We start from the raw sequence: 1,153,433 nt of genomic DNA, 5'->3' as shown, positions 1-1,153,433 counted from the left end.
TTTGTTTGATTTGATTTGGTGGGGTTGTTGGAAGAGGATTAGGTCAAAAAGACTAGGTCAGGGCAAATGAGGGTATGATTGCAGACATCTGATGGAGCAAGGTAGGTAGGCACTCAAACACTTTGAGGTTATGAAGTGAGATGGATAAGATCAGTGAGGTACTAGAAAGAGCAAGACAAGCATGTATTCTTTCTAAAATGAAGAAATTGGACAAATTATGAAGATTTCCTCAAAACAGAGCATATAAAATGTATTCTGCTCATCAACTTGAAAATCAACATATCATAGAAGTGAAGTGAAATATGGGAGTACAAAACATTCAAACATATGCAACATAAGAAGAAACTATGTCAAAATTCCATACCACAGGTATTCCACCAAAATAGCTGCAACTCATTCATTAATTTCTGCCAAATACTGATTACACTAGTGTCTCTAATCAATAGCCAAACATCCAACTGATTCCAACCCTTTCTCACTTCAAATGATGAAGTATTTATACAAATTCTAAACTAAAATATCTTGATAAAAATCTCAAGATCTTTTTACAAATATCCTAAATTGTTTTGCACAAATAGAAATGAAATGTAGGACATTAAAAACTAATGTATCTACTTGGCACTATCATTATGGATTTTTGTTGACAAGGAAGATAAATTCGAATTTGAATGCAACTCTTAGTTGATGAGGTGGCTAACTGTCTTTGAGCATTTTCCTCTCGTAATTCTGCAAAATAAGGTCCAGTCATCCCTTTGTATATCTCAATCTGAGATAGATATGTAAAACGTGAGAGCGGTTCTTGTAGATAAATATATTCTTGAGATAAACCTCTTTTAGTTTCCAAAAATTCAGCTCTAGTTGTTCCCAATATTCTCTTCCAAACGGTAGCTGAAACATGACTTTGCACAGTCCGAAAAATAGGCTGTAACAATGTACATGTATCTCTCATTTTAAAATAGTTGTGTAAAATATGAAGTAGGTTATTTTACTTTGGCATATTAGGAACATAAACCTCTTCCCATTTCTCAAGAATCATCTCTTATTTTCCAAAATATGTTCTTCAAAAGTATGACTAAACAGGAAAATTTGGGAAAATATGTCTGCAAAGCGTCATCTCTATATCCAAAACCATAATAGATGTTAGAAATATAAGAGAGGTTTTTGTACATGAGTATGTTGGTAAAAAAACCTCTTTCAATTTCTGAAAATTCATCCTCATTGGTTTGGAAACAATGTTTGAAGTCAATGTAGTGTATAGGAAAAAGCATAGTTTCAACTGATCATCAGACAAATGAATGACATGGATGCGGGAGATGATATGGTAGTTGTGGAATGGAGGGTAACATAACCAGGAGTGCATGGGAAAAGGTAAAGGGAGGTAGATGGAGTGTAGGTGAGTGAGGTTTTTAACTAGGGCTACCATTAGTGAGTAAATTTTTGAATGAGCACCTAGGTAGAATGACAAAAATTTATGAGTGAGACCCTAATATGAATATGAAAAGAGGAGTTTTGATCACTGATGGCAGCATGCAAATACTGACTCTAACACTACCCTCTATATCCAAGAATCATAACATGCTCTATGAGCATAGGTCGTAGTGCCTCCATACAAAACTAAATATTTGAGGTTTGGTACTTGTTCCTATGTTCTATCTAATGTAGACTCCATTATATATCTTCATTTTTTGTGTACCCATCCATTTTCTTTGTGGGCTTTGTGTGCCCATCATATTCCTTTCCATTGCTATTGGAATTTTGATGTAAGTTAAGCATGTGCTCAATTTGACTAATATACTCTCCTCTTGATTAGAAGCTCAAGCATTCTTGCTCAAGTTGAAGCAACACTCTTGTCCTCCTAGGGTCTCATCCACCCTTGGCTGGAGACAATTTCCTTGTCCATGAGAAAATAATCTTTAACCCTTTCAAGCTCTAGGAACCAAATCTTGCATTTGATTGGGGCCCTTCTGCTTTCTTTGTTTACAACCTGTTGTACCTCTGTAGACAATTCTAGGTTAAGGAATTGTGCCAGAGCATCTAAAATATTTTGTTTTAATTTGGATTTTTGGATGACCAATGCTTTAAACTGTTAAATAGGTGTAGACTCTTAATTATTTATGATATATATTAAAAGGGTTGATTCTTCACCTTTAACAGAATTTAGCTTTGAAAAGATATGTAAGGTTGAACATAAGAAAATATATGATTCATTAAATCTTCAAAGAGATTATTTAACTAGTCATATATAGATGATGCATATAAAATCATTTTATAGCGAAACAAAATATATTTAAAGCTTAAAGGGAAGTGACAATTAAAAGATGTAGAGGAATTAATTAAAACAAAAAGTTCCAAATAACTAATCTCTATAATTGATTATAACTTCATAGGGGTTTTCAGATAGATTGATATTCAATCTTATGTTACCTAGTTTTCCCATTTATTTTAAACATATCCAGAGATAAACAAAATGAAGACTTAAGTAACAATAAAATTACTAATAAGAACACAAGTTGTTTCAAGATGAATCCAGAATCCTTCTATTAATCTCATAAGAACTTCAAAGGATTACAGTTCTGCTTACTAGATCACAAGGGTTCAACCATTCATACTTCAAGATACAAAGTATTTATATAACTGTCTTCAAAATATCTTGATTTAAAAATCAAGATTTATTTACAAAATAACTTTTAAAACTAATTACAAAAATAGAACTAGATAATAGGAATCTTGAACTGCTTGGACATATTGCACAGAATTCGAGGCTTATGCTGACGATTGAGGCTATAAAGTTTTTATTATATTTCCGTTTCTAATTATCTGTCCTCTTGCTCTTACAAACCTTTATCTTGTTGGTGAAAGTTTGTTTCCTGCTTCTAGAAACCTGTTGTTTGTTCAGTCAATGAACTGACATATTTTTTCCCATATGTCTTCATCAGGAATGGAGTACTTTATCAATTTTCTGTAAGTCTCACCCACTTCAGTGTATTTCTGAAAGGTGGGTTTGACTATAAACAAGTGTTTGATCTCATGTTGGATTAATAAACAAACCTTCAATAAAAGTATTTCTTGTAATGGTTCCCTTAAACTTAGCAAATCCTGATTTATCTACAACGATATAATGCAATCTAGATTGGTATTCTTCAAGAGGAACCAATTTGTCTCCCATTCCTCTCAAACCTGGAAGTCCTTTCTGATGTAGCACATTAAACTTTTTATGAAACTTTTGGATGCTAGCTTCTAAATTATGACACTTGTTTTCTAATTGCAGGATTAAATTTCTCTTGGTAAGTATCCTTCTGACTTCTAGAATAGTTTTAGTCATGTCTGCAATATGATAATCTTCAAGCTCTTCCTTTGTTTTTGAATTTAAAATTCTGATCAATGTTGTTGCATCTCCTGGTTTATGACCCAAGTCCTTCTTCACTTCTATTATTACCTCCTTTGACTTCTGCAATAATTCTTCCTGCTAAAAAATTATTTTAGTTGAAGGCCATAAGTTAGTCATGGATTCATTGATATCCATCCAGATATTCTCTTTGGCTTGTTCAATAGTTTGAGCAATAACAGACTCATTTTCAAGGGTCTTTATTCTCTAAGTCAACCTATGGCTCTTTTGAAGCTCTGCCATGTAAGAATTGTCAATTTTGATTTTTTGTTCCTGAAGATTGTTAAGTTGAGCTTTTAACTTTTCAATCTCTTGACCCTTTAATGATAAATATCCCATAGCTTTAGCTAAATCAACTGTTGAATCTGTGGATTGTGTTTCTACTATAATGGTTGCTGCAATAGAAGTTCATGTTGTTGAAGTACCTGCAATGGAAGTTGTTTCTATGGGAATAGTTGTTGATACATTAGCTTGTTGTTCTTTTTCCTTTCATAAATTCTCCAACTCAGTCTCTGTAACAGCCCTAATGAAAATTCTATGTAAAAATATATATAAGGCCATGGTGATGGGACATGTATTCCAAGCTAAATGGTGGAGGAAACATCCTAATGGGTGTTGATTCGATTTATTATGGCTAAGGAAATTGGAAAAGGAAATAGCTAAGGTTTTGGAAAGGCAAGAGACATTAATTGGAATTTTATTTATGAAAATAATGGAAATTAGGAGAAAATGAAGGTGAAAGATCACAAGTTGCATGTGAGGAGGAAAAGAAAGGAAACTAACGGAAAATGAAGAAAATAGAGGCCTCATTGATAAAAAGGCTTCTGAGGATCAGTGGTGTTGGGTCCCTATAATACTAGTGATTACCCCATTACTATTGTAGTTGTACCCCTTATTAATATTGTTGTGCCCCTATTGTCCCCATTTTGTTATTACTATGCCCCATAGAATCCCTCTATTGTTTTTTGTGGCTTTATATTATTATTGTTAGGTCGGCTGGGTTATATTGTGACTCCTTAGACTCCTATATATAGAAAGGAGGTTTTGTCATTTGAATCATCCAAGAATTGTTCATTTATGTAATGTAAAGGAGGTTGCCCCCTCGAAGAGGCTGAATTTTAAGGCGTTGATCTATCTTTTCTATCTTTTTCTTGAGCTGGTTTCATAACATTTGGTATCAGAGCTTTGGATTCTAGGGTTTCGCTGCTCCAAACAGGTCATCGTGGCATTTTCGCTATAACTTTTTTCTGCGACGTTTCAGAAGCTAAAAAAAAAACCCATTTGAGAAGACATCGCGCTGAAGCTCGGGTCCGAATTTCAGAGTTTTTCGCGCTATATTTGCGGAGATATGATCTGAGGAAGTTGGTCTTTTTGCAGACTCCTGAATTACATTCCAAACAGGTGACCTGGGGAAATCATCATAACTTTCTCTCTAAGCATCGATTGAAATTTTGTAAGAAGGTACAGAAATAGGACGGACTATAGTTTCTTGTATATATTTTTCAGAGCCAAAGGTCAAAACAGGGACACGTGGCACGTCGTACAAGTTCGCTCTACTGAATTAGTCTATAATCAGGTCACTGTGGGAGATTTGGCATAACTCTTCATTGGAGAATCCAATTGGGGTCAGACTGGTGGCATTGGAAAGAGGACACAGAGGGCTACCACAGGTCGTAATTTTAGAATTGGATGATTCGAAATTACAGAGATACATCAGAGGCAATATCGAGCTCCTACAAAGTGAAAAAAGGTGTGTAGATTTTTTTTAAATTTTTGCTTAAGCTTGGTTTGAAAAATTATTTTGAAGGAATTCAAAGGGCATAGTAGAGCATTATTATCGGTAACTGATGCCCCGAGGAAAGAAAATGCAAACACCTAGTAAGCAATCTAAAAGCTCTAGCATGACTCATGAAGAAGAGGAAGAAATGCTACATGATATATCAAAATTACAAGACCAAGTGCAACAAATTTCACTCTCACAAAAGCTAACAGAAGCTAAGATAAATGGAGTGGAATCTAAGATAAAGGGCATGGAAGCCAAGATTGATGATTTGAAGATAGATTTGAAGGCAGATTTGACAAATTTTCTACAAGAAATACTTACTAATGGTGAAAGGGTAGTAAAGGAAACTCATGATGCAAACAAAAGAAATGTTAATCATGATTTCATAGACTCTAATGTTGGATCGAAGACGCACCATATTCCAAAAATCGATATGAGGAAGTTTGATGGCAAGGATCCCGCAACATGGATATTACAGATGGAGCAATTTTTCGATCTCAATAATGTGCAAAACACACAAAAGGTACGTATTGCAACTTTATATTTGGAACCAAATCAGTTTGTATGGTATCAATGGCTTTGCTCTCGTAAACAATTTATCACTTGGGCAATTTTTACGGAAGAATTGATAGCACATTATGAGGATACAAAAAGCAACACTTTTTTTAGCCAATTGATAAGTCTCAAACAAAAGGGTTCAATAATGGAGCACATTGAGGAGTTCCAAAAATTGAACATAAGGGTAAAAAATATTCCAGAGGAGCATAGGATTGATGTGTTCATAGGGTCTTTAAAGGATAATATCCAACATGATGTTCGCCTTTGGGAACCTGATTCATTAGAGAAGGCATTCAGGTTAGCAAGAAAAATGGAAAGCAAAATTATGGCAACCAGGAAGCATACCACTCACAACTATAAAGACGGAAGTGTTGTTGCCCTAGTCTTCCACAACCTATAAGGTTGACACCACAACAATTGGAAGAAAAAAGAGCAAAAGGGCTTTGTTACAGTTGTGATAGCAAATACACTAAAGGTCATAAGTGTGCTGAGAAGAAATTATTCTACATAGATTGTGAAGAGGAAGAAGAAAAGGAGCAAGAAAGGTCAAAAGAAGAGGATATACTCCAGGAACAAAGCCTAGATGAAGAACAAATGAATCCGACCATATCTTGTAATGCATTGGCGGGAATTACCACTCCTCAAACCATCAAGATAGAAGGACAAATCAAGAAGAAAAAGGTAATAGTGTTGATTGATTCAGGAAGTACCCACAATTTTATTCATTGTAAGGTAGCAAAAGAATTGAATTGCTTCCTATATCCAGCACCAGAGTGTCAAGTGATGGTTGCAAATGGAGGAACAATAAATTGCTCTGGAAAGTGCCATAATATCAAGCTATCCATGGGAGAATATGTATTGACTAGCCCAATGCTTTCCATTCCAATGGGAGGTGCTGATGTTGTACTAGGAGTCCAATGGCTACAATCCTTGGGTACAATAGCTTTTAATTTTCAAGAACTTTTCATGAAATTTTCTGTGGAAGGAAAGGAAGTTGAATTAAGGGGTATTGCAGGGAAACCAGGAAAGATAATCAGCTCTAACGGTATGACAAAGCTTCTAAAAAAGGAACAAAAGGTGTAATTGCACAATTATGTTCGCTAGATGTTTCCACATTGGAATCATCTATTTCTCCAGATCTCCAAAAAGTCTTGGACAATCATTCCAAGGTATTTGAGACTCCCAAAGGTCTCCCACCTATTCGTGATCATGATCATGCTATTCATCTGATTCCAGGAAGTGTTCCTCCAAACATCAGGCCGTACAGATATCCCTATGCCCAAAAGAGTGAAATTGAACGTATGGTTGCAGAAATGCTAGAGGCTGGTATAATTCAACCGAGTCAAAGTTCTTTCTCTGCTCCAGTAGTATTGGTGCACAAGAAGGATGGATCATGGCGCATGTGTCCGGATTATAGGGAGCTCAACAAGCTCACTATTAAAGATAAGTTTCCCATTCCTGTCATTGATGAATTACTGGATGAATTGCATGGATCAATTTACTTCACCAAGTTGGATCTTCGTTCAGGATATCATCAAATCAGAATGAAGATTGAAGACATTCCGAAAACAGCATTTAGAACTCATGAGGGTCATTATGAATTTTTGGTCATGCCTTTTGGCCTTACCAATGCACCTTCAACATTTCAAGGTTTGATGAATTCAATTTTCAAACCATTCCTTAGAAAATTTGTGTTAGTATTTTTTGATGATATACTAATCTACAGCAAGTCTTGGAAGGATCATGTTGAACATGTTGACAGGGTGCTACAACTATTGGAGGAGAAACAATTATATGCAAAAAGATCCAAATGTTTCTTTGGAGTACAAGAGGTGGAATATCTGGGTCATATTGTATCTCATGAAGGAGTTAAGGTAGACCCTAGCAAAATTAAAGCCATTAAGGAATGGAAAATCCCCACATCCATAAAGCATCTGCGAGGATTTCTTGGGTTGACAGGGTATTATCGCAAGTTTGTTAAGAATTATGGGAGAATAGCAGCACCTCTAACAACATTATTGAAGAAAGATGCATTTTCATGGACTCCAGAAGCAACAAAGGCCTTTGAACATCTTAAAGAGGCAATGTGCCAAGCACCGGTCTTAGCTACACCGGACTTCACAAAAACCTTTATTGTGGAATGTGATGCTTCAGGAAATGGAATTGGTGCTGTTTTAATGCAAGATGAAAGACCCATTGCTTTTGAAAGTCGTCCAATCAAGGGAAAGTTTTTACACAAAGCTATTTATGAGAAGGAAATGTTGGCAATACTCCATGCACTTAAGAAATGGCGACCCTACCTAATGGGAAGACACTTCAAGGTAAAAACGGATCATGATAGCCTTAAATACTTTTTAGAACAAAGATTATCCTCTGAAGAGCAACAAAAGTGGGTCACAAAGATGTTGGGTTATGACTTTGAAATCATCTACAAAAAAGGGAAGCAAAATGTGGTGGCAGATGCACTCTCAAGAAAGGATGAGGATGTGGAAGCATTGTTGTGCGCCATTTCTATTATCCAACCAGATTGGATAAACGAAGCAAGGGAGGAATGGAAGAATGACGAAGAAGTGTGGGCACTTATTCGAAAGTTACAACAAGATTCCAGTACGTCTGATACATTTAGCTGGAAAAATGATTCGTTATGGTACAAAGATCGCTTATACCTCTGTAAGAATTCCCAGCTAAAACAAAAGATTCTTATGGAATTGCACACTTCTCCCTTAGGAGGGCACTCAGGATTTTTAAAAACTTACCACAGGGTTAAGAAGGAATTTTTTTGGGATGGCCTTAAATCAGATATTCAAAAGTTTGTGGCAGAATGTTTGGTTTGCCAACAAAATAAAGTTGAAACAATTAAGACACCGGGTCTATTACAACCTTTATCCATTCCAAGCCAACGTTGGGAGGAGGTTTCAATGGATTTTATCACAGGTTTACCCAAGTCTGAGGGAAAGAGTGTCATCATGGTGGTAGTTGACAGACTTACCAAGTATGCACACTTTTGTGCATTATCACATCCATTTAAAGCCAGTACAGTTTCTACTGCATTTATGGAAACAATTCAAAAGCTACATGGAAACCCAAAGATTATTGTAAGTGACAGAGATCCCATTTTCACTGGAAATTTTTGGACAGAATTATTTTCTTGTCTTGGTACTCAGTTAGCTCATAGCTCATCTTATCATCCTCAATCTGATGGGAAACTGAGATAGTAAACAAATGTTTGGAAGGATATCTTCGTTGCTTTGTATCTGATAAACAGACACAATGGGTCAAATGGTTGCCTCTGGCTGAATGGTGGTATAACACTTCCTTCCATACAGCAACAAAAATGACCCCATTTATGGCACTTTATGGGTATCAACCACCATCCATCACATCATATTTAAGAGAAAATTCTAAGGTTCAAGCAGTGGAACATCACATCGAACATCAACAACAAGTCCTCCAACTCTTAAAGGATAACCTCGTGTTGGCACAAAATAGAATGAAACAACAGGCAGATCAACATCGCAGTGAAAGAAGTTTTGATGTAGGTGATTGGGTATTCCTACGGCTACAACCATATAAACAAATGTCCCTCAAGCAAGCTAAGAAGGATAATAAATTATCACCAAAGTATTATGGTCCGTACAAGGTGTTGCAAAAGATTGGTACTATGGCATACAAATTGGAGCTTCCTGCAGCTTCTCGATTGCACCCAGTTTTCCATGTTTCATGTTTAAAGAAGGTTATAGGCGACAAGCTCCCAGTTCAAACAATATTGCCAGAACTTGACGAGGAAGGAAAAATTATATTGGAACCGGAAGCAGTCACAGAAACAAGAACTCGACAGCTACGAAATCGATCAATTTCAGAGTATCTTATCAAGTGGAAGAACTTATCTGCTGAAGATTCCACATGGGAGGATGAGAATTTTATACAGAAGTATCCAGAACTACTCAAGCGTTGAGGACAACACTTTTTTGAAGGAGAGGGGCATGTTGGGTCCCTATAATACTAGTGATTACCCCATTACTATTGTAGTTGTACCCCTTATTAATATTGTTGTGCCCCTATTGTCCCCATTTTGTTATTACTGTGCCCCATAGAATCCCTCTATTGTTATTTTTGTGGCTTTATATTATTATTGTTAGGTCGGCTGGGTTATATTGTGACTCCTTAGACTCCTATATATAGAAAGGAGGTTTTTTCATTTGAATCATCCAAGAATTGTTCATTTATGTAATGTAAAGGAGGTTGCCCCCTCGAAGAGGCTGAATTTTAAGGCGTTGATCTATCTTTTCTATCTTTTTCTTGAGCTGGTTTCATAACAAGTGGGCAAGACTTGATCAGTTTAGTTTTAGAGCTCTCTCATTATTCTCTCTCTCTCTCATACTCTTGGATACTTAGAGTTTTCTTGGAGCACTCTTGGAGGGTGTGGCATACTTGGAGTTTTGGAGCAAGAAGGCAAAGGAAGAGCAGGAATGCGCAACAGGGCATCAATATCATTAGCTATAGTGGGTTTTTATTGCAGGTATCGAGTTGCATGTATGTTTCCTTCACTAGTTTTGACATGCATGGCACATGCAGGTGGTTTCTTAGTTGTCATATGTCATTGACATGGAGGATTGCCTGGATTAATAGTGGATTGCCTAGCCTTTCCATTTCTTGGATAGTCATGGTGATTGTGGGTTTACTTTCATTATTTTTTTTGTTAGTTCTCATGTTTCCTTAGCTTGGGTTGAGTTATTAGTTCCTGGAAGCCCTGGTTGGACAAACTCTCTAGAAGCCCTGTAACAACTTGGGTTGCGTTACTAGTCCTGAAAGCCTTGTTTGGACAAACGCATTGGAAGCCCTTGGTGGGTTGAGTTACTAGTTCTGGAAGCCCTAATTGGACAAACGCTCTAGAATCCTGATGACAGATGTGGGTTGAGTTACTAGCCCTAGATGCCTTGGTTGGAACAAACACTTTGGAAGCCCTAGAAGGCTTGGATGAAGACCAATCTAATGGTGGTTTTTTGATGTCCAAACATGAGTTCGAATCAGTGTTCGATGGGTTGAGGTGGATGACCTCTGGAAACCCTAGATGAGTTTTGATTGATGTGTTCTATGAGATCCCACATTCATGCTTGGAATATGGCCCAGGGGTTGAATGGCTGAAGAGAGATTTGGCTCAACCGTTCTATGAACAGGTGGAACATAGAAGTCCCATCCCGAGTTTGGATTTTGCATCATTAATGAAAGGTTATTTCTCCATGTATATCTATGAGAATTCTGATGGATTATATGGCTATGATTTCATTGGTATTTATGTCCCTATTATGTTGGCTATGTATGTATTTTATGGCAGTAGATATGTATGGCTCTCATCATGTTCTTACTTTTTATTGAATGATCAATGTATCTATGACCTAATGGATTAAATGGAAGCTAATGTGATAAGGAGAAAATGCTTTATAGAGAATCTTAGATAAGCGTGAGACCCCTATGCTCAGATATGTTATTTATGCCTGTAGGTTGCATATTCACTAAGTGTTTGAAAAAATGTCTGTCATGGCTAGTAGGGGTCCAGTCAGGGTCTTGAACAAGTATTTGCTCTAGTACTATATTTTCCATGTTATTTTACTGGTTTCAAGAGATTGTTCAATTATGGGTTGTGACCTAGGCTCTGGGCCTGAAAAAGTGGCTCAAATCCCATAATTGCTGACATAACACTGACAAATTGGGTCTCTGGTCATTGGCAGGCAAGCCTATGAGAGTGACTACAGGGTTACATTTGCATGCCTGCCTTTTCATGGGAGAGACTTTGAGTTTAATTCATCTAAATGTTAGGTTAACTCAGGGGTTGGGCACCTAGAGTGGTGGATTAGCTCTTGGGGGTCCTGAAGCACCCGAGGGAGGTCTATGTGTTGTGTTTCAGTCGATTCCATTTCCTTTAGGTTACCTATGAGGTTGAATCATATCATAGTAGCCTCTCATCGCATGTTTACCCTGGCTGGATGGTTGCTTGGGTAGATGTGGGAGCAGGGTGTTATAGTCTCCATCTTCTGTATTTGCAATTTTTTTTCAACTATAATATTGAACATGTTTTCTTTCTCATTTTCCAATTCACCAACTCCTTTGGTTTGTGGATCTTCTGTAGTAGGAAGTTTTAGTTGTTTCCTTAATGCTAAGATATCAACATTTTTTCTCTTGATCATTTATTGGGTTGCTTTCAAATCATTAGGATCATATCTTAATTTAATCACCAGATCTTCTAAAGATTTAATTTTAGTATCATTAGCTAAAGATGATATTTTTTCCAACTTTAACTATGACTGAATATTATTTAATGAAACTTACAGCTTGGATGCTACCATTGTTGAGTTAGTCAAAGTGGAGTAAATCATTTCTCCAACTTACTTGTGTAAGTCAATTTGGTCAATAGCATGAATTTGTTTAGTATCAAAAGAAAAAATAGATTTCTTATATTCTTTTGCAGTCCTAGGGAAGGGAACTTTAGGCTCTAGGAGAGTCATTTCAAATTGCCCTTTCTCAGTATCAAGTGCAGAAAGAAGTTTGTGCTGAGAAGTTGAAGTCTGCTTCCAAAATTTAGAATAGGTAGTGGCCTTTAGTGCTTCATTTTTCCTTTTGATCTCCCTATATCTGGCAAAAATATTTGGTTATGTTACACTCTAAGTTGGCTCTCATGTCTGAGTTGTTTCTAATGGATCTTGAGAATCCGAGGATACATGAGAGCTTGAGAAAATCTCCTCAATTCTTGGAAAAGTTGTAGCATGGGGACCTGTTAGAACCAATGTAGTTTGTTCTTGTGAACTTTCTTCCTGAAAATGTTCTTCAAGAGGATTACTTTTCTTTCTTTTCTTAAACATTATAAAATCTATCTCTTGAACTTATAAAACTGAAGGGGAAACACTTTCCCTTATTCTCTTAGCATGCTTCTCTTATGGAACTGGAGTTTGTGATGTTGTTGAAATGAAAACCTACTCTTCTTCTTCCTGCAATGTATTTTCCTACCATTCTTCTTGATTCATATATTGTTCTATTTATGGTCTGAGAGTATGTGCATAAGGCGTAGTTTTTTTTTCTACCCTTAACTTAGAAATAAACCCCAAGAGATCATAAGACCAGGTAAAGCTTAATTTAAACTTCATTTGTTTCAAGAGAAGGTCTACCTCCTTTTCTGCTAATTTGGTGTTGCAAATGAATGGCCCAATTTTTGCTTTTAACTTGAATTAAGATTTCTTTTTAGCTGACACAAAATGCATCTCATCCATGTTCATCATCTGCCTGATATATTCTAATGAAAAAATCCTGATTGGAACAAACTTTGGCAGTTTGTATGGAGGAAGCCCACATCCATATACATTGATTTCTATGTAGTTTTGGTATAGATACCAATCTCCAGTTTTGGTCTGCTCAATATGGTGAAGAATTCTTTTGATTTCAAGTGAAATCACTACTAAGAAAGCATGAAACCATACATAGAAACTAATTTGTATAATCATTAAAAGAAAATGCATTGGTGTTCTTCCTTACCAAGGAAGTCCAATGAATTACAGACTGAGGATTTCCCTGTTCATCAAACTTCTATAATGGAAAATGAAATTTATTTTCTTGATAAAATAGGAACAAGTATACAAGAACTGATTTGTATTTAAAGGCTCCTTCAGTAGAAAACTTCAAAAATTGATCATGGATAGATTTTTCCATAAATTGATTGTAATTGAAGATAAGTGATGGTTTATCACCTACTAAAAACACTGATAAAAATCCCAGAATAACTTCATCAACCCACTGATCAGTTGGATAACCTAATAAACAATAAACCTTTGAAACAAACTATCTATTCATCTTAGGAAACATTGAGGAAGGGTATGGAGGATTTGTTCTTGGTAATTTTGCATCTTCAGGTAAAAATATCTTAAAAATTTTGGCTCTTAGGGGAAAAGTAATTTTCTGATAGATTTCCATGAGAGAATCTATAGAAAAAGGATGCAGAGGGGTTGAAGGTTTAACTTGAAGCATTTAACATATTGACTTAGGGGATACTGTAAATATGATATCATTATTTTGGGCAATAATGGCTCTTTGACTCATAATATACCTAAAATGACACTAGGCTACAAATTTGGGAAAGGAATGAGTCTGAGGGAAAATGAATTGAGGTAGGAAGGATTCCCATATGCTCAATTCATCGTTGACATCTGAGAATTTCTATTTAGGCCAATTGTGAAGTTCATAGAGATCAAACTCACATTGGGTTTCAAAAATTTTATATTGTTGGTCAACTAAGGGAATTTTGTATAAGTCTATAACAGGGGGCAACAATGGGTTTTCTGCAACTACTTTGGATTTTCCTTTAGAAGAAGACATAATGAAGATAAAATTTGATAGAGGACTGTCATTTTACCAGGTGCTTGGCTGGTTGGTGTAGTGGAAAATGCTGTTTATCTGATGTTTCTTGTAACGGAGTTGTGCGGCTACAAATTGAAATGAACAAAATAAATGGATAAAACGCCTATGTTTATTTTTATTTTGTGAGGATTAGATCGTTTTAGGCCAAATTACATCCATGATAGATGTTGATAGGAGAAAGGTATTAAATTACAATGGTTATGGTGAAATAATGGTTAATCCGTTTGGAGCGAATGAAAGAGTGATAGATGGTGGAGGCGGAGTGGCGATTAATTATTTGGCAGGAGCGGAAATGAATGATCAGTGGTTTTCAGGGGGTGGATGGATTGTGGTTTTGGAGAGGGGGGGGGGGGGGTCTGAAGTGTATGTGGGGGTGACACAACAGTGGAGGCGGGTTTTACGATTCATCTTTTCGGACCCCCCCCCCCCCCCCCCCTATTAAACGTCAGAAGCATGCGGGTGGGGGCATATAAAATGTTCCCCCAACATTGATCTGGGCGGGGAACATCCCGATGGTCCATAATAGTGTGATACATATGATATTGGAAAAAAAATCAAATCACTTTTATGAAAGATTTAATTAGTCACTAATCAATGTTTAGACAAATCAACAACTAATTAACACATATGGTGACATTTAAATTAGTGCGCCTATAACATGGCATTTTTTTTTAATCCCTTTTTTTTAATTTTTCCTTTTCAACAAAAATAAAATGTACAAAATACAAAATAGGTTACAACATCAGCACCATCTAGGGACTGCTTCCTCCTGTGGGATGTAGAGAACATGTAGATCCATGTGCCTTCTCTTTGGGCTATGGAGTATTTGCTATGAAAATCACACTTAATAACAGAATTTAAAGAAAAATGGTAATGTACAATGAACTGACTGTAAGCAATTTCAATATTAAATGTAGTGTTTAAGATATTGTCTATTGACAGGCAAAGAAGAGTATCTTATTTCCCTTGACTTCTGCAATGTTGAATGGTCCTAACTAGAGATTATCAAATTTACCATGTTTTCCTCTTTCCTCTCTTCTAACATCCCATCTTAAAACTAAATCTCCTTTCCTGAAGTCTCTTTCCCTAGCCTTTATGTCAAATAAGCTCTTCATCTTGTTCTAATATTGACGATGATATAATTCAATGATTTGATTGATTCTTCTTGAGAAATCATTAGTTTCCTCATATGGTTCTTGTAAAAATTTCATAACAGGAAAATCTAGTTGTGTGGGAAAGATTTCCTCAGTTCCATAAACAAGTTGGAAAGGGGATTTACCAGTAGATCTCTTAGGTGATACTCTTTTAGCCCAAATTGTATACTTGAGATGACTATCCCAATTCATTTTATGATCAATTAGTACCTTCTTGATAACTTTGACTCGACTCTTATTTGATGATTCTGCAAATCCATTTCCTTGAGGGTAATATGGGGTAGAATGATGCAATAAAATCTGATACTTTTCGCAAAACTCTATCATTTTGATACTACTAAATGCTTGTGCATTATCAGTGACTATTTGTTGTGGACAACCAAATCTTGATAATATGTTTTCTTCAATGAATTTGATGACGACAGTGTTTGTTGCATTCTTGACAGGGATGGCTTCTACCCATTTTGTGAAGTAGTCTGTAGTAGTTAGGATCCATCTGTGTTGATTACTAGATGTTGGAATTATTTCTCCTATGAAGTATAATCCCCATTATAAAAAGGGTGCTTCAATTAGTACTGGAACAAGTGGAAGTGTTGCTAACCTTTGCTTCCCAGCAAATATCTAACATGGAATACAACTTCTAACCTTTGCTCCTACTTCTGAAAATAATTTCGTCCAATAAAATCTTGCTCTCATAATTTTATATGTTTTTTCTCTCCAAGCATAGTGTCCTCCACATATAACTTCATGAGATTGTTCTATGACACCTTTTGTCTCATTTTCAGTTAGATATAAAAGAAGGATATTCATGGATCTTTCCAATACAAATTGGCATTGATGATGCAATATTTCTTAGCCTTTAGTTTGAGAGTTATACATTGATTCTTTGTCAATCCAAGAGGATACTCAAAGTCATGAAAAAAATGTATAATATCAGCATACCATTCAGACTAGGAACTTTTCATGAATATGAAGTGGGATAGGAATTGAATCTACAGTAGAAGAAGGTTCTTGTGTGTTCTTCTCTGCTTAACTCTAATAAGGTTCTTGTGTGTTCTTCTCTGCTAAACTCTGAGAAAGTTCTTGTATATTCTTCTCTATTGAAACTTACATGATAGTGTTGATACCAAGAAATTTACAATTTGATTCAGCCAACAGTTTGACTAAACCTTGGCCTTTCACCAATTTGGTAGATTTGATATCTAAGTCAAATTCTAGTATTTTTCCAATCCATATTCATCTCCTACCATCTATATCAATTTGTGTTAAGACGGTCTTTACAACATTATTTGGGACATAGGTAGTAATGGAAGAATGAAGGACATAGGTTATGAAGGCTTTTAAGGCTTGTACAAGAGCATAGGCTTGCTTTTCAATGATATCATATTTCAACTCAGCATCTCTCATTACTTGTTGAAAAATGAAATAGGCTAGTCATCTTCATTATCATTCTTTTGAAATAAGACAATAACTAAGGTAGTATCAGAGGCAAAAGAGACAATGCTAAAAGGTTTGAATAGTCAGGACTAGCTAATATTGGGGCTTCATAAATGGCTTCCTTAATTTGTGTAAAAGCATACCTTGCCTGCACTGTCCATTTGACTTCATGATATTTCTTTAGCATATCAGTCATATCCTTGACTATCTCGGCATAAGTTGGTATGAATCTTCTCAAAAAAATGATTTTTCCTAGAAAAGTTTGAATTTCCTTTTTATTTCTGGGTAAGCTAATTACCTCAATGGCTGAGACTCTTTTTGGGTCAATCACTACTCCTTCCTTTGAAATGATGTGTCTAAGTAGTTTTCCTTCCTTTATAGCAAACAAAGACTTCTTGGGATTAAGGGAAATTCCATATTTCCTGCATCTGTCAAAAACCTTTCTCAAGTGTTTTAAATGTTTCTCATCAGAATTTGAAAATACAGTCAAATCATGAAGATAAATAACAACAAATTTTTTAACCTTACCAACAAATGCTAGGTCCATTGCTCTTTGAAAGGTATCTCTTGTATTGGTTAGGCCAAATGGAATTCTAGCGTACATAAATGTACCCCAAGGAGTTGTGAAAGTTTTTTTTTCTCCCTATCTTCTGGACTTACCAAGATCTGATTGTATCCAGAAAAGCCATCAAACATTGAAATTTTGTTTGAGCCTAAAACTTTTTGGAGTAATTGATCCATCTTGGGCAATGGATAATTATCCTTTAAATATAGTTTGTTTAGGTTTCTGAAGTCTACACACAACCTTATGTCACTGATCCAGGTGGCTTCAGAGATGCTAAGAGATTCAAGAGGACTCAGAATAGCCCAAAAATCAAAGTCCTCGGATTGATCCCAAACTAGGACTAGATTGAAGTGCTCGTCACCTTGATTCCAACGATGTGAACGACACTCCAATCCAAGTTCGTATGAGGGAGATATAGCTAGTCAAATTTGTGGTCAAAGTGGACAAGTGGGTGAGGTTTAAGGATCCTACAAATTGATCGAGTCCGGGGCATGGAACTTGGCTCCCAAAAATGGGAGAATTTGTCGAACGACTAATTTTTCTAATGACCCTTATTTTCGGCAAAGTTAAAAAAAAAAAACAATTTGTTATAAACCATCATAGATCCATATTAAATATGGATCTAACATGAGCCGAGAGGGATCTAATTTCTTCACGTGCAATTTTTTTTTTTATGTGCTGACATTTTTTCCTTGAGGAAAAATCATAATTTTCTATTAATTTGAGAAAATTACATGTTGTAGATGCCAACCAGGCATATGCATATAGTTAGGCTGAAGCCTTCAAAAAATATATATGTTTGCAAAGAGGTTACCCAAGAGGGTATGTTGTAGCTGATTGGATAAATATGTACATGGATATAAAAAGCATAAAAAATATTATGTTATATATCAACAAGAATGACTATATTTAGGGCCTATCAACCCCCTAAAAATTCTTATCTATGTATGGCTGATGGTAATATTGGTAATGTTCATCATCCCGTTATTCATGTATTATCCATAGACCCCTGGGTTGGACCGTGACCTCCTTGGATAGCTGGTTGGCAATCTAATTACGTTCCCTATAAATATGATGACAAGAAATATAATGTAAATGTGATTTGAACTATATGAATCCATGCAAAATGTTCCTGAGAGAGTGCACATGATATATTTTTGTGTTTTTGAACCAGTTTATAATGATTTTGGATTCCCCAAAAATTTGAAGGTGTCTGGAATCATGATTCAGAGAAAAATGAAGCAAATGTCTAAGAGTGATGAGTTCATCATAATTATTTTTTCCAGCCCCCAGGCCCATCTCGATATGGTATGAATGAGTGACAGATAGATGCAAAAGTACTCCCCCCCCCCCCACATCCTTGATCTTGAGCAGAGCCATCAAAGTATGCCCAGGGATGATTTCGATCTATATCTTCATGTGTAATAGCACAAACAGGAGGAGAGTGTTCCTCGTCGGGTATTTCATGGAAATAATTTATAATCAGGGCGATAGCACGAGGCCACTGGACAAATTTATCTCTAAAAATGATTCCATTCCTATTCAACCAGAGTGACAAATATATAAGAAGGGGGAGGTTGCGAGATTTCAGGTTTGAGGACTCAGTCCACCATAGATTCCAAGCATTCAATATATTGTCTCCATGTCATCTTTGTGTTATAGCCAGTGAGGTGAGAACCTGTTCCCATAAATTGACAGCAGTAGTGCAAATAAGAAAGAGACATTCATTTGATTCATCAGTTTGATGACAGAAAAAACACCATGAGGGTCCACAAAAAGACCTTTTCTTTAGATTTTCCCTAATAGGAGTTTTGTTCATAAGAACATTCCACATAAACAACCTGGTTCATGGAGGGGCTTTGAGCTTCCAAAGGGAGTTCCACCATCCAGCCAACATAAGAGGCTTGTGTGCAACATAAATAATAGGATAGCCTTCTTTTGAAGGGTATATTTCATGTGCTGTGGGTGCCCAAATGAGTTCATCTTCATCCTCTGATATACGAACATGTGATTCAGTTAAAGAAGAGATATAACCCACCCAATCCTGTGGCCATTGAACAAGGATTCCCAGAAGATTAGCTGATTTCCAATATTGTGCAAATATGGTGGAATTCTCTGAATCGGCAATATGGGCAATTGAGTTGATGCCTCGATCATTTAAGAAATAGATAAGATCAGGGGGCAGCCTATACATGTTGCCACATATTATCCAAGGGTCCATTCCAATGCGCACTGATATGCCAGATTTAATACGCCATACAAGGCCATCTCTAATAGTGGGAAGGGTGCAGAGAACAACTCTCCAAATCATCGAAATACTAGCTTTGTGCTAGGACGGGAGTTAGATCCAATCCATAATATGTAGAGGCCAAATGTATTTGTGATGGACCACATCAGTCCAGAGGCTACGTTTCATGAGAATATGCCAGCCCATCTTGGCAGCGAGAGCATGTGCAAAGGAGGGAAGGTCCTTCAATCCCCAGCCACCCCATTTCTTTGGAAGGGCAATATGACTCCAACCCACCCAAGAAAATGGCCTCCCCTCCTTGAACCCATTCCATAGGAATCTACAATAGATTTTTTGTATTCGAGATAGTATTCCTTTGGGAATCCATGCCAAGGACATCCAGTATACCAGGGTCGCCTCTAGGAACAATTTGATAAGGACTAAATTCCTTGCTTTGGATAAGAACCTGTGAGTCCAGTTATGTAGTATTTTTTCCACCTTGGCCACAAGCCAAATCCAGTCCAATATCTTGTAACTGTGTGGCTTGATGCAGAACCCAAGATATTTGAGCCCATCTTCCAAATTAAGTCTCTGATAAGGGAACTTCTGAATAACAGTCTGGATTTCCTGAGGGGAACATTCAGAGAAGGAGATGGTGGATTTTAGCCGATTGGCTTCCATGCCGGTTGCAATGTAGAAGATCTGCATCATTACAGAGAAGACAATAAAGTCCCTGATACCCCCACTGAGAAAGATGAGGACATCATAACAAAAAGTAGATGGGAGATGATACAATGGTCTGTAATTTTGATACCCTAAATTCAACCATCTCTTCTTTCCTGTAATATTAATTTGCTCAAACCTTCCATAACAAGGAGGAAGAGGAGTGGAGAGAGGGGACATCCTTGTTTGAGTCCTCGCTCTGCATGGAAGAAGTTGGAGGCCGAGCCATTTATGAGAATGCTGAAGGAAACAAAAGTAATACAACACATGATCCAATGAATGAAAGGAAGGGGGAAGCCCAAGTGAGTTAAAAGCATTATGATATATAACCAACTGACACGATCAAAAGCCTTAGAGAGATCAATCTTGAGAATAGATCCTTTTAAATGCCTAGTCTTAATGGAGTGAAGGACTTCCTATGCAGTGCCAATGGCCTCATGAATATGTCTATTATGCAGAAAGGCAAATTGTTCAGATGATATATGGGTAGATAGGATGGGCTTTAGCCGATTGGCGATGATTTTGGCAATAATATTATAGAGGCAATTGCGAAGGGAGATAGACCTGAAATCGTTGAAGGATAGTGGGGAGTCGACTTTGGGGATGAGGGCAATGAAGGTGGAATTGAAGGCCTCATACATTCAACCCGATGTTCTGCATTCCTCCACAACCTTAAGTAGGTCCTGGCCAATGATCTCGAAAAAAGCCAAATAGAATTCGACAGACCATCCATCCGAGCCAGGGATTTTATCCTTTTTAAACCATTTGAGGGTGCTTTCCAGTTCCTCCATTGTAACAGACTTGATGAGGTCAGCTTGAACATCCTAATCAAAAAATCAAGGAAATAGTCTAGCAACTCTAACGATTTCAGCTAGAGTGGCCCCAGGAGGAGCCTTGAAAAGTTGTTGGAAGTGGTTTGTACCAAGGTGTGCCAGTTGGTGAAAAGTGTGAGTAGGTTGGCCATCCTCATTAGGCATCTGCCAGATAGTATTAATTTCCCTTCTCCCATTCGCAAAATTGTGGAAGAATTTGGTGTTGTCATCCCCTGCTTGTAACCATATAGCCCTACTTCTAAGGTGCCAAGTCTCCTCTCGATCTTTAAGTATTTTGGATCGCTACATCTCCAGGTCTATGAGGGAGTTTTTAGCTTCTGCAGAGGAGAAACCCCTCCCATTCTCATCCATCAGATCTGCCAGCTTGTCTTCAATAAGCCTTAGAGTCTGCTCATCCCGATCTCTTTTATGTTTAGCCCATTGTATAGATAATCTCTTTAGGTCATTTAGATTGTGACAAAATCCTTCTGAGATAGACCTCCCCAGATCAGGAGGGTGAGCCCGCCAGTAGTCAGATACCAATTTGATGTAATCAGGGTCTGTCAACTAGCTAGAGTTAAATTTAAAGGGTTCTCTTGGTTTTTGAAAGGGTCTCGACAGCTCCAGATAAATAGGGGAGTGGTCAGAAATGCCTCCGGATCCCACCCACTGACGGAAATTTGTTAAGGCCCTTACTAAGTTCTCCTTTATTAAGAAGCAATCCAGTCTTCTGGCCAAAGATGCCTATCTAGTCCTTCTATTATGCCAAGTCGGCTGCAACTTATTCATAGGGATATCTACCAAATTACGTTGCTCAAAAAGATGCTCCATGGTGTCCGAGAGGGGGTCTAATTGGGCATTATGTCCCCAAGATTCTGCATGTCCAATTGAGAAATTGAGATCCCCTCCCAAAATAAGATTGTTGGTGTTTGTGAGGGATAGGTTGAGAAGGTGATCCCAAAAAGAATCCTTGTTATGATAGGGAGCATAAACATTGATAATTCTGAAGTCTAGGCCCAGCTCCGAGGAGTATATATCCATACCAATAAAGCCAGCCCCCCCCAAGGATGAAAGAAGCTTAATCGTGCGGGGGTTAATGCCAAGAGAAATTCCCCCAAATTGTCCACTGACATCCAGAGCGTGGAAGGTCCATCCTGATTTTAGGGTATTCATCACAAAGATGACCTACTCGACCATTCCTAGGGTTTCTTGAAGATATATTATATCGATCTGCTCAGAATCCAGAAGTCTTCTGAGGGCTAATTTTTTGGCAGGGCTAGCCAACCCTCTGCAGTTGAAAGAGAGCCACTTCATGGGGGTGGCCGAGGGAGGGTGTCTGATGCTTTAAGAACCCTATCTAGTGTAGATTGCTTGCCCTAAGCCACATCCACCCCTGCTTGGATAATGGATTTAGAAATGAAGGAATGTCGACCCCTAAGAGGCTTGGAGATCTTGGGGGGGAGATCAGGCCAATACCAGAGGGATCAAAGGGGTGTTTCCCCTGAGAACGAATATTATAGGGGTCACAGTGATAGGAGGAGCTTGAAGCATCAGAAGAGGGAGGAGAATTGGACAACCCCATAATAGAAGGCGAGGTGGTAGTATAGGTTGGGGGAGGGGGGTTCAGAGGGCAAGTAAGAGAAATGGTGGATATGCATGCAATGGATGCAAATGAAACATGCAATTGTGGTGCAGAAGTAGATAATGATAAAGAATATGCATAGAAAAGAGGTGGAAAAATACCCGTAGAAAGGGTGGCCACAACAACTGCCCGAGATCTTGTCGTCGAAGAAGTCGTTTGTGCAGAACTTTTCCCCAGTGGCTTCGGACGAGACGACTGAGGAGCATGCTCCTTTGTAGGGGCTTGTGTCACACGGATAGAACCATCTGTGTCTTTGATGGGGGAGGAGGTAGCAGTGACCAATGGGCATTCTTTGTAGAGATGACTGACCTTGTGACACCTCCTACATCTGAATGGCACCCCTTCATAATCCATAATCTGAATGTGAGTGAATCTTTTCCACTAAAGAGTGATTTGCTCCTCCAGTCCTTCTCTGGTGTCCAGGTACACCAGGATGCGAGCCAACAATTTGTTGCCAGAGGTAATGAAAGATTTATCATAATCCAGAAATGTGCCCAATGAATTCCCAATGCGAGTGAAAATGTCCTCAGACAAGAAATGCAATGGAAGTCCCGGGAGGTGTACCCAAAATGACCCAGCACCCAATTGTTCCGGCTCGGGGTCAAAGAGAGGGCTCCATCTCTTAAGCAGCATGGGTGCCAATTTTATGTGCCAGTACCGAGAGAGGACCCATGATGTATAATCCTCCCTTAGAAAGCTTAGAGAAAACCATCCACGAGCCAAAGTGGTAACAGACGGGAGTTCACTGAGGATGTTCCCCAAAATCTCAGTGACCAGAACCATGTTCGTTGTATCCACCACATTTCCCATTTGTGCTTCTTCACTTAAATAGAGGAATAGATCCCTATTTAAGGCTTTGACACACTTTGTTCTTCTATCCTTGCCGAACGAGGGGCCGTCGAATGATCCTATAGGGGGACCTAAGCATCCGAGGGAGCCTCTTGTAACCTAGGGTTTACAGTTGGGGTAATGAAATAGTTGGATGAAAGGGATGGCTACCCAGGTACACCAAGAGAGGTCAGAACTGAGGATGAAGTTGGGTTGAGAGGAAGGAGATTGATCCCAAAGACGATACCCCCATACGAGGGTTATGAAATATCGGACGGCAAGTGGGGTGGATCGGGGAGTAGAAGATCGAAAGTAGGGGATGGAGAAATGTAGGATGCAAGAAAATGTAAGGTGGCCAGATAGAATGAAGGACTATCGAGGCCCGATGAAGAGATAGTAAGAGATGAAAATGACAAGCAGGGCACAGAGGTACCAAGGTCTGAGTGAACAAGCGACAGTCCCAACCACAGCGAAAGTGGACGACCTGGGGACCCAGAAAACAACACATTTGGCTGAGAGATAGGGTAAGTCCAAATGGACTTGTATGGGAAAGGATCCTCTAAATAGGCGATAGCTTCCTCCTCCATTTTCGACAAAGACTGCAGCCTAAAACAGAACAGTAGTAACGGATGTAGGGAGTGTTGACCATAGTTGATGGAATATGCGGTAGACTATCACTGTGAGGTCGCCACGTAGGTTGAGGCATGACAGAGATAGATGTAGCTGCAGTAGATAGAAACCCTAAGCCTTAGCTAAAATCCATCTCTACAGCTAATCGAATCTCCATCCTATCACCCCCGAGGCCTCACATTCTCCGACATTATTTAAATGTTTTGTATAGTTATTTAATTTTTTTATTTTCAGAATTTTTAAAATTTTTGTTTTGGGGGGGATGAACAAAATTTCAAATTTGACGACAGACAAACAATATTACACATCATACTGGGTTGTATAATGAGCCTCTCGGCTAAAAAACAAAAAATATATATTAAAAGGGTGGTTGGTTACCAACCCTGCAACCCCCGTTGAGAATAATTATATATAAATGGAAATAAAACAAAAATCAGATGGGGTGATGGGCCACCACCCCAGCCACACCCCACGTCCACCAACATATTACAACATATTAATATATGGGAAGGTTCGTCGTATGACATATGCCACCGTTGTAAACAGGTCATTTTATGATAACTGCCAGTGGAACATAACCAATTCGCTAGTTGCAAACATGTGACTACCGACAAATATATAACCATGTTTGTTAAATGGCTAATAAAAAAAACGCACCTTTCTATGTAGGGGGTCGGTGGGGTGTCAGGCAGAAAGAGTCGATTGTGCGGACACAACCAACCTCCCTAGGAGCCTAAGACTCTCTAGTGACAAACAAGACAAACAAGAGCAATCCTTCTCTAAACATGCATTTACTATATAAGAAATCAAGTGTTTAGATCCTACCTATAATCCAACGCTGTTGTAGCAGTCCAGCTCCGCTGATCCGGATGAGCTCCTCCTTCACTTTGAAACCTGCATACACTAACAATCAAACGATTAAATAGCACTTGATAATCTCATAGAATAAAACATATTTAACACATAGACCAAGGAGTACATGAAACAACTCATAAATAACAAGTTATTGAGAAGAATGGACTCATTTGCATTAATAGGTAACAAAAGGAACAAATACAACCTGAGCCTTGGTGTTGTGCAAGTCCCTCCCAGGGTCCATCAAGAGTTCTCCTTTACTTTGACAAAGCTCACCCACTTCCAAATAGAACAAGCAAAGATGGCAATCTCTCCTCACAAGCTTCTAAATGGGAGTCCTAATTCCTGCAGCATTTACCCTTAGAAATGTATAGCTTCCAACCTCTCCTCCTTCTGGCCCAATGCCTGTATTTATAGTGCTCAAGAGGAAGTTAATCAGGTCCACCATCAATGGGATAATCCCCTCTTTGGATGGGATAGCTCCCTCATTGATGGGATAAGTTCCTCTTTGGTAGGAGTGCATGAACCATCTGGAGGCGCTCAATACACGTCGAACAACCTTCTAGAATGCTCTAGAAATGACCACAAGTGACTTTTTAGAGATGAAACTTGCGCATTTAAACCTTTACAGGGGGACGCACCTGCCCCTTTACATACAGAGCGTCCAAAGACGCAGCTTTTGTGAACATTGGGTGCGTCCCCGCAGGTAAGGTTGAGAGAACCTGCGTCCCCAGAGATAAATACATTTATAAAAGACTTTCTCTCTTTTTGGAGTTTGACATGGAGAGCAGAGGCATAAGACTTGCCTAAGAGGATAGCATGACTGTTGATTGAGCCATACTAACTGTAAATAGTCATGGTGACATTTTTTAGTGTAACAGATTGCCCCCTAAAGTGCGAAGCCTGTAATAGATTAGGGTTTTGTATTATCTAGGAAGGGTGAAGCGCTTTATCATTTCAAGGATTATCTCGTGGAGAGCCTGGTCAGAACCTGCAATTTTCAACACAAAATACATGTATAAGATTATATCATCACTGAGGTAGGCATTCCCATACTCAGATTAAAACTTTAACTAACAGACTAACTACTCTGATACAGGAATGATTTTGCAGTACATCATAATCATAGACTTTTGTAGACACAGTATGGGCGCAGCCATCTGTTTATGATTAGTCTACTTAGATAATGAATACAAAACTCCTCGCAGCCTGGATGGTGGAAACTAGATCCAGGGTCTTCATTTCTACTTCCCGAATTGGTACGATTCTAGCCATGTGAATAAATGAGTTGATGTCGAACATGGTAGAAACCACTTGATTACCAGTCGATGATGTAAACTGTTAACAAGCGTGAGAGAGACCACCAGTAATGTCAATGGTTCTCAAAGTACCCAGTACAATCCATGAGATGTGAATGAATGAGTTGATGTCGAACATTTCACGGAATCCTTTGATCGAAAGTCAATGATGTAAACTGACGTCAAAGGCGAGAAACCTGCCATTGATGCATGCAGACTTCAAGGTACTGACGATTTCTAAGTCATCTCTCTAGATAATGTGCTGATGTCGATAGAAAGCGACCCGTTGCAGGCAAGCCCGCAACACGAAATCATTGTTCAAGTTGAAGAAATGTTGCTGTAAGGACTGACTCAGGGATGGTCAAATGGATGACAAGTATTTTGCAGATGAAAGTTTTGCTTGCAGACCTCTTGAACACATAACGACACGACAGATGGCTTGGTGATGAATAACTCAAAGTTAATCCCCGGAACCCGGCTGAAGACTTTCAAAGTGGTTTGATCAACTGTGAGGTAAAGGATTTCCCAACCCAGGTGAATGAAAAGTGTCGTGTTCAAGAGTGGTAATAAAGTTTCTTCTGAGACAAAAGGTAACAAATAGGCTCATTCTTCTCTCTTTTCCCCCACCATTTCTGGCAAGTACCTCTTTATTTTTAACAAGCTTGAGGAGGATAACATATGCTTGATTATAAGCTCATCCTTCGGATGAGTCCAACCTAGTTTTGATTCGAACCCTAGGAAGGAGTGGTTCGTTCCTGTTTGTAATTGAACAGGTCCTTTACTGTGAAATGTTTAACGAGCCCAGTATAGGAGAAACTCGGCGTTTTTCAATTTTAGAGAGTCTGAAAAACTTAAGAAGACTCCAAGTTGAACTTTTTCGTAGATTTGTGTCCCTCAAGCCCAAAAAAGTATAAAATAATACCTGGGGGAACCGCTTGATCTTGCGACCAAGGAGTACTTTCATAATTAGTGCCACTGACCTGAAAAGTAAAAAGCGATCAAGGACACGTCGTTTTATTTCCGTATCGAGTTTGAAACGACAAAAACCCGGCAATCTTTTCCTGATTTTACGGTCAGAAAAGAGCTATAAGGGGACCGTCTTTTAATTCCGTTTTAACGAGTGTAAAAGAAACGCTCGGCAATCTTTTCATTTTTTAGGAGTCAGAAAAGGGCTTAAAAGATGACTCTGATATTTTGGTTTGTGAAAAATGACAATTTTCCCTCTAAATCCCTTTGTCCTGCACAAAAACGACACATTACTCATACCTGTTTAAGATAGGCAAAAATACATCGAAAAACATCCTTCCATGGTGAAAAATGAATAAATTCATCCAAAAAACCTATAAAAAGACTTTTTACCATGTCATTTTTACCATTTTACTGTTGAGGTTGAAAAAAGGGCTTTTGGCAAGAAACTTCCCGTGGTCGCTGCGGAAAATCCGACCGTCAGAATCGAACGCCGTCTCTTCCAGGTATTTTACAACATCCTACTCTTCAATTTCATCCGATTAAAATTGTATTTTAGGTTTTAGTTTTGATTTTTGGGGGGTTTTGGGTTTCAAAGCGCGCTCTGCGGTGGACGCAGGTGCCCTTCGGGTGACCTTCGGGGGACGCAGCCCACCTTCAGGCCAGCTGCGTCCCGACGCCCTGTGTTCTAAACGCGGGGTGCGTCCTCCGCAAAACGCGGAATTTGAAACCCCAAACTCCAAAATCAACCATTAAAAATTTCCAAATTAATTCTAATCTTGTTTCTTGGTGTGTAGGGCACTCACCATGTTGGATTGGAGAGAAAGAGAGCACGAGGACGTTGATTTAGCCGCAATTGAACATCAACCTTCCATTGATGCCCTAAAAGCATGCGGGTTATATAAATACTGGGCCATACCTGGCATGAGGGCTCAGGTAAGATTCTTAGAATGGCTGGTTGAGAGATGGAACGTTCAAGAGCAATGCTTTTACATCGGAGGGCACCAGCTCGAGATAGAGCCCTCTGATATATACTTTCTCACTGGCTTGCCAAATAGAGGTGAGCAACTCAATCTAGCCGGGACTAGGCCGGGTGGCCAATCCCTTGCTAGTCTCCGGGCAGATTGGTGCACACCCAATGCACACCATGCGAAAGGCATGGAAATCAAACACATCTCTCTGCGTGAACTCAAAGTTATAGCTTTCACGGTTACCAGAATTTGCGGCGCAGCCGCTTTACATATTGCTTCCGGGTCCCAAATGCGGATGGCGATTGACTGTTACCAAGGCACCATTTTCAACTGGTGTGATGCTGTGTCGGCTAATATGAAGAGCCAACTGACTAGGGCAAAGAACGGACGACTGAAGACCTTTGGATATGGGCCTCTAGTCGTGAGCTTTGCCTTAGAGAGAGTTCCGATGCTGATCCCTCAGCAACTCACTGTTGATATCTTGGGTCCTCGGGAGCCAAAGCTGATACGATGGGTTACGGTGATGGCCCGGCATCCTGACGAGGGCGCGGCGGTTGTTCGATTCTCTGATAGTTATTTTCACTGGTTAGAGGACCAGGTTTTTTCGATCCAGGACTTTCCGTATGCCGGAGTAGATTTTCGAGGTGATCCGGACATGGTTCTTCCACAGGGAGAACAATGGGATGACAGAGGTACTTTATTTTTCACAAGTTTTCAAATTATGTATTTTTTTGTTTTTTATATATATCGTCTCAAAACTGACAGTAAAATTTTTCAAAATGCAGATGTTGGTCCACAGCGCCCAGCCAACCTCCGGCCTTTTGAGAGGAGACATCCAGTTGCACCGGTACCGGCCCCACAGGACGCGGCTGCAGAGTCACTAGCTGAGTTGGAGCAGGATCTAGAGCGTCTGACGGCGGATATGCCTGAGACTACCATAGATGATATTCCTATCAGACTTCAGCGCTATGTAGTCGCAGTCCCTGGACCGTTTAGGAGATTTTTGTGTAAGGTAGCCCGTGCAGTGGTGTCGTATAGGGAGCACCACCAGTGATTGACTAGTCACTTTTGTAGACACATGTGACATTTTTGACTTTTTGTACTTATCATTTTGCCGATCATAAGGTGTTTTTCAACCTATGATCGAAGACGATGTATATTTTTTGACACACTCCTATCTATATATATATCACTATTACCGGCTTATCTTGTTTAACATATGTGATGAAATGTTTTTAAATTTACTTGCATGATTATCGTAAATGTCTGTCCAACATTCGAGAAGCAATTGCATCTGCTAATGTATTTAAAGACCTTGGAATATGCTGATATTCAATGTAATCAAATTCACGTTCCAAGAGACGCACTCTCAAAAACAACCTTAATAACACAGGATTTCTAATGGCATATACTCTATTAAGCTGTAATACAACAAGTTCAGAATCTAACCTCACTATCAAACGTCGAATTCCAAATGAAATAGATTCGGATAATAATTCAACCACTGCACTGTATTCTGCAATGTTGTTCGTTGTTTGACCGAGGCTTACCCCATGCATAGAAACTAACTCGTCAGAGGGCGAATAGATAACCCAAGCTGCGGAAGAGATATTCCGTGTACTACGACAAGCACCATCAGCAAATCCAATGTATGTTTGGAGAGGCGTCGACATCTGCAATATCAAGAGTAAAACCAAGATAAGCCAGAATAACGACGAAAAACACACTCTCTAAGCTAAGCACACTGACTAACTAACAAACATACTAGCTAGAAAGAAAACTAACCTAACTAAAAATTCTCCATACCCACCATTTAAGCATAATACCTCTTTAGGTAAAGTCCATTTCTGGGTTTACCCAAAGAGTCCCCATCAAAATCAACCAGCTCATAAGCCCCTTTTGCTAGCTTTCGCTTTACAATGTAGGGTCCATGCCACATAGGAACGAATTTTCCAGCACCTAGCTTATCGTTAGCTTGATCATATAATAGCACTAGGTCTCCCTCCGAAAAACTTCGAGGGGTCACATTTCTATCATACTGAGCTTTCATTCGCTTCGCGTGAGTCTCGATTGCCAATGTAGCGTCACGTCGAGTCTCATCTAATTTAGCTAAGTACAATAAACGTTTCTCCTCTTCGGAAGTAGCTGGAAGTAATTCGACAGCCATTTGAAGTGATGGGATTTCGCATTCAATGGGTAACACAGCTTCCAAGCCATAAACTAGCTGGAAAGGAGTGAACCCTGTTGAATTTTTCACTGAGGTTCGGTATGCCCATAGCGCTGAAAATAACATGTTGTGCCAATTCGACCGATGAATACCAATGGTTCGTCGGATCATGATAACCAGAACTTTGTTGATAGACTCAACCAAACCGTTGGCTTGCGGATAATAAGGAGTAGAGCTATCGTGGCGCAAACCAAGCTGGCTTGTAAGCTCAGTCATCATGATGTTTCGAAAATGGCTCCCATGGTCAGTAATGATTGCTTGTGGGACACCAAACCTAGTTATAATATGATTGAATACGAAAACTGCAGCTGTTTTGCCGCTTGCGTCGAATGTAGGCATCGCCTCGGCCCATTTAGTAAAATAATCAACCGCGAGGATGATATACGCATGCCCCCCGGCCGAGTGAGGGTTACAAGTAATAAAGTCGATACCCCATTTGGCGAATGGACCAACGGCAATTATAGGGTGGAGAGGAGCAGGTGGTGCGCGCATCTTGCGATCAAACACTTGACAGTTGTGGCACTTCCGGACTGCAATGATACAATCTTTAAACATAGACGGCCAGAAATAGCCAGCGCGCAACACCTTCTGAGCTGTGGCATACCCAGACATATGACCGCCACATGCTCCAGAGTGACAATCATTCAAAACCTCTCAGCCTCTTCGTGAGTTAAACAACGTCGAAAAACTAAGTCTGCCCCCCGCGATAAAGTGTATCTCCAATAATTTTGTATTGCTGGGATTGAAACCGAATTTTTCGACGTTCCGCTTTGGAAGCTTCAGGCCGAAAGGTTTGGGTTTGGAGATAGATGATTATATCCCCGTACCACGGATCTAAAGTACTGATAAGAAACAAAGATTCGTCCGCAATGGACTCCTCTGCCACAGTCTCTGTGTCAGCACATGGGAAATCACACATCAATTCCGCAAAAACTAAGGATTTCTTAGACTTGGACTTCTCGAACTCCAAGTCGAACTCTTGCAGGATAACGATCCATTTAGAGTACTTGCCCCCTAGCAGTTGTTTTGTCAAAATATAAATCATAGGGTTGCAATCCGAAATAACTGTAGTTTTACGGAGAAGAATGTAGTGACGAAAACGCTGGACAGCTTGAACGGCTGCCAGGGCCAATTTCTCCACATGCGAATATTTTAACTCAGTGGGATTTAAGGTCCTACTAAGATAATATATCACATGTTCCGCTCCGAATTCATCTTCTTGAACTAACACCATTCCAATGGTGGAATGCGAAGCTGCGAGGTATAAGAAGTAGTCCTGGTTGTAGTTGGGAGGATGCAACAACGGTGCATGGGTCAACGCGTGTTTAAGTGCATCAAAAGATTGTTGGGCAATCTCGTCCCAAAAGAATTGTGCGTTCTGTTTCAACAACCGTGTAAAACCTTTAGTGACCTCGGCGTAGTTTGGGATGAATCGGCGTAAAAAGTTCGCTTTCCCTTGCAAACTTTGGAGTTGGCGCAAACTCGAAGGAGGAGGCAATTTGATGATAGCTTCGACCTTCGAGGGATCGACGCGAATGCCGGCTTTTGAAACAACAAATCCCAGCAATCGACCTGTTTCTATACAGAAAACACACTTGTGGGGATTCAACCGAATTCGATAATGCCTACACCTCATAAAGATTGCTCGTAGGTGGACAAGGTGATCAGCTCGATGTAAAGAATGAGCAGGCAAATCATCGAGGTACGGTTGCACAATGTGCTTGATGTCATGAAATGCGTAAGACATCGCCCGTTGAAAAGTGGCCCCGGCATTCTTAAGCCCAAAAGGTAATTTGCAATAAGCAAATGTCCCCCATGGACAAATGAATGCCGTTTTTGGTTGGTCGGCAGGTAGAATATTGATTTGATTATAGCCCGAAAAACCATCCATAAAGGAAAACATTTCACTTCCGGCACAATCATCAATAATTTGATCGATATAAGGCGTAGGATAGTTGTCTTTTGGACAAGCTCGATTTATATCCCTATAGTCGATACAGATTCTTATTGTTCCTTGTTTCTTGTTGACCGGAACAATATTCGATACCCAATCCGTTAACGGGATCGGATAAATGAAACCTGCTTTCAACAGCTTTTCGACTTCTGCTTTAATCGCAGCCGCTTTTCGAGGGTGAATCTGACGCAACCGTTGCCGGACGGGTTTAGCATCCGGGTAGGTCTTTATTTCATGAACAACAATGGCAGGATCGATTCCCGGCATTTCCTCGTAAGACCAGGCAAACACATCGCGGAATTCTTGGAATAGGGCCTTGTAAGTTTGGATTTCATCTTCTGTACATGCGGCACCTATATGAATGTTTTCCTCAATTCCGGGCTTCACTGAAATATCAATGGGAATAGTACGAGAAATATTCCCTAAATTCAACTCTGAATCAGAATGTTTCGTTGGATCCTGAGCGTCTTTGACATATTCAGCGGTAAAGATAGATGAAAAATCATTTTCAAAAGCATCATCCTTAGGTAAAAACGAAGATCTGTGATGGAGATCTTCCCATGGTAGATCGTCTACACTTAGGATTTCGCGAAGTTGTTCGTCAGATGACACGACTTCGGGAAACGCTATCCGTTCTAAGGTTGAGGTGAAAAGTGATTCTTCACTGACCACATTCATTTGGTCGATTTCGGTTGAACGCGAGTCGGTAAAAGACATGACAGCTTCATAAGCAATTTCATATGGACTCAAAGGCATAGCATCACCGAATGAGTCTATCTCAGATTCAGATGGGACAATCCAAGGATCATCATAAATAATGTTTTCTGATGTAATCATATGAATTGTTGCAAATGAAGGATCTACGCTGAGTGGAGGGAGAGGAAAAGTTCCCAGTAAACCGGAATCCTTAACTAAACCTACGCCAACGTCCCTATAAGGGATTGTCGTCTTACCGACATGCTGGATACTCTCTGAAGAGGCTGGGTCGGATGAAAAGTATGTCAGCTGATCAATAGTCACGATCTTACCGTTATGTGGAAACTTAATTACTCTGAAGACCGATGAAACGACCGCTGTCATAGCATATGACCAACTTCGACCCAAAAGAAGGTTGTAGTCTAGAGGGGCATCAACCACTTCCACATCCAGACTAACGGTTTTACCTTCTACCCCTATAGGCAATTCCTGTAGAATACCAAACGGACGGAACCCACGGCCATCAAAGGCCTTAAGGATGGTGGGGGATTGGTTCAACGAAGGAGAACCAAGAGATCTCCAACATTGAATCGACATAATACACGTAGAAGCTCCCTCATCAATCACAGTCCGATGAATAGGCCTGTTTTTGACTATCACTGGAATTTGGAAAGCCATTTGATGGGGGAGACGTGGTGTACTATTTTCTAGATCGAAGATTATCAGGTTCGGGTCCTGAACATCAACAGCTCCGATAGCCGACAAAAGTAATTTTCGTTGTGCTGGGCATGATTGCAGCACTTCTAACGCCGACATTGCTGAGGGTGAAACAGCTAAGTCCTCAACAATGTTGTAATTCTGGGCTGCTCTCGCATGTGGATTGAAAGCAGACCTTCGAAGTACACCCTTGGCGGGCGGTTTAATTACTAAGTCCGGGTTAGGTTTTTCGATCTGTAGTGGATCGGAACCAGGAGCTGAGGTTGATGGGTTAGAGTGAGAAGATTCTGCTTCCTTACCATCAACAGGAGTCTTACTACCATAATCTTGCGATCGAGTCGCAATCCTCACATGAGACATCATCAAAATGGGTTCTTCACTGGCATTCGAGGAAGAACCTATCATCTTATTCTCCTGCTCCGGAAATGGATTTTTTAACACAGCAGGAGTGGGAGAACCTTTGACTATTTTCACAACCTCGGCCCGATGAGGGCAATCTCTCGTAAAATGATCCTCTTCACAAATAAGACAAGGATATCGAGGTTTGCGTTTTTCGTCATTGGTTTCCGACTTTTCCGTTTTCTCCTTCGGAGCCTTGTCTGCTTTAGCCTTCTTCTTTCCTTTCTTCTTTCCACCGTTTTTTGATTTGGCCGTAGATGACTCTACAGCGTGAATATCGGCGGTAAGTTCAGGAGAAGACTCTCCTATCGGGGAATCAGGCAAAGTGATAATAGGAGTAGTTGAAGCCTTGGAAGACTTCTTCTTGCTCTTTGTATTCACGATACCAATCATACCATCCGGAATCTTCTCGTGTAACGTACCCGACTGAGTATAAACTAAGTCAAGGTATTGCGCCTAAGCAATGACTTGCTCCTCAGTAACTACTCCGGCCTTAGCTACATCTTCAGTAATCTTCGGTAATAATGATTTAACAAACCATTCAGCTAAGATTTGGTCCGGGATAAAAACTTTCACTAGCCTTCTTCGACGTCTCCACTCATGAATGTGATCAGAAATATACGTGGACGTCGATTGTTTTAGTGAAGTTAATAACTCCGTGCCGTTATCGTATCTGACCGGCAACTGAAAGTGAGTTAAGAACGAGGTAGCTAACTGGCTAAAATTGTAAAAAGAGGCCCGTGGTAACTCAATGTACCACTTGGCCGCGAGACCAATGAGTGTACGCTGGAAAAGACGTAAGCGGATCGAATCATCCGAGATAGAATTTGAAGCACACCAGAGGTGGTAAGTCATCACGTGATTGGACGGATCCTCTCCAGACTTACCTTCGAACTTGGGTATATCACTGGGCAACTTATTTGGCATTGGCGGCCAGAACTGAAGATATTGAATTGGATCGTTCGTTAGGCGCGTCAAGTCTGGTAAATCCAAAGTTGCGATAAACGGTAACTGCCGGTTAGGATCTCTAAAACTCTGGGTCACAATACCAGCCCCAGGAGGAGGATATCCAGGATAACTAGGAACAGGAGTCGCATTTGGGATATTATATCCTCCTGGAAAACCAGGATTAACCGGACCGTACTGGGGTTGTTGAGGTTGTTGATAAGTGTACCCAGGATACGGTTGATACTGGTAAACCGGCTGTTGGACAGCTTGCCCATGTTGGTACTGTCCCTGGTACGGAGGTTGAACAAATTGAGGTTGAGTAGTGACAACCGTACTTATACCAGGCTGACCTACAGGCATCTGGACCGTGGTTTGAATCGTAGATCCAGACAACGGTAAAGATGTCTGAGGAGTGGTTACAGGGACAGTAGAAACTGGAGCCGTCGATACTCCAGAAGTAAGTATGGTAGATGTGGCGGTAGTTGCAGCAGCCGTTTGAGATGGAGTACTAGGTGCAATTGGCGGCTGAGTAACTACCGAAGTTACAGAAGTTTGAACATTTGACTGGACAGGTTGCGGTTGCTGGGGTGGACCAGAAACTACGGGTTGTCCAGCTTGAGGTACCGACTGTATACTTGGCTGCAACACCTGTTGACCCTGTGATGGATCCCACACTAACATTCCAGGGTATTGACCCGTAACAGGTTGAGGATACTGAGATCCATAACCGGATTGAGGATAGGATTGATAATTGTAAGGTGCAGTTCCCATACTTGGAACATATGACTGACCTTGAGGCGGTTGATAACCTTGACTCGAGTATTGACCTTGAGGTTGATAACCTTGAGGTAAATACTGATACTGGGGTTGACCTTGACCTTGAGGTTGGTACCCTTGAGGTTGATACCCTTGGGGTTGATACCCTTGAGGTTGCCATCCTTGAGGTTGCCATCCTTGAGGTTGATATTGATACTGAGGTTGACCCTGGGGTACATATTGAGGCTGGGGTTGACCTTGAGGCATGTATTGCACCATAGGTGCATACTGACCTTGAGGTTGCCCCCCAGACACGATTTGTGTACCTTGAGGTTGCCCCCCAGGCGTTAACTGAGGCTGCCCCCCAGGCGGTAATTGGCCACCTTGAGGTTGGGAAACGGGAACTGAACCTGACATCATGTAAATGTCTCCTACACCCAATGGTATATTACCACTGTTTCCAGCTAATAACCCATGATCAACGGGTTGAGGAGATGCCCCCGCAAAGGTACCAGAAAGTGATTGATACCCGGTGGGAACAGAAGGACCGCCGTGTAAGAAAGATTCAGGACTTTGAGTAAACACGGACGACTGACCAGACATATTTACAGGAGTATAAATACCTCCAGGTGGAAAAGGAGTACGAGGTGTAGAAAAACCTACCCCTGAGTTGTCTAAATAATTGGTTAACGAAAGGTACCAAGTAGTACTTCTAGGAGGACTGTAAAAGATGGATTCACGCTCCCTTAGATCAATAGTAAGTTGATCTTCAAGGTTAGAGACACCTATTTCTTCCTCTGGAGCAAGTTCTTCTATAGCAATCAAACCAGTAGGAAGATTTTCGGTGATAATTCTTTCTATTCTCGGTGAATCTGGAACACTAGAAGTCGGAGTAACAGGTTCAGATATTTCAGGTTCTTCGCCTGTATCACTAGTAGACGAAAAACTACCAACAAGCTCAGAAACTGTAACAGCTTCGGGATTATAACCTGTCTCTAAACTTTGGTAATCTGGATGGACTACCAAGGAAGATTCTCCTTCTTCAGGTGAACCTACTCTACTGCCACTAGGAGGAGTTACAAGGACCTTCAACCCTTCGTACTGACCCGGAATGTCTTCAGGAGATCCACCCCGCGATCTACGGAGTTTTCTTAACAAATCTGTTCCGGTAACAATCTCAGGAGACTTGCCCCGAAGTCTACGGGACTGTCTCGGTAATTCCGCCACAGCTAAAAACTTTTAACTACTACACACGAAAACAAAATAAAATTTCAAATCAAACCACCTAAAGTCTCTAAAGAACCAAACAAATTTGAATCACACGCCTAAAGAATCTAGGGCGTCAAACCAAGCACAAACAGTAGCCTTCCAGACCGAAAGCGCTAGTTGGTGATGAAACCCAACATCGCCGGATTCAGTACAGAAGTGGCGGGTGGAACAGTTACCCCGACAACCTGCTTAATGAATAGACTGGACCAAGTTCCTCCACTTTAACCGTCTCGAGTGAAGTGAACCCCCCAGAAAATCCAAGTGAGTCTAGCCGACGTCTGCTCCAGGTACAGTGGGATCTTCCCTCCACCGTCACCTCGGTAGAATCCTAAAGATAATGGTCACTAAGGTTACCAACCGCAACAAATGCACCTGGGGGAACAGTCTAAACTCCGACAGCACGCAAGGGCAGAGTATCAAGCTCAATCCCCTTGCCGGCTCCTTGACAATAATCCAAGGTTTACCGACAAGTGACCCCTGGCTCCTCGACAATGGTTAATCCGAGGTTTACCGTTTGTAATACGTGCGTGTCTGGCGTCGTTCCCAACGAGGGGGGATTGATCCCCTCACTGGTTCGGACACGAGCTCGTGCTTCTCCTTTAAGAGGAGCTTTCCCAGAGTACAAATGAGACAATTGGATTTATTCTATCACAAGATAAGCTACTTGTTTGGTTTTGTTGTCTTGGAGAGTTAATTACTCACCTACTCCAAGACACTAGCCTGATCTAAATTGGTGTTTCAGAGCCCTAGTAAATAAAAATTACTACGTCGATTTTACTTTAAGCGTTAATTTTATGGTTTTTCTTAAAGACAAAAGGTAGCGGAAGTGAAACCAATGGTGTGTAGACTCGACTCAAACCACTACAAAGATGCACCTAAGATGATTTACGCTACTTTTCCTTTTTCAATGAAATTCTTAACTAAGAGAGTTGAGAGAATGCAAATTTTAGAGAAAACAACTTTCTTAATAAAGACAATCAAAGAAACAATTCTCTTATCTTTTCAAGCATACAAACATGACCACTCTTTACGTGCACGAAAAACTCTTTTTCTTTCAAAACTTTTCAAAGCTACTTGAAACAAAACTTTTCAAAGGAGATGTTTTTGTATTTTCTCTTTTTAATAAAGCATATAAATCTATTGTAACGAAAATCAATCTTAAAAGCTATAAAAACTATGAAAACTTGACTCACAAGCAAATCAAAAAGGAAATTACTCTAAGCAAACCTAACAAGGCAAAAGCTCACAAAGATGATTCTAGGTTGTTTTACTTGACCAAAATCAAATCAAGGACCAGCTAATGCAGAATCAAAAGACTAGTCAAAACAAAACTCAAATCTTTTTGTTCTTTTTGTAAAATGGAATTCAAGACTTAATCAACAAGCACTTCGAAATTTGCCAAAGAGACAACTCAATGGTAAGTTGCTCACACAGGTAGACTTTATGACAGGCCTGACTTCTAAGAATGTTGACAAAACTAGAGAGATCTAAGGCTTGACAACTTCTACCGCCAAAGTCACTACAAGACCTACTCAAAAATCAAACCCTAGGGCTTAAACTTCTATGAAATCCACTAAAACACTCAATGCTATCGAAACAAGTTCAGGTGAAGATCTTTGACAGGAGACTAATGAATCTGGGCAGTAAAAACTAAGAAAAAGCAAAATCTAAGAGAAAAAATGCAAAAAATGGAATTTTCTCAAATTTTAGCAGGGGACGCAGGCAACCCGTTAGAACAGGTGCGGGCCCGCTCTGTGTACACAGTGACAGTGCATCCAGGGACGCACTGTGCAATGCTCAGAGGGTGCGTCCTACTGGAAAATTCAAGAAAAATTAAAAGGAATCTAACTCTAAGCTAACCAACCCAAAAACAAAGTCACAGAGCCAAAAACCAGAAAAATAAACCAATTTTCTCAGAGCAAAGTTCATACAAAGGAAAAGACTTTCACATTAATGGAGTCCCCAGTGGAGTCGCCAATTTGTCAGGCGGAAAGAGTCGATTGTGCGGACACAACCAACCTCCCTAGGAGCCTAAGACTCTCTAGTGACAAACAAGACAAACAAGAGCAATCCTTCTCTAAACATGCATTTACTATATAAGAAATCAAGTGTTTAGATCCTACCTATAATCCAACGCTGTTGTAGCAGTCCAGCTCCGCTGATCCGGATGAGCTCCTCCTTCACTTTGAAACCTGCATACACTAACAATCAAACGATTAAATAGCACTTGATAATCTCATAGAATAAAAAATATTTAACACATAGACCAAGGAGTACATGAAACAACTCATAAATAACAAGTTATTGAGAAGAATGGACTCATTTGCATTAATAGGTAACAAAAGGAACAAATACAACCTGAGCCTTGGTGTTGTGCAAGTCCCTCCCAGGGTCCATCAAGAGTTCTCCTTTACTTTGACAAAGCTCACCCACTTCCAAATAGAACAAGCAAAGATGGCAATCTCTCCTCACAAGCTTCTAAATGGGAGTCCTAATTCCTGCAGCATTTACCCTTAGAAATGTATAGCTTCCAACCTCTCCTCCTTCTGGCCCAATGCCTATATTTATAGTGCTCAAGAGGAAGTTAATCAGGTCCACCATCAATGGGATAATCCCCTCTTTGGATGGGATAGCTCCCTCATTGATGGGATAAGTTCCTCTTTGGTAGGAGTGCATGAACCATCTGGAGGCGCTCAATACACGTCGAACAACCTTCTAGAATGCTCTAGAAATGACCACAAGTGACTTTTTAAAGATGAAACTTGCGCATTTTAACCTTTACAGGGGGACACACCTGCCCCTTTACATACAGAGCGTCCAAAGACGCAGCTTTTGTGAACATTGGGTGCGTCCCCGCAGGTAAGGTTGAGAGAGCCTGCGTCCCCAGAGATAAATACATTTATAAAAGACTTTCTCTCTTTTTGGAGTTTGACATGGAGAGCAGAGGCATAAGACTTGCCTAAGAGGATAACATGACTGTTGATTGAGCCATACTAACTGTAAATAGTCATGGTGACATTTTTTAGTGTAACATGGGGTTAGAATCCCCGACCTCCCGCCTCTAATTTGAGCAGCATGTCATTGGACGAAACGACCCGCGTTGAGAACTCTGTTGCGGAAAACATATATATGCCTTGGTTAACCATTTGATGGGAGGGAGAACCAGCGGACCGAAGAGCGGACGACAGAACTCAGATGTTGTGGAACCACGAGTGGGACAAAAGCAGTGGAACCTTGATATAAGAGAATCAATAGATGTCAAAAAGATTCCTTGGGAATTAAATTTTCACAGTAATAGGATGTTATTAAGTTTATAGTCATTTTTCTTAGGATTTCATAGGGAGCGGGATGGTGAAGTTAGATTTGCCACCTGAGTAGCAAAATTGCAGGCGCCTTGCAACAGGGAATCTCTGAAGAATCTTGAGGAATCTTTAGATTCCCTTGGAGGTTGAATTTTTCTAGTGTCGAAATATATCTGACTTTATACTCATTCTTCTCAGAATTTCACAAGGATCGTGATGGTGAGATCAGATTTTTCATCAGAGTAGTAGATCTCCAGTCAGCCAGTGGAGAGGAATCTTTGGGGAATCTTCAAGATTTCGAAGGGCCCAAAATTTTTTGGTGTCAAAATTGGACAAGTTGACAGTGGATTTTACACCGCTTATTGCCAGGAATTCAGTGATGTAGTGATTTTCAGCAGCTGAGCTTTGCATGTTTCAGCCATCTTCGAAAGTGGAGGTATATGATGCAGTTATGTTATGCGTTCTTTTGTTTTACTAAGATGATGTCTTATTGTTCAGATCTCTCTGTAACACTATGTTGAGGGATATTGTTTGCCACATTATTGTGAGAATGTATTAGCTTTTCATGCTGAAGGAAGGCCCATTTTGAGTGAGAGTTCCTGTAGGGAGAATGTCTCGTGGAGAGACACGTCACTCTTTTTGAGGGTATTTGTCCTTGTTATGACAAAGAACATGCCATGTACATCATCATCATTTGTAGATATTATATGAAGCAACCTCCACTCTCTTGACACCAGGCCCAGAAATGTAACCCACACTGGGTCAACTCCATTATCAATGTGTTGTGTTCTTGATTTACTAATCGTAATTATGTTTCCTCTTGTTTAAGCATGCACATGTGATTGTTTTATGCTCTTTTAAATGCAATTATTATAGCATCACAAAAGTAAAAGATCTTTGATAATTCTGGTAGCTAAAGAGATCCAGATCAAGTTTGGTATCAGAGCAGTCTTCTCGTTGATGTGAATTGTGAGTGTGAATGATTGAATGTGCAACAAGAAAGAAAATGGATGATGACAGAGATATGTACAAGGACCTCCTTAGGATGTCAAAAATGGTAGACATAATGTATGCATCTTATGAGGAGAAAATGGCAAGAGAGGAACGGGAGAAAGAAAGAGCAGAGGATGATGCTCCATCTACCCCCTCAAGTGTACATTCTTCTTATTCATCATCTTCACACCATTCAGATGAGGAGATCAATCAAAGCCTTCAAGCAGAGAATGTTGAATTGAGGAGACTTCTACGAGAAGAGAAAGAGGAGAAGAAGACACTGTAGCTTCAACTACGAGCCATGGAAGAGGCCTTGGAAGAATTGAAACGCAACAAAGGCTTAGCAAAGCCTTCATCACCTATTTCAGAATTGACAGTTGAGGTAAACAATGTTGACCGTTATTCAGTTTCGTTTTCACATGACACTATTTATGTTGGAAACTTGGAGGTACCCATTTTAGGAACTAGCATGAGACTCCTTACCAAGATGGGGTATAAAGGAGGAGGACTTGGTGTTAATGGCCAAGGCATGACTCAACCATTGGAGGTTGTGCAAAGACCTCGATTTCCAGGTTTGGGGTACACCGAAGGAGAGAGTTCAAAGATGTCAGAAGCTCCCAAGACATTGTTTAAACTGTCAAGGAAAGATAATGATGGGAACACGTCACTATCCTCCCATGGAAGTGCACATTATAAACGAAGAGCTGAGGCAATCTCTCATCACCATAATTGCACCAGAAACAACCAAGAGAGGTATAACAAGTCTCAGTATTCTAAAGTTCATTTTAATTACAAGCATGTTGTTAAAGATGAACAAAAAACATGGCATAGGAAACTATGTAATTTTTGTGGTTTGCATAACCATGTGGTTGCTGAGTGCTGGAAGAGAATGGCAACAAGAAAGAGGATGAGGCATGAAATACCTTCTCCACATCAGGGAAGGAAGAAGGTTAAGTAAGTTTGGAGAAAGAAGACTTTTTGCAGTCATTGCAACAGAGGTGGTCATCAAAGAGCCACATGTTGGAGGATCCATCTAGAACAACGTAGCAAGGACAAAGCGCTCATGCAGAAACCAACCAATGAAGGTGTTCAACAAGAAAGTCCACCACATTCCTCATGGTTCACCTTGTTGAGTAAGAGATGTTTTTTATAGATATGGTAGCTTGTCATGGCCACATTTTATAAATCATGTGCTGCAATTTAAATTGTAAAAGTGATGATGTATTTTCCACCGCTTGTTAAAAGTAACAATGATGTTTTATCCATTGATTGATAACTGGGGTATTGATTTCTATTTTGATTTAAAGTTGACCACAGAGTGTGTGTTATAAACTCATGGAAAGTATGGGATGCTTGGGTCATTATTGGTCATGTATTTAAGCATTTAATTTGCAAAGGTTGTACTACAGGTTTGTAGAGGATGCAAGTGTCGCCTCATCACTTATGGCTCCGAAAAACAAAGGTGGAGGAGAAGGAAGGGTGACTTGTGAGGACACTTGTGGTGCAGGCAATGTACACAAAAGTTGCATATTATTTTCATGATTTTGGTGGACCAAAATATCCTTAGTGGGGAGGAATGATCTAGTTGGCTCCAAAGATGCTCAGAGATTCAAGAGGGCTCAGAATAGCCCAAAAATTAAATTCCTTGGAATGATCCCAAAACAAGACCAAATCTAAGTGCTTGTCGCCCTGATTCCAACGGTGTGAACGACACTTCAATCCTAGTTCGTATGAGGGAGATAGAGCTAGTCAAAGTTGTGGTCAAAGTGGACAAGTGGGCCAAGTTTAAGGATCCTACAAATTAACAGAGTCCGGGGCATGGAATTTGGCTCCCAAAAATGGGAAAATTTGTCGAACGACTAATTTTTCTAATGACCCTTATTTTTGGCAAAGTTAAAAAAAATCAATTTGTTATAAAAAAAATGAAAAATATATATTAAAAGGGTGGCGGGTTTCCAAACTCGCTACCACCATCGAGAATCATTATATATAAAAGGGAAACAAAAAAAGAAATCAAACAGGGTGGAAGACAACCACCCCCACCACACCCTACGACAACAAACATATTACAACATATTAATATATGGGAACAATCATCGTATGACATATGCCACCATTGTTAACGCACCATTTTATGGTAACTGCCGATGGAACATAACTAATCCACTGGTTGCAAACATGTGACCGCCGAAAGATACATAATCATGTTTTTTAAATGGTTAATAAAAAATTATGCACCTTTCTATGTAGTGGGTCGGTGGGGTTGGAACCCCCGCCCTCCTACCTCTAATCTGAGCACCTTGTTGTTGGACCAAACGGTCCGCATTGAGAACTCTGTCGCGAAAAACATATATATTCCTTGGTTAACCAGTCGACAGGAGGGAGAACCAGTGGACCGAAGAGCGGACGGTGGAACTCAGACGTTGTGGAACCATGAGTGGGACAGAAGTAGTGGAACCTTGATGTAGGAGAATCAATAGATGCCGAAAAGATTCCCTGGGAGGTAAATTTTCATAGCAACAGAATGTTATCAAGTTTATAGTCATTTTTCCCAGGATTTCACAGGGAGCCCGATGGTGAAGTCAGATTCGCCATATGAGCAACATGATTGTAGGTTCCCCGCAACAAGGAATCTATGAAGAATCTTGAGGAATCTTTAGATTCCCTTGGAGGCTGAATTTTTCCAGTGTCGGAATGTAGTCGATTTTATACTCATTCTTCTCGAAATTTTGCAAGGATTGTGATGGCAAGATCAGATTTGTCATCAGAGTAGCAGATCTCTATTTAGCCAGTGGAGAGGAATCTTTGGGGAATCTTCAAGATTCTCAAGGGCCCAAAATTTGTCAGTGTCATAATGGATAAGTTGACAGTCGATTTTACACCACTCATCGCCAGGAATTCAGTGGTGCAATCCATTTCAGCATTCGAGCTTTGCATGTTTTGACCATCTTCGAAAGTGGATGTATATGATGCAGTTATGTTATACATCCTTTTGTTTTGTTGAGATGGTGTCTTATTGTTGAGATCCTTGTGTAACACTATGTTGAGGGATATTGGTTGCCACATTATTGTGAGAATGTATTAGCTTGTCATGCTGAAGGAAGCCCCATTTTGAGTGAGAGTTCCTGTAGGGAGAATGTATTGTGGATAGACACAACACTCTTGTTGAGGGTATTTGTCATTTTTATGAAAAACAACATGCCATGTACATCACCATCATTTGCAGTAATTATATCCTCCACTCTCTTGACATTGGGCCTGGAGACGTAACCCACACTGGGTGAACTCTGTTATCAATGTGTTGCGTTCTTGATTTACTGATTGTCATTATGTTTCCTCTTGTTTAAGCATGCACATGTGATTGTTTTATGATCTTTTAAATGTAATTCTTATAACATCACAGAAGTAAGAGATCTTGGATAATTCCGGTAGCTGAAGAGATCTGGATCACTCACCATTTTTATTCTTGACTAGAACTAGATTTTCTATCCAATCAAAGTATCTTAGGGGAACAATACTTTTTCCATCTAATAATTCCTTAAGTTCTTTTTCAATAGTTGGAAGTAAAACTGGATTTATTCTTCTCAATTTTTGTTTGAAAGGTTTAGCTTATGGCTTGAGAGGAATTTTATGTTCAATAAGGGTTGCATCATAGGTTTTTAGTTCTTCATATGACCATGCAAAGAGATATTTATAATGTTTAAGAATATTAACATATTTGTCTTTTGTTTCATTAGGTAATGATGCTGAAATGTTCACATTTATGATTTCTTCTTTGGTTCCAATATTACAATCTTCCACATCCTCTTACTGTGAACTTGATAATGAAGTTTTTGAAACATCATTATTATCAAAGAGTTTTGCAAGAGGAATTAATCCTTTTGGAATATAATTATTAGGAAATTGAATGATAGTATGATCAGTTATTTAATGATTTAATTGTGAAGTTTCATTTTCATCATTTGGCTTACTTTCATTGATTTGTTCTTCTTCAATTTGTAGAGTTGAAAAATCATCAATTTCTTCTAAGAAAATATTTAATTGCTTATCATCTTCGAAAACTTGCCAATGTTTAAATTTTTCAGGGATTGAAGGCATGTACTTCACTTGAATTTGATATTGCAATTGCGTAGGATCAGGAATTTTGAAAGAGCTAGAAGATATTGCTAAAGGATCTACATACATATTTTCATCTCTAGGGATTGTTGTAATATTAGAAGCTTGAAAGTAGTTATCCACAAAATCCCATACTTTATTCCGATAGGATCTAAGCCTAGGATGTTTTTCTTGGCATAGATTTCTAATTTGTTTCACAATTATCTTAGAGTCATCGAATACACTTAAGTTTTGGATTTTTAAACTTTTAGCTAACTCTAATCCTAAAAGTAAGGCTTCATATTCTGCTGCATTGTTTGTAACATCAAAGTCTAACTTGAAAGAATGAGTTATAATTTCTTTTTCTAGAGAAATTAGTGCAATTCCAACTCCAACTCCATCTTTGGAAAAGGTTCCATCAAAGGAAAACTTCCAAACATCAGTATTTATACATTGGGGTTTATTCATATTTTGTTCAATGCTAAGTTGAGAATTATGGAGATTATTAGTTGTTAAAGTAAAACAACCAAAATCCTAACCAACTGCATAGATAGGATTGTTTATTGCTTGATCATCTTTGCAAACAGTATTTATAAATCTCACCTCTCTATATAATATCAAATGCTCTCCCCCATAAACAAGAATTCTAGCAAAAGGCATATCCATTTGGAGACTTCCCCCTAACTTGGCATAACAAGATCTGGATAATAACATCCCGAATTTTGGGGTAATATATTTAACAACAATATCTAAAACTACAGTCTTAATAGGGATCTAAAAAGTGTTACAACTAAATCTTTGATTAATCCAAGACAAGGTACCTTCTCTGAATCAAAGGTATATAGATCATGAAAGGGTCTTGCGATTTGTAATTAATGTTGGTCCATAATTACTTGAGGTATTAGATTATGAGAGGCTCCAGAATCTAACATACAATTATATAAAAGAAAATCATGAACCTTCAAAGTAACATAGAAAGGAGGGACATTTTCATTGATCATATCAGAACTAGGACCAAAAAACACTGAAGGTTTTTCATCCTGTAAACTAATCACATCTCCTTCAACATCAATACTTGAAAATTGAATCCATTTTGACACTTGATTCTTATAACCTGGAATTTTAGAGAGATCAGATAATGGAATCAAAACTTAACTCTCTCTAACTCTTTTTACACATTAAAAGTTGTGGGAACAAATTTTTCAAGTGTATTATGTTCATTTTGTTGATTTAATGGTTGAATCAATGTTGTTTGTGTTTTCACTGACTTGACCGGGGGTTCATTAATAGTGACGTTTTTAGTTGGTCTACCAGGTCCTAGTCTTGGTCTCAAATCATATCTTCTACTTAATTCAACAATAACAAATTCAGAGAAGGCCTGATATTTTGAAACTTGAGAAGCCTCTTGGTTTTGAACTGAAGGGTGATCATGAGAAATTGGAATAATAACATTTTGTGATGATGGATAATCAAAATAATTGGTATCATTTGTAACTAAAGGACCAGTTTCTTTAGGTTCCTGATGATCAATCATCAATGGGGGTTGAATTTTTTTATCAGTATTAGGTCTTTACAAGATTTGAGGCTCAAAAGGTCTCTTATATTGAACTTGAGGTCTATTTGATATTGGTTGAGCTACTCTAGGCTGTGCTTCGATTTTCAAAATTCTATTTGAAATATTTCTTAGTAGAGAAGTGGTTTCATCTACTCTTCTCTCTTATTTTTAGAAGAAGAAGTACCTTATTCCATAGCTTTCATCTTTGTCTCAACTTTTTCTGATTTTTCCTTAAGTTTAGGTGATGTTAATCTATTAGGTTTAACTTCAATGGCATTGGTCTACATGTCTACTAGGTTGATAGATGTCCTTTCTCTAAGAATAACAGCAAAATCATCATCAAAACCATTAGATAATCTAACTTTAGTTGTAGCCACTGGCGGTTTATAGTTTGGTGTCATTTTTTTATAAAATTTATTAAATCTTTTTATGAAATTAGCCACAGGTTCAACAAGATTTATTTTTAGATCATCAAATTCTATAAGATAGTAAACAAGATCCTTTTTAACTCCCCATTGGTTTTTAAAGATTGTGATTAGTTAATTCCATGTAGGAATAGAACGAGCTATGATCTAAATTTAAACAGGAACACAACAAATTATAGATATGACCGTAAATAAAGAGATGCATCGGAAATAACACTTCCTTTCATTAATATCAAATAATGAAATATGCTTACAAACAAAATGGAAATGAGACTAGCTCGGGCGATGGTAGCTTATCTCTTAGAAGAGATGTGGTAGCTACATGCCTCTAAAATGCTCAAGGGCCTTTTTATTATTGAACAATAAGAGAAAACTCTAAACAACCAAAACGCTAACTCGAGGAGATGTAACAACAAGCGTTTATGGGCCCTGTTGGGGTTAGTTGGGTAGCCAACTTCCCGGGGTCGTAACTTGGTCATATTATCTCCATTTTACATGCATGATACCTCATTGGAAATATCTCTCCGAGGAATACAACTAAAAACATGATTTCATTGAAATCATGTAGAGGAATATTGCCAAAAAAACATTGTTTAGGGCCTCAAAACAGCTTCGAAAGTTTAGGGCCCGAAAAATTGCCAAAAATAGTAAACTATGCTACAATTAAGGAAACTGGAAAATTGAAAGAAACAATGGTGGGGGTCCAAGTGGAATAGGAGGGTGGCCACCAATATCCACCTAGATCATTCTGCCCCCATTAGTAAGAAATGGTCCCCATTGCGTTGAGTTCCTCCATGAGATGAGGAAACTTATACTGAGCTTGGTCCCTAGTGAGCCATTTTCCGTGGTGCAGGAGTTGGCCGGATTTGACAACTCGATACAGTTGGGTCTTCTACTTGCGAGTGTTCTTGATCTTCATGCCCATGATCCAATCAGTTGTAGCTTGTTCCATGCTGTCTGGAATTAACTCTATTGGTGTGAGCTATTCTGCGATGTCAGATGTGTCCAGTAATGGTGGAAAGTATGGCCGACGACGATCCACATTGAACACTGGGTGTAGGAAAAGGAATGGGGGAATTATGAACTCAAAATAATTATCTCCCATAGCCTTTGTGATGGTGTATGGCCCATATCGAAGCTGGCGAATCTTGCGGTGGGGCCTAGCAAGGCGCTCCTTCTCCAAATGTAGCCAAACTTTGTCACCCACCTGGAACTTGTGTGGAACCTGATGCTGATCATGCTACTGCTTGTACTTAATATTTACTTTGTCCAATATGTCATGGAATTGTTGGCAAATGTATTGAATGTGCTCAATGGAGCTATTTTCCTTGTCGGATTCGGACTGGACATGAGTCGAATCTGCCTGAGTCGCTGCAAATGGTATGGCCACATCAATGGGACATAGTGGCTGGAATCCCAAGCCCACCTGGAAAGGGTTATGGCCAATCGAGATGTGGAGAGCTTGGTTGTAGTTGTGCTGGACATAGGGGAGGCTCTCATCCCATGTGCGTGGATGATTTGAGTTGTACATGCGCAGAATGTGTACGATCATCCTATTGATGACCTCTGTCTGGCCATCAGTTTGGGGATGGAAAGCTGTGGACTTAGTGAGCTTGGTGTCTAGCATTGACCAGAGACTGGACCAAAATGTACTGAGGAACCTATTGTCCCAATCTGAGATGATAGACTGTGGGATACCAAAGTGTACCCACACTCGTTCAAAGAAGAGTTTAGCAGTGGCTTCTGCTGTGATACTCTTCTTGCAGGCTACCATAATGGCCATCTTCAAGAATCTATCGACGGTTAAAAAATCATAGTCGTTGCCATGCTTAGTAGAAGGAAGGCCTGGCATGTAATCCATGGAGATGGATTCCCAAGTTTGACTAGGGGCAGGCAGCGCAGTATAGAGACCTTGATTCTTGATGGTAGGTTTGGCAAAGCCATAGGCAGTGTAGGACCTGATTTACTTCTCGACATCATGTCAAAGATTCAGCCAATAGAAATACTTATGTAGTACTACCACCATTTTCTCGACCCCTAAATGCCTAGCAGCCTAACTGTAGTGCGCTTCCCAAATCATCTTTGCACACTCGCTTGAAGAAACACAAAGGTGTCCTAGGTGGCATAAAAGAGCATCCTGGAGGTGAAAATTTGGAACTTGTTGACCCTACAAGAGTGTATGGTATGTGTGGCTGAATTTTGGGTCGCTTTTGTGGAGAAGTGGCCAATCAGAAGTCTCGTGCCCACACGATTTGAGCACGGTGGTTAACGCCATGACTGGTGGTCGGTTGAGCAGTCTGCAACATTATTTGTGCTGCCCTTCTTGTACTTGATATTTAAATGGAACTGTTGCATGTATGTGTACCACTTCTTATGGGAATCATTTTGCAACTTCCCTTGCATTTGTATGAACTACAGGGGTCAGTGATCTGTGTGGATGATTGTTTACTTCCCCAAAATGTATTGCATCTATTGTCGGTAAGCCTGCACAATGGAATACATCTCTTTGTCATAAGTGGGATACTTCCAGACTGTGTCTGAAAGTGCCTCACTGTGATATGCCACTGGATGCACTTGCTGAGTAAGGATTGCCCCAATATCATAGTCAGAGGCATCTGTCTCGATCTCAAATGGTTGTTGCAAGTCTGGTAATGTAAGAATTGGTGTAGAGTAGAGGCGATGTTTAAACTCTGCAAATGCCTTCTGTTGAGTTTCAGACCAAAAGAATTTTTATTTCTCTCCTCCTTTGGTGAGTTGACTCAAGGGCCAAGTGATATGAGAGAACCCCAACATGAACCTGCAGTAGAAATTGGCAAGACCTAGGAAGTTGCGGAGCTTTGTCAGAGTGGTTGGGGCTGGCCAATCTCGAATGAATTAGATCTTTGTTGGATCCACATGCACCCCCCGTTCATCAATAATGTATCCCAAATACTAAACCTTGTTCATGCCAAAAGTGAATTTCTCCAAATTGGCCCACAACTTGTGTTGCCGCAGTGTTTGGAAAAATTGTCGGATGTGGTGGAGGTGCTCTTCCCAACTCTGGCTGAAGGTCAGGATGTCATCCAAGTATACCACTACAAATGAGTTGGTGAATGGCCACAAGATGTAATCCAGCATCCTCACGAAGGTTGTAGTAGCATTCTTCAACCTGAAAGACATAACTAACCATTCGAAAAGGCCCTCCTTGGATTTGAAGGTAGTCTTACACACATCGGAGGGTTCGATTGGTACCTGGTGATATCTGAACTTCAAGTCAATATTGCTGAAAAATTTTCCCCCCTTGAGTTGGTCCAGAAGGTCATTAATCCGTGGGATTAGGTACCTATTCTAGACATTGATCTTGTTCAATGGATGATATTCAATATAGAGTCTCCAAGTCCCATCCTTCTTCTATACCAACATGATCGGGCTCCCACAGGGTGATGAACTCGGCCGAATGTGACCTTTCTGTAGCAGCTCCTGAATTTTCTTCTTAATTTCATCATTCTCTAGAACAGAGTGCTGATAGATTGGTCCATTGGGTAATGGTGCACCTGGGGTCAAATCGATGGAGTTCTTGACCTGATAGTGAAGAGGCATCCCTACGGGGGAGGTGAACATGTCCTCTTACTCCTCCATGACCTCGTCCATCTGTTGTTGTCATGTGGAGGGCCCTGTCTGGAGGTCATGGCCACTGTCTTCTTCTTTCCTTGAGAGCGTATCATCAAGAAAACAATTTTCCTGGTTTTTGAAATGAGCTTACTGCATTATTTTGCAATAACCAAAGAGATGGTCATAGGCGATGCTACCCCTGGTATCCTGTACGATTTATTTGTCAATGTAACAATAACAACATGAGGCCTTGACTCACACAAAATGTCTCTTCCACAAGTATGGTTGGCCTAATAATACATCACAAACATGAAGGGGAGAAATGTCACATAATACCTCATCCGTGAAGGGCTTGATGTTGTATGGAAGGTGACATTGTTGGCTCATGCACAGATCCATCCTTGGTGAAGCCACCAGATGGTGTACGATTGTGGGTGTGCTATGGTCACTAAGCCCAGTCGCTTCATGACCTTTGCTACAATGAGGTTCTTTTGGCTCCTATTGTTGACAATGAACTGTAGCAGGGAACCCTTTACCCACATATGGGAGTGGAAGAGATGCTCCTCCTGCTCTAGATCTTTGGGTTCCTCCTTCTGGATCTTTGTGGTGGCGACGGTGGCATTGGAATCTGCATCAATAATTTTCTTCCCTTTGTCATTCCCCTTGTTAGGTTATGACTCAGAGTCAGATCATGCATCTAATTCTGAAGCCTCCATCTTGGCCACCAATGACTGCTTGGCCTCACACTCACTTGTGTTGTTGGTGGAGCTCTTATGGAACTCACACCACTTTCCCGTGTCCTTCTTCGGCTTCGCATTATTGTACTTTTCTTGTGGCCTTGGGAAGTTGTCCTAGGCTGTCCTGCCTTGGTTTTCTCCTGTGTTCTGTGGTTTGGGAGCACCTTTCCCTTGCTTCATATTTGCATATCCAAAGTCTCGCTTATTCTATTTAAACTTCTGCTCGATCTTAACGGTTTATCAGTATGCCATGTTGAGCGAGGAGATGTCCAGGAACTCCATTTTGCCCTGGATGTATCTATGTTGGCAGTCACGTTACTTGAGTACCAAATGTTTCTCAGAATCCTTGATACCCAAATTCATGTGAAGGGTATGAAAAACATTGGTAAACTCTAGCACATCGTTTTCCCTTCCCTGCCGTAGCATGGTCCACTTTATGTATTTTTCCTCGTAGCTCTTGAAAGGGTAGTACTACTCCTTGATGGTGTCTTAGAATGAATTCCAAGTGGTAGAGACTAAAAATAGTGAGGTCATACTTTCATCCTTCTCCTCATAACAGGTTTCCCACCAGTCCTTGACATAGGGGGTGGCTTTGAGAAGAGAAAAAGTAATCTTTTCTCGGCTGGAAAAATCATGAACAAAAAAATATCCTTCTAGTAGATTTAACCATTTATCTATGACATCTACATTTGTTTGGCCCTCAAGTATCGGAATGTCAAATTTTACTTGTACCTTAAAAGGTTTGGAGCCTCCAGAGTGGATGTTGGATATGGATGCGCCACCGGTGGGCAATCGTTGAAGGATCTGGACAAAGTTATCCATCATTGTGTTCCTTTGTTTCTCTAGGGCCTCCTCGAGAAATATTTTGATAGGATCTCCTACTCCCTCATCTTTCTTTTCTTCTCCCATGGGAGGCCGTCAGGATTTATGAGGCTAGTCTTCCAAAGGTTCGACTAGTTCAGGCCATAACTACTTATATCCTGACCTCGTTGGGGACATGCAAAGAAAAATAGAGAAAGAGCAGACCATTCTGATACCACTGATCCAAATTCAAACAAGAATGCAAAAAATTACAGATATAACCATAAATTCATAGATTGAGGAGAAATAACACTTCCTTTCACTAATACCAAATAGTGAAATATGCTTACAAACAGAATGGAAATGAGACTAGCTTAGGCGATGGTAGCTTATCTCTGAGAAGATATGTGGTGGCTACATGCCTCTAAACTAATTTAAAATGAGGCTAAAGGGCCTTTTTATTATTGAAAAATAAGGGAAAACCATAAACAAACAAAACCCTAACCCGAGGAGATGTAACACCAAGAGTTTATGGGCCCCGTTGGGGTTAGTTGGGCAGCCAACTTCCCGAGGTCGTATCTTGGTCATATTATCTCCATTTGACGCACATGATACCTCGTTGGAAATATCTCTCTTAGGAATACAACTAAAAATGAAATTTAAATGAAATCACCTAGACAAAAATTTCCAAAGAAACATAGTTTAGGGCCTCAAAATGGCTCCGGAAGTTCAGGACATGAAAAACTGCCAAAAATAGTAAACTATGCTACAATTAAGGAAATTGAAAAACTGAAAGAAACAATGGTGGGGGTCCATGTTGAATAGGTAGGTGGCCACCAATATCCACCTGGATCATTCCCCCCCCCATTAGGAAGTAATGGTCCCAATTACATTGAGTTCCTCCATGAGATGACTAAACTTTTGTTGAACTTGGTCCCTAGTGAGCCATTTTCCTTGGTGCAGGAGTTGTCTGACTTTGACAACTAAATACAGTTGGATCTTCTGTTGGCGAGTTTTCTTGATCTACATGTCCATGATCCGATCAATTGCAGCTTGTTCCATGCAGTATGGATTTAACTCTGTTGGTGTGAGATGTTCTATAATGTTGGATGTGTCCCGTAATGGTGGAAAGTATGGTTGAAGGTGATCCACACTGAACACTAGGTGCAAGCCAAGGAATGGCAAAATTATAAACTCAAAAGAATTATCTCCAAAAACCTTGGTGTTGGTGTATGTCCCATATTGAAGTGAGCGAATCTTGCGATGGGGCCCAACGAGGCGCTCCTTCTACAAATGTAGCCAAATTTTTTCGCCCACCTGGAACTTGTGTGGCACCCGATGCTGATCATGCTGCTACTTGTACTTAGCATTAGCTTTGTCCAATATGTCATGGACCTATTGGAAGATGTGTTGAATTTTCTCATTGAAGCTATTTTCCTTGTCAGCTTCAGACTGGACATGAGTTGAATCTACCTGAGTCGTTGCAAATGGTATGGCCACATCAATGGGACATAGTGGTTGGAATCCTAAGCCCACCTAAAAAGGGTTATGGCCAGTCGAGCTGTGGAGAGCTCAATTGTAGCTATGCTAGACATAGGGGAGGCTCTCATCCTATGTGTGTGGATGCTTTGAGTTGTACATGCGCAGAATGTGTACGATCATCCTGTTGATGACCTCTGTCTGGCCATCAGTTTGGGGATGGAAAGTTGTGGACTTAATGAGATCAGTGTCCAACATTGACCAGAGACTGGACCAAAATGTATTGAGGAACCTACTGTCCTGATCTGAGATGATAGACTGTGGGATACCAAAGTTTACCCACACTCGTTCAAAGAAGAGTTTAGCAGTGGCTTCTGCTGTGATACTCTTCTTGCAAGTTGCCATAATGGCCATCTTCGAGAATCTATCAATGACCACAAAAACATAGTCATTTTCATGCTTAGTAGAATGAAGGTCTAACATGTAATCCATGGAGATGGATTCCCAAGGTCGACTAGGGGTAGGTAGCAAAGTATAGAGACCTTACTTCTTGATGGTCAGTTTGGAAATGCTACAGGCAGTGCAGGACTTGATGTACTTCCCGACATCCTGTCAAATATTTGGCTAATAGAAATACTTATGTAGTACTGCAATCATTTTCCTGACCCCGAAATGCCGAGCGGCTCGACTGTAGTGCACTTCCCAAATCATCTTTGGACACTCGCTTGAAGGAACACAAAGGTGTCCTAGGTGGCATAAAAGGGCATCTTGGAGGTGAAAATCTAGAACTTGCTAACACTTCAAGAGCATATGGTATGTGTGGCTGAATTCTAGGTCGCTTTTGTAGAGAAGTGGCCAATCATAAGTCTTGTGCCCACAAGAGTTAAGCATGGTGGTTAACGCCATGATCGGTGGTCGGTTGAGGTAGTATGCAACATTATTTGTGCTTCCCTTCTTACTTGATAATCAAATGGAACTGTTGCAGGTATGTGGACCACTTCTGATGGTGATCATTCTGCAACTTCCCTTGCGTCTCTATGAATTGCAGGGGTCAGTGGTCTATTTGGGTGACCGTTTCCTTCCCCAAAATGTAATGCTTCCATTATCGACAAGCCTACACAATGGAATACATCTCTTTGTCATAAGTGGGATACTTCTGGACTGTGTCTGAAAGTGTCTCACTATGATATGCCACTAGATGCCCTTATTGAGTAAGGACTACCCCAATAGCATAGTCAGAGGCATATGTATCGATCTCAAATGGTTGTTGCAAGTCTGGTATTGTAAGCTCTCGTGCAGAGCAGAGGCAATGTTTCAACTCTGCGAATGCCTTCTATTGAGATTCAGACCAAAATATTTTTTATTTTTCTCCTCCTTTGGTAACTTGACTCAAGGGCCAAGTGATATGAGAGAACTCCAACACGAACCTGCAGTAGAAATTAGCAAGACCCAGGAAGCTGCGGAGCTTTGTCAGAGTGGTTGGGGATGGCCAATACTAAACGAATTAGATCTTGGCTGGATCCACCTACACCCCTTGCTCATCAATAATGTATCCTAGATACTAAACCTCGGTCATGCCAAATGTGCATTTCTCCAAATTGGCACACAGCTTGTGTTGCCGCAGTGTTTGGAGAACTTGTCAGATGTGGTGGAGGTGCTCTTCCCAACTCTGGTTGAAGATCAGGATGTCATCCAAGTATACCACAACAAATGAGTTGGAGAATGGCTGCAAGATGTCATCCATCAGACTCATGAAGGTTGCAGGAGCATTCGTCAACCCGAAAGGCATAACCAACCATTTGAAAAGGCCCTCCTTGGCTTTGAAGGTAGTCTTCCACACATCAGAGGGTTTGATTGGTACCTGGTGATATTCGGACTTCAAGTCGATCTTGCTAAAATATTTTCCCCCTTGAGTTGGTCCAGAAGGTCATCAATCCATGGGATTGGGTACTTTTTCTAAACAATGATCTTGTTCAGTGCCTGATAGTCAATACAGAGTCTCCAAGTCCCATCCTTCTTCTGTACCAACACGATTGGGCTCCCATAGGGTGATGAACTAGGCTGAATGTGACCTTTTTGTAGCAGCTCCTGAATTTTCCTCTTGATTTCATTGTTCTCCAGAATGGAGTGTCGATAGATTAGTCCATTGGGTAACGACGGACCTAGGGTTAGATCAATGGAGTGCTTGACCTGAAAGTGCATAGGCACCCTTGTAGGGGAGGTGAAGATATCCCCGTACTCCTCCACTACCTTGTCCATCTGTTGTTGTTGTGCAGAGGGCCCTGTCTGGAGGCTATGGCCACCGTCTTCTTCTTTCCTTGAGAGCATATAATCAGGAAAAAAAAATTCCCGGTTTTTGAAATGAGCTTACTACATTGTTTTGCAGTAACCAAAGAGATGGTGGTAGGCAGTGCTACCTCCGGTATCCTGTACAACTTATTTCCCAATGTAACAATAACAACTCGAGGCTTTGACTCATATACAACATGTCGCTTCCACAAGTATGGTTGGCCTAATAATGCATCACAAACATCAAGGGGAGAAACATCACATAATATCTCATTCATGAAGGGCTTGATGTTGTATGGAAGGTGACATTGTTGGCTCATGCGTAGATCTCATCCTTGGTGAAGCCACCCAATGGTGTATGGTTGTGGGTGTGCTATGGTCGGTAAGCCCAGTTGCTTCATGACCTCTACTTCAATGAGCTTCTTTTGGCTCCCACTGTGATCCAGACTTAAACAAGAATGCAAAAAATTACATAGATAACCATAAACATAGATATGCAGTGGGAATAATACTTCACTTCATTAATGTAAAATACTGAAATATGCTTACAAATAGTAATGGAAATAAACTAGCTAGGGAGATGGTAGCTTATCTCTGAGAAGAGATGTGGTGGCTACATGCCTCTGAACTATCTTACAATGAGGCTCAAAGGCCTATTTATTGTTGAGAAACAATGGAAAACCCTTAACATTCCAAAACCTAACCCTAGAAGATGAAACACCAAACTGTGGGCCCCGTTTGGGTAAATTGGTACACCAACTTCCCGGGGTCGTAACTTTGGCATACGATCTCCATTTGATGCGCACAATAGCTCGTTAGAAATATCTATCTGAGCACTACCACTTTGGGAGGCAACATGGGTCCATGGACCCATGTTGCCCCAAATTTCCCAAAAAAACGTCGTTTAGGGCCTAAAAACGGCTCCAGAAGTTCAGGAATCGAAAAACTGCTAAAAATAGTAAGTTGTGCTACAATTAAGGAAACTGAAAATGCTGAGAGAAACAATGGTGGGGGTCCAAGTGGACTTGGCAGGTGGCCACCAAGATCCACCTGGATCATTCCTCCCCCCTTAGGAAGTGATGGTCCCCATTGCATTGAGTTCCTCCATGAGATGAGGAAACTTTTGTTGAACTTGGTCCCTGGTGAGCCACTTGCCCTGGTGAAGGAGTTGGCCTGCTTTGACAACTCGATACAGTTGGATATTCTATTGGCGAGTGTTCTTGATCTGCGTGTCCATGATCCGATCAGTTGTAGCTTGTTCCATGTAATCTGGATTTAATTATGTGGGTGTGAGTTGTTCTACAATGTCGGATGTGTCTAGCAATGGTGGAAAGTATGGATGAAGGCGGTCCACATTGAACACTGGGTGTAGGCCAAGGAATGGGGGAATGCTAAGCTCAAATGCATTGTCTCCCACAGCCTTAGTAATGGTGTAAGGACCATATCAGAGTGGTCTCAGTTTCCGATAGGCTCCAGTAAGGCGTTCCTTTTGCAAATGCAACCAGACTTTGTTGCCCACCTGAAACTTGTGTGGCACCCAATGTTGATCATGTCGCTGCTTGTACTTGGCATTTGATTTCTCCAGAATGTCATGGACCTGCTGGAAAATATGTTGGATGTGCTCAATGAAGCTGGTTGCCTTATCTGTTTCGAACTGGACATGAGCCGAATCTGTGTGAGTAGCTGCAAGTGGCATGGCCACATCAATGGGGCATAGTGGCTGGAATCCCAAGCCCACCTGCAAAGGGCTATGGCCAGTCGAGCTGTGAAGAGCTTGGTTGTAGTTGTGCTGAACATAGGGGAGGATCTTGTCCCATGTGCGTGGATGCTTTGAGTTGTACATGCGCAGAATGTGTACAATCATCCGATTGACAACCTCTGTCTGGCCATCAGTTTGAGGATGGAAGGCTGTGGACTTAGTGAGTTTGGTGTCCAGCATTGACCAGAGACTGGACCAAAATGTACTGAGGAACCGGCTGTCCCGATCTGAGATGATAGACTGTGGGATCCCAAAGTGCACCCACACTCATTCGAAGAAGAGTTTAGCAGTGGCTTCTGCTGTGATATTCTTCTTACAGGCCACCATAATGACCATCTTTGAGAACCTGTCGACGACCACAAAAACACAATAATTTCCATGCTTAGTGGAAGGAAGGCCTAACATGTAATCCATGGAGATGGATTCCCAAGGTCGACTAGGGGTAGGCAGCGGGTTATAGAGGCCTTGCTTCTTGATGGTTGGTTTGGCAATGGCACAGGTAGTACATGATCTGATGTAATTCCCAACATCCTATCGAAGATTTGGCCAATAGAAATACTTTTGCAGTACTACCACCGTTTTCTCGACCCTGAAATGCCCAGCAGCCTGACTATAGTGTGCTTCCCAAATCATCCTGGTACGCTCGCTTGAAGGAACACAAAGGTGACCTAGGCGGCATAACAGGGCATCCTGGAGGTGAAAATCTGGAACATTCCGACCCCCCAAGAGTGTTTGGTATGTGTGGCCAAATTCTGGGTTGCTTTTGTAGAGAAGTGGCCAATCAGAAGTCTCGTGCCCACAAGAGTTGAGCACGGTGGTTAACGCCATGATCGGTGGTCGACTGAGGCAATCTACAACATTATTGGTGCTGCCCTTCTTATACTTGATATTCAAATGGAACTGTTGCAGATATGTAGACCACTTCTGGTGGCGATCATTCTGCAATTTCCCTTGGGTCTATATGAACTGCAGGGGTCGGTGGTCTGTGTGGATGACCGTTTCCTTCCCCAAAATGTAATGCTTCCATTGTCAGCAGGCCTGCATAATGGAATACATCTCTTTATCATAAGTGGGATACTTCCAGACTGTGTCTGAAAGTGTTTCACTGTGATATGCCATTGGATGCCCATGTTGAGTAAGGACTGCCCCAATAGCATAGTCAGAGGCATCAGTATCGACCTCAAATGGTTGTTGTAAATTTAGTAAAGCGAGCACTGGTGCCGTGCAGAGGCGATCTTTCAACTCTATGAATGCCTTTTGTTGTGATTCAGACCAAAAGAATTTTGCTTTTGCTCCTCGCTTGGTTACTTGACTCAAGGGCCAAGTGATATGAGAAAACCCCAACACGAACCTGTGGTAGAAGTTGGCAAGACCTAGAAAGCTGCGGATCTCTGTCAGAGTGGTTAGAGATGGCCAATCCCGAATGACTTGGATCTTGGTCGAATCCACATGCACCCCCTGTTCATCAATAACGTATCCCAGATACTGAACCTGGGTCATGCCAAAAGTGCATTTCTCCAAATTGGCACATAGCTTGTGTTGCCGCAGTGTTTGAAGAACTTGTCGGATGTGGTGGAGGTGCTCTTCCCAACTCTGGCTGAAGATCAAAATGTCATCCAAGTATACCACTACAAATGAGTTGGTGAATGGCTGCAAGATGTCATCCATTAGCCTCATGAAGGTTGTAGGAGCATTCGTCAATTCGAAAGGCATAACCAACCATTCGAAGAGGTCCTCCTTGGCTTTGAAGGTAGTCTTCCACACATCAGAGGGTTCGATTGGTACCTGGTGATATCCTGACTTCAGATCGATCTTGCTGAAATATTTTTCCCCCTTTAGTTGGTCCAAGAGGTCATCAATCCACGGGATCGGGTACCTATTACGGATAGTGATCTTGTTCAGCGCCCGATAGTCAATACAGAGTCTCCAAGTCCCATCCTTCTTCTGTACCAACACGATCAGGCTCCCACAAGGCGATGAACTTGGACGGATGTGACCTTTCTGCAGCAGCTCCTGAATCTACCTCTTGATTTCATCATTCTCTAGAATGGAGCGCCAATAAATTGATCCATTGGGTAGCGGTGAACCTGGGGTCAGATCGATGGAGTGCTTGACCTGACAGTGCAGAGGAACCCCTGCGGGGGAGGTGAAGATGTCCTCGTACTCCTTCATGACCTTATCCATCTACAGTTGTCGTGTGGAGGGGTCCTATCTGGAGGCCGTGGCCACCATATTCTTCTTTCCTTGAGGGTGTATCATCAGGAAAACAAATTTCCCAGTCTTGGAAATGAGCTTACTGCATCATTTTTCAGTAATCAAAGAGATGGCGGTAGGCGGTGCTACCTCTGGTATCCTGTACAACTTATTCCCCATGTAATAATAACAGCACAGGGCCTTGATTCATACACAGCATGTCACTTCCACAAGTATGGCTTTCCTAATAATACATCACAAGCTTCAAGGGGAGCAATGTCACACAATACCTCATTCGTGAGGGGCTTGATGTTGTACGGAAGGCGACACTGCTGGCTCACGCGAAGATCCCGTCCTTGGTGAAGCCACCCGATGGTGTATGGTTGTGGATGTGTTGTTGTCAATAAGCCCAACCGCTTCACGACCTCTGCCGAAATGAGGTTCTTTTGGCTCCCACTATCGACAATGAACTGTAGCAGGGAGCCCTTTACCCACGTCTGGGAGTGGAAGAGACGCTCCTCCTCCTCTGGATCTTCGGGTTCATTTTTCTAGATCTTGGCAGTAGTAACAGTGGTGTTGGGATCCACGTCAATGATCTGCTTCCCTTTTTCATTCCCCTTGTTGGGTTCTGACTCAGAGTCGGAACATGCATCTGATTCTGGAACCTTTAGCTCAGCCACCAGTGATTGCTTGGCCCAACACTCATTGGTGTTGTGAGTGGAGCTCTTATGGAACTCACACCATTTTCCCGTGTACTTTTTCATCTTCGTGGCGCTGTTCTTTGTTGCAGCTTTTGCGGGTTGTCTTGGGCTGCCCCGCCTTGGCTTTGTACTTCGTTCTTTGTTTTAGGGGACCTTTACCTTGCTTTAGATTCGCAGATCCAAAGTCTCGCTTCTTTTGTTTAAACTTCTGCTCGACCTTGACGGCATATCGGTACACTGTGCTGAGCGAGGAGATGTTCAGGAATTGTATTTCTTCCTGGATGTACTTATGTAGGCAGCCGTGGTATTTGAGTATCAAATGCTACTCCGTATCCTTGATACCCAACTTTGTGCGAAGGGTATGGAAAAGATTGGTGAACTCCAGCATGTCTTGGTCCCTTCCCTGCTGCAGCGTGGTCCATTTTATGTATTCATCCTTGTAGCTTCCAACAGGGTAGTACTACTCCTTGATGGCATCCCAGAATGAATTCCAGGTGGGTGCGGTTGAAAATAGTGAGCCAGTATTTTCATTCTTCTGCTCACAGTAGGTTTCCCACCAGTCCTTGACATGGGGGGCTGCTTTGAGAAGAGCGAAAACAATCTTTTCCCGACTCGAAAATTCATGAACATAAAAATAACCTTCCAGCAGATTTAACCATTTATCTATAGCATCTGCGTCTATCTGACCCTCAAATATGGGGATTTCAAAATTAACTTGTACCTTAAAGGGCATGGCATTTCCAGAGTAGCTGCTGGAAGCCGATGCGTTGCTTCTGGGTAGCCACTGAAGGATTTGAGCAAAGCTGTTCATCATTGCCTTCCGTTGTCGCTTGAGGGCTTCTTCGAGCAAGATTTTGATAGGATCTCTTGCCCCCTCATATTTCTTCTCATCCGCCATAGGAGGCCGTCGGGATTTGCGAGGATGGTCTCACAAAGGTTCGACCAGTTCAAGCCCTAACTCCTTATATCCCGACCTCGTTGGGGACATGCAAAGAAAAACCGAGAAAAAGTAGACCGCTCTGATACCACTGATCCAGACTTAAACAGGATTGCAACAAATTATAGAGATAACCATAAACACAGATATGCAATGGGAATAATACTTCACTTCATTAATGTAAAATACTAAAATATGCTTACAAACAGTAATGGAAATAAACCAGCTAGGGCGATGGTAGCTTATCTCTGAGAAGAGATGTGGTGGCTACATGCCTCTGAATTGTCTTACAATGAGGCTCGAAGGCCTATTTATTGTTGAGAAACAATGGAAAACCCTTAACATTCCAAAACCCAACCCTAGAAGATGAAACGCCAAACTGTGGGCCCCGTTTGGGTAAATTGGTACACCAACTTCCCGGGGTCATAACTTTGGCATACGATCTCTGTTTGATGCATACAATAGCTCGTTAGAAAGATCTATCCGAGCACTACCACTTTGGGAGGCAACATCAATCCATGGACCCATGTTGCCCCAGATTTCCCAAAAGATGTCGTTTAGGGCCTCAAAATAGCTCCGAAAGTTCAGGACCCGAAAAACTGCTAAAAATAGTAAGTTATGCTACAATTAAGGAAATTGAAAATGCTGAGAGAAACAATGGTGGGGGTCCAGGTGGACTTGGTAGGTGGCCACCAATATCCACTTGGATCACACTGTCGACAATGAACTGTAGCGGGGAACCCTTTTCCCACATGTGGGAGTGGAAGAGATGCTCCTCCTCCTCTAGATCTTCGGGTTCCTCCTTCTGGATCTTTGTGATGGTGACAATGGAATTGGGCTCTATATCAATAACATACTTCCCTTTCTCATTCCCCTTGCTGGGTTCTGACTCAGAGTTGGAACATGCATCTGATTGAAGCCTTTAGTTCGGCCACCAGTGACTGCTTGGCTTGACACTCACTTGTGTTGTGGGTGGAGCTCTTATGGAACTCACACCACTTTCCCGTGTCCTTCTTCGGATTCGCTTTGTTGTCCTTTTCTCATTTCTTTGGTGGGTTTTGATAATGTTAATCCTCTCTATGAACAGAGACGATTCCTCTAGGCCAATGAGTGGGTCTAGCAACTGAAGTGACAATCAACTAGACATCTTCCTAGATTATAATTGAAAAGTAGAACAAGAGAGATGACCTACCTTGCTCTAATTCTTATCTGATTTCCTTGGTTGGTATCCTCGAACTGCTTTTTTCACGGACTTGTTCCTGCTTCTTTCAGCGATTATGTACCTACACAAGTGACCAAGGGACAAAAAAGCATGCCAAAACCAATAGCAAAACCAATAATAACCTATTTAGGCGATCAAGGAATGCCAAACCAATACATACATGAACATATATATTTTTGGATGATGAACCAATAGTTGTATTATTATTTAAAGAATAAAGGGGAAGCTTATAACCATAGCCTTGATGTTGAAAGGCTATCCTTGAGTGGTAATCCAATTCCAAGCCAAGAAACTATCCAACACTCCTTCTCCAAGTCTAATGACTAGCCTCTAGGCACAAGCTTAGTATAGGGGTGCAAGAACATAGATAAACCATTTGGGAATTGTAGAGGGGGAGTTAGGGCTCCTCCAAACATAGGATTAGGCCCACATCTCAAGGAGGTAGCTCATAGATATGAGACCAAGAGGTCCAATTAGGAGGATTCGACCTCATCTATGCGAAACGACCTCCAGCTTGCCGCTCTGGAAGCTTCTAGATCACGAAGCTTCTCATCCTCTTTGGGAAAACTTCCTTTTTGAGACCAAAGCGAGAATGAGAGAGAATGGATGGATTCCATCGTTGGCTTAACAAGGTGCAATAGGCGATCATCGTAGTTTTGAGCTTCATAAGGGTGATGACCCTCATTTTAGGGTTTCATGAGCCATTTCTTTAGGGAAAGCTCCAGATATTTTCCAAGAAAATTTAAAGAAGGGATCTGAGTTGTATACATGGATGAGTATACTGTATAATGATCATGTTTCAGGAACTTTAGGGTATGTCACAGGGAAGTGCAGGAGGTGTGACAAAATACTGTGTAACAGATGCCCCCTAAAGCATGAAGGCAGAACGAGGAGTGATGGTTGAGATGCTTTACGAGATTTTGGCAAGGACAAGGACATGCACTATTAGGAGACCTGCTGTTGGCTTGTATGGGTATACATATTTGAGATCAAGACATGAATCCACAGCATGGACGCAACCATCCAGATGATGAAGACTAGATAAAAGATCCATGGTATGGGCACAGCCATCCAGATAATAAGGATCATCATGAATATAAAGTATCATGGTATGGTCATAGCCATATGTATAGTAGAAACATGTGTACAATCATGAATAACATAAAACTCCATGTAGCCTAAGCTATAACAGACAAGACTCAGGGTCTTGCGCTCCATCCTGACCCGATCAATGTACAAATTCTAGCATGTGAATAAATGTGTTGAAGTCGAACATGCTAGAAAACCACCTGATTACCGGCCAATGATGTGGATCGTTAATAGGTACGAGAGAAACCACCAATAATGACAATGGTTCTCAAGGTACAATAGTACAATCCGTGAATGTGATAATGAAGCTGAGTTCGAACACTCATGGAATCACCTGATCGAAAGCCAATAATGAAGACTTGTCGTCGGATGTGAAGAACTGGCCATTAGGGCATGCTAGCTCTAAGGTACTGAAAGGGAGTTCCTAAGTCATCTTCCTAGATAGTGAGCTGAAGTCGACAAGAAGTGACCCATTAAAGGAGGGCAATGATGAATCCCCCATCATCGACATGAAACAAGGAATAATGTGGCATGATATTCAGGACTATAGCAATGACTCAAACAATGTATAGGTAAATAAATGTAGATTGGTCATCTCTTGAACATATTGGTGACACAAATCCAGAGTGTGGCAGCATCTGACTTAACATGGGACTAAAGGTCATGATGACAGTGTGGAATAGTCAAATGAGAGGCAAAATGGATCACCCAAACCTGGGAGGACAAGTGACTGAGTGAGGATATCCCAAACCTGACATGAGAGTAGAAGAGTGTCATGTTCAAGAGCGACATGTTGCCTATACAAAGGATGTCTCATATTCATTTTTCCCCACTATTTCTAGCGATTACCCAATTTGTTTTACCACAAGATTGAAGGGGATAGCATATGCTTGTTATGTAAGTTCATTCTTCGAATGAATCCATCCTAGTAAGTTTTATGAGCCCTAGGAAGGAGAAGCTTGGTCTCATTATAGTGACAAGTCTTTCTTCACAAAGTTTTAACGAGTTTGATGTAAGAATAACTCCACATCTTTTTCATGTTTAGAGAGTTTGAAAAATAAACGAAAAGGAAAACTCCATGATGTCCCTTTTCGTAATTTGTCCCTCGAACCCGAAAAGGTAGAAAACAATATCTAAGGGAACCTCTTGACCATGTCGACTAGGGTGTACCTTTTTCATAAATAGTCAATCTCATACCGAAAAAAGGGTAAACGTATACAGAGGTGATGTTGATTCATTTACTTTAATGAGTTTGAAATGACAAATACTCTGCAATATTTTCAACTTTCGAGAGTCAGAAAATAGCTAAAAGATGACTCCAGGGGGATTCCTTTTTTGTTTATTTAATGAGTCTGAAAAAGAGATAAAATAAAACTCCCATAATTGGTTAGTAATGATCACCGTTCACATTGAGGGCACCTGTAACTTCACAAGAAACACACCCATCACTGATATTGAGAGAAAAAGATGAAATATTATGAAAATATTCAACAAAATGACTTTCAAAGGTTATAAATAGGTAAAAGTAGTTTTCTTTGTTAACATTTTACCAAACTGAGCTCTGAAAGTGCTTTTGTGCCCTAATTCTCTTGATTTTCTAGTGGCTGCTGTGGGAGATCTAGGGTACCATTTCACGATCCGTCTGCGATAGGTAAGAGCCTCATCCCTGTTCTTGTATTTCATTATTTTTTATGCGATTTAAACAATGAATTTTATGCCAGAAAGGAGAATTTTGAAATTTTAGGTTATCAACGACCATCGTGGGTATGGTCATCAGACTCACGATGGTCGCATTCAAGCTCAAAGGCTCGCGTGATGCCATTGCATTGTTTTGAAAAACAGGCGCGATGGCACCGAGAGAATTTTTTTGAGATTATAAATTCTATTTAAAGCAAAAAATTGTTGATTTTTATCTAGGTAAAAAGAATTAATAAGTGTTTAAATGTTGTTTTGCAGGAGAATATGGTCTTAGAGTGGAAAGAAAGAGGCCATGATGCCGAGGATTTCCAAGCATCTCAGGATCCCGCATGTATAAATGCTCTGAGAGATTGTGGATTGCTAAAATTCTTCAGGACCACAGGTTTGAGGGCTTAGATGGAGTTTCTACCCTATGTGAACAACCTTTGGGATGTAGATCGAGAGATATTCATCATCAAAGGGCAATAATTGGAACTAGAGGAGATGAACATCTATTTCATCCAAGGAGAAGCAGTTCAACTCTTTGGATCTTGCCAAGGAGGTGAGAGTACTAGGAGTCTAGTCCAGAGATATTTTCCTAGTGCCGAGATAACCAATGGAGGTAAGGTGAATATTGAGACAATTACCAACAACCTTGTTCTGAGAACAATTTTTTTCACCATGGTGCATGTATCTGACACGCAAGCTTTGCATTAGGCTTCCAAGTCTCAGTTTCAGTACGCTATTGCATGTTTGACCCCCACCATCTTCAACTAGTGTGGAGGCCTTTTGGCGAATATGAAGCGCCTACTAATCAAGGGTAAGCATGAACAGCTAAAGAAATTATTCTTGGAGCGAGTGACCCTCTTATGGTATCAGTGGGCAGAAGTACCACATCCTACCCCCCGAGATCCGAGGCTTGTGAGATGGAGCCAGCTCATGCCTCGAGGAGGCACAAGTCAACATATGCATTATCCACCATAGTTCTTCGTTTGTCTTGAATTCCAACTGCTCGTCATAGATGACTATGTTTATGCCAGCACAGATTTCAGAGGGGATCCAGATCTACCTCTACCACCAAGCGAACAGTGGACCGACACAGGTAAAAACATGTTTTTTGAATTTTTTCAAGTTTTATGATTTTTTATAAAAGTGTGAACTAAGACTCAACTTATGATAAATGTGCATATGTGGGACCAGAGAGACCACTAGGCATGTCGCTAATAGCACGACGAGCTACCCATTCGATAGTGGGTGTGGACTATGAGGAAGGGGCTGACCCCTTAGCTGAGAAGGAGCGCAATCTAGAGGAAATCCCTTGAGGGGTTCTAGATTATGCCACTATTGACGATGTTCCGTTCTGTTGGCAGAGACATACTATGGGAGTCCTTGTGAGACTACGTTGGCTTCTAGGCCGAGTGATCAGAGCAGTCCCGTTCTATCATGAGCACCGTGCAGTTTGATAATTTATCTAGTCATTTACACATTTTGTAGGCTTTGAAAGCCAAGTGTCTCAAAACACTCTATTTTTTGACACTTTGATGTAAACACTCCGACAGACATGATATATATATATCTATATATATATATATATATATATATATATATATATATATATATATATATATATCTATATATATATAGATATAACATAACATGTGTTCATAACATGATTCAGTTTTACAAATGACGCAAATGTCTATCAAGAACAAAATTTGCTAATGCATCAGTTAATGTATTTAAATTACGTGGAATATCTTGATATGTAATGTAATCAAAATTTATTTCCAGTAATATAACATGTAGATACATATGCAATATTTGTGGATTTCTCACTGAATAGCTATTTTTTAATAGTAACACAACGAGTTGCGAATCCAACTTGACAACTAAATCCCTAGTGCTAAGAGCAATTGCTTCTGACAAGAGTTTAATAATTTCACTATACTCAACAATATTATTGGTTGTTCGACCAAGGCAGATACCTTGTAAGTTAATCATCACGCCATTAGGTTCATAGAGTACCCATGTTGCGGAAGATAGGTTCAGTGTGCTACGACAAGTACCATCAACAAAACTAATGTAATGGCCTGATGACATCTGCAAACATAGTGGAACATAGGGTAAGCAGAAAAAACATATGCCTACAAAGCAAACAAACACACCAAAAATAAAAAACGCACACTAATGAATTAAAACACTAATGTACAAAAGTTATTACACGAATTTCACGCATAATACTTTTTGAGAAAAGTTCAAATGCAATCCATTTGCAGACTCAGTTAATCAATCAACAAAGAAGAAAACCGGAGTTTCCCCATTGACATGATGTGTAAGCATCAACTTGGCCAAACAATAGAGTAAAAATCATAAAAGGCTCTGCCCCCATTCCCCCTGAGCAAGTGAGGGTTACGAGTCATAAGATGAAAACCCCATTATGATAATGGGCAAACGGTAGAGACTCGGTGAGAAAATATCATGAAAATAGGCATGAAAAATTTGATCTCATAACGAGGAAAAGGTGCCCCCAGTTGAAATATTTTGACAATTTTAGGGTAAACTGAAAAGTCAACAGGTAAGGTTGCAGTGATGTTCCTCATATTACCCTCCAACAAAACTTCATGAACCAAGACAGGTTTCTGAAGCGGAGGTGTAAAAAAATGAGAAATAGACACTTCAAGACTAGAAGGCATCTCATCGATATGAGGAAGAAAATAAGAATGATGATGTAGACTGTTCCATAGAATTTCATCCAGAGACATGACCTCCATGATACTCTCGTCAGTGGGGAATTTCTTATTCAAAGGATTCGGTGAATCCCAAGAACCAAGCCAAGGAGATGGCACGTAAGTGTCCAGGTTCATACTGAAGACAGTATGACTTTCTAAAGCGGCCATTGAAGCTAAGACAATTTCTTGATAATTGATCTACAATGGACTTAAAGGCATAGCATCACCAAATGAGTCAATTTTATCATTGGTAGGGATAATCCAAGGATCCGTACAACTTGAGATCATATTGATTGAATGAACATTTCGAGGCAATAGAGAAAAGGTACCCATTAAAGCAGAGTCTTTGAAGAGATCTGCTCCCACACTCTTGTAAGGAATCTCATTATTTCCCACGTATGGAACGTTACCATTGGATGAACTAGAAGAAAAGAAAGACAGTTGATCAACCGTGACAATTTTTCCTTCATGAGGAAAATTATGTACACAGAACAAAGAAGAAACCACAAAAGACATGGCATGAGTCAAACTTCACCCGAGAAGAAGGTTATAGTTGAGATTGGCATATACAACTTCTACTTCTAATTCAACAATCTTTCCTTCTAATGTAATCAGCAAGTTCGTGAGAATCCCATATGGTTGTGAACCTCTGCCATCAAAGGCTTCCAAGGTGTTCAAAGATTGGTTAAGAGGAGGAGAGCCAATGGATTTCCAACATGAAACTAACATGATACAGGTAGAGGCAACTTCATCAATAACCGTTTGATGGATTGTCTTTCCTTTGATAAGGACCTGGATCAGAAATGCAATCTAATGAGGAAGATGAGGTACATTATTCTCTAGATCGAAAGTAATCAGACTCAAATCAGAAGGATCGATAGCACCTATAGTAGACAATAGTGACTTCCACTGCATTGGACGGGATTGAAGAACCTCCAAGGCATACATCACTGAAGGTGCCTGAGCTAAATCCTCAATAATATTGCAATGTTGTGCATCTCTAGCATTCGGATTGAAAGATTACTTCTGAAGAACACCTTTGGGAGGTGGTCGGATGATGGTCTCACTTTTAGGGAGCTTGATATGGAGTGAACCAAAACTGGACGGAGTAGAAGTAGGAGTATCATTGGCTTCTTTCTCCATTGTCTTCTTAAACACAGCTTGATAGTCCTTAGTTCAGGTAGCGATCTAGATAGGTGATGAGCCTTGCATAATGAACACTTGGGAACCTGAGGAAGCAAAAGACTAAGTTTGGTCTACCAATTGGGTCTGTTGTGATGGAAAGGGTTCTTTTAAGACAGTTGGAGTCCCTTTTAGTAGGTGAATAACTTCAGATCATTAGGGACAATCCTTAGTGTAATGATCCTCCTCATAGATGAGGGAGGGATATTTCGACTTTCTTCGAGAAGCATCAACAGCAGAAGATTTAGAAGGGTCCTGTTTTGTGGCATCGGCTTTGGCCTTACATTTTCCCTTATTTTTACCTTTAGAGGTCTTGTTTGCTGCGGTAGACTGGACAACATGTACCTTAGAGGTTTTACTAGGACTGGATGAATTCTTGGAGATAATATTATTGGAAGTTGTGTTTGAGACAAATTTCTACTTCGAAGAAGCTTTCGTGGGAGTTTGAGACACAGAACCAATCACATCATCAACAAGTGGTGTATCTGGAGACTTCGATGTTGTCAGATCCGATGATGGTCTCGGAACATCAGGTAACATCTCATACAATGTGCCACATTGCGAATAGACTAGCTCTAAATATTGGGCACGAACGACAGCTTGCTCTTCAGTAACACATCCACCCATGGCTATGTCCTTAGAAATTTTATTGATGAATGATTTTGTGAACCATTTTTTCAACAACTCATCAGCAATCTCAAACTTGTTGAGGTGATGTTGACATTTCCATTCATAGATATGATAAAAAATGTGGGTCGCGGTGTCTTTCTTAAGTGATGTAAGAAAATGAGTGCCAGTTTCATAGTGAACTGGTAGTTGGAAATGAGTGAGGAAAGCCATAAAGAGAGAGTTGAAGTCACTGTAGGTACCTCGAGGAAATTCGATGTACCATTTAGTAGCAGCACCTATGAGAGTTCTTCGAAAGAGACGAAGACAGATAGAATCATCGACATATGAATTAGAGGAGCACCAGAGGTGATATGTCATCACGTGGGCTTGTGGATGCTCCTTTGCATTTCCCTCAAATTTGGGGAAATCACTTGGAATTTTGGTCGAAACTGGAGGCCAATAAGGAAAATGAAGAATGGGATCATTCATTAGCCTCGAAACATCGGGCAGCTCCAACGTAGCCAAGAAAGGAAATTGTGTGTTAAACAGTATATAGGGCCTTTGAGGAGACCCAAACTACAGAGTCCATCCTTGTTGGTAAGGATTTTTCCCCCACAGTGGAGGATTTTGTCCATATGGAATTTGGTTTTGTCCCCACTAAGGGTTACCTTACCCGTAAGGGTGATTTTGTCCTGGGTAGGTTTGACACTGCCTTGCCATAGGCTGCTGATGAGCATTGTATGAGGCATATGGGTTATAAGGCCGTTGAACTTGCTGACACTGGACATAAGGATATTGACCCTGTTGATGTAGGGGTTGACCTTGAACTTGCTGATATGCATATAAGGCTTATTGCTGCCAAGGTTGACCTTGTTGCTGCAAAGGCTGGCTTTGCTACTGTAAAGGTTGACCTTGCGAGGAAAAAGGTTGGGAGGACTGCTGCACAAACTGTGTCTACAGCTGCGAAGGTTGTTGCAACTGTTGCAAAGGTTTCCCTTACGGTTGTAGCAGTTGTCCTTGATATTGCAATGCTTGCCCTTGCTGTTGCAAAGATTTCCCTTACTGTTGCGAAGGTTGGCCTTGCTGCTGTAAACGTTTTCCTTGTTGCTGCAAGGGTAGCTGGATAGTTCCTGGGGTTATACCCTGAGGGTATTGATAGTTTCTGAATTGGATCTCACCATATCCACTAGGTATAACAGATTGACCAGGCTAAACATAAGGTCCAACTTGAGGAATGTAAGGTGGATTAGCCATGGCTTGCAAACCATATGGGACATAAGCTAGTTGGAATGGAACTTGAGCCATATATGGCTGCTGATATTGGACATTACCTGACCTAGATAGACCAACAGGGTTAGGAATAGTGCCATAAGAAGGTTGATTCATTCTAACCATGTGAGTTTGTAATCCACTCACACTGTTTTCACCTGACATGAGAGCAATATTTGGATCTTTCCCCAAGGAAGTGGCATAGTCTGTACACTCATTGGAAGGATAAAAGAACTTACGGAGACCTGACCTGAGATAGTTGGTTGAGCTAAGAGAGTCAGTCAAAATGACAAAATAGGTTGAGACAGAATGGTAGGGTGAATCGGAATTGAAGTGACTGCAGTTTGTACAATCGTTTGAGAGGTCATGTTCTGAACGAATGGACCTGATGTAGGCATAGCACGGGAAGACTAGATGGGGTTCAGATACAATGACGAGGCACTAGGAGTGACCGAAACCAACTGAGCTAAAGATGTATAACCATGCGGCAACATGGACTCATTAATATCAAGATAAGAGAGAGATGGAAGTCTTCCTGTATAAGGAAAGCCTTTTGGAGGGAACTCATATCACAGCTCATCATCTACTTGAGAAGTATGGGTAGTGTAGACTTCCAAATGACGTGGAGAGGAGACTGTGATCTCGCTTTCTGACTCCATAGGTGGAAACAACTGGCGGCAAGGAACCAGAGATGAATGAGGAGATAACTCCAAAGGAATACCAGGCTGATCATACAGATTGTATGGATGTTGAGGAGATATCACAACAGGATCGAACAATGGGTTCGGTGGATAAATAACCAGCTGTTACAGACTTTCAGGAGTCTACAGACTCTCAGGTGTCTGGATAGGATTATCAGAGGAATCCAGATCAGATTCTTGAGGTGACCAAGAATCTAATGGAGGCGGATGAGAAGACAAAGGTTGGATACTCAGAACAATTCCAAGTTCAACACCTTGATCTTCAAGCAAATCAGGAATTTCCAGATGAACTCCTTGGGAGGACCCTTCTGTATCAGACAATGAAGGGGAACTATGAGATGGACTCAATGGTTCAGCCATGGTGGCTTCCCCTCAACCACAGAAAAGGAGAGGAAAAAAAAATCGATTAGGGCTTTAACAATCTTGAATGTAACAAGGAATTACTCAATTTGGTCTAAGAAGCAATTGCTTGGGATTGACATGTTTATTGTGGGTAGTTAAATTTTAGAAATAAAAACATTGCCTTTTCAACTTTTAAGAGTTGAGAAAAGGGCGAAAAGGTGACTCTAGTCGCTTTCAATAGTTTTTTCAAGCTTGAAAGGACAAGTTTCTTAATGATATTTTCAAATTTAAAGAGTCAGAAAAGATCAAATGACTGCTCAGGTGAATCTAAGTAAAAGGAGTACCAAGTAACTGTGAACTACAATATACATCTTAGCCAATAAATTGGCCAAGGAATTGACGTATGTGTAGGAAATCTCCTTGAATGTTGTGTTTGGTGTATCAAGTTTACGGGGCGGCAAACTTGGCTTCCTACGGATAAATGATTGCAACCTAGAGGGGTCTCCCTTCATATATGCGACAGTACGGGGAGCACAAGTTTGTGCTAGCGTTGTCTAATGCCGAAGCGAACAATAATTGCTATGTTTTTAAGACACCGGAACACGTCTCTAACCTAGACCACTAAATATGATTGTTAATGTTTCAAATTCTCCTTAGGTTAACTGATAGATTTTAAAGTTGATCTTGTAATTATGTCTTAATTTCAAGGCCTTAACGATATTACCTCTTCCTAAAATGCAAAGTAGATGATGAAACAAAATCCTTAAATTTGATGGAAGTTATCTATGTAGGGAAGAAGATCACTCAAATCATGCATCAAACCAAATGCAAAAATGCGTCCATGAAAATCTTCAAATTTCATATGATAAGCAAATGCAATACCAAAACAAATCTTAAAGAAAAATTTCCTTAAGATCTAATGATGTATTTTCCTCTTTTGAAAATGAAACTAATGTAATCTAGTGCAAAGGAAAAGAGAATGAAAGCAAGCCAAGAAATATGAAAATCTCTTTCACATCAATGATTTGAATGCAACTCAAAATGCTTCGAAAATTATGAAAAGAATAACACTTTCACTTTCACTTTGAAACACAAAATCTTCAAAAAAACACTTCCTTTTGATTCCAATGAGACAATTGACTTGTAATCTATCATTTGTCAAATGAAGCTTAAGTAACTTTCACTATATCGACTAATGAAAACGGCTTAAGACACAAGAACCAAAAAGCGATTTGCAAAGTATTTCTGAACACACAAAGACTCTTTAACACGGGCAATCGATCTCTGATGGGAAGACCAACGAGTCGAAGAAGGTTGACCTAGAAGAGCTAGAACCCTAAAAAGCTAATAAAACTTCAAGGACACTCAATCCAAGTTAAAGGAGAATTGAAATCAAAAAATGAGAGAGTCAATGAAAAACACATGGGTAAATCACATGGAGAAGGCAACTAGAATTGAAAATAAGCGAGAAAACCCTAAATTTCTCTATTTTCTGCAATCATTGCACCTCTTAGGAGTAAAGTAGCAATCATTGTTACTGTAACTAAAACAGCCGCAATATCATCATGACTGTCGGGGTAAAATCCACGATGGTTGAGGAAAACAAAAAATAAATCCAAAATATTCAAAAACAACTCAAGTCAACAATCTTCAAGCTTCTACTAGAGAATGGCACTGACTACAAACAAGCAATGAAGTCCAAAAATCAATGGTTGATCAAACTCGTCAAAAGACAAGGTGAAGGAAGGGAAGGAAAGGGTTATAGGCTCCCCAGTGGAGTTGTCATTTTGTTGACAAAGTTAATCCTCTCTGTGGATAGAGACGATCCCTCTAGACCAATGAGTGGGTCTAGAAACTGAAGTGACAATCAACTAGACATCTTCCTAGATTATAATTGAAAAGTAGAATAAGAGAGATGGCCTGCCTTCCTCTGATGCTAATCCAATTTCCTTTGTTGATATCCTCAAACCGCTTGTGTCATGGACTTGTTCCTGCTTCTTTCAGCGTTTATGTACCTGCACAAGTGACCAAGAGACAACAAAGCATGCCAAAACTAGTAGAAAATCCAATAATAACCTATTTAGCTCATCAAGGAATGCCAAACCAATACATACATGAACATATATATTTTGGGAAGATGAACCAATAGTTGTATTATTATTTAAAGATTAAAGTGGAAGCTTACAAACATAGCCCTGATGTTGAAAGACTCTCCTTGAGTGGTAATCCAATTCCAAGCCAAGAAACTCTCCAACACTCCTTCTCCAAGTCTAATGAATAGCCTCTAAGCACAAGCTCAGAATAGGGGTGTAAATGGACATAGATCAACCATTTGGGAATGGTAGAGGGGGAATTTATAGGCTGGGAGAGGGAGTTAGGACTCCTCCAAAGATAGGATTAGACCCACATCTCAAGGAGGTAGCTCATAGGGATGAGACCAAGAGGTTAAATTAGGAGGATTCGACCTCATCTATGCAAAACCACCTCCAACTCACTGCTCTAGAAGCTTCTAGATCACGAAGCTTCTCATCCTCTTTGGGAAAACTTCCTTTTTGAGACCATCGCAAGTATGAGAGAGAACAGAGCGATGCCATCATTGGCTTAACAAGGTGCAACAGGCGATCATCGCGGTTTTGAGCTTCATAAGGGCAATGATCCTCATTTTAGGGTTTCATGAGCCATTTATTCAAGGAAATCTCCAGATATTTTCCAAGCAAAGTTAGAGGGATCTGAGCTATATACATGGATGAGTATACACTATAACAATCATGTTTCGGGAACTTCAGGGTATGTCATAGGGAAGTGTAGTAGGCGTGACAAAATATTGCGTAACAACAAGTTGTCTTGGGTCGTCCTACCTTGGATTTCTCATTTGTTCTGTAGTTTGGGAGCACCTTTCCCTTGCTTCAGATTTGGAGATCCAAAGTCTCGGTTCTTCTATTTATACTTCTGTTCGATGTTGACGGCGTATCAGTACATCGTGCCAAGCGAGGAGATGTATCGGAACTCCATCTTGTTCTGGATGTATCTATGTAGGTAGCCATGGTAGTTGAGTACCAAATGTTTCTCATAATCCTTGATACCTAACTTCGTGCGAAGGGTATGAAAAGCATTGGTAAACTCTAGCACATCTTGCTCCCTTCCCTAGCACAGCATGATCCACTTTATGTATTTGTCCTGATAGCTCCCGATAGGGTAGTATTGCTCCTTGATGGTGTCCCATAATGAATTCCATGTCGGAGCGACCAAAAATAGTGAGGTCGTACTTTCATCCTTCTACTCACAATAGGTTTCCCACTAGTCCTTGATGTAGGGGGTGGCTTTGAGAAGAGCAAAAGTAATCTTTTCTCGACTGGAAAAATCATGAATATAAAAATATCCTCTAGCATATTCAACCATTTATCTACGATGTCTACATATATTTGGCCCTAAAATATGGAAATGTCAAAGTTTAATTGTACCTTAAAAGGCGTGGAGCCTCCAGAGTGGTTGTTGGATGTGGATGCGCCACCGGTGGGCAACCATTGAAGGATTTGGGCAAATTTATCCATCATCATATTCCTTTGTTTCTAAAGGGCCTCCTCAAGCAATATTTTGATAGGATCTCCTACTCCCTCGTGTTTATATTCTTCTCCCATGGGAGTTCGTTGGGATTTATGAGGTTGGTCTTGCAAAGGTTCGACTAGTTCAAGTCCTATCTCCTTATATCCCGAACTCGTTGGGGACATGCAAAGAAAAATAAAGAAAGAGTAGACCACTCTGATACCACTGATCTGAATTTAAACAAGAATGCAAAAAATTATAGATATAACCATAAATACAGAGATGCAGTAGAAATAACACTTCCTTTCATTAATATCAAATAATGAAATATGCTTACAAATAGAATGGAAATGAGACTAGCTCAGGCGATGGTAGCTTATCTCTGAGAAGAGATGTGGTGGATACATGCCTTTGAACTAAGTTAAAATGAGGCTCAAGGGCCTTTTTATTATTGAACAATAAGAGAAAACCCTAAACAACCAAAACCCTAACCTGAGGAGATGTAACACCAAGAGTTTATGGGCCCTGTTGGGGTTAGTTGGGATGCCAACTTCCCGGGGTCGTAACTTGTTCATATTATCTTCGTTTGACGTGAATGATACCTCGTTGGAAATACATTTTCGAGGAATACAACTTAAAATTCAATTTCAATGAAATTTCTCAGAGGAATATTGCCAAAAAAATGTCGTTTAGGGCCTCAAAATGGCTCCAGAATTTCACGACCTAAGAAACTAAAAGAAATAGTAAGCTGTGCTACAATTAAGGAAACTGAAAAATTGAAAGAAACAATGGTGGGGGTCCAAGTGGAATAGGTAGGTGGCCACCAATATCCACCTGGATCAAGCTCGCAATTGTCTAAACCAGATCCTAACATTTCCTTCAAGACATTGAACAAATAGTCTCATGTACACATCTTCATGCTCTATGTTCATATTATCAGCAAAATCCAAAAAGGAATCCTAATGATCCTTAGCAGACAAACTAGTTTCCCCATTAAACCTAGGTAAGTGCTTTAGATATCCATATGGAAAATTATTAAGGTGACTAGGAAGGACTAAGGCTACATAACAAGCATGAATGATAGGTTGAAAACCATCAATCCGATTAGTTGAAGATAGTGAAGATGAAGATGAACTTTGAGGGGGTAAGGAGGGTGAATATGAATATGAAATTATGGGGGATGAAGGGGGTGAAGACTGAATTTTTTTATTAATGGTGATTGAATTACTAACTTCTGCACTTCTGGACCAAATTTTCCTTCACTTTCAAATAAAGGATTTGTATAAACAGAGAAGTTATCTTCAGGTTTAGCAGAAGTAGATGGATAGGTATGAATGACAGAAGAAATGAAATCACTAGGTTTTAATTCAAGTAATTCTAAACCTAATTCTACCTCTGATTTGGGAGATTCTTAAATAGTTTCAGGAATTTGATAAGATTCTAACTAATAAACAAGAAGAGTTGACTGCAAATCAACCCCTTTAGATAAAATTTCTAACACCTTTGGTGGTAGATCTGATAGTTCAGGAGGAATTGGGACAGGTCTAAAAGGATCAGTTTTTGAAACAATTTCAGGTGGAAGTGATACAGGAGTAGAAGTAGAAGCTTCCAATCTTCGTCTTAAAGAGGCAACTCTCACCAGCCTCTTTGGATCTGACAATGGAGAATAAATATGAGGATCTGAGAGAGATTTGGTGTGCCTGCGTGAAGCCAGTTTTGTTTTGTGGAATTGCCAGGTGAAATATTTTAACCTACTAACCTTTTATTCACCATTAAAAGGAAAGCCTAATCGTTGTCCTAGGGAAAGATAATTCAAAATTTTTCATTCCCTAGCAATGACACCAATCTGATGTTGTACCTTTGTAGACAATTATAGGTTAAGGAATTGTGCTAGAGAATCTATTTTTTTTTTTTTGGATTTTTGGATGACCAATGCTTTAAACTGTTAAACAAGTGTAGACTCTTAATTATTTATGATATATATTAAAAGGGTTGATTCTTCACCTTTAACATAATTTAGCTTTGAAATGATATGTAAGGTTGAACTTAAGAAAATATATGATTCATTAAATCTTCAAACAAAGTATTTAACTAGTCATATACAGATGATGCGTGTAAAATCCTTTTACAACCAAACAAAATATATTTAAAGCTTAAAGGGAAGTGACAATTAAAATATGTAGAGGAATTAATTAAAATAGAAAGTTCCAATTAACTAATCTTTGTAATTGATTATAACTTCATAGGGGTTTTTAGATAGATTGATATTCAATCTTATCTTACCTAGATTTCCCATTAATTTCAAACATATGCAGAGATAAACAAAATGAAGACATAAGTAACAATAGAAGTACTCACAAGAACACAAGTTGTTTCAATATGAATCCATAATCCTTCTATTAATCTCAGAAAAACTTTAGAGGATTACAATTCTGCTTACTAGTTTATCACAAGGGTTCAACCCTTCATACTTCGAGCTACAAAGTATTTATAGAATTGTCTTCAAAATATATTGATTTAAAAATCAAGATTTATTTACAAAATATATTTTAAAACTAATTACAAAAATAGAACTAGATAATAGGAATCTTGAACTACTTGGACATCTTGCACAAAATTCGAGGCTTATGCTAATGACTGAGGCTAAAAAGTTGTTATTCTGTTTCCTTTTCTAATTATCTATCCTTTTGCTCCTACAAACCTGCATCTTGTTGATGATTGTTTGTTTCCTACTATTGGAAACCTATTGTTTGTTCAGTCAATGAGCTGACATATTTTTTGCCATCTATCTTCATCAAGAATGTAGCACTTTGTAATTTTTTTGTAATCATCCACTTTAGTGTATTTCTGAAAGGTGGGTTTGATTATAAACAAGTGTTTGATCTCATGTTGGATTAATAAATCAAAACTCAAACCTTCAATAAAATACTTTCCTATAATGGTTCCCTTGATCTTAGCAAATATTGATTTATCTACAGCTATAGAATGCAATCTACGCTGGTATTCTTCAAGAGGAACCAATTTGTCTCCCATTCCTCTCAAACCTGGAAGTCCTTTCTGATGTAGCACATTAAATGTTTTATGAAATTTTTGGACGCTAGCTTCTAAATTATGACACTTGTTTTCTAATTGCAGCATTAAATTTCTCTTGGTAAGTATCCTTTTGACTTATGGAATAGTTTCAATCTTGTCTTCAATATCATAATCTTCAAGTTCTTCCTTTGTTTTTGAATTTAAAATTCTGATCAATGTTGTTGCATCTCCTGGTTTATGACCCAAGTCCTTCTTCACTTCTGCTATTACCTCCTTTGACTTCTCCAATAATTCTTCTTGCTCAAAAATGATTTCAATTGAAGGCCATAAGTTAGTTATGGATTCATTGATATCCATCTAGATATTCTCTTTGGCTTGTGCAATAGTTTGAGCAATAACAAACTCATTTTCAAGGGTCTCTATTCTCTGAGTCAACCTATGACTCTCTGAAGCTCTGCCAAGTAAGCATTGTCAGTTTTGATTTTATGTTCCTAAATATTATTGAGTTGATATTTTAATTTTCAATCTCTTGACCCTTTAATGATAAATCTCCCATAGCTTTAGCTAAATCAGTTGTTGAATATGTGGATTGTGTTTCTACTGTAATGGTTGCTGCAATAGAAGTTCTTGTTGTTGAAGTACCTACAATGAAAGTTGTTGCTATGGGAATAGTTGTTGATACATTAGCTTGCTATTATTTTTCCTTTAATAAATTCTCCAACTCAGTCTCCATCTTCTGTATCTGGAAATTTTGTTCAACTATAATCTTGAAAATGTTTTATTTCTCCTTTTCCAATTCACCAACTTCTTTGGTTTGTGGATCTTTTGTGGTAGGGATTTTTAGTTGTTTCCTTAATGCTAAGATGCCATCATTTTTTCTCTTGATAATTTCTTCGGCTTCTTTCACATCATTAGGATCATATCCTAACTTAGTCACTAGATCTTCTAAAGATTTAATTTTAGTATCCTTAGCTAGAGATGATATTTTTTCCAACTTTAACTGTGACTAAATATTATTTAATGAAATTTGCAGCTTGGATGTTGCCATTGTTGAGCTAGTCAAAGTAGATTAAATCATTTTTTGCATCTTTCCCTTCTAAGTCAATCTGATCAATAGCATGAATTTGTTTAGTATCAAAAGAAAAAATAGATTTCTTATAATCTTCTGCAGTCTTAGGGAAGGGAACTTTAGGCTCCAGGAGGGTCATCTGAAATTTCCCTTTCTTAGTATCAAGTGCAGAAAGAAGTTTGTGCTGAGAAGTTGAAGTTTGCTTCCAAAATTTAGAATAGGTAGTGGCCTTTAGTGCTTCATTTTTCCTTTTGATCTCCCTGTATCTGGAAAAAATATTTGGTTTTGTTGCACTTTGAGTTAGCTCTCCTATCTGAGTTGTTTCTAATGGATCTTGAGAAACTGAGGATACAGGAGAACTTGAGAAAATCTCCTCAATTCTTGGAAAAGTTGTAGCATGAGGACCTGTTAGAACCAATGTAGTTTGTTCCTGTGAACTTTCTTCTTGAAAATGTTCTTCAAGAGGATTAGTTTTCTTTCTTTTCTTAAACATTATAAAATTTGTCTCTTGAACTTCTGAAATTGAAGGGGAAACACTTTCCCTTATTCTCTTAGCTTGCTTCTCTTGTGGAACTAGAGTCTGTGATGTTGTTGAAATGAAAACTTGTTCTTCTGCTTCATGCAATGTATTTTCTTGTCATTCTTCTTCATTTGTATATTGTTCTATTTCTGGTCTAAGAGTGTGTGCATAAGGTGTAGTTTTATGTTCTACCTTTAACTTAGAAATAATCCCCAAGGGATCATAATACCAGGTAAATCTTAATTTAAACTTCATTTGTTTCAAGAGACGGTTTGCCTCCTTTGCTGCTGCTCTGGTAATGAATGGCCCAATTTGTGCTTTTAACTTGAATTGAGATTTATTTTTAGCTTACACAAAATGTATCTCATCCATGTTCATCATATGCCCAACATATTCTAATGCAAAAATCCTAATTGGCACAAACTTTGGTAGTTTGTATGGAGGAAGCTCACATCCATATACTCTAATTTTTGTGTAGTTTTGGTATAGATACCAATCTCCAGTTTTTGTCTACTCACTAAGGTGAAGAATTCTTTTGATTTCAGGTGAAATCCTAGGAACAACATCACTACTAAGCAAGCATGAAACCATATATAGAAATTGATTTGTATAATCACTGAAAGAAAATTCATTGGTGTTCTTCCTTACCAAGGAAGTCCAATGAATTACAAACTGAGGATTTCCCTATTCATTTAACTTTTGTAATGGAAACTAAAATTTATCTGCTTGATAAAATAGGAACAAGTATACAAGAACTAATTTGTATTTAAAGGCTCCTTTAGTAGAAAACTTCAAAAATTGATCATGGATAGCTTCTGCCAAAAATTGACTGTAATTGAAGATAAGTGATGGTTTATCACCTACTGAAAACACTGATAAAAATCCCAGAATAACTTCATCAACCCACTGATCAGTTGGATAAACTAATAAACAAAAAACCATTGAAACAATATGTCTATTCATCTCTGGAAACATTGAGGAAGGGTATGGAGGATTTGTTCTTCGTAATTCTGCATCTTCAGGTAAAAATATCTCCAAAAAATTGGCTCTTTGGGGAAAATTAATTTTCTGATAGATTTCCATGAGAGAATCTATAGAAAAAGGATGTAGAGGGGTTAAAGGTTTAACTTGAAGCATTTGGCATATTGACTCAGGGGATATTGTAAACAGGATATCATTGTTTTGGGCAATAATGGCTCTTTGACTCAGAATATACCTAAAATGACACCAGGCTACAAATTTGGGAAAGGAATGAGTCTGAGGGAAAATGAATTGAGGTAGGAAGGATTCCCATATGCTCCCATATGCTCAATTCATCACCAACATCTGAGAATTTATGTTTAGCCCAATTGTGAAGTTCATAGAGATCAAACTCACATTGGGTTTCATAAATTTTATATTGTTGGTCAACTAAGGGCAGTTTGTCCAAGTCTATAACAAGGGGCAACAATGGGTTTTCTGTAACTACTTTGAATTTTTCTTTAGAAGGAGACATACTGAAGATAAAATTTGATAGAGCACTGTCATTTTACCAGGTGCATTGCTGGTTGGTGTAGTGGAAAATTATCTTTCTCTAATGCTGCTTGTAACAAAGATGTGCAGATACAAGATGAAATGAACAAAGGAAATGGATAAAAAACCTGTGTTTATTTTTATTTTGTGAGGATTAAACCATCTTAGTCCAAAGTAAATCGGTGATAGATGTTGATAGGAGGGAGGTATTAAATTGCAACAGTTATGATGAAATAATGGTTAATCCGTTTGGAGCAAATGAAAGAGTGATAGATGGTAGAGGCAGAGTGGCGATTAATTATTTGGCGGGAGTAGAAATGGATGATTGGTGGTTTTCGAGGGGTGGATGGTTTGTGGTTTTGGAGAGGGGGGTTCCAAAGTGTATGTGAGGGTGACACATTAGTGGAGGCTGGTTTTACAATTTAGCTTTTCAGAAACCCCCCCCCCCCCCCCAACCCTTTTTAAAACGTTAGAAGCGCAGGGGGAGAGGGGGTCTGAAATGCTCCCCCAACTGTTGATCTGGGCAGGGAACATTCTTGATGGTTCATAATAGCGTGATACATATGATATCGGAAAAAAACATAAAATCTTGTTTATGAAATATTTAATTAGTTTCCAATCAATGTTTATACAAATTAACAATTAATTAACACATACGGTGACATTTAAATTCGCGCACCAATTCCATGGGATTTTATTTCTTTTTTTTGTTTTTTGTTTTTCTATTTTTTTATATCCCTTTTATTTTTTCTATATTTCTTTTCTTTATGTGTGTGTGTGTGTGTGTGTATCTATATATCTATCTATCTATCTATCTATCTATCTATCTATATATATATATATATATATATATATATATATATATATATATATATATATATATATATAGATATAGATAGATATATATTTTCCCTTTTCAAAAAAATTAAAATGTACAAAATACAAAATAGGTTACAACACAACCCACACAAGTTGGGGGTGCCATAGGTTTAAATTTCTTCTAGTAATCTTGCTTGTGATCATTTGGGATCCCTTGCAATTCAGGCAACCATGATGATCTTACTCTTTTGCCTTGATGCAATTCTAACTAAGAACAAATTTCGACCTGTGAAATGAAATATTGGTGTATAATATCTCTATGTGATTTCCCTATTTAGTAACTCTTAGTTGTACTTCAGTCAGACTAGTGGAGTGCAGTCATGCATGCATGAGTTTTACTTCTCTTCATTATGAGTGGAGTCATTCATGAGCCATGGAATAGCCAATTGATGATTGCATAATTTGAGATTCTTTTAGAATTGGAAAATTTAAGTATCTTTACAATGATGACATGTATACTTTGATATTATAATCAATTGATTTTTTTCTATACCACATAATATTATAATTCTCATATTCATATTAAATTTATTGGAAACATAATCTTCATGGATTATGTGAAATTGTATTATTCACATGAGAGGAAGGAAAAAACCTTAAGTGAACTTGAACAACTATCGAAATCCAAAAGACCTCTTGAAATATGAAACCAAGGTTCATAAAACATTATGTTTATGTGTATCATATAAATGATAATATAAAACATGGCTTGTCTAATTTACTCTCCATTTTTTTAGTGTGTTTTAACAGTGGTATCAAAACTTAGGTATTTCTAACTCTGGTTTTCTACTCTCTACATCCAGGAATCCTAACAAGTTGTATGAGCATAGGTCTTGGTTCCACTAAACAAAACTAACTCTCTAAGGTATGGTACCTTTCCCTATGTTCTATCTAACTTAGAATCTGTTAGATCTCTTCATTTTTACTGTGTACCCATCCATTTTCTTTGCTATCTTTGTGTGTCCATCATATTCCTTTTCATCATTATTGGAATTTTGGTGTAAGATAAGCCTGTACTCAATTTGATAATGCACTCTTCTCTTGATTAGAATCTCAATCATTCTTTCTCAAGTTGAAGAAACACTCTTGTCCTTCTAGGGTCTCATCCACTCTTAGTTGGAGAAAATTTCCTCATCCATGAGAAGATAGGATCTTATCCTTTCAATCTTTAGGAAATAAAGCTTGCTTTTGATTATGGCCCTTCTTCTTTCTTTGTTTACGGTCCATGCAAGTTGGGGGTGCAATAAGTTTAAATTTCTTCTTATCATCCTACTTGGGATCATTTGGGGAGCCATTGTGATTAAGGAAACCATTATGAGCTTTCCCGGGAGTGCCATAGGTTTAAATTTATTCTTGTCATCCTAATTGCTATCATTTGGGGAGCCTTTGCAATTAAGTAAACCATTATGAGCTTTCCTTGACGTGACTCAAACTAAAAAAAAAATTTGACCTGTGAAATGAAATATTTGTGTACAACATCTCTATGTTTTTTTCCCTATTTAGTCACACTAGTTATTTGTACTTCTGTCAGATTAGTGGTGTGGAGTCTTTCATGCATTTGTTTTACTTCTCTTCACTATAGGTGGAGCCATGCCTGAACCATGAAATAGTTAATTGATGATGGCATAAGTTGAAATTATTTTAGAATTGGAAAAAATTAAGTATTTTTATAGTGACAACATGTATACTTTGGTATTATAATGAGTTACTTATTTTTCTATACCACATAATATTAGAATTCTCATATTCATATTAAATTTGTTGGAAACACAATCTTCATGTATTATGTGAAATTGTATTTTTCACTTGAGAGGAAGGAAAATATGTTAAGTGAACTTGAACAACTATCGAATTCCAAGAGACCTTTTGAAATATGAAACCAAGGGTCATAGATGTAGAAATTAGGTTGTAGAGTTCGAAACTCCTCATGAAATTTACTAAATCACAAGACTCAAAGCTACTTTATTGCTTTGTGAAATATAATTCACAATATAGAACAAAAATCATAGACATGAAAAAGAAAACGTCACACATGCACATTGATTTATCTAGGGGAAAGAAACTTCTCAAAACCCCTTCCTATCTATATTGCATTAATCAAAGAATAGATATGAATATATATGTTTTCTCAAACTTGAGCACAACTTGTAGTTGTATAATTTATCTCTTTGCCTGACTAATTGAACTTGGCCAACGCTTATCCAAATTTCAAGTCCTCCAAACTCTTAGTTCCTTGCGTTGTTCCTTGAGGAATTAGCCCCTATATTTTAGGGAAATTCCTCAATTGGATTGTGCAATTCCTGTAGACCCATTCTCTGGCTGCATGCACCACCTGTACACATTGGAATAGCCTACAACTAATAGTACACTACCCTGGAATCTCTATCTCAATAGGCTAACTTGAATTCTCTACATGAAATAGTTATTTTGGGTTGACTGATCAGTTAAATGGATGATCACTAAGTGTGATTGAAGTTACACTGCACAACTTGTCCTTCCACTAGTTCCTCTAACAATTAGAACTAGTTTAACTGGAAATAACACAATTTAACTGAAATAGTTTGCTACAAATTAGAAATAAATCATATTGAACTGAACTCAAGCTTCCCCAACTAGAATTAACTGAGTTAACTGAGTGAAAAGTTCCATGTCACTTGAGTTAACTACCTTCAAGATTTTTGTTGAAATGGAAATTCAAATTTTCTCTAGTTTAACCAAGGCAAGGTCAAACTAAGATTTTCTTGATGCATTTTCAACACTTCCTCTGAACAAGAAATGGATTATCAACCACCCCAATCTTGCATTTTTTGAAATCAAACTTCCCTCTTGACAAAGCCTTTGTTAAAATGTCAAAATCTTGTTCCTCTATCAGAATGGACTGCAACAACATTATCCACCTCTGCACACAATCTCATAAATGGTGGTACTAAATATCTATATGCTTGGATCAATCGTGAAAAACCATATTTTTAGAGAGATTGATGCAATCTTATTATCACAGTATATCACAGTTGGATCCATCATCTGACTCAACAATCCAACAAGTATCTTTCTCATCCAAATCGCCTCACATATTGCTTTACTTGCAGCCATGTATTCTGCTTCCACTGAGATGAGTGCCACATATATTTTCTTCCTTTTGTACCAAGAAACCATTGTGGACCCAACACTAAAAATTCCACCTGATGTACTCTTTCGGTTTGATAGACTCCCCGCCCAATCTCCATTTGTGAAGCCATACAACTTCACTCCTATTCGTTTGTAAAAAACTCCAAACTGAGTAGTGCCTCTAAGGTATCGTAGAACATGCTTAACTTCCCTCCAAAACCATTGGGTTGGCCTAACCATAGCTTGGCTCAGCTGGTTGACTGCGTAGCACATATCTAGTTGTGTGTTCACAAGATACATTATTGAACCCACCAATTGTTGGTAAATAGTAGAATCCACTTCCTCACATGAAGTGGAATCCTCTTTTCTCCAATTTGTCACTAGGGGTGTCTCCATGGGTTTACAATTTTCCATGCAAAACCTATGAAGTATCTTGTTGGCATACTTTCCCTAAGAAACAAATAGCTCACCATTACCTTGCCATAATTCCAATCCGAGGAAGTAATGCATGAAACCCATGTCCTTCATTTCAAACTCTCTTGCAATGTCCTCCTTGCAAGATCTGATAAGCTACTCATCACTAGTTAAAATCAAATCATCAACATATAATACAATAATCAACAATTTACCTTCTATCAAAATATGAGAAATATTTTCATCTGCTTCACTTTCAGTGAAGCCCAAACTAGTAAGATAACTATCGATCCTGGTGTACCAAGCATGGGGTGCTTGCTTGAGACCATTCAATGCTCACTTTAGTCTACACACATGAGACTCTTGATCAAAAGTCTAGAAGCCTTTTGGTTGCTCGATATACACCTCCTCCTTAATAACACCATTGAGGATTGTCTTTTTCACATCCATCTAGTGGATCTTCCACCTTATTTGTGTAGCTAGAGCAAGGATTGATCTAATGGATGAGTACCTTGCTACAGGACCAAAGGTCTCCTCTTGGTCAATCCATTCAACCTAAGGGTACCCCTTGGCCACAAATATGGCCTTGTACTTTTCTATCGTTCCATCTACTGCATGCTTTACCTTGAAGATCCATCTTGAACCTGCAACTAATTTGTCTGCTGGTCTTGGGACCACTTCCCAAACACTGTTGTTTACAATGGATTCGTACTCCTCCACCATTGCATCAACCCATACATGTTTCTATACTACTTCCTCGAAAGATGATGCATTAGTCTCTACAAGCTTAGTCATTAGAGCTATGTAGACAATGTACTAATCTAGTGACCTTCTCTGTCTGCGCTAATTTGAAGGAGCACCCACATTCTCCCTCACATACTGCATAAGTCTCTCAGCTCCCCTGGTCCTTTTTCTACCTTCTCTGGATGGTTATGCTTGAGTGGTTGTTTCCACTCTCTTCTCCTCAATTTCTAGTTGCTCCACAACTTCCTGAGGTTCCTCCTTTGGAGCTAAAATCTCCTATTTTGGTGGGATCTGAATCTCCCTCTCAAGAGAGCACCACATGGCTTTGTCTTCATCAAATTTTACATCCCTTTGCACATTGGGTGGAAAGTACACACGGTAGTTGTGGGAAGTTTCTATGTAACCCAAAAATACCCCCAATTTTTTTGTCGGCTCTAGCTTCTTCATTACATATTTGGATACATGGCAGTAAACAAAGGCTCCAAAAATCCTAAAGTGTGACACATTCGACCTCCTCCCCGAGAAATCCTTCTCCAGTGTAATCATGCCCAAAATCCAATGGGGACTTCAATTCTGCAAATAGACTGTTGTGTTGCATGCCTTGACCCACAAGTGTATAGGTAGGCCTTGGTCATGCAACATCGTCGTCAGTGATCCAACAATGCTAGGGTAATTTCTCTCAACCACCCTATTCTGCTAAGTTTTGTGGAGTGTTGTCAACTCCTGTTGAATGCGCTCTTTTGCACAATTTTTTTTTTTAATTCATTTGACATGTACTCACGTCCATTATCTCTCATGAGAGCCTTCACGTTCTTTCCCGTTTCTTTCTCAACTAGTGCCTTGAATTCTACAAACTTGAAGAATTTCTCATCCTTCTCCTGCATGAAGAAGATCCAACACTTCCGTGAGAAGTCATCAATAAAAATGATAAAATATTTGTGCCTGGTAGTGGAGGATGTCGAGAAAGGTCCACAGTCATTAGAGTTGATCCTTTCTATGACTACATGTGCTTTGTTGTCCCGATCATGTAAAGTGGCTTTTGTGTACTTCCCCAACGTACATCCTTTGCATACATCTAGTTGCTCAAGTGCTCCTTTGGGAAGGCATGTGTTATCTGTTGCATGATCTTCAGGGTGCCATGATGCAAATAGCCAAGTCTTCTATGCCAAATTTCAACAACATCATGACTATGCACCTTCTCTGCCTTTGTGCTCCATGCATCATAATCCTCCACACCTAGCTTGTATAGGTTCTTCACACAAACCCCGATTTTCTTTACCTGTCCCATGGCTATGTGTCTTAGGAATTCCTTTCCTTTGTTTAAGATCATATCATACCAATGGTCTTCTAAAATTGCAATAGAGACAAGATTTTTCTTTAGACCCAGAACAAACATGACATCCTTGACCCTAAGGGGGTAGCTTGACTCTCTCTAAAAGGTGACTATACCAATCTAAGTCATGTTGTACCTTTCGTTGTCCCCCATCTGAATGTGCATCTGCAAGTATTTTTCTTCCAGGTCACTAGAAAAGTATTTATTCCCCGTCATGTGGAACGAGGCACCTGAGTCCAAGTGCAACATGCTCCCCATCACTGTGTTGGCCATGCATGCAATGAGGGTAAAGTCAAGCTTTAACTATGAATTCAAGGTTGCACCTTTTTTTCCTCCTAAGGTCTTCTTACTTGTCTTCTTATGTGGACACTTCATGACATAGTGCCTGAATTGATGACAATGGAAGCATTTGATTTTTGACAAATCTTTCTTCTTGTCCCCTTGACTGGATTCTGGTTTAGATTTAATTTTCTTCCCCTTTCCATTCTTTTCCTTTCTATCCAATGAAATTTTTTCTTCATCCTTGCCCTTGGATGAAGTCCCATATCTGTTACTATACCTTAAATCCTCCTATACCAAATTAGACCATAGGTTCTCCCAATTTGGTATTTTCTCCGTCCCATTCACTGAATGTTGATAGTTGTGCCATCTCTTGGCAAGGCCCAAAAGGGCTAGGCTTACCAAGTATTCTTCAGGGACATTAAAACCGACCCTTCCAAGTTCATCACGACATTGTGTAAACTTGCTCAGATACTGCAGAATTGTGGCATTCTTCTTCATCTTGATACTTTGTTGGCTTGTATGGGCCTGACCTAGGTTCAGAGGTGACATAGCCAAGCAAATCCCGGTACTACTGGCCCTTTCGGCAATAGTCCATGGAGCACAGATTGAGGTCTCACCCAAAGTAATATGGAAGGTGCTAGAACCAGGTTTCCACACCTTGGGGATGTCTGATGAGTTTCTGGCGGTCTGCGGTTTGACCCTACGCGCACGTCGCTATGCGCACCTATTGGTCCCTCGCAACCTGTGATGTTGCCTCTGCGCAGCCTTACTCAGGGCATGATCCATATTATACCCAAGTTCCTTGCTATTTAATCTGTTATTACCCAATTACTTAACTTATTTGTGTCAGAATAGTGATAACTAACAGTATATCCAACAAACATATAAGTGCGCGCGATGAATGAAATAGTGTAAATGTAAAGAAAGAAATACACAAGCAGATGCATCGAAATTCGAATCAACTTCTCTTTATTATTCTTCGTTCAAGATTACAAACTTGACACCGCCCTACGCACTCAGCTGCAGGGGTCCACGCACTCAGCTGCGAATTCTACCAAGCCTCTGTGCACTAAGCTGTAGAGCCTCTTCCTACTACTATGACCAAATACACTTAGACTCTTACTCTATGCTCTATCTTTGCTGCTTAGCTGCTTCGATTAATTTTACAACTTAGAGCCTCACTCTATTGATACAATCCCATGGTTCATAGACCATGGGTAGGCCGACATGGCATTACATTACTTTACAATACTTAGGGCGGAAAACCCTATGACTCAACCTATACTTCACACTCCGCGCTCGCAATTCACGGAGTCTTACAATACATTTGACCAAAACTTGGGCTTTGAGCCCCAAAACATGTTGTGGGGGGATTCCATGCCCAACATGCCCCCAACACAATCATCATGACTTGTCTCGAGTCACTCTGTTGGCACGGCGATCTTGGCGTGGAGTCCCTCCAACTGGTCCCGTACTGCTCGGAGGTCCGCGATGCACTGTTCTACGGTTTGTTGGACCTTCTGCATGCGCTCTTCTGATGCTTCTTTGTGAGGATCAAATCCTTGTCTTAGCGTGTAGAGCCCCTGCATCTGTGAGAGCTTTCCCTCAATATCTACCGTAATGGTGAAGGCCTCATCAATCCATGGCTAGACGCACACTTTGAGAAGTGCCTCTTTCTGTCTCACAGCATCCACTTGCTCTTTCAGTGCCCTTACTTGCTGCATCTTTGCCAGTCATTGAGTGAGGACGACTGTCTGCACAGTTCCCCTTACATTGTCATATTGCTCCTGAAACTCGCACGCCTTTGTTTCTAGGCACTGTATGTTGGGGTCCTCTTGTAAGGATGTGAGGACTCCAAAGGCTTGGTCCAACATACAGGTACAGTCCTTCACTGCTCGTCCAATTTCTTCCAATCTTGTTTGAATAGCTAACACACTGCTCTCTAACTTCTAGAGGAGTGGAAGGCTGCGCCTTCAGTTGTAGCTCAGAAATCTAGAGATTCATCTCCAGTTGCACACGCGTTGTTTCCTTGCACGCGTTTCGGACTCCACTTGCCAGACAATGGATCCGCATTTCTGTTGGTAGGTCTGCGGCGATGGACAACTCTGGGACTCGTTGGCACCCTTCATCAACTGTGTATACTATCTTTTGGTTTTGTGACACTAGTTCATCACACTGCAGGCTAAGTTGTTCGATGTTGATCTTTTGCTCACTCATCACCTGAATCACGTGGCCCTCCCTGGTGCGGATCTCTGCTGTTATTCCATCTTGCAGTTGGTACAGTGTGTCTCGCAGAAGGGCAGCCAAATTAAGGCCAAGTCCCTTGATCCTACAAATAACGGCTCTGTCGATCTCATTCTCTGCTGTTAGCGCCTCTGTCGATAGCACTATGGTGTTGGCCATCTTTGCGCGTAGCAGCTGCTTCGTTGCTGATGTGCCTATTGCATCATAGGTGGCTACGGTTCCTTCCAGTGGGGGCTGCACCTGTAGTTCCTGCAGCTGCGCCCTTAGGGCCCTCAACAGAATCTGCTTCTCTGACATGGCTTCTTGGAGTGCTTCCTTTATAACCTCGTGAACCGTGTCACCGATGTCATAGAGGTTGCCTTCTGTTAACGTGATCGGGTTGATGGCCAATTTGGAGGCCTTGATCTTTTTCCATGGACCTGATCTCTCTGTGACGTGCGACCTTCTCAGATGGGTGGAAGTTGTGCCCGAGTCCTTTCCTTCTTCTGCAAGGTATGTGTCCTCTACTTCTTGTCCTGTAGACAAGTCCTAGCCCTCCTCATCCTGCGTTGTTGTGGCCCCTGTTGTCTGTGCTACTGCTGCTACTTTAGCGGCCTTTGCTTGCTCTACGGCTACCTTTGCTACCTCACAGACTGCCCTTACCTCTACTGTTGCATTTTCATTGTGCCTCTTCTTAGCCAACTTCATGACGCGCAACTTGGCCTCATCCTTTCTTTTCTATGCTGCTGCCTTATCCATCTTCGCCAAATTCGGGGCACGCCACTCGGGAGGCCATGATTCTAGCACTATAAAAATTGCATCATCAGTGGTGATGAAGGGGAGCTTGGTCCACTGCTGCACCAGATCCTTTCATGCCTTGATGTAGATGTTGTGCATGTCTGCCTTGAAGTCTGCAAAGCTCCACAGACTGTTGTGCACTGTGGGGGACAGGCGCGGCCGCCTATTAATCCACATCCAAACGCTCACCTCCATGAGCACCCAGAAGATCTTTGTCTCGCAAATTTGCTTCGCGTCCTTGGTAGCCCAGAGTGACGCGTACTTTTCATCCTCTGGTAAATCCTGCTCAATGCTCGGGATCTGACTGTCCTCCAGCAGTTCTCTCGCTACCAGCAAAATGGACAAGAGCAACCACATGTAGTGGAAGGTCTTGCCCTACTCCTGGGCTTCCTTACAGTTGGTCAAGAATTCCTCGCAGAGGAACTCGGCCCAGTTGAATTGGACCCCCTTTGCACATTGTTCAACCAATGCAACTATTGGCGCTGGTACCTCATCGTTGCGACATTTTCTCATTACCTTCCTGGCCAGGAGTTGGGTGGCTATGCACACCCCTTTATCTTTGATGCTGCTAATTGTGTAACCCCTATTTTTCTTCTCGAGCTTATATTTTTTCTTCATGGCCTCCGCGAGAGCCAAATCTCTGCTTTTTCCTACTATTGCCGTGGGGTTGTTTCCCTTACAGGGAAGTCAAGAAATTCTATGGATGAGAACTGCCGTGATGGGAATAGGCTCCTCCAGCCATAAGTACCCATCATGCACCAGGCAAAGCAGCTGCCTGATGATGAAAATAGTGATGGGCACACGGTGAAAGTGTGGAATCCACAACAAATGAAGCAATCCGGCCTTCTCCACATTGCGCAACCATTTTCGCGGCTCCAATGTTGTGAATGGCCCCTCCATGCTCTGCTTCATGAGGCTCTCTGTCTTTAAGTGTGGGAACTTCTCGCAGTCCATGAGGTCCAATATTCAAACTTCATTGTGGGCATGCGGCCCAGGTTTGAGCCCTTAAACACAATTCCTTCAGGGAGGAGTGGGGTCTGGAGTGCGCTCTTGGTGGCATCCAGATCCTTTGGTATCTTGGTTTTCCCTTTTCGTGGAGGGACGTACTTGGGTAGTTTTGCTGCAGAGCACACCCGCTGGATGTCCTCTACTTCCTCTATCTCATCGACGAGAGCCTGTAGGTCCCCCTCCTCGTCATCTGTCTCAATGGTGATAGCCTTGATCTTTTCTTCCATTGAGAGCTTTCCGAACTGCGGATTCCTTGGGGACATGCGGACTAGTCCCACTGCCTGCTTATCTTTCTTGGGCCTCAGTGTCTGAGGCGATTTCGGGATTTCTGGCGTGACCCCAGTATCTTTAGGAACATCATGTACTGTGGGGTTCTGTGTGTCCTCATCGGTGGTTTCTTCTACAAAGACCAAACCTCTCCTGGTAGCCGCCATCTTGTTTGAACTGTTTGTGGTTGTTTGCGGACTTCGGGGCTCGAATATCGCTTGACGCACAACACTTTGTGCTCTAGTCAACCACTCAAATCTCAAGTGAACAAGTGTTGTCTTGTGGCTGGCCCCTGGAGTTTTATAGTGCCTTTTGAATTCAAATTCGATCATTCCCCAAAATTCTGGGTCATCAATGCTTTCTTGGTGGCAGATTGTCCCAAATCTTTCCCTTACTTTGCATATTAAATACCCGCTGCCCACTCCCTTTTTCCTTAAATCAGACATCTCGTCATGAACAATGACACCAACGGTTACTTCCTAGCCTACCCACGCGGCAGTGCAACCCCCTGTGCACGGGCACGAATCTTGTGACATGCTGATTTTGCACGCACCTGCCTGATCACACAGCTCCCAAATAGACTCTTTTATAGTCCCGTGCTCTCTTTCAACTGCTTGGAGCATTGAGACTATGCTTCCTACAGCTAGTCAGGTGGTCGCACCACCTGTGCAAGACTTCAACTCACCTTCCAGTATAGTCCGCGGAAACTCCTCAATTGCCTTCGCGACAGCTGGCACCACACATTCTACCGTATGTAGTGCACTCCCCTAGTTACTGCATTTGGTGAGGTGTGGTCGTAGCCATGGCAGTAGAGTCATAAGTTCTCAACTACAATCTTATAATCCAGTTGTATGATCATCTGCGCCTTGTTTTGTCATCCTTGGTTTATTGACGAGACATGCTTGCTTGATCTCGTTTTCGAGCCTCTTGATCTCGACGTCCATCAAAATTCTTTTCTTCCTTAGTTGTACCCGGTCTTTTTCGAGTTTGTGGAGTCGAAGGTTCCCTCGCCGAATGGCTTCCTGAATCTTTATGTGTTCGACCTCGCGTAGCTGTGTGATTTCTTCGTCCCGGTCTTTGCGCAATGTCACAACTATGGGAGCCCTTACGGGTGGACTCCTCTTTGCATTCTCTTCAGAAATTACAGTCTCTACTCTGTTCTACATCTCTAGAATCATTTCTGGGGTCAGGGTTTTGCACATGGTCCTATAGGCCCATCGAACTGCTGGTGTGCATAGGTCCCAATCAGTGCATCTCGCCTGGTGAATCCTATTCAGTACTTCACACACCCTATCGAATGCCTCTCTGTGGATAATTGGTAGTGTGCGTCACCTTTCCTGCTACTGCGGTTTGTTCCGATTCTCTATTCTGGGAGTGGTGTGAACTTGTAGGGTCTGTATAGCATATGTATATACCCATCGAGAAAGGTGGGCACGCAAGTTGTTCCGCCCCTGCTGACTGGCTTGCATTCTGAGCTAGGGTTTTCCAAAGCGTAGGCGCATCATCCTTCTGCATCCACCCCAGTCCTCAAAACTTCCTTGATGCATGCCCCACCATCGTGTGGGCGTGGTGCACAGTGCGCACTTCAGCGCATCGAACTACTGCTGTTCTAGTACTGTGCTTTCAAATTTGCTCAGGAATTCATCCACTGCTATCAACCAATCATATGTCAATAGATCCTTTTCTTCTATTGTCATGCAACACAGTGATCTAACCATCATGTTGCAATTAAGCATTGTTACTGTGTGCAGCTGATTCTGCCATCACTCTATCTCTTCGTTCGAATCTGAAGTGCAGGAGCTTTCGTGCTCCCACGAAATCCTTCCATCTGCAGTTGGATTCACCCAATCCTCTTCTCGCGCAGTTATCTTGTAAATACAATCGAGATCGTCCTCACTATCGTCGTCACACACCAGTTCAGTGTATCGCGCTCCTTCGGCTGGATCTAGTGGTACTACTATGTGTAGTGAATTTTTCTCAAAGCTCATTTTGCGCTTCTTTAGATTTATGACTTCGTTCATATTGGTGGCCCAGTCTATTCCTAGTAGCGTAGGATATGGATTACTGTCATCGACAATCTCTATCACTTCAAAATCCGCCTGCGCACTCTCGCACCTTCAATATCTACTGTTACCCCTTGCAATATTCCCATGGGCAAGATCTTCGGTTGGTTTTCCATTCGTAACTGAATAGGAGACCACTATAGCATGGGTCTACCCATGCATTCCCATGTTTGTTTTGGCGGTACATTCATGTCCGATCCGAGATCTAGGATTACCTGATCCATTTCGTATTCGTCGTTTTTCGTAGTCAACCTCATTTCCCTTCCTATGTGCAATGCATGCTTTCCAAGTTTCCGAACCATTCGCGGTTATCCTGATCCCGCGCACCTAGTGTTATAGACATTTTTGGGAACTGCAACCCCAAGCATAAAATTTCCATAAACCAAGGGCTCCTAAGTCCCTAAAAGTGTTGTTCCAACCCCTAAAGGAACAAGGTCAAACTATTACAGCTTCTCCCAAAAGTTCTCCATGAAAAACTACTCAAAACTGGTCAAAACAGGATCATTTCACCTACTCCATAGGAAAAGTGCGTTACATCTCACCTAAGTACACTCAGTGGGTGCATTTCACTTCAAAAATCCCTTCTATGGGGTGCGATGGGTGAGAAGAGACAAATGGCAGTGTCAATCCACGAGGTGGAGAAGCATGGAATCTTCCAGAAACTTCTCTTGTGACACTTGCCCTTCTGAATTCATCCAAGGATGAGTAAGAGATCATCAATCTCCAAGTGGAAGCAAGAACTATCAGAGGGAATACACTAATCAAATCACAAGCTGACTCATCTCCCTTACAGATATCTATATATGGATCCCTCATCCCAGAGATCCAGAGGCTGGAATTTTGCATCTTGTAAGGAATTGCTGTTGGTTTCTTGAGGCAACGTCATAGTGTTGGGTGATCTAAGCTTTGCATGAGGTGAAGAAGGGCTTACATGCTGAGAGGATGATGCTAAGTCAGAACAACTGGTTGTAACTCTCTTGGCTCTTTCTTGATTATCAATAAAGCTATTCAAGTTTTCCTCCATACTCTTGTGTAATCTATGTTTTGTGCATTTGTATGGTCAATTTACATCTGATCCTAGATTGTTTATGGTAATAGATCCATGTTCTCGTATAGTGTTATGCTGCTTTGATTCTACAGGTACTCTGTAAAGCTGGGTATACAAGGAACCAAGTAGCAAAGGACTATCAGAAGAGAGAGGAATTGAGCAAGGAATCAAGCGCAAGACAGAGGTTGGTCTCCTTTATTCTTCTCTCATCTATCTTTCATAAAGGAAAACGAAAGTAGTTTTACTTTGTTTGTTTCTAAGGTAGGTACCACACCTTAGTGGGATTAGCAGTTCTGCATAGACACTTTTCCCTGTAACAAAATGGCGACTCCATTGGGGAGCGACTAGGTTGTTTGTTTATCTTCATTTGTTTACTTTATAAACTTACAGACCGCGCCTGAAGTTGAGCCAGGTAGCTTTCGAACTGCATTTGCTATGCAAATGCAAAGTAGATAACTACCACTCCAGTCAATCTCCAGGTTTTGTTTATGAATTAAACAACTGATTTAAAAACTCTCTAATTGCCCTCGTGGTGGCTCTAGTAACCTCCTTGGATCTACCCTTGTTGTTGATTTACTGATTACCACTTGCTCGGCCAAAATCCCTGAACTGAACTGCAAACTGTGACCCGGAACCCAAGCAATGTCTCGTCTCTGGCCCAACGCACTCTCTGTTCTCTGAATCTGAAATTCAGCGCACTTCTTGAGTGTAGTAGGTGCGTTGCATTTCAAATTCACTGTGTTACAGGTGCGCTGATCAGACTAGGCATTGTTCCTAGATTTTGGTTTCTGTGTTCACTCTTTTCAGATCTATTCAAGAATTTTGCTGCCTGTAGTCAGTACACCTCTGTTTGAAACCCCTTTCCTTGCTGATATTCCGCCTCCATTGTGCAAAGAACTGTAAATGTTTTTGTGTATTTGTTGAGTCATTTTCAGTTCTCCTTTGCAAAAAAGTAACGTAATTGTACTATCGTTTCTTGATTTGAAAGTGTCACAAGTGTCGTTTTCCGTCATAGAAGAGAGTCTGATTGCTATTGATAGTCAATTACCCTGTTACTATTGTATTTGATCTGAATTAGTAGTTTTTTCTAGTGTCGAAAGCAAGTCTTCATTTCCAAATCGCAAAGTGTTGTCATTGTCTTCATTTTGATTTTGAAAAGAAACTTGTTAGTAATTGTCGCTTGAAAAGTAATTCAGATTTGCGCATTAGCTTTCTTTTTATCATTCACATATTAAGAAGGTTGAAAAAAAATACATGCATGTGCATTTTCATTTAGGCTGTTTGATTGTTTTGATTTAGGACAGTGCATATAGTGTGTGCTCTATGCTCTTTGTGAAAGAATACTGTCTCTCTTTCCTTAGTAGCTAGGATTTTCATTGCACAAAGAAGATAAAAAGACTGTTTATCATCTTAGATTGCATTTTAGGAATTGTACATCTACATCACGCGGTGAACCTGGAAGGCAAATTTCTTAAGCAAGATCAACTATAAAATAAATTTAATGAATCTAACAACGCTTTGGAACCTAACGCACAACATCTAGAAGTCTAGGCTAGAGACGTATTCCAGCGTCGTAAAGCCTGGTAACTGTTGTTCTCACTGTTGGTTGGGTGATTCCTCCACTTTGAGACGATAAGTGCCAGTACAGACCTGTGCTCCCATGTACCGTCGAGTATATTTTGGGAGACCACAATAGGCTTAATCCTTTATCCATAGGAAGCCGTGTCTGCCGCCCTATCGATCACAATGCACTGAACACAGCATTCGGGAAGATTGACTGCCATACCATAAAAAGTATTCTGCAGTTTTGTGATTGGTTTGGTAATCCCTCTGCCTAGATTTCCAGAGCAGTCCCTTTCGTTCCTTTTCAGACTCCTTAACGGAAAAGGTCCATCTGAGCACTTGTCACTTTAGGCTCATTAAAAATCGAAGGCGACTAGAGTCATCTTTTGTTTTTTCTCGACTCTTTAAAATTGAAAAAACAAGTTGTGTCAAAGCGTCTAAAATTCATCTAATTCGGAAACATACTTCCCCTTGATTTTTAGTTGATCGAGTAATCTGTAATCGTGGAAGAAAGTCAATTGAAACCCCGTTGTTTGCGGAGGCTTACGAGTCAACTGTCTTTGTCTCTGGAATCGAAACTATTACGGACAAAGCGAACTCGTTTAACTGGTTCCAAATCTCCTGGTAAAGTTAGAACAAGTGTTCCAACAACATCATAGACTCCGATTACTCCAAACATTTCTGGTATCCCTGCCTTTACAGATGAAGTTCAACAGCCACCGAAGGACAGTAGTACTGATCCTAGTATGAGGGTAAACACTTGTGTTACTGAACCAGTTTCATCTCCAACCGGTTCAGAGAGTGTTGTTCCCCAAACATCTGTCGCTGCAGATTCCATACCTTCTTCGGCACCAGAAATATTTTACGGAACTAATGGTCTACCTCTTTCACCTAGTCTGATTGCTATAGAAGAGATTGTGGAGGATCCTCCATCTAGTACTCCATTGCAATTTGGAGTTGGGATCACTCTGTATCCTTCTTCATCAGAAATTAGTCTACCACCAGCAGAAGCTCCTGTAGAATCGCTAGGTAATCTTTTGGATAGACTAGAAATGTCTGAAAAACTGTCAACATCTAGGACTGTGTCGTCCGACACAGCGATGGCAGAACTTCCTGCTATCACTCCAACATTCTTTGCCAGTATACCATCTGCCCCAACTAGCTCTCAATTGCTAGAAGGAGCCCACTCAAGGGCTATTTCGACAGTATGGTCCATTCCTGTTTGTTCATCCGGAATAGTATCCAGAAACTCTTATGTTGAGTCTCAACAAATTGATCCTTTGGGATGTCAATTTGGGCAGTCTGGTCCTCAAGGGCAAACCATTCCTTTAAGTACTGGATTACTGCCTTATGGGGGACAGCATACCCTTTCATTGTCTCCTTCGGGAGGACAGCCATACGAGAGTTCACAACAAAATTCAGGTTATGCTGGAATTACATCTAGCGGTTGGGTACCGATACTACCTCAACAACCAAGAGTTGTATATTCGATGCAACAATGTTTACCTATGTCAAATATACCAACTACGCCAGCTATTGTGACGGTGTCACAAGTACAAGCGCTGCCTATTGTATGCCAACCTCAGGTTTCTCAGGTTGTAATGCAACAGCCTCTTGACCCTGCGACTCAACCACAATCGCCGACTGGTGGAATGACACAGGTTCAAATGGGTACAATTACCCCTCATCTTGGTCAAACAGTTAGTATCGGGCAACAGCACATGGCTTCACAACCATGGCTGGTGCAATACCAACAACCGCAATTCCAACAAGTATACCAAGGATCTGAGCAACAAATCTTTGCAAATAGTGGACAGCCATATATTCAAAACGGTCAAAATCAACCATTCTACAATGGTTATGCCCACCAACCTTACCAAAGTTACCAGCATCAAATGCATTATGCTGGTATGCAAAGACCAACTGCTCAGGCGATTCCATCTTATCCTGGGTATGCTTCACCTAACCTGAATCAACAATTACCCTTTGTGGCAACTTTAGAGTTACCTGATTTAAATCGGTTAACAAACGATCCAATCGCTTACGCCCCTTGGTGGCCAGCGATTCTGCATAAACTTCCATCAAATATTCCTAAATTTAATGGAAATCTGGGTGAAGATCCGTCGAATCATGTGATGACCTTTCATCTGTGGTGTTCATCAAACACCCTAAACGATGATTCGATTAGACTTCGCCTTTTTCAGAGGATGTTAACTAGTCCGGTAGCAAAATGGTATATCAAATTGCCCAGAGCTTCGTTTGACAACTTCAGTACCCTAGCCACAACCTTTTTAACCCATTTTCAGTTACCGATAAGGTACGAAACGGGAACGGAACTTCTTACCAATTTCAAGCAAACAACGGCCACTCACATATCCGATCATATACATGAGTGGCGACGTCGTCGTAGAATGGTAAAAATGTATGTTCTTGATCAACTTTTAGCTGAATGGTTTATTAAGTCATTATTGCCTTCCATCACGGAAGATGTGGCAAAAGGGGGAGTCGTCACCGAAGAGCAGGTTATCGCTCGTGCACAATATTTAGACTTGATTTACACTCAGTCTGGCATGCTCTATGATAAAATACCTGACGCTCCTAGACCAGAATTCTCAGTCCCTCCTCCTCCTAAATCAAACAATGACTCTCATGCTGGCGATGGCATGATTGGCGCAACAAACACGAAATCGACAAAGGTTACATCTAAAAAGGCCCGTAAGATTTCCAGTCAAAATGCAAAAGAAGAACTTCTTGCCTCGGAAGTAAATGCTGTCTCGACAGATAAAGGCAAAGAAACCAAGCAACTAGGAGGCAAGAAGAAAACCAAAGGGAAGAAGAAGAAACAGGAAGAATCATCACCTGAAAAATCTTCTACAAACCCTTCTGGAAATAGGAAACCAAGTTGTCCATGCTTTATATGCGATGAGGATCATTGGACAGTAGATTGTCCACACATAGCTAAGCTTAAAAAATTCTTCAAGAATTCAAAAACCTCGGCAGTATTAACTGATCCGTTTCCAAATCCAGGAACAAATCTGGTTGACAGTGGAAATTCTTCCCCGTCTCAAGTGCTAATGTTGTCGGTTTCCAAACAACAAAATGATTCTTTGATATCGAAAGGGAACAAAGATTACGGGAATCCACAGATGTCGAACAACAAGGATAAAGATCAACCTAGTAGTTCGACAACAACTTCGAGAGAAGTTGCGCCACCCATCATTCCTGAGTTAACAATAAAACTGCCGAAGGGAGTAGTACACAAGTCGACATTTAATCCTCGTGCTAGAGCAACACAACATTATAATATAGTGGAAGATCTGGTCCAATCGCCATCCGCTATGTCGACACTTGAAGTACTGCAAAATTGCCCATCCCAAAAGCAGGCTTTATTATCAGCCTTCGGTGGGATAGACCCAAAGGATTCCAATCTTGTGTCCTTTAATCATAAAGGATATGATCCTCAGTTACCAGCTCAACTAGCTTTCCTCATTCAAGTGAAAGCCCTCAACAAAACTGTTCATCGAACAATTATTGATGAGGGGGCATCTACATGTATTATGTCAATGAGTTGCTAGAAAACTTTAGGATCTCCAACCTTGTCGCGATCTTCGATGACATTAAAAGCATTCGACGGATGAACATATACCCCATATGGTATTCTAAGTAACTTGCAAGTTGAACTAGGGGGGAAAACAGTAGAAATAGATGTTGAAGTAATCGACGGAAACCTCGATTACAACATCCTACTGGGAAGACCATGGATATATGCTATGGCAGCTGTTGTGTCAACCTATTTTAGGAAGATTTCATTTCCCTTTCAGGGAGGGATTACAATCGTCGATCAACAAACTTTCCTCCCCAATAGTTCTCAAGTTATGAGAAGCATTCCAATGATCCATGGAAGCCCTCATTCGCTTTAAAATATCGGAGTAGGCCTACTAAAAGACCCTATATTAATGGGAACTTTTTCCCTTCCACCTCCAATAAATCTGGCAGAAGTAGCATCGGTAGGAAACTGCAATATGATATCTTTGATTGAAAAGATCTTAGAAAACGATATAAACATGGATCATACACAGGTATTGCCTCCGAGCCCAATGGAAATATTGTAGCAATCAATGTTCCTAGCATGGGAGGCAAACCCAAAGAAACGCTCATCAAGCATTTGGACAGATAGGTCTAAGGAATATGGCACCCCTTCAGATCCTTGGTCGCGAGTGCATTACACCGATGAAGGAATTGTTCAATCAATGGTAATTGAAGGGGCACTTTGGGAAGATTACCACCATCGTTCCCTTCTTCCGGATTGTGAAGAAGATATCCCTAACGACCTTCATCATCCTTTAGTTTTTGATTTCCTATCAAATACTGTAAACACGGTGGATTCCGAGCGAAACTTGTCCAACATTGAAGAGACTATCGCCATAAATATCTCGACCAAAACAGATGTTGTAGAGAATATTTATGTTGGCAAATGTTGTTCTCCTTCAGAACTGGAAATATATAACGCTCTTTTTTGTGAATTCAGAGATGTCTTTGCTTGGTCATATAATGAAATGCCAGGCATTGACTCGAGTATTGTTGAACACGAAATCAAGATGTATCCAGATGTCAAACCAGTACGGCAACGGCTATGGCAGGTGCACCCCAAGAAAGCCGCTACCATCAAGGCAGAAGTTGAAAAACCTCTCCATGCTGGTTTCATTTACCCGGTTCCTCTAACCAATTGGGTATCGAACATTGTTCCAGTTATGAAAAAACAAGGAACGATTAGAGTGTGCGTCGATTATAGAGATGTAAATCAAGCTTGTCCAAAAGACAACTACCCTACACCCTTCATTGACCAGATAATTGATGAATGCGCCGGATGTGAAATGTTTTCATTTATGGATGGATTCTCCGGGTATAATCAAATAAATATCCGCCCATAGGACTGGTCAAAGACTGCATTTATTTTTCCATGGGGCACAAATGCATATCGAAAATTACCCGTTGGTTTAAAGAACGCAGGGGAAACATTTCAGAGGGCAATGAATTATGCCTTCCATGACATAAAAAACATCATTCAACCATATCTTGATGACCTTCCAGCTCATTCGCGAAAGCGGACTGATCATCCACAGCATTTAAGAGCGATATTTCTACGTTGCCGACACTACAAGATACGACTCAATCCACAGAAATGTGTGCTCTGTGTCAGTTCTAGTTGTTTACTTGGCTTTTTAGTCTCGAAAGACAGGATTCGTCTCGACCCATGTAAGGTTCAGGCAATCATAAATTTGCCTCCACCTTCGAATTTGCTTCAGATTCAGAAACTCCAAGGGAAAGCAAACTTTCTGAGGAGGTTCATTCCAAATTACGCCGAACTTGCTAAAGGTTATACTCGTCTATTGAAAATGGAAGTGCCCTTTGTCTGGGATCAGGTTGTGTAAGCTTCCTTTGATGCTTTAAAAGAATCCCTAATGAAAGCATCATTAATGTATGCTCCCGATTATCAAAAAGACTTTAACCTGTATCTGGCTGCAGCGGATACAACCATCGCAATGGTTTTAGTTCAAGAAGACAATGGAATTGAACATCCTATATATTATTTGAGTAAGAACTTAAATGATACAGAAAGAAAATATTCTTATGTTGAAAAGCTAGCGCTCGCAGCTGTTCAAGCGATACAGAGATTTCAACACTATGTCCTCTTTCGAAAAACTACCATTCTGTCAGATTGCAACCCCATGACTTATATATTGTCGCGACAATTGCTGGGGGGCAAATATTCAAAATGGATAGCGATTCTACAAGAGTTTGATCTGGAATTTGTAAAATCCAAGTCAAAGAAAGCCCTGGTTTTCGCAGAATTATTATGCGATCTCCCATCGTCGTCCAACGATGAAACATCCGAAGAAACGATCGTGGATGAAACTTTGTTTCTGATATCTTCAAGCAATCCGTGGTATGGGGATATAATCATTTATCTCCAAACCCAAAAATATAGGCCTAATACCTCCCGCTCCGAACAAAAACATATTCGATACCAATCAAAAGACTACATGATCGTCGGTGATACACTTTACTGTCGTGGTGTCGATATAGTTCTACGGAGGTGCCTCACCCATGAGGAGGCCAAAAAAGTCCTGAATGATTGCCATTCAGGCGCGTGTGGGGGGCATCAATCCGGTTACGCTACGGCGCAAATTTTTTTACGAGAAAGGTACTTCTGGCCAACAATGTTCAAAGATTGCATAACCACAGTTAGAAGTTGCCATGCCTATCAAATTTTTGATAGCAAAACCAGAAGGCCACCCGCACCTCTGCAGCCGATAGTTGTTGTTGGGCCATTCGCCAAATGGGGCTTTGATTTCATGACATGTAACCCCACCTCGACCGGGGGGCATGGGTATATCATAGTTGCAGTTGACTATTTTACCAAATGGGACGAGGCGATGCCTACATTAAATAACACTGGTGAAAAAACTGCCCTCTTCTTTTTCAATCATGTAGTTGCCAGATTCGATGTTCCGCAGGCTATAGTCATAGATCATGGATCACATTTTTGCAATCACATGATGGTCGAATTAGCTGCCAAATTAGGATTGTCGCATGACAGCTCTACTCCATATTACCCGCAAGCCAACGGACAAGTTGAAGCAATCAACAAGGTCTTGAAGCGCATGCTGCAAAGGATGATTGGAGTTCACAAAAGGAGTTGGCACCTGATCCTGTACTCAGCCTTGTGGGCATACCAAACATCGGTAAGAAATGCGACCGGGTTTACACCTTTCCAACTGGTGTATGGCTTAGAAGCGATCTTACCAGTTCAGTGTGAAATCTCGTCCCTCAAACTCGCAATCGACCTTCTCCCTAGAACTTCAGAAGAGGAGGCTCGTTTCTTGGAACTAATCCAATTGGATGAAACCCGTCGTGATGCCGCTTTGGCTAACGAAGCCCATAAGAAATGAGTCAAGGCACAGTTCGACAAGAATGTCAAACCCCGTGTCTTCTCAGAATGTGACTTGGTCTTGCTTTATGACCAAGAATCCGATAAATTGGGAGCAGGAAAATTCAAGTCTTTATGGATGGGCCCCTATATTGTTAAGCGAGTGTTAGCAAAAGGAGCCTACGAGTTAATGGATTATGACGGGATTCCACTGGCACAACCTCGTAATGGGTTGTACCTTAAGCGTTACTATGCGTAATTCAGTGTGGTAACCTATATGCTTTTGTTACAATTTTGTTTTCGCTAAAAGTATTTGTTTTGGTCAAGTAAATCCACTTTTTACATTTGTCGCAAATGTCAAACCTATTGGAATCTTTTGTTGGATATGCCGACGGAGCAAGTCGTAGTTCGCGGAACCTATCTTCTGCGGCCTGGGCCATTTTTGACCCAAGCGGCGAGTTAGTAAGTTTCAGAGGGGTATGTATTGGTCGATCAACGAATAACATTGCTGAATATAGCGCGTTGATAGAACTTCTCTCTGATGCCATCACACATGGCATACGCCGACTGGTCGTCAGGCTAGACTCACAGCTCATCATACTACAACTCACTGGTATCTACTCCGTCCGAAATCCAGCTATCTATCGCATGTTCCTAAGGGTCAAGATTTTGGAAAGGCAATTTGATTTTATTCAATATCAGCATATTTCCAGAGCCTTAAACACATTAACTGACTCATTGGCAAAGTATGTGTTAGATAGACATTTGCAACATTTATAAAAAGAAGCATCTCATCAATATTTGCATCAGGATCATGTAACTTAACCAAATAAAACTTCGAAGATCAAAAATATATATATAACTATTTATGGTTTACACATAATGTTCTGTAACCAAGACAAAATTGGTCAAATGACCCAAAACTCAAAATGCTAGGGGGCACCCTAGTCTAATGATGCTCGTGATAACAAGTCACCACCTATGCAATCATGCATAAAAGCCTAGTCCATCGTCTTGGCACACCAGTAGTATGTCGCTACAACCTCAAAGGCAGCTCGTGAGTCCTCACATCTGGAATATCAAGAGTGAGGCCCTTGACCTGATCCTGTAATGCTGAAAGAGTCTTGGCCACATTAAGGTCGCGAAGGATAGCCCTTCCAACAGCCTCTCCTGCAGGAATGGTAGCTGGCACTCTCAGGCATACTACTGGTCGGATGGGGCCAACATCTGCATGAGCACATGAGTTTTGATTAGTCTTGACAGAGTAAAGCACAAGGACATTATAAAAGAAAAACGATAAACAGGAATATGGTCAAAGAATTTACCAATGGCACCCCACTGTTCGCCAGCCGGTAGTACCAAATCTGGGTCACCCCGGAAGTCCATACCAGCATATGGATACTCGAAATAAACCATCTCCTGACGATCAAACCACCCGAAGAAGGTATCAGAAAAGGAAATCTGAGACTGACCAACATGCCTAGACATATGGTCGACCCATCTCTGCATATGTGGTTCAGTCGGTGGAGGTAAACCGAGTGCAATATACTGTGGCTGCATCAGTGGTATCTTTTCCAAGGCGAAGGCGGTCAAGATAGAACCATATCCAAATTTCTTCAGTCTCCCGCTCTTCACCTTGGTCAGCTTTTCTTTCATCACAAGGAGTACTGCGTCACACCAGTTGAACACCTTCAGTTCGAGACATTCCAAAGCGTACTGCATATAAGATCGGTTGGCCACATGAAGAGCCGCACCACCAGCCATCCTACCAAAAGTGAACAGAATGGTCCTCAAGGACCTGTCAGTGACATCACGAATGATGATCTTGCAGTCTTTACTCAGCTGAGATCCCTCTCTGCAATACCTGCGAACATAATCTCTCACAGATTCACCTCCACGGGCCGAACCTGATAAAGAGATGGGGGCACCCCGCCTCGATAAGCCGGTCAAAAAATAGATGTCCACTATAGTCAAGGGGATGGATTTGCCCCTAATCTGGAACACCTGGCTGGTAGGATCCCAAGCATCGAGCAAATACTGCAGCAAGTTGATTTGTTGTCTCATGCTAGAGATGCGGAAAAACTTCAACAGGCCACAGTTCTGCAGTGCGTTTACTGTAACCAGATCATGTAAAGCAAGCATGTCCTCTTCTTCATGCTCACGTTCTTGCCATGTAATAGTCATCTTGCTCCAAAAAATCTCTGAAAACAAACAAGAGAAGAGTTAGATCCTGATTTGGTGAGAAACAAGCAAAAATTTCCATTGAAAACTATGCATAAATTTCCTTCCTTGCGCTCATCGCACCTACAGTAGTGTTCTGGGTGCATTGCATGTCAATTGGCCAGTAGACAGGCTAACATCCAATGCACCTTTCGATACATAAAGGGTGCGATGGAGCCAGGGCGAGTTTTTCAAACCCCAGAGGCTCAGAAAAACCAAAAATCAGGCTCAGAATGCAAAATGGAAAGGATGAAATGAAAGAGCTCAGGTTTAGCTCCTACCTGGTCCAGACGGCGCCGAAAATCGTCCACAGAATCTCCCGGAATCAGCTGATGAAAATCAAGGGGGGAAAGCACCTCCAAAGCTCCAACAAGCCAAAGTTCAAATGAAATGGTAAAATGAGAGGTAAAAGCACTTTTAAATTACTTTTACGTAATTTGAGTAAAATATTAGTGTATTAACTCATTTTTCAAACATATATTGTTCATTTCTAACTAGTTTGATGAGGCAATTGAGCATGCAGTACAATCTTTGAAAGAACAAAGCTATTAATGGTAAAGTCAAAAAATGACCATCAATTCGAGCAGTTTTAACGCGGGCTTCATGCTCGTTAAAAAATAAACATAAGCAATGAGCAAATGTTTCCCCCAGCGTCTAAGCTCAATAAAAAATGAACCAATTCCCGGAAAATAATCATCGTGAATGTAGTACTTCAGCCTTTAAAGCCTTGGTCGTGTTCCCATCGTCACCTCCACTCTGTATTGGCTGATCATTCACCTCCATTTGATTGTTCACCCCTTTTGAGGAACAGTTGTGAAGAGTGATCCTATTAGCCATCCTTATAACACTGCCGTGATTGGAAAATTCCAAACCTTACTTGGAATCAACTGCTGCCCAATTTTATCACTCGTTCCTCAAAGACGAGTCTCCTTTAAGCTCTTTTCAACTGACTTGTAAAATATGAAAAGATTGCCGAGCCATTGGCCTCTCCAACTCGTTAAAGGGACCGGAAGTGCTATCCCTCCTTTAGATTTTAATCTTTTTGGACCTGAGGGATTATTACACAAAAAGATCGAGCGCTTGTTTTGTTCGGCTCGTTAAAAGTATCGAAAATTCATCCCTTCTGTATTGTTTTATACTTTTTCGGACTTAAGGGATTAGATGACGAAAAAGGAATTTTTGGAGTTTCCTTTACGTCCCTTTTCAGACTCTCTAAAATTGAAAAGGACCGAGTTATCTTTGTCGTTAAACTCGTTAAAACCTAATAGCGACAAACTTGTCCATAGCAGACAAGAACGAGTTTCACTATCGCTAGGCTCGTTAAAACATAGTGATGGGTTTGCCCAAAGGGAAAATTATAGAACAAGTATATGTTATCCTCCTCAAGCTTGAAAAAAATAAAGAGGTACTAGTCAGCAATGACTGGGGAAAAATTGGGAAGAAAACTTGAAGAAACTTTGTTGGTAGCAAGTCGCTCTTGAACATGACACTTTCACTCCGCATCCAAGTCGGGTTGGGTTGTTTCATTCACTGGTCACATCACCATGGTCACATCACACCATCCACATTTGGGGTTAATGATACCAATCCATCATGTCAGTGTCGCCAATATGTTCAAGAGAAGTCACTCAGAGAATTCACCTGTGTCTCACCTGCTGCAATACGTTTACACTCCATGCTTTCATGACTGCCACCCTGAACCTTATATCACCAGACTGTTTTCACCTCCATTAAAATCATTTGCTCCATTCCATGTCATTGACGTGGGATTCATTAAGGCCCTCCTTTGATGGATCACTTCTTGTCGACATCAACTCATTATCCAAGAAGCCGATCTAGGGACTTCAGTACTTTGAAGCTTGCATGCCTCAATGGCAAGTTTCTCACTTCCGGCGACAGGTTTACATCAATGGCCTTCGACCAAAATATTTTGCGTGGTGTTCGATGCCAAGTCTTTATTCACACCACGTGAATTGTACTGCAGTACCTTGAGGGTCATTATCATTATCGGTGATTCCTCTCACGCCTTTTAACAGCTTACATCATTGGCTGGTAATCAGGTGATGTATTTCCATGTTCAACTCTAGAACATCTCTCACATGGATCGACTTGTACTTTGAGTGAAGATTGAATGAGATTGAAGACCCCGGATCTAGTTTCATCCATCTGGGCTGCGATATATATTCAGGAAAATAAAGGCATCAAATGTACATCATTGCTGCACAGATAATCATCCAATCAAAGGGATGATGGCTCTACCAGAATCATCAGTCTACACTCAGACGATTGTCTGTCCTATGTAAATGAAAATGAATTTATAAAGCTGAGCATGGGAATGCCCGACTCAGATAGATCATGAAAAATATTATGAAGATAATGTATTGTATTGTATCTTATTACAGGTCTCCTCCCAGCTTAAAAGAACTTCGGATCCTCATGATAAAGCATTTCACCCGACATCAAAAAAGATTAACGACCTCATGCTTTAGGGGGCAACTGTTACAGACATTTTTGGGCACTGCAACCCCAAGCATAAAATGTCCATAAACGAAGGGCTCCTAAGTCCCTAAAAGTGTTGTTCCAACCCCTAAAGGAACAAGGTCAACTCATTACAGCTTCTCCCAGAAGTTCTCCATGAAAAACTACTCAGAACTAGTCAAAACAGGATCATTTCACCTGCTCCATAGGCAAAGTGCGTTGCATCTCACCTAAGTACACTCAGTGGGTGTGTTGCATTTCAAAAAGCCCTTCTATGGGGTGCGATGGGCGAGAAGAGACAAATGGCAGTGTCAATCCGCGAGGTGGAGAAGCATGGAATCTTCCAGAAACTTCTCTTGTGACACTTGCCCTTCTGAATTCAACCAAGGATGAGTAAGAGATCGTCAATCTCCAAGTGGAAGCAAGAACTATCAGAGGGAAAACACTAATCGAATCACAAGCTGACTCATCTCCCTTACAAATATCTATATATGGATCCCTCATCCCAGAGACCCAGAGGCTGGAATTTTGCATCTTGTAAGGAATTGCTGTTGGTTTCTTGAGGCAACGTCATAGTGTTGGGTGGTCTAAGATTTGCATGAGGTGAAGAAGGGCTTACTTGCTGAGAGGATGATGCTGGGTTAGAACAACTGGTTGTAACTCTCTTGGCTCTTTCTTGATTATCAATAAAGCTATTCAAGTTTTCCTCCATACTCTTGTGTAATCTATGTTTTGTGCATTTGTATGGTCAATTTACATCTGATCCTAGATTGTTTATGATAATAGATCCATGTTCTCATATAGTGTTATGCTGCTTTGATTCTACAGGTACTCTGTAAAGCTGGGTATACAAGGAAGCAAGTAGCAAAGGACTATCAGAAGAGAGAGGAATCGAGCAAGGAATCAAGCGCAAGAAAGAGCTTGGTCTCCTTTATTCTTCTCTCATCTATCTTTCATAAAGGAAAACGAAAGTAGTTTTACTTTGTTTGTTTCTAAGGTAGCTACCATACCTTACTGGGATTAGCAGTTCTGCATAGACACTTTTCCCTGTAACAAAATGGTGACTTCGCTGGGGAGCGACTAGGTTGTTTGTTTATCTACATTTGTTTACTTTAGAGCATTATATTTATGTGTATCATCGGTGAAAATGTGAAATTGGGAAACACTTTTTAGAGTTTCAACAGAAATTGCATTGTGAATTATAAGGTTCTCGGTCGAGAAAAAAGTCAACAAATTTTCTTGTGTGATAGTTCAATAAATTTCTCATATGCTAGTTTTAAAATGTTTCGTCCAATATTCTGATCTATTTAATCTCAAGTTAACAAAATCTTGGCCAAGAGTTTGACAAGTTTTATGCCAAGAAGTTTATAAGCCTAATTTTCTCGGGCACAAACTCTTAGTCGAAAGTTTAGATTCTATTTAGAACTCTCAACCAAGAGTTTAGATTACATTTATAACTCTCGGCCAAGAGTCTAGATTCTAATTAAAACTCTTGGCTGAAATTTTGTAGGGTATTAAAAAAAGAAACATCTCCATTACCATTTATCCCATGACAGTAGTTGATCCACATAAGTGACTTGTCGACAACCCTGTGAGTTTTCCCATGATAGTATGTGGCTTGTGAAAGTGACCAACCACCTTGCCATTTCCCCTGTGACAAAGTATTGTGCCCAAGTATGTGAACTTTTTGTCTAGGGTTAGGTACGTGAATTTTTTTCTAGGATTAAGGTAGTTTGCATTTGGAATTGAAATTGGGAATTACAATTTTTGAATTGACTAAATTAGGGTATTTGGTATTTGGTATTTCGAAATGAGTATTTATGTTGTTGTTTTTTCTCCAGTCTATTCTATTGTTATCTATCTCCTTTGTCTATTTGATATTTAGTTATTCAATAACATATTTGAGCACTAATTATCTTGCCAATTTAGAAATTTGAGACCCATGAGAAATGTACTTGGCCTTAAAATAAAAGGTTAATGTGCCAACAATCCTCAATCAAATATGAACCAAAATGGAAATAAGAAAGTCAAGGTCAAACTATTGGCTTTGTAAATAAATACTAGGGCATTGGCCACTCACTCAATAGAAACAATATACTCCACATATTTGACATTGGTTGACTGAATGAAAGCTTTGATTGTCTAAATTTAGGTCCTTCCCATACTTCTAATTCCAACACATACTTATATTCAATATAATAACAAAACCAACCTCACTATCATCTTAGAATCCATTTATTCCAAAAATATAACTACCTAAAGTACCTTGGAGATCAAGTGGAGGCTATTCTATTATCAAATGGATGCCTCAACAACTAAGAAACAAAATAGTTCCTTGTTAGCCTTATCTAGATATCTCTTTTCTCTTTTATTCATATTGTGGTATCCATATTAGAATTAGGATTTTTCACAACATTATTCACTTAGGCGAAAGATGAAACCACTACTTGCGTGGAAGACAAAATCATTTTCTTTGGTTTTTTAGATAACACTACAATTTAGGATCATAAATATGATCTCTTCTTGAAAATGGAAACAACTAGCATATTCAGACATGAAATCATGATTTAATGCACTAAATGCATGGATAATCCTCCCCTTAACACTTTTGCTAATGGAGATACATGGAATTTGTTTAGTGGTAGGGCATGAAGGAAAAATGTGTATATTTACATTTTATTAAATATAATTGACGTGTATATGATATATGTATGCCATATGCTATACTTGATAGTTATATGAACTATTTAAGGATTAGGAGGAACTTTTATGTCAAGATTCCAAGAAGTCATACTTTTAGCACAATTGATGGCTAGTTGATATAATGAGTTTTATACTTTGTACATTAGCATATATAACTGTTCCATTAAAAAGTTGAGACTTTGATGATAGTTGATTTCTTGAGTTTCTTGGTACAAATGTGCTAGTAAGAATTGTAGAAAAATATTGGTACAAGTTCTATAAATATTGTTTGAACTGGAAGCTTGGTAGTGTGGCACCTATAACCTTCTTTAAGTGTGAAACATGGAAAACTGGGTGCACTCGGGAAGCTATAGGAAGCTCCTATTTTTATGCCATAGTACCAATCTTTTGCAACACCTTGTATAAACCATAATACTTATTTATAATTTATTATCCTTCTTAGCTTGCTTGTAGGACATTTGTTTGTATGGTTGTAGCCGTAGAAATACCCAGTCACGTACATCAAAACTTCTTTCGCTGCGATCTTGATCTGCCTGTTGTTCCATTCTATTTTGTGCCAAAGTGAGGTTATCCTTTAAGAGTTGGAGAAATTGTTGTTGATGCTCGATGTGATATTCCATTGCTTGATCCTTAGAATTTTCCCTTAAATATGATGTGAGGATGGTGGATGATATCCATAAAGTGCCATAAATGGGGTCATTTTTGCTGCAGTATGGAAGGAAGTGCTATACCACCATTCAGCCAAAGGAAACCATTCAAACCATTGTGTTTGTTTATTAGATACAAAGCAACAAAGATATCCTTCCAAAAATTTGTTCACTATCTCAGTTTTCCCATCAGATTGAGGATGATACGATGATCTATGAGCTAACTAAGTACCCAAACAAGAAAATAATTCAATCCAAAAATTTCTAGTGAAAATGGGATCTTTGTCACTTACAATAAACTTTGGGTTTTCATGTATCTTTTGAATTGTTTCCATAAATGCAGTAGAAAATGTAATGGATTTAAAGGGATGAGATAATGCAAAAAAGTGTGCATACTTGGTAATTATATCAACTATCACCATGATGACACTCTTTCCTTCAGACTTGGGTAAACCTTTGATAAAATCCATTGAAACCTCCTCCCAATGTTGACTTGGAATGGATAAAGTTTGAAATAGACTTGGACTCTTAATTGTTTCAAATTTATTTTGTTGGCACACCAAACATTCTGCCACAAAATTTTGAATATCATATTTAAGGCCATCCCAAAAAAATTCCTTCGTAACCTTGTGGTAAGTTATTAAAAATCTTGAGTGCCCTCCTAAGGGAGAGGTGTGCAATTCCATAAGAATAATTTGTTTGAGTTGGGAATTCTTATAGAGGTATAAGTGATCTTTGTACCATAACGAATCCTTTTTCCAGCTAAATGTATCAGATGTATTGGGGTCTTGTTATAAATTTTGAATGAGTGCCCACACTTCTTCATCATTCTTTCTTTCATCCCTTGCTTCATTTATCCAATCTGGTTGGATAATATAATTGTCACAAAACAATTCTTCCACATCCTCATCCCTTCTTAAGAGTGCATCTGCCACAACATTTTGTTTCCCTTTTTTGTAGATGATTTCAAAGTCATAAACCAACATCTTTGTGACCCATTTTTGATGCTCTTCTGAAGGTAATATTTGTTCTAAAAAGTATTGAAGACTATCATTATCTATTTTTACCTTGAAGTGTCTTCCCATTAGGTAAGGTCATCATTTCTTAAGTGCATGTAGTATTCCCAACATTTCCTTCTCATAAATAGCTTTGTGTAACTACTTTCCTTTGATTAGACGACTTTCGAAATCAATGGGTCTTTCTTCTTGCATTAAAACAACACCAATTCCATTTCCTGAGGTATCACATTACACAATAAAGGTTTTTGTGAAGTCTAGCGTAGCTAAGACTGGTGCTTGGCACATTGACTCTTTAAGATGTTCAAAGGCTTTCATTTCTTCTGGAGTCCAAGAAAATGCATCTTTCTTCAATAATGTTGTTAGAGGTGTTGTTATTCTCCCATAATCCTTAACAAACTTGCGATAATAACCTCTCAACCCGAGAAATTCTCGCAGACACTTTATGGATGTGTGGATTTTCCATTCCTTAATGGATTTAATTTTTTTAGGGTCTACCTTAACACCTTCATGAGATACAATATGACCCAAATATTCCACCTCTTGTACTCCAAAGCAACATTTGGAGGTTTTTCCATATAATTGTTTCTCCTCCAATAGTTTGAGCACTCTATCAACATGTTGAACATGATCCTTCTAAGACTTGTTGTAGATTAGTAACATAAATTTTCAAAGGAAGGGTTTGAAAATGGAATTCATCAAACCTTGAAATGTAGAAGGTGCATTGGTAAGGCCAAAATGCATGACCAAAAATTCATAATGACCCTCAGGAGTTCTAAATGTTTTTTTTTGCATGTCTTCTGTCTTCATTCTGATTTGATGATATCTTGAACTAATATCCAACTTGGTAAAGGAAATTGCTTCATGCAATTCATCATATAATTCATCAATAACAGGAATGGAAAATTGTCACACTTAATTTTGTTACCATGACAAATAATCATCAAAATTGGATCTCTCACCATCCATCCAAGTGTCATGAAGCACTCCCTTGCAAGTCAACAACTTATATACCTTGAATAAAGTGGAATTTATGGATCTATTGGTACAAAACCCTACTTTTGAGCATATGCGCGGTTTTGTTGGAAAAAAACCGCACATGTGCAGTTCCTTCCATTGTAAAATTGCACAGATCTGCGCTCTGTTTTTGAACAATAACTGCATGGGTCAATCAATAAAAAGTAAAAATAAAAAGTGAGATATAGAAGCATTTTTGGGTGAACCATTCCCAACAGAAAGCCTCAAACTCATGTTTATTCGAGCCTAACCTCATTTTTTATGGAACTTGTTAGGTTCCTATACCAATAGGAGTTATAGTTTTGAATGACTAATGTTAAGCCTTGTAATATTGTACATACCTTTTCTTTCTGCAAATGTTTTCCATAATAAAAAAATAAAAAATGTAAAGAGGGTATGTCCTAAAAGAAAAATCAAAGGACAAAAAGAATAAGAGAAGGTCAAAAAAAATGAAAATATATGAACCCCAAAAACAAAAAGAGACCATGAAAGTGTACAAGTCTAAACGCCACTACTATTTACTTTTATGCGTAATAATCATTGTGTGCAACTTGTTATTCATGCCACAATCCATGGTAATCAAACTATTCAATGTTGGTTATTTCATGCTTTGGATTTTATGTTTATAGTTAGAGAATACAATTTGACCAAACAGTTTAATCTTGGTAGATCATAGATAGGTAGAGAAAATAAAAGGAGCTCATAAGCTTAATCTAAGCCCTTGGATGATATAAGGTTAGAAATAGATAGTTTGTTTTATAAAAGAAAAGATAAGATAAGGGCCTTCTAGCCTAAATGCATCCTAAGAAATGAAGAAAACATGTTAGGGTAAGAAATGGGTAAGTAGAAGAAAGGTTGCTGAACTACAAAGTTGATTGGATCAAAACACATGCATCATGCTTAGACACATGTTTCAATATGTATGATCAATTATGAAGGAAAAAGCAAAGGTTTACAAGTTGATATGATTAACTCCCCCTCATTCATTTTTTCCCCTATACTTACTAATTTCCTATCTACAAGCATATTCTAGTACTTTCAATCCTACAAGTCAAAGAGGCTCAAAGCATTTCTCTGACTTTTGGTGGGACCGGACCCTCGGCTTAATGACTTATGGACACTAAGTGCTAGAATCCCCTTCATAAAATCTTTTCCCCCCTCATTACCCCAATAAAACCCCTCTTCCTAAGGATAAACTTCATTTACCTAGGAAAAATGAAAACCCCCATGTTAAATCCTTTTTTGCTCAAAAAACCACAAAAAACCTTTTATCATAAGTATAAAGTGAAGTGCACAAGATGCATACATTTTACCTTTTTACTTAAGCATATACCCACTCTGCCACATTTCATATTAATTATTAACTTTATTATATAAATCCCCGATAAAACACTTTTCCCGTATATTAGTTAAATCCCTATGTAAATACCCCCAAACCTTAGTTTTAATGAAAACTATACGTTTACCCCTTATCCTGACAAAACAAGCAAATCCCCCATTAAACTTAAATAAACATAAAGCACTTGTGATTAAAGCATTAGGCCCCCCTAAGCCTCCATACATTTCCTCCGTGCTATTTCATCACCCGACCATCGTCTGATCATTTGCACCCAAATCCTAAGATGCACAGCCATATCGAGCTCACCGGACACCTGACCTTTACCCAAAGCTAAATTAAACCTTCATTAAGCCTCACCTGATCATTTTAAACCCATGATTAAACCTTAAATAATCCTATACCGCCGAAATTTAAAGCACTGGGTCCCCTCTAAACCCATGCTTTTATCACCGTCGTGTTTCCCTTACCCGATGGCCATCTGATCAACATCCCACTCATCCAATTCTCCACAGCCATATCAGCCGTGCCCGATGGCCAAATGTTACCCGCCTGATAAAGTGGTTTTCCCCGGCCTCCCAATGGCTATGTGTCAGGCACTGGATTATATTGGGTGAACCCTCCTAAAAACTGCCTTCGCCTCATAAGCAGTGTGATAACCTCTAATACCGCCTCCCCACCAACCCGATAAACCACCTATTATCCATAAATATGAATTTCCGGCCATATTTAAAAAGTTGCCCGTTAAGACTTAAAACCATAAAAACCCTTGTTTTCATGTCTTTTGCCCATTTCACTATAAAAACCCATTAAACCCTTCAGCGCCACCCTAAACCTCTGCAACGTAATTCGACCTCTGATTACGTTCAAAACACTACCACGACTCCTTTCCCAGACATCCCTGTGCATAAGAGCCTTCAGTTGCCTTTCCTGTCGACCGATGTTTTCTTAATAATTGTTGAATTTTGCAGGTAATCCGCAGAAGACTAGACCTTGGATAAACAATTCTGATACTAGTCACAGAACTTGTTTACTCCAAGACTCAATAGGAAACCTATTCAAAAACCTGTATTGAGAAGAAAAAGACAATTATACAAGGAACAGAGAAGAAGACAATTACACATAGAGCCGAGAAGAAAACATTCACACAGAGCATTAACTGTCAAAACAGAGGAACCAGACAGAATATGTAGTTAGAAGACAAATAGTTAAACATACAGAAACTTGACCAATATCCACTACCCGATGTTGATACACATAAAAACTAAATAATTTACTATTGAAACACACAGTAAACAGTTAAAATGTACAGTAAAAGGAAAAACACAGTAAAGGATAAAGACATGTCATCAAAGTGAAAGAGTATCAGCGTTAAAGAGTATCAGATGAAAGCCTGAAGTAAATGAAGCCTCCAGCGTGAAAGATCCAAATAGCAAAGAGCATAAAGGGCTAAAACCAAACCATAAAGGCCAGAAATACCACAATAAATGGGACAACATGAAAGAAATTCAATAGCTATCTCTATCTTCCTGCAAGAAGATATTTGTATTTCCTAGATTAAATCTCAAGTTAGTTTGAGATATTTTGTAATAAAACTTTAGTATAAATACTTCACAATTTGAAGTATGTAGGGTGCATTCTTAGACATTTCTATAGACTTCTTGATCAAAACACTGTAAAGCCATTGAAGCATTGACTGAGCCAGCAAGCTGGATTGATGAATAAATACTAGATATTTCAAAGGATTCATGTGTTGAGTGAAGTGTAGACAAGTATTTTCTCACGTTATTGGTATATTTCTTAAAGTTTTTCCATAATGTATATCTGAATTTGTATACTATAACTGGAGTATTATCTCAGAATTTGTTTAATTACACTATGTTTTAACAGTTAGGCAAATACATGTTTTCTACTGATATCTAAGTTAATGAATTCTTAATTGCTCCTTAGTTTAGGTTGTTTCTTTATAATCTTAACAAAGGATTCTTAATTGTCCTTTGTTTCCGATTACCCTTTGTTCCTCGTTTCAATCCCGGTCTGATAATTCTTAATTTCTCTCTCACCCTGGTTAAAACCTTTTCACCCCTCTGGCCCAAAGACCTGCACTCTACTCTGTTATCTTGCCCTTTGAACATTCCCTTTAGTGAGTTGATCTAGTCCTGCTGCCCTTCTTTTGACTCCATAGCCCGATGGTCTAGAGACATCATTCTATCCATCTGTTTCAAGCATCCCACCACCCTATCTTCAATAAAAATAAAAAATCCCCTAAACATTCAGAAATAGCCTAATATCCCAGCAAACAAATCTAAATCATATAGAGAGAGCCCTCTTTGAGCTTAGGTTGGCTAGAGCCTATGCCCAAAAGTTTGTTTGTGGTTAGCTCAGTCATTTTCTTTCTTCTAATAACTTCTAGAGAAAATTCTAAGTGATAACATAGTGGCGACTCCACTAGGGAACTAACAACTCCTCAGTCCTAATAAAGCTTTAAGAAATTCCTAATTCTATATTTTGAGCCTCTTAAAGTCATTTGTTAGAAGTTATTTTGAAAAAATCTCACAAAAACAATTAAAAATTTTGAAATTCTGGCTTCTAGAAAGACTCATTTTACTAGGGCTAATCCAAATCCCAACCTGATTTCAAAAAAATCTAAAAAAGAAGAAATTTCAGTTAGTCAAATACCATTAGTTAAAGCTAATTCATGTCCTGATGAGTGGTTATTTTTAGAAGAACTTCCCTTTGATGTGCTATTTTATCTTTCATTATTTAGAACAAAATCTGAAAGTGCAATCGACGAAACCGTTCTAGATCTTTATTTTATTGCAAACCTTGAAGTCCAACAGGCCAACAAATCAATTGATGAGTACATCCTAAAATCTCCACAATCATCCATTAATACTACCACTACCCCTAAGTTTTCTGAACAATTGTCCACTACTTTGAGTTCACCATTATTCCCTTCAACTCCAACAATAATACCTTCTGAAGTCCATTCTTCACCACCATTTATACCTTCATGCGCTCACCAACCTATCAATACTCATTCATCACCTACTCATCCTGGTTCTTCATCCACTACTGCATTATTTCCAAGTATCTCAACCCCGCATCTTAACCCCTCCCAACCTACAACAATGGCAAACATATATTCTCCTCTTGTTTTACGAGCCCAAATTCATGCTATGCCCGCAGATTATCATAGTAAGATTCCCATGTTGGATGCTACTGGTCAGTACACTTCCCCTCATCATGTAAACAAGATGTCTGACTTTTTTGAACTACATGAAATAGATGAAGCCAGCGTCCAGGTGAGACTCTTTGCCCAAACTTTTACTGGTGATATCAAGAAGTGGTTTAAAGCCTTTTCTGCCAACCACATAGTAGACCTAGCAAATTTCCAAAGGTTGTTTATTGATAGGTGGGAAAAGAAAAAGAATAACTTACAAATCCTTGCAGAATATGAGAATATTAGGAGAGGACCTAATGAAATTATTCAAGATTACTACGCTAGATTCAATAACATATATAATGCAATCCCAGTGAACCTTAGACCCCCACCTGACTTAGTGTTAATAAAGTTCCTTGATGGTTTTGACACATATATGACATACCAACTTAGGGAAAGAAACCCCCCAACATTAGAAGAAATGCAAAGTGTACCAGTTAATGTAGAAGCTAATTTGTTAGCTAAAAGGCAAGAGTTAGAAATGAAAGGAGAGGAACTGCAAAGAATGAAACTTCACCAACTGACATTAAAATAGATAACTTAGCCAAAAGCATGGAAAGACTAATGGATAGAATAGGAAACATGGAAAGGAAACCCCAATGGGATAACCAAAAAGCACCTACAATTAGAAACCCAAATTTCAGAAACAACCAAAACATTGGGAAAAATGGAATAGATCAGAACATAAGGCCTCCTTTTTAAGAAAATTGTACAGAGACATCCCATCCAGAAGATCCAGAGATAGATATTAACCTAATGGGAATAAATGATGAGGACACTGTTTTTCTAACCCAAGGTGAGCAGGAACTGTATATGCTGCAGTAATTACAGGTACAGTCTGGGGAATCATTTGATTATAAACAAGGATATGACTCTATCATGTTTGAAGTTCATAAACAGTATAATCTAAGAAGCAAAAAGAATGTTGATGTCCCTAACCAAACTAAGAAAACAACACAAAATCAACCCAAGAAAATAAAAGAAGCCCCTGTTTCAAATATCCTCCAAATTCTCCCTAGGTAGAACCCAAATCCTTCTAGCCCCACAATTGTGGATATAACCCTTGATCAACCTTCTGTTGATCAACCATCCACTTCAATTCAACCTAAGGAACCAGTGGACAAAGCTCAAAACATCAGATTTGAAAATATCCCCAATAAAGAAAAAGAAGATAATCCTACTCAAACCCCTGCTGCAGAAACTCAAAACCTTCAAACAGAAAAAGTCTCTTTGCCATTCAATTTAGGAACAAAGATAGACAAGCTAAAGATTTCAGTTCCTTTAACAGAACTAATCAAGAATGAACCTTATAAATCACAGATAAACTAGACCTTAAACATTGCTAAAAATGAGGATTTATTTAACTTTTTTGATGACCAACCAGAACTCATATTTGGTCTAGATGTTAATGGCAAACCATTAGAAGGAGGAGTTCCACATTTTTACATGAGCCTTAGTATCCATGACAAAATTCTACACAATGCAATGTTGGATTTTGGGGCCTCCCACAATCTAATGCCCAAATCAGTAATGGAGAAATTGAACCTAGACATTACAAAGCCTTATAAAGACTTATTCTCATTTGACTCTAGTCAAGTAAAGTGTCTAGGATCAATTAAAGACCTATGTGTTACTTTAGTCCAATATCCTGCCAAAAGCATCATTATGGACATTGTAGTTGTTGACATCCCACCAAAGTATGGCATGATATTATCCAGATCATGGGGATCCAAACTTCAGGGATCTTTACAACTAGATATGTCATATGCAACAATATCTATTTTTGGACAACCTAAGAAACTATACTGAGAAACCTTAATGAAATATATGGTAAGTAGCCAGGATCAGACTCAAAGCTTTCCCATCTACTCCATACACTCAGATATTGATTCTTTTATCTTATATAATGCTGATCAAACACAAGAAAAACTTTTAGACAGTACTGATACAGAACCAAAAGAAATTGCAGTTTCTACACAAAATGAAACTAACCAGAATATAGAGCTGTTCAATGAACAAGAAGGTCAAATTGTTGTAAATGATGAAAAGTTTATTGCACAAGATAGTGAAAATTATGATCATGAGATATTATGGCATTTAGAATTTGATGGATCATTCAATACATTAGGAGCAGGAGCAGGAGAAGGAGTGTGGATACATAATTTGGAAAATAATTACTCAGAAGGCCATGCATATAGATTGAATTTTAAATGTACTAATAATATAGCTGAGTATGAAGCATTAATATTAGGTCTTAAGTTAGTTATGAATCTAGGAGCTAAAAAAAATTATGTCATGGGAGACTCTGAACTAATTGTAAAACATATTGATTCTATATATATGACAAAGGACCCTAGATTAAGTTGTTATAGAGACACTATTGTAGAAATACTTAACACTTTCCTAGAAACAAAGCTTGCAATAATCCCTAGAAAACATAACATGCAAGCCCATAGTTTAGCAATGTTTTCCAGCACCTACAAATTACCCTTCCAACCTAACCATCAGTACACTGCTGAAGTTAGGCATAGACCTACAATTCCAGATAATTTGAAGAATTGGCAAATATTTTCTAATGATAAACAGATAAATAACTTTTTAATTTCAGAAGAAGAGTTTGTAAATAACAATATAGATATTGATACATCAATAGATCCTAACTTTAAGGATAAGATAGAAATAAATGAGAGAGAAGATGATGAAATAGATATATTTAACCCAACTAAATTTACCAAATTAGATGTAGATAACTTAGAAAAAATGGAGATTGATGAAATGATCAATGAAGAAACCGAAGTAATCAATCTCAAGGATAACTTCTTACTAAAGGGTTTAACCCCTCTGGAATATTTATTTGATTCAAATGATGTTCCTAGGAAACCTAAAATGGAACCATTAAGTTCTAATATAGAGGAATGTAATATAGGCACTAATGAAAATCATAAACTAATCAAACTTTCAAAATCATTATCTCCAACTGAAAAAGTGAAATACATTGAGTTGTTGAAAGAATTTCGGGATGCCTTTGCTTGGAGTTATGAGGACCTTAAATCCTATGACACCAACATCATCTAGCACACAATTCCTATTAAAGAAAACCAAAAGCCTTTCAAACAAAAACTTATAAGGATTAATCCTGCCTTATTACGTGCAATTGAAAAAGAAATTCAGAGGATGTGTGATGCCAAAATAATTGCACTGATCAGATTTTCTAATTGGGTCTCAAACTTGGTGCCAACTAGAAAGAAAATTGGTGAGATCAGACTCTGCGTGGATCTCAGAAACCTCAACAAAGTGTCACTAAAAGACAATTACCCTCTCCCCAAAATGGACCACATTTTACAGAGAGTAGTCGGATCAACTAGAATCTCATTGTTGGATGGGTTTTCTCGTTACAATCAAATCTTAGTTCATCCAGATGACCAAACCAAAACTTCCTTTAATACTCCTTGGGGCACATTTATGTATGTGAAAATGACTTTTGGGCTAATGAATGTAGGAGCCACTTTCCAAAGGGCTATGGATATAGCCTTTGCAAAAGAAATTCATGATTTCCTTGTGATATATTTAGATGATATTACTATATTTTCAAAGTCCGACAATCAACATTTGGATCATCTAAGGCAAGTTTTTATTAAATGCAGGAAGTTTGGAATCTCCTTGAACCCCAAAAATTCCTTGTTTGGGTTAGAAGAAGGAAAGTTGTTAGGTCACATAATTTCAAAAGATGGTATAAGAATAGACCTTGCAAGAATAGAAGCCATCTTGCAAATAAGACACCCTAGGAACATTAGAGAATTACAAGCTTTCTTAGGAGAAATGATTTTTCTTAGAAGATTTATATCTAATCTAGCAAAGTTAATTAGATCACTAAACAACATGTTGAAAAAGAACTCCACCATAAAATGGATTGTTGAGGCTAAAAAATCCTTTGAAGACAATAAAATAGCCTTAACTAAAACACCTGTATTAATCAGTCCTAAATTTGATAAAGATTTCATCTTGTTTTCCTTTGCTTCTGAGCATACAATAGTTGTTGTCCTAATACAGAAAAATGACCAGGGCTATGAACAACCCATTGCTTTCTTTAGAAAAGCCCTGAGAGATGCCCCTTTGAAATATGACATAATGGAAAAACGGGCCTTGGCTTTAGTTAAATCCATTAATGATTTTAGGGTATACATCTTATATTCTCATATAGTAGCCTACATTCCTAATTCAGTAGTGAAAGACATCCTAACTCAGGATGGTCCTGATGAAAAGAGAGGAAAGTGGATTGCTACTATTTTAGAGTATGATATAGAAATCAAACCTACTAAGTTAATCAAGGGCCAAGGTTTAGCCAAGATCATGGAAGAATCAAACTGTCATGCCTTGGATATAAACTTTATTGCAACAATAGATAATGAAGAGGAGATGGCAACTCCACTAATCAGCCAGGCCTTTCTTGAATCACCTTGGTATGCTAATATTATTTATGTTTTACTGAATTTACAAGCTCCTCCTAAATTATCTAGGACTAAAAGAAGGTTTTTGAAGATGAAATCCTTAAGATTTTGTATATTAGACAATGTTTTGTTTTGGAGAGATCATGAAGGTATTCTTCTCAATTGCTTATTAAAAGAAGAATCTGACAAAGTTTTGCAAGAGTTTCATGTAGGTGATTGTGGAGGACACCTTTACTGGAAGACCACTGCAGATAAAATCCTTAGAGTTGGTTTCTACTGGCCTACCTTGTTTTTTGATGTCAAAAAATATGTGACCTCTTGTCACAAATGCCAAATTTTCTAGGGAAAGAAAAAGCTCTTACCTTTACCCCTCAAGCCAATCTCTGCTGAAATACCTTTTCAACAATGGGTTTTAGACTTCATTGGTCAAATTCACCCACCCTCCTCTGCCCAGCACAAATGGATCCTCACAGCCACAGACTACTTCACAAAATGGATAGAGGCCATACCTTCAAGGCAAGCCACAGATACTGTTATCATAACCTTCCTTGAAACCAATATTCTATCAAGATTTGGATGTCCAACTAATCTCATTACTGATAATGCAAAAACCTTTAAATCCAAAAGAATGATAGATTTCTGCAATAAATACCATATCACCCTTGGCCATTCCATAGCATATTACCCGCAAGGTAATGGACTAGCAGAATCCTCAAACAAAAGCCTAAGAAACATCATCAAGAAGTTACTAAAGGACAATAAGAAAACTTGGAATAAAAAGCTAGTCAACGCCTTATGGGAAGACAGATTAACTACTAAGAAATCAATTGGTACTTCTCCCTATCAACTAGTTTATGGAATGGATGTTGTCTTTCCATCCTCTTTGGGAGTACCAGTAATGAAGATACTTCAAGAAATGTAGGTTGAACCAAATAGTATCTAAAGAAGAATCAACCAAACTATTCATCTACAACAAACCAGAGAATAGGTCTATGTTAGGTCTCAAGTTGTGCAGGAAAAGATTAAAAAAAAAATTGATAAGAGAACCAAGGCTGAAGATTTCTACATTGGTGACAAAGTGCTCAAGTGGGATTCAAGGAGGGAGGATACAGGCAAGCATGGGAAATTTGATTTCCTATGGAAAGGTCCCTATGTCATTTATGCTTATAAAGGAAATAATTATTTCTTCTTGAGAGAAATTGATGGTACAGATGCAGAAGGTGGGCCAGTGAATGGTTGAATGCTAAAAGATTACTTTGAACCTAGTTACTAATTTTCATTTCCCATTTGTACATATTCTATTTTCAAAAGTCTAGTTTGGATTGGATAGTGATATTTGAAGTTGAAGCCCAAAGAGAAGGCCCTAAGCTTTAAAAGATTCACTATCATAAGTATCAATAATGCAGATTCACAAAGGGACACTTTGCAAGGTAACATCAACAACAATTCAAAGGCTACTGATCTCTAGAGTTCTTGAAATTTCACAAGGAAATGTCATCCCCAAGTGGAGCCACTATTAGGTTCATATACCAATAGGAATCATAATTTTGAATGACTAAGGTTAAGCCTTGTAATATTGTACATACCTTTGCTTTCTGCAAATGTTTTCCATATTAAAAAATAAAAAAATGTAAAGAGGGTATGTCCTAAAAGAAAAATCAAAGGACAAAAATAATAAGAGAAGGTAAAAAAAATAAAATATATGAACCCCAAAAACAAAAAGAGACCATGAAAGTGTGCAAGTCTAAATGCCACTACTATTTACTTTTATGCATAATAATGATTGTGTGCAACTTGTTATTCATGCCACAATCCATGGTAATCAAACTGTTTAATCTTGGTTATTTCATGCTTTGAATTTTATGTTTATAGTTAGAGAATAAAATCTGACCAAACAGTTTAATCTTGGCAGATCATAGATAGGTAGAGAAAATAAAAGGAGCTCATAAGCTTAATCTGAGCCCTTGGATGATATAAGGTTAGAAATAGATAGTTTGTTCTATAAAATAAAATATAAGATAAGTTTTTTCTAGCCTAAATTCACCCTAAGAAATGAAGAAAACATGTTAGGGTAAGAAATGGGTAAGTAGAAGAAAGGTCGCTGAACTATAAAGTTGATTGGATCAAAACACATGCATCATGCTTAGACACATGTTTCAATATGTATGATCAATTATGAAGGCAAAAGAAAAGGTTTACAAGTTGATGTAATTAACTCCCCCTCATTCATTTTTTCCCTATATTTACTACTTTCCTATCTACAAGAATATTCTAGTACTTTTAATCCTACAAGTCAAAGAGGTTCAGAGCATTTCTCTGACTTTTGGTGGGACCGGACCCTCGGCTTAATGACTTATGGACACCAAGTGCTAGAATCCCCTTCATAAAATCCATTCCCCCCTCATTATCCCAGTAAAACCCCTTTTCCTAAGGATAAACATCATTTACCTAGGAAAAATGAAAACCCCCATGTTAAATCCCTTTTCACTCAAAAGCCCACAAGAAACCTTTTATCCTAAGTATAAAGTGAAGTGCACAAAATGCATACATTTTACCTTTTTACTTAAGGATATACCCACTCTGCCACATTTCATATTAATTATTAACTTTATTATATAAATCCCTGATAAAACCCTTTTCCCGTATATTAGTTAAATCCCTATGTAAATACCCCCAACCCTTAGTTTTAATGAAAACTATATGTTTACCCCTTATCCCGACAAAACAAGAAAATCCCCCATTAACCTTAAATAAACACAAATCACTTGTGATTAAAGCATCGGGCCCCCCTAAGCCTCCGTACATTTCCTCTGTGCTATTTCACCACTCGACCACCATCCGATCATTTGCACCCAAATCCTACGATGCGCAGCCATATCGGGCTCACCCGATGCCCAACCTTTACCCAAAGCTAAATTAAACCTTCATTAATCCTCGCCCGATCGTTTTAAACCCATGATTAAACCTTAAATAATCCTATACCACTGAAGTTTAAAGCGTTGGGCCCCCTCGAAACCCATGCTTTTATCACTCGCTTGTTTCCCTTACCCGATTGCCATTTGATCAACATCCCACTCATCCAACGCTCCATAGCCATATTGGCTATGTCCGATAGCCAAATGTTACCCGCCAAATAAAGTGGTTTTCCCCGTCCCCCTAATGGCTACGTGTCAGGCGCTAGAGTATATCGGGTGACCCCTCCTGAAAACCGCCTTCACCTCACAAGCGGTGCGACGACCTATAATACCGCCTCCCCACCAACCCGATAAACCACCTATTATCCATAAATATGAATTTCTGTGCCATATTTAAAATGTTTATCGTTAAGACTTAAAACCATAAAAACCCTCGTTTTCATGTCTTTTTCTCGTTTCACTATAAAAACCCATTAAACCCTTCAGCGCCACCCTGAACCTCTGTAATGTAATATGACCTCCGATTACGTTCAAAACAGTGCCATGACTCCTTTCCCAGAGATCCTTGTGCATAAGACCCTTCAGTTGCCTTTCCTGCCGACCAATGTTTTCTTAATAATTGTTGAATTTTGTAGGTAATCCGCAGAAGACTAGACCTTGGATAAACAGTTATGATACTAGTCGCAGAACTTGTTTACTCCAAGACTCGACAGGAAACCTATTCAAAAACCTGTATTGAGAAGAAAAAGACAATTATACAAGGAACAAAGAAGAAGACAATTACACACAGAGCCGAGAAGAAAACATTAACATAGAGCATTAACTGTCAAAATAGAGGAACCAGACTGAATATGCAGTTAGAAGACAAACAGTTAAACATATAGAAACTTGACCAATATCCACTACCCCATGCTGATACACATAAAAACTAAATAATTTTCTATTGAAACACACAGTAAACAGTTAAAATGTACTGTAAAAGGAAAAACATAGTAAAGGATAAAGACGGGTCATCAAAGTGAAAAAGTATCAGTGCTAAAGAGTATCAGATGAAAGCCTGAAGTAAATGAAGCCTCCAATGTGAAAGATCCAAAAAAAAAAGAGCATAAAGAGCTAAAACCAAACCATAAATGCCAGCAATACCACAATAAATGGGACAGCATGACAACAGTTCAATAGCTGTCTCTATTTTCCCGCAAGAAGATATTTGTATCTCCTAGATTAAATCTCAAGTTAGTTTGAGATATTTTGTAATAAAACTTTAGTATAAATACTTCACAATTCAAAGTATGTAGGGTGGATTCTTAGACATTTCTATAGACTTCTTGATCAAAATATTGTAAAGCCATTGGAGCATTGACTAAACTAGCAAGCTGGATTGATGAATAAAGACCAAATATTTCAAAGGATTCATGTGTTGAGCGAAGTGCAGACAAGTATTTTCTCACATTGTTGTTATCTTTCTTAAAGTTTTTCCATAATGTATATCTGAATCTAAATGCTATAACTGGAGTATTATCTTAGAATTTGTTTAATTACACTTTATTTTAACAGTTAGGCAAATACATGTTTTCTACTGATATCTAAGTTAAGGAATTCTTAATTTCTCCTTAGTTTAGGTTGTTTCTTTATAATCTATAGCAAAGGATTCTTAATTTCCCTTTGTTTCCGATTACCCTTTGTTTCTCGTTTCAATCCCAGTCTGAGAATTCTTAATTGCTCTCTCACCCTAGTTAAAACCTTTTCACCCCTCTAGCCCAAAGACTTGCACTCTACTCTGCTATCTTTCCCTTTAAACATTCCCTTTAGTGAGTTGATCTAGTCTTGCTGCCCTTCTTTTGACTCCATAGCCCAATGGTCTAGAGACATCATTCTATCCATCTATTTCAAGGATAGCACCACCCAATCTTCAATACAAATAAAAAACCCCCTGAACATTCAGAACTAGCCTAATATCCCAACAAACAAATCTAAATCATATAGAGAGAGCCCTCTCTGAGCTTAAGTTGGCTAGAGCCTATGCCCAAAAGTAGTCATTTTCTTTCTTCTAATAACTTCTAGAGAAAATTATAAGTGATAATAGAACTAATTCCCATTCTTCAAGGATCCCTCATCCCTCTTTTAGTGGATCTCATCCTTGGACTAGGGATCTCACACTACTTCCTTTTGGACTATTTAATCAAGCCATAGGTGGGGTAATTGGGGGAGGCTACTGAGATTAAGTTTATGCTGGAGTAATTAGGTTGGAGAGCTTATCATTCTTGGATAGATTGAGATAAATGGGAGTAGCTTCACAACAAAGAGGCACGGGTTTTGTAGCTCCTTTATGTTTCTGAAATTAATACAAACAAGCATTAGTTAATCAATTTCATGGATGGTTTATGTTATTTATATTTTTCCATTGGAATGATGTTTGTTAATAGTCTCCTTGATCACTAGTTTGAATTATTGAATCATTTATGTTGCATATGTCTTTGATCCTTTGTTGTTTCCTTGTGTGAAGGTCTAGATTCAAGCATGGAGGAGCTACACTGAAGCACAAAGAGGGATCTTCATCAAGAATGTCGTAGTAAGGTATGATTTTCCATTTCTCACCTTGTTATCTTATGATTCAAGGAAAGATATATTCAGTGAAGGAATTAGATTGATTGCCTTTTTGTTTCTAGTTTCCTTTTAAGATCTAGGGAGATTGCTATTCTCAACAAGTGGAATTTATCCGCCTAACAAATTTCTGACTCCGGTGGGGAACAACTTGTTCTCTTCCATCTCCTTGTCTTTTATTCTCGAACCTATTTTGATAGCTTTATCTAAGTCTTGACAAGTTAATGATCTTTCAGATTTTGTGATTTGTTTGGATACTTTTTTTTAATGTTTTCTTTAAGTTTCTCAACTTGTGTGGTTTCTGTTTAGAAACAGAGTGTAGATCTGCATAGATTACCTTTAGTAACAGTGCACATGCGCACTGTACTATACTATCTACTTGCGCATACTCTGAGAATTTTTGGAAAACATAGTTTTTTCCTCATTAAAATCTGATTTTGTTTGTTTTTTTAAGGTTTCATTTCATTTTTCTATGAAAACAATCAATATTCATGTGTTTGATTGGGTGTTGTGAAGGATTTTTCTTGATATTTATCCATTTTCAAGGATTGAAAGGTAGGGTTTCTTAAGAATTAGTGTTTTGACGAGATGTGCTTCTTGTGTTGCATCGAAAGCAAGGGTCAATTTTATTTCATTACTGAAGTTTAATCAGAATCACACTTTAAGAGTTGATTTCATAACATTCATTCAAGCATTTTCATTTTAAGGATTTCATTGGGTGTTTTGAATTTGAATTCCTTTGGTCATTGCTCAAAGATTTGTCTCAGTTTCTTAATAATTTTTGCATGTTTTTTCTTTCATTTTTGCAAAAACATTTGTGTCTGAGTGTTAATTTCCTTTTAGTGTTATTATTTTTATCTTTGGAATTTTCACCTGATTTCCTTTACTTACACTCGATTGGTTCTTTAGTTGTATTAGTGAAGGGTAATGGTCTTGTTGTTCTTTCGTCGATATGGAATCATCCTATGTTTGTTTTGAAGAATTATCTTGTATAGATTAAATTTGCATGGTTAGAATTCTCATTTCAAGAACGAAAATTGTGCATAGATTACATTTGCATAGTTTCAGGAAAATTGTGCATAGATTACATTGTGTGGTTTGAAACTTAGAGCTTTGAATTGCATTGGAAAATTATAAGTGGTACGTTTTGGAGTTAGTATTTTAAAGAAGAACCTCTTTACTTACTCTAGCTAGAATTCATCGAAATGAAGAGATAACAAATTTCATATTTGATGCATTAGAGTTTTGAGTCAAGTCATAATACCATCAGTTTCACATCCATTTACCCTTTGAGTAAATAACAACTTAATAACATTGCATTAATAAAATTCATCTAGAATTTTACAATTTTTAGGGCTCTTTCCACCTACAATAGCTTAATTATAGGGCTTTGGAATAGGGAAGGAAGTAAACTTTCCAAAGCAACAAGCAAACAATAGAATCTTGAGTTAGGGAGAGAAAATCCAATTATTTCTGTTTTTCTTTGGGAAGGTCTTCTTATACATGAGTTAAGCACGAGATCATGTCGGATCTAGTGAATTGATCATACCCACTTCATTGGCTATGATAGAGAGATTTTCACGTATTACAATGGTGTCAAAAGGTACTTGGGGTCACTTGAAAGTAAACCTCCAATTGATCATGTGGAGGAGCCTTCAAGGGGATTGAGCTTGCTACTTTGCCCTTGCATGTATGTCTGATATACGACTCTCCCCCCAGATGAAATTGTTTTAATTGGTAAACTTAGTGACCATAATCCTAGGTCTCTACCTAAGGTGACGACAGAGGGAAGGTCCTATTGTACCTAGAACATGCGTTGACTAGACTCACTTGGACTTTTTGGTGGGAAATATTTGCTCGAGATGGCATAAGCAAAGTTACGTGCACCAGACTGTTTCATTAAGCAGGTTGTCTGGGTAACTGATTCCAAATGCTCATATCTTTAGAACTTTTCACTTTGATCTCTGTGACATTGGATTTCATCACCAACTTGTAAGTATTGATCTCTGTGAAAGGTGAGTTTGTATGGTTTGAATCCCTAGATTTTTTAGCGTGTGTTACTTTGTTTGTTTTTACTTTTTACGAGACCTTACATGTGGATTGTGAATATTATTTAATTTTAATAATAAAAACTTATTTGGATTCAATCTAATGGCTATCTATCTAGAAGTTACCAACCAAGGAAACCCCATTCATTTTCCCAATCTTGGAAATGTCGGTACTCCTTATATGGCTACATTGTCACTTCCCAGATTAACGATAGGTTTATCTGTATGGTTGTTCTCAACTTATTTAATACCAAATACTCAAATTGTACCAGCTCAACCGAGTTTTTCACCTCAACCAAGTTCACCATCTCAACATCACCAACCTAATATTGACCCTTTACCTTCTTCACCCAACATGTCTTCCTCCCCTTCTTCTTCTTTGCTTGGTAAAATAGTTGATGCTAGTAACCAAGTGACTAAGAAGAAGAAGAAGCAAGATAAGAAAGTAGTCAACCAACCAACCATGGCCATAAGTATTGGTAATGTTGAGGGAACTTCTACAATGCATCGTAAGCCAAAATACCCTTGCAAGATTTGTAAGGGTGACCACTTCCTTATCAACTGTCCTGGTATTCCTTATGTTTTGGAAGTATGGTCAAATAATTCTTATCAACTTATTGTTAATCTATCAACCAATGATTCTCATATTCCAAGGAAAAATCTTAGGGTTGGGTTTCCTTGTAGGTTATGCAAAGGGACTTGTCATAGTCACCTTTGCCCTCACATGGATGAAGCCTCTAAATTTTTGGAAACACTTACTATTTCATAGCAACAACTTCCAACTAATTATTGTAAACTTTCTTCCCATCTACCATCAATTGATGAAGTGATTGATCTAAATCCAAGTACAGTCAATCCCACTCTTCCACTGGAGGGTGAAACATGTATCACTCAGGTTGATGGACTATTTGTTGATCAAGTGGTCGAATTGATTCCATCTTTGGTCGATCGCACTCTCCCTTTAGAGAGTGAACTTCATACCACTCAAATTCTTCATGTTACTTTAAATTCTTCTACACATGGGGGAATTCCATATGTTTCTTTTGAACCCCATCCAAGTATTGAGGCTAGTTATTTTGATTGGAGTATACTGACAGAACCTCATCTTCCTTATTCCACCCCTTTCCAAATCATTTTGAAGGCTTATGGTAAGAATGTACATCACATAAATGTAGATGAAGGTGCTTCTATCAATATTTTATTCTCAACTTATTGGCAATATTTGGGTTCCCCTCAGCTTGTGCCGGTTACATAGAATATGTTAGCTTTTAACAGAACCGTTAGTGAACCTTTAGGGATCCTTCCTAAGTTAAATATTACCTTGTAAGGTAACACTGTTTGTATTGATATTATGGTAGTCCAAGGTCCCTTAGATTTCATTTTTCTCCTTGGGCGAGACTATGTTTATGCCATGAAATTTTTCGCATCGACACTCTTTCATGTGATGTCCTTCCCTCACAATGGAAACATTGTGATGGTTGATCAACTTTCATACATTGATCTTGCTTCAACTACCAGTCATCCAACACCCATGAATGTTCCTTATATGGAAGCAGTACCTACCCTGCCACAGGCTAATTATGTGGAAACCTATCCCAGGTTTTCATTTACCAATGCAAGTGAGCCTCTCACTGCCTTCTTGACTTCTTTTGACTTACATATGATAGCTAACATGGTCAAAACTTCAATGGGGGCATTTGAATATGATTTTCTTCACTGTATTGATTCCCTTGACATGTGTTCCTTCGAGAGAACTGTTATTCCATCTGATGAAGACCTTTTGGAAGCCATGATCAAGGGGTGTCCCTTGTCATGCATTTATTCCATATGGAAGCCATGAACAAGGTTTTACTAGGATGGTTATTTTGCTATGTCAACCTCGTTAAAAAATGAAACAAGTGATTGAGCATATTTCTTTTACTGTGTCAACCTCGTTAAAAAATGAAACAGGTTCTTACGAACATAGTTATTTTTGTTTCAAGCTCGCATAAACATTGAACCAACCCTTTAGGATAGTTCTTTTACTGTGTCAACCTCGTTAAAAAATGAAACATGTCATTTGAGGATGGTTCTTTTACTGTGTCAACCTTGTTAAAAAATGAAACAACTCTTTCTGAGGATAGTTCTTTTACTGTGTCAATGCCGTTTAAAAATGAAACAACTCTTTATGAGGATAGTTCTTTAACTATGTTAGTCTCGTTAAAAAATTAAACAACTCTTTCTGAGGATAGTTCTTTTACTATGTCAACCTCTTTAACAAATTAAACAGCTCTTTCTGAGGATAGTTCTTTTCTTGTGTCAAGCTCGTTAAAAAATGAAACAAGGTTCCAATGAGGATATTTTGTTTCCTGTGTCAACCTCATTAAAAAATGAAACAACCTCTTTGGAGGATAGGTATTTTACTGTGCCAACCTTGTTAAAAAATGAAACAAATCCTTTCGAGGATAGTTCTTTTATTGTGTCAACCTCATTAAAAAATGAAACAAATCCTTCTGAGGATGGTTCTTTTCCTATGTCAACCTCGTTAAAAAATGAAATAGGTCCCATGAGGATGGTTCTTTTCCTATGTAAACCTCGTTAAGAAATGAAATAGGTCTCATGAGGATAGTTCTTTTCCTGTGTCGACCTCGTTAAAAAATGAAATAGGCATGTTGAGGATAGTTATTTTACTGTGTCAACCTCATTAAAAAATTGAAATAGGTCTTTTCAGCATAGTTCTTTTCCTGTGTCAAGCTCGTTAAAAAATGAAACAAATCCTCCCATATTATCGTTGAGTCTTTAATTAGATCTCATAAATATTAAGTTGAGTCTTTCTGATATCGTAAACAAGCCTTCGTTTCATCTGCCTATTAGTAACCGATAGTCTACTTAGGTAAATGAAATGAAGCTTGGGGGGCATGTGCCTATGTAATTGTGCTGGGGGCATGAAACCACTTTCAAGCACACTTTTTCTTTGTTTCAAGCTTGTGTAAAAATCAAACTTATCTCGAGTCCATTTCGGTTATTATTTTCAAGACTTGTTAAACTCATGAAAATCCCGAGCTTCTTTTGCTATCTTTTCATGCTCGTAAAACACATATGAAAATGTCGAGTTCTTTCTATCTTTTCATGCTCATTAATTAAATTGAATGTTAGTAAGATGAGTATATTTTTATCACTTTTTCAAACTCGTTAAAACTTAAGGAAAAGAGAAACCATGGAGTCTTCTTTTAAGCCCTTTTTAGACTCTTTCAAAATGAAAAAATCGTCGAGTACTTTCTTGTTCAAACTTGTAAAATTAAATGAACAACTGTCCACTGAGTATAAGTTTACCCCTTGTATAGACTGAGCTAGGACTGTTTAGGAAAAAGGTATACGTTGATCGAACATGGTCAATAGAGTTATCTCTTGTATTATTTTATCCTTTTTCGGACATATGGGAATAAACTTACAAAAAGGAACTTGATGGAGTCTACTTATGTTTTTCTTCTGACTCTCTAAAACTGAAAAACATTGAGCTTTAGTTTCTCCTGGCTCGTTAAAATTTTACAGTAAAAGAACTGAATGAGTTTCCTTTTTGTATATTTTTCAAACTCTTTAAAATAAAATGACATTGAGTTACTTCTTTACTAGACTTGTAAAAATAAACAATATAGGACTCGTTAAGCATAACGGGACCGAACCATTCCTTCTTAAGGTTCATTAAAAATACTAGGATGAAATCATCCGAAGGTTGAGCTTACAGGACAAGCATATGTTATCCTCCTCAAGCTTGTAAAAACTAAAGAGGTACTTGCCAGTAATGGAGGGGGGAATTTGAGAAGAAAAGTTTTTTTCTTGTATTTCAGGAAGTATGTCGCTCTTGAACATGACACTCTGTCACATATTTGTTTCGGTTGGGAAATCCATTTGTCTTACAGTTAATCAAACCTCATTGAAATTATTCATGGCTTTGGGTATTATCGTTAATTCAAACGTTGCCAAATCATTTTCTCATGTCGCCAATATGTTCAAGAGAAGTCTAAACCTCAGTTCAAATTACCTTGAAATTTGTAGCCTTCAATCGTGTTAGCCATCCCTGATTTATTCCTTGCAAGCTGTTCTTCAAAACTTGACATCAGATTCGTGTCGTAGGCCCTCCCATGACGAATCTCTTCCTATCGACTTCAGCTCATTATCTAGGAAGTTGATCTAGAAACCTTCAGTACCTTGAGACCTGCATGCCTTAATGGCAGGTTTCTCGCCTTCGACGATAGGTTCTCATTATTGGCCTTCGATTGAATGATTCTATGAGTGTTCAACATCAAATCATCTATTCACACTTCATAGATTGTACTGGGAGTACCTTGAGAGCCATTGTCATTATTGGTGGTTTCTCTCACACTTGTTAATGGTTCACATCATTGACCGGTAATCAAGTGGTTTCTACCATGTTTGACTTCAAGACATTTACTTGCATGGTTAGATTCATACTATGGATCAAGAGATGGAGATCAAGACCTTGGATCTAGTTTCATCCATCTAGGTTGCGAGGAGTTTTGTATTCATGATTATACATAAATTTTTATGTTTGATGGTTGCGTCCATCCTATATCTACTTTGACATTATGTATTTCCGTACTGTGCTTTAAGACTTTTATGTTTTGAGTATGGGAATGCCTACCTCAGTGATTATTATTATATTGCATTGTAATCCTTGATTGATTGTTACAAGTTTCCAACCATGATCTCTGATCCAATCCTTGATATGATAAAGTACTGCAATCCTCAAAATTTTCTGACTTCGCACTTTAGGGGAAATCTATTACACTTCATTTTCTCACCATGACAAATAATCATCAAAATTGGATCTCTCACCATCCATCCAATTTTCATGAAGCACTCCCTTGAAAATCAATAACTTATATACATTGAATAAAGTGGAATTTTTGTATCTCTTGGTACAAAACCCTACTTTTGAGCATCTGCGCAGTTTTGCTGAACAAAAACCGCACACATGCAGTTTCTTCCACTGTAAAACTACGTAGATCTGTGCTTTGTTTCTGAACAAAAACTATGTAGGTCAATCAATAAAAAGTAAAAATAAAAAGTGAGATCTAGAAGCATTTTTGGGCGAATCATTCCCAACAGAAAGCCTCGAACTCATGTTTATTCGAGCCTAACTTCATTTTTTATGGAACTAATTCCCATTCTTCAAGGAGCCCTCATCCCTCTTTTAGTGGATCTCATCCTTGGACTAAGGATCTCAAACTACTTCCTTTTGGACTATTTAATCAAGCCATAGGTGGGGGAATTGGGGGAGGCTATTGAGAGTAATTTTATGCTGGAGTAATTAGGTTGGAGAGCTTATCATTCTTGGAGAGTATTGAGATCAATGGGAGGATATTCACAACATCAAGGCACAAGTTTTGTAGCTCCTTATGTTTTTGAAAATAATACAGACAAAAATTTCTTCTCACTTCATTGTTTAATGGATTAATTAATCAATTTCATGGATGATTTATGTTATTTATATTTTTCCATTGGAATGATGTTATTTGTATTTTTCCATTGCCGAATGATGTTTGTTACTAGTCTCCTTGAGCACTAGTTTGAATTATTGAATCATTTATCTTGCATATGTCTTTGATCCTTTGTTGTTTCCTTGCATGTAGGTCTATATTCAAGCATGGAGGAGCTGCACTAAAGCACAAAGAGGGATCTTCATCAAGCATATTGTAGTAAGGTATGAATTTCCATTTCTCACCTTGTTAGCCTATGATTCAAGGAAAGATAGATTCAAGGAACGAATTAGCTTGATTGTTTGTTTGTTTCTAGTTTCCTTTTAGGATCTAGGGATATTGCTCTTGTCAGCAAGAGGAATTTATCCACCTAACAGAATTTTATCTTTAATAGTAAGCTTGTTGAGCTCCCTATAATCTGGACACATGTGCCATGAACCATCCTTCTTGTGCTCCAATATTACTAGAGAAGAGAAATAACTTTGACTAGGGTGAATTATACCAGCCTCTAGCATTTCTGCAACCATACATTCAATTTCACTCTTTTGGGCATAAGGATATATGTAAGGCCTGATGTTTAGAGGAACACTTCCTAGAATCAAATGAATAGCATGATCATGACCACGAATTGATGGGAGGCCTTTGGGAGTCTCAAATACCTTGGAATGATTACACCACATTGTTATCTCTTTAGAAGCTTTGTCATGTCGTTAGAGTTGATTATCTTTCTTGGTTTCCCTGCGATACCCCTTAGTTCAACTTCCTTTCCTTCTGAAAAAAAATATTCAAGAAAATTTCTTGAAAATTAAAAGCTATTATACCCAAATATTGTAGCCATTGGACTCCTAGTACAACATCAGTACCACCCATTGGAATGGAAATCATTGGACTATTCAACACATATTCTGCCATGGATAGCTTAATATTATGGCACTTTCGAGAGCAATTTATGGTTCTTCCATTTGCAACCATCACTTGACCCTCTAGTGTTGGATATATGAAGCAATTCAATTCCTTCGCTATCCTACAATGAATAAAATTATGGGTACTGCCTGAATCAATCAACACTATTACCTTTTTCTTCTTGATATGTCCTTCTATATTGATAATTTGAGGAGTGGTTATTCCGACCAATGCATTAAAAGATATGGTTGGATTCATTTCTTCTTTCTCTAAGCTTTGTTCCTGGTGTGTATCCTCTTCTTTTAATGTTTCTTGTTCCTTTTCTTCTTACTCTTCACAATCAATGTAAAATAATTTCTTCTCAACACACTTATGAACTTTAGTGTATTTTCTATCACAACTGTAACAAAGCCCTTTTTCTCTTTTTTCTTCCAATTGTTGTGGTGTCATCCTTGTAGATTGTGGAAGGCTAGGGGAAGCAACACTTCCATATTTGTAGTTGTGATTGGTAGGCTTCCTTGTTGCCATAATTTTCTTTCAATTTTTCTTGCCAACTTGAATGCCTTCTCCAATTAATAAGGTTCTCAAATAACGTCACGTTGGATGTTATCCTTTAATGTCTCTATGAAAACATCAATCCTGTGCTCCTTTGGAATATATTTTACCCTTATATTCAATTTTTGGAAGTCCTCAATGTGCTCCACCATTGAACCATTTTGTTTGAGATTTATCAATTGGCTAAAAAAGGTGTTGCTTTTTGTATCCTCATAATGTGCTATCATTTCTCCGTAAAAATTGCCCAAATGACAATTTTTTTATGAGAGAAAAGCCATTTATACCATACAAATTGATTGGGTTCCAAGTATAAAGTTGTGTGTACCTTTTTTTTTGTTTTGCACATTATGGATATCGAAATATTGCTCCATCTGTAGTATCCATGTTACGGGATCCTTGCTATCAAACTTATATCGATCTTCAGAACATGATGGGTCTTCAATCCAACGTTAGAGTCTATGAAATCATGATTAACATTTCTTTTTTTCTCATCATAAGTTTACTTTACTACCCTTTCGCCATTAGTAAGGATTTCTTGTAGCAACTTTGTCAAATCTATCTTCAAATCTTCCATGTTGCCTTTAAGTTTTGCCTCTATATCATCCATCTTAGCTTCCATGCCATCCATCTTAGCTTGCATTGATCCGGATTTAAATAGGAACGCAACAAATTACAGAGATAACCATATACACAAAGATGCAGCGGAAATAATAATTCATTTCATTAATGGAAAATACTGAAATATGCTTACAACCAGAAATGGAAATAAACCAGCTAGGGCGATGGTAGCTTATCTCTAAGAAGAGATGTGGTGGCTACATGCCTCTGAACTGTGTTACAATGAGGCTTGAAGGCCTATTTGTTGTTGAGAAACAATGGAAAACCCTTAACATTCCAAAACCTAACCCTAGGAGATGAAACGCCAAACTGTGGGCCCCGTTTGGGTAAATTGGTACATCAACTTCCCGGGGTCGTAACTTTGGCATACGATCTCTGTTTGACGTGTACAATAGCTCGTTAGAAAGATCTATCCGAGCACTACCACTTTGGGAAGGGAAACATCGGTCCATGGACCCATGTTGCCCCCAGATTTCCCAAAAAACGTCATTTAGAGCCTCAAAACGGCTCCAGAATTTCAGGACCCGAAAAACTGCTAAAAATAGTAAGTTGTGCTACAACTAAGGAAACTGAAAAATGCTGAGAGAAACAATGGTGGGGGTCCAGGTGGACTTGGCAGGTGGCCACCAATATCCACCTAGATCATTCCTCCCCCCTTAGGAAGCAATGGTCCCCATTGCGTTGAGTTCCTCCATGAGATGAGGAAACTTTTGCTGAATTTGTTCCCTGGTGAGCCACTTGCCCTGCTGAAGGAGTTGGCCTGCTTTGACAACTCGATACAGTTGGATATTCTGTTGGCAAGTGTTCTTGATCTGTGTGTCCATGATCCGATCAGTTGCAGCTTGTTCCATGCAATCTGGATTCAATTCTGTGGGTTTGAGCTGTTCTGCAATGTCGGATGTGTCTAGCAATGGTGGAAATTATGGCCGAAGGCGGTCCACATTGAACACTGGGTGCAGGCCAAGGAATGGGGGAATGCTGAGCTCAAATGCATTGTCTCTTATAGCCTTAGTAATGGTGTAAGGACCATATCAGAGTGGTCTCAATTTTCGATAGGCTCCAGTAAGGCGTTCCTTTTGCAAATGCAACCAGACTTTGTCGCCCACCTAAAACTTGTGTGGCACTCGATGTTGATCATGTCGTTGCTTGTACTTGGCATTTGATTTCTCAAGAATGTCATGGACCTGCTGGCAAATATGTTGGATGCGCTCAATGAAGCTGGTGGCCTTATCTGTTTCGGACTGGCCAGTGGAGTTGTGAAGAGCTCGGTTGTAGTTGTGCTGAACATAGGGGAGGCTATCGTCCCATGTGCGTGGATGCTTTGAGTTATACATGCGCAAAATGTGCACAATCATCCTATTGACAACCTCTGTCTGGCCATCAGTTTGAGGATGGAAGGCTGTGGACTTCATGAGTTTGGTGTCCAGCATTGACCAGAGACTGGACCAAAATGTGCTGAGAAACCGACTGTCCCGATCTGAGATGATAGACTGTGGGATCCCAAAGTGCACCCACACTCATTCAAAGAAGAGTTTAGCAGTGGCTTTTGCTGTGATATTCTTCTTGCAGGCTGCCATAATGGCCATCTTCAAGAACCTGTCGACGACCACAAAAACATAGTCATTTCCATGCTTAGTGGAAGGAAGGCCTGACATGTAATCCATGGAGATGGATTCCCAAGGTCGACTAGGGGTAGGCAACGGGGTATAGAGGCCGTGCTTCTTAATGGTCGGTTTGGAAATGGCACAGGCAGTACATGATCTGATGTACTTCCCAACATCCTATCGAAGATTCGGCCAATAGAAATAATTTTGCAGTACTGCCACTGTTTTCTCGACCCCGAAATGCTCAGCAGCCCGACTGTAGTGTGCTTCCCAAATCATCTTGGCACGCTCTGTTGAAGGAACACAAAGGTGACCCAGGTGGCATAACAGGGCATCCTGGAGGTGAAAATCTGGAACATGCCGACCCTCCAAGAGTGTCTGGTATGTGTGGCCGAATTTTGGGTCGCTTCTGTAGAGAAGTGGCCAATCAGAAGTCTCGTGCCCACAAGAGTTGAGCACGGTGGTTAACGCCATGATCGGTGGTCGACTGAGGCAATCTGCAACATTATTAGTGCTGCCCTTCTTATACTTGATATTCAAGTGGAACTGTTGCAGGTATGTAGACCACTTCTGATGGCGATCATTCTGCAATTTCCCTTGGGTCTATATGAACTGCAGGGGTCGGTGGTCTGTGTGGATGACCGTTTCCTTCCCCAAAATGTAATGCTTCCATTGTCAGCTGGCCTGTACAATGGAATACATCTCTTTATCATAAGTGGGGTACTTCCGGACTGTGTCTGAAAGTGTTTCACTGTGATATGCCACTGGATGTCCATGTTGAGTAAGGACTGCCCCAATAGCATAGTCAGAGGCATCTGTCTCGACCTCAAATGGTTGTTGTAAATCTGGTAACGCGAGCACTGGTGCCGTGCAGAGGTGATCCTTCAACTCCATGAATGCCTTCTGTTGAGATTCAGACCAAAAGAATTTTGCTTTCGCCCCTCCCTTGGTGACTTGACTCAAGGGCCAAGTAATATGAGAAAACCCCAACATGAACCTGCGGTAGAAGTTGGCAAGACCTAGAAAGCTGCGGAGCTCTGTTAGAGTGGTTGGAGATGGCCAATCCTGAATGACTTGAATCTTGGCTGGATCGACATGCACCCCCTATTCATCAATGATGTATCCCAGATACTGAACCTGGGTCATGCCAAAAGTGCATTTCTCCAAATTGGCACATAGCTTGGGTTGCCACAGTGTTTGGAGAACCTGTCGGATGTGGTGGAGGTGCTCTTCCCGACTCTAGCTGAAGATCAGAATGTCATCCAGTCCGAAACAGATAAGGCCACCAGCTTCATTGAGTGCATTCAACATATTCGCCAGCAGGTCCATGACATTCTTGAGAAATCAAATGCCAAGTACAAGTAGCGACATGATCAACATCGTGTGCCACACAAGTTTCAGATGGGCAACAAAGTCTGGTTGCATTTGCAAAAGGAACGCCTTACTGGAGCCTATCGGAAATTGAGATCACTCCGATATGGTCCTTACACCATTACTAAGGCTATGGGAGACAATGCATTTGAGCTCAGCATTCCCCCATTCCTTGGCCTACACCAAGTGTTTAATGTGGACCGCCTTCGGCCATACTTTCCACCATTGCTAGACATATCCGACATTGCAGAACAGCTCAAACCCACAGAATTGAATCCAGATTGCATGGAACAAGCTGCAATTGATCGGATCATGGACACACAGATCAAGAACACTCGGCAACAGAATATCCAACTGTATCGAGTTGTCAAAGCAGGCCAACTCCTTCAGCAGGGCAAGTGGCTCACCAGGGAACAAATTCAGCAAAAGTTTCCTCATCTCATGGAGGAACTCAACGCAATGGGGACCATTGCTTCCTAATGGGGGAGGAATGATCCAGGTGGATATTGGTGGCCACCTGCCAAGGCCACCTGGACCCCCACCATTGTTTCTCTCAGCATTTTCAGTTTCCTTATTTATAGCACAACTTACTATTTTTAGCAGTTTTTCGGGTCCTAAACTTCTGGAGCCGTTTTGAGGCTCTAAACGACGTTTTTTGGGAAATCTGGGGGCAACATGGGTCCATGGTGTTATAGACATTTTCGTACCTTACAACTCCAAGCATGAAATGTCCATAAACCAAGGGCTCCTAAGTCCCTAAAAGTGTTGTTCTAACCCCTAAAGGAACAAGGTCAACAAATTACTGCTTCTCCCAAAAGTTCTCCACCAGAAACTGCTCAGAATAAGTCAAAACAGGATCATTTCAGCTGCTCCACTGGCTAGGTGCATTGCATTGCACCTAAATACACTGGCTAGGTGCATTGCAACGCACCTAAATGCACTATGAGGGTGTGTTGGGCGAGAAATGACAAATGGCAGTGTCATTCCGTGAGGTGGAGAGACAATGGAAGCTTCCAGAATCTTCTCCTGTGACACTTGCCTCACTAAATTCGACCAAGGATGAGTAAGAGGCCTTCAGTCTCCAAGTGGAAGCAAGAACTGATAGAGAGAAGACACTAATCAAATCACAAGCTGACTCATCCTCCTTACACATATCTATATATGGATCCCTCATCCCAGAGATCCAGAGGCTGGAATTTTGCACATTGTAAGGAATTGTTGTTGGTTTTGAGACAAACATCAGAGTATTGGGTGATCTATGCTTTGTTGGAGGTGAAGAGGGGCTTCTTTGCTGGGAGGTTGATGCTAGGTCAGGAACCATCGGTTGTAACTCCTCCTGGATCTTTTCTTGTTTATCAATGAAAACTATTTGAGTTTTCCTCCATGCTTGTGTATCATTGATGCTTGTTACATTTGTATGGTTAACTTAAATCTGATCCTAAGTTGTTTATGAATATAGATCCATGTCTTTGTATAGTGTTCTTCTTCTGTGATCTTATAGGTACTTGGTGAAGCTAGGCAAGTAAGGGAGCAGGTAGCTGGAAGCTGTCAAAGAAGAGAGGGATTGGATCAAAGGATTAGTGCAAGACACAGGTTGGTTCTTTCTATTCCTCTCTATCAATATTTCATAAAGGAAATACAAAAGTAGTTTTTCTCTGTTTGTTTCTAAGGCAGCTGTCACACCTTAGTGAGATAGAGTAGTTCTAAATAGATACTTTTCCCGGTAACAAAATGGCGACTACGCTGGGGAGAATGTCTAATTAGTTTGTTTGTGTATCTCTTTGTTGTTTGTTTCATAAACTTATAAGTAGCATTCGAACTAAATTTGCCATAACAAATGCAAAGTAGACATCTGCTGCTTCAATCCATTCACTGGATCTGTTTATGATTTAAATATCTGATTCACAAACTATCTGATTGCCCTTGTGATAGCTCTTAGACCCTTCTTAGATCTACCCCTGATTGTGCATTACTGATTGCTTTTACTCGGCCAAAAACCAAAGACTGAACTGCAAACTGTGACCCAGAACCCGGACAGATTCTCGTTTCTGGCCCAGCGCAGGTACTGTTAAGAGATCCTGCATTTCAATGCACTTCCCGAAAGGGAAACCTACGCTGCAATGCAGTTTCTCTGTGTTACAGGTGCGCTGATCAGACTAGCCCTGTGCAGCTGAGGTTCTTTTGCTTCATTCTTTCCAGTTTTGTCTCTGAATTTTGCTGCCTGTGATCAGTATATGCCTGTTTAAAACCCCTCTTCCTTGCTGTTATTCCGCCTCCTTTGTACAAAAGAATTGTAGATGTTTTTGTGTGTTTTTTGAGTCGTTTACAGTTTTCCATTGCAAAAGTAGAATAGTCGTACTGTCGTCCTTTGATTTAGATCTGTCGCAAGTGTCGATTTCGATCATAGGAGAAAGTTTGATTGCTGTTGATGGTCGATTATACTTTTACTATTGCCTTTGGTCTGAATTTGTGATTTTCTAGTGTAAAAAACGAGTATTCATTTCAGAATCGTAAAGTGTCGTAATCGTCTTTATCTTTTGATTTCGAAAAGAAGCTTGTTTGTGTTTGTCGCTTGAAAGCAAATTCAGATTTGTACATCAACTTTCTTTTTAGCATCAATACTAAGAAAGTCGAAAACAAATACATGCATGTGCATTTGCATATAGACAGTCTGTTTGGCTTGATTTAGGAAAGTGCATTTACAGTGTGCTCTTTGCTCTTTGTGAAAAGATTGTGTCTTTCTTTTCCTCTAGTAGCTAAGATTTTCATTGCACAAAAGAGATAAAAGTTTGTTTATCATCTTTAGATTGCATTTTAGGAATTACATCTACATCTCATGGTGAACCCAAAAGGCAAACTTCATAAGCAAGATCAACTTAAAATAAATTCAATGAATCTAACAACGCTTTGGAACTTAAAGCACAAAATTTAGAGGTCTAGGCTAGAGACGTATTCCGGCGTCGTAAAGCCTGGTAACTGTTGTCCTCACCGATGGTTGGGTGATTCCTCCACTTTGAGACGATAATTGCCAGTACAGACTTGTGCTCCCACGTACCGTCGAGTATATTTTGGGAGACCCCTATAGGCTTAAATCCTTTATCCTTAGGAAGACGTGTCTGCCGCCCTATCGATCGCAATGCATTGAACATAGCATTCGGGAAGATTGACTGTCGTACTGTAAAAAATATTCTACAGTTTTGTGATTGGTTTGGTACTCCCTCTACCTAGATCTCCAGAGTAGTCCCTTTCGTTCCTTTTCAGACTCCTTAACGGAAAAGGTCCATCTGAGCACTTGTCACTTCATGCTCATTAAAATCGAAGGAGACTAGAGTCATCTTTTGTTTTTTCTCGACTCTTAAAAACTGAAAAAAAAGTTGTGTCAAAGCGTCTAAAAATTTATTTCAAATGGAATAATCATCACCTTTCCCTCGTTGATCTTCGAAGTTAGTCTCCCTTCATCGCAAGTTCTTGTAGAATCGCTAGGAAATCTTTTGGATAGACTAGATATGTCTGACCAACCGTCGACATCTAGGACTGTGTCATCCGACACAGCAGCAGCAGAACCTCCTGCTACTACTCCAACAATGTTCGTCGGTATACCATCTGTCCCGGCAAGTTATAAACAACAAGCTGGAGTCCAATCAGGGACTGTTTCAACGACATGGTCTGTTCCTATTTCTTCATCTGGATTATCATCTGGTATTTCTTATGTTGAAACTCAACAAATTGATCCAATGTGTCTTCAAAGGCCAATATACCCTTTAAGTACTGGATTTCCACCATATGGAGGGCAGTATGCCTTTTCATTGTTCCCTCCCAGAGAACAACCATATGGGAGTTTACAACAAAGTTCTGGTCAAACTGGAATTACATCCAGCGGTTGGGTACCAATACTGCCTCAGCAACCAAGGGTTGTATATTCAATGCAACCAGTCCACCCTGTGTCGAATATTCCCACTATACCTGCTATGTTGACTTCGTCGCAAGTACAAGCGCTACCTGTTGTATGTCAACCCCAAGTTTCTCAGGTTGCAATACAACAGCCTCTTGTCTCAACGACTCAATCACAACCTCAGGTTAGTGCCTCCTTATCTGGAGCGACTCAGGCTCAAATAAGTACTATGACTCCTCATCTTGGTCAATCATCCAGTATTGGACAACAGCAAATGGTCCAACAACTAGGACTGGTTCAATCTCAACAACCGCAATTCCAGCAATCATATCAAGGACCTGAGGAACAAGTCTTTGTAAGTAATGGGCAACCGCATTTCCAAAACGGTTATCAACAACCATATTATAATGGTTATGCCCATCAACCTTGTCAAAGTTTCCAGCATCAAATACATTATGCTGGTATGCAAAGACCCACTGCTCAGGCGATTCCATCTTATCCTGGGTATGCTTTGCCTAACCTGAATCAACAGTTGCCCTTTGTAGCAACTCTAGAATTACCATATCTAAACCGGCTGACAAATGATCCAATTGCTTATGCCCCTTGGTGGCCGGCGATTCCGCATAAACTTCCGTCAAATATTCCTAAATTTAATGGAAATCCAGGTGAAGATCCATCGAATCATGTGATGACCTTTCATCTGTGGTGTTCATCAAACACCCTAAACGATGATTCGATTAGGCTTCGCCTTTTTCAGAGGATGTTAACTGGTCCGGCAGCAAAATGGTATATTGAATTGCCCAGAGCTTCATTTGACAACTTCAGTACCCTAGCCATGACCTTTTTAACCTATTTTCAGTTACCGATAAGGTACGAAACAGGAACGGAACTTCTTACCAACTTCAAACAGACGACGGCCACTCACATATCTGATCATATACATGAGTGGCGACGTCGTCGTAGAATGGTGAAAACGAATGTTCCCGATCATCTTTTAGCTGAATGTTTTATTAAGTCATTACTGCCTTCCATCACGGAAGATGTGGCAAAAGGGGGAGTCGTCACAGAAGAGCAAGTTATCGCTCGTGCGTAATATTTGGACTTGATTTACACTCAGTCCGGCACACTCTACGATAAAATACCTGACGCCCCTAGACCGAAATTCTCAATTCCTCCTCCTCCTAAATCAAATAATGACTCTCATGCCGGCGATGGCGTGATTGGAGCGACAGACACGAAATCGATAAAGGCTACATCCAAAAAGGCCCGTAAGATTTCTAGTCAAAAAGAAAATGAGGAACTTCTTGCCTCGGAAGTAAATGTCGTGTCGACCGACAAGGGCAAACAACTGAAGAAACCAGGGGGCAAGAAGAAAAAGAAAGGGAGAAAAAAGAAGTAGGATGAGTCATCTCCTGAAAAACCTTCTACAAACCCTTCTGGGCAAAGGAAGACCCCTGCGGGGTGTCATATATGCGATGAGGATCATTGGACGAGAGATTGTCCACATAAAGCTGAAGTTAAGAAGCTCTTTAAGAGTTCAAAAACCTCAGCGGTATTGACTGATCCGTTTCCAAACCCGGGAACCAAACTGGTTGCTAATCAAAATGCTTCCCGATCCCAAGTGCTTATGTTGTCTATATCAAAGCAGCAAAATGATGCTACGACAAGGAATAAAGATTACGGGAATCCATAGCTGTCGAACAACAAGGATAAAGATCAACCTAGTAGTTTGACAACAACTTCGACCGAAGTTGTGCCACCCATCATTCCTGTACCGATGATAAAGTTGCCAAAGGGAGTAGTACACAAATCGACATTTAATCCTCGTGCAAAAATAGCACAGAATTATAATATAATAGAGGACCTGGCCCAATCGCCGTCTGCTATGTCGACACTTGAGGTATCGCAAAATTGCCTCTCCCAAGAGCAAGCTTTATTATCAGCAATAGGTGGGATTGACCCAATGGATTCCAATCTTGTGGCCTTTGATCATAAAGGATATGACCCTCAGTTACCAGCTCAACTAGCTTTCCTTATTCAAGTGAAAGCCCTCAACAAAACTATTCATCGAACAATTATTGATGAGGGGAAATCTACATGTATTATGTCGATGAGTTTCTAGAAAAATTTAGGCTCACCACCCTTGTCGCGATCGTCAACAATGTTAAAAGCATTTGATGGACAATCATACACTCCATACGGGATTTTAAGTAACTTGCAAGTTGAACTGGGGGTCAAAACAGTAGAAATTGATGTTGAAGTAATCAACGGAAACCTTGATTACAACATCCTACTGGGAAGGCCCTGGATATATGCCATGGCCGCAGTTGTGTCGACCTACTTTAGAAAGATTTCATTTCCCTTACAAGGAGGAATTACAATTGTCGACCAAAAAACATTTCTCCCCAATAGTTCGCAAGTTATGGGAAGCATTCCAATGATCCATGCAAGCAATCATTCGCTTCAAAATATTGGAGTAGGCCTCCTAAAAGACCCTGCCTTAATGGGTACTTTTGCCCTACCGCCTCCGAGTAATTTGGCGGAAATGGAATATGAAATCTTCTATATCTAATGGATTCGGAAGATTCCTAAACGTTTTGTCAGCATGGATCATCGCCATTTTAGAAATATTGTAGCAATCAATTTTCTTGGCTTGGGGGGCAAACTCAAATTAACGCTCATCGAGTGTTTGGATAGATAGTTCTAAGGAATATGGCACCTCTTCAGATCCTTGGTCGAGAGTGCATGACACCAATGAAGGAATTGTTCAATCAATGGTAAATGAAGGGGCACCATGGGAAGATTACCACCATCGCTCCCATCTTCTGGATTACCATGAAGACTATTCCAACAACCTTAATCATCCATCAGTTTTTGATTTTCTATCAAATATTGTAAATACGGTGGATTCAAGGATGGTTCTTATCTCGTGTCCACCTCGTTAAAAAATGAAACAAGGAGTCATGAGGATAATTCTTTTATTGTGTCAACCTCATTAAAAAATGAAACAAATCCCCTTTCCAAATCTCGAAGGTAAACCTTCATTCCAACCACCGAGTTGAATGCAATGAAGCTTGGGGGGCATGCACCTTGATTTGCGTTATTATGCTGGGGGCATGCAAACTTATCACGAGCAGTGTTACTGCAGGGTTCAAGCTCGTTAAAAAATAAACCCGCCACGAGCAGTGTTACTACAGGGTTCAAGCTTGTTAAAAAATAAACCCGCATCGAGCAGTTTTAGCACATAGTTCAAGCTCGTTAAAAAATAAACATAAGACATGAGCAAATGTTTCCACCCGCGTTTAAGCTCATTAAAAAATGAACTATTCCCCTGTAAATAACCACCGTGAATGTAGTACTTAAACCATTAAAGCCTTGGTCGTGTTTGCACCGTCACCTCCACTTTTTCATTGGCCGATCATTCACCTCCACTTGATTGTTTACCCATTTTGAGGAACAGCTGCAAAGAGTGATTTCACTAGCCATCCTTGTGACACTATCGTGATTGGAAAATTCCAAACCTTACCTGGAATCAGCTGCTACCCGTTTTATCACTCGTTCCTCAAAAGACGAGTCTTCTTTAATCTCTTTTCAACTGACTCGTAAAATATGAAAAGATTGCCGAGTCCTTGGCCTTCCAGCTCGTTAAAGGGACAGGAAGTGCTATCCCTCCTCTAGATTTTAATCTTTTTGGACCTGAGGGATTATTGCACAAAAAGATCGAGCGCTTGTTTTGTTCGGCTCGTTAAAACTATCAAAAATTCATCCCTTCTGTATTGTTTTATACTTTTTCGGACTTAAGGGATTAGATTACGAAAAAGGAATTTTGGAGTTACCTTTACGTACCTTTTCAGACTCTCTAAAATTGAAAAGGACCGAGTTATCTTTGTCGTTAAACTCGTTAAAAAGATTAATAGCGACAAACTTGTCTTTAGACGAGAATGAGTTTCACTATCGCTAGGCTCGTTAAAACATAGCGATGGGTTTTCCCGAAGGGCAAATTATAGAACAAGCATATGTTATCCTCCTCAAGCTTGACAAAAATAAAGAGGTACTGGTCAGCAATGACTGGGGAAAAATTGGGAAGAAAATTCAAAGAATCTTTATTGGTAGCAAGTCGCTCTTGAACATGACACTTCCACTCCGTGTCCGAGTCGGGTTGGGTTGTTTCATTCACCGGTCACATCGCCATGGTCACACCATACCATCCACATTTGGGGTTAATGCTACCAATCCATCATATCAGTGTCGCCGACATGTTCAAGAGAAGTCATCCAGAGAAGCCACCTGTGTCCCACCCACTACCATACATTATACTCCATTCTTTCATGACCGCCACCCTGAACCGTATATCATCAGATCGTTTTCACCTCCATCAAAATCATTTTCTCCGTTCTGTGTCATTGATGTGGGATTCATTAAGGCCCTCCTTTGACGGATCACTTCTTGTCGACATCAGCTCATTATCCAAGAAGTTGGTCTAGGAACACCCCAGTCATTACTTTGAAGCTTGCATGCCTCAATGGCAAGTTTCTCACTTCTGGCGACAGGTTTACATCAATGGCCTTCGACCGAAAGATTTTGTGTGGTGTTCGACGCCAAGTCCTTTATTCACACCATGTGAATTGTACTGTAGTACCTTGAGGGTCATTATCATTATCGGTGATTCCTCTCGCACTTGTTAATAGTTTACATCATTGACTGGTAATCAAGCGATGTCTTTCCATGTTCGACTTCAGAACATTTCTCACATGGATCGACTTGTACTTCGAGTGAAGATCGGACGAGATTGAAGACCTCGGATCTAGTTTCATCCATCCGGGCTGCGATATATATTCAGGGAAATAAAGACATTAAATGTACAGCATTGCAACACAGATAATCATCCTACCAAAAAGATGGTGACTCTATCAGAATCATCAGTCTACAATTAGACGATTGTCTGTCCTATGTACATGAAAATGAATTTATAAAGCTGAGCATGGGAATGCCCGCCTCAGCTAGATCATGAAAAACAGTATGAAGATAATGTATTGTATTGTATCTTATTATAGGTCTCCTCCCAGCATTGAAAGAACTTCGGATCCTCATAATAAAGCATTTCACCTGACACCAAAAGGTTAACGGCCTCATACTTTAGGGGGCAACTGTTATAGACATTTTTGTGCCTTACAACTCCAAGCATGAAATGTCCATAAACCAAGCGCTCCTAAGTCCCTAAAAGTGTTGTTCTAACCCCTAAAGGAACAAGGTCAACAAATTACAGCTTCTCCCAAAAGTTCTCCACCAGAAACTGCTCAGAATAAGTCAAAACAGGATCATTTCAGCTGCTCCACTGGCTAGGTGTGTTGCATTGCACCTAAATACACTGGCTAGGTGCATTGCAACGCACATAAATGCACTATGAGGGTGTGTTGGGCAAGAAATGACAAATGGCAGTGTCATTCCGCGAGGTGGAGAGACAATGGAAGCTTCCAGAATCTTCTCTTGTGACACTTGCCTCACTGAATTCGACCAAGGATGAGTAAGAGGCCTTCAGTCTCCAAGTGGAAGCAAGAACTGACAGAGAGAAGACACTAATCAAATCACAAGCTGACTCATCCTCCTTACACATATCTATATATGGATCCCTCATCCCAGAGATCCAGAGGCTAGAATTTTGCACATTGTAAGGAATTGCTGTTGGTTTTGAGACAAACATCAGAGTATTGGGTGATCTATGCTTTGTTGGAGGTGAAGAGGGGCTTCTTTGCTGGGAGGGTGATGCTGGGTCAGGAACCATCGGTTGTAACTCCTCCTGGATCTTCTCTTGTTTATCAATAAAAACTATTTGAGTTTTCCTCCATGCTTTTGTATCATTGATGCTTGTTACATTTGTATGGTTAACTTAAATCTGATTCTAAGTTGTTTATGAATATAGATCCATGTCTTTGTATAGTGTTCTTCTTCTATGATCTTACAAGTACTTGGTGAAGCTGGGCAAGTAAGGGAGCAGGTAGCTGGAAGCTGTCAAAGAAGAGATGGATTGGATCAAAGGATTAGCACAAGACACAGGTTGGTTCTTTCTATTCCTCTCTATCTATAGTTCATAAAGGAAATACAAAAGTAGTTTTTCTCTGTTTGTTTCTAAGGCAGCTGTCACACCTTAGTGGGATAGAGCAGTTCTAAATAGACACTTTTCCTGGTAACACATGGACCGATGTTGCCCTTCCCAAAGTGGTAGTGCTCGGATAGATCTTTCTAGCGAGCTATTGTACGCGCCAAACGGAGATCGTATGCCAAAGTTACGACCCTGGGAAGTTGATGTACCAATTTACCCAAACAGGGCCCACAGTTTGGCGTTTCATCTCCTAGGGTTAGGTTTTGGAATGTTAAGGGTTTTCCATTGTTTCTCAACAATAAATAGGCCTTCAAGCCTCATTGTAACACAGTTCAGAGGCATGTAGCCACCACATCTCTTCTCAGAGATAAGCTACCATCGCCCTAGCTGGTTTATTTCCATTTCTGGTTGTAAGCATATTTCAGTATTTTCCATTAATGAAATGAAGTATTATTTTCGCTGCATCTTTGTGTATATGGTTATCTCTGTAATTTGTTGCGTTCCTATTTAAATCCGGATCAGTGGGGTACCTAAGGGGGATAATATGGGGTACCGAGGGAGGTACCCAAGGTAATAATGTAATAATGGGATGGGCCATAGTAATAAATAAGGTGGTTAACCCATGTCATGTAAGGGACCACAAGTAGTTAATAATAATGTAATGGGCCCATGGTATTAGTTTGATGGTATGAGGGAACCATGGTAATGATCCATGGTATTGTATGTATGAGGCCTATATAGAGGCTAGAGACTCCACATGGGAGAGAGTGAAGGATTATTGTATGAACAGGCATATGGCTTGTGAAGTGTTCTCCTTCCTTAAGGAGTGAATATATGGTGTTGCCCTACCTTAAGGGTTTGATCAATAAAGTGAATCATTAAATGATTTCTATGGATAAGGATTTGAAGATTTCTATGGATAAGTACGTGTTGCATGGTGATTTTTATACTTCAGAGATGGATAATATGGATGTTGTTTTGGGATATCCTTGGATGGAATCTGCGGGTACTATCAATATTAATGTAAAGAAGAAATTCTTGAAGCTCTGGTATAAAAAGAAGAAAATTACATTACAGGATATTTCAATCAATCAACAGGTAGAGCACATGGAGGCTGAAGCAGAAGATGTTCCAGGGACTGACATATCAGATGATGAGCCTTTGATGATCAACAATCAAACACAAATAGAGGCTGAAAAAGAAAAGGTTCCAGGTGATGATACATCACAGGAGGGATCAGTGGTTAATGTCATATTAGAAAAGAAGCCACGACAACAGGCACCACAGCAGGGTGAATTAAAGAAAAAGACACCGTGGGTTAAAACTTCAACATATCATCACCCACATCACCCGCAAGAAAATAACCAACAAGATGGCAACCAACTAGCCACAAGGACAACAACCCCCGTATGATGTATAGCAAGGAGCCTAGATCCACCTACTACACATCAACACAGAAGAGCTGCCACGGTCAACTTCCATCTTAAGCGAGCGAGGCACCAGCGAGATCGAGGGTTCACCTTTCTCTTGGATGGCTAGATGCACGTGCATGGTACCAGTGGACTACTCTTTTGAGTAGATCTTATTATTTGTGTTCTTCCCATGTTTCGGGGACGAAACATGCTTAGGGGGGTGGAATGTTATATACCTAGGGGGGATAATATGGGGTACCGAGGGAGGTACCCAAGGTAATAATGTAATAATGGGATGGGCCATAGTAATAAATAAGGTGGTTAACCCATGTCATGTAAGAGACCACAAGTAGTTGATAATAATGTAATGGGCCCATGGTATTAGTTTGATGGTATGAGGGAACCATGGTAATGATCCATGGTATTGTATGTATGAGGTCTATATAGAGGCTAGAGACTCCACATGGGAGAGAGTGAAGGATTATTGTATGAACAGGCATATGGCTTGTGGAGTGTTCTCCTTCCTTAAGGAGTGAATATATGGTGTTGCCCTACCTTAAGGGTTTGATCAATAAAGTGAATCATTTCTATCTATATTCAGATCTTGTTATTTCTTGGGTTTATTTTCATTGTCTTATGATAGCACTGGGCAGTGGTATCAGAGCGGTCTGCTTTTTCTCTGTTTTTCTTTGCATGTCCCCAACAAAGTCGGGATATAAGGAGTTAGGGCTTGAACTGGTTGAACCTTTGCAAGACCAGCCTCGCAAATCCCGACGGCCTCCCATGGCGGATGAGAAGAAAGATGAGGGGGCAGGAGATCCCATCAAAATCTTGCTCGAAGAAGCACTCGAGCGACAACGGAACGCGATGATGGACAACTTTGCCCAGATCCTTCAGTGGCTACCCAGAAGCGACACATCGGCTTCCAGCAGCTACTCTGGAAATGCCACGCCCTTTAAGGTACAAGTTAATTTTGAAATCCCCATATTCGAGGGTCAGATAGACGCAGATGCCGTAGATAAATGGTTAAATCTGCTAGAGGGTTATTTTTCTGTTCATGAATTTTCGAGTCGGGAAAAGATTGTTTTCACTCTTCTCAAAGCAGCCCCCCACGTCAAGGACTGGTGGGAAACCTACTGTGAGCAGAAGGATGAAAGTACTGGCTCACTATTTTTAGCCGCACCCACCTGGAATTCATTCCGGGATGCCATCAAGGAGCAGTACTACCCCGTCGGAAGCTATGAGGATGAATACATAAAGTGGACCATGCTGCAGCAGGGAAGGGACCAAGACGTGCCGAAGTTCACCAATCTTTTCCATACCCTTCGCACAAAGTTGGGTATCAAGGATTCAGAGCAACATTTGATATTCAAATACTGTGGCTGCCTGCACAAGTACATCCAGGAAGAAATACAATTCCTGAACATCTCCTCGCTCGGTGCAGCATACCGATATGTCGTCAAGGTCGAGCAGAAGTTTAAACAAAACAAGCGAGACTTTGGATCTGCGAATCCAAAGCAAGGGAAAGGTGCCCCTAAACCACAGAACAAAGGACAAAGCCAAGGTGGGACAACCCAAGACAACTCGCCAAAGCTGCAAGCAAAGAACAACACCGCGAAGCTGAAAAGGGACACTGAAAAATGGTGTGAGTTCCATAAGAGCTCCACTCACAACACAAGTGAGTGTCGGGCCAAGCAGTCACTGGTGGCTGAGCTAAAGGTTTCAGAATCAGATGCATGTTCTGACTCTGAGTCAGAACCCGATAAGGGGAATGAAAAAGGGAAGCAGATCATTGATGCGGATCCCAACGCCACTGTTGCTATCGCCAAGATCCAGAAAAATGAACCCGAAGATCCAGAGGAGGAGGAGCGTCTCTTCCACTCCCAGATGTGGGTAAAAGGCTCCCCGATACAGTTCATTGTTGATAGCAGGAGTCAAAAGAACCTCATTTCGGCAAAGGTCGTGAAGCGGTTGGGCTTACCGACCATAGCACATCCACAACCCTACACCATTCGGTGGCTTCACCAAGGACAAGATCTTCGCGTGAGCCAGCAGTGTCACCTTCCATACAACATCAAGCCCTTCACAGATGAGGTATTGTGTGACATTTCTCCCCTTGAAGTTTGTGATGTATTATTAGGACAGCCATACTTGTGGAAGCGACATGCTGTGTATGAATCAAGGCCCCGTGCTGTTATTATTACATTGGGAAATAAGTTGTACAGGATACCAGAGGTAGCACCACCTACTGCCATCTCTTTGATTACTACAAAACAATGCAGTAAGATCATTTCCAAAACCAAGAAATTTGTTTTCCTGATGATACGCCCTCAAGGAAAGAAGAAGACGGTGGCCGTGGCCTCCAAACGGGGTCCCTCTGCACGACAACTACAGATGGACAAGGTTGTGGAGGAGTACGAGGACATCTTCACCTCCCCTGCAGGGGTTCCTCTCCACTGTTAGGTCAAGCACTCCATCGATCTGACCCCAGGTGCGCCGCTACCCAATGGACCAATTTATCGGCGCTCCGTTATGGAGAACAATGAAATCAAGAGGCAGATTCAGGAGCTCCTACAGAAAGGTCACATCCGTCCAAGTTCATCGCCTTGTGGGAGCCCGATCATGTTGGTACAGAAGAAGGATGGGACATGGAGACTCTGTATTGACTATCAGGTGCTGAACAAGATCACTGTCCATAATAGGTACCTGATCCCGCAGATTGATGACCTCCTGGACCAACTAAAGGGGGAGAAATATTTCAGCAAGATCGATCTGAAGTCAGGTTATCACCAGGTACCAATCGAACCCTCGATGTGTGGAAGACTGCCTTCAAATCCAAGGAGGGCCTTTTCGAATGGTTGGTGATGCCTTTCGGATTGACGAATGCTCCTGCAACCTTCATGAGGCTAATGGATGACATCTTGTGGCCATTCACCAATTCCTTTGTAGTAGTATACTTGGATGAAATTCTGATCTTCAGCTATAGTTGGGAAGAGCACCTCCACCACATCCGACAGGTTCTCCAAACACTGCGGCAACACAAGCTATGTGCCAATTTGGAGAAATGCACTTTTGGCATGACCCAGGTTCAGTATCTGGGATACATCATTGATGAACAGGGGGTGCATGTCGATCCAGCCAAGATCCAAGTCATTCGGGATTGGCCATCTCCAACCACTCTAACAGAGCTTCGCAGCTTTCTAGGTCTTGTCAACTTCTACCGCAGGTTCGTGTTGGGGTTTTCTCATATTACTTGGCCCTTGATTCAAGTCACCAAGGGTGGGGCGAAAGAAAAATTCTTTTGGTATGAATCTCAACAGAAGGCATTCATGGAGTTGAAGGATCGCCTCTGCACCGCACCAGTGCTCACGTTACCAGATTTACAACAACCATTTGAGGTCGAGACAGATGCCTATGACTATGCTATTGGGGCAGTCCTTACTCAACATGGACACCCAGTGGCATATCACAGTGAAACACTTTCAGACACAGTCCAGAAGTACCCCACTTATGATAAAGAGATGTATTCCATTGTACAGGCCTGCCGACAATGGACGCATTACATTTTGGGGAAGGAAACGGTCATCCACACAGACCACCGACCCCTGCAGTTCATACGGACCCAAGGGAAATTGCAGAATGATCGCCATTAGAAGTGGTCTACATACCTGCAACAGTTCCACTTGAATATCAAGTATAAGAAGGGCAGCACCAATAATGTTGCAGATTGCCTCAGTTGACCATCGATCAAGGCATTAACCACCGTGCTCAACTCTTGTGGGCATGAGACTTCTGATTGGCCACTTCTCTAAAGAAGCGACCCAGAATTCGGCCACACATACAAGATAGTCTTGGAGGGTCGGCATGTTCCAGATTTTCACCTCCAGGATGCCCTGTTATGCCACCTGGGTCACCTTTGTGTTCCTTCAAGCGAGCGTGCCAAGATGATTTGGGAAGCACACTACAGTCGGGCTGCTGGGCATTTCGGGGTCGAGAAAACAGTGGCAGTACTGCAAAATTATTTCTATTGGCCGAATCTTCGATAGGATGTTGGGAAGTACATCAGATCATGTACTACCTGTGCCATTGCCAAACCAACCATTAAGAAGCACGGCCTCTATACCCCATTGCCTACCCCTAGTCGACCTTGGGAATCCATCTCCATGGATTACATGTCAGGCCTTCCTTCCACTAAGCATGGAAATGACTGTGTTTTTGTGGTCATCGACAGGTTCTCGAAGATGTCCATTATGGCGACCTGCAAGAAGAATATCACAGTAGAACCCACTGCTAAACTCTTCTTTGAACGAGTGTGGGTGCACTTTGGGATCCCACAGTCTATCATCTCAGATCGGGACAGTTGGTTTCTCAGCACATTTTGGTCCAGTCTCTGGTCAATGCTGGACACCAAACTCACGAAGTCCACAGCCTTCCATCCTCAAACTGATGGCCAGACAGAGGTTGTCAATAGGATGATTGTGCACATTCTGCGCATGTATAACTCAAAGAATCCACGCACATGGGACGAGAGCCTCCCCTATGTTTAGCACAGCTACAACCGAGCTCTTCACAGCTCCACTGGCCATAGCCCTTTTCAGGTGGGTTTGGGATTCCAGCCATTGTGCCCCATTGATGTGGCCATGCCACTTGCAGCTACTCACATAAATTCAGCTCATGTCCAATCCGAAACAGATAAGGCCACTAGCTTCATTGAGCGCATCTAACATATTTGCCAGCAGGTCCATACATTCTTGAGAAATCAAATGCCAAGTACAAGCAACGACATGATCAACATCGGGTGCCACACAAGTTTCAGGTGGGCGACAAAGTTCGGTTGCATTTGCAAAAGGAACGCCTTACTGGAGCCTATCGGAAATTGAGACCACTCCGATATGGTCCTTACACAATTACTAAGGCTATGGGAGACAATGCATTTGAGCTCAGCATTCCCCCATTCCTTTGCCTGCACCCAGTGTTCAATGTGGACCGCCTTCGGCCATACTTTCCACCATTGCTAGACACATCCGACATTGCAGAACAGCTCAAACCCACAGAATTGAATCCAGATTGCATGGAACAAGCTGCAACTGATCGGATCATGGACACACAAATCAAGAACACTCACCAACAGAATATCCAACTGTATCGAGTTGTCAAAGCAGGCCAACTCCTTCAGTAGGGCAAGTGGCTCACCAGGGAACAAATTCAGCAAAAGTTTCCTCATCTCATGGAGGAACTCAACGCAATGGGGACCATTGCTTCCTAAGGGGGGAGGAATGATCCCGGTGGATATTGGTGGCCACCTACCAAGTCCTCCTGGACCCCGACCATTGTTTCTCTCAGCATTTTCAGTTTCCTTAGTTGTAGCACAACTTACTATTTTTAGCAGTTTTTCGGGTCCTGAACTTCTGGAGCCGTTTTGAGGCTCTAAACGACGTTTTTTGGGAAATTTGGGGGCAACATGGGTCCATGGGCTGATGTTTCCCTTCCCAAAGTGGTAGTTCTCGGATAGATCTTTCTAACGAGCTATTGCATGCGTCAAACGGAGATCGTATGCCAAAGTTACGACTTCGGGAAGTTGATGTACCAATTTACCCAAACGGGGCCCACAGTTTGGCGTTTCATCTCCTAGGGTTAGGTTTTGGAATGTTAAGGGTTTTCCATTGTTTCTCAACAATAAATAGGCCTTCAAGACTCATTGTAACACAGTTCAGAGGCATGTAGCCACCACATCTCTTTTCAGAGATAAGCTACCATCGCCCTAGCTGGTTTATTTCCATTTCTGGTTGTAAGCATATTTCAGTATTTTCCATTAATGAAATGAAGTATTATTTCCGCTGCATCTTTGTGTATATGGTTATCTCTGTAATTTTTTGTGTTTCTGTTTAAATCCGGATCAGTGGTGAGAGCGACAATATATTCTAGGTAGTTCTAAGGCATGTTAGAGGCTAGGGAAACATGCCAAGATGTGTGCTGATGCATGCTAGGGTGTGCCAACGCATGCTAGAGAGTGTTAGGGAGTGCCACAAAAACACAAGGGAGCACTAGTTTAACATGCATGTAAATGAATGAATAATAGTGTGTGATAGGGAGTGTCAATGAATTCTAGGTGTGTCAATGGGGGAGTGACAAGGTATGCTAGGTAGTGCAAAGGAATGCTAGAGTTTCTGGGCGAAATGCCAAGATGTTCTCGGTGCCAGGGTGTGCCAATGCATGCGAGGGAGTGTTCGGGAGTGCCATGGAAACACAAGAGAGAAATACTTAAAAAAGCATGGAAATGAAAGTCAAATAAGATTGTGCAATAGGGAGTGTCAGTGAGTTTCAAGTGTGTTAAGAAGGGAGTGAGATGGTTATATGTTAGGCAGTGCCAAGGCATGTCAGGGAGCAGTAGGGTGTGCTAGGTAGTGTCCTGATCTGGATTTAAACAGGAACGAAACAAATTACAGAGATAACCATATGCACAAAGATGCAGCGGAAATAATACTTCATTTCATTAATGGAAAATACTTAAATATGCTTACAACCATAAATGGAAATAAACTAGCTAGGGCGATGGTAGCTTATCTCTGAGAAGAGATGTGGTGGCTACATGCCTCTGAACTGTGTTACAATGAGGCTTGAAGGCCTATTTATTGTTGAGAAACAATGGAAAACCCTTAACATTCCAAAACCTAACCCTAGGAGATGAAACGCCAAACTGTGGGCCCCGTTTGGGTAAATTGGTACATCAATTTCCCGGGGTCGTGACTTTGGCATACGATCTCCGTTTCACGCATGCAATAGCTCATTAGAAAGATCTATCCGAGCACTACCACTTTGGGAAGGGCAACATCGGTCCATGGACCCATGTTGCCCCCAGGTTTCCCAAAAAACGTCGTTTAGAGCCTCAAAACGGCTCCAGAAGGTCAGGACGCGAAAAACTGCTAAAAATAGTAAGTTGTGCTACAACTAAGGAAATTGAAAATGCTGAGAGAAACAATGGTGGGGGTCCAGGTGGACTTGGCAGGTGGCCACCAATATCCACCTGGATCATTCCTCCCCCCTTAGGAAGGAATGGTCCCCATTGCGTTGAGTTCCTCCATGAGATGAGGAAGCTTTTGCTGAATTTGTTCCCTGGTGAGCCACTTGCCCTGCTGAAGGAGTTGGCCTGCTTTGACAACTCGATACAGTTGGATATTCTGTTGGCAAGTGTTCTTGATCTGTGTGTCCATGATCTGATCAGTTGTAGCTTGTTCCATGCAATCTGGATTCAATTCGATGGGTTTGAGCTGTTCTGCAATGTCGGATGTGTCTAGCAATGGTGGAAAGTATGGCCGAAGGCGGTCCACATTGAACACTGGGTGCAGGCCAAGGAATGGGGGAATGCTGAGCTGAAATGCATTGTCTCCCATAGCCTTAGTAATGGTGTAAGGACCATATCGGAGTGGTCTCAATTTCCGATAGGCTCCAGTAAGGCGTTCCTTTTGCAAATGCAACCAGACTTTGTCGCCCACCTGAGACTTGTGTGGCACCCGATGTTGATCATGTCGCTGCTTGTACTTGGCATTTGATTTCTCAAGAATGTCATGGACCTACTGGCGAATATGTTGGATGCGCTCAATGAAGCTGGTGGCCTTATCTGTTTCGGACTGGACATGAGCTAAATTTATGTGAGTAGCTACAAGTGGCATGGCCACATCAATGGGGCACAGTGGCTGGAATCCCAAACCCACCTGAAAAGGGCTATGGCCAGTGGAGCTGTGAAGAGCTCGGTTGTAGCTGTGCTGAACATAGGGGAGGCTCTCGTCCCATGTGTGTGGATGCTTTGAGTTATACATGCGCAGAATGTGCACAATCATCCTATTGACAACCTCTATCTGGCCATCAGTTTTGAGGATGGAAGGCTGTGGACTTCGTGAGTTTGGTGTCCAGCATTGACCAGAGACTGGACCAAAATGTGCTGAGAAACCGACTGTCCCGATCTGAGATGATAGACTGTGGGATCCCAAAGTGCACCCACACTCGTTCAAAGAAGAGTTTAGTAGTGGCTTCTGCTGTGATATTCTTCTTGCAGGCCGCCATAATGGCCATCTTCGAGAACCCGTCGACGACCACAAAAACACAGTCATTTCCATGCTTAGTGGAAGGAAGGCCTGACATGTAATCCATGGAGATGGATTCCCAAGGTCGACTAGGGGTAGGCAACGGGGTATAGAGGCCGTGCTTCTTAATGGTTGGTTTGGCAATGGCACAGGCAGTACATGATCTGATGTATTTCCCAACATCCTGTCGAAGATTCGGCCAATAGAAATAATTTTGCAGTACTGCCACTGTTTTCTTGACCCCAAAATGCTGAGCAACCCGACTGTAGTGTGCTTCCCAAATCATCTTGGCACGCTCGCTTGAAGGAACACAAAGGTGACCCAGGTGGCATAACAGGGCATCCTGGAGGTGAAAATCTGGAACATGCCGACCCTCCAAGAGTGTCTGGTATGTGTGGCCGAATTCTGGGTCGCTTCTGTAGAGAAGTGGCCAGTCAGAAGTCTCGTGCCCACAAGAGTTGAGCACGGTGGTTAACGCCATGATCGGTGGTCGACTGAGGCAATCTGCAACATTATTGGTGCTGCCCTTCTTATACTTGATATTCAATTGGAACTGTTGCAGGTATGTAGACCACTTCTGATGGCGATCATTCTGCAATTCCCCTTGGGTCTGTATGAACTGCAGGGGTCGGTGGTCTGTGTGGATGACCGTTTCCTTCCTGAAAATGTAATGCTTCCATTGTCGGCAGGCCTGTACAATGGAATACATCTCTTTATCATAAGTGGGGTACTTCCAGACTGTGTCTGAAAGTGTTTCACTGTGATATGCCACTGGATGTCCATGTTGAGTAAGGACTACCCCAATAGCATAGTCAGAGGCGTCTATCTCGACCTCAAATGGTTGTTGTAAATCTGGTAACGCGAGCACTGGTGCCATGTAGAGGCAATCCTTCAACTCCATGAATGCCTTATGTTGAGATTCAGACCAAAAGAATTTTGCTTTTGCCCCTCCCTTGGTGACTTGACTCAAGGGCCAAGTAATATGAGAAAACCCCAACACGAACCTGCGGTAGAAGGTGGCAAGACCTAGAAAGCTATGGAGCTCTGTTAGAGTGGTTGGAGATGGCCAATCCCGAATGACTTGGATCTTGGCTAGATCGAAATGCACCCCCTGTTCATCAATGATGTATCCCAGATACTGAACCTGGGTCATGCCAAAAGTGCATTTCTCCAAATTGGCACATAGCTTGTGTTGCCGCAGTGTTTGGAGAACCTGTCGGATGTGGTGGAGGTGTTGTTCCCAACTCTTGCTGAAGATCAGAATGTCATCAAAGTATACTACTACAAAGGAGTTGGTGAATGGCCGCAAGATGTCATCCATTAGCCTCATGAAGGTTGCAGGAGCATTCGTCAATCCGAAAGGCATCACCAACCATTCGAAAAGGCCCTCCTTGGATTTGAATGTAGTCTTCCACACATCAGAGGGTTCGATTGGTACCTGGTGATATCCTGACTTCAGATCGATCTTGCTGAAATATTTCTCCCCCTTTAGTTGGTCCAGGAGGTCATCAATCTACGGGATCGGGTACCTATTATGGACAATGATCTTGTTCAGTGCCCGATAGTCAATACAGAGTCTCCACGTCCCATCCTTCTTCTGTACCAACACGATCGGGCTCCCACAAGGCGATGAACTCGGACGGATGTGACCTTTCTGCAGGAGCTCCTGACTCTGCCTCTTGATTTCATTCTTCTCCATAACGGAGTGCCGATAAATTGGTCCATTGGGTAGCAGCGCACCTGGGGTCAGATCGATGGAGTGCTTGACCTGACAGTGCAGAGGAACCCCTGCAGGGGAGGTGAATATGTCCTGGTACTCCTCCACAACCTTGTCCATCTGTAGTTGTCGTGCAGAGGGACCCCGTCTGAAGGCCATGGCCACCATCTTCTTCTTTCCTTGAGGGCGTATCATCAGGAAAACAAATTTCTTGGTTTTGGAAATGATCTTACTGCATTGTTTTGCAGTAATCAAAGAGATGGCGGTAGGTGGTGCTACCTCTGGTGTCTTGTACAACTTATTTCCCAATGTAATAATAACAGCACATGGCCTTGATTCATACACATCATGTCGCTTCCACAAGTATGGTTGTCCTAATAATACATCACAAACTTCAAGGGGAGCAATGTCACACAATACCTCATCTGTGAAGGGCTTGATGTTGTATGGAAGGTGACACTGCTAGCTCACGCGAAGATCTCATCCTTGGTGAAGCCACCGAATGGTGTAGGGTTGTGGATATGCTGTGGTTGGTAAGCCCAACCGCTTCACGACCTCTGCCAAAGTGAGGTTCTTTTGACTCCCGCTATCAACAATGAATTGTATCGGGGAGCCTTTTACCCACATCTGGGAGTGGAAGAGACGCTCCTCCTCCTCTAGATCTTCGAGTTCATTTTTCTTGATCTTGGCGGTAGCAACAGTGGCGTTGGGATCCGCATCAATGATCTGCTTCCCTTTTTCATTCCCCTTATCGGGTTCTGACTCAGAGTCGGAACATGCATCTGATTCTGAAACCTTTAGCTCAGCCACCAGTGACTGCTTGGCCTGACACTCACTTGTGTTGTGAGTGGAGCTCTTATGGAACTCACACCATTTTCTAGTGTCCTTTTTCGACTTCGCGGCATTGTTCTTTGCTTGCAGCTTCGGCAAGTTGTCTTGGGCTGTCCCGCCTTGGCTTTGTCCTTTGTTCTGTGGTTTAGGGGCACCTTTCCCCTGCTTTGGATTCACAGATCCAAAGTCTCGCTTCTTTTGTTTAAACTTCTGCTCGACCTTGACGACATATCGGTATGCTGCACCGAGCGAGGAGATGTTTAGGAATTGTATTTCTTCCTGGATGTACTTGTGCAGGCAGCCACGGTTTTTGAGTATCAAATGTTTCTCTGAATCCTTGATACTGAACTTTGTGCGAAGGGTATGGAAAAGATTGGTGAACTCTGGCACGTCTCGGTCCCTTCCCTGCCACAGCGTGGTCCACTTTATGTATTCATCCTCATAGCTTCCGACAGGGTAGTACTGCTCCTTGATGGCATCCCGGAATGAATTCCAGGGGGGTGCGGCTAAAAATAGTGAGCCAGTACTTTCATCCTTCTGCTAGCAGTAGATTTCCCACTAGTCCTTGACGTGGGGGGCTGCTTTGAGAAGAGCGAAAACAATCTTTTCCTGACTCGAAAATTCATGAACAGAAAAATAACCCTCTAGCAGATTTAACCATTTATCTATGGCATCTGCGTCTATCTGACACTCGAATATGGGGATTTCAAAATTAACTTGTACCTTAAAGGGCGTGGCGTTTCCAGAGTAGCTGCTGGAAGCCGATGCGTCGCTTCTGGGTAGCCACTGAAGGATCTGGGCAAAGTTGTCCATCATCGCATTCCGTTGTTGCTCGAGGGCTTCTTCGAGCAAGATTTTGATGGGATCTCCTGCCCCCTTGTCTTTCTTCTCATCCGCCATGGGAGGCCGTCGGGATTTGCGAGGCTGGTCTTGCAAAGGTTCAACCAGTTCAAGCCTTAACTCCTTATATCCCGACCTTGTTGGGGACATGCAAAGAAAAACAGAGAAAAAGCAAACCGCTCTGATACCACTGATCTGGATTTAAACAGGAACGCAACAAATTATAGAGATAACCATATACACAAAGATGCAGCGGAAATAATACTTCATTTCATTAATGGAATATACTGAAATATGCTTACAACCAGAAATGGAAATAAACCAGCTAGGGCGATGGTAGCTTATCTCTGAGAAGAGATGTGGTGGCTGCATGCCTCTGAACTATGTTACAATGAGGCTTGAAGGCCTATTTATTGTTGAGAAACAATGGAAAACCCTTAACATTCCAAAACCTAACCCTAGGAGATGAAACGCCAAACTGTGGGCCCCGTTTGGGTAAATTGGTACATCAACTTCCCGGGGTCGTAACTTTGGCATACGATCTCCGTTTGATGTGTACAATAGCTCGTTAGAAAGATCTATCCGAGCACTACCACTTTGGGAAGGGCAACATCAGTCCATGGACCCATGTTGCCCCCATATTTCCCAAAAAAACGTCGTTTAGAGCCTCAAAACGGCTCCAGAAGTTCAGGACCCGAAAAACTGCTAAAAATAGTAAGTTGTGCTACAACTAAGGAAACTGAAAATGCTGAGAGAAACAATGGTGGGGGTCCAGGTGGACTTGGCAGGTGGCCACCAATATCCACCTGGATCATGCATGTCATTCATATTAGCTTCCATGCCATTCTTTAAACCATCCATATTAGCTTCCACGCCTTTCTTTAAACCATCCATCTTAGCTTATATTATTTTTTGTGAGAGTGAAATTTGTTGCACTTAGTCTCGTAATTTTGATATATCATGTTGTATTTCTTCCTGTTCTTCATGAGTCATGCTAGAGATTTCAGGTTGCTTACTAGGTGTTTCCATTTTCTTTCTTTGAGGCATCAATTAATGATAATTATTCTTCGCTATGTCCTTTGAATTCCTTCAAACTAATTTTTCAAACCAAACTTATGCAAAATTTTAAAAAGATTACACACCTTTTTTGGCTTTGTAGGAGATCGATATCAAATCAGTAGTATCTCTATAATTGTGGATATCCAAGGTCTGAAATTTCGTCCTATGGTAGCCCTCAGAGTCCTCATTCCAAACCCACAAGTCTGATCAAGATTTTATTCTCCAAGAAAGCGGTATTCCAAATCTCCCACGATGACCTGAATATAGACTGGTTCCATAGAGCGAACTTGTATGAAGTTTCATGTGTCACTATTTCGACCTTCAGACCTGAAACCAATATAAATAAAAATAAAGTCCATCCTCTTTTTTTTACCTTTTTATGAAATTTCAATCTGATGCTTAGAGCGAAAGTTATGACGATTTTCCCCAGGTCACCTATTTGAGATATAATTCGGGAGCCTACAAAAGCCCTAACTTTCTTGGATCATATATCTGAAACTATAGTGATAAAATATCTGAAATTCGTACCCGAGGTTCATCAAGATTTCGTCTCAAATGGGTTTTAATTTTCACTTATGAAACATCGTATAAAACAAGTTATAGCGAAAATTCCACGATGACCTATTTAAAGCAGTGAAACCCTAGAATCCAAACCTCTAATACCAATTGTTATGCAACCAGCTCACAAAATAGAAGAAAAGATAGAGCAATGACTTCAAAATCAGCCTCTTCGAGGGGGAAACCTCCTTTACATTAGACAAATGAAAAATTCTTGGATGATACAAATGACAAGACCTCATTTCTATATATAGGAGTCTAAGGGGTCACAATATAGTCAAAGCCGACATAACAGTAATAATAAGGGGATACACTAGTATTATAGGGGCCTAAAAATGCATGATGGGTTTTAGTGATGAGGTGAACTCTCGTGGAGGTTCCCCTTTTTCATGCTAAGTGCTAAGCATTTTGTCTAGATATATTTCAAATATTTAAGTACGTTGAAAACTCTTACACCACATTCAATGAGTTTCCCTACTTAAAATGTCTTACTTTGTATAACCTTGCAATGTTTTCCTTTTCTTGACATGCATTCCAATGACTCTATTTTATATGCAAACTAGAGCTCCAATATGAATACTCCTTGATCACAAGTGAACTCAAACCAATCTTATGTGTCATTCTATCATTTCTCTGTAAGGTGTTTTGGCATTAATAGGTAGTTGAGATTGTTGAATTCTTCATTTACCAAGGTTAGTGGTATCTCAAAAAAAATTATGTGAATAGTTATTTTCAATGGTGTTGGGTTGTGTTATATTCTTTCCATGATTAGCCCACATAGTTAACCGGGGGGTTAGAAGGGGGGTGGAGCCCCACCTTCGTTGCACCAATTGCCTAGCGAGGGATGTCACGGGGGGTTTGAGGGGTGCAAATAACCCCTCTATGGGGTTTGGGGAAGTGCCTTAGAAAATTTTGGTTTTGGGCCCTATGTTAGGTTGGGCGGACCTACCTATGGTTTTGTGCATGATTTTCGCACATGGTTTTGGACGCGATGGTTTTCAGTCCATGGTATTGGATGCTTCGGCATGTATAAATATGTATTGTAACATTGAAAGGAAAATAACGAAAAATCAAGCTGGTAGTCCCGGTTTTGGGATCCAGGGGAAAATCTCTGTGTATATGTGTTTTATGTGTTATGCTCTCCCATTGTTTATTTTCTGTGTTTTAGAATTTGTATGCAGGTAATTTCTGTATGGGGTTAAAACCTATAAATGGATGAACATTTTCATAATTGAATATGCAATCATTTAAATGTATAATCTTTCTTATTAGATTACAAATTTTTCATTAGGTAGTATGTAATGTTACATTTTTTCAATTGTTATGAATTGGTGATTCTTTCCAACGTAATCACTTAAATGCCATAGGTGAGAAAATTTGATGTGATAACACTTTCCTCCTAATGTTTGAGGTTAGGAGCATCTCTTATTTAAAAGAAATCAATGTTTCTTTCCCAATTTCCACGGGTTCTACCCCTTACTCTTTGAAAATATCAATTAGCTTTGTTGATCACATTCTTAGCCTTTATAGATAAACAACACGTAACCATGTCATCTCCAAAAAATATTTGATGTTCCAAGGAGGTATCTCTTTTTCTTAGGAATTTGTTGCTTGAATGCACTCACACATTTGTTATGAAAATTTAATTTCATTGAATGATTTTGTGGGTTCAAAGTTTCCTTCTTTCCATGGATTTAACCTAGCACAAATTACTAACTTGGGAGAATCTTGTTTGCAAAGGTTTTCGTGGACTGATATTCTACCCTCTTTGTTGCCAAAATGAAGAAATGACAAAATGACTTCTAATTCTTGCTCGCTTGATTCTCTTGACTTATATTGAAATATTACACACAATCCCATGTACCTAACTACATTCTAGATAAAATTAGAAAAAATATCTTCATCTTTTTATGGTCCAGAGATAAGTACAATAAAGGTGTGTCTTTGGTGAAGTGGAGCTCTATAGTGAAGCCAATGGAAGCTCTCCAAACTCTCCTCCACTACACTTCCTTCAATGATTATATACACTAGAAGATTGAATGATATGAGAATGTGAAGTTTCCCATACCTAGCATAGCGGCTTTTGATGCAATGACAAAAGGGTATTATCATGAAAGCTCATATTTCTAAACCAAAATATTCCTAGCTTATGCCATCACTTTGACTACAACTACTGAAAGTGATTTCTCATTCTTACAGGTTGACCTAAGTGTGCTCTTTTGGTATTTTATTTTAAGGTATTCTGAGAAGTTGAAAATAAGATTGAGTTTTTGTTACCTAATTTGGCCATAGGTCAACCACATAAGTCAAGTTGTAGTTGTGAATTTCTTTTGTTATTTTATCAGAAGTGTTTGCATATGGTGAAAGTGGAACTATTCAATGGATATGAATTCAAAACAATGGAATGATATAGGATCTAATGGTTGAAACATGAACATGTGAGTGTTTAGGGTTTTTGATGCAGGGTGATTTCCATGGTTCTATTTTACTATCATTACTATAATCTTTTTATTTTTTCTTGCAATTATTGTTAGTTTTTACTTTTTACTGGGATTTCTTGGTCATTGTTCGTCTCCAACACACACAATATATAAACTATGACACACTCAAAACATCCTACAAAAAAATAAGGGTAGTTTGGATGAGGGCACATGAGAGTAGTTTTGTAGACAATGGCATGGTACAGAGTGCATGAGAATATTTATGTAGAAAACAACCTAGTACAAGGAAAATAGAGTAGTTGTGTAGATAAAAATATGGTAAAGGGAACATGTATGGTATGCCTATGCTTAGAAATAATTCCATTTCTAGCATTTCTTATTTTTTGAATTTTCTTCTCTAGATTTAGCTTTTCCTGAATTAGAGTAGGTGCATGAGTTGGGAACTTCCAATATTAGAACTGGGTGCATATTCCAAGGAGGAGGAGGTGGTGAATGCCTTTATGCATTACTCCTCTCCTCATGGTCACTATTCTAGGAATTCACCCATGCAAGATTGAGTGTGTTATTCTAAGAAATCTTCCCCCACAGACTAGGCACGCTTCCAGGAAACTATGGTTAGGTTTTAGGCACCCTACCTAGTATGTATTCATGGATTGTAACGCTATCTATATTTATCTATACAAAATAAGTAGGGTCTTCCACTGATATAAGAGAGAGTTTTGGTTGGCACTAGTTGCATTGTAATTCATGCTTTTAGTTAATAAAATAGATATATGGAGATATTTGCATTTTAATTATTGTCTTTGGTTAATAATAAACCATTGAAATCCCTAAATTGGAAGAGATTGCATCCACATTAGGGAGTACCTATTATGTTATGATTTTATGAACAAGGGCACACGACACTTTTTATCGGCAAGACACAGTTTGGCAAATTGGGGTATGAAACCTTCCAGGAGCATTTTGAGGCATAAAACGATGTTTTTGGGGATTGAAACTGTGTTGCTTTAGCACTACACATTTTTTTCCTATTCTACACACAAATTCATTCCAACTATGCAATAATCACACCAATCAAAGTCTGTATACGAAAGTTATGCCACTCATAAGTTGACCTTCCTGTTTTCATCACCATAATTAGAGAGGTTGCCATGTCAACTCCCATTTTTCATGAAAAATGGGCTAGTCACGTGATTATGATGATGAATCTAGAAGAGTCAATATTATAATTATGGTTAAGAGTGGAGGTAGTCAAGCCTAACAAATAGTAGGTTATTGGGTTGTGTTATAACTAGGCAACTAGGATGAAAAGGGGTTCCATTATTTTGAGATCATTTGTTCCATATTTGAGAAAAAATAGTAGAGAGGGAAAGGAGATAGAGCACATAGAGAATATTTTTCCACTGTAGTAGCCACAGGCCAAATGCCATACTTATTTGTGCTCACAAACAATTTTTATTTAGAGAAAGAGAGTAGAGCAACCTCACCTTCCTGCTGCCTTTTTCTCCTGAAAGGGTTTCCCAGGTCATATCTTGTGTCAAATGTGTGTGTGAGATTTTATTTTGTTGTTCTCTATTTTATGCATAATTTTAATTCACATTCATACACTATTAACAATAATCTACATATCTATAAATGTAAAGAGATATAAAATTGTAATAGTATATGTTTTGGAACTTTTAAGTATAATTTTATCATATCCATTATGATAAATTGTATAGTGGAATATCCATGACAATTTATCGATCATATTGGTATTAGAGTAGGTTTCTTTGAGTACATTATGGATATTTGTAGGGGATCTAGATCGGCTGGGCTAAAAGTCGTAAAGCCCTAGTCATGGCCGTTGAATCTGTTAATAACCTATGTAATCCTATAGAGGAGATGTTTTTTTGGTAGAAACAACAAGTCACAGACATAAATAATAATGTAAATCTCCTTATAGTGGCCCTAAGCAATAATATTTGGATATTCAAAGAATATGGGGGTTCTGATGCAAAGGACAAATAAGAGGGGAGATCATGAGATCAAGAAAAAATGAAGAACCAACCGAAGAAAGAAATTGAAAAGGATCAACCCAATTCAAGTGTCATGAATCATTCATAATCCCTATTTAAATTGGAATTGAAGGTCGATATCAAGCCATACCATGACAAGATTGATGCTCTGAAGCTAAGTCATTGGTTGCAACAATTGTAAATGTATTTAAGTGTCCATCAAATTAAGGAAGAACAACATATTTCATTTATGTGGTTGAAATTAGAGGGCCATGCCTTGACTTGGTGGGAAAGCCACACTGATTCCTTGAGGTTGGAGGGGATAACCTACAATGACTAAGTGGTAGGACATCAAAACCCTCATAAAGCTAGAGTTTTACTTTATTGGATATGAAGAGAACTAGTGGATCTAGTGGCACTGCATCAAGAAAAAGTGGAGGAAAATCTTACAGGAGTATACTATAGAGTTCATAAAGATGGCCATAATGTTGGGTATATCCCTAAAGAACCTAGATGTACTCCTTAAGTATTTGAGGGTCTAAACTGCCATCTGTGGGAGTAATTGATGTTGTTCAAGCCCAGATTGGTGCACAAAGCTTGTGTACAAGCATAGTACCTGGAAAACATAAGCCTAAAGAAAGGGAAATCAAGTGGATAAAAGTAGAAGGAGAAACAAAACAATTTTAAGGAGGGGAAGAAGAAACAGAAAGGGGAAAAAGATAAAAATAAGACAACCATGACACATAAGTGTAAGGATACAAACAATCACTACAACCACTACAACATTGATGACCATCCAGAGCTTAACCCGAGGAACAAAAAGAAAGACAATAAGAAGAAGAATTCCATGGCCACTAATTTGAGCAACTAAGTTGAAAGCAACCCATACTTGGATGAGAAGATCACATGTACATCAGTGTATAAAGAGTGAATTTGAGTATCCTTCAGCAATAGGAAGATAAATAAATGACAAAACTCTTCCATATAAAGATATAGATCAAGAAGACCAAGATTGGTGCTCTGTTTGACTTAGGATCGCAACCGAATCTCATTGCAGTAGAGCTGGTCAATAATTTTGGGTTGGAAGTTTGTGATCATCCAAGGCCATATCCATTAGGATGGGTAAATAAGGATGCAGAGTTGAAGGTAACAAAACAATGCAAAATTAGATTTTTTTATTTGTGTTTATTTTATTGATGAAGTAGAGCTAGATGTGGTTTCCCTCGATGTATGTGGAGTCTTGTTTGGGAGTCCCTACATGTACATGAAAGAGTAATATTCATGTGGAGAGCCAACAAATATTAGCTCATCAAAGATGGAAAATCATTCACCATCAACACACACAAAGGAAAGTAAAAAATTTCGGTAGTAAGTGTCAACCAAGCCAAGAAATTGAACAGTTCCAACAAGAAGTATATTTTATTGTTTTTAAGAGAAAATAAGTCTGCGGAAGAGTTAGTAAGAGGCAAGGAATACCTAGAATGGTTTACTAAGAAAAATTTGCAAGAACAGGAAGAGTTTCTACAGGCATATAGGGATGTGTTTCGAGAGCTAGACTAAAAGGTTACCACCTAAGAGGGAACTGGAGCACAAGAACCAACTATTTCCAGACTGCCCATTGGCAAACATTGGGATGTTTAGGAAGTTTGTTATAGAAGCAAGTGAGGTGAAGAAATAGTTTCAATTGCTACTAGAACAAGGTGTCCTTTGACCGCGTACATCACCATGTGGGTCACCCATCATCATTGCGCCAAAGTAGGATGGGACTTGGTGGATGTGTATAGATTATAGGCCATTGAACATTTCCTTTATTTTGTGATTTACAATATATACATGGATTTTTCTAATCCCAAATATTAGGTGTCAACACAAATTAATGCATGTATTGCATGGATGCCCGACAAGGGGTATGGTTAAGATAGAGAATTGCTACTGCAAAAAATATTTAGTAAAATATTTATAATGTGTGTATGTATTGAGTTGACATGTTGAACAAAGATTAAATGAATGAATAATACACTCATGAGATTAAATATGTTTCATAATGAATTGAGAGACTACATGAAAATGTGGGATGTATGAAGCAAATGTATGGACTACAATTTTGTTCATGAGTCCATGAGTATTGACCCAATAGTTTCTAAGATTGAGACAAGTGATTCTATCATATAATGTTGAGTTTGTTGGTAAGGAACATGTAATTGAAGGATTGTTTTTTTCCTAGTCAATGTGAAAAGTGTATGAAATCTGTTGGCGCAAAATGGTGGACAGGTAGAGACCCTGGATTCAGGAGCAAGGACAAACAAAAAGGGTTTGTTGTAGTCTATCATAATGATGAAAAATTCACCTTACTCAAGAAGAATAAGGCATATCACCCGAGGCGTGTCGTAGCCTTACTTAGGTAAGGGATTGGAACCAAGCATCGGGAGGAATCGAACAGAGGCTACTAGTACTCTTAAACTTAGAAGCATTGCATCATACATATACCCATTACAGAGTATAATCGCTAAAGAATTCAAAGGAACATAAAATATGGACATGCATTCATAATAATGTTTTTAAAGGGTCACATAAAACCAACACAAGTAGGTCATCAAACATCCCTACAAATTTCTCTTTCATTAGTTTCAACCAACATTATATCATTACATTCAGGACCAAATTCCTTCCTAATAGAACATGAGTTAAGAACATATATTAATACATGGCCATGGGATCACAGAATCAAGCGAAGCTCAATAGGCTCTCTGACACCAATTCAATATACTATCCTCTCTCTTTCATTTTGGTTTTTCCTTCATATTGTATGCACTACACTCACATGGATTTTTGCCTTCTTCCTTGGATGCTTCACCCTCTACTTTTTGGCTACTTTTGTTTCTCGGCTACATTTGCTTCCTCTGTTGTCAACGAACATTTAAGCTTGATTGTTACTACATTTTCCCTGATTTCCCTTTCTGGTATTGTACAACTACCATACTTTGGAAGACTCCTTCTCCTTCCTCGACTGCCTTCACCGCGAGTTTATATCAATCAAATTTGTTCAAAATATGGTAAAAATATGTCAAAAAATTGTCCCCAAAATGAAGGACCCAACCAGCCTCGACCACTTTCATTTGACTTTTCCCCAATTCAATCATTTTTTGGTGTTTTAAATGCTTCTTGTTGTTGTAGGGATCCTACTGGTGTTGCTACTCCTTGCAATGTTCCTTCAAATTAAGGACCCAACCCTGGGACAGATTGGATGGCTGCAGTTTTAAACTGTGTGTACTTAGCAAGGGCCACCTATCATGGACCTGTGAGAGTGTTGGCTTGCTCAATGAACCATGTTGTAAGTTCAGTTCTAGGTTAAATAGGTTGTGCCATCAGGAGGTCATTCCATTGAGTTTCTACCTCTACGTTGATCTAATGTAACTTTTGGAAGTGGACCTGTGCTGGTGGCTTAAGGTCATAGAGCAGAGACTTTTTCTCGTGCGATTCACCCTCAATTTACTAGATTTGTTTTTCGAGGACTTCTGTCTATTCAAGAATCTCCTTTTTTCGGTTGAGGTATTGGGTTGCCATGGCTTAGTTGAAGAGTTGGTTAGCTTGTTGGTGTAGCAGGTAGACCAATTGATTTTTCTTTGCAAGGAATCCTGACCAATCTCGAACTTGGGCAAAGAGTTCTTTAGCTTCCCCCATAGCCTATATAATAGATGCTTTTAGACAAGTCACTTTAGTGATTTTCTGCTCGATCTCACTAGCATACTGGGTTGTTGGATCTGGTAGCACCATTTTGGTGGCAGCAATAGTTCTTTTAAGCTCTTTGTTTGTTGATACGAGGTTGGTGTAAGCAGTGCTAATATGATTGCAACACTCTGAAAGAGTGCAGGCCAAAAAGTCTTATGGTGCATATGTTACTATTTCTGTAGCACATGTTTCTCCTAAAGAATTTTATCTCTTTAAGCTACAATTGAAAGAAGTTGTTGATGTTGCTTCTCATGCTTGGCTACCAAATTGTTGTGCAACACCTTTTCTTGGCATGCAACCAGTTGAATAGAAGTAAACAATAGAGATGAAGAACATCTTTGGAGGTCATCAAGGGTCATAGTAGCAGGTGTAAGGTATCAACTTTGTAGTGGTTGGCCACTGGCAACTGATTTCTTAGACTGCCCCTAGGGTGAGGTCTCTGGCTGCAAGGGCTCGAGGATGTGAGTATCAATATGGTATGGACTGGAAAGTGGTGGTGACGGGGAGGCAGGATTAGGTGTTAGGGGCAAGGTGTGTATGTTTTTTGTGCCCGAGTTCTCAGAGTTGATTGGATGACTAGTTTTCGTTAGCAGGCCTAGTGCCAATAGTAAAGATAACATAGATGTATTAACGGACTTCGTGCTAGTTTCCATAATGGACTGGATTACGAAGTCTAATTCAATTTCAATCTTGGAACCAAGAATATTTTTGGATGGAGGAATGTCTGAGATCGTGGATGAAGGGGAGGTTGTTTGGGGAGATTGATTGTGCGACATTGGGGATACAGTGGACGTGGATGACAATTTTTCCTCAGTGATTGGTGTGTTGATATGGTATTGTGGTTCCAACGACTTGAGTAGAGGTAGCTTTAATCGATTTCTTGGGAATTGATGGTGGCCTAGTGTCAAGTGGGTGAGTATTCCAGATGGTGGGTTCAATATGAGAATGAGGGCCCACGGATGGAATTGAAGCAATGGTTGTCCTGCAGGTTAAAGAAACAATAGGACTAACATTGATAAATTCATAAAATGAACGGAAAGGACTTATTGACACCTTGAGATCTTCCAGAGTATTACGAAAGGACCTCATCATTGTCTCAAGCTTCTTTAGCACTGGATTGAGCATTTCCTATGCCATTCACTTCTGGGAGGTGGAGGGGGTTTGCAAGGAAATGGCTTAGGCAACATCCCTTCGAATGAATATGTCATCTTTCCATCCAAAATTTCTCCAAAAAATCTAAGCCAAGACATGACTTCAGTATGGAATGCCTCCTCTGAGAGAATGAAGGGTTGAGCGTGTTTCTGGGTTGACGCACTTAGGGGGAATCCAGGTGCTTCCATGGCTTACCCCAGACCAGATTTCTTGAAAATATTCATCTAGGAGGAATGGTGGGATCTTGGGCTTGGATTTGGTGACAACTAGCATATTTTCATACCATCCTATGAAAGAAGCCTCATTAATTTCCTTGTTGTTGGGGTCCCCTGAAGTCCGCCATGGTAAGTATCTAAGTGCAACGGGATGATCCTAAGCAGCTGATGTTATCTCTCTTCCTTCTGGTGGGCACTACTTCATCATAGCTAAGGAAACAATAAGATATCCATATATAAAATATGTCACCCTCTTGTATTCATATTTATAAGCTTCAAAGAGCTCATTCAATAGATAACTGCATTAATTTATCTGTGTGCCTTTCTCACAAACTTTTGCCACTGAAATGGTGTCCGAGATGCACTCGCCCTTTAGGTAATGGCACATTATTTTTCCAGCAATTGTATAGCAGGTGAACTTGATGGTAGGCTTGTTAATTAGGTCAATAATGGTTTCCTTACCACCACGTTGAGTATCATACTTGGTGTAGTAATTGTTGTCACCCGTCTTCTTTCCCTACTTGGAAGTATTATGGAATGCAGATGACACTGTGGCTCTTGCAGCATATAGTCTTGTTAGTCATTGAATGTTGCTAGCGTGTATGAGGTATTCCTTGTCAAGCCAAAGAGAACCCCCATGCATTCAGCTGATAAGGAATTTGTTACATTGCATTGCTTCTCCCGAAGTTCTGAACACTGGGAAACTTCCCAAATTTAGCAATGTCAACCTTTATAGGCCTTTGAAATCTTCTTTGATTCTAGATGACTGGATTCCATCTTACTTGGCTAAAGTTTTAGTAAAAATTCTGTGCTTGAGAGTAGGGAAATGGAAAGAGTTTGAGAGGTCATTATCCACATGTGCAACCTTCTCATATTTTCCGTAGAGAGGCTCAATTTCAGTGACTTTGGAGTCAAATTCAGGGGTGGGAATAGAGATTGTGGCGACCTTATTCATGGTTACAATTTGGAAACTATACAAAACAGATACAAGGGGTTTGAATTTTCACTAAGGACTGGGGAAATTCGACACACAATCCAAGCTAGGGAATTCGACCACCTAGGATTTTCTACTGAGGAACTTAACGTTCCCATGAAAACTAAATTAAAAGGCTCGACATGACATTTTTTATTAGACTGTTTAACTAATTAATATAAAAACTTTCTATCCTTGATTGAAATCATGGTATTAACAATGATTTATGACCTGGACCTGACCCGGATGATGTGAAAACTGAAAAGTAGAGTGATCATGATGGTTAATTATGGCAAGATGATGGAAAATTCCAAAAATATGATAACCATATCATGTCAAGGATATTATAGGAGAGATTTAGAACAAATTCGAAATAACGCAGGGAATTATTACTCATTATTATGAAGAAGATGATTTCCACGTGTGACTCCCTGAACACAAGCAGTTGCAAAGGGAGGCACTCAACTGACGCAACTTTATTGGTGACTGATGTGACTAAAATAGCTGACGGAAATTTATTCGTAACTGACACAACTGAAAAGAAATAAACAAATAAGTTAGCTGATAGAATTTACCTAAACCTAACTATGATCCCCTTTTGGAGATCAAATCAGTTTGGTGTAAAACCAGTTGTGCCATGGAAAGGATTCATGCATGCACCATTCACCTAGCTAGGCAATAGGACTCCATCTAGTTGTGCGAGTTTGAAAACTCCTGATTCTTTTAATTCCGCAACAATGAATGGTCTTAACCAATGCATTCTCAACTTTCCAATATGTTTTAAGAAATTATTGTTGCATAAGAACCATATCCCCGACTACAAAGGAATTTTTCTTTATGTGTTGGTAATACCATGCTTTCTACCTCTCCTTCTCGACAGTTTGGTGGAAATCCACTAGGAATCTGGCTTCGTCCAACTCCCAGAGCTTGTCCAACCATTTTGTAATTTACTCATCTTCTGACATGTGAATGGCCCATGCAATGAAAAGGTTTGGGTTGATGAACTTGGTGGGTACGATGACTTCTCGTCCATAAATAAATTTGAAGGACGTATACTTGTGCAAGAAATTGAAAGTTGTATGATAAGCCCATAATCTAGTCAGCACCTGTTCGTCCCAATCGTCTTGGTTAGTAGAGCATATATTGGTGAGGCCTCTCTCTAGGATTTTGTTAAAATATTCCACAGTGCTATTTTCCTGGGGGTGGTATGGATTACTCTTATGGTGTTGGATCATAAATTTCTACAACAACAAGGCGATTTTTTCATTAATGAAGTGGTTCCCCTAGTCACTTGTGAGGCTTCTGGGGCACCCAAAATGAGTGATAATATTTTCAAAGATGAACTTGGCAGTGGTGTCTGTAGTGCAATCTTTAACTGGTGCAAATTCAACCCATTTGGTTAGGTAATATGTGGTAGTGATAATGTACCTGGTGTTGTCCCTTAAGAAACCAATTTCTTTGTTGTTGATAAATTGTGCTTAAAACTTCAAATTTTATTATGCATGTCACTTATTTGTATAATGTATCTTCATTTGAAGAACCTGAATAACCTGACCTTTAACCCTTAATATTTAGCTGATATGAAAATCTCAAAATTCCATGTGATGTTGGATATAAATGCTGTGTGAAGAATGTGTTGAGAAATTAAAGATAATATGTTGTATTTGATAGGAACTATTATCTGTAACTTAGAAGAAATACAGAGGTAGGAGCTTTAAATATGGGGGCGCTCTTTTAAGGAATTTTAACTTTATTCACATTAGTAAACAAAGACCTGTAGCTTCATTACCGTATTTAAAAAAAGGAAGAACCATAATAACACATAACAGAGAAATAACAAAATCATGCCCAACACTGTGTGGAAAACTCCTAGTTCTTTCATTAATCATCAATTTATCAAGTATACAATAGCATAGTCTTCAGGTTCTTCAAAATTCAGACCCTTTTTCTATAATTTTGCCTTTTTTTATACATCATGGGATAGTTGGTAACTACCAAAACTGTCAAACTACTTAACTACCTTTTATGTGTCTAAAGTAAAAGTCATTACAGAATATTACATTAGAGGGTAAAATACACCTCATTTTTCTCAAGAAATAAGATAACATGAAGTAACAGAAATTAAAATATGATTGGTGATTGTTGCTTGCTGTTTGAATCTCTGGCTTGAGTAGATGGTCGTGTTGATGCATCTTTGGTCTACTCTATCATCCATTCTTTACATTTCCTCCATAATGGTACATTTGACTTTGGTGCTCCCTCTAACTTTTCAAGTGTTATTCTACAAGATGTAATCCTACTATAAGTAGGCTTATCTGTAAACAAAGTCTTCACCATCTAGAGAAGCTTAAAATCTTTGTTAAGGTAGTTCAAAATGGTGGCTCCTTTTAATACTGTTGTCTTTTCATGAGTGTTACCAACTTTTCCCTTTGCCTCAACTAGAAAAGTCTCATATGTATTCCATGGCAGCAAGTTTCCTTATAGATCCTAGCGAGAGGGAAGTCTAGCTCTGACTCTTTTATCAAATAGGATGTTAAACTTGGAAACTGCTTCCTTCATCTCATTTATCTTCTTCTCAGTAGTATTCCTATAAATATTTTTGACAATCATCTTATTGAAATCTATTGCACATAATGTTCTGTCTGGCATGTCATGCTCCTTCAATTCTGCAGTAGATTTAGAATTAATGAAATCTATCATCCTCTTTGCAAACTTTGATCTATCTAAATCTTTTTGTTTATTTTTCATGACCACCTCTTCCATGTCTCAGACTAGTGTTTTCTCTTCAGATATAATAACAAGAAATTCCCAAATGCCCTTGATAACCTCAATGACTTCATCCCATAGGATTTCCCTGGCTTGAATTAAGGACATATTGCCCTTCATTTTTTCCTTTAGCCTTTTGATTTCATCTTCAGCCCTTAGAAGATCTTCCTTGTACTTCTTTGCATTTTCTTTCTCCCTTCTTGCTTCTTCTTCACTCAAATTCAATAGCTTGCAAGCTGTTTCCAATTCTCTTTGGGCTTTCTTTACATCATGCTCAACCATTTTAAGCTTTGTTCCCAACTGTAAAACCTGTGCTGCTGGATCATCTATGTTGGCTGGCATTACTATTGTACAAACATGAGTGTCTACCTGTCGTTGCAGCTTGTCCAAAGATTCTTTAAGTAAAGAAACTTCTTCAATTTTTTGCAACACATCCTGTAGGAGCTTTTCCTTTTCATTTTCCACTTTAGCTATCCCTACAACAATGGGATGCTCACCTGTAGGTAGATTCAACTTCTTTTTCAAAACCCCAATCTCTGACTTAGCAGATTGCAATAATTTCTAAATAGCAGGTTGATCATCAGGATTGACACCTATTTTAATGATAATTTTCTTTAGCTCATCCACCTGAGCATTCAAAGCTCTGGAGTTGGCTTTCTCCAACTTTAATTGTTGAATTACCTTATTTAGCATTTTTTATGCCTTGATAGCTATTGCATTTGTCCTATGTAAATCATTTATGATCAATTGCCCAGTTTGCATGTGAAAATTGATCTTGTCAAGCATTGGAAGCTTGTGAGTGTCAATAGTTAAATTCACAATCTTGAAATTACTAGTGGACCCCACTGATATTTTAGTAGGATGGGAAAAAGAAATTATAAGTTGGCTCCTCTCCAAATCCATAGCAGATAGCAATCTAGTTTGTTCAGGAGCAACTTGAGACTTAGCTTGAGCCTCCATATTTAGCTTCACCTTCTTGTTTCTCTCAGCTATTTGAGCAAACATACTTTGAATTAAAGGAACCTAATCATGAATAGGTTCTCTAGAAGATGGGGAAGCTAGGGCTCCTTCTATTTCTCCTAATTGAATCACCAAACCAAGTTGTGCTGAAGACATTGCATCCATAAGCTTAGTCCTTTTTTCTACATCAGATTCTTCCTCATCTAAATCAATGACTTCTTCTCTAACCCTCTTGACACCTTTTTATGTGATACTAGGGGTTTCAATCTCTGTCCCCTGAGTGTTTTGCAAACCTCCATTTTCCAATTTCTTTGCTTTAGGTCTACTTTCATGTACAAAGGATGAATATCCATTCTCCAGCCTTCTCTTTGAAATAATTTGATGAGGGTCATAAGCCCACTCAACCACTTGTAAAAGACACATATCATTCAATAATTTCTCGACCTCTTGGGCAGCCTGTTTGGTGTTCACAATAAAGTGTCCCACTACTTTAGGCAACTTAAGGAAATATCCTTTCTTTATAGGAACAAAATGAACTCGATATACATTCAAGCTCTACATGATAAATTCAAGGGAAAAAAGACTCATTGGCACAAATTTTGGTAACCTGTAAGGCTTGACAGAGGCTCCATAAAGCCTAATCTCTGCATTCTCTTCAAAGATGAACCAATCTCCACATCTCACATCCTTACTCAACTGAAGAAATTCCTGAGCTTTAGGAAGAAAAGTTGGGGGCAAGGTTCCATTCAAGATTGTATAAGCCTTTGGAAGGAATAAAGAAGTGAACTCAAATAAACCACTAACTACCGGATCACCCCTTATCAGGTATGTCCAAAATACCACTGACTTCTTCTTTTTATTGATGTCAACAACATTTAGTCCCAAATCTGAAAAATGTTCAGCATTCTGGTACATAAATAAATAAGTAAAAATTGAAGGAAACTTGAAGGACCCAGTGAGAGGCAAAGTCATAAATTGGGTATTGATAGTATCTACCTAGAATGTTGGAATGTCTAGTACTATCTCTGGCTTCATCATTAAAGAGGAAAATCCCAACACTACTTTATCAACTTGCTTGGAGTCTTCTTTTCCTAGAATCTTAGAAATTACTTGCAAAACAGGTCTTATATCAACTGCAAATATTTCTAAAGAGAAGAGATTCCCATCTAGGGAGAATTGACAAGATTTAGGAGCCAGGAAAGAGGTAACATGAGAAATTGCCTGAGGAGACATGTTATCATAATATGAAACCAGAGACTCTTCAGTAAAGTTGGAGTAAGTTCTAGATACAGGGTAATTCAAATCTTGATGTATTGATTGTGAGGTTACTTGAAAACACCCTCCCCAGACTGATTCATTAAAAAACACTTCTTGGGGTAAATTTCTAGGGCTAGCCATTGAATAAATTCAGGGAATAAATGAGTCCTAGGGACAAAAGCAGCTAAAGCACCTGACCTAACCATTGCCATGAATATATGAGACTTTTTATGGTTCAGAATGACCTCTTGATACAGTGAAAGATGCTTAATTGTGCAGAGGGTATAACAAATATCACGTTTGACATCCATTAATTAGGTATGGATGACTGAGGAAGAACTTACTTGTTTGGCCATGGTGTCTGTAGATGATAGTTGCTGGTGACAGTTGCTGATGATAGTTGTCAGGACGGTTGCTGACTCAGACTGTTGAACTAGATGCGAGGTTGCTTAGTACTAAAAACAAAAGACTAATGCAATGGGGTTTTACTTTTCTTTTATATATATGATAATCAAAACGGAGGGAAATCCTGTAATTAATGTAACTAATTAATGGAGTGGCAGATGAGGTGACGAGGTATGGTGGGTGAGGTGGACGGTAATGAATGAGGGTGGCGGATGATGTGGAGGAGATGAGATGGAGTGAAATAATGGGGGTGGCCCATTGCGGGGGTAGGGAGTGTACGGGAGGTTCATTAGGCTTGAACCCCCATAGCAATCTCAGGCCATAGATCTTAGTCAAATACCTTGATGTCATGTTGTGGGGAAAAATGCCTATGCAGGACGATCCTATCCACCTAAGGTGTGACAGTGCCTTAGCAACAAACAGAGACAGCTATTCTAGTATTCTTCCTTTATGAATTGAGAATGAAGAGAGATAGATGGACTAACCGGTGTCTTCCGCTTGTCCCTCGATCCAGTTCTCTCTTCTCTTTAGGAGTTCCCAGCTACTTGCCTTCTCGCTCGCCGAGCTTCAACAGGTTCCTGCAAGATCACAAGAAGGGAACACTACACAAAGACATAGATTCATATTCATAACTAGTTCAGGATTAGAAGTAAACCAAATATACTAATGCAATCATACAACAAAGACACATCAGCATATAGGAGAAACCAAGATAGATTTATTGATGAAATAACAAGGTTTAGGAGGAGATACAACCAAGAGAGTTCCAATCCAGCATCTCCTTCCCAACAAATGAAATTCCTATCTTCACCTCCCTTCAAAGCATTAAGCACCCAATGATTCCAATCTCAAACCAACAGCAATTCTTTGCAATAACAAAATTCCAGCCCCCAGATCTCATGGAGAAGAGATCCATATATAGATGTTTGGAGTGAGGATGAGTCAGCTTGTGATCTGACTAGTGTCCTCTCTCTCTGTCAGTTCTTACTTCCACTTGGAGACTAAGAGCCTCTTACTCATCACTTAGTCGAACTCAGCAAGGCAAGTGTCATGGAGGAAGATTCTGGAAGCTTCCACAGTATTGACACCTCTCACAAGAGACCCTGACATTTGTCATTTCCCGCTCAGCGCACCCTGGTAGTGCTTCCACCTGCATTGCAATGCAACTAGCCAGTGTAGCCTCTGCATTTCAACGCAGGCAGCTAGTGGAGCTTCTGAATTGATCCTGAATTGACTTGTTTTTGAGCAGTTTCTGGTGGAGAACTTCTGTGAATTGCTGTGGTTTGTTAGCCTTGTTCCTCTAGGGGTAGGAACAACATGTTTAGGGACTTTGGATCCCTTGGATTATGGACATTTCATGCTTATAGCTGTAAGGCACAAAAATGTCTATAACAGTTGCCCCCTAAAGTATGAGGCCGTTTATCAGGTGAAATGCTTTATTTGGAGGATCCGAAGTTCTTTCAAGGTACTGCAGTACAATTCACGTGGTGTGAATAGAGGACTTGGCGTCGAACACCACGCAAAATCTTTCGGTCGAAGGTCATTGATGTATACCTGTCGCCGGAAGTGAGAAACTTGCCATTGAGGCATGCAAGCTTCAAAGTACTGAAGGGGGTGTTCCTAGATCAACTTCTTGGATAATGAGCTAATGTCGACAAGAAGCGATCCATCAAAGGAGGGCCTTAATGAATCCCACATCAATGACACTGAACGGAGCTAATGATTTTGATGGAGGTGAAAACGATCTGATGACATATGATTCAGGGTGGCGGTCATGAAAGAGTATAATGTATGGTAGTGGATGGGACACAGGTGACTTCTCTGAATGACTTCTCTTGAACATATGGTGACACTGATGCGATGGATTGGTAGCATTACCCCAAGTATGGATGGTATGGCGAGACCATGGTGATGTGACCGGTGACTGAAACAACCCAACCCGATTGTGGTACGGAGGAAAAGTGTCATGTTCAAGAGCGACTTGCTACCATCAAAGTTTTCTTGAGTTTCTCCCAATTTTTCCCCAGTCATTGCTGACCAGTACCTCTTTATTTTTGTCAAGCTTGAGGAGGATAACATATGCTTGTTCTATAACTTGCCCTTCGGGAAAGCCCATCGCTATGTTTTAATGAGCCTAGCGATAGGGAAACTCGTTCTCGTCTAAAGACAAGTTTGTCGCTATTTAATGCATTTAACGAGTCTAACGACAAGGATAACTCGGTCCTTTTCATTTTTTGAGAGTCTAAAAAGGTACATAAAGTTAACTCCAAAAGTCCTTTTTCGTCATCTAATCCCTTAAGTCCGAAAAAGTATAAAACAATACAGAAGGGATGAATTTTCGATAGTTTTAACGAGCCGAATAAAACAAGCGCTCGATCTTTTTGTGCAATAATCCCTCAGGTCCAAAAAGATTAAAATCTAGAGGAGGGATAGCTCTTCCGGTCACTTTAACGAGCTGGAAGGCCAAAACTCGGCAATCTTTTCATATTTTACGAGTCAGATGAAAAGAGCTTAAAGAAGACTCGTCTTTTGAGGAACGAGTGATAAAAAGGGGTAGCAGCTGATTCCAGGGAAGGATTGGAATTTCCTAATCACAGCAGTGTCACAAGGATGCCTAGTGAAATCACTCTTCGCAGCTGTTCCTCAAAATGGGTAAACAATCATATGGAGGTGAATGATCGGCCAATGGAAAAGTAAAGGTGGTGGGCAAACACGACCAAGGCTTTAATGGCTGATGTCGCTACATTCACGGTGGTTATTTACTGGAATAGTTCATTTTTTTAACGATCTTAAACACGGGTGGAAACATTTGCTCGGTCTTATCTTTATTTTTTAACGAGCATGAACTATGCGCTAAAACTGCTCGGATCTTGCGTTTATTTTTTAACGAGCATGAACTGTATGCTAAAACTACTCGATTAATCCAGTCATATGATGAGAATGTCTCATTGAAGATGCTATTTTTTATGGAGCTTAGATCTTACAAAGCTTTGCTCCGGATCCTTCCGTTATGCAAGTTCAGAAACGACTAATCCTACGAGTTTAAAGGGTTAGAGGTCCTAAAAATTTAAAAAATAAATAGCCGCCCCTCGCTTGCACTCCGAAAGGTTTGCATGCCCCCAGGCATAAAGTACGATTTCATGGTTACCCCTCAATTTGCAAGTAAAACATTTGTTCTACCAGGAAAGGCCTACCTCTTTCAGGCTACCCAAAGATTGTTTCATTAATCTTTCAAACAAAACACTTCTTCGGCGGTGTCTACCGAGATAGACAAAGGTGAATGACCTCAGTGCCAAACACGTAGCTTTGACAAGAGAATCTTATTCTAGAATAACCCCTCTTCCAACCACGGATGGGATACAGACTAGTCATATTCTCCCACGGAAACCTACCCTATACCCAAAGTTTTCCTACCGAAGCAGACCATGACGCATGCCACCTGGGTTCCAGTCATATCCTCCCTGATTACTCGCGCTCATCAGGAGGACGGACCGTGGGTTGAGACATTTCTTGAGTGAAGAGACCATTTAGGGATGGTATATGACTATTTGCAATGCGTGATACGGGGAATGAAAGTTGGTCCACGAGCTTGATCATTCTTCCTTCATGCGGAAAACACATTACTCTAAAGAGTGAGGAGACGATGGCTCCCATGCAATATATATAGTCTCATCCAAGGAATAGGTTGTAATCCAAGGGTCCTTGAACGACCATCACGTTCATTTGAACGGTCTTCCCTTTCAATGTGATTGGCACATTGGGAAGAATCCCTAAAGGTCGACTGGTTCCTTTATCGAAGCCTGTCAGATTTCTCATTTCAGGCAAAAGCGCTGGCGAACCAAGCGCTTTCCAAGCAATAGAGGAAAGGATACTCACAGATGCCCCCTCATCAATGATGGTGCCAACCATTACCATTCTGTATATTTGAACGATAATTCTGAATGGTATGCTTGCTGGCAACCGGGGTCTGCCTAGTTGGTTCCAGTCGAAGGATACAACTAGGTTGCTTGGTGGTGGGATCGAATAGACGACCGGGTATGACTCTGATGAAGTTCCTTCCTGCGATAAAGGAATGGGCAAATTGCCCCCTTGTCTGTCGGAGTCTGTGTTGATGAAGAGAATTTGGACGGTGTCGTCTTTATTCTCCTCTGCGATGGTATCATTCGAAGATAGAGCCTCTGAAGGCAAAACTGGGTCAACTGCCGCTTCAACCTTTTGACTTTCGTCAAGTATGGATTCAGACGGTTCATCCTCAATGATAGGTGCTTCGGCTGACCCCCTGAGTGGGCCAGCCAGGTTCTCAACTAGTGAAGGACTTGGCAGGAGTTTTTGATATCCAGGAGGAAGTTGCACTGGTAAAACCGGGCGATCTTCCAAAACTCTTTTAGCCTCATCTAAGAAGGGACAACGGTGGATGGCATGGTCGCCTTCACATAGTTTGCAGGGAAATCTAGCTTTCCCTCTCTGTCCTGTGGCTTCACTTTCACTAGTTGACAGTGTGCTGTCAACATGGCTATCAGAGGTTGACGCCACCGAATTGTGCAAGCGGGGAGACCAGTCCCTTAGTATCCGAGGGATGCAAGGACAATCTCTGTGAAAGTGGTCTCCCTTGCATATGACACATGGCGATTTAGGCCTGGTCAGTGCAGTGTGTGGATTTTCATTAGACGCCATTCGTTTGCCCCCAGTCGCTTTTGGCTCCTTCTTCTTCTTCTCTTTCTTCTTCTTTTCCTTCTTCTCCTTAGGAGCTTGGCTTTTGGCTTTGCCAGCTCCATCAAGCGAAGAGGAAGGAGGAGAGGAAGAATTAGAGGAAGTGGAAGGCTGGTGGGCAGCTTTAGACTGGTCTAACTGCTGATTCGATTGTTCAGGAGTAGTGGTGTTTTGAACAACATTAGTTGAGAAGAGCCAGACAGGCAAGCCGATTGTCAGTCCTGGAAGCGACAATGTGGCCATATGGGGCGCTCCAACATCTCCCCAAGAGGAGAAGGGACTAGGATTTCCACCAAGGGGAATTCCTTGGTTGGAGGGCTCCATTTTCTCAACTGAAAGATCAACGCGGGAATAAGGGTGATTTGTTATTCCGTTTAAAATAAATTTTAATGACGCTTTTAGACACAACTTGTTTTTTCAATTTTAAAGAGTCGAGAAAAAACAAAATATGACTCTAGTCACCTTCGATGTTTTAACGAGCCCGAAGTGACAAATGCTCGGATGGACTTTTTCCGTTATAGAGTCTGAAAAATGCCAAAAGGAACTGCTCTGGAGATCTAGGTAGAGGGTGTGCCAAACCAATCACAAAACTGCAGAATACGTTTTACGGTACGGCAGTCAATCTTCCCGAATGCTGTGTTCGGTGCATTGCGATCAATAGGGCGGTCGACACGGCTTCCTAAGGATAAAGGTTTTAAGCCTATAGGGGTCTCCCAATATATACGCGACGGTACGTGGGATCACAATCCGTACTGGCGCTATCGTCCCTCAGGAGGAATCACCCACCATCAGCGAGATCGACAGTCACCAGGCTTTACGACGCCGGAACACGTCTCTAGCCTAGACCTCTATGTTGTGCGTTACGTTACAAAGCGTTATTAAGTTCATTCAGTTTATTTTATGTTGATCTTTCTTAGAAGTTTGCCTTTTGAGGTTCACCACGAGATGTATAGACAACTTCCTAAATGCAATCTAAAAGATGATAAGTAAATTTTATCTCTTTTTCAACAATGAAAATCCTAGCTACAAAGGGAAAAGAAAGACACCAGCTTTTCTCAGAGAGCAATCAGCACACTCTAAATGCACTTTCCCTAAATCAATCATGCAAACTATCAAGATTCAAATGCACAATGCAAGTGTTTGTTTTCCGCTTTCTTAATATTGATGCCTAAAAGAAAGCTTTTTGCACAACTTTGAATTTGCTTTTAAATGACAAATACAAACAAGTTTACTTTTTCGAAATCAGAAAGGGTAGAAGAGATTACAACACTTAACGATTTTCGAAATGAATACTTGTTTTGACACTCAAAAGAGACAAACTCAAACCAAAAGCAAAAAATGAATGTATAACCAACTGTAAACAGCCAATGAACTCTCTCCTAAGATCACAATCAACAGATTTGAATCAAGGGCTACAGGAAGACTATTTCACTCTTGCAAAGGGAAACTGTAAATGATGCCACAAACACATAAAAACACTCATAGTCTTTTGTACAAAAGGAGGCGGAATTTAAGTAGAGAAAAGGGGCTATCAGACAGGTACCTATGTTGGTTACAGGCTGCAAAAATCAGAGATCAAAACAAGGCAAAACATAGCAGAGAACCCCAGCTGCACAAGGCCTAACTGGATCAGCGCACCTGTATAACAGGGAAACTGAATTTCAACGCAGGTAGCCTTCATGGGAACTGCGTTGAAATGCAGAGTCTCTTCACAGAGCCTGCGCTAAAGGAGAAATGAGAGTTCCTCACTGGGTTCTGGGTCATGGTTTGCTATTTAATCTACAGTTTCAGGCCAAATCAAAGCAGCAAGCAAGGTATAATCAAAGGGATGCTTTGAAGGAGGACTAAGATCTATCACAAAGGATCATAAAATCATTTGTGAGTCCATTGTTCAGATCATAGAAAAGTCCAGTGATTGGATCAAAGCAGCAGCTGTCTACTTTGCATCTGAGAATAGCAGATGTAGTTCGATTGTTGCTGTTGAGTCTATGAAACAAACAATGATAAAAACAAAAATAAAATGACTAAACAGATCTCCCCAGCGGAGTCGCCAATTTGTTGTGGGGAAAAATGCCTATGCAGGATGATCCTATCCACCTAAGGTGTGACAGTGCCTTAGCAACAAACAGAGACAACTATTCTAGTATTCTTCCTTTATGAATTGAGAATGAAGAGAGATAGATGGACTAACCGGTGTCTTCCGTTTGTCCCTCGATCCAGTTCTCTCTTCTCTTTGGGAGTTCCCAGCTACTTGCCTTCTCGCTCGCCCAGCTTCAACAGGTTCCTGCAAGATCACAAGAAGGGAACACTACACAAAGACATAGATTCATATTCATAACTAGTTCAGGATTAGAAGTAAACCAAATATACTAATGCAATCATACATCAAAGACACATCAGCATATAGGAGAAACCAAGATAGCTTTATTGATGAAATAACAAGGTTCAGGAGGAGATACAACCAAGAGAGTTCCAATCCAGCATCTCCTTCCTAGCAAATGAAATTCCTATCTTCACCTCCCTTCAAAGCATTAAGCACCCAATGATTCCAATCTCAAACCAACAACAATTCTTTGCAATAACAAAATTCCAGCCCCCAGATCTCATGGAGAAGAGATCCATATATAGATGTTTGGAGTGAGGATGAGTCAGCTTGTGATCTGACTAGTGTCCTCTCTCTCTGTCAGTTCTTACTTCCACTTGGAGACTAAGAGCCTCTTACTCATCACTTAGTCGAACTCAGCAAGGCAAGTGTCATGGAGGAAGATTCTGGAAGCTTCCACAGTCTTGACACCTCTCACAAGAGACCCTGACATTTGTCATTTCCCGCTCAGTGCACCCTGGTAGTGCTTCCACCTGCGTTGCAATGCAACTAGCCAGTGTAGCCTCTGCATTTCAACGCAGGCAGCTAGTGGAGCTTCTGAATTGACCCTGAATTGACTTTTTTTTAGCAGCTTCTGGTGGAGAACTTCTGTGAATTGCTCTGGTTTGTTAGCCTTGTTCCTCTAGGGGTAGGAACAACATGTTTAGGGACTTTGGATCCCTTGGATTATGGACATTTCATGCTTATAGCTGTAAGGCACAAAAATGTCTATAACAATGGTCAACTGCGGGGGTTGAGCTTGAGTTATAACTCATGCTTGTTGTTCCCTCGCAGAGCACTTTACCCCCCTCTTGAGCCCTCGCTTGCTTATATCTCATGATACCTCTTGAAATTTAATATTTGGGTCAGGACCCCACCTTATATCGGATTTGAATTCCATCAATAATATAAAATAAATCATTGTTTTGGGACTTTCAAACTCTCTTTTGACATTTAAACATAATATTTGATTTTTTATTTTATTTTTTGTGATAATATTGAAAATGAAATTCAAATGACGATGGATGCTACAACACCTGGCATGGGAGTGTTGCGTCGATGGATTAATGGGCCCCACAAAGTATACCACCCATTTCTCAAATGCCTGAATTTCATGTACCAGTTGTAAAGGAAGTTCATCCCAGTGCGATGGACTTCCCACTCGTTGGCAACCATCACATTTCTTAACTTATTTCTCTGCATCTCAGAAAAGAATGGGCCACCAAATCCCTTCTTGCAACACTTTTCTCGCAGTGGCCTTCCTGCCCATATGTCTACCCGAGACTCTTGAATGGCATTCCCATAGTACATCTTGTTTCTTATGATTAAGAACACATTGTCACAATATATGGTGAAGGTGCAACTTGTATAACTGTCCTATGACAAATTGGTAATATGCAACTCAAACTACCATGTGCCTTCACTGAGTTACCATGTACTTCTCTGGCCATTTTCCTATGGCTAGGAATAATGTAATGTCCTACAAATAGTCTGGTATGGCCTCAACTTGGAACAGGTCATCATCTGGGAGTTGATCATCTATTGACCCCCCGACTTCACTCAACTCTTGTCAGGAAATATGATCAAGATCCACATTCAACCTTCTCGACTTGATGATTACTTCAAATGTGAACCCATTGAACAACATAAGACATCTACAAATACTTCCTTCCTGCACAAGCTTATTCACTAGGTACTTCAGGGAAGAGCGATCAATAAAGAACATGAAAAACCCCCCAAAAGATAATACCAAAACTTATGTAGTGAGTACACCATCACAAGAACTTTGTGCTTAGTTGTTGTGTAGTTCCTTTCTGCCATGGATATTTTTCTTCTAGAAAAGTAGATAAGCTGATCGAGGTTACCATGTTTAGGTTGAGCCAAAACAACTCCCAAAGTGATTCCTGATGAATCAATATGGACATGAAATTGCTTGTTCCAATTAGAATAAAACAAGTTTGGTTCACTTGCCATAGTTTTCTTTAATACATTGAAGGAAACTTCACATTCATCTGACAATGTAAATTTCATATTTCCTCAAAAACTTCTCTAGTGGTGCGGTGATCGAGGCATAACTGCAAATGAACCTATGGTAATCCCCTGTGTGGCCAAAGGTGATTCTCAGCTGCTTAAAACTTGTTGGCGGAGACATATTCAAGATTACAACAACCTTAGCAAGATCGACATATACTCCCTCTTTACAAACTATATGCCTCGGAAGTGTTCCGAAGGGGACAAAGAAAGTGTATTTTTTCAAGTTTAACGAGATCTGCAGCTGTCTACAGTGGTCAAACATCACTCATAATAGGCTGGAGTGTATTTTTCACAAACTAAAGACTTTCCAATAATCCATGTAAACCTATAGAAATCTGTGAATATAGTCCCAAAAGGAAGAAATTACAATCCTCAAAAACATTATTGGTGCATTCTTGAGTCCAAAGGGCATGAGATGGTAAGCATAGGACCCCCATTTGGTCAAGAAACTATTTTTCTTCTTATCCTCCTCTGCGATACAAGCTTGGTGGTAACCAGAGAATCTGTTTGTGAAAAAGTAGGCTTCATTACCCACAACATTGTCTAGAACTTCATTGCTGAAGTGGGTAGGAAAAGGGTCATGAACACAGGCACTATTTAGACTCTCGTAATCCACACAGACCCGAATTTATTGGGAGCATTTTTTGTTTTGTATGCAAATTGGACTGACCCACTCAGGCTTGTTGGCTAGGAATATATACATGGCTACCATCAATTTTTCAATTTTCCTTTTCACTTTTCTTTGACCCTCAGGTTCAATCTATATGGTTGGTGTTTCAGTGGATTCACATATGTCTTAAGCATAATCTTCATTTCACCTACCTCCCCCTTAATCCCCTTGAGCTCTGAAACAGATGAAGGGAACAGGTCTTTGTATTCTCTTAGAAGATCGAATATTTCCTTGGTACTCTCCTCATCCCAATAATCCCCAATCGAAGCTAATTTTGGTTTCTCCTTAGTGTCAATATTTTGTTTCCGCAACTTCAAAGGTATTAACTACGGACTAGTGGTTATAGGCCCATCTTCAACACTTTGATTCCCTTCAGATTCCTTAAATTTCAAGTTCCTTAATTCCTCTAATCATCCCCATTAGGCTCTAGATTTATCTTTTCTCAAGCCACAACTTCATGGAATCCGGATCCGTACATGTGATCGAATGAATTCTAGTCCACGAACCTTTTGATGGTTTGCAGAGCAATAGTTGTCCTCTCTTCTTCATAAGTGAAGGAAAGATCACTAATAAATTGAGCTACCATACAATCCCATTCACTGACCTATCTTCTTATATACTCCTTCACGTACCACGCTTGGGAAAATGTCCCCAAAGTGTGTACAAAGCTATGCACCCATATATTTTTTGGAAGTCCTTCTCTGATCCACCTAGTTTTATAGTCTTTTAGGTGTTGCTGAGGGCCAGTATTTCCTCGATATTTAGTGAAATTGGGCCAACAATCCTCTGAATACTTGAATTTGGCCACCAACACAGTTTTAACCTCTTGCCATTCTGTAAGATGGTTGCGGTGGGAGCCCCACCATCTTGTTGGTGTTCCTTGGAGGGTGACGACCAATAAGGGTATCTTTTTCACTTCTGATATGGTTAAATCAACTTCACTAATAAAACTAGTAACAAAACCCATACCACTAAGAATGGGAAATTCTCGTACCTCAATAACAACCCCGTGGATATGGTGGACCATGGCACAATGCATTTTGTTGATATCATGTCTTCCCTATTGCAAATAATCCCATGTAGCATGGATCCAACTTCAAAGATATGAACACTTCTTTAGCTGATCAACCCCCTCTGTCGTAGGATTGATGTAGTCTTCCCTTTTTCCCGTCATCAGATATTATAACTGGTTCAGTAACTTAGGTTCTTCTCTATCATCCGTTGGCTCGGTGAAACTTAGACCTTGATAGGGGTCCAAGGGTTGGATTTCCCTAAATCCGTCCACTTCAAAGGTCATGGTATCTCTCTTTACATCAATTACTACATAGTTTTCAAAGGCCCAATCTATTCCTAGCAATACGAGATAGGGGTCTTTGTCTCCCATAATATATATTACCTCTAAGTTAGCATAAGTATTTACCCCTACTATGTCAACTTCTACATCTTCCATACATCCACTTGGGAGGATGAAATATTGATTCTCCATGCATACCTGAATTGGAGAGAATGCCAGCTTCGACCTTTCCAAGGATTCCCATGTTTTTCTTGGTGGAATATTCACACTTGAACCCAAGTCTAGCATTGTATCCTTGATCTAGAATTCTACAATCTGGGAATCAATATGAAATTCCCTCCCTATCCTTTTCTTGTTTCTATGCACCCATATGGAGTTTCTTTCGGGAAAATTGTTGGAGATGAGTCCTTGCACGACCGCCCCATATTATAGAAACAACCTGAACCATTATAGAAACAATTTATAGAAACAACCTGAACCATTATGCTATAGGTTGGGAATTAAGTTTCGATAGTTTATGGCTTTTGGCCTTTGAAGGTTCTAGTTTTTCTCCTTAGGGATCAATATTTGGAGTCAATTTGTTAAAAATCTCTATAGCCTCTTTGTAGTACTGCTTCTGTTGGCTGGAATCATACGAGTACTTTGGTGAGGTTGACTTAATAAAAATTGACTATTCAGTGGCTTCAAAGTCAGCTCCAGCCTTCTTCCATCCCTGGGTGACTATATTAATGTTTGAAAGGGGAGTTGTCATGGGTTCCCTTGGTTCAACATTAATTAAATTTTCTCCCTGTTGGTGGTTGCACTCTTCCCATCTAGCAATTAGCTCTGGACAATATTTTGTTGCATGCATGTTGACCCTGCCTTGAGAGCACTAGGATCTTTTGGGCAGCGAATAGTCTCTTGCAACATGCCCCTCTTGATAAAAATCGTAACAACATAATAGATCTTTGCCTCCTGTTCTTCCCCCCTTGTTCCTCCACCTCGTCATCCTCAAGGAGCTTCATTGATCCTATAAGCAGAATGATCCAAATGATCAGTCAGGGCATCTAATGCTCTACATTGATAAGTGTGGTGAGTAGGTGAACCATAGAACTCGTAGAAAAAATTATTTGGGACATCTGAATACTTCTGTAAAATTGGACAGAGGTGAGGGAGATGCCCATAGATCGTTTAAATTTAAGAATATTCATTTGGAGTTCCACCTTGTTGATTAGGAAAGACGTGAAACTATGTTTTTATTTCATATAAACCTTGCATACCGATATGTGCAACTCTAGCGGCGGGTAAAGTTTTGGAGGGCCCCACCAGTATATAGGGAGTCCTTGAGCCCCTCAGCCTTGGGAACTCCATGGCATGATGCCCCTCAATATGGAAGCTGGTACACCATACATGTGGTCATGAAGGTTGCACTAAATACATGTCCCTCAGCATCTCTGTCAGATCAATAATTTGATGTTATAGTCCTATGAGAGTGGGTTCGTGGGAAACTGTTCCTCCTCGATGTTCATGTGGGTATCCTTCCATGGCCTCAATTCAGGTTTCCTTTTCTAGGGAATCTTGTAGAGTATCAATCTTTTATTGAGTCAACAATGTGCGAGTAAGTGGAAATAACGCTTTGATGAAGTAATCGCATTGATGATTGGGGTCAATAGGATAGAATAGATTTCCAATAGCATCCTTAAATATTTGCATCATCTCCTAGGTAGTTTCTCCTTCCCACTTCTTAATTTCCCATAGTTTATATGACCCTTGTTGATTAGCCTGAGGGATTTTAAACTCTTGAATGAACTCCCATCAAACTTCATCTATTGTCAGATTCAGATGTAATGTGTACCACTTGATGAACCTTCTCAATGCTCTGCCTCAAAGAGTGGTATGAAATTCAATAATATTTGTGGCATCTGGAGTTTGGAGATATCTCCAGATGGCTTCACACATGTACCAATTTTGTTTGAAATCTTCATTCCCCTCCCAAGATAATTCAAGATATTGAGTAAAGCATCCCTCCATGTTACCAGCCATACACTGCTCATCTTGCGGAATGTGTATGAATTCTTAAGAAGCAAATTGTGAAGACCCTTGCGGACCCAAACTACAATTACTATTTCTACCACTAGAGGTATTGGCCTTGTAGGTACTATGCATTTTGTGGACCATTATAACTTTAACTAGCTTAGATAAAAACTGATGAGTGTTGTGATAAAGTACTAGGGGAAGCTGGGGGGAGGTACCACATAAACTTTTGGGAGATGAATCGCTACTCATGGGAGACACATCATTCTTGGAAAACAATCTTCTCATAGTGAGGTGCATGTCATCATTTGGGCCCTCCTCGAGGCCTATAGGGCCCAATTCATTTGTCGTTCCCATCTCTGCCAGCAGAGCGGAATCTCTACTGCTTCTCTCAACCTCTATCACTGTGGTTGTCTCGGCCCCTCCTATTGGACTAACTTTCACTGTAGTGTCATCCCCATTTCTCTACAGCTTCAACCAACTTTTTCTCCTCCTCTTACTTTCAGAATGCTTAACACTGCTTCTGCTTGGTGCAGCTCCCTTTGCCATCTATAGATCTCTTACAAATATTTCTCCCATCGTTCTTGAGTTATCTGTGCTCTCCTTTGTGCTCTTAGATCTATAGCCTTCTCAAAGTTATCTGCATCCATTTCTCTAATATTTTGATAGCTCTCGGCCAAGTAAAATTCCTCCCATTAGGCCCTTCCCCCAGTACCAGGGCTAATAAGCTGCCATGGGTGGACCCTAAAACATCATTTAGTTGTCTCCTACCATTAAAAATTTATTCCACAACGAGATTTCCTTCAGCATTCTACCTCGCAGTCCTAACTTGAATACGACATTGCCCTTAGAGAAGGACCAGTGGCCCTCTATTGTAACATGCCTTATTTTTTACAAGTTAGTTTTTATTTTATAAAAGGGGGTATGAAAAAAATAAAGAAAAATGGAAATATGAAAAAATAGAAAAAAACAAAAAGATGAAATAAAACCCGATCAAAAGAAAATCAAAATTTGTATAAGTTTGCATGTTTAAATTCCACTTCATATAAATAAATTTCATTTGTAATAAATAAAGGCTTGTGTGTAGGTTGTTTATATGCCACATCCTTTTCTTCTGATTTGGATCAAACTGTTTAATCTTGATCAAATCATTTAAATTTATTTTTTAGATTAGAGAGTAAGTTCAACCAAATTGTTTAATCTTGGTCGAACACTAGAAGATAGGATAGAATAGGATAAATTAATGGCCTAATATGCTCAACGTCTCGCCAAAATTGTATTAGATTAGGATTAATTACTGAATTAGGAAAATAATGGCTTCTAATCTAAATGTGTTGAAGTTAGATGTGTTTTTAGTCAAATTCATATAGGACAAAGGCGATTTGTCGTCAAGTGCTAAAGTGCAAGCAATAAGCAACGGTGATCCGCTTCCCCACCTAGATCAATGGCAGGGAAGCCAAGGGTCAAGTCATTAGAAGACTTAGTGATTAAAATTGGATATGAACCTACTGATGTTAAAGCTGCAGAAGATATTATCAAAAAGAAAAATGCAGATATCACAGCATTAAGGAAGCAGCTCAAATTGCCTTCTACAAAGGACCCTCAGACCAAGGAGATAGCAGAAATTGAATAGCACAAGGAAGAAATTCTCAAGATGATCATTGAGCAGAATGTACAGATAAAGACCATGGAGGAGAAAATTGAGAAATTGATTAAGGAAAAAGAGCAATATGCTCAACTAGCTATAGCTCCCATCACAACAATTCCTATTACAGTATCTGGAACAATAAGGGAATCAACATCAGCCGCAATAGAATCTACATCAACAACAGCAGATTTGAACAAACTCTTACAGGATCTAACTCACCAGAAAAAGGAAAATGAAAGGCTTCACAAGAAATATAAGAATCTGGAAGCTCAAAAGATAAAAAATGGTCCTCTGTATGTTGAAGAAATGCAAAAGACCCACAGGTTGACTAGAAGGATAGAAGAGTTGTAGAGTGAGTCATTAATGGCTCAAAAATTGGCCCAATTCAAGGAAAGCATTTGGCAGATATTAGTCAGGCCATAACTAAAGTATGGCCCTCCATTCAGATCATTTTTTAGCAGGAGGAACTTATAAATAGGTGTCAAATAGCTATTGATGAAGTTAAGCTACTTCTTAAAGAGAAACCGAGTGAGGCTACAGACATGACCAGAGTTCTTAATTCAAAAACCAGGGCCGAGTTGGAGAAAATTGAGATTCTGGACAAAACATAAACCATTTTGGAGATTAATAAGATTTTGCAGAAAAAGAACCTTATGAATCAGTTAGAGACTAAGTGCCAAACCTTGAAGACTTTTGTTCAAAGGTTTCATTTTAAGTTTAATTTACTCAATTAGAGAGGACTACTAGGATTAGTGGCCCCAAATGACAAGTTGATCAGTTTGGAGGAATACTGTCAAAATATTTATACTATAGAAACTGATAAAGCAAGTTTTGAAGGCATAAAGGGTCATATTACAGGAAAACAAATGTTAGAAGCTTTAGATTTTGACTTGACAATTAAGCATGAGATTAAACACATTTTTGTAAATAAGCCCACTTTTGAGAAGTACACCGAGGTTGATGAAGTTTATAGGAAATTGGTAAATCTTGCTATACCAAGTGAAGACAGATGGGATCACTTGTGTGAAGTTATCAAGTAACTTTCATCAACAACTGACAGATAGTTGGGCAACACTTTTTGGGGACCACATCATCAACAGATTCCTAAAGGATAGTGCCAACACTTAGCAATTTTGAAAATTCCTATAGTTTTGTACTATTTTTGTATTTTTGTTTTAAAATTTTCTAGAAGAACTTTGTATAAATAACTCCTCCTTTGAGTTATTAAGGGTTGAACCCTTGGATGAGATTTGAGAATAGAATTGTAACCGAGCTGGAGATTTGCTTCAAGTTAATGAAAGGATTCTGAATTTGCCTTCTATAGTTTGTCTCCTAGTAAGTTTTTCTTATGTGCTTATTTCATTATGTCTTTCTTCATGTATTTAAGTCTTTATGCAGAGATCTGGGTAAGATCATACTGAGTATCAGTCAGTCTTAAATCCCCTGTGAAGTTATAAACAATAATTAGGGACTAGTTTATAAGACTATATGTTATTATAAACTCCTCTATATCAATTAATTGTCACACCCATCTGCATTCGTTTAAATATATTTTGTTCTACAAGAAATGTTGTTTTCCTATATTCTTTTCTTATAACCAATCAAATATTCTATCTGAATATTTAGCAAGTTATATTTCATCAAGATTCTTCTATTCACCCATTTTAAATCAATTAACTATAGCTAGACAAATAGCATCCCTTTCATCCAACTTAGTAATTGTTAAGGCTTAAGCACCTGTTTTCAAATTATTCATAACATTGGTCATCCAAAAAATTTAAAAACAAACAAAACATTTTAGATGCTTTGGCATGACTAACTGACCTAGAGTCATCTCAGAGGACAACATCAGATTGGTGCCATTGCCGGGGAGTGAAAATTGAACTATTTTCCCTGGGAAAATGATTAAGACTTTTTCTTTAAGGTGAATAAAGAAATTGTAGGTTAAAATCATTCACTTGGCGACTCCACAAGACCAAGTTGGCTCCTTCAAAACATACTAGATCTCACTCTGACTCTCAAATTGTTTCTCCTTTATCTGATCTAGAGAGACTGGTGAGAGAGGCCTCGTTTAGAAGGAGACTTGAAGCTTATTCTTCTTCTTCTGTACCATTACAGCCTGAAGATATTTCATCTTCTAATCCCTTTAGATATGTTCCATCCCAATTAGATTTGGTTGATCTAACACCTAGGGTTTTAGAACTTTTATCTAAAGGAGTTGATCTGCAGTTAGCTCTCTTAGTCCAATCTTTGGAATCATACAAACTCCCTGAAATATTTTCAGATTCACCCAAGTCAGAGGAAGAACTAGATGTACATTTACTGGAGCTAAAACCAACTGATTTTATCTCCCCCACTCATTATACATTTCCATGTACTTCTTCCCAACCTAAAGAAACCTTCTATGTATATTCAAACCCTTTAATTGAAAATAAAGAACAAGTTGAAACATAGGTTCATAATTTAGTTATTAAAACACCTTTTAAAAATTTTAGGGATCCTCCACTTTCACATTCTCCTCCTCCCACTTTTACACCTCCATCTTCACCCATAGTTTCACCATCTTCCTCTTCATCCTCCACTACATCATCTCCTACCTCTTCTACTGAATCATATTCTTCTTCATCTTCAAATATGGCCTTTCAACCTATTATTCAAGCTAGGTATGCTTCCCTACATCTTCCCAACTAGCTCAATAATTTTCCTGATGGGTATTTGAAACACCTACCAAGGTTTAATGGGGAAACTGGTTTGTCTGCAAAAGATCATCTAGCTGCCTTTTTAGATTTTTCTGATAATATGAACATAGAGCATGAGGATGTATATATGCGATTATTTGTTCAGTCTTTAGAGGGAAACGTTAGGATTTGGTTTAGACAACTGAGAGTTGATTCAATTCATTCTTGGAATGAATTAACTACCATATTCAAGAATCAATGGGGTGTTAAAAAGGATCTAGTTTACTATCTTATAGAGTTTGAAGAGCTTAAAAGAAACCATGGTGAACCAGTAGTAGATTTCATTAAACGATTTAATAAACTTTACCATAACATGCCTCTTAATTGTAAACCCCAAGTTACAGCAGCAAAAGTTAGGTTTCTAAGGCCTTTGATGCTGAATTTGCATTCATTCTTAGGGAAAGGAAATCCCCTACCTTACAGGACATGCAAACTAACGCTATAGAAGTTGAGGCTAATAGATCAACATCATCCAAGCTCAAATCCAAGGTTGAAAAGACTGAAAGAAAAATGAAAGCTAAGGAAGAAGGATCTTCCTCAAAAACCAAAAACGATGATCAAAAGATAGATGAGATAACATCATTACTTAGAAACCTTTCTAATAGGATTTCTAAGATAGAAACTCAGCCTAGAACGATACAACAAACTGTTGCTAGACCACAAACTCAGTTTAGAAGAGTTCCTCAAACTCAAATTTTGCAGAGACCAGACACTGATCAACAGATCCAACCCCCATTGATGATCAACTAGATGACCTTGGACTTTAATTTTTTAAGATATAAATAACCTGAATCATCCATATATACATAATTCTATTGTTTCTCACTCTTTAAATCAGTCTTCTCAAGAACAAGACCATCAAATTTCTAAATATCAGGCCTTTTCTGAATTTTTAATTACATAATTGAATAGGAAATATGATATAAGACCTAGTTCAAGGCCTGGTAGACCTCCAAAAAGTCCCACTATAAATGAAACTCAGATCAAATCTGCTGAAACCTAGACAACAATCATTCAACCATTGAATCAAACAGCTGAAACAAGCCAAATTGATAAAACTGCTTTCACAACTTTTAATGTTGAAAGAGAACTGGGAAAAGTTAAAATACCAATTCCCCTAGTTGAACTGTCAAAGAACCCAGGGTATAAAAACCAAGTTTCTAAATGGATTTAGTCATCTAGTGTGGATGTTGAAGGGGATGAAATAAGCTTGCAGGATGAAAAACCCTCAGTAGTTTTTGGTCCTAGCTCTGACATGATAAATGAGAATGTACCACCTTTCTATGTGACTTTGAAAATTCATGATTTCCTTTTATATAATTGTATGTTAGATTTTGGGGCTTCCAATAATATAATGCCTAAAGTAATCATGGACCAGCTACAATTAGAAGTCACTAGAACTTACCATGATCTTTACACTTTTGACTCCAAGAAAGTACCTTGTCTTGGACTTATTAAAGATTTGGGGGTTACCTAATCCCATAACCCTTTCAAAATTGTGGTTTTAGACATTGTAGTCACTGACATCCCTCCCAAATTTGGCATGTTGTTATCAAGATCTTGTTGTGCTAAATTAGGAGGAAGCCTACAAATGGATATGTCTTATGCCACTATTCTGGTATATGGGGGTGAGCATCTTAGGTTATACAAAGAAGTTAGATTTATGAATATTGTTTGTAAATTTGATCAAGCTAGGAATCATCCTATTTAAGTTGTTGACCAAGACTTTGGGTGTTTTGAATTATCAGTTAATAATTCACAAAATACCCAACTTACTATTGAAAACATTGTTGACAAACCTAAAACCTTTGAAACAGATATTTGGAAATTGCACTTTCATGGTTCTTGCTCAAAGGAAGGAGTAGGAGCTGGAATTGTATTAATTTCACACGATAAACAAAAAAAAATCATATAAACTTGAGTTCGAGGTAACTAATAATGTAGTAGAGTATGAAGCTTTTATGCTAGGATTGGAGTTAGCAACAAGTCTTAAGGTGCAGAATTTAAGTGTATACAGTGATTCTAAACATATTTTCAAACGTATTAGGAATTAGTCTCAAACTAAGCACCCCAGACTAAGATCTTATAGGAATGATATTTGGGATTCAATTGAAAGTTTATTTTCACCATTCAATATCATTGCTATTCCTAGAGATCAAAACATGCATGCAGATTCCTTGGTTATTTCTACAAGTTCTTTTAAAGTCACTGATAAAATGCTTGTATAGTATCAAATTCAAGTCAAGTATAAACCATCTATTCTTGAAAATCTTAAGCACTGGAAAATATTTGATGATGACGAGAAACTAAAATCCTTTTTGCAAGTCATTGATGAATTCTCAAACCTGCAAGTTGAAGAAGAACAACTTGATAATATTGAAGTTGACAATGAAAATCAAGCACCACAGTTTGACTCTAAAATTATTGATCATAGCATTATCCAATTATCTAACAATTTTATTCCAAAAGGGTTAATCCCTCTTGAGAAGCTCTTTGATCATAATGACGTCCCCAAAAATCCACTATCAGATTCACATGAGGAAAATATTGAAATTTATAACATCGGAAGTTCTGAAGAGATCAGAAATGTTAAAATTGTTTCATCCATGTCAATGGAAGCCAAAGATAAATATTTATCCCTCCTTAAAGCCTATAAAGATGTTTTTGTTTGGTCTTATAATGAATTAGAAACATATGATACATCTCTTATTGAACATAAAATTCCATTAAAACCAGAGGCAAATCCTTTCAAACAAAATTTGAGGAGAATTAATCATGTCCTTCTTCCTGTTATTGAAAAAGAATTTAAGAAGATACTTGATGCTAAAATAAAACTTCCATTGAGATATTCTTATTGGGTAGAAAATCTAGTTCCAGTAAGAAAAAGAATGGTGAAATTAGATTATGTGTGGATTTCAGGAATTTGAATAAATCTTCCCTGAAAGATAATTATCCATTACCTAAGATGGATCGATTACTTCAGAAAGTTTAAGGAGCCCATAGAATTTCCATGTTAGATGGATTTTCTCGATATAATCAGATTATGGTTAGTCCAGAGGATAGAGAAAAAACTGCATTCGTAACTCCTTGGGGCACATTCATGTATGCTTAGATGCCTTTTGGGTTAACTAACATTGGAGCTACATTTCAACGTGCTATGGACCTAGCATTTGTAGGTAAGACCCACAAATTTGTTGTTATTTATTTAGATGATTTAACTATTTCTTCCAATTATGATTAAAAACATTTAAAGCATTTGCGAAAGGTTTTTGACAGGTGTAGAAAATTTGGGATTTCTCTTAATCCCAAGAAGTCTTTGTTTGCACTCCAAAGATAATTGTATTGTAAAACACTAAAGTTGAAGGCTATAAAGTATTGTATTGTAAATGAAAATCTGTATTGGAAGGATCCTCTTAACATAATTTTTACTTTTCTTAATAGAAAATGGGACAAAAGGGATCATTGATCAATTTCATGCAGGAATTTGTGGAGGCCACTATGCTTGGAGGGATACAGCTTACAAAATCTTAAGGGTAGGGTTTTATTGGCCTACGTTGTTTGCACAGGTGGGAGAAAAGATTAGGAGTTATACATGTTGGCATTATGATACAGGTGTTGTCCTTGATGGCAACTCACTCAGATGAAAGATCACAGTGTAGCATGTCAACAGCAAAGAATTACAGATCAAACTCCAAAGAATGAAGAAAGAAAGGTATACATAGGTTCACCTTGTCCAAGTTGCGTATACACAAAGGTTTACTGAACAAAAGGAGCGTATATCTTGGAAAACCAAAAGTTTTTGGTCCAAGGTATTTGATTGGTCCGAGCTATTTGGTCTAAGGTATTGGTTCTAAGTAGTTTTGGTCCATGGTATTGAGAAAGGCCTAAAACTATATAAGGAGGAGAAGATCATTAGGCCAAGGGTGTGCAAGTATTTTGAATATCTTATGAAGTGTTGGATCATATATGCAGGTTAATGAGCTTCTGATGGTTTTCTTGATCTGATCTAAGGAGGCACCTATATGGCTGATGAAGGCTGATGGACCGGGATCATAAAGGCTTATAAGTATTCTCATTATGTGCTTTGATCTTTAACAGTCTAGATCTGAATAATTGACGCGTTTTTTATTCTGTAAATGTGATGATCTGGTTATGACTGAAGTCTAGAATAGTTGAGATGTTTTAAGTTAGAATTTACAAATCTGTACGCAGGTTCGCTTTAGTAAAAGAGCGTATACATGCCGGTTCAGCATATCAAAGTAGCGTATACATCATAAATTGGAATTTGCAAATCTGTACGCTAGTTCCCTTTGGTAAAAGTGCATATACACGCTGGTTCGACACATGGAAGTAGCGTATACCTTATGAAGCATGATGTTTAAAGTTTCAGTTGTTTCTGTTTGTTGTTGCAGAGTTCTGGGTTCTTCTTTGTGTTCTGGTGACTGTATTTTGGTAATAGTGTTCTGAATGATCAGATTGATTGATTGTGATTTGCTTCAGTGATGATGGGTTATTGATTGATTCAGTTGTGGTTGATTTAGAAAATGATGATTGAGTTTCAGTGATTGGTTGATGCAAATGTATTTGATGGTTGTATTGTAGTTATGATGTTCTGAGTTTCAATGTTGTTGATGAGTCCAGTATGAAAATTGGATGAAACGTGGCCTTCAGATTGTGGTGCTGTGTTCCAGGAGTATCCAATGTAAAAATTCATGAAACGTGGTCCCTGGTGGAAGAGTGGAGTTTTCCGTAGGCTGGCACCTACGTACTAGTAAACATATTGGCTAGTACAAGAGCTAGGGGGTTGTAGCTCCCTTCCAGTAGTAGCTGGAGAACGAGAGAAGGTTGTAGCCTTCTACAGGTGGGTGCCTGCGTACTGGTATGAGTCTGCACCAATACAAGATTGTAAACAGATTTTCTTATTATTAAAAAAGATAGAGATGACAGCAGAAGGTGGTTTTTACCCACATTGGGTTTCCACCTTATATCTTGGTGTTCAATTGTGTTGCATATGTGTGATGCTTTATTCTTCTTTTACTACACTATCTAATAAATCTCTGATATACTGGTTTAAGCTCAATACATGATAAATTGTCTAAATCAAAAGTTCTCTGCATATACGTTGGTTGCTTTAAGTACAGTCGCATGTACATGCTAGTTCACTTCACTGAAGTAGCGTATATAAATCTATTTGGGAAATAAAATTATAGATCTAATAATACTGATTCACCCCCCTCTTAGTATTATTTCCAACAATGGGTATCAGAGTCGGTCCTTCAAGAGAAGCTTGATCACTTTAAGGGAGATCCATCATCATGAGTAATCAAGAAAGCGTGGGATCCATTAGACCGCCAATCTTTGATGGGAACAATTTTGTTTATTGGAAAATAAGAACCACAACCTATCTACAATCACTTGGAATGAATGTCTGGGAAATTGTGGAAGGAGGATATACATTTCCAACAACAATTCCTACAGATACGGCAGGTAAAAAGCAATATGAAACCAATGCTAGAGCTGTCAATACTTTATTGGGAAGTCTGTCACAATCAGAGTTTGTCAAAGTCATGCAGCTCAAATCAGCCAAAGAAATATGGGACAAAATCGTTCTAAGCTACGAAGGAGACTCTCAGGTAAAACGTGCTAAGCTTCAAACTCTCAGAATTCAGTATGAAACTCTTAAGATGCACAATGATGAAAGTATAGCTAGTTACTTCTTACGTATAGATGAGGTTGTTAATTATATGAAGAATCTAGGTGAAGAAATAAAGGAAGTTACCTTAGTTGAGAAAGTTTTGAGATCCTTGTCTGCTAAATTTGAATCAAAAGTGTTTTCCATAGAAGAAAAATAGGATCTGCAGACTATCACTATGACACAGCTTCATGAAATCTTAACTGCCTTTGAGATGAGAAAAGTAGGACCATCAGATATGACAGAAGCCACAATTAAAGCTTCAGTAAAAGGAAAGGAAGAACACAATGAATCGGGACATATTTCAGAAGAAGAAGATGAGGTAAACTTTGTCAAGAAGCTTCAACAGGGTTCCAGAAGATTTAGAGGTAAGCTACCCTTAAAATGCTTTGCCTGTGGCAGAGTCGGTCATTATGTTGCCAAATGCCCTCATAAAGATAAATATGAAAAAGGGAAGGAATAAGAAAAATGGAATAGAAAACAAGTTGTAAATAAAAGGATTTACTATACTCATGAAGATAGCGATGGTTTATCAAATAATGATGAAGATGAAAATAGTAATGATTATAGACTTCTAATGGTTTATGACGATGATAATTTTTGGGATGCTTTAGAAGAGGATGACCTTCATGAAGAAATCTATAAACTCAACATTTGTTTAGAAGAAAAGAATATGATTATAGATACCTTGACATACCAACTTGTTGAAAAATAAAAACAAAATGAAAAACTAGAATGTGAAACTGTGTGTCTAAGAAAGGATCTTGAGAAAATGAAATCTCTCAATATTAGACTTGCTAAAGGATCAGAAACTTTAAATGAAATTATCAAAGTGCAACATTCTCCTCTGATAAAGACAGGTCTTGGATATACTGAAGAAGCATCTCAATCTCAGAAGTTGTCAACCTCCACTAAAAGCTATCTTGATGCAACAAAGACCAGTGAACAGTATGAAATCGTCAACAAAGGCATAAAGCAGATCACCAGGTAAATCAGACTCAATTTACTCCAAGGATGAATAGAAGCCACAACCAACCTTAGGTAAATCATACTCAATTTTCTCCAAAGATGAATATCAATAGAAACTACAATCACTAGGTCAATGGATTTGATAGTGGTCGGAACTTCTTTAATGGGCAATGTTTTTTATGTCATAATTTTGGACACAAAGCTGCTCAATGTGTTGCTTACAAAACCATCATGACTAGAGAAGCACGAAATCAAAGGAATGTAACAGGGATCAAGAAAAGTTCCTATAATAACTTTTCTCTTCTTGAAAATGAAATAGAATGCTCAATCTGTAACAACTTTGGTCATGAAGAATCTAAATGCAGGAGAAAATTTTGGTAAACATCTCAAAAGGAGAAAACTCCATTAAATCCCAAGATATGGAGAAGGAAAAAATCTCAAGCAGAAAGATGTGGTATAGCCTTGTATGCAGAAGGACAAGAAAATCAATGGTACATCGATAGTGGATGCTCAAAACACATGACAGGTGACAAAGAAAAAATTCACTCATATAATGCCTTAGAAAAGGAAAAGAATGTCTCATTTGGAAACGACACTCTTGTTGTCATAAAATGTAAAGGCTCTGTTTTCTTGAAAGAAAAGGTTAAAGTTGGAAATGTTATGTATGTAGACGGTTTAAAGCATAACCTGTTGAGTGTCAGTCAAATGTGTGATCAAGGAAATGAAGTGGTGTTTCGATCAAATGGATGTGTTGTTCATGAGCTTGATATAGGAGAGACCGTGATCAAAGGTACAAGAACTCCAAACAACTTATACATACTCAAGGGAGGACAACAACAGTGCTATCTAAGAAAAAATAATGAAAACTGGCTATGTCATAGAAGATTGGGACATCTAAGCTTTTCTCAAATAAGAAAAGCATGCAGATTCAAGGCTGTTCGTGATCTTCCAGATATCAACATCCCTGAAAATACAATATGCAAACCATGTCAAATCGGTAAGCGAACCAGAGTTCACTTCATTGAAAAAGAAGGGTCAGCTAGTAAGTCTCTTGAACCTTTCCATACTAATTTATGTGGACCATCAAGGAAAAATTCACCTCATGGAGAAGAATACTTATTTTGTCCATTCATGATTTTTCTAGAATGTGTTGGATAGGTCTTCTAAAGCATAAAGATGATGCATTTGAAAAGTTCCAAGCCTTCAAAGTTTTGGTTGAAAATGAATCAGATCGAAAAATAAAATGCCTCAGATCTGATTGAGGAGGGGAATTTACCTCGAATGAATTCTTTGACTTTTGTGAACAACATGGAATAAAAAGGAAATTCTCCACCACAAGGACCCCTCAGCAAAATGGAGTGGTAGAAAGAATGAACAGAACTGTTCAACAAATGGCTCGAGCTATGCTAGATGAATCTGGAACTCCTGCAACCTTCTGCGGTGAAGCTGCATTCACCGTCGTAACTATTCTCAACCAAGAAAATGTTCTGGTAAATAGCACTCAAACTCCACATGAAATTTGGTATGGTAAGACTCCTACTGTAAAATACTTTAAATTTTTTGGAAGAAAATGTTATATCAAAAGGACTGATGAAAAACTTGGTAAGTTTGAGCGCAGGGTAGATGAAGGTATTCTTCTTGGTTACTCTTCCCGAAATAAAGGATATAAATGTTATAATAAAAGACTTGGGAAAATTGTTGAAAGTATTGATGTCGTAGTTGATGAAGCATGCAAAAATCCAAAACAAATTAAAATAGAAGATTATAACAATGAAGAAGATGGGGATTACTTTCCCACATCAAATCACAATGATAATGAGGAAGAAACCAATGAAGCACCAGAAGAAGAGAACAGTAGAAAAAAAGAATCCATCCAGGTATGTGCAGAAAAATCATCTAGAAACTCAAATTTTAGGGGAAAAGAGGCAAGTGTATAGACAAGAAGAACTATTACAGAAACCTCAAGCTATCTAGCATTAATATCCTCCACCGAACCTCAAAATGTAAATGAAGCATGCAAAGATGAATGTTGGGTCAAGGCCATGAATGAAGAACTTGAGAAAATTGAAAAGAATAATACGTGGGAATTAGTTCCTAGACGTCATGATAAAAATATTATAGGAACTAAATGGATATTCAAAAATAAGCTAAATGAAAATGGAGAAGTCATTAGAAACAAGGCCAGACTTGTTTGTAAAGGGTATGCTCAACAAGAAGGTATAGATTTTGAAGAAACTTTTGCAATTGTTGCTAGACTTGAAGCCATAAGGATGTTTCTTGCTCTTTTTAGCTTTTAGAAATTCAAAAGTATACCAAATGCATGTAAAATCTGCTTTCCTTAATGGAGATTTAGAAAAAGAAGTTTATATTGAACAACCAGAAGGATTCATTCTTGGAAATGATGCAAAACTTGTATACATACTCAAAAAGGCTCTCTATGGTCTGAAACAGGCTCCAAGGGCCTGGTATTACTGCCTTGACAAATATCTACACCAACAAGGTTTTACAAAAGGTTCAATAGATAACAATCTATATACAAAGATTGAAACTGATAAATTGGTACTTATTGTTGTTTATGTTGATGATATCATTTTTGGTAGCAATGAAGAATCCATGAGTCAAAATTTTGCTTCAGTAATGCAGCAAGAATTTGAAATGTCCTTTCTTGGTGAACTTACCTATTTTCTTGGTCTACAAGTTCAACAAAATAAAGATGGTATTTTTCTTTCACAAACCAAATATCTCAAACAGATCTTGAAAAGGTACGAAATGGAAGATTCTAAACTTGTATGTACCCCAATGGTAACAGGATGTAGTCTCAGCTCAAATGATGAATCAACAGCAGTACATCAACCAAATTATAGATCCATGATTGGTAGTCTACTTTATCTAATAGGTACCCGACCTAACATCATGCATGCAGTAGGAATAGTTGGAAGATTCCAAGCAAATCCAAAGGAATCACACCTTCAGGCAGTGAAACGAATTTTCAAATATCTTCAAGGAACTCAGGAATTTGGTTTATGGTATCCTAGAGATGCAGATCTTACTCTTCATGCATATATAGATGCATATTAGGTAGGAAGTGTTGATGATAGAAAAAGCACTAGTGGTGGTACATTTTATATGGGTTCCAAGTTAGTGTCTTGGTTTAGCAAGAAACAAAGTTCAATTGCTTTATCTACAGCTAAAGCAGAATATGTGGTTGCTTCATCTTCCTACACACAACTAGTTTGGATGATGCAAACATTGCAAGACATTCAGATCACATGTACTCCACCCATCTCCATTCTATGTGATAATACAAATGCCATCAATATTTCAAAGAATCCAATCATGCGCACCAAGACCAAGTACATACCCATCAAATACCATTTTCTACATGAACACGTGCTTGAACAAAAAGTCAAATTGGAGTATGTTCCCTCCAAAGAACAGGTTGCTCATATATTCACTAAACCACTACCCAGAGAAACATTTGAAAATCTTAGACAAAAGATCGGAGTAGTTGCTACATCATCCTACTGTTAAATCAGATAAAGGTTATTATATATGCGTGTTTCATGAAGTTGAGTCACGTACACACATGGGTTTCTGTGGGACAAGGAGCGTCTATGTTTTTCAGACAAGAAAAACAGTGGGGCGGGCTCTGATATGGGTGCTCTATCTGATGTTGATGATCACAGTCTATTGATATGCTCTGTTCATTAATTTTTATCTAACTGACAAAGATGCCTTTATCATTGACTTGTTAACAATGCACAGGTAGCACAGGTTCAGGGGGATCATTAGCCTTTACGTACATTCAGCATTGTTGGCATTATGGTTGCTGAGTCTAGCTATGGCTTCAGATATTTATACCTTTTGTTGCTTAAGCCATGTAAAAGTCTAGGATGTGATATGTCTTCTCATACATTTGAATGAGTCCTATTGGACAAATGATGTAATTTGTATCCCCACTTTGCATAAGATGGATGATGTAATATTTATTGTTTTTGTCATGTATAAACAATTGGTATATCCCCACTTGGTTGGGTGGATGAGTCAAGTTTGGTATATCCCCACTTGGTTGGGAGATGGATGTATGTATGAGTCATTTGTGATAGGAAGGTCATCCTCACATAGTTGAGTTATCGAGTCATGTTATTCTTTTATAAAATATCCTTTTGCAGACTCTTCTTGTGCTCAGGGGGAGCATGGATGGTTTTAGTGCATCTCAGCATGTACAAAAGGGGAGCTCAATTAGAGAATTCAGCATGTACTCAGGGGGAGCATGAACAGCATAATGTAGGTCAAAGGGAGAAAATATCTTGGTCCATCCTTTACCCTTGATGTCAAAGGGGGGGAGTGACTTGGTGTTGTTGTTGCCATCAAGTCCAAAGGGGGAGATTGTTGGCATTATGATACAGATGTTGTCCTTGATGGCAACTCACTCATATGAAAGATCACAGTGCAGCATGTCAACAACAAAGAATTATAGATCATACTCCAAAGAATGAAGAAAGAAAGGTATACGCAGGTTCACCTTGTCTAAGTTGCGTATACACGTAGGTTTACTGAACAAAAGGAGCGTATACGTACACATGCACTTTCATAGAAGGAAAAGCACGTATATCTTAGAAAACCAAAAGTTTTTGCTCCAAGGTATTTGATTGGTCCGAGGTATTTGGTCCAAGGTATTGGTTCTAAGTAGTTTTGGTCCATGGTATTGAGAAAGGCCTAAAACTATATAAGGAGGAGAAGATCATTAGGCCAAGGGCGTGTAAGTATTTTGAATATCTTATGAAGTGCTGGATCATATATGTAGGTTAATGAGCTTTTGATGGTTTTCTTGATTTGATCTAAGGAGGCACCTATATGGTTGATGAAGGCTGATGGGCTGGGATCATAAAGGCTTAAAAGTATTCTCATTATGTGGTTTGATCTTGAACAGTATAGATATGAATAACTGACGCATGTTTTATTCTGTAAATGTGATGATCTGGGTATGACTGAAGTCTAGAATAGTTGAGATGTTTTAAGTTAGCATTTACAGATCTGTACGCAGGTTCGCTTTAGTAAAAGAGCGTATACACACTAGTTTAGCATATCAAAGTAGCGTATACATCATAAATTGGAATTTGTAGATCTGTACACTGGTTCCCTTTGGTAAAAGTGCATATACATGCTGGTTTGACACATGGAAGTAGCGTATACCTTATGAAGCATGATGTTTAAAGTTTTAGTTGTTTCTGTTTGCTGTTACAGAGTTCTGGGTTCTGCTTTGTGTTCTGGTGACTGTATTCTGGTAACAGTGTTCTGAATGATCAGATTGATTGATTGTGATTTGCTTCAGTGATGATGGGTTATTGATTGATTCAGTTGTGGTTGATTTAGAAAATGATGATTGAGTTTCAGTGATTGGTTGATGCAGATGTATTTGATGGTTGTATTGCAGTTATGATGTTTTGAGTTTCAATGTTGTTGATGGGTCCAGTATGAAAATTGGATGAAACGTGGCCTTTAGATTGTGGTGTTGTGTTCCAGGAGTATCTAGTCTGAAAATTCATGAAACATGGTCCCTAGTGGAAGAGTGGAGTTTTCTGTAGGCTGGCACCTACGTACTAGTAAACATATTGGCTAGTACAAGAGCTAGGGGGTTATAACTCCATTCCAGTAGTATTTGGAGAACGAGAGAAGGTTGTAGCCTTCTGCAGGTGGGTGCCTGCGTACTAGTATGAGTCTGCACCAGTACAAGATTGTAAACAGATTTTCTTATTACTAAAAAGAAGACAGAGACGATAGCAGCAGGTGGTTTTTACCCACATTGGGTTTCCACCTTATATCTTGGTGTTCATGTGTGTTGCTTATGTGTGATGCTTTATTCTGCTTTTACTGCACTATCTAATAAATCTTTGATATACTGGTTTAAGCTCAATACATGATAAATTGTCTAAATCAAAAGTTCTCTGCATATATGCTAGTTGCTTTAAGTACAGTCGCATGTACACTCTAGTTCACTTCATTGAAGTAGCGTATATAAATCTGTTTGGGAAATAAAATTATATATCTGATAATACTGATTCACCCCCCTCTTAGTATGATTTCCAACAATACATAGTGTCAAATGTTTGCTAGAAAGCGGAGATTAGCAACGCTTCCATTGGTTCCATTCTTAGTCCAAGCACCATTCCTTCAATCGTGATTGGATTTCATTGGTGAAATTCACCCTCCATCAAGCAGTCATCACAGATGGATATTGACTGATACAGATTACTTTACCAAATGGGTAGAGGCCATTCCAGTCAGAAATGCAACTGATGTTGTTGTTATCAAATTTATTGAAGAATAAATATTGACTATATTTGGATGCCCCAAGCAAATAGTGACAGACAATGTAGCAGAATTCAACATTACTAAGATGATTGAGTTTTGCTAGAAATATCAGATCTTGTTGCATCATTTTACTCCATACTATCCACAGGGAAATGGACTAGAAGAGTCCTCGAATAAAAATTTGGTTAAAGTTATAAATAAAACATTGGAGGATCATAAAAGGAGTAGGGACAGTCATCTCATTTATCCACTTTGGACTAACAAGATTTCACCAAAAATATCAATGGGTAAATCCCCTTTTCAGCTCGTTTATGGTCAAGAAGCTATATTTCCCACACCTTTAGCTTTTCCTGTCATGAATTTTTTGTAAGAGTCAAATGAAGAGCCTGATGAATTCTCTGAAAGAATAAATCAGATCATAGAACTAAATGATGATAGAGATGAAGTTCATACAAGCTTAATAAATATTAGAGTAAAATGAAAAGCTTGTTTGATAGGAAAGATAGGGAAAGAGATTTCAGGGAAGGTGATTTGGTACTAAGATGGGATGCTTGAAGAGAAGACAAAGGGAAACATGGCAAGTTTGACAATCTCTGGTTGGGACCTTTTAGCATTGTTGAGGTTAAGGGTAATAACACTTTCATTCTGTAAAATTTGGAGGGAGAGTGTTCCTCATTGCATGTCAATAGGAAATACTTGAAGCACTACATTCAACATTGAGAGGTTCCTCAGAGAGTTTATTTTACATGCAGTGTGTATTTGTTTCAATAGAGACCCCATTAGCCCGAGGAGAAGGCACATGGATCTGCAAGTTCTCTACAACCTGCAAGAGGAAGCAGTCCCTAGTTGGAGTCGATGTTGTAACATGCTTTATTTTTGATAAGTTAGTTTTTATTTTATAAAAGAGGGTATGAAAAAAATAAAGAAAAAAATGGAAATATGAAAAAATAAAAAATAAAAAGCAAGAGATGAAATAAAACCCCATCAAAAGAAAATCAAAATTTGTATAAGTGTGCCTATTTAAATTCCACTTCATATAAATAAATTGAATTTGTAATAAATAAAGGTTTGTGTGCAGCTTGTTTATTTGCCACAACCTTTTCTTCTGATTTGGATCAAATTGTTTAATCTTGATCAAATCATTTAAATTTATGTTTTAGATTAGAGAATAAGCTCTACCAAACTATTTAATCTTGGTCGAACACTAGAAGATAAGATAGAATAGGATAAATTAATGGCCTAATATGCTCAAAGTCTGGCCAAAATTGTAATAGATTAGGATTAATTATTGAATTAGGAAAATAATGGCTGTTAATATGAATGCGACGAAGTTAGATTAAGTTCCAATTAGCATTTAATTACCTTTTTTAAATGGTGATTAATCTTATGTAAATAAAAATTATACGTGTTTTTAGTCAAAGTCATATACGACAAAAGCGGTTTGTCATCAAGTGCTAAAGGCCAAGAAATAAGCAACGGTGATATGCTTCCTCGCCTAGATCAACGGCGGGGAAACCAAGGGTCAAATCATTAGAAGACTTAGTGATTAAAATTAGATATGACCCTACTGATGTTAAAGCTGCACAAGATATTATCAAAAAGAAAAATGTAGATATCACAACATTAAGGAAGCAACTCAAATTTCCTTCTACAGAGGACCCTCAGACCAAGGAGATAGAAGAAAGTGAAAAGCACAAGCAAGAAATGGTCAAGCTTACCATTGAGCAGAATGTACAGATAAAGACCATGGAGGAGAAAATTGAGAAATTGCTTAAGGAAAAAGAGCAATCTGCTCAATTATCTATAGCTCCCATCACAACTATTCCTATTACAGTATCCAGAACAACAGGGGAATCAACATCAGTCACAATAGAATCTACATCAACAGCAGGAGATTTGAACAAACTCTTACAGGAGCTAACTCACTAGAAACAAGAAAATGGAAGGCTTCACAAGAAATTTAAGAATCTGGAAGCTCAGAAGATAAAAAAATGACACTTTGTATGTTGAAGAAATGTAAAAGACCCACAAGTTGACTAGAAGGACAGAAGAGTTGCAGAGTGAGCCATTAATGGCTCAAACCTTGGCCCAAGCCAAGGAAAGCATTTGGGCAGATATTAGTCAGGCCATAACTGAAGTATGGCCCTCCATTCAGATCATTTTTGAGCAGGAGGAACTTATAAACAGATGTCAGATAGTTATTGATGAATTTAAGTAAATTCTTAAAGAAAAACCGAGTGAAGCTACAGACATTATTAGAGTTCTTAATTCAAAAACCAGGGCCGAGTTGGAGCAGATTGAGATTCTGGATAGAACATAAACCATTTTGGAGATCAAGAAGGTTTTGCAGAAAAAGAAACTTATGACTCAGTTAGAGACTAAGTGCCAAACCTTGAAGACTTTTGTTCAAAGGTTTCATTTTAAGTTTAATTTACTCAATCAGAGAGGACTGCCAGGATTAGTGGCCCCAAATGATAAGTTGATCAGTTTGGAGGAATACTGCCAAAAGCTTTATATTATAGCAACTGATAAAGAAAGTTTTGCAGGCATAAAGGGTCATATTACAGGACAACAAATGTTAGAAGATTTATATCTTGACTTGATAATTAAGCATGAGATCAAACACATTTTTGTAAATAAGCCCACTTTTGAGAAGTACATCGAGGTTGATGAAGATTAAAAGAAATTGGTAAATCTTGCTATACCAAGTGAAGACAGATGGAATGACTTGTGTGAAGTTATCAAGTAACTTTCATCAACAACTGATAGATAGTTGGGTAGCACTTTTTGGGGACCACATCATCAACAGACTCCTAAAGGATAGTTCCAGCACTTAGGAGTTTTGAAAATTCCTATAGTTTTGTACTATTTTTGTATTTTTGTTTTAAAAATATCTAGAAGTAATTTTATATAAATAACTCTTCCTTCGATTTATTAAGGGTTGAACCCATGGATGAGCTTTGAGAATATAATTGTAATTGAGTTGGATATTTTCTTCACATTAATGAAAGATTCTGAAGTTTCCTTCTATAGTTTGTCTCCTAGTAAGTTTTTCTTATGTGCTTATTTCATTGTGTCTTTCTTCATGTATTTAAGTCTTTATGCAGAGATATGGGTAAGATCATACTGAGTATTAGTCAGTCTAAAATCCACTGTGAAGTTATAAACAATAATTAGGGACTAGTTTATAATACTATTTTTTATTATAAACTCCTCTATATCAATTAATTATCACACCCATTTGCATTCGTTTAAATATATTTTGTTCTATAGGAAACATTGTTTGCCTGTATTCTTTTCTTATAACCAATCAAATATTTTGTCTGAATGTTATGCAACCAGCTCACAAAAAGATAGAAAAGATAGATAAATGACTTCAAAGTGAGCCTCTTCGAAGGGGCAACCTCCTTTACATTACACAAATGAAAAATTCTTGGATGATATGAATGACAAGACCTCCTTTCTATATATCGAAGTCTAAGCAGTACCAATACAATCAGAGCCTACATAACAATAATATTGAAGGGGCACAATAATATAATAAGGGGTTTTCACTAATAACAATAAGGGTTTACACTAGTAGGATAGGGACCTAACATGCCCCTGTCCTTCAAAAAGTGTTTTCCTCAATGCTTGAGTAGTTGTGGATGATTCTGTATAAAATTATCATCCTCCCATGTGGAATTTTCAATGAGTAAGTTCTTGCACTTGATGAGATACTCTAAAATTGATCGATTTGGTGGTTGTCGAATTTTTTTTTTATGACTGCTTCGGGTTCCATTATGATTTTTCCCTCTTCGTCAAGTTCTGGCAATATTGGTTCAACTGGGATCTTCTGCAACTTTTGAATGAGTGCCCACACTTCTTTGTCACTATTTCATTCATCCTTTTCTTCATTTATCCAATCTAGTTGGATAATATAAATGGAACAAAACAATGCTTCCACATCCTCATCCTTCCTTGAGAGTGCATCTGCAACAACATTTTGCTTCCCTTTTTTGTAGATGATTTCAAAGTCATAACCCAATGTCTTTGTGACTCATTTTTGTTGTTCTTCTGAAGATAATCTTTGCTCTAAAAAGTATTTAATATTATCATGATCTGTTTTTACCTTGAAGTGTCTTCCCATTAGGTAAGGTCTGATGTTTGGAGGAACACTTCCTTGAATCAAATGAATAGCATGATCATGATCACAAATAGGTGGGAGGCCTTTGGGAGTCTCAAATACCTTGGAATGATTGTCCAATACTTTTTGGAGATCTGGAGAAATAGATGATTTCGATGTGGGAACCTCTAGTGAACATAATTGTGCAATTACGCCTTCTTGTTCTTTCTTTAGAAGCTTTTTCATTCCATTACAACTGATTATCTTTATCAGTTTCTGTACGATGCCCCTTAATTCAAATTACTTTCCTTTTGAAAAAAATTCATGAAAAGTTCTTGAAAATTAAAAGCTATTGTACCCAAGGATTGTAGCCATTGTACTCCTCGTACAATATCAGCACCACCCATTGGAATGGAAATCATTGGGCTATTCAATACATATTCTCCCATGGATAGCTTGATATTATGTCACTTTCCAGAGAAATGTATGGTTCCTCCACTTGCAACCATCACTTGACACTTTGGTGATGGATATAGGAAGCAATTCAATTCCTTGGCTATCATACAATGAATAAAATTATGGGTACTACCTGAATCAATCAACACTATTACCTTTTTCTTCTTGATATGTCCTTCTATCTCGATAGTTTGAGGAATCTTAATTACGACCAATGCATTACAAGATATGGTCGGATTCATTTCTTCTTTCTCTAGGGTTTGTTCCTGGTACATATCCTTTTCTTTTGACGTTTCTTGTTCCTTTTCTTCCTCCTCTTCACAATCTATGTAAAATAATTTCTTCTCAGCACACTTATGAAATTTAGTGTATTTTCTATCACAACTGTAACAAATCCATTTTTCTCTTTTTTCTTCTAGTTTTTGTGGTTTCAACCTTTTAGGTTGTCGAAGGCTAGGGTCAACAACACTTCCATCTTTATAGTTGTGAGTGGTAGGCTTCCTTGTTTCCATAATTTTTCTTTCCATTTTTCTTGCCAACCTAAATGCCTTATCTAATGAATCAGGTTCCCAAAGACGAACCTCATGTTGAATGTTATCCTTTAAAGTCCCTATGAAGACATCAATCCTCTGCTTCCCTGGAATATCATTTACCCTTATATTCAATTTTTTGAAGTCCTCAATGTGCTCTGCCATTGAACCCTTTTTTTGAGACTTATCAATTGGCTAAAGAAGGTGTTTCTCTTTGTATCCTCATAATGTGTTATCATTTCATCCGTAAAAATTGACCAAGTGACAAGTGTTTTACAAGAACAAAGCCCTTCATACCTTAAAAATTGATTTGGTTCTAAATATAAAGATGCAATATGTACCTTTTGTAATAGTTGCACATTATGTAAATAAAAATATATCTCCATCTGTAGTATCCATGTTATGGGATCCTTGCCATGAAACTTCCTCATATCAATATTTGAAATAAGGTGGTTCTTCAATCTAATTTTAGATTCTATGAAATCATGATTAACATTTATTTTTTTGTCATCATGAGTTTCCTCTACTACCTTTTCGTCATTAAAAGGTGTTTCTTGTAGCAGCTTTGTCCCACCTTCCTTCAAACCTTCCATGTCTTTCTTCAAATCTTCCATGTACTTCTTAAAATATGCTTCCATATCACATATAAAACTATTTATCTTAGCTTCGATCACATTCTTCAAATCATCCATCCAATTTTTCTTACTAGGTGTTTCTATTTTCTTGATTCGAGTCATTATTTTTCATGCTTTTAGGAGATCTATATTTAAATGACTGTAACTCTATAATTACAGATCTTCAAGTTCTGAAATTATGTCCTATGGTATCCCTCTGAGTCCTCTTTGTAAGCCCTCAAATCTGATCAAGATTGGATTCTCCAAGGAAGAGTTATGCCAAATCTCCCACGATGACCGTATTATAGACTGGTTTAGTAGAGCGAAGTTGTACGAAGTGCCACGTGTCCCTTTTTCAACCTTCAGACCTGGAACTGATACATAGAAAGCTACAGGTTGTCCTCGTTTTGTAGATTCTTTGCAAATTTCAATCTGATGCTCATAAAAAAGTTATGATAATTTTCCCCAGGTCACATGTTTGATATATAATTCAGGATCCTGCAAAAACCCTAACTTCCTTGGATCTATCTCCGGAAATATAGCGAGACAAGATCTACAATTTGGACCCAAGGTTTAGAAATATTTAGGCTCAAATTAGTTTTTTTTTTCATCTTCTGAAACTTCGTAGACAAAAAGTTATAGCAAAAATTCCACGATGACCTATTTGGAGCAACAAAACCCTAGAATCCAAAGCTCTAATACCAAATGTTATGTAACCAGCTCACAAAAAGATAGAAAAGATAGATAAACGACTTCAAAATCAACCTCTTCGAGGGGGAAACCTCCTTTACATTACACAAATGAACAATTCTTGGATGATACAAATGACACGACCCTTTTTATATATAGGAGTTTAAGCGGTCCCAATACAATCAGAGCCTACATAACAATAATATTGTAGGGGCACAACAATAACAATAATGGGCTTCTATGGGGTACAATAATAATAACATGGGGACTATATGGGCACAATAATATAATAAGGGGGCTGCACTAATAACAATAAGGGTTTACACTAGTAGGATAGGGACCTAACACTGAATATTTAGCAAGTTATATTTCATTAGCAATCTACTATTCACCCATTTTAAATAAATTAACTATAGCTAGACAAATATCAGCCCTTTCATCGAACTTAGTAATTGTTAAGGCTTAAGCACATGCTTTCAAATTATTCATAACATTGGTCATCCAAAAAAATTAAAAACAAGAAAAACATTTTAGATGCTCTGGCATGACTAACTGACCTAGTGTCATCTCAGAGCACAACACCCTCCACAACAAAATCAATAATATACCCCTCTAGAGAAAATTGCACCCAGAAGTTGACAGCTTTAATTAGGTCTGTATCGAACCGATGTAATTCAACAATATGGAGTTAGGTACAAGTACAAGGGGATTGACTTTGGCTACCAATATTTTCTTTGATTGGTAACCTTCGCAACTAATTGTAGAGATCCTATAGAAACTTGCACTAGAAAATCTCATATTGATCACTCGCAGGCTTTGCGTACAAAATTTATTCCTTCAATCACTTCACAGTTCGATCATGGAGTTGTGCTTGCTGGGAGTTAAACCATTCTACTATTTCATGCCACCAATCTTGCAAATCCTTCTTAAAGACTGTCGACACCATATTCTAGATCCCTTTGAAAGATTTCAGGTCCTAGCAACAAAAACATTTTTTGGAGAAAAATGGTGGATAGGTAGAGGCCCTGGGTTCAAGCACAAGGGCCAAAAAAAAGGGTCCATTGTAGTCTAGCGTAACACCGACATTTCCACCTTACTAAAGAAGAATAAGGTGTATCACCTGAGGCGTGTCACAAACTTACTTATGTAAGGGATTGGAGCTAGGAATTGCGAGGAATCATGCGGAGGCTACCAATGCTCTTAAACTTAGAAGCATTACATCAGGCATATACCCATTGTGGAAGATAATAACAAAATAATTCAAAGGATCATAGAATATGCACAGGCATTCATAATAAAAAATTTAAAGGGGTCACATAAAACCAACACAAGTAGGTCATCAAACATCCTGATGGGACTAGCTCGTTTATAAACCTTAATTAATCAAATAAATGTTGATTACAATGATTTAAGAATAATTGTATTATTGATCAGGGTTTAGCACAAATATTTTAGTTTGGGAATTGATTGCTGTATTAATGTCTTTGTACACCGAGAGGACAAATGTCCAGGCCTCGGGCTTCCGTCCCACGTTTGGCTAAACCCTAGGGTGTTGGGTTCTCCTGGTCATTTTCACTATGCGCTGTTGGTTGTGAGCTCTGCGTCTCTGTGAGGGTTTGTCACTGTTCTGCAACTATGTTTGCCTGCGCCGACTGTGGATTCTCCGTTGGTAAGTTATAGCTATGCATCAAAATTTTTTCTTGGTCTACGCCCTTGCTGGCTTGGCTCTGCTAGTCTTTGGTCGAATTGTGTGAGGTTCTCTTCTTCTTTGGACGGCTCGATATTCACTGCTTCTTTTTGGTTGCTCTTTGGTTCTTTAAGTTAGTTTACGGTTCCTATGCCACTTATATGGTTACATAATTTGTTGTTTGGGTCTGCATATGCTTGTGTTTAGGTCGCGGCCTCAACGGGACCCTTCCGTCCGACGACTGCTTTCTCTGGCAAGGTAAAATGTCTCTCTCTGCTGAAAGTTATATTCTCAGTTTTTCTTTGCACTAACAGTCTCAGCTCCTTGCGAGCAGGGTTCTTGTTTAATGATGGCTGCGATCAATTGTAATTCTCCTTGTCCAGCTTTGTTATCAAGAGGGTGAGCTCATCCGACATTCACGTTCCCTTTTTATCAGTCTTCACGTTTGTTGTCTAGTCTTCAAACCCACGATGCTAATACCTTGACGTGTTCTCCTTGCAGGTCACTAGTCTCTAGTTGGAGTATTCCCTCGACTCCTTCTTCGAATGGAACTGGTAGGATCTTTCCTTGTTGTCTCTGTTTGGTCGAAGGGTTTCTAGTTGTGTTTCTATTGTACTCGACCTGGTTTAGTTGCAATGCATTCAATTGTGAACAAATTTAGTTTTTTGGTTCGTTGACTGTGTAATGTGGATTTTGCCGTGGGCTGTAAAGAACTTTGTTTTAAGGGTTTGAAACCCTAACCCTCTTTCTATTACTCTATTTCTGAAGGAGGGTTTCCTCGCCTTCGAAACCACTGGCTTTAAACTTGTAATTACGTATTTGAAACCCCAATGTGGACTGTTGTGATATTTGTGAAAGATTAATGAAAAAAAATAAATTTTGTATTATCGTGCATAGGGTTACCTCTTGCTTGTATTCGATGCTGGAACTGTATTTGTGGATAATGATTTACTGTAGCATATCTTCACGCCTCTGTAGCCTCTTAGCGTGCACAGGGACTATGTGCTTGTCTTCATTTTGTATATCTGTGTCTCGGCTATAGTTATGCTTCTGCTTGACTTTGTATTCGGAAACTTGCTTCTGTTCAGGAAGGAATTTGACAGAGTGTTTGTCTGTTCTTATATTGCATGTAACAAGAATTAGATTATAGGAGATACAGTAGTCATTCAGATGGATGCAGGAAAATGAAATAATGAAAAGAAAATATCTTTGTTTCGTATTATTATTCTCTGTCCAGAAAAGAACGAACCCCATCCATGCTGTGTACAATTGTTTTATAATTCCTTGCAATACAGTTAAGCAAACTATTGGTAGTTGCTTGTTTAGTTATGCAGTTGTCAACTATCTCGCTATTTTGATTCTTTCGTTCTATAAAATACAATGATAATATTTTCTTTCCTGTTACTTTGTTGTTTTTCTTTTAAAGTAAATAACTAGAAAGTTAAACTAAACAAGAGACCAGACAACTAGGTGTCTACAACTACTTCTAATAGAGTGTACTATCCCTAACTACTCACTAACAGAAAAAAACAAAACATAAAACAGGCTCCTAATACTGCTCTTAATTAACAAACACAAATGAAATTCAAATTGTTGATGACCTCTCCTCCTTAGCTGAGACCAACACCCGGTCATGGCACCCTTAGCTGGATGCTCCTGCATCAAGGTCCCAGGGTAAGAAAAATTCATGACTCTGGTCCATGAGCTTCTCAATTGAATAACCCACCTGCTCTATTTGCCTGGAGTCAAGCCACGAACTGTCCTCAATAGGACAGTTCCTCCACTTGACCAAATATTGCAGATACTCTTTCCGCCGAGTTCGCTTGGCCACCTGAGTATCGAGGATCCTCTCGATCTTGGGGGGCTGAACGTAAGGCATTTGTCTCATCCAAGTCTCACTTCCATCTTGGGTGTCCCATGTAAGCCGTGTGGTATTGTCTTCCTCTGAACCAGCAGTGTATGGAAATAGGTCTGCTACATTAAAGATGGGTGAAATGCCTATTCCTGGTGGTAGCTGTATTTCGTAGGCATTCGCTAAAAATTTTCGGAGGACTTTGCAGGGACCTATCTTCTTGTACTTCAGCTTGTTGTATGTACCTCTATGGAAGCGTTCCTTGCGCAAATGCATGAGGACTTCATCCCCCACATTAAACTACACTTCTCTCTATTTCAAATCTGCTTGCTGCTTATATTTTTGACTATTGTCTTGCAATTTAATTTTCACCTGCTCATGCAAATATTTCATCGCGTTAGCGAAATCTTCTACATCAGCACTTCACCTTTCCTACTGTCCTAGATCTCACAACTCATGCACTTTGCGAGGATGCATGCCATATAAGATCTAAAAAGGACTGCAACCCATGTTGCGATTGGGCGAGTCGTTATAAGCGAACTCTGCCTGGGAAAGTACTCGATCCCACATCCACGAATTTTCACCAATCAAGCTTCATAGCAGGTTCCCCAGACTTCTGTTTACCACCTCTATTTGCCCGTCGGTCTGCGGGTGATAAGCAGAGCTGTAACTCAACTGCGTGTCCATCTTCTTCCACAGGGTGCACCAAAAGTTCCCTGTAAACTTCACGTCCCTGTTAGAAAGAATAGACTTAGGAAAACCATGTAGCCTGACAATCTCTGTAAAGAACAAGTGGGCCACTTGAGTGGCATTGCTAGTTTTTCTACAAGGGATGAGCGCCATCTTTGAAAACTGGTCCACTACTACCATCACTGAATCATAACCCCGTTGTGTCCTTGGTAGACCCAAGATGAAGTCCAAGCTGACTGAGTCCCACAGTCTACTTGGAATGGGCAATGGTGTGTAAAGTCCTGTGTTTTGACTGTGTCCTTTTGCCAACTGACACACTTTACATCTGGTCACAAATCTCTGCACATCCCTTCACATTTTTGGCCAAAATTAAAAATGGTTGAGCTACTCTAATGTCTTGTCTATGCCAAAATGTCTGGCTAGACCTCCACTATGCTTCTCCCGAATGATATTCTCTCTCATTGAGCAGTCAGGAATGCATAATTGTCCTCCTCTAAACAACAGCTTCTCCTGCAAGTTATAGTCCAACCATGGACTATTGTCTCTCACCAAAGGATTCTGGCATGCTTCGTAAGCCTCCTTAAAATCTGTGTTTGTCTGATACAAATCTTTCAAGTGCTCAAAGCCCAACACTTGTATAGTACTCTCCTACAAGAGTAAGGCTCTTCTATTTAATGCATCTACCACCTTGTTGGCCTACTCGCTGATGTGTTTCAACACAAAGGTGAAACTCTGCAAATATTCAACCCATTTATCATGTTTGTGATTTATCTTGTGTTGTTGCATCACATACTGCAGTGCAGAATTATCTGAGAACAAAACAAATTCATTCCCCAACAAATAGTGTCTCCAATGCTTCAGCGCTTGGACAATAGCATAGAATTCTTTTTTGTAGGATGAATACTTCTACCTTCTTTCATTCAACTTCTCGCTGAAAAATGCAACAGGTTTATCCTCTTGGCTAAGTACAACTCCAATAGCCATACCGCTTGCATCACAGCGAACCTGAAAAAGCTTTTTAAAATCTGGCAATCTTAGGATCGGTCTCTTTGTGATCTTCTTCTTCAGTAGCTGAAAACTCCTTTCTGCTGCCTCAGTCCATCGAAAAGGCTAACTTGTCTTCTTAATAGTGTCCAACATAGGTACACAGATTTCACTGAAATTTCTTATAAATTTTTAGTAAAAACTCGCCAGCCCATGGAAATTACGTACCTCAAATAAGCTTTTCAGGGATGGCCAGTTGACTATTGCTGCAATCTTCTCTGGGTCCATCTTCAACTCACTTTCTGCAATAAAAACACCCAGATAAACCAACTCTTTTTGTAGAAAAGTACACTTTTTCAGATTTATCAGTAGCTTATTCTGTTGCAATTTTTCCAGCAGTTTTCGAACATGTCGAAAGTGTTCCTATTTCGTCTTGCTGAAAATTAATATGTCGTCCAAGTAAACTATCACAAACTTCCTGATGTATTCTTTCAACATTTCATTCATTAACTGCATAAAGTTACTGGGTGCATTGATTAGTTTTAATGGCATTACCAGCCACTCATATAGTCCCTCGTTAGTCTTGAAGGCTGTCTTCCACTCATCCCCTTCTTGAATTCGAATCTGATGATACCCGCTCTTTAAATCAATCTTAGAAAAATATGCTGCCCCACTCAAGTAGTCCATGATGTCGTCCATCCATGGTAGTGGAAATCTATACCGGATGGTGATCTTGTTGATGGCCCTCGAATCTATGCACATTCACCATTCTCCTCCTTTCTTGGGAGCGAGAATTGTTGGAACTGCACAAGGGCTCAAACTCTCCCTTATCAGCCCTTTACCTAGCAATTCCTACCCCTATTTTCTAATGTCCTCATTGTCTTTAGGACTCATTCGATATGCTGCCTTACTCAGCAAACTTGCTCCAGGTATAAAGTCAATATGATGACTTATACTCCTTTTAGGGGGCAGTTTATTTGGCAAGTCATCCACCACTATATCGCTAAACTCTTGCAACATTTGTTGAATTTTGATGGGAAAATCTGACACCTCTGTGTGTAGCAGCACCGTCTTTTCTCTTCTTACAATAGCATAGCTCACCTTGCTGTCTTCAACTTGTTTCAAAAACTATTTTCTGCTATTTAACAACACTCTTGTCTCACTTATCCCCTCTGTCTCTTCCTCCACAGGCGTGTGCTTGATCCCATCTTTGACAAACTTGTAACAGTTTGTCTTCCCATCATGTACCACTTTCCTGTCATACTGCCATGGCCTGCCTAGCAGTATGTGACATACATCCATCAACATTATGTCACAAATGACTTTATCCTTATATCTGTCGATATGAAACTCCACTTTGCACTGCTCATCCACCAACAGCTGATGGCCTTTTTGCAGCCATGATACCTTATAAGGAGTGGGGTGTTTCAATCACTTCAACCCCAACTTTTCCACCATCTCCGTGGCTACTAGGTTATCTGTACTCCCACTATCAATAATCAGCTTACAGCACTTACCGTGTGATTTACAAACTTTCCGAAACAAAGCTTTCCGCTAACTTTGTTTAGCTGATTCTTTGGCTGGTTTCAGCAACACCTTGTTCAAAACTAAGGCTTCCCTTGTTTCCGGCACATTTTCTGTTTCTTGGGGAGGTGCCTCTGCTTCTTCTGGCTATGCAACATATGCACCCCTCTGTCCAGCTTGTTCTGCTTCAGGACACTCAAAAGATCTGTGCCCCCACTTGTGGCACCTATAACATTGATAACTAGCTCCTCTGCCTCAACCATTTCCCCTGCCTCGCTGATATGGCCTACCACCTCTCATGTTGTCACCTTTTTCTGCTGTTCCGAAAGCTTTAGAACTGCTGCCCTCTTCATTACTGCTAGCAATTCACCCTCTGCCATAAGACTGTCCTCTTCCTCTGCCGGTTCCCCATCCTCTCCTAGCATTTTGTTTCCTGGTGATCTTCTCCTCTACTTTCATAGCACTCTGATATGCTTCTTCGATGTTTTTCGGAGAAAGAATACTAATTTCATCTAATATTTCTAACCTCAAACCATTTACATACCTGGCAGTTTTCTCTGGGGTGTCCTCTGTATAACCGGCCCTTAAATTCACTCAGTAAAATTCTTCAGTGTACTCCCTTACTGTCATCCCTTTCTGCTTCAGATTTTTCACTTGCCTGTGTAGTGCAATCTGGTAATCCTTAGGCAGAAATCTGCCTTTCAACTTGGCCGCCATCCTTGACCATTTCTTGATCGGCAACATATTCAGCCTCCTTCTCTCTGTTTGGACACTGTCCCACCACAGGGCGTCATGTCCTTTTAACTTTGTCACAGCGAACTTGACCCTCTGGTCTTCACTGACCTCTTCACACTCAAAATACTTGTCCAGATCGCTTATCCAGTCCAATAGAACTTCTCTGGACAAGCTGCCATCATAATTTGGGAGTTTTGGTTTGGGCTTGCTGCTCGCCAACAGGACCGACCTCAACAATCTCATCTCTGGCCCTTCTTCATCTGATCCATCTGTTGTCACTACAGCTTCTTCTTCGCTATCATCTCCTACCTCTGGATCCTTTCTTCTCCCTGCTTCAACTGCCTCCAAACAGGCAGTAAGGATCCTGATCTCCTCCCGCAATCCTTCCTCTGCTATCCTCCGAGCACCTCTTCCATGACCTCGTCTTCCTACCTCCATTTCTCAAGCCAATTCTAAAACCTACTCTGATACCACTATGATGGGACCAACCTGTTTATAAACCTTAATTAATCAAATAAATGTTGATTACAATGATTTAAGAATAATTGTATTATTGATCAGGGTTTAGCGCGGATATTTTAGTTTGGCAATTGATTGTTGTATTAATGTCTTTGTACGCTGAGAGGACAAATGCCCAGGCCTCGGGCTTCCGTCCCGCGTTTGGCTAAACCCTAGGGTGTTGGGTTCTCCTACTCTTTTTCACTATGTGCTGTTGGTTGTGAGCTCTGTGTCTCTGTGAGGGTTTGTCACTGTTCTGCAACTATGTTTGTCTGTGCCAATTGTGGATTCTCCGTTGCTAAGTTATAGCTATGCATCAAATTTTTTTCTTAGTCTACACCCTTACTGGCTTGGCTCTGCTAGTTTTTGGTCGAATTGTGTGAGGTTCTCTTCTTCTTTGGACGGCTCGATATTCACTGCTTCTTTTTGGTTGCTCTTTGGTTCTTTAAGTTAGTTTACAGTTCCTCTGCTACTTGTATGGTTACATAATTTGTTGTTTGGGTCTGCATATGCTTGTGTTCAGGTCGCGGCCTCAACGGGACCCTTCTGTCCGACAACTGCTTTCTCTGGCAAGGTAAAATGTCTCTCTTTGCTGAAAGTTATATTCTCAGTTTTTCTTTGCACTAACAGTCTCGGCTCCTTGCGAGCAGGGTTCTTGTTTAATGATGGCCGCGGTCAATTGTAATTCTCCTTGTCCAGCTTTGCTGTCGAGAGGGTGAGCTCATCCAACATTCACGTTCCCTTTTTATCAGTCTTCACATTTGTTGTCTGGTCTTCAAACCCATGATGCTAACACCTTGTCGTGTTCTCCTTGCAGGTCACTAGTCTCTAGTTGGAGTATTCCCTCGACTCCTTCTTCGAATGGAACTAGTAGGATCTTTCCTTGTTGTCTCTATTTGGTCGAAGGGTTTCTGGTTGTGTTTCTATTGTACTCGACCTGGTTTGGTTGCAATGCGTTCGATTGTGAACAAATTTAGTTTTCTGGTTCGTTGACTGTGTAATGTGGATTCTGCCGTGGGCTGTAAAGAACTTTGTTTTAAGGGTTTGAAACCCTAACCCTCTTTTTATTACTCTATTTCTGAAGGAGGATTTCCTCACCTTCGAAACCACTGGCTTTAAACTTGTAATTACGTATTTGAAACCCCTATGTGGACTATTGTGATATTTGTGAAAGATTAATGAAAATAAATAAATTTTGTATTATCGTGGATAGGGTTACCTCTTGCTTGTATTCGATGTTGGAACTATATTTGTGGATAATGATTTACTGTAGCATATCTTTGCGCCTCTGTAGCCTCTTAGCGTGCACAGGGACTATGTGCTTGTCTTTATTTTGTATATCTGCATCTCAGCTATAGTTATGCTTCTGCTTGACTTTGTATTCAGAAACTTACTTCTGTTCAGGAAGGAATTTGATAAAGTGTTTGTCTGTTCTTATATTGCATGTAACAAGATTTAGATTATAGGAGATACAGTAGTCATTCAGATGGATGCAGGAAAATGAAATAATGAAAAGAAAATATCTCTGTTTTGTATTATTATTCTCTGTCCAGAAAAGAATGAACCCCGTCCATGCTGTGTACAATTGTTTTATAATTCCTTGCAATACAGTTAAGCAAACTGTTGGCAGTTTCTTGTTTAGTTATGCAGTTGTCAACTATCTCGCTATTTTGATTCTTTCGTTCTGTAAAATACAATGATAATATTTTCTTTCCTGTTACTTTGTTGTTTTTTTTTAAGTAAATAACTAGAAAGTTAAACTAAACAAGAGACCAGACAACCAGGTGTCTGCAACTGCTTCTAACTGACTGTACTGTCCCTAACTGTACTATCCCTAACTACTCACTAACAGACAAAAACAAAACATAAAACAAGCTCCTAATACTATTCTTAATTAACAAACACAAATGAAATTCAAATTGTTGATGACCTCTCCTCCTCAGTTGAGACCAACACCCGGTCATGGCGCCCTTAGCTGGATGCTCCTGCATCACATCCCTCCATCTTTCTCTTTCATTATTTTCAACCAACATTACATCATTAAATTCAGGCCCAGATGTCTTCCCAACATAAAAAGAGTTAAGAATATAGACTATTACGTGGCCATGATATCACAGAATTAGGCAAAGCTCAGTAAGCTTTGCGAAGACAATTCAAAATACTCTCTTATCTCTTTCTTTTTGGATTTTCCTTCAAGGTTTATGCACTGTGATTTCCTGGAATGCTTCCTTCTTCCTTATATTCTCTGCCATTTCCTCTTTTGTTGCTTATGTTGCTTAGCTGTGACTGCTTCCTTTGTTGTTAACAAATGTTTCATCTCGACTATGACTATATGTGCCCTGATTTCCCTGGCCAGTATTTCGCAACTACTAGACTTTAGTAGATTCCTTCTCCTTCCTTGGTACCCTTCTCCATAACTTTCCATCAGTCACATTTGGTCAAAATATGGTCAAAATGTGTCAAACCTTTGTCCCAAAAATGAAGGACCCAACAAAATCTAATTCATATGTGAAGCAAGTTTGGAAAAGAAAAGAAAAAGGAAAAATATTTGATTTAAATTATTATGATTAATCTCATGGAAATTGTATACTTGTGATATAGGTGAGATGATGATATATCTAAGAAGGATAGATGATGGTTTTGGATTTGAAAATCCTAGGGACAAGTCTATTATGGTGGCACTAGAACCCTATGACATACAATGATAACCATGAGTTATGTTATCAAAATGTGTTACTATTTGGAGAATGTTAGAGGGATGCCTTGGATGTAAGACTCCATAAGTATTGAGACTCATCCTGTGCAAGGAAGCGTTGCTAAGGAATGGATCTCCCGAGGGAGTGGGGAGGTAGAGAACGGGGTGCCTGAACTTGAAAGGTGTGTGACTGCAAGGAAGGGGAGACTTGAATGAATTGGTTTTCAATCATGTACATACTCATTGGGGTCATGAATGCATTGGGTGTGTCTAACAAAAAAGGTCTACAGATAACTAGCATTAGAGAAATTTTGAGGTCTGAAATGGGCCTGAAAACAAAAATGTACAACAAAAATCAACTTTATAAGAACCAAAAGGATTCAATGTGATGATGTCAACCATGGGTTATGATTCACCATTTTTAGTGTAAAAAAGTAAAAATATTAAAAAATATAAAAAATAAGAAAACTATCTTTTCAACTCATATTTTGAACTTATCTCCCCATGTTTTTATTCAAATTTTGAGTGGGAGCACTCTTTGGATTCATAATTTAATTCCTGATCCAAGGAGTACCCATGTTGCATACTTTCGATGGATCCTGATACATGAAAAATGAGAAATACATGAAAAAATGTGATTACAATCTTGCTTTTTTCATGTATTTCTCATTTTTGTGTATCAGGGTCCCTTGAAAGTATGCAACATGGGTACTCCTTGGATCAAGAATTAAATTATGCATCCAATGAGTGCTCCTGCTTGAAATTTGAGTAAAACCATGGGGAGTTAAGTTAAAAATCTAAGTTGAAAAAGTAGTTTTTTATTTTTTCCCTTTAAAATTTGATGATGTAATCTAATCTTATTTTATTATTTCCACTATTATTTTATAATATTCATTAGGAGGCCCATTTTAGACCTCAAAATTTCTCTATGACTATGAAAAATGAATGACTTTTCTTGAAGTGGCAACCATGAACATGGAAAATGTTGCTCATATGAAAGTGTCATATCCCTTCTTCTAGATAAAATGGTTGTAAAAGTGGTAGAACATTGAGGATGATTTTCCTTAAAGGGAGAGGGGATCATGACACCCCTTTCATTATCCCAATTTTTTTAATGTAATTAAGAACATATAATGATGATCTTATTAATAAAAATGCTAGAGTTGAAGAAAGGTGATAGCCAACATATTATGATGCCTTGGGGAGGGGGAAAACTTGACATAAGAGGAAAAATATACCATGTCCAAATATTTCCCTTTAATGTGATGGTTAGTCTTCCTAAGAATATTAAAGGTTTGGAAGATGAAGGGCCAAGGTGTGATTATAAAAATAAGAGGGAGGAGAAATCAATGGGTTCTCCTTCTTCATCAAAAGTCAACAAAGGTGAACCATAATTAGCGAATTCAACAAAAGTCACTATAGCTAGAAAAAGTCAACATTAGTCAACCAATTCCAACTAAAATTAACCATACTCAACTACATTCAACCATAATTAATGAAAGTCCATAAAGGTCAACTATGATTAGTAAAATCAACCACAATCAAACTCAATCACACTCAACCATGTTGACTAGAAATACCAAACTCAATTAATGTCAACCTTAGTCATCCAAATAAACTAATTAGAAGATATTATATTTCTTTAACACATATTTCAAAACTTGAATTTGTGGCAATTTTAAATATAAGTGAACATTTTCGTTATACACAATTTCATGCTTTTACTGTCATTGTATGAACTGTATATAATATTTAAGGAATGCCATAATCCAACATAATTGTTAAGGAGTGTCAAAATGAAAAATAGCTCTTGGTGAATATTGCAATGCAACATTACCATTGAGGAATGCAACAATTCAACATAATTCAATCAAGATAAATTTCATAATAAGACATAACCCTTCACAAACATCACAATCCAACATAACCCTTGAGGTTCATTGCAATGAAAAATAACCCTTTATGAACATTTTAATGCCATATATGCATTGAGGAAAGTATCAATTTGACATAGCTCAACCAAGATGGATGTCATAATGCAGCATAATCATTGAAGAACATCACAATCCAACTTAAACCTTGAGAAATGTTTTTTTTTAGGACAGGTAGGTGGGACCACCCACGTGGTATTTGAACGTATGACATATCACAAGGAATACCTTAATAGTGCACCCATTCATCATCAATCCAAAGCCCCATGGCCAAACCTTGAGCAATGTTACAATGCAATATAACCTTGATTAGCATTATGGTGTGATATAACCATTCAAGAATGTATCAATTCAACATGAATCAATCAATATGAGCATTGCAGCACAACATAAAATATTATCAATATCTTAGTGTCATAGTGTGACATAATATTGAAGTCAACATATTTATATCACAATGTGATATAATATTATGATTCCCCATAATGTCACAGTTTGACAATTTTTAAATCCACTTCTTATTGTTGCAATGTGACATAATTTCAATTTCACTTATTAATATTATAATCTAATATAAAATTCATGTCAACTTCTTAATGTCACAATGTGACATAATGTTAAAGTTAATCATAATATCACATGTGACATATTATTGTACTCAAGATATTCATGTTGCAATGTCATAGAAAATTGAAGACAAGTTATTCATATTGCAATATTATATAACATCGAAGTCAATCTCTTTATATCATCATGTAACATAATATTGAAGTTAAACATATTTTCTAATGTGAAAAGATATTGCGGTCAACCTCTTAAGTTTATTTTTCTTAAAATGTCACAAATGTAGTTATTGTTGCATGAAGTCAAGCATAGAAAACCAAAGACAATATAGTTCAGCCATAGTAAAACCATCATGCATAGTCAACCATCATCATCCAATGTCAATTAAAGTCAACCAAATACATAGTCAACCATTGTTAAGCAAAGATAACCAAACTCAACCATAGCTAACCAAAGTCAACCATGGTTGACCATACCAAATCCAGTTGTAGTCAACGAAAGAAAATCATGCTCAACCATAATTGAACATGGTCAATTGAAGTCATCCACAATCAAACATAGTAGACCATAGTCAAACATTTATCTACCAAGATTATTAACCATAGTAATCCAAATTCAAACATTATCAATGATAGTCAACCTTAATGAAGCATAGTCAAATTCAATATTTCCAAATATGTTTAACCATAATGAACCATATCCAATCATGAACAAATAGAGTTAATAATAATTACCCATAACTGACCATGTTCAAATAAAATTAACAATAATTAACTATAATCAACAATGATCAACATAAGGTAAAATCATAGTTTAATCATTAATAAATCACAACAATGATGATTATACTTTTTATTTTAAGTTTAAAGTATAAAGTTTCTAATTTTTTATTTTATTTGAATGAACTATTATTGATTTTTATATTTATTATTCGTAATGTTAGCATTCCTATATTTTAAAATCATCATTATTATTATCATTAGTATTCATATTTATAAATATAAACATATTTGTATTTACATTATTATTATTATTTATTTTTTGTTAAAAATGAATTGATCACTATCAAAACCATATTAAATATGATTGATAGCAGCTAAGTTGTTATTCCCTCAAAATTATAAGGAATCTTGCTGCTTTGAGATGACCTTGCCTTAGGGAAATGAAAACTGTGGAATATCCGAATTCAGATTCCAAAAAACCACACCACAGAAATCTACAATCCATAATTGTCTAATTGTTTGTCATTCTCGAACACTTGCCAGTACCTTATGCTATCCAAGATAGAAATTCTATGTTTTACCTCAATCTCATATTTCTTATTTGGGTGGAAATGAATTTTACATGTGCTTGCTGAGGTAGCCAATGCATTAGAAAACGCATTTTGACTCCTGGGAATCAAAGATAACTGATACTCTAGAAAACATTGCAAAAAATATAAGACAACATTTTTGTATGCCCTCAACCTAGGATGTTTAGCTAAATACTCACCTTTGATTTGATTTATGATGAGTTCTAAATCACCATGGATTGAAATTATTTTATCTCTTGACATTTTCAATAACTGCAACCCTAGAATAAGTGCCTCATACTCAACTACATGGTTGGTACATTAGAAATTAACCTTGTAGGAATATGTATTTGATATGCTTGATATTTTGTCTAAGATCTATACACTAGCCCTCATTCCTTCCTTACTAAGTGCCCCATCAAAATCCATATGCCAAAGGCCTTCATCTTTATCATCTTCTATTTCAGTGTTTAATTTCACATCCTTTGTTTTTCTTGATTGACTTTCCATATATGACACTTCTTCCTCTAAACATATGTCATTATATAGAATGAAAGAATCCATGTCTGAATGTATATAATAAAGTGGGTAATTATTGGGTTTGTCATGGTTTCTTACCATATGTTTCATCAGAATTTCCCTGTAAAACCTCCTACGTTGCTTGAAAAAAGGAATAGTTTTATATGTCATATCCATTTGCAAGGTGCCCTGCAACTTTGCTCCCCACGATCTTGACAAGAGAATTCCATATTAGGAGGTATATTAGCCACAACAATATCCATGACTACGCTTTTTGTTGGGATTTGGGCAATGTTTATAAATAAATCCTTGATCAAATCTAAGCATCTTACTCTTCTTGAATAAAAAAAGAAAAGGTATTTATATTGTCTGGTTATATCTAATCCAAGTTTCTCCATAATCTCTATGGGCGTGAGATTATGTGAATCAAAAAAATCCAGAATGGCATTATGAAAAATGAAATTATGAATGTTAAGACCAACATAAAAATGGTGGTACATTACCATCTTGTGATTTTCCCACAACTTTTGGTCCAAATAACAATTTAGGTTGGTCATCACTTAAGTTCACAGTATATGTTCCCTCCTCTATCTTTAGTGTTTTTATAACTTAACTTCTATACACATCCTTTTTCACCAATTTAACTTTTGATAACTCATTTTCAATGTTGAAAGAAGGTTGAGGCTTTTCTACCTCTTTTTGAGTCATATCTTGTCTTTGTGGAATTTCTTTTGGAGGATAAGTCTTTGTTTGACTTGTAGAAGGTGTATCAATTTCGATATTTTTAGGAGGATTGGCTGCAACTTTCTTATTTCTCATATTATATTGTCTGTGCACTTCCATAATAGCATTTTGATAACCCTTTTTGTAATCCATTGATTCAATAGGCGTGGAATATTTTTGTGCTAACATGAACAGATCTCATTCCTCTTTGGTCAAGAAAACATTATCTATTTGTCCTCCACCAAAAAGATTAATCTAATTCTCTTCTGGCGCATCTGCTATCTCATTTTCTTCCTTTGCATATTATTCCTGAAAAGGAGGTCTAATTTCTTGTTGATTTGTTGGGTTTCTTTGCACTCTTTGTTTAATTTGGGGTTGGTTCCTTATAAAATTTGGATTCCTAATCTAAGCACCCCTTGCAGTTCTCTTGGTGGGGTTATATCTGTCAAAGTAATTATTTCCATCATCCTTTCCATATTTTTTGATAAAGTGTCAAGTTTTGCATCTGATGAAGAAGAAGGTTCTTCTTTAATGGTCACTCTTCTTTAATATTTTAACTTTGCTCTCTTGGCCAACAAATTTTCCTCTACACTAACAACATTTATTTCCATTTATTCCATGGTATTTGGATTTATTTCTCTCAATTGATAACCATGTCAGCATCAAATCCATATGGAAATCGAATTAAAGCTAGTCCTGGTGGAGGTTTTATTGTTACTAGAATAGAATTATAAAAATTGTTAAATCTATTGCATTAATCCTGAACTAGTTCACTTGGAGCTCTCCTTAAACTTTCATATTCTGCAAGGATCTGAAGGGGATTCTTTTTCGCTTCCCATCTTGAAAGGAAGTTTTGGTGAAATTGTTGTAGATCTACAATACTGCCTACTGGCAACCCTCTGTACCATTTTCTAACTTCCCCTATCAAACTTTGTTCAAAGAGCTCATTTTCACATCATCATCAACTTCTTCTAAGTTTGTGAAATCATTCATTTTGTCTATGTGTTGTTGTGTTTTGATAGGCCAAGTGCCATCAAATTGGGGTATGCATTGTCCATAATTATGTGGCATGGAATTCAATGGGGCTTGTAAAGCCAAAGGGGAATAACGAGCTTCCATGATTGTGATATGAGAGGAAGATGAAACAATAGTTGTGCTTGATGTTAGGGGTGGTAAAGGAGGTGGAACTGTGACCCGCTGAGTTGCTATAAAATAGTCTGGATGAGAGGTGAAATGAGGATAATGGTAAAAAGGGAAATCATAGGGGAAGTCAATGGTGGGGTAGAAAAATAAATGGCAGTTTGTTGAATTATAAATGGTTTCTGAGCAACCTGATTCAATCGGGTTACCAGATCTTCAAGATTTTCAAATTGTTGTATACCTTTATCAAAATCGAAAGTGACAGACTTATGTGTTGAGATATGTGGTTTCAAAATGGATTCATCAAAGGTTGTCTCAGGGACACAGATTTCTAATTTGTTTCTGAAAAGACTATGCTCAAAGGGTGAATCAAACTCAATATCCTCAATTGTTATAAAACTTTTTGGGATTGAATTAGTTCTCAGTAAAGGATTATTTCTTTCTTGACTTTTTGTAAAGCTCTTTTTTCTAATTAACCTCTCGGGATTATTTACAACTTTGGGAGGATTAGGATTTGGATGTGATTAGGTGTAAATATTTCTAGGAGCCAGATCTTCAAAGAAATTATTTACAACTGGGTATATATACAACTTCTGGGTGAATAATTCAGCCCAAAGATTTCCTAACTCATTGTCACCCACAGGGGATAGGTTTAAGCTTTTGAAATCAAAGTTACTAGGGAAGAAGTCCCCAGTGGAGTCGCCATAATGTTAGCACTCTATATTTTTCCTAGGCTGAGGAGGAAAATTACAAAGGTAACCACAAACCACTTTCAAAGTTGGGATCTAGCCCTTCTAGCTTCAGAGAGGGCTCTCTCTATATGATTTTTAATTTTAATGTTTAGATTTTAGGCTAGGTATGAAAGGACAAGGTATATTTTTTAAATTTTGGTTGTAAAATGGAAGAGAAGTCCATTGGGAATGGAGTCATAAGGTCTTCAGTAATCAATTAAAATAAATAGAGGAGAAGAAAACAGGGTGAGGTAGGCAAACTCCTAGATCTCGTAGAGTTGTTGTGGTGTGAATGAGATGAATAAGAATTAAGTTCAATTAAATATATAGCATACACAGATGAATTCTATACTTAATATTAGAAAGGAAACATTGATATTGTTTAACAAGCCATAGCAGAGTACTGAAAGTAAATTCGGCCCTTAATCTTCTTGTAAACAATTTAAGAAGGAAAACATTCATGTGAAACTTGAAATGAAACAGATTTACAAAGAGGGAAACATCACCATTTGCTTGACACAAGAATCCTGAAACCAAACTGCCTCTGTATTACTGAATTGATTACTTCAAAAATATATTTGAATACTTACAACCACAGAAAAATCTTTTGTTCTTTCATAATCCAATCCTTACTAAGTGTTTTTACAAAATATTTATAGAATTTGTCTCTACTAATTTCAGACTTCAAACAAAATTTATTACAAAATAATATCTACTAAAAACATGTAGATATTTCCAAAATAGAACTAATTAATAGGGAATCTAGACTATTTCTAATTTTTTGTTCAAACTTTGAGATGAATTGTTTCTGATTGTCGACACTTTTTCGCTTCTTCTGTTTGTCTATTGCCAAAATTATAGGATTTTTGTTTATTTTTATTCAACTAGCTCTAGTAACTTATCCCATCTCTCTTCACTTCGAATGGAAATATTTACCATGCTCTTGAATCTCTCATCTACTTTTGTGTATGTCTGAAAAATGGCTTGTTCATAAATAGATGATGGATTTCATGTTGAATAAAGAGATCATGTTGTAGGCCTTCCATGAAAGCTTCTCCACTTATAGTTCCTTTGAATTTAGCAAATTTAGATGCATCTGCAGCAATATTACATAATTGATCTTGATATTTTTCTAATGGAATCAATTTTCTTTTAGAAGCTCTTAAGGCTGGGAGCTCCTTCTCCTGCAATACATTAAATTTTATGTTGAATCTTTTTACCTGTACTTTAATTATTTGCATCAATATTCTAATTGCACGATAAGGTTTTTCTTTGTCAACACTCTTTTGAATTCCATCAGTACATCTATTCTATCATGAATGTTGAGCTCTTCAAGCTCATCTTTAGTTTTGGAATTCAACATTTTTATAATCTTGTGTGCTTCTGTTGGTTTGTGCTCAATTTCAACTTTTGTCTGCTCAATTATTGCCTTAACATTCTGCACCATCTCTTCTTGTTCAAAAATGATCTGAATAGATGGCCACAATTCTGTAATATTTTCATTAATATTGTGCCAAATGTTGTGCTTGGCTTCTGCTAACATTTGAGTTGTAAGGGACTGATCTTCATATTTTTGAATTTGCTGAATTAATTTAAAATTATTTTGTACCTCTGCAAGGTATGCATTGTCTGCTTTGATCTTGCTTTCCTCCATCTTTGTGAGTGTTGTTGTTAACTTCTCCTTTTCCTTATTTGTTAATGATAATTCTCCTAAAGCTTGGGCTAGCTTCTCAGAAGAATCTGAAGTTGATGCTTGTGTTGTTTGTTGTGCTTCTTGTTGTGTTGATGTACCTATTGCTTCCAATTGTTCCTTCTCCTTCAACAGTGCTTCAATGTCTTGTTCCATCTTCTGTATTTGAACACTACATTCAACTATTATTTTGAACAATTATTCATTTTCCATTTCCACATTGGTTACTTCTTTGGCCTGAAGGTGCTCTGTTCTTGGAAGCTTAAGTTGTTTTCTAAGGGCTTGAATATCTAAATTTTTGTTATTAATTATTTCCTCGACTCCCTTGACATCACTAGGATCATATCCTAGTTTGATAATTAAATATTCTAAAGTTTTAATTCTAGTGTATTTGGCCAGAGAAAGCATTATTTCTATCTTCAACTGTCATTGCATATTATTTAGATATGTTTGCAGCTTGGAGGCAGCCATGGTTGAATTGGTCAGTGTTAATTAAATTGTCTCACTTGCTTGATTATGTAAATTGTTTTTTTTTTCCACGTGTGGCTCACAGATACCCGTGGTCACTGGGTCACTGCTACGTCCACAGAAATATCTGAGCTTGATAAAGGGTATCAATCCCCGCGGCCAATAGCTAGGCCTAGCCCCAAAGGCTTCGGGGAGAATTGACCCTGTGACCTCCTCAATGGCTAGGCACTTATTTGACCAGTTGAGCTAACCCTTGGGGCTTATGTAAATTTATTTGATTGATTGCATCAACCTTTTTGGTATAAACAACAAATATTGAAGCTTTGTAATCTTTTGCACTTTTGGGAGCTAGCAATGTAGGTTCTAAAAAGGCCATTTGGAATTGCCCCTTTTCTATGTCAAATGCAGATAATAACCTGTGTTGGGTGGTGGCAGTTTGCTTCCAAAACTGTGAATATGTTGAAGATTTCAAATCTTCATTCTTCAATTTGATTTCCCTGTATCTTGCAAAAATAATTTGTTATGCTAGAATCTAAGATGTAGAAGATATAGGAGACTCAATTATCTCCACTACATATGGAATAGAAGTGGTAGGAGTACCTATCAAGACCATTTTACTTTGCGCCTGTGAATCCTTTTCTTCTGGGGATTCTTCTTGAATATTTATTACTTAAGGATTAGTCTTAGTATTAGTCTTTGGATCCTTGTTTCTCCTCTTGAAGACATGAAATTCTGCAACCTGAGCTTCTGAATTTATAGGGGACATAATTTCCCTTAGCCTCTTAATTTCTTTGTCTTTTGGGATAGGAGTTTGCAGAGATGATTGAATGACTATTTTCTCTTCAACCTCCTGTAGTGTTTTTTCTATCCACTTCTCCTAATTAACATGTTGCTCTATCTCTGGCCTAGGTGTATGTGCATATGTAGTAGACTTTCGCTCAACTCTCAGCTTTGAAATTATCCCTAATGGATCATAAGACAAAGTGAAGCTTGTTTTAAATTTCATCTACTTTAATATTTCCTCCACTTCCTTTGGTGATGCTCTGGTATTTTAAAATATAAGGCCCAACATTTGCCTTCAATTTAAACTATGCCTTATTTTTATTTTATACAAAATGCAATTCATCCATATTTAACATATGTCTAGCATATTCCAAAGCAAAAAAATCTTGGTTTAAATTTCATCTGCTTTAATATTTCCTCCACTTCCTTTGTTGTTTCTCTAGTATTTACAATATAAGGCCCAACATTTGCCTTCAATTTAAATTTTTCCTTCTTTTTATTCGATACAAAATGCAATTAATCCATATTTAACATATGTCTAGCATATTCCAAAGCAAAAATCCTTATTGGCACAAAAAATGGTAATCTATAAGGAGGAAGCTCACGCCCATAGATTTGAATCTTTATATAGTTCTGGTAAAGATACCAGTCTCTAATGTTTGACTGCTCTGGAAGATTCAAAACTTTTGTGATCTCTGGTGAAATCCTTGGTATAGCATCATTGCTAAGTAGACACAAGGATGTATGTAAAAACATATCCACAAAATTGGTGAATGAATCATTTCTGAATTTATTTTGACTAAAGAAGTCCAATGAATGATCGATAATGGATTTCCCTGGTCATCCATCTTCTGTAATTGGAACTTGAACTTGTCTACCTAGTAAAATAGCATCAGATATACTAAAATTGATTGGTGTTTGAACACACCTTCAACTTTAAACTTGAGAAATTGCTCATGTATAACATCTAATAAGAATTGACTGTAATTGAAAAGAATTGAAGGCTTCTGACCAACTGAAAATATTGATAAAACCCTAACACTACCTCATCTACCCACTGGTCTGTATGATAACCTAATAAACAAGTAACCATAGAAATGACTTGTCTTGACATCTCTGGGAAGATAGAAGCAGAGTATGGGGGATTTGTTCTAGGCAATTCGGAATTCTCAGGTAGAAAACATTCAAAAATATGGGCTCACTTGGGGAAAGTAAGATTTTTATATATTTCCATGAGTGCATCAGTGGAAAATGGGTGCAGAGAGGCTTGAGGATTTATCTGAAGAACTTGACAAATGCTTTCTGGGGTAATTAAAACCTCATTATTCTGGGCAATTACTGCTTTCTAGCTAGGGAGGTACCTAAGATGACACCAAGTAGCAAATTCAGGGAAAATATGAGTATGAGGAAAGGTAAATTTAGGGAGAAGTGATTTCCAGATATTTAAATCATCACTCTTGTCTAAATATTTCTATTTTGCCTAATTATGGAGCTCATATAGATCAATCTCACATTGTGTTTATGCTATTTTGTATTGGGTATCAATCAAAGGAGACCTATCTAAATCAGGGACAGGGGGTACCATAGGATTCTCATCAAGAATATTTCCCTTTCCTTTGTGCGAAGACATCTTAACTTCAATGGGAAAATTGGGGAAATAGAGTTATCAGGTTGTAGTTAACTGAGATTTGCATAAGGATATCACTTTACATAGGGCATGAGTAGGCTTCAAAGATGCTTCAAGTTGAACCTGCATAAATCAAACAATTGTCAAAAGGGAAATTTGCAAGTTGAGGCAGGATTTTTATAACATAATTTGAGGGCGTTTAATAGGATTGTTACCATTTTTGGAGTGTGCTATTAATGGGAAATTCATATGTTGGCGGGAGAAATTTATTATCCAACATTTACATGACTGTTGGTGGGTGATTTGAATGGTAATGGTCATATAATGTGGAAGGTAGGTGACATGGATGGAGGGATGAATGACAAATGGCATAGGTTCATAGCACGGGAATGAACGGGTGGAAGGGAGCATCAGATGGTGGCTTTTCGCGAGGGGGGTAGGAGTGGTAAATGGTATCAGGAGGGGACCCCCCCAAAGACATTGCAGAGATGGCACATAACTTGGGTGGTTTATTTAGAAACTACATCCCCCCTTCCATTAAGTCTTGAAAGCTTGGGGGGGTTTGAACGTCGTCCCTCGTGAAAATGAGTGCAGAGAGGCTTGTTTGCCTAGTAAAATAGCATCAAATATACTAAAATTGATTGGTTTTTTAACACACATTTAGCTTTAAACTTGAGAAACTGCTCATGTATAACATCTGATAAGAATTGACTGTAATTGAAGAGAATTGAAGGCTTCTGACCAACTGAAAATACTGATAAAAACCCTAACGCAACCTCATCTACCCACTGGTTTGTATGATAACTTAATAAACAAGTAACCATAGAAATGACTTGTATTGACATCTCTGGGAAGATAGAAGTAGAGTATGGGGGATTTGTTCTAGGAAAGTCGGAATTTCAGATAGAAAACGTTCAAAAATATGGGCTGATTGGGGGAAAGTAAGATTTTTATATATTTCCATTAGTGCAACAGTGGAAAATGGGTGCAGAGAGGCCCGAGGACTTATTTGAAGAGCTTAACAAATTATTTATGGGGTAATTGAAAATAGGACTTAGTTATTCTAGGTAAATATTGCTTTCTGGCTAGGGAAGTACCTGAGATGACACCAGGTAGCGAATTTAGGGAAAATATGAGTCTGAGGAAAGATAAATTGAGGTAGAAGTGATTTCCATATATTTAAATCATCACTCTAGTCTAAATACTTTTATTCTTCCCAATTATGGAGCTCATATGGATCTAACTAACATTGTGTTTCTGTTATTTTGTATTGGGTATCAATCAAAGGAGACCTATCTAAATCAGGGACAGGGAGTATCATAGGATTCTCATTAGGTGATTCAAATATAAACAAGAATGCTAAAAATTACAGATATAACCATAAATAAAAAGATGCAGTAGAAAAAACACTATCTCTCATTAATATCAAATAATGAAATATTCTTACAAACAAAATGGAAATGAGACTAGCTCTGGTGATGGTAGCTTATCTCTGAGAAGAGATGTGGTGGCTACATGCCTCTGAACTAAGTTACAATGAGGCTCAAGGGAATTTTTATTATTGAACAATAAGAGAAAACCCTAAACAACCAAAACCCTAACTCGAGGAGATGTAACACCAAGAGTTTATGGGCCCCGTTGGGTTTAGTTGGGCAGCCAACTTCTTGTGGTCATAGCTTGGTCATATTATCTCTGTTTGATGCGCATGATACCTCGTTAGAATTATCTCTCCAAGGACTACAACAAAAAATTCATGATCTCAATGAGATCATTTGAAGCAAGATTTCCAAAAAAACGTCGTTTAGGACCTCAAAACGGCTCTGGAAGTTCAAGACCCGAAAACTGCCAAAAATGGTAAACTTTACTACAATTAAGGAAATTGAAAAACTGAAAGAAACAATGGTGGGGGTTCACGTGGAATAGGAGGGTGGCCACCAATATCCACCTGGATCATCAGGAATCTTTCCCTTTCCTTTGTGCAAAGACATCTTAATTTCAATGGGAAAATTGGGGAAACAGAGTTACCGGGTTGTAGTTAACTGAGATTTGCAGAAGGAGATCGCTTTGTAGAGGGCGTTGGTAGGCTTTAGAGATGCTTCTAGCTAAACATGCATAAATCAAACAATTTTCGAAAGGGAAATTTGTAGGTTGAGGCAGGATTTTTATAACAGAGTTTGAGGGCGTTTAACGGGATTGTTACCATTTTTGGAACACACTATTAATGGGAAATTCATACGTTGGTGAGAGAAATTTATTATCCAACATTTACATGATTGTTAGTGAGTGATTTGAATGGTAACGGTCATATAACATTGAGGGTAGTTTATGTGGACAGAGGGATGAATGACAACTAGTGTGGGCAGATAGCGTGGGAATGAATGGGCGGAAGGGAGCATCAGATGGTGGTTTTTCGGGGCGGAGGAGTGGTAAATTATATGTGTGTTGTTGTAGACTTCTTCTCTGGTCTACTATAATTACACCATTTCATTTATATTTCTTTACACATCATTTGATTCAACTTCTAATTCCTGCAATATTTCATCACTGGAATTCCTAGGGAGGTAGGGAAAACTGCATCAACTCCATAAACCAATTGGAAAGGTGACATTCCAATTGATTTCTTAGTGCTCACCCTATCATCCCATAGAGAATTTATTACTTTTTGTGCCTAGACTTATTTTTTCCTGTAAAAATTCTTTGCTATGTTGACCAAGCTCTTATTAGAAGATTCTTCTAACCCATTTCCTTGAGGATAATAGGAAGTAGAATGTCCTAAAACTATATGATATTTATTGTAGAAATATACCATCTTTTTAGATTTGAAAGCAGCAGCATTATCAGTGATGATTTGCGAGGACAACCAAACCTAGAAATAATATTACCTTACATGAATTGAATAATTACTGAGTCTGTAGCCTGCCTAGTTGGAACTGCTTCTATTCATTTGGTGAAGTAATTTTTATTTATCGAAGTCCATTTGTGTTGGATTGAAGAACTAGGATGAATTTCCCCAATAAAATATAAACCTCGCTACTGAAAGGTACTTCTATTGAAATAGGCTTCAAAGGAAAAGGTAAGAGTTTCTTTTTTCCTTCAAAAATATGACATTGATGACAAGTAGAAACCCTTTTGTGCACATCAACAAATAAAGTAGGCCAATAGAAACCAGCTCTCAAGATTTTATTTGTTGTAGTCTTCCATAAAATGTGTCCTCCACAGTCACCTTTATGAAACTATTCCATCATCTAATCTTCTTCATCCACTAACAAACAGTTCAATAAAATCCCCCCAGCATCCTTCCAATATAAATCTTGACCCAAAATGCAGAATTTAATAGATTTTAATTTCATAAATATTTCTTTAGTCTTTGTTAAACCTGGTGGAACTTGTAAATGTTGTAAAACATAAACAATGTTTGTGTACCAAGGGGAAGTAACAAAACTCTCTGCTACCTGTTGGACAAAGTCTTCTTCACCATCTAGAGCAGCAATAAAATTGATGTCCAATGCAAGCAAATTTGATTTAGCCATTAATTTAGCTAACCCTTGACCCTTCATAAGATTTGTTGGCTTAATATCATTATCATATTCTAAAATAAAAACTATCCACTTACCCCTTCTTCCATCTAGATCATTTTGAGTAAGGATTTCCTTTACTACTACATTGGGAATGAAACCACTTATGTGAGAATATAAGATATATGCTCTAAAATCTTTCAGAGCTTTTACCACATCAAAATATTGCTTTTCCATAATATTGTATTTTAAAGAAGCATCTCTTAACCCGCTTCCAAAAAATGCTATGGGCTGCTCATATCCTTCCTTTTCTTTCTTCATTAGTACTGCTGCAACAGTATGTTCTGAAGAAAATGAAAAAATAATGAAATCCTTAGTGAAATCGGGATTGGCTAAAACATGAGCATGAGTCAAACTTGAATTTACCTCATTGAATGATCTTTTTTATTCTACATTCCATTTTATTTCACTGTCGTTTCTCAACATGTTGGTGATATCTCTTAAGATCTTGGCTAAATTTTGGATAAACCTCTTCATAAAATTAATTCTACCAATGAAAGACTGCACTTCTTTTTTGTTTCTTGGAGGACCAATTTTCATGATATCCTCAATTCTACTTAAGTCAATTTGGATACCATCTTTGGAAATTATATGACCTAACAGTTTACCTTCTTCCGAACCAAACAAATATTTTTTAGGATTCAAGGAAACACCAAATTTCCTGCATTTCTCAAAGACTATTTTTAAACAAAACTAATGATCTTCATCAGTTGTAGGAAACACAACGATGTCATCTAGATATATCACAATAAATCTGTCTTTCTCATCTGCAAAAGAAATATTCATTTCTCTCTAAAAAGTTTCACCTACATTCATAAGCCCAAAAGGCATATTCACATACATGAAGGTTCCCCATGGTGTTGTGAAGGTTTTTTTGTCTTGATCATCTAGTTGCACTAAAAACTAGTTGTAACCTAAAAAACCATCAAGCAATGAAATTATGCTAGAACCAACTACCCTCTTTAGAATATGATCCATCTTCGGTAAACAATAATTATCTTTGAGAGAAAAATTATAAAGGTTTCGTAAATCCACACATAATTTTATTTCTCCAGTCTTTTTCCTCACTGGTACTAGATTTGATAACCATCTAGAAAATCTCAAAGGTACAATAATCTTGGCATCAAAAAGCATTGCCAACCAGCATTGCACAATTTTTCAAGTGAGCCGCAAAACCAACACTCTTAGAAAGTTGTGAAGAGGCTATTGTTGTTGAGAAACACCCAAGCATGATTAGAGTCATCAAGGATGATGAACCAGCAAAGGACTCCAAAGACGTGAGTAGGAAATCCCAAGCGATGGCGAGCAAGGGTAGATACAAGGAAGCAACTGACATTGAAACCCTTACTCGCCTCATCAAGAACTTGAAAACAGAAGTGTTAGAGATTAAACAACGGAAAACAGACACATCTGCAAGTAGCCATCCGCCCAGGTAGAGATAGGTGAGTAGCTCATCAGGCAGCAACTAGTTCACTGCAAAAACTACAGAAAAACCTGTGTTCCAGGTTGAACAGTGCGCAGATCCTAAGTTATGTTCTTTCCATGAATAACATCACCCCAAGAAATCTTATTCGAACTGGAAGAGAGTTGCAAGCTCTGTCTGAAGTCATACACTTGATGCAGAGAGAAATATGCAAGAGCAGTCGGAAGACATTGATGATGAAGCATCAAGTTCTGGGCATGTGTTGAACGAATATCAGTTCTCACAAGTAATGATGAAGATGAACAATGAGAAGCAGCCCAAAAAGAAAAATGATTGCTACAATATTAGGAGTAAAGGGGCTCCTCTTACACTTGGGGAAGCACAAGAAAAAATGAGATTGTTGATGAGGAAAGGTGATCCACCGGATGCCCCAAAGCAGAAAACATAAACCAAGTCTGGGAAGACAACAGCGGATAAGAATACATCCATGAGCAGCAAGCTGCAGAACACTCTGTCGGACGACACGAACTTTCGTTCTACCCCAGACACCTCGATGAGTCTACCACCTCTTGACTACAAAATTGTTGATGACATAAAGAGACATCAGGTGAACATTAGTTTGTTTGAGTTAGCTAAGATCAAGAGTCAGCAAGACATCTTATTACGTGGATTAGGACAGACAGCAGCAGACAATGCAACCTATACAAGCAAGGGAGCAATCACACCTAACGAATCACTTTCTAGTGTGCTAAACATGCTCCAGATGGAAGAAGCAAACTCAGGTTGCCCTCCATTCCTGCAATCCTTTGAAATAGTTAACTACAATGTTCACAACTACTTTGTTGATTCTGGTGCAGCTGCCAACGTCATTCCACTCTCCATTGCAAATCATATCAATGCACAATGGAGCGAAACATACGCGTGAATCATCCAACTTGATCAAACATCAGTACCAGCCATTGGTGAACTGCAAGACGTGATCATCTGATTATCTCATGACAGTCGAGTCCACCAATGCATCAACATAGTTGTTGTGGACATATCGGAAGCATACGGTCTACTACTGAGCAGACACTGGTCGAGCAAGCTGGATGGATATTTTGTTATATACTGGTCCCATATGTGGCTTCCATACAAGGGAAAATGCAACCAAATCTGGGTACTATCCGAGAGGTATATGAAGCACAATGTCACCCCTCTTAATGGTGAGAATGAATTGTTGGCCTTCGTAGAACTCATGTTTGGAAACTTCCTCCTAGAAACAATGTTGGGGTGTTATCCTGCATGGCCAGCTCCAACCCCACCAAACACGTAGTTGGGACTCATTCCTTGCCCAACTGATGGTAATGAAACATGTATATTGCATTGTACCAATAGTAGCAGTAGCAGTAGCAACAGTAGCAGCAGCAGTACTAGCATGCCAAACGGTTTGTGTACAGACAAGCCATGGGCCATGGATTTTGATGAATCAAAGACACATGATGGCTCAAGGACCGGGTGTATCTTAGTCACCCAAAATAATAGAAAATGCATGATTTCAAGCTTCTTGAAGTTCGAGTGCACAAACAATGTTGCTGAGTATGAAGCACTCGTGTTGAGCTTACAAAGTACCATGAGCCTCAATGCGGTCTCACTTAAAGTGATACTGCACCTTGTGAACAATGTTGATTCTTTCAAGGACATAACAATTGATGAAGGTAAGCATGAGTAGCCCCTAAAAACTGCAGCTGAGCACAAGAAAGGCAACCCCACGCCTAAGGGTGTGATTTCCCTCAATGAGCTCAATGATTTGCAAAACTTCTATCGAGGTCCAAGAAACAATAGAACCCATAGGTCCACCACTACGAATGAACAAAGCAACTTGGGAACCAATCACGATCTGAAGATAGCCAATTTGGGTACAAACGACAAACCACAACAACAGCAAGTCTTTGACCGCTTGATCAAACAATACCAGGATGTGTCTACATGGACATATGATGACCTGAGTACACACTATATGCGAGCAATCAAACACAGGATTCCAGGTAAAGGATGATTCAAGCCATTGCACCAAAGGCCATGTAAAACACATATGTCGTTTGAACTCCTTATACAAAAAAAATTGACTAATATTTTGGATGATTGGATTACTTGCAAAGTTCATCATCATACTTGGGTTTCGAATTAAAATCCCACACGTAAGAAATTCAGGGAAATCCACTTATGCATTGATTTTAGGAACTTGAATCGCTCCCGGAATTTAAAAAGAAAAAAAAAAACTACCCCATGCCATCATCTGAGCCTATGTTGCACGCAGTATCTAAAGCAGTGGTGTCATATTCACTTAAAGGTCTTTTGGAATACCACCAAGTTCCGGTAGTGGAGCCCAGTGGACTTACATTGTTCCATGAGAAACTTGGCACACACACATGTCGTATGCAATCACTTGACAGGAGTGTTGACAACCTTCCTGTCAATGACCAAGATCTGAAGTGTTACTTCTAGTAGGTCGGGCCACGCCCTATGCCATGTACATAGCCTGCTTGTTGCTTGTTGTTTTCATCTTGTTCTCTTTGCCTACTATCTTTGTTTTCACTTTTTTTGTTCTGCTTGCTATTTTTGGTTTAAATTCATTTTGTTTGCTTGATATACTACTATTTTTGTTTCTAGAAATAAGTGCTGCCAACTACTACGTTCTAGATTTTGAATAAAGTATGTGGCTAAAATATGAAGAGACTTGTTGTTGTGGGGAAAAATGCCTATGCAGGACGATCCTATCCACCTAAGGTGTGACAGTGCCTTAGCAACAAACAGAGACAACTATTGTAGTATTCTTTCCTTTATGAATTAAGAATGAAGAGAGAGATAGATGGACTAACCGGTGTCTTCCGTTTGTCCCTCGATCCAGCTTCTCTTCTCTTGGAGAGTTCCCAGCTACTTGCCTTCTCGCTCGCCCAGCTTCAAGAGGTTTCTGCAAGATCAAAAGAAGAGAACACTACACAAGACATGGATTCATATTCATAACTAGTTCAGGATTAGAAATAAACTAAACATACTAATGCAATCATACATCAAGAATACATCAGCATATAGGAGAAACCAAGATAGCTTTATTGATGAATAACAAGGTTCAGGAAGAGATACAACCCAAAGGGCTCCAATCCAGCATCTCCTTCCCAGCAAATGGAATTCCTATCTTCACCCCCTTCAAAGCAATAAGCACCCAATAATTCCAGTCTCAAACCAACAGCAATTCTTGGCAATAACAAAATTCCAGCCTCTAGATCTCATGGATGACAGATCCATGTATAGATGTTTGGAGAGAGGATGAGTCAGCTTGAGATGTGACTAGTGTCCTCTCCCTCTGTCAGTTCTTGAGTCCACTTGGAGGTTCTTGCTTCCACTTGGAGATTTGGAACCTCTTACTCATCACCAGTCGAATTCCCTGAGGAAAGTGTCATTTTGGAAGCTTCCTGGGTTTTGACACCTTGAGAAATGAGCCTGCCACTTCTCCATTCTCGTTCAGCGCAGGTAGCTAGTGTTCCAGTTGACATTCAACGCAGGTATCCAGTGTTGGCTTTGACATTCAGCGCAAACAGCTAGTGTAGCCACTGAAATGATCCTGAATTGACTTGTTTTTGAGCAGTTTTCAGGTGGAGAACTTCTGTGAATTGCTGTGGTTTGTTAGCCTTGTTCCTCTAGGGGTAGGAACAACATGTTTAGGGACTTTGGATCCCTTAGATTATGGAAATTTCATGCTCAATGCTGTAAGGCACAAAAATGTCTATAACAGTTGCCCCCTAAAGTATGAGGCTGTTTATCGGGTGAAATGCTTTATCAGGGGGATCCGAAGTTCATCCAATGCTGGGAGGAGACCTGTAATACAATACAATACAATACATTATTTTTCATACTGCTTTCATGATCTAGCTGAGGCGGGCATTCCCATGCTCAACTTTATAAATTCATTTTTCTGTACATAGAACAGACAATCGTCTGATGGTAGACTGATAATTTTGATGAAATTATCATCCTTTGAGTAGGATGATTATCTGCTGCAATGATGTACATGTCAATGTCTTTATCTTTCCTGAATATATATCGCAGCTCGGATGGATGAAACTAGATCCGGGGTCTTCAAACTCGTTCGATCTTCACTCTAAGTACAAGTCGATCCATGTGAGAATTGTTCTGAAGTCGAACATGGAAAGACATCGCTTGATTACCGGTCAATGATGTAAACCGTTAACAAGCGCGAGAGGAATCACCGATAATGATAATGACCCTCAAGGTACTGCAGTACAATTCACGTGGTGTGAATAAAGGACTTGGCGTCGAACACCACGCAAAATCTTTCGGTCGAAGGTCATTGATGTATACCTATCGCTGGAAGTGAGAAACTTGCCATTGAGGCATGCAAGCTTCAAAGTACTGAAAGGGTTGTTCCTAGATCAACTTCTTGGATAATGAGCTGATGTCGACAAGAAGTGATCCGTCAAAGGAGGGCCTTAATGAATCCCACATCAGTGACACGGAATGGAGCTAATGATTTTAATGGAGGTGAGAACGATCTGTGACATATGATTCAGGGTGGCGGTCATGAAAGGATGAAGGATAATGTATGACAGTGGATGGGACACGGTTGACTTTTCTGAATGAATTCTCTTGAACATGTGGCGACACTGATGCGATGGATTGGTAGCATTACCCCAAATATGGCTGGTATGGCGAGACCATGGATGTGACCGATGAATGAAACAACCCAACCCGATGTGGTACGGAGGAAAAGTGTCATGTTCAAGAGCGACTTGCTACCATCAAAGTTTTCTTTAGTTTCTCCCAAATTTTCCCCAATCATTGCTGACCAGTACCTCTTTATTTTTGTCAAGCTTGAGGAGGATAACATATGCTTGTTCTATAACCTGCCCTTCGGGCAAGCCCATCGCTATGTTTTAACGAGCCTAGCGATAGTGAAACTCGTTCTCGTCTAAAGACAAGTTTGTCGCTATTTAATGATTTTAACGAGTCTAACGACAAGGATAACTCGGTCCTTTTCATTTTTAGAGAGTCTGAAAAGGTACATAAAGTTAACTCCAAAAGTCCTTTTTCGTCATCTAATCCCTTAAGTCCGAAAAAGTATAAAACAATACAGAAGGGATGAGTTTTCGATAGTTTTAACGAGCCGAATAAAACAAGCACTCGATCTTTTTGTGCAATAATCCCTCGGGTCCAAAAAGATTAAAATCTAGAGGAGGGATAGCTCTTCCGGTTGCTTTAACGAGCTAGAAGGCCAAAACTCGGCAATCTTTTCATATTTTACGAGTCAGATGAAAAGAGCTTAAAGAAGACTCGTCTTTTGAGGAACGAGTGATAAACAGGGTTAGCAGCTGATTCCAGGTACAGGTTGGAATTTTCCAATCACGGCAGTGTCACAAGGATGGCTAGGTGAAATCACTCTTCGCAGCTGTTCCTCAAAATGGGTAAACAATCATATGGAGGTGAACGATTGGCCAATGAAAAGTGGAGGTGACGGTGCAAACACGACCAAGGCTTTAATGGCTGATGATATAACATTCACAGTGGTTATTTACCGGGATAGTTCATTTTTTAACGAGCTTAAACGCGGGTGGAAACATTTGCTCGGTCTTATGTTTATTTTTTAACGAGCATGAACTATGTGCTAAAACTGCTCGGATCTTGCGTTTATTTTTTAACGAGCATGAACTTTGTGCTAAAACTGCTCGATTATACCAGTCATATGATAAGAGTGTCTCATTGAAGATGCTATTTTTTAGGGAGCTTAGATCTTACATAAGCTTTGCTCCGCATCCTTTCTTTATGTAAGTTAGGAAACGGCTAATCCCAAAAATAGATAAATAACCGCTCTTTGCTTGCACTCCAAAAGGTGTGCATGCCCCCAGGTATAAAGTACGATTTCAAGGTTACCTCTACTTCTTTTCCTTCAAAACAATTGTTTTAAAGAGAGAGGCTTACCTCTTTCAGGCTACCCAAAGATTGTTCTGTTATTCTTTCAACAGAACACTTCTTCGGCGATATCTACCGAAATAGACAAAGGTGAGTGACGGGTCCCGCCCTCTCACATAACTTTGACAAAAGAATCTTATTCTAGAATAACCCTCTTCCTAGACGGACGGGGTACAGACTAGTCATATTCTCCCGCGGAAACCTACCCTATACCCAAAGTTTTCCTGCCGAAGCAGGCCAGGACGCATGCCCCCTGGGTTCCAGCCATATCCTCCCGGATTACTCGCGCTCATCAGGAGGACGGACCGTGGGTTGAGACACTTCTTGCGTGAATAGACCATTTAGGGATGGTATATGACTATTTGCGATGCGTGATCCGGGAAATGAAAGTTGGTCCACGAGCTTGACCACTCTTCCTTCATGTGGAAAACACATTACTCTAAAGAGTGAGGAGAATATAGCTCCCATGCAATATATATAGTCTCGTCCAAGGAGTAGGTTATAATCCAAGGGTCCTTGAACAACCATCACATTCATTTGAACGGTCTTCCCTTTCAATGTAATGGGCACATTGGGGAGGATCCCTAAAGGTCGACTGGTTCCTTTATCAAAGCCTGATAGATTTCTCATTTCAAGCAAAAGCGTTGGCAAACCAAGCGCTTTCCAAGCAATAGAGGAAAGGATACTCACAGATGCCCCCTCATCAATGATAGTGCCAGCCATTACCATTCTGTATATTTGAACGATAATTCTGAATGGTATGCTTGCTGGCAACCGGGGTCTGCCTAGTTGGTTCCAGTCAAAGGACACAACTAGGTTGCTTGGTGGTGGGACCGAATAAATGGCCGGATATTGCTCTGACGAACTTCCTTCCTGTGATAAAGGAATGGGGGCATTGCCCCCTTGTTCATCAGAGTCAGTGTTTATGAAGAGAATTTGAACGGTTTCATCTTTATTCTCCTCTGTGATGGTATCATTCGAAGATAGAGCCTCTGAAGGCAAAACTGGGTCAACTGCCGTATCAACCTTTTGACTTTCGTCAGGCATGGATCCAGACGGTTGGTCTTCAATGATAGGTGCTTCGGCTGACCACCTGGGCGGGCCAGCTGGGTTCTCAGCTAGTGAAGGACTTGGCAGGAGTTTTTGATATCCAGGAGGAAGTTGCGCTCGTAAAATCGGGCGATCTTCCAAAAATCTTTTCGCCTCGTCTAAGAAGGGACAACGGTGGATGACGTGATCGCCTTCACACAGTTTGTAGGGAAATATAGCTTTCCCTCTCTGTCCTGTGGCTTCACTTTCACTAGTTGATGGTGAGCAGTCAACATGGCTATCAGAGGTTGACGCTACCGAATTGTGCAAATGGGGAGACCAGTCCCTTAGTATCCGAGGGATGCAGGGACAATCTCTGTGGAAGTGGTCTCCCTTGCATATGACACATGGCGATTTAGGCCTTGTCAGTGCTGTGTGTGGATTCTTATCAGACGACACTTGTTTGCCCCCAGTTGCTTTTGGCTCCTTCTTCTTCTTCTCTTTCTTCTTCTTTTCCTTCTTCTCCTTAGGAACTTGGTTTTTTGTTTTACCAGTTCCGTCAAGCGAAGAGGAAGGAGGAGAGGAAGAGTTAGATGAAGTAGAAGGCTGGTTGGCAACTCTGGTCTAGTCTAACTGTTGACTCAACTGTTCAGGAATAGTGGTGTTCTGAACGACATTGGTTGAAAAGAGCCAGACCGGCAGGCCAATTGTCAGTCCTGGAAGCGACAATGTGGCCATGTGGGGCGCACCAACATCTCCCCAAGAGGAGAAGGGACTAGGATTTCCACCAAGGGGAATTCCTTGGTTGGTGTGCTCCATTTTTTCAACCTAAAGATCAATGCAGGAATAAAGGGTGATTGTTCCGTTTAAAATAAATTTTAACGACGCTTTAGACACAACTTGCTTTTTCACTTTTAAAGAGTCGAGAAAAAGCTAAAGATGACTCTAGTCTCCTTCGATGTTTTAACGAGCCCGAAGTGACAAATGCTCGGATGGACTTTTTCTGTTATAGAGTCTGAAAAAGGCCAAAAGAAACTGCTCTTGAGTTCTAGGCAGAGGGTGTGCCAAACTTTTCGCAAAATCGCAGAATACTTTTTAGGGTACGGGCGGTCGATCTTCCTGAATGCTGTGTTCAGTGCATTGCGATCAGTAGGGCGGCCGACACGACTTCCTAAGGATAAAGGTTTTATGCCTATAGGGGTCTCCCAATATATATGCGACGGTACGTGGGAGCACAATTCGTACTGGCGCTATCGTCCCTCAGGAGGAATCACCCACCATCCACGAGATCGACAGTCACTAGGCTTAACGACGCCGGAACACGTCTCTAGCCTAGACCTCTATGTTGTGCGTTATGTTACAAAGCGTTGTTAAGTTCATTCAGTTTATTTTAGGTTGATCTTTTTAAAGTTTGCCTTTCAAGGTTCACCACGAGATGTATGATACAAATTCCTAAATGCAGTCTAAAGATGATAAGCTAGATTTTTATCTTTTCAACTTTGAAAATCCTAACTACTAAGGGAAAAGAAAGACACCATCTTTTCTCAAAGAGCAATCAGCACACTCTAATGCACTTTTCCTAAATCAAGCATGCAAACTATCAAAATGGAAATGCACAATGCAGGTGTTTGTTTTCCGCTTTCTTAGTGTTGATGCCTACAAAAGAAATCTTTTTGCACAACTTTGAATTTGCTTTTAAAGGACAAATACAAACAAGTTTACTTTTTCGAAATCAGAAAGGGTAGAAGAGATTACAACACTTAACGATTTTCGAAATAAACTTTTGTTTCGACACTTTAAAAGAGACAAACTCAAACCAATAAGCAAAAGCAAATGTATAATCAACTGTAAACAGCCAATGAACTCTCTCCTAAGATCACAATCAACAGATCTGAATCAAGGGCTACAGGATGCTTACTTCACTCATGCAAAGGAAGACTGTAAATGACGCCATAAACACATAAAAACACTCACAGTCTTTTTGTACAAAAGGAGGTGGAATCTAAGCAGAGAAAAGGAGTTATCAGACTGGTACCTATGCTGGTTACAGGCTGCAAAAATCAGAGATCAAAACAAGGCAAAACAGAGCAGAGAACCCCAGTTGCACTAGGACAAACTGGTTCAGCGCAACCTCAACACAGGGGTTTTGACATTCAGCGCAGGTAGCCTTCACGGGACCTGCGTTGAAATGCAGAATCCCTTCACTGGGTCTGCGCTGAAGGAGAAACTCTCATTTCCCACAGGTTCTGGGTCATAGATTGCTATTTAATTCACTGTTTCAAGCCAAATAAAAGCAACAAGCAAGGTACAACTAAAGGGATGCTTTGAAAGGGTACTAAGATCTATCACAAAGGATCATCAAATCATTTGTGAATCTATAGTTCAGATCATAGACAAGTCCAATGATTGGATCAAAGCAGCAACTATCTACTTTGCATCCGGGAAAGCAGATGCAGTTCGATTGTTGCTGTCAAGTCTATGAAACAAACAATGATAGAAACACAAATAAAATGACTAAACAGATCTCCCCAGTGGAGTCGCCAATTTGTTGTGGGGAAAAATGCCTATGCAGGACGATCCTATCCACCTAAGGTGTGACAGTGCCTTAGCAACAAACAGAGACAGCTATTCTAGTATTCTTTCCTTTATGAATTAAGAATGAAGAGAGAGATAGATGGACTAACCGGTTTCTTCCGTTTGTCCCTCGATCCAGCTTCTCTTCTCTTGGAGAGTTCCCAGCTACTTGCCTTCTCGTTCACCCAGCTTCAAGAGGTTTCTGCAACACTACACAAGACATGGATTCATATTCATAACTAGTTCAGGATTAGAAATAAACTAAACATACTAATGCAATCATACATCAAGAATACATCAGCATATAGGAGAAACCAAGATAGCTTTATGGATGAATAACAAGGTTCAGGAAGAGATACAACCCAAAGGGCTCCAATCTAGCATCTCCTTCCCAGCAAATGGAATTCCTATCTTCACCCCCTTCAAAGCAATAAGCACCCAATAATTCCAGTCTCAAACCAACAACAATTCTTTGCAATAACAAAATTCCAGCCTCTAGATCTCATGGATGAGAGATCCATATATAGATGTTTGGAGAGAGGATGAGTCAGCTTGAGATGTGACTAGTGTCCTCTCCCTCTGTTAGTTCTTGAGTCCACTTGGAGGTTCTTGCTTCCACTTGGAGATTTGGAACCTCTTACTCATCACCAGTCGAATTCCCTGAGGCAAGTGTCATTTTGGAAGCTTCCTAGGTTTTGACACCTTGAGAAATGAGCCTGCCACTTGTCAATTCTCGTTCAGTGCAGGTAGCCAGTGTTCCAGTTGACATTCAATGCAGGTAGCCAGTGTTGGCTTTGACATTCAGCGCAAACAGCTAGTGTAGCCACTGAAATGATCCTGAATTGACTTGTTTTTGAGCAGTTTTCTGGTGGAGAACTTCTGTGAATTGTTGTGGTTTGTTAGCCTTGTTCCTCTAGGGGTAGGAAAAACATGTTTAGGGACTTTGGATCCCTTAGATTATGGACATTTCATGCTCAATGTTGTAAGGCACAAAAATGTCTATAACACTTGTGACACTGCAGTACTTGTCCAATCTTATATCTATCTTCTCCATGCTTGGTTACAAACTTCGGCCAATGAAGTCTTGACGGAAAATATGAGCCATCTGCAAGCGAAGTTTTGGTCCAAACATGAGCTTGTGTCCACACTGGGAAGCCTCATGCCTACACTTAGCCTTCTACTCTGTGTGTTCAAGCTCATCCAACTAGTAGAAATGGAGAAGTGGAAAATCTAAACAAGCATCGCTATGTCAGAGGTATTACATGCTTCTCTGAAGGAAAAACCTCTTTTGCTCATAATAAGTCAGGATCCCTCTTCCACCCCAAAATAAATAAGTACCTATGCACAGTCCTCTTGAAAAATACAAAGGCGAAAGAAGAGAAAGGCTTCCTGTGTAGAGAGGTGAAGCATGCAACTGCATCGGGGTACTGACCATGCTCATTGGCAGTGGAGCAATGTGTGCATTCCTACGTGACTCCATCGGTGTACTGTTCAGGCCTGCTCGCAACGGAGCAACACTAGAGATAAAAAATTATACTCTGAAAATATTCAACGTACGAGCTAAAATACCCTTCCTGGATTTGATACATTGCGATAAAGCTAAACTTTTGATTGTGTTTGAGTGAGTTGGAAAAAGGTGAACCATGAATGTCCATGGGGTAAATGGGGAAGCCAAAGTAACTCATATAGTGATTCAATACTCCCCGAAAGACCAAGGCCCTTTGCTCTCAATGAACCAAAACAAAAAAGTTGGAGTTCTACTAGTGTGTCACTAAGTGTTGTAGCAGCTACAACCACCCTCCAAAATTTTGGCCTGCACCCAATTTCAGAGCCTCCCTTGAGCATTTCACTTGATGACTGCACACACTCGGGTTCACTTTGTGAGCTTGCGTGAGTCTTTACATTCACCTTGCTTGTTCATTTCACCAAGTCTTGCATGTTGATGTCAATGTCATGCTTATGACCATGTTCTGGTCATGCTCAAGGTCTTCGCTTCGTGTGTACATGTTATGTTCACTATGAAAACATCTGTCACACTCACACATGGAGTCACATTCATTGTCATGCAAGCGTCATCACAGTCGATCAATGATCAATCACAAGTGTCACGCTTGTCGGATACACCATCAGTCAGTCATGTTGTACATGCGTGTCTGGTTGGTTTGAGTCGTCCCGTCGTCAAGTCATGTGGGTGTGTGTTTGTAGGATCACATTTTCATCTTTCACTTGTTCACACACTTAGTCATTTTGCTAAAGTTTTGACAACCAAACTCCCCTATGATAGCTGGACCATCACCTTGCCATCGACTTGATCGAATGTTGCCCAGAACAGTGTAAAAGCACCAAGCAAGTCTTTTCAAGCTACGCTGCCCGCAAGAAATTCAATCAACCTTCATGCTAGCCACCTAGAGAGTTGGACCCGACAGCCACCTTGGGACTAACTCCCCTCAAAAATTGCACATATGTTGTTGACCTTGCCTGCTTTTCTAACTGAGGAAATTGCGTAGATAGGCTGGAGAAACACCTAGTGCCCATCCCTGTCTCCCTCAGAAAATTGCACAGTTTTCCTAGCCAGTCCTCCTGATAGTTGACTGACCACTCATCCAAAAAATTGCGTAGTTTTCATGAGTAGGCCCTCTACTACCAAGAGTCTACTCAGCTCATAAATTGCATAGAGATGATCAACAGGTTAGCTTCCCAACATCAGTGAAATTTCTCTCGCCAATAGCAGACTGCTAGTTCCCTCTAGGAATTGTGCAGTTTCTACCGTCAATCTCTTGGCAGCTGACTAGCAGTTTCCCTCAGGAATTGCACAGTTTCTGCTACCAGTGACCCAACAACCAGCTGTTAGTTCCCTCCAGGAATTGTGCAGATTTGGTTGTCATGCTCCTGGCTAGTTCCTCCAAAAAACTGCGTAAATCTTGTTTGCCAATCCTCCCATCATCCTGACCTGTTCCTCCAAGAAATTGCACAAATTTTGTTGTCAAGCCACTACTTCCGGCTCATTCCAAAAAATGCGCAGATTTTCTCTGCCTTTCCTTCCCACAACCCAGACTGTCCCTCCCAGAATTTGCGCAGTTTTGCCTTCCAACTGAGTGAGACCTCACAGACAGTCATTGACGTCTCGAATTTCCCATCTTCATCACCCAGTGACCCTTGCACAATTTTCATCAGTAGTTCCCAGAGCCATCATCCCACCTCGGAAGCTTGTTTCATCTTCCAGTCACCTGCATCTGAAATAATCATGTGTCATGGTAGACTAGGAGGTTTTTGGATTTGATGTCATCTCGTCATGAGTGACTATAGGTATAGGTACATAAACAAACATGACACGACAACAAATGGGATGAACGAAGGGAGCACATGCAGAAGGACAGGTCCCTAACGGACGAACAAATGATGCATGTGAAGACATGTGCTCATGAATGGATGATCATGCAAAGATGTGTTCACGAGCAGACAAATGAGCAAACATGCAAGATGTGCTCATAGACAGACAAACGGACAAACATGCACCTTTTGTGAACAGATGACCCTGTCAAGCCTTCCAACATACAAGCAAGGAGAAACGTGCCAAAGCAACATCAAGCAAACCAATGACCATCGAAGACTCCACACACTTTTCCATGTGGAGGTGAAGCTGTGACACACCATGAAGACATCCATCACCCAACAGCACTATAGCTCGACATGTACTCTAGCAGCAGCACAAATGTACCATCACTATCATGTCAAGTCATTTCATGAGTCATGTCATCCACATCTCTATTGTGGGCCATGTTGTTAATCAGTATAATGTAACGTGGAAGTCCAAGAGACCCACTTGTTGTAGAAAGATTCATTTAAAGTCAAAAATTCATGGAATTCAAACAATCAAGAGGGTAGTCGAACATCCAGAAGGGTCAGTTTCACTCTTGGCTATAAATACCCCCTCATTTGTACATGCAAAGGACTTTTTCACCTCATCTCCTCCCACAAAGCCAAGAGAGTATGTAATATTTTCTTTGAGGAGTAAGTAGTGGCTCCAATGCCCCGCATACGGGGTTAGTGATGTATGGTGTAACGATGTGTTTTGGAACTTTCGCTTAATTCAGAAGCCTTCTAACAAGCTAGCACATTTTCACACATGTATTTTAATTGTTGTAAGACTAATCTTGAACACTTGTAATGCATGTTGCTTTAACCTATATTGAACACTTGAACTTATTTAACTTTTTGTAATACATAATTTGTTAATGAAAATGTTTTGTATATGATGTTAACATTGTCTTGCTAATGGTGGATATCTCCCCGGACATCAGACAAACCTTTCACATAAAACTTGTTGTAACAACAGTTTCACTCGTGTGGACTCATTCGTTGAGTGTTGTACATGTTATCTTCCCTTGTGTGTTGTGACTGCCACATCCATGTGGATTGCTCCTCCAGAAGCTATGCACATCATGTTGTGTTGTGTGTTCCTAACAGAGTTGGAGCTTCCTCCCAACTGACTTAGGACTCAATCTAACCCTCTCCCTCTACAGTGAAAGAACCATTGACACAAGGAACACTAGCAATCACCAGGCATGCAAACATCACTTATTAAAGACAAAGAAGACCACTCTCCTGTGATGACAAGAAAGATTTGAGGAAAATCCTTAAGACAATGGCAATTGGGCCATCATACCGGATGGGACTCCCACACCAAACTGTGTGAGGTCTAGTTGGGACTTCATTCCAGGGTTATCCCCTAAATGTTGGCGAGTCCAGCACCATCAACATTTCTAGTGCTAGAAGGAGGGCAGCCAGTTGTATATGGTTGAACATCCTCTCACACTCATTCATCAACCATCTATTCAAGGTAGTAACTCGCACTCCCTCTCACCTACATGTGACTCTACAGTTGGTTACTCCAAACCACCCAGGATTGAACATGAGATTTTGTATCAACACCTTCCCTTCATCTGTCCCATCACTCACTAGTTCGTGAAAGTAGTTAGACTGATCCTAGGCATATATCATCATCCATACGCATCAAGGAAGCCAAAATCCACTCCCACAGGAGTTGTTGTATCATCGGTGGAAGAAGAAGTCCTTGCCACACTTGAAGGTATGGTAGAAGCTATTGAATATAGAGAGGAACCTTCGGTCTTCTGGCAAGGCAAACAAGACACTCTTGTGATCTTGGGATCGAACTTCAGTATAGGAGGTAGATGGGAAGGCAGCAGAGGAGGTGGAGGCGGAGACGAACCAATGGACTTAGATCCAGAACCATCGGATTCTGAAAGAGAGGAGGAGGATGAAGAAGAAGAATAAATGGCTAACCCAAATCTTGAATGGATGACTCAAGGGCCATTGGCTCTCCCAATTATTCTACACAAGATGCCAAAGAGAGAGGAAAGAATGAACATCAAGTTCAACCCTGACAACACGATGAAGGCAGAAGACCACTTGGACAACTTCTACCTACAAATGTAGACCCATGAGGTATGGTATGAGAACATAGCATGTAGATTGTTCACATGTACCTTGGACAATCGCACAGCTGCATGGTATCATATCCTTCCACCAAAATATATATACAGAACTGGGGTACATTCAAATGCAGCTTCCTTGAAACGTTTGTTGATGACAAGACCCCAGTCATGCTACTTAAAGAATTGGGAAGCCTCAAGATGGAGGGAAAAGCAAAAGTAAAAGACTTCAATTAGAGGTTTACATGCATATTGAACAAGTTTTCAGTGGACACTAAACCTCATGACCCTATCACCGTTGATTACTACACGTTTGCACTATCAACCATCATTGTGCAGTTCGTTAAGTGAGATGTGAAACCAACACTCTTAGAAAGTTTTGAAGAGGCTATTACTGTTGAGAAAGACCTACGCACGATTAGAGTAATCAAGGATGATGAACCAGCAAAGGACTCTAAAGATGCAAGCAAGAAGTCTCAAGCGAAGGAAAGAAAGGGTAGAGACAAGGAAGCAACTAACATTGAAACCCTCACTTGCCACATCAAGAACTTGACAACAGAAGTGTCCAAGATTAAACAATAGAAAATAGACACATCTGCAAGCAGCCATCCACCTAGGTAGAGACAGGTGAGTAGCTCATTAGGTAGCAATTGGTTCACTCCAAAAACTGCATAGAAACCTGTGTTCCAGGTCAAACAGTGCGCAGATCTTAATTTTTGTTCTTTCCACGAAGAGAATCACCCCAAGAACTCTTGTTCAGACTAGAAGCGAGTCAAAAGCTCTGTCTAGAGTCATACATGCAGGAACAACCGAGAGACACTAATGATGACAAAGAGGTTGCACCTGATGAAGCATCAAGTTCTGGGCATGTGGATAATGCATGTCAGTGCTTGCAAGTAATGACGAAGACAAACACTGAGAAGCAGCCCCAAAAGAAAAATGATTGCTACAATCTTAGGAGTAAAGGGGCTCCCCTTACACTTGGGGAAGCACAATAAAAAATGAGACTGTTGATGAGGAAGGTTGATCCACTGGCTACACCAAAGCAGAAAACAAAAAACAAGTTCGGGAAGACACCAAAGGATAAGAATACATCCATGAGCAGCAAGCTGCAGAACACTCCATCGGACGACATGAACATCCGTTCTACCCTAGACACCTTAGTGATTCTACCATATTTAGACTACAAAATTGTAGATGACATGAAGAAAAATCAGGCAAACATCAGCTTGCTCTAGTTAGCTAAGATCCAGAGTCAGCGAGATATACTGATGCGCGCATTGGGACAGACAGCAACAGATAGTGCAACCTCTACCAACAAGGGAGCAATCACACCTCCCGGATCACTTTCTACTTTTCTCAACACGCTCTGGATTGAATAAGCAAACTCAGGTTGCCCTCCATTCCTAGTATCCTTTGAAATATTTAACTACAATGTTCACAACTTCTTGGTGGATTCTCACACGGCCACCAACATCATGCCACTCTCCATTGCAAAGCAGATCAATGCATAATGGAGCAAAACATCCGCACGAATCATCCAACTTGATCGAACATCGGTACCATTCATTTGTGAACTGCAAGATGTGATCATCTAACTATCGCATGATAGTCGAGTCCACCAATGTATCAATATAGTTGTTGTGGACATATCGGAAGCATATGGTCTACTACTCAGTAGAGACTGGTCCAGCATGTTGGACGGATCTTTTGCTACAAACTGGTCCCATATGTGGCTTTTGTAGAAGGGAAAATGAAATAAATCCAGGTACTATTCGAGAGGTATATGAAGCACAATTTCATCCCCCTTAATGGTGAGAATGAATCGTTGGCCTTCGTAGAACTCATGTTTGGCAACTACCTCCTAGAAAAAACGTTGGGGTGTTATCCTGCACGACCAGCTCCAACCCCACCAGACACATAGTTGGGACTCCTTCCTTTCCCAACTGATGGTAATGAAACAAGTAGCATGCCAAACAGTCTGTGTATAGACAAGCCATGGGCCATGTATTTTGATGAATCAAAGTCATGTGACGACTCAAGGACTGGGTGTATCTCAGTCACACAAGATAATAGAAAATGCATGATTTCAAGCTGCTTGAAGTTGGAGTGCACAAACAATGTTTAAAAGTATGAAGCACTCATATTGAGCGTACAAAGGACCATTAGCCTCAATGCGGTCACACTTAAAGTGATACTGCACCCCGCGAATAGTGTTGATGCTTTCAAGGACATAACAATTGATGAAGGTAAGCACGAGAAGCCTCTGAAAACTACAGCTGAGGGCAAGAAAGGCAACCCCACCCGAAAGGGTTTGATTTCCCTCAACGAGCTCAATGATTTGCAGAACTTTTGTCGAGGTCCAAGAAACAATAAAACCCATAGGTCCACCACTACGAACGAACAGAGCAACCTGGGAACCAATCACGATCCGAAGGTAGCCAATCTTGGTACAAACGACAAACTGCAACAACAAAAAGTCTTTGACCACTTGAGAAAATAGTACCAGGATGTGTCTACATGGACATATGATGACCTGAGTACACACTATATGTGAGCAATCCAACACAGGATTCCAGGTAAAGGAGGAGTCAAGCCATTGCAACAAAGGCTAGGTAAAACACATATGTCGTTTGAACTCCTTATACAGGAAAAATTGACTAATATTTTGGATGATTGGATTACTTGCAAAGTTCGTCATCATACTTGGGTTTCTAATTTAAATCCCGCACGTAAGAAATCTAGGGAAATCCACTTATGCATTGATTTCAGGAACTTGAATCGCTCCCGGAATAAATAAAAAAAACTACCCCATGCCATAATCTGAGCCTATGTTGCACGCAGTATCTGAAGAAGTGGTGTCATCTTCACTTAAAGGTCTTTTGGAATACCACCAAGTTCTAGTAGTGGAGCCTACTGGACTTACACTGGTCCATGAGAAACTTGGCACACACACATGCCGTATGCAATCACTTGACAGGAGGGTTGACAACCTTCCTGGAAACAACCAAGATCTCAAGCGTTACTTCTAGTAGGCTGGGCCACACCCTGTGCAATGTACATAGTCTGCTTATTGCTTGTTGTTTTCATCTTGTTTTCTTTGCTTAATATCTTTGTTTTCACTTTGTTTGTTCTACTTGCTATTTTTGGCTTACGTTCGTTTTGTTTGCTTGATATATTACTATTTTTGTTTCTGGAAATAATTGCTTCCAACTACTATTTTCTAGCTTTTGAATAGAGTATATGGCTGAAATATGAAGAGAATTGTGACACTACAGCACTTGGCCAATCTTGTGTCCATCTTCTCCATGCTTGGTTACAACCTTCGGCTGATGAAGTCTTGACAGAAAATATGAGCCATTTGCAAGGGAAGTTTTTGTCCAAGCACGAGCCTGTGTCCACACTAGGAAGCCTCATGCCTACACTCAGCCTCCCTTGAGCATTTCACTTGATGACTACACACACTCGAGTTCACTCCATGAGCTTGCATGAGTCTTCGCATTCGCCTTGCTTGTTCATTTCACCAAGTCTTACATGTTGATGTCAATGTCATGCTTGCGACCATGTTCTAGTCATGCTCAAGGTCTTCGCTTTGTGTGTACATGTTATGTTCACTATGAAAACATTTGTCGCACTCACACACGGAGTCACATTCATTTTCACGCAAGTGTCGTCATGGTCAAGTGTCGCGCTTGTCGCCTACACCATCGGTCAGTCATGTTGTACATGCGTGTCTGGTTGGTTTGAGTCATCTCATCGTCAAGTCATGTGGGTGTGTGTTGTAAGATCACATTTTCATCTTTCACTCATTCACAAACTTAGTCATTTTGTTGAAGTACTAACAACTAGACTCCCCTCTAATAGCCAGACCATCACCCTTCCATCTACTCAATCGACTGTCACCCAAAATAGTGCAGAAGCACCAAGCAAGTCTTTTCAAGTTGTGCTATCTGCAAGAAATTCAATCAACCCTAGCCACCTGGAGAGTTGGACCCAGTAGCCACCCCACAACTGACTTCCCTCAAAAATTTCATAGAGGCTATTGACCTTGCCCGCTTTGCTGACTGAGGAAATTGCGCAGATAGGCCGGACAGACACCCAATGCCCGTCCCTGTATCCCTCAGAAAATTGCATATTTTTCCCAGCCAATCCTCCCGACAGTCAACTAGCTACTCATCCAAAAAATTGTGCATTTTTCATGAGCAGGCCCTCTGCAGTCCAGCAATCTGCTCAGCTCATAAATTACGTAGATATGATCAGTAGGTCGGCTTCTTAGCATCAGTGCAATTTCTCTCGCCAGCAGTAGACTGCCAGTTCCCTCAATGAGTTGCACAATTTCTGCTGCCACGCTCCTTGCAGCTAACTGCTAGTTCCCCTAAGGAATTACACAGTTTCTACTGCCATTGACCCAAAAGCCAGTTGCCAGTTCCCTCCAAGAATTGCACAGATTTGGTTGTCAGGCTCTCGGCCAGTTCTTCCAAAAAACTATGCAAATCCTATCTGCCAATCCTCCCTGCATCCCATCCTGTTCGTCCAAGAAATTGTGAAGACTTTTATGTCAAGCCCCTACTGCCCACTCGTTCTGGAAAATGAGCAGATTTGTTTGCCTTGCCTTCCCACAGCCTAGACTATCCCTCCCAAAATTTGTGCGGTTTTTCCTTCCAGCCAAGCCAGACCTCATGGACAATCACTTTCATCTCTGATTTCCCATCTTCATCACCTAGTTACCCTTGCACAGTTTTCATCAGCAGTGTTCAGAGCCATCATCCCACCTCGCAAACTTGTTGCCTCTCCCAGTCACTTGCATCCGAAATAATCATGTGTCATGGTAGACTAGGAAGATTTTGGATTTGATGTCATCTCGTCATGAGTGACTGTAGGTATAGGTACACCAACAAACATGATGTGACGACGAATGGGATGAACAAAGGGAGCACATGCAGAAGGACAGGGCCCCCAACGAATGAAAAAATGATGCATGAAAAGAGATGTGCTCACGAACGGATGATCGTGCAAGGATGTGTTCGTGAACAGACGTATGAGAAAACATGCCAGATGTGCTCACGGATGGATGAACACACAAACATGCACCTTTCGTGTACAGATGAGCCTGTCAAGCCTTCCAACATACAAGCAAGGAGCAACGTGCCAAAGAAACATCAAGCAAACCAATGATCATCAAGGACTCTACACACTTTGCCATGCGAATGTGAAGCTATGACACACCATGAAGGCATCCATCACCCAGCAACACTACAGGCACTATCATGTCGAGTTGTGTCATGAGTCATGTCGTCCACATCTCTATTGTGGGCCATGTTGTCAATCAATGTAATCTAACGTGGAAGTCCAAGACCCACTTGTTGTAGAAAGAGTCATGTAAAGTCAAGAATTCATTGAAATCAAAGAGTCATGAGGGTAGTCAAACAACCACAAGGGTCAGTTTCACTGTTGGCTATAAATATCGCCTCATTTGTACATGCAAAGGAAATTTTTCACCTCATCTCCTCCCACATAGCCAAGAGAGTCTGTAATCTTTTCTTTGATGAGTAAGTAGTGGCTCTAATGCCCCACACATGGGGTTAGTGATGTATGGTGTAACGATGTGTGTTGGAACTTTTGCTTAATTCAGAAGCCTGCTAACAAGCCAACACGTTTTCACACATGTATTGTAACTGTTGTAAGACTAATCTTGAACACTTGTAATGCATGTTGATTTAACCTGGGTTGAACACTTGAACTTATTTCACTTGTTATAATACATAAGCTGTTAATGAATATGTTCTTAACGTTGTCTTTCCTATGGTGGCTACCTTCCCAAACATCAGACAAACCTTTCACATAAACTTGTTGTAACAATCGTTGCACTCGTGCGGAATCATCCGATGAGTGTTATACGTGTTATCTTCCCTTGTGAGTTGTGACTTCGGCATCTGCGTGGAATGCTCCTCCGGAAGTTTTGCACATCCTATTTTGTTATGTGTTCCTAGCAAAGTTGAAGCTTCCTCCCAATCGAAGTGGAACTCACTCTCACCCTCTCCCTCTACAGTGAAAGAACCATTGACACAAGTAACACTAGCAATCACCAGGCACGTGAACATCACTTCTCGAAGACAAAGCAGATCACTCTCCTATGCTGACAAGAAAGAGTTGAGGCAAATCCTTAAGACAATGGAAACTGGGCCATCATAACAGATGGGACTCCCACACCAAAAGATGTGAGGTATAGTTGGGACTTCATACTGGGGTGATCCCCTGAATGTTGGCGGGTCCAAAACTGTTAACAATTCAATAGCCCTTCGCCAAGGTAAACTTAAGCAAAAAAATGGTAGATAATGGCTGATCTCAGAGAGAAATGTCTTGGTTCTGGTGGCCGATTGTTGGGCATGGAATCCCCCCGCAGCATGTTCTCGGGCTCAAAGCCCAAGTTTTGATTAATATTATTGTAAAGATCTACGAATTACAGGTGTGAAGTGTATGCTAGAGTCATAGGGCTATCCACCCTAAGTTTGAATGTAATGTCGGCCTACCCATGGTTCGTAGACCATGGGATTGTATAAATAGAGCAAAGCTCTAAGTGTAATAGATAGTGAAGGAAGGAAGAGTGAAGTATGAGATAGAAGTACAGAGCAAGTGTCTAAGTGTGTCTTGGGTCGTAGTAGTAGGAAGAGGCTCTGCAACTGAGTGTGCAGAGGCCTAGAAGAGTCTGCAGCTGAGTGTGCGGACCCAATAGAGTCTGTAACCGAAGGAAGAGAATAATAAAGAGAGGTTTTATCTAAATTATGCATATCTATCTTGGGTTATTATCTGTTGGATATGAATTTCAATTATACTATTTATTTACTGCGCGCACTTGTATGAATTGTGAATATTGTTAAGTATAACTAAAAACATACAAATAAGCTAAGTTAGTCAACCAATATCAGGTTGCTAGTAAGGACTTTGGTAAGAAGATTATTTAGCCCCTGAGTAGGGCTGTGTGAAGACAGAATCTCAGTGTGCAAGGTAAGGGTAAGTGCGCATAGCGATGTGCATGCAGGTTCGAACTGCGGACCACTTGAAAACATCAGACATCTCCAGGGTGTGAACACCTAGTTCTAGCACCCTCCCATACTAATTCGGGTAAGACCTCAATCTGCGCTCCGCGGACTGTTGCCGAAAGGGCCGATAGTACTGAGATTTGTTTGGCTAAATCACCTTTGAACCTTGGCCAGGCCCCAACAATCCAACAAATGGTTCCGTTGTCGGGACCGGGATATGCATAAGGGATGTCTGATGTCATGTCACTGGAATCTGACGAAGAAAGAAATTGAAGAGTGGTTGGTTAGAAAAATTCACGAGTTTGCAGCTCAGGAAAACAAAAATATGCGAGTATCAAAGGAACAATGGTTAGAGTATTTATATAAGGAAATCCAAGAAATTTTCTTTGTATCTTTCCCCTCTGATTTGTATGAGTGGATCGAGAAGTTAGCAGACAGTCAGTGAAGGTGTAGGCTCAACAAACTGATTGTGTGGACTCCAAAAGTGGTGCGCAAACTAGAAGCATCAGAAGATAAGAACGTGCACGCTATGGACCATTGGTTTGATCGAATTATAGGAGGGTTTATCACCAAGTTCATGGTAGATACGACCGTCAGCTACAGCGAGGTGGAGTGACGCTTCCTCAAGGGACCGCGAGGTAAGTACATTAAATCGTTGAACACTTGGATTAAAATGCTATTGTGTGAAAAGCGGGTTATGCGAATAAATTGATGTTTGAGGCTATGTGAAGTGGAAGGATCTATGGAAACAAAGGTAGCACAGAGATAGAAAATAGCCCCTTGATTTTGCCTCGGCGGGAAAGTGAGGAAGAGCTCGCGAATGTTTCTCTGAGAAGCGCAATCAGTCTGATAAGGAAGTGAATTCCACACATACCACCTCCACCAACACCACCACCAGTCTCACCATCGTCACATCCATCTCCACCCACACCACCTTCGCCGCCACCACAGTTCAATATGGCGAGTGCGATAAAATTGTTGGTATTCAAAGGAGTAGGGAATGAAGATCCGGACCAATTTTGGATCATGGTAAAGGCCATATGGGAAGCACAAGGAGTTATGGATGACAATATAAAGAAAGCAACACTGGTAAGCACATTGTAGGTTCGCACACTAACATGGTACATTAAGCATTCTAATGACCATCCAAACATGAGGATCACAGATATCTAGGCCGCATTGAACAGGTAATTTAGTAGGCCAAAGTTGGAGACACAATCGATTATCGGGTTTAAGGAAATCGCGATGCTTCCAGGCAAAACCCTATGGGATGTGGATCAGAGACTGAAGAGTATGATTCACGAAGCCAACATGACCTTGACGGATGGACAACACCACGTATGGTTTGTAGCGTCACTAACGTCACATTTGAGGATGGTGTTGTCGCAACAGAAGTTATCCACCCAGGCCAAGGCTTTGGAGATTGCAATAAGACTATACAAGACCCTAATACAAGATCCTGGCCTGGGAGTTCAACAAATCCATGCACAACTACAAAATTTGTGTCTGGAAATGCAGAGTTTGAAATAGGACATGACAACTCACCCAGAAGCATGCGACGAAGTATGGTGCATAAAATGCAAAGGCCAGGGGCATGACAAGGACCATTTTGCAGTCTTCGCGAACTACTTGGCGGGAGGAGGGTCGATACCATTAAGACCAGAGGCATAAGCAAGACCAGGCAAGGCACCTACATTATGGTACATGATTTGTTAGATAGGAGGAAAACACACTATAGATAACTGTTACCTATTACAAAAGTATACGCAGATGTCCCAGCAATTGTGCTGTAATTTCTGCAGGTCAGTAGGCCATGATGATTGCACCTGCCAATGTTACGAGCTAATGATGGATCATACTCCTGCCTATAGAGTACAGAACAAAACACGAGCCCTCGATCCAAATGCAGGGATGGCGTGCACTAGATTTCAGGGGTGCGGACGAGGTCAAGGTGGAATGGGACCAAGAAGGGGTCACAGATAGATGATTTGTTACAATTGCAGAGGGCCAGGAAATTATGCCCGCGATTGTACAAATCTGATGAGAGCATCATGTTTATATTGTAATCAGTTTGATCATGATATGGAGGACTACCCTACACTAATAGCGAGGCTGCGCGATAAAGGGATACTCCAGCCTCCCCTGGCTCAGAAAGTGCAAATGATGAGGTATGAGCCGCGCAAAGAGGACCCAAATGTAAACATAGTGCTTCGAAGTGGTATCACGATAGGAGATGACAAAGGTAAGTAGCCAGAAGAAAGGGTGTGGGTTCTCAAGGCTCCTACAAAGGAACCTGAATTTGATTTGGAGCTCGTGAAGGAGACACTCATGGAAGCTAAGAAGAGCTTCACGAAGGCCTCCACTTTAGGTAGTAAGGATCAACTAGGACCAGAGATGGATCCTTTAATGCTCACTACCTTTCTGGAGACATGTATGAAGCCTTTGTGCGATAGCAAATTGGTGAAGGGACTACAAGAACTTATCACCAAGTGCGTTGGGTTGGGAGAACCACACGTAATCCGAAAGCTCGAAAAACACACATTGCGAACAGGAAGGGAAATGAGATTGACTCCCTAAATCGGGGAGTATGAGATGGATCAACTAATTCTGGATCTAGGATTGAACGCGAATGTACTACCAAAGCAGACATGGGAGTGTATGGGTAGGCCCGCATTGTAGTGGTCTCCTATTCAATTGTGAATGGCGAACTAGCAGAAGATCTTACCGATGGGAAGATTGCAGGGAATAATGATAGACATCGAAGGTACGAGTGCACTTGTAGATTTCGAGGTGATAGAGATTTTCGATGACAACAATCCCTATCTCGTACTACTAATAATATATTTGGCCACTGATATGAATGGAGTGATAAATATAAAGAAGCGCAAAATGATTTTTGAGAAAAAGTCACTATGCGCAGTGGTACCTTTAGACCCTATGGAAGGATCGCGCTACACAAAGCCAGTGTGCAATGACAAAAGCGACGATGCGCTCGACTGTATCTACAAGATAACTACTCAGAAATAGGATTGGGTGAATCCTACAGTGGATGGCAGGATTTCATGGGAGTGTGAAAGCTCCTACACTTCGGATTCAGATGAAGAAATAGAATGATGGCAGAACCGGTTACATGAGGTAACCACACTCAATTGAAACATGATGGTAAGATCACTGCATTGAGTGACAAAAGTGGCAAGGGATTTTCCCATGTATTATGGGCTAACAACAGTAGATGAATTCTTGGATGAATTCAAAAGCGAAGTGCCAGAACAGCAACAGTTCGATGCTCTGAAATTGGCACTACGCGCTATGCCCACAAGGTGGTGGGGTATGCACAAGGAGACTTTTAGGGACTGGCACGAATGCAGAAAGATGATGTGCTTACATTTTGGGAAGCCAGGCAGGATGGACGAAATAGCCTGTGTGCCTGCCTTTCCATATGGGTACAGGTGTATGGTACACAACTTGGTCAAACGCACACCACTCTCACGATAGGAAATAGGAACAACATGTAGAAGAAGGTAGGACAAGTGCACGAATGACGAGGTATGATACAACCTAGCGCACCAAAAATCATACATGAGGAAGAATTTGATAAGGTGTGCAAAGTGCTGAACAAGGTCCACCATGTGAGATGCACCAATTGGGACCTGCGCATACCAGCAGTTGTATGGGCTTATAGGACCATGTGCAAAACTTTGACTGCGCAATCGTTTTCGAAGCTGAAGTATGAAGCAAAGGATGTAGTCCCTATGGAGCATGTGAATCTGATTCTGTGTGTAATAGCTCCCGTAGATATGATGGTCCACGTAGACTGGAACGAATAAATCACACACCTACGTGAAATAGAACATATAAGACTTTAGGAAGAAATCCGACCTGGTACGGCTAAGGGAGAAAAGTGCTTTAATGGACGCAGAGGTTAAGAAGCTGGAAAACAAAATAAAGGAAGAATTTCTCATCGAAAAACTGAGGATGGAAAGGCAAGGTGCGTACGATCGTACTAATGAGTTGGAGGACTATCGTCATGGACTGGTTATTCTGTTTTCATGGCTAGGACCACATATCACCAAATAGGGTAGCACATTGCAAATAGGAGAGTGCGTGATGCCGATCATCCAAGTGGAAGATGGGAATTCTCTGCGAACTATGATAGAGGACGGGATGGGACCCCACAAAGGTGGTGCGACAACCTAAATAGCCATAGGGAGAACAGTCTTAGTGCTACAGGTAGCTGAAAGGGAGCATGGGACTATAAAATATTCTTCCTGGGAGCTGCACGATATTGGAGATGCGTGCGGAATCAGAACGTCACAAGGTTCGCGACTGTGCATGGGGGGCTGCGTTGCCACACGGGTCGGCTAGGAAGTGACCATTGGTGTCACTATTCACGACGGGATGTTTGATTTGAGGCCAAATGGAGCGGGTGGCAGGCATTTAAGACAAAGTTATGGGCAAGATTTTGGAAAATCTACCGCCAAGAAAGCTTTAATGGCCCGAAATTGGGGGGAATGGTCGAATTCAAATTCGAAAGGCACTATAAAACTCAAAAGGCTAGCCAACGAACAAAACTTTGGTCATTTGAAAATTGAGCGCTTGAGTAGATCACAGAGCATTGAGAGCCAAGCGATAATTGAGCCCCTAAGTTCATGAGAGACAGAATATAGCCTAGACAGGATGACGACCACTAAGGATGGGTTGGGAATTGAAGAAGTACCAGCTGGCGAGGATGTTCCAGAAGGCGCCGAGGTGGTGATAGAAATCCCCAAATCACTACGAACACTAAGGCCCAAGAAGGATAAATAGGCAATGGGACCAGTACGCATGTCCCTAAGGAATCCGGGGCACAAACTATCCATGGAAGAGAAGGGGAAGGTAGTCACAATAGAAACAGATGAGGAAGAAGAAGACTTGCAGGCCCTAATTTCTACAGCAGAGAAAGAAGAAGACATGGAGGAGGATATCCAACCATTATGCTCTGCAACAAAACTGCTAGTGTATGTCCCTCCAAGGAAAGGTAAAACCAGAGTGCCAAAGGACCTGGACAAAATGAAAAGCTCACTCCAGACCCCGCTCTTCCCCGATGGCATTGTATTTGAGGGCGCGCTCCTAGGTTGTGTGCCAACCATGAAATTCGAAGACTGGGACCTCGCTGACAGCAAAAAATTTCCGCACCCAGAGATCGGGAACTTAATGAAGTAGAACACAGGGGCGGTGATAACATTAGAGCCGCGGAAATGGCTGCGTGGTGTGGAAAAGGCCAGGTTTCTGCACTTATTATGGATATCACATTTCCACCATGCAGCCATAACCATTTTCGTCATTAGGCAACTGCTCTACCTAGTGCATGATGGGTATCTATGGCTAGAGGAGCCTATTCCCATCACCACAAACCTCATTCACCGGATTTCTTGGCTCACCTGTAAAGGAATGGACCCCGCGACTATAGCCAGAAAAGGTAGCGATTTGGCTCTTGCGGAAGCCATGAAGGCGAAATATAAGCTGGAGAAGAAGAAGAGGGGCTACATCATCTCCAGCATCAAGGACAAAGGCGTGTGCATAGCAACCTAACTCTTGGTCGGCAAAGTAATGAGGAGGTGTCGCGCCGATGAGGTACCGATGCCGATGGTCACACTGGCCGAGCAGTGCATGGAGGAGGTTCAGTTCAACTGGGTCGAATTCCTTTGCAAAGAATTTTTGACAAACTGTCACGAAGCCAAGGAGTAGGGTAAAACCTTCCACTACACATGATTGCTATTATCCATATTGTTGGTAGTAGGAGAACTGTCGGAGGACAGTCAGTTCCCCAGCATTGATAGAGAGTTACCAGAGGCCGTGAAGTACACTTCGCTCTGGGCCACCAAGGATGCGAAACAAATCTGCAACATCAAAATTTTCTGGGTGCTCATGGAGGTGAGTGTCCAAATGTGGATCAACAGGAGGCCGCCCCTATCACCTATAGTGCATAATAGTCTACAGAGTTTTGGATACCTCAAAGCTGATATGCACAACATCTATATTAGGGTGCGAAAGGATCCTGCAAAGTAGTGGACGAAGCTACTGTTTGTAGCCATTAACGACGTGATTTTGACTATTTTGGAGACATGTCCTCCTGAATGGCATGCTCCAGACCTAGCAGAACTAGAGAAGGTGGCATGCTAGAAGAAAAAAGTCGATGCTAAGCTGCGCGTCACTCAATTAGCAGAGAAAAGGTGGAATGAGAAAGCAACAGCTAAGGAAAGGGTAGTGCGCGAAGCAGCACAAAAATCCACAGAGCAGAAGAAGGCAGCAGAGGCAGCAACAACACAGGAAGACGAGGGATAAGAAATGTCCTCAGGGCAGGAGGCAGAGGACACAGAAACAATAGAAGGGAGCGCAGACCCAGGGGTCGCATTCACGCAGTTGAAGTGGCCACACATTGCAAAATGAGCAAGACCAAGGAAGAAGGTCAAGGCCTCGAAGTTGGCCATTGACCCAATCACCTTAATCGAAGGTGATCTCCATGACATCGGCAAGATAGTTCGTGATGTCATAAGTGAATCGCTTCAGGAGTTCATGCAGGAGCATCAGAGTATGTTGGGGGCCCTCGGGGTGCAATTGCAGGAGTTATAGGTGCGACCCCTCAGGAAGGCACCTTGTCAACGCACGTCGCAATTGAAACTTTAGCAGTAGAGCAGATGTTGCGTGCAAGGATGGCAAACATAATAGTGTTGTTGGAGGGAGCTCTAGCATCGTCAAATGCAATGGATCGATTGTCGATTAGCATGATGAAAGGCCTTGGCCTAATCTAGCTACCCTTCCCCAGGAAACACTATATCAGTTACAGGATGGGATAACGATAGAGCTGTGGGTCAGGGAGAGTTACGTGATCCAGGTTCTTAGTGAGTAGAAAATAAACATAGAACATCTCATCTTGTAGCATGACGAATTGGTGTCACAGAATAAACAGTTGGTTCAAACAATATATGACGCTTGTCGATGCATCTTGGAGTTGGCCATCGCAACAGATCTACTGGTAGAAGTGCAGATCCACAGTTTGGCAAGTGGAGTACACGACGCAAGAGAAGAGACGACAAAGATTCAGCCGGAGCTCAATCTTCAGATCATCGAGCTATGGTTGAAGGTGTAGCCTTCCACTCCCCCGGAAGTCCGAGAATAGCACGCTAGCGCTATTGCAGTAGGGATGGAAGAAATTGGAGGTGCAGTGCGTGATTGTACTGCCATGTTGGAATAGGCACTTGAGGTCCTCACGAATTTGTAGGAGGACCCCAACATCTAGCAGCTAGAGACAGAGGCATGTGAACTCCATCAGCGGTATGACAACATTAGAGGAACTACGCAAATAGTAGTCCTCACTCAGCGGCTTGCGAGGATGCAGCAAGCCAAGGCATTAAAGGAGTAGGTGGATGCGGCGTGCCATAAGGAAGCCATTCTCAAAGCACGTGTTCAGCCATGGATTGACGAGGCCTTGACAATCATGGAAAATATTGAAGGGAAGCTCACACACATTCAGGGGATGCACGTGCAGATGCAGGAAAGCATGCCAGCCATGGAGGTCTTGGAATAGCGGATGCAGCAGATTCAGCAAGCAGTAGCTCAATACACTGTAGACATCAGCACTGTACGAGAATAGTTGGAGGGACTTGGCGCCAAGATCGTTGCGCTGATAGAGTGACTTGATGGCAAGTCACGATGTTTTTGTTGGGGGCCTATTGGGCATGGAATCCCCCCGTAGCATGTTCTAGGGCTCAAAGCCCAAGTTTTGAGTAATATCATTGTAAAGCTCCATGAATTACAGGCACGAAGTGTATGTTAGAGTCATAGGGCTGTCCACCCTAAGTTTGAATGTAATGTCGGCCTAACCATAGTTCGCGGACCATGGGATTGTATAAATAGAGCGAAGCTCTAAGTGTAAAAGATAGTGAAGGAAGGAAGAGCAAAGTATGAGATAGAAGTACAAAGCAAGTGTCTAAGTGTGTCTTGGGTTGTAGTAGTAGGAAGAGGCTCTGCAGCTGAGTGTGCAAAGGCCTAGAAGAGTCCACAGCTGAGTGCACAAGGTAGAATAGAGTCTGTAACCAAAGGAAGAGAATAATAAAGAGAAGTTTTATCTGAATTACGTGTATCTGTCTTGGGTTATTATCTATTGGATATGAATTACAATTATACTGTTTATTTACTACGTGCACTTGTATGAATTGTGAATATTGTTAAGTATAACTGAAAACATACAAATAAGCTAAGTTAGTCAACTAATATCGGGTTGCTAGTAAGGACTTGGGTAAGAACACTGTTCGGCCCCCGAGTAGGGCTGCGCGAAGGTAGCATCTCAGGCTATGAGGTAAGGGTAAGTGCGCGTAGCGATGTGCATGTAGGGTCGAACCACATGCCACTTGAAAACATCAGACATCTCTAGGGTGCGGAAACCTGGTTCTAGCACCCTCCCATACTACTTTGGGTGAGACCTCTATCCGCGCTCCATGGACTGTTGCCGAAAGGGCCAGTAGTACCGGGATTTTTTTGGCTAAATCACGTCTGAACCTGGGTCAGGCCCCAACAAACCAACACTGATACACAACAATATGCAGCTTAACATTGTTGTTGTAGTGTAGGTGAACGAGAGGAAGGAAAGGAGGAAAATCGATGTAGAGGGCTGGACATAACATAGAATCCTAAGAAACAATCTCCAACAGAAATATGGAAGAGTGAGGAGGTGAAAATGTGGAAAACGTGGAGCGTGAGGTAAGGTCTTAAGCTCTATGCCTCATGAATACATTTGTCACCAACTAGAATAAGTAAATCTATGTTGACATACAGGTATTGTAGGCTATCAAATAACACAAGTAAATTTGTGTTTACACATGTACTTCTCACTACTTAGCAACATACATACAACCATGAGAGAGTGAAACGAACAACTTCATTACACAATTTTAGAAGAGGAAAGACATACATGAAGTGATATACAAAGGAGAATACATGTTGAAAATTGCTCTGATTGGAATCAACAAAACTGCTTCATTATTCTTTGAAGATGGAGTCCAAATCACCAGTCCATTACATTTAACAATTGTATCATCCCAAGAACCTCGTGAATAGGAAAATTGAACCAAAGTGGAACCACTTTCTCTGCAAACAGAGGGCCTCTATAATGCAGAATTTGGGAACCCTTGTTAAGTGTTTCTTCCCTCTTTTTATAAGGAGAGGGGGAGCTTTGAAAGCAGTTACAAAATATCTCAACCGAGCTCTAGATGTCTCAGTGTGTGAAGGTCTACTACCAAAATCATTATAAAGGATTTGATTTCTTTCTTTAAAATGCAGAAATTACGGAATAAAAGAAATAAGGAAGAAAGAATGATGATTGAGGAAAATATCTCCTTGCCATTCCTGTGATGGCCTTTGATTAGGGCACATCTCTTCCACAATGTTCCTCTTTAGTTTTTCGATCAGTTTTCCTGTCACTTTCCCCTTAACATCTTGAATTTCCCACTTTCTAGAGCTAGGAGTGATCAGTTGTGGTCGCCTTCGTAGTGTCATGGAATCACATATGTCGACTCATCCATCTCATAACTCTCTTTATTACACTATCGGAGCCTAATATGTCCTATATTATTTCAATAGTGTTATATTAGAGCTTTCACTCATCGATACTTTTATTCTTAAAGACATTACGAAAATAGAGTTTTGATGTCCTCGGCCCCTTTTCTTTACCCCCTTTTTATTTTCCTCTATGGGACTGGGTGCGGTGAATGGAGGCTTAGCCTTAAGGAACTAGGGCATTTTGTTCCTTCCTCGGGACCCTTTTTCCTTTGTTAAGAGCTTAGCGCCCTTGGTTCTTTGAGTTCTTCTCGACCGTGTGCCAACCTTAATATTGGAGCCCCCTTATCAGCACTTTTTCGATTTCCAATTGTTATAAAGTGTCAAAATACTCAACCTCCAACATTTTGACCTCTGATATGATGTCATCACTCCATTGGCACCTCCTGAGTGGTGACACGTGTCACCAATATTTTCCCCCTTCAGCTGCTCAAAATGCCAAAACTGCCTGTCAGGTGTCTTGTTGTATCACCACATCATGTTGACGCCAGGTGGCACTGTAGTTTTATCGAAACCAATCATATGCAGCCACGTGTATTTATTGGATCCAATCATATGCTTCCACGTGTAGCTTATCGTAACCAATCATATGTTGCCACGTGTCCTGCTAGAGGAGAGAGAAAAGGGCCCATCCACCTTTGGTTTTGCAATGAAATCCTTTGTTAATCCTTATTGGCACTCCCTGGCAGTTTTTTATGCAATCAAAACTTTTAATAAGTTCTGATCCACTGATTATTGATGTTCTGATCTCATCCGAGCTCTAACGTTTCTTGCTTCGATGTATTGGACCTCCGACATTGCGACCACTGATAATGAAACCTCTGACATCCTGACCTCCAACATTGCAATGTGTCAATAATGTGATCGTTGATATCTTTGACCTCCGATATGCGATTGTCGATATCTCTGGACCTCTGATATTGTGATCTCTAATATTCAAATATGCCTTCCTTAGGCTTCAATCCTTAAAACTTCAGAAGACCATATCTTTTGATCCAGAAGTCCATTTTTGGAATTCCACATATCATTGGAAAGCTTGTTCAGAGAAATTTCCAATGGAGAGGGTCCTATGTAGGCTTGAGTCCTTCTCCTACTTGGATAATGACTGCAAAATTCTATGTTCATTTACTCTTTGGGCAGTTGAAAACACATTTTTTAGTAAGTAACAACAATGGCTCCAATTGGGGAGAGTGCCTTACTGGCAAGGTACTGAGAACCTATAGACTAGTATCCTTCATAATTGGGAATAGAGTCAAAAAATACATTGAACCTATAAAACCATGAAATCTCCATGGAAATTTATTTTTTGGGAGTCATTTCCTCATAATGCTAAAATGCAGAACCATCACTTCTAGAAACCAGAGATTAAATTCTCCCCTGGTGAATTTATTTACGTAAAACTCCTACTTATGTACAAGGCTCAATTCATCCAAGTGAAGTTAACCTTCCAATGATACCTTCTCAACATAAGAGTATTGGACATTATGTCATCGTTCTCTAGAAATTCAACAATTAAAATAGGCATGTACCACATAAAATATTTGGACAAAAAAAATGATATGTGCCCACAACTTGATATTTGATTCTCAGCTCTTTTAATCTCCTCCATGAACCTTCTAATTGGGTTGTGTTCTTTAAAATTAGTGAATAAAATACACATGCACCCGATAAGAACTTTAGACCAAAAAATTGACACATACCATGGAATTGATGTAGCCAAAGAAATATGCCATGTAGTCAGCTACTGGATCATGGAACTGATGAGAAAAATTTAAAGTTGTCTCCCCTTCTTGAACAGTTTTTAGGGAGGAATATTTTTGCAACATGCAGCTAGAGACATTGCTTGGCTCTTCAACTTTGGGCTCCTCTTGAAGAAGTTTTTGTTGGTCATCTTCTCCCCACTTATTTATAAGCAAATCCATTTGAAAGTCTGCAACCATATTATACTACTCTGAATCATTTAAATTATATATTGGAGAAGGTTCTTGAACTTGTTTTCCAGGTGAAGGATGTGAATCATAAACTAAAGCCTCTTTGTTAACATCCTAGTGGGCCTCATCTTTTTGTGCAGCTTCCCATGAATAAGACTGTTGTGGTTCTGCATCGCTTGACTCCTCATCTGAGTCATACACATCATAAGAAGGAGAATCACTAAATTCGGTAGAATAATATCTTTGAGGTTTTATTTGCAACTTGATAATATCACCTTCCCTTTCTTGATCATTGGGTGATTCTTAATGATGCAAGTATATGTTTTCTTGGAGTTGAGCCCCACAAAAATCTTCAGCAAGGTCAATAACCTCAGAAATATTTTCAACATTAAAATGTGCACAACAATATTCAAACAAAGCACCTGGTGGATATAATGCTTTGCAAAAAAGATTAAATGCTATGTGAAATCTCTTTAACGAAGATATGCTACCATGAGGTATTTTTTTGTACCAATCTCTAGCATTTTCATCTAAAGAATGCATGAATAATTTAATTTTCACATCTTCAAAAACAATACCTAGTTATTCCATGCATTCATTAAAATCCTTGAGGTGTTGTTTCAGCATTTTATCTGTGTTTCCACTGAATCTAGGAAAAAATGTATACCATTCATGAACTGAAGGGACATGATGGGGATAACCAGCGATAGAAAAAAAATCTAGTGGGGAATTTTTGTTGGCCAAGAATGTAGGAATGGCCAATTTTCCCTCTAGCTGAGTGATTTCAAGTTCAAATGTGGGGGAAGTTTTTTGTTGTTTGGTATCAGAGCGAGTATGACGCCTCTTGAAATCCAAGATGACCAAATATGGATATAGTTAGTGGATTCACTAGGATTTTTACAATAATATTGAAACAGTGGAGTCACCATGGTGAGATATCTTCAACCCACACTTTCCTTTCTCAGCCGATAGGGCGAATGTAAAAATTGTTGTACCCAGGGAAAAATATTCTTATTCATTCCCCAAAAATGGTGCTAGAAAGATGTTGTAGATTTTTCTATCACCTATCACACAAGTGCTTTTAGAAGATATACAAGCCTCCTAGAGATAGACCCTAGGTTGATAGGAGACCAGTGCCTAGAGCATCCGAAAGGAGTGCTTTTGAAAATTATCTAAAGGCTTTCTACTGCACTACATATGTCATGTAATTTGGAAAGGGATAACTCAGAGCTTGGTTCAATAGCCCTTTGCCAAGGTAAACTCAAGCAAACAAACTATTAGATAATGGCTAATCTTAGAGAGAAATGCCTTGGTTCTCGTGGCCGACACATAACAATATGTAGCTTAACATTGTTGTTGTAGTATACGTGAACAGGAGGAAGGAAAGTATTAAAATCGATGTAGAGGGTTGGACATAGAACATAATCCTAAGCAACAATCTCCAGCATAAATATGGAATAGTGACGAGGTGAAAAATCAGAAAAGTGGAGCGCGAATGAAGGTCTCAAGCTCTATGCCTCATGAATAAATTTGTCACCAATTAGCATAAGTAAATTTGTCGTTACATACAGGTATTGTATTCTATCAAATAACACAAGTAAATATGTGTTTACATAGGTACTTCTCACTACTTAGAAGCATACATAAAACCATGAGAGAGTGAAACGGGTAGCTTCATTACACAATTTCAGAAGAGGAAAGACACACATGAAGTGATAGACAAAGGAGAATACATATTGTGCATTTCTCTAATTGGAATAAAAAAAACTACTTCATTATTCTTTGAATATGGAGTCCAAATCGCCATTCCATTACATTTAACAATTGTATTAGCTCAAGAACCTCATGAACAGGAAAATTGAACGAAAGTGGAACCACTTTCTCTGCAAACAGAGGGCCTCTAGAATGCAAAATCTGGGAACCCTTGTTAAGTGTTTCTTCCCTCTTTTTATAAGGAGAGGGGGAGCTTTGAAAGCAGTTACAAAATATCTCAGTCAAGCTCCCATTGTGTGATTGACTAGTTGTCTCGGTGTGCAAAGGTCTTCTACCCAAATCATTACAAAGGATTTGATTCCTTTCTTTTAAATGCAGAAATTACAGAATAAAAGAAATAAGGAAAATGGAATGATGATTGAGGAAAATATCTCCCTTCCATTCCTATGATGGCCTTTGATCAGGGCATGTCTCTGCCACAATGTTCCTCTTTAGTTTTTCAGTTGTTTCTCTTATCACTTTCCCATTAACAGCTTGAATTTTCCACTTTCTAGCACTGGGAGTGATCAGTTGTGGTGGCCTTAGTAGTGTCGAGGAAACACAACTGTTGACTCATCCATCTCATAACTCTTTGTATTACATTATTGGAGCCCAATATGTATTTTATTATTGGAATAGTGTTATAACGGATCTTTCACTCATCGAGAATTTTATTCTTAAATACATTACAAAAATAAAGTTTCAATGTCCTTGGCCACTTTTGTTTATTCCCTTTCTATTTTCCTCCATGGGACTGGGTGCGGTGACCAAAGGCTTAGCCTTAAGGAACTAGGGCATTTTGTTCCTACCTAGGGCACATTTTTCCTTTGTTAAGAGCTTAGTGTCCTTGGTTCTTTGAGATCTTTTCGACCATGTGCCAGCCCTAATATCGGAGCCCACCTATCGGCACCTTTTCAATTGCTGACTGTTATAAAGTGCCGACATCCTTAACCTTCAACATGCTGACATCCAATATGACATCATCACTTCATGTGGCACTTCCTGAGTGGTGAAACATGTCACCCATATTTTCCCCCTAAGGCCCCTCAAAATGCCAAAACTACATGCCGCGTGTCCTGTCGTACCAATATGCCATGATGACGTCAGATGCCACTGTAGCTTTATCGGAACCAATCATATGTTGCCATGTGTCTTTATCAGAGCCAGTCATATGCTTTCATGTGTAGCTTATCACAACTAATCATATGTTGCCACGTGTCTTGCTAGAGGAGAGAGAAAATGGCTCGTCCAGCTTTGGTTTTGCGATGAAATCCTTTGTTAATCCTTATCGGTGCTCCCTGATAGTTTTTAATGAAATCAAAACTTTTAACAATATCGCAACTTTTTAAAGGTTTGAACTTTCATAAGTTTCGATCCTCTGATTGCCAATGTTCCAATTTTCTCCGAGTTGCGACGCTACTTGCTTCAATGTATTGGACCTCCGACATTGCGACTGCCAATAATGTGATGTGCCGATAATGCAACCTCTGACAACTTGACCTCTGATATTGTGATGTGTTGATAATGCGACTGTCAATATTTATGACCTCCGATATGTGATCGCTAATATCTCTAGACCTTCGATATTGTGATCTTTGATATTTGATATGCCTTTCCAAGGCTTCAATCCTTGAAACTTCTGAAGACCATATATTTTTATCTAGGAGTCCATTTTTGGACTTCCACATATCGTTGGAAAGCTAGTTCACAACACTTTCAAATGAAGAGGGTCTGATGTAGGCTTTGAGTCCTTTTGCTACTTGAAAAATGACTGCATAATTCTCTGCTCATTCTCTTTGGGAAGTTGAAAACACATTTTACAGTAAGTAACAAAATTGGCTCCATTAGGGACATTGCCTTGCTGACAAGGCGCTGAGAACCTGCAGATTAGTAGGCTTCACCATTGGGAATGGAGTCAAAAAATACATTGAACCTATAAAACCAGAAAATATCCATGGAACTTTATTTGCTAGGAGTCCTTTCCTCATAATACTAAAATGCAAAACTATCACTTCTAGAAACTAGAAATTAAATGCTCACCTGGTGAGTTTATTTATTTACAACTCCTACTTATGTTCAGGGCTCAATTCACCCAAGTGAAGTTAACCTTCCAATGATACCTTCTCAACATCATATTACTGGACCTTATGCCATCGTTCTCTAGAAATTCAACAATTAAAACAAGTATGTACCACATAAAATATTTGGACAAAAATTTTGATACGTGCCCCCAACTTGATAGTTGATGCTCAGCTCTTTTAATCTCCTCCGTGAACCTTCTAATTGGGTTGTGTTCTTGAAAATCAGTTAATAAAATAGGCATGCACCCTATAAGAAATTTAGACCAAAAATTTGACACATACCTTGGAATTTATGTATATAGTTGCAGGCCAACGAAAGATGCCATGTAGTCAACTATTGGATCATGGAACTGATGAGAAAAAATTATAGTTGTCTCCCTTTCTTGAATAGTTTCCAGGGAGGAACCTTTCTGCAACAGGTAGCCACAGACATTTCTTGGCTCTTCAACTTTGGGCTCCTCTTGAATAATTTGTTGTTGGTCATATTATCCCCACTTATCTGTAAGAAAATCCCTTTGAAAGTCTACAACCATCTTATACTCCTCTAAATCATCTAAATCATAGATTGGAGAAGGTTATTGAACTTGTTCTCCAGGTGAAGGATGTGAATCGTAAACTGGACCCTCTTTTCTAACCTCCTGGTGGGCCTCCTATTTTTGTGCAGCTCCCCATGACTGAGACTGTTGTGATTTTTCATCGCTCGACACCCCATCAGATTCATACACATCATAATAAGGGGAATATTTAAATTCGACAAAATAAGATCTCTGAGGGTTTATTTGTAGCTTGATAATGTCTCCTTCTTCCCTTTCTTTATTGTGGGGTGATGCTTCTTGATGCATGTATATGTTTTCTTGGAGTTGAGCCCCACAAACATCTTCAGCAGGAACATTAACCTCAGAAATATTTTCAGCATTAAAACATGCACAACAATCTTCAAACAGAGCACCTGGTGGATATAATCTTTTTCAAAAATGATTAAATGCTATTGGAAAGATCTTTAAGGAAGATATGCAACCACAAGGTATTGTTTTGTACCAAGCTCTAACATATTCATCTAAAGAATGCATGAACAATTTCATTTTCACATCTTCAAAAACAATACCCAGTTGTTCCATGCATTCATTAAAATCCTTGAGGTGTTGTTCCAGCCGTTTTTTTGTGTTTCCACTGAATCTAGGAAAAAAGGTACACCATTCATGAACTGAAGGGACATGATGGGGATAACTAGCGATAGAAGAAAAATCCAATGGGGAAAATTTGTTGGCCAGGAATGCAGGAATGGCCATTTTGAAAACCCCTCTGGGTGAGTGATTTCAAGTTCAAATGTGGGGGAAGTTTTTTGTTGTTTAGCATCAGAGCAAGTATGAGGCCTCTTGAAATCTAGGATGACCAAATAAGGATATATACAGTGGAGTCGCTAGGATTTTTACAATAATATTGAAACAGTGGAGTCTCCAAGGTGAGAGACCTTCAACCAACACTTTCCTTAATCACCCAACAGAGGGAATGTAAAAATTATTGTATCCAAGGAAAAATATTATGATTCGTTTCCCGGCAACGACGCCAGAAAGATGTTGTAGCTTTTGCTATCTCCTATCACACAAGTTATTTCAGAAGATATAGAAGCCTCCTAGATACAACCTCTAGTTTGATAGGAACCCAGTGCCTAGGGCATTTGAAAGGAGTGTTTTTGAATATTATCTAAAGTTTTTCTACTGCACTCCATATGCCACATAATTTGGAAAGGGATAATTCATAGCTTGGTTCAATAGCCCTTCACCAAGGTAAACTCAATCAAAAAAATTGGTAGATAATGGCTAATCTCATAGAGAAATGTTTTGGTTCTGGTGGCCAACACACAACAATATGCAGCTTAACATTGTTGTTGTAGTATAGGTGAACAGGAAGAAGGAAAGGAGGGAAATCAATGCGGAGGGCTAGACATAGCACAAAATCCTAGGCAACAATCTCCAGCATATATATGGAAGAGTGAGGAGGTGGAAAGGAAAAAACAATGGGGCACAAATTAAGGTCTCAAGCTCTATGTCTCATGAATACATTTGTCACCAATTAGCATAAGTAAATCTGTGCTTACATACAGGTATTGTATGCTATCAAATAACACAAGTAAATATGTGTTTACACAAGTACTTCTCACTAATTAGCAGCATACATAAAACCATGAGAGAGTGAAACAGGCAGCTTCATTACACAATTTCAGAAGAAGGAAGACACACCTAAAGTGATAAACAAAGGAGAATACATATTGTGAATTGCTCTGATTGGAATCAACAAAACTACTTCATTATTCTTTGAAGATGGAGTCCAAATCACTAGTCCATTACATTTAAACAATTGAATCAGCCCAAGAACCTCGTGAACATGCAAATTGAACCAAAGTGGAACCACTTTCTCTGCAAACAGAGGGCCTCTAGAATGCAGAATCTGGGAACCCTTGTTAAGTGTTTCTTCCCTATTTTTATAAGGAGAGGGGGAGCTTTGAAAGCAGTTACAAAATATCTCAGTTGAGCTCCAGCTATCTAATCGACTAGTTGTCTCGGTGTGCAAAGGTCTCCTGCCCAAATCATTACAAAGGATTTGATTCCTTTATTTAAAATTCATAAATTACCGAATAAATAAAATAAGGAAAACATATTTATGATTGAGGAAAATATCTCCCTTCCATTCCTGTGATGGCCTATGATCAGGCCACGTCTTTGCCACAATGTTCCTCTTTATTTTTTTGTTCGGTTCGTCTATTGCTTTCCCCTTAACATCTTGAATATCTCACTTTCTAGAGCTAGGAGTGATTAGTTGTGGTGGCCTTAGTAGTGTCGCAGAACCACAACTACCGACTCATCTAGCTCATAACTCTTTGTATTACACCATGGGAGCCCAATATGTCCTTTATTATTGCAATAGTGTTATATCAAAGCTTTCACTCATTGGGACTTTTATTCTTAAAGACATTATGAAAATAGAGTTTTGATGTCCTTAGCCCCTTTTGTTTAGCCCCTTTCTATTTTCCTCCATGGGACTGGGTGCGGTGACCAAAGGCTTAGCCTTAAGGAACTGGGGCATTTTGTTCCTACCTGGAGGCCATTTTTCCTTTTTTAAGAGCTTAGTGCCCTTGATTCTTTGAGTTCTTCTCAATCATGTGCCAGCCCTAATATCAAAGCCCACTTATTGACACTTTTTCAATTGCCAACTGTTATAAAGTGATGACATCCTCAACCTTCAACATGTCGACCTCTGATATGACATCATCACTCCACGTGGAACTTCCTTAGTGGTGACACATGTCACCTAGATATGCCCCTTTAGTCCCCTCAAAATGCCAAAACTGCCTACCATGTGTCTTCATGTACCACCACGTCATGATGACTTCAAATGCCACTGTATCTCTTTTTAAACCAATCATATGCTACCACGTGTATTTATCAGAGCCAATCATATGCTTCCACGTGTAGCTCATTGGAACCAATCATATGCTGCCATGTGTCCTGCTAGAGGAGAGAGAAAAGTGCCCGTCTACCTTCGATTTTGTGATGAAATTATTCTTAATCCTTATCAGCACTCCCCGATAGTTTTTAACGCAATCAAAACTTTTAACAATATCGCAACTTTTAAAGGTTTTCACTTTCTTAAGTTATGATCCTTCGATTGCCAATGTTTTAATCTCCTCCGAGCTCTGATGATGCCTGCTCCAATGTATTGGACCTCCGACATTGCAACCATCGATTATGCGTTGCACTGATAATGTGAACTTCAATATTGCGATGCACCGATAATGCGACCGCTAATATTTCTGACCTCTGATATTGCCATCTTCGATATTCAGATATGCCTTCCCAAGGCTTCAATCCTTGAAACTTCAGAAGACCATATCTTTTGATCCAGGAGTCCATTTTTGGACTTACACATATCATTGGAAAGCTTGTTCAAAGAACTTTCAAATGGAGGGGGTTTGATGGAGGCTTTGTGTCCTTATACTTCTTGGAAAACGACTACAAAATTCTCTGCTCATTTACTCTTTGGTTATTTGAAAAAAAAATTCAGAGTAAGTAACAACATTGGCTCCAATTGGGGGCATTGCCTTGCTGGCAAGGTGTTGAGAACCTACAGACTAGTAGCCTTCACAATTGGGCATGGAGTCAAAAAATGCATTGAACCTATAAAACCAGAAAATTTCCATGGAACGTTATTTGTTGGGATTCCTTTCCTCATAATACTAAAGTGCAGAACTATCACTTCTACAAACTGGAAATTAAATGCTCACCTAGTGAGTTTATTTATCTACAACTCCTACTTATGTACAAGGCTTAATTAACCCAAGTGAAGTTAACCTTCCAATGATACCTTCTCAAAATTAGAGTACTGGACCTGATGCCATCATTCTCTAGAATTCAACAATTAAAACAGACATGTACCGCATAAACCTTTGGACAAAAATTTTGATATGTGCCCCCAACTTGATAGTTGATGCTCAGCTCTTTTAATCTCCTCCATGAACATTCTAATTGGGCTATGTTCTTGAAAATATCACTGCCATTCATGCGATGGCCTTTGATCAGGCCATGTCTCTACCACAATGTTCCTGTTTAGTTATTCAATTGGTTCACTTGTCGCTTTCCCTTTAACGGCTTGAATTTACCACTTTCTAGAGTTGGGAGTGATCAGATGTGGTGGTCTTAGTGGTGTCACGGAATCATAGTTACCAACTCATCTATCTCATAACTCTTTGTATTATAGTATCGAAGCCCAATATGTCCTGTATTATTGCAATAGTGTTATATCGGAGCTTTCACTCATTGGGACTTTTATTCTTAAGGACATTACGAAAACAGAGTTATGATGTCCTTGGCCTCTTTTGTTTAGCCCCTTTATATTTTCCATGGGACTAGCTGTGGTGACCAAAGGCTTAGCCTTAAGATGCTAGGCCATTTTGTTCCTGCTCGGGGACCGTTTTTCCTTTGTTAAGAGCTTAATGCCCTTAGTTCTTTGATTTCTTCTTGACCATGTGCCAACCCTAATATTGGAGCCCCCTTATCACCACTTTTTCAATTTCCAAGTGTTATAAAGTTCTGATATCCTCATCCTCTGATATGATGACCTTCGATATGACATCATCACTCCACGTGGCACTTCTTAAGTGGTGACACGTGCGACCTAGATTTCCCCCTTAGGCCTCTCAAAACACCAAAATTGCCTGCCACGTGCCCTATTGTACCACCACATCATGCTGACATCAGATGCCATTGTATCTTTATCAGAACCAATCATATGTTGCCACATGTGTTGCTAGAGGAGAGAGAAAAGGGCTCGTCCACCTTTGGTTTTGTGATGAAATCCTTTGTTAATCCTTATCGACACTCCCCGACGGTTTTTAACGCTATCAGAACTTTTAACAATATCGCAACTTTTTAAAGGTTTTCACTTTCAGAAGTTTTGATCCTTCGATTGTCGATGTTTCGATCTCCTCCAAGCTCTGACATTGCCTGCTCCGATGTGTTGGACCTCTGACATTGTGACCGCCAACAATGTGATGCACCAATAATGAGACCTTTGACATCCTGACCTCCTATATTGTGATGTGTAGGTAATGTGACCACCAATATATCTGATCTTTGATATGTGATCATCGCTATATCTAGACCTCTGATATTGCAATCTCTAATATTGTGATATGCCTTCCCAATTGTTCAATCCTTGAAAATTCAGAAGGCTGTATATTTTGATCCAGGAGTCCATTTTTGGACTTCCACATATCATTGGAAAGCTTGTTCAGAGCTATTTCCAATGGAGAGTGATTGATTTAGGCTTCAAGTCCTTCTACTACTTGGAAAATGACTGCAAACTTCTCTACTCATTTACTCTTTGGGGAGCTGAAAACACATTTTGCAGTAAGTAAAAACAGGTGACACATAAATCCTTAATAAAACCTAAGCATCTTACTATGATTGAATCAAAAGAGAAAAGGTATTTATATGGTCTGGTTATATCTAATCCAAGTTTCTCCATAATAACTCTGGGCATGAGATTATGTGAAGCACCAGAATCTAGCATGGCATTATGTAAAATGAAATCATGAATGTTAAGACTGACATAAAATGGTGGGACATTATGATCTTGTGATTTTCCCTCCACTTCTGGTCCTAATAACAATTTAAGCTGGTCATCACTTAAGTTTTGAATAGTATTTGTTCCCTCCTCTATCTTTAGTGCTTTTATAAATTTACTTCTATACACATCCTTTTTCCCCAATTCAGTTAGAGGAACAAAAATTCTAACTTTTGATAACTCATTTTCAATGTTGAAAGAAGATTGAGGCTTTTCTATCTCTTTTTGAGTCGTATCTTGTCTTTGAGGAATTTCTTTTGGAGGATCAGTTTTTTTTTACTTGTAGAAGGTGTATCAATTTGGTTCTTTTTAGGAGGATTGGTTGTAACTTTCTTATTTCTCATATTATATTGTTTATTGTTGTGAAGGAAAATCCCCTCTGCAGATAGAGGCGATCCCTCTAGCCCAATGAGTGGGTCTAGCAACAAACTAAACAAACTAACATACACTTTCCTAGTTTATGTTTAACAAATTCAAAGAGGAGAAACCTACCTCGTTTTGATGCTAATCGCTTGATCCTTTGAAGATGACTTTGAATCTTTCGCTCCAGGCCTCGCTCCTTACTTGTTCTTCATGCCTGAGTACCTGCAAGGAAGATCAAAGAATTATGCAAGATACAAGAGCATATATGGCATACATCAAACATAAACTACTTAATAGATCAAGGAGTATTAAGCTAAAAGCATAAACATTTACACAATTATGGAAAGTGAACATTAGATGTATATATTAATAAGCTAAAAAGGGAAGCATACAACCTATGCCTTGATGTTGGAGACCTCCTTTTGGTGGATTTCCAAGTCCAAGCAAAGACTCTTCAAGCACTCCTTCTCCAAGCTAGAATGGGTAGCATGTAAGCATAATCTCAACATAGGGATGCACCAATCAAAGATCAACCATTTTGGGATGGAAGGAAGTGAGTTTATAGGAAGGGATAGGGAGTTAGGGATCCACAAAAGAGGGAGGAAGGTCCACATCTCAAGTGGAAATCCCATGATGATAAGATCAAGAGGCCCAAATAGGAGAGCTCAACCATATCAACAACAACCAATATCTAGATCGTTGTTCTCGAAGGTTCTAGTGTACGAAGCTTCTCCTCTAGTTTGGGAAAACCTGTTAGAAGAGGTTCAGTGTTGGTTTTCCTACGAAAACCTGCGCTGGCAACACGAGTGTATAACTAAGCAACCTTCCATCAGCACAAGCAAGCAGTGAATTAAAACGTGTTGATGCTAAAATTTGGGTTTTTAGTCAACCTTCTTCAAAATGGATTCAGGAGAGTTTTCCTTTGATTCTTCGGGGAGGTTTTAGTTGTATATCATGATGGATATGCTACACAGTAGTCAATTTTTTGGCACTCCGAGATATGGAACAGGAAGTAAACAGGAGATATGACAAAATATTGTGTAACAGATGCTCCCTAATGCATGAAGTAGAACAGGGAGTGATGGCTGAGATCCTTTACAAGTCAGTGTGTTATCACTCAGGTTGTTCCCTGGCTCCTAAGGGAATATGACCGAGGTAACCCCTAATCAATCTTTTAGCTACAGGTCCTAGCCTACCTGCAACTAGAGAGGGCTCTCTTTTTATGTTTTAGCTTTGTTTTGGAGTAATTTTAGGCTAGTTATGATGTACAGGGTTTTGCTTTAAATTTGGTTGGATGATGATTTCAAATAGAACTGATATGCAGTTTTCAGAATAGCTTAGACCATTGGGAAATGGAGTCAATGATTGTGTACTACTGAAGTGCTTGTTGGGGAAGAGGTAATGCTACAGAGCTAGACAGGTATCCATGAAACAAATCTTCAAATCTGGGAATCGATGGCATGAAATCAGGGAATGAAAGGCAGTCAAGGATCTTTCACTATGCGGATAGAGGGAAAGTGTGAGAATATTATCTAGGAGCAATTATTAATTCCTAAACAACATTCATAATGAAAGAATCAGTGCAAACATGAGCAATTAAGAATTCATATTTATGACCAATTCTAAAGAAAACACATTTAGAAACAGAGATTGAGCAGAGGGTGCATTCAAACAAGTCCTGAGCTATTCTTTTTCTCTATTGCTAAGATCATGAAACATATATGTGAATTTGGCAAACATAGAAAAGACAAAACATGGTTTAGAAAAACTTATTGTTCCATTAAACAACACAGGAATTCTGTAGCATAACGCAGTTCATTACTTTCACATCCAGACAGTGCAGAGACCATGAACTTCACCAGCTCTTTGTATTAGAAAATCTGAAAATTTATAGCGCAGCTCCTTAGAGAGAAAATCACCAACCAACCCCAAATACATTCTATGGGGAGGTATATATACAAAAATAAGATACAAAATATCTAGATGATGAGTCTTCATGTAATGAATTACATCACCAACTCTTCCAAGGAAGTAAATGAAGAAAGTAAATGTTGCAATAAATATTAGTGGATTAGTTGTCCATTCTGTCAGAGAATTTTGACTTTTGGGACCAACTGAGTCAGCTGGGGCTGCGCTTTCAAGTTTGCATTTTTTGGGCTTGCTGTCCCAGCACTTTGATGAGTCATTGGTTTGACCTGCTCCAGCTGTTGTCTTTATGCTTTGTCTAGTGCCAGCGCACTCCATTCTGCTGACCTGTAGATGACCAAAATCTGACCAAAATTTGAAGCTAAACGAAGAGGAAAAAGACCGAGATTACTTGGGCAAAATTTCCAGCATTGCTTGCCACCAATCTTCTCTAGGCAGCTAATGTCTTTGTATCATTATTAATGTCTCATCTGCCTCGGTATATCTGTAAAAAGTGGGCGTGACCTCAAAAAGATGATTGATTTCATGCTCAATGTAAAACAGGTTTTCTAATTTATCATATAGAGATTGTCCAGAGGGAGGGCCTGCTTCTTCTGAGGAACTTGAAGATGTTGTAATCTGATTTGTAATAAAATTATTCATCCTGGTGGCATACTACTCCCGGGTCAGCAGTCTCCCGGCGCTGGTTAACAAGCTGGGTAATCCTCTGTTTTGTAATGCTGCAAGCTTTAGTTTGAAGTCATCTACTTCTACTTGCATTTCCTGACACTTTCTTTCTAGACTTTGGACAAAATTTCTTAAAGTCAACACCTTTTTTGTTGTCAGAACAGTATCTGTCCTGTTGCTGATGTCTAATGCTGCCAACTCTTCTTTGGTGTGAGTGTTCAGGAAATGAATCATTTTGGTAGCCTGCTCAGGCATGTTTCCCAATGCTGCTCTAGCCCTCTGATTCTCAAATTGAGCTAGGCCTATTAATTCTATCTGTTCATGCATGGTTTGGATTGATTTCCATTGCCTGGTGATTGATTGGCCAATTTTGGCCCACAAAATCTTTTTTATTTCAGCTAGAGTTTTTTCCAAATTTAGCTCCTTCTCCAAGGCCTTTATTTTGTCGTTCAAAGCCTTAATTTCCCTTGTTTTTTTAGCTACTGTCACCTTGGACTTATCGTAGCTCACTTCTAGTTTGGCCAGCTTTTACTTGGCCTCTTTTATCTCTGTTGCCAGAAGTTCTAGCTCCTTGACAACTTTCATCATTTCATCCATGCTCATGCTAGATTCAGGTGCTTTTGTTGTTGCTGCTGCTGTTGCATCTGTGGTGGATGAAGCTGTTGTAGATGCTGGGATGATAGGAGGGATCACTGCTGCTTGTGTAAGAGGAACAAGGGCATCAGTTGGAACTGTTTGAGGCGGTTGGGAGGTCAACTCTCCCTGCTTTCCTTGCACTGCTCTTTCCAATTCTTTCTCCATCTGAATTATTCTTTCGTTCATTCTCATCAGTAGATCCATTGTATCCTCAGCATCTTTCTCTTGCACTAGCTCTGCAGTTTGCGGGTGCATAGTAGAAGACAACTCCAATTGTTTTCTAAGGGCAGTAATATCATCTTATTTTTTCTTCATAAGGGCTCTGACACCCTTAGGGTCCTTGGGATCATGTCCTAGGTCCACAATAATGTCCTCCAATGTTTTAATTCTGTTGTCTTTGGCTGAGGAGGACAGCCTTTCCAAATCTAGCTGAGTATTTGTATTCTTCAAAGATTCCTTCAATTCATGGGCCAGCATGGCCTTATCTGCTAGGGTGGCATAGACCATCTCACCCGTTTGCTTATGCATCTCTATTTGATCCATAGGGTGAATGTCCTTAGCCAGGACCTCTAAATTTGTCTTGACATAATCTGCAGCTGACTGTGGCTACTGTGCCTTGGGCTTGAAGTGGCTGAGAATCATTTTTTCCTCTTTGAAGTCATATGTTGCCATCAACCTTTATTGTTTGGCAGGTGTTGCCTTAAGAAACTGATCATATAACTGTACTCTTAATAGCTCATTTTGAGCCTTGATTTCCATGAAAGCAGTTTTGATACTGAGTGGCCGCTTGCTCTATTGTGTTGAGGAGGATACCTCCATGCCATGCTGCCTCTCTTGCTCTTGCTGGAAAGAACTAGTAGGTGTGTGTTGGCTTGCTTCCCTTCCTCTCCTTGGAATTTCTAGGATGTCTTCACTAATTTCCTCCCCAACTGGAGGATCAACTCTTTGCCTCTTGGCTTCAGGCTGCTGTGTAGACCCACTAGCAGGTGTGGAGTCCTCTCGGTCTCGCTTCTTACCTCTTTCTTCGTTAGCAGGAGTTTGCAATATTGGCACTTCTAGTGCCTCTATTTGCTGTGTAGGAGCTTGTTCTTGCATTTGCTCCTTTGAGGTGGTAGGTTGTTCTGCAACCATTTCTTACTCTGCATCCATTGGCTCTTTTCCTTTTGCTGTACGTGTTGCTGGTGTAGACCATTGTTGGGCAGCTTGTGAAGCTGGAGCTGTAGATGGACCTTCTTCGACTTGCTGTGGTAGTTTTAAAGTTACCTGGTCAAAAGAATCCAAGTCAAGAGTCTTTTCTAGATCTTTGACATTTTGCTCCATAATTTCTTCATGAGTAAACTCTTCAGCTAGTGTCCCTGCCAGCCACTCATCTTGGTTGGCATATTGTTCAATTTGTGGGACTCTATAATGCTCATATGCTATCAGCCTATATTTAACCCTTCTGGCACTAATAAAGCCATCCGGGTCATGAGGAACCCACCAAAAACTCCTTTTCAACTTGAGCTTCTGCCCCAATATTTGGTCAGCATCTTTCCAACCCTCTTTCTTGTTTATAATAAAGGGGCCTAGATGGTCTTTAAATTTTAGGCGAGCTTTCTTCTTGGCACTGTGAAAATGAGTGAGGTCTGAATTGATGAGTTGCCTGTAATATTCTAAGGCAAAAAGTCTCATTGGTACATATCTTGGGAGCCTGTAAGGATAGAGCTCATAGCCATAGATTCTAATGACAGTGTGATTTTGGTAGAGATACCAATCACCTATTTTGTAATTCCTGGACAGCTACAAGATCTTCTGAATGTCATATGATAATCTAGGAGGAGGAGTTCTCATTAGGAGACAAGAGACTGGGTATACAAATTGGTCAATGAACTCACAGTAGGAGAATGGAGAGTTTGGAACCTCATGAAAAATTGATGACGAAAAGATGACAGACCTTCTTTAACCCTTAGAATCCAACTTTTGGATGGGGCGTTGGAAGCATTCAGACTGGTAATACATGAATAAATGATAGATATATGACGAATATTTAAAGATTCCCTCCCTATCCAGCTTCACTAGTTGGTCATGCATTTTATTGGCTATGAACTTGGCATAGTTATACTTGACAGCAGGGGGTTGTCCTGTGCTGTATGCAGACAACAAAACCATCATTGTTTCATCAATGTACTCACTTGTTTTAAAACTTAGCACATAAGAGATCATATCTACAAGCAGCTTGCCCACCTCATTGAAGTTGACATATAGGAATGGAGGTGGCTCAGTAGGTTGGCGGTCTACCCTCATGAATGTCTTAGCAATTCTTGCAATCTCAGAGCTGGAGAGCTTGGAGCCTTCATCCAGTAAGTAGTTCATAGGGAAAGGAAACAATAGCTGGGTCTGTTTGAAGTTTAACATCTAGTTGATAGAGTCAGGGGTAATATGAAAAGGTATGCTCCTAGATGTAGACTTGATAGCTCTCTGAGTTGGCTCATAGTTCTCAGCACACAGACATATAATCTCGGGAAAAATATTAACAGAGGGGAGGAAGTAAAAAGGTAAATTAGACTCCCATATGCCATACATGTCACAGTTGCTCAAAAAGTTGTTTCTCAACTGGCAAAAGGTTTGCAAGTGATTCCTGTCCCCAACCAAATCTTGAATGAGGTAATCTTTATCAGCTAGGGGCATGGCTTCAAGCTCTTTGTTTGGTGGATTCATAGGAGTGATGTTTAGAGCTGTTGGAGTGGCCATTCTGAAATTTTCTGAGCTTATGCTTGAAATAAAGATTAAGGCAACAACTGGTTGAACAAACTTGCTTGTGAGGATTAGCAAAGGAACTGGGGACTGAGCTTAAATGTGACAACAGTCTTGACTGTCTGAAACTATGATGAAAGAGACAAATTTTGCAGAGTTTTCAGACCAGTTTCTCTTCTCCTTGATGAATTCTGTGGATTAAAAGACTGTGGGAAAAATGCAGAGGGGAAAGGGGATAATTTTCAGCCCAATTACTTAAGTTTTTTGAGTGGAATGTGGCAGAAAAGGATAATGCCGAGCTGTTATTGAATTTTGTCGGGAACCTGAGCTTTAAAATGGTTTTCCACGGTGAATTTGTGAATGGACGGGGGTTGGCAAGGTTTTCTTCTAACGGGGGAGAGTAATGAGTGAGTTTGGGCAATATTTAGGCATATGAGTGATTTGAATTTAGGAATTGGTAGGTTTTAAGCATGTAAAACGGAGAAAAATGGCAAGAACAGGGGCAAACAGGCGAAATTGGGCAAATACCTGGTTAAAATGGCACCGAGGGCAACTGGACTGGTGCAATGGTGAATAATGGCGGTGAATTTGGAGACAGCAATGACGCAATTGGTCGAATTTAAATTCTGGATGCAAACGGACGAAAAACGGCACAAGTAGCTCTCCAACACGACTAGTGAAAATGACTAAAAAACGGTCGAAACGTGTGTTTTTCATAAAAATTTGGCATATTTGATGCTTTTTTGCGATGACATCAGCATGACATCATCAGCGAGTCCCAGGTACATCAGGATGACATGGCATAGGACACGGTGGCAGGGTGGGGACGCAGGTGGATGAAGTGGCAGTGACACGGAGCGGCGGCGGGGATGCAGAGGTGACGTGAGCGGCGACGTGGTGTTGACGTTAGGGGCGGAGAGTGGTTTCCGGTTTCCTCCCACACCACTTTTCGGCATAGGTGGTATTGGGGGAGGGTCCTCCAAACACGTCGGGAGGACGACACGTAGCGGGGGTACGGCAGGGAAACCACCCATCCCCCGGACGTTATCCTCCGGCAGATCGGGGAGCAAGAACGACCGCCCACCGTTGATCTGTGGTGTGGGGAATCGGATGGCGGACGGGGTGGGCGAGGCGACAGACCATTAGGCACGGGACCCACCCAAATATTAAAATAATAATGTGCCATGTTGGGTGAAAAACTTTGGTTAACGTGGGTTTATGGGTTGGGTTTATGCGGGGGGAAACAATAGTTTAATGTTTAATTAAAACATTTAAACACTAAACCTTAGGAAAATGACTGCGGAGGGGCAGAACTATAAGGTTTTGATGGGTAGAGGAGCAGGTATAGGCTATTAACCTAACTAGAGGTTAGATTAATCCCAGGGTTAGGACGCGGAAGGGTTCATAATAGTCCCAAATGGACTATTATTTCCCAAAACTATGTTACAAAGCTATAGTGCTTTAGGGTAGGATATTTAGTATTTTTTTGGGGTTTTTTATATGATTTTTTGTAAAAATAGGGGTGGGAACATAGTTTAGGGAGCTACATAATAAAATTAGAAGTTAATATGAGTTTGTGAGGTGAAAGAGTAGGGGAGAGGCTAAGTTTACGAACTGAAACTTAGACATCAGAAGTGAAAGGAATGTGGAGGAGTGATTTTACACAAGAAATGTGGCTTCTTTTTATTAAAGAAAGCCAAAACCTGACTTGATATCTCTCAAGAATGAAGTGAAAACAGGACTGGTTGGGCAGATGCCAAGGTTCGCAAGGGGTTATTAGTAAGAAACTTTGAGGGGGGGGGGGGGGAAAGGGAGTTAGACATGCTTCCATAGTTCTGCCATTAAACCACTGCTTTGACATTTCTGTCATTAATGAGATGAGCTCTGATTGGATAATACATCAAGTGATCAAAACCTTGTTTCTACAACCTCGAACTACCTACCCAGCCTAATACACCTAACATTTTTTTCTTCCTTTTGAATGGGTGCACTTAGACTTGCAAACCCTGATTGTCCTCTTTTTTTTTTATTGCCTTCCTATCTAGATGTACCCTTATTTCTTCCAAGGGCCCAAATTAAGCAGTTGGGCTCCTTAACTTCTCTACCTAGCTACTCATCTGCCAAGCTTAAGCTGTTTGGATAGACATTCTTTCGCTATTCTACAACATCAATTTAAACATGGCATGGTCGAGATTGAACTGCTGGGCCACCCATCCAGTGATAAATAGCAATACTTGCACATTGTGGAATTGCAAATGAGATAGTAGTGGCATTTCGAGTGGCCACTTTCCTGGTCATTCTTTGGGGTTCCTTTTTATTTTTCTTTCTGACCAATTGACTCTTTTTTCCCTTTGATAATTCTTTTAGGGCATACCCTCTTCACATTTTTTTTTAATTCTATGTATCTGCATAGAAAATATGGAACCTTTGTAGCATCAAAGATGAACATATTTGGCACTTCCACTGTCAATCATGAAAAATGAAACCTATTGGTATAGGAACCTAACAGTGGCTCCACTTGGGGATGGCTTTTCCAAATGAAAAGCCAAGAACAGCAGGTCAGATTGCCTTATTTTTCCATTCTTGCTGCAGTCTGAAACTTCTTTGTCTTGGAGACCATTGATCTGAATCTTTGTAACCTGTATGCAGTACCTTTTGAGCTGATCTGTCTGAAATTAGAGCTCTGTATTTGCTGGTTTCTCTGAGTATTTATCATCATCTTCATACTTCCCAAGTGCTTTTCTTGATTTGTTATGATAGACTCAAAATATATATCAAAAATGGTGCAGTCTCCTGATTCCTCTTCAAAATTTGTTGTACTTGATTCCTTATCAAACTGTTGTAAATAAAACTACTACAAATACAAATATTTATATACAATATACAGTCATGCTATGCTCATCAAAGGGGATCAAAATAATGTTTGAGCATTCTCCCATTGACTGGGCCTTCTTCAGTATTTGTGCCATCCAAACTCTTCAAGAAGTAGGTATTGTTACCTTGTACAACATAAATAATATACGGTCCCTTCCATAGGAAATCAAACTTGCCATGTTTCCCTTTATCCTCTCTTCTGGAATCCCATCTCAGCACTTTGTTTCCTATGAAGAAATCTTCAGCTTTTGTTCTTTTGTCAAAGATTTTTTTGAGCTTATCTTGTAGAACCTGGGTTCTCTGATATACTTCTTCTCTTGTCTGCTGCAAGTGAATAGTTTGATTGATCCTTCTTTGGATATCATTAGGCTCTGCTTGTATTTCTTGCAGCAACTTGATTACAGGGATTCCCAAAGATGAAGGGAATTTTTCCTCCATTCCATAAACCAATTCATAGGAACTTGTACCGATAGATCTTTTAGTGGTCAATCTGTCTGCCCAAAGTGCATTTACCAACTTCTTATGCCAATTCTTTTTGTGTTCCTCCAAGACCTTTTTGATGATGTTGATGAGGCTTTTGTTGGATGACTCAGCTAGGCCATTGCCTTGAGGGTAATAGGCTATGGAGTGGCCCAAGGTAATGTGGTATTTGTGGCAGAAGTTAATCATTCTTTTAGATTTGAAAGCAACAGCATTGTCTGTAATGATCTTTTCTGGACAGCCAAACCTTGACAAGATGTTGGTTTCTAATAATTGCATGATAATAGAGTCATTGGCTTGCCTACAAGGGATGGCTTCTATCCATTTGGTAAAGTAGTCTGTGGCAGTCAAAATCCACCTGTGTTGGCCAGAGGATGAAGGGTGGATTTCACCTATGAAGTCTAAACCCCATTGTTGGAATGGTCTTTCGGTTGAAATAGGTTTGAGGGGTAAAGGTAACAACTTTCTTTTGCCTTCAAAGATTTGGCACTTGTGGCATGAGACAACAAATTTCTTCACATCAGCAAACAAGGAGGGCCAATAGAAACCAGCCCTTAGTACTTTATCAGCTGTGGACTTCCAATACAAGTGTCCACCACAATCCCCTGCATGAAATTCTTTCATGACTTTGTCAGTTTCATTGAATGTTAAACAACTAAGCAAAATACCTTCATGATTTTTCCAAAACAAGGCACTGTCTATAATACAAAACTTTGATGCTTTCATTTTTAAAAATCTCTTTTTTGTTCTGGACAACCCTGGAGGAGCTTGCAGGTTTAACAATACAAAACATATATCAGCATACCAAGGGGATTGTAAAAAGGCTTGATTCATCTGTGGAGTCGCCATCTCCTCTTCATTGTCCAGTTCATTGATATCAAGGGCTTGGAAATTGGTTTCAGTCATTAGTTTGGCTAGTCCTTGTCCTTTTATCAGTTTGGTAGGCTTGATTTCAATGTCATATTCCAAAATATTGGCAATCCATTTGCCCCTTTTGCCTTCAATTCCTTCTTGAGTTAAAATGTCCTTGACCACTGCATTTGGAACATAGGCTATGACATGTGAGTATAGAATGTAAACTCTGAAATCCTTGATGGCTTTTACAAGGGCATAAGCTTGTTTTTCCATGATATAATATTTTAAGGGAGCATCTCTAAGAGCTTTGCTGAAAAAGGCAATGGGCTTCTCACATCCTTGGTCATCCTTTTGTAATAGGACAACAGCAATTGTGTGTTCAGAAGCAAAGGAAAAAATGATGAAATCTCTATCAAATTTAGGGCTGGTGAGGACTGGTGTTTTTGTTAGGGCTGTTTTGATGTCCTCAAAGGCTTGTTTGGCTTCCATAGTCCATTTGACTTTAGAATATTTCTTCAGCATATTGTTTAACAGTCTAATTAGCTCAGCCAAATTGGGAATGAACCTCCTTAGGAAATTGATCTTTCCTAAAAAATCTTGTAGTTCTTTGATGTTTCTTGGATGAGGCACTTGAAGGATAGCTTGAATTCTGTCCGAGTCGATCCTAATGCCATCTTTTGAAATGATGTGACCTAGGAGCTTGCCTTCCTCTAGGCCAAACAGTGATTTCTTTGGATTCAAGGATATGCCATATTTTCTGCAAATTAGAAACACTTGCCTTAAATGTTCTAAGTGTTCTTGGTCTGATTTTGAAAAGGCAGTGAGATCATCAAGGTAGATTACTAGGAAATCATGGATTTCTTTGGCAAAGGCTATGTCCATTGCTCTTTGAAAAGTGGCCCCTGCATTTTTTAGTCCAAAAGGCATTTTGACATATTTAAAGGTTCCCCAAGGTGTTGTAAAGGCAGTTTTGTCTTGATCATCCGGGTGGACTAAAATCTGATTGAATCCTGAGAATCCATCTAACAATGAGATTCTTGAAGACCCCACTACCCTTTGTAGGATATGATCCATTTTTGGTAAAGGGTAATGATCTTTGAGGGAGACTTTGTTCAAATTTCTCAAATCAACACACAGTCTTATCTCTCCCGTTTTCTTTCTAGTAGGCACCAGATTTGAAATCCACTCTGAGAACCTGATAGGTGCAATGATTCCAGCCTCATACATTTGTTTAACTTCTTTTTCAATCAGGGGAAGGAGGACGGGATTGACCCTTCTAAGCTTTTGTTTAAAAGGCTTTTGATTCTCTTTTAAAGGTATAGTATGTTGGATGACTGAGGTATCATAAGATTTGAGGTCCTCATAACTCCAGGCAAACACATCTTGGAATTCCTTAAACAAGTTAATGTATTTCAATTTCTGATCAGCAGGCAAAGCTTTGGAGAGTTTTACCATTTTGGGATTTTTGAGGTTCCAATGTTGCAGTCCTCAATTTCAGCATTTAGTGGTTGCATTTTTGGCTTCCTTGAGATGTCGTTTGAATCGAATAAATCCTCCAAAGGAGTTAAGCCTGTGGGCAGAAAATTGTCTTTTAATTCAATTACTTCAGCTTCTGCCTCAGCTATTTCATCAAAATCTGTTTGCTTCAGCTCTTGTAAATTGTTGACATCAAAAGTGGTTGGGTGCAAAATCAGATTTGCTGTTTCAGCTGATATATGTTGTTCAATTCTGTCTATCTGTTGTTGATCATCCACAGTGTTTGTGTCAATGTTCATGCTGGAAAATTCTTCCTTCAAAGTCAGGAAGTTATTTATCTGTGTGTCACTTTCAAAGACTTGCCAATTTTTGACATTATCTGGGACAGCAGGCCTATGTTTGATTTCAGCTGTGAAATGGTGGTTAGGCTCAAATGGTAGCTTGCATGTGCTGGCAAAAGTTGCCAAGCTATGTGCATGTAAATTATGCTCTCTTGAGATTTTGGTGAGTTGAGATTCTGAGAAGGTGTCAAGTATTTCAATGGTTGCTCCTCTGTAAACTCTCAACCTATGATCATTTGTGACAAAATTTCCCTTCATCTGCTGTATGATTAGATCTGAATCCCCTAGAATTGAAACCTTGGTTGCCCCTAGACTCTTGATCAGTTTGAGACCTAGTAAAAGGGCTTCATACTCAGCCATATTGTTGGTGCATCGGAAATTTAACCTATATGCATGACCCTCAACATGCTCATTTTGCCTATTGTGGATCCAGACCCCTGCCCCTGCTCCCAATTTGTTTACTGATCCATCGAACTCCAAATACCATAGGATTTCTTGGTCATGATGATTAGGTTTAAGAGTTTTAGAAAGTTGCACCATGGGCAGATTGGGTTCTTGTAAGTCATTTGTTATGTCATTTTCATTTGTTGCATCAATCATATCAACAGTTTTTTGATCTTGGGCAGCAGATTGTTCATCTATACCCTCTGGTTGTGCTGTTATCAGGAGTTTAGCATCAGTTTTGGGACACATGTCCGCATTATATAAAATGAACGAGTCCATATCAGAATGTATAGAGTAGATGGGAAAGTTTTGGGGCTTTTCTTGACTACTCACCACATATTTCATTAGTGTTTCACGGTACAATCTCTTTGGCTGTCCAAAGACTGAAATAGTGGCATAGGACATGTCCAATTGCAAGGATCCTTGGAGTTTAGCCCCCCAAGATCTTGACAAAAGCATACCATACTTGGGTGGAATGTCAGCTACCACCACATCCATCAGAATTGTTTTGGTTGGATATTGGACCAAGGAGACACACAAGTCTTTAATTAGGCCTAGACACCTAACTTGGTTGGAATCAAACGAAAACAAATCTTTGTATGGCCTTGTGATATCTAGGTCTAGTTTTTCCATCACAGATTTAGGCATTAGGTTATGGGAATCTCCTGAATCAAAAATTGCATTATGGAGCACTTTGTCATGAATGTTTAAACTCACATAAAATGGAGGAACTCCTCCATTAGCTGTTTTTCCATTAACCTCAGGACCAAAAAGTAATTCAGGTTGATCATCTAAAACATTTACAACATCCCTATTGTCTGGTATTTGGAGTGACTTATTGATTTGCTGTCTGTATATCTCATGTTTGGATAATTCAGAGAGGGGAATAGCTATTTTCAGCTTACCTATTTTTGTTTCCAAGTTAAAAGGTTTTTCTATCTGAATCTTTGTATTATAGGCAGCAAATTTTTCCTTTTCAGCTGAATTTTCAGCAACCTTTTCTTCATCATGAGTATGGTTTTGAACTAGGTCTGTTTTGAACTTATTTTTAGGAGTGTTGTTTGAATTTTCTTTTGAGGGGACGGATGAGAATGGCTGATTTTTAGAGGGTTGTACATCTGATATGTCCTCCACAATGACTTCTCTTGGGTTTGGGTCTGTTTTATCAGAGAATTCTGTGAGAGTAGCTTTATCTTTTACTTTCTTTGGCTGTTTAGCATCCTTTGGTTTGATAGTTTCAGGCACATCTAGGGTTCTGCTCCTCAATTTGTATTGTTTGTGAACCTCATAAACTGCTGCATCATAGCCTTCCCTAAAATCAAATGACTCTCCTGATTTGGTTTGAAATTGATTGAAATTATGGGCCTCTTGATCTTCTTGTGTTAGAAAGACTTGGTGTTCACTGTCCAAACCCATCAAGTTGATGTGAGGGTCCTCGGTTGGTTCACTAGATGTTGAGGCTTCGGCATAGTTTTCTTGAAAAGGAGGTCTGATGTTCTGGTCAGGACCAGCCCTTCCAACATTTGGATTTTGATTCTTTCTAAAGTTTGGGTTTCTAGCAGTACTTGGTTGACCTTCCCATGATGACTTTCTTTTGATGGTTTCCACCCTATCCCCAAGTCTGTCCATACCCTTGATGATTGCATCCAATTTTTGTTCAAAAGCTGAAGGTTCTTCTTTGAAAGTTGTTCTTCTTTCAGCTCTTTCCCTGTTTCTTTTAGCGATTAGGTTTGCCTCTACACTAACAGCTATATTCTGCATATCTGCTAAGGTTGGGGGGGCTCTTTCCCTCAGTTGATATGCCATGTCAGAATCAAATCCATCAGGGAATTTGATTAAGGCTAAGTCAGGTGGAGGTCTAAGGTTTTGAGGAATGGCATTGTAGACATTGTTGAATCTTGCACAATAGTCTAGGACAGTTTCTTGTGGGCCTCTTTTTATAGTGTCATACTCAGATAAAATGTGCAGTGGATCTTTTTTCTTTTCCCATCTGTTGAGAAATGTTTGGTAAAGAGCGTCCGGATTGGCTATTGAATTTGCAGCAAGTGCTCTAAACCAAGTTCTTACTTCACCTGTTAAACTTTGGACAAAAATTTTCATTCTCACATCATCATCATCAATTTCATAATTCTCAAAGTAGTCTTGCATTTTCTTTGTATGCTGTAGGGCAGTATATGTACCTGTTCCATCAAAATAAGTGATCTTACTTTGATAATCCTGAGGCATAGCCCCAGGATTTCCAGGTAACTGTAAAGGGGCATATCTATTTGCCATATTTATAGGGACAAATGGGACAACAGGAAGAAATGGGACAGCTGGAACTGCGGGGAATGGAGTTGAAATATGTGTAGTGGATGGAGGTGCAGAGAAAGTGTTTTGAGAGGTGGATGAGGAAGAAGGAGAAGAAGGAGCAATGTGAGGATGGACTGAAGGTTTAGCAGGGGTTGGAATATAACTTTGCTGAACTGCTTCAGGGCTAGAATCAGCAAGATCTTCTTGTTCCTCTTGTTTCCTAAGGATCTTTGGGATTAAGTTGGGATTTTCAAAAACAGCTGGAGGATCTGGGTCAGGATTTGACCTGGTATAACGAGTTTTCTTCTTTGGAGCCAGCTTCCAAATTTGTTTTTGGTATTTTAGATTAGAAGGAAAACGGTCAAATTTTGGAACAACTGTTTACAGCTTAAAACTAGAATGAAGATTGACTGAAGCAGCTTTTATTTAATCCTGTAAATGCAAAGCAAGAACAGTTTCAAAGGCTTTCTGGCTGACATTCAGGCTTCATCTGTAGTTTTAAGGAATAGACAGCAATTGGAAAAATTCGTTCTGTCCCCAGTGGAGTCGCCAATGATGTTATCACTCAGGTTGTTCCCTGGCTCCTAAGGGAATATGACCGAGGTAACCACTAACCAATCTTTTAGCTACAGGTCCTAGCCTACCTGCAACTAGAGAGGGCTCTCTCTTTATGTTTTAGCTTTGTTTTGGAGTAATTTTAGGCTAGTTATGATGTACAGGGTTTTGTTTTAAATTTGGTTGGATGATGATTTCAAATAGAACTGATATGCAGTTTTCAGAATAGCTTAGACCATTGGGCAATGGAGTCAATGATTGTGTACTGTTGAAGTGCTTTTTGGGGAAGAGGTAAAGCTACAGAGCTAGATAGCTATCCATGAAACAAATCTTCAAATATGGGAATCGATGGCATGAAATCAAGGAACGAAAGGCAGTCAAGGATCTTTCACTATGCTAATAGAGGGAAAGTGTGAGAATATTATCTAGGAGCAATTAAGAATTCCTAAACAGCATTCATAATGAAAGAATCAGTGCAAACATGAGCAATTAAGAATTCATATTTATGACCAATTCTGAAGAAAACACATTTAGAAATAGAGATTGAGCAGAGGGTGCATTCAAACAAGTCCTGAGCTATTCTTTTTCTCTATTGCTAAGATCATGAAACATATATGTGAATTTGGCAAACACAGAAAAGACAAAACATGGTTTAGAAAAACTTATTGTTCCATTAAACAACACAGGAATTCTGTAGCATAACGCAGTTCATTACTTTCACATCCAGACAGTGCAGAGACCATGAACTTCACCAGCTCTTTGTATTAGAAAATCTGAAAATTTACAGCGCAGCTCCTCAGAGAGAAAATCACCAACCAACCCCAAATACATTCTATGGGGAGGTATATATACAAAAATAAGATACAAAATATCTAGATGATGAGTCTTCATGTAATGAATTACATCACCAACTCTTCCAAGGAAGTAAATGAAGAAAGTAAATGCTGCAATAAATATTAGTGGATTAGCTGTCCATTCTGTCAGAGAATTTTGACTTTTGGGACCAACTGAGTCGGCTGGGGCTGCGCTTTCAAATTTGCATTTTTCGGGCTTGCTGTCCCAGCACTTTGATGAGTCATTGGTTTGACCTGCTCCACCTGTTGTCTTTATGCTTTGTCTGGTGCCAGCGTACTCCATTCTGCTGACCTGTAGATGACCAAAATCTGACCAAAATTTGAAGCTGAACGAAGAGGAAAAAGACCGAGATTACTTGGGCAAAATTTCCAGCATTGCTTGCCACCAATCTTCTCTAGGCAGCTGATGTCTTTGTATCTTTATTAATGTCTCATCTGCCTCGGTATATCTGTAAAAAGTGGGCGTGACCTCAAAAAGATGATTGATTTCATGCTCAATGTAAAATAGGTTTTCTAATTTATCATATAGAGATTGTCCAGAGGGAGGGCCTGCTTCTTCTGAGGAACTTGAAGATGTTGTAATCTGATTTGTAATAAAATTATTCATCCTGGTGGCATACTGCTCCCGGGTCAGCAGTCTCCCGATGCTGGTTAACAAGTTGGGTAATCCTCTGTTTTGTAATGCTGCAAGCTTTAGTTTGAAGTCATCTACTTATGCTTGCATTTCCTGACACTTTCTTTCTAGACTTTGGACAAAATTTCTTAAAGTCAGCACCTTTTTTGTTGTCAGAACAATATCTGTCCTGTTGCTGATGTCTAATGCTGCCAACTCTTCTTTGGTGTGAGTGTTCAGGAAATGAATCATTTTGGTAGCCTGCTCAGGCATGTTTCCCAATGTTGCTCTAGCCCTCTGATTCTCAAATTGAGCTAGGCCTATTAATTCTATCTGTTCATGCATGGTTTGGATTGATTTCCATTTCCTGGTGATTGATTGGCCAATTTTGGCCCACAAAATCTTTTTTATTTCAGCTAGAGTTTTTTCCAAATTCAGCTCCTTCTCCAAGGCCTTTATTTTGTCGTTCAGGGCCTTAATTTCCCTTGTTTTTTCAGCTACTGTCACCTTGGACTTATCGTAGCTCACTTCTAGTTTGGCCAACTTTTCCTTGGCCTCTTTTATCTCTGTTGCCTGAAGTTCTACTTCCTTGACAGCTTTCATCATTTCATCCATGCTCATGCTAGATTCAGGTGTTGTTGTTGTTGCTGCTACTGTAGCATCTGTGGTGGATGAAGCTGTTGTAGATGCTGGGATGATAGGAGGGATCACTGTTGCTTGTGTAAGAGGAACAGGGACATCAGTTGGAACTGTTTGAGGTGGCTGGGAGGTCGACTCTCCCTGCTTGCCTTGCACTGCTCTTTCCAATTCTTTCTCCATCTGAATTATTCTTTCGTTCATTCTCATCAGTAGATCCATTGTATCCTCAGCATCTTTTTCTTGCACCAGCTCTGCAGTTTGCGGGTGCATAGTAGAAGACAACCCCAATTGTTTTCTAAGGGCAGCAATATCATCTTCTTTTTTCTTCATAAGGGCTCTGACACCCTTAGGGTCCTTGGGATCATGTCCTAGGTCCACAATAATGTCCTCCAATGTTTTAATTCTGTTGTCTTTGGCTGAGGAGGACAGTCTTTCCAAATCTAGCTGAGTATTTGTATTCTTCAAAGATTCCTTCAATTCATGGGCCAGCATGGCCTTATCTACTAGGGTGGCATAGACCATCTCACCCATTTGCTTATGCAGCTCTATTTGATCCATCGGGTGAAAGTCCTTAGCTAGGACCTCTAAATTTGTCTTGACATAATCTGCAGCTGACTGTGGCTGCTGTACCTTGGGCTTGAAGTGGCTGAGAATAATTTTTTCCTCTTTGAAGTCATATGCTGCCATCAACCTCTGTTGTTTGGCAGGTGTTTCCTTAAGAAACTGATCATATAACTGTACTCGTAATAGCTCATTTTGAGCCTTGATTTCCATGAAAGCAGTTTTGATACTAAGTGGCCGCTTGCTCTGTCGTGTTAAGGAGGATACCTCCATGCCATGCTGCCTCTCTTGCTCTTGCTGGAAAGAGCTAGTAGGTGTGTGCTGGCTTGTTTCCCTTCCTCTCCTTGGACTTTCTAGGATGTCTTCACTAATTTCGTCCTCAACTGGAGCATCAACTCTTTGCCTCTTGGCTTCAGGCTGCTGTGTAGACCCACTAGCAAGTGTGGAGTCCTCTCGGTCTCACTTCTTACCTCTTTCTTCATTAGCAGGAGTTTGCAATATTGGCACTTGTAGTGCCTCTGTTTGCTATGTAGGAGCTTGTTCTTGAGTTTGCTTCTTTGAGTTGGTAGGTTGTTCTGCAACCATTTCTTGCTCTGCATCCATTGGCTCTTTTCCTTTTGCTGTACCTGTTGCTGGTGTAGACCGTTGTTGGGCAGCTTGTGAAGCTGGAGCTGTAGATGGACCTTCTCTGACTTGCTGTGGTAGTTTGAAAGTTACCTGGTCAAAAGAATCCAAGTCAAGAGTTTTTTCTAGATCTTTGACATTTTTCTCCATAATTTCTTCATGAGTAAACTCCTCAGCTAGTGTCCCTGCCAGCCACTCATCTTGGTTGGCATATTGTTCAATTTGTGGGACTCTACAATGCTCATATGCTGTCAGCCTATATTTAACTCTTCTGGCACTAATAAAGCCATCCGGGTCATAAGGAACCCACCAGAAACTCCTTTTCAACTTGAGCTTCTGCCCCAATATTTGGTCAGCATCTTGCCAACCCTCTTTCTTGTTCATAATAAAGGGGCCTAGATGGTCTCTAAATTCCAGACGAGCTTTCTTCTTGGCACTATTAAAATGAGTGAGGTCTCAATTGATGAGTTGCCTGTAATATTCTAAGGCAAAAAGTCTCATTGGTACATATCTTGGGAGCCTGTAAGGACAGAGCTCACAGCCATAGATTCTAATGACAATGTGATTTTGGTAGAGATACCAATCACCTATTTTGTAATTCTTGGACAGCTGCAAGATCTTCTGCATGTCATATGATAATCTAGGAGGAGGAGTTCTCATTAGGAGACAAGAGACTGGGTATACAAATTGGTCAATGAACTCACAGTAGGAAAATGGAGAGTTTTGAACCTCATGAAAAACTGATGACCAAAAGATGACAAACCTTCTTTCACCCTTAGAATCCAACTTCTTGATGGGGCATTGGAAGCATTCAGACTAGTAATACATGAATAAATGATAGATATATGACGAATATTTAAAGATTCCCTCCCTATCCAGCTTCACTAGTTGGTCATGCATTTTATTGGCTATGAACTTGGCATAGTTATACTTGACAGCAGGGGGTTGTCTTGGGTTGTATGCAGACAGCAGAACCAACACTATTTCATCAATGTACTAACTTGTTTTAAAACTCAGCACATAAGGGATCATATATACAAGCAGCTTGCCCACCTCATTGAAGTTGACATATAGGAATGGAGGTGGCTCAATAGGTTGGCGGTCTACCCTCATGAATGTCTTGGCAATTCTTGCAATCTCAGAGCTGGAGAGCTTGGAGCCTTCATCCAGCAAGTAGTTCATAGAGAAAGGAAACAATAGTTGGGTATGTTTGAAGTTTAACATCTGGTTGATAGAGTCAGGGGTAATATGAAAAAGTATGCTCCCAGATGGAGACTTGACAGCTCTCTGAGTTGGCTCATAGTTCTTAGCACAGACGGATAATCTCAGGAAAAATATTAACAGAGGGGAGGAAGTAAAAAGGTAAATTAGACTCCCATATGCCATACATGTCACAGTTGCTCAAAAAGTTATTTCTCAACTGGCAGAAGGTTTGCAAGTGATTCCTGTCCCCAACCAAATCTTGAATGAGGTAATCTTTATCAGCTAGGGGCATGGCTTCAAGCTCTTTGTTTGGTGGATTCATAGGAGTGATGTTTAGAGCTATTGGAGTGGCCATTCTGAAATTTTCTGAGCTTATGCTTGAAATAAAGATTAAGGCAACAACTGGTTGAACAAACTTGCTTGTGAGGATTAGCAAAGGAACTGGGGACTGAGCTTAAATGTGACAACAATCTTGACTGTCTGAAGCTATGTTGAAAGAGACAAATTTTGCAGAGTTTTCAGACCGGTTTCTCTTCTCCTTGATGAATTCTATGGATTAAAAGACTATGGGCAAAATGCAGAGGGGAAAGGGGATAATTTTCAGCCCAATTACTTAAGTTTTTTGAGTGGAATGTGGCAGAAAATGATAATGCCGAGCTGTTATTGAATTTTGTCGGGAACCCGAGCTTTAAAATGGTTTTCCACGGTGAATTTGTGAATGGACAGGGGTTGGCAAGGTTTTCATCTAACAGGGGAGAGTAATGAGTGAGTTTGGGCAATATTTAGGTGTATGAGTGATTTGAATTTAGTAATTGGTAGGTTTTAAGCATGTAAAACGGAGAAAAATGGCAAGAACAGGGGCAAACAGGCGAAATTGGGCAAATACCTAGTTAAAATGGCGCCGAGGGAAACTGGACTGGTGCAATGGTGAATAATGGCGGCGAATTTGGAGACAGCAACGACACAATTGGTCGAATTTGAATTCTGGACGCAAACGGATGAAAAACGGCTCCAGAAGCTCTCCCAAACGACCAGTGAAAATGACTAAAAACGGTCGAAACGCGTGTTTTTTTATAAAAATTTGGCATATTTGGTGCTTTTTTGCAATGACGTCAGCATGACGTCATCAGCGGGTCCCAAGTACGACAGGGTGACGTAGCGGCTAGCGGGGTGATGACGTGGCATAAGACACGGTGGCAGGGTGGGGATGCATGTGGATGAAGTGGCAGTGACACGGAGCAGTGGCGGGGACGCGAAGGTGACGTGAGCGGTGACGTGGTGCTGACGTCAGGGGCGGAGAGTGGTTTCCGGTTTCCTCCCGCACCACTTTTCAGCATAGGCGGTATTGGGGGAGGGGCCTCCGAACACGCCGGGAGGACGACACGTGGCGGGGGTACGACAGGGAAACCGCCCATCCCCCGGACGTTATCCTCTGGCAGATCGGGGAGCAAGAACGACTGCCCACCGTTGATCTGTGGTGTGGGGAATTGGATGGAAGACAGGGTGGGCAAGGCGACAGACCGTTAGGCGCGGGACCTGCCCCAATATTAAAATAATAATGTGCCATGTTGGGTGAAAAAATTTGGTTAACGTGGGTTTATGGGTTGGGTTCATGCGGGGGGAAACAATAGTTTAATGTTTAATTAAAACATTTAAACACTAAACCTTAGGAAAATGACTGCGGAGGGGCAGAGCTATAAGGTTTTGATGGGTAGAGGAGCAGGTATAGGCTATTAACCTAACCAAAGGTTAGATTAATCCCAGGGTTAGGACGCGGAAGGGTTCATAATAGTCCCAAATGGACTATTATTTCCCAAAACTATGTTACAAAGCTATAGTGCTTTAGGGTAGGATATTTAGTTTTTTTTTGGGGTTTTTTATGTGATTTTTTGCAAAAATAGGGGTGGGAACATAGTTTAGGGAGCTACATAATAAAATTAGAAGTTAATATGAGTTTGTGAGGTGAAAGAGTAGGGGAGAGGCTAAGTTTACAAACTGAAACTTAGACATCAGAAGTGAAAGGAATGTGGAGGAGTGATTTTACACAAGAAATGTGGCTTCTTTTTATTAAAGAAAGCCAAAACTTGACTTGATATCTCTCAAGAATGAAGTGAAAACGAGACTGGTTGGGCAGATGCCAAGGTCCTCAAGGGGGTATTTGTAAGAAACTTTTGTGGGGGGGGGGGGGGGTGAAAGGGAGTTAGACATGCTTCCATAGTTCTTCCATTAAACCACTACTTTGACATTTCTGTCATTGATGAGATGAGCTCTGATTGGATAATACATCAGGTGATCAAAACCTTGCTTCTGCAACCTCAAACTACCTACCCAGCCTAATACACCTAACATTTTTGTCTTCCTTTTGAATGGGTGCACTTAGACTTGGAAACCCTGATTGTCCTCTTTTCTTTTTATTGCCTTCCTATCTAAATGTACCCTTATTTCTTCCAAGGGCCCAAATTAAGCAGTTGGGCTCCTTAACTTCTCTACCTAGCTACTCATCTGCCAAGCTTAAGCTGTTTGGACAGACATTCTTTTGCTATTCTACAACATCAATTTAAACATGGCATGGTCCATATTGAACTGTTGGGCCACCCATACAGTGATAAATAGCAATACTTGCACATTGTGAAATTGCAAATAAGATAGTAGTGGCATTTTGAGTGGCCACTTTCCTGGTCATTCTTTGGGGTTCCTTTTTATTTTTCTTTCTGACCAATTTACTCTTTTTTCCCTTTGATAATTCTTTTAGGGCATACCCTCTTCACATTTTTTTTTAATTCTGTGTATCTGCATAGAAAATATGGAACCTTTGTAGCATCAAAGATGAACATATTTGGCACTTCCACTGTCAATCATGAAAAATGAAACCTATTGGTATAGGAACCTAACAGAGTGCAAGGATGAGAATAACACCATCAAGAGACCTACAAATGAAGCATATACATATACATATGCATATCTGACATCTCTTATGATCATTCCAAATGATACATGAATAGGCATCGAATAGTACATGAATCTGCAGTATGGACTGTTATCACTCAAGTTGTTCCCTTTGACTCCCAAGGGAATACGGCCGAGGTAACCACTAACCAATCTTTTAGCCACATGTCCTAGCCTACCTGCAACCAGAGAGGGCTCTCTCTTTATGATTTAACTTTGTTTTGGTGTAATTTTAGGCTAGTTATGATGTACAGGTTTTTGTTTTGAGTTTGGTTGGGTGATGATTTCAATCAGAACTGGTATGCAATCTCAGAACAGTCTAGACCATTGGGCAATGGAGTCAATGCTTTCATATAGCTGAAAGTGCTAATTAGGGAAGAGGTAACATTACAGAGCCAGATAGGTATCCATGGAACAATTCTTCAAATCTGGAATATGATGGCATGGAAACAGGGAATGAAAGGTAGCAAAGGATCTTTCACTATGCTGATAGAGAGAAAATGTGTGAATATTATCTAGGAGCACTTAAGAATTCCTAAACAGCATTCATAATGAGAGAATCAATGTAAACATGAGTAGTTAAGAATTCATATTTATGATTAATTCTGAAGAAAACACAGTTAACAACAGAGATTGAGCAGAGGGTGCATTAATGCAAGTCTTGAGCTATTCTTCTTCTCTATTGCTAAGATAATGAAACATATATGTAAATTAAGCAGACACAGAAAGACAAAACGTGGTTTAGAATAACTTATTGTTCCATTAAACAACACAGGAATTCTGTAGCAGAACGCAGATCATCACTTTCACATCCAAACAGTGCAGAGATCATGAACTTTCCCAGCCATTTGTATTAGATAGTCTGAAAATTTACAACGCAGTGTCTTAGAGAGAAAATCACCAACCCCAAATACGTTCTGTGGGGAGGTATATATACAAAAAATAAGATACAAAATATCTAGTTGATGAGTTAATAGCTCATAACTTCTTTGCCAACTCTTGAGGAATAGTAGCTGAAAGAGTAAATGCTGCAGTAAATATTAATGTATTAGCTGTCCATTCTGTCAGAGAATTTTGACTTTTGTGACCAACTGAGTCGGCTGGGGTTGCGCTTTTAAAATCTGCGTTTTTTCCTTTTTGGGCTTGTTGTCCCAGCATTTTGCTGAGTCACTGTTCTCACCTGCTCTGCCTGTTGTCTCCATGCTGTGCCTGGTGCCTGCATATTCAATTCTGTTGACCTGTAGATGACCTGAGGTTGACCAAAAAGAGAAAGGACCGAGATCACTTTGGCAAAATTTCCAGCATTGCTTGCCACCAATCTTCTTTAGGTAGTTGATGTCTTCGTATCTTTATTAATGTCTCATCTGCCTCTGTGTACCTGTAAAAATTTGGTGGGACCTCAAACAAGTGATTGATTTCATGTTCAATGTAAAATAAATTTTCCAGCTTATCATAAAGGTTCTGTCCTGATGGAGGTCCTGTTTCTTCTGAGGTACTTGTGGATGCTGTGATCTGATTTGAAATAAAGTTACTCATCCTGGTGGCATACTGCTCACGGGTCAGCAGTCTTCCAGCGCCGGTCAATAGGCTGGGCAATCCTTTGCCTTGCAATGCTCCCATCCTCAGCTTGTCCAACCTTCTTTCTTGTTCATAATGAATTTCAGGTGAGCTTTCTTTTTGGCACTATGAAAATGAGTAAAATCAGAATTAATGAGTTGCCTATAGTACTCCAAGGCAAACAATCTCATTGGTACATATCTTGGGAGCCTGTAAGGACAGAGCTCACAGCCATAGATTCTAATGACAGTGTGATTTTGATATATGTACCAATCACCTATTTTGTAACTCTTGGACAGTTGTAAGGTCTTCTGTATGTCATATGACAATCTAGGAGGAGGGGATCTCATTAGGAGACAAGAGACTGGGTATACAAATTGGTCAATGAACTCACAGTAAGAAAACAAAGAGTTTTGAACCTCATGGAAAACTGATGACCAAAATATGACAGACCTCCTTTCACCCTTAGAATCCAACTTCTTGATGGGGCATTGGAAGCATTCAGACTGGTAATACATGAACAAATGATAGATATATGATGAATATTTGAATACTCCCTCCCTATCCAATTTCACTAGCTGATCATGTATTTTATTGGCTATGAACTTGGCATAGTTATACTTGTAAGCAGGGGGCTGTGCTGGACTATATGCAGATAATAACACCAACATTGTTTCATCAATGTGCTCATTTGTTTTAAAACCCAGCACATAAGAGATCATATCAACTAGCAGTTTGCCCACCTCATTGAAATGGACATATAGGAAAGGAGGTGGCCCTGTAGGCTGGCAGTCTGCCCTCATAAATGACTTGGTAATTTTTTCAATTTCAGAGCTGGAGCGTTTGGAGCCTTCATCAAGCAAATAGTTCATGGAGAAAGGAAACAATAGCTGAGTCTGTTTGAAGTTAAGCATCTGGTTGATGGAGTCAGGGGTAACATGAAAAAGTATGTTCCCAGATGGAGACTTAACAGCTCTCTGAGTTGGCTCATAGTTCTCAGCACATAAGTGAATGATCTCAAGAAAAATATTGACAGAGGGAAGGAAGTAATAAGGAAAATTGGACTCCCATATACCATACATGTCATAGTTGTTTAGAAAGTTGTTTCTCAACTGGCAAAAGGTCCGTAAGTGATTTCTGTCACCAACTAGATCTTGAATGAGGTAATCCTTATCAGCAAGAGGCATGGCTTCAAGTTCTCTGTTTGGTGGATTCATAGGAGTGACACTAAGAGCTGATGGGGTAGCCATTATAAAACTTTTTTGATGTGTTTGTGCTTGGAATAAAGATTAAGGCAGAAACTGGTTGAAAAAACTTGCTTGTGAGGATTAGTAGAGGAACTGGAGACTGAGTTAAGATGAGGCAATGGTCTCCACCTGTTTGTAAAATGTGATAGAGAGGAAAATAGTGAAAAATTTGAACAGGTCTTCCTTTCAATTTTATGGAGCTGGTAGTTTGGGTGGGCAGACTGCAGAGGACATGAAAATGCTCTTTGACCCAGGTAGGTGGAAGTTTGCAGAGGAATTAGGTAAAAGGGGTAATGCACGGGCAGTATGAAGCTTCTGTCGGCAATACGATCTTAAAACTCGTTTTTTAATGGTGAAATTGCAAGTGGGCGAGGGTTCACAGGATTTTCTTTGAACAGGGGGTGGAATCAGTGAATCTTAGGCAGCACTTAAGTGTGACAGAGTTATTAATTCAGGAATTTGCAGGCTTCAAGCATGAAAATGGAGAAAAATGGGAAGAACAGGGGCGAAAGGGGTGAAAATGGCAAATACCTGGTAAAAATCGTCGAGGGCAATTGAGCTGGTATGGTGGTGAACAAAGGTTGTGAATCTGCAGGTGGCTGTGGCTTAAATTGTTCAAATTTGAATTCTGGAGGTAAAATGACACGGAAGAGTGTGCACAATGTTCCAATACGATGATGAAAATGACATAAAATGGTAAAAAATGTGCGTTTTTATAAAAAAATCGACATATTTGCGCTTTTGGTGCTTTTCCGCAATGACATCAGCATGACGTCATCGACAGGTCCCGGGTACGGCAGGGTGACGTGGACGCTGACTCGGATGAAGACGTGGCGGTGACATGGTGGCGAGACGGGGAGACGAGCAGGTGAGCTGGCAGTGACATGGGGCAACAGGGGGCCGACGCAGGTTGATGATGTCACGAAGACGTGGCGCTGATGTCATTCGACGGAGGGTGGTATCTGGATTTCCCCACACCACCTTTGAGCATAGGTGGTATTGGGGGAGGGGCCTCCGAACACGTCGGGCGGCCGACGCGTGGTGGGGGTACGACAGGGAAACGGCCCATCCCCCAGATGTTAACCCCCGGCATATTGGCATAAAATAATGACCGCCCACCGTTGATCTGTGGTGTGTTCAATCGGACGGACGGCGGTAAAAGCGAGGTGATAGGGGGTTAGGGACGGGACCCGCCCAATATAATAATAAAATAACACGCGCCGGGGAGGGTCAAAAACTTTGGAAATATGGGTTTTGTGGGTTATTTGCGCCGGCAACGTTTAATGTATAAATAAACGTTTAAACATTAAAGCTTTAAAAAATGAATGCGGAAGGTGGATTTACAAAGTCCAATGAGCGAAGAGGTAGGGAATGGTTATTAATTTAACCAAGGGTTAAACTAACTGCGGGGTTAGGACGCATAAGGGTTCATATTAGTCCCAAATGGACTAATATCTCCCAAAACCATATTACATAGCTATAATGCTATAGGGTGGGATATTTAATATGTTTTTTGGAATTTTATATAGTTTTTGTAGTAAATAGGGGTGGGAAAGTAGCTAGGGAGCTATACGATAGAGTTAGGAGTTAATATGGGTTTGTGAGGTGAAGTGTAGGGGAGAGGCTAAGCTTGTGAACTGGAACTTAGACATAGGGATGAATGGAATATGGAGAAATGACTTTTACACAAGAAATGTGGCTTCTCTTCATTGAAGAAAGCCAAAACTTGACTTGATCTTCTCAAGAATGAAGTGCAAGTAGGACTGGTTGGGCAGGTCCCAAACTCCTCAAGGGGGTGTTAGTAAGAAACTTTTTTAAGGGGAGTGAAGGGGAATTAGACATGCTTCCATGGTTCTGTCATTAGACAACTGCTTTGACCTTTCTTTCATTGATGAGATAAGATCTGATTGATAACACATCAGGTGATCCAAACCTTACTTCTGCAACCTCAAACTACCTACCCAGCCTAATACACCTAACATTTTTTCTTCTTTTTGAATGGGTGCACTTAGCCTTGCAAACCCTGATTATCCTCTTTTCTTTTGACTGCCCTCCTATCTAAATCTACCCTTATCTCTTCCAAGGGCCCAGATTAAGCAGTTGGGCTCCTTAATTTCTCTACCTGGCTAGTGATCTGCCAAGCTTGAACTGTTTGGACAGATATTGCTTCTCTATTCTACAACCTCAATTTAAACATGGCATGGTCCAGATTGAACTGTTGGGCCATCCATCAAGCTAGAAGTGGCATCTTGGCTAGCCACCTTCCTGGTCATTCTTTGGGGTTCATTTTTATCATTTTTTCTGACCAATTTACTCTTTTTTCCCTTTGATAATTCTTTTAGGGCATACCCTCTTTACATTTTTTAACTCTCTTTTCTTTTCACAAAATATGGAACCTTTGTAGCATCAAAGATGAACATATTTGGCACTTCCACTGTCAATCATGAAAAATGAAACCTATTGGTATAGGAACCTAACATGGACACATCCATCTGAATAGGAGGGATCATGTCCAAAGATCCTCAGTATGGTCGCAGCCATCCAAATAAAAAGGATCATGAATGTGGACCCACGGTATGGTCACAGCCATCCGTCCAGAGGAATCATGTGTACAATCATGAATAACACATAACTCCACGCAACCTTGACTTTATCAGACAAAATCCAGGGTCTTTTGCTCCGTCTCGACTTGATCAATGTATGAATTGTAACATGTGAATAGATGTGTCGAAGTCAAACATGACAGAAAACCAACTGATTATCGATTAATGATGTAAGCCGTTAACAGGCACGACAGAAATCACCAATAATGACAATGGCTCTGAAGGTACAATAAGCACAATCCTTGAATGTGAATAATGAAGTTGAAGTCGAACACCCGTGGAATAATTTGATCGAAGGTCAATGATGTAAACTTGTCATCGAATGCAAAGAACTTGCCATTAAAGAATGCAAGCTCGAAGTTACTATTGTAGCGGCTACAACCACCCTCCAAAATTTTTCCTTAGCTTTGTTTTGGAGACTCCCTACCAACCTTTCACAGTAGCATGTCTTGCCTTGTCAAGTACGAAAGCTTCAGTGATTTTCTTGCAGAATGACAGCCTATCCATGAGAGCTTGTTGCATCCCCATCATAGGTTGTCTCTTCAGACTTGGTCCAGCTGCAAATTGAGCAGCTCCATCAGCAAATTGTGTGATTCTAGAGGGGAACTAGCCTTCCCTCCAAAAATTGTGCAATTCTGTTTGGTAGCCTGCTGGGCTCCAGAATTGTGCAAATCTGCCAGTCAAGCTTCACTGAGAAAAGTGTGCAATTCCTCCCAGCAGGGTTGCTTAGCCTAGGAATTGTGCAATCCTGGGCAGCAGTTAGTTTCTCTGCCTAGAAAATTGTGTAAATCTTCTGGCTAGCTAGCCCAACTCCCTCCCAGAAATGCGCATTTTTTCCTCCCAACTTTGCAGACTGTTGCATGTGCAGTTGAGTTGACTGTTTCCACCCGGAACCAAGAAAATTTAACTTGCGTGCATGGGCTACTTTTTCCCTGAATAGAAAAAGGAAACATGCAAAAATCATCCCTATATATTCGGGAGATATTTTTAGCAACTGGAGGTTACATGCAAAGATCATTTTAGGATTTTTCCTCCAAGTGTCGCTTTTTCCTAGATTTTTGGCATGCGCATCATGGGTTCAAACTTATTTATTTGACACTTCAAAGCTCATTCATTCACATTGATATTGGAGATCTGACATCCCACAGCACATCCAGGAGTTTTCGACACATCCAGCTCAGTTATTCACGGGTAAGTCACCTTAACTTGTCTTTTGCAGCATTTTTGTCGCTTTTTGTGTTTTTGCTTGTGTGAGGGTTGTTTGCTTGATTTCTGTGAATGCTTGTTGTCATTTACATGCATACTAGCTTGTACTAGCATAGTTTTATTTTTTGTTAGCATCTCATTGTTGTCTCATGCATGAAACTGTTTTGCACGAATGGTTGCCGATTCAGTGACTCGCTTCACCCACATGCATGTTGTTCCATTTTCTGAATCTTTCATTCACTGTTTTCATGCACAATCATTCACTCTTGCTTACACTCAATATTGCCATGCATTCACATTCACATTTCCTTTCAATTTCCCGTCAACGGGTCTGGGCACCCTTAGCCCAGACCCTACCTCACCAAAACAACATTACGCAATCCTGATAAGGAAGCCTCTATCTTCCTCTTAGGAAATGCACATTTTTTCCTAGTGACTATCAAGTAGTCTTGCATTGCACAATTCTGAGGGACAGTGACTGCTGGCCCAGAAAATTGCGCAATGTAGTCACTGGGCCTCCAACAACTGCCAGCTGAAAGTGTGCATTGTGCAGTTCCAGTAGCCAACAGGCCAGCCTAGATTACACATCACGTAATTCTAGTAGCCAGCCAGCCTCCCTAGACAACCCAGAATTGTTTTTACATAGTTCTAGCAGCCAGTCTCCCAGCCTCCCAGAAGAAATTGCGCAATCCTTGCTAGTAAATTCCCAAGTATGTTGCATGTCATTCCTTAAATTTTCTTTGATTTTCGCTGACATATTTCTTGCCATGCATGTTTCTTTGTCTCTAGATCTAGAAGGTGTTCATCTGCCTCTTGGCAGTTAAAGAATAATGGCCCCCAAGAGAATAGGATCAAAGGACACTGACGAAAGTGCAACTGGAGCAGTAGTTGAGCAAGTGTCTAAAAGTCTGTCGATCTATGAAGATACCAAAGTAGTTGTTGACAAGGACATCAAGATGAAATGGCAAGAGGTCAATGATGCATTTGCAGACACATTTGGGGAAGACCACGAAGACAGCTAAGTCTATGTGAACATCGACATGTCCAGATTCTACTGGATTTCATGCAGGTATCCTGTGATCCCATGCGCAGACATGATACATTGGATCATCTCGCACACTGATTCTGAGACAATGACATTGAGCAGTGTTAGTGCAACGGAGATTGCTACCTTCAAGGCACAGGATTATGATGAGATGTATCAGATGTCGGAGCCCATGATCATCATGGAGACTCCCTTCAGCTTACCCAAAAGCAATGCCAACTCCAGAGATAACTTGAAGAACTTGGTGAAGGAACCGGCTAAATTTAGGAGGACACCCAACCAGATCTACAAGACTAAGATACTACAGAAGGTGTATCAATACATGGTCATCTTTTCATGTCGAATGTATGTCCAAGAAAGCACGAAAACCTTCCCAGAGAGTTGAGTGATCGCATTCAACCAACTGGCAAGAGAAGCGAAAGCATGCAACTAGTCCGACATGTTGGCTCATCAGTTGAAGGAATAGGTAACAATGGCCTGACAACCGCCCAAAGGTATGAAAGCAAAGATCTACATATTTGCCTACATATTGGATGCAATATGTGCCCGACACGAGTTCCCAGGCTTGAAGTGGGCATGGACACTGGTGGAGACTGTTATGAACACTTATTGTAATATATTGTTCGAATGCAGCTTCAGAGGAGTTATCACGTAGTTGTCTGATCATTTTGTCACCTCGAATTACAAGATGATATTCGAACAGGATCCACCCTGCATCTCGAAGGTAGCAATGGAGGTACTGGTCGACATAGCCGATTGGTATGCTTCACCGTCAAACACCTTCATACGAATGTACATCACGGAGAAGCCTTCGCATGTGCTACTGAAGTTTTCCTTGGACAAACTTGTCATTTAGGAAGTATCATATCACATCTCGGTAGGATTGATAGCTAGGCTGCACCGGAAGAAGAAGGCACCTTGGCCCACTCTTCCATTTGGGATCGGGTTATACGAGATACGGAGTTTCAAGCATGCAAATGTTGAAGCAGAGTAGATGAAGAAGTATCCATTCAACCTCTGAAGTTACAATCCGTATGATCTGCATTGTCTTGTGAAAGATCACTGCATGAGAGTACAAATCAACTAGATCCATGGGGCATGTCAGTGGGTGGAGCAGGAGCCATGGAGATATTGTTACAACTCCTCTAGACTCAATGAATTGGTGGGCCTCGATGTGGAATGGATAGCGAATCAAGGTGAAGCAGCATCCTGGAGAGCACCAGAAGCAACAGCAGCAGCAGAGGTGAACATACCAGTGTGCGACAAGGGAAAGAGGAAGATTGTCGACCACATGGAGAAAGAGCAAAGCTGCAAGTTCCAAGAAGACCCACTTGTACAAAAAACATCTTTGGAAATAGAGGCAAAGAGCTAATAGCATAAAAAGAGAAACATGCAAAGGCAGAGAGAGAAACGGAGAATGGAGGAAACAGAGAAGGAGTTGCATGAGTTGAAGGAGGAACTCCAGAAGGAATACGAGTTGCATGGACAGAAGAAGGAAGTGTAGGAGGAATAGGTACAACAGGGGGTGTAACTTTTGCAGACATATAAAACTACACCCATATAGGTAGTAGACTCATCATAAAAGTTGGCATCAGGTAGACAAGGTGAACCATCACAAGAGCAGGACTTTGCTTAGGAGATAGAGCAAGCACTTGAACATATGGATATGAATATGGAGCAATAGGAGTTAGAGAAATATATTGACCTCATGCCTCATCACCAAGAGGTCAATCCACCAGCTTCACCGTGTCTAGAAGAGGAGAAAGTCCCAAGCAACCAAGGAGACACAGAAATCCTTGGAGACAATCTAGAGGAGGAGATGCACAACATCTCATTTGATGAGTCTCAACATAGAGTTGTGCAATCTCATAGAGTTTCAACTTCGGATGATTATACATATCCTATGTAGTTCGAGGAACAAGTGATCGTGTCTGACATGCACAAATATCTAACAGTGTTGGCCGATGCTAACAGAGCACATGTCCAAGCCACTAGCTTGAGTTCTTGATGAGCCTCATAAATGGGTAATTATATAGGCTCATTTTACCTCCTAACCTAGTCAAATCAACCATTCTCTTAGCTTATTGTATGATTTTTCAATTATATTTATGCTTATAGGGTGAGTTGAGTTAGTTATTATGCCATGTGGTCTAACATGTAATTAATGCAGATTATTGATGGATTTCAAGGTCAAAGTCAAGGATATAGTGGCCAAACTATAGCAATAACTCGAAGTGGATAGAGGAGAAGACTTATAGGAGGGAATCTCCCTCATTTATTTCTCCTCACTTCGAATTCCCCTTCATTTAGCTCAGAGAACAAGCAGCCAAATCATGCACTAGAAGGAAACCGAGCAAGTGGAAGATGATTGAGAGTTATCTCTAGTTTTGGGAGCCAAGCCTCCATGATTTTAAGGAAGTTGTTAGTAGCTTCAGATGTATAAGTAGAGAGGCCTAGGGCCTTGCTAGGGTTGACTTTTTTCTTATGTAAACTCTGCTCAAATTTTGAGCTTACTATTTTATGACAATTTTATGTAATCTTTCTATTTTTTGATAATGAAGATGGAATCCTTTTTGAGCTAGCACTGAGTTACCTCAGAGGGCTAAAGCTCTTAGGTTAGGGCCCAATCCAAGTAGCCAAGCTCCTCTTTACTTGTAGTTGTATGCTTTACTTCAGTTGTAGATTAGTTTGGTGTTAGATGTATTTCTTTTATGGTTAAGAATAGGTTTCTTTTGATGATTTAGTAGTTTGCTTCCATTTGTGCTTTCTGTAGCAGGTTAAGCAGTGATCAGAGAAGATTCAAAAGGCTAGCAATAGTGCCTTGGCCTCTCTTCCTCCCTCTGGGACCATAATTTGAGGCAAAGACTCTCTTGCTGCCCCAAAAACACAGATTTTCCTCATTCCTAGGACTTCTAGTGTTTGTAGCTCTCTAGTAGGTTTATAGTCCAGTTTTGCTTTGCTTCAGATCTTCTTTATCATGTTCACTTCCTGATTTACAATAGGCCTTTTACATGTTGCCCTTTCTTATAGCGTTTCCTTCTATTTATCATAGTTTAGGCCATTTTAATGCAAAACTCTGTTTTTCCTAGATGCACTCATTTCATTGGTTGCTTGATTTTCTTGGTTGACTGTCAGTTTCTATGCAGTAGATCTTTTCTAGCAGTAGGCTAGCTCACCATCAATCACACCCTCCATCTGATCCATGCCCTACAGTTCTCCCAAACCTCACCTCAATTCTACCCTAGTTTCCTTCATTTTTCATAGAACTTCTTCCTCTCTCCTTGAGCAAACCCAATCATCCTTCTCTCTCCTGGTGATTCATGGTAAACCTTAGGTGCCCTAACACCTCATTTCAACCTTCATCCACCTTTTCCACCCACTCTCACACCCTCGAAACAACAAAAATTGCTCTCGGCTTCCTGTAGTTACCATGTTTTCCTCTTGTAGTTTTCCTGTGTCCTCCTGTAGTTTTTCCTATAGGCTTTCTTTTGAAGGACGAGTGTGGGAAAAGCCTCCAGAAGGCCACCTAAGACCTCCTAGGACCCATCCACACCATCTTATATCATCCTAAGTGTTACTGGGAAATCTAGTGTCTATTTAGAACTGCTAGTCCCACTAAGATGGGTAGCTATCTTAGAAACAAACAAAATAAAGTCACTTGTGTTTTCCTTTACGAGAGAGAGATGAGAAAGAAGCAGAGAGTACCAACCTCAGTCTTTCGCTTGGATCCTTGCTTGTTTCCTTTCCCCTTTGACAGAATCTCGCCATTGCTTCCTTACTTGTCCCGCTTCAAAGAGCACCTATAGAGTCACAACAGCATAATACCATCAAAGTGTAGAGATCTACCACTGTAAACAATATAGGATCAGATATATATTGACCATACAAATGCATATATCAACACAATATTCAAAGATACACAAGAATATGGAAGAAAACTCAAATAGCTTTATTGATAAAAGTAGTAGAAGAGAGGATTACAACCATCCTCCCAGCTTGAAAGCCCTCTTCACCTCATACAAAGCAAGATCACCCAACAATGTCTTCAAAGAGAAACCAGCAACACCTCTTTGCAAATTACCAAATTCCAACCTCCAGCCTCTGGATCTCTAAGATGAGGGATCCATATATAGGTATTTGCAGAGCTGTGAGTCAGCTCTGGGTTTTTGATTAGTGTCATTCCACTGATAGTTTTTGGTTCCACTTGGAGATTTCATTGATCTCTTAATCATCCCTGGGTGAATTCTGAGAGGCAAGTGTCGTATGAGAAGTTTCTAGAAGATTCCTTGTTCATCCACTTAGCAAATTGTCTCTGCCATTTGTCTATTCTCGTTCATCGCACCCTATAGAAGGACTTTTCAGTATGCATCGCACCTCCCGTGTGTAGTAGGTGAGATGCATCGCACCCTGGCCATGGAGCAAGTGAGATGGTCCAGTTTTGACTAGTTCTGAGTAGTTTTTCATGGAGAACTTCTGAGAGATGATGTAATCAGCTGACCTTGCTCCTTCAGGGTATGAAACAACAATTTTAGGGACTTAGAAATCCTTGGTTTATGGACATATGTGATTGGGGTTGCTGTGCCAAAATATGTCTATAACACCAAGCTCCAAAATTGCCCTCTAATGCCACCTTTTCGCTGCCACACTCACACACAATAAATTAAATGCATGTTAAATTCACATAAAAACACACAAAAATCCAAAAATATGTTTTTTGCTTATTTACTTCCAGAAATAGCATGGTTAGATGTTCTTTACTTCCTTGAGTAGGTAATGGCATTCATTTTATGGATTTCATAGTGTTTTTGGAAAAAGTAGAATTAGCATGTTAATTAGGGTTTACTAGGTTGCTTTACATTCCAGTATTTCTCCTTTCTGCAGTTATGTTGTGGCCAGCAACAACCCCCCCACTTTTTCATTTAAGTGTTGTCCAAAATACTAAATGAATGGGGACCCTTAGTTAAAATTTAGGAAAAGCAAGAGTTTCCTTTCTTCAAAATAAGGTTACCATCGTAAGCTTAGGAAGATATTTTGAATACTTTAAAACCTAAGTTTATGATAAGAAAAATCTTTAAAAAATCGCATCATAAAATGACAGAAAAACACCTCCATTTGGGTATAATCCTGGTATGTGCAAGATTCTCGTACTAAGCGATATATCGCATCGCAATAAGGTAATGCCAATGAGAAAGACTTCAAGATTTTCCAATTTGCGATAACCCCGATCGCAAGATCGCATATCACAGGGAATGGGCTAACAAAATATGGCAAGCATAAAACTTCTGCGATCTGCGATGTTGCGATATCGCGATAAAGCGATGGTTGCGATATTAAGCCAAATCAACTCTGCGATGTTATATTTGTGAGTCAGTGCGAGAGCGCAATGGTGCGATAATGCGATGTCGCGATCTGCGACGATTGCGAACCAAATCGCAAAATCACTCCATCACGAATCTTTCGGGCGCGCTATTCAAGAAAAGCCACTTACCATAATCTGACTCAAGATCATGCACTTTTAATGATAATAAAGGAATTAGTTGTCATCTATTAAATGTAGACGCGTGCTTTTGCAAAGAATTACTTCACGTAAGGTGGCATATTTGATATATCTGCTGCATTTAAGACTCTCCCATCACCTTTCTTGATCAATCATTTCCATTTGTGAGCTGCAGGAATGAAGAACGAAGGGCGATACCAAGCCATACGCAGGAAGAAATGGGAAAGAAAAGTAAGGCTCAGGGCTCTGAGGTGAAGGAGATGGCACCTTTATATACAGACACAGCTTGTAGCAGAGACGCAGGGATATCGACGTGGGAAAGCATGTACAGACTGCTTGAAGAAGAAAACCCTAGAATAATGAAGGTTATCGCTGTCGCAGACTCACAGGGCTCTTCCGAAGCATCCTTAGAAGAACTAGCGTGCTCATTCCTTCATCGGATAGCAGCAAGGCCTAAAATTCTCCCATATATGGATATGATCAAGTGGATACTTGACAATGCAAAAATGAACGACATCCAGTTCAAGATTCAAGGACATGGGCTCATCGGGTCATTCACTGAACAAGACTTAAAGCTCATGTATCACCTTCCTGAACCTCGGGCAACTTACAATGCACAATTCATTAAAAAATTTGTGGCAGAGAACCCAAACCTATCAGAGGCCACCAAAGATTGGTCCAGAAAAGATGAACCGCTCAAGAAAGATAAAAACGGTATGTACAGCACTGGTTCCCCCACCTCTCCGTATTCTTTTGTTGCGGCCATGCTTTGTAGATTATTTGGGATGCCAGATATCAATAAGTTTTCGTCGGAATGGTTACCATTGATTGATGCTGCCACAAATGCCGTTATTATAGATTGGGCCAAGATCTTTTCTGATAACCTATTCACGGCTATTATGAATTACCGGTCTAAAAGATCAATGTCTCAAAGGATCTATCCTCCTTTTTACCTATCTGCATATGTTATGGATTATATTTGTTATGTGTCTAAATTTCCCTCTATGGGTTGGAAATGGACAACTCAGGACCCATTACCCATCCATGTTTATCATAAGATATTATGGGATTCTCAATTCATTCCACATTTCTACCAAATTTGTCACAGACTTATCTTACCCATGTATAGAATGATGTATGATAAAGAATCCCCGAGGTGCTCACCTGAGGCACAGATAGATATCATCCCCATCGCAAGATGGTTCGGAGAAGAATTTTCACCTATATTAGAGTATTTGGAAGCACCGTCCCTCCTCATGTCATACCTTTGTATATTCCTGACAAACTGTTGGCTCGAGAAATTGCATATCAAACCTGTTCAGAAGGCGGCCTAACCAAAGACCTAAAAGACAAAAAGAAGGCCATATGGCCCCAGTTTCCTGTAGCTTGTGGGGCCTTTTCATTGTTTGATGTAGGTCACGCATTCGCCGAAGTGGAGAATATGATGTGTCTACAATTATTTAAATTCCCGGCAAGGCCATTTGACCCAAATGAAGTTGCCCAAGATTTCACAACGAACGTCAAGATAAAAGTATTCGTTTGAAAGAAGGATTTATTTGAGGATTTATTTCAGAATAAAAGATCACTCCAGGAAATTTTGCGGGAAGCTCAATCGCGATTGTCTCCAGATGACCTCCAAAGATTCATGGTATACAGGGAAAGAAGACTAGCTAGTGTTCCTCTAGAAAAGATGCAACTACCTACCAGAGAACCTACTCCAAGCATTAACCTTAGTGGGAATTCAAGCGCTTCCGGATCTAAATCTAACACTGGACAAGAGATGCCTAAGCATTCTAAAAAATCTGAAAACGACCAAGATAGAGGTGAAGATTCAGCTAAGGACACCGCTCAGTCAATGGAATTTCCACAGCAACAAGTTATCACCTCCCCATCAAGAGATGTCCCCCCTATCGTCATTGAAACACCACCCATCACAACAAAATTAGATAAAGAATGGGAAACCTTCAACGAACTGATCAATCTTGAAGGCACAGGCCCCAAAAACACCTGTGAGCAATACACAGGTAGCATAAGAAGTGGGCTCAGCGTTGCTCTTCAACGAGTGGGACGATCAAATCAGGGAGGTAGAACAAGCAGAATGGAAGCTAAAGGTGCCAGAAAAGGAAAAAGAGGTCCAAGCACTAAACAGGTTAAATTGGAAGTGTTACTACGCATACTTGGTGAAGTCGCATAGTCAGCAGATGACTGTAAAATGTATCATAAATGCGGCCGAGAAAGTAGTGCCAGCTCTCATAGATTCCGTTTTCTCAGCCCAGCTCAAAGGAGAAGTTAGCCAGCCGACTCTCCATAAAACCAATGATGAATGCATGCAGCTTTAAAGATCAGATTCAGAAGTAACTTTATTTAAAATGTTGTTTTTTCTTAAAATTTAGATTAGAAAAAGGACGGTCATTTGAAAACCGCATCCTAAATTTTGTAAATAAACTATTATTAGAATTAGGAAGTAGTATTTTAACCCTTCTCATGCATTTAGAGAAGGGTCCAGAAGTTTGTCAAAAACTTGTCCTCAGAACATGCACTTCTGCACCCTCAGAGGAGGTTTTGATGAATGGATGGATCAAGGTTTATTAATGTTTGCATTTGATATCTGCTACTGATGTTACACTTCTGTACTCTTAGTAGATATTAGAACAAGTAGAGATAAATCATTGTTGCTTGAAGCTTATGAGTAGAACCATTCATAAATGGTACTTTTATCTCTTGATCATTTCTGCTTATATTCTTCAAGTGATATACAGTTTTTAGTTGTTTATATATTATTACATGAATGTGTGAGTTACCATTTGGCACTTTTGTACGGTGGAGTCATTTATTTATGTTTGATATATGAATAACTTATTATGCGATATGTTGTTCACAACTGTTTTGCCTAACTTTTTATGCAAAGTGGTTCATCTTAATTGATTTCCATTCTTATGATAGCTGAATGATCTTTATTACCAGTTATTGTTTGAAATCTCTTTAGATCGCATAATAGAAGAAATACATCCCAGGTTAGCATAGATTAGATGTGATGTTTTCATTAGATTACAATATCATAAAATTAGATTAAAGTAGCTTAGATTAGAACTCCTAGATCAACATCATCCAACTCTGCACACACACACACACCCTTAGATTGGGAAACTGGTCCCATTATCCCCAGTCGGACCCGCTATACCAAACGGATAAGGAGCTGCCAACCAAGGTCCAGACCGGGTGGGTATCCCCCTTGTTGTCGACCCGATTTTTGGGGCTTCAACATATTTGGCGCTAGAAGGAGGGCCTGAACATAGTGTCTGTTGGAATGGTTTGAAATCGCAAACATTTGAATTAGGATGGCTGCTCACAAACTTCCCATTTGGAGTTGCATCCATGTTCGTGCCTCTTCCAACACTCCACCTGAAGTGGTAAGACTCTTGTCTCAGGTAAAATTCAATGGTAAGAATAATTCTTCTGCTTTTAATCACGCCCTTCAATTTATTCAAAGAGTTTCAAGTTCGAACGTTCAAAGAATTGATGAAGGCGTTTTATGCAGAATTTTTACTCTCACATTCATGGCGAAAGCCAGAAAATGGTGTAGAACCCTCCCAGTTGCCTCAATTCACAACTGGGACCAATTTTTCAAGGCTTTCATTTGTAAATTTGATTGCTATGATTATGATCAGGTATATGATAAAATTATCTACGAAAAGAAGATGAATCTGTTAGGGATTTTAATATGCGATTTCATCTTGATTGTCTAAAATATGATCTTGAAAATGAACTCATGAATGAAGAATCTTCAGATTATGCTGAGCATTCCCTACCTCCTATGTCTGATCCATCAGAAATTAGTTCGAGTCTTGTTTTATTTTCTTCTAATAGGAATGAAAATTCCAATTTGAATGTGCGAATCACTCATGATGAAGAAAATTCCCAAAGCTTAGGAAACACGCCTGCTCTAATGCAAGAAGACAAAAGTGAGAACGTTGAAAGAAAGCCTGCCTTGGAACCAGAAAGCAACTTGGAGACAAGGTTAGATAATATCATCGCAAGTCAACAAATGCAGACGCCAAGGTTAGAACAGCAAATTAATTCTCTTTCGGAAAATACAAACACGCAAAGGTATGATCTAAAGCCCGATGTCTACGGTGAATGTGATGAACAAGAATTTTTTCACGATGATATTTTCAAATGCATTGTTTCGGAATCACATTTTTCTCTTTATCCTGATGTATTTAGTGATGATAAATTTTCCCCCTCAGTATTAATGATATCTCAAAAAGTATAGAGGATTATTCAAATGAATCACCATTAGGTTTTCAAAACAAAGAGGCAGCTATAGAACATCCTTTGGTCATTTACAAACAAGAACGACTTGACCTTCCTTTTCTGAAAATATTGGATGAAAAAGAAAAATCTAGAGAGACCTGTAAAATCATTTATGATAGCTACTATGATGATGATGATGATGTTGATTTATCTCAAGTAACTCAACAGAGCTCAGATAATGAGAGATATTCTAATTCAAGAATCATATCAGTCGATCCTCATTCCAGAGTGACAGATCATTTGCATGATTTTACTATCCAAAACAATATCCCGATCTATGATTCGTATCATGAGCAAACCCCTATGCCTGTTCCCAATCATAACTTGTTTTCTGATTCACAAGACATAATTCGAAATTACTCGGATCCCATAATTCTGGCCAGCTCTTGTGAAGAAGAAGATATTTCAAGTCAATCCCAGTTGTGCTGTAACATTAGCTGTACAGATAATCATTGCATTCTTTTTCGCTTGCACTCATTTTGTATAAAATCGGATTGTATTTTAAATTTTCAGACTTTTGATAGATTACTATGGTATATTGAGCACCTTATCAAAGAACATTTGAAAGATGTATTACCATTTTGGAAAACTAAATTGTGTCAAGGAAATACAGGATTTTTTCAATTCCATGATCAATCAATATCAGCGTTTCAGAAGAAACTTCTGTGTCATCCAAAACATCATCAACAAAAAAAAGTATTTTTGGAAACTTGCCAGCAATTCGCGTTAATTGATAAATCTCTTTCCAAAAATTTCCATCTATTCTTCATTGATTTATTTAGTGATTTATATGTGGAAACTTTCCTTTTACGAGAAATTGGTAAAAGCTTGACTTTAACGCATAGTAGATTACAGGCCATTAAAACTAAAAAATCATATTCGCAATCTAGCTTGTCATCTTTCCTATTACATGATCACCAATCCATAACAGAAATTCATCCTGATTTTTATGATCCAATAGGTATCCAATTGGACAGAAGATTTCATAAGAAAGAAATTTCAGGCGGAATTCCAACTAAAGTTACACTTTCTAATCCTACATCCAATATTCACAGTCCAAGAAAAGTTTTATTCTTAACACTGATGTTTAAAAGGTACATACGTGTAGGAATAAAAATGAAAAGATGGTTCCACTGGAAATATCATTTTACCTAGTTAATTTTTCTGTTTATAGTTAGAATAGGAGTAGGGGTAGTTTAGCTAGGTTATTAGGTGGATAATTTAGTTTTTAAATATTGGTAGGCAAAATAAAAGAAGAAATTATCCCTATCATGTACATAATCCAAGGGAATAGTTACCTCTCATTTCTTTAAATATTTTCCTCCCTAATAAAATTTGCCTGTGGTTAACAGCATTTGACATTTACTAAAGACACCATTTCTCTATCAGATTTTGAACTTCTGCTCGTATAAATAGCAAATCTTTTGGAAACTTGATCTTTATTATTAATAGATACAGTTAAAAACTTTAAACCAGATATGATACTAGTTTCAACTTCAAAAAATTTGACGAAAGCAATCTTAGTGAAGAAATTGTTTTATATCAGTACAATGAAAGGTATCAATAACAAAATGAGGATTCCCTGTAGAACAACCATGTCCAAAAAACTCTATTATTGTCATCCAGGGCTTTCTTAAGGAAAAAAATGACTTCCTCCCTGCTAAAGAAAATCGCAGCATTTAGAGAAACGACCCAAGGATACACTATATCTTGAAGAATAAGAGGTCTCATCACGAGCCGGCTTATCATGATCACAGATATTATAACTTTGCTGACTTTGCCAAACACTATCCATCAAAACAGGGCAATGACTCAAGATTGTTGAAATCAAAAGACAAGGGGTCTCATCACGAGCCAGCTTGTTCAGCGAAAGTGTAAATCAAGTGAATGACTGTGTCATAATTTGGCTACCAAACCAAGACATTGTTCTTTAAGAATAAAAAAGGAAAAAGTGTCAATATGGGTTTTTCTTTGAAAGTTGTAGATCACCTTAAGCAGGATAAAGGATCATTACTGGGTAATAGGTAACCCTGTTGAGGCTATGAACGCCTGCTGGCAGCAGAGGCTCTACCTGCGACAAATGAGCATATTTAAAAAAAAAAAATGGTACACAGGGAAGACCTTATTTTATCTTTACAAGACCAAGTAATGGCTGATGTAAATGCAAGGACAAGCTGAGGAAGCAAATAATTAAAATAGAAAGAGGTTGGAACAAAATGTCATTGACAGTTTGGGGTATAATACACTTTATCTTTTTATAATAAAGTTTAATTTTCCAAAAACTTTTGTTTTGGAAATTTGAAAAGTTTAATAGAAAATCAGAGATAACTGTTTCTCCCAAGTGAATCGCCAATTGTTGTGGCTAGCAACAACCACCCCCCCCCCCCCTTTTTCATTTAAGTGTTGTCCAAAATACTAAATGAATGGGGACCCTTAGTTAAAATTTAGGAAAAGCAAGAGTTTCCTTTCTTCAAAATAAGGTTACCATCGTAAGCTTAGGAAGATCTTTTGAATACTTTAAAACCTAAGTTTATGATAAGAAAAATCTTTAAAAAGTCGCATCATAAAATGACAGAAAAACACCTCCATTTGGGTATAATCCTGGTATGTGCAAGATTCTCGTACTAAGCGATATATCGCATCGCAATAAGGTAATGCCAATGAGAAAGACTTCAAGATTTTCCGATTTGCGATAACCTCGATCGCAAGATCGCATATCGCAGGGAATGGGCTAACAAAATATGGCAAGCATAAAACTTCTGCGATCTGCGATGTTGCGATATCGCGATAAAGTGATGGTTGCGATATTAAGCCAAATCAACTCTGCGATGTTATATTTGTGAGTCGGTGCGAGAGCGTGATGGTGCAATAATGCGATGTCGCGATCTGCGATGATTGCGAACCAAATCACAAAATCACTCCATCACGAATCTTTCGGGCGTGTTATTCAAGAAAAGCCACTTACCATAATCTGACTAAAGATCATGCGCTTTTAATGATAATAAAGGAATTAGTTGTCATCTATTAAATGTAGACGCGTGCTTTTGCAAAGAATTACTTCATGTAAGGTGGCATATTTGATATATCTGCTGCATTTAAGACTCTCCCATCACCTTTCTTGATCAATCATTTCCATTTGTGAGCTGCAGGAACGAAGAACGAAGGGCGATACCAAGCCATACGCAGGAAGAAATGGGAAAGAAAAGTAAGGCTCAGGGCTCTGAGGTGAAGGAGATGGCACCTTTATATATAGACACAGCTTGTAGCAGAGACGCAGGGATATCGACGTGGGAAAGCATGTACAGACTGCTTGAAGAAGAAAACCCCAGAATAATGAAGGTTACCGCTGTCGCAGACTCACAGGGCTCTTCCGAAGCATCCTTAGAAGAACTAGCGTGCTCATTCCTTCATCGGATAGCAGCAAGGCCTAAAATTCTCCCATATACAGATATGATCAAGTGGACACTTGACAATGCAAAAATGAATGATAGACAGTTCAAGATTCAAGGACATGGGCTCATCGGGTCATTTGCTGCACAAGACTTAAAGCTCATGTATCACCTTCCTGAACCACAGGTGGCTTACAATGCACAATTCATTAAAACATTTGTGGCAGAGAACCCAAACCTATCAGAGACCACCAAAGATTGGTCCAGAAAAGATGAACCGCTCAAGAAAGATAAAAATGGTATGTACAGCACTGGTTCCCTCACCTCTCCGTATTGTTTTGCTGCGACCATGCTTTGTAGATTATTTGGGATGCCAGATATCGATAAGTTTTCGTCTGAATGGTTACCATTGATTGATGCTGCCACAAATGCTGTTATTATAGATTGGGCCAAGATCTTTTCTGATAACCTATTCACGGCTATTATCAATTACCGGTCTAAAAGATCCATGTCTCAAAGGATCTATCCTCCTTTTTAACTATCTGCATATGTTATGGATTCTATTTGTTATGTGTCTAAATTTCCCTCTATGGGTTGGAAATGGACAACTAAGGACCCATTACCCATCCATGTTTATCATAAGATATTATGGGATTCTCAATTCATTCCACATTTCTACCAAATTTGCCACGGGCTTATCTTACCCATGTATAGAATGATGTATGATAAAGAACCCCCGAGGTGCTCACCTGAGGCACAGATAGATATCATCCCCATCGCAAGATGGTTCGGAGAAGAATGGTTCACCTATATTAGAGTATTTGGAAGAACCGTCCCTCCTCATGTCCTACCTTTGTATATTCCTGACAAACTGCTGGCTCGAGAAATTGCATATCAAACCTGTTCAGAAGGCGGCCTAACCAAAGACCTAAAAGACAAAAAGAAGGCCATATGGCCCCAGTTTCCTATAGCTTGTGGGGCCTTTTCATTGTTTGATGTAGGTCACGCGTTCACCGAAGTGGAGAATATGATGTGTCTACAATTATTTAAATTCCCGGCAAGGCCATTTGACCCAAATGAAGTTGCCCAAGATTTCACAACGAACGTCAAGATAAAAGTATTCGTTGGAAAGAAGGATTTATTTGATGATTTATTTCAGAATAAAAGCTCACTCCAGGAAATTTTGCGGGAAGCTCAATCGCGATTGTCTCCAGATGACCTCCAAAGATTCATGGTATACAGGGAAAGAAGACTAGCCAGTGTTCCTCTAGAAAAGCTGCAACTACCTGCCAGAGAACCTACTCCAAGCATTAGCCTTAGTGGGAATTCAAGCGCTTCCGGATCTAAATCTAAGACTGGACAAGAGATGCCTGAGCATTCTAAAAAATCCGAAAATGACCAAGATAGAGGCGAAGAGTCAGCTAAGGACACCGCTCAGTCAATGGAATTTCCACAGCAGCAAGTTATCGCCTCCCCGTCAAGAGATGTCCCCCCTCTTGTCATTGAAACACCACCCGTCACAATAGAATTAGATAAAGAATGGGAAACCTTCAACGAACTGATCAATCTTGAAGGACAGGCCCCAAAAACACCTGTGAGCAATACATAGGTAGCACAAGAAGTGGGCTAAGCGTTGCTCTTCAACTAGTGGGACGATCAAATCGGGGAGGCAGAACAAGCATAATGGAAGCTGAAGGCACCAGAAAAGGAAAAAGTGGTCCAAGCACTAAACAGGTTAAATTGGGAGTGTTACTGGGCATACTTGGTGAAGCCACATAGTCAGCAGATGATTGTAAAATGTATCATAAATGCGGCTGAGAAAGTAGTGCTAGCTCTCATAGATTCCGTTTTCTCAACCTAGCTCAAAGCAGAAGTCAGCCAGCCGACTCTCCTCAAACCATTGATGAATGCATGCAGCTTTAAAGATCAGATTCAGAAGTAACTTTATTTAGAATGTTGTTTTTTCTTAAAAATTAGATTATAAAAAGGATGGTCATTTGAAAACCGCATCCTAAATTTTATAAATAAACTATTATTACAATTAGGAAGTAGTATTTTAACCCTTCTCATGCATTTAGAGAAGGGTCCAGAAATTCGTCAAAAACTTGTCCTCAGAACATGCACTTCTGCACCCTCAGAGGAGGTTTTGATAAATGGATGGATCAAGGTTTATTAATGTTTGCATTTGATATCTGCTACTGATGTTGCACTTCTGTACTCTTAGTAGATATTAGAACAAGTAGAGATAAATCATTGTTGCTTGAAGCTTATGAGTAGGACCAGTCATAAATGGTACTTTTATCTCTTGATCATTTCTGCTTATATTCTTAAAGTGATATACAGTTTTTAGTTGTTTATATATTATTGCATGAATGTGTGAGTTACCATTTGGCACTTTTGTACGGTGGAGTCATTTATTTATGTTTGATATATGAATAACTTATTATGCGATATGCTGTTCACAACTGTTTTGCCTAACTTTTTATGCAAAGTGGTTCATCTTAATTGATTTCCATTCTTATGATAGCTGAATGGTCTTTATTACCAGTTATTGTTTGAAATCTCTTTAGATCACATAACAGAAGAAATACATCCCGGGTTAGCATAGATTAGATGTGCTGTTTTCATTAGATTACAATATCATAAAATTAGATTAAAGTAGCTTAGATTAGAACTCTTAGATCAGCATCATCCAACTCTGCACACACACACACCCTTAGATTGGGAAACTGGTCCCATTATCCCCAGTCGGACCCGCTATACCAAACGGATAAGGAGCTGCCAACCAAGGTCCGGACCGGGTGGGTATCCCCCTTGTTGTCGACCCGATTTTCGGGGCTTCAACAAGTTAGAATAACATCTGTAAAATAATCTTTCTTTCCTTTCATCATACATAGAGCTTCTTCTGAAATCTATAGAATTTGGCTTGAGTTCCTAGTGATCTTGTGCTGGCTGACCAAGTGTCAACCTACAGTGAGAACTAGTACTTGTGCATACAGCACCGATGCTTCCAAGTTTGCTACGAACTATCGGGTTGATAAAAGTAAAGTTGGCAGCCCAGGAGTTGCAACATTCTTGCTTCAATACTAGCCCTCACCACTTTTTGGTGCCATTGCCGAGGAAGCATGAGAGTATTCTATGATTACTGCTTTCTTCTATTTCCTATTGCAACATTCTGCCAATAGTTTATTTCAACAAAAGTAGACTAGTCATTTCTTTTCTTTCAATTCTGCCTTTCCTTGCTTTCCTTTTCAATTCTGCAAGTTTCCTTTCAGCAAGTTCATTTCAGCTAGTTGGAATTTGTTCTGTTCAATCACAATTTCAATTTTTGCAGGTATTTTCAGTGTGGGGAAAACGAAACAAAAACCAACCAAAAAGATTTCCTTTCATGCCTCGTAGGAATAGAGATAACTCAGGAAAAGTCCTTCAGCCCTACCTCACTTCCATGGTCTAACTACAGAAGATCTTGACACCTTCTTGTTCAAGTTTGTTGTCATCTGTCAAACTTATGACTATGCAGAAGACAAGCAAAAGTTGAAACTGTTCCCTTCTACTCTCAAGGACGCAGCACTACGCTGGTTCATGGGATTACCTGACAATAGCATCACAACTTGGGCTCAGATGCAACAAGCCTTTAATGACAAGTATCGAGACTATTGTAGGTCAAAAGATACTAAAGAAGAAATCTTCCGAATGACCATGGGAAGTGATGAGTCCCTGGAAGACTATGAAGAGAGGTTCTAGCTCAGTTACAAAAGGGCCAGGTGTACACTTGACCCTGAGTCTCTGAAGTTGGTCCTACTCATGGAAATTCGGGAAGACCTTCTAGACACCCTCCATCTACTAGTCAGGGGAGACATCTACCAACTATCCTATGAGGATACAAAGACTATTTTTAGAAACCATTCTAGAGTAGCCAGAAAGAAAGGTAGGGGGAGTCAACCCATAGCCAATACCTCTTCCTCCAATTCATCCTTTAAAGGTGAAATTGGAAACATGCTGGAAGACTTCAAGAGTGAGATGTTGCACACTCTTGCCATGCAAATGGATACCTTACATATCAAAAGAAAACATGAGGAAGCAAAGAGGGCTTTGGCCATTTTTTGCCCTAGATGCACCAAGAGGCATCCTAGAAATGAATGCCCATTGAACTCTATAGAGGTTTGTTTAGTCTATGAATAAGATCATTCTACAGATAAGTGCCCTTCCTTGCCTGGACTTAAGGCTATATACCAAGGGGGACGAAGGAGTCACTGAATAGATCTATTACATAAACCCAAGGAGACTGCATGAACCTAGACCATACCAGCAGGGGATGCAAGGGACATCTCAGGCATACTACAACCCTAACCAAGTCACCTCCATACCTTCTTGGGCCCCCCCGCTCATCCTTCCTGTTCCATGCCTCCTCCTTGGTCTTTCCATCTCAATATCATGCCCAACCAACCACCCATTCATTTCAATCCTATGCTTAGCTGCAACCTCAGTGGAATGCATCTCATCAAGGGTGGAGGCCCCAATACAACTCTCTTCCCGCTCTTCTACCTCCACCACCTGCCCAACCACAACCGTTACCTTTTGCTCCACCAAGGAAACCCCAAATTCATGCCCAGCCAAATATGAACCCGAACAACAGATAGGCTCAGCAAGTGTATAGTGGGGAACCATCATGCCCAACTTATGCTATGGAGATTCAAGAAATTAACTTGTGATCTAGGAAAGTTCTCCCAGTTAGCCAGCCTCCACCAAGGGAGGTTGAGGAATATAAAGAGGAAAGCAAACCTAAAGCAAATCCACCCTCTCCTGAGAGACTATCCATGACAATCTAGCCTACCCCAAAAGAAACTGAACTCCTGGGAGTATTGAAACATTTATGCGTGAAGATACCACTTCTCCAAGCCATAAAAGATGTGCCTATCTACAATAGGTTGATCAAAGAGAAGTGCTTTAGGCATCCAAGAAGATGCAAGAGAGATGCTCCAACCATCAATGTCATAGGACAAGTGTCTGACCTGATGTTGGGGCGGACAATCTATCCAAAATATCTAGACCCTGGAAGCCCAGTAGTTGATGTCCACATCAGTGGCATAATGATCCCACATACCTTGATTGATCTGGGAGCTGCCATTAATGTGATGACAAAGGAAACAATGCTCAAACTTAACCTCCAGTGCTCCTTGAGGAAGACCTTGACAGTGCTACAGCTAGCAGACCGCTCCACAGTGACCCCTGAGGAGATTTTGGAAGATGTGATGGTCTCCATTGATTCTTTGGAGTATCCTACTGATTTCTTAGTTCTCCAGCCAAAGGAAAAGCTCATTGGGTATCCTCTTATTCTGGGAAGACCCTGGTTGGCTATAGCTGATGGCTACATAACTGCCGCGTTGGGAACATGACCATAAAGAACGAGCACATGTCCAAGCAGTTAATCCTATATCCTCCTACCCAACCCTTGCTAGAACATGATCTACCTCTTTGGTTGGAGGAGGAAGATGAGGATGAAGTTTATTCTGCACCACTTTGTGCATTAGAAATTGCCATGGGGGTGGAAACCACAAGATGAGGATGATATGATTCAAAATTTGATTCAAAATCCACCTCCCAGTGTATCACCATTAGAAGAAATAGTAAGAGAAACCCAAAACAACCCTTCAACTGATCTCTATGTGGCCGACCCTACTTCTCTCTGTGTTAAAAATATAGAGTTCGATCCAGATAGAACATTGAAAATCAATCCATCCCTATCTACTTCCCAGGAGAAGGAGCTATGTAGCATACTAAGAAAACATCTAGATGCCTTCACCTAGAGTTATAAGGAGATGAAGGGAGTGCACCCTTCAGTATCTACTCATCATATATAAGTCAAGGAAGATTTCAAGCTAGTCAGGTAGCCTCAAAGGAGGATGAACCCAGTGCTTAAAGATATTGTTAAGGAAGAACTGCAGAAATTTCTTGATGCAGGGTTCATCTATCCCATCTCTGACAGTGAATGGGTCTCTCCTTTGGTGCTAGTGCCAAAGAAAAATGGTAAGTGGAGAATCTGTGTTGACTATTGGGAATTGAACAAAGCCAATAAAAAGGACTAGTTTCCTTTACCTTTCATAGATCAAGTGTTAGACGGTCTGGCAGGGAATTTTTTTTCTCTTTCCTACATGGGTTTAGCGGGTACAATCAGATTCAAATCAGCCCAGAAGACCAAGATAAGACCACTTTCACTTGTCCTTGGGGTACCTTTGCATACCGGGTCCTTTCTTTTGGTTTGTGCAATGCTCCAGCCACTTTCCAAAGAGTGGTATTGAGTGTATTTTCTAAACTAGTTCATGATGCAGTAGAAATATACATGGATGATTTTACTCCTTATGGCTCTGACTTTCAGGAAGATTTATCACCTAAGAAAAGTTCTAGATAAGTGTATTGAGATGAACTTGTCCCTTAGTCCAGAAAAATGTGAATTTTTGTGACTGAAGGGACCATGCTAGGTCATGCAATATCTCAACAAGGACTACAGGTGGACCCCAACAAAATTGCCATCATCCAAAGGGTCCCACCTCCTCAAAAGGTGAGAGATGTCAGAAGCTTCCTAGGCTTAGCTGGATATTACATGAGATTCATTAAAGATTTTAGCTAGATAGCCTCTCCTTTGTTTGGCCTCCTAGGTAAAGATATTGAGTTTATATGGTCGGAAAACTATCAAGAAGTCCTAGATACCTTAAAAAGCAAGCTAGTGATTGCCCCAATTCTCAGAGGCCCAAACTGGGCCCTACCCTTTCACATTCACACAGATGCCTCGAACAAAGAAATAGTAGCAACCTTAGGACAAATTGATGAAAAGTTACCTTATGCCATATAATTTATAAGCAAAAACTGGTCAAAGGCAGAGTTAAACTATACAGTGACCGAGAAGCAACTCCTAGCTGTCGTGCATTCCTTAAACACATTCAGACATTATATCACAGGCTATCAAACCTTTGTGCACACTAATCATGCTGCAATTATATATTTAATGAACAAACCAAATGTAAATGCTCGCATTATTAGATGGTTGCTTTTACTACAGCAATTTGATCTGACCATTATTGATAAGCCTGGTAAAGAGAATGTTGTTGCTGAATTTTTGTCTAGAGTAAATTTGCATGCAGGTGAAGAAGGAATGGTGGATGACCAAATGCTGGATGAACACCTATTTTCTATATCAGTACTCTCTCCATGGTTTGCTGATACAATAAACTACTTGGTTTCAGCACAGTTCCCACCACACCTATCCTCAAAAGAGAATAGCAAGATAGTAAGGAAAAGCGCCCCTTTCACCTAGATTGGAGGTAATCTCTTCAAACTTGGCCCAAATTAGATCTTGAGAAGGTGTGCCAGGGAGGAGGAAGTCTTTCACATCCTCCTAACCTATCATAATGGGCCTTGTGGAGGTCATTTTGCAGCAAAAAGAACTGCCTTCAAGATATTGCAAGCAGGCTACTACTAGCCCACTCTTCATCAAGATGTGAGGAGATATACAAGCCAGTGTGATCGATGTCAGAGGATGGGGAAACCCACTCCAAAGGATGAAATTCCCATGAAACCTCAAGTGACTTTTGAGCCATTTGAGAAGTGGGGCATCGACTTTATGGGGCCTATCAACCCCCCTTCAAAGCAGAAGTAGTACATCATTGTGTGCACCGACTACCTGATAAAGTGGGCAAAGACAAAAGAAATCAAAGCAGCGATAGAGGAAAAATTATTTGATTTTTTGAGGGAAAACATATTCTACAAGTTCGGGTATCCGAGAGAATTAGTCACAGACCAAGGCAGCCAGTTCACTTCCAACCTGATTGAAGACCTGCTCACACATCATAAGATCAAGCACAGGACTTCCACTCCTTACCATCCACAAGCTAATGGGCAAGTGGAGGTCACTAACAGAGCATTGGAAGGGATCCTAACAAAGGTAGTGAGCAACAGCAGAAAATACTAGGCGAACAGATTAGTTGAGGCCACTTGGGCCTACAACAAAACATGGAAGACCACCACCAGGTTCACACCCTATGAACTGGTCTATGGGAAGAAGGATTTGCTATCAATAGAGTTTGAATTCAATACCCTAAGGATGGCAAATCAGCTGAACCTAGACCTCAACCATGCACAGAAAGAGAGATTACTTCAACTCAATGGATTGGATGAATACAGATTGCAGGCCCTTCTCCATACAGAGGTAGTTCAGCTTCAAAGAAAGATATGGAATGACATAAATATTAGGGAGAAGCAATTCTAAGAGGGGGACTGGGCACTACTCTATTATTCAAGATACAAGGATTTCAAAGGCAAGCCGATGACAAGATGGTTGGGACCCTACACTATGGAGAAATGCAATGACAATGGCTCAGTTCTGATTAGAACCATTGATGATAAAGCCATCCCCGTGCTTGTCAATGGACATCGGTTGAAAGTCTACAAGAAACCCCTCTCCAAGCGAGAGTTTATTGAAGATTTGAATAAAATAGTGATGGTAGTGGAGCATGTCTTAGCTTCCACTTCACCCACTCACTGAAGAAAAATAAATAAATAAAGACTCAAGTGAAAACCTCCATGAGGCGCTTGAGTCCCATCATTGGGTTGAAAAACTCTTTTGAGGCAGCGCAGTGATGTCAAAAGAAAACAAAAGAAAAAAGGGAAAAGAATAAGATCCCTAAGTGAAAAACTCCCTTGGAGGTACCCTGGACAGGCAACTAAGGTGAAAACCTCTCTGAGGCGCCCTAGTTGTTTTCAAAAGAAAAAAAAAATGAGAAAAGAAAAAAAAATGAATTTTTATTGCATTGTAGGTTTGCAGGAGGACTACAGGGAGTAGGAGAAGGTGCCAAGGGGACCCTGACATTCACACCAGCATCCATCTCATCTTCTCCACACCTTCCTCCATCATTTTTGGTATCTCTTTCACCCCACTGTACCTCTTTTTCCAAAACTGTGTTTTCTACAGGAGGCTCCTGTAGGAATTACAGAGAGCCAAAAATGTCTACAGAAGGTAGTTTGAGGGACAAGAAAAGCTTCATGAGGAACCTATAATCCCTCTTACCATCTTCAAACCTCTTTGCCATCATTTCCAAGCCTGCATCACACTCCAAGCATCATTATTTTTTTCCTTTCCAAGAAAAAAAACACAGAAAATTAGTTTTTCAATTTTGAAAAAAAAAAGGAGGAAAAAGCACCATCAACTTCACCTAAAACTTACCTACTATCCCTCCATCATGCATCTCCACCTCTTGCATCATTCTTGAGCTCCAAGCACATGGAAATAGCTGAAGTTTCAAGGGGAGTAGTAGCTACAGGAGCTCCTGTAGGAATTCCTGTAGCACCTGATCCCATAGAATTCCAGCACCAGCAGCAAGGGACAAAAAATCTGAAGGTTGAAAAGGCACATGAAACTCAGCTCCAGCAAAAGAAGAACCTACAAAACCACACAACAACACATCAACAAGTAAAGATAGCATGCATGAAGGAAAATTAAGGTATGCAACAGAGAAAGCCACATCACCTTACAGTCGATGGCAGCAAATACACTTGGATCACAGGTAAGTAGCTAAATCACTACTCTATTTGCATTTGTGTAATTAGAAATCATGCGAAGGAAACGAGATGGTTGAAATCAAAAGAGGAAAAGGTGGCCAGTTAACTTGGCCACCTTCATGTAGTTGACTCCACTTAACCGAGATGTCACCCACACGTGCGCACAGTCAACTCAAGCAAAATATGCCAAGGACAAGTAGTGGAGGAAGAGTAAACTCCGATGCAATAATGAGGGATGATTATGAGGAGGGGGCATGATGACCAAGCAAGTGGGGACCAACTATCCTAATTGGGGCAACGTACACCTTGCCAGCTCAACACTCATAACCGAAAATATCCATAAAGGGTAATGAGCACTCCTCCCCGAGCATTCTCACCACCTTTTCTTCAGCTTCTCCTCATAACTCAGCCACACAGCAGTCTTCTTGTGCCCCCACAGCCTCGTGACCACCATCCTCCATCGATTTCCTTCATATTTTCACTCTCGGCATTTTCTACAGGAGCACCTACAGGAAATCTACAAGAGCGATAGCAGGCTTCTACAGGAGGGGCAGTGAGTCATTTTGAAGGGAGGAAACGTGATTTGTGGCACGAATTTTAGTCTAAAGAGGTAGGGCTCATGAATACCGTCTGTTGAATACCAAGATGTGAAAGTTTTGGTCTTAAATTGAAAGTAAAAGGAGTCTTTAGGAGGGTAGAAATACATAGAAAAATTTCTGTTTTAAAAAAAAAACACAGTCCCCTCTGTTTTTCTAGTTCACTCAAAGTTCTTTGTCTCCACCTCCATATCTATTTTTTTCAAAAATAAGTACAGGCGGTATGATAGGGGGGTTTATGAGAAAAGAGCCCACTAACTCCACTAGGCTCCATGCACATCCTCAAGTGGTGGACATATTGAGAAGTTTAGAGGGTTTGATGATGAAATTTCCCATGAATTTTCTCTCTCTCTAGTCCCTCACACAAGAACTCATGCTACTGTAACCGTTAGAGGCCTCTCCATTGAAATAACCCCTGAATTCATCAATAGGGTCACTACCCTTCCTCTTGGGCTGCCTTGGAGTAAAGATGAGAAACCACTTGGCCAGGCTGCCAAGAAGAAATTCTTCCAAGATAAAGAAACCCTTGTTGAAGACAAAAATGGAATTAGGAGGGCTAGTATACCATATCCCTATGATGAGGTTAGCTACCAAGTGATCAAATACATTTCTTTTGAGGGGAGGTACAACATTGTTTATGGATACCATTTTAGAATCCTTCAAGACTTGAGATATGGCATGGATACCCCAGCACATCAAAGCTCAATATCCCTTACTTTCTCCTTCAATCCCTCATTGACTCCAACACCAAGGTGCAAGAAGGAAATTCATAGCAGCTAGCTCACCATGGCATAATCAAAATCCTAGTAGAAGAGGTCCTCCATACCCTTACACTCCCTATAGCATGGGAGGTTTTTAGAAACATGACAGCTGAGGATGACATCAAGGCATTAATCTATGATGTCAGTCTTGTTGTCAGTGAGGAGGGAGAACAGTAAGGAGGAGAAGATGAAGCTAGTGGTGACATAGTAGAGCAAGAGAGGAAGGAGGAAAGAAAAGAAACAGAGCAGGAGGAGAAAAAAGAGACAAAAGAGGAAGAAAAAGAGGCAGAGGGGGCAGAGAAAAGAGAAGAATCCCCTGAAACTTTGGAAAGAGAAGCAATAGCTACCCTCACTACCCTCAATACACCAAGCAATCAGAAGCAGAAGAGGAAAAGATAAACCTCCATGTATTTCAGGGCAAGGAAGAGTACCCGAATTAAAATAGGCAAACCTCAGCCCTCATCAAAGACTCCCATCCAGATTGAAGATTCACCATCTGCCAAGGTGAATGACTCTCCTTCCAAGACATCGATAACTTATGAAAGGGAGACTACAAGATCTTCTACAAGGAAGGGGAAGGCAATTCTACAGGACCAAAAACTAGACCTACAGGAGGCTGAAACAGTCCTACAGGAGACACTGTCCAAACTACAGGAGATTCAACAACTTGAAGAAAGGATAGGAGGATAGACAAAGGTGAAAGAAGAATCACAAGAGCTACAAGAACCTGGCCCCAGTCTAATCTTGACTCCCATTATAGAATACTTGAGGGAGGAAAGATAATCCCATAGAAATTTGCAATTCCACTGTTTTTCGAATTGGAAAAAGACAGAGTGAGAACACATAGGTGGATGCAGATAACCAAATCCAAAGGAGTTGAGGATATTGGCCACATGGAAAACAAACTCAGGGAAATGGGCAGGGAATTGAGTGTTCTCAGAGACAAAGAAGCCATCACAAGAAGCCACCTTAAGAAGGAGAATGAAATACTAAGGAGGTAGCTGCAGGAGAAGGAGACTCATTTGGCATACATGGCTAGCTTATCCATGGAAGCATTACAATGCAGAACACCAGCCAAATCTTATGGTCTCTATCTGGGATCAATGGCTTCAATTCCAAATAAAAACTTTGTCACAAAGAGGCACAATGCCTTTCCAAGATTATAGGCAGTTCATGGATTTGTGTGACCAAAGCACCTCCGAGGACAAAGAAAATATGGCAGAGTTCTATCTACATAACATGGCCCTCACAGACCTAAATGTGTGGGACCCCAATGCCAAGCTAGGGGATCTGAAATTAATGGCCATTGCATCGTGGATGAACCATGAAGAATTGAGGGTAGAAGAAATGAAAAGATTGATGATAAAAGAGCAGAATGAACCATTAATGATAAGATCTGAGCCATCAGATCCTATGGTACTCATTAGCACACACAACCTGCTTGCCAATGACCCTCAGATTTCCCCTAAATATCTAGCCAATCAGGCACAAGCCATTACACACTTTGAAGATATGCAAAGGCTACTTGGGGATGATTGTGTGCATGCAAGTATGAGAAGATGGAACACCCTACCCCACAGCTTGTAGATCAGAGAATACCATTCTCCCATGAGGCTAAGGGAGGCATTGAAAAGAGTGCCAATGTATAAGCACTCCATGCAAAGGCTGAAGGTCAACTGGATTGGCCCCAAACTGAGTCCTCCACTCCTATTAGGCATGCTGGAAGGCATAAGAGAAGAAGAAGAGAATGAGCAGTGGAAGGACATAGACAGAACAGTAGGGTTTTATGGAGAACATGAACATACCACATCAGAAGCCTAGAATGCTAGGGAGGCCACCAGGGCCATAAAAGATGAAGAGATTGAATAGGTTTCTCAGAGGATGAGCAACACCTTCAGTAGGGAGGTGATGATGAGCCTCATAAATGGGTAATTATATAGGCTCATTTTACCTCCTAACCTAGTCAAATCAACCATTCTCTTAGCTTATTGTATGATTTTCTGATTATATTTATGCTTATAGGGTGAGTTGAGTTAGTTATTATGCCATGTGGTCTAACATGTATTTAATGCATATTATTGATGGATTTCGAGGTCAAAGTCAAGGATCTAGTGGCCAAACTGTAGCAATAAATCAAAGTGGATAGAGGAGAGGACTTATAGGAGGGAATCTCCCTCATTTATTGCTCCTCACTTCGAATTCCCCTTCATTCAGCTCGGAGTACAAGCAGCCAAATCATGCACTAGAAGGCAACCGAGCAAGTGGAAGATGATTGAGAGTTATCTCGAGTTTTGGGAGCCAAGCCTCCCTGATTTTAAGGAAGCTGTTGGTAGCTTCAGATGTATAAGTAGACAGGCCTAGGGCCTCACTAGGGTCGACTTTTTGCTTATGTAAACTCTGCTCAAATTTCGAGCTTACTATTTTATGATAGTTTTATGTAATCTTGCTATTTTTTGATAATGAAGATGGAATCCTTTCTGATCTAGCACTGAGTTACCTCAGAGGGCTGAATCTCTTGCGTTAGGGCCCAATCCAAGAATACAATCTCCTCTTTACTTGTATTTGTATGCTTTACTTCAGTTATAGATTAGTTTGCTGTTGATGTATTTCTTTTATGGTTAAGAATAGGTTGCTTTTGATGATTTAGTAGTTTGCTTCCATTTGTGCTTTCTGTAGCAGGTTAAGCAGTGATCAGAGAAGATTGAAAAGGCTATCAATAGTGCCTTGGCCTCTCTTCCTCCCTCTCGGACCATGATTTGAGGCAAAGACTCTCTTGCTACCCCAAAAACACAGATTTTCCTCAATCCTAGGACTTCTAGTGTTTGCAGCTCTCTAGTAGGTTGATAGTCTAGTTTTGCTTTGCTTCAGATCTTCTTTATCATGTTCACTTCTTGATTTTCAATAGTCCTTTTACATGCTTTCCTTTATTACAACATTTCCCAGCATTTCCTTCTATTTATCATAGTTTAGGCCATTTTAATGCAAAACTCTGTTTTTCCTAGATGCACTCATTTCATTGGTTGCTTGATTTTCTTGGTTGACTGTCAGTTTCTATGTAGCAGATCTCTTCCAGCAGTAGGCCAGCTCACCAAAAATCACACCCTCCATCTGATCCATGCCCTACAGGTCTCCCAAACCTCACCTCAATTCTGCCCTAGTTTCCTTCATTTTTCATAGAACTTCTTCCTCTCTCCTTGAGCAAACCCAATCATCCTTCTCTCTCCTGGTGAATCATGGTAGACCTTAGGTGCCCTAACACCTCATTCCAACCTTCATCCACCTTTTCCACCCACTCTCACACCCTCAAAATAGTGAAAATTTCTCTCGGCCTCCTCCTGTAGGCCTCCTGTAGTTACCTTGTTTTTCTCCTGTAGTTTTCCTATGTCCTCCTATAGATTTTCCTGTATGCTTTCTTTTGAAGGCCGAGTGTGGGAAAAGCCTCTAGAAGGCCACCTAAGATCTCCTAGGACCCATCCACACCATCCTACATCATCCCAAGCTCCAAAACTGCCCTCTAACGCCACCTGTTCGCTACCACATTCACACACAATAAATTAAATGCATATTAAATTCACATAAAAACACACAAAAATCCAAAAATATGTTTTTTGCTTATTTACTTCTAGAAATAGCATTGCTAGATGTTGTTTACTTCCTTGAGTAGGTAATGGCATTCATTTTATGGCTTTCATAGTGTTTTTGGCAAAAGTAGAATTAGCATGTTCATTAGGGTTTACTAGGTTGCTTTACATTCCAGTCTTTCTCCTTTCTGCAGTTAGAATAACATCTGTAGAGTAATCTTTCTTTCCTTTCATCATACATAGAGCTTCTTCTGAAATATATAGAAGTTGGCTTGAGTTCCTAGTGATATTGCGCCAGCTGACCAAGTGACAACCTACAGTGAGAACTAGTACTTGTGCATACAACACCAACACTTCCAAGTTTGTTACGAACTACTGGGTTGATAAAAGTAAATTTGGCATCCCAGGAGTTACAACATTCTTGCTGCAATACTAGCGCTCACCAGTGCTTGCCTCCTGATAGCTGAGAATGAGCGAATGGAAAAGGAGCTACAGATAGCCAAGCAGGGTGGAGAATTGGTTACAGCATCCGCTCGAGCAGAACTGAAGAAGGCAATATTGGATGAGGTATTTTCCCTTGACACAGTCATGTAGGTGTTGTATTCCAAGGTTGGTACTGTGCATAAGGTAGGCATCCATCTCAATTGATGGTAGCAGTGATGCACTAGAAGAGCATGAATCTTGTCAAACGTGCATGTTTTTGTTGATTACATGCAAACATGGAAAATGAGATACAAGGGAGCCTCGCTTCACTTGCCTAATATGATTAAGTCTAGAGCAGTTGAGATAAAGGCAAGCATCCGGAGTTAGATCCAAAACTATGAAGAGCTCTCGCAGCTCATCACTAGTCTACAGGCTTCCCATGCACATGTATTCAAGAGTATGGATGTTGTTGTGTGTGCACATGCAATCCCATATATTGGGACTCTCACCCAGGAAAATACAAAGGCACAGGTCCGACTAGATCTTGACTCATACTTTGACGAGTTGATGTGCATAGCCACCAGCCCAGACTTGTCAATCAGTGCAGACACCATGCACAAGTATGTTGTTGGTCTAGTCACACTGAAGACAATGATGCGCATGCTATCAGATGAGTTGGACAAAGGAGCCCGAGCAGTGTACCCAAATGCTATGGAGGCAAGAGTCAGGTTCCAGAAAGATGTCACCTTAGAGTACACGGACACCATCACGGACTACCGATCTTGGCATCAGTTCGCTATTGTCGACCACCGTGAGGATGTCGAAGAGTTGGTCTTCCAACAGTTGTCCGAGTCATAGTGATGTCTTTCATGGCTTGCTCAAGCCATTTTGTCTCACATGGGTACATGTGCATTGTAATGTAACGTCTTGTCAAGTGTAAGTTCAAGTGTTGATAGTTGGATGTAATAGTCATAGAGTAGATGAAGAGTCATGAGGGTATATGAACTGTCACAAAGGGGAATGTCAAGGACCACCTCATCCTTTGCTATAAATAGTCCCTCATAACTCATTGTAGAGGCTTTTAGTTATCCAAGCTTCCAATAAGACTATCTTAGAGAGAGCTTGGACAGTATTGTAACGTGCCTTGGCTTCTCCACTGCACAGAGCAAGTATATCTCTTTGGAGGAGCAAGCAGTTGTGGCTGTAACGTTTTGCTATCAGAACTAGTGGTTGGACATGGATGTATTGTGTTAGTGTCAGTATTTTCAGCCTTCCTCCAGTGATCAAACATGCTCTTACAAAGTGGTTTTAAGGTGTCAAGGTCAAATTTTGTCGTTTCAGTGAGTCTTCAAGTAAAATTTGATCACTAGGCATTAGGTCTAGGGTTTTCTTTCACTCCTTCCAAAGTCGTCCAAATGTCAGTCTATGTCACTATTCAGCTGAGTGTACCATCATTCAGAGAGTTTTCATTATCATGTCAAGTCCCACTGGGTCATTTTACACCTTGTTCATGCTTCAGTTGCGCCTAGGTAAGGTCATTTCCCTCTCCTAGGGTTTTGAAGGCAATTTCTCTTGGATGGCCAAATCATCGGCAAAACTTGTATCCTAATGTTCATACACCTTCCACTATCCTTAAAGTACCTTATCAAACACTTCCCATCATTGAGATCCCCCAAATTCATCATTTTCGCACAAACCCTAGTTTCTTGCTACAACCTGGCAATTTTCTAGGTTGGACCTGTGTTTTGCCTTTTTGGACCCCTTCCCCTCACTCAATTTCTGAGATTCCACTTTCCCCTACTTCCTAACATCCCTCCCTACTTCCCAAAATTTCCTCAAGAATTTAGAAGCTCCCTATCCCCATAATTTCGCTTCATTTCGACAAATCCCTTGTTCCACACATCGGGATAGGTTTCACTCAAATGAGGTTTCTGAGCAATAAACGATGAATTTTGGAAAACGGAGAGAGGGTTTTGTCCAAAACATGCCAAGGAAGAAAAACCCCCTTCACGTTTTACACAGGTGTCATTTTTTTAGAGAAATGTCAAAAATACAATTGCCTCGGGAGAATTGATGCACCTATGAAGTGACCTTGGGAAAATCAAATTTTCTCCTAGCTCAGTTGGCTAAATTACTTGGTTGATGAGTCAAATGATAACTAGACACAAATTGTTTCCAATGAGCTATCATGAGCTCCATTTGGAGTTGCGAAAGGCATTCAAAAGTTGATTGTAACACCACTCTGCATTTAGGCAGCTCCATTTGGCACATTTTGACCAGTGTTGGGAGATTTGATTTTTGACATAGCAAATGAACTCCAAATTGAAAAATTCTAGTTGGGTTGTAAAGTAGACTCAAGGAAATTTCCAACGAGCTATCCTGCACCAAATTTGGACACTGGGAAGGCCTCCAAAAGTCACCTGGAAAAGAGCGTGATGCACAGAGGGAGCGCGGCGCACTGGGAGAGGTTTTCCAGTGTAAAATTTACACTGGCGCAACGCACACAGAGAGCGCGGCGCACAGGGAAAAAACGGCCAAATTGCTCCCGTTTCATGAAATTTTGGGTCGCGACTTCTCCAAGTGGGCCCGGTCATCTGCTCTTCGGTTTTTTGGCACCAAGGGCGGCTTTTAAAGACTTTTCTCTCCAGATGGGCATCTATCCAAGTGGTAAAGGAATGCAAAGGGTCACCACAGCCAAATGTCATGCTTGAGAGCGTTGCACCTATAGCTGATGGTTGTCTCTCCATCTCCTTTTTGAAATGATTTGAGTAACTTCCCAACCCCTGGGCATTCCATCTCTTCTCTACACTTTCTATATATTGTATGCAAGTTATTTGCAAAGGGTTGGTTGGCTTGTAACTTCTGGGAGACTGTGGGAAAGAAACTTTGTTTCTTCACTGTGTATTTTTGATAGAGAATTAATGAAAGGCAGCGGCTCTGTTTCATGAGATTCTTGTGGTTGTGAGTGTAGAAAATGTGTCTCTTATTTTTTCATATGTATTTCGTTATGTTTCATAATTCAATTCATGTTCATTTCCAGTGAAATTTTCTGAGTGAGATTAGGTAGAATTCAATTTTATTGCTCTGCCTGTGGGAAAATTTCATGTTCAGTGTTATTCTTCTGTTGAAAAGGATTCATGTCACTATGCCCTTTTCACTTTCTTCAGCAATCTATTCATGCCGCGGTACCTCAAACTAGCTTGTTACATTTTCCGCCTACCTTGCCTCACGGAATAATTTGTGCCTTTGTATTAAATTCTCTGTTCTTTGCTGAGCGCCGATCCCATAACATCCCAGAAGCTCGGTCATTCATGAAATTTTTTTCCAGAATCCCTATTCACTTACTAGCCTAAGGTAAATATTTCATGGTAAGTCATCTCAGACCGTTTTCGATTATCTATTCATTGAGCGTGACTCGGAGAGAGCCCTCTCCTACTTTGGTAGGGCTAGCTACCAGACTGAGCGCAGTTTGTGGTTACCCTAATTTTTGCCTTCCTTCAGCCTAAGGCAGATTTAGGTGCTAACATATTGTATGACTGGAACTTACACTTCTTAATATAACAAAGCCAGCACATTTCATGCATATGTCATATTGTATTCCAGCTATCGTGTTTACTCTAAATGATATATGTATATGTTTTCTTACACATGCATGTATGGACTAGTATGTATAAGTATGTATGAATCTTACTAAAATGTGTTGATTGGTTTAACCATCACTTTCGATTGTTAGCTAACTTTCTTTCCAGTTTGTGATGCATCTTCGCTCTTCTATTCCCTTCCAAGCCGCATGCTATCACAAGTTTCCAAGGGGCTCACTCACTCAAATTTTCATGTGTTAGAACCATTCATGCACCTTGTCTCACCCCAACTATCACACCCTTTCTACTAATAGGGACATCTTACTTGCCTCTGTGAGAAATCACAGTCAAGGCATTACCGTATGACCCACTGCTGGGACTCCTACACCAAATGGTCTGAGGTCTAATTGGGACTTCTTACTGAGGAGATCCCCTGACATGTTGGCGGGTCCAGCACCGTCAACATTTTTAGTGCTAGAAGGAGGTTCAGATGACAAGATGTGTCCTCTCATCCTGTTTTGAACCTTTTCATATCTATCATGGAGTCTTGCACTCTCCTCCCTCCACGATGTTTTTCGCATGTTGAATTTGTTACCATCATAAGGGAATTTTTCAATCTCTTGTCAACATACACGTATTATGGTGAAGGCGAAGTGGCCTGGTCTGCGTTATTAAATGAATTCCTTGCCTTGCTTCACGAGGATGATGGATGTTCTGATGAACAGGCAAGTATTTTTCTTGCATACACACTTCACAAATCTCCACATCGATGGCTATGCAGCCTACCGACTGATAGTGTGCACTCACTTGAGCACTTATGTGATCTCATTGAAGACACTTTCTATCATTTTGATCCAGAAAATCTTGACCAAAAACTATTACAACAACGGAAGGCTTTGCATGAATCGCTTATGGCTTTTTGGCAACACTTCTGTGATTTGCATTTTCAAGCTCCAAAAAGCTAGATGAAATTTTTCTATTTTTGGGACCAATTTGATTATTGTCTTAAGAAATCTTCTCATCCCAAGAAGAAGTTTCAACTCAAGCCTCGCTCAGCATTCTTCAATGATGGAGTTGCATAATCATAGATGGACACGGCCACTGTCACAAGTGACTATCTGCCCTCCCCTCATCAAACATCTCCACCACTGGAGAGTGATGTGGGAGATCATGCTCACACATATGTTCAGTTGTCACATCCTCCCAACATCACTCTGCTTAATTTTCGCGTAGATTTGGTTGTGATTCCATCGATTTGTCATATGAATTTTGTACCACAACCTTCATATTTGTACTCGGATGATCCTTCAGATGAAACTGTCTTTTGTTCTTCCATTTCGGACTCTACACTTGCTATGAACGAGGATCAAGGCATTAACAGATTTGTTGTTTCAAAACCAACATGCACTATCATTCATTAAGTGTATGACTGGGAGCTTGAGCATCAACACTCGGCAAAGGATGACTCCCATCTGTCCAAGCCTCCTCTTTTCTTTCTTGACATCTTTGGTGAACCTACCATCCATGATTTCGCATGTGTATCTTCATCTACGGATGCACCCATTGTTGATCACTCGTAGGACACACTGGATGTTAGTCCATCATCTGACAATGGAGAGGATAAATTATTCATTGAAAATCCACTTGACCTTTCATCTTCCTTTTCCGGAAAAGCAGAGAATGAATTTGTTTGCTGCTCATCTACCCCTCTGTTTCATTTGTCAAATCATGAGGATGTCAATGAAATCATTGATTTTTCTGATTGTGGTTGTCGTGATCCATTTACTCCCGTATTCGATCATGATGATGATTCTATCACAGTTGAATTTTCAAAGCCACATTTTTATGATGATCTATCTGATGACGAAGTTGAAACCCCCAGACTGTCGAGGCACTTCAGCCCAAGTTGATGGTTATGTCAGGCCCTCACTGTCACGAGTATGGTTTCACTTCCGACCATGAAATTGTTCAATCACCCAAGGCTCCTCATCACTCATCTATATGCATTGAAGATCAATCTCACACACAGATCATGCTTCCTCCACTCGAACTGCACGATCCCATTTCTCATGCATTGGAGGAATCTTACATTGCAAGAACATGTGCATGATGCAAGTTGTCTTTGTTTCTTTCATTTTCTTGCATGTCACAGTCAAGAGTATGCATATGCTTCAAAGCTGCATGAAATGTCGCATAGCCCCGTGACAAGTCCACAAACCACATATCATGTACTTGCACTCACTTATGTCCCGTGGACACCTTTAAACATGAAGTGTGTTTGTCTTCATTGTTATATCTTTCTTGTTTGCTGGTTCGCACAACCGGGTTACTCGCAGACCAAGCCTTCACCAACATGGGTCAGCCAATGCACTGGTGGCTGCATTGGAAATATCACTTCATGTGATCAGGCCCATGCACCGTTAGCTTAGGAGTAGGAGTAGTCTTTTATTTCAATTTGTTTACTTGCATGGTTGTTTGCTTACTTGCTTTGCTTGTTTGTTTGTTTTCTTACTTGTTTGCTAAATCACTTTGCATTTAATTCTGCCTTGGCTTTGATTTCTTTTTTGTTTGCTTGTTTTGTTCATAGGTTAGTTTCGCATGAAACCATGTATGACTCTTGAACCAATCTAGGTAAATTACAAGAGGCCTTGTGCAACTATCACTACTTGGTTATCTTTCACCCTGCCTCCACATGATGAACTTGTTACTTTTAGTCCATGACACATCGATGGAAAATATGTATTGTTCTAAGTGAACCTTGGTGAAAACACAACGCTTGTGCGCTAACTAGTGTCACCTACTCTAGTCAGTTGTTTTTTGGTTAACCCTTGTCAGCTCAATCAAGTAGAGTAAGGTGAGGGGGAAACCTTAAGAAGCACGTCAGAGGTATATAATAAATTACTTCTCTAAAGGAACAACCTCTTCTGCTCCCAATAAGTTTGGATCCCTCTTCCGCCTCTGAAATGAATAAGTGTTATGCACAATTATGAAAATGAAAAGACAAAAAGTGAAAAATTTCAAAAATGAAAAATGAATTAGGCGAAAGAAGAGAAAGGCTTCCTGCGCAGAGAGGTGATGCAAGTAACTTCGCTGAGGTACTCACCAGGCTCGTTGGTAGCGGAGCGATGCTTGTGTTCTTGCATGACTCCACTAGGGTACTATCCACACCTGTTGGCAGCAGAGCAACACCAGAGATGAAACTAAGACTCTGACAACTATATTGCTTGTTCACCAATATACCCCTCAACCCCAATCGAAACAACTGTGTTTCCTCAGCTTGGAAAGTGTTTCAATCGACCAAGAGCTTGGTGGATGCTACATCTTACAATCAAGCAAATGTGGAAATGAAGATGAACTCAGAATTGAACAATACTTCTAGAGGCGTTAGACTTGCTTTTCACGAACAAGGTCCATTCAAAGAGCTATATTTCTACCACTGTGTTGCCAAGTTTTGTAGCGGCTACAACCAGCCTCCAAAATTTTTCCTTAGATTTGTTTTGGAGACTCCTAAACAACCTTTCATAGTAGCATGTCTTGCCTTGTCAAGTACACAAGCCTCAGTGATTTCCTTGGAGAATGACAGTCTGTCCATGAGAGCTTGTTGCATCCCCCTCACAGGTTGTCTCTCAGGACTTTTTCCAGCTCCAAGCTGAGCATCTCCCTCAAGAAATTGCACAATTCTGGAGGGGAACCAGCCTTCCCTCCAGAAATTGCGCAATTCTGTCTAGCACCCTACTAGGCTCCAGAATTGCGCAAATCTGCCAGTCAAGCTTCACTGAGAAAATTCCACAATTCCTCTTAGCAGGGCTGCTCAGCACAAGAATTGTGCAATCCTGGGCAGAAGTTAGCTACTCTACCTAGAAATTACACAAGGGCAACCAGCCTAGCTCCCTCCTAGAAATGTGCATTTTTTCCTCCTAGTTGAGCAGACTGTTGCATGTGCAGTTGAGTTGACCGTTTCCACTCAGGCCAAGAAAATTTGACTTGCATGAATGGGCTGGTTTTTCCTAAAATAGAAAAAGGCAACATGCAAAAAGTATCCCTATATTTTAGGGAGCTATTTTTAGTAGCTGGAGGCTACATGCAAAGATCATTTTAGGATCTTTCCTCTAAGAGTCATTTTTCCTAGATTTGTGGCATGTGCATCATGAGCTTCAAACTTATTTATTCAATGCTTCAGAGCTCATACATTCGCATCGATCTTGGAGCTCTGACATCCCACAACACATCCAAGAGTCTTTGACACATCCATCTCCTCTATTCACGAGTAAGTCACCTTAACTTGTCTTTTGTAGTATTTCTGTCACTTTTTGTGTTTTCACTTCTGTGAGTGTTGTTTTCTTGATTTCTATTAATGCTTGCTCTCGTTTACATGCATACCAGCTTGTGTTGGAAAATACTGAGAGGTGGGGGTGAACCAGTATTCCTAAGAAATTGTCACTTTTAAAACTTTTCAGAGCATTAGTTAATCTTCAATAATCATTAATGTTTATGCAGTAACAACAGTGAATAAAAGAACACAGGAGGCACAAAAATTTTAGGTGGAAAACCCCCTCCGGGTCAAAAACCACTGAATACTTTTATAATAATTCTTTAATCTTCAAATCCAATTGAAAAGAAAGTTCCAACTTCCTAGAATCTAGAAAATAATTCTTCTCCAGCTCCCACTGGATGGATTCTCCAATGCCTGAGATTCTTCAGCGATCAACTGAACGGATGCCCCAACACCCAATGAGCTACAACTCACCCTAGTACCACCCTATCACCCTGAAATTTTGAACCTGTTGGTGACTTCATGCACCAGCCTAGCACCACCCTACCACCCTATAGAAGAATAAAATAAGAATGGACTCTCGTACCAAGGAAAATGTTCCACTTTACAATGATATAGAATGATGTAGAAGAAGACAACACACTACACCATAACCCCAACTATGACACAACCACCTAATGATGATCCTAGACCTCCTGACATTGCCTCTTCAACTCTTGGTAGATAGACACTTGTACAACTTTTACAAATATGCTTTTACAATTATACTTTTACAATGTTTGTATGCAGTGCTGCCCACTTGAAGACTTCATGTGGTGAACTTCTTATTGATGTTCTGCACCTTGATTGTTGCTCTTATCATGCTACCCTTTCTCATTCTTTAGAACATCAAATTATGCATTGAGTCTTCTCTTGATGAATATATAATACCTGCTAAAAGTCTTCAAGGAAATACTCATGACATGATAATAACAAAACTTACCTCATCCTGCAAAGTATATGTTAGTGCTAAACAAAAAAAATAAATTACAATACAAATAACATAATGCAATTAAGAGATGAACATGCATATACAGAATATACTTACATGTATCTTATCTCTACTACATCATTTTGCTGCATCCTGCTCTTTGTTGCCCTAGAAAGTCAGGTCCTTTGAACCCCTTGACAACATTTGATCTAGTTTTTATTTCCTTCTAGGAGCACGATATTTAATCTGGTGTATCTTTGCGATTTCATATCCCCAACATGTGATATTTAGTCCTATAGAATCCCTATGAGTCTTCTTTCTTATGCCACAAGTTTGACCTGATTTGGACTCTTCAAGACAATGTTATGTCCAATCGCTCACAATGACCTTATTATGGAATAGTTCAGTAGTGTGAACTTGTACAACGTGCCACATGTCACTGTTTCCTCCTTTGGATCTCAAATGGATACACAGAAAACTAAATTCTATGCACTATCCATCAACTTTTACAGAATTCCAATCCTCTTCTCAAAGAGAGAGTTATGACGATTTTCCCAAGGTCACTTCTTTGAGATGAAATTCGGCAGCCTACAAAAACCCTAACTTCCACAGATCATATATCCAAAAATATAGTGAACCAAGATCTGAAATTTGGTCACGACGTTCATTAGGATTGTGAATCAAATGGGTTTTAATTTTAGAATCTAAGACTTCGCAGAAATGAAGTTATAGTGAAAATTCCACGATCACTACATTTGGAGGATATATGAGATTTCTTTTTATAGAGTTGAGAGGGGCTTCTATAGAGAATGTTGGAGGGATTTTAGGAGCTTAAAAAATTATTAATTAATGACTATTCAATGACCAAAACCAATTATGAGTGCCATGCCACAACCCCATAGGGTTTTAGCCCACTAACTGGGGTTACTAACTTCAAACATGAATATCTCTCAAACCGTGAAGAATTAATTGGCATGCCATATATCAACGGAAACATCTCAATGAGGAGAATCTATCTAGAAGATCCTTGAATCAAAATAGAGTAATTTTTCAAGTTAAAATTCCCTTGCAAGATTAGGGTAGCCCCTGCTGCTGCTTGGGTTGACATCAATGACAACCTCAGATCATCTTTAGATCAACAATCTCCCCCTTTGGCATTGATGGCAACACAAGTACTACCCCTGCAATCAGGGCACCTCTTCCTATTTCCTTCTCTCCCCCTTTGACATCAAGGCAAAGGGTAACCCCCCTTGACACACAACCATCCTGTGGACCTGTATACACTTCCATTCCTCCTTTATTTTTTGAATAAGGAAAATATAGTGAGAACTTTGGAGAATCCCAAGCTTCTGGCCAAGATATTCAAATGCTTCACGAGGTAAAGGTTTATAGAAGATATCATCGATTTGTTCTTTTGCACCAACATATTCAAGTTTGATATTATTTTCAGCGACTTGTTCTTTAACAAAATCATATTTTATTGGAAAGTGTTTTGTTTTTGAATGCATGACAGATTTCTTGGAGATGTTGATGGCACTGGTGTTATCACAGAATATGGAAATAGGCTCACTAAATTGTACATGAAAATATTGCAAAGTTTGTTTCATCCAAAGGACTTGAGTACAACAAGTTGACGTTGCAATGTTTTCTGCTTTCACTGTAGATAATGAGATTAGGGTTTGCTTTTTTCTCAACCATGATATGAGACAACCACCTAGATAGAATCCTGCTCCACTAGTACTCTTACGATCAATAATGCTTCCTTCCAAATCTGCATCTGTAAAGGCTTGAATAATGAGATTGTTGCCCTTGGGATACCACAAGCCATATTCTGTTGTGCCCTTTAGATATCGAAGAATTATTTTGACGGAAATAATATGTGATTCTTTTGGTGTTGCTTGGAATCTTGCTACTTGTCCAACTTCTTGCATAACATCTCGTCGGGAGGCTATTACATATAGAAGATTACCAATCATAGATCTGTACAACCTACGATCCACATCCTTAGATGATTCATCTATGCTCAATTTGTAGCTTGTTATCATCAAAGTAAGGACGGGTTTGCAATCTTCCATTTCGAATTTCTTGAGCATTTCCTTGATGCACTTGGTTTGACATATAAATATTCCTGTCTCTTGCTAAGATATTTGAAGCCCTAAGAAGTATGTCAACTCACCAAGTAAAGACATCTCGAACTCACTTTGCATATTTGTAGAAAAGTTCTTACTTAGTCGATCATCATTGCTACCAAATATTATATCATCCACATATACCTCAATGATTGTTAAATTATCCTTATCTATTTGTACGTAAAGATTGTTATCAGCAGTACCTTTCTTGAACCCTTGTTGACGTAGATATCCGTCAAGACAAGCATACCATGCTCTAGGAGCCTTCTTGAGACCATATAGAGCCTTCTTTAACCTGCAAACATAATCTTCTTTTTCTGATAGTAGAAAACCTTCAGGTTGTTTGATGTAAACTTCTTCTTCTAATTCTCCATTTAGAAATGTTGACTTAACATCCATTTGGTATACTTTTATTTTTCTTGAACATGCATAGGTGAGAAACATCTGGATGGCTTCCATTCTGGAAAATGGTGCAAATGTTTCATCGAAATCAATTCCTTCCACTTGTGCATAGCCTTTGTAAACCCATCTTGCTTTGTTTCTGGTAACCTATCGATCTTCATTCAATTTTTTCCTGAACACCCATTTAGTCCCAATGACATTTTTATCTTTTAGTCATGGAACTAATTCCCAAGTGTTATTCTTCTCGATTTGATCCAATTCTTCATTCATAGCTGCTACCCAATGTTCATTCTGGTTGGCTTCCTCAAAACTGCTAGGCTCAAAGGTTGCTAGAAAAGCAATGTCAGATTGTTGTGATGAACAAAGTTGTTGACCTTTTCTTGTTCCAATTCCTTCATTTATGTCACCAATGATTTGATTTGATGGATGGCTCTTTTGAATCCATTCTTTTGTTTTCTTTAGAGGAGCTTCTTGTTGTTGTTCTTGTATATCTTGTTGATCATTATTTACTTCTCCCTGGTTGACAGTTGCTTCTTGTTCTAGAATTTTCTCTCTACCTTTTTCAACCTCTGTCTCAAGTTTCAAAGATTCTAGATCCTCATCATTATTTGTTAGAAAATTATCTTCGTCAAATGTAACATTTATGCTCTCCACTATCTTTTTTTGTCTTATATTATAACATTTATAGGCCTTTTTTTTTGCGTGAGTAACCAACAAATATACCTTCATCACACGCGATTCAAACTTACCCAACTTTTGATCTTCTCTTTTGATATAACATTTGCTTCTGAAGATTCTGAAATATTTTACATTGGCCAATTTTCCTTTCCATAATTCATATGGGGTCTTATTGCAATTATTTCTGAGAAGACTTCTGTTGATAATGAAGATTTTTGTATCAATTTCTTGACCCCAGAATTTTTCATCCAAATTTGAGTCCTTCAGCACTGTTCTACCCATTTCCTGTATGGTTTTGTTCTTTCTTTCAGCAACTCCATTTTGCTGAGGTGTTCACGCTGTTGAAAATTGTCTTTTTATTCCATTTTCGTCACAGTATTCGTGAAATAATTTGGAAGTGAATTCTCCACCATTATCTAATCTTAGACACTTTATTTTTAAATCAGTTTAATTTTTGACCAACTCCTTGTAGATCTTAAAGCACTCAAATGCTTCAGATTTTTTCTTTAGGAAACTGACAGCTGTCATCCTGGTCTATTCATCTATCATTAACATGAAATATAATTCTCCATCTAAGCCTTTTGTTCCCATAGGACCACATAGATTAGTATGTATCAATTCCAATGGATGTGATGCAAAGTGTTCTTTTGTTTTAAATTTGCATTTTCTCTACTTGTCGTGCTGACAGGCCTCACATAGTGTGTTGGAAGGTTTTGAGATTTTCGGCATTTCTCGTACTGCTTCCTTTTTTCTTATCCTGACAATATTGTCAAAGTTTATGTGACCCATTCGTTTGTGCCATAACCAAATTTCATCTTATTTAGCTAGTAGACATGCTTTAGTTGCTTCATCCAGAACATATATGTCGTTTGGAGCTCGACTTGTTGTAGCCACAATTTTACCATACCTTCCTTTCCTGATTTCACATTTTGTGGAGTTGAATAGCATTGTGTGTCCTTGATCACACATTTTTCCAACACTGAGCAGATTGTGATTCATGTTTTCAACCAATAGAACATTCTTGGCTAGAGCATATTTGCTTTCGAGACTAACGGTACCTAATCCTATAACATTTGAAGATCCATCATTTCCAAAGGACACGGTTCCATCCTTCTTCTCTTTCAGAGATACAAATTTCTTTCTATCTCCAGTCATATGCGTTGAGCAACCGCTATCAACATACCACACATATTTGTTGTTTTGAGCCTTGAGAGCGAAAACACAATTATCAGCATTCTTCTTCTTCCATGTCTGTTCGTTCTGGGGCTTCGAAGATTCTTCTGGAGGATTTTTAAGTCTGTAGTCTCTGGCTATGTGTCCAAAGTTTCAACATTTGTAACATTTAATATTACTTCTTAAATGTTCAAATCTATTGATGTTTCTTTGAGCCCTTGGAGGTTCATATTTGATAGATCTCCTGGAATTGTATTGGTTCCTAGGGTACGTACAACATTTTATAGCTTTATGATCAAATTTTCCACATGAATAACAATAGCCATGAAAAATATGTTGGTACCTAGATGCAAATATTTGTCAGGGAATTTTCTTCCAAGGTTGTTCTTGTGAAGGAAGTCTACATGCCTGTTAGATCTCATAGGTTCATTCTATTTTGTTGTAGAAGGTCCTACTTCTTCTTCTTTGTAACCGAGGCCAGTTCTGTCATTGTAAGATCGTTGATTGTTGATGAGTTCTTCCAACGCCCTTGAGCTGTTGGCATAGTTTTGGACAGTTTTTCCCTTCTTCACTTCCTTATGTAGCGAGACTACTTTGGCTTCTAATGCTTCCCTTTCTCAGTTGCTTTCTTCCAACTTCTTTTGAAGTGACTCTTCAATACATTTGTGTTCTTCAACTTCAATTTTGAGACCTTGAACTTGTTCTTCAAGAGTATTGGAATGGATCTTCTCAGCCTTGAGCTCTTTTATAAGCTTGATTGCCTCCTTAGAAAATTATTCTATGGTCAACCCTTTTTCTTCGTTGTTTGATACCTCTTGTTTATTGTGCTTGACCATAAACAGTACTCTCTCGTTGGCTTCTTCTTCACCGTCATTGTCCTCATCATCTTCCTTTTCTTCACACTTGCAGGTGTAGGTCTTTGCCTTTGAAGGTTGTTTTTCCTTATTGGTTTTCTCAGATGTAGCGAACACAGTTTCTAGATGCGAAGTACCCTCTTCTTCATCCAGTCTCATTTCATATGCTATGAGAACTCCATGTAATTCCTCTTGGCCGAGTTTTTCCAGATTTGCACTATATTCTAAGACCGATATCTTTGGGTTGAACCTTCCTGGTAACATTCTAAGAATATTTCGTATAATAGTCTTCTCGTCAATAGGCTCTCCCAATCCTTCCAGAGTGTTGGTAATTTCATCAATATGTTGGAAGTATGCAACAATGTTGTCATCTTCTTTCATTCTAAGTTGCTCAAATTTTTCTCTGTATATTTGAATCTTTGCTTCTTTGACATTTGAGTCACCTGCATATATATTCTCAAGCTTGTCCCATACATTTTTGGCAGTTTTACAAGCCAACACCTTATGATAAGTAAATTCTTCTTACCTTGTTCATCTGCGGTTGGTGTAAAGCCATTTTGAACATTGTCCCATACTTCGTAACCTTATGCCAAGAGATAGACCTCCATTCTTCCTTTCTAGAGTGCATAATTATTTTCATTGAATAGAGGTACACCATTCTTGGTATGCTCCATGATCTCCTTGCACACGGAATCTGTCAAGGGTGCGGACACGACTGACCTTCCTAGAAGTCTAAGACATTCTAATGACAAACAAGACAAAATGGAGTGATCTTTCTCTAAATACACCTTTTACAACATGAAAACTACAAGTGTTTAGGCTTACCTTATTCCAAAACGCTGTTGTTGAAGTCCGTTCTTGACGATCCGGATGAGCTCCTCCTTCAAGTCAATTCCTGCAACCACAAACAATCAAACAATTACCAAGCACTTGCATTTCATATAATAAAACATATATTCAACATGCAGACCAAGGAACACATGAAATAACTCATTAACACAAGCTATTGAGAAAAATAAACCAGTTTGTATTAATAACGAAACAAAGAAACTCTTACAACCTGGCCTTGGTGTTGTGCAAGTTCCTCCCAGGGTCCATCAAGGGTTTTCCTCTACTTTGACAAAGCTCACCCTCTCCCAAGTAGAATCAAGTGAAGACAATCTCTCCTCACAAAGGCTCTAATGGAAGACCTAAATCCTGCAGCATTTACCCAAAGAAAATGTATAGCTCCAACCTCCTCTCCTTCTGGCTCAATGCCTTCATTTATAGTGCTGTAAAGAGGTTATTCAGGTCCACTATCAATGGGATCATCCCCCTCTATGGGTGGGATAGCTCCCTTATTGATGGGATAAGTTCCCCCTTAATAGAGATACATGAACCAACTGGAGGCGCATCCATTTCATCAAACCGACCTCTAGAATGTTCTAGAAGTAACCACAAGTAACTTTTTCAAGATAAAACTTGCGCATTTTGCCTTTTACAGAAGGACGCACCTGTCCTTTAACATACAGAGCGTCCATGGACGCAGTTTTTGTGAACATAGTCAGCGTCCCCGCAGGTAAGGCTAGAGAGAACCTGCGACCCCAGAGATAAACATGATTTTTATAAGACTTTCTCTCTTCTTTGAGTTTGAGATGGATAACAGAGGCATGAGACTTGCCTAAGAGGGTAGCATGACTTGTTGATTTGAGCCATACTAACTGTAAGTAGTCAAGGTGACATTTTTTAGTGTAACAGATTGCCCCCTAAAGTGCGAAGCCTGGAATAGAATAGGGTTTTGTAATTCTAGGAAGGGTGAAGCGCTTTATCATTTCAAGGATTGCCTTGTGGATGGCCTGGTTGGAACCTGCAATTTTCAACACAAAATACATGGATAAGATTATATCATCACTGAGGTAGGCATTCCCATACTCAGATTCAAAACTTTAACTAATGGACTAACTATCTGATACAGGAATGATCTTGCAGTACATTATTTTTATAGACTTTTGTAGACACAGTATGGACGCAGCCATCTGTTTATGATAAGTCTACATAGACAATGAATACAAAACTCCTCGCAGCCTGGATGGTAGAAACTAGATCCAGGGTCTTCACTTCTACTTCCCGAATTGGTACGATTCTAGTCATGTGATTAAATGATTCGATGTCGAACATGGTAGAAACCACTTGATTACCAGTCAATGATGTAAACTGTTAACAAGTGTGAGAGAAACCACCAGTAATGTCAATGGTTCTCAAAGTACCAAGCACAACCCGTGAAATGTGAATAGATGTTTTGATGTCGAACACTTCACGGAATCCTCTGATCGAAAGTCAATGATGTAAACTGACGTCAAAGGCGAGAAACCTGCCATTGATGCATGCAGACTTCAAGGTACTGTCGATTCCTAAGTCATCTTTCTAGATAATGTGTCGATGTCGATAGAAAGCGACCCGTTGCAGGGAAGCCCGCAACACGAAATCATTGTTCAAGTTGAAGAAATGTTGCTGTAAGGACTGACTCAGGGATGGTCAATGGATGACAAGTATTTTGCAGATGAAAGTTTTGCTTGCAGACCTCTTGAACACATAACGACACAACAGATGGTTTGGTGACGAATAACTCAAAGTTGATCCCTGAACCCGGTTAAAGATTTTCAAAGTGATTTAGTCAACTGTGAGGTAAAAGATTTCCCAACCCAGGTGAATGAAAAGTGTCGTGTTCAAGAGCGGTAATAAAGTTTCTTCTGAGGCAAAAGGTGACAAATAGGTTCATTCTTCTCTTTTTTCCCCCACCATTTCTGGCAAGTACCTCTTTATTTTTAACAAGCTTGAGGAGGATAACATATGCTTGATTATAAGCTCATCCTTCGGACGAGTCCAACCTAGTTTAAATGCGAACCCTAGGAAGGAGTGGTTCGTTCCTGTTTGTAATTGAACAGGTCCTTTACTGTAAAAGTTTAACGAGCCCAGTATAGGAGAAACTCGGCGTTTTTCAATTTTAGAGAGTCTGAAAAACTTAAGGAAACTCCACGTTGAACTTTTTCGTATATTTGTGTCCCTCAAGCCCGAAAAAGTATAAAATAATACCTGGGGGAACCGCTTGATCTTGCGACCAAGGAGTACTTTCATAATAGTATCGTTGACCTGAAAAGTAAAAAGCGATCAAAGACACGTCGTTTTATTTCCTTATCGAGTTTGAAACGACAAAAACCCGGCAATCTTTTCCTGATTTTGCGGTCAGAAAAGAGCTAAAAGGGGACCGTCTTTTAATTCCGTTTTAACGAGTGAAAAAGAAACACTCGGCGATCTTTTCATGTTTTAGGAGTCAGAAAAGGGCTTAAAAGATGACTCTGAAATTTTGTTTGTGAAAAATTACAATTTCCCTTGAAATCCCTTCGTCCTGCACAAAAGCGACACATTACTCATACCTGTTTAAAATAGGCAAAAATACATTTGAAAACATCTTTTCATGGTAAAAAATGAACTAATTCATCCAAAAAACCTATAAAAAGACCTTTTACCATGTCATTTTTACCGTTTCACTGTTGAGGTTGAAAAAGGAGCTTTTGACAAGAAACTTCCCGTGGTTGCTGCGGAAAATCTGACCGTCGGAATCGAACGCCGCTTCACCGAGGTATTTTACACATCCCACTCTTCATTTTTATCCGTTTAGTTTTTTGTTTTTGGTCTCTGTTTCATTTTTTGGGGGGGTTTTGGGTTCAAAATGCGCCCCTCGGCGGACGCAGGTGCCCTTCGGGTGAGCCGCGTCCCCCGACTTTTTCTCACACGGGAAAAAGGTCTGGGGACGCAGTCCGCCTTCAGGCGAGCTGCGTCCGGACGCCCTGTGCTAAAAAGCCGGGGTGCGTCTTCCGCAAAGGGCGCATTTCAAAACCCTAACTCTCTCAAAAAACCACCAAATTTTCTCAAATTAATTTCTAATTGACTCTTTTGATGTGCAGGGCCCAAAACATGTTAGACTGGAGAGAGAGAGAGCACGTAGAAGACGATGAAGCTGCGATTAACCACCAACCCTCTCTGGATGCCTTAAGAACATGTGGATTGTACAAATATTGGACCATACCGGGCATGAGGGGCCAGGTAAGATTTTTGGAATGGCTAGTTGAGCGATGGAACGTTCAAGATCAATGCTTTTACATTGGAGGGCACCAGCTCGAGATAGAGCCCTCGGATGTATACTTTCTCACTGGCTTGCCAAACAGAGGTGAGCAACTCAACCTTGCGGGGACCAGGCCGGGTGGCCAATCCCTTGATGATCTCCGCGAGGAGTGGTGCAGACCAGGGACTCGCCATAAAAAAGGCGTGGAGATAAAGCACATCGCTCTGGCGGAACTTAGAGTTATTGCATTTACGGTCACTAGGATTTGTGGCGCGGCCGCCTTGCACATTGCCTCCGGATCCCAAATGCGGATGGCAGTTGACTGTTACCAAGGCACCATCTTCAACTGGTGCGAAGCTGTGTCGGCTCATATGAAGAGCCAACTAACCAAGGCAAAGAACGGACGACTAAAGACTTTTGGATATGGGCCTCTAGTCGTGAGCTTTGCCTTGGAGAGAGTTCCTATGCTGATCCCTCAGCAACTCACTGTTGATGACTTGGGTCCTCGGGAGCCAAAGCTTGTTCGATGGGTTGCGGTGATGGCCCGGCATCCTGACGAGGGTGCTGCAGTGGTTCGATTCTCAGACAGTTACTTCGACTGGCTAGAGGGCCAGCTTTTTGTGATACAAGACTTTCCATATGCCGGAATGGATTTCAGAGGTGATCCGGACATGGTTCTTCCACAGGGAGAACAATGGGATGACAGAGGTACTTTCATTTTCACAAGTTTTCTAATTATGTATTTTTTATTTTTCATATATATCGTCTCAAAGTAACAGTAAAATTTTAAAAATGCAGATGTTGGACCACAGCGTCCAGCCAATCTCCGGCCTTACGACAGACGACATCCAGCTGCACCGGCACCGGCCTTACAGGATGCGACAGCAGAAGTACTAGCCGATTTGGAGCATGATCTAGAGCGTCTCACGGCAGATATACCTGAGACTACTATGGATGATATTCCAATGAGGCTTCAGCGCTTCGTGGTCGCAGTCCCTGGACCGTTTAGGAGATTTCTGCGCAAGATAGCCCGCGCAGTGGTGTCGTACAGAGAGCACCACCAGTGATTGACTAGTCACTTTTGTAGTCACATGTGACATTTTTGACTTTTTGCACTATCATTTTGCCGATCATAAGGTGTGTTAAACCTATGATCGAAGACGATGTATATATTTTTGGACACACTTCTATCTATATCTATATATCACTATTATCGGCTTATCTTGTTTAACATGTATGATGAAATGTCTTTAAATTTACTTGCATGATTATTATAAATGTCTGTCCAACACTTGAGAAGCAATTGCATCTGCTAATGTATTCAAAGACCTTGGAATATGTTGATATTCAATGTAATCAAATTCACGTTCCAAGAGACGCACTCTCAAAAACAACCTTAATAACACAGGATTTCTAATGGCATAAACTCTATTAAGCTGTAATACAACAAGTTCAGAATCTAACCTCACTATCAAACGTCGAATTCCAAATGAAATAGATTCGGATAATAATTCAACCACTGCACTGTATTCTGCAATGTTATTCGTTGTTTGACCGAGGCTTACCCCATGCATAGAAACTAACTCGTCAGAGGGCGAATAGATAACCCAAGCTGCGGAAGAGATATTCCGTGTACTACGACAAGCACCATCAGCAAATCCAATGTATGTTTGGAGAGGCGTCGACATCTACAATATCAAGAGTAAAACCAAGATGAGCCAAAATAATGACGAAAAACCACACTTGCTAAGCTAAGCACACTGACTAAACTAACACACTTGCTAGCTAGAAAGGAAATCTAACCTATCTAAAAATTTCTCCATCCATCATTTTAAGCATAATACCTCTTTAGGTAAAGTCCATTTCTGGGTTTGCCCAAAGAGTCCCCATCAAAATCAACTAACTCATAAGCCCCTTTTGCTAGCTTTCGCTTTACAATGTAGGGCCCATGCCACATGGGAACGAATTTTCCAGCACCTAGCTTATCGTTCGCTTGATCATATAATAGTACTAGGTCTCCTTCCGAAAAACTTCGAGGGGTTACATTTTTATCGTACTGAGCTTTCATTCGTTTCGCGTGAGTCTCGATAGCTAAAGTAGCGTCACGTCGAGTCTCATCTAATTTAGCTAAGTATAACAACCGTTTCTCCTCTTCGGAAGTAGCTGGAAGTAATTCGACAGCCATTTGAAGTGATGGGATTTCGCACTCAATAGGTAACACAGCTTCTAAGCCATAAACTAGCTGAAAAGGGGTGAAACCTGTTGAATTTTTCACTGAAGTTCGATATGCCCATAGTGCCGAAAATAACATGTTATGCCAATTCGTTCGATGGATACCAATGATCCGTCGAATCATGACGACTAGAACTTTGTTGATTGACTCAACCAAACCGTTGGCTTGCGGATAATAAGGTGTAGAGCTATCGTGGCGCAAACCAAGCTGGCTTGTAAGTTCAGTCATCATGACATTTCGAAAATGGCTTCCATGGTCCGTAATGATTGCTTGTGGGACACCAAACCTAGTTATGATATGATTGAATACGAAAAGTGCAGCTGTCTTGCCGCTTGCGTCGAATGTAGGCATCGCCTCGGCCCACTTAGTAAAATAATCAACCGCAAGGATGATATACGCATGCCCCCCGGCCGAGTGAGGGTTACAAGTAATAAAGTCAATGCCCCATTTGGCGAATGGACCAGCGGCAATTATAGGGTGGAGAGGAGCAGGTGGAGCGCGCATCTTGCGATCAAACACTTGACAGTTGTGGCATTTTCTGACGGCAAGGATACAATCTTTAAACATAGACGGCCAGAAATAGCCAGCGCGCAACACCTTCTGAGCTGTGGCATACCCAGACATATGACCGCCACATGCTCCAGAGTGACAATCATTCAAAACTCTCTCAGCCTCATCGTGAGTTAAACAACGTCGAAAAACTAAGTCTGCCCCCAGGCGATAAAGTGTATCTCCAATAATTCTGTATTGCTGGGATTGAAACCGAATTTTTCGACGGTTTTCCTTGGAAGTTTCAGGCCGAAAGGTTTGGGTTTGGAGATAGATGATTATATCCCCATACCACGGATCTACAGTGCTAATAAGAAACAAAGATTCGTCCGCAATGGACTCCTCTGCCACAGTCTCTGTGTCAGCACTCGGGAAATCACACATCAATTCCGCGAAGACTAAAGATTTCTTAGACTTGGACTTCTCAAACTCCAAGTCGAACTCTTGCAGGATGACGATCCATTTAGAGTACTTGCCCCCTAGCAGTTGTTTTGTCAAGATATAAATCATAGGGTTGCAATCCGAAATAACAGTAGTTTTGCGGAGAAGAATGTAGTGACGAAAACGCTGGACAGCTTGAACGGCTGCCAGGGCCAATTTCTCCACATGCGAATATTTTAACTCAGTTGGATTTAAGGTTCTGCTAAGGTAATATATCACATGCTCTGCCTTGAATTCATCTTCTTGAACTAACACCATTCCAATGGTGGAATGCGAAGCTGCGAGGTATAAGAAGTAGTCCTGGTTGTAGTTGGGAGGATGCAATAACGGTGCATGGGTCAACGCGTGTTTCAGTGCATCAAAAGATTGTTGAGCAATCTCGTCCCAAAAGAATTGTACGTTCTGTTTCAACAACCGTGTAAAACCTTTAGTGACCTCGGCGTAGTTAGGGATGAATCGGCGTAAAAAGTTTGCTTTCCCTTGCAAACTTTGGAGTTGGCGCAAACTCGAAGGAGGAGGCAATTGGATGATAGCCTCGACTTTCGAGGGATCGACGCGAATGCCGGTTTTGGAAACAACAAATCCCAGCAATCGACCTGTTTCTATACAGAAAACACACTTGTGGGGATTCAACCGAATTCGATAATGCCTACACCTCATAAAGATTGCTCGTAAATGGACAAGGTGATCAGCTCGGTGTAAAGAATGAGCAGGCAAATCATCGAGATAGGGTTGCACAATGTGCTTGATGTCATGAAATGCATAAGACATGGCCCGTTGAAAAGTAGCACCGGCATTCTTAAGGCCAAAAGGTAATTTGCAATAAGCAAATGTCCCCCATGGACAAATGAATGCTGTTTTTGGTTGATCGGCAGGTAGAATATTGATTTGATTATACCCGGAGAAACCATCCATGAAGGAAAACATCTCACTTCCGGCACAATCATCAATAATTTGATCGATATAAGGCGTAGGATAGTTGTCTTTTGGACAAGCTCGATTGATATCCCTATAATCGATACAGATTCTTATTGTTCCTTGTTTTTTATTGACGGGAACAATATTCGATACCCAATCCGTTAACGGGATCGGATAAATGAAACCTGCTTTCAACAGCTTTTCGACTTCGGCTTTGATTGCAGCTGCTTTTCGAGGGTGAATCTGACGCAACCGTTGCCGAATGGGTTTAGCATCCGGGTAGGTTTTGATTTCATGAACAACAATGGCAGGATCGATTCCTGGCATTTCTTCGTAGGACCAGGCAAACACGTCGCGGAATTCTTGGAATAGGGCCTTGTAAGTTTCAATTTCTTCGTCAGTACATGCGGCACCTATATGAATGTTCTCCTTGATTCCGGGCTTCACTGAAATATCAATGGGAATAGTACGAGAAATATTCCCTAAATTCAGCTCTGAATCAGAATGTTTCGTTGGATCCTGAGCGTCTTTGACATATTCAGCGGTAAAGATAGATGAAAAATCATTTTCAAATGCATCATCCTTAGGTAAAAACGAAGATCTGTGATGGAGATCGTCCCATGGTAGATCATCTACACTTAGGATTTCGCGAAGTTGTTCGTCAGATGACACTTCTTCGGGAAACGTTATCCGTTCTAAGGGTGAGGTGAAAAGTGACTCTTCACTGACCACATTCATTTGGTCGGTTGAATGAAAGTCGGTAAAAGACATAAGAGCTTCATAAGCAATCTCATACGGACTCAACGGCATAACATCACCGAGTGAGTCTAGCTCAGAGTCAGAGGGAACATACCAAGGATCATCATAAATAATGTTTTCTGACGTGATCATATGAATTGTTGCGAACGAAGGGTCTGCATTGAGTGGAGGGAGAGGAAAAGTTCCCAGTAAACCGGAATCCTTAACTAAACCTACACCAATGTCCCTATAAGGGATTGTCGTTTTACCAACATGCTGGATAGTTTCTAAAGAGGTTGGGTCGGATGAAAAGTATGTCAGCTGATCAATAGTCACGATCTTACCGTTATGTGGAAACTTAATGACTCTGAAGACCGATGAAACGACCGCTGTCATAGCATATGACCAACTTCGACCCAAAAGAAGGTTGTAGTCTAGAGGGGCATCAACCACTTCCACATCCAGACTAACGGTTTTACCTTCGACCCCTATAGGCAATTCTTGTAGAATACCAAACGGACGGAACCCACGGCCATCAAAGGCCTTAAGGATGGTGGGGGATTGGTTCAACGAAGGAGAACCAAGCGATCTCCAACATTGAATCGACATAATACACGTAGAAGCTCCCTCATCAATCACAGTCCGATGAATAGGCCTGTTTTTGACTATCACTGGAATTTGGAAAGCCATTTGATGGGGGAGACGCGGTGTACTACTTTCTAGATCAAAGATCATTAGGTTCGGGTCCTGAACATCGACAGCTCCAATAGCCGACAAAAGCAATTTTCGTTGCGCTGGACATGATTGCAGCACTTCGAGTGCCGACATTGCTGAAGGTGAAACAGCTAAGTCTTCAACAATGTTGTAATTCTGGGCTGCTCTCGCATGTGGATTGAAAGCAGACCTTCGAAGTACACCCTTGGCGGGCGGCTTAATCACTAAGTCTGGGTTAGGTTTTTCGATCTGTAGTGGATCGGAACCAGGAGCTGAGGTTGATGGGTTAGAGTTAGAAGATTCTGCTTCTTTACCATCAACAGGAGCCTTACTACCATAATCTTGCGATCGAGTCGCAATCCTGACATGAGACATCATCAAAATGGGTTCTTCACTGGCATTCGAAGAAGAACCTATCATCTTATTTTCCTGCTCGGGGAATGGATTCTTTAACACAGCAGGAGTCGGAGAACCTTTAACTATTTTCACTACCTCGGCCCGATGAGGGCAGTCTCTCGTAAAATGATCTTCTTCACAAATGAGACAAGGATAACGAGGTTTGCGCTTTTCGTCATTGGTTTCCGACTTTTCCGTTTTCTCCTTTGGAGCCTTGTCTGCTTTAGCCTTCTTCTTTCCTTTCTTCTTTCCACCGTTTTTGGATTTGGCCGTAGATGACTCTACAGCGTGAATGTCGGCGGTAAGTTCAGGAGGAGAAGACTCTCCTGTCGGAGAATCAGGCAAAGTGATAATTGGAGTATTGGAGGTCTTGGAAGACTTCTTCTTACTCTTCGTAGTCACGATACCGATCATACCATCAGCGGCATGAGATCCCGAAGGAGCAGCAGCGATTTGGTTTGACTTTGGAAGATCCGGAATTTTCTCGTGTAACGTACCCGACTGAGTGTAAACTAAGTCAAGGTATTGTGCCTGAGCAATGACTTGCTCCTCAGTAACTACGCCGGCCTTAGCTACATCTTCAGTAATTCTTGGTAATAATGATTTTACAAACCATTCAGCTAAAATTTGGTCCGGGATAAAAACTTTCACTAATCTCCTTCGACGTCTCCACTCATGGATGTGATCAGAAATGTACGTGGATGTCGATTGTTTTAGCGAAGTTAATAATTCCGTACCATTATCGTATCTGACTGGTAACTGAAAATGAGTTAAGAATGAAGTAGCTAACTGGCTAAAGTTGTAAAAAGAAGCCCGTGGCAACTCAATGTACCACTTGGCTGCGAGACCAATGAGTGTACGCTGGAAAAGACGTAAGCGGATAGAATCATCTGAGATGGAATTTGATGCACACCAGAGGTGGTAAGTCATCACGTGATTAGACGGATCCTCTCCAGACTTACCTTCGAACTTGGGTATATCGCTGGGCAACTTATTTGGCATTGGCGGCCAGAACGGAAGATATTGAATTGGATCGTTCGTTAGGCGCGTCAAGTCGGGTAAATCTAAAGTGCAATAATAAATGGTAACTGCCGGTTAGGATCTCTGAAACTCTGAGTCACAATACCAGCCCCAGGAGGAGGATATCCAGGATAACTAGGAACAGGATTCGCATTGGGGATATTATATCCTCCTGGAAAACCAGGATTAACCGGACCGTACTGGGGTTGTTGAGGTGGTTGATAATTGTACCCAGGATACGGTTGATACTGGTAAACCGGTTGTTGGGCAGCTTGCCCAGGTTGATACTGTCCCTGGTACGGAGGTTGAACAAATTGAGGTTGAGTAGTAACAACCGTACTTGTACCAGGTTGACCTGCAGGCATCTGGACTGTGGTTTGAACCGTGGGTCCAGACAACGGTACAGATGTCTGAGGAGCGGTTACAGGGACAGTAGAAACCGGAGCTGCCGATACTCCAGATGTAAGCATGGTAGATGAAGCGGTAGTTGCTGCAGCCGTGTGAGGTGGAGTACTCGGTGCAATTGGCGGCTGAGTAACTACAGAAGTTACAGGGGTCTGAACACTTGACTGGACAGGTTGCGGTTGCTGGGGTGGACCAGGAACTGCAGGTTGTCCTGCTTGAGGTACCGACTGTATACTTGGTTGCGACATCTGTTGACCCTGTGACGGATCCCATGTTAACATTCCAGGGTATTGACTCGTAACAGGTTGAGGATACTGAGATCCATAGCCGTATTGAGGATAGGGTTGATAACTGTAAGGTGTAGTCCCATATGATTGCCCTTGAGGTGGTTGATAACCTTGACCAGGGTATTGACCCGTAGGTTGATAACCTTGAGGTAAATACGAATACTGGGGTTGACCTTGACCTTGAGGTTGGTATCCTTGAGGTTGATACCCTTGGGGTTGATACCCTTGGGGTTGCCATCCTTGAGGTTGCCATCCTTGAGGTTGATACTGATACTGAGGTTGACTTTGGGGTACATATTGAGGCTGGGGTTGATACCCTTGGGGTTGATACCCTTGAGGTTGCCCCCCAGTCACAAATGAAGTACCTTGAGGTTGCCCCCCAGGCATTAACGAAGGTTGCCCCCCAGGCGGTAATTGGCCACCTTGAGGTTGGTTAATGGGAGTTGAACCTGACATCATATAAACTTCACCTATACTCAATGGTACATTACCACTGTTTCCAACTAATAACCCATGATCAACAGGTTGAGGAGATGCTCCCGCAAAGGTACCAGAAAGTGACTGATACCCAGTAGGAACAGAAGGACCGCCATGTAAAAATGATTCAGGACTTTGTGAAAACACAGATGACTGACCAGACATATTTACAGGAGAATGAATTCCTCTAGGTGGAACCGGAGTACGAGGTGTAGAAAAACCTACTGAGTTGTCTAAAAAATTGGTTAATGCAAGGTACCAAGATTCACTTCTAGGAGGACTGTAAAAGATGGATTCACGCTCCCTTAGATCAAGGGTAATTAGATCTTCAGAATCAGAAACGCCTATTTCTTCCTCTGGAACAAGTTCTTCTATAGCAATTAATCCAACAGGAAGATTTTCGGTGATAATTCTTTCTATTCTTGGTGAATCAGGAACACTAGGAGTTGGAGTAACAGGTTCTGAAATTTCAGGTTCTTCGCCTGTTTCACTGGCAGATGAAAAACTACCAGCAAGCTCGGAAACTGTAACAGCTTCGGGATTGTAACCTGTTTCTAATCTTTGGTAATCTGGATGGACTACCAAAGAAGATTCTCCTTCTTCAGGTGAACCTACTCTACTGCCACTAGGAGGAGTTACAAGGACCTTTAACCCTTCTAAATGACCTGGAATGTTTTCAGGAGATTCACCCCGCGATTTACGGAGTTTTCTTAACAAATCTATCCCGGTAACAATCTCAGGAGACTTGCCCCGAAGTCTACGGGACTGTCTCGGTAATTCCGCCACAATTAAAGATTTTAACTACAACACACGAAATCAAAGTAAAAAATTTCAAATCAAACCACCTAAAGTCTTCTAAAGAACCAATCAAATTTGAAGCACACGCCTAAATAATCTAGAGCGTCAAACCACACACAAACAGTAGTCTTCCGGACCAAAAGCGCTAGTTGGTGATTAGGCCCAACCTCGCAGGATTCAGTACAGAAATAGTGGGTGGAACAGTTACCCCGGCAACCTGCTTAATGAATAGACTGGACCAAGTTCCTCCACTTTAACCGTCTCGAAGTGAAGCGAACCCCCCAGAAAATCCAAGTGAGTATAACCGACGTCTGCTCCAGGTACAGTGGGACCTTCCCTCCACCGTCACCTTGGGTAGAATCCTAGATATTATGGCCACTAAGGTTACCAATCACAACAATTACACCTGGGGGAACAGTCTAAACTCCGACAGCACGCAAGGGCAGAGTAGCAAGCTCCAATCCCCTTACCGGCTCCTTGACAACAATCCAAGGTTTACCGATAAGTGACCCCTGGCTCCTCGACAATGGTTAATCCGAGGTTTACCGTTTGTAATACGTACTGCCTGGCGTCGTTCCCAACGAGGGAGGAATGATCCCCTCACTGGTTCGGACACGAGCTCGTGTTTCTCCTTTAAGAGGAGCTTTCCCAGAATGTAACTGAAACAATTGGATTTGTTCTACTCAAGATAGACTATCTGTTTGGTTTTGTAGTCTTGGAGAGTTAAGTACTCACCTACTCCAAGACCCTAGCCTAAGCTATGTTGGTGCTTCAGAGCCCTAGAAAAATAAAGATTACTAGATTGATTTTAATTTAAGCGTTACTTTTAAGGTTGTTTCTTAAGTCAAAAGGTGATGGAAGTGAAACTAGTGGTGTGTTGACTCGACTCGAAACCACTACAAAATGCACCTAAAATGATTTATCCACTACTTTACTTTTTCGATGAATTGCTTAACTAAAAAGTTGAGAGAATGCAATCCTTATAAAAGCAACTTCTTAATTGAAGACAATCAAAGAAACAATTCGTTTTTCTTTTCCAAGCATAAAAACATAACTTCTCTTTACATGCACGAAAAAAACTCTTTTCTTCTTTTGAAAACAAAAAGCTACTTGAAACAAGACTTTTTAAGAAGATGTTTTTGTATTTTTCTTTTAATAAAGCAAATAAATCTAATATAACCAAAAAACAATCTTAAAAACTCTTAAAATCTATGAAAATGCACTCATAAGCAAACTAAAGGCAAATTTACTCTAAGCAATCTTAACGAGGCCAAAACTAACAATGATTATTTCTAAGGTGTTTTACTTGATCACAATCAAATCAAGGACTAGCTTATTGCAGAACCAAAAACTAGTCAAAACAAAATTCTAATCTTTTTGTCCTTTTTGAAAATGGAAATCAATACTTTAAAAACAAGCAATTCGAAATTTGACCCAAAACAACTCAAATGACAAGTTGCTCAAACAAGGAGACTTTACGGCAGGCTCAACTTCTAAGAAGGTTGACTAACCAGAGATATCTAAGGCTGGACAACTTTCTAAGCTCAAAGTCACTACAAAGCCTTACCAAAAATCAAACCCTAGGTCTAAACTTCGTTGAAAACCACTAAAACACTCAAAGCTCACAAAACGAGTTCAGGTGAGAATTCTTGACAGGGTACTAAAGGATCTGGGCAGAAAACACTAAGAAAAAACAAAATCTAAAAGTAATTTAAGGCAAAAATGGAATTTTCTTAACTTTTACAGGAAGACGCAGGCCAGCCGTTGTCACAGGTGCGGCCCCGCACTGTGCAGTCGACAACAGCGCGTCCAAGGACGCACTGTGCAGCACACAGAGACTGCGTCTTTCTGGAAAAAGGAAGAAAAACTAAAGCCAACTAAAGCTACAGCTAAGCCACCCAAATACTAATTCTCACAGTCAAAAACCAGAAAATAAAAATGATTTTCTCAAAGCAAAGTTCATATAAAGGAAAAGACTCTCTCATTAATGGATTCCCCAGCGGAGTCGCCAATTTGTCACACGGAATCTGTCAAGGGTGCGGACACGACTGACCTTCCTAGAAGTCTAAGACATTCTAATGACAAACAAGACAAAATGGAGTGATCTTTCTCTAAATACACCTTTTACAACATGAAAACTACAAGTGTTTAGGCTTACCTTATTCCAAAACGCTGTTGTTGAAGTCCGTTCTTGACGATCCGGATGAGCTCCTCCTTCAAGTCAATTCCTGCAACCACAAACAATCAAACAATTACCAAGCACTTGCATTTCATATAATAAAACATATATTCAACATGCAGACCAAGGAACACATGAAATAACTCATTAACACAAGCTATTGAGAAAAATAAACCAGTTTGTATTAATAACGAAACAAAGAAACTCTTACAACCTGGCCTTGGTGTTGTGCAAGTTCCTCCCAGGGTCCATCAAGGGTTTTCCTCTACTTTGACAAAGCTCACCCTCTCCCAAGTAGAATCAAGTGAAGACAATCTCTCCTCACAAAGGCTCTAATGGAAGACCTAAATCCTGCAGCATTTACCCAAAGAAAATGTATAGCTCCAACCTCCTCTCCTTCTGGCTCAATGCCTTCATTTATAGTGCTGTAAAGAGGTTATTCAGGTCCACTATCAATGGGATCATCCCCCTCTATGGGTGGGATAGCTCCCTTATTGATGGGATAAGTTCCCCCTTAATAGAGATACATGAACCAACTGGAGGCGCATCCATTTCATCAAACCGACCTCTAGAATGTTCTAGAAGTAACCACAAGTAACTTTTTCAAGATAAAACTTGCGCATTTTGCCTTTTACAGAAGGACGCACCTGTCCTTTAACATACAGAGCGTCCATGGACGCAGTTTTTGTGAACATAGTCAGCGTCCCCGCAGGTAAGGCTAGAGAGAACCTGCGACCCCAGAGATAAACATGATTTTTATAAGACTTTCTCTCTTCTTTGAGTTTGAGATGGATAACAGAGGCATGAGACTTGCCTAAGAGGGTAGCATGACTTGTTGATTTGAGCCATACTAACTGTAAGTAGTCAAGGTGACATTTTTTAGTGTAACAGATCTCCTTCCAGTTGTTAAACTACTATTGAAGGAACCAAGCTGTGATAACAATTGTTGGAAAATACTGAGAGGGGGGGGTGAATCAATATTCCTTAGCAATTATCACTTTTAATTCTTTTCAGAGCATTAGTCAATCTTCAATTATCATTAATGTTTATGCAGTAACAACAACAAATAAAAGAACATAGGAGGCACAAAAAGTTTAGGTGGAAAACCCACTCCGGGTCAAAAACCACTGAACTCTTTTCTAATAATTCTTTAATCTTCAAATCCAATTGAAAATAAAGCTCCAACTTCCTAGAATCTAGAAAAGCATTCTTCTCTAGATCCCACTGGATGGATGCTCCAACGCCCAAGATTCTTCAGTAGTCAACTGAATGGATGCCCCAACACCCAATGAGCTACAACTCACCCTAGTACTACCCTACCACCATGAAGTTTTCACGGGCTTGAACCTGTTGGTGACTTCATGCACTAGCCTAGCACCACCCTACCACCCTATAGAAGAATAAAAGAAGAATGGACTCTCGTACCAGGGAAAATGGTCCACTTTACAATGATATAAAATGATGTAGAAGAAGACGACACACTACACCATAACCCCAACTATGACACAACCACCTAATGATGATCCTAGACCTCCCAACACTACCTCTTCAACTCTTGGCAAATAGACACTTGTACAACTTTTACAAATATGCTTTTACAATGACTCTGTACAATGATACTTTTACAATGTCTGTATGCAGTGCTGCCCACTTGAAGACTTCATGTGGTGAACTTCTTACTGTTGTTCTACACCTTGATTGTTGCTCTTGTCATGCTACCCTTTCTCATTCTTTAAAACATTAGATTATGCATTGAGTCTTCTCTTTATGAATATATAATACCTGCAAAAAGTCTTCAAGGAAATACCCATGACATGATAATAGCAAAACTTACCTCATCCTACAGAGCATATGTCAGTGCTAAACAAAAACAACAAATTAGAATACAAAGAACCTAATGCAATTAAGATATGAACATGCATATACAGAAGATACTTACCTATAGCTTACCTCTGCTACATCATTTTGCTGCACCTTTCTCTTTGCTGCCCTAGAAAGTATGGTCCTTTGCACCCCTTGACAACACTTGATCTAGTTTTTCTTGCCTTCTATGAGCACGATATTAAATCTGATGTATCTCTGTGATTCCAGATCCCCAACATGTGATCTTCAGTCCTGTAGAATCCCTCTGAGTCTTCTTTCCAATTCCATAGGTTTGACCCGATTTGGACTTTTCAAGACAAAGTTATGCCAAATCTCTCACAATGACCTAAACATGGACTAGTTCAGTAGAGAGAACTTGTACGAAGTTCCACATGTCATTGTTTCCTCCTTCAACTCTAAAATTTATACAAAGAAAACTATAGTTTGTGCACTATTTACCACTTTTTATAGAATTCCAATACTCTTCTCAGAGAGAGAGTTATGACAATTTTCCCAAGGTCACTTCTTTGAGATGAAATTCGACACCCTACAAATACCCTAACTTCCACAGATCATATCTCCGTAAATATAGTGAACCAAGATCTGCAATTTGGTCACGATGTTCATCAAGATTGAGAATCAAATGGGTTTTAATTTCAGAATCTAAAAATTCACAAAAATTAATTGATAGCGAAAATTCCACGATCACTACATTTGGACGATATATGAGATTTCATTTTATAGAGTTGAGAGGGGCTTTGATAGAGAATTTTGGAGGGATTTTAGGAGCTTAAAAAATTATTAATTAATGACTATTCAATGAAAAAAACCAATTATGAGTGCCATGCCACAACCCCATATGGTTTTGGCCCACTAATTGGGGTTACTAACTTCAAACATGAATATCTCTCAAATCGTGAAGAATTACTTGGTGTGCCATATATCAATGGAAACATATCAATGAGTAGAATCTATCTAGAAGATCCTAGACTCAAAATAGTGTAAGTTGTCAAGTCAAAATTCCCTTTCAAGATCAGGGTAGCCCCTACTACTGCTTGGGTTGACATCAATGACAACCTCAGATCATCTTTAGATTAATAGCTTGTACTAGCACTGTTTCAGTTTTTGTTAGCATCTCACTGCTGTCACATGCATGACACTGTTTTGCACAAACGGTCGCCGATTTGGTGACTCACTTCACCCACATGCATGTTGTTCTATTTTCTGAATATTTCATTCACTGTTTGCATGCATTATCATTCACTCCTTCTTACACTCAATATCTCCATGCATTCACATTCACATTTGCTTTTAGTTGCCCATCGGCGAGTCTGGGTAGCCTTGGCCTGGACCCTACCTCACCAAGATAGCATTGTGTAATCCTGAGAAGGAATGCTCTGTCTTCTTCTGAGGAAATGTACATTTTTTCCTAGTGACTATCCTCTAGTCTTGCATTGCGCGATATTGAGGGATAGTGACTCTTGGCCCAGAAAATTACGTAATGTAGTCACTGGGCCTCCAACGACTCCCAGCTAAAAGTGCACATTGTGCAGTTCCAACAGCCAGTATGCCAGCCTAGATTTCGCATTACGCAATTCCAGTAGCTAGCTAGCCTCCCCAGACAGCACAAACTTCCTTTTGCGCAATTATGGCAGCTAGTCTCCTAGCGTCCCAGAAGAAATTGCATAATCCTTGCGAGTCAATTCCTAGGTATGTTGCATGTCATTCCTCAAATTTTCTTTGGTTTTCGATGAAAGATTTCTTACCATGCATGTCGCTTTGTCTCCATATCTATCAGGTGTTCACCTGCCTCTTAGCAGTTTAGGATCAATGGCCTCCAAGGGAGCAGGATCAAAGGACACTGACGGAAGTGCAACTGGAGTAGCCGTTGAGCAAGTGTCTACAAGTCTGTCGATCTATGAAGATACCAAACTAGTTGTAGACAAGGACATCAAGCTGAAATGGCAAGAGGTAAATGATGCATTTACAAGCACATTTGGGGAATACCTCAAAGACAACCAAGTCTGTGTGAACATCCACAAGTTTGGCTTGTACTGTATTGAATGCAGGTATCTCGTGCTCCCATGCATGGACATGATACATTGGATCGTCTTGCACACTGATCCAGAGACGATGACATTGAGTAGTGTCAGTGGGGTGGATATTGCTACCTTTAGGGCACAGGATTATGATGAGATGTATCACATGTTGAAGCCCGTGATCATCATGGAGACTCCCTTCAGCTTACCCAACAACAATGCCAACTCTAGAGATACCTTGAAGAACTAGGTGAAGGAGTCGGCTAAATTCAGGATGACACCCAACCCGGTCTACAAGACAAAGATACTGTGGAAGGTGTATCAATACTTGTTCATACTTGCATGTTGATTGTATATCCAAGAAAGCAGGGAAACCTTCCCACAGAGTTGGGTGATCGCGTTGGACAAACTAGCCAGAGAAGGCAAAGCATGAAACTAGTTTGACATGTTGGCTCATCAGCTGAAGGAATAGGTAACAAGGGTTCGACATCCACCCAAAGGTATGCAAGTAGAGATCTACATGTCCGCCTACATCTTGGATGCAATATGTGCCCGACAGGAGTTCCCAGGATTGAGTGGGCATGGACACCGATGGAGACTACTGTGAACACTTATTGTAAGATGTTGTCCGAATGTAGCTTCAGAGGAGTTATCACACAACTGTCTGATCATTTTTGCACCCTAGTTTACAAGATGATATTCGAATAGGATCCACCTTACATGTCAAAGGTAGCAATGGAGGCACTGATCGACATAGCCGATTGATATGACTCACCGTCCGGCACCTTCATACGGATGTACAGCGTGGAGAAGCCTCCTCATGTTCTACCAAAGTTTGCCTTGGAAAAACTCGTCATGTAGGAAGTATCATATCACATCTCGGTGGGATTGACAGCTAGGCTGCACCGAAAGAAGAAGGCACCTTGGTCCGCTCTTCTGTTGTGGATTGGGTTATACGAGATATGGAGTTTCAAGCATATGGATGTCGAAGCAGAGCATATGAAGAAGTATCCATTTTACCTTCGAAGTTACAATCCGTATGACCTGCATTGTCTCGTGAAAGATCACTGAACGAGAGTACAGTTCAACTGGATCCATGGGGCATGGCATTGGGCGGAGGAGGACCCATGGAGATATTGTTACAACACCTCTAGACTCAATGAAATGGTTAGCCTCATTGTGGAATGGATAGTGAAGCAGCATGAAGTAGCATCCCGAAGAGCACTAGAAGAAGCACTAGCAGCAGAGGTGAACATACCAGTGCGGGACAAGGGCAAGAGGAATATTTTCAACCTAATGGAGGAAGAGAAAAGCTATAAGTTCCGAGCATACCCATGTGGGCAGAAAGTAGCTTTGGCAATAGAGGCAAAGAGGCAATAGCATGACAAGAGAAATGCGCAAAGGCAGAGAGAGAAATAGAGAATGGAGGAAACAGAGAAGGAGTTGCATGAGTTGAAGGAGAAACTCTGGAAGGAACAGGAGTTGCGTAGACAAGGGAAGGAATCATAGCAGGAAAAAGTACAACAGGGGGTGCAACTTATGCAGATAGATGAAACTGCGCCCGTATAGGTAGTAGACTCATCAGAACAGTTGGCATCAGGCTGATAGGGTGAACCATCGCAGGAGCAGGACTTTTCTCAGGAGATAGAGCAAGCACATGAAAACATGGATATGGATATGGAGCAATAGGAGTTAGAGAAAGATATTGACCTCATGCCTCATCACCAAGAGGTTGATCCACTAGCTTCACCGTGTCTAGAAGAGGAGCAAGTCCCAAGCAACCAAGGAGACACCGAAATCCTTGGAGACAATCCAGAGGAGGAGATGCACAACATCTCATTCAATGAGTCTCAACATAGAGTTATGAAATCTCGCAAAGTGTCCAATCTAGATGATCATACATCTCTTGTGCAGTTCGAGGAAAAAGTGATCATGTTTGATGTGTGTAAACATCCAGCAGCATTGGCCGATGCTACCAGAGCATATGCCGAAGCCACTAGCTCGAGTGTTCGCCTCCTGATAGCTAAGAATGAGCGAATGGTGAAGGAGCTACAGACAGCCAAGAAGGGAGGAGAATTGGTTACAGCATCTTCTTGAGCAGAACTGAAGAAGGAAATATTGGATGAAGTATTTTCCCTTCACACAGTAATGTGGGCATTGTATTCCAAGTTTGGTACCATGCATAAGGCAGTCGTCCATCTCAATGGATGGCAGCAACGATGCACTAGAAGAGCACAAATCTTGGAAAACATGCATGGTGTTGTTGATTACATGCAAACATGGACAATGAGATACAAGGGAGCCCCGCTTCACTTGCCTAAGATGATGAAGCCCAGAGCGGTCGAGCTAAAGGCACGCATCTGGAGTCAGATCTAGAACTATGAAGAGCTCCCACAGCTCATCACTAGTCTACAGGCTTCCCATGCACGTGTATTCAAGAGTATGGATGTTGTTGCACGTGTACATGTGATCCCATCTATTGGGACTCTCACCCAGGTGAAGAGAAAGGCACAGATCCAACTAGAGCTTGACTCATACTTTGACGAGTTGATGCGCATAGCCACCAGCCTAGACTTGTCAATCAGTGCAGACGGCATGCACAAGTATGTTGCTGGTTCAGCCATATTGAAGAAAATGATGAGCTTGCTATCAGACGAGTTGGACAGAGGAGCCCAAGCAATGTACCCGATGCTATGGAGACAAGATTCAGGTTCTAGAAGGATGTCACCTTAGAGTACACGTACACCATCGCAGAGTACTGATCTTGGCATCAATTCACTACTATCGACCACCGTGAGGATGTCAAAGAGCTGGTCTTCCAATAGTTGTCCGAGTCATAGTGATGTCTTGAATGGCTTGCTCAAGCCATTTTGTCTCACATGGGTACATGTGCATTGTAATGTAACGTCTTGTCAAGTGTAAGTTCAAGTTTCAATAGTTGGATGTAATAGTTATAGAGTAGATGAAGAGTCATAAGGGCAGATGAACTATCTCAAAGGGGAATGTCAAGGGCCACCCCACCAGCCTTTGCTATAAATAATCCCTCATAACTCATTGTAGAGGCTTTTGGTCAGCCAAGCTTCCGATAAGACTATCTTAGAGAGAGCTTGGACAATATTGTAATGTGCCTTGGCTTCTCCACTGCACAGAGCTAGTATATCTCATTGGAGGAGCATGCGGTTGTGGTTGTAACGTTCCGATATTGGAACTAGTAGTTGGACATGGATGTATTGTATGACTAGAACTTACACTTCTTAATATAGCAAAGCCAACATGTTTGATGCATATGTCATACTGTATTCCAGCTACCTTTTCTACTCTAAATGATATATGTATCTGTTTGCTTACGCATGCATGTATGGACTATTCTATATAAGTGTGTATGAATCTTACTAAGATGTGTTGATTGGTTTAACCATCCCTTTAGATTTTTAGATAACTTACTTTATAATTTGCGATGCTTCTTCACTCATTTGTTCCCTTCCAAGCCGCGTTCTATGACATGTTTCCAAGGGGCACACTCACTCAACTTTCCATGTGTTAGAACCATTCATGCACCTTCCTTGTCTCGCCGCAGCTGTCACACCCTTGCTACCAACAGGGACATCTTACTTGCCTCTGTGTGAAATCATGGTTAAGGAATTACCATACAACGCAATATTGGGACTCCTACACCAAACAGTTTGAGGTCTAATCGCAAATTCTTACCAGGGAGATCAACTGACATGTTGGCGGGTCTAGCACCATCAACATGTACCAAAAGGGAGTTTCCAGATCATCTTCCTAGATAATCAGTTGAATTCGACAGAAGAAATCCATTGAAGGAGGGCCATAATGAATCCCACATCATCGACATGAAACAAAACGATGTAGTAGAGTAGATAAGTGTGATCCAGGATTGTAGCAGAAATTTAGATAGTGTATAGGTGGTAAAGAACTGCAGATGGGACTTCTCTTGAACATATCAGCAACATGACTCTAGAGTTTGGAAGCATCTGACTCACCATAGGATCATAGGTCATGATGACAAAGTGGTATAATCATATGAGAGGCAAAATGGATTCCCCAAACCCAGGAAGGCAAGTGACTAAGTAAGGATGTCCCAAACCCGATACGAGCAACAGATCAGTATCATGTTTAAGAGCGACATGCTGCCTTTATAGAATACAAGAGATGATCGCTTTCACTTTCCCCCCACCATTTCTGGTGAGTACCCCATATATTTTTTATTGCAAGCTTGAAGAGGATAGCATATGCTTGCCATATAAGTTCACCCTTCAGATGAATCCATCCTAGTAAGTTTTACAATCCCTGGGAAGGAGAAATTCGGTCTCGTCATGGTGGAAATTCATGTGTCATTTATCTTTTACGAGTCAAACGGAGGTGAAACTTGGAAAGTTTTTCATCTTTAGGGATTTTGAAAAAGAAGCAAAAAATAAAAATTCAAAGGTCCCTTTTCGTAAATCATCTCTTGAACCCAAAAAGGTAGAAAACAATATCCAAGAAAACCTGTTAGCCTTGTTTGACTACTGGTATTCCATTTTTGTACAATAGTCTATCTCAGTCCAGAAAAGGGTTAAACTTATACTGAGTAGACATCATTTCATTTACTTTTACGAGTTTGAAATGACAAGTACTCAGCAATGTTTTCATTTTTCGAGAGTCAGAAAAGAGCTTAAAGATGACTCCAGGGGGTTTCTTTTTTGTTTATTTTTTATGAGTTCGAAAAAGTGATAAAATAAAACTCATTGAATTACTCATGATAAGTCACCATCACCAAGAACATATGACCTGTGACTGCACAAGGAAATGCACATTACTGATTTTAAGGAAAAATATTAAAAAATGAGTGAAATATGCCATCATTTAGTAAAAATATTATTTAAAACTTATAAATAGGGCAAAGGTAAGTTATTTTTACCATTTTACCAATTTGCAATTGTGAGAGCATTTTTACCTGATTTTACCTTGATTTTCAGGCAAGGAGCATGATCAATTCAGGACACCATTCGCCGAGTTGCTTGTTGTAGGTAAGAAATTTGTCCCTTCCCTTCATTTTGGTAGTCATTTCATTCATTTTAATACATATGATAGGCTACAAGGAGAACTTGCAAAAAATTCATATTATGGGTGACCAACGTGGGTTTCACCCATCAGACTCACGTTGCTCACCCTGTGGTCAATTAGGCACTCGCACTAGCAGCACGAGAAAATTCATACACAGACGAATTGGCGCCGAGGTAAAAAATTTAAAGTGAAATCCTCCATGTGAAATAGTTTATCTTGGATTTTTTCTCCATGGATGCTCATGAAATTTTGGTTTATTGATTTTCCACAGGATAACCAGTCGAAAATGGTAATCAAATGGAAAGAAAGGGGTCATGAAGTTGAAGACCATCAGGCTATGTAGGATCAAGATTGTGTTGATGCCTTACAAGCATGTGGATTACTCAATTTCTTCATGATTCCTGGGATCAGATCATAGCATGAGTTATTGCAACACCTGACCAGTTGGTGGGATGTAGATCTCCAACTATTCATGTTCGAGGATTAAGATCTTGAAATAGAGGTCACTGACATTTCTTTCATCACTGGGTTGTCTAGAAGGGGACAATGGGTACAATTGTCTGGATCACACACTGGAGGAGAGAGCACAAATGTGCTCATTGCGAGGCATTGTCTGGGGGCCAAGAAGACCCACAGTGGGAAAATTGACATAAAGACCATTACCAACCTCCCACTGCAAACAATCCTACACACCATGGCCCGAGTAGCTGGGGCACAAGCATTGAATAAGGCAACAAAGTGTCATTTCTAGTATGAAATAGAGTGTTTGAATCCCATGTTTTCAATTGGAGTGAAGGTTTGTTGGTGTGCATGAAGCGCCAACTAACCAAGTGCAAGTCAGGGAATCTGAAACAATTTGGTTTCAGATCTATTTTGGTGACGTTCATCCTGGAACGTGTGCCATTGTACTGTTATTAGTGGTTGGAAGTGGATCCATTGGTGCCCAAAGATCCACGATTACTCAAATGGGGAGAGTTGATTCCTCGACATGGAGGTGGCCAACAAATGACATTCCCTCTGGTATTTTTTGGATGGTTGCATCAATATCTAATGATGGTCGATGATTGGGCATATGCAGGCATGGATTTTTGAGGAGATCCATATCTTCCACTTCCTCCAGGAGCACAGTGGACCAATTTAAGTAAAAACTATTTTTGAAGTTTTTTGAAGTTTTTCTATTTTTTTTTTATGTGTGCTAAGATTTGACTTATGATGTTGTTCAAATGAGGGACCAGATAGAGCTCTAGAGTTTTCTCCAATAGTCAGGCGAGCAACACACTAGATTGAGGAGGGAGCAGATGCTATCATCAAGGTAGAGTGTAACCTGGAAGTTTTCACTAAGGGGATTCCTGAGTATGCCTCGATCGATGAGGTGCCATTACACTACCAGAGGCACACCGTAGGTGTTTCCACTAGACTGCATCGGCTGATGGGCCGAGTCATTAGGGTTGTCTCATGCTATCATGAGCACCATGTGGGTGAATAGCCAACTCTAGTTTACTTTCTGCACTATTGTAGGCTTATAAAGCCATGTGTCTCGGAACACAAATTTTGTTATTTTGATGTAGCAAACTCTTTTGCAAACACTCGATATATATATATATATATATAAACATGTTTTTTATGTTTACCATGTCTGATTTAGAAGTTTCGCAAATGTGTATCTAACACATAGTTATCCAATGCATCTGTTAATGTGTACATATGTCTCAGAATGTGATGATAAGCAATAAAATCAAATTCGCATTCCAATAGACAAACTCGCAAATACATTCTCAAAATTTGAGGGTTTCTAACTTAATATTGTCCATTAAGCAGTAGTATAATGAGTTGTGAATCATGTTTTATGATTAAATCTCTAATGCCAAGAGAAATAGCTTCTGACAAAAGATCAATGACCGCACTATATTCAAAAATGTTATTTGTCGTACGACCTAAAAATATACCTTGTAAATTCAGTAACTCACCATTAGGGTCATAGATTGCCCATGCAGAAAAAGATAGATTCTGTGTACTACAATAAGCACCATTAGCAAATCGACGTAAAGGTTGGATGACATCTGCAAACCAAGTAGAGCACGAGGTAAGTAGAAGAAAACGTTTTCAAAAGAAAACTAACACACCAAAACCACAATGCACACTAATCTACATAAGTATTTACACAAATAATCACACATAATACTTATTTAAGTAAAGCCCATTTCAGGGCTTGGCCAAATAATTTCCTTCATAGTCTACTAACTCATGGCCACCTTTTTGTAAAACTTGTTTAACAGTTTAAGGCCCATGCCACATTGGTTCGAATTTCCCAGCTCCCAATTTATCATTGGCTTGATCATAAAGCAAGACCAAGTCACCCTCAACAAAAATGTGGGGAGAAACAGTTCTATCATATTGAGCCTTAACTCGTTTCTTCTGGGCTTCAATTACTAACATTGCAAAGTGGCAAGTTTCATCGAGCCTTTCGAGATAAAGTAAACGTTCCTCTTCAGGTGAGGTATCAGGGAGTAATTCGACAGCTAGTTTCAGTGAAGGAATTTCACACTCAATTGGAAGAGTTGCCTCCAGACCATACACCAGCTGAAAGGGTGTGAATCTAGTGGCAATCTTAGTTGCGGTTTGGTAAGCCCAAAGAGATGAAAATAACATAAGATGCCAATTTCATTTATGCATCCCAATGGTGCGTTGAATAATAGTAACCAAGACTTTTTTTACTGCCTCAACCTAGCCATTAGCTTGTCGATAATACGGAGTTGAGTTGTCATGATGCAAACCTAATTGAGAAGTAAGCTTTGCCATCATGTAATTTTCGAAATGAGATCCATGATCAGTAATGATGGCTTGAGGGAACCCAAATCAAGCTATGACATGGTTCAAAAGAAATTGAGCAGCAATTTTACTTTCAGCATCATGTGTGGGCATCGCCTCATCCCGTTTAGTGAAATAATCAATGGTGACGATGATATAACCATTCCCCCTGACCGAGCGAGGGTTACATGTCATGAAATTAATACCCCATTTAGCAAAGGGGCCAATGCTAACAACTGGGTGTAGGGGTGCGAATGGGACACAATGTTTATGGCTATAAATATAGCAAGCATGATATTTTTGGACTACTAAAATGCAATCTTTAAAGATCAAAGGCTAGAAATAACCAACACGAACGATTTTCTGAGCAGTATTATACCCTCACATGTGACCACCATAAGCCCCAGAGTGGTAGTCATTGAGGACTCTCTCAGCTTCTTCGAGTGTCAAACATCTATGAAGGATAGAATCGACACCAACATGGTACAAAGTATCGCCAATGATTCGATATGGTTGGGATTGATGTCGAATGTGGTGACATTCAAAATTTGACAACTCTAATCGAAAAGTTTGTATCTGGAGATAGACAATAATATCCCCATACCATGGGTCGAGAGAGCTGAAGAGAAAGAGAGTCTCTTCAAGAATGAGCTCATCAAAAGCCGTAGATGTGGTTGCAGAGGGAAGGTCACAAATTAACTCAGTGAAAACCAGTGATTTCTTTGATTTGGTTGTAGCAAACTCCAAATCAAATTCCTGAAGGATAATAATCCACTTAGAATATTCCCCCCCCCAGCAACTGATGGGTTAGGATGTAGGTCATGCAGTTGCAATCGCAAATCATAGTAGTTTTCTGAAAGAGAATATAGTGTCGAAAGCATTGAATAGTGTGAATAGTTGCTAAAGCATGTTTCTCAACATGGGCGTATCGAGTTTTGAAATCGATAAGATTTTTTTCTTAATTACTAGATCACGTGTTCATTTTCATCATCATCATCTTGCACCAGTACCATGGCAATAGTACTATCGGCTACGACCAAGTACAAGAATTAATCACGGTGATAACTAGGGGGATGCAGAAAAGGAGCACTAATGAAGGGGTTTTTTAATGCAGCGAAATATTTTTGAGCGATTTCATCCCAAATAAATGGGATCCCATTTTTTAGTAAATGATTAAATCCCTTGGCAAGTTTATCGTAATTGGGTACAAAACGATGAAGGAAATTAGCTTTCCCTTGAAACCTCTGCAACTGATGTAAAGATAATGGAGGGGATAAATTTATAATGGCCTCAAGGGGTCAATCAGGATGCCTTCCTTAGATACCACAAACCCTAGGAGACGACCAGATTCAACGCAAAAGACACACTTATGTGGATTCAAATGAATATTGTAGTGTTTAGAGCGAAGAAAAATCACTTGTAGGTGGTTAGGATGATCATGACGCTTAGCAGAATGAGTCGGTAAGTCATCAAGATACGGTTGAACGATGTGTTTGATGTCATGAAAAGCATAAGACATCGCTCGTTGGAAGGTAGCACCGACATTTTTTAGACTGAAAGGGAATTTCTTGTAGGAAAAGGTTCCCCATGGATAGATAAAAGAATTTTTATGCTAATTAGAGAGAAGAATGTTAATTTGGTTGTAGCTAGAAAAACCATCCATAAAAGAAAAAATCTCACTCCCCACACACTGTGGTGTAGGAGTATCCTCTCTGGGGACAAAGACGATCCATCTAGCCCAAGAGAGTGGGTCTAGCCACAAACAAGACAATCTAATGTAAATTTCCTTAGATTAGAATCGAATAAGAGTGCCTACCTCTTATAACACTAATCCACTTGATGGTGATCTTGCTTCCTTGCTCCAGCTTCCTTTCGTTCCTTTCGTTCAAGTACCTGAAAAAAACATGCAAGAAACAAAAGCAAACATGACAGCATAAAATTGAATCCAATTTACTTAAAAGGTTAAGGAATTCTAAGCTATGAAATGTAATATTACACTTGATATAGGAAATAAACCATTAGTTGTATTAAAATAAACTTCAAAGAGAAATACAACCGAAGCCTTGACGTTGGAGATCTCCTTTGCAGTATCCAAGTCTTGCTACACACCTTTTCAGCACTCTTTTCCTCCCCTATCTTGACATGAAATGGCTTCCAATATTTAACTCTCTTTCCTCATGCTTTAGCTATCAAAGACTAGTCTTTTGTCATCGAAGACTAATCTTCTTCTATCAAAAGCTAAATATTTCACAATTTTGTAGCTGGTTCTAACTCTCCAACACTTTGACTATGTGTTGTATTGTATTGTCTAACCAATAATGGTAAGAGGAAGTGGTTTATATATGGAGAGGAGGATAAGAATGAGATCCACTCAAGGGGGAAGAAGGTCTTATCTCCTTGGGAAGGTCCACTTTTAAGGGGGAAAGAACCTTATATGGAGTTCTCAGCCCTTATCCAACCAAACAAACATCCAACACATTGCCACTAGAAGTTTTTAGACATGAAACTTCATTTCCTTTTATAAAAACTTTCCAAAAGTAGACCGGAACAGATATTGGGCTAACAATAGCACTGATCGGGGCAGGTCACAGTGTTAAACTCTGCAAATCGGTGTGGGTGAGACACTGGGAAAGAGCGTTGATCTTAAAAACTGGGTTTTAAGAAGGATTCTCTAGAAATGTTCTGAAGGGAGTGGGGACTACTTTCTTCGAACTTCAATGGATGCAAGAGCATAGGTTTCATGGTGAAATTATAACACAGTAGTCACTACTAGGGTTCTCCAGGATTAGGAACAGGAGAGTGACAAATTATTGTGTAACACACACTCATCAATGATTTGATCAATAAAAGGAGTTTGATAATTGTCTTTCAAACATGCCTGATTGATATCACAATAATCAACAAAAACGCAAATATTCCCTTGTTTTTTAGTCACATGGACAATCTTCGAAACCCAATCTATCAATGGAAAGGGGTAAATGAAACCATCCTTTATAATTTTTTCAACCTCTCCCTTAATAGCAGCTACCTTTCTAGGATGCATTGGATGAAGTCAGTGACTAACAGGCTTGCATCTAGATAGGTAGGGATTTTATGCACAACTATACTCAAATCTATGTCAGGCATTTCTTCATATGTCCAGACAAAGACATCGCTGAATTCCTTAAAAAGCCAAGTGTAAATATTTATCTGGAGAAAAAAGAAACCTTGACATGGATGTTCTCGACAATTCCTAGTTTAAAAGAAATTTTGATATGCATCGTAGTAGTAATGTTCCCCATGTTTTCCTCAAACAAAACTTCATGCACCAAAATGGGTGTTTGAAGCGGATGAGTGAGTGTACGGTAAAAAGATGTATCTAAACATGATGAAATCTCTCTGAGACTCGGGAGAAACGAGGAACGATGATGAGCATCATTCTAGGGAGTTTCCTCAAGAGACATAACCTCGATGATACTCTCCTCAGTGGAAAATGTCTCGTTTAAGGGATCCAGAGAATCCCAAGAACCAAACCAAGGGTACTGTGAATATGCGTCTAGATGCATACTAAGAGTAGCATGACTTTCAGAAGTGACCATTGAAGCCAAAACAATAGCTTGATGGGCTTGTTCTACTGGGTTGAGTGGCATGACATCACCAAAAGAATCAACCTGATCGAGGGAAGGAACAATCCAAGGATCATGAGAAGTGGAGATCATGTTGACAGAAGTGATGTTTGGAGGTGGGAGGGAAAAAGTTCCCATAAGAGAAGATTCTTTGAAAAGACCTGCCCCAACACTCTAATAAGGGATGTCAATATTTCCCACATATGGAACATTGTCATTCGAAGAACCAGAAGAGAAAAAGGCTAATTGATCAACAGTGACTATTTTCCCCTCATGAGGAAAATAGAGCACACGAAACAAAGAAGAAACCATGTAAAACATAGCATGAGTCCAACTATGTCCAAGTAGAAGGTTATAATTCAAATTTGCATCAACAAATTCTACTTCTAATTCAATAGTTTTCCCTTCCAACATGATGGGAAAGCTCATGAGAATATCGTAAGGATGAGATCCTCTACCATCAAAGGGTTCTAAGGTGTTCACAGACTCATTGAGAAGTGGAGAGCCTAATAGCTTTCCAACATGAGATAGACATGATGCAGGTGGAAGCACCCTCATCAATCAAAGTCCTATGAATCATCTTCCCTTTTATGAGGAATTGAATTAAGAAAGCAAGTTGATGGGGAAGACGTGGAACATGATTCCCCAGGTCAAAAGTAATCAAACTTGAATCTATAGGGTCAATTCCTCCTATAGCGGATGGTAATGTTTTTCACTACAATGGACGACTTTGGAGAACTTGCAAGGCAGACATCTCCGAAGGCACTTGAGATCAATCTTTGACAATATTATAATGTTAGGCAACACCCTCATTTGGATTATAAGATGATTTCCGAAGGACACCCTTGGGAGGTGGTCGGATAACGGAGTCATTACTAGGTCTCTCAATATGAAGAGGACCGGAACTGGGTGGAGTAGAAGTAGAAGGTGTATCAGTAACTTCTTTCTCCACAATCTATTTGGGAGGAGTCAGATCGTCATTTGACCGGGTGGCAACAGAAGTAGGTATTGTTCCACTCATATAAGCCTGAGAACCCGAAGATGTAGAAGATTTTAGTTGTTCTACCAATTGGGTCTGTTGTGATGGAAAAGGTTCTTCTAGTATAGTCGATGTCCCTTGAGTGCCTTTTAACAAGCGACTAACTTCCGCACGACAAGGAAAATCCTTGGTATAGTGATCTTCCTCACAAATGAGGTAAGGATATTTGGGCTTATGTTTAAATGAATCATCAACAGATGATTTTGGAGGATCTTGTTTTGGGGTATCATATTTATCTTTTCCTTTACCCTTATTTTTACCTTTTGAGGCTTTGTTTGCCACGGTAGAGTGAACGACATTAACCTCATAGGTTTTACAAAGATTTGGAGAGGGATTCAAAGGAGGATTGGATGTAGTAGTTGAAACAGATTTTTTCTTCGAAGAAGCTTTATTGGAAGTTTGAGTCACTGATCCAATGATACCATCGACAGGTGATACATATGGAGGTTTAGAAGATGTTGGATCCATAGATGGTCTCAGAGCATCAAGCAAGAGATCATATAACATGCCAGATTGGGAATATACCAAATCTAAATAATGGGCATAGACAATGGCTCTATCTTTTGTTACACAACCTCCCATAGCTATGTCCTTAGCAATTTTTTTGATGAATGATTTGGTAAACCATTCAATTAACAGTTCATCAGGTATATCAAACTTGATAAGGCAATGTTGATGTCTCCATTCATGGATATGATTAGAGATGTGGGTAGCAGTATTATGTTTCAAAGATGTAAGCATATGGGTACCAGTTTCATATCAAACTAGTAACTGGAAGTGAGTAAGGAAGGCCATTGCAAAAGAATTGAAGTCTTGATAGGCACCTCGAGGTAACTCGATGTACCATTTCGCGCCATCACCCGTCATGGTTCGCTGGAAAATACATAGACAAACAGAGTCTTCAACCCAGGAATTGGACGAACACCATAAATGGTAACTCATAACGTGGGCTTGGGGGTCTTCTCTAGACTTTCCTTCGAATTTCAAACAATCGCCAAGAATCTTAGTAGGAACCAGAGGCTAATATGGTGAATGAAGTATTGGATCATTAGTGAGTCTTGACACATCCAGTAGTTCCAGCGTTGCTAGAAATGGCAATTATCGATTGAAAGGCATGGGAGGCCTTTGATAAGGCCCAGCTTGTGGATTCCATCCTTGTTTGTATGGGTTTTTCCCCCAAAGTGGTAGATTTTGACCATAAGGAGTTTGATATCGCCCCCATTGAGGGGTATTCTGACCATACAAAGGTGTATTCTGTCCCCACAAAGGTGGGTTTTGACCAAGGTAAGGTTGATACTGAACCGCCATGGGCCATTGAGAACCATAAGGTGGATAAACATCTTATGAAACATATGGATTATAAGGTTGTTTTTGCAACTGTTGACCCTGGTGATAAAATTGTTGGCCCTGCTGCTGCAGCAGTGATCTTGTGGCTGTAAGGGTTGGCCTTGTTGATACAAGGGTTGGTTTTGTTACTGCAAAGGTTGTCCTTGCTACTGCAATGGATGTTGATAAATCCCTTGTTGCACATAAGGTCCTTGTTGTACATAAGGTTGTTGTTGTTGGAAATTTCCTTGTGGAATTTGTTGAGTTCCAAGTTGGTACAAATAAGTTCCAACTTGAAATTGACCAGATGCCCCAAATAATGGATTTGAATGAGGTTGCATTTGGGGGCTTTCATATTGAATAAAAGGTGGATTTTGAGGCTTTTGCAAGCCATACGGAGGGTATAGTTGTTGGTAGGGTATCTGGACTAAAAGAGGCTGTTGATACAGGATTTGGCCTGATCCAGATGGAATTGATGATCCACTAGGATAAGGTACACTACCAACATTTTGACTAGCTTTGGTAGCGTGAGTTTGAGGTGCACTCACATAAGCTCCACCCAAAACATGAGGTACATATGGATGAGGTGGTTTTTTCCCCCCCATGCGGTGGGATGTGTGGTGGAACATAGTTTCCACTTAATGGAGGACCTAGGGAACATATAGGGACATTAATTTCCCCAACCATAATTGTTGATTGTATAGGAACTGACGAAATTGTAGTCAGTATAGGAATTTTAGAGGCCACATTTAAAACAAACAGACCGGAAGTAGGCATGGCGCTTGATGACCAAATGGGATTGTGATAAAGTGAAGATTCACTTGGAGTACCTGAAACCAATTGAGCCAAAGAGGTATAGCCAACTAGAAACAAAGATTCATTTCTTTCAAGCAACAGTGGAGGTGCAACACTTCCCACATATGGATAACCTTCGAGTGGAAAGTCATATTCAGAATCGTTTTTGACACCAGGAGTATGAGTGGCTAAGACTTATAGAGGACCTTGAGAAAATGTTAGAAACTCAACTTCTGATGCCTTGGGAGGAAACAATTGGCGAGGGGGAATCTGAGATGATCATGGAGATAACTCCAAAGGCACACCAAGATTATCGTATGTACTATACATCTGTTGAGGAGATATGACCAATGGATCAAAAATTAGATTTAGAGGAAATAGAACAAACCTCTATGGACTCTCAGGAGTTCCTGGATCAGATTCCTGAGATGATGAGTCTTGAGGTGGAGGACGAGAAGCAAGGGGTTGAATACTCAGGATAATTCCAAGTTCAAGACCTTGGTCTTCAAGTGACTATGAAATGTCAGGGTGAACTCCCTGTGTTGACCTTTCAGTGTTAGATGATGAAGGGGAATTTTAAGGTGAACTCAGTGGTTCAACCACAATTTCCTTTTCTAAAAAACAATAAGGGGTGGTTGATTTGAGCCTATAATTAAAATTTACTATTAATCAGGCAATATGAGGCCAAGGATAATTGCATAGGTAAGTCATGTTATCGTGGGCAGTTAAATTTTAGAACTTAAAAATAAGAAATAAATCGAAAAGGGTGTACTAGGCAAGAGGGTTTACCAAATATCTGTGAACCGTTATATACACCTTAGTCGAAACCAAGGAATTAACGTATGACAATCGATCTCCCTGAATGTTGTGTTCAGTGTATCACGTCTACAAGGCAGCTGACTCAGTTACCTGTTGCTAAAAGATAGAAACCTAGTGGGGTATCCCAATATATACTCAATGGTACAGGGAGAACAAGTCTGTGTTAGCGTTGTCTATTGCATAATCGTTCAGTGAGAGCGTTCCCATATACTTTCCATACTATATTTCCTTCGATATACCCGAGAATACTAGAGAACCTCCCATATACTTTTGCACTGGAACCGATTTTACCCCCAGGATATAATGCAGGAAGTTAATGACAGCTGCTAGGTTTATAGTCGTTGGTGCACGTCTCTGGCCTAGACCTATAATTTTTTTCATTAAGTTCCAAATTCTCCTTAGGTTAATTCAGTAAATTTTAATGTTGTTCTTGAATTATGTTTCAAATTTGGGCTCAAACGATGTCACCTGAATCCTAGAATGCAACTATATGAGAAAAGGAAACTTTTATTTCAATGAATTCTATACTAGCAAGGGAAGAGAGTTCAATCAATAAATGCATCAAACAATATGCCTCCACTAACTTTTCCAAATGCAACATGCAAGAGAAAAACTAAACTTCACTTTCACTAATGCACATGCAATCTATTGAAAGCAAAAATGACTTTTACTTTACTAAGATGCACTTTACCTATATGATGTTCTCTTTGATTTTAGATGCTCATATGCAACTAAGCTTCAACTAAAGCAAAAAATGAAGATTTTGATTCAAAATGCTCCTAATGCAAATAATGCATCAATCAAAGTAACACCAAATTCAAAAGCACTCAATGAAAATGTCTTTCACTTTCTCTTTCAAATAGATAAACAAATACACTCATTTCAGTTTGTAAACCAAACAATGTAATCTATGCTTGATGAATGACAAAGATGGATTTCAAATGCAAGATGACCTAGTACAAATGAAAAGAAACTTTGCACAAAACAAACCAAAACCAATGCAATTCAATGTTTCAAATGATTTTACCAAATGATCAGACCTAAACAATCAGTAAACCACAGACTCAATGACACTCACAAGTAGCAAGTGACAATCAAATGACCTATAAACCCTAAAATCAATCCAATTGCACTCAAATACTTGAAAGTTCAAAAAGGTAAGAATTTGCCAATAAAATGAGGTAATCAATAAAAACATTAACAAATCCAGTCATGCAGGACAAAACAAGACCTCAGGGGCTCAGACACACTAGAGTTTAATAGAGAAACCCTAGGTTTTTTTCCAATCTCAAATATTAGCGTGGTTGTTATGACCAAACTGGCGTTGAACAGGGGATCAGCACGACTGCTTTAATAAAAAGTGCACTGGTAGCATGATTGTCAGAGAAAAAAGCATGTTGGGCGAGGAATAAGGCAAAAAATAAAAATAATTTCACAAACACTTCTAGACTGAGCACTCTAAGATAGCAACCAGTGATTGTGCAGACCTATATAGACCCAAACTAACTGAGAACATGATGGTCAGTCAAACTAATCAAGAGATCAGTTATGAAAGGAGGATGAAAAGGCTATAGCTTCCCTAACAGAGTCGCCATTTTGTTGTGAAGTGAAATCCCCTCTGTAGAAAGAGGTGATCCCTCTAGCCCAATGAGTGGGTCTAGAAACAAACTAAAAAACTAACATACACTTTCCTAGTTTATGTTTAACATATTCAAAGAGAATGAGAAACCTACCTCGTTTTGATGCTAATCGCTCTATCCTTTGAAGATGAATTTTTATCTTTCACTTTAGGCCTCGCTCCTTACTTTTTCTTCACATCCGAGTACCTACAAGGAAGATAAAAGAACTATGAAAGATACAAGAGCATATATGGCATACAATCAAACATAAACTACTTAATAGATCAAGGAGTATTAAGCTAAAAGCATAAACATTTACAAAATTATGGAAAGTGAACATCAGATGTATATATTAATAAGCTAAAAAGGGAAGCATACAACCTATGCCTTGATGTTGGAGACCTCCTATTGGTGGATGTCCAAGTCTAAGGAAAGACTCTTCAAACATTGCTTCACCAAGCTAGAATGGGTAGCACGTAAGCATAATCTCAACATAGGGATGCAGCAATCAATGACCAATCATTCGGGGATGGAAAGGAGTGAATTTATATGAAGGGAGAGGGAGTTAGGGATCCAAAAAAGAGGGAGGAAGGTCCACATATCAAGGGGAAAGCCCATGACGATGAGATCAAGAGGCCCAAATGGGACAGCTCAACCATATCAACAACAACCAATATCCATCTCATTGTTCCCAAAGGTTATATTGTACAAAGATTCTCCTCCAGTTTGGGAAAAATTGACAGAAGAGGTTCAGCGCGGGTTTTCCTATCAAAACCCACATTGGAAACATGAGTGTATAATTGAGCAACCTGCCATCAGCATGGGAAGGCAGTGGAGTAAAACACAATGATGCTAAAATTTGGGTTTTTAGTCAACCTTCTTCAAAATGGATTCGGGGCAGTTTTCCTTTGATTCTTCAGGGAGATTTTGTTTTGTATATCATGATGGATATGTTGCACAATAGTTAATGTGTTGGCACTTCAGGATATGGAGCAAGAAGTGAACAGGAGATATGACAAAAAATTGTGTAACAATTGTGCGCTTCCATAATAGCAGTTTGATAACCCTGTTTGTAATCCTCTGATTCTATAAGCATGACATCTTGTTGTGATAACAAGAACAGATCATGTTCCTCTTTTGTCAAGAAAACATTATCTATTTCTCCTTCACCAAAAAGATTAATCTGATTCTCTTTTGGCTCATATGTTGTCTCATTTTCTTCCTTTGCATAATTTTCCTGAAAAGGAGGTCTAATTTGTTGTTGATTTGTTGGGTTTCTTTGCTCTCTTTGTTTAATTTGGGGTTGGTTCCTTCTAAAATTTGGATTCCTGATCTGAGGACCCCCTTGTGGTTCTCTTGGTGGAGTTCTATCTGTCAAAGTCATTATTTCCATCATCCTTTCCATAGTTTTCACTAAAGTGTCAAGTTTTGCATATGATGAAGAAGAATGTTCTTCTTTAATGGTCACTCTTGTTTTAGCTTTTAACTTTGCTCTCTTGGCCAAAAAAATTTCCTCTACACTAACAACATTTATTTTCATTTCTTCAAGGGTATCTATATTTCTTTCTCTCAATTGATAACCCATATCAGCATCAAATCCATCTAGAAATCGAATTAAAGCTAGTCCCGATGGAGGTTTTATTGTTGCTAGAATAGAATTATAAATATTGTTAAATCTATTGCAATAATCCTGAACTGTTTCACCTGGAGCTCTCCTTAAACTTTCATATTTTGTAAGGATCTGAAGGGGATTATTTTTCACTTCCCATCTTGAAAGGAAGTTTTGGTGAAATTGTTGTAGATCTGCAATACTACCTATTGGCAACCCTTTGTACCATTTTCTAACTTCCCCTGCCAAACTTTGTGCAAAGAGCCTCATTTTCACATCATCATCATCAACTTCTTCTAAGTCTGTGAAGTCATTCATTTTTTCTATGTGTTGTTGTGTTGTGATAGGCCCAGTGCCATCAAATTGGGGTATGCGTTGTCCATAATTCCGTGGCATGGCATTCAATGGGGCTTGTAAAGCCAAAGGGGCATAACGAGCTTCCATGATTGGAATATGAGAGGAAGATGAAACAATAGTTATGCCTGGTGTTAGGGGTGGTAAAGGAGGTGGAACTGTCACCTATTGAGTTTCTATAAAAGGAGTATGGATGAGATATGAAATGGGGATAGTGGGAAAAAGGGAAATCACAGGGGAGGTCAATGGTGGTGTAGAAAAATTGAATGGTAGTTTGTTGAACTATAAATGGTTTCTAAGCATCCTGATTCAATCAGGTTACGAGGTCTTCAAGCTTTTCAAATTGTTGTACAACATCTTTATCAGAATTTAAAATGGCAGGCTTATGCGCTGAGATATGAGGTTTCAAAGTGAATTCATCAAAGGTAGTCTCATGGACAAAGCTTTCTTATTTGTTTCTAAAAATACTATGCTCAAAGGGTAAATAAAACTTAATATCCTCAATTGTTATAAAACTTTTTGGGAGTGGATTAGATCTCGGCAAAGGATTATTGCTTGCTTGACTTTCTATAAAGCTCTTTTTTCTAATTAACCTCTCGTGATTATTTACAACTTTGGGAGGATTAGAATCTGGATGGGATCGGGTGTAAATATTTCTAGGAGCCATATCTTCAAAGAAATTATTTACAATTGGGTATATATACAAATTCTAGGTGAAGAATTCAGCCTAAAGATTTCCTAACTCACTATCACCCACAGGGGATAGGTTTAAGCTTCTGAAATCAATGTTACCAGGGAACAAGTCCCCAGTGGAGTCACCAAAATGTTAGCACTATGTATTTTTCCTAGGCTAAGGAGGAAAATTAAAAAGGTAACCACAAACCACTTTCAAATCTAGGATCTAGCCCTTTCAACTTCAGACAGGTCTCTCTCTGTATGATTTTTAATTTTAATGTTTAGATTTTAGACTAGGTATGAAAGGAAAAGGTATATTTTTAAAGTTTTGGTTGTAAAATGGAAGAGAATTCCCTTGGGCATGGAGTCATAAGGTCTTCAGTAATCAATTAAAATAAACAGAGGAGCAGAAAACAGGGCGAGGTAGGCAAACTCCTGGATCTCATAGAGTTGTTGTGGTGTGAATGAGATGAATAAGAATTAAGTTCAACTAAATATAGAGCATAAACAAATGAATTATATAATTAATATCATAAAGAAAACATTGATATTGTTTAACAAGCCAGAGTAGAGTACTGAAAGTAAATTCGGCCCTTAGTCTTCTTGTAAACAAATTAAGAAGGAAAACATTCATGTGAAACTTGAAAGGAAACATATTTACAAAGAGGGAAACATCACCATTTTCTTGACACAAGAATCCTAAAACCAAACTGCCTCTGTATTACTAAATTGATTACTTCAAAAATATATTTGACTGCTTACAATCACAAAAAAAAAAACTTTTCTTCTTGCATAATCCAACCCTTACTAAGTCTTTTTACAAAATATTTATAGAATTTGTCTCGAATAAATTCAGACTTCAAATAAAATTTATTAGAAAATAATATCTACTAAAAACATGTATATATTTCCAAAATAGAACTAAGTAATAGGGAATCTAGACTATTTCTGATTTTCTGTTCAGACTTTGAGATGAATTGTTTCTGACTATAGCCACTTTTTCGCTTCTTTTGTTTGTCTATTACCAAACTATAGGATTTATATTTATCTTTATTCAACCAGATCTAGTAACTTATCCCATTTCTCTTCACTTGGAATGGAAAAATTTACCATGCTCTTGAATCTCTCATCTACTTCTGTGTATGTATGAAAAGTTGGCTTGTTCAGAAATAGATGATGGATTTCATGTTGAATAAAGAGATCATGTTATAGGTCTTTCATGAAAGATTCTCCACGTATAGTTCCTCTGACTTTAGAAAATTTAGATGCATCTACCGCAATATTACATAATTGATCTTGATATTTTTATACTGGAATCCATTTTCCATTAGAAGCTCTTAAGGTTGGGAGCTCTTTCTCTTGCAATACATTAAATTTTTTGTTGAATCTTTTACCTGTAACTCCAATTCTTCGCACTTATTTTCTAATTGCACAATAATATTTTTCTTTCTCAACACTCTTTTGAATTCAATCACTACATCAGTTCTATCATGAATGTTGATCTCTTCAAGTTCATCTTTAGTTTTGGAATTCAACATTTTTATAATCATGTATGCTTTTGTTGGTTTGTGCTCAATTTCAACCTTTGTCTGCTCAGTTTTTGCCTTAACATTCTGCACTAACTCTTCTTCTTCAAAAATGATCTGAATGTATGGCCACAATTCTGTAATATTTGCATTAATATTGTGTCAAATGTTGCACTTGGCTTCTGCTAACATTTGAGTTGTAAGGGATTGATCTTCATATTTTTGAATTTTTTGAATTAATTTAAAATTCTTTTGTACCTATGCAAGGTATGCATTCTCTATTTTGATCTTTCTTTCCTCCATCTTTGTGAGTGTTGTTGTTAACTTCTCATTTTCCTTATTTGTTAATGATAATTCTCCTAAAGCTTAGGCTAGCTTCTTAGAAGAATATGGAGTTGATGCTTGTGCTATTTATTGTGCTTCTTGTTGTGTTGACGTAATTGTTGTTGATGTACCTGCTGCTTCCAATTGTTCCTTCTCCTTCAACAGTGCTTCTATGTCATGTTCCATCTTCTGGATTTGAACATTTTGTTAAACTTATTTTGAACAATTTTTCTTTTTCCATTTCCAGACTGGTTACTTCTTTGGCCCGAGGATGCTTTATTGTTGGAAGCTTAAGTTTTTTTCTAAGGGATTGAATATCTTCATTTTTGTTCTTAATTATTTCCTCGACTTCCTTGACATCACTAGGACCATATCCTAGTTTGATAATTAAATCTTTTAAAATTTTTATTTTGGTGTCTTTGGCCAGAGAAGAAATTATTTATATCTTCAACTATGAGTGCATATTATTTAGAGATTTTTGCAACTTGGAGGTAGCCATGGTTGAACTAGTCAATGTTGAGTAAATCATCTCACCTGCTTGCTTATGCAAATCGATTTGATCAATTGCATGAACCTTTTTGGTATCAACAGAAAACATTGAAGCCTTGTAATCTTATGCACTTCTAGGAGATGGCATTGTAGGTTCCAAAAAGGCCATTTGGAACTACCCATTTTCTGTGTAAAATGCAGATAGTAACCTATGTAGGGTATTAGCAGTTTGCTTCCAAAACTCTGAATATGTTGAAGCCTTTAAATCTTCATTCTTCAATTTGATATCCATATATCTTGGAAAAATACTATGTTGTTCTGGAATTTGAGATGTAGAAGAGATAGGAGACTCAGTTGTCTCCTCTACTTACGGGAAAGAAGTGGTAGGAGTACCTATCAAAATTGTTGTACTTTTCTCTTGTGAATCATTTTCTTCTAAGGGTTCTTCTTGAATATTTATTAATTGAGGATTAATCTTAGTATTATTCTTTGGATCCATCTTTCTCCTCTTGAAGACACGAAAGTCTACAGACTAAGCTTTTGAATCTATAGTGGACATACTTTCCCTTGGCCTCTTGATTTCTTTGTCTTTTGGGATAGGATTTTACAGAGATGTTTGACTGATTATTTTCTCTTCAGCCTCCTGTAGAGTCTTTTTTGTCCACTACTCCCGATTAGCATACTGCTCTATCTCTGGCCTAGGTGTATGTGCATATGGAGTAGACTTCTGCTCATTTCTCGTCTTTAAAATTACCCTAATGGATAATAAGACCAAATGAAGCTTGGTTTAAATTTCATTTGCTTTAATATTTCCTCCACTTCCTTTGTTATTGCTCTGGTATTTAAAATATAAGGCCCAACATTTGCCTTCAATTTAACTATGCCTTATTTTTATTTTATATAAAATGCAATTCATCCATATTTAACATTTTTCTAGCATATTCCAAAGAAAAAATCCTTACTGGCACAAAAATTAGTAATCTATAGAGAGGAAGCTCTAAATCTTTGTATAGTTCTAGTAAAGATTCCAGTCTCTAACTTTTGAATGCTCTGAAAGATGAAAAAATTTCTCGATCTCTCATGAAATCCTTGGTATAGCATAAATTCTAAGTAGACACAAGAATGTATGTAAAAACTTATACACAAAATCAGTGAATGAATAATCTTTTGAATTTCTTCTGACTAAATAAGTCCAATGAATGACTTATAATGGATTTCCTTGGTCATCCATCTTCTATAATTGGAAATTGAACTTATTTGTCTGGTAAAATAGCATCAAATATATTAAAACTAATTGGTGTTTGAACACGCCTTCAGCTTTAAACTTAAGAAATTTATCATGTATAACATCAGATAAGAGCTGACTGTAATTGAAAAGAATTGAAGGCTTTTGATCAACTGAAAATATGGATAAAAACCCTAACACTACCTCATCTACCCACTAGTTTGTATGATAACCTAATAAACAAGTAACCATAGGAATGATTTGTCTTGACATCTCTCGGAAGATAGAAGCAAAGTATGGGGGATTTATTCTTGACAATTCTGAATTCTCAGGTAGAAAACATTCAAAAATATGGGCTCACTAGGGGTAAGTAAGCTTTTTATATATTTCCATGAGCACATCAGTGGAAAATGGGTGTAGAGAGGCCTAAGGATTTATTTGAAGAGCTTGACAAATGCTTTCTAGGGTAATTGAAAATAAGACTTCATTGTTTTGGGAAATTACTACTTTTTGGCTAGGCAGGTACCTGAGATGACACGAGGTGGCGAATTAGGGAAAATATGAGTCTAAGGAAAGGTAAATTGAAGTAGAATTGACTATCATATATTTAAATCATCACTCTGGTCTAAATATTTCTGTTTTCCCAATTATGGAGCTCATATAGATCAAACTCACATTTTGTTTCTGTTATTTTGTACTGAGTATCAATTAAAGGAGTCCTATCTAAATCAGGGATAGGGGGTACCATAGGATTCTCATCATGCATATTTCCCTTTCCTTTGTGTGAATACATCTTAATTTCAATGGGAAAAATTGGGAAACATATTTACCGGGTTGTAGTTAACTGAAATTTGCAGAAGGAGATCGCTTTGCATAGGGTGTTGGTAGGCTTCAGAGATGCTTCAAGTTGAACCTACGTAAATCAAACAATTGTCGAAAGGGAAATTTGCAGGTTGAGGCAGGATTTTTATAATGGAGTTTGAGGGCGTTTAATGGGATTGTTACCATTTTTGGAGCGTGTTATTAATGGGAAATTCATATGTTGGTGGGAGAAATTTATTATCCAATGTTTACATGACTGTTGGCGAGTGATTTGAACAGTAATGGTCATATGACATGGAGGGTAGGTGACATGGATGAAGGGATGAATGACAAATGGTGTGGGCGGATAGTGTGGGAATGAACGAGCAGAAGGGAGCGTCAGATGGTTGTTTTTCGGGGGGGAGGAGGAGTGGTAAATGGTATCGGGAGGGGACCCCTTGAAAACACTGTAGAGATGAGATGTAACCTGGGTGGTTTATTTGGAAACCACATTTTGCACCCTCACCCCCCCCCCCCGCCCTTTCGTTAAGTCCCGAAAGCTCGGGGGGTCCGAACATCATCCGCCGCCATTGATCTAGGCAATGCCGATCGCAACCATCGTAAAGTGCAATTGTTTTATTCAAAACGAAAAAATGTCGTATCAACTTTATTTCAAACTTTTTAAGACAAACTTTAATAACAATTTCAATTGGCAGCATTTGAACTAGTGTGCCCTTCAAGGTTTTATTATTTATTATTTATTTATTTTTCTTTTCCCCTTTAATTTTTTATTTTTTCTCTTTTATATTTTTCTTTCTTTCTATTTTTTCTTTTCTTTTCTATTTTTCTTTTTTAAAGACTAAAATTTTAAAATGAAAAATAATTTACAATATCCCTGTGGGATAAATGGCTAAATAACCATACCTGGACTACTATATTTATAGGACCCTAACATGTACAACTTGAGAAACTCACAATGGTAGTAGATGCCTAATAATTTCAAACAATCTCTGAATATTTAGATTTAATTATACTTCATATTCTACTAAAACTAAAGTCGTAAATTTGAGAAAGGAAATCATTCCTAAAATGTTGATATTACTAAATTTAAAATAGGATCATCTTACATTGAAGTCGGGGATATTGTGACTAGTCAGACTTAGAGATTTTCACTACCTAAAAGTGGACAATGGAGATGACATTATTCTCATATGTTGAGTGATCTTAGCCAATTGAGCCACCTCATCCACCATTAGATATATTTGTTTTGGTTTATTATTTTGTCTCTACTCTTTTGTCCCTTCATAGAATGAAACTTCTATCTCTACTCTTTTGTCTCTTCATAGAATGCAATTAAATTGGGTTTTCTCTATAATTTTTTCAATGTGCTTATATCTCTTCATAGAATGAAATTTCCATTTCTACTCTTCATTCTCTTGACAGAATGAAGTTAAATATTTTTTATGGTGGACTTCTTGTTCAAAATTATAAAATGTAAGTTAAGTTTTGAGGAGGGTGGAGGATGAAGTGATGGCTCCATGGATGAAGCAATTGCTCTATGCACCTTGCTCAGTGGATTAGACTTTGTGGTGTTTCTCACACACTATCCTTCCCAAAAAATTGCACCATAGCCTATATTGCAATGTTATATATTTAATTTCATTATCAAACCTTTGATTACACATTGTCAAATCCTACAAAGTAGGTAATGAAAAATATTGTTTTTAATAGTATATACTACAAAAATATAGACCTCTCACATCTCATTTATCCAATCAAAAAATTAATATTTGAATATATGTGTGTGTGTATGTGTGTGGAATTAACATATATTTTTTTGTAAATTTAAAAACTTTGTATTAATCAAGAAAACTGAGATACATAGATAGTCTTAAGCTAAGAGAGGGACTTATATGAAACAAATATCAACCTCTATTGATTATACCAACTTACATTGATTACGTACATGCATACAAAATTCTTATCTTTCAACCTTCTCAAGCCTAAAACTGAACAAGAGAACACTGAAACTCAGATTGAGGCCATGCCCATAAGATCATGGTGAATGCCAACTGAGTTGCTTCTTGCTCGCCCATGATTTCCCACCCAAAAATCGAAAGGAAAAGACCCCAATGGCATCCCTCCCATCATCCCACCACTGAAACAAGAACTCCATCATCATCCCACAAAATATTAGAACACTAGTGTCATACCCCTTCACTGTGATAACCCAAGTAACATAAAAACTCCCCACCAAACACGAAGCATCGGTAACTGGGAAAATACTATAACCAAACCAAAATACACGGTCGTGACTTTGATATGTCATCGTAATCCAACATAGGGCCAACCAGAGAGAAAATAACAAGTGGTTGAGGAGGGAGACTAGATCCCTCAACCACAATCCAATTTCACTATTCTCCATCTAATGAGGACACATTAGTCAGAACACAAGCACTAGAACCAATAGGATCGTTGATGCCTCCTCCATATGAATCACAATGGACATGGATCTCCATGTGCATAAGGCTAGCATCAATTCGATCCACACAGAAACACAAATTCCTTAACATCCTTTTAACATCTTACAAGGAGGCAAAGACATTTTATTTCTCATCATGTTTATCTCTTAGTACCAATCCCATCATCTTCTTCATTTTCTAATGAATATCAAGTGAGTTCAAGTATTGTTTCTTTCTACCTATGGTGTGTCTACGATCTGGCACCCACCTAGCCAGGTCTCCTAATAATCCCGAGTCATACATCGACTTCCTCTCCTCCCCAGCTTTTATCTCCAACTTCCTTATATCTTGGTGTGTTTCTGGTTGAATCATGTTGAAATATATTTCCATAGATTCATGACCAAATAACCTTGCTCCCCTCTAGATATGAAGCATCGTCGCCACACCTTTTACTTCTTTGCCTCTGCCTCTGTGATATCTCAAACTCACGAAGGGACTGAGCTAGATCCATATGGGGGTTTACCCTACCTGCAAAAGGAAAAGCAAACCTAACCCAATCTCTCTCAATCAATTCAGGACACTAGCACACTAGTTCATCACAATAACTCCACATAAAGTGACTGAATTTTGACAACAATCCACCCAAGAAAGTAGAAGGCAACACAAATTCAACCATCGACTTAATTCCTCCACCATTGAGCAAAGCAAGCACCACCCTAATACAACAAACCTATCACAACACAACAACCAAAGACTTAGTTTAAAACCCTTCTCATAGAACTTGACTCAATAAGAAAATACCACTTCCCGCAACAAACTCAACCTTCCTATCCAACGAAGGCCACCAATGGCACAGCCAATCTGACACATACCTAGACACCCAACAACCCAAGACAACACAAAATAAAAACATGACTTCAAGGAGTAATTGACAAGCCACAACTGACATATGCATGCTTCTAGAACCAAATGACCACAAAGACCCAAATTATCTTCTAACCAGACTCAAAAAAGTACCAAAACAAACGAAACAGACTTACAGACTGAGTGCTCCAGCCCAAAATGAGGAAGAAAAGGCTTTCCCGTCCAGCAAGACCCATCTACATAAGCCACTGCCACCTCTCCACACCAGAGGGTGATGAGCCTCGAGACTCCTTTCCACCTTGAGTGAAGCAAAAGAAACTTCCACACTAGGGAAACACTCTTCTTCCTTTTCTTAAACAAAATACTCTAGGAGGCCTAGGTCTCACTCTTGACTCTCAAACTCTCTCCCTAAGTGAAAACTCCAACTCCCCATGCTATAACAAAAGACCCAATCCAAACATTTAATTGCATATTTCTGCATGTGAAGCTCATGTCACGTACCATAGAAATTAAATGGAGGATTGAAAGCTCGAGGGTGGTGGTCATGACATCCTAGGCCCTGTGTAACGCCCTCCCCCACATCTACCTAAGCAACTAGCTAGTTGGGGTAAATATGTGACGAGAGGCCACTATGATATGATTCGACCTCCTAGGTCACGTTAAGGAAGTGGAACCGATGGACACACACCATACAGACATTAAACATCAGCTTCAAGACCCTCAAGAACCAATCCAACAATTCAAACAACTTGCTCTTTGGTCCCACTGAACTTTTGGACAACTTAAGCCTTAGTCGCTTTCATTTTATTGGCATGACAGTGTACAGAAACCCAAAGTCACTCTCACAGGCTTACCTGTCAGCATCTAGACACTAAATTTGTTAGTGTTATGCTAGCATCCCTCATATTTGAGCCACTTTTTCAGGCCCAAAGACCAGGTCACTGCCTAGAAGTTCATGACACCTTCCAAATAGTAAAATAACATGGAAATGATAGTACTAAAGAAAATGCTTGAATGAAACCTTGATTGGACCCCTTGTAGAGCCTCATGAATGCTTCATCTTGACACTCTTCTTCACTCATTTTCCTTCTTGTTGACCATTTATTTTAACTCGATAGGCATCAAATTGCAAGTTTTTGACATAGGTAAGCTAGTAATTATCCTATTTTTCATATTTCCTAAACATTCCTTATTATTAAGTTAAATTTTGCATTGGTTACTAGATTCGTGCAATTCTGCTACTAACATTCATTTCTGTAGCCAACTCCATTGTTAAACAGGGTCTGAGGGACCATTCAAGGAAAGAGAGATATGGGCAGAAAGAGGTTGATCCCCTCAACGATCTCCTCCTATTCATCTGCACCAAATCGTTAGAGGAAAGCCCGAATCACGTGGGAAAAGACAACAGTCAACATGTAGTTGGAGCAAGTGAGCGAGAGTCTGAGATGAAAATGCCTCACGATTTGCTTTGTCAAATAGCAGATCGTGAGGGAATTGTTATCTATTTCTAGTTTTGTAGTTAAATTAGAACTCTGTTAGCCGAAAGTGGGCGTGAAAGCCTCAAACAATTATTAAATGGATTTTATAAATACCGTAAGGTAGGAAAAAACAGGGGAGGATGTGAATGAATTTTTGGTTACTGTAATCATTTTAAAACTCTTTGTTTTTATTTAATCTAAGTGCATTTGAAGACTTGATGCATAGTTAATTGTTTATTGGAGCTTGTGACCGCCTGTTGTTACACAGCATTTTGTGACTGTCCCTATACTTCCTATTCCTCGATCCTGGAGGACCTCTATAGTGACCCTTGTTACATAGAAATTTGTCACCATCCCTACTACCCCTCTCCCGCATCTTGGAAGACTCATTCCGGGACCTATGAGAAGTGACATGGCCTCCAAACACTTGCATTGCATTCCTCTGAACATGAGCTTTATCTGCACTGAAGACATCTCCTGCTGAAAAACCCTAAAAATAACCCTTTTCCATTGGTGCGGTTCCATAGTGCAGCCCTCGCGCCAATGGGGGGAATCCTCCAAAGAGGGCACACCAGTTGGCGCTCTATCATAGAGTCTCACCCACGCCAACCATAATCAGTGGTGTTTTTAACAAACAAACGGCAGAAGTTTCATCCTAACAAATTCTTGGATTACTATCTATCTTGAGTTGGGTGGTTCGGCTATGGATTTCCATAGAGAAGAAGTGGTTTGCCACCTCTCATGGAAGCTTCCTTGATGATATGGCCAATCCCATGATTATTGTGGATGATTCCAACTCCCCTTCCTCCATCTATAAAAGCTTGCCCATTTCCTTTGCAAGCTAGGTTTTGGAGTTGGATAGTTAGAGATTTGGATAGTTTTTAGTTTCCAGAGATTCAGAATTCCAAATTCCCAAGAGCTTCATGCTGCAAGAGCCTTCTTGATTCCCTTAAGGCCAAATCCAAGCAAGGAGATTATTGTCCAAGATCCAAAGAGAGAGAGGCTTGTCCTTATTCCCGACAAGCTTTGTGAGACATGTGCTGCTGACTCGCCAAAGGAGAATCCAACGTCAGAACTTTGGTTGTATTCTTCTTTGATTGATTATTAATGAACGACTATTGGTTATGGTTCCACTCTTGTTATTATTTGTGATGATGATGAGTTATGTCCTTTCTGACTGACATATAGTTGCATATGCTGGATTTTATGCTTGTGTTTGTGTCGTTTCTTGTATGTGCAAGTGTCCATTCACGAAGATCGTGAGGATTGTGATCTGCCGGAGCAAAGGAACGGGAGCACCACCTCTTCTACAAACAATAGCGTTGGAATCCAGGTAGGCCTTCATCACTGGTCTATTAATTTACAGCTAGGAACTTTCTCTGTAGCGTTGTATGATTGTTGCTAGACCCGGTCTGGGCTAGTAGGGATCGCCTCTGTCCGCGGAGGCGATTTACCTCCTGAACAATTTGGCGACTCCACTGGGGAGTCAGCTTGTTGTTTGATTTGTAAACTGTAGACGGAGCCTGAAGTATAGCCAGATAGCCTTTGAAATGCTATTACTCTGCATTAGCGAAGTAGATCAACGCCACTTCAGTCAATCTCCGGTTTGGTTTACGGACTGAACAGCTTGGAGCTTGTCTTGCCTTTTTTATTGTTTCTTGACTTTTACCTGCTTGGTCAGCCTTCTGGGTTGAGTTCTTTTACTGTTTCTTGCCTCTTGGTTTACCTGGTTATTGTTGGCCTAGATTTGGATTGCTTATTTTTTATTTTTGCATAGCAAACGTGACTGGCGCACTTTTTTAGCGTAACAGTCACGCCAATTGGCGCTATTTGTCAATATACCACCCGCGCCAATCTTGAAAAGGCGCTAGTTTCAGCCTGACAGTCGTGCCAAGCCTAGGAACTGTTAAAGTTTGCTTGGTTTTAAGCCTTCTGAGCTTGGTCTTTTTTTTTGGATACATTTTCTCGACTGCTTAAGTGTGTTGGAGTCTTGTTTGACTGGTTTTGAGTCTCTTTTTTGAGAAATTCTTAATTTGATTTCCTTTGGTCATTACTTGGAGGTTTGTCTCAGTCTTTTCACAATTTTGCATCTTTTTATATATGAGTGTTAATCGCCTTTGAGTGTTTTTATTTTTTGATCTTTGGAACTCTCACCCAATTTTCTTGATTTGCACTTGATTGGTTCTTAGATTACATTAGAATCATCTTGTGTTTGAGAATTCTCTTGCATAGATCACACTTGCATAATTAGAATTCTCATTTTCAGAATATGAATGAAAAATGTGCATAGATTACATTTGCATACTTTTCAAGTGAATTGTGCATAGATTACAATTGCATAGTTTACATTCTGAAAAATCAATTGTAGATTTAGATCAGTTTTCTTTGATTTGAATTTACATATTTTTATGCTTGTTTTAAACACACAAAAATAAAAATAAAAACTGTTTTGGAATTGATTTGCATTAGTTTTTCTTGATGAAATTAGTGCATTAGAGAATTTGTTATATTTTCTCTTAGTGATCAATTTTTTGCATTGTTGGAAGTGAATGGAAACTCTCTCCTTACTTTAGTTAGCATTCATCGAATGAAATGATATATTGTGGCATATAGTTTGCATTTAGGAAATTTTGAGACATTACATACGGTAAGGCCTGAAAACTAAAACATAATACAAGATCAACTTTAAAATGAACTGAATGAATCTAACAACGCATTGGAATTTAACGGAACATATTTAGAGGTCTAGGCTAGAGACGTGCTCCGGCGTCGTTAAACCTAGTCACTTTTGTTTCCACTCAAGGTTGGGTGATTCCTCCTTCTGTGACTCAATAGTGGTCTAGTACAGAATTGTGCTCCCATGTACCATCGAGTATATGGGGAGACCCCACTAGGTTATCATCCTTTATCCATAGGAAGCTGTGTCTAGTGCCTTACAAGCTGTAACGCACCAAACACAGCATTCAGGAAGATTGACTACCGTACGGAAAGTCCTTGGTTTTCATATGATTGCCAAGGTGTATATGCAGTTTTAGGGGTTGTCTGGTAAACCTTTTGCCTAGTTCTCTAGAGTAGTCACTTTTGTTCCTTTTCGGACTCCCTAAAAGAAAAGGTCCATCTGATCACTTGTCACTTCAGGCTCATTAAATATTCGAAGGTGACTAGAGTCATCTTTTTGTCCTTTTCTCGACTCTCTAAAGATGAAAAGGTCAAGTTATGTTCCTGTGTCTTAAAATTTATTCGGCCATGTTCACATTTACCCTGTTAGATCTTGTTTGCGTTAGCTTGAGTAGGGTTCTTTCTCATTTTTGATGGCAACTTTTCCAGAATTCACCAACCTAGGACTCCCCTCTGATGGGAATCCTGGTCCATTTCCTTCTTTTGGAAATGCCGATGCTCCGTATATGGCAACTTTGTCCTTGCTTGGGTTAACCATCGGATTGCATGTTTGGTTGTTCTCAACCTCTGTGGTCTCTAATGTCTCAACTACTGGTCAATCAGTTCCTCGACCCGAACAACATCATGTTGATTCCAAGGTGGACCTCTCCTCGTCTTCTCCTGTTTCTACGTCCTCATCTTCTACTTTGCCTGGTGAAAGTCTGGATTCAAGTAACCAGGTGGCTAAGAAGAAGAAGAAGAAGACGAAGAAGAAGAAGTCTCATAAGTGAGAGGCTAAAAGTGCAGCTACTGCTCCAAGTCCATCCCAGGTCGAAACACCTTCCGCCCCCCCGTAGAAGGTTAAGTTTCCTTGTAAGTTGTGCAAGGGTGACCATCTTCTTCGTGATTGTCCTGGTATTCCCAGGATCCTAGAAGTATGGTCTCATGATCCGGCTCGTCCCTCATCGTCCTCTGAAGCTCATGACGATGCCACCCTATCAACGGGTAGTGGTAAGAAGAAAGGGAAGATTCGATTCCCCTATAGGCTATGTGAAGGCAACCATCCCCTTCACCTTTGTCCGCTCATGGATAAAGCTTCCGCTATTTTGGAAAGTCCTACAACTTCTTCACCCCAACTTCCTGTTGGTTATCAGAGGTTCTCTTCTAACCCCCTCCCTGTGGACAACGAGATTGACTTAGATTCTTCTCTTGTCTATCCTCCTCCTTCTGAACCTGCCTGTGTCAAGCCTGCTCCAGACCAACCATTGGTCGGAGAGAGTGTCGACTTGGGTTCACCACCTGTTGATTACTCTGTTCCAGAGGAGCATCATAATTCTACTGCTCATGTTCTTCTTGTCTAGTCAGATTCTCCTGAGTCCAAGAACGACCCTCCTATCCTCGCTGATCAAGAGAGTCCTTCTTCATTTCCCATAGATCATGGGGGCAATCATACGATTCCCCCACCAAGTATTTTGGCCATCAACTTCTACTGGAGTCACTTGTCTACTTTCTGCCTCCCCACCTATGTGCCTTTCGAGATCATGGTACATGCCTACGATAAAGCAGTACCTGGCACTGTTCTCGATGAGGGTGCGTCAGTCAGTCTTATGCCGTCTACTACTTGGCAAGCTTTGGGTTCCCCACAGCTTGTGCTGGTCGCACAGAATTTGTTAGCGTTTGACGGAAGAACCAGTCAACCATTAGGGATCCTTCCGAAGTTCCCTATTACTTTGGGAGGCAAAACCGTCTATATAGACGTACTGGTTACCCAAGGTGCTTTAGATTTCAGTCTTCTCCTTGGTCCTGACTATGTTTATGCCATGGGGGCCCTTGTCTCTTCACTTTTCTGTGTGGTTTGCTTTCCACACGATGGAAGAATCATGACTATAGATCAATTATCGTTCTTTAGTCCCCCGGCGCCTCCTGCACAGCTCGCATCCCCTCCTAGTTTTTCTCCACCGGTTGTATCTGCCCCACCGCAGGTCAACTACGTGGCTACTTATCCCGTGCCTGTATGCAGTGATGATGTCGTCATGCATAGTGTCCTGGGGGCATTGAATTTTAACTTCCAAGACGTTTTCCTTCCACCAGGAGTGACACTCTTGGAAGCAACAACTTCCTGTTCATTATGATGAAGTTCGTTCATAGCATAGTTCCTTTCCTATGTCAAGCTCCTTAAAAAATGAAACTAGGTCTGGTTGGAGCATAGTTCCTTTCCTATGTCATGCTCCTTAAAAAATGAAACTGGGTTTGGTCAGAGCATAGTTCCTTTCCTATGTCAAGCTCCTTAAAAAATGAAACTAGGTCTGGTCGGAGCATAGTTCACTTTCCTATGTCAAGCTCCTTAAAAAATGAAACTGGGTTTGGTCGGAGCATAGTTCGTTTTCCTATGTCAAGCTCCTTAACAAATGAAACTAGGTGTCACGAGGATAGTTCTTTTAAGTATGTCAACCTCGTTAAAATAATGAAACATGAGCTTGTGCAATTCGAGTGCGATCATAATATTGTCAACCTTCACTCCATTTTCAATGGACTAAAGCTTGGGGGGCATGTACCTCGAATTGAGACATCATGCTGGGGGGCATGCCCATTTCCCTTGTTGTCAAGCATAGTTTGCATGTGTCCACTTTTAAGCTTGCATAAAAATAAAATCCATTTCCCTTATTTCCAAGCATAGTTTGCATATGTGTTGTCATGTGTGCTTTTAAGCTTGCGTAAAAATAAAATATGTGATTAAATACATTTCGCATTGGGTCGTTTGTTATGCAACTGATACATTAGATTACATTTGTGTTAGACATCTGCATAGCATATAAAAACATCATCACATGTAAAAGATCCATCCAACCATAGGCATATGTATATATATGTGTGTGTGTGTGTGTGTGTGTGTCGAAATGTTTGCACAGCGTGCATCACATAGATCAAAAAATAATACATGTTCATCTTAATACATCCAGAGATGACATGTCTCTCAAAAAATATGCATAAAAATAAACCTAGGTGCCTAATCCCTGTGATGCTCATGATATCATGTCACCACACGCACTAGGCATCTCAAGAGACGGTGGATGCGACTGGGCACTCCCATTGTATGCCTCTGATACGCTAGTGGGACATCCACCAGCCGAGCATAATCTGGAATCCCCCGAGCAATTCCCTCAAGGTTCTGGATCAGCTCCCCTCCCTCGGCACCCTCTTCCTGAGGGTCATCTGCAGGCTAGTTTCTCTGCGAAATAGGGGACATGCCAGTTCGTCTCTTTGGGCCAACATCTGCATACACATATGGCTGTTGTTAGAACGAGCATGTATTAACAAAAAAAAAATCATAAAACATAAAATCAAAAAGAGATCATACCCAGCTCCTCATCCCACTCATCTCCTTCTGGCAGTGGGAGATCCAGGTCACCTGTGAAGTCAGTCCCTGCATACAGCCAATCCTCGACCACGATCAGCTGGCGACGGAGCCACCCAAAGAACTCTGGCCTCTAGGACATCTGTTGGCCTCCTCCCCCTCTGGGCATCAATGCTGTCCAGCGAGCCATTCTTGGCTCCCGTGGTACTGGATCAGCTACTACGGCCCCTTGGCCTTGGAAGATTGGTAATTGTTCCAGAATGAATGATACCAGGATAGAACCGTAGCCAAACTATTTCAGTTTGCCTCGCTTACATTTTGTAAGCTGTCTCTTCATGTTTGCAGTCACTGTTGTGGCCCAATAAAAAATAGTGGGATTCAGACACTCTGTGGCCAATATGAGTTGGTTCTTTGTTGCCTCGTGGGGTGCCTGCGCCCCCACAGCCCGTGTGATGGTAAATAACACCGCCTTGAGTGTTAGATCCTGAATGGTGGCAATATCCCCCTTTGCACTCCTGGATCCGAATTGTGCCCTTGGGAACACTCGTTCCATCACCTTTCCCATCTTCTCACCAGATGGTCTGCTCCCTGTCAATATGGGCACCGGCCCCCTGCGTGACAATCTCGTGATGAAATAGATGTCAGAAATGTTCAGTTCCAATACTTGCTCTCGTAATCGGAACACTTGCTCATTTTCGTCCCATAGATTGATCAAGTACTGCAAGAGCTCAAGTTGAGCTTGTAAGTAAGAGGTCAGGAAGAATTTTTTCAGCCCGCAATTCCTGAGGTCATCCATGCAAGCTTCGTCTTCCATGGCCAATTCGTCCACACTGTCATGCTCCCTTTCCTTCCATTGGACTACCATTTTGTTCGTTTCCCTGCGTCCACATGATCAAAAAATATTAATTAGATCTTTGGTAAACCTAGAAATGCATTGAAATCAGTTTAAAAATGTTGAAATTTGAAAAACAAATATGCTCGGCCGTTGGCGCGACTGTTTTTAAAACAGTCGCGCCCATTGGCGCGGGCCTTTGGAGTGAAAATTCCCATTGGCACGGGTCCGTGCCCGATACCCACGCCAATGGGTGCAGCCCTAGTTTTTCAAATTCCCTCCACAGAGGTTGATGGAGCAAGCAAAAACGACTAAAAAATGGACTAAAATGAAGTATGAGAAGGTGCCTCTTACCTGGAACTGACGGTGCTCCGAATGGTCGCACGGATTTGTCGCAATCGTCACCCGAAGATCGCACACCAAAAGCACTACTATCACTCTCCAATGAGGTAAAAATAAAAAGTAAATTTGATTTTTACCATTTTGACATATTTATGGCTTTTTATAACTCAAAATAGGTTTTTAAAATTCAATTTTTTAGAATATTTTAATATATTTTTGTTGAAAATGGATTTTACACTTGCTTTTTTTGCAGCGACAGGTTTTTATGCGACTTAGACGGTGAAACGAGTTGTATTTTATACTTTTTCAGACTCGGTAAATATACAAAAAAGTCATTATGGAGTCATCTTTCTGCTCTTTTCTGACTCTCTAAACATGAAAAGAATGCCGAGTTATTCCTCTCGACTCGCTAAACGTAAATGAGAGGCGGTCGTCTTTAAACTCTTTTCCGACGGTGTAAAGACGAAAAGATTGTCGGGCCCTTGTCGTTTTAGGTTCGTTAACGGTTATGAAACGACGTGGTTTCGATCGCTTTTTTACGTTTTCAGGTCGAAATCACTAATCATGAAAAGTACTCCTCGATCGTAATGGTCAAGTGGTTCTTTCGAGCATTGTTTTCTACTTTTTCGGGCTCGAGAGACACAACTTTACGAAAAAGGACACCCCTGGAGTTTACTTTTCTACTGTCTTTTCAAACTCTCTAAACATGAAAAGACGTCGAGTTCTTCCTCTGTCAGGCTCGTTAAAACTTGATGACATTGGATTCCGTCGAAATGACACTTTACAAGCATATGCTATCCTCGTCAAGCTTGTTGATAAAAATAACTGGGGTACTCACCAGAAATGGTGGGGAAAATGGAACCACAATCGTTGTCGTGTCGGCAGTATGTCGCTCTTGAACATGGCACTTGTCTGCATTCGTGTCTGGGTGGGGACATCTCATCTCGTTTTTCACTTGCCTCCATGGGTTTGGGTGATCCTGTTTGACCTCTCATCTGCTCTTTGCCTTGTCACCATGACCTCTGATCGATTGATGTCAAATACTACCAAGTCCACTGTCGTGCTGCCGATATGTTCAAGAGAAGTTGACCTCTGCGAAATAACAACCTCCCTCTGATAACTCACATAATCATGATTCACAACAACCTTATCTTCCTCTGTCTCATGTCGATGGTGTGGGAAACACTATGGCCCACCTTCGATCAAGGTCAATTCCTGTCGACTTCAGCTCATTATCTAGGAAGTTGATCTAGAGACTCCCTTCTGGTGCCTTGGAGCCTGCATGCCTCAATGGCAGGTTCTTCACATTTCGACGCAAGGTTTTCGTCATTGGCCTCCGATCGGATGATTCTACGGGTGTTCGACGCCAGCTCACTGATTCACAGGCCTATATTGTACCTATAGTACCTTGAGGGCCATTGTCATTATTGGTGGTACCTCTCGTGTCTGTTAACAGCTTCCATCATTGGCTGGTAATCAGACGATGTTCCTGCATGTTCGACTTTAGCTCATATATTCGCATGCTTGAACTTGTACTTTGTTCGGATCGAGATGGAGCGCAAGACCCTGGATTTTGTCTGTTGGGATCCAGGTTGCGATTTTGTGGATTATTATGATTATTACATGACTCATTCACTGGATGGCTGCAACCATGCCTGAGTCTATTTATCGATCCTCACTGGATGGCTGCGCCCATACCTTGGATCTAGATTATTGTGTACTCTACTATGGATGGTTGCGCCCATACCACATATATCATGTATTTGAGATATTAGTTGTACTTCTCCATGCAGATTTTTTCCGGTGGCAGTGTTTTCAGTTGGACATGTTCTCGTAAAGCATTTCACCCCTCTCTCTCTCTCGGGCCTCATGCTTTACGGGGCATCTGTTACACAGCAATTTGTCACCATCCCTGCTACCCCTCTCCCACATCTTGGAGGACTCATTCCAGGACCTATGAGAAGTGACATGGCCTCCAAACACTTGCATTGCATTCCTCTAAACATGAGCTTTATTTGCCCTGAAGACATCTCCTGCTGAAAAACCCTAAAAATAGCCCTTTTCCATTGGCGCAGTTCCATAGTGTAGCCCTCGCACCAATGGGGGAAATCCTCCAAAGAGGGCACGCCAGTTGGTGATCTGTCATAGAGTCTCACCTGCGCCAACCATAATCAGTGGTGTTTTTAACAAACAAACGGCGGAAGTTTCATCCTAACAAATTCCTGGACTGCTATCTATCTTGAGTTGGGTTGTTCGGCTACGGATTTCCATAGAGAGGAAGTGATTTACCACCTCTCATGGAAGCTTCCTTGATGATATGGCCAATCCCATGATTATTGTGGATGATCCCAACTCCCCTTCCTCCATCTATAAAAGCTTGCCCATTTCCTTTGCAAGCTAGTTTTTGGAGTTGGATAGTTAGGGAGTTGGATAGTTTTTAGTTTCCAGAGATTCAGAATTCCAAATTCCCAAGAGCTTCGTGCTGCAAGAGCCTTCTTGATTACCTTAAGGCCAAATCCAAGCAAGGAGATTATTGTCCAAGATCCAAAGAGAGAGAGGCTTGTCCTTATTCCCGACAGGCTTTGCGAGACATGTGCTGTTGACCCGCCAAAGGAGAATCCAGCGTCAGAACTTTGGTTGTATTCTTCTTTGATTGATTATTAATGAACGACTATTGGTTATGGTTCCACTCTTGTTATTATTCGTGATGATGATGAGTTATGTCCTTTCTGACTGACATATAGTTTCATATGCTGGATTTTATGCTTGTGTCTGTTTCATTTCTTATATGTGCAGGTGTCCATTCACGGAGATCATGAGGATTGTGATTTGCCGGAGCAAAGGAACAGGAGAACCACCTCTTCTACAAACAATAGCGTTGGAATCCAGGTAGGCCTTCATCGCTGGTCTATTAATTTGCAATTAGGAACTTGCGCTGTAGCGTTGTATGATTGTTGCTAGACCCGGTCTGGGCTAGTGTTATAGACGTTTTTGGGTACTGCAACCCCAAGCATAAAATGTCCATAAACCAAGGGCTCCTAAGTCCCTAAAAGTGTTTTTCTAACCCCTAAAGTAACAAGGTCAACTGATTACAGCTTCTCCCAGAAGTTCTCCAAGAAAAACTGCTCAGAACCGGTCAAAACAGGATCATTTCAGCTGCTCCATAGGCAAAGTGCGTTGCATCTCACCTAAATACACTGTGTGGGTGCGTTGCATTTCAAAAATCCCGTCTATGGGGTGCGATGGGCGAGAAGTGACAAATGGCAGTGTCATTCCGCGAGGTGGAGAGGCATGGAATCTTCCAGAAACTTCTCCTGTGACACTTGCCTCTCTGAATTCGACCAAGGATGAGTAAGAGATCATCAATCTCCAAGTGGAAGCAAGAACTATCAGAGGGAAGACACTAATCAAATCACAAGTTGATTCATCTCCCTTACAGATATCTATATATGGATCCCTCATCCCAGAGATCTAGAGGCTGGAATTTTGCATATTGTAAGGAATTACTGTTGGTTTCTTGAGACAACACCATAGTGTTGGGTGATCTAAGCTTTGTATGAGGTGAAGAAGGGCTTACTTGCTGAGAGGATGATGTTGGGTCAGAACAACTGGTTGTAACTCCCTTGGCTCTTTCTTGTTTATCAATAAAAGCTATTCAAGTTTTCCTCCATACTCTTGTGTCATTTATGTTTTATGCATTTGTATGGTCAATTTACATCTGATCCTAGATTGTTTATGATTATAGATCCATGTTCTTGTATAGTGTCATGCTACTGTGATCCTACAGGTACTCTGTGAAGCTGGGCGTACAAGGGAGCAAGTAGCGAAAGGCTATCAAGAGAGAGAGGAATCGAACTAGGAGATTAGCACAAGACAGAGATTGGTCTTCTTTGTTCTTCTCTCATCTATATTTCATAAAGGAAAAACGAAAGTAGCTTTACTTTGTTTGTTTCTAAGGTAGCTACCACACCTTAGTGGGATAAGCAATTCTATGTAGACACTTTTCCCTGTAACAGCTAGTAGGGATCGCCTCTGTCTGCAGAGGGGATTTACCTCCTCAACAACCCTCATATGTTTCCCTGCCATGAAGAACATGTCCCTACATCCCTCTTCATATGCAGTACATTTCCCTCTTACATCATTTCCCAAGAATCTTTCTTGAAACCCAGTTTTCAAGACCGGCACTAGTGCTCAGTTCCTTCCTTGCGCTGATTTGCAGAATTTAAAAATAGGACTAACGCTGAATGGCACAAGTGACCCATTCATCACCCACACCGACCCTATTTTGGCAAGTTTTTAAAAATGGAGTCGAAGCTTCTAGGTCTAGAAGCTTCGTGAACTGAAGTCTGGTAAATGGTTGGGCAAGATACAACTGAGAGAGACTGTTTGGGCTCCTTTCCCCTCTTAAAATGGAACAAACCCAAAGGGATAAGGCCTATTCCACCATAATAGGATCCATTTCCCCTCTATCAAAGCTATATAAACTCCTCATTTCACAACCTCAGCTAGCTAATGAAAGGGTTGGAATTATCTGCAAATCTTAATAGCCATCTTGAGAAACTTAGCCTTCTAGTTTGTGTGTGAAGGGAGAATAAGCTTATAGTGTTTGGTTTGGAGCAAAGGGAAAGAGGCCTTGAACTTCCATTGTTTCGAGGGTGAATCATGAGATGCTTATAGTGGTGTTGGAACCCAGACATGCCAAAGGGAACCTATAACGTCAAGGCTCCAGTTGTAAATTTTCTCTTTGAAGTTTATTTTAATACAACTAATGTTTTTATTTCCTATATCGTGTGTAATATTACATTGGATAACTTAAAACTCCTTTACCTTGTAAGTAGATTGAATTTGATTTTATGCTATCATTCTTTTTGTTGTTTCTTGCATGTTTGTTTCAGGAATTTGAACGAAAATAACAAAAGGAACCGGGAGCAAGGACACAGGATCACCATCAAGTAGATTAGCGTTATAAGAGGTAGGCCCTCTTATTCGATTCTAATCTAAGGAAATTTACATTAGATTGTCTTGTTTGCGGTTATACCCACTCTCTTGGGCTAGAAGGATCATATCTATCTGTAGAGAGGATTTTTCTACTCCACAAATTGGTGACTCCGCTAGGGATCCATTCCTCTCTTTGGATTGTTTTCATTTCACGATTTGTGTTGACTTTTGTCATATCACTCTTTATTTTTGGTTTTTTGTGATTTACATTGTTTGCTACCTAGATTCTTGAATTTAGAGTGACAGGTCTGGTTTTGATTTCTGAAATTTTTTATTTTTTCTTTTATTCGCTCAATCAGCGTTGTTTATTTTCTAACAGTCGTGTCAACCAACATGATTTACCCTCAAATAGTCGTGTCGTACCCCCTTGTGGCACTTGTTGTCAGTTAGACGATTGCGCTGATTCCTATAGGTTAAAATCAGGGTTTCTCCTTAATCATTGCTACTGTGTCTTGTCCTCATAAGCTCTGTCTCTTGGCTTGTTTGCCTATATTCTCCCTGGCTAGAAATCTTTGTTAGCTTGATTTGTTTGATTGATTGGTTTGAGTTTCCCTTACTTTATTTTTTGAGTTTTTGGATGGTTTGTGACCCTAGGGCATATAGGTCATTGTCCATTCAACCATTTGTTTGCTCATCAAGTCAATTTGTTGGTTAGCTACCCCATGCATTTCATGTTTTAGTCCTTGTATTGCTTTGTTTTCAATTGAACAAGTAAAAAGTTTCGTTTTCTCTTCTCTTGATTGAACGTCTCTTTTCGAGCATAGATTACATTGCTTGTTTTGTTTCGATTGAGTCTTTTCATGCTTGGTTTGAGAGGAGTTCTTCTTATCTTTCTTGGTATATGATTGATGTTGGTTGTTTGAAAATTTTTCATTGAAATGTTTATGTGAAAGATTCATTTTATCATTCCATTGAAAAAATACATCATTCTAGTTTGTTAAATTGATATGTTGCATTAAGTAGCATCATTGAAAGCTAGAATTGCATCATCATGAGCATTTGAAATGAAAGGAACTTATTTTACTGTTGAAAGGACTAGTTGAAGTGAATTGATAGGAAGGATAGGAAGTGGAAAGAATTTTCATTATTTTTTTTTGAAAAGCGAAGTAGTGAAGAGTCATCTTGATTTCAGTTGCTTGCTTGTTGCATTGATATTTTTCTCTACTCTCAATTAGTGTAAACATTCATCGAATTGAAATGGTTTTGTCTCATATAGCTTCATATAGGAGTTTTTCATGTGCCATCGATAGGGCTTGAAAATTGAGACTTAATTTCAAGATAAACCTTTAAAATGTATTCAATTAACCTAAGGCACATTTGAAACTTAACGCTCACATTTAGAGGTCTAGGTTAGAGACGTGTTTTGGCATCTTTAAACATAGCAGTTGTCGTTTGCTTCGGCACTAGACAACGCTAGTACAGACTTGTGCTCCTCGTACTATCATGTATATAAAGGGAGACCCCACTAGGTTTGCAATACTTTATCTGTAGGAAGCCAAGTCTGTCGCCTTGTAAACATGATACACTGAACACAGCCATCGGGGAGATTGTTTGCCCGTACTTCTCGGTTCGCCGGGAGGTATTCTATAGTTCACGGTTACCTAGTAATCATTTTGCCTAGATTATCCTAAGCAGTCATTTTGGTATTTTTGACTATTTAAATTTAACATATCATCGAGCACTTGTCCTTTCAAGCTCGTTTAAACCGAAAGTGACTAGAGTCATCTTTGCTTTTTCTCCACTCTTAAAACATGAAAAGGCATCAGTCTGTTTCAGCATTGTTATCACTTAGAATTTTCCCTAGAAGTTACCAGAAGAAGGAAAAGACCGAGATAACTACAAACCAATCTTCTAAGTATAGGCTCTAGCCAACCTATGATTCAGAGTGGGCTCTCTCTATATGTTTTATCTTTGTTTGCTGAGATTTTAGGCTAGTTCTTAAAGTTCAAGGAGATTTTGGATTTGTATTGAAAGTTGGATGGTGAAATCCTTAAGCAAATGGATAGAATGATGCCTCTGGCTATTGGGCTATGGAATCAAAGAAGGGCAATAGAACTGGGATTATATCATTAAAAGGAGTGTTCAATGGGCAAGCTAGCAGAGTGAAATATAGGTCTTTAAATCAAATGGGTGAAATGATCTTAACCAAGGTGAGAGAGCACTTAAGAATCCTTAAACCGGGATTAAAAGGAAGAAAAGAGAAGGATCATGAGCAAAGGGTAGTCAAGAATCCTTTACTATAGACCAGAAGGAAACTACCTAAACTAAGGAGCAATCAAGAATTCCTTAACTTAGATAATTTGCAGAAAACATAAAAATGCATAATAGTTAAAACAGAGTGCAGTGAAGCAAGTTCTGAGATATTATTCCATATTACTGCATTTAGATTTGAGATACACTCAAGATTATGGAAGAACTTTTAAAGAAAAGTGACAACACAAAAGAAGATACTTGTCTGTATTTCACACTACACATGAATCTAGTGAAATGTACTTGCTTTATTCAATAATCCAGCTTGCTGGTCCAATAGCGATACAATAACTTACAGTCTTTGATCAAGAAAACTATAGAAATGTCTAAGAATCCACACTACATACTTCGAATTGTGAAGTATTTATATAAAAACATTATTACAAAATATCTCAAAACAACTTGAGATTTATTTTAGGAAATACAAATATCTTCTTGCAAGAAGATAGAGACAGCTAATGAACTGTTTCTTGTTGTCCCTTTTATTATGGTTGTGCTGGCCTTTATGGTTGAGGTGTAGCCCTTTATGCTGGCTTACAGTTGTGGAGTTTCACGCTGGAGTCTTCTTTACTTTCATCTTTCAACTGATACTCTTTAACCCTGATACTCTTTGACCCTGTTGTGTTGTTTTTACTTGTTTCACCTTTCTCCCTTTATTTTTACTGTGCAGTGACTTTCAGCTGTTTATTTATCCCAGTAAATCTGTCATTTTATCTCACCATTCTGCATCTGGTAATTTCCCAATCACCATTCTCCTGTAGATTTCATCAGCCTCAATATACTTTGCAAAATTGGGCTCGGTGAGGAAAAAATGTTTGACCTCATGCTCAAGGAAAAACAAGTTCTCAAATGTGTCATATAATACTTTGCCTATTGGCAGGGCTTTAATGGATGAAGAACTGGCTTGTTCCTTAGCCAATTTTCTAAGTCTATCACCATAGTCCAACTGTGTCATGAGTTTGTCATTGATGACCATAGGACAAGGCAGATCTTTTTCCCTCAAAATCTGAAATTTAGCCATGAACTTATCAATGGATACATGCATATTGTGGCACTTTTCTTCCAAATTAGGCATAAGGTTCCTTTTGGAAAGGACCTTCCTTATTTCTAAAATGGCAGCAGTCCTGTCTTCTATATTTAGCTCTTGGAGCTCATATCTATTCTTGTTGTTGAGGAAGTGGATGAGTCTATTAGCATCCTCTGGCTTATTTCCCAACTCCTCTTTTACTTTCTGGATAGATTCAGCAGCTACCTTTACTAGCTCTGTTTGCTCAAAAATAACTTGGATTGATGGCAAAATATCATTGACAGAGTCAATGATATTGGCCCAAAGCATTTCCTTGGTTTGTCCAAGTGGTTTTTCCAGTGTTAAATCCTTCTCTAGGATTTTGATTCTCTCACCCATTCACTGTGCCTTTTGTGTTTCTTCTTTTTACTTGAATTGGGCTAGTTTGCAATTAGTTTCCAACTTTGCAACCTTTTCCTTTAGCTTTTTCATCTCTATATCCTAGATGGTCATTTCTTCCATGGCTTTCACAAGTTCTGTCGCTTTCTCTCTTGATACACTTGCTGTTGATGTAGATTCTGTTGTTTTTGGCAAGGTTGTTCCAAGTGGAGCTGTAGGTGCCAAAGATGCTGCTAATGTGGATGGCACTGCTGTAGAGACTGTGGAGATAACATTTGTTGAAGAGGTGGCCATATCTTCTTGTTTTAATTGGATCAAAGCATCCAATTCCTTTTCAGTCTCTTTAAGTTGGTCATTCAATTTCAAGACCAAGTCCATTAGTTCTTCATGCCCCTGCTAGGCTTCTAGGACTTCCAATGTTTGTGGATGTTGTAGCTGAGGTATTTCTAGTTGTTTCTTTAATGCAGATATGCCATCATTTTTCTTTTTGATAAGCTGTTCTGTGGCTTTTATATCCTTGGTCGTGTCCCAATTCAATTACTAAGTCCTCTAAGGAATTTATCCTTGTGTCCTTGGCCTGTGAGGAGGCCTTCTCTAACTGGAATTGTGCTGAGATGTTGTTCAGGGAGTTTTTTAGTTGATGGGCAGCTATGGCTTTACCTGTCAAAGTGGAGTATATCATCTCTCCAGCCTATTTGTGTAGCTCAGTCTGGTCTATGGGATGGATATCCCTTGCCAACACTTCGAAATCTACCCTTTTGAAATCTGATGTTGTCTTTAGTTGTTGGGCTGTAGGTTTCATAAAGGTCATCTGCAGCTTCCCTTCTTTAATGTCAAAGGCTGACACTAGCCTAGTTTGATTGGTAAGAGTCAACTTCAGATATCGTGCATATGTTTGGGCCTTAAGCCTCTCATTCCTAGCCTTAATTTCTTTATACCTTTCCTTGATATCTTGGTCTTTGTCAACTGGCATTGTAAAAGAAGACACCTCAACACTGAGTTGCCTTTCCAACATCTGAGTTTGTGATGTAGAAGGCTCTTGCATGCCTCTATATGGAGTGGCAGGCCTGCTTCTTTCTACTCTCATATTAGTGACCTCAGCCGAGTCTTCAATATACTCTTGCTCGGAGGCTGGATTTAGCTTTTTCCTCTTGTTTGATTCTTGTTGCAAATCAGAGGTGGCTCTTCCTAAAGTGGAAGCCCCTTCTCTATTTATTTTTGGGATATTCCCCTCATTCTGAGGAGTCTGCATGATTGGAGGAGTACTCATAGCAGTCTCTGGTTCTTCTGGTACCTGTAGAAAAGAGTTGTCATCAAGCTTCTTTTCTAAATCAATGAGAGCATTCTCTACATCTATTCTGGTGTTGTCCTAGTCTACTAGGGTACCTTCCACCCATTCTGTTTGGTTTGCATATGCTTCTATTTCAGGTATGGGATGGTGGATGAAAGGTCCTAGCTTGACCTTTTGTCTCTTCTTTGTGATAAATTCCAAAGGATCATATCTCCAGACAAAACTTCTCTGGAACTTCATATTTTGTAGCATCAAATCTGCCTCTTTTCCAGCCTCTCTAGAGTTGCATATGAAGGGGCCTAGTTGGTCTTTTATTTTGAAATTGGCCTTCTTCTTGGCATTGACGAAGTTTACCTCATCTGCATTGATAATTTGCCTATAGTATTCTAATGCAAACAACCTCATAGGGAGGTATCTTGGCAACTTATATGGTGCAAGCATGCAACCATATATCCTGATTTCTGTGTGGTTCTGGTAAAGGTACCAATCACCCACTTTGGTCTGCTTTGACAGTTGAAGGACTCTCTTTATTTCTAGACTGATTCTTGGAGGAGGGTTTCCAATCAACATTGTCATAATTGGATGTAAAAATGAGTCAATGAGGTCTGAATAAGAGTATGGAGACCGATACTCGTGGACTAATGGCGTCCAAAAACTGACTGACTTGGGTTGACCCTTGGTGTCCAATTTTTGGAGGGTGAATGGGAATTTCTCTGATTGATAATATAAGAACATATGGTATAAAACTGAGGAGTATTTGAAAACCCTTTCATTTCCCATTGTTGTGAACTGCTCATGCATTCTGTCAGCTATGAATGTGGCAAAGTCATAAATGGTTGCAGGAGGTTGTCTTGGGGTATAGATGGACATGAAGGCTAGGATAATTTCATCAATGTACTTACTTGTGGAGTAACCCAAAACACAAGATATCATGGCTACAATATTTCGGCCCCAAGGGGGAAATATAGCTACTACATATGGAGGGGGGTCATTAGGGATGTGCTTCTCTTCTCTGATGAAGGTTTGGAGCAATTTGGCCAATTTTGAAGAGATGAGTTTGGGATATAAGTCCAACAGATCTCCAATTGAGAGGGGAGTTAGGTTTTGATCCGGATTTAAATAGGAATGCAACGAATTATAGCGATAACCATATACACAAGATGAAGCGGAAATAATACTTCATTTCATTAATGGAAAATACTGAAATATGCTTACAACCAGAAATGGAAATAAACCAACTAGGGCGATGGTAGCTTATCTCTGAGAAGAGATGTGGTGGCTACATGCCTTTGAACTGTTCTAAAACTGTGTTACAATGAGGCTCGAAGGCCTATTTATTATTAAGAAACAATGTAAAACCCTTAACATTCCGAAATCTAACCCTAGAAGATGAAACGCCAATTTGTGGGCCCCGTTTGGGTAAATTAGTACATCAATTTCCCGGGGTCGTAACTTTGGCATACGATCTCCGTTTGACGCGTACAATAGCTCGTTAGAAGGATCTATCCGAGCACTACCACTTTGGAATGGCAGCATCAATCCATGGACCCATGCTACCTCCGATTTCCCAAAAAACGTCATTTAGGGCCTCAAAACGGCTCCGGAAGTTCAGGACCCGAAAAACTGCTAAAAATAGTAAATTGTGCTATAATTTAGGAAACTGAAAAGACTGAAAGAGACAGTTGTGGGTGTCCAAATGGGATAGGTGGGTGGCCACCAACATCCACCTGGATCATTCCTCCCCCCTTAGGAAGCAATGGTCCCCATTGCGTTGAGTTCCTGCATCTGTTGAACTTGGTCCCTGGTGAGTTGTTCCGCAATCTCTTATGTGTCCAGTAATGGTGGGAAGCATGGTCGCTGACAGTACCCATTGAACAGTTGGTGCAGATGAAGGAATGGAGGAATGTTATGTGCCAAAGCATTATTCCCCACAGCCTTGGTACTGGTGTAAGCACCATGTCGGCATGGTTGGAGCTTCTGATGGGCTCTTGTAAGGCGTTCTTTCTACAGATGCAACCAGACTTTGTTGCCCACCTGAAGCTTGTGTGGTACCCCTGTGGGTGAGAAGAAGTTGTTCCTGTGTTTTGTCATGATTGTATCCCTTTGCTGTGGCTGCTGCGTGGAGGAACCCTTTGCGGGTGTCATGGATGTAGCAACAATCTTCCCCTTACTTTCGAAGCGAACCAGACAGAAAATAAATTTCCTAGTCTGTGAGATGAGCTTGCTGCCTTTCTTAGCAGCGATCAAAGAAGTGGCAGTAGGTGGGGATACCTATGGTATCCTGTATAATGAATTATTCAAAGAAATAATGATAGCGCGAGGCCTTGACTCATACACAGCATGTCGCCTCCACAAGTATGGTTGTCCTATTAGTACATCACAAACATCCAGAGGTGTAACATCACACAATACCTCGTCTGTGAAGGGCTTGATGTTGTACGGAAGGCGGCACTGCTGGTGAACTTTGAGATCTCGTCCTTCATGAAGCCGCCCGATATTGTATGGTTGTGGGTGTGGTGTAGTCGGTAGGCCCAACTGCTTCACGACCTCTGCAGAAACGAGGTTCTTTTGGCTCCCACTGTCAACAATGAATTGTAGCGGTGAACCCTTCACCCACATTTGTGAGTGGAAAAGGCACTCCCCCTCCTTTGGGTCTTCAGGCTCATTCTTCTGGATCTTGGTAGTGGCGACAATGGCACTGGGCTCCGCATCAATGATCTACTTCCCTTTGCCATTCCCCTTGTCGGGTTCTAGCTCAGGGTCAGAACATGCATCTAATTCGGAAGCCTTCAACTCAGCCACCAGCGACTGCTTTTTTCGACACTCACTTGTGTTATGAGTGGGACTCTTGTGGAACTCACACCACTTCCCTGTGTCCTTCTTCGGCTTCGTGGTGTTGTTCTTTTCTTGTGGCTTCGACGGGTTGTCTTGGGTCACCCCGCCTTGGCTTTGTCCTTTGGGCTTCAGATTTGCAGATCCAAAGTCTCGCTTCTTCTGTTTGAACTTTTGCTCGATTTTGACAGCGTATCGGTATGTTGTGCCGAGTGAGGATATGTTCAAGAACTCCATCTCTTCTTGGATGTATCTATGTAGGCAGCCACGGTATTTGAGTACCAGATGTAGCTCAGAATCTTTGATACCCAACTGTGTGTGAAGGGTATGAGAAATGTTTGTGAACTCCGGCACATCTTGGTCTCGTCCCTGCCGCAGTGTGGTCCATTTGATGTATTTGTCCTCATAGCTTTTGATAGGGTAGTACTGCTCCTTGATGGCATCCCAAAAGTCATTCCAAGTGGGTGCGGCTGAAAATAGTGAGCCTGTACTTTCATCCTTTTGCTCATAGTAGGTTTCCCACCAATCCTTGACGTGGGGGGCTGCTTTGAGAAGAGAAAAAACAATCTTTTCCCAACTCGAAAATTCATGAATAGAAAAATAACCCTCTAGCATATTTAACCATTTATCTATGGCATCTGCGTCTATCTGACCCTCGAATATGGGGATTTCAAAATTAACTTGTACCTTAAAGGGTGTGGTGTTTCCAGAGTAGCTTCTGGAAGCCGATGCGCCACTTTTGGGTAGCCGCTGAAGGATCTGGGCAAAGCTGTCCATCATCGCGTTCCGTTGTCGCTCGAGGGCTTCTTCGAGCAAGATTTTGATAGGATCTCCTGCTCCCTCGTCTTTCTTTTCATCCGCCATGGGAGGCCATCGGGATTTGCGAGGCTGGTCTTACAAAGGTTCGACCAGTTCAAGCCCTAACTCCTTATATCCCGACCTCGTTGGGGACATGCAAAGAAAAACAGAGAAAAAGCAGACCGCTCTGATACCACTGATCCAGATTTAAATAGGAATGCAATGAATTACAGAGATAACCATATACACAAGATGAAGCGGAAATAATACTTCATTTCATTAATAGAAAATACTGAAATATGCTTACAACCATAAATGGAAATAAACTAGCTGTTAGGATATTCCGACACATAGGATATAGTTAAGTTCAACTTGGTCTAGTATAGAGTTAGGTTAGAGTTAGGTAAAGTGTTTTTCTTTACCGTTGTACATTTTGTAACTTACAATCCGACGGTCACGATATGTAGTGATCTGACGGTTCACTCTGACCTCGGTATTACCGACACTTGATCCGTGGCTTGACACTCGATTGGTCCATGAGTTCTATTTAAAGCGCATGGAGGGTCATTGTTCGGGTAATCCGTGCATGAGAGAAGCTTATGTAAATTTTCATTCTTTGATTAATAAATTGCCTATAGTACCCATGTTGGGACAGGCCGTGGACTGTTTCCCTCCTTGCACTTTGAGAGTTTTAACCACGTCAAAAATACTGGTGTATTGATTTGAGATCTGGTTGTGAGCGGTGTCCTTTTGGTGTTCTTTCTGAGGAACTTACCCTGTAAATTCCTACATGGTATCAGAGCTATTTGAGGGCCGCGTCCGTTGGTGATCCAAATCTGAAGCCAGTAGAACTGCATGCGGCTGTCGTTTCCTAGATCTGCTATTTCTGACTACTTTCGGGCCGAGAGGACTGCTCTGTTGCGTTCGGAGCATCTGTTCCAGTGAGGAACCCCTTTCGTTTCACGCGAAAAGGTTTCCGGTAGCCCTAGCTGCGTCATTTTTCAGATCGGGAGGTATACAGTTTTTTTTTGCAGTTTACTGTTATTTTCTCTCTGCTTATTTCGGTTTCGGTTTATTTAGCCTTTTTTTTAACCGAATCTATACCTTTCATTTCTGCGTATGCTCTGTGCCCTGCGACTCTGTGCGATCTGGGCAAATCAGAAACAGAAAGGAAGGATTTTTCTCATGCGTATGCTCTTTTCCCTGCACCTTAGTGTGATCTCGGAAAATCAGAAACATTGAGAAAAATATTTAGTTTTTCGGCTAAAGCTAACTTTGAGATTTTTTTTTAAAAAATTTCTAGTTTTTTGGCTAAAGCTAACTTCGAGCCGCAAGGTTCGTTTTTCTTTGCATATTCGTGTTGGGTTTTGTGTTTTGTGTTTTGTAGGGAAAAAGAGCTTTCTCAAGGCAAGCACACAAACCAAGGCCCCCCCCCCCCCTCTCTCTCTCTCTCTCTCTCTCTCTCTCAAATTTTTTGTATAGATCAATTGGTTCAAAGCTATTTTAAGAGAGTAGAGGTCTTGGGTTCAAGTCTCCATTTTGTGGGGGCGGATTTTTTCATTCCCGCACATTCGCGCACTTTGCCGGCAACTTCAACAATTTTTTTTCAAAAAGCCATAACTTCTTCATCCGGAAGCCTTTTTCAGAGCCGTTTTTTTTAAAACCGCCTATTTTTTCGAGATCTATCCATTGGAACACTTACTTTCAGCATCTTCAGCTTCAGTTTTTTTTAAAATGGAAAGTCCATGCCAAGTCATTCTTGACAGCACTAACTACTTCCAATGGGTAGCCTACATGGAAGATTTACTTAGAAGTAAAGGTCTCTTCAGAATAGCCACAGACCAAGAGAAGAAACCAAAAGATGAAGACAAGGTTGCAAAATGGGAAAATAGACAAGATCAAGCACGTGGTTTGATAGGGATGTCTATTTCTCTTGATCTTAGATTCCACATTGCAGAACTTGAGACTCCTCATGAAGCATTAGAAAAACTCGCTAAAGTTTTTGGGATTAAAAATGAAATTAGAGCCCATCAACTTGAAAATGAGCTGCTTACTTTGGATCCTAATAATTTTTCTTGCATTGAAGATTTCTTGTCCAAATTCAAGACCCTTAGATATCTCTTGGAAGGTGTTAAAGTTAAGAAAGAAGATGGTAACCTTATTTATTCCATCCTTACTAAGTTGGGACCAGCCTACTCTGTATTTGTTTCCACTTTCCATTCTACAAGGGAAGCTTTCATTTGTCAAGGAAAAGACTACAAGGCCCCTTCCTTTGACTCCTTTTGTGATTCCTTAATAAGAGAACAAGAAAAACTCTTACACCTTGGTCTTCTTAATCTTGGAAACTCTTCCACGAAAGCGTTAGCCGCCCAGCAGCAACCAAATTCAAAGAATCCTAAGAAGTCATATCCTCAAAAGAATGGTCCTAAACCATCTCAGCCTCAAAATGAAAGATCATTTCAGCAAAATGATAAGACCAATAAAAACAAATGGAAGAAGACTGATAGACATTGTAACTTTTGTAATCGAGATGGCCACTTAGAATCTAAATGCTTTAAGAAGATGGAAGCCTTGGAAGCCGCAATGAAGAAACATAACATCCATGTGGAGCCTACTTCAACTTCAACTTCCGGAATGGCACTTTCTGCATGTCATTGTCAATCATCTCAGTCTGGTTATGCATTAAATGTATCTTCTTCTTCTTCTCATTCTCATGAGTGGCTCATTGATTCTGGAGCCTCTTGTCACATGGCCAAAAACCAAGCCATGTTTTCTTCTTTAAATGATTGTAACACCAAAAATATATATGTTGGTGATGATAGATCTCTTAATGTTGTAGGGACTGGAACTGTTCATCTAGACAATGGTCAGTTTAATGATGTATTATGTGTTCCAACCTTATCCTGCAACCTTCTATCTGTCTATCAGATAACTCATTCAGGTGAAGGTAAAATTGTTGAATTTTCACCTCATGATGTTGTAATCAAGGATCTAAAAGATCCTAAACAGATTCTAGCTACTGGTCTTGCTGATGATTCCAAAAGGTTGTATAAGTTTCACAACTTTGGGTCATCAGATCTTCCCTCAGTATTTGTTGCTCATAATGATGAAGTGAGCAAACTTTGGCATGAGCGATTTGGTCACTTAAACTATCGCTCCCTTCAGCATCTATGTAAAGAAAATATGGTGACAGGTCTTCCTATGGTATCTTGCAGAGATGGTGTTTGTTCCGGATGTGTACTCGGAAAACATCATCGGGACAGTTTTGACAAACGTGCCTCTTGGCACGCCTCAGCCCCTTTACAGCTTGTGCACAGTGATTTATGTGGTCCTCTTCCTGTTGCTTCATTCTCTGGCTGCAAGTACTTCTTAACTTTCATTGATGATTTCTCCAGACGCACTTGGGTATACTTCTTAAAACTCAAGAGCGAAGTATTTAACACCTTTTTGGCCTTCAAAGCCTTTGTTGAAAAACAATCTGGACATCAAATTCTTAAGCTAAGAACTGATAATGGTGGAGAATATGTTAAAAACACATTCATCAACTTTTGCACCGAAAATGGAATTCAAATGCAACATACTGTTCCATACACTCCACAACAAAATGGTGTAGCTGAAAGGAAAAATCGCACCTTAAAGGAAATGGCTAATTGTATGCTGCAATCTAAAGGACTCAGTCTTAGTTTTTGGGCCGAAGCAATTAATTGTGCAAATTATATAATCAATCGCACTCCTACTAAGGTTCTAGAGAATATCACTCCAGAAGAAGCTTGGAGTTCCATTAAACCAGATGTAAGTCACTTTCGTGTGTTTGGAAGTGAAGCATGGGCCCATATTCCAGATGAAAAGCATAAAGCTTTAGAACCTAAGAGTGAGAAATGTACTTTTGTTGGATATTCTGAAGATGTAAAAGGATATAGACTTATTCCATTTAAGTCCAAAAATGTTATCATTAGAAGAGATGTAAAGTTTGATGAAAATAAATCGGCCTGCGAGCCTAGTCCGGCGGATGTGCCACCTCTTCCTATCTCTTCTATCTTTGAAAACATTTCTTCTTCAGATGATGAAAGCGAGGATGATAATCCTCCCCCACCTTCTCAGGATCCTCAACTTCCACGATGGGTCCGTGCTACTCGGGATGCAGCAGGTGATCTTGCCGGTGATCCTACAGATCAGCGACGTACACGTTCTCAGTTTGAAAGAGCCTCTTCTTTACTGGCTCAAGCTCCAGTAAATCATGATCCTGACACTTTTGCAGAAGCTTCAGGCCATCCACATTGGGAAGCAGCTATGAATGAAGAATATCATTCATTGATGACAAATGATACATGGGATCTTGTTCCTCTACCAAAGGGACGCAAACTTGTTAGATGTAAATGGGTTTACAGAACCAAGTATGGACCAGATGGGAAAGTTGATAAACATAAAGCTCGTCTCGTTGCTAAGGGCTTTTCACAGGTTGAAGGCATTGACTACACTGAAACCTTCTCCCCTGTTGCCAAAATGAACTCTATCCGCCTTGTTCTTTCCCTTGCTGCCTCTTTAAAATGGGAAGTCCATCAGATGGATGTTAAATCTGCCTTCTTGCATGGGGACTTGCAGGAAGAAATCTATATGGAACAACCCATTGGCTTCATACAAACAGACTCCAGCCTTGTTTGTCGACTTAAGAAATCCCTTTATGGCCTCAAGCAAGCTCCTCGGGTTTGGTATGCCAAAATGGATAGCTTTCTTTTAGAATCTGGCTTTTCTAGGTGTCATTCTGACAATACTGTCTACACCAAGAAAGTGGGCAACTCTCTTATCATCCTTGTTCTTTATGTTGATGATCTTATTCTTACTGGTAGTGATCCCAACCTTATAAACCATGTGAAGTCCAGCCTTAAAAAGAAATTTGAAATGACAGACTTAGGACACTTACACTATTTTCTCGGTCTTCAAGTCTTGCAATCCCAGGAGGGTATTTTCCTTTCCCAGTCCAAGTATGCTTGTGATATTCTTCGTCATTTTCACATGGAAGACTGTAAGCCAGCCCCTTCTCCCTTTCAGTCTGGAGTCAAACTTTCAGTCTCTTGTACTTCTCCTGAAGTTGATGCTACCTTATACCGTCAACTTGTCGGAAAACTCTTGTATTTAACCCATACTCGTCCTGATCTTTCCTTTGTTGTTGGCCTTGTTGCTCGTTTTATGCAAAACCCCTATGAAAGTCATTGGAAAGCAACTAAAAGAATACTTCGTTATGTTCGAGGTACAGTACAGTTTGGGATTCATTACAGTGCCAAAGCAGCTCCTCTGTTAGTTGGTTTCACTGATTCTGATTGGGCTGGTGACCCTGATGATCGGAAGTCTACTGCCGGTTATGTCTTCACTCTTGGTTCAGGACCTATTACATGGGCTTGTAAGAAACAAGCTGCCATTTCTCTTTCGTCAGCAGAAGCAGAGTATCGTGGTGCCGTGGAAGCTAGTAAGGAAGCCTTGTGGCTTCGTCAGATCCTATCAGAGTTTGGCTTTGAGCAGCAGCATCCAACCACACTTTGGTGTGATAATCAAAGTGCCATTCAGCTATGCAAAGATCCAGTCCAGCATCAGCGCAGCAAACACATTGAACTACACATGCACTTCATCAGAAAGCTCATTCATGACCATGTTCTTGAAGTGCAATATTTTCCAACAGATGATCAGGTTGCAGACATCTTCACAAAGGCTCTCACAGAGGCGAAGTTCACTAAACTTCGATATATGCTTGGAGTTCAGGAAGTTGTCACTAAGGGGGGATAGGCTCTAGTGCCTCCTTCCTTCTCCTATTGTGTCATATTTGTAAATCCTTCAATCCTATCCCAAGTTGTTCTTAAGGGGGGATGTTAGGATATTCCGACACATAGGATATAGTTAAGTTCAACTTGGTCTAGTATAGAGTTAGGTTAGAGTTAGGTAAAGTGTGTTTCTTTACCGTTGTACATTTTGTAACTTACAATCCGACGGTCACGATATGTAGTGATCCGACGGTTCACTCTCACCTCGGTATTACCGACACTTGATCCGTGGCTTGACACCCGATTGGTCCATGAGTTCTATTTAAAGCGCATGGAGGGTCATTGTTCGGGTAATCCGTGCATGAGAGAAGCTTATGTAAATTTTCATTCTTTGATTAATAAATTGCCTGTAGTACCCACGTTGGGACAGGCCGTGGACTGTTTCCCTCCTTGCACTTTGAGGGTTTTAACCACGTCAAAAATACTGGTGTATTGATTTGAGATCTGGTTGTGAGCGGTGCCCTTTTGGTGTTCTTTCTGAGGAACTTACCCTGTAAATTCCTACACTAGCTAGGGCGATGGTAGCTTATCTCTGAGAAGAGATGTGGTGGCTACATGCCTCTGAACTGTTCTAAAATTGTGTTACAATGAGGCTTGAAGGCCTATTTATTATTGAGAAACAATGTAAAACCCTTAAAATTCCGAAACCTAACCCTAGAAGATGAAACGCCAAATTGTGGGCCCCGTTTGGGTAAATTGGTACATCAATTTCCCGGGGTCGTAACTTTGGCATACGATCTCTGTTTGACGCGTACAATAGCTCGCTAGAAAGATCTATCCGAGCACTACCACTATAGAATGGCAACATCGGTCCATGGACCCATGTTGCCTCCGATTTCCCAAAAAACATCATTTAGGGCCTCAAAACAGCTCCGGAAGTTCAGGACCCAAAAAACTGCTAAAAATAGTAAATTGTGCTACAATTTAGGAAACTGAAAAGACTGAAAGAGACAGTTGTGGGTGTCCAAATGGGATAGGTGGGTGGCCACCAACATCCACCTAGATCAGGTTTGGCCCTGGTTGGAGCTGCAACATTTCATTTATAAACTCAACAGTGATGGTGAAAAGGACCTTTTGGTCATGAGACATGATGGTTCTATGACTTGGGACGTAACAAGCATAGCACATATGCACAATTTTAGGAAAAATGTGGACTTGGGGGAACTGGTACCTGGGAAAATTTGACTCCCAAAGGCCAATTTCATCAACATGGTTCAGGAACTTGTCCCGACTTTGGCACAATGTACTTTGAGCATGAGCTCTATCACAGTGGTATCTTTTATCTGGAAATCTTTATCAACTAGGGGAAGGTGGTCCATGTCTAAATGAGGAGTAGATATGGATCTCACATCCATAGCAATTGGGGTAGCCATACTTAGTTGTTATGGAATTGAGAATGGGGGGTAATTTTAAGTGTTTAGGGCAACGGTGTTCTTGTAAATGGTTTTGGTCTAAAGTGTAAAAACAAAAATAGATCTGATTATTTTCCACTTAATTTAAAGTGTTATGAGGGCAATTTACTAGAATTGGACAACTGAGTGGGTTTTCCACTGTCAAATACCTAGAATTGGGTGAATTTGACTGTAACTGGTAGTTGATAGAGGTTTGCAGGGGTTTGTACGGCTCTAGCATGGATGGATGACTGTGTCTGACTGTCTGCAGCTTCTGTGGAGCAATTGCGGAGGTTCGTGAGCTATTTTAGCAGTTTGCAAGAGTTGCAACGACGCTCTGAGTTCTCAAAGACAAACGCACGAAAAGAGAGAAAAGAAGGGTAATCAGGCTTTTATAGGAAAACGGTTAATTTTGGTGGGTTTTCACTAATGGATGAACAATGGAAATTTTCAGTTAGAAAGTGGAAGTGGTTTGGGAGGCCCATCACACCACTTTTGTGGTGCAGGCAATATTCGAGAGGGGTTGCCCGATTCCATTAAGCACTTGACACATAGCGTTGTGGGCCAAGGGGAAAACCACCTCATCTCGCAGGTAAAGGGTGGACATCGGGTCGGCTCAATATGGATGAGAGGCATTGGATGTAAAGGAGGGACAATCAATGGTGGTCAGGAGATGGGAGTTGCGCGGTGATTTAACCATAAAGTTTTCGTGAGGGGGGGGGCCATGGGCCTAATCATGGCGGTATGAGATTATCTTAACCTTTAATCTCATCGGGGTGCTCTAATGCGGGATTAAGGGCTAAGGCGGGGTTATTAATATATTTTTGCGGGATATGGGTAGTAATATAGTTTATAATTAAACTAAGGGGTGGGGTTAATTTATACACAGGAATTAAATATATACAGGAAATTGGGTTTTTCGGGGATTTTGTATATATTAATAAAAGTTAATATGAAGTGAAATGAGCTGGGGGGGTGCTTGACTTAGGATAAATGTTACATGGTAGGTTTTTTAACATAGAACATGTTTGTTATGGGTTTTCCCTAGGCAAAAGACTTAGCCTTTAGGAAAATGGTTTTTGTTGGGGGGGGAGGGTGAATGAATTGTAAGGGGTTTTTAACACCTTTGTTTCTTAAGTCATCAAGCTGAGGGTCTGGTCCCTCCAGAAGTCAGAGAAATGCTCTGAGCCTCTTTGACTTAAGGAGCTAAAGATATTAATCTTTTATTATGAAGGGGAAGTTAATGAGTGATGTAGGGGTTAAAATGAAAGATAGGGATGTTAAATGAATCATGTTGTGAACCATTGTCTTTGCTTTATGTACCACTTATGCATATTTAAAAGATGCATTTGGAAAAATATCATAAGTGCTTTTCATGTAATCACAAGACATTTCTGCAACCTTTCTACTACTTACCCATCTACTTATCCTACCATTTTTTCTTCACTTTATTTGGGTGCATTTAGGCTAGCAAACCCTTATCAATCTTTTTCTTTTCTTTACAAAATAAACTATCTAAGTCTAACCTTATATCATCCAAGGGCTCAGATTAAACAGTTGAGCTCCTTCTATTTACTCTACCTATCTAATTATCTGCCAAGATTACACTATTTGGTCAGATTTATTCACTACCTATGAAACATAAAATTCAAAGCATGAAATAGCCAAGTTTAAACATTTTGACTATTCATGGATTGTGGCATAAGTAACAAGTTGCACACAATCATTTATTATGCATAAAAAGTAAATAGTAGTGGCATTTTGACTTGCACACTTTCCATGGTCTCTTTTGTCTTTTGGGGTTCATATATTTCATTTTTTTGACCTATTTTCATTCTTTTTGTCCTTTGATTATTCTTTTAGGACATACCCTCTTTACATTTTTTAATTTTTTAATATGGAAAACATTTGCAGAAAGCAAAGGTATGTACAATATTACAAGGCTCACCTTTAGTCATTCAAAATTATGACTCCTATTGGTATAGGAACCTAATAGTGGCTCCACTTGGGGATGGCATTTCCTAGTGAAATGTCAAGAACTTTGTAGATCAGTAGCCTTTGAATTGTTGTTGATATTACCTTGCCAAATGTTCCTCTATGCTTCTGCATTATTAATACTTATGACAGTGAATCTTTCAAAGCTTAGGGCCTTCTCTTTGGGCTTCAACTTCAAAAAACACCACCCAATCCACACTAGACTGTTTGGAAAATGAAATATGTACAATGGGAAATAAAAATCAGTAGTTAGGTTCAAAATAGTGTTTGAGCATTCGATTATTCACTGGCCCTCCTTCTGCTTCTGTACCATCCATTTCTCTAAGGAAGAAAGCATTATTACCTCTGAAAGCATAAATGATATATGGGCCTTTCCATAGGAAATCAAATTTCCCATGTTTACCTTTGTCTTCCCTCCTTGAATCCCACTTGAGTACTTTGTCACCAAGGTATAAATCTTCAGCCTTGGTTCTCTTATCAAAAATATTCTTAATCCTTTCCTGCACAACTTGAGACCTAATATAAACTTCCTCCCTAGTTTGTTGAAGGTGAATGGTTTGGTTGATTCTCCTTTGGATACTATTTGGTTCAACCTGCAACTCTTGAAGCAGCTTCATCACTGGTGTTCCCAAGGAGGATGGAAAAACAACTTCCATTCCATAAACTAGCTAGTAGGGAGAAGTGCCAATTGATTTCTTAGTGGTTAGTTTGTCTATCCATAAGGCATTGACTAGATTTTTATTCCATGTTTTCTTATTGTCCTCCAACAGCTTTTTTATGATGTTCACCAGGATTTTGTTTGAGGACTCTACCAGTTCATTTCCTTGAGGATAATAGGATGTGGAATGGCCCAAGGTTATATGGTACTTGTTGTAGAACTCTATCATTCTTTTGGATTTAAAGGTTACTGTGTTATCAGTAATGAGCTTAGTTGGACATCCAAATCGTGACATAATGTTATTTTCAAGGAAAGTTATGATAACAGTGTTAGTGGCTTGCCTTGAAGGTATGGCCTCTATCCATTTGGTGAAATAATCTGTGGCAATGAGGATCCATTTGTGTTGGGCAGATGAAGGTGGGTGAATTTCACTAATGAAGTCTATACCCCATTGTTGGAAAGGTGTTTCAATAGATATTGGCTTGAGGGGTAATGGTAGAAGCTTTTTCTTTCCCTAAAAATTTTGACATTTGTGACAGGAGGTCACATATTTCTTTACATCAGAAAACAAGGTAAGCCAGTAGAAACCAGCTATAAGAATTTTATTAGCGGTGGTTTTCTAGTAAAGGTGTCCTCCATAGTCACCTGCATGAAACTATTGCAATACTTTGTCATATTCATCTTTTAATAAATAGTTGAGAAGAATACCTTCATGATTCCTCCAAAACAAAGCATTGTCTAATATACAAAATTTTAAGGACTTCATCTTCAAAAATCTGCTTTTGGTCTTAGATAATTCAGGAGGAGTTTGTAAATTTTGTAAAACATAAATGATATCATCATACCATAGTGATTCAATAAAGGCCTGGCTGATTAGTGGAGTCGCCATCTCCTCTTCATTATTTGTTTGTGAAATAAAGTTTATATCCAGGGCCTGACAGTTTGATTCAGCCATGAGCTTGGCTAAACCTTGGCCCTTGATTAACTTAGTTGGTTTGATTTCTATGTCATATTCTAAAATAGTAGCAATCCATTTTCCATCTGGACCACCCTGAGTTAGGATGTCTTTGACTACTGAATTGGGAACATAGGCTACTATATGAGAATATAAAATGCATACCCTAAAGTCCTTAATAGCTTTGACCAAAGAAAAAGCTTGTTTTTCCATTATGTTGGTATTTTAAGGGGGCGTCTCTCAGGGCCTTGCTAAAGAAAGTAATAGGTTGTTCATAGCCCTGGTCATTTTTCTACAGTAAAACTGCAACAATTGTGTGCTCAAAAGCAAAGGAAAATAAGATGAAATCTCTGTCAAATTTTGGACTGATCAAAACTGGTGTTCTAGTTAAGGCTAGTTTAATGTCTTCAAAGGATTTCTTAGCCTCAATAGTCCATTTTATGGTCGAATCTTTTTTCAACATATTGTTCAGTGATCTAATTAATTATGCTAGATTAGAAATAAATCTTCTAAGAAAGTTAATTTTCCCTAAGAAAGCTTGTAATTCTCTAATGTTCCTTGGATGTTGTATCTGTAAGATGGCTTCTATTCTTGCAGGGTCTATTCGGATACCATCTTTTGAAATTATATGACCTAGTAACTTTCCTTCTTCTAACCCAAACAAAGACTTCTTGGGGTTTAAAGAAATTCCATATTTCCTGCATTTAATAAAAACCCGCCTTAGATGATCCAAATGTTGGTTGTCAGATTTTGAAAATACAGTAATGTCATCTAGGTATATCACTAGGAAATCATGGATTTCTTTGGCAAAGGCTATATCCATAGCCCTTTGGAAAGTGGCTCCTGCATTCATTAGTCCAAAAGGCATTTTCACATACATGAATGTGCCCCAAGGAGTAGTGAAGGCAATATTGGCTTGATCATCAAGATGAACTAAGATTTGGTTGTAACCCGAAAACCCATCCAATAATGAGATCCTGGTTGATCCAACTACCCTTTGCAAAATATGGTCCATTTTGGGGAGAGGGTAATTGTCTTTAAGGGATACTTTGTTGAGGTTTCTAAGGTCCACACAGAGTCTGATCTCGCCAGTTTTCTTCCTAGTTAGTACCAAGTTCTTAACCCAATCAGAAAATCTAATTGGTGCAATTATCTTAGAATCATACATTCTCTAGATTTCTTTTTCAATTGAAGGTAATAGGACAAGATTTATCCTTCTAAGTTTTTAACTGAAAGGTTTTTTATTTTCTTTTATAGGGATTGTGTGTTGTATGATGTTGGTGTCATAGGAATTGAGGTCCTCATAACTCCAAGCAAAGACATCCTAAAATTCTTTTAATAACTCAATGTATTTTACTCTTTAAGTAAGAGGTAATGATTTAGAAAGTTTGATCAATTTTGGATTTTCATCAGTGCTAATATTACACTCCTCCATATCAGATTTCAAAGGTTCTATTTTAGGCGTTCTAGGAACATCATTTGAATCAAACAAGTCTTCCAAAGGGGTTAATACTTTAGGCAAGAAATTGTCTTTGAGATTGATTACTTTAGTGTCTTCATTAATTATCTCATCAATATCAACTTCTATCTCTTCAACTTCTATCTCGTTTATTTCTATTTTATATTTAGTGTTAGGATCTATTGATGTGTCAGTATCTATATTTCTATTTAAAAATTCTTCTTCTGAGATTAAAAATTTGTTTATTTGTTTGTCATCAGCAAATATTTTCCAATTCTTCAAATTATCTGGAATTGCAGGTAGGTCCCTAAGTTCAGCAGTGTACTGATAGTTAGTTTGAAAGGGTAACTTGCAGGTGTTGGAAAACATTGCTAAAATATGAGCCTGCATATTATGTTTACTAGGAATTACAACAACTTTGGTTTCTAAGAAAGTGTTTAATATTTCTACAATGGTCCCTCTATAACAACTTAATATAGGGTCTTCGGTCATATATACAACATTAATTTTTTTTATCACTAATTCAGAGTCTCCCATGATAGAAACTCTTATAGCTCCTAGCTTCCTAACTAATTTAAGACCTAAAATTAGTGCTTCATACTCAGCCATATTGTTAGTACATTTAAAATTTAGCCTGTATGCATGGCCTTCTGAGTAATCATTCTCTAGATTGTATATCCAAACTCCTGCTCCTGCTCCAAACTTATTGACTAACCCATCAAATTCAAGATGCCACAATATCTCATGTTCATAATTAGCATCATCTGTTTCCACCAAATTTTCCTCATCTTGACTACCTTGTTTAGTGGAAAGTTCTAAAGTTTGGACAATTTCCTCTTGTTTTGAAACTGCAATTTCTTTTGGTTCTGTATCAACACTGTCTAAAAGAGTTTCTTGTGTTTGATCAGTATTATACAAAATAAAATAATCAATGTCTAAATGTACAGAGTAGATAGAAATGTTTTGAGGGCGATCTTGGCTACTCACCCTGTATTTCATTAAAGTTTCTTGGTACAGCTTCTTGGGTTGTTCAAAAACAGAAATTGTTGCATATGACATATCAAGTTGTAGAGATCCCTGAAGTTTGGCTCCCCATGACCTGGATAACAGCATGCCATACTTCGGTGGGATGTCAGCAACCACAATATCCATCAAGATGCTCTTGGCAGGATATTGAACTAAGGTAACATAGAGGTCTTTAATCAACCCTAGACACTTTACTTGACTTGAGTCAAATGAAAATAAGTCCTTGTAAGGCCTTGTAATGTCTAGGTTTAATTTTTCCATTACTGATTTGGGCATTGAGTTGTGGGAGGCCCCAAAATCCAACATTGCATTATGAAGGATTTTGTCATGGATGCCAAGGCTAATGTAGAAAGGTGGTATTCCTCCTTCTAGTGGTTTTCCATTAACATCTGAACCAAATATAAGCTCTGGTTGGTCATCAAACAGGTTAACAGAGTCCTCATTTTCAACAATGTTTAGGGTTTGGTTTATCTGTGTTTTGTAGGTTTCATTCTTGATTAACTCTATTAAAGGGACTGAAATCTTTAGCTTAGCCACCTCTGCTCCCAAATTAAAAGGAAAAGGGGCTTTCTCTGTTTGAGGGTTTGGAATTTTGACAGCAGGGATTTGAGTGGGATGCTCTTCTTTTCCTTTATTAGGGACCTCTTTTTGTGAATTTTCCGATCTAGTATTTTGAGGTGTGTCCACTGGATTTTTTGGGGGAATTGAAGTAGAGGGTTGATCATCAGAAGGTTGATTAGGGGTTATATCTTCGATGGTAGGGCCAGAAGAGTTCTGGTTTTTACTGGGGAGAATCTGGAGGGTTTTAGAAACTGGGGCTTCTTTGATTTTCTTAGGTTGATTTGGCACTGTTTTCTTGGTTTGGTTAGGGATATCAGAATTATTTTTACTCCTTAGGTTGTACTGCTTATGTACTTCAAAGATGGCAGAATCATAACCTTGTTTATAATCAAATGACTCTCTAGACTGGATTTGCAATTGTTGCAGCATATGCAATTCCTGATCATCTTGGGTCAGAAAAGTAGCACCTTCGTCATCTAATCCCATCAGGCTAATCTGTGTGTCTTGCTCTGGGTCTTCAAGATGGGATGTTTCTACATAATTTTCTTGGAAAGGAGGTCTAATATTCTGATCAGGTCCATTTTTTCCAATGTTTTGTTTTTGGTTTTGGTTTTGGTTTTGGTTTTTCCTAAAGTTCGGGCTTCTAACTGGAGGTGCCTGTTGATTATCCCACTGGGGTTTTCTCTCTATATTCTCTATTCTATCCATTAACTTTTCCATGTCTTTCACTAAGCTATTTATTTTAATGTCAGAGGGTGAAGGCTCATGTTTAGCTGAGTCTCTTCTTTCATTCCTAACTCTAGCTCTTTTAGCTAATAAATTAGCCTCTACGCTTATTGCTACACTTTTCATATCTTCTAGGGTTGGGGGGTTTCTTTCCCTGAGCTAGAATGCCATGTCTGTGTCAAAACCATCAGGGAACTTTATCAAAGCTAAGTTAGGTGGGGGTCTAAGATTAACTGGAATTGCATTATATATATTTTTAAATCTGTTGCAGTAATCTTGAACAGTCTCATTGGGTCCTCTCCTAATATTTTCATATTCTGAAAGGATCTGTAGAGGATTATTTTTCTTTTCCCATATATTCAGAAATTGTCATTGAAATACTTCTAAACTATTAATACTATTATCAGGTAGTGATCTAAACCATTTCCTAACATCACCAGCTAAATTCTGGGCAAAAAATCTCATTTGGACATCCACAATATCAATTTCACAAAATTCAAAGCAGTCTATCATTTTATTAACATGGTGTTGTGTAGTGTAGTGTCTTATGCCATCAAATTCGATGATTTTAATCTGGTAGTCTGCTGGCATTGCACCAAGTGGAGTAGATAAGACAAGGGAAGCATATCTATTTGCCATGGCTATAAGCTGGGAAGGGCTAAAATGTGGGGTTGAGGCACTAGAAGATGATGCAGTAGTGGAGGATGAACTAGGACCAGTAGGTGGTCACTAGGATATGATAGGTTGGTAAGGGAGTGAGTGTATGAATGGAGGTGGGGAATGGGCTTCAGATGTTGAAGGGAATAATGGTGAACTAAGAGTAGTGGACAATTGTTTAGAAAGCTTAGGGATCTTGGCAGTACTAAGGGATGATTGTGGTGAATTTAGAAGGTACTCATCAATTGATTTGTTGGCTTTTTGGACTTCGAGGTCTGCAATAAACTCTGGATCTATGACAGTGTCACAAATTTCACTTTCAAACTTTGATCTAAATAATGACAAATCGAATTGCTCATCAAAGGGAAGATCTTCTAAAAACAACCATTCATCAGGGCATGAATTAGCTTTAACTAAGGGTGTGTGACTAGTTGAACTTTCTTCTGTTTTGGATTTTCTTGAAATTAGGTTGGGATTATCAAATACTGGGGGAGGGTTTGGATCTGGGTTAGCCCTAGTATAATGAGTTTTCCTCAAAGCCAAAATTTCAGAATTTTTTTAAATTGTTTTCTTTTTGTGAGAAATAACTTCTAATAAATTACTTTAAGAGGCTCTAAATATAGAATTAAAAATTTCTTAAAGATTTATCAGGACTGAGGGTTGTTCCTCAGTGGAGGCACCACTATGTTATCACTCAGAATTTTCCCTAGAAGTTATCAAAAGAAGGAAAAGACCGAGGTAACTACAAACCAATCTTCTAAGTATAGGCTCTAGCCAACCTATGACTTAGAGAGGGCTCTCTCTATATGTTTTAGCTTTGTTTGTTGAGATTTTAGGCTAGTTCTTAAAGTTCAAGGGGGTTTTGGATTTGTATTGAAAGTTGGATGGTGGAATCCTTAAGCAGATGGATAGAATGATGTCTCTGGCTATTGGGCTATGGAGTCAAAGAAGGGTAGCAGAACTGGGATTATATCATTAAAAGGAGTGTTCAATGGGCAAGCTAGTAGAGTGAAATACAAGTCTTTAAATCGGATGGGTGAAATGATCTTAACCAGGGTGAGAGAGAACTTAAGAATCCTCAAACCGAGATTAAAAGGAAGAAAAGAGAAGGATCATGAGCAAAGGGCAGTCAAGAATCCTTTACTATAGACCAGAAGGAAACTACCTAAACTAAGCAGCAATCAAGAATTCCTTAACTTAGATAATTTGCAAAAAACAAAAAAATGCATAATAGTTAAAACAAAGTGCAGTGAAGTAAGTTCTGAGATATTATTCCATATTACTGCATTTAGATTTCAGATACACTCAAGATTATGGAAAAACTTTTAAAGAAAAGTGACAACACAAAAGAAGATACTTGTATGTATTTCGCACTACACATGAATTCAGTGAAATGTCCTTGCTTCATTCAATAATCCAGCTTACTGGTCCAACAATGATACAATAGCTTACAGTATTTGATCAAGAAAACTATACAAATGTCTAAGAATCCACACTACATACTTCGAATTGTGAAGTATTTATACAAAAACATTATTACAAAATATCTCAAAACAACTTGAGATTTATTTTAGGAAATACAAATATCTTCTTGCAAGAAGATAGAGACAGCTAATGAATTGTTTCTTGTTGCCCCTTTTATTATGGTTGTGCTGGCCTTTATGGCTGAGGTGTAGCCCTTTATGATGGCTTACAGTTGTGGAGTTTCACGCTGGAGTCTTCTTTACTTTCATATTTCAACTAATACTCTTTAACTCTAATACTCTTTGACCTTGTTGTGTTGTTTTACCTGTTTCACCATGCTGCCTTTATTTTTATTGTGCATTAACTTTTAGATGTTTATTTATCACAGTAAATATGTCATTTTCTCCAACCATTCTACATCTGGTAATTTCACATTCACCATTCTCCTGTAGATTTCATCAGCCTCAGTATACTTTGCAAAATTGGGCTTGGTGAGGAACAAATGTTTTACCTCATGCTCAAGGAAAAACAAGTTCTCAAATGTGTCATATAATACTTTTCCTATTGACAGGGCTTTAATGGATGAAGAAATGGCTTGTTCCTTAGCCAATTTTCTAAGTCTATCACCATAGTCCAACTGTGTCATGAGTTTGTCATTGATGACCATAGGACTAGGTAGACCTTTCTCCCTCAAAATATGAAATTTAGCCATGAACCTAACAATGGCTACATGCATATTGTGGCACTTTTCTTCCAAATTAAGCATAAGTTTCCTTTTAGAAAGGACCTTCCTTATTTCTAAAATGGCAATAGTCCTGTCTTCTATATTTAGCTCTTGGAGCTCATATCTATTCTTTCTGTTGAGGAAGTGGATGAGTCTATTAGCATCCTCTGGCTTATTTCCCAACTCGTCCTTTACTTTCTGGATAGCTTCAGTAGCTACCTTTACTAGCTATGTTTGCTCAAAAATAACTTGGATTGATGGCCAAATATCATTGACAGAGTCAATGATATTGGCCCACAGCATTTCCTTGGTTTGTCCAAGTGGTTTTTCCAGTGTTAAATCCTTCTCTAGGATTTTGATTCTCTCACCCATTCTTTGTGCCTTTTGTGTTTCTTCTTTTTGCTTGAGTTGGGCTAGTTTGCAATCAATTTCCAACTTTGCCACCTTTTCCTTTAGCTTTTTCATCTCTGTAGCCTAGATGGTCATTTCTTCCATGGCTTTCACAAGTTCTGCTGCTTTCTCTCCTGATGCACTTGTTGCTGATGTAGATTATGTTGTTGTTGGCAAGGCTATTACAAGTGGAGCTATAGGTGCCAAAGATGCTGCTAATGTGGGTGGCACTACTGCAGAGACTGTGGGGATAACATTTGTTGAAGAGGTGGCCATATCCACTTGTTTTAATTGGCTCAAAGCATCCAATTCCTTTTCAGCCTCTTTAAGTTGGTCATTTAATTTCAAGACCAAGTCCATTAGTTCTTAATGCCCCTACTGGGCTTCTAAGACTTCCAGTGTTTGTGGATGTTGTAGCTGAGGTATTTTTAGTTGTTTCTTTAATGTAGTTATGTCATCGTTCTTCTTTTTGATAAGCTGTTCTATGGCTTTTATATCCTTGGGATTGTGTCCCAATTCAATTACTAAGTCCTCTAAGGACTTGATCCTTGTGTCCTTGGCCTGTGAGGAGGCCTTCTCCAACTGGAATTGTGCTGAGATGTTGTTCAGGAAGTTTTGTAGTTGATGGGAAGCTATGGCTTTACCTGTCAAGGTGGAGTACATCATCTCTCCAGCATGTTGTGTAGCTCAATCTGGTCAATGGGATGGATATCCCTTGCCAACACTTCGAAAATCTACCCTTTTGAAATCTGATGCTGCCTTTGGTTGTTGGGTTGTAGGTTTCATAAAGGTCATTTGCAGCTTCCCTTCTTTAATGTCAAAGGCTGCATTAGCCTAGTTTGATTGGTAGGAGTCAGCTTCAGATATTTTTCATATGTTTGGGCCTTAAGCCTCTCATTCCTAGCCTTGATTTCTTTATACCTTTCCTTGATATCTTGGTCTTTGTCAGCTGGAATTCTAAAAGAAGACACCTCAACACTGAGCTGCCTTTCCAACATCTGAGTTTGTGATGTGGAAGGCTCTTGCATGCCTCGAGATGGAGTGGCAGGCCTGCTTATTTCTGCTCCCATATTAGTGACCTCAGCTGAGTCTTCATTATACTCTTGGTCGGAGGTTGGATTTAGCTTTTTCCTCTTGTTTGATTCCTACTACAAACCATAGGTGTCTCTTCCTGAAGTGGACGCCCCTTCTCTATTTCTTTTTGGGATCTTCTCCTCATTCTAAAGAGTCTGCATGATTGAAGGAGTACTCATGGCAGTCTTTAGTTCTTCTGGTACCTACAGAAAAGGGTCGTCATCAAGTTGCTTTTCTAAATCAATGAGAGCATTCTCTACATCTATTCTGGTGTTGTCCTAGTCTACTAGGGTACCTTCCACCCATTCTGTTTGGTTTTCATATGCTTCTATTTCAAGTATGGGATGGTGGATGAAAGGTCCTAGCTTGACCTTTTGTCTCTTATTTGTGATAAATTCTAAAGGATCATATCTCCAGACAAAACTTCTTTGGAACTTCATATTCTGTAGTATCAAATCTACCTCTTTTCCAGCCTCTCTAGAGTTGCATATGAAGGGGCCTAGTTGGTCTTTTATTTTGAAATTGGCCTTCTTCTTGGCATTGACGAAGTTTACCTCATCTGCATTGATAATTTTCCTATAGTATTCTAATGCAAACAACCTCATAGGGAGGTATCTTGGCAACTTATATGGTGCAAGTATGCAACCATATATCTTGATTTATGTGTGGTTTTGGTAAAGGTACCAATCACCCACTTTGGTATGGTTTAATAATTGTAGGACTCTCTTTATTTTTGGACTGATTCTTGGAGGAGGGTTTCCAATTAGCATTGTCATAAGTGGATGTACAAATAAGTCAATGAAGTCTAAATAAGAGTATGGAGATCGATACTCATGGACTAATGGGGTCCAAAAAATGACTGACCTGGGTTGACCCTTGGTGTCCAGTTTTTGGAGGGTGAATGGGAATTTCTCTGATTGATAATATAAGAACATATGGTATAAAACTGAGGAGTATTTGAAAACCCTTTCATTTCCCATTCTTGTGAACTGCTCATGCATTCTGTCAGCTATGAATGTGGCAAAGTCATAAATGGTTGCAGGAGGTTGTCCTGGGGTATAGATGGACATGAAAGCCAGGATAATTTCATCAATGTACTCACTTGTGGAGTAACCCAAAACACAAGATATCATGGCTACAATATTTTGGCCCCAAGGGGAAAATATAGTTGCTACATATGGAGGGGGGTCGTTAGGGATGTGCTTCTCTTCTCTGATGAAGGTTTGGAGCAATTGGGCCAATTTTATAGAGCTGAGTTTGGGATATAAGTCCAAAAAATCTCCAATTGAGAGGGGAGTTAGGTTTGGCCTTGGTTGGAGCTACAACATTTCATTTATAGACTCAGTAGTGATGGTGAAAATGACCTTCTGGTCATGAGACATGATGGTTTTGTGACTTGGGACGTAACAAGCATAGCACATATGCACAATTTCAGGAAAAATGTGGACTTGGGGGAACTAGTACTTGGGCAAATTTGACTCCCAAAGGCCAATTTCATTAGCATGGTTCAGGAACTTGTCCCTACTTTGGCAATGTACTTTGAGCAGGAGCTCTATGACAGTGGTATATTTTATCTGGAAATATTTATCAGCTAGGGGAAGGTGGTCCAAGTCTAAATGGGGTGTAGATATGGGTCTCACATCCATAGCAATTGGGGCAGCCATACTCAGTTCTTGTGGATTTGAGTATTGAGGGTAATTTTAAGTTTTTAGGGCAATGGTGTTCTTGCAGATGGTTTTGGTCTAAAGTGTAAAAATCAAAATAAATCTGATAATTTTCCACTTAATTTAAAGTGTTATGAGGGAAATTTACTGGAATTAGACAATTGATTGGGTTTTCCATGGTCAAATACCTGGAATTGGGCGAATTTTACTATAACTAGTAGTCGACAGAGGTTCGCAGGGGTCTGTACGGCTCTGGTACGGATGGATGACTGTGTCAGACTATCTGTAGCTTCTGTGGAGAAATTACGGAGGTTTGTGAGCTATTTCAACAGTTTGCAAGAGTTGTAATGACGCTCTTAATTCTCAAAGGCAAACTTGTGAAAAGAGTGAAAAGAGGGGTAATCATGCTTTTATAGGAAAACGGTTAATTTTGGCAGGTTTTCACTAATGGATGAACAGTGGCAGTTTTCGGTTAGAAAGGGGAAGCAGTTTGGGAGGTCCATCACATCACTTTTGTGGTGCGGGCGGTATTCAGGAGGGGCCGCATGATTCCATTCAACACTTGACACGTAGCATCGGGGGCCAAGGGGAAAACTGCCTCATCGGGCGGGTAAAGGGCGGACATCGGGTCAGCTCGATATGGATGAGAGGCGTTGGATGTAAAGGAGGGACAATCAATGATGGTCGGGAGATGGGAGTTGCGCGGTGATTTAACCATAAAGTTTTCAAGGGGGCCCATGGGCCTAATCATGGCGGTATGAGATTATCTTAACCTTTAATCTCATCGGGGCACTCTAATGTGGGATTAAGGGCTAAGGCGAGGTTATTAATATATTTTTGTGGGATATGGGTAGTAATATAGTTTATAATTAAACTAAGGGGTGGGGTTAATTTATACACAGGAATTAAATATATATGGGAAATTGGGTTTTTCAGGGATTTTGTATATATTAATAAAAGTTAATATGAAGTGAAATGAGCGGGAGGGGGGGGGGGGGAGGGGGGGGTGCTTGACTTAGAATAAATGTTACATGGTGGGTTTTTTGACATAGAACATGTTTGTTATTGGTTTTCCCTAGGCAAAAGACTTAGCCTTTAGGAGAAAGGTTTTTATGGGGGGGATGAATGAATTGTAAGGGGTTTTTAACACCTTTGTTTCTTAAGATATCAAGTCGAGGGTCCGGTCCCTCTAGAAGTCAAAGAAATGCTCTAAGCCTCTTTGAATTAATGATCTAAAGATATTAATCTTTTATTATGAAGGGGAAGTTAATGAGTGATGTAGGGGTTAAAATGAAATATAGGGATGTTAAGTGAATCATATTGTGAACCATTGTCTTTGCTTTATGTACTAGTTATGCATATTTAAAAGATGCATTTGGAAAAATATCATAAGTGATTTTCATGTAATCACAAGACATTTTTGCAACCTTTCTACTACTTACCCATCTACTTATCCTACCATTTTTTCTTCAATTTATTTGGGTGCATTTAGGCTACAAAACCCTTATCAATATTTTTCTTTTCTTTACAAAATAAAATATCTAAGTCTAACCTTATATCATCCAAGGGCTTAGATTAAACAGTTGAGCTCTTTCTATTTACTCTACCCATCTAATTATCTGCCAAGATTACACTGTTTGATCAGATTTATTCACTACCTATGAAACATAAAATTCAAAGCTTGAAATAGCCAAGTTTAAACATTTTGACTATTCATGGATTGTGGCATAAGTAACAAGTTGCACACAATCATTTATTATGCATAAAAGGTAAATAGTAGTGGCATTTTGACTTGCACACTTTCCATGGTCTCTTTTGTCTTTTGGGGTTCATATATTTCATTTTTTGACCTATTTTCATTCTTTTTGTCCTTTGATTATTCTTTTAAGACATACCCTCTTTACATTTTTAAATTTTTTTAATATGGAAAACATTTGCAGAAAGCAAAGGTATGTACAATATTACAAGGCTCACCTTTAGTCATTCAAAATTATGACTCCTATTGGTATAGGAACCTAACAGGCATCTTAAAAAAAAATTCCCATGATCACATCACATTCCTGATAGTCTTATTTTGGACCACGTTGTGAGTATACCTTTAATATATTTTAAAGAAGCCCTGAAATTAATCTCTTTTCTCTTGTTGTTTGAGACAAAGTCATCATGGCAGAACCATCAGGTTTTCCTAGTTCCTCTTCCACTCCTCCATCTGAAAGATCATCTAAGGAGCCTCTCCCTGAACTCCCGCAGTCACTCGAGGATCAAGGTGTTGAACTTGGAATTATTCTGAGTATTCAACCTTTGTCATCTCGTCCTCCTCCATCAGATACTGGGTCACCTTACAAATCTGGCTCGGAATCTCTGGATAATCCTATCTAGACTCCCGAGAGTCCACCGACTCTTGAAGGTCAACAAGGACTGGTTGTTTACCCTCTGAATCCTTTGTTCGATCCTGTTGTGATATCACCACAGTGTTCGTATAGTCCGTACGATCGACCTAGCATTCCTTTGGAATTATCTCCTTGAACATCTTCGATTGTCTGTCATCGTTTGTTTCCACCGATGGAATCAGAAGGCAAGATCCCAGTCTCCTCTCTAGTTCACTTAGAGGTTTCTGATACATACACTCCTCACATAGTTGATGAATAGGGATATCTGTTCGCTCTAGAAGGTTTCCCTTATACGGGAAGCATTCTAATTGGCGTCTACCCTGAGTATAGTGAGCCTTTATTGCTGCATGGTTATACCTCTCTAGTTTAATTGGTTTCAAGCACTCCCAGAACCTCGTCATTATATCACAACCCCGTCTGGTCTTCAGACACTATGCCTACCTTGCGTCCATTCATTCAGAACCCGACCTCTTGGTCAATTTTGCAAACTGCAGTCACTTCAATTCCGGTGCAACCCACCATCTCAACTCCACTTGTTTTGTCATTTCAACCGACTCTTCTGGTTCAACTGACCATCTCAAGTCAAGTCTCGGTAAGTTCCTCGACCCCTCCAGTAAGTGGACAGAATGTGCCACCGCCTGGGGGGTAATACCCGAATATCTCCGTGATGTTTGGTGCAACCAATGTGAATGGCTCATAAACTCACATGGTTGGAATGAGTCAGCTCTCTTACGGTGTTATTTTGAACCCTGCTGGTTCGTCTAAGTCAAGTAATGTCTAGTACCAGTAGCCATATGTGGCTCAGGTTCTATTCCAACCTCCTTATGTTCCATATGGTTCATAAGCAATGGTAAATCTGCCAGATCCTATTTGGTAACTCTTAGTACCTTAGGGTGTCACCCCAGGAACTATCCAGGTACCCTTGCAGCAGCAAGGACAACTGCAAAAACCATAGGAGAAACCCTTGCAACAATTGTACAAAACTTTGCAGCCGCAAACACAGTTTGTTCACCAGTCCTCCCAACCTATGTCCTCACAAGGTCAACCTTTGTAGCTGCGTGGACAACCTTTACAGCAGCAAAGCCAACCTTTGCAACAACAAGGTCAACCCAGACAGCATCAACTCTTGTATTCATATCAGCAAGGTCAGCCTTTGGAAGTTCAAGGTCAAGATCTCCATCAGCAGTTTCAAAATCCTTATGTCCAAGGGAAACAAGTTCAAAATCCTTATGTCCAGGAGTAGTAGGTGCAAAATCCGTATGTCTAGGGTTAACAATTTCAAAATATTTATGTCCAAGGTCAACAGGCTCAATAGTATTTTAACCTGTATGTTTCTTATCAGCAACCTATGGTAGGATAATATCAAGGATACCCAGGACAGAATCCTCCCTACGGGCAAGGTAACCTATAGTGGTGGAAAAATCAGATGCCATATGGATAAAATCCTCCACTGTGGGGGCAAAATCCTTACCAACAAGGATGGGTTCCGCAGTTCAAGCCTACTCAGAGGCCCCAAATGCCTTTTAATACACAATTATCATTCTTGGCCACGTTGGAACTCTCGAATGTGTCAAGTCTTACCAATGATCCTATTCTTCATTCGCCTTATTGGCCTCTAGTTCCAAAGAAAGTTTTGAGCGATTGTCCAAAATTTGAGGGAAAAACGAAGGAGGATCCACAAGCCCATGTGATGACATATCACCTCTGGTGCTCCTCCAATTTGTACATTGATGATTCTATTTGTTTACGACTTTTTCAAAGAACCCTCAGAGGGGTCACTGTGAAATGGTACATCGAATTGCCTCGAGGTACCTATACTGACTTCAACACTCTTTCTATGTCTTTCCTCACTCATTTCTAGCTGTCGGTTTGCTATGAAACTAGCACCTATCTACTTACGTCACTTAAGCAAGACACTGCGACCCATATCTCGGATCACATCCATGAATGGAGATGTCAGTGTCGCTTGATCAAGTTTGAAATTATTGATCAGTTGTTGACAAAATGGTTCACCAAATAATTAGTCGGCCCAATTTCTAGGAACATAGCTATGGTGGGTGTGTTACAGAGGAGCAAGCCATCGCTCGTGCCCAGTATTTCGACCTATTCTACTGGCAATCTAGCACATTATATGAGATGTTCCTCGATGCTCTAAGACCATCATCTAATCTAACAACATTGAAGTCTCCTGCTACCCCACCTGTTCATGGAGTGATTAGTTCTGTGTCTCAAACCCCCATTAAATCTTCTTCCAAGTAGAAAGTGGTCTCAAACACTGGTTCCAATGATCCCTCTCAAAATTCACCTGGTCCTGGTAAAACCTATGAGGTTCACGCTATCCAGTCTACCACAGCGGACAAATCCTCTAAGGGTAAAAAGAAGGGCAAAGGCAAGGCCAAAGCCGATGCCCCAAAATAGGGCCCTCCTAAGTCGTTTGTTGGCGATGCTTCTCAAAGAAATCCCAAGTATCCATGCCTCATCTGTGAGGAGGATCACTACACTAAAGATTGTCCCCGACGATCTAAAGTTAGTCGCTTGCTCAAAGGGACCCCGGTTGTCTTGAAAGAGTCCTTTCCAACCCAGCAAACCCAAATGGTAGACCAACCTCAATCTTCCTCTTCCACAGGTTCCCAAGTGTTCATGATGAATATGCCTATAACTATGGCTACCAGATCAAAAGATTATCAAACACCCACTCTGACAGGAGGGAAAGAGAAAGAAGGTACCCCTTCCTCCTCTATCCCATCTACTTTCGGTCCTCTCCATATAGAGAAACCTAATCTTGATTCTGCTATTCGACCACCCTCTCGGGGTGTGCTGCAAAAGTCCTCATATAATCCAAATGCTCAAGCCGCTCAGAATTATAACATTGTTTAGGATTTGGCTCAAGTGCCATCAGCTATGTCTACTCTCGAGGTCCTTCAAATTTGTCCTTCTTAGAGGAAAGCTTTCTTGTCAACTATTGGAGGTATTGATCCATCTGATTCCAATCTCATTTGTTTTGATCTGGAAACCATGTTCCGCACTTACCTCATCAGATTAATTTTCTCATTCAGGTGATCATTAATGAGAAGACAATTCATAGGACCTTCATTGATGAAGGTGCCTCCACATGCATCATGTGTGTCTCTTGTTGGAAAGCAATTGGTCCTCCTAACCTAAACCAATCACCTAACACATTGGAAGCCTTTAATGGATGCGATTCTCGACCATTTCGGTGTCCTTCCTAATCTTGCCATTACCTTGGAAGGTAAGACAGTTCATGTTGAGATAGAAATTGTTGATGCAAATCTTAATTATAATCTTCTACTCAGATGGAGTTGGACCCATGCCATGCATGTTGTAGCCTCCTCTATGTTCTGTGTGCTCCGTTTTCCTCATTAAGGGAAAATTGCCATGGTAAACCAGTTGTCTTTCTTCACCTCTTCCTCCTCTTATGTGAAGCATATCGGTTCTCCATATGAGAGTGTGGGGGCTAGACTTTTCAAAATCCTACCTTGATGGGTATTTTTCTTGTCCCACCTCTGGATGTTGCCTCAGTCAACATGATCTTGGTTAATTCTTATCCTTGGGTCATTCCTTCTCCTGATTTTGTTGATACATGGGTTGATGTCATGTCGTTAAGCCCTATGAAGATCAATTATGTAGAGATATTTTCAGCTTCAGCTTCGGTACCTACTAATCATATTGCTTCAAGCATGTCTCTTGACGTGTGTTCTCAATCCTTGTGGCTTGGTTCTTTGGATTCTCCTGATCCCTTAGCTGAGGCGTTTCCTTCTTACGAAAGTATCATGGAAATTATGTCTCTGGAGGAAGCGCCGTGGAATGATACTCATCATCGTTCCTCGTTCTTTCATAGCCTGGCAGTCATGTCTACTTGTCTTGATAAGTTCTCTTTTCATTTCTTGACCTAACCACTTCAAACACCCATCATGACCCATGAATTTTGGTCGGAAGGGAACATATGTAATATTACCCAAACAATGCCTATTGACATTTCTGTTAAACCGAGTATCGTTGAAAACATTCATATTGGGGTGACTTGTTCTCCTGATGAGATCAAGCTCTACACTCGTCTTTTTCAAGAGTTTCGAGATGTTTTTTCATGGTCGTATGAAGAAATGCCTGGCATTGACCCAAGTATAGTCATGCACAAAATTCCAACTTATCCTAACGCGAAGCCCATTCATCAACGAATTCGTCCAGTGCACCGTAGAAAAGTGGTTGCCATTAAAGGGGAAGTTGAAAAACTTCTTAAAGTTGGATTATTTATCCTATCCCCCTAACAGATTGAGTGTCCAATATCATACCGGTGAATAAAAAACAAGGCACCATTCAAGTCTATGTTGATTACTGTGACCTTAATCGTCCCTGTCCAAAGGATAATTATCCCACTCCTTTTATAGACCAGATCATCGATGAATGTGCTGGGAGTGAGATATTTTCCTTTATGGACGATTTTTCTGGTTATAACCAGATAAACATTGCATCGGTTGATCAAGATAAGACCGCCTTTATCTGTCTGTGGGGGACTTTTGCATATAAAAAGCTCCCTTTTGGCCTTAAGAATGATGGGGCTACTTTTCAACGAGAAATGTCCTATGCTTTCCATGACATTAAAAACATCGTTCAACCTTATTTGGATGATATTCCTACTCATTCATGTAAGCGCCATGACCATCTCGATCATCTTCGACAAATCTTTCTTCGTTGCAGACACTATAACATTCGGCTGAATCTGCATAAGTGTGTCTTCTACATCGAATCTGGACGACTCCTTGGTTTTATTGTTTCGAAAGATGGAATTCATCTTGATCCTCTCAAATTCGAGGCTATTGTTAATCTACCCCCTCCCTCTTCGTTGCATCAATTACAGAGTCTGCAAGGGAAAGCGAATTTCCTTCGTCGCTTTGTGCCTAACTATGTTGAGCTAGCTTCAGGGTTCACCCGGTTTCTTAAGCAAGGAACTCCATTCATTTGGGATGAGGCTGCAAAAAATTCTTTTGATGACTTGAAAGTTGTCCTCATTAATACTCCTTTGTTGCATCCTCTGAACTATCATCACGATTATTTCCTTTATCTAGCTACAACTTCTAGCACTATTGCCATGGTACTGGTGCAAGATGATGAAAAAGGTCATGAACATGTCATTTATTACCTCACCTGCAATCTCCTCGATACTGAGATCCGTTATGCTCATGTCGAGAAATTAGATTTGGCTATTGTTCAGGTCATTCAATGCTTTCGGCATTATATTCTCCTCCGCACTACAACCGTGATTTCTGAGTGTAACCCCATGACTTACATTCTGACTCGTCAGTTACTTGGGGGAAAGTATTCTAAGTGGATTGTCATCCTCCAGGAATTTGATTTGGTGTTCACTACTACCAAATCCAAGAAATCACTTGTATTTGCTGAGTTGATTTGCTCTCTTCCCTCTGCTTCTCTTCCTACTAGTGTTGATGAGCAACTCCCCGATGAGACTCTCTTTCTAATTAGCACTCTCGATCCTTGGTACAGTGATATCATTATGTATCTCCAAACTTCTACCTTCTGTTCTGCGTTGTCCAAGGATGATCACCAACGCATTCGGCATCAATCCCAACCTTACCGCATCATTGGGGATACTTTATACCGCGTTGGTGTTGATTCAATTCTTCGCCAATGTTTAACTCTCGATGAGGCTGAAAGAGTCTTGAATGACTTCCATTCTGGCACATGTGGTGGTCATTTGTTTGGCTACACCACTGCTCAAAAGATACTTTGTGTTGGCTATTTCTAGCCCTCTATCTTTAAGGATTGCATCCTTGCTATTCGCAAATGCCATGAGTGCTAGATTTATCAGCAAAAAATGTGCGCCCCACCCACTCACCTTCACCCTGTTATTACCATTGGTCCCTTTGCCAAATGGGGCATTGATTTTATGACATGTAACCCTCGTTCGTCTGGGGGGCATGGTTATATTATCATTTTGTGGATTACTTCACCAAATGGGCTGAAGCGATGCCTACATATTCAGCTAACGATAAAACGACGGCACAGTTTCTCTTAAATCGTGTTATTTCCAGGTTTGGAGTGCCTCAAGCCATTGTCACTGACCATGGCTCCCATTTTCATGATTACATGATGGCTGAGATGACTTCTACATTGGGCTTGCATCACGATGGCTCAACCCCTTATTACCCTCAGGTCAATGGCCAAGTTGAAGCTATAAACAAAGTTTTAGTTACTATGCTTCAGTGCACCATTGGGATGCACAAATCCAATTGGCATCTCATGTTTTTTTTAGCTTTGTGGGCCTACCGAACCTCGACCAAAGATGCAACTAGATTCACACCTTTCCAGCTAGTCTACAGTCTGGAAGCTACCTTACCGATTGAATGTGAAATTCCCTCACTCAAACTGGCTGTCGAATTGCTCCCTGATACCTCACCTCAAGAAGAGCATCTCTTATATTTGGAACGACTGGATGAAACCTATTGTCTCACTGCTTTAGTCATTGAAGCACAGAAAAAGCAAGTTAAGTCCCATTTTGATCAGTCGGTCTCTCCTCGTGCTTTTTCTAAGGGTGATCTGGTCTTGCTATATGACCAAGCTAATGATAAACTAGGGCCAGGAAAACTCGAACTCATGTGACATGGGATCTATATTGTCAAGCATGTGTTACAAAAAGGGGCCTATGAGATGATTGATTATGAGGGAAACCCCTTGGACAAGCCCCGCAATGGGTTGTACCTCAAAAAGTATTATGCTTGAGTCATCTTGCATGGTTACTTTTGTACATAAGTGTGTTATTCATTTTTGTGCAGTTTGGTTTGGTGTGTTTTTTCAAGCAGCTTTCCTACTTATTATGTCTTCACCTGCTTTGCAGATGTCTGTGACTCCTTACGTTGGTTTCACTGATGGTGCTTGTCATAGTACCCGGAATCTATCATCCATGGCATGGGCTATTTATGCCCCTCATGGTGAGTTGATTGATATTCAAGGTATTTGTTTGGGTCAAACAACTAATAACATTGTTGAATATAGCGCAGTTATTGAACTCTTGTTAGAATCCATTGCTCTTGACATTCGAGAAATGGTTGTTAACCTTGATTCACAACTTGTTGTTCTTCAGCTCAATGGGAAATATTCTGTCAGAAACCCTTAGATATTGAGAATGTATTTGCATATTCGTCTATTGGAAAGAAATTTTGATTATATTACATATCATCACATTCCTAGGCATATGAATACATTAACAGATGCATTGGCTAATTATGTGTTAGACAGACATTTACGCAATATGTGAAAAACAAAACATTGTATCATAGTAAATAGGAAATGTAGCATATATCTATATATATATATATATATATATATATATATAGATAATGTTTGAGTGTCATACATCAAACCCAAAAAATAATATATGTGTTCCAAGTACATCTATGGCTCGCAGGCCTCAAAACTATAAATGCTAAAACTATGGACTACTCGACATTATGCTCATGATAGCACATTACTACTCGTACTATGTGAGTTAGTAATCTGTGGATCTGATCTAACACTCCTATTGTGTGCCACTGATAACGGCATGGAATGTCCTCCATTCGAGCATACTTTGGGATGCCTCTGGTCAAGTTATCGAGATTCCGCACAATCTCCTCCTCGTTGTCGACTCCTTCCTGATAAGGAGCGATCTCAAATTTTCGAGCAATGCATCTAGCGATTGGGAACATCCCGGTTGTTCGGTCTAGTCCCACATCTGTAATTACAAAATCAAAGTGTCACGAATGCATATATTTCAAAAACAATAAAAATCAAAAACAAAAAATTGTTTTTCTCACCTCCATCATCAAAATCCTCCCCTTCTGGGAGCGGCATGTCAGGATCGCCGCAGAAGTCAATCTCGCTATATGGCTAATCCTCCACAACAATCAGCTGACACCTCAGCCATGAAAAGAAAGTGTTATTGTATGACATGTGTTGGCCCACTCCAGTCCTGGGCATCAATTCACTCCATTGGACCATCCATGGATCTCGTGGCATTGGGGAATTTACCTTTGCCAGCTGATAGTGGAACAATGGGATCTGTTCCAAGAAGAAAGTCACCAAAATGGAACCATATCCAAATTTCCTCAGGTTTCCTGCCTTGCATTTGGATAATTGGTGTTTCATATTCACTTTCATGGCTTCTGCCCAGTTGAAGACAGTGGGCGCCATGCAGTCTATGGCATACTAGAACTTAGACTTGTTGGACTCGTGCAATGCCTGAGCCCCAGCAACTCTGTTAATGGTCAAGAGTAGCACCTTCAGTACAAGGTCACCTATGGTCATGATGTCAACCTTGCTGCTTTTAGATTTCAGTGCTTCTAGACAATGTTCTGTAAGGGGCGTGTTCACACTCGCCCCAATGGGCCTGCCTCCATACAATTGGATTGGTTCCCCTCTGCGGGACAGTTTGGTAATGAATTAGATGTCTAAAGTCTTGTTGTGCCCTACAACAACCCCCCATTTCGTATCATCTCTATTCATAACAATCAATTATATGAAATGGGTCCCTTTTAAAAAATTAATTGGTATCAATGAATTTGTTCGAAAAAGGTATGATAATCAAATGTCTTTGTGAATTAAAGCCTTTTTTTTTCGAATAAAAATGTTTCCAAAATAAAACAATCTTTGGTTATTGCGATAAAGCGATCGCAAGATCGCATATCGCAATACCAAAAGAGACGCATTTAAATGGCACTTTGGTTTTTGCCGATGTGATATCGCTATCGGCGATCGGCGGTATTCAATGCATACACAAAAAAGAGCACATATCTTGCACCCCGATGCGATATCGCTATCGGCCGTCGGCAGTATCCCATGCACTCCCATAAGGCACTCACGTCTTTCCCCGATGCGATGCGATATCGCTATCGGAAGTCGGCAAACCTCTTAATATGCATCTGGTAATGTGTTCACACGCTAGCCCGATGCGATATCGCTATCGGCGTTCGCTGGGACTACTTTCAAGCGATAATGTAACTCTTTCCCCGATGCGATGCGACATTGTTCATCGGTAATCGGCATTTTCAAAAAGTGATTGCTTTAAGCCTTAAAGTTATATTTAAATCCGGTTGATAAAGCGCAGATTTCAAGATGTCGTTAAAGCAGGGATAAGGTAATGCATGCGTATTTAATAACTTTGCCCCTTCGTTTAAACGAATACTTGCGTCTAAGGCATTATCATATCTGTTGCACGCGTTAGGAGGTCATTCAACCGAATAACAGTGTAATGGTCATTTAATGAGTAGCAGGCCCTAAAAACACCATTAATGCATATGCGATCTCTTACCAGTGATTGGATCCACAGCGACTTCTTGAAAATTAATATCGCCACGCTTCAAGTGATATATATCTTTCACATTATGCTTTGTCTTCAGTATTTCTCGTGTTACGATTTCTCTTGCATTTGTGTAGAGTTCGTTTGTGGAGAAAAGCCTGAATATGATGGGGAAGAAAAATAAGAGGAGTTCTGGTTCCACTACAACACCTGTTGCAGGTCAAGCTGCTACAATTTCGAAGAAAGGCCTAATCTCGGACACTACGTGCGCTGGTCTTGCTAGGACCACATGGCAGGGCACATATAATCTGTTGGAGGCCGAGCAACCACAAGTGACAGTGAGAATGGCTAGTGTAGATGTACTAAGGAAGTCTGATGCAACGCTCAAAGACTTGGCCGACTCCTTTTTACACAGAATAGCGGCCAGAGAGCAGGTGCTCCCTTACACAGATGTGGTGCGCTGGGCAATTGAAGAAATCCCCATCACTGATAGAACTTTTCATACAATGGATGGAAGGATTTTCGCGTCATTCAAGCCTGATGACCTGAGGCGAATGTATCATCTGCCTGAGCCGGAGCTAGTCTATAACAGAGCCTTCGTGGAGAGATTCGCAAAAGAAAATGAATCACCATCTGAACCCCTCCGAGATTGGAGGCAGAACCCAGCCAAACACAAGCATGAAAGTTCGGGTAAGTACTCCAACGTTTCTTTGGCTTCTCCCTATTGCTATGCGGGGATTATGATGTGTAGATTGTGGGGATTACATGACTCCGTTAATATTGAGATTGACATGGTTCCCTTAATGGAAGCGGCTATCAATAGTATAATTATGGATTGGGCCACTATTCTTTTTGATAAGTTGGTCGTAGCTGTTCGTGAATTTAGACACAAAACTAAAGTCACTGAAAGGAAAATCCCGCCATTTTATTATACTGCTTACATTATGGATACCCTGTGTTTTAATTCTGAGTTTCCTGTCCTCGGTTGGAGATGGACCACCCAAGATCCAACACCCATTCATTTATACCATCAGAAATTGTGGAAGTCCTATTACAAGGATCATTTGTACCAAATTTGTAATGGTTTCATGGTGCCCATTTACTACTCTATCTATGACAAACCCATTCCCAGAATTTCCTATGAAGCTTCTTTTGACTTACCAGCAATAGCGAGTTGGTTCGGGGAAGAGTATTTCACCTATATCAGAGTTTTTGGGAGTAAGGCTAGGCCACATGTCCTCCCTTTGTATATCCCAGGCAAGCTGTTAGCCCGGGAAATCTGCTACCAGATTATCGCTGAGAGTGTCACACAAACTCTCAAAGAGGAGAAGAAGAAAGGTTGGCCCCCTTTTCCTTTAAGAATTGGGGTTTTTACTTTGCTTAATTACAAGCATGCGGAAAAAGAAGCGACAAAAATCCAAACTTTATCCCTGGCCACTATCCCAAACAGACTCTATGATCCAAAGAAAAATGCCTACTTTGCCCTTGAACAAGCAAAATTAACAAAAATTGATCATCAAGAGGATATGTTTGATGACCTGTTCGCAGGTACCGAGTCAATAAGCCAAGCCAAACAGCTTGCCAAAATGAAATACAATGATGAGGCGTTGACTGAGTTTAATAAACTTAGGGAGGAGAGGTTGCAAACTCTGCCTCTAGATTTATTATCCACAACTCCAGCGTCTTCCTCAAGCGAGCCTGGTCGGCAACAGATACATCCACCTCCTGTCATAACTAAAGAACAGGATAAACAACAGGAGGAACGGCAGAAGAAGTTGCAGGCTGAGAAGCAAAGAAAAGAGCAAGCAGAGAGGCAGAAAAAGGAGCAGATAGAAAGGCAGCAAAAGGCAAAGAAGGAAGAAGAGCAGAGGAAGAAGAAGGAAGAAGAAAAACTGAAGAAAGAACTAGCAGATAGGCAGAAAAAGGAATTGGAGGAGCAGCAGCGAAAAACGCAAGAGGAGCAACAGCGAAAAGCACTTGAAGAGCAGCAGAAGTTAGAACAAGAAAAAGAACGAAGCAAAGCCCATACAGAGCAACATAAGCAAACCTCCATCGATCCTGAATTGATTAAACAATGGAACCAATTCGATTCCATTATCAGTGGTAACGAAGGCTCCAAAGACAAAGGCTCCTCTAAAACAAGCGATGCGCCTGATACCACTTCTTCTCAGGTTCTAGGAGGAACCAGCGACCCACCCATTTCACAGGATGTCGAGATAATCAATAAGGACCCTTCCGATCAAATTGTTCTCCAGGTGGAAGAAATTCCTCCCCTGGATGTTTTCTACAGCCCAAAGCATAGAGTCGTTATCAAGCGCTCTAAGAAAAGACGAAGGCTTGATCAACCTTCTATCTTTCCTGAGCAAACAGTCACGGGCAATATGGTCTGGAAGGAGGATTTGGATCCCTCCGATGATCTAACAAAGCTGTCGCAATTCGCGGGAGCTTATTCTGCAGCAACTATCGACAAAGCATCGGAGGTAAGTCTTCTGTTGAAGACTAAGGACCATGAAATATATGCATTACAGGCAGAGGTAATTGAAGCGAAAAGCAAAGCAGCACAGGTGGAAGAGCAGTTGCTGGCTCAACAGCAAGAAAACAATTTGTTAACCCAGCAACTGCAAATTGAAAGACAAAGGATAGACCAAAGTGAAACTCAGAAGGCAAAAGAATTATCGGAGGCATTGTCACAGTTGAAAGCATCAAATGAGCTGATGATGAAATCGAAAGATGAGCGAATAGCTCAACTATCAGCACAGCTCGAAGGTATCAAGAGCACACAGAATGTGAAAGTTTTCAGAGCAGAAGCAACCCAAATAAATGGCGCATTACTGTCTCAGATCAGACTTCTATGTCAACAACTTGCTAAGGCTGAGCCATTATGCGAAATATCTACAACAGTGTGTGAGCAAATAGAGAAGGCCAGGAATGAGCTAGATCAGGCCGAAGAAGCCATATCCGATTATACTGAGTGGAAAGACACTGACGAAGGGAAAGCGGCGAATTTGTCCCGAATCCATGAAGCGTACAAAGACATCCTCTTCACGGAATGGAACACTCAGGTAATGAAAGCAGAAAGGGTGGCTTCCAGGTGTAAAATAATTGCCAGCAATATGATCGACCTAGTCAATGATACACTTTATTTGGCAAACATGATCTCCAAGTGCACACCTGGAAGCATAACAACAGCAGGTATGCTTGAAGAATCAAGTTATCATGACTTGGAGGAACAGAGGAAGTTAATTACCGGAGTAAATACTTTAACCTCTGATGCATATTGGCTCTTTCTAATCAAGCCACATACTCAAAGGTCTGCTCTCAAGTGTTTAACAGATGCCCTCGGATGCTTGATCCCCGACATTCAAGATGCTATATATGATGCCCAGCTAACTTCGCGTCTCAACACTCCACCAGAAGTAGAGCCAATGCTGGCGATATGTCAGCTAAGGAGTAAAGGCAAAGAACCCACCGAATGAAGCATTGCCGCCAACTGCCAGATTGCCAAGAAAGATGGAACAAACATTTATTGATGCCAATTTAATAGCTTTTCAGTTGTTTAGATATTTAGATTAGTATAGTATTTATAGACCCTTTCATTGTTTTGGAAAGGGTCATAAAATTTTGTAACAGACTTAAAAGGCTGAAGTTTGCACTATTGTGCTTCAGTCTATATTCTTTTATGAAACTCGGCCAACGGTTCTGAATTTTGATTAGAAGGTTGTTTTACACAATTGTGCACGACTGTCTGTTGTTTGGAATGCTTTCTGATTTGAAGGAAGGACTGCGACATAGTGATTAATATACTGGATTGATCGAGCAGCTTACATGGTACTATTATCTGTATCTGTGTTCCTTCTTATTATATGAATTACTGTGTTATTATCTTTGCTATTGCTGAATGCATGTTTGCGATATAACAGCGAATCTTCATTTCGTTTCACTATTGAATGTTTTGATGATTTGTTATCTCTTTCACCCATGCATGTATCAATGATATGAATGATTAAGTGTAGTAATTCGCTCTAATCGCTCTGCATAACTAATTATGCAGAGCAATGTTTAAATGGTTTTAAACATCTATGCTTAAAGTGTTAGAGTCATCTACATGCCTGCCTTAAAGCACAGATCATCAAACGCTACGCTTTGCGAAGTGATAAATCCCGGGATCCGATTATAGTTATTACATTTTGTTTATAGTTTAGTTGTCCGCTTATTACCATCTTATGTCATAAGTCACTCATCCATCCCGTTCACTTATAATTCTTGGGAAACTGGTCCCATTATCCCCAGTCGGAACCACTATTCCAAACGTAAAAGGAGCTGCACTAAGGTCCGGACCGGGTGGTTTTCCCTTTGTTGTGGCAGCGATTTTCGAGGCCTCAACAAAATTGGCGCTAGAAGGAGGGCCTTAACTGTGAATGGCAAGCCGACCCAAATCGGCAAGTCATTCTAAGAGTAATTCTCCCTCCAAACCTCCTCGTTCTTCTCAATTAGATGCTGGTTCGCCAGCCCATAACCAAGAAGAAGAGGAATCTACCACCACTGCTCAATCCCATCATATCCCAGAACAGCTAAGTCTTGAATCTCCTGAAGTCCAGTCTCTAATCCATAAACTTCAGAGCTTCTCGATCTCACCACAGAAATCTGAGATATCAGAAAGCAGTGCGACTTCGCAGTTCAACCTCACTCATCCTCTTACCAGACTTCAGAGCGAAAAACTTGGTATTGAACCCACTGAGTTTCCTTTACCCAAAAGGAAAAAATCAAAGAAAAATACTGAAGGATCTGATACTGGGGATTTTTCTTCCACATCCTCCATTTCATCTCCTCATCTGCAAAGTCAACCACCCACTCCTCCATTACATATTGTTGTTTACCAGGGAACAGAAGCCTCAATATCCCAATCTATTCACTCCTCATCTTCAACCCTTTCCAACACATCCGGAATTCCAGCAGTAGTCCCAACCACTGTTGCCATTATAATGGCAGATCCATGGACTAGGCCAGGAGCAGTCAACATGCCTGGACCATTGCATGATCTACCCAATGACCCCGAAAAATGGCTGCCTAAATTCAATCCAGACGATGGGATCCAGGCTGAAGAACACATCAACAACTTCATGTTAGCAGTTAACCTAAAAGGAGTGACAGAGCAAGATGTCGTAGTAAGACTTTTCCCTTACACTTTACAAGGATCAGCAGGATCCTGGTACTTTTCCTTACCCTCTGGTTCGATTACCAGTTGGAATACATGCCAAGAGCAGTTTCTCACCAAATATGGAGATGATAGGTCCTTAGCAACTTTAATAAATGACCTCTCCAATTTGAGAATAGAGCACAGGGAACCAATAAAGGAGTTTAATGCCAGATTTAATAAACTACTGAATAAAATCCCTACTGCTTCTAAACCAAGTGAACAAATCCGAAGCGAATGGTACATCACTGCCCTACCTGCCAACATAGCTATCTTTTTTGACAGGGCTGGCAAACCTACGTTAGCTGAAAATATGAAAGAAGCACTTGCCGTTGAAAAGCGCATCAATGCTCTTGAAAAGAAAGCTTCTCTAGAAGATAGAAAAGTTAAAAAAGTCTCGTTTAAAGAAGATTCCAAGAAGAAAACCCCGAAGGACCCATATGACATGGAAGGTTTACAAAAGGTCCTTAAAACATTGTCCAATGAAATGGTTGAGATTAAAAAGCAGGTGGCCGAAACTTCAAGCAAAAGACCATTTAGGACTTTTAAGAAAACCGAATCAAAGCCACCTAATGTTATATCTAACGCTGATTCGGACCAAGAAGAAGAGGAAGAGGAAACACCTTCACAGACTGATGATGAAGAAGAAGTAGCTGAATGCCACGGAATGTGGGATTTTATACTCCCAAACTCTGATATGGAGAATGAAGAAGAAGCCTTTCTGCTTACTACAAGAAGTAAAAGCACTCCTGAACCCCCCCAGGCAACTTCTAAGAAGAGGAGCGCAGGCGCTACTACAGCAAAGGAAAAAGTTCCCCCAAAAAAGTCACCTGTGGTGTTAGGATATTCCGACACATAGGATATAGTTAAGTTCAACTTGGTCTAGCATAGAGTTAGGTTAGAGTTAGGTAAAGTGTGTTTCTTTACCGTTGTACATTTTGTAACTTACAATCCGACGGTCACGATATGTAGTGATCCGACGGTTCACTCTCACCTCGGTATTACCGACACTTGATCCGTGGCTTGACACCCGATTGGTCCATGAGTTCTATTTAAAGCGCATGGAGGGTCATTGTTCGGGTAATCCGTGCATGAGAGAAGCTTATGTAAATTTTCATTCTTTGATTAATAAATTGTCTGTACCCACGTTGGGACAGGCCGTGGACTGTTTCCCTCCTTGCACTCTGAGGGTTTTAACCACGTCAAAAATACTGGTGTATTGATTTGAGATCTGGTTGTGAGCGGTGTCCTTTTGGTATTCTTTCTGAGGAACTTACCCTGTAAATTCCTACATGGTATCAGAGCTATTTGAGGGCCGCGTCCGTTGGTGATCCAAATCTGAAGCCGGTAGAACTGCATGCGGCTGTCGTTTCCTAGATCTGCTGTTTCTGACTGCTTTCGGGCCGAGAGGACTGCTCTGTTGCGTTCGGAGCATCTGTTTCAGTGAGGAACCCCTTTCGTTTCACGCGAAAAGGTTTCTGGTAGCCCTAGCTGCGTCATTTTTCAGATCGGGAGGTATACAGTGTTTTTTTTTTGCAGTTTACTGTCATTTTCTCTCTGCTTATTTCGGTTTCGGTTTATTTAGCCTTTTTTTTCCCGGATCTATACCTTTCATTTCTGCGTATGCTCTTTGCCCTGCGACTCTGTGCGATCTGGGCAAATCAGAAACAGAAAGAAAGGATTTTTCTCATGCGTATGCTCTTTTCCCTGCACCTTAGTGTGATCTTGGAAAATCAGAAACATTGAGAAAAATATTTAGTTTTTCGGTTAAAAGCTAACTTTGAGATTTTTTTTTTAAAATTCTAGTTTTTTGGCTAAAGCTAACTTTGAGCCGTAAGGTTCGTTTTTCTTTGCATATTCGTGTTGGGTTTTGTGTTTTGTGTTTTGTAGGGGAAAAGAGCCTTCCCAAGGCAAGCACGCAAATCGAGCCCCCCCCCCCTCTCTCTCTCTCTCTCTCTCTCTCTCTCAAATATTTTGTATAGATCAATTGGTTCAAAGACTTTTTAAGAGAGTAGAGGTCTTGGGTTCAAGTCTCCATTTTGTGGGGGCGGATTTTTTTCATTCCCGCACATTCGCGCACTTTGCCGGCAACGTCAACAATTTTTTTTTCAAAAAGCCATATCTTCTTCATCCGGAAGCCTTTTTCAGAGCCGTTTTTTTTAAAACCGCCTATTTTTTCGAGATCTATCCATTGGACCACTTACTTTTAGCATCTTCAGCTTCAGGATTTTTTTTTCAAAAAATGGAAAGTCCATGCCAAGTCATTCTTGACAGCACTAACTACTTCCAATGGGTAGCCTACATGGGAGATTTACTTAGAAGTAAAGGTCTCTTCAGAATAGCCACAGACCAAGAGAAGAAACCCAAAGATGAAGACAAGGCCGAAAAATGGGAAAATAGACAAGATCAAGCACGTGGTTTGATAGGAATGTCTGTTTCTCCTGATCTTAGATTCCACATTGCAGAAATTGAAACTCCTCATGAAGCATTAGAAAAACTTGCTAAAGTTTTTGGGATTAAAAATGAAATTAGAGCCCATCAACTTGAGAATGAGTTGCTTACTTTGGATCCTAATAATTTTTCTTGCATTGAAGATTTCTTGTCCAAATTCAAGACCCTTAGATATCTCTTGGAAGGTGTTAAAGTTAAGAAAGAAGATGGTAACCTTATTTATTCCATCCTTACTAAGTTGGGACCAGCCTACTCTGTATTTGTTTCCACTTTCCATTCTACAAGGGAAGCTTTCATTTGTCAAGGCAAAGACTACAAACCCCCTTCCTTTGACTCCTTTTGTGATTCCTTAATAAGAGAACAAGAAAAACTCTTACACCTTGGTCTTCTTAATCTTGGAAACTCTTCCTCGAAAGCGTTAGCCGCCCAGCAGCAACCAAATTCAAAGAATCCTAAGAAGTCTTATCCTCAAAGGAATGGTCCTAAACCAACTCAGCCTCAAGATGAAAGATCATTTCAGCAAAATGACAAGACCAATAAAAACAAATGGAAGAGGACTGACAGACATTGTAACTTTTGTAATCGAGATGGCCACTTAGAATCTAAATGCTTTAAGAAGATGGAAGCCTTGGAAGCCGCAATGAAGAAACATAACATCCATCTGGAGCCTACTTCAACTTCAACTTCCGGAACGGCACTTTCTGCATGTCATCGTCAATCATCTCAGTCTGGTTATGCATTAAATGTATCTTCTTCTTCTTCTCATTCTCATGAGTGGCTCATTGATTCTGGAGCCTCTTGTCACATGGCCAAAAACCAAGCCATGTTTTCTTCTTTAAATGATTGTAACACCAAAAATATATATGTTGGTGATGATAGATCTCTTAATGTTGTAGGGACTGGAACTGTTCATCTAGACAATGGTCAGTTCAATGATGTATTATGTGTTCCAAACTTATCCTGCAACCTTCTATCTGTCTATCAGATAACTCATTCAGGTGAAGGTAAAATTGTTGAATTTTCACCTCATGATGTTGTAATCAAGGATCTAAAAGATCCTAAACAGATTCTAGCTACTGGTCTTGCTGATGATTCCAAAAGGTTGTATAAGTTTCACAACTTTGGGTCATCCCATCTTCCCTCAGTATTTGTTGCTCATAATGATGAAGTGAGCAAACTTTGGCATGAGCGGTTTGGTCACTTAAACTATCGCTCCCTTCAGCATCTATGTAAAGAAAATATGGTGACAGGTCTTCCTATGGTATCTTGCAAAGATGGTGTTTGTTCCGGATGTGTACTCGGAAAACATCATCGGGACAGTTTTGACAAACGTGCCTCTTGGCACGCCTCAGCCCCTTTACAGCTTGTGCACAGTGATTTATGTGGTCCTCTTCCTGTTGCTTCATTCTCTGGCTGCAAGTACTTCTTAACTTTCATTGATGATTTCTCTAGACGCACTTGGGTATACTTCTTAAAACTCAAGAGCGAAGTATTTAGCACTTTTTTGGCCTTCAAAGCATTTGTTGAAAAACAATCTGGACATCAAATTCTTAAGCTAAGAACTGATAATGGTGGAGAATATGTTAAAAACGCATTCATCAACTTTTGCACCGAAAATGGAATTCAAATGCAACATACTGTTCCATACACTCCACAACAAAATGGTGTAGCTGAAAGGAAAAATCGCACCTTAAAGGAAATGGCTAATTGTATGCTGCAATCTAAAGGACTCAGTCTTAGTTTTTGGGCCGAAGCAATTAATTGTGCAAATTATATAATCAATCGCACTCCTACTAAGGTTCTAGAGAATATCACTCCAGAAGAAGCTTGGAGTTCCATTAAACCAGATGTAAGTCACTTTCGTGTGTTTGGAAGTGAAGCATGGGCCCATATTCCAGATGAAAAGCATAAAGCTTTAGAACCTAAGAGTGAGAAATGTACTTTTGTTGGATATTCTGAAGATGTAAAAGGTTATAGACTTATTCCATTTAAGTCCAAAAATGTTATCATTAGAAGAGATGTAAAATTTGATGAAAATAAATCGGCCTGCGAGCCTAGTCCGGCGGATGTGCCACCTCTTCCTATCTCTTCTATCTTTGAAAACATTTCTTCTTCTGATGATGAAAGCGAGGATGATAATCCTCCCCCACCTTCTCAGGATCCTCAACTTCCAAGATGGGTCCGTGCTACTCGGGATGCAGCAGGTGATCTTGCCGGTGATCCTACAGATCAGCGACGTACACGTTCTCAGTTTGAAAGAGCCTCTTCTTTACTGGCTCAAGCTCCAGTAAATCATGATCCTGACACTTTTGCAGAAGCTTCAGGCCATCCACATTGGGAAGCAGCTATGAATGAAGAATATCATTCATTGATGACAAATGATACATGGGATCTTGTTCCTCTACCAAAGGGACGCAAACTTGTTAGATGCAAATGGGTTTACAGAACCAAGTATGGACCAGATGGGAAAGTTGATAAACATAAGGCTCGTCTAGTTGCTAAGGGCTTTTCACAGGTTGAAGGCATTGACTACACTGAAACCTTCTCTCCAGTTGCCAAAATGAACTCTATCCGCCTTGTTCTTTCCCTTGCTGCCTCTTTAAAATGGGAAGTCCATCAAATGGATGTTAAATCTGCCTTCTTGCATGGGGACTTGCAGGAAGAAATCTATATGGAACAACCCATTGGCTTCATACAAACAGACTCCAGCCTCGTTTGTCGACTTAAGAAATCCCTTTATGGCCTCAAGCAAGCTCCTCGGGCTTGGTATGCCAAAATGGATAGCTTTCTTTTAGAATCTGGCTTTTCTAGGTGTCATTCTGACAATACTGTCTACACCAAGAAAGTGGGCAACTCTCTTATCATCCTTGTTCTTTATGTTGATGATCTTATTCTTACTGGTAGTGATCCCAACCTTATAAACCATGTGAAGTCCAGCCTTAAAAAGAAATTTGAAATGACAGACTTAGGACACTTACACTATTTTCTCGGTCTTCAAGTCTTGCAATCCCAAGAAGGTATTTTCCTTTCCCAGTCCAAGTATGCTTGTGATATTCTTCGTCATTTTCACATGGAAGACTGTAAGCCAGCCCCTTCTCCCTTTCAGTCTGGAGTCAAACTTTCAGTCTCTTGTACTTCTCCTGAAGTTGATGCTACCTTATACCGTCAACTTGTCGGAAAACTCTTGTATTTAACCCATACTCGTCCTGATCTTTCCTTTGCTGTTGGCCTTGTTGCTCGTTTTATGCAAAACCCCCGTGAAAGTCATTGGAAAGCAGCTAAAAGAATACTTCGTTATGTTCGAGGTACAGTACAGTTTGGGATTCATTACAGTGCCAAAGCAGCTCCTCTGTTAGTTGGTTTCACTGATTCTGATTGGGCTGGTGACCTTGATGATCGGAAGTCTACTGCCGGTTATGTCTTCACTCTTGGTTCAGGACCTATTACATGGGCTTGTAAGAAACAGGCTGCCATTTCTCTTTCGTCAGCAGAAGCAGAGTATCGTGGTGCCGTGGAAGCTAGTAAGGAAGCCTTGTGGCTTCGTCAGATCCTATCAGAATTTGGCTTTGAGCAGCAGCATCCAACCACACTTTGGTGTGATAATCAAAGTGCCATTCAGCTATGCAAAGATCCAGTCCAGCATCAGCGCAGCAAACACATTGAACTACACATGCACTTCATCAGAAAGCTCATTCATGACCATGTTCTTGAAGTGCAATATTGTCCAACGGATGATCAGGTTGCAGACATCTTCACAAAGGCTCTCACAGAGGCGAAGTTCACTAAACTTCGATATATGCTTGGAGTTCAGGAAGTTGTCACTAAGGGGGGATAGGCTCTAGTGCCTCCTTCCTTCTCCTATTGTGTCATATTTGTAAATCCTTCAATCCTATCCCAAGTTGTTCTTAAGGGGGGATGTTAGGATATTCCGACACATAGGATATAGTTAAGTTCAACTTGGTCTAGCATAGAGTTAGGTTAGAGTTAGGTAAAGTGTGTTTCTTTACCGTTGTACATTTTGTAACTTACAATCCGACGGTCACGATATGTAGTGATCCGACGGTTCACTCTCACCTCGGTATTACCGACACTTGATCCGTGGCTTGACACCCGATTGGTCCATGAGTTCTATTTAAAGCGCATGGAGGGTCATTGTTCGGGTAATCCGTGCATGAGAGAAGCTTATGTAAATTTTCATTCTTTGATTAATAAATTGTCTGTACCCACGTTGGGACAGGCCGTGGACTGTTTCCCTCCTTGCACTCTGAGGGTTTTAACCACGTCAAAAATACTGGTGTATTGATTTGAGATCTGGTTGTGAGCGGTGTCCTTTTGGTATTCTTTCTGAGGAACTTACCCTGTAAATTCCTACATGTGGTAGTTCCTCAAAACCAGCCTTCAACTTCTAGTTCTCCTTCAACATCCAAGACTCTAGTGGTATCTGATTCAATGGAATATAACATTGTTGATGATATGAAGAAAACCAAGGCAAATATAACCATGTTTGAACTTAGTAAACTGAAACATCAGCAAAAGCTACTTCTCAAAGAATTAAATGTTGTTCCCTCTACTCCCCTTCCCAGTACAAGAGCTGCCAACGATCAAGGCTAGCCTCCCGCAGGTATGGTTGAAATTACCGATTCAGTCTTAATCGGAGATAAATCAAATTCTCACACTCCACCCTTCCTGCTCACTTATGAGATTTATAATAGAAACCTACACAATTGTTTAACAGATTCAGGGGCCTCATCTAATATAATGCCAGCTTCAGTTTGCTCTAAGCTGAACATTGAACCCCAGAAGTCTGCCATTCATATTGTACAGTTGGATAGAACTAAAGTGCAGGTTGTGGGAGAAATTAATTCTGTAACCATCAGGTTGTCAGCCGACCCCAGAATTGTTCAAAGGATTGACGTCCTAATTGCTGACATACCTGAATTTTATGGTTTGATTTTAAGCAGAGATTGGTCCGAAAAACTACATGGGTATATTTCCACAGATTGGTCACATATGTGGCTTCCCTACAAGGGAAAGCCAAATCAAATAAGGATCGATCGTGAGAAGCATATGACCCACACAGTTACTGAATTCGAGCAAGAAAACCAACCTGTGGCATTCAACAACAACATTTTGGGGAACTATTCGGCAGAATCATTCTTTGGCAACTTTGTTGCCCAACCATCTCCTTTTTCAGTCAATCATTTCACATCTCAAATAGAAAATTTCTCACAAACTGATAGGTCCAGATGTTTTAATGATGCTGAGAAAAATGTAGATACTTTTGTTAATATTCCTTTATTTTGGTCTCTGTATTTTGATGGCTCTAAGTCCTCTGAAGGTTCAGGAGCTGGATGTGTATTGGTTAGTCCGCAAGGAGAAAAGACAATGTTGTCTTGTAGGTTAGAGTTTGAGTGCACTAATAATACAGCCGAATATGAGGCTTTAATCCAAGGATTATACAAAGCAATCGGCCTGGAGGTGCGATATCTAAAGGTATTCGGCGATTCAGAAATCATTGTCAAACAGGTTAGAAATGCAATTCATTGCCTTTCAACTCACCTTAAACATTACCAATCGCTCGTTCAAGAGCTCACCTCACACTTTTTGGCATTCAACATTTCCTCTATACCTCGATCTCAAAATTCAGCCGCAGATTTACTAGCCAATGTAGCCTCAAAGCTTCTGCCTTCTGAAGACTACAGCCTTGATAGATTTTCTGTAGAATTACTTTTCAGACCCTCAATTCCTGACAATGTCACTAATTGGAGAGTATTTAATCATGATGATGATATTTTGCAATTTTTAACTTCTGAGAATTCTTATGATAAACAAGTTATTGAGGAAGATGATCATGATTCCCAGATGAAAGAAGTGCCCAAAGAAAATTCGATCCCTAAGCCAGTAGTAAAACTAGAAGATCTTTATGATATCAAAGACAGGTTTAAACCTGTAATTAATACAAAGCTTCAGAGTTCTACCCTTAGGTTTGAATTAATAAATCTAGGAACAAATGAGTCTCCTCAAAACATCAATTTAGGAACAAGTCTATCTCAGAAGGAAAAGGAAGCATTTATTAAATTGTTAAGAAAGAACAAACAAGTTTTTGCATGGAAATATGATGACTTAAAGACATATGATACATCTTGTTATCACTAGAATCTATAGTTCATGTATATGTTAATTATCCATAAGTTTTTATAAAGTCTTGAGGTCTTGTAAATAAGTTTGTTAACTTATGTCAATTTCAAATTTTGAAATTCAAGAGTTATGAATGAAATTCGTGTAAAGGCAAGGGCATTAGTCATCTTCCATCATGGTTAGTTATGTCATGTCATGTCATTGGTACTTGCGCAGTTTCGCAGCGCGGGTATGATCTCTTAGGTACTTGCGCAGTTTCGTAGCGCGAGTGTGATTGGTCAGTTCTGCTGCTAAATAATGTTTGCGTGTTTTCGTAGCGGCCCGTTTGCCAGCGATTTCGTAGCGCATTCCTTTAAATTTGAACTGCCCGCGCTACGAAATCGGGGTTTCGGGCTGTTGTCTAGTTTTTTTTCCTGGAATGTCTAATCCGAGAAGTGGTGAGTCACGAGTCCGGTTATGATTGTTTCCTCACACCATTTACGTGTCATGATTAGCCATTACTTTGCCATCAGGTCTGATTTCATTGAGTTAGGTGTCAGTTTGGAGGACGTTATAGGAAGTGGTCATTCCATAATGTGTTTTTCATAACATATGAATGTCTTCTGCTCTATGAAAAGCGTGAGCTTTATTCTAAACAGACTACTGCAAGCGAGCCTGATTTCTACAGCCAAAGAGTGTTATCGTGCTGCAAACCACCGTCATTTCCTTGTGTAGAATTGTGCAAAGAAACATGGAAAGAAAGGAGCACCGTTCGGGTAGATGTGTGAGAACAGAGCCGGAGGGATTAGATGTAACCCTCAGGGATGAGGAAGTAGCAAAGGCGTTCAGAGGTGCTGGTTGTTGGCGGTTCTGTGAAAAACTCAAAGGTGGACATGCAGAAGTGACCAAGGCATTTGCAGTGAACTTCACGGGATTAAATTCAAAGGTGGCCATGCTGGAGTTTCCGGTTTCCCCTGAAGTCATTTCTACAGTCACAGAAATCCCAAGAGGTGGCCAAGAATGGTTCAAGAATTTCAAGTTTGATATGGGTCCGTGTAAGGAGTTCTTAAAGGCACCATATGTAGACGAAGATCTTGCTAAAGCTGTCCCAAGGAGCTATCTTAAGGAGAATTATGCTACATTATTGACATGCATCCAGAGGTACTTGACATGTGAAGGTCGGTACAACAAAGTCTACTCATATCATTTCAAGCTGCTACTACACTTCACTTGAAAAAGGAAGCTTATGTGTGACAAGATTCAGTTGAAAAAGGAAGCTTATGAAACATCTCTTTTTCATCATGGTCTGGTTAAATTATTGGTGTTGGATAGCCTACATAAAATTGGTAAAGACTGGGATTCGTTTGTATTCATGGCCGGTTTCCCTAGTAAAACGGGCCTCACTCCATTACCTGTAAGAGAAAGGGAAGATAGGAGTGAGGATACTACTTTGGCTGAGATTAGGAAAGAAATAACAGACCATAAGAAGCCCAAAGCTAAAACAAAGAAGCCAGAGAGGTCTGTAACAGTCAAAGAAACACCTGAAGCATCAACAAAGAAGACTCCTAAGTTAGCAGTTAAAGAAACTCCTGAAGCATCAGTAGTCAAAACTTCAAAATCATCTAAAGTATCTGAAAAAGAAGCTTCTAAGTTGCCTCTTAAAGAAACACCAGAATCATCTAAACAGAAGACTCACAAAAGAAAAGATGAAATTAAGTCTAGTGAAGTTGAAAGAGTTTCCAGAGTAAGAACTAGAGGCCAGCTGAACAAAGAAAAAGGAAAATCAGCTCATGTGGAAGAGAGTCCTGTTTCTAAGGGTAGTCTAAATGATTTGTTGGAAGCCATTGAATTAGAACAAGAACATCCAATTCAAGTTGAACCACTTGAAATAGAACCAGATCAATTGGTGTCACCTATGCATATTGATCTAACACAATCTTCACCTGAGAGTTCTAAGAAGTCAAAGGCTTCCAAAAGGTTAAAGTTTGAAGAACCAGGTGAAGAGTATGCCTTTAAACCTCGCAGACCAATGACTAGGAGGCAAATAAAGGAAGCAGAAAAGGCTCAAAAAGAGAAAGTCCCTTCAGACATGCCTAGGACAGAGGCACTTGAAATCTTCTCTGGAATAGTCCAAGCAGTTAAAAACAAGAATAAGGACAATAAGGTGGTTATCAGTCAAAGTGGAAATGTTGTTGCCATTACAAAACAAGCTGGAGCAAGTAAGGAGATACCTCAGGTTCATAATATTTTTAAAGAGAAGGCAGTGAGATATACTAGTTATAAGAAAGCTGTGATGAAAGGTAAAACAAGTTTGATCAGTCAAGCTAGTTCGGTATCTGACGCCTATGTATGGACAATACCAGCTCTAAAACAGGCAAAAACTATGAAACAAATGAATGCAAGTCTAAGAGCACAGAACAAGAAGTTGAAGGAGGAAGTCATCAGCCTGAAAGAAAAGCTAGACAAGCTAGCTAAATGATTCAAGGAGGAATGTGTTTTCTCAAATTTTGATATATGTTAGGCCATTGTCTTTTTAAAAGTTTTTGAGACTTTTTTGTATCTTCACACCTGTATGGAAAGAATAAAGGAATCATAGATTTGAAATATTGCTGTTTTGAGGTTCATATATTTAATTTTGATGACCTACAGCAGTTTCGTAGCGCGCTACGAAACTGCTGTAGATGACTGGTTAGGTTTAAAGCTTGAGTTGGAATGCTGAGATCAGCATATATTCAAAGAGATGGTCTAATATCAGCATGTAGACTATAGAAGATCAGTCAGAAATTTTGAAAAGGAGGCCAGGTGTAAATATTCAAAGAAAAAGTCGAAGTTTTGTCTTTTGCCTAAAAGTCACTTTATCTCCGAAATTTTAGGGTTTGGATAGAGCTGCTGAGGTGTTAAATGATACACTTGTCCAGTTGTGGGATGGCTGGGTTATGAGTTTTCTTCAGTCACACGGGACTATCCAAGGTTTAAATGGCTTAAAGATGGATCATTAATATATGAACACCGAGGGGAGGCAGCAACCAAGAATATAGGCTTCATTTTCTTTTCGGTTGTTGAAGTCATCTATGCATCAAGTATCCGGAGCTGTATGTACATTGAATCTGTTTTAAGCTTGGATATGGTTATTATTGCAGTACTACAGGTGGCAAGCTCAAAGGACACATCAGGGTATACAAGGAAGAAGACTTAAAGTGCCAATATGATGGAATCCTCTGTTTTCGTAGCATCATATCTCTTGTAATAAATTAGTTCGTTTATGTTATTGTTAAGGTCATTTATGTCAAAAGCCCGAGCTCCCTTCATGCTTGATGAGGAGTCTCGTACAACAGTGTTTTGATAGGCTATATATAGGAATAACTTAGATGTAAAAAAGGTTGGATACTTAATAGAAAAAGTGTGTTGTTTTGGGCCACTGTAAGATCTTTTTGACAGTAATAGTTAAACAGAGTTATTCTCTTCTCAAGATTCTCGAAGGATTGTCATGGTCAAATGAAGTGATGATGTGTTATACCTTATGTTATTTTATGGTTTTGTTGTATGCAATCACTCAGAATTCATACTTATATGCTCTGACTTCCTGTGTATACAGCAAGCTATGTGTGGTGGAATTTGTTTGACTTGTAATGCTAAGAGCCTTGATTTCTATGAGTTCACTGTGTTTTTCTTGTTTACTTGATATTATAGACTCCATAGCCCAATGAGATATCTTTTGGTGTGTTTCCAACCAGTTATGCTTTCATTAAATCTATTGTACAAGAGTTAGCCCTCTTATCAACATTCAAAATCAATAACCTTTTCTTGAGAGAGCCCTCTCAGGCTAGGGAGGCTAATCCTTAGTCAAAAGCTTGGTCTGAAATAGTTACACAGAGTCTACCTGATCAGCAGCCCTTCAGTGCTTGATTTTGTGATAACACATCTATTATCCAGCATACCATTCCTATGCTTCCTGATCAGAAACCGATTCAGCAAAAATTAAGAAAAATACACCCAAATTTGGAGAGCCAGATTAAGTCGGAGCTTAATAAGCTCTTGAAAGCCAAAATTATTTTTCCGGTCCGACATTCAAACTGGGTCTCTAATATGGTGCCAGTCAGAAAGAAAAATGGCGACATTCGAATTTGTATTGATTTCAGGAATTTGAACAAAGCGAGCTTAAAAGACAACTTCCCATTGCCTACTATGGAGCAAATTCTCCAATCGGTGGCAGGTTCTGAATTGATGTCTTTTCTAGATGGTTTTTCAGGGTACAATCAAGTTCTGGTACATCCTGATGACCAGCTTAAAACTACATTCAGAACAAAATGGGGAACCTATGCATATCAGAAAATGCCTTTTGGTCTCATAAATGCCGGAGAAACATTTCAGAGAGCTATGGACATGGCCTTCAGAGGGTTAATTAATCGATCAGTAGTCGTCTATCTAGACGATATTACTGTGTATTCTAAGAAGAGAGATAATCATTTGCACGATTTAAATCAGATCTTTCAGCGATGCAAAAGATATGGTATTTCTCTAAACCCAAAAAAGTCCTTCTTTGCTCTAGACCAAGGAAAACTATTAGGCTTTATAGTATCCAAAGATGGTATTTATATTGATCCTAATCGGATTAATGAAATTTCCGAAATCCCTTTCCCACATAACAAAAAATCAATGCAGTCATTTTTGGGTCAGATTAATTTTGTCAAACGATTTGTTCCAGATTTTTCGCAGATTGTATTACCACTTCAGACAATGATCAAGAAGAATTCAGTTTTCAAATGGGGATCAGAAGAAAAGCAAGCTTTTGATGTTATCAAACAGTCAATAATCAATGCCCCAGCCTTGAATACTCCAAATTTTTCTAATCATTTTACACTATATACTATTGCATCCAACACTTCATATGCCGCAGTACTCACGCAACTGAATGATAACAACTTAGAAGCACCCATATCATTTTTCAGTTCAAATCTTCAAGGTGCCGAATTGAATTATTCTGATGTGGAGAAACAAGCCTTTGCTGTGTTCAAAGCAGTCAAACATTATAGACCCTTCCTTTTGAAAACCCACACGAAAGTTATAGTTCCTTTCCCAGCGGTAAGACAACTATTAATTCAGAAAGAATTGGGTGAAAAAAGAGCCAATTGGGTTACAGCGCTTCAAGAGTATGATTTAGAAATAAAGCCAGCAAAGATTGTTAGGGGCCAAGGTTTTTGCAGGATATTGGCAGGAGCATCAAACATTCACGAATCAAGCGATGAGGATCAGATTGAATCCATCAATCAGATAAGTGTCACTGATTCTGAATCTCAATATGCTGATTTGATATTTTATTTGAAAAACGGTTATGCTCCTCCAAATTTATCTTACAAAAATAAAAGGGCCATTAGGTTAAAAGCTAAGAATTTCACTCTCATTGATGATCTGTTGTTTAAACAAAGTTATGATTCTATCCTGTTAAGATGTCTTGAGAAACCTGAAGCTCAAAAGGTTTTGCAGGAGCTACATGATGGACCAGCTGGGGGACAGTTTGGAGCTGACACAACAGCTCATAAGATTATTCATGCTGGATATTATTGGCCTACTCTATTTAGAGATTTCCATGAGTACGTAAGAAAATGCCTTAATTGCCAAACATCTGGTGGAAGACAACGAAAATCAACTTTCCCTCTGCAACCTGTCAACATTGAACAGCCATTCGAACAATGGGGATTAGATATCATCGGGGAAATTACTCCACCGTCTTCCAAACAACATAGGTATATCCTTACTGCTACTGATTATTTTACCAAATGGGTAGAGGCTATTCCCTTGAAGGCGGCAAATGCAGAGGCAATCATCGAGTTCATTGACCAATTCATCATTACCAGGTTTGGTGTTCCAAACGCTCTTGTTTTTTATAATGCTTCCTATTTCTCAGGAAACGCTATGTATGATTTTGCTATTAAAAGGGGGTTTAAACTGAAATATTCTTCCAATTATTATCCCCAGGGAAACGGTTTAGCCGAATCTACTAATAAGAATCTCATCAAAATCATTAAGCGAACTGTTGAACAAAATCATAGAAACTGGCATAAATCTTTGGTCTTTGCATTATGGGCTGATAGAATAACACAAAAGGCTTCTATAGGGACCTTTCCTTTCAATTTGGTATATGGAAAAGAAGCCGTGTTGCCTACAAATCTTGTTCTCCCATCTTTAGCCCTAGTGCAGTTCATTCAAGAGACTCCGTCTTCTTCTATCCAACTTAGACATGACCAAATTCTCAAATTAGAAGAAGAGAGGGAAAAAGCCAGAATCACTCATGCCAAACATCAACAAATAATCAAAGCATCCTTCGACTCAGCATCATCCGGTTCCAAACAACTTCAAGTTGGTGACTTAGTTCTCAAATGGGACAAGGCCCATGAGGATAAAGGTAAGCATACCAAATTTCAGAAAATGTGGCTTGGACCATTTCAGATCCGTGAAAAGATAGGCCATTCAACTTGTATATTGCAAGACTTATCAGGGTTGAGAGATTCTCTCCCCGTCAATGGCCTGATCCTGAAGAAATTCTTTAATTGAGAAGGTAACCCCTTCTCCTTTTGTAGATTTGCGTAGTTTGTAGGATTGGTAGGAAATAAAATTGTAGAGTATCTCCATTGACCTTTTGCTGTGTTTGACGAAGCTGTCTCACAAAAATAATATAAATATTTGTTTTTAGATAATAGAACCCTCAATCAAAAGAAATAGTTTCTAGGAAATTAGATATCCTTGTGTTCTGAAACTATAATCTAAATTTTGAAGACTCCTCTCAAGAGGTAAGAGTTCTGAATCATTTTCTGTTTCCAAAACTAGTCTCCAAAGGTTATCTGTTAAAATATAGAGGCTAACCCATTTTCAGTATCTTCAACTCTTCACCTGTCATCCACCTACTTTTAAGGAGAAAATTGTTCACCCCATTCACTAAAAGTTATGATTACTCAGAGTGTAATTCTAAAATATAAAAGATTAAAGATAAGAGGTCTTATCACAAGCCTGCTTACCATGTTCATAGGGAAATAGGTTAACTGACATTACCAATACTGCCTACCAAAACAGGGTAATGGCTTGAAATTTCAAGACAAGGGGTCTCATCACGAGCCAGCTTGATCAGTTAAATTATTACCAGTGAATGGCATTGTCATAAACTGGCTACCAAACCAGGACAATGGCTTTTTATCTTATTTATTACAAAGAAAAACAGATGAAAAATAAAATATGAAAACATTTTATGGATTCATTCTGTTAATCACACTCTTATGTGAATGGAAAAGTGGACAATACTATGGTTAAAAGGTATCCCTGTCGAGACTATAAACGTTTGCTGGCAACAGAGGCTCTACCTATGACAAAGGGGTTAGTTATAAAAGCTGATGTGGGAAAGTTTTCTATTTTATCACTATCAACCAATAAAGACTTGTTTTTGAAACTTATTATGTATTTGGTTTCTTGAAACTAAATGGGACGAAGTTAACAAAATGGAGTTCACTTTAGTCAGAACACATGAATAGCTAGTTATATTAGAAATTTCTCCTTCTGATTGAGTTTCTATTTATGAAAAGCTTGAGTGTTTATGTTAATTTCAGAGATAACTGGTTCTACCAACGAATCGCCAATTGTTGTGCCCTACAACAACCCCCCATTTCATATCATCTCTATTCATAACAATCAATTATATGAAATGGGTCCCTTTTAAAAAATTAATTGGTATCAATGAATTTGTTCGAAAAAGGTATGATAATCAAATGTCTTTGTGAATTAAAGCCTTTTTTTTTCGAATAACAATGTTTCCAAAATAAAACAATCTTTGGTTATTGCGATAAAGCGATCGCAAGATCGCATATCGCAATACCAAAAGAGACGCATTTAAATGGCACTTTGGTTTTTGCCGATGCGATATCGCTATCGGCGATCGGCGGTATTCAATGCATACACAAAAAAGAGCACATATCTTGCACCCCGATGCGATATCGCTATCGGTCGTCGGCAGTATCCCATGCACTCCCATAAGGCACTCACATCTTTCCCCGATGCGATGCGATATCGCTATCGGAAGTCGGCAAACCTCTTAATATGCATCTGGTAATGTGTTCACACGCTAGCCCGATGCGATATCGCTATCGGCGTTCGCTGGGACTACTTTCAAGCGATAATGTAACTCTTTCCCCGATGCGATGCAACATTGTTCATCGGTAATTGGCATTTTCAAAAAGTGATTGCTTTAAGCCTTAAAGTTATATTTAAATCTGGTTGATAAAGCGCAGATTTCAAGATGCCGTTAAAGCAGGGATAAGGTAATGCATGCGTATTTAATAACTTTGCCCCTTCGTTTAAACGAATACTTGCGTCTAAGGCATTATCATATCTGTTGCACGCGTTAGGAGGTCATTCAACCGAATAACAGTGTAATGGTCATTTAATGAGTAGCAGGCCCTAAAAACACCATTAATGCATATGCGATCTCTTACCAGTGATTGGATCCGCAGCCACTTCTTGAAAATTAATATCGCCACGCTTCAAGTGATATATATCTTTCACATTATGCTTTGTCTTCATTATTTCTCGTGTTACGATTTCTCTTGCATTTGTGTAGAGTTGGTTTATGGAGAAAAGCCTGAATATGATGGGGAAGAAAAATAAGAGGAGTTCTGGTTCCACTACAACACCTGTTGCAGGTCAAGCTGCTACAATTTCGAAGAAAGGCCTAATCTCGGACACTACGTGCGCTGGTCTTGCTAGGACCACATGGCAAGGCACATATAATCTGTTGGAGGCCGAGCAACCACAAGTGACAGTGAGAACGGCTAGTGTAGATGTACTAAGGAAGTCTGATGCAACGCTCAAAGACTTGGCCGACTCCTTTTTACACAGAATAGCGGCCAGAGAGCAGGTGCTCCCTTACACAGATGTGGTGCGCTGGGCAATTGAAGAAATCCCCATCACTGATAGAACTTTTCATACAATGGATGGAAGGATTTTCGGGTCATTCAAGCCTGATGACCTGAGGCGAATGTATCATCTGCCTGAGCCGGAGCTAGTCTATAATAGAGCCTTCGTGGAGAGATTCGCAAAAGAAAATGAATCACCATCTGAACCCCTCCGAGATTGGAGGCAGAACCCAGCCAAACACAAGCATGAAAGTTCGGGTAAGTACTCCAACGTTTCTTTGGCTTCTCCCTATTGCTATGCGGGGATTATGATGTGTAGATTGTGGGGATTACATGACTCCGTTAATATTGAGATTGACATGGTTCCCTTAATGGAAGCGGCTATCAATAGTATAATTATGGATTGGGCCACTATTCTTTCTGATAAGTTGGTCGTAGCTATTCGTGAATTTAGACACAAAACTAAAGTCACTGAAAGGAAAATCCCGCCATTTTTTTATACTGCTTACATTATGGATACCCTGTGTTTTAATTCTGAGTTTCCTGTCCTCGGTTGGAGATGGACCACCCAAGATCCAACACCCATTCATTTATACCATCAGAAATTGTGGAAGTCCTATTACAAGGATCATTTGTACCAAATTTGTAATGGTTTCATGGTGCCCATTTACTACTCTATCTATGACAAACCCATTCCCAAAATTTCCTATGAAGCTTCTTTTGACTTACCAGCCATAGCGAGTTGGTTCGGGGAAGAGTATTTCACCTATATCAGAGTTTTTGGGAGTAAGGCTAGGCCACATGTCCTCCCTTTGTATATCCCAGACAAGCTGTTAGCCCGGGAAATCTGCTACCAGATTATGGCTGAGAGTGTCACACAAACTCTCAAAGAGGAGAAGAAGAAAGGTTGGCCCCCTTTTCCTTTAAGAATTGGGGTTTTTACTTTGCTTAATTACAAGCATGCGGAAAAAGAAGCGACAAAAATCCAAACTTTATCCCTGGCCACTATCCCAAACAGACTCTATGATCCAAAGCAAAATGCCTACTTTGCCCTTGAACAAGCAAAATTAACAAAAATTGATCATCAAGAGGATATGTTTGATGACCTGTTCGCAGGTACCGAGTCAATAAGCCAAGCCAAATAGCTTGCCAAAATGAAATACAATGATGAGGCGTTGACTGAGTTTAATAAACTTAGGGAGGAGAGGTTGCAAACTCTGCCTCTAGATTTATTATCCACAACTCCAGCGTCTTCCTCAAGCAAGCCTGGTCGGCAACAGATACATCCACCTCCTGTCACAACTAAAGAACAGGATAAACAACAGGAGGAACGGCAGAAGAAGCTGCAGGCTGAGAAGCAAAGAAAAGAGCAAGCAGAGAGGCAGAAAAAGGAGCAGATAGAAAGGCAGCAAAAGGCAAAGAAGGAAGAAGAGCAGAGGAAGAAGAAGGAAGAAGAAAAACTGAAGAAAGAACTAGCAGATAGGCAGAAAAAGGAATTGGAGGAGCAGCAGCGAAAAACGCAAGAGGAGCAACAGCAAAAAGCACTTGAAGAGCAGCAGAAGTTAGAACAAGAAAAAGAACGAAGCAAAGCCCATACAGAGCAACATAAGCAAACCTCCATCGATCCTGAATTGATTAAACAATGGAACCAATTCGATTCCATTATCAGTGGTAACGAAGGCTCCAAAGACAAAGGCTCCTCTAAAAAAAGCGATGCGCCTGATACCACTTCTTCTCAGGTTCTAGGAGGAACCAGCGACCCACCCATTTCACAGGATGTCGAGATAATCAATAAGGACCCTTCCGATCAAATTGTTCTCCAAGTGGAAGAAATTCATCCCCTGGATGTTTTCTACAGCCCAAAGCATAGAGTCGTTATCAAGCGCTCTAAGAAAAGACGAAGGCTTGATCAACCTTCTATCTTTCCTGAGCAAACAGTCACGGGAAATATGGTCTGGAAGGAGGATTTGGATCCCTCCGATGATCTAACAAAGCTGTCGCAATTCACGGGAGCTTATTCTGCAGCAACTATCGACAAAGCATCGGAGGTAAGTCTTCTGTTGAAGACTAAGGACCATGAAATATATGCATTACAGGCAGAGGTAATTGAAGCGAAAAACAAAGCAGCACAGGTGGAAGAGCAGTTGCTGGCTCAACAGCAAGAAAACAATTTGTTAACCCAGCAACTGCAAATTGAAAGACAAAGGATAGACCAAAGTGAAACTCAGAAGGCAAAAGAATTTTCGGAGGCATTGTCACAGTTGAAAGCATCAAATGAGCTGATGATGAAATCGAAAGATGAGCGAATAGCTCAACTATCAGCACAGCTCGAAGGTATCAAGAGCACACAGAATGTGAAAGTTTTCAGAGCAGAAGCAACCCAAATAAATGGCGCATTACTGTCTCAGATCAGACTTCTATGTCAACAACTTGCTAAGGCTGAGCCATTATGCGAAATATCTACAACAGTGTGTGAGCAAATAGAGAAGGCCAGGAATGAGCTAGATCAGGCCGAAGAAGCCATATCCGATTATACTGAGTGGCAAGACACTGACGAAGGGAAAGCGGCGAATTTGTCCCGAATCCATGAAGCGTACAAAGACATCCTCTTCACGGAATGGAACACTCAGGTAATGAAAGCAGAAAGGGTGGCTTCCAGGTGTAAAATAATTGCCAGCAATATGATCGACCTAGTCAATGATACACTTTATTTGGCAAACATGATCTCCAAGTGCACACCTGGAAGCATAACAACAGCAGGTATGCTTGAAGAATCAAGTTATCATGACTTGGAGGAACAGAGGAAGTTAATTACCGGAGTAAATACTTTAACCTCTGATGCATATTGACTCTTTCTAATCAAGCCACATACTTAAAGGTCTGCTCTCAAGTGTTTAACAGATGCCCTCGGATGCTTGATCCCCGACATTCAAGATGCTACATATGATGCCCAGCTAACTTCGCGTCTCAACACTCCACCAGAAGTAGAGCCAATGCTGGCGATATGTCAGCTAAGGAGTAAAGGCAAAGAACCCACCGAATGAAGCATTGCCGCCAACTGCCAGATTGCCAAGAAAGATGGAACAAACATTTATTGATGCCAATTTAATAGCTTTTCAGTTGTTTAGATATTTAGATTAGTATAGTATTTATAGACCCTTTCATTGTTTTGGAAAGGGTCGTAAAATTTTGTAACAGACTTAAAAGGCTGAAGTTTGCACTATTGTGCTTCAGTCTATATTCTTTTATGAAACTCGACCAACGGTTCTGAATTTTGATTAGAAGGCTGTTTTACACAATTGCGCACGACTGTCTGTTGTTTGGAATGCTTTCTGATTTGAAGGAAGGACTGCGACATAGTGATTAATATACTGGATTGATCGAGCAGCTTACATGGTACTATTATCTGTATCTGTGTTCCTTCTTATTATATGAATTACTGTGTTATTATCTTTGCTATTGCTGAATGCATGTATGCGATATAACAGCGAATCTTCATTTCGTTTCACTATTGAATGTTTTGATGATTTGTTATCTCTTTCACCCATGCATGTATCAATGATATGAATTATTAAGTGTAGTAATTCGCTCTAATCGCTCTGCATAACTAATTATGCAGAGCAATGTTTAAATGGTTTTAAACATCTATGCTTAAAGTGTTAGAGTCATCTACATGCCTGCCTTAAAGCACAGATCATCAAACGCTACGCTTTGCGAAGTGATAAATCCCGGGATCCGATTATAGTTATTACATTTTGTTTATAGTTTAGCTATCTGCTTATTACCATCTTATGTCATAAGTCACTCATCCATCCCGTTCACTTATAATTCTTGGGAAACTGGTCCCATTATCCCCAGTCGGAACCACTATTCCAAACGGAAAAGGAGCTGCACTAAGGTCCGGACCGGGTGGTTTCCCCTTTGTTGTGGCAGCGATTTTCGAGGCCTCAACAAGTCTCTAGCTCCAACTCTTGATCACGGATTACAAATACCTCTCATCCAACGTCCCACACACTAATCAGGTATTGTAGTAGCTCAGGTTGAGCTTGAAGGCTTGGTGTAAGAAATAAATTTAGGAGCCTGTAGTTCCTCAATGCATCCAAAAAACTTTGACCTTCCAATGCTAATGAATCAATTCCTTCGTGCTCACATTCTTTCCATTCAATCACCATCTTTCCACTATGATTTTCCTACAAACAACATGCATTTACCTAAACATCAATTTTTGCAAGAGGAATTTTGGATTAAAAGTAGTTAAATCGGTTGGAATTTGAAAAAATTCTACTCTCTGCACCTGCGGGACCGTTTTAAAAATAGTTGCACTGATGGCACAAGTGCCTGAGTTATAAGCCCTCGATCGGCGCAATCCCGTGCCTGGGTCTCGCACCAACCGAGGGCGAAAATTTTTTGCAAAAAAATCCTCAAAAAACCCTAAAAAACGGCTAAATGCATAAAAAAACAGGTATGAAAACAAAGCTTAGGGCCTCAACTCTTACTTGCAACAAACGGTTCATCGATCAGCCTCCTGGATCTATTGTAATCCACTCCTAAAGATTTAGGGCACAAGTGGGTAAAAATTGCTCCAAATGAGGTAAAAGAGGTAAATGGTAAAAATGTTTTAACTTTTCCCTTTTTATAAACTTTTAGCCATGTTTTGGGGTTTTTAAGAGCATTTCTTCACTATTTTTACCTTAGAAATGGATAATACATTTTCTTCTTGTGCAACGACAGGTGATGGTTTGTTGATGATGGTGTTGGAGTCATGTTTGAGCTCTTTTCTCGACTCGTAAAAAACTCAAATGAAAAGATCACCGAGTATTTTCCCTTTTTGACTTGTTAAAGAAAATAAAAATAGGGAGTCTACTTTAAGCTCTTTTCTGACTCTTAAAGCATGAAAAGATTTCCGACATCTTGTTGTTTTGAACTCGTTAAAGGCTATGAAACGTTGTTTACCCAGTATAAATTTACCCCTTTTTTGGGCTAGGATAAACTATTTACGAAAAAGGTACTCCTTGGCTGACATAGTCAAGAGGTTCTCTCAAGTATTGTTTTATACCTTTTCGGGCTCGAGAGACAACTTTATGAAAAGGGACCTTTCGAAGTTTTCTTTTCTATGTCTTTTTCAAACTCTCTAAATATGAAAATGGTATCGAGCTTTCCCTTTGACGAACTCATTAAACCTTAAATGACATTGGATTCGTCACCATGACGGACACGAGCTTCTCCTTCCTAGGGCTCATTAATCTTACTAGGTCGGATCTATCTGAAGGATGGACTTACATTACAAGCATATGCTATCCCCTTCAAACTTGTGATCAAAAATAATTGGGGTACCTTCCAGAAATGGTGGGGGAAAATGGGAAATTTTTACCAGTTGTGTGGGTAGCTTGTCACTCTTGAACATGACACTCTTTTGCTTCATGTCAGGTTGTGATCCGGACTTAAACAGGAACGCAACAAATTATAGAGATAACCATAAACACATATATGCAGTGGAAATAATACTTCATTTCATTAATGTAAAATACTGAAATATGCTTACAAACAATAATGGAAATAAACCAGCTAGGGCGATGGTAGCTTATCTCTGAGAAGAGATGTGTGGTGGCTACATGCCTCTGAACTATGTTACAATGAGGCTCAAAGGCATATTTATTGTTGAGAAACAATGGAAAACCCTTAACATTCCAAAACCTAACCCTAGAAGATGAAACGCTAAACTGTGGGCCCCGTTTGGGTAAATTGGTACATCAACTTCCTGGGGTCGTAACTTTGGCATATGATCTCCGTTTGACACGTACCATAGCTCGTTAGAAAGATCTATCTGAGCACTACCACTTTAGGGAGGGAAATGGACCCATGTTGCCCCCATATTTCCCAAAAAACGTCGTTTAGGGCCTCAAAATGGCTCTGGAAGTTCAGGACCCGAAAAACTGCTAAAAATAGTAAGTTGTGCTACAATTAAGGAAACTGAAAATGCTGAGAGAAACAATGGTGGGGGTCCAGGTGGACTTGGCAGGTGGCCACAAATATCCACCTAGATCATTCCTCCCCCCTTAGGAAGCAATGGTCCTCATTGCATTGAGTTCCTCCATGAGATCAAGAAACTTTTGCTGAACTTGGTCCCTGGTGAGCCACTTGCCCTGGTGAAGGAGTTGGCCTACTTTGACAACTCTATACAGTTGGATATTCTGTTGGCGAGTGTTCTTGATCTGTGTGTCCATGATCCGATCAGTTGCAGCTTGTTCCATGCAATTTAGATTTAATTATGTGGGTGTGAGCTGTTCCGCAATGTCAGATGTGTCTAGCAATGGTGGAAAGTATGGTCAAAGGCGGTCCACATTGAACACTGGGTGCAGGCCAAGGAATGGAGGAATGTTGAGCTCAAATGCATTGTCTCCCACAACCTTAGTAATGGTGTAAGGACCATAGCGGATTGGTATCAGTTTCTGATAGGCTCCAGTAAGGCATTCCTTTTGCAAATGCAACCAGTCTTTGTCGCCCACCTGAAACTTGTGTGGCACCCGATGTTGATCATGTTGCTACTTGTACTTGGCATTTTATTTCTCCAAAATGTCATGGACCTGTTGGCAAATATGTTTGATGTGCTCAATGAAGCTAGTTGCCTTTTCTGTTTCGGACTGGACATGAGCCGAATCTGTGTGAGTAGCTGCAAGTGGCATGGCCACATCAATGGGGCACAGTGGCTGGAATCCCAAGCCCACCTGAAAAGGGCTATTGCCAGTCGAGCTGTGAAGAGCTCGGTTGTAGCTATGCTGAACATAGGGGAGGCTCTCATCCCATGTGCGTGGATGCTTTAAGTTGTACATGCACAGAATGTGTACAATCATCCTATTGATAACCTCTGTCTGGCCATCAGTTTGAGGATGGAAGGCTGTGGACTTAGTGAGTTTGGTGTCCAGCATTGACCAGAGACTAGACCAAAGTATACTGAGGAACTGACTATCCCGATCTGAAATGATAGACTGTGGGAACCCAAAGTGCACCCACACTCGTTCAAAGAAGAGTTTAGCAGTGGCCTTTGTTGTGATATTCTTCTTGTAGGCCGCCATAATGGCCATCTTCAAGGACCTCTCGACAACCACAAAAACACAGTGATTTCCATGCTTAGTGGAAGGAAGGCCTAACATGTAATCCATGGAGATGGATTCCCAAGGTCGAATAGGGGTAGGCAGTGGGGTATAGAGGCCTTGCTTATTGATGGTCGGTTTGGCAATAACACAGGTAGTACATGATATGATGTACTTCTCGACATCCTGTTGAAGATTCAGCTAATAGAAATACTTTTGCAGTACTGCCACCATTTTCTCAACCCCGAAATGCCCAGCAACCCGACTGTAATGTGCTTCCCAAATCATCTTGGCACACTTGCTTGAAGGAAAACAAAGGTGACCCAAGTGGCATAACAGGGCATCCTGGAGGTGAAAATATGGAACATGCCGACCCTCCAAGAGTGTCTGGTATGTGTGGCCGAATTCTGGGTTGCTTTTGTAGAGAAGTGGCCAATCAGAAGTCTTGTGCCCACAAGAGTTGAGCACGATGGTTAACGCCATGATCGGTGGTCGACTGAGGCAATCTGCAAAATTATTGGTGCTGCCCTTCTTATACTTGATATTCAAATGGAACTGTTGCAGGTATGTAGACCACTTCTGATGGCGATCATTTTGCAATTTCCCTTGGGTCTGTATGAATTGCAGGGGTCGGTGTTCTGTATGGATGACCATTTCCTTCCCCAAAATGTAATGCTTCCATTGTCAGCAGGCCTGCACAATGGAATACATCTCTTTATCATAAGTGGGATACTTCCAGACTGTGTCTGAAAGTGTTTCACTGTGATATGCCACTGGATGCCCGTGTTGAGTAAGGACTGCCCCAATAGCATAGTCAGAGGCATCTGTCTCGATCTCAAATGGTTGTTGTAAATTTGGTAATGCGAGCACTGGTGCCGTGCAGAGGCGATCTTTCAACTCTATGAATGCCTTCTGCTGAGATTCAGACCAAAAGAATTTTGCTTTTGCTCCTCCCTTGGTGACTTGACTCAAGGGCCAAGTGATATGAGAAAACCCCAACACGAACCTGCGGTAGAAGTTGGCAAGACCTAGAAAGTTGCTGAGCTCTATTAGAGTGGTTGGAGATGGCCAATCCCGAATGACTTGGATCTTGGCTGGATCCACATGCACCCCCTGTTTATCAATAATGTATCCCAAATACTGAACCTGGGTCATGCCAAAAGTGCATTTCTTCAAATTGGCACATAGCTTGTGTTGCATAGTGTTTAGAGAACCTGTCGGATGTGGTGGAGGTGCTCTTCCCAACTTTGGCAGAAGATCATAATGTCATCCAAGTATACCACTACAAATGAGTTGGTGAATGGCCATAAGATGTCACCCATTAGCCTCATGAAGGTTGCAGGAGCATTCGTCAATCCGAAAGGCATAAACAACCATTCGAAAAGGCCCTCCTTAGCTTTGAAGGTAATCTTCCACACATCAGAGGGTTCGATTGGTACATGGTGATATCCTGACTTTAGATCAATCTTGCTGAAATATTTTGCCCACTTTATTTGGTCCAGGAGGTCATCAATCCACAGGATCGGGTACCTATTACAGACAGTGATCTTGTTCAGCGCCTGATAGTCAATACAGAGTCTCCAAGTCCCATCCTTCTTCTGTACCAACACGATCGGGCTCCCACAAGGTGATGAACTCGGACGGATGTGACCTTTCTGCAACAGCTCCTAAATCTACCTCTTGATTTCATCGTTCTCCAAAATGGAGTGCCGATAAATTGGTCCATTGGGTAGCAGCGCACCTGGGGTCAGATCGATGGAGTGCTTGACTTGACAGTGCAGAGGAACCCCTGCGGGGGAGGTGAAGATGTCCTCGTACTCCTCCATGACCTTGTCCATCTGTAGTTGTCGTGCGGAGGAGCCTTTTTTGGAGGCCATGGCCACCGTCTTCTTCTTTCCTTGAGGGCATATCATCAGGAAGACAAATTTCCCGGTTTTGGGAATGAGCTTACTGCATTGTTTTGCAGTAATAAAAGAGATGGCGGTAGGCGGTGCTACCTCTTGTATCTTCTATAACTTATTTCCCAATGTAATAATAATAGCATGGGGCCTTGATTCATACACAGCATGTCACTTCCACAAGTATGGTTGTCCTAATAATACATCACAAACTTCAAGGGGAGCAATGTCACACAATACCTCATCCGTGAAGGGCTTGATGTTGTATGGAAGGCGACACTGCTAGCTCACGCGAAGATCCTGTCCTTGGTGAAGCCACCCGATGGTGTACGGTTGTGGATGTACTGTGGTTGGTAAGCCCAACCGCTTCATGACCTCTGTCGAAATGAGGTTCTTTTGGCTCCCACTTTCAACAATGAACTATAGTGGGGAGCCCTTTATCCACATTTGGGAGTGGAAGAGATGCTCCTCCTCCTTTGGATCTTCGGGTTCATTTTTCTGGATCTTGGTGGTAGCAACAGTGGCATTGGGATCCGCATTAATGATCTGCTTCCCTTTGTCATTCCCCTTTAAGGGTTCTGACTCAGAGTCGAAACATGCATCTGATTCTGAAACCTTTAGCTCAGCCACTAGTGACTGCTTGGCCCAACACTCACTTGTGTTGTGAGTGGAGCTCTTATGGAACTCACACCATTTTCTCGTGTCCTTTTTCGACTTCGCGGCATTGTTCTTTTCTTGCAGCTTTGGCAGGTTGTCTTGGGCTGCCCCGCCTTGGCTTTGTCCTTTGTTCTTTGGTTTAGGGGCACCTTTCCCTTGCTTCAAATTCGCAGATCCAAAGTCTCGCTTCTTTTGTTTAAACTTTTGCTCGACCTTGACGGCATATCAGTATGCTATGCCGAGCGAGGAGATGTTCAGGAATTCTATTTCTTCCTGGATGTACTTAAGCAGACAGCCACAGTATTTGAGTATCAAATGTTGTTCCAAATCCTTGATACCCAACTTTGTGCGAAGGGTATGGAAAATATTGGTGAACTCTGGCATGTCTTGGTCCCTTCCCTGCCGCAGCATGGTCCACTTTATGTATTCATCCTCATATCTTCCAACAGGGCAGTACTACTCCTTGATGGCATCTCGAAATGAATTCCAGGTGGGTGTGGTTGAAAATAGTGAGCCGGTAATTTCATCCTTTTGCTCACAGTAGGTTTCCCACCAATCCTTGACATGGGGGGCTGCTTTGAGAAGAGAGAAAACAATCTTTTCCCGACTCGAAAATTCATGAACAGAAAAATAACCCTCTAGCAGATTTAACCATTTATCTATGGCATCTGTGTCTATCTGACCCTCGAATATGGGGATTTCAAAATTAACTTGTAGCTTAAAGGGCGTGGCATTTCCAGAGTAGCTGTTGGAAGTCGATGTGTCACTTCTGGGTAGCCGCTGAAGGATTTGGGCAAAGCTATCCATCATCGTGTTCTGTTGTCGCTCGAGGGCTTCTTCGAGCAAGATTTTGATAGGATCTCCTGCCCCCTCATCTTTCTTCTCATCTGCCATGGGGGCCCGTCGAGATTTGCAAGGCTAGTCTTGCAAAGGTTCGACCAGTTCAAGCCCTAACTCCTTATATCCCAACCTCGTTGGGGACATGCAAAGAAAAACAAAGAAAAAGCAGACCGCTCTAATACCACTGATCCGGACTTAAACAGGAAAGCAACAAATTACAGAGATAACCATAAACACATATATGCAGCAAAAATAATACTTCATTTCATTAATGTAAAATACTGAAATATGCTTACAAACAGTAACGGAAATAAACCAGCTAGGGCGATGGTAGCTTATCTCTGAGAAGAGATGTGTGGTGGCTACATGCCTATGAACTATGTTACAATGAGGCTCAAATGCCTATTTATTGTTGAGAAACAATGGAAAACCCTTAACATTCCAAAACCTAACCCTAGAAGATGAAACACCAAATTGTGGGCCCCTTTTGGGTAAATTGGTACATCAACTTCCTGGGGTCGTAACTTTGGCATATGATCTCCGTTTGACACGTACCATAGCTCGTTTGAAATATCTATCCGAGCACTACCACTTTAGGAAGGGAAACATGGTCCATGTGTTAGAAAATTATATATTACGGAGCAATGGAACACATAAAATATTGCAGAAATATAAACACAGAAAACGCACAAAACAAGAGAGACAAAAATATACGTGGTTCACCCAGTTTGGGCTACGTCCACCCGGAACAACCAGTCCTTCCTTTCTATTATCCAGCAAAATGAAGAGACACAACCTACAACAAATCCGCTGTAATATCCTCTGTTTTCTCTCACAGTCTCACCTCTCTATTTCTCGCTCACAGAATACACATATATCACACAGCCTCAAATACAATGCCCTCATACAAAGAGAGGGGTTGCCTTCTAGGGCAAAAAACCCTAAACTGAACATGAGTTCTACCGTCATATCATCCGCCTAATGAACGGCCCAGATTGACTAGAAATTACTATACTTTTACAAGGCAATTTTACAGTTGTTTTTAGCTTCGGGGGCGCTGCCCCCTGGACCCCCCGCCAGGGGGGGGCTCCTAAAGGTCGCAGCCGCCCCCCCTGGAACCCCCCTGCAGCGAATATTTTACGGGCGGCAACGATTTCGAACTGGGGTCCTATGTGGCGATACCTTTGAATATAGAAGATAATCAGGGTCCACACCCAACACCATGGACCCATGTTACCCCCAGATTTCCCAAAAAAAGTCGTTTAGGGCCTCAAAACAGCTCCAGAAGTTCAGGACCTGAAAAAACTGCTAAAAATAGTAAGTTGTGCTACAATTAAGGAAACTGAAAATGCTGAGAGAAACAATGGTGGGGGTCCAGGTGGACTTGGCAGGTGGCCACCAATATCCACCTGGATCAGGTTGGGATATCCCCACTTCATCATTGACCTCCCTGGGTTTGGACCACCATTTTCTTCCTTTCCATTTTATCTCTGCCACATCATCATGACCTCCAATCCTATGGATTCAAAAGCTGCCAAAATCCGGAGTCGTGTCGCTGATATGTTCAAGAGTTAATCCTTCTGTGATTTACACTCATTCCTAATTCTCTGTATCATCCATAATCGCTGCATCCCTTGTCTCGTGTTGATGATGTGGGATACATCATGGCCCTCCTTCGACAAGGTCACTTCTTGTCGACTTCAGCTCATTATCTGGGAAGTTGGCCAAGAGACTCCCTTCCAGTACCTTAGAGATTGCATACCCTAATGGCAAGTTCATCACACTCGACAACAAGTTTTCATCATTGGCTTTCGATCGAGTGACTTCACAGGTGTTCGACATCAGTTCCTTATTCACACTCCGTGAATTGTGTTACTAGTACCTTAAGATCCATTGTCATTAGTGGTGGTTTCTCTCACGCTTGTAAACAGTTCACATCATTGATTGGTAATCAAGTGCTTTTCTAGCATGTTCAACGGCAACACATCTATTCACATGCTATAATTTGTACTTTGATCCGGTCGTGTTGGAGCGCATGACCCTGGGCTCAGATCACACAAGTCCAAGTTATAGGGTGATGTGACATGATCATGCTTACATACATGTCTCTTTCATATGGATGGATGTGACCATACCATGAGTCTGTTATAGGTGATCCTTCTCATTATTGGATGGCTGCGACCATACCTTCGGTTTGATATGATCCTTCTTACTAGATGGTTGCACCCATACCTTGGATCCATTTACAAGATCTTCTTCTAGATGGTTGTGTCCATACCACAATTCATGTATCAAAGATTTCAGTGATGTATATATTTCTATGCTTGCTTATAGTTTTTCCGACGGAAATCTCTAGTTCCATGCATCTACTCGTAAAGAATTTCACCCTTCACTCTTGCTCAACCTTCATGCTTTAGGGGGCATCTGTTACACAGCATTTTGTCACTATCCCTCTACTCCCTGTTCCTTGATCCCGGAGGAACTCTACAATGACCCTCATATGTTTCCCTTCCATGAAGAACATGTCCCTACATCCCTCTTCATCTGCAAAACATTTCCCTCTTACATCATTTCCCAAGAATCGTCCTTCAAACCCAGTTTTCAAGACCGGCGCTAGTGCTCAGTTCCTTCCCTGCATTTATTTGCAGCGTTTAAAACTAGGACTAGTGCCAAACGGCACAAATGAGCTATTAATCACCAACGCCGACCCTCTTTTGGCAAGTTTTTAAAAATGGAGTCGAAGCTTCCAGGTCTAGAAGCTTTATGAACGAAAGTCTGGTAAATGGTTAGGCAAGATACAGCCAAGAGAGATAGTTTGGGCTCCTTTCCCCTATTGAAATGGAACAAACCCAAAGGGATAAGGCCTCTCCCACCATAAGAGGATCCATTTCCCCTCTATCAAAACTATATAAACTCCTCATTTCACAACCTTAGCTAGCTAATGAAAGGGCTGGAATTACCTGCAAATCTTGATAGCCATCTTGAGAAACTTAGCCTTATATTTTGTGTGTGAAGGGATAATAAGCTTATAGTGTTTGGTTTTGAGCAAAGGGAAAGAGGCCTTGAACTTCCATTGTTTTGAGGGTGAATCATGAGATGCTTATAGTGGTGCTAGAAAACGGACATGCCAAAGGGAACCTTCAATGTCAAGGATCAAGTTGTATTTCTCTTTGAAGTTTATTTTAATACAACTAATGGTTTATTTCCTATATTGTGTGTAATATTACTTTTGATAGCTTAAAAATCCTTAACCTTTTAAGTAGATTGGATTTGATTTTATGTTATCACGATTGTTGTTGTTTCTTACATCTTTGTTTTAGGTATTTGAACGAAAATAACAAAAGGAACCTGGAGCAAGGAAGCAGTATCACCATCAAGTGGATTAGGGTTATAAGAGGTAGGCCCTCTTATTCGATTCTAATCTAAGGAAATTTATGTTAGATTGTCTTGTTTGTGTCTAGACCCACTCTCTTGGGCTAGAGGGATCGTCTCTATCTGTAGAGAGGATTTTCCTACTCCACACCTGTTTGTGGAGGGCCCTTGCAAACAATGAGGATTTTTAACTCATAGATTTACCTTTCTATTATTAATTGTTGCAATATTTTCATACATGTTCATTTCATAATTCTTAGTTTGATTTTAGATTGGATAGTAGTAGTGATATTTATTCTAAATTGGAAAATCATTAGTGAAGTTATCCATTAGTTTTTTTTGGATCATCGAATATTAATCCTAGCCATTTGTAGTTTTGATATTCTTATGATAGCATTACAACTCTCTTTTATAGTTTATGCAGTTGATTTGACTCATTAAAATACCAGTGGTTTCCTTGTGATTTCTTTGGAATTTCATCAAAAAGCATTTCAACTTCATAGCATAATATGTTTCTCTCTATAGATTTAGGTATATAGATTCCTCTCAACTTTATGTTCAGAGCATTTTTATTCAAAAATTTCTTAGTTTAATTTCAAAACTAAGTGTGGTTTGATTGCAGTTACTTTCTTGAACTTTCAATTTTGAAGCAAGTGTGAGTTAATATAATTTTCATTTAGCGAGTGTGAGTTAATATAGTTTCCATTCTGCAAGTGTGATTTCTTTATAGTTTCATTTTTCAAGAAAGGAATATTTCTTTAGATTCACAATCATTTTATTTTCACTAGATAGCAATGTTAATTTCATTTTTAAAGTAGGAATACAAAACTTAAAAACACATTTCCAATAACTCAATAAATTAATAAATCCAACTTAATAAAAAGGCTTCTAGCATATATTGTGTGCTTTCACTTCACAAATTTACCAAATCCAGTCGATGATTTATGTAATCAATTTAAGAAAATTAAATTGATGAACATTTTGGCGTCATTGCCGGGGAGGTGTAAATAGAAGTCTTGATTTCTCCTGGATAAAAAAAAAAAAAAAAAAAAAAAAAAAAAAAAAAAAAAAAAAAATAAAAAAAAAAAAACATGATATGAATAGGGAAAGAGACTCTAGGGGTAGATTTGTAGGTAGAGGAAAGAGCTTAATTCCAACAACATCACTTACCCCACCACGACCTCATAGTGCCACACCACCCACACAAACTTGAATTCCATCCATAGCAGGAAAACATAAACTCCTTGAGGTATTAAGATCCGAAATCCAACCTAGAGATTCACCAACTTCATCAACAAAAGCCATAATAGAAGAAGAAGATCCCATATCCCCAACAACAGGAGTAATTTTCCTATCTTCAACTGGAGAACAACTTCTATCTCAAGATTTGGAAGTTCCTATTGAAAAAGAGGAAGAAGAAACCTATTTCAAAGCATTGATAGAAGAACCAGGGGAACTAGAGGAAGTTGAAAACCCAATTTTAGAGCCAGAATTAGAACCCTATATTAGTTTTGAAGAATATACAATGGTTGGAGAAGGGGAAGGAGAGGTACATAATTTGAATGGTGAATAACCTAGTATTGGAGGGGAAGAGGAGGTGGAAGAGGAGGTGGAAGAGGAAGAGATATAAATCTAGAACCCTTTTGATTTCCTATCCTCGATGAAGATACCACTGTGACAATGAAAAATATCTCACCCTCTATCCTTCCAAACTTTCATGGATTAAGGAGTGAATATCATGAGACATTTCTATTTGAATTTGAAGTCTTTTGTAGATCATATGATTATCTGCATGATGCTCAAAAGTTGAAATTATTCCCTACAACCCTTAAAGATGCAGCATTAAAATGGTTTATGAGTTTAGGAATAAACTCCATAAGAACATGGGAACAAATGAAAACTACATTCTTAAAGAAATATAAGGATTATTATATGCCCCATAATATTAAGGATGAAGTCTTTAAAATGGTACAGAAAGAAGATGAAAATTTTAAAGACTTCGTTGAAATATTTTCTTATAATGTTAAAAGGGAAAAAATGAATAAACTAAATGAGGAAACTTTGAAAGATATCTTATTGAAATCCATTAGAGATGGGTGGATTGATATTCTCAATATAATGGGTAAGGGAGACATTTCTCAGTTGTCACTAAGATAAATTTGTGAGTTGTGCATACACATTTCAAGAGGCAAAGCAAGAACCGAGAAAAATCCAAGAGATCCTCTTTTATCCAGGATTAATAAATCTGCAGTTGGGACAGTAAGCGGAGCAGAATTAGGAAATTTTCTTGATAATTTTAAAACAGATATTTTAGGGAGTCTTAGTGAACAAATTGACACCCTTAAAATAAAAAACAAGCAAAAAGTTGAAAATGATGCATTGTCCATTTTTTCCCTAAGTGCAAACATGCCATGAGAGAATGTCCTCTTGATTTAAAGAGTGTAGAAACTTGTGTTATTTTTGTGGGAAATCATGATACAAAATAAATGTCCCTCAATACCATGTCTTAAAGATGTCTATCAAGAAGGAGTACCAAATCAAGTAGATCCTCTCTGTTTTATTGCTAAAAGACCTTGGTAGAATCCACAGCGAAATACAACTCAAGGTTTTAACACTCAACCATTTGCACAATCTTCACAAAGTAATTGGACTACCCCAATGCCTTGGCAATCTTGGCCACAACCTTGGTCACAAGGATGAAAAAATCCTTATGGAAAATATCCTCAATTTCAACAATTTCAACAATCATATCCTACTTTTCCTCCACAATATTATCCTCATCTTGTTCAACAAACTCAACCTCACAATTTGAATCCACAACTTTCATTACCATTTCCTCAAAGACCAAACCAATTACCTGCCCAACCACTCCCAAATCCAATCAATAATAAAAATTCACAACCTGTTTACAATATGGAAGGACAAAATTTTCAAACTTATATGATAACTCCACTAGATCTAAACAATTTTCAACTTAGATATGGTAGAATATTAGAAAAGAAGTCCCCATCAATTGTTATTCAAAAAAATTAAAAAGAAGAGATCTCTGAAGAAGAAAAGTCTCTTAATTAAAAAGAAAAAACTCAAAAACAAGATACTCCAACACATTCAAATAACTCAACTCCTATTATGGAACAACCTTTAGTATCTGTTTCAAAACTACCTTTCCCTCAGAGATTAAAAATTGATGAAGGGGTAGAAAAATAGATTTTATTGCTTGATTATGACATGTTAGATGAACTAAAGAATGTTTGCATAAAGATTCCTTTGCTTCAAGCCATTAAGGAAATACCAATTTCCACAAAGACAATTAGGGACTTGAGCATAAAATGACTAGGAAGAAAAATAAAAGAAATCAAAAGAATCTAACTAGTTGGAAAAATTGCAAATATCATGATGGGTAAGACAACAATTCATAAATATCTTGATCTAGGAATTCCCATTGTGAAAACACACATCAATGGTGTAGAGATCCCAAATACATTGATTTATCTAGGAGTAGCCATAAATATCATGAGTAAATAGAATATGAATCAATTAAAACTTTCTAATCTTCAATATACACCTACACTGTTAAAATTGGCAGACAGATTTGTAATCAAACCTGATGGTGTATTAGAAGATATATATGTATCCTTAGATTCTTGGAAATACCCTATTGATTTTATGATTTTAGCACCTAGAGGACATCCATTGATTCTAGGAAGACCATGGCTAGCTACAGTCGATGCTTTTATAAGTTGTAGATCTAGTGATATGTTCATTTCTGATGGGAGCACAACAAAGAAATTCACATTGTATCCACCAGCAAAAACAACAGTAGAGGTTGAAAATGAAGAATGGATAGATGATGACATTGATATAAGACCAATATTTTCTACTTTACAAATAGATGAGGAAGATCGAATTTTGAATTTAATGGAAAGTAATGAATCTTCATCATATTTTGAATCTAGTCAGAGTTTTCAAGAAAAATACAATATTGAATATTTATCATCTTGTCAACCATCCTTGCATTCTATGGAAATTTTGGCAATTCTACAATTGAAATTTTTCAAGGAAAAACTTTTAATATCAACAATAATTTGGAAGAATTTAAAAAGAAAGAATTAATAAAGATGATACAAGAACATTCCTCTTCTTATGCATGGGAATATACTGACATGAAGGGAATTGATCCTAATACTTGTATACATCATATATACATTGAATAAAATTCCAAACCAATTCAGCAACCTCAAAGAAGAATGAATCCAAATCTAAGGGAAATTGTTAAGGAAGAACTACAAAAACTGTTGAATGTCAATTTCATCTATCCAATATCAGACAGTCAGTGGGTTTCACCCTTAGTAATTGTTCCTAAAAGAATGGAAAATGGAGAGTGTGTATTGACTATAGGGAATTGAATAAAGCCACTTTAAAATATCACTTTCCACTCCCTTTAATAGATCAAGTTTTAGATACATTAGCAGGAAAGAAATATTTTTCATTCTTAGATGGTTTTAGTGGGTATAATCAAATACAAGTAGCTCCAGAAGACCAAGATAAAACTACATTTACCTGCCCATGAGGAACTTATGCTTACCGAGTACTTCCTTTTGAATTATTTAATGCATCTGTAACATTCCAAACAGAAGTATTAGGCAATTTTTTCAGATCTAATTCATGATTATGTGGAAGTGTATATAGACAATTTTACAGTTTATGGAAATTCTTTTGAAGAAGCTCTTAGAAATTTGGAAAAAGTTCTCATTAGATGTAAAGAGGTAAATCTCTCATTAAGCCATGAAATTTTTTTTATGATGTTTACTGAGGGAATTCTTTTAGGACACCATATTTCAAGAAATGGAATTAGAGTGGAAACATCTAAAGTAGAAGTTATTTCTAAATTATCAATTCCAACCTGTCAAGAAGATGTTAGAAGTTTTCTTGGTTTTACTGGTTATTATAGAAGATTCATAGAAAACTTTACAAAAATTGCATTTCCACTTTTTAAATTGCTCACAAAAGACTGTGAATTCAATTGGAATTTTGATTGCCAAAAGGCCTTTGAGTCATTAAAAGAGAAAATCTTTGAAGCACCCATTCTTAGAGGAAAAAATTGGAAATTACCTTTTCACATTTCAATTGATGCTTCAGACACAACTTTAGGAGTTGTACTAGGAAAAAAATACTTAACTCCATATGCTATTTATTACAACAGTAAGAATTTGACTCCTGTGGAGTTAAATTATACTATCACGGAGAAGGAGTTTTTAGTTGTTGTTCATGCCATCAATAAATTCAGACATTATATTACTGGCTATGAAACTTTTGCACATACTAGTTGTTTTATAATTAGATACTTAATGAATAATCCAATCACTAATAGCAGAATCACTAGATGATTGTTGTTGTTGCAAGAGTTTAACATTACTATTTTGGATCGACCTGGAAAACAAAATACAGTTGCTAACTTTTTATCAAGGATTCAAAATGATAACAATGACATGCCTGTAGAAGATAATTTTCCAGATGAATATCTTTTTGCAGTATCTACTAAATCTCCATGGTTTTCAGATATTGCTAACTATTTAGCTACAAGAAAATTACCATCATACTTGTCTCCTTGAGAAAAAAGGAAGGTAATTCAAATTAGTGCATCTTATTCATGGATAAATGAAGAATTGTATAAAACAGGGCCAGATCTGATCATTTGAAGGTGTGTTAGAGAAGATGAAGTACCAGAGATATTGAAATCTTGTCATGATGAGCCATGTGGAGGACACTTTGCTAACAAAATAACTTCTTACAAAGTCCTTCTCTTAGGATACTATTGGCCTTCCCTTTTTAAGGATGCCAGGGAGTATGTTAAGAGATGTGATAGTTGTCAAAGGATGGGGAAACATGTTCCTTCTTATGAGATGCCTCTAAAACCTCTAGTACTTATTAAACCTTTGAAAAAAGGGCTCTAGATTTTGTTGGTCCAATCAATCCACCTTCGAGACAGAAAAGGTACATTTGTTTGCACTAATTATGTTACAAAATGGGTAGAAGCTAAAGAAATTCCTTTTTCTACTGCAAATGTTGTATTTTCATTTCTTTTCTAGGATATCTTTACTCATTTTAGTGTCCCAAGAGAAATTATAACAGATCAAGGTACTCAATTCACATCCAAGTTGGTACAAAAGATAATGGAGGAGTACAAAATCAAACATCGGAAGTTTACTCCATATCATCCTCAAGAAAATGGACATGTGGAGTCCACCAATAAAGTCATCGAGGCAATTCTCACCAAAAATATGCACCTACATAGAAGAGATTGGGCAGAAAAGCTTCCAGAAGCTTTATGGGCATACCGTACCACATGGAGAAATACTATAGGGCATACTCCCTATGAGCTTGTTTATGGGAAGCAAGTCATGTTTCCTATTGAGTTTCAAGTCAAAACTTTCAAGGCAGTAGTTAAATTAGGTCTGATCTTTCAGAGGCACAAAAACAAAGAATGGAGAAACTAAATGAACTTGATGAGATAAGACAAGATGCAATCCAAAGAACCAATCTAGTTCAACAACAAAGATCCATATGGCATGACAAATATATCAAAGAGATAAAGTTCTAGACAAGAGGTTGGGCATTATTATTTGATTCAAAATTCAAACATTTCTAAGGGAAATTTCAAACTCAATGGCTTGGGCCTTATGAGATTGAAACAGTCTTTGATAATGGTGTAGTTAGGATCAGAACTATTGATGAAGAAAGGACCACTTTTCTTGTGAATGGTCATCGATTGAGAATTTATCATAAGCCATTGACCAAGGAAGAATTTATCAAATATTTGCAAGATAATATTGATTTAAAGTTGGTGAAGAAGGATTTTTCTTCTTCCCCAACTTGATCTCCAAAAGTCTTTTTCATTCTTTAAAAAAAAAAAAAAATAAAAAATAAAAAAATAAGAATAAATGTATAAACTTGAAAACCAACAATGGTTCGCATGTTTATACATAAAATCTAAGGTGAAAATCAATTTTTGACACCTCAATTTTTCCTCATACCTGTTCTAAACCCCTTTTCTTTATATCCCACTCTTTTCTTTTAAAAAATAAAATAGTTACATAATAGTAAGAAATCTGCAGCTTTTACAGAATTCTACGGCTAATGTTTGACAAGAACCACCAATTGGGAAATTGAAGCAGTGATCAAATTCATTCTTGAAAGCACCTGAAGACAATGAAGAAAGGAGAAAACAAAGGTCAAAAATATCAATGTAAAGGTATTCAAAGGTATGCAAACATTTAATTTAGTAATAAGGATAAAAAAACATTTAGTATATGAATTTTATGATGATTGTACCACCGGTTAAAAACCATCATTGCCTAAGGTTGAAAGATATTTTGGTCATATCACCATAACACTGCCATTGTCTCCAATCATTTCACAACACTCCCAACTCAAATTCGAATTCATTGAAGAGATCACCAAAATCACCAACTCACATTCATTAAATCCTCCAGAATGGTCATTTCATTCATTCCTCTCTCGTCCTCATTTTCATTTATACCCTTGCTGAAACCCTTTATTTTGAAACCCTAATCCATTTTCTATCAAGAAGCAAGTCAAAGGCAAACTTTCTAATTATGGGGATCATTGTGAGGTCTGAGCCGAATGAAAAAAATTTCATGGAAGGTTACCCGCAAGTGAAAGAGATGTTGTAGAAAGTGCAGTGGCCACATTTCATGGATAATTTTAATGGTTTCAACAAAGAGGTGACCAAATCCTTCGTTGGAGCTTTTGATGGAGTAGAAGTTGAGATTGGAGATATCAAATTCGCAGTGACAGAGTTCCTTATTGCTGAAGCTATGGGTCTATCCAGAGGAGGAGAACGACAGTTTAAAAACAGAGGCATAGAAAGTGAAGAGTGGAGAATTTTCTTAAAGAATCCAGGTATGGATGTATCCATTTTCAAGAAAGGAATCCCAAGCGCTACACTTAAAAGTAAATGGAGAAATCTATTAATGGTTATTCAAAAAAGTATCTCTTGCAAAGGAAGGATTGGTTTCATGTTCTTTTATCACATTCACCTAATGATGCATTTTCTAAAAGGTAATGAGATCAATATCCCATACTTTTTGTTGAATAGATTAAGAAAAATGTCAGGAAATGTACAGAAAAATATTCAATTTATAGAAATGAATATGTATCATCATGGCCTCATCAAAATGCTCATTGAATTCCACCTTAAGGGTTTAGGAGATGACTGGGAAAACTTCTTACTTAGAAACCATTTTAAGGAAGAAGAAGAGGAACAAGCCAGTAATAGTAAAGGAAAAAGAGGGAGAAAAAGAGTATCTGAAAGCCCTATTCAAAAGTTACCTCAACAACAGTCCCAGGAACAATCAGAGGATGAAATTCCTATTGCAGAAATTTTAGGAAGCATAAAAAAGCAAACTATTAGAAGAAAGAAAGTTAGTAAAGAAGAAGAAAACACATCCAAGAAGATAGAAGAGGTCAAAACAGGAAAGAAAAGAATTCAAATAAAAAACCCTCCTCCATCAATTGTGAGAAGAAGTGCCAGGCTTAATCTAGCATTGAAGGAACCATCTCTAAAAGACATGGAATATGATTCAGAGGAAACAGAGAAACAGAGGACTCCCTCACCTATTGTCATTTCACCCATTCAAAGCCTAGGTCAAAAAACACAGGATATATATACAGTACAACAAGAGATATACGATTATGTTGACTCTTTGGAAAAGAAAGCTGTAGAAAAGACATGTGGTTCAACAGTGCATGAAAAATAAGATCAGTCTAGTAGCCCACAAGAACCTCCAGTCATAAAATAATTAAAACAAGAAATATTTGAACTAGAGATGCTAAATAGACACATACAAAGGGAACATGAAGCCTTGAAGATGTAGAATGAAATCCAAAGGACACAAAACGACAATATTCTCTTACATTTGAGTCTGTGGTATAATAAAAATAAGAAGTTGAAACAAAAGAATAAGGTCCTTAAAAGAAAAGTGATAAATTTGAAATACAAAATTCTGATGAAGAAGCCAAGGATGGCAGTAGCATGGAAAAGGGTGAAAATGAAAAATTTGGATGTGCTAGCTCGAGTTTCAAAGGAGATGTAGTAGTCGATAGAGGCACATTTTTGCATTTTTGCATGAGGACATGCAATGACCTCTGTGTGGGGGAATGTAGAGTCGCATGAATGCTTCATCTTGACACTCTTCTTCACTCATTTTCCTTCTCCTTGACCATTTATTTTAACTTGATAGGCATCAAATTGTAGGTTTTTTACATAGGTAAGGTAGTAATTATCCTATTTTTCATATTTCCTAAACGTTCCTTATTATTAAATTAAATTTTGCATTGGCTACCAGATTCGTGCAATTCTGCAACTAACATCTGTTTATGCAGTCAACTCCATTGTTGAACAGGGTCTGAGGCGCCATTCAAGGAAAGAGAGATATGGGTAGAAAGAGGTTGATCCCCTCAACGATCTCCTCCTATTCATCTGCACCAAATCGTTAGAAGAAAGCCTGAATCACGTGGTCAAAGGCAATGGTCAACATGTAGTTGGAGCAAGCGAGCAAGAGTCTGAGATGAAAATGCCTCATGATTTTCTTTGTTGAATAGAAAATCATGAGCGAATCGTTATCTATTTCTCAGTTTTATAGTTAAATTAGAACTATGTTAGCCAAAAGTAGGCATGAAAGCCTCAAACAGTTATTAAATGGCTTTTATAAATATCATAAGGTAGGAAAAAACAGGGGACGACATGAATGAATTTTTGGTGACTGTAATTGTTTTAAAACTCTATGTTTTTATTTAATGGAAGCACCTTTGAAGACTTGATGCACAGTTAATTGTTCATTGGAGCTTGTGACTGCCTGTTTGTGGAGGGACCCTGCAAATAGTGAGGGTTTTTAACTCATAGATTTACCTTTTTATTATTAATTGTTGTAGTATTTCTGTACATGTTCAATTCGAAATTCTTAGTTTGATTTTATACTGGATAGTAGCAGTGATATTTCTTCTAAATTGGAAAATTAGTAGTGAAGTTCTCCATTAGTTTTTTTTGGATCATTGAATATTAATCCTAACCATTTGTAGTTTTGATCTTCTTATGATAGCATTACATCTCTCTTTTATAGTTTATGCCATTGATTTGACTCATTAAAATACCAGTGGTTTCCTTATGATTTCTTTGGAATTTCATCAAAAAGAATTTCAACTTCATAACATAATATGTTTCTCTCTATAGATTTAGGTATATAGATTCCTCTCAGCTTTATGTTCAGAGAATTTTTATTAAAAAAAATCTTAGTTTAATTTCAAAAATAAGTATGGTTTGATTGTAGTTACTTTCTTGAACTTTCAATTTTGAAGCAAGTGTGAGTTAATATAGTTTTCATTCAGCGAGTGTGAGTTAATCTAGTTTTCATTCTGCAAGTGTGAGTTCTTTATAGTTTCATTTTCAAGAAGGGAATATTTCTTTAGATTCACAATCATTTTATTTTCAATAGATAGCAATGTTAATTTCATTTTTAAAGTAGGAATACAAAACTTCAAAACACATTTCCAATAACTAAATCAATTAATAAATCCAACTTAATAAAAAGGTTTCTAGCATATATTGTGCACTTGCACTTCACAAGTCTACCAACTTCGGTCGATAATTTATGTAATCAATTTAAGACAATTAAATTGACAAACACCCCTACTAGCCATGACAGCCATTTCGTCAAACATGTCACGAATATGTAAACTATAGGTGTAAATAACAGTTATGAGAATAGCGGTCTCACATTTAGCTGAGAATATCTAAGAACCATTGATGCCTCAACACATCAACTTCCATTCCATCCATTAGGTCATAGATACATTGATCATTCAATTACAAGTAAAAACATGGTGACATCCATACATAGTTGTCATAAAACACATACATGACCAATATAATAGCAACATAAATACTCATGAAAGTACATCCATGTAGACCACATATAATCCATCAAAATTCTCATAGAAATACAAGGAGAAATAACCTTTCATTAATGATGAAAAATCCAAACCGTGATGGGACTTCCACATTCCACCCGACCATAGAATAGCTTAGCCAAATCTCTCTTCATCCATTCACCCCCATGCCATATTCCAAGCATGAATGTGGGATCTCTTAGAACATAGCAATCAAAACTCATCCAGGGATTCCAAAGGCCACGCACCTCAACCCATCAAATATTGATTCCACCTCACGATCGAACATCACAAAACCATCATCAGATCTATCTCTATCCCAACCATCCAGGGCTCAAGAGCATTTGTTCCAACCAAGGCTCCAGGAATAGTAACTCAACCCACAACTGTCGTTGGGATCTAGAGCATTTGTCCAACCAAGGCTCCAGGACTAGTAACTCAATACACCAAGGGCTCAAGAGCATTTTTCCAACCAAGGCTACAGAACTAGTAACTCAACTCAAGATGTTACAAGGCTCCAGAGTGTTTTTTCAACCAATGCTCCAGGAACTAGTAACTCTACCCCAGCTAAGGAAACATGAGAACCAACCAAAAAATAAACAATGAAAGTAAACCCACAATCACCATGGCTATCCAGGAAATGACAATGCTAGGCAATCCATTGTCAATCTAGGCAGTCCTCCATGTCAATGATAGATCACAACCAACAAACCACATGCATATGTCATGCATTCCAAAAGTAGTGAATAAATCATACATGCAACTCGGTACCTGTAAGAAAACCTGATGTAGCTGCTGATCCTAGTGCCTTCTTGCACTTTCCTTCTCTTCCTTTGCCTTCTTGCTCCAAGAATCCAAGTATGCTACACCCGCCAAGAGTGCTCCAAGAAAACTCTAAGTCTCCAAGAGTATGAGAGACAGAGAGAATAATGAGACAGCTCCAAAACTTAACTGAAAAAAGGCTACCAACTAATCCTAAGAAGCCTTTTTATGAATGAGGCCTCTATTTTCTTCATTTTCTATTATTTTCCTTCAATTTCCTCCTCACATGCAACATGTGACCTTTCACCTCCTTTTTCTCCTAATTTCCATTATTTTCATAAATAAATGTGTCAAAAATGTCATTTCCTTTGCCAATTTCCTTAGCCATAAACAATCACAAGTGATCTTCATCACTAGGATTTTGCCCAACATTCAGCTTCAAATAAGTGTCCCATCATCCGTGGTTACTATTTTGCCTTTATTTACTTTTATTACATGGAATTTTTACTAGGTTTGTTACAGCCTGTCCCATCTACCATAACACCCCCATCAGAGAATATGTGGAATTAACATATAGTTTACACAAAACTTTAAAATGTGCTTAAAATTTCAAATTAAATAAAGATGGAATTAATATTAAATATAATTAATAAATTAAATTAAATAATAATAATTTAATTTAATTTAAATCACCATCTATATAATCTAAATAATCAACCTTTTTTATGAAAATGGAACAATATAATTTTGAATAAGATTATGATTTCCTATTATTTAAAATATATCAAGTAGAAAAGCCTTAAAACATTTGAATTTTACAAATTAAATACTCAAACATCATATTTATCAACTCCAATGTCCCCCAGAATGACTCTTCCCCCCAAAGATCCATTGGGAGTGATATTTAATTCTTGATGCATAATCTTGTCAAGGACCTCGCCCCCCTTACCATACATATGGCTGATGATCCTTCCCTGGTCCCTTCCATCAGCCCTAGGTAAACTATGAATATCACGGTCTCTTAGTGGGGTGGTAGGGGTAGTCAACACCTCCTGGGGAAATTGGTGGCAAAGTCATTGCCCTTTGTTGTGGAAGGTGATCTGCAGGATGTTCCCATCATTTCCTCTATTGATTCTCGGGCCCTTAGAGCCAATGAGTCTGCTTTTGGGAAGTCCTCATGAATATTCTCTCCTTAAATCTTAGGGGGCTCGGAGATGCCTCAAAGAAACTATCCCTTAGAAATTCAATTGTATTTGTTAGACCTATAATCATATTTATTTAGGAATCCATGGCTTCGGTGGACAAAACCAAACCTTACTTTTTGTCCATATGTTGGAACTAGTATTTTGTGGCTGATGATTAATGAAGTTTATCTCGTGGTTTGGAGGCATTATGGACCCTCGGTGGTTTAATTTAAAAGATTACAAATTTCTTGTAGGCATTTTGTTGTGAAGTTTTGTTAGGGTTTTATTCTATCATCTGCATTTCCTCAATGTATACTCTCCTTTCCAAGACAGATGGGATTTTTGGAATAGGATGGGTGAATTGGAGTTTTGAATATTGGCTTGATGATTTTAGTTGGGGATTTAAATGCTACAATTTCGAGAGAAGAATGTTGGGGAACACGATGTCATTTTTACCCTCTGGGAAATCACTTACGAGATATTTTTGTGGATAACCATTTAGTGGATGTTAGACCATTTCCCCTAGTCCTACATGGAGCAATGGAAGATCTTATTATGCTATATTGGGAAAAGGTTAGACAGGTTTGATTCATGAGAATATTTTGGAAATTTCAGGGAATGTTAGATCGTGGGTTTCACATGCAAAAATTTTGAGCCATACTCCAATTATTCTACATGGAGGGGGGAGAAGGCCTCAAAGGGTCTCACTTTCAAATTCAATAGGTCCTGGCTCCACGAGGAGGACTTTAACAAAATTGATTGAGATTCCTAAACGTCTTTTAAATATTCTGAAGAAGGATTCGTGATGGGCCAAATTATGGATAAGTTAAAACGAGTGGTTCGATCGAGGGAGCATAAAAAAAAATTAAAGATGCGGGTTGACTTGGAGGAGATTGATGTTGAGATGGAAATTCTTTGTCACCACATTGACCCCCTGTGGCTCCATCCCCTTTGCAACACTCTTACCTAAAGGAGTTGGAATTAAATAAAAGACATATATTAAAGATTCAGTAGGCCACATGGCATTTGAAAATATGGGAAATTTGGATCAAAGAGGGCGATCAAAATACCCATTTTTCTAGCACTACGCCAACCAAAGGAGTAATATGAATACCATATGGGAAATGGAGACCACTTCTAGTGGCAGAGTTTATAGTACTAAAGAAATTCAAAGGGAGGCTGCCAAATATTTAGAGAGCATGTTCTTGGCTCGCATAGAGGTGGATATCTATTAACAACTCTAGGGTATTGCGGCTTTCCCTATCATCTTCATGGCGGAATCAAATGTTGTGGTTGGGAGGGTTGCTTCATTGGAAGAGGTATCCATGTTTCCTAGGTATTTCTCGAAGGACAATCGTCTTGAACTAGATGGGAGGATGATAGAGCTTTTCTTACATTTTTTGACATTATGGGCAATGATATTTTGAATATGGTGGAGGAATCATGCAGTTTTGGTTGGGTGTCTGGGGCAATTAACTCCACTTTTATTTCTCTCATCGTGAAGTCTTCCCACCTGACTACTTTCACATATTTTTGGTCGATATTCCTATGCAATATTGCCTATAAGATTATTTTAAAGATCATTGCATTCAGGTTAAAAGACACTTTATTTGGCCATATTGTTACATAGTAATTTGTCACCAACTCTGCATTCCCTGACCCCGGATACTGCCAATCCATGTTACTAACATCTATTATGTGTCATGTTGCCAATGATGTGTCAAAACCTTCCTTGTAATCTCAGGAAGAATGTCTTAGTTCATTATCCTTGAAGCAAACCTCTTTTTACTTAAGTTTTTGGGTCGTTGCGAGTCAGAAGTTATCCATCCCATGAAGATGGTTAAGTTAACACTAGCCCTAGAGAAGTCTTCGCTCTGTCCCTATGTTGCACCCACAACAAGCCAGATTTGGCAAGTTTTTTAACAACTCGTCGAAGCTTCGAGATGAAATTGCTTCATGGGCGGTCCTAGGGTTGGTTGTTGGGTCAGTTGAGCTCTCCTCTCTCCTCTGGGATAGTTGTTCCACCTTTTGTGCAACCTTCCTAAGAAATAAGATCTTCCTCCCATCTCTTATGGAACCTCTCCCTCCTATAAATTTCTCCTCCATGAATGAGATCAGCTAGCTTGGATGTAACTGGGTGATAGCTAGATGTAATTTGGTAGCTTTAGGCTTCTAAGAGAGGAGTAGAGGTACAGAGTGTCACTGGAGTGTGGAAGTGGCCTCACATGTATTTTGGTTTGAGAGATGTTTGAGTAGAGTTGGGTTGAGAACTTTCTAGCATCAATATTTTGAACAAAAGAGAGATTCATTTGTTCCCTTGGGAGATGGTTCACAAGTAAATGCTTATGGAGACATGCCGACGAGACCCTTCAAGGAGACTTATGATGTCAAGGCTCGTTTGTAAGTTTTACTTTTATTTATATTAATACAAATCAATAGCTTGTTTCCTATATCGTATGTTGAATTGTATGCCGATCGCTTGAGGTTCCTTGACTCTTCAAGTAGATTGTTTTGTCATTTTCTATTGTGTTTGTGGTGTTTCTCTACATGTTGTTTTCAGGCATAAGTGACTAGAAGAACGATAACTGGAGCAACACGAAGAGGACTTCATCGAACGATGGACTGAAGGTAGGCCTTCATAACACCAACTTTCTAAGGAAATTTTCTTTGGTATTGTCTTTGCAGTGACTAGACCCACTCTAGGGCTAGAGGGGTTGTCTCTATCCACAGAGGGAACTTGCCTATGTCACAAGTTGGTGATTCCACTAGGGGGAGGAATCTCGAACTCCCGCTCAACTCTCTGAGCAATCGGAGACAAGCCGGCAGGCCTTGTGACACATGCAAGTTCCCTCTGTAGACAGAGGTGACCCCTCTAGCCCTAGAGTGGGTCTAGTCACTGCAAAGAAAATACAAAAGAAAATTTCCTTAGAAAGTTGGTGTTATGAAGGCCTACCTTCAGCCTATCGTTCGATGAAGTCCTCTTCACATTGCTCCAATTCTCGTTCTTCTAGTCACTTATACCTGAAAACAACATGTAGAGAAACACCACAAACACAATAGAAAACGACCAAACAATCTACTTGAAGAGTCAAGGAACCTCAAGCTATCAGCATACAATTCAACATACGATATAGGAAACAAGCTATTGATTTGTATTAATATAAATCAAAGTAAAACTTACAACCGAGCCTTGACGTCGTAAGTCTCCTCGAAGGGTCCCATCGGCATGTCTCCGTAAGCATTTACTTGTGAACCATCTCCCAAGGGAACAAATGACTCTCTCTTTTGTTCAAAAGATTGATGCTAGAAAGTTCTCAAACCAACTCTACTCAAACATCTCTCAAACCAAAATACATGTGAGGCTACTTCCACACTCCAATGACACTCTCTACCTCTACTCCTCTCTTAGAAGCCTGAAGCTACCAAATTACATCTAGCTATCACCCAGTTACATCCAAGCTAGCTAATCTCATTCATGGAGGAGACATTTATAGGAGGGAGAGGTTCCATAAGAGATGGGAGGAAGAGATTATTTCTTAGATGGGTTGCACAAAAGGTGGAACAACTATCCCAGAGGAGACAGGTAAGCTCAATTGGCCCAACAACCAGCCCTAGGACCGTGCATGAAGCAATTTCATCTCAAAGCTTTGACGAGTTGTTAAAAAACTTGCCAAATTTGGCTCGTCGCGGGTGCAACATAGGGACAAAGCGAAGACTTCACTAGGGCTAGTGTTAACTTTACCATCTTTGTGGGAGGGATAACTTTTGACCCGCGAAAACCCAGAAACGTAGGTAAAAAAGGGTCTGCTTTAGGGATAATGAATTGAGACATTCTTCCTGAGATTACAAGGAATGGTTCAACACATCATTGGCAACATGACACAGAATAGATGTTAGTAACATGGACCGGCAGTATCCGGGATCAAGGAATGCAGATTCGGTGACAAATTACTGTGTAGTCTTCATTCTTCCCTGATTTGTCTAAGGATGCTCGGTGATGCATTGGCCACCATTCTCAACCCTATCGTATTGTTGGAGACACTTTATACTGTCTCAGCATTGATTCAGTTCTCTGTCGTTGTCTGAATTTTGAGGAAGTTGAAAATTTTTTAAATGACTGCCACTCTAGCGCCTGTGGTGGTCATATGTCTGGTTATGCTACTACTCAAAAGATTCTTCGTGCTGGTTACTTTTGGCCATCCATCTTCAAGGATTTCATTCTAGTTGTTCACTCCTGTCACGCATGTCAAATTTACTAGTGGAAGATGCATGCGCTACCTTCCCTTTTGCATCCTGTCATTACCGTCGGCCCTTTTGTTAAATGGGGCATTGATTTTATGACCTGTAACCCTCGCTTGGCTGGGGAGCATGGGTATATCATCGTTGTCATTGATTATTTTATGAAATGGGATGAAGCAATGCCTACATTGTCTAACGATGGTAAGACAGCTGCGCAATTTCTGTTTAGTCATGTAATTACTCAGTTCGGAGTCCTTCAGGCTATAGTCACTGATCATGGTTCCCATTTCCATGGTTATATGATGACTGAGTTGACAACCCAGTTAGGCTTGCATCATGATAGTTCGACACCATATTACCCTCAAGCCAATTGCCAATTCGAGGCAGTAAACAAGGTGTTGGTTACTATGCTTCAGCGTACCATTTGAATGCAAAAGTCCAACTTGCATTTTGATGTTGTTTTCCACTCTATGGGCCTACCATACCTCGATTAAGGATGCGACCAAGTTCACACCATTTCAACTTGTGTATGGTCTGGAAGCTACCCTTCTGATTGAATGCAAAATCCCTTCTCTCAAATTAGCTATCGAATTGCTACTAAATGCTACTCCAGTGGAAGAATGCCTTCTTTTTCTAGAATGGCTTGACGAGACTAGTCGACTTGCTTCTTTAGTCATTAAAGCATAGAAGAAGAGAGTGAAAACTCAATTTGATCAGACAGTCAACCCACATTCTTTCACGGAGGGGGATTTAGTCCTACTATATGATCAAGCTAATGATAAGCTAGGGGCAAGCAAATTTGAACCCATGTGGCATGGGCCCTATATTGTCAAACGTGTTTTGCAGAAAGGGGCCTATGATATAATTTATTATGAAGGAAACCCTATAGATAAGCCCCGAAATGGGCTTTATCTCAAGAAATACTATGCATGAGTCTTTCGTGCAATTCTATGTACATAAGTGTGTTTTTCATTTTGTACATGTTTGGCTTGGTGTGTAAGCATTTGCCGCTTATTGTGTCCTTTTTGCTTCTTATGCAGATGTCTGTCACACCTTATGTCAACTTCGCTGATGGTGCCTGTCACAGTACTCAGAATCTTTCCTCCATGGCATGGGTTATCTATGATCCTCATGGTGAGTTGGTAGATCTTCAAGCTGTTGTCTAGGGTGTACTACAAATAATGTCGCCGAATATAGTGCAGTCATTGAATTACTGACTGAGACTATTGCCCTCAATATTCGGGCATTGATCATGAATCTAGATTCATAGCTTGTTGTTCTTCAAATCAACAGGCATTATTCCGTTAGAAACCCTCAAATTTTAAGGTTGTATTTATGTGTTCATTTACTGGAAAGGAATTTTGATTATATTGCATATCGACATATTCCTAGAAGACTAAATACATTATCTGATGCATTGGAAAATCATGTATTAGATAGAAATTTGCGACATTTGTAAAAAATAAACATTAAAGACATAATAAGTCAATATATAAAAACATAGGTATATATATGTATATCAAGTGTTGCACATCGCAGTGCTCAAAAAATATATATTCGGGTTACATCCCAAGACAACATGTCTTTCAAAATTTTAGAAATTGAACCTAGGAGTCTAATCCTCGCGGTGCTCTCTATAGCACATGACTACTTGGACAACATGTCTGAGTAGTTGGTGAATCCTGCCCAACACCCCTGTTGTGTGTCATTGGTACCGTCGAGGGACATCCTCGAATCTCGCGTAGTCAGGGATGCCCTCCGTTAACCCCTCCAGGTCACGGGAAATCTCGTCCTCTATGTCTCCACTGGGGGGAGGAATCTCGAACTCCTGCTCAACTCTCCAAGCAATCAGAGACAAACCAGCAGGCCCTTCTAAGCTGACATCTGCAAAATTGAAACATAATGATTAGAAAATATATGTGAAAAATGATAAAAATTACAAAATCTTTAAAAAATCAAAAAATCAAAATTTGTTACCTTTGTTGTCCCAGTGTCCCTTGGGGGAGTGCTAAATCCAGATCACCCTGAAGTCTATCCCATCATATGGCCAGTCCTTGATAACAACAAGTTGGCGATCCAACCATTGGAAAAACTCGGGTCTCCATGACATATGTTGACCCTCGCCTCCTCAGGGCATCAACATCATCCACCGAGTCATTCGTGGCTCCCGCGGAGTCAGCCATGCCATGACTGCTTCCTGTCTCTGGAAGATAGGAAGACACTCGAGGATGAATGATACGAGAATAGACCCATACCCAAACTGTTTGACATCCCACGGCCAACACTTTGTTAATTGTCGTTTTAAGTTATCTGCTACAGCCTCAGCCAAGTTGAAGACGGTGGGATCCATACAATCAGCTGCCAGTCGGAGTTAGGTTTTGGTGGCCTCATGTGGGGCCTATGAGCTAGTTACTCTAGTGATGGTAGAGAGGAGAACTTGAAGAGACAAGTCTCTAACTGTAGCGATCTTGAGTTTTCCGCCCTTATCTGATTTCTCTGCCTCCAGACACAATCTTCCCATGAGCATATCCATGGTTTCTCCAGTGATACGAGTCCCGGTCATACGGGGCCTTTCCCCCCTCCGTGACAACCCTATTAGGAAATAAATGTTTGTTGCCTCAATCTCCAACTCTTGCCCTCGGATGTTGAACTTACCCTCATTCGGATCCCATGCTCCAACCAAATATTGGAGTAGGTTCGATTGTGCCCTCAGACAAGGCACCATGAAAAATTTCAGAAGCCCGCAATTCCGGAGCACGTCCAGGCAATTTTGATCCCCCATGGCTAATTCATCATCACCATTGTGCTCCCATTCCTTCCACTCAATCACCATGGTTTTATCCTACATGCACACATAAGCGATCATAAGTGCTCCATTTGTGCTTAAAATCCACTGAAATTGCTTAGGTTTTGAGAAATACCAAATATCGACGCTCGGCGCACCTGTTTTTCTAACAGGTGCACCGAGCCAAAATCCACCATTCAGAAAAATTGGGATCTTTGCGACTTTTCGTGTACAGTCGCAAAGACCACGTTTTCTCCCTGTGGAAAATTTTGGGTCGTCGCGATCCTGAGCTGGCGACTCGCGACAACCATCGCGCATATGTTTGCCTTAAAACCTTCCTAAGAAGCAACTAACACCGCCCAAAACAGATCATAATCTATCTAAATATGCAGGAAATCAAGTAGTGCCTACATAGACCGGATGAATTTGCTGACAAGGTGCTGATCTTCCTCCAATCAACCGTTGGAATTCTGAATGCGCAAGGGTAAATTTTTCACTCTGAGGTAAAACAGTGAGATGTAATTTGATTTTTACCTAATGACTTTTTTATAAGCCTTTTTGGTAAAATTAGGGTTTGAAAATTAGGGTTTTTATCTATTTTTGAATATTTCATTTTTTTTTTATATCAAAAACAAATCTTACACTCATTTTTGTGCAGCGACAAGTTTCTGCAGACTCAAGTGATGAACTTACGAGTTATATTTTATACTTTTTCGGACTCAGTAAAAACATGAAAAAGTCCCTTTTGGAGTCACCTTTAAGCTCTTTTCTGACTCTCGAAACATGAAAAGATCGTCGAGCTCTTGTTGCTTTGAACTCGTTAAAGGCTGCGAAGCGTCATCTACCAAGTATAAGTTTACCCCTTTTACAGGCTCGGATAGATTACTTATGAGAAAGGTATACATTGATCTCTCATGGTCAATAGTGTTGGAAATAATACTGAGAGGGGGGGTGAATCAATATTATCATGTCAATTACTTTTCATTTCATTATCAGATTTGTATACGCTACATCAGTTAGTGAAAACTACGTATATACGCAACTGTAGTTAAGGGAACTCGCATATAACCTGCATACTTATAATTTAATTTATTCTTCAGATGTTGATCATTAATATGTGTGTCAGAACCATATAAATAGTAACCAGGAACAGAAAAATAGAGCAGACAGTCACACAAAAGAACACAAGATGTAAGGTGGAAACCCAATGTGGGTGAAAACCACCTGCTGCAATTCGTCTCTATCTTCTTTCAATTAGAAACTTCTTTTTACAATGTTTCTATACTGGTGTAGTCTTATACCAATACACAGGCTTCTACCTGTAGAAGGCTACAACCTTCTATCGTTCTCCAGCTTCTCCTGGAAGGGAGCTACAACCCCCTTAGCTCTTGTACTAGATGATGTACTAGTACGTAGGTGTTGACCTACAGAAGGCTACAACCTTCTCTTTCTTCCTCTAGGTGCCACATTTCATAAATTTTCAGACTGGATACTCATGGAACACAACATCATAATATGAAGGCCACATTTCATCCAATTTTCATACTGGATCCATTAATATCATTGAAGCACAAAAACAATCACCACTTGCATCATCAATCTATGAATCACCCAATACTGAACCCTATCAACAAAATGCAGTCACCAGAACACATTGCAGAACACAGAACTCTACAACAATGTCTAGATCCAAATGTATCATCAAAATCATACACCAGAGTGTATACGCTACTTGGAAGAGCCGAACCAGCGTGTATACGCAAATTCACCAAAGCAAACCAGTGTATATGTCATCAATTACTTTCTTATAACTTCTCTACACTTCCTGACTTCATACATACCCAGATCATTACATATACAAGGATATTATGTATGTTAGCAACCAGATCTAGTCCATCAGATCACATAAATATGAGTCATTATGATTATGATCCATTATAGATCTCATCCATCAACACTAAAGCAAATCTCAATCAATCAATTTGAACATTGTTACCAGAATGCAGTCACCATAACATAAAGCAACACCCAGAATTCTGCATCAACAACCAGAACCAATTGTGATTTCAAACATCATAGTTCACAAGGTATACACTACTTAGATGTGTTGAACCTGCATGTATATGCGCTTTCACTGAAGGGAACCCGCGTACAGATCTGAAAATAATTACTTATACCTTCACTTCAGTTTTCAACTTTAGATATACCTAGAACATAAGATATAAAGGATAAGACATGTGTCAATATTCAGATTTGAACTATTCACGATCATACCACATAATGATAATGCATTCTAGTCTTCATGATCTCGGTCCGTCAACCTTCATCTACCACATAGGTGCTTCCTTGATTCAGGTCAAGCAAAGCATCACAAACCCATAACCAGCAAGCTAGATCCCACACTTCATTAGATATTCATCACTTGCACACTTGCACTTTGGCCTAATGATCTTCTTCTCCTTATATAGGTTTAGGCCTCTCTCAATACCATGGTCCAAAACCATGTAGGACCAATACCTTGGACCCAATACCTGGGGTCAATTCCTTGGATCAAATACCATGGACCAATTACCAAAATACCATGGACCAACTACCACGGACCCAAAACTTAGTTTTCCGACATGTACACGCCTTTCCTTGCGTGAAAGCGTGTGTGTACAGTAAACGCACCTTTGTATATAGTGAACCTGCGTGTATACACTACTTGGTATATAGCAAACCTCCGTATATACGCGACTTGGTATATAGTGAACCTGCGTGTGTACACGACTTGGTATACAGTGAACCTGTGTATGTACGCGAATTGGTATATAGTGAACCTGCGTATATACTTCTCTTCCTTCATTCTTTGTAGTTTGATCATCAATTCTTTGCTATTGACCTACTGCACTATGATCTGTCATCTGTGTGAGTTGCCATCAAGGACAACACTTGTATCATATCTGTATCATAATGCCAACAATATCCCCCTTTGGACTTGATGGAAACAACCACACCAAGTCACTCTCCCCCTTTGACATCAAGGGCAAAGGGCGAACAAAGATATTCTCTCCCTTTGATGTTCATTATGTTGTCCATACTTCCCCTGAGTACATGCTGAAATCTTTACATGCTGAGATGTACCAAGCCGTTCATGCTCCCCCTGAGCACATGTTGAGTTCTCTGATCAAACTCCCCCTTTGTACATGCCAAGATGTACCAATCCGTCCATGCTCCCCTCGAGCACATGCCGAGTCTGCAAGAATATTATTTTCAATAGAATGACATGACTCTACAACTCAACTAAGTGAGTATGACCTTCCTATCACCAATGACTCATACATACATCAATATCCCAACCAAGTGGGGATACACCATTTTTATCATCCATCCAACCAAGTGGGGATATACCAAATGTTTATCCATGATTGAAAATAGAAATCATTACATCATCCATCACCTGCATAGTAGGGTAACAAATTACATCATATGACTGAAAGGGATTCATCACACGACTACAATAGACAGAGACAAACTATTACATCATGGGTCTTGATATGACCTTTACATTGAATGATATACATGACATTTATAACAGAGACCAAATATCTAAACAAGACCATGATAGTTATCAGCAACTATCATACACAATGTATGATCTGCTCCATAGGCATCTGCCAACAACATCTAGACCAGCAACCTGTATATGTCCATTAGTGTAGATATCATCAACCTGTAAGAAGGTATGTTTGCATATAGATATCAACTCATTCTTTCGAACATTATCATAGCCTTCCATGAATGAATTCCTTTATATGTCATACAAAATCATTCACATTATATCATATGTGAAAAACACCATAGTTATCTCATCATCATCAAGATCTGCATGATCTTTTATACCATACATGTATCATCACTCGGGAACATCCCTCATCTGGTAAGCATCAATCAACATATGTGAGTATCAACCTATCATCATATAGGTAAGAACTCATCATCATCATGTCTCCAACAATGCAACTTTGAGTAATCATCCATGTATCCAGTATATTGTATATAGCACTATGTATCTTGAGCTCAAGATCCTTTGTCAAGACTTCTTGGTAGCAACAATCCTCATCCATGTGAGAGCCAAGAACTATAGGAATCCTGCATCATAACTGTATTATATGATCTTTATGCATATGACGATAGCAGCATATGAATGACTTATCATGAAGTTGAGTATTCAAGCTTTGTACTTCTCCTTATCCTTATGAAGATCATCATGTAACCAACATATATGCATCATCAGAGAGTCATCCACAAGTCTGATATGAACACCAACTATGTAGCCCCAAGAGTCATATGAGATTTTGTCATGGGCAACTCATAACCATATCATAGAAAGATGTATCTTTTAGCCATATAATCATCATCACCAAGGACTTCTAACCATAATGCCAATAATGCATTATTCAAATCATATGCTCCCCCTGAACATGTGCCATCTGTTCACTGTCAGATCTGATCATGCATATATCATCAAGAAGTATCAAGGCATCATCATCATCAAGTTAGGATCAAAAACATGTTATGAGTACCAAGGCATTTCCACACAACATCAGCAGATTGTAACCATTATCAAACAGAGAAAATAATGGACTGAATCATATCAGACCCTTTTTCGTAATCCTGTTCCACTGCTTTTCCTCAAAATAACATATACGTGACTGTGCAGTAACTAACTCACATATATACGCGACTTCCCTTTATGAAACTTGCGTATGAGATTTAGGACACTGAAGTTTTACACTTTCAACTCCCTCTAAGTCTATTATGTCTATATATTGTGCTGTGCCACATCTTTCTAACTGTACTTCCTTCTTCCTCCATATCTTCAAGTGTGATGATGTTTTCTCCTTTTGGTATGGCGCCCGTTCTTTGTTCCTGCATTCCTTTGCTATATGTCCAAGCTTGTTAAATGCATAACATCTTACATGTTTCATATTCCTTCTGTAGCAATAAACAACTTTGTGACCAAACATATTGCAAGAAAAACAATATCCCTTAAAGTACCTGGAACATGATGATCTTTCTATGTGATGGTCTTGAACCATTCTACTTCCACATCTAGCTGCAACATGTCCAAGATTATGACATACATAACATTCAACATTATTCATTGGAGGAGTAAAAGAATTTCTTTGAAGAATTTCTTTCCTTGGTTGTTGATGGGATTGACCTCTCATCTCCTTGTTGAGTCCATTAGAGTTCCTTGTCTTATTTTGTGAACTATATTCACCTTCAACAGATTCATGAAAACCAAGACCAGTTTTGATAGCAGGAGACCTTTGACTACTAAGAATATCATCCAAGATCTTAGTACTATCTTGAAATCATAAGAGCTTATCCTTTTCTTCTAAGTTATCTTTTAGAATATTTACCTCAACTTGATGTTTCTCTTCCTTTTCATGATACTGCTTCTTCATGTTTTCTTCAACTTTTCTTCCTTCTTCCAACTAATGTCTTAATTCAAGAACTTCATTTTCTTGTTTTTCAAGAGCTTGGAGTAGTTCTTTATTTTTCTTATTTGATTCTTCAAGATCTTCTTTTAGCGAGAGGATCGTAGCGTCAAGACTTTCATAGTAACTGGATCTTTCGCTAAGTTTCTTGATTGATGTGCTCCTTTCATTTACTTCATTTCTTAATGATGTTACTTCATCCTGCAACTTTTGACATTGATCTTCCTTTTCCTTGAATAGCTTCCTTACCTTGTTTCCTTCTTCTAGTTGAGCTTTTAGATTGGTAACTTCTTCTTTGGAGACACATTCCCTTTTGTGCAATAGATCTTGTTGATCTCTAATTTTGTCTGTAAGCCTTTTAAATTCTGCCTCTATTTGATATCTTTCTTTCTCACCCATAAGAGAAAATTTAGTTGTTTTTCTATCACTTTCATCATCTTCAAATGGATGGAGAAATGTATCACCAGAGGATAACAAATTCATACCTGATAGTTCTTTTGCTTGTTCATCCTCATTCTGAAGTGATTCTGAATCTGAAGTGTTTCTTCCACATATTCCCCAATCGATTCTCCCACTATCATAGTTCTTTTGAGATGTCTTCTTCTTCTGAGGCACTTTCTTCTTTAGCTTCCTTCCCATTGATCTACGGATCTCCTTCAAGCGATCAAGCTTCTATCAAAGGGCCTACTCTGATCCCAATTGTTGGAAATAATACTGAGAGGGGGGGGTGAATCAGTATTATCAAGTCAATTACTTTTCATTTCATAATCATATTTGTATACGCTACTTCAGTTAGTGAAAACTGCGTATATACGCAATTGTAGTTAAGGAAACTCGCGTATAACCTACAGACTTATAATTTAATTTATTCTTCAGATGTTGATCATTAATCTGTGTGTGAGAACCATATAAATAGTAACCAGGAATAGAAAAACAAAGCAGAGAGTCACACACAAGAACACAAGATGAAAGGTGGAAACCCAATGTGGGTGAAAACCACCTGCTACAATTAATCTCTATCTTCTTTCAATTAGAAACTTCTTTTTACAATGTTTCTGTACTGGTGCAGTCTTATACCAGTACACAAGCTTCTACCTGCAGAAGGCTACAACCTTCTCTCGTTCTCCAACTTCTCCTAGAAGGGAGCTACAACCCCCTTAGCTCTTGTACTAGCTGATGTACTAGTACGTAAGTGTTGACTTACAGAAGGCTACAACCTTCTCTTCTTCCTCCAGGTACCACATTTCATAAATTTTCAGACTGGATACTCATGGAACACAACATCATAATCTAAAGGCCGCGCTTCATCCAATTTTCACACTAGACCCGTTAATATCATTGAAGCACAAAAACAATCACCACGTGCATCATCAATCTCTGAATCACCCAATACTGAATCACTGAACCCTGTCAACAAAATGCAGTCACCAGAACACAGTGCAGAACACAGAACTTTGCAACAATGTCCAGATCCAACTGTATCATCAAAATCATGCACCAGAGTGTATACGCTACTTGGAAGAGCCGAACCAGCATGTATACGCAACTTCACCAAAGCAAACCAGTGTATATGTCATCAATTACTTTCTTATAACTTCGCTGCATTTCCTGACTTCATACATACCAAGATCATTACATATAGAAGGATAATATGTATGTTAGCAACCAAATCTAGTCCATCAGATCATATAAAGATGAGTCATTATGATCATGATCCATTATAGATCTCATCCATCTGTTAGTGTCAGTCTTTCCAGCCTTCCTCCAGTGATCAAACGTGCTCTTACAAAGTGATTTTGAAGTGTCAAGGTCAAATTTTGTCATTTCAGTGAGTCTTCAAGCAAAATTTGGTCACTAGGCATTAGGTCTAGGGTTTGCTTTCCCTCCTTCTAAAGTTGTCCAAATGTTGGTCCATGTCACCATTCAGCTGAGTTTATCATCATTCATAGGGTTGTCATTATCATGTCAGTGTCTAATGAGTCATTTTACAGCTTATCCATGCTTCAGTTGTGCCTTGGCAAGGTCATTTCCCTCTCCTAGGGTTTTGAAAGGTAATTTCTCTTGGATGGTCAAATCATTAGCAAAACTTGTATCCTGATGTTCATACACCTTCCCCTATCCTTAAATTACCTTATCAAATGCTTCCCATCACTGAGATCCCCCAAATTCCTCATTTTTCCACACACACTAGTTTCTTGCTACAACCTGGCAATTTTCTAGGTTGGGCCTGTGTTTTGCCCTTTTGGACCCCTTCCCCTCGCTCAATCTCTGAGATTCCACTTTCCCCTGCTTCCTAACATCCCTCCCTACTTCCAAAAATTTCCCCAAGAATTTAGAAGCCTCTTATCCCCTTCATTTCGCTTCATTTCGACAAAATCCCTTGTTCCACACATCGGGATAAATTTCACTCAAAAGCTATTTCAGAGCAATAAAAGATGAATTTTGGAAATCTGAGAGAGGTTTTTGTCCACAACATGCCAAAGAAGAAAAAACTCCTTCACTTTTTACATAGGTGTCATGGTTTTAGAGAAATGTCAAAAATACAATCGTCAGATCCAAGGAGGTTGGCCAAGGCACTAAAACGACGGAAAAGGCCTGATCCACTCCAAATTTTGGCCGAAGCCTCTTTGACGGATCATGGTACTTGATGACACACCCCCAGCCCAAATTTCAAGAAATTTGGAGAAAATTTTGTCAATTGTGAAATTTTTGTATTGAAAACAGGTTTTTGCCCCCAACACGTCACGCGCCGCGCGCGACCCTTTCGATGGGCAACTCCTTTTCAGGAAAAATCAGCATTTTTGGATTTTTCATACAAAGATACACCTGCTCAGAAATTACCAAGAGATTTCATCAAATTTTGAGCCTCCAGAAGGTCAAAAAACAAGCAAAAAATGACTTTCTGCCACCTTTTTGACACACATGAAGCAGTCTTGGGAGATTCCAATTTTGGAGGTGCAAATGGCCACCAAATTCAGAAATTCCACTTGGGTTGGAAAGTAGACATCCAGAGCTTTCCAACAAGCCCACGTTTGCCTCATTTGGACACCTAGAAGTGCCTCCAAAGCAGCTCCAAAGGTGTGAGACCCGTTCAGGATCAAGGCGCGACATGTTGGGCAGTTTTCACAGAAATTCACCTACAGCTCAGCAAAACGCAGTTTTGACTGGATTTGACTTTTTGGAGTAGATTTTGATATTCCTTGTTGTAAATGATGTAATTTTATGATATTTTGACACTTATTTATCTCTTCTAGAAGATTCATTCATGAGATAGGCAAAAATTTAATGAATGAATTGGTTTCCTAGCTTATAGAGGCAAGTTGTTTTGACTGCCTAGTTTTCAGTGCTCAGTTTAGAATTGGTTGAAACAGCTCCTAGGATAGTGAGCTCAACCCCTAGAGGAAAGGAAAGATGTTATATTGCCTATATTATGTACTTTCTTGGTCATTTTCATGGTTGGACTCTTGAGGGAGAAAGCTTCTATTGTATTACTCATTGTATCTCTGCATTTTTGGCAAAGGAAGAAAGACCAGGGTTTTGCAGTCCTTTTTGGGATTTTTGTGCTTACATGTATTGATGGTGTGTTTCTCTTTGTACTTGTAAGTTTGTTATGTGAATCATCTTCTTACTTTTTCTTCTGCAAATTAGGCAAATGAAGTGTTAAGGTAGAATTCATGGTTGCTATGCTCTGCCTTTAAGTTTGCTTAATATCAATGTTTTCAGCTGTTTAAGGAGAATTCAAGGTGATTGCTTGCTCTCCTTAGCTCCTCACCAGTCATTCTCATCCATCCAAATCTTTCAAAGGCATCAATACAGTCTCCTACCTCGCCCCAAAGAACCCCCTGCAAAAACTGTGTCCAATCCCCGCACCCAAAATTGCCTTTCCCCGATTTTCCACCCAAATCCTAAAAATCTCAAATCAAAAATTTTATCAGTTTACTAGCCTAAAATCAGTGTTCTTTATTGGTTATCTCGCCCATTGAAGATCTCTACCGAGATAGACCGGAGAGAGCCCTCTCTTACCCCGTAGGGCTAGCTACGAGGCTAAGTGGTTTGATGTTGCCTTGGAGTTTACCTTTCTCAACCTGAGGTGAAATTTCAAGCGCTAACATATTGGCGACCATACTGGGGAGAACAAATGGTTTGTTTGTTGATTTCATTTGTTTTATAAGATACAGACGGAGCCTGAAGTTATGCCAGGTAGCCTTCGAAATGCTTTTGCTTTGCATTAGCGGTAGTAGATAAACGCTGCTTCAGTCAATCTCCGGTCTAGCTTGTAAACGTGACATTTAACTTGTTAATTACCCCAGTACATGTATCAAGTTCAGATCTGATGGTTGATGGTGGACAACGATCAGACACTGGCAAGGCTGAAATCATTCACCTGGCGACTCTAAATTAGTTTTGAGAAAAGATCCAAAGACTCCACTGGAGGATGATCCCGACCAGCAAAAACATGAAAGGACAATATGGACAGACTAGGTATTCAAGTTGGAATTTCATCCAAGACATTTTGTTCTTTGTCATAAATTATTTCTTCTCTTTTCCCAAGAATGTCAAGAAGGCTTTGCAAAGTATATTGTATTTGAAAAGAGATCCTCAGCCTACAGTTGATTCTTTCCCTTTGAAGATCTTGAATACCAAAGATTTGCATACCTTTGAGCTTGATCAAGATCCTTTTTCTGAATTTTGTGATGACCATCTTCAAATTGATGAATCTCAAGAAACCAAGACCAATTCTATACTTGTTGTACATACCCCTACACCTTGTAAAATTCCAGATCGGTATAAACCTCTTGTTTTACCTTCTGTTCTCCATCCTTTCCCCAAAAACTATGATCTATACTTGCCGAGGTTTGACGGTGAATGTAAGAATGTCAACGCTGAGCAACATGTGCAGAATTTTGAATCTTTTCTAGATCTTTTTGAAGTTGATGAAGAAGATGTCAGTATAAGGCTTTTTTCTCTTTCTTTGCAAGCCAAAGTGAAGAGTTGGTTCAAAGCCCTGCCTGATGCAAGCATTTCAGATTTCCAGCAGTTTGTCAAAGTTTTTCTCGACAGGTGGATGATCGGGCTGAACCTTTTCTTGATTATAGAAGAGTATAACTAGCTGAAAAGATTGCCAGGGGAGACAGTACAACAGTTTTCAGCCAGATTTAACCAAGTTTATTATTCGATGCCAGTTGATATAAGGCCTACTCCTAGATCTTCTCTCTTGCACTATCTGGGTGCCTTTGATCCAGAGATGGAGTTTCAGCTGAGAGAAAGGGATATTGCAACGCTTCATGAGATGCAAAACAGTGCAGTAAATGTAGAGGCGCATCTACTGATCCGAAGGGAAAGGTTGAAGGAAGAAGAGATGAAAAACATAGATCCGGAAAAATCGACATCTCTAGAGGTGAAGCTTGACATTTTGGTAAGTGCAGTGGAAAAGATGATGGACAAGATCACCACAAGGAATGATTATGATGTTCAAGGCTCGCTGATTCAAGAAGAACAAGTTGTTGATCCAAAACATTTTGTTTCTTATCCTAGTTGTCATAGATCTATCTGATAATGATTGTTTTGTAGATCATCTTGGCGAAGAAAGCACTGTTGATATGACATGTATGATTGATGATGTGTTTTATAGTGATGATTTGCCTCATTTTGATCAGTATGACGATGATTATGTTCTCCAAACAGAAGTTAATATTACAGACAAATCAGCAGCTAGTTTGTGGGAGGAGGAAGAAGTTCACTTACAGCAGCTCGAGTACAATGATCAAATGATGCATAGCAGCTATGACGATGATGAGGAAAGTGCAGCAAAGTTTGAAGTAAGTGAAGGATCTTTGCCTTTTTGTTTTGATTCGTTTCAGTTCATCAGAGATAACTACCATGCAATCAGAATTCAAATGTCAACAAGTCTTGATTTGAATCATCTTGAGAGCAATGAAAATTTTGTTCAAGACTTCTCATATTCAGATTTGCAACCCCCGAAAGCCATTGATTGTCAAGTTGCAGCTGAAGACTTGGAAGTGGACACACATGATTTAATGATTCAAGGTGACTCCGTACCATTCTGTTTCGACTCATTTCGGTTTTTGAAGGGTAGATTTCATAGTAAATCTTCAAATGAACAGCCTATAACAAATCAACAATCTCTCAGTGTTAATGTTGAGGATGAGACAGATAACAAAATTCTTGAGCAGCCTGTAGCATCAGATTTGCAGCCACCAAAATGAAATTGAAAGGCAGATTACAGATGAAGATGTGGAAGACGAAATACATGATTTGATGATGTAGGAAGATTCTATACCCTTTTGTTTCGAAACATTTCAGTTTATAAGGCAGAATCTTTGTAAAATCTCTCAAGAAAAAGATGAACATCTAGAAGGATGTCATACATTTTCAATGGATACATTACAGCAGTCTTTTCAAGTTTTTCATGATCCAATAGCTGATGTTTTGGATGAGGTTTGCAGTCAAAGCCTTTCTCCATTGACTACATGTGATCTTGAAACGTGTATTGATACAAGCTTGATCCAGCAGTCAGTTTCTTTGTCATTTTCAGCAGAGGTCTCATCACAAGGCTCAGATCAAAGTTTGCCTTCATGGTATGAGGAAACGAGAAGTAATCCATTGGATGAGCTAAGTCCCAGTGTGCATGAACTTCAAGATCCTTATGCAGTGTTTTTGGAGGCGGATAGAGAATTCATATCATTCAACGGATCTGTTTCTAAGTTATCATGGGAGTTGCCTTTCAGTAGTTCTCTCTTGTTGTTCATAAGTGACCACTTGTGGAGAATTCGAACAGCAGATGGGATACTTACTTGGTTACATTGGTTGTTTCATTTCACTTGATCAGGTGATGAATGAAAGTGTTAGAGTAGGTTTTGATGAATAAGCTCCACTTTGAGCATCATTTCCAGTTTGTCGGTTGTGTTTAAGTATTGAGTCAGTTTTTAGTTGAGTGAGAGTCAATTTGTGTTGTCAAGTCATCAGTTTTCAGGCATGTTGGTTTCATAATTGTGTCGGCTTGAGTCAGGTTTCAGTCAATAAATGAGTCAAATTCTTGTGTCGTTTGCCGAAATAATGACTCCATCGCCCAATGGTTGAAAGCACTGGTATGCTCTCCCAGAGGTCTGAGGTTCTTGGCACCTCCAAGGAGCTACCATCCCCATTGGAGCCAATGTTAGTGTCAGTCTTTCCAGCCTTCCTCCAGTGATCAAACGTGCTCTTACAAAGTGATTTTGAAGTGTCAAGGTCAAATTTTGTCATTTCAGTGAGTCTTCAAGCAAAATTTGGTCACTAGGCATTAGGTCTAGGGTTTGCTTTCCCTCCTTCTAAAGTTGTCCAAATGTTGGTCCATGTCACCATTCAGCTGAGTTGATCATCATTCATAGGGTTTTCATTATCATGTCAGTGTCTAATGAGTCATTTTACAGCTTATCCATGCTTCAGTTGTGCCTTGGCAAGGTCATTTCCCTCTCCTAGGGTTTTGAAAGGTAATTTCTCTTGGATGGTCAAATCATTAGCAAAACTTGTATCCTGATGTTCATACACCTTCCCCTATCCTTAAATTACCTTATCAAATGCTTCCCATCACTGAGATCCCCCAAATTCCTCATTTTTCCACACACACTAGTTTCTTGCTACAACTTGGCAATTTTCTAGGTTGGGCCTGTGTTTTGCCCTTTTGGACCCCTTCCCCTCGCTCAATCTCTGAGATTCCACTTTCCCCTGCTTCCTAACATCCCTCCCTACTTCCAAAAATTTCCCCAAGAATTTAGAAGCCTCTTATCCCCTTCATTTCGCTTCATTTCGACAAAATCCCTTGTTCCACACATCGGGATAAGTTTCACTCAAAAGCTATTTCAGAGAAATAAAAGATGAATTTTGGAAATCTGAGAGAGGTTTTTGTCCACAACATGCCAAAGAAGAAAAAACTCCTTCACTTTTTACATAGGTGTCATGGTTTTAGAGAAATGTCAAAAATACAATCGTCAGATCCAAGGAGGTTGGCCAAGGCACTAAAACGACGGAAAAGGCCTGATCCACTCCAAATTTTGGCCGAAGCCTCTTTGACGGATCATGGTACTTGATGACACACCCCCAGCCCAAATTTCAAGAAATTTGGAGAAAATTTTGTCAATTGTGAAATTTTTGTATTGAAAACAGGTTTTTGCCCCCAACACGTCGCGCGCCGCGCGCGACCCTTTCGATGGGCAACTCCTTTTCAGGAAAACTCAACATTTTTGGATTTTTCATGCAAAGATACACCTGCTCAGAAATTACCAAGAGATTTCATCAAATTTTGAGCCTCCAGAAGGTCAAAAAACAAGCAAAAAATGACTTTCTGCCACCTTTTTGACACACAGGAAGCAGTCTTGGAAGATTCCAATTTTGGAGGTGCAAATGGCCACCAAATTCAGAAATTCCACTTGGGTTGGAAAGTAGACATCCAGAGCTTTCCAACAAGCCCACGTTTTCCTCATTTGGACACCTAGAAGTGCCTCCAAAGCAGCTCCAAAGGCGCGCGACGCGTTCAGGATCACGGCGCGACGTGTTGGGCAGTTTTCACAGAAATTCACCTACAGCTAAGCAAAACGTAGTTTTGACTGGATTTGACTTTTTGGAGTAGATTTTGATCTTCCTTGTTGTAAATGATGTAATTTTATGATATTTTGACACTTATTTATCTCTTCTAGAAGATTCATTCATGAGATAGGCAAAAATTTAATGAATGAATTGGTTTCCTAGCTTATAGAGGCAAGTTGTTTTGACTGCCTAGTTTTCAGTGCTCAGTTTAGAATTGGTTGAAACAGCTCCTAGGATAGTGAGCTCGACCCCTAGAGGCAAGGAAAGATGTTAGATTTCCTATATTATGTACTTTCTTGGTCATTTTCATGGTTGGACTCTTGAGGGAGAAAGCTTCTATTGTATTACTCATTGTATCTCTGCATTTTTGGCAAAGGAAGAAAGACCAGGGTTTTGCAGTCCTTTTTGGGATTCCAGTGGTTACATGTATTGATGGTGTGTTTCTCTTTGTACTTGTAAGTTTGTTATGTGAATCATATTCTTACTTTTTCTTCTGCAAATTAGGCAAATGAAGTGTTAAGGTAGAATTCATGGTTGCTATGCTCTGCCTTTAAGTTTGCTTAATATCAATGTTTTCAGTTGTTTAAGGAGAATTCAAGGTGATTGCTTGCTCTCCTTAGCTCCTCACCAGTCATTCTCATCCATCCAAATCTTTCAAAGGCACCAATACAGTCTCCTACCTCGCCCCAAAGAACCCCCTGCAAAAACTGTGTCCAATCCCCGCACCCAAAATTGCCTTTCCCCGATTTTCCACCAAAATCCTAAAAATCTCAAATCAAACCTTTTATCAGTTTACTAGCCTAAAATCAGTGTTCTTTATTGGTTATCTCGCCCATTGAAGATCTCTACCGAGATGGACCGGAGAGAGCCCTCTCCTACCCCGTAGGGCTAGCTACGAGGCTAAGTGGTTTGATGTTGCCTTGGAGTTTACCTTTCTCAGCCTGAGGTGAAATTTCAAGCGCTAACACCATCAACACTGAAGCAAATCTCAATCAATAAATCTGAACATTGTTACGAGAATGCAGTCACCATAATATAAAGCAACACCCAGAACTCTGCATCAACAACCAGAACCGATTGTGATTTCAAACATCATAGTTCACAAGGTATACGCTACTTAGATGTGTCGAACCTGCGTGTATACGCGCTTTCACCGAAGGGAACCCGCATACAGATCTGAAAATAATTACTTATACCTTCACTGCAGTTTTCAACTTTAGATATACCTAGAACATAAGATATAAAAGATAAGACATGCGTCAGTATTCAAATCTGAACTATTCACGATCATACCATATAATGATAATGCATTCTAGTCTTCATGATCTTGGTCCATCAACCTTCATCTACCGCATAGGTGCTTCCTTGATTCAGGTCAAGAAAAGCATCACAAACCCATAACCAGCAAGGTAGATCTCACACTTCATCAGATATTCATCACTTGCACACTTACACTTTGGCCTAATGATCTTCTTCTCCTTATATAGGTTTAGGCCTCTCTCAATACCATGGTCCAAAACCATGTAGGACCAATACCTTGGACCCAATACCTGGGGTCAATTCCTCGGATCAAATACCATGGACCAAATACCACGGACCCAAAACTTAGTTTTCTGACATGTACATGCCTTTCCTTGTGTGAAAATGCGTGTGTACGGTAAATGCGCCTTTGTATATAGTGAACCTGTGTGTATATGCTACTTGGTATATAGCGAACCTGTGTATATACATGACTTGGTATATAGTGAACCTGCGTGTGTACACGACTTGGTATATAGTGAACCTGTGTATGTACGCAACTTGGTATATAGTGAACCTGCGTATATACTTCTCTTCCTTCATTCTTTGTAGTCTGATCATCAATTATTTGCTACTGACCTACTGCACTATGATCTGTCATCTGTGTGAGTTGCCATCAAGGAAAACACTTGTATCATATATGTATCATAATGCCAACAATCTCCCCCTTTGGACTTGATGGCAACAACCACACCAAGTCACTCTCTCCCTTTGACATCAAGGGCAAAGGGCGAACCAAGATATTCTCTCCCTTTGATGTTCATTATGTTGTCCATACTCCCCCTGAGTACATGCTAAAATCTCTACATGCTGACATGTACCAAGCCGCTCATGCTCCCCTTGAGCACATGTTTAGTTCTCTGATCGAGCTCCCCCTTTGTACATGCCAAGATGTACAAATCCATCCATGCTCCCCCTGAGCACATTGTTATCGAGAAAACTATTGTCTATTCAAAGCTACTAGTCCCACTAAGATGGGTAGCTATCTTAGAAACAAACAGATTAAAATTACTTGTGTTTTCCTTTATGAGAGATAGATGAGAGAGAAGCAGAGAGTACCAACCTCAGTCTTTCGCTTGGCTCCTTGGTTGTTTCCTCCATCCTGTGACATTGATTCGCCACTCCTTCCTTACTTGTCTTGCTTCAAAGAACACCTGTAGAGTCAAAGCAACATAATACCATCAAAGCATAGAGATCTATAACCATAAAAAATATAGGATCAGATGTATATTAACCATACAAATGCATATATCAATACAAGATTCAGAGATATACAAGAATATGGAGGAAAACTCAAATAGTTTTATTGATAGAAGTAGTAGAAGAGAGGATTACAACCCATTAGTCTGACCCAATGCCATCCTCCCAACATGAAAGCCCTCTTCACCTCATGAAAAGCTTAGATCACCCAACAATACAATGTTGCACAGAGAAACCAACAACACTTCCTTACAAAATACAAAATTCGAGCCTCTGGATCTCTAGGATGATGGATCCATATATAGATGTTTGTAGGTGGGTGAATTAGCTTCTGGGATTTTGATTAGTGTGATCTCTCTGATAGTTCTTGGTTCCACTTGGAGATTTCATGATCTCTTACTCATCCCTGGGCGAATTCAGAGAGGCAAGTGTCAAATGGGCAGTTTCTAGAAGATTCTTTGGGTTTCCACCTTGCCAACTGCTTCTGCCATTTGTCTGGTCTCGCTTATCACACCCTACAGAAGGGATTTTCAGTATACATCGCACTTTTTGAATGTGGCAGGTGAGATGCATTACACCCTTAGCACTGGGCAGTCTGTATGGTTCTGTTTTGACCAGTTTTGAGTAGTTTTTCAAGGAGAACTTCTGGGAGATGATGTAATCAGTTGACCTTGCTCCTTTAGGGTATGAAAAAACACTTTTAGGGACTTAGAAGCCCATGGTTTATGGACATATGTGATTGGGGTTGCAGTGCCCAAATATGTCTATAACAGTTTCCCCCTAAAGCATGAGGTCATAAATCTTCTGATGTCCGGTGAAATTCTTTATCATGAGGATCCGAGGTTTTTCGAACTGGAAGATGACCTGTAATAAGATACAACATAATACATTATCTTCATAATATTTTCATGATCTAGCTAAGGCAGGCATTCCCATGCTCAGCTTTATAAATTCATATTTATGTACATAAGACAGATAATCGTCTGTGTGGCAGACTGATGATTCTGGTAGAGCCATCATCCTTTAGTTTGGATGATTATCTGGGCAGCTATGATGTACACTTGATGTCTTTATTTTCCTGAATATATCATAGCCTAGATGGATGAAACTAGATCTGGGGTCTTCAAACTCGTTCAGTCTTCTCCAAAGTACAAGTTGATTCATGTGAAAAGATGTTCAGATGTCGAACATGGAAAGACATTGCCTAATTACCAGCCAATGATGTAAGCTGTTAACAGGCACGAGAGGAATCACTGATAATGATGATGACCCTCAAGGTACTGCAGTACAATTCACGTGGTGTGAATACATGAGTTGATGTCGAACACCACGAAAAATCTTTTGGTTGAAGGCCATTGACGTAAACCTGTCGCCAGAAGTGAGAAACTTGCCATTGAGGCATGCAAGCTTCAAAGTACTGAACGGGTTGCTCCTAAGTCGACTTCTTGGATAATGGGTTGATGTAGACAAGAAGTGACCCATCGTAGGAGGGCCTTAATGAATCCCACATCTACGACACGAAATGGAGCAAATGATTTTGTGGAGGTGAAAATGATCTGATGATATAAGGTTCAGGGTGGTGGTCATGAAAGAATGAAGCGTGAAGGTATTACATCGGATGAGACATAAGCTGGGTTGGTGAATTCTCTGAGTGACTTCTCTTGAACATACTGGCGACACTGAAATGGATTGGTAGCGTTAACCCCAAGGTGGATGGTATGGTGGACCAATGGTGATATGACCGTTGAACAGAATAACCCAACCCGACTCAATCATGGTGATGGAGTGAAAGTGTCATGTTCAAGAGCAACCTGCTACTAATAAAGTTTCTTCAAGTTTTCTTCCCAATTTTTCCCCAGTCATTGATTACCAATACCTATTTATTTTTGTCAAGCTTGAGGAGGATAACATATGCTTGTTCTAAAATTTTCCCTTCAGGCAAACCCATCGCTATGTTTTAACGAGCCTAGTGACAGTGAAACTTGCTCTTGTCTGCATGGACAAGCTTGTCGCTATTTTTTTTAACAAGTTTAACGACAAGGATAACTCGGTCCTTTTCAATTTTAGAGAGTCTGGAAAGAGACAAAAAGGAAACTCCAGTAATCCTTTTTCATAATATAATCCCTTAAGTCTGAAAAAGTATAAAATAATACGAAAGGGATGACTTTTCGATAGTTTTAACAAGCCGAACAAGACAAGCACTCGATCTTTTTGTGTAATAATCCCTCAGGTCCAAAAAGATTAAAATCGAGAGGAGGGATGGCACTTCTGATCGCTTTAACGAGTTGGAGAGGCCAATCGCTTGGCAATCTTTTCATATTTTACGAGTCAGATGAAAAGAGCTTAAAGGAGACTCGTTTTTTGAGGAACAAGTGATGTTTTTGGATAGCAGCTGGTTCTGGTAAGGTTTGGAACTTTTCAATCACGGTAATGTAAAGAAGGTGGCTAATAGGATCACTCATCGCAGCTATTCCTCAAAAGGGGTAAACAATCAATGGAGGCATATGATTGGCTAAAAAAGAGTGGAGGTGATAGTAAGAACACGACCAAGGTTTAAAAGCTGATAATTATGTGATCGCAATGGTTATTTACCGAAGGTGGGTTCATTTTTTAATGAGCTTAAACTCTGGTGGAACATATGCTCATTGCTAGGTTTATTTTTTAACGAACTTGAACTTCGCGTAAAACTGCTCATGATAATTGTCAGAGATGTTCAATTCACCATTAACACTATGTTCCCTTGATGGTCATACTAATTGCTCCATCAACCTGATTAGAAATGAGAATACATGCTTGAAAAATGAGTTAAAAAACTAATACTTTACTCGAATTACGTGAAAAGTAACTTAAAAGTGGTTTTTACCCCTCATTTTACCATTTCATTTGAATTTGGGATTGTTGGAGCTTTGGAGGTGCTTTTCCCCCTCGATTTTCATCAGTTGATTCCAGGAGATTCTGTGGACGATTTTCGGCACCGTCTGGACCAGGTAGGAGCTAAACCTAAGCTCTTCAATTGCATTCTTTCCTTTCTGAATTCTGAGCATGTTTTCCTGCTTTTCTGAGCCTCAAGGGTTTGAACATTTTGTTCTGCCCCCATCACACCTAGTATACATTGAAAGGTGCGATGCATACTAGGATGGCCATTGGCCAGTCAGTATGCATCCCACCCAATACACAGCTAGGGTGCGATGGGTGCAAGGAGGAAAGTTTTTGCACTGATTTTTCATGGAAATTTTACCTATTTTTTGCCAAATCAGGATCCTAATTCTTCTCTTGTTTGTTTTTCAGAGATTCATCGGAGCAAAATGGTCATTACATGGCATGAACATGAGCATGAAGAAGAGGACATGGTTGCCTTACATGATTCGGGTACGGTAACTGCATTGCAAAACAGTGGCTTGCTCAAGTTCTTCTGCATATCTAGCATGAGGCAACAAATCAACTTGTTTCAATATTTCCTCAATGCATGGGATCCTAGCAACCAAGTGTTCTAGATTAGAGGCAAATCCATCCCTTTGACTGTTGAGAAATTCTACTTTTTGACCAGTTTATCGAGGCGTGGTGCCCCTCTCTCACTTTCAGGTTCTGCCCGTGAGGGTGAATCCGTGAGGGATTATATTCGCCAACAATGTAGAGATGGATCTCAGCCGAGTAGGGATGGTAAGATCAGTATCTAAGATGTCACTGACCGGTCCTTGAGGACTATCTTATTCACCTTTGCTAGATTGGCTGGTAGGGCGGCCCTTCACTTGGCCAACAGGTCCTATATGCAGTATGCCTTGGAATGCCTTGAACCAAAGGTATTCAACTAGTGTGATGCAGTACTTCCAGTGATAAAAGAACAACTTACCAAGGTGAAAAATGGAAGATCCAAAAACTTTGGTTATGGTTCTATTCTGATCGCTTTCACCTTGGAGAAGATCCCATTGATGCAGCCACAATACATTTCACTCGGCCTACCATCATCGACTAAGCCACAGATGCAGAGATGGGTTGACCTTATGGCCAGACATGCTGGTCAATCACAGGTTTCATTCTCTGAGGCCTTCTTCGAGTGGTTCAACCATCAGCAGATGGTTTATGCTGAGTATCCATATGCCAGGATGGATTTCTGGGGTGACCCAGATTTGGTGCTGTCAGCTAGCGAGCAGTGGGGCGTCATAGGTAAAAATCTCCAACCATATCTATGTTTATTGCTTTTATAATGTTATTGTGCTTTTTCCTTTTATATTATCAAGACTAATCAAAATTCATGTGCGTGCAAATATTGGACCAGTGCAACCAGTAGTGCGTCCGAGAGTAGCAGCTGCCATTCCAGCGGGAGAGGCTGTAGGGAGGGTTGTCCTTCGCGATCTGGATGTAGCCGAGACCCTTGCAGTATTGCAAGATCATATCGAGGGTCTCACCCTTGGTATTTAGGATGTGAGGACTGACGAGTTGCCTCTGAGATTACAGCGCCATACTACTGGCATGCCACGCCGATGGACTAGGCTCTTACGTATGATTGCACAGGTAGTGACTTGTTATCACCAGCACCATTAGTCTAGGGTGCCCCCTTGCATTTTTGAGTTTTTGGGTCTGATTTTGTCCTGGACACAGAGCATTATGTACAAACTATAAATACTTATATATATTTTTTATTTTCGGAGCTTCATTTTGGCTTAAGTTATATGATCTTGATGCAAATATTGATGAAATGCTTTTTCTTTTATAAATGTTGCAAATGCCTATCCAACACATAATTTGCTAATGAATCAGTTAATGTGTTTAATTTTCTGGAAATGTGTTGATATTGAATAGAATCAAACTGCCTTTCCAAAATCTTGACCCTTAGGAACATACGATAGATTGCTGGATTCCGAACGGAATAGATGTCAGTAAGCTATAGAATGACGAGTTGTGAGTCTAGCCTAACGACAAGTCAGCGTATGCCATGTGCAATGGCATCAAAGAGGAGCTCTATCAATGCATTGTATTCAGTGATGTTGTTTGTCGACTGAACAATACATACCCCTCTGAAAGTCACTAACTCGTCGCTTAGATCAAAGATGGCCTAGGCTGCAGAAGATAGGTTCCACGTACTACGACTCACTTTGTCAGCGTATCCGACAAATGATTCCAATAGGTTCAACATCTGCAACAAATGAAAAAGTGGACTACCTAACCAAAATGATCACTCTTAATGAAAACAAAAATGTAACAAAAGCATATGAAGAGGTTACTATGCTTAGTCAAGCATAGTAACTCTTAAGGTACAACCCGTTTCAGGGTTGCAACAATGGAATCCCATCGTAATCTACTAGCTCATAGGCTTGTTTTGATAATACACATTTAACAATATAGGGACCCATCCACAAAGATTGGAACTTACTTGCTCCCAATTTATCGGATTCCTGATCGTAAAGCAAGACCAAGTCACCTTCTAAGAAGACATGGGGTTTGACATTCTTGTCAAATTGCGCCTTGACATGTTTCTTATGCGCTTCGTTAGCCAAGGCGGTGTCACGACAGGTTTCATCCAGTTGGATTAATTCCAAGAAACAAGCCTCTTCCTCTGAAGTTCCAGGGAGAAGGTTGATTACGAGCTTGAGAGACGAAATTTCACACTGAACTGGTAATACTGCTTCCAGGTCATACACCAAATGAAAGGGTGTAAATCCGGTTGCATTTCTTACTGATGTCTGGTATGCCCATAGGGCCGAGTATAGGATTAGGTGCCAACTCTGTTTATGGACTCCAATCATCCTTTGCAACATGCGCTTCAGGACTTTGTTGATTGCTTCAACTTGCCCGTTAGCTTGTGGATAATACGGAGTAGAGCTATCGTGGGATAGTCCTAATTTGGCAGCCAATTCAACCATCATGTGATTATGGAAATGTGATCCATGATCTGTGACTATAGCTTGTGGAACACTGAATCTGGAGACTACATGGTTGAAAAAGAAAAGAGCAACCATTTTGACGCTGTTGTTTAAGGTAGGCATTGCCTCGGCCCATTTCATAAAATAATCAACTGCGACTATGATATACCCATGCCCCCGGCTGAGGTGGGGTTACATGTCATGAAATCTATGCCCCATTTTGTGAATGGCCCAACAACAACTACTGGATGCAGGGGTGTGGGTGGTATTCTGGTTTTGCGGTCGAAGATTTGATAAGCATGGAAACTTTTTACTACGGTTATGCAATATTTGAACAGTGTTGGCCAAAAGTAGCCTGCTCGTAAGATCTTTTGTGTCGTTCCATAACCAGATTGATGCCCCGCACATGCGCCTGAATGACAATCGTTCAGGACTTTTTCGGCCCCCTCATGGGTGAGGCACCTTCACAAAACTGTATTGATACCACGACAATAAAGTGTATCACCAACAATCATGTAGTCTTTTGCTTGGTATCGAGTACGTCGTTATTCTAAGTGAGAGGTATTAGGCCTATATGTTTGGGTTTGGAGATAGATGATTATATCTCCATACCATGGATCACTTGAAGATATCAGAAACAAAGATTCATCCACGATTGTTGCTTTGGATGTTGAATTGTTGGACGATGATGGGAAGTCACATAGTAACTCCGCGAAAACTAGAGATTTCTTTGATTTGGATTTTACGAATTCCAAATCAAACTCTTGCAAAATTGCTATCCATTTCGAATATTTTCCCCCAAGCAATTGTCGCGACAAGATGTAAGTCATGGGGTTGCAATTTGACAAAATGGTAGCTTTACGAAAGAGGATATAGTGTCGAAATCTCTGTACTACTTGAATAGCTGCGAGAGCCAGCTTTTCAACATAGGAGTACTTTCTTTCTATATCATTTAAGTTTCAACTTAAATAATAGACAGGATGTTCGATTCCATTGTCCTCTTGGACTAAAACCATTGCGATGGTCGTATCTGCCACGGCCAAATATAGGTTAAAGTATTTTTGATAATCAGGAGCATACATTAATGATGCTTTTATTAAGGATTCCTTTAGAGCATCAAAGGAAGCTTGCGCAACTTGATCCCAGTTGAAGGGTACTTCTTTTTTCAACAGATGTGTATAACCTTTAGCAAGTTCAGCGTAATTTGGAATGAACCTCCTCAGAAAGTTTTCTTTCCCTTGGAGTTTCTGAATCTGAATCAAATTTGAAGGTGGAGGCATATCGATGATCATCTGAACCTTACATGGGTTGAGACGAATCCCATCCTTTGAAACCACAAAGCCAAATAAACGACTAGAACCAGCACAAACCACACATTTGTGCAGATTGAGTCATATTTTGTAGTGTCGATAACATAGAAATATAGCTCTCAAGTGCTGCGGATGATCAGTCTGCTTTCGCGAATGAGCTGGAAGATCGTTGAGATATGGTTGAATGATGTTCTTGATGTCATGGAAGGCGTAATTCATAGCCCTCTGAAAAGTCGCCCCTGCATTCTTTAAACCAAAAGGTAGTTTGCAGTATGCGAATGTGCCCCACGGACAAATAAATGTAGTCTTTGACTGGTCCTGTGGGTGGATATTTATTTGATTATACCTGGAAAATCCATCCATAAACGAAAATATTTCACAGCCGGCACATTCATCAATTATCTGGTCGATGAAGGGTGTAGGGTAGTTGTCCTTCGGACAAGCTTGATTCATGTCCCTGTAATCGATGCACACTCTAATTGTTCCTTTCATTTTCATCACACGGACAATGTTCGATACCCAATTAGTTAGAGGAACTGGGTAAATGAAAACAACATGGAGAAGTTTTTCAACTTCTGCCATGCTGGTAGCGGCTTTCTTTAGGTGCACCTGCCGAAGCCGTTGTCATACCAGTTTGACATCTTGATACATCTTAATTTCGTGTTCAACTATGCTCGAGTCAATGCCTGACATTTCTTCATATGACCATGCAAAGACATCTCTGAACTCACAAAAGAGAGCGTAATATACTTCCAGTTCTAAAGAAGAACAAGATTTGTTGACATGAATATTCTCTACAACATCTAGTTTGATCAAGATATTTATGGTGATTGTTTCTTCAATATTGGATAGATTTCACTCAGAATCCACCGTATTTACAATATTTGATAGAAAATCAAAAACTGAGGGATGATTAAAGTCGCTGGAACAATCTTCATTGTAATTTGGAAGATGGGAACGATGGTGGTAATCTTCCCATGGTGCCTCTCCTATCATCATCAATTGAACAATTCCTTCGTCTATAGAATGTACATGCGACCAAGGATCTGAAGAGGTGCCATATTCCTTAGACCTATCTACCCAAATGCTCGATGAGCATTGATTTGGGTTTGCCACCCAGGCCGAGAACATTGATTGCTACAATATTTCTATGGGGCTTGGAGGCAATACCTAGTGATGATCCATGTTAACATCATGTTCGAGAATCCTCTGAATAGAGGATACCATATTGCAGGTTCCCACTGTGGCCACTTCCGCCAGATTGTTTGGAGGTGGTAGGGAAAAATTACCCATCAATATAGGGTCTTTTAGCAGGCCTACTCCGATATTTTGAAGCGATTGAGAGCTTCCGTGGATCATCGGGATGCTTCCCGTAACTTGTGAACTGTTGGGGAGAAAGGTTTGTTGGTCGACGATTGTAATTCCTCCTTGAAAAGGAAATGCAATCTTTCTGAAATATGTTGACACAACAGCTGCCATAGCATAAATCCAGAGCCTGCCCAGTAGGATGTTGTAATCGAGGTTTCAATCGATAACTTCAAAATCAATTTCTACTGCTTTGCCCCCCAGTTCAACTTGCAAGTTACTTAAAATCCCGTATGGAGTGTATGTCCATCCATCAAATCCTTTTAACGTCATTGACAATCTTGACAAGGGTGGTGAGGCTAAAGTTTTCTAGCAACTCATTGACATTATACATGTAGATGCCCCCTCATCAATAATTGTTCGATGAACAGTTTTGTTGAGGGCCTTCACTTGAATGAGGAAAGCAAGTTAAGCTGGTAACTGAGGTTCACATCCTCTATGGTTAAAGGCCACAAGATTGGAATCTGTTGGGTCAATCCCACCTATCGTTGATAATAAAGCCTGCTTTTGGGAGGGACAATTTTGCAGTACTTCAAGTGTCGACATATAATTCCTCTACTATATTATAATTCTATGCTACTCTGGCACGAGGATTAAAAGTCGATTTGTGTACTACTCCCTTTGGCGACTTTATTGTTAGCTCAGGAATGATGGGCGACACAACTTTGGTCGAAGCTGTTGTCAAGCTACTAGGTTGATCAGTAGCCTTGTTGTTCGACAGCTGTGGATTCCCGTAATCTTTATTCCTTGCCAATATCAATGCATCATTTTTTTGTTTCGAAATGGACAACATAAGCACTTGGGTTGGGGAAGCAGTGTCGCTAGCAACCAGATTGGTTTTTGGGTTCGGAAACAGATTAGTCAATACCGCTGAGGTTTTTGAGTTCTTGAAGGATTTCTTAATCTCAGCTTTATGCGAACAATCTCTCGTCCAATGATTGTCATTGCATATCTGACACCCCAAAGGAGGTTTCCTTTGCCCAGAAGGGTTTGTGGAAGATTTTTCAGGAGACGAATCCTCATTTTTCTTCTTTTTGCTTTTCCCTTTCTTCTTTCCCCCTAGTTGCTTTGGTTCTTTGCCCTTGTCAGTCAACATGGCATTAACCTCCGAGGCAAGAAGTTCTTCATTTGCATTTTGACCAGAAACCTTATGGGCTTTCTTAGATGTAGCCTTTGCGGATTTTGTGCTGGTCATACTTATCACGCCATCGCCAGCATGAGAATCTTTGTTTGATTTAGGAGGAGGAGGAATGGAAAACTCTGGTCTAGGAGCATCAGGGATTTTGTCATAGAGCGTTCTAGACTGAGTATAGATTAGGTCTAGATACTGCACACGAGCAATAACTTGCTCTTTAGTGACAACCCCCCCTTTAGCCACATCTTTTGTAAGAGAAGGTAACAATGACTTAATAAACTATTCAGCTAGCAGCTGATCAGGAACATATGTTTTTACCATTCTACGACGATGTCGCCACTCATGAATATGATCAGATATGTGAGTGGCTGTCGTTTGTTTGAAATTGGTAAGAAGCTTTGTTCCTGTTTTGTACCTTATGGGTAGCTGAAAATGGGTTAAAAAGGTTGTGGCAAGGGCACTGAAGTTATTGAAAGAAGCTCTAGGAAATTCGATGTACCATTTTGCTGCTAGACCAGTTAACATTCACTGGAAAAGGTGAAGCCTAATCGAATCATCATTTAGAGTGTTGGACGAACACCACAGATGAAAGGTCATCACATGATTCGATGGATCTTCACCCGGTATTCCATTGAAGTTAGGGATATCTGACGAAAGTTTATGAGGAATCGCTGGCCCCCAAGGGGTGTAAGCAATTGGATCATTTGTTAGTTGATTCAGATCTGGTAATTCTAAAGTTACAACGAAAGGCAACTGTTGATTCAGGTTTGGCGAAGCATACCCAGGATAGGATGGGATCGCATGAGAAGTGGGTCTTTGCGTATTAGCATAATGTATTTGATGCTGATAACTTTGATAAGGTTGATGGGCATAACCATTATGATAGGTTAGATGGTGACCATTTTGAATACACGGCTGCCCATTACCTGCAAAGCTTTGTTGCTCAGGTCCTTGGTAAGCTTGCTGGAATTTTGGTTGTTGATATTGCACCAGCCATGGCTGCGAAACCATTTGTTGTTGCCCAATACTAGATGTTTGACCAAGATGAGGGGTTATAGTACCCGTTTGAGCCTGGGTCGCTTCAGTTAAGGATCCACTAATCGACGGTTGTGATTGGGTCGTGGAGACAAGAGGCTGTTGTATTATGACCTGAGAGACTGGAGGTTGACATACAACAAGTAGCGCTTGTACTTGCGACACCATCACAATAGCCAGTGTAGTGGGAATATTCGACATAGGTTGATTCGGTTGTATAGAATATACAACCCTTGGTTGTTGAGGCAGTATTGGTACCCAACCACTGGATGTGATTCCAGCCTAACCCAAATTCTGTTGTGAACTCTCATATGGTTGTTCTCCCGGAGAGAACAATGAAAAGGCATACTGCCCCCCATATGGCTGCAATCCAGTGTTCAAAGGAAAAATTGGTCTTTGGAGATTGGATTGCCCAAATTGATACTATTGCGAAGGATCAATTTGCTGAGACTCAACATAAGAGATTCCAGATAAGGTTTCGGACGAACAAATAGGAACAGACCATACTGTCGAAACAGTCCCTGGGTGGACTCCATCTAGCAGTTGAGAACTAGTTGGGACAGATGGTACACCAGTGAACATTGTTGGAGTAGCAGCAGGAGGTTCTGTTGCTGCTGTGTCAGATGACACAGTCCTAGATGTCGATGGTTGTTCAGACATATCGAGTCTATCCAAAAGATTTCCTAGCGATTCTACAGGAACTTGCGATGAAGGGAGACTAACTTCTGAAGTAGAAGGATATAGGTGGATCCTAGTTCCAAAATGAAATGGAGTACCAGATGGAAGATCCTCCACAATCTCTTCTATAGCAATCAATCCAGGTGGAAGAGGTAGACTGTCAGTTCCGTAAAATATTTCTGGTGCCGAAGAAGGTATAGACTCTGCAGCGACAGATGTTGTAGGGGTGACACCTTCCAAATCAGTCCTAGATGGAGCTGGTTCAGGAATAGGAGCGTTTACCATTACACTAGGATCAGTTCTAATGTCCTCTTGTAGCTGCGGAACTTCTTCTGTAGAGGCAGGGATACCAGAAATAGTTGGAGTAACTGGAGTCTCCGAGGATGTTGAAACACAAGTTTCAAGCAAACCAGGAGACTTTGACCCAGTTAAATGAGTTCGTTTGGCCCGGAATGGCTTAGTTTCTGGAGTCAAATATAGTTGACTCATTAGTCTCCGCGAACGACGGGGTTTTGATTGACTTTCTTCCACAATTTTGGATTACTTGATCAACTCAAAATAAGGAGGGGAAAATTTTATTCTGAATTAAATGAATTTTACGACGCTTTGACACAACTTGATTTTTCAATTTTTAAGAGTCGAGAAAAAGCTAAAGATGACTCTAGTGGCCTTCAAATTTTAATGAGCCTGAAGTGACAAGTGCTCAAATGGACCTTTTCTTTTAAGGAGTCTGAAAAGGAATGAAAGTGACTACTATAGAAATCTAGACAGAGGGATTACCAAACCAATTGCAAAACTGCAGAATACTTTTTACGGTACGACATTCAATCTTCCCAAATGTTGTGTTCAGTGCATTGCGATCGATAGGGTGGCAGACATGGCTTCCTAAGGATAAAGGATATAGCCTATTGTGGTCTCCCAATATATACTCGACGGTATGTGGGAGCACAAGTCCGTACTGGCACTTGTCATCTCAAAGAGGAGGAATCACCCAACCTATGATGAAAGCGATAGTTACCAGGCTTTACGACATCGGAATACGTCTCTAGCCTAGACTTCTAAATGTTGTGCGTTAGGTTCCAAAGCGTTTTTATGTTCATTGAATTTATTTTACAGTTGATCTTTCTTAAGAATTTTTCCTTTAAGGTTCACCGCGTGATGTAGATATACAAATCATAAATATGCAATCTAAGATGATAAACAATTGTTTACTTTCTTTTTGCAATGAAAATCCTAGCTACTAAGGAAAGAGAAGCGAAATTCTTTCAACATAGAGCAAAGAGCACACACTATGATGCACTATCCTAAATCAATCTCCACAAGCAGTCTAAATGCAAATGCACATGCATGTATTTGTTTTCCACTTTCTTAATGTGTGAATGACAAAAAGAATGCTAAGTACATATATGAACTATTTTTTCTTTTAAAGTGACAATACTAACAATTTTCTTTTCAAAAGCGAAGGGAAGACGAATATGACACTTTGCGATTTCAAACTCAAAAAATGAAAGGAAGACTAAGACGATACTTTGTGATTTCGAATTCAAAAAAGAAAGGAAGACTACTTTGCGATTTCGAATTCAAAAAATGAAAGGAAGGCTAAGACGACGCTTTGCGATTTCGAATTTGAAAAATGAAAGGGAGAATAAGAGCTACACTTTCAATTTCAACTTGAAAATTGCTTTCGACACTTCAAAGAATTAATGATTCAAATATAAAACAATGGCAAAGGTGTAATCGACTATCAGAAAGAGGAAGACTCTTTTCTTTGACTAAAAACGACACTTGCGACACTTTCAAATCAAAAGACGATAGTTCGATTAAGCTACTGTTTTCCAAAAGAGAACTGTAAATGGCGAAAAATACATAAAAACATTCACAATTCTTTATACAATGGAGGTTGAATAATGCAAAGGAAAGGAGTTTCAATAGTGATATATTGATCACAGACAATAAAACTCCTGAATAAAGCTGAAGACAATGAAGAAAAAACCAAAATCTGGAGGCATAAATAGTCTTATCTGATCATCGCACTTGTACACAGGGAAACAGGGATGCATCTCACCTACATCACATGGGAGGTGTGATGCATCCAGACTATCAAAAGGAGAAAGTGCGATGGTCCAGGGACGATACTGGGCTTGGTTTTTTCTCACAGTTTGCAGCTTAGTTCAGGAATTTAAGCTGAGCTAATGATAGTCAGTAAATACAAAGTACAGGGGTGGATCTAATGAGGTTACTTGAGCTACCACTAGGGAACTTAGGATGTTTGCAAGTCAGTTGTTCAGTTCATAAACAAACCCGGAGATTGACTGAAGCAGCGTTGATCTACTTTGCACTTGCATAGAAAATGCAGTTCGAAGGCTAGCTGGCTTAACTTCAGGCTTTGTCTGTAGTTTATGAAGCAAACAAATAGAGACAAGCAATCAAAATATTCGCTCCCTAGTGGAGTCGCCATTTTGTTATCGGGAAAACTAGTGTCTATTTAGAGCTACTAGTCCCACTAAGATGGGTAGCTATCTTAGAAACAAACATATTAAAGTTACATGTGTTTTCCTTTATGAGAGATAGATGAGAGACAAGCAGAGAGTACCAACCTCAGTCTTTCGCTTGGCTCCTTGCTTGTTTCCTCCCTCCTTTGATAGAGATTCGCCACTCCCTCCTTACTTGTCCCACTTCAAAGAACACCTATAGAGTCAAAGCAACATAATTCCATCAAAGCATAGAGATCTATAACCATAAACAATATAGGATCAAATGTATATTAACCATACAAATGCATATATCAATACAAGATTCAGAGATATACAAGAATATGGAGGAAAACTCAAATAGTTTTATTGATAGAAGTAGTAGAAGAGAGGATTACAACCCATTGGTCTAACCCAGCACCATCCTCCTAGCATGAAAGCCCTCTTCACCTCATGAAAGCTTAGATCACCCAACAATACAATGTTGCACAGAGAACCCAACAACACTTCCTTACAAAATACAAAATTCCAGCCTCTGGATCTCTAGGATGAGGGATCCATATATAGATGTTTGCAGGTGGGTGAGTCAACTTCTGGGATTTTGATTAGTGTCATCTTTCTGATAGTTCTTGGTTCCACTTGGATATTTCATGATCTCTTACTCATCCTTGGGCGAATTCAGAGAGGCAAGTGTCAAATGGGTAGTTTCTAGAAGATTCTCTGGGTTTCCACCTAGCCAACTGCTTCTGCCATTTGTCTACTCCCCATCATCGCACCCTACAGAAGGGATTTTTATTATGCATCACACTTTTTTCATGTGGTAGGTGAGATGCATCGCACCCTTAGCACTGGGCAGTCTGTATGGTCCTGTTTTGACCAGTTCTGAGTAGTTTTTCAGGGAGAACTTCTGGGAGATGATGTAATTAGCTGACCTTGCTCCTTTAGGGTATGAAACAACACTTTTAGGGATTTAGAAGCCCTTGGTTTATGGACATATGTGATTGGGGTTGCAGTGCCCAAATATGTCTATAACACACATGCCGAGTTTGCAAGAATATTTTTTTCAATAGAATGACATGACTCTACAACTCAACTAAGTGAGTATGACCTTCCTATCACTAATGACTCATACATACATCAATCTCCCAACCAAGTGGGGATATACCAAATGTTTATACATGACTAAAAATAGAAATCATTACATCATCCATCCCATGCATAGTGGGGTAACAAATTACATCATATGACCGAAAGGGATTCATCACACGACTACAATAGACAGAGACAAACTATTACATCATGGGTCTTGATATGACCTTTACATTGAATGATATACATGACATTTATAACAGAGACCAAATATCTAAACAAGACCATGATAGTCATCAGCAACTATCATACACAATGTATGATCTGCTCCATAGGCATCTATCAACAACATCGAGACCAACAACCTATATATGTCCATTAGTGTATATATCATCAACCTGTAAGAAGGTATGTTTGCATATAGATATCAACTCATTCTTTCGAACATTATCATAGCCTTCCATGAATGAATTCTGCATATGTCATACAAAATCATTCACACTATATCATATGTGAAAAACACCACAATCATCTCATCATCATCAAGATCTGCATGATCTTTTATACCATCCATGTATCATCACTTGGGAACATCCCTCATCTGGTAAGCATAAATCAACATATGTGAGTATCAACCTATCATCATATAGGTAAGAACTCATCATCATCATGTCTCCAACAACACAATTTTGAGTAATCATCCATGTATCTAGTATGCTGTATATAGCACTATGTATCTTGAGCTCAAGATCATTTGTCAAGACTTCTTGCTAGCAACAATCCTCATCCATGTGAGAGCCAAGAACTATAGGAATCCTGCATCATAACTGTATTATATGATCTTTATGCATATGACGACAGCAGCATATGAGTGACTTATCATGAAGTTGAGTATTCAAGCTTTGTACTTCTCCTTATCCTTATGAAGATCATCATGTAAGCAACATATATGCATCATCAGAGAGTCATCCACAAATCTGATCTGAACACCAACTATGTAACCCCAAGAGTCATATGAGATTTTTTCATGGGCAACTCATAACCATATCATAGCAAGATGTATCTTTTAGCCATATAAGCATCATCACCAAGGACTTCTAACCATAATGCCAACAATGCATTATTCAAATCATATGCTCCCCCTGAACCTATGCCATCTGTTCACTGTCAGATCTGATCATGCATATATCATCAAGAAGTATAAAGGCATCATCATCATCAAGTTAGGATCAAAAACATCTTATGAGTACCAAGGCATTTCCACACAACATCAGCAGATTGTAACCATTATCAAATAGAGCAAATAATGGACTGAATCATATCAGACCCTTTTTCCTAAGCCTATCCCACTTCTTTTCCTCAAACTAACATATACGCGATTGTGCAGTAACTAACTCACGTATATACACGACTTTCCTTTATGAAACTTGCGTATGAGATTTAGGACATTGAATTTTTACACTTTTGTCTCCCTCTGAGTCTATTATGTCTGTATATTGTGCTGTGGACATCTTTCTAACTGTACTTCCTTCTTCTTCCATATCTTCAAGTGTGATGATTTTTTCTGCTTTTGGTATGGTGCCCGTTCTTTGTTCCTAAATTCCTTTGCTATATGTCCAAGCTTGTTACATGCATAACATCTTACATGTTTCATATTCCTTCTGTAGCAATCAACAACTTTGTGACCAAACATATTGCAAGAAAAACAACATCCCTTAACATACCTGGAACGTGATGATCTTTCTATGTGATGGTCTTGAATCATTCTACTTCCGCATCTGGCTACAACATGTCCAAGATTATGACATACATAACATTCAACATTATTCATCGGAGGAGTAAAATATTTTCTTTGAAGAATTTCTTTCCTTGGTTGTTGATGGGATTGACCTCTCATCTCCTTATTGAGTCCATTAGAGTTCCTTGTCTTATTTTGTGAACCAGATTCACCTTCAACAGATTCATGAAACCCAAGACCAGTTTTGATAGCAGGAGACCTTTGACTACTAAGAATATCATCCAAGATCTTAGTACTATCTTGAAATCGTAAGAGCTTATCCTTTTCTTCTAAGTTATCTTTTAGAATATTTACCTCAACCTGATGTTGATATTCCTTTTCACGATACTAATTCTTCATATTTTCTTCAACTTTTCTTCCTTCTTCCAACTGATGTCTTAATTCAAGAACTTCATTTTCTTGTTTTTCAAGAGCTTGGAGTAGTTCTTTATTTTGCTTATTTGATTCTTCAAGATCTTGTTTTAGCGAGAGGATCGTAGCTTCAAGACTTTCATAGTAATTGGATCTTTCTCTGAGTTTCTTGATTAATGTGCTTCTTTCATTTACTTCATTTCTTAATGATGTTACCTCATCCTACAACTTTTGACATTGATCTTCCTTTTCCTTGAATAGCTTCCTTACCTTGTTTCCTTCTTCTAGTTGGGCTTTTAGATTGGTAACTTCTTCTTTGGAGACACATTCCCTTTTTTGCAATAGATCTTGTTGATCTCTAATTTTTTCTGTAAGCCTTTTAGGTTCTGCCTCTATTTGATATCTTTATTTCTCACCCATAAGAGAAAATTTAGTTGTTTCGCTATCACTTTCATCATCTTCAAATGGATGGAGAAATGTATCACTAGAGGATAACAAATTCATACCTTATAGTTCTTTTGCTTGTTCATCCTCATTCTAAAGTGATTCTAAATCTGAAGTGTTTCTTCCACATATTCCCCAATCGATTCTCCCACTGTCATAGTTATTTTGAGATGTCTTCTTCTTCTAAGGCGATTTCTTCTTTAGCTTCCTTCCCATTGATCTATAGATCTCCTTCAAGCGATCAAGCTTCTATCAAAGGACTTGCTCTGATCCTAATTGTTGGAAATAATACTAAGAGGGGGGGTGAATCAGTATTATCAAGTCAATTACTTTTCATTTCATAATCAGATTTGTATACGCTACTTCAGTTAGTGAAAACTGCGTATATACACAGTTGTAGTTAAGGAAACTCGCATATAACCTGCAGACTTATAATTTAATTTATTCTTCAGATGTTTATCATTAATATGTGTGTCAAAGCCATATAAATAGTAACCAGGAATAGAAAAACAGAGCAGACAGTCACACACAAGAACACAAGATGTAAGGTGGAAACCCAATGTGGGTGAAAACCACCTGCTGCAATTCGTCTCTATCTTATTTCAATTAGAAACTTCTTTTTACAATGTTTCTATACTAGCGTAGTCTTATACCAGTACACAGGCTTCTACCTGCAGAAGGCTACAACCTTCTCTCGTTCTCCAACTTCTCCTGGAAGGGAGCTACAACCCCCTTAGCTCTTGTACTAGCTGATGTACTAGTACGTAGGTGTTGACCTACAGAAGGCTACAACCTTATCTTTCTTCCTCCAGGTACCACATTTCATAAATTTTCAGACTGGATACTCATGGAACACAACATCATAATTTGAAGGCCACGTTTCATCCAATTTTCATATTGGACCCATTAATATCATTGAAGCACAAAAACAATCACCACTTGTATCATCAATCTCTGAATCACCCAATACTGAATCATTGAACCCTGTCAACAAAATGCAGTCATCAAAACAGAGTAGAGAACACAGAACTCTGCAACAATGTCCAAATCCAACTGTATCATCAAAATCTTGCACTAGAGTGTATACGCTACTTGGAAGAGCCGAACCAGCATGTATACGCAACTTCACCAAAGTAAACCAGTGTATATGTCATCAATTACTTTCTTATAACTTCGCTGCACTTCCTGACTTCAGACATACCCAGATCATTACATATACAAGGATAATATGTATGTTAGCAACCAGATCTAGTCCATCAAATCACATAAAGAGGAGCCATTGTGATCATGATCCATTATAGATCTCATCCATCAACACTGAAGAAAATCTCAATCAATCAATCTGAACATTGTTACCAGAATGAAAACACCATAACATAAAGCAACAACCAGAACCAATTATGATTTCAAAAATCATAGTTCACAAGGTATACGCTGTAGGAATTTACAGGGTAAGTTCCTCAGAAAGAATACCAAAAGGACACCGCTCACAACCAGATCTCAAATCAATACACCAGTATTTTTGACGTGGTTAAAACCCTCAGAGTGCAAGGAGGGAAACAGTCCACGGCCTGTCCCAACGTGGGTACTACAGGCAATTTATTAATCAAAGAATGAAAATTTACATAAGCTTCTCTCATGCACGGATTACCCGAACAATGACCCTCCATGCGCTTTAAATAGAACTCATGGACCAATCGGGTGTCAAGCCACGGATCAAGTGTCGGTAATACCGAGGTGAGAGTGAACCGTCGGATCACTACATATCGTGACCGTCGGATTGTAAGTTACAAAATGTACAACGGTAAAGAAACACACTTTACCTAACTCTAACCTAACTCTATACTAGACCAAGTTGAACTTAACTATATCCTATGTGTCGGAATATCCTAACATCCCCCCTTAAGAACAACTTGGGATAGGATTGAAGGATTTACAAATATGACACAATAGGAGAAGGAAGGAGGCACTAGAGCCTATCCCCCCTTAGTGACAACTTCCTGAACTCCAAGCATATATCGAAGTTTAGTGAACTTCGCCTCTGTGAGAGCCTTTGTGAAGATGTCTGCAACCTGATCATCTGTTGGACAATATTGCACTTCAAGAACATGGTCATGAATGAGCTTTCTGATGAAGTGCATGTGTAGTTCAATGTGTTTGCTGCGCTGATGCTGGACTGGATCTTTGCATAGCTGAATGGCACTTTGATTATCACACCAAAGTGTGGTTGGATGCTGCTGCTCAAAGCCAAACTCTGATAGGATCTGACGAAGCCACAAGGCTTCCTTACTAGCTTCCACGGCACCACGATACTCTGCTTCTGCTGACGAAAGAGAAATGGCAGCCTGTTTCTTACAAGCCCATGTAATAGGTCCTGAACCAAGAGTGAAGACATAACCGGCAGTAGACTTCCGATCATCATGGTCACCAGCCCAATCAGAATCAGTGAAACCAACTAACAGAGGAGCTGCTTTGGCACTGTAATGAATCCCAAACTGTACTGTACCTCGAACATAACGAAGTATTCTTTTAGCTGCTTTCCAATGACTTTCACGGGGGTTTTGCATAAAACGAGCAACAAGGCCAACAACAAAGGAAAGATCAGGACGAGTATGGGTTAAATACAAGAGTTTTCCGACAAGTTGACGGTATAAGGTAGCATCAACTTCAGGAGAAGTACAAGAGACTGAAAGTTTGACTCCAGACTGAAAGGGAGAAGGGGCTGGCTTACAGTCTTCCATGTGAAAATGACGAAGAATATCACAAGCATACTTGGACTGGGAAAGGAAAATACCCTCCTGGGATTGCAAGACTTGAAGACCGAGAAAATAGTGTAAGTGTCCTAAGTCTGTCATTTCAAATTTCTTTTTAAGGCTGGACTTCACATGGTTTATAAGGTTGGGATCACTACCAGTAAGAATAAGATCATCAACATAAAGAACAAGGATGATAAGAGAGTTGCCCACTTTCTTGGTGTAGACAGTATTGTCAGAATGACACCTAGAAAAGCCAGATTCTAAAAGAAAGCTATCCATTTTGGCATACCAAGCCCGAGGAGCTTGCTTGAGGCCATAAAGGGATTTCTTAAGTCGACAAACAAGGCTGGAGTCTGTTTGTATGAAGCCAATGGGTTGTTCCATATAGATTTCTTCCTGCAAGTCCCCATGCAAGAAGGCAGATTTAACATCCATCTGATGGACTTCCCATTTTAAAGAGGCAGCAAGGGAAAGAACAAGGCGGATAGAGTTCATTTTGGCAACAGGGGAGAAGGTTTCAGTGTAGTCAATGCCTTCAACCTGTGAAAAGCCCTTAGCAACGAGACGAGCTTTATGTTTATCAACTTTCCCATCTGGTCCATACTTGGTTCTGTAAACCCATTTACATCTAACAAGTTTGCGTCCCTTTGGTAGAGGAACAAGATCCCATGTATCATTTGTCATCAATGAATGATATTCTTCATTCATAGCTGCTTCCCAATGTGGATGGCCTGAAGCTTCTGCAAAAGTGTCAGGATCATGATTTACTGGAGCTTGAGCCAGTAAAGAAGAGGCTCTTTCAAACTGAGAACGTGTACGTCGCTGATCTGTAGGATCACCGGCAAGATCACCTGCTGCATCCCGAGTAGCACGGACCCATCTTGGAAGTTGAGGATCCTGAGAAGGTGGGGGAGGATTATCATCCTCGCTTTCATCATCTGAAGAAGAAATGTTTTCAAAGGTAGAAGAGATAGGAAGAGGTGGCACATCCGCCGGACTAGGCTCGCAGGCCGATTTATTTTCATCAAATTTTACATCTCTTCTAATGATAACATTTTTGGACTTAAATGGAATAAGTCTATAACCTTTTACATCTTCAGAATATCCAACAAAAGTACATTTCTCACTCTTAGGTTCTAAAGCTTTATGCTTTTCATCTGGAATATGGGCCCATGCTTCACTTCCAAACACACGAAAGTGACTTACATCTGGTTTAATGGAACTCCAAGCTTCTTCTGGAGTGATATTCTCTAGAACCTTAGTAGGAGTGCGATTGATTATATAATTTGCACAATTAATTGCTTCGGCCCAAAAACTAAGACTGAGTCCTTTAGATTGCAGCATACAATTAGCCATTTCCTTTAAGGTGCGATTTTTCCTTTCAGCTACACCATTTTGTTGTGGAGTGTATGGAACAGTATGTTGCATTTGAATTCCATTTTCGGTGCAAAAGTTGATGAATGTGTTTTTAACATATTCTCCACCATTATCAGTTCTTAGCTTAAGAATTTGATGTCCAGATTGTTTTTCAACAAAGGCTTTGAAGGCCAAAAAAGTGTTAAATACTTCGCTCTTGAGTTTTAAGAAGTATACCCAAGTGCGTCTGGAGAAATCATCAATGAAAGTTAAGAAGTACTTGCAGCCAGAGAATGAAGCAACAGGAAGAGGACCACATAAATCACTGTGCACAAGCTGTAAAGGGGCTGAGGCGTGCCAAGAGGCACGTTTGTCAAAACTGTCCCGATGATGTTTTCCGAGTACACATCCGGAACAAACACCATCTCTGCAAGATACCATAGGAAGACCTGTCACCATATTTTCTTTACATAGATGCTGAAGGGAGCGATAGTTTAAGTGACCAAATCGCTCATGCCAAAGTTTGCTCACTTCATCATTATGAGCAACAAATACTGAGGGAAGATTTGATGACCCAAAGTTGTGAAACTTATACAACCTTTTGGAATCATCAGCAAGACCAGTAGCTAGAATCTGTTTAGGATCTTTTAGATCCTTGATTACAACATCATGAGGTGAAAATTCAACAATTTTACCTTCACCTGAATGAGTTATCTGATAGACAGATAGAAGGTTGCAGGATAAGGTTGGAACACATAATACATCATTAAACTGACCATTGTCTAGATGAACAGTTCCAGTCCCTACAACATTAAGAGATCTATCATCACCAATATATATATTTTTGGTGTTACAATCATTTAAAGAAGAAAACATGGCTTGGTTTTTGGCCATGTGACAAGAGGCTCCAGAATCAATGAGCCACTCATGAGAATGAGAAGAAGAAGAAGATACATTTAATGCATAACCAGACTGAGATGATTGACAATGACATGCAGAAAGTGCCATTCCGGAAGTTGAAGTTGAAGTAGGCTCCACATGGATGTTATGTTTCTTCATTGCGGCTTCCAAGGCTTCCATCTTCTTAAAGCATTTAGATTCTAAGTGGCCATCTCGATTACAAAATTACAATGTCTATCAGTCTTCTTCCATTTGTTTTTATTGGTCTTATCATTTTGCTGAAATGATCTTTCATTTTGAGGTTGAGATGGTTTAGGACCATTCTTTTGAGGATATGACTTCTTAGGATTCTTTGAATTTGGTTGCTGCTGGGCGGCTAACGCTTTCGTGGAAGAGTTTCCAAGATTAAGAAGACCAAGATGTAAGAGTTTTTCTTGTTCTCTTATTAAGGAATCACAAAAGGAGTCAAAGGAAGGGGCCTTGTATTCTTGTCCTTGACAAATGAAAGCTTCCCTTGTAGAATGGAAAGTGGAAACAAATACAGAGTAGGCTGGCCCCAACTTAGTAAGGATGGAATAAATAAGGTTACCATCTTCTTTCTTAACTTTAACACCTTCCAAGAGATATCTAAGGGTCTTGAATTTGGACAAGAAATCTTCAATGCAAGAAAAATTATTAGGATCCAAAGTAAGCAGCTCATTTTCAAGTTGATGGGCTCTAATTTCATTTTTAATCCCAAAAACTTTAGCAAGTTTTTCTAATGCTTCATGAGGAGTCTCAAGTTCTGCAATGTGGAATCTAAGATCAGGAGAAATAGACATCCCTATCAAACCACGTGCTTGATCTTGTCTATTTTCCCATTTTGCCGCCTTGTCTTCATCTTTTGGTTTCTTCTCTTGGTCTGTGGCTATTCTGTAGAGACCTTTACTTCTAAGTAAATCTTCCATGTAGGCTACCCATTGGAAGTAGTTAGTGCTGTCAAGAATGACTTGGCATGGACTTTCCATTTTTTTTTAAAAACTGAAGCTGAAGATGCTGAAAATAAGTGTTCCAATGGATAGATCTCAAAAAAATAGGCGGTTTTAAAAAAAACGGCTCTGAAAAAGGCTTCCGGATGAAGAAGTTATGGTTTTTTGAAAAACAATTGTTGACGTTGCCGGCAAAGTGCGCGAATGTGCGGGAATGAAAAAATCCGCCCCCACAAAATGGAGACTTGAACCCAAGACCTCTACTCTCTTAAAATAGCTTTGAACCAATTGATCTATACAAAAAATTTGAGAGAGAGAGAGAGAGAGAGAGAGGGGGGGGGCCTTGATTTGCGTGCTTGCCTTGAGAAAGCTCTTTTTCCCTACAAAACACAAAACACAAAACCCAACACGAATATGCAAAGAAAAACGAACCTTGCGGCTCGAAGTTAGCTTTAGCCAAAAAAACTAGATTTTTTTTTTTTTTTTAAATCTCAAGGTTAGCTTTAGCCGAAAAACTAAATATTTTTCTCAATGTTTCTGATTTTCCGAGATCACACTAAGGTGCAGGGAAAAGAGCATACGCATGAGAAAAATCCTTCCTTTCTGTTTTTGATTTGCCCAGATCGCACAGAGTCGCAGGGCAAAGAGCATACGCAGAAATGAAAGGTATAGATCCGGTTAAAAAAAAAGGCTAAATAAACTGAGACCGAAATAAGCAGAGAGAAAATAACAGTAAACTGCAAAAAAAACACTATATACCTCCCGATCTGAAAAATGACGCAGCTAGGGCTACCAGAAACCTTTTCGCGTGAAACGAAAGGGGTTCCTCACTGGAACAGATGCTCCGAACGCAACAGAGCAGTCCTCTCGGCCCGAAAGCAATCAGAAACAGCAGATCTAGGAAACGACAGCCGCATGCAGTTCTACCGGCTTTAGATTTGGATCACCAACGGACGCGGCCCTCAAATAGCTCTGATACCATGTAGGAATTTACAGGGTAAGTTCCTCAGAAAGAATACCAAAAAGACACCGCTCACAACCAGATCTCAAATCAATACACCAGTATTTTTGACGTGGTTAAAACCCTCAGAGTGCAAGGAGGGAAACAGTCCATGGCCTGTCCCAACGTGGGTACTACAGGCAATTTATTAATCAAAGAATGAAAATTTACATAAGCTTCTCTCATGCACGGATTACCCGAACAATGACCCTCCATGCGCTTTAAATAGAACTCATGGACCAATCGGGTGTCAAGCCACAGATCAAGTGTCGGTAATACCGAGGTGAGAGTGAACCGTCGGATCACTACATATCGTGACCGTCGGATTGTAAGTTACAAAATGTACAACGGTAAAGAAACACACTTTACCTAACTCTAACCTAACTCTATACTAGACCAAGTTGAACTTAACTATATCCTATGTGTCGGAATTATGCTACTTAGATGTGTCGAACCTGCGTGTATACGCTCTTTCACCAAAGGGAACCCACGTACAGATCTGAAAATAATTACTTATACCTTCACTTCAGTTTTCAACTTTAGATATACCCAGAACATAAGATATAAAGGATAAGACATGTGTCAATATTCAGATCTGAACTATTCACGATCATATCATATAATGATAATGCATTCTAGTCTTCATGATCCCGGTCCATCAACTTTCATCTACTGTATAGGTGCTTCCTTGATTCAGGTCAAGCAAAGCATCACAAACCCAAGCTAGATCCCACACTTCATCAGATATTCATCACTTGCACACTTGCACTTTGGCCTAATGATCTTCTTCTCCTTATATAGGTTTAGGCCTCTCTCAATACCATGGTCCAAAATCATGTAGGACCAATACCTTGGACCCAATACCTGGGGTCAATTCCTCGGATCAAATACCATGGACCAAATACCACAGACCCAAAACTTAGTTTTCTGACATGTACACGCCTTTCCTTGCGTGAAAGTGTGTGTGTACAGTAAACGCGCCTTTGTATATAGTGAACCTACGTGTATAGACTACTTGGTATATAGCGAACCTGCATATATACGCGACTTGGTATATAGTGAACCTGCGTGTGTACACGACTTGGTATATAATGAACCTGCGTATGTACGTGACTTGGTATATAGTGAACCTACGTATATACTTCTCTTCCTTCATTCTTTGTAGTCTGATCATCAATTCTTTGCTACTGACCTACTGCACTATGATCTGTCATCTGTGTGAGTTTCCATCAAGGACAACACTTGTATCATATCTGTATCATAATGCCAACAAATAGGTTCCCTTGGGTATTGTTTTCTACCTTTTCTGATTCGAGGGACAAATTTACGAAAAGGGACCTTTGGAGTCTTCTTTTCCATGTCTTTTTCAAACTCTCTAAACATGAAAAAGACTCCGAGTTTTACCTATGTCGGACTCATTAAACCCTGACGACATTGGACTTGTCACCATGACGAGACCGAGCTCCTCCTTCCTAGGGCTTGTTAAAAATTACTAGGTCGGATTCGTCCGAAGGATGAACTTACATTACAAGAATATGCTATCCCCTTCAAGCTTGTGTTTCAAAAATAATTGGGGTACTCACCAGAAATGGTGGGGGAAAATTTGGAAACATTTTGTTTGTTGTATTAGTTATCACGACATCTTGTCACTCTTGGACATCGACACTCTTTCTGCTTCGTGTCGGGTTGGGATATTCTCATTCTATCATTGGCCTTCCGAGTTTTGGGTTATTCATTTTGCCTCATTCCATCTAATCCTTTCTGCATCATCATGACTTTCGATCCCTTGGTCCCAAAATGCTGCCAAATTCCGGATTCATGTCGTTGATATGTTCAAGAGCATAATTCTTCTACATTTTGTAGCCTTACACACCTTCCTCGGATTCTCTATCTCATCCACATTCATCTTGTTCCTTTGTCTCACATCGATGATGTGGGAAACATTATGGCCCTCCTTCGACCGGTCACTTCCTGTCGACTTCAGCTCATTATCCGGGAAGTTGATCTAGAGACTCCTTTCTGGTACCTTAGAGCTTGCATGCCTCAATGGCAAGTTCTTCGCATTAGACGATAGGCTTGCATCATCGATGTTCAATCAAGTGATTTCACAAGTGTTCGACTTCAGATCATTCTTCGCACTTTATGGATTGTACTAGCAGTACCTTGAGAACCATTGACATTACTGGTGGTCTCTCTCATGCTTGTTAATAGTTTACATCATTGGCCAGTAATCAAGTGATTTTCTAGTATGCTCAACTTCAACACATCTATTCGCATATTAGAATTTGTACCATGGTTAGGTTGGGGTTCAAGACCCTGGGCTCAGATTACACAAGTCCAGGTTGTGTGGATTGATTCATATATGACTCTTTTGATTGGATGGTTGTGACCATACCTGAGTCTTTTTTATGGTCTTTCTAATTGGATGGTTGTGTCCATACCACAAACCATTTATGCTTATCTTCTGGATGGCTATGTCTATGCCTTATAAACATGTATTTCCTTTCACTATGTATTCATGTATCTGAGAGATCAGTTGTACTTGCATTTGCAGGTTCTCTGCAAAGATGTTTAGCTTCGATCATGGATTCGTAAAGCATTTCACCCCTCCCACTCTCTCGGCCTTCATGCTTTAGGGGGCATCTGTTACATAGTAATTTGTCACCGACTCTGCATTCCCTAATCCCAGATATTGCCAGTCCATGTTACTGACATCTATTATGTGTCATGTTGCCAATGATGTGTCAAAACATTCCTTGTAATCTCAGGAAGAATGTCTCAGTTCATTATCCCTGAAGTAGACCCATTTTTACCTAAGTTTCTTGGTCATCGCGGGTCAGAAGTTATCCCTTCTGCGAAGATGGTCAAGTTAACACTAGCCCTATCAAAGTCTTTGCTCTGTCCCTATGTTACACCCTCGATGAGCCAGATTTGGCAAGTTTTTTAACAACTCGTCGAAGCTTCGAGATGAAATTGCTTCATGTGTGGTCCTAGGGCTGGTTTTTGGGTCAGTTGAGCTCGCCTCTCTCCTCTGGGATAGTTGTTCCACCTTTTGTGCAACCTCCCTAAGAAATAAGCTCTTCCTCCCATCTCTTATGGAACCTTTCCCTCCTATAAATGTCTCCTCCATGAATGAGATCAGCTAGCTTGGATGTAATTGGGTGATAGCTAGATGTAATTTGGTAGCTTCGGGCTTCTAAGAGAGGAGTAAAGGTACAAAGTGTCATTGGAGTGTGGAAGTAGCCTCACATGTATTTTGGTTTGAGAGATGTTTGAGTAGAGTTGGTTTGAGAACTTTCTAGCATCAATCTTTTGAACAAAAGAGAGAGTCATTTGTTCCCTTGGGAGATGGTTCACAAGTAAATGCTTACGGAGACATGTCAACGGGACCCTTCAAGGAGACTTACGACATCAAGGCTCAGTTGTAAGTTTTACTTTGATTTATATTAATGCAAATCAATAGCTTGTTTCCTATATAGTATGTTGAATTATATGCTGATAGCTTGAGGTTCCTTGACTCTTCAAGTAGATTGTTTGGTCATTTTCTATTGCGTTTGTGGTGTTTCTCTACATGTTGTTTTCAAGTATAAGTGACTAGAAGAACAAGAACTGGAGCAACGCGAAGTGGACTTCATGAAATGACAGACTGAAGGTAGGCTTTCATAACACCAACTTTCTAAGGAAATTTTCTTTGGTATTTTCTTTGCAGTGACTAGACCCACTCTAGGGCTAGAGGGGTTGCCTTTGTCTGAAGAGGGAACTTGCCTGTGTCACACATATATCTCGGGAATAATTCATATTTCTCTCAAATCGACTGATCCAGGATGTTGTTACAATTGCTCAGGAGTGCATATATTCCATTCGTATGAAGAACAAAGATGTTTTGGTTATGAAGTTGGATCTTCACAAGGCTTATGACAGTGTTGATTGGTCCTTTCCGCGGATGATTCTTACTAAGGTTGGGTTATCTATGGACAACGTTGCCTCGATCATGGCGTGTGTCTCATATGTTAATTTTGTAGTCTTAATTATTGGTGTTCCATTGAACTTTTTGCAGGATGGCAGAGGTCTCCACTAAGGGTGCTCATTATCCCCGTTGTTATTGATCCTATTCATTGATGGACTGAGCACGAAAATTTGGTAGGCACAAGTTGGAGGTGCATTATGTGGCTTGCAGGTAACTCGTAGGGTCTTTGTCTCTCAATTATTGTTTGTTGATGATGTTCTTACCTTTGGACATGTTTGTTTGGCACAATTGAATGTATTTCATTCCATTTTTTTAAGATATGGTGTAGCATCAGGCTTATGTTCAAATGGAAAGAAATATTTATTGATCCACTCCTTTGGAAATGTTGAGGGGGTAGCCAATATTGTTAGCCTTTTTGGGGTGGTTGTCTCTCGTCTTGAAGAAGGTTTCTCGTATTTGGGTTTCGTATGGAAACCAAATAAATCTAGGATAATGGATTGGAATTGGCTTCTGGATAAGTTTCAGAAGCATCTATCTCGATGGTCTCATCATTGGTTATCTCTAGGAGGCATATATATGCTCATTCAATCAGTCCTCCAACAAATATTTGTGTATTGGATACACCTTTACATGATTCCTATGAAGGTCATCCAGAGGATCAAGGTTATTGTTGCACATTTTCTATTGTAGGGGGTCAGGGGGGATCGTAAGTTTCATCTGGTGCATTTGGATTCCATTTCTAGAGGAAAGGAGTTTGGTGGTTAGGGCTTACTGGATCTAAGGTTTTTTGGGTGGGCATTATTAACCAAGAGTCTATGGACAGATCTATATGGGGAGGGTATCTAGAAGGAAATCATTAATGGTAAATACTTGATCACATGTCTCTCTTGGAATGGTAAAGGCGCAAGGGTGATGGTATGAAGAAGGGATCTCATCTCTAGAATAGTTTCCAAAAAGTTGGGAGGTGGCTCTTTGATAATTTGCAGTGGTCCTTCGAAAGTGGGGATAAAATTATGGTTGGGATCGATGTAATTCAGGGGGTGTGTAATAACCATATTCTACCTTTTAGGGTAATTGATGCCTTGCATGCAAAGGGAATTTTCTTCCCTGACCAAGCCTATGGACACAGGAACAATATTTTTCCTTACCCTCCTTGGATGGATGTTGTGGAGGTGACTATTTGGTTCAAACGTTGTTTATTGGAATCGATTCATTTCAGATATACAGTTAACAAGTCTTGTATTGAGGGGGCGAGGGGCGAGGGGATGGCTTGGTTTGGAGAGGAACCCATTGTAGTGGAAACGTGGTAGTCTTGGAAATATACAAATACATTTCCTGCATTACACATGACTTGACAAATAAATGTTGGTATAGGAAGGTTTGGATTTGGAAAATGCCTTTGAAAAATAATTATTTTTGGGTGGTTTGCATGGAAAAATCGCATTCTTGCTTGGGACAACATTTGTAAAAGAGCCATTAATGGCCCGGGATGGTGTAATTTCTATAGGGAGCCACAAGAGAATGTCCTTCATCTTTTTTTACAATGTCCTTTTTTTGTTGCAATGTGGGTGAGGGTCCTCGATATTTACCAACTTCCTACAGTTTGGGCTTTCTCCTCGCTTGAATCTTGCTATCAATGGTGGTTCAACAAGAGAAGGAAGTACAAATATATCCCTATGTTCATCACTTGGAAAATGTGGCAAGCGAGGAATTCTATGATATTTGAGAATAGTCCCTTGAATATTGCCTAGATTTGTACCAACGTTTAGGCTTGGTTGGAGGTTGGGATGTAGGAAAGCAAAGCTGACATGGCACCCAGGCTAAGGAGGGAATTCTTACAGGTGAGGTATCCCCCTAGTTTTTTTTGGTGCCTCGCAATTTGGAAGATATGGTTCTGGGGCTGTGCTAGTGATCAATTCACACGTTCAAATTCAGTTCTTCTGGTTTGGCTGTGGGGACACAAATACAAGAGCAAAGACCCTTTCCTTTTGGGAACTGTTATACATGGCCACTAAACATCAACCAGATTAGATTTCTGTCTACTGAGACTCCAAGACTATTATTGATTGAGTTATAGGACAGACAATTTTTTCACCCCCAACTTGGTCAATTGGCTAGCTGGTATTGAGATTTTAAAACAATCCTTTATGGTTATCTTCTTTTAACATGTGTATAGGGAGTTAAACAACATGGCGAATGAGATGTCAAAGAAAGGTTTCGTGGGACTCTACGTTTTTTCACTAGAGTTTTAGATATGATGGTAGAGTGTAGGAAGAGGGCGAAATCGTTCTATGTTGATCACTCTTTCAATGTGGATGGATGCTTCTCCATATTCCTCATTTTTGTTTTTTGATATTTGATCGAGCACATAGCTCTCTGCACTATGGATGTATATGAGTCTTTAACATGTTTAGTGCAGTGTTTTGAGGATTTTGCAGAACATACATACCCAATGTGATGACAGCATGAGATTGATTTTTGATGTCTTTTTTGGAACTGTAGTATTTGGTGTGCATGGGCCATATATGTATGGATTTTTCATGTTCGAATTGAACTTCCAGTGTTTTTTTCTCCATGAAAAAAACATCAGATTTAAACACTTCTCCACTGAATTTGAGACATAAGATTTAAAAAGATCTCCACTAAATTTAAAATAAAATTAAGTGGAAAAATTGTTCCCAAAAGGTTAAAAGCTCCAATACATCAGAGATTTTAAAACCTCTGCACCAGATTTGGGACAAAAGATTTAAAAACATCTCCACCAGATTTGGGACAAAATTAAATGGACAAAACCCCGGAGAAGCTTTTATGCGAGCGCCTTTCTGCGTTGCTTCAGGGTTTCTCGTGCAGAAGGTGGGGAGGAATGACCCGAAAAGCGCCTTTCTGCGTTGCTTCAGGGTTTCTCATGCGCAAAGGTGGGGAGGAATGACCCGAAAATCACTTCGTCTGCCGAGTACAGCCTATACATTTTGAGGATCTCACTTTTAAACAATTCTCGAACTTCGTGTCTTTCAGCATCTCCATGCACTCAAGGCAGCGTAGTTTTCACCTACTTAGTTTTGAACGTGGATGCAGATGGAACGTGTGGATTCTATTGTAGTTATAATTTTGTTGGCATAAATTTTTTGGATGGTAAAATTTTAGTGTTGTAATCAGTAGTTTAGATGGGTTTACCATCATCAAAAATGTTTGGAGAATTCCAAATTTCACCACCATTATAGCCTTAGTTTTTTAAAAGTTAGGACCAGATTAAACCAAAAATTACTTATTAAAAAAAAGGCCAACATTTTCCGGGAGAAAATGTGGCTGTTTAGACCACGCTGTTATAATTTAGATTCTTGTCATTAATGACAATGCAGAACTTGGTTTCCACATTTTTGAGTCTGAATCTGAAAGCCTCGTCTCGTCTTGAAAAGAGAGAGCAAAATTGAGACTGAAAGTCAATGAGGTCACTGTGAAAGTGGAGTGCATTTGTTCAATAATATCAAATGAATATTTATTTCGAAGAACTTTTAGAATGTCTATTCATTATAGCTTATAAAAATTCTGAGATTCGAGACCACCTTTCATGTATTCCAAATCAAAGGCAAGAAGCAAATGCGTGAGGTTTCAGGAAGGTATGTGGAAGCAACCTTGTCTGTATTTTGACCAATTTGCCTCTCCATTAGTATCTACATCTGACCACTCATATTTCCTGGATTTCTAGGCTATCCTCATCTTTGGGCATTGTTCCCTCATCACATGCATACTTAGCTGTAATGCCATATATATATCTGAAATCCATACACTTATCAGTGAATAATTAATCAAATAATTGAAAGATCTTGTGGGAAGATTCAAGCGAGATTTCAGACGGTGCTGAGTTGCTATACACACGTCCAAAATCCCTAAGCCGGACTAGTCGACAGTGTGATATTTTAAAGCCTGGAATGACTGAACCACCCAGCTCGGTTGTCTGCCACGACTCTGACAAGCTATGGTGGCGAACCTTTTATCTGCAAGCTTCTGATAAATTGACGAGCAGAGAGGCCTCCATATATATAGGATATTATTGGGTACTTAATTATCGTTCAAGTTAGAGATCGCAAGCTGATTTGAACCAGTACTCGAAAGAAAGTTAGAGAGAAAAATGGAAAAAGTTGGGATCGATTTTCATGGATTAAAGACATGCAATTTGGCACTTATGTCAGTGGTTTTCTTCTGTTTGTTCAATCTCAGTGCAGCAACTCTTTTATCAATTAAATGCTCTTCAGTTCCTCATTCCTCTGTGCCTTCAATTCCAGTGGTTTATTGTGAAAATCTTCCACGTTCTTTAAGGCACCGTTTGTTGGTGAAAGCTCCCTCTCCTGGACCTTCCCATGATCATAAGGTGTTCATTAAGGAAAACAATGATATTAAGACTGCGGAATCTGTTAAAAGGGGGGATTCTGTGAAAGAGAATTCTTCAGCTCACATGATGGAGACTAGAATTACAGAGTCAAAAGAAGTGGCCCGTCGTCACAGAATGAAAATAGAATCTGCAGCCGTAGGAGGCATCATAATTGGAGTGCTGGTGAGTACAGTAATAGGAGCGCTATTATGTTATGTTCGAGTTACCAGACAACCTGTTTCCTAGCATTATATCTGAGCAATTCTCGTATCTTAAGAACATGCAGTACATTTACATAAATGTAACGGTGTTTTTTGTTATATTGGCTAGGAATGGCAGTTCTCTGGCCACAGAATTCTAATGGGAAATTTACTGTAAAAAATGTAATAATGAATTGCAATTAAAGTCCCAAAAATTCACTTATACTTCCGGTAAAAGCATATGGTATATCCTAGAGCTTCAGAAAAAACTTATTTTTCAAGTTAGAAGCCTTTTAGTTCGTAGTTTAGATGGGATGGTCATAAAATGTTTGTAAATTGTTATTATGTGGATTAATGTTCACTATGAAGTTTAGCACATCAATTTTTTTTAATTATAAATCTCAGTTTTATGGTAAAGAAATCAATGATGTTAAAATATTTTTGTTTTCACGTAGTTTTTGCATTTCTAAATCCAGGTTTATATTTTTATATTTAATCAATATGCTCATAAATTTATTGCGCATCTTATTGATTACCACAAACTAGAATTAATGAAAATGAAATCAAAGCAATTTGCTGTGCCTCTACCTCTGCGCAGGCATTCCACTCAGTAAAACCTTGACCTTAGACATTAAATTTAGGTTTCGATTTTAGTATCATTTGCGCGCATTTGCCTTATCCAATTAAGGTACACATGGATAACCAAACCATATATTATTAATGTAATTGTGGTAGTTATATTTTCATAATATTACAGTGTTGTGAATTTCAAAAGAGTATCATCAACATTGTAACATGGCGTTATGAATTCCAAAGAATAAATTTTCGTATGTGTTGAGAATGCAGTCTTAAGGTTTTTCTGCTCGGTAGTGTAACGGTTCAAACGCTTGCGAGCACAGATACTCTGCATGTGCATGGAGATCATTTGTAAAGCAAATTATTGTCGATTGGGTCGATGGAATCGCATTCTTAATAAATGCTCCATGAGAATTGGGTCGATGGAATCACGTTCTTAATAAACGCTTCATGACAAATCCCGAATCTCGAAGGGCCACTGGGTGAGAAGAGATCTAATCGAATCTGTATCTTTTGACTTCCCGGAACTTCAATTTATAAAAGCAAAGATATTTAAATGATCTTCAATTTATAAAGTCAAAGATGAACATTTTTATGTCAACGTTTCAAATCCTAATTGGGATTCATCATCATTCATAAGTCTTGATGATGGATCCCAGTTAGGATTTGAAACGTTGGCATAAAAATGTTTATACTGTGGATTCTCCGGTAACTGACTCAAAAAATACAAACCACAGATCTCTTAAATCCAAAGTCAAAGATATTTAAATGATAAGTAAAAATCATTACAAGTGAATCATGCTAATAAGATTTGACACAGAGCCTTAATGTTTTTGTGTAAGTTTTTTTCATTTGAATCGAAAAAAAAAAGTGAGAAACACTCTCCAGCATAGATGGAAGAAGAAATATTTGGTAAAATATTTTATTAGGAAAGAAATTCCTTTGTTTTTCTTATGAATTTGGTTGACTTATGAGTTAAATATTTCTTTTATAAATTTTAAAAAATAAAATAAAAATAATAATGAAAAAATAAATTAATTTAAAATAATTAATAATTTTGTAATATAAATTATTTTGATTATTTTTAATTTTAATGAAGAAATTTATATTTTATAAAATTGAAATTATAGTGAATCTATATTTATAAATAACAAAATTCAAGTTAATTAATATTGGATTAAATACCCAATGATTAAATTGATTAGCGGAAACATTTATAACACAATTTATATCTGACATTTAGTAAGCTTAAAATGCATTTTAAGCATGAGTTCTTAATAGATAATTAAGGGAAAAAAAAACTATTTTTAAGTACAGAAAAGAAAAATTGCTTTGATAAACATTTTGAATCTCAAAATTGATCTTCTAAAGGGAAAAATTCAATTCTTTTTAATGATTTATTCAATTAAAACAAAATGCCCATATTTTCTTAGTTATATTTAATTCAATACTTTTTTTATATCAAAATGGGCCTCTTGAGACTCTCAAGCTCATAGTTTATATATATATATATATATAAGAAATGGGATGGTTCGTATGTTTTTTAATCATGGTTTGAAAAACATTAATAAGATTTTAGAAATTTATGTAATAGTGTTTAATTTTGATTTTGATTATTGAATTTTTTTTAAGCACCAATGTTGAATGGAATGTTCTTTTGGAAAACATCAATAAAATTTCAAAAATTGATATATTAGTGTTTAATTCTAATTATTATGGGATGATATTTTGAAAAACATCAATAATATTTTAGATTTCAGAAATTCCGATAAGTGTGGGAATTTTGCTTTCCAGAGCACCAATGTTGAATGGAATGATATGTGGACTAGTGAGACATTTTTACTAGAATTGTTGGATTTAATCCACCCAAAGGTGGATCCTATCCTCAACCCTTCTCCATGAGATATTTTTTACCAAAATTGGATCCGATCCTCAACCCTTCTCCATGAGATATCCACCCAAAGGTCCCATCCTCAACCCTTCTCCATGAGATTTGAGCATGAGACCAAGTAAACACTAAACTCTTTTTGTTTTCCCGAGCACCAATATTGAATGGAATGATATGCCAAACAGTGAGACATTTTTACCAGAATTTTCGGATTTAATCCAACCAAAGGTGGATCTCATCCTCAACCCTTCTTCATGAGATCTTTTTTACCAGAATTAATCCAACCAAAGCTGGATCCCATCCTCAACCCTTCTCCATGAGATCTTTTTTACTAGAATTAATCCACCCAAAGGCGGAACTTGTTGTAGCTTTTTCTATCTCCTGTCACACAAGTGCTTCAGAAGAAATAGAAGCCTCCTAGATACAGCCTCTGGGTTGATAGGAGACCAATGCCTAGGGCATCCGAGAGGAGTGCTTTTAAATATTATTTGAGGGATTTCTGTTGCACTCCATGTGTCACATAATTTGAAAGGGATAATTAAGATCTTGGTTCAATAGCCCTTCGTCAAGGTAAACTCAAGAAGATACACATTGGTGGATATGGCGGATCTCAAAGAGAATTGTCTTGGTTCTAGTGGCCAACACACAACAATAGGCAGCTTAACATTGTTGTTGTAGAATAGATGAACAAGAGGAAGGAAAGGAGGTGAATTGATGTAGAGGGTTGGACAAAAAATAGAATCCTAAGCAACAATATCCAGCAGAAATACGAAAGAGTGAGGAGATGAAAATTCAGAAAGAGTGGAGCGTGAATTAAAGTCTCAAACTTTATTGTTGTTTGTAACCAAACAACAATAAGTAAATATGTGCACATACATGTATTGTAGGCTATTCAATAACACAAGTAAATATGTAGTTAACACAGGTATTTTTTACTACTTAGCAGCAATCATGCAACCATAAGGAGAGTGATACCAGCAGCTTCATTACACTATTTTGAAGGAGAAAAGACATACATGAAGTGATAAAAAAAGAGGAAACATAGTGTGCATTGCTCTGATTGGAACCAATAAAATAGTTTCATTAATCCTTGAAGATGGAGTCCAAATCACCAGTCCATTACATTTAGCAATTGTATCAGCCCAAGGACCTCATGAACAAGCAAATTGAACCAAAGTGGAAACACAAAATTTGGGCCTCTTGGGTGTAAAATTCTAGAACCTTTGTTAAGATTTTCTTCCCTCTTTTTATAAGGAGAGGGGGAGCTTTGAAAGCAATTACAAAATATCTTAGCCGAGCTCCAGCTGTCTAATTGAATAGTTGTCTCAGTGTGCGAAGGTCTACTGTCCAAATCATTACAAAGGATTTGATTCCTTTCTTTAAAATGAAGAAATTGCAGAATAAAATAAATAAGGAAAATTGAATGATGGTTGAGGAGAATATCTCCCTACCATTCCTGTGATGGCCTCTAATCAAGCCATGTCTCTGCCACAATGTTCCTCTTTAGTTATTCGGTCAGTTCGCCTATCGCTTTCCCCTTAACAACTTGAATTTCCCACTTTCTAGAGCTGGGAGCAATCAAATGTGGTGACCTTAGTGGTGTCATGGAATCATAGTTTTCAACTCATCCATCTCATAACTCTCTATATTACACTATCAAAGCCCAATATGTCATGTATTATTGCAATAGTGTTATATCAGAGCTTTTACTCATCAAGACTTTTATTCTTAAAGACATTATGAAAATAGAGTTCTGATGTCCTTGGCCCCTTTTGTTTAGCCCCTTTCTATTTTCCTCCATGGGACTAGGTGCGGTGACCGGAGGCTTAGCCTTAAGGCACTAGGGCATTTTGTTCCTGTCCGAGGGTCATTTTTCCTTTGTTAAGAGCTTAGCGCCCTTGGTTATATAAGTTCTTCTTGACCATGTGCCAACCCTAATATCAGAGCCCACTTATTGGCACTCTTTCAATTTCCAACTATTATAAAGTGTCAACATCCTCAACCTTCGATATGACATCATCATGCCACATGGCACTTCCTAAGTGGTGACATGTGTCACCCAGATTTTCCCCCTAATACCCCTCAAAATGCCAAAACTACTTACCACATGTCTTGTCATACCACCAAGTCATGTTGACGTCAGATGCCATTGTAGCTTTATCAGAACCAATCATATGCTGCCATGTGTCTTTATCGGAGCCAATCATATGCTACCACATGTAGCTTATTAGAACCAATCATATGTTGCCATGTGTCCTACTAGAGCAGAGAGAAAAGGGCCCATCCACCTTTGGTTTTGCGATGAAATCCTTTTTTAATCCTTATCGGCGCTCCCTGATGGTTTTTAACGCTATCGAAACTTTTAACAATATCACAACTTTTTAAAAGTTTTCACTTTCATAAGTTATGATCCTCCGATTGTTGATGTTCCGATCTCCTCCAAGGTCCGACGCTGCTTGCTTCCATGTATTGGACCTCCCACATTGCAACCGTCGATAATGAAACCTCCGACATCCTGACCTTTGATATTACAATGCATCGATAATGCCACCGCGGATATCTTTGAACCTCCTATATTGCGATCTCCAATATCTCTGGACCTCTGATATGCGATCACGGATATTATGGACCTTCCTAAGGCTTGAATCCTTGAAACTTTAGTAGACCATATCTTTTGATCTAGGAGTCCATTTTTGGACTTCCACATATCGTTGGAAAGCTTGTTCAGAGCACTTTCCAATGGAGAGGGTCCAATGTAGGTGTTGATTCCTTATGTGGATTGGAAGGTGACTACATAATTTGGCACCATTTGAACAATTTTTCAATAAGTGACAACATTGGCTCCAATTAGGGACAATACCTTGCTGGAAAAGTGTTGAGAACCTATAGACTAGTAGCCTTCACCATTGGGCATGGAGTCAAAAATATATTGAACCTATAAAACTAGAGAATCTCCATGGATTTGTTGGGAGTCCTTTCCTCATAATACCGAAATGCAGAACTAAAAACTCTAAAAAAGGGAAATTAAACGCTCACATAGTGAGTTTATTTATATACAAATCTTATTTATGCATAGGGCTCAATTCACCAAAGTGAGTTCAACCTTCCAATGATACCAGGTCAGCATTTAGGTGCTGTACCTAATGCCTCCATGCTGCTGAAATTTAAAAATCAAAACAAGTATGCACCATGAAAAATCTTCAAAAAAAACTTGAAATGTACCCCAGAAACAACATTTGATGTTGACCAAAGAATGTTTCCATGTAGTCAGCTACTGGTCATAGAACTGATGAGAGAAAATTGCAGTTGCCTCATTTTCTTGAAAAGTTTGTTGACCAATATCTTCTTGGTTAGGGTAGCCATAGACATTACTTGGCTCTTTTTCTTTTTCACAGATGGGCCTAGAGGGGGGAGGTGACTTCTCTTCTTTGAGGACTTCAAGCTTAAAGTTGTTTAGATCCAAGGACTCCTTTTTTTCAATAAATGGATCTAAAGGCCCCTTCCCCTTGTCAGCTAGCTTATGAGGCTCTTGGGAGGAAGTGCCGTCATTTTGGTCTTGTTCCCTTGATCTCTTTCTAGATGAACGAAGATCATATTTCTTATGCAGTTGAGCATGCATGAAGTCAGTGAATTGCTTGCAGTAATCATCAATCTCACCATCGTTTAGTGTTGCATCAAGATCATCCCCCTCTTATTCACATGTTCTAACTTCTTGGTCTTCATCTGAGAAAGAGGAATACATGTTCCCCTGAACTTCATTAGCATCTAATATTTGCTCCTCTGAATCATCTAGGTCCCCTTCCCCTTGTCAGCTGGCTTAGGAGGCTCTTGGGAGGAAGTGCATTCATTTTGGTCTTGTCCCCTTGATCTCTTTCTAGATGACTGAATAACATATTTCTTATGTAACCGAGCCTGCATGAAATTAGCAAACTACTTGTAGTAATCATCAATCTCAGCATCGTTTAGCGTTACATCAAGATCATCCCCCTCTTCTTCATACATTTTGACTTCTTGTTCTTCATCTGAGAAAGAGAAATACAAGTTCCCCTGAGCTTCGTTGGAATCTAGTATATGCTCCTCTAGATCATCTTCTATATATAATTGAGGATGGATGTGGTCCTGTTTTTCTTTCCTCTCCCTTTGCAATATATGTAGGGGAGGCCTTCTATATTGGGGATTGAAACCTTGATTAGCAACTGGGAAGTTTTATCGTTGAAGGTTTTTATTTTCTATCTCCATTTTTGTCAGTTTGTTTGATAATTTCTTTATCAACTTATCCATCTCCTCTATCTTATGTTCTTGGGATTCTCTTCCTTGACTTGAGGAAGTTGCCTCCTCTTTCCCCTTTTCTTCTCTCCAGGGTCAGTCCTACTTCTTGACTTCCCTATTGATGTAAAATTTGCTTCTACCTTGAGAGCATCAGTTTGAATCTAGTCCAAGGTATCGACCTTCCTCTCTGTGAGTGTGAAGTAAAAATCTTATTCAAAGTCCCCAACAAAATCTACTCAGGCAGTGGCCTATGGAGGTTTAATCTCATCATGTATATTGTTGTACAATTTATTAAACCTTTTTATAAAATCTGAGATATCCTCATCAGGTTTCTTCTTCATAATGTTGAACTCGGTAAGAATGTATCCATCATCTCTCTTCTCTCCCCATTTCTGCATAAAATAATTTTCATCTCTTCCCAAGTGGAAATGGAAGCATTCACTAAGTATTTGAACCATTTCTTGGCTTCTCCATCCAGGGATTAGACGAAGAGCCTCAGCACTACATCTAGGTTCTTGACATTAAACATTTCTACAAATACATAGAAATATTCTATGTGACTCTACATTGATGTGTCATCTTCTCCATTGAAATTGGGTAGGAGTTTGAGATAGTCTATTTAAAGGTTGAGGCAGGTCTAAAGGAGCATATTTGTTTAACAGGAACCCTGGAGCAGCCATCTGGAGAAGAGGTGGTAGTGCTTGGTTTATTAGGGGTCTTTGAGCTATAACCAATTGCGAGACAATTGACTGGCCGTGAAATGTGAAATTGTTCACACTATGGGTAGGGATTCTATGGAGGATATGCTTTACCTCCTCAACTTTAGGGAGGGGAGGAAATGAGAGAGAATGGGTGTTGACTAAAAATTCTTCTTCCTTGACCTCTAAGAAGGTGGTACTACGTAGCTGACCACTTTCTGAAGGATATACGAGGACTCTAGGAGGAAAATTCGAGCAATGAATTATGGCATTATGTGAGTTGGATGAGGATGTTTTAGGAAACGAAGAGACAGTAACATCAGCATTAGGGGTTTTTTCCTTCCAAATCCTTTTGGAGATTAGTCTTTTTGGGTCAAATACCGATGGAATTCTTTGTTGAGAGGGATTTGAGTGGGTATGGGGCCTCTTAAAAGCCAGGGTGATGAACTTATGATTTAATAGTGGAGTCACGACTTGCCAAGGTGATAAATATATAACCCACACATATTTTCTTACCTTATCAAAGAGTGTATGAATGTCATAACCAGGGGAAAATTTCTCTAATTTGTTCCTCGACAACGACGCTAGAAAGATGTTTTAGCTTTTTCTATCTCCTGTCCCACAAGTGCTTCAAAAGATATAGAAGCCTCCTAGAGATAACCTCTGGGTTGATAAGAGACCAATGCCTAGGGCATCCGAGAGGAGTGCTTTTGAATATTATTTGAGGGATTTCTGTTACACTCCATATGTCACGTAATTTTAAAGGGATAATTTAGAGCTTGGTTCAATAGCCCTTCGTCAAGGTAAACTCAAGCATATACACACAAGTAGATATGGTTGATCTCAAAGAGAAATGTATTGGTTATGTTGGCCAACACACAACAATTGGCAACTTAACATTGTTGTTGTAGTATAGATGAACAAGAGGAAGGAAAAGAGGGGAATTGATGTAGAAGGCTGGACGGAACATAGAATCCTAAGCAACAATATCCAACAAAAATATGGAAGAGTGAGGAGATGAAAATGCAGAAAGAGTGGAGCGTGAATTAATGTCTCAAACTCTATGGCTCATGAATACATTTGTCACCAAAAAACAACAAGTAAAACTGTATACATACAAGTATTTTAGGCTTTTAAATGACACAAGTACATCTATAGTTGACATGTACTTTTTACTACTTAGCAGGAAACATACAACCATAAGGAGAGTGATACTAGCAACTTCATTACACTATTTCAGAGGAGGAAAGACATACATGAAGTGATAAACAAAGGGGAAACATATTATGCATTTCTCTTATTGGAATCAACAAAACAGTTTCATTGATCCTAGAAGATGGAGTCCAAATCACCCGTCCATTACATTTAGCAGTTGCATCAGCCAAAGAACCTCATGAACAAGAAAATTGAACCAAAGTGGAACCACAAAATTCAGGCGTCTTGGGTGTAGAATTATGGAATCTTTGTTAAGTGTGTCTTCCCTCTTTTTATAAGGAGAGGGGGAGCTTTGAAAGCAGTTACAAAATATCTTAGCCGAGCTCCAGTTGTCTGATCGACTAGCTGTCTCGGCATGCGAAGGTCTGCTGCCCAAATCATTACAAAGGATTTGATTCCTTTCTTTAAAATACATAAATTACAGAATAAAAGAAATAAGGAAAATTGAATGATGGTTGAGGAAAATATCTCCTTGCCATTCCTGTGATGGCCTCTGATTAGGCCATGTCTCTACCACAATTTTCCTCTTTAGTTATTCGGTCAGTTCGCATGTCGCTTTCCCCTTAACAACTTGAATTTCCCACTTTCTAGAGCTAGGAGCAATCAATTGTGGTGGCCTTAGTGGTGTCGCAGAATCACAACTGTCGACTCATCCATCTCATAACTCTTTGTATTACACTATTGAAGCCCAATATGTCTTGTATTATTGCAATAGTGTTATATCAAATATTTTACTCATCCAGACTTTTATTCTTAAGGACATTACGAAAATAGAGTTATGATGTCCTTGGCCCCTTTTGTTTAGCCCCTTTATATTTTCCTCCATGGGACTGGGTGCGGTGACTGAAGGCTTAGCCTTAAAGAGCTAGGGATCTTTTTTCCTGTCTGGGGGTCATTTTTCCTTTGTTAAGAGCTTAGCACCCTTGGTTTTATAAGTTCTTCTCGACCATGTGCCAGCCCTAATATCGGAGCCCCCTTATTGGCACTTTTTCAATTGCCAACTGTTATAAAGTGTCAACATCTTCAGCCTTCGATATGTCAACCTCTAATATGACGTCATCATTTCACATGGCACTTCCTGAGTGGTGACACGTGTCACCTAGATTCCCGCCCCTTAGGTCCCTCAAAATGCCAAAATTGCCTGCCACGTGTCCTACCATATTGCCACGTCATGCTTTTTATAGCTCCAAATCTCACTCTTGATGTTTATGATGCTGCACTCATGGCCTAGGGAAACCCCTCCTTCCAGACCTGGTCCAAATATTTAAAAAACAGTGTTTTACTCCCTATATGCGACATTTACCTGAGCTAAACGTGTGTTTATGCAGGTCTGTGTATACCCAACCCACGTATATGTATTTAAACACTTAAAAAAATTAAATCTCCTTAATTTCGGGCAGAGATCATAGGTTTTACCTATTGATTACTTATTAGTGCTCATGGCCCAACTGTTCCCAACGAATTCCAAACTAAAAAACTACTTTGGGAGAAGTATAAAAAGGCTTCAATGGGAAGGCGTAAAGGAGGAGAGAAGGGAGAGAAAGATCACCCTGCTGAGATTATCCCTGATTAGGTCTAAAGATCCTTGTGCTTCCAGCACTCCCCCCATTACAGGAAACCCTTGTTTCCTTGAGTTATGATGTCTTTCCATTAGTTGAGATATCCTTGAGTGATATATGGAAGGAGCTTGTTGAAGGCTTGAGATTGGATGAATCCGGAGGATGGTTCCGCTTGGAGCCTGTGAAAGGAAGACTCAGGTGAAATCATTCCTTACTGTATTTTAGTTATCTATACTAAAAGAAACACTTGTCTTGTTCCTGATATGAATCTTCTTCATGCTTATGATATTGATGTTACGGTTTACGTATGAATGGTTATTTCAATTGTATAACTAAATTTCAATATGCTATGAAGTTGATTTCCTTATGATGTTTAGTCCATATACTGATATGCTTTCTTTAATTGATTATTTTGCAGGTTGAAGGATCGAAAGGAACTCCAAGAGGATTTGGACCCTGACTGGATCTACCCAAATGAAGGACCCCCAGGTGCACCTCTATTTGCGTAGTTTGTTTATATTAGCATCATGGCTGTGTGGAATGCTTGTTTTTCTTTATAGATAACCCCCGCTCTGCTAGGATATTGACCCAATACCCTAGGGGACTTTGTCCCTAAACAATGCTAATGTCAGATGCCAGTCTAGCTTTATTGGAACCAATCATATGTTGCCACGTGTCTTTATCAAAGCCAATCATATGCTACCACATGTAGCTTATCAGAATCTATCATATGCTACCACGTGTCCTGCTAGAGGAGAGAGAAAAGGGCATGTCGACCTTTGGTTTTCAAATGAAATCCTTTGTTAATCCTTATCAACGCTCCCTGATGGTTTTTAATGCTATCAAAACTTTTAACAATATCACAAATTTTTAAAGGTTTGCACTTTCAGCATTTTTGATCCTCCATTTTCCGATGTTATGATCTCCTCTGAGCTCTAATGTTGCCTGCTTCGATGTATTGGACCTCCCACATTGCGACCACTAATAATGTGATGCACCAATAATGTGACCTCTGACATCTTGGCCTTAGATATTGCGATGTGCCAATAATGCAAATGTCAATACCTCTGAACCTCTGATATTGTGATCTTCAATATCTCTAGAGCTCTGATATGAAATCTTCAATATTTTGGACCTTCCTAAGACTTCAATCCTTGAAACTTTAGCAGACCATATCTTTTGATCCAAGAGTCCATTTTTGGACTTCCAGATATCGTTGGAAAGATTGTTCAGAGAAATTTATAATGGAGAGGGTCCAATGTAGGTGCTGAGTCCTTTTTCAGCTTGGAAGGTGACTGAAAACCTCCCTGCTCTTTTTCACTCTTTTGACATCATTTGGAACCATTCAAACAATTTTTAAGTAAGTGGCAACAGTTCCCATCATCAAACCTTCTCCATGATATTTGAGCTTGAGACCAAGTAAAAACCAAACTCCACACAAGAAAACTCCATGATTTAATCCATCCAAAGTTGGATCCCATCCTCTTCCCTTCTCCATGACAAATCTTTTACCAAAATTAATCCACCCAAAGGTGGATCCCATCCTCAACCCTTCTCCATGAGATTTGAGCCTGAGAACAAGTAAAAACCAAACTCCACACAAGACAACTCCATGAGATTTGAGCCTAAGACTAAGTAAAAGCTAAATCCCACACAAGCCAAATGGTCTACACATCATAACTAACCACCATAAAGTTTGACCAATTCAAGATATATAACATCAATAACAACTACAACTATCAAAATACATGGAAAAGTTAATGGACATAACAATCCACATCTTCATATCTAACAACTAGCTGCCCATCATTAATGGGTATGTAAGGGTCTGTCATGAAAGGGTAGATATCTAACAGCTAAGAGTGCCTATCATGAAAAGGATATGAAGCTTAGTGTTAGAAAAACTTACTATCCAAGGGCATATCGTATTTAAACTATAGTAATCTTTGGATAGAATTCTTGGATAGGGGTATATATTTAACAGTTCAGAGGGATTGTCATGAAAATGGTATATAGGTCAATAGGTCAGTGTTGGAGCAACTCACTGCCCTAGGGAAGATAACATTTAAACCATAAAATTCTTTTGACAAATTTGTTGGGATAAGGTAGATGTCTAACATTAAAGGTGTGTGTCTCCAAAAAAGGTAGAACAACTCACTGTCCAAGGAAAGATATTTAAACCATAATAGTCTTTTGACAAATTTGCTAGGAAGGTTAGAAATATACATTTTCATTTTGGACACATTATATATCTTTTCTACATCTAAAACATAAGTTATTTCCAATTTTTTTTATTTTTTTTTTAAACGCTGAATACCTTATAGATCTTTTCCACATCTAAAACACGGGGTATTGGCCATTTTTTTGTATTCTCCCTCATGCTTAAACATGTCTTTTATGGGATCTGAATATGGGTCTCACCCATTAGAACATGGGCCTCTCTAGTTAAGTTTGTAAGATGAATAACGATGTCACATTACTTTCAATATATGTATTCCATCAGGATTTCAACCAAGAAATTATGTAAAATTAGAGGCCTTAACCAATTTATTAGCTCCATAAAATCATAAAACATTTCATTTTCCAATTGTGAAATTTTATATCTTCTAATGGCGAAGAACATCCAAAAGCCCTAGAACTGCTACTTCTGCATCTTTTGGGCAACAACTAAGGATATTCCCCCGATTGTAATAATGACACTCAGGACCAAATAAGCCTTGCAAGAGCATGAACCAAATACGAATCATAATATTACCTCATTCAGAAGGAATTGGATTCTTCAAGCTCAAATAAAAGATGAAGGATCATCATAGTAAAGCCTTTTAGGATCAAATAAAGTTGACTTATGAACTACTGCAGAGTTTTCATGACTAGTTGTATGAGCTATAAGGGAAATATATGACCAATTGTATGAGCTAGAAGGTCAATCATATGATAAAAATCTCAGTTTCAATCCAAGGCCTCTCTTCAATCAAATTCTTTGAAATGTATTATAAAAAGTTCATATGTTGTTGATGCATAACTTTGCATCCATGGAGTTATATTTAAGCCTTTTTCCTTTTCACGGAATTATAATTTACCTATAAAAGAGTATGGCGCTTTATGTCAAATAAAGGATCACCATTAAGGGATTCTTGTTTGTGGGTCTGAACATAAAGCCAACATAAACTTTTTAGCCTTCCATGATATGCCTTCAACTGAATAACATAGAATCCAAACACAACAATTGCATTGTTTTCAAACTGCAAAATAAAAGCTTACCCTCTCAAGGTCTTCCCAAAGTTCCATCAATGCCCTTTGTTGAAGACTAGAATATCTAAAATCCTTCAAATATTGAGACGTCCAGTCAACAAAATCCAATTTTAGTGTAATTCTAACTCCACAAGGGAGCTTTTAGGAGGATGACCTTGCAAAACCAAAAATAGTGCCCTGTAATATTCCACAGTGCAATTGAACTCCTCGAATTTAAAGGACAAAAATCCCTTGTGCTTTGAAATGGGGCTTCCACTCACCTAATATATTTGGAGTTTGTTTGGAACTGCACCCTGCTAGCATGAAAATGAGTGATTCCAATTATTTCTTATGATTGAATCACCATCAAAAATGCTCGATCATTTCATATCCTATTTAGCATGTTTCTTGTATTGAATCTAATCTCACATAAAACGAAATTGGTTCAGACATAGAATCTATATCTGCCCACAAAGGTTACCAGACTGTGCTTAATTCTATTTAAAATTCTAATGGTGTTCAATCTAAAACTATATTAAAGTTCTGAGATCAAAGAGAAATATTTGTGTTAAAATTATGACGTCAAAGAGAAAAATATCAGTAAAATACTACCAATAAAATTAAACAAAGAATGTCGATATAAGAATGTCATTGGTCTCACTCTAAACTTTCTTGAATCACATAACATCAACATAAGATATGAATGTCATTATTTTGTTTTCGATCCTTCTTGAATAGAACAACACAGAGGATATAAGATTGTCATTCAAGTGTTTCATATTATTCTTGGTATGAATATCAATTTTGATTTTTAATTGGAAAATCTCGGGGCTCAAATGTGATGTAGGAGGTTGACGAAAATGGGGTGGTAGTCTGTACTTTGACTACTGGTTAGCTTTAGAGCGAATCAGTTGTGCACAAATAGATTCTGTATGTGGATTTTCCCCTTGAGTGTCCCGCTTATCTCACCAATCATTGTCGGTCCCTCATTGACTTCTCCTTTTATCAAGTGCTTCAATCCACACCATTTATCTCACTTCTCTAAATCCAATGGATATTGCGTCATTCACTCATCAACTAACCCAAACAATCTCCATCATCAATGTGACCCGTCCAATCGAACAGCTATCACGCAATCTCGTACAGATTCTTGCACAACCAATGTCAAGTCGAGAGTGCACAAGAAAAGTAGTTTTCTCATGCTACGCATCACCCACTTAGGCTAATCACGTGAAATTTAGGGATACCACATACCACCTTTAGGGCACACAAGATACCACTTCCCACTTATCGAATACTACCACGTGCTTAATTCACAATTTTAATAAAGACACTTAAGGAAAGTTTAACGCTTAAGCTCAATATTAATCAACTATGATATTAAATCAAATGTATGAATAGATAAAAATACCTGATTAGGGTCCAGAATGCCAATACATAGTCATAAGAGAATTTCTACACCAGAACAGTGCATCCACACCACACTTCAATCAATTATTCAACAAAATGGAAATTACAGAGTCTTGGCCCTCTTAGCTTGATTACAACAGTTTTTCTGACCTTTATTTCAATCTCAAACCCTATCTCTCACTCAAACTCTTGCTTACTCACTCTGTTCTCGATCATCTAATCTCTTTGTCATTACATTCTTTCCTCTTTTATGAATCAAATCCTATCATAATTGCATTGAATAATCAATCTCTATTTTTATCAACTCAACCATTAAATCCCTATTCTCAAGCTCTGATACACACCTATACTAACAACTTATCTCCTATTCTAAAAATAATACAATATTCTAATTATTACAATAATTAAAGAAAAGATAAATTCGAGAGATCCAACCCTCTCTACTAAAATTTATTTTGACCACTCAGGTCAATGAAATTCATCTCATGTTAGCCATAACATGTGAACATACAATCACATTGTTGGCTAAGTCCGGATGCTCCTGCATCAGACTCCTGGGGAAAAAATAATACTTCGTCAAACTTTCAGGATTGACTCCATACTTTTTTAATTCTGTTGATGTCAACTAACTGGCATTCTCTATTGGTTGTCCCCTCTATTTGACTAAATATTGAAAATAAACATGTCCTCTGGTTCTTTTGGATACTCTTTTCTCCAAGACAACTTCCACCTCTTTCTTGACTGTCGTTGGCATTTGTTCTTCCCAGTTTAAAATTTGAACTTCATCTCCTGCAGGTTCCTTATGTAGCTCTAACTCTCTCTCCCTATGGATACAAATCTGCAACATTGAAGATAAGTGATATTCCAATCCCTTCTGGCAATTTGATTTCATAAGCATTAGTTGAAAACTTCCTCACAATTCTACATGGCCCTATCTTTTTCATCTTTAGTTTATTGTATGTCCCAGCAGGAAATATTTCTTTTCTCAAGTATACCATCAATAGATCTCCCACTTGGAATTCTTTTTCTCTCCTCCTCATATCAGCCCTCTATTTGTATTTTCCACTACTTTCCTGCAATCTGTCTTTGGCATCTCCTTGTAGTCTCTGCATCTGCTCTACAAACTCTTCAGCTTTTGCACTTCATGTCTCTTGTTAACCCAAATTTCTGAGTTCATACACACCTCTTGGATTCATTCCAAAAACAATATGAAATGGACTCATCCCAGTACTTCGGTTTGGAGTGTCATTATAAGCAAACTTAGCTTGATCAAGTGCTAAATCCCACTGCTTAGGATTGTTATTTACTAAACTTCTTAATATGTTTCCCAAGTTTCTGTTTACCACTTCGGTCTATCCATTTGTTTGAGGATGATATGCTAAACTGAAACTAAGGTTGGCACCTAGTTTCTTCCAAAGAGTTCTCCAGAAATTCCCAACAAACATTGTATCCCTATCAGACACAATACTTATAGGCAATCCATGTGTGTGGTCTAAAATGCGGATGCAAATTAGAGTTTAATTTAATGTCAACCCGGGAAGGTAAACTTAGAAGTGCTTATCTAAAATATATAGATCTAGAAAGATTCCTAATTTGTCCAAGATCTTAAAGTCCCCTTACAGGAACATATTCATTAAGATCTCTTTCAATAACTAATCAAGCCTAGATCTGACAATTGTTTGAGATCTATGATTCTCTTACAAGAACATATTCTACAAGATCTCTTCCAACATTAGAACATCTAATAAGAAATTAAAAACTGAAATGAAATAAACCTAGATCTAATAATTGTATGAGATCTTACGGTTCTCTTACAAGAACACCTTCAAATAAGATTCTTCCAATATTAGAACATTTAACAAAACTTGAAAGTTGAAATCAAACAAAAACATAAAATAAATTATAAACAAATAAGCATGCAAGTGAGGCCATGGGGGCCCTCCATAACTCCACCAGCACACCACTTCAATGGAGACTCAGATGTAGAAGCAAAATTGAAGTATGATCCCTTTATTTCAAAATCTTCATTACAAACCAACTCTAAGATTACAACTCTAAGCTTCTAAGATTACATACTCCAAAATTATAAGATTACAAAAACTTCCAGATTACAAATGGAGGAGATTGTACTCCTATTTATACAATGGGATGAGTAACAAACTCATAATGATCATCCACTAATCTACTTTCCCATTATTACAAAATATGATCCCACAAATCTCTCAAGCATTTTTAACTACTTTCCCATTATTACAAAATATGATCCCTTTGAATCCTCCATAAATCTCTCACATATCTTGGATAAGATATGCCAACCAAATCCTCCATGATCTTCTCCTTAGGAATTGGATAAGATATGCCAACCAAATCCTCCATGATTTTCTCCTTAGGAATAGGCTTGCATAATTATCTTCTTAATATGGTGGAGGAGATATTAATTCTTCACATATTTCCTACACATCACAAAACTCACATATTCTTGAGATATATATAAAAATATGTATATTTTATGATATTTAATCATAAATTCACTTGTAATACAAAAATGAATAAAATGGAAAATAATAAGGTGAAACCCAATTGTATGTATGAAAATGATATGATAAAAGGTTAATGGGATGATGAAATGTAAGGAATAGTGAAGAAAAAGGTGGATGAAAATATGACATTTATGAGTCCCAACATCCTCCCCAACTGAACTTGTTGCATGTCCTCATGCAACCATGCATGGGTCTCTTTAAGAACATTTGGCATCTTGAACTTTGGCTTTACATGATGATGTCTTTTAATAATGAATGTTTCCAGGATATGTGAAAGACATGAGTAACAACTTACATTTTCTTATGGTTGGTTCTTGTGTGACAACCATGAATATGGTTGGTTCTTGTGTGACAACCATGAATACAAAGAATGTTGGTTCTTGTGTTAACAACATTCATTTCATTTTCTGTTCTCTTTTCTTCAATAATAATGTAAACATTCACTAGAAATCATAATGTGCATAAGAAAGCCCTTTTGTAATATTAATGAAGCATGCCAATATTGCGTATGAAGCAAAGTGCAACAAAGTATCATTGGAAAATAAATGTTGGTGAATGGTAAATGAAAAAAATGGAGTGATAGTGGTGAAGAAATGGAATCATGGAAGTGAATATGTAGTGTGGTTAAAAAATGGAATCATGGAAGTGAATATGTAGTGAATATAGTTCTCCCCCCCCATAACTGAATTGGTTGCATGTCTCATGCAACTTGACATGGCTCATGAAAGGAAATGTAGCATGGTGAGGAAATTTTCCAAAATATTCAAATTAGCATATAAGGAATTGCATGATTAAAGATTAGAAAACAACATACCTCTACTTACCCAAGAATGATGAACTATGCAATAGGAATGTAGCGGCTGCTGTTGCTGGATCAGGAAAATGTGACTGATGTTGTTGTAACTGGATTCTGGGAGATGAAGGAATCTGAACTGCTGATTCTGAATCATGGAAAAAAGAAACGCTGGAAGTGGAACTGTGGTACTCTCATAGATCAGAATGAATGCTGTTGTAACTGCTGAGGGAGTTGTGAAAAAGTGTATAGTCTTCACCCGCTACAAACCCGATGGTACAATTCTAAACATGTGAATGAATGTGTCGATGTCGAGCATGAATAGAAATAATTGGATTACCAGCCATTGATGTATGTCGTTAACCAATGCGAGGCAACTCACCATTGATGTCAATGAGTGCCAAGGTACCTAGGTACATCTTGCGAAGTGCGAATGGATGTGTCGAGGTCGAGCCACTTGCAAGATCTGAAGATCAAGAGACATTGATGTATTCCTATGATCGCCAGCGAGAGAACTTGCCATTAAGGCATGCAAGCCTATAGGTACTCAAAAGGAACTCTAGTGTACTTCCCAGATAAGGTGCTGATGTCGATGGGGCAAGACTTGTTGAAAGGTGGGCCTTAAGGAATCCCACATCAGTCAACGCGAGTTTGTACAAAAAGATTTGGTAGGACTATAAATGGAAATAACTCACGGACAAGCAGTGTGGACCAGCATGACGAGGAAAACAAGGCAATGTAATCATGGAAATGGAATGAGTTTTATTCATCGTTGTAAAACAAGGAGTTGTAATCATGACACAAAAGGATCGTTGTGGAGTGGAAAATGTCATGATATGTGCAGTGAAGAATTAGCTCCTTCGAGCGTCCAAAAATGGATGTAAGGAAATGCATGGTGTATGAAGATGAACTCTTGCTGTGAAAAATGGATATGGAAATTCATGCTTTATGGATTTACAATTGGTGGAATTCAAAATCTACTTCAAAAAGGGAGGTGCAAGGTAGTGGTTGTGGAGTTGGATTTGTCTTTAGAATTTTTCATGAATTGAGTCTTTAGAAGACCAATTGCCATCACAATGTAATCTCCTTATGATCACTTGATTATCTTGTAACCTGGAAAAAAAACTTGGCAGAAAGAAAACATAAGAGTGTTCAAGAAGAAATGGCCATTTCCTTCATGATTCTTACGCAAAAATTTCATACCAAATAAAACATATTAAGGACAATCAAAGCGTTGAAATTGACTTAATCATGATATTAAAATCAATCCATTCTTAAAAATGACCATGAAAAGTAATACTCCCTGTTTGTGTCAGATGAAATATGCTCCGCAAAAAGATTGGCATTAGAAAGCTCTGTTGTGTTCTGCATATTAGTATGTGATATAAAAGCATTCATCATGAATATTTAATGCCAACTTGAAGCTATTGAAACAAGATAATCATCATTTATAGAATCCTTCAAATGTTTGATAAATCGATCCCCAAAATTTGTTTCCAAGTATTCCATTTTTTTATTTTCATACCTGCATGAATTTTGTGATTTTTTTTTTTTTAAACAAAAGAATGAAATTCAAAATAAAAAAAAATAAAAAAAATCAATTTTTTTTTTAATAAAGAAATCAACAAGAAAATTTCTAAAAATAAACTAACATTAAAATGGATTTTTTTTCCAATATCCTAAAAAACGCACAAAATCCTCTAGAATCAATGAAAAATCAAGCTTTTATGTAACTTTGAATTCCTCTGCATATTAATTGTAAAAACCGTTTTTTCTTCATGCAGTTACCAAAATAGGGTCTCGAAGAACCACGATTTCCTCTTAGACCGTTAGGAATTTAAGCAAACAATTTTTGGGTTATATAATTCATTCTATTATGGAAGAAACCCATGTCTTCGTTTGTCTATATTTTCCCTGGTTTGAGCAAAAACTACTTTTCAAAACTGATGTTTTTAAGGGGTTGTGTTTTGAAGATAATCTTTTTCTCATTCACAAAATTCTTATTGTCGCATTGCGATTAGTTCTCCAGCAAGAGTATTTTTATTGGAATAAATCAATAGATTTTCTGATCTTCCAGATCGCACGAGGCGCGGGAAGAGAACATACTAATCTCTTGATTTATTTTTATTTATGCAGGTTAGCGTGGATGGATAAAACACAATTAAGATTTGCGACAAAACCTTGCATTATCTACACTCTTTTGCAATGTCACGGGGACATTTAGACTCTCGGAAGACAAATCTTTCCGATAATCGGGTTCCTGGCTCACCCGTGATACAGAAACAAGACATAGAAATGCAAAGATGTGCCACTGAATTTATTCATGATGATTTATTTTTTTGAAAACAAAACTAAAAACTTCTAATGATAATGACTTCTAATGACTTCTAATGAGATCTCATTTTTTATTTTTCTAATCTATTCTACATTAAATTAAAAGATGTTTTATTTTCTATGTAAAAGCATGCTTCCAGTGAAGCCATCTACAGACTAAAAATTTGAACATGCTCACATCAAGATTTAAAAATTTTACATTATGTTTTGCAAGTATGTGAGAATCCTGTCTTAGAGTTGGCTCAAGGTTATTGTCCTTGCTCTGCAAGAAGTACCTGTTCAACATTATCAAAGCTCTCATCCGTAGATGGATTAGTGAGAAATGGGGGGTTTAAAATAAAAACTGAATTTAAATTTCCTATGTGCGAAAGTGAAAAAAAAGAATGCTCCAAACTTTGAACTCCTTTACGAACCTGCTGTCACCAAGTTCCACAAATTAGTCCATTAAAACAAATGCATGAAATAATTACTAAATCCTTCTAGTTGCAGTTCCCCGGCAACGGCGCCAAAATGTGTGGTCTAAAATGTGGATGCAAATTAGAGTTTAATTTAATCTCAACCTGGGAAGGTAAAATTAGAAGTGCTTATCTAAAATATATAGATCTAGAAAGATTCCTAATTTGTCCAAGATCTTAAAGTCCCCTTACAGGAACATATTCATTAAGATCTCTTTCAATAACTAATCAATCCTAGATCTGACAATTGTTTGAGATCTATGATTCTCTTACAAGAACATATTCTATAAGATCTCTTCCAACATTAGAACATCTAATAAGAAATTAAAAGCTGAAATGAAATAAACCTAGATCTAATAATTGTATGAGATATTACCGTTCTCTTACAAGAACACCTTCAAATAAGATTCTTCCAATATTAGAACATTTAACAAAACTTGAAAGCTGAAATCAAACAAAAACATAAAATAAATTATAAACAAATAAGCATGCAAGTGAGGCCATGGGGGCCCTCCATAACTCCACCAGCACACCACTTCAATGGAGATTCAGATGTAGAAGCAAAATTGAAGTATGATCCCTTTAATTCAAAATCTTCATTACAAACCAACTCTAAGATTACAAGTCTAAGCTTCTAAGATTACATACTCCAAAATTCTAAGATTACAAAAACTTCCAGATTACAAATGGAGGAGATTGTACTCCTATTTATACAATGGGATGAGTAACAAACTCATAATGATCATCCACTAATCTACTTTCCCATTATTACAAAATATGATCCCACAAATCTCTCAAGCATTTTTAACTACTTTCCCACTATTACAAAATATGATCCCTTTGAATCCTCCATAAATCTCTCACATATCTTGGATAAGATATGCCAACCAAATCCTCCATGATCTTCTCCTTAGGAATTGGATAAGATATGCCAACTAAATCCTCCATGATTTTCTCCTTAGGAATTGGATAAGATATGCCAACCAAATCCTCCATGATTTTCTCCTTAGGAATAGGCTTGCATAATTATCTTCTTAATATGGTGGAGAAGATATTAATTCTTCACATATTTCCTACACATCACAAAACTCACATATTCTTGAGATATATATAAAAATATATATATTTTCTAATATTTAATCATAAATTCACTTGTAATACAAAAATGAATAAAATGGAAAATAAGAAGGTGAAACCCAAATGTATGTATGAAAATGATATGATAAAAGGTTAATGGGATGATGAAATGTAAGGAATAGTAAAGAAAAAGGTGCATGAAAATATGACATTTATGAGTCCCAACACCATGTAACCTTACAACCTCTAAAAAAACAAATTAGAAATATGCGTTGCATCACTAGTATTTTTACATGCAATGAAATGTGCCATTTTGGAAAATCTATCTACCACAACATAAATGGAATCATTCCCTCTTTGATTTCTAGGTAACCCAAAACAAAGTCCATACTAATTGCATCCCATGGTTGGTCTGGTATTGGCAATGGCTCGTACAATCCTGTATTTTGGCTTCTCCCTTTAGCATGTTGACAGATTCTGCACTTCTCAACAAATTTCTTAACATCAGTTTGCATCTTTGGCCAATAGTAAAAAGCATTTACCTGAGAAAAGTTTTTGTCTTGTCCAAAGTGACGAGATAATCCTCCACTGTGTTTCTCTTTGATTATATTTTCCTCATAGAACATTTGGGAATGCACAATTTGTTACCTTTAAACAATAAATCTCCTTGGATAAAATAATCTAACCACTGACTTCTATTATGAACTATTGGATTTTGTACAACTACATAAATATCTTTGAATTTTGCATCATCTTTATACATATCAACCATTTCTTCAAATCCTACACCACCAACTCTTAATTCTTGTACAATGAAATTTACCCTACTCAAAGCATCAACAACTTTGTTCAACTTACCACTTGTATGTTTTATCTAGAAAGTAAAACTATGTAAAAACTCTACCCACTTGGCATGTTTTTGGTTCAATTTTGGTTGGTTGTTTATGAACTGTAATGCATGATTTTCAGAATATAATACAAACTCCTTTGGTAGCAAATAATGTCTCCATTTTTTTAAAGCTTGCACAATAGCATAAAATTATCTATCATAAGAAGAATACTTCTTCTTTGCTTCATTTATTTTCTCACTAAAGTAGGCTATTGGTCTCTATTCCTTACTCAAAACTGCTCCAATTGCAACTCCACTAGCATCAGTTTCAACTTGGAAAACTTTCCCAAAATTAGGTAAAGCTAAAACTAGTTTCTCTGTAATTTTCTTCTTCAGCGACTTAAAATTTCGTTCTACTGCTTCTGTCCACTTGAATGGTTGATTACTCTCTTTGATTGTTTCAATAATTGGTGCACAAATCTAACTAAAACTTCTGATAAATTTTCTATAAAAACTTGCAAGACCATGAAAGCTTCTTACCTCAAATATGTTTCTTGGAGTAGGCCAGGTCCAAATTACTTGGACTTTCTCTGGATCCATTTTCAAACCTTCTTTAGAAACTACAAATCCCAAATAGATTAATTCTTCTTTCATGAAACTACATTTCTTCAGATTTATCAGCAGTTTCTCTTTCTGCAAAGTTCTTAAAACCAACTTAAGATGCTCTAAATGTTCTTCTTTGCTTCTACTGAAAACTAGAATATCATTAAGATAAACAACGACAAACTTTCCTGCATATTCCTTCAAGACTTCATTCATCAATCTCATGAATGTGTTGGGTGTGTTAGTGAGTCCAAAGGCATCACTAACCACTCATACAACCCACTGTTTGTTTTAAATGCAGTTTTCCATTCATCTCCTTCTCTAATCCTTATTTAATGGTATCCACTCTTCAGATCTATTTTAGTTAAATACTTTGACCCACTTAAAGAATACATTAAATCATCCATGCATGGTTAAGGAAATCTATACTTGATAGTAATATTGTTTATGGCTCTTGAATCTATACACATACTCCATTCACCACCTTTCTTTGGTCTGAGTACTGATGGTACAACACATGGACTAAGACTCTCTCTGATTAATCCCTTATCCATCAGTTCCTATACTTGTCTTCCAACTTCCGCATTTTCTTGAGGAGTTAACATGTATGTTGCTTTTCTTGGAAAACTTGCTCCAGGTATTAGATCAATATAATGAATAATACTCCTAATGGGTGGTAATGCATTTGGCAACTCATCCACAATAATATCAACAAAATCATTCAACAGAGTTTTGATTTCTTCAGATAAATCATCTAAATTTGTGGAAGTTAAAATCACCTTAGATCTCCTTATGATAGCAAAATGCATCTGTTCATCCTTCTTGACTTCTTGCAGCAATTCTTTCCCACTCATCAGCATAACATTGTTTCCAGACCCTTCAATGGCAGAAGTGTTTGTTTATTTCCATCCTTCTCCAGAGTGTAATTATTTCTTCTCCCATGATGGATAGATTTCCGATCAAACTGCCAAGGTCTTCCCAGCAACACATGGCATACATCCATTGGCATTACATCACACAATATCACATCCTTATAAGTACCAATCTGTATCTCTACCTTGCATTTTTCTATCATAATAAGTTGATGTCCTTTTTGCAGCCATGATACTTTGTAAGGAGTAGGGTGTACTGTTTTCACTAGTCCTAAGTTGTCCACCATTTTTGTAGAAACAAGGTTATCAGTGCTTCGACTATCAATTATCACTTTACAACATTTTCCTTTGGACTTGCATGTAGTTCTAAATAAACTCTTTCTCTGAGCTGGTTCTCCTGTCTCTTTCTTTGCCTTAAGTAATACCCTTTTCAATAACAAAGATTCACCTACTTAAGGTGATTCTTCCTTGTTTTCAATTTGAGTTTTTTCTTCCCTTGCCTCAGCCACATTCACATTCCTTTGATTTGTTACTTTATTATGAGGACAGTCCCATGATCCATGTCCCCATTCTCCACATGTGTAACACTGAATTTCTCTTCCTCGGCCTCTTCCTCTGGGTGCAAATCTTCCTCTACTAAATTCTCCTCTCTGTGGTGGTCTACTACTTGAACCTCCTGCTTCACCCTGAGGGTGCTGAAATCTTGATCTGGTAGTTCCTCTACCTCTTGCTGAACTTTTTCCTCTATTCCTCTAATTTTTCTTCCTCAACATCTTCTCTTCTGCTGTCAAAGCTACTTGATAGGCTTCTTCAATTTTCTTTAGACTGAACAAGCTAACTTCATCTTGTATGTCATATCTCAACCCATTTATGTATCTGGCTACCTTTTCTACATCATCCTCTGCATGTCCTGCTCTAATGCTCAGCTTATAAAACTCTTTTGTGTATTCTTTGACAATCATTCCTTTTTGCCTCAAATTTTGTAACTGTCTGAAAATATTTAACTGATAATATTTTGGCATAAATTTGGCTTTCAATCTACTTACCATTTTATCTTATTTTTTGATATTGGGATTTCCCTCTCTCTTTGGATGTTTGTAGTTCATCCCACCAGATAGCTGAATGACCCTTCAATCTGGTAACTGCTAATTTCACCTTCTTTTTATCATCAACCTCCTCATAGTCAAAATATTTGTCCAATGAACTGATCCAGTCCATTAATTCTTCTACATTGAGATTCCCATCATACAAAGGTATTTCCACCTTTGGTCTTCCACTTGCTTTGGCCAATATATTGAGAACTTTGGCAGTTTCACTTTCATCCTCTTCTTCTTCCTCAGAAGATTCTTCTGCAGCACTAGAATCTCCTTCATCAGGTAATCTTCTTTGAGCAGTCTCCATTGTCTCCATCCTTGTACGCATATTTCGGATCTCATCCAGCAAAACTGCATTCACTACAGGTCTTCCCTGACCTATGCCTCCTTCTCTCCTCAGTGGCATGTTTACTGTAGAAAAATTTAATCTCTGGGCTCTAATACCAAAATGATGTAGGAGGTTGATGAAAATGGGGTGGTAGTCTGTAATTCGACTACTAGTTAGCTTTAGAGCCAATCAGTTGCGCACAAACAGATTATGTACATGGATTTTCCCCTTGAGGGTCTCGCTTATCTCACCAATCACTGTCGGTCCCCCATTGACTTCTCCTTTTATCAAGCACTTCAATCCGCGAAGTTGATCTCACTTCTCCAGATCCAATGGATATCGTGTTGTCTACTCACCAACTAACCTAGACGATCTCCATCGTCGATGTGACCCGTCCAATCAAACAGCTGCCACGCAATCTCGCGCAAATTCTTGCATGACCGATGTCAGGTCGAGAGCGCATGAGAAAAGTAGTTTTCTCATGCTACATGTCACCCACTTAGGCTAATCACGTGAAATTTAGGAATACCACTTACCACCTTTAGGGCGCGCGAGATACCACTTCCCACTTATCAAATACTACCATGTGCTTAATTCACAATTTTAATAAAGACGCTTAAGGAAAGTTTAATGCTTAAACTCAATATTAATCATTAATATTAATCGACTGTGATATTCAATAAAATGTATGAACAAAGAAAAATACCCGATTAGGGTCTAGAACGCCGATACATAGTCATAAGAGATTTTTTGCACCAAAACAGTGCGTCTACACCACACTTCAATCAATTATTCAACAAAATGGAAATTACAGAGTCTTGGCCCTCTCGACTCAATTACAACAGTTTTTGTGACCTCTATTTCAATCTCAAACCCTATCTCTCACTCAAACTCTCGCTTACTCACTCTGTTATCGATCATCTAATCTCTCAGTCATTACATTCTTTACACTTTTATGAATCACATCCTATCCTAACTTCATTGACAACTCAATCTCTATTTTTATCAACTGAACCATTAAATCCCTATTCTCAAGCTCTGATACACACCTATACTAACAACTTATCTCCCATTCTAAAAATAATACAATATTCTAATTATTACAATAATTAAAGCAAATATAAATTCGAGAGATCCAACCTACTTCACTAAAATTGATTTTGACCACTCAGGTCAATGAAATTCATCTCATGTTAGCCATAGCATGTGAACATACAATCACATTGCTGGCTAAGTCTAGATGCTCCTACATCAAAATGCAACTAAATTTTTATCATGAAAACATGTCCTTACTATAGCTTGAAATATAGCTCCAAACTAATTGAAATTCTAGATCAAACTTAGGCCTTCTATTTCTCCAAACTAATATTAACATTAGGGTAGAATTATAATGACTTGGGAATATTGCAGCCTAAAGGTTTCCTATGCCATTTATGTAAAATTTATCTAGTCTCCCATTCTCCTAACATCGAAATATGGGATCAATAAAAAGGAAATAGGGGGCCTATTAAAGGGGATATGATTCTTCCCAAATCCATGATCCAGCATGAAAGTAACATTGATTAAAAATATTTTGAATACCTAAGCTTGGGAAGATCTAAGATGTTCATAATAACAGAGCCCTCTTCCATAACAGAAGAATTTTATGCTAAAATATTGTGTTTCCCTTGATCATTATGAATCTTGGAGCCTACAAGTATTTCCTTGATGATGATGTACACAATGTTATCACTTGGATTGAACCTCAAGCTGAAAGAAGGCAATGCTAAGGTAACCACAAACCACGCATAGCCAAGTAGCTAGCCCTACTAGGCTAGGATAGGGCTCTCTCCATAAGGATCTCAACCAAGATGACTGGATCAAGAAAATGATATTAGGCTAGGTATAATAGCACAAGGTTTGATTTGATTTGAAGGGGTTTTGCTGGATCAGGAGGAGCCGGACAGTTTGGGCAAGGAAATTTGGTAAAAATTACAGGGTGTTTGATGGGGCAAGGTAGGCACAAGGCTCAACACCTTAAGGTTTTATGGATGCAGTGAAAATATAGGTGAGGAGTTAGGAAGAGCATGTAAACCTTATGGATTCTTCCTCAACTAAAATAAAAACAGACTGTGAAATGTCTACCCAAAACAGAGCATAAAGATATGGATTCTACCTCTCTGACTTGTATACATTCACATAAAGGCAATGAAATGATGAAATGGAGTCAAAAATACATTCTAACACATGAAAACATAAGAAAAACTGAACTGAACATCATACCACATGGATCGCAAAGAAATAGCTGCAACTTTTCATTAATCTCCTACTAAAACTGATACAAAATGATGTCTCTTCAAAGCATAAGCATCCAACTGAGTCCAACCTTTTACAATGAGAAAGAAGAAGAATATATAGACATTTATTCAACCTCCTCCCATCCTGAGGGGTCAAATCCCTAAGATGAAGAGCTAATCTAACCAAAACTGAACAAGAAACTGGAATCTAGGCATTCTAACAAGTTGCCTCTAAAAGTGAGGAAACTGATTCATTTATGCTCAAAATGACTTTTAATATAATGAATCTACCTTCTAATACTTATTATAAATCATATTTACAATCCTAGTCATCATTTACATTACTAAAACACCCTCCATGAGAGAAAGCCCAAAATTACAGTCAAGGCACAATGAAATGGAAACCCAGTGCAATTTTTGTCCTATGCCTAGTGCTTAAGTCCTATGCATAGTGCCTCTTGCAAGTCGATTTTGGAGGCCTTCCTGGTCTCCAAATTGAGCTCATGATAGCGCATTGGAAAGCTCTTCAAGTCTTTTTTCCAAGAAATCTTGAATTTCTTCATTTGAAGCTCGTTTGACCCATCAAACGCTAATTCTCCCAAGACTACTTCTGTGTGTCAAAAAAAAGGCAGAAAGGTCATTTTTAAACTGTTTTTTGACCTTTTGGTTGACCAGTTTTGCTCAGAAATCTTAGAAAATTCACAGGGTGCATGTACTCATCACTCTAAATCCAAAAATGCAAACCATTCTCCCATTGGGTGTCCCTAAGAAAAGTGCAGCGCCAGTGGCACTGCGCATAGAGCCAAAATTCCTGTGTCAAAATTGCCAAATTTGTCAAAAGGCAAAAATTCTTCAAAATTTGTGGAAAATACCACCATCAAGTATCTTGATCAGCCAAGGAAGCTTCAAAAGCAACTTGACATAGGAGGTTGGAGAAAACAAGGTGAAGTCTTCAAAATAGAATGTTGGTTACTTTAGAACCAATCGAGTGCTTTCAACGGATTCTATTCGTGGCTCGCTTTACATAGAGGGTCCCCACTTTTTATTTAAAACTTTGGTCCCACATTGACTTTCTATTTATAAACATAACTTCAATCCACACCGTTGATCTCTTCTTTATCAGTTCCAACAGTCAACACTCAACTCGATCAACAAAATAGCCCGTTGATCCTCCACCGTCGATCAACTGTGTGCTAGATCTAATGGTTCACAAGGATATCGGGTGAACCACATGCACAAAGAATACCTGCCTGATAAGGGGGTTTTCTCTCTCCACCTGAGTGTTATGTGTCACCTGGTTAGTGGAATCAAGTGACTCCCCCGAAATACCACTTACAACTCTTTGTCCACCCGATAACCACCTTCACTATTTAAAACCCACCTTTTGGATATAACCACGTGCATTAACTCAATACTTGAGTAAAACGCTTAATCAATGGTTTTAGCGTTTAATCGCAAGACTAAACATTAACACAAGATAACCATGATTTATGAGAAAATACGTTAAACACTGATATTTTCGTTTAAAGCGTGAAAGTAAAGTAAATACCCGATTAACTGTCTGAACGCCGATACACAGAGTAAATGAGAGTCTACACCAGGAATACTTGAAATACACACTAAATCAATTTCATTAATATAATATTTGTTACAAAGTCTTGGCCCTCTCAGCTCAATTACAACAATATATTGACCTTTGTCTCAATCTCAAACCCTCTCTAACACTCAAACTCTCACCTCTCACTCAAACCTCAATCATCTCAGCTCAGCTAATCTTTTTCCATTACATTTTCTTTCTTTTATGAATCAATCCTATTCTAACTGCACTAACAACTCGATCTATATTTTGATCAATCTAACAATCAAATCTCTATTATTAAGCTCTATTACACACCTATGCTAACAACTTAGCCTTAGTCTAAAATAAGACAATTTCCTAACTATTACAATAATGAAGTAAAACTCATCTTCGAGAGATCCAACCCTCTCTACTAAAACTGACTTTTTGACCACTCAGGTCATGAAATTCAACTCTTTTAGCCACAACATGTGAACAAACAATCACATTTTTGGCTAAGTCCAGATGCTCCTGCATCAGACTCTCAGGGAAGAAAAGAATCATCCCTCAGACTTTTAGGGTTTACTCCATACTTCTGCAACTCTGCTGTTCTCAACCAACTAGCATCCTCCACTAGCTGTCCTTTCCATTTGACTAGATATTAAAAATAAACCTGTCCTTTGGTTCTTTTGGTTACTCTCTTCTCCAAAACAGCTTCCACCTCTTTCTTAACTGTCTTTGGCATTTGTTCTTCCCAGTTCAAAGTTTGAACTTCATTTTCTGTAGTCTCCTCCTATAGCTCTGTCTCTGTCTCTTTGTATGGATACAAATCTGTAACAATGAAGATAGGTGATATCCCAATCCCTTCTGGCAATTCAATTTCATAAGCATTACTTGAAAACTTTCTTATAATTCTACATGGTCCTATCTTTTTCATTTTCAGTTTATTGTAAGTCTTAGTAGGAAATCTTTCTTTTCTCAAATACACCATCACTAAATCTCCCACTTTGAATTCTTTCTTTCTTCTTTTCATATATGTTCTCTATTTGTATTTTCCACTGCTTTCCTGCAATCTGCCTTTGACATCTTCTTGCAGTCTCTGCATCTACTCTGCAAACTCTTCAGCTTTTGCACTTCTGATCTCCTGTTTACTCAAATCTCTGAGCTCATACACACCTCTTGGATTCATCCCAAAAAAAATCTTAAATGGACTCATTCCAATACTTCGATTTAGAGTGTCATTATAAGAAAACTCAGCCTGAGCTAGTGCTAAATCCCAATGTTTAGGACTTTGATATGCTAAACTTCTCAATATGTTCCCCAAGCTTCTATTTACTACTTCGGTTTGTCCATATGTTTGAGGATGGTATGCTAAACTGAAACTAAGGTTAGCTCCTAGTTTCTTCCCAAGAGTTCTCCAAAAATTCCCTACAAACTTTGTATCTCTATCAGACACAATACTTATAGGAAATCCATGTAATCTTACAATTTCTAAAAAAAATAGATTAGAAATATGTGTTGCATCACTAGTCTTCATACATGCAATGAAATGTGCCCTCTTAGAAAATCTATCTACCACAACATAAATAGAATCATTCCCCATTTGATTTTCAGGTAACCCCAAAACAAAATCCATGCTAACTGCATCCCATGGTCGGTTTGGTATTGGCAATGGCTGGTACAATCCTGTATTTTGGCTTCTCCCTTTAGCATGCTAACATATCTTTCAATTCTCAACAAATCTCTTAACATCAGTTTGCATCTTTGGCCAATAGTAAAAAGCATTTACCTGAGCAAAGGTTTTGTCTTGTCCAAAGTGACCAGATAATCCTCCACTATGTTTCTCCTTTATTATGTTTTCCCTCATAGAACATTTGGGAATGCACAACTTGTTACCTTTAAATAATAAAACTCCTTGGATAAGATAATCTAACCACTGACTTCTGTTATGAACTATTGGATTTTGAACTTCTGTATAGATATCTTTGAAATTTGCATCATCTTTATACATTTCAACCATTTCTTCAAATCCTACAACACCAACTTTGAATTCTTGCACAATAAAACTTACTCAGCTTAAAGCATCAACAACTTTGTTCAACTTACCACTTGTGTGCTTTATCACAAAAGTAAAGATCTGCAAAAACTCTACCCACTTGGCATGTTTTTGGTTCAATTTTGGTTGGTTGTTTATGAACTGCAATGCATGATTATCAGAATACAATATAAACTCCTTTCCGTGAAAATAATGTCTCCATTTCTTTATGGCTTGTACAATAGCCTAAAATTCTTTATCATAAGAAGAATACTTCTTCTTAGCTTCATTTAGTTTCTCACTAAAGTATGTTATTGGTCTTTGTTCTTGACTCAAAACTACTCCAATTGCAACTCCACTATCATGTGTTTCAACTTGAAATACCTTTTCAAAATCAGGTAAAGCCAAAACTGGTTTCTCTGTGATTTTCCTCTTCAGCAACTTAAAATTCCTGTCTGCTGCTTCTGTTCGCTTGAATGGTTTATTAGTCTCCTTGATTGTTTCAAGAACTGGTGTACAAATCTGACTAAAACCTCTGATAAATTTCCTATAAAAACTTGCAAGACCATGAAAGGTTCTTACCTCAAATATATTCCTTGGAATATGCTAGTTCCAAACTGCTTGGACTCTCTCTGGATCCATTTTCAATCCTTCTTTAGAAACTACAAATCCCAAGTAAATTAATTCTTCCTTCATGAAACTACATTTCTTTAGATTTATCAGTAGTTTCTCTTTCTGTGGAGTTCTTAAAACCAACTTAAGATGCTCCAGATGTTCTTCTTTACTTCTACTAAAGACTAGAATATCATCAAGATAAACAATAACGAACTTGTCTGCATATTCCTTCAAGACTTCATTCATCAATCTCATGAATGTGCTAGGTGCATTATTGAGTCTAAAAGGCACCACTAACCACTCATACAACCCAGTATTTGTTTTAAATGCAGTCTTCCATTCATCTCCTTCTCTAATTCTTATTTGATGATATCCACCCTTCAGATCTATTTTAGTAAAATACTTTGATCCACTCAAACAATACATCAAATCATCCATGTGTGGTAAAGGAAATCTATACCTGATAGTGATCTTGTTTATGGCTCTGGAATCTATACACATCCACCATTCACCTTCTTTCTTTGGACTGAGTACTGTTGGTACAACACATGGACTAAGACTCTCTCTGATTAGTCCCTTATCCATCAATTCTTGCACTTGTCTTCCAACTTCTGCATTCCATTGAGGAGTTAGTCTGTATGCTTCTTTGTTTGGAAAACTTGCTCCTGGTATTAGATCGATATGATGAATAATACTCCTGATTGGTGGCAATGCATTTGGCAACTCATCCACAATAATATCAGAAAAATCATTCAACAAAATTTTGATTTCTTCAGGTAAATCATCTAAGTTTGTGGAAGTCAAAATTACCTTAGGTCTCCCTATGACAACAAAATGCATTTCTTCACCTTTTTCAATCTCTTGCAACAATTCCTTTCCACTCATTAGCGTAACACTATTTCCAGGTTCTCCCTTGTTAGTTTCATCCTCCAATGGCAGAAGTGTATGTTTATTTCCATCCTTCTCCAGAGTATAATTATTTATCCTCCCATCATGAATAACTCTCTGATCAAACTGCCAAGGTCTTCCCAACAATACATGGCATACATCCATTGGTATTACATCACACAATATCACATCTTTATAAGTACCAATCGGTATCTCTACCTTGCATTGTTCTATCACAATGATTTGATGTCCTTTTGCAACCATGACACTTTGTAAGGAGTAGGGTGTAATGTCTTCACCAATCCTATATTGTCCACCATATCTGTATGTTGGCATTATGATTCAAGTGTTGTCCTTGATGGCAACTCACTCAGAGGATGGTACAGGTACTCATAGGTTGGTACAGGTGATGGCAACTTAATCAGAAGACAGATCTCAGTACAGCATGCCAAGGAAGCTCATACACGCCGTTTTGTTAAGCCCAAGTCGCGTGTACACGCTAGTTCGATTCAGAAAAAGCGCGTGTATGTGGAAAGGTTCCTTTGGTTCATGGTGGTTAGTCCTTGGAAGTTGTGCCTATGATTTCGGACCATTATGTCTCGACGGGCGTGTCGATCCCTAGTTTTAAAGTTGATGGTATTGTGTTACTATGGTTTTGGCTCTTGGTATTGAGAAAGGCCTAAGGCTATATAAGGAGAAGAAGATCATTAGGCAAAATCATCTTTCGACAAGGCATGAATATCTAAGAGAGAAAGAGATCTGATATGCAGGTTCTGAGTTGCATGATCTAAGCCAAGGAGAGATCACATCGGTTAATGGAAGACTAGATCTAAGGATAGATCGGGATCTAATGGTTTGAAATGCACTATCATGATATGGTTGATTATGCGTATTTCTAGATCTGCATATTGTCGCAATGTTACGTTCTGAGTCTAACTAATGTCTGGTACAGCTGCAAATTGAGAAAGTTTATTTTTAGATCTGTACGCAGGTTGGCTTCGGTAAAAGAGCGTGTATACGCGGGTTCTGCTCATTAAAGTAGCGTATATCTTTTTGAAGCTTGATTTGGGTTTACAGTGGGGTCTGACTGTTATTGCAGAGTTCTGTAGTCTGCTCTGTGTTCTGATAACTGGTGATTGACAGGGTTCAGTGATTCAAAGTTTGGTTGTTTTATGCTTCAATGATCTGTTGTGGAAATTGAATGAATTGTGGTCTTCAGATTGTAATGTTGGGCTTCAGGAATATCCAAGTCTGAAAATGTATGAAAAGTGATACCTGGAAGAAGGAAGATTGTAGGTCAGCACCTACGTACTAGTATCTTGGCTAGTACAAGAGCAAAGGGGGTTGGAGCTCCCTTCCAAGGAAGTTTGGAGAACGAGAGAAGGTTGAAGCCTTCTGCAGGTTGTAGCCTGCGTACTGGTATAAGGCTGCACCAGTACAAAAGATTGTAAACTGAAGTTTCATATTAAGAAAGATAGAGACAACTTGCAGCAGGTGGTTTTCACCCACATTGGGTTTCCACCTTATATCTTGGTGTTCATGTGTGTGGCTTTTTATCTGTTCTGTTATACTGCACATGTTTACTGTTAATATGATGAATAATGTCCTGATGCACTTAATTGAAGAAAAAGCTAACTAAATTGTGAGTTTTCTGCTTATACGCTGTTTTACTTCGTCACAGTAGCGTGTACACGCTGGTTCACTTAACTGAAGTAGCGTATATGTTTCTGGGCATTTGAAAAGTTTGATTAATCTGATAATACTGATTCACCCCCCCTCTCAGTATTATTTCCAACAATTGGTATCAGAGCAGGTCCTTCAGAGAAGCTTGATCGCTTGAAGGAAGATCATTCATCATGAGCAACTACGAGAAAGAAGCATCAATCAGGCCACCGGTTTTTGATGGAACAAATTTCAATTATTGGAAGGTAAGAGTTACTGCATATCTTCAATCTCTTGGTACAGAAGTTTGGGACATTGTAGAAACAGGCTATGCTTTTCCTTCAGCTACTCCTACAGATCCAGCTGAGAAAAAGGCATATGAAACAAATGCAAAAGCAGTCAGTACTCTATTAGGAAGTATATCTCAAACAGAATTCATGAAGGTCATGCACTTCAAATCAGCAAAAGAAATATGGGACAAAATGATCACTAGCTATGAAGGAGATGAACAGGTAAAGCAAGCTAAACTTCAAACACTCAGGATTCAATATGAGACTCTCAAGATGTATAATGATGAAAGTGTGGCTAATTATTTTCTTCGGGTAGATGAGATTGTTAATTGTATGAAAAATTTGGGTGAAGAAATAAGAGAAACTATAGTAGTTCAAAAGATTCTAAGATCTTTATCCCCCAAGTTTGAATCTAAAGTATCTGCAATAGAAGAAAAAGAAAATCTCCGTGTTCTCACTATGTCTCAGCTACATGGAATTCTAACCGCTTATGAAATGAGAAAGGGAGGTCCATCTGACAGAAGGGAAGCTGCTTTTAAGGCATCAGGAAAAGAAGATTACTATGAAGCAAGCCATGTTCCAGAAGAAGAGGAAGAAGAATCAAATTTTGTCAGAAATCTTCAAAGGGGTTCTGGAAGGTTCAGAGGTAAGCTACCTTTCAAATGCTTTGCTTGTGGAAAGTAGGTCATTATGCTGCAAAATGTCCTTATAAGGATAAAGGAAAAGAACCTGCTAGATGGAACAAGAAACAAAGTGCAAATAGGAAAAGCTACTACACCCATGAAGATAGTGATGGCTTATCAAACAGTGATGAAGATGAACAAGGTAATAAATATAAGCTGTTAATGGCATTTGAAGATGATGATTATGAGGATGCTATAGATGTGGATAATCTCTATAATGAAATCACTAGACTCAAGAGAGGCATAGAAGAAAAGAATGTGATCATTGATACTTTGCAATTTCAAATTGATGAAAAGGAAAAACATCTTGAAAAACTAGAAGGTGAAATTGTTGGTCTCAGAAAAGAAATTGAGAAAACAAAAGCTATTAATCTTAAATTTGTCAAAGGATCTGAAACTTTGGATGAGATTATCAGTGTGCAGCGGTCTCCTCTAAACAAGACAGGTTTGGGCTATAATGGAGAAACCTCTCAAGCATCCACCTCAAAAAGTTATCTTGATGCAGCAAGAGGAAATGAGCGGAAGAACAATGAAGATAATCAGGTAAAGCAGGGACGAGTTACAAACAGAAACTATCAGGGACAATCCTCCTTAAGGATGAACAAAAGCTACAACCAACCACAGGTAAAATCTTCTCAGTTTGGCTCAAGAATAGATGAAAATAGAAATTACAATCAGTTGGCTGGTAGATTCAATAACCGCAGAAGCTTCTTCAATGGACAATGCTTTTCTTGCCACAACTTTGGTCACAGAGCAGCTCAATGTGTTGCATATAAAACAATCATGACTAGGGAAGCTCAAAAACAAAGAAGTATGACAGGGATTACAAAAAGGACCTATAACAACTTTTCGGTGCTTGAAAATGAAGTTGAATGTTCTATTTGCAATAATTTTGGTCATAAAGACTCTGAATGCAGGAGCAGGTTTCAGGAGAAAAAGGAACAAGCCACAAGCACCAAAACATGGAGAATAAAGGAACCTCAAACAGAAAGATGTGGGATAGCATTTTATGCAGAAGGACAGGAAAATCTATGGTACATTGACAGTGGATGTTCGAAACATATGACAGGTGATAAAGAAAAACTTGAATCTTATTCTACTTTAGAAAAGGGAAAGAAAGTTTCTTTTGGAAATGATACTCCTGCAACTATAAAAGGAAAAGGTATTGCTCCTTTGAAAGAAAAGGTCAAGGCTGGAAATGTTTTGTATGTTGATGGATTGAAGCATAATCTTCTAAGTGTCAGCCAGATGTGTGATCAAAAAACAGAGGTTATTTTCAGATCGAATGGATGTCTTGTTCGTGATCTTGATACAGGTAAAACAGTTCTCAAAGGCAAAAGAACTCCAAATAATCTGTACATATTTGAAGAAGGACAACAACAATGCTATCTTAGCAAGGATGAAGAGCACTGGTTATGGCATCGAAGGTTGGGACATCTAAGCTTCTCACAAATAAGGAAAGCATGCAAATATCAGGCAGTTCGCGATCTTCCAGATATCAAAATTCCAGACAACACCATATGCAAATCTTGTCAGTTTGGAAAGCAAACCAGAACTAACTTTCCAGAGAAGGAAGGATCAGCTAGCTTGCCTCTTGAGCTAGTCCATACAGATGTATGTGGTCCATTTAGGAAAAGGACACCTCGAGGAGAAGAATATCTGATATTATTCATTGATGATTTCTCAAGGTTTGTTTGGTTAGGGCTTATGAAGCACAAAGATGAAGCATTCGAAAAATTCAAATCCTTCAAAGCATTGGCTGAAAATGAATCAGGACACAAAATCAAGTGCCTCAGATCTGACAGAGGTGGGGAGTTCACATCAAATGAATTTTTTGATTTCTGCGATGAACATGGGATAAGAAGAGAATTCTCTACAGCTAGAACTCCTCAGCAAAATGGGGTTGTGGAAAGAATGAACAGAACTATCCAACAAATGGCTCGTGCTATGCTCGATGAATCAGGTACTCCTGCAACCTTCTGGGGAGAAGCCGCACATGCTGCTGTTATCATTCTTAACAAAACAAATGTCCGAGTAAACAGCACTCAAACACCTCATGAGCTTTGGAGTGGTAAAACTCCTTCCGTGAAGCATTTCAAAATCTTTGGGAGCAAATGTTATATTAAGAATACTGATGAGCAACTTGGCAAACTTGAACCTAGAGCAGATGAGGGCATTCTTCTTGGTTATTCTCCACATAGCAAAGCATACAAGTGCTACAATAAAAGACTTGGCAGAATTGTTGACAGTATTGATATAGTGGTTGATGAGAAGGGATATATTCCTAGGCAAGTTCATCATGAAGAAGATGAAGGTTACTCTCAAAGGCGAAATGATGAAGAAGAAGAACCTCAAGAAGAAGAAGAATCTCAAGAAGAACCAGAGGAGCAGACAAGAATAGAAGAGAAGACTCCATCCAGATATGTCCAAAAGAATCATCCAGAAACTCAGATTGTGGGGCAGAAAGAAGCAGGAGTACAAACAAGAAGGACACTTGCAGAAGCTTCAAGCTACTTGGCTCTACTCTCCTCCATTGAACCACAAAATGTGAAAGAAGCATGCAAAGATGAATGTTGGGTCAAAGCAATGGATGAAGAACTTGAGCAAATCGAAAGGAACAACACTTGGGAATTAGTTCCTAGACCAAAAGATAAGAATGTAATAGGAACAAAATGGGTCTTCAAGAATAAGTTAAATGAAAATGGAGAAGTAATTAGAAACAAGGCCAGACTTGTTTGTAAAGGGTATGCACAGCAAGAAGGAATAGATTTTGAAGAGACCTTTGCTCCTGTGGCAAGACTAGAGGCCATCCGAATGTTCCTTGCTCTCTCAAGCTTTCAAAACTTCAAGGTATTTCAAATGGACGTGAAATCAGCCTTCCTGAATGGAGACTTAGAAGAAGAAGTATATATTGAGCAGCCAGATGGGTTCATTCTTGGGAATGATCCAAACCTTGTATGCAGATTGAAAAAGGCTCTCTATGGGCTCAAACAAGCTCCAAGGGCTTGGTACTATCGGTTGGACAAATATCTTCACCAACAAGGCTTTTCAAAAGGATCAGCAGATAGCAATCTCTATATAAAAGTTGAAAATAACAAATTGCTAATTCTTGTTGTTTATGTAGATGATATTATTTTTGGCAGCAATGAAGAGACTATGAGTCAAAACTTTGCCTTGGTTATGCAGAAAGAATTCGAAATGTCACTTCTTGGAGAATTGACATATTTTCTTGGATTGCAAATCCAACAAAATGAAGGAGGTATCTTCTTGTCTCAAACCAAATACCTCAAGCAGATCTTGAAGAAGTATGGCATGGAAGAGTCAAAGCCAGTATGTACACCCATGGTTACAGGATGCAGCCTCAGTGCAAATGATGAATCAGCAGCAGTCCACCAACCCACTTATAGATCCATGATTGGGAGTTTGCTTTATTTGACAGGTACTCGACCAGATATTACACATGCAGTAGGAATGGTTGGAAGATTTCAAGCCAACCCAAAGGAAACTCATCTTCAGGCAGTCAAAAGAATCTTCAAATATCTTCAAGGGACCCAAAACTATGGCTTATGGTATCCTAGAAATACAGATCTCACTCTTCATGCTTACACAGATGCAGATTGGGCTGGAAGTGTGGATGATAGGAAAAGCACAAGTGGAGGTGCTTTCTTCATGGGTTCCAGATTAGTATCTTGGTTCAGCAAGAAACAAAGTTCGATTGCCTTATCTACAGCTGAAGCAGAATATGTGGCTGCAGCATCTTGTTGCACACAACTTCTTTGGATGATGCAGACCTTGCAGGACTTTCAAATCACTTGCACTCCACCTGTCTCTATCTTATGTGATAATACAAGTGCAATCAGCATTTCAAAGAATCCAGTCATGCACTCAAAGACCAAGCACATACCAATCAAGTACCATTTTCTTCGGGAACAAGTGCTTGAGCAGAAGGTCAAGTTGGAGTATGTTCCTTCTAAGGAGCAAGTTGCTGATATTCTCACAAAACCACTGCCCAGGGAAACTTTTGAATATCTCAGACAAAAGCTGGGAGTAGTTGATGCTTCATCCTGTTGTTGAAGTTTGTTTGTTCTACAGAAAAGTTGGTATACGCAGGTTACGGAAGGGATATGAGCGTATACACGCGGTTTCATGCTGGGTAAGTCGCGTGTATGCTGGACGCTTGTTGCAGAAAGAATATCCGCGTACATACGCTGTTTTATACAGGATAAAACGCGTATATGAAGTTCTGAACAGCAAGGGAAAACTCTGAAGTTCTGAACAGCAATAGGAATGTCAGAATTATTCAGGCACAGTTTCAGGGAGTGCAACAGGCACAGGTTCAGGGGGAGCAGCTCAAAAGTCTCATAAAGCATTGTTGGCATTCAGATGTTTTGGTTGTTGGTTTCAGGAGAAGGAGCTCAGAAAGAAATTCTAGTTGCTGATCTAACAAGATGTTTATCAGATGCTGCTGGTGTCTTTCCTAAGTCTTGGTCTAGATCTGTTGTCTCTATGTCATGTATCTCTCTTGTCTCTTTTATGGTGTCAAGGTCATGTAACGGCCTTTGTTGGTTTCCCCACTATGCCTGGGATGAATGCTGTAATATAATTGGTTGTTTCTGATATGTTATGGTTGTATGTATTGAGTCCTTTGGTGATAGAAAGGTCCCTTATGGTGTATAAGTCTTGGTTCTTGTTGAAGAACATCTTTTGCAGATCTGGCCTACTGTCAGGGGGAGCACGAGTCAGCAAAGCCAAGCAGAGGTATCAGCATGTCCTCAGGGGGAGCATAGCCCTTTGCCCTTGATGTCAAAGGGGGAGAGTGACTTGGTGTGGTGGTTGCCATCAAGTCCAAAGGGGGAGATTGTTGGCATTATGATTCAAGTGTTGTCCTTGATGGCAACTCACTCAGAGGATGGTACAGGTGCTCAGAGGTTGGTACAGGTGATGGCAACTTAATCAGAAGACAGATCTCAGTACAGCATGCCAAGGAAGCTCATACACGCCGTTTCGTTAAGCCCAAGTCGCGTGTACACGCTAGTTCGATTCAGAAAAAGCGCGTGTATGTGGAAAGGTTCCTTTGGTTCATGGTGGTTAGTCCTTGGAAGTTGTGCCTATGATTTCGGACCATTATGTCTCGACGGGCGTGTCGATCCCTAGTTTTAAAGTTGATGGTATTGTGTTACTATGGTTTTGGCTCTTGGTATTGAGAAAGGCCTAAGGCTATATAAGGAGAAGAAGATCATTAGGCAAAATCATCTTTCGACAAGGCATGAATATCTAAGAGAGAAAGAGATCTGATATGCAGGTTCTGAGTTGCATGATCTAAGCCAAGGAGAGATCACATCGGTTGATGGAAGACTAGATCTAAGGATAGATCGGGATCTAATGGTTTGAAATGCACTATCATGATATGGTTGATTATGCGTATTTCTAGATCTGCATATTGTCGCAATGTTACGTTCTGAGTCTAACTAATGTCTGGTACAGCTGCAAATTGAGAAAGTTTATTTTTAGATCTGTACGCAGGTTGGCTTCGGTAAAAGAGCGTGTATACGCGGGTTCTGCTCATTAAAGTAGCGTATATCTTTTGAAGCTTGATTTGGGTTTACAGTGGGGTCTGACTGTTATTGCAGAGTTCTGTAGTCTGCTCTGTGTTCTGGTAACTGGTGATTGACAGGGTTCAGTGATTCAAAGTTTGGTTGTTTTATGCTTCAATGATCTGTTGTGGAAATTGAATGAATTGTGGTCTTCAGATTGTAATGTTGTGCTTCAGGAATATCCAAGTCTGAAAATGTATGAAAAGTGATACCTGGAAGAAGGAAGATTGTAGGTCAGCACCTACGTACTAGTATCTTGGCTAGTACAAGAGCAAAGGGGGTTGGAGCTCCCTTCCAAGGAAGTTTGGAGAACGAGAGAAGGTTGAAGCCTTCTGCAGGTTGTAGCCTGCGTACTGGTATAAGGCTGCACCAGTACAAAAGATTGTAAACTGAAGTTTCATATTAAGAAAGATAGAGACAACTTGCAGCAGGTGGTTTTCACCCACATTGGGTTTCCACCTTATATCTTGGTGTTCATGTGTGTGGCTTTTTATCTGTTCTGTTATACTGCACATGTTTACTGTTAATATGATGAATAATGTCCTGATGCACTTAATTGAAGAAAAAAGCTAACTAAATTGTGAGTTTTCTGCTTATACGCTGTTTTACTTCGTCACAGTAGCGTGTACACGCTGGTTCACTTAACTGAAGTAGCGTATATGTTTCTGGGCATTTGAAAAGTTTGATTAATCTGATAATATTGATTCACCCCCCCTCTCAGTATTATTTCCAACACTGTAGAAACAAGGTTATCAATGCTTCCACTGTCAATTATCACTTTACAACATTTAACTTTGGATTTGCATGTAGTTCTGAATAAACTCTTCCTTTGATCTAGTTCTCCAATCTCTTTCTCTACTTTAAGCAATGCCCTTTTTAACAATATGTATTCTCCTACTTCAGGTGATTCTTCCTTGTCTGCAACTTGAGGTTTTTCTTCTTTTGCCTCAGCTACATTCACATTCCTCTGACTTGTTGTTTTATTATGAGGACAGTCCCATGATCCATGTCCCCATTCTCCACATATGTAACAATGAATATCTCTTCCTCTGCCTCTTCCTCTAGGTGCAAATCTTCCTCTGTTAAAATCTCCCCACTGTGGTGGCCTACTACTTGAACTTCCTGCTTCATGTTGATGTTGTTGACCCCTTGGTCTCGTAGTTCCTCTACCTCGTACTAAACTTCTTCCTCTATTCCTATAATTATGTTTTCTCAACATCTTCTCTTCTGCCTTCAAACCTGCTTGATAGACATCTTCAATAGTCTTTAGACTCAACAAGCTAATCTCATCCTGGATGTCATTCCTTAAGCCATTAATATATCCGGCTACCTTCTCCATGTCATCCTTTGCATGTCTTGCTATAATACTCAATCTATAAAACTCTTATGTATATTCTTTAACGGACATTCATTTTTGCCTTAAATTCTACAATTGTTTGAAAAGATTTAACTGATAATCTTTAGGCATAAATTTAGATTTCATTTTACTCACCATTTTATCCCATTGCTTGATCTTGGACTTTCCTTTTCTCATTTTGGATGTCTGTAGTTCATCCCACCAAATAGCTACATGACCCTTCAATCTGGTAACTACAAATTTCACCTTCTTTTTGTCATCAGCTTCCTCTTCATAGTCAAAATATTTGTCTAATGAACTAATCCAATCCATTAGCTCTTCTGCATTGAGACTCCCTTCATACGTAGGAATTTCCACCTTTGGTTTTCCTCCTACTTTTGCCAACATCTTGATAACTCTTGTAGTTTCATTTTCCTCCTCTTCTTCTTCCTCAGAAGATTCTTATTTAGCACTGTCAGCTCCTTCATCAAGTGTTTTTCTCTGAGCAGTCTCAATTGTTTCCATTCTCGTACACAAACTCCGGATCTCTTCCAGCAGAACTGCATTTGCTTCAGGTCTTCCTCGACCAATACTATCTCCTCTCCTCGGTAGCATGTTTACGACAATCAACCTTAATCTCTGGGCTTCAATACCAAAATAACGCAGGAGGTTGGTGAAAACAAGGTGAAGTACTCAAAATAGAATGTTGGTTACTTTAGAACCAATCGGGTGCTTTCAGTGGATTCTATTTGTGGCTTGCTTTACATAGAGGGTCCCCACTTTTTATTTAAAACTTTGGTCCCACATTGACTTTTGCTTTATAAATAGCGCTTCAATCCACACCGTTGATCTCTTCTTTATCAAATCCGAGAGTCAACACTCAACCTTATCAACAAAACAACCTGTTGATCCTCCACCATCGATCAATCGCGCGCTAGATCTAACGGTTCACAAGGATATCGGGTGAACCACTTGCACGGAGAATACCCACCCGATAAGGTGGTTTTCTCTCTCCACCCGAGTGCTACGTGTCACTTGGTTAGTGGAATTAGGTGACTCCCTTGAAATACCACTTACAGCTCTTTGTCCATCCGATAAACACCTTCACTGTTTAAAACCCGCCTTTCATATATGACCACGTGCATTAACTCAATACTTAAGTAAAATTCTTAATCAATGGTTTTAGCATTTAATCACAAGATTAAACCTTAACAAAAAAGAACCATGACTTATGATAAAATATGTTAAACACTGAGATTTTTGTTTAAAGCGTGAAAGTAAAGGAAATACTTGGTTAACTGTCTAAATGCGGATACACAGAGTAAACGAGAGTCTACAGTAGTGTTGAAGCCCCGAAAATCGGGTCGACAACAAGGGGGATACCCACCCGGTCCGGACCTTGGTTGGCAGCTCCTTATCCGTTTGGTATAGCGGGTCCGACTGGGGATAATGGGACCAGTTTCCCAATCTAAGGGTGTGTGTGTGTGTGTGCAGAGTTGGATGTTGCTGATCTAAGAATACTTAAAGCTAATCTACTTCAAACTTTTAAACTAAATCTATGCTATTGTAATCTAATGAAAAACAACACATCTAATCTATGCTAACCCGGGGTGTATTTCTTCTATTATGCGATCTAAAAAGATTTCAAACAATAAATGGTAATAAAGATCATTCAACTATCACAAGAATAGAAATCAATTAAGATGAACTACTTTGCATAAAAAGTTAGGCAAAACAGTTGTGAACAGCATATCGCATAATAAGTTATTCATATATCAAACATAAATAAATGACTCCACCGTACAAAAGTCCCAAATGGTAACTCAAACATTCATGCAATAACATATAAACAACTAAAACTGTATATCACTTTCAGAATATAAGCAGAAATGGCCAAGACATAAAAGTACCATTTATGACTGATCCTACTCATAAGCTTCAAGCAAAAATGATTTATCTCTACTTGTTCCAACATCTACTAAGAGTACAAAAGTGCAACATCAGTAGCAGACATCAAATGCAAACATTAATAAACCTCGATCCATCCATTCATCAAAACCTCCTCTGAGGGTGCAGAAGTGCATGTTCTGAGGACACGTTTTTGACAAATTTCTAGACCCTTCTCCAAATGCAATGAGAAGGGTTAAAATACTACTTCCTAATTCTAATAATAGTTTGTTTACAAAATTTAGGATGCGGTTTTCAAATGAGCGTCCTTTTTCTAATCTAATTTTAAAGAAAAAACAACATTCTAAATAAGGCTATTTCTGAATCTGATCTTTAAAGCTGCAAGTGTTCATCATGGGCTTGAGGAGAGTCGGCTGGCTGACTTCTGCTTTGAGCTGGGCTGCGAAAATGAAATCTATGAGAGCTGGCACTACTTTTTCGGCCGCGTTTATGATGCATTTCACAGTCATCCATTGACTATGCGGCTTGACCAAGTATGCCCAGTAACACTCCCAATTTAACCTGTTTAATGCTTGGATCGCTTTTCCCTTTTCCTGCGCCTTCTGCTTCCATTCTGCTTTATGTTGGGGACTATAGAATACATCCAGTGGGGGAATTTCTTCTACATTAAGTAGAAGCTCAGAAGGTGGAGCGATAGGAATGTGCTCCGTTTCTGTGACACTGCTGACTATGGTCGAAACCACTTCTTGTGCTACCTGTGTATTGCTCACAGGCGTTCTTGGGGCTTGCCCTTCAAGATTGATCAGCTCGTTGAAGGTTTCCCATTCTTTGTCTAATTCTGTCGTGACGGGTGGCGTTTTAATGACGAGAGGGGGGACATCTCTTGGCGGGGAGGCGATAACATGCTGTTGCGACATTGCACTTGACTGAGCCGTGTCCTTAGCTGTTTCTTCGTTCTTTCCTTGATCGCTTCCAGACTCTTTAGAATGTTCAGGTACTCCTTGCGTAGTGTTAGATTTAGATCTGGAAGTGCTTGAGTTCCCACTGAGGCTAATGCTTGGAGTCGGTTCTCTGGCAGGCAGTCGCAGCTTTTCTAAAGGAACACTGGCCAGTCTTCTTTCCCTGTATACCATGAATTTTTGGAGGTCATCTGGAGACAATTTTGACTGAGCTTCCCACAAAATTTCCTGGAGTGAGTGTTTATTCTGAAATAAATCATCAAATAAATCCTTCTTTCTAACGAATACCTTTATTTTGACATTCGTTGTGAAATCTTGAGCAACTTCATTAGGGTCAAATGGCCTTGCTGGGAATTTAAATAATTGTAGACACGTCACATTCTCCACTTCGGTGAACGCGTGACCTACATCGAACAATGAAAAGGCCCCACAAGCTACAGGAAACTGAGGCCATATGGCCTTCTTTTTGTCTTTTAGGTCTTTAGTTAGGCCGCCTTCTGAACAGGTTTGATAAGCAATTTCTCGAGCCAGCAGTTTGTCAGGAATATACAAGGGTAGGACATGAGGAGGGATGGTGCTTCCAAATACTCTAATATAGGTGAAACATTCTTCCCTAAACCATCTTGCGATGGGGATGATATCTATCTGTGCCTCGGGTGAGCACCTCGGGGGTCCTCATCATACATCATTCTATACAAGGGTAAGATAAGCCCGTGACAAATCTGGTAGAAATGTGGGATGAACTGAGAATCCCACAGTACCTTATGATAAACATGGATAGGTAATGGGTCCTGGGTAGTCCATTTCCAACCCATAATGGGAAATTTAGACACATAACAAATAGAATCCATAACATATGCGGATAGATAAAAAGGAGGATAGATCCTTTGAGACAAGGATCTTTTAGACCGGTAATTGATAATAGCCGTGTATAGATTATCAGAAAAGATCTTGGCCTAATCCATAATATCGGCATTTGTGGCAGCATCTATTAATTGTAACCATTCAGACGAAAACTTATTGATATCTGGCATCCCAAATAATCTACAAAGCATGGCCGCAGCAAAACAATACGGAGAGGTGAGGGAACCAGTGCTGTACATACCATTTTTGTCTTTCTTGAGTGGTTCCTCTTTTCTGGACCAATATTTGGTGGTCTCTGATAGGTCTGGGTTCTCTGCCACAAATTTCTTAACGAATTGTTCATTGTAAGTCGCCTGCGGTTCAGGAAGATGATACATAAGCTTTAAATCTTGTGCAGTGAATGATCCGATGAGCCCTTGTCCTTGAATCTTGAATTGTCTGTTGTCCATGTCTGCATTTTCAAGTATCCACTTGATCATATCCGTATATGGTAGAATTTTGGGCCTTGCTGCTATCCGATGAAGAAATGAGCATGCTAGCTCTTCTAAGGACGCTTCGGAAGAGCGTTGTGAGCCCGCGACAGCAGTAACCTTCATTATTCTAGGATTCTCTTCTTCAAGCAGTCTGTACATGCTTTCCCACGTCGATATCCCTGTGTCTTTGTTACAGGCTGTGTCTGTATACAAAGGCGCCATTTCCTTCATCTTTTCCTTCACCTCAGAGCCCTGAGCTCTATTTTTCTTTCCCATTTCTTCCTACGTATGGCTGTGTTTCGTCTTTCGCTCTGCTTCCTATAGCTCACAAGTGAAATGGAAATGACTAATCAAGAAAGGTGATGGGAGAGTTTTAAATGCAACAGATATATCAAATATGCCACCTTACGTGAAGTAATTCTTTACAAAAGCACGCGGCTACATTTCATTTAATAGCTGACAACTAATCCCTTTACTATCATTAAATGTGCATGATCTTGAGTCAGATTATGGTAAGTGGCTTTTCTTGAATAGCGTGCCCGAAGGATTCGTGATGAAGTGATTTTATGATTTGCTTACGTAACATCGCAGATTGCGCCATTGTAAATCGCACCATCGCAGATCGCGCAAACACACGAATATAACATCGCAGCGATCGCAACATCGCAGATCGCAGAAGTTTTATGCTTGCCAAATCTTGTCAGCTCATTTTCTGCGATATGCGATCTTGCGATCGGTGTTATCGCAGATCGGTAAATCTTGAAGTTTTTCCGTTATGAGTATTACTTTATTGCGATGCGATATATTGCTTAGCATGAGGGTCTTGTACATACCGGGATTATACTCAAATGGAAGCACTTCCTATCTTTTTTGCAACGCGGCTTTAAAGATTTTTTCCTTATCATAGACTTAGGTTTTAAAATATTCAAAAGACCTTCCTAAGCTTACGATGGTAACCTTATTTTGAAGAGAGGAAACTCTTGTTTTTCCTAAATTTTAACTAAGGGTCCCCACTCATTTAGTATTTTGGACAACACTTAAATGAAAAAAGGGGGGGTTGTTGCTGGCCACAACAATTGGCGCTTCACTTGGGAGAACCAGTTATCTCTGCATTTTCTATTGAATTTTTTAAACTTCCGAAACAATAAAAAAAAAATTTCAGAAAATTAAACTTCATTATAAAAAGATAAAGCATATTATACTCCAAACTGTCAATGATATTTTGTTTCAACTTCTTTCTATTTTAATTGTTTGTTTCCTTAGCTTGTCCTTGCATTTACATCAGCCATTACTTGGTCTTGTAAAGATAAAATAAAGTCTTCCCTGTGTAGAAGCTTTTTAAATATGCTCCTTTGTCGCAAGTAGAGCCTCTGCTGCCAGCAGGCATCCATAGCCTCGACAGGGTTACCTATTACCCAGTAATGATCCTTTATCCTGTTTAAGGTGATCTACAACTTTCAAAGAAAAACCCAGATTGACACTTTTTCCTTTTTTATTCTTAAAGAACAATGTCTTGGTTTGGTAGCCAAATTATGACACAGTCATTCACTTGATTTACACTTTTGCTGAACAAGTTGGCTCGTGATGAGACCCCTTGTCTTGTGATTTCAATAATCTTAAGTCGTTGCCCTGTTTTGGTGGACAGTAATGGCAAAGTTAGCAAAGTTTATAATACCTGTGATTATGATAAGCCAGCTCATGATGAGACCTCTTATTCTTTGAGATATAGTGTTTCTTGGATTGTCTCTCTGAATGCTGCGATTTTCTCTAACAGGGAGGATATCATCGCTTTCCTTAAGAAAGCTCTGGACGACAATAATAGAGTTTTTTGGAAATTTCTGTTTCTACAGGGAATCCTTATTTTGTTATTGATACCTTACATTGTACTGATATAAAACAATTTCTTCACTAAGATTGCTTTCGTCAAGTTTTTTGGAAGTTGAAACTAGTATCATATCTGGTTTAAAGTTTTTAACTATATCTATTAATAATAAAGATCAAGTTTCTAAAAATTTTGCTATTTATACAAGCAAAAGTTCAAAATCTGATAGAGAAATGGTGTCTTTAGTAAATGTGAAATGCTGTTAACCACAGCAAATTTTATTAGGAAAGAAAAACTGTTGGAGAGGTAAATCCCCTCTACGGATAGAGGCGATCCCTACTAGCCCAATAGGGGTCTAGCAACAATCACACAATGCTGCCACGCATGTTCCTAGTTACAATTAAACAAGAAGTAAAGAGCACCTACTTGGATTCCTGCGCTGTCGTTGGACGAAGAGATGTCTCCTTCGCTCCTTCGCTTCGGCTGGTCACAGTCCTCCGCGATCCCCGCGAACGGACACCTGCACACACGAAGAGAAGGCAAACGCAAGCGTGAAATCTAGTAAAAGTAACTATATGCCAGTCAGAAAAGACATAATTCATATTTATCCATTGCATAAACAAACGAGAATGGAACAATAATAGCAGTCATCTATTATTAATCAGAATAGAGAAGAGTACAACCAAATGTTCTGACGTCGATAAACTTCTCAGGAGGGATCAGTCAGCATGTATCTCAAGCATTCACCTTTGAGGATGGTTCTCCCAAGACAAACAACTCTCTCTCTCTCACACAAATGTCACAAACAAACTTCCCCAAGCAATGAATCACTTCCACTCCTAACACACCAAACCTATAGCAGCAATTTGAGCACTACAAGCTCTGTACAATCCAAGCTAAGTCTAGCTAGTTCCCACTAGTTTCTAACTAGCTGCTCATGGTAATGGTGGAAGTTTATATAGGAGAAGGAGTCTCCTAAAAAGGTGGAAGGATGAGCTTATCTTCAAGGGGAGTAGTTGCAAAGGGTCGAACAGACATGCCATAGAAGGGAGTCGATATTCACAAAGCTAACAACCAAGCCTGGAGAGATCTGGAAGGCTGGTTGTTTGAACAAATTCGCCCAAACTGGATCAGCGCGGATTATATGGAGACTGCCGCGCTGTCAGCACATAACAATAACTGAACAAGTCATGTCAGCGCGGAAGAACACGGGAAAGCCGCGCTGTGCGTCATCGCGGAAAAGTGATGTTCTTCCGCGATGGCAGCGCACGAAATACACTGTGAGGCGCTGGTCATCGCGGTTATTTTAGGAACAGACGCGCTGATGCACAAAACTTTGGAAAAATGGGTTTTTAAGCCAGTTCAGGGATCAAACACTTAGTGATTGTGACTTCTGGACACAGCAGGGTGACTGACAGGAAGGCAGTGATAAATTACTATGTAACAGATGCCCCCTAAAGCATGAAGACCGAGAGAGTGGGAGGGGTGAAATGCTTTACAACACACGCCGAACTGGAATACCGCCAGGAAGTACCGAAAAATCTTTGACAATCATATACATGCAGTCTAGGCATGGGCGCAGCCATCCAAAAGACATGCGAGACTGGTCTATGGTATGGACGCAGCCACCCAGCTAAAGAGACCATAATAATGACAAGGTATGGTCGCAGCCATCCATGAAGACTCAGGTATGGGCGCAGCCATCCATCAATGAGTCATGTAATGATTATCCACAAAATCGCAACCTGGACCACAGTGAGCAAGGATCCAGGGTCTTGCGCTCCATCTCGACCCGAACAGAGTACAAGTCCACACATGTGAATACAGGGGTTGGAGTCGAACATGCATGAACATCGTCTGATTACCGGCCAATGATGAGAACCGTTAACAGACGCGAGAGGTACCACCAATAATGACAATGGCCCTCAAGGTACTATAGGTACAATCCGTGGCGTGTGAATCAATGAGCTGGTGTCGAACACCCACGGAATCATTCGATCGTAGGTCAATGATGTAAACCTTGCGTCGAACACGAGGAACCTGCCATTGAGGCATGCAGGCTCCAACGCACCTGGAAGGAGTCTCTAAGTCACTTTCTCGGATAATGAGTTGAAGTCGACGAGAAGTGGCCTTGATCGAAGGTGGGCCATGATGAGTCCCACATCATCGACATGAGACAGAGGTATAATAATTTGTGATGAGATAGCGAACGAGGTTGCATTGTGGCAGAGGACAACTTCTCTTGAACATATAACGGCACTGTAACGGATTTGGCAGTACTTGACATCAAATGAGCAGCGGATAGGATGATGACGGCAATGAACAGATGAGAGGTCAAATAGGATATCCCAAACCCATGGAGGCTAGTGAAAACGAGATGAGATGACCCCACCCAGACACGAAACAGCGGACTGCCATGTTCAAGAGTGACGTACTGCCGAGACGACTGTAATCAAAGTTCCATTTTCCCCACCTTTGCAGGCAGGTACCCCGATTATTTTTGGATGACAAGCTTGACGGGGGTAACATATGCTTGATGTGTGCCATGTTGACAATATCCGATGTCATTGAGTGTTTAACGAGCCTGACAAAGGAAAAACTCGGCTTCTTTTCTCGTTTCGAGAGTCTGAAAAGAATGCGGAAAAGGAGACTCCAGGGGGGTCCTTTTTCGTACAGTTGTGTCTCTCGAGCCCGAAAAAGTATAAAACTGTGCTTGAAAGAACCGCCCGGTCATTACAACCGAGGAGTACTTTTCATGAATAGTGTCTCCGACCGGAAAAAGTAAAAAAGTGGTCGAAGACACGTCGTTTTAGAACCAATATCGAGTGCGAAACGACAAACACCCGGCGATCTTTTTGGTTTAACGGTCGGAAAAAGAGCTTAAAAACGACCGCCTTTCGTTCCCTTTAACGAGCTGAAAGGGAGCTCGGCCATCTTCTCTTGTTTAACGTCGGAAAAGAGCTTAGAGACGACACTTTGGGAATCACATGAATTGTGGACTGTCATGACCAAGCTGCGATACCTGTACCTGCACAAGGGCACTACCCGCATAAATCCATTCGATATACATAAAAAACATATTGAAACATGCTTGAAAATAGAACCAAGGCTAGTTTTATGGCTAAAAATGGTAAAAACCCAAAAAATATGGTAATTTAGGAGTTTTTACTATAAATAGGGGGGGGTAATAAGTCATTTTTACCATTTTACTATTTGGAGTGCGAAGAACGTGGAGAAGCTAAAAGTTGACGGAGCGATTCCCAGCCCATCCGGAGACCATTTTCAGATCTGCTTCTTCCAAGTAGGTTCTGATTCCTTTGCCCTGCATTCTGGTTCATTTTAGGAGTTTTTTAACGGTTGAATGGGCCCAATTGGGCATTTTTTATTTGCATGGGTGCGCCCTCGGTCAGCGCGGAAATTGCCCACGGGGTCGCGCTGACCGAAAAATAGCCAATGTAACCAACTTCGGGTCAGCGCGGAAAAGGCGTGTTCTTCCGCGCTGACCTCGCATTTTTTACACAGAGCCGCCATTGTCATCGCGGCTGTCCCTAAAACAGCCGCGATGGCGCGGAAAAGTTTTGTTTTTTTAATAAATGAACGTAAATTTCTCCATGAAAACAATTCTGATTGGTTTTTATTGTTCATGCAGGACATCATGGCCTTTCAATGGCAAGAGAGAGTTCACGATGTAGAGGATGTGGCTGCTTGGGGAGACGTAAATTGCTGCAACGCCATGCGGGCGTGCGGATTCATGAAATTCTTCCTTACGCCGCATCTGAGGGCCCAACATGATCTGCTGGAGCTGCTGATCAGGGCATGGAACCCGGTGGACCAAAAATTCACCATCCGTGGTCACGACATTGAGTTTGACCACATGGATATCTTTTTCTTGACTGGGTTGTCGCGCCGAGGTGCGAGGCCCATCTTGGAGGGGCAGCGACCTAGCGGCGGTACTCTGGATGACCTGATGGCTGAGGTTTGCCCGGGGGCGGTGAAAACGCGGAGTGGGAAGTGCTCGATCCCCACAGTGAGAGACATAGTGCTGCGCACCATCCTGTTCATGGTGACCCGGGTGGCAGGTAGCATGGCGAATCACGAGGCATCCAAGACCCATCTCCTACTAGCTCTCGAGTGCCTCGAGCCTACCGTGTTTGATTGGTGCACGGCAGTGGCCAACAACATGAAGAGGCAATTGAGCAACTGCCGTCGTGGGGAGACGAAGCAGTTCGGCTATGGATCGATCCTGGTCCCGCTCATTCTGGAGCGAGTACCAGCCATGCGACTGCAGTCTATGGCTGTGGATGCCCCCAGAGATCCTCGAGAGACGAGGGCCTCACGATGGGCTCGGATTATGCCACGTGGGGGTGGCGGCTGACCACATAGCTGGGGGGCATTTTTCAGAGACTGGTTGGACCAGCAGGAGATCTTCGTACAGGATTGGCCATATGCGGGGATGGATTTCCGCAATGATCCTGACTTGGTGCTGCCTCCGGGTGAACAGTGGGATGATGCAGGTATGACACTTTTTGTCTTTTGAGTTTTGTATTGTTTTTAAACTTTTTATGTACATGTCCTAATAAATGTCTTGTCATGCAGATGTGGGGCCTACTAGACCGATTGGCCTGGCTGCCACGGCACGGAGAGAGGGCCCGGGAGCCGGAGCTTTGGCCTTAGCCCCTCCAGGGGCCAACACACCAGAGATTGTGGCTCGCAACCTTGAGGGGTTGCTGGAGGGGGTGCCGGACTTCCAGGGGGTCGAGGAGGTTCCTGTGGAGCATCAGATCCACACAGTGGGTGTGGAACCCAGAGTGCACCGCCTTCTGAGGCGGGTGGCACGAGCGGCTGTGTACTACAGAGAGCACCATCCAGCCGATTAGTCACCTAGGTTTTATTTCCACTGTTTATTTTGAGACATTATGACTCAGATGTATTGAGATTTTGGGACATGTACTTCTATTTTTGAGCGCCTCAGTGCGCCACACGATATATATATATATACATACCGATTTTTGGATGAGTCGTTGTTACATGTGATGATGTGTTATCTTGTGTTATGCGTTTGTTCAGTACAATTTGTGATCTTATGTATGAATTTGCACGACACTCGACTCATGGATTTTATATGTTTAATGCAAGCTTAAAAACACACACGTGCAAACTATGCTTGAAATGATTTATTTACATATGCTTATGGTCTTACTATGCTGTTCTTTCCTTCCTTGTATGATGTTTATCTGTTTCGCAAATGTCTATCTAATACACGATTTGCCAATGCATCAGTCAACGTATTTAATCGTCTCGGAATATGCTGATAAGTAATGTAATCGAAATTCCGTTCTAACAATCTTACACGTAGGTACAACCTTAATATGCGCTGGTCTCTGACGGAATATCGCCTGTTGAATTGATGGACAACCAGCTGGGAGTCCAGGTTCACCACTAGCTCTCGGATGCCGAGGTCAACTGCTTCGGCAATTAATTCTATTACAGCACTGTACTCGGCAACGTTGTTAGTGGTACGACCTAGGCATACACCCTGCAGGTTTATCAACTCCCCGTGAGGATCGTAGATCACCCACGCTGCCGAAGACAAATTACAAGTACTACGGCAGGCACCATCAGCGAAACCAACATAAGGAGTACGAGACATCTGCGCAGGAAAGAGAAAGCATAATAAGGGGCAAAAACACGCCTTCACACCAAAGCAAAAGAAACTCATGCAGTAAAAACTCAAAAACACACGTATATACAAAGTGATTGTGAGCAGCTATGCATAGTACTTCTTCAGATACAGCCCATTTCGGGGCTTGTCAAGAGGATTTCCTTCATAATCAATCAACTCATATGCGCCCTTTTGTAAAACACGTTTCACGATGTAGGGACCTAACCACATGGATTCGAGTTTTCCTGCCCCCAGCTTATCCTTAGCTTGATCGTAGAGCAGTACTAAATCTCCCTCAACAAAGGAACGAGGATGAATATTCTGATCGAAGTGAGCTTTGACTCTCTTCTTTTGCGCTTCGATAGCCAGAGAGGCCAAACGACGAGTCTCGTCTAACCGTTCTAGGTAAAGAAGCCGTTCCTCCACCGGAGTGGTGTTGGGAAGCAACTCGACAGCTAATTTTAATGAAGGAATTTCACATTCGACGGGAAGGGTAGCCTCCAGTCCATAGACCAGTTGAAACGGGGTGAAACCGGTGGCATCCTTCACAGAAGTCCGGTAGGCCCACAAGGCTGGGAAAAGCATTAGATGCCAGTTTGACTTGTGTGTATTGACGGTGCGTTGAAGCATGGTGATCAAAACTTTGTTCACGGCTTCAACTTGACCATTAGATTGAGGATAGTACGGTGACGAACTATCTTGACGCAAGCCTAACTGGCTCGTTAACTCTGTCATCATATGATTTCGGAAATGCTTTCCATGATCTGTAACAATAGCCTGAGGGACTCCGAAGCGAGTGATGATATGATTGAATAAAAACTGCGCCGCTGTGTGACCGTCTTCGTTTAATGTAGGCATTGCTTCGGCCCACTTGGTGAAATAATCCACGGCAACGATAATGTACCCATGCCCCCCGGCCGAACAAGGGTTACAGGACGTATAATCGATGCCCCATTTGGCAAATGGACCTACGGTTACGACAGGGTGCAGTGGTGCAACAGGTGCACGCATCTTCCGGTGGTAAACCTGGCATTCATGGCATGCGCGTACAGCAAGGATGCAATCCTTGAATATAGAAGGCCAGAAATAACCAGCGCGGAGGATCTTTTGAGCGGTAGCGTATCCGGACATATGGCCGCCACAAGCGCCGGAGTGGCAGTCATTCATGACTCGCTCAGCTTCCTCGAGAGTTAAGCATCGGCGAAGAATAGAATCGACGCCGAGGCGGTACAGGGTGTCGCCTAAAATGCGATACGGTTGAGCCTGATGGCGTATCCGTCGTCGAGCTTCCTTTGATGTATTGGGACGAAACGAAGACGTTTGTAAATATACAATGATGTCCCCGTACCATGGGTCGAGAGTGCTGATGAGAAAGAGCGTTTCATCCGGAATTTGCTCCTCTGAATGAGATGGTGCAGACTGAGATGGTAAGGAACAGAGCAGTTCAGCAAAGACCAGTGATTTCTTAGACTTGGCGGCAGTAAATTCCAAGTCGAACTCTTGGAGGATTACGATCCACTTCGAGTATTTGCCCCCCAGCAACTGACGTGACAAAATATAGGTCATGGGGTTGCAGTCAGAGATCACGGTCGTTGTGCGCAACAAGATGTAATGACGGAAACGTTGGACGGCACAGACAGCGGCCAATGCCAACTTTTCGACATATGCATAGCGAGTCTCCGTATCGAGGAGGTTGCGACTAAGATAGTATACAACGTGCTCCGAGCCATCGTCGTCGTCTTGCACTAAAACCATGCCGATGGTGGTATCGGCAGCGGCCAGATAAAGGGTGTAGTCACGGTGGTAATTTGGAGGTCTTAGGAGCGGAGCTGAGACCAGAAGGTCTTTAAGACGCTCAAAAGATTGCTGAGCGATAGCGTCCCAATGAAAGGGCGTGTCTCGCTTTAGTAATCGCGTGAAACCCTTGGCCACCTCGGCATAATTTGGGATGAATCGTCTGAGAAAATTGGCTTTTCCCTGCAAGCTTTGTAATTGCTGTAGAGTGGCAGGGGGAGGAAGATTCACAATGGCCTCGACTTTAAGGGGATCCAAGCGGATGCCCTCTCGGGAGACGATAAACCCGAGTAGTCGGCCAGATTCCACGCAGAAGACACACTTATGCGGATTGAGTCGAATACGGTAGTGTCGACAGCGAAGGAAGATTTCGCGTAAGTGAGATGGATGGTCTTGACGTTTAGCTGAATGAGCGGGTAGGTCATCCAGGTAAGGTTGTACGATGTGTCGGATATCATGAAAAGCATACGACATCGCACGTTGGAAAGTGGCGCCGGCATTTTTGAGACCGAAAGGTAGCTTCTTGTAAGCGAAGGTGCCCCAAGGACAAATGAAAGCAGTCTTGTGCTGGTCTGCGGGGGCTATGTTGATCTGGTTGTAACCAGAGAAGCCGTCCATGAACGAATAAATTTCGCTTCCTGCGCAATCATCGATAAGCTGATCAATAAAAGGCGTAGGAAAGTTATCTTTTGGACAGGCGCGATTGATATCGCGATAGTCAACACAAACCCGAATAGTGCCCTGTTTTTTATTGACAGGAACTATATTAGATACCCATTCCGTGAGGGGAATGGCATAAATGAAACCAGCTCGAAAAAGCTTTTCAACTTCGGCCTTGATGGCTGCAGCCTTTCGAGGGTGCACTGGGCGTAAACGCTGACGAACAGGCTTAGCCCCAGGATAGGTAGGGATTTCGTGCTCCACGATACTGGGGTCAATGCCAGGCATTTCTTCGTAAGACCATGCGAAAACATCACGAAATTCACGAAATAGATCTTTGTAGATTTGAATTTCCTCAGGAGTACATGTGACTCCAATATGAATATTTTCGACAACCCCTGTTTTGACAGAGATGTCGATAGCCAAAGTCTGCGTAATGTTACCCATGTTCCCTTCCGAAGACACTTGATATAACTGGATAGGTGTTTGGAGAGGGATATGTGGGAGACATGAAGCAAACTTTCCGAGACACGTGGCCATTTCCGAATGAGGAGGGAGGAACGAAGAGCGATGGTGGTGATCTGACCAAGGGAGCTCTTCGGGAGACATAGTCTCGATAATAGCCTCGTCGGATGGGAATGATTCCTTCAGGGGGTCCGAAGTGGCCTTCTCTCCCAACCAAGGGAAGGTTTCAAGTGAATCGGGAATGCTGCCTGGAATAGCAGGTTCGGAGGTTGAAGCCGATGCAGCAACTATTTCGATGTAGTTGAGCTCGGCTGGGCTCAACGGCATCATCTCGCCCCAGGAGTCTTCTTGATTCACGGGAGGGAGAACCCATGGATCAGAATGCGTTGTGATCATGTTAACGGAGGCGAGATTTGGAGGTGGGAGGGGAAAGAATCCCATCAAGGAGGGATCTTTAAATAATCCGACACCCACACTCTCGAGCGATTTGAAGGTATGCTCCACGAATGGTACATTCCCTTCAGAAGAGGAAGCAAAAAAGGACAGCTGGTCCACCGTGACGATTTTTCCTTGATGGGGAAAACGAACGACACGGAATAAGGAGGAAGCCACGGCTTGCATGGCATAAGTCCAGCTTCGTCCTAGAAGGAGGTTGTAAGTGAGATTAGCGTCAACGACTTCAACCTCGACTTCTACAGTTTTCCCTTCTAAAGAGATAGGTAAACGCGGGAGGATACCAAGTGGACGAGATTCTCTTCCATCGAACGCCTCTAGGGTGGTGGGAGACTGGCTCAGAGCAGGCGAACCAATAGCCTTCCAACAAGCAACCGACATGATGCAGGTTGAGGCTCCTTCATCAATGACAGTACGGTGAATCGTCTTGCCTTTGATGAGAACTTGTATAAGGAAGGCCACCTGATGAGGCAATCTCTGCGTGAAACCTTCGAGGTCAAAAGAAATTAGATCCGAATCTGCTGGGTCGATGCCACCAATTGCTGATAGCAGGGACTTCCTCTGGGAGGGGCAGCTCTGGAGGACTTCTAACGCGGACATAGCAGAGGGAGCCTGAGCTAAGTCCTCAACAATGCTATAATGCTGAGCGGCACGAGCATTGGGGTTATAAGATGACTTCCTGAGTACACCTTTGGGAGGGGGTCGGGGGATCGTCTCGGTGCTGGGCCGTTCAATGTGAAGAGGGCCAGAACTGGACGCGGGAGCGTTGGAGGGGACCTCCGGCTCCTTCCCGGCTGAAGATGGATAATCTTTCGTTCGAGTCGTAATATGGACGGGGATGGTTCCCGCCATGAATACTTGAGAACCGAACGAGGAAGAGGATTGAGAAGGGTCTGCCACCTGATGCGTCTGCTGGGATGGGAAAGGCTCTTTAAGCACGGCGGGGGACCCTGAAGCACCTTTTAAAAGCCGACTAACCTCGGACCGCCTGGGGCAGTCCTTGGTGTAGTGATCCTCCTCACAAATGAGGCAGGGATACTTAGGCTTCCGCTTGGCTCCTTCCTCGGCGGGAGGTTTAGGAGGATTCTGCTTAGGTTGTCCGGATTTTTCTTTGGCCTTTCCTTTCTTTTTGCCTTTCGAGGATTTGTCTGCCGCAGTGGACTGAACGGCATTTACCTCGGAGGTATTCCCAGGAATAGATGGGCTCTGAGAAGCATTCTCGTTAGAGGCGTTTTGTTTCTGCTTCCCAGAGTTTGCGGTTGATTTCTTACTTGATGAATTCACGGAGCCAATAACTCCATCAACAGACGGTTTCGGTGGAGCTTTGGTTTGTCCGTGCCTCGGGGCATCTGGCAAATAGTCATACAAAGTACCTGACTGAGAATATACTAAGTCGAGGTATTGAGCTCGCGCAATCGCTTGCTCTTCAGTTACACACGCCCCCATTGCAATATCTTTGGCAATTTTAGGGACAAAGGACGTGGTAAACCAGTCGGTCAGGAGTTGATCGGGAATCCAAAATTTAATCAAACGACGGCGCCTTCTCCATTCATGTATATGATCAGAGATGTGCGTTGCCGTATCCTGTTTCAGAGACGTGAGCAAATGGGTCCCAGTCTCGTACCGAATGGGTAACTGAAAATGAGTAAGAAAGGCCATAGCCAACGAGTTAAAGTCTGAAAACATACCGCGATTAAGTTCGATGTACCATTTTGCGGCTGAACCAGTGAGGGTCCTCTGGAAGAGGCGCAGTCGGATAGAATCATCAAGCCATGAGTTAGATGAACACCAAAGGTGATATGTCATTACGTGGGCTTGAGGATCCTCTCCGGCTTTGCCGTCGAACTTTGGACAGTCACCTGGTATTTTGGTCGGAACCGGTGGCCAATATGAGTTATGCAAAATAGGATCGTTTGTTAACTTGGACACATCGGGTAGTTCCAACGTAGCCAAAAATGGTAGCTGCGGGTTGAAGGACATCTGTGGCTGAGGGTTCGAGGCGGTATTAGGGTTCCACCCAGATTGGGGTTGCCCCCACGAACTTTGTCCAGACGGACCTGGCCCGAAAGGACCGGCCGCATAGGAATTTTGTCCCGATGGACCTGGTCTGAAAGGACCTGGCACATAGGGAGTTTGTCTGTAGGAGTTTTGTCCGTGTGCGGACGACTGTCCCTGTGTTTGCCCCCCAGCTCCCCATGAATTAGCAGCTTGCCCGCCAGGTTGACCATATTGATAATTTTGATAGGGAGTGACCTGTGGTTGCTGATAATTTTGGTAAGGAGCATACTGATTTTGCCCCTGGGGTTGCTGGTAGCCATGTGACTGCTGGGTCGCATACGGAGCCTGGTAGGCAGGCTGCGTTTGATATGGAGGTTGATAACCTGTTTGAGTCTGAGGCCCAGAGTACTGTCCTTGAACTGGTTGAGGTTGGACCACACGTCCCGAAGGTTGACTTGGTCGGATTCGAGATGGACCTGGTTAGCCAGCAGGATAGCCTTGCTGAACGCCAGGTTGTCCATGTGCCACCAAGGGTTGTCTTCGCGGAGCGGGTGGTCGAATTGGTTGGATAGCTGGTTGACGCCGAGGCTGGCCAGCTTGTCCAGGTTGACGGTGAGGGTAGACCCCGGGTTGATTTGGCTGTATAGACGGTTGGCCCGTTTGTCCCCCACCGTAACCGGGTTGGGAAGAGGGTTGGGCTTGCTGTACGGCAGGCTGCCCTCTTTGGTATATAGGCTGGGCAGAGGGTTGCCCCCCTTGCCCAGAAGGATTTGCGATTCGAGGGGTAGGTGGGCCCTGTTGAACATAGGGTTGTCCACCCTGGCCATAGGGATACCCTTGCTGGACGGCTGGTTGATTTGAAGGATTGTAAACTGAGCCAGTTTGTCCAGAGGGGTACCCTGGCTGGAAACCAAGCTGGTCTTGAAAAGACGGTTGCTCTGGCTGCCCAGTAGGTTGATTCTGATATGGGTATGGCGGACCTCCCATGTCCATAGGTTGTTCCTGGTAAGGTTGACCTTGAGGATGCCCAGATTGTCCTGGGTCAGGCAGGCCATACAATGGTTGCCCTTGAGGGGGCTGCACGTAGAATGACGGGTCCTGATTGGGTGGTCCTATGGGCTGCCGAGGAGGGTCTCGGTTTCCAAAGTACTTAGTAGTGTGGTCATACATGACATTCAAAGATTCCTCGTTCTCTTCGAAAGGGCGACGAGGGAGACCTGAGATTTCCTCAAGGAACTCACCATTTGCATCGAAGAAGAAAACAGGACCATCGTAATCTGGGTCCGTTATAGGTTCCCCATAAGCATCATACGGTCCTGATCCTGGAATGCCTCCAACAAAAGAACCAGCTTGAGGAACTTCAGACGAGGGAATCGGTACAGCACTGACGACCGGAGTCGAACGTGCTACACAAACAGTAGGTTGAGTGGGAACTGAGGTGACGGGCGGGTTGAGTTCTGACGTGAGGGGTGGGAAAAGAGGCTGCGAAACAAAAGGGCCGATCGAGGCAGCGAGAGTAGGATCCCATATAGTGGTAGAAGTTGTTCTAGCATCATACCTATCCCTTAGCGATTGGTATCGTGGAGGGAGGGGAGATGAAGACGGGATCGGGGTCTCAATGTCTGTGACCGCGGGTGTCTCGATGTCTGTGACTGCGGGTGTCTCACCCGTGCTGGAAGCTGCCCCCTCCATCGGAGATGACATACCTAAAGGGGTACGGGGGGTTTGGGGGGTATCCCAATCTTCTTCCCAGACGGGATTCCAATCCTCCAAGTAATCTGGGTTGCCTGGGGACCGTGCGTTAATAGGCTGGATACTCGGAACAATGGGAAGAGTACCGCCTACAACTGGTACCTCGGGAGCAACAGAGGATTGAGAACCTTGGTCACTTATACCGGAAGTTGATGGGTCAGCCAGGATGGCCAGACCCCTTAGAACTCTTAAAGGAAACTATCGATAAAAGCCTACTCAAAACTATCGCACACAAGACCTAGAAAAGGTGATGTTATCGTGGCCAAATTAATTTTAAGACGCAAGGACCAAACTTGACCTTTTCATATTTCAGGAGTCGAGAAAAGGACAAAGATGACTCCAGTCTCCTTCGAATGTTTAATGAGCACGAAGTGACAAGACGCTCACAGGCACCTTTTCGTTTAGGGAGTCCGAAAAGGATCAAAAGCGACTGCTCTGGAACTCTAGGTAGAGGGTGTGCCAAACTCTTCGCAAAACCACAGAATACTTTTTAGGGTACGGGTGGTCAATCTTCGTGAATGCTGTGTTCACTGCATTGCGAATTGTAGGGCGGCCGACTCGGCTTCCTATGGATAAAGGATAAAAGCCTAGTGGGGTTTCCCTATATACTCGATGGTACGTGGGAGCGCAGTCCGTATTAGACCACTATCGAGTCACAGAAGGAGGAATCACCCAACCTAATGTGAAACAACAGTGACTATGTTTTAAGACGCCGGAACACGTCTCTAACCTAGACCTCTAAATATTTGCGTTTAGTTCCAATGCGTTTTTAGATTCATTTGGTTCATTTTATAGTTGATCTTGAGATTAAGTTTCGATTTCAAGCTCTATCGTATGTTCGCTCACAATTACTTAGATGCAATCTATATGCAAAAGAATTTCGTTTCGTTCGATGAATTCTAGCTACGAGAGAGCAAAGAATTTTTTAAACAAAACGAATACAAACAAACAAGCAGCTAAATGCAACTAAAGCGAGGAAAGGAAACTTTTCTTTTGAAAATGCAAATCAATGAAATGTTCTTTTCCTTTTCGAATTTTAAAGCAAGCTACTAATTCGTTTTCTTTTCAGTGACATAAAACACCTAAAGGAATTTGGAGGAACTTGAACACCAAGTAAACTACTTAATGAGAGCACACAAAGTTCCCGAAAACACTCAACCAAAGTCTCGAAATCAAAAGGAAACAAGGCAATGCACGAGCTATGTGATCTAAGCTCTGCAAAACAAGCAAGGATCGCAAGCAAGGAGGAAGCGAAAAAGACCACTTGGAAGCACAATCCAATACACTCCGACAATCACTGAAAAAATGCGAAAACGAGTCTAGAACGAGCTGGTCAATCAAGCAAACAGGGATCCTCACGGGAGGCTTGACACACACACGGCCACTAGATGTCCTAGGGTTCAGAGTGCGCAATCAATAGAGAAAAGCAAACATCCGACGGACCAGAGTCGCAACCAGTCAATTAGAGACCCAACACAATCCAGTAATCGCAAAAGTAAGGATGAAAACACGAACCAAGCAGCGAGAAGGGAAGTTGTTTGCAAACTCAAAACCAAGCAAAACGAAACCCTATGGAGTTGAGCTCTGTAATCAAACAGTTCAAAGTTCAGAGAGTGAAAAACAAGTCATCAGACAAGTGGGGAGAAGAAGGGAAAGTCACAGCAAGAGGTTTAGGAGGTCAATTTGGACAAAAATGAGTTTTTCAGGCTCAGCGCGGGTAGCCTTCAGCAACTTGGCGCTGACAGGGGGAGGCCTTTAGCAACTTTGCGACGTCAGCGCGGAAAGTCAGGGAAAAGGCGCGCTGCCCTAGAAGAAACGAGGTCAGCGCGGATATAAGGCACACAGACGCGACGACCAAAATCACAAAGAAGAGTGGGCGCGATGTCAGCGCGGAAGAACACGAATAAAGCGCGCTGCCTGTTAACACCCAGGTTGTTCCCTATGACTCCCAAGGGAATACGGCCGGGGTAACCACTAACCAATCTTTGGATCACTGTTTCTAGCCAAACTGTGATCAGAGAGGGCTCTCTCTTTATGATTTGTAACTGTTTATGATGGGGTTTTAGGCTAGCTATTATGCACAGGTTTTGTTTATGTTTTGGTTGAAGAATTTCCTTCAGATCTCTTGTGATGTAATATTCAGAGAGTCAAGTATCATTGGGCGATGGAGTCTGTAGCAGTAGGTGTCTAGAAACTTTGAGATGAAACGGTGAAACTTACAGGGCCATTTGGATGCTTCATAGAACAAATTTTGATTAATAACAGGAAACAGGTAAGACAAACAATGAAAGCATTCAATAATTTTCACTTATTTTTAACTGTTTCCACCAAACTGGTTATGAGAAAAGACAGATGTAACAGGGGCAAAATTGAATCCCTGGGAATGTCTATCACAGCGAAAGATATAGTTTCAAAGTGCAGCAACTAAGAATTACACTTCTGTTACTGTATCTGAGGAAAACATGGATAATAGCTCAGTTTGAGTTCAGGGTAATCATGGATTAAGTCCTGGAACCATTCTTCTACTTTGCTATTAAGTGTAAAACATCTGAACAATAAAAGAGAACAAAAGACTCGAAAATATGTAATACAGAGATTTGAGAAAACTTATTGTTTTATGAAACACTCTGGAATCCTGCAACATTCACCATTCATCACAACGCATCAAACTACACCACGCTTTGGAAATTCCATTCTCCCTTTGTATTATTTCTCTGAGAATTTTTACAGCAAGTGAGAGTTTCAAAAGGAAAATAACAACAACCCCTGCTCTATCATGCGCAGGGGTTTATATAGAAATAAGTATACAAAATATCTCAGGCATTGAGTCATCTGAGAGAGAGAAAATATCTTCAGTAGTGTTCAGAAAGTAGGCAGGGAGTTATTATAACGTTAAATGCAGAGTAAATGCCCTTTATGTCTGTCAGATGATTGTTTTGACTTTAAGGAGTCACTGAGTCGGTTACATTACTATGTATTGATCCTGTAGGTACGCATTTACTTTTGCCTGCGCAATGAATTTCTCGGCTTTGCCAGCTGCGTTTGTCTTTCCTGCTTTGTTGGCTGCTCCATCTGCTGAGTTGGCTCAGCTTTGACTTTATGATGCCTGCTGATTTTGCTGACTGTTCTTTCCATCAAAATTTATAGAAAAAACAGAAATTGATGCATGGCTTAATGTTTACAAAATTCTCTGGATGGCATCTGTCCACCATTCCTGTGTAGGGAGCTGATGCTTGAGGATGGCCTGCATTGTTTCTTCAGCTTCTGTATACTTGAAAAAGTTGGGGGCTACATCAAATAGATGATTCATTTCATTCATTATAAAAAGTAGATTTTCTATCTTACCATAGAAAATCTGTCCTGTGATAGGCCCTGTATCTTCTGAGGTGCTGGCTTTCTCATTTACCTGTGATGAGGCAAAAACATTCACTCTCTTGGCATATTCTTCATGGGTGAATAATCTCCCTCCATTGTTCAGCAAGCTAGGGAGTCCTTTACTTTCCAATACCCGAAACCTCTCAAAGAACCTGTTTACCTCAGTTTGCATATCCTGGGTTCTTCTGTCTAAGGTTTGCATCAGACTTCTAAGAGTAAGAACCCTCTTGATCATTTGGATAGTATCAGTTCTGTTTGCGATTCCCATGATGGTCAACTGAGAACTGGTCTTATGATTGAGCACATTGATCATTTTTGTTGCAATTTCAGGCATGTTCCCCAACAAGGCCCTTGATGTTCTGATTTCCCTCTGTGCTTTTGGAATGAGCTCCAGTTGCTCATGGATTGTCTCAATGTATGGCCACTGGTTATTGATGGACTTACCAATATTGGACCATATCATTGCTCTGATTTCGGCTATGATTTTATCTAGCTTTAGCTCTTTCTCAAGCTCCTTGATTTTGTCTTTAAGAGCTTTGATTTCTTTGGCCTTCTCTCCTACTTCTCTTTTTGTTTTGTCATGCCTTTCATTCACCTTGGCCAGCTGCTCTTTAGTTTCATTCAGCTGCATCATTTGTGCTTCTAAAGCTTGTATTTCGCTTTTTAGCTTTTGCATGTCTAAGCTCTGATCTGTGCTGGTGGGTGCTGCTGAAGTAGATGTGGCTGGTTGTTCAACCTGCTGAGGTGGAGGTGCAGTAGTAGGAGCAGTCTCCTCAAGATTAATGACCTGTGGAGGGGGCTGAGATGTTTGCCCCTCTTGCGCTTGTGTTGATGATCCTTTCAGAGGTGCTTGTGTGGCCTCATATTGCCCCAATTTTTCTTGTGCCTTCAGAAGTTCTTTGTAAACAGAAATTAACAGAGCAGTGGAATCCTGCTCATACCTTTGTTTTGCCACTTCATCGGTCTGTGGATGGATAGTGGCTGGAAGTTTAACCTTCTTCCTTAGTGCAGCCATATCAGCATCTCTGATTTTTAAGATCTCTTGTATCCCTTTAATATCATTGGGATTGTGCCCAATCTCTATGATGATTTCTTCCAGGGTTTTGATCCTGTTGTCTTTGGCCTGAGAAGAGGCTCTCTCTAGCTCCAGCTGGGAAGCCGTAGCATTCAGACTGCTTGTTAACTTGTAGTTGTCCAAGGTCTTATCGGCCAATGAAGCATACACCATTTCCCCTGTTTGTTTATGCAACTCAATTTTATCCATGGGGTGTATATCTTTGGCAAGGACCTCTAAATTGGTCCTGAGATAATCAGCAGAAGACTGTGGCTTGAGTGCCGTAGGCATAAAATGACTCAATGTCAGTTTGCCCTCACCTACATCAAAAGCAGACATGAGTCTCTGCTGATTGGAAGGAGCCATGTTAAGTAGGTGATTGTATAATTGAACTTTGATTGGGTCACTCCTTCTCTTAATGTCTATGAACTGCTGCTTTATGCTCACTCTTTCCTCTTTCTGCTGGCTGGAGGAGGTGACTTCCCCTCCCATTGTCCTGTCTAGTTCCTGCTGGGAGGAACCTGCTGAAATTTCTTGACTTGGTGGGCCCATGCCCAATGCTTCTCGGATGGCTATATCCTCTTCTGGAAAATCGTTGAGTCTTTGCCTTTTCTCTCCTTGATTGATAGAGGATGTCAAGGGAGTTTCTCTTTCCCTTTTCCTAAAGAGAAATGTGTCCTCCTTTTGAGGGGTTTGGAGGACCGAGGCATCAAATGTAGAGTCTTGCCTTGTAGGCATGACTTGTTCAGTGGTCTGAGGAGTATCCACTGTTTCCTTTTGCTGGGCAGGCGGCTCCTGCCCTTGTTTTTCTTGCTGCTGTTCTTCTTGCTGTCCTATGTCTTCCTGCTGCCCTTGCTGTAGTCCTTCTACTTGTTCTTGTGTTTGCTGGCTTTGATTTTGCTGCTGTTCCTGCTGTAGCTCTTGCTCTGCCTCCATTTCCTTTTCCTTTCCTTTTTCTGATACTTTTCCAGCAACTCTTGTAGTTTGCTGTGGAGTAGTTGAAGAGGAGGCTGCTGCTCCAATTTGTGTGCTTGGCAGTGAGGGGACCTGTGCATAAAACTCAAGGTCAGCCATCTTCTTTTGATTGTTCAGAGCTCTTTGATCAAGCTCTTTTTGAGTTATATCTTCTTCTAGAGTTCCCCTTTTCCACTTGCTTTGATTGGCATATTTTTCAATTTTGGGGAGGCTATGATGACCGTAAGCAGACAGTTTATATTTGAGTCTCCTCATTGTGATGAAGTTGTTGGGGTCATAGGGTTTCCATATAAAACTGTACTTCAAACCAAGTCCCACCAGTATTCTATCTGCCTCCTTCCACCCTTCATCCCTTTCATTGTAGACTAAATGGCCAAGTTGGCTCTTGATTTTCAGCTGTGCTTTCTTGCCTCTGCCTGAGAAGTGGAACATATCCACATAGCCAAACTGCCTGAAGTATTCTAAGGCAAATAGCCTCATGGGCACAAATTTGGGTAGTCTAAATGGGGGTAACTCACACCCATATATTCTGATGACGGTGTGGTGTTGGTAAAGATACCAGTCCCCAATACTGTATACTTTTGACAAATGTAGGCACCTTTTCATGTCCTCTGTCAGTCTAGGAGGAGGTGAACCAATCAGTAGAGTCAAGGCTGGATGGATGAAGAGATCAATAAACTCACAGTAGGTATATGGAGAGTAGCATGATACGTGGAAAACAGATGTCCAATATACTACTGATCTCAGATTGCCCTGTGCATCTACTCTCTTCTTTGGGAAGGAGAATTTATCATGCTGGAAGTATATGAGCAGATGATATAGGTAGGAGGTGTACCTAAACACTCTTTCTCTTGGCAAATTCATCAACTGTTCATGCATTTTGTCTGATATGTATGTTGCATAATCATAGTGGATTGGTTTCCTTCCTGGGGAGAACATAAGCATCATTTGTATAACTGTTTCATCAATATGTTCTATTGAATCATATCCCAGGATGGGACTGATCATGTCAACCAGGTCTTGGCCCAATTGATTGAGGTAAACGCAGTTGATGGGAGGAATCTGCAAAGTGTCAGCCTTGACGAAGAGCTGGTTGACCTTAGTGATTTGGGCCTCTGTGGTTCTGGCTCCCTGTACTATTAAATCAGCTAGTGACAGAGGGACCAACTTATGCTCTGTCTGGAATTGCAACATCTCCCTGATGGCTTCAGGGGTAATGAGGAACAGGATTGAACCTTCAGCATCTAGCACTGCTCTCTGGGATGCATCATAGTGTTCAGCAACTATGTGCACAAGCTCAGGGAATTGATTAACCTGAGGAAGTTTGAATATTGGGAGGAATGACTCCCAAATTCCCAGGATGTCTGTCCCCCTCTCATGTTTGATCTTTATCTCGTTTAATATTTGCAGATGGAACCTGCTTCTGCTCATCATTTCCTCTGCTATCTTGTAGTCCAGGTCTGCCAATGCTCTGGTGTCAAATGTTCTATTAGGAACATTCAGGGGAGCCACATTGAGGGCTATGGGAGCTACAGGGGGGTCCATGATTTTCCTTTGCAAAATTTACTCTTACTCAGGGGCTGTGTTACTATGCAGAGTAATAACAGCAAAGTTTCTTTGTAGAGGGATGGAAATGCAAGTGGGAGGTAAATGCAGGGTGTGCAGCAGTTGAAATGCTGCTTTATGGTAATTAAGAGCGAAGCTTAGCCCTTTTTTGGCACCTTTCAATGTTAAAAATTGGTTTCAAATGCGCCTGCCACGATTGCGCAGACAGGGCCTGGTTTCTTAGCAGAATGCCACTGGGAAAAGGCTCGGCTGGTGTTTTTCGAAGTGATAATTGGAACTTCAAGGCTTTGCTGAGGAATTCAGTGGTGAATTTCTGATTTTCGGCTTTCTTTAAGCTCTCTAAGGCGTTAAATAGATAATTGCAGGCGCACAGAGGATGAATGATGAGGAATACCTGGTAAAACAACGCGCAGAGGTCGTGACCGCAGGTTGAACTGGTGCGCTGGAGCTCTTCTGGTCAGTTTAGCAGGTTGGTAGACAATTTGGACGTTGTTTGCATGCAGAGCAGAATAACGATGAACACACAAAATGACCAAAAAACGCGAAATTTTGGGTGAAATAGACCTTTTTACGCTTTTGGCGCGAATATGTGCTGACGTCAGCATGACGTCATAGGGTGGGGTCAAGGTCGGATGACGTCATACTGACGTCATCGGGTGACGTGGCGCTGTCTGGTTGGTACACGGTGGCGGTGACATGGCAGGACAGGTGGACCAATGGCAGGGACAGGGAGGTCGACGGGGCAGCGTACCTGGGTGACGGGGCGGTGACGCGTTGCTGACGCGTTGCTGATGCGGTGATGACGTGGGTGGGCGGGATAAGGAAATCCGGAAACCAGCAGTGGTTTCATATCGCACCGCCTCCTGTACGGGGCGGTATCGGTCAGTAGTACCTCCGACGTATGGTGGTGAGGGCACGTCGCAGTGGAATGACGTCCTCCAGATACGGACGTCGGGAGATATCTATCGGTCATCGGATGGGCTCCGACGTCACGATGATCGTTAGATCTACGGACTTTGATCGGACGGCGGACGCGAGGCAGATGCGACGGGAGGTTAGTACAGGTATCAGTCAGACGTCGGAAGGGGTCCAACGCGATCAGGGCCGTCGGATCTGTAGGCCCTTGATCTAATGGTGGTCGGGGAGGTGACATGTGTGGAATATACGGATGAGGGCGGAGGCAAATAAACCTGCTTTTGAGCGCTTTTCTAATGTATTTTGATAAAAACAATTATATGCGCCAACCTTGGCTAACAGGCGGAAAGTGGGTTTTATGCTCTTTTGGCTCTTTGAAGCGGGTAAGGTGGGGTTTAGGGCCCTTTTTAAAGGTTTTATGTGCAAAAGGGGGTAGAGATAGAGGAACTGGCTTATGAGGAAAAGGGGTATTTGGCATAGGTTTATCAACATGACCTGATGTCATTTGATCCCTGACTTGTAACTTTATTGGCTATAATGCCAAGGGGGTGGGTATTTATAAGAGTTTGGGATTTATACACCTTGGTGTTAGTAATATTAGGGGAATAGGCGATATGAGGATTTATACAATAGAATTAGTGTTAATATGAATGAAGGGAGCAAATGAAGGGGATCTCACTGAGTTTATATGAAAGTGGTTCAGTTTTGAGAGTAGATCAAAATGAAAAGATTTTAGACAAGAAATGTGGCTTCTGAATGAACCAGAACCACCTAAAAACCATGATCTTTCTCCATAAATCTCAGCTAAAAAGAGAGGGAATGTTAGTGATGAAATGAAGGGGGAGAGGGAGGTTAGTCATGCTCCTGCTGTAGTCTTTTACTTTGCTGCCCATCATCACCATTCTTGCAATGATAGGACTCACTTTCTGCGACCCCAACTACCTACCCAGCTGCTTACCTAGCATTTTTTGTTTCTCCTTGGAGGGTGCACTTGGACTTGCAAACCCTTACTTGCCTTTTCTTTTCTTTGGATTTTTCTTTATTCTTTTCTCTATCTATTTCTACCCTTATCTCTTCCAAGGTCCCAGATTAAACTGTTGGGATCCTTTTCTTCTCTACCTAAACTAGTTGTCTGCCAAGATTAGGCTGTTTGGACAGACTTCTTTCTCTATTCTATAACACAAAATTGAAATATGGCATGATCCAGGTTAAACTGTTGGATCATCCATCAAAATTTGTAATAGGGTCATCAACGTTTGAAACACTTTACACACCTCCTTGCTCTTTAGGAAATATGGGATCTTTGTGAACTCAAAGCAGAGCATATTTGGACTTTCTCTTGCCAATCATGAAATATGAAACCTATTGGTATAGGTATCCAACACTGCCCTTGAAAACGAGGTCAGCGCGGCTGTTAGACGTACAGGCGCGATGAAGAGAAAACCAAAGAACAGAGTCGTGATGTCAGCGCGACTGTTCCGAAATAAAATGCGCTGAGAGCAAAAAACAAGGAAAACCGAAATAAAACTTCCCAAACCAAAGGCAGGAGCTTTTCAATGATAAAAATGCTTCCCAGAAACGCCCAGAAAGTTCATAAGAAAAAAGACAATCCCAAAAACTCGAAAAGAGATCAATCAAAGCCAAACACAAAAGTGGACTCAAGAGACAAAAAGGCTGATCCCCAGCGGAGTCGCCAAATTGTTGGAGAGGTAAATCCCCTCTACGGATAGAGGCGATCCCTACTAGCCCAATAGGGGTCTAGCAACAATCACATAATGCTGCCACGCATGTTCCTAGTTACAATTAAACAAGAAGTAAAGAGCACCTACTTGGATTCCTGCGCTGTCGTTGGACGAAGAGATGTCTCCTTCGCCCCTTCGCTTCGGCTGGTCACAGTCCTCCGCGATCCCCGCGAACGGACACCTGCACACACGAAGAGAAGGCAAACGCAAGCGTGAAATCTAGTAAAAGTAACTATATGCCAGTCAGAAAAGACATAATTCACATTTATCCATTGCATAAACAAACGAGAATGGAACAATAATAGCAGTCATCTATTATTAATTAGAATAGAGAAGAGTACAACCAAATGTTCTGACGTCGATAAACTTCTCAGGAGGGATCAGTCAGCATGTATCTCAAGCATTCACCTTTGAGGATGGTTCTCCCAAGACAAACAACTCTCTCTCTCTCACACAAATGTCACAAACAAACTTCCCCAAGCAATGAATCACTTCCACTCCTAACACACCAAACCTATAGCAGCAATCTGAGCACTACAAGCTCTGTACAATCCAAGCTAAGTCTAGCTAGTTCCCACTAGTTTCTAACTAGCTGCTCATGGTAATGGTGGAAGTTTATATAGGAGAAGGAGTCTCCTAAAAAGGTGGAAGGATGAGCTTATCTTCAAGGGGAGTAGTTGCAAAGGGTCGAACAGACATGCCATAGAAGGGAGTCGATATTCACAAAGCTAACAACCAAGCCTGGAGAGATCTGGAAGGCTGGTTGTTTGAACAAATTCGCCCGAACTGGATCAGCGCGGATTATATGGAGACTGCCGCGCTGTCAGCACATAACAATAACTGAACAAGTCATGTCGGCGCGGAAGAACACGGGAAAGCCGCGCTGTGCGTCATCGCGGAAAAGTGATGTTCTTCCGCGATGGCAGCGCACGAAATACACTGTGAGGCGCTGGTCATCGCGGTTATTTTAGGAACAGACGCGCTGATGCACAAAACTTTGGAAAAATGGGTTTTTAAGCCAGTTCAGGGATCAAACACTTAGTGATTGTGACTTCTGGACACAGCAGGGTGACTGACAGGAAGGCAGTGATAAATTACTGTGTAACAAAAACATTTAAAGAAATGAGAGGTTGGTATTCCCTAGGATTATGTACAAAATAGGGATAATCTCTTCTCTTATTTTGCCTACCAACTATTCAAAAGTAAATTATCAACCTAATAACCTAGCTAAATTACTCCTATTCCTATTCTAATTTATACACAGAAAAATTAACTAGGTAAAATGATATTTCCAGTGGAACCATCTTTTCATTTTTATTCCTACACATATGTTCCTTTTAAACATCAGTGTTGAGAACAAAGCTTTTCTTGGACTGTTAACATTGGATGTGGGGTAAGAAAGTGTAACTTCAGTCGGAATTCCGGCTGAAATTTCTCTCTTATGAAATCTTCTGTCTAGCTGGATACCTATTGGATCATAAAAATCGGGATGATTTTTTGTTATGGATGGGTGATCGTGTAATAGGAAAGATGACAAGCCAAGTTGCGAATATGATTTTTCAGTTTTAATGGCCTATAATCCATTATGCGTTAAAGTCTAGCTTTTAGCAATTCCTTGTAAAAGGAAAGTTTCCATATATAAATCACTAAATAAATTAATGGAGAATAGATGGAAATTTTTGGAAAGAGATTAATCAATTAACGCGAATTGCTGGCAAGTTTCCAAAAATATTTTTTTTTGTTGATGATGTCTTGGAGGACATAGAAGATTTTTAAGGAAGTCTGATATTGATTGATCTTGGAATTGAAAAAGTCCTATACTTCCTTGACACAATCTAGTTTTCCAAAATGGTAGCACATCTTTCGAATGTTCTTTGATAAGGTGCTTAGTATACCATAGTAATCTATCAAAAGTCTGAAAATTTAAAACACAATCCGATTTTGTACAAAATGAGTGCAAGTAAGAAAGAATGAAATGATTATCTTTACAGCTAATGTTACAGCACAACTGGGATTGACTTGAAATGTCTTCTTTTTCACAAGAACTGGCCAGAATTATGGGATCCGAGCAATTTCGAATTCCGTCTTGTGAATCAGAAGACAAGTTATGATTGTGAACAGGCATGGGGGTTTCCTCATGATATGAATCATAGATCGGGGTATTGTCTTGGATAGTAAAATCATGCAAATGATCCTTTACTTTGAAATGAGGATTGACTGATATGATTCTTGAATTAGAATATCTCTCATTATCTGAGGTTTGTTGAGTTACTTGGGATAAATCAACATCATCATCATCAAAGTAGCTATCATAAATGACTTTACAGGTTTCTCTAGATTTCTCGTTTTTATCCAATATTTTCAGACAAGGAAGGTCAAGTGGTTCTTGTTTGAAAATGATCAAATGATGTTCTATAGCTGTCTTTTTATCTTGAAAGCCTAATGATGACTCATTTGAGTAATCCTCTGTACTTTTTGAGATATCTTTAATACTGAGAGGGGGGAAATTATCATCACTAAAAACATCAGGATAAAGAGAAAAATGCGATTCTGGAACAATGCATTTGAAAATATCATCGTGAAAAAATCTTTGTTCATCAGATTCATCATAGACATAGGGCTTTAGATCATACCTTTGTGTACTGATACTTTTCGAAAGAGAATTAGTTTGCTGTTCTAACCTTGGCATCTACATTTGTTGACTTGCAATGATATTATCTGACCTTGTATCAAAGTCATCTCCTGGTTCCAAGGCAGGCTTTCCTCAAACATTCTCGCTTTCGTCTTCTTGCATTAGAGCATGCATGTCTCCTAGGCTTTGGGAACCTTCTTCATCATGGCTGATTTGTATATTCAAATTGGAATTCTCATTCATATTAGAAGAAAATGAGACAAAGCTTGGACTAATTTCTGCTGGATCAGACATAGGAGGCAGGGAATGCTCAGCATAATCTGAAGATTCTTCATCCATGAGTTCACTTTCAAGATCATACTTTAGACAATTAAGATGAAATCGCATATTAAAATCCCTAACAGATTCATCTTGTTTCCGTAGATAATCAATTTCATCATATACCTGGTCATAGTCATAACAATCAAATTTACAAATGAAACTCTTGACGAATTGGTCCCAGCTGTGAATTGAGGCAACTGGGAGGGTTCTACACCATTTTCTAGCTTCTGTCGTGAATGTAAGAGTAAAAATTCTGCATAAAACGCCTTCATCAATTCTTTGAACGTTCGAACTTGAAACTTTATGAATAAATTGAAGAGTATGATTGAAAGCAGAAGAATTATTCTTACCATTGAATTTTACTTGAGACAAGAGTCTTATCACTTCAAGTGGAGTGTTGGAAGAGGCACGAACATGGATGCAACTCCAAATGGGAAGTTTGTGAGCAGCCATCCTAATTCTAATGTTATCATTTCAAACCATTCCAACAGAAAATATGCTTCAAGCCCTCCTTCTAGCGCCAAATATGTTGAAGCCCCGAAAATCCGGTCGACAACAAGGGGGATACCCACCCGGTCCGGACCTTGGTTGGCAGCTCCTTATCCGTTTGGTATAGCAGGTCCGACTGGGGATAATGGGACCAGTTTCCCAATCTAAGGGTGTGTGTGTGTGTGCAGAGTTGGATGTTGCTAATCTAAGAATACTTAAAGCTAATCTAATTCAAACTTTTAAACTAAATCTATGCTATTGTAATCTAATGAAAAACAGCACATCTAATCTATGCTAACCCAGGGTGTATTTCTTCTATTATGCGATCTAAAAAGATTTCAAACAATAACTGGTAATAAAGATCATTCAGCTATCACAAGAATAGAAATCAATTAAGATGAACTACTTTGCATAAAAAGTTAGGCAAAACAGTTGTGAACAACATATCACATAATAAGTTATTCATATATCAAACATAAATAAATGACTCCACCGTACAAAAGTGCCAAATGGTAACTCAAACATTCATGCAATAACATATAAACAACTAAAACTGTATATCACTTTCAGAATATAAGAAGAAATGGCCAAGAGATAAAAGTACCATTTATGACTGATCCTACTCATAAGCTTCAAGCAAAAATGATTTATCTCTACTTGTTCTAACATCTACTAAGAGTACAAAAGTGCAACATCAGTAGCAGACATCAAATGCAAACATTAATAAACCTCGATCCATCCATTCATCAAAACCTCCTCTGAGGGTGCAGAAGTGCATGTTCTAAGGACAAGTTTTTGACAAATTTCTGGACCCTTCTCCAAATGCAATGAGAAGGGTTAAAATACTACTTCCTAATTCTAATAATAGTTTGTTTACAAAATTTAGGATGCGGTTTTCAAATGACCGTCCTTTTTCTAATCTAATTTTAAAGAAAAAACAACATTCTAAATAAGGCTATTTCTGAATCTGATCTTTAAAGCTGCAAGTGTTCATCATGGGCTTGAGGAGAGTCGGCTGGCTGACTTCTGCTTTGAGCTGGGCTACGAAAACGGAATCTATGAGAGCTGGCACTACTTTTTCGGCCGCATTTATGATGCATTTCACAGTCATCCATTGACTATGCGGCTTGACCAAGTATGCCCAGTAACACTCCCAATTTAACCTGTTTAATGCTTGGATCGCTTTTCCCTTTTCCTGCGCCTTCTACTTCCATTCTGCTTTATGTTGGGGACTATAGAATACATCCAGTGGGGGAATTTCTTCTACATTAAGTAGAAGCTCAGAAGGTGGAGCGATAGGAATGTGCTTCGTTCTGTGACACTGCTGACTATAGTCGAAACCACTTCTTGTGCTACCAGTGTATTGCTCACAGTCATTCTTGGGGCTTGTCCTTCAAGATTGGTCAGCTCGTTGAAGGTTTCCCATTCTTTGTCTAATTCTATCGTGACGGGTGGCGTTTTAATGATAAGAGGGGGGACATCTCTTGGCGGGGAGGCGATAACATGCTGTTGCGACATTGCACTTGACTGAGCCGTGTCCTTAGCTGTTTCTTCGTTCTTTCCTTGATCGCTTCCAGACTCTTTAGAATGTTCAGGTACTCCTTGCGCAGTGTTAGATTTAGATCTGGAAGTGCTTGAGTTCCCACTGAGGCTAACGCTTGGAGTCGGTTCTCTGGCAGGCAGTCGCAGCTTTTCTAAAGGAACACTGGCCAGTCTTCTTTCCCTGTATACCATGAATTTTTGGAGGTCATCTGGAGACAATTTTGACTGAGCTTCCCGCAAAATTTCCTGGAGTGAGTGTTTATTCTGAAATAAATCATCAAATAAATCCTTCTTTCCAACGAATACCTTTATTTTGACATTCGTTGTGAAATCTTGAGCAACTTCATTAGGGTCAAATGGCCTTGCTGGGAATTTAAATAATTGTAGACACGTCACATTCTCCACTTCGGTGAACGCGTGACCTACATCGAACAATGAAAAGGCCCCACAAGCTACAGGAAACTGAGGCCATATGGCCTTCCTTTTGTCTTTTAGGTCTTTAGTTAGGCCGCCTTCTGAACAGGTTTGATAAGCAATTCCTCGAGCCAACAGTTTGTCAGGAATATACAAGGGTAGGACATGAGGAGGGATGGTGCTTCCAAATACTCTAATATAGGTGAACCATTCTTCCCCGAACCATCTTGCGATGGGGATGATATCTATCTGTGCCTCGGGTGAGCACCTCGGGGGGTCCTCATCATACATCATTCTATACAAGGGTAAGATAAGCCCGTGACAAATCTGGTAGAAATGTGGGATGAACTGAGAATCCCACAGTACCTTATGATAAACATGGATAGGTAATGGGTCCTGGGTAGTCCATTTCCAACCCATAATGGGAAATTTAGACACATAACAAATAGAATCCATAACATATGCGGATAGATAAAAAGGAGGATAGATCCTTTGAGACAAGGATCTTTTAGACCGGTAATTGATAATAGCCGTGTATAGATTATTAGAAAAGATCTTGGCCCAATCCATAATATCGGCATTTGTGGCAGCATCTATTAATGGTAACCATTCAGACGAAAACTTATTGATATCTGGCATCCCAAATAATCTACAAAGCATGGCTGCAGCAAAACAATACGAAGAGGTGAGGGAACCCGTGCTGTACATATCGTTTTTGTCTTTCTTGAGCGGTTCCTCTTTTCTGGACCAATATTTGGTGGTCTCTGATAGGTCTGGGTTCTCCGCCACAAATTTCTTAACGAATTGTGCATTGTAAGTCGCCTGCAGTTCAGGAAGATGATACATAAGATTTAAATCTTGCGCAGTGAATGATCCGATGAGCCCTTGTCCTTGAATCTTGAATTGTCTGTTGTCCATGTCTGCATTTTCAAGTATCCACTTGATCATATCCGTATATGGTAGAATTTTGGGCCTTGCTGCTATCCGATGAATAAATGAGCATGCTAGCTCTTCTAAGGACGCTTCGGAAGAGCGTTGTGAACCCGCGACAGCAGTAACCTTCATTATTCTAGGATTCTCTTCTTCAAGCAGTCTGTACATGCTTTCCCACGTCAATATCCCTGCGTCTTTGTTACAGGCTGTGTCTGTATACAAAGGCGCCATTTCCTTCGTCTTTCCCTTCGCCTCAGAGCCCTGAGCTCTATTTTTCTTTCCCATTTTTTCCTGCGTATGGCTGTGTGTTGTCTTTCGCTCTCCGTTCCTGCATCTCACAAGTGAAATGGAAATGATTGATCAAGAAAGGTGATGGGAGAGTTTTAAATGCAGCAGATATATCAAATATGCCACCTTACGTGAAGTAATTCTTTACAAAAGCACACGTCTACATTTCATTTAATAGCTGACAACTAATCCCTTTACTATCATTAAAAGCGCATGATCTTGAGTCAGATTATGGTAAGTGGCTTTTCTTGAATAGCGTGCCCGAAGGATTCGTGATGAAGTGATTTTATGATTTGCTTACGCAACATCGCAGATCGCGCCATCGCAAATTGCACCATCGCAGATTGCTCAAACACACGAATATAACATCGCAGCGATCGCAACATCGCAGATCGCAGAAGTTTTATGCTTGCCAAATCTTGTCAGCTCATTTTCTGCAATATGCGATCTTGCGATCGGTGTTATCGCAAATCGGTAAATATTGAAGTTTTTCCGTTATGAGTATTACTTTATTGTGATGCGATATATTGCTTAGCATGAGGGTCTTGTACATACCGGGATTATACTCAAATGGAAGCACTTCCTATCTTTTTTGCAACGCGTCTTTAAAGATTTTTTCCTTATCATAGACTTAGGTTTTAAAATATTCAAAAGACCTTCCTAAGCTTACGATGGTAACCTTATTTTGAAGAGAGGAAACTCTTGTTTTTCCTAAACTTTAACTAAGGGTCCCCACTCATTTAGTATTTTGGACAACACTTAAATGGAAAAAGGGGGGGGTTGTTGCTGGCCACAACAAATAGGCATACTACAAAGACACGCTGAACCAATTTCATTAATATAATATCTGTTACAGAGTCTTGGCCCTCTCGACTCAATTACAACAATATATTGACCTCTGTCTCAATCTCAAACCCTCTCTAACACCCAAACTCATGCCTCTCACTCAAACCTCAATCATCTCAACTCGGCTAATCTTTTTCCATTACATTTTCTTCTTTTATGAATCAATCCTATTCTAACTTCACTAACAACTCGATCTATATTTTGATCAATCTAACAATCAAATCTCTATTATTAAGATCTATTACACACCTATGCTAACAACTTAGCCTTAGTCTAAAATAAGACAATTTCCTAACTATTACAATAATGAAGTAAAACTCATCTTCGAGAGATCCAACCCTCTCTACTAAAACTGAACTTTTGACCACTCAGGTCATGAAATTCAACTCTTTTAGCCACAACATGTGAACAAACAATCACATTGCTGGCTAAGTCCAGATGCTCCTACATCAAAACCTAAGCCTATCCTCCTCCTTTTTTCCTTTGAGTGCTCGTCTTAGCCTTGCTTTCATTTGATTGACCCTTATATTACAAATTTTGTTCCGGGTCCTATAATGGTAAGCCATATGCCTGATGATTTGGTTGTCCCTGTTGGCCCTTTGTAGTAGCTTCTCTAAATGCAAATTGACCTTGTCAAGCCAATTTTCTCTATCCTCCTCAATTTCCTTCTCAATTCTTTGTTTTGTAGTCAAGGTGACCGGTGTTTCTTCCTCTTGCATTGCTGATTTCCCTTGTCACTTTGCCTCTTTGCTTTGAGAAGTTCCAGCTCCATGAGGACCTACTTATCACTCAGCTGCTTGTTCTCTTGTTCAAGATATGAAATGACATACTTAGCTCTCACCAAGCTGTCCATCAATGCTTGGATCTGTGCATCTTTCTCCTGTATGATTATGTTTTCCTTTGTTGCCTCGTCTTGAGCCTCCAAGTCAACTGTCTCAATGCCATGATGGATATGTGGTTGTTTTGGTTCATCATGTTCCATCAAATCAAAATCCCTCTCCTCCTCATCATCAAAACTTTCCTCCAGCATCTTTTCCTTCCCTTTATGCAGCTGTTGCACCTGTTGTACCTGCTGTGTTGATGAAGAAGGCAAAGCCCCTTCCACACTTTGTGGAGAAAGCATTTGCCTATGAGTTGATGAAGAAGGCGAGGCCCCTTCCACACTCAGTGGAGAAAACACTTGCCTATCTATTGCGAAAAAATTTCCAGCCCCCCTCTGATATGTCTTGTAGGTTTTAGGCACCTCAATGGCTCTAGTCTCTTTGACCTTCTCATCTTTCTTTATCTGAGCACTACTGGAAGGTTTTTATGATTCTTGAGACATTGGTGGAGGAATTTTAGGACCCCTGAAGATGTCATTGGCAATGAATGTCTCCCAGGAGATGTTAAGGAGATTAAGATGATGTAGCACAATCATCTTGATCAGGGAATAGTGATAGAGACTATTCATCTGCTGGGGGTATGGCTTTTTCTGTACAATGTAAGCCATCTTCTCAATGTTCCTGAATAAGAAATAAGGAATGTTCAACATCCTCACCCTTGTAAAATGCATAAGAATCCTAATGTGATAGGTGTACAATCTAGAAAATATGCCCTCACATGTGAAATATTTCATAATGATCTTCATCATAGGGGCATACTTGTCTTCAAGGAACCTGAAAGGAAAGGTCCTCTTCTTTTCATTTCTGTACCTAGATTTGATGTAGGGCTCATAATAATGTTCATCTAAATCTTGTGCCTTATACCATTTCTCTCCCACATTTGGAATCCTTGTTGCATCCGCAATGATGGAGGATGAAACTATGAATGTCACCCCAGCAAGAGTTACCTTGTTATCACAGAGATTGGCTACAAAAAGCCTGGTGAGCTCAGGATGATGTTGAACTCTTTCCACCTGCTCACAGAACTCATAACACCCTAGATGCCTAAAACAAGTGACAGTCATATGAGAGGCCTGCAACTCTCTGAGGTTTGATGGTTCTTCCCTGATAATCCTACCCCCCTTGTGTGGTTTTCTCTGATGCTGAGGTTCATCTCCCGAACTGTCACTGCCACTATTTTCCTCCTCCTCATAATCTTTGTCTTCTTTGTCCATGTTTGCCAAGTTTTGAAGCTGTGTACCCCTAGAGAAGGTATGGAAGGAGTGAGTATTGGTGATTAGGGATAAGGGAAGGGGAAATGAACTTATGTGGTATTGGTGGACTATATAGACTATGAAAATGAGAGGGAGGGTATAAACTATGAAAATGAGAGAGAGGGACTAGGGTTTTAAGATGTTGCTTTGGGGATGAGGGAATAAGGGATATGGAGGGATATGTAGGAGGGGTTAGGGTTTTAGGAATAGGTGAAGGGATGTATAGGAGGAATTAGGGTTTTAAGGAATAAGTGGAGGGATTCTAGGGTTTCAGTTTTTCCATAGCAAATCAACCTCAAACAAATGAATTGAATGCCAAGAGAATAGTTTAGGGGTTATACTTACTTGTTTATGGGCTAAAGAAGGCAAACACAACTTTTGGGTGGTAGGCAGAGCATTTTGGCCCTTGCTAGCCCTATGCACAATGCCACCTACAGGTGCACAACACCTCCTCCTATGCGCAACACCATTCAATTTAACACTGGGGAAACTGCCATATACGCAGCGCTCCCTTCCTATGCACAACACCTCCTCCAACTGCCCTCTATGCGACGCCTCTTCTCCTTAGCTACCAATTTGCCTCAATTCCCCTCTCTCCTTCAATGCTTGTCTTTCTCTTTGTCAAATAAGAGTGATGAGTTTGGAAAAGGAGTGTGACATCTTATATAGAGATGGATTTTGATTTTTCATTAGAAAAACCCACTTTCTAATGTTTTGGAACTTTTCTTCTTTTCTCCAAATCTCTGTTTAATACCTTTTCTTTCATTGTCCCTTTTCAGGTGGATGATGCTTGAATTGAACTGATTTTTGTAGTGGTTTCATTTTCTTGTAGCAGGGAGAAATTCTTGGTGCAGTTGGGATCACTTATTACATGAATTGACTTGAATTACATTAATAAAAATATAAATCAACTAAAAATACTTTGTTTTCATCTCAAAAACATGTTTTTGAGATGAAAATTACATTAGTGAAAAAAAATTGTTTGTACAGTAACCATGACTTACTAGCAATCACCTTTGGTTTATTGGTCATCCTCATACCTTTGTTGCCCTTTATTTACACTTTGAAACTATGCTTTGACCTTGGAAATGAACCCTAAGACCTAATGGAAACATAACTGTTTTGACTCTGAAACCATAACTGAATACAACATAGAGATGGGTCAACAAGTGTACCTTATGAGGGAAAACTTGGTTTTTTGAGAAGAAGACAACCATCAGTGGACCAGCTTGACATGACCTAGTGAAATGATGCAAAAAGTTCAGTATGAGACCCCTAAAATGAAAATGGAAAGAGCAGATTTGATCCCAGATGGAAGTATGCAAATACTGACACTAACACACGAAGCAGAAGAAAATGACAATGGGGGAAGACAACCCAAATATATTCACATTACAAACTTGCAGGTATATTTTAGAGTTGCAATAAAATAGTTTGAATCTCTTGGGAGAGCTAGAAGATTTCCATGCATCAACAAAGAAATCCCTTACAAGGTTTTATCTGCACTGTATCTCTACTACTTATTTTCCTCGATACCAGGACTGTGTTTTCTACAAAATATGCATTAGGAAGTGTAATATGGGATTCACGATTGTAAACAAAATAATCTCCCCTAGCTTTGGTGGCTAACTGGTGGGCTCCAGTATTGTAGCAATAATGCTACAACTCCTGGGGCTTCCTATCTCTAATTTTATCAACCCGGTAGTTCGTACAAACTTGGAAGCGACGGTGCTGTATGCACAAGTACTAGCTCTTGTCGCAGCTGTCACTTGGTCAGATGGCACAAGTCTGCTAGGGATCAAGCCAACTTCTATATGCTCTCAGAAGAAGCTTTCTAAATGATGGACGAAGGCTATCTCAAGGGAAATTGATCTACTTTGCAAAAATGAACTGAAAGCCAACCAAAGCATGGAAACCCTAGTAAACCCTAATCTGACTAGTTTAACCTCTATGGTGCAATAGTGAGAGTGCAAATGTCTACAAATGATGCCATTACTTCTAATGATGTGAAATGCATGAACTCAAACTACTTCTATGAAAAAGAACATTGTTTTTGTATTTTTGCTTAAGTGGATGGAGTGATTATGAATTTGTTTCTTATTAGGGTTTGGTTGTGCAGAGGTGGTGCGAAGGGAAAGAAAGCTTGGGAAAGGTCAGGAGGGCTAGGAGAGGTCCCAGACGGTCCCTAGCATTAGTCCACAGAGGTCTACAACGTTCGTATGCTCGGCAACCAAGTTTGCAGGCTTCTACAGGATGTCTGCAGGGGATCCTACAGGAAACTAAGGAATTCTACAGGAAGTCTGCTACCTTCTACAGGATGTGCTGTAAGTGGAAGTTTGGTGTGATGGTGAAGTGGTGGAGCGATATGGGTGGATAGGTAAGATGGAGATGGAGCTTGTGATGACTCAGGGGCAGAGAAATAAGATGGAGAGAGAGTGCACGAAGTTGGTTGGTGGATAGAAGGATGGCAACAACGAAAGGTCAAAAAAATGAAGCTACGTGGGCAATGGAAGAGTTGGAAGGTGAACGAACTGAACAGAGGTCGAGTAGGTGGATTTAGGCGTAGTTAAGAAGAAGAAGAAGGAAGTAGAATGATATGGACCAGTGTAAATAAAACAAATTACTTATGTCTTGCACCAAAAACGAGAATTCATTAACCAGTGCTACCTGTGCTATTAAACCAATGAACAACGATGTAAATCATGAAGAAAAGTCGTGCATGGAATTGTAATGACGAAGTATGGCTCAAGAGAAAAATGCATCGAAGGATCCACGATTAAAACGACTGTGTTGCAGCTTGCATAAAAGTAGAAAAGACTGCATTTTTTTGGTGGTTGGTATAGACTGCACCCCAATCCCTAAACAGAGATGGCAGTGGAGGCACTAACAACCTTTTCTTGGAGCTCCAGTGAATTACAAACCTCCTATCCTAATCTAAGCAACTGAGAGTAAATTAACCATAAGCTAATCCTACTCAATCTTATTAAATAAATCAAATCAGCAGACTGTGTTCTTGAAATGTATATCAAAACAAAGAAAGAAAGTGCTGGAAAGAAAGGTAAATAACACTACAAGAAGAGGAGATCTATTGCTCTCAGGTTGGGCCCTAACCTGAGAGCTATAGCTCCCTTAAAAGCTTAGAATTAGATCCAAATCTGCTTGCCTTTATTCATAATCAAAAGTCTAATGTCATGCCAAAACTGGCTTACAAAAACAAATACCGAGTTGTGCTCAGAAATTACAATATCAGTCCAAAGGTTCAAAAAGCTCCTAACAAAGGCTACGGCCTTCATATTTATAAAAAATGAAGATCAAGCTGGCTTCCTCTATTCGTGGAGCTTGGCTGTCCAACTGAAAGTCAAACTGCTATAAAACTGCTGATCCTGTAGAACGTGTTGGCTGCCTTTAAGCTCGGTGGGGAGAGCTGTTAGAGCTCGGAGTTAAGGTGAAAATCACGAGGAAGGTCATCAAGACTGTGGACAACCTCCCTATGAACCCGCAATGTCACCTTTGTTGTCTCCTTGCCTCCATTTACGTGGTCTTTTGCTCTCTTTAATGCCAAGAACCTGAAATCATCATGCATTAGCCACATAGATATAATGTCTGCCCTTCTTCCTACAAACAACACGAATATACTAAGAAATGAATGCATAAGTGGTAAAAGATGAATGGTTGAACAAGGTAAGTAGGCCAATATGAGCCCAAATTGTACCAAAAATTTGGGCTCATCATCACCCCCCAGCTAACATATTTGCTCATACTTGAGCAACTTTGCTCCAGCTCCTTGTCCATGGCCGAGAACTAGGGCCCGGAGCATGCTCTTCCTTTCCTATTCTTGGTGGCCCTGCCCTTTCTGCCCCTGGCGGTGACGAGGGTGGTGCTTCCTCCCCCTTTTCTGTTTCCTTGAGCCGGGCTTCGGAAGCCGATTGGCCTATCCTTCGTGTCCAGGAAGTTATTTTTGGGCTTCCTCTCTCGGGGGTGGCTGATGTTTTAGAGGGGGATCTTTCACTGGGTGAAGTAGGGACACCCCCTAAAATGGTTTGGCTGCTGGGTGGAGGCTGCGGCTTGCCCGTGTTTATTCTCTTACTTCTCCTGGCTTCAAAAGGTAGAGGGATCTCCCTCTCTCTCTTCTCCTTCGGCTTTGGAGGTGTACTGAGGGCGGCCACCGCATCTGCTGCCTCCTTTTCGAGAATGCCAGCCTTCTCTTTCTTGCTTTTTGCTTTCTCAGGGCTCCTTGTAGAGGGCCCCTTCTTTTCTGATTTCGGGCTTCCTGTAGAAGACCCTGCCTTACCCACTTCCAGGCCTTCTGTAGAAGTCCCTTTCTTTACCAATTTTGGGCTTCCTATAGAGGACCCTGTTTTAGCCACTCTCGGGCTTCCTGTAGAAGCCCCTGCTTTGGTAATTTTCGGGCTTCCTGTAGAAGCCTCTTTTTCAATGATTTTCGGGCTTCCTGTAGAGGCCCCTTTTGCCAATTTCGGGCTTCCTGTAGAAGCCCCTGTCTCTGTTTTCGGGCTTCCTGTAGAAGCCTGTTTCTGCTTTCCTGTAGCCATGGGTGTCACCACCTTTGCTTGCTTAGCTGCATGGGTTTTGCTTTTTGGTTTGGTTGCAGGTGCTGACGAGGTACTTGGGCTGATGTGGACCACCTCAGCTTTGTCCGTTCTGCTCTTCAACCTCTTTTCTCTTGCTGACAAGATGGGTGTGTCACCTTTTTCTTCGTCATCCTTTTCCTCATGCTTCTTCTTTTGTTCTTTCTTCTGCACTGTGGTCGGGGTCTTCTGGCATTTCTCTTTCTTTCCCCCGGCCACTGCTTCTTTTTCCTCACTGCTGGAGGAACCCGTTTCTTCGATCAACATTTTTATGTCTCCATCTCTTGTCAAATTCCTGAATGATTCCCATGAGAGGGGAACCTTATATGAATGAAGCGCATCCTCCACAAGAAGTTTGATCAACCCATGGTGGGCTACCTGATCTGGTATGCCTTCCTTTAACTTTGTGGCACACTCAATTAGGGACTGTAGCAGGAAATAAGGAATGCTCAGTTTTTGTTCTACAGGAAGATCAATCTGGTGCCTCAATTCAGTGAGCAACCGAAAGTGATATGCGTACACGATGCTAAAACGGCCTTCACAGGTTATATACTTCATGATTTGCAGGCTGACTTCATTCCATGGTGGCAGCAAGCTGGTTCTTCGCACCCCATTTTTGTCCTCCGAGAATTCCTCTTCAGGTGGGAAGAATTCTTTCTTGGCCTGTTGGCTCAACTTCCTTTCCTCCTTATCCCATGGCAAACCCATTGGCAGTTCAGTAATTCGACTGATATATTGCGGGGTGAGCTTGAGGCTTAGACCCCTGAAGTTCACTGTGGCCAGTGTCTTGGATTTCGGCTTCAGAGCCTGCAAAAATTCTTCTGCCACTTCATCATCATACCCCTGCAATTTGTCACAAAAAGATATCCATTGAACCCGTGTGAAGAGCTCTACCACTTCCTGGTTTTCCGTTAATTTGGTTGAATCAATGGGTTCTCGTCTTATAAACCCACCCGGCATGATAAAACAGTTTCCTTAACCAGAGGTGGTGATTGTGGAAGAAATTTTTGGTTTACTGAGACAGAGCGTAGAATGTCATGCACATAACCCACAAAACTTATCCCTGAGGAACTTAACACAGTTTAATTACTCGACATCCTGTAGAATGACGGTATAGGCACAGTAGACAACAATTTCACCGTTTTTCTATGACCAGACTGTGGACGACAATTCTGCCACCTTTAATAACCAGTTGCATGAAGAGTTCAGGGTTACCTCTTTAATTGGCCACCTTTTTACGTGAGGCACCCGCTTTCCTGTAGAAAACTGCATTCCTGTAGGATGACAGCGTTCCTGTAGAATGCAGCGCGCGATTTTCGGGAGAGACTGCAGTCGGTCTGCGCCTTGGGTGTGCTTCTCGATCGTTCTGATAACCAAAGGCTCGGTGTATCACACTGCAGAAGGATCAGGATAGCCGCTCGAGTTCAAAACGGTGGTTGATACATGCATGAGTGCAATCTAGCCGATTAGATTTTGAATTCGGCGGAATCCGTGGCGCGGGGGTGAGCTGTCCCCACCAGACCGTTGGGTGACATCACCCCATCATTCAACTGCGCGTTCACTTGCTGCCGCATCAATTCCCGCAGATTTGTCGCTGCCTCTTCGGTTAAACTCGATTTTTTCAACGGGATTGCTCTCACGTGCATGCTGCTATTCTTTTTGTCATGGCCGCCACCCTCGCATCCAACTAGACCATTAACTGGCCGACGTGGCTGGCCAAATGGCCATACGGCCGCTCAACCCATTCACCTTTACACTTAGCAATCAATCAAAGTAACATTCATGCAATCTGATGGAAGGAAGGGTCGAGACACTTACCTGCGCAGCTGCACACGATGTTTCGGCTCTTTGGACGCTGATGAGTCGATTTACCTGCTGCTGGCGAACTTACACAGGCCCGGAGGTCCATGTTCACGAGCTGCCGACGATGGATGGGATGCCTTAGTTGCATGCGCCCATGTTTCATTACATATGGCCTGCGCTGTGAATGGTATCCACTCTAGCAGGCTTAACTGTTACAGGACTCCCGCGGGATGTCTTGGAACAGTTCTTCCTCCTTGGGTGCATGCTGCACGACGATGGATGGCCTCACGATCATGCTCCCGGAGCTTCTGGCTGACTGTGATGACTATGGTGCGAGATCTCTAGCGCTTTTTCCATTTACAATTTGCTTTTTCTCGAGACTCATCGATCTGCTTTGCTGGTGCAGGTAGCTTTGTTGCATGTCGACAAGGATGGTGGAACAAGATAACAACAATGTGCAAGGTTAACAACAGTGGCTTGCATGCGTCCAAACCGATCCTTAGCCGTTAGATCTCCTCATGAAATGAATTCTGGCCCGTTCTTAGCTTAGAGCTTCCTGTAGAAAGGTTGCGTTCCTGTAGAGAGTCTGCACCTTCCTGTAGAATATCTTCATCTTCCTGTAGAAACTCTGCATCTTCCTGTAGAAAATCTTCGTCTTCCTATAGAAGACTCAAGCTGTAATAAAATTGAACATACCTTGGAGAAAATGAGTATTCTTGGAGGAGGTGCTGGTGAGGTGTCCTGACTGCATGATGAGGACCCTTGGCTTTGAGTTGAGAGGCTTCCCCTCCTCCATAGAACACCTGCATGCAATTTTACATAATGAATCTGCTGACCTTGTTTTTTCCTTGTGTTTTTTTTTTTTTTTTTTTTCTTTTTTTTTTTTTGAAAGATAACGGGGGCGCCTCATTGAGGTTTTCACCCTTGCCATCTGCCTTAAGCGCCTCAAAGAGGTTTTCACTCAAGGATCTTCTTCCAATCTCTTTTTTTTTTTTTTTTTTTTTGAAAAGACAATAGGGGCGCCTCAATGGGGTTTTCACCCCTACCACCTGCCTTGGGCGCCTCAGAAAGCTTTTCACCCAAGGATCTTTATTATTTCTCTCTTTTTTTTTTTTTTTTTTAGATTCTTCAGGGTATGCCCAAAGCAGAGGCAGAACCCTTCTCTATGACCAACACTGCCTTCTCCATAGTTTTGATGAACTCTTGTCTTGAGGGAGGCTTCCTGTAGATCTTCAATCGATGCCCATTGACAAAGCATGGGGATGGCTTCCTCATCAATGGTCCGAATAAGAACAGATCCATTGTCATGACATTTTTCCACTGAATATGGCCCTAGCCATCTGGTTCTCAGCTTCCCCTTGAAATCTTTGTATCTGGAGTCATACAACAAAGCCCAATTTCTCGGCTGAAATTGCTTGTCATGGAGATGTTGGTCATGCCACACCTTTCTCTGAAGTTGAACCACTTCTGAGTGAAGGAGGGCCTGTATTCGGTGCTCATCCAGTCCATTCAGCTGCAATAGCCTTTCTTGTTGTGCATGGCTGAGATCTAGGTCCAGCTGAGCTGCCATCCTCAAAGTGTTGTATTCAAACTCAATGGACAGCAAAGCTTTCTTCCCATAGACCAGCTCATAAGGTGTGAAGCCAGTGGTGGTCTTCCAAGTGGTGTTGTAAGCCCATGTGGCTTCAACCAGGCGATTTGCCCAGTCCTTTCTGCTGCTACTCACCACCTTAGTCAAGATCCCTTCTAATGCTCTATTGGTGACTTCCACCTGCCCATTTGCTTGAGGGTGATAGGGGGTGGAAGTCCTATGCTTGATCTTGTGATGAGCTAGTAGATCTTCAACCAGGTTGGAGGTGAACTGGCTCCCTTGATTAGTGACCAGCTCTCTTGGATAGCCAAACTTATAGAAGATGTTTTCTCTTAGGAACTCGGCCACCTTTTCTTCTGTTGCTACTTTGATTGCTTTGGTCTCTGCCCACTTTGTCAGGTAGTTAGTGCACACAATGATGTAAGACCTTTGCCTCGAAGGGGGGTTGATTGGGCCCACAAAGTCCATACCCCACTTCTCAAATGGCTCAAGAGTCACCTGAGGTTGGAGAGGAATCTCATCCCTTTGGGTCGGTTTCCCCATTCTTTGGCATTGGTCACACTGGCTGACATATCTTCTGACATCTTGATGAAGTGTGGGCCAATAGTAGCCTGCCTGCAGGATCTTGAAGGCAGTTCTCTTTGCTGCAAAATGTCCTCCACAAGGCCCATCATGACAAGTGAGGAGGATATCAAAGACTTCCTCCTCCCTTACACAACGCCTTAAGATCTGATCGGGGCCAAGCTTGAACAGATTGCCCCCGATCCAAGTAAATGAGGCACTTTTTCTGATGATTCTGCTCTTCTCTTTTGAAGATAGGTGCGGAGGGAACTGTGCTGAAACAAGGTAGTTTGCTATATCAGCAAACCATGGAGAGAGTACTGAAATAGCAAACAGATGTTCATCGGGCATCTGGTCATCCACTGTTCCATCCTCACCTGCAGACAAATCCAATCTAGATAAAAAGTCAGCAACAACATTCTCTCTACCTGGTTTGTCAACAATGGTCAGATCAAACTGCTGCAATAAAAGTAACCATCTAATAATACGAGCATTCACATCTGGTTTATTCATTAAGTATCTAATTGCAGCATGGTCTGTATGTACAAAGGTTTGATAGCCAGTAATATAATGTCGGAACTTGTTCATTGCATGGACCATAGCCAGGAATTCTTTCTCGGTTACAGTGTAATTCAGCTCAGCTTTGGACAAGTTTTTGCTAACAAAGTAAATGGCATATGGAAGTTTTTGCTCAACTTGTCCTAAAGCTGCACCTATGGCTTTGTTCGAGGCATCAGTGTGGATGTGGAAAGGTAGGGCCCAGTTTGGACCTCTCAGGATTGGGGCTGACACCAACCTGTCCTTAAATTCATTTAAAGCCCTCTGACAATCGTCAGTCCATTTAAACTCCACATTTTTTGCCAACAGGCCAAACAATGGCGAGGCTAGCTTGCTGAAATCTTTAATGAATCTCCGGTAGTATCCCGCTAATCCCAAGAAACTCCGAACATCCCTTACCTTTTGAGGAGGTGGAACCTTCTTGATGAGAGCAATTTTGTTAGGATCCACCTGCAACCCTTGGCAAGAAATGGTATGGCCTAGCACGGTCCCTTCAATCATTAGGAATTCACATTTTTCAGGACTAAGGGACAAGTTCATCTCAATGCACTTAGTTAGGACTTTTCCCAGATTGGACAATGCTTCCTGAAAGTTGGCCCCATAAGGAGTGAAGTCATCCATATAGATTTCCACTGCATCATGGACCAGCTCCAAGAAGATGCTTAAGACAGCTCTCTGGAAAGTAGCAGGAGCATTGCATAGCCCAAAGGGAAGGACTCGGTAGGCAAAGGTGCCCCAAGGACAAGTGAAGGTGGTCTTATCTTGGTCTTCCGGGATGATTTGGATTTGGTTGTACCCGCTAAACCCATCCAGGAAAGAGAAGAACTTCTTTCCTGCCAGTCCATCCAACACTTGATCTATGAAAGGTAGAGGGAAATGGTCTTTCTTGGTAGCTTTGTTCAGTTCTCGGTAGTCCACACAGATTCTCCATTTCCCATTTTTCTTGGGGACCAACACCAGAGGGGACACCCATTCACTATCTGAGATGGGGTAGATGAATCCGGCATCCAACAGTTTTTGCAATTCTTCCTTGACAATGTCCTTAAGAGCTGGATTCATTCTCCTCTGGGGTTTCCTAACCGGCTTACAATCCTCTTTGATGTATATGTGATGGGTACAAACCGAAGGATGGAATCCTTTCATCTCCTTATAGCTCCAAGCAAAAGCATCTAGGTGACTGGCCAACAGGCTACACAGCTCCTTTTCCTGGGAAGGAGATAGGGAGGAGCTGATCTTCAACGTTCTCTCAAGGCCGAACTCCACATTCTTGACTCTGGGAGTGACAGGGTTGGTTGTACAAAGATCCACTAAGGTGCTAGCTTGGGCATCCTCCACCAATTTCTCTAAGGATAGTGCACTGGAAGGTGGATTCTGGATCAAGGTCTCAATCAAGTCATCCTCGGTTAGGGGGTCTCTTCTGGTGGTATCTAGGGTGCACAGAGGTGCTGAGTACACCTCCTATTCCTCTCCTTCCTCTAACCAGAGTGGTAAGTCATGCTCTAAGGAGGGTTGGGCAGGAGGGTATAGGACTAGCTGTTTGGACATAGGACCATTTTTGATGGTCATATTTCCTGCACCGCAACTTATGTAAGCATCTGCAGTGGCTAACCAAGGCCTTCCCAAAATGAGAGGATATCCAGTAAGCTTTGCCTTGGGTTGCAGAACCAAGAAATCTGCAGGGTATTCCCAAGAGTCGATAGAGACCAAGACATCCTCCACAATCCCTTCGGGAGTCACAGTGGAGCGATCTGCTAATTGCGGTACTGTCGAGGTCTTCCTCAAGGAACCCTAAAGATTGAGTTTGAGCATGGTATCCCTGGTCATCACATTAATGGCAGCCCCCAGATCAATCAAGGTGTGAGGTATGATGGTGCCATTGATGTGGACAACTACTACAGGACTTCCAGGATCTAGGTACTTTGGGCAGATGACTTGTCCTAACATAAGGTCAGACAGTTGTCCTATGACATTGATGGTTGAAGCATCTTTCTTCCGCCTGCCTGGGTGTTTGAAACACTTTTCCTTAACCAGTTTGTTGTATATTGGCACATCTTTGATGGCTTGGAGAAGTGGTATTTTTACACACAGCTGCTTGAGCTCACCCAGAAGCTCATCCTCTTCTGGGTTGGGTTGTGTGGTGGCTGTTAGTTTCTCAGGAAAGGGTGGAATAGCCTTTGGTTCACTTTCCTATTTATCTTCCTCATCCTCTGGGGGAGGAGGTTGGCGATCTGGTAGAGTCTTTCCAGATCGAAGATTGATCTCCTGGATCTCCACTGCATAGGTGGGGCATGAGGTTTCCCCAGTGTAAACCTGCTGGGCCTGTCTATTGTTGGGGTTCGGGTTCGGTTGAGCAGGAATTTGAGGTTGCCTTGGAGGAGCAGGAGGTAATGGCTGAGGTTGAACTGGTGGTGGAGGCAAAATGGCGGGAGGAGTATTGTACTGGGGCCTCCACCCCGACTGAGGTGCATTCCACTGAGGTTGTGGCTGGGCATGTGAATGATATGAATGAGAAGTAGGTTGAGTAGGGTACTGAGGTGGATAAGACCATGGGGGAGGCATGGACCAGGAAGGATGAGCAGGGGGACCCCAGGAAGGCATAGAAGTCGATTGGTTGGGGTTGTAATAAGCTTGAGGTGCCCCTTGCATCCCCTGCTGATAAGGTCTAGATCCTTGTGGTCTCCTTTGGTTGAGGTAATAGAGAGGTTCAGTGGGAGCTTCTGTCCCTTGGTACATGGCTTTAAACCCAGGTAAGGTTGGACACTGATTTGTGGGATGGTCCTCCTCACAAACGAAACATACTTCAACCGAATGCAATGGGCATTCGTTCTTAGGGTGTCTCCTTGTGCACCTAGGGCAGAAGACAGCCAAGGCTCTCTCAGCTTCTTCTTTCTTCTGCTGGATCCTGAATGTGTCCAGCTGCATGGCAATGGTCTGTCTCACCTCACTCTTGAGATCTTCTAATTGATTTGCAAGCTCATGTTTGGAGAAAGGGACACTAGTTGAGAGGAGGTTTCCTCTACCCCGTTTCCGAGCTGCCCTGGAGTGGTTTCTAAACACAGTCTTGATGTCCCCATAAGGCAGTTGGTAAATGTCCCCCCCAGCTAACATGTGAAGGGTATCTAAGAGGTCTTCAGGGACTCCTCAGAGCAGGACCAACTTGAGGGATTCAGGGTCAAGTGTGCACCTAGCCCGCTTATAGCTAAGTTGGAACCTCTCCTCATAATCCTCTAAGGACTCATCATTTCCCATGGTCATCCGAAAGATTTCTCCCTTGGTTTCCTTAGACCTACAATAATCCCTGTACTTGGTATTGAAAGCTTGCTGCATCTGAGCCCAAGTGGTGATACTATTCCCAGGTAAGCCCATGAACCAGGGTAATGCTACATCCTTAAGAGTTGAAGGGAAGAGTTTCAGCTTTTGCTCATCTTCAGTATAGTCATAGGTTCTACAAAGGACAGCAAACTCAAACAGGAAGGTATCAGGATCTTCAGTAGTCATTCCATGGAAGTGAGGTAAGGCGGAGGGGCTAATGTTCTTCATTTTCATCTCTCCATTGGTCTCTCGGATGGGGAAGGCACCTTCTATTCTCTCATCTTCTCTTCTATTGTCAGCCATAGCTTCAGATGGAGTGGTCTCTAACTCTTCTTCTACTATAGGATCTTCGTATATCTCGGGAGGTTCACCTATAGGTTCTTCTGGATCACTGTCACCAAAGAAGAGAGAAGGGTGACTCAGTGATGTGGTGGGGGTGTTGGGTAGGAATTTGCCTGATTTATCTCGGTTCCTACGAGGCATGAAATGGAAAAGACTTTCTTTTTTTTTATTGTTTTTGCTCTTTTTTCTTGGTACCTCCAAAACTGAAACAGATTGATCTACAACTAACTATAAAGATGCAGAATTAAACTGAAAGCAGGAAAGAACTAATCTACTTTGCTCAAATGAAATTGCAGGAATGGAAATGCTAGTCTACGCTTGCAGAATTGAAACACTAGTCTACGCTTGCAGAAATGAAATGCTAATCTATGAAAGTAGGAAATTCTAATCTATGAAAGCAGGAAATGCTAATCTATGAAAGCAGGAAATGCTAATCTATGAAAGCAGGAAATGTCTATGCTACTTTTGCAGACTGGAAATGAAATAAACTACTTAGCAGAAGGCAAGAGTAAGAAAATAGAAGAAAAGCAACAATTACTAATACTCTGACGCTTCCCCGGCAACGGCGCCAAAAAGGTGGTGGGCTCCAGTATTGTAGCAATAATGCTACAACTCCTGGGGCTTCCTATCTATAATTTTATCAACCCGGTAGTTCGTACAAACCTGGAAGCGACGGTGCTGTATGCACAAGTACTAGCTCTTGTCGCAGCTGTCACTTGGTCAGCTAGCACAAGTCCGCTAGGGCTCAAGCCAACTTCTATATGCTCTCAGAAGAAGCTTTCTAAATGATGGACGAAGGCTATCTCAAGGGAAATTGATCTACTTTGCAAAAATGAATTGAAAGCCAACCAAAGCATGGAAACCCTAGTAAACCCTAATCTGACTAGTTTAACCTCTATGGTGCAATAGTGAGAGTGCAAATGTCTACAAATGATGCCATTACTTCTAATGATGTGAAATGCATGAACTCAAACTACTTCTATGAAAAAGAACATTGTTTTTGTATTTTTGCTTAAGTGGATGGAGTGATTATGAATTTGTTTCTTATTAGGGTTTGGCTGTGCAGAGGTGGTGCGAAGGGAAAGAAAGCTTGGGAAAGGTCAGGAGGGCTAGGAGAGGTCCCAGAGGGTCCCTAGCATTAGTCCACAGAGGTCTACAACGTTCGGATGCTCGGCAACCAAGTTTGCAGGCTTCTGCAGGATGTCTGCAGGGGATCCTACAGGAAACTAAGGAATTCTACAGGAAGTCTACTACCTTCTACATGATGTGCTGTAAGTGGAAGTTTTGTGTGATGGTGAAGTGGTGGAGCGGTATGGGTGGATAGGTAAGATGGAGATGGAGCTTGTGATGACTCAGGGGCAGAGAAATAAGATGGAGAGAGAGTGCACGGAGTTGGTTGGTGGATAGAAGGATGGCAGCAACGAAAGGTCAAAAAAATGAAGCTACGTGGGCAATGGAAGAGTTGGAAGGTGAACGAACTGAACAGAGGTCGAGTAGGTGGATTTAGGCATAGTTAAGAAGAAGAAGAAGGAAGTAGAATGATATGGAGCAGTGTAAATAAAACAAATTACTTATGTCTTGCACCAAAAACGAGAATTCATTAACCAATGCTACCTGTGCTATTAAACCAATGAACAACGATGTAAATCATGAAGAAAATTCGTGCATGGAATTGTAATGACGAAGTATGGCTCAAGAGCAAAATGCATGGAAGGATCCACGATTAAAACGACTGTGTTGCAGCTTGCATAAAAGTAGAAAAGACTGCATTTTTTTGGTGGTTGGTATAGACTGCACCCCAATCCCTAAACAGAGATGGTAGTGGAGGCACTAACAACCTTTTCTTGGAGCTCCAGTGAATTACAAACCTCCTATCCTAATCTAAGCAACTGAGAGTAAATTAACCATAAGCTAATCCTACTCAATCTTATTAAATAAATCAAATCAGCAAACTGTGTTCTTGAAATGCATATCAAAACAAAGAAACAAAGTGCTGGAAAGAAAGGTAAATAACACTACAAGAAGAGGAGATCTATTGCTCTTAGGTTGGGCCCTAACCTGAGAGCTATAGCTCCCTTAAAAGCTCAGAATTAGATCCAAATCTGCTTGCCTTTATTCATAATCAAAAGTCTAATGTCATGCCAAAACTGGCTTACAAAAACAAATACCGAGCTGTGCTCAGAAATTACAATATCAGTCCAAAGGTTCAAAAAGCTCCTAACAAAGGCTACGGCCTTCATATTTATACAAAATGAAGATCAAGCTGGCTTCCTCTATTCGTGGAGCTTGGCTGTCCAACTGAAAGTCAAACTGCTGTAAAACTGCTGATCCTGTAGAACGTGTTGGTTGCCTTTAAGCTCGGTGGGGAGAGCTGTTAGAGCTCGGAGTTAAGGTGAAAATCACGAGGAAGGTCATCAAGACTGTGGACAACCTCCCTATGAAGCCGCAATGTCACCTTTGCTGTCTCCTTGCCTCCATTTACGTGGTCTTTTGCTCTCTTTAATGCCAAGAACCTGAAATCATCATGCATTAGCCACATAGATATAATGTCTGCCCTTCTTCCTACAAACAACATGAATATACTAAGAAATGAATGCATAAGTGGTAAAAGATGAATGGTTGAATAAGGTAAGTAGGCCAATATGAGCCCAAATTGTACCAAAAATTGGGGCTCATCACTAACCTAGAAAAACTTAGAAATAAGGAACCAAATGCTTTCCTTAAAGTAAATAGATGATAGAATGAAACCTACCTGGAATCTATCGCGGGCTTCGCTCCTTCTTTAGCTTTAATGCTCCAATTCCAGCTCTGATTTCCAAAATTAGAACTTGCACAGTCAGATAACACAAGCCAAGAAAATACAAGATCTATGCAATATCATCTAAATACTATATTCAATAGATCAACATGGTATTGAAATATATGAAATAACAACATCACATATAGGAAAACAAAGAATTATTTGCATTAATATAAATGGAAGGAGTTTACAACCATAAATAGGTGTTGATCTTGTAGAAGAGCTCCTCCAAGCTGACTTGTCCTTTCCTTGTCACAATGTGCACCTCCAATCACCCTAAATGCATTAAATTAAACCTCTCACCGTCGCAGTATAAAGGTAAAATCACTCTCCAAAATTCAACCTCTTGTATATGGAAGATTGTAAATGTATAGAGGAGTGGGGTAAATTGGGAGTTCTTATCCAATTACCAATATAAGGTTTAGATCAACCTTTGATGGGAGGATGGGATCAAAGGATAAGGGATGGAAACTCCAAAGTAGGGTAGGATAGGATCCGAATGTTTTATTTGAGGTAAATGGTTGAAACAAATTCTGGAAGAGGAATCTTCCATAATTTCTCTCTTTTTCCCAGATTTCTAGAACCAACGTAGGTGCAAAGGGGAGCAACCTGTAGGTGATCAATGCAGGCCATAGTGGAGAAAATTGTAGGTGAACGTTGTCCAACAAGAGGCTAGGGAGCGTTGATCCTAAAACTGGCTCAAATGACGCATTTTCAGGGAGAAACTCTAGTGAATGAAAGAGACATGCTTAGGGCTTTGTGCAAGATGATGACAAGGGGGAATAGGATATTGATTGATCCCATTAGGAGGCCTATTGATCGGATGTCACAAAATGGCCTATAACAGGAAGGAACCCATTATGTAGGGCTAAACGCTTGATTGTTTCTTTAGCTATGTTCTGGAAACAAACACTAACAGAAGAAATAGTGTCATGTTCTTCTCAATTCAATTCCAAGACATGCTAAAATGAATTTGGGATTCCCAATATAAAAGCACTAAACACACCCACAAGGAGGTCTTGTCCTGCGTAGAATGTGTGTGTCAGAATTTTCCAGATGGGCTTCTCTAGAAATCTCTGCAAACATTTAAAAATATTGAGCAATGTCCCACTTACAGTTCCTCTGCACTCTCTACCAGACCCGCAATCATTTAGCCCTAGGAAGCCCAGATCTAGTTATATGGGGTGTTGTGGCAATCTCATGACTATTTTATAATATTTCCCTTTAAAACATTTGAGTAGGCAGGGAAATGGGCAGGGCCCTCTGAAAAATTAGAGCAGGAAAACATCAAGCTGGCAGGGTTCTCTCGTATTGGGGAACTCTCTAGTTATATCCATCCAGAATAATTGATAACATTGTGCACCACTACAAAACCATGTTGTTCCTCATCATTTTTGCAATCACTCTGCTTTCACAGAGGTGCCAGCAAGACTCCTAAAAGATTCAATATGACTTTAAGATGTATAATATCACGTGAGAACAACTAAGTTTTGGAGTGATTTGACAATGGTGAAACCTAAATCCCTTTTGAACAAACTAAAATACTAAGCTTTGGAGTGCTTTGACAATGGAAAAACCTTTTCTCATATTTACAATGCGAAGGATTATCAGGGCATCCTCGACGAAGCTCCTTTGATCTGGGACAATTTCTGTTGCAAGTGCAGTTAATATCAGCTTGATCTCATACTTACAAAGTGTTGAACATTCGTCTGAACATTTCGATCATTCTTTTGTTTTTTTTGGTGCACAAAATGGATTTGAATCATTTAAAAATAGAACTACCATGACCCATGACCCATAACCCCCTAGCTCAAGTGCAAACCATACGATCCTACCAATCCAAGCGAGCTATGAATAGATGGAAAAAATGCAATCGCTTGTGACAACAATGAAGGGTTGAATGGTGATACTAAATAAAGACTCATAGATGTAAAAATCCAGTGATTTCACCTAGGAAAGTTTTGGTTCTGACCAGCCAAAATAGGCTTGAATGCCTGACTGAACCTGGGAGCACCAGAAAGCCAAACATGGTTAAGAGTAGTTTCCTAAAGATGATTCATCAAGGTTTCAATAGAAGTCATTCTATATGCACCAATTTCATAAGATCTTATGGTGAAGTCTTTCTTGAAAACCAGGTTGTCTTCCACAAACCTGCCAAGTCTGAAAACATCACCAAACATGTCTTCTTTCCTTTGACTCCAATCAAAATTGGTGCACTTCTTCTCGGCTGCGAGGATAATGGTAGTAATAGTTGCAAGAAGCATACTCCAATTTGGGAGTTGATTGACCCTGCACTTAGTGGTGCTTTCTTCCTCGAGTGCTTCCTTCAAACCAACATTATGCTTCACACTATCCATTGTTGTTATGTTCACCTTGGTGCCATCGATCTTATTAGCCGCTAGGGGATTTCCATTGAATTGGAGTCCCTTGTATGTAGTGGGTTCCATCTTAACATTAACAAGCTCAGGAGATCTCATTGACATTGTGGGCTTTCCTGATGAAGCAACTGACGAGATCTTTTTCTGTGTGTTGCATTGGGAGCTTGAAGAAAACATTAGCATTGTTGTAGCAATGGCTACCATCTTGAACCCCTTTGGAATACGAGCATGGATCTCCCCTGTTATTGTGTATACAATATCAGAGACCAAACCAGACCTTGTTCAATCCCATGTAACTTGTTTTCTAAGAAATGTGGAGTCACCGAGAAATGAAAAAGATCTTCCTCCAACTAAAAACTAGTAGACTATGTATAGGCCATATGACCGCACTGATTAAAATGCAATGAGGTGCCAAGAAACCGCATGCTGCCAGTGGTTAATCCTAATAATTAGGTGGGATGGGACAAGTTTTCTAGATCGTGTTGAGGACAACGAATCTAAACAGTGTCACCAAGACCAACCTCACCATATAATGCCTATCAGCATAACAAATGTGTTAAAAGTCTGACCATGGAAGAAGTTGAGCATGAAATATATTGTGTATTTTTATATAAATTTTGATATGAGTTATTATAAAATTTGACATTTACTTTATTTTTATTTTTACCTTCAATATTTTTATTTTTACTTTTGTAATTATAAGATCAGTTATGTATTTTATATTTAATTTTAGGTGTGTTTTAACATTTAATTTATGTATCCTTTGGAATAATTTATTGGGAAAGTGTTATTAAACCAACTCACAAAAAGATAGAAAAGATAGATGAACGCCTTAGAAATAAGCCTCTTTGAGGGGGAAACCTCCTTTACATTACACAAATGAACAATTCTTGGATGATACAAATGACAAACACCTCCTTTCTATATATAGGAGTCTAAGGGGTCATAATATAATCAGAGCTGACATAACAATAATAATGTAAGGGCACAACAATAACAGTAGTGGGCATCTATGGGGCACAATAATAACAATATGGGGACTACATGGGCAAAAAAATATAATAAGGGGGTTGCACTAATAACAATAAGGGGTTACACTAGTAGTATAGGGACCTAACATGCCCCTCTCCTTCAAAAAGTGTTGTCCTCAACGCTTGAGTAGTTCTTGATGCTTCTGTATAAATTCTTGTCCTCCCATGTGGAATGTTTAGTGGGTAAGTTCTTCCACTTGATGAGATACTCTAAAATTGATCTATTTTGTAGCTATCGATTTCTCAGTTCTGTGACTGCTTTAGGCTCCAATATGATTTTTCCTTCCTTGTCAAGTTCTCGCAATACTGTTTGAACTGCGATCTTCTGCAACTTTTGAATGAGTTCGCACTCCTTTGGGCATATGGAACTCTGTAAGACCTGATGTTTGGAGGAACACTTCCTAGAATCAAATGAATAGCATGATCATGATCATGATCATGAATAGGTGGGAGGCCTTTGGGAGTCTCAAATACCTTGGAATGATTGTCCAAAACATTTTGGAGATCTGGAGAAATACATGATTTCGACGTGGGATCCTCTAGTGAACACAATTGTGCAATTACACCCCGTTGTTCTTTATTTAGAAGCTTTTTCATGCTGTTAGAGTTGATTATCTTTCCTGGTTTCTCTTCGATACCCCTCAATTCAACTTCCTTTCTTCCCAAAAAAATTTCAAGAAACATTCTTGAAAATTAAAAGCTATCATACCCAAAGATTGTAGCCATTGGAATCCTAGTAAAACATCAACACCACCCATTGGAATGGAAAGCATTGGGCTATTCAATACATATTCTCCCATCGATAGCTTGATGTTATGGCACTTTCCAGAGAAATTTATGGTTCCTCCACTTGCAACCATCACTTGACACTCTGGTGCTAGATATAGGAAGCAATTCAATTCCTTGGCTATCTTACAATGAATAAAATTATGGGTACTGCTTGAATCAATCAACATTATTACCTTTTTCTTCTTGATATGTCCTTCTATTTTGATAGTTTGAGGAGTGGTAATGTCTTCCAATTCATTACAAGATATGGCCAGATTCATTTCTTGATGCTCAATGTGATCTTTCACTTCTTGAACATTTTTATTCTTGATATGTCCTTCTATATTGATAATTTGAGGAGTGGTAATTCTAGCCAATGTGTTACAAGATATGGTCGGATTCATTTCTTCTTTCTCAATGTGATCTTTTTCTTGAACCTTTTTCTTCTTGATATGTCCTTCTATCTTGAGAGTTTGAGGAGTGGTAATTATTTCCAATGCTTTACAGGATATGGTCGGATTCATTTCTTCTTTCTTTGGTGTTGGTTCCTGTTGTATATCCTCTTCTTTTGATGTTTCTTGATCTTTTTCTTCCTCCTCTTCATAATCTATGTAAAATAATTTCTTCTCAGCACACTTATGACCTTTAGTGCATTTGCTATCACAATTGTAACAAAGCCATTTTTCTCTTTTTTCTTCCAATTGTTGTGGTGTAAACCTTGTAGGTTGTGGAAGGCTAGGAGAAAAAACACTTCCATAATTATAGTCATAAGTGGTGGGATTCCTTGTTTCCATACTTTCACTTTCAATTTTTCTTGCCCACCTGAATGCCTTCTCCAATGAATCAGGTTCCCAAAGACGAATTTCATGTTGAATGTTATCCTTTAAAGTACCTATGAAGACATCAATCCTTTGCTTCTCTGGAATATCATTTACCCTTATATTCAATTTTTGAAAGTCCTCAATGTGCTCTACCATTGAACACTTTTGTTTGAGATTTATCAATTGGCTAAAGAAGTTGTTTCTCTTTGTATCCTCATAATGTGCTATCATTTCCTCCGTGAAAATTGACCAAGTGATAAGTGATTTATGAGAACATGGCCCTTTATACCATAAAAATTGATTCGGTTTTAAATAATTAGATGCAATACATACCTTTTGTAACAGTGGTACACCATGTAGATCAAAATATTTCTCCATCTATAGTATCCAATTTATTGGATCCTTGCCATCAAACTTCCTCATCTCACTTTTCCTTGATTTTAGGAGCTCAATCTTGAAATGACTGTAACTTTGCACTTTCGAATCTTTAAGTTCCGAAATTTTTCGGATCTTGTAGCGAACTTGTACAAAGTTCCACGTGTCACTATTTCAACCTACGGACCTGAAATTGATACAAAGAAATCTACAGGAAGTCCTCTTTCTTTAACTTCTTACGAAATTTCAATCCGATGCTCAGAGAGAATGTTATGATGATTTTCCCAAGGTCACCTGTTTAGGATGTAATTCGGGAGTTTGCAAAAACCCTACCTTCCTCGGATCATATATCTAAAAATATAGGGAGACAAGATCTGAAATTTGGAGCCGAGGTTCAGACCATTTTCATCTAAAATGAGTTTTTGTTTTAGCTTCTGACACTTCGTAGTGAAAGGGCTATAGAAAAAATTCCACGATGACATGTTTTAGAGGAAATTATGGAGCTTGAATAAACCCTAACATCCTCATATCATATATCTAAAAATATAGCGAAACAAGATCTAAAATTCAGACTCGAGATTCAACGCGATCTTGTCTCAAATGGGTTTTGTTTTTAGCTTCTAAAACATCGCAGAAAAAAGTTATAGTGAAAATTCCACGATGACCTGTCTGGAGCAGCGAAACCCTAGAATCCAAAGCGCTGATACCAAATGTTATGAAACCAGCTCACAAAAAGATAGAATAGATAGATGAACATCTTAGAAATAAGCCTCTTCAAGGGGGCAACCTCCTTTACATTACACAAATGAACAATTCTTGGATGATACAAATGACAAGACCTCCTTTCTGTATATAGAAGTCTAAGGGGTCATAATATAATTAGAACCGACATAACAATAATAATGTAAGGGCACAATAATAACAATAGTGGGCTTCTATGGGGCACGATAATAACAATATGGGGACTACATGGGCACAAAAATATAATAAGGGGGTTGTACTAATAACAAGAAGGGGTTACACTAGTAGTATAGGGACCTAACAGAAAGTTTGTATTATGTAAAAGAAATACTTATGATTAAATTTTTATTTTTAATTCTCAGTGTTCACAAATTTATATGTTGTTTTAGGAGTGTCGAGGTTACACCTAGAAGTTCTAATGACAGTAGTTGGAATCAACATGATAACAACTTAATTATTACCAAAAAAACAAATTTCTTAATATATCATTATTTTAATATAAAAAATTATGAAAAGAAGATAAATTAATGATGGCCATATTATAGAATACTATGTAAAATGTGGATTTCAAACTTCAATTGCATATACGTGTTCACTCCAAAATCTCTATAATATAAAATTAAATAATTAAATAATTATATTTTTAAATATTTAGTAAATTCAAATTTAAATTAATAACTCTTAAATCAAATGTTTTGTATAATAATATATATGACTTGTTAATGTGAAGAGATTTTGATGAGAGCTAGCATGATGACAGAGCTCCCAAATATTCTGCCTATCAAGGGTTTAGGGTAATTTTTCTCGGTTTACTGTAGGCTCGCCATTTACCCCATAGACCTTAGGCTGGCTCTTCGACTGTGTTCGTTCCCTTTGTTGCTGCCTTCTGTTGCCGATAGTCACGGTGTTGTTTCCCTGCTGAATATGGAAGAAGACATGGACTTCAAGGAGGTGAATTACTCACCAGACCCGTTTCCCAACTAGCCTATTTTTGGAAGCCCTAACCCTAACCCGATGTTTTCTGTTTCCCCTCCACCTTCCGTATCTGCTCCATCCTGCTCTGCCCCGGTGGTCACCCTCCCTGGTCTCACAGCATCCTCCCTTCATTTTGGCACCCTCTCTATAGACTCACCTGCTTTGGATTGTCTGCCACTCTCCCCTGGTACCCTTCACCTGCTTGCCGTGGTCTCACTACCCTCGCCCTCGTTTGAGCCAAACCCTCTGGAAGACATTCTTCATTTGTCTAGCTCTCCACCACCTCAGGATCAAGCGAGGACTGAAGCTGCAGATCACACAACTGGGGTTCCTTCAAATCTCGGCTCCATCCCATCAATTTCTATTATGAATTCCCCATCTGGATGCTTCGAAACACTTGTGATTAGGGTTAAATCAACATCTCAATTTCAATAGGACGGGCACACTCCTTCCGACCCACTTCAGGATCATCCTACTGTGCCCCAGACTGGTAAGCGGAAAGTTAAGTGTGTAAAGGCTTCGTCAAAGGATTTCACCATCCGATTCGGTGAGGGTTTGTCAATGGGTGAAGTCATGGATAAGGCTAGCTCTGTTCTGGTTGGGCATGTCTGTGGTAGGGCTTATTCGGTGGAGAGATTGACCCTCTAGGTACAAGAAATCTGGGGAAATACCCTCAAGGAACTGTCGGAGGTTCAGATCCTCCCTCGCGGGTGGTTTGCTCTGCATTTTTCAAAGGAGGAATATATAGATCTGGTACTTGCTTGATACTAGCATATAGAGATGGCTCCGGTCCTCCTTAAGCATTGGAGTCCATTGTTTGATTCGGATAGGGAATAGATTAGGGCTGGACCACTCTCGGTTTGTTTACCGGGACTCCCACTATAGTATTGGTCGGAGGATGTTTTCGTCAGGATTGGGAATATGCTTGGCACCTACCTTGACTATGATAAATCCTACATTCAGTCCAAGAATCGAACCCTAGCCCACATTCTAGTTCATTTGGATACCCGCAAGGGTTTGGAGGAGAAAATCACATTACAATGGAGGAATTTCACTCGGGTTCAGATTTTGGACTATGAAGGAGTACCGTTTTGATGCAGAAGATGTCATAAGGTGGGGCATATATTCAAGGAATGCCCTCTAGTCAAAAAATCACCTGATCCTCCGATTGCACCAGAAGCCACAAAGGGTCAAGTAGTTTCTCTTTCGGACCGTACTCCTGTTTCGGTCCCCCAGGCCACCGTTCGGGCTGCTTCTCCCCCAACTGCAGAATGTTTGCACAGGACACCATCTCCTCCTATGACGCGCTCCCAGGCTACTGCTGAGGCTGCGAGAAAAGCGGGTACTCCTCTTTCCTCTCACCCTAACTCCTCTGTATCTAATTCTAGCATTGCATTTCAAGATTCATCATCTTTTAAGCACTTTACTCCCTCCATACCCTGCACTCTCACCATTCCCCCTCCCATCATTTCTACCACTACTCCATCATTCCCACCATCACCCTCCATTCCTCTCTCATCCTCTAAGGACTAGTCTGAACTGCCTCATTCATACAATTTTTGCTCTCGCTCTCACTCAGAAGGTCAAACACCCTCCTATTCAGGGTTGGGACTTGCCCTCCCCGATATTTAACCAAATCGTCTCATGGCTGAAAATATTATCTCTCTAAAGCCATTCAAAAGGCTGGGGCAGAAGTTGTTTTGGGCAAACAATCCTCCTTGGATAGGGTTCTTAGAGTGTTGAATACCCAGGGGTGGCTTCCCCATGAAGTGGCTTTCCTTCAATTGTAGAGGTATGGCTAGTGCCTCCAAAAAAATAGCCTTGCGCAGATTATTTGATACTGAGTGTTTGGATATCATTATGTTGCAAGAAACCCTTGGTGATGTTGATCTCATCACTAGATCTTTGGAATCCTTAAAACCTGGTTGGTACTTTTATTCTCTTGATGTTATGGGGCATTCTGGTGGGTTAGCCATTAGATACAATCCTCACACCATTAGGGTCATATCATCATGGGGTGGATTAGGGTTTATTGGTATGGATATTTTCTTGGCCGAACTTGGTATGGATCTCTGAATCATTAACATATATGGACCCTATCATAGGCAAGAGGATTTCTGGAACAAATTCCTCAATCTATCTATAACTTCATCTGATCACCTTGTCCTTGGGGGTGATCTCAATTTCTCCCTAGGATTTGGGGAATCATGGGGTTCACAGGCCCAAGTGGATCCTCTATTAGGGTATATGATGAATTTATTGGAGCAGCATAACCTCTCTGATGTCCCCATGAATAATCCCCTTCCTACTTGGAGGAACATAAGGATTGGGGATGCAGCTCTAGCTAGAAGGCTTGATCGATTCCTGATTAAGGTGCCCCTGTTACAATATCTGAATAGATATAGACAATGGGTGGGTTCTGGGGGCATATCTGATCACTCTCCCATATATTTGGAGATCCTTGGTCCCCATTCAAAGCCTAAATCCCCCTTTAAATTCAACCATGTGTGGCTACAAGATCCGGGATACATCAAGCTAGTCACTGACTACTAGAAAGCAAATCCCATATCGGGACATAGATCTCTGGCTGAGGGTTTCTGCCACAATCTTCCTCATCTCAAGCAACTATCTATCACCTGGGCTAAAGATAAAGTACAGAGGGATGATCATATCTTATCTCAGATTGAATCAGAACTGAATGATTTAATGGATGATCGTAACAATGGGTAAAAAGGGGTTTACAACTGTTAAAGAAAAATCCCATCTTACTGAGCTTGAGAAACAGAAGGGTAAGATATTGAAGGAGAGAGAAAACTTGGAGACTCAAGAGCAGGGCCATTTGGCTTCTTGTAGGAGATGATAACACAAAATTCTTTTAGAACTATGCGAAGGGAAGAAAGGTGTCTAACACTATTTGGAATCTGCCCTTACCTGATGGAGGTGTGGCAGACACTTTCAATAAACTTTCTCTTCTAGGCACCTCTCATTTTTAGAATCTCTACAAAACCCCTCCTAGGTCCAATCTAGCAGACATTATTCAAGTAGCTGGCCATTTTCCTCGGTTTGTGGATGAAGATATGGCGAATGATCTCACCTCACCAGTGACGACTGCTGAACTTGAGGGGACCATGAAATGGCTTTAAAAATATAAAAGTATAGGGCCGGATGGATGGACTATTGAATTTTATCTGGCCTTTTATGAACTCTTGGGACAAGACCTACTCAAAGTAGTGGAGGAATGCAGGACCACTGGAAAATTATATGATGCCATTAACTCCACCTTCATTGCTCTTATACCCAAGTCTGATTCTCCATCATCTTTCAATGACTTTCGCCCCATCTCTCTCTGCAATTGTCTCTACAAAATCATTACAAAGATTATTGCCAACAAGATCAGGCCCACCCTCTCTCTCCATATCTCACCCGAGAAATTTGCTTTTCTTGAGAATCGACTGATTCATCAAGCCATTAGCACTGCTCAAGAGGCCATACACTTGAACAGGACCAAAAATCTAAAGGGCATCATCTTAAAGATTGACCTGGCAAAAGCTTTCGACCGTGTTAGCTGGCTTTACATCAAAATTCTTCTCATTCATCTGGGCTTCCCCCATGATTTCATCACCTCAGCCTCCTTCAGTGTACTCATCAATGGATATGCTTCACATTTCTTTCATGCTGAGAGGGGACTCAAACAAGGATGCCCCCTATCTCCCCTTCTTTTCCTTATTGTCATGGAAGGAATCAGTTGGATCCTTGCACAGGAAAAGAGAAATGGTTGATTGTTTGGACTAAAAGTGAATGACCTATGTTACCTCACTCATCTATCTTTTTCTGACAATGTTCTCATATTTCTTGATGGTAGCATACAAGACTCTGCCTCCTTTTCCAATATACTCTCCCTTTTCTCTCGGGCTACAGGCATGATGGCTAACCATGGGAAATCCACTATAACCTTAGCCCACACTTCCATCTAGGAGTCTCGATATGCTTAGCAGCAATTCCCATATAGCATCCTCCCACTTGATCAGGGTTTTAAATACATGGGGTTCTGGATCAAACCCCTGTGTCAAAAAATTGTTGATTGGATATGGATGGTCATTAAGTTGGAGAAAAGGCTATCAAATTGGTGTCATCGATTCTTATCTAGAGCAGGAAGATTAGTGCTCATCAAATCTATACTGGAGGCCACACCTATTTTCTGGATGGCTTTGGCATGGATTCCCAGAATCATCCTTGCCTACCTTCAACAGATATGTAGCAGATATCTATGGAATGGTCATCAAGACAAGAATACTTTTGTCTGGGTTAGCTAGAATAAGATTGCTTTGCCTAAAAAATGGGGAGGTTGGGGATTAAAAGATTTAAATCTCTTTGCTCAGGCTCTTACTACAAAAATGGGATGGACACTTCTCACTGGACAGAACCTCTGGACCACTGTCACTTATCACAAATCCATTTGGCCTCTACAACTCATGGACTGGGTGCATCTGCCAAGATGGTCTAGGATTGGCATATCTTCTGTTTGGAAAGCTCTACTTCACTCCTTTCCTATCATCCACAATAATTTGGCCTAGAGGATAAATGATGGTTCAAAAGCACACATCGGTATAGATCCCTGGACTGGTGGAGGCGACCGACACCATCTTCCGAGAGAGCTTATCCAACTTATAAATCAGAGAGACATCAAAGTTATTGCTCACATTGCAGATCAGGATAATACCTCCATCTTTGCACAGGGATGGAAGTCTCCTCACTTACTTGATATCCCACCCCAATGGCACCAAACGTGGCAAAATTATACTTCTGCACTGACTGAATCTCACATCAAAATTAAGGAGGTACCTTCTGAACTTATTTGGTGCTTAGCTAATAATGGATTATATACTCCAAAAGTTGGTTATCTCAGGCTGATTAATAGCACATAGCCGGAGGTTACTCAACATTGGTGGCAGACTATCTGGAAGCTTCAAACTCCATCGAGAACCAGGCTCTTTTTCTGGTGTGTGCTCAATAAAAAAGTTCCCACTGGGTAATATTTAACCCATCATGCCATATATGGACTGCACTAGTGTGTCCTCTGTAAGCAGGTCTCAAAATCGATTGAACGCCTTTTTCTAAAATGTGGTTCCACTATAAGCCTTTGGCAGTCCATATCTACATCGATCCAATTTGTTGGCAGATGGGATGGGGAAAACTTAAATCATGCCTGGAGAAACTAGTATACCACGCATCACGGATCAAAACTGCTTGGCCTCCCTTTTCTTATATGTTGGTCTATCTGGCTGACCCGGAACAAAATTATCTTTGAGGATGGTGTTGCTAGATGGCAGATTATTTCTGCAAAGATCATCTCCACCTACCATGAACTGCCTGATTTCATAGTGCCTCTTCCTTGATGACCACTTGTACCTAATCCCATTGATAAATCTATCCCCTGGGCATACTTTGATGGTGCTGCACAGGAACATGGGTGTGGGGAAGGTTTCCTATTGTATCTATCTGATCATCATCATTTCAAGGTCAAGCTAGGACTTGGAGGAGGGACAAACAATTATGCTAAATTAATCACCCTCCGACATTTACTGCATTTCTCACTAGGCCATGACTGCATCAATCTACAGATTTATGGAGACTCAAAAATCATTATAAATTGGTTCAATAACATCACCTCCTGCCATGCACACACTCTTAGAAATATTTTGGATGAAGTGGTCATATTCAAATCTCAGTTTAACTCCATCTCATGTCATCACATTTACAGGGAACATAACAAAAACGTTGATAGGCTTTCCAAGGAGGCCACACTACTACCCAGAGGCTAATCGATGATTTAGGAGTAGAGGGGTATAGCCCAATACCAATACTACCACAGGCCTTATATTGATCAGGCATATCATAGGGCAGATAGGCCCTAAATATTTTTGGGACATATCTAGACACAATATTATTCATTGTATATATCATAGTATGCTTTTATTTTTAGATTATTTGTTATGCTATCGCCCTACGTGGTGAATCTATATTGTAGATATCTCAGTTATGGTTTTCTATTTTAGACACTATCATGTTATCACCCTGCATGGTGGATATGTTTATTACTTAGCACCTTTTTTGAAAGGGACATGGATGTATACATTTTTGACTTGTATACATTGATATGGCTAAGGGCCAAATGCTACATATGCTACCAAGCATCTACTATATGTAATTTTTCAAAAATAATGAAAGATTACGATTTTTCCTTCGGAAAAGAAATATGACTTGTTAATGTATTATTTAATTTAATTTAAGTTTTTGAATTTTTATTTATAAAATTCAAATAGAAATATTGTTGTAGTGATTTAGTATATATATTAGTCAAAGTAAATGTATATCTCTTATAAACTTCTATTTCAAAATTCTTATAAACTGTGCATTATTTTAAACATTCTTATAAGCCATACATTCTTACATTATTTTAAATACCATACATTATTACATTATTTTAAATGTTTTACTTTTTGAATAATAATAATTATTTCACCTATATTTACACTTAAGGTGTCTCTTTTTGAAATTGTTCAAGCTAGGCATTGTCCACCTTTTTTTATCTCCTTTTGACATTTGTATGTCTATTGTTTTACCCATTAACTCACATTTGTTCAAAGTAGCTCATCTGAGTTCGATCTATTTTTCTCTATCTAACTTGGAATTTTGAACCGTATGAAAAAGATGAATGATTATTTCGATATGTGGATTCTTGAGAAGAATTGGAACAATAATTACCTCCTACTTTTCCTGCACCTCCTATGATTCTAGACAACTCCACCCTCACTTCTCTCATGATCGGACGCAGCATCAAGTCCCTCTCCATGCATAAATTTTCCAACATGGCCACTTTGAAACTTGTCTCCACATGCTACGACCTGACTCCATCTAGTTTAATCGCAGGGTCCACCCAATCCATCAGATATTCCCTGGGTTTTTCACTTTCCATCAGACTCCTTATCTCTTCATAAAGAAGCACCTTTTCTCCACCTCTGAACTCCCCAAAATTGGAACCCACATCTACGACCTATTTTCTCGAAAGAATTTCAAGCATTATCACCCCAAATGCAAATCCAGCTTTGGGGTCACCATCCCATCTCTAATAAATTCTAGAGCCATATATCCATGATCCCCAACAATGTGGCTTGTCACCGCATGAACTTGCGATCCTTCGATATCCCCAGATTTGGCCAATCTGAAATTGGAAATCTTCACTCGGAAATTCTTGTCCAGAAGAATATTATTGCTCTTAAGGTCCTTGTGAAACAAGGTGGGAGTCGTGCTATGATGAAAATACTCTAGCCCCTCCGCTATGTCTAGAGAAATCTATAGCCTCTAGTTCCAAGTCAGATTCGAACCCCCTACATTGTTGGGTTGTGTTATATTCATTCCACGACTAGCCGACGTAGTTAACTGAGGGGTTAGAAGGGGGGTGGAGCCCCCCTCTTCATTGCGCCGATTGCATAGCGGCGGGTTACATGGGGTTTGAGGGGTGTAGGTAACCCCACTCTATGGGGTCTGGGGTAGCACCCTGGAAAATTTTGTTTTTGGACCCTATATTAGGTTGGGCGGACCTACCTATGGTTTTGTGCATGATTTTTTGCACATGGTTTTGGATGCGATGGTTTTTGGTCCATGGTTTTGGATGCGATAGTTTTCGGTCCATGGTATTGGATACTTTGGCATGTATAAATATGTATTCTAACATTGAAAGGAACATAATGAAAAATCAAGCTAGTAGTCTTGGTTTTGGGATCCAAGGGAAAATCTCTATCTATATGTGTTTTATGTGTTATGCTCTCGTATTTTTTATTTTCTATGTTTTAGAATCTGTATGCAAGTAATTTCTGTACGGGGTTAAAACCTACATTTGGTATGAAAGTTGTTTTGGCTTCAAGGGGACACCTTTGTTGCTAAGGGGTTTCGCTCGGGCCAGTGGTAGACCCTGTTCAGTGGGAGATATTCGGGATCAATTCTAGTGGTGAAAGAAGATGGCAAGCAGTGGAAAGATAGAGATCGAGAAATTTAATGGTAAGAGTTTTGAGTTATGGAAACTCAAGATGGAGGATCTGTTGGTGGATAAAGATCAGTGGATCATGGTAGATCTGGGTACTAAACCAACAGGAGTGTTCGATGAAGAATGGAAGAAGTTGGATCGGAAGGCTAAGAGCACAATAAGATTGTGTGTCTCAGATTTAGTATTGCTGCATGTATCAGGGGAAGCTATGACAAAGGCTTTGTGCGACAAGTTAGGGACTTTGTACCAATCTAAGTCTCTCATGAATAAGATGTTCCTACAGAAAAATCTGTATAACCCGAGGATGAAAGATGGAGACTCGATGATAGAACATCTGAACGCATTTAATACTGTAGTAAGCTAGTTATAATTTGTTGATATTAAAATTTCATATGAAGATAAGTGCATCAATTTGTTGTGTTCTCTACCAGATTTGTGGGATAGTCTGGTTATTGCAATAGGTAGTGTTAGCCTCCTGTTGCAACAGGGTTTCACCTTTCATGATTGACATTTTTACATGCCAAATATGTTGTACTTTGCAGGCTGCAGTGTTCCATATTTCCACAAGATGCCATGAAGTGTGCTAGTCCAAATGCCACTGTTGTATTCCAATTTTGATGAGTCATTCCATTTTGAAGAGTTCATTCAGTTAAGGGAAGGCTAAACAGTTTAATCTTGGCCTCCCTAGGTTTCAATTTCCTGTTTTAGAATATAGAGAATGTATCTATCCAAACAGCTTAATCTTGGTAGATTTGTAGATAGGTAGAGAATCAAAGGGACCCAACTGCTTAATCTGGGCCCTTGGCAGAAATAAGTGTAGATCTAGATAGGAAACATTCAAAAGAAAAATTGTAAATCTGGGTCTGCAAATCTAAGTGCACCCAAATCAAAAGAAGAAAAAATGTTAGGTAAGTAGGCCGGGTAGGTAGCTGTGAGGTTGCAGAATGATGATTTATGATCAATTTTGTGTTACAAAGTGTTTTTGTCTTTTCAGATCACAGTTATCAGGCAGGTTTTTATCTGGAGGAGCTCGAGCTAGACATAACTAACTTCCCCTTCTTCTCATTTCCCAAGTCACTTACTAACTTCCCCAAAGAGGTCAAGATCTGCTTGATTCCTCTTAGTTCCATCATTCTCCATATCAGCTGCCTTGGTGAAGGTCTGCTTCGCTCAAGGATTTCATTTCTTTACAAGTTCTTTTCCCCAAAATTAGCCTAAGGACCCTTAACTTAGCGCTTTCTGGTCATCTCCATATTAACTGCTGACTGTATTATCTAAATCCCTAATCTGTATCCCCTTCCCCTGCTAAAACTATGTATATAAATCCCAAAAATATTAAATATCCCCTCCCTGGCACTATAGCCATATTTCTTCTAAGTCAGGGAAAAAATGGTCCATCAGGGGCTGTTTTTAGCCCATCCGTGTCATAGCAGGAGTTAGATGACACCTGGTCATGCTAACAACCTCTCCCCTAGCCCTAAAACCCTTAAAAAACCCACTTTTGGCTCCCTTACCCTAAGTTTTGTTCATAAAAACATTTATCCTCGCTCATTAAACCCATACAACCCTCAAACTCTGCCATTCCCTAAGTTTTAACCCACCGGTGCGCATTATTAAAATCGGAATATTTAGTGTATATTCCCGCCCCTTATCCCTCCGCCGCCTCACCTTCGCCGCCAGCCGTCAGATCGCCCGCCCCATAGATCTACGGTGGGCGGGCCTTCCCATCTCCAAGCCACCCGAAGGTTAGCGTCCGGGAGATGGGCGGTATTCCCGCCGTACTCCCGCCACGCATCGCCTTCTGGGCTGTGGCAGAGCCCCCTCCCCCAAAACAACCTCTGTCCAAAGGCGGTGCGCCCCAAAACCGGAAACTGCCTCCTGCCTAGTGATGTCACCCACTTGCATCACCCCCCTGCCCAGTCACCATGACACGTCATCCGCCTGCGTGGCCTCCTGCCATTGTACCGCCGAGTCACCCTGCCACGTGTCCTGCCACCGTGTCCCCTGTCGTACTGCCACGTCACCTCCGTACGTGATGACGTCATCATGCTGACATCATCCTGCCATGCCATCCGCCGTACAAGGTCCCACCATGCTGACATCATGCTAACGTCATCAACAATTTTGGCACGAAGGGCGAAAATCGCACTCTGGAGCCCCGGAATCAGTTTTTGAGGCAGTTTTTGATGCGCAATTTGCGCCTCACTGGATAAATTAGACCAAAATGGGGAATCTTTTCATCACGCAGCCCCCAGCAAGCTCGAAAGGCGCCGAATGACCCGTTTTTCTTCGTGAAGCACTTAGAAAGGAGCAGAAGACAGTTTTGAAGGAAACTGAGGGCCGAACAGCGGCCATTAAATGTTGATTTAATGCACAGCACATCAGAGCAGCAGCCCAGTTTATTGTCAAAGAGTATCAGAGGAAGAAGAAGAGCCAAAGAGTATCAGCCAAGATTTTTTAGGGGCTCAAAGCACCTGAGCATTAATGAGTTCCCAGAAAGTCAAGTCAAGAGGCGTAAGCCCATCCTTGCCCTCAAATCACAATTAAAGCATTCAAAGCCACCGGACAGCAAAGAAGCAGAAACCCATGCTCATTTATTTCAGAAAACACTGCACCAAGCCACCGAGGACAACATAATTTACTCAGTTTTGATACGGCTGCCCTCAGCGCAGCCTGAGATATTTTCACGCATTTATTTCTGATAGGATTAGGTTAAAGTAATCATCTTTCTTTCAGACCTGTTTAGGTCAAACTGTAAATAAGCAGTTTTGAAGAGTTTTTTTTTCTATATATATGACCCTCTGGATTGTTTCAAGGGTTGGTCGATTGATAACTCTCACTAGAGACTCGCACTGTATACTTGAGATTTTTTCTATAATCAAAGACTGCTGAAGAGTTGGAGTATGACAGTGTGATGTGTTGTTAAAGATTTTTGGAGACTAAATGTGGAATTCTTGTGCTGCAACCTAGAACAATAAGTGCATCTTACCTCTGTTTTATTGTTAACCACTATCTGAATAGCAGAAAGAAAGATTAGCTTAGAATTTGTTTACAGCACTCTATGCTCAATTTCTGTTGTTTCTATATGTTTTCATATGAATGAATTGGTAATGAATATGAATTCCTTCTGGCTCATATTTACCCTAATTCCCCTATGTTGGCCAATTATTTAGGGATTCTTTATTGCCCCTAGGTAAAGCTCTCTTACTTCCCTCTGTTAAGCTGAAAGAGAGATTCTTGATTGCCTCTCATTCCTTAGCATTCATTCCATCCGTTAAACCTGAAACATTGTTTCATGTGCAGCTACCTTGCTCCACATATCTCTCCTGTGACCAAGAAAACACACCACCAATCTTCCTCCTCGACTCCATGCCCAATGGTTTGAAACTTATCAGACTATGCTTAGCCTCTCTACTTGAAGACATCAATCTTCCCACCAAAACCAAAACAAAAACCCCTTAAACCAAATACCTAGCCTAAAATCATTTTCAACAAATCTAAATCAGAAAGAGAGAGCCCTCTCTGATTGCAGGTTGGCTAGAACCTATAGTCCAAAGTTGGTCTGTGGTTACCTCGGCCATATCCCTTTTTACAACCTGAGGGACAACCTGAGTGATAACATAATGGCGACTCCACTGGGGAACTTTCCTCGGTTAATTTCACGAAGAAGGTTGTAAAAATCCACAGGAAAAATCGATTTTCTAATTGTTGTATATCCCTTAAAACTACAGATGAAGCCTGAATGTCAGCCAGGAAGCCTTTGAAACTGTTCTTGTTTTACATTTACAGGAGTAGATAAAAGCTGCTTCAGTCAATCTTCATGCTAGTTTTAAGCTATACACAGTTATTCCAAAAATCTGATCAGTTCCTTGCTAATTACAAAAATATTCCCAGAAAAATACCAAAAAACAAATTCGGAAGCTGGCTCCTAAGAAAAATCCACGATACACAAGGTCAAATCCAGATCCAGACCCTCCAGCTATTTTTGAGAACCCGAACTTAATCCCAAAAATCCTTAGGAAGCAAGAAAGACAGGAAAATTTTGCTGATTTGAGTCCTGAAACAACTTACCCTAGCTCTGTTCCAACTCCTGTCAAGGTTTTATTCCAGTCTACCCCTGTTTCCCCATGTTCATCATCCACATCTCAAAGCACTCCTTCCACACCTCCATTCGTTGCAAATACCACAGCTACTGCTGTTCCTGTTATCCCAGTTATCCCTGTCGTCCCAGTTGTTCCATTTATCCCCGTTGTTCCACTTATCCCTGCCAATATGGCCAATAGATATGCACCCCTGCAACTGCCTGCTAATCCTGGGACTTTACCTCAAGAGTAGCAATCTAAAATCACATATTTTGATAGTACTAGTCCTTTTACTGCCCTTCAGCACACTAAAAAGATGCAAGACTATTTTGAAAACTACGAGATAGATGATGATAGCGTGAGAATGAGAATTTTTGTTCAAAGTTTAACAGGTGATGTAAGAACTTGGTTCAGATCACTAGCTGCAAATTCCATAACCACCCCAGATGAGCTTTACCAATCCTTTACCAACAGATGGGAGAAAAAGAAAGACCCCTTGCACATACTAGCCGAATATGCTACAATTAAAAGAGGTCCTCAAGAGACTGTTTTGGAGTACTATGCGAGATTCAATAATGTATATAATGTAATACCACAGAGCCTAAGGCCTCCCCCTGATCTGGCATTGTATAAATTTCCTGATGGATTCGACCCGGATATGGCATACCAGCGAAAAGAAAGAGCTCCTCAGACCCTTGCAGACATGCAAAACGTTGCTGTCAGCGTAGAAGCCAACTTAATTGCCAAGAGAAACATAGCTAGAATGGAAAGAAGAACCACCTTTAAGGAAGAACCCTCAGCCTTTGATCAAAAGCTTGATGCTATTATTAGTGGCCTACAAAGGCTGGGAGAGAGAGTAGAAAATGTTGAGAGAAAAGCATCATGGGAAGGACAACAGTCTAATACCATAAGGAACCCAAATTTTAGGAAAACGCAGAACACAAATGCTGGTAGGTCTAACCAAGACCATGATATAAGACCCCCTTTTCAAGATAACTATGTTGAAGGATCTACTTCTAGTGAACCCATAGAGGACACTCACATGAACCTGATGGATCTAAAGGGTGAGCATAAAACATTTCTGAGCCAAGAAGACCAAAACGAACGTGACTGTAATCAGTTTCAGACTAAGTCTGGCGAGTCTTTTGATTTTAAACAAGGTTACGATACTGCTGTGTATGAAGTACACAAACAATATAAGCTGAGAACTAGGACCATTGATATTTCCGAACCTAGCAAAACAAAGGATGGCAAACAGCCCAACAAGATTAAAGGCAAGGCTGTCATGACAGAACCAACTGATATACCTCTCCCAAACCCACATCAAGTGACTGTAGAAGACATAACAGACCTATAGCCTTCCAAAGATCAGCCTTTTCCACCTTCTTCCTCGAAATAAAGCTCGAATAGTGTTCCAAAAAACTTTCCTGAAATTGAAAAACCACAAGCAATCAGTCCTCATAACGCTGATAAACAAGAGCAAATTGCACATAATTCAAATGAAACAGAAAAAACTACCATTATCAACACCAAAACTCCATTGGAAAAGCCATTTAATTTAGAGGCAGAAATAGCTAAGTTGAAGATATCCATTCCCCTCTCAGAACTTGCCAAACACGATGTATATAGGCAACAAATTCAAAGATCACTTCAAATGCCAGAGGTTAAGGATGATGTAAATGTTTTAGATGACACCCCAAAACTGCTATTTGGCCCAGAGTTTAATGGGAAATCAACACATGGACCTGTCCCTCCCTTTTATATCAGCTTGCACATACATGACAAAGTCTTACACAACGCTATGTTCGATTCTGGGGCATCGCACAATCTTATGCCCAAAGCAGTTATGGAAAAACTGAATCTTGATGTTACAAGACCTTACAAAGATTTATACTCATTTGACTCAAGTCAAGTGAAATGTCTAGGCCTCATCAAAGACGTGTGTGTCTCCTTAGTTCAATATCCAAATAAGACCATCCTCATGGATGTAGTGGTTGCTGACATTCCACCAAAATACGGTATGCTCCTGTCAAGGTCATGGGGAGCAAAGCTCCAAGGATCCCTTCAATTAGACCTTTCCTATGCCACCATTTCAGTCTTTGGGCAACCAAAGAGACTGTATAGAGAAACGCTCATGAAATATGTGGTGAGTAGTGAGAGCAAGCCTGAAAATTTTCCCATTTACTCAATCCACTCTGATATGGATTCCTTTATTTTGTTTAATGATGATACAAATTCTCCAATTGATAATGAGCCCTTCGCTCTAGAGCAACAAGCACACATCAACGAAGAGTCGGTTGCACATACCCATGAAACTGTCACAACAGTTAACGCAACCAGCATGTTAGAAGAACATCCCCAAACAGAAATTGCAAATCTGCCCAACCCTAAAACAGCTGAAACTCTTAGCACTAACCACAAGCTAGAAATCACATGGTATTTAGAGTTTGATGGCTCTGTCAACAAGTTAGGAGCAGGGGCAGGTGTCTGGATTCACAATACGCATAATAATCATGCACAAGGCCATGCCTATAGACTGAATTTCAAATGCACAAATAACATGGCAGAGTATGAGGCTCTGCTGTTAGGCCTTAAACTCCTCAAAGCTCTAGGAGCTGCAAAGGTGTCTATTTTAGGTGACTCTGATTTAATCATACAACAGATGAAAGGTAACTTTGTTACCAATGACAATAGAATGAGAGCCTATAGGATGGCTGCCACTAATATACTCAATGCATTCACTGAATTCAAGCTGGCCAAGATTTCAAGAGAGCATAACATTCATGCACACAGCCTAGCCACCTTTGCTAGTACATGCAAGCTTCCTTTTGACCCAAACCATCACTTCACAGTTGAAATAAAACATAGGCCTATTGTCCCAAATAACGTTAAAGATTGGCAAGTATTCGAAAATGATGCCCAGATTAATAATTTTCTTACCCTTGAGCATGAGTTTTCAAATATCAACATCGACATGGATGCTATGAACGACTCCCAACACCAAACAACTGAAAATCAGCAAGATGTAACAGCTGCAACAGCCAAACAGATCCTGAACCCAACTATTTGTGACAACGAAAACATTGAACAACTGAAACAAATGCACTTGGAAGAGACAGTAAAAACAGAGGCAGAGATCATTGACTTAAAGGATAACTTTTTGCCTACTGGCTTAACCCCATTAGAAGACATGTTTGACGCCAATGATGTGCCCAGAAAGCCAAAATTGCAACCCATAAACACTGATATAGAGGAACACAACATAGGGACAAAAGAGAAACCCAAAATGATCAAATTGTTAAAAAATGTGCCACCTGATCAAAAGCCCAAGTATATTGATTTGTTCAAAGAATTCCAAGATGTATTTGCTTGGAGCTATGAGGATTTGAAATCCTACGACACCTCGGTGATCCAACACACAATTCCATTGAAACCCAACCAGAAACCCTTCAAGCAGAAACTTAGAAGAATCAACCCTATGCTTCTTCCCCCAATTGAGAAGGAAGTAAAAAGGATGTTTGAAGCAGGCATAATAGCACCCATCAGATTTTCTGAATGGGTGTCCAATCTTGTTCCTACAAGAAAAAAGACAGGTGAAATCAGACTTTGTGTAGATCTGAGAAATTTAAACCAAGTCTCCCTAAAGGACCACTATCCTTTGCCCAAAATGGACCACATCCTACAAAGAGTAGTGGGGTCATCTAGAATCTCTTTGCTAGATGGCTTTTCAGGTTTCAATCAAATACTTGTTCACCCGGACGACCAAGACAAAACTGCCTTTACCACACCGTGGGGAACATTTAAGTATGTCAAGATGCCATTTGGACTTAAAAACGCTGGTGCTACCTTTCAACGAGCAATGGATATTGCATTTGCCAAAGAAATACATGACTTCCTAGTTGTCTACCTTGATGACTTAACCCCATTCTCAAAATCTGATGAAGAACACCTCAAGCATCTTAGGCAAATTTTTATGACATGTAGGAAATATGGCATTTCCTTGAACCCCAAGAAGTCTCTGTTTGGCCTTGAAGAAGGAAAATTACTTGGCCACATCATATCAAAAGATGGCATTAGAATTGATCCTGAAAGAATCCAAGCCATCCTCCAAATCCCATATCCAAGAAACATAAAAGAGTTGCAAGCTTTCCTTGGGAAAATCAACTTCTTAAGAAGATTTATCCCAAATCTAGTTGAGTTAATAAGACTATTAAGCAACATGTTAAAAAAGGATGCCAAGATAAAATGGTCTCTCGAAACCAAGCAAGCATTTGAAAGTATCAAAACGGCCTTAACCCAGACCCCTGTACTCACCAGCCCACAGTTTGACAAAGATTTTATCATATTTTCATTTGCATCTGATCACACGATAGCAGTTGTCCTTTTACAAAAGGATGAAGAAGGAGCTGAAAAACCGATTGCATTTTTCAGTCAAGCTCTAAGAGACGCCCCTTTGAAATACCCAATCATGGAAAAGCAGGCCTACACACTGGTTAAGGCCATCAAGGATTTCAGAGTGTACATCTTATATTCACACGTGATTGCCTATGTCCCACACACTGCTGTAAAAGACATATTGACCCAAGAGGGATTAGAAGGAAAAAGAGGCAAGTGGATTGCAAACATCCTTGAATATGACATTGAAATAAAACCAACCAAGCTGATAAAGGGACAAGGTTTAGCCAAACTGATGTCCGAAACAAACTTTCAAGCCCTAGACATTAACCAGCTGGACAATGAACCAGAGCTGGCGACTCCACAGATCAGTGAAATCTTTTTACAATCTCCATGGTACGCTGATATATGCTTTGTATTGTTAAACCTGTGTGCTCCCCCAGGATTGTCCAGGACCAAGAAAAGATTTTTGAAAATGAAGGCTTTAAAGTTTTGTGTTATAAATGGTGCATTATTTTGGAGAAATCATGAAGGTATATTGCTTAATTGTTTAACCATGAATGAAACTAACAATGTCATGAAAGAATTCCATGCAGGTGACTGTGGAGGACATCTATACTGGAAGTCCACCGCTGATAAAATTTTAAGGGCAGGTTTCTATTGGCCCTTTCTTTTTGCAGATGTAAAGAAGTTTTCCATGTCATGTCACAAATGCCAAATCTTTGAGGGCAAGAGAAAGCTGTTACCCCTGCCCCTGAAACCCATCTCAACCGAAAAACCTTTTCAACAATGGGGTCTTGACTTCATTGGAGAAATCCATCCCTCTTCCTCAGGCCAGCACAAATGGATCCTAACAGCCACCGACTATTTCACTAAGTGGGTTGAAGCCATTCCCTGCAGACAAGCCAATGACACCATCATTATCCAATTCCTTGAGTGCAATATCCTTTCCAGATTTGGCTGCCCTGAGAAAATCATCACTGACAATGCCGCTGCCTTTAAGTCCAAAAAAATGATCAATTTCTGCCACAGATTTCATATTACCTTGGGCCACTCTACAGCTTATTACCCTCAAGGTAATGGCTTGGCCGAATCATCTAACAAGAGCCTCATCAACATCATAAAGAAGGTGCTAGAAGAAAACAAGAAGAACTGGCACAAAAAGCTGGTGAATGCCCTATGGGCAGACAGACTCTCGAGCAAAAGATCCATTGGAATGAGCCCTTATGAGCTAGTATATGGCATGGAGGCTAGATTTCCTTCATCCCTGGGCATTCCTACTATCAAACTGTTACAGGAGATTCAGGCTGAACCAAATGACATTCAGAGAAGAGTTAATCAAACCATTCATCTTCAGCAAACCAGAGAACAAGTTTATGACAGAGCTCAAATTTTGCAAGAAAAGCTCAAAAAGATGTTTGATAAGAGAGCTAAGGCTGAGGATTTCAATGTTGGTGACAAAGTTCTAAGATGGGACTCAAGAAGAGAAGACAAGGGCAAACATGCCAAGTTTGATTTTTTATGGAAAGGGTCGTTCGTTATTTCTGCTGTTCAGGGAAATAACACATATTTTCTCAAATCTGTAGAGGATAGTTCTGCTGAAGAAGGCCCTGTCAATGGCCGTATGCTGAAACATTACCATGATCCCTTTTAAAGGAAACAATGCAACCCTGTATATATCTTTTACACAATCTTATTTGTATATATCAGCACTTTATTTTTCATTTTCGTATAAGCAGGCCTATTGTTAAAGGAGCAACAGTAAATTTTGCGAAGACACAGCCAATGCAAGTATTCCAGTGCTAAAAGCTCTGTCTCTACACCAATTTCAGCAAAAAAGTAAGAGGAAAACTGTCACATTACAAGCAATTCATGGTAGAAAATAACTATTTGCAGTCAAAGGCATGTTCCAGCAGCATTGTACATAATTATCAAGCACGCAGAAGAAAGCAGGCGATGCTGTACAGTTCACAGTAACTCAATTGAGGAGAGAATGGTTCAGATTTCAAAGTTTCACATTTTTTAGCAGCCAGAACAAATGTTTCCAGTCTACAGCAACAAATAGAAAATCAAGGCAGTCTGACCTGCTGTTCTTGACTTTTCACAAGGAAAAGCCATCCCCAAGTGGAGCCACTGTTAGCCTCCTGTTGCAACAGGGTTTCATCTTTCATGATTGACATTTTTACATGCCAAATATGTCGTACTTTGCAGGCTGCAGTGTTCCATATTTCCACAAGATGCCATGAAGTGTGCTAGTCCAAATGCCACTGCTGTATTCCAATTTTGATGAGTCATTCCATTTTGAAGAGTTCATTCAGTTAAGGGAAGGCTAAATAGTTTAATCTTGGCCTCCCTAGGTTTCAATTTCCTGTTTTAGAATATAGAGAATGTATCTGTCCAAACAACTTAATCTTGGCAGATTTGTAGATAGGTAGAGAATCAAAGGGACCCAACTGCTTAATCTGGGCCCTTGGCAGAAATAAGTGTAGATCTAGATAGGAAACATTCAAAAGAAAAATTGTAAATCTGGGTCTGCAAATCTAAGTGCACCCAAATCAAAAGAAGAAAAAATGTTAGGTAAGTAGGCCGGGTAGGTAGCTGTGAGGTTGCAGAATGATGATTTATGATCAATTTTGTGTTACAAAGTGTTTTTGTCTTTTCAGATCACAGTTATTAGGCAGGTTTTTATCTTGAGGAGCTTGAGCTAGACATAACTAACTTCCCCTTCTTCTCATTTCCCAAGTCACTTGCTAACTTCCCCAAAGAGGTCAAGATCTGATTGATTCCTCTTAGTTCCATCATTCTCCATATCAGCTGCCTTGGTGAAGGTCCGCTTCGCTCAAGGATTTCATTTCTTTACAAGTTCTTTTCCCCAAAATTAGCCTAAGGACCCTTAACTTAGTGCTTTCTGGTCATCTCCATATTAACTGCTGACTGTATTATCTAAATCCCTAATCTGTATCCCCTTCCCCTGCTAAAACTATGTATATAAATCCCAAAAATATTAAATATCCCCTCCCTGGCACTATAGCCATATTTCTTCTAAGTCAGGGAAAAAATGGTCCATCAGGGGTTGTTTTTAGCCCATCCGTGTCATAGCAGGAGTTAGATGACACCTGGTCATGCTAACAACCTCTCCCCTAGCCCTAAAACCCTTAAAAAACCCACTTTTGGCTCCCTTACCCTAAGTTTTGTTCATAAAAACATTTATCCGCGCTCATTAAACCCATACAACCCTCAAACTCCGCCGTTCCCTAAGTTTTAACCCACCGCCGCGCATTATTAAAATCAGAATATTCCATGTATATTCCCGCCCCTTATCCCTCCGCCGCCTCACCTTCGCCGCCAGCCGTCAGATCACCCGCCCCACAGATCTACGGTGGGCGGGCCTTCCCATCTCCAAGCCGCCCGAAGGTTAGCGTCCGGGAGATGGGCGGTATTCCCGCCGTACTCCCGCCACGCGTTGCCTTCTGGGCTGTGGTGGAGCCCCCTCCCCCAAGACCACCTCTATCCAAAGGTGGTGCGCCCCAAAACCGGAAACCGCCTCCTGCCCAGTGACGTCACCCCCTTGCGTCACCCCCTGCCCAGTCACCATGACACGTCATCCGCTTGCGTGGCCTCCTGCCACTGTACCGCCGAGTCACCCTGCCACGTGTCCTACCACCGTGTCCCCTGTCGTACTGCCACGTCACCTCCATACGTGATGATGTCATCATGCTGACGTCATCCTGCCACGTCATCCGCCGTACAAGGTCCCACCATGCTGACATCATGCTGACGTCATCAGCAATTTTGGCGCGAAGGGCGAAAATCGCACTCTGGAGCCCTAGAATCAGTTTCTGAGGCAGTTTTTGATGCGTGATTTGCGCCTCACTGGATAATTAGGCCAGAATGGGAAATCTTTTCATCACGCAGCCCCCAGCAAGCCCGAAAGGCGCCGAATGACCCGTTTTTCTTCGCGAAGCACTCAGAAAGGAGCAGAAGACAGTTTTGAAGGAAACCGAGGGCCGAACAGCAGCCATTAAATGTTGATTTAACGCACAGCACATCAGAGTAGCAGCCCAGTTTATTGTCAAAGAGTATCAGAGGAAGAAGAAGAGCCAAAGAGTATCAGCCAAGATTTTTTAGGGGCTCAAAGCACCTGAGCATTAATGAGTTCCCAGAAAGTCAAGTCAAGAGGCGTAAGCCCATCCTTGCCCTCAAATCACAATTAAAGCATTTAAAGCCACCGGACAGCAAAGAAGCAGAAACCCATGCTCATTTATTTCAGAAAACACTACACGAAGCCACCGAGGACAACATAATTTACTCAGTTTTGATACGGCTGCCCTCAGCGTACCCTGAGATATTTTCACGCATTTATTTCTGATAGGATTAGGTTAAAGTAATCATCTTTCTTTCAGACCTGTTTAGGTCAAACTGTAAATAAGCAGTTTTGAAGAGTTTTTTTTTCTATATATACGACCCACTGTATTGTTTCAAGGGTTGGTCGATTGATAAATCTCACTAGAGAGTCGCACTGTATACCTGAGATTTTTTCTATAATCAAAGACTGCTGAAGAGTTGGAGTATGACGGTGTGATGTGTTGTTAAATATTTCTGGAGACTAAATGTGGAATTCTTGTGCTGCAACCTGGAACAATAAGTGCATCTTACCTCTATTTTATTGTTAACCACTATCTGAATAGCAGAAAGAAAGATTAGCTTAGAATTTGTTTACAGCACTCTATGCTCAATTTCTGTTGTTTCTATATGTTTTCATCTGAATGAATTGGTAATGAATATGAATTCCTTCTGGCTCATATTTACCCTAATTCCCCTATGTTGGCCAATTATTTAGGGATTCTTTATTGCCCCTAGGTAAAGCTCTGTTACTTCCCTCTGTTAAGCTGAAAGAGAGATTCTTGATTGCCTCTCATTCCTTAGCATTCATTCCATCCGTTAAACCTGAAACATTGTTTCATGTGCAACTACCTTGCTCCACATATCTCTCCTGTGACCAAGAAAACGCACCACCAATCTTCCTCCTCGACTCCATGCCCAATGGTTTGAAAATTATCAAACTATGCTTAGCCTCTCTACTTGAAGACATCAATCTTCCCACCAAAACCAAAACAAAAACCCCTTAAACCCAATACCTAGCCTAAAATCATTTTCAACAAATCTAAATCAGAAAGAGAGAGCCCTCTCTAATTGCAGGTTGGCTAGAACCTGTAGTCCAAAGTTGGTCTGTGGTTACCTCGGTTGTATCCCCTTTTACAACCTGAGGGACAATCTGAGTGATAACAGGTAGCAATGCAACTTCCTTGCAGTTTGATGAAATTGTCTCATCCTTGCTGACGGAGGAGATGAGACAGAAAAATATGGAGAGCCAGAATGGTGATGCCTTGTCTATACAAGGATGGTCCTAGAACAGAAACAAAAATAAGTCATCGAGTGGAAGATCTAAATCTAGAGGTAGATCTAAATCTCCAGGAAAACCTATAAAGGTGGTGTGCTAGAAATGTGAAAAGGAAGGGCACTACAAAAGGTACTATAAATCTAAAGCTCCTGATAAAGGAAAGGGATCTGATGATGCTCCTTCTGCAGAGGCAAAAACCACCTTAGATGAAGGTGGGGATGTGTACTTGGCTTCTTCAAGTACACATGTAGATCATGAGGCATGGTTGATTGACTCAGGTGCATCCTTTCACTTCACTCCCCATAGAGAGTGGTTCTGTGAGTACGATAAATATGATGGTGGTGATGTCTTCTTGGGGGATGATAGGAAGGCTAGAATCATTGGTCGTGGAAAAGTAAAGTTGAAGTTGCAAGGTGGAAGGGTTATAACACTTCTAGGTGTTCTGCATATTCTTGCATTGGCCAGAAATCGGATTTCCGTAAGCAAGCTGGATGATGCAGGTGTAAAAACAGTGTTCGAGAAGGATACTTGCAAGATGGCTTGGGGAGCACTGGTATTGATGTGGGGAGTTTGGATTGGAAATCTGTACAAGCTGGAAGGTAGCACTGTTGTTGATGGGTGCAACAGTTCTGTGGTTCCTGAAAGTGGAGCAGAAAATCTAGTGGTCTCTGGAGAGAAGACCATGCTATGGAATCAAAGGCTTGGACATATTGGAGAGAAGGGCCTTCGAATACTTCATGGTAAAGGTATGGTAGAAGGCATGAGTAATATCTCTCTGGATTTTGATTTCTGTGAAAATTGTGTATATGGGAAGAAGAATCCGGTGAGTTTGCCCTATGGTGGTAAGAGGGCGAAACAGATATTAGAGCTTGTGCACAGTGATGTGTTTGGACCTATGAAGGTTCCATCACTGGGTAAGTATGTGTACTATGTATCATTTATAGATGACTTCTCAAAGAATACATGGATATATTTCCTTAAGAAGAAATCTGAAGTCTTTGACATGTTTAAAGAATTTAAGGCTCTAGTGGAAAACCAGACAGAAAAGAAGATAAAGGTGCTGAGGACAGATAACGGTGGAGATTTTTGCAGTAAGGAATGTGAAGAATTTTGTAAAAAAGTGTGGTACAGCATGGCATAAGTCTACTCCATATACACCTGAGAAAAATGGAGTTGTAGAAAGAATGAACAAGACGTTGATGGAAAGGGAAAAAAGCATGCTCAGTGGTGCTGGGTTAGGACAAGAGTTATGGGCAGAGGCGGTGGAGACAACATGTTACCTGGTCAACAGATCACCTGCATCAGTGTTGGAGGATAAGACTCCACAAGAGGTATGGACTGGTAAGAAACCCTCTCTTTCACATCTGAGGGTATTTGGATGTGATGTATATGTACATGTTCCAAAGGAGAAAAGAACCAAGTTGGATAGTAAATCTAAAAACTGTATCTTTATTGGGTATAAGGATGGTTTAAAGGGTTATAAGCTTTGGAACCTAGTAACAAGGAAGGTTGTGTACAGTCGAGATGTGGTGTTCAGAGAGGTGAAAGATTTTATTAAGCATGAAATCCCATCAAAGGAACCTGAGAAGATAGAGTTTGAGCTAAAGGAGGAAGATTCAAACTCTACAACAGAGGAGGAATTAGAAGATGAAGAGCCACAAACTCCGGGCGTGAAAAGATCAGTTCGAGAAAGAAGACAGTCAAAATGGTATAGTCCATCTGCTTTCTTTTCAAATTTTGCTTTATCTATTACTGATGATGATCCCAGAACTGTGAAGGAAGTAGTAGATTCATAGGATGGAAAACTCTGGAAAGAGGACATGGTTGATGAAATGGAATATTTGCACAAAAATGAAGCTTGGGATTTGGTGGAGTTGCTGGCTGGAAGGAAACCCATTGGTATAAAATGGGTGTTCAAGAAGAAGATAAATGTAGAAGGAAAGGTGGAGAAATACAAAGCTTGGTTGGTAGGAAAAGGTTATTCCCAGGTGCCAGGAATTGATTTTGGTGATATTTTTTCTCTTGTTGCCAAGGTAACTTCTATTAGATTACTTTTATCTGTTGCTGCTATTTTTTATTTTGAGGTAGAACAAATGGATGTGAAGATAGCATTTCTTCACAGGAATCTGGAAGAGGAGATCTACATCAAGCAACCTGAAGGTTCTGCGGTGAAGGGTAAGAAATAATTGGTATGTAAGTTAAACAAGTCTCTGTATGGGTTAAAACAATCACCAAGGATGTGGCATCACAAATTTGATACATTTATACGGGGACTTGGCTTAACCAGAAGCAAAGCAGATCACTGTATGTATTTTAAATTAATTGGTGACCTTGTTATTTATTTGGTCTTGTATGTGGATGATATGTTGCTAGCTGGAAATGACAAAGAAATTATCCAATATTTGAAGACCCAATTGTCCTCCAAATTTGACATGAAATATCTTGGTGTTGCAAACTATATTTTGGGCATGGAAAGTAAAATAGATTGGGCAAAGAGGAAGCTCTAGTTAAACCAAAGGAAGTATGTCAAGACAATACTGCAGAGATTTAATATGAAAGATAGTAAACCGGTGAAGGTTCCTATTCCTGTAGGTTTAAAGTTATATGTTGAACAGTGTCCCAAGACACAAGAAGAGGAAGAGGACATCCCGTGTTCCATATGCAAGTGCATTTAGTAGCCTAATGTATGCAATGGTCTATACTAGACTAGACATTGCACATGCTGTGGGAGTATTGAGCAGGTTTATGTCAAAACCAAGAAAGGAGCATTGGACAACAATGAAGCGGGTTTCAGGTATTTGTGTGGCACTAGTGATTATGGTTTGTGCTACCAAGGAAGACCAAGATTGGACAGAGTGTTGGATACTCATGGCTTTGTTGATGCATACTGGGCTGGAGATCTCGATCAGAGAAGATCTACAAGTGGTATGTTTTTAACCTATTTGGAGGTGCAATCAGTTGGATGAGTAAGAAACAATCTGTAGTGGCACTATCAACTACATAGGCAAAATACATGGCAACTACTCATGCAAGAAAGGAAGCAGTTTGGTTGCAGAGATTGTGTTCAAGTATGGGTTAGTACAAGGAGCTATAAGCATAGATTGTGACAGCCAAAGTGCAATTTTCTTGGCAAAGAACCCTGCATATCATTCAAAGACAAAGCACATTGATGTTTAGTATTACTTTGTGAGGGATATGATAGAAGACAAAAAGGTGTTGCTGGTAAAGGTGGACACTTTGAAGAATACTATAGATGCATTGAAAAAATATGTGAGCTCTGAGAAGTTCCCTTGGTGTAGAGAAACAATGGGCATTGTAGGGCTGGATAAATGACTAAGCTCTCTTGTGGCCCCCTGTGGAAGGAAAACAACAAGTGGGAGAATGTTGGGTTGTGTTATATTATTTCCATGACCAGCCCATGGGTTAGAGGGGGGCGGAGCCCCCCCTTCATTGCACCAATTGCGTAGTGGGGGGGTCACAAGGGGTTTGATGGGTGCAGGTAAAAAATTTTGTTTTTTGACCCCATATTAGGTTGGGCGGACCTACCTATGGTTTTGTGCATGATTCTTCACACATGGTTTTGGACGCGATGGTTTTCAGTCCATGGTTTTGGATGTGTTGGTTTTCGGTCCATGGTATTGGATGCTTCAGCGTGTATAAATATGTATTGTAACATTGAAAGGAACATAATGAAAAATCAAGCTGGTAATCCCAGTTTTGGGATCTAGGGGAAAATCTCTGTGTATATGTGTTTTATGTGTTATGCTCTCGCATTGTTTATTTTCTATGTTTTAGAATTCGTATGCAAGTAGTTTTTGTATGGGGTTAAAACTTACATACATGTGACCATGCACCGTGGATCCAGTGGCTTAAAGATCCATTTTCCACATACTCAAAGATGAGATACGAGTTCTGGTCTGACGACTCTTTGACACAGATGCCAAGTAGAGTGACAAGACTCATGTAGTGGAATCTGTGAAGGGCGTTGGTCTCCTTCGATACCTTCCCTCTCATCTGCTTGATTTCCACTCTATTTCCATGCAGAATTGCGCGGGAAACAGAACCTTAGATTCTGTGCTCCTCGCTGAAATTTCCAGTGGCCTCCTGGATCTCTTTGAATGAAAAGTGTATTAATCTATTTGATGCCAGCAATTCTCACATGTTTGAAAGAAGGATCAATTTGATCTCTAAACCCTCCACATCCCCTGCCTCTCAACTTTATTTTCTCTGGTTTGCTTCACCTTCTTCTTGAAAATAAGAGGGCTTCCAGAAGCCCTACTCCAAGAAGTAGCGCTCCTCCCACAGATGAAATAATTGGTACATAAATATGGTTGTAGCTCTTGTGGGAGAAATGTTCAGGATTATAAACGAAGGCAGGCACCTTCGCTATAGCAGGAGGAGGGGGTAGCACAAATGGGGTAGAAGGGGGAATCACAGGGTTGTGGTCGAGGGGAATTAACAGAGTTGTGTACGGATAAATAGTAGGATTTATGGACTCTAGATTATTAGCATAGATGAAATATGCATAACTATATTGAACTTTTCCATGATTATATGATATGGGAACATCTAACCTAGGGTATCATGTTTACTAAAGGAGTTAGTTCCCTAAGTTAGGATTTAATTATTTAATGTATTTTTCCTATAGTTTTAGGAGAGAATGAGAATTATTGTAAATAGGATAAAGTTCGAGAGTATTTTGGAAGAGTTGAGAGATTTGAGGGTTAGTTATATCTTATCTAGAGATAAGGGATTAGGTGAGAGTTTTTATGGATCATGAGAGATATTGTGGGAGTTTGTTTAGGATCTAGAACCTACTTTGGGTTCATATCCACTTGTATAAATCTAGGTGAGCCCATGAGGCATGTAAATGTAAAATAGAGCGAGGAATGAGAGGCCAATGATTAGGCCAAGAATTCTCTTGTAAATATTTTATTTATTAATCAATTATTTCTGATATTTTATGTGCATACATATTGTATGGATTTCGTAATGTGTAGTGTGTTAGATTTTTAAGTTGCAGGTCCCTAGCCTGTGATGTCATTTTTGGTATCAGAGCATTTATTGGTGCACGCTACAAAGTGTGTGGGGCATGTATGCGGTATTTCTTGAAGATTTTGCACTGAATCAAGGGGTTGACTACACAAATAAGTGACTTAAAATATTTAAAGTAAATATGGAATCCTCACTTGTGGATAGTTTCACATGAAAGAATAAGTGGTGATGTAAAGAGGATTATTAATTATTCCTTTATATAATAAGGAGGTAAGATAATGAATGGGATGTGTGAGTATAGAATGTGAGTTTATGGTGTTAAGGTAAAATGAACATATAAATGTCTTAAGGGTGAATGTCAAAGGTCAATGAAGAAATTTGTGAAATTTGTGAAGTCAAGGTCTAAGTTGTATAGCTTGAGTCAAGTCAAGAATGAATTAAAGTTAGATTCAAAGTCCACCATTAATCATTGTAATTATTTTAATGAAGTATTATTTAAAGTTAAGCTCTAAAGTCAAATAAAAGTTTATAGTCATGTATTGGTATGTAAAATGGTTCATTTTCAGTTGTACCCAACACCCAAGGTCCATTGATGTAAAGAGTTAATGTCAAATTAGAATTCTAGAGTTAAAGAGTTATAAATCAAGTCAAAAGTGCATTTAAGTTTGAGTCATTGAATGTAATGAGTGCATGATTGGTAGAACTGACACCCAAAGTCTAGTCGATGTGCTTGCAAAAATTGCGGGTGAATGTAACAGAAATTGTAGCAAAAACAAGATAGCAATGTAGCCAAAGCAAGACAAACAAAATTTCTCAGTAAGTAGGTGAAGTAGCCAAAGGAGCAAGGAGCGCTCAAAAATAAGGTTCAAGTGGAATGAACCATTAGCCAAGTTTAGAGGAAGTAACTTAGAAAAGGATTCAGTTTGATTTCATTTTATAATGAACAAGGTGAAGTTCACGAAAGGAGAAGGAAGATGACTATGGATAGTAATTTGCAGAATTCAGAGAAAATCCACAGTGATGTCATAGGAATTGGCATAAATGATGAAGAATTTGAGAAAGAGATTGTTGAGTTAAATACATGACTTGACGTATTGATGGAGTTGCTACAAAATCATAAACATGGATGGATAATGAAGAGGACATCTATATGGCCAATCAAGAAGTTGATTGCAAGGAGATAAAAACACAAGTTGAAATTTTTGTTAAGGGAAGCGGAAAAACTCTAGATAACCAAGATGAATGTATGCATTTGTGAACCAAAACAAGGATTGATGTTTCGTGAGGACAATGACGATTCTAAAATGAAATATATTGATATGAACGTGGGTTCAATTCCCATAGATGGCACCACAAACTATTTAGAAGATCAGCATAAAGACTTGAAGACAGAATCATCTATCGAGACTATAAAGCCTTATGTTTCTAAATCTGACAATTGGTGTGTGGATGCAGGATGTGTTGCAGATGATGGACAAGACACTAATTTTGTTTCATGCAGAGATGAGGACCAGACTATTGAAATGATTTATGAAAGTGTGTTATGAAACCAGCTCAAGAAAAGATAGAAAAGATAGATCAACGCCTTAGAATTCAACCTCTTCGAGGGGGCAACCTCCTTTACATTACATAAATGAACAATTCTTGGATGATACAAATGACAAAACCTCCTTTCTATATATAGGAGTCTAAGGAGTCACAATATAATCCAGCCGACCTAACAATAATAATATAAAGCCACAAAAATAACAATAGAGGGATTCTATGGGGCACAGAAATAACAATATGGGGGTAATAGGGGCACAACAATATAAATAAGGGGTATAACTACAATAGTAATGGGGTAATCACTAGTATTATAGGGACCCAACATGCCCCTCTCCTTCAAAAAAGTGTTGTCCTCAACGCTTGAGTAGTTCTGGATACTTCTGCATAAAATTCTCATCCTCCCATGTGGAATCTTCAGCGGATAAGTTCTTCCACTTGATAAGATACTCTGAAATTGATCGATTTCGTAGCTGTCGAGTTCTTGTTTCTGTGACTGCTTCCGGTTCCAATATAATTTTTCCTTCCTCGTCAAGTTCTGGCAATATTGTTTGAACTGGGAGCTTGTCGCCTATAACCTTCTTTAAACATGAAACATGGAAAACTGGGTGCAATCGAGAAGCTGCAGGAAGCTCCAATTTGTATGCCATAGTACCAATCTTTTGCAACACCTTGTACGGACCATAATACTTTGGTGATAATTTATTATCCTTCTTAGCTTGCTTTAGGGACATTTGCTTATATGGTTGTAGCCGTAGGAATACCCAATCACCTACATCAAAACTTCTTTCACTGCGATGTTGATCTGCCTGTTGTTTCATTCTATTTTGTGCCAACACGAGGTTATCCTTTAAGAGTTGGAGGACTTGTTGTTGATGTTCGATGTGATGTTCCACTGCCTGAACCTTAGAATTTTCTCTTAAATATGATGTGATGGATGGTGGTTGATACCCATAAAGTGCCATAAATGGGGTCATTTTTGTTGTTGTATGGAAGGAAGTGTTATACCACCATTCAGCCAGAGGCAACCATTTGACCCATTGTGTCTGTTTATCAGATACAAAGCAACGAAGATATCCTTCCAAACATTTGTTTACTATCTCATTTGCCCATCAGATTGAGGATGATAAGATGAGCTATGAGCTAACTGAGTACCAAGACAAGAAAATAATTCTGTCCAAAAATTTCCAGTGAAAATGGGATCTCTGTCACTTACAATAATCTTTGGGTTTCCATGTAGCTTTTGAATTGTTTCCATAAATGCAGTAGAAACTGTACTGGCTTTAAATGGATGTGATAATGCACAAAAGTGTGCATACTTGGTAAGTCTGTCAACTACCACCATGATGACACTCTTTCCCTCAGACTTGGGTAAACCTGTGATAAAATCCATTGAAACCTCCTCCCAACGTTGGCTTGGAATGGATAAAGGTTGTAATAGACCCGGTGTCTTAATTGTTTCAACTTTATTTTGTTGGCAAACCAAACATTCCGCCACAAACTTTTGAATATCTGATTTAAGGCCATCCCAAAAAAATTCCTTCTTAACCCTGTGGTAAGTTTTTAAAAATCCTGAGTGCCCTCCTAAGGGAGAAGTGTGCAATTCCATAAGAATCTTTTGTTTTAGCTGGGAATTCTTACAGAGGTATAAGCGATCTTTGTACCATAACGAATCATTTTGCCAGCTAAATGTATCAGACATACTGGAATCTTGTTGTAGCTTTCGAATAAGTGCCCACACTTCTTCATCATTCTTCCATTCCTCCCTTGCTTCGTTTATCCAATCTGGTTGGATAATAGAAATGGAGCACAACAATGCTTCCACATCCTCATCCTTTCTTGAGAGTGCATCTGCCACCACATTTTGCTTCCCTTTTTTGTAGATGATTTCAAAGTCATAACCCAACATCTTTGTGACCCACTTTTGTTGCTCTTCAGAGGATAATCTTTGTTCTAAAAAGTATTTAAGGCTATCATGATCCGTTTTTACCTTGAAGTGTCTTCCCATTAGGTAGGGTCGCCATTTCTTAAGTGCATGGAGTATTGCCAACATTTCCTTCTCATAAATAGCTTTGCTTAAAAACTTTCCCTTGATTGGACGACTTTCAAAAGCAATGGGTCTTTCATCTTGCATTAGAACAGCACCAATTCCATTTCCTGAAGCATCACATTCCACAATAAAGGTTTTTGTGAAGTCCGGTGTAGCTAAGACCGGTGCTTGGCACATTGCCTCTTTAAGATGTTCAAAGGCCTTTGTTGCTTCCGGAGTCCATGAAAATGCATCTTTCTTCAATAATGTTGTTAGAGGTGCTGCTATTCTCCCATAATTCTTAACAAACTTGCGATAATACCCTGTCAACCCAAGAAATCCTCGCAGATGCTTTATGGATGTGGGGATTTTCCATTCCTTAATGGCTTTAATTTTGCTAGGGTCTACCTTAACTCCTTCATGAGATACAATATGACCCAAATATTCCACCTCCTGGACTCCAAAGAAACATTTGGATCTTTTTGCATATAATTGTTTCTCCTCCAATAGTTGTAGCACCCTGTCAACATGTTCAACATGATCCTTCCAAGACTTGCTGTAGATTAGTATATCATCAAAAAATACTAACACAAATTTTCTAAGGAATGGTTTGAAAATTGAATTCATCAAACCTTGAAATGTTGAAGGTGCATTGGTAAGGCCAAAAGGCATGACCAAAAATTCATAATGACCCTCATGAGTTCTAAATGCTGTTTTCGGAATGTCTTCAATCTTCATTCTGATTTGATGATATCCTGAACGAAGATCCAACTTGGTGAAGTAAATTGATCCATGCAATTCATCCAGTAATTCATCAATGACAGGAATGGGGAACTTATCTTTAATAGTGAGCTTGTTGAGCTCCCTATAATCCGGACACATGCGCCATGATCCATCCTTCTTGTGCACCAATACTACTGGAGCAGAGAAAGAACTTTGACTTGGTTGAATTATACCAGCCTCTAGCATTTCTGCAACCATACGTTCAATTTCACTTTTTTGGACATAGGGATATCTGTACGGCCTGATGTTTGGAGGAACACTTCCTGGAATCAGATGAATAGCATGATCATGATCACGCATAGGTGGGAGACCTTTGGGAGTCTCAAATACCTTGGAATGATTGTCCAGGACTTTTTGGAGATCTGGAGAAATAGATGATTCCAATGTGGAAACATCTAGCGAACATAATTGTGCAATTACACCTCTTTGCTCCTTTTTTAGAAGCTTTGTCATACCATTAGAGCTGATTATCTTTCCTGGTTTCCCTGCAATACCCCTTAATTCAACTTCCTTTCCTTCCGTAGAAAATTTGATGAAAAGTTCTTGAAAATTAAAAGCTATTGTACCCAAGGATTGTAGCCATTGGACTCCTAGTACAACATCAGCACCTCCCATTGGAATGGAAAGCATTGGGCTAGTCAATACATATTCTCCCATGGATAGCTTGATATTATGGCACTTTCCAGAGCAATTTATTGTTCCTCCATTTGCAATCATCACTTGACACTCTGGTGCTGGATATAGGAAGCAATTCAATTCTTTTGCTACCCTACAATGAATAAAATTGTGGGTGCTTCCTGAATCAATCAACACTATTACCTTTTTCTTCTTGATTTGTCCTTCTATCTTGATGGTTTGAGGAGTGGTAATTCCTGCCAATGCATTACAAGATATGGTCGGATTTATTTGTTCTTCATCTAGGCTTTGTTCCTGGAGTATATCTTCTTCTTTTGACCTTTCTTGCTCCTTTTCTTCTTCCTCTTCACAATCTATGTAGAATAATTTCTTCTCAGCACACTTATGACCTTTAGTGTATTTGCTATCACAACTGTAACAAAGCCCTTTTGCTCTTTTTCTTCCAATTGTTGTGGTGTCAACCTTATAGGTTGTGGAAGACTAGGGGCAACAACACTTCCGTCTTTATAGTTGTGAGTGGTATGCTTCCTGGTTGCCATAATTTTGCTTTCCATTTTTCTTGCTAACCTGAATGCCTTCTCTAATGAATCAGGTTCCCAAAGGCGAACATCATGTTGGATATTATCCTTTAAAGACCCTATGAACACATCAATCCTATGCTCCTCTGGAATATCTTTTACCCTTATGTTCAATTTTTGGAACTCCTCAATGTGCTCCATTACTGAACCCTTTTGTTTGAGACTTATCAATTGGCTAAAAAAGTGTTGCTTTTTGTATCTTCATAATGTGCTATCAATTCTTCCGTAAAAATTGCCCAAGTGATAAATTTTTTACGAGAGCAAAGCCATTGATACCATACAAACTGATTTGGTTCCAAATATACAGTTGCCATACGTACCTTTTGTGTGTTTTGCACATTATTGAGATCGAAGAATTGCTCCATCTGTAATATCCATGTGGCGGGATCCTTGCCATCAAACTTCCTCATATCGATTTTTGGAATATGGTGGGTCTTCGATCCAACATTAGAGTCTATGGAATCATGATTAACATTTCTTTTTTTCACATCATGAGTTTCCTTTACAACCTTTTCACCATTAGTAAGTATTTCTTGTAGAAAATTTGTCAAATCTGTCTTCAAATCTGCCATGTCTCTCTTCAAATCTGTCTTCGAATCATCCATCTTAGCTTCCATGCCCTTTATCTTAGATTCCACACCATTTATCTTAGATTCCATGCCATTTATCTTAGATTCCACGCCATTTATCTTAGCTTCTGTTAGCTTTTGTGAGCGTGACATTTGTTGCACTTGTTCTTGTAATTTTGATATATCATGTAGCATTTCTTCCTCTTCTTCATGAGTCATGCTAGAGATTTTAGGTTCCTTACTAGGTGTTTGCATTTTCTTTCCTCGGGGCATCAGTTACCGATAATAATTCTTTACTATGCCCTTTGAATTCCTTCAAACCCAACTTACACAAAAATTAAAAAAAAAAACTACACACCTTTTTTTTTCACTTTGTAGAAGCCTGATATTGAATCTGATGTATCTCTGTAATTACAGATCTTCAAATTCTGAAATTGCGACCTGTAGTAGCCTTCTGTGTCCTCTTTCCAATGCCACAAGTTTGACCCAATTTGGATTCTCCAAGGAAGAGTTATGTGAAATCTCCCACAGTGATTTGATTATAGACTATTTCAGTAGAGCGAACTTGTACAATGTGCCATGAGTCACTGTTTCGACCTATGGATCTGAAAAATGCATACAAGAAACTACAGTCCATCCTCTTTCTGTACCTTCTTATGAAATTTCAATCCGATCCCCAGAGAGAAAGTTATGACGATTTTCCCTAGGTCACTTGTTTTGAATGTAATTCAGGAGTCTGCAAAAAGACCAACTTCCTCAGATCATATCTCCACAAATATTGCGCGAGAAGCTCTGAAATTCGGATCCAAGGTTCAGCGCAATTTCTTCTCAAATGGGTTTTTTTTTAGACTTCTGAAACGTCACAGAAAAAAGTTATAGTGAAAATGCCACGATGACCTGTTTGGAGCAATGAAACCCTAGAATCCAAAGCTCTGATACCAAATGTTATGAAACCAGCTCAAGAAAAGATAGAAAAGATAGATCAACGCCTTAGAATTCAGCCTCTTCGAGGGGGCAACCTCCTTTACATTACATAAATGAACAATTCTTGGATGATACAAATGACAAAACCTCCTTTCTATATATAGGAGTCTAAGGAGTCACAATATAATCCAGCCGACCTAACAATAATAATATAAAGCCACAAAAATAACAATAGAGGGATTCTATGGGGCACAGAAATAACAACATGGGGGTAATAGGGGCACAACAATATAAATAAGGGGTATAACTACAATAGTAATGGGGTAATCACTAGTATTATAGGGACCCAACAAAGTGACTGTAAAATTCTTATGAAATGTGAGGAAGAATTACAATTGCTAGAAAAGATGTTGGTGGAACCTAACTCTAAGCAAGTTGCAGATAAGGAAGAAAAATGTTCAAGCAGAGAAAAATTTGTAGAATCTGAATTTAATGCTAGAGATGATGAATTGATATTCCAACCTAGTAACAACAAACTTCAATAGGAAACTAGATTGGATATTGAAATTGAATAATTAAGGAAACTAATAGAAAAAGTGCACAAACCAAGATATTGTGAGATGAAGCAGAAGGACAATAACATAATACATTTTACTACACAAGTATACATCAACAAAGAAGGAGGAAAATTACAACATAAAGTTTGCAAGCCTAGAAAATGAGAAAAGGAAACCATGAAACAACAACAACATGACAAAGCAATTGATTTATTACAAGTGAAAGTTTGGGATCTAGGAGGAATTTTATCAACTTATGAATATATATGGTCGGGAGACCATGATTTTGTTTTATATAGGGAGTTTGATGCAGAAGCATCTAACCTAGGGTATCATGTTTGCTAAAGGAGTTAGTTCCCTAAGTTAGGATTTAATTATTTAATGTTTTTTCCTATAGTTTTAGGAGAGGATGAGAATTATTGTAAATAGGAGAAATTTCGAGAGTATTTTGGAAGAGCTTAGAGATTTGAGGGTTATTTATATCTTATCTAGAGATCAAGGATTAGGTAATATTTTTTATGGATTATGAGAGATATTGTGGGTGTTTGTTTAGGATCTATAACCTACTTTGGGTTCAAATCCACTTGTATAAATCTAGGTGAGCCCATGAGGCATGTAAGTGTGAAGTAGACGAAGGAATGAGAGGTCAATGATTAGGCCAAGAATTCTCTTGTAAATATTTTATTTATTAATTAATTATTTCTAAGATTTTATGTGCATACATATTGTATAAATTTCAGAATGTGTTGTGTGCTATATTTTTAAGTTGCAAGCCCCTAGCCTGCAACATCATTATATCATCATTGTCATCCAGATCTATGATCTAGGAGAGAAGAAGCTTGACTCCATTGGCAACCTATTTATCAGTTGGGCATCTGTAGCGCAAGGGTGCAATGAGTTTTATTCTAGGCCTTAAATCATTAATGTTGTACCTTGGATTCTGCTCTCGCATGGCCTGGCAGGTCGTGAGGCCCTGTAATTTCTGGTTTGAGATATTGATGTACATATCATTGTCCTGAATAGTGTATGTGTCGTTATCCTACGATAAATTTCCCAAACACTTGCAGTGAATTGGAATGAGGACAACTTGATTTAAGGGAAAAGGCTTCGAGTAATATTTACCGCGGATAGATTACTTAAAGATGCTATGATGTTGTGCATTGTGTAGAAGTGTGCGTTGACATTGTGGAGGGACATATAAAGGGGATGAGCTCAATACAGGGAAAATGTGTCACATTCTTTGGTAGCACCGTTGTAGAGGTAGCATGAGCATATTGTGTGATAATTGACACAGTCTTCAATGAAATCATTCAAATACGATTGATGAGCTGCTGCAAAAAACCCATTATCCACCATTGTTCTTCTATCCGGGAATTGCATTAAGCAGGCACAAAAGATAATAAAAACAACCTTCGAGAATCGATTAAGAAACATAATAGCCATGTTCGTTGTACTATAATGTGATGAAATGCCAATGGTTGTCTTTATAATACTTGCACCTCAGCCACTGCTGCTGAGAATATGAGACTTTCACAGTGTGAACATGCATAAACATCTCTCCTAATTTTGACTGGAATCAACTCATCTACTTTATGACATGGTTAGTCTAGAAGGCATTAAACATATATTTTATTTTATTTTCCATGGAAGATCCACCTGAGGGAACACATCTTACAAGTTTTTACCCCAAGGTGTCTAGGAGAATTGAACACATGAACTCTTTTGCGAAAAGAACTCAACCAACTGATTAATAACTGGCAACTATCCCAAAAGGTGCAAAGAGAGGCTAATAAGATTTTTAAATTGAACTTCTTTTGTCTTGAATTCCATAATCAATAAAAATAATAATACTAAATTAATTATTATATAATAAAATATATTTTTATGAATATAAATTTATTTATAATTATAGATATGAAAATTGTAAAATAAACTTTTAGAATAAAAGATTGTGTCTACAAAAATGTTATAAAAAAATTCATGCATAAATAATATGAAAATAATTTTATATTATAAAATTTTATGCATAAAATAATATGAAAGTTACATAAATAAAAATACACATAATACATAAAAGAAATAAAGTTTGTATAAACATCAAAATTATTTAATAAATTTTGTTGCATCAATTAAATTTGATATTCTTAACACATCAAATAAACTTGATGAAATTATTAACATTTTTCATATTGATAAATAATTCATTGAGTTAGCAGGGAACTAATAAAAAGAAATACAAAAAGGGATAATACACAACTTCACTGTAGATAAGATTGCTTTTGAATTTACTCTGACTCGACACTGCAGCAAATGTGTTGATTGTGTGTCATGGAATTAGGAAGTGGTTGGTCATGCACCATAAAAATAGTTGGTCATGAAGTCGTGCACCATGAAACTCACTAGAAGAGTCATAGATCTACCTTTCAAAAATTAAGTGGAAACAACAAGTGTATCGATGTAATAAAGTACTAAAGTACTTGAACTAGAATAAGGTGAAACTAAAAGTCCAACTTCCATTCGACCCTCTATTTTTTTTCGTAAATCCAAGGTTAGCCATTGATTAAGAAGCTATCAAAAACCCTTGTAGGCACAGAGGAAGTATGCTCTCAAACTTTTATGCCCCTGTGACCTTATATTTGCAATTTAGATCGAAACCTAGAGCGAATCTTCTAAAATCCCTATACTTCCTCCATGATTTTTCCTTCTTACATCTGAACCTCCATGTTACATCACATTCATTTAGTTTGGACCCATAATTAGGAAATTAAAAGTTTGGGTTATAGCAATAATATCATCACAAGTGCGAAGTATGGATTCATCCTATTTAAATGTGGCATGTTCTACAACAGAAAAAACTTTGGACATTGCCTTGATGATTCGAGCCAAAGATGTGGCAATTGATAAGTTATTGCAATCACTGTGATTACCACTACAATAAGCACAAAAAAATAAACTTAATTTTTGTGACCACATGAGAATGAAGATATCTAAAGGTATATGTTTCACTTGCCAATGAATATATTCAAATTCATTCTTAAAGAAAGCCCATTATTTGTTGGTATTTAGAGCCTGTAAAAATTAATTAAATGAGAAAGACAAATGCACAATGAGCAAGAAACAAATCAAACAAAAAAAAAATATATTTTACGTGTTAAAACCCTAACAATGTGTCAAGGAAACCTCAACGGGGAAAAGGATTGGAATTCTTATTATTCAAGGTCAAAAATGACTCTCCAACAACACATCAACCCTGGCAACATCATTTTAATATGAATACTTCATTACGTAACTTCCTATCGTTGCGCAAAATTGAATCTCCAATAATACATCAACCCGGGAAACATCATTTTAATATGAAGACTTCAAACTCTAGCAACATCATTTTAATATGGATAATTAATTGCATAACTTCCTATTTTTATACAAAAATGACTCTCCAACAATACATCAACCCGAGCAACAACATTTTAATATGAAGACAATACATCAATTCGGGTAACATCATTTTAATATGAAGACTTCATTACATAACTTCCTATCGTTACCCAATTGTTTGAACAATGAAGTCACATTTACTGAGATTGTTACATTTTAACAATTGTTGTCATTCCTAACGTTATTTTGTCAAACAATTAATTATGTATAAAAATATTTAATTCAAACTTTTTAATCTGGTGTAAGATATCCATATACACATTTATCTTTACAAAACATTAATTTAAAATGAATGGTCATTTTATTATGAATATGTTAAATTTATAAGTTTTCATATAGATCAACTCACATCTAAACAAAAACAAGCAAGTAATAATTTTAAAATATGATAATTTATTATATTAATTAAAATATTAAAAAAAAATATCCTCGTAAATAAACCCACATGCAAAAGTATAAATATTTGCGTTATTTTGATTTACTTGTACAAAATATGAAATGAGTGATAAGTATTTAATTTAATTCATTGAAAAATGCAAAAGACCTGTTGGTCACATAAAAAAACTTGATTCAAATGTGTGTTTAATTAAAGAAATTAAGCATCACTAAATTTCAAATTCTCTACTTAATGTATTGCACTAGCATTCTACGAGAATTAAGGACATGTTATCACTCCAAAATTCCTTGTAAGTTGTTCAGAAAAAGAAATGATAGAGGTAACCACAAAGCAACTTTGGAGATCAGGATCTAGCCTTCCTGATCTCAGAGAGGGCTCTCTCTTTATGATTTAATTTTGTTTTAGTTAATTTTTTTAGGCTAGTTATGGTTGTTTTGGGGTTTTTGATTTAAATTTGGGTGGTGGGGTCACTTAGATGAAAAAAGTTTGTCCTTTACCATTGGGCTATGGGGTCGAATGTCAGACAAACTGGACTGGATCAAGCCTTAAAAACAGTGTCTACAGGGCAAGATAGGTGAATTATTACAGATCTCAAATATTGTATGGTGAAATGGTTTCTAATCGGATCCAGGGAGCAATTAAGAGTTCCTTAGGTCGGATTATGGAGAGAATGAAAAAGGTCAAGCAGGATGGGAGAGCAATTAAGGGTTCTCAAATCCAGATATCAGAGGAAAACATATAAATGACTAACTGTGCAAAACAGAGAATACTTAAACAAGTTCTGAGTTATATTTCCAATTAATTCATTCAAATTTGAATAACATTTAAGTTTATGAAACACATAAGAAAGTAACAAAATCAAACAAAGAAGATACTTCACTGCAAACAGCTCATCTCATGAATCTTGTAGTGCAATCTTTTTATTACTTGCTCTAGTTTGTTGACTTGAAAATTGGTACAATCACCCTTAGGTTTAAGATCAAAATAACTTTACAAAATGTATAGCAATCCACCTTCAATATTCAAACTATGAATTATTTATACAAAAATAATTTACAAAATATCTCAAACTTTATTGAGAACTAATCTAGGAAAATGAAATATCTTCATGCAAGAAGATAGATATAGCTATTGAACTATTGTTTGTTTTCCCTGTTATTTAGGTTCTGTTGTTTTTTAGTCTTTGATCTTTTTCCCTTTAAGTTGCTTGGCCATTTGGTCTTCATGCTGGATGTCATATTTACTTATGACCTTTCATCTCATACTCTTTGACCTTGTTGGCTTTTTAATATCCTTTTACTATGCTCTTTTACTTTTTACTGTACATTTATATTTTTATTGTGTATTTCGTATAGTAAATCATTGAGTTTTTCCCATGTCTCGGCATTTGGTAATTGGATATTGAGCATTTTTCGGTATATTTCATGTGCCTCTGTGTATTTGGCAAAAGTAGGCCTATTGACAAAAAGGTGTTTTACCTCATGCTGGAGGTAAAACAAGTTTTCAAAATTTTGGTATAATACTTTGCCTATCGGTATGCCCTTCATGGATAAAGTGTTTACCTGATATTTGGCCACTTCCCTGATCTTCTTATTGTAATCCTCCTGTGTCATTAGCTTATCATTATTATCATTTATAACTATGGGATTTGGTAATCCCTTTTGCCTCAAATGTTCGAACTTAACCATGAACCTGTCAATGGCCAGTTGCATGGTTTGACACTTATCCTCCAAGTTCAATATCAAATTCCTCTTATTGAGGACTCCTTTAACTTCCAAAATTGTACCTGTCCTATCAGGTATCTCTAGTTCTTGCAGCTCATACTTGTTCTTGGAGTTGAGGAAATGAATGATCCTTGCTGCCTCCTTTGTCATATCTCCAAGTTCCTCCTTGACTCTCTGAATGGCTTTTGTAGCCTGCTTTATCAAATCAATTTGTTCAAAAATGACCTGGATGGATGGCCAAATATCATTGACAGAGTTAATGATATTGGCCCAAAGTTTCTCCTTAGCCTGACCTAGAGGTTCATTTAGTGTCAGTTCCTTCTCCAGGATTTTGATTCTTTCAGTCATCCTTGTGGCCTTCTGTTGTTCTTCTCTGTGCATGATTTGGGCCAATTTGTAATCTGTTTCTAGGCTGGTGAATTTTTCCTTAATTTTGTTCATCTCCATGGTCTGGACGGACATTTCTTCCATTGCTTTGACCAGCCTATTTGCTTCATCACCTGTAGAGCCTGTTGTTGTCAATCTTGTTGCTGATGTAGTTGGTGTAGATGCTGGTAGTGCAGTGGCCATTGGAGTAGTGGGAGCTAAGGATGCTGCCAAAGTAGAAGGTACAGCAATGGTAACTGTTGGAATGCTAGTTGCAGGATCATCATCCCGATTAGCTTGTTTGAGTTACATCAAGCTATCCAGTTCTTTCTACATCTCCTTCAACTGATCATTCAGTTGCAGCACTAGTTCCATCATCTCTTCATGATTGCTTTGACTTTCTAGGACCTCCTTTGTCTGTGGGTGTTGTGAATGAGGCAACTTAAGTTGTTTCTTGAGGGATGCTATGTCCTCATTCTTCTTCTTGATTAATTTCTCTGTAGCCTTAATATCACTTGGGTCATCACCCAATTCAATGACTAAGTCCTCCAAGGACTTTATTCTGTTGTCTTTGGCCTGTGAGGAGGCCTTCTCTAACTTGTATTGGGTTGTCACATTATCCAATGAATCTTGTAGCTTATAGTCATCCATGGCCATTCCTGTGAGGGTGGATTAAATCATTTCTCCAGCCTGCTTATGTAACTCTATCCGATCAATGGGATGAACATCCCTAGCCAACACCTCAAAATTAGTCTTCTTGTAGTCTATCGAGTTCTTTGGTTGCTATACAGTGGGCTGCAAAAATGACACCTGCATATTGCCTACTTTGATGTCAAAGGCTAACATCAATCTGGTCTAGTTTGGTGGTGTAAGCTTGAGGTATTGGGAATATGTCTTTGCCTTCAACTTTTCATTCCTCATCTTTATTTCTTTGAATCTGTCTTTGATATCATTTTCCCTGTCAGCTAGCCTGACAAAGGAAGAAACCTCCATACTTTGTTGTCACTCTATCATCTATGTGTTGGAGGTTGATGGTTGCTGGGTTTCACATGATGAAGTTGTTTCTTTTTTTTTTTGCCCCATTGTCTCAGTGTCAGCTATTTCCTCTGAAGCAATGTTCTCCTCCTGTTCAGACATAATATTCAACTTGGGTTTTTTCCTTAGCTTAAACAGCTCATATGTAGTCTCCATGGCAGAGATAGATGCTTCTTCCTTGTTCCTTTTAGAATTCTTCTCACTATTGGCTAGGGTCTGAAGCACAAGATGAACATTCATTGTTTCTCCTAATTTTGGAACCTGCAGGAAAGAACTCTGGTCAAATTGCTTTTCTAAATCAATCAGTGTGTTCTCAACATCCACAACTGTGATGTCCATATCAATCAATGTGTTCTCCACCCACTCAGATTGGTTGAAAAACTATTCAATGTCTGGTCTTGGATGGTGGATGTAAGGTGCCAATTTGACCTTAAGTCTCAACTTGTTTATGACCCCATGAGGGTCATACTTACATATGAAGTTGTTTCTAAATTTCATCTATTGTAGTAACCTGTTGGCCTCTGGTGCAGCCTCTCTATTATTGCAAATGAATGGGCACAATTGGTTTTTCACCTTGAATTGGGTTTTATTCCTAGAAGATAGGAAGTGGACCTCATCAGAATTGATGATTTTTCTGAAATATTCAAGGGAAAATATCCTCATAGGGAGGTATTTTGGAAATTTATAAGGGGCTAACTGGCAGCCATAAACTTTGATCTCAATGTGGTTCTGGTAGAGGTACTAGTCTCCCACCTTGTTGTTCTTTGCTAATTGCAACACTCTCTTGATGTCTTGGTTGATTCTACGCTGAGTATGAGAAATCAGCATGTTCATGACTGGGTACATAAAAGAGCCTATGAAGTCTTTGTAGGTGAATGTTGTGGAAAAATTCTAGACAAAGGGTGTCCAGAAGACCACTGATCTCTCCTTTCCCCTGGTGTCCAACTTCGGGATGCTCACAAGGAACTTATCTGTCTAGTAATACAAAAACATATAAAACAACACTGAAGAGTATTTGAAAACTCTTTCAGTGGGAAGTCTCGTGAATTGTTCATGCATTCTATCTGCAATGAACTGAGCATAATCATACATGATAGCAAGAGGCTTGCCTGGAGTGAAAATGGATAGGAAGGCCAGGATGACCTCATCCACATGCTCATCTGATGTGTATCCTAGGATGCATGAGAGCATGGTGACTATGTGTCTGCCAGTTTCTGAGAAAATGGTGGCAGCATAGGGTGGGGTATCTGTAGGAGTATGGTAGTCTTCAATGATAAAATTTTGGAAGATTTGCTTGATTTTCACCTGGTCTAATGTGATGTATAAGTCCAACAGGTTTCCAATGGATAGAGGGGTTTGATTAGGGCTAGATTGGATTTGTAGCATTTGGTTAATTGACTTAGGTGTAATGGTGAATAACAACTCTTGGTTTGGGGCAACAATAGCCTTTTGGCTAGGGATATAACAGTCATGGCAAAAATGTATAATATCAGGGAATGGGTGAACTTATGGGAATGCGTATTTGGGTAAATTGAATTCCCAAAGGCTGATGTCATCCGTATGGTTCAAAAATCTACCCTTACTCCAACAATGGAGCTTCAAAAGGTGGGCTGGAGTTGCAATGTCTTTTATTTGGAAATCCCTATCTGCTAGGGCCAAATGGTCAATGTCCAGGTGAGGGGTTGACATAGGTCTGACATCTAGAGAGGTCTGGGCAGCCATTGTATGGGGAAAGGTGTGAATTGGGCTTGCACAGACTGTAGAAGTGAAGCTCGAATAAGTCTGGTGGAGTGAAAGGGCAGTTTGTAGGTCGAAAAAGAGGGGTTTGGGTATTCAGGGGGGAAATACTCTCAATTTAGGGAAAATCAATTAAATTCAATCAATTTAATGTTTGAATTCATTGTACGTTTTTAAATTTGAGAGGGCCATTTTGGTTTCTTGTCAAAAATACGTGGAAATGGAGGTATAGGCTGAAAAGTGGTTTCAATGGTAGATGCAAAGGGTACTGTGGCTTCAGTTGTGTACTGGATGGCTGAATTGGGCATCCAGAGCATGTTCGGGAGGTAGTTGGTGGTGAAATTCGATTGTAGAGGCTCAAGGTGGTGCAGGAAGGCTTAGGAAGCTTTCACAGAGGGAATGAGCGAAAAGGGTGAAAATGAGCGTCTTCAGCATTTTAACCGGCAATGGTTAGAATCTTGCATGGAATTTCATAATGAATAGTGGGTGGTTTCGGCTTTTTGTGGGGAGGTGATTTTGGGGGTGATCGTACCGCTTTTGGCAATCAGGCGGTATTTCCTTGAGAGCACGCGAGTTCACATAGAGCTGCCACGTAACCAAAAGGGGACTGAGCAAAACCACTAATTTCGCATGCTCTTAGGCGGGTAAAGGTCGGAAAGGAAGTTTGTGTGATATGGATGCACACCATCAGATCTGGGGGTGTAAGATCTAATGGTTGTCGCACAATGCAGGTGCACAGATGGAAATTGGGCGGAGATTTGCGGGGCCCGGGGGATTAATTATAAATAATTGTAATTATTTAATGAATAAGTGTGGGGTTAAAAGTATAATGCACAGGTTTATGAAGTGGGACTGGGGTTTGATTTTGGTGGGGTTTTTTAACTACACCGAGGGGGTGGGTTAAAAGGGATTGTATCGAGAAAAGTGAATTTGCGCAATTAATTTAAATAAAGCAAGAGGAAGAGAAAACTTAGAGTAAAGGGGTTTTATGGGGTAAAAGGGATTGTGTCAGGAAATATAGGAATGTGGGAGTTAATAAAGTAATGCGGGGGGGGGGGGGGGGGGGGATTTAAACTTAGGATAAGGGTTTTTAGTGGGATTTTAGGCAAAATAGGTAAATTAATAAGGGGAAAGTGGTTTCTTCAAAGGGGAATGGGTTTCACACTAGGGAAAAGGGGTTTTGGGTTGGGAAATGACTTTTGGAAGGTAATTTGCTAGGGAAATGTGTGAAACCAAGGGGTAAGGGTGAAAATGAAGGGAAAAAGGGTACTTTAACAAGAAATAATGGGATAATGGGGAAATTAGTAAGTATGTAGTGGGGGGTGAAATGAAATGAGGGGAAGTCAACTAAATCAGGTTGTGAACATCCTTTCACTTTCATAACTACTCCCGCACACTGAAACATAGGATTAAGCATGATAAATGTGTTTATGTTTCAATCAACCTTGTACTTCTGCAACCTTTCTTCTACTTATCCTAACATTTTTTTCTTCACTTTATTGGGTGCATTTAAGCTAGTAGACCCTTTCTTTCCCTTTTCCTTTGAAGAGTAAAATATATAATTCTAACCTTATATCTTCCAATGGCTCAGATTAAGCTTATGAGCACATTTTATTTCTCTACCTAACTATTGATCTGCCAAGATTATACAGTTTGGCAAGATCTTTTATTCTCTAACTATAAACATGAAATTTAAGGCATGAACTAGTCAAGATTAAACTATTTGACTATCATGGGTTGTGGATTTTTGACAAGTTGCACACAACCATTATTTTTCACAGTAAAGTAAAAAGTAGTGGCACTTAGACTTGCACACTTTCATGATCTGTTTTTGTTTTGGGTTCATATATTTTCACTTTTTTGATATTTTCTTATTCTTTCTTTCCTTTGATATTTCTTTTAGGACATACCCTCTTTTCATTTTTTAATTTTTAATATGGAAAACATTTTGCAAAAAGCAAAAGCATGTACAATATTACAAGATCAACCACAGGGAATTCAAAATTATGAGTCCTATTAATATTTGACCCTAACAGTGGCTCCACATGGGGATGGCATTTCCTAGTGAAATGTTAAGAACTTTAAAGATCAGTAGCCATTGAATTGTGACTGAAGTGACCTTGTAAATTGTTCTTCTGTGATTTCTACCTTATTGATACTTATGATGGTGAACCCTTCAAATCTCAGGGCCTTCTCTCTGGGCTTCAACTTCAAAAGATTACCATCCAATATAATCTACACTCTGCAATGTTATGTACAATGATGCAAAGTAAAATGAACCATGGTTAATCAGTGGAAAAATAATGCTTCAGCATTCTACCATTGAAAGGTCCTCTTGGTAGATCTGATCCATCTCTCTCAAGAAAAATGCATTGTTACCCCTATAATTATAAATGACATAAGGCCCTTGCCATAAGAAGTCAAATTTTCCATGTTTGCCTTTGTCTTCTCTTCTTGAATCTCACTTAAGAACTTTATCACCTATGTAAAAATCATCTGCTTTGGTCTTTTTATCAAATACCTTTATGATTTTATCCTAGATTGTAGGTTTTAACCCTATATAAAAATTACCTGCATATTAATTCTAAAACACAGAAAATAAACAATGCAAGAGCATAACACATAAAACACATATACACAGAGATTTTCCCCTGGATCCCAAAACCGAGACTACCAGCTTGATTTTTCATTATGTTCCTTTCAATGTTACAATACATGTTTATACATGTTGAAGCATCCAATACCATGGACCGAAAACCATCACGTCCAAAACCATGGACCGAAAACCATCGGGTCTAAAACCATGTGCGAAAAATCGTGCACAAAACCATAGGTAGGTCCACCCAACCTAATATAGGGTCCAAAAACAAAATTTTCAGGGGCGCTACCCTGGACCCCATAGAGTGGGTTACCTGCACCCCTCAAACCCCCTGTGACCCCCCCCCCCCCCCAACCCCCTGCTATGCAATCGGCACAATGAAAGGGGGGATCTTCCCCCCTTCTGTTGTGGCCACCAACAACCCCCCTCTTTGTTTGGTATTAGCAATAACACCAAGCAAATGGGGACCCTTAATAAAAATCCAAAAAAACATTTTATGAAAATTTTTGTATTTCAACTCCTTAAAGCTGTATCGCATCGCGAGAAGGGAATGAAACGTTTTTTTATGATCATAATAAACTGCGAAGAAGCAACGCGAAATTCATCGTATCGCATACATTATGAAGCACTCTTAAAAGAAAAATCTTAAAAAAACGTCCGACGGCCGATATGCTACGTCGCATATCGCAACATCGCGTAAGCAACACACAATGATTGAATGACTAAGCGCGATCTGCGATCTGCGATCTGCGATGAGTGCGATTTGCGATAAATGCGATCATAAACTTCTGCGATGACACATCTTGACGACGTGATCCGCGTTGCTGCGACGCGAGTCGCAGAAATCACCCATCGCAAATTTTCCTCGGCGCAGTATTCAAGGAAAGCTGTCCGTAAACCAAAATTGGGCGCGCGCCTTAAAAGAAATTAATGATTGTACGCCAAAGTATTCAAGAAGGACAGTTGTGTGTTTTTCGAAGAGTCAATTCGTTATGAGTGTCATGATTATGCATTCATAAGAGCTTAAAGCTTTCATGTCAATCTTTATTATCGTTATTATTTTCCTTTGTGTAAACTGTAAGACAAAAAATAACATGAAGCAATGTGCAGGAAACATCTAAGGAAAAGGGGAAAGCGTCAATGCTCAGAGAACAGAGAAGAGATCCCTTCAGAGACGGATGCCGCATGCAACAAGACCACAGATTCCAGAGTATCACTCAACAGATGCTGATGTCAATAGGCCATCCAAAACTCAGAGTCAAAGGCACACAAAAGCAGCATGTTTACAAAAGATCCTGAAGCTTATGGGTAAAGTAAAAAGAAAAAGACGCTAAAGAAGGAAAATGCACCAGAAAAGCCTGGAACAGAAAACGGAGGCAGTGTTCGATGCAGAAAATTGTTCAGAGAGCAAAGTCCCTAACTTATTCAGTCATTCGCAAGGCTGGAAACCGAAATAGCAAAAGCAGAATCAGTTTGAGAGAAATTTGGGTTATTACCAAGTATACACGCAGTGAATACACCCAGCCAGAGGAAGATTCTCGAAAATATCTTCTAGTTTACCAGAAAGTGGTGCCAGCGCTTGTTATTTCTATTTTCATAGCTCAAACGAAAGCAGAAGGCGACCAGCCGACTCTTCCCAGGTGAATGTTGCATGCTTGCAGCACTAAGGAGCAAATACAGAAATGATTAAGAATTAGATTCAATTTTTAAATAGTTTTGTTTTAGCAGAAGGGCGGTCATTTAAAACCGTATCCTAAATTTATGTAATTAAGTTAATTAGTTAGCAGTATTTAAACCCTTCTCATGCATTTGGAGGAGGGTCCAGAAATTTGTCAAAAAACTTGTCCTCAGAACATGCACTTTTGCACCCTCGGAGGGGGTTTTGATGAATGGATGGATCAAGGTTTATTAATGTTTGAATTTGATATCTGCTACTGATGTTGCACTTCTGTACTCTTAGTAGATGTTAGAGCAAGGAGAGATAAATCATTGTTGCTTGAAGCTTATGAGTGGAACCAGTCGTAAATGGTACTTTTATCTCTTGACTGTTTCTGTTTATATTCTTAAAGTGATATACAGTTTTTAGTTGTTTATATGTTACTATATGAATGTATGAGTTACCATTTGGCACTTTTGTACGGTGGAGTCATTTATTTATGTCTGAGATATGAATAACTTATTATGCGATATGCTGTTCACAACTGTTTTGCCTAACTTTTTATGCAAAGTGGTTTATCTTAATTGATTTCTATTCTTATGATAGTTGAATGATCTTTATTACCAGTTATTGTTTGAAATCTCTTTAGATAGCATAATAGAAGAAATTCACCCCGGTTAGCATAGATTAGATGTGTTGTTTCTCATTAGATTACAATAGCATAGAGTTAGTTTAGAAGTTTGAATTAAATTAGCTTTAAGTACTCTTAGATCAGCATCATCCAACTCTACACACACACACACCCTTAGATTGGGAAACTGGTCCCATTATCCCCAGTCGGACCCGCTATACCAAACGGATAAGGAGCTGCCAACCAAGGTCCAGACCGGGTGGGTATCCCCCTTGTTGTCGACCCGATTTTCGGGGCCTCAACATATTTGGTGCTAGAAGGAGGGCCCGAACTATGAATGGCACCTAAATCAAAATCTAAATACCATTCTGAGAGTAAATCGCCCTCATCAACTCCCCCGACTTCCCCAGTACGTTTAAATCCAGAGTCGGAAGTCGCTCGAGTATTAACCGCTGCTACATACCCTAATATTTCAGACCAATCTACCATTGAATCCCCTGAAGTTCAAACTCTGATTCACAAACTCCAGGGATTTACTATTTTTACACAGAGGTCTGATAAATCTCAAAGCAGCGTGACTTCGCAGTACAATCCTGCTCATCCCCTGACCAGATTAAAGAGTGAAAAATTTGGCATCCAGCCAACTGAATTCCCTCTCCCCACCAGGAAAAGAGCAAGGAAAACACCACCAGAGTCTGACAGTGAGACTCTTTCATCTACATCGTCCATTTCAACTACCTCACCGCGAAGTCAGCCACCCACATCTCCATTCCAAACCACTCATCCATCTTCCACAACCCCTCTTCTTCAATCATCTAAGATCATTCATCCTCTGCACTTTCATTTACTAGCAGCTCAACGATGGCCCATTCTCCATGGAACAATCCTGGGGCAGTTTTAATACCTCCACCCCTAAGCCAAATACCGGCCCATCCTGAGAAATGGCTACCCAAATTCAATCCAGAAGCAGGCATGCTAGCTGAAGAGCACATTAACAATTTCATGCTTTCTGTCAATCTCAGCGGAGTTACCAATGAGGATGCTGTTGTCCGACTTTTTCCCTATACAATGCAAGGAACAGCCAGGTCATGGTACTTTTCATTACCTTCCGGGTCTATCACAAGTTGGGACATTTTTCAAAGTCAATTCCTTACCAAGTTTGGTGATGACAGATCAATGACAACGTTAATTAATGACTTATCCAATCTTAAAGCCGAGGCTAGAGAACCCATCAAAGATTTCAATTTACGGTTCAATAAAATCCTCAACAAAATTCCCACTGCTTCCCAACCCAGCGAAGAAGTACAATGTGAATGGTATATTACGGCCTTACCATCAAACTTAGCAATCTTCGTGGATAGGGCAAATAAAACAACCTTAGTTGAAAACCTGACAGAGGCGATAGCAGTGGAAAAACGCGTAGTAGCCCTGGAAAAGAGATCTGTGATAGAGGAACGCAAATCTAAAAAAGTCACCTTCAAGGAAGACCCCAAGAAGAAACAAACGAAAGATCCTTTTGATTTGGAAGGATTGAAAAAAGTATTAAAGACCATGTCCAACGAGATGATTGACATAAAAAAACAAGTAGCAGAAACTTCTTCAAAAAAGCCCTGCAGAGCTTTTAAAAGAGGCCCTTCAATGGATGTGAAACCACCCAACGCTATCTCAAATGTCGAATCAGAAGAAGAGGAAGAAGAAGAGAGTACCACTGAAGGGCAGACCGATGACGAAGAAGTTGTGGAACTACAAGGAATGTGGGATTTCATCCTCCCACAAGAAGAAGATCAAGAAGCATTTCCGGTTAGCACACGAAGCAAAAATCAACTTGATCCTCCCCAAACTACCCCTAAGCAGAAGGGCGCAAGCCCTGCAGCAAAAGATAAAGTCGCAACAAAGAAAACGACTGCTAAAGCGACTCAATCTAGCCTAGTCCAACCAGATCAAACACCTCCATCAAGAACACTGATAGTGTCGGATGAAATGGAATACAATATTATTGATGACATGAGAAAGACTAGGGCTAATATCACTCTTTATGAATTGAGCAAATTAAAACATCAATAGAAGATAATGATGAAAGAATTACATGCCGTGCCTACTACATCTTTGCCTACAGTTGTAGCTTCCCACAACATGGGAAGACCTCCAACCAACACGATCAATAAGATGGATCCAAATGACATCGCCTTGATTGGAGGAAGATCAAAGTCTCACACTCCTCCTTTTCTTCTCACTTATGAAATTTTCAATAAAAATCTGCACAATTGCTTGGTAGATTCTGGTGCTTCAACGAATATTTTACCCAGATCAATATGTGCCAAGTTGAATATTCAACCACAAAAATCCGCAGTGCGCATAGTTCAGCTTGATCGATCTCAAGTCGAAGTGATTGGTGAACTTAATCAAGTGACCATAAGATTGTCGTCTAACCCGAAGGTATGTCAGGTTATTGACATTCTAGTAGCTAATATCCCAGAATTCTATGGCTTGATTCTTAGCAGGGATTGGTCCGAAAAACTCCATGGATACTTCTCAACCGACTGGTCGCACATGTGGTTACCCTACAATGGTAAACCGAATCAAATAAAGGTTGAACGAGAGTTGCACCAGAAGTACATAGTGATGGAATTGGAGGGAGAAAATGAAGCAATAGCATATAACAGCAGTATCATAGGCAATTACTCAGTAGATTCTTTCCTCGGCAATTTCAATGCTCATACATCACCTTACTTAGAAAATTCAGTTTTGTCCCAAGTCGAAATTTTTTCCCAAACTGATAATTCAAAGTGTGTTAATTTTGTAGATAAACCTGTAAATACATCTTTGTTTTGGAAATTATATTTTGATGGCTCTAAATCTAACGAAGGAGCAGGAGCAAGATGCGTTCTGATTAGTCCAGAAGGAAATAAGACCATGCTTACGTGCAGACTTGAATTCGATTGCACAAACAATACAGCGGAATATGAGGCCTTGGTGCAAGGCCTATACAAAGCAATCGGGCTGAACGTCAAGTATCTTCAAGTCTTCGGAGACTCTGAGATTGTCATCAAACAGGTACGTAACACCATACATTGCCTATCGGGTCATTTGAAACACTATCAATCTTTAGTACAAGATCTGACTGAGCATTTTATAGCATTCAATATTTCGTCAATCCCAAGACTCCAAAACGCGAGCGCAGACCTTTTAGCTAACGTAGCCTCTAGACTTATTCCCTCCGAAGATTTTAGTCCAGATAGATTCTCAATAGAATTAATCTTTAGACCGTCCATCCCTGACAACATTACAAATTGGAGAGTATTCAATGACGATCCTGATATTGTAAATTTCCTCACTTCTGAAGGATCCTACTCCAATCAAATAATTGACGAAGACCATCACGATCGACAAATACAACAAGATAGCACTGATAATGCTATACCTAAATCGGTGGTTAAGTTGGAAGACTTATACGATTTGAAAAGTCGGTTTAAAAGGTCTATCAATTCGAAGCTCTACAGTTCAACTCTGAACTATGAATTAGTAAACCTAGGAACCGATGATAAACCACAAAACGTTAATCTAGGCCACGGCCTAGCCCCTGAAGAAAAACTAGTGTATATTCGTCTTTTGAGACAATACAAAAATGTTTTTGCCTGGAACTACGATGAGCTGAAGACATACGACACTTCTATCATTCAACATACTATCCCTATGATTGACGACGAAAAGCCTGTCCAACAGAAACTCAGAAAAATCCACCCCAATTTAGAAAATCAGATAAAAAATGAACTAAATAAGTTATTAAAAGCTAGAATAATTTTCCCCGTCAGACATTCCAAATGGATCTCCAATATGGTACCTGTTAGAAAGAAAAACGGAGATATTAGAATCTGCATCGATTTTCAGAATCTCAACAAAGCCTATCAAAAAGACAATTTTCCCCTCCCACCTATGGAGCGGATATTACAGGCAGTAGCAGGTTCAGAACTAATGTCTTTTTTGGATGGATTTTCAGGATACAATCAGGTGCTGGTACATCTCGATGATTAGTTAAAAACCACATTCCGAACTAAATGGGGCACATACGCATATCGGAAGATGCCATTTGGTTTGATCAATGCTGGCGTTACATTTTAGAGAGCCATGGGCATCACATTCAAGGGTTTAGTCAATAAATCTGTAGTAATTTATTTGGATGATATAACAGTGTACTCCAAGAAGCGAAGCGACCATCTCAAAGACTTGAAACAAATATTTCAACGATGTTTAAGGTATGGGATTTCACTTAACCCAAAGAAATATTTTTTCGCATTAAGTGAAGGAAAACTTCTAGGATTCATAGTGTCAAAATCTGGTATTCACATTGAGCCTGACAGAATCAAAGAAATTTCTGAAATATCCCTACCTCATAACAAAAAAGCCATGCAATCTTTCCTTGGTCAAATCAATTTCGTGAAAAGATTTGTCCCAGATTTTTCACGAATTGTTTCTCCTTTGCAAACCATGATTAAAAAGAATTCAAATTTTAAATGGGGTCAAGATGAGCTTGAGGCATTCAACCTGATCAAACAAGCTATCATTAACGCTCCATCTTTAGCAGCCCCGAATTTTTCAAAATCTTTTATCTTATACACATTTGCCTCAGAGAAATCATATGCCGCGATTCTAACTCAAGCAAATCAAGAGAAAGCGGAAGCTCCAATCGCATTTTTTAGCTCGAATTTACAAGGTGTTGAACTCAACTATTCAGACGTGGAGAAATAGGCATATGCTGTTTTCAAAGCGGTCAAATATTTCAGACCTTTTTTACTTAAAACCCATATTAAGGTCATAGTACCGTTTCCGGCGGTAAGAAATCTTCTAATACAGAAGGATGTGGGTGAAAAAAGAGCAAATTGGATCACTGCTTTACAAGAATACGACCTTGAGATCAAACCAGCAAGCATTGTGAGAGGTCAAGGCTTCTGCAAAATGTTGGCTGGAGCATCGCAAATTCCTGAAAATTCATCTGAGGAGGTACAAATGTATGAGGTAAGCCTAAATGATGCAGATTCATTATATGCTGACACCATTTATTATCTTAAGAACGGGTATGCTCCATCACACCTGGATCACACCAAGAAAAGAGCTCTGAGATTGAAAGCTAAACAATATCAGCTCATAAATGATGTTCCGTTTAAAAGGAATTACGATTCTGTTCTTCTTAGGTGTCTTGAGAAAACTGAAGCCGAAAAGGTTTTGCAGGAACTCCACAATGGACCAGCAGGCGGACACTATGCTGGAGACGCTACTGCACATAAAATCTTACATGCAGGATATTATTGGCCCACGCTGTTCAAAGACTCACACAGTTACGTGAGGAAATGCCAAGTCTGCCAAACTACTGCAGGGAGACAAAAGAAACCGTCCATGCCACTACATCCGGTAAACATCGAGCAACCATTCAGTCAGTGGGGCTTGGACATAATAGGTGAGATCGTTCCTCACTCTTCTAAGCAGCATAGATACATCCTCACGGCAACAGATTATTTTACTAAATGGGTAGAAGCAGTTCCTCTCAAGACAGCTAATTCTGAAAACATCATTGAATTCATAGATCAATTTATAATCACTAGGTTTGGATTGCCAACGGCTTTAATGTTTGATAATGCCTCATACTTTTCTGGGAATGCAATGACTGAGTTTGCACTTAAAAGAGGGTTCAAACTGAAATATTCAGCCAACTACTATCCGCAAGGTAATGGATTGGCTGAGTCAACAAATAAAAACCTAATCAGGATTATTAAAAGAACAGTTGACCAAAACCAAAAGAATTGGCACAAAGCTTTGGTAAATGCTTTATGGGCAGATAGAATAACGAAGAAAGCTTCAATCGGCACTTCTTCCTTTAATTTAGTTTATGGGAAAGAAGTGGTTCTTCCAACTCACTTAGTCATCCCCTCTTTGTCTTTAGTACAATACATCGATGAAGTATCTACTTCCTCCATACAACTGAGACAAATGGAAATAATTAAATTAGAATAACAACGAGAACAAGCTAAGAAAACCCATGCTCATCACCAAGCGCTAATAAAATCCTCTTTTGACTCGAGCATAATGACCAGAAAAAATTTTCAGATGGGAGATTTAGTTTTGAAATGGGATAAGGCTCATGAAGAAAAGGGAAAACATACAAAATTTCAGAAGATGTGGCTTGGTCCTTTTCAGATTGTAGAAGTCATAGGCCCATCAACGTTTGTGTTGCAGGATTTAGTAGGTAGAAGGGATTCTTTGCCTGTTAGTGGACAAATCCTTAAAATATATTTTCCATAGAAGATTACTCTTCTATTCTGTAGGATAGTTTTAGTTTTTCTTTTTCTTTTTCCATAATAAAACCAGTTGTAGATGGTTACTACAGGGGCTCACGAAAAAGACACCAATTCTCTATCAGATTTTGATTTTTTTCGCTTGTACAAGTAGTAAAATTTTCGAAAGATCTGATCTTTATTATTGACAGATAGAGTTAACTTTAGCCTAGATATGATACTAGTTTCAACTTCAAAAAATTTGATGAAAGCAACCTTTAGCGAAGAAATTGTTTCATATCAGCACAATGAAAGGTATCAATAACAAAATAAATATTCTCTGTAAAACTACTATTTTCAAACTCTATTATTGTTGTCCAGAGCTTTCTTAAGGAAAAACAATGACTTCCTCCCTGCTAAAGAAAATCGCAGCATTCAGAGGAACAATCCGAAAAGACACTATATCTCAAAGAATAAGAGGTCTCATCACGAGCCGGCTTATCATGATCATAGATATTATAACTTGCTGACTTTGCCAATACTGTCCACCAAAACAGGGCAACGACTCAAGATTGTTGCAATCAAAAGACAAGGGGTCTCATCATGAGCCAGCTTGTTCAGCAAAAGTGTAAATCAAGTGAATGACTATGTCATAATTTGGCAACCAAACCAAGACATTGTTCTTTAGAGAATAAAAAAGGAAAAAAGTGTCAAAATGGGTTTTTCTCTGAAAAGTTGTAAATAGCCTTAAGCAGGATAAAGGATCATTGCTGGGTAACAGGTAACCCTGTCGAGGCTATGGACGCATGCTGGCAGCAGAGGCTCTACCTACGACAAATGAGCATATTTTAAAAGCCAGCACACAGAGAAGACCTTATTTTATCTTTAAAAGACCAAGTAATGGCTGATGTAAATGCAAGGACTAAGCCTGAGGAAGCAAACAATTGGAATAGGAAAAGGTTGAAACAAAATATCATTGATAGGATAAGGCATAATGTACTCTATCTGTCCATAACAAAATTTAGACTTATGAAAATGTTTCTGCTTTGGAAGTTAAAATTCAATAGAAAAGCAGAGATAACTGGTTCTTCCTAGTGAATCGCCATTGTTGTGGCCACCAACAACCCCCCTCTTTGTTTGGTATTAGCAATAACACCAAGCAAATGGGGACCCTTAATAAAAATCCAAAAAAACATTTTATGAAAATTTTTGTATTTCAACTCCTTAAAGTTGTATCGCATCGCGAGAAGGGAATGAAACGTTTTTTTATGAGCATAATAAACTACGAAGAAGCAACGCAAAATTCATCACATCGCATACATTATGAAGCACTCTTAAAATAAAAATTTTAAAAAAACCTCCGACGGCCGATATGCGACGTCGCATATCGCAACATCGCGTAAGCAGCACACAATGATTGAATGACTAAGCGCGATCTGCGATCTGCGATGAGTGCGATTTGCGATAAATGCGATCATAAACTTCTGCGATGACACATCTTGACGACGCGATCCGCGATGCTGCGATGCGAGTCGCAGAAATCACCCATCGCAAATTTTCCTCGGCGCAGTATTCAAGGAAAGTTGTCCGTAAACCAAAATTGGGCGCGCGCCTTAAAAGAAATTAATGATTGTATGCCAAAGTATTCAAGAAGGACAGTTGTGTGTTTTTCGAAGAGTCAGTTCATTATGAGTGTCATGATTATGCATTCATAAGAGCTTAAAGCTTTCATGTCAATCTTTATTATCGTTATTATTTTCCTTTGCGTAAACTGTAAGACAGAAAATAACATGAAGCAATGTGCAGGAAACATCTAAGGAAAAGGGGAAAGCGTCAATGCTCGGAGAACAGAGAAGAGATCCCTTCAGAGACGGATGCCGCATGCAACAGGACCACAGATTCCAGAGTATCACTCAACAGATGCTGATGTCAATAGGACATCCAAAACTCAGAGTCAAAAGCGCACAAAAGCAGCATGTTTACAAAGGATCCTGAAGCTTATGGGTAAAGCAAAAAGAAAAAGACGCTAAAGAAGGAAAACGCACCAGAAAAGCCCGGAACAGAAAACGGAGGTAGTGTTCGATGCAGAAAATTGTTCAGAGAGCAAAGTCCCTAACTTATTCAGCCATTCACAAGGTCGGAAACCAAAATAGCAAAAGCAGAATCAGTTTGAGAGAAATTTGGGTTATTACCAAGTATACACGCAGTGAATACACCCAGCCAGAGGAAGATTCTCGAAAATATCTTCTAATTTACCAGAAAGTGGTGCCAGCGCTTGTTATTTCTATTTTCATAGCTCAAACGAAAGCAGAAGGAGACCAGCTGACTCTTCCCAGGCGAATGTTGCATGCTTGCAGCACTAAGGAGCAAATACAGAAATGTTTAGGAATTAGATTCAATTTTTAAATAGTTTTGTTTTAGCAGAAGGGCGGTCATTTAAAACCGTATCCTAAATTTATGTAATTAAGTTAATTAGTTAGCAGTATTTAAACCCTTCTCATGCATTTGGAGGAGGGTCCAGAAATTTGTCAAAAAACTTGTCCTCAGAACATGCACTTTTGCACCCGCGGAGGGGGTTTTGATGAATGGATGGATCAAGGTTTATTAATGTTTGCATTTGATATCTGCTACTGATGTTGCACTTCTGTACTCTTAGTAGATGTTAGAGCAAGGAGAGATAAATCATTGTTGCTTGAAGCTTATGAGTGGAACCAGTTGTAAGTGGTACTTTTATCTCTTGACTGTTTCTGTTTATATTCTTAAAGTGATATACAGTTTTTAGTTGTTTATATGTTACTGCATGAATGTATGAGTTACCATTTGGCACTTTTGTACAGTGGAGTCGTTTATTTATGTCTGATATATGAATAACTTATTATGCGATATGCTGTTCACAACTGTTTTGCCTAACTTTTTATGCAAAGTGGTTTATCTTAATTGATTTCTATTCTTATGATAGCTGAATGATCTTTATTACTAGTTATTGTTTGAAATCTCTTTAGATCGCATAATAGAAGAAATTCACCCCGGGTTAGCGTAGATTAGATGTGTTGTTTCTCATTAGATTACAATAGCATAGAGTTAGTTTAGAAGTTTGAATTAAATTAGCTTTAAGTACTCTTAGATCAGCATCATCCAACTCTACACACACACACACACCCTTAGATTGGGAAACTGGTCCCATTATCCCCAGTCGGACCTGCTATACCAAACGGATAAGGAGCTGCCAACCAAGGTCCGGACCGGGTGGGTATCCGCCTTGTTGTCGACCCGATTTTCGAGGCCTCAACACCTTCTAACCCCCCAATTAACTACATGGGCTGGTCATGGAAAGAATTTAACATAACCCAACATCCTCCCACTTGATGTTTTCTTTCCATAGGGGGGCACAAGAGAGCTTAGTCATTTATCCAGCCCTGCAATGCCCATTGTTTCTCTACACCAAGAGAACTTCTCAGAGCTCACAAATTTTGTCAATGCATCTGCAGTATTCTTCAAAGTGTCCACCTTTACCAGCAACACCTTTTTGTCTTCTATCATATCCCTCACAAAGTGATACTGAACATCAATGTGCTTTGTATTTGAATGATGTGGAGGGTTCTTTGCCAAGAAAATTGCACTTTGGATGTCACAATCTATCCTTATAGCTCCCTGTACTGACCCCATACTTGAACACAATCTCTACAACCAAACTGCTTCCTTACTTGCATGAGTGGCTACCATGTATTCTGCCTCTGTAGTTGATAGTGCCACTATAGATTGTTTCTTACTCATCCAACTAATTGCACCTCCAAATAGGTTAAACACATACCCACTTGTAGATCTTCTTTGATCTAGATCTCTAGCCCAGTCTGCAACAAAAAATCCACAAATATCCAATACTGTGTCCAATCTTGGTCTTCCTTGGTAGCACAAAGCATAATCACTAGTGCCACGCAAATACCTGAAAACCTGCTTCACTTCTGTCCAGTGCTCCTTCCCTGGTTTTGACATAAACCTGCTCAATACTCCCATTGCATGTGCAATGTCTGGTCTAGTACAGACCATCGCATACATCAGGCTACCAACTGCACTTGCATATGGAACACGAGACATGTCCTCTTCTTCTTCTTATGTCTTGGGACACTATTCAGTAGATAACTTTACACCTACAGGGATCGGAACCTTCACCAATTTACTATCCTGCATATTAAACCTCTGCAATATTGTCTCGACATACTTCCTCTGGTTTAACCAGAGCTTCCTCTTTGTCTGATCTCTTTTAATTTCCATGCCAAAAATATAGTTTGCAGCACCAAGATCTTTCGTGTCAAATTTGGAGGAAAAATGGGTCTTCAAATCCTGGATAATTTCTTTGTCATTTCCAACCAGCAACATATCATCCACATACAAAACCAGATAAATAACACGGTCACCAATTAATTTATAATACACACAGTGATCTACTTTTCTTCTGTTGAAGCCAAGGCCCCGTATAAATGTATCAAATTTCTAATACCACATCCTTGGTGACTGTTTTAACCCATAAAGAGACTTCTTTAACTTTCATACCAACTCTTTCTTACCCTTCACTGCAAAAACTTCAGGTTGCTTCATGTAGATCTCCTCTTCTAGATCCCCGTGAAGAAATGTTGTCTTCACATCCATCTGTTCTACCTCAAAATCAAAAGAAACAACAAAAAATAAAAGTAATCTAATAGAAGTTACCTTGGCAATAGGAGAAAAAATATCACCAAATTCAATTCCCGACACCTTGGAATAACCTCTTTTTACAAACTGAGCTTTGTATTTCTCCACCTTTCCTTCTTCATTTGTCTTCTTCTTGAACACCCATTTGCTGCCAATGGGTTTCCTTCCAACCAACAACTCCACCAAATCTCATGCCTCATTTTTGTGCAAAGCTGCCATTTCATCAACCATGGCCTCTTTCCAGAGTTATTCATCCTCTGAATCCACTACTTCCTTCACAATTTTGGGATCATCATCAGTAATAGATAAAGAAAAATTTGAAGAGAAAGCAGATGGACTATACCTTTCTGGCTGCCTTCTTTCTTGAACTGATCTTCTCACACCTGGAGTTTGTGGCTCTTAATCTTCTAATTCCTCCTCCGCTGTAGAGTCTAATTCATCCTCCTTAAGCTCAAACTCTATCTTCTCAGGTTCCTTTGGTTGGACTTCATGTTTAATAACATCTTTTACATCTCTGAACACCACATCTCGGTTGTACACAACCTTCCTTGTTAATTGGTTCCAAACCTTATAACCCTTTAAACCATCCTTATACCCAATAAAGATGCACTTTTCAGATTTACTATCCAACTTGGTTCGTTTCTCCTTTGGAACATGTACATATGCATCACATTCAAATACTCTCGGATGTGAAAGAGAGCGTTTCTTACTAGTCTATACCTCTTGTGGAGTCTTATCCTCCAACGTTGATGGAGGTGATCTATTGACCAGGTAACATGCTGTCTCCACCACCTCTACCTAGAATTCTTGTCCTAACCCGGCACCACTGAGCATGCTTCTTACTCTTTCCATCAATGTCTTGTTCATTCTTTCTGCAACTCCATTTTTCTCAGGTGTGTATGAAGTAGTCTTTTGCCTTGCTATACCACACTTCTTATAGAATTCTTCAAATTCCTTACTGCAAAACTCTCCACCGTTATCTGTCCTCAACACCTTTATCTTCTTCTCTATCTGGTTTTCCACCAGAGCCTTAAATTCTTTAAACCTGTCAAAGACTTCACATTTATTCTTAAGGAAATATATCCATGTATCCCTTGAGAATTCATATATAAATGACACATAGTACACAGACTTACCCAGTGATGGAACATTCATAAGTCCAAACACATCACTATGCACAAGTTCTAATATCTGTTTCACCCTCTTACCACCAGAGGGGAAACTCACCCGATTCTTCTTCCCATATACACAATTTTCACAGAAATCAAAATCCAGAGAGCTATTACTCATACCTTCTACCATACCTTTACCATGAAGTATTTTAAGGTCCTTCTCTCTAATATGTCCAAGCCTTTGATGCCACAACATCGTCTTCTCTCCAGACACCACTAGATTTTCTGCTCCACTTTCAGGAACCATAGAACTATTGCACCCATCAACAATAGTACTACCTTGCAGCTTGTACAGAGTTCCAATCCAAACTCCCTGCATCAATACCAGTGCTCCCCAAACCATATTGCAAGTATCCTTCTTGAACATTGTTTTTACACCTGCATCATCCAGATTGCTTACAGAAATCAGATTGCTTGCCAATGCAGAAATATGCAGAACACCGAGAAGTGTTCTAACCCTTCCACCTTACAACTTCAACTTTACATTCCTACGACCAACGATTCTAGCCTTCCTATCATCCCCGAAGAACACATCACCACCATCATATTTCTCATACTCGCAGAACCACTCTTTATAGGGAGTGAAGTGAAAGGATGCACCTGAGTCAATCAACCATGCCTCATGATCTACATGTGTACTTGAAGAAGCCAAGTGCACATCCCCACCCTCATCTGAGGTGCTTTTTGCCTCTACAAAAGGAGAATCTTCAGATCGCTTTCCTTTTTCAGGAGCTTTATATTTACAATCCCTTTTGTAGTGCCCTTCCTTTTCACATTTCCAGCACACCACCTTTATAGGTTTTCCTGGAGATTTAGATCTACCTCTAGATTTTGATCTCCCACTCAATGACTTATTTTTGTTTCTGTTCTGGGAACATCCACATACAGACAAGGCATCACCATTCTAGCACTCCATATTTTTCCATCTCATCTCCTCCATCAGCAAGGATGAGACTATCTCATCAAACTGCAAGGCAGTTGCATTGCTACCTATTGCAATAACCAGACTATCTCACAAATCTGGTAGAGAACTGTTATAGACACTTTTGGGCACTGCAACCCCAAGCATAAATGTCCATAAACCAAGGGCTCCTAAGTCCCTAAAGGTGTTGTTCCAACCCCTAAAAGAACAAGGTCAACTGATTACAGCTTCTCCCAGAAGTTCTCCATGAAAAACCACTCAGAACTGGTCAAAACTAGACCATTTCACCTGCTCCATAGGCAAAGTGCGTTGCATCCCACCTAAATACACACAGTAGGTGCGTTGCATGTCAAAAATCCCTTCTATGGGGTGCGATGGGCGAGAAGGGACAAATGGCAGGGTCAATCCGCAAGGTGGAGAAGCATGGAATCTTCCAGAAACTTCTCCTATGACACTTGCCTCTCTGAATTCGACCAGGGATGAGTAAGAGATCATCAATCTCCAAGTGGAATCAAGAACTATCAGAGGGAAGACACTAATCAAATCTCAAGCTGACTCACCTCCCTTACAGACATCTATATATGGATCCCTCATCGCAGAGATCCAGAGGCTGGAATTTTGTATATTGTAAGGAAGTGCTGCTGGTTTCTTGGTGCAATATCATAGTGTTGGGTGATCTAAGCTTTTCATGAGGTGAAGAAGGGCTTCTTGCTGAGAGGATGATGTTGGGTCAGAACAATTCGTTGTAATTCTCTTGGCTCTTTATTGATTATCAATGAAGCTATTCAAGTTTTCCTCCAAACACTTGTGTGATTGATGTTTTATGCATTTGTATGGTTAATATACATCTGATCCTATATTGCTTATGATAATAGATCTATGTTCTCGTATAGTGTTATGCTGCTTTGATTCTACAGGTACTTTGTGAAGCTGGGTACACAAGAAAACAAGTAGCAAAGGACTATCAGAAGAGAGAGGAATCGAGCAAGGAACCAAGTGCAAGACAGAGGTTGGTGTCCTTTATTATTCTCTCATCTATCTCTCATAAAGGAAAACAAAAGTAGTTTTAGTTTGTTTGTTTCTAAGGTAGCTACTAGCCTTAGTGGGATTAGCAGCTCTAAATAGACACTATTCCCAGTAACAAAATGGCGACTCCACTGGGGAACGAGTAGATTGTTTGTTCATCTACATTTGTTTACTTTATAAACTTACAGACGAAGCCTGAAGTCAAGCCAGCTAGCCTTCGAACTGCATTTGCTATGCAAGTGCAAAGTAGATCAACGCTGCTTCAGTCAATCTCTGGGTTTTTTTTATGAATTAAACAATTTATTTACAAGCTCTCTAATTGCCCTTGTGGTGGCTCTAGTAACCTCCTTAGATCTACCCCTGTGATTGATTTACTGATTACCACTTGCTTGGCCTAAATCCCTGAACTAAACTGCAAACTGTGACCCATAATCCAATCAAAGTCTCATCCCTGGTCCAGCGCACTGTCTGTTCTGTGAAATTCAAATGCAGCGTACTTCCCGAGTGTAGTAGGTGCGTTACATTTCAGTTTCACTGTGTTACAGGTGCGCTGATCAGACAAGGTCTTGTTCCTAAATTTTGGTTTCTGTGTTCACTCTTTTCAGATCTATTCAGGAGTTTTGCTGCCTGTAGTTAGTACACCTCTGTTTGAAACCCCTTTCCTTGCTATTATTCCGCCTCCATTGTGTAAAGAACTGTAAATGTTTTTATGTATTTTTTGAGTCATTTTCAGTTCTCCTTTACAAAGAAGTAGCGTAAATGTACTGTCGTTTCTTGATTTGAAAGTGTTGCAAGTGTTGTTTTCAATCATAGAAGAGAATCTGATTGTTCTTGATAGTGGATTACCTTGTTACTCTTGTATTTGATCTGAATTAGTAGTTTTTCTAGTGTCGAAAGCAAGTTTTCAATTCCAAATCGCAAAGTGTTGTCATTGTCCTCATTTTGTCTTGAAAAGAAACTTGTTAGTAATTGTCGCTTTGAAAAATAATTCAGATTTGCACATTAGCTTCCTTTTTATCATTTACACATTAAGAAGGCTGAAAACAAATACATGCATGTGCATTTGTATTTAGACTATTTGGTGGTTTGATTTAGGACAGTGCATATAGTGTGTGCTCTTTGCTCTTTGTTGAAAGAACGCCATCTCTCTTTCCTTAGTAGCTAGGATTTTCATTTGCAAAAAGAAGACTAAACGACTGTTTATCATCTTAGATTGCATTTTAGGAATTGTACATTTACATCACGCGGTGAACCTGAAAGGCAAATTTCTTAAGCAAGATCAACTATAAAATAAATTTAATGAATCTAAAAACGCTTTGGAACCTAACGCACAACATATAGAAGTCTAGGCTAGAGACGTATTCCGGCGTCGTAAAGCCTGGTAACTGTTGTTTTCACTGTTGGTTGGGTGATTCCTCCACTTTGAGACGATAAGTGCCAGTACGGACTTGTGCTCCCACGTACCGTCGAGTATATTTTGGGAGACCACAATAGGCTTAATCCTTTATCCATAGGAAGTTGTGTCCGCCGCCCTATCGATTGAAATGCACTGAACACAACATTCGGGAAGATTGACTGCCATACCGTAAAAAGTATTCTGCAGTTTTGCGATTGGTTTGGTAATCCCTCTGTCTAGATTTCTAGAGCAGTCCCTTTCGTTCCTTTTCAGACTCCTTAACGGAAAAGGTCCATCTAAGCACTTGTCACTTCAGGCTCATTAAAAATCGAAGGCGACTAGAGTCATCTTTTGTTTTTTCTCGACTCTTAAAAATTGAAAAAACAAGTTGTGTCAAAGCGTCTAAAATTTATTTTAAACGGAATAATTATCACCTTTCCTACGTTGGTCTTAGGTTGAGGAAAATGGAGTCCACCAACCAAGGGGTTCCCCTTCGAGGAAATCCTAGTCCCTTCTCCTCTTGGGGGGATGTTGGTGCACCCCATATGGCCACATTGTCGCTTCCAGGATTGACAATTGGCTTGCCCGTATGGCTCTTCTCAACCTCCGTCATTCAGAACACCATGATTCCTGAACAATCGAGTCAGCAACTAAATGATTCCAGAGTTACCCCCCAACCCTCTACTTCGTCCAATTCTTCCTCTCCTCCTTCCTCTTCGCTTGATGAAGCTGGTAAAGCCAAAAATCAAGTACCTGAGAAGAAGAAGGAAAAGAAGAAGAAAGAGAAGAAGAAGAAGGAGCCAAAGGCGAAAAGGGGCAACCAAGCATCGTCTAGCGAAAATCCACACACTGCACCGACCAAGCCTAAATCGCCATGTGTTATTTGCAAAGGAGACCACTATCATCGAGATTTTCCTTGCATCCCTCGGATCTTAAGGGACTAGTCTCCTCGTTTGCACAACCCGGTGTCGTCAACCTCTGATGATCATGTTGAAAATACACTGTCAAATAGTGAAAGTGAAGCCCCTGGACAAAAAGGAAAATGTAAATTTCCTTGTAAACTGTGTGATGGCGATCACGCCGTCCACCGTTGTCCCTTATTAGATGAGGCTAAAAGATTTTTGGACGACCGTCCGATTTCACCGTTACGGCTTCTTCTTGGATATAAGAAACTCTTGCTGAGTCTGTCACTAGTTGAAAATCTGACTGACATGCCCTTGTGATTGGCCGAAGCATCTATCATTGAATATAAACCATCTGAATCCACACCAGACAAAAGTCAAAAGGTCGAGGCGGCAGTTGACCCGGTCTTGCCTTCAGAGGTTCCATCTTCAGATGATACAGTCACCGAAGAGGAAAGGATGACACTGTTCAAATTCTTTTCGTAAGCACAGACTCCGATGAACATGGGGGCAACTTACCCGTTCCTTTACCATAGGAAGGAAGTTCGTCAAAGTCGTACCCGGCCGTCTATTCGGTCCCACCTCCAAGCAACCTAGTTGTTTCCTTTGATTGGAATCTACTAGGCAGACCCCGTTTACCGGCTAGTGTACCATTCTGAATCATTGCTCAAGTATATAGAATGGTCATGGCCGGTACCATCATAGATGAAGGGGCTTCTGTGAGTATCCTTTCCTCAACTGCTTGGAAAGCGCTTGGTTCGCCATCGCTTTTGCCTGAGATGAGAAATCTAGCAGGCTTTGACAAAGGAACCAGTCGACCGTTAGGGATCCTTCCCAATGTGCCCATAACATTGAGAGGGAAAACCGTTCACATGAATGTAATGGTAGTCCAAGGACCCCTAGATTATAATCTACTCCTTGGATGAGACTATATTTATTGCATGGGAGCCATTGTCTCCTCACTCTTTAGAGTAATGTGTTTTCCGCACGAAGGAAGAGTGGTGAAGCTTGTAGACCAGCTTTCATTCCCCAGTTCACGCATAGAAAATAGTCATATACCATCCCTGAATGGTCTTTTCATGCAAGGAATGTCTCATCAATCCCCAGTCCATCCACCTGATGAGCGTGAGTGATTCGGGGGACATGACTAAAACCCAAGGGGCATGCACCCTGGTCTGCTTCGGCAGGAAAACTTCAGGTATAGGGTAGGTTTCTGCGAAGGATATATGACTAGTCTAACACACCCGTCCATTTAGGAAAATGGGGATTAGACTAGAATAAGATTCCCTCATCAAAGTTATGTGAGTGGAGGCGTCTGCGCCACTCACCTTTATCTATTTCGGTAGACATTGCCGAAGAAGTGTTTTGTTTGTGGCACAGATAGAACAATCTTTGGTAACCTGAAAGAGGTAGGCCTTTCCTAATAAAGAAATGTTTTGTCTGCGAATTGAGGGGTAACTTGAAAAGGTAGGCCTTTCCCGATAAAACAATTTTTTGTCTACAAATTGAGGGGTAACCTCGAAACTCTATTTCAATATACCTGGGGCATGCAAACCTTTTGGCATGCAAGCAAAGAGCGACCATTTATCTTTTTTTGGATTGGTCATTTCCTAACTTGCATAAAGAAAGGATCTGGAGCAAAGCTTTGTAAGGTGCAAGCTCCAAAAAAATGGCATCTTAGATGAGACATCCTTATTATACGACTGGATCGAGCAGTTTTAATGCGGACTTCAAGCTCGTTAAAAAATAAACATAAGTAATGAGCAAGTGTTTCCCCCAGCATTTAAGCTCATTTTAAAATAAAAAATGAACCAATTTCTAGTAAATAACCGTCGTGAATGTAGTACTTCAGCCTTTAAAGCCTTGGTCGTGTTCTTATCATCACCTCCACTTGATTGTTTACCCCTTTTGAGGAACAGCTGCGAAGAGTGATCTTGTTAGCCATCCTTGTGACACTGCCGTGATTGGAAAATTCCAAACCTTACCTGGAATCAGCTGCTACCTGAATTTATCACTCGTTCCTCAAAGACGAGTCTCCTTTAAGCCCTTTTCAACTGACTCGTACAATATGAAAAGATTGCCGAGCTATTGGCCTCACCAGCTCGTTAAAGTGACCGGAAGTGCTATCCCTCCTTTAGATTTTAATCTTTTTGGACCTGAGGGATTATTACACAAAAAGATCAAGCTCTTGTTTTGTTCGGCTCGTTAAAAGTATCGAAAATTCATCCCTTCTGTATTATTTTATACTTTTTCGAACTTAAGGGATTAGATGACGAAAAAGGATTTTTTGGAGTTTCCTTTACGTCCTTTTTCAGACTCTCTAAAATTGAAAAGGACCGAGTTATCTTTGTCGTTAAACTCGTTAAAACCTAATAGTGACAAACTTGTCCATAACAGACAAGAACGAGTTTCACTATCGCTAGGCTAGTTAAAACATAGCGATGGGTTTTCCGGAAGGGCAAATTATAGAACAAGCATATGTTATCCTCCTCAAGCTTGACAAAAATAAAGAGGTACTGATCAGCAATGACTGGGGAAAAATTGGGAAGAAAACTTGAAGAAACTTTGTTGGTAGCAAGTCGCTCTTGAACATGACACTTTCACTCCGCATCCGAGTCAGGTTGGGTTGTTCCATTCACTGGTCACATCATCATGGTTCCATCACAGCATCTACACTTGGGGTTAATGCTACCAATCCATCATGTCAGTGTCGCCGATATGTTCAAGAGAGGTCGCTCAGAGAATTCACCTGTGTCTCACCCACTACAATACATTTACGCTCCATTCTTTCATGATCACCACCCTAAACCTTATATCACCAGATTGTTTTCACCTCCATTAAAATCATTTTCTCTGTTTCGTGTCATTGATGTGGGATTCATTAAGGCCCTCCTATGACGGATCGCTTCTTGTCGACATCAGCTCATTATCCAAGAAGTCGATCTAGGAACAACCCTTTTAGTACTTTGAAGCTTGCATGCCTTAATGGCAAGTTTCTCACTTCCGACGACAGGTTTACATCAATGGCCTTCGGCCGAAAGATTTTGTGTGGTGTTCGACACCAAGTCCTTTATTCACACCACGTAAATTTTACTGTAGTACCTTGAGGGTCATCATCATTATCGGTGATTCCTCTCACGCCTGTTAACGACTTACATCATTAGCTGGTAATCAGGCGATGTCTTTCCATGTTCGACTCCAGAACATCTCTCACATGGATCGACTTGTACTTTGAGTGAAGATCGAATGAGATTGAAGACCCCGGATCTAGTTTCATCCATCCGGGCTGCGATATATATTCAGGAAAATAAAGACATCAAATGTACATCATTGCTGCACAAATAATCATCTAATCTAAGGGATGATGGCTCTACCAGAATCATTAGTCTACACTCAGACGATTATCTGTCTCATGTACATGAAAAATGAGTTTATAAAGCTGAGCATGGGAATGCCCGCCTCAGCTAGATCATGAAAATATTATGAAGATAATGTATTGTATTGTATCTTATTACAGGTCTCCTTCCAGCTTTAAAGAACTTCGGATCCTCATGATAAAGCATTTCACCCGACATCAAAAAGATTAACGACCTCATGCTTTAGGGAGCAATTGTTATAGACACTTTTGGGCACTGCAACCCCAAGCATAAATGTCCATAAACTAAGGGCTCCTAAGTCCCTAAAGGTGTTGTTCGAACCCCTAAAAGAATAAGGTCAACTGATTACGACTTCTCCCAGAAGCTCTCCATGAAAAACCACTCATAACTAGTCAAAACTGGACCATTTCACCTGCTCCATAGGCAAAGTGCGTTGCATCCCACCTAAATACACACAGTAGGTGCGTTGCATGTCAAAAATCCCTTCTATGGGGTGTGATGGGCGAGAAGGGACAAATGGCAGGGTCAATCCGCAAGGTGGAGAAGCATGGAATCTTCCAGAAACTTCTCCTGTGACACTTGCCTCTCTGAATTCGACCAGGGATGAGTAAGAGATCATCAATCTCCAAGTGGAATCAAGAACTATCAGAGGGAAGACACTAATCAAATCTCAAGTTGACTCACCTCCCTTACAGACATCTATATATGGATCCCTCATCTCAGAGATCCAGAGGCTGGAATTTTGTATCTTGTAAGGAAGTGCTACTGGTTTCTTGGTGCAATAGTGTTGGGTGATCTAAGCTTTTCATGAGGTGAAGAAGGGCTTCTTGTTGAGAGGATGACGCTGGGTCAGAACAATTGGTTGTAATTCTCTTGGCTCTTTCTTGATGATCAATAAAGCTATTCAAGTTTTCCTCCATACACTTGTGTGATTGATGTTTTATGCATTTGTATGGTTAATATACATCTGATCCTATATTGCTTATGATAATAGATCTATGTTCTCATATAGTGTTATGCTACTTTGATTCTACAGGTACTTTGTGAAGCTGGGTACGCAAGAAAACAAGTAGCAAAGGACTATCAGAAGAGAGAGGAATCGAGCAAGGAACCAAGCGCAAGACAGAGGTTGGTCTCCTTTATTCTTCTCTCATCTATCTCTCATAAAGGAAAACGAAAGTAGTTTTAGTTTGTTTGTTTTTAAGGTAGCTACCAGCCTTAGTGGGATTAGCAGCTCTGCATAGACACTATTCCCGGTAATAAGAACACAACAAACTGATGCACTTATCTTCATCTAAAATTTTAATATCAATAGATGATAACTAACTTACCACAGTATCAAATGTGTTGAGATGTTTTGTCACTGAGTCTCCATCTTTCATCCTCAGGTTATACAACTTTTTTCGTAGGAACAATTTACTCACCAGAGACTTAGATTGGCACAAAGTCCCAAATTTTTCCCACAAAGCCTTCATCATAGCTTCCCCTAATACATTCAGCAATACTGAATTTGAGACACACAATCATTACTTGCACCCCTCAAACCCCTTGTGACCCCCCTACTACGCAATCGGCGTAATGAAAGGGGGGCTCCGCCCCCCTTCTAATCCCCCGGTTAACTACGTGGGCTAGTGGTGAAAAGAATATAACACAACCCAACATGGATTACCTGTGATTTTATATATACTTCTTCTCTGGTCTGCTACAAGTGTATAATCTTATTTATCCTTCTCTAGATATCATTTGGTTCTACCTGCAACTCCTAGATTATCTTCACCACTGGCACTCCAAAAGAGGATGGAAAAACAACATCCATCCCATATACTTGCTGATAGGGAGATGTTCCAATGGACTTCTTTATAGTTAGTCTATCTGCCCACAAGTCATTAACCAACTTTTTGTTCCATGTATCTTTGTTGTCTTCCAGTAATTTCTTAATGATATTGACCAGATGATTCTGCAAGTCCATTACCTTGAGGGTAATAGGCAGTGGAGTGGCCAAGGGTGATGTGGTATTTGTTATAGAAGTCTATCATTCTCTTGGATTTAAAGGTAGCTTCATTATCAGTAATGAGATTTTGGGGGCATCCAAATCTTGACATGATATTATTTTCTAGGAAGGAGATAATGAAAATGTTTGTGGCTTGTCTAGAAGGGATGGCTTCTATCCATTTGGTAAAATAATCAGTGGCTATCAAAATCCACTTATGCTGGGCTGAGGAGGCTAGGTGTATTTCTCCAATGAAGTCTAACCCCCATTGTTGAAATGGCATTTCTGTGGAGATTGGTTTAAGAGGTAAAGTTAAAAGCTTTCTTTTTCCCTCAAATATCTGGCACTTGTGATAGGAGGTCACATGTTTTTTAACATCTGGAAAAAGAGTGGGCCAATAGAAACTATCCCTCAGGATTTTGTCAGTAGTAGTTTTCCAATACAAGTGTCCTCCACAATCCCCTACATTAAATTCTTGCATAATTTTATCAGCTTCATCTTTCAGTAAACAGTTCAAAAGAATACCACTAATGTCTTTCCAAAACAAAGCATTATCTATGATACAATATTTTAATGACTTCATTTTCAAAAATCTAGCTTTAGTTCTTGTCAAACCAGGAGGAGCTTGTAAGTTTAGTAATACAAATATGAAATTTGCATGCCAAGGTGAATCTATAAAAGGTTCACTGATCTGTGGAGTTACCATCTCTTCCTGATCATCAAGGGCACCAATGAAATTTATATCTAGGGCCTGACAGTTCGATTCAGCCATGAGTTTGGCTAAACCTTGGCCTTTGATAAGTTTAGTAGGATTTATTTCTATGTCATATTCCAATATAGTGGCAATCTATTTGCCTCTCTTTCCTTCAGGCCCATTTTGTGTCAAAATGTCCTTAACTACTGAGTTTGGAACATAAGCAATGATGTGAGAATATAGAATGTAGACTCTAAAATATTTGATGGCCTTTACTAAAACTAATGCTTGTTTTTCCATAATATTGTATTTGAGTGTTGCATATCTTAAGGATTTACTGAAAAATGCAATTGGTTGTTCATATCCTTGGTCGTTCTTTTGTAGCAAGACTACTGCAATGGTGTGTTTTGAAGCAAAAGAAAAAATTATAAAGTCTTTCTGAAAATCAAGACATATAAGGACTAGAGTTTTGGTTAGGGCTTCCTTGATGGCTTCAAAGGATTGTTTGGCCTCCACTGTCCATTTAAGTGTTGAGTCCTTTCTCAACATGTTATTTAGTTCTCTAATCAATTCTGCTAAATTTGAAATGAATCTCCTAAGAAAAATTATCTTGCCTAAAAATGGTTGTAACTCTTTAATGTTTCTAGGATGGGAAATGGTCAAAATGGCCTCTATTCTAGCAGGATCTATTCTAATTCCATCTTTGGATATTATATGTCCCAACAGGTTACCCTCTTCTAAACCAAAAAGTGTCTTTTTGGGATTAAATAAATCCCAAATTTCCTACATTTGATGAAAACTCTTCTCAATTGGTCTAGGTGTTCATTATCAGATTTAGAAAAGACAGTGATGTCATCTTGGTATACCACTGGGTAGTCATAGATCTCCTTGGAAAAATCTATATCCATAGCTCTTTGAAATGTTGCTCCTGTGTTCATTAATCCAAAAGGCATCTTCAAATACATGAAGGTACCCCAAGGAGTAGTAAATGCATTTTTGGCTTGGTCCTCTGGTTGAACTAAGATTTGATTATATCCAGAAAATCCATCAAGCATTGAAATTATAGATGAGCCTACTACCCTATTAAGGATATGGTCCATTTTTGGTAGAGGATAGATGTCTTTCAATGACACCTTGTTTAAATTTCTAAAATCAACACAAAGTCTTATTTCTCCAGTATTTTTCCTAGTAGTGACTAAGTTTGAAATCCAATCTGAATATCTAATGGGAGCTATGATTTGGGCATCATACATTCTTTTAACTTCTTTCTCAATAAATGGCATAAGAACTAGGTTAATTCTTCTAGGTTTCTGTTTGAAAGGTTTATGATCTTCTTTGAGAGGTATTTTGTGTTGAATTGTGCTGGTGTCATAAGACTTCAAGTCTTCATAACTCCAGGCAAAAACATCTTAGAATTCTTTAAACAAATTTATTTATTTAACCTTTTCCTTTGGAGGTAAGGCTTTTGATATTTAATGAGTTTTTGTTTTTCCTCAATTCCTATGTTACATTCTTCTATGTCTACTCTTAAAGGTTCCATTTTTGGTTTTCTAGGTAAAAAATTGTTTTTAAGGTTAAGAATTTCAGGATCTTCATTCATTATCTCTTCTATCTCTACATTTTCTAAGCTATCTATTTCTACTTTAGTGAATTTAGTGGGTTTACCTATATCTAAAATATTTACATCTATGCCACTATCTACATTATTTTCTACTGTACAGTCTGTATCTATTTTACAATTCTAAAACTCACCTTCAGCATTCATGAAGTTATAAATCTGAGAATCCTAGGAGAAAATCTGCCAATACTTCAAGTTTTCTGGTATAACAGGCCTATGTCTCACTTTTGCAGTGTAATAATGGTTGGGTTGAAAGGGAAATTTGCAGGTACTAGCAAAAGTGGCAAGACTATGGGCTTGCATGTTTTGTTCTCTAGGAATGGCAACAAAGTTTGTTTCCAGGAGGTCTTTAATCAAATCTAGGACAGTCTCCTTGTATTGACTAAGTTTGGGATTGTTTACAGAGTATTCACCATTAATTTGTTTAATAATCAATTCTGAGTCTCCAAGTATAGAAACTCTCTTGGCTCCAAGTTTTCTAACCAGTTGTAATCCTAAGATTAAGTTTTCTAACCAGTTGTAATCCTAAGATTAGGGCTTCATATTCTACCATGTTGTTTGTACACTTGAAGTTTAATCTGAATGCATGTCCCTCAAAATGATTATTCTCCATATTATGGATCCACACTCCTACACCAGCCCCTAACCTATTCACAAATCCATCAAAATCTAGATGCCATAGGGACTCATGAAAAATGTTCTCACTGTCATTTGTTTTGTATTTCAGTTCTTTAGTTGTGATTTAATTATTTTCATTTTCTGAATTGTACAGGATGAAAGAGTCCATATCAGAATGCATGGAGTATATGGGAAAGTTTTGTGGTTTTTCAACACTACTCACCATGTATTTCGTCAAGGTCTCTTTATATAATTTCCTTTGTTGGCCAAAAACAGGTATGGTGTCATAAGACATATCTAACTACAAAGATCCTTGCAATTTTGCTCCCCATGAGCAAGATAACAACATTCCATACTTGGGTGGAATTTCTACAACTACTATGTCCATTACAATACTTTTCTCTAGGCACTGGACTAGAGTTACACATAAATCCTTGATCAAACCAAGGCATTTAACTTGGCTAGAGTCAAAGGAAAATAAGTCCTTATATGGTCTAGTGATGTCTAAGTTCAGTCTCTCCATGATTGCTTTTGGCATCAAATTATGTGATGCCCCTGAGTCTAACATAGCATTATGTTGTTGAGATTACAACAAGATGATGGAGCTTAGTGAAAAGAGTCGCCTTCATTAAGTGGGCTCGCAGGCAAATTATGGCGCAAGTTCTATTTTTGGATCACAGCAAGGATGATCACAGCAGGAGTGGCCACAGTAGGGATGATCACTGTAGGAGTGATCACAGCAAGAGTGATCACAGCAGGAGTGATCAAAGTCTATTTTTAGACTGGCTGTCAAAAATAGAAAAGTCAAATATTATTGTCTCATAATAATATTTGGACTATAAACTTGATCTTATTCTCTTGGAGCACTTTAGTTTGAGCTACAGATGTGGCACATGCAGCTGTTAGAAGGAAGTACACTTTCTTTGTGGGTCAGTTGAGTTGTTACATGCATGACTTCAGTTAGAACTCAATCAGTTGAGTTTGGTGGAGTTGATTGTGGAGTTGATGGAGTTGTGTTCAGTTTGACTTGGTTAAACTAGTCGTAATTAGTCTAACTAAAAATAGACTAATGATGAGTTTTTAAACTAATTATTAACTCATAATGCAACTATAGAATACATCAGTTAACTCAGTTTCATGTCAGTGCATGTTCAGTTCAACAGGGACAGGTGTTAGAGGATGAGATTGCTATCAGTTGTGACTATAGTTGTGCATGAGGATTTGCACAATCAAGGGATTGAGTATGCCAATGAGTATTGCCCAGTATTATAGCCTCTGCTCACGTCTTTCCCAATGTGAGTGATTCTTTGGAGGTAAATACGAGTTTGGTTAAACCATTCTCATTCATTCTTGAGCAGTGGAGGCAGGCAAGCAGTGGAATAGATTTGGAGATCAGATCTGAGCTGTATTGTGTGTAACAGGTGGAGCTGGTACTTGATTGCTTGTGATAAGCATTGTACTTTGTAATGTTACATGTTCTCAATCATTACTATATAGATAGTGTGGGGCTTTCAGCTGTAAGCTTTCCCCGGGTTACATACTGTGTTAATGTGTGCATGCTCTTGATGTTTTATTGTTATTGATGCTGCTAAATTGATGATCAACGTAGAGGAGCTTATGTATTGTGTATGTATTCTTCCATAGTACATGATCAGGATAATCTCCATTGAATATGTGTTAAATTATTCAAAATTTCTACATATGTAATATTTTTTCATGAATGTTTAGGCTAATGTAGAAAGGAGGGATTCCCCCTTGTTGATGAGTACCATTCACCTCAGGCCCAAAAAATAATTCAAGTTGATCATCATTCAAATTGATAGAATCTTATCCCTCTCCTATATTTAAAGTTTTAGTTATCTGTGATCTACAGGATTCATTCTTTACTAGTTCGATCAAAGGAACTGATATCTTTAATTTTGCTATTTCAGTTTTGATGTTGAAAGGAAGCTGAGATTTGTTTGTTTGGATGAGATCTTCCTTAACAAATGCAGTGTGTGTGTTTTTATATTTTTTTTTCAATACTAGGCATTTCAGTCTATGTTTTAGCTATTTTTCCTTGATTTCTCTTGTTTGGATTGATTTCAGTAATTGTTTCAATTTGAATTTCAGTGGAGGTTATATCTACAATTTTTGGGGTAGAAGTCTCTGGTGTTCCCCTACGGAGGATTTGTAAGACTTTGGCAACAAGAGCTTATGTTATTTTCTTATTCTGGGTCTGGATTGATCTCTTAATGGGAGCTTCATTGTTCTTTTTACTTCTTAAGCTATATTGTTTGTGTACCTCATATATAGCTGACTCATATCCTTGTTTAAAGTCAAAGGATTCACCAGATTCTAACTGCAATTGTTACAACATGTACAACTCTTGTTCTTCTTAAGTAAGGAAAACAACATCTTCGTCTTTGATTTCTAGTAAGTTTATCTGGGTGTCATCCTCTCCTTCTTGGCTTTGTGGACCCTCAACATAGTTCTCCTGGAAGGGAGACCTAATCTGCTGATCTGGTATAGCATTCTTTCTAGTGTTCAGGTTCTTCCTAAAATTGGGGTTTCTTATTGGGGGTGGTTGTTGATTCTCCCATTGAGTTTTCCTTTCCATGTTTTCTAATCTATCCATTATTCTCTCTACATTCTTGGCTAAACTATCTATCTTTCCATCAGAAGTGGAATTTTCCTCTTTAATTACAACTCTCTTTCCATTTCTCATTATGGATTTCTTGGCTAATAGGTTGGCCTCTACACTAACAACATTGCGTTGCATTTGTTCCAATGTTTCAGGGTTTCTTTCCCTTAACTGCTATGACATGTCAGTGTCAAAACCATCAAGGAATTTAATAATGCTAGGTTAGGTGGAGGCTTAATATTAGTTGGGATTGAATTGTAGATATTATTGAACCTAGTACAATAATCCTGGACTGACTCATTAAGAGCTCTTCTAATGTTTTCATATTCAGAAAGTATTTGCAGAGGGTTTTTCTTTCTCTCCCATCTATCAATGAATAATCTATGAAAATTAGCTAAGTCTGCAATATGATGGGCAGGTAAAGCTTTGAACCATTTCTTAACATCTCTAGTTAATGTTTGGGCAAACAACCTCATTTGGACATCTGATTCATTTATCTCATGCAACTCAAAATAGTCAGTCATATTGTTCACATGTTGTTCGGTAGTGTATTGACCAGTAGGATCGAACAAAAAGATTTTTCTCTGATAATCTTGGGGCATGGCGTGGAGTTGTGCAGGTAAAACTAGAGGTGCATATCGGTCTGCCATGGCTGAGATTCTAGTTTGACTAGGGGGTAAAGAAGTGGTGCTTGAGGAAGGGCTTGAACTTGATGGAGATGAACTAGATGATGATGAGGATGAGGATGGTTGATGAATTACTGGTTTAGGGGAATGGACTATGGTGGATACTATAGGTGAGGTTATGGTAAAAGAAGGTGTATTTACAATGAGTGAAGATTGTGCAGAAATTTCAGAGGCAACAACAGTGAGGGAAACTAGTTCAACAGATTGTTGAAGGTAAGAATCATCTATATTGCTTATAAATGTAGAGGTTAAATCTTCTAACTTGTCAAAAGCGTCCAAGACAAATTTATCTAAATCTGGGTGAACAATCACACTCTTTGATTTAATGAGTTGAGTAAACTCGGCATCTAACATTGTTTCATGGATGGCATTCTCTGATTTAGTTCTAAATAATGAGGTCAAATGACAAATCAAAAGGGATTTCCTCTAAAGTTGACAACTCCTCAGGGAGTGAATTTGCTTTGACTAAATGGCTACTACTTGCTTGAGTTTCTTCCTTTTTAGGTTTTCTTAAAATTCTGTCTAGGTCATCAACTATGGTAGTAGGGTTTGGATCTGGATTGTCCCTGGTATAGTGAGTGTTCTTGGGAGCCGAAATTTCAACTTTTTAAACTATTTTTTATGAAACTTTTCAAGAACAACTTTCGAAAATGACCTTAAGGGGCTTAAGATTAAATTTAAGGTTTCCTTAAAGTTTTATAAGATTGAGGGTCGAAGTCCCCAGTATGGTCACCATTGATGTTATCACTCCAAAATTTCTTGTAAGTTGTTCAGAAAAAAAAAAATGATAGTGGTAACCACAAACCAACTTTGGAGATCGGGATCTAGACTTCATGATCTTAGAGAGGGCTCTCTCTTTATGATTTGACTTTGTTTTAGTTAATTGTTTTTAGGCTAGTTATGATTGTGCTGGGGTTTTTTATTTGAATTTAGGCGGTAGGATCACTTAGATGAAAAAAGATTGTCTTTTACCATTGGGCTATGGGGTCGAATGTTAGACAAAATGGACTAGATCAAGCTTTAAAAACAATCTATAGGGCAAGAAAGGCGAGTTATTACAGATCTCAAAGGCTGGATGGTGAAATGGTTTCTAATCAGATCCAGGGAGCAATTAAGGGTTCCTTAGGCCGAATTATGGAGAGAATGAAAGAGGTCAACCGGGATGGGAGAAAAATTAAGGGTTCTCAAATCTGGATATCAGAGGAAAACATATAAATGACTAACTGTGAAAAACAGAGTGTACTTAAATAAGTTCTGAGTTATATTTCCAATTAATTAATTCAAAATTGAATAACATTTAAGTTTATGAAACACATAAGAAACTAAAAAAACCAGACAAAGAAGATACTTCACTGCAAATAACTCATCTCATGAATCCTGTAGTGCAATCTTTTTACTACTTGCTCCAATCTGTTGACTTAAAAATTGGTACAACCACCCTTAGGTTGAAGATCAAAATAACTTTACAAAATGTATAGTAATCCACCTTCAATACTTCAAACTATGAAGTATTTATACAAAAATAATTTAGAAAATATCTCAAACTGCATTGAGAACTAATCTAGGAAAAGGAAATATCTTCATGCAAGAAGATAGAGACAGTTATTGAACTGTTGTTTGCTATCCCTATTATTTAGGTTTTGTTGTCTTTTAGTCTTTGATATTTTTCCCTTTAAGCTGTTTGGCTATTTGTTCTTCACGCTGGATGTCATATTTACTTATGACCTTTCATCTGATACCCTTTGACCTTGCTGACCTATTAATATCCTTTTATTGTGCTCTTTTACTTTTTACTGTACATTTATATTTTTACTGTGTATTTCCTACAGTAAATCATTGAACTTTTCCCATGTCTCGACATCTGGTAATTGGATATTGAGCATTTTTTGATATATTTCATCTGCCTCTGTGTATTTGGCAAAAGTAGGCCTATTGAAAAAAAGGTGTTTTACCTCATGCTGGAGGTAAAACAAGTTTTCAAAAGTTTGGTATAATACTTTTCCTGTCGGTATGCCCTTCATGGATGAAGTGTTTACCTGATCTTTGGCCACTTCACTTAGCTTATCATTTATAACTAAGGGATTTGGTAATCCCTTTGGCCTCAAATGTTCAAACTTAAAGCATGAACGTGTCAATGGCCAGTTGCATGGTTTGACACTTATCCTCCAAGTTCAACATCAAATTCCTCTTAGTGAGGACTCTTTTAACTTCAAAAATTGTACCTGTCCTATCAGGTATCTCTAGTTCTTGCAGCTCACACTTGTTCTTGGAGTTGAGGAAATGAATGATCCTTGCTGCCTCCTCTGGCATATCTCCAAGTTCCTCTTTTACTCTCGGAATGACTTCTTTAGCCTGCTTTATCAAATCAATTTGTTCAAAAATGACCTGGATGGATGGCTAAATATCATTGACAGAGTCAATGATATTGGCCCACAATTTCTCCTTAGCCTCACCTAGAGATTCATTCAGTGTCAGTTCTTTCTCTAGGCTTTTGATTCTTTCAGTCATCCTTGTGGCCTTCTGCTATTCTTCTTTGTGCATGATTTGGGCCAATTTGTAATCTGTTTCCAGGCTGGTGACCTTTTCCTTAAGTCTGTTCATCTTTGTGGTCTGAATGGACATTTCTTCCATTACTTTGACCAACCTATTTGCTTCATCACCTGTAGATCGTGTTGCTGTCAATCTTGTTGTTGATGTAGTTGGCGTAGATGCTGGGAGTGCAGTGGCCATTGGAGCAGTGGGAGCTAATGATGTTGCTAAAGTAGAAGGTACAGCAGTGGTAACTATTGGAATGACAGTTGTAGGAGCATCATCCAAACTAGCTTGTTTGAGTTGCATCAAGCTATCTAGTTATTTCTCCATCTCCTTCAACTGATCATTCAGTTGCAGCATTAGTTCCATCACCTCTTCATGATTTCTCTGACTTTCTAGGACCTCCTTTGTCTGTGGGTGTTGTGAATGAGGCAGCTTAAGCTGTTTCTTGAGGGTTGATATGTCCTCATTCTTCTTATTGATTAATTTCTCTATGGCCTTAATATCACTTGGGTAATGGCCCAGTTCAATGACCAAGTCCTCCAAGGACTTTATTCTGTTGTCTTTGGCCTGTGAAGGGACCTTCTCCAATTTTTATTGGGTTGTCACATTATCCAATGAATCTTGCAGCTTATATGCATCCATGGCCTTTCCTGTGAGGGTGGAGTAAATCATTTCTCCAGCCTGCTTATGGAACTATATCTGATCAATGGGATGAACGTCCTTGACCAACACCTCAAAATTAGTTTTATTGTAGTCTGCCGAGGTCTTTGGTTGTTGTACAGTTGGCTGCAAAAATGACGCCTGCATCTTGCCTGCTTTGATGTCAAAGGCTAACATCAATCTGGTCTGGTTTGGTGGTGTAAGTTTGAGGTATTGGGCATATGTCTCTGCCTTCAACTTTTCATTCCTCATCTTAAATTCTTTGAATCTATCTTTGATATCCTTTTCCCTGTCAGCTAGCCTAACAGGAAGAAACCTCCATACTTTGTTGTCTCTCTATCATCTGTGTGTTGGAGGTTGATGGCTACTAGGTTTCACCTGATGTAGTTGTTTCTTTACTTCTTCGCCCCATTGTCTCAGTGTCAGTTATTTCCTCTGAAGAAATTTTCTCCTCTTGTTCAGACACAGGATTCAACTTGGGTTTTTTCCTTAGCTCAAACAGCTCATCTGTAGTCTCCATGGCAAAGCTAGATGTCTCTTCCCTGTTCCTTTTAGGATTCTTCTCCTCATTGGCTAGGGTCTGAAGCACAGGATGAACATTCATTGCTCTCCTAATTTTGGAACCTGCAGGAAAGAGCTCTAGTCAAATTTCTTTTCTAAATTAATCAGTGTATTCTCAACATCCACAATTGTGTTGTCCATATCAATCAATGTGTTCTCCACCCACTCAGATTGGTTGGAAAACTGTTCAATGTCTGGTCTTGGATGGTGGATGTAAGGTGCCAATTTGACCTTAAGTCTCAACTTGTTTATGACCCCATGAGGATCATACTACCATATGAAGTTGTTTTTGAATTTCATCTGTTGTAGTAAGCTGTCGGCCTCTAGTCCAGCCTCTCTATTGTTGCAAATTAATGGGCCCAATTGGTTTTTCACCTTGAACTGGGTTTTCTTCCTAACAGATAGGAAGTGGACCTCATCAGAATTGATGATTTGTCTGAAATATTAGAGGGAAAATATCCTCATAGGGAGGTATTTTGGTAATTTATAAGGGGCTAACTAGCATACATAAACTATGATCTTAGTGTGGTTCTAGTAGAGGTACCAGTCTCCCACCTTGTTGTTCTTTGCCAATTGCAGCACTCTCATGATGTCTTGGCTAATTCTAGGCTGAGTATGAGAAGTCATCATGTTCATGACTGGGTACACAAGGATTCTATGAAGTCTTTGTAGATGAATGTTGTGGAAAAATTTTGGACCAAGGGTGTCATGTAGAACACTGATCTCTCCTTTCCCCTGGTATCCAACTTATTGATGCTCACAAGGAACTTATCTATTCGGTAATACAAAAACATATAAAACAACACTGAAGAGTATTTGAAAACTCTTTTAGTGGGGAGTGTAGTGAATTTTTCATGCATTCTGTTTGCAATGAACTGAGCATAATCATACATGGTAGGAGGAGGCTTGCCTGGAGTGAAAATGGATAGGAAGGCCAGGACGAGCTCATCCACATGCTCATCTGATGTGTATCCTAGGATGCATGAGAGCATGGTGACTATGTGTCTGCCAGTTTCTGAGAAAATGGTGGGATCATAGGGTGGGGTATCTGTAGGAGTATGGTGGTCTTCAACGATAAAATTCTGAAGATTTTCCTGATTTTCACCTGGTCTAATGTGATGTATAATTTCAATAGGTTTCCAATGGATAGAGGGGTGTGATTAGGGCTAGATTGGATTTGTAGCATTTGGTTGATTGACTCAGGTGTAATGGTGAATAACAACTCTTGTTTTGGGGCAACAATAGCCCTTTGGCTAGGGATATAACAGTCATGACAAAAATGTACAATATCAGGGAATGGGTGAACTTTTGGGAATGTGTATTTGGGTAAATTGGATTCCCAAAGGCTGATGTCATCTGTATGGTTCAAAAATTTGTCCTTACTCCAACAGTGGAGCTTCAGAAGGTGGGCTGGAGTTGCAGTGTCTTTTATTTGGAAATCACTATCTGCTAGGGCCAAATGGTCAATGTCCAGGTGAGGGGATGACACAGGTCTGACATCCAAAGAGGTCTAGGCAACCATCTTATAGGGAAAGGTGTGAATTGGGCTCGCATAGACTGTAGAAGTGAAGCTTGAACAAGTCTGGTGCAATGAAAGGGCAATTTGCAAGTCGAAAAAGAAGGGTTTGGGTATTCATGGGGGAAATACTCGCAATTTAGGGAAAATCAATTAAATTAAATCAATTTAACATTTGAATTCACTGTACATTTTTAAATTTGAGAGGGTCATTCTAGTTTCTTGTCACAAATACCTGGAAATGGTGGTATAGGATGCAAACTGGTTTCATTAGTAGCTATAGAGGGTATTGTGGCTTTAGTTGTGCACTGGATGGCTAAATTGGTTTTCCGAAGCATGTTCGAGAGGTAATTGGCGGTGAAATTTGGCTGCAGAGGCTCAGGGTGGCGCAGGAAGGCTTAGGAAGCTTTCACAGAGCGAATGAGTGAAAGGGTGAAAATGAGCATCTTTGACATTTTAACCGGCAACAGTTATAATTTGGTGTGGAATTTCATAATGAATAGTGGGTGGTTTCGGCTTTTGGCGGGGAGGTGGTTTTGGGGGCCATCACACCACTTTTAGCAGTCAGGTGGTATTTTCCTGAGAGCATGCGAGTTCACTTGGAGCTTCCACGTAACCAAAAGGGGCTTGAGAAAAACCACTAATTTCATGTGCTCTTGGGCAGGCAAAGGTCGGAGCATTGTCAGATTTGGGGGTGAAAGATCTAACGGTTGTCGCGCGGTGGAGTTGCATGGAGGGAAATTGGGCAGAGATTTGCGGGGCTCGGGGGGTTAATTATATATATTTGTAATTATTTAATGAATAAGTGTGGGGTTAAAAGTATAATGCATGGGTTTATGAAGTGGGACTGGGGTTTAAGTCTGGCAGGTTTTGTTAACTGCACCGAGGGGGTGGGTTAAAACGGATTATATCAAGAAAAGTGAATTTGCATAGTTAATTTAAATAAAGCGAAAGGGAGAGAAAACTTAGAGTAAACGAGTTTTATGGGGTAAAAGGGATTGTGTCGAGAAATATAGGAATGGGGGAGTTAATAAAGTAATGTTGGGGGGGAGGAGATTTAAACTTAGGATAAGGGTTTTTAGTGGGTTTTTGGAAAAATCGGGAAATTAATAAGGGTAAAGTGGTTTCTTCAAAGGGGAATGGGTCTCACACTAGGGAAAAGGGGTTTTGGGTTAGGAAATGACTTTTGGAAGGTAATTTTCTAGGGAAATGTGTGAAACCAAGGGGCAAGGGTTAAAATGAAGGGAAAAGGGGTATTTTAACAAAAAATGATAGGATAATGGGGAAGTTAGTAAGTATCTAGTGGGGGGTGAAATGAAATGAGGGGAAGTTAATTAAATCAGGTTGCGAACATCCTTTCAATTTCATAACTACTCCTGCACACTGAAACATAGGATTAAGCATGATAAATGTGCTTATGTTTCAATCAACCTTGTACTTCTGCAACCTTTCTTCTACTTACCCTAACATTTTTTCTTCACTTTATTGGGCACATTTAAGCTAGCAGGCCCTTTCTTTCCTTTTTCTTTTGAAGAGTAAACTATCTAATTCTAACCTTATATCTTCCAATGGCTCAGATTAAGCTTATGAGCACATTTTATTTCTCTACCTAACTACTGATTTGCCAAGATTAAACAGTTTGGCAAGATCTTTTATTCTCTAACTATAAACATGAAATTTAAAGCATGAACTAGTTAAGATTAAACTATTTGATTATCATGGGTTGTGGCATTTATGACAAGCTGCACACAACCATTATTTTGCACAGTAAAGTAAAAAGTAGTGGCACTTAGACTTGCACACTTTCATGATCTATTTTTGTTTGGGTTCATATATTTTCACTTTTTTGATCTTTTCTTATTCTTTTTGTCCTTTGATATTTCTTTTAAGACATACCCTCTTTTCATTTTTTAATTTTTAATATGGAAAACATTTTGCAAAAAGCAAAAGCATGTACAATATTACAAGATCAACCACAACCAATTCAAAATTATGAATCCTATTAATATAGGACCCTAACAAGACAAAATCTTACTCAATGGAGGAAACAAAAGTCTAAACTTCCACCAAATCGGGAAAATCCAAATTCATTGGGAAACAAAAGATGTGTGACACTTTAACCAAATGATCAGAAGTTCAGTGTATTTAAACTAAAACTTAGCCATCAATAATTTGGCTTTTTTCAATCTGGTAAAAATTTTGTTCAGTAAATTTGATTTTAAATATCTGTTGTTTTTATTAACAAACTTGTTAGTATCATTGTTACCACTTTGTTCTGGACATTGAAATTAGGAAAATTATATTGGTTCAAACATTGATTTATTGTTGGGAATATAACTATTTCAACATTTACGATGCATGATGCAGTCGCAGGTTTAGATAAATGTGTATATTTTGGAATGGCTTTTGTAATTTTAAGTTAATTATCAATAACTATTAGGTGGATGATAGGGATTTAATCTTCATGAAATATTATAGAATTTTCATAGCAATATATAGAAATCAATGATTGAGATTTATTTCCAAAGTAGTTATGTCACTTTTACCCTGTTAATTAAATTAATTAATTAAAAAAAATTATATGAACAAGTGTCATATGAAATGAGTTATGGTTTTTTGGGCATGTAGTGTTGATAAGCCTTAGTAATGGCCTATGATATTTTTTTGTAAGCTTGGTAGGACTACTTCTTCATCATGTCCAATATATATCATCACCCTGATCGGGCAGGGAATTGAACCAGTGATTGAACCGGTGACTTCACATCAAAGAGTGTCTTAACAAAACATCAGATCACATCAAGGAGTGCCTTAACAGAACACCATATCATAGTTTATTCAAGACCCATTGACGGTAATGGCCCATGATATTATAACGAAGCCTATATACAAATTAAGAATCTCCATGATAAAGTAGGGGTAGAACTCTTGGTTAAAAATTTTGTTCCATGTTTTTTTAAATGTAAATATGTTTATTTTATATATTAGTTGTTTTTATAACTAATAATAATTTAAAATAAAAGTTATAATAGTTTTTTCTTTTTACCCACACTCTCAAACATTTAGTTTAAAAATAAATTAATATTTTAATATTTTCAAGGTTAAATTTTCAAAATTTAATAATTTAAAGATTCATGTAAAATGAAATTTAAATTTATGGTTAAAGGGCTTAATGACAACCTCTACACTTTACTGATAAAAATTTAGACCCATGGACTTTTTTAAAACTTATAATAGAAAAAAATATAGGCTGTAAATAAAGAAATGGACAAATGTAATGTCAAACAATCTTTGTTATATGTAAATTGTTTGGTGGATTCCCTTCAATCTATCTTGCATGAAACATGTGCTTATATATATATATATATATATATATATATATATATCCAAGTAGCTGTTAAGACTAAATTCGATTTTAATTCAGAATTTAATTCAAGGACAAATTAAATTGGAATATTCTTGTTGCCATATTTCAACACCCTGTTGACAACAAACTTAATTTTAATTTATATATTAAAAATGAATTAAATATAATACTAATAAAAAAATATTTCCAAACAGATCTATCTATCTATCCATCTATCTATTAGATAGATAGATAGATCTGTTTGGAAATATTTTTTTATTAGTATTATATTTAATTCATTTTTAATATATAAATTAAAATTAAGTTTGTTGTCAACAGGGTGTTGAAATATGGCAACAAGAATATTCCAATTTAATTTGTCCTTGAATTAAATTCTGAATTAAAATCGAATTTAGTCTTAACAGCTACTTGGAAATAATTAATTAATTTATTTTAAATTAATTAGTTGGAGAAATTCAAGTTAGAAGTCTTTCTGAAGTCATGCAAGAGTTATCCCTTAAATTAAGGAGATAATATTGAGTTATATTTGAGTTGTAATTAGTTAACTCAATTTACTGAGTTAAGTCCAATTAAATTAGTTGCAAACTATTTGAGGAACTAATAGTGAGTTAGTAGTCGGTTGATGCATTAATGCACTCAACTAGTGCTACTCCAGTTAACTAAAGATTCCCTCATCAAAAACTCATGCATGTCTATTCTGAGAAAGAACCAGTTGAGATTACTGTTCAAAGATAGTGTACTATTAGTTGCATGTGTTTTCTCATGGAGAAAACTCATGCATGTAGTCAAGGATTTATCCTTGAGGATTTTGAAGGAAGGGGTTTTCCACTTGGTAACAGGAAATCATCCTGAAGGAACAGCGCAAGGAAATAGGAGTTTGGAGGGCAGAGAGGAAGGATGGAGAGAAGCCAAGATTGCCTATGAGCATCCGTGAGGATTGTACTGAGGGCTAGCTAGCTGTGAGAGCTAAGGCTTTGTATAATTCCTATGTATATCCACCATGTATGATAATACAATAGTGTGGGGTTTTTAGCTGAGGCTTTCCCCAAAGTATTTTCATGTGTATTGTGTGATTGATTCTTCTTCTTCTGGTTATATTGTTCAGCTCAATCTTTAAATTCCTCAAATTGATAGTAGAAGTAGGTTATAGTATTCTTCTTTGATTTATATTGCATTATCAGGTTAACCTATCACTGATTTTCTACATGGTATCGGAGTTGTGAACAGCATATTTGTTGTTGGGAAAAGTATCCAATACGGAATGCCCCTATCCCACTCTAAGAGGTGATAGTGCCTTAGCAACAAACAGGTAAACTTATTCGAGTATTCTTCTTTATGCGATGTAAGTGAGGAAGGAGGATCTAACTAACCTGTATCTTCCGCTAGTTTGTCGATCCAAATCACTCCTCTCTTCAGTAGCTCCCAGCTTCTTGCTCCTTCACTGGCCCAGCTTCACTGAATTCCTGCAAGATCACAAGAGAGAGAAACTACACAAAGATACAGATATACATTCATAAAAAGCTCAAGATCAGATTAAGCTAAACATGTAAACATAACAAAACATCATTGGTATACAACATGTAGGAGAAACTCAAATAGTTTATTGATAAGATAATAAAGTCTGAGAGGAGATACAACCAAGTGAGTTCTGATCCAGCATCTACCTCCCAGTGATGGAATCCCTTCCTCTCCCCCAAAAAAGCATAAATCACCCAATGTGCTAATGTCAATCTCAAACCAACAGCAATTCTCTGCAAAGTACAAAATTCCAGCCTCTTGAACCTCTGGGTGAGAGATCCATATATAGATGTGAGCAGAGAGGATGAGTCAGCTCATGTTTTGACTTGTGGCTTCTTTCTGTCAGTTCTTGCTTCCACTTGGAGGTTGAGAACCTCTTACTCATCACTAGTCGAATTCATTGAGGCAAGTGTCATTGGAGAAGATTCTGGAAGCTTCCAGGGTCTTTCCACCTCGTTGAATGAACTTGCCATTTGTCATTTCCCGCTCAGCGCAACCTGGTAGTGCTTCTACCTGCGTTGCAGTGCACCTAGCCAGTGTAATCTCTGCATTTCAGCGCAGACAGCTAGTGGAGCCTCTGAATTGATCTTGAATTGACTGTTTCTGAGTGGTTTTTGGTGGAGAACTTCTGGGAGAAGCTGTCATTGGTTGACCTTGTTCCTTTAGGAGCTGTAACAACATCTTTAGGGACTTTGGATCCCTTGAATTATGGACATTTCATGCTCAATGCTGTAAGGCACAAAAATGTCTATAACAGTTGCCCCCTAAAGTATGAGGCTGTTTATCGGGTGAAATGCTTTATTAGGAGGATCCGAAGTTCTTCCAATGCTGGGAGGAGACCTGTAATAAGATACAATACAATACATTATTTTTCATACTGCTTTCATGGTCTAGCTGAGGCGGGCATTCCCATGCTCAGTTTTATAAATTCATTTTTCTGTACATAGAACAGATAATCATCTGATGGTAGACTGATAATTTTGATGAAATTATCATCCTTTGGGTAGGATGATTATCTGCTGCAATGATGTACATGTCAATGTCTTTATCTTTCTTGAATATATATCGCAGCCCGGATGGATGAAACTAGATCCGGGGTCTTCAAACTCGTTCGATCTTCACTCTAAGTACAAGTCGATCCATGCGAGAGATGTTCTGAAGTCAAACATGGAAAGACATCGCTTGATTACCAGTCAATGAGGTAAACCGTTAACAAGCGCGAGAGGAATCACCAATAATGATAATGACCCTCAAGGTACTGCAGTACAATTCACGTGGTGTGAATAAAGGACTTGGCGTCGAACACCACGCAAAATCTTTCGGTTGAAGGTCATTGATGTATACCTGTCGCCGGAAGTGAGAAACTTGCCATTGAGGCATGCAAGCTTCAAAGTACTGAAGGGGTTGTTCCTAGATCAACTTCTTGGATAATGAGCTGATGTCGACAAGAAGCGATCCGTCAAAGGAGGGCCTTAATGTATCCCACATCAGTGACACGGAACGGAGCAAATGATTTTGATGGAGGTGAAAACGATCTGATGATATATGGTTCAGGGTGGCGGTCATGAAAGGATGAAGGATAATGTATGGTAGTGGATGGAACACGGTTGACTTCTCTGGATGACTTCTCTTGAACATATCGGCGACACTTGTGTGATGGATTGGTAGCATTTACCCCAAAGGTGGATGGTATGGCGAGACCATGGTGATGTGACCGGTGAATGAAACAACCCAACCCGACTCAGGCACGGAGTGGAAGTGTCATGTTCAAGAGCGACTTGCTACCAATAAAGTTCTTTGAGTTTCTTCCCAATTTTTCCCCAGTCATTTCTGACCAGTACCTCTTTATTTTTGTCAAGCTTGAGGAGGATAACATATGCTTGTTCTATAATTTTCCCTTCGGGCAAACCCATCGCTATGTTTTAACGAGCCTAGCAATAGTGAAACTCGTTCTCGTCTAAAGACAAGTTTGTCGCTATTTAATGCTTTTAACGAGTCTAACGACAAAGATAACTCGGTCCTTTTCATTTTTAGAGAGTCTGAAAAGGTACGTAAAGTCAACTCCGAAAGTCCTTTTTTGTCATCTAATCCCTTAAGTCCGAAAAAGTATAAAACAATACAGAAGGGATGAGTTTTCGATAGTTTTAACGAGCCGAACAAAACAAGCGCTCGATCTTTTTGTGCAATAATCCCTCAGGTCCAAAAAGATTAAAATCTAGAGGAGGGATAGCACTTCCGGTCGCTTTATCGAGCTGGAAGGCCAAAACTTGGCAATCTTTTCATATTTTACGAGTCAGATGAAAAGAGCTTAAAGAAGACTCGTCTTTTGAGGAACGAGTGATAAAAGGGTTAGCAGCTGATTCCAGGTAAGGGTTGGAATTTTCCAAGCACGACAGTGTCACAAGGATGGCTAGTGAAATCACTCTTCGCAGTTGTTCCTCAAAATGGGTAAACAATCATATGGAGGTGAACGATCGGCCAATGGAAAAGTGGAGGTGACGGTGCAAACACGACCAAGGCTTTAATGGCTGATAATGTTACATTCACGGTGGTTATTTACCGGAAGATAGTTCATTTTTTAACGAGCTTAAACGCGGAAAAACACTGCTCAATCTTATGTTTATTTTTTAACGAGCATGAACTATGTGCTAAAACTGCTCGATAAGTTTGCATGCCCCCAGCATAATAACGCAAATCGAGGTGCATGCCCCCCAAGCTTCATTGCATTCAACTCGGTGGTTTACCTTTGAGACTTGGAAAGGGGATTTGTTTCATTTTTTAATGAGGTTGACACAGTAAAAGAACTATCCTGATGACTCCTTGTTTCATTTTTTAACGAGGTTGACACGAGATAAGAACCGTCCTCGGAGTCCAAATCCATCAGATATAGAAGGTTTCATATTCCACTGTGGCCACTTCCGCCAGATTACTCGGAGGTGGTAGGGAAAAAGTACCCATTAAGGCAGGGTCTTTTAGGAGACCTACTCCGATATTTTGGAGCGAATGATTGCTTCCATGGATCATTGGAATGCTTCCAGTAACTTGAGAACCCTTGGGGAGGAAGTTTTGATGATCGACGATTGTAATCCCTCCCTGGAAGGGAAATGCAATCTTCCTGAAGTAGGTCGACACAACTGCGGCCATGGCATATATCCAGGGTCTTCCCAATAGGATGTTGTAATCAAGGTTTCCGTCGATTACTTCAACATCAATTTCTAGTGTTTTCCCTCCTAGTTCAACTTGCAAGTTACTTAAAATCCCGTATGGAGTGTATGATCGTCCATCAAATGCTTTTATCATTGTTGAAGATCGCGACAAGGGTGGTGAGCCTAAATTTTTCCAGCAACTCATCGACATAATACATGTAGATGCCCCCTCATCAATAATGGTTCGATGAACAGTTTTGTTGAGGGCTTTCACTTGAATAAGGAAAGCTAGTTGAGCTGGTAACTGAGGGTCATATCCTTTATGATTAAAGGACACAAGATTGGAATCCATTGGGTCAATCCCACCTATTGCTGATAATAAAGCTTGCTCTTGGGAGAGGCAATTTTGCGGTACCTCAAGCGTCGACATAGCGGACGACGATTGGGCCAGGTCCTCTATTATATTATAATTCTATGCTATTTTTGCACGAGGATTAAATGTCGACTTGTGTACTACTCCCTTTGGCGACTGTATCATTTGTTCAGGAATGATGGGTGGCACAACTTTGGTCAAAGTTGTTGTCGAACTACTAGGTTGTTCATTAGCCTTGTTATTCGACACCTGTGGATTCCCGTAATCTTTATTCCTTGTCAAAGCATCATTTTGCTGCTTTGAGATAGACAACATAAGCACTTGGGATCGGGAAGCATTTTGATTAGCAACCAGTTTGGTACCCGGGCTTGGAAACGGATCAGTCAATACTGCTGAGGTTTTTGAACTCTTAAAGAGTTTCTTAACTTCAGCTATATGTGGACAATCTCTCGTCCAATGATCCTCATCGCATATATGACACCCCGCAGGGGGTTTCCTTTTTCTCCCTTTCTTTTTCTTCTTGCCCCCTGGTTGCTTCAGTTGTTTGCCCTTGTCGGTCGACACGGCATTTACTTCTGAGGCAGGAAGTTCCTCATTTGCATTTTGACTGGAAATCTTACGGGTCTTTTTAGATGTAGCCTTTGTCGATTTCGTGTCTGTCGCGCCAATCATGCCATCGATGGCATGAGAGTCATTGTTTGATTTAGGAGGAGGAGGAATTGAGAATTCCAGTCTAGGGGCGTCAGGTATTTTGTCGTAGAGCGTGCCAGACTGAGTATATACCAAGTCTAGATATTGCGCACGAGCGATAACTTGCTCTTCCGTTACGACTCCCCCCTTTGCCACATCTTCCGTTATGGCAGGAAGTAATGACTTGATAAACCATTCAGCTAATAGCTGATCAGGAACGTACGTTTTTACCATCCTACGACGACGTCGCCACTCATGTATATGATCAGATATGTGAGTGGCCGTTGTCTGTTTGAAGTTGGTTAGGATTTCCATTCCCGTTTCATACCTTATCGGTAATTGAAAATGGGTTAAGAAAGTCGTGGCTAAGGTGCTGAAATTGTCGAACGAAGCTCTAGGCAATTCAATATACCATTTTGCCGCTGGACCCGTTAACGTCCTCTGAAAAAGGCGAAGCCTTATCGAATCATCGTTTAGGGTGTTTGATGAACACCATAGATGAAATGTCATCACGTGATTCGACGGGTCTTCACCTGGATTTCCATTAAATTTAGGAATATCTGATGGAAGTTTGTGAGGAATCGCTGGCCACCAAGGGGCATAAGCAATTGGATCATTCGTCAGCCGGTTTAGATCTGGTAATTCTAGAGTTGCTACAAAGGGAAACTGTTGATTCAGGTTAGGCGAAGCATACCCAGGATAAGATGGAATCGCCTGAGCAGTGGGTCTTTTCATACCAACATAATGTATTTGATGTTGGCAACCTTGACAAGGTTGATGGGCATAACCATTATAATATGGTTGTTGGTAACCGCTTTGTAAATGCGATTTCCCATTACTTACAAAGACTTGTTGCTCAGGTCCTCGATATGATTGCTGGAATGGGGGTTGTTGAGTTTGAACCAGCTCTGGTTGTTGGACCATTTGCTGTTGTCCAATACTGGATGATTGACCAAGATGAGGAGTCATAGTACTTGTTTGAGCCTGAGTCGCTCCAGATAAGGAGGCACTAACCGGAGGTTGTGATTGAGTTGTCGAGACAAGGGGCTATTGTATGGCAACCTGAGAAACTTGGGGTTGACATGCAACAGGTAGTGCTTGTACTTGCGATGCAATCACCATACCAGGTATAGTGGCAACATTCGACACAGGGTGGACTGGTTGCATTGAATATGCAACCCTTGGTTGCTGAGGCAGTATTGGTACCCATCCACTGGATGTAATTCCAGTTTGACCTGAAATTTGTTGTAAACTCCCATATGGTTGTTCTCCGGGGGGGAACAATGAAAAGGCATACTGTCCTCCATATGGTGGCAATCCAGTACTTAAAGGGTAGATTGGCCTTTGAAGACACATTGGATCAATTTGTTGAGTTTCAACATAAGAAATACCAGATGATAATCCGGATGAAGAAATAGGAACTAACCATGTCGTCGAAACAGTCTCTGATTGGACTCCAACTTGTTGTTGACAATTTGTCGGGACAGATGGTATGCCAGCGAACATCGTTGGAGTAGCAGCAGGAGGCTCTGCGGCTGCTGCGTCGGATGACACAGTCCTGGATGTCGACGGTTGTTCAGACATATTTATTCTATACAAAAGATTTTCTAGCGATTCTACAAGAACTTGCGATGAAAAGAGACTAACTTTGAAGACCAACGAGGGAATGGTGATGATTATTCCATTTAAAATAAATTTTAGATGCTTTGACACAACTTGATTTTTCAATTTTAAAGAGTCGAGAAAAAGCTAAAGATGACTCTAGTCTCCTTCGATGTTTTAACGAGCCCGAAGTGACAAATGCTTGGATGGACTTTTTCCGTTATAGAGTCTGAAAAAGGCCAAAAGGAACTGCTCTGGAGTTCTAGGTAGAGGGTGTGCCAAACTTTTCGCAAAACCGCAGAATACTTTTTAAGGTACGGGCGGTCAATCTTCCGAATGCTGTGTTCAGTGCATTGCGATCAGTAGGGCGGCCGACACGGCTTCCTAAGGATAAAGGTTTTATGCCTATAGGGGTCTCCCAATATATACTCGACGGTACGTGGGAGCACAATCCGTACTGGCACTATCGTCCCTCAGGAGGAATCACCCAACCATCAGCGAGATCGACAGTCACCAGGTTTTACGACGTCGGAACACGTCTCTAGCCTAGACCTCTATGTTGTGCATTATGTTACAAAGCGTTGTTAAGTTCATTCAATTTATTTTAGGTTGATCTTTCTTAGAAGTTTGCCTTTTTGGATCACCACGAGATGTATGATACAATTCCTAAATGCAGTCTAAAGATGATAAGCAAGCTTTTATATCTTTTAAACAATGAAAATCCTAGCTACAAGGGGAAAAGGAAGATACAACTTTTCTCAAAGAGCATAGAGCACACTGTAATGCACTTTTCCTAAATCAAAGCATGCAAACTATCAAAATGCAAATGCACAAATGCATGTATTTGTTTTCGCTTTCTTAATATTGATGCCTAAAAAGAAAGTTGTTGTATAAATTTGAATTCAATCTCAAGTGAAAACATAAACAAGTTCCTTTTTCAAAATCAAAAATACGATTACGACACCTTATGATTTACTTGTTTCGACACTAGAAATGCATAAATTCAAACCAAACGACAAAAGTAAAAGCTCAATCAACTGTGAACAGCAAACAAACTCACTCCTAAGATCAAAACGACACTTATGACAGGTCTAGATCTAAGGGCGACAGTATGACTAGTTTACTTTTGTAATGGGAAACTGCAAATGATGTAACAAATACAATTTCTTTATACAACTGAGGTGGAATTGAGGCAAAGTAGAGGGGTTTTAGATAGGTACACTGACTGATAACAGGCTGCAAAAAACAGAGATAAAACTGAGCAAAAGGAAGCAGGGAACCACAGCTGCACAAGGCAAAGACTGATCAGCGCACTCCCAACACAGAGGTTTTGACACTCAACGCAGGTAGCCTTCACGAGACCTGCGTTGAAATGCAGAACCTCTTCACAGAGTCTACGCTGAAGCAGAAACAAGAGTTGTTTCTGGGTTCTGGGTTACGGTTTGCAGTTAAATCAACAGTTTTTGGCCAAATCAAAGCTATCAATTAGGTACAATTAGGAGGATGATTTATAGGAGGACTAAGATCTATCACAAAGGGCTGTTAGAGCACTTGTGGATCAGTTTGTTCAGATCATAAAAACAGGCCCAGTGAGTGGACTAGAGTGGCAGATCTCTACTTTGCACTTGAAAATGGCAAGTGCATTTCGATTCAGCACTCCTGAGTTTATGAGAAGAACAACACCAGAAACACAAATAGACCAACAAGATACGATCCCCAGCGGAGTCGCCAATTTGTTGTTGGGAAAAGTATCCAATATGGAATGCCCCTATCCCACTCTAAGAGGTGATAGTGCCTTAGCAACAAACAGGTAAAATTATTCGAGTATTCTTCTTTATGAGATGTAAGTGAGGAAGGAGGATCTAACTAACCTGTATCTTCCGCTAGTTTGTCGATCCAAATCACTCCTCTCTTCAGTAGCTCCCAGCTTCTTGCTCCTTCACCGGCCCAGCTTCACTGAATTCCTGCAAGATCACAAGAGAGAGAAACTACACAAAGATACAGATATACATTCATAAAAAGCTCAAGATCAGATTAAGCTAAACATGTAAGCATAACAAAACATCATTGGTATACAACATGTAGGAGAAACTCAAATAGTTTATTGATAAGATAATAAAGTCTGAGAGGAGATACAACCAAGTGAGTTCTGATCCAGCATCTACCTCCCAGCGATGGAATCCCTTCCTCTCCTCCAACAAAGCATAAATCACCCAATGTGCTAATGTCAATCTCAAACCAACAGCAATTCTCTGCAAAGTACAAAATTCCAGCCTCTTGAACCTCTGGGTGAGAGATCCATATATAGATGTGAGCAGAGAGGATGAGTCAGCTCATGTTTTGACTTGTAGCTTCTTTCTGTCAGTTCTTGCTTCCACTTGGAGGTTGAGAACCTCTTACTCATCACTAGTCGAATTCATTGAGGCAAGTGTCATTGGAGAAGATTCTGGAAGCTTCCAGGGTCTTTCCACCTCGTTGAATGAACTTTCCATTTGTCATTTCCCGCTCAGCGCACCCTGGTAGTGCTTCTACCTGCATTGCAATGCACCTAGCCAGTGTAATCTCTGCATTTCAGCGCAGACAGCTAGTGGAGCCTCTGAATTGATCTTGAATTGACTGTTTCTGAGTGGTTTTTGGTGGAGAACTTCTGGGAGAAGCTGTCATTGGTTGACCTTGTTTCTTTAGGAGCTGTAACAACATCTTTAGGGACTTTGGATCCCTTGAATTATGGACATTTCATGCTCAATGCTGTAAGGCACAAAAATGTCTATAACAATATTGAGAAGAGAATTCAAAGTTTGAAGTTCGGGGTTGCAGGTGCAAATTGAATTCATATCATACTTCAAGGTTGGCCAATGGCATTCTATGGCTTGAGACTCGAGTATGCCTTGGAAGGTAGCTCGAATTACATAGCATGGAAAGATAGAATGGAGGCTGTATTAGAAGACAATGGCTTGAAGGAATTCATTGATCAAGAAATCCCAAATCCAACTTCAACTAATGCACAAGAGTTAGTTGAGTGGAAGAAGTGTGTGGTGAAGGTGAGACGGATCATCCTTGAGGGAGTTTGAGACCATTTTGTCTCGAGTCTCCATGGGAAGGATACTCCATTTTCAATGTGGAAGACATTGAAGGACCTCTACCAAAACAGTAGCGACCAGAGGAAATTGGCGCTCAAGGATAAGCTTCGAAGAATCAAGATGGAGAAGGGAGATACTATTTCCACATATCTGAACAAGGTCACCACCTGCAGAGATGAGCTTGGTAGTGTGGGACTAACTACTACCGATGATGATATGGTGAGCCTCGCTCTCCTTGGCCTTCCAAAGAGTTGGAATAGCTACCAGGACTCTGTGAATGGAAGGGAAAAATTGTCGAATTGGGAATGACTGTGGTTAGATCTTATGTAGGAGGAGATCAAGAGGAGCACATGAGATGGTTCTTCATCCAAGAATGATGATGAATAAAATCTAGCCTTAGCAAGTAAGGCAAGGAAAGGGAAGGGGAAGGCTTCCCATTTCAAATCGAATTCTTCTCATGGAGGGAAGAAGGGTGACATGTCCAAAGTAAGATGCTTTAATTGTCACAAGATGGGACATTATGCAACTAATTGCCCATTGAAGAAGTACAAGAAAGGATCCTCAAAAGGATCGGAAGGTGAGGCATTGGCCTCTTAGTTCGAAATGGAATTTACCCTCATTGCGTGCATGGTGTCATCGATGATGGGTTGGGTCTAGTATCTTGACAGTGGAGCGTCATTCCACATGACCGGTGATAAAAATTTATTCAATGCCTTGGAGGAGAAAGACCTCAAGATGCGCATAGAGATGGGTGACGATGGAAGGTATAGTGTTTCAAGAGTGGGCACAGTTGGTTTTCAGAGGGAGCATGGAGATCCTCTCAGCTTGATAGATGTGATGTATGTGCCTAGACTTTAGAAGAACTTGGTATCAGTCGTGATGTTGGAGGAAAAAGGCTATGATGTTGTCTTCAGTAAATGAAAGGCATTCCTAAGACACATAGCCATGGGTCAAACGAAGAGTATAGGGATTCGGGTGAAGAATCTCTATAAACTAGAGGTAGATGATTCTATAGCATTGAGTATGAAAATAGAATTGGTACAAAGCCAAGACATTGGTGGGTTGTGGCACAGGCAGTTGGGCCATTTGCATCATGGGGCTTTGAAGATAATGCAGCAGATATCTACAAGACTTCCCAAAGGTAAACTTGAGCAAGTTGACACATGCAAAGGTTGTACCTTGGGAAAGTACACCAAGTCTTATTTTTATGATCGAGAGAGTCGAGCAGAGGCTATCTTAGAGTGAGTTCATACTTATTTGTGTGGACCATTCTCGATGGCATCCACCGAAGCAAAGATATTGTGTGATTTTCATTGATGACTATTCTCGTAAATGCTAGATTTATTTCATGCAGAAGAAGGACCAAACCTTCACAAAGTTTTGTGAGTTCAAAGCTTTGGTCGAGAAAGAGTCAGGGAAGAAGATCAAGGCCTTGAGAAGTGACAATGGTGGAGAATATGTCTCTCAAGAGTTTAAGGACTTCTATGCAGCGGAAGGAATTAAACGAGAGTTGACGGCACCTCATAACCCACACATAATGGGGTGGCCAAGAGGAATAACAGAACTATTGTAGGGGCAGCACGGGCAATGCTGCATGACCAACGCTTACCACTTCACTTGTGGGCTAAGGCATACAACACAACGGTCTATTTGCAGAATAGAAGCCTGCATTGCATACCTGGGATGAAGACACCAGAGGAAGATTTCTCTGGTAAGAGACCAGATGTGGGTCACTTAAGGATCTTTGGCTCATTGGTATATTGCCATGTGACAAAGGATGCATGGAAGAAGCTTGAGCCGACAAAAAGGTTGGGTATATTTGTGGGGTACACTAATACACCTCACAACTATCGGGTTTACTTTCCTACCAGTCAGAGGACAGTGGTTTGTAGAGATCTCAAGTTTGATGAGCAGAAGGCGATGTGAGTTTCCCTTGAGAGGGAGCTCCAACTACAGGCTGTGGAGGAACTATTGGTTCCTAAGGAGGAGGAGCCTCAGACTAATGCATAGCAACCACATGCAAAGGTTCCAGGAGTGGAGACATCCACTCATGTAGAGTCTTCCAGAGATGGACGGAAGCGTACAAAAGAAGTTGACAGATTGTTGGATGATGTGAGATAGAATGTGGGAGCACCATCTTCTCAACGTAGAAAGAGGAGGTCACCTGAGAGGTACACTGGATACATGGCCCTTACTAGGGAATGTGTTGATACCGAGCCATCTTCCTTTGAGGAAGTAGTACAACAGCCGATTTGGGTTGATGTTATGGTGGAGGAGTATGACTCCATAGTTCGTAACAGTGTTTGGGACATGGTTTCGAGACCAGAGAACAAGTCAGTTGTGAGTTCCCGTTCGCTTTACAAGTTAAAGCAAGTTGTTGATGGTAGTGTGGAGAAGCATAAGGCAAGATTTGTTGCCCGTGGCTTTTCATAGGTCGAGGGGATTGACTATGATGAGACTTTTATTTTATTTTAAAATAAAAGTAAACATTTATTTCTAATATTTAATTCTACCAGGCCTCCAGTATGGCCCACAGTCAACCAAAATATTTCAGTAAAAGTAAATAAAAGTATTTACAATTCGTTGAGGGATATTACAGTGGTGGATTGAGTGCTTCATATTTCTCTTACTACTTTATATTTCTCTACTTACTAAGAGAAATGTTAAAGACTTATATGAAGGAAACTTTGACTTTTCAAAGCTTTCTAAAATATGTAATTTTAAAATAATATTATTTATAAAATAAGAAAGGACTGATATGGTTTATGAGTTAATGAATTCATTTATAATTATTTCAAAAATATTTATACATTAATTTATTTAGTTGAAGAAATGTTACATAAAAAAAAATTAAACATATATAATAAATAATTAAATTAATATAATTAAATATATAAATAACAAGTGCTACATAGTAGCTAGTGCTTGTGGCTTAATTTAAATATAACTAAATTAAAGTAAAAAACAATAAAGAACTAAAATTGCATATACCTCATCTTGCAACAACAATATTAACTACTAATATTGTAAACATGTGTCTATTAATTTTTTAAAAAGTTTGATGATGTGAAATAAATGTAAGAAAAATATTTATTAAAAAAAATTTGAAAATTAGAAGTGAGATTTAGTTAAAGGGAAGAAAATTCATTAAAATTAAGAAATAAAATTGAACCATTCTTTTCATAGGTAGATACAACAAAACTCTGTGTTAACTTGTTTCTAGAGTCTCCAAATTGTTGTTACTATTATTTGTAGTTTCTCTTGTACAAAAAAAGTATTTTTTTGTAATATTCTTCCAAAAATAATATGTTAAAGTCACAAACCAAATATTTTACTTCTCTAGAGACCAAACACATATTAGTTAGAAAATACTATGATGTTCTTAAATAATATAATTCAATGTTGAATCATCAATGCATATGAGAATTCTTTTACTAATATCAATGTTGAATCCTCAATACATATGGGAGCTCTTTTACTAATATCAACACCTTCAAGAAAGAAATATTAAATTGTTCAATATGTTCAAGCTAAAAATATAAAATATTTCAATACTCAATAAGATAATCATGCTTGTTTGCATAAGAAAATAACATAATACTACATCCGAGAACAATAAAGATCAGAAACAAACGAAACTCACAAAAACCCCATATAATTTCGAGCATGCTACCCCATATAGTTTCCAGCGTAAACAATATTATTTCCAGCTGAAAGTACATGCAAAAGATAAAAAAAATATTTGAGGAAATAGATGGTTGGAATTTTTGAAATTAAAACCTTGTTATATCGCACAATTTCAAGCTACTAAAACACATTTTCCAATTGAAAAATTATGCATAATTTCACTAATGTATAATGAAGAAGATGGTTGGAAAAATATGTAATCAACCCATGGTTGTCCCATGAAATTTCTAATGTCCACAATGTCATCTTTCAAATGAGAGCTACAATTTTCTATAAAACAAACTACTTTGAAGACAAATCATTTTATAATTAATGATTATAATATTAAAAGAGGTGAACTCGTTGAGCTCGACTTCTGCAACTCAAAATGATATCAAACTTATTTCTAACACATGACATGCCTATAGGACGATTTTTGTAGGAATATACTACTTCATAATTTTGGAACCATTGATAATGATACATTTCATTTGAAATATAAATAACCACACTAGGACACAACTAAATCCTCATGAATACAGATGAAAATATGAATATGTTAAATATTTTTTAAAACATACAACAAAGAGATATAAATAAGCATATGAATATATTAAATATTTATTTCTAAACAAAAATAAAAATTAATCTTATGTGTATTAGTTATAACAACTATAACAACTATAATATTTATGTCGAATACTAATAACACAATAATCACAGGAATCACATTGCCAACTTTTTCGAAATCTATGATATTTGAGTGCAGACAATAATGACAATAGGTCTTTAAGATTTGAGTAGAATGAAGAATGAAATGTGTATATATAAGATAACATGAGAAAATTGCACTAAATTTTTGTTTTTATTTTATTAATTTCTTATTTTTAGAATTTCTTTTACTAATTTAATTACCTTCATTGAAATGAAAGTTTTATTAATGAAAAACAATGATTAATGGAATTGGAATTGAAAATAAAGAAACAAAAACATACAAAAAGACAAAAAAAGGTACAAGTCAAATTAAAAAGTCATAAAACTAAAAACTAAAAACTAATAATAATAATAATAATAATAATATGGAGAAAAACTATAATTCATGAAAATGGAAATAAGAGAAAAAGGGAAAAAAAATCAAAATCGAAAAGTTAAATAAAAAGGAAATCAAATAAAAAAACAAAAACAAAAACAAAAACAATAGTAACTAATAGAAAAATGGAAGTTACTACCTCAAACCAATCACCTTGCAAATAAATAAATTTAAATAATAAGAAAAAATAAGAAAAATCAAATTCCAAATGTTAAACTATAGATAAGTGGAAAAAATCTTGGAAAAAAACAAATTAATGCAAAGACAAAATTGAATGCATAATCTACTACACAATTTTGGAAGGATCGTTGACAAGACATTTTGGCTGAAATATATATAACCACACCAAGAAACAACTAAATCCTCATCAATACAAATGAAAATATCAATATGTTAAATATTTTTTTTAAACATACAACATAGAGATATAAATAAACATATGAATATATTAAATATTTAGTTCTAAATAAAAATAAAAATTAATCTCACATGTATCAATTATAACTGTAACAGCTATGTTGAATAATAATAACACGATAATCACAAGATCACATTGCCAACCTTTTCCAAATCTGTGATATTTGAGTGCAAACAATAATGACAAGATTTCTTTAAGATTTGAGTAGAATGAAAAATGAGGTGTATATAAAAGACAATGGGAGAAAATTACACTCAAATTTTGTTTTAATTTCATTAATTTCTTATTTTTAGAATTGTTTTTTACTAATTTAATTATATTCATTAAAAAAATATATTCTATTGTCCTTGCTTCAAGGGAAAGAATTTTATAGAAAGATGAAGGAAAAAAAATAAAGTCAAATTAAAAATTAAGAGAAAAAAAAAATTAATTAATGGAATCGGAATTGAAAATAGAGAAGAAAAAAATCATAGAAAAAGAAAAAAAAAGTATATAACACAAATTAAAAAGTAATATAACTAAAAAAAAAATTATTGGAAAGAAAAAATTTAATTATTTTCTCCTCTTTAAAATTTGTCATCTTAAATTGAAAATATAAAGAAAACCTATTGCTAACACTAGAAAATCGTACAGACACTTAAAGTCATCCAGCAGAATGAATGCACAAGTGAAGATTTTCCAGTTCCAGTTGAGGACATTATGAGGTTCAAAAATATAATTTCTCCTAAGGTCCAAACTATACAAAGTTAAAAATTTGAAGTTTGTGCGGCTTCTTATTTGATAGTTGTGCACTACGTGGTATTTCCATCGAAAGTCATGCGATCAATAAAATGGATGACTCAGCAAATTCGAGACCACTTCCCACACTTGGAGATGATTCCCTGATAGGATCTCAGTCAAGGACAGCCGAATTTGAGTCACCCTAAAGATATGAAGCCCTCTATTGAATCATCTTGTCCTATTCATAATTCATTATCATTCATGAACCAAGAGAGGGAAGATAGGTTCAAGAAAATCTATATAAATAGACCATGGGAGAACCAAAACATGATACAATGTTATGTTGTCCAAAACACTTCATTGTTGAAGCAAATAAAGTAAGAGCACTAGCATGTTGGCCATATTTCTTCTAAGAAATCCATCATATTAGTGAGAGGAGAAGAGTCCACCATTGAGAGACTCTTCATACTTTTTTGAGAGAGAGGAGAAGTTTGCAAAGAGATTGAGGAAAGGAACATATTTGTTGAGGACTTTCTAGCACCATAGCTCAAAGAATTCTTAAGTGTTAGTATTCATCTATTGTATTCATCTTCTACCACCATGTTATGCTCTTAACCTGCAAGACGATACCAAAATACCAAATATGCGAAGAAATATACCCATAACATAGAACAATGAGCAATAACAGCAAGTATTTTATTATTCAGAAAGCAATGTTCACTTGCCTCTTCGAGGGGGCAACCTCCAATAGAGCTGAGTTCGATTAAAAAATAAGACACGATGTTCCTCGAAGGGAGTCTCTATCTTTTATATAGGATTCATACATGCAATACTATGGTTCTTATTAATACCAATATCTAATACCATGGCCCATTTGCAACTAACTGCGGTCTCGTCATTAAATGCGGGTTAACCACTTACAATTATTAATATGGGCTTTATTGACTCTTTACTTAACTATAACTATGACTCGATCCTATCACATAAATAAGGGGTTTGGGGTGGGACCCTAACATGCCCTCCCCCATAAGAATAGCCTTGTCCTCAAGGCTGAAGCTGCCAAAACTGCTGAAGAATAGTGGTTGGTTCGCAGGTTGCATCTTCCGGAGAGGTGTCTTTCCACTTGACGAGGACTTCCTTGATCATGCGGCCACGCAGGTGCTATTCTCGTGTGTCCAGGACCTGTTCAGGTTGGAGCCAGATTGACCCTTCTTCATCCAGTTCAGGTAGACTGGTTTGAATTCTGCAATTGTTCCCAATCACTTTCTTGAGGCATGAGACATGGAAAACTGGATGGATTTTTGCAGTGGGTGGCAAAGCTAGCTTGTAGGCAACTTCTCCAATGCACTGAAGTACTTGATACGGTCTGTAGAATTTTGGAGATAGTTTCTAACAACCCTTGTCTTTGAGTGATGTTTGCTTATATGGTTGCAGCCTCAAAAATACCTGATCCCCTTCTTGAAATTGGCGTTCTGAGCGATGTTGATTTACCTATTGCTTCATGCAGTTTTGAGCTTGATGAAGATTCTCTCGAAGATGGGCCAGCATGGTTGTGCAGTTCTATAGGAGTTGATCCACTGCTTGTACCTTCAAGCACCCCTTGATATAAGAAGTAGGGGAAGGAGGGAGTTTACCATAAATTGCTTCATATGGAGTCATTTTGGTAGTGGCATGATAGTTGGTGTTATACCACCATTCAGCTAGAGGTAACCACTATACCCAGAGATGTTGCTTTTCTGAAGTGTAACACCTAAGGTAGGTTTCTAGACATTTGTTGGCTGCTTCAATTTGACCATCAATTTGTGCATGATAGGAAGTACTGAGTTGTATTTGGGTACCTTGTAGCTGGAAGAGTTCTTGCCAAAAGTTACTAGTGAAGACCAGGTCACGATCAGACACAATGGAAGTGGGCATGCCATGCAATTTGAAGATCTGATCCATGAAAGATTGAGTGACCAAAGTCGGTGTAAAAGGGTGGGGTAGGGTGAAAAAATGAGCATACTTAGAAAGTCTATCCACAACCACCATGATGACTGACTTGTTTCTTGACTTTGGAAAACCCGTAATGAAATCCATAGAAACCTCCATCCACATTGATGCTGGGATGGGAAATGGTTGTAATGTGCCTGGTGATTTGACTGTTTCTCCTTTGTGGCGCTGATAGACGTCGCATTCAGCTACAAAAGTAAGAATTTCCTTTTTCATGTCTGTCCAAAAAAATGATCTTCGAGTGCGAGCATATGTCTTATGAAAGCCTGAATGTCCTGCAGTGGGAGATAAGTGGAACTTCGCCAAAATACGGCTTTTGAGGGTGGATGTTGGTGATATTATGACTCTGTCCTTGTAGCGAAGAATCTCATCCTGCCATGAGTAGCCCTCTATGGAATTTGGATCCGCCTGCAATTGAGTAATGAGTTGGGAGAGCGAGGGATGTGAAAACCATTCCTTGCGAGCCTCTTCAATCATTCTAGAATGGGAAGGGAAATTGCGAGCAGGGTACTTTCCTCCTCAAATTGCCAGGATAATGCATCTGCTACAATATTTTCGCACCCTTTCTTGTAAATTATCTCATAATCATATCCCAGCATTTTGGCGAGCCAATTATTTTGTTGTGGTGAGGATAGGCGTTGCTCCAAAAAATATTTAAGGCTTTGATGGTCTGTGCGGATTTGGAAACGTCGCCCCAATAAGTATGGTCACTAGGTATCTATTGCATGTAATATGGGCATCATCTCGTTCTCATAAGTAGATTGTCCCAGATTCTTCCCATTTAGTTGTTGGCTCGTGAAGGCCAGGGGTCAACCTTCCTGCATTAAGACCGCCCCAATACCCATACCCGAAGCATCACATTCAATGAAAAAAGATTTGGTGAAGTCGGGTAGTGCTAAGACTGGAGTGGAACACATGTCATTTTTGAGAGCTGTAAAGGCCTGCTGTGCTTCATCATTCCAAAAGAATGAATTTTTCTTGAGGAGTTGAGTGAGGGGCCTCACAATGCGACCATAATTGTAGAAAAATTTACGATAGTAGCCTATGAGACCCAAAAATCCCCTCAGGCTCTTCAAGGTCTTAGGTTGAGGCCAATCCTGCATTGCCTAGATCTTTTTGGGGTCCACCCTGACACCTTCACGCCTCACAATATGGCCTAAATTCTCAACTTATTCCTTGCCAAAATAACACTTGGACATCTTGATAAATAATTTATGCTTGCGGAGTAGTTGTAAGAGCAGATCTACATGCTGAACATGTGCCGCCCAAGTGCGACTGTAGATGAGGATGTCATCAAGAAAACAAGGACAAATTTTTTGAGATATGGTTTGAGCAGGTGGTTCATAAGGCTCTGAAAAGTGGATGGGGCATTACAAATACCAAATGGCATGACCAGGAACTCATAATGGCCTTCATGAGTTCAGAAAGCAGTCTTTCGAATGTCGACTTCTTTCATGCGAATTTGGTGGTAGCCTAAGCGAATATCAAGCTTAGCGAAGAATTGAGCCCCGTTTAGTTCATCCAGCAAATCATCGACAACTAGGATGGGAAATTTATCTTTGACTGTCAACTTATTAAGGGCCCTGAAGTCTGGACACATATGCCATTCCCCATCTTTCTTGAGCACCATGACCACCGGTGATTAATAAGGACTAATGCTGGGATGAATGACGCCTGCTTCCAAAAGTTCCTTGAGTATTTTTTCTATTTCATTCTTTTGGGAAAACGGATATCTATATGGGCACACATTTGGTGGTTGGGACCCTGGGACCAAAGTGATGCTATGATCATGTTCCCCTCTCAAGGGTGGAAGCTCATAAGGCTTGTCAAAGACTGGCAGATAATTATTTAAGATCTGTTGCATCTCAGGATGAATCTGAAGAGAATTGGGTTCGAAGGCCTAGATGGCATTAAATTGAGCTATAACTCCATGGTGGCCCATTTTTAACAATTTTTCCATCCGATGTGAGCTGATGAGAGAGGGAGCTCCCGTCTGGAGTCCGCGGAGGGTATGTGTGTGGTTGTTCTACTTAAATCTCATATATAACTCCTGGAAATCCATTGTGATTGGGCCAATTGTGCGAATCCGTTCAACACCTAGGACAATGTCTCACCCTCCCATGTGTATGGCAAACACGTGGGTCTTTAACTGATAATCCCCTATTTGAAGTTTGACATTTTCACAGTGGCCTTCACATTTCATTATTTCCCCATCAGCAATTTGGACTTGGAAGTTAGAAACGACTCATACAAAACAATGCACTTCTTCCTCAACTCTTTGATGGATAAAATTATGTGTACTTCCACTAACAATCAAGACTACTACTGGGCGATGCTTAATAAAACCTCTGATTTTGAGAGTTTGAGGTGAAGAAATCCCTTCCAATGCATGGAGTGAGATAACTGGTTCTTTAGGTACATTGTCTTGTTGGTTGTCCTCTTCTTCCTCCTCTGGTTCCTCAAGTGGTGGGGCTTCCTCCAATGAACTATGATCAGTAGCATCAATTTGAAAGAATTTGGACTCCTTGCATTTATGCCTGGGGGAGTATTTTTCATCACAACAGTAACATAATCCTTGCTTTCTTCTTTCCGCCATTTCTACAAGTGACACCTTTTGAACCTTGAGTGTTTGGGTAGTGCTTTGAGCCTGTGGGGGGTGACCCTTGGCAGTGAAATTTGGGTGATTGGACTGGGTCGCTAATGCACGTTCTACTTCACGAGCTATCCTGCAAGCCTGCAGCCATGAGCTAGGGTGGTGCAGTCAGATGTGGGCTTGTATGGCTTCTTTAAGACCACTGACAAAACATTCTGTGTAGAACTCATCTTGTAGACCTCCAGTGTGGAAAGCTAAGGCTTCAAAGGTTGTAATATATTCATCCATTGTTCCTGTCCGTCAGAGCTTAGTGAGACGACCCAAAAAGGTAGAGTCATGGTCAAAGTGATCCATAAGAGCTTTTTTGAATGTCTCCCAAGTCAAGGGACTTCCATAGCAACATTGATGCCATTGCCAACATTGCCATATTTCATTATCCAAGTACATGATACCCACACTAAGATGAGTGGCATTATCCAGGATGTGATTCAAATTGAATATTGCTCCATTTGTGCTATCCATGCTACTGGGTGAGAGCCATCAAATTTATACATGTCTAGCTTGGGTGGTCACAGATGGGATTGTTGGTGGGTGCCAAAGAGCTGAAGAGATTGGCTAGACTCACCCTCACTGTTTTCAGTGCCAATATATGCCTCCTCACGTTCCTCCATATTTCCCTTAGAGAGTGTTGCATTTAATTCCTTCAACTGCGACACTACATCTTTCAAGGCTGATTCAAGGCTATCCATCCTCTCATTCGCCATTGCTTGAGCTCTAGTTTGTACCATGCACCGAGGCGATGTACTTGAAATTTGGGACCACCCAAATTTTTTGGCACTAACAATTGAATGGTACCACCTTGCTCAGCTCGTCGTCCTGATTCTTATGGGCTAAGTCACCAATAAGCACCTCGGGGAGTTTTACTCCTTGCTTAGGAATACTGCAGTAGCCAAATCCTAGAAATGTCTATGCTACGAAAAGTCCTGCGAAAATCACGCCCAAGTATAGGAACCCACACAACTACTCAGATCTGGATGGTGGATCCGATGAATCTGAGAGATCTGAATGGCAGAACTAATTGTTGTTGTGGATCTAATGGATCTGAGAGATCTGAATGGCTGGTCTGATAGTTCTGAATGGCAGAACTGATGGCTACTGCAGTGACAAAAACCCCACTTGTGAGATCTGATCTGGCAAATATTATGCATGATCCAGAGATAGATCAGGGAACTATGGTCTCCAGAAGTGTCAGGTGCTACAGATCGCAATATACATAAGGGTCTGACAGTAGTACTTGGCCCAATTTTTCAAGGTACTAACCAGGCAGGATCAACCATACCCTTAGCCATACAACCTGACTACCCTATCGTACACATGAGTAATCTCTCCGAGTGTTGTTCTCGGTGTACTGTAGCAACAAGACAACCGACGGTTTATCTATGACAAGGTTACTAATGGAGCTAGGGGGCTTCCAATATACCCAGAGGGTACTTGGAAGGTAGTCTATGCGCGGTTCTGTCTAATGCGTTACTACTTGAAGGGGTACCCACAGGGGTTACAAGGGAGTCCAACAAGCGTGACAACCTCTTGTATTTCCTACATGCATGCCTCCCCAAATCCGCAGGTTTATGCGCTCAATGACAAATCCCGTGGTTTAAAGAGGCCGGAACACGTCTCTAGCTAAAAAAAAAAAAAAATTGCTAAAAATTGGAGATCCTGTCGGCCCTGGAAAGCTCTCTGATACCACTTGTTATGCTCTTAACCTGCAAGACGATACCAGAATACCAAATATGCAAAGAAATATACCCAGATTATAGAACAATGAACAATAACAAGTATTTTGTTATTCAAAAAGCAATGTTCACTTGCCTCTTCGAGGGGGCAACCTCCAAGAGAGCTGAGATCGATTACAAAATAAGACACGATGATCCTCGAAGGGAGTCTCTATCCTTTATATAGGATTCATACATGTAATACCATGGGGCAATACCATGGTTCTTATTAATACCATCTATCTAATACCATGGTCCATTTGAAACTGACTGTGGTCCTGTCATTAAATGTGGTTTAACCACTTACAATTATTAATATGGGCTTTATTGACTCTTTACTTAACTATAACTATGACTCAATCCTATTACATAAATAAGGGGGTTAGGGTGGGACCCTAACACACCAACAATCACTAAAGAGAGCTTTTTCCATTATTTTGTTGACTTGTTTTCTCCATTGAGCATTATTTGTGTATTTATCTCTTAGTTTTAGTTCATGTTTGTTTATGCATTGTTTCCACTATTTGTGATGCTTTTTTAATCTAAGTTTGTTCACTAAAATCACCAACTTTTTCTATATTCCTTTGCAAGGAACAACCAACTGCTAAGTAGGTGTCTTTTGGTACACCATTACTACAAAAACACTACCAAGAAATAGTGACCATATTGTTGTCTTTTCTTTAATCTAAAGGTTGTGTTTGCAAGACCCTCTCTCTGCATAATCGACTTACAAGGCATACAGTGCCTCTCTAGAATTTTTGTATGACTCTGTGGACCTATTGTTGGCCGAGAAACTTGTTAATTTACAATTTCATGTCGGTTGCACGGCTTCCTCTCAGACAAACGCGCACTCCATGACTTTTTCTCTGATAGACGTGTCGCCGCATTTGTGCATAGTGAAACTCGTGCGGTTTTCCATAAGGCAAAAAAGTATCTTGTAATTTCTCATTTTTCAGGTGATTGGCAGCCTTTAGTGAATTGCCTTCACCTCTGCAATTTTTTTCTAGTTGGTTTAGATTACTTAATTTCTCTACTAATATTAGATGAGTAATTATACTATCGTTACTTTTATTTTCAATTCCCATATAGATTAATTAGAAGGAAAAGTAAGTGGTCAAATTCCACACATATTGTTCAATCTATTTTGCTAGTTTTTCACATAGCTTAATTAGTAAAGGAGTAAGTGGCCCATCACCCACAAATCTTGTTACTAACAAACATTTATTTAAATTTATGGGACTAGGAGCAAGTGTTATTACATAAAGTAAGTAATCTCTACTTCCCTTGCATCTCTTAGATGAACCTAGGTTTTCATATGAAAACTTTCTTAAAGCACTTGAATTTCCATCTCCTTGTTTGGAAATTTACATAGTGTAATAGGAGAAAAAGTAAGCAGCCCATCATCCGCATATCATTTCTTTTTCATGCAAGGAACAATTGAAATATAATGTAATTAGGATGATATTGAAACAAATCATCGAATATCCACATCTTCTCACACTTTACATGCTCACTTGATCACTTACACACAATTACACATCACACATTAAGCTTCTATAAAAAAATTATTAGAAGGCATCTAGTTTCTGGAGCTTTTGATGCTTATTTTATTTTAGCTTACATTTCACACCCTAAAGAAAATTAAGACCCTTAAAAGCATACATAAGTTGAACCAACTAAATTCCCCACAGGGGCCACCAAACAATTTATAGTTTAGGTTAGGACCATTGGGGGAGGCATCCCATAAGCCGCCATGGTCATGTTACATATTTATGACATAGTAGCTAATCTGATAATGAGAATAAGGTATTACAGACTCATGTGCATGGATTTGACTATGTTATTTTATGCAATGGACCGATAAGATTGCGAAATACACAGACAATGAAGCAGGAAAAGAAGCATAATATACAGACACATAAACACAACAAGTTTAATAAGGAGTTCACCCAATACTCTTGGGCTACATCTCCTGGTCCAGCCTTCAGTGGTGACCTCTCTATTATGTCTTCAAAACAGAGTTTTACAACAGTGTGAGCTCAACTTGAGTCTCAACAGACAACAGATACAACAACAAGAGTTTGCTTGAACCTCTCAAGCTTCTCTAAGTACGTAGACTCTCTCAATCACTCTCTGTCTCTGTCTTTGCTCTCTATCTTGGCACTACCTTCAATACTGCTTGTCTTTGTTTCTATCTTCTATGGATTTAAATCCAATATTCTCTGCCTGTTCATTTCCGCTTCTCGGCTTTCTGTCTCCTGGCTTCTATCTGCTTGAATCCCTCTTCTAGCGTTACACAATCATTGCATAATGCATTAAGGGGAGGTGGCCACCTATTCTGCAACATAAGAGTGCCTCGAGCCTTTGGAACCCCTGAGACAACCACTTTTGTTAACACAAAGAAATGTATTCGAAACTGTGAAAATCTGCCACAACACAACCTTTCAGACTTCAAAAGTCCTCAGATTCGCTCTATTCTCCTATCAAGTCTGCCTGTGAGTCGCCATTGCATATCGCAAATGGCCTGTCCCTTTGTTTTTTTTTTTAAATACATTAACATATCACAAAATCCCGTAACAAGGCTTTACATCGGATTTGAAATAATATACAATAGCCTTAAGGAACCCTTTCGGGTCTGGTTTATTGCATCGATGCTTTATCCTCTGTATTCTATTTAATAAACGAAATACAAAAAAACAAAGGAAATTGGCGTTTCCCGGAACTCAAATTATATCGAATATTGTTTATAATGCTATCGGGTCTGGCTATCACGTATATATATACATATATGTCCTCCCTTCTGTATGGCTCCGATGCGACTTTGCAATGTGACTTGTCGCAGTCCACAAGTCGCATGGGGCCCGGGTCGTGGTAAGTGCTTCTATTGAAATTCGCCAATTGCTACTGTAGATTGCAATTCGCCGATTAGATCTAGTCCATTGATCGGCCAGATCTGATGGCTAATGTGTATTCACTGTTTCCACCACCGATATCTCTGTTTTTAATGTTTTCTTCATATTTTCAACTGCCAATAGTATTTTTTGATGGTTCTAAGGGTTCATCCCATGCCATGGTTTTGATCTTTTTGAATGATTTTTGAAGACTTAGAGAGTACATGGATCCATTTTGGATCACACCTTCCCACTGAAAAAGGCTTTTGGACCACCAAAAGTTGTTTTCAAGCATCGATCAAGTGAGGATACAGCTCCCTCACTTGCCCAATCTCTATCCATTTTGCACTGCTCGGTTTTGAACCTCTAAGTCCAATTCTAAGGTACTCAGCATCCCCTTTGCGCATAGTTCTCACCTTCCTATCCAGAACTGTATCTTCCTGCAACTCATTAAGATATTCAAGCAACAGATCATCAATAGAAGACAACTGACTTTGCTCTTCAAGATCTTCAGTTAGTGAAGGTTCAAACAGTCTTAAATTTTCTATATTTACCACTTAATAGATGTGCATGTAAGTTGGCAAATCAAGGCAGAATGCGTTTTCACCAATTTTCTCAAGTATATTGAAAGGCCCATACCTTATTGGCTTCAACTTCTTTCCTTCACCTTGCATTCTGTCTTTGTTGATATACAACCAGACTTGATCACCAACTTGAAAGCTATGCTCCATCTGATGCTTATCATGACTTGCCTTGTACTTGGCTTGGCTCTTTTCTAGTTGTTCCTGCACTGCCTAGTGAATTTCTTGGATCTGTTCAATGAACCTGGTTGCTTTGTCCACATCGATATGTCCATCAATTGCTATGTCTTTCTCAAAGACAGAATCCAAGGGAGACCTTGGTATAAAACAAAAACAAGTCTCAAAAGTAGATCTCTATGTAGAAGAATGCTTAGCACGGTTGTAAGCATGTTGCACATAGCATAAATGTTCATTCCAAAGCTTGGGATGCTTGCTGCAATAACCCCTGAGCAACTAGATCACTGTCCTATTGACCACCTCGATTTAGTAATCTGTTTGTGGATGAAAGGCTATGCTTTTCTTTAGTCTGGTGTCCATCAATTCCCACAGACTTGACCAAAAATTACCAACAAATCTGGAGTCTCGATTAGATACTATGGAAGTGGGTAACCCAAAATGCACCCAGACATGTGAAAAGAACAATTTCGTTGTTTGTTCAGCTGTAATATGTTTGTTACAAGGTATTAAAATACACATTTTGTTGAACTTGTCCACAATAACATACAAATAGTCATGACCTTTTCTAGATTTTGGCTATCCCCCAACAAAGTCCATGGAAACACTTTCCCAAGGACGAGAAGGAACTAGAAGTGGAGTGTACAAGCCTAGTTTTGTATTGTTGGGCTTGCTTTTAGCACACGTGGTACACCCTTTAATATATCTAGAAACTGTTTCATGCATTTTTGGCCAATAGCAGAATCTTTGCAGCTGTGCAACTGTTTTACTTACACCAAAATGACCTGATATCAAAGAAGTATGTGCTTCCTGAATTATGTTAGCTCTCTCAGTTTTTGGAATGCATAGCTTTCCCAAATGATACAAGAGTTGGTCCTTAACATAATAGTCCAATTCTTCTACTTTTATGCCATGACATAAAGTTGCATATACATCTTTAAAATGTATATCTTGAGCATATTGTTCAATGTAGCTCTCATGCATTACTAAGTTATGCTTAAGTATAGTTGAGACATTTATAATTGATCTAGACAACATATCTACAACTTTATTGTGTATGCCCTTATTATATCTGATGACTAGATGAAACTATTGTAGGAAACCCATCCACCTATAGTGTCTTGATTCCTGCAATTTAGTTTGTGAGTGAAAATATTGAAGTGACTGATGATCAGTACGTATAACTGTTTCTTTGCCCATTAAGTAATGTTTCCACTTTTTTACACTATGTACTAATGCATACAATTCTTTATCATATGTGGGATAATTAACTACTGTAGAATTAAATGTCTCAGAATGGTAGCATATGGGTTTACCATGTTGCATCAACACTACTCCCATGGCATAGTCATTGTCATCTGTTTCGATCTCAAATGGTATTTGAAGATCTGGAAATGCTAGTACTGGTGTTGTACTAATTTTTTCTTTCAAGGTGTCGAATGCTTTCTGTTGTTTGCCTCCCCACTTAAACACCTTGTTCAATCCTGATAAAGCATCTAAGGCAACTGCAATTAAGGAAAAGTTAGCAATAAATTTCCTCCAATATTGTGCTGCCCCTAGGAAGCTCCTAACTTCTGTAGTAGATTTGGGTTTAGGCTAGTTCACAATGACTTCGACCTTAGAGGGATTTATCTTCAATTCACCACCCCCTGCAATATGACCCAAATAATTTAAAGATGTTTTGCCGAATTCACATTTTGATAATTTAACATAGATATTTTCATTTTTCAAAACATAGAGTCTGCTTTACATGCTTCAAATGTTCTTCCCATGTTTTACTGGAAACAAGAATGTCATCCAAATATACAATTACAAAATCATTAATAAAAGGCCTGAGTACACATCATTCATAACTCCCATGAAAGTGGCAGGAGCATTAGTTAAGCCAAAAGGCATAATTAGCCATTCAAACAACTCTTCCTTTGTTTTGAAACCAATCTTCCATGCATCTTGCTCTGCTACTCTAACCTAATGGTAACCACTACCCAAGCTTGGAAAAGTAAACAACTTCTTTCAGCTGATCCAATAGATCATTAATGCAAGGAAAGGGATAATGACTCTTGATCGTTATTTTATTTAGTGCTCAGTAATCAATGCACATCCTCCACGAACCATCTTTTTTCCTCACCAACATGTTGGAGATCTACATGGTGACGTGCTTGGCCTTATGAACCCTTTTTTGAGCAGTGCCTATACTTGCTTCTTAATATCTGCATTCTCTAATGCAGATAACCTTTTATACCTGTAGCTGCGATTGTTGTTTCATCACCTGAGTCTAACCCCAAATCTTTCTATATAGCAGCAACAATCTTCTTCTTCTTTCCATCGAACTTCTTGGGTTTCAGCTCCGGATTCAAAGACAAGCAATGTTCATCATCATGTCCATCCTTCTTGCAATGAGTGCATGAAGGTTTGGCTTTCTGTACAGCATTTTCCTTCCTCTCTTTTCATTTTTGCTTCCTCTTTTCCTTGTTCTTGCTTGTATTGGGTTTTGATGATCCCCCAATCTCTGGGTTCACATTCTTGCCTCTAGCCTCTAGATGTGTAGCCTGAACAGATACCTCATCTATGCTAGTAGGGTTAAACATGAGAATGGTGTGCCTCAAATAACTATGCAAACCACCTTATACCTCAACAAATTTTCAGGTGAGTCTAAAGAAATGCCTAGGATTAAAGCTCTTCTAAATTCGTGGGTGTAGCTTTGTGCACTTTTCCCCTTTGATTAGCAAAGAGTTTTCCAACTCATCATCGCTTACTCATATAAGATAGTGGATAGAACTGTTTTTTAATGGCAGAAACAAATTCACTCCAGACAAAAAGAATTTTACCATGCTTCTTCAAGTTAACTTGTGTCCTGCGTTCCCACCATACCAAGGTAGTTCCTCCAAGGCGTAGGCTAGCCAGCTGAATTTTACTCCTGTCTGAATCAATGTTCTGCACCCTGCAATACACATCAATCTGTCTAATCCAGTTATCTAGCTTCTTTGAATTTAATTCTCAATCATATATTAGCAAATCAAATTTAACTTCTAACTTAATCAAATATGTTTTCTTATTTTTATTTTCAGGGCTATCAGGAGGTGTTATTAGAGGAGGATCTTTTCCTTTCCCTTTGCCTTCAGAATGGCCATCTAGAAGAGATTCCTTTGTTCCTTTGTCTTGTTTGGAGGTTGAAGTATCTTCACCTCAACCTTTCTTAAATTCTCGGTACATCTCTTCTACCATGGCTCTCATGGTCATGAAACTGTCCATGAACTGAGGGTCTGATTCTAAGGGATTTTCTTCTACCATTTCCCTCCTAGGATAGACTCTTCCTATTTCTGGGTTAGTCTCAACCAGTTCTCCTTCTCCTGATTTGAGCTTTGACCTAGTTAGCATTCAAAAATCCAGCACAAGCTTGTCTAACCTTAGCAACATAAAGCTCTGATACCACTTGATCTGATAATAAGATCTAAGACATTTAATAAGGTATTATAGACTCATGTGCATGGATTTGCCTATGTTATTTTATGCAATGGACTCATAAGATTGCGAAATACACAAACAATGAAGCAGTAAAAGAAGCATAATAGACAGACACGTAAATACAACAAGTTTAATAAGGATTTCATCCAATACTCCTGGGCTACATCTCCTAGTCCAGGCTTCAGTGGTGACCTCTCTATTATGTCTTCATAATAGATTTTTACAACAGTGTGAGCTCAACTAGAGTCTCAACACACAACAGATACAACATCAAGAGTTTGCTTGAACCTCTCAAGCTTCTCTGAGTACAAAGACTCTCTCAATCACTCTCTATCTCTGTCTTTGCTCTCTGTCTTGGCACTGCCTTCAATACTGCTTGTCTTTGTTTCTATCTTCTGTGGCTTTAAAGCCAATCTGCTTTGCCTGTTCATTTCCGCTTCTTGGCTTTCTATCTCTTGGCCTCTATCCGCTCGAATCCCTCTTCTAGCATTACACAATCATTTCATAACACATTAAGGGGAGGTGGCCACCTCTTCTGCAACGTAAGAGTGCCTCAGGCCTTTGGAACCCTTGAAATAACCGCTTTCTGTTAACACAGAGAAATGTATTCGAAACTGTGAAAGTCCACCACAATACAGTCTTTCGGACATCAAAAGTCCTCAGATTCGCTCTATTCTCCTATCGAGTCCACCTGTGAGTCGCCATTGCATATCGCAAATGGCCTGTCCCTTTGTTTTTTTTTTTTGAAATACATTAACATATCGCAAAATCCCATAACAAGGCTTTACATTGGATTTGCAATAATATACAATAGCCTTAAGGAACCCTTTCGGGTTCGGTTTATCGCATCGACGCTTTATCCTCTGTATTCCATTTAATAAACAAAATACGCAAATACAAAGGAAATTGACATTTCCTGAAACTCAAATTATATCAAATATTGTTTATAATGCTATCGGGTCTGGCTGTCGCGTATATATATACATATATGTCTGCCCTTCTATATGGCTCCAATGTGACTTTGCGATCTGACTTGTCGCAGTCCACAAGTCACATGGGCCCCAGGTCGTGGTAAGTGCTTCTATTGAAATCCGTCAATTTCTACTTCCGATTGCGATTCGCCAATCAGATCTGGTCCGTTGATCGACCAGATCTGATGGCTACTGTGCATTCACTATTTTCGCAGCCAATAGCTCTATTTTTAATGTTTTCTTCATATTTTTGGCTACCGATAGTGTTTTCCGATGGTTCTAAGGGTTCATCCCATGCGATGTTTTTGATCTTTTTGAATGATTTTTGAAGACTTAGAGAGTACATGGATCCATTTTGGATCAGTAGTTGACTTTTTAGGGAGCTTATAATCCTTCAATCATCCCACATAAAATAATACTCGAGCATGGTAGAGACCTGATTCAGAGGGGGTTCGTCTTAGGTCCAATGTGTGTGGTACTCTTTGGGGCTACCTAACCCATCTAGTGCTCAATACTGGTAACTGACTACCAAGAAGCTAAAGACTTGAATTCTCATGTGGGACGAAGGTACTTTAGTGGCCAAAATATAGGGCATCCTTTCCCTATAGGTGACAGTGCGTGAAGCACTTGAGCCTCATTTCATTACCTTGGTTGATTCTTCAGCTGCTGGAAGGAGTCGGTAGTTCTTTAGGGACGTTTCCCTAGTACCCATTAGAAGATATCTCTGCAAGGCCCAGTTACTATGAGAGTGGAAATGACGAATAAGTCTTCCTATGATTTTTTTCATACGTAAAACAAACAAAAACCATTTTTTTTTTATTGATCACATATGCTAAAGTCAAAGGGAAAGTAATCTTTTTAATTTTTTTTATTTTTTCAATGTATGTCATTTATTTTATTTAAATAATCATCTCCTTCCCTCACCATACACAAAGTAGCACACACTCTAATCAACACCATAGGGGACCCCACGGCTCCCCATCGATCTAGACGTTTCTTAAACTTTCCCCCATTACTGGGAGGTGTGCCAGGCCTCTCGCCATTTAGGCATAGAGGATGTCACATAGCCACCGTTATAAGATATTCCTTTATCGGTACAACTTTGCTCGAGACCCCTCCCCGTTAAAGCACACCTTTCACAACCCCACAAGGGTCCCCACATGCTACCCCTTTGGGGAGCCCACATACCACTCCTCCAGAAAGTCCACAAGACACCCACCAAGGTAGTTCTCCTAACGCTTCCCCATAGAGGACCCCTTTACATATAGTTGTCCAAAATCGACTTGTGATGGCAGATAACTCACAGATCTTGTTCTTATCTTCTTTAAACCTATTGTATTTGAGTAATCTAACCAATGACCCAATTTCGCATGACCAAAATTGGCCAGCCATGCCCACCAAGCTCCCTTAGAACATTCCAAATTTGAAGGGAAATAGGGAGAAGACACAGGAAACCATGTCATGACTTTTCTCTTGTGGTATTCATCCAATAGTATCACAGATGATCCTATTCAATTATGATTGTTTCAATGCACCCTTAGTAGGCCAGCAACAAAATGATACATTGACTAGTCTTCTACGTCACATTAAAACTTTAGCTCCCTAGCTACACCATTCCTCACATTCTTTGAGCTCCCGGTTCGCCATGACTCAGGCCTGGAACTCCTCACCCACTTCAAACAAACACCTACTACACACATATCAGATCATATCCATGAATGGCAGAAACGTCGTAGCTTGTGTAAAGCACAATTTGAAGACAAATTCCTCCTAAACTTATTTTTGAGATCCCTCACATCATAAATTTCAAAAGACGTGGCAAATTCATCCATGCATAATGAGGAAGAATCCATCAGCAAAGCTCAACAATTAGAGCTTATATACACCTAGTCTAGATATATCTATCATGTGCTTCCATATGCCCCACGCCTATAGAATTATAAAGAGACAACAGGCACATCTAATATTGTCGCTGGATTGATAGGGTCCATAACCCAAAACCAACCCAGCAACACCTACCAGTACCCTGGATACTCGTTCAATGGCTAAGCATTTGATGCTACGAAAAATGCACCACCACTACAACATACATGATACTACCCCAATCAACCCACATCGATGCAGAATATGGTTAGTAGGGTTAACCAATATCATCCCCCACATGGAGGCCCATACCCTCCCCCATAGGGAAACCAATACTCCTCTAGGAATACAGACGCAGTGTCCTCTTCCTATAATCTATATACCAATTAGGGAAAAGGAAATCGATAATCTCCTTTCTCCACACAACAGAATAACCCACTAGTGCAAAATAACAAAAGGGTTAATCTAGTGCAACCTTCTCTCACTCAATAGCAACAATCGTAGGAGTAGTTGAACTTAGCTAACCCACCTATTGTTTCTAAGAAAAAACCAAAGAGAAAACCAAATGGAGAGCCCAAACAGGGGGGCAGCAATCAGAAGCAACCCCCAAGGGCACCGGAAAGGGGCAACCCTAATCGGAATCAAAACCAAGGGCTGGCCAATAAAAAGCCACACAGGAAAAACAAGAACACAAGTCTATGAACTACCATTCATGCGCCATCTACAAGGAATACAGTCATTATACTCATTATTGTACTCAACTCCTTGAGTTGAAAAGGATATAGGACAATAGGGGGCAAGGAGGACAATAGACTGCAGTAATGCAGGATCCTTTCCCCCATCAGGGAGTGGTTAACACTCAACAACAACCATCCCATCCACATCCCTCTGGAGGGAACCCCCATAATAATTCTAATTGCGACATTTTCATGACATGAGAAGACATTATCTTGCAAATGTGAAATAGAAGTTATGAAGCTCCGCCAGAACCCAACCCATCCACCTTGACCATGGAACCACCTATAACATCATTGACCATCCCACAAGTTCCTATAGAACCCATGTTGAAGATGGTCAAATGACCTTTATAGTGAGTAGGAAATAACTCAAAAGTTTCTCATAGCTACTGCATAGTCGACGACTTAACACAATCTCCCTCAGCTATGTCAGCAATATAGGTCCTACAAACATGCCCAACCTAATAGAAAACACTACTTTCCACTCATGGCACAATAGACCTAGATGATTCTCACTTAATGGTCTTTGACTTGGGTAAAGATACCACACAACTACCATCATTCATTGCATTTTAAATCCTAGTCTCAGTGCAGAATATCATTGTCCATTGTTGCATTGTCAATGAAGGGGAATCCACATGTGTAATGTCCAAATCTGTTTGGCAGAAACTAGGATCCCCCGAACTCAAACCTTCGGACATCACTCTTATAGCATATGATGGGTTCCCTTCAGCTACCAAAGGCCTATACCAAGGTGTTCCGGTACAACTGGCCGGAAAAACCATGCTAATAGATATCGAAATATTGGATGCATAGTTGGATTAAAATATCCTGTTGGGTTGAAGTTACATGTATGAAATGTCAGCGGTTGCCTCATCTATATTTAGGGTAATGATGTTCCCCCATGACAGAAGAATCATTACAATAGATCAACTCACATATTATGAGAAGAATCCATAATCGTCACTCTATGGTGTGCTACCTTTCGTATCATATTCTCTTGAATGGATCGCCACTTACATTGAATTCATCCTAGGCCAATTTAAGCCATCAACACTCCTAGGGACATTCCTAGGAGACCCTCCTATGATAGAGGAGATTTCTCCAACCATAGGAGCACCGGTGTGCATGATGAGTTCATCAAACACCCCACAATGTAAAGAATCAGTTTCAGATACCAGCAATAATGTTATTACTAATCCTACTTTCTTACCATATGTCATCACTCAAACACCCTTCTTATTCCCCCCACCTGGTTTTGTCTCGCACCAGTCATTGCAACACTCTCATTTCCCAATATGTCTTTGGGGATATTGGTCTGGTATCTTTCCCCTTTGGCCATGTCAGCAAGCTCAGGTATCACTGCAATATGCATCAGTCTTATTCCTCCTCAGGATAGCACACTGCAATAAGCAGCGCCTGCACTGACACCAGTTGGTGCCAGAAAAAGGGATAAGAAAAATGGCAAGAAGGTAGAAGCTTCAAACACTCCCTCCTCTATATTTCCTCAACCCTATGCTTTGTGTAAAATAATTGGGCACCCCACCAATATGTGCTCTGAGTTAGACGAGCTCAAGGATCTTCTGCATACCCTAAAAGTGTTAGCGAACCCTCCTCCCCTTGGTGGAGAAAAGAGCACACCTGCACACTATAAGGCATTGTGCACCAACCATGAATGTGCCATATGCATGGAATACATACATTGCACTCATCATTGCCTTGAAATTCCTCGATATCTAGATGTTTTAAATGCACTCACTCAAACCAATACTCCATTACTCCTAGTAGAGGATGGGTCTAAAACCATTTTTTACGTCATGAGAGAAGAAGCTTCTTGCTCCTATCCCTATTATGGTCCCTCAACCTCTCACCATGATTGGAGGTGTTATAGACATTTTTGTGCCTTATAGCATTGAGCATGAAATGTCCATAATCCAAGGGATCCAAAGTCCCTAAAAGAGTTGTTCCTGCCCCTAAAGGAACAAGGTCAACCAATGACAGCTTCTCCCAGAAGTTCTCCACCAAAAACAACTCAAAAACAGTCAATTCAGGATCAATTTAGAAGCTCTTCTAGCTACCTGCATTGCAGTGCACCCCAGTACACTAGTTGGGTGCGTTGCAACGCACCTAAAAGCACTACCAGGGTGCGCTGAGCGGGAAATGACAAATGGAAAACTCATTCAACGAGGTGGAAAGACCCTGGAAGCTTCCAGAATCTTCTCCAATGACACTTGCCTCAATGAATTCGACTAGTGATGAGTAAGAGGCTCTCAACCTCCAAGTGGAAGCAAGAACTGACAGAGAGAAGCCACAAGTCAAAACATAAGCTGACTCATCCTCTCTGATTACATCTATATATGGATCTCTCACCCAGAGGTTCAGGAGGCTGGAATTTTGTACTTTGCAGAGAATTGCTGTTGGTTTGAGATTGAGATTAGTACATTGGGTGATTTATGCTTTGTTGGAGGAGAGGAAGGGATTCCTTTGCTGGGAGGTAGATGCTGGATCGGAACTCACTTGGTTGTATCTCCTCTTGGACTTTCTTATTCTATCAATAAACTATTTGAGTTTCTCCTACATGCTGTGTACCAATGATGTTTTGTTATGCTTACATGTTTAGCTTAATCTGATCTTGAGCTTTTTATGAATGTATATCTATATCTTCGTGTAGTTTCTCTCTCTTGTGATCTTACAGGAATTTGGTGAATCTGGGCCGGTGAATGAGCAAGGAGCTGAGAGCCACTGAAGAGAGGAGTGATTGGATCAACAAACTAGTGGAAGACATAGGTTAGTTACATCCTTCCTCCTCATTTACATTTCATAAAGAAGAAATACTCAATTAGTTTTCCTTGTTTGTTGCTAAGGCATTATCACACCTTAGAGTGGGATAGGGGCATTCCGAATGGATACTTTTCCCAACAACAAATTGGGGACTCCGCTGGGGATCGTATCTTGTTAGTTTGTTTGTGTTTCTATTGTTGTTCTTCTCATAAACTCAGGAGTGCCGAATCGAAATGCATTTGCCATTTTCAAATGCAAAGTAGAGATCTGCCACTCTAGTCCACTCACTGGGCCTGTTTTTATGATCTGAATAGCTGATCCACAAGTGCTCTAACAGCCCTTTGTGATAGATCTTAGTCCTCCTTTAAATCATCCTCCTAATTGTACCTAATTGATAGCTTTTATCCGGCCAAAAACTATAGATTAAACTGCAAACCGTGACCCAGAACCCAGAAACAACTCTCGTTTCTGCTTCAGCGCAGACTCTGTGAAGAGGTTCTGCATTTCAACGCAGGTCCCGTGAAGGATACCTGTGCTGAAGTTCAGTTTCTCTGTGCTGAGGGTGCGCTGATCAGCCTTTGCCTTGTGCAGCTGTGGTTCCCTGCTTCCTTTTGCTCAGTTTTATCTCTGTTTTTTGCAGCCTGTTATCAGTCAGTGTACCTATCTGAAACCCCTTTTCTTTGCCTCAATTCCGCCTCAGTTGTATAAAGAAACTGTGTTTGTTCTTTGTGTATTTGTTACATCATTTACAGTTTCCCATTACAAAAGTAAACTAGTCATACTGTCGCCCTTAGATCTAGACCTATCGTAAGTGTCATTTTGATCTGAGGAGTGAGTATGTTTGCTGTTCACAGTTGATTAAGTTTTTACTTTTGTTGTTTGGTTTGAATTTATGCATTTCTAGTGTCGAAACAAGTGTTTACTTCAAAATCATTAAGTGTCGTAATCGTATTTTTGTTTTCAAAAAGAAACTTGTTTATGTTTTCACTTGAAATCAAATTCAAATTTGTACAACAGCTTTCTTTTTAGGCATCAATATTAAGAAAGCGAAAAAAAATACATGCATATGTGCATTTGCATTTTGATAGTTTGCATGCTTTGATTTAGGAAAAGTGCATTTACAGTGTGCTCTATGCTCTTTGAGAAAAGATTGTGTCTTTCTTTTCCCCTTGTAGCTAGGATTTTCATTGTTGAAAAGATATAAAAGCTTGCTTATCATCTTTAGACTGCATTTAGGAATTGTATCATACATCTCGTGGTGATCCAAAAAGGCAAACTTCTAAGTAAGATCAACCTAAAATAAATTGAATGAACTTAACAACGCTTTGTAACTTAACGCACAACATAGAGGTCTAGGCTAGAGACGTGTTCCGGCGTTGTAAAACCTGGTGACTGTCGATCTCGCTGATGATTGGGTGATTCCTCCTGAGAGACGATAAGCGCCAGTACGGATTGTGCTCCCACGTACCGTCGAGTATATATTGGGAGACCCCTATAGGCATAAAACATTTATCCTTAGGAAGCCGTGTTGGCCACCCTACTGATCGTAATGCACTGAACACAGCATTCGGAAAGATTGACCGCCCGTACCTTAAAAAGTATTCTGCGGTTTTGCGAAAAGTTTGTCACACCCTCTACCTAGAACTCCAGAGCAGTTCCTTTTGGCCTTTTTCAAACTCTATAACGGAAAAAGTCCATCCGAGCATTTGTCACTTCGGGCTCGTTAAAACATCGAAGGCGACTAGAGTCATCTTTTGCTTTTTCTCGACTCTTTAAAATTGAAAAAGCAAGTTGTGTCCAAGCGTCGTTAAAATTTATTTTAAACGGAATATTCATACCCTTTTTCCTGCGTTGATCTTTAGGTTGAGAAAATGGAGCCTACCAACCAAGGAATTCCCCTTGGTGGAAATCCTAGTCCCTTCTCCTCTTGGGGAGATGTTGGTGCGCCCCATATGGCCACATTGTCACTTCCAGGACTGACAATTGGCTTGCCGGTCTGGCTCTTCTCAACCAATGTCGTTCAGAACACCACTATTCCTGAACAGTCGAATCAACAGTTAGACCAGTCCAGAGTTACCCACCAGCCTTCTACTTCCTCTAATTCTTCCTCTCCTCCTTCCTCTTCGCTTGACGGAACTGGTAAAACAAAAAACCAAGTTCCTAAGGAGAAGAAGGAAAAGAAGAAGAAAGAGAAGAAGAAGAAGGAGCCAAAAGCGACTGGGGGCAAACAAGTGCTGTCTGACAAAAATCCACACACAACACTGACTAGGCCTAAATCACCATGTGTCATATGCAAGGGAGACCATTTCCACAGAGATTGTCCCTGCATCCCTCGGATACTAAGGGACTGGTCTCCCCGTTTTCACAATCCGGTGGCATCAACCTCTGATAGCCAGGTTGAATGCACACCGTCAACTAGCGAAAGTGAAGTCCTTGGACAAAAAGGGAGAGCTAAATCTCCCTGTAGACTGTGCAAAGGCAATCATGCTATCGACCGTTGTCCCTTCTTAGACGAAGCAAAAAGAGTTTTGGATGATCGTCCGGTTTCACCGTTACGACTTCCTCCTGGATATAAAAAACTCTTGCCGAGTCCTTCGTTAGTTGAAAATCCAGCTGGCCCGCTCAAGTGGTCAGCTGAAGCACCGGTCATTGAAGATGAACCAGTTGAATCCATACCCGACGAAAGTCAAAAGGTCGAGGCGGCAGTTGACCCGGTCTTGCCTTCAGAGGTTTTGTCTTCGAATGATACAGTCACTGAAGAGGTTAAAGATGACACCATCCAAATTCTCTTCATCAACACAGACTCCGACGAGCACAGGGGAAATCCCCCCATTCCTTTATCGTAGGAAGGAAGTTCGTCAGAGCGATACCCGGTCGTCTACTCGGTCCCACCACCAAGCAACCTAGTTGTCTCCTTCGACTGGAACCAACTAGGCAGACCCCGTTTGCCAGCAAGCATACCATTCAGAATTATCGTCCAAATATACAGAATGGTCATGGCTGGCACCATCATTGATGAGGGGGCATCTGTGAGTATCCTTTCCTCTACTGCTTGGAAAGCGCTTGGTTCGCCAGCGCTTTTGCCTAAAATGAGAAATCTGACAGGCTTTGATAAAGGAACCAGTCGACCTTTAGGGATCCTCCCCAATGTGCCTATCACATTGAAAGGGAAGACCGTTCAAATGAACGTGATGGTCGTTCAAGGACCCTTGGATTATAACCTACTCCTTGGACGAGACTATATATATTGCATGGGAGCCATCGTCTCCTCACTCTTTAGAGTAATGTGTTTTCCGCACGAAGGAAGAGTGGTCAAGCTCGTGGACCAGCTTTCATTTCCCAGATCACGCATCGCAAATAGTCATATACCGTCCCTAAATGGTCTCTTCACGCAAGAAATGTCTCAACCCACGGTCCGTCCTCCCGATGAGCACGAGTAATTCGGAAGGATATGACTGGAACCCAGGGGGCATGCGTCCTAGTCTGCTTCGGCAGGAAAACTTTGGGTATAGGGTAGGTTTCCGCGGGAGAATATGACTAGTCCGTACCCCGTCCGTGATTGGAAGAGGGGTTGTTCTAGAATAAGATTCTCTTGTCAAAGTTATGTGAGTTGACAGAACTGAGTCAATCACCTTTGTCTATTTCGGTAGACATTGCCGAAGAAGTGTTTTGTTTGAAAGATTAATAGAACAATCTTTGGGTGACCTGTAAGAGGTAGGCCTCTCTCGCTGAAACAAATGTTTTATCGGACTAAAGTAGGGGTAACCTTGAAACTCTGTTTTATACCTGGGGGCATGCAACCCTTTTGGAGTGCAAGCAAGGGGCGGCTATTTATTTTTTTAAATTTTTAGGTCCTCGCTTTAAACCTGTAGGTCTAACCCTTTAAACTCGTAGGATTAGTCGTTTCCGAACTTGCATAACGAAAGGATGCGGGGCATAGCTTTGTAAGGCGCAAGCTCCATAAAAAATGGAATCTTACATGAGACATTCTTATCATATGACTGTGTCAACCTTAGTAAAAAATGAAACAAATCCCCTTTCCATGTCTCAAAGGTAAACCTTCATTCCAACCACCGAGTTGAATGCAATGAAGCTTGGGGGGCATGCACCTCGATTTGCGTTATTATGCTGGGGGCATACAAACTTATCACGAGCAGTGTTACTGCAGGGTTCAAGCTCGTTAAAAAATAAACCCGCATCGAGCAGTTTTAGCACATAGTTCATGCTCGTTAAAAAATAAACATAAGATCAAGCAAGTGTTTCAACCCCCATTTAAGCTCGTTAAAAAATGAACTATCCTCCGGTAAATAACCACCGTGAATGTAACATTATCAGCCATTAAAGCCTTGGTCGTGTTTGCATCGTCACCTCCACTTTTCCATTGGCCGATCATTCACCTCCATACGATTGTTTACCCATTTTGAGGAACAGCTGCGAAGAGTGATTTCACTAGCCATCCTTGTGACAATGTCGTGATTGGAAAATTCCAACCCTTACCTGGAATCAGCTGCTAACCCGTTTTATCACTCGTTCCTCAAAAGACGAGTCTTCTTTAAGCTCTTTTCATCTGACTCGTAAAATATGAAAAGATTGCCGAGTTTTGGCCTTCCAGCTCGTTAAAGCGACCGGAAGTGCTATCCCTCCTCTAGATTTTAATCTTTTTGGACCTGAGGGATTATTGCACAAAAAGATCGAGCACTTGTTTTGTTCGGCTCATTAAAACTATCGAAAACTCATCCCTTCTGTATTGTTTTAAACTTTTTCGGACTTAAGGGATTAGATGACAAAAAGGAACTTTGGAGTTATCTTTACGTACCTTTTTAGACTCTCTAAAAATGAAAAGGGACCGAGTTATCTTTGTCGTTAAACTCGTTAAAAAACATTAATAGCGACAAACTTGTCTTTAGACGAGAACGAGTTTCACTATCGCTAGGCTCGTTAAAACATAGCGATGGGTTTGCCCGAAGGGCAAATTATAGAACAAGCGTATGTTATCCTCCTCAAGCTTGACAAAAATAAAGAGGTACTGGTCAGCAATGACTGGGGAAAAATTGGGAAGAAACTCAAAGAACTTTATTGGTAGCAAGTCACTCTTGAACATGACACTTCCACTCCGTGCCTGAGTCGGGTTGGGTTGTTTCATTCACCGATCACATCACCGTGGTCTCACCATACCATCCACCTTTGGGGTAAATGCTACCAATCCATCACACAAGTTTCGCCGATATGTTCAAGAGAAGTCATCCAGAGAAGTCAACCGTGTCCCATCCACTACCATACATTATCCTTCATTCTTTCATGACCGCCACCCTGAACCATATATCATCAGATCGTTTTCACCTCCATCAAAATCATTTTCTCCGTTCCGTGTCACTGATGTGGGATACATTAAGGCCCTCCTTTGACGGATCGCTTCTTGTCGACATCAGCTCATTATCCAGGAAGTTGATCTAGGAACACCCCCTTCAGTACTTTGAAGCTTGCATGCCTCAATGGCAAGTTTCTCACTTCCGGCGACAGGTATACATCAATGACCTTCGACCGAAAGATTTTACGTGGTGTTCGATGCCAAGTCCTTTATTCACACCACGTGAATTGTACTGCAGTACCTTGAGGGTCATTTTCATTATCGGTGATTCCTCTCGCGCTTGTTAACAGTTTACATCATTGACTGGTAATCAAGCGATGTATTTCCATGTTCGACTTCAAAACATTTCTCACATGGATCGACTTGTACTTAGAGTGAAGATCGGACGAGATTGAAGACCCCGGATCTAGTTTCATCCATCCGGGCTGCGATATATATTCAGGAAAAATAAAGACATTGACATGTACAACATTGCAGCACAGACAATCATCCTACTAAAGGATGATGATTTCAGCAGGATCATCAGTCTATCATCAGACAATTGTCTGTCCTATGTACATAAAAATGAATTTATAAAGTTGAGCATGGGAATGCCCGCCTCAGCTAGATCATGAAAACAGTATGAAAAATAATGTATTGTATTGTATCTTATTACAGGTCTCCTCCCAGCATTGAATGAACTTCGGATCCTCCTAATAAAGCATTTCACCCGATAAATGGCCTCACACTTTAGGGGGCAACTGTTATAGACATTTTTGTGCCTTACAGCATTGAGCATGAAATGTCCATAATCCAAGGGATCCAAAGTCCCTAAAAGAGTTGTTCCTGCCCCTAAAGGAACAAGGTCAACCAATGACAGCTTCTCCCAGAAGTTCTCCACCAAAAACAACTCAAAAACAGTCAATTCAGGATCAATTCAGAAGCTCTTCTAGCTACCTGCGTTGCAGTGCACCCCAGTACACTAGTTGGGTGCGTTGCAACGCACCTAAAAGCACTACTAGGGTGCGCTGAGTGGGAAATGACAAATGGCAAACTCATTCAACGAGGTGGAAAGACCCTGGAAGCTTCCAGAATCTTCTCCAATGACACTTTCCTCAATGAATTCGACTAGTGATGAGTAAGAGGCTCTCAACCTCCAAGTGGAAGCAAGAACTGACAGAGAGAAGCCACAAGTCAAAACATAAGCTGACTCATCCTCTCTGCTTACATCTATATATGGATCTCTCACCCAGAGGTTCAGGAGGCTGGAATTTTGTACTTTGCAGAGAATTGCTGTTGGTTTGAGATTGAGATTAGTACATTGGGTGATTTATGCTTTGTTGGAGGAGAGGAAGGGATTCCTTTGCTGGGAGGTAGATGCTGGATCAGAATTCACTTGGTTGTATCTCCTCTTGGACTTTCTTATTCTATCAATAAACTATTTGAGTTTCTCCTACATGCTGTGTACCAATGATGTTTTGTTATGCTTACATGTTTAGCTTAATCTGATCTTGAGCTTTTTATGAATGTATATCTATATCTTCATGTAGTTTCTCTCTCTTGTGATCTTGCAGGAATTCGGTGAAGCTGGGCCGGTGAAGGAGCAAGGAGCTGAGAGCCACTGAAGAGAGGAGTGATTGGATCAACAAACTAGTGGAAGACACAGGTTAGTTACATCCTTCCTCCTCATTTACATTTCATAAAGAAGAAATACTCAATTAGTTTTCCTTGTTTGTTGCTAAGGCACTATCACACCTTAGAGTGGGATAGGGGCATTCTGAATGGATACTTTTCCCAACAACAGGAGGCAACTCAGATCAGTGACATCCCTACATACACCCACGTGCACCTTATGCGACAAACCAAATCATTTGATCAACCAATGTCCTGAATTAAGGGCATTCAACCGATTTTATTCAGTTACCCACATTTCCCAAAGCACCAGACCCAATCACAGATGTCACACTTGCCATATTTTTGCAGGAAATAATCATGTATGACATTTCCCCCAAATTTCTCAATTCCACTCTTTGCTAGAATTCATGCAGCGATTAATCGTTGAGTATTCTAATTTAGTCGGATCAGATACTGAACCATCGGATCACATTACACCATAATGGAATGAATCACCTAGGTCCATATTATGTGTGTTTGAGGAAAAAAGGTCGCCAGTAGTTTAGCAAGGCCCCCATCATTACATCTCCTCTCACCGTCATCAGTCTAGATCAAGAAAAAATGATCTAAGGTCGCCTAACCAAAAATATCATACCTCACATGTGCCTTATGCGATAAACCCAACCACTTGGTAAAACAATGCCACAAATTCAGTAAGTTTAATGTCGTCTTTCGCTTAGTGCTCAAAATTACACAAATCCATCTCTCCGATCAAGAGAAAATCACACAATGTTATTGTTACATCTGCTCTCAATCACATCATACAAGGAAGTTTTGGTACCTTCCACGTTTTCACGCAATGAGAGTAGCATTGAGGAAAACTCACACTAGTCACATCACACAAATACTAAGATCTATTGATGGCTACCACCCCAAGATGCCCCATCGCATGACGTCAACCAGGCATCATCATCTCATACTATGAGCAATGCCACCACCCACACTATCTATTCGGTTAGTACTAGTCTGGTGTGAAGTATTTGCACCAGTACCTCTCATAGCACCAAGTCATGTCATATGTTACAAACATTTCAATAGCTTAGGATTTAACATCAACCTCCTATTGAAGAAGATACTTTTTCCCCTTATACACCAACAAGGCTGCAAGAACTTCTTCCTACTCATTATCAACCCACCATAGCTAAAATTCTACCACCACCTAATGTTCACGACATGCAACACCATATACAATTCATTTCCTCATATGTAGGAACCCCGATTCATGTTGTCTACTCATCAGTTTTTGTTGTCGAGACCGAAAAATCCACCACACCAGTGGTAACACCACCAATGGTGCAGACCCATCCCATTTTCACATTGTGAACCTTGCTTGGTTCTACAGCATCAGCCAATGAATCATATTCTTGTTTGTCGACCACTAAAACTAGGTTTGAACCCCAACCTCAAGGCTTGGAACAACCTAAGTCAATGCTAGATAATATTTTTCACTCATACGAAGATATTCTAGTGTTTGGTTGTGTTATATTCTTTCCATGACTAGCACATGTAGTTAACCAAGGGGTTAGAAGGGGGGATCATAGGGGGTTTGAGGGGTGCAAATAACCCCACTCTATGGGGTTCAGAGCAGCACCCCGGAAATTTTTTTTTTGGGACCCTATATTAGGTTGGGCAAACCTACCTATGGTTTTGTGATGATTTCGCACATGGCTTTGGATGCAATGGTTTTCAGTCCATGGTATTGGATGCTTTGGCACATATAAATATGTATTGTAACATTGAAAGGATCATAATTAAAAATCAATCTGGTAGTCCCGGTTTTGGGATCTAGGGGAAAATCTCTGTGTATATGTGTTTTATGTGTTATGCTCTCGCATTGTTTATTTTCTGTGTTTTAGAATTCGTATGCAGGTAATTTTTGTACGGCGTTAAAACCTACATTTGGTATCAGAGTTGTTTTGGCTTCAAGGGGATGCCTTTGTTGCTAAGAGGCTTCGCTCAGGCCTGTGGTAGACCCTATTTAGTGGGAGATCTGTGGGATCGATTCTGGTAGTGAAACAGGATGGCAAGTAATGGAAATATAGAGAACAAGAAATTTAATGGTCAGAGTTTTGAGTTATGGAAACTCAAGATGGAGGATCTGTTGGTGGATAAAGATCAGTGAGTCACGGTAGATCTAGGTACTAAACCAATGGGAGTTTCCGATGAATAATGGAAGAAGTTGGATCAGAAGGCTAAGAGCACAATACAATTATATGTCTCAGATTCAGTATTGTTGAATGTATCAGGGGAAGGTACGAGGAAGGCTTTGTGGGACAAGTTAGGGACTTTGTACCAATCTAAGTCTCTGGTGAATAAACTATTCCTACGGAAAAAGTTTTATAACCTGAGGATGAAAGTTGGAGACTCGGTGACAGAACATCTGAATGCATTTAATACTATGGTAAGTCAGTTATTATCTGTTGATATTAAATATTCAGATGAAGATAAGTGCATCAGTTTGTTGTGTTCTCTACCAGATTCGTGGGATAGTCTGGTTATTGCAATAGGTAGCAATGCAACTTCCTTGCAATTTGATGAAATAGTCGCATCCTTGCTGATGGAGGAGATGAGAAGAAAAAGTATGGCGAGCCATAATGGTGATGCCTTGTCTGTATGAGGATGGTCCTAGAACATAAACAAAAATAATTCATTGAGTGGGAGATCTAAATCTAGAGGGAGATCTAAATCTCCAGGAAAACCTGTAAAGGTGGTGTGCTGGAAATGCGGAAAGGAAGGACACTACAAAAGGGATTGTAAATCTAAAGCTCCTGATAAAGGAAAGGGATCTAATGATGTTCCTTCTGCAGAGGAAAAAACCACCTTAGATGAAGGTGGGGATGTGTACTTGGCTTCTTCAAGTACACGTGTAGATCATGAGGCATGGTTGATTGACACAGGTGCATCCTTTAACTTCACTCCCCACAGAGAGTGGTTCTGCGAGTATGAGAAATATGATGGTTGTGATGTATTCTTGGGGGATGACAGGAAGGCTAGAATCGTTGGTCGCGGAAAAGTAAAGTTGAAGTTGCAAGGTGGAAGGGTTAGAACACTTTCGGGTGTTCTACATATTCTTGCATTGGCCAGAAATCTGATTTCTGTGAGCAAGTTGGATGATGCAGGTGTAAAAACAATGTTTGAGAAGGATGCCTGCAAAATGGTTCAATGAGCACTGGTATTGATGTGGGGAGTTCAGATTGGAACTCTGTACAAGCTGCAAGGTAGCACTGTTATTGATGGGTGTAACAGTTCTGTGGTTACTGAAAGTGGAGAAGAAAATCTAGTGGTCTCTAGAGAGAAGACCATGTTGTGGCATCAAAGGCTTGGACATATTGGAGAGAAGGGCCTGCAAATACTTCATGGTAAAGGTATGGTAGAAGGTATGAGTAATAGCTCTCTAGATTTTGATTTCTTTGAAAATTATGTATATGGGAAGCAGAATTGGGTGAGTTTCCCCTCTGGTGGTACAAGGGTGAAACATATATTAGAGCTTGTGCACAGTGATCTATTTGGACTTGTGAAGGTTCCATCACTGGGTAAGTCTGTGTACTATGTATCATTTATAGATGACTTCTCAAGGAATACATGGATATATTTCCTTAAGAAGAAATCTGAAGTCTTTGACAAGTTTAAATAATTTAAGGCTCTAGTGGAAAACCAGACAGAGAAGAAGATAAAGGTTCCGAGGACAGATAATGGTGGAGAGTTTTGTAGTAAGGAATTTGAAGAATTCTATAAGAAGTGTGGTATAGCACGGTAGAAGTCTACTCCATATACACCTGAGAAAAATGGAGTTGCAAAAAGAATGAACAAGATGTTGATGGAAAGGGAAAGAAGCATGCTCAGTGGTGTCAGGTTAGGACAAGAATTCTAGGCATAGGTGGTGGAGATTGCATGTTACCTGGTCAATAGATCACCTTCATCAACATTGGAAGATAAGACTCCACAAGAGGTATGGACTGGTAAGAAACCTTCTCTTTCACATTTGAGGGTATCTAGATGTGATGCATATCTACATGTTCCAAAGGAGAAAAGAACCAAGTTGGATACTAAATATGAAAAGTGATCTTTATTGGGTATAAGGATGGTTTTAAGGGTTATAAGATTTGGAACCTAGTAACAAGGAAGGTTGTGTACAGCCAAGATGTGGTGTTCAAAGAGGTGAAAGACATTATTAAACATGAAGTCCAACCAAAGGAACCTGAGAAGATAGAGTTTGAGATAAAGGAGGAAGAATCAGACTCTACAGTAGAGGAGGAATTATAAGATGAAGAGCCACAAACTCTGGGTGTGAGAAGATCAGTTCAAGAAAGAAGACAGCCAGAAACGTATAGTCCATTTGCTTTCTGTTCAAATTTTTCTTTATCTATTACTGATGATGATCCCAGAACTGTGAAGGAAGTAGTAGATTCAGAGGATGGAAAACTATGGAAAGAAGCCATGGTTGATGAAATGGCATCTTTGAAAAAAATGAGGCTTGGGATCTAGTGGAGTTGTCAACTGGAAGGAAACCCATTAGCAGCAAATGGGTGTTCAAGAAGAAGACGAATGCAGAAGGAAAGGTGGAGACATACAAAGCTCAGTTGGTAGCAAAAGGTTATTCCCAGGTGCCGAGAATTGATTTTGGTGATATTATTTCTCCTGTTGCCAATGTAACTTCTATTAGATTACTTTTATCTGTTGCTACTTCTTTTGATTTTGAGGTAGAACAGATGGATGTGAAGACATCATTTCTTCATGGGGATCTGGAAGAGGAGATCTACATGACGTAACCTGAAGGTTTTGTGGTGAAGGTTAAAGAATTCTCTGTATGGGTTAAAACAATCACCAAGGATGTGGTATCAGAAATTTGATACATTTATACAGGGACTTGGCTTCACCAGAAGCAAAGCAGATCAGTGTGTGTATTTTAAATTAATTGGTGACCGTGTTAATTATCTGTTCTTGTATGTGGATGATATGTTGTTGGTTGGAAATGACAAAGGAATTATCCATGATTTGAAGACCCATTTGTCCTCCAAATTCGATATGAAAGATCTTGGTGCTGCAAACTATATTTTGAGCATGGAAATTAAAAGAGATCGGACAAAGAGGAAGCTCTCGTTAAACTAGATGAAGTATGTCGAGACAATATTGCAGAGGTTTAATATGCAGGATAGTAAACCAGTGAAGGTTCCTATTCCTATAGGTGTAAATTTATCTATTGAACAGTGTCCCAAGACACAAGAAGAGGAAGAGGACATGTCCCGTGTTCCATATGCAAGTGTAGTCAGTAGCTTGATGTATGTGATGGTTTGTACTAAACCAGACATTGCACATGCAATGGGAGTATTAAGCAGGTTTATGTCAAAAGCAGGGAAGGAGCACTGGACAACAGTGAAGCGGGTTTTCAGGTATATTCGTGGCACTAGTGATTATGGTTTGTGCTACCAAGGAAGACCAGGATTAGACAGAGTGTTGGATATTCATGGCTTTGTTGATGCAGACTGGGTTGGAGATCTGGATCATAGAAGATCTACAAGTGGGTATGTGTTTAACCTATTTTGAGGTGCAGTCAGTTCGATGAGTAAGAAACAATCTGTAGCGGCACAATCAACTACAGAGGTAGAATACATGGCAACCACTCATGCAAGCAAGGAAGCAGTTTGGTTGCAGAGATTGTGTTCAAGTATGGGGTTAGTACAGGGAGCTATAAGGATAGACTGTGACAGCCAAAGTGCAATTTTCTTGGCAATGAACCCTGCATATCATTCAAAGACAAAGCACATTGATGTTTAGTATCACTTTGTGAGGGATATGATAGAAGACAAAAATGTGTTGCTGGTAAAGGTGGACACTTTGAAGAATACTGCAGATGCATTAACAAAATTTGTGAGCTCTGAGAAGTTCTCTTGGTGTAGAGAAACAATGGGCATTATAGGGCTGGATAAATGAATAAGCTCTCTTGTGGCCCCCTGTGGAAGGAAAAGAACAAGTGGGAGAATGTTGGGTTGTGTTATATTCTTTCCGCGACTAGCCCAGTAGTTAACTAGGGGGTTAGAAGGGGGGCAGAGCCCCCCCTTCATTGTGTTGATTGCGCAGCGGGGGGGATCACAGGGGGTTTTAAGGGTGAAAGTAACCCCATTCTATGGGGTCTGGGGCAGCACACTCGAAAATTTTGTTTTTGGACCCTATATTAGGTTGGGCGGACCTACCTATGGTTTTGTGCATGATTTCGCACATGGTTTTGGACGTCATGGTTTTCGATCCATGCTAATGGATGCCTCGGCATGTATAAATACGTATTGTAACATTGAAAGGATCATAATGTAAAATCAATCTAGTAGTCCCGGTTTTGGGATCCATGGGAAAATATCTATGTATATGTGTTTTATGTGTTATGCTCTTGCATTGATTATTTTTTGTGTTTTAGAATTCATATGCAAGTAATTTTTGTACGAGGTTAAAACCTACATCTAGAGGCCATGACAAAAATTGAATTTCCATGGGACATCATGCACCATTGTTCATTTTTTCTACCCAAAAAAGTGTTTGTGCCTTCTAGGTCACCAACCCACGATATTAGTGTCATAGAGTCAAAAGATTTCCTACCACCAAGAATGGTCAATTGATTTAAAAATCCCATCCCAACACCCGGCGTGTTTGGGGAAGGGAACATGTCAAATAGTTCACCTACCATCAAGGTGAATATTTCAAACAAACCTAGAAAAATTGAATAGATCTCCCTGGGGGCAGCATGCTCTCCAAAGGAAATAACCACATACACATCCTTGTTCCAAGAATATAGGGATATTTTTTAATGGGATTACTCTAAGTTTACAGGCATCAGTCCCACCATTGTGGAACACCATATTGACATGTGGCCTGATGCCTAGCCCATTAGGTAGAAATAAGTCAGTTACATCCTTCTAAGGCAGAAGTAATCAAACAGAAAATTGACAAACTCCACAAAGTTGGATTCATCTTGTTGGGCATGGAATCCCCCCATAGCACATTTTGGGGCTCAAAGCCCAAGTTTTGGTCAAATATGTTATAAGACTCCGTGAATTGAGAGCGCGGAGCGTGAAGTATAGGTTGATTCATAGGGTTGTACGCCCTAAGTTTTGTAATGTAATGTAATGTCATGTTGGCCTACCCATGGTTCGCAAACCATGGGATTGTATAAATAGAGCGAGGCTCTAAGTTGTAAAGATACTGAAGAAGGAGGTAGATGAATACGAGTGGTTCGAGCATAGAGTAAGAGTTTAAGTGTATTGGGTCGTAGTAGTAGGAAGAGGTTCTACAGCTGAGTGCGCAAAGGCCTAGTAGAGTCTGCAACTGAGTGCGCAGATCCCTGCAACTGAGTGCGCAAGGCGGTGTCGAGTCTGTAACCGTGAACGAAGAATAATAAAGAGAAGTTGATTCCAAATTCTGTGTGTCTACTTGTATATTTCATTTTATACATTTATACTATTTTTTTTATCGTGCACACTTATATGAATGTTGGATATACTGTTAATTATCACTAGATTTACAAGGATAAGTTAAAGTAATCGGATAATAACAGGTTAATAGTAAGGAACTTGGTTAATAATATGGATCGCGCCATGAGTAGGGTTGCGCGAAGGCAGCATCACAAGTTGCGTGGAACTAATAGATGCGTGGAGCGACGTGTGCGCAGGGTCAAACCACGGACTGCCATAACTCATTAGACATTCCCAAGGTGTGGAAACCTAGTGCTAGCACCCTCCCATACTACTTCGGGTGAGACTTCATTCCGTGCTCTGTGGACTGTTACAGAAATGGCCAATAGTACTGGGATTTTTTTGGCTAAATCACCTCTGAACCTAGGTTAGGCCCATACAAGCCAACAAATGGTTCCATTATCAAGATCGGTATTTTCATAAGGGATGTCTAATGTCGTGTCACTGGAATCCAACAAAGAAAGAAATTGAAGAGTGGTTGGACAAGAAGATTCACGAGTTCGTGGCGCAAGAAAACAGGAATCCATGAGTATCTAAGGAACAGTGGTTGGGGCGCTACTTATATACGAAAATACACAAAATTTTCTTTACATCCTTTCCTTCTAAGCTGTATGAATGGATCGCAAAGCTAGCAAACAGTCAATAAAGGTGTAGGCTCGACAAACCAATCGTGTGGACTCCAGAATTAGTGCATAGATTAAAAGCATGAGGAGATAAGATTGCGCGAGTTGTGGACCATTGGCTCGATCAAATTATAGGAGGATTTATCGCTGAGTTCATGGTAGATACGACCATCGCTACAGTGAAGCGGAGCGACGCTTCCTCAAAGGACCGCGAGGTAAGTATATTAAATCTTTGAACACTTGGATTAGGATGCTATTGTGTGAAAAGTGGGTTATGCGAATAAATTAATGTTGGGGCTACGCAAAGTGGGAATATCTACAGAAGCAGAGGAAGTGAAGAATTAGAAACTAGTCCTTAATTTCACCCTCGCGGGAAAGTGAGGAAGAGCTCGTGAAAGTTTCTCCAAGATGCGCAGTCAGTTTGATAAGGCAGTGAATTCCATGCTTACCACCTCCACCTACACCACCACCCATCTCACCCCCTTCACCTCCATCTCCACCCACCCCACCTCCACCACCACCATAGTTCAGTATGGCGAGTGCGATCAAACTACCAGTATTCAAAGGAGTAGGGAATGAAGATCCAGATCAATTATGGTTCGTAGTAAGGGAGTTATGGGAAGCACAAGGAGTTGTGGATGACAATATCAAAAATGCTATGCTAGTTAGCGCGTTTCAGGATCATGCATTAACATGGTACATCAAGCATTCTAATGATCATCCAAACACAGGAATAACAGAAATCCAAACCGTGCTGAACAGGGAATTCAACAGGCCAAATTCGGAGACACAATCAATTATCGGGTTTGAGATCGTGATGCTCCTAGGTGAGACCCCCTAGGATCTGGACCAAATACTGAAGTGCGATTCATGAAGCCAATATGACTTTGACAGATGGACAACACCGTGCATGGTTTGTAGTGTCACTAACACCACATCTAAGGATGACATTGTCACAGAAAAAAATTTCCACCCAGGCTGAAGCTTTGGAGATGGCAATGAGATTGCATGAGACCCCTATACAAGACCCTGGTCTAAGAGTCCAACAAATCCACGCGCAACTGCAAAATCTATGTCTAGAGATGCAAAGTTTGAAACAGGATAGGACACCTTGGCCAGAGGCACGCAAGGAGGTAGGGCATGACAAGGAGCATTGTCCAGTGTTCACGAATTACTTGGCGAGAGGAGGGCTAATGCTATTAAGACTTGAGGTGCAAGCAGGACCCAGCACAGTGCTTGTACTATGGTGCGCGATCTGTCAAATAGGAGGAAAACGCACTACGGATAATTGTCGTCTATTGCAGACGTATATGCAGACATCCCAACAATTGTTTTGTAATTTTTGCAGCTCAGTAGGTCATGATGAATGCACTTGCAGAAGATAAGAACTAATGATGGATCAAACTCCTACCTACAGGGTGCAAACCAAAAAGTGAGCCCTCGACCCAAATACAAGAATGGCACGCGCTAGATTTCAGGGGCACAGTCAAGGTCGAGGTGGAATGAGACCAGGAAGGGGTAGCAGACAACTAATCTATTATAATTGCAGAGGGCTAGGTCACTATGCCCACGATTGTACAAACCCGACAAGGACATCATGTTTGTACTGTACTCAATTTGATCATGACGTAGAAGATTTCCCTTCGTTGATAGCGAAGATGTGCGAAAAATGGGTACTCCAGCCCCTTACGACTCAGAATTTGCAAATGATGAGGTCTGAACCATGCGAAGAAGACCCAAACGTAAACATGATGATCAGGAGCGGTATGACCACTGGCGATGCTAAAGGTAAGTAGTCAAAAGAAAGTGCATGGGTTCACAAGGCTCCTACAAAGGAACCCGAATTTGATTTAGAATGCAGGAAGGAGACATTCATGGAAGCTATGAAGAGCTTCACAGAGGCCTCCACTTCAGGTAGTAAGGAACAACAAGAACCAGGATGGATCCTTCAATGCTCACTACCTTTCCAGAGACATGCATGAAACTGCTACGCGATAGCAAGGCAATAAGAGGACTACAGGAACTTATCACTAGGTGTGTGGGGTCAGGAGAACCGCGTGTGGTTTGGAAACTTGGAAAGCATGCATTGTGCATAAGAAGGGAAATGAGGTTGACTGTGCAAATCGGTGAATATGAAATGGAGCAGGTAACCCTGGATCTCGGATTGGATGCAAATGTGAATGCATTTCCAAAGAAAACATGGGAACACATGGGTAGACCCATGTTATAGTCGTCTCCTATTCAGTTGCAAATGGCGAACCAACGAAAGGTCTTGCCCATGGGAAGATTGCAAGGGGTCATGGTGGATATTGACGGTGCAAGTGCGCAGGAAGATTTTGAAGTGATAGAGATAGTCGATGACATTAATCCATATCCCGCGCTACTAGGAATATACTGGGCCACAGATATGAATGGAGTCATCAACCTGAAGAAGTGCAAAATGATTTTTGAGAAACATTCACTACGCATAATAGTACCACTAGATCAAGCCAAAGGAGTGCGATACACTAAACTGGTGCGCAACGATGATAGTGATGACGATCTTGATTGCATCTACAATATAACTACGCAAGAGAAGGATTGGGTGAATTCAACTACAGATGGAAGGATTTTGTGCGAGCGCAAAAGCTCCTGCGCTTCGGATTCGGATGAAGAAATAGAGCGATGGCAGAATCAACTGCACGAAGTAACAACTCTTATTTTCAACATGATGGTTAGATCATTGCGTTGCATGACAACAAAGGCAAGGGATCTACCTACATATGATGGGTTGATAGCAGTGGATGACTTCCTGAACAAATTTTAAAGCGCAGTACCAGAACAATAGTGGTTCAATGTTCTGAAATGGGCACTACGTGCAATGCCTGCAAGATGGTGGGGTGCACATTAGGGAGGTTTTGAGGATTGGCACAGATGCAAGAGGATGATGCACCTATAATTTGGAAAAACCCTGCTAAGGATGACAGCCGGTTACCAAGGGCAGAACAACTTGCCCGCCCACCTTTCCTGATGGGTACAGACATATGACATGTAGCCCGCACAAGTGCACACCACTCCTAGAATAGAGAATTGGAACAAAACGTAGCACCTAGATGTTGGGTTGTGTTATATTCTTTCATAGACTAGCCCACGTAGTTAACTGGGGGGTTAGAGGGGGGGCGAAGCCCCCCCTTCGTTGCGACGATTGCATAGTGGGGTGGGGGTCACAGGGGGTTTGAGGGGTGTAGGTAACCCCACTCTATGGGGTCTGTGGCAGTGCCCCATAAAATTTTGGTTTTGGACCCTATGCTAGGTTGGGTGGACCCATCTATGGTTTTGTGCATGATTTTTGCACATTGTTTTGGACGCGATGGTTTTCGGTCCATGGTTTTGGACGCGATGGATTTTGATCCATGGTATTGGATGCTTCAGCATGTATAAAACTGTATTATAACATTGAAAGGAACATAATGAAAAATCAAGCTAATAGTCCCAGTTTGTAGATCTAGGGGAAAATCTCTGTGTATATGTGTTTTATGTGTTATGCTCTCACATTGTTTATTTTTTGTGTTTTAGAATTCATATGTAGGTAATTTTTGTATGGGGTTAAAACCTAAATTTGGTATCACAGTTGTTTTGGCTTCAAGGGGATGCCTTTGTTGCTAAGGGGTTTCACTCGGGCTTATGGTAGACCCTGTTTAGTGGGATATTTGTGAGATCGATTCTGGTGGTGAAAGAAGATGGCAAGCAGTGGAAAGATAGAGATCGAGAAATTTAATGGTCAAAGTTTTGAGTTTTGGAAACTCAATATGGAGAATCTATTGGTGGATAAAGATCAGTGGATCGCGGTAGATCCGTGTACTAAACCAACGAGAGTGTCTGATGAAGAATGGAAGAAGTTGGATCAGAAGGCAAAGAGCACAATATGATTGTGTGTCACAGATTCAGTATTGTTGAATGTATCAGGGGAAGCTACGACGAAGGCTTTGTGGAACAAGTTAGGGACTTTGTACCAATCTAAGTCTCTTTTGAATAGACTTTTCCTGCTGAAAAAGATATATAACCTCAGGATGAAAGATGGAGACTCGGTGACAGAGCATCTGAACGCATTTAATACTGTGGTAAGTCAATTAGCATCTATTGATATTAAAATTTCAAATGAAGATAGGAGCATCAGTTTGTTGTGTTCTCTACCCGATTCGTGGGATAGTCTGGTTATTGCAATAGGTAGCAATGCAACTGCCTTGCAGTTTGATGAAATAGTCTCATCCTTGCTGACGAAGGAGATGAGACATAAAAATATGGAGAGCGAGAATGGTGATGCCTTATCTGTATGAGGATGGTCCTAGAACAGAAACAAAAATAAGTCATTGAGTGGGAGATCTAAATCTTGAGGGAGATATAAATCTCTAGGAAAACCTATAAATGTGGTGTGCTGGAAATGTGGAAGGAAAGGGCACTACAAAAGGGACTATAAATCTAAAGCTCCTGATAAAGGAAACAGATATGATGATGCTCCTTCTGCAGAGGCTAAAACCAGCTCAGATGAAGGTGGGGATGTGTACTTGGCTTCTTCAAGTACACATGTAGATCATGAGGCATGGTTGATTGACTCAGGTGCATCCTTTCACTTCACTCCCCATAGAGAGTGATTCTATGAGTATGAGAAATACGATGGTGGTGATGTCTTCTTAGGGGATGATAAGAAGGCTAGAATCGTTGGTCGTGAAAAAGTAAAGTTGAAGTTGCAAGGTGGAAGGGTTAGAACACTTCCGAGTGCTATGCATATTCCGCATTGGCCAGAAATCTGATTTTTGTAAACAAGTTAGATGATGCAGGTGTAAAAACAGTGTTCGAGAAGGATACCTACAAGATGGTTCGGGGAGCACTGGTAATGAAGTGGGGAGTTCATATTGGAACTCTGTACAAGCTGCAAGGTAGCACGGTTGTTGATGGGTGTAGCAATTCTATGGTTCCTGAAAGTGGAGAAGAAAATCTAGTGGTCTCTGGAGAGAAGACCATGTTGTGGCATTAAAGGCTTGGAAATATTGGAGAGAAGGGCTTTCGAATACTTCATGGTAAAGGTATGGTATAAGGTATGAGAAATAGCTCTCTGGATTTTGATTTCTGTGAAAATTGTGTATATGGGAAGTAGAATCGAGTGAGTTTTCCCTTTGGTGGTACGAGGGCAAAACATATATTAGAGCTTGTGCATAGTGATGTGTTTGGACTTGTAAAGATTCCATCACTGGGTAAGTCTGTGTACTATGTATCATTTATAGATGACTTCTCAAGGAATACATGGATATATTTCCTTAAGAAGAAATCTGAAGTCTTTGACAGGTTTAAAGAATTCAAGGCTTTGGTATAAAACCAGACAGAGAAGCAGATAAAGGTGCTGAGGATAGATAACGGTGGAGAGTTTTGTGGTAAGGAATTTGAAGAATTTTGTAAGAAGTGTGGTAGAGCACGGTAGAAGACTACTCCATATGCACCATAGCAAAATGAAGTTGCAGAAAGAATGAACAAGACGTTGATGGAAAGGGAAAGAAGCATGCTCAGTGGTGCCAGGTTAGGACATGAATTCTGGGTAGAGGTGGTGGAGACAGCATGTTACCTAGTCAACAGATCACCTTCATCAACGTTGGAGGATAAAACTCCACAAGAGGCATGGACTAGTAATAAATCCTCTCTTTCACATCTGAGGGTATTTGGATGTGATGCATATGTACATGTTCTGATGAGCCCCAAATTTGGTAACATTTTGGGCTCATTTGGCCTAATTACCCTTGTTCAATCCTTCATTTTTCATAACTTATGCATTATTTTTTAGTATGTTTATGTCATTTGTACGAATAAGGGTAGTCACTCTTCCTAGGTGGCTAACACGTGCTCATTTCAGGTTTTTTGACACATGCTGGAGCAAAACCGAGCAGTCATGGGCTAGGAGACAGCCAAGATTGGGTTGAGGATTCGTAGGGGGGTTGTCTATGGCATTAAATAGCCTCCCTCGGGATCTTCACCCCCAACTCCGAGCTCCAAAGGCCACCAAAACCGGATCTAGAAGGCAGCCAAACAGATTTTTGGAAGGAGCTGTTCACTCATAGTTTGGGAAGCCAAGTCCCATAGATTTAGGAGGCCAGCTAGGCAAGGAAAATTTTAAGGATGGAAAATTTTCTTGAATTTTAAAACATTGGCGAATCTCACTAATCCCTAATATGCAAATTATAAATGTTTATTGATATATTTGTAAAATTAATCAAATTTATAATTATTTTATATATAGTCTCTATATAATGTTGGCGATTTTTAAGGTAAAATAATTTTATATTCTAAAATTTGGGCGAATCGTCTCTTATAAAATTGGAAATTGGCGAATCTTTTTTGTGGAAAAATCATGGAAAATTAGCCCACTGGGCGAACATTAGCCCCTAAAATTTTCCATGCAGCTAGGGCCTCGTGGTGTATAAATGTTAAGGCCTCAGCCTTCGTGAGGGACTTTTGGAAACTCTTGCATACTTTGCACTACAGTGCTGCTAGCTCCATTTTGTTCTCTTGTAGACATTGTTGGCATAACTCTTGACTTATGATTATTTTTTGATAATGAGAAGCAGTCAGATTTGATATCAGCTCTGAGTTTTCTATAGGAGCCATAGCTCTTGGGGTTGGGCCCAACCTGAGAACCTAGGGCCTCCTTCTTTGTATTGTTATCTTTTCTTTATGCATTATGATTTTCCTTTTATGCATTTGAAATGTGGTTCTGTTGAGCAAGATTTAGTTGTGTTGGTTAAATAGGTCATTGTTGAGGAATAGAATTGCTTCAGATGTGTAGAATAGATTGGTAGGATAATAATCGATAAAGCTCCAGGAAAAGGGGTTGTCCACACTCTCAGTTTCACCTCTCCCTTATTGGATCAGGGGCTGGAATTGCAAAAATAGTGCTGCCCAACAAAAACACTAGTTTTCTTGACCATGCAATCTTTGGTGTAATGTCTTCATTTGTAGAGGTTAGTCATGCGTTCAGAACTTTTGAGATGTTTCTTTGCTTAAGTGTTGTACATGGTTCTCTTTATAAATAAAGCTGTTGTTCATTTGTTTCGTTGACAGTTAGGATAGATTAGCTAAGATTTCGATTGTGTGCAGGACTTGGTTGATTCGGTTAAGTGTACACTGTGCAGGGCATCTCCATCACTCTCTCATCCAACTAAGCTTCGTCCAGGCCAGCTGCTTCATCTCCTAGTTAGGTTCCTCATCTCACAACTGTTCTTCTGCCCACGTAACCCTACCTTCTTGCTCTTCCATTGTCTTAGCCTTCTTTAAGTCAAGTCAGCTTTCCACACCCTCTCATCACTCCATCCATCAGTCCCTGGGTCATTTCAGGCCCCTACCCTACCTCCGTATCCATTCATGCATCTTCTCTCACTCACCCATCCTCCAAAATCCAATTTTAAAACATCTTGTAGAAATTTCTGAACATCCTGTAGAAATCCCTGAAACATCCTGTAGAACCCCTGCAGACTTCCTGTAGAAGCTTACAAATGAGGTTGTTGGATAGCCAAACTTTGCGAAACTCTTTGGAAGGGTATTAGGGACTCCTTAGACCCTCTCTGAACCTTCCCAACCTTTTCCAAGCATTTCTCTTCCTTGATCCACCCCTGCACAGTAAAAAGCCATAAAAACACATGCATGATAATTCTGATAACTTATTTGAAAATACAAAAAGATGTTTCCTTTAGATAGAGGTAGCCTAGACATGTGCATTCTACCTTCATAGAAGTAATGGCATCTCTTTTAATAGTTTGCATTCTCTCCTCTGCATCAGTAGGACTAGCTGGTAGAATTAGGGTTTGCTAGGGTTTATGTTACTTTTTGGCTTTCAGTTTCTTTCTGCAAGTGGATCAGCTTCCTTTGAGTTAGCTTCCATCTATCAGTTAAAAATCTTCTTCTAAGAGCCCATAGAAGTTGGCTTAAGCCCCTAGCGAACTTGTGCCAACTGACCAAGTGACAGCTGCGGCAAGAGCTAGTACTTGTGCATACAGCATCATCACTTCCAAGTTTGTTACGAACTACCGGGTTGATAAAAGTAAAGAAGGGAGTCCCAGGAGTTGCAAAGTTATTGCTGCAATACTGGAGCCCACCATCCTTTTGGCGCCGTTGCCGGGGAAGCGTCAGAGTATTGGTGATTGTTGCTTTTCTTCTATTTTCCTACACTCGCCTTCTGCTAAATAGTTTATTTCATTTCCATTCTGCAATTTCATTTCCGCAATTTCAATTCTGCAAGCGTAGCTTAGAATTTCAATTCTACAAGCATAGAGTAGCATTTCAATTCTGCAATTTCAATTCTGCAAGCGTAGATTAGCATTTCAATTCTGCAAGTGTAGACTAGCATTTCATTCCTGCAATTTCATTTGAGCAACATAGCTTAGTCATTTCCTACTTTCATTTCAATTCCGCGTTTTCATTTCAGCAAGATAGCTAGTTGCAGTTCAATCTATTTTCAGTTTTGCAGATGCTAGAAACAAAGCAAAAAGCAATCAAAAGCCTTTCCATTTCATGCCTCTTAGGAACAGAGATAAAACCGGCAAATTCTTACCCAACACCCCCACCACTTCACTGAGTCACCCTTCTCTCTTCTTTGGTGACAGTGATCCAGAAGAACCTATAGGTGAGCCTCCTGAGATATACGAAGATCCTATAATAGAAGAAGAGTTAGAGAACACTCCACCTGAAGCCATGGCTGAAAACCGAAACGGTAGAAGAGAAGACGAGAGAATAGAAGGTGCCTTTCCCATCCGAGAGACCAATGGAGACATGAAAATGAAAAACATAAGCCCCTCTGCTTTACCTCACTTCCATGGATTGACTATTGAATACCCTGATACCTTCCTGTTTGATTTTGTTGTCCTTTGTCAAACCTATGACTATACAGAAGATGAGCAAAAATTGAAACTTTTTCCCTCTACCCTCAAGGATGCAGCATTACGCTGGTTCATGGGCTTACCTAGAAACAGTATCACCACTTGGGCTCAGATGCAGCAAGCTTTCAATACCAAATACCAGGACTACTGTAGGTCCAAGGAAGCCAAGGGAGAAATCTTTCGAATGACCATGGGAAATGATGAGTCTTTAGAAGATTATGAGGAAAGGTTCCAACTTAGCTATAAACGGGCCAGGTGCACACTTGACCCTGAATCTCTCAAGTTGGTCCTGCTCCGAGGAGTCCCTGAAGACCTTCTAGATACCCTTCACATGCTAGCTGGAGGAGATATTTACCAACTACCTTATGAGGATATAAAGACTGTGTTTAGAAACCACTCTAGGGCAGCCCGGAAAAGAGGCAGGGGAAACCCCCTTTCAGCTAGTACTACTTTCTCCAAGCATGAGTTTGTTAATCAGCTGCAGGACCTCAAAAGTGAGGTGAGACAGACCATTGCCATGCAACTTGATACATTCCGAATCCAGCAAAATAAAGAGGAAGTTGAGAGGGCTTTGGCCATCTTCTGTCCTAGGTGTACAAGGAAGCACCCTAAGAACGAGTGTCCATTACACTCGGTAGAGGTATGTTTTGTTTGTGAGGAGGACCACCCCACAAACCAATGCACAACCTTACCTAGATTTAAGGCCATATACCAAGGACCTGAGGCACCCACTAAACCTCTCTACTTCCTCAACCAAAGGAGGCCGCATGGACCTAGACCTTACCAGCAAGGGATGCAAGGGACATCCCAAGCTTATTATAGCCCCAACCAATCTGCTCCTATGCCTTCTTAGGGTCCCCCTGCTCATCCTTCATGGTCTGTTCCTCCTCCATGGTCTTACCCACCTCAATAGCATACTCAGCCCGCTACTCATTCGTTTCACTCACATGTCTAGCCACAGCCTCAGTGGAATGCACCTCAACCGGGGTGGAGGCCCCAGTACAACACTTCTCCCGCCATTTTAACTCCACCACTAACTCAACCATAACCATTACCTCCTGCTCCTCCAAGACAACCCCAAATGACTGCTCAACCAAACCCGAATCCCAACAACGACAGGCCCAGTAGGTATATACTGGGGAAACAACATGCCCTACCTATGCTGTGGAGATCCAGGAGATCAACCTACGATCCGGGAAGACTCTTCCGGATCGCCAACCTACTCCCCCAGAGGACAATGAAGATAAGCAGGAAAGTGAACGTAAGGCCACTCCACCCTTTCCTGAGAGACTAACAGTAACCACACAACCCGACCCAGAGGAGAATGAGCTTCTGGCAGAACTCAAACAGTTGTGTGTGAGAATACACTTCTCCAAGCCATCAAAGATGTACCGATATACAACAAATTGGTTAAGGAAAATTGTTTCAGGCACCCAGGCAAGCGAAAAAGAGATGCCTCAACCATCAATGTCATAGGACAACTGTCTGATCTTATGTTGGGGCAAGTAATTTGTCCAAAGTATTTGGATCCTGGGAGTCCTTTACTTGATGTCCACATCAATGGCACCATCATACCCCACACTTTGATTGATTTAGGGGTTGCCATTAATGTGATGACCAGGGATACCATGCTCAAACTCAACCTTTAGGGTTCCTTAAGGAAGACCTGGATGGTTCTGCAGTTGGCAGATCGCTCCACCGTGACTCCTGAAGGGATTGTGGAGGATGTCTTGGTCTCTGTTGACTCTTGGGAGTATCCTACGGACTTCTTGGTTCTTACATACCCCCTTATTTTGGGAAGACCTTGGTTAGCCACTGCGGATGCTTACATAAGCTGCCGAGAAAGAAACATGACCATCAAAAATGGTCCTATTTCCAAGCAGCTAGTCCTATACCCTCCTGCCCAACCTCTATTAGAGCATGACTTACCACTTTGGTTGGAAGAAGGAGAAGAGGATGAGGTGTACTCTTCACCCTTGTGCACCTTAGAAACCACCAGGGGAGGTCCTCAAACCGAGGATGATTTGATTGAGACCTTGATTCAGAATCTGCCTCCCAGTGCATTGTCCTTAGAGAAATTGGTGGAGGATACTCAAGTCAGCACCTTAGTGGACCTTTGTGTGACTGATCCAATCTCTCCCAGAGTTAAAAATGTGGAGTTTGGCCTCGAGAGAACGTTAAAGATCAGCTCCTCCCTATCTCCTTCCCAAGAAAATGAGTTGTATAGTCTACTGGCCAGTCATCTAGATGCTTTTTCTTGAAGCTATAAGGAGATGAAAGGAGTCCATCCTTTAGTCTGTACCCATCACATCTACATTAAAGAAGATTGTGAACCAGTCAGGCAACCTCAGAGGAGAATGAATCCAACCCTTAAGGACATTGTCAAAGAAGAATTGCAAAAATTGTTGGATGCAGGATTCATCTACCCCATCTCAGATAGCGAGTGGGTGTCCCCTCTGGTGTTGGTACCCAAGAAAAATGGAAAGTGGAGAATCTGTGTGGACTACCGAGAACTGAACAAATCCACCAAGAAAGACCACTTCCCTCTGCCTTTCATAGATCAAGTGTTGGATGGACTGGCGGGAAAGAAGTTTTTCTCTTTCCTAGATGGGTTCAGTGGGTACAACCAGATCCAAATCAGCCCGGAAGACCAAGATAAGACCACCTTCACTTGTCCTTGGGGTACCTTTTCTTACCGAGTCCTTCCCTTTGGGCTATGCAATGCTCCTGCCACTTTCCAAAGAGCAGTATTGAGCATCTTTTCTGAGCTGGTCCATGATTCGGTGGAAATATATATGGATGACTTCACTCCTTATGGGTCCAACTTCCAGGAAGCATTTTCCAATCTGGGAAAAGTTCTAACCAAGTGCATTGAGATGAACCTGTCCCTTAGTCCTGAAAAATGTGAATTCCTGATGACTGAAGGGACCGTGCTAGGACATACCGTTTCTCACCAAGGATTGCAGATGGATCCTAATAAAATTTCTCTCATCAAAAAGGTTCCACCTCCTCAGAAGGTAAGAGATGTTTGGAGTTTCTTAGGCTTAGCAGGATATTATAGAAGATTTATTAAAGACTTCAGTAAGCTAGCCTCGCCACTGTTTGCCCTCTTAGCAAAAGATGTTGAGTTCAAATGGACGGATGACTGTCAAAGGGCTCTGAATGGATTAAAGGATAAGTTGGTGTCCGCCCCGATATTGAGAGGTCCAAACTGGGCCCTACCTTTCCACATCCACACTGATGCCTCGAACAAAGCCATAGGGGCAGCCTTAGGACAGGTTGAACAAAAACTCCCATATGCCATATACTTTGTCAGCAAAAACTTATCCAAGGCAGAAATGAATTATACTGTAACTGAGAAAGAGTTCTTGGTCGTGGTCCATGCCCTGAAAAAGTTCCGACACTACATCACTGGCTATCAAACATTTGTACATACTGATCATGCTACAATTAGATATTTAATGAATAAACCAAATGTGAATGCTCGTATTATTAGATGGTTACTTTTGTTGCAGCAGTTTGATTTGACTATCGTTGACAAACCAGGTAAAGAAAATGTTGTTGCTGACTTCTTGTCTAGATTGGATTTACCTGCAGGTGAAGATGGAACAGTGGATGACCAGATGTCAGATGAACATCTGTTTTCTATCTCAGTACTCTCTCCATGGTTTGTTGATACAGCAAACTATCTGGTCTCAACACAGTTCCCTCCGCATCTATCTTCAAAAGAGAAAAGCAGAATTGTGAGGAAAAGTGCCTCACTCACTTGGATCGGGGGCAACCTATTCAAACTTGGCCCCGATCAGATCTTAAGGCATTTTTTAAGGGAGGAGGAAGTCTTTGACATCCTCCTAACCTGTCATGATGGGCCTTGTGGAGGACATTTTGCAGCCAAGAGGGCTACCTTCAAAAATCTACAGGCAGGCTACTATTGGCCCACACTTCATCAAGATGTCAAGAGATATATCAGCCAATGTGACTGATGCCAAAGGATGGGGAAGCTGACTCCAAGGCACGAAATGCCTCTCCAACCTCAAGTGACTCTTGAACCATTTGAGAAGTGGGGTATGGATTTTGTGGGTCCTATCAATCCTCCTTCAAGGCAAAGGTCTTACATCATTATGTGCACAGACTATCTGACAAAGTGGGCAGAAACCAAGGCAATCAAAGTAGCGACAGAAGAAAAGGTGGCTGAGTTTTTAAGAGAAAACATCTTCTACAAATTTGGCTACCCAAGAGAGTTAATCACCGATCAAGGAAGCCAGTTCACCTCCAACTTAATTGAACACTTGCTCGCTCATCACAAGATCAAGCATAGGACTTCCACCCCCTATCATCCTCAAGCAAATGGGTAGGTGGAAGTCACCAATAGAGCATTATAAGGGATTTTGACTAAGGTGGTGAGCAGCAACAGAAAGGATTGGGAAGATCGCCTGGTTGAGGCCACTTGGGCTTACAACACCACTTGGAAGACCACAACCGGCTTCACACCTTATGAGCTGGTCTATGGGAAGAGAGCTTTGCTGTCAATTGAGTTCGAGTACAACACATTGAGGATGGCAGCTCAGTTGGACCTAGATCTCAGCCATGCCCAACAAGAAAGGTTATTGCAGCTGAATGGGCTAGATGAACACTGAATGTAGGCCCTTCTCCACTCAGAAGTGGTTCAACTTCAGAGGAAGATATGGCATGACCAGCACCTCAATGACAAACAATTCCAGCCGGGAGATTGGGCACTGCTGTATAATTCTAGACATAAGGATTTCAAGGGGAAGCTGAGGACAAGATGGCTAGGACCATATGCAGTGGAGAAGTGTAATGACAATGGTTCTGTTCTTATTCGAACCATTGATGAGGAAGCCATCCCCATGCTCGTCAATGGGCATCGACTAAAGATCTACAGGAAACCTCTTTCGAGGCAAGAGTTCATCAAAACTGTGGAAAAAATAGTGTTGGTCATGGAGAAGGGTTCTGCCTCTGTTTTGGGCATACCCTGAGCATCATAAAAAAAAAAGAAAAAAAAAAAATATATATATATATATATATAATAAAAAAGATCCTTGGGTGAAAACCTTTCTGAGGCACCCAAGGCAGATGGTAGGGGTGAAAACCTCATTGAGGCACCCCTGCTGTCTCTTAAAAAGAAAAAAAACAAAAAAAAAAACAAAAAAAAACAAAAAAAGAGAAAAAGAAGAAGAGAAAAAAGAAAAGAAAAAAGAAGGAGGCAGAAACAGAAAAATAGGCTTAATCTTTGGAAATTGATGTAGTTTGCAGGTATTCCATGCAAAAAGGAGGCCTCTCAACTCAAGGACAAGGGTCCCTACCATGCTACTAGGCGATCTCACCAGCACTCCCTCCATAAACACTCATCTCTTCCAAGGTTTGGGTGCAATCTGGTCATAGTTTAGCCTTCTACAGGAAGCTACAGGACTTTCTACAGGAAGTTCTGTATTTCTACAGGAAACATCCTATAGAACCTTTGGACGGGCCAGGACCGACTATGTAGAAGAATTTGAAGCTCGAAGTCTGATGAGGAGGCATGCAACCAATTTTTTTTCTCCATCCCCCACTGCTGTCGCCTCCTTTCACCACCATTGCTGCCATATGATTGAAATACCTGCACAGTCATACCAGAACGTTGGACTCTCAGAAAAAATATTTTTAAGTGGGAAATAAAGCATGCAGAGGCTCAATGCTTTACCTGTCAAGGCAATCTAAGGACCATGCACCTGTGAATGTGACTCCACTATTTCGGCATGCACCCCAGGAGGAGAAATGGCTACAGGATGTCCTACAGGAATCTTGTAGCAGTTGATCCGGCTAGAGCACACACCATCAAGGAACCTACAACTCATGAAGCCGGCCCATGCACCATCCACAACCAGGAAACCGGTCTCGCAACCAGCAGCAGTCAATGAAGAGGAGCTCCCGTGCCTGTGCATGAAGCAGCAGCAAGTGGATCCATCATCCCTCATCCTGAAGCATGAGAAAAATCACGTCCACAGCCGCACAAGTAAGTGCCTCACCCTGTTTCGTCAAATTACATAAGATATACTCTAAAATGTGCATAACTATGGAAGTGAATGGATTGAACAAGTCGGGTAGCCATTCAACTGGCCACCACAACCAGTCCGACGGCCTCATCGGATCCGAAAGGCTTTGGTTATGTCGACAAGACAGGAAATGGACACGTGGGAAGCGTCCAGTCGGAGAGAAGCAACGATCTAACAGGAATGGTGGCGGTAGATATACAGGGAAGGATTCGGCGGTCAGGCATACATGTAGCGGAATGATAGCAGGTGACATCAGCCAATGGGCCGACGGGGACAGCTCACCCCCGCACCACGCATTCCGCAGAAATTCAAATCCGTCGGCTGAATCACTTATGGCGCACTGCAGTCATTTATTCTCAACCATTTTGCAGCCGAGTACGCATCCTAAATTCTCTGAAGGCTGTTAACCCAAGTTCTCGGCCTGTTCCAATGTCCTGTTGCTGCACAGAAGGTCCAGAACCACTGAAGCGCTCCCCAGAATCTGTGCACGACTTCCACAGGAAGATGTGCTACATGAAGCCCAACATTACGGAGGAATTTGGACTGTTCACGTCGAAGGTGGAAATTCTGGAATGAGCTAAGCCTGAACATAGTTCTCCCATGCAATTGGTTCGAAAGGTGGTGAAGTCGACGTGTTGAAGGGGTAGGAAACCGTGAATTAAAGTCTGTGCATGAATTTACAAGCGTTTTCTTATCGCTGCATGAGAATTGTCGTCGTAGTATGTATGTAGGATTTTCTCCAAGGTTTGATTTATAATTGAGCCACTGTTAAGGCTCACTCATAGAAAGTTGTGAATTTTATAAACTGTGTGCATAACAGAGACATAGCTCTGCGCTCTGTCTAAGAAAATCCCGAAGATCCACTTTTGTATACGAGCAGGCAAGCTCAGGACAACAAAGCAAGTTTTTACCATGTCGGGAGGGTTCATTAGAAGAGAGCCTACAGACTCAAAGAAGTTACGGGAAACCCCTGAGGTGGTGGACTTGTTTTCTCGTGCAAAATGGATGTCATTTTGTGACAAGCTTCAAGGTCACGACGACGAGGTTGCAGAAGAATTCCTACGATCCTTGAAGCCAAAGTCAAAGACATTGGCCATTGTCAACTTCAGAGGATTGACCCTCAGACTCACCCCACAGTTCATTAGCAGAGTAACTGATCTACCGATGGGGGTACCCTGGGATAAGGAGGAGAGAAAACTGGGTCATAAAGCTAAGAAGGAGTTCTTCTTGCCAGAGGAACAATTCTCAGAGGACAAGAATGGAGTAAGAAGAACCAGCCTACAGCCGTTCTGGAGTGAGGTCAGCCTCCAGATTATCAAGTATATTACGTGCGAAGGGCGATTTAGCATCGTGTATGGATATCATTTTCGGTTGCTCACAGAACTCAGGCACCAAATGGACCTACCCTCAGAGAAAACGTTGAGCATTCCTTACTTCCTCCTGCAATCCATGACTGAGTGTGCCACCAAACTGAGAGAGGGAACACCAGACCAGATAGCCCATCATGGGCTCATCAAGCTCCTCTTGGAAGATGCACTCCACACATACACCGTCCCTCTCTCCTGGGAAACTTTTCGAAATTTGACTAAGGATGATGACATCCGAATTTTGGCTGAGGAGCTCACCTCTTCTAGCAGCGAGGAGAAGGAACACACTCAAGCAGAGAAGAAAGGTAAAGGCCAAGAAACCCTGGCCAAAACACCAAAGAAAGAATAGAAGGGAAAACAAGAGAAAAACCAAGCTGCCAAAACAGAGGGTGACAAAACCACACCAACACCCAGGGAGAAGAGACTACAGAGCAGGGTGGAAAGGACTGAAAAAGTCCACATCAGTGAGGGCACCTCTAAGGTAGCCTCAACAAAGTTAAAAGAAAAAGCACCCTCAGCCAAGCAGGCTAAAACGATGCCATCTGTTTCTACAGGAAGGTTAAAGATGGCTTCTACAGGAAGCCAGAAATCAGCCACTACAAGGCTTTCTACAGGAAATCCTGAGAAAGGAAAACAAAAGGAGAAAACAGCCGAAATTCTTGCTAGGGAGGCAGCAGCTGTGCTAGCCACCCTAAGTACCTCTCCCAAGCCAAAGAAGAAATGAAAGAGGTAGACTCCTCTATATTTCAAAGCAAGGAGAAGTGTAAGAATTAAAACCGGCAGGCCCCAACCTCCATCCAAAGACCCAATTACCATTAAAGACACCCCTACCTCGCCAAAGGAGAAGTCCCCCTCCAAAGTATCAGTCACTTATGAGCAGGGGAGCCCGAACACAACTACCTGAAGGGAGAGAATGGAAAGGTTAGCTTCAAAAACCCCTCTACAGGATGTTAAAGCCGTTCTACAGGAAACATTGGCCAGGCTCAAGGAGACCAAAAGAATGGAGGAGGAGGCAGCCAAATCACCACAAAGGGAAGAAGAGGTAGAGCACATTATGGAACCTAGCCCCCAGCCCAGCTTGAGCTCTTATTATAACTTTTTTGAGGCCGAGAAAATCATTCCACAGAAATTCACAGTGCCGCTTTTCTTTGCACTGGAGGAAGAAAGAGTGAGGACCCACACATGGATGAGAATAGCTAAGTCTAAAGGAGTAGCAGATATAGGCCCCTTGGAGGAACAACTCAAGGAGGCAAGAAGAGAATTGGCTATGGCAAAACATGTGGGGAACTGTCACCGAGTATTTCTATAGGAAGAGAATGAGAAGCTCAAACTGCAACTACAAGAACAGAGGAAAGAAAGGGGCACAGCATCAGAGGACACTACAGCAGAACCTCAAGGAAAAGAAGGAATGCAAAATGATCTTGAGGAACTAAACCAACAACTACAGGAAAGAGAATTGCAAGCAAACATAGAGATACAAGCTCTCAAACAGCAGGTGGAAGAAAAAGAGGCACAACTGGCCTGCATGGCCAGTTGGGCTATGGATGCTCTGCAATGTAGGCAACCGACCAAACCTTATGGCCTATACCTACGGGACCAGTGGCTGCAATTCCAAATTAATGCATTGGCACAGAGGGGTATCTCCCAAATCCAAAACCCCCAGCAGTTCACAGATTTATGCAACAGCAGCTCAACAGAGGACAAGGCCAAGCTATCAAAGTTCTACCTCCATAATTTTGCCCTTCCAAATGTAACTTCATGGGACCCCAACACAGTCATGGGAGATATGCAACTAATGGCACTAACCTCATGGTTAAACCACGAAGAAAAGAGAGCGACAGAGGTCAAAGATGTTATGAACCGACAGTTACATGAACCACTCCTGATTAGAGCAGAGCCAGGGGACCCCACCGCATTGATATCAACCCACCAACACCTAGCAACCAACTCTCAGGCTTTATTAAAATACATGGATCAGCAGGCTTAGGCTCTAGCACACTTCGAGGATATGGAGCGATTATTAGGGGACAATTGTGTTCATGCTTACACCCGTAGGTGGAACACATTGTCCCACAGCCTCAAAATCAGGGAATATCACACTCCAACTAGAATGAGGGAGGCCCTGGCACGGGTGCCTCTCTACAAGAAGTCCATGCAGAACCTCCAGGCCAGCTAGATCGACCTCAAGCTAAGCCCACCTTTGCTTTTGGGATTGGTAGAAGAAAGCACAGAAAACGAAGAGCATAAGCAGTGGGAAGAGGTGGAAAAGAATGCCGAGTTCCATGACAGTGAGGAGGATACTACTTCAAAAGCCTGGGATGTGAGAGTGGCGATTAAAGCAATGAAAGACGAGGAGTTGGACTAGTTGCTCAGGGATGAGCAATCATTTTAGCAGGGGGGTGATGATGAGCCCCAAATTTGGTAACATTTTGGGCTCATTTGGCCTAATTATCCTTGTTCAATCCTTCATTTTTCATAACTTATGCATTATTTTTTAGTATGTTTATGTCATTTGTACGAATAAGGGTAGTCACTCTTCCTAGGTGGTTAACACGTGCTCATTTCAGGTTTTTTGACACATGTCGGAGCAAAACCAAGCAGTCATGGGCTAGGAGACAGCCAAGCTTGGGTTGAGGATTCATACGGGGGTTGTCTATGGCATTAAAAAGCCTCCCTCGGGATCTTCACCCCCAACTTCGAGCTCCAAAGGCCACCAAAACCGGATCTAGAAGGCAGCCAAATAGATTTTTGGAAGGAGTTGTTCGCTCACAGTTTGGGCAGCCAAGTCCCATAGATTTAGGATCCCAGCTAGGGCCTCATGGTGTATAAATGTTAAGGCTTCAGCCTTCATGAGGGACTTTTGGAAACTCTTGCATACTTTTCACTACAGTGCTGCTAGCTCAATTTTGTTCTCTTGTAGCCATTGTTGGCATAACTCTTGACTTATGATTATTTTTTGATAATGAGAAGCAATCAGATTTGATATCAGCTCTGAGTTTTCTATAGGAGCCATAGCTCTCGAGGTTGGGCCCAACCTGAGAGCCTAGGGCCTCCTTTGTATTGTTATATTTTCTTTATGCATTGTGATTTTCCTTTTATGCATTTGAAACGTGGTTCTGTTGAGCAAGATTTAGTTGTGTTGGTTAAATAGGTCACTGTTGAGGAATAGAATTGCTTCAGATGTGTAGAATAGATTGGTAGGATAATAATCGATAAAGCTCCAGGAAAAGGGGTTGTCCACACTCTCAGTTTCACCTCTCCCTTATTGGATCAGGGGTTGGAATTGCAGAAACAGTGCTGCCCAACAAAAACACTAGTTTGCTTGACCATGCAATCTTTGGTGTAATGTCTTCATTTGTAGAAGTTAGTCATGTGTTCAGACCTTTTGAGATGTTTCTTTGCTTAAGTGTTGTACATGGTTCTCTTTATAAATAAAGCTGTTGTTCATTTGTTTCGTTGACAGTTAGGATAGATTAGCTAAGATTTCGATTGTGTGCAGGACTTGGTTGATTCGGTTAAGTGTACACCGTGCAGGGAATCTCCATCACTCTCTCATCCACCTAAGCTTCATCCAGGCCAGCTGCTCCATCTCCTAGTTAGGTTCCTTGTCTCACAACTATTCTTCTGCCCACGTAACCCTACCTTCTTGCACTTCCATTGTCTTAGCCTTCTTTAAGTCAAGTCAGCTTTCCACACCCTCTCATCACTCCATCCATCAGTCCCTGGGTCATTTTAGGCCCCTACCCTACCTCCCTATCCATTCATGCATCTTCTCTCACTCACCCATCCTCCAAAATCCAATTTTAAAACATCCTATAGAAATTTCTGAACATCCTGTAGAAATCCTTGAAACATCCTGTAGAACCCCTGCAGACTTCATGTAGAAGCTCACAAATGAGGTTGCTGGATAGCCAAACTTTGCGAAACTCTCTGGAAGGGTGTTAGGGACTCCTTAGACCCTCTCTGAACCTTCCCATCCTTTTCCAAGCATTTCTCTTCCTTGATCCACCCCTGCACAATAAAAATCCAGTTAAAACACATGCATGATAATTCTGATAACTTATTTGAAAATACAAAAAGATGTTTCCTTCAGATAGAGGTAGCCTAGACATGTGCATTTTACCTTCATAGAAGTAATGGCATCTCTTTTAATAGTTTGCATTCTCTCCTCTGCATCAGTAGGACTAGCTGGTAGAATTAGGGTTTGCTAGGGTTTATGTTACTTTTTGGCTTTCAGTTTCTTTCTGCAAGTAGATCAGCTTCCTTTGAGTTAGCTTCCATCCATCAGTTAAAAAGCTTCTTCTAAGAGCTCATAGAAGTTGGCTTAAGCCCCTAGCGGACTTGTGCCAGCTGACCAAGTGACAGCTGCGGCAAGAGCTAGTACTTGTGCATACAGCACCGTCACTTCCAAGTTTGTTATGAACTACTGGGTTGATAAAAGTAGAGAATGGAGTCCCAGGAGTTGCAGCATTATTGCTGCAATGCTGGAGCCCACCATGTTCCAAAGGAGAAATGAACCATGTTGGATAGTAAATCTGAAAAGTGCATCTTTATTGGGTGTAAGGATGGTTTAAAGGGTTATAAGCTTTGGAACCTAGTAACAAGGAAGGTTGTGTACATTCGAGATGTGGTGTTCAGAGAGGTGAAAGATGTTATTAAACATGAAGTCCAACCAAAGGAAGCTAAGAAGATAGAGTTTGAGCTAAAGGAGGAAGAATCAAACTCTATAGCAGAGGAGGAATCAAAAAATGAAGAGCAACAAACTTCAGGTGTGAGAAGATTAGTTCGAGAAAGAAGGAAGCCAGAAAGGTATATTCCATCTGCTTTCTGTTCAAATTTTGCTTTATCTATTACTCATGATGATCCCAGAATTGTGAAGGAAGCAGTAGATTCAGAGGATGGAAAACTCTAGAAAGAGGCCATGGTTGATGAAATGGCATCTTTACACAAAAATGAGGTTTAGTATCTGGTGGAGTTGCCAGTTGGAAGGAAACCCATTGGCAGAAAATGGGTGTTCAAGAAGAAGACAAATGCAGAAGGAAAGGTGGAGAAATACAAAGCTCAGTTGGTAGCAAAAGGTTATTCCCAGGTGCCGGGAATTGATTTTGGTGATATTTTTTCTCCTGTTGCCAAGGTAACTTCTATTAGATTACTTTTATCTCTTGCTACTACTTTTGATTTTGAGGTAGAACAGATGGATGTGAAGACAACATTTATTCACGAGGATCTAGAAGAGGAAATCTACATGAAGCAACCTGAAGGCTTTGCGGTGAAGGGTAAGAAAGAACCAGTATGCAAGTTAAAGAAATCTTTGTATGGGTTAAAACAATCACCAAGGATGTGGTATCAAAAATTTGATACATTTATATGGGGACTTGGATTCACCAGAAGCAAAGCAGATCACTGTGTGTATTTTAAATTAATTGGTGACCGTGTTATTTATTTGGTCTTGTATGTGGATGATATGTTGTTGGTTGGAAATGACAAATAAATTATATAGGATTTGAGGACCCAATTGTCCTCCAAATTTGACATGAAAGATCTTGGTGCTGCAAATTATATTTTGGGCATGGAAATTAAAAGAGATCAGGCAAAGAGGAAGCTCTGGTTAAACCAGAGGAAGTATGTCAAGACAATATTGCATAGATTTAATATGCAAGATAGTAAACCAGTGAACGTTCCTATTCTTGTAGGTGTAAAGTTATCTGTTGAACAGTGTCCCAAGACACAAGAAAAGGAAGAGGACATGTCCAATGTTCCATATGCAAGTGCAGTCAATAGCCTGATGTATGAAATGGTCGTTACTAGACCAGACATTGCACATGTAGTGGGAGTATTGAGCAGGTTTATGTTAAAACCAGGAAAGGAGCATTGGACAACAGTGAAGCGGGTTTTCAGGTATTTGCGTGGCACTAGTGATTATGGTTTGTGCTACCAAGGAAGACTAAGATTGGACAGAGTGTTGGATATTCATGGATTTGTTGATGCAGACTAGGCTAGATCTGGATCAGAGAAGATCTACAAGTGGGTATGTGTTTAACCTATTTGGAGGTGCAGTCAGTTGGATGAGTAAGAAACAATCTGTAGTGGCACTATCAACTATATAGGCAGAATATATGGCAGCCACTCATGCAAGCAAGGAAGCATTTTGGTTGCAGAGATTGTGTTCAAGTATGGTGTTAGTATAGGGAGCTATAAGGATAGACTGTGACAGCCAAAGTGCAATTTTCTTGTCAAAGAACCCCACATATCTTTCAAAGACAAAGCACATTGATGTTCAATATCACTTTGTGAGGGATATGATAGAAGACAAAAAGGTGTTGCTGGTAAAGGTGGACACTTTGAAGAATACTGCAGATGCATTGACAAAATCTGTGAGCTCTGAGAAGTTCTCTTGGTGTAGAGAAACAATGGGCATTGCAGGGTTGGATAAATGACTAAGCTCTCTTGTGGCCTCCTATGGAAAGAAAACAACAAGTGGGAGAATGATGGGTTGTGTTATATTCTTTCCACAACTAGACCACGTAGTTAACTGGGGGGTTAGAGGGGGGGCGAAGCCCCACCTTTGTTGCATCGATTGCGTAGCGGGGGGGTCACAGGGGGTTTGAGGGGTGCAGGTAACCCCACTCTATGGGGTCCGGGGCAGCGCCCTAGAAAATTTTGGTTCTGGACCCTATGTTAGGTTGGGCAGACCCACCTATGGTTTTGTGCATGATTTTCGCACATGGTTTTGGATGTGATGGTTTTCGGTCCATGGTTTTGGATGCGATGGTTTTCGATCCATGGTATTGGATGCTTCAGCATGTATAAATATGTATTATAACATTGAAAGGAACATAATGAAAAATCAAGCTAGTAGTCCCGGTTTTGGGATCCAGGGGAAAATCTCTATGTATGTGTGTTTTATGTGTTAAGCTCTCGCATTGTTTATTTTCTGTGTTTTAGAATTCATATGCAGGTAGTTTCTGTACGGGGTTAAAACCTACACCGGAAAGTCAAAGTTCACCAAGGATTATCCATGAAGAAGCATTCGATAGGGTGTGAAAAGTACTGAACATGGTTCACTAGGTGAAACGCACTGATTGGGACCTACACCTACCAGCGGTTCGATGGGCCTATAGGACCATGTGCAAAACCTTGATCGAGGAAACGATTCCAAAGGTGTGGAATAGAGTAGGGACCATAATTTATGAAGAGAATTAAAAGAGGAATCCACACGTAATAGTTCCCGTAGATGTGACAATACGCGAAGCCCAGGATGAAGAAATCACATAGCTACGCGAGGTCAAACACATAAGGCTTCAGGAAGTCATTTAGCAAGGGAATCTTCGACTTTGCAAACTCGAAAAAGACCGGGTACAACTGAGGAAGAAAAGAATTTTGATGGACGCAGCGGTCAAGAGGCTAGAAAATGAGATCAAGCAAGCATGTCTCGTTGATAAACCAAGGATGGCAAGGCAAGGTGCAGATGATCATACCACTGAATTAGAAGACTATCGCTGAGAATTTATGAATCTAATGCCATGGCTACAACCACATCTCACCAAATGCAGTAACCAAGGGAGTGCACTATATACGATAGAATGCACAGCACCGGCTGTCGCGGGGGCAATTGAGGATTTTCCGTAGACTATACTGGAAGGTGAGTTAAAGCCTCGCACAGGTGGTGCGACCACCTGACTAGCCATAGGAATCATAGTCTCAGCACTCCAGGCAATTGAAAGAGAGAGCAGGACTATAAAAGATTCTGTCTCGGAGCTGCATGGTAAGGGAGGTGCGTGCAGAATCAGCATGTCACAAGGTTTGCGCTCATGCACAAGGGGCTGCGTTGCCACATGGGTAGGCTAGGAAGTGATCGTTGGTGGCACTGTTCATGACAGGATGTCTGGTTTGAGGCCAAATGGAGTGGGCGGCAGACATTTAAGGCAACAACTATGGGTATGATTTTGGAAAATCTGCCGCCAAGAAAGCATTGATGGCCCAGAATTGGGGGGAATGGTTGAATTTGAATTCAAAAGGCGTTATAAAACTCTAGGGGCCAGCCACAATACAACACTTGTTCACTTGAGACTTGAGCAGTTGAATAGAACTGTTGACACCTAATCATCAATATTGGGTGAATAACTAAAATTGATGTAAATAAATAATAAAGAATAAAGAATATGAATAGTCACCGAGAGATGAAATGAATAGTCTCTCCCTCATGTATATAATAAAGACCAACCTGAATGAAAATCAAAGAATTGTTTTTGAGGAGTTACTGCCTAGTCTGACATGGTATCAGAGCCAACGAGATTTTTGGCTTCCCTCTACTTTGTAACTCCCTATTCTGCCTATGTTCTACATTTTTTGCAGGCTAACATCTCTGTCAAATCCTTGCGAAATATAATTCATTCTTGAAGTGCGTTACTGCATTGAAGGAGTTCGATTGGAGCTAGTTGCTGCCTGGAGGTGTTGTGGCCTGAGAGTGTGTTGAACTGTGTGTTAAACTTTGGCGCTGTGTGGGAACACCGTGAGAGTGCGTTGAATATTATATGATATATCAATATGAAGATAAATGTTTGAATATCAGAGCTGGTGCTTTGGTGTACCTTGCCGCTTTTCTTGAATATCTAGTTGTTGAGGTTTTGGAACTTGCTGGTAATGCTGCTCAGTTGAATATCTGGTTGTTGAGGTTTTGGAACTTGCTGGTAATGCTGCTCAGCTGAATATTTGGTTTTAATACACTGCCCTTTTTTATACATCATTTTAATGCTTGCACGTTAACCATTTTTGAAGACCGTGTATTATACAAGCCATGAAGTTGTGTTCCATTGAGTTCTTAAAGGGTGCATATATATAAACATAGAGTTTTTTAAAGATGACTTATGGTCATTATAAGTGGTGGCATATTTAAAGGCTCATAAGTGAAGTTTTATAATATTAAATGTTTTATGTCCAAAAAAAAAAAAATTGCTGCATAACTAAGGTTCTACATTGAGGTGTGGCTACTGGAATGTGAGCCCAAGTCTGGTATTCTACCTCTTCTGGTGCATATGACCTCTGGTTCATATGCGTTGAAGGGAGTAGCGTATGGTGCGATAAGCATATTTCCTTGGTGATGAAACTTCATATGGTGGATTTAAGACTGTTGGTTTTAATACACTGTTGTTTTAATTATCCCTCATTATTATTTTTTCAAAGTTAAACAGAGTTTGCCACCAGAAGTACAATTTTTTACAGTATATTGCCAGAAGTATTTTTTTACAGTACATAGATTTTACAATGCATTCAATCATATCCATTGTGGGAATAGTTCTCACTGGCAAGGATAATTATCCTGAGTGGTCCAGGATGATAAAACACACCCTCATTTTCAATGAGTTGTGGAAAGGAGTGTGTGTTGGAGACAGAGACAAAGAACCAGAACAACCTACCTCAGATAAAGAGTTCACCATTTGGGAAAATAATAACAACAAAGCCTATGCATTAATTGCAGCATCTGTAAGTGAAGAGTTGAGTCGCCATATTTTGCCATTTTCAACTGCTTTCGAAGCCTTAAAAAAGCTTAAAGAACTCTATGGCTCACATTCTGCACTTGAAGTTGTTCAACTCATGATTAAACTCTTCACTCTTGAATTACAAAATAATGATCCTCTTGCTCTTGTGTCCAAAGTAAAATCTATAATGCATGATATCAAATCCACTAAGGTTGAATTGGATATTCCTCTTATTTCTTTTCTCAAGGCACTTTATCCTACTTACTCCAATTATCTTGAGTCATTGCAAGCAAATGGAAATCTCAAAGATATTACCTTTGACTCTCTTGTGAAAAAATTTGCTGAAAGAGAGAAAGCTTTTGGAAAGAAGACAACCCCTGAATCTTCTGAAGAGGCTATGTGCCTTGCTCATAAAGAAAATAATCTTGCCCAAGATTATTCCAAAGGAAGAGGTGGTCGAAGAGGAAGAGGAAGATATTTTAGAGGAAGGGGGGCAAACACTCTCAAGGAGAAAAGTTAGATTTGCACTGCATATGCTGCAAAAGAAATGGATCACATGATGCCTCCACATGCAAGTTACCTTGAGACAAAATTGAGAAGCAAAGAAACCAACAGAAAGGTAAAACTAATGACACAGACAAAGGTAAAGCACTTGAATCCACTCATTATGTTGTGGCACAATGTAATATCGGAGTAAATGAAGACTTATTTAATGCTTCACTTGCTTCTTGGAAAAATGATTGGTTGCTTGATTCAAGAGCAACTTGCCACATGACTCATAGAAAAGATTTTTTTGAAGAATTTACTGAAAATGTTGATGGAGTAGTATACTTTGTAGACCATGTTAGCACCTAAATCTGCCCTAGGCTAAAGGAAGGCAAAATTCAAGGTAACCACAAACCACGCTCAGTCTGGTAGCTAGCTCTACCAGAACAGGAGAGGGCTCTCTTCGAGTCACACTCAGTGAATAGATAAGAAAAAAATGGTCTGAGATGACTTACAGTGAAATATTGATCTTAGGTTAGTAAGTGAATATGGATACAAGAAACAATTTTTATGAATGACCGAGCTTCTGGGGTGGTATGGGACCAACGGTCAGCAAAGAACAGAGAATTTAATACAAAGGCACAGATTAATTCATGAGGCAAGGCAGGCGGAAAGTGTAGCAATTTATTTTGGAATAACGCGGAACGGAGAGATTGCTGAGGAGTGTGAAAAGGGCATAGGAACATGAATCCTTTTCAACAGAAGAAGAACACTGAACATGAAATTTTCCCACAAGCAGAGCAATAAAATTGAATTCTACCTAATCTCACTCAGAAAATTTCACTGGAAATGAACATGAATTGAATTATGAAACATAATGAAATACATATGAAAACATAAGAGATACATTTGCTACACTCACAACCACAAGAATCTCATGCAACAGAGCCGTTGCCTTTCATTAATTCTCTGTCAAAAATACATAATGAAGAAACATAGTTTCTTTCCCACAGTCGCCCAGAAGTTACAAGCCAACCAACCCTTTTCAAATAGCTTACATACAATATATAGAATGTGCCATGAAGAGATAGAACGCCCAAGGGTTGGGGAGTTACTCGAATCATTACAAAATGGAGATGAAGAGCCAACCATCAGCTACAGGTGCAGCGCTACAAACATGACATTTGGCTTGGGTGACCGTTTGCCTTCCTTCGCCACTTGGATAGAAGTCCATCTAGAAAGAAAATTCTTTAAATTCTGCCTTTGGTGCCAAAAAACCGAAGTGTAGATGAGCGGGCCCACTTGGAGAAGTCGCGAATCGAAAATTCGCAAAACAGAAGCAAATTGGGCAATTTTTCCTTTGTGCTCCACGCTGCTTTGGGGCCTGTTTTGGGGCAATTGTAGGTGTCCAAAATGTACCCAAGTGGGCTTGTTGAAAAGCCTGTCCTGTCTACTTTCTAACCACACTGGAATTTTTTAATTTGGTGCTCATTTGCCCCTCCAAATCTCCATTCTCCCAAGACTGCTTCTTGTGTGTCAAAAAAGGGGCAGAGAGGCCATTTTTTGGGTGTTTTGACCTTTTGGAGACTGATATCTTGCACAAATTTCTTGTCTGAGCACTAGTAGTCATGATTTTCCATGCTGAATCCAAAAATTCAAACCATTCCTCATTTGGAGCTCCTGATTTTTAGCGTCGCGCCAGTGGCGCGGCGTACATGGAGAAAAACCATGTGTTTTGCCCAAAAATTTGTCATGTGACCAAACATTCCCCAAATTTCTTGAAATTTGGGCTGGAGATTCTCTATAGGGTGTTATGATGGGCCAAGGAAGCCTTAGCCAAGATTCGAAGCCAATCTTTCTCTTTTGCCTCTTTTTCCATTCTTGTTGCTTTCCTCAATTTTGCCTTCAAGCTCCTTATTCGGGCCTTTGCACTCATGTTTCGTGCTCTGTAATGGAAAGCCATGTGTCTCAGTAAGGCAACGTCCTGATCAACCTTGTCCAGCAGCCTCTCCAAGTGCATGTGGACTCTCTCAAGATTGGCCTCCCGATCCTCATTGATCTCTTGCTCCACTGATGTGAACTCAACTCTTCTCCTTTGAGCAGCTTGGTGATGCTCACAAATGTTTTGCAGCTCCATAATCGCCTGCCGATCCTCTAGTTGTTTTTTTCTCTACTCCAGGTACTTCATGTTCCACTTGGCCCTCTCCAAGTCAAGGGATAAGGCCTCAATCACTGATTGCTACTCCTGGATGATCTCAGTAAGCTCTGCATTTGTTGGTTCTGTATCTGTCCAATCATCATGGAGGAGAACGAATTCGGTCTCTTGTTCACCTGATGGCCCTTCCTCCTGCACTAGCTCCTTACCTCTGCCCTGCTCATGTGATGCTGATGTCGGCAGTGAGGCCCCTTCCACCTCGGGTGGAGATAACACTCGCTTTGCCGCTGCAAACAAATGTCTACTGCCTCTCTGATAGGTGATGAATACTGGCATAGTAGCAGTCTCATGACGCTCATACTGATGTGATGGACCACCTATCTCATGCTCTGCCTCTAATACTACCTGTGGAGCGTTGAAGAAGTCACGGCAGATGAATTCCTCCCAAGCAATACCCTGCAATCCCAACTAATGATCCACCAAAATCCGGATAAGAGCAAAGTGATAAACATTGTTGAGCTGCTGTTGAGGGGTCTTATGCTGCATGAAATTTTTCATCCTCTCTATGTCCCCACAAATGAAAAATGGGAGGTTCATCATCCGCACCATGGTAAAGCACATGAGAAACCTAATTTGATAGGCATAAAGGCGAGAAAACCTCCCCTCACAACTGAAGTACTTCATGATCAATTTCATGAGCGGAGCATACTCATCTCGCAAAAATCTGAATAGGAAAACTCTCGTGAGCTGACTCAAACAACTGGCCTTAATGTAAGGCTCATAATGATGCCTCTCCACCTTCTTCTTCTTATGCCACTGTTCTCCAACATTTGGTACGCCTGTTACCACTGATATGGTTTCGGGTGTCAATGTGAAAGTGACCCCAGTGAAGATAGACTCACCTCCATGTAGGTGAAGCGCAAAAAGACGGGCCAACTCATGATGAACTCTGACATTTGCCACCCTTTGACAAAATTCAAAACATGCTAGGTGCTGGAAACATGACATAGCAAGAGGGCATGCCTGCAACTCAGTGAGGGTGTTTGGCTCATCTCTAACATGTTTGCCTCTCCGGTGATGTCTCCTGGAGGCCTGTTCTCCTGAAGCAGTATCACTGTGGGTCTCCACCTCATACTTTGATGAAACCTCAGATGCCATGACTGCTATTTATAAACTGTATTTAGGCTGCCCCTTTGATGATGGTGAAGCTGGGTGTTGTTTTGATATCTGCCACCAAGGGGGACAATGAAACAAGGGAGTATTAGGAGGAGAGTAACGAAATGGCAATAGGGGTTATAGGATAATTTTGTTTGGGGATATGTAGGGGGTTTTGGGTATTTTGATAGGGTAGGGTTTGGGTTTTTTTGGTAAGGTAGGGTTTTAGGGTTTTTATTGAGTAATAGGAGGAGGGGTAAGGGAATATGAGTTTGGTAGTGTTAGGGTAGTGATAGTAGGAAAAATGGCATAGTGGAATAAGGAACAGGGGTAGGGTAGGAAAAATAAGCATTGGCAGCAATAACACTGTTACACAACCTTAACAAGATGGTTTCTTGGTGTCTTTTTATGGTTGTTTTAAGAGTTTTGTTTCATTTTAATCATGGCATAAAAGCCACCATATATTTATCGAAAATTATGAACAAGTGAGTTAATAGAGCCTACCTTGCAAATTTATGTGCTTCACCAAAAAATTTGAGTGAGTTTGGCAAATTCTGGGCCCTTTGTCTCGGTGCGCCGCGCGCAAAGCCTAGTGCGTCGCGCTCCGGGTGTGCACCACACTGGTTACAAGTTTGAACTGTGGGCAGGTTCTGTGTGCACCGCGCCCTATGTGTGCACCGCGCCCTTGCCTGTGTGCGCCGCGCCCCTGTAATCACCTCCAAACTGCTCCAAACCATGCAATTGCTTGCTCCTCGACCTTGCAACGTTTTTCCTATGCCTTGATTGCACAATGACTTGGATTTATGATGGAAACTTGTGTATATAGGCTTGGAGGTCATGATTAAATTTACTTTTTCAAAAAACCCACTTTTCTAATGTCATGTTTGGTACTTTTTCACTGACTTTAAAACAACCCTCATTTTCACTTTTCCTCTGAAATTTTGGCTCAAACGTTGAAATTTTCGATACTTTTTGCAGGCCTTGTATGACAGAGCATCTGGTCACGGAAACCATGATTGCACCTGAAGAAATCAACTGTCGACTCTTTTTGAGAATTTTGTCACAAATGACACTGTTTGACTTTTCTTCAAAATAGAGTTTTGAAGAACAGTCGAAGTCTATCAATATGATGATGAAACTCTGCGGATCATTACTTTGCAAGAGCATCACTCTAGCCTGCATGGCTTACTGGCCATATTTAAAGACCAAATTGATCAATCCTTAGACCTAATGACCAAAAATGACTTTTGTCTATTAAAGGACCAGACCTTGACTATTATGGACTTTTTGATTATTTGACACAAAGACATAAGCCACCAGGAGCCAGACATGAGGGGAAATGACGAGCATGACTTTCTCCGTCAGATCATGGCATGCCCCTAGCGGAATGTAGCTGAATGAATGGAGCGGGACACCTAAAAATGAAATGCATAAAGAGTTTTTATCTTTGACGAAGGACTGACCAGACCGACTCTAACATTGGCTCCAATGGGGGATGGTAGCTCCTTGGAGGTGCCAAGAACAGCAGATCTCTGGAGGATCTAGACAGTGCCTTTTGTCCATTGGACTATGGAGTCATCATTTTGACTACAACACAGGACTCTGACTTATTTATGAAACGGAAATGACCAAGAAATTGACTCAAACTTGACATTGAAATGACTCAAAAACTAACTTGACAGACTGAAACCAAACTGAAATAAAAATGGTATTTACATTGATAGTGGAAGCAGCGTTAATAACTCAGTAGTGGTACCGCTTGAGTAGCCGACCATTGATCAGCCCTCCTGGACAATCTTCCCCATTCATTTCCTTCAAAAGAAAGGCATTCTGACCCCTACATGCTGCAATCTTGAAAGGGCCTTTCCAAATATTCTCGAACTTTTCGTGCTTACCTTTCTCTTCATTCCTTGCATCCCACTTCAGCACCACATCATCCAATTGAAATTTATCTGCCTTTGCTTTTCTGTCATAAATTTTCTTTATTTTCTCCTGCAATTTGGATGTGTTCTTGAAAACTTCTTCTCTTGTTTGCTGCAAGTGGACCATTTGATTCAACCTTCTCTGCATGGGATCTTCTTCACTGCAGGCCTCCTGAAGAAGTTTGACTACCGGGGCAACAAGAGAGGTGGGAAATACTGTGTCAACTCCATAAACAAGCTCAAATGGTGACATACCAATGCATTTTTTCTGACTGATCCGATTTTCCCAAAGCGCATGGAACAACCTCTTATTCCAGCTCCTCTTATTTATTTCCAGCAGCATCTTGATGATGTTGACCAATGATTTATTTGAAGATTTCGCCAATCCATTGCCTTGCGGATGATAGGAAGTTGAGTGACCCAAAATGATGTGATATTTATGACAAAATTCTACCATCCTCTTTGATTTGAAAGCTGCTGCATTATCGGTGATTAACTTATTCGGACAACCAAAGCGAGACAAGATGTTATTTTCAAGAAATGAAATGATTACCATATCTGTAGCTTGTCTGGTGGGAGTTGCCTCAATCCATTTTGTGAAATAATCTGTCACTGTGAGGATCCATCTATGCTGACCGGAAGAAGCGGGATGAATTTCACCAATGAAATCCAACCCCCACTGTTGGAAAGGAGCGCTCACCTCAATAGGCTTAAGTGGTAAAGGCTGTAATTTCTGTTTTCCTTCAAAAATCTGACATTTATGACAACGTTTGACCGTCTTGTACACATCAGCAAACAATGTGGGCCAATAGTACCCTACTCTTAAACTTTTATTTGTTGTTGACTTCCAAAAAAGGTGACCACCACACTCTCCTCCGTGGAAATCCTCCATGACTTTCTTTGCCTCCTCTTCCACCAAACAATTTAACAAAACTCCATCGGGATCTTTCCAATACAGCGCAGAATTTAGAATGCAAAACTTGGCGGCCTTCAACTTGAGTGTTCTCGCTTTGTTTCTAGTCAGGCCGGGGGGTGGTGACAGATTTTTTAGCACATATATTATATCTGAATACCATGGGGACAGAGCAAACATTTCAGATACCTGAATTGACGATCCTTCCTCATTCTCATCGGACATGGCAGCGATCAGATTTATGTCCAAGGCATGCAAGTTTGATTCGGCCATTAACTTCACCAACCCCTGTCCTTTGACCAGCTTTGTGGGATTTATTTCCACATCATATTCCAGCAAGGCTGCAATCCATTTGCCTCTTCTTCCTTCCAGATCGGTCTGCACTAAAACATCTTTTACAGCAGCATTAGGAACATAGGCCAAAATATGAGAATGTAGAATATATACCCGGAAATCCTTCAATGCCTTCACCAGTGCCAGGGCTTGCTTCTCAATGATGTTGTACTTTAAAGCTGCATCTCTTATGGCCTTGCTAAAGAATGCAATGGGTATTTCATGATCATCTCTTTTCTGCAATAATACTGCTGCCATAGTGTGCTCCGAAGCAAATGAAAACAATGTGAAATCCTGAGTGTAGTCCGAGCTGACTAGAACTGGAGCTGAAGAAAGGGCCAATTTAACCAAATTGAAAGATTTTACAGCCTCCTCTGTCCATTTCACTTGGCTGTCCTTCTTGAGCATGTTGGTCATCTCTCTTAAGTGTTCAGCAAGATTAGGCACAAAGCGACACAGAAAATTCATCTTACCATTGAACGATTGTATCTCTTTTTTATTCCAGGGCAGATCGATTTGCTGAATTGCTTGCACACGTGCTAGGTCAATACGAATGCCATCCTTTGAAATAATGTGCCTGAGCAATTTTCCTTCCTCCATGGCGAACAAGCTCTTCTTAGGATTCAGTGATAAACCATATTTTCTGCACTTTTGAAAGACAGTTTTTAGATGGTGCATGTGTTCTTCATCAGATTTGGAAAACACTGTCAAATCATCCAGGTACACCACCAAAAACACATCCTTCTCATTTGCAAAATCCAAGTCCATTGCACGCTGAAATGTGGCACCTGCATTCTTTAAACCGAAAGGCATTTTGGCATAATGAAAGGTTCCCCATGGAGTGGTGAATGTTGTCTTGTCTCAGTCATCCTCATGGACATAAATTTGGTTATATCCAGAATAACCATCAAGCAGTGACATACGAGATGCCCCCACTACTCGCTGAAGTATATGGTCCATCTTGGGCAGTGGATAGTTGTCCTTCAATGAAACTTTATTGAGATTTCTGAAATCAATGCATAAGCGGATCTCACCTGTCTTCTTTCGTACGGGCACCAAGTTAGAGATCCAATCTGAAAATCTGATGGGCACAATGATACCTGACTTGTACAACTTGTTTACCTCCTTTTCAATAGATGGCAGCAACTTTGGATTTATCCTTCTCAGCTTCTGTCTGAATGGTTTTTGATTGGGCTTGATGGGTATAGTGTGTTGAATTATATTGGTATCATAGGTCTTTAAGTCAGAATAATCCCAAGCAAACACATCTGCAAATGAAGCCATCAAATTGATATATTTGTCCTTGATCTTTGGCAGCAATGCTTTGGACAATTTTACCAACTTAGGATTGGCAGTTGTTCCTATGTTGACCTCTTCTAAACCCTTCTCTGTTGGCTACAATGTTGGCTTGCGGGCTACATCATCTTGATCAAAAATTTCTTCTAGAGGTATCAAGCCTTTAGGAATAATGTTATTCTTCAACTACAGCACATCCATTTCATTGATATGCACTTCATTTGTACCATTCCCTTTGCCATCGTCATTTTCTACATCAATTGAGGTTTCTTTGAACTTGTCTTTGTTTTGTAGAAAATCATTAATTTCCTCATCATCTTGAAACACTTGCCAATATCTCTGATTGTCTGGAATGGCTGGACGATGCTTGACATGGATTTCAAATTTATTGTTGGAGTTCATTGGGATTTTCAAACTACTTGCTGCCTTGGCAAGAGCGTCAGCAATACTATTTTGTATACGAGGCACGCATGTCAAGGTGTATTCTGAAAATAATTTTAGGATGTCTAGAACTGCATTACGGTAGGCCCGCATCCTAGATGATTTGCTTGATACTCGCCTCTAACCTGATTTATTACCAATTCGGAGTCGCCATATACCGAAATCCTTTTAGCATTCAACTTTCTTAAAATCTTCAGGCCAACAATCAGAGCTTCATATTCAGCTTCATTGTTTGAACACTCAAAAGCCAACTTGTAAGAGCATACCCGCACATTTCTAGGCACTTTGTTCGGGGCGGAGAAAGGACTGCGTACCCAAATTCCAATTCCAGCACCATCATTTCCCACTGCTCCATCAAAATCCATGGTCCACAAACCTTCTTCCTCCTCTTGTAAGTGCTTGAAATCTGTTTGCTATGCCTTGTCTGCTTGTTGTCCATTACTTTCAGCTGATTGCCCAACATTGTTCTGCTATTCTTGTCCTTCTTTCTTTAAAATTTCTCTAAAATTTTCTGTTATTTCCGGAATATCATCTGCTTCTACTACCTGACTATCTATATCATTTAAACTATCTGAATATAAAACAAAAGACTCTAAATCTGTATGTACATAGTTAATTGGATGATTTATGGGTTTCTCCTTGCTTGAGATCATATATTTCATTTTTTGTTCCCGATATAATTTCCTCATTTGTCCAAACACTGGAATCGTTGCATAGGAGAAATCTAGCTGTAGTGTCCCTTTCAATTTCGCTACCCAAGACCTGGAAAGAAGCATGCCAAACCTTGGAGGAATATCTTCTACCACCACATCCATCAAAACATTTTTCATGGGAAGCTGATCCAAACTCACAACCAAATCTTTGATGAGTCCTATACATCTTACTCTGTTGGAATCAAATGAATAGAGATCGTGGTATTGCCGGGTGATGTCTAGACCGAGATTATCCATGATAGCCTTGGGCATGAGATTGTGAGAAGCTCTGGAATCGAACATGGCATTATGTAACACAAAATCATGCAATCGTAAACTGATATAAAAGGGTGGCACATTGCTATCAGGAGACTCACCATTCGATGCTGGTCCAAAAATCATTTCACGCTGATCGTCTTCAACATTCACCATGTCAGACATTGGGTCCAAATTCAACATCTTAGATATTTGTCCTCTATTACTGCTATTCTTTAATATTTCAGTCAAGGGGATGGATACCTTTAACTTAGAAATCTCATTCTCTAAGCTAAAGGCGAGAGTCTTTTCTACCTCTTTGACTGGGATTTCTTTCTTTTCTTTTTCCTTTGATGCAGCTTGCTGCTGTGATTGTTCTGCTGATTTTGATTTGCTGCTCTCCGGACCAACCGCCTCCTTTCCTTTTCTTTGTGTAGTTGATGAATCATTCTTTGCTGCTTCAACCTCCTTCTTTTTCTGAATTGGTTTGGCCGGAACATCTCTGTTTCTAAGTGAATATCACTGCTGCTGTGCAGATAGAGCATTCATATACCCCCTTTGATATTCCTCTGATCCTTCTTGTAAAACATTGTCACTAGCTAGAATGAAATCAACATCTTTGTGCGCAGCTGAACTCACCGCACACTCTGCTTCTTCAGTAATGTAAGTAAGCAGCTTATCTGGAGTAAAGAGGTGGTTTTCTTCACCTATTACATTCTCGTCCTCATCTGACTCCAGTCCATGCACAAAATTCTGCTACAAAGGTGTCTGTACTAGCTGTTGTGCTGCCTGCTCTTGGGTTCATTGATCTCTTTGTCTTATTCTATATTGTGGCTGCTGCTGGCCACGGAAGTTAGGATTCCTAACTTGTGGCTCAGGCTTGTCGAGCTTCAACGTTTCAAGCATCTGCTCTACCTTTTTGAGTAATTGATCCATTGAAGAAGACTCTTCCTCAACCGTGACTTTCTTTTCTACTTTCACTCTAGCTCTCTTGGACAACATATTTGCTTCAACGCTGACCACAATTTTCTGCATGTCTTCCATTGTCGCTCATTCTCTCTCTCTTAATTGGTAGGCCATGTCAGCATCAAAACCATCCGGAAATTTCATCATAGCTAGTCCCACGGGTGGCTTTAGATGATCTGGAATTTCGTTGTAAAATGCATTGAATATAACACAATAATCTTGGACCGACTCACCAGAGTTTCGTTTGATTTGCTCATATTCAGCCAGAATTTGAAGGGGATTCATTTTCACGTCCCATCGGTTTAAAAATTGTCTTTTTAGTTCAGCCAAGGTAGCGATGCGTGCTTCCGACAAACCTCTGAACCATTTCCTCACTTCACCTCCAAATGTCTGTACAAAGAGTCTCATTGCCACATTCTCCGCATCTACCTCATGAAGTTCATAGAAGTCTACCATTTTGTCTACAGGCTGCTAAGCAGTAATGCTGTTAGGAGTGCCATCAAAAAACATGATTTTTCTTTGATAATCTGAGGACATATCATCTAGAACTTGGGGCAGAACAAGGGGTGTGAAACGGGCAGCCATCACTCTCGGTAGATTTGGCCTTGGAGGTGTTGGAGGAGTGAGCACAGTTTGTAAAGGGCTGGCAATTGGAGTTTGAGGCTGTGCCGCAATATAATTATCAATTAATCGGTTAGCTCTTTCTGTTTCTATATCTACAAGAAATTGAGGATTTGAGACAGTATAATCAACAGCCCTTTTGGACTTAGACTAAAACAATGATATTTCAACCCATTCGTCAAACTCAAGCTCTTCAAGATACTCAAAAATGTCAGGACATGAATGGGATTTGAACACGAGAGTTATGGTGCTTTCTTGATGAAAGAGTCTTGGAATCAAATTGGGGTTTTCATAAATGTGAGGAGGATCCGGGTCTAGATTGGCTCTAGTATATCGTCTCGAAGCCAGCGTGCTATTGAGAAAAATCACAGGACACAACCAACTTACTCAGCCTATCCAATCCTAAGCTCATCATACGGAAGCTTAGAATTATTATGAAACAAGTGGATTTGATTTCAGTTTTGATCTCCCCAATGGAGTCGCCACTATGTTAGCACCTAAATCTACCCTAGGCTGAAGGAAGGAAAAATTTAGGGTAACCACAAACCATGCTCAGTCTGGTAGCTAGCCCTACCAGAACAGGAGAGGGCTCTCTCCGAGTCACGCTCAGTGAATAGATAAGCAAAAAATGGTCTGAGATGACTTATAGTGAAATATTGATCTTAGGCTAGTAAGTGAATATGGATACAAGAAACAACTTTTATGAATGACCGAGCTTCTAGGGTGGTATGGGACCAACAGTCAGCAAAGAACAAAGAATTTAATACAAAGGCACAGATTACTTCGTGAGGCAAGGCAGGCGGAAAGTGTAGCAATTTAGTTTGGAATAACGTGGAATGGAGAATTTGCTGAGGAGTGTGAAAAGGGCATAGGAACATGAATCCTTTTCAACAGAAGAAGAACACTGAACATGAAATTTTCCCACAAGCAGAGCAATAAAATTGAATTCTACCTAATCTCACTCAGAAAATTTCACTAGAAATGAACATGAATTAATTATGAAACATAACGAAATACATATGAAAACATAAGAGATACATTTGCTACACTCACAACCACAAGAATCTCATGAAACAGAGCCGCTGCATTTCATTATTTCTCTGTCAAAAATACACAGTGAAGAAACAGAGTTTCTTTCCCACAGTCTCCCAGAAGTTACAAGCCAACCAACCCTTTGCAAATAACTTACATACAATATATAGAATGTTCCATGAAGAGATAGAACACCCAAGGGTTGGGGAGTTGCTCGAATCATTACAAAATGGATATGAAAAGCCAACCATCAGCTACAGGTGCAGCGCTACAAACATGATATTTGGCTTGGGTGACCGTTTGCCTTCCTTCGCCACTTGGATAGAAGTCCATTTGGAAAGAAAATGCTTTAAATACTACCTTTGGTGCCAAAAAACTGAAGTGTAGATGAGCGGGCTGGTGGGCTCAGTATTGTAGCAATAATGCTACAACTCCTGGGGCTCCCTATCTCTAATTTTATCAACCCGGTAGTTCGTACAAACTTGGAAGCGACGGTGCTGTATGCACAAGTACTAGCTCTTGTCGCAGCTGTCACTTGGTCAGCTGGCACAAGTCCGCTAGGGCTCAAGCCAACTTCTATATGCTCTTCAGAAGAAGCTTTCTAAATGATGGACGAAGGCTATCTCGAGGGAAATTGATCTACTTTGCAAAAGTGAACTGAAAGCCAACCAAAGCATGGAAACCCTAGTAAACCCTAATCTGACTAGTTTAACCTCTATGGTGCAATAGTGAGAGTGAAAATGTCTACAACTAATGTCATTACTTCTAATGATGTGAAATTCATGAACTCAAACTACTTCTATCAAAAAGAACATTGTTTTTGTATTTTTGCTTAAGTGGATGGAGTGATTATGAATTTGTTTCTTATTAGGGTTTGGCTGTGCAGAGGTGGTGCAAAGGGAGAGAAAGCTTGGGAAAGGTCACGATGGCTAGGAGAGGTCCCAGAGGGTCCCTAGCATTAGTCCACAGAGGTCTACAACGTTCGGATGCTCAGCAACCAAGTTTGCAGGCTTCTACAGGATGTCTGCAGGGGATCCTACAGGAAACTAAGGAATTCTACAGGAAGTCTGCTAACTTCTACAGGATGTGCTGTAAGTGGAAGTTTTGGGTGATGGTGAAGTGATGGAATGGTTTGGGTGGATAGGTAAGGTGGAGATGGAACTTGTGATGGCTCAGGGGCAGAGGAATAAGATGGAGAGAGAGTGCATGGAGTTGATTGGCGGATAGAAGGATGGCAGCAACGAAAGGTCAAAAAGATGAAGCTACGTGGCAATGGATGAGTTGGAAGGTAAACGAGCTGAACAGAGGTTGAGTAGGTGGCTTGAGGAGAGGTTAAGAAGAAGAAGAAGGGAGTAGAATGATATGGAGCAGTGTAAATAAAAAAAATGACTTATGTCTTGCACCAAAAACGAGAATTCATTAACCAGTGCTACCTGTGCTATTAAATCAATAAACAGTGATGTAAATCATGAAGAAAAGTCGTGCATGGAATTGCAATGACGAAGTATGGCTCAAGAGCAAAAGTGCATGGAAGGATCCACAATTAAACCGACTGTGTTGCAGCTTGTATGAAGGTAGAAAAGACTGTGTTTTGTTTTTGGTGGTTGGTATAGACTGCACCCCAATCCCTAAATAGAGATGGCAGTGATCTCTAACAACCTTTTCTTGGAGCTCCTGTGTATTACAAACCTCCTATCCGAATCTAAACAGCTGAAAGTAATTTAATCATAAACCAATCCTACTCAATCCTATTAAAGAAATCAAATCAGCAAACTGTGTTCTTGAAATGCATATCAAAACAAGTAAACAAAGTGCTGGAAAGAAAGGTAAATAACACTACAAGAAGAGGAGATCTATTGCTCTCAGGTTGGGCCCTAACCTGAGAGCTATAGCTCCCTTAAAAGCTCAGAATTAGATCCAAATCTGCTTGCCTTTATTCATAATCAAAAGTCTGATGTCATGCCAAAACTGGCTTACAAAAACAAACACCGAGCTATGCTCCAAAAATTACAATATCAGTCCAAAAGTTCAAAAAGCTCCTAACAAAGGCTACGACCTTCATATTTATACAAAATGAATATCAAGCTGGCTTCCTCCATTCGTGGAGCTTGGCTGTCCAACTGAAAGTCAAACTGCTGTAAAATTGCTGATCATGTAGAACGTGTTGGCTGCCTTTAAGCTCGGTGGGGAGAGCTGTTAGAGCTCGGAGTGAAGGTGAAAATCATGAGGAGGGTCATCAAGACTGTGGACAACCTCCCTATGAACCCACAATGTCACCTTTGCTGTCTCCTTGTCTCCTTTTGCGTGGTCTTTTTCTCTCTTTAATGCCAAGAACCTGAAATCATCATGTATTAGTCACATAGATATAATGCCTGCCCTTCTTCCTACAAACAACATGAATATACTAAGAAATGAATGCATAAGTGGTAAAATATGAATGGTTGAGCAAGGTAAGTAGGCCAATATGAGCCCAAATTGTACCAAAAATTGGGGCTCATCATCACCCCCCAGCTAAACTATTTGCTCATCCTTGAGCAACTTAGTCCAAATCTTCATCCTTCATTGCTTTCACTGCTTCCCTTACATCCCAAGGCTCTGTGGTAGTGTCCTCTTTGTTGATATGAAACCCTGCTTTCCTGTTCACCTCTTCCCATTGTTGACTGTCATCCTCCTCTGTATTGCCTTTGGTCAACCCTAGCAGTAGTGGTGGGCTGAGTTTAAGGCCAATCCAGCTGGCCTGGAGGCTTTGCATGGATTTCTTGTAAAGGTCAACCCTTGCCAAAGCTTCCCTCATCCGAATGGGGGTATGGTACTCTCAGATTTTCAAGTTGTGTGCCAAGGTATTCCATCTGCGTGCACATGCTTGGGCAACACTTTCTCCTAACAACCTTTCCATGTCTTCAAAGTGAGCTATGGCTTGGGCCTGTTGGTCCATAAATCTCAAGGAAGCTGTGGGATCAGTAGCTAACTGTTGGTGGGCTGAGATGAGTGCCACCGGATCCTCTGGTTCTGCTCGAATGAACAGTGGCTCACTCACTTCTCGGTTCATGACCGATTTTGCTTCAGCTGCTCTTTGATCCTCATGGTTTAACCATGAAGCGAACGCCATCAATTGCATATCACCCAAGGCAATATTGGGATCCCAAGAGACTTCATTAGGCAAAGCCAAATTGTGGAGGTAAAACTCTGCTAATTTGGCTTTGTCTTCTAACGAACTAGTACTGCACAATTCAGAAAATTGTTGTGGGTTTTGGATATGTGAAATACCTCTTTGTGCCAAGGTGTTTATTTGGAACTGCAGCCATTGATCTTTTAAGTACAATCCATAGGATTTTGCAGGTGGTCTGCACTGTATTGCCTCCATGGCCCAACTGGCCATGCAGGCCAATTGTGCTTCCTTTTGTTGCAGCTGTTCTTTTAGAGCTTGCACTTCAATTTTTGTTTGTTGTTCTGCTTCCTGTAGAAGTGTCATTGGCTCTTCAAGACCGGTGGTCAGCTCCTTTTTGCCTTGTTGTTCTTTTGTGATGTGTTTGGAGGATGTTCCTGCCCCTGCCCTTAGTTCCTATAGCTGCAATCTCAGCTTCTGATTTTCTTCCTGTAGAAGCACACGTTGGCAATTAGCCACATGTTTAGCCATGGTGAATTCACTCCTGACCTCCTTGAGTTGCTCTTGTAAAGGGCCTATGTCCGCCACACCCTATGATTTGGCGATCTGCATCCATGTGTGGGAACGGACTCTTTCTTCCTCTAATGCAAAAAATAAGGGTACAATAAATTTCTGCGGTATGATTTTGCCCGCCTCTAAAAAGGTGTAGTATGAACTCAGACTAGGCTGAGGGCTGGGCTCTGGTATATGTACTTCTTCTGCCTCTTTAGGTGGCTCTACCTCACCCTCCTTTGGTGGTGATGAGGGTCCTTCTCCTTCCCTCTTCTCTGTTTCCTGTAGCCGGGCCAGAGTGTCCTGTAGAACATTTTCAGCTTCCTGTAGCCGAGTTTTTTCAGTCAACAGGTCTAACCTTTCTTGCCACGTATTTTTCTTTGGACTCCCCTTCTCGTAGGTGACTGTGATCCTGGAGGGTGACTTTTCCTTGGGAGAAGCAGGTGTATCTTCGATGACAATCGGGCTGCTGGACGGAGGTTGTGGCTTGCCCGTCTTTATCCTAACACTTCTTCGAGCTTTAAAGTATAGAGGGGTCTCCCTCTTCCTCTTTTCTTTTGGCTTAGGTGGCGTGCTGAGGCCAGCTAATACAGCTGTTGCCTCCCGTGCCAGAATATCCACCTTCTTCTCTTTGGGTTTCACCTTTTCGGGGCTTCCTGTAGAAGCCCCTGTTTTGGTAATTTTCGGGCTTCCTGTAGAAGCCTCCTTTTCAATGATTTTCGGGCTTCCTGTAGAAGCCCCTTTTGCAATTTTCGGGCTTCCTGTAGAAGACCCTTTCTCTGTTTTCGGTTTCCTGTAGAAGCCTGTTTCTGCTTTCCTGTAGACACGAGTGTCATCACCTTTTCTTGCTTAGCCGCATGGGTCTTGCTTTTTGCCTTGGTTGCAGGTGCTGATGAGGTACTTGGGCTGACGTGGACCACCTCAGCTTTGTCCATTCTGCTCTTCAACCTCTTTTCTCTTGCTGACAAGATGGGTGTGCCACCTTTTTCTTTGTCATCCTTTTCCTCCTGCTTCTTCTTTTGTTCTTTCTTCTGCACTGTGGTCGGGGTCTTCTGGCCTTTTTCTCTCTTTCCCTCGACCACTGCTTCTTGTTCCTCACTGCTAGAGGAACCCGTTTCTTCAATCAACATTTTAATGTCTCCATCTCTAGTCAAATTCCGGAATGATTCCCATGAGAGGGGAACCTTATATGAATGCAGCGCATCCTCCACAAGAAGCTTGATCAACCCATGGTGGGCTATCTGATCTGGTATGCCCTCCTTTAGCTTTGTGGCACACTCAATTAGAGACTGCAACAGGAAATAAGGAATGCTCAGTTTTTGTTCTACAGGAAGATCAATCCGGTGCCTCAATTCAGTGAGCAACCGAAAGTGATATGCATACACGATGCTAAAATGGCCTTCACAAGTTATATATCTCATGATTTGCAAGCTGACTTCATTCCATGGTGGCAGAAACTGGTTCTTCGCACCCCATTTTTGTCCTCTGAGAATTCCTCCTCGGGTGGAAAGAATTCTTTCTTGGCTTGCTGGCTCAACTTTCTTTCTTCCTTATCCCATGGCAAACCCATCGAAAGTTCAGTAATCCGACTGATATATTGCAGGGTGAGCTTGAGGCTTAGACCTCTGAAGTTCACTGTGGCCAGTGTCTTGGATTTCGGCTTCAGAGCCTACAAAAATTCTTCTGCCACTTCATCATCGTACCCCTGCAATTTGTCACAAAAAGATATCCATTGAACCCGTGTGAAGAGCTCTACCACTTCCTGGTTTTCCCTTAATTTGGTTGAATCAGTGGGTTCTCGTCTTATAAAACCACCCGGCATGATAAAACAAGTTTCTTAACCAGAGGTGGTGATTGTGGAAGAGATTTTGGTTTACTGAGTCAGAGCGGAGAATGTCATGCACATAACCTACAAAACTTATCCCTGAGGACTTAACACAGTTTAATTACTCGACATCCTGTAGAATGACAGTATAGGCATAGCAGACAACAATTTCACTGTTTCTCTATGACCAGACTGTGGACGACAATTCTGCCACCTTTAATAACCAGTTGCATGAAGAGTTCAGGGTTACCTCTTTAATTGGCCACCTTTTTACGTGAGGCACCTGCTTTCCTGTAGAAAACTGTGTTCCTGTAGGATGACAGCGTTCCTGTAGCATGACAGCGTTTCTGTAGAATGCAGCGCGCGATTTTCGGGAGAAACTGCAGTCGGTCTGCGCCTTGGGTGTGCTTCTCAATCGCTCTGATAGCCAAAGGCTCGGTGTATCACACTGCAGAAGGATCAGGATGGCCGCTCGAGTTCAAACCGGTGGTTGCTAAATGCATGAATGCAATCTAGCCGATTAGATTTTGAATTCGGCGGAATCCGTGGCGCGGGGGTGAGCTGTCCCCGCCGGACCATTGGGTGACGTCACCCCATCATTCAACTGTGCGTTCACTTGCTGCCGCATCAATTCCCGCGGATCTGCCGCCGCCCCTTCTGTTGAACTCGTTTTCTCGACGGGATTTCTCTCACGTGCGTGCTGCCCATTCTTTTTGTCACGGCCGCCACCCATACATCCAACTAGACTATTGACTGGCCGACGTGGCCGGCCAACTGACCATACTGCCGCTCAACCCATTCACCTTTACACTTAAGCAATCAATCAAAGTAACATTCATGCAATCTGATGGAAGGGTCGAGACACTTACCTGCGTGGCTGCACACGATGTTTCGGCTCTTTGGACGCTGATGAGTCGATTTACCTGCTGCTGGCGAACTTACACAGGCCCGGAGGTCCATGTTCATGAGCTGCCATCGATGGATGGGATGCTTCAGTTGCATGCGCCCACGTTTCACTTCATATGGCCTACGCGGTGAATGGTATCCACTCCAGTAGGCTTAACTGTTACAGGACTCCCGCGGGATGTCTTGGAACAGTTCTTCCTCCTTGGGTGCATGCTGCACGACGATGGATGGCCTCACGATCATGCTCTCGGAGCTTCGGGCTGACTGTGATGAATATGGTGTGAGATCTCTAGCGCTTTTTCCATTTACAAGTTGCTTTTTTCTCGAGACTCATCGATCTGCTTTGCTGGTGTAGGTACTTTGTTGCATGTCGACAAGGATGGTGGAACAAGATAACAGCAATGTGCATGGTTGACAACAGTGGCATGCATGCGTCCAAACCGATCCTTAGCTGTTAGATCTCCTCATGAAATGAATTCTGGCCCGTTCTGAGCTTCTACAGGAAGCTTCCTATAGAAATACAGCGCTTCCTGTAGAAAGGATGCGTTCCTGTAGAGAGTCTGCACCTTCCTGTAGAAGATCTGCATCTTCCTGTAGAAACTCTGCATTTTCCTGTAGAAAATCTGCGTCTTCCTATAGAAGACTCAAGCTGTAATAAAATTGCACATACCTTGGAGAAAATGAGGATTCTTGGAGGAGGTGCTGGTGAGGTGTCCTGGCTGCATGATGAGGACCCTTGGCTTTGAGTTGAGAGGCTTCCTCTCCTCCATAGAATACCTGCATGCAAATTTACATAATGAATCTACTGACCTTGTTTTTCTTTTGTTTTTTTTTTTCTCTTTTTTTTTTGAAAGATAACAGGGGCGCCTCATTGAGGTTTTCACCCTTGCCATCTGCCTTAAGCGCCTCAAAGAGGTTTTCACTCAAGGATATTTTTCCAATCTTTTTTCTCTTTTTTTTTTTTTTTTTAAAAGACAATAGTGGCGCCTCAATGAGGTTTTCACCCCTACCACTTGCCTTGGGCACCTCAGAAAGGTTTTCACCCAAGGATCTTTATTATTATTTTTTTATATATATATTTTTTTTTGGATTCTTCAGGGTATGCCCAAAGCAGAGGCAGAACCCTTCTCTATGACCAACACTTCCTTCTCCATAGTTTTGATGAACTCTTGTCTTGAGGGAGGCTTCCTGTAGATCTTCAATCGATGCCCATTGACAAGCATGGGGATGGCTTCCTCATCAATGGTCCTAATAAGCACAGATCCATTGTCATGACATTTTTCCACTGAATATGGCCCTAGCCATCTGGTTCTCAGCTTCCCTTGAAATCTTTGTATCTGGAGTCATACAACAAAGCCCAATCTCCCGGCTGAAATTGCTTGTCATGGAGATGTTGGTCATGCCACACCTTTCTCTGAAGTTGAACCACTTCTGAGTGAAGGAGGGCCTGCATTCGGTGCTCATCCAGGCCATTCAGCTGCAATAGCCTTTCTTGTTGTGCATGGCTGAGATCTAGGTCCAGCTGAGCTGCCATCCTCAAAGTGTTGTATTCAAACTCAATGGACAGCAAAGCTTTCTTCCCATAGACCAGCTCATAAGGTGTGAAGCCGGTGGTGGTCTTCCAAGTGGTGTTGTAAGCCCATGTAGCTTCAACCAGGCGATCTGCCCAGTCCTTTCTGCTGCTGCTCACCACCTTAGTCAAGATCCCTTCTAATGCTCTATTGGTGACTTCCACCTGCCCATTTGCTTGAGGGTGATAGGGGGTGGAAGTCCTATGCTTGATCTTGTGATGAGCTAGTAGATCTTTAACCAGGTTGGAGGTGAACTGGCTCCCTTGATCGATGACCAGCTCTCTTGGATAGCCAAACTTATAGAAGATGTTTTCTCTTAGGAACTCGGCCACCTTTTCTTCTGTTGCTACTTTGATTGCTTTGGTCTCTACCCACTTTGTCAGGTAGTCAGTGCACACAATGATGTAAGACCTTTGCCTCGAAGGAGGGTTGATTGGGCCCACAAAGTCCATACCCCACTTCTCAAATGGCTCAAGAGTCACCTGAGGTTGGAGAGGCATCTCATCCCTTTGGGTCGGTTTCCCCATTCTTTGGCATTGGTCACAGTGACTGACATATCTTCTGACATCTTGATGAAGTGTGGGCCAATAGTAGCCTGCCTGCAGGATCTTGAAGGCAGTTCTCTTTGCTGCAAAATGTCCTCCACAAGGCCCATCATGACAAGTGAGGAGGATATCAAAGACTTCCTCCTCCCTTACACAACGCCTTAAGATCTGATTGGGGCCAAGCTTGAACAGATTGCCCCCGATCCAAGTAAATGAGGCACTTTTTCTAATGATTCTTATCTTCTCTCTGGAAGATAGGTGCGAAGGGAACTGTGCTGAAACAAGGTAGTTTGCTATATCAGCAAACCATGGAGAGAGTACTGAAATAGCAAACAGATGTTCATCGGGCATCTGGTCATCCACCGTTCCATCCTCATCTGCAGACAAATCCAATCTAGATAAAAAGTCAGCAACAACATTTTCTCTACCTGGTTTGTCAACAATGGTCAAATCAAACTGCTGCAATAAAAGTAACCATCTAATAATACGAGCATTCACATCTGGTTTATTCATTAAATATCTAATTGTAGCATGATCTGTATGTACAAAGGTTTGATAACCAGTAATATAATGTCGGAACTTGTTCAGTGCATGGACCACATCCAAGAATTCTTTCTCGGTTACAGTGTAATTCAGCTCAGCTTTGGACAAATTTTGCTAACAAAGTAAATGGCATATGGAAGTTTTTGCTCAACCTATCCTAAAGCTGCACCTGTGGCTTTGTTCGAGGCATCAGTGTGGATGTGGAAAGGTAGGGCCCAGTTTGGACCTCTCAGGATTGGGGCTGACACCAACTTGTCCTTCAATTCATTTAAAGCCCTCTGACAATCGTCAGTCCATTTAAACTCCACATCTTTTGCCAACAGGCCAAACAATGGCGAGGCTAGCTTGCTGAAATCTTTAATGAATCTCCGGTAGTATCCTGCTAATCCCAAGAAACTCCGAACATCCCTTACCTTTTGAGGAGGTACAACCTTCTTGATGAGAGCAATTTTGTTAGGATCCACCTGCAACCCTTGGCAAGAAATGGTATGGCCTAGCACGGTCCCTTTAGTCATTAGGAATTCACATTTTTCAGGACTAAGGGACAAGTTCATCTTGATGCATTTGGTTAGGACTTTTCCCAGATTGGACAATGCTTCCTAAAAGTTGGCCCCAGAAGGAGTGAAGTCATCCATATAGATTTCCACTGCATCATGGACCAGCTCCGAGAAGATGCTCAAAACAGCTCTCTCGAAGGTAGCAGGAGCATTGCATAGCCCAAAGGGAAGGACTCGGTAGGCAAAGGTACCCCAAGGGCAAGTGAAGGTGGTCTTATCTTGGTCTTCCGGGCTGATTTGGATTTGGTTGTACCCGCTAAACCCATCTAGGAAAGAGAAGAACTTCTTTCCTGCCAGTCCATCCAACACTTGATCTATGAAAGGTAGAGGGAAATGGTCTTTCTTGGTAGCTTTGTTCAGTTCTCGGTAGTCCACACAGATTCTCCATTTCCCATTTTTCTTGGGAACCAACACCAGAGGGGACACCCATTCACTATCTGAGATGGGGTAGATGAATCCGACATCCAACAGTTTTTGCAATTCTTCCTTGACAATGTCCTTAAGGGCTGGATTCATTCTCCTCCGGGGTTGCCTAACCGGCTTACAATCCTCTTTGATGTATATGTGATGGGTACAAACCGAAGGATGGACTCCTTTCATCTCCTTATAGCTCCAAGCAAAAGCATCTAGGTGACTGGCCAACAGGCTACACAGCTCCTTTTCCTGGGAAGGAGATAGGGAGGAGTTGATCTTCAACGTTCTCTCAGGGCCGAACTCCACATTCTTGACTCTGGGAGTGACAGGGTTGGTTGTATAAAGATCCACTAAAGTGCTAGCTTGGGCATCCTCCACCAATTTCTCTAAGGATAGTGTACTGGAAGGTGGATTCCGGATCAAGGTCTCAATCAAGTCATCCTCGATTGGGGGGTCTCTTCTAGTGGTCTCTAAGGTGCACAGAGGTGCTGAGTACACCTCGTCTTCCTCTCCTTCCTCTAACCAGAGTGGTAAGTCATGCTCTAAGGAGGGTTGGGCAGGAGGGTATAAGACTAGCTGTTTGGACATAGGACCATTTTTGATGGTCATATTTCCCGCACGACAACTTATGTAAGCATCTGTAGTGGCTAACCAAGGCCTTCCCAAAATGAGAGGATATCCAGTAAGCTTTGCCTTGGGTTGCAGAACCAAGAAATCTGCATGATAATCCCAAGAGTCGATAGAGACCAAGACATCCTCCACAATCCGTTCGGGAGTCACAGTGGAGCGATCTGCTAATTGCAGTATTGTCTAGGTCTTCCTCAAGGAACCCTGAAGATTGAGTTTGAGCATGGTATCCCTGGTCATCACATTAATGGCAGCCCCCAGATCGATCAAGGTGTGAGGTGTGATGGTGCCATTGATGTGGACATCTACTACAGGACTTCCAGGATCTAGGTACTTTGGGCAGATGACTTGTCCTAACATAAGGTCAGACAGTTGTCCTATGACATTGATGGTTGAGGCATCTTTCTTCCGCCTGCCTGGGTGTTTGAAACACTTTTCCTTAACCAGTTTGTTGTATATTGGCACATCCTTGATGGCTTAGAGAAGTGGTATTTTTACACACAACTGCTTGAGCTCACCCAGAAGCTCATCCTCCTCTGGGTTGGGTTGTGTGGTGGCTGTTAGCCTCTCAGGAAAGGGTGGAATAGCCTTTGGTTCACTTTCCTGTTTATCTTCCTCATCCTCTGGGGGGGAGGTTGGCGATCTGGTAGAGTCTTTCCAGATCGAAGGTTGATCTCCTGGATCTCCACAGCATAGGTAGGGCATGAGGTTTCCCCAGTGTATACCTGTTGGGCCTGTTTATTGTTGGGGTTCGGGTTCGGTTGAGCAGGCATTTGAGGTTGCCTTGGAGAAGCAGGAGGTAATGACTGAGGTTGAACCGGTGGTGGAGGCAAAATGGCAGGAGGAGTGTTGTATTGGGGCCTCCACCCCGACTGAGGTGCATTCCACTGAGGCTGTGGCTGGGCATGTGAATGATATGAATGAGAAGTAGGTTGAGTAGGGTACTGAGGTGGATAAGACCATGGAGGATGTTAGCACTTGAAATTTCACCTCAGGCTGAGAAAGGCGAACCTCAAAGCTACATCAAACCATTCAGCCTCGTAGCTAGCCCTACGGGGCAGGAGAAGGCTCTCTCCGGTCAATCTCGGCAAATCTTCAATGGGATGAGATGACCAACACGGTAACACTGATATTAGGCTAGTAAACTGATTAAAAAGATTGATTTTGGGGTTTTTGGGTTTTTGGTGGCAAACTGAGGAATTGCAATTTTGGGTGCGGGGATTGGACACAGTTTCTGCAGGGGGTTCCTTCGGGCGAGGTAGGAGACAGCGTTGATGCCTTTAACTAAAATGAATGGTCAGGAATGAAATATGAGGAGCTAAAGAGAGCAAACAATCACTTTGAATTCTCTTTAGACAGTAGAAAACATCGAAATTAAACAAACTTAAAAGCAGAGCATGGCAAGCATGAATTCTTACTCTAACACTTCATTTGTTTAATATGCAGAAGTATAGAAAGGAAATGAATCACATAAAAAATCTTACAAGAACATGGAGAAACACACCATCAACACATGAGTCCACAAGAATCCCAAAGATGACTACAAAACCCTGGTCTTCCTTAGCCAAAAATTGCAGAGATACAGTGAAAATATACAATGATAGCTGCTCCCTCAAGAGTCCAACCTTCCAACCTCTGAAAATGATTAAGAAAATACATAATATAGGCAAGCCAACCTATTCCCTTGCCTCTAGGGGTCGAGCTCATCCTTCTAGGAGCTGTTTCAACTAATTCTAAACTGAGCACTAAAATCTAGGCAGTCAAAACAACTTGCCTCTATAAGCTAGGAAACCAATCCATTCATTAAATATTTACCCTTGACATGAATGAATCTTCTAGAAGTGTTAAACAAGAGTAAAAGTGTCTTAGAGTTATAATAATTACATCAAAGATAATCATCTTCAACCCCAAAAAGTCAAACCAAGTCAAACTGTGCTTTTCCGAGCTGTACAGTGAAATCTCGCAAAGTCTGCTCAACGGGTCGCGCACATCTTCTCAACGGATCGCGCACATTGGGAGCTCTGTTTGAGGCACTTGCAGGTGTCAGAATTAGGAGTAGGATAGCTCGTTGGAAAGGTATTTGAGTCTACTTTCCAACCCAACTAGAATTTTTCAATTTGGAGTTCATTTACCCTATCAAAAATCAATTCTCCCAAGACAGCTTTCTGCAGTTCAAAAAAGTGGCAGAAAGTCAAATTTTGCATGTATTTTGACCTTTTCGAGGCCCAAAACTCCATAAAAACTCAAGTCCATCCATAGGCATATGTAAATTTGCATGAAAAATCTAGAAATGCTGAGTTTTTGTGAAAAGGAGTTGCCATGACAAAGGGTCTCACTGGGGGTGAGACCCGTTGAGGAGCCAAAACCTGTAAATTTCCAAAAAATGCCAAAATTACCCAAAATTCTCAAAAAAAATTTGGGATTTGTGCTGTGGCTAGGCTATTGAGTGCCATGATCCTTGAGTGAAGCCTCAGCCAAGATACGGAGGGGATCGGGCCTCTTTCTCCTTTTTTGTGCTTTGGCCAACCGCCTTTGAAACATTTTCATTTTCGCCTTGTAAAATCCACCCCTGCAAATCGATCAAGGAGGTGGGCTCCTCTCTCCTATGATGGTCACCTTTACCACCCTTATGAGGCCTCCTCTGTACCTCAACCTCTGAAGATGATGACTGGTCATCACTTTGCTCATAAGTCTCGGTTTCTGACATTGTTTAGGAGCAAAGTGGACAAACTGTACTGCTGTCTCTGCCTGTAAAAAGTGCTGAATTCTATGTTGTTTCAAGGGGACAAGGAACATGAGGGAAATGTTAGGGGAGAGGCATTTTTACAAGGAAAATGGGAAAACATGTATACAGCAGGGAATTTAGGGAAATACACTGTAAACATCATTGCATACACATCATCAATTTCATATGTTTACTTGGGTGTTATGAGGGGTAGGTTTAGGGTTTGATTTTTATTTTTAAAGGGAAAAGGCGTAGGGTTTATTTTCTTTACAAATTTAAAAGGGAAATTGACATGGAAATATAGGGAAAATGAAATGGGAATGAAGAGAATGATTACAAGGGGAAAAACAATGAAACAACAATAAACCCTAGCATCTTTTTACAAATTTACATACAGCCATATGGAGTGTTTCTTCTTGCACAATTTGATCATTACAAACATACTCATGATGTCTCCCAACTAACTAGCAACCATTCACAAGTTTAAAGAGGCTACCTCAAACAAATTTGATGGGTTAGAGGAGCTTGAGCAAATTTGAAGTGAGCTTGGAGGGAGGCAGCTTAACGTGTCGCGCACCTCACCCAACGGGTCGCGCGCGCTTGACGGGTCGTGCACGTTGTAAAAATACACTGTAGGCAGCCTCCTGACGGGTCGCGCACCTGGCTCAACGGGTCGCGCACGTTGCTTTTCTGAACTGCGGAAGAGCTCTCAACGGGTCTCGCTTTTTCAGGAGGCTTTTGGAGGCCTTCCCAATGTCAGAATCGGGTGCATGATAGCTCGTTGGAAAGGTATTTGAGTCTACCTTCCAACTCAACTAGAATTTTTCAATTTGGAGTTGATTTGACCTGTCAAAAATCAAATCTACCAAGACTGGTCAAAAAGTGCCAAATGAGGCTGCCTCAAGGAAGAGTGTTGTTGCAGTCAACTTTTGAATGCCTTCCTCAACCCCAAATTGAGCTCATGATAGCTCATTGAAAATCTATTTGTGTCTAGCTATTATTTTACCCATCACGAAAATCATTTGGCCCACCAAGCTAGGATAAAACTTGATTTTCCCAAGGTCACTTCAGAGGTGTCTTTGATTCTCCTGAGGCAACGATATTCTTGAAATTTCTCTCAAACCATGACACCTGTGCAAAAAGGGAAGGAGGTTTTTCTTATCAGGGATGTTCTGGAGAAAAACCTCTCTCAGTTTCCCAAAATTCATCTTTTATTGCTCTGAAACATCATTTGAGTGAAACGTGTCCCGATGTGTGAAACAAGGAATTTTGTCGAAATGGAGCGAAATGAAGGAGATAGGGGGCTTCTAAATTCTTGGGGAAATTTTTGGGAGTAGGGAGGGATGTTAGGAAGTAGAGGAAAGTGGAATCTTAGAGATTGAGCGAGGGGAAGGGTTCCAAAATGGCAAAACACAGGCCAAACCTAGAAAATTGCCCGGTTGTAGCTAGAAACTAGGGTTTGTGCAAAAATGAGGAATTTGGCGGATCTAAAGGATGGGAAGTGTTTGATAAGGTACTTTAAGGATAGGGGAAGGTGTATGAATATCTGGATACAATTTTTTCCGATGATTTGACCGTCCAAGAGAAATTGGCTTCAAAACCCTAGGAGAGGGAAATGACCTTGCCTAGGCACAACTGAAGCATGAATAAGATGTAAAATGACTCATTAGACACTGACATGACAATGAAAACCCTATGAATGATGATAGACTCAGCTGAATGGTGACATGGATCAACATTTTGACAACTTTAGAAGGAGTTAAGGCAAACCCTAGACCTAATGCCTAGTGACCAAATTTTGCTTGAAGACTCACTGAAATGACAAAATTTGACCTTGACACTCCAAAATCAATTTTTAAGAGCATGTTTGATCACTGGAGGAAGGCTGGAAAGATTGACACTAACATTGGCTCCAATGGGGATGGTAGCTCCTTGGAGGTGCAAATAACCTTAGACCTCTGGGAGAGCAGACCAGTGCTTTTCAATCATTGGGCAATGGAGTCATAAACTCAAGCTGAAATGCATGACTGAAAACTGACACAAACTAACTTAACAACAAGACTGAAAATTGACTCACAAAGGACTCATGACTCAACTAAAAACTGACTCGATACTTAAACACAACCGACAAACTGAAAATGATGCTCAAAGGAGAGCTTATTAATCACAACCTACTCTAACAGTTTCATTCATCACCTGATCAAGTGAAATGAAACAACCAATGCAACCAAGTAAGTATCACGTCTGCTGGTTGAATTCTCCACAAGTGCTCACTTATGAACAACAAAAGAGAACTACTGAAAGGCAACTCCCATGACAACTTAGAAACAGACCCATTGAATGATATGAATTCTCCATCCGCCTCCAAAAACACTGCATAAGGATCTTGAAATTCAAGCACACTGGAACTTAGCTCATCTAATGGATTACTTCTCTTTTCCTCATACCATGAATGCAAACTTTGATCTGAGCCTTGTGATGAGACCTCTGCTGAAAATGACAAAGAAACTGACTGCCAGATCAAGCTTGTATCAATACACGTTTCAAGCTCACATATAGACAATGGAGATAGATTTTGACTACACACCTCATCCAAAACATCAGCTATTGGATCATGAAAAACTTGAAAAGACTGCTGCAATCCCATTTCTATTGGTTCCATTGTGATTACATGATTGCCTACATGCTGCTCATCTTGTTCCTGAGAGATTTTACGAGAATTCTGCCTTATAAACTGAAATGCTTCAAAACAAAAGGGTATAGAATCTTCCTGTATCATCAAATCATGTATTTCGGTTGCTACAGCTGTAATCTGCCCTTCAATTTCATTTGGTGGCTGCAAATCTGATGCTACAGGCCGCTCAAGAATTTTGTTATCTGTCTCATCCTCAACATTAAATGATTTACTATGCAATCTACCCTTCAAAAACTGAATTGATTCAAAACAAAATGGTACAGAGTCACCTTGAATCATTAAATCATGTGTGTCCACTTCCAAGTCTTCAGCTGCAACTTGACAATCAATGGCTTTCGGGGGTTGCAAATCTGAATATGAGAAGTCTTGAACAAAATTTTCATTGCTCTCAAGATGGTCCAAATCAAGACTTGTTGACATTTGATTTCTGATTGCATGGTAGTTATCTTTGATGAACTGAAACGAATCAAAGCAAAAAGGCAAAGATCATTCACTTACTTCAAACTTTGCTGCACTTTCCTCGTCAATGTCATAGCTGATATGTGATGGCTGAACATTGTATTCAAGCTGCTGAAAATGAACTTTTTCCTCCCACAAACTAGCTGCTGGTTCATCTGCAATAGTAGCTTCTGTTTGGAGAACATAATCATCATCATATTGATCAAATCGAGGCAAATCATCGGTATAAAAGACATCATCAAGCATGCAGGTCATATCAACAATGCTTTCTTCGCCAAGGTGATCTACAAAACAATCATTATCAGATCTATGACAACTAGGATAAGAAACAAAATGTTTTGGATCAGCAACTTGTTCTTCTTCAATCAGCGAGCCATGAGCTTGAACATCATAAGCATTTCTCACGTTGATCTTGTCAATCATCTTTTCCACTGCACTTACCAAAATATCAAGCTTCACCTCTAGAGATGTTGATTTTTCCGGATCTATGTTTTTCATCTCTTCTTCCTTCATCCTTGCCCTTCGGATCAGCAGATGAGCCTCTACATTTACTGCACTGTTTTGCATATCGTGAAGTGTTGCAATATTCCTTTCTCTCAGCTGAAACTCCATCTCCGGATCAAAGGCACCCGGATAGTGCAAGAGAGCAGATCTAGGAGAAGCTCTTATATCAACTGGCATCGAATAATAAACTTGGTTAAATCTGGTTGAAAACTGTTGTACTATCTCCCCTGGCATTCTTTTCAGCTGGTTATACTCTTCTACAATCAAGAGAAGGTTCTGCCCGATCATCCACCTGTCGAGAAAAACTTTGACAAACTGCTGGAAATCTGAAATGCTTGCATCAGGCAAGGCTTTGAACCAACTCTTCACTTTGGCTTGCAAAGAAAGAGCAAAAAGCCTAATACTGACATCTTTTTCATCAACTTCAAAAAGATCTAGAAAATTCTCAAAATTCTGGACATGTTGCTCAGCGTTGACATTCTTACTTTCACCATCAAACATCGGCAAGTATAGATCATAGTTTTTGGGGAAAGGATAAAGAAAAGAAGGTAAAACAAGAGGTTTATACCAATCTGGAATTTTACAAGGTGTAGGGGTATGTACAGAAGATATAGGATCAGTCTTGGTCTCTTGAGGCTCATCAATTTGAAGATGGTCATCACAAAATTCGGAAAAAGGATCTTGATCAAGCTCAAAGGCATGCAAATCTTTGGTATTCACAATCTTCAAAGGGAAAGAATCAACTGCAGGCCGAGGATCTCTTCTCAAATACAATATACTTTGCAAAGCCTTCTTGACATTCTTGGGAAAAGAGAAGAAATAATTTATGACAAAGAACAAAATGTCTTGGATGAAATTCCAACTTGAGTACCTGATCTGTCCATGTTGTCCTTTCATGTTTTTGTTGGTCGGGATCATCCTCCAGTGGAGTCTTTGGATCTGATCTCAAAACTGATTTAGAGTCGCCAAGTGAATGATTTCAGCCTTTCAAGTGTCTGATCGTTGTCCACCATCAACAATCAGATCTAAACTTGATACATGTACTGGGGTAAAATGCAAATGAAGTGTTGTATTCACAAGCTCACGGAGATTGACTGAAGCAGCGTTTATCTACTAACGCTGATGTAAAACAAGAGCGTTTTCGAAGGCTACCTGGCGTAACTTCAGGCTCCGTCTAAGACTTATGAAACAAACACATCAACCCACAAACAAGTTTTTTCTCCCCAGTATGGTCGCCAGTATGTTAGCACTTGAAATTTCACCTCAGGCTGAGAAAGGCAAACCTCAAAGCTACATCAAACCATTCAGCCTCGTAGCTAGCCCTACGGGGCAGGAGAAGGCTCTCTCCGGTCAATCTCGGCAAATATTCAATGGGATGAGATGACCAACACGGTAACACTGATATTAGGCTAGTAAACTGATTAAAAAGATTGATTTTGGGGTTTTTGGGTTTTTGGTGGCAAATTGAGGAATTGCAATTTTGGGTGCGGGGATTGGACACAGTTTCTGCAGGGGGTTCCTTGGGGCGAGGTAGGAGACAGCGTTGATGCCTTTAACTGAAATGAATGGTCAGGAATGAAAGATGAGAAGCTAAAGAGAGCAAACAATCACTTTGAATTCTCTTTAGACAGTAGAAAACATCGAAATTAAACAAACTTAAAAGCAGAGCATGGCAAGCATGAATTCTTACTCTAACACTTCATTTGTTTAATATGCAGAAGTATAGAAAGGAAATGAATCACATAACAAAGCTTACAAGAACATGGAGAAACACACCATCAACACATGAGTCCACAAGAATCCCAAAGATGACTGCAAAACCCTGGTCTTCCTTAGCCAAAAATTGCAGAGATACAGTGAAAATATACAATGATAGCTGCTCCCTCAAGAGTCCAACCTTCCAACCTCTGAAAATGATTAAGAAAATACATAATATAGGCAAGCCAACCTCTTCCCTTGCCTCTAGGGGTCGAGCTCATCCTTCTAGGAGCTGTTTCAACTAATTCTAAACTAAGCACTAAAATCTAGGCAGTCAAAACAACTTGCCTCTATAAGCTAGGAAACCAATCCATTCATTAAATATTTACCCTTGACATGAATGAATCTTCTAGAAGTGTTAAACAAGAGTAAAAGTGTCTTAGAGCTATAATAATTACATCAAAGATAATCATCTTCAACCCCAAAAATTCAAACCAAGTCAAACTGTGCTTTTCCGAGCTGTACAGTGAAATCTCGCAAAGTCTGCTCAACGGGTCGCGCACATCTTCTCAACGGATCGCGCACATTGGGAGCTCTGTTTGAGGCACTTGCAGGTGTCAGAATTGGGTGCAGGATAGCTCGTTGGAAAGGTATTTGAGTCTACTTTCCAACCCAACTATAATTTTTCAATTTGGAGTTCATTTGCCCTATCAAAAATCAATTCTCCCAAGACAGCTTTCTGCAATTCAAAAAAGTGGCAGAAAGTCAAATTTTGCATGTATTTTGACCTTTTCGAGGCCCAAAACTCCATAAAAACTCAATTCCATCCATAGGCATATGTAACTTTGCATGAAAAATCTAGAAATGCTGAGTTTTTGTGAAAAGGAGTTGCCATGACAAAGGGTCTCACCGGGGGTGAGACCCGTTGAGGAGCCAAAACCTGTAAATTTCCAAAAAATGCCAAAATTGCCCAAAATTCTCAAAAAAAAATTGGGATTTGTGCTATGGCTAGGCTATTGAGTGCCATGATCCTTGAGTGAAGCCTCAGCCAAGATACGGAGGGGATCGGGCCTCTTTCTCCTTTTTTGTGCCTTGGCCAACCACCTTTGAAACATTTTCATTTTCGCCTTGTAAAATCCACCCCTGCAAATCGGTCAAGGAGGTGGGCTCCTCTCTCCTATGATGGTCACCTTTACCACCCTTATGAGGCCTCCTCTGTACCTCAACCTCTGAAGATGATGATTGGTCATCACTTTGCTCATAAGTCTCGGTTTCTAACATTGTTTAGGAGCAAAGTGGACAAAATGTACTACTGTCTCTGCCTGTAAAAAATGCTGAATTCTATGCTGTTTCAAGGGGGCAAGGAACATGAGGGAAATGTTAGGGGAGAGGCATTTTTACAAGGAAAATGGGAAAACATGTATACAGCAGGGAATTTAGGGAAATACACTGTAAACATCATTGCATACACATCATCAATTTCATATGTTTACTTGGGTGTTATGAGGGGTAGGTTTAGGGTTTGATTTTTATTTTTAAAGGGAAAAGGGGTAGGGTTTATTTTCTTTACAAATTTAAAAGGGAAATTGACATGGAAATATAGGGAAAATGAAATGGGAATGAAGAGAATGATTACAAGGGGAAAAACAATGAAACAACAATAAACCCTAGCATCTTTTTACAAATTTACATACAGCCATATGGAGTGTTTCTTCTTGCACAATTTGATCATTACAAACACACTCATGATGTCTCCCAACTAACCAGCAACCATTCACAAGTTTAAAGAGGCTACCTCAAACAAATTTGATGGGTTAGAGGAGCTTGAGCAAATTTGAAGTGAGTTTGGAGGGAGGCAGCTTAATGGGTCGCACACCTCGCCCAACGGGTCACGCATGTTGTAAAAATACACTGCAGGCAGCCTCCTGACACGTCGCGCTGCTCTGATGGGTCGCGCACCTGGCTCAACGGGTCGCACACGTTGCTTTTCTGAACTGCGGAAGAACTCTCAACGGGTCGCGCACCACCCAACGGGTCGCGCTTTTGCAGGAGGCTTTTGGAGGCCTTCCCGATGTTGGAATCGGGCACATGATAGCTCGTTGGAAAGGTCTTTGAGTCTAATTTCCAACCCAACTGGAATTTTTCAATTTGGATTGATTTGACCTGTCAAAAATCAAATCTCCCAAGACTGGTCAAAAAGTGCCAAATGAGGCTGCCTCAAGAAAGAGTGTTGTTGTAGTCAACTTTTGAATGCCTTCCTCAACCGAAAATTGAGCTCATGATAGCTCATTGGAAAGATATTTGTGTCTAGTTATTATTTTACCCATCAAGCAAATCATTTGGCCCACAAAGCTAGGAGAAAACTTGATTTTCCCAAGGTCACTTCAGAGGTGTCTTTGATTCTCCTGAGGCAACGATATTATTGACATTTCTCTCAAACCATGACACCTGTGCAAAAAGTGAAGGAGGTTTTTCTTATTAGGCATGTTTTGGACAAAAACCTCTCTCATTTTCCCAAAATTAATCTTTTATTTCTCTGAAACATCATTTGAGTGAAACTTGTCCCGATGTGTTAAACAAGGAATTTTGTCGAAATGGAGCGAAATGAAGGGGATAGGGGGCTTCTAAATTCTTGGGGAAATTTTTGGGAGTAGGGAGGGATGTTAGGAAGCAGATGAAAGTGGAATCTCAGAGATTGAGCGAGGGGAAGGGGTCCAAAATGGAAAAACACAGGCCAAACCTAGAAAATTGCCCGGTTGTAGCTAGAAACTAGGGTTTGTGCAAAAATGAGGAATTTGGCGGATCTAAAGGATGGGAGGTGTTTGATAAGGTACTTTAAGGATAGGGGAAGGTGTATGAATATCTGGATACAAGTTTTTCCGATGATTTGACCGTCCAAGAGAAATTGGCTTCAAAACCCTAGGAGAGGGAAATGACCTTGCCTAGGCACAACTGAAGCATGAATAAGATGTAAAATGACTCATTAGACACTGACATGACAATGAAAACCCTATGAATGATGATAGACTCAGCTGAATGGTGACATGGATCAACATTTTGACAACTTTAGAAGGAGTTAAGGCAAACCCTAGACCTAATGCCTAGTGACCAAATTTTGCTTGAAGACTCACTGAAATGACAAAATTTGACCTTGACACTCCAAAATCACTTTTTAAGAGCATGTTTGATCACTGGAGGAAGGCTGGAAAGACTGACACTAACAGAGGAGGCATGGACCAGGAGGGATGAGCAGGGGAACCCCAGGAAGGCATAGGAGTCGATTGGTTAGGGCTGTAATAAGCTTGAGGTGCCCCTTGCATTCCCTACTGATAAGGTCTAGATCCTTGTGGCCTCCTTTGGTTGAGGTAATAGAGAGGTTCAGTGGGAGCTTCTGTCCCTTGGTACATGGCTTTAAACCCAGGTAAGGTTGGACACTGATTTGTGGGATGGTCCTCCTCACAAACGAAACATACTTCAATCGAATGCAATGGGCATTCGTTCTTAGGGTGTCTCCTTGTGCACCTAGGGCAGAAGACAGCCAAGGCTCTCTCAGCTTCTTCTTTCTTCTGCTGGATTCTGAATGTGTCCAGTTGCATGGCAATGGTCTGTCTCACCTCACTCTTGAGATCTTCTAATTGATTTGCAAGCTCATGTTTGGAGAAAGGGACACTAGTTGCAAGGAGGTTTCCCCTACCTCGTTTTCGAGCTGCCCTGGAGTGGTTTCTAAACACAGTCTTGATGTCCTCATAAGGCAGTTGGTAAATGTCCCCCCCAGCTAACATGTGAAGGGTATCTAAGAGGTCTTCAGGGACTCCTCGGAGCAGGACCAACTTGAGAGATTCAGGGTCAAGTGTGCACCTGGCCCGCTTATAGCTTAGTTGGAACCTCTCCTCATAATCCTCTAAGGACTCATCATTTCCCATGGTCATCCGAAAGATTTCTCCCTTGGTTTCCTTAGACCTACAATAATCCCTGTACTTGGTATTGAAATCTTGCTGCATCTGAGCCCAAGTGGTGATACTATTCCCAGGTAAGCCCATGAACCAGCGTAATGCTGCATCCTTAAGAGTTGAAGGGAAGAGTTTCAGCTTTTGTTCATCTTCAGTATAGTCATAGGTTCTACAAAGGACAGCAAACTCAAATAGGAAGGTATCAGGATCTTCAGTAGTCAGTCCATGGAAGTGAGGTAAGGCGGAGGGGCTAATGTTCTTCATTTTCATCTCTCCATTGGTCTCTCAGATGGGGAAGGCACCTTCTATTCTCTCATCTTCTCTTCTATTGTCAGCCATAACTTCAAATGGAGTGGTCTCTAACTCTTCTTCTACTATAGGATCTTTGTATATCTCGGGATGTTCACCTATAGGTTCTTCTGGGTCACTGTCACCAAAGAAGAGAGAAGGGTGACTCGGTGATGTGGTGGGGGTGTTGGGTAGGAATTTGCCTGATTTATCTTGGTTCCTACGAGGCATGAAATGGAAAAGACTTTCTTTTTTGATTGTTTTTGCTTTTTTCTTTTTGGTACCTGCAAAACTGAAACAGATTGATCTACAACTAACTATAAAGATGCAGAATTAAACTGAAAGCAGGAAAGAACTAATCTACTTTGCTCAAGTGAAATTGCAGGAATGGAAATGCTAGTCTACGCTTGCAGAAATGAAATGCTGATCTATGAAAGCAGGAAATGCTAATCTATGAAAGCAAGAAATGCTAATCTATGAAAGCAGGAAATGTCTATGCTACTTTTGCAGAATGGAAATGAAATAAACTACTTAGCAGAAGGCAAGAGTAAGAAAATAGAAGAAAAGCAACAATTACTAATACTCTGACGCTTCCCCAGCAACGGCGCCAAAAAGATGGTGGGCTCCAGTATTGTAGCAATAATGCTACAACTCCTGGGGCTCTCTATCTCTAATTTTATCAACCCGGTAGTTCGTACAAACTTGGAAGCGACGATGCTGTATGCACAAGTACTAGCTCTTGTCGCAGCTGTCACTTGGTCAGCTAGCACAAGTCCGCTAGGGCTCAAGCCAACTTCTATATGCTCTTCAGAAGAAGCTTTCTAAATGATGGACGAAGGCTATCTCGAGGGAAATTGATCTACTTTGCAAAAGTGAACTGAAAGCCAACCAAAGCATGGAAACCCTAGTAAACCCTAATCTGACTAGTTTAACCTCTATGGTGCAATAGTGAGAGTGCAAATGTCTACAACTGATGCCATTACTTCTAATGATGTGAAATGCATGAACTCAAACTACTTCTATGAAAAAGAACATTGTTTTTGTATTTTTGCTTAAGTGGATGGAGTGATTATGAATTTGTTTCTTATTAGGGTTTGGCTGTGCAGAGGTGGTGCGAAGGGAGAGAAAGCTTGGGAAAGGTCAGGATGGCTAGGAGAGGTCCCAGAGGGTCCCTAGCATTAGTCCACAGAGGTCTACAACGTTCGGATGCTCGGCAACCAAGTTTGCAGGCTTCTACAGGATGTCTGCAGGGGATCCTACAGGAAACTAAGGAATTCTACAGGAAGTCTGCTAACTTCTACAGGATGTGTTGTAAGTGGAAGTTTTGGGTGATGGTGAAGTGATGGAATGGTTTGGGTGGATAGGTAAGGTGGAGATGGAACTTGTGATGGCTCAGGGGCAGAGGAATAAGATGGAGAGAGAGTGCATGGAGTTGATTGGTGGATAGAAGGATGGCAGCAACGAAAGGTCAAAAAGATGAAGCTACGTGGCAATGGATGAGTTGGAAGGTAAACGAGTTGAACAGAGGTCGAGTAGGTGGCTTGAGGAGAGGTTAAGAAGAAGAAGAAGGGAGTAGAATGATATGGAGCAGTGTAAATAAAACAAATGACTTATGTCTTGCACCAAAAACGAGAATTCATTAACCAGTGCTACCTGTGCTATTAAATCAATAAACAGTGATGTAAATCATGAAGAAAAGTCGTGCATGGAATTGCAATGACGAAGTATGGCTCAAGAGCAAAAGTGCATGGAAGGATCCACGATTAAACCGACTGTGTTGCAGCTTGCATGAAGGTAGAAAAGACTGCGTTTTGTTTTTGGTGGTTGGTATAGACTGCACCCCAATCCCTAAACAGAGATGGCAGTGATCTCTAACAACCTTTTCTTGGAGCTCCTGTGTATTACAAACCTCCTATCCGAATCTAAACAGCTGAAAGTAATTTAATCATAAACCAATCCTACTCAATCCTATTAAAGAAATCAAATCAGCAAACTGTGTTCTTGAAATGCATATCAAAACAAGTAAACAAAGTGCTGGAAAGAAAGGTAAATAACACTACAAGAAGAGGAGATCTATTGCTCTCAGGTTGGGCCCTAACCTGAGAGCTATAGCTCCCTTAAAAGCTCAGAATTAGATCCAAATCTGCTTGCCTTTATTCATAATCAAAAGTCTGATGTCATGCCAAAACTGGCTTACAAAAACAAACACCAAGCTATGCTCCAAAAATTACAATATCAGTCCAAAAGTTCAAAAAGCTCCTAACAAAGGCTACGGCCTTCATATTTATACAAAATGAAGATCAAGCTGGCTTCCTCCATTCGTGGAGCTTGGCTGTCCAACTGAAAGTCAAACTGCTGTAAAATTGTTGATCCTGTAGAACGTGTTGGCTGCCTTTAAGCTCGGTGGGGAGAGCTGTTAGAGCTCGGAGTGAAGGTGAAAATCACGAGGAGGGTCATCAAGACTGTGGACAACCTCCCTATGAACCCGCAATGTCACCTTTGTTGTCTCCTTGTCTCCTTTTCCGTGGTATTTTTCTCTCTTTAATGCCAAGAACCTGAAATCATCATGTATTAGTCACATAGATATAATGCCTGCCCTTCTTCCTACAAACAACACGAATATACTAAGAAATGAATGCATAAGTGGTAAAATATGAATGGTTGAGCAAGGTAAGTAGGCCAATATGAGCCCAAATTGTACCAAAAATTGGGGCTCATCACGGGCCCACTTGGAGAAGTCGCGAAACGGAAGCAAATTGGGCAATTTTTCCTCTGTGCGCCGCGCCATTTTCTCTGTGCGTCACGGTACTTTGGGTCCTATTTTGGGGCATTTGTAGGTGTCCAAAATGTACCCAAGTGGGCTTGTTGGAAAGCCTGTCCTATCTGATTTCTAACCCGACTGTAATTTTTGAATTTGGTGCTCATTTGCCCCTCCAAATCTCCATTCTCCCAAGACTGCTTCTTGTGTGTCAAAAAAGGGGTAGAGAGGCCATTTTTTGGGTGTTTTTGACCTTTTGGAGACTCATATCTTGCCCAAATTTCTTGTCTGAGTACCAGTAGTCGTGATTTTCCATGCTGAATCCAAAAATGCAAACCATTCCTCATTTTCAGCTCCCGATTTTTAGCGTCGCACTAGTGGCGCGGCGCACATGGAGAAAAACCCTGTGTTTTGCCCAAAAATTTGTCATGTGACCAAAAATTCCCCAAATTTATTGAAATTTGGGCTAGAGGTTCTCTATGGGGTGTTATGATGGGCCAAGGAAGCCTTAGCCAAGATTTGAAGCCGATCTTGCTCTTTTTCCTCTTTTGCCATTCTTGTTGCTTTCCTCAATTTTGCCTTCAAGCTCCTTATTCGGGCCTTTGCACTCATGTTTCGGGCCCTGTAATGGAAAGCCATGTGTCTCAGTAAGGCAAGATCCTGATCGGCCTTGTCCAGCAACCTCTCCAAGTGCATGTTTACTCTCTCGAGATTGGCCTCCCGATCCTCATTGATCTCTTGCTCCACTGATGTGAGCTCAACTCTTCTCTTTTGAGCAGCTTGGCGATGCTCACAGATTTTTTGCAGCTCCATAATCGCCTGCCGATCCTCTAGCTGTTTTTTTCTCTGCTCCAGGTACTTCATGTTCCACTTGGCCCTCTCCAAGTCAAGGGATAAGGCCTCAATCATTGATTGCTGCTCCTGGATGATCTCAGTAAGCTCTGCATTTGTTGGTTTTGTATCTGTCTCATCATCATGGAGGAGAACGAATTCGGTCTCTCGTTCAGTGATGGCCCTTCCTCCTGCACTAGATCCTTACCTCTGCCCTGCTCATGTGATGCTGATGTCAGAAGCGAGGCCCCTTCCACCCCGGGTGGAGATAACACTCGCTTTGCCGCTGCAAACAAATGTCTACTGCCTCTCTGATAGGTGATGAATACTGGCATAGTAGCAGTCTCATGGCACTCATACTGATGTGATGGACCACCTATCTCATGCTCTACCTCTGATACTACCTGTGAAGCACTGAAGAAGTCACGGCAGATGAAGTCCTCCCAAGCAATACCCTGCAATCCCAACTAATGATACACCAAAATCCGGATAAGAGAAAAGTGATAAACACTATTGAGCTGCTGTTAAGGGGTCTTATGCTACATGAAATTTTTCATCCTCTCTATGTTCCCACAAATGAAAAATGGGAGGTTCATCATCCGCACCCTAGTAAAGTGCATGAACAACCTAATGTGATAGGCATAAAGGCGAGAAAACCTCCCCTCACAACTGAAGTACTTCATGATCAATTTCATGAGCAGAGCATACTCATCTCTCAAAAATCTGAATGGGAAAACTCTCGTGAGCTAACTCAAACAATTGGCCTTAATGTAAGGCTCGTAATGATGCCTCTCCACCTTCTTCTTCTTATGCCACTGTTCTCCAACATTTGGTATGCCTGTTGCCACTGATATGAGTTCGGGTGTCAATGTGAAAGTGACACCAGCGAAGATAGACTGACCTCCATGTAGGTGAAGCACAAAAAGACGAGCCAACTCATGATGAAATCTGACATTTTCCACCCTTTAACAAAATTCAAAACATGCTAGGTGCTGGAAACATGACATAGCAAGAGGGCATGCCTGCAACTCAGTGAGGGTGTTTGGCTCATCTCTAACATGTTTTCCACTCCAGTGATGTCTTCTGGGGGCTTTTTCTCCTGAAGCTGTATCACTGTGGGTCTCCACCTCATACTCTGATGAAACCTCGGATGCCATGACTGTTGTTTATAAACTGTATTTAGGCTGCCCTTTTAATGATGGTGAAGCTGGGTGTTGTTTTGATATCTGCCACCAAGGCGGACAATGAAACAAGGGAGTGTTAGGAGGGGAGTAACGAAATGGGAATAGGGGTTATAGGAAAATTTTGTTTGGGGATATGTAGGGGGTTTTGGGTATTTTGATAGGGTGGGGTTTGGGTTTTTTTGGTAAGGTAGGGTTTTAGCGTTCGTAATGAGTAATAGGAGGAGGGGTAAGGGAATATGAGTTTGGTAGTGTTAGGGTAGTGATAGTAGGAAAAATGGCATAGTGGAATAAGGAATAGGGGTAGGGTAGGAAAAATAAACCTTGGCATCAATAACACTGTTACACAACCCTAGCAAGATGGTTTCTTGGTGTCTTTTTATGGTTGCTTTAAGAGTTTTGTTTCATTTCAATCATGGCTTAAAAACCACCATATCTTTATCAAATTTGATGAACAAGTGAGTTAATAGAGCCTACCTTGCAAATTTATGTGCTTCACCAAAAAAATTGAGTGAGTTTGGCAAATTCTGGGCACTTTGTCTCTGTGCACCGCACGCAAAGCCTAGTGCGCCGCGGTCCGGGTGTGCGCCGCGATGGTTATAAGTTTGAACTTTGGGCAGGTTCTATGTGCACCACTCCCTGTGTGTGCGCTGTGCCCCTGCCTGTGTGCGCCGTGCCCCTGTAATCACCTCCAAACTGCTCCAAACCACGCAATTGCTCGCTCCTCGACCTTGCAACATTTTTCCTATGTCTTGATTGCACAATGACTTGGATTTATGATGGAAACTTATGTATATAGGCTTGGAGGTCATGATTAAATTTACTTTTTCAAAAAACCCACTTTTCTAATGTCATGTTTGGTACTTTTTCACTGACTTTAAAACAACCCTCATTTTCACTTTTCCTCTGAAATTTTGGCTCAAACGATGAAATTTTTGATACTTTTTGCAGGGCTTGTATGACAGAGCATCTGGTCACGGAAACCATGATTGCACCTGAAGAAATCAATTGTCGACCCTTTTTGAAAATTTTGTCACAAATGACACTGTTTGACTTTTCTTCAAAACAGAGTTTTGAAGAACAGTCGAAGTCTATCAATATGATGATGAAACTATGCGGATCATTACTTTGCAAGAGCATCACTCTGGCCTGCATGGCTTTACTAGGCATATTTAAAGACCAAATTGATCAATCCCTAGACCTAATGACCAAAATGACTTTCGTCTGTTAAAGGACCAGACCTTGACTGTTATGGACTTTTTGATTATTTGACACAAAGACATAAGCCAGCAGGAGCCAAACATGAGGGGAATGACTAGCATGACTTTCTCCATCAGATCATGGCATGCCCCTAGTGGAATGCAGCTGAATGAATGGAGAGGGACACCTAAAAATGAAATTCATAAAGAGTTTTGATCTCTGACGGAGGACTGACGAGACCGAATCTGACAGACCAATCAAAAATCAAGCCATCGGGGCTTGGCACAATCAGGCTTAAATTACCCGGTCTTCCAAACTTTCTTCTACATCATGTTCTATATCTCCCACAGTTGAAGAGAAACTTGTTGTCCTTGGTCCACATCCACCAGCAAGGTCTTTCCATTCATATGATTGATGGCAAGCTTGAGGTGAGAAAAGCATCTAACCACTCACTTGTCATGAGGGGGATAGAAGAAGAAAAACTTCTCAAGCTGCAGGGTACCTCTGCTCGTGCACAACATTTCTCATACAACTCTCATTATGAAGAAGGTACACTTCCATCAAGTTTATTATGGCATGCTAGATTTGGACATTTGAACTATGACAGCCTTCGCTTGTTGAGGAAAAATGGTGTTGCTAGTTTGCCTACAATTCCTAGGAAACTTAAGCAATGTGATATTTGTATTCTAGGAAAGCATAGAAAACAGTCTTTCCATGATTCACATTCAAGTGCACATAGAAAACTTGAACTCATTCATTCAGATTTATGTGGTGAAATGGTTGTTCTTCTGCGAATGGAAAAAAATATATGATGACATTTATTGATGACTACACCAGAATGTGTTGGGTTTATTTATTAAAGAACAAATCTGATGCTTTTCAAACATTCAAGAACTTTCATACATGGACTGAAAATGATGGACAATCTCATATTGGCTCTATTCGCACTGATAATAGAAAAGAATACACTTCAAATGAATTTTAAAACTATCTTCGCCAACATGGGATCAAACATCAAACAATTGTGCCTTATAATCCCCAACAGAATGGTGTAGCTGAAAGAATGAATAGGACAATCTTAAATATGGTGTGCTCCATGATGTTTTTCAAAAATGTAAAGTTGATGTTTTGGGCTGATGTAGTTCTATGTGATGTATATATAAAGAATAGATGTCCATCTAATGCTATTAGAAACAAGACTCCATATGAAATGTGGTATGGGCACATTCCTTCGGTAAAGCATCTCAGGGTCTTTGGTTCCACCTGTTATGCCTTGATACCAAAGGTACATAGAAACAAACTTGGTGCAAGAAGTCGTAATTGTATCTTCCTCAGGTATTCAAACACCTCCAAAGCATACCATCTCTATGATGAAGTTAATAAAAAGTTTGTTGTATCTAGAGATGTAATCTTTCTTGAATCATCCAAAACTGACAATGTTGTTGAGCGGAAACTTGACCGCTTGGATAGATTCACAAATGCAAAATCATTTCAAGAATTTGATAATTAGATTCCACATATTGAAGGGGGGATTCCTATACTAGATCAACCTGTGGAATCTTCTTCTGAAGTACTCCCTCCCCCGCATGAAACTCCAACAACGAATGATGTTTTAAGTGATGTGATTGATAGAATTGGGGGACTCAATCCTGATTCAGTCCCAACTCAATCAATGGAGCAGCCTGGACCATCTGATAAAGGTCCCGCAAAGTGGCTAAAAAGGACACTTGGAAGTGTTCATCCTGATGAGGTTGGAAAGACAGGAACTAGAAATTCAAACCGGCAAAATGGAGGTGATGTAGATGACTCTGATTCACTTGTTGATATGGATGTTTCTTATGATTTTGAATTGAGTTTGTCCACAGATTTCGAACCAAATTCCTTCAAAGAAGTTGCTTCTCATGATGAATGGAAAGAAGTGATGCAAAAGGAGTATGATGGCCTAATAAAGAAGGGCACTTGGAAGCTGGTTGATCCTCCATTAGGATCCAAACCAATTAGCTGCAAGTGGGTCTACAAGAACAAGTATAAAGCAGATGGCTCACTTGACAAGTGCAAAGTGAGGCTTGTTGAAAAAGGTTTTGCACAGAAGGAAGGAGTCGATTATGAGGATACTTTTGCCCCCACAAAAAAATGGGCTACCATCCAGACACTCTTTGCCCTAGCAGCTCAGAACGATTGGAAAGTCCATCAAATGGATGTAAAAACTACTTTCTTGAATGGAGATCTAAAAGAGAATGTTTTTATGTCCCAGCCTAAAGGATTTTTTGTGAAAGGACATGAACATAAAGTATGCAAACTTGTGAAATCCTTGTATGGCCTCAAACAAGCACCGTGAGCCTGGTATGAAAAACTAACTGAGCATATTCTGAAACTCAATTTCAAACATTATGATCTTAATGATGCAACTTTATTTGTCAAGAAAGTTGGAAAAACAGTTGTATATCTTGTGTTATATGTAGATTATCTTTTGATGACAGGGAACAATGAAAGCTACATTGCATCCATAAAGAAGGAATTGAAGAAAGTTTTTGAAATTACTAATTTGGACTATGTTCATTACTATCTTGGTATTGAAGTAACTCAACATCTGAAGTCCATATTCCTTTCCCAAAAGAAGTACATTAGAGATCTGTTGAACAAGTTTGGCATGACAGAATGCAATCCTCTTACTACTCCAATGGAACAAAACTTAAATCTCACATCCATTGAAGGAAAAGAATTTGAGGGTGCAACAAAGTATAGACAGCTTGTAGGAAGTCTCAACTACCAAACTACTACTAGACCAGACATTTCGTTTGTTGTTGGAATCCTCCCCAGGTTTATGCAAAAGCCTTGTGAGGGATATTGGTCTGCTATAAAAACAGCTTTAAGGTACTTGAAGGGAACTCAAGACATTGGAATCAAGTATACACAGGTGGACGACTTCAGCTTGATTGGATACTCTGATTCAGACTTTTACGGAGACAAAGAAATTGGGGTATCTACTTCAGGTTATGCTATGAGTCTTGGATCAGGAGTTGTCTCTTAGAGTTCACGCAAACAGTCACTTCCAGCAGGTTCCACAACAGAGGAAGAATATGAGGCAGCAGCTGAGGCAACAAAAGAAATTGTGTGGCTCAGGAAAATTCTTGAAGATTTGCAGGTAAAACAAGTACAATCAACTCCACTCATGATTGACAATACCTCGGAAATAAAATTGGCAAAGAACCCAAAGTTTCATGATCGAACGAAGCACATCAATACTAAATATCATCTGATTTGACATCATGTTGAGGCCAAAACAATCCATCTCCGCCATTGTTCCACTAATGAGAAAATTGCAGACATCTTCACCGAAGCGCTTGGAAGAGAAAAGCTTGAAAGATTCAGAATGATGCTTGGACTCACCAACATCCCTTCGGATTAAGGGGGGAAATGTTGACACCTAATCATAAGGATTAGGTGAATAACTAAAATTGATGTAAATAAATAATAAATAATAAAGAATATGAATAGTCATCGGGAGATGAAATGAGCAGCCTCTCCCTCATGTATATAATAAAGACCAACCTAAATGAAAATCAACGAATTGTTTTTGAGGAGTTACTGCCTGGTTTGACAAGAACACAGAGTGTTGAGCACCGAGTGATATTCGAGCCCCTAAGTTCATGAAAGACCACATACACTACAGACAAGATGACAGATACCAGGAGAGGTTTGGGCTTTGGAGAAGGAACTTCTGGCGAGGTTGCGCCAACCCATATGGTACACGATATTCTCGAGGATACTGGGATTGAGCCAAAAATATTGAAACCACCTTGGATGCCAAGACAAAAAAAAAAATTAGGTAATGGGACCAGTCCGCATGTCCCCAAGGAATCTGCGGTTCGGTAAGTTATCAATGGAGGAAAAGGGCAAGGCTATCACCATTGAGACAGATGAAGAGGAGGAGGACTTACAGGCTCTGATTTCCGAGATAGAGGAAGAAGAATACGTGGAGGTGGACATCCAACCAATGCTCTCTGCAGCAAAGTTACCCGAATATGTCCCTCCGTGAAAAGGGAAAGCTAGGGTACCAAACGATCTGGATGCAACGAAGAGTGCACTCCAGACCCCGCTCCTCCCCAATGGAATTAACTTTGAGGGTCCACTCCTAGGATGTGTACCCACCCTAACATTTGAAAACTGAGATGTCGCGGATAACGAGAAGTTCTCACACTTAGAGACAAAGAGCTTGATGAAATAGAATAAGGAGGGTCTGGTGATCACATTACAACCACGAAAATGGTTGCGTAGTGTGGAGAAGGTTGGATTGCTTCATCTACTGTGCATACCACACTTTCACCGTGCACCCATCATCATTTTCATCATCAGGCAGATGCTTTGCTTTGTGCATGATGGGTACTTATGGCTGGAGGAGCCTATTCCCATCATGACGAATCACATCCATAGAATTTCTTAGCTTCCATGTAAGGGAACAGACCCCGCGATGATAGCAGGAAAAAGTGGCGATTTGGCTCTCACAGAAGCCATGAAGAAAAAATATAAGCTTGAGAAGAAAAAGAGGGGGTACGCTATCAACAGTATCAAATATAAAGGGGTGAGCGTAGCCACCCAGCTTCTGGCAATAAAGTAATGAGAAAATGTTGCGGCGATGAAGTACCAGTGCCAGTAGTTGCATTGGCCAAATAGTGTGCAGAAGGGGTCCAGTTCAACTGGGATGAGTTCCTCAGCGAAGAATTTCTAATCAACTGCAAGGAGGCCCAGGAGAAGTGTAAGACCTTCCACTACGCGTGGTTTCTCTTATCCATTTTGTTGGTAGAGGGAGAACTGCCAGAGGACAGTCAGTTCCCAAGCATTGAGTGTGACTTACCAGAGGCCACGAAGTATGTGTCGCTCTAGGCTACCAAGGACGCAAAGAAAATTCGCGATACAAAGATTTTTTGAGTGCTCATGGAGGCGAGCATCCGGATGTGGATTAATAGGAGGCCGCACCTATCCCCCATAGTGTACAACAGTCTTTAGAGCTTTGCAGACTTCAAGGCGGACATGCGCAATATTTACGTCAAGGTACGAAAGGATCCAGCGCAGCAGTGGACAAAGCTCCTATTCATAGCCACTGATGATGCAATTTTTACAGTATTAGAGACATGGCCTCCCGAGTGGCGCACCCCAGATTTAGTAGAATTGGAAAAGGCATCAAAGAAAAGAAAGGAGGAGGCCAAGCTACATGTCACACATCTGACTGAGAAGAGGCACAACAAAAAAGTGGCAGCAGAGGTAAGGGCAGTCAGTGAGGCAACACAGGCAGTCGTGGATCAGACAAAGGTCGTCGAAGCAGCAGCAGCAGCGCAGACAACAGGGGCCAGAACAACGTAGGCAGAGGAGGGCCAGGAATTGTCTACAGGATAGGAGTTAGAGGACACAAACATTGCAGAAGAGGGCGTGGACCCAGGCACAACTTCCACCCAACTCAAAATTTCGCGCGTCACAGATCGATTGGGTCCATGGAAAAAGGTCAAGGCCTCCAAATTGGCCATCGACCCGATCACATTAACAGAAGGTGACCTCTACGACATCAGCGAGACGGTTTGTAATGTCACCAAGGAAGTGCTCCAAGAAGTCATGTTGGAGCAGCAGACTGTGTTAGGGGTCCTGAGGGTGCAACTACAAGAACTACAAGTGCGGCCCCCACAGCAAGGAACCATAGCCACCTACGTCGTAGCGGGCACATCAGTAGTAGAATAGATGCTACACGCAAGGATGGCCAATACCATAGTGCTACCGGAAGGGGTACTAGCAGCAGAGAATGAGATCGACAAAGCTGCAGTTGGTAGGATCAAGGGACTTGGCCTTAACTTGGTTGCCCTTCCGCAAGACACACTATAGCAAATGCAGGTTGGAGTAACTGCCGAACTCCACGCCAGGGAGGGCCGCGTGATGCAGGTGCTAAGCGAGCAAAAGATCAACATTAAACAACTCAGCCTGTAGTGTGACAAACTGGTGTCACAGAACCAGCAGCTAGTGCAGACAGTTGATGAAGCATGTCGGTGCGTCCTAGAGTTTTCCATTGCCGCGGACCTCCCAACAGAAGTACGGATCCACTATTTGGCAAGTTGAGTCTAAAACACACGCGAGGAAACAACACAAGTGGAGCTAGAGCTGAATCTCCAGATTGTTGAGCTGCAGCTGAAGGCGTGGCCTTCCACTCCCCCAAAAGTTAGAGAGCAGCACATTAGAGCTATCCAAATAGGTTTGGAAGAAATTGGATGGGCAGTGCATAATTGTACCAGTACGTTGGACCAAGACTTTGGCGTCCTCACATCATTGCAGGAGGACCCCAACATACAGCGCCCGGAAACAAAGGCACGCGAACTTCAGGAGTAGTACGACATTGTCCAAGGAACTACGTAGATAGTCATCCTCACTCAACGACTTGCAAAGATGCAGCAAGCAAGGGCACTGAAAGAACAAGTGGATGTCGCAAGACAAAAAGAGGCACTTCTCAAAGCGTGCATCCAGCCATGGATTGACGAGGCCTTCACCATTACGGTAGATATCGAGGGCAAGCTCGCACAGATGCAGGGGCTCTACGTGCTAAGGCATGGATTTGATCCTCACAAAGAAGCATCGGAAGAACGCATGCAGCAGGTCCAGCAAACCGCAAAGCAGTGCGTTGTGGACCTCTAAGAAGTGCGACACCAGTTGGAGGGACTTTGCGCCAAGATCGCTGCGCCAACTGAGTGACTCGGGGAGTCACGATGTTTGTGTCGAGGGCCTGTTGGGCATGGAATCCCCCCACAGCACGTTTTGGGGCTCAAAGCCCATGTTTTGGTCAAATATGTTGTAAGACTCTGCGAATTGCAAGCGCGAAGCGTGAAGTATAGGTTGAGTCATAGGGTTGTACGCCCTAAGTTTTTTAATGTAATGTAATGTCATGTCGGCCTACCCATGGCCCGCGAACCATGGGATTGTATAAATAGAGCGAGGCTCTAAGTTGTAAAGATAGCGAAGAAGGAGATAAATGAATACAAATGGTGTGAGCATAGAGTAAATTTCAAGTGTATTGGGTCGTAGTAGTAGGAAGAGGCTCTGCAACTGAGTGTGCAGAGGCCTAGTAGAGTCCACAACTGAGTGCGTGGATCCCTGCAGCTGAGTGCACAGGGCGGTGTCGAGTCTGTAACCTTGAACGAAGAATAATAAAGAGAAGTTGATTCCAATTTCTGTGCATCTGCTTGTATATTGCATTTTATACATTTATACTATTTTGTTTATCGCACACACTTATATGAATTCTGGATATATTGTTAATTAGCACTAGATTTACAAGGATAAGTTAAAGTAATCGGATAATAATAGGTTAATAGTAAGTAACTTGGGTGATAATATGGATCGCGCCCCGAGTAGGGTTGCGCGAAGGCAGCATCATAGGTTGCGTGGAACTAATAGATGCGCGTAGCGACGTGCACGCAGGGTCAAACCGCAGACCGCCAGAACTCATCAAACATCCCCAAGGTGCAGAAACCTGGTTCTAGCACCCTCCCATACTACTTCGGGTGAGACCTCAGTCCATGCTCTGCGAACTGTTACTGAAAGGGCCAGTAGTACCGGGATTTGTTTGGATAAATCACCTCTGAACCTGGGTCAGGCCCAAACAAACCAACACATCTATCCTATCGCTTACACGTCTTGGGTTTCTAACCCTGTACCCGTCATGAAAAAGCAGGGCACCATCCACATTTGTACATATTTCCGAGATTTGAACAAAACTTTTCCCAAATACAATTATCCTACACCATTCATTGACCAAGTCATCGACTCTTGTACCAATCACGAGGCCCTATCCTTCATGGGAGGGTTCTCTAGGTATAACTAAACCCAGATTCGCTATATGGATCAGTACAAAACCGCATTCACAACCCCTTGGGGTATATTCGCATACCAAGTTATGCCTTTCAGCCTAAAAAATATTGGCACCACCTTCTAGCAGGCCATTAATTGTGAAAATTTCTGAATCTAACAAACCAGAAATTCTACTATAGTAAACCTATTTTCATTACCTACTTGTGTTCTTCATTTTAACAATTTATTTTTAGAAATATTCAAAAAAAAATTAATGCAAATACATTGCATCCTACACCAATATACAAATCAAGTACTGAAAAGTAAGTGAAACAACCACACAAAGGACACACTTATTTTTGGACTAAATGTCCCCAGAAAAACCCAATGTGGGAAAACTGGTGCCACAGATATGAAGGTTTTAATATTAAGAATAATTTTTATTACAACTAGGGTGTCAAATCTGACTCACCCAACAGCGAATAAACCCAACAGAGGTACCTCTATCTAAAGACAGATATTTTGGTGGATCCAACAACTAGATGAACAAACCCCAAAGGTGACTGCGATGTCCCGAATGTTGTGCAGCGATGGATGCTCCAAGCTCTGCACTGGAACTGCGTCACCTCCTCTAGGAGTCGTGTCACCCTCCCAATGAGCCTCCCTCACTTAGAAATTGATTTATTGAATTGCTTCTCTCTTTGCCTCACAAAAACCCCAATGCTGCCTCTAAGTGACTGCGTCAACTCCTCTAGCCTTTGTGTCACCCTTTCTGGAGCTGCTTTGTCTGTCCCTGGTTTTGATATGCCTCTCTGCTATGTATTCTCGGCCTTGGATCGAAGTCCCTCTGTCAAACTGCCCCTCTCTGCAATAAAAACTCACTCTGAAATTCTCAGCAAACCATGCCCCAGAATTTCGAACTAGCTCAAGTGTTGCTCTCTCTATTTGTGTTCTCCAACTGACCCCAAGCCTTCCTTTATACTTTTCCTATTGAGAAATCAATGGTCGTGACCTAATCTATAATCAATGGCTAAGATTAAATTAGACTTGACCCTCGTCTCTTAGAAGCTTCTCACCCATATTTTCATTAATAGCCATTAATATTTTAATTTTCCTAAGTTTAGACTTAGGAACCCCATTAAAAATATTAATTATTTTAATAAAATACAATCCAGGCGAAATTTCTCCAAACTATTTCTGGGTCTTGGAGATCTCATGTTTTCTAGCCCCTCCACAAAATTTCGAAGCTAGAGCACATCAGATGCTACCAAAATCAACATTAATTACATCTTCTGTGATTTGGCTCATCTTATCCTTACCTATTTGGATGACCATACAGTACGATATAAGAACTGTGCTAACCATTTGGAGGATCTCCACGTGGTTTTTCATATATGTCGACAATATAACTTACACTTGAACCTTCTCAAGTGTGTGTTCTGTGTTAACAACGGAAGACTGCTAGGATTTATAGTTTCCCAGTGAAGTATTAGAGTTGACCCTTCCAAAGTACAGGCCATTAAGGAAATACCACCTCCAAGAACATTGAAGAAGTTACAAATCATGTGGGGTAAGGCCAATTTATTGTGATGATTTGTCCCCGATTATGCTACTTGCACGCAAGGCTTTCTATGCCTCCTTCACCAAGATATTCCATTCCACAGGGATGATCAGGCTCAAAAAATAATTTGAAGCTCTAAAAGATACATTATCTCAAGCTCCTTTGATTATCCCACCCAACCACAATAAGGAATATACCCTATATCTATCAGCATCAGATGTAGTTATCACTAGGGTATTAGTCCAGGACGGACCAGATAACAAGGAGCATAATTTATTACGTCAACAAGAACCTATTTGGGCTTACATTGAAGTATGAACCAGAAGAAAAAATTGCCTTAGCCCTAGTACATTCATTTCAGAAGCTTCAACATTATATCATCCTTCGGACCACTACTTTAGTAGTAGCTATTAACCCCATGCAACATCTTCTCACTCGTTGTATGATGAAACACAAATACGCTCGATGGATTATTATACTACAAGAATTCAATCTACAATTTAATTCTCCTAAAAGAAAAATGGTGTTCATCCTTGCCGAATTCATCACTGATCTGCCAACAAAGACCCAAGTATCTCCCATTAATTATGCTCTTCCTGATGAACATCTATTTTTAGTATCAACGGATGACCCCTACTACGGTGATATCCTCCTCTTTTTTGGAACTCAAAATTTCAAACCCCAACTTACCCATAAGGATCGGAGGCTCATACGCCACCAAGCCCCCCGTTAGCTTCTTATGGGGGATGCCCTCTATCGACAAGGCATCGAAACTATCCTTCATCAGTTCCTCACTCACGAACAATTCGAGCAAGCCTCAAATGATTTCCACATTGGGGCTTGCGGCGACCACCTCTCAAAGATGGCCACCGCTCAGAAAATCCTTTGTTTCGGTTACTTCTGGCCCACCCTTTTCCATGATTGCATACAAGCAGTCAAAATATGTGAGCGGTGCCAATGATATGCTCATAAGACGCAAGCAGCACTTATTACCCTACATCCGTTCATCATTATTGGCCCCTTCTGCAAATGGGGCATAGACTTCATGACCTATAACTCCCCATCATCCAAAAACCATAAGTACATTGTGGTTTCCATTGACTATTTTACGAAATGGACAGAAGAAATTCCCACATATAATAACACTGCAGAAACCGCAGCATGATTTTTCTTTAACCATGTCATAACATAGTTCAATGTTCCCAAGGAGTTGGTTTCTGGTCATGGTAAACATTTCGAGAATATTTTTTAGGGTTTATCCCAACACCTTGGTTTATCTCATGAGTTCGCTTCCCCATACTACCCTCAATCCAACAATCAGGTAGAAGTTGTCAACAAAGTGCTTAAAACAATGTTGCAGTGTATGGTGAACAATCACAAAACCAATTGGAACCACATGGTGTTTTCTGCCCTATGGGCATACCACACAGCAATCAAAGCATCTACATGGTTCACACCCTTTCAATTATTATATGGGGTTGAAGATGTACTCCCCATTGAGTGTGAGATCCTGACCTTGCACTCAGCCATCGAACTTCTCACTGACACCAAACACAGCTTGATCTTGTCAATGAAAGTCGATGAGAATCTCTCCAGAATAGTGAAGCACACAAAAATAGGGTCAAAGCCTCATTTGATCGTAAGATCACCCCTCAGACATTTACTAAAGGCGAATTATTTCTCCGTTACAATGTTTCCCAGGAGGCGGTAGGGTTAGGAAGTTCGAGACATTATGGAAGGTTCTATACATTATCAAACATTGCCTCCACAAGGGGGAATACATCTTATCAGAGCCCGATGGAAATTGCCTAAAAAATCTCTTCAATGGTCTCTTCCTCAAACAACTTCACCCATAAGAATGCTCGAGTAACCCTAGAATGTATGTGTATGCACCATGACTTATTTTTTATGATGATCAACTCATCATAGACCCACTCTAAAATCACTCTCGCATCATGTGTCTCAGATGGATCATCTGCTAGTCTATCATTACGGATTTGTTGATGGTGCTTCTCGATGATAACAAAACTTTGTTTCCGCAACCTGGGCCATATACTCTCCTGACTGAACACCTTGTCTCTTTAATGGACTTTGTAGGTCAGCCACCAACAACCAAGTTAAATATGACATCATCATAGGTCTTTTGGTAGATGCCTTCCACTTAGGTATTTGTCACCTGCATCTATTCCTTGATTCACATCTTTTTGTATCATAGCTGAACAAAACCTTTCAAATTCGTGATCCATGCCTTTTTTGAAAGTATCTGCATGCACAAATTTTAGCTCAAAATTTTGATCATATCACATTTACACATATACCAAGGGATCAAAATCATACAGTTGATCACATAGCTAATAAAATCTTAGACTGGCATGCATCACATATATATAATCATCAAGATACATAAACCATAAGCATAATATCCATCTCAAAAAATGCAAAGATACATCAAATGTATAAAAGAATAAAACACATCATAAGAGACACCAAAAAATCTCATTTTGTATATACATATCAAAAAATATATATGAGTACAAACAAATAGTTGTATATCCACTGGCTCATCGCTGGGTAAAATAAGTCCTCGAAAATAGGGAAGCATCCTCAAAATGGGTGCTTTCCTTGTACATACATCAAATAGTCTACATCTAGGGATGGGGCCCTACCCCCCTCTCCTGAGGACCAACCTCTACATCAGGTATCAAAATAGGACAGGCGATGGCCACCGCCATCGCGACACACCAAAGAATTAGTTGGTGTGCCTAATCATGTGCCATATCCGTCCCACCACCACCTATCCCAGTCCTTCCCATCCATCCTCAGGCATACCCTGGTTAAGGCCTCAGTTCTTCCCCAAGCATCCTCATAGTCTCAAAGTCACGCTGCCAAAGTTTCTAAGTAAGCCTCTACTGCCTTGGCAACCTCTCAGAGTCTCTCCATCTCCGTCACAGAAGATGAGCTGGACCCCTCCCCAAAGGGACAATCGATCTTAAGTCGTCAGCACTGTGTCGGCCTCCCGAACATCTTGTCATCACTTAGGTGGAGCAAGATCACCAGCCACTCCCATCCACCATGGATCATACTAAGTAGGCTAGTGGTTGTCCATGTGGCCTAACATGTACAAGAACAAAGACATGATATCAGCATCATATAGAAAATGCATCATAAAGCTTACATGTCAAACAACTTAAATGCATAAATAAACAAGTCACATACCTGCTGGCCCCCAAGTGTCACCATGGGGGAGCCCCGTATCTGGATCACCTGGAAAGTTCACTCCATGGTACAGATACTCAAGAATCATTTGAGGATTGGACCAAAACCACCCATCCACCTTGTCATTCTAGTAATGCCTTGTTGCACGTCCACCAACATGTGACATCACAGGTGCCCACCATCTCATCCTCGGGTCCCTAGCAGGAACTAGGGACACAATTATAAAAGGTCGTATCATCACAACCCTTTCGTATAGGATGCTACATAAAATACTGGCATAGCAGAAGCTCTGAGCCTCTCCCTGTCGAACCTCTATGAAATGGGAGGTCATACCCCTGTACAAAAAATCAACCCAGTCAAAAAAAAGCCATGTTTGCAGCCTCTACAACACTACGATCGCAAGCCCTAATACCTGGTGTGGGGTTGTCAAACCTGCCAAGCGCACGATCATCGCCGGTGTTTCTCACTCGGCGAAATCCAAGAAAGATGGTGCTATGATGCACCCATCCTAAATAGGGTTGGGCCCGTAGTGGGCCCCTGCCCATCTCTGAATATCCACCTACCTAGTTGGCGGGGGATGCGGCAAAACCTCTCGTCGAGGTACTAACCTTATCACAAAGTATACATCTACTGCTGCATTGATCAGTAGATTTTTCCCTCTGACGATGAATATCTGTCGATCTACTTCCCATAACCGAATCAAAAATTGCAAGAACCCATCATGTGACCTTACGAGGGGATTCTAAAGGAATTTCAATAACCCCCATCCAGCTAGTGTCCTACTAGCTGCATGGTCCTCTACAATCGCTACTCACAAAGGTTGTCAATCCCTCTCTCTCCAAAACATTCCCACCCTGCCATAAAGGATATCAAATTTTAAACATTAGCCTCCTTGGATATAAAAACATTTTTCATGCACCGTGTGTTTATGGACATCACAGGCATGCGTAGTGCACATATGTTTCTCAAACAAACGCATAATATGCACGTCTTCCATGCCATAACCCGTGGCGAAACCATGTATGGGTACGCACCTCTGCTCGCTGAGAAAACACATCGTTTGCACGTCTTTTATTGACACATATGCGCATACATTGCAACTTAGGGTGACTGAGTTGTGGTGTCACCAAAACAATGACACTGTGACTTCTGGTCGAACAGTCGCATGTAGCTGTCAGCATTTTTCCCACGATGTCTTTGTGTGATTCCCTTGGAAACACAAGAAGACCACACGACTAAAATCCTAGTCGCCCGTGTGGTCCAAGTTTGTTTACCCTAAAAAGTTCGTATAGGGCACCCTGTACCACCTACCTAACTTAGTCTACCAAATTGAGGAAGCGAGGGTTTAATGTTCTAACCTGTCTGTCCCCACACGCCACCCAGGTGCATTGGTTGACCGCAATAGAAAGAAATATATCTTGGATTAGCTCTGGCCTCCTAGAATATTAAGTGAAAATGAGGTGGTGTTTTGCCCACTTTGCCCCATATATCACCCTTTTCAACATCTTCTCGAGCCCAGTACAGGATCTCAGGGTCTCTATTTTCAAAACCGTCAAAGACATAAGGATCATAACTACATCATCTTCAACATGATACCCTTCATCCCATTTCAATCCAAAACTCATTTTTGGACCCGCCACATGCTTATAGTACCACTTTAGGTGTGCCTTCTCTTGTTTTTTTTCAATTCATCTTGTTCAGTTGCTTTGAGATTATTTATATGATCAAAAAAGACTTTTTCACTTGGGGTATTGGATTTGCAGGCACATCAACAAAATTCCTTCCATGCTCAACACTCCAGCGACAAACAACAAAGCAGGTATCATTCATCACTCATCATGATAGGATTCCCACAAATCTTTGCATATCCTAACATCATTTCTCTAAAATGCACCATAGGGTCCATCATCTTGACCACGTTTACCATCACCTCCCTTGCATATGGTAAAATTCCACACCAATCGATAGAGCCTTCCCACTCATGGATCACCTCATGTTATAGACCCCCACATACTATTGGGATCCATGACCATCTACCCAGGCCCAGGAACCACTTCAAATTGCATGCCTTGAAGATTAGCCTCATTCTTCTTCACTCATTGCTTACCAACCCCATTCCTGGGCCACCCCTTGTATGTTGTGACAGATCAAGATGGACACACCATGCATTCTACATTTTGCCTACCATTCACCCATATTATAGTAGACCATCTGCGTCACTTCATCCACCTCACCAACCCAACACGAAGACCAACCAATGGGGCCCCCACCCTCAGCAAAAACATCATACCTCTATCATTATGCAGGTCACCATTTTCATGGGGCACCCATCTCTATGTCTATACATCCAAACCACCTTCATATTCTTTTGGAAAGTGTACAAATATTTTTTAGGAAAAAGGTTCCCACCCATATTTTCATGTCTTTTTACCTGGCGGCAATTTCTAGTCACCCTTGGACGGAGCTCACAAATCATACACATTCATATAACCTCTTCACGCCATTCAAAACATACTTACACCTACCATGGAATTTCTACTGACTCTAGGGCCATCCATGTTAGCAAAAGTGGTTTGATTGCTGCCATTTTCATAATAGCTTCGACCTCAGGCTAGTTGTCCATATCCATTCATATCATCAACTTTCATTATCTTTCCTTATCTGACCCACACTATTATAGTTTGTTTTCACCTTATATTGATTCCCCGAACCAGCATTTCGGGCAGTTGACGCTTCTTTCGTGTCGATTTCCACTCCCATATTCCAAGATCAAGGCGGTACCTTAGATACTCCCCCTTTTAAGGGACATCCTTGGGTGGCACAATAGAATCACTATTGCCCACTTATGTCATCGGTCCCCTTGACATTTGACACCAACACAAGTTTTCATGTCAAGGTGATACCATACTTAATGATCATTGCAGTTATTTCATATAGTTGAAGACCCGCGTATCACTAAGCAACTCATTCAGTAGTGCTTACATCATAATACGGGGGAGTTACCCAAATTCAAAGACCCATGCATACCTTAGCACCTCACCCAAGTAGTGCTTCACCTTTATTATGCATGGGGGCACTAGATTCAGTCAACTTTTCAAGAAACACCCTTGAGGACGTCAGTAGTTATCATCATCAGCCATCAGCATGTCAACCACCACAATGTTGACTAGATATAACCATTTCTTGTACGATTGTAATAATTCGTCACTAGTCATCATAACGAGTATGGGACATGCCCACCTCGTATAAACACCTTTTTCTTTTTAGGTTTTCTTCAGAGCATGGTTATCCTTTATGCTTAGTCAAGGGATTTCCCTACTCATCTTTGTAACAAGTTATCCTCTCTCTCAAGAAGTTGATCAGATTCTCCGTAAAAACTAAAAAACGTGATGTATTTCGACTATACTTTTTCTACTAACCTCATACATCAAGGGGCAACTATTAACACCAGAAAATCATGCACATGTTTGTACAATCCATAAGATTCTTAAAGTCATCTAGTAGAATGCACAAGTGAATATTTTCTAGCTAAAGACATTATGAAGTTCAAAAAATTTAATTTCTCCTAAGGTCCAAAGTACATGGAGTTAAAAAATTGAAGTTTGTGCGACTTTTTCTTCGATAGCCACGCACTGCACAATATTTCCATCGAAAGTCACGTGGTCGAGAAAATGGTCGACTCAACAAATTTGGGACCACTTCCCACACTTGGAGATGACTCCCCGACATGATCTCAGACAAGGAAAACTAAATTCGAGTCACCCTTAAGATATGCAGCCCTCAATGGAATCATCTTGTCCTACTCATAAGTCATTATCATTCATGAACCAAGAGAGGGAAGATAGACTCAAAAAACTATATATAAACAGGCCATGGGAGAACCAAAACATGAGACAATGTTATGTTGTCCAAATTGCTATCAGAACAACCCAACACTTCATTGTTGAAGGAAATAAATTAAGAGCACTAGCGTGTTGGACATATTGCTTCTAAGCAATCCATCATCTTGGTGAGAGGAGAAGATTCCACCACCATTGAGAGAGTTGTCATACTTTTTTGAGAGAGAGGAGAAGCTTGCAAAGAGATTGAGGAAAGCAACCTGCTTGCTGAGGACTTTTTAGCACCATAGCTCAAAGAATTATCTTCAAGTGTTTAGTATTCATCTATTGTATTCATATTCTACCACCAACAGCAATACAAGGAGTTTTTTCCATTAGTTTGTTGACTTGTTTGCTTCATTGAGCATTATTTGTGTATTTATCTCTTCGTTTTAGTTCATGTTTGTATATGCATTGTTTCCACTATTTGCAATTCCTTATTAATCTAAGTTTCTTCACTAGCAACACCAACTTTGTTTGTATTCCTTTGCAAGGAACAACCAACTGCTAAGGAGATGTCTTTTGATACACCATTGCTACAAAAACATTACCACACCTATAATTCATAAAGATAGAAAAAATAGAAAAAAGAAGAAAAACCAAAATCAAAAAGTTAAATTAAAAGGAAATAAAACTAAAAACAAAAAAATAGTAATCAATAGAAAAATGGAAGTTACTAAACAACACCCATAATAATACCTCAACTAATCATTTGACAAATAAATAAATTTAAATAAATAAAATGTAAGAAAAATTGAATTCCCATTGTTATACCATAGATAAGTGACATAAATTTTTGGTCAAAGACAAATTAATACGCATTCAAAGGAAAATTTGAATGCCTAATACCATAGTGTCATTTATTAAAATATAATTAAAAAAAAAGAAACTATTTTATATTCATAGAATCTATCAAATAGAATTGGATCATTGATCCTCTCAGATGTGGAAGTATGTCTGTGTTCAAATGGGAGTTGACAGATGTCCCCTTTAAAACTAAAAAATATATATATTTAAGTAAAATTATGTCAGATATAATAAAAAACAAAAATGACCTCAGGCTCATTATAAAATCATTCAGTCAAGTCTGGCTAGATAAAAAAACAAAAATGACCTCAGGCTCATTATAAAATTATTCAGTCAAGTCTGCCATCTAGCCATCAGATCAAAAAATGACCTCAGGCTCATTATAAAATCATTCAGTCAAGTCTGGCTAGATAAAAAACAAAAATGACCTCAGGCTCATTATAAAATTATTCAGTCAAGTCTGCCATCTAGCCATCAGATCAAAAAATGACCTCAGGCTCATTATAAAATCATTCAGTCAAGTCTGGCTAGATAAAAAACAAAAATGACCTCAGGCTCATTATAAAATTATTCAGTCAAGTCTGCCATCTAGCGATCAGATCAAATCGCATAATTCAAAGGGCATTGCCATTATAGCTCCAATGTGGGAGAGTACCAATCTCTTCACTTTGGCGTATGCCTGACATCACCTTCCATTGATGAACATGCATCATTGTCAGAGCAGGTCCTATTGCGCATGCAGGATTTCATCATCACACGTTAGCAATCTCTTAATTTGGAAATGCCTTACCCTGGAGCTCAATCGGTCATCCTCTCAAGGAATTTGGAAATGTAGGAAGTGATTCGCCATGCCAATCATTATCAGCTGAGTGTTACCTTTGCAAGTGGGACTGTCTTTCAAAATTCTCTGGTTATCTCATTCATGGAGATTAGGGGCAGTTCTCAACCTCTCAGTTCACCCTCTCGAATTGATTACCGCTCGTGATTTTTTTGGAGGTACCATCTATTCGGTAAGGCTCCATTTTGCAGCCACACCAACACCTCATTTGTCAATTACAATTCTCTCTGCTAGTGAAGAGGACTCTCTTAGAAATAGATCAAATTGGGGTCGTTGTCATGCCTTTAGAGACGGATTGGAAAATTCAGCTTTGGCTTGGCTTGAAATCGCTTGACAAAGTCACTAGTAGGCCAGCATGTAGTCTCAAAGGAACTAGAGATGGTCAAATTAGCTAAGCCAAAAGAAGCAATATTCAATGACTTAGGGTGGCAGCAGTCACGACTCAAAGAAGGCAACGAAAGGTGGCTATGAGAAAACGAGTAGGTTCTTGATAATGGCAAGGGATGCGGGCAGAGAGTGATAGGAGGAATGCACGAACAGAGACATGGCTCCATCTCGACAGTAGCAGATGTGGTGGAGTGATTATTTCAGGCTCGAGGTCATATCACAAGGACGTGGTCGAGTTAACACCTCCATGCAAACAGACAACGAAAAATGCAACATTGTAGTCGTGTATTGTTGGATTTAACAGGGGCTGCAGGTACAACACTCCCTGATGGCAAAGGCTCGATCTCGGTCAACGAAGCCTCATCTCTGCAATTTTGGAAAAAGATTATAGCTTAATCCTTATCTCAGTCACAAAGATGTGGTATCACTGTTGTTGTTTTGATGTATAGACTAGATCTCTTTTTTTGTTTTGTCAGGTATTATCATTAGAATGAAACTTTGTAATCTCAATATATTGAATTATTGAATTGGTGTTATTGGTCGGGTTTCCTATCGGGTCTACCAACAACACAAGGAAATATTGTTTATAATATTTTCTTAATATAAAGATCAATCGAGCCTTCAAAAAAAAAAATATTATAAAACATCAATAATCTCACTCTCAATGGCCATACTAAGGAGAAGTGGTAAAAATATTTCACTCACTCTCAACCACAAATAAAATATATAATAATAAAAAAAATGAATATACATGTTTGGTTTAAGTTTAATTAAAAGTATAGTAAAGCATTAATAATCTCATTCATTGTCCATACTAAGAAGAAGTGGTAAAGATATTTCACTCTCATTCTCAATTGTTGAATAAAATATTTCAATGTTCATATGAAACAACATAATCTTATATCAAAGCCTCAAGGGATAGCTCAATAGGTCGAGTTTATGTTGCTAAATACCTTGCCGATCGGGAGGTCACAAGGTCAAATCTCCTCAATGCCCTTGGGGTTAGGCCCTGCTAGTTTGGCCGGCGGGTAGATCTGGATGTAGCAATCACCTAATGTCCATGAACCCGAGAAATATATATATATATATAGATATATATATATATATATATATATTTCTGTGTGTGTGTGTGAACTTTATAGAGAAATAAAGTAGTTGCAAGTTAAAAAAACCCTATATATACGTTATATAAATCAATTGAAAAAAAATATATAGTTAAATCATTTTAAGCACTCTCACTAATTTATGTCCAAGTAAATTTTGATCAATTTCACACATTCAAAAATGCAACATAAAAATTGAAAAATTACAAGTGGTCTCTTATATATATATATATGATTAAATCTTTCAAGGTGCAAACATTTTATTCAAATTTTGCACTCTAAAAGAAGTTTTCATCTTGAGAGATTTGATCACACTCAGCGCTGGCTAGATCCATGGTTAAGATGGATCTATACTGATTTATTCTAAAAATAAAATAAGATTTAAATATTCTAAATAAAGATGTATTTAACTTTGGATCTACCAAATGTCAAGATAATTAAATATTTCAGGATGAAAACATTTTTTTGAGTGCAAAAGTTGAGAGATTTGATTCCTTTGGACTCTTAGTACATCTAGAATTAAGATGGACCTATATTGATATTGACCTAAACACTAATAAAATGTTTAATATATCTGTGTTTGTGTGTCATTGACATTGAAATATTTTATTTATAATTCAAATTATGTACCTTAAATGTGAATACATCCCTCCTCATATCCATATGATATAATCTCTATGTTTGTGTGTGTCTTCATTGTAAATGTTGAAATAATCACAAATTTCTCCTTTATTTTCAATTAGAAATAACTTATCAATAGAAAAGGAACTATCCCAAACTTTTTAACTCTCTATATATTTGATTTTAAAATCTTTTAGCGAGCATACACACTGAAATATTTTATTTATGATCCATATTTGTTTTTGGTTTTTAATATTTTTTAAATATTATATATCAACTCTATATTAAAAATGGAATAAATCACATACTTCTTTCGAAAGTGAAAATATATTAAAAAAATTAATTTAAATTACTTTATTTTACTCAATATAAAGTTAATATAAAATTATGATATTTAATATGGACATTGAAATATTTTATTTATGGATAACACTAATATTTTTGTTATTGATATATTTTTTCTTTAAATATTACATTGCAACTAAACATAAAGGAATTACACACCATATAATATCAAAAATATTATTTTTGAATGCAATCTGCCAACTCCATATTAAGTAAAAGGATTAATTTTTTTCATCACTATTATTTTTATTATTATTTTTTTGTTGTTACTATTATTATTATTATAACATTATGTGACAGCATCTTCCTGATATTGAGTTGTAAAGTGTCTCTCCGTGCAACAAGATCATATAAATAATATAATTAGATATCAACAATATAATAACAAAATACATCTATATCAAAACATATCTCATATATTAGATATCATATTACATAATTGTTTTTTTTTTACAGGAACAATTATAGGATTGCATTAGATACTTGGCATAAAGCCACAATACAGATTACAGATATTGGAGGTGATTTCTGAGCACCTCTCCAACAAGAGGATCAAGGCGCATACGCTTATGATTCGTCTCTTCTTACATTTTACAATGAACTCTATTTCTGTTATTTGCCCGAGCTTGTGAATGCATACAAATTGCTTTAATAAAATGCAGTAAAATATGGAAGATAAGGGATTAAGGAATTGGATCCCACGATGTTTCTTTGTCTCTGAGAATAGCCCCAGCAGGTAACTGGGCTGCCTTGTTTGCTTCAATATCCGCCTCTTTGTTGTTTATTCTCAGCACATGGAAAAATTACAATTTCAAGGACTTTGCCATTGCTTTGACTCTTGTGATCATTCTTGCAAGACGAAAATCTGTTGGAATAGAGTTTTTCACCATTGTTTTGATGATGACCTGTGAATCACCAAAGACATTAACCTCCCTAAATCCCAATTCTTTGAGAAGCTTGATCCCTTGGAAAAGAGCCAACGCTTCAGCTTGCATGCTAGAGGAATGACCCAGTCCCCAAGCAAATCTATGGATAGGATTTCCTTCTATATTTATTTTGAGCCTTCCCGCACCAGTGATTCCTGGATTTCCCTTGGCTGCCCCGTCAAAGAAGAGAGAGGGGATTGTTTGCTTGGAAATCTAGGACTGGAAGTCTTCTTCATTTTTTCTGATTTGCCATTCTTTGGGAGGAATGGGGATGATAATCGATTTTTCGATTTGGAGACTGAGTGCAGCACCTAACTCAATGTCTTGTTGGCATAGGCTTGAATCATCCATTCTATCTCTTAGGCATTCATTTAGTTGACATTTGACTGTGATTGCAACAAGACTGAAATCCTACTCTTTATTTCTGAATATCCTTCTATTCCTCTCTAACCAATTCTACCAACTGATAATTTTGGGAAGAGCAGTCCAAGCTACTATGATTAATTTGTTTTTTGGGGTTGGACCTGGGTATCTGGATAGCCAACCAACAAACAGATCCGAGTAATGCAGGGGAGAGTGAAACTAGATTTCCATGCTCCTAAGAGCTCTTGCCAGATTTGGACGGCATATCTACACTCCAGCATGAGGTGAAGGGCAGATTCTGGATTATATTTACATATCATGCATCTAGAAGGGCCAAAACATCCCCTCTTCTACAACCTATCATCCATTAAAAAAAAATTATGGCGGAGCAACCAACAGAAATGATCAATTTTTGGGATGGAGGGGAACTGCCATATCCCATTCCAGGGAGCGGGATCTAGCTGTACGTATGGCCTTTCCAAGCATTTAACATACCCCTGTGCCACCGAGTAGCCTTCGCACTGTAGACCCCATCTACAGGCATCTTTTCTCTGAATGTGAATGGGAGCCAACCCATGCAGAAGATTGTAGAGATCTATGCAGTCGCTTTGGAGAGCAGGAGGGACTGGGAACTGCTTCCAGCCTGCCCAGCAGTGTTCGATCCAACATGACATATCCCACAGCGATTTAATGTGTGTGTCCATCATCCACGTCTGTAGCGAATGCAAGAAGCGAGTTTCAGCCAATGGGGGCCTGCTCATAATTCGATCTCCCCGTAGATTAATGGATTGACCATTCCCAGGGATCCAATAAGCCTGCGCATTCACCAAAGGAGCTGCTTTGATACTTAGAATGCTGAATGGAGATCTGAATTAGGATTTGGGCTTATCCAAGCAGCGAAGACGCCTTCCTCTGAAGTATTTTTTCCATAATGTTAAATGTGCCCAACCTCGATTGGGAGCTATAATTCTCCAAATCAGTTTCACTCCCATGGCTAAATCTTGAGCGCAGAGGTTTTTTAAATTCAATCCTCCCTCCTGTAGAGGCTTGGAAACAATTTCCCAGTTGACAAGTGGGATTTTATTTTCATTTTGCTTGCCTCCCTTCCAAAAAACTTCCTAATAAGTTCTTCCATCTTCTTGAGCATACCCTATTACCCATAGGTGCTAAGAGAATAGAAAATTGGAATAATGGAAGACTATTGAGAACTGATTTGATGAGCACTTCTTTGCCTGCAATATTGAGCCAAGAGGAGCCCCAGGCCTGCATTTTAGTTTTGAATTTCTCTAGCTGAGGGTTCCAATCTTTGCTCAAGGCCCTCTTGAGGAAGATAGGAAGGCCAAAATATTTGAAAGAGGTCCAATTTTAAGAGGCTGCAAAGCCTAGGCATCTAGCAATGGAATTTAGGGAAGATGGAGAAATATTCCAACAATAAATATGACATTTCCCATTGTTTAATTTGTTTCCCGAGACTTCACAAAATTCATCCAGCACTTCTTTAAATATGGCAGCTGAGAGCGGAGTTGCAGCCCCCAGCAATAAGGTGTCATCGGCAAAGAGGGCATGATTGATGTTTTTTACCCCTCTTGCTATGCTTAGCCCAACTATATCTTGGTCTTGTTGCTTCTTGTCTAGATAAAAGCTGAGGACAAAAGCCTGCAGCACAAAGAGGAGGGGTGAGAGGGGGCACCCCTGCCTCAGCCCTCTAGAGGCTTTGAAGAAATCTACAGCCCTACCATTTACCAGGGGAGCAATCCAGGGCTTCGATATACAAGACCGAATGCAGTTTATAAAGCTTAATCCAAATCCCATCTTGTGCAGAACATCCAACAAAAAACTATGTCTAACTCGATCAAAAGCATTTTCTAGGTTGAGCTTGACCACCATACCTTTTTCTTTTCGATGCATGCTAGAGTGGATCGCCTCTTAAACCAAAATGAAATTATCCAAGATCTATCTACCATGAATAAATCCTCCTTGGATCTCTGGGATGATTTTGGGGAGGATGTTCCCTAATCTGTTCGCTATTACTTTGGTTATCACTTTGTATCCAATATTGCATAAGGAGATCGAGCAGAATCTATTGAAGGACTTTGCTCCTTTTTCCTTGGGGATAAGGGCGAGGAATGTTGAATTTGTGCAGCCTCCAATTTTCTGGCAATCTTGGGATCATTTTGAGGAATTCCTTCTCCACAATCTACCAACAAGATTGAAGGAATCTGGCTGTGAATTCATCCAATCCCAGGGCTTTGTCGAGGCCCATATCAAAGAGGGCATCCTTTACTTCATTTTTGTTGACTTTAGCTTCTAACAGATGGTTCATCCTAGCAGTGATCAGGTGGGGAACTACATCTAGGAGTTTAGAACTATGTCCAACCTCCATTCCCTCACTGTACAAATTCTTAAAATGGTCGGAAGCTACCTTTTTGATGCTGGCTATATCCTTTAGGATGTAGTTCTCTTCTTTAATTTCAGAGATGGAGTTAGAGCATTTCCTGGCTTGGGCTTGCTTATGAAAGAAGGAGGAGTTTCTATCCCCTGCTTTGAGCCAAAGGCTCTTGGATTTAAGCCTCTAGTATTCTTCCTTGGCCAAGCAAGCCTTGTGAAATTTCTGCTAAAGCTGCGTCTCCTTGTCCAGGTCTTCTTTTGTGATTTCAGTTTCTTCCAGTTGAAGATGATGCAGTTCTAAGGAACTTTGAATTTTTTTTCTTTCAGTTGCAGGGTTGGGAAAAGTCTTGGCCCAACTTTTCAGCATCACTTTTACTCTTCTGAGTTTTTCTTCCCAAAGAAAAAAGGGGGAACCCTTGACTAGCTCCTTCCAACAATCCCTAACCTTTTGCGTGAAATCTGCCTCTTTGATCCATAGAGGACTGAATTTAAAAGGAATAGGGCCCAGATCCTTGAGAGCCAACAGCTCAAGTCTAATGGGCTTGTGATCCAAAACACTGTTGTGGAGGATGTGCATTCTAGCCTCTAGACCGAGAAGAAGAAAGGAACTTTGAACAAGAAATCTATCTAGTCTTGCAGCTATATGACCAGGACTGACTCTTTTATTTGACCAAGTGTACTTACCAAAAGAAGGCTTGATGTCTAGTGGTGGGCCCCAGTATTGCAGCAATAATGATGCAACTCCTGGAACTCCCTTCTTTAATTTTATCAACCCGGTAGTTCGTAACAAACTTGGAAGCAACGGTGTTGTATGCACAAGTACTAGCTCTTGCCGCAGCTGTCACTTGGTCAGCTGGCACAAGTCCGCTAGGGCTCAAGCCAACTTCTATGAGCTCTTAGAAGAAGCTTTTTAACTGATGGATGGAAGCTAACTCAGAGGAAGCTGATCTACTTGCAGAAAGAAACTGAAAGCCAAAAAGTAACATAAACCCTAACAAATCCTAATTCTACCAGCTAGTCCTACTAATGTAGAGGAGAGAATGCAAATATTAGAAGAGATTCCATTACTTCTATGAAGGTAAAATGCACATGCCTAGGCTATCTCTATCTGAAGGAAACATCTTTTTTTGTTTTCAAATAAGTTATCAGAATTATCATGCATGTGTTTTAACTGGCTTTTTATTGTGCAGTGGTGGATCAAGGAAGGGGAATGCTTGGAAAAGGTTGGGAAGGCTCAGAGAAGGTCTAAGGAGTCCCTAACACCCTTCCAGAGAGTTTAAAAAAGTTTGGCTATCCAGCAACCTCATTTGTGAGCTTCTACAGGAAGTCTGCAGGGGTTCTACAGGATGTTTCAGGGATTTCTACAGGATGTTCAGGAATTTCTACAGGATGTTCTAAAATTGGATTTTGGAGGATGGGTGAGTGAAAGAGGATGCATGAATGGATAGAGAGGTAGGGTAGGGGTCTGAAATGACCCAGTGACTGATGGATGAAGTGATGAGAGGATGTGGAAAGCTAACTTGACTTAAGGAAGGCTAAGGCAATGGAAGAGAAAGAAGGTAGGGTTACGTGGGCAGAAGAGTAGTTGTGAGACAAGGAAGCTAACTAGGAGATGGAGCAGCTAGCCTGGACGAAGCTTAGGTGGATGAGAGAGAGATGGATATGCCCTGCACGGTGTGTACTTAACCGAATCAACCAAATCCTGCACACAATCAAAATCTTAGCTAATCTATCCTAACTATCAACGAAACAAATGAACAACAGCTTTATTTCCAAAGAGAACCATGTACAACACTTAATCAAAGAAACATCCACAAAGGTCTGAACGCATGACTAACTTCTACAAATGAAGACATTACACCAAATATTGCATGGTCAAGCAAACTAGTGTTTTTGTTGGGCAGCACTGTTTCTGCAATTCCAGCCCCTGATCCAATAAGGGAGAGGTGAAACTGAGAGTGCAGGCAACCCTTTTTCTGGAGCTTTATCAATTATTATCCTATCAATCTATTCTACACATCTGAAGCAATTCTATTCCTCAACAATGACCTATTTAACCAACACAACTAAATCTTGCTCAACAAAACCACGTTTCAAATGCATAAAAGGAAAATCACAGTGCTTAAAGGAAAGATAACAATACAAAGAAGGAGGCCCTCGGCTCTCAGGATGGGCCCAACCCCGAGAGCTATGGCTCCTATAGAAAACTTAGAGCTGATATCAAATCTGACTGCTTCCCATCATCAAAAAATAATCATAAGTCAAGAGTTATGCCAACAATGGCTACAAAAGAACAAAACAGAGCTAGCAGCACTGTAGTACAGAATATGCAAGAGTTTTTCAAAAAAGGTCCTTTTCAAAGGCTGAGGCCTTAACATTTATACACCACGAGGCCCTAGCTGGCCTCCTAAATCTATGGGACTTGGCTGCCCAAACTGTGAGTGAACAACTCCTTCCAAGAAATATGTTTGGCTGCCTTCTAGATCCGGTTTTGGTGGCCTTTGGAGCTCGGAGTTGGGGGTGAAGATCACGAGGGAGGCTATTTAATGCCATAGACAACCCCCCCTACGAATCCTCAACCCAAGCTTGGCTGTCTCCTAGCCCATGTCTGCTCGGTTTTGCTCCAACATGTGTCAAAAAATCTTGAAATGAGCACGTGTTAGCCACCTAGGAATAGTGACTACCCTTATTCGTACAAATGACATAAACATACTAAAAAATAATGCATAAGTTATGAAAAATGAAGGATTGAACAAGGGTAATTAGGCCAAATGAGCCCAAAATGTTACCAAATTTGGGGCTCATCATCACCCCCCTGCTAAAATGATTGCTCATCCCTGAGCAACTAGTCCAGCTCCTCGTCTTTCATTGCTTTAATTGCCACTCTCACATCCCAGGCTTCTGAAGTAGTATCCTCCTCACTGTCATGGAACCTGGCCTTCTTTTCCACCTCTTCCCACTGCTTATGCTCTTCTTTTTCTGTGCTTCCTTCTACCAATCCCAAAAGCAAAGGTGGGCTTAGCTTGAGGCTGATCCAGCTGGCCTGGAGGTTCTGCATGGACTTCTTGTAGAGAGGTACCCGTACTAGGCCCTCCCTCATTCTAGTTGGAGTGTGATACTCCCTGATTTTGAGGCTGTGGGACAATTTGTTCCACCTTCGGGTGCAAGCATGAACACAATTGTCCCCTAATAATCGCTCCATATCCTTGAAATGTGCTATAGCCTAAGCCTTCTGATCCATGTATTTTAGTAAAGCCTGAGGGTTGGTTGCTAGGTGTTGGTGGGCGGATATCAATGCAGTGGGGTCCCCTGGCTCTGCTCTAATTAACAGTGGTTCATGTAACTCTCAGTTCATAACATCTTTGACATCTGTCGCTCTCTTTTCTTCGTGGTTTAACCATGAGGTAAATGCCATCAGCTGCATATCTCCCATGACTGTGTTGGGGTCCCATGAAGTTACGTTAGGAAGGGCCAAATTATGGAGGTAGAACTCTGATAGCTTGGCCTTGTCCTCTGTGGAGCTGCTGTTGCATAAATCTGTGAACTGTTGGGGGTTTTGGATCTGGGAGATACCCCTCTGTGCTAATGCATTAATTTGGAATTGCAGCCACTGGTCCCGTAGGTATAGGCCATAAGATTTGGCTGGCTGCCTACATTGTAGAGCATCCATAGCCCAACTAGCCATGCAGGCCAATTGTGCCTCTTTTTCTTGCAACTGCTGTTTGAGAGCTTGTATCTCTATATTTGCTTGCAATTCCCTTTCCTATAGTTGCTGGATTAGTTCCTCAAGGTCATCTTGCATTCCTTCTTTGCCTTGAGGTTCTGCTATAGTGTCCTCTGATGATGTGCCCCTTTCTTTCCTCTGTTCCTGTAGTTGCAATTTGAGGTTCTCATTCTCTTCCTGTAGAAATACTCGCTGGCAGTTTCCCACGTGTTTTGCCATAGCTAATTCCCTTCTTGCCTCCTTGAGTTGTTCCTCCAAGGGGCTTATATCTGCTACTCCTTTAGATTTAGCTATCCTCATCCATGTGTGGGTCCTCACTCTTTCTTCTTCCAGCGCAAAGAAAAGCGGCACTATGAATTTTTGTGGAATAATTTTCCCAGCCTCCAAAAAGTTATAATAAGAGCTCAAGCTGGGCTGGGGGCTAGGCTCCATAATGTGTTCTACCTATTCTTCCCTTTGTGGTGATGTGGCTGCCTCCCCCTCCATTCTTTCGGTCTCCTTGAGCCTGGCTAATGTTTCGTGTAGAACTGCTTCAGCATCCTATAGAGGGGTTTTTGAAGCTGACCTTTCCATTCTCTCCCTCTAGGTAGTTGTCTTCGGGCTCCCCCGCTCATAAGTGACTGATACTTTGGAGGGGGACTTCTCCTTTGGCGAGGTAGGGGTGTCTTCAATGGTAATTAGGTCTTTGGATGGAGGTTGGGGCCTACCGGTTTTAATTCTTACACTTCTCCTCGCTTTGAAATACAGAGGAGTCTCCCTCTTTCGTTTCTCCTTTGGCTTGGGAGAGGTACTTAGGGTGGCCAGCACAGCTGCTGCCTCCCTAGCAAGAATTTCGGATGTTTTCTCCTTCTGTTTTCCTTTCTCGGTACTTCCTGTAGAAAGCCCTGTAGTGGCTGATTTCTGGCTTCCTATAAAAGCCGTTTTTAACTTTCCTGTAGAAACAGACGGCACCGTTTTAGCCTGTTTGGCTGAGGGTGCTTTTTCTTTCAATTTTGTTGAGGCTGCCTTAGAGGTGACCTCACTGACATGGACTTTTTCAGTCCTTTCCACCCTGCTCTGTAGTCGTTTCTCCCTGGGTGTTAGTGTGGTTTTGTCACCCTCTGTTTTGGCAGCTTGGTATTTCTCTTGTTTTCCCTTGTGTTCTTTCTTTGGTGTTTTGGCCATGGTTTCTTGGCCTTTACCTTTCTTCTCTGCTTGAATGGTTTCCTTCTCCTCGCTGCTGGAGGAGGTGAGCTCCTCAGCCAACACTCGGATGTCATCATCCTTAGTCAAATTTTGAAAGGTTTCCCAGGAGAGAGGGATGGTGTACGTTTGGAGTGCATCTTCCATGAGGAGCTTAATGAGCCCATGATGGGCTATCTGGTCTGGCGTTCCCTCTCTCAATTTGGTGGCACACTCAGTCATGGACTGCAGGAGGAAGTAAGGAATGCTCAACTTTTTCTCTGAGGGTAGGTCCATTTGGTGCCTAAGTTCTGTGAGCAACCGGAAATGATATCCATACACGATGCTGAATCGCCCCTCGCACGTGATATACTTCATAATTTGGAGGCTGACCTCACTCCAGAATGGCTGTAGGCTGGTTCTTCAAACTCCATTCTTGTCTTCTGAGAATTGTTCCTCTAGAAAAAAGAACTCCTTCTTAGTTTTCTGACCCAGTTTTCTCTCCTCCTTATCCCAAGGTACCCCCATCGGTAGATCAGTGACTTTGCTAATGAACTGTGGGGTGAGTCTGAGGGTCAAACCTCTGAAGTTGACAACGGCCAACGTCTTTGACTTTGGCTGCAAGGATCGCAGGAATTCTTCTACAACCTCGTCATCGTGACCTTGAAGCTTGTCACAGAATGACATCCATCGTGCACGAGAAAACAGGTCCACCACCTTAGGGGTTTCCCGTAACTTCTTTGAATCTGTAGGCTCTTTTGTAATGAACCCTCCCAGCATGGTAAACACTTGCTGTGTTGGCCTGAGCCTACCTGCTCGTATCCAAAAGTGGGTCTTTGGGATTCCATTAGACAGAGCACAAAGCTATGCCTCTGTTATGCACACAGTTTATAAAATTCACAACTGTCTACGAGTGAGCCTTGACAGTGGCTCAATTATGAATGAAACCCTGGAGAAAATCCCGCATACACACTACGATGACAATTCTCATGCAGTAATAAGAAGACACTTGCAAATTCATGCACGGACTGTAATTCACAGTTTCCTACCCCTTTAACACGTCGACTTCACCACCTTTCGAACCAATTGCATGGGAGGACTATGTTCAGGCTTACCTCGTTCCAGAATTGCCACCTTCGACGTGAACAGTTCAATTTCCTCCGTAACGTTGAGCTTCCTGTAGCGCAGCTTCCTATAGAAGTTGTGCACGGGTGCTGGGGAGCGCTTCAGTGGTTCTGGGTCTTTTGTGCAGCAACAAGATGTTGGAACAGGCTGAGAACTCGAAGTAACAGCCTTTAGAAAATTTAGGATGTGTACTCAGCTGCAAAGCGGTTGAGAATAAATAAGTGCAGTGCGCCATACGTGATCTAGCCGGCGGATTTGAATTTCTGCGGAATTCGTGGCGCGGGGGTGAGTTGTCCCCGTCAGCCCATTGGCCGATGCCACCTGCTATCATTCCGCTGCATGTCTGCCTGACCGCTGAATCATTCCCTATATATCTACCGCCGCCACTCGTGTTAGATCGTCGCTTCTCTCCGACTGGACGCTTCCCACGTGTCCATTTCCTGTCTCGTCGACACAACCAAAGCTTTTCGGATCGGACGAGGTCGTCGAGCTAGTTGTGGTGGCCAGTTGAATGGCTACCCGACTTTTTCAATCCATTCATTTTCATATTTACACACATTTTAGAGCATCGTTCATGTAATTTGATGAAACAGGGTGAGGCACTTACCTGTGCGGCCGTGGACGTGATTTTTCTCATGCTTCAAGACGAGGGGTGACGGATCCGCTTGCTGCCGCTTCGTGCACAGGCACGGGAGCTCCTTTTCGTTGACTGCTGCTGGTTATGAGACCGGTTTCCTGGCTGTGGATGGTGCATGCGCCGACTTCATGAGTTGCAGGTATCTTCATGGTGTGTGCTCTAGCCGGATCAACTGCTACAGGATTCCTGTAGGACATCCTGTAGTCGTTTCTCCTCCTAGGGTGCATGCCGAAATGGTGGAGTCACATTCACAGGTGCAGGGTCCTCAGATCGCCTTGACAGGTAGCGCATTGGGCCTCTGCATGCTTTATTTTCCATTTGAAAATTATTTCTTCTGAGAGTCCAACGTTCTGGTATGATTGTGCAGGTATTTCAATCGTATGGCAGCAATGGTTGTGGAAAGAGGTGACAGCAGTGGGTGATGGAGAAAAAAATTGGTTGCATGCCTCCTTATTGGGCTTCGAGCTTCAAATTCTTCTACATAGTTGGTCTTGGCCCGTCCAAAGATTCTACAGGAAGTTTCCTGTAGAAATACAGAACTTCCTGTAGAAAGTCCTGTAGCTTCCTGTAGAAGGCTAAACTATGACCAGATTGTGCCCAAACCTTGGAAGAGATGAGTGTTTATGGAGGGAATGTTGGTGAGGTCGCCTGGTAGCATAGTAGGGACCCTTGTTCTTGAGTTGAGAGGCCTCCTTTTTGCATGGAATACCTACAACCTGCATTAATTTCCAAAGATTGAGCTTGTTTTTTCTATTTCTGCCTCCTTCTTTTTTCCTTTTTTCCTTTTCCTTTTTTTTTTTTTTTTTTTTTTATTAGGAGACAGAAAGGGTGCCTCAAGGAGGTTTTCACTCCTACTATCTGCCTTGGGCGCCTCAATGAGGTTTTCACCCCTACCATCTTCCTTGGGAGCCTCAGAAAGGTTTTCACCCAAGGATCTTTTTATTATGATTTTTTTTTTTTTTTTTTATGATGCTCAGGGTATGCCCAAAACAGAGGCAGAACCCTTCTCTATAACCAGCACTGATTTTTCCACAGTTTTGATGAACTCTTGCCTTGAAAGAGGTTTCTTGTAGATCTTTAGTCGATGGCCATTGACGAGCATGGGGATGGCTTCCTCATCAATGGTCCGAATAAGAACATACCCATTATCATTACACTTCTCCACTGCATATGTTCCTAGCCATCTTGTCCTTAGCTTCCCCTTGAAATCCTTATGTCTGGAATCATACAACAACGCCCAATCTCCCGGTTGGAATTGCTTGTCATTGAGGTTCCGGTCATGCCATATCTTCCTCTGGAGTTAAACAACTTCTGACTAGAGAAGGGCCTGCATTCGGTGTTCATCTAGCCCATTCAGCTACAATAACCTTTCTTGTTGGGCATGGCTGAGATCTAGGTCCAGCTGAGCTGCCATCCTCAATGTGTTGTACTCGAACTCAATTGACAGCAAAGTTCTCTTCCCATAGACCAGTTCATAAGGTGTGAAGTCGGTTGTGGTCTTCCAAGTGGTGTTGTAAGCCCAAGTGGCCTCAACCAGGCGATCTGCCCAATCCTTTCTGCTGTTGCTCACCACCTTAGTCAAAATCCCTTCTAATGCTCTATTGGTGACTTCCACCTGCCCATTTTCTTGAGGATGATAGGGGGTGGAAGTCCTATGCTTGATCTTGTGATGAGCAAGCAAGTCTTCAATTAAGTTGGAGGTGAATTGGCTTCCTTGATCAGTGACTAGCTCTCTTGGGTAGCCAAATTTGTAGAAGATGTTTTCTCTTAAAAACTCAGCCACCTTCACTTCTGTCGCTGCTTTGATTGCTTTGGTTTCTGCCCACTTTGTCAGATAGTCTGTGCACACAATGATGTAAGACCTTTGCCTTGAAGGAGGATTGATAGGACCCACAAAATCCATACCCCACTTCTCAAATGGTTCAAGAGTCACTTGAGGTTGTAGAGGCATTTCGTCCCTTGAGGTCGGCTTCCCCATCCTTTGGCATCGGTCACATTGGCTGATATATCTCTTGACATCTTGATGAAGCGTGGGCCAATAGTAGCCTGCCTGTAGAACTTTGAAGGCAGTCCTCTTGGCTGCAAAATGTCCTCCACAAGGCCCATCATGACAGGTTAGGAGGACGTCAAAGACTTCCTCCCCCCTAACGCAATGCCTTAAGATCTGATCGGGGCCAAGTTTGAACAGGTTTCCCCCAATCCAAGTGAATGAGGCACTCTTCCTTACAATTCTGCATTTCTCTTTTGAAGATAGATGTGGAGGGAATTGTGCTGAGACCAGGTAGTTTGCTATATCAGCAAACCATGGAGAGAGTACTGAGATAGCAAACAGATGTTCATCTGGCATCTAGTCGTCCATTGTTCCATCTTCACCTGCAAGTAAATCCAGTCTAAACAAGAAGTCAGCAACAACATTTTCTTTACCTTGTTTGTCAACGATAGTCAAATCAAACTGCTGCAACAAAAGTAACCATCTAATAATACAAGCATTCACATCTGGTTTATTCATTAAATATCTAATTGCAGCATGATCAGTATGTACAAATGTTTGATAGCCAGTGATGTAGTGGCAGAACTTGTTCAGGGCATGGACCACGGCCAAGAACTCTTTCTCAGTTACAGTATCATTCAGTTCTACCTTGGATAAGTTTTTATTGACAAAGTATATGACATATGGGAGTTTTTGTTCAACCTATCCTAAGGCTGCCCCTATGTCTTTGTTCGAGGCATCAGTGTGGATGTGGAAAGGTAGGGCCCAGTTTGGACCTCTCAATATCGGGGCGGACACCAACTTATCCTTTAATTCATTCAGAGCCCTTTGACAGTCGTTCGTCCATTTGAACTCAACATCCTTTGCTAAGAGGCCAAATAGTGGCGAGGCTAGCTTACTGAAGTCTTTAATAAATATTCTATAATATCCTGCTAAGCCTAAGAAACTCCGAACATCTCTTACCTTCTGAGGAGGTGGAACCTTTTTGATGAGAGCAATTTTATTAGGATCCACCTGCAATCCTTGGCGAGAAATGGTATGTCCTAGCACAGTCCCTTCAGTCATCAAGAATTCACATTTTTCAGGACTAAGGGACAGGTTCATCTCAATGCACTTGGTTATAACTTTTCCCAGATTGGACAATGCTTCCTGGAAGTTGGACCCATAAGGGGTGAAGTCATCCATATAGATTTCCACTGAATCATGGACCAGCTCAGAAAAGATGCTCAATACTTCTCTTTGGAAAGTGGCAGGAGCGTTGCATAGCCCAAAGGGAAGGACTCGGTAAGCAAAGGTACCCCAAGGACAAGTGAAGGTGGTCTTATCTTGGTCTTCTGGGCTGATTTGGATCTGGTTATACCCACTGAACCCATCTAGGAAAGAGAAAAAATTCTTCCCCGCCAGTCCATCCAACACTTGATCTATGAAAGGCAGAGGAAAGTGGTCTTTCTTGGTGGCTTTGTTCAGTTCTCGGTAGTGTTTGGTCAATTTAGTGAGGTCTAAATTGCTACTTTAAAATGTCAACCCGGGGTTCGTAAACTGACGAAGTGAAGTGTACTATTTGTACTAGATAACCATTTCCTTAGTCTTTTGTCGTTTTTAGTTTTTTAAGTTTGTTTTTGGATTTATATTTCCCTAACGTGAGATGATGAAAAGGTGATAAAGCAAGTGAAATATGGATGATTATGGTGATCTCTAAGTGGTTTTTCAAAACTTAAAAGAAAGAAAGCTTTAAAATAACTGCAATGAAATCAATTCTTAAAAAGAAATAAAGACATCAAACAATGAACTAATGACATCGGCCCAGTATCTCTGTTGCTGAATGAAAATGAAAGTGAAATCTACACTAAATTCAATTAAAAGTAAGAACAACTAATCCACACTATTTCAACTCTTCAACTCAATCTTCCTTGTGAAAAGATATCATGAAATGTTAAGCAATGTGAAATCTAAAAGAAGTTAAACTGCATAAAAGAAACTAATCACACTACTTTAACTCTCTTGACCTTTTTCCTTTCAGCTTAATTTACCCTGTGAGAAACAATCATGAACAAGTCAAGCAATGTGAGATCTAAAGCAAACTAAATCAAGCTATAATGAGTGATATTCTGGTTCCTAATAAAGTTATTTGATTATAGAAAGAAACCGTTAACAGATGAATAGCATGATATCTAAGAGCAGAAAATAAATGTACAACTTAAGGAAATGACAGTACTGGAAATCAAACTTCAGAAAACAAGACTCAGCAACAAAGACAATATGATCTCGTATGCCAATAGTTATAAAAAGAAAAGGTGAAAAATTGCCCCGGGCTGCCTAAGAAAACCTGCAGAAAACAATGATCAGTTGTAACCATAAAAGAGCAGCAATGAAAATGTAAATCAACAGAAATCAAAAAGCTTTGTTATGTACAGCTAATATACATGATGAAATAAAACGCAGCATTTAAATGACAACTGTACAGCTAATATACATGAACAGGAAAAAAAAGTAATGCAAGAGTTAAAGGACAACTGTACAAGACTTTAGTGAGCAGGGGCCCTCTGCCACTTCAGCCGATTCAACGAACAGCTACAAGCTTAAGTTTAAACCAGTCTTCTCATATATTAAACAGCAACGTAAAAGTGCAGTGGGGAAATACAACAACTTCGAATTACATTACAAGAGATTAACTTTTACAGCGTTCATGGACGCGTTATTTATAAGGAAAGAAAGCTAAACAAATTAAATAAATCTACGCTATTAACCACGCTTCCAGAGACACGTAAATCCTCTTCAGCCCGGATCTAGGTAACTGTCATCATGTTTATTAAATCTGAGAGGTATGGCTATTGGATTCACGCTACCAGGATGTCTTCGTGGCTAAGGACTATGCCACGTAGCTTCACGTGCTCAAAAACAGAGCTACACAGAGCCGTGCCACCGCTGAACATTTTCGTTGACTATCTTTTGCCCCTTGTTTGACCGCGGGCTTTTATGGGTGTGCTGGATGATCTGGAGGGACACGTTCCATGTCCTTGACTCCTGTAACTTGCCCATGTGGCTCGTTTCTTTAGAGGACACCTGTAGCATGGTGTTTGACAAAACGGCTGCGGAATCTTGTGCTGGCTGCAGAAACCTGTGTCGGCTGTGGAAACTGAGAAGCTTCCGCAGCTGTCTGAACAAAATTCTAAACCAAACAACAGTCATCAGCGTAGTTAGAAAACCATGTCAAAAGCTCTTTTTTAAACTAAAATACAATGATTTAATCAACTTGGTGGATGAAATGAGTGGAAAAAGAAGGCTGAGAGGGTGTATAGGAAGGTGCAGGTTCGAGGCTCAACATACCCCCACTGTGAAGGTGTTGCATGTCCTCATGCAACCAAAAGTTAGTTATTTTCCCTTAATCCATATGCTCTGAGGCTTCTGCAAGAACATCGAGCCCTCTTCTCTTTCTCTTTGATGCTAAAATGGTCCTTGGTTTCCTGACTAAACATTTGAACTTAAGATTAATCAATGCCCTGCTCAACTTTTTACACTTTTTCTTCAGCTTCCTGTTCTTCTTTTGCCACAGTCCTAAATGGAGCATAGTGTTATCATGGAAAATCTTGTCTACCTTACTCTGCTCTTTGAGTGCTTCGTTTTCCTGTTTGATGTGCCTATTTAGGACTTCCAATTCAAACACTTCCTGTTTTAAAGACTGTACTTGTGCATCAAGTGGCAAGGTGGTGCTTGGTCCTGCAGCTGATTGTTCCAAGGACTCTAGGTAGTTATATACCTCTTGCTGATTAGGATCTACTTCAGGTGTCTTTCTTGGGCTAGGCTCAAAATCAAAATCTGGTGGAGGAGGAAGACTGTCCTCTCTTTCTGGCCGAAAAGGGCTTTCATCATGTGGAGGACTTGACTCAATGTCTGGGTGAGCTGGAGCTTTTTCAGATGTTTCTTCACCTAAATCAATAAACTGTGATTGTTTTTCTTGGGTTACACTCTTCTTTCCTTTTAGCCTACTGCTCCTCCTCACGTGTGGACTAGTGCTCTTTTCCTGTGCACTCTGTTTTCCTTTTTGTTTCTTTGTTATGGCAGCAGCTTGAAGATGTACTAATCTTTTTGCCAAAGTTTGAGAATCTTCCTCTATGGATGGTTCAGTGGATGGATAGGTTTCTTGAATGGTTATTTTGCCTTTGTCCTTCTTCTGTTTCTTGTTTTTAGATCCCTCTTCTTCTTCTTTCTGAATAGTTTCCTGAATGTCTATTGTAGGAGAGTCTTGGGCTGTAATATTCTTTTCTTTCCTCCCACTTCTCTTTGGAATTTTTGGGGAACTGCTTCCAGAGGCTTCAGTCAATTCTTGGAAGTGGTTTCTTGTCAAAAACTTTTCCCAAGTATCCTTAGTGTTTTTCATCTGATCTTCAATAAGGATTTTTATGAACCCGTGATGGTAAAGATGGGGTTCAATATTGCCTACATGTTTTTGAATAGTAGAGCTCATTTTCTTCAAGCTTGATAACAGAAAATAAGGCAAATTAAGGGTATAACCTTCCATAAAATTCATCATTAGCCTGGCATGATACATGTACATGGAACCAAAATGACCCTCGCATGTGATAAATTTCTGGATAAGTAATAACAGAGTGGACCATTCTTCTTTTATTGCATGCATAGGGATTCCTTTTGTAAATACAGAGGTATCCATACCTGGGTTTTGGAGCATGATTCTCCATCCTTGATCGTCCACACTTCTGTTTTTGAACCACCTTTCACCTTCTTGTGGGAGACTTGTTGCAGCTGCTATTGTGGCCTCGGTCACTGTAAATTTTAAGTCTCCTATCTCCACTGCGTGTCCATTAAAGGACCATACAAAGGCTTTAGTCACTTCTTTGTTATAGCCCCTGAAATTTTGAATGAATCTCAGCCACCTTGCTTTCTTCAACGACTCCTTCGTTTGAGGATAACCCTCCAGGTATTTTGGTCCTTCCGGTTCAGCTCTTAGTAGTTTTCCCATTCTCGGCTTTAAATTCCGACTGAAAATTCTACTGCGTATGAAGGTTCAGGAAAAAATGGGTTGATTACGGGATTCTTAGGGTAACTGGAGTGGCTATAATCGAAGTTCAGGATGTATGTGGTGACTGTAGCCAGGGTTTGGAGCAAGCTGTAGTGGATGCAGCGGAAATGGAGAACAGGGAATGGTATGAGTACCGAGGTGTTATAGACATTTTTGTGCCTCGCAACATGGAGCATGAAATGTCGATAATTACAGGGATCCAAAGTCCCTAAACATGTTGTTCTTACCCCTAGAGGAACAAGGTCAGCAAACCACAGCACTTCCCATCAGTTCTCCACCTGAAAACACTCAAAAACAGGCTATTTTTGGATCATGTCAGCTGCTCCACTGAGCATCTGCGCTGAATGTCAACTGCTCCTCCTTGTACCTGCGCTGAAAGTCAACCAATGAAGGCTACCTGCGCTGGGCGAGATTGGCCAAGTGGCACAGTCATTCTGCAAGGTGTCAACTGCCCAAGAAGCTTCCAAACTGACACTTGGTTCAAGGAATTCGCCCTATGATGAGTAAGAGGTACTTGATCTCCATGTGGAAGCAAGGATCTCCAAGTGGACTCAAGAACTGAAGTTTAACTGAAGAGGGAGAGGACACAAGGCAGCTTTATGTTAGTCTCAAGCTGACTCATCCTTTCTCGTTCTACCATATATATAGAGCTCTCTCATGAGGTCTATGGAGGCTGGAATTTTGTGCAAAGTAAGGAAGTGCTGTTGGTTTACAGTTAGAGTTATTGGGTGATTGCTTTTATAGAGGAGAAGAGGAGATTTCTTGCTGCTGGGGAGGTGCTGCTAGATTGGAGCCATTTATGGTTGTAACCTTCTCAGAACCTTTTTCTTCTATCAATAAAGCTTTTGATGTTCTCCTATATACTTGTATTGCAATGATGTATTGTTTTTATCTGTATATTTGATCCATTCTAATCCATACATCAGTTATGAGTACATGTTTCTTGTAGTTTCCTTCTCTTGTTTTTGCAGGATCTTTGTGTAGCTGGGCCGGCAAAGGGAGCAAGGAGCTGGGAACAAGAGGCAAAGAGAGAAGACAGGATCGACAAAAGCGAAAGACATCGGTTGGTCAATCTTTTCTTCCTTCTCTGTACTTTCATAAAGGAAAATATCAAAGCTTTACTTTCAGTTGTTGCTAAGGAACTATCACCCTTAGAGTAGGGATAGGGTCATTCCGAGTTGGATACTTTTCCCCACAACAAACTGGCGACTCCGCTGGGGAAACTAGTATCTTGTTGGTTTATTGTGTTTCTTGCTATTCATCTCATAAACAAGGAGAGCACCAAATCGAACTGCAATTGAGTCCTTCAATTGCAAAGTAGAGGGCAGCTGCTCTGGCTCAGTTTCTGAGCAAGTTTATGATTTGAAGAGCTGATCCACAAGGACTCTTGTGCTCTTTGTGATAGCTTTTCATCCTCTTGATCATCCCTTAGCTTGTACTTGACCTATAGCTTTTTATTTCAGCAAAAACAGTGAATTTTTGAGCTTTTTATGACCCGGAAACCCTTGTAAACGCAACTCTCGTGTCTCAGTGCAGGCTGTCCAAAGGCAGTCTGCATTTCAGTGCAGGTACTCCCTTCGGGAACTGCGCTGAGAGTCAGTTTGACAGACCAGAGCCTGCGCTGAACCAGTTAGGCTATGTCTTCCTGAGGTTTCCCACTGAGTCTTGGCCCTGTTTTCACTGTTGTTTTGCTGCTGATTGCTTGTCATTTGTACTTGCTGTAAACCAACTTTCCTTGACATTATTCCGCCTCAGTTGTGTGATGAAACTGTGATTGTTCTTTCAGTATTTCTTGTTTCAGTTACAGTTTCCCATTGTGAAAAGCAAACCTGTATAGCTGTGGCCTCTTAGATCTTGAACTGTAAAAGTGTCTTTGTGATCTTAAGAGCTAGTTTTATTACTGTTCATGGCTGTTTGAGTTTGTTTGTTTTTCATTTTTTGGTTTGAATCTATACATTTCCAGTGTCTAAACAAGTCGATCTTAAGGTGTCTTTTGATTTTGGACAAGCTTGTTTACTTTCGCTTGAAATTAGATTCAAAGTTATACAACAGTTTCCTTTTTGTCTTACATCAACATTAAGGATAAAGAAAAGAAATATCTGCATGGTGCATTTTGCATTTGACTGTGTGCTTGACGATTTAGGAAAGATTTGCATCTTAGTGTGTGCTCTATGATCTGTGTGAAAAGATTTGCCTTTCTTTTCCCTCAGTAGTTAAGGTTTTCAAAGTTGAAAGATTGAAAAGTTTGCTTCTCATCTTAGACTGCATTCAGGAATTTGTTATATACATCTCGTGGTGATCCTTAAAGGCAAACTGATAAGCAAGATCAACATTAAAATAAATCCAATTTACATAACAACGCTTTGTAACATAACGCAAACACATAGAGGTCTAGGTAGAGACGTGTTCCGGCGTCGTTAAACATAGTGACTGTCGATCTCTACGAAGGTGGGTGATTCCTCCTAAGAGTCGGTAGCACTAATACGGACTTGTGCTCCCACGTACCGTTGCGTATATATTGGGAGACCCCTATAGGCGTATATCATTTATCCTTAGTGTTGTGGGGAAAAGTATCCGACTCGGATGACCCTATCCCTACTCTAAAGGTGACAGTCTTTAGCAACAACTGAAAGTAAAGCTTTGATATTTTCCTTTATGAAAGTACAGAGAGAAGGAAGAAAAGATTAACCAACCTGGTGTCTTTCGCTTAGTCGATCCTTATCCTCTCTCTTTGTCTCTTGTTCCCAGCTCCTTGCTCTCTTTGCCGGTCCAGCTACACACAGATCCTACACAAAACAAGAGAGGAAACTACAAGATACATGTACTCATAACTGATGCATGGATTAGAGTGAATCAAATATACAAGTAAATACAATACATCAATGCAATACAAGTATATAGGAGAACATGCAAAACTTTATTGATAGAAGTAACAGGGTTCTGAGAAGGTTACAACCATTGATGGCTCCAATCCAGCAGCACCTCCCCAGCAGCAAGAACTCTCCTCTTCACCTCTAGTAAAACAATCACCCAATAGCTCTAACTGTAAACCAACAGCACCTCCTTGCTTTACACAAAATTCCAGCCTCTTTAGACCTCATAGAAGAGCTCTATATATAGGAGAGAAGAAGAAAGGATGAGTCAGCTTGAGGCTGGCATAGAGCTGACTAGTGTCCTCTCCCTCTTCAGTTAATCTTCAGTTCTTGAGTCCACTTGGAGATCCTTGCTTACACATGGCGATCAAGTACCTCTTACTCATCACAGGGCGAATCTCATGAACCAAGTGTCAGTTTGGAAGCTTCCTGGGCAGTTGACACCTTGCAGAATGACTGTGCCACTTGGCCAATCTCGCCCAGTGCAGGTAGCCTTCATTAGATTTGACTTCCAGCGCAGGTACAAAGAGGAGCAGTTGCATTACAGCGCAGATGCTCAGTGGGGCAGCTGACATGATCCAAAATTAGCCTGTTTTGAAGTGTTTTCAGGTGGAGAACTGATTGGAAGTGCTGTTGTTTGATGACCTTGTTCTTTTAGGGGTAAGAACAACATGTTTAGGGACTGAGGATCCCTGTAATTATTGACATTTCATGCTCCATGTCGCGAGGCACAAAAATGTCTATAACACTTAGGAAGCCGCGTCGACCGCCCTACTGATCTCAATGCAGTGAACACAGCATTCACGAAGATTGACCACACGTACCGTAAAACGTATTCCATGGTTTTGCGAAAGGTTTGGCACACCCTCTGCCTAGATCTCCAGAGCAGTTTCTTTTGGCCTTTTTCAAACTCTATAACTGAAAAAGTCCAACTAAGCATTTGTCACTTCGGGCTCGTTAATACATCGAAGGAGACTAGAGTCATCTTTAGCTTTTTCTCGACTCTTTAAAACTGAAAAAGCAAGTTGTGTCTAAAAGCGTCGTTATAAAAATTTATTTTAAGCGGAATAATCATCACCCTTCCCTCGTTGATCTTCGAAGTTAGTCCACCACAAGTAGAAGTTCCTGTAGAATCGCTAAGAAATCTTTTGGATAGACTAGATATGTCTGAACAACCGTCGACATCTAGGACTGTGTCGTCCGACACAGCTGCAGCAGAGCCTCCTGCTGCTACTCCAACGATGTTCGCTGGTATACCATCTGTCCCGGCAAATTGTCAACAACAAGCCAGAGTCCAATCAGGGACAGCAACATGGTTAGTTCCTATTTCTTCATCCGGATTATCATCTGGTATTTCTTATGTTGAAACTCGCCAAATTGATCCATTTGGAGGTCAATCTGGGCAATCGATCCCCTTGAGTCCCGGATTGATACCATATGGGGGGCAGTATGCCCTTTCATTACCTCCTCCGGGAGGATGCCCATCCGTGAGTTCACAACAAAGTTCAGGTCAAACTGGAATTACATCCAGCGGTTGGGTACCAATACTGCCTCAACAACCAGGAGTTGTATATTCGATGCAACCAGTCCACCCTATGTCGAATGTTGCCACTATACCTGGTATGGTGATTGCGTCGCAAGTACAAGCGCTGCCTACTATATGTCAACCCCAAGTTTCTCAGGTTGCCATACAACAGCCTCTCGTCTCGACATCTCAATCGCAACCTCAGGTCAGTGCCTCCTTATCTGGAGCGACTCAGGATCAAACAAGTACTGTGACTCCTCATCTTGGTCAATCATCTAGTATTGGGCATCAGCAAATGGTCCAACAACCAGAGCTGGTTCGAACTCAACAACCGCAATTCCAGCAATCATATCAAGGACCTGAGCAACAAGTCTTTGTAAGTAATGGGCAACCATACTATAATGGTTATACCCATCAACCTTGTCAAAGTTGCCAACATTATGCTGGTATGCAAAGACCCACTGCTCAGGCGATTCCATCTTATCCTGGATATGCTTCGCCTAACCTGAATCAACAGTTGCCCTTTGTAGCAACTCTAGAATTACCAGATCTAAACCGGCTGACGAATGATCCAATTGCTTATGCCCCCTGGTGGCCAGCGATTCCACACAAACTTCCATCAGACATTCCTAAATTTAATGGAAATCCAGGTGAAGACCCGTCGAATCACGTGATGACATTCCATCTATGGTGTTCATCAAACACCCTGAATGATGATTCGATAAGACTTCGCCTTTTTCAGAGGACGTTAACGGGTCCAGCGGCAAAATGGTATATTGAATTGCCTAGAGCTTCGTTCGACAACTTCAGTGCCTTAGCCACAACCTTTTTAACCCATTTTCAATTGCCGATAAGGTATGAAACGGGAACAGAACTCCTTACCAACTTCAAACAGACAACGGCCACTCATATATCTGATCATATACATGAATGGCGACGTCGTCGTAGGATGGTAAAAACATATGTTCCCAATTAGCTATTAGCTGAATGGTTTATAAAGTCATTACTTCCGGCCATAACGGAAGATGTGGCCAAGGGGGGAGTCGTAACAGAAGAGCAAGTTATAGCTCGTGCGCAATATCTAGACTTGGTTTATACTCAGTCTGGCACGCTCTACGACAAAATACCTGACGCCCCTAGACCGGAATTCTCAATTCCTCCTCCTCCTAAATCAAACAATGACTCTCACGCCGGCGATGACGTGATCGGCAAGCACAAAATTTACAGTCAAAATGCAAATGAAAAACTTCTTGCCTCAGAAGTAAATGCCATGTCGACCGACAAGGGCAAACAACTGAAGCAACCAGGGGGCAAGAAGAAAAAGACAGGAAGAAAAAGGACACCCCCGGCAGGGTGTCATATATGCGATGAGGATCATTGGACGAAATATTGTCCACATATAGCTGAAGTTAAGAAACTCTTCAAGAGTTCAAAAACCCCAGCAGTATTGACTGATCCGTTTCCTAATCCAGGTCAAAATATGGTTGCTAATCAAAATGCTTCCGGATCCCAAGTGCTTATGTTGTCTACCTCAAAGCAACAGAATAATGATTTGACAAGGAATAAAGATTACAGGAATCCAAAACTGTCGAACAACAAGGTTAACGAACGACCTAGTAGTTCAACAACAACTTTGACCGAAGTTGTGCCACCCATCATTCCTAAGCCAATGATAAAGTCGCCAAAAGGAGTAGTACACAAATCGACATTTAATCCTCGTGCCAAAGAAGCACAGAATTATAATATAGTAAAGGACCTGGCCCAATCGCCGTCCACTATGTCGACACTTGAGGTACCACAAAATTACCCCTCCCAAGAGCAAGCTTTATTATCAGCAATAGGTGGGATTGGCCCAATGGATTCCAATCTTGTGGGCTTTGATCATAAAGGATATGACCCGCAATTACCAGCTCAACTAGCTTTCCTTATTCAAGTGAAAGCCCTCAACAAAACTGTTCATCGAACAATTATTGATGAGGGGGCATCTACATGTCTTATGTCGATGAGTTGCTGGAAAGATTTAGGCTCACCACCCTTGTCGAAATCGTCAACGACGTTAAAAGCATTTGATGGACGATCATACACTCCATACGGGATTTTAAGTAACTTGCAAGTTGAACTGGGGGGAAAAACAGTAGGAATTGATGTTGAAGTAATTGATGGAAACCTTGATTACAACATCCTACTTGGAAGACCATGGATCTATGCCATGGCCGCAGTTGTGTCGACCTACTTCAGGAAGATTGCATTCCCCTTCCAAGGGGGAATTACAATCGTTGACCAACAAACTTTTCTCCACGACAGTTCACAAGTTACAGGAAGCATTCCAATGATCCATGGAAGGAATCATTTGCTCCAAAATATCGGAGTAGGTCTCCTAAAAGACCCTGCCTTAATGGGTACTTTCGCCCTACCGCCTCCAAGTAATCTGGCGGGAGTGGCCACGGTGGAAACCTACAAAATGAAATCTAATCCAATCTTCTGGTTGGATTCGGAAGACTCCTAGATATTTTGTCGGCTCCGAGGACGGTTCTTATCTCGTGTCAACCTCGTTAAAAAATGAAACAAGGAGTCATGAGGATAGTTCTTTTACTATCTCAACCTCATTAAAAAATGAAACAAATCCCCTTTTCAAAATTCAAAGGTAAACCTTCATTCCAACCACCAAGTTGAATGCAATGAAGCTTGGGGGGCATGCACCTCGATTTTCATTATTATGCTGGGGGCATGCAAACTTATCATCGAGCAGTTTTAGCACATAGTTCATGCTCGTTAAAAAATAAACGCAAGATCCGAGCAGTTTTAACGCGGTCTTCATGCTCGTTAAAAAATAAATAAAAGCAGTGAGCAATGTTCCCTCCAGAGTTTAAGCTCATTTTTATCTAAAAAAAGAACCTATCCCGGTAAATAACCTTTTGAGATCGTAAATCCATCAGCCATAAAAGCCTTGGTCGTGTTTGTGCACCGTCACCTCCACTTTTCATTTGGTCAATCATTCACCTCCATTTGTGTGTTTACCTCTTTTGAGAAACAGCTGCGAAGAGTGATTTCACCTAGCCATCCTTGTGACACTGCCGTGATTGGAGAATTCCAACCTGTACCTGGAATCTGCTGCTATCCCTGTTTATCACTCGTTCCTCAAAAGACGAGTCTTCTTTGAGCTCTTTTCATCTGACTCGTAAAATATGAAAAGTTTGCCGAGTTTTGGCCTTCCAGCTCGTTAAACGACCGGAAGAGCTATCCCTCCTCTAGATTTTAATCTTTTTTGGACCTGAGGGATTATTGCACAAAAAGATCGAGCGCTTGTCTTGTTCGGCTCGTTAAAAGTACTGAACACTCATCCCTTCTGTATTGTTTTATACCTTTTCGGACTTAAGGGATTAGATGACGAAAAAGAAATTTTGGAGTTAACTTTTTGTACCTTTTCAGACTCTCTAAAAATGAAAAGGACCGAGTTTTCCTTGTCGTTAGACTCGTTAAAATGATTAAATAGCGACAAACTTGTCTTTAGACGAGAACGAGTTTCCCTATCGCTAGGCTCGTTAAAACATAGCGATGGGCTTGCCCGAAGGGCAGGTTATAGAACAAGCATATGTTATCCTCCTCAAGCTTGACAAAAATAAAGAGGTACTGGTCAGAAATGACTGGGGAAAAATTGGGAGAACATCAAAGCTTAATGGTAGCAAGTCGCTCTTGAACATGACACTTTTCCTCCGTACCACATCGGGTTGGGTTGTTTCATTCACCGGTCTCATCGCCATGGTCTTCGCCAAACCATCCACATTTTGGGGTAATGCTACCGATCCATCGCATCAGTGTCGTTATATGTTCAAGAGAGGTCATTCTGAAAGTGTCAACCGTGTCCCATCCACTACCATACATTATCCTTCATCCATTCATGATCGCCACCCTGAATCATGTGTCACAGTTTGTTTTCACCTCCACTAAAATCATTAGCTCCGTTCCGTGTCATTGATGTGGGATTCATTAAGGCCCTCCTTTGACGGATCGCTTCTTGTCGACTTCAGCTCATTATCCAAGAAGTTGATCTAGGAACAACCCCATCAGTACTTTGAAGCTTGCATGCCTCAATGGCAAGTTTCTCAATTCCGGCGACAGGTATACATCAATGACCTTCGACCAAAAGATTTTGCGTGGCGTTCGACGCCAAGTCCTTTATTCACGCCACGTGAATTGTACTGCAGTACCTTGAGGGTCATTATCATTATCGGTGATTCCTCTCGCGCTTGTTAACGGTTTTCATCATTGACCGGTAATCAAGCGATGTCTTTCCATGTTCGACTTCAGCGAAATTCTCACATGGATCGACTTGTACTTAGAGTGAAGATCGAACGAGTTTGAAGACCCCGGATCTAGTTTCATCCATCCGGGCTGCGATACATATTCAGGAAATATAAAAGCATTTGTCATGTACATCATTGCAGCAGATGATCATCCTACTCAAAGGATGATAATTTCAGCAGAAAATTATCAGTCTACCATCAGACGATCGTCTGTTCTATGTACCAAAATGTATTTATAAAGCTGAGCATGGGAATGCCCGCCTCAGCTAGATCATGAAAACAGAATGAAAAATAATGTATTGTATTGTATCGTATTACAGGGCACCTCTCAGCACTTGAATGAACTTCGGACCCTCTGGATAAAGCATTTCACCCGATAAACGGCCTCATACTTTAGGGGGCAACTGTTATAGACATTTTTGTGCCTCGCAGCATGGAGCATGAAATGTCAATAATTACAGGGATCCAAAGTCCCTAAACATGTTGTTCTTACCCCTAGAGGAACAAGGTCAGCAAACCACAGCACTTCCCATCAGTTCTCCACCTGAAAACACTCAAAAACAGGCTATTTTTGGATCATGTCAGCTGCTCCACTGAGCATCTGCGCTGAATGTCAACTGCTCCTCCTTGTACCTGCGCTGAAAGTCAACCAATGAAGGCTACCTGCGCTGGGCGAGATTGGCCAAGTGGCACAGTCATTCTGCAAGGTGTCAACTGCCCAGGAAGCTTCCAAACTGACACTTGGTTCAAGGAATTCGCCCTATGATGAGTAAGAGGTACTTGATCTCCATGTGGAAGCAAGGATCTCCAAGTGGACTCAAGAACTGAAGTTTAACTGAAGAGGGAGAGGACACAAGGCAGCTTTATGTCAGTCTCAAGCTGACTCATCCTTTCTCCTTCTACCCTATATATAGAGCTCTCTCATGAGGTCTATGGAGGCTGGAATTTTGTGCAAAGTAAGGAAGTGTTGTTGGTTTACAGTTAGAGTTATTGGGTGATTGCTTTTATAGAGGAGAAGAGGAGATTTCTTGCTGCTGGGGAGGTGCTGCTGGATTGGAGCCATTTATGGTTGTAACATTCTCAGAACCTTTTTCTTCTATCAATAAAGCTTTTGATGTTCTCCTATATACTTGTATTGCAATGATGTATTGTTTTTATCTGTATATTTGATCCATTCTAATCCATACATCAGTTATGAGTACATGTTTCTTGTAGTTTCCTTCTCTTGTTTTTACAGGATCTTTGTGTAGCTAGGCCGGCAAAGGGAGCAAGGAGCTGGGAACAAGAGGCAAAGAGAGAAGACAAGATCGACAAAAGCGAAAGACATCGGTTGGTCAATCTTTTCTTCCTTCTCTGTACTTTCATAAAGGAAAATATCAAAGCTTTACTTTCAGTTGTTGCTAAGGAACTATCACCCTTAGAGTAGGGATAGGGTCATTCCGAGTCGGATACTTTTCCCCACAACACGAGGGAGTAAAGGGTAAGCAACAGTAACGAGTTCAACATCGAATGCATGCGGGAGTGAAGTGATAAATGGGCAGAATAACGGCTGAGTCCTTTTGGATCGGATGACTTGCGCACACGTCTCAGCAGACGGCTGCGGAAATTATGGTGAAGGAGAGTCGTAGTACAGTAGGTCACGTCTCAAAAATACGGCCAATAAATGGGAGAGCAGTCCATCTCGAGTTTAAATTTAGAATGATCATGGGACCGTTAGAAATGAATAAGGTGTGTGGAATGACATCGTGGAAGAGGAGTGGTATGGGGCTTTCCGTATCAAATCATTGAATTTAGTGGAACTTGCCATGGTTTAATAACTATGCATAATAATGACATTGAATTGTTATTTGGTACAGATTTTTGATCATACCTTTGGAAGTTTATCATTTCTTGATTAAGGCTTCTGACCCATTGTTGTTCTTTGATCTTGAAGATGCCCCATGTCTTTGCTGGACTTGGTGATGATGACACTAACCTTTGACTTTGATTTTTTTGAAAACAGAGTGATGCCGGCTGTAAAGACAGAGTGATGCTGGCTGCGGAAATCGTTTCTGGCTGAGGAAACTGGTTCTGGCTGCAGAAACGGTTTCCAGCTGCGGAAACTAAGACAACACCCCTTTAACTGCACAAAGATAGTTAGAGAAGAACTAACTAAATAAAATAGTCCTGAGAGGGACTTTTATTGATGGAATGAAATGAAATGAGTGGAATGAGATGGAAATGAAGACGGAGATGAAAATGAATGGATGAACTGAAATGGAAAATGAGGTGGAGTGAAGATGGAAAGAGAGAGAGATTTTTTTTTTTTTTTGGAAAATATAGAGTGTCAGGTGCCCCTGATTTTCACTCTACATTTTCTGTATAAGACTGCAAATCTATGATTGGTTTTCAGGCTTATACAAAAAAAAAAAAAATTCTTTTTTTTTTTTTCCTTTTTTTTTTTTTCAACTGAAAGAAACAAAGACTAGGCTGATGGAGGAGAAGGATTCCTCTCCACCAGCCTCATTGCAGAATTTTCTTGAAACATTTTGACAAATTCCTCTTTTGAGAGTGGCTTATGATAAATTTTCAATCGGTGGCCATTCACAATGAGAGGAGTTTGAAACTCATCAATGGTCTTGACTCGAACTGCTCCATTGCTAAAGACTTCGTCAATCTCATATGGTCCAAGCCAATGAGTCTGAAATTTTCCTTTGAAGTCCTTAAACTTGGAATCAAACAGTAACGCCCAATCTCCCTTTTGAAACTTTTTCTCTTTGATATATCTGTCATGCCACTTAGTTCTTTGGTGCTGAACTAGATCAGTCCTTAAAATTGCATCTTTGAAGAGAGAAGGCCAATAATATCCTAAAGAAAGGATTTTATAAGTTGTCCTCTTGTCAGCGAAGTGCCCACCGCATGGCTCATCATGACATGCCTTGAGGATGTCAGGCATTTCATCTTCCCGAACACATCTTCTGATCACACAGTCTAGCCCTGTTTTGAACAATTCATTAGAAATCCATGAATAACTCAAACTCTCCTGAATAATTCTTCTCCTTTCATTAGGAAATAAATGTGGAGGTAGTTTCCCTGTAACCAAATAATTAGCAATATCTGCATACCAAGGAGTTTTAGTAGTTACTGCAAACAAATATTCATCTGGAAACTTATCCTCTACAGGAGAATCTTCGTTAGTATTTTGGATTCTAAACAAGAAATCAGCTACTGTATTTTGTTTCCCTGGTCTATCTAACACAGTAATATTGAATTCTTGTAAAACTAAAAGCCATCTTGTAACTCTGCCATTAGTAATATGTTTGTTCATGAGATATCTAATTGCAGAATGATCAGTATGGACAAAAGTTTCATAGCCTGTTATATAGTGTCTAAATTTATTGATTGCATGAACAACAGCTAAGAACTCTTTCTCAGTCACAGTATAATTTAACTCAGTGGGAGTCAGATTTTTACTGGTGTAGTAAATGGCATAAGGAACTAAATCCTTTTGTCCCAATACAGCTCCTAGAGCTGTATCTGAAGCATCTGTAGAAATATGGAAAGGAAGTTTCCAATTTGGTCCTCTCAAAATGGGTGCTTCAGATATTCTTGTTTTCAAAGTTTCAAATGCAGATTGACAGTCAGGATCCCAATTGAATTCACAGTCTTTTGTAAGTAATTTGAAGAGTGGAGATGCTATTTTGGTGAAGTTTTCAATAAATCTTCTATAATATCCAGTAAATCCAAGAAAACTTCTAACATCTTTTTGACAATTTCGAATAGGCAACTTGGACATGACTTCAACTTTTGATCTATCAACTTTAATCCCATCTCCTGAAATATGATGTCCTAAAACAATCCCTTTAGTAAACATCATAAAGCATTTCTCATGACTTAATGAAAGGTTTGTTTCTTTACATCTTATAAGGACTTTTTCCAAATTCTCTAATGCCTCTTCAAATGAATTACCATAAACTGTAAAATCATCCATATAGACCTCTACACAATCATGGATTAGATCAGAAAAAATTCCTAGTACTGCCCTTTGAAATGTGGCAGGTGCATTACATAATCCAAAAGGAAGTACTCGGTAGGCAAAAGTTCCCCATGGACAGGTAAATGTGGTCTTGTCCTGATCTTCAGGTGCTACCTGAATTTGATTATAGCCACTAAAACCATCCAAAAATGAAAAATACTTTTTGCCTGCTAAAGTATCTAATACCTGATCAATAAAGGGTAAAGGAAAGTGATCCTTCAAAGTTGCTTTGTTTAATTCTCTGTAATCAATGCAAACCTTCCATTTACCATTCTTTTTAGGTACTATAACCAAAGGAGAAACCCACCGGCTATCTGAAATGGGGTAAATGAAGTTTACATTAAGTAACTTTTGGAGCTCTTCTTTCACTATCTCCCTAAGGTTTGGATTCATCCTTCTCTGAGGTTGTCTAATTGGTCTACTGTTTTCTTCGATGTAGATGTGATGAATGCAATTCTTAGGGTCGATACCTTTCATATCGGTATACTCCCATGCAAATGCAGTAGAATGCTTTTGCAAGATTTTGGTTAGCTCTTCCTGTTGTGATTTTTCCAAGTTTTTGTTGATATTCAATGTTTTTCCTGGAAAAATCTCAATGGCAGAACTACCAAACTCTTCCATAGAGAAAAGAGACATTTGTCTAGATGATAGACACTCAATGTTGGCATCCAACTGAAATTGTGTGTAGTCATATTCTGAAAGTTCCAAAGTTTTCTAGTGTGTTTAGAATTTGACTATCTTCACTAATCTCAGAAATGGTAAGGACAAGTTGTATAGTATCTTCATCATCGACCCACTCATCTTCTTCTATTTCTGTTATTGCCTTTGCTGGAGGATACAGATTGAACTTCTTTGTCGAATTACCATCAGAAATATACATATCCCCAGACCTACAACTGATAAAAGCATCAGCTGTCGCTAGCCAAGGTCTTCCTAAGATGAGAGGATGTCCTCCTAGATTACTCTTGGGAGTTAAAATCATGAAATCCACTGGATATTCCCATGAGTCTAAGGAGACTGAAATATCTTCTAATACACCATCTGGTTTAATAATTGATCGATCTACAAGTTGCAATAAAGTAGGTGTAAAAAGAAGATTAGGAAGTTTTAGCTGTTCCATAGTCTGTCTACTCATGATGTTGATAGCAACCCCTAAATCAATCAAAGTATTTGGTATTTCTACCCCATTGATATGTGTTTTGACAATTGGACTACCAGGATCTACATATTTCTGCATAGTAATTTTTCCCATCATGATATCTGCAATTTTCCCTACCAGGTGGATTCTTCTTGTATCTCTTGGTTTCTTTCCTGGTCTTTTAAGACTCAACACCTTTATTGTTTTTGCTAGAATAGGAATCTCTTTAATGGCTTGTAACAAGGGAATCTTGATACAGACATTCTTCAATTCATCTAGAAAATCATAGTCAGGCAACAAGATTTGTTTTTCCACCCCTTTGTCAATTTGTAATCTTTCAGGAAAAGGAGGTGTGGATGAAGATGCAGGTTGCTCAACTATAGGAGTTGTGGGGGTTAACTCTTTTTCTTTTTCTTTTTGAGTACTTGGGTTTTGAAGAGATGCTTCAGAACCCTTATTGGCTTCAAGAGAATCTTCCTCAAAAATGCTTTGCTTTTGAGCATTTATAGAAGGCTTATCTAGGACTCTACCTAATCTGAGTTGTACATCATTGAGAGGAACAATCATATAGGCAGGAAATTGTTGACCTTCCATCATGTAAGCATTTTGAGGGTTCTTGTTATTGGGGTTTGGTAATGGCTGAGAAGGAAGTTGATTTGACTTTTGTTGGAATGGAAGCAAGAGTTGAGAATTTGGATTCTGTTGAGAAGGTTGTTGTTGTTGAAATGGTAATGATAATTGTGGATTTTGATTTGGAAATTGTAAAGCTTGTTGATTTGGAAAAGATGGAGGATATTGATAAAATTGAGAAAATCTTCCATAAGGATTTTGCATACCTTGTGCCCATGTTTGAAAAGGATTTTGAGATTGGGACCAAGATTGCCAAGGATTCCAATTTGGTGGGTTTTGAAAGTTCATAGAGTTGTTAAACCCTTGATTTTGTTGCCCTTGCCAAGGTCTCCTTGCAACGAAACAGAGAGATTCGATTGTATTTGGATCTTCTTGAAAGACAGCTTTGAGCCCAGGAATTGAAGGACAATCCTTGGTCTCATGATTCTCTGAACAAATTACACATGTTTCTACAACTTTTGCATCCAAGGGACATTCCCTTAGAGCATGTTTCTTCCTACACTTTGGGCAAAAGATGGCCAAAGCCTCAGCTTCTGCTTTCTGCTTATTGTGAATCTTAAGGGTGTCTAGTTGCTCACTAAGACTACCTAAGATATCAGTTTTGAATTCATCAAGCATGTTGCCAATCTCAGCCCTACTTACTAATCCAGTTGCAGATTTGTTTGCTCTGATGAGAGAAGGATCTCTAGGTCCTTTTTGAGTTTTAGATTTCCCCCTTGAGAGATGGACACATAGCTCTGCTATATCATGAAGTGGAAGTTGAGATATGTCTCCTTTTCCCATCATGTTCAAAATATCTATCCACTCATCTCTAATGGCTTTTAATAGAAGGGCTTTCAAGGTCTCCTCATCTAAGTTACTCATTTTTGCTCTTTTCAGGTTGTATTGAAATCTTTCAAGTAAATCCTCCAATTTTTCATCTTCTCTTTGCACCATTTTGAATACCTCATCCTTGTGATTGGTGGGCATACAATAGTCCAGGTACCTATCCAAAAATGTTTGTTTCATATCATTCCAAGTCCTAATGGATTGAGTGAGTAATCCCATGAACCATTTCAAGGCTACTCCTTTCAATGTTGAAGGAAACAGTTTGAGTTTTTGAGAGTCTTCCAGATAATCATAAGTTCGACACACGACTTCAAACTCAAATAGAAATGTTTCATGGTCCTCATTCCTTAACCCATGGAAGTTTGGGAGGACATATGGTGAGATGTTTTTCATTGTGGCTCGGGAGTCCTCATCGACTATAGGAAATCCGAATGAGTTATCTCCATCCCTATTTCCCCCAATGTTACCTCTACCTCCTCCATTGTTTCCTCCTCCTCCTCTACCTCTACCTCTACCAAATCCAGTTGCTCCTTCCTTTGTCATGGTAGTTTCCCTGGAGACTTCAGAGTCTTCTGGTTCTTCTACTAAGGGTGAACGAGAAGGAATTTCTCCCTCTTCTTCCTCAGGTGATTCTACTTCTTCAATTACAATTTGTCCTCCTGTGGAAGGAAGGAAAGGGTCTCTTCCTAATTCAGACTCGATAGATGGTGTGGGTGAGTCAACTACTGCTTCTTGAATTCCAGGGACCCCAGGACTAGGAGTGTAAGTTGGAGATGATGGAGGTGTCTCTTGTCTATTCCTTGAAGTAGATGGAGTTGTAAAAATCGAACTCTTGGCTCTAGCTAAAAACCTTCCCCTAGAATCTCTTGCTCTATGCATGTCATTTTTTATTTTTCTTCAAGTCGGGCTAATAATTCTCTTTCTGATCTTCCAGGTCACTCTAGGTGCAAGAAGAGAGCATACTCAAGAAACTATTAAACCAATAACTTTCTCTTTTCTGATCCTCCAGATCACACTAAGTGCAAGAGGAGAGCATACTTTGAGAGGTTATCAATTTTCCTTCCTTGAAATTTTCTTGTTTTTTTTTAGAAATTGGCTACCTAATTTCACTTCCCCGGCAACGGCGCCAAAATGTTTGGTCAATTTAGTGAGGTCTAAATTGCTACTTTAAAATGTCAACCTGGGGTTCGTAAACTGACGAAGTGAAGTGTACTATATGTACTAGATAACCATTTCCTTAGTCTTTTGTCGTTTTTAGTTTTTTAAGTTTGTTTTTGGATTTATCTTTCCCTAATGTGAGATGATGAAAAGGTGATAAAGCAAGTGAAATATGGATGATTATGGTGATCTCTAAGTGGTTTTTCAAAACTTAAAAGAAAGAAAGCTTTAAAATAACTGCAATGAAATCAATTCTTAAAAAGAAATAAAGACATCAAACAATGAACTAATGACATCGGCCCAGTATCGTTGTTGCTGAATGAAAATGAAAGTGAAATCTACACTAAATTCAATTAAAAGTAAGAACAACTAATCCACACTATTTCAACTCTTCAACTCAATCTTCCTTGTGAAAAGATATCATGAAATGTTAAGCAATGTGAAATCTAAAAGAAGTTAAACTGCATAAAAGAAACTAATCACACTACTTTAACTCTCTTGACCTTTTGCCTTTCAGCTTAATTTACCCTGTGAGAAACAATCATGAACAAGTCAAGCAATGTGAGATCTAAAGCAAACTAAATCAATCTATAATGAGTGATATTCTGGTTCCTAATAAAGTTATTTGATTATAGAAAGAAACCGTTAACAGATGAATAACATGATATCTAAGAGCAGAAAATAAATGTACAACTTAAGGAAATGACAGTACTGGAAATCAAACTTCAGAAAACAAGAGTCAGCGACAAAGACAAGATGATCTCGTATGCCAATAGTTATAAAAAGAAAAGGTGAAAAATTGCCCCGGGCTGCCTAAGAAAACCTGCAGAAAACACTGATCAGTTGTAACCATAAAAGAGCAGCAATGAAAATGTAAATCAACAGAAATCAAAAAGCTTTGTTATGTATAGCTAATATACATGATGAAATAAAACGCAGCATTTAAATGACAACTGTACAGCTAATATACATGAACAGGAAAAAAAAGTAATGCAAGAGTTAAAGGACAACTGTACAAGACTTTAGTGAGCAGGGGCCCTCTACCACTTCAGTCGATTGAACGAACAGCTACAAGCTTAAGTTTAAACCAGTCTTCTCATATATTAAACAGCAATGTAAAAGTGCAGTGGGGAAATACAACAACTTCGAATTACATTACAAGAGATTAACTTTTACAGCGTTCATGGACGCGTTATTTATAAGGAAAGAAAGCTAAACAAATTAACTAAATCTACGCTATTAACTACGCTTCCAGAGACACGTAAATCCTCTTCAGCCCGGATCTAGGTAACTGTCATCATGTTTATTAAATCTGAGAGGTATGGCTATTGGATTCCCGCTACCAGGATGTCTTCGTGGCTAAGGACTGTGCCACGTAGCTTCACGTGCTCAAAAATAGAGCTACACAAAGTTGTGCCACTGCTGAACACTTCCGTTGACTATCCTTTGCCCCTTGTTTGACCGCGGGCTTTTATGGGCGTGCTGGATGATCTGGAGGGACACGTTCCATGTCCTTGACTCCTGTAACTTGCCCATGTGGCTCGTTTCTTCAGAGGACACCTGTAGCATGGTGTTTGACAAAACGGCTGCGGAATCCTGTGCTGGCTGCAGAAACCTGTGTCGGCTGCAGAAACTGAGAAGCTTCTGCAGCTTTCTGAACAAAATTCTAAACCAAACAACAGTCATCAGCGTAGTTAGAAAACCATGTCAAAAGCTCTCTTTTTTTAAACTAAAATACAATGATTTAATCAACTTGGTGGATGAAATGAGTGGAAAAAGAAGGCTGAGAGGGTGTATAGGAAGGTGCAGGTTCGAGGCTCAACAGGTAGTCCACACATATTCTCCACTTTCCATTTTTCTTGGGTACCAACACCAGAGGGGACACCCACTCGCTATCCGAGATGGGGTAGATGAATCCTGCATCCAATAGTTTTTGCAACTCTTCTTTGACAATGTCCTTAAGGGCTGGATTCATTCTCCTCTGAGGTTGCCTGACCGGTTTACAATATTCTTTGATGTAGATGTGATGGGTACAGACTGAAGGATGGACTCCTTTCATCTCCTTATAGTTCCAAGCGAAAGCATCTAGATGACTGGCCAACAGACTATACAGCTCCTTTTCCTGGGAAGGAGATAGGGAGGAGCTGATCTTTAACATTCTCTCGGGGCCAAACTCCACATTTTTGACTCTGGGAGAGAGTGGATCGGTCACACAAAGGTCCACTAAGGTGCTGGGTTGAGTATCTTCCACCAATTTCTCTAAGGACAATGCACTGGGAGGCGGATTCTAAATCAAGGTCTCAATCAAATCATCCTCGGTTTGAGGACCTCCCCTGGTGGTTTCTACGGTGCACAAGGGTGCATAGTACACCTCATCCTCTTCTCCTTCTTCCAACCAAAGTGGTAAGTCATGCTCTAATAGAGGTTGGGCAGGAGGGTATAGGACTAGCTGCTTGGACATAGGACCATTTTTGATGGTCATGTTTCCTCCTCGGCAGCTTATGTAAGCATCCGCAGTGGCTAACCAAGGTCTTCCCAAAATAAGGGGGTATCCAGTAAGCTTTGCCTTTGGTTGAAGAACCAAGAAGTCCACAGGATACTCCCAAGAGTTAACAGAGACCAAGACATCCTCCACAATCCCTTCGGGAGTCATGGTGGAGCGATCTTCCAACTGCAGGACCGTCGAGGTCTTCCTTAAGGAACCTTGAAGGTTGAGTTTGAGCATGGTATCCCTGGTCATCACATTAATGGTAGCCCCTAAATCAATCAAAGTGTGGGGTATGATGGTGCCATTGATGTGGACATCAACTACAGGACTCCCAGGATCTAAATACTTTGGACAGATTACTTGCCCCAACATAAGATCAGACAATTGTCCTATGACATTGATGGTTAAGGCATCTCTTTTTCACCTGCCTGGGTGCCTGAAACACTTTTCCTTAACCAATTTTTTGTATATCGGTACATCTTTGATGGCTTGGAGAAGTGCTATTCTCACACAAAACTGTTTGAGTTCTCCTAGAAGCTCATTCTACCCTGGGTCGGGTTGTGTGGTGACTGTTAGTCTTTCAGGAAAGGGTGGAGTGCCCTTGGGTTCACTTTCCTGTTTATCTTCCTCGTCCTCTGGGGGAGAAGGTTGGCGCTCCGGAAGAGTCTTCCCGGATCGCAGGTTGATCTCCTGGATATCCACAGCATAGGTAGGGCATGTTGTTTCCCCGGTATATACCTGTTGGGTCTGTCGGTTGTTAGGGTTCGGGTTCGGTTGAGCAGGCATTTGGGGTTGTCTTGGAGGAGCAGGAGGTAATGGTTGTGGTTGAACTGGTGGTGGAGGTAAAATGGCGGGAGGAGTGTTCTACTGGGGCCTCCACCCCGGTTGAGGTGCATTCCACTGAGGCTGGGGCTGGACATGGGAGTGAAACGAATGAGTAGTGGGCTGAGTATGGTATTGAGGTAGGTAATACCATGGAGAAGGCACAGACCAGGAAGGATGAGCAGGGGGACCCCAAGAAGGCATAGGAGCAGATTGGTTGGGGCTATAATAAGCTTGGGATGTCCCTTGCATCCCCTGCTGGTAAGGTCCAGGTCCATGTGGCCTCCTTTGGTTAAGGAAGTAGAGAGGTTCAGTGGGTGCCTCGGTTCCTTGGTACATGGCCTTGAACCCAGGTAAGGTTGGGAATTGGTTTGTGGGGTGATCCTCCTCACAAACGAAACATACCTCCACAGAGTGTAATGGACACTCGTTCTTAGGGTGCTTCCTTGTAAACCTAGGACAGAAGATGGCCAAAACCTTCTCAGCTTCCTCTTTCTTTTGTTGGATTCGGAATGTATCAAGTTGCATGGCAATGGTCTGTCTCACCTCACTTTTGAGGTCCTCCAGCTGATTAACAAACTCATGCTTGGAGAAAGTAGCACTAGCTGAAAGGGGGTTTCCCCTACCTCTTTTTCGGGCTGCCCTAGAGTGGTTTCTAAACACTGTCTTTATATCCTCATAAGGTAGTTGGTAAATATCTCCTCCAGATAACATGTGAAGGGTATCTAAAAGGTCTTCAGGGACTCTTCGGAGCAGGACCAACTTGAGAGATTCAGGGTCAAGTGTGTACCTGGCCCGTTTATAGCTAAGATGGAACCTTTCCTCATAATCTTCTAAAGACTCATCATTTCCCATGGTCATCCGAAAGATCTCTCCCTTGGCTTCCTTGGACCTACAGTAGTCCCGGTATTTGGTATTGAAAGCTTGCTGCATCTGAGCCCAAGTGGTGATACTGTTTCCAGGTAAGCCCATGAACCAGCGTAATGTTGCATCCTTGAGGGTAGAGGGAAAGAGTTTCAGTTTTTGCTCATCTTCTGTATAGTCATAGGTTCGACAAAGGACAACAAACTCAAACAAGAAGGTATCAGGGTCTTCATTAGTCAATCCATGGAAGTGAGGTAAAGCAGAGGGGCTTATGTTTTTCATTTTCATGTCTCCATTGGTCTCTCACATGGGAAAGGCACCTTCTATTCTCTCATCTTCTCTTCCATTCTCAGCCATGGCTTCAGGTGGAGTGGTTTCTAACTCTTCTTCTGGTATAGGATCTTCGTATATCTCAGGAGGCTCGCCTATAGGTTCTTCTGGATCACTGTCACCAAAGAAGAGAGAAGGGTGACTCAGTGAAGTGGTGGGGGTGTTGGGTAAGAATTTGCCGGTTTTATCTCTGTTCCTACGAGGCATGAAATGGAAAGGCTTTTGATTGCTTTTTGCTTTTTTTTCTTGTACCTGCAAAACTGAAATAGATTGAACATCAACTAGCTATCTTGCTGAAATGAAAATGCGGAATTGAAATGAAGGCAGGAAATGGCTAATCTATTTTGCTCAAATGAAATTTCAGGAATGAAATGCTAGTCTACGCTTGCAGAATTGAAATTGCTAATCTACACTTGCAGAATTGAAATTGCTAATCTACGCTTGCAGAATAGAAATGCTAATCTATGAAAGCAGGAAATATCTATTTTACTTTTGCGGAAATGAAATTGCAGGATGGAAATGAAATAAACTATCTAGCAGAAGGCGAGTGTAGGAAAATAGAAGAAAAGCAACAATCACCAATACTCTAACGCTTCCCTGGCAACGGTGCCAAAAAGATGGTGGGCCCTAGTATTGCAGAAATAATGCTGCAACTCCTGGAACTCCCTTCTTTAATTTTATCAACCTGGTAGTTCGTAACAAACTTGGAAGCGACAGTGCTGTATGCACAAGTACTAGCTCTTGCCGCAGCTGTCACTTGGTCAACTGGCACAAGTCCGCTAGGGCTCAAGCCAACTTCTATGAGCTCTTAGAAGAATATTTTTAACTGATGGATGGAAGCTAACTCAGAGGAATCTAATCTACTTGCAGAAAGAAACTGAAAGCCAAAAATTAACATAAACCCTAGCAAATCCTAATTCTACCAGCTAGTCCTACTAACGCAGAGGAGAGAATGCAAACTATTAGAAGAGATGCCATTACTTCTATGAAGGTAAAATGCACATGCCTAGGCTATCTCTATCTGAAGGAAACATCTTTTTGTGTTTTCAAATAAGTTATCAGAATTATCATGCATGTGTTTTAACTGGCTTTTTACTGTGCAGGGGTGGATCAAGGAAGGGGAATGCTTGGAAAAGGTTGGGAAGGCTCAGAGAAGGTCTAAGGAGTCCCTAACACTCTTCCAGAGAGTTTCACAAAGTTTGGCTATCCAGCAACCTCACTTGTGAGCTTCTACAAGAAGTCTGCAGGGGTTCTACAGGATGTTTCAGGGATTTCTACAGGATGTTCAGGAATTTCTACAGGATGTTCTAAAATTGGATTTTGGAGGATGGGTGAGTGAAAGAGGATGCATGAATGGATAGAGAGGTAGGGTAGGGGTCTGAAATGACCCAGTGACTGATGGATGAAGTGATGAGAGGATGTGGAAAGCTAACTTGACTTAAGGAAGACTAAGGCAATGGAAGAGCAAGAAGGTAGGGTTACGTGGGCAGAACAGTAGTTGTGAGACGAGGAAGCTAACTAGGAGATGGAGCAGTTGGCCTGGATGAAGCTTAGGTGGATGAGAGAGAGATGGATATGCCCTGCACGGTGTGTACTTAACCGAATCAACCAAATCCTGCACACAATCAAAATCTTAGCTAATCTATCCTAACTATCAATGAAACAAATGAATAACATCTTTATTTCCAAAGAGAACCATGTACAGCACTTAATCAAAGAAACATCCACAAAGGTCTGAACGCATGACTAACTTCTACAAATGAAGACATTACACCAAAGATTGCATGGTCAAGCAAACTAGTGTTTTTGTTGGGCAGCACTGTTTCTGCAATTCCAGCCCCTGATCCAATAAGGGAGAGGTGAAACTGAGAGTGCAGGCAACCATTTTTCTGGAGCTTTATCAATTATTATCCTATCAATCTATTCTACACATATGAAGTAATTCTATTCCTCAACAATGACCTATTTAACCAACACAACTAAATCTTGCTCAACAAAACCACGTTTCAAATGCATAAAAGGAAAATCACAGTGCTTAAAGGAAAGATAACAATACAAAGAAGGAGGCCCTAGGCTCTCAGGTTGGGCCCAACCCCGAGAGCTATGGCTACTATAGAAAAATCAGAGCTGATATCAAATCTGACTGCTTCCCATCATCAAAAAATAATCATAAGTCAAGAGTTATGCCAACAATGGCTACAAAGGAACAAAACAGAGCTAGCAGCACTATAGTACAGAATATGCAAGAGTTTTTCAAAAAAAGTCCTTTCGAAGGCTGAGGCCTTAACATTTATACACCACGAGGCCCTAGCTGGCCTCCTAAATCTATGGGACTTGGCTGCCCAAACTGTGAGTGAACAACTCCTTTCAAGAACTCTGTTTGGCTGCCTTCTAGATCCGGTTTTGGTGGCCTTTGGAGCTCGGAGTTGGGGGTGAAGATCCCGAGGGAGATCCTTCACCCATTCCCTTGTTGGATCCCTTACTATGCAGCCTCCTCTTTTTTCTGATGAAAGAAGGGTGAGATTGAGATTTCCAATGATGATGATGTTTTTCAGGTTCTCTAGATCTGCTAGATTTTTTATGGAGTCCCAACAAATCTTCTTCTCCCCGGCATTGTTAGGGACATACACATTCAAAAGAAATATGATCTCTTTGGTATCAAGATGCTACATCTTTAATAAGATCCAGTGGGTGTTCAAGGTCTCAAAGATTATTGAGAACTTGTTGGCATTCCAGAGGGAGCCAAGCCCTCCCGAGGATCCACGAGCAGAGATAGCTTGCGCTCCGCTTTTATTCTAGAATTTTTTACTTTCTTCGAGGAAAGTTGTATCCTCCATTTTGGTCTCCTGGATGAGGAGGATATCCGGGGCTTCCAATCTTGTTAAGATTTTCATTGCTTCTTCCTTGGCTCTAATGCCCATACCCCTACAGTTCCAGGAGACGATCTTCATCATTTACTTTTATTATGGTGGGCTCCCTTGGAACCCTGAGTTTGATTCCTCGTTGTCTTCGGAGTTTTTGCCAATAGCTTCTCAAGGGTTGGCTGGCTGCCCTGAAGCTTGTCTTTGTAGGTTTCCTGCTCTCTTTTTTCCCTGGCAGACTTGCATCCTCTTGTGGATCTTCTGGGAGAGGATTGAGAGTCTCCTATTTCTCCTTCTTCTTCTGACTCCTCAGATTCTTGGACTTCCTCCTCCTCTTCTGAGAGCTTTCCTTTGGATCTCTCTGCGGCACTTCCACCTTTGGTCGAGATGGAGGGGGAAGCTTTGGCGGGAGAAATTTCCTTTGGGATCTCAACCTCTTGGGAGGCCTTGGTTTCAGATCTTAGGAGCTCGAATTTGTTCTCTTGGCCTTCCATGGTTGATTGCTGAACAGGGGTTGTCTAAGGGCCTTTATCATTTGCAGTTGCAGTATTCTTGTGAGAGGTCTTGGTGCACTTGACCTGGTTCTAGCCTTCTTCTTTCCCTTTCTCTTTCGCCCCATTGGACGGACAGCCTCTGGCAAAATGGCCATAGATGTGGTATTTCCGGCATTTGAAGGGCAGCTGCTCATAGTCGAGTTTTTGCACATGAGTCCAGGGACCTATGATTATTTTGATGGCTTTCGGGAGCCCCACCTCTAGATCTACCTCCACGCAGATTCAGGTGCAATCGTACTGGGAGATTAGGGAGTCTCACCCACACCGGGACTGTTATGGGAACATCCACTGCCGGATCGAAGTCTGGCATCCATTTATTCAGATACAATCCCTGAGGGCCCATGAAGTAAGGTCCATTTTGGAAAATCAGGTCCTTGTCCTCTTTTGCAGTGAACTCGAACAGAAAGTAGCCTCTCCCGAGAAAGTATGAGGTTACTTTGTTTTTTATCAAGGGTGCCCAATTCTTGGTGACCCAGATCTCTGTGGATTTAGGGGATGGCCAAAGCCCTCTGAACTAGCCAACGAGGGCACGATCTGCTAGAGACAGAGTGACTTGGATTGGCCCATCTAGTGGGAGAGAAATCTCGGGGATGTCCTCCAGTTTCTTCACAAACTTTGCAGCTTCGCCTTTATTCTTCTTTGGCAAGGATGCAAGCAAAGAGTTGAAAGCTTCAGAGGTAGAAGGCAGAGGAGGAGAGATGGGAGACCCCGAAGGAGATCCCAGCACCTCCATGGAGGCAGGTGACCTCGCGTAAGATCCAGCCAAGCCGATTTGCGGCAGGCGGCCACAACCTTCAATGCATCCGAAACTCCTCACAGGAGTGCTCGCGCTGTTGCAGAGCTAGTTCACGCTCGGATTTGGAAAAACTAATGATCATCTTACATAATTGTTATCATAGATCCATCTTAATTTTGGATGAAGCACCTAGAGGGATTGAATCTCTTAAGATGAAAACTCATTTTTTAGTGCAAATCTTGAGTAAAGGTTTGCACCTTGAGAGATTTTATTTCTTTGGGCTCTTGGTGGATCCCATGAAGTTATGTTGGTTTTGAGAAACTCACTAATAATTTTTTTTTCTTTTATTAAGTAATGTAAGTCCTAAGATGACTAGCACACCTAACATGTGGTTTGAGTAGGTGTGACCCACTGGCTGCTATGCCATCAAAATCACCCGAGGATTAGACCCATCCTAGACCACACTATCCCTTAGAATGACTCAATTTTTCCCACAAAACAGGTGACCATTCACCACAAAGTATCTTAACATAACACCCTTTCACTATTTATTCTAGGCCTCGTGGGCTACTGATAAAATATTTTAACTATAGTTTTTTTTATTCGCTTATTTTACATAATAGATATGTAGTTGACATTGAAATATTTTATTTATGATTCACATTCATCACATTAAAATCTTAATACATGTTTCCTCATATTCAAAATAGAAAAGATATATCCATATGATATAATCTATCTATGTATATTTACAGCCATAGTTTATTTGTTATATCATCTAAGGCTCACACCCATCCTAGACCACACTAGTCCTTAGCATGATTGGATTTTTGCCCATGGAACCGATGACCTTTTCACCATAGAGTGTGTTAACATAACACCCTTTCACCTTTTATTCTAGGCCTCGTGGGCTACTAATAAAATGTTTTAACTATACTTTTTTTTTATTCACTTGTTTTATATAATATATATGTAGTTGATATTGAAATATTTTATTTATGATTCACATTCATCATTTAAAAATGTTAATACATGCTTCCTCATATTCAAAAATAGAAAATCTATATCTATAGGATATCATCTCTCTTTGTTTATCTATAGTCGTAGTTTATTTGTTATATGTTTTGGAGTCTTTTTTGGACATATTGTCCAATTGAATTTTTGTCCATAATCTATTGAAGATTTGTTAGAATCACAAGTTTGAGCTGTGAACCTTGCATAATTTGATTGCCTCATGGGTTTTTTAGGGTGTTGAATCCATATATGCAATCAAGAATGTATTTTAGACAACAAAGAATCATTATTCGACCAAATTGTTTTTGGGAAAATCGTGATGTTTTCTTGTTTAAAATGTATTTTTGATTCCATATATTGATTCAACACCCTAAAAAACACTAAGGCACTAGAATTATAGAATGTTCACAACTCAAACTTGTGATTTCAACAAAGACAAATTCAACCGAAATATATATATATATATATATATGAAAAGAATCACTATTCAACCAAAAATTGTTTGGGAAAATCATGACGTTTTCTTGTTTAAAATGTATTTTTGATTCCATATATTGATTCAACACCCTGAAAAACACTGAAGCACTAGAATTATGGAATGTTCACAACTCAAACTTGTGATTTCAACAAAGACAAATTCAACCGGAATATATATATATATATATATATGTATGTATGTATGTATGTATGTATGTATGTATGTATGTATGTATGTATGTATGTATGTATGTATGTATGTATGTATGTATGTATATAACACCCTCTCTCTCTATATATATGTATATATGTATATATATATATATATATATATACACACACACACACACACACACACACACACATATATATATATATACACACACACACAGATATATATATATATATATATATATATATATATATATATATATATATATATATATATAACACCCTCTCTCTCTCATTACTTTTATTATTAATATCTTTAAAAATGTTCTATATTAAATATTGAAGGAATTACAAATCCCCATCATACCTTGGATTAGAAAGAATTTATTAATGAAATAAAAATTCGTTGAACTCTTTCTCTCTTTATATATATGTGATGTTAAAATCTTTTACTCAACATGCATATTGAAATATTTGATTTATAGATCTATTTAGTTTTTTTTGTTATTAATATTTTTAAATGTTGTATGTCAACTCCATATTAAAAATATCAAGTTGATATTAAATTATATATACTATATACTAATTTTTTAAATTATATGCCTAAAACATATAAATACATTTTTCAAAACATGTAACAATGTTCTTAAGTGTGGAGATTTTGATAGAAATTGAGATAGAGAGAAATGTCACACATAAATCACACCTCATTACTTTATTGATCAAATTAATTATGTATATAGGATATAGATCATAAACTTTGATGAATCTAGATCCTAAGAAAGTGGATCTATGACTCAGACATGACACAACTAGAACCCATACACATAGGAAACAACAACTTCTAGATTAACACCTCAATACTCACAATGAAAACTTGTAAATAACATGACACACATGGAATCATTACTTCCAATACCCTCCCTTAATTCTTACATGTGATAAATATTGAAAAACCCGCATTACAACAACAATAATAATCTTTGTCATATTTGTCTAATATGGTCATCATTAGCACTCACATCCACTCTGAAATCTCATGGTTTTCTCTCGTTTCTTCACCACACTTTAAGCTTCCCACTTGATCCATTTAAGACATAAGCGCTTCTGACCATCGTTGACGTACTTTGTAGAATTGATGCTTATCAACCTTTCGAAGCACAACGAATCAGTCTCAATATTGAACCATCCTATAGAATTGCCACCATTTGTTGAATCCATGACCCTCTATAGTCGTCATCGGTTATCTAGGATAGAATTATAGGTATCTTGTACTTGAAACTATAAACAATTTTAATTGAGGAAGAAATATATAAGGAGGAAACTAAATGACACAACAAGAACACACAAAGAATTACGTGGTAAAACCCTGACAGTGTGTCAAGGAAACCTCCAAGGGGCAAGGGATTGGAAATCTTATTGCTCAAGAAATGATTCTCCAAGTTACCAGCCTCTCGGGAAATCCCCAATTAATATGGGCTACTTCGCTACATTACTTCTATTTGTTATAAAATTGACTGAATGGTAAAATCTAGATTTACCCACAATTACATTATTTACATCATTGTTGTCATTTTTTTTACAATATCCACCTTGAAAGAAATTTTCCCAATCCCTTGCCCATGCCCATTCATCAGCTCTTCTGCAAGCCAAGAGAATCCAAACACCATCATAGCTTCTCTATTGAAACTAGCTTCGTGAATATGTTTGCATGATTCTCCTGTGTATGGACCTTCTTGAGAGCTACTTTGTCGCCATCAATCACATGTTTCACAAAATGGTACCTTAGATCAATGTGGTTGGTCTTGTTGTGATAACTTGGATTTTTAGCCAAATGAATAGCACTTTGTCCATCACAAAACACATTTACTTTCTCCTGCATCCTTCCAAGTTCATAAAGTAGACCTTTCAACCATATTGCTTCCTTACTGGCATCTGAAGTAGTTATATACTCTACTTCGGTAGTGGACAAAGCAACAGTTTCTTGAATCTTTGACATTTAGCTAATTGCTCCACCTACAAGAGTAAAGACATATCCTGTAGTAGATCTCCTTTTCTCCAAATCACCTACATAATCAGCGTCTACGTATCTGCATATTGAATCTTCAATACCATTAAAGATGATGCAATGGTCACTTGTGTCTCTCAAATATCGAAGCACCCATTTCACAGCTCACCAATGTTCTTCTCCTAGATTTTCCATGAATTTTCTAAAAACTCCAACTGCCTGTGAAATCTCAGGTCTTGTATACACCATCACATATATTAAGTTGTCTACCGCATTTGCATATGGTACACAAGTCATATACTTATTTTCTTCATTATTTCTAGGACTCAAAACCAAAGAAAGCTTAAAATGGGAAGCTAATGGAACATTAACAGGTTTCACATTATCCATACCTAACTTTTCAAGTATTCTCTCGACATACTTCTTTTGTGATAACTAGAGCTTTCCATTTTTCTTGTCTCTATGTATCTCCATGCCCAAGATATGTTTTTCTGCTCCAAGATCCTTCATATCAAACGTACTAGAGAGTTGAGCCTTTAACATGTTGATCTCTTCCATGCTTTTTATAATAGCCCTAGTAAAAATTCCATGTAATAAAAGTTAATAAAGGAAAAATGATAACCACGAATTATGGGACACTTATTACAAGCTAAATGTTGGGTAGAATCCTAGTGATGGGGATCACTTTTGATTGGTTATGGCTAAGGAACTTGGCAAAGGAAATGGCTAAAGCTTTAGAAAGGAAAAATGACATTTTTAGCACATTTATTTATGAGAAAAATGGAAATTAGGAGAAAAGGGAGGTGAAAGGTCATAGGTTGCATGTGAGGAGGAAAATGAAGGAAAATAATGGAAAATGAAGAGAATAGAGGCCTCATTCACAAAAAAGATTATGAGGATCAGTTGGTAACCTTTTGTCAATTCAGTGTTGGATCTCTATCTCATTATTCTCTCTCTCATACTCTTGGACACTTAGATTTTTCTTGGAACACTCTTAGAGGGTGTGGCATACTTGAATTCTTGGAGAAAGAAAGCAAAGGAAAAGTAGGAAAGTGCAAGGAGGAATCAGATTCAATAGCTACATCATATTTGCTTGCAGGTACCAAGTTTCATGTATGATTTCTTCATTAATTTTGACATGCATGGCATATGCATGTGGATTTTTGGTCATGATTTGTCATTGGCATGGAGGATTTCCTAGATTGACAATGGATTGCCTAGCCTTTCCGTTTCCTGGATAGCCATGGATTTTGTGGGTTTATTTCCTTTTTTTTTTGGTTCGTTCTCATGTTTCCTTAGCCTAGGTTGAGTTACTAGTTCCCATAGCCTTGGTTGGACAAACACTCTCGAGCCCTGTAACAGCTTGGGTTGAGTTACTAGTCTCGTAGCCTTGGTTGGACAAACACTCTGGAACCCTTGGTAGGTTGAGTTACTAGTCCTCGAGCCTTGGTTGGATAAATGCTCTAGAGCCTGATAGCAGTTGTGGGTTGAGTTACTAGTCCTAGAGCCTTGGTTGGAACAAACACTCTAGAGCCTTGGATGGCTAGGATGGAGACCAATCTAGTGATGGTTTTGGTAATGTCTGACCGTGAGGTGGAATCATTGTTTGATTGGTTGAGGAGGATGGCTCCTAGAAGCCTGGATGAGTTTTGATTGATGTGTTGTATGATATCCCACATTCATGCTTGGAATATGGCACGAGGGTAAATGGCTGGAGAGAGATTTGGCTCAGCCATTCTATAGTCGGGTGGAACATGGAAGTCCCATCCTTGGTTTGGATTTTGCATCATTAATGAAAGGTTATTTCTCCTTGTATTTCTAAGAGAATTTAATGGATTATATGTGTTCTATATGAAAGTACTTTCATGAGTATTTTCTATTTCTATTATGCTGGTTATGTATGTGTTTTATGACAACATCCATGTGTGGCTCTCATAATGTGTTTACTTATAATTGAATGATCAATGTATCTATGACCTAATGGATGGAATGGCAGTTGATGCATTGAGGCATCAATGGTTATTAGTGATTCTCAGCTAAGTATGAGACCCTTATGCTTAGAACTATGAATTAAACCTGTAGATTACACGTTTGCAATATGTTTGACAAAATGCCTGTCATGGCTAGTAGGGGTCCAGTTAAGATCTTGAACAAGTGTTTTCTTTATTACTATCATTTCCATGTTACTTTACCGATTTGAAGATATGGGTCGATTATGGGTAGTGACCTGGGCTTTAATCCTAAAAAGTAGCTTAAATCTTTGGGTCACTGGCACAACACTGGAAATTTTGGTCCACAGTCATTGGCAAGCAGGCCTGTGAGAGTGACTTTAGGTTTCTAGTCGCTCCCTTGCCCCTAGCATGAGAGATAATATGGCCTAAGAGACGTAAAACAACAGTGGGACCCAAGGATAGGTTGTTTGAGTGGCTGACTTGTCTTCTAACGATTTTTTTGATGATGTTGGATGTCTCTATGGTGTGTTTCCATTGGTTCCACTTCCTTAATGTGACTTAGGAGGCCGAATCATATCATAGTGGCCTCTCATTTCATATTTACCACAGTTGGTTGGTTGCTTAGGTAGATGTGGGAGAAGTGTGTTACAGAGTGGTATCAGAGCATGGTTCACCCCTCGGACTGGATGGGCTATGTGTTAGTCATGCATGCATGTCAGTTGCATGTATCTCTCTCACACTTGCATTCCATATGTTGTTGCAATTGCATCATGTTGATCATTGATGTGATGATGTCATAATGTGGAACTTACTGTGCTTTTGTGGGATGCATCGCAGTGAGTATATGACTAGCTATATGTTGTTATACATCGCTTACATGTATCATTTGGTTTGTTTGGTTACATATTGTATGATCGGTTACATTCTTGTATGATTTGGCCGCATGTATCATTCTTGTGTGTTGGGTTACATGATGCTACATGTTGTTACGAGTGTTGTTCATTTATGCTTGACTATATGCGTTATGTGTGGGTGTGACCCGTACTTGTGCTTGAGTGCTATATGCATGTAGGTGGGTGTATTGTCTACATTATGGTTTTGCATGGTCCACATACAATGGTACAATTTATGTTGTCATGCAAAAGGTCATGGTATGTATGGTTATGTATTGCTTATGCATTTTCATGTTTGCATGTGGTCAAGTGTACCATGATGTAGTGGATTTTGTCATGCATGAGGTTGTAGTGTGTGTTGTGTTAAGGTCATGCATTGATGATTGGACCCTAGCTAGAATGACAGTTGCATGGTTATATGCTTATGTACTATTTTTATATATTGTTATGATTATGTTATACATGTATCATGTTGATCTATTGATCTTGCAGACAAGGTATCCTCCCCGAGCTATACTAAGGTACGTTGGTTTATTGTGATTTGGTTTAGCTAACATGATATACCTTGCAGGAAGAAACATCAAATGGCTAGCAAGATGGTTGACTACAAAGACTCTCCCTATGAATCTGAAGAGTAGTATGGTGTTGGGAACTCTTCCGATTTGGAAATTAGAATGAGAAGCTTAAAGGAAGAAATAAGGAGTTACAAGGTAGATAATGATAGAGTCATATAGGCTCAGGAAAAGCTAGCAAAGGTAAATGCAATAATACTTTAGAGCTTGTTAGATTTGCAGCAACAGGAACCACAATGGATCATTCGTGAGCAAGAAGATAAAACTAATGGGGCATATCTTAGTAGATCTCATGGTGGTCATCAATCATATAGAGATGATACAGTCAACGATGGTAGATTGTTGGGTACTCCGGAGAGGAGAAGGGACAAATGCATGTATGATTCTAGTTTTGATTCAAATACACACTATGATCATCATCAGTATCATCCTTACAGGAGAAGTGATAGGGGATACTTGCCAATTGAATTTAAGAAAGCGAAGCCACCTGCTTTTGATGGGGAAATGAAGAAACAACATGATGCAGAGGAATGGTTTCTTGGCATGAGGAAGTTCTTCAGGTTTCATGATTATTCAAAGAACATGAAATCTAGAGTAGCTACCTTCAGTCTCAAAGGTAAAGAAGACATTGGTGGGAATATGTGAAGAATGTCAGGTGTAGTCAGGAGGAAGATTTTTTTTGGAGTGATTTTGAGCGGTTATTTAAGAGGTACCTGTCATAAAGGTACTTTGATGATAGGGAAAAAGAATCTTATGAAATAAAGATGCGTTCCATGATAGATGAAGAGTACACTAGTAAGTTCTTGGAGTTACTGAGATATGTTCCTTACCTCACATAGGAGAAGGACAAGATTCAAAGGTTTGTTAGTGGGCTATTGGTTTCATTTAAAGACAAGATTGAGTTCGATGAGCCTAGATCTTTGGAGGAGGTCGTTTGAAAGCTCAAGCATTGCTAAGAACAATCGAAGCGCGGAACTGAGACTAGGCCAGACTGGAGAGGTAATAAAAAGAACAAAGGAAAATAGGACAAGAAGCGAGCAAGACCACAAGACACAGGTAACAAGGAGAATCTTGCACCACCTAAGTGGTTCGATGCATTAGAGAAAGGGTAGGGACATCAGCCTAAGGAGCAGAGTAAGGAACCTATGCGATGTTGGACTTGTGGAGGGGATCATCGTAGGAGAGATTGTCAATAGTATCAGAGTGGTAGAACTAAGATATATAGTGTGCAAGAGGCATAGACTGTCAGGGATGTCAGTCAGATTATTCCACATATCTATGAAGCAGTGGACAACCGATAGGTAGAACATTAGGAATCTATCATTAATATGGACGGTAATATTTGTGATCAAGTTATTTCTATTTTGATTAACCCTCGATCTAATTATAGTTATGTTAGTCCTAAGTTGATGGATAAGTGTGGTTTGAGTAAGGAATTGCATGCAGAATCTTAGTTAGTGCAGTTGGCTATAGGTACGAAGAAGCGAGTTCATCATTGGGTAAGATCTTGTGCATTTGATTTGAATGGTATGCCTACAACAACAGATTTAAATGTATTACCATTGGGATCATATAGTTTGTTGTTGGGCATGGATTGATTGTATCTTCATAGAGCCAAGGTAGACTGTTATGACAAATATATTGAGTGTGTTGATGATAATGGAGAACCAAGAGTCTTACAAGGTAAGAAGAAGGCCACATTAGTTAGGATGGTGACAACCATGCAAACAAAGTGTAGCCACAGGAAAGGGTGCAAGCTATTCACAATGCACATTTCTAATGATAAGGGTAAGGAGGTTGATAATGCAGATGTGTTGAACAAGTACCTAGTTTTACAGCAATTCAGGGATGTATTTCATGAGTACATTACAGAGTTTCCAACTCACAGGGAGGTAGATTTTTCTATTGAGTTAGTTCTACGGGCATCTCCAGCATCAAAATCACCTTACAGGATGAGCACACCTGAGTTGGTATAACTAAAGCTACAACTAAAGGAAATGTTGGACAAAGGATACATTAGGCCAAGTGTATAACCATGGGGCACAACGGTCTTGTTTGTGAGGAAGAAATATGGTACTCTGATATTATGCATTGATTACAAGAAATTTAACAAAGTGACTATCAAGAACAGGTACCCTTTTTCAAGGATTGAAGACTTGTTGAATCAACTTAAGGGGGCAGTAGTGTTCTCAAAGATTGATCTGAGATCCTGATACCATCAGGTACACATCAAGGAAGAGCACATTTACAAGACAACATTCAGGACCAGGTATGGGAATTATGATTTTGTTGTGGTTCCATTTGGCTTAAATAATGCTCCAACTACATTCATGTGCTTGGTGAATAATGTATTGCGTCCATATTTGGATAAGTTTTTTATTGTGTTCATTGATGATCTACTGGTATATTCTAAAAACTAAAAAGAGCATGTCGAGCATCTAGAAGTATTGTTGAAATTGTTGAGAGAGCATTAGTTGATCCGGATTTAAACAGGAACGCAATAAAATACAGAGATAACCATAAAGACAGATATGCATCGGAAATAATACTTCATTTCATTACTGTAAAATACTGAAATATGCTTACAAATAGAAATAGAAATAACCCAGCTAGGGCGATGGTAGCTTATCTCTGAGAAGAGATGTGTTGGCTACCTGCCTCTGAACTGTCTTACAATGAGGCTCAAAGGCCTATTTATTGTTGAGAAACAATGGAAAACCCTTAACATTCCAAAACCTAACCCTAGAAGATGAAACGCCAAACTATGGGCCCCGTTTGGGTAAATTGGTACATCAACTTCCCGGGGTCGTAACTTTGGCATACAATCTCCGTTTTACGTGCATGATAGCCCGTTGGAAAGATCTCTATGAGGACTAGAATGCAAAATACGCGAAGCAAGATTTCCCAAAAAACGCCGTTTAGGGCCTCAAAACGGCTCCGGAAGTTTAGGACCCGAAAAACTGCTAAAAATAGTAAACTGCGCTATAATTAAGGAAAATGAAAATGTTGAGAGGAACAATGGTGGGGGTCCAGGTGGACTTGGCAGGTGGACACCAATATCCACCTGGATCATTCCTCCCCCCTTAGGAAGCAATGGTCCCCATTGCGTTGAGTTCCTCCATGAGATGGGGAAACTTTTGCTGAACTTGGTCCCTGGTGAGCCACTTGCCATTGTGAAGGAGTTGGCCTGCTTCGACAACTCGATACAGTTGAATATTCTGTTCGCGAGTATTCTTGATCTGTGTGTCCATGATTCGATCAGTTGTAGCTTGTTCCATGCAATCTGGATTTAATTCTGTGGGTGTGAGCTGTTCTGCAATGTCGGATGTATCTAGCAATGGTGGAAAGTATGGCCGCAGGCGGTCCACATTGAACACTGGGTGCAGGCCAAGGAATGAGGGAATGCTGAGTTCAAATGTATTGTCTCCCACAGCCTTAGTAATGGTGTAGGGACCATATCAGAGTGGTCTCAGTTTCCGATAGGCTCCAGTAAGGCGTTCCTTTTGCAAATGAAACCAGACTTTGTCGCCCACCTGAAACTTATGTGGCACCCGATGTTGATCATGTCGCTGCTTGTACTTGGCATTTGATTTCCCCAGAATTTCATGGACCTGCTGGCGAATATGTTGGATGTGTTCAATGAAGCTGGTTGCCTTGTCTGTTTCGGACTGGACATGAGTTGAATCTGTGTGAGTAGCTGCAAGTGGCATGGCCACATCAATGGGGCATAGTGGCTGGAATCCCAAGCCCACCTGAAAAGGGCTGTGGCCAGTCGAGCTATGAAGAACTCGGTTGTAGCTGTGCTGAACATAGGGGAGGCTCTCGTCCCATGTGCGTGGATGCTTTGAGTTGTACATGCGCAGAATGTGTACAATCATCCTATTGACAACCTCTGTCTGGCCATCAGTTTGAGGATGGAAAGCTGTGGATTTAGTGAGTTTGGTGTCTAGCATTGACCAGAGGCTTGACCAAAATGTACTGAGGAACCGACTGTCCCGATCTGAGATGATAGACTGTGGGATCCCAAAGTGCACCCACACTCGTTCGAAGAAGAGTTTAGCAGTGGCTTCTGCTGTGATATTCTTCTTGCAGGCTGCCATAATGGCCATCTTCGAGAACCTGTCGACGACCACAAAAACACAGTCATTTCCATGCTTAGTGGAAGGAAGGCCTGACATGTAATCCATGGAGATGGATTCCCAAGGTCGACTAGGGGTAGGCAGCGGGTTATAGAGGCCTTGCTTCTTAATGGTCGGTTTGGCAATGGCACAGGCAGTACATGATCTGATATACTTCCCGATATCTTGTCGAAGATTCAGCCAATAGAAATACGTTTGCAGTACTGCCACCGTTTTCTCGACCCCGAAATGCCCAGCAGTTCAACTATAGTGTGCTTCCCAAATCATCTTGGCACGCTCGCTTGAAGGAACACAAAGGTGACCCAGGTGGCATAACAGGGCATCCTGGAGGTGAAAATCTGGAACATGCCGACCCTCCAAGAGTGTCTGGTATGTGTGGCCAAATTCTGGGTCACTTTTGTAGAGAAGTGGCCAATTAGAAGTCTCGTGCCCACAAGAGTTGAGCACAGTGGTTAACGCCATGATCGGTGGTTGACTGAGGCAATCTGCAACATTATTGGTGCTACCCTTCTTATATTTGATATTCAAATGGAACTGCTGCAGGTATGTAGACCACTTCTGATGGAGATCATTCTGCAATTTCCCTTGGGTCTGTATGAACTGGAGGGGTCGGTGGTCTGTGTGGATGACCGTTTCCTTCCCCAAAATGTAATGCTTCCATTGTCGGCAAGCCTGCACAATGGAATACATCTCTTTATCATAAGTGGGATACTTCTGGACTGTGTCTGAAAGTGTTTCACTGTGATATGCCACTGGATGCCCATGTTGAGTAAGGACTGCCCCAATAGCATAGTCAGAGGCATCTGTCTCGACCTCAAATGGTTGTTGTAAATCTGGTAATGCAAGCACTGGTGCCGTGCAAAGGCGATCTTTCAACTCTATGAATGGCTTATGTTGAGATTCAGACCAAAAGAACTTTGCTTTCGCTCCTCCCTTGGTGACTTGACTCAAGGGCCAAGTGATATGAGAGAACCCCAACACGAATTTGCGGTAGAAGTTGGCAACACCTAGAAAGTTGCGGAGCTCTGTCAGAGTGGTTGGAGATGGCCAATCCCAAATGACTTGGATCTTGGTTGGATCCACATGCACCCCCTGTTCATCAATAATGTATCCTAGATACTGAACCTGGGTCATGCCAAAAGTGCATTTCTCCAAATTGGCACATAGCTTGTGTTGCCGCAGTGTTTGGAGAACCTGTCGGATGTGGTGGAGGTGCTCTTCCCAACTCTAGCTGAAGATCAGAATGTCATCCAAGTATACCACTACAAATGAGTTGGTGAATGGCCGCAAGATGTCATCCATTAACCTCATGAAGGTTGCAGGAGCATTCGTCAATCCAAAAGGCATAACCAACCATTCGAAAAGGCCCTCCTTGGCTTTGAAGGCAGTCTTCCACACATCAGAGGGTTCGATTGGTACCTGGTGATATCCTGACTTTAGATCGATCTTGCTAAAATATTTTGCCCCCTTTAGTTGGTCCAAGAGGTCATCAATCCGTGGGATCGGGTACCTATTACGGACAGTGATCTTGTTCAGCGCCCGATAGTCAATACAGAGTCTCCAAGTCCCATCCTTCTTCTGTACCAACACGATTGGGCTCCCACAAGGCGATGAACTCGGATGGATGTGACCTTTCTGCAACAACTCCTGAATCTGCCTCTTGATTTCATCGTTCTCCAAAACGGAGCGCTGATAAATTGGTCCATTGGGTAGCGGTGCACCTGGGGTCAGATCGATGGAGTGCTTGACCTGACAGTGCAGAGGGACCCCTGCGGGGGAGGTGAAGATGTCCTCGTATTCCTCCATGACCTTGTCCATCTGTAGTTGTCGTGCAGAAGGGCCCTGCCTGGAGGCTGTGGCCACCGTCTTCTTCTTTCCTTGAGGGCGTATCATCAGGAAAACAAATTTCTCGGTTTTGGAAATGAGCTTACTGCATTGTTTTGCAGTAATCAAAGAGATGGCGGTAGATGGTGCTACCTCTGGTATCCTGTACAACTTGTTTCCCAATGTAATAATAACAGCACGGGGCCTTGATTCATACACAGCATGTCGCTTCCACAAGTATGGTTGCCCTAATAATACATCACAAACTTCAAGGGGAGCAATGTCACATAATACCTCATCCGTGAAGGGCTTGATGTTGTATGGAAGGTGACACTGCTGGCTCACACGAAGATCCCGTCCTTGGTGAAGCCACCCGATGGTGTATGGTTGTGGATGTGCTGTGGTTGGTAATCCCAACCGCTTCACGACCTCTGCCGAAATGAGGTTCTTTTGGCTCCCACTATCGACAATGAACTGTAGTGGGGAGCCCTTTACCCACATCTGGGAGTGGAAGAGACGCTCCTCCTCCTCTGGATCTTCGGGTTCATTTTTCTGGACCTTGGCGATAGCAACAGTGGCATTGGGATCTACATCAATGATCTGCTTCCCTTTGTCATTCCCCTTGTCGGGTTCTAACTCAGAGTCGGAACATGCATCTGATTCTAAAACCTTTAGCTCAGCCACCAGTGACTACTTGGCCTGACACTCACTTGTGTTGTGAGTGGAGCTCTTATGGAACTCACACCATTTTCCCGTGTCCTTTTTCGGCTTCGAGGCACTGTTCTTTGCTTGCAGCTTTGGCGGGTTGTCTTAGGCTGCCCCGCCTTGGCTTTGTCCTTTGTTCTGTGGTTTAGGGGCACCTTTCCCTTGCTTTTGATTCGCAGATCCAAAGTCTCGCTTCCTTTGTTTAAACTTCTGCTCGATCTTGACGGCATATCGATATGTTGTGCCAAGCGAGGAGATGTTCAGGAATTCTATTTCTTCCTGGATGTACTTATGCAGGCAGCTGCGATATTTGAGTATCAAATGTTGCTCTGTATCCTTGATTCCCAACTTTGTGCGAAGGGTATGGAAAAGATTGGTGAACTCCGGCACGTCTTGGTCCCTTCCCTGCCACAGCGTGGTCCACTTTATGTATTCATCCTCATAGCTTCCGACAGGGTAGTACTGCTCCTTGATGGCATCTCGGAATGAATTCCAGGTGGGTGCGGCTGAAAATAGTGAGCCGGTATTTTCATCCTTCTGTTCGCAGTAGGTTTCCCACCAATCTTTGATGTGGGGGGCTGCTTTGAGAAGAGAAAAAACAATCTTTTCCCAACTCGAAAATTCATGAACAGAAAAATAACCCTCTAGCAGATTTAACCATTTATCTACGGCATCCGCATCTATCTGACCCTCGAATATGGGGATTTCAAAATTAACTTGTACCTTAAAGGGCGTGGCGTTTCCAGAGTAGCTGCTGGAAGCCGATGCGTCGCCTCTAGGTAGCCGCTGAAGGATCTGGGCAAAACTATCCATCATCGCGTTCCGTTGTCGCTCGAGGGCTTCTTCGAGCAAGATTTTGATAGGATCTCCTGCCCCCTCATCTTTCTTCTCATCCGCCATGGGAGGTCGTCGGGATTTGCGAGGCTGGTCTCGCAAAGGTTCGACCAGTTCAAGCCCTAACTCCTTATATCCCGACCTCGTTGGGGACATGCAAAGAAAAACAGAGAAAAAACAGACCGCTCTGATACCACTGATCCGGATTTAAACAGGAACGCAATAAAATACAGAGATAACCATAAAGACAGATATGCAGCGGAAATAATACTTCATTTCATTACTGTAAAATACTGAAATATGCTTACAAATAGAAATAGAAATAACCCAGCTAGGGCGATGGTAGCTTATCTCTGAGAAGAGATGTGTCGGCTACATGCCTCTGAACTGTCTTACAATGAGGCTCGAAGGCCTATTTATTGTTGAGAAACAATGGAAAACCCTTAACATTCCAAAACCTAACCCTAGAAGATGAAACGCCAAACTATGGGCCCTGTTAGGGTAAATTGGTACATCAACTTCCCGGGGTCGTAACTTTGGCATACGATCTCCGTTTTACGCGCATGATAGCCCGTTGGAAAGATATCTATGAGGACTACAACGCAAAAAGACGATTTTTTATCTAAAAAATCGTGGAGCAAGATTTCCCAAAAAACGTCGTTTAGGGCCTCAAAACGGCTCCGGAAGTTTAGGACCCGAAAAACTGCTAAAAATAGTAAACTGCGCTATAATTAAGGAAAATGAAAATGTTGAGAGGAACAATGGTGGGGGTCCAGGTGGACTTGGCAGGTGGCCACCAATATCCACCTGGATCATTAGTTGTATGTTAATCTTAGCAAATGCAGTTTCTTTCAGACGGAGGTACATTACTTGGGGCATGTCATCTCCAAGGAAGGCATTATAGTAGATCCAGAAAAGATAAGAGCCATCATGGAGTGGGTAGCTCCTAAGAATGTGTATGAGGTGAGATCCTTCATGGGTTTAGTAGGTTACTATAGGAGGTTCATCAGGAACTTCTCGCATATTACTTATCCTATCACATCTTTGCAAATAAAAGGTAAGAATTTTGAATGGACCGGGAAATTTGAGGCTAGTTTTGAGCAGCTCAAGTAGTTGTTAACACATGCACAAGTGTTGAAGATTGCAGACCCATACAGAGAGTTTGTTGTGTGCACAGATGCATGCAAGAGAGGACTTGGTGGAGTCCTTATGTAGGATGGATAGGTAGTATGCTATGAGTTGCGGAAACTAAATGAGCACGAGCAAAACTATCCCACGCATGATCTTGAGTTGGCAGAAATTATACATGCACTGAAGATGTGGAGACATTATATTCTAGGCAGGAGGTTCACATTGATGACTGATCACAGTGGGTTGAGGTATCTATTTGACCAACCAAATCTGAATGGTAGGCAGGCTCAATGGTTGGCCACGATCAACGAGTTTGACTTTGAGATCAGATACATCAAAGGCAAGGAGAACAGAGTGGTAGATGCTCTTAGCAGGCGGGTACAGGTGAATCACTTAGCAGCTATGAGCTCTTATGGGACAGATTTATAGGACAGGATCTTGCGGTTAAGATAGCAGGATGTTAGATATATGGAGATTGTTCATAGGTTGCAGCAGAGTACAGGTATAGGTACAGTACAAGTGCTGGTACAGGTACAGGTAGTGGTATAGGTATAGGTGCAAGTGCATAGGACTTGGACTACTGTCTTGAAGCAGATGGATTGGTCCAGTTCGGAGATAGGATATATGTGCTAGATGATAGTGATCTCAAGAAGGTGATCTTGAGGGTGTTTCATGTGAAATCGTATTCAGGTCACCTAGGTTACCATAAGAAACTGAAAATAGTGAAGAGATCTTACTAATGCCTGAACTTAAAGAGGGATGTAGCAGAGTTTGTGACTAGATGTTTTGATTGTTAGCGAGTGAAAGAAGAGTGTAAACATCCAGGTGGACTGCTACAACTGATCACAATTCTGAAATGGAAATGGGAGGTCATTTCCATGGATTTCATCACAAGGTTTCCAAAGACAGTGAAGCAGCATGATTAGATCATGGTCATTGTGGACAAGTTAACAAGGTTGCACACTTCATTCCAGTGAAGTCTGCATTCTTAGCTAGTGATGTGGCATAGGAATTCATCAGATATGTGGTTAGACTACATGGTTTCCCGAAGGGGATTGTGTCAGACAAGGATGCGAAGTTCACTTCCAAATTTTGGAAGGAGTTATTTGTGGGTTTGGGCACAGAGTTGGCTTTAGTACAACTTATCATCCACAAATAGATGGAAATATAGAGAGGGTAAATAGGATATTAGAGGACATGTTGAGGATGTATGTGATGCATCAGCAGCAGAAGTGGGAAGAGTATCTCCCTTTGGTAGAATTCGCATACAACAACAGTTATCAGGAGTCATTGAGGATGAGTCCTTTTGAGGCATTTTATGGGCGTAGTTGTAACACTCCCATCAATTGGAGTGATTTGGTTAGAAAGATATTTATTGAACCAAATATGTTAGCAGACATGGAACAAGAAATGCAGGTAATCGAAAAAAGTCTTAAGGAATCACAGGATAGGCAGAAGAGCTATGCTGATAGGAACGAGTTGTTCAAGGAGTTTCAGATTTGGGAACAAGTGTACTTGGGCATCAAACTGAAGAATATCTCCTTACGGAATTGGATCATGTGCCAAGATGGCACCCTGGTTTTGTGGACCCTTCAGTATCATTGAAAGGATTGGACCAGTAGCCTATCGACTTACACTGCCTCTGACAGTGAAATTCAATGATGTTTTCCATGTCTCATTACTTAAGAAGTATGTTAAAGATGTTGATCATGTGATTGACTGGTTTGTATTGCAGGTGGAACCAGATGGAGAATTCTAGCCGAAGCCTCAATGTATATTGTAGAAATAGGTGCTCATGCTCTGGAACCAAGCAATCGAGCAAGTTAAAGTGCAATGGAAGCACTTTGGGCCCGATGAAGCTACATGGGATATGGCGGATCATATGCGGGCTATCTATCCTTCCCTGTTTACCAGTTGAGGCAAAGCAGCTTGATATGGTGGTGTGGTATATGCTTTATGGTGGTTTGATATTTTCTTTATGATGGTTGGGTATTTTCTTTAAGATGGTTTGGTACTTACTTTATGGTGGTTTAGTATTTACTTTATGGTGGTTTGTTATTTGCCTTATGGTAGTTGATATGTGTTTTGTGATGGTTTTATATATGTTTTATGATGGTTTATTATATGCTTTATGAAGTTTTGATTCAAGCTTGGACATGGTGTTCAGTATATGATTTGATATATGTTTTGGTATATGATTTTGGCATATGTTCTGGTATACATATATTTTGATGATGTTACTATATGCACATATGTGACTAGATATAAATACAGTAATGAGGTGTGTTATAAAGCTCCACTACATGGTACGGGTGTCATGTCATTATGGTTATGTTATCATGTTATTATGTTATCATGATGTTATGATGTTATATGAGTTGGCACTCAACAGGATGATCATTGTAAATATTGTAATGAGTTGTGATATAAAGCTCCACTATGCGGTATGTTGTCATGTTGTCATGAAGTTCTTCTCTTAAGCAGATCTTTCATTGTAAATACTGCATCGAGATGTGTTATAAAGCTTCATAAGAAGTATGTCTTCTTTCAGCAAGTTTTTGAGGCATATGTGTGATTGAACACCGAGGACGGTGTCCCCCAAGGGGGAGGGTTCTGTAACAACCCTGGTAAAAATTCCATGTAATAAAAGTTAATAAATGAAAAATGATAACCACGGATGATGGGACACTTATTCCAAGCTAAATATTGGGCAGAATCCTATTGATGGGGATCACTTGTGATTGATTATGGCTAATTAAATTGGCAAAGGAAATGGCTAAGCCTTTGGACAGGAAAAATGACATTTTTGGCACATTTATTTATGAAAATAATGGAAATGAGGAGAAAAGGTAGGTGAAAGGTAACAGGTTGCATGTGAGGAGGAAAATGAGGGAAAATAATGGAAAATGGAGAAAATAGAGGCCTCATTCATAAAAAAGGCTTCTGAGGATCATTTTGTAGCCTTTTGTCAGTTCAGTGTTGGATCTCTCTCTCACTATTCTCTCTCTTATACTCTTGGACACTTAGAGTTTTCTTGGAGCATTCTTGGAGGGTGTGGCATACTTGGATTCTTAGATAAAGAAAGCAAAGAAAAAGTAGGAAAGCACAAGGAGGCATCAAGATCAACAACTACATCAGGTTTTCTTGCAGGTACCGAGTTGCATGTATGATTTCTTCACTAGTTTTGGCATGCATGGAATCTACACGTGGATTTTTGGTCATGATTTGTTATTGGCATGGAGGATTGTGTGGATTGACAATGGATTTCCTCACCTTGCCATTTCCTAGATAGCCATGGAGTTTTGGGTTTATTACTTTGTTGTGTTTTTGGTTGGTTCTCATGTTTCCTTAGCTTGGGTTGAGTTACTAGTTCTCATAGCCTTGGTTGGACAAATGCTCTGGAGCCCTGTAACAACTTGGGTTGAGTTACTAGTCTCGTAGCCTTGGTTGGAAAAATGTTCTGGAGCCCTTGGTGGGTTGAGTTACTAGTCCTGGAGCCTTGGTTGGACAAATGCTCTGGAGCTTGGCGATAGTTGTGGGTTGAGTTACTAGTCCTTGAGCCTTGGTTAGAACAAACACTCTAGAGCCCTGGATGGCTAGGATGGAGGTTGATCTATTGATGGTTTTGGTGATGTATGACAGTGAGGTGGAATCATTGTTTGATGGGTTGAGGTGGATGACCTCTAGAAGCCTTGGATGAGTTTTGATTGAAGTGTTCTATGAGATCCCACATTCATGCTTGGAATATGGCACGGGGGTGAATAACTAAAGTGAGATTTGGCTCAGCTATTCTACGGTAGAGTAGAATGTGGAAGTCCCATCCTGAGTTTGGATTTTGCATCATTAATGAAAGGTTATTTCTCCTTGTATTTCTATGATCATTTGATGGATTATATGTGGTCTATATGACTATACTTCCATGAGTAATTTTTGTTGCTATTATACTGGTTATGTATGTGTTTTATGACAACAGCCATGTGTGGCACTCATCATGTTTTTACTTATAATTGAATGATCAATGTATCTATGACCTAATGGATGGAATGGTAGTTGATGCATTGAGGTATTAATGGTTCTTAGCGATTCTCGGCTAATTATGAGACCCCTATGCTTAGAAATGTTAATTACACCTGTAGATTACACATTTGCAATATCTTTGACGAAATTCCTCTCATGGCTAGTAGGAGTCTAGTCAAGGTCTTGAACAAGTATTTTTTGTAGTACTATCATTTCCATGTTACTGTTGAAAATGAAACAAGATGATGGAGCTTAGTAGAAGGAAGTCGCCTTCACTAAGTTGGTCCGCAGGCTATTTTTGGCGCAAAGTCTATTTTTAGACTATGTCTATTTTTAGACATATGGATCATGGTCTATGAGTTGTAGGATGCTATTTGTGGATGATTGGTCATGTTGGTAAAAATAGATGGACTTCTATTTTTAGACATATGGGCGGAGTCTATTTTTAGACTGCCAGGCTAAAAATAGAAACAGTCAAATATTATTAGCCCTTAGTAATATTTGGACTCTAAACATTATCTTATTCTCTTGGAGCACTTCAGTTCGAGCTACAGATGTGGCACATGCAGCTGATAGAAGGAATCACGTGGTTTCTTATGTGCTAGTTGAGCTATTGCATGGAGGACTTCAGTTAGAACTCATGCATGTGAGTTATGTGGAGTTGGATGTGGAGTTGATGGAGTTGTGTTCAGTTTGACTTAGTTGAACTAGTTGTATTTAGTCTAACTAGAGAATACAATAGTGATGAGTTGTGTGAATTGATTGTTAATTAATTCACTAATTATTAACTCATAATGAAACTAAACAATACATTAGTTAACTCAGTGCATGTATAGTTCAGTGGAGACAAGTGTTAGAGGTTGAGATTGCTATCAATTGTGACTATAGTTGTGCATGAGATTTTGCACAATCAAAGGATTGAGTATGCCCATGAGAATTGCATATGCCCAGTGATATAGCCTGTGCTCACGTGATTTCCAGTGTGAGTGATTTTCACAAGGTAAATAGAACTTGGAATGAGTTTGGATTCAATTCATTCTCTTGCAGGATTGTGCAGTGGAGGCAGGCAAGCAGCGGAGGAGATTTGGAGATCAGATCTGCGCTGTATTGTGTGTAACAGGTGGAGATAGTACTGAGTACTTGTGAGGAGTATTGTACTATGTATTGTTACATGTTCTCAATCATTATAATATAGAGATAGTGTGTGGTTTTCAGTTGTATGCTTTCCCCAGGTTACATACTGTGTTAATGTGTGCATGAGATTGATGTTTCATTGTTTTTAATGCTGCTAAATTGATGATCAACGTAGAGGAGGTTATGTATTATGCATGTATTCTGTAATAGTGTATAATCAGGATAATCTCTGTGAATAAGTGTCATATTATTCAAAATTTCTACATGGTATCAGAGCTCTTTGATTTGTAGAAAAAGTTCTAGAAGATATCAAAGCGAGGATTGATCATCAGAGCTATTATTCAAAAAGTGATTACATTTTATTTCTTCAGGCAGAGTCTGTAATTGGACCAGGTAGCCTCTGGATTCATCCTTCTTTTGGAAGGTGAGATATCTGATGAATGCCCATACAGTCGATCTCTGTACAAGAAATACTTTGTTCTCACGAATTTTAGATCAGAAGCGGTTGAGTTTTGAGTTGGTGGAATGGCGCTCAAGGATAAACTCAAAAAAATCAAAGCTGAGAATGGAGATGCCACAGATTGTCCGTAGAAGAAGAAAAATAAGAAAGCTGTTGGATCTGTAGTGGGAGAGGCCTTAGCCTTCGCTGATCGCATGCTTGGTATCAAGTGTGATGGGATCAGTATGGTTCTTGGACAGTGGTGCGTCTTCTCACATGACAGGAGATCGAGATTTGTTTTCTAATCTGGATGAGAAATATCTTGAAGTGCACATCGAGATGAGCGATGATGGTAGATACAGTGCGACCGGTATCGGTACCATTTCCTTTGAGAGGGATTCTGGTAAACCCTTCAGATTGAAGGAAGTGATGCATGTTCTAGGATTGAAGAAGAATCTTATCTCTGTGGTGATGTTAGAAGACAAGGGATATGATGTTGTCTTCAGCGAGGGAAAGGCTTTCCTACGCAGCATGACAACTGGAGAAACCCGGAAGATAGGGGTTCGAGTCAGGAACCTTTATCAGTTGCATGTAGATGCATGAAAAGCCTTGAGTAGCGAGGCAACTAATGGAGACTTGGTGGTTGAGAGGGAGCGTATATTACCTCTCAACATGTAGAGCCAGAAGAACTCTCAGACAATTGTGGAGGAGCCATGATTGGTGCAGCAGCTTCAGGAGGTTGTGGAGCAGCCACAACAAGGGAAGCTAAGAGGAGATCGAGTAGAGACATCTACTCATGCAGAGACCTCCAATAGGGGGAAACTTTGAGCCAGGTGGGCAGAGGGATTACATGCAGCCATACCTCCAGGTAGGAGGTGGGCTAATGTGGATTGATCGTCCTAAGGAGGAGGGGCAGGATCCTTGAGGTACCCAACCTCTTGGATGAGACCTTGCTATGGGAGCCCCGATGTGGAGTAGCAGGAATTGACTGATTGGGTAGAGACAGGTGCGGATGGAGCGGCAGAGAGAGCGATAGTGCAAGGAATCCTAGGACAGCGCATAGCTAGCAAGTTGCAGCAATGGGAGAGGCACAAGTGTTTTGCACAGTGCTAGGTGGCACAGAGAGGTGTGCAATGGTGCGAGATGCATGGAGATGTTTCAGTAGCGTAGATGTCAGAGAGGGAGCATTTTTCAGCAGCAGGTAGAGCTTTAGCATCAGAGTATGTTCCTAGCCCAACGGAGTGGTCAGTTGGGAGTGTTTTTTGTTCCAAGTGTTGTTGGAGCAAGTGGACCGGGCAAATGTGTTGCATGCAGAACATTCAGAGTTGCAGGATAGGGGTTGCAGATTATCCATATCTTGTTGAGAGGGAGTGTTGAAAATGCAACAAGATGATGGAGCTTAGTGGAAAGAAGTTGCCTTCACTAAGTTGGTCCGCAGGCTATTTTTGGCGCAAAGTCTATTTTTAGACTATGTCTATTTTTAGACATATGGATCATGGTCTATGAGTTGCAGGATGCTATTTGTGGATGATTGGTCATGTTGGTAAAAATAGATGGACTTCTATTTTTAGACATATGGGCAGAGTCTATTTTTAGACTGCCAGGCTAAAAATAGAAACAGACAAATATTATTAGCCCTTAGTAATATTTGGACTCTAAACATTATCTTATTCTCTAAGAGAACTTCAGTTCGAGCTATGGATGTGGCACATGCAGCTGAAAGAAGGAATCACGTGGTTTATTATGTGTTAGTTGAGCTATTGCATGGAGGACTTCAGTTAGAACTCATGCATGTGAGTTCTGTGGAGTTGGATGTGGAGTTGATGGAGTTGTGTTTAGTTTGACTTAGTTGAACTAGTTGTATTTAGTCTAACTAGAGAATACAGTAGTGATGAGTTGTGTGAATTGATTGTTAATTAATTCACTAATTATTAACTCATAATGCAACTGAAGAATACATCAGTTAACTCAGTGCATGTACAGTTCAGTGGAGACAAGTGTTAGAGGTTGAGATTGCTATCAGTTGTGACTATAGTTGTGCATGAGATTTTGCACAATCAAAGGATTGAGTATGCCCATGAGAATTGCATATGCCTAGTGATATAGCCTGTGCTCACGTGATTTCCAGTGTGAGTGATTTTCACAAGGTAAATAGAACTTGGAACGAGTTTGGATTCAATTCATTCTCTTGCAGGATTGTGCAGTGGAGGCAGGCAAGCAGCAGAGGAGATTTGGAGATCAGATCTGAGCTGTATTGTGTGTAACAGGTGGAGATAGTACTGAGTACTTGTGAGGAGTATTGTACTATGTATTGTTACATGTTCTCAATCATTATAATATACATATAGTGTGGAGTTTTCATCTGTATGCTTTCCCCAGGTTACATATTGTGTTAATGTGCGCATGCGATTGATGTTTCATTGTTTTTAATGCTGCTAAATTGATGATCAACGTAGAGGAGGTTATGTATTATGCATGTATTTTGCAATAATGTATAATCAGGATAATCTCTATGAATAAGTGTCATATTATTCAAAATTTCTACAGTTACTTTATTGATTTGAAGAGATGGGTCAATTTTGGGTCATGACCTAGACTTTGAGCCTGAAGAGTGGCTTAAATCTCGGGGTTGCTCGCACAACACTAGCAATTTTGGTCCACATTCGTTGAAAGGTAGGCCTGTGAGAGTGACCTTAGGTTGTTGGTCACTCCCTTTCCCATAGCATGAGAGCAAATATGTCATAAGAGACCTAAAACAGTAGTGGGACCCAGGGACATGCTATCTAAATGGCTGACTTGTCTTCTTAGGATTTTGTTGATGATTTTGGATGTCTGTATGGTGTGTTTCCGTTGGTTCCACTTCCGTAATGTGACTTAGGAGGTCGAATCATATCATAGTGGCCTCTTGTCACATATTTACCATGACTGGTCGGTTGCTTGGGAAGATGTGGGAGGAGGGTGTTACACTTTTGCTCTCAATAAGCATATCATCAACATACAAGATCAAGATAATGAATATGCCATTGAAATTTTTGAAGTATACACAATGACCATACTCACTTCTAGTAAATTTTTGGCTCATCGTGAAGTAGTCAAACTTCTTGTACCATTGCCCGGGAGAGTACCTCAGGCCATACAATTATTTCCTAAGCTTGCAAACTAATCTTCTATTGTGACCTTGTACAAAACCTTTTGGTTGCTCCATATAAATCTATTCATCCAAATCACCATGAAGAAAAGTTGTTTTAACATCTAAATATTCGAACTCAAGGTTAAGAAATGAAATTAGTGCTAACATAGTATGAATAGAAACAAGTTTTATGATTGGTGAAAAAATCTCATGAAAATCAATACCTTCAACCTGAGAATACCCTTTTGCAACCAGACTCGCCTTATACCTTTTGATACTTCCATCAACATTTCACTTTGATTTGAAGACCCATTTGCATCTGACACCACTTCTTGCTTCAGGAAGTTGTACAAGATCCCAAGTTTTTCTCTTGGCTAGGGAATCAATTTCTTTATCCATAGCCTTTTTCCATTTTTTGCTATCTGCATCATCCACCACTTCCTTGATAACAAGAAGGTTCCCCCTATTTAGTAATCAATGCAATAGATTAAGAAAAATCTTCATACCTTTTGGGTGCTCTTCTTTCCCTTGTAGACCTTCTTATAGTGACTGGTTGCTGAACTGGTTCTTGAACTTCTACAGTTTCCTTTGCATCTTCTTCACCTTTCTCTTCAGAAGCCTCTCCTTCCTTTCAACTTTCTAGAAAGGGTTTAGCCTCCAACTAAATTTGTTGATTCGACGATACTTGTTCTTATTCAACTTTTTCAACATCTGATTTTAGAAGAGAATATTCATCAAATGTTACATCTCTACTAATGATTATCTTGCGTGAAGAAGGATTCCATAACCTACATACTTTCACTGCATAATCATACCCAACAAAGACATAACATTTTTCTTTTGGATTTTAATTTGAATGTTGATTCTTTGGAATAAGAGCATATGCATTGCAATCAAAAATCCTTAAATGTGAATAATCACAAGACTGACCCAACCAAACTTTTTCACGAATTTTACAATTAATGGCAACTGAAGGTGATCTGTTTACTAAATAACAAGCAGTAGATATTGCTTCTTCCCACAACTCCATTTGCAAGTTAGCATTGCTTATCATTCTTCTGGCTCTTTCCATAAGAGTCTGATTCATACGTTTAGCAACGCCATTTTGCTAAGGAGTATGAACAATAGTTTTATGTCCAAAGATCCCTTAATTCTTACAGTATTGTTCAAATTCTAAGGAATTAAATTCATCGCCATTGTCAGTTCTTAAACATTTAATTGATTATGTTGTGTTATTTTTCACCATAGTTTTATATTGTTTAAAAACATTAAATACATCAACTTTTCTTTTTAACATATAGACCCATACCTTCCCAGAGAAATCATCAATAAATGTTAAGAAGTATAATGCACCTCCATAAGATACAGTAGGAGATGGTCCCCAAAGATCATAATAATTATAGTCCAAAATTTATTTACTATTTTGATTTCTAGCTTAAGTTTTTGTTTACACTTTTTACCATATACACAATGTTTACAAAAATCCACTTTCAAGGATTTCAAATCAGGAAGCAACTTGTGATTCATCAGTACCTGAAGACCCTTCTCGCTCATGTGACCCAGTCGTTGATGCCATAGGAGAGTACCTTCTTCTGCCTTCTCAAATACAATTGTTGCCTCATTGAACTGGGTATTTCCTTTGAGTTTGTAAAGGTTTCTGATCTTCTCAATCTTCATAACAATCATAGCACCTTTTGAAACTTTTGGCACTCCATTTTGACCTGTAAACTTGTAACCATCTGAGTCCAACACTCCCAAAGAAATTAATTTTTCCTCAATTTAGGTATATGCCTAATAGTAGTTAAAGTTCTAACTGTATCATCATACATTTTAATTTTTATATTTCCCATCCCAATAGTCTAACAAGATACATTATTTCCCATAAACACAAAACTACCATTCACAACTTCATATGAAGTAAACCAATTTCTATGTGGACTCATGTGATGAGAAGCACCAGAGTTTAACAACCAATTTGCATAGTTATGAGAGACATTGCAAACAGGTAAAGCTTCATCTACCATACCTAATTCAGCAGATAAAACTTCATCAATCATACCTAAATCAAATTGATTTTCCTCTTTCTTTTGGTTTTCAACAGACTCCTTTATTTTCCAACAGTATTTCTTCAGGTGTCCTATTTTGTTGCAATACCAACATTTGGCTTTACACCTCTTTCCCTTTGATTTTGATCTGGAAGAACTCCTTGCTTTCTCCCCTCTTTCCTTTGATCGGCCTCTGGCTACCATGGCTTCTAGTGCGAAGGTTTCAATGTTGGACTTCCTCCGTACTTCTTCAAATAACAAAGCTTCCACAACTTAATCAAATTCCAAATATTTGGTTGTTCTCAAACTGATGAAAGTTCCAAAGTGGTCCCAGGACTCGGGCAGAGAACACAACAAAGTAATAGCTTTGTCTTCTTCCTGGAATTTAACTTCCATATCTAATAATTGGCAAATAAGTGTATTAAAAGCATTTAAGTGTTTTGCAAGTTTTGTACCCTCCTTCATCTGAAGACTATACAATTTCCTTTTTAGATAAATTATGTTGGTTAAATATTTTTTTATATAAAACATTTCTAGTTTTACCCATAAACCTATTGTTGAGGTTTCTTCAACAATATTGAAGAGAACTTCGTCTATCAAGCACAAACTGATGGTATTGAGAGCTCAGGCATCCAAATCCTCCCCATCCAAATCTGTCATGTCTGCAGCTCTCTTCTTCACCCCATCTAAAGCTTTGTGCAACCCTGGTTGCACCAACAAATCCCTAACTTTCAATTTCCACAATATGAAATTGTTCCTTCCAATGAACTTCTCCACCTCAAACTTAACATTCGTCATTTTTTATATTTCTTCCTACAAATCCTCCTATTAGGGTTTCCTTAAATTTCTAGTTTCCTTCTTTCAACTAGGGTTTTAAAAAAAATGTTTTCTTGGATTTCCCTTCCTATTCCAATTTTTTTGTTACTCTTCAAAATAAAAAAAAACCCTACTGCATTTCACTTCCATGAATTTTCACAATTTTTGTTCCTTTCCAAAATATTAAAAAAAATTGTGTTTTTTTCTTCAATTAAAGAAACCCTACTCCTTTTCTTTCAACAAATTTACTAGTTTTCTAAGCATTTTCACTGGTTTTCTGAGATTACCCAATTAAAAAATTTCTAAAAATTTACTTTCAATCAACAAGTTATTTTTTTGTCAAAATAAAAGTAAATTTCCCAACTTTTATTGAGAAATAGTGTTGTAATTTTGTTGTTTGTTCTACCAGCAAGCAGGGTTGCAAGATTTTGTTCTGGCAGTGGAGACAGTCAGCTTCCTTAGACTCAAGTTCTATTTTAGTGGCCTCTATCGATTTGACAATTCTGGGCTCTTCAAACAAAATGACAGTTGTACATTCTGGTGACTCTACTAATGGAAAGTGTTATCAAGACTTTGGTTGGTCTCACTGGCGATTCTGCTAATGGATAGCTTGCTCCGCCATCACTTGGACCACTTACGTGATTTTATCTGTAGGCTCTGAATTTCTCAATCGATAAGCAGTTCAATTTTTTTTTTATTTGGCATCATAGTTTCCTTCAACCGACAATGGGCTCAAACACACACTCATTGGGTTGGGTTTCCTATCAATCTACCTAGCAGTTTGACTATTTGACCGGTGATAGCTTCAGTGACCAGCGGGTGACGATTGGAAGTTCTCTCCAGCAACTGTTCCCAATGGTACGACTTGCCCTTGTATCGGATAGACAATCTCACAGCCTCTTCTTTGCGTCCCCTGGCTCGAACAAATGAACTCTGTTTTTGCAGCATGATGGACAAACGCCTTCTAGAAATCCCTTGATTCTATTTCACGGTGCCACTTGTCTCTCTCACTGTCATAGTCCTCACAAATCATGCTGGCTTTGATACCACTTCTTGTACTTGAACCTATAAACAACTTTAATTGAGGAAGAAATATATAAGGAGGAAACTGAATGACACAATAAGAACACACAAATAATTACGTGGTAAAACCCTAATAGTGTGTCAAGGAAACCTCCATGGGGCAAAGGATTGGAAATATTATTGCTCAAGAAATGATTCTCCAAGTTACTAGCCTCTTGGCGAATCCCCAATTAATATGGGCTACTTCTTTACATAACTTTTATTCGTTATAAAACTGACTGAATGGTAAAAACTAGATTTACCCACAATTACGTTATTGACATCATTGTTGTCATTTTTTTACAAGGTATAGAATGTCTTCAACAAATAATTGTACAACTCGACCTTGTATAAAATAACATGTACTAATGCTCCTGGAGCACAACATGTCACACCAACTTGATCTTATTAAGAACTACCTGTAACTAATACTTGCGAAGCATGAAAAATCACATTATTTTATTCAATAGTTGGCATGTTCTTTGTGGTTCTACATCAATTTTTTTTTTAACAGACCAAAATAATTTTACAACCCATACCACATGATAATTCTACAAATGGGAAAGTCAAAACACCAATAAAAGTAATAACACCAACAGGATCTCATACACTAGTTTCTCAACAAACTCAGTTGCCAAAACCATTAATGATCTACTACGTGGCTTATAAAATAGTGAAACTGAACCCTTTGTATATATTGTGTGAATATAAGATCAAAGTTTGAAAAAATATTCTAAGGACCTTAGCCTTCTAGAATCATCTTGACATTTGCAGTAGGATATTTTACCTCACGCATGTGAAAAATATACGCATAACATTTTTTTATTTAGATCTAGATGATTTTGATGATATCTGCAAGTGGAGTGAAGAATCCATAGACCCGAGACATTGAACACACTGTCATTGAATTTCTAACTTATTTCCACAACTGTAAACATGTTATATTGCAAAGAAATAGATCTGAGTTTTACAATTATATCTGAGTTGGTATGTTCTTGATATAATTGTGAACTATCTCTTTCCATAAAGAACCAACATATGTATTGGGATTTTATTTTATTACAATCATCTCGGGTTTGAATATACTCTTATCCCATTGCACAGCTCATGTCCTCCTCATTCATGTGCACAACTCCTTGGTCACCAACTTAAATGTCCAGAGTGATCTCCCCCTTAGACCCAATCACCTTCAATATCTTGGCATCGAAGGCATCAAGAGCCACATCATGTACCCTTCGAGTTGGTTGTAACAAACATGATGTCATTGTTCACATTCAGGAACCAAAGGATGGATCTTGCCACAATTTTTATGCCACAGGATGACAATTTCATAAGCAGAGCTTACTTTCTTGTTTTGATTGATTGCTAGCAATTTCACGATGAATTTAGAGGTAATGCTAGCTTGGGCCTATAAATGACCCAGAAGACTATCCCTGCAAGCATAACCAAAACCAAAACGAGGAGCATACACTTAGCTTTCCAACAAATGTGACATAGGCAACAAATAACAGAGATCCCTCGATCAAATTCTAACTATTCATGAAAATATTTCGCACCAAATCTTTCAAAATACACAATAAACAATTTTTGTGACCTCCCTTTTTTTAATAGTCGGCTCTAATCTTATTTCTCTGAAATCAGGTAGCTCTCTAACTCACACATGTACAAGCACACATTTAATCACTCACATAAAAAACTAATGTATTTAATCTCATACAGTAATATCTAACATATGCTTATTCTATGTATAGAGAATTAGTATTGCACAAAATTTCATGATCAATGTATAACACCCTCCTCCCACATCTAACCAAGTAACTAGCCAACAGGGGTAAACATGAGATGAGAGGCTACTATGATTGAATTCAACCTCCTATGTTACATTAAGGAAGTGAAATCAACGGAAACATCACACACATTCATCTAACATCAGCTTCAGAATCCTCGGTAAACAAGTCAGCCACTCAGACAGCCTATCCCTAGGTTCCACTGTTGTTCTGGACATCTTAGGCCTCAACCGCTCCCATTCCATGGGCAAAAGAGCATCTAGAAACCCAAATTTTCCCTCACAAGCTTGCCTTCCAGTGACTAAAGACTACAATTGCCAGTTCTGTGCCAAAGACCCTGGGATTTAAGCCACTTTTTAAGGCCCATAGCTCAGGTCACTGCCGAGAATGGAGTGATAACTTAAAATTAGTAAAAGTACAAGGAAACAATGATGCCAAAGCAATAATTTGAACAAGACCTTAACCAGACCCCTACTAGCCATGACATGCATTTTGTCAAACATATCATGAACATGTAACCTACAGGTATAAATAACACAATTAAGTGTATGGATATCATACTCATCTGAGAATTGCTATGAATCATTGTTCCCTCATGTCATTTGTTGCATTATCATATATTAGGCCATAGACACATTATCCATTCATTTACAAGTAAAAGCATTTTGAGAGCCATACATAGTTGTTGTCATAAAACATACACATAACCATCATAACAAGGACAAAAATATCATAAGCATATTAGCCATGAAATCCACATATACATCAGTACATTTACACATGAAAATAAAGGGAATGAATTTCTCATTAATGAATGTAATAAACAAATCAGAGATGGGACTACCACATTCCACACGACCATAGAATGGTTGAGCCAAATCTCTCTTCATCCATTCACCCTTGTGCCATATTCCAAGCATGAATGTGGGACTCGAACCAACCAGGGCATACTGAGGCCAAACCACCTCACCCTCTTCAATAGAAACTAGGCTTTATCGTAATCCATCATAGATCACTAGACCAACATAATGAACACTTCATAACAAGCTTTACCATGATATCCAAACGATCACTAGGCCAAACAAGCATGGATGCCACCAGATTTCTCCACCAACGTAGTGAGGAATTTTCTTGTCTCCTAGTCTCTTGGGCTTTACTGCAATCCCAACCTAAATCACTAGGCCCTAAACTGAAACCCACTCTCCAGGCTTTACCGCATATCCCAAACCCGGGATTACTACGCCCAACAGAGAGAAAACTACCTCTTGGATTTATCGTATATCTTTCCATTCACTGGCAAGGATTCCTAGGCCCACCGAGCCAATACAATCATGGCTTTACCACAACCCACAGTCCGGCTCAAGGGTCACTAGGCTAGTGTCTTTACCATGATCCACAGTCTGGTTCAGGGACCACTAAGCCATGTGCTCTATCATTTGGAGATCCACCCCACTCAACTTCAAATCCACCCGGAAATCCATCTCAACCAAAACATGAGAACCCCATCACACCATGGAAATCTAGAAATGGCAAGGCTAGGTTGAAAACACTATTACACTTGGAAAAACCCATGCCATGATAGAAAAGAACCACATGCAATACCATGCATGAAAAATCTAGCAAGAAAAATACACATGCAAGTCGATACCTGCAATGAAGCCTGTTGTAGCTGCTTGATCCTGCCTTTCCCTACTTGATCTTTGCTTCCTCTTACCTTCTTTGCCTTTCTTGCTCTAATGCCAAAATTCTCCAAGAGAACTCTAAGTGTCCAAGAGTGAGAGAGACAGAGAGAGAATAATGAGAGAACTTCAAAGCTCAACTACAAAAACGTTACCAACTGATCCTTAGAAGCCTTTTTATGAATGAGGCCTCTATTTTCTTCATTTTCCACCTCACATGCAACCTGTGACCTTTCATCTTCCTTTTTCTCCTAATTTCCATTATTTTCATAAATAATTGGGTCAAAAATGTCATTTTTCCTTTCCAAAGCCTTAGCCATTACCTTTGCCAATTTCCGTAGCCATAAACAACCAAATGAACACCCCCTAGGATGTCTTGCCCAACATTCAGCGTGGAATAAGTGTCCCATCAACTATGGTTATTGTTTTTAACTTTTATTACATGGAATTTTCACCAGGGCTGTTACAGAACCATCCCCTTTGGGGGACACCGTCCTCGATGTTCAATCACACATATACCTCAACCACCCGCTGAAAGAAGGCATACTGCTCATGGAGCTTTATAACATAGCTCGATGCAGTATTTACAATGAAAGACCCACTCAAAACAAAACATCATGACAACATATTGCATACTGGAGCTTTGTAACATAGCTCATTACGGTATTTACAATGATCTCCCCTTGAGTGCCAACCCACATGACATCATAACATCATGATAACATAACCACATGATAGCATAGTAACATGACAACATAATCATAATGACATGACACCCATACCACTTAGTGGAGCTTTGTAACATAGCTCATGGCGGTATTTACATCCATATACATATGTACATATAGCAATATCACCAAAGTATATACCAAAAACATGTACCAAAACATATACCAAACCAATGTATCAAAACATATACCAAAACACCATATCAAAGTGGCTTTTCCTCAACCAGAAAACAAGGAAGGAGACATGATTCGCCATCTCCCATGTAGCTTCAGGGCCCAAAGTGTTTCCACTGTGCATTAACTTGCTCTATTGCTCGGTTCTAGATCATGAGCACCTTTTTTTGCAATATACACTAAGGCTTTGGTTGGAATTCTCCATCTGGTTCCACCTACAATACAAACCAATCAATCACATGATCATTATCCTTAGCATACTTATTAGGAAAAGATACATGGAAAATATCATGGACTTCCACTATCAGTGGCAGTGCAATTCGATAGGCTACTAGCCCAATCCTCTTAATGATACTGAAGGGTCCACAAAACCATGGTGCCACATTGGCACAAGATCCAATCTGCAAGGATCTCTTCTTTGGTTTGATGCATGAGTACACCTTTTCCCCAACTTGGAACTCCTTGAACAACCTATTCCTATTTTCATAACTCTTCTGCCTATTCAGTGTTGCCTTTAGATTCTTATTGATCACTTGCATTTCTTGTTCCATGTCTACCAACATCTCTGGTCCAATCAACACCCTCGTAACCAGATCACTCCAACTGATAGGAATGTTACAACTTTGCCCATACAATTCCTCAAAAGGACACTTGATAATTGTTGTTGTATGCAAACTCTACCAAGGGGAGATATTCTTCTCACTTCCATTGTTGATGCATCACATACATCCTCAACATGTCCTCTAATATCCTATTGACCCTTTTTGTCTATCCATCTATCTGCGGATGATAAATCGTATTGAAGGCAAACTTTGTGCCCAAACCTACAAATAACTCCTTCCAAAACTTGGAAATTAACTTCACATCCCTGTCTGAAACAATCTTCTTCAAAACACCGTGCAATCTGACCACATGTCGAATGAATACCTATGCTACATTGCTAGTTGAGAATGTAGGCTTCACCGAAATGAAATGTGCAACCTTCGTGAACCTGTCCACAATAACCATAATGGATTCATGTTCATTGTTGTCTCACTGTCTTCAGCAACCTTGTGATGAAATACATTGAAATAACCTCCCATTTCCATTATGGAATCACAATCGGTTGTAGCAGTCCACCTGGATGCTTACATTCTACTTTCACTCGCTAACAATCAAAACATCTAGCCACAAACTCTACTACATCCCTCTTCAAATTTGGTCAATAATAAAAAAAAATCACTATTGTCAATGTATTTTGATACCCTTGTTGACCTGAATATGGTTTTGCATGAAAGTCCCTCAAGATCACCTTCTTGAGCTCACTACTATTTGGCACATATATCCTCTCTCAAAACCTAACCAATCCATCTACCGTAAGACAATAATCCATATCCAGTGCACCTGCACCTGTACATGTACCGATACCATCACCTGTACCTGTACCTATGCTCTGATGCAATGATCCAGATTTAAACAGGAACACAACAAATTAGAGAGATAACCATAAACACAGAGATGCAACAAAAATAATACTCCATTTCATTAATGTAAAATACTGAAATATGCTTACAAACAGAAATGGAAATAAACCAGCTAGGGCGATCATAGCTTATCTCTAACAAGAGATGTGGCGGCTACATGCCTCTGAACTGAACTAGAATGAGGATCAAGGGCCTTTTTATTATTGAACAATAAGAGCAAACCCTAAACAACCAAAACTGTAACCCGAGGAGATGTAACACCAAGAGTTTATGGGCCTCGTTGGGGTGAGTTGGACAACCAACTTCCCGAGGTCGCAACTTGGTCATATTATCTTAGTTTGATGCGCAAGATAACCCATTGGAAAGATCTCTCCGACATAAAAGACAACTTTTGATAAATAATCACTAGCAGTAGATTTCCAAAAAAATGTCGTTTAGGGCCTCAAAACGGCTCTGGAAGTTTAGGACCCAAAAAAACTGCTAAAAATAGTAAACTGTGCTACAATTAAGGAAACTGAAAAACTGAAAGAAGCAATGGTGGGGGTCCAAGTGGAATTGGCGGGTGGCCACCAATATCCACCTGGATCATTACTCCCCCCTTAGGAAGCAATGGTCCCCATTGCGTTGAGTTCCTCCATGAGATGAGGAAACTTCTACTGGACTTGGTCCCTGGTGAGCCACTTGCCCTAGTGAAGGAGTTGGCTTGCTTTGACAACTCAATACAGTTGCATATTCTATTGGCAAGTGTGCTTGATATGTGTGTCCATGATTTGATCAGTTGTAGCTTGTTCCATGCAATCTGAATTTAACTCTGTGGGTGTGAGTTGTTCTACAATGTCAGATGTGTTTAGTAATGGTGGAAAGTATGGCTGAAGGCGGTCCACATTGAACACTAGGTGAAGGCCATGGAATGGGGGAATGCTGAGCTCAAATAGTATGTCTCCCAAAGCCTTGGTAATGGTGTAAGGACCATATCGGAGTGGTCTAAGTTTCCGATAGGCTTCGGTAAGGCGTTCCTTTTGCAAATGCAACCAGACTTTGTCGCCCACCTGAAACTTGTGCGGCACCCAATGTCGATCATGTCGCTGCTTGTACTTGGAATTTTATTTCTCCATAATGTCATGGACCTGCTGGTGAATATGTTGGATGTGCTCAATGAAGTTGTTTACCTTATCTATTTCAAACTGGACATGAGCTGAATCTACGTGAGTAGCTGCAAATGGCATGGCCACATCAATGGGACATAGTGGTTGGAATCCCAAGCCCACCTGAAAAGGGTTGTGGCCAGTCGAGTTGTGGGGAGCATGGTTAAAGTTGTGCTTAACATAAGGGAGGCTCTCGTCCCATGTGCGTGGATGCTTTGAGTTGTACATGCGTAAAATGTGTACGAACATCTTGTTGACAACCTTTGTCTGGCCAACAATTTGAGGATGGAAGGTTGTGGACTTAGTGAGTTTGGTGTCCAACATCAACCAGAGACTGGACCAAAATGTACTGAGGAACCTGTTGTCCCGATCTGAGATGATAGACTGTGGGATCCCAAAGTGTACCCACTCTCATTCAAATAAGAGTTTAGCAGTGGCTTCTGCTATGATATACTCCTTGCAGGCTGCCATAATGGCCATCTTCGAGAACTTGTTGACGACCAAAAAAACAGAGTCGTTTCCATGCTTAGTGGAAGGAAGGCCTGACATCTAATCCATGGAGATGGATTCCCAAGGTTGACTAGGGGTAGGCAACGGGGTATAAAGGCCTTGCTTCTTGATGGTCGATTTGGCAATGGCGTAGGCAATGCATGATCTAATGTACTTCTCGAAATCTTGTCGAAGATTCAACCAATAGAAATACTTCTGCAGTACTACCATTGTTTTCTCGACCCCAAAATTCCTAGTAGCCCAACTGTAGTGTGCTTCCCAAATCATCTTGGCACGCTCGCTTGAAGGAACACAAAGGTGACCCTGGTGGCATAACAGGGCATCCTAGAGGTGAAAATCTAGAACATTCTGACCCTCCAAAAGTGTCTGATATGTGTGGCCAAATTCTGGGTCGCTTTTGTAGAGAAGTGGCCAATTAAAATTCTTGTGCCCACAAGAGTTTAACACAGTGGTTAACGCCATGATTGGTGGTCGACTGAGGCAATCTACAACATTGTTGGTGCTGCCCTTCTTATAATTGATATTCAAATGGAATTGTTGCAGGTATGTGGACCACTTCTGATGGCGATCATTCTGTAATTTCCCTTGGGTCTGTATGAACTGCAGTGGTCAGTGGTCTGTGTGGATGACCGTTTCCTTCCCCAAAATGTAATGCTTCCATTATTGGTAGGCCTGCATAATGGAATACATCTCTTTGTCATAAGTGGGATACTTTTGGACTGTGTCTGAAAGTGTCTCACTGTGATATGCCACTAGATGGCCGTGTTGAGTAAGGACTGCCCCAATAGCATAATCAAAGGCATCTGTCTTGACCTCAAATGGTTGTTGCAAGTCTGGTAATACGAGCACTGGTGCCGAGCAGAGGCGATCTTTCAACTCTGTGAATGCCTTCTGTTGAGATTCAGACCAAAATAATTTTGGTTTCGCTCCTCCCTTGGTGACTTGACTCAAGGGCCAAGTGATATGAGAAAATCCCAACACGAACCTGCAATAGAAGTTGGCAAGACCTAGAAAGCTGTGAAGCTCTATCAAAGTGGTTGGAGATGGCCAATCCTGAATGACTTGGATCTTGGTTGGATCCACATGCACCCCCTGTTCATCAACAATGTATCCCAGATATTGAAAATGGGTCATGCCAAAAGTGCATTTCTCCAAATTGGCACATAACTTGTGTTGCCATAGTGTTTGGAGAACTTGTCAGATGTGGTGGAGGTGTTGTTCCCAACTCTGGCTAAAGATCAAGATGTCATCTAAGTATACCACTACAAATGAGTTGGTGAATGGCTGCAAGATGTCATCCATTAGCCTCATGAAGGTTGCAAGAGCATTTGTCAATCCGAAAGGCATAACCAACCATTTGAAAAGGCCCTCCTTGGCTTTGAAGGCAGTCTTCCACACATCGGAGGGTTTGATTGGTACCTGGTGATATCCTGACTTCAAATTGATCTTGCTAAAATATTTTTCCCCCTTTAGTTGGTCCAGGAGATCATCAATCCATGGGATCAGGTACCTATTACAGACAGTGATCTTGTTCAGTGCCCAATAGTCAATACAGAGTCTCCAAGTCCCATCCTTCTTCTCTACCAACACAATCAGGCTCCCAGAGGGTGATGAACTCAGACGGATTTGACCTTTCTGTAGCAGCTCCTGAATCTGCCTCTTGATTTCATCGTTCCCTAGAACGGAGTGCCGATAGATTGGTCCATTGGGTAACGGTGCACCTGGGGTCAGATCGATGGAGTGCTTGACCTAATAGTGCAGAGGAACCCCTACAGGGGAGGTGAATATGTCCTCGTACTCCTCCACGACCTTGCCCATCTATAGTTGTCATGCGGAGGGGCCTTTTCTAGAGGTCGTGGCCACCGTCCTCTTCTTTTCTTAAGGGTGTATCATCAGGAAAAAAAATTCCCAGTTTTGGAAATGGGCTTATTGCATTCTTTTATAGTAACCAAAGAGATGGTGGTAAGTGGTGTTATCTCTAGTATCCTGTACAACTTATTTCCTAAAATAACAATAACAGCACGGGGCCTTGATTCATACACAGCATGTCGCTTCCACAAGTATAGTTGTCCTAATAATGCATCACAAAATTCAAGGGGAGCAATGTCACACAATACCTCATCCGTGAAGGGCTTGATGTTGTATGGAAAGCCACACTGCTGGCTCATGCGAAGATCCTATCCTTGGTGAAGCCACCCAATGGTGTACAATTGTGGATGTGTTATGGTCGGTAATCCCAGTCACTTCACGACCTCTACGGAAATGAGGTTCTTTTGGCTCCCGCTGTTGACAATGAACTGTAGTGGGGAGCCCTTTACCCACATCTGGGAGTGGAAGACACACTCCTCCTCCTCTGGATCTTTAGGTTCCTCCTTCTAGATCTTTGTGGTGGCAATGATGGCATTGGGATCCACATCGATAAACTGTTTCCCTTTGTCATTCCCCTTGTCGGGTTCTGACTCAGAGTCGGAACATGCATCTAATTCTGAAACCTTTAGCTCAGCCACCAGTGACTGCTTGGCCCGACACTCACTTTTGTTGTGAGTGGAGCTCTTATGGAACTCACACCACTTTCTCGTGTCCTTTTTCGGCTTCGCGGCACTGTTATTTGCTTGTAGCTTTGGTAGGTTATCTTGGGTCGCCCTGCCTTGGCTTTGTCCTTTGTTCTGCGGTTTGGGGGCACCTTTCCCTTACTTCGGATTCGTAGATCCAAAATCTCACTTCTTCTATTTAAACTTTTGCTCAACCTTGACGGCATATCGGTATGTCATGCCGAGCGAGGAGATGTTCAGGAATTTTATTTCTTCCTGGATGTACTTGTATAGGTAGTTACGATATTTTAGTACCAAATGCTGCTCTGAATTCTTGATATCCAACTTTGTGCGAAGGGTATCGAAAATATTGGTAAACTTTGGCATGTCTTGGTCCCTTCCCTACCATAGCGTGGTCCACTTTACGTGTTGATCCTCATAGCTTCCGACAAGGTAGTACTACTCCTTGATGGCATCCTGGAATGAATTCCAAGTGGGTGCGGCTGTACTTTCATCCTTCTGATCGCGATAGGTTTCCCACTAGTCCTTGACATGGGGGGCTGCTTTGAGAAGAGCAAAAATAATCTTTTTTCGACTGGAAAAATCATGAACAGAAAAATAAACCTCTAGCAGATTTAACCATTTATCAATGACATCTACGTCTATCCGACCCTCAAATATGGAAATTTCAAAATTAACTTGTACCTTAAATGGTGTGCCATTTCTAGAGTAGCTGTTAGAAGCCAACCTGTCGCCCCTACATAGCCGCTGAAGGATCTAGGCAAAGTTGTCCATCATCGCGTTCTTTTATCGCTCGAGGGCTTCTTCGAGCAAGATTTTGATAGGATCTATTGCCCCCTCATCTTTGTTTCCATCTGCCATGGGAGACCGTCAGGATTTGTGAGGCTGGCCTTGCAAAGGTTTTCCAGTTCAAGCCCTAACTCCTTATATCCCGACCTCATTGGGGACATGCAAAGAAAAACAAAGAAAAAAAGCAGACCCCTCTAATACCACTGATTTGGATTTAAACAGGAATGCAACAAATTACAATGATAACCATAAACACAAAGATGCAGGGGAAATAATACTTCATTTCATTAATGTAAAATACTGAAATATGCTTACAAACAGAAATGGAAATAAACCTGCTAAGGCAATGGTAGTTTATCTCTGAGAAGAGATGTGGTGGCTACATGCCTTTGAACTGAACTATAATGAGGCTCGAGGGCCTTTTTATTATTCAACAATAAGAGAAAACCATAAACAACCAAAACCTTAACCTGAGGAGATGTAACACCAAGAGTTTATGGGCCCCGTTGGGGTGAGTTGGACAGCCAACTTCCTGAGGTCGCGACTTGGTCATATTATCTCCATTTGATGTGCAGGATAACCTGTTGGAAATATCTCTCTGAGGACTACGATGGAAAAGACAACTTTAGATAATAAAAAAAATGATGGCTGTAGATTTCCAAAAAAACGTTGTTTAGGGCTTCAAAATGGCTCCAGAAGTTTAGGACGTGAAAAAACTGCTAAAAATAGTAAACTATGCTACAATTAAGGAAACTGAAAAATTGAAAGAAGAAATGGTGGGGGTCCAAGTGTAATTGGCGGGTGGCCACCAATATCCACCTGGATCATGCAACCTATGCATAATATCCATATATCTGACATCTTGCTGACCTGCCCGCAAGATCTTATCTTATCATGTAAATCTGTCCCATAGGAGCTCATAACTGCTAAGTGATTTACATGTATCCACATGCTAAGAGAATCGTCCACTTTGTTCTCTTTACCTTTGATATATCGGATCTCAAAATCAAACTCACTGATCGTGGCCAACCATCTAGCCTGCCTAGCATTTAGATTTGGCTAGTCAAACAAATACCTGAATCTAATATGATCACTCATAAGTACAAATCTCTTGCCAAGAAGATAGTATCTCCACATCTTCAATGCATGTATGGTCACTGCTAACTCCAAATCATGTGTGGGATAGTTCTACTCGTGCTCATTTAGTTTCTGGGACTCATAACATACCACCTGTCCATTTTGCATAAGGACTCCACCAAGTTCTCTCTTGCAAGCATCTGTCCACACTACAAACTCTTAGTTAGGGTCCAGTCATCAATGCAAGGCCATATCAACAATGCACATCATGATCTCATGCATTACAACAACCATTACTCCATTGTACACACTACCACATGCAACCATCAACATGCATAAGTAATGCTTAATCAGCTACACATACGCATAAACGCATCTAGTCGATCATTAGAAATCAATTATTGTAATCAACCTACAAGACTGATACATGTAATCAAAATATTCAAGAATGTAACCTAACATACAAGGATGTAAGTAGGCGAAATAAAATCAACATTTAAGCGACATATAACCACATACAACCAGTCACATACTCATGACAAATGCATTCCACAAAATCAATATCCAATTTTTCCATGGCAACATTACTACAGCCATAATCAATCATCAAGCAAATGCAACAAGCACATGAAATGCAAGTGTAAGAGACACACATGCAACTGACATGCATGCATGACCAACACACACCGTCCATCCAGTTTGAGGGTTGAACCATGCTCTGATACTACTCTGTAACACTCTCCTCCCACATCTACCCAAGTAACTAGCCAACTGAGGTAAACATGAGACGAGAGGCTACTATGATTTGATTTGACCTCCTATGTAACCTTAAGGAAGTGGAATCAATGGAAACGTCACACACAGACATCTAACATCAACTTTAGAATCCTCAGGAGACAAATCAGCCACTCAGATAGCATGTCCCTAGGCTCCACTGATGTTCTGGACATCTTAGGCCTCAGTCGTTCCCATGCCATGGGCAAGACAATGTCCAGAAACCCAAAGTCACCCTCACTGGCTTGCCTGCCAGCGACCTAAGACTAAATTTCTAGTTCTGTGCTAGTGACCTTAGGATTTAAGCCACTTTTTCAGGCCCAGAGCCTAGGTCACTACCCAGAATGGAGTGATAGCTTAAAATCAGTAAAAGTATAGGGAAACAATGATGCCAAAGAAATAAGTTGAACAAGACCTTAACCAGACCCCTACTAGCCATGACAGGCATTTCGTCAAACATATCATCAACATGTAACCTACAGGTATAAACAACAGAATTAAATGTAGGGATCTCATACTTATCTGAGAATCGTTATGAACCATTGTTCCCTCATGTCATTTTTTGCATTATCATCTATTAGGCCATAGATACATTATCCATTCATTTACAAGTAAAAACATGTTGAGAGCCATACATAGTTGTTATCATAAAACATACATATAACCAACATAATAGGGACAAAAATATCATAAGCATATCAGCCATGAAATCCACATATACATCAGTACATTTACACATGAAAATCAAGGGAATGAATTTCTCATTAATGAATGCAATAAATCAACTAGAGATGGGACTACCACATTCCACCCGACCATAGAATGGTTGAGCCAAATCTCTCTTCAGTCATTCACCTTCATGCCATATTCCAAGTAAGAATGTGGGACTGAAACCAAAAGAACCAACCAGGGCATACCAAGGCTAAACCACCTCACCCTCATCAATAGAAACTAGGCCTAACCATAATCCATCCCGGATCACTAGGCCAATAGAATGAGCACATCATAACAGGATTTACCATGATCTCCACCCAATCACTAGGCCAAACAAGCATGCATGCCATCGAATTTCTCCACCTACATCGTGAGGAATTTTCCTATCTCCTAGTCTCTCAATATTTACCGCAATCCCAACCTATATCACTAGGCCCTAAACCGAGACCCACTCTCCAGGCTTTATCGTATATCCCAAACCCAAGATTACTAGGCCCAACGGAGAGTAAACAACCTCTTGGATTTACCGTATATCCTGTCATTCACCGACAATGATTCCTAGGCCCACCAAGGCAACACAATCTTGACTTTACCACTGCTGGCTCATGCGAAGATCCTATCCTTGGTGAAGCCACCCAATGGTGTACAATTGTGGATGTGTTATGGTCGGTAATCCCAGTCACTTCACGACCTCTACGGAAATGAGGTTCTTTTGGCTCCCGCTGTTGACAATGAACTATAGTGGGGAGCCTTTTACCCACATCTGGGAGTGGAAGACACACTCCTCCTCCTCTGGATCTTTAGGTTCCTCCTTCTAGATCTTCGTGGTGGCAATGATGGCATTGGGATCCACATCGATAAACTGTTTCCCTTTGTCATTCCCCTTGTCGGGTTCTGACTCAGAGTCGGAACATGCATCTAATTCTGAAACCTTTAGCTCAACCACCAGTGACTGCTTGGCCCGACACTCACTTTTGTTGTGAGTGGAGCTCTTATGGAACTCACACCACTTTCTCGTGTCCTTTTTCGGCTTCGCGGCACTGTTATTTGCTTGTAGCTTTGGTAGGTTATCTTGGGTCACCCTGCCTTGGCTTTGTCCTTTGTTCTGCGGTTTGGGGGCACCTTTCCCTTACTTCGGATTCGTAGATCCAAAATCTCACTTCTTCTATTTAAACTTTTGCTCAACCTTGACGGCATATCGGTATGTCATGCCGAGCGAGGAGATGTTCAGGAATTTTATTTCTTCCTGGATGTACTTGTATAGGTAGTTGTGATATTTTAGTACCAAATGCTGCTCTGAATTCTTGATATCCAACTTTGTGCGAAGGGTATCGAAAATATTGGTAAACTTTGGCATGTCTTGGTCCCTTCCCTACCATAGCGTGGTCCACTTTACGTGTTGATCCTCATAGCTTCCGACAAGGTAGTACTACTCCTTGATGGCATCCTGGAATGAATTCCAAGTGGGTGCGGCTGTACTTTCATCCTTCTGATCGCGATAGGTTTCCCACTAGTCCTTGACATGGGGGGCTGCTTTGAGAAGAGCAAAAATAATCTTTTTTCGACTGGAAAAATCATGAACAGAAAAATAAACCTCTAGCAGATTTAACCATTTATCAATGACATCTACGTCTATCCGACCCTCAAATATGGGGATTTCAAAATTAACTTGTACCTTAAATGGTGTGGCATTTCTAGAGTAGCTGTTAGAAGCCAACCTGTCGCCCCTACATAGCCGCTGAAGGATCTAGGCAAAGTTGTCCATCATCGCGTTCTTTTATCGCTCGAGGGCTTCTTCGAGCAAGATTTTGATAGGATCTATTGCCCCCTCATCTTTGTTTCCATCTGCCATGGGAGACCGTCAGGATTTGTGAGGCTGGCCTTGCAAAGGTTTGCCAGTTCAAGCCCTAACTCCTTATATCCCGACCTCATTGGGGACATGCAAAGAAAAACAAAGAAAAAAAGCAGACCCCTCTAATACCACTGATTTGGATTTAAACAGGAATGCAACAAATTACAATGATAACCATAAACACAAAGATGCAGGGGAAATAATACTTCATTTCATTAATGTAAAATACTGAAATATGCTTACAAACAGAAATGGAAATAAACCTGCTAAGGCAATGGTAGTTTATCTCTGAGAAGAGATGTGGTGGCTACATGCCTTTGAACTGAACTATAATGAGGCTCGAGGGCCTTTTTATTATTCAACAATAAGAGAAAACCATAAACAACCAAAACCTTAACCTGAGGAGATGTAACACCAAGAGTTTATGGGCCCCGTTGGGGTGAGTTGGACAGCCAACTTCCTGAGGTCGCGACTTGGTCATATTATCTCCATTTGATGTGCAGGATAACCTGTTGGAAATATCTCTCTGAGGACTACGACGGAAAAGACAACTTTAGATAATAAAAAAAATGATGGCTGTAGATTTCCAAAAAAACGTTGTTTAGGGCTTCAAAATGGCTCCAGAAGTTTAGGACGTGAAAAAACTGCTAAAAATAGTAAACTATGCTACAATTAAGGAAACTGAAAAATTGAAAGAAGAAATGGTGGGGGTCCAAGTGTAATTGGCGGGTGGCCACCAATATCCACCTGGATCATGCAACCTATGCATAATATCCATATATCTGACATCTTGCTGACCTGCCCGCAAGATCTTATCTTATCATGTAAATCTGTCCCATAGGAGCTCATAGCTGCTAAGTGATTTACCTGTATCCACCTGCTAAGAGCATCGACCACTTTGTTCTCTTTACCTTTGATATATCGGATCTCAAAATCAAACTCACTGATCGTGGCCAACCATCTAGCCTGCCTAGCATTTAGATTTGGCTAGTCAAACAAATACCTCAATCCAATATGATCACTCATAAGTACAAATCTCTTGCCAAGAAGATAGTGTCTCCACATCTTCAATGCATGTATGATCACTGCTAACTCCAAATCATGTGTGGGATAGTTCTGCTCGTGCTCATTTAGTTTCTGGGACTCATAACATACCACCTGTCCATCTTGCATAAGGACTCCACCAAGTTCTCTCTTGCAAGCATCTGTCCACACTACAAACTCTTAGTTAGGGTCCAGTCATCAATGCAAGGCCATATCAACAATGCACATCATGATCTCATGCATTACAACAACCATTACTCCATTGTACACACTACCACATGCAACCATCAACATGCATAAGTAATGCTTATTCAGCTACACATATGCATAAACGCATCTAGTCGATCATTAGAAATCAATTATTGTAATCAACCTACAAGACTGATACATGTAATCAAAATATTCAAGAATGTAACCTAACATACAAGGATGTAAGTAGGCGAAATAAAATCAACATTTAAGCGACATATAACCACATACAACCAGTCACATACTCATGACAAATGCATTCCACAAAATCAATATCCAATTTTTCCATGGCAACATTACTACAGCCATAATCAATCATCAAGCAAATGCAACAAGCACATGAAATGCAAGTGTAAGAGACACACATGCAACTGACATGCATGCATGACCAACACACACCGTCCATCCAGTTTGAGGGTTGAACCATGCTCTGATACTACTCTGTAACACTCTCCTCCCACATCTACCCAAGTAACTAGCCAACTGAGGTAAACATGAGACGAGAGGCTACTATGATTTGATTTGACCTCCTATGTAACCTTAAGGAAGTGGAACCAATGGAAACGTCACACACAGACATCTAACATCAACTTTAGAATCCTCAGGAGACAAATCAGCCACTCAGATAGCATGTCCCTAGGCTCCACTGATGTTCTGGACATCTTAGGCCTCAGTCGTTCCCATGCCATGGGCAAGACAATGTCCAGAAACCCAAAGTCACCCTCACTGGCTTGCCTGCCAGCGACCTAAGACTAAATTTCTAGTTCTGTGCTAGTGACCTTAGGATTTAAGCCACTTTTTCAGGCTGAGAGCCTAGGTCACTACCCAGAATGGAGTGATAGCTTAAAATCAGTAAAAGTATAGGGAAACAATGATGCCAAAGCAATAAGTTGAACAAGACCTTAACCAGACCCCTACTAGCCATGACAGGCATTTCGTCAAACATATCATCAACATGTAACCTACAGGTATAAACAACAGAATTAAGTGTAGGGATCTCATACTTATCTGAGAATCGTTATGAACCATTGTTCCCTCATGTCATTTTTTGCATTATCATCTATTAGGCCATAGATACATTATCCATTCATTTACAATTAAAAACATGTTGAGAGCCATACATAGTTGTTATCATAAAACATACATATAACCAACATAATAGGGACAAAAATATCATAAGCATATCAGCCATGAAATCCACATATACATCAGTACATTTACACATGAAAATCAAGGGAATGAATTTCTCATTAATGAATGCAATAAATCAACTAGAGATGGGACTACCACATTACACCCGACCATAGAATGGTTGAGCCAAATCTCTCTTCAGTCATTCACCTTCATGCCATATTCCAAGTAAGAATGTGGGACTGAAACCAAAAGAACCAACCAGGGCATACCAAGGCTAAACCACCTCACCCTCATCAATAGAAACTAGGCCTAACCATAATCCATCCCGGATCACTAGGCCAATAGAATGAGCACATCATAACAGGATTTACCATGATCTCCACCCAATCACTAGGCCAAACAAGCATGCATGCCATCGAATTTCTCCACCTACATCGTGAGGAATTTTCCTATCTCCTAGTCTCTCAATATTTACCGCAATCCCAACCTATATCACTAGGCCCTAAACCGAGACCCACTCTCTAGGCTTTATCGTATATCCCAAACCCAAGATTACTAGGCCCAACGGAGAGTAAACAACCTCTTGGATTTACCGTATATCCTGTCATTCACCGACAATGATTCCTAGGCCCACCAAGGCAACACAATCTTGACTTTACCACAACCCATAGTCTGGGTCATAGGTCACTAGGCCAATGGCTTTACTGTGATCCACAATTTGGTTCATGGACCACTAGGTTGTTCAGTCAATTTAATGTCTTAAATTGCTAACATAAATTATCGATCGGGGTTAGTAAACTGATGAAGTGTGGCGCACAATATGTGCTTAGTTAACATTGTTTTTTACTTCGTTGAGCATGTTTTTGTGTTGTTTTGGGGTTTTGTTTTTTATGCCTAAGGAAATTAATCTAAGAAATGAAAGATATGCTTTTAGATGAAATCTTTAAATGTTAATGGACAAAATCTACTAAATTTTAATGTTGAAAACTAATTTCTAAAGAAGGAATAAAATGAAATGTTTTGATGAAAGAAACTAAACTAGGAATTACTCTAAAAGAAATTATTAAACTATGAAAAAGAAGGAAGAAAAGGAAATGTACTTGAACTAATCTATGAAAAACAAAGCATTAATCTAAATACAATTTCATTCATATGACAAGATGAAAATGAAATCACTTCCTTTCTTATCCTTGAAAGCTCTTGATCAAAATCAAACTAATCCTATTCATAGACTGAAAGCAAAATAACAATGACAATCCAAAACAAATGGAAAAGACAACTATGATTTATTGTATGATCAAATACCCATGAACCATTCAATTTAGGAAGCAATCTTCTTGAAGTGATTAAGTACTTGATTATACATTAAATGAAAGAAAACATGATCTAGGAAAGCATAAAGAAAGCATGTAAAAGAAAATATGTAAAAACTTGCAATGATTGTGTAATCTATTGTTTTTAAGCAATCAATTTCGGAAGGGTTACTTTCTTTCAATGTTGAACATGAGATGACACAATAGATAAGAAAATTAATCTAAAAATCATGATAAAAGTATGAGAAAGGAAACTAAATCATTTTCTGTTCTAAATGCCTCAAGCAATCAATTTTGGAAGAACTACCTTCTTGAAATTATCTACATAAGATTAAACAATGAATGTAAAACTTAATCCTAAAAAAGCATTGTAAAAACATATAAAGGAAAACTAATATCACTGTATGCTCCAATGCCTCAAACACAATCCAATTTTGGAAAAGAGAAAAATATTTTCTGGAGATGCTTTGATTAGAATAAAATTAAACAGTAATTAAGAAAGCAATAAATCTTAACCTATGAAAGAAAATAAATCTTAATCTATGAAAACAAATAAATCTCACATTGTAGATGGCCAATCCAAAAGTATGAGGATGGAAAGTTGAGAAGCTCCAAATGCAAGCCTTCTTCTTTATTCAAAACATGAGCAATTCCCCAACTTTACACATCAAAATGATAGGAGAAAACTTCCCCTATTTATACAAAAGGATGAGAAGTTATCTCATTAATGAGAGTCCATGAATCTCTCCCTATATTTCTAGAGTTACAATCAAAATAGGAAATGACAAGACACATGTCTTCTTAGAGTTTCAATACAAATAGGAAATGAGATACATATCATTATGATCCCATGATCTTCTCCACTCAAATTCGAATTTGGTTTTGGGAGGCCACATAAAGGTCTTTTAGAAGCTTCCTTTTGACCTACACATGTCAACAATCTCATTCCACTTGTTAGGTATAAGCATATGCACATTATTTTCTAATTTTTAACCATACATTCATTTTAAAATGCTAAGAATTAATAAAATTTGGAAAAACATAAATGTGACCCAATAATGGTAATGGTAAGGTAAATGTAATGAAATAGAGGTGGAGTGAAGGTGACAATGTGAAAATATAAGTGAAATGTAATGGAAGTGAATGACAATTTCAAGGCCCAACATACCCCCCAATTGAAGCTATTTCATGTCCTCATGCAATCTATTATATTAATTATTTTTTATCCTTGAGCTTTGGCTTAACTTTGCATGATATCATTTCAAAACTTCATACTTATGCAAAGTCTTTTAGTTGAATTGCAACATGGTTGGTTCTTGTGTTACAACCATATTTTGTTGTTGCATTCATTTTTTAGCTTTGAACTTTGCATAATGATAATTTGATTATTTTTGCAAAATATATCTTTATTGGATTGCAACATAGTTGGTTCTTGTGTGACAACCATGATTGTGTTTGTATCCAATTATCTTTTCAGTACTTTTTAAAAGCCTTTGTATGCTCATAACAATAATGTAATAGTTAATATCTTTTGAAATTTTGTGGACTTTTGAATGTGATATGAATACGGCAAAATATGAATATGAATGTATCCCCCCCCAACTGATGATATTGGAAATTTTATGAGATGAGGAAGAGAAATGTTTTTTTCCAAAAATTATCATTCTAGCTTTTCAAGGAATTTTATGGTAAAAAGTTAGAAAATGGCATACCTTAACTTACCCTTTGGAAATGGATGTGTTGCATGTGTGGTGGCTGCAAAATTATGATCATAATATTCTTCAACTGCCTGAACAAGTCATGGAGAAAAGAGTCAAGATGATTTTTTATTGCTTTTATTAAAACTCGTTGAATCTGCTACAGAATAGTGTTGATTCTATTGTTGCCATCTGATTCCATAGCTATTATTTGATTTTGCAGCTGTCATCTAATTCTACAGCTGCATGTCTTCTACATTTTCTCCAAAATGTTGAAAATGATAGTCTTCATCTCTTCAAAACTCATTGGCACAATTCTTGCTATGTGAATAGATGTTCTGATGTCAAACATAGTAGGAATTTGTTGACTTAATGGCCATTAATGGATGCCACTAGTCAACATGAGAACTCTCACCATTGATGACAATGAGAGTCAATATGCCCAAACACATCTTGCTAGGTATGAATAATTTTGTTGTTGTCGAGTACCTAGAAGATTTGATGAACAAGGGACATTCATGTATTCCCATTGTTCGTTGACATGAGGACTTGCCATTAAGGCATGCAAGCCTCAAAGTGTTTTTTTGCAAGGATTTTAGACTCAAAGGACTATGATCTCAATAATTTGCATTGAAGGAGGGTTTATTTTCAAAATGAAAAGGATATGAAAGGAAAAATGAAAATGGAAGATGGCAATGGAAAATAATAATGAAAATGGGCAATAAGCATGTCAGTGAGCTTCTTGCTTTTATTTGCGGGTTAGGAGTAGACAAAAAGTAATGGGAAGTGTATGTGAATAAAGGAAAATGAACAACTGACTCTTGCTGGGAAAATAACTGTGGCTTGATTCGAAGTTCTTGATTGGATTTATAATTCAAAAGGGAGGAAGAGTAATGGTTTTGATAAATATAGACATGGACTTGTTCTTATGTTTCTCATGAGATTGGTCTTTTGAAGACCAATTGTCGTCACAATTTAATATCCTTGTTGATCATTCAATCATCCTAAACCTACAAAAAAAAATTGACACAAAGAACATAAGTGTGTTAAAAAAGAAATAGCTAATTTCTTTCTGATTCTTACACAAAAATTGAATGTCAAATAAAACAGATTAAGGAAAATCAAAAGTGTTATATTTAGTCCAATTCATGATATTGATAACAATCCATTTTTAAGAAATAACCATGAAAAATAAATCAACTCCCTGTTGTCGGATGACTTCATACACTATGTTCAGTAAAACGATTGACATCACAAAGATTTGTTGTGTCCTGCAAGTTAAAACTTCATAGAAAAATACATAGCAACAATATTAATGTCAAATGTTCAGAAATCATCTAAATAATTTTCCAATTGTACTATAAACTATTATTGAATCATCATATGTACTGCAAAAATAACATGTTGTCAAAAATATTTGAAGCGACAAAAATATGAAAAAAAAATACTTGTACAAAAAAATATTTCAATCAAATTTTGCAAGTATTTTTTGTTTTTATAAATTGCTTCAAAAAAAATGATTACATCATTGCAAAAAATAATAATTTATATATATATATATATATTTTAATTTTCTTTATCAAAAAGAAATTATTAATAAAGAAAATGATTTTTTTTATTATTATTTATTTTTTAATCATGAGACACATAGGGAATGAGACACATATGTGTCTAAAATCAAATTTATTAAATCAAATTGGACTCTTAGACCTCATGCCATGTGGAGCAGAGTTTGTTATTCACTTGGATTCTTCTAAAATCAAATTTATTAAATCAAATTGGACTCTTAGACCACATGCCATGTGGAGCAGAGTTTGTTATTCACTTGGATTTTTCTGCTTTCAACTTGCCATGTTAAAATAGTTCAAAACAAATCATTTTATTCTCACGTAATCCGCAAAATGGAGCTCTAAAGAACCCTAAATTTCTCCAAAATGGTTGTTAAATTTGGAAAACCACTTTTAGGTTACTTGATTCACCCTGTTCTAAAAAAAACCCATATCTTGGATTTTTCTAATTTGGCTAGGCTTGTTCAGAAAATGCATTTTAAAATCATGTGTTTTTAACAGTTATGCATTTTTGGCAATTTCGTTTTCTCGCAATTACTTCTGCAACAAACTAAAATTTTTGTGGTTTGATTTTTTTATTTGCAGGTTTTGATGTATAGTGGCTTGTCTCTCACAGAGAAATTCAAATTGATCACCCTTATTCCAATTACCTACAAAAGAATCTACAATCTTCTCTTCATCAACAGTTTCTTCATCCAATACACCTTCATTGTCTATCTCTACAACTTTTTAAAATCGATTTCTAATCATTGTTGCTTGAGGAAGACCAAATATGGAAAACATTCTTACGCACGTGTAGATATGGTTTCTACTCCTACTGCCGTCGTTGGGGTGAGGAGGTTGGGCCGCCCCTGCATCTGGCGGCCCTTCTAAGTTGTCATTGTTTGAAGCTTCGTCGCCTTCCGTGCTGCTAGAGGTTTGATCGGGGTTTTGATCGCTCCCATTTGTTTTATCGGTCCTGCACAGCCTGAGGCAGCGCTGCTTCTTCGGCCCCTTTTCCTCCTGCTGTCCCGTATCCTTTGTCCTCGGCTTCGGCTCTACATTTCAGTCCGCTCGTCTTAGGCTCTGAACGGAAGTGTTCCGGGGCATCTTTTCGCTTAGTGTTGCATTGCTGAGGCAAGTGTATGTGCCTTGAGGGGTTCGGCGACCCTCTGCTCGTTCATTCCGTGAGACTCTGCTTGGTGGTCATCAAAGGAGCTGGTCTTTCGGTGTTTTTTTTTGCATTGTGCTGCGATACTGGAGCGAGGTTTTTTTTTGGTCTTCAGATTTTACTCTTCGTTGGGGCGAGGTGGCTTCCCTAGCCGCCTCTGCCCCCTGTTTCGCCTCTGCTCGGGTTGGCACTGGATGGGTTCCTTTTCTATGGCAGATGGTGCCTTTTTTGGTGGCTCGCTGGCCCTCCTTTGCGTTGAGGGCACTGGGGTGTGGAGGTGTTATTCTCTGCATGGTTTCGGGCCGCTTCAACATGGCTGTATTTTGTTTGGGTTGCTACAGGCGGTTGAGGAAGCTTGGGGCAGTATTCAGTCTCTGGTTTAGGTGGAGAGTTTGAGGGGCGGGGGAGGAGTGGCTACCCTGGCTACTCTTTCCTCATTTCGTGCCTCTCCTTCTTGGTTTAGGCGGTTGTTTTTCTATCTCTTATTCTCTCCGCAGGCGCTCTTTTGCTTTATTTTGTTGTTTTGTTATGTTGGGTATGGGTGTCCTCTACAGTTTTGCTTTCTACACACTGGTTTGGGGTTTTCATACTCATACTTGCTACCCAGTTTATGGGCTTGTCTGGAATACTTCTCTTGAAGTATTGTTATTGTAAGTGGCTTTGCCCACACTTATGCATATGTGTTTAGCATCTACAATATGTAATTTTCTGAAATTAATGGAAATTATGGATTTTTCTCCTCGAAAAAAAAAATGGAAAAGAGAAAGTTCCCTTTTTTTATTGTAGTGCATGGGTCTTTGCATGGATTGGAGGCCTACACATATGCATAAGGCCATCAAAGTTTGGCCTCACGCATATGCGTGGACCTCCTTTTCATGGACCATTCGTTGTTTTGAATTTTTTTTTTTTATGAAATTATATATGTTATATTTTCAAAAATTAAAAAAGATACATATATATTTCATTAAACAAAACAATATATATATATATATATCATAAAAATTATTTTTCTGATCCTCTAGATCATGCAAAGTGAGGGAGAAGAGCATACTCAAGAAATTATTAATCTTTTTTCTTTCTTTTTATATGTAAGAAATAAGGTCTTCTAATTACACTTCCCCGGAAACGGCACCAAAATGTTCAGTCAATTTAATGTCTTAAATTGCTAACATAAATTATCGATCAGGGTTAGTAAACTCATGAAGTGTGGTGCACAATATGTGCTTAGTTAACCTTGTTTCTTACTTCGTTGAGTATGTTTTTATGTTGTTTTGGGGTTTCGTTTCTTATGTCTAAGGAAATTAATCTAAGAAATGAAAGTTATGATTTTAGATGAAATCTTTAAATATTAATGGAAAAAATCTATTGAATTTTAATGTTGAAAACTAATTTCTAAAGAAGGAATAAAATGAAATGTTTTGATGAAAGAAAATAAACTAAGAATTACTCTAAAAGAAATTATTAAACTATGAAAAAGAAGGAAGAAAAGGAAATGTACTTGAACTAATCTATGAAAAACAAAGCATTCATCTAAATACAATTGCATTCATATGACAAGATGAAAATGAAATCACTTCCTTTCTTATCCTTGAAAGCTCTTGATCAAAATCAAACTAATCCTATTCATATACTGAAAGCAAAATAACAATGACAATCTAAAACAAATGGAAACGACAACTATGATCTATTGTATGATCAAATATCCATGAACCATTCAATTTAGGAAGCAATATTCTTAAAGTGATTAAGTAATTGATTATACATTAAATGAAAGAAAACATGATCTAGGAAAGCATAAAGAAAACATGAAAATAAAACATGTAAAAACTTGTAATCACTATCTAATCTAATGTTTTTAAGTAATCAATTTTGGAAGGGTTACCTTCTTATGATCCGGATTTAAACAGGAACGCAACAAATTACAGAGATAACCATATACACAAAGATGCAGTGGAAATAATACTTCATTTCATTAATGGAAAATACTGAAATATGCTTAAACCAGAAATGGAAATAAACCAGCTAGGGCGATGGTAGCTTATCTCTGAGAAGAGATGTGATGGCTACATGCCTCTAAACTGTGTTGCAATGAGGCTCGAAGGCCTATTTATTGTTGAGAAACAATGAAAAACCCTTAACATTCCAAAACCTAACCCTAGGAGATGAAACGCCAAACTGTGGGCCCCGTTTGGGGTAAATTGGTACATCAACTTCCCGGGGTCGTAACTTTGGCATATGATCTTCGTTTGACGCATACAATAGCTCGTTAGAAAGATCTATCCAAGTACTACCATTGTTGGAACGGGCAACATCGGTCCATTCCCATTCCATGGACCCATGTTGCCCCTGGATTCCCCAAAAAACGTCGTTTAGGGCCTCAAAACGGCTCCGGAAGTTCAGGACCCGAAAAACTGCTAAAAATAGTAAGTTGTGCTACAATTAAGGAAACTGAAAATGCTGAGAAAGACAATGGTGGGGGTCCAGGTGGACTTGGCAGGTGGCCACCAATATCCACCTGGATCATTCCTCCCCCCTTAGGAAGCAATGGTCCCCATTGCGTTGAGCTCCTCCATGAGATGAGGAAACTTTTGCTGAACTTGTTCCCTGGTGAGCCACTTGCCCTACTGAAGGAGTTGGCTGGCTTTGACAACTCGATACAGTTGGATATTCTGTTGGCAAGTGTTCTTGATCTATGTGTCCATGATCCGATCAGTTGTAGCTTGTTCCATGCAATCTGGATTTAATTCTGTGGGTTTGAGCTGTTCTGCAATGTCGGATGTGTCTAGCAATGGTGGAAAGTATGGCCGAAGGTGGTCCACATTGAACATTGGGTGCAGGCCAAGGAATGGGGGAATGCTGAGCTCAAATGCATTGTCTCCCATAGCCTTAGTAATGGTGTAAGGACCATATCGGAGTGGTCTCAATTTCCGATAGGATCCAGTAAGGCGTTCCTTTTGCAAATGCAACCAGACTTTGTCGCCCACCTGAAACTTGTGTGGCACCCGATGTTGATCATGTCGCTGCTTGTACTTGGCATTTGATTTCTCAAGAATGTCATGGACCTACTGGCGAATATGTTGGATGCGCTCAATGAAGCTGGTGGCCTTATCTGTTTCGGACTGGACATGAGCTGAATTCATGTGAGTAGCTGCAAGTGGCATGGCCACATCAATGGGGCATAGTGGCTGGAATCCCAAACCCACCTGAAAAGGGCTATGGCCAGTGGAGCTGTGAAGAGCTCGGTTGTAGCTGTGCTGAACATAGGGGAGGCTCTCGTCCCATGTGCGTGGATGCTTTGAGTTATACATGCGCAGAATGTGCACAATCATCCTATTGACCACCTCTGTCTGGCCATCAGTTTGAGGATGGAAGGTTGTGGACTTCGTGAGTTTGGTGTCCAGCATTGACCAGAGACTGGACCAAAATGCGCTAAGAAACCGACTGTCCCGATCTGAGATGATAGACTGTGGGATCCCAAAGTGCACCCACACTCGTTCAAAGAAGAGTTTAGCAGTGGCTTCTGCTGTGATATTCTTCTTGCAGGCCACCATAATGGCCATCTTCGAGAACCTGTCGACGACCACAAAAACACAGTCATTTCCATGCTTAGTGGAAGGAAGGCCTGACATGTAATCCATGGAGATGGATTCCCAAGGTCGACTAGGGGTAGGCAACGGGGTATAGAGGCCGTGCTTCTTAATGGTCGGTTTGGCAATGGCACAGGCAGTACATGATCTGATGTACTTCCCAACATCCTGTCGAAGATTCGGCCAATAGAAATAATTTTGCAGTATTGCCACTGTTTTCTCGACCCCGAAATGCCCAGCAGCCCGACTGTAGTGTGCTTCCCAAATCATCTTGGCACGCTCGCTTGAAGGAACACAAAGGTGACCAAGGTGGCATAATAGGGCATCCTGGAGGTGAAAATCTACAACACGCCGACCCTCCAAGAGTGTCTGGTATGTGTGGCCGAATTCTGGGTCGCTTTTGTAGAGAAGTGGCCAATCAGAAGTCTCGTGCCCACAAGAGTTGAGCACGGTGGTTAACGCCATGATCGGTGGTCGACTGAGGCAATCTGCAACATTATTGGTGCTGCCCTTCTTATACTTGATATTCAAGTGGAACTGTTGCAGGTATGTAGACCACTTCTGATGGCGATCATTCTGCAATTTCCCTTGGGTCTGTATGAACTGCAGGGGTCGGTGGTCTGTGTGGATGACCGTTTCTTTCCCCAAAATGTAATGCTTCCATTGTCGGCAGGCCTGTACAATGGAATACATCTCTTTATCATAAGTGGGGTACTTCCGGACTGTGTCTGAAAGTGTTTCACTGTGATATGCCACTGGATGTCCATGTTGAGTAAGCACTGCCCCAATAGCATAGTCAGAGGCATCTGTCTCGACCTCAAATGGTTGTTGTAAATCTGGTAACGCGAGCATTGGTGCCGTGCAGAGGCGATCCTTCAACTCCATGAATGCCTTCTGTTGAGATTCAGACCAAAAGAATTTTGTTTTTGCCCCTCCCTTGGTGACTTGACTCAAGGGCCAAGAAATATGAGAAAACCCCAACACAAACCTGCAGTAGAAGTTGGCAAGACCTAGAAAGCTGCGGAGCTCTGTTAGAGTGGTTGGAGAGGGCCAATCCCGAATGACTTGGATCTTGGATGGATCGACATGCACCCCCTGTTCATCAATGATGTATCCCAGATACTGAACCTGGGTCATGCCAAAAGTGCATTTCTCCAAATTGGCACATAGCTTGTGTTGCCGCAGTGTTTGGAGAACCTGTCGGATGTGGTGGAGGTGCTCTTCCCAACTCTGGCTGAAGATCAGAATGTCATCCAAGTATACTACTACAAAGGAGTTGGTGAATGGCCGCAAGATGTCATCCATTAGCCTCATAAAGGTTGCAGGAGCATTCGTCAATCCGAAAGGCATGACCAACCATTCGAAGAGGCCCTCCTTGGATTTGAAGGCAGTCTTCCACACATCCGAGGGTTCGATTGGTACCTGGTGATATCCTGACTTCAGATCGATCTTGCTAAAATATTTCGCCCCCTTTAGTTGGTCTAGGAGGTCATCAATCCGCGGGATCGGGTACCTATTATGGACAGTGATCTTGTTCAGCGCCCGATAGTCAATACAGAGTCTCCACGTCCCATCCTTCTTCTGTACCAACACGATCGGGCTCCCACAGGGCGATGAACTCGGACGGATGTGACCTTTCTGCAGGAGCTCCTGAATCTGCCTCTTGATTTCATTGTTCTCCAGAACGGAGCGCCGATAAATTGGTCCATTGGGTAGCGGCGCACCTGGGGTCAGATCGATGGAGTGCTTGACTTGACAGTGCAGAAGAACCCCTGCCGGGGAGGTGAAGATGTCCTCGTACTCCTCCACAATCTTGTCCATCTGTAGTTGTCGTGCAGAGGGACCCCGTCTGGAGGCCGCGGCCACTATCTTCTTCTTTCCCTAAGGGCGTATCATCAGGAAAACAAATTTCCTGGTTTTGGAAATGATCTTACTGCATTGTTTTGCAGTAATCAAAGAGATGGCGGCAGGTGGTGCTACCTCTGGTATCCTGAACAACTTATTTCCCAATGTAATAATAACAGCACGGGGCCTTGATTCATACACAGCATGTCGCTTCCACAAGTATGGTTGTCCTAGTAATACATCACAAACTTCAAGGGGAGCAATGTCACACAGTACCTCATCCGTGAAGGGCTTGATGTTGTATGGAAGGTGACACTGCTGGCTCACGCGAAGATCTCGTCCTTGGTGAAGCCACCCAATGGTGTATGGTTGTGGATGTGCTGTGGTCGGTAAGCCCAACCGCTTCACGACCTCTGCCGAAATGAGGTTCTTTTTACTCCCGCTATCAACAATGAACTGTATCGGGGAGCCCTTTACCCACATCTGAGAGTGGAAGAGACGCTCCTCCTCCTCTGGATCTTCGGGTTCATTTTTCTGGATCTTTGCGGTAGCAACAGTGGCGCTAGGATCCGCATCAATGATCTGCTTCCCTTTTTCATACCCCTTATCGGTTTCTGACTCAGAGTCGGAACATGCATCTGATTCTGAAACCTTTAGCTCAGCCACCAGTGACTGCTTGGCCCAACACTCACTTGTGTTGTGAGTGGAGCTCTTATGGAACTCGCACCATTTTCCAGTGTCCTTTCTTGGCTTCGCGGCGCTGTTCTTTGCTTGCATCTTCGGCTGGTTGTCTTGGGCTGTCCCGCCTTGGCTTTGTCCTTTGTTCTGTGGTTTCGGGGCACCTTTCCCCTGCTTTGGATTCGCAGATCCAAAGTCTCGCTTCTTTTGTTTAAACTTCTGCTTGACCTTGACGGCATATCGGTATGCTGCACCGAGCGAGGGGATGTTTAGGAATTGTATTTCTTCCTGGATGTACTTGTGCAGGCAGCCACGGTATTTGAGTATCAAATGTTGCTCTGAATCCTTGATACCCAACTTTGTGCGAAGGGTATGGAAAAGATTGGTGAACTCTGGCACGTCTTGGTCCCTTCCCTGCCGCAGTGTGGTCCACTTTATGTATTCATCCTCATAGCTTCCAACAGGGTAGTACTGCTCCTTGATGGCATCCCGGAACGAATCCCAGGTGGGTGCGGCTGAAAATAGTGATCCAGTACTTTCATCCTTCTGCTCGCAGTAGGTTTCCCACCAGTCCTTGACGTGGGGGGCTGCTTTGAGGAGAGCAAAAACAATCTTTTCCCGACTCGAAAATTCATGAACAGAAAAATAACCCTCTAGCAGATTTAACCATTTATCTACGGCATCTACATCTATCTGACCCTCGAATATGGGGATTTCAAAATTAACTTGTACCTTAAAGGGTGTGGCGTTTCCAGAGTAGCTGCTGGAAGCCGATGCGTTGCTTCTAGGTAGCCGCTGAAGGATTTGGGCAAAGCTGTCCATCATCGCGTTCCGTTGTCGCTCGAGGGCTTCTTCAAGCAAGATTTTGATGGGATCTCCTGCCCCCTCGTCTTTCTTCTCGTCCGCCATGGGAGGCCGTCGGGATTTGCAAGGCTGGTTTTGCAAAGGTTCAACCAGTTCAAGCCCTAACTCCTTATATCCCGACCTTGTTGGGGACATGCAAAGAAAAACAGAGAAAAAGCAGACTGCTCTGATACCACTGATCCGGATTTAAACAGGAACGCAACAAATTACAGAGATAACCATATACACAAAGATGCAGCGGAAATAATACTTCATTTCATTAATGGAAAATATTGAAATATGCTTACAACCAAAAATGGAAATAAACCAGCTAGGGCAATGGTAGCTTATCTCTGAGAAGAGATGTGATGGCTACATGCCTCTGAACTGTGTTACAATGAGGCTCGAAGGCCTATTTATTGTTGAGAAACAATGAAAAACCCTTAACATTCCAAAACCTAACCCTAGGAGATGAAACGCCAAACTGTGGGCCCCGTTTGGGGTAAATTGGTACATCAACTTCCCGGGGTCGTAACTTTGGCATATGATCTCTGTTTGACGCATACAATAGCTCGTTAGAAAGATCTATCCAAGTACTACCATTGTTGGAACGGGCAACATCGGTCCATTCCATGGACCGATGTTGCCCCCGGATTCCCCAAAAAACGTCGTTTAGGGCCTCAAAACGGCTCCGGAAGTTCAGGACCCGAAAAACTGCTAAAAATAGTAAGTTGTGCTACAATTAAGGAAACTGAAAATGCTGAGAAAGACAATGGTGGGGGTCCAGGTGGACTTGGCAGGTGGCCACCAATATCCACCTGGATCATCTTGAAATGTTGAACATGAAATGACACAATAGATAAGAAATTTAATCTAAAAAGCATGATAAAAACATGAGAAAGGAGACTAAATCACTGTATGTTCTAAGTGCTTCAAACAATCAATTTTGGAAGAACTACCTTCTTGAAATGCTCTACATAAGACTAAACAGTGAATGTAAAACTTAATCCTAAGAAAGCATTGTAAAAACATGTAAAGGAAAACTAAGATCACTGTATGCACCAATGCTTCAAACTAAATCCAATTTTGGAAAAGAGAAAATTATTTTCTTGAGATGATTTGATTAACATAAGATTACACAATAATTAAGAAAACAATAAATCTTAATCTATAAAAGCAAATAAATCTTAATCTATGAAAACAAATAAATCTCACACATTGTAAATGGCCAATCCAAAAGTATGAGGGTGGAAAGTTGAGAAGCTCCAAATGCAAGTCTTCTTCTTTATTCAAAACATGAACAATTCCCCAACTTTACACATCAAAATGATAGGAGAAAACTTCCCCTATTTATATAAAAAGATGAGAAGGTATCTCATTAATGAGAGTCCATGAATCTCTCCCTATATCTCTAGAGTTACAATCAAAATAGGAAATGATAAGACACATGTCTTCTTAGAGTTTCAATACAAATAGGAAATGAGACGCATATCCTTATGATCCTATGATCTTCTCCACTCAAATTCGAATTTGGTTTTGGGAGGCCACATAAAGATCTTTTAGAAGCTTCTTTTTGACCTACACATGTCAACAATCGCATCCCACTTGTTAGGTATAAGCATATGCACATTGTTTTTCTAATTTTTAAACATAAATTCATTTAAAAATGCTAAGCATTAATAAAGTTTGGAAAAGCATAAATGTGACCCAATAATGATAATATTAAGGTAAATGTAATGAAATGGAGGTAAAGGTAATGAAATAGAGGTGGAGTGAAGGTGACAATGTGGAAATATAAGTGAAAATGTAATGGAAGTGAATGACAATTTCAAGGCCCAACATAGGCCATGTTCTCTATCATTCGGAGATCCACCCCATGCAACTTCGAATCCATCCAGCAATCCAACTCAACCAAAACATGAGAACCCCATCACACCATGGCTATCTGGAAATGGCAAGGCTAGGCTGAAAACATTGTTACACCTGGAAAAACCCATGCCATGACAGAAAAGAACCACATGCATGCCAAATATAGCAAGGAAAATACACATGCAAATCGATACCTAAAATGAAACCTGTTATAGTTGCTTGATCTTGCCTATCCCTGCTTGGTCTTTGCTTCCTCTTGTCTTCTTTGCCTTTATTGCTCCAATGCCAAAATGCTCCAAGAGAACTCTAAGTTTCCAAGAGAGAGATAGAGAGAGAGAGGGAGATAGTAATGAGAGAGTTCCAAAACTCAACTGGAAAAAGGTTACCAATTGATCCTCAGAATCCTTTTTATGAATGAGGCCTCTATTTTCTTCATTTTCCTCCTCACATGCAACCTGTGACCTTTCACTTTCCTTTTTCTCCTAATTTCCATTATTTTCATAAATAATTGTGCCAAAAATGTCATTTTTTCTTTCCAAAGCTTGAGCCATTGCCTTTGCCTTTGCCAATTTCCTTAGCCATAAACAACCAAATGAACACCCCTTGGGATGTCTTGCCCAACATTCAACTTGGAATAAGTGTCCCATCAACCATGGTTATCGTTTTTAACTTTTATTACATGGAATTTTCACCAAGGCTATTACACACGGCCCCTCTCATTAGAGAGTCAGAGTTGAACCTGCTCTAATACCATGATAGAAATTGATATAAATAGAGATGTCACACGCAAATCACACTTCATTTCTTTATTGATCACAGTAGTTACATATATAGGATCTAGATCTCATGATAAAAATTCATATAGATAGAGATGTCACACACAAATCACACTTCATTACTTTATTGATCACAATAGTTACATATATAGGATATAGATCATATACTTTGATGAATCTAGATCTTACGAAAGTGGATCTATGACTCGGACATCCCACAACTACAACACATACACATAGGAAACAACAACTTGTAGATTGACACTTCGGTACTCATAATGACAACTTGTAAATTGCATGACACACATGGAATCATTGATTCCAATAGATTCACCCCACTTCTATGGAAATTCTTAACTTGTAAATAGATTTTGTTGCAATACCATGGGCAAATACCTTGGGTTATCAACACCACATGCCCAATATAAAAACATGTTGATATTACATTTTTTAATTAATTCACTTGAGATAAATTAATTAAAAGAGCATAAGTAACTTGGCGGCGAATCGACATATTCCATGGAGGTTAAATCTCTACCATACACTTGATAATTAAATTAAAATTATGGAAGGCCCGAAATAAACACGCCTATTTTCATTATATATATATATATATATATATATATATATATATATATATATATAACATTTTCTTAGTGTACTAGTATAGATCCATTTTAACTCCAAATCTACTAAGAGATGAAAAGAATCATATCTCTCAAGGTTCAAACATTTCCTCAAGTTTGCACTTAAAAAAAAATTGCATTTCAAGATATTTGATCCCTTTCAACACTTGTAAATTTAGAATTAAAATGGATCTTTAATATGTAACTAAAATGTTTAATTGTTTAATATTATTAAATTAGATGAATTAACTAGGCTGCATAGCTGCTTAGTTTAATTATTGAATTTTGAAAGATATGAACCAAGTATTATTTCATGTTCTTCATCATTAATGTAAATTTATATATGCTTAGCATGTTCTCCCATGTGCAACTTTATTATTTATTTGCAAATATAATTGGAAATTTGTATTTGATGATTCTTTGTTAAAAAGAAGCACATCAATGTATTTTTTAATACTATACTCATAATTGTTTTATAATTTGATGCTTATTGAAAAGTTACAAGCTAAAATTTACTTGAAATTTAATTAAAACAAATGTTATATAGTAGCTAGTACTCATCGCTTAGTTTAAATATAGCTAAATTAAAGTAAAAACACTGAATTCATGTTAGTGTTAAAATTTAGAATTTAGTCAATTTAGGTTTTACTAATGGCTTAGCTAAATTAAAGTAAAAACATTGAATTCATGTTAGTGTTAAAATTTAGAATTTAGTCAATTTAGGTTTTGCTAACTTTAGAAGAAAAAGTCTTTTTGAGCGGAATTCACCAAAATCTAGCAATAAAATTTCAAGATTTGTTGTTTTTTAAAATACATTTTTGAATGCATAAATCACCCTGAAAACCCGAGGCACTCCAATTATGCAGATTAAACAATTTAAACTCAAGCTTTTAAAAAAAATTGTCGGATTTTGATTAAAATTAACCATCGTGGAAAAAAAGTCATTTCATCTATAAGTTAGACTAGGCCTTTACTAATTGGTAAATTGAGATATTTTGTTAATTGTAATACTTCATTGTGACAGTGGAGAATCTAATCCTACTCAACCACAACAATAGTCTTATTAGTCCCTCACATAATATAAAAATCTATTTCCATGGACATTTTCAATAGCTATAGTTGTTTTTTAAAAATATATTATTTTCTATACCTTATTAAATTGTTTTGCAAAATTAAATGATTATAAGAATATTGTAGTTAAAGAAAAAAAAAATATCTAAAAAAAGATAAAATTATAAATTTTTAATAGTTTAGTCTCTAAAACTTGACTATGTCATTGAAATTAGATTATTATTAATCCTCTAATTAAATTACTTGATTTTGTACTTATTATTATATTAGAATATAATTAATTTGTATTTATTAATTTCTAGTTATTGAATTTTTAAAGGTATAAAATAACTTACACATTTGAACAAGGACTACATAGTAGATATTCTTGCTTAGTTTAAGTATAATTAAGTTAGTGCCAAAAACATACATAAATGGAAAACAAAGGGTTTTCAGTAGTCCTACAACATTGTTAATGACTTAGGACTAGGAATAGTACCTCTAACAACTAGAGTAGTGTGGATCAGAAATAATACATCTAACAACTAGAGTAGTGTGGAAAAATTAACAATAACTAGAAACAAATAATATTGATTCACTATATTGTACAAAACCTATTGGTAAAATATATTTTTAACATAAAAAATATAATATTTAAACGATAATTAAAAATGAATATAAAAAATCCATAATATTTATATGATAAGTAAATAAATAAAATACATAATAATGATAACAACTTTAAAAAAACAATCCAAAAAAAAATAGTTGAAAAGTGAGAGTGTAGTCAAAAGACAAGTATGAACAATCTATGCTATAGAACTAAATTGTATAGGTCTACGTCTGAAGGAAAATGTGATAAGTTAGATATAACTAAGATGTTAATCTATGTTTTTAAAGGAAAATGTGATAAGTTAGAGAAACATATTGTTGACTATAACCTATATAAGTATTATCCAATAAATATTTATTTGGATAAGATATATAAACATCTTGTTGACTAAATAAGATAGATAAATATTTGTTTGGTTTAGTGATGTAATGAATAAGAATTTATAAAAAAATTGTATATTAAATCTAAATTAAATGGTTGATAAGTATTATTCGTATTAATTTATATTGAGTATCAAAATATTTTTTTCCTTAATGTATTTCACATGGTTAATATTAAAAAATAATATAAATTAATTAAAGTATAATTCTATTTTATATTAGTATAGTCATCAATAATTATAGAAAATTAACAAACAGATATATTTTTAATTAAAAAACAAGTAATAAAAATAACATAATAAATTAACCCTAAATAATAAGTGTTCATTGACAATTATGGACATAATATATATATTTTTAATTTAATTAAAAAAAGAAAAACAACATGACTACATTTGAAATAAATCTGAATACTCTGTTTTGGATATTACACAAATATTTGATACAAATTAAATAATATCATTTTTCTAATAATTATTAAAAACCTTATTTAAAAAATAAACACATAAGCTATATAAGTATTATCCAATAAATATTTGTTTGATAAAATATATAAATATCTTGTTCACTAAATAAGATAGATAAATATTGTTTGATTTTAGTGATGTAATGAATATAAAGAATTTATAAAAGTTTGTGTATTAAATATAAATTAAGTGGTTGATAAGTATTAAGACGTATAATATGCAAGTAATTTATTTTTTTTAAGAAGTAAAAAATATGTATACATCTAATCAAGTTTCCAAATGTTATAACAATATTTTCCTTATAAAAATTTATAAATATTCCATTTGATGAATTTAATAACTAATGTTAAAAGAGACTCCTTATTCATGTCTTTTATTTCTATATTCTATAAAAACCCAAATCAAATTTGTAATGTAAACATATATCAATATAAAAATTATATTACACATTCCAATTTATAATCTAAAAATAAATAAATTTAATTATATTATGCATTAAAATATTTTTTTAAGAGTTGGAATTTAAAATTAAAATAATTTAATAATTATATTATCCATGAAATAAAATAGAAATTTTCAACTAGATTTACAGTGGCAACTTTCCATCCACCGAAACAACCCAGTACCTAATAAGATATATCGAGATGAGAGGGTTAGAGGTGAGGCAAATATCTGTGCAGCGCCCGGAAAGAAATGTGGCTTGCCCCTAATAGGATACATTGAGATGAGAGGGTTGGAGGTGAGGCAAATATTTGTGCAGCGCCCGGAAAGAAATGTGGATTGCTCCTAAATCAACAGGTGGAAAGGCACCAAAAAAGCAACTGGCAAGAAATGTGGATTGCCCCTAAAATCAACAGGTGAAAAGGAAGCAAGGAAACAGTTGGCAGCGATGAAGTCTGCACTAGCAAGAAGTGGACTGAAGAAAAGTTGAAGAAAAGCCTCACTATTACCGTTGCTCTCCATGAAATCAGAAAATACCAGAAAAGTTTCCCTTCCAGAGATTCCAAAACTGACCTGAGATTTCAGTTGGTTTTTTCAGAGAGAAATTTTCATATGGCCGAAGCCTACAGATATTTACAATCGATATGGCCAAAGCCAGCAAAAATTTACGGCCGAAGCCAGCAGAATACAACATAGCCGTTACAAATCACCGAAGCAAGAGGCAGAGAGAGCGGCCGCAGGATTCGAACACGGCTGGGGTGCGAAAGCCAACCGCCCCAGCCGTCTTGTCATGCACGTCGCGTGCTTCCAGTTGTTAGCAGTGGCAGCATTGCAAGAAGGGGTGGGGCCGACCTGAGATTCCAGTCGTTAGCAGTGGCAGCATTGCAAGAAGCGGTGGAGGATTCTCTTCGAAGATATTCACATATGCGCAAAGATATGCAGCTCGCTCGCTTCCCGCATTCAAGCAGAGAGGGCATAAAACCGAAGGTTTTTTCTTTATGAAAATCAATTCTGTGTTTTAAATCTGGGTCTTTAAATTTGTTGCTCTTTTTTAATCATGTTTTAATCTTAATTGTATGAAATATTTAGCTTTAATCTTGTTTTAATCCTAATTATATGAAATATTTAACTTTAATTAAAAAAATGCAGTCCTGTTTTAAGCCTAAATGTTGCCTGGCTGCTACCGAAAACTATTAAAGCTTTTATGTTAAAAAGGTTCTTTAAGTTCTTCCTCCCTTTGATTTTGCCTTTAATCCTCTTTTAATTGCATTAATTAAACCATAATTCTTACCTCCAAGTTTTATTTAACCTCACAATGATTTTATTGAATTTCATTAATGTTTTTAATTAACAAATTATTTTAAATCACATTCACCTGTGTAAATGGGTTCCAGGAACTAAGATTTTCATATGACTTGAAAGGATTTACCTTGATTTATGGAAAGGAAATTAAATTATGCTGCAGGGAAAGAAATGTGGATTGGACGTAAATCAACATGTGGAAAGGCACCAAGGAAGCAGCTGGCAAAAAATGTGGACTGACCCTAAATCAACAGGTTGAAAGGAATCAAGGAAGTTGCTGGCAGCTATGAAGTTTGCATCCACAACAACTGTAGTGAACAAAAGCCTCACTGTTACCGTTGCTCTCCATGAAATCCAAAAATACCAGAAAAGCTGCCATTCCAGAGATTGCAAAACGGACCAGACATTCCAGTGGGTAACCCTGACATTGATCCAAATCTATTTGTTTCGGAACAAAACGCCAACTTCTGATCCAATCCTTGTTGGAATCCTCTGTCAACTTTTAGTACTCGCATTGGACCTAATGCAAATATAATGCAAATATATCAGTCTCACATGCCAAAATCTCTCAAGATGGCTGGAATCTCTGGCAGGATATAATGCAAATATAAATCATATCAATCTCATAAGGCAGGAATAATTTGATATTGTAACACTCCAAAATGCATAAAATTACTGAGGTTATTGATTTGATATTTACTATTTGTTACATTAAAGTTTTATTACTATAGGGTGTTAAATATTAAGTGATTGAAGTTGGAAGGCGAAGAAACATATATTATGGTTACCTAAATTGTTGGTAATGATACTTTTAAAAAAATAGAAATCCTTATATTATTTAAAAGAAACAGTGATAGAAAACAGTCATGTAGGGAGATTTATATGAGGAAAAGAGAATCAAAGAGGATGATCCTAGAGCTCAATGAAACAACCCAGTGGGAAAATTCTCAAGAACAGTGAAAGAAGAAGTACAGGACTTGTGGCAGGACAGAAGTCCAACAGCCCAAAGTACGTCCAAAGTACTTGATTGTAGCTGGAAATATTAACTGTGAATCAATGAAAATGCTCAAGGGAGAGTTTGGACGTCATTTGTCAGACTAGTGGTTGGGAGGAGAGACTTTCTCGAAGACAGGAGTCCAACAGCCCAAAGTACGCCCAAAGTACTTGATTGTAGCTGGAAATATTCACTGTGAATCAATGAAAATGCTCAAGGGAGAGTTTGGACGTCATTTGCCAGACTAGTGGTTGGGAGGAGAGACTTTCTCGAAGTATTGGGAAATTGCAAGTTGAACAGATAAGTGTTATGGGCATTATCCTTCTAGATTAATACTAGACTGTGAAGCTCAAACTTAATGATAGAGTAGAACTTGTTATTTTGGACTAACATTAGAAAAATTTATTAAATAACATAATAAATTCAGGAAAGCAATATCCTTAAAAATGCATGACATGATTATAAGAAGTAGAAGTACTCATTCTCATAAATGAAATCATAGACAGTTTATTATAGCACATATGAAATTATTAAATAACATTAGCAAATATGGAAGAATATGCTCATTAAATCATTATCAATCATCTGCTCTTTAATATCAAGGGTGAACTATTACAATACAATAGTAAGACAATCGAAATGAGATATTATTAGGATGTCTATAGAATAATCTATGCACACCCTACAGGCTTTAGTAAGAATTTAAATATAGCGTTCATTCATTATTCGTATGCAGGTTCAGGATATGATAAATCGAACTACCGCAACCATGAAAACACAATAAAACAAATGCTTCTCAGTAGTATATCTATATTAAACTAACTCTAGGTCGAAGTCATATGGAAAATATCAATTGAAAATAGCGAATGCTTGAATAAGAAAATGAAGGGAATTCTTGGCCCAGAATGCAAGCTAGAAAGAAGATAAATTCATTTCCTTTCAAAATGTATAACAGGTGGAATAAGTTAAGTAGGTTCTAAATATAATAAGTTAAAACATTCAACGTTTCCATTCAAATATTCTCAACAGCCAATATCGGTCAACATAACCAGGACCTCAAAAGAAGATCGCATAACTGATTCATGACCTTACTTTAGGAAGAAAACCCCTAAAAAACCCTCCGTCAACTACAAGACTGAAGTTCTCCTAAAAATTTAAAGTGCCTTACACGATATTCAAATAATAACTACAAATTGATTAAACATTTAAAAACCCAAAACAAAAAGATACAAAATCAAGCCAGTTTCAACTAAAAAGCTCGGCAAGAGACTCGGTCTTTGTTTTTGGCCATGTGAACAGTTACTTTTCATAACTTAAATTCATGCCCAAAAGTAAAGATTCCAACCTGGAAGAATCAACAGTCGTCGGAAGCGCTTAAGCCCTTGAGGGTAGCGGCCATAGTCAAAAGAATAACTGAGAAACGTCGTGTGAATACCTAACATAAATACCAGAAGACATTAAGTCAGTAAATCTTCAAAAATTATTGTAGAAGCTAAAGAACAAAGCTAACCAAGGAGCTTTTAACTGAGAATTGAAGGTTCCCGCGTTGTATAGCCCTCCTATATGTCATCCATCGAACGACCATAAGGAAAGCATGAATCAGCAGCCTATAAACGAGAAGTAAAGCTCTGCAAACTATGGAAAAATGCAATGGGATTCACCTTCTGTGGATAAATCTTGGAACCAGTTATCTGCTACAGTGTTTGAAGTCCCTCAAATCATCCTTGTGCAGTGAAGGTGAAGCGTTAAATGTTGTACCAGACCGAAACCCCAATCTACAGCATTCATATTGTGTAGATAAATAAAACAATAAACCGCCAACCCATTGGGGTTACCTAACTCCGTAGGGACAGCTCCCACTACCAACGCAACCCTTAGAATATGCAAAAGATAGATTGAAACCCTCAGTAGTACAAACCCTCCTAGAGCAGCAAGAACCCTAAGAGTAGCAATAACAATGAGACAAACAGATGTCGAGCACGAAGAGTTAGTTAGGGGATTAAACCCTAAGCTTCCTCCGTCATCAAATCGCTGGGACTAGATCAATAGATGCAGATCCGAATAGATGGCACTAGCAACTCGAACCAATTGGCAAGTACATGCAGCCTCTTGGAATAGTTTTATGCCATGTGTCTCTGGGCACAAGAGCCAACAAATCAAAGTCTGGGTAAGGGTGGAGGGATCACCTCAAGTACTATTCGCATTAAAACCCAATCTATATACCCACATTGCAATCTATATAGGAATATTTCACTCGTTATAAACCTCAGGGATGTCTGGTTCTATGGATTCAATAATAAATGTAATCAAGAACTCTGTATTATGTGATAAGCTCCGTGACCAAGGCTAGAGGTGGGTATAGGTCTGATAATTTTTATTATTATTATCATATATAGTTCGTAAGTTAATGTTTAGTTGTTACAAGTCATATCAGAGCTCAGATTCGTACACTGAGACTCTCTAGGAATAGTTATGTATTGCAAAAAAAATGAATGTGCTCTTTTACAATATGTGTGTGTGTATGTGTTTTAACTAAATAAATGTATGTGTGAAACACAAAGATCGCATCAATAAAAGAAAAGTGTCAGAATGGAGGGGAACCTAGGACCACCCGATCCGGCCGAAAAAACATATGTGAATGTTAACCCTGATATTTGGATACAATTGGGAGAGGAATGTCATCAAGCTAATGCGGTGTTACTCAAAATTGTTCAGCGGTTGCATGCTGAAACGACAAATATAAGAACATACAATGAAAAACTGTGCGTAGAACAGGAGAAAATTCTAAGAGGTTTGTCTAATCGACAGAATCAACGACATCCAGATCCCAGTACCTAGGACCGGGAGAAGACCCCAACGCCTCAGCATGGAGAGAAAAATGTTGAGTCAGTAGAAAAACATGGGGAAGATAAAGAAGGACGCTCATAAAACGTCTCCAACTAGCACAAAACTAAAAGGCATAAAACTAAATTGCAAGGCGAATGTAAAAAGATTAAGCCATCATTGTTTGAAGGGGAATCAGAAGAAGCAACGGAAGCTTGGCTGATTTATATGGGCAAATATTTTCATATTTATGAATACACAGATAAACTGAAGGCACCGTTGGAAATTTATCAGTTAAGGGGTAAGGCCACCCTTTGGTGGGAAGAAATCAAAACAATAAGGAAAATCGATAAATAGCAAGTTGCATGGCACGAATTCCAAAAGAATTTCAGAGACAAGTATTTAACTGAACGTTATTACGACGAAAAGGCAAAAAGGTTTCACGAGTTAAGATTGGGAACCTTAACTATGGATGAATATGTGACATGATTCACCTCCTTGCTGCATTATGTGCCTTACATGCAAGAGAAAAAGGCTAAAATTCAATGCTTCATGAGTAGCTTACCCAACTTTATGAAGGAAAAGCTAGACTTTGACTACCTCAAGACAATGGATGATGTTGTGCGGAAAGCCCGCATCTACTACCAGCAAATGAAACAGAAGTACGAAGGACCAAAGAAGGGGTTGAATTGTAAGGGTAGAAGCTTGATCAAAGTTAGACATTCAAAATTTGCTAATAGCATAAATGTACAACAAAAACCTCTCAGCAAATTTCCAACCAGGAATCAACCCAGAACTACATATTCTGAAAACAGACAATTAGAAGGAGTTACTAAATTTGTTAATGATCAACAATCAAAACCATCGCTGCAATGTTGGGGTTGTGGAGAACCCCACTATTACAAAAATTGTCCGCATAAGGCAAGGACAAAACAACTATCAAATATGCAAGAAGCATCCACAGTTGGGGAAGTGGCAAGGAGCATGCCCATAATTAACGCTGCTCTAGATGATCATCAGGTATAATTTCAACCCACCATGATCGAATATGAAGGTATGATTGCTAAGAAACCTGTCTTTGTTTTATTTGACCAATGTGCTAGCTTAAGTTATGTTAGTCTTAATGTGGTAGAAAAGTGTCAACTGCAAAGTAGTAAGTTTTCAAAACCATGGCTAGTTCAATTAGCCAATGGGACAAAAAGAAGGGTAATCACAAAAACATAACGTTGTCCCATAATGATTTTAGGGCAACCTATTTACGTTGACCTTAATATACTTCCTTTAGGTTCTTACAACATCCTAATCGGAATGGACTGGTTCGAAAAGTGTTGGTCCCTTGTGGATTGCAAACAGAAAACTATCAGTTTTATTGTTGAATCAGGCCAAAGGAAGGAACTCCAAGGAATTAAGACCAATACCAAGTTACCATAGAAAATTTTAGGGGCGAATGTTCGCCCTTTGGCGAAATTAAGGGGTTTTAAATTTTTAGTGGGTGAATATTTTGTATCATTTTGTATCATAGTACATTTTTACAAATCACCTCAAATAGCCCACCTTATTTTAAGGGAGAGGGTAAAAAAGGTAAATTTAGCCCTTGAAATTAGGAGTTACAACCTTCCATTCGCCCATTTTCAAGAATAGGTTTTATTTAAGTGAATCCATTCGCCCATTTTCAAGAATAGGTTTTATTTAAGTGAATCCTATGGGCCAAATACCATATTTATAAAAGAGGTATGGTAAATTATAAAAAATATAAATAAATAAGAAGTATGGTAAATAAATAAAACATTTTTTATATTTACTCCATAAGTCACCTTATATACATGCAAGGGTGTAAACAAATAAAAATATAAGTAAAGTGGAGGTATGGTAAATAAATAAAATGTCTTTTTATACTTACTCAAAAGGTATGGTAAATAAATAAAAATATAAATAAATTATACGTATGGTAAATAAATAAAACCTCTTTTTATATTTAGTCCATAACCCTCGTTCTATTTATAAAGGCTCAAGAAAGACGTTTTATTTAAGTGAATCCCATGGGCCAAATACCATATTTGTAAAAGAGGTATGGTAAATTAATAAAAATATAAATAAACAAGAGGTATCGTAAACAAATAAAACATTTTTTTATGTTTACTCCATATGTCACCTTATATTTACGGACACTCAAAAAATGCGTTATATTTAGGTCAAGCCTATGGGCAAAATACTATGGGAAAAATACCATGTACTAGATTGTTATTAATAGCATGAAAAAAAAACATTATTAACCCTAATATTAGTATTAATAAAAATAAAAATGGCACATGGTATTGACCCATGGTATTCACCAAAATGGCACATGGTATTGACGCATGGTATTGACCTGGAATGTAGCCTATTTAAATGGGGGAAATAAACTAGCATAGATCCATCTTTACTCTGGATCAACTAACCCTCGAGAGGTATCAAATATCGTGATATGAAAACTAGCATAGAGTGAAAAAATATTTGATCCCTCTCAGGGCTTGGTGGATCAAGAGTAAAATTGGATGTTGTAATTTAATGTATGTTAAACATTTTAGCTTGGTTAAAATAAAAAATAAAATAAAAATCAACTATTAATTTTATTGATTTTTATAAATTACTAATAGTAATTTTTAAGCTCCATGTTTATGATAACCCATGGTAATACCAAGATCTTACAAGATTTTATAATTAAGTAAAATATTCGCCATGCCTAGTGAGAGATTCGCCAAAAAATTATATTTACATATTATATTATTGATAAAATCGCCTTCCATTTTTCCTATATACGATGGAGATTCGCCCATTTATTATACTTATAAATTTAGGGGGGGTTCTTAAAATTTTCCCTACAAGTTACGTCCTATTACCGCTAACCAGTTAGGAAAATGTATCAAAAAGGGTTGCCAAATATATGTTGTTCAGGTGGGGTTTACAAACACCAAAAATAAAATGACCTCTTTGGAAAACATTCCTATTATTCAAGAATTTGTTGATGTATTTCCAGAATCCATTCCAAGTTTACCACCAAAGCGGGATATTGACTTCACCATCGAGTTAATTCCTAGTGTAGCCCCTATATCCAGGGCCCCTTATCACATGAGCATACCTGAATTAACATAACTCAAGATGCGGTTGCAAGAGCTTCTAGACAAAAAGTATATCCGCCCCAGTGTGTCCCCCTGCGGGGCTCCCGTATTATTTGTACAGAAAAAGGATGGGACCCTGAGATTATGCATCGATTATCGTCAATTAAACAAACTGGCCATTAAGAATAAATATCCTTTACCATGTATTGATGATCTATTTGATCAAGTGCAAGGAGCTAAAGTATTCTCAAAAATCGATTTAAGATCCGGCTACCATCAAATAAGAATAAAAGAGGACATTTGCAAGACGACATTCCGTACTCGTTATGGTCATTACGAGTTCGTGGTGCTACCATTTGGCCTCACAAATTCCCCAACCACATTTATGAGTTTGATGCATAGTATTTTCTAGCCCTACCTTGACAAATTTGTGTTGATTTTCATTGATGGCATTTTAATATATTCTAAGAATCAGGAGGAGCATAAAGAACATCTCAAAATAGTATTACAAATGCTAAGAGAAAATTAGTTATATGCTAAATTCAGCAAGTGTGATTTTTTCAAAGATCAGATTCAGTACTTGGGTCACGTTATATTAGCAAATGGAATAGCGGTGGACCTGGAGAAGATCAAAACAATCATGGAATGGACAACTCCAAAGAATGTCACTGATATCATATCATTCTTGGGTTTGGCTGGATACTACCGTAGATTTATTGAGGGATTTTCAAAAATCGTCTTTCCAATAACCTCCTTATAGAAAAGGGGCACACTTTCTAATAGACAGAGGAGTGTCAATAGAGTTTTGAAAGATTAAAGCACCTGCTTAGCACTACAACTGTGTTAAAGGTAGTAGATTCGGAAAAGTCATTCGTAGTTTGCAAGGATGCTAGTAAAGAAGGCATGGGCAAAGTGCTGACACAAGAAGGAAAGGTGATTGCTTACGAATCACGGAAGTTAAAAGAGTATGAGCAACGATATTCGGCTTACGACCTTGAACTAACAGCAGTAGTGCACGCACTTAAAATGTGGCAACACTACTTGTTGGGGAAGAAATTTTTGCTATTAACAGATCATAGTAGCCTTACAAATTTCTCCAATCAGTGTAGCTTAAATGAGGGACAAGCTAGATGGACCGCATTTTTAAGTGAATTTGATTTTGACATGAAACTTCTTAAAGGAAAGGAAAATCTAGTAGCTGATGCTTTGAGTAGAAAAGTACATTGTATTTATGAGGTCCAAATCAGTGAAGTATACTCAAACATTCTAGAGATCATAAAGGAAGCATATGTTAAGGATCCAGAATACACTTTCCTTTGGTAGCAGACAAAGGAAGATTTATTGAAAAGGGAACAACCAGATTTCAATGTAAATTTCGACAACATCCTCACTTTCAAAGAAAGAATTTATGTCCCTAACCAAAACTCTGTTAAACAATTGATATTGGATGAATTTCATCGAAAACCATGTGCTGGCCACCCAGGTTATCAGAAATTGTTTTCAACCATCAAAAAAGGGTATTTTTGGCCTAGGTTAAGAAAGGATGTTACAAAATACTTGTCCAAATGTTTGGAGTGTCAACTAGTGAAGGCAGAACACCAACACCCTACAGGTTTGTTGCAACCATTACCCATTCCAAAATGGAAATGGGAGACAATATCGATGGAATTCATTACCGATTTACCTCGCATCAGGAAGCAACACGACTCAATTATGGTGGTAGTAGACAAATGAAGTAAAATTGCTCACTTCATACCTGTGAATTCCACTTATAAGACTGTGGAAATCGCAGACATATTCGTGAAGGAATTTTTTTGTCTACACGGGATACCCAAGGTAGTAATTTTAGATAGGGATGTAAAATTTACATCCACATTCTGGAAAACTCTCTTTTGAGGATTGGGTACTCAAATTCAATTCAGTACCGCTTACCACCCTCAAACAAATAGATAGACTAAATGTTATCAAACCAGCTTACAAAAAGATAGAAAAGATAGATCAACGCCTTAGAATTCAGCCTCTTCGAGGGGGCAACCTCCTTTACATTACACAAATGAACAATTATTGGATGATTAAAATGAAAAAACCTCTTTTCTATATATAGGAGTCTAAGGGGTCACAATATAACCAAGCCGACCTAACAATAATAATACAAAGCCACAAAAATAACAATAGAGGGATTCTATGGGTCACAATAATAACAATATGGGGACAATAGGGGTACAACAACAATAATAAGGGATACAAAAACAATAGTAATGGGGGAATCACTAGTATTATAGGGATCTAACATGCCTCTCTCATTCAAAAAAGTGTTGTCCTCAATGCTTGAGTAGTTCTGGATGCTTTTGTATAAAATTCTCATTCTCCCATGTGGAATCTTAAGCAAATAAGTTCTTCCACTTGATGAGATACTCTGAAATTGATCGATTTCGTAGCTGCCAATTTCTTGTCTCTGTGACTGCTTCCGGTTCCAATATAATTTTTCCTTCCTTGTCAAGTTCTGGCAATATTGTTTGAACTGGGAGCTTGTCGCCTATAACCTTCTTTAAGCATGAAACATGGAAAACTGGGTGCATTCGAGAAGTTGTAGGAAACTTCAATTTGTATGCCATAGTACCAATATTTTGCAACACCTTGTACATACCATAATACTTTGGTGATAATTTATTATCCTTCTTAGCTTGCTTGAGGGACATTTGTTTATATGGTTGTAGCCATAGGAATACCCAATCACCTTCATCAAAACTTCTTTTGCTGCGATGTTGATCTGCCTGTTGTTTCATTCTATTCTGCGCCAACACGAGGTTATCCTTTAAGAGTTGGAGAACTTGTTGATGCTCGATGTGATGTTCCACGGCTTGAACCTTAGAATTTTCTCTTAAATATGTTGTGATGGATGGTGGCTGATATCCATAAAGTTCCATAAATGGGGTCATTTTTGTTGCAGTATGGAAGGAAGTGTTATACCACCATTCAGCCAGAGGCAGTCATTTGACCCATTGTGTCTGTTTATCAGATACAAAGCAACGAAGATATCCTTCCAAAAAGAATTTTACTATCTCAGTTTTCCCATTAGATTGAGGATGATAAGATGAGCTATGAGCTAATTGAGTACCAAGACAAGAAAATAATTCTGTCCAAAAATTTTCATAAATGCAGTAGAAACTGTACTAGATTTAAATGGATGTGATGATGCACAAAAGTGTGCATACTTGGTAAGTCTATGAACTACCACCATGATGACACTCTTTCCTTCAGACTTGGGTAAACCTGTGATAAAATCCATTGAAACCTCCTCCCAACTTTGGCTTGGAATGGATAAAGGTTGCAATAGACCTGGGGTCTTAATTGTTTCAACTTTATTTTGTTGGAAAACCAAACATTCCACCACAAACTTTTAAATATCAGATTTAAGGCCATCCCAAAAAATTCCTTCTTAACCCTGGGGTAAGTTTTTAAAAATCCTGAGTGCCCTCCTAAAGGAGAAGCGTGCAATTCCATAAGAATCTTTTGTTTGATTTGGGAATTCTTACAGAGGTATAAGTGATCTTTGTACCATAACGAATCATTTTTCCAACTAAATTTATCAGATGAACTGGAATCTTGTTGTAACTTTCGAATAAGTGCCCACACTTCTTCATCATTCTTCCATTCCTCCCTTGCTTCGTTTATCCAGTCTGATTGGATAATAGAAATGGTGCACAACAATGCTTCCACATCCTCATCTTTTCTTGAGAGTGCATCTGCCACAACATTTTGCTTCCCTTTTTTGTAAATGATTTTAAAGTCATAACCCAACATCTTTGTGACCCATTTTTGTTGCTCTTCAGAGGATAATCTTTGTTCTAAAAAGTATTTAAGGCTATCATGATCCATTTTTACCTTGAAGTGTCTTCCCATTATATAGGGTCGCAATTTCTTAAGTGCATGTAGTATTGCAAACATTTCCTTCTCAAAAATAGCTTTGCTTAAATACTTTCCCTTGATTGGACAACTTTCGAAAGCAATGGTTCTTTCATCTTGCATTAAAACAACACCAATTCCATTTCCTAAAGCATCACATTCTACAATAAAGGTTTTTTTGAAGTCCGATGTAGCTAAGACCGGTGCTTGGCACATTCCCTTTTTAAGATGTTTGAAGGCCTTTGTTCCTTATGGAGTCCATGAAAATGAATCTTTCTTCAATAATGTTGTTAGAGGTGCTGCTATTCTCCCATAATTCTTAATGTTTTTTCTGTGACGTTTGAGAAGCTAAAAAAACCCATTTGGGTTGAAATCATTCTAAAACTCAGGTCCAGATTCTAGAGCTTTTAGCACTATATTTGCGGAGATATGATATGAGGAAGTTGGCCTTTTTGCAGCCTCACAAATTACATTCCAAACAGGTGACCTGGGAAAAATCGTCAGAACTTTTGTTTTGAGCATCAGATTGAAATTTTGTAAGAATTTACAGAAATAGGACAGACTATAGTTTCCTGTGTATATTTTTCAGATACTAAGGTCAAAACAGTGACACATGGCACTTCATACAATTTTGCTCTTCTGAAAAGATATATAATCAGATCATCTTTGGAGATTGTGCATAACTCTTTCTTGGATAATCTAAATTCGATCAGATTGGTGGCATTGGAAAGAGGATGCAGAGGGCTACTGCAGACCACAATTTAAGAACTAGAAGATCCGAAATTACAGAGATACATCAGATGCAATATCGAGCTCCTACAAAGTGAAAAAAGGTGTATAGACTTTTTTAAATTTTTGCATAAGCTTGGTTTGAAAAATCAGTTTGAAGGAATTCAAAGGGAATAGTGAAGAATTATTAGCATTAATTAATGCCCTGAAGAAAGAAAATGGAAACACCTAGTAAGCAACCTAAAAGCTCTAGCATGACTCATGAAGAAGAGGAAGAAATGCAACATGATATATCAAAATTACAAGACCAAGTACAACAAATTTCACTCTCACTAAAGGCAAATGAAGCCAAGATGAATGACGTGGAAGCTAATATGAATGGCATGCAAGTTAAGACGAATGACGTGAAAGCTAAGATGGATGGCATGGAAGCTCTGATACCAAATGTTATGAAACCAGCTGACAAAAAGATAGAAAAGATAGATCAACGCCTTAGAATTCATCCTCTTCGAGGGGGAAACCTCCTTTACATTACACAAATGAACAATTCTTGGATGATTCAAATGACAAAACCTCCTTTCTATATATAGGAGTCTAAGGGGTCAAAATATAACCAAGCCGACCTAACAATAATAATATAAAGCCACAAAAATAACAATACAGGGATTCTATGGGGCACAATAATAACAATATGGGGACAATAGGAGCACAACAATAATAATAAGGGATACAATGACAATAGTAATGGGGGAATCACTAGTATTATAGGGACCTAACACCAAACGGGTAAATCAAGTGGTGGAGGACATGCTATGCATGTTTGTGATGTAGCAGCCATAGAAGTGGGAAGATTATCTCCACTTAGTGGAATTTGCATATAATAATGGACATCATGAATCACTGGGCATGAGTCCCTTTAAGGTGTTGTATGGAAGAAAGTGCAAGGTGCCCATAGACTGGAATAATCTAGTTAATAAGCTCGCATTAGGTCTTGACATGCTAGCAGAAATGGAGGAGATTGTCAAAAAGGTTCGACAAAATCTAAGGGAGGCCCAGGGTAGACAGAAAGTGTATGCAGACAAAAAGAGGACATATAGAGAATTTTAGCTGGGGATCACATATATTTAAGAGTAAAGCCCCAGAAAGGTTCCTTACAGTGGCGAGGTTGTGCTAAGTTAGCACCCCGATACTGTGGACCCTTCCAAGTCTTGGAACGAATTAGGTCGGTGGCCTATAAGTTTGCGCTGCCAAGCCACATTAGGGTCCACAATGTGTTCCACGTGTCTTTACTAAAAAAAATGTGTATAACACTCAACACATCATTAAATGGTGGGATACATGACTTGGATAGACTTAAAAAAAAAAATGGGGTTGTAACTATGAATTTTTCTCTTGTGCAGGGCGAACCAGAAGGAGAGTTACTGGCAGAACCCCTTCGTATTCTCCATCATTAGAGAAACCACCTTGCAAAAGCAAGCCATTATCCAGGTTAAAGTGCAATGGAAGCACTTTAGCCTAGAAGAGGCCACCTGGGAGGAAGATGAATTTTTGCAGAAAGCTTATCCGACATTTTTTATTGAAAGTAGAGAAAAAACTAGGGACGATGATCCTCTTATGGGGGGGGAGATGCAACACCCCCAAAATGCATAAAATTACTGAGTCTACTGAGTTGATATTTACTATTTGTTACTTTAAATTTTTATTACAGTATGGTGTTAAATATTAAGTGATTGAGGCTGGAAGGCCAATCAACATATTTTATGGTTACCTAAATTGTTGGTAATGATACTTTAACAAAAATAGGAACTGTTATATTATTTAAAAGAAATAGTTATAGAAAATAGTTACCCATCTGCCCTATAGGGAGATTTAGATGAGGAAAAGAGAATCCAGGAAGATCATCCTAGAGCTGGGTGAAACAAACTAGTGGGAGAATTCTCGAGAACAATCAAAAAAGAAGGATAGGACTTGTGGCAAGACAGGAGTCCAATAGCCCAAGGTACTTGACTGTAGCTGGAAAGATTAACTGTGAATCAACGAAAGTGCTTTGGGGAGAGTCTCGACGTCATTGCCAGACTCGTGGCTAGGAGGAGAGACTTTCTGGAAGTATTGGGAAATTGCAGGTTGAACAAATAAGTGTTATAGGCAGTTTCCTTCTAGATTAATACTAGGTTATGAAGTTGAAACTTAATGACAAAGTAGAACTTGTTATTTTGGAATAACATTAAAATAATTTCTTAAATAACATAATAAATTCAGGAAAGCAATATCCTGAAAAATGCATGATTACAGGAAGTAGAAGTACTCCTTCTCATAAATGAAATAATAGACAGTTTATTATAACAAATATGAAATTATCAAATAACATTAGCAAATATAGACGAATATGTTCATTCAATCATTATCAATCATCTGTTCTTAAATATCAAGGGTGAACTATTATAGTACAGTAGTAAGACAATCAAAATGAGATATTATTAGGAAGTCTGTAGAATAATATGTGCACACCCTACAGACTTTAGTAAGAATTTAAATATAGTGTTCATTCATTATTCATATGCAGGTTCAGGATACGATAAATCGAACTACCGTAACCATGAAAACGCAGTAAAACGAATGCTTCTTAGTAATATATCTATATTAAACTAATTCTTGGTCGGAATCATATGGAAAATATCAATCGAAAATAGTGAATGCTTGAATAAGAAAATGAAGGGCATTCTCGGCCCTGAATGCAAGCCTAAAAGAAGATAAATTCATTGCCTTTCAAAATGTATAATAGGCGGAATAAGTTAAGCAAGTTCTAAATATAATAAGTTAAAACATTCAGTGTTTCCATTCAAATATTCTCAACGCCCAATATCGGTCGACATAAACAGGACCTCAAAAGAAGACCGCATAACTGATTCATGACCTTACTTTAGGAAGAGAACCCCTAAAAAACCCTCCGTCGACTACAAGGCTGAAGTTATCCCAAATTTTTAAAGTGCCTTACACAGTATTCAGATAATCATTGCACATTGATTAAACATTTAAAAACCCAAAACAAAAAGATATAAACTCGAGCTAGTTTCAGCTAAAAAGCTCCGCAAGAGACTCAGCCTCTGTTTCCGACCATGTGAACAGTGACTTGTCATAACTTAAATTCATGCCCAGAAGTAAATATTCCAACCTGGAAGAATCAACAGAGTCGTCATAAGCGCTTAAGCCCTTGAGGGTAGCACCATAGTCAAAAGAATAACTAAGAAACGTTGTGCGAATACCTGACATAAATACTAGAAGACATTAAGTTAGTAAATCTTCAAAAATTACTGTAGAAGCTAAAGAACAAAGCCAATCGAGGAGATTTTACCTGAGAATTGAAGGTTCTCGCATTGTATAGCCCTCTTGTGTGTCATCCATCGAACGGCCATAAGGAAAGCATGAATCAGCAACCTATAAACGAGAAGTAAAGCTCCGTAAACTATGGAAAAATGCATTGGGATTCACCTTCCGTAGATAAACCTTGGAACCAGTTATCCCCTACAGTGTTTGAAGTCTCTCGAATCATCCCTGTGTAGCGAAGGCGAAGCGTTAAATGTTGTACCAGACTTAAACCCCAATCTACAACATTCATACTGTGTGAATAAATAAAATGATAGACCGCCAACCTATTGGGGTTACTTGGCTCCGTAGGGACAGCTCCCACTACCATCACAACCCTCAAAAGATGCAGAAGACGGATTGAAACCCTCAGCAGCACAAACCCTCGCAAAGCAGCAAGAACCCTAAGAGTAGTAGTAATAATGAGACAAACAAATGCCGAGTGCGAAGAGTTAGTTAGGGGATTAAACCCTAAGATTCCTCCATCGGCGGATCATTGGGACCAGATCAATGGATGCAGAGCCAAATAGATGGCACTAGTAGCTGGAACCAGTTGGCAGATGTGTGCATCCTCTTGGAACAGTTCTATGCTGCGTGTCTCCGGGTACAAGAGCCATCAAATCAAAGTTTGAGCAAGGATGAAGGGATCACCCCAAGTACTATTCGCATTAAAGCCCAATCTATATACCCACATTGCAATCTATAAAAATATATTTCACGCGTTATAAACCTCAGGGCTGTCCAATTCTACGGATTCGATAATAAATGTAATCAATAACTTTGTATTATGTGATAAGCTCCATGACCAAGGCCAAAGGTGGGTATAGGTCCAATAATAATAATAATAAATAACATATATATTTCATAAGTTAGTGTTTAGTTGTTACAAATATCAATCAAAATAAATCCGCGGAGAGTAAACCATTACATTTTATTCAACTTTCAATCAGTTCGGGCCATTATGAATGTCGTTTCAACTATTTTTAATTGACATATATCTTGTTAAACGTGCTGCACACTTTCTCTTAAATTGATGAAATTGTCCGACCTAAAGCACAGAACCTCATCCGTCCATATAAAAAATGATTAATTGAAAGCGGAGATTAAAGCAATCATGTTGAGTTATTATGAAGGTCGTGTCAATTAAATTTAAATTAACTCAATGCCCGTAGGATAAATTAACGTCTAAAGGCATCCGCTGGTTGCATTCGACGAATTACAAATCTGGAAGAACACTGACGAATTACAATTTGGAAGAAGACCCTGGGGCTTGGGCGATGGATTGAAGTTAATGTATTTACTCATTTAAAGATGTCAGTAAGCATTTTGGAATTGATGAACCAATGTTTTTGTACCTTTGTCTAGTCATTCACAAGAGTTGTCAATTTTTATTTTTATTTTTGCTTGTTTGATGCCCTTGGAGTCTGCAAAATTGAATTTTTCAAAGTATTTTTAATGATTTGTATGATGTTTTTAACAAAAGAGTATTGTGTTGCAAAGTACATATAATGATGGCAAAATAAGAGCCTAGGCAAATTACCCAATCAAAATTGAGAAAAAATAAATTTTAAAATTTTAAAGAAATAAATTATTTTTTTTTATGGCAAAATAAGACGCTAGGCAAATTACCCAATCAAAATTGACAAAAAATAAATTTTAAAATTTTATAGAAATAAAATAATTTTTTTCTAATATTTACATTAGAAAATCTATTTTAATTTTTAGTCCATTGAAATTTAATGTCACAATCAAAAGCATTTTAAATATGTTATTACCCTGCTAATACGTTATTGCTCTATTGAAGCAAGGAATAATAATAATCTGAAATAAAAATAAAAATAAAAATTAAATAAATAAAATGAAATATATAATAAAGATGGTAAAATATTATGAAGAGATTATTAAGGAAAATAATCACTAAATAAAATTAAAACATAAAATAGGAAAAAAGAGGAGATTAAGGAAATTAAAAGATTACTTTTTGGGCCTTCCATGACCCCAGGTTTAATTACGTCGAAGGTTCTTTTTAGAGAGAGATCCTCTGCAAAGTTCGTCGTCTGTCTATAGCCATATGAAAAGGGAGTTGTCTATAATGCGACTTTTTGGAGATTTCGGTGACGGAATCCGGACGAAGAAATTGAGGTTAAATCTTGATTTGTTGCATTTAAAAATGGTTTTTTGACTGCATATTTAGATTCAACACCCTGGAAAACCCTTGGGACGCTTTGATTGTGCAGAAACTAGCTATCAAACTTGTGATTCCAATAAATTGCTGCCAGATTTTGTCTAGAAAAACCCCACCAAAAAAGCTTCCAAAAAATGACATTATAAACAACTGCTATGAAAAGTAAAACAAATAAAATATGGATTTTCAGTTTAACTAATTCCTTTTTACTTGATTGCATCACTATCACGGAATCCAATAAATGTACCAAAATCCCTCGAAAAGGTAAAACAAATAGAATATGGATTTTCTGTTTAACTAACTCATTTTTACTGAAATGCATATGATCACAGAATCCAATGCTTCCAACATAATGCAAGTAAATGCCCTGACGTCATCTCTAAGTTCGCTCTACCAAGCGACTTAACTCACATATCTGCTAAAATGAAACTCTTTTAAAACTCTCTGTAGACAGAGATAGGGGTGTGATATTCTACTATTGATTCTAAGTTCGGCCATTACTATCTGCTAAAATGGAACTCTTTTAAGAGTTATTTTAGGCAAAGATAAGCGTATGATATTCTACTATTCATTCTAAGTTCGGTCAATACGATTACTCCCATTATATTCGTGGTTCTGTCTGCTGGAACAGATGAAGAATACACATAAATATATATGTAATTACATTTACATTAGCAGCAAATTAGTTATGGCTCTGTGACATTAGCAGCAAATTTGTTTCTTTCTAAACCTAAATTTCGTTTCGAATACTGCGGATGCTGCAGCCTATGTTCCATGGCGATTCCTATTTGTTACCTTATAGGAATTTTAATGCGGCCTGACATGGGGTCGCATTAAGGCGATACAACACGCCGTTAAGTGATTTTTCTCTCTCATCACTTAGCGACGTGTTGTATCGCCTTAATGCGGCCCCATGTCAGGCCGCATTAAAATTCCTATAAGGTAAGAAATAGGAATTTCCTATGTTCCATTCCCGCGATGGCGGTGATGGCAATCGATGTGACGGCTGTCACTCTGTACTGGCACGCATATGTAAAAATAATTGTAAAAAAAAAAGCCCATAATACTTTTGTAGGAATTAGCTCTTCCTATTTTAATTTTTTTTTTAAATATATAAAAAATTTAGGTTCATAGATTGCATTTAATATATTTTACTTTTCTCTCATTTTTGATATATTGATTTGAAATTTAATCAAAACATATATTTTTTTAAATGATAAATAAGAGAGATTGCAGCTAGATTTTCTTATTTTTTTAAAATATTTAATTGCACATAATAAAACATATGGAAAATCAATATTAAAATAAAAAATATAATCAATTTTACATATATTTTTTAAATGATAAATAAGATAGATTGCAGCTCGATTTTCTTTAATTTTTTTGCTAAAATATTTAACTACACATAATAATATATATGAAAGAAAAAAATATTGAAAGCAAAAATATAATCAATTTTATAAAAAATAATTGTTATATACTTTTGCATGAAATACATTCAACTAAGAATATCAAACAATTTCTGAACGCACATTTCCACATTAAAATCAAATTCAATATTTTAAATAAAACTTTAGATTTTTTTTATTTTTTTATTGAACTCATTAAGAATGAAGCCTCAAAAGTTTTTGAAATAAAACTTAAATTGCAACTGTTTCAAAAAGCCTATTCTCCTAAAATTAAAAATCAAATTTACCGCAACTTAAAATATCTAGTCATTATCAATATTTAATAAAAAATATTTGGGTTTTTAAGATTTTGTTTATGTGATGTTGATGTAGAAGGGAGTAGATGTGCATGTCCTCCAAGTAGTCGTGCATTCATTTTCTTCACTTAACCACTATTAAAGAGTAAAAGTATTTATCTCCACTCATTCCTTTTCATATGCTTTACATCATTATTCTTTTAATTGAATGAGATATTGACTTTTTAATATTAAATTTTTAGTTTTCCTAAATTGATTGAATTGCTTTAAACATAGAATTAGTTTTCCTAAATTAATTGAATTAGTTTAATCATTGAATTAGTTTTCCAAAATTAACTTTAGCAAAACTAATTCAACCTAAACATTTAATGGCCTTAGGTTGAAAATTTGTCACCTCTTTGAGAGTGTCCAAATATTATGTCAAAGGTAAATAAAATTGCAATTATTTTTTAAACAAATTCAATTTGAAATAGCATTGTAAAAAATTTCAATTTGAAATAGCTTTAAAAATGGTCCACAATTCAATTTCAAATACCATTAAATAAATTGTATGGACTTGAGAAGAAGTGCAAAGGCTTAGAAAATGTGAACTCAATATTGGAATTTTGTTTGGTTGTGAGATAAGAGTTTTCTTAGATTATTTCATGTATAGAGATATACATATTTGTCTTTCCAATTTAAATTAATAACTTATATTATATATTGTTTGATTATTTAATTTTAAAAATTTACATATTTTTAATCCTCTAATTTGAGCTCATCATATTTATAATGTGTTAGGTCCCTATAATACTAGTGATTCCCCCATTACTATTGTCATTGTAGCCCTTATTGTTATTGTTGTACCCCTATTGTCCCCATATTGTTATTATTGTGCCCCATAGAAGCCCACTATTGTTATTGTTGTGCTCTTATATTGTTATTGTTATGTAGGTTTTGATTATATTGTGACCCCTTAGACTCCTATATATAGAAAGAAGGTTTTATCATTTGTATCATCGAAGAATTGTTCATTTGCGTAATGTAAAGCAGGTTTCCCCTTAGAACAAGTTGATTTTGAAGGCGTTGATCTCTTTTTTATTCTATTTTATGAGCTGGTTGCATAACATTTGGTATCAGAGCTTTGGATTCTAGGGTTTCACTGCTCCAAATAGGTCATCGTGGAATTGTTACTATAAAAAAATTTCTACGATGTTTCTGAAGCTAAAAAAAAACCCATTTGAGCTAAAATCTCGCTGAACCTTGGGTCCAAATTTCAGATCTTGTCTCGCTATATTTTTAGTGATATGATCCAAGGAAGTTAGGGTTTTTGTAGGCTCCTGAATTATAACTTCCTCTCGGAGCATCAGATTGAAATTTCGTAAAAATTTACAGAAATATGACAAAATTTAGTTTTTTTGTGTTAGTTTCAGGTCCTAAGGTCGAAACAGTGACACATGGAACTTCGTACAAGTTTGTTCTGCTGAACCAGTCTATAATTAGGTAATTGTGGGAGATTTGGCATAACTCTTCCTTGGAGAATCCAATCTTGATCATACTTGAGGGTTTGGAAAGAGGACTCAGTGAGTTACCGCAAGACGCAATTTCAGACCCTAGAGATATGAAATTATAGAGATACAACATATTCAATATCGAGCTCCTACAAAGTGAAAAAAAGTGTGTAGTTTTTTTTTTTTTTTTTTTTTTTTAATTTTGCATAAGTTTGGTCTAAAAAATTAGTTTGAAGGAATTCAAAGGACATAATGAAGCATTATTATTATTAATTGATGCCCCAAAGAAAGAAAATGGAAACACCTAGTAAGAAACCTGAAATCTCTAGCAAGACTCATGAAGAAGAGGAAGGAATGCAATATGATATATGAAAATTACGATATCAAGTGCAACAAAATTCACTCTCACAAAAAGTAACAGAAGCTAGGATGGATAGTTTAAAGAAAGACATGGAAGCTAAGATGGATGGTATAAAACAAAAACTTAAAGGCAACATGGAAGATTAGAAGACAGGAGTGGAAGCTAAGATGGATGGTATAGAAGAAAAACTTAAAGGCAACATGGAAGATTTTGAGATAGATTTGACAAATTTGCTACAAGAAATGCTTACTAATGGCGAAAGGGTAGTAAAGGAAACTCGGGAGGAGAAAAAAAGAAATGTTAATCATGATTTCATAGACTCTGACGGTGGATTGAAGACCCACCATGTTCCAAAGATCGATATATAGGAAGTTTGATGGCAAGGATCTCGTAACATGGATACTACAAATGGAGCAATATTTTGATCTCCATAATGTGCAAAACACACAAAAGGTACACATTGCAAATTTATATTTGGAACCAAATCAGCTTGTATGGTATCGATGGCTTTTTTCTCGTAAAAAAATTGTCACTTGGGCAATTTTCATGAAGGAAATGATAGCACATTATGAGTTTACAAAAAAAACACTTTTTTTAGCCAATTAATAAATCTCAAACAAAAGGGTTTAATGATGGAGCACATTGAGGACATCCAAAAATTGAATATAAGGGTAAAAGATATTCCAGAGGAGCATAGGATTGATGTGTTCATAAGGACTTTAAAGGATAACATCCAACATGAGGTCGCCTTTGGGAACTTGATTCATTGGAGAAGACATTCAGGTTGGCAAGAAAAATGGAAAGAAAAATTATGGCAATAAGGAAGCCTACCACTCACAACTATAAATATGGAATTGTTGTTTCCCCTAGACTTTAACAACCTACAAGGTTGACACCACAACAATTGGAAGAAAAAAGAGAAAAAAGGCTTTGTTATAGTTGTGATAGAAAATACACTAAAGGTCATCAGTGTTAGAAAATTATATATTACAGAGCAATGGAACACATAAAATATTGCAAAAATATAAACACAGAAAACGCATAAAACAAGAGAGACACAGATATACGTTGTTCACCCAGTTTGGGCTACGTCCACAGAGAAACAACCAGTCCTTACTTTTGAGATACAACCTACAGCAGATCTGTTGTAACACCCTCTTCACTCTAAATCTCCTCTCTCTTCCTCACTCAGAATCCAAATATCCATAGACACAATACAATTCCCTCATATATAGTGAGGGGTTACCTTCTAGGACAAAAAACCATAAATTAAACATAACTTCTACCGTTAGATCATCCGCCTAATGAACGGCCTAGATTGACTAGAAATTACTAGACTTTTACAAGGCAATTTTACATCTATTTTTAGCTTCGGGGGCGCTGCCCTGAACCCCCGCTAGGGGACCACTAGCCCCCGGGCCCCCTTGCCAAGAGGGATTTACCCCCACGGGGGGCACAAGTCCCCCCTATGTGGAGGGGTGTACAGTCTTCCTGGGGTATACATCCGGTTGAAACCCTTGAATACAGAAGATAATCAAGCTCCACACCCAACAATCTCCCACTTGGAGATTGATTATAGCAACTTCGCCGCTCCTTCATTTACCAGACAATGACTCCACTTTGGACCTGGCTATTTCTCATCTTCTTCATCATACTTGAAGACTAATTGAAACTGAGCAGATTCTCAGTTTCTCCCTGGTTACAACTTTTGTTAACATATCTGCAGGATTCTGGCTAGTGTGTATCTTTTCCAACTTCAACTGTCCATCTTCCAATGCTAACCGTATGAAATGGTACTTGCTCTGTATATGTTTAGTCTTGGAACGAAATGCATAGTTATTTGCAAGATGTATGGCACTATGGCTGTCACTGTATAACCTGCCAAACTCCTGCTTCTTGCCCAATTCATCCAGAAACCTTTGTAACCAAATCATTTCTTTACTAGCCTCTGTAGCAGCAACATACTCTGCGTCTGTTGTTGAAAGTGCAACAACACTTTGTATTTTTGAAACCCAACTAACAGTTGTTCCACCTAGAGTAAACACATATCCTGTTGTGCTCCTCCTGTTATCTCTATCTCCTACCATATCTGCATCAACATATCCCTGTAGAGCAATGTTTGAACCACCAAATCATAATGCTTGATTTGTGGTACCTCTCAAATACCTGAGAATCCACTTCACGCCATCCAATGTTCTTTTCTTGGATTGTTCATGTACCTGCTTACAACTCCCATTGCATGTGAAATATCAGGCCTTGTGCATACCATTGCATACATTAAGCTTCCAACTGCTGATGCATATGGAACTTTAGACATATGAGCCATTTCTTCCCGAGTCTTGGGACACACCTCCTTAATTAATTTGAAATGGCTAGCCAAAGGATACTAACTGGTTTTTCATTCTGCATATTAAACCTTTTCAACACCTTTTCTATGTACTCACTTTGAGACAATATTAATTTGCGATTCTTCCTGTCTCTAGTTATTCTCATACCAAGGATTTGTTTTGCAGTGCCCAAATCCTTCATTGCAAATGAGTTTGCCAATTTCCTTTTGAGCACATTTATTTCCTGCATGTTAGAACCTGCAACAAGCATATTATCTACATACAACAACAATATAATATAGTTGCCATCATTTTTCCTTTTGAGATAAACACAATGATCAGAGTGACATCTAGTATAACCTTGTTCAGACATAAACCTGTCAAATTTTAGATACCACTGCCTTGGAGCCTGTTTTAAGCCATACAAGCTCTTCTTCAACCTACACACTAGTTTCTCCTTCCCTTTTACCTCATATCCTTGTGGCTGCTGCATATATATCTCTTCCTCCAAATCCCCATGGAGAAAGGTTGTCTTTACATCTAACTGCTCAAGATGCAAATCTTCAACTGCTACTAGACTTAAAATAGTTCTGATTGAAGTCATTTTAACAACAGGAGAAAATATTTCATCAAAATCAATACCTTTCTTCTGTGCAAACCCCTTCACTACAAGTCTAGCTTTGTACCTTTGTTTTCCTCCATCTTCTTCCTTCATCCTGTAAACCCATTTATTCTGCAATGTTGTTTTACTTGCAGGCAACCTGAATAAGTCCCAAGTCTGGTTATGTGCTAAGGAGTCCATCTCTTTTTTCATGGCTTGCTCCCACTTCTTCTTGGTTTCTACCTGCACTGCTTCTTCATAACATTCAGGTTCACCAAAATCAGTCAACAATACATAATATAATGAAGGAGAGTATCATTCAGGGGGTCTAATTATCCTGGTAGATCTTCTAACACCACTTTTAGGTGTTTGAAGTGCTTAATGTTGTTGTGGTTGTTGTTCTAGTTGTTGATCATTATGATTTTTAGGCACCATCACGTTTCCTGTGATATCGTCAAGCACTATGTATTCTTTGTTTTCCCTTTTTTGTTTCTTTTCCTGCAACTGATTCTTATACAAGACCTTTTCATTGAATACTACATCTTTGCTCCTAATGATTTTGTGATTTTCATAATCATATAAGAGATAACCAAAATTGTTGTGGGGAAAAGTATCCAACACGGAATGACCCTATCCCACTCTAAGGGTGATAGTTCCTTAGCAACAGCTGAAGCAAGGCTATCTAAAGTTACTTCTTTATGACATGCAAGAGATGAAAGGAAGAGATCCACTTACCGATGTCTTGCGCAAATCGTCGATCCAATATCCTCTATTTGCCGCTTGCTCCCAGCTCCAAGTCTTCTCACGGGCCCAGCTACACGAGATCCTGCGAACAAGACAAGAAAGGGAAACTACAAGAAGCATGCATTCATAATTGATTCAAGGATTAGCATAAATCAAATACGCAAGTAAGACAATACACCATTGAAACACATGCGAATAGAAGAACCTCAAATGCTTTATTAATATAAGGAAGTAAGGTTCAGGCGGTGATACAACCGTGAGAGGTCCAATCCAGTATCACCTTCCCGACGGAAAGAAATCTCCTCTTCACCTCCCTCAAGCAATCACCCAATACTCACAACTGTAAACCAACAACAATTCTTTGCACAAAATTCCGGCCTTCAGATCCCATGGGATGAGATCCTTATATAGAGTTTTGGAGTGAAGATAAGTCAGCTTGATGTGTGACTTGTTGTCCTCTTCAACTCCAGTTGTTCTTCAGTCCTTGAGTCCACTCGGAGTTTCTACCTTCCACTTGGAGTTTTAGAAGCTCTTAACTCATCATTAGGCGAATCTTCTGATCCAAGTGTCATTTTGGAAGCTTCCTGGGCACTGGCACATTGAGAAAAGATTCCTCCACATGTCAAAGTACGCCCAGCGCAGGTAGCCTTTGTTGCACTTGCTATGCAGCGCAGGTACACCATAGAGCTTTTGACATTCAGCGCAGATGCTTAGTGGAGCAGCTGCTTTGATCCAAAATTGACCTGTTTTTGAGTGTTTTTCAGTGGAGAACTGATCTGTAGTGCTGTGGTTTGCTGACCTTGTTCCTCTAGGGGTAGGAACAACATGTTTAGGGACTTTGGATCCCTCAGATTATTGACATTTCATGCTCTATGCTGTAAGGCACAAAAATGTCTATAACAGTTTCCCCCTAAAGTATGAGGTCGTTTATCGGGTGAAATGCTTTATTAGGAGGATCCGAAGTTCATTCAATCGTCGGGAGGTGACCTGTAACAAAATACAATACAATACATTATCTTTTCATACTTTCTTTTCATGATCTAGCTGATGCGGGCATTTCCCATGCTCAGCTTTATAAATACATTTGTTGTACATAAACAGACGATCGTCTGATAATAGACTGATAATTCTCTGCTTTTAATTATCATCCTTTTAGTAGGATGATCATCTGCTGCACATGTCTATGTTTTTATCTCCTGAATATATATCGCAGCCCGGATGGATGAAACTAGATCCGGGGTCTTCAAACTTGTCCAACCTTCACTCTAGTACAAGTCGATCCATGTGAGAATTTCTTGAAGTCGAACATGGAAAGACATCGCTTGATTACCAGTCAATAATGTAAACTGTTAACAAGCGCGAGAGGAATCACCGATAATGATGATGACCCTCAAGGTACTGCAGCACAATTCACGTGGCGTGAATATAGGATCTGACGTCGAACACCACGCAAAGTCTCTCGGTCGAAGGTCATTAATGTATACCTATCGCCGGAAGTGAGAAACTTGCCATTGAGGCATGCAAGCTTCAAAGTACTGAGGGGGTGTTCCTAGATCAACTTCTTGGATAATGAGTTGATGTCGACAAGAAGTGATCCGTCAAAGGAGGGCCTTAATGAATCCCACATTAGTGACACGGAACGGAGCTAGTGATGATGGTGAAAACGATCTGTGAAATATGATTCAGGGTGGCGGTCATGGAAGGATGAAAGATGATGTATGGTAGTGGATGGGACCCGGTTGACACTTTCTGAATGACATCTCTTGAACATATAACAACACTGATGTGATGGATCGGTAGCATTACCCCATGTATGGATGGTATGGCGAGACCATGGTGAAGGGACCGGTGAATGATAATAACCCAACCCGATATTTACGGAGGCAAAAGTGTCATGTTCAAGAGTGACTTGCTACCATTTAAGCTTTGAGGTTCTCCCAATTTTTCCCCAGTCATTTCTGACCAGTACCTCTTTATTTTTGTCAAGCTTGAAGAGGATAACATATGCTTGTCCTATAACCTGCCCTTCGGGCAAGCCCATCGCTATGTTTTAACGAGCTTAACGATAGGGAAACTCGTTCTCGTCTAAAGACAAGTTTGTCGCTATCTAATATTTTTAACGAGCCCAGCGACAAAGACAACTCGGTCCTTTTCATTTTTAGAGAGTCTGAAAAGGGTACATAAAGTGGACTCCAGGGGTCCTTTTTCGTCATCTAATCCCTTAAGTCCGAAAAAGTATAAAACAATACAGAAGGGATGAATGTTCGATATCTTTATCGAGCCGAACTAGACAAGCGCTCGATCTTTTTGTGCAATAATCCCTCAGGTCCAAAAAGATTAAAATCTAGAGGAGGGATAGCTCTCCCTGGAGCCTCCCCTGCTGGGGCAGCGGCCGGAGCTCTCGGACGAACTGCTGGACAGACGGGACCAACATCTGCATGCACACATGAGTTTGATTAGAGTCTTGATAGAGTAAAGCACAAGGACATTATAAATAAAAAATAGTAAACAGTGATAAGGTCAAAATATTTACCAAGATCACCCCACTGCTCGCCATCCGGTAGTACCAAATCCGGATCACCTCGGAAATCCATGCCAATATATGGATACTCGGAAAAAGCCATATCCTGCCGCTCGAACCACCTAAAGAAGGCATCAGTAAAAGTAATCTGAGATTGACCTGCATGTCTAGCCATGTGGTCAACCCACCTCTGCATGCGTGGCTCAGTAGGAGATGGAAAGTCGAGAACAATATACTGAGGTTGCATCAGGGGTATCTTCTCCAAAGCGAAGGCAGTCAAAACTGAACCGAAGCCAAAGTTCTTCAGTTTCCCGTCCTTTACTTTGGTCAACTGGTTTTTCATCTGAACCAGTACTGCATCACACCAGTTAAAAACTTTCGGCTGAAGACACTCCAGGGCGTGTTACACATAAGACCTGTTGGCAACGTGAGGGGATGCGCTGCCGGCCATCCTACAAATCGTGTACAGAATGGACCTGAGAGACCTGTCAGTGATATCACGGATAGAAACCTTGCCGTCTCTGCTCGGCTAGGACCCCTCCCTACAATACTGACGGATATAATCTTTCACGGAATCGCTCCCTCGGGCCGAACCGGACAAGGAAATGGGGGCACCCCGCCTTGACAACCCAGTCAAGAAGTAAATGTCCACTATGGTCAAAGAATTGCTGTTGGTTTACAGTTGTGAGTATTGGGTGATTGTTGTGGTTTGCTGACCTTGTTCCTCTAGGGGTAGGAACAACATGTTTAGGGACTTTGGATCCCTCAGATTATTGACATTTCATGCTCTATGCTGTAAGGCACAAAAATGTCTATAACAAAAATCATTAACACCATATCTAATAAAGGTACATTTCTTTGATTTTTCCTCAAGCTTTGTTATATTTTCTTTGTTAATGTGGACAAAAGCTTCACAACCAAAAGTCTTTAAAAATGAGTAGTTTACCTTTTTACCTGTCCATGCCTCCTCTGGAATACCACCATCCAAGGAACTTGAAGGCCCTTTATTTATTAGATAAACAACAATATCTACAACATCTGCCCAAAATTGTAAAGGAAATCCTACATGCAATCTCATGCACCTTTCACGCTCCATGATTGCCCTGTTCATCCTTTCTAACACACCATTTTCTTGTCGTGTTCCTGCAACTGTCTTCTCTCTGCGAATTCCATTCTCTAAAAATTACCTATCAAACTGTTTGTTGCAATATTCACCTCCATTATCTGATCTGATACACTTCAACCTTTTCCCTATCTCATTTTCAACTAATGCTTTCCATTTCTTGAAAGTATCAAATACATTAGATTTATTTCGAATACAATAAATCCAGGTTTTTCTGGTTGCATCATCAATAAAAGTAACATAATAATGAGAGCCACCAAGAGATGATACCTGAGCAGGTCCCCATACATTTGTATGCACAAGCTCTAAATTTTTGCTCTTCTTTTCTTTCCCAACTCTAAGGAATCTGGCTCTCTTCTGTTTTCCATAAACACAATTCTCACAAAATTTTAAATCAACATGCTTCAAACCTGGCAACAAATTTCTTGAGTGAAGAATCTACATCCCCTTCTCACTCATGTGCCTGAGCCTTGATGCCACAATGACATATCTTCTCCTGTAGAGGTTAAAGCACTAACAAAATTAGAAATACCATTGCATAAATACAATGTACCAACCTTTTCTCCTTTCACTATTACTAGGAATCCTTTAGTGACCTTCCAGGTTTTATCTATGAAAGTAGTTACACAACCTTCACCTCCCAACTGCCTTGTTGAAATCATATTTTTCTTCAGATATGGAACATGCCTTACCTTCTTCAATAGCCACTATTTTCCATTTTGTTGTTTTATGAAAACTGTACCCATTCCAACGATTTTACAGGGTTTATCATCACCCATTCGAACTTCTCCAAAATCTCCTTGAATATAATCATGAAAATGTTTCTTATCAGGTGTGGCATGGAATGAGGCCCCTGAATCTACCACCCAAGCATCAATAATATTTTCTAATGAAAGAATCAAAGCATCTTGCAACACATCACCTGTTACATTTGCTTCATGATTAGTTTCTTGCTACACATCTCCTTCTTTTCCCTTTCGAGACTTGCAGTCTTTCTTCAAGTGTCCTTTCTTTCCGCATTTCCAGCACACTATCCCCAATCTAGACTTGGATCTACCTTTTCTTGACTTACCGCGATATCTTGGGCTCTTTCCTCTTTCCATTTTTCTTCCCCTAGTCTCTGCAGTCAAAGCATTACCTAATGTCTCACCGAAGCTTTTCCATCGCATTTCCTCACTAAGGATTGCACCGAGAACATCATCAAACTTTAAAGTACTAGATCTAGAGACAGAGTTACTAATGGCCATAACTAAACCATTCCAACTTTCTGGCAATGAGCACAGAAATAAAAAATCCCTAACTTCATTATCAAAATTTACCCCTACAGAACTTAACTGACTTGTAATTGTATTAAAATCATTTAAATGATCTGCAACAAATCCACCTTTTGACATCTTCATATTAAATAAACACCTCATAAGAAATACCTTATTTGAGGTCGATGGTTTTTCATATAGTTTGGCCAATGCCAACATTAAACCTTGTGTTGTTGTTTCCTTTGAAATATTTAACGCTACCGACACCACTAGGCACAGTCGTATTGTTCCAAGTGCCTTTTTGTCCATAATATCCCATTCTGTGTCTATCATACTCGTCAGCTTCTTTGTCTTTCCACTCAATGGTAACTACAGATCTATCTGATACAGATAATCTTCCATTTGCATCTTCCACAGCTGGTAGTCTTGGCCGTTGAATTTTTCGACCCTAAACCTACCATCTTCTGCCATTTCTCCCACTCGAACCAGGAACCCTTCTCTCCTGTGAGTTTATTAGCCAAATAGACCTTCAACTCTGATACCAGTTGTTAGAAAATTATATATTACAGAGAAATGAAACACATAAAATATTGTAGAAATATAAACACAGAAAACACATAGAACAAGAGAGACACAGATATACGTGGTTCACCCAGTTTAGGCTACGTCCACGGAGAAACAACCAGTTTCCTTTTATATTATCCAGCAAACTAAAGAGATACAACCTACAACAGATCCGCTGTAACACCCTCTTCGCTCTCAATCTCCTCTCTCTTCCTCACTCAGAATCCAGATATCCATAGACACAATACATTTCCCTCATATATAGTGAGGGGTTCACTTATAGGGTAAAAAAATCTAAATTAAACATAACTTCTACCGTCAAAGCATCCACCTAATGAACGGCCTAGATTGACTAGAAATTACTAGACTTTTACAAGGCAATTTTACATCTACTTTTAGCTTCGGGGGTGCTACCCCCGAACCCCCATCGGGGGACCGCTGACCCCCGGACCCCCCAGCCGGAGGGGGATTTACCCCCCCACAAATCCCCACGGCGAGGACAAGTCCCCCCCGCACCCCCTCGCGTGGAGGGGTGTACAATGTTCCTGGGGTATACATCTAGTTGAAACCTTTGAATACAGAAAATAATCAGGCTCCGCACCCAACAATTAGTGTGCCGAGAAAAAATTATTTTACATATATTGTGAAGAGGAGGAAGAAAAGGAACAAGAAACGTCAAAATAAGAGGATATACACTAGGAACAAGCCCTAGAGAAAGAAGAAATGAATCCGACCATATCTTGTAATGCATTGGCGGGAATTACCACTTCTCAAACTATCAAGATAGGAGGACATATCAAGATGAAAAAGGCAATAGTGTTGATTGATTTGGGAAGTACCCATAATTTTATTAATTGTAAGATGGCAAAGGAATTGAATGGCTTCCTATATCCAGCATCAAAGTATCAAGTGATGGTTACAAGTGGAGTAACCATAAATTTCTCTGGAAAGTGCCCTAATATCAAGCTATCCATGGGAGAATGTGTTTTGAGTAGTTTAATGCTTTCCATTCCAATGGGTGGTGTTGAGGTTGTACTAGGAGTCCAATGGCTACAATCCTTGGGTACAATAGCTTTTAATTTTCAAAAACGTTTCATGAAATTTTCTTCGGAAGGAAACTAAGTTGAATTAAGGGGTATCACAAGGAAATTGGGAAAGATAATCAACTCTAACTGAGTGACAAGTCTTCTAAAGAAAGAACAACGAGGCATAATTGCACAATTATGTTTGCTAGAGGTTCCCACATCGAATCGATCTATTCCTCCATATCTCCAAAAAGTCTTGGACAATCATTCCAAGGTATTTGAAACTCCAAAAGGCCTCCCACCTATTTGTGATCATAATCATGCTATTCATTTGATTCTACAAGGTGTTCCTCCAAACATCAGGCCTTACAGATATCCCTGTGCCAAAAAGAGTGAAATTGAACATATGGTTGTAGAAATGCTAGAGGTTGGTATAATTCAACCTAGTTAAAGTTATTTATCTTCTCTAGTAGTATTGGTGCACAAGAAGGATGGGTCATGGCACGTGTCTGGATTATAGGGAGCTCAATAATCTCACTATTAAAGATAAATTTATCATTTCTGTCATTGATGAATTATTGGATGAATTTCATCGATCAATTTACTTCACCAAGTTGGATCTTCATTCATGATATCATCAAATCAGAATGAAGACAGAAGACATTCCAAAAATAACATTTAGAACTCATGAGGGTCATTATGAATTTTTGGTCATGCCTTTTGGCCTTACCAATGCACCTTCTACATTTCAAGGTTTGATGAATTCCATTTTCAAACCCTTAGAAAATTTGTGTTAGTATTTTTTGATGATATACTAATCTACAGCAAGTCTTGGAAGGATCATGTTTAACATGTTGACAGGGTGCTCAAATTATTGCAGGAGAAACAATTATATGCAAAAAGCTCCAAATGTTTCTTTGGAGTACAAGAAGTGGAATATCTGGGTCATATTGTATCTCATGAACGTGTGAAGGTAGACCCTGGCAAAATTAAAGCCATTAAGGAATGGAAAATCCCCACATCCATAAAGCATATGTGAGGATTTCTCAGTTTGACAAGGTATTATCACAAGTTTGTTAAGAATTATGGGTGAATAGAAGCACCTCTAACAAATTTTTTGAAGAAATATTCATTTTAATGGAGTTGAGAAGCAACAAAGGCCTTTGAACATCTTAAAGAAGCAATGTGCCAAGCATTGGTCTTAGCTATGCCAGACTTCACCAAAACCTTTATTTTGGAATGTGATGCCTCAAGAAATGGAATTGGTGTTGTTTTAATGCGAGAAGAAAGACTCATTACTTTCGAAAGTTGTCTAATCAAAGGAAAGTATTTACACAAATCTATTTATGAGAAGGAAATGTTAGCAATACTACATGCACTTAATAAATGGCGACCCTACCTAATGGGAAGACACTTCAAGGTAAAAATGGATCATGATAGTCTTAAATACTTTTTAGAACAAAGATTATCTTCAGAAGAGCAGCAAAAATGGGTCATAGATATGTTGGCTTATGACTTTGAAATCATCTACAAAAAAGGGAAGCAAAATGTTGTGGCAGATGCACTCTCAATAAAGGATGAGGATGTGGAAGCATTACTTTGCACCATTTCTATTATCCAACCAGATTGGATAAACGAAGCAAAGGATGAATGGAAAAATGATGAAGAAATGTGGGCACTCATTCAAAAGATACAGCAATATCCCAGTACATATGATACATTTAGCTGGAAAATGATTCATTATGGTACAAAGATCGCTTCTACCTATGTAATAATTCCCAACTCAAACAAAAGATTCTTATCAAATTTCACACCTCTCCCTTAGGAGGGCACTCAATATTTTTAAAAACTTACCACATGGTTGTTACACAATAATTTTTCACTGGCCTCATATCCCCTGATCTCAGATAAAATCAGTCTCTGAGCAACATCTCCGCTGTGTCATACATCAAATAAATGTGTCCACATCTTCCTAATTATTCAAGAAGATTAAACAAGTGCTCTTTAATCCTAAAGATTGACCCTTTTTACCTGTTATCACTCAGGTTGTTCCCCAAAAGTTGTAGAAAAGGGAATATGGCCGAGGTAACCACAGACCAATTTTTTAGATGCAGGTTCTAGCCAATCTGGATCCAGAGAGGGCTCTCTCTTTATGATTTAGCTTTGTTTTAAGGGATATTAGGCTAGTTATGAAGAACAAGGGTTTGTTTGGTTTTTAGATGATGATATTCAATAGAACAGGGGTGTAAATCTGAGAAGTTCAGTCCATTGGGCTAATGGAGTTTGAGGATGAAATGTTGGATATGGTTTCTTTGACAGAGGGTGGTACTACAAAGCGAGGCAATCAATCATGGAACAATTTATAAGCTGGAATCATGTGGGATGGAGTCAGTGGGTGGAGGGAAATTAAGAATCCTTCATCATGTTGACAGAGGGAAAGTGGATGAATATTGCGAGGGAGCAGTTAAGAATTCCTTAGCTATATTCAAGATGTAAGAACCAGGGGAAACAGGAGCAGTTAAGAATTCCTGCTTATGCTAATTCTGAAGAAAACATTAACAATAACAGAGATTGAACACAGAGTGCAGTCAAGCAAGTTCTGAGTTATTCTTTTTCCCTGTTATTGAGATCATGAAATATATACAATATAGTGAATACAGAAATTGAAAACACAAGTAAGAGAGACTTATTGATCCACAAAATGATTCAGGAATTCTGTAACATAGTCCTCTGCTATCAATTCCACATCCAGAGAGTCCAGCGACAATGGATTCCAACAGCTTTTGTATTCAGAAGATTTTTAGAGTTACAACGCAGTTCCAAAAATGTATCACCAACCCCTAATACTTCGCTTGGGGAGGTATTTGTACAAAAGTGTTTACAAAATATCTCAAAGAGATAATATCTAGTAATAACTTCTTCTACCTACTTTACAGGAGAAGTAAATGATCTTGAAAACAGGGAGAAATAAATGCAGAAGTAAATGCTGTTGTGCTGGCTGCTCAGTTGGTGAGATGCGTTGACTGTAAGCTCGATGAGTCGGCTGGTGGTTGCTTCCATTGATATTCCGTGTTGCTGGCTCAGATTTCTCGGGCATATCTATTTTTGATTTGATAGACCGCTAGCCCGCATAACTCTCATCCGTTTCCTCCCTCCGCTTTATGGTATCTGTTGTATCCTAGGTAAAACAAAAGTTGAAACGTGCCTATAGGATTTCCAACATGCTTCTCCACCACTGCTCTTCTAGTCCACTTACAAGTGTGGTCTCTTCTCTATCCCTTTTCTTGCCCCTTTCCTCATTTAGAGGAGTCTGTAATGCTAGTATCTCTGGTGCTTTAGTCTGGATAGGAGGAATTTTCCCTTGGCCCTGTTCCTTTGATGATGCTGGATTATCTGTCATTATGTGCTGCTCTGTATCTAGCACTTCTTTGCCCTTTGATGTCCCTGCAACTGGTGTAGTACTTTCTTGGGCAGGTTGCTGTGAAGTTCCAGCAGATGATGTGTCAACTTTGGTTTGCTGAGGCAGTTTGAAAGACACCTGTCCAAAAGAGTCCAGGTCAAGGGTCTTTTCAAGATTTTTCATAGTTTGTTCCATATTTTCTTCCTCAGTGAGTTCTTCAATTAATGTGCCCTCTACCCACTCATCGTGATTAGTAAATTGCTCTTTTTCAGGGATCCTACAACGTTTATAGGCTGATAGCCTATTTTTTACTTTTCTTTCAGTGATAAAGCCATTTGGGTCATAGGGTACCCACCAAAAGCTCCTCTTTAATTTGAGTTGTTCACCCAATATCTTGTCAGCATCTTACCATGCTTCCTTTTTGTTAATGATAAAAGGGCCTAACTGGTTTTTTAATTCCAGCTGAGCTTTTTTCTTTGCACCGTAAAAGTGAGTCAAATCTGAGTTGATAAATTGCCTGAAATATTCTAAAGAAAACAGTCTCATAGGCACATATTTGGGCAGCTTATAAGGGGACAACTCACAGCCATATATCCTGATCTCAGTATGATTCTCGTAGAAGTACCAGTCACCTATTTTGCAGCTTTTACAGAGCTGTAGAATTTTCTGCATATCACTAGAGAGTCTAGGAGGAGGAGTTCTCATCAGTAGAGAGGAGACCGGATGTATAAACAAATCAATGAATTCACAGTAAGTGTAAGGAGAGTTATGGACTTCATGGAAGACTGAGGTCCAAAAGATCACAGACCTCCTTTCTCCTTTAGAATCCAATTTTCTGATGGGAAATTGAAAACTGTCTGTTTGATAGTATAAAAACAGATGATATATATATGATGTGTACTTAAAGACTCCTTCTCTGTCTAGATTCAAGAGTTGGTCATGGATCTTGTTGGCAATGAAAGTAGCAAAGTCATATTTGACAGCAGGAGGCTGTCCTGGAATAAACATGGACAACAGAGCTAAGATGGTCTCATCAACATATTCACTTGTCTTAAATCCCAGGACATAGGATATCATATCAATAATGAATCTTCCAGCTTCATTGAACCAGACATGGTGAAAGGGAGGTGGCTCTTTGGGCTGGCAATCTGGTCTCACAAATGTTTGAACAACACGGGTTATCTCTGCATTGGTCAGTTTAGAGCCCTGCTCAAGCAAGAATCCCATAGAAAGAGGAGTCAGAGGCTGAATGGGTTTGAAGTGTAACATCTCATTTATGGACTCATGGGTTATATAAAAGAGAATAGTTCCAGATGGAGTCATAATTGACAGGTTCATAATAGGCACAGCATAGGCGGATTGCATCTGGGAATACATTTACTGAGGGGAGGTAGTACCTCGGCAGATTGGATCCCCATATCCCATAGAGATCAGTTTTATTTAGGTGACTGTTCCTAATTTCACAGAATGCTTGGAGGTGGTTTTTGTAACCAGTTAAGTCTTGTATTTGAAAATCCCTATCAGCCAAGGGAAACCACTCCAGGTCCTTATGAGGTGCATTGAGGGGAGCAATGTTCAGGGCCACCGGAGCTTCCATTGCTCAATTTTCTATGATTTTCAAATTGGAATTTGGGTTTTTGTAGCAAAAGTAGGCAAAATAACAGTTCTAGGGCTTTTCTCTGGGAATTGCAGACCAAAGTCGATTTGAATTTAGCTCACTGGGTGAAATTTACAGAGAAAAACGAAATTTGGAGGGTTTTTTGGTAAAAATGGGTAAAAGAGCAGTGGTTCTGGTGCACTTATTTGAAGGCAGTACGGTGAATTGAACTCAAATTTGGGTGCTTTGGACAGCTTGCAGAGAAAATTGAAATTCACAGGGTTTGGAAACAAAATTGAGGTAAATACCTGTCTTTAACAGCGCACTGTGCGGATTGTAGGTTGTGGGACGAGCTGGAGAATAGGAATGTGGACTTGATTTGGCTGGGTGGTGGACTGTATGGTCGAGTAGCTGCTTGGACGTAAATCACATGCAGTAGTTCCGCAAGAAAAACAAGTGAAAATGAGTGAAAATAACGTTTTTTCACGTCTTTTTAACAAAAATTGACTTTGGCGGGCTTTTAGCACTTTTAATTGGGTGACGTCAGCATGATGAAATATCTTGTCGCATAGCAGGGTGATGTGGCGATGACGTGAAGGTGAGGTCAGTGGATGAGGTGGTGATGACGTTAGCAGGGGGGTCAGCAGGGGCGGTAAGCAGTTTGGGCCTGCACCGCTTTTGGGCCAAGGTGGTATTGAGTGGAGGAGCAGCGAGCATTGCATGAGGGCGCCACCTGTCCCTGGTATGGGCAGCAATACCACCATTCCCCGGGTGGTAGAGTACAGGCGACGGAGGGCTTGCGATATTGTTGTGGGTCATTGGATGGGGAGGGCCAGATCCAATGGTTGGCGGTCAGTGGAAGATGACATAAAGATAGGGCGCGGGGTCCAATCAATAAACTATGTTTTTTAAACATATCAGGGGTGCCGTGATTGGCTGTCAGGGCGTTGAATTGTTAATTAACACAATGTTAATTAGCCTTCGATGTTTACGTGAGGGGAGGGTTTTTCATATAGTTTGCAATGTTTGTAGGTTAATCAAATAACATGGGGTTAATTGACTCCAAAACCTTACACGGGGGAGGGTTATGACAAGGTTTCTGATAAACCTTGGATCCCATAAAAACATTAATATATGGCTATAATTTAGTCGGGGGTCGGGATAATAGAATTTGGGGTTTTTATTGCATAGTGATATTAATATGGGGGAGGGAATAGGTCTAGGGAGCTAAATAGTATAGGTTAGGAGTTAATATGGATTTTTAAATTGAATGCGCTAAGCATAAAGTTTGACAACCTAGGAAAAAGGGAAAGGAAGAGGATTTTTACACAAGAAATGCGGCTTTGTGCCTAAGCAAAGTTGTGATTTCACTTATACTTTTTCATGAAATGGAGTGAACTAGGAGTATCGAGCAGATCTCAATATCCTTGGGGGGGTTATTAAGTGTTTTTTGGAAGAAGTGTGAGGGGAAATTAGACATGATTCATCTTATTTGTAGCCACACCTTTTCATGATACTTATGATATCCATGAGATGAATCACCTTTGAAAGACAAAATTACTCATAAGCCTGCTTCTGCAACACCAAAACCACCTACCCAGCCTATTATACCTAACATTTTATCTTCCTTTTTCCTTGGGTTCATTTAAACTAGCACACCCTTACTCTCTTCTTTTCTTTTAACTGCCATCCTATCTAAGTCTGCCCTTATTTCTTCCAGGGGCTCAGATTTAGCTGTTGAGCACCTAACTACTTATCTGCCAAGCTTGAACTGTTTGGACAGATTTTGTTCCCTATTTCTAAAACAAGAAATTTAAAAGTGAACTGGCCAAGATTAAGTTGTTTGGCCATCCATCGACTGTTACAAGTGTTGAAAAGTCTGCAACAAGAAATGCTTGTTGAGAATGCAACAAGATGATGGAGCTTAGTGGAAAGGAGTCGCCTTCACTAAGTGGGCCTGCAGGCTATTTTTGGCGCAAAGTCTATTTTTAGACTATGTCTATTTTTAGACATATGGATCATGGTCTATGAGTTGCAGTTTGCTGTTTATGGATGATTGGTTATGTTGGGAAAAATAGATGGACTTCTATTTTTGGATCACAACAGGAGTGATCAGAGTCTACTTTTAGATTGCCAATCAAAAATAGAAAATTCAAATATTATTGTCTCATAATAATATTTAGACTATAAACTTTATCTTATCCTCTTGGAGCACTTCAGTTTGAGCTACAGATGTGGCACATGCAGCTGTCAGAAGGAAATACGCTTTCTTTGTGGGTCAGTTGAGCTATTGCATGTAGGACATCAGTTAGAACTCATGTGGTTGAGTTCTGTGGAGTTGGATGAGCAGTTAATGGAGTTGTGTTTAGTTTGACTTAGTTGAACTAGTTGTATTTAGTCTGACTGGCCAATAGACTAAGTGATGAGTTGTGTGAATTAGTTATTAATTAATTCACTAATTATTAACTCATAATTATTAACTCATAATGCAACTGAAGAATACATCAGTTAACTCAATGCATGTACAGTTCAGTGGAGACAGGTGTTAGAGGTTGAGATTGCTATCAATTGTGACTATCAGTTGTGCATGAGATTTGCACATGCATGGATTGAGTAATGCCAATGAGGATTGCACAGTGTGGGCCAATATCAAGGAATTTGTAGCTTGTGCTCACATGATTCTCTTGCAGGATTGTGCAGTAGAGGCAGGCAAAGCAGCGGAGGAGATTTGAACCTGTGACTTGTTCGGATCTGAGCTAGTTTTGTGTGTAATAGGTGGAGATAGTATTGAGTACTTGTGAGGAGTATTTTACTATGTATTGTTACATGTTCTCAATCATTATAATATATAGATAGTGTGGGGTTTTCAGCTGTATGCTTTCCCCAGATTACATACTGTGTTAATGTGCGCATGCGATTAATGTTTCATTGTTTTTTATGCTGCTAAATTGATGATCAACGTCGAGGAGATTATGTATTGTGCATGTATTCCGCAATAGTGTATAATTGGGATAATTTCTATGAATAAGTGTTTATTATTCAAAATTTCTACATGGTATCGGAGCTGGTTGATTTGTAGAAAAATTTCTACAGGATATCAAAGCGGGATTGATCATCAGATCTATTAATTAGAAAGTGTTTACATTTTATTTCTTCAGGGAGAGTCTATAATTGGGCCAGGTAGCTTTTGGATTCATCCTTCTTTTGGAAGGTGAGATATCCAGTGAATGCCCATATAGTTGATCTCTGTACAAGAAATATTTTGTTCTCATGAATTTTAGATCAGAAGCGGTTGAGTTTTGAGCTGGTGGAATGGCGCTCAAGGATAAACTCAGAAACATCAAAACTGAGAATGGAGATGCCACAGATTGTAGGCAGAAGAAGAAAAATAAGCAAGTTGTTGGATCTGCAACAGGAGAGGCCTTAGCCTCACAGTTTGAGCTGGATTTTTCGTTGATCGCATGCTTGGTATCAAGTGTGATGGGATCGGTGTGGTTCTTGGACAGTGGTGCGTCTTTTCACATGACAGGAGATCGAGATTTGTTTTCTGATCTGGATGAGAAAGATCTTGGAGTGCACATCGAGATGAGCGATGATGGTAGATATAGTGCGACCGGTATCAGTACCATTTCCTTTGAGAGGGAGTCTGGTAAACACTTCAGATTGAAGGAAGTGATGCATGTTCCAGGATTGAAGAAGAATCTTATCTCTGTGGCGATGTTAGAAGACAAGGGATATGATGTTGTCTTCAGCGAGGGAAAGGCTTTCCTGTGCAGCAAGACAACCGGAGAAACCCAGAAGATAGGGGTTCGAGTCATGAACCTTTATCAGTTGCATGTAGATGCATGCAAGGCCTTGAGCAGCGAGGCAACTGATGGAGACTTGGTGGTTGAGAGGGAGCGTATATTACCTCTCAACATGCAGAGCTAGAAGAAGTCTCAGACGATTGTGGAGGAGCCACGATTGGTGCAATAGCTTCAAGAGGTTGTGGAGCAACCACAACAAGGGAAGCTTAGAGGAGATCAAGTAGAGACATCTACTCATGCAGAGACCTCCAATACGGGGAAACTTCAAGCCAGGTGGGCTGAGGGATCGCATGTATCCATACCTCCAGGTAGGAAGTGGGGAGATGTGGATTGATCGTCCCAAGGAGGAGGGGCAAGATCCTTGAGGTACCCAACCTCTTGGATGAGACCTTGCTACGAGAGCCCCGATGTGGAGTAGCAGGAACTGGCTGATTGGGTAGAGACAGATGCGGATGGAGTAGAAGAGAGAGCGACAGTGTAGGGAATCCCAGGACAGCGCATAGCTAGCAGGCTGCAGCAATGCGAGAGGCACAAGTGTTTTGCACAGTGCTAGGTGGCACAGAGAGGTGTGCAATGGTGCGAGATGCATGGAGATGTTGCAGTAGCGCAGATGTCAGAGAGGGAGCACTTGTCAGCAGCAGGTAGAGCTTCAGCATCAGAGTATGTTCCTATCCCAACAGAGTGGTCAGTTGGGAGTGTTTTTGTTCCAAGTGTTGTTGGAGCAAAGTGGACCGGGCAGATGTGTTGCATGCAGAACATTCCAGAGTTACAGGATCGGGTTTGAGAGGAAGCCTTTCTTGTTGAGAGGGAGTGTTGAAAAGTGTGCAACAAGAAATGCTTGTTGAGAATGCAACAAGATGATGGAGCTTAGTGGAAAGGAGTCGCCTTCACTAAGTGGGCCTGCAGGCTATTTTTGGCGCAAAGTCTATTTTTGGACTATGTCTATTTTTAGACATATGGATCATGGTCTATGAGTTGCAGTTTGTTGTTTATGGATGATTGGTCATGTTGGGAAAAATAGATGGACTTCTATTTTTGAATCACAGTAGGAGTGATTAGAGTCTATTTTTAGATTGCCAGTCAAAAATAGAAAATTCAAATATTATTGTCTCATAATAATATTTAGACTATAAACTTTATCTTATCCTCTTGGAGCACTTCAGTTTGAGCTACAGATGTGGCACATGCATCTGTCAGAAGGAAATACAGTTTCTTTGTGGGCGAGTTGAGCTATTGCATGCAGGACATCAGTTAGAACCCATGTGGTTGAGTTCTGTGGAGTTGGATGAGCAGTTAATGGAGTTGTGTTTAGTTTGACTTAGTTGAACTAATTGTATTTAGTCTGACTGGCCAATAGACTAAGTGATGAGTTGTGTGAATTAGTTATTAATTAATTCACTAATTATTAACTCATAATGCAACTGAAGAATACATCAGTTAACTCAGTGCATGTACAGTTCAGTGGAGACAGGTGTTAGAGGTTGAGATTGCTATCAGTTGTGACTATCAGTTGTGCATGAGATTTGCACATGCATGGATTGAGTAATGCCAATGAGGATTACGCAGTGTGGGAAAATATCAAGGCAATTGTAGCTTGTGCTCACGTGATTCTCTTGCAGGATTGTGCAGTAGAGGTAGGCAAAGTAGCAGAGGAGATTTGAACCTGTGACTTGTTCGGATCTGAGCTAGTTTTGTGTGTAACATGTGGAGATAGTACTGAGTAATTGTGAGGAGTATTGTACTATGTATTGTTACATGTTCTCAATCATTATAATATACAGATAGTGTGGGGTTTTTAGTTGTATGCTTTCCTCGGATTACATACTATGTTAATGTGCGCATGCGATTGATGTTTCATTGTTTTTTATGCTGCTAAATTGATTATCAATGTAGAGGAGATTATGTATTGTGCATGTATTCTGCAATAGTGTATAATTGGTATAATCTCTGTGAATAAGTGTTTATTATTCAAAATTTCTACAACAAGAGCCAACTAATTGCACACAATGAGATTCTTTGGAAAAATAGAATAGTAGTGGTGTTTTGGATCAACACACTTTCCTGGTCTTCTTCATTTGGGGTTCATTTCCTTTTCTTTTTGACCATTTCATTCTTTTTTCCCTTTGATTTTTCTTTTAGGGCATACCCTCTTTTCAGTTTTTAATTATTTTGATTTTTTCAAAATATGGAACCTTTGCAGCATGGAAAGGATGAACATATTTGGGATTTTACCAGTCAATCATGAAATATGACACCTATTAGTATAGGAGCATAACATTACCCATGTTTCTGCATTTTCACAAGTAAACCTCATTCTGCTTGCTATGATTCTCTATAATGAAATATAACGTCACGACGTCGTCGCAAGGGTACATCTGTTCCCTGCGACAGTCGATTTTTAGGGCTCGGCGCAAGTCCTCAAGATCTTTCTTGCGATGATGGCTTTGAATATATTACTTCCTTGCAACGTTTTCGCTGAGCCCTAGTGTATGACTTGCGACAATCTAGATATGGAGAATTAGTTTAAACAGAATGCTTCTGGGTGATTCTAGAACTGGTTGTTGGGTTAAGGGAGTTCGCCTTTCCTCCTCCGGGATGGTGGTTCCACCTTTTGAGAAACCTCCCTTGAGGATAACCTCCCTAGGGAATAGATGTAACCCTGCGACAACGTTGCGACGTTATAGTTCATTACAGAGAATCGTCATAGGCAGAATGAGGTTTACTTGCGATGATGTAGAAACATGGGTAAAAAGGGTCAATCTTCAGGATTAAAGAGCACTTGTTTAATCTTCTTGAATGATTAGGAAGATGTGGACACATTCATTTGATGTATGACACAGCAGAGATGTTGCTCAGAGACTGACTTTATCCGAGATCAGGGGATATGAGGCCAGTGACAAATTACTGTGTAATAGATGCCCCCTAAAGCATGAAGGTCGAGAGAGTGGGAGGGGTGAAATTCTTTACGAAATCATAACCGAATCGAAACACCATCGCTGAGAGCCTGTAGGCGCAAGTACAACTGATATCTCTGACAGTGAAATACATGTAGTCTAGGCATGGGCATAGCCATCCAAAAGATAGATAAAACTTGGTTTGTGGTATGGATGCAACCACCCAGTCGATAAGACCATATAAAGATAGAGGTATGGTCACAGCCATCCAGAAAGACTCAGGTGTGGTTGCAGCCATCCAATCAAAGAGTCATGTATGCAATCACAAAAATTCAGTAATGCAAATGCGCTTTCACTTTCATTTGTTGTATAAATGCAATATTTTTTATTTTTGGAATTTTAATGACAAACAAGCAAGTGTAAACCCGACTAATCGAAACAAATGTGATCTATGTTTGATAGTGTGGAAATCAAATCAATATGAGGAATTGGTTCAATAACAAAACACTAAAGACCAATCAAAAAGAAAACAAGTAGTAAAGCAGCCTCAAACAAATCAATCAGCTGGTTGTGGACGAATCTTGGATGGACAAATAACCCAAACAAATGACTTCTTGGCGAAAACTTGAAAAGAGCTAGGTCACACGGTCTAAAAACATAAGACTCACTAAATGAACCCAAGGAGGAAGTGCCTTAACCAAATATAGCTAAAACAAGTTGATGAGAGACAAGAGACAGCAGGGGACAAGCAACACTAGTTGATTTAGGAGGTAAAGTTGTAAAAGACAACTTTTATAGGAATCGTCGCAGGGCTCTAACCAACAACTTGAGATGAAAAGAAAATCGTCGCAAGCACAAAGCTAGGAACTGGGCGACGTCATCGCAGGTGTACACCTGTCTTCTGCAACGGCTCGATTTCAGGAATCATTGCAACTATACGACAAGATATCTGTGACATGCGGGTTAACCAAAGAGGACAGACGTGATGTCGTTGCAACTGTTAAGCTATAAACAATGACAATCTCAATTAAGAGAAAAAAGAAAAAGAAAAAACACCTGAAGGAAACCAGACTAATCTATCATACAGTGAGAGGGACTACCAAATTGACTGAAGTAACCCATAACACGGATGGCTCAGCCCCAAAATCAAGAGATTCTAAATCAAAAACAAATCAAGAACAAAACAAGAGACAACACAAAAAGGACTCCCTAGCGGATTCACCAACTTGTGAAGTAGAAAATGTTCCCTCTGCGGATAGAGGCAACCCCTCTAGCCCTAGAGTGGGTCTAGTCATAGCAAGACAAAACAATAGCTAATTTCCTTAAACAATCATTGTTGAAAGATCCTACCTCAAACCGGTGTTTGATGGAGCTTTCGTTGCCCCGCTTCAGCTATCGTCTCCTTCTCCTCGATGAGCGATTCACCTAAAACAACACAAGAGAAAAACAGAACACGTAACAGAGTACAACAATGATCTATTTACTTACGTAGTCAAAATGATGGCTGCGGCCATACCTCTATCTTTATATGGTCTTATTGACTGGGTGGCTGCGTCCATACCACAGACCAAGTTTTATTTGTCTTTTGGATATCAGAGATATCAACTGTACTTGCGCCTGCAGGCTCTCAGCAATGGTGTTTCGGTTCGGTTATGATTTCATAAAGAATTTCACCCGTCCCACTCGCTCGACCTTCATTCTTTAGGGGGCATCTGTTACACAGTAATTTGTCAATGGCCTCATATCCCCTGATCTCAGATAAAGTCAGTCTCTGAGCGACATCTCCATTGTGTCATACATCAAATGAGTGTGTCCACATATTCCTAATTATTCAAGAAGATTAAACAAGTGCTCTTTAATCCTAAATATTGACCCTTTTTACCCATGTTTCTACACCGTCACAAGTAAACCTCATTCTGCCTATGAATATTCTCTGTAATGAACTATAACATCGCGACGTCATCACAGGGGTACATCTGTTCCCTACGACAGTCGATTTTTACGGCTCGGCAGAAGTCCTCAAGATCTTTCATGTGACGATGGATCTGAATACATTGCTTCCTTACGATGTTGTCACTGAGCCCTAGTGTATGACTTGCGACGATCCAGATATGGCGAATTAGTTCAAACAAAATGCTTCTGTCTGATTCTAGAACTGGTTGTTGGGTCAAGAGAGTTCGCCTTTCCTCCTCTGGGATGGTGGTTCCACCTTTTGAGGAACCTCCCTTGAGGATAAGCTCCCTCTCCCTCATTTTATGGAGGCTCCTCATCTTATAAAAGCACTCCCTATTACTATGATCAGCTAGTTTTTGGTATTGTGAAAATTAGCTAGCTTTGGTGTGAGTTTGATAGTTTGCAGTGTGAATTGTTGATAGTTTAGCAATTGGTTGTGGATTGCCTTAGCCTTGTATTAGTGCTTGTGAGTGAGAGAGAGAGCTATCATCTATTTGGGAGACCCTCTTGAGAGTGAATTCTTGAAGAAACATACCGGCTGGACCCTTCCGAGAAAGCTTGCGACGTCAAGGCTTGGTTGTAAGCTTTGCTTTTATTCATTTTAATACAATCAATGGTGATTTCCTATGTCTTGTGTAAAATATACTTGATAGCTTATGGTTCCTTGACTCTGTAAGTAAATAGATCATTGTTGTACTATGTTATGTGTTCTATTGTTCTCTTGTGTTGTTTCAGGTGAATCACTCATCGAGGAGAAGGAACTGATAGCTAAAGCGGTGCTACGAAAGCTCCATCAAACACTGGTTTGAGGTAGACTCTTTCAACAATGACTGTTTAAGGAAATTAGTTGTTTTTTTGTCTTGTTGTGACTAGACCCACTCTAGGGCTAGAGGGGTTGCCTCTGTCTGTAGAGGGAACATTTTCTACTTCACAAGGGTTAAGAAGGATTTTTTTTTGGATGACCTTAAATCGGATATTCAAAAGTTTGTGGTAGAATGTTTGGTTTTCTAACAAAATAAAGTTGAAGCAATTAATACCCTGAGTCTATTACAACCTTTATCCATTCCAAGCCAAAGTTGGGAGGATGTTTCAATGGATTTTATCATAGACTTACCCAAGTTCGAAGGAAAGAGTGTCATCATGGCAGTAGTTGATAGGCGTACCAAGTATGCACACTTTTGTGCATTATCACATCCATTTAAAGCCAGTATAGTTTCTCTTGTCTTGGTACTCAGCTAGCTCATAGCTCATCTTATCATCCTCAATCTGATGGGAAAATTGAGATAGTAAACAAATCTTTGGAAGGATATACTCGTTGCTTTGTATCTGATAAACAGACATAATAGGTCAAATGGTTGCCTCTGGCTTAATGGTGGTATAACACTTCCTTCCATACTGCAGCAAAAATGACCCCATTTATGGCACTTTATGGATATCATCCACTCTCCATCACATCATATTTAAGAGAAATTCTAAGGTTCAGGCATGGAAGATCACATTGAGCATCAACAACAAGTTCTCCAAATCTTAAAGGATAACCTCACTTTGGCACATAATAGAATGAAACAATAGGCAAATCAACATCGCAGCGAAATAAGTTTTGATGTAGGTAACTAGGTATTCCTATGGATACAACCATATAAACAAACGTCCCTCAAGCAAGCTAAGAGTGATAATAAATTATCACCAAACTATTATGGTTCGTACAAGGTGTTGCAAAATATTCGTACCATGGCATAAAAGTTGGTGCTTCTTGCAACTTCCGAGTTGCACCCAGTTTTCCATGTTTCATTCTTAAAGAAGGTTATAGGTGACAAACTCCTAGATCAAACAATATTGCCAGAACTTGACAAGGAAGTAAAAATCATATTGGAACCTGAAGCAGTCACATAAAAAAGAACTCTACAGCTACGAAATCGATCAATTTCGGAGTATCTCATCAAGTGGAAGAACTTACCCACTAAAGATTCCACATGGGAGGGTGATAATTTTATATAGAAGCATCTAGAACTACTCAAGCATTGAGGACAACGCTTTTTTGAAGGAGAGGGGCATGTTAGGTCCCTATAATACTAGTGATTCCCCCATTACTATTGTCATTGTAGCCCTTATTGTTATTGTTGTACCCCTATTGTCCCCATATTGTTATTATTGTTCCCCATAGAAGCCCACTATTGTTATTGTTATGCCCTTATATTATTATTTTTATGTCAGCTTTGATTATATTGTGACCCCTTAGACTCTTATATATAGAAAGGAGGTTTTGTCATTTTTATCATCCAAGAATTGTTCATTTATGTAATGTAAAGGAGGTTCCCCCCTTGAAGAGGCTAATTTTGAAGGCGTTGATCTCTCTTTTCTTCTATTTTGTGAGTTGGTTGCATAACATAATGCTATGTTTAACTATATATAAGAAACAATGAAAATGAGAGGGTTAAACTCAAATCATTTGAACGTAACACTATATCCATTCTCCAATATTCTTTAAACCAAAATGAGACATGAATAATCTTTAGTTTTAGTTTACTTTTTTAGGTTGATGGAAACATTAAAGGGTATCAATTGGCATTGGTAATTGAACTCAGAATTTGATAGGTGAGACATGGTATCTTACGTTAGGAGTAAGGGTTGTGTGGACTTATGAAGCCCTCCTTACACATCCCAAGTTAGATGGTAGACTAACAATGGACATTTCATCGACCCCATCTAACGAGGGACCCACCATCAATAATATATATTACTATAAGTATTTCCTTATAGCTTTTATTCCAAATAAATCACAATTAAATCTAATAGGCACCATGCACACTTCTAGCTTTTCTTGCCCAATAGGAAATCTATCACTTTCTATTTTTCTCTATCTTAATTCCAGTCCACCCTTTTCACTTTTACACATTTTTAATAATTTTTATATTCTTCTTTAACTTTATATTTAAAAAACATATTTATGCATTTCTAAGAAAGAAAAAATAACTAACTATTGTTTTTACATTGTTTTGAGAAAAATTCAAATACATATATTTGAATTGTAGCTTTACATATGGCCTTAACAATAGTGTCCCTAATGACACACCATACAGTTTTCATTCGACATCTTATTGATGACATTCATCTACATAGAAGAAAATTTCAAATCCATGTTATCCATCCTAGAAGAGGAAACCTTTTAAGGCCGGAGATTAAAGAGGAACTTGCCAAGAAATTTACTATTGTTGATACAAAAACAATATTCATCTCTTATTTTCATACAAAAGCCTCATTCTCTAAAGGCTTTGGAATAATATACGATAGTGTGAAAGATGCATGGGAGCATGAACCAAATTATTGCTTAGCTCAAAATGGTTTTAAAGCTCATGTTGACAGATCTACCAAAGCAAGCACAAGTAGAGAAAAAAACAATTGTGGTATTAAAATCACACACACGCACAAAAAACCAATGGTTAAAGCATACTTGAAAAGGACAAATCCTTCCAAATTTTGAGCTTACCTATATTGTATTACTTTGCTTCCTTTTGAATAACATGTTACTTCTACTTGTAAGCATGGTTGTATCTTTTATCTACATATAGTTTTTGTTATGCTCTTAACCTGCAAAATGATACCCAAATACAGAATGCGAAGAAAAGATACCCAGAACACAGAATAGCAATGATTTTATTATTCAGAGAGTAATGTTCACTTGCCTCTTCGAGGGGGCAACCTCCAATAGAGCAGAGCTCGAATACAAAATAAGACACAATGCTCCTCGCAGGGAGTCTCTATCCTTTATATATGACTCATACATGCAATACCACGAGCCAATACCGTGGGTTTTATTAATACCATCTATCTAATACTATGGCCCATTTGCAACTAACTATGGTCTCGTCATTAATTGCGGGTTAACCACTTACAAATATTAATATGGGCTTTATTGACTCTTGACTATGACGTGATCCCATGACATAAATAAGGGGGTTAGGGTGGGACCCTACCATGCCCTCCCCCTTAAGACTAGCCTTGTCCTCAAGGCTGAAGCTGCGGAAACTGCTGAAGAATAGTGGCTGGTTCCCAAGTTGCATCTTCCGGAGAGGTATCTTTCCATTTGACGAGGACTTCCTTAATCATGCGGCCGCGCAGGTGCTTGTCTCGTGTGTCTAGAACCTTTTCGGGTTGAAGCCAGATTGATCCTTCTTCGTCCAATTCAGGTAGACTGGTTTGAACTCGGTAATTGTTCCTAATCACTTTCTTGAGGCACGATACATGGAAAACTGGATGGATTTTTGCCGTAGGTGGCAAAGCCAACTTGTAAGCCACTTCTCCAATGCGCTGAAGTACTTGGTATGGTCCGTAGAATTTTGGAGAGAGCTTTTGAAAACCCTTGTCTTTGAGTGATTTTTGCTTATATGGTTGTAGCCTCAAAAATACCTTATCCCCTTCTTGAAATTGGCACTCTGAGCGATGCTGGTCGACCTGTTGCTTCATGCGGTTCTGAGCTTGATGAAGATTCTCTCTAAGATGGGCGAGCATGGTTGCGTGGTGTTGTAGGAGTTGATCCACTGCTTGTACTTTGGAGCACCCCTTGAGATAAGAAGTAGGGGAAGGCGGAAGTTGACCATATACTGCTTCATAGGGAGTCATTTTGGTGGTGGCATGATAGTTGGTGTTATACCACCATTCAGCCAGAGGTAACCATTGTACCCAAAGGTGTTGCTTTTCTGAAGTGAAACACCTAAGGTAGGTTTCTAGACATTTGTTGACGGCTTCTGTTTGACCATCTGTTTGCGGATGATATGAAGTACTGAGTTTGAGTTGAGTGCCTTGAATTCTGAAGAGTTCCTGCCAAAAATTACTGGTGAAGATCGGGTCACGGTCGGACACAATAGAAGTGGGCATGCCATGCAATTTGAAGATCTGATCCATGAAAGATTGAGCAACCAAAGTTGGTGTAAACGGGTGGGGTAGGGCGCAGAAATGAGCATACTTCGATAGTCGGTCCACAACCACCATGATGACTTACTTGTTCCCTGACTTTGGAAGACCTGTAATGAAATCCATAGAAACCTCTGTCCAAATTGATGCCGGAATGGGCAATGGTTGTAATGTGCCTGGTGTGTTGACGGTTTCCCCTTTATGGCGTTGACAGACATCACATTCTGCTACGAAGGTAAGGATGTCCTTTTTCATGCCTGTCCAAAAAAATGATCTTCTGGTGCAAGCATATGTCTTCTGAAAGCCCGAATGTCCTGCAATGGGAGATGAGTGCAATTCTGCCAAAATGCGACTTTTGAGGGTGGATGTTGGTGAGATTACGACTCTGTCCTTGTAGCAAAGAATATCATTCTGCAACGAGTAGCCCTTGGTGGAATTAGGATCTACCTGCAATTGAGAAATGAGTTGGGAGAGCCCGGGGTGTGAAAACCATTCCCTACGAGCCTCTTCAATCCAGTTTGGAATGGGGAGGGAAATTGCGAGCAGAGTACTTTCCTCCTCAAATTGGCGAGATAATGCATCTGCTACACTATTGTCTTTCCCTTTCTTGTAAATGATCTCATAATCATATCCCAGCATTTTGGCTAACCATTTATTTTGTTGTGGGGAGGATAGGCGTTGCTCCAAAAAATATTTAAGACTGTGATGATCTGTGCGGATTTGGAAACCTCGCCCCAATAAGTAAGGTCACCAGGTCTCGACTGCATGTAAGATGGCCATCATTTCCTTCTCGTAGGTAGATTGGCCCAAATTCCTCCCACTGAGTTGTTGGCTTGTGAAGGCCAACGGTCGCCCTTCCTGCATTAAGACCGCCCCAATACCTGTACCTGAAGCATCACATTCAATGACAAAGGATTTGGTGAAGTCAGGTAGTGCTAAGACTGGAGTGGAACACATGGCGTTTTTGAGAGCGGTAAATGCCTGTTGTGCTTCCTCGTTCCAGAAGAAGGAATTTTTCTTTAGGATTTGAGTGAGGGGTTTCGCTATGCGGCCATAGTTGCGGACAAATTTACGATAATAGCCTGTGAGACCCAAAAATCCTCTCAAGCTCTTCAAGGTCTTAGGTTGAGGCCATTCTTGCATTGCCTGGATCTTTTTGGGGTCCACCTTGACACCTTCACGCCCCACAATGTGGCCCAAATACTCAACTTCTTCCATGCCAAATGAACACTTGGACATCTTGACAAATAATTTATGCTTGCGGAGCAGTTGCAAGAGTAGATCTACATGCTGAAGATGTGCAGCCCAAGTGCCACTATAGATGAGGATGTCATCGAAGAAGACAAGGACAAATTTTCTGAGATATGGTTTGAGAATGTGATTCATAAGGCTTTGAAAAGTAGAGGGGGAATTACAAAGACAAAATGGCATGACCAAGAACTCATAATGGCCTTCATGAGTTCTGAAAGCTGTCTTGGGAATGTCGACTTCCTTCATGCGAATTTGGTGGTAGCCTGAGCGAAGATCCAACTTAGTGAAGAATTGAGCCCCATTGAGTTCGTCCAGGAAATCGTCAACCACCGGGATGGGAAATTTATCTTTGACTGTCAACTTATTGAGGGCCCTGAAGTCGGGACACATCCGCCACTCCCCATCTTTCTTGAGCACCATGACCCCTGGGGATGAATAAGGACTAATGCTGGGACGAATGACACCTGCTTCCAACAGTTCCTTGATGATTTTTTCTATTTCATTCTTTTGGGTGAACGGATATCTGTATGGCCGCACATTTGGGGGTTGGGCCCCTGGAACCAAGGTGATGCTATGATCATGTTCCCCTCGCGAGGGTGGAAGCTCATTAGGCTTGTCAAAGACCGTTCGATGGTTATTTAAAATCTGTTGCATCTCATGATGAATTGGCAGAGACATGGTTTCGACTACCTGGATGGCATTAAATTGAGCTACTACTCCATGATGGCCCTTTTTTAACAATTTTTCCATCTTATGCGAGCTGATGATAGAGGGGGCTCCCGCCTGGAGTCCACGGAGGGTATGTGTGGAGTTGTTCTGCTTAAAACTCATATATAACTCCTGGAAATCCATTGTGATTGGCCCAAGAGTGCGGAGCCATTCAGCGCCGAGGACAATGTCGCAACCCCCCATGTGTATGGCAAACATGTGGGTTTTCAACTGATAATCCCCCATTTGAAGTTTGACATTTTCACAGCGGCCTTCACATTTCATTGTGCCCCCATCCTCAATTTGGACTTGGAAGTTAGAAACTGCTCGTACAAAACAATGCGCTGCTTCTGCGATTTTTTGATGGATGAAATTATGGGTACTTCCACTATCAATCAAGACTACTACTGGGTGATGTTTAAGAAAACCTTGGATTTTGAGAGTTTGAGGGGAAGAAATCCCTGCCAACGCATGCAGCGAAATAACTGGTTTGTCAGAGACATTCTCCTTTGGGTTGTCTTCTTCTAGCGCCTCATGTTCCTCAAGTGGTGGATCTTCCTCTGTTGAGCTGTAGTCAGTGGCATCTATTTGAAAAAATTTGGGCTCCTTGCATTTATGACCTGGGGAGTATTTTTCATCACAGTAGTAACATAGTCCTTGCTTCCTTCTTTCGGCCATTTCCGCAGGTGACACCTTTTGGACCTTAAGTGTTTGAGTCGTGTTGTGAGCTTGTGGGGGACAACCTTTAGCAGGGAAATTTGGGCGACTGTATTGGGCTGCTAATGCACGTTCCACCTTACGAGCTACCTGGCAAGCCTCCGTCCACGTGGGAGGGTGGTGAAGTAGAACTTGAGCTTTGATGGCTTCTTTAAGACCACTGATAAAACATTCCGTGTAGAACTCATCTGTGAGACCCCTAGTGCGGAAGGCTAAGGCTTCAAAAGTGGTAATATATTCATCCACTGTACCAGTCTGTCGGAGCTTAGTGAGACGACCCAAAAAAGAGTCTTCCTGTTCAAAGCGATCTCAAAGAGCTTTGGTAAATTGGGTCCAAGTCCTAAAAGGTCCATTGCAACGTTGATGCCATTCCCACCATTGCCACCGTTCATTGTCCAAGTACATGCTCCCCAACATAAGCTTATTCGCATCATCTGGGATATGATTCAATTTAAAATACTGCTCCATTTGTGCTAGCCATGTGGACGGGTGAGAACCGTCAAATTTATGCACATCCAACTTGGGAGGTCGTTGAGTGGGTGGTGGATGGGTGTGCCAGATGTGAGGAGAGTGGCTAGACTCACCCTCATTGTATTCATGGCCATTATATGCCTCCTCGTGGGCTGGCTCCTTGCCCTTCGGGAGGAATTGCTGTATCTGGAGACTTAGTCTGCGAAGCTCAGTTTGGATGGAGTTCACAGTGTCTTCAAGTTTTTCCATCCTTTCATTGGCCATCGCTTGAGCTCTAGTTTCTACCATACACCAACCTGATGAAAAATTGGGACCGCCTAAAAATTTTTACTAATAAATTGAATGGTACCACCTTGCTCAGCTTGTCGTCCTGATTCTGATGGGATAGATCACCAATAAGCGCCCCGGAAGATCTCAGACTTTTTTTTTTGAAAACTCCTAACAGAGTTTTACTCCTTGATCAATATTGCAGTCGCCAAATCCTCAAAATGTCAATGCTGCCAAAAGTCCTGCGAAAAGTATACCCCGGTATAGGAACCCTTCACAACAACTACGATCTGGTGGGTCTGAGAGATCTGAATGGCGGAACCACTGCTGCGACGGATCTGATGGATCTGCGGGACTAATGTCTGCTTCTGCTGCACCTCTTTGCACACGCGGATCGGGAATAGATGATGTGTGATCCCCCAATAGAAAAGGAAACTATGGTCGCAAGGAGTGTCAGGTGCTACAGATCGCAATATACATAAGGGTCTAGCAGTAGTACTCGGCCCAATGTTTCAGGGCTCTAACTAAGGAGGATCGACCGTACCCTTAGCCGTACAACCCGACTTCCCTATCGTACGGGCGAGTAATCTCTTCGAGTGCTGTTCTCGGTGTACTGTAGCCACAAGACGGCCGACGGTTTATCTATGGCGAGGTTTCAAGGGAGCCTAGGGGGCTTCCGATATACCCAGAGGGTACGTGGAAGACAGTCCGTGCGTGGTTTTGTCTAATGCGCTACTACTCGAAGGGGTACCCACAGGGGTTACAAGGGAGTCCAACAGAGATGACCACCTCTTGTATTTCCTGCGTGCATGCCTCCCCAAATCCGCAGGTTTATGCGCTCAATGACAGATCCCGTGGTTTAAAGACGCCGGAACACGTCTCTAGCCGAATTTTTTTTTTTGCTAAGAATTGGAGATCCCACCAGCCCTGGAAAGTGCTCTGATACCACTTGTTATGCTCTTAACCTGCAAAATGATACGCAAATACAGAATATGTGAAGAAAAGATACCCAGAACACAGAATAGCAATGATTTTATTATTCAGAGAGTAATGTTCACTTGCATCTTCGAGGGGGCAACCTCCAATAGAGCAGAGCTCGAATACAAAATAAGACACAATGCTCCTCGCAGGGAGTCTCTATCCATTATATATGACTCATACATGCAATACCACGGGCCAATACCGTGGGTTTTATTAATACCATCTATCTAATACTACGACCCATTTGCAACTAACTGTGGTCCCGTCATTAATTGCGGGTTAACCACTTACAAATATTAATATGGGCTTTATTGACTCTTGACTATGACGTGATCCCATGACATAAATAAGGGGGTTAGGGTGGGACCCTAACAGTTTTTGATGAATTCAAAAACAAACATGTTTTATGTATACCATTTAAGAAGTTGAATATTCAAATTCTTCTAAGATTGTTTTACATATAAGTGAATACATATACGTAATGTTAAGAATACTATTGATATCATTACAAGTATACCAAATAAATCTGCCACACTTCCAACCTTCTTGCCTTATTAAGCCAGCGCAACTATAGTGATATTGGAGCACTTATTTCCTTTCTCTTTGATCAGAAACAAGATTTTGAAGAATTGCAACTAAATTCTTTTTCTTTTCTTCATGTCCAATAGGATGCATTGGTCTTAGTGGATGCTAATCATCATCATCATACATATCTACATATTTTATTTTAGAGTTTCAAAATTAAGTTTATACCCCTTAAAAAAAATAATCATTAACTTCCAAAACATTATATAAACACTTTATCTTCTTGCTATCTATTTATTTATTTATTTCATTTTCTTTTACATCAAAACCATATAACTCAAAAAAATGTTTTATGTTTTAAATGTATATAAATTTTTATTTGCTAAATTTTCTAAATACATACCATATTTTAGGTTTGAAATAATACATTTTTTTAAACATACATTTTATATTAGTAATTATAATTTCATATGTTACTAATATTTTACAAAATAACAAATTAATATTATCTTTAAATATGATTTTACAATTTAAAATATTTATTGTGTTCTATTTCTTGATTATATTTCATTAAAATTGAAAAAAAATGAAATGCATTTCCATGTTTTTCCATGTAAATGACAATTGTTTGTAAAAACTATATATTCTTTGGCATGCTCATTTTTTAATGTATAATATACAAATTTGAATATTGTATCAATAATATAAAATATTGTTTCCCATGTACAATTTTGTGATAATGCTAATATATTTCTAATGTTTATCCATTTCCATTAAAAAACTAATTTTTAATCAAATAGCTTGTTAGATGTTTTACTACTTCACCTATGAATGTTCAATTTCATATTATTAGAGTAAACTAAATCCAAAATATATTTTCCTCTATGTAATTTATCTAAATACACATTTTTGATGTGTATATTCAAATATGTTTTAGTATTTGAAGAGTGTTATTTATATGTTGATGATATGAACAATATTTGCTACTTTAAATTTAAGTTTTATTCTCCTACTATGTCATGCCTATTATTTAGTAAACTATGCAAATCATTAGCTATTGTTGTTCAAAAAATTACAACCATATAGTAACTAATTATTGATACTTTAACATATAACTTTTTACCATTCTTGCATATATATTCTCATTAAATTCCAATTGTATCCATTATAGTTTTCCTTATTTTATCTAACACATTGCTTCACCATTTTTTCGCTTTGTGGTTTTCCAATGCCTTTCTACTTTCAAATTGTTAAACAGATTGTCAATGGTATGGCAACTATATTTACATCAAACTCTATTACAAGGCTTGGAAATGGAGAGATTATTCGTAGTCCTATTCCACAGATTATGGACTTTACATTAACCTTTGAAGATCAATTTTTTGTACTCTTCTCTGATGGAAACAATATAATGAAAGGCTTGTTTTCTTCAACACTTGGGAGCTGTTTGAAATCGTCTCAAATTGAAAATGGGTCATTGATTCAACTTCAAGATTTCACTTGTATATATATCCAAAATAACAAGTATGTACTCGAGTTACGTTCTTCACATTACTCAACTTCAGCTACAATTTATACAACTCTTCTCTTGCTTTTATGCCTACATCTCACATTCATTCTCACTAGGAGCACACACACTACCCACATTTTACATTACTTACTATGTGACCACTAATTGAAGTACTAATTGTACATTGTTTTTCCTTTTTTCTAGGGTTTTGATAGTACATGAAATGGATGTGCATACTTTGAAAGAGAATATTATTGGTGACCCAACATTGAAAAAAGATGTATGTGCTTCTGGAAAGCAACCATTAGAAACCACTAAAACGCCTCAAAATTTTACATCTATTGCATCTTTGCATTCAACCCTAAAGGAAAGGACATTGAAAGTTAGAGTACTCTCAAAAACAATTTTACACACATTCATTAATGCCAAGGGACCCACTAAGTGTTTAGCTGTGATGTTATTGATGCAAAATGTGGTGAAATAGGTATTACATGCTTCAACATCCAAGAAACACACTTCCATCCTTCCATAGACATTGGGAAAGTGCACATCATCTTAAAAGGATAGATCAAACTTGCAAAAAATAAATTCAATCATTTAAAAAATGATTGGGAAATAGCTCTAGATATTACCTCAACCAAAGAATCTTATTTACAAGATGAGCATTTAATATTGTTACAAATCCATTTGAGCACATCACTGCCATCATCCAGATCAGTATTATTAGGGCTCATCAAACCCTAATTCAGTTGCTACATGCCCTAGGGAAGTCAACACTTTGAATGCCTCATTCCCTAATAGTTTCATGGCTTGAAGACATCCTGAAATGACTCTTAGAGGGACCAGCGTAGGTAGGTCCATGCAAGGGTGCTCTGCAGAGCACTTAGGCCCTCTTTCACCTACGCTGGGTGAGATTGAGTGAAATTCACATAGGGTTTAGGGAATATTCTTATCTCTTGGATTCATCTAGAAGTTTCCCTCACTAATCAAGCTCCACACCCAGCAATCTCCCACTTGGAGACTGATTATAGCAACTTCACCGCTGCTTCATTTACCAGACAATGACTCCACTTTGGACCTGGCTATTTCTCATCTTCTTCATCATACTTGAAGACTAATTGAAACTGAGCAGATTCTCAGTTTCTCCCTGGTTACAACTTTTGTTAACATATCTGCAGGATTCTGGCTAGTGTGTATCTTTTCCAACTTCAACTGTCCATCTTCCAATGCTAACCGTACGAAATGGTACTTGCTTTGTATATGTTTAGTCTTGGAATGAAATGCATAGTTATTTGCAAGATGTATGGCACTATGGTTGTCACTGTATAACCTGCCCAACTCCTGCTTCTTGCCCAATTCATCCAGAAACCTTTGTAACCAAATCATTTCTTTACTAGCCTCTGTAGCAGCAACATACTCTACGTCTGTTGTTGAAAGTGCAACAAAACTTTGGATTTTTGAAACCCAACTAACAGTTGTTCCACCTAGAGTAAACACATATCCTGTTGTGCTCCTCCTGTTATCTCTATCTCCTACCATATCTACATCAACATATCCCTATAGAGCAATGTTTGAACCACCAAATCATAATGCTTGATTTGTGGCACCTCTCAAATACCTGAGAATCCACTTCACGCCATCCAATGTTCTTTTCCTGGATTATTCATGTACCTGCTTACAACTCCCACTGCATGTGTAATATCAGTCCTTGTGCAGACCATTGCATACATTAAGCTTCCAACTGCTGATGCATATGGAACTTTAGACATATGAGCCATTTCTTCCCGAGTCTTGGGACACACCTCCTTAATTAATTTGAAATGGCTAGCCAAAGGTATACTAACTGGTTTTTCATTCTGCATATTAAACCTTTTCAACACCTTTTCTATGTACTCACTTTGAGACAATATTAATTTGTGATTCTTCCTGTCTCTAGTTATTCTCATACCAAGGATTTGTTTTGCAGCGCGCAAATCCTTCCTTGCAAATGAGTTTGCCAATTTCCTTTTGAGCACATTTATTTCCTGCATGTTAGAAACCGCAACAAGCATATTATCTACATACAACAACAATATAATATAGCTGCCATCATTTTGCATTTTGAGATAAACACAATGATCAGAGTGACATCTAGTATAACCTTGTTCAGACATAAACCTATCAAATTTTAGATACCACTGCTTTGGAGCCTGTTTTAAGCCATACAATCTCTTCTTCAACCTGCACACTAGTTTCTCCTTCCCTTTTACCTCATATCCTTGTGGCTGCTGCATATATATCTCTTCCTCCAAATCCCCATGGATAAAGGTTGTCTTTACATCTAACTGCTCAAGATGCAAATCTTCAACTGCTACTAGACTTAAAATAGTTCCAATTGAAGTCATTTTAACAACAGGAGAAAATATTTCATCAAAATCAATACCTTTCTTCTGTGCAAACCCCTTCACTACAAGTCTAGCTTTGTACCTCTATTTTCCTCCATCTTCTTCCTTCATCCTGTAAACCCATTATTCTGCAATGTTGTTTTACTTGCAGGCAACCTGAATAAGTCCCAAGTCTGGTTATGTGCTAAGGAGTCCATCTCTTTTTTCATGGCTTGCTCCCACTTCTTCTTGGTTTCTACCTGCACTGCTTCTTCATAACATTCAGGTTCACCAAAATCAGTCAACAATACATAATATAATGAAGGAGAGTATCATTCAGGGGGTCTAATTATCCTGGTAGATCTTCTAACACCACTTTTAGGTGTTTGAAGTTCTTATTGTTGTTGTGGTTGTTGTTCTAGCTGTTGATCATTATGATTTTCAGGCACCATCACGTTTCATGTGATATCGTCAAGCACTATGTATTCTTTGTTTTCCTTTTTTTGTTTCTTTTCCTGTAACTGATTCTTATACAAGACCTTTTCATTGAATACTACATCTCTGCTCCTAATGATTTTGTGATTTTCATAATCATATAAGAGATAACCAAAATCATTAACACCATATCCAATAAAGGTACATTTCTTTGATTTTTCCTCAAGCTTTGTTCTATTTTCTTTGTTAATGTGGACAAAAGCTTCACAACCAAAAGTCTTTAAAAATGAGTAGTTTACCTTTTTACCTGTCCATGCCTCCTCTGGAATACCACCATCCAAGGAACTTGAAGGCCCTTTGTTTATTAGATAAACAACAATATCTACAGCATCTACCCAAAATTGTAAAGGTAATCCTGCATGCAATCTCATGCACCTTGCATGCTCCATGATTGTCCTGCTCATCCTTTCTAACACACCATTTTCTTGTGGTGTTCCTGGAACTGTCTTCTCTCTGCGAATTCCAATCTCTAAAAATTACCTATCAAACTCTTTGCTGCAATATTCACCTCCATTATCTGATTTGATACACTTCAACCCTTTCCCTATCTCATTTTCAACTAATGCTTTCCATTTCTTGAAAGTATCAAATACATCAGATTTATTTCGAATACAATAAATCCAGGTTTTTCTGGTTGCATCATCAATAAAAGTAACATAATAATGAGAGCCACCAAGAGATGATACCTGAGCAGGTCCCCATACATTTTTATGCACAAGCTCTAAATTTTTGCTCTTCTTTTCTTTCCCAACTCTAAGGAATCTGGCTCTCTTCTGTTTTCCATAAACACAATTCTCACATATTTTAAATCAACATGCTTCAAACCTGGCAACAAATTTTTTGAGTGAAGAATCTGCATCCCCTTCTCACTCATGTGCCCGAGCCTATGATGCCACAATGACATATCTTCTCCTGTAGATGTTAAAGCACTAACAAAATTAGAAGTACCATTGCATAAATACAATGTACCAACCTTTTCTCCTTTCACTATTACTAGGAATCCTTTAGTGACCTTCCAGGTTTTATCTATGAAAGTAGTTGCACAACCTTCACCTCCCAACTGCCTTGTTGAAATCATATTTTTCTTCAGATAAGGAACATGCCTTACCTTCTTCAATAGCCACTAATTTCCATTTTGTTGTTTTATGAAAATTGTACCCATTCCAACGATTTTACAGGGTTTATCATCACCCATTCGAACTTGTCCAAAATCTCCTTGAATATAATCAAGAAAATGTTTCTTATCAAGTGTGGCAAGGATTGAGGCCCCTGAATCTACCACCCAGGCATCAATAATATTTTCTAACGAAAGAATCAAAGAATCTTGCAACACATCACTTGTTACATTTGCTTCATGATTAGTTTCTTTCTACACATCTCCTTCTTTTCCCTTCCGAGACTTACAGTCTTTCTTCAAGTGTCCTTTCTTCCCGCATTTCCAGCACACTATCCCTGATCTGGACTTGGATCTACCTTTTCTTGACTTACTGCGATATCTTGGGCTCTTTCCTCTTTCCATTTTTCTTCCCCTAGTCTTTGCAGTCAAAGCATTACCTAATGTCTCACCGGAGCTTTTCCATCACATTTCCTCGCTAAGGATTGAACCGAGAACATCATCAAACTTTAAAGTACTAGATCTAGAGACAGAGTTACTAATGACCATAACTAAACCATTCCAACTTTCTGGCAATGAGCACAAAAATAAAAAATCCCTAACTTCATTATAAAAATTTACCCCTACAAAACTTAACTGACTTGTAATTGTATTAAAATCATTTAAATGATCTGCAACAGATCCACCTTCTGACATCTTCATATTAAATAAACACTTCATAAGAAATACCTTATTTGAGGTCGATGGTTTTTCATATAGTTTGGCCAATGCCAACATTAAACCTTGTGTTGTCGTTTCCTTCGAAATATTTAACGCTACCGACACCACTAGGCACAGTCGTATTGTTCCAAGTGCCTTTTTGTCCAGAATATCCCATTCTGTGTCTATCATACTCGTCAGCTTCTTTGTCTTTCCACTCAATGGTAGCTACAGATCTATCTGATACAGATAATCTTCCATCTGCATCTTCCACAGCTGGTAGTCTTGGCCGTTGAATTTTTCGACCCTAAACCTACCATCTTCTGCCATTTCTCCCACTCGAACCAGGAACCCTTCTCTCCTGTGAGTTTATTAGCCAAATAGACCTTCAACTCTGATACCAGTTGTTAGAAAATTATATATTACAGAGCAATGGAACACATAAAATATTGTAGAAATATAAACACAGAAAACACATAGAACAAGAGAGACACAGATATACGTGGTTCACCCAGTTTAGGCTACGTCCACGGAGAAACAACCAGTTTCCTTTTATATTATCCAGCAAACTGAAGAGATACAACCTACAACAGATCCGTTGTAACACCCTCTTCTCTCTCAATCTCCTCTCTCTTCCTCACTCAGAATCTAGATATCCATAGACACAATACATTTCCCTCATATATAGTGAGGGGTTCACTTCTAGGGCAAAAAAATCTAAATTAAACATAACTTCTACCATCAAAGCATCCACCTAATGAACGTCCTAGATTGACTAGAAATTACTAGACTTTTACAAGGCAATTTTACATCTATTTTTAGCTTCGGGGGTGCTACCCCCAAACCCCCACCGGGGGACTGCTGGCCCCCAGACCCCCCATCCGGGGGGGATTTACCCCCCCCCACAAACCCCCGCGGTGGGGACAAGTCCCCCCCGCACCCCCTGCATGGAGGGGTGTACAATGTTCCAGGGGTATACATCTGGTTGAAACCTTTGAATACAGAAGATAATCAGGCCCCGCACCCAACAATTAGTGTGCTGCGAAAAAATTATTTTACATATATTGTGAAGAGGAGGAAGAAAAGGAACAAGAAATGTCAAAATAAGAGGATATACACTAGGAACAAGCCCTAGAGAAAGAAGAAATGAATCCGACCATATCTTGTAATGAATTGGCGGGAATTACCACTTCTCAAACTATCAATATAGGAGGACATATCAAGATGAAAAAGGCAATAGTGTTGATTGATTTGGGAAGTACCCATAATTTTATTAATTGTAAGATGGCAAAGGAATTGAATTGCTTCCTATATCCAGCATCAAAGTATCAAGTGATGGTTACAAGTGGAGTAACCATAAATTTCTCTGGAAAGTGCCCTAATATCAAGCTATCCATGGGAGAATGTGTTTTGAGTAGTTCAATGCTTTCCATTCCAATGGGTGGTTTTGATGTTGTACTAGGAGTCCAATGGCTACAATCCTTGGGTACAATAGCTTTTAATTTTCAAAAACTTTTCATGAAATTTTCTTCGTAAGGAAACTAAGTTGAATTAAGGGGTATCACATTGAAATTGGGAAAGATAATCAACTCTAACTGAATGACAAGTCTTCTAAAGAAAGAACAATGAGGCATAATTGCACAATTATGTTTGCTAGAGGTTCCCACATCGAATCGATCTATTCCTCCATATCTCCAAAAAGTCTTGGACAATCATTCCAAGGTATTTGAAACTCCGAAAGGCCTCCCACCTATTTGTGATCATAATCATGCTATTCATTTGATTCTACAAGGTGTTCCTCCAAACATCAGGCCTTACAGATATCCCTGTGCCCAAAAGAGTGAAATTGAATGTATGGTTGTAGAAATGCTAGAGGTTGGTATAATTCAACCTAGTTAAAGTTATTTATCTTCTCTAGTAGTATTGGTGCACAAGAAGGATGTGTCATGGCACATGTGTCTGGATTATAGGGAGCTCAACAATCTCACTATTAAAGATAAATTTATCATTTCTGTCATTGATGAATTATTGGATGAATTTCATCGATCAATTTACTTCACCAAGTTGGATCTTCATTCAGGATATCATCAAATCAGAATGAAGACAGAAGACATTCCAAAAATAACATTTAGAACTCATGAGGGTCATTATGAATTTTTGGTCATGCCTTTTGGCCTTACCAATGCACCTTCTACATTTCAAGGTTTGATGAATTCCATTTTCAAACCCTTAGAAAATTTGTGTTAGTATTTTTTGATGATATACTAATCTACAACAAGTCTTGGAAGGATCATGTTTAACATGTTGACAGGGTGCTCAAACTATTGCAGGAGAAACAATTATATGCAAAAAGCTCCAAATGTTTCTTTGGAGTACAAGAAGTGGAATATCTGGGTCATATTGTATCTCATGAACGTGTGAAGGTAGACCCTGGCAAAATTAAAGCCATTAAGGAATGGAAAATCCCCACATCCATAAAGCATATGTGAGGATTTCTCAGGTTGACAGGGTATTATCACAAGTTTGTTAAGAATTATGGGTGAATAGAAGCACCTCTAACAACATTATTGAAGAAATATTCATTTTAATGGAGTTGAGAAGCAACAAAGGCCTTTGAACATCTTAAAGAAGCAATGTGCCAAGCATTGGTCTTAGCTATGCCAGACTTCACCAAAACCTTTATTGTGGAATGTGATGCCTCAAGAAATGGAATTGGTGTTGTTTTAATGCGAGAAGAAAGACTCATTACTTTCGAAAGTTGTCTAATCAAAGGAAAGTGTTTACACAAATCTATTTATGAGAAGGAAATGTTAGCAATACTACATGCACTTAATAAATGGCGACCCTACCTAATGGGAAGACACTTCAAGGTAAAAATGGATCATGATAGTCTTAAATACTTTTTAGAACAAATATTATCTTCAGAAGAGCAGCAAAAATGGGTCATAGAGATGTTGGCTTATGACTTTGAAATCATCTACAAAAAAGGGAAGCAAAATGTTGTGGCAGATGCACTCTCAATAAAGGATGAGGATGTGGAAGCATTACTTTGACCATTTCTATTATCCAACCATATTGGATAAACGAAGCAAGGGATGAATGGAAGAATGATGAAGAAGTGTGGGCACTCATTCAAAAGATACAGCAATATCCCAGTACATATGATACATTTAGCTGGAAAATGATTCATTATGGTACAAAGATTGCTTATACCTATGTAATAATTCCCAACTCAAACAAAAGATTCTTATCAAATTTCACATCTCTCCCTTAGGAGGGCACTCAGGATTTTTAAAAACTTACCACATGGTTGTTACACAATAATTTTTCACTGGCCTCATATCCCTGACCTCAGATAAAATCAGTCTCTGAGCAACATCTCCGTTGTGTCATACATCAAATAAATGTGTCCACATCTTCCTAATTATTCAAGAAGATTAAACAAGTGCTCTTTAATCCTAAAGATTGACCCTTTTTACCTGTTATCACTCAGGTTGTTCCCCAAAAGTTGTAGAAAAGGGAATATGGCCGAGGTAACCACAGACCAATTTTTTAGATGCATGTTCTAGCCAATCTGGATCCAGAGAGGTCTCTCTCTTTATGATTTAGCTTTGTTTTAAGGGATATTAGGCTAGTTATGAAGAACAAGGGTTTGTTTGGTTTTTAGATGATGATATTCAATAGAACAGGGGTGTAAATCTGAGAAGTTCAGTCCATTGGGCTAATGGAGTTTATGAGGATGAACTGCTGGATATGGTTTCTTTGACAGAGGGTGGTACTACAAAGCGAGGAAATCAATCATGGAACAATTTATAAGCTGGAATCAGGTGGGATGGAGTCAGTGGGTGGAGGGAAATTAAGAATCCTTCATCATGTTGACAGAGGGAAAGTGGATGAATATTGCAAGGGAGCAGTTAAGAATTCCTTAGCTATATTCAAGATGTAAGAACCAGGGGAAACAGGAGCAGTTAAGAATTCCTGCTTATGCTAATTCTGAAGAAAACATTAACAATAACAGAGATTGAACACAGAGTGCAGTCAAGCAATTTCTGAGTTATTCTTTTTCCCTGTTATTGAGATCATGAAATATATACAATATAGTAAATACAGAAATTGAAAACACAAGTAAGAGAGACTTATTGATCCACAAAATGATTCAGGAATTCTATAACATAGTCCTTAGCTATCAATTCCACATCCAGAGAGTCCAGCGACAATGCATTCCAACAGCTTTTGTATTTAGAAGATTTTTAGAGTTACAACGCAGTTCTTCAAATGTATCACCAACCCCTAATACTTCGCTTGGGGAGGTATTTGTACAAAAGTGTTTACAAAATATCTCAAAGAGATAATATCTAGTAATAACTTCTTCTACCTACTTTACAGGAGATGTAAATGATCTTGAAAATGGGGAGAAATAAATGCAGAAGTAAATGCTGTTGTGCTGGCTGCTCAGTTGGTGAGATGCGTTGACTGTAAGCTCGGTGAGTCGGCTGGTGGTTGCTTCCATTGATATTCCGTGTTGCTGGCTCAGATTTCTCTGGCATATCTATTTTTGATTTGATAGACCGCTACCCCGCATAACTCTCATCCGTTTCCTCCCTTCGCTTTATGGTATCTGTTGTATCCTAGGTAAAACAAAAGTTGAAACGTACCTATAGGATTTCCAACATGCTTTTCCGCCACTGCTCTTCTGGTCCACTTACAAGTGTGGTCTCTTCTCTGTCCCTTTTCTTGCCCCTTTCCTCATTTAGAGGAGTCTGTAATGCTAGTATCTCTAGTGCTTTAGTCTGGATATGAGGAATTTGCCCTTGGCCCTGTTCCTTTGATGATGATGGCTTATCTGTCATTATGTGATGCTCTGTATCTAGCACTTCTTTTCCCTTTGATGTCCCTGCAGCTGGTGTAGTACTTTCTTCGGCAGGTTGCTGTGAAGTTCCAGCAGATGATGTGTCAACTTTGGTTTGCTGAGGCAATTTGAAAGACACCTGTCCAAAAGAGTACAAGTCAAGGGTCTTTTCAAGATTTTTCATAGTTTGTTCCATATTTTCTTCCTCAGTGAGTTCTTCAATTATGTGCCCTCTACCCACTCATCGTGATTAGTAAATTTCTCTTTTTCAGGGATCCTACAACGTTTATAGGCTGATAGCCTATTTTTTACTTTTCTTTCAGTGATAAAGCCATTTGGGTCATAGGGTACCCAACAAAAGATCCTCTTTAATTTGAGTTGTTCACCCAATATCTTGTCAGCATCTTACCATGCTTCCTTTTTGTTAATGATAAAAGGGCCTAACTGGTTTTTGAACTTCAGCTTAGCTTTTCTCTTTGCACCGTAAAAGTGAGTCAAATCTGAGTTGATAAATTGCCTGAAATATTCTAAAGAAAACAGTCTCATAGGCACATGTTTGGGCAGCGTATAAGGGCACAACTCACAGCCATATATCCTGATCTCATTATGATTCTGGTAGAAGTACCAGTCACCTATTTTGCAGCTTTTGTAGAGCTGTAGAATTTTCTGCATATCACCAGAGAGTCTAGGAGGAGGAGTTCTCATCAGTAGAGAGGAGATCGGATGTATAAGAAAATCAATGAATTCACAGTAAGTGTAAGGAGAGTTATGGACTTCATGGAAGACTGAGGTCCAAAAGATCACAGACCTCCTTTCTCCTTTAGAATCCAATTTTCTAATGGGAAATTGAAAACTGTTTGTTTGATAGTATAAGAACAGATGATATATATATGATGTGTACTTAAAGACTCCTTCTCTGTCTAGATTCAAGAGTTGGTCATGGATCTTGTTGGCAATGAAAGTAGCAAAGTCATATTTGACAGCAAGAGGCTGTCTTGGAATAAACATGGACAACAGAGCTAAGATGGTCTCATCAACATATTCACTTTTCTTAAATCCCAGGACATAGGATATCATATCAATAATGAATCTTCCAGCTTCATTGAACCAGACATGGTGAAAGGGAGGTGGCTCTTTGGGCTGGCAATCTGGTCTCACAAATGTTTGAACAACACGGGTTATCTCTGCATTGGTCAGTTTAGAGCCCTGCTCAAGCAAGAATCCCATAGAAAGAGGAGTCACAGGCTGAATGGGTTTGAAGTGTAACATCTCATTTATGGACTCATGGGTTATATAAAAGAGAATAGTTCCAGATGGAGTCATAATTGACAGGTTCATAATAGGCACAGCATAGGCAGATTGCATTTGGGAATACATTTACTGAGGGGAGGTAGTACCTGGGCAGATTGGATCCCCATATCCCATAGAGATCAGTTTTATTTAGGTGACTATTCCTAATTTCACAGAATGCTTGGAGGTGGTTTTTGTAACCAGTTAAGTCTTGTATTTGAAAATCCCTATCAGCCAAGGGAAACCACTCCAGGTCCTTATGAGGTGCATTGAGGGGAGCAATGTTCAAGGCCACCGGAGCTTCCATTGCTCAATTTTCTATGATTTTCAAATTGGAATTTGGGTTTTTGTAGCAAAAGTAGGAAAAATAACAGTTCTAGGGCTTTTCTCCAGGAATTGCAGACCAAAGTCGATTTGAATTTAGCTCACTGGGTGAAATTTACAGAGAAAAACGAAATTTGGAGGGTTTTTTGGTAAAAATGGGTAAAAGAGCAGTGGTTCTGGTGTGCTTATTTGAAGGAAGTACGGTGAATTGAACTAAAATTTGGGTGCTTTGGAAAGCTTGCAGAGAAAATTGAAATTCACAGGGTTTGGAAACAAAATTGAGGTAAATACCTGTCTTTAACAGCGCACTGTGCAGATTGTAGGTTGTGGGACGAGCTGGAGAATAGGAATGTGGACTTGATTTGGCTGGGTGGCGGACTGTATGGTCGAGCAAATGCTTGGACGTAAATCACATGCAGTAGTTCCGCAAGAAAAACAAGTGAAAATGAGTGAAAATAACGTTTTTTCTCATCTTTTTAACAAAAATTGACTTTGGCGGGCTTTTGGCGCTTTTAATTGGGTGACGTCAGCATGATGAAATATCTTGTCACATAGCGGGGTGATGTGGTGATGACGCGAAGGTGACGTCAGCGGATGAGGTGGTGATGACGTTAGTAGGGGCGTCAGCAGGGGCGATAAGCAGTTTGGGCCCGCACCGCTTTTGGGCCAAGGTGGTATTGAGTGGAGGAGCAACAAGCATTTTGGGAGGGCGCCACCTGTCCCTGGTATGGGCGGCAATACCACCGTTCCCCGGGTCGTAGAGTACAGGTGACGGAGGGCTTGCGATATTGTTGTGGGTTGTTGGATGGGGAGGGCCAGATCCAATGGTTGGCAGTCAGTGGAAGATGATGTAAAGATACAGCGAAAGGTCCAATCAATAAACTATGTTTTTTAAACATATCGGGGGTGCCGTGATTGGCTGTCAGTGTGTTGAATTGTTAATTAACACAATGTTAATTAGCCTTTGATGTTTGCGTGAGGGGAGGGTTTTTCATATAGTTTGCAATGTTTGTAGGTTAATCAAATAACGTGGGGTTAATTGACTCCAAAACCTTACGCGGGGGAGGTTTATGACAAGGTTTCTAATAAACCTTGGATCCCATAAAAACATTAATATATGGCTATAATTTAGCCGGGGGTCGGGATAATAGAATTTGGGGTTTTTATTGCATAGTGATATTAATATGGGGGAGGGAATAGGTCTAGGGAGCTAAATAGTATAGGTTAGGAGTTAATATGGATTTTTAAATTGAATGCGCTAAGCATAAAGTTTGACAACTTAGGAAAAAGGGAAAGGAAGAGGATTTTTACACAAGAAATACGGCTTTGTGCCTAAGCAAAGTTGTGATTTCACTTAGACTTTTTCATGAAATGGAGTGAACTAGGAGTATTGAGCAGATCTCAATATCCTTGGGGGGGTTAGTAAGTGTTTTTTGGAAGAAGTGTGAGGGGAAATTAGACATGCTTCATCTGATTTGTAGCCACACATTTTCATGATACTTATGATATCCATGAGATGAATCACCTTTGAAAGACAAAATTACTCATAAGCCTGCTTCTGCAACACCAAAACCACCTACCCAGCCTATTATGCCTAACATTTTTTCTTCCTTTTTCCTTGGGTTCATTTAAACTAGCATACCCTTACTCTCTTCTTTTCTTTTAATTGCCATCCTATCTAAGTCTGCCCTTATTTCTTCCAGGGGCTCAGATTTAGCTGTTGAGCACCTTTTTCTCTACCTAACTACTTATCTGCTAAGCTTGAACTGTTTGGACAGATTTTGTTCTCTATTTCTAAAACAAGAAATTTAAACATGAACTAGCCAAGATTAAGTTGTTTAGCCATCCATCGACTGTGACAAGTGTTGAAAAGTGTGCAACAAGAAATGCTTGTTGAGAATGCAACAGGACGATGGAGCTTAGTGGAAAGGAGTCGCCTTCACTAAGTGGGCCGATAGGCTATTTTTGGCGCAAAGTCTATTTTTAGACTATGTCTATTTTTAGACATATGGATCATGGTCTATGAGTTGCAGTTTGTTGTTTATGGATGATTGGTCATGTTGGGAAAAATAGATGGACTTCTATTTTTGGATCATAGCAGGAGTGATCAGAATCTATTTTTAGACTGCTAGTCAAAAATAGAAAAGTCAAATATTATTGTCTCATAATAATATTTAGACTATAAACTTTATCTTATCCTCTTGGAGCACTTCAGTTTGAGCGACAGATGTGGAACATGTAGCTGTCAGAAGGAAATAGGCTTTCTTTGTGGGTCAGTTGATCTATTGCATGCAGGACATCAATTAGAACTCATGTGGTTGAGCTCTGTGGAGTTGGATGAGCAGTTAATGAAGTTGTGTTTAGTTTGACTTAGTTGAACTAGTTGTATTTAGTCTGACTGGCCAATAGACTAAGTGATGAGTTGTGTGAATTAGTTATTAATTAATTTACTAATTATTAACTCATAATGCAACTGAAGAATACATCAGTTAACTCAGTGCGTGTACAGTTCAGTGGAGACAGGTGTTAGAGGTTGAGATTGCTATCAATTGTGACTATCAGTTGTGCATGAGATTTGTACATGCATGGATTGAGTAATGCCAATGAGGATTGCACAGTGTGGGCCAATATCAAGGAAATTGTAGCTTGTGCTCACATGATTCTCTTGCAGGATTGTGCAGTAGAGGCAGGCAAAGTAGCGGAGGAGATTTGAACCAGTGACTTGTTCGGATCTGAGCTAGTTTTGTGTGTAACAGGTGGAGATAGTACTGAGTACTTGTGAGGAGTATTTTACTATGTATTGTTACATGTTCTCAATCATTATAATATACATATAGTGTGGGGTTTTCAGCTGTATGCTTTCTCGAGATAACATACTGTGTTAATGTGCGCATGCGATTAATGTTTCATTGTTTTTTATGCTGCTAAATTGATGATCAACGTAGAGGAGATTATGTATTGTGCATGTATGGTTGATTTGTAGAAAAATTTCTACAGGATATCAAAGCGAGATTGATCATCAGATCTATTATTTAGAAAGTGTTTACATTTTATTTCTTCAGACAGAGTCTATAATTGGGCCAGGTAGCTTCTGGATTCATCCTTCTTTTGGAAGGTGAGATATCCAGTGAATGCCCATATAGTCGATCTCTGTACAAGAAATACTTTGTTCTCATGAATTTTAGACCTGAAGCGATTGAGTTTTGAGCTGGTGGAATGGTGCTCAAGGATAAACTCAGAAACATCAAAACTGAGAATGGAGATGCCACAGCTTGTAGGCAGAAGAAGAAAGATAAGCAAGTTGTTGGATCTACATCAGGAGAGGCCTTAGCCTCACAGTTTGAGCTGGATTTTTTGTTGATCGCATGCTTGGTATCAAGTGTGATGGGATCGGTGTGGTTCTTGGACAGTGGTGCGTCTTTTCACATGACAGGAGATCGAGATTTGTTTTCTGATCTGGATGAGAAAGATCTTGGAGTGCACATCGAGATGAGCGATGATGGTAGATATAGTGCGACCGGTATCGGTACCATTTCCTTTAAGAGGGAGTCTGGTAAACACTTCAGATTGAAGGAAGTGATGCATGTTCTAGGATTGAAGAAGAATCTTATCTCTGTGGCAATGTTAGAAGACAAGGGATATGATGTTGTCTTCAGCGAGGGAAAGGCTTTCCTGTGTAGCAAGACAACTGGAGAAACCCGGAAGATAGGGGTTCGAGTCAGGAACCTTTATCAGTTGCATGTAGATGCATGCAAGGCCTTGAGCAGCGAGGCAACTGATGGAGACCTGGTGGTTGAGAGGGAGCGTATATTACCTCTCAACATGCAGAGCTAGAAGAAGTCTCAGACAATTGTGGAGGAGCCACGATTGGTGCAATAGCTTCAGGAGGTTGTGGAGCAGCCACAACAAGGGAAGCTTAGAGGAGATCAAGTAGAGACATCTACTCATGCAGAGACCTCCAGTACGGGGAAACTTCAAGCCAGGTGCGCTGAAGGATCGCATGTAGCCATACCTCCAGGTAGGAGGTGGGGAGATGTGGATTGATCGTCCCAAGGAGGAGGGGCAAGATCCTTGAGGTACCCAACCTCTTGGATGAGACCATGCTATGAGAGCCCCGATGTGGAGTAGCAGGAACTGACTGATTGGGTAGAGACAGATGCAGATGGAGCGGAAGAGAGAGCGACAGTGTATGGAATCCCAGGACAGCACATAGCTAGCAGGCTGCAGCAATGCGAGAGGCACAAGTGTTTTGCACAGTGCTAGGTGGCACAGAGAGGTGTGCAATGGTGCGAGATGCATGGAGATGTTGCAGTAGCGCAGATGTCAGAGAGGGAACACTTGTCAGCAGCAGGTAGAGCTTCAGCATCAGAGTATGTTCCTATCCCAACAGAGTAGTCAGTTGGGAGTGTTTTTGTTCCAAGTGTTGTTGGAGCAAAGTGGACCGGGCAGATGTGTTGCATGCAGAACATTCCATAGTTACAGGATCGGGTTTGAGAGGAAGCCTTTCTTGTTGAGAGGGAGTGTTGAAAAGTGTGCAACAAGAAATGCTTGTTGAGAATGCAACAATATGATGGAGCTTAGTGGAAAGGAGTCACCTTCACTAAGTGGGCTCGCAGGCTATTTTTGCCGCAAAGTCTATTTTTGGACTATGTCTATTTTTAGACATATGGATCATGGTCTATGAGTTGCAGTTTGTTGTTTATGGATGATTGGTCATGTTGGGAAAAATAGATGAACTTCTATTTTTGGATCATAGCAGGAGTGATTAGAGTCTATTTTTAGATTGCCAGTCAAAAATAGAAAATTCAAATATTATTGTCTCATAATAATATTTAGACTATAAACTTTATCTTATCCTCTTGGAGCACTTCAGTTTGAGCTACAGATGTGGCACATGCATCTGTCAGAAGGAAATATGGTTTCTTTGTGGGTCAGTTGAGCTATTGCATGCAGGACATCAGTTAGAACTCATGTGGTTGAGTTCTGTGGAGTTGGATGAGCAGTTAATGGAGTTGTGTTTAGTTTGACTTAGTTGAACTAGTTGTATTTAGTCTGACTGGCCAATAGACTAAGTGATGAGTTGTGTGAATTAGTTATTAATTAATTCACTAATTATTAACTCATAATGCAACTGAAGAATACATCAGTTAACTCAGTGCATGTACAGTTCAGTGGAGACAGGTGTTAGAGGTTGAGATTGCTATCAGTTGTGACTATCAGTGGTGCATGAGATTTGCACATGCATGGATTGAGTAATGCCAATGAGGATTACGCAGTGTGGGCCAATATCAAGGCAATTGTAGCTTGTGCTCACGTGATTCCCTTGTAGGATTGTGCAGTAGAGGTAGGCAAAGCAGCGGAGGAGATTTGAACCTGTGACTTGTTCAGATCTGAGCTAGTTTTGTGTGTAACATGTGGAGATAGTACTGAGTAATTGTGAGGAGTATTGTACTATGTATTGTTACATGTTCTCAATCATTATAATATACAGATAGTGCGGGATTTTCAGTTGTATGCTTTCCTCGGATTACATACTGTGTTAATGTGCGCATGCGATTGATGTTTCATTGTTTTTTATGCTGCTAAATTGATGATCAATGTAGAGGAGATTATGTATTGTGCATGTATTCTGCAATAGTGTATAATTGGGATAATCTCTATGAATAAGTGTTTATTATTCAAAATTTCTACAAGAGCCAACTGATTGCACACAATTAGATTCTTTGGAAAAATAGAATAGTAGTGGTGTTTTGGATCAGCACACTTTCCTGGTCTTCTTCATTTGGGGTTCATTTCCTTTTCTTTTTGACCATTTCATTCTTTTTTCCCTTTGATATTTCTTTTAGGGCATACCCTCTTTTCACTTTTTAATTATTTTGATTTTTTCAAAATATGGAACCTTTGCAGCATGGAAAGGATGAACATATTTGGGATTTTACCAGTCAATCATGAAATATGACACCTATTAGTATAGGAGCATAACATTACCCATGTTTCTGCATTTTCACAAGTAAACCTCATTCTGCTTGCTATGATTCTCTATAATGAAATATAACGTCACAACGTCGTCGCAGGGGTACATCTGTTCCCTGCGACAGTCGATTTTTAGGGCTCGGTGCAAGTCCTCAAGATCTTTCTTGCGATGACGGCTTTGAATACATTACTTCCTTGCAAGGTTTTCGCTGAGAGCCTGAAGGCGCAAGTACAACTTATATCTCTGACAGTGAAATACATGTAGTGTAGGCATGGGCATAGCCATCCAAAAGACAGATAAAACTTGGTTTGTGGTATGGATGCAACTACCCAGTCGATAAGACCATATAAAGATAGAGGTATGGTCACAGCAATCCAGAAAGACTCAGGTGTGGTTGCAGCCATCCAATCAAAGAGTCATGTATGCAATCACAAAAATTCAGTAATGCAAATGCGCTTTCACTTTCATTTGTTGTATAAATGCAATATTTTTTTTTTTGGAATTTTAATGACAAACAAGCAAGTGTAAACCCGACTAATCGAAACAAATGTGATCTATGTTTGATAGCGTGGAAATCAAATAAATATGAGGAATTGGTTCAATAACAAAACACTAAAGACCAATAAAAAAGAAAACAAGTAGTAAAACAGCCTCAAACAAATCAGTCAGCTGGTTGTGGATGAATCTTGGATTGACAAATAACCCAAACAAATGACTTCTTGGCGAAAACTTGAAAAGGGCTAGGTCACACGGTCTAAAAACATAAGACTCACTAAATGAACCCAAGGAGGAAGTGCCTTAACCAAATATAGCTAAAACAAGTTGATGAGAGACAAGAGACAGCAGGGGACAAGCAACACTAGTTGATTCAGGAGGTAAAGTTGTAAAAGACAACTTTTATAGGAATCGTCGCAGGGCTCTAACCAACAACTTGAGATGAAAAGAAAATCGTCGCAAGCACAAAGCTAGGAACTGGGCGACATCATCGCAGGTGTACACCTATCTTCTGCGACGACTCGATTTCAGGAATCATTGCAACTATACGACAGGATATCTGCGACATGCGGGTTAACCAAAGAGGACAAACGTGATGTCGTTGCAACTGTTAAGCTATAAACAACGTCGATCTCAATTAAGAGAAAAAAAAAAAGAAAAAACACCTGAAGGAAACCAGACTAATCTATCATACAGTGAGAGCGACTACCAGATTGACTCAAGTAACCCATAACACGGATGACTTAGCCCCAAAATCAAGAGATTCTAAATCAAAAACAAATCAAGAACAAAACAAGAGACAACACAAAAAGGACTCCCTAGCGGAGTCACCAACTTGTGAAGTAGAAAATGTTCCCCCTGCGGACAGAGGCAACCCCTCTAGCCCTAGAGTGGGTCTAGTCATAGCAAGACAAAACAATAGCTAATTTCCTTAAACAATCATTGTTGAAAGATCCTACCTCAAACCGATGTTCGATGGAGCTTTTGTTGCCCCGCTTCAGCTATCGTTTCCTTCTCCTCGATGAGCGATTCACCTAAAACAACACAGGAGAACAACAGAACACATAATAGAGTACAACAATGATCTATTTAGTTACATAGTCAAAATGATGGCTACGGCCATACCTCTATCTTTATATGGTCTTATTGACTGGGTGGCTGCTTCCATACCACAGACCAAGTTTTATTTGTCTTTTGGATATCAGAGATATCAATTGTACTTGTGCCTGCAGGCTCTCAGCAATGGTGTTTCGGTTTGGTTATGATTTCATAAAGAATTTCACCCCTCCCACTCGCTCGAACTTCATTCTTTAGGGGGCATCTGTTACACAGTAATTTTTCAATGGCCTCATATCCCCTGATCTCAGATAAAGTCAATCTCTGAGCAACATCTCCATTGTGTCATACATCTAATGAGTGTGTCCACATGTTCCTAATTATTCAAGAAGATTAAACAAGTGCTCTTTAATCCTGAATATTGACCCTTTTTACCCATGTTTCTACACCGTCACAAGTAAACCTCATTCTGCCTATGAATATTCTCTGTAATGAACTATAACATCGCGACGTCATCACAGAGGTACATTTGTTCCCTACGACAATTGATTTTTAGGGCTCGGCACAAGTCCTCAAGATATTTCTTGTGACGATGGATCTGAATACATTGCTTCCTGGCGATGTTGTCACTGAGCCCTAGTGTATGACTTGCGACGATCCAGATATGGCGAATTAGTTCAAACAAAATGCTTCTGTGTGATTCTAGAACTGGTTGTTGGGTCAAGAGAGTTCGCCTTTCCTCCTTTGGGATGGTGGTTCCACCTTTTGAGGAACCTCCCTTGAGGATAAGCTCCCTCTCCCTCATTTTATGGAGGCTCCTCATCTTATAAAAGCACTCCCTATTACTATGATCAGCTAGTTTTTGGTATTGTGAAAATTAGCTAGCTTTGGTGTGAGTTTGATAGTTTGCAGTGAAAATTGTTGATAGTTTAGCAATTGGTTGTGGATTGCCTTAGCCTTGTATTAGTGCTTGTGAGTGAGAGAGAGAGCTATCATCTATTTGGGAGACCCTCTTGAGAGTGAATTCTTGAAGAAACATACCAGCTGGACCCTTCCGAGAAAGCTTGCGACGTCAAGGCTTGGTTGTAAGCTTTTCTTTTATTCATTTTAATACAATCAATGGTGATTTCCTATGTCTTGTGTAAAATATACTTGATAGCTTATGGTTCCTTGACTCTGTAAGTAAATAGATCATTGTTGTACTATGTTATGCGTTCTGTTGTTCTCTTGTGTTGTTTCAGGTGAATCACTCATCGAGGAGAAGGAACTGATAGCTAAAGCGGTGCAACGAAAGCTCCATCAAACACCGGTTTGAGGTAGACTCTTTCAACAATGACTGTTTAAATAAATTAGCTGTTTTTTTTGTCTTGTTGTGACTAGACCCACTCTAGGGCTAGAGGGGTTGCCTCTGTCTATAGAGGGAACATTTTCTACTTCACAAGGGTTAAGAAGGATTTTTTTTTGGATGACCTTAAATCGGATATTCAAAAGTTTGTGGTAGAATGTTTGGTTCGCTAACAAAATAAAGTTGAAGCAATTAATACCCTGAGTCTATTACAACCTTTATCCATTCCAAGCCAAAGTTGGGAGGATGTTTCAATGGATTTTATCATAGACTTACCCAAGTCCGAAGGAAAGAGTGTCATCATGGCAGTAGTTGATAGGCGTACCAAGTATGCACACTTTTGTGCATTATCATATCCATTTAAAGCCAATATAGTTTCTCTTGTCTTGGTACTCAGCTAGCTCATAGCTCATCTTATCATCCTCAATCTGATGGGAAAACTGAGATAGTAAACAAATCTTTGGAAGGATATACTCATTGCTTTGTATCTGATAAACAGACATAATAGGTCAAATGGTTGCCTCTGGCTGAATGGTGGTATAACACTTCCTTCCATACTGCAGCAAAAATGACCCCATTTATGGCACTTTATGGATATCATCCACTATCCATCAGATCATATTTAAGAGAAATTCTGAGGCTCAGGCATGGAAGATCACATTGAGCATCAACAACAAGTTCTCCAAATCTTAAAGGATAACCTCACTTTGGCACATAATAGAATGAAACAATAGGCAAATCAACATCGCAGTGAAATAAGTTTTGATGTAGGTAACTAGGTATTCCTATGGATACAACCATATAAACAAATGTCCCTCAAGCAAGCTAAGAATGATAATAAATTATCACCAAAGTATTATGGTTTGTACAAGGTGTTGCAAAATATTTGTACCATGACATACAAGTTGGTGCTTCTTGCAACTTCTGAGTTGCACCCAGTTTTCCATGTTTCATTCTTAAAGAAGGTTATAGGTGACAAACTCCTAGTTCAAACAATATTGCCAGAACTTGACGAGGAAGTAAAAATCATATTGGAACCTGAAGCAGTCACATAAACAAGAACTCTACAGCTACGAAATTGATCAATTTCGGAGTATCTCATCAAGTGGAAGAACTTACCCACTAAAGATTCCACATGGGAGGGTGATAATTTTATATAGAATCATCTAGAACTACTCAAGCATTGAGGACAACGCTTTTTTGAAGGAGAGGAGCATGTTAGGTCCCTATAATACTAGTGATTCCCCCATTACTATTGTCATTGTAGCCCTTATTGTTATTGTTGTACCCCTATTGTCCCCATATTGTTATTATTGTTCCCCATAAAAGCCCACTATTGTTATTGTTATGCCCTTATATTATTATTGTTATGTCAGCTTTGATTATATTGTGACCCCTTAGACTCTTATATATAGAAAGGAGGTTTTTTCATTTGTATCATCCAAGAATTGTTCATTTATGTAATGTAAAGGAGGTTCCCCCCTTTAAGAGGCTAATTTTGAAGGCGTTGATCTCTCTTTTCTTCTATTTTGTGAGTTGGTTGCATAACATAATGCTATGTTTAACTATATATAAGAAAAAATGAAAATGAGAGGGTTAAACTCAAATCATTTGAACGTAACACTATATCCATTCTCCAATATTCTTTAAACCAAAATGAGACATGAATAATCTTTAGTTTTAGTTTACTTTTTTAGGTTGATGGAAACATTAGAGGGTATCAATTGGCATTGGTAATTGAACTCAGAATTTGATAGGTGAGAAATGGTATCTTACATTAGGAGTAAGGGTTGTGTGGACTTATGAAGCCCCCCTTACACATCCCAAGTTAGATGGTAGACTAACAATGGAAATTTCATTGACCCCATCTAACGAGGGACCCACCATCAATAATATATATTACTATAAGTATTTCCTTATAGCTTTTATTCCAAATAAATCACAATTAAATCTAATAGGCACCATGCACACTTCTAGCTTTTCTTGCCCAATAGGAAATCTATCACTTTCTATTTTTCTCTATCTTAATTCCAGTCCACCCTTTTCACTTTTACACATTTTTAATAATTTTTATATTCTTCTTTAACTTTATAATTAAAAAACATATTTATGCATTTCTAAGAAAGGAAAAATATCTAACTATTGTTTTTACATTGTTTTGAGAAAAATTCAAATACATATATTTGAATTGTAGCTTTACATATGGCCTTAACAATAGTGTCCCTAATGACACGCCATACAGTTTTCATTCGACATCTTATTGATGACATTCATCTACATATAAGAAAATTTCAAATCCATGTTATCCATCCTAGAAGAGGAAACCTTTTAAGGCCGGAGATTAAAGAGGAACTTGCCAAGAAATTTACTATTGTTGATACAAAAACAATATTCATCTCTTATTTTCATACAAAAGCCTCATTCTCTAAAGGCTTTGGAATAATATACGATAGTGTGAAAGATGCATGGGAGCATGAACCAAATTATTGCTTAGCTCAAAATGGTTTTAAAGCTCATGTTGACAGATCTACCAAAGCAAGCACAAGTAGAGAAAAAAACAACTGTGGTATTAAAATCACAAAAAACCAATGGTTAAAGCATACTTGAAAAGGACAAATCCTTCCAAATTTTGAGCTTACCTATATTGTATTACTTTGCTTCCTTTTGAATAACATGTTACTTGTACTTGTAAGCATGGTTGTATCTTTTATCTACATATAGTTTTTGATGAATTCAAAAACACACATGTTTTATGTATACCATTTAAGAAGTTGAATATTCAAATTCTTCTAAGATTGTTTTACATATAAGTGAATACATATATGTAATGTTAAGAATACTATTGATATCATTACAAGTATACCAAATAAATCTGCCACACTTCCAACCTTCTTGCCTTATTAAGCCAGCGCAACTATAGTGATCTTGGAGCACTTATTTCCTTTCTCTTTGATCATAGAAACAAGATTTTGAAGAATTGCAACTAAATTCTTTTTCTTTTCTTCATGTCCGATAGGATGCATTGGTCTTAGTGGATGCTAATCATCATCATCATACATATCTACATATTTTATTTTGGAGTTTCAAAATTAAGTTTATACCCCTTAAAAAAAATAATCATTAACTTCCAAAACATTATATAAACACTTTATCTTCTTGCTATCTATTTATTTATTTATTTCATTTTCTTTTACATCAAAACCATATAACTCAAAAAAATGTTTTATGTTTTAAATGTATATAAATTTTTATTTGCTAAATACATACCATATTTTATGTTTGAAATAATACATTTTTTTAAACATACATTTTATATTAGTAATTATAATTTCATATGTTACTAATATTTTACAAAATAACAATTTAATATTATCTTTAAATATGATTTTACAATTTAAAATATTTATTGTGTTCTATTTCTTGATTATATTTCATTAAAAATGAAAAAAAAAATGAAATGCATTTCCATGTTTTTCCATGTAAATGACAATTGTTTGTAAAAACTATATATTCTTTGGCATGCTCATTTTTTTATGTATAATATACAAATTTGAATATTGTATCAATAATATAAAATATTGTTTCCCATGTACAATTTTGTGATAATGCTAATATATTTTCTAATGTTTATCCATTTCCTTTAAAAAACTAATTTCTAATCAAATAGCTTGTTAGATGTTTTACTACTTCACATATGAATGTTCAATTTCATATTATTAGAGTAAACTAAATCCAAAATATATTTTCCTCTATGTAATTTATCTAAATACACATTTTTGATGTGTATATTCAAATATGTTTTAGTATTTGAAGAGTGTTATTTATATGTTGATGATATGAACAATATTTGCTACTTTAAATTTAAGTTTTATTCCCCTACTATGTCATGCCTATTATTTAGTAAACTACGCAAATCATTAGCTATTGTTGTTCAAAAAATTACAACCATATAGTAACTAATTATTGATACTTTAACATATAACTTTTTACCATTCTTGCATATATATTCTCATTAAATTCCAATTGTATCCATTATAGTTTTCCTTATTTTATCTAACACATTGCTTCACCATTTTATCGCTTTGTGGTTTTCCATTGCCTTTCTACTTTCTAATTGTTAAATAGATTGTCAATGGTATGGAAACTATATTTACATCAAACTCTATTACAAGGCTTGGAAATGGAGAGATTATTCGTAGTCCTATTCCACAGATTATGGACTTTACATTAACCTTTGAAGATCAATTTTTTGTACTCTTCTCTGATGGAAACAATATAATGAAAGGCTTGTTTTCTTCAACACTTGGGAGTTGTTTGAAATCGTCTCAAATTGAAAATGGGTCATTGATTCAACTTCAAGATTTCACTTGTATATATATCCAAAATAACAAGTATGTACTCGAGTTACGTTCTTCACATTACTCAATTTCAGCTACAATTTATACAACTCTTCTCTTGCTTTTATGCCTACATGCCACATTCATTCTCATGAGGAGCACACACACTACCTACTATTTACATTACTTACTATGTGACCACTGTTTGAAGTACTAATTGTACATTGTTTTTCCTTTTTTCTAGGGTTTTGATAATACATGAAATGGATGTGCATACTTTGAAAGAGAATATTATTGGTGACCCAACATTGAAGAAAGATGTATGTGCTTCTGGAAAGAAACCATTAGAAACCACTAAAACGCCTCAAAATTTTACATCTATTGCATCTTTGCATTCAACCCTAAAGGAAAGGACATTGAAAGTTAGAGTACTCTCAAAAACTAATCTACACACATTCATTAATGCCAAGGGACCCACTATGTGTTTAGCTTTGATGTTATTGATGCAAAAGGTGGTGAAATACGTATTACATGCTTCAACATCCAAGCAACACACTTCCATCCTTCCATAGACATTGGGAAAGTGCACATCATCTTAAAAGGGTAGATCAAACTTGCAAAAAATAAATTCAATCATTTAAAAAATGATTGGGAAATAGCTCTAGATATTACCTCGACCAAAGAATCTTATTTACAAGATGAGCATTTAATATTGTTACAAATCCATTTGAGCACATCACTGCCATCATCCAGATCAGTATTATTAGGGCTCATCAAACCCTAATTCAGTTGCTACATGCCCTAGGGAAGTCAACACTTTGAATGCCTCATTCCCTAATAGTTTCATGGCTTGAAGACATCCTGAAATGACTCTTAGAGGGACCAGCGTAGGTAGGTCCATGCAAGGGTGCTCTGCAGAGCACTTAGTCCCTCTTTCACCTACGCTGGGTGAGATTGAGTGAAATTCACATAGGGTTTAGGGAATATTCTTATCTCTTGGATTCATCTAGAAGTTTCCCTCACTTATCAACTCCTATGATCTCGAAAATGGATTAGGAATAAGTTAAGATGCATCCTATCCTTTCATCCCTTCATCCATGGAACTAATTCTAAGTATGGAAGGCCATTCAATACCCCCATTTATGACATAACCTCCTTCATCTTCCTATAAATTGAACACTCATCTAAGTGATCAGGGGTTGGACTATGTTGAATTGTAAGGAGATAATGTTGCTATGAGAATTGACTTTGAGACAAGTATTGTTATGCTACAAGTTTGTCATGCTTTTGATGTGATGTGGATGGGATCCAAGCTGGAGGAGTGACTTCGAATCAGACTTGATGGTTGTAATTCCTTCTTCTATTCAATAAAGTATTTGAACCTTTTTCCCATATTCTTATCTTGTTATATGATTCTTATATGTGTGAATGTATCTGATTCCATTTACATGTATTCAATAGATCTTTTGCTTTGATCGGTTCTTTGTCTTATGTTGATGTTTACAGGTACTTCTCAAGCATGTTAATTACGGGAAGGAGCGACAGGATCGATACAAAGGATACAAGAGGAAAGAAAAACTACAAGTAGGTCTTCTCATCTTCTTCATCTTATCTATTGCTTATAGGAAAAGGATTTTGTTATTAAACCATCTCAAGAAAAGATAGAAAAGATAGATCAACGCCTTAGAATTCAGCCTCTTCGAGGGGGCAACCTCCTTTACATTACATAAATGAACAATTATTGGATGATTCAAATGACAAAACCTCCTTTCTATATATAGGAGTCTAAGGAATCACAATATAACCTAGCCAACCTAACAATAATAATATAAAGCCACAAAAATAACAATAGAGGGATTCTATGGGGCACAGTAATAACAATATGGGGGCAATAGGGGCACAACAATATTTATAAGGGGTATAACTACAATAGTAATGGGGTAATCACTAGTATTATAGGGACCCAACATGTCGCTCTCCTTCAAAAAAGTGTTGTCCTCAACGCTTGAGTAGTTCTGGATACTTCTGTATAAAATTCTCATCCTCCCATGTGGAATCTTCAGCAGATAAGTTCTTCAACTTGATATGATACTCGGAAATTGATCGATTTTGTAGCTGTCGAGTTCTTGTTTCTGTGACTACTTCCGATTCCAATATAATTTTTCCTTCCTCGTCAAGTTCTGGCAATATTGTTTGAACTGGGAGCTTGTCGCCTATAACCTTCTTTAAACATGAAACATAGAAAACTAGGTGCAATCGAGAAGCTGCAGGAAGCTCCGATTTGTATGCCATAGTACCAATCATTTGCAACACCTTGTACAGACCATAATACTTTGGGGATAATTTATTATCCTTCTTATCTTGCTTGAGGGAGATTTGCTTATATGGTTGTAGCCGTAGGAATACCCAATCACCTACATCAAAACTTCTTTCACTGCGATGTTGATCTGCCTGTTGTTTCATTCTATTCTGTGCCAACACGAGGTTATGCTTTAAGAGTTGGAGGACTTGTTGTTGATGTTCGATGTGATGTTCCACTGCCTGAACCTTAGAATTTTCTCTTAAATATGATGTGATGGATGGTGGTTGATACCCATAAAGTGCCATAAATGGGGTCATTTTTGTTGCTGTATGGAAGGAAGTGTTATACCACCATTCAGCCAGAGGCAACCATTTGACCCATTGTGTCTGTTTATCAGATACAAAGCAACGAAGATATCCTTCCAAACATTTGTTTACTATCTCAGTTTTCCCATCAGATTGAGGATGATAAGATGAGCTATGAGCTAACTGAGTACCAAGACAAGAAAATAATTTTGTCCAAAAATTTCCAGTGAAAATGGGATCTCTGTCACTTACAATAATCTTTGGGTTTCCATGTAGCTTTTGAATTGTTTCCATAAATGCAGTAGAAACTGTACTGGCTTTAAATGGATGTGATAATGCACAAAAGTGTGCATACTTGGTAAGTCTGTCAACTACCACCATGATGACACTCTTTCCCTCAGACTTGGGTAAACCTGTGATAAAATCCATTGAAACCTCCTCCCAACGTTGGCTTGGAATGGATAAAGGTTGTAATAGACCCGGTGTCTTAATTGTTTCAACTTTATTTTGTTGGCAAACCAAACATTCCACCACAAACTTTTGAATATCTGATTTAAGGCCATCCCAAAAAAATTCCTTCTTAACCCTGTGGTAAGTTTTTAAAAATCCTGAGTGCCCTCCTAAGGGAGAAGTGTGCAATTCCATAAGAATCTTTTTTTTAGCTGGGAATTCTTACAGAGGTATAAGCGATCTTTGTACCATAACGAATCATTTTGCCAGCTAAATGTATCAGACGTACTGGAATCTTGTTGTAACTTTCGAATAAGTGCCCACACTTCTTCGTCATTCTTCCATTCCTCCCTTGCTTCATTTATCCAATCTGGTTGGATAATAGAAATGGCGCACAACAATGCTTCCACATCCTCATCCTTTCTTGAGAGTGCATCTGCCACCACATTTTGCTTCCCTTTTTTGTAGATGATTTCAAAGTCATAACCCAACATCTTTGTGACCCACTTTTGTTGCTCTTCAGAGGATAATCTTTGTTCTAAAAAGTATTTAAGGCTATCATGATCCATTTTTACCTTGAAGTGTCTTCCCATTAGGTAGGGTCGCCATTTCTTAAGTGCATGGAGTATTGCCAACATTTCCTTCTCATAAATAGCTTTTCTTAAAAACTTTCCCTTGATTGGACGACTTTCAAAAGCAATGGGTCTTTCATCTTGCATTAGAACAGCACCAATTCCATTTCCTGAAGCATCACATTCCACAATAAAGGTTTTTGTGAAGTCTGGTGTAGCTAAGACCGGTGCTTGGCACATTGCCTCTTTAAGATGTTCAAAGGCCTTTGTTGCTTCCGGAGTCCATGAAAATGCATCTTTCTTCAATAATGTTGTTAGAGGTGCTGCTATTCTCCCATAATTCTTAACAAACTTGCGATAATACCCTGTCAACCCGAGAAATCCTCGCAGATGCTTTATGGATGTGGGGATTTTCCATTCCTTAATGGCTTTAATTTTGCTAGGGTCTACCTTAACTCCTTCATGAGATACAATATGACCCAAATATTCCACCTCCTGGACTCCAAAGAAACATTTGGATCTTTTTGCATATAATTGTTTCTCCTCCAATAGTTGTAGCACCCTGTCAACATGTTCAACATGATCCTTCCAAGACTTGTTGTAGATTAGTATATCATCAAAAAATACTAACACAAATTTTCTAAGGAATGGTTTGAAAATTGAATTCATCAAACCTTGAAATGTTGAAGGTGCATTGGTAAGGCCAAAAGGCATGACCAAAAATTCATAATGACCCTCATGAGTTCTAAATGTTGTTTTCGGAATGTCTTCAATCTTCATTCTGATTTGATGATATCCTGAACGAAGATCCAACTTGGTGAAGTAAATTGATCCATGCAATTCATCCAGTAATTCATCAATGACAGGAATGGGGAACTTATCTTTAATAGTGAGCTTGTTGAGCTCCCTATAATCCGGACACATGCGCCATGATCCATCCTTCTTGTGCACCAATACTACTGGAGTAGAGAAAGAACTTTGACTTTGTTGAATTATACCAGCCTCTAGCATTTCTGCAACCATACATTCAATTTCACTCTTTTGGACATAGGGATATCTGTACGGCCTGATGTTTGGAGGAACACTTCCTGGAATCAGATGAATAGCATGATCATGATCACGCATAGGTGGGAGACCTTTGGGAGTCTCAAATACCTTGGAATGATTGTCCAGGACTTTTTGGAGATCTGGAGAAATAGATGATTCCAATGTGGAAACATCTAGCGAACATAATTGTGCAATTACACCTCTTTGCTCCTTTTTTAGAAGCTTTGTCATACCATTAGAGCTGATTATCTTTCCTGGTTTCCCTGCAATACCCCTTAATTCAACTTCCTTTCCTTCCATAGAAAATTTGATGAAAATTTCTTGAAAATTAAAAGCTATTGTACCCAAGGATTGTAGCCATTGGACTCCTAGTACAACATCAGCACCTCCCATTGGAATGGAAAGCATTGGGCTAGTCAATACATATTCTCCCATGGATAGCTTGATATTATGGCACTTTCCAGAGCAATTTATTGTTCCTCCATTTGCAATCATCACTTGACACTCTGGTGCTGGATATAGGAAGCAATTCAATTCTTTTGCTACCTTACAATGAATAAAATTGTGGGTGCTTCCTGAATCAATCAACACTATTACCTTTTTCTTCTTGATTTGTCCTTCTATCTTGATGGTTTGAGGAGTGGTAATTCCCGCCAATGCATTACAAGATATGGTCGGATTTATTTGTTCTTCATCTAGGCTTTGTTCCTGGAGTATATCCTCTTCTTTTGACCTTTCTTGCTCCTTTTCTTCTTCCTCTTCACAATCTATGTAGAATAATTTCTTCTCAGCACACTTATGACCTTTAGTGTATTTTCTATCACAACTGTAACAAAGCCCTTTTTCTCTTTTTTCTTCCAATTGTTGTGGTGTCAACCTTATAGGTTGTGGAAGACTAGGGGCAACAACACTTTCGTCTTTATAGTTGTGAGTGGTATGCTTCCTGGTTGCCATAATTTTGCTTTCCATTTTTCTTGCTAACCTGAATGCCTTCTCTAATGAATCAGGTTCCCAAAGGCGAACATCATGTTGGATATTATCCTTTAAAGACCCTATGAACACATCAATCCTATGCTCCTCTGGAATATCTTTTACCCTTATGTTCAATTTTTGGAACTCCTCAATGTGCTCCATTATTGAACCCTTTTGTTTGAGACTTATCAATTGGCTAAAAAAAGTGTTGCTTTTTGTATCCTCATAATGTGCTATCAATTCTTCCGTAAAAATTTCCCAAGTGATAAATTGTTTACGAGAGCAAAGCCATTGATACCATACAAACTGATTTGGTTCCAAATATAAAGTTGCCATACGTACCTTTTGTGTGTTTTGCACATTATTGAGATCGAAGAATTGCTCCATCTGTAATATCCATGTGGCGGGATCCTTGCCATCAAACTTCCTCATATCGATTTTTGGAATATGGTGAGTCTTTGATCCAACATTAGAGTCTATGGAATCATGATTAACATTTCTTTTGTTCTCATCATGAGTTTCCTTTAGTACCCTTTCACCATTAGTGACCATTTCTTGTAGCAACTTATTCATATTTATCTTCAATTCTTCCATCTTATCATCCATGCCATAAATTTTAGCGTCCATGCCATTCACCTTAGCTTCCATGCCATCCATCTTAGCTTCTACGCCTTTCTTTAAACAATCCATCTTAGCTTCTACACCTTTCTTTAAACCATCCATCTTAGCTTCTACATCTTTCCTTAAACCATCCATCTTAGATTCTGTTGCTTTTTGTGCAAGTGACACTTGTTGCACTTGTTTTTGTAATTTTGATATATCATATAGCATTTCTTCTTCTTCTTCATGAGTCATGCTAGAGCTTTCAGGTTCCTTACTAGGTGTTTGCATTTTCTTTCCTCGGGGCATCAGTTACTGATAATAATGCTCTACTAGCCCTTTGAATTCCTTCAAAATAAATTTTCAAACCACTCTTAAGCAAAAATTTAAAAGAATCTACACACCTTTTTTCACTTTGTAGGAGCTCGATATTGCCTCTGATGTATCTCTGTACTTTCAGATCATCCAGTTCTAAAATTGCAACCTGTGGTAGCCCTCTGTGTCCTCTTTCCAATGCCACCAGTCTGATCCAATTTGGATTCTCCAAGGAAGAGTTATGCGAAATCTCCCACAGTGACCTGATTATAGACTAGTTCAGTAGAGCGAACTTGTACGACGTGCCACGAGTCACTGTTTCATCCTTTGGCTCTGAAAAATATATACAAGAAACTACAGTCCATCCTCTTTCTGCACCTTCTTATGAAATTTCAATCCAATGCTCAGGGAAAAAGTTATGATGATTTTCCCCAGGTCACCTGTTTGGAATGTAATTCAGGAGTCTGCAAAAAGACCAACTTCCTCAGATCATATCTCCGTAAATGTAGCAAAAAAAGCTCTGAAATTAGGACCTGATATTTAGCGCGATGTCTTCTCAAATGGGTTTTTTTTAGCTTCTGAAAAGTCGCAGAAAAACAGTTATAGCGAAAATTCCATGATGACCTGTTTGGAGCAGCGAAACCCTAGAATCCAAAGCTCTGATACCAAATGTTATGAAACCAGCTCAAGAAAAGATAGAAAAGATAGATCAATGCCTTAGAATTCAGCCTCTTCGAGGGGGAAACCTCCTTTACATTACATAAATGAACAATTCTTGGATGATTCAAATGAAAAAACCTCCTTTCTATATATAGGAGTCTAAGGAGTCACAATATAACCCAGCCGACCTAACAATAATAATATAAAGCCACAAAAATAACAATAGAGGGATTCTATGGGGCACATTAATAACAATATGGGGTAAATAGGGGCACAACATTATTAATAAGGGGTATAACTACAATAGTAATGGGGTAATCACTAGTATTATAGGGACCCAACAGATTTAAATTGTTGTTTTAGATATGGCTACTTGTCTAGGGAACTAGTATTTATACGTAGATACAAAATTCGCCAAAAAAAAATGGCGACTCCACTGTGGAAAAATCATCGTTCCAAGTAGCTTATTGTAATCCTAGTATACCCTAGTAGACTTTACTTGCCTTCATTGATTTTGTTTCATCCTTTTAAAAGTGTTTTTGGTCAAAATTTGCACTAAAATGCCTATTCTAGGAATGTGTTGACCAGAGCACCCTTAGTTAGGGGACAGTGCTCTACAGAGCACCCTTGGCTTAGAAACAATGCTCTGCAGTGCACTATCTCCCATTCAGGGCTGCGTTGATCCTCCTTAAGCCAAAATTTCTACCTTTGGCTTGATTTTTTCCGAATTTCCTTCTGAATTGGTTTGCTGAAAGATCAATGATTGTTATGTCTCTGAAATCAACATTATATTTCCTTTGCTAGCCCTACTTTGGCTATGATTGATTAATGTTTCTTAAATTATTTATTTTTCATTATCGATTCATTTTCAAAGCTATATTATAGTCGATTAATCTTTGTTCAAAACAAAGTGTCGTAAAAGTCTTCATTTCTTTCGAAAAGGAACTTTCGTAAAGTATTCGTTCTTGTAAAAAGATTGATTAATTGCATGTGCATTAGTTTTCTTTTGTTCATTTCAACATTAAGGGAATTGAAAAGAAAAACTTGCATTGTGCATACTAAAGTTTGTGAATTATTGATAGGAATAACTAGGTAAATTGCATTAGGTGTGCTCTTTGCTCTCTATCAAAGATTTGATTGCTTTATCCCTTACTAGCTACGATTTTCATTATTAATTGAATGAATGAATGTTTCTCACGTTAGTTGCATTCTAGGAATCGCAAGCATACATCACATGGTGAACCTTGAAAGGAAAATTATTAAGAAGATCAACTTAAAAGTTATCTCAATTAACCTAATGGAGCATTGTCACCTAATGCAAAACCTTTAGAGGTTCTGGGCTAGAGACGTGTTCCAGTGTCGTAAAAAATAGCAGTTATCGCTAACTTGTCTGCAATACATCCCGAATGTTATATCTCATTCCATGTACGTGAGTATATCGTAGCACATCCACGTACCTTTGGGTATATAGGGCGGTGTTACAATACGTAAAGTATATGGGAACGCTCTCACTGTGTGGTTTTGAATTAGAAAATGCTAACATATATGGGAGGACAACACTAGGTTGCTATCCATCCTTAGCTAACCGAGTCGGCCGCCTTGTACACTGTGATACACCGAACACAAAATTTGGGGAGATTTCCTGCCCGTACTTCTCAGTTTGCCGAGAGGTATTATGTAATTCATAGTTGTTTGGTTAACATTTTGCCTAGATTATCCCTTTTTTGTTTTGTTATGTTACTTTGATTAAAATAAAATTAATTGATTGCAGATAACATCCTCCATGCTCGCTCCTTAGTTGGTATTAGGTTTATACATATGGCAACAAATCCGGAGTCTGCCGATCAAGGAATTCCTTTTGGTGGGAATCCTAGTCCTTTTCCTCCTTTTGGAAATATTGGTGCTCCTTATATGGCTACATTGTCCCTTCCTGGATTTACCATTGGCTTTCCAGTATGGTTGTTTTCAAACTCCTTGGTTCAAAATGTCGCAATTTCTCTGCAATCGGGTACTCCTCCAATTGGACAAAATCAACCTCCAGTTGATCCTAAAGTTGACCCTTTGCCTTCTTCCTCAGTTGTTTCTTCCTCCCATTCTTCCTCTTCGCCTGGTGAAATTACTAGTACTAGTAACCAGGTGGCTAAGAAGAAGAAGAAGAAGCAAATTCAGTAGAGGGGCAACCAAGCAACCATTGCTTTGAATGAAACATCTGATGAGAAACCATCTGTCAAGCCTCACAAAGTTCGATATCCATGCAAACTTTGTGCGGGATACCATCTTCTTCGAAATTGTTCTAGTATTCCTTAGATCTTAGAAGAAAGGTCTTCACGTTCACATCATCCTATTTCATCAACTTCTAGAGATCATGCTGGTGACACACCATCAACTAGTGGTAGTAAAGTTCATGGAAAGAAGGGTAAAGTTAAGTTTCCTTGTAGGTTATGTGAAGGGAATTAACCCATTCACCTTTGTCCCTATCTGGATGAAGCCAAAAAAGTGTTGGATAACCCTCCTACTTCACCGCAATGACTTCCATATGGTTACAGGAGACTATCCCTCAATCCTTCACTAGTTGATAAAGTGACTGACCCAAATCAACCGTCAGTCAAACCCACTGTCTCTGAATGTGAATCCTGTGAGTCTATACTTGACCGATCACAGGTCAAGGATTGGGTACCTAATCTGGATAGTACCTAATCCCATCAGTCTATACTTGTCCTTTGTTCTGTGGTTTGGGGGCACCTTTCCCTTGCTTCGAATTAGCAGATCCAAAGTCTTGCTTCTTCTGTTTAAACTTTTGTTTGATCTTGACAACGTATCGGTATGTCATGCTGAGCAAGGAGATGTCCAAGAACTCCATCTCGTCCTATATGTACTAGTGTAGGAATCTACGGTACTTGAGAACCAGATGCTTCTTAGAATCCTTGATACCCAACTTTGTGGGTAGGGTATGAAAAACATTTGAAAACTCCAGCACATCTTGGTCCCTTCCATGTCGCAGCGTTGTCCACTTTATGTATTTATCCTCATAGCTCCCGACATGATAGTACTACTCCTTGATGGCATCCCGGAATGAGCTCCAAGTGGGTGTGGATGAAAACATTGAGGTTGTACTTTCATCGTTCTGCTCACAGTAGGTTTCCCACCAGTCCTTGATGTGGGGGGCAGGTCTGAGAAGAGCAAAAGTAATATTTTCTTGGTTGGAAAAATCATTAACAGAAAAATATCCTTCTAGTAGATTTAACCATTTATCTACGGTGTCTGCATCTATTTGGCCCTCAAATATGGAAATTTCAAAGTTTACCTGTACCTTAAAAGGAGTGGAGCCTCTAGAGTGGCTGCTAGATGTGGATCCACCACCAGTGGGCAACCGTTGAAGGATCTGGGCAAAGTTATCCATCATCACATTCCTTTGTTTCTCAAGGGCCTCCTCGAGCAATATTTTGATAGGATCTCATTCCCCTTCATATTTATTTTCTTCCCCCATGGGCAGTCGTCAGAGTTTGCGAGGTTTATCTTGCAAAGGTTCAACCAGATCGAGCCCTAGCTCCTTATATCCCGACCTCATTGGGGACACGCTGTTGTTGGGAAAAGTATCCAATACGGAATGACCCTATCCCACTCTAAGGGTGATAGTACCTCAGCAACAATCAAAGCAAAGCTATTCAAGATTACTTCTTTATGAGATGTAAGAGAGGGGAGAAAGAGATCCACTAACCGTTGTCTTCCGCTAATGATTGATCCAATCTTCTCTCTTTGCTGCTTGCTCCCAGCTCCTTGCTCTTTCACTGGCCCAGCTACACCAAGATCCTGCAAAATAACAAGAGAGGGAAACTACAAGAAGCATACATTCATAATTGATTCAAGGATTAGAATAAATCAAATACACAAGTATAACAATACACCATTGAGACACATGCATATAGAAGAACCTCAAATGCTTTATTAATGGAAGAAGTAAAGTTCAGGAAGTGATACAACCATAAAAGGCCCAATCCAGCATCACCTCCCAGCAGAAAGAAATCTCCTCTTCACCTCCTTCAAGCAAATCACCCAATAGCTCTATACTCAAACCAACAGCACTTCCTTACATTCACCAGATTCCAGCCTCCATAGACCTCATGAGAGAGCTCTATATATAGGAGATTTGGAGAAAGGATGAGTCAGCTTGTAGCTGGCATGAGGCTGACTAGTGTCCTCTCCCACTTTAGTTATTCTTCAGTTCTTGAGTCCACTTGGAGGTTCTTGCTTCCACTTGGAGATCTAGACCCTCTTACTCATCACCAGTCGAATTCCCTGATCCAAGTGTCATTTTGGAAGCTTCCTGGGCATTGACACCTTGAAGAATGACTGTGCCACTTGTCCCAACTCGCCCAGTGCAGGTAGCCTTCCTTGCAGTTGACATTCAGCGCAGGTACATAGTGGAGCAGTTGACATTCAGCGCAGATGCTCAGTGGAGCAGTTGACATGATCCAGAATTAGCTTGTTTTTGAGTGTTTTCAGGTGGAGAACTGATATTCAGTGTTGTGGTTTGCTGACCTTGTTCCTCTAGGGGTAGGAACAACATGTTTAGGGACTTTGGATCCCTTAGATTATTGACATTTCATGCTTCATGCTGTAAGGCACAAAAATGTCTATAACACATGCAAAGAAAAACAAAGAAAGAGCAGACCACTATGATACCACTGGCCCGGATTTAAACAGGGACGCAACAAATTACAAATATAACCATAAATACAAAGATGCAGTAGAAATAACACTTCATTTCATTAATATCAAATACTGAAATATGCTTACAAATAGAATGGAATTAAGACAAGCTCTGGTGATGGTAGCTTATCTCTAAGAAGAGATGTGGCAACTACATGCCTCTGAAATGTGTTATAATGAGGCTCAAAGGCCTATTTATTGTTGAGAAATAATGGAAAACCCTAAACATGCAAGAACCTAACCCTAGGAGATGAAGCGCCAAACTATGGGCCCCGTTTAGGTAAATTGGTACATCAACTTCCCAGGGTCGTAACTTTGGCATACGATCTTCGTTTGACGTGCACAATACCTCGTTAGAAATATCTATTCGAGGACTACAACTTTTGAGTAACCAACATGAATTTATGACCAATTTTGGTCCCATTTTTCCCAAAAAAAAAACATCGTTTAGGGCCTCAAAACGGCATCGGAATTTTAGAACCCGAAAAACTGCCAAAAATAGTAAATTGTGCTACAAATAAGGAAACTAAAAAACTGAAAGAAACAATGGTGGGGGTCCAAGTGGAATAGGCAGGTGACCACCAATATCCACCTGGATCAGTAAGGTTGAAGAACCCACTGGAAGCTTGTGGATTGATGAATCCAATGGATTGGGAAGATTCACTCGAGTGATTGTGAGGGTTGATGAACCCATTCGATTGGGAAGAGTCACTCAAGTGCTTGTGAGGGTTGATGAACCACTAGTAGTTTCCTTGGGACTAAAGCTCTAGTGCTTGACTCACTGATGAACAACCTAGAGAGGTGACCTCTTAACCCAACAATAGGTTACCCACTGATGAACCTTCCTTCACGTGGACTCTCTTCTCCTAAAAGTGAGTTGAGACTCCCTGTACTATGGTATCCTAGCATGGATGGTAATTATGTCTGAGAAGATTGAATGAAAACTTGTGTAACTAGTGGATGAAGGTAGTGTGGCCTTTTGACATCCTATTTCGGTTGTCTATATTGGTTGAATTTGTTGAGAAACCAATATGCTTATAGATAATGATGATTTCTCTTAACTTGATAATTACTTGTGAATGTTTGTTGGATTCTCATTAATATTATATTATCTTCATCAAGCAATTACCAAAACATAAAGATCACAAATAGACAAAGAGCACTATAAATTAGGCTCCAAGCCAAGGAAAACCAAAAGTTCCTCTTCTTATAGAATCATATCAAAGTGAGATATCCAATACCCAAGACCAATACCAAGACTACCACAAAGACCCGCAGTCAACCCTCCTCCTAGTCACCTCCAACAAAATCAAAGTCAAAAAGTCAATGTTGGTCAAATCTCTAAAATTTTTGGCCAAAATTTATGACTTGCAATAGATGGCCAAATTTCAACCCTATAGGACCTCAAAAGAATCACAAAACCTTCACATGTGTGAGAAAAAATACGGCATAAAATTTTGATCTTCTCTTTCCTTTGACTTGTCTCTCTCTCCTTTGAATTTCGTTGATTTTTATTCTTTCTTTGGCACAGAAATTGATGTGTTGAGTGAGTGAGTGAATGAGGTCGAACTTCCTTGTATTTATAGTTGTCTGGGAGGTTGAATAGCTTTCTCTTTAGGCCGACTTGCCCAGGGAGGGTCGACTTGGCCTTCTGCATGACAAATTGATTTTTTTACTCAGATAAAATATTTTACTTTTTTCTTACAAGACGTCCAAATGGAACTTTGACACAATTACATTTCTTTGATTCATAATAAATTTTCTTTTGACTCAATTGACCCTATAAGCATGAAGAACATTCTTTGACAAGAAATAAAATAATAATAATGAATTTAATAAATGAATATAATAAGTACATCAACGATACATTTGTATTACATTATGAAGAACGACACTAGTTACATTCCAAATGAAGCTTCCCCTTGGAAGAACTCCACCTCAAGCACTTGAATGTGGCTTAGGGGTGACAACTACAACTAACGGTGGTTGTAGTTTGTCTATGATTTGGTGGAGAGTTAGAGTCCCACTCTCAATTGCTAAAACTTTTATAAGTACAATCTTATGTTTGCGCTTGTGGTCACTATCATGTTTCTGTTTCTTGCATTAAAATAATGTCATGTTGATGTTGAGGAGTGTTGTTTCTTGCATACATGAGGAATGTCAATGTTGTGTAAAGGTTTTATGAAATAGTCTAGTCTTCATGGATATTCTGATCTTGAGATGACTTAAGAATGTTAGAACCTGAAGAGATAGAAATATCTATTAACATGAAATTATTCACACTGGTCGTTGGTATATATATATATATATATAGAGAGAGAGAGAGAGAGAGAGAGAGAGAGAGAGAGAGAGAGATATGGTCACTTTGTTAATAGCTGGCGTATGTTAGTATTAAGGAATGTAGATTTCTATGTAGAAATGATCGTGCATGTTTTCCTCCCAAAATGATTTATTCATGTAACTATCTTGAGTCTGAGGAATTAGTCTTTATGACCTGCATGTAAGAGGTAGATAACCTCTGTTAAGTAATTTACTGGCCAAATGAAAATGATGAGACCAGTGGGTCTTGGCTTATAAGTTGTAGTCTCAAGGCTATGGTATACATGCTTATGTATGTAAGTACACTCACATATGTTTTGCAAGCCAAGTTCTTGTAACCTCAGGAGAGGTAGTGATGGGTATATATATATATATATGTATATGACAGGCACAAGGGAAGAGTTCCTTGAAAACCATTAGTTTCAAGTCCTTGCATGCTTATGCATATGGGCACCAAGCAAGGCCAAAGCCTCAGTAACATACATCTTGAGCACTAAGCCGTGATAGACCCTCATGTAATCAAACCACCATGACTGAGTTCCAAGGGGACGGAAGGGCTCCAATCATTTATATGTTATTTAAGCTGTGCACTAGAATTTTAGGGCTCGAAAGAGCCAGGAAACTCATGCCTGGGGAGGCCAAGTGACCGTGTGTAATGACCATGTGTGTCAGCCTGTGAGATCTGGGGCGTTGATACATAAGTGTCCATGGTTTTCGGATGACCCTAGAAGCTTGGTAACTAAGAGGTTTTGAGGGGATCACCAAAGGAAACTCTCAGGATCAAAGCCTCAGCATGATGTGTCAAGAGGGGCCAAAACTTGAGAGTGCCACGTACACTTTGGCAAGGAGGAGAAAAACCCAAAATTTCTTATAATGGGAAGACTGTGAAACACATGAGTCGAATTCTAAGTGGAACCTTGTTGGTGTGGAGGGTATGCCACAAGATGATTTCACCATAGATCCCAAACCCCTGAGGATTTAGATGCAATGCATGGTGGAACAGTCGAGATTCTCTCCCCGACATGACATGGAAAGTGAAACCCTTTTGGTGGGGTCGGTGTCAATGCGTGGTGGAACCTATAGTTACTAGGAATGTGGTAAGGGAGGCATGACAAAGGGTGACTTCACCCCGGATCCCTGGACCCCAAATATTTTGGATGGAGCACATAGTATAACACACGATATTTAAGTCTCGAGGTGACTTGGTATGTGGGGCCATTTAGTGGGGACGAGTATCACGAGCTGTAAAGACCTTGGCGCTCAAGTCTGGTCAGTGGTTGAGACAGAACGCAAAGTTTGCATTGCCAACACAGCCGAAGGAATGGCCCTAGTTGTTTCAGTGTGGAGTGAGAGGATAACCCTCTAAAGATTCTTTGTAGTAGGGTGACATTGTTTTCGAGGGGCCCACACCTGTATACCTCTCTTGTTGCACACTTGTTTTATGAATTGGGTCACACACGCTACATAGTAAGTTACTACGTGACTAGTATGAGAAGGTCGGTAGCTAAGGTAACACTGCCATGTGGCAGTGAGAAGCAAACAAGGACAACCACATGGGAACCACATGGCAGGTTGGTGGTGTCATTGTCTTATAGGATAGTTTTCAAATGGACATATCTCTCAACGTGGTATTCAAATTGACACAAGTTTTATAACGTTGGAACAGTCTCGACAAGACGAACATAAGGATGTTAACTATTTTTTGTTTTGAAGTTGTAATAGGTCAAAGCATTTAGACCACAATGCAATGACATGACTATGGGAGTTGGGCCAACATAGTAACCACCTCTTTCTAACTTGGTTGGGGTTGGGTTTAGGAGGGAATATGTTACAGAGCGATATCAGAGCTTCTAGGTTCAACACTTAGACTAGATGGTCTCTATCGCAAAAGTAACCAAGTGAAGGTTGAACACTAAACTTTGAAAGGTCAAGTGACGCCTTAAAGCTTCGTGAAAAGCATTATAAATTTGGTTGTTGTGTGTTGATTATGAATGTTTCTTGGTGTATTTTATTGTGATATTTGCATGTGGCATCGTATTAATGATTTATATGATTTACTAGATTCTAATGCACTAACTAAGGTGTAATGTTGCAGTTAGCTTTACACTAGCAGAATTCCATCGACAAGCCAAGGTGATAGTGTTTATTATGTATCTAAATTTTGTTAAAATACAATAGCTATGTGTGTGCATGACAACACATAAAAGACACCAAGGCCCAAAGAGATGAAGGTCAAGGACCACAAGCAAAGGGTGGTATAGCATAGAACCAATAGACCAATGAAAGAAAAGTAAAATTGTGCAGTATAGCTCCAACCAATCATAGCAAAGATATGGAGAGGAAAGATCAGTTGAACGAGGGGTAAACTCTCCTGATTGGATGGACACATTTAGAAGCCTGAGAATAGAGATAAGTATTTGTAAAGTCGACAATGAGAGGCATGTCAAAGCACAAGAAAATCAAGTTGAATTCAATGCAGTCATACTACAAAGCCTATTGGAATTGCAAAGGCAAAGGCAGTATGAGATAGGGACCAGCCATAGAGACATGAAAATCCCATTGCGGCAAGAGGAAAGAACCATTGGGGAAAATGAGAGAAGATCTAGAAAGAGGCACCAATTTTCCAATGAAGACATAGTGAAAGGAGGTGCTTTATTGAGTACTCCTAAAAGAACTCAAGAACCCATGAGCAATGAGGGAACTCATAGAAGGTCACATCATCATTGCTATCATCATCATCATCATGGGATACTAAGGGAAAGAGAGTATGTATCATAGGAATTTAAAAAGGCTAAGCCTCCTACATTTTATGGTGAAATGAGGAAATCTGATGATGTTGAACCCTAGTTGCTAGGAATGAAGAAGTTTTTCCAAATCCACGATTATTCAAAGAACATGAAAGCAAAGGTACCCACTTTTAGCCTAAGAGGAAAGGCTAATATATGGTGGGAAGATCTAAAAATGTAAAGGTAATAAAGGAAGAAGAATTTTCTTGGAAGTAGTTTGAGGTGTATTTCAAGAGCAAATATTTATCTAAAAGATACTTTGATAGCAAGGAGAAGGAGTTCTATGAGCTTAGATTGGGACAAATGATAGATAATGAGTACACTACCAAGTTCTTAGAGCTACTAATGTACATTCCCTACCTTAAGGAGGATAAAGAAAAGGTTTGAAGGTATGTCAATGGACTGCCACAATGTTTCAAAGAATTGAATTCGATAGGCACAAGGTATTAGAGGACACAATTCAAAAACTAAAGCATTTCTATGAGCATTCTAGGCGTGGGCCTAAATATAAATCAAAATGGAGATTTGTTGGTTCCTTCATTTTTTGGAAGAATTTTGAAGAATATGGTTAAAAAGCAGTTGCGGAGAAGAAATGGCAAGACTTGCCGGAATTTACCACCAAAAATTGGGAAGCGGTAGAGAATTGAAAATTTAGTTATGTTGGAATTTGCGAAGCCGTGAAAGAAGGAAGCACGGGCCAAATTTTGAAAATATCAAAGTTGATAAGGACAAAAGCACCAAAACTCGTCAAAGGGGACCCGATTGAGATCCAGATCAAGGAAGTTGCATGTTAGACCAGATCAAATGAGCGTGATCTATATAAAGGGCCAAATATGACCGAATCAGGTTGTTGTTAACCATTAGTTGTTGGGTGTAGATTGAGTTGAAGATACTAGAAGATTCAAAGTTTTGTTAGTTCTTTGTTGTGTAATAGCTTGTTAGAGTCCAAGTCTTCTCTCTATGAAGTTTTGTTATGTTCCTATGATGCAATGTAGTCCATACTATTAATATCTCGTAGCATGCACGAGTTTCTAGTGTAATGATTTGGCCAATGAATGAAGGAGCTGTTGCAGGAATGAATTGTCAACTGATGGTTGACGATTGTGTGCCCCTTTTAAAATTTTAATTGTCTTTGCATGATTATTCTATTGTGTTTAGATATGAATGTTTAAACTGCATTTCGGCTTTGTTGCAATGGTTAATGAAATGCTGAGAATGAATGTATAAAATAATGATTAAGACTTCTTCACTGCTAATCTAGATCCCTTCTCTCTCTCTTGTTGTTTCGGAAAGCCTCAAGTGAGGAGTTCCTTTTTCCTAAAAGAGGATTGAAAATGTCGACGATAATCTAGACTACGACGATGCTTTTTGTTGGCAACCTGAGGTTGTATTGAAAAACGTGTAACTAGGTTCGGTCTTCACAAGTATGAAATGTATTCTTGTAAATTATAAAATGAAAAGAAAGTATTATTACTATTTGAGCATGGGTTTCATGCTCAAGTTATTTTATTTTATAGGTCAAGCACCCATTGAGTGCTTCTAGGGTTTGTCCTAGGTTTAAGATTCATTGTCATATATTGAAGACCCTATGGGCACATCGTATCTTGTAAAGAAAAAATTATTGTTGTTAAAGTATCAAAATACCTCCAAGATCAAGTCGACCTACATGAAGAGCCCCGTCTACCTTTAAAAGAGCTAATATATAGATAGGAACTTGTCCTCTATTAGACACACTCATTCTATGTGAAATAGAGGACAAGGAAGAGTCAAAGAAGAAGGATGAAGAATAAGTCGAAGAAGTCGAAGTGTGTGTGCTAGTTCTCTCTCTCTTGTGAAAGTTGAAGTCAAGGTTTCTGCATTGGGGCTATCTTTGGTTCGATCTTGGAGAAAGAAGAGAAGGAAAGCCAAGTGAAGGCCACTTAGGGTGTCTCACTAGCCCTAGGTCTCAAGAAAAGGCAAGTGAAGGAAAGATAAGGCTATACGAAGGATATCGAAGACTCTAAGAGGTGCAGCAGCAGTTGAAGTAGTTGTTGGGAGACAGAATTTTGGATCCACAGTAGGAGGTCGAAGTCCTTGCAGTGGGAGGCCAAGTTGATATTGATCCTTGAGGATATTTGTCAGAGTCATTAAGTCATGATATTTTTCAACTGAAGATCTATAAGAAGAGAAGAGATTTAATGGTTTTCCCCTCAAGAGGAGGGGTTTTGGCCCTGGCTTGCAGCCTATATTTTGTGTCATTGTTCATTCGTTTTGGTAGTTACTTGATGTATCTCACACTGTAATAATAAGAAACTAAGCTAATGAGGTAAAAGGTAACACAAGAAGTTATCAAGTTAAAGAGAATTAACATATTCACTACCCTATTGAATTCTCGACATGGTATCAGAGCTAAGGTTATCTAAGGGAATCATGAAGATCTACTCTACAATAAAGAAGTTCATCAAGAAGATCGCAAGCCATCTTAAGAGAGGTATCAAGGAAGCATGGAGTTTATTTTCTTCTTCAAAGAAGGTATTAGTCAAAGAATCAAATGAAGGACTCTTCTCGGCTCTCTCTGGCACATTCCAAGATGAAGACATTCGGGTGATTGACAGTTATGCATCAAGGCACGTGACTAGCCATTCCAATCTATTAAAGACCTTATCAAAAGGAAAATCCACATATTTAGTGGAACTTGGAGATAACAAGAGGTATCTTGTGAAAGGAATTGGATCGACCTCCATAAAGCTCAAAGACGGAAGCAACATTCACCTCAACAATATTCTATTCATAAAACAAGAATTCAATTTCAATTTCAAGTCTAGAAGATAAGGGTGATAGAGTAGCCTTCATTGATGGAAAGGTCAATGTATGAAGAAAAGACTCAAATATAGATCAAGCTAAAGTGATTGGCACTCGAGAAGGAAGACTCTAAAGATTGATATCTCTGGTGGCCCAAGCCCTAGTTCACATTGAAATTATCCCATGTGAACTTTGGCATAGAAGATTTGGTCATCTACCCTTTAAAATCCTTCCAACTCTAAGTTCCATATTAGATGGTGTTAGCGCTTGAAATTTCACCTCAGGCTAAGAAAGGTAAACCTCAAGGCAACATCAAACCACTTAGCCTCGTAGCTAGCCCTACGGGGCAGGAGAGGGCTCTCTCCGGTCTATCTGGATGAAGATCTTCAATGGGCGAGATAACCAATAAGGTAACACTGATTTTAGGCTAGTAAACTGATCAAAGGGTTGATTTGGGATTTTTAGGGTTTTTGGTGGCAAATTGAGGAGGTGGCAATTTTGGGTGCAGGGATTGGACACAGTTTCTGCAGGGGGTTCTTTGGGGCGAGGTAGGAGACAGTATTGATGCCTTAGATTGAGGTGAATGGATGAGAAAGACAGGTGAGGAGCTAAGGAGAGCAAACAATAACTTTGAATTCTCCTTAAACAGTAGAAAACATTGAAATTAAACAAACTTAAAAGCAGAGCATGACAGTCATGAATTCTACTTTAACACTTCATTTGTTTAATGTCCAGAAGGAAAAGAAAGGAAATGATACACATAACACACTTACAAGTACATAGAGAAACACACCATCAATACATGTGACCACAAGAATCCCAAAAAGGACTGCAAAACCCTGGTCTTCCTTTGCCAAAAATTGCAGAGATACAGTGAGTAATACAATAAGAGCTTCTCCCTCAAGAGTCCAACCATGAAAATGAGCAAGAGAGTACATAATATAGATCATCTAACATCTTTCCCTACCTCTAGGGGTCGAGCTCACTATCCTAGGAGCTGTTTCAACCAATTCTAAACTAAGCACTGAAAACTAGGCAGTCAAAACAACTTGCCTCTATAAACTAGGAAACCAATCCATTCATTTAATTTTCACCTATCTCATGAATGAATCTTCTAGAAGAGATACATAAGTGTAAAAGTGTCATAAAATTACATTATTTACATCAAGGAGGATGAAAATCCACTCCAAAAAGTCAAACATGGTCAAAACTGCGTTTTGCTGAGCTGTACACTGAAATTTTGAGAAATTTGCCTGATAGGTCGCACGCCATTCCCTAACGGGTCGCGCGCCTTTGAAGGCACTTTTGGGGCACTTCCAGGTGTCCAAATGGGGCAAGAGTAGACTTGTTGGAAAGGTCTGTGAGTCTACTTTCCAACCCAACTAGAATTTCTGAATTTGGTGGTCATTTGCCCATCCAAAATTGCAATCTCCCAAGAACACTTTCTATGTCTCAAAAATGTGGCAGAGAGTCATTTTTTGCTTGTTTTTTGACTTTCTGGAGGCCCAAAACTTCAAAAAATCTCTTGGCAATGGATGAGCATATGTAACTTTTCATGAAAAATCTGGAAATGCTGAGTTTTTGCAAAATGAAGTTGCCAAGAGAAAGGGTCGCGCGGGGGGTGAGACCCGTTAAAGGGACAAAACCTGTAAATTGCCTGAAAAAACCAAAATTGACCCAAAATGCTCAAAATTTCTTGGGATTTGTGCTGTGGCTGAGCTATTTAGTGCCTTGCTCCTTCAAGGAAGCTTTGGCCAAAATGTGGAGGGGATCGGGCCTCTTTCTCATTTTTTGTGCCTTGGCCAACCACCTTTGGAACATCTTCATCTTTGCCTTGCACACGTGCATCCGAGCCCAATAATGGTTCTTCATGTTTCTCAACAATTTCGTATCTTGGTTGGCCTTAGCCAACAGCCTCTCCAAGTGAGCATTGGGCTGGATAAGCATGGACTCTCGCTCAGCAGGCAATAGATCACCGGGTCTTCTTCGATTCAAGTTGCAGTCACTACGAATCCTCCACAACTCATCAAGAGCTTGCTCATCCTCCAACTGTTTGTTGCGCTGCTCTAGATATGAGATTGTCCATTGTGCCCCCTCTAGTCTCCTCTGCAATGCATCATTTTCAGCTCTAAGGTGCTGAATGGTCTCCTTAGACTCTAGGCTAGGAGAACTGACATCAAGATCAATAAGCTCTATATCTGGAACACCTGATGGCCCCTCATCAATCTTGGGCTACTTGCCCCTCTGTGCTGCCTGTGCTGCTGAAGAAAGCGAGGCCCCTTCCACCTGCTGTGGAGATAACACTCGCTGAGCTGATGAACAAGGCGAGACCCCTTCCACATGCTGTGGAGAAAGTACGCACCGAGCTGCTGCAAATAAGGCCCTTTGGCCTCTCTGATAGGTGACCAATGGTGAGGAGATGACATGTCTAGTCACGAGGATGTCATGCTGCTGTGATGGTCCTCCCTCCTCGTGAATAACCTCAGGATGTGGCGGTGGTGGTGCTGTGAAAATCTCACAAGAGATAAACTCCTCCCATGAGATGCCCTGCTGAGCCAACTGATGTAAAACCACAAGATAAATCAAACCATAATGGTAAAGGCTCCTATACTGCTGTGCTGGGCTCTTCCGCTGCATCACGGGCACCATCCTCTCAATATTTTGGCAGAAGAAAACAGGGATGTTCATCATCCGCACCCGTGTGAAATGCATCAATAGGCGAATATGGTACGAATATACCTGTGAAAATCTGCCCTCACAGGTAAAATAGAGCATGATAAGCCTCATCATGGGAGCATACTCACTCTTGAGAAATCTGAAGGGAAACACACCTGTCAAGTGTGTCATGAATGCGGGTCTAACGAAAGGCTCAAACTGAACACTGTCCAACACCTTGTGCTTATTCCATACCTCTCCGACATTAGGTATCCATGTGGCCTGTGCAATCACCTCTGGTGTCAATGTAAAGTCCACCCCGGCAAGGTTGACATGTCCATCATGCAAATGTAAAACAAATAGGCGAGCCAACTCTCTGTGATGCTGAATCCGAGAGATCCTCTCGCAAAACTCATAACAAGACATATACCGGAAACATGAGATTGCCATAGGACAAGCCTGTAAATCTGTCAAAGAAGTGGGCTCCTCTCTCCTATGATGACCACCCTTTCCACCCTTATGAGGCCTCCGCTGTACCTCAAACTCTGAAGCTGATGCCTGGTCATCACTTTGCTCGTAATTGGTTTCGGTTTCTGACATTGTTTAAGGAGCAAAGTGGCTGAAATGTACTGTTGTTTCTGCTTGATAAAATGCTGATTAAAATGATGTTTCAAGGGGACAAGGAGCATGAGGGGAATGTAGGGGAGGGACACTTTAAAGGGAAAATGGGATTTTGGGAAAAATCAGTACAAAATCATTGCATATGCATCATTATATAAACTTATTAACATGGATATTATTAGAGGTAGGGTTAGGGTTTGACTTTTACTTGTTAGGGAAGAGGGGTAGGGTTTAGGGCTTTTCGCTAATTTTGCAAGGGAAATTTACATGGAATGTCAAGGAAAAAGAAATGGGAATGGGGAAAATATGATTACAAGGGAATACCTTAAAACAGCATAAAACCCTAGCCACTTTTACAATTTCAAACTACAGCAACATGGAGCTTTTCTCTTGCACATGGAGATCTTTGAAAATGTACTCATGATTTCTTTTAACCATAACAAGCAACAAATTTTTAAGCTTGAGGGCCTACCTCACACAATCCGGCGATTTTGTGGCTCCTTGGTGAAATTTGCAGGCGGTTTTATAAGGAGGGCGCTGACGGGTCGTGCGCCTCACCTAACGGGTCGCACGCCACTGACGGGTCGCGCCCGTTACAAATTTGCACTGTCGAAGGGCGCTCAACGGGTCGCGCACCTCTGACGGGTTGCGCGCCTGGTCTGACGGGTCGTGCGCCTATCCAGCTCAAAAACTTCGTCCAATCTCTCGCCCAATCTCTCTTGCAAGTGACTTAGATGCACAATGAGGCTCGATGGAGGGAGATTGGGCTTTTATAACCTTGATTTGAGTTAATTTCATGCCCAAACCCACTTTATAATGTTTTTCTTTGACACTTTATAAACTTGATGTTTTTGGTTTCCTTTTATCCTGAAATTGACTAATTTGATGCTTTTGCTCGATACTTTTTGCAGGGATAACATCTGAGGGATCTTGGCAAGGGAGCCAGGGTGACATGTTGTCCTTTGAAGCCTTTTGAAATTTTACCATTTTTTACAAAATTTTGAAAAATGACCTTGGCTTTAAAAATAGGGTTTTTAAATCCAAGGTGAAATTTAACTGTACAAGATAGAATCTTTCGAAGAAATACTTTGAAAATCATCCTTCTGGCTTGCTGGGCACTTATTGACCTTCAGAGACATGACCTTGAAGACAATCTTGACCAAAACCCTAGACCTAGAATTTGACTTCAAGACAAGACAAGTAAGCTTGAAAGAGTCTAAGGACTGAAACAACCTTGATCCAGCAATGCCAAGAGGGGGAAAAAGGCACCAGCTCCTCCATCAGGGTTATGGCATGCCTAATGGAATGCAAAAATGACACTGATGAGACACCTACTTATGCAAATGCAAAGAGTTTTGATCGCTGATGGAGGGCTACTAGACCGACTCTAACATTGGCTCCAATGGGGATGGTAGCTCCTTGGAGGTACGAAGAACCTTAGACCTATGGGAGAGCAGACCAGTGCCTTATCATTATTGGGCAATGGAGTCATTATTTGACAAACAATACAAGACCTTGACTCATTTATTGAATGAAACTTGACTAAAAACTGACTGAAACTTAACTGAAGCTTGACTCAAACCGACTCGATGGAAAACTGAAATAACTTGAAAAAACTTACTCAATAAACCAAACACAAATGACTCATGACTGACTTAACTAAAACAAGAACTTACAAAGCTTATGGAAGGGCAGCAGTCCATCAATATGTAAAATCATGATGACAACCACCTGTGTTTCTTACAAGACAATATACATCAAACTATATCAAAATGCCAATGCAACCAATCAAGCAGATGCCTTCTTGATTGATTCTCCTGATTAGATCTTTTGTTCAACAGTACAAACCTATCACTGGGCATCCAAAAACATAGTTGACCATGGCTGCAACAAAACACTGTAATAAACACTTTCACTGCGGGCTGCAACAAACTTGCTAGAGGATCGTGAAAAACATGAAGATTTGCCACTGCCACCTCCTGCTGAAAGATCAAGGTGTCTTTTGCTTCAAATTCTGATCTGCCCTCATCATATGCTTCGGTAAAAGTATGCTCATGGGCTTCAAAAAATTCTGAACAAGTAGGTGAGCAGATCTCCTCTTGAAATAACATTTCAAAACATGAGACATATGAGGAAGAATCTGAAATGGAATCCTGAATGGTTTGATCTTTTGTAGTTTGAGTATATGGTAAATCATCCTCATATGATATGACAGCCAGATTCTCATTACATTCATCAATCATGAGAAAAGAAATTTCAGATGTTTCGTGAAACCCAACAATAACATTTCTATCAGCTACCATAGATTCATCCAGAGAAACCTTTTCACTTACTTGAACGAAGATCTTGTCTTGGTTTTCACAGAGGCAATGGACTACCTCCTCATGAAGATCTAGTGCTGGTGAGATGAGAGAATTTAGGTCTGCTACTTCATTTTCTTCATTTGAGGCAGCCGCGACAATACAACTCTCTTTTATGAGATCCGGAACAACATGTTTTGCCTCATCACAATTTATCTCCCGATCTGATTTATCATCATCACTTTCTGAGATTAGAACATTACTTTCCTGCGTTACCTGCATGTTGTCTTCTTCTATGGACAGATCTGAAACAACATTTGCTTTTTCCTCATTTTCAACCATATGGAAATCTTCAGCCTGCTGATCTTGACAAGTATCCTCTAAGATTTCTGTGTGCTGCTGAAATGGATTCTCATACAGAGCCTCCATGATCTCAACATCCATGAAATTATCATCTTCATAATATGTCTCAAGGCTTTCAATAAAACTATAAGCATGCTTGCAACAGTCTTGAACTAAATTTAATGACGGATAAGAGTCCTTATATCGTTCAATGAACATAGTATGAAAATCCTTTAAACAGTAAATACAAGCAGGCGGAAAACTTTCATACCATGATTGGGCTTTACCTTCCAGAGTGGCCAAGAATATCTTCATCAAGCAATCTTCAGGAAATTCCACCTTCAATTTGCGAATATGCATATGAAATCTAACTAGATGTAAAGCAGCATCCTTCTTACCATCATCATTAAATGTAGGCAAATTCCTTGACCAATCTACCTTTGGAATTTTATTTGGAAAACCAGGGATGTGATCTCGGCTCAAGGGAGCATATCTTCTTGTGATTCGGTCCATCTTGAAAATCTCACAGCTACTGATCTCTCTGCAGTGAAGTCAGCATGAAGCATTGATCTCAGTGAAGGAGTCGCCAGTGAATGATTTCAGCCTTGTCAGTGTCTGATCGTTGTCCACTATCAAAAATCAGATCTGAACTTGATACATGTACTGGGGTGAAATGCAAATGAAGTGCTGTATTCACAAGCTCACAGAGATTGACTGAAGCAGCGTTTATCTACTTCTGCTTATGAAAGCAAAAGCGTTTCGAAGGCTACCTGGCATAACTTCAGGCTCCGTCTAAGACTTATGAAACAAACACATCAATCCACAAACAAGTTTGTTCTCCCCAGTATGGTCGCCAATATGTTAGCGCTTGAAATTTCACCTCAGGCTGAGAAAGGTAAACCTCAAGGCAACATCAAACCACTTAGCCTCGTAGCTAGCCCTACGGGGCAGGAGAGGGCTCTCTCCGGTCTATCTCGATGAAGATCTTCAATGGGCGAGATAACCAATAAGGTAACACTGATTTTAGGCTAGTAAACTGATCAAAGGGTTGATTTGGGATTTTTAGGGTTTTTGGTGGCAAATTGAGGAGGTGGCAATTTTGGGTGCGGGGATTGGACACAGTTTCTGCAGGGGGTTCTTTGGGGCGAGGTAGGAGACAGTATTGATGCCTTAGATTGAGGTGAATGGATGAGAAAGACAGGTGAGGAGCTAAGGAGAGCAAACAATAACTTTGAATTCTCCTTAAACAGTAGAAAACATTGAAATTAAACAAACTTAAAAGCAGAGCATGACAGTCATGAATTCTACTTTAACACTTCATTTGTTTAATGTGTAGAAGGAAAAGAAAGGAAATGATTCACATAACACACTTACAATTACATAGAGAAACACACCATCAATACATGTGACCCTAAGAATCCCAAAAAGGACTGCAAAACCCTGGTCTTCCTTTGCCAAAAATTGCAGAGATACAGTGAGTAATACAATAAGAGCTTCTCCCTCAAGAGTCCAACCATGAAAATGAGCAAGAGAGTACATAATATAGATCATCTAACATCTTTCCCTGCCTCTAGGGGTCGAGCTCACTATCCTAGGAGTTGTTTCAACCAATTCTAAACTAAGCACTGAAAACTAGGCAGTCAAAACAACTTGCCTCTATAAACTAGGAAACCAATCCATTCATTTAATTTTCACCTATCTCATGAATGAATCTTCTAGAAGAGATACATAAGTGTAAAAGTGTCATAAAATTACATTATTTACATCAAGGAGGATGACAATCCACTCCAAAAAGTCAAACATGGTCAAAATTGCGTTTCGCTGAGCTGTACACTGAAATTTTGAGAAATTTCCCTGATAGGTCGCGCGCCATTCCCTGACGGGTCGCGCGCCTTTGAGGGCACTTTTGGGGCACTTCCAGGTGTCCAAATGGGGCAAGAGTAGGCTTGTTGGAAAGGTCTATGAGTCTAATTTCCAAACCAACTGGAATTTCTGAATTTGGTGGTCATTTGCCCCTCCAAAATTGCAATCTCCCAAGACTGCTTTCTGTGTCTCAAAAATGTGGCAGAAAGTCATTTTTTGCTTGTTTTTTGACTTTCTGGAGGCCCAAAACTTCAAAAAATATCTTGGCAATGGATGAGCATATGTAACGTTTCATGAAAAATCTAGAAATGCTAAGTTTTTGCAAAATGAAGTTGCCAAGAGAAAGGGTCGCGCGGGGGGTGAGACCCGTTAAAGGGACAAAACCTGTAAATTGCCTGAAAAAACCAAAATTGACCCAAAATGCTCAAAATTTCTTGGGATTTGTGTTGTGGCTGAGCTATTTAGTGCCTTGCTCCTTCAAGGAAGCTTCGACCAAAATGTGGAGGGGATCGGGCCTCTTTCTCCTTTTTAGTGCCTTGGCCAACCGCCTTTGGAACATCTTCATCTTCGCCTTGCACACGTGCATCCACGCCCAATAATGGTTCTTCATGTTTCTCAACAATTTCTTATCATGGTTGGCCTTAGCCAATAGCCTCTCCAAGTGAGCATTGAGCTGGATAAGCATGGACTCTCACTTAGCGTGCAATAGATCACCGGGTCTTCTTCGATTCAAGTTGCGGTCACTACGAATCCTCCACTACTCATCAAGAGCTTGCTCATCCTCCAACTGTTTGTTGCGCTGCTCTAGATATGAGATTTTCCATTGTGCCCCCTCTAATCTCCTCTGCAATGCATCATTTTCAGCTCTAAGGTGTTGAATGATCTCCTTAGACTCTAGGCTAGGAGAACTGACATCAAGATCAATAAGCTCTATATCTGGAACACTTGATGGCCCCTCATCAATCTTGGGCTGCTTGCCCCTCTGTGCTGCCTGTGCTGCTGAAGAAAGCGAGGCCCCTTCCACCTACTGTGGAGATAACACTCGCTGAGCTGATGAAGAAGGCGAGACCCCTTCCACATGCTGTGGAGAAAGTACTCGCCGAGCTGCTGCAAATAAGGCCCTTTGGCCTCTCTGATAGGTGATCAATGGTGGGAGCTGACATGTCTGGTCACGGGGATGTCATGCTGCTGTGATGGTCCTCCCTCCTCGTGAATAACCTCAGGATGTGGCGGTGGTGGTGCTGTGAAAAGCTCACAAGAGATAAACTCCTCCCATGAGATGCCCTGCTGAGCCAACTGATGTAATACCACAAGCTGAATCAAACCATAATGGTAAAGGCTCCTATACTGATGTGCTGGGCTCTTCCGCTGCATCACGGGCACCATCCTCTCAATATTTTGGCAGAAGAAAACAGGGATGTTCATCATCTGTACCCGTGTGAAATGCATCAATAGGCGAATATGGTACGAATATACCTGTGAAAATCTGCCCTCACAGGTAAAATAGAGCATGATAAGCCTCATCATGGGAGCATACTCACTCCTGAGAAATCTGAAGGGAAATACACCTGTCAAGTGTCTCATGAATGTGGGTCTAACGAAAGGCTCAAACCGAACACTGTCCAACACCTTGCGCTTATTCCATACCTCTCCGACATTAGGTATCCCTGTGGCCTGTGCAATCACCTCTGGTTTCAATGTAAAGTCCACCCCGGCAAGGTTGACATGTCCATCATGCAAATGTAAAACAAATAGGCGAGCCAACTCTCTGTGATGCTGAATCCGAGAGATCCTCTCGCAAAACGCATAACAAGACATATACCGGAAACATGAGACTGCCATAGGACAAGCCTGTAAATCTGTCAAAGAAGTGGGCTCCTCTCTCCTATGATGACCACCCTTTCCACCCTTATGAGGCCTCCGCTGTACCTCAAACTCTGAAGCTGATGCCTGGTCATCACTTTGCTCGTAATTGGTTTCGGTTTCTGACATTGTTTAAGGAGCAAAGTGGCTGAAATGTACTGTTGTTTCTGCTTGATAAAATGCTGATTAAAATGTTGTTTCAAGGGGACAAGGAGCATGAGGGGAATGTTAGGGGAGGGACACTTTAAAGGGAAAATGGGAATAAATATATAAAACAAGGATTTTGGGAAAAATCAATACAAAATCATTGCATATGCATCATTATATAAACTTATTAACATGGATATTATTAGAGGTAGGGTTAGGGTTTGAGTTTTACTTGTTAGGGAAGAGGGGTAGGGTTTAGGGCTTTTCACTAATTTTGCAAGGGAAATTTACATGGAATGTCAAGGAAAAAGAAATGGGAATGGGGAAAAAATGATTACAAGGGAATACCTTAAAACAGCATAAAACCCTAGCCACTTTTACAATTTCAAACTACAGCAACATGGAGCTTTTCTCTTGCACATGGAGATCTTTGAAAATGTACTCATGATTTCTTTTAACCATAACAAGCAACAAATTTTTAAGCTTGAGGGCCTACCTCACACAATCCGGTGATTTTGTGGCTCCTTGGTGAAATTTGCAGGCGGTTTTATAAGGAGGGCGCTGACGGGTCGCGCCCGTTACAAATTTGCACTGTCGGAGGGCGCTCAACGGGTCGCGCGCCTCTGACGGGTCGCGCGCCTGGTCTGACGGGTCGCGCGCCTGTCCAGCTCAAAAACTTCGTCCAATCTCTCGCCCAATCTCTCTTGCAAGTGACTTAGATGCACAATGAGGCTCGATGGAGGGAGATTGGGCTTTTATAACCTTGATTTGAATTAATTTCATGCCCAAACCCACTTTATAATGTTTTTCTTTGACACTTTATAAACTTGATGTTTTTGGTTTCCTTTTATCCTGAAATTGACTAATTTGATGCTTTTGCTCGATACTTTTTGCAGGGATAACATCTGAGGGATCTTGGCAAGGGAGCCAAGGTGACATGCTTTCCTTTGAAGCCTTTTGAAATTTTACCATTTTTTACAAAATTTTGAAAAATGACCTTGGCTTTAAAAACAGGGTTTTTAAATCCAAGGTGAAATTTAACTGTACAAGATAGAATCTTTCGAAGAAATATTTTGAAAATCATCCCTCTGGCTTGCTGGGCACTTATTGACCTTCAGAGACATGACCTTGAAGACAATCTTGACCAAAACCCTAGACCTAGAATTTGACTTCAAGACAAGACAAGTAAGCTTTAAAGAGTCTAAGGACTGAAACAACCTTGATCTAGCAATGCCAAGAGGGGGACAAAGGCACCAGCTCCTCCATCAGGGTTATGGCATGCCTAATGGAATGCAAAAATGACACTGATGAGACACCTACTTATGCAAATGCAAATATTTTGATCGCTGATGGAGGGCTACTAGACCGACTCTAACAGATGGAATTCCTAATCTAAAGGAATATCATGAAGTTGTTTGTAAGGGATGTGCATTGGGTAAGAATGCCAAGAGACCATTTGTAAGCATTGCCTCATGGTCAAAAGAAATCTTGGATCTCATTCACTTCGATGTATGTGGCCCTATGACTCCCAAATCACTTGGAGGTCATCTATATTATTTCACATTCATATATGATCATTCAATAAAGACCTGGGTTTACTTAATGAAAACAAAGGACAAAGTATTTACAAAATTTAAAGAATTCAAAGTTGAAGTGGAGAATCTTACAAAAATAAGAATCAAGATATTAAGATTTGATAATGGAGGAGAACATACATCCAAAGAGATTATAGAATTCTATAAGGAATGTGGGATTAATAGGGAGCTGATAGTCCCATATAATCTCGAACAAAACGGAGTTATAGAATGGAAAAATAGATCCATTGAAGAAAGTGTAAAAGCAATGTTACACGATCAAGATCTACCTAAGTTTCTATGGGGGTAAGCCATGAAGATAGATGTCTACATTCAGAATCGAATTCCCCATAGATTTCTAGACAACAAAACTCTGGAAGAAGTTTTCACTAGAAAGAAGCCATCTATAGATCATCTCTAGATATTTGGCTGTCATGTATATAGCTATATACCAAAGGACAAAAGAAAGAAGTTGGATTCATCTGGCATGAAGGGAATTATTGTTGGGTATAGCAACTCATCAAAAGCTTATAGGATCTACATGTAAGATGGACATCACATAGAAGTCAGTCGTGATGTCATATTTGATGAAAGCATAGCATTCAAGGAATCAAAAGAAATTTCCATAGACTCTGATGATGAAGAAATTCTGATATTTGAGGAGGAAGTTGACAAGGGGAAAGAAGAATCACATCATGAATAAGGTCCTAGTGAACTTGTTCAACCTGTGGTCATCCTTGAAACGAGGAAAAGACCTAATTGGTTGAAATATACACTACTTGATGCAGAAGATCCTGGAGCAAAAAAAGGCTCATTTAGAGAAAGCAAGAAACCCAAGAGATATTATGGATGTGTTGCATACATGAAAACACTGGTAGAAGAAGAACCATCCACTTTTGATAAGGTTGTAAATAATTAGGAATGGAAGGATGCCATGAATGAAGAGTATCAATCTATAATGAAGAATGGAGTCTAGGAGATCATAGCTAGGCCTAAAGACAAATTTGTGGTTACTTCCAAGTGGACCTATAAGATCAAACATGCAATTGATGGAGGTATAGATAAGTAACACAAGAACGGTGGCTAGGGGCTTCTCTCAACTTGAAGGCATCAACTATGAAGAGACATTTGCACCTACAACAAGTTATAAAAAAATTTGATCGTTAGTCTCTCTAGTAGCATCGATGGGATGGAACATCCACCAAATGGATGTCAAGACTGTGTTTTTGAATGGCACGATAGACGAAGAATTCTACATAGAGAAACCCTTGGGATTTGAAGTTAAACATAGGAAGGCATATGTTTGCAGATTGAAGAAAGAATTATATGGACTCAAGCAAGCACCAAGGGCATGGTATGCTAAAATGTATCCATACCTACAAAGAATAGGCTTCACAAAAAGTTTCGTTGACTAAAACCTTTATATAAGGTTGTAGATGGTGAATATGTAATCATTCTTTTGTCTGTAGATGATCTTCTCTTGACAGGTGTAGAAGGTCGAATTGAAGAATGTAAGAAGAAACTTGCAACGAAATTTGACATGAAGGATCTTGGGTTGATGCATTACTATTTGGGACTATAAGTTTGGCAAGTGCCTGATGAAGTTTATTTGGGTCAAGGAAAGTATGTGATCAAGATGCTGAAGAGGTTTGACATGATGGACTGCAAACCTATGACCACTCCGATGATCACAAACTTGAAGAGACTAAGAAGTTTTGAATCAATCCCTGTGGATCCTTCCAAGTATAGACAACTTATTGGCTCACTAATGTACTTGGTGAATACTCGACCAGACATATGCTTTGCAGTAAATGTTCTCAGTAAATTCCAAGTGGAGTCGAAGCATGATCATTGGATAGTAGTAAAACAGATTTTGAGATATCTATGAAGAACCATTCACTACTGTCTGAGGTATGATAGAAGAAATGATGTCCAACTAATTGGATATAAAGATTCTGATTTGGGAGGCAATGAGCTAGATGGAAGGAGCACTATGGGAGGATGTTTTAGTTTTGGATCGTCCATGGTCTCATGGATGAGAAGAAAGTAAGACACAGTTTCTTTGAGTAGTGTTGAAGCATAATATGTTGTAGCCTGAGAAGGAAGAAAAGAAACAATATGGTTGAGGAAGTTTCTATCCAATTTGTTTGAAGGACCGATGAACCCTATAGTGATATTTTGTGATAACACCAGGTGTATATGTTTGTCTCAAGATCCAGTGTTTCTTGGAAAGGCAAAGCATATAAACAACAAGTATCACTATATTCAAGAGCTAATACAAAATGGTGAGTTGCAGCTATAGCATATCTCCACTTGTGAGTAGGTAGCTGACATATTGGCAAAGTCACTTTCAAACAAGAATCTTGTGTATTTGAGAGACAAACTTGGTTTGGTTGGTGTATCCTCCCTAATTGAGAGGGAGAGATAAACACTACATTCTTGTCTTCACTTGGGAAGGAAGAATCAAAGATTGGGTAACCATCTGGCATTCGATATTCTTTGAGAATGTGGTAGGGAATTCAAGACAAGAGTAGTCATGGCCTGATATTCTTTGAGGACTAGCTCTCTAAGATAAGAATAGTCCAAAGGAAGGTCATAATCGGTGAATACCCAGGTGGAGAAATGGGAGCAAGAGCTCACTTCAGCAATATGTCACTATGAGGTGCATGCACAGCATCGCGGACGACCAAGCTTCGCATCAGCTCACCAGCTTCACCATCACAGGCATGTCAAAGAGTTGGTCTCACCACAGCGGACCGAGTGCCAATAGCGTCTTGCAAGGCTTGCTCAATCCATGGTGTCTCACATGAGTACATGTGCATTATAATGTTGAGTCATGTCAAGTGTAAGTCAAGTGTCAACAGTTGGATGTAACAGTCATAGAGTAGGTGAAGAGTTATGAGGGTAGTTTACCTATCACAAAGGGGAATGTCAAGGGTCACCCCACCCTCCGCTATAAAAAGTCCCTCATAACTCATTATATAGGCTTTTGGTTAGCCAAGCTTCTACTAATACTATCTTGAAGAAGGATTGGATAGTATTGTAACGCACCTTGGCTTCTCCAATGTACGGAGCTAGTACATCTCTTTGGAGGAGCAAGCGGATGTGGCCGTAACATTCGACTGTTGGGGCTAGCAGGTTTACATGGTGTATTGTATGATTGTGACTTACACTTCTTTATATAATAAGAGCCAACACATTTTCATGCATATGTTTTTATTATAGTTGGACTACTCCGATTTCCTTAATGATATATGTTGTTTAACTTACGTACTTGTGTATGAACTGATTTGTATGCAATTATATGAATCTTGTTGTTAATTTGTTGCATATGTTGTTAATGTTGTCATTGTCCTTGTCCACTTCTCTACCGGACATCACACAAACCTTTCACATGAACCTTGTTGTTATAGACATTTTTGTGCCTTACAAAATTGAGCATGAAATGTCCATAATCCAAGGGATCCAAAGTCCCTAAACATGTTGTTCCGACCCCTAGAGGAACAAGGCTAACAAACCACAGCAATTCACAGAAGTTCTCCACCAGAAACTGCTCAAAAACAAGTCAATTCAGGATCAATTCAGAGGGTCCACTAGCTGTCTGCGCTGAAATGCAGAGATTACACTGGCTAGGTGCACTGCAACGCAGGTAGAAGCACTACCAGGGTGCGCTGAGCGGGAAATGACAAATGGCAAGTTCATTCAATGAGGTGGAAAGACCCTGGAAGCTTCCAGAATCTTCTCCAATGACACTTGCCTCAATGAATTCGACTAGTGATGAGTAAGAGGCTCTTAGTCTCCAAGTGGAAGCAAGAACTGACAGAGGGAGAGGACACTAGTCAGATCTCAAGCTGACTCATCCTCTCTCCAAACATCTATATATGGATCTCTCCTCCATGAGATCCGGGAGGCTGGAATTTTGTTATTGAAATGAATTGTTGTTGGTTTGAGATTGGAATCATTGGGTGCTTAATGCTTTGAAGGGAGGTGAAGAAAGGATTTCATTCGCTGGGAGGTAGATGGTGGATTGGAACTCTCTTGGTTGTATCTCCTCCTGAACCTTGTTATTCATCAATAAAGCTATCTTGGTTTCTCCTATATACTGATGTATCTTTGATGTATGATTGCATTAGTATGTTTAGTTTATTTCTAATCCTGAACTAGTTATGAATATGGATCTATGTCTTTGTGTAGTGTTCTCTTCTTGTGATCTTGCAGGAACCTGTTGAAGTTGGGCGAGCAAGAAGGCAAGTAGCTAGGAACTCTCAAAGAGAAGAGAAACTGGATCGAGGGATAAACGAAAGACACCGGTTAGTCCATCCATCTCTCTTCATTCTTAATTCATAAAGGAAGAATACTAGAACAATTGTTTCTCTTTGTTGCTAAGGCACTGTCACACCTTAGGTGGATAGGATCGTCCTGCATAGGCATTTTTCCCCACAACAAATTGGCGACTCCGCTGGGGAGATCTGTTTAGTCATTTTATTTGTGTTTCTATCATTGTTTGTTTCATAGACTCAACAGCAACAATCGAACTGCATCTGCTATTCTCAGATGCAAAGTAGACAGCTGCTGCTTTGATCCAATCACTGGATTTGTCTATGATCTGAACAATGGACTCACAAATGATTTGATGATCCTTTGTGATAGATCTTAGCCCTCCTTCAAATCATCCCTTTGATTGTACCTTGCTTGTTGCTTTTATTTGGCCTGAAACCGTAGATTAATCAGCAAACTGTAACCCAGAACCCAGAAACAACTCTCGTTTCTGCTTCAGCGCAGACTCTGTGAAGAGGTTCTGCATTTCAACGCAGGTCCCGTGAAGGCTACCTGTGCTGAATGTCAAAACCTCTGTGTTAGGAGTGCGCTGATCCAGTTTAGGCCTTGTGCAGCTGGGGTTCTCTGCTCTGTTTTTCCTTGTTTTGATCTCTGTTTTCGCAGCCTGTAACTAGCATAGGTACCTGTCTGATAACTCCTTTTCTCTGCTTAAATTCCGCCTCCTTTTGTACAAAAATACTGTGAGTATTTTTATTTGTTTGTGGCGTCATTTACAGTTTTCCTTTGCAAGAATAAAATAGTCATCCTGTAGCCCTTGATTCAGATCTGTTGATTGTGATCTTAGGAGAGAGTTCATTGGCTATTTACAGTTGGTTATACATTCATTTTTGCTTTTGGTTTGAGTTTGTCTCTTTTGAGTGTCAAAACAAGTATTCATTTCGAAAATCGTTAAGTGTTGTAATCTCTTCTACCCTTTCTGATTTCGAAAAAGTAAACTTGTTTGTATTTGTCATTTAAAAGCAAATTCAAAGTTGTACAAAAAGCTTTCTTTTTAGGCATCAATATTAAGAAAGCGGAAAACAAACACTTGTGCATTTGCATCTTGATAGTTTGCATGTTTGATTTAGGAAAAGTGCATTTAGAGTGTGCTGATTGCTCTTTTAGAAAAGATGGTGTCTTTCTTTTCCCTTTGTAGCTAGGATTTTCATTGTTGAAAAGATATAAAAGCTTGCTTATCATCTTTAGACTGCATTTAGGAATTGTATCATACATCTCGTGGTAATCCAAAAAGGCAAACTTCTAAGAAAGATCAACCTAAAATAAATTGAATGAACTTAACAACGCTTTGTAACTTAACGCACAACATAGAGGTCTAGGCTAGAGACGTGTTCCGGCGTCGTAAAGCCTGGTGACTGTCGATCTCGCTGATGGTGGGTGATTCCTCCTGAGGGACGATAGCGCCAGTACGGATTGTGCTCCCACGTACCATCGAGTATATATTGGGAGACCCCTATAGGCATAAAACCTTTATCCTTAGGAAGCCGTGTCGGCCGCCCTACTAATCGCAATGCACTGAACACAGCATTCAGGAAGATTGACCGCCCGTACCTTAAAAAGTATTCTGCAGTTTTGCGAAAAGTTTGGCACACCCTCTACCTAGAACTCCAGAGCAGTTCCTTTTGGCCTTTTTCAGACTCTATAACGGAAAAAGTCCATCCGAGCATTTGTCACTTTGGACTCGTTAAAACATCGAAGGAGACTAGAGTCATCTTTAGCTTTTTCTCGACTCTTTAAAATTGAAAAAGCAAGTTGTGTCTAAAGCGTCGTTAAAATTTATTTTAAACGGAACAGTCACCCCTTTTTCCTGCGTTGATCTTTAGGTTGAGAAAATGGAGCACACCAACCAAGGAATTCCCCTTGGTGGAAATCCTAGTCCCTTCTCCTCTTGGGGAGCTGTTGGTGCGCCCCATATAGCCACATTGTCGCTTTCAGGACTGACAATTGGCTTACCGGTCTGGCTCTTCTCAACCAATGTCGTTCAGAACACCACTATTCCTGAACAGTTGAATCAACAGTTAGACCAGACCAGAGTTACCCACCAGCCTTCTACTTCATCTAATTCTTCCTCTCCTCCTTCCTCTTCGCTTGACGGAACTGGTAAAACAAAAAACCAAATTCCTAAGGAGAAGAAGGAAAAGAAGAAGAAAGAGAAGAAGAAGAAGGAGCCAAAAGCGACTGGGGGCAAACAAGTGTCGTCTGACAAAAATCCACACACAGCACTGACTAGGCCTAAATCGCCATGTGTCATATGCAAGGGAGACCACTTCCACAGAGATTGTCCCTGCATCCCTCGGATACTAAGGGACTGGCCTCCCCGTTTGCACAATTCGGTGGCGTCAACCTCTGATAGCCATGTTGACAGCACACCGTCAACTAGTGAAAGTGAAGTCACAAGACAGAGAAGGAAAGCGACCATGCCATCCACTGTTGTCTCTTCTTAGACGAGGCTAAAAGAGTTTTGGAAGATCACCCGGTTTTACCAGCGCGACTTCCTCCTGGATATCAAAAACTCCTGCCAAGTCCTTCACTAGTTGAGAACCCGGCTGGCCCGCTCAGGTGGTCAGCCGAAGCACCTACCATTGAGGATGAACCGTCTGAATCCATACCTAACGAAAGTCAAAAGGTTGAGGCGGCAGTTGACCCGGTTTTGCCTTCAGAGGCTCTATCTTCGAATGAAACCATCACAAAGGAGAATAAAGACGACACCGTCCAAATTCTCTTCATCAACACAGACTCCGACGAACAAGGGGGTAATTTGCCTATTCCTTTATCGCAGGAAGGAACTTCGTCAGAGTCATACCCGGCCGTCTATTCGGTCCCACCACCAAGCAACCTAGTTGTCTCCTTCGATTGGAACCAACTAGGCAGACCCCGGTTGCCAGCAAGCATACCATTCAGAATTATCATCCAAATATATAGAATGGTAATGGCTGGCACCATCATTGATGAGGGGGCATCTGTGAGTATCCTTTCCTCTATTGCTTGGAAAGCGCTTGGTTCGCCAGCGCTTTTGCCTGAAATGAGAAATCTGACAGGCTTTGATAAAGGAACCAGTCGACATTTAGGGATCCTCCCCAATGTGCCTATCACATTGAAAGGGAAGATCGTTCAAATGAACGTGATGGTCGTTCAAGGACCCTTGGATTATAACCTACTCCTTGGACGAGACTATATATATTGCATGGCAGCCATCGTCTCCTCACTCTTTAGAGTAATGTGTTTTCCGCATGAAGGAAGAATGGTCAAGCTCGTGGATCAACTTTCATTCCCCGGATCACGCATCGCAAATAGTCATATACCATCCCTAAATGGTCTCTTCACTCAAGAAATGTCTCAACCCACGGTCCGTCCTCCTGATGAGCGCGAGTAATCCGGGAGGATATGACTGGAACCCAGGGGGCATGTGTCCTGGTCTGCTTCGGCAGGAAAACTTTGGGTATAGGGTAGGTTTCCGCGGGAGAATATGACTAGTCTGTACCCCGCCCTTGCTGGAAGGGGGTTATTCTAGAATAAGATTCTTTTGTCAAAGTTATGTGAGTTGACAGACGAAGTCTCTCACCCTTGTCTATTTCGGTAGACATTGCCGAAGAAGTGTTTTGTTTGAAAGATTAATGAAACAATCTTTGGGTAGCCTGAAAGAGGTAGGCCTTTCCTGGTAGAACAAATGTTTTACTTGCAAATTGAGGGGTAACCTTGAAATCGTACTTTATACCTGGGGGCATGCAAACCTTTTGGAGTGCAAGCAAGGGGCGACTATTTATTTTTTAAATTTTTAGGTCCTTCCCTTTAAACCTGTAGGTCTAACCCTTTAAACTCGTAGGATTAGTCATTTCCGAACTTGCATAACGAAAGGATCCAGAGCAAAGCTTTGTAAGATCTAAGCTCCATAAAAAATAGCATCTTCAATGAGACATTCTTATCATATGACTGGATTATTCGAGCAGTTTTAGCACATAGTTCATGCTCGTTAAAAAATAAACGCAAGATCCGAGCAGTTTTAGCACATAGTTCATGCTCGTTAAAAAATAAACATAAGATTGAGCAGTGTTTTTCCGCGTTTAAGCTCGTTAAAAAATGAATTATCTTCCGGTAAATAACCACCGTGAATGTAACATTATCAGCCATTAAAGCCTTGGTCGTGTTTGCACCGTCACCTCCACTTTTCCATTGGCCGATTGTTCACCTCCATATGATTGTTTAACCATTTTGAGGAACAGCTGCGAAGAGTGATTTTACTAGCCATCCTTGTGACACTGCCGTGATTCGAAAATTCCAACCCGTACCTGGAATCAGCTGCTAACCCGTTTTATCACTCGTTCCTCAAAAGACGAGTCTTCTTTAAGCTCTTTTCATCTGACTCATAAAATATGAAAAGATTGCCGAGTTTTGGCCTTCCAGCTCGTTAAAGCGACCGGAAGTGCTATCCCTCCTCTAGATTTTAATCTTTTTGGACCTGAGGGATTATTGCACAAAAAGATCGAGCGCTTGTTTTGTTCGGCTCGTTAAAGATATCGAAAATTCATCCCTTCTGTATTGTTTTATATTTTTTCGGACTTAAGGGATTAGATGACGAAAAAGGGCTTTCGGAGTCGACTTTATGTACCTTTTCAGACTCTCTAAAAATGAAAAGGACCGAGTTATCTTTGTCGTTAGACTCGTTAAAAGCATTAAATAGCGACAAACTTGTCTTTAGACGAGAACGAGTTTCACTATCGCTAGGCTCGTTAAAACGTAGTGATGGGCTTGCCTGAAGGGCAAGTTATAGAACAAGCATATGTTATCCTCCTCAAGCTTGACAAAAATAAAGAGGTACTGGTCAGCAATGACTGGGGAAAAATTGGGAGAAACTCAAGAAAACTTTGATGGTAGCAAGTCGCTCTTGAACATGACACTTTTCCTTCATACCACAATCGGGTTGGGTTGTTTCATTCACCGGTCACATCACCATGGTCTCGCCATACCATCCATATTTGGGGTAATGCTACCGATCCATCGCATAAGTGTCACCATATGTTCAAAAGAAGTCGTTCAGAGAAGTCAACCGTGTCCCATCCACTACCATACATTATCCTTCATCCATTCATGACCGCCACCCTGAATCATATGTCATCAGATCGTTTTCACCTCCATCAAAATCATTTTCTCCGTTCCATGTCACTGATGTGGGATACACTAAGGCCCTCCTTTGACGAATCGCTTATTTTCGACATCAGCTCATTATCCAAGAAGTTGATCTAGGAACAACCCCTTCAGTACTTTGAAGCTTGCATGCCTCAATGGCAAGTTTCTCACTTCCGGCGACAAGTATACATCAATGACCTTCGACCGAAAGATTTTGCGTGGTGTTCGACGCCAAGTTCTTTATTCACACCACGTGAATTGTACTGCAGTACCTTGAGGGTCATTATCATTATCGGTGATTCCTCTCGCGCTTGTTAACGGTTTACCTCATTGACCGGTAATCAAGCGATGTCTTTCCATGTTCGACTTCAAAACATTTCTCACATGGATCGACTTGTACTTAGAGTGAAGATCGAACGAGTTTGAAGACCCCGGATCTAGTTTCATCCATCCGGGCTGCGATATATATTCAGGAAAGATAAAGACATTGACATGTACATCATTACAGCAGATAATCATCCTACACAAAGGATGATAATTTCATCAAAATTATCAGTCTACCATCAGACGATTGTCTGTTCTATGTACAGAAAAATGAATTTATAAAGTTGAGCATGGGAATGCCCGCCTTAGCTAGATCATGAAAGCAGTATGAAAAATAATGTATTGTATTGTATCTTATTACAGGTCTCCTCCCAGCATTAGATGAACTTCAAATCCTCCTAATAAAGCATTTCACCCGATAAACGGCCTCATACTTTAGGGGGAAACTGTTATAGACATTTTTGTGCCTTACAAAATTGAGCATGAAATGTCCATAATCCAAGGGATCCAAAGTCCCTAAACATGTTGTTCCCACCCCTAGAGGAACAAGGCTAACAAACCACAGCAATTCACAGAAGTTCTCCACCAGAAACTGCTCAAAAACAAGTCAATTCAGGATCAATTCAGAGGGTCCACTAGCTGTCTGCGCTGAAATGCAGAGATTACACTGGCTAGGTGCACTGCAATGCAGGTAGAAGCACTACCAGGGTGCGCTGAGCAGGAAATGACAAATGGCAAGTTCATTCAACGAGGTGGAAAGACCCTAGAAACTTCCAGAATCTTCTCCAATGACACTTGCCTCAATGAATTCGACTAGTGATGAGTAAGAGGCTCTTAGTCTCCAAGTGGAAGCAAGAACTGACAGAGGGAGAGGACACTAGTCAGATCGCAAGCTGACTCATCCTCTCTCCAAACATCTATATATGGATCTCTCCTCCATAAGATCCAGGAGGCTGGAATTTTGTTATTGCAAAGAATTGTTGTTGGTTTGAGATTGGAATCATTGGGTGCTTAATGCTTTGAAGGGAGGTGAAGAAAGGATTTCATTCGCTGGGAGGTAGATGCTGGATTGGAACTCTCTTGGTTGTATCTCCTCCTGAACCTTGTTATTCATCAATAAAGCTATCTTGGTTTCTCCTATATAGTGATGTATCTTTGATGTATGATTGCATTAGTATGTTTAGTTTATTTCTAATCCTGAAGTAGTTATGAATATGGATCTATGTCTTTGTGTAGTGTTCTCTTCTTGTGATCTTGCAGGAACCTGTTGAAGCTGGGCGAGCAAGAAGGCAAGTAGCTAGGAACTCTCAAAGAGAAGAGAAACCAGATCGAGGGACAAACGGAAGACACCGGTTAGTCCATCCATCTCTCTTCATTCTTAATTCATAAAGGAAGAATGCTAAAACAGCTGTTTCTGTTTGTTGCTAAGGCACTGTCACACTTTAGGTGGATAGGATCGTCCTGCATAGGCATTTTTCCCCACAACACTTGTTGTAATAACCATCGCACTCGTCTCAGACTGATCCATGAGTGCTATACGTGTTATCTTACCTTGTATGATGTGACTGCCACATCCAAGTGGACTACTCCACTGGAAGCTGTGCATGTCCTTTTGTGTTGTGTGTTCCTATCCGAGTTGGGATTGATCCCTTTCAACCTAGAACTCACCTTCACCTTCTTCTCCCTTCGAAGTTTTAGAACCTCTCATACACCTTCCTTGACTCACTTCATGAGTCACGCCGTTGCTACTAACAGAGTCATCTTACATGGCTCTGTGCGACATTGCGGTCAAGGCATTACCTTACGACCCACTGTTGGGATTCTTACACCAAACGATTTGAGGTCTAATTCGGACTTCTTACTGGGGAGATCCCCTTGACATGTTGGCAGGTCCAGCACCATCAACAGGTGGTCTCTCTTGTGCTTGTTAACGGTTCACATCATTGACCGGTAATCAAACGACTTTCTAGCATGTTCAACTTCAACACATCTATTCACATGTTAGAATTTGTACTTTAATCAGGTCATGTTGGAGCACAATACCCTGGACTTAGATTACAAAATTCCAAGTTGCAAGGTGATGTGACATGATCATGTTGATATACATGTCTCTCTCAAATGGATGACTGCAACCATACCATGAGTTTTTATATGTGATCCTTCTCATTATTGGATGGTTGCGACCATACCTCGGTTTCAATATGATCCTCTTTATTGGATGGTTATGCCCATCACTTGGACCCATTTACATGATCTTTCTCTGGATGGCTGAGTCCATACCATAATTCTTGTATCATTTTTCAGAGTTTCGGTGATGTATATGTATCTATACTTGCTTGCAGGTTTTCCGATGACGGAATTAGATTTCCCACATCTACTTGTAAAGAATTTCACCCCTCACTCTAGTTTAACCTTCATGCTTTAGGGGGCATATGTTACACAACATTTTTTTACTGTCCCTATACTCCCCATTCCTCGATCCTAGAGGACCTCTACAGTGAACCCTACATGCTTTCCCATCATGAAGAGACTCTCATTATGTCCCTATTCATGAGTAGAACATTTCCCTTTTGCATCATTTCCCAAGAATCTTCCTTTTACCCCAATTTAAAAGACTGGCACTAATGACCCATTTCCTCCTTGCACTGATTTGCAGAGTTTAAACTTGGCCTAGCACCGTACGATGCAAATGAGCCTTTTATCAATCCCGTCGATCGTCTTTTGGCAAGTTTTTCAAATATGGAGTCGAAGCTTCCAGGTCTAGAAGCTTTGTAACGAAAGTCTGGTAAATGGTTGGGCTGGATGTAACTGAGGAAGTCAGTTTGGGCTCCTTTCCCCTATTAAGATGGAACAAACCAAAGAGAGAATCCATCTCCCATCATAAGAGGAACCATCTCCCCTCCATCAAAGCTATGTAAACTCCTCCTTTTCCAAGCTAATCTAGTCTTAGTCTTTTTTGGAGTTTGAATAACCAACAAGATATCTATAGCTTGTAGCTTTCTAGTTTATTTTTGTGGAGGGAAAATAGTGTGTTTGGTTTGGTTTGGAACTAAAGGGAAGAAGCCTTAAAACTTCCATTGTTGGGGCTATCGATGAAATTCTAGCAGAGGTGTGGGAACCCAGATACATTGGAGGAGACCCGCAACATCAAGGCTTTGGTTGTAATCTCTTTCTGAACTTATATGAATACAACTATTGATTGATTTCCTACATTAAGTGTTATCTTACATTTGATGGCTTAAGATTCCTTGACCTTTTAAGTAGGTTGAATGAAATTTGTATGCTATCATGTTTGTTGTTTTCGTTTGTTTGCTTGTTTCAGAGAATCGAAGGAAGGAAACAAAAAGTCGTTGGAGTAAGGAAGCAGAATCATCACCAAGCGGAATAGCGTTCTAAGAGGTAGGCCCTCTTATTTGATTATATCCTAAGGAAGTTTTCAATAGATTGTTTGTTTGTGGCTGGACCCGCTCTCTCAGGCTAGAGGAATTGTCTTTGTCTGCATCGAGAATTCACCTACACCACACTGAGCATTATTTTCCAAGCAAGAAAAGTGGCACACAAATAGAGAAATATGTACCAACCTAAGAGAAAAGTACAATAGCATCATACAATGCTTTTATTGTAGGTATTACTGAAAATTTAGTCTACTGTTTATGCATATAAATCGAGGTGGATTTCTAAGTGGGCTTGGCACATTTTTTGAGGAAGATTTGAGCTACTTTTTGGGCATGAAATTTGAGGAGTTGTTGCACTTATTGTAGTAGTAGATTGTACTATTGTACAAAACTTTGGGCATATTTTGGAACTGAATTCGAGGATATTTTGTGGCACAAATTTAGAGAAAAAGGGTTGTAATTTGGTTGAGATAAGTTGGTAATTATGTTGAATTTATCTACTATAAAGAATTTTCTAAGAGCTCTAAAATAATAAAGTCTCCCCCTTGCATTAGTTTTGCCTCAAGGTTTTTCCAAGGATAATTTGTCCAAACTTCTGAGTTTTATTGGTGAGTTTGTTGGTTATAATTTTTTGATTTCAAGTTCAAACTTGTCTTTTGTGTTATTTTTCATAAAAATCATACCTATTCTTTTCTAAGTAGTATGCAATATTTCTGATTAATTTTATTGGAACAATTACCTGTGTGTAGACAAAATATTTAACAAAATTCCTACAAGAAATCTATGAACTGTATGTTAACTTTTGAGTGTATTTTCTAACAATGAAGCCCAAGGGAGAGGTGGAGACATTATTCTTGGGACACCGATATTCACAAGTGACTAAGAGACTCAAGACTAGAGAGAGGTAAAAAGTGTTCAACTATAATAATTTTGGAGCACCGGTTTGCACGTTCAACACACAAAAGGAGGCTTGGTATTTCTTTATGGAGGAGGTTGAGAGTGTGTTGCATGGAGGAGAGGCCAAGCATGAGTGGAATTACAACCAAAAATATGTCATTTTGGGGAGGATATGAGGGTTTATGATAGACTTGGAAGGAGGCCAAGTTGTTATAGGTGGGCTAAAATTATGAAAAATAGTGAGCACAGGTGCAAGCTGAATTTGAGGAGGGAAAGCTGCAAGGTTCCCTTGTATTTTCTTTGTATTCTTTTTGGGTTGATTTAATTGTTAAAGGAAACCATAATTTTCCTAAGCCATATAAATGGAAGGGGATTTGTAACATCCATAAGGAAAAAATAATAACCATGGTTGCTAGGACACTTATTCTGAGCTGAATGTAAGGAAAAACATCCTAGTGTGGGCATTCATCGATTTATTATAGCTAAGGAAATTGGCAAAGGAAATGGCTAAGGCTTTGAAAAGGAAAAATGGCATTTTTGCACATTTATTTTTGAAAATAATGGTAATTAGGAGAAAAGGGAGTTGAAAAGTCACCGGTTGCATGTGAGAAGGAAAATAAAAGAAAATAATGGAAAATGAAGAAAATAGAGGCCTCATTAATAAAAAGGATTTTTAAGATCAGTTTGTCACCTTTTTTCAATTCAGTTTTAGAGCTCTCTCATCATTCTCTCTCTCTCTCTCACTCTTGAACACTTAGAGTTTTCTTGGAGCATTTTGGCATTGGATCAAGAAAGACAAAGAAGGAAAGAGGAAGCAAAGATCAAGAAGGGAAAGGCAGCATCAAGCAGCTATAACAGGATTCTTTGCAAGTATTGATTTGCATGTGTATTTTCCTTCCTAGATTTGGCATGCATGGTATTGCATGTGGTTCTTTTTGCATGGGTTTTTCCAGGTGTAATAGTGTTTTCAGCCTAGCCTTGCCATTTTTGGATTTTCATGGTGTGATGGGGTTCTCATGTTTTGGTTAAGCTAGATTGTCGGATGGACTCGAAGCTGAGTGAGGTGGATCACTAAATGATAGATCACACAGCCTAGTGGTCCCTGAATTGGACTATGGATCATAGTAAAGCCACTGGCCTAGTGACCCCTGAGCCAAACTATGGGTTGCGTTAAATCTAGGATTGTGTTGCCTCAATGGGCCTAGAACTTTGTGTCAGTGAATGGCAGGATATATGGTAAAGATAGGAGGTGGTTTAATCTTCGTTGGGCTTAGTAATCAAAGGTTTGGGATATGCGGTAAATCCTAGAGAGTGGGTATCAGTTTAGGGCCTAGTGATCTGGGTTTGGATTGCGGTAAAGCCTGAGAGATTAGAAGACAGGAAAATTCCTCATGGTGTAGGTGGAGAAATCTAGTGGCATCCATGCTTGTTTCAGCCAAGTGATCGGGTCGAGATCATGGTAAATCCTGTTATGACATGTTTATTGTGTTGGCCTCGTGATTCAGGATGGATTACAGTAAAGCTTGGAATCTATTAATGAGGGTGAGGTGGTTTAGCCTCAACATTCCTAGTTGGTTCTTTGGTTTGAGTCCCACATTCATGCTTGGAATATGGCACGGGGGTGAATGGTTAAAGAGATATTTTTCTCATGGTCATGTGGAATATGGTAGTCCCATCCCGAGTTTGGATTTTGCATCATTAATGAGAGGTTATTTATCCTTATATTTATTTGAGTATTATACTTATTTATATGTGGATCATATGGAAATGATTTCATTGGTATTTATGCTACTATTATGTTGGTTATATATGGGTTTTATGAAAGCACTGTTTTACAAAACGGCCGGGTCAACCCGGAAACGGCCGTTTCAATCCGGGTCACTAAAAAAAATTTCAACTCGGCCATATGACCCGGCTCGGTGACCGGGTCAGCTATGACCCGGCCGAGTCAGCCAATGACTCGGCCGGGTCATAGCTGACCCGGTCAACTCGGCCGGGTCACTTCAAAAAACGGCCGGGTCACTTCAATCTTCCAGATTTGCTGAGCCTTTTTATCAAGGATTAAAGTCATGGAATAATAAAGATTACAGTCAGGTTTGAAGATTATGAACTAGGTCACTCCCAAGGTAACTATACAATGTACATCAAGAGATCTGAAAAGATTCGGACATGAGTCATGACTCATCAGTATTACTACTTTGCAGACTTTGCTGACACTTATATTAGCTAATGTGGCTATTATAGAAGATAAGTGCCCATCCATAAGCCAAATCCTGAAACAATTTATTAGAGTATACCCTTGAGGAGAATAAAACCAAGGCTTTCTGAAATTATTCTAGGCTCAACATGATTTATGGACTGAATTCTTAACAAAAGAAGAATAAAATATTTTTCCTTCAAATGCAGATAACTGATTCCAAGAATCAAACTAATAGATATCTAATGTAAGAGTCCAATTCTGAATTTGCTTTGGGACTTATGCAAGGTAATCTTCAGGACAGATTGACACTTCAACATCTTATATTTCTTGATTTCCACAGAAATATGTCTGTATAGAGCCAATGACGCTTACATAAAACCATATGAAGATGATTGCTCATAATGTTGTGCCAATGCCTAGAAATAACCAATGAAAAAACATCATGAATACTGAACAGTGATTTGCCCAGATCCTGCTAATTGTTCCACAAATCTGCATGAGGAGCTTTTAGATAAAGTTTCCAAATAGATTTTTCAAAATATACTTCATTGTTTCATAAATCAAAACTCTTTCAGTCAGATTTGAAGCAGAGGTTAAAGGGCGTCATCAACAAGTCTTCTTTTAAGAACAAGCTGGACAGAAGTCCTAGACAAAACCCGCTACAGAGCAGATAGAATACAAGACTTCTTGAAATGATAGGAGCAGAAAGAATTTCAAATGACTCTGAGTGCATATAGGAATGAAGAAGTCTGAGCATATAGGATGATACCCATCCTTGCCAATATGGGAAGCTAGACCAATATTGTTTTATCTGAGAATTGATAACGTACATATAACTGAAGCAAGAGACATGTCAATGTGGAGATCATTGCATTGATGCCATGAGCAAGATCATAACCAAACAACGAACTTCCAATTATGCAGTTGACTATGTATTTACTATTGCCATTGGGTACACCGTACCATTTTGATATAATGGATTGGTTCATGAGCCTACTTTGATCATATGTTGTCTTCCATGTATATTATAATGTTGTGTGTTTGGAAACTTGAATGAAAATATTTAAAATTATGTTTAAACTATTTAAAATTATGTTTTTTTATAAAAAAAATAAATATTTAATGTATTTTTTACAACGACCGAGTCATTGAAATCGAGCCGGCCGAGTCATTGCCGTTTCCGTTTCCGTTTCCGAGTCGATCCTCGGCCGAGTCCGAATCCGTTTCCGTTTTGTAAAACATTGTATGAAAGTGGCTATGTATGGCTCTCATCATGTTTTTACTTGTAAATGAATGGACGATGTATATATGACCTAATAGATGATAATGTAACAAATGATATGAGGGAACAATGGTTCTTAGCGATTCTCAGATAACTATGAGATCCTGATGCTTAAATTTGTTGTTTACAACTGTAGATTACATATTTGTGATATGTTTGATGAAATTTTTGGTGAAATGTCTGTCATGGCTAGTAGGGGCCTAGTTAAGGGTTTGTTCAACTATTTTATTTTGCATCATTGTTTCCCTATTATTTTACTGTTCTGAAGATGTCATTCAATTCTAGGCAGTGACCTGGGCTCTGGGCCTTAAAAAGTGGCTTAAATCCCTGGGGTAATGGCACAAAACTAGATAAAATAGTCCCTAGACATTAGCATGCCTATAGAATGAGAGCATTCAAAGCCTCATGGACATTGGCAAGCTTATAGCATGAGAGAATCTAGAGGTCAAGTGATCAAAAACTTTAGTGGGAACTAAGGGCTAGCTGTCTGAAGTGTTGGGATGGTTCTTAGGGGTCCTGTAGCTGATGTAGAAAGTTTGTATGTTGTGTTTCTATCTATTCCATTTCCTTAAGGTCACATAGGAGGTTGAATCTAATCATAGAATCCTCTCGTCATATTAGAGAATGGTTCACCCCTTCTACTAGATGGGTTGTGTGTGTTGGTCATGCATGCATGTTGGTTGCATGTGTGTCTCTTATGCTTGCATTCCATGTGCTTGTTGCATTGCATGGTGTTGATCATGGTTGTAGTGATTTCGTCATGTGGAATTCGATGTTATTATTGTGGAGTGCATCTTCGTGAGTGTATGCTTGGTTACATGTTGTTATATGTTGCTTACATGTATTAGTTTTGGATGCTTGGTTACATTTTTGTGTGCTTGGTTGAATGTGTCACTCTTGTAAGCATGGTTTCAAGTATTGTTTACTTATGCTTTATTATATGCATCCATGTGTGTGTGTGGTTGATTACACATTTCTTATGCATGTTGATGTTTCCTTTTGGCCATGCGTACCGTGGCATAATGGTTGTTGTCATGCATGAGGTCATGTTATGTGTAATTGATATGGTCATGCATTGATGACTGGACTCTCGCTAAAATGATGCTCATGTGTTGATGAACTTACTTGTATATGTATATATGTTGTTATGATTATGATATACATGTATCATGCCGATTTGGTGATCTTGAAGATGAGGTATCCTCCCCGAATCATGCTAAGGTACATTGATTTATTGTGATTTGGTTTAGCTGACATAGAATGCCTTGCAGGAGAAAGATCAAATGGATAGCAAGATGATAGACTACAAAGACTCTCCCTATGAGTCAAATGAGCAGCGTGGTGTTGGGCACTCTTTTGATTTGGTAGTGTTGTGGGGAAAAATGCCTATGCAGGACGATCCTATCCACCTAAGGTGTGACAGTGCCTTAGCAACAAATAGAGACAGCTATTCTGGTTTCTTCCTTTATGAAATGTGAAAGAAGAGAGATAAATGGACTTACCGGTGTCTTCCGTTTGTCCCTCGATCCGGTCTCTCTTCTCTTTGGGAGTTCACAGCTACTTGCCTTCTCACTCACCCAACTTCAACAGGTTCATGCAAGATCACAAGAGAACAGCTACTTGCCTTCTTGCTTGTCCAGCTTCAACGGGTTCCTATAAGATCACAATAGAATAGCTACTTGCGACAAGAGAACACTACACAAAGACAGATATTCACATTCATAACTAGTTTAGGATTAGAAATAAACTAAACATACTAATGCATTCATACATCAAAAATACATCAGCATATAGGAGAAACCAAGATAGCTTTATTGATGAATAACAAGGTTCAGGAAGAGATACAACCCAGAGGGCTCCAATCCAACATCTCCTTCCCAGCAAATGGAATTCCTATCTTCACCCCCTTCAAAGCATTAAGCACCCAATGATTCCAATCTCAAACCAACAACAATTCTTTGCAATAACAAAATTCCAGCCCCTAGATCTCATGGAGGAGAGATCCATATATAGATTTTTGGAGAGAGGATGAGTCAGCTTGAGATCTGACTAGTGTCCTCTCCCTCTGTCAGTTCTTGAGTCCACTTGGAGGTTCTTGCTTCCACTTGGAGATTTGGAACCTCTTACTCATCACCAGTCGAATTCCCTGAGGCAAGTGTCATTTTGGAAGCTTCCTGGGTTTTGACACCTTGAGAAATGAGCCTGCCACATGTCCATTCTTGTTCAGCGCAGGTAGCCAGTGTTCCCTTTGACATTCAACCCAGGTAGCCAGTGTTGGCTTTGACATTCAGCGCAAACAGCTAGTGTAGCCACTGAAATGATCCTGAATTGACTTGTTTTTGAGCAGTTTCTGGTGGAGAACTTCTGTGAATTGCTGTGGTTTGTTAGCCTTGTTCCTCTAGGGGTAGGAACAACATGTTTAGGGACTTTGGATCCCTTAGATTATGGACATTTCATGCTCAATGTTGTAAGGCACAAAAATGTCTATAACAGTTTCCCCCTAAAGTATGAGGCTGTTTATCGGGTGAAATGCTTTATCAGGGGGATCCGAAGTTCATCCAATGCTGAGAGGAGACCTGTAATAAGATACAATACAATGCATTATTTTTCATACTGCTTTCATGATCTAGCTGAGGTGGGCATTCCCATGCTCAGCTTTATAAATTCATTTTTCTGTACATAGAATAGACAATCGTCTGGTGGTAGACTAATAATTTTGATGAAATTATCATCCTTTGAGTAGGATGATTATCTGCTGCAATGATGTACATGTCAATGTCTTTATCTTTCCTGAATATATATCGTAGCCCGGATGGATGAAACTAGATCCGGGGTCTTCAAACTCATTCGATCTTCACTCTAAGTACAAGTCGATCCATGTGAGAAATGTTCTGAAGTCGAACATGGAAAGACATCGCTTGATTACCGGTCAATGATGTAAATCGTTAACAAGCGCGAGAGGAATCACCGATAAGGATAATGACCCTCAAGGTACTGCAGTACAATTCACGTGGTGTGAATAAAGGACTTAGCGTCAAACACCACGCAAAATCTTTCGGTCGAAGGTCATTGATGTATACCTGTCGCCGGAAGTGAGAAACTTGCCATTGAGGCATGCAAGCTTCAAAGTACTGAAGGGGTTGTTCCTAGATCAACTTCTTGGATAATGAGATGATGTCGACAAGAAGCGATCCGTCAAAGGAGGGCCTTAATGAATCCCACATCAGTGACACGGAACGGAGCTAATGATTATAATGGAGGTGAAAATGATCTGTGACATATGATTCAGGGTGGCGGTCATGAAAGGATGAAGGATAATGTATGGCAATGGATGGGACACGGTTGACTCTTCTGAACGACTTCTCTTGAACATATGGCGACACTGATACGATGGATCGGTAGCATTACCCCAAATATGGATGGTATGGCGAGACCATGGATGTGACCAGTGAATGAAACAACCCAACCCGATTGTGGTACGGAGGAAAAGTGTCATGTTCAAGAGCGACTTGCTACCATCAAAGTTTTCTTTAGTTTCTCCCAATTTTTCCCCAATCATTGCTGACCAGTACCTCTTTATTTTTGTCAAGCTTGAGGAGGATAACATATGCTTGTTCTATAACCTGCCCTTCGGGCAAGCCCATCGCTATGTTTTAACGAGCCTAGCGATAGTGAAACTCGTTCTCATCTAAAGACAAGTTTGTCGCTATTTAATGATTTTAACGAGTCTAACGACAAGGATACCTCGGTCCTTTTCATTTTTAAAGAGTCTGAAAAGGTACATAAAGTTAACTCCAAAAGTCCTTTTTCGTCATCTAATCCCTTAAGTCCGAAAAAGTATAAAACAATACAGAAGGGATGAGTTTTCGCTAGTTTTAACGAGCTGAATAAAACAAGCGCTCGATCTTTTTGTGCAATAGTCCCTCAGGTACAAAAAGATTAAAATCTAGAGGAGGGATAGCTCTTCCTGTCCCTTTAACGAGCTGGAAGGCCAAGGACTCGGCAATCTTTTCATATTTTACGAGTCAGTTGAAAAGAGCTTAAAGAAGACTCGTCTTTTGAGGAACGAGTGATAAACAGGGTTAGCAGCTGATTCTAGGTACAGGTTGGAATTTTCCAATCACGACAGTGTCACAAGGATGGCTAGGTGAAATCACTCTTTGCAGCTGTTCCTCAAAATGGGTAAACAATCATATGGAGGTGAACGATCGGCCAATGGAAAAGTGGAGGTGACGGTGCAAACACGACCAAGGCTTTAATGGCTGATGATATTACATTCACAGTGGTTATTTACCGGGATAGTTCATTTTTTAACGAGCTTAAACGCGGGTGGAAACATTTGCTCGGTCTTATGTTTATTTTTTAACGAGCATGAACTATGTGCTAAAACTGCTCGGATCTTGCGTTTATTTTTTAACGAGCATGAACTGTGTGCTAAAACTGCTCGAATACCCAGTCATATGATAAGAGTGTCTCATTGAGATTCTATTTTTTATGGAGCTTCATCTCACAAAGCTATGCCCCGCATCCTTTCTTTATGCAAGTTAGGAAACGGCTAACCCAAAAAATAGATAAATAACCGCTCTTTGCTTGCACTCCAAAAGGTTTGCATGCCCCCAGGTATAAAGTACGATTTCAAGGTTACCTCTACTTCTTTTCCTTCAAAACAATTGTTTTAAAGAGAGAGGCTTACCTCTTTCAGGTTACCCAAAGATTGTCTCGTTAATCTTTCAAACAAAACACTTCCTCAGCAATGGCTACCGAAATAGACAAAGGTGAGCGATGATGCCCGCCAACTCACATAACTTTGACAAAAGAATCTTATTCTAGAATAACCCTCTTCCAGCATGGGTGGGGTACAAACTAGTCATATTCTCCCGCGGAAACCTACCTTATACCCAGAGTTTTCCTGCCGAAGCAGACCAGGACGCATGCCCCCTGGGTTGCAGTCATATTCTCCCGGATTACTCGCGCTCATCAGGAGGACGGACCGTGGGTTGAGACACTTCTTGCGTGAATAGACCATTTAGGGATGGTACATGACTATTTGCGATGCGTGATCCGGGAAATGAAAGTTGGTCCACGAGCTTGACCATTCTTCCTTCATGCGGAAAACACATTACTCTAAAGAGTGAGGAGACAATAGCTCCCATGCAATATATATAGTCTCGTCCAAGGAGTAGGTTATAATCCAAGGGTCCTTGGACGACCATCACGTTCATTTGAACGGTCTTCCCTTTCAATGTTATGGGCACATTGGGGAGGATCCCTAAAGGTCGACTGGTTCCTTTATCAAAGCCTGATAGGTTCCTCATTTCAGGCAAAAGCGCTGGCGAAGCAAGCGCTTTCCAAGCAATAAAGGAAAGGATACTCACGGATGCCCCCTCATCAATGATAGTGCCAGCCATTACCATTCTGTATATTTGAACGATAATTCTGAATGGTATGCTTGCTGGCAACCGGGGTCTGCCTAGTTGGTTCCAGTCGAACAAGACAACTAGGTTGCTTGGTGGTGGGACCGAATAGACGGTCGGATATCGCTCTGACGAACTTCCTTCCTGCGATAAAGGAATGGGTGCATTGCCCCCGTGTTCGTCGAAGTCTGTGTTGATGAAGAGAATTTGGACGGTGTCGTCTTTACTCTCCTCTGTGATGGTATCATTCGAAGATAGAGCCTCTGAAGGCAAAACCGGGTCACTGTCGTCTCAACCTTTTGACTTTCGTCAGGCATGGATCCAGACGGTTCATCTTCAATGATAGGTGCTTCGGCTGACCACCTGGGCGGGCCAGCCAGGTTCTTAACTAGTGAAGGACTTGGCAGGAGTTTTTGATATCCAGGAGGAAGTTGCGCTCGTAAAATCGAGCGATCTTCCAAAACTCTTTTAGCCTCGTCTAAGAAGGGACAACGGTGGATGGCATGGTCGCCTTCACACAGTTTGCAGGGAAATCTAGCTTTCCCTCTCTGTCCTGGGACTTCACTTTCACTAGTCAACGGTGAGCAGTCAACATGGCTATCAGAGGTTGATGCTACCGAATTGTGCAAACGGGGAGACCAATCCCTTAGTATCCGAAGGATGCAGGGACAATCTCTGTGGAAATGGTCTCCCTTGCATATGACACATGGCGATTTAGGCCTGGTCAGTGCTGTGTGTGGATTTTTGTCAGACGACACTTGTTTGCCCCCAGTTGCCTTTGGCTCCTTCTTCTTCTTCTCTTTCTTCTTCTTTTCCTTCTTCTCCTTAGGAACTTGGTTTTTCGTTTTACCAGTTCCGTCAAGCGAAGAGGAAGGAGGAGAGGAAGAGTTAGATGAGGTAGAAGGCTGGTTGGCAACTCTGGTCTGGTCTAACTGTTGACTCGACTGTTCAGGAATGGTGGTGTTCTGAACGACATTGGTTGAAAAGAGCCAGACTGGTAGGCCAATTGTCAGTCCTGGAAGCGACAATGTGGCCATGTGGGGCGCACCAACATCTCCCCAAGAGGAGAAGGGACTAGGAATTCCACCAAGGGGAATTCCTTGGTTGGTGTGCTCCATTTTTTCAACCTAAAGATCAACGCAGGAATAAGGGTGATTGTTCCATTTAAAATAAATTTTTAACGACGCTTAGACACAACTTACTTTTTCAGTTTTAAAGAGTCGAGAAAAAGCTAAAGATGACTCTAGTCTCCTTCGATGTTTTAACGAGCCCGAAGTGACAAATGCTCGGATGGACTTTTTCCGTTATAGAGTCTGAAAAAGGCCAAAAGGAACTGCTCTGGAGTTCTAGGCAGAGGGTGTGCCAAACTTTTCGCAAAACCGCAGAATAATTTTTAGGGTACGGGCGGTCGATCTTCCTGAATGCTGTGTTCAGTGCATTGCGATCAATAGGGCGGCCGACACGGCTTCCTAAGGATAAAGGTTTTATGCCTATAGGGGTCTCCCAATATATACGCGACGGTACGTGGGAGCACAATCTGTACTGGTGCTATCGTCCCTCAGGAGGAATCACCCACCATCCACGAGATCGACAGTCACCAGGCTTAACGACGCCGGAACACGTCTCTAGCCTAGACCTCTATGTTGTCGTTATGTTGCAAAGCGTTGTTAAGTTCATTCAATTTATTTTAGGTTGATCTTTTTAGAAGTTTGCCTTTCAAGGTTCACCACGAGATGTATGATACAATTCCTAAATGCAGTCTAAAGATGATAAGCAAGCTTTATATCTTTTCAACTTTGAAAATCCTAGCTACTAAGGGAAAAGAAAGACACCATCTTTTCTCAAAGAGCAATCAACACACTGTAATGTACTTTTCCTAAATCCAACATGCAAACTATCAAGATGCAAATGCACAATGCAAGTGTTTGTTTTCCGCTTTCTTAGTATTGATGCCTACACAGAAAGCTTTTTGTACAACTTTGAATTTGCTTTTAAATGACAAATACAAACAAGTTTACTTTTTCGAAATCAGAGAGGGTAGAAGAGATTACAACACTTAACGATTTTCGAAATGAATACTTGTTTCGACACTTAAAAGAGACAAACTCAAACCAATAAGCAAGAGTAAATGTATAATCAATCTGCAAATAGCCAATGAACTCTCTTCTAAGATCACAATCAACAGATCTGAATCAAGGGCTACAGGATGACTATTTCACTCATGCAAAGGAAAACTGCAAATGGCGCCACAAACACATAAAAACACTCACAGTCTTTTGTACAAAAGGAGGTGGAATCTAAGCAGAGAAAAGGAGTTATCAGACTGGTACCTATGCTGGTTACAGGCTGCAAAAATCAGAGATCAAAACAAGGTAAAACAGAGCAGAGAACCCCAGCTGCACAAGGGCAAACTGGTTCAACGCAACCTCAACACAGGGGTTTTGACATTCAGCGCAGGTAGCCTTCACGGGAACTGCGTTGAAATGTAGAATCCCTTCACTGGGTCTGTGCTGAAGGAGAAACTCTCGTTTCTTACAGGTTCTGGGTCACAGATTGCTATTTAATTCACTGTTTTAGGCCAAATAAAAGCAACAAGCAAGGTGTAATCAAAGGGATGCTTTGAGGGGGTACTAAGATCTATCACAAAGGATCATCAAATCATTTGTGAGTCCATTGTTCAGATCATAGACAAGTCCAGTGATTGGATCAAAGCAGCAACTGTCTACTTTGCATCCGGGAAAAGCAGATGCAGTTTGATTGTTGCTGTCGAGTCTATGAAACAAACAATGATAGAAACACCAATAAAATGACTAAACAGATCTCCCCAGTGGAGTCGCCAATTTGTTGTGGGGAAAAATGCCTATGCAGGACGATCCTATCCACCTAAGGTGTGACAGTGCCTTAGCAACAAACAGAGACAGCTATTCTGGTTTCTTCCTTTATGAAATGTGAAAGAAGAGAGATAAATGGACTTACCGGTGTCTTCCGTTTGTCCCTCGATCCGGTCTCTCTTCTCTTTGAGAGTTCACAGCTACTTGCCTTCTCACTCGCCCAGCTTCAACAGGTTCATGCAAGATCACAAGAGAACAGCTACTTGCCTTCTTGCTTGTCCAGCTTCAACGGGTTCCTGTAAGATCACAAGAGAACAGCTACTTGCGACAAGAGAAAACTACACAAAGACAGATATTCACATTCATAACTAGTTTAGGATTAGAAATAAACTAAACATACTAATGCATTCATACATCAAAAATACATCAGCATATAGGAGAAACCAAGATAGCTTTATTGATGAATAACAAGGTTCAGGAAGAGATACAACCCAGAGGGCTCCAATCCAGCATCTCCTTCCCAGCAAATGGAATTCCTATCTTCACCCCCTTCAAAGCATTAAGCACCCAATGATTCCAATCTCAAACAAACAACAATTCTTTGCAATAACAAAATTCCAGCCCCTAGATCTCATGGAGGAGAGATACATATATAGATGTTTGGAGAGAGGATGAGTCAGCGTGAGATCTGACTAGTATCCTCTCCCTCTGTCAGTTCTTGAGTCCACTTGGAGGTTCTTGCTTCCACTTGGAGATTTGGAACCTCTTACTCATCACCAGTCGAATTTTCCCTGAGGCAAGTGTCATTTTGGAAGCTTCCTGGGTTTTGACACCTTGAGAAATGAGCCTGCCACATGTCCATTCTCGTTCAGCACAGGTAGCCAATGTTCCCTTTGACATTCAACGCAGGTAGCCAGTGTTGGCTTTGACATTCAGCGCAAACAACTAGTGTAGCCACTGAAATGATCCTGAATTGACTTGTTTTTGAGCAGTTTCTGGTGGAGAACTTCTGTGAATTGCTGTGGTTTGTTAGCCTTGTTCCTCTAGGGGTAGGAACAACATGTTTAGGGACTTTGGATCCCTTAGATTATGGACATTTCATGCTCAATTTTGTAAGGCACAAAAATGTCTATAACAGGTAGACACATTGAGCATCTTGAAGGAATAAATAAGGAGTTGTAAGGCAAACAATGATAGGATCATATAGGCACAAGAGAAACAAGATGAGGTTATTGCAATACTTCTTCAGAGTTTGTCAGAATTGTAGTGACAAGGGCCACTTCGGATCAGCCATGGACTGGAGGACAGAACTAAGGGGCATATGGCAGTAGGTCTCATGGTGGTTATAGGTCAGATAGAGATGATACTATTAGAGATGGTAGGTTCTTGGATACTCCAGATAGGAGAGATGAGAGATATAGGTAATATTCTAGTTCTGGTTTTGATAGGCATCATGATCGTCATCATTATAATCCTTACAGGAGGAGTGATATGGGGTACTTTCCAAATGAGTTTAAAAAATAAAAGCCACCTAATTTTGATGGAGATGTGAAGAAGCCAGAAGATGCAAAGGATTTGGGATGAAAAAATTCTTTGAGTTGCATAATTACACAGATAACATGAAGGCCAGACAAGTTATCTTCAGCTTGAAAGGTAAGGCAGACATTTGGTGGGAAGATGTGAAGAGGGTTAGAGACATCAGGATAGATGACTTGAGTTAGCATGATTTCAAGAGGATTTTTAGGAAGAAATACTTGTCAGAAAGGTACTACGATAGGAAGGCCAAACAATTCTATGAGCTAAAGGTGGTATCAATGACAGATGAAGAGAAAACGATCAAATTTATGGAGCTATTGAGTTATGTACCATATCTTAAATATGAGAAGGCTAAAGTTCAATGATTTTTTAGTGGATTGCCATTAGCATTTAGAGATTGGATTGAGTATGATGAACCTTGGTCACTTAAGGAAGTTATTGGGAGACTGAAGCATTGCTATGAACAATGAAAGCATATGAATGAATCTCAATAAGGTATAAAATGGAAAGACAAAGGTAAAGGTAAATGGAAGCCTAAGAGAGCAAGGCCTTAGAATACAGAAGAGAAAGAAAATGTGGCACCAAAAACGAGGTTCAATGCAGCTAGACATGGACATGGGTCATAGCAGCAGAAGCATAGAGATGAGGGTACTGGTCGGTTGGAGTGTTGGACATGCGGAAAGGAGCATCTTAAGAGATATTTTCCACATAATTAGGGTGGTAAGCCTCAAATATATAGTGCGCAGGAGGCACAGACTATTGGGGATGTTGGTCAGAGCATTGCTCGTATTTATGTAGCATTGGATAACAAACTAGCATACCATCAGGCATTTATCATTGAGATGGACAGTAAGCTTTGTGATCAGGATATTTCTATTTTTATTGAACCTAGATCTAATTATAGTTATGTCAGTCCTGACTTGGTGGATAAGTGTGGTTTGAGTAAGGAATTGTGTGAATAATATTGGGTAGTGCAGTTGGCTATAGGTACAAAGAAGCAAGTTCATCATTGGTTAATAGCTTATGCGTTTGATTTGAGTGTTATGCCTACTGCAACACATTTGAATGTATTACCATTGGGATCATATAGTATGTTGTTGGACATGGATTGGTTGTATCTTCATAGAACCAAGGTGGATTGTTATGACAAATAAATTGAGTGTGTGGATGACAATGAGGAACCAAGAGTCTTTCAAGGAAAAATGAAAGCCACATCAATTAGGATGGTAACATCTATGCAAGAGAAGTGTGGTCATAGGAAAGGGTGTATGTTATTCGTAGTTCTTATTTCTAGTGACAAGGGTAAGGAAGTTGAGGATGTAGATGTTTTAATAGGTACCTAGTTCTACAACAGTTTTAAGATGTATTTTCTGAGGATATTTCAGAGTTTCCACCTCACAGGGAAGTATAATTTTCTATTGAGTTAAGGCCAAGGGAAGATCCAACATCAAAAACACCTTACCGGATGAGGACACCTGATTTGGTTGATTTGAAGTTGCAATTGAAGGATATGTTGGACAAGGGATACATTAAGCCAAGTGTATCACCTTAGGGTGCACTGGTATTGTTTGTGAAGAAGAAAGATGGTACTCTCATATTATGCATTGACTATAGGAAGTTGAAAAAAGTGACAATTAAGAACAGGTACCCATTACCGAGGATTGATGACTTGTTCGATCAATTAAAGGGAGCAGTAGTGTTCTCTAAGATCGACTTGAGGTCAGGATACGATCAAGTACTCATCAAAGAGGAGGACATTTATAAGACAACTTTCTAGACTAGGTATGGGCATTATGAGTTTGTTGTAGTTCCATTTAGTTTGACTAATGCTCCAACGACATTTATGTGCTTGATGAATAGTGTGTTGAGTCTATATTTTGATAAGTTTTGTATTGTGTTCATTGATGACATATTCGTATATTCTAAAAATGAGGAAGAGTATGTCGAGCATTTAGCAGCAGTGTTGATATTGTTGAGAGAGAATTAGTGTATGCTAAGATCATCAAGTGCAGTTTCTTTCATACTAAGGTACATTACTTGGGACATGTCTCCAAGGAGGGCATTGCAGTAGATCTAGACAAGATAAGAGACATCATGGAGTGGATAGCTCCTAGAAATGTGGATGAGGTTAGATCCTTCATGGGATTAACAAGCTATTGTAGGAGGTTCATCAGGAACTTCTCACAAATTGTTTATTTTATTACATCATTGCAGAGGAAGGGTAATAATTTTGAATGGACAGAGGAGTGTGAGGTTATCTTTAAACAACTTAAGTAGTTGTTGACACATGCACCATTATTAAATATTGTATATCTAGACAAAGAGTTTGTAATGTGCGTAGATGCTTGCAAGAGAGGACTTGGGGAGTCCTTATGCAAGATGAATAGGTGGTATGCTATGAGTCATGGAAACTAAAAAAGCACAAGAAAAACTATCCAACATGTGATTTGGAGTTAGCAACGATTATACATGCATTGAAGATGTGGGGGCACTATCTTCTTGGCAGGAGGTCTATGTTTATGTGTGATCACATTGGGTTGAGGTGTTTTTCTTACCAACCAAATCTGAATGCTAGACAAGAGTGAGTTTGAATTCGAGATCAGGTACATCAAAGGAAAGGAGAACAAGGTGGCAGATGCTCTTAGTAGGAGGGTACAGGGAAATCACTTAGCAACTATGAGCTTCTATGGGACAGACTTACAGGATAGGATCTTGCAGGCAGGTCAGCAAAATGTCAGGTACATGGATATTATGCACAGGTTGCAGCAAAGTACATGTACAAGTACAAGTGGTAGTACAGGTGCATGTGGTGGTACAGGTACATGTTGTGGTACAGGTGCAGGTGCACAGGATATGGACTATTGTACTACAACATATGGATTGGTTAGATTCAGAGACAGGATATATGTGTCAGATAGTAGTGAGCTCAAGAAGGTGATCTTGAGGGAGTTTCATGCGAAACCATATTCAGGTCACCCAAGTTATCAGAAGACATTGACTACAATGAAGAAATTTTATTATTGGTTGAATATGAAGAGGGATGTAGCAGAGTTTGTAGCTAGGTGTTTTGATTTTCAGCGTGTGAAGGAAGAGTGTAAACTTCCAGGTGGACTGCTACATCTAATTGTGATTCCAGAGTGGAAATGGGAGGTCGTTACCATGGAATTTATCACAGGATTAACGAGGTTAGTTAGACAACATGATTCCACCATGGTTGTTGCGCACAGGTTGAAAAATGTTGCGCACTTCATTCCAGTGAAGTCTACATTCTCAACTAGTGATATAACATAGGTATTCATTAGAGATGTGGTCATATTTCATGGTATTCCAAAGAATATTATTTCAGATAGGGATGCAAAGTTCACTTCCAAGTTTTGGAAGGATTTATTTGCAGGTTTGGGCACAGATTTGGCCTTCAATACATCTTATCATCCGTAGAAAGATGGACAGACAGAGATGGTCAATGGGATATTGGAGGACATGTCGAGGATGTATGTGATGCATCAACAGCAAAGTGGGAGGAGTATCTTCCCTTAGTTGAGTTTGCATACAATAATGGTTATCATGAGTCATTGAGGATGAGTCCTTTCGAGGTATTGTATGGATGGATTTGTAATACTCCCATTAGCTGGAGTGATCCAGTAAAAAGGGTACTTATTGGACTAGATATGTTGGCAGACATGGAATAGGAAATGTAGGTAATCAAGGAGAATCTAAAAGCATCACAGGATAGGCAGAAGAGATATGCAGATCGGAATAGGTTGTTCAAGGACTTCCAGGTTTGGGAATAGGTGTACTTGTGCATCAAACCAAAGAAGATATCCTTACGAATTGGATCATGTGCCAAGTTTGCACCACGGTTTTGTGGACCCTTCAGTATTGTTGAGAGGATTGGGCCAGTAGGCTATTGAATTGCATTGCTTCCGACAGTGAAAGTCCATGATGTTTTCAATGTATCATTGCTTAAGAAGTATGTTAAATATGTTGATCATGTGATTGACTAGTTTGTATTGCATGTGGAACCAGATGGAGAATTCTAGTCAGAGCCTCAGTGTATATTGCATAAAAAGGTATTCATCCTCTGGAATCAAGAAATTGAGCAAGTTAAAGTGTAGTTGAATCACTTTGGGCCTAATGAAGCTACATGGGAGATGGAGGACTAGGTGTGGGCTATGTATCCTTCTTTGTTTGTCGGTTGAGGCAAAGCAATTTTGATATGGTGTTTTGGTATATGTTTTGGTATATGTTGGATGATGTTTTGGTATATGTACATATGTATATGGATGTAAATACTGCCATGAGATATGTTATAAAGCTCCAAAAAGCAGTATGGGTGTCATGGCATTATTTTTCCATGTTGTTAGGTTGTCATGTTGATTTTGTTTTTAGCAGGGTGATCATTGTAAATACTGCATTGAACTATGATATAAAGCTCCATGGGCAGTATTTTTTTCAGCAATTTTGTTGGTTGAACACCAAGGATGGTGTCCCCCAAGGGTAAGGGTTCTGTAACAGCCTTGGTGAAAATTCCCTGTAATAAAAGTTAATAAAGGAAAAATAATAACCACGGTTGATGCGACATTTATTCCAAGTTGAATGTTGGGTAAGAAATCCTAATGGGTGTTCATCGGTTTATTATGGCTAAGGAAATGGCTAAGGCTTTGGAAAGGGAAATTGGAATGTTTAGCACATTTATTTATGAAAATAATGGAAATTAGGATAAAAGGGAGGTGAAAGGTCACAAGTTGCATGTGAGGAGGAAAATGAAGGAAAATAATAGAAAATGAAGAAAATAGATGCCTCATTAATAAAAAGGATTGTGAGGATCAGTTGGTAACCTTTTGCCAATTCATTTTTAGAGATATCTCATTATTTTCTCTCCCTCTCTCTCACTCTTGGATGCTTGGAGTTTTCTTGGATCCTTTTTTTTATTGGATCAAGAAAGGCAAAGAAGTCAAGAGGAAGCATAAATCAAGCAGGGATAGGTAGGATCAAGCAGCTACAGTAGAATTATTTGCAGGTATCGATTTGCATGTGTATTTTCCTTACTAGATTTGGCATGCATGGTATTGCATGTGGTTCTTTTTCTGTTATGGCAAGGGTTTTTCCATATGTAACTATGTTTTCAGCTTAGCCTTTCCATTTTCAGATAGCCATGGCGTGATGGGGTTCTCATGTTTTGGTTGAGTTGGATTGTCTAATGGATTCAAAGCTGAATGAGGTGGATATCCGAATGATAGAGCACATGTCCTGGTGGTCACTAAACCGGACCATGGATCATGGTAAAGTCACTGGCCTAGTGACCCATGATTCAGACTGTGGGTTGTGGTAAAGCCAAGATTGTATTGCCTCGGTGGGCCTAAGAATCCTTGTCAGTGAATGACAGGATATACGGTAAAGCCAAGAGGTGGATTTCTCTTTGTTTGGCCTAGTAATATCGGGTTTGTAATATGCAATAAAGCCTAGAGAGTAGGTCTCAGTTTAGGGCCTAGTTATCCGGGTTTGGATTGCGGTAAAGCCTGAGAGACTAGCAGACAAAAAAATTCCTCATGGTGTAGGTGGAGAAGTCCGATGGAATCCATCCTTGTTTTAGCCTAGTGATTGGGTGGAGATCATGGTAAAGTCTGTTATGGCATGTTTATTGTGTTGGCCTAGTGATTTGGGATAGATTATGGTAAATCATGGTTTCTATTAATGAGGATGATGTGGTTTAGCCTCGGTATACTCTAGTTTGTTCTTTTGGTTTGAGTCCCACTTTCATGCTTGGAATATGGCACGGGGGTGAATGGCTGAAGAGAGATTTGGCTTAGCCATTTTATGGTCAAGTGGAACATGGTAGTCCCATCCCGGGTTTGGATTTTGCATCATTAATGAAAGGGTATTTCTCCTTGTATTTATATGAGTATTATACTGATTTATATGTGGATCATATGGTTGTGATTTCATTGGTATTTATGATGCTGTTATGATATTTATATATGTGTTTTATGACAGTGCCTATGTATGGATCTCATCATGTTTTTACTTGTAAATGAATGGAAAATGTATCTATGACCTAATAGATGATAATGCAGCAAATGATATGAGGGAACAATGGTTCTTAGTGATTCTCAGATAAGTATGAGATCCCTATGTTTAAATATGTTTTTTACACCTGTAGATTACATATTTGTGATATGTTTGACGAAATTCATGTCATGGCTAGTAGGGGTTTGGTTAAGGGCTTGTTCAACTATTTGTTTTTGCATCATTGTTTCCCTGTTATTTTAATATTCTAAAGATGTCATTCAATTCTGGGCAGTGATAGGGGCTCTAGGCCTAAAAAACGTGGCTTAAATCAAGGTAATGTTGGCATAGAACTAGACAAAATAGTCCCTGGACACTAGCATGCCTATAGCATGAGGCGTCTAGAGCCTCCTGGATGCTAGAAAGCCTATAGCATGAGAGTGTCTAGAGGTCATGTGATTAAAAACTTCATTCGGACCCAGGGGCTACCTGAAGTGTTGGGATGGTTCTCAGGGGTCCTGTAGCTGATGTGGAAGGTCTGTATGTTGTGTTTCTGTCAATTCCATTTCCTCAAGGTCATATAGGAGGTTGAATCTAATCATAGTAGCCTCTTGTTGCATGTTTACAGTGGTTTTCCGATTACTTCGGTAGATGTGGGAGGAGGGTGTTACAGATTTTATTGAGCATAATTTTTTGTAGTGTTTTGTGTCTAATTTTCCATTTATATTCCATTCCATATTTTTATTTAAAATTAAAATACAAGTGTATTTCTTTTCAAAAGTTTTTAGAAAAAATATTTTACACTCATAAATTTCTTAAAAAATCAAATCAGATTTGGTATTAAAAAAATAACATTGCATCATAGCACTAAAATTTTGAAAATGGAGATAAAAGAATTTTCCTTTAGTTAATATTTGACATATAAGTTTATCATATAATGTCACTATCCTATGATGTCATTATTGTCAATATCATTGATCATAATAGTTCGAATAAGTGCCTTCTATACAAGAAGTTTCATTGTTTTATTGTCTATGTATTTTTTATGAGTTGATTCCATTATTAAAGGAAGCCTGTATTTTCTTTAAAAATAGAAAGTGAAAGAGATTTTATGGAGCATAATTTTAGGTAGTGTTTTGTGTCTGGTTTTCCATTTATTTTCCAGTACAAAATTTTATTTAGAACTAGAATATAAGTGTATTTATTTTCAGCACTTTTTAGAAAATATTTTACTGGGTGAAACATTTTCTCAATATAAAAAATTTGCAAAAAATTCAAATCGGATTTGGTATTAAAAATTAACATGGTACCAGTATGAGAAACAAGATAAAATAAATTTTCAACAATTAATATTTGTCATATAAGTTTATCATATAATTCATTATCCTATAATGCTATTATTATTAATATTATTGATATAAATAGTTTGAATAACTTCTTCTTTATAAGCTAAGTGCCAAGCATGCAAAAGATATTAGATTACTTCTCTAGGTTTTTTCTCATAAGAACTTATTTTTATAGTCTCTTTGCTAAATTTAAGTTTGAAAAAATATATTAAGTAAATTATTAATTAATGTTGGAGCTAAGTTTCTAATAATAAATAATTTAATTATTTAAGTGACCTAGATTCGATCTCAAGTGAGGCTTAAGATCAAATCTTATTCGTCCATCAATTAGAAGATCTAGGGTTTGAGAGCAAGTTCAATGAGCAATAATAAAAGAAGCCTAAGGGAGAGATAGAGACATTGTTCTTGGGAGATTGATATTCTCAAGACTAAGAGACTCAATACTAGAGAGAGGTAAAAAGTGTTCAGATACAAGAATTTGGGGCACAAGTTTTCCAGTTCAGCACGCAAAATGGGGCTCGAGATTTGTTTTTGGAGGACGTAAAGTGTGTGCCACATGGAGGTGGCCGAGAGTGAGCGGAATTCCAATAGGAAAGTTGTGATTTTGGGAGGCCGTTATGGTTTATGCTATACTTGGAAGGAAGCCATGTTGCTATAGGTGGGCTGAAATTGTGAAAAGTAGCAAGCACAAGTGCAAGCTAAATTTCTGAGGAGGGAAAGTTTCTATGTTCCATTGTTGTATTTTCTACGTATTCTTTGTGGGTTGATTTCATTGTTAAATGAAGCCCTAATTTTCCTTAACAATATAAAGTGAAGAGATATTTTATTAAGTATAATTTTTTTTTAGTGTTTTGTGTTTGATTTTCCATTTATTTTACGCTGCAAATTTTTATTTAAAATTAAAACACAAGTGTATTTATTTTCAATAATTTTTAGAAAAAGATTTGACTAAGTGAAACATTTCCTCGATATAAAATAAATTCCTATAAAAATCAAATCAAATTTGGTATTAAAAATTTAATATGGTATCTTAGCACTAAAACTCTGACAAGGAAGATAAAAGAATTCCACGACAATTAATATTTGTCATATAAGTTTATCATATAATGTCATTATCATATAACATCATTATTGTTGTAACTTATTCCGAGTTATTATCTCCACCGCCTTATACTTAAATGCACACTATCCATCTGCATTTGTG

At 39.8% G+C, this 1,153,433-nt stretch overlaps 2 protein-coding genes and 2 pseudogenes across 2 annotated transcripts; 1 reads left to right on the top strand and 3 right to left on the bottom strand.

The window, feature by feature from the left end:
* The first annotated feature begins 623,679 nt into the window (after nt 1–623,679).
* On the top strand, nt 623,680–624,283 carry LOC149232662 (uncharacterized). The gene is made up of 2 exons (XM_089376535.1): nt 623,680–623,817; nt 623,900–624,283. Exons 1-2 carry the CDS (start codon nt 623,757–623,759, stop codon nt 624,178–624,180), a joined length of 342 nt encoding a protein of 113 aa, XP_089232661.1. The 5' UTR covers nt 623,680–623,756; the 3' UTR covers nt 624,181–624,283.
* Nucleotides 624,284–681,009: 56,726 nt separating this feature from the next.
* LOC149232661 (protein LYK5-like) lies at nt 681,010–702,018 on the bottom strand (annotated as a pseudogene).
* A 7,211-nt stretch (nt 702,019–709,229) lies between these two features.
* LOC149232660 (lysM domain receptor-like kinase 4) lies at nt 709,230–709,936 on the bottom strand (annotated as a pseudogene).
* A 310,657-nt stretch (nt 709,937–1,020,593) lies between these two features.
* On the bottom strand, nt 1,020,594–1,021,526 carry LOC149232659 (uncharacterized). Its single transcript, XM_089376534.1, has 3 exons — nt 1,021,248–1,021,526; nt 1,021,111–1,021,144; nt 1,020,594–1,020,930 (listed from the first exon to the last, which is right to left on the bottom strand). The coding sequence occupies exons 1-3, from the start codon at nt 1,021,450–1,021,452 to the stop codon at nt 1,020,831–1,020,833; spliced, it is 339 nt and encodes a 112-aa protein (XP_089232660.1). The 5' UTR covers nt 1,021,453–1,021,526; the 3' UTR covers nt 1,020,594–1,020,830.
* Nucleotides 1,021,527–1,153,433: the final 131,907 nt, after the last annotated feature.

Source organism: Pinus tabuliformis, chromosome J (genome assembly GCF_031772625.1).
Source record: "Pinus tabuliformis cultivar Carrire ecotype Pingquan chromosome J, CPIR1, whole genome shotgun sequence".
NCBI lineage: Eukaryota > Viridiplantae > Streptophyta > Pinopsida > Pinales > Pinaceae > Pinus > Pinus tabuliformis.
Note: the sequence above shows the minus strand (reverse complement) of the source record. Positions and strands in the feature narration are given on the sequence as shown.

Coding starts and splice junctions, on each gene's coding strand:
- LOC149232662 (XM_089376535.1), top strand. CDS start 623,757: ATGGATTTCCGCAATGATCCTGACTTGGTGCTGCCTCCGGGTGAACAG. Junction 623,818..623,899: donor TGAACAGTGGGATGATGCAG/GTATGACACTTT, acceptor CTTGTCATGCAG/ATGTGGGGCCTACTAGACCG.
- LOC149232659 (XM_089376534.1), bottom strand. CDS start 1,021,452: ATGGTAGTGGGAGCTGTCCCTACGGAGCCAAGTAACCCCAATAGGTTG. Junction 1,021,145..1,021,247: donor CCAAGGTTTATCTACGGAAG/GTGAATCCCAAT, acceptor ATGACACACAAG/AGGGCTATACAATGCGAGAA. Junction 1,020,931..1,021,110: donor CGAGAACCTTCAATTCTCAG/GTAAAATCTCCT, acceptor TGATTCTTCCAG/GTTGGAATATTTACTTCTGG.